We start from the raw sequence: 1,143,123 nt of genomic DNA, 5'->3' as shown, positions 1-1,143,123 counted from the left end.
ATATACAGGATAGGATGCAATGCAGTGTTTATACAGTTGAGTAGGTTTAAGATGCATTTACAGTTGTATTTGTAATGAGATGTGTTAAAACTTCAACAATAATCAGAGAAGTAAGAGAGTTCTTGCTTTACTTAGAGATAATTGAGAGCAGGGATCACCATGAGGTGTACTGAGAAGTACAGCACCAATCATCTGATGATCTGAGTAGTAGACTGGTGGCTCGAATGCTACAGCACTGGCATGATCAGTAAACAACAAGTCCAGTGTAGCTCCTAGACAGTGAGTTGAAGATCGAGTGAATGAGTTGAGTCATTTTCTGCACATGGAAGAAATCTTCAAGTTTGAGTTTTTCACTCAGATCACAGTTGAAATCCCCAGTAACTAGGACATGTTCACATTCATGCTGCTTGGAGAGATCCTGAAGTTTCTGCATGAAATGAGAAAATGAATGCGACACCTGTTCTTGAAACTTGAGCAATACCATGTGTAGTGTCTCCTGGATAGACTTTATATCCTGGCAGGTCTGTTTCTGTGAAACACAAAACATCAAGCACACCAACAAACTTGTCCTTCTTCACATCTTCGAAATGAGCACTGAGGGATCGAACATTCAAGTGAGCTACCTTGAGTCCATCACCATGAATGTTCTCTACAGGGTGTGTCCAGGTGAACAGTCTTTCATTCCGCAATCTAGTCATCTCATCCAATGTTTTTTTGTTTACTACAATTTTGTGTTCATCAAAACCTACAAGCTTTAGGCCTTTCCTTGATTTGACCCTACTGAACATCGTATACACTTGACCAGGCTGGGCTTTAAATTTACTTCCTTGTGCAATTGTCATGTTCCCAATCATCTGCTCATAGGTGCTACCTTGTGACTTGTGGATTGTGAGGGGCCATGCTAAAGTTCCTGGATACTGTTTTCTTTCAACCATGACAGATTAAGCATTGTCTGCATGTTTCAAATTGACAGGACTTCGCTTTCTTGCATCACAGCACTGAGAGGAATTAGGCTGGTTCGGGTGTCCCCGTTCATGTTACCGGTACCCACTGTGAGGAAGTAGGCTGGTTCAGGTGCCACTGTTCATGTTACCACCATGCACTATGATGAAGTAGGCACGTTCGGGTGCCACTTGTAAATTGTGTTTTCACAATAATTCGCCATATACCTTGTCAAGGCCCCTTTGTCAAGTGGTATACATCTCAATTAGGTTATTATGGTAACGGTTCTCAGGCAACCCTGTGTGGATGTTTTTGTGGAATATGTAAACGGTTTCTGAGTTATTCTCTTGCTAAGGAAACATTCGTAAAAACTCCCAAATTATCAAAAGGCATGGTTTTCAAGATCTGCTCCAGAAACGAGGACTACCGCCATTTTCAGCCTAAATCAAAGTCGTTGCCATGGAAACTCGAAAAATAATTTTTTTTTAAATTCCAAACTATCAAAAGGCATGGTTTTCAAGATTTGCTCCGGAAACGAGGACTACCGCCATTTTCAGCCTAAGTCAAAGTTGTTGCCATGGAAACTCGATTTTTTAATTTTTTTAAAATCCCAAACTATCAATAGGCACCAGTTCACCACTAGACCTATCTATTTGCCAAGTTTGGTAAAGAAATATTGTACGGTTTTCAAGTTCTGCTCCGGAAATGAGGACTACCGCCATTTCAGTCTAAGTCAAAGTCATTGTCTCGAAAAATAATTATTTCAAAAATGACAAACCATCAAAAGGCAACAGTTCACCACTAGACCTATATATATGCCAAGCTTGGTAAAGACATATTGTACGGTTTTCAAGTTCTGCTCCGGAAATGAAGATTACCACCATTTTCAGTCTAAGTCAAAGTCGTTGCCATGGAAACTCGAATTTTATTTTATTTTAAATCCAAACTATCAAAAGGCACCGGTTCACCACAAAACCTATCTATTTGCAAAGTTTGGTAAAGAAATATTGTACGGTTCTTAAGATCTGCTCCGGAAACGAGGATTACCGCCATTTTCAGTCAAAGTCGTTGACATGGAAACTCGAAAAATAATGTTTTCAAAACATCCCAAACCATCAAAAGGCACCAGTTCACCACAAGACCTATCTATGTACCAAGTTTGGTTAAGATATATCCAACGGTTTTTGTGTTCTGCCCCGGAAACGAAATGTGATGGACGGACGGACGGCACCCATTCCTATATCCCCCTTCCACTTCGTGGTGGGGGATAATAAGGTCTAATGGACAGACCAAATGGTAGTACTCACTATTTGTAAATTGCACATCAAAAACGAAGGGGATCTTGAAATATGTATGTTAATACCAAGTTCCAGAACATAGATAAATTTTGATGACATACACCCCATGCAAGAACGTTTGCCTGTAAAACACCAAAACACATACTATAGTTTGCACGTGCGTCACTCAGTAAACCACATACGTGCGCAGGGTTCATTCCTGATTTTGACTTTCAAGGAAGGTCTATTACTTTCTGTAGACCATTATTTCTGTCAATCTTATGGATTCTGCTTATCATACAGTTGTGATTTTCTTGATTTCATTCATTGTTTGGGTATGAACTAGCCATGCGACACGCAGAGCGTCCACCCTGCTATTGGCATGCTGGAAACTTGCATCAGCCAGCGTGGCCAATGCGTTCAATGTTTCACAGTCTATGATTAGCAGACTATGGAACAGGTACCAACAAACCCAACATGTTGACGATCGACCCCGTTCAGGGCGACCCAGGTCAATGACAAGAGTACAGGATCGATTGACACGAAACCAGGCGAATCAAGGTACTGGATTACGAGGTGCGGGTCAGGCGATCAGAAATCGTCTACATGCAGCTCATCTCCATGCTCAGCGGCCACATGTTGTGCCACCCCATACAAATCGTCATATTGCCAACAGACGTCAGTTGTGTACACAACGTCGAAGCTGGGGTCATCGCCTCAGGCGAAGTAAAAGTGAACGCCAAGTCCTCATTACAGATTTGGAGGTGGATTGGTTATGGTGTGGGGTGGCATCACTATGACTGACCAAACACCACTCCACATTGTACAAGGAAGGTTCACTGGACCAAACTAATTAAAATCAGATCTTAGTTCTCGCTGCCGCAATCAAGATCTGATGACATCCCATTACGGGTCAGAACGATCTCTCTTTCGACCAATGAGAGCGTCGCTTACCAGTTCAGGAAAGTGACAGTCGGAATGTTTTCTAATCACCAGAGACCATATATCGGTTCTCTGTAATCATGCCTTCGATTCCCCAAGTAGTATAGGTAATGGGGGTTCTGCCGCAACTCCACTGGAGCCAGATTTATATACCTATACTGCTACTACAGAGGGAATTTTTTATGCCAAAATGATGATGTAATTTAACGATAGTCATAAGTTGTATTAAACGAAACATCAATATCAATTAATAATGAATAAAATTCACTATAGCCCACGAGGATATTGGAAAGGTGTAGGAGCAATAAAAAAATTAGCCACCGCGGCTAAGGTATCTAAAGATGTGGCCAAGGATTGGTTAAAGAAACAAGCGATGTGGCAACGAATGAAGTTCATCAGGCTGACCTCTTGTTTCTTCCCCACGATAAGGTAAGACGCAAAACGTAGAAATACGCTTTAACAGAAGTGGATGTGGCTAGTCGATACAAAGAGGCTGAGCCATTAACCTCGAAAGATTCAACAGAAGTAGCTAATGCACTGAGTCGCATATATAAATGCGGGCCACTAAAATGGCCTAAGCTATTTCAAGTAGATCCTGGTCGTGAATTTTTGGGATCAGTAACTAAACTGTTAACAAAGCACGATGTCGAAATCAGGCTTTGTGAAAGAGAGGCCCATCGCAGTCAAGCTATCGTCGAAAGATTTAACAGGACATTAGCAGAACGTTTGTTTGGCTATCAGTATGGGATCGAAATGAAATCCGAGCGATTGAGATCAACCGAATTGGTGACACGATTATCAGCCGTTGTATCAGCGCTGAATAATGAAGTAACGAGATTAATAGGAAAGAAACCATCCGATGCTATTAAAATGGAATCCGTGACTTCCAAATCTTCAGCACCGAGGAGAGGCAAAGAACGAAAACTTCCGGATAGAGTAAGGGTAAGATATTTATTTATACCAGCCCGGTGAACTCGAAGGAGGCCTACGTCGCGCAACCGATTCCATATGGTCCCTTAAGACGTATAACATTAGTCGATTGGTTATGAAAGAAGGAGAGCCTATTCTTTATTATCTTCAAAATGGACCGCGCAGGGCATTTGTACGAGAAGAGTTGTTCATAGTTCCCGACGGTACGGTATTACCACCATAACCATAAGCAAAGGTAGTTACACCATCATTATCAATCCATCTCTTTGTATCTAAGGGGGGAATGATGTCTTTTCATTCTTAATCCATATATCCTATGATTGTAACTTCTTAAAGAGTTCATCTCGTGTTTGAACGTTCTACCGTTGAATAATGATTCTTTATACTGTTCGTGTTTGATATGCTTTTTTACAACATACTTCTTAACACCCTTAGCTTTTCTTATCTCCCCATTATCGGACTTTTTTATAGAATACATCTGGGGCGGTCGGGTAGCCTAGTGGTTAAAGCGTTCGCTCGTCACGCCGAAGACCCGGGTTCGAATCCCGACATTGGTACAATGTGTGAAGCCCATTTCTGGTGTCCCCCGCCGTGATATTGCTGGAATATTGCTAAAAGCGGCTTAAACCCATACTCACTCACTCACTATAGAATACATCTTAGGTCTTAATCCGACATACTCCGCTATAGGGGTCCCAGCACATTCGTCCTTCATCTTACCTAACACCTTTTTATTTACTATGCTGTGCAGTGGATTATCTTTTGGGTAATCGCTCGTGTCGTACATATCTATTTTTTCTGCCATGTCTTTATACACATCCTCGGTTTGTATTTCCATCAACAAAGAATCTGTGTCGGTATATAACACCTCGCATCTATCGCCGTATTGCTTCTTAAGTTTGTTGTAATAAAAGTCATACATTAAGTGTTTTGACAAGTCGAGAATACTCATACCGACGTACACCGGTCTGTTGAATTTTATATTACTCTACTGCATATGCAACGCGGCTAAGTCGTTATCGAATATCTTGCTTCTGTTAAAAGCCGGACTGGCTATAAGTTTCCTGAGTCTTTCTTCCTCATTAGATCTGACTAATTTAACATCAACACGCTTCCTTAGATTCTCCATAGTTTTACCAAATACTGAGTTATTCATTAGCTTATACAGATTCTTTTCGAAATCGCTGGTAGCTATCTTTCTTAAATCTGTGTTCAACCTTATTTAGGGCTCCATCCAAGGGCTTTGATCAAACTTTAGAACTCTGTGTATATTCTTTAGTTTCATACCTAACGATAGATACAACTGGAGATTTCTGTAGTGAACTATATATTTTGTCTTATCCATCAAATTTGGTACGAGTTTTTCTACGTTAACTAACCTACTATTACCCATCAAGGAGCGTTGATATTCCGACATCCAATCTTTATTAATCATCAATCTTTCGGGAACTAGCGGATAACTGTTATGATCTTTATGTAACGAACTTGGATATTCCAAGTCAACTTCTAGTATGTACCCTTTTATTTGCATCATTATTATGGATATTATGGATATCATTCACATTGATATTATGGATATCATCAACCCACTCAAAACCACCCGTGGGTAAAGGTTGACTCATAGCCCATCCGTACAAATTGTTAGCGTCGAGATATAATATGTGCTTGTCGGGTTTACTCGGATCGTATCCTTCCACTAATTTATTATTAGCCTTAGAATACCTTTTCGCCGCCATCGATATACCACCTCTTAATCCTTTCTCAATAAACAAGTGCATATCGTAATCAGTGAGTAGTTTTAGTTCTACGCTGGTCTTCTTCAACAATGCATCCCACGATAGTCCGGGACTGGAATAGTACCATGCCGGGTCCAAGCCGTATTGTTTTAAACATGTCTTTCTAAATATATCTAATATATCGGCGAGTAACAGTACATCGGTTTTTAAGTACCGATCGTGATAATCGCCTAAATTCTTACAACCTAATTTATCCCAGACCGTCAGAGCGTGTTCATAATTGGCATCTGTTATTTTAGTTTCTGTTAAGTTACTATAGAATGATTCGAGGGGTGGTAATTCAGTTTCTTCGAATCTAGACCAATCATCCATATATTCGTAAGGATATACACCTTTTCTCAGCAACAAATGACGAGTTATCTTATCGGTATATTTATTTGTTATCGCAAAGTCATCGGGATTGTTCGCATTAGCTAAATTGTCCAGGGAAAATAACAGAAACTGTACGGAGTCTATGAATCTAAGCCCATTACTTTGCTTCATTCTAGATTTCAAATCCTTGTCCCTATAATGTATAGGTTTAGTCAACGAGAACGATATGTATTTTTCCATATTATTAGGAATGCATGTTAAACCGCCGTCGGTCTTTGAGATAGCTTGCATAATGAGATGAGAATCGTATCCCCTAAGGTTGTGAAACACAACGGGGATGGGTATTGTTTGAGAATTCATTTTTAGTTTCAAGTTACACTTGTTACGCGCGGTTCCCCGATAATTACCTGTGACGTGGCAATGATCTCTTACGGAATCCCCATCCAGGGGTTTATTACAAACATGACAACTCGTTGACTTCTTATGAGCCCTCCAATCATCCCTCGTCATACACATGGGTTTCTTACACGATAATTTTTCCCTGATTATTCTCTCTTCATTTTGTAGATATTCTAGGAACTTTCCCGCTGCATCGGGACCTCTGTAAATCACGGGCGGGTTTGTTTTCCCATCATACCTTACAACTATATATCCAAACCCACAAGGAATATGTTCTTGAGTTTTGTACGTAAAACTACATTCAGTATTGCGTTCGGTATTTTCTATGGGTTTGATAAGCTCTTTAAAGTCGGCGCAAATTACGTACGGTACTGGCATTTGATTACAATAATGTTCAAATTTTAATATATTTTTTCCCTCTTTAGGCATATCGATCCTGATAGCGGTCTGTCCAACACCTCTACAGTCTTCTTTATGCGCTTCTAATAGATCTTGTCTGCTGTACCCATGCAGGCATCTTTCGCAGAAATATTTCTTTTCTTTATGTTTTGTTTGATCGTATAATAGCCTGTTTAAACTCTTTATCCACATATAATGATATTTACCATCTTTTTCGATCAGAAATGAATTGATTCTGGGGATATGTTCCGGAGCAGAGCTTATCCTGTGTACAACAATTCCTTTAGAATGTCCGAAAACATTTATAGCTAAATTATTTTGCTTTTCCACCTTATCAATTTGTGATATTGGTGTAGGTTCGTCTATGCCATCGAAGTTGAGTCCATCGTTTTGGGGATAGCTAGAAGGTCTATTTGCAATTTTAGAATCTACGGGGAACAATGCAGATCTTATCATCATTCTTAAACAGTCATCAGATTTATTTTTTACGTTAATTATGGCTTTTTTCTTTTAATAATACGGGGGTAAATCTATATAAGAACCACCTTTGAAGGGCATATAATTTGCTATATCTAAATATAAACTATTGATTTTATCAACACCCCAACCCGAACCTCTATTAGTCCAACGTTCTAAAGTTTCCTGTATTCTCTGAATTGATGTATCTAATGATGCGTTTATAGAATCGGATTCGGTTATAACTTCTTGATTGCTACGGAAATATGGTTCGGTATATTCGGTGCTATCGTCTGCGCTACTTTTACTCAATAACATTTTAATCGTCAGCTGGTATTTTATACTATGTAAATCATCAAACTCCTCGTTAATTTTAGTCGATATGATGGGCTTAATATCGGTAACATCCATGTTGGAATTAATATCCATCTTCCAACCTCTTAGATACTTACCAACGCCGGCGGATGTGGGTACAAATATTATTTCTTGTTGAATATTATCAACATTATCATTATTATCTAGTAAAGTGATCAATTCAGCTCTTCTCATTCGAGAATAACCTCTCAGCCCGCTGTTTCTCGCTTGAGCTTTGAGTTCTCTAACAGTCTGGGGTTTGTTGTATTCCAAACCGAGTAAGGTAATCAATTCAGCTTTTCTCATTCGAGAATATCCACATAGACCACTTTGCTTTGCCATAGCCTTCAATTCTCTGACAAAAACCATTGTGGTTGAATGGTATATGCAAAATGAGACAAATGTCTAATTGGTTGTTTTTCATATATCTAAATACGTATTCTCCCCAACCTATTCCTCTCAATGATGTAATCTCTCTTCCTAGCATAAATAATCTGGTTCCTGACCCTATCAGGACCGTGTTCCTTACATAAACAATAACGACCTTTGACCCCTATCCCGCATACAGAACACGTATAGTTTATGTTTCCGCGCCTGATGTAATAATTGTTTATGCCGCAGTAAATTTCAACACAGCATCGGTTACATAGAGTTTTTTTACCCATGAGTGTAAATCTGCAATGATTCATGGTTTATACATATATCATATCATTTGTCTAAATGCAAATCACATCTACACTGGTGAGATATTGATTAGGCAGTCAGCCAACGCTATTTATAGATTAGCTAACTAGGTCATGGTATAGCTGAAAATCAATACAGCAGATAACCCCATTATCACAAATGCGACCTTGCGGTCTTTCTGAGTCTCTGACGGTGTATAAAACTGACTCATTGTTGGTCTCGGTATTGGGTCAAGTTTTTTCCCATAAACGAGGAAGTATTCGTGCATGGCAGATTCGACATCCTTAAACATTTGAATTGAATGTCCTTCCTTACGCATTTCTTCTTGAATAAAATCTAATCTCTTCATTCTCTGCCGCGTATATTGTGACTGGGCTGCTTCGAGTTGTACTAAAGCATTGTTATGTCGTTTACGCTCCTCTTCAACTTCTTTAGCGTTTGATTCCCTCAAAGTAGAAAATAAATAATTACTCCCCGAAAAAGCTAGAGCATTAACAATAGCTCCATCGACCATCATCGCAATTGTTGCCATATTTATATGAATATAAAATATTCAAATGTTAAAAAATATAAAATATTCAAATGTTTAATTAATTACTTCATTATGTCTTCTGGGATAAGCCCTTGTTTGATGAGCATATCATTCGTTGCCATAGCCAATCCATTATCCAGAACCATCATACCTATATCAAATCCATTAAAATCTAGCTTGGGAGGTGTGGCTTTAGTAATCATTTTAGCTATACGGGCATAGCCAATGGCCAAGCCGGTGACCACCGCTGAATGATACGTTGCGTTTACCAACATTTTACCGTCTGTAACTGGAGTAGTCATGCTTCTTATAGCATTATATGGGGGCTAACCTCTAATTGAACTTGTTGTTGCATTGGGGGTGACGTTTTCTCTTCTCCGGTCTTATAAAAAAAACATACAGCCGCTATACCAGCAACTCCTACTAGTGCCCATGTTTTAATCGGATTAATATTTGAATTATTTATTAATTTCGCCTTTTGCCAGTCCTCCCTTCCTCCCAGCTGCTATTTTCAAAGGATTCTTTGTCACTCTGGCTTTTAGTATTTTCTCATTCACATGTGGTGCAATCGCTGGTGGTTCCTCATTCACTCGTTGTTCCGCAATCTGTTGTTCCTCGTTCACAATCTGTGGTGTCTGTTGAGTCTCCATTATTATTAAGTGGGCACGTATGTTTAAATTGACAATACCTAGCCATTATTAAAGCTGTGGTGAACGGAGCTAAGAACATTCCGTATCTATGATAAAACTCACAGCTCACTGTGCTTATAGCGTGTTCGATGAATGGGTCTTTCTCTAGAGATTCGCATAAATACATGCGATGTTCTGCCGGGATAGGGAGAAACGTACTAGCTACGACTGTGTATAGTTGTAATATAGCCGACCCTATCGTTTTAGTCATGGTAGCTCCCAGTCTAGACTCGTAACGCGCATACAGTTTTTTAATCTCTTCGTCGGTCATGTTATCAATTTTTTCGATGGTATAATTTTCCCCAAAATATTGGGAACATTTTCCACCGGCTACCAAAGCGGCGAGTCTTTCTCTATGTTTATCTAAAGATTTATCAACATGTTGATCTGGATCAGATTCTTTGAGCATTTGTTCGATGAGTTCGTCGCATTCCATAATGTAATACCTAAGGAGATATTTAAGTCTAACAAATATAATAATGAACTGTTGCGAAAGAATGATGATTTCGAACCACATTATGTCATATTAACCGCTAATGTTCAATTTGCTACATTTTGCTACATTTTACTATAATTTTGCTATAATTTTGCTATATTTGCTATAATTTTGCCATAATTTTGCTACATTTTGCTAAGCAATAGCATAAGCAGCTGGTTGATCGGTTTTTAATACAAGTTTACAGTGCTTCGTTGCCGATAACAGTTTTCTGACTTTATCTCATTCGAGCTTGGTATAAATGACATCATTTTCGCGTAAACATTTCTCGAATGAATCTCGATCTTTGCAATGAAAGAGTGCTACCCATTTGGTCTGCTCTCTGAGATCTTTCAGGACAGAGTTGTATTTTTGAGTAAGTACCCAAATGCTATGTTGAGTATGCCGTCCGGAGAATGCTAAATACGAAAGCATATCTTTCTTTTTTGTGAGTTCTTTACTCGCGCTGCAGTCATCTATTACGAAAAGAGTTGATTCTCCTTTGTAGTTCTCGTGACATACTCGTAAACAGTCTTGTAAACGATCGCCCGGATCAACTCTGTGTACCCCGTCGTTATTCATTACCCAATCTCTCAATAAGTATGTTTTATTAACGCTTATAGTCGGGCACAGAATAATAATATGATCGAAAACGTCCTGATAATGACTTTGTAAAATATCTAAAATAAAAGCTGTTTTTCCACAGCCCGTTTGCCCGCATATGATAGCGCAGTGCGGATCTTTAGGTAAAAGATTATTAATAGATTGCTTGCACGAATCGTCCATTCTGTATATTAAGTTGTGCATCCATAATCACGTACAAATATATGTTTAATTTACCAGCCGTTTCCTGGAGCTTCGTTATCTGTATTGTGACACCCTTGCTAGCATTTTCTATTCTCCTCCCACTGCCGTGTAGTTGGTCATCGTCCGTTGTTCACATGTCGAGCCATAGTGCGTACTTCGTGGTGAGGTATTCACCCATCGACACACTCCCAAGAGGCAGATCTTTCACAACCGCGATAATTTCCGGGCTTCGTTTTATAGAAGGAAGTTTTTTTATCTCATCCCACTGGTGATACGCTAGCATTCCTTGGCTATATAGTTGATTAGGAACGCCTTCGATAGTCAATTCTACTTTTGTAATCTTGGGATTGTAGAACTTCTCGGTATTTCTTTTAAACGCATCAGAGGGGTCCTCGAACAACATTAAAATACCCTTCAACGACCTCGTGGGCACGTTTAGATTGATATTCCACATCGTATCTTTTTTGTCCCTCACGATCTTTCGGTGTCGCAGCACGCGATCGTACAAAATGGCTAAACTTCCTGTATAATGGTTACGAATTTGTCTGGCTAATTCGGGATCCGTTATCATATCGTACTCCAGCGAGAGATTGTCAATGGAATAGCTAGCATCTTCACCACCGATTCTGATTACTCTACCGTAGTCATTAAAAGTGAGTTCGTATTCTAACCTATCGCCTAGGGATGCTTGATAAAAGGGCATGTGGGAATCTAGTAATTCAAAGTCTAGGGGAATATAGAATCGGTTACCTAATGCATCGGCAACGGCCTTATCTTTTACGACGGTACCATCACCATTTTCAGCACCTATGCGCAGTCTCAATGTGTTCCGATTACAAACACCTTGGTACTGTAAGTTTTCCCGCTCTTTATCCGTTCTCCAGAGATCCATGTAACAATAGTATACATCGCTATCGTCGATACTCAAAACCTCATTACCGCTAATTTTAATGGCGATTTTCTTAACGATAGCACGACCTATGTTCTGAACGGGCTCCCTGTTAACGTCGGTAGAAGTCAAAATAATCGTAAATGCTAGTCGGACAGTTCCCGGAACTAACACATCGTGTGCGCAGAGATTAGGAAAGGGAACCAGAAGCGTTTGATTCTGATCGATGGTACTAGGGTTATTAGTTATAGTTACAGACTGACAAATTGCTTTGACCCCTAATGGATCTCGAAGTCTACGTTGTGGGTTTAACTTGCGTCTGTATTGCGAAGACATTGTTATATTGAAATTATATAACCGTATGTTTAATATAAAAATGACTGATTTTGATGTAGATTATTTAGATAACCCGAATCCAATCAAAGAGGGTACTGATGAAACCAGCTTTAGTGGCACGAATCTTATGGATGAACTTTCACAAGCAACCGGTGGTGAAAAACTTTTTCAATCAACCGTTGATGATTATTATGATACCTTTAAAGATGATAGTCCTATTGGTCGTGAGTATTCAAAGTTGATGATAGATAGTAAAGGAATATTGCGACTGCGTGGCTCTCCGGATATTGACCTTATGCATTCTCGTACTCATAAGCCCCTAGCCTTGTCTACGATAGCCGGTAAACACGGTATCAGCACTGTTTGTGATAAATTAGGTTTTGTAGACTACTCACGACTTTCGGCGAAGACTTCTAAGGTTCTTAGGACTGTGCGTACTGAACTCGTTAACAACACAGATAATTTGGAAGCTTCCTCGAAGGTGGCCACGGACGGACTCGAAGAAATCTTGGGTACCTACATGTACTACGATAATTCCACGGTCAGTGTATCACCATATTCAGAGTTCAGTATTAGGGAATTACGAGGTCTTGACAAGGCAATGCAAACAATGCGGGGAGAACTCACCAATAATATGGCAAAGATATCCGAAATCGATAAGCATATAGTTTACGAGAAAACAAAAGTTGAACAGGCGGGCGATGAGTTCAGTAGACGCCGCGTAGCGGAAAGATTGCGTAACTTAGAAGACAAAAGATCGGCCCACCTCGAGGCTGCTTCCACTAATAGAGAGGCACTTCATTCGCAAATCAGTTGAATTCGAGAAACTATCGATCAAGTCCTCAACGATGACACTACACTGGCCGATAAAATTAAAACATTGTTCAGAGAACAGGGAATAACCATTGTCAGTATTTTAACCGCGTTGGGATTTATTATATCGACTTTGACTCTCGCGTTAACTGGTGGCACAGGTGGTACAGGTGGTAGCAGATCACCGCCTACGTCGGATGGTATAAAAGAGTGGATAAAAAAGCATTTAAAAGCATTAGGTTCAGCACTGGGAAAGCTCGCTGAGAAAGCCGCGGCCGCACTTCCCGTTATAATAGGGAGTGACTCTTGAATTTATCAGCTTAGACCACCACTTGGCTTGGTCAAAACTTGTGGGCACTGATCTTAGCAATTGCAGGGCTGTTGTACGTATCCGCTAAGAACTATTTAACCAAATCATGAGTAAACCAGCCGCGACTCCACCTAATACAAGCGCTGTTTTTTCATCAATATGTTGTTGATTTTTAGCCGCAATATGTGGTGGCACTTGTGCGTCAGTAGATGGTTGTGAAACATGTGGTGTTTGTGGCTTGACTATTCCCTTTTTGCCTGTGATTGTTTGCGTTATTAATTCAACATTCATATCTGAATTTAAACCTGGTTTTTGTTGATCGGTAGCAATAACAATTTTATTATTATAACCTATCACTTGACCGATCTTAAGTTCCATATTACTCGGAGACATGTATAGTCCCGGCGCATAAACGTAGTCCACTTTGGATTGAGCGTACTGTAATACATCTTGAGAACGCTTTATAGACGACGGTATGTCAACTGGTGAATTAATGGCATCCTCCACGTTAGCCACAAACTGTTTTTGCGCATCGAACGCCGTCCCAGTACCGATAATGGACGTTCGTGTTTGCGATTGCGCACCGAGAATTGCCCATACATAAGTTCTTATCGATTCATTAACTCTTTCAAATCCTGGGTTAGTAAAATTATTTTCCGTTTTATCATTAAGAAATTCATTCCAAGCGTCTCCAGGTGGTTGCTCAACCTTTTGGACGGTGAAAGCAACACCACCCTTAAAGTTCATACGATCATCTCTCCACTCGTTACTCAAGAGAGCAAAGCTCAGAAGAAGCCGATGTCTTTGCATGATTCATCGCTGACTTCTTTAGCAGTTTTTTGTCCAGCGTACGGAATACTTAGACCATGGGTAACTCCTTTAATATGCCAATCTTTACTCATAGAAATATTAAATTCCTGACAAATACGTGCGAAGGCCGTCTTATCATAATGATTATTTGTGGAATTCCACGCTGGATCCAGCAGTAATGGAGAATTAATTTCTTTAAGTATACGTCTAATCTGATAGTACACGTGAAATAATATAACAGACTTATATAGTTTAAATCCTTGGGCATAAAGAGATAAGCCACATCCCGTTGTGGCACACCACATGGCAAAGTTTAACTGATTCTGCCAAAATTGCATCGGACGGTTAAACCAATCGTGCACCATTTTATCGCTAGTTGCCGCGACCCTGTACTTTTCAAAGATATCGGGGAATTTAACGAAAAATTCAGCACCAGAGGCAGTTACTATAATCGATTGATTAGTAATGTAAGTTGATTTCATATTTAAGTTATGATATAGTATCATTGTATATTTAATATGTATGTTACACTCCCGGGAATAACAAATGGTCAGTCTATTGAACTGCTTCATACTATCGATAACTCGGATGGTCAGCTCAAAGTCGCTATCTGTGACGTAACGTATTACCCTCTGTGGACCAATATAAATACTGTGAAAAGAAATAATGAGATAGTGGTAATAGATGAAAGAGATAGTATTACTGTACCTGATGGGTATTACAGCGTATGTTCACTCAATGATGAAATTTTTAAGCCTAATGGAATTAGTCTCACACAAAATGAGTTGAATGGGACAGTGAATTTAAGCACTGGAAAAACAAGTGTAATTCTTAACGAGAACTTAGCAATTACACTTGGATTTAGACAGCCAGTAGTATTATCACCCAACATAACAATACATGGAGATACATTGCCCGATTTAGTTCCCTATAAAGAGTTGTGTATCCATCTTGATCAAATAAGCATGACGGATAATATTCAACTAGAAAGTCCTTCAACTCTCCTCAGATCTATTCCAGTGAAAAATGAAAAATATAATAGCGGTAGAACGGAATCTTTCTTGTCATTACAATATAAAAAATTAAAGCGGGATATTATTTCAGACCTCAAAATTTCTGTATTAGATGTAAAACACCAACCTGTACATATAGGATATTTAAGTGTAACACTCCATATTATAAATAATGGTTGATGCATCAGGCCCTGTAACGCTCAGACAATGTAATACAATTGCGCTTTCCGATCTCGGAGACACAGAAGGATTCGGTAAACCCGGTACCGATGATAAGTTATACGCTTTACACTTACATGATAATCTATACAAGTGGAAAGAAGTTACATTCACGGGTAATCTAGAAGATTTAAGCGATGTCGACGTTGTTAGTAGACTCCTTAAGAAAAACACTTCGTACAATCTTACTCGCAACGACGATAAAAAATGGACTATGGTCGAAGCAAACATTGAGTGGCTATTGAATATTGTCTTTACCCCACCGTATGCGATGATGGGTAAGGCACATAATTTAACTAAGATAATAAATAGTGGCATCGTACTCACGGCTTATATCCCAGCAAAACGAAAAAGTGTGTTAGTCTCTCCCCTGCCAGAAAACCCAGGTCATATGTTATATAGTCGTCCGGCAATCCAAAACATTAGTTTAAATTTGGTTACTGAATTCAATGAAATTAAAGTTAACTTGAGTGCAATACCTAATCTTTCTACGCTTATTATTGAAGTCTTGTTCGGAGATGTACCGGTAGATGCCTTCGAAATATTACCAGGTCTATCGATTAAATGGCTCAAGAAACACGAGCGTCAACGTTGCAGTATTATTCATATCGGAGCATAGCCCGTTGCAACCGTCGAGGGGGTCCAAATTATTAAAAGTGGTAGTATTTCTCTTACTAAGATATTCTTGCCGTATAATATACATTTGATAAGGTTGATGTAAACTCTCAAAACATTTAAGCAAGACCAATTAAAGACTATTATATGATCGTAATATACACTATGAGTTTATATCCAGTGCTCTATGAAGCAATTGAAAAGATGGATACTGTTTATGGATTTCGATAACATCAAATAAGCGACATAAAACATCGAATAGAGAATGATAGGGAGTTGAGACTTGGATTGTATAAAAAGTATCGCAGAGCCGTGAATGCTCTGGACGGAGTTGACACCACGCTTGTAGCAGCTGGCATGGGACTCGGTGTAGCAGGTGTCGGTTTATTATCAACTATAATCGCCGCGCCTATCGTACTTGGCATGGAAATAGCCGCTGGAGTCTCAGGACTGGCAGGAATAACGATAAAATTCATTTCTCGTAGGTTGCAAAAGAAAGCATTAAAACACGATAGTATTCGGATACTCGCCAAAGCAAAGTTGAACAGCATTGAGGATCATATTTCGACAGCAATAGCCGATTGTAAGATATCCGAGGATGAGTTTCGTTTAGTGCTGTCGGTCTCACCACATACAACGCAATGAAGCAGGAGATTCGATCAAAATCTCATAAGACCAGTGGTATTAGCGAAGACGAGAAAAAAAAGTTCATAGAACAGGGGAGGCAACAAGCGCGTCAATTATTCCGTGCCAAAACCAAAGAACTGGTTGGAGATTAAAAATAGATTGTTTACTATCGTTAGATCACATTTAGACAAATGCTTACATAAATATATATAATAATGGAGAATGACAACACAACAATCGAAAAAGCTATTAAATGGAGAGAATTACCGCAAGGTTTTTATTATATCAGTGATGTCAAACCAACCAAATACGGTTATCAATTGTTTCTTATCAATTTACAAGAAAAGTGTAGTTATATAGTCTGGTCTCCTAGTAAAATGAACGAAGAACTTAATAAAATTGTTGAATATCGCTTTATTGATAAAAATAATAAAGAATATTTTTATTACCATTTAGGCTCATCTAAAGCAATGATTGGCCGCAGGTGTTGGTGAGCTAGAGCCAATTTAACTTAATCTCATGACTATCATTGAATCGCATCATCATTTTGGCATAAAAAATGTAGTAGCAGTATAGGTATATAAATCTGGCTGCAGTGGAGTTGCGGCAGAACCCCCATTACCTATACTACTCCCCATATGGGTATAATGCGTGAAACCCATTTCTGGTGTCCCCGCAGTGATATTGCTGGACTATTGCTAAATCCGTCTTAAAATCGAAATCATTCACCCACTCTAATCATGCAAATTCGAAAACTTTAACAAAGAGTATTCCGAACTACAGTTACGGGCTTTACCACTGAATCCGTCAAACTAATCGGCTATCAGTGGGATAAATATTTGAACGGAAAAGCCTTTGTATTGCCCATGGAAAAACTGCCATAAAATCTGGGCCATCTGTTAACCGTTCCGGAATGTTCTTTTGTTCAGTTCTCAAATGTTTAATCGAGAATTTATCAAAATACGAAACTAGTGCCGTTAAGCTCGAGAAAGCTGCCTTCTGATTGGCTAATATCAACTGCTTGTCAGTCATTCCATTGGTCGGTCAAAGTTTGCGAAAAGTCGGCCAGACGCGACCGGCTATGGGATGTCCTCAGATATTTGCTTAGCGGTAGCAAGAACTAAGATCTGCTTTTAATGAGATTAAACACTTGTTGACCAAATGACAATCTGTCGGCGGACCTTGTGTGAGGAATATTACACACCTCGATGTAAACTTGTCACTCTGTGATTGTCCAGGCCTCCCACCCCGTAAGCCCTGACCGCGATCAGAAAACGGACGAGAACTGCTGAAAGTTCTTTGGCTTTCCTGTTGAGTGAGAGACGCTGCCATATGTTCGTCCTGCAAGTAGCGCATAATAGCAGATAAACCTACACAAGTCCCGTAGGGCTTGATTTTGACCAGGCGACTTGTGCAGTGACTGAGATAGTGCAGTAGCTACTGGCCAATATGACATCGTTTTTTTGTTGGTTACCCAGCCATGTTGGAATCACTGGTTACACAATGGCTGCTGCTGCTAAAGAAGCACTCAACAAAACTGTGACACCACTTCTCATTCCTTACAGTGATCACAAACCTGTCGTTAGATGTTACATCATAGATCTTATGCAAAAGAAATGGGACACTCAAGTAGGTACCAATAAATTGCATCAAATTAAACCAACTTTCGGGTACACCTACTCGGGCTGTCAGTCTAGATTTGAAGAGGTCATTGTAAGACGATGTCGTATTGGCAATTGCCGTTACACCCATGACTATTTAATGAAAGGTGAGAATCCTCCGTTCTGCATCCCTTGTGATGAGAGAATCACCGCCAAGCATGTCCTGCTTGGCTGTGTTGATTTTTCCATCACAATGGATACATATTTCAAAGTTTCATCTATAAAGGATATTTTTAATACGATTAGTTTTGATCATTTAATGATTTTTTATTTTATAAATAGCTTTTTAGAATTGGCACAGTAGAATGAATATATATCTGATATTGTAAGTGGCAGTATCCTCGAAGGGGGTTAAAGTACTGTAAAATTATTGTCCCCCTGAGAGGATATCGTAAGTCCCTGTCATTCAAAGAATATTTACATCTACTACGCTTTTAAACGTAGAATGTTTGTCATTTTAATTGTGACTAAACTTACGTACAAGGGCCAGCGACTGAAGGGATGGTGTGCATCCGGCTGGGTCCATTCAGGTAGCAAAGGTAATGTAAGTCCCCACGGACCCCAGTATGGTGATCTTTAGTGGCTGGCGATCTATAGCTCATTTATATCTTGTATTATTACGTATGGTGTTACATACTGAACCGCAAAAAAAACGTCACCCAAAGTTACATTGCATGAATAGTTGTCATTTAAATATCTGGGTATTTTTTGTCAAAGTTTCTAAAATTTAATATGACCTTATCCGGAAAAATGAAATTTGATGATAAAAAACCCCAAAGCAGATGACAATAAAACCGATCGCCCAAACGCATCACGGCAACGGCAATGGTAATCCTATGCACATGGGTTCCATGCAAATTGAAATGCACATGCGTTCCCCCATTTCTTGCCCTGTAAAAATCAACCCATATCGGATAACATTCATTCGTTATTGAATTGCTACCACATGCCAAAATTGACAAGAAATCAGCGACTCCAAGGCCTTGGACGATTGCAAGCTGGACAAACCGCCCAGCAAGTAGCCAATGCATTTCAAGTCCACGTAAGGACCATATACAGGCTCCAGCAAAGGTACCAGTCCACCAGCACTACAGAAGACCGACCACGTAGTGGAAGACAAAGGGTCACCACCCGACGTCAGGATCGTCAGATTGTGCGACAGCATCTTCAAGATGCTTTGTTACTGCTGCGGAAAGTGCTCGACAGACAATGGGGACACACCAGCGACACATTAATGCGGACACCGTGCGTCGACGATTGACGAGCAGACACCTCCAATGTCACAGGCCACACCGAGGACCTATTCTGACACCATCGCCGGGACCGTCTTCAGTGGGCAACACAGCACCAGCATTGGCGCCACCAGCAGTGGAGAAGAGTCCTCTTCTCAGACGAGAGCCGTTACTGTATCTCAACAGCGACGCCGTGGGGAATGTTATTCGGATACTTGTGTTGTTGAGAGGGGTGGACTCGTGGGATGGTCCGAGCATCATGGTGTGGGGTGGAATTGGTCTTGCACAGGGTGTCGGCCCTGTGGTCTTCCAGAACCTCGGTCCAGGGAGAGGCAATGGTGTCACAGCAGCTCGGTACAATGATCAAGTCTTGAGACCACACGCCATACCTCATTTGGCACGTCGCCGCAACCACGAGTTTCAGCATGATAACGCCCGTGCCCACACCGCGAGAGCAACAAGAGACTTCCTCCAGCAGAATGGCATCAGAACCATGCAGTGGCCTGTCCTCAGTCCCGATTTAAATCCAACTGAGCACCTGTGGGACGAGATTCAAAGACGGCTGAATAACGTCCGACCAAAGCCGACAACTGTAGCTGAACTGCATCAGGCGTTCCTCAGAGTGTGGGCTCAAGTGCCTTCATCAACCGCCTCATCCATTCCATGTATCGACGTTGCACGTCAGTCATCAATGCACATGGCGGTCACACGAGATACTGACTTGTGATGCCATTTTCTCAGAGACTAGTGTTGTGTTTCACTTTTAGAACATTTGACAATTTAATTTCAACCTTGATGATCAGTTTTGCCAAGTTTTATCGTTTTAATATGTCTCAAAGTATGTTTACAGTGTTTGGACAAATAAGGCTTATATCTATCCATGGTGACGTGTCTTTAGCGGTTCAGTATATTTGTATGGTTATCTACAAGTTTTAAATAAAATCTGTGATAAGCCTAGTTATTTCACTGTCCCTCACGACGACAGGTTTTATACAGTCTAAATATATCTATTTTCATTTTAGTTTGCAAAAGGTTACGATAAAAGTAAGTGAAATATCAAAATATGGAAAGACAGACTCCATGTCCCTTATGGGCCACCGTAAATAACAGTACGCAGATTGTCAGAATGTTTCTGATTACTTACGTGACACATTTATGTATATACGATCCCTAATTCAACGAAAATCCTCCTCTGGAAATCCCGCGTACTGTTGTCAGTCTAGTAGTAGTAGTGGTTTATTTCAGTAAATCAGGCCACAGGCATGTAGTAATATCAATACTAATCAGTACAAGTGTATCTGAGACCATATACATATGGTGGTAGAATTAATAGTTTATATAATGGACAACTGCTTACTCCTCATTTTAAGAGCAAAGAATGTAAACTTGGCAAGATTATTGATTGTGAAAGCATTACTGGTGGTAAATAAAACTTTACATTTATGCTCTGATGGAGATATATAATAATAACTTGCCAGAAAGTTTCTTCTAAGATCGTCATAAAACGGACAAACTAAACAAACATGGTATTCTGTTTCTACATTTGGAATGATACAAAATGGACAAAGTCTTTCACATTTTGGAATACCTAACTTTCTACCCTGTTATACCATAAGATCACTGCTCGACGTGCGAAACTGTGAGAGAGTAATCCTAAATGCAGCAATATTCACAACACTTAAATAATTTTCATATTCATTTGATAGCTTAATTGTTTTATACAAATATGATGAAGATAATTTGTCAAAAGATTCAAAGAGACACTGGTTATCAATATCAATACATCTTGTTCTAAAAGCGGATATAAATGAATGAATACAAGAAACTGATTGTCTATTCCAAATTTCACCATATCCAAAGGAGAATAACAGATTTTTAACTTTCAGTGCCCAGCAATCTAGACCCTTTTCTGCCCGGTCAAACTGGTACACATACGTGTGATATAAAATACTGTTTTCGTTCTGAGTTAATAAACGCAGCCAGTACTTAATGATTTTCAGATGTTGGTTTACTTTTAACGAGTATCTCCCAAGTCCAGCTCTTGCTACAATATTAGGAACAGTTCTTCTCAGTTTCAAAATAAGCTTGCAGAATTTATCATGAACATTTAAAATATCTTTAGAGGGATGAAATCCACTTATGTCTGAGACATATAATAATATGGGCAGTACTTTAACATAAAAAAATACGAAAAAACATTTTCAGGGGAAGTTTGTGAAAATTGTACATATGTGATTGTAACAATATTACCTTCCAAGCTTGTTGGGATAATATCTTTTGAGTTTTATACCAGGAACCCGAGCTAAAAAGATGTACTCCAAGATATTTATAACTGTGGACTATCTCAAGAGGGCTGCCATTAAGAAAAAACTTTTCATAGCTTTTAAGCCTACCTGCCTTACGAAAAATAATGATTTTACTCTTGGTAGAATTAACCCTTAATTGCCACTTATTGCAATAATCCTCCAACTTATCTAAGCGTTTTCGTAACCCGAGAACAGTGCTATCAAATAGGATAATGTCATCTGCAAATAAGAGTATAAAGAAGTCCAACAAGTCTAAATTAACACAGTATTGCTTATCCACACTCAAAAACTGTACTATATCATTTACAAAAAATGAAAATAGGAAAGGTGACAACTGGCAACCTTGCCGTACACCAAAAGGACAGTCAAAGAAGGGAGTACATGTATTGTTAACCAAAACACATGACTTCACATTTTGATACAACTGTACAACAATTATTCAAAAGTCTAAACATTTTCCCCTTTACATTACCAATCCACAATTTATAAAATAAAGATGGTCTATGAACAGAGTCGAAGGCTGCTTTCAAATCTATGAAAGCACAATAAAGTCTGCCTTTATATAATGATAAGTATTTCTGTATGATAGTATCAATTACAAAAACATTATCTACCGTTTGAAAACCTTTTCTAAACCCTGACTGTTCAGGAATAATACAATTTTGATTTTCAGCCCATTTTGAAAGTCTAGTGCACAGAATTTTAGAAAAGATTTTACCCGAGACTTCGAGTAAAGTGATTGGTCTGAAGTTTCCTGGATTATTACACGGTCCTTTTTTATGGATAGGAATAATGACACCAACTGTCCACTGAGTAGGATAAACACCGGTTGACAAAATCATATTATACAGTTCTTTCAGCATAGCTAGACACTGCATGGGAGCATTCTTAAAACATTCTATTGGGAAGCCACTGTACCCCGGGGCTTTTCCACAGTGCATACTGGAGATTGCATCCTGTCTATCAGACATAGTAATGTCATAGTCAAGTTCATTATCAATATCAGTAGTTGCACCAATGAGATTGTCAGTTATACCTGAAATGAAATCATTTACATGAACATAAAAATCAAGTGAGTTTGGATCATGGTTTGTTCCACTAAACAGTTCTTTATAATGTTCAATACTGTTGTCAGTGTACACGCCATTTTGCAAAAGTCGGTCACCGGTAGTGATGTCATACGGAAGTAAACATTATTGTACATATTTGGTAATTTCTTTGAGGTGTAAACTTATAACTCGGCATCCAGCGTGTTCTTTGTTTTTGTCTTGTTTGCATTATCATCATCGCCTTGATAATCCACAGACATGCCGGAAACCTTTTTGTGTAGGGTCACATTATTTATGAGTAGTAAGCAGTACATGGAACGACGTCACTTATCAAGCTCCTTCCCAGCGCGTGACACCTTCGTTACACTCTCGGTAACATCGCTGCCATCAGTATGGGCGCGGCCATTACAAGAATCTTGAAATTTGCCCTCTAACCCCAAATGTAGTAACGTTTATACTTTTGTTTATGTCTTTTGCAATACCATCATATTTCATTTTGAAAAGGTTTACGACTGACCATGTTTTCCAGAGGAATTTACTTGGTTGTTTTAATAATCAGATTGGTTCGAGATTGAAGACTAACGGAAAATCAACCAACTTCTCCCTTACATTCTTACTATATCAATAACACGATAGTTTTAATATAACAGGAATTCAAACTAACAAAGAAAGAAAGTAATTTAGCAGGGGTAAGTGTATTCGGCGTCACGACAGTCGTCACTTGTTGGTAATCATAACGGTCATTCGGTTGCGAGTTCAACTCCAAGCATGGTTGTGGCCACCTATCACAGTGGGGAGTTATGACTGGAGGCAGCGATATTAAAGAGAACTCCGCGAACGGGCTATCGCTGTGAGGAGCTTGGTCACTTATGACAATGGCATTATGTATTAATGCGCCACTGCGATCATGAGAATAAACAAAATGCATCGATCCGATGCTAAAAAGGTGGGATTTTAGGGTGTGTAAGAAACAGATTACTGTAGTCGTGCCTGTCAGATACCATTGATCTTACAACTCGCTGTTACAAAGCGTATCTAACTCGCTTTCGCTCGTTTTGAAACAACTCGTTGTAAGATCAATGGTTTCTGGCAGACACTCGTGTAGTAATCTCTATATCTCCAAGAGTGAGTATGGTATTTTATATATTTCCCACGTTAAATATGTGTAGATTTAGGAGATGGTTCGTTAAACAGACCAAACCCTAACCATTTGCAATTGTGGTTGCGCATGAATATGCCCCAAAAGGAGCATTCTTGACATTACATAGCATACCCATTAACAAAACGTTTTTCCTATTGTTTGTTCAAATATGGCAGCATCAACGCAGTCGTGTATGTTCATTCATAAACACTTTCGGAAACAGTGTCACAAAGTACGCTTCGAAGGGGACACTGATAGCACAGCCAGTTCTTCCAACGTAAGTCTAGATAAGTGTTATATTAGTTAAAAATGACTTCATTTCGCTACGCTTGACTTTTTATTGAAAGTCACGACAGTGGTCGGCTGCACCACGCTCATGGGGACCACGATCCTTCTGTATTCACAACTGGCGAATGGATATAGATCAGTTACTAGTATATTATTTCTGCAGTAGCTTTAAAATGCAAAGCGAATTTGAAGTGTGTGGCTATCGTGTTTGGTTTTTATAGTATAAAGCGCTCATTTCCACTCCATAATAAGACCAACTCAGTTTATTTGACATCGCACGTGCTCTAAGAATTGGTGAGCGGGTCAAAGGGACGGACGACTAAACTAAAATTGTAGTATTAGAAAAAGGTGGTGAATTGTCTCGTTTTGAGAAATGGTTTTTATAAAGGCAATGTAGTTGAAGTTGTTCCTTGTTACACCTATTTGAGTTAATGTATTAACAACAGGCGTACTTGGTCTAAAAGGGCTGACAATATTGCTCTGCAGGCCAAGAAGGCGTGGATAAATATGTTGTGAAGTCTACACTCGTTGCAACCGCTTTCACCAGATTTCTTCTTTAAAATCTTTGAGGCAAAGATAATGCCAGTACTCTTGTATGGTGCGGAAGTTAGGGAGTTCGAAAAAGTAGACAAGTTGGATAAGGGACAAGTGTACTGCATGAAAACGGTTTTTTAACCTAAAACTGTCTGCCTGGAACACCGCAGTGTTAGGTGAGTGTGGTATACACCCCTTTCATGTAAATGCTATGACAAGATGTGTAAAGTATTGGTTAAATATTTTGACAATGCCTCAGTGTCGTTTACCAAAAACCTGTTGCAAGCGGACATTGTGTAATAGATCACGGATTAGGCTCAAGATGTTACCAATCTAGAATGTTAGTGTAGAAGATAGACACCCATCAGGATTGAGACACACAGCAGCAGAGTGTGGACCAGCAGCTTGATGGTGAGTCACAGCTGGACGTGGAGTGTCTTGTGGTGTTTCTGGACTTACAATAGGACGAATTTGACAAAGGTGTTTATTGCGTTTGAGAACAATAGGTTCATCTGTTGAGTTACAAAGTCTGATAGTGTGACCGACAGAATCTATTTCTTGTACCTCTGGCCAAGCTTGTTCAGGTTTTTTTGTCTTGATTACTAGGACAGTCAAATCTTGGCTCTAAGGCCCAACTGGTATCGGGATCTGCACCCTCAGGTGTATGGAGATCGATGAACTGGCCTTGGAGAATGGCAGTTTGAACTGGAGGACCTCTGAGAAGGTATGCCTGAGTGCGCCGTATGGTAGCGTGATGATTTGGTTGTGGACCATAATGGATGACCTTGTGACCTCTGATGACGATTTGTCGTTTAGCAGGACGAGTTGCGATGTCATTTGTGACATGGAAAGGATTACCAGCAAGTACATCGACGTCCAACTGTTTAACAACGAGGACATCAAGTGTGAAGGTGTCATTTTCTCTTGTAAGGGTACAATGGACTTCCCCAATGACATCAAGGGGTGTTATTCCATCAGCCTGACGAGCCATCTGAGATGCAGGTGTTATGGGTAAGTTAATAGCCTTGGCAAATGATGCTTGTACCATGTTTGAAGTTGCTCCAGTATCAAGGGTTAACCTCACTGGATGTTGTTCATAATAAGCATTGAGGAAAGGAGACTGAATAACATCAACACGGCTGGCGGTTGGTGTATCAAGTAATGGGTTTAGAGTAAAGTCACTGTCAGATTTAGCTGCAATCTCATCATCCACTTGCAAGTCAGGTTCTTCCTCAGCATTGGCCAATCTGCCAAATGTATCTCACTGATGTTGAATTCTTGATGATTGTGTTGCGGCTGATCACATTGCAAAAGTTGCATATTTGACCCAACATTAGATCAAGATGTACATTTTTCTGGGCTGCTGTTTTGCGTCTGGCTTCGGGTATAGCTTCGCCATCGTCTTGTAGGCCCCTATTTGGATGGGTAGTTGTTTTCTTCTCCCATGAAAAACCATCAGTCAAAAATGGAGCAAAATTGACATCAAGTAAGAGAATATATACCAGATTTTGACGCCAGTTTTCAAAAGATGTGATTGTCTCATTTTTTGTTAATTGCCATTGTTTGGGAGCGCGAGGAGTAGCCATGATTACAGTCAATGCTAAAGAAACGTTTGGGTACCAAGTTGATCGATTTTCACTGAACAGGAACGGTGTTTTTCACAGGTAGCGGATTCAAGTTTACGACCGACTTGAAAGCGTTTCGTCGATCGTTTCACGGCGAGTGAAAATGCCTTGTCAGAAGGTAAAACTGGCTTATTGTGTGTATTCTTACTTGGAGGTAGTTAGGGGTTCAATCCTTCTGTGTGTCGAAGGCGTTTTGGGTGGATTAACCGCTGCCACCACGCCAATATATCAAAAACCCGACTCTCCAATTCACACGTGTTTACTCAGATGAGGGACAAAAATACCAAACTGGTATTACAGTAGAAACGAAATGCGAATTACGCGAAAAGAATACAAACAAAATGCGATTCAAATACGATTAAGAAAAAATAGAAAATAAACATAGTGGCGCAGACGTTTTGTCTTTTAGCAGTGCAAACACGGGCGAGCCTTTGGGCGGCCATTCGGTAAAAAAAAATACAAGGTGGAAATATAGGATAAATGTATGCAATAATAGTCAAATGTTACGAATAAATTATTAAATGTCACTAATAAAGGTAAAAATACAAAACAAACAGACGCCTGTTAAAAAAATACAAAGTTGAAATAAAGGTCAAAAGTATGCAATATAATAGTCAAATGTCACGAAAAGACGTCATATGAAAAAAAGAACAATGTGTACTAAAAAACGTCAGTGCGAACGAAAGGACACTTAACTGGGCATTAACAATAAAGAACGTCAGGTGGCACTGCAATTTGTGAAACATTCCGAGTTTAATCTGCTTGTTCCGTTGTGTATATGATAACTGCAGTTTCCCGTGCAGGGTTAGGGATTTCCTAAAAGTCGGGCCGGTGTAGTTGACTCCCCCTTAATTTGACTCTAGAGACATATGGGCCTAGGCTCACATGACTCCCCTAGCCAGACTCAAAACACTCCCCCAAGGCCCAGCTGACTCCCCTTGTTTTGAATTAGAATGATTACAGAAAAGATCAAACACATCTTGTATTATAACGGTTTTCAACCCCACTTCCTCATTTTCTATTCTGAAATGTCTTGTTAAGAACGATTCCCAATATTGTGTGTCAGATGTTTTAGTACCAGTTATTTTATTACAGTTTTATATTTAACTTCTTTTTGGAAAAACTCCAGGTGCCTCACTTAAATCACCATACTTTTCTTAACCAATAATTTATTTTCTGAAAACTCCCTGTGTCCTACATCCAATTCTTAAGTTTCATGCTCAAATTACTCCACCTATTCCATATACGATTCTTGAGTATCAGGCTCAAACTACTCCCCCTATTCTGTATCAAATTATTTAATTTCAGGCTCAAACAACTCCCCATATCTTATATCCGATTCTACTGACTGACCTTTTACTCCCCCTTTTCTATATCCGATTCCAGAGTATCAGGCTCACAGTACGCCCCCAATTCTATATCCGATTCATCAGTATCATCCTCAAACTACTCCCCCTATTCTGTATCCTTTTCTTTAGTATCAGGCTCAAACTACTCCCCCTATTCTATATCCGATTCTTGACAAATAAGCTCAAAGTACTCCCCCTATTCTACATCCTATTTTTGAGTATCAGGCTCAAACAACTCCCCCTGTCCTGTATGCGATTCTTGAGTATGATGCTCAAGCTACTCCCCCTATTCTATATCCGTTTATTTAGTATCAGGCTCTAAACTATTTCTCCTATTCTATGTCCGATTCTTGAGTACCAGGCTCACACTACTCTCCCTATTCTATGTCCAATTCTTTGATATCAGGCTCAAACTACTCCCCATATTAAATATCCGATTCTTTCGATATCCGATTCTAGAGATCAGGCTCAAACTACTCCCCTTGTTTTACATCAAAATCGTTGATACAAGTCTCAAACCTGTCCCTTTTTACTATAACCGATTCTTAAATATCAGGCTCAGACTACTCCACGTATTTTTGTCCAATTCTTAGATATCAGGCTCAAACTACTCCCCCCGTTCTATATCCGATTCTTTAATATCAGGCTCAATCTACTCCCCGTATTCTATATCCTATTCTTTAATATCAGGCTCAAACTACTCCCTCTATTCTATATCCGATTCATCAGTCTTATCCTCAAACTACTCCCCCTATTCTATATCCGATTCTTGACTAATAAGCTCATAGTACTCCCCCTATTCTAATCCTATTTTTGAGTATCAGGCTCAAAGTACTCCCCCTATTCTATATCTGATTCTTTAATATCAGGCTAAAACTACTCCCCCAATTCTATATCCGATTCTTTAATATCAGGCTCAAACTACTCCTCCTATTCTATATCCGATTCTTTAATATCAGTCTCAAATTACTCCCACTTTTCTATATTCGATTCCAGAGTATCAGGCTCACAGTACGCTCCAATTCTATATCCAAATCATCAGTATCATCCTCAAACTACTCCCCCTATTCTATATCCTTTTCTTTGGTATCAGGCTCAAACTAGTCGCCCTATTCTATATCCGATTCTTGACTAATAAGCTCAAAGTACTCCCCCTATTCTACATCCTACTTTTGAGTGTCAGGCTCAAACAACTCCCCCTATTCTATATCCGATTCTTGAGTAATAAACTAAAAGTACTCCCCCTATTCTACATCCTATTTTTGAGTATCAGGCTCTAAACTACTCCACCTATTCTATATCCGATTCTTGAGTATCAGGCTCAAAACTACTCCCCCTGTTCTATATCCGAGTCTTTAGTATCAGCCTCAAAGTACTCCCCCTATTCTATATCCTATTCTTTAATATCAGGCTCAAACTACTCCCCCTATTCTATATCTAATTCTTGAGTAATAAGCTAAAAGTACTCCCCCTATTCTACATCCTATTTTTGAGTATCAGGCTCAAACAACTCCCCCTATTCTATATCCGATTCTTGAGTATCAGGCTCAAAACTACTCCCCCTGTTCTATATCCGATTCTTGAGTATAAGGCTCAAACTACTCCCAATATTCTATATCCTATTCTTTAATATCAGGCTCAAACTACTCCCCCTTTTCATATCCGATTCTTGTCTAATAAGCTCAAAGTACTCCCCCTATTCTACATCCTATTTTTGAGTATCAGGCTCAAACAACTCCACCTATTCTATATCCGACTCTTGAGTATCAGGCTCAAAACTACTCCCCCTATTCTATATCCTATTCTTTAATATCAGGCTCAAACTACTCCCCCTATTCTATATCCTATTCTTTAATATCAGGCTCAAACTACTCCCCCTATTCTATATCCTATTCTTGAGTAATAAGCTCAAAGTACTCCCCCTATTCTACATGCTATTTTTGAATATCAGGCTCAAACATCTCAATATATTCTACATCCGATTCTTGAGTATCAGGCTCAAACTACTTCCCACGTTCTATATCCAATTCTTTAATATCAGGCTCAAACTACTCCCCCTGATCTATATCCAATTCTTGAGTATCAGGCTCAAACTACTCCCCCTATTCTATATCCGATTCTTGAGTATCAGGCTCAAAACTACTCCCCCTGTTCTATATCCGATTCTTGAGTATCAGCCTCAAACTACTCCCCCTATTCTATATCCTATTCTTTAATATCAGACTCAAACTACTCCCCCTATTCTATATCCGATTCTTGAGTAATAAGCTAAAAGTACTCCCCCTATTCTACATCCTATTTTTGAGTATCAGGCTCAAACAACTCCCCCTTTTCTATATCCGATTCTTGAGTATCAGGCTCAAAACTACTCCCCCTGTTCTATATCCGATTCTTGAGTATAAGGCTCAAACTACTCCCAATATTCTATATCCTATTCTTTAATATCAGGCTCAAACTACTCCCCCTATTCTATATCCGATTCTTGTCTAATAAGCTCAAAGTACTCCCCCTATTCTACATCCTATTTTTGAGTATCAGGCTCAAACAACTCCACCTATTCTATATCCGACTCTTGAGTATCAGGCTCAAAACTACTCCCCCTGTTCTATATCCGAGTCTTTAGCATCAGGCTAAAACTACTCCCCCTATTCTATATCCTATTCTTTAATATCAGGCTCAAACTACTGCCCCTATTCTATATCCTATTCTTTAATATCAGGCTCAAACTACTCCCCCTATTCTATATCCTATTCTTGAGTAATAAGCTCAAAGTACTCCCCCTATTCTACATGCTATTTTTGAATATCAGGCTCAAACATCTCCCCATATTCTACATCCGATTCTTGAGTATCAGGCTCAAACTACTTCCCACGTTCTATATCCAATTCTTTAATATCAGGCTCAAACAACTCCCCCTGATCTATATCCAATTCTTGAGTATCAGGCTCAAACTACTTCCCCCGTTCTATATCCAATTCTTTAATATCAGGCTCAAATTACTCCCCCTGATCTATATCCAATTCTTGAGTATCAGGCTCAAACTACTCCCCCTATTCTATATCCGATTCTTGAGTATCAGGCTCTAACTACTCTAACTTTATATTTGATTGATGAATTTCAGGCTCAAACTACTCCCCCTATTCTATATCCGTTTCTTTAGTATCAGGCTCTAAACTAAATTTATTTCTCCTATTCTATGTCCGATTCTTGAGTACCAGGCTCAAACTACTCTCCCTATTCTTTGATATCAGGTTGAAACTACTCCCCTTATTCAATATCCGATTCTTTAGATATCCGATTCTAGAGATCAGGCTCAAACTACTCCCCCTGTTTAACATCAAAATCGTTAATACAAGTCTCAAACCTGTCCCTTTTTTCTATAACCGATTCATTTATATCAGGCTCAAACTACTCCACGTATTTTGTATCCAATTCTTAGATATCAGGCTCAAACTACTTTCCCTATTCTACATCCGATATTTGACTATCAGGCTCAAACTACTCCCCTTATTCTATATCCGATTCTTGAGATCAGGCTGAAACTTCTCCCCCTGTTTTACATCTACTTCTTTGATATCAGTCTCTAACTAGTCCCTCTTTTTCTTCAACCGATTCTTTAATATCCGGCTCAAACTACTCCACGTATTTTATAACCAAATCTCAGATAACAGGATCAAACTATTCCCCCTATTCTATATCCTTTTCTTTAGTATCAGACTCAAACTACTTTCCCTATTCTACATCCGATATTTGACTATCAGGCTCAAACTACTCCCCTTATTCTATATCCGATTCTTGAGATCAGGCTCAAACTACTCTACAGTCTCTAACTAGTCCCTCTTTTTTTTAACAGATTCTTTAATATCAGGCTCAAACTATTCCACGTATTTTATATTAAATTCTTTGATATAAGGCTCAAACTACTCTCCCCGTTCTATATCCAATTCTTAAGTATCAGCTTCAAACAACTCCCTCTATTCTATATCCGATTCTTTAATATCAGTCTCAAACTACTCCCCCTATTCTATATCCGATTCAAGAGTGTCAGGCTCACAGCACGCCCCCAATTCTATATCCGATTCATCAGTATCATACTCAAACTACTCCCCCTATTCTATATCAGATTATTGACTAATAAGCTAAAAGTACTCCCCCTATTCTACATCCTATTTTTGAGTATCAGGCTCAAACAACTCCCCCTGTCCTGTATCCGATTCTTGTGTATGATGATTAAAGTACTCCCCCTATTCTATATCCAACTCTTTAATAACAGGTTCAAACTACTCCCCCTGGTCTGAATCCGAGTTTTGAGTATCAGGTTCAAAATACTTCCTGTATTCTATATCCAATTCTTGAGTATCAGGCTCTAACTACTCTAACTTTATATTTGATTCATGAATTTCAGGCTCAAGCTACTCCCCCTATTCTATATCCGTTTCTTTAGTATCAGGCTCTAAACTAAATTTATTTCTCCTTTTCTATGTCCGATTCTTGAGTACCAGGCTCAAACTACTCTCCCTATTCTATGTCCAATTCTTTTATATCAGGTTGAAACTACTCCCCTTATTCAATATCCGATTCTTTAGATATCCGATTCTAGAGATCAGGCTCAAACTACTCCCCCTGTTTTACATCAAAATCGTTGATACAAGTCTCAAACCTGTCCTTTTCTTCTATAACCGATTCATTAATATCAGGCTCAAACTACTCCACGTATTTTGTATTCAATTCTTAGATATCAGGCTCAAACTATTCCCCATATTCTCTATCCGATTCTTAAGTATCAGACTCAAACTACTTTCCCTATTCTACATCCGATATTTGACTATCAGGCTCAAACTACTCCCCTGATTCTATATCCGATTCTTGAGATCAGGCTCAAACTACTCTACAGTCTCTAACTAGTCCCTCTTTTTTTTAAACAGATTCTTTAATATCAGGCTCAAACTATTCCACGTTTTTTATATTAAATTCTTTGATATAAGGCTCAAACTACTCTCCCCGTTCTATATCCAATTCTTAAGTATCAGCTTCAAACAACTCCCTCTATTCTATATCCGATTCTTTAATATCAGTCTCAAACTACTCCCCCTATTCTATATCCGATTCAAGAGTGTCAGGCTCACAGCACGCCCCCAATTCTATATCCGATTCATCAGTATCATACTCAAACTACTCCCCCTATTCTATATCCGATTATTGACTAATAAGCTAAAAGTACTCCCCCTATTCTACATCCTATTTTTGAGTATCAGGCTCAAACAACTCCCCCTGTCCTGTATCCGATTCTTGTGTATGATGCTTAAAGTACTCCCCCTATTCTATATCCAATTCTTTAATAACAGGTTCAAACTACTACCCCTGGTCTGAATCCGAGTTTTGAGTATCAGGTTCAAAATACTTCCCGTATTCTATATCCAATTCTTGAGTATCAGGCTCTAACTACTCTAACTTTATATTTGATTCATGAATTTCAGGCTCAAGCTACTCCCCCTATTCTATATCCGTTTCTTTAGTATCAGGCTCTAAACTAAATTTATTTCTCCTTTTCTATGTCCGATTCTTGAGTACCAGGCTCAAACTACTCTCCCTATTCTATGTCCAATTCTTTTATATCAGGTTGAAACTACTCCCCTTATTCAATATCCGATTCTTTAGATATCCGATTCTAGAGATCAGGCTCAAACTACTCCCCCTGTTTTACATCAAAATCGTTGATACAAGTCTCAAACCTGTCCTTTTCTTCTATAACCGATTCATTAATATCAGGCTCAAACTACTCCACGTATTTTGTATTCAATTCTTAGATATCAGGCTCAAACTATTCCCCATATTCTCTATCCGATTCTTAAGTATCAGACTTAAACTACTTTCCCTATTCTACATCCGATATTTGACTATCAGGCTCAAACTACTCCCCTTATTCTATATCCGATTCTTGAGATCAGGCTCAAACTTCTCCCCCTGTTTTACATCCACTTCTTTGGTATCAGTCTCTAACTAGTCCCTCTTTTTCTTCAACCGATTCTTTAATATCCGGCTCAAACTACTCCACGTATTTTATAACCAAATCTCAGATAACAGGATCAAACTATTCCCCCTATTCTATATCCTTTTCTTTAGTATCAGACTCAAACTACTTTCCCTATTCTACATCCGATATTTGACTATCGGGCTCAAACAACTCCCCTTATTCTATATCCGATTCTTGAGATCAGGCTCAAACTACTCTCCCTGTTTTACATCCACTTCTCTGATATCAGTCTCTAACTAGTCCCTCTTTTTTTTAACAGATTCTTTAATATCAGGCTCAAACTATTCCACGTATTTTATATTAAATTCTTTGATATAAGGCTCAAACTACTCTCCCCGTTCTATATCCAATTCTTAAGTATCAGCTTCAAACAACTCCCCCTATTCTATATCCGATTCTTTAATATCAGTCTCAAACTAATCCCCCTATTCTATATCCGATTCAAGAGTGTCAGGCTCACAGTACGCCCCCAATTCTATATCCGATTCATCAGTATCATACTCAAACTACTCCCCCTATTCTATATCCGATTATTGACTAATAAGCTAAAAGTACTCCCCCTATTCTACATCCTATTTTTGAGTATCAGGCTCAAACAGCTCCCCCTGTCCTGTATCCGATTCTTGTGTATGATGATTAAAGCACTCCCCCTATTCTATATCCAACTCTTTAATAACAGGTTCAAACTACTCCCCCTGGTCTGAATCCGAGTTTTGAGTATCAGGTTCAAAATACTTCCTGTATTCTATATCCAATTCTTGAGTATCAGGCTCTAACTACTCTAACTTTATATTTGATTCATGAATTTCAGGCTCAAGCTACTCCCCCTATTCTATATCCGTTTCTTTAGTATCAGGCTCTAAACTAAATTTATTTCTCCTTTTCTATGTCCGATTCTTGAGTACCAGGCTCAAACTACTCTCCCTATTCTATGTCCAATTCTTTTATATCAGGTTGAAACTACTCCCCTTATTCAATATCCGATTCTTTAGATATCCGATTCTAGAGATCAGGCTCAAACTACTCCCCCTGTTTTACATCAAAATCGTTGATACAAGTCTCAAACCTGTCCTTTTCTTCTATAACCGATTCATTAATATCAGGCTCAAACTACTCCACGTATTTTGTATTCAATTCTTAGATATCAGGCTCAAACTATTCCCCATATTCTCTATCCGATTCTTAAGTATCAGACTCAAACTACTTTCCCTATTCTACATCCGATATTTGACTATCAGGCTCAAACTACTCCCCTTATTCTATATCCGATTCTTGAGATCAGGCTCAAACTACTCTACAGTCTCTAACTAGTCCCTCTTTTTTTTAACAGATTCTTTAATATCAGGCTCAAACTATTCCACGTTTTTTATATTAAATTCTTTGATATAAGGCTCAAACTACTCTCCCCGTTCTATATCCAATTCTTAAGTATCAGCTTCAAACAACTCCCTCTATTCTATATCCGATTCTTTAATATCAGTCTCAAACTACTCCCTCTATTCTATATCCGATTCAAGAGTGTCAGGCTCACAGCACGCCCCAAATTCTATATCCGATTCATCAGTATCATACTCAAACTACTCCCCCTATTCTATATCCGATTCTTGACTAATAAGCTAAAAGTACTCCCCCTATTCTACATCCTATTTTTGAGTATCAGGCTCAAACAACTCCCCCTGTCCTGTATCCGATTCTTGTGTATGATGCTTAAAGTACTCCCCCTATTCTATATCCAATTCTTTAATAATAGGTTCAAACTACTACCCCTGGTCTGAATCCGAGTTTTGAGTATCAGGTTCAAAATACTTCCTGTATTCTATATCCAATTCTTGAGTATCAGGCTCTAACTACTCTAACTTTATATTTGATTCATGAATTTCAGGCTCAAGCTACTCCCCCTATTCTATATCCGTTTCTTTAGTATCAGGCTCTAAACTAAATTTATTTCTCCTTTTCTATGTCCGATTCTTGAGTACCAGGCTCAAACTACTCTCCCTATTCTATGTCCAATTCTTTTATATCAGGTTGAAACTACTCCCCTTATTCAATATCCGATTCTTTAGATATCCGATTCTAGAGATCAGGCTCAAACTACTCCCCCTGTTTTACATCAAAATCGTTGATACAAGTCTCAAACCTGTCCTTTTCTTCTATAACCGATTCATTAATATCAGGCTCAAACTACTCCACGTATTTTGTATTCAATTCTTAGATATCAGGCTCAAACTATTCCCCATATTCTCTATCCGATTCTTAAGTATCAGACTTAAACTACTTTCCCTATTCTACATCCGATATTTGACTATCAGGCTCAAACTACTCCCCTTATTCTATATCCGATTCTTGAGATCAGGCTCAAACTTCTCCCCCTGTTTTACATCCACTTCTTTGGTATCAGTCTCTAACTAGTCCCTCTTTTTCTTCAACCGATTCTTTAATATCCGGCTCAAACTACTCCACGTATTTTATAACCAAATCTCAGATAACAGGATCAAACTATTCCCCCTATTCTATATCCTTTTCTTTAGTATCAGACTCAAACTACTTTCCCTATTCTACATCCGATATTTGACTATCAGTCTCAAACAACTCCCCTTATTCTATATCCGATTCTTGAGATCAGGCTCAAACTACTCTCCCTGTTTTACATCCACTTCTCTGATATCAGTCTCTAACTAGTCCCTCTTTTTTTTAACAGATTCTTTAATATCAGGCTCAAACTATTCCACGTATTTTATATTAAATTCTTTGATATAAGGCTCAAACTACTCTCCCCGTTCTATATCCAATTCTTAAGTATCAGCTTCAAACAACTCCCCCTATTCTATATCCGATTCTTTAATATCAGTCTCAAACTAATCCCCCTATTCTATATCCGATTCAAGAGTGTCAGGCTCACAGTACGCCCCCAATTCTATATCCGATTCATCAGTATCATACTCAAACTACTCCCCCTATTCTATATCCGATTATTGACTAATAAGCTAAAAGTACTCCCCCTATTCTACATCCTATTTTTGAGTATCAGGCTCAAACAGCTCCCCCTGTCCTGTATCCGATTCTTGTGTATGATGATTAAAGTACTCCCCCTATTCTATATCCAACTCTTTAATAACAGGTTCAAACTACTCCCCCTGGTCTGAATCCGAGTTTTGAGTATCAGGTTCAAAATACTTCCTGTATTCTATATCCAATTTTTGAGTATTAGGCTCTAACTACTCTAACTTTAAATTTGATTCATGAATTTCAGGCTCAAGCTACTCCCCCTATTCTATATCCGTTTCTTTAGTATCAGGCTCTAAACTAAATTTATTTCTCCTTTTCTATGTCCGATTCTTGAGTACCAGGCTCAAACTACTCTCCCTATTCTATGTCCAATTCTTTGATATCAGGCTGAAACTACTCCCCTTATTCTCTTAAGTATCAGACTCAAACTACTTTCCCTATTCTACATCCGATATTTGACTATCAGGCTCAAACTACTCCCCTTATTCTATATCCGATTCTTGAGATCAGGCTGAAACTTCTTTTCGATTTCCGATTCTTTAATATCAGGCTAAAGCTTCTCCCTCTATTCTATATCCGATTCTTGAATATCAGTCTCAAACTACTTCCCCTTTTCTATATCCGATTCCAGAGTATCGGTCTCACAGTACGCCCCCAATTCTATATCCGATTCATCAGTATCGTCCTCAAACTACTCCCCCTATTCTATATCCTTTTCTTTAGCATCAGGCTCAAACTACTCCCCCTATTCTATATCCGATTCTTGACTAATAAGCTCAAAGTACTCCCCCTATTCTGCATCCTATTTTTTAGCATAACGCTCAAACTACTCCCCCTATTCTATATCCGATTCTTTAATATCAGGCTCAAACTACTCCCTCTATTCTATATCGATTCTTTAATGTCAGTCTCAAACTACTCCGCCTATTCTATATCCGATTCTTGAGATCAGTCTCTAACTAGTCCCTCTTTTTTTAACAGATTCTTTAATATCAGGCTCAAACTATTCCACGTATTTTATATTCAATTCTTTGATTTAAGGCTCAAACTACTCTCCCCGTTCTATCTCCAATTCTTCAGTATCAGCTTCAAACAACTCCCCCTATTCTATATCCGATTCATGAGTATCAGGCTCAAACTACTTCCCCCTATTCTATATCCGATTCTTTAATATCAGTCTCAAACTACTCCCTCTATTCTATATCCGACTCCAGAGTATCAGGCTCACAGTACGCCCCCAATTCTATATCCGATTCATCAGTATCATCCTCAAACTTCTCCTCCTATTCTATATCCGATTCTTGACTAATAAGCTCAACGTACTCCCCCTATTCTATATACAATTCTTTAATAACAGATTCAAACTACTCCCCCTGTTCTGTATCCGAGTTTTGAGTATCAGGTTCAAACTACTCCCTGTATTCTATATCCGATTCATGAGTATCAGGCTCAAACTACTCCCCCTATTCTATATCCGATTCTTTAATATCAGGCTCAAACTACTCCCCCCGTTCTATATCCGATTCTTTAATATCAGTCTCAAACTACTCCCCCTATTCTATATCCAATTCTTGAGTATCAGCTTCAAACAACTCCCCCTATTCTATAACCGATCTATGAGTATCAGGCTCAAAATACTCCCCCTATTCTATATCCGATTGTTTAATATCAGTCACAAACTACTCCCTCTATTCTATATCCGATTCCAGAGTATCAGGCTCTCAGTACGCCCCCAATTCTATATCCGATTCATCAGTATCATCCTCAAATTACTCCCCGTATTCTATATCATTTTCTTTAGTATCAGGCTCAAACTACTCCCCCTTTTCTATATCCGATCCTTGTCTAATAAGCTCAAAGTACTCCCCCTATTCTTAATCCTATTTTTTGAGTATCAGGCTCAAACAACTCACCTATTCTATATCCGATTCTTGAGTATCAGGCTCAAAACTACTCCCCCTGTTCTATATCCGAGTCTTTAGTATCAGGCTAAAACTTCTCCCCCTATTCTATATCATTTTCTTTAGTATCAGGCTCAAACTACTCCCCCTATTCTATATCCGATCCTTGTCTAATAAGCTCAAAGTACTCCCCCTATTCTAAATACTATTTTTGAGTATCAGGCTCAAACAACTCCCCCTGTCCTGTATCCGATTCTTGTGTATGATGCTTAAAGTACTCCCCCTATTCTATATCCAATTCTTTAATAACAGGTTCAAACTACTCCCCCTGGTCTGAATCCGAGTTTTGAGTATCAGGTTCAAAATACTTCCTGTATTCTATATCCAATTCTTGAGTATCAGGCTCTAACTACTCTAACTTTATATTTGATTCATGAATTTCAGGCTCAAGCTACTCCCCCTATTCTATATCCGTTTCTTTAGTATCAGGCTCTAAACTAAATTTATTTCTCCTTTTCTATGTCCGAGTCTTTAGTATCAGGCTAAAACTACTCCCCCTATTCTATATCCTATTCTTTAATATCAGGCCCAAACTACTGCCCCTATTCTATATCCTATTCTTTAATATCAGGCTCAAACTACTCCCCCTATTCTATATCCGATTCTTGAGATCAGGCTCGAACTACTCCCCCTGTTTCACATCCCTCTTTTTCTTTAACAGATTCTTTAATATCAGGCTCAAACTACTCCATGTATTTTATATTCAATTCTTTGATATAAGGCGCAAACTATTCCCTCGTTCTATATCCAATTCTTAAGTATCAGGCTCAAACTACTCCCCCTGTTCTATATCCGATTCATGAGTATCAGGCTCAAACTATTCCCCTATTCTATATCCGATTCTTGACTAATAAGCTCAAACCATTCCCCCTATTCTACATCCGATTCTTTAGTATTAGGCTCAAACTTCTCCTTCTTTTCTACATCCAATTCTTTGATACCAGGCTCAATTTTCTCCCCCTATTCTATATCCGATTCTTGAGTATCAGGCTCTTACTACTCTAACTTTATATTTGATTCATGAATTTCAGGCTCAAGCTACTCCCCCTATTCTATATCCGTTTCTTTAGTTTCAGGCTCTAAACTATTTCTCCTATTCTATGTCCGATTCTTGAGTACCAGGCTCAAACTACTCTCCCTATTCTATGTCCAATTCTTTTATATCAGGCTCAAACTACTCCCCTCATTCAATATCCGATTCTTTAGATATCCGATTCTAGAGATCAGGCTCAAACTTCTCCCCCTGTTTTACATCAAAATCGTTGATACAAGTCTCAAACCTGTCCCTTTTTTCTATAACCGATTCTTTAATATCAGGCTCAAACTACTCCACGTATTTTGTATCCAATTCTCAGATATCAGGCTCAAACTATTCCCCCTATTCTATATCCGACTCTTAAGTATCAGACTCAAACTACTTTCCCTATTCTACATCCGATATTTGACTATCAGGCTCAAACTACACCCCCTATTCTATATCCGATTCTTGAGATCAGGCTCGAACTACTCCCCCTGTTTCACATCCCTCTTTTTCTTGAACAGATTCTTTAATATCAGGCTCAAACTACTCCATGTATTTTATATTCAATTCTTTGATATAAGGCTCAAACTATTCCCCCGTTCTATATCCAATTCTTAAGTATCAGGCTCAAACTACTCCCCCTGTTCTATATCCGATTCATGAGTATCAGGCTCAAACTATTCCCCTATTCTATATCCGATTCTTGACTAATAAGCTCAAACCATTCCCCCTATTCTACATCCGATTCTTTAGTATTAGGCTCAAACTTCTCCTTCTTTTCTACATCCAATTCTTTGATACCAGGCTCATTTTTCTCCCCCTATTCTATATCCGATTCTTGAGTATCAGGCTCTTACTACTCTAACTTTATATTTGATTTATAAATTTCAGGCTCAAGCTACTCCCCCTATTCTATATCCGTTTCTTTAGTTTCAGGCTCTAAACTATTTCTCCTATTCTATGTCCGATTCTTGAGTACCAGGCTCAAACTACTCTCCCTATTCTATGTCCAATTCTTTGATATCAGGCTCAAACTACTCCCCTCATTCAATATCCGATTCTTTAGATATCCGATTCTAGAGATCAGGCTCAAACTTCTCCCCCTGTTTTACATCAAAATCGTTAATACAAGTCTCAAACCTGTCCCTTTTTTCTATAACCGATTCTTTAATATCAGGCTCAAACTACTCCACGTATTTTGTATCCAATTCTCAGATATCAGGCTCAAACTATTCCCCCTATTCTATATCCGACTCTTAAGTATCAGACTCAAACTACTTTCCCTATTCTACATCCGATATTTGACTATCAGGCTCAAACTACACCCCGTATTCTATATCCGATTCTTGAGATCAGGCTCGAACTACTCCCCCTGTTTCACATCCCTCTTTTTTCTTTAACAGATTCTTTAATATCAGGCTCAAACTACTCCACGTATTTTATATTCAATTCTTTGATATAAGGCTCAAACTACTCCCCCCGTTCTATATCCAATTCTTAAGTATCAGGCTCAAACAACTCCCCCTGTTCTATATCCGATTCATGAGTATCAGGCTCAAACTACTCCCCCTGTTCTATATCCGATTCTTGAGTATCAAGCTCAAACTATTCCCCTATTCTATATCCGATTCTTTCATATCAGTCTCAAACTACTCCCCCTTTTCTATATCCAATTCCAAAGTATCAGGCTCACAGAACGCCCAATTCTATATCCGATTCATCAGTATCATCCTCGAACTACTCCCCCTATTCTATATCCTTTTCTTTAGTATTAGGTTCAAACTACTCCCCCCTTTTCTATATCCGATTCTTGACTAATATGCTCAAAGTACTCCCCCTATTCTACATCCTATTTTTGAGTATCAGGCTCAAACTCCTCCCCCTATTCTATATCCTATTCTTTAATATCAGGCTGAAACTACTCCCCCTGTTCTATATCCGATTCTTGAGTATCAGGTTCAAACTACTCCCCTTATTCTATATGCCATCTTAAATATCAGCCTCAAACTACTCCCACTATTCTACATCCTATTTTTGAGTATCAGGCTCAAACTCCTCCCCCTATTCTATATCCTATTCTTGAGTATCACGCTCAAACTACTCCCCCTGTTCTATAACCGATTCTTGACTATCAGGTTCAAACTACTCCCCTTATTCTATATGCCATCTTAAATATCAGCCTCAAACTACTCCCCCTATTCTATATCCGATTCTATAATATCAGGCTCAAACTACTTCCTCTATTTTACAGCCGATTCTTTAATATCAGGCTCAATCTACTCCCCCTATTCTGTATCCGATTCTTTAATATCAGTCTCAAACTACTTCCCCTTTTCTATATCCGATTCCAGAGGATCAGGCTCACAGTACGCCCCCAATTCTATATCCGATTCATCAGTATCATCCTCAAACTAGTCCCCCTATTCTATGTCCGATTCTTGACAAATAAGCTCAAAGTACTCCTCCTATTCTACATCTTATTTTTGAGTATCAGGCTCAAACAACTCCCCCTGTCCTGTATCCGATTCTTGAGTATGATGCTCAAAGTACTCTCCCTATTCTATGTCCAATTCTTTAATAAAAAGGTTCAAACTACTCCCCCTATTCTACATCCGATTCTTTAGTATAAGGCTCAAACTGCTGCTCCTTTTCTACATCCAATTCTTTGATACCAGGCTCAATCTACTCCCCGTATTCTATATCCGATTCTTGAGTATCAGGCTCTAACTACTCTAACTTTATAATTGATTCATGTATTTCAGGCTCAAGCTACTCCCCCTATTCTATATCCGTTTCTTTAGTATCAGGCTCTAAACTATTTCTCCTATTCTATGTCCGATTCTTGAGTACCAGGCTCAAACTACTCTCCCTATTCTATGTCCAATTCTTTGATATCAGGCTCAAACTACTCCCCTTATTCAATATCCGATTCTTTAGATATCCGATTCTAGAGATCAGGCTCAAACTTCTTCCCCTGTTTTACATCAAAATCGTTGATACAAGTCTTAAACCTGTCCCTTTTTCTATAACCGATTCTTTTATATCAGGCTCAAACTACTCCACGTATATTGTATCCAATTCTTAGATATCAGGCTCAAACTATTCCCCCTATCCTATATCCGATTCTTAAGTATCAGACTCAAACTACTTTCCCTCTATTCTATATCCGATTCTTGAATATCAGTCTGAAACTACTCCCATCGAACTATATCCAATTCTTGAGTATCAGGCTCAAACAACTCCCCCTATTATATTTCCGATTCATGAGTATCAGGCTCAAACTACTCCCCCTCTTCTATATCCAATTCTTGAGTATCAGGCTCAAACTGCTCCCTCTATTCTATATCCGATTCTTGAATATCAGTCTCAAACTACTCCCACTTTTCTATATACGATTCCGGATTATCAGGCTCACAGTACGCCCCCAATTCTATATTGGATTCATCAGTATCATCCTAAAACTACTCCCCCTATTCTATATCCGATTCTTGACTAATAAGCTCAAAGTACTCCCCCTATTCTACATTCAATTCTTGAGTATCAGGCTCAAACTACTCCCCCTGTTCTATATCCGATTCTTGAGTATAAGGCTCAAACTACTCCCCCTATTCTATATCCTTTTCTTTAGTATCAGTCTCAAGCTACTCCCCCTATTCTATATTCGATTCTTGACTAATAAGCTCAAAGTACTCCCCCTATTCTACATCCTATTTTTGAGTATCAGGCTCAAACTACTCCCCCTATTCTATATCCGATTCTTTAATATCAGTCTCTAACTACTCCCGCTTTTCTATATCCGATTCCAGAGTATCAGGCTCACAGTACGCCCCCTATTCTATATCCGATTCATCAGTATAATCCTGAAACTACTCCCCCTATTCTATATTCTTTTCTTTAGTATCAGGCTCAAACTACTCCCCTTATTCTATATCCGATTATTGACTAATAAGCTCAAACTACTCCCCCTGTTCTACATCCGATTTTTGAGTATAAGGCTCAAACTTCTCCTCCTTTTCTACATACAATTCTTTCATACCAGGCTCAATTTTGTCCCCGTATTCTATATCCGATTCTTGAGTATCAGGCTCTAACTACTCCCCCTCTTCTATATCCAATTCTTGAGTATCAGGCTCAAACTACTCCCCCAATTCTATATCCGATTCTTTAATATCAGGCTGAAACTGCTCCTTCTATTCTATATCTGATTCTTGAATATCAGTCTCAAACTACTCCCACTTTTCTATATACGATTCCAGATAATCAGGCTCACAGTACGCCCGAATTCTATATTCGATTCATCAGTATCATCCTCAAACTACTCCCCCTATTCTATATCCGATTCTTGACTAATAAGCTCAAAGTACTCCCCCTATTCTACATTCAATTCTTGAGTATCAGGCTCAAACTACTCCCCCTGTTCTATATACGATTGTTGAGTATCAGTCTCAAACTACTCCCCCTATTCTATATCCGATTCTTTGATATCAGTCTCTAACTACTCCCTCTTTTCTATATCCGATTCCAGAGTATCAGGCTCACAGTACGCCCCTTATTCTATATCCGATTCATCAGTATAACCCTCAAACTACTCCCCCTATTCTATATCCTTTTCTTTAGTTTCAGGCTCAAACTACTCCCTTTATTCTGTATCCGATTATTGACTAATAAGTTCAAACTACTCCCACTATTCTACATCCGATTCTTTAGTATAAGGCTCAAACTTCTCCTCCTTTTCTACATCCCATTCTTTCATACCAGGCTCAATTTGTCCCCGTATTCTATATCCGATTCTTGAGTATCAGGCTCTAACTACTCTAACTTTATATTTGATTGATGAATTTCAGGCTCAGGCTACTCCCCCTATTCTATATCCGTTTCTTTAGTATCAGGCTCTAAATTATTTCTCCTTTTCTATGTCCGATTCTTGAGTACCAGGCTCAAACTACTCTCCCTATTATATGTCCAATTCTTTGATATCAGGCTCAAACTACTCCCCTTATTCAATGCCCGATTCTTTAGATATCCGATTCTAGAGATCAGGCTCAAACTACTCCCCCTGTTTTACATCAAAATCGTTGATACAAGTCTCAAACCTGTCCCTTTTTTCTATAACCGATTCTTTAATATCAGGCTCAAACTATTCCACGTATTTTGTATCCAATTCTTAGATATCAGGCTCAAACTATTCCCCCTATTCTATAACCGATTCTTAAGTATCAGACTCAAACTGCTTTCCCTATTCTACATCCGATATTTGAGTATCAGGCTCAAACCACTCCCCCTCTTCTATATCCGATTCTTGAGATCAGGCTCAAACCGCTCCCCCTGTTTTACATCCACTTCTTTGATATCAGTGTCTAACTAGTCCCTCTTTTTCTTTAACAGATTCTTTAATATCAGGCTCAAACTACTCCCCCTGTTTTACATCAAAATCGTTGATACAAGTCTTCAACCTGTCCCTTTTTTCTAAAACCGATTCTTTAATATTAGGCTCAAACTACTCCACGTATTTTGTATCCAATTCTCAGATATCAGGCTCAAACTATTCCCCCTATTCTATATCCGATTCTTAAGTATCAGACTCAAACTACTTTCCCTATTCTATATCCGATATTTGACTATCAGGCTCAAACTACTCCCCCTATTCTATATCCGATTCTTGAGATCAGGCTCAAACTATTCCCCCTGTTTTACATCCCTCTGTTTCTTTAACCGATTCTTTAATATCAGGCTCAAACCACTCCACGTATTTTATATTCAATTCTTTGATATAAGGCTCAAACTACTCCCCCCGTTCTATATCCAATTCTTGAGTATCAGGCTCAAACAACTCCCCCTATTCTATATCCGATTCATGAGTATCAGGCTCAAACTACTCCCCCTGTTCTATATCCGATTCTTGAGGATCAGGCTCAAACTATTCCCCTATTCTATATCTGATTCTTGAATATCAGTCTGAAACTACTCCCCCTTTTCTATATGCAATTCCAGAGTATCAGGCTCACAGTACGCCCCAATTCTATATCCGATTCATCAGTATCATCCTCGAACTACTCCCCCTATTCTATATCCTATTCTTTAATATCAGGCTCAAACTACTCCCTCTATTCTATATCCGATTCTTGAATATCAGGCTCAATCTACTCCCCCTATTCTATATCCGATTCTTTAATATCAGTCACAAACTACTCCCCCTTTTCTATATCCGATTCCAGAGTATCAGGCTCACAGTACACCCCCAATTCTATATCCGATTCATTAGTATCATCCTCAAAGTTCTCCCCCTATTCTACATCCTCTTTTTAAGAGTTTAAACAGGCTCAAACTACTCCCTGTATTCTATATCCGATTCTTGAGTATCAGGCTCTAAACTATTGCTCCTATTCTATGTCCAATTCTTGAGTACCAGGCTCAAACTACTCCCCTATTCTACATCCGATTCTTGAGTATCAGGCTCAAACTACTCCCCTATTCTATATCCGATTCTTGAGTATCAGGCTCAAACTACTCCACCCATTCTATATGCAATTCTTTGACAACAGGCTCAAACTACTCCCCCTTTTCTATATCCGATTCTTGAGTATCAGGCTCAAACTACTCCCCCCTTTTCTATATCCGATTCCAGAGTATCAGGCTCACAGTACGCCCCCTATTCTATATCCGATTCCAGAGTATCAGGCTCACAGTACGCCCCCTATTCTATATCCGATTCTTGAGTATCAGGCTCGAACTACTCCCCACATCTGATTTTTGAGTATCTGGTTGAAACTACTCCCCCTGTTCTATATCCCATTCTTTAGTATAAGGCTCTAACTGCTCCCCTTTTTCTATATCAAAATTTTTGATATCAGGCTCACTCTACTCCCCCTATTCTATATCCGATTCTTGAGTATCAGGCTCAAACTACTCCCTCCAATTCTGTATTCGATTCATGAGTTTCAGGCTCAAGCTACTCCTCCTATTCAATATCTGATTCTTTCGTATCAGGCTCAAACTACTCCCCGTATTTTATATCCGATTCATGAGTATCAAGCTCAAGCTTCTCCCTCTATTCTAATCCAATTTCTATAATATCAGGGAGAAAATACTCCCCCTATTCTATATCAAATTCTTTGACATCAGACTCAAACTACTCCCTCTGTTCTATCACCCAATAAAACAATGACCGCGCCGACTTTGTACACCAAAAAATAAATTCTGAACACAAAGCACACTTAAACTTCACTTTAAGGTAATTTTTACGATAATAATAAAAAAAAGGAAACTTATTAACATATCACATTAGGTATTGTAATTATTTTCGTGTGTTTTAAACAATATAGACTTCCATTAATTTTGTTTCATAATGATCGTGCTTGCATATCAACATTTTACATGAAGAAATAAGATTGCCAAACAGGGCTTTTTATTTCACAATATGTAAAAAAATGGGGTGCAATCATCGAAAATACTGTGCTGTATCATCGAAAAAATATGATTTGTGTACGACATTCACAGACTGTTGCACAATTAGTTTCAAAACATTTGTATTCTTCAAAACAATGGGGGAGTCATTTGAGCTTGGGGAGTTAACTGAACCTACGACGGGGGAGTCGTTTGGGCTTAAGGGGAGTAATCTGAGCCTGGGGAATCATTTGAGCCTCCTACACCGGGCCGGGACAAGACGGGCTAAAGTTTTATGGGCTTACTCCATTATCGACGGCCATACATACATATTATTGATGCAACATACACACACGACATTAATGAACAAACACAAACCAAAATCGTGCACTATAATTAAGTGGTTGGGAGTAAATCGCTTGAAAATCAGAAAGTCGAGCTGTGTGTAAGCGTCGCTGAGATAGGTAACATGTAAAAGAGCAATCGTTAAACGAAATAGAATTTGAAACGTATCAAATACTTCTAGCTATCGTGATACAAATGTCCATCTGTCGGCAAAGCGTTTACATTTACAGGATAGTACTATATCTAAGTAAGTACCATTTTATAATGTCACTGTTCGTAGTATTCAAAGCAGACACGTTGCTTAAAGTAGACCTCTTCTCCCCATACCCTCAACAGTCTAACAAGTGTTCGGTCCGACTTGGCCCGGGCTGTCAAAATCAACTTAAACCTCACATATGTATCATCAAATGTGTTTCATCTATAGACTAGTATTATATCTACCTATATACCAGTTAATAGTATCTCAGGACGCGGTATTTAAAGAAAACACGGTGCTTAAAGTGAAGCCCGTTTTCATATACATTCTCAACATAATCTCTATCAGAAGGGTTTGGTCTGTGTTCGGTCCGACTTGGCCCGGGTTGTTAAAATCAACTTTAAACTCACAGTTGTATCATCAAATGTGTTTACATCTATAGAATGGTATTAAATCTACCTATATATTACTTAATAATGTTACAGTACATCGAATTTTAAAATAACCTAGTCCGTTAAAGTCAAGCAATTTTACTGTATTATCTCAAGAAAATCTCTGTCCCGACTTGGCCCGGGCAGTCAAAATCAACTTAAAGCTTACATATGTATCAACAAATGTATTCACATCCATAGACTAGTATTATATCTACCTATATACCACTCATAGTGTTTCAGATCGCGGTATTTAAAGAACACACGTTGCTCAAAGTGAAGCCCTTTTCCCTCTACATTCACAACATAGTCTCAATCAGAAGTGTTCGGTCCGACTTGGCCCGGGCTGTCAAAATCAACTTAAACCTCACATATGTATAATCAAATATATTCACATCTATAGACTAGTATTATATCTATCTAAATACCACTTTATAGTATCTCAGATCGCGACATTTAAGGAAAACTGGTCCGTTAAGGCCTAGCACTTTTACTGTACTTTCTCACGAAAATCTCTGTCACATGTGATATAAACATATTTATTTCCATAAAGTGGATTTTATCTGAATGCCTTTCCAAAATATGATACACATACAAATTACAATGTATTGAAAGTGACATGAGAAATAGCACACATTATGTAATTGACATGAAAGATAAGTATTGTTCTGAAAGTGTTTAATTACTGGATTATCTTTCTTAACTACAGCTACATTATTATTAACATTTAGCACAACAACATCTCAGACAAAATCTCTAAATTGGCAAGAAGATAGAATAAAACTGTGCACTGATTTCAAAAAAGCCTTTTACGAAATAATACATATTTTGCCTTAATGTACTGTTTAAGGGACAGGTAAGAACGAAATGAAGTGTATCTTCCGTGTGATAGCCACAAAAACGGGCTGTCGAGTATAGATCTGGCAAATTTGTCGGCGTTAAGATCACTGCAGCCAAGCCTGAGACGGGAGTGTATAACCTGACAGAATCTTGATCCATATAATTAACATCAAAGTATATACCCTTCTTATTATTGCTTTTTATATAAAAAAATCAAAATTTCCCAAGCTACTGGCATTTGTGTATTCAATAGGTAGTGAGTTCGAAATATTAGCTGTATCTTCAATAAATGATTTGGCATAATTTTTTGTTTTACACTTTATGTTTTGCATCTGTGAGCAGTTTCTCGAATTATAATCACTTGCATCCGACACTCTATTTGGAACTAAGGATGAGAGATAATCCGGTACTAGATTGTTTTATAAAAGATATTTAACTTTTGAAAATGTCTTCTGTCTTCTAATGACGTGTGATGTGTTTCTTTATAAAGTTTACCTTGACTAGTGCCACGAACAGGCCCACAAATAGTTCTGAGTGCATCTAGATTCAGTTTTTCAAGTAGTAATGTCTGTTCTTTTGTGCAGATGTCCCAAATGTGGCAACAATAATCAAATATCGGTAATATGAATGATTTATACATAATTTCCAGTGTTTTTTTCTATTTAAACGATACTTGAAACCCCTGAGACAGTGAAATATTGAACTGACTTTCCTAAAATAGGCTATCTATGTGATCGTTCCACATAAAATCTTCTTGGAGAGTAAGTCCGAGATGTTTATGAGAATGAACATCCTCAACTGTAATGTTTTCAATACCGGTTGTACATTAGGAAGACTCTTCCGTGAAAAATGAATAGATACTGTTTTATTAAGGTTGAATTCGACCTGCCAGTTTTCTGCCCAAGAGGATGTTCTACTTGGATCTTTATTCAGACAATGAGTCAAACCATATATTGCTTGTAAGTGATCTATTTTGTTCTTACTTTCTCTAAGAATATCTAGATCCCCAGCTATAATAGTTGGTATATTCAAATATGTTGCGTTACATATTGACTGATCAATCAACTCCCAGTAAGCCTCCCTTTTATCTGCCCTATAGAATGTCCCTACTACGTACTTACTGGCCTTGCATCTAACCTGTACCCATAATGCTTCGAGTCCATTTACGCACAGATAATCCATGTTCTTAACATTTAAATTGGTTTTTTTACATACACTCTCCAAAAAAAGAAACGCACAGGTAGATTTTTCAGTACATTTATTGTATCTAATAAAGTCGATACATTTAATTAAATATCATGGATACAGATATGAAATTTTGGAGCTCCGTAGTCACATGTTGTCGTTGTACAAAGGCATTGAAAACTGTTCATTGTCATGTAACATAAGGCCACAAGATTGCGCTGAACTCGGTATCTCGTATGACCGGCCCGGGCAGCAATCACGACTCTGCATCTCCTCGGCACTGAATGGATCAGAGTACGAATTCTGTCCTGCGGAATTCTGCGCCATTCTGCTTGAATTATGTTGGCCAGTTGTAGGAGGGTTTGCGGTGTGTTCTGACGTTGACGTACACGTCGATCGAGTTCATCCCAGAGGTGTTCGATTGGGTTGAGATCTGGAGATCTCGACGGCCAGGGCAATACGTTGATGTTGGCATTATAAAGGTAGTCTACCGTGACACGAGCTGTGTGCGGTGGAGTGTTGTCCTGTTGAAACAGCTCCCTCTGGCGGTCAATGATTGGAAGAGGGTGAGGTTGATTCATGTAGCGATTTGCTGTCAAATTACCCTGAACCACAACCAAGTCAGATCACGTGGTGTAGGATATGGCCCCCCCCCCCCCCCCACACCGTGAAACTACCGCTACCGAAATTGTCAAATTCACGTACACAATTTGGGGCAAAACGATCATTTCGACGACGATAAACACGTTGTCTTCCATCTCACCGGTGAAGAAGAAATCGTGATTCATCGCTAAACCACACTCGTCTCCAGTTTCTCAAATTCCAAGGCTGTGAGAAATGGCACCAACACAAGCGTCGCTGTCGATGGATCTGTTGCAAAACAGGGACGATAACTGGTCTTCTTGGTCGGATTCTAGCCTCGCGAAAATGGTTCCTGGCAGTCTGGACCTATATCCTCCACAAACCAGAGATGCGTCCTGCAGCCTCCGTAGCTGTGGCATTGCGATGACGTAGGTGGAACAGTCGATTGAAGCGATCCTGTGCATGGGTGGTAACTCTTGGTCGGCCGGTTGTCAAAGGGTCTGCAGTGGAATTGAACTGTGTGTATCAGTCCCAAAGGCGGGAAATGGTGCTGTGGTGGATGTTGAAATGGCGTGCAACAGAAGACTGCGATTCCCCTCTTTGGATACGTCCTATGGTGACGTTCCGATCGGCAGCGCTGAGTCTCGGCATTTTCGAACTTGAAAAATGTTGACAATTGAATGACAAATTATTGGTTTATGCTTGCCCCGAGTTACGGATGCCATAACTTGCACGTGCGTTTTGCTTTACTGTTTTCTTCCATAACATTTTTGAACAAGTGTGAAAACAATGCCGTTTAAGACATTGCAAATCGACAATGGCTGCGTTTTGACACACCCTTTGTCGAATGTCAGGCCACTAACATTTTCCAATAACATATATCGAATTTATAAACCGGATTTTTTGTGAAGTCGGGTTCAATGAACTACATACTACCTGTGCGTTTCTTTTTTGAAGAGTGTATATAGCTACACCCCCAACTCGACTTGGTCGATCTTTTCTAATTGGCAAATGAAAGCCTGGAATTGAAATATCAACAGTAGGTATGATGATGCGATTCAACGATCGTCATGAGACTAAGTTAAATTGGCTCTAGCTCATCACCACCTGGAACCAATCAATGATACCACAGAGGGAATTTTTAATACAAAAACGATGATGAGATTAAACTAAATTGTAATGAAAATATTCTCTATTATATTTACTCATACGCATACCATTATTTTGAACAAAGTGATATTCAACATTTTTACTAAGTTCATTTTACTAGGAGATCAGACTATATACTCTTCTTGGTTATTGGAAAGAAACAATTGATGACCGTATTTGGTTGGTTTGACATCATTGATATAATATATACCTTGTGGAAATTCTCTCCATTTGATAATTTTGTCCCTGAGCATAAATGCTTCGATAGCTTTTTCGAGTTCTTCCTTTGTTGGTTGGTAATTCTCCATTATTATATATTTATGTAAGCATTCGTTTAAATGAATGTATGGTTTTTTTATGCAGTGCGATCCAACGATAGTAAGCAATCTATTTTTAATCTCCAACCAGTTCTTTGGTTTTGGCATGGAATAATTGACACGCTTGTTGTCTCCCCTGTTCTATGAACTTTTTCTCTTGTCTTCGCTAATACCACTGGTCTTACGAGAATTGGATCAAATCTCCTACTTCATTGCATTGTATTTGGTTAGTTCTGACAACACTAAATGAAACTCCTCCTCGGATATCTTACAATCAGCTAGTGCTGTTGAAATATGATCCTCAATGCTGTTCAACTTTGCTTCGGGGAGTATCCGAATATTTTATCGCTTTTCCTGCCAGTCCTGAGACTCCGGCAGCTATTTCCATGCCAAGTACGATAGGCGCGGCGATTATAGTTGATGATAAACCAACACTGACTACACGAGTCCCATGCCAGCCGTTACAAGCGCAGTGTCAACTCCGTCGAGAGCATTCACAGCTCTGCAGTACTTTTTATACAATCCATGTCTCAACTCCCTCTCCTTCTCTATTCGATGTTTTATGTCGCTTATTTGATGTAATCGAAATCCATCAACAGTATCCATCTTTTCAGATGCTTCATCGAGCGCCGGATATAAACTCATAGTGTATTTAATTATATCATATAATAGTCTTTAATTGGTCTTGCTTCAATGTCTTGAGAGAATACATCAACCTTATTAAATGTATATTATACGGCATAAATATCTTAGTAAGAGAAATGCTATCACCTTTAATAATTTGGACCCCCTCAAGGGTTGCAACGGGTGATGCTCCTACATAAATAATACTGCAACTTCGACGCTTGTGTTGCTTGAGCCATTTAATTGATAAGACCTAGTAATATCTCGAAGGCATCTTCTGGTGCATCCCCAAACAAGACTTCAATAATAATTGTAGAATGATCGGGTATATCCTTCAAGTTCTGTTTTATATTATTGAATTCACTAACCAAATTTAAACTAACATTTTTTAATGCCGGACGACTCATTAACCTATGGCCTGGGTTTTCTGGCAGGGGAGAGACTAACACACTTTTTCGTTTTGATGGGATATAAGCCCCGAGTACGATCCCACTATTTATTATCTTAGTTAAATAATGTGCCTTACCTATCACATATGGTGGGGTAATGACGATATTCAATAGCCACTCAATTTTTTTTTTAATCATAGTCCATTTATTATCATCGTTGCGAGTAAGATTGTATGAAGTGTTTTTATTGAGTCCACTAACGTCGACATCGCTTAAATCTCCTAGATTACCTGTGAATGCAACTTCTTTCCGCTTGTATACATTATCTTGTAAGTGTAAAGCGTATAACTTACCATCGATACCAGGTTTACCGAATCCTTCTGTGTCTCCGAGATTGGAAAGCGCAATTGTATTACATTATCTGAGTGTTCCAGGGCCTGATGAATCAACCATTATTTATAATATGGAGTGTTACACTCAAGTATCCTATATGTACAGGTTGATGTTTTAAATCTAATACAGAAATTTTGTGGTCTGAAATAATAACTCCGTTTTAATTTTTTATATTGTAATGATGAGAAAGATTCCGTTCTACCGCTATTATATTTTTCATCTTTGACTGGAATTGCTCTCAGTAGAGTAGAAGGACTTTCGAGTTGAGTATTATCCGTTGTACTGATCTGATCAAGATGGATGCACAACTCTTTATAGGGAACTAAATCGGGTAATTTAACTCCATGCAATGTTTGGTTGGGTGGTAATATTATTACTTCTCCGATATTAAGTCCAAGTGTTTCTGCTACGATCTGGGCAAGAATTATAATCTTTTTCCAAAGTTTAAGTTCAGCATCCCATTCGACTCATTTTGTGTGAGACTCCCAAAAGCTTAAAAATGTCATCATTTACTGAGCATACGCTGTAATACCTATCAGGTATAATGTGTTCTTTTTTATTTATTATTATCTGATTATTATATCTCGCAGCACTTATATTGGTCCACCGCGGGTAATATGTTACATCGCAGATAGCGACTTCAAGTTGACCATCTGAGTTATCGATAGTATGAAGCAGTTGAATAGACTGGCTATTTGTTATTCCCGGGAGTGTAACATACATATTTAATATACAATGAAACTATATCATAACTTAAATATGAAATCAACTTACATTACTAATCAGTCGATTTAAGTAAGTGTCTCTGGTGCTAATTTTTTTGTTAAATTCCCTGATATCTTTGAAGAATACAGGGTCACGGCAACTAGCGATACAATGGTGCAGGATTGGTTCCACAATCCAATGCAATTTTTGCAGAACCAGTTAAACTTTGCCATATGGTGTGCAACAACAGGATGTGGTGTATTTCTTTATGCCCCAGGATTTGAACTAAATAAGTCTGTTTTATCATTTCACGTGTACTATCAGATTAGACGTATTCTTAAAGAAATTAGTGCTCCATTACCGCAGGATCGAGCATGGAATTCCACAAAAAAATTGTATGATAAGGGTGGCCTTCAAACGTATTTGTAATGAATTTAATATTTCTACGAGTAAAGATTGGCCTATTAAAGGACTTAACCATGGTCTAGGTGTTCAGTACAGTGGACAAAGAACTGTTAAGGAAGAAAGTGATGATTTAGTTAAAAAAAACTTCATCAACCATTCAATCCATTTACAATCCTTTTGTAAGAATGCATAATCTTTATCATGGCTAGGAACTTTCGAGTGGAGATCTTATGAGTTTTAAGGGTGGTTTAGCTTATATTGTTACAAAATTTGTGCAACTAAACGATACCGCAAACGCTTGGAAAGAATTTCTTAATGATAAAACAGAAAATAATTTTACTAACCCAGGAGTTTTAAGAGTTAATGAATCAATAAGACCTTATGTATGGGCAATTCTTGGTGCACAATCGCAAACACGGGTGTAGGGGAGGATTGAGGTCGTTAACGTGCATTGTTGTATAATTATATGTATATATAAACGCATTGGAATTTCATTTCTATGGTTGTCCAGAAGAGGATTAATTACTAGAATGAACTTAGTTTTCTTATTTATTTGGGAAATACTCTGTGAGTTTTGTATTATATTTTGACGAAGAATTCAAATACATCAAATGAGTGACAAATCTCCTGTGCAATGTCAAATGAAAAAAACCAGTCGTCAGCAAATGCAGCATAGATTTCCCATGCATGGGAAAGGAGAATACTTAATACATAACATTATATACAATGTTTTTATTAATATCAAAAGATGGGCGTGGATATTTTTTACCCACATTGCATATACTATTACATATGGTGTATTCTCGATCTCTGTGAACGTCTCACAGATAAAGAAATAATAATAAATAAATGCAAACCATGTTAACTTATGCAATATTTGTAGCAATGTATGATTAACATATGGATAATTAATATAACATAAAATATTTCCTTTCATAACAAGAAGTATATTTAATGAAATAAATGAATAAATGTAACTGTCTGGATTCCTTTCATATGTCATGAAGAACTAACAACAACTTACTGACAACTTTTGCTGGGATAATAACTCCTTGCCCCAAAAACAAAAACAGAATCCATCATGATAACGGCACGAAATCATAATTCAAAGCATACACAAATAATATCCGGTATCTTCGGGCATGTCTTGTTGAGTTTCAAAGAGCATCAGAATGTATAATAAATTTGTTGCAATCAATTATTGCTGAAATATATCTGTTTTGATCAAAATTGAAAGGATGGAAAATCTATAATGAAAAGGGTTTTGTCACTAACGTAAATATTCTCTTTGACCTTATACGAAGAGTATTCTAATATGTATGTGTATGTGTGTGTTTGTGTATGTGTTTATGTATGTATGTATGTATGTATGTATGTATGTATGTATGTATGTATGTATGTATGTATGTATGTATGTATGTATGCCAGTAAATACGACCTCTATATGTCATTGGTATCAGATCTATGACTGCACTTCTACATATAGTTCCAAGTGAAGAATGAGTGACACTGCTTTGTGAGAGGTCCCACAAAAATGCTGATATGAGCAATTAAAGGTTATGCAAAATGTAACAAATGAACAAAGTAAGATATTTTAAAAGATAAAATAGAAACACAAACCTGTAGATATACGAATTAGAATGTAGCAAATACATTAGATAAACGTATCTTCTACGTAGATAAAAGTATGTCCAACGAAGACATAAGTATATTCTTCGTAGATAATACGTTTTTCATTTTTTATCACTAATTTGAGACGGACAATAATCCCCTGAAAGCATAACCTCCTCTAGGGGTTTAAGAGGATTAAAGTAATTCCAACAAACAACAAGCACTGTAATGAAATTACAACATACTTTGTTAAAATTCTGATGAAAAGACTAGTAACTATCTAAGAAACCTCAGATTGGGCCTCATCAGCACACACACACACACACACACACACACACACACACACACTACATACCCATACAAAAACACCCCCACACAAACACTATATGTGTGTATACATGTACGTATGTACGTATGTATGTATGTATGTATGTATGTATGTATGTATGTACGTACGTATGTATGTACGTACGTACGTATGTATGTATGTATGTATATGTGTATGTGTGTGTGTGTGTGTGTGTGTGTGTGTGTGTGTGTGTGTGTGTGTGTGTGTGTGTGTGTGTGTGTGTGTGTGTGTGTGTGTGTGTGTGTGTGTGTATGTATGTATGTATGTATGTATATTTATGTATGTATGTATGTATGTATGTGTGTGCGCGCATGTAGGTGTGTATATGTATTGACAGTAAATGTGAGCTCTATGTCATTGGTATCACATATATGACTGCACTTCTACATACTCTAGATGACAGTATCATGTACGTAGATGAAAGTATGTAAGTGGACGATAGTATCTAGATGGCATACTATCATCTACGTAGAAGATACTATCATATACGTAGATGAAAGTATCTTCTACGTAGATGAGAGTATCTTCTACTTAGATGATAGTATCTTCTACGTATATGGTAGTATTTTCTACGCAGATGGTAGTATCTTCTACGTAGATGATAGCATGCCACAAACATCACATCACTTCCAATAAATGTCTTTCACTATGTTGATACCACCCTTTAATGACGATTGTACGATAAAGCCTATACCAACCATCCCTAACTTAACAGTTTTGTACGTTTGTCATCATACACAGTATTTCTCGAATTGTACATGTGAAACACAAGCTCAACTGACAAAGATCATTTCTAGTCAATTGGCGTCTTGGACACTACGGTAGTAAGGTTATTACAATTTACGTAAGAATGTATTATATTTTACCGCAAGTAGAGATTATTACAATTTACGTCAATTTTTATTACAATTTGCGTATTACAATTTACGTCAAATATTATTACAATTTACGTCAAAATTATTACAATTTACGTTGTTATTACAATTTACGTCAAAATTATTACAATTTGCTGCAAGTATTACAATTTACTTTTTTATTACAATTTATGTCGTAACACAATTTGCTGCAAGTATTACAATTTACCTTTTTATTACAATTTACGTCGTAACAGTGCGCTTTCCGACTGCAGCATATTTCACACACGGGCCTGGCCGGGCAATTTAGTGTATTCCGAAAAGGATGGAAGTGGTGAGTGCAACCCAAGAGGGGGCTTTTAGGGGTTGCTTATATTTGAATTTTTTGAATTTTTAACTTTGGAATAAATGCCGAAGGGGTGGAGGAGGGAACTAAGGGAACATCCACTGCGGTTAAAGAGTATTTATACGTTTTGCGTCTTACCTTATTATGGGGAAGAAACAAGAGGTCAGCCTGATGAACTTCATTCGTTGTAAAAATATCAAACTTCTTCCTCGGTATATAACGCGTTGCCGGTAAGTATATTTGCCACATCGCTTGTCTCTTTAACCAATCCTTGGCTACATCTTTAGATACCTTAGCCGCAGTGGCTAATTTTTTATTGCTCCTATACCTTTCCAAGATCCTCATGGGCTATGGTAATTTTTATCCATTATTAATTTATATTGATGATTCTTTTAATACGAATCATAACGATCGTTGAATCGCATCATCATTTTTGCATAAAAATTCCATCTGTAGTAGCAGTATAGGTATATAAATCTGGCTCGAGTGGGGTTGCGGCAGAACCCCCATTACCTAAACTACTTGGGGTATCCCATTTTAGTTTGATTCCGTTTATGCTTTTGGGCATGTCAATTGACTCTGTAAGGTTGTCCCCGACAACAACATACCCTCTTCCACACTTATTTATTCTAATAATAGTTTTGTGCTTCATCTCTTTGGCAATATCATGAGCTGTTAGGATATTATTAAGACCTTGGGAGAAGTCTGAGCCAAAGACTTCTTTTTCCCATTTGGTTTGTGGTCTCCTGTTCTGTTGTGTCTTTGACTCTGATGAGACCATTCTTTGTCTTTTCTGTACTATTTTAGCCTCAGGTTGGCTAGATTGAGGATGTTTGCGTTTAAGCATGCCTTGAGCCCATAGGGCACTATAATGGGTTTTTTCTTTGTTTCTTGTACCTGAGAAACGGTCAGGGACACTTAAGGCAGCTTGACTATAGGTTCTCTTGAGGGACTCTCAACAAATGCAATTTCTGGACAATGTCCTCAATCTCCATTTCCAAGTTCATATTTGCCAGTCCCAGGGGGCTGGGTGTTTGACGACCGTGCAATTTAAGCTGGTGAGCGTACCGAGCTTGGTGGGCGCGGAGGGTTGTGTAAAGTACGGGACCTGTGATGACACTATACACTGAGGCGAGTGGACGTGTTGGTCGGAGCTCCGCATGTTACTCCGAACTCGTGACTATATTGTCAAATTAGTAACATAAAGTGGCCGTACCAACCAAATTACTGTTCCTGATAAACACCTAATAGAATTAGCGCAGGAAAATATCTACATTTATTTTTATTTTAATGCTTTAACCTGTCTGAAGACCAAGTGACGACCAAGGTGAAAACGGACAAGCATGACTGGACGTGGACCCCCTATCTCCCCACCTCAAACAAGAAAGTGATACACAGTATGTATTGGTGATATCGCGAGTGTTTATTCACAGACGTTAACATTCCACCGTTAAAATATTGAAGGTTTTGAGTTTATATTTGATATCTTCACACCACGTGCTTTAAAGTTCACCTGATAATAGGTGAAGCACGTGCAAGGCGGGAACATTTGTTGACAGTGCGGATTTGCCTCCTACAGTCGTTGACGCGTCATCTAAATGACGCAAGCATAAGAAACACTCAAACAAGCGGAAATCATCAAATCAACAAGTAAACCGCGACAAGACAACGTACTGGCAAACACCCAGACAGCCCTACAGATACAAGCGAATACAATACAAGCGTTAGTGATATAGACATGGCTTCTACTAAACCGAATACCCCCGCTAAAACGCCAAACGGACCTTATGACATCAGGAACCTTGTTGGAGCACCCGCCAGCTGTGAACCCCCCAAGGACAGTGTGATACAACTTACAACATCCATGTGGAACGACCTGATCGCCAGAATTGAAAATGTGAGTAAACCCGATAAGCTTGATGAGATTTGCAAGGGCCTATCATCCAATAATGCATCGATTAACTCACTGGATACTAGAATTGCTACTAGCGAGGAAAAACTTCTTAACATGGAGAAAGCTGTTACCTTTGTATCCAACAAGTATGATGATATGCTACAAGAACACAAACAAATCAAGCAGGACATAGTTGAAGTTAAACTGGCAGTTAAGAATTACAAGACAGACAATGATCGCATATCTATACTGTATTCTGGTAGTGTGAAGCTCATACAAAAACAGAACGAAGAAATGCGAGAGCAAGTGACGGAATTGAAGTGCAGGAGCATGGCTGACAACCTGATCTTCTCTGGGATAAAAGAAGAAAAGGATGAACACACAGAACAGGTATTGACCTCCTTCATTGCAACACATTCACACGTGCGTAAGGACATTCAGTTTAAGACTGTGCATCGCATAGGTAAACCTGGCATACCGGGGAAAATACGACCGATTATTGCCTCATTCTTGTATCGCAACGACAAATACCTTGTTAAAGACTCTGCAAAGGCTCTAAAAGGCACAACATATGGTATCAATGACCAATACCCACCAGAAGTACTAGAGGTTCGTCGACAGCTTATGCCTCTCTACCGTAAGGCCAAAGAAGATAAAAACAATAGAGTGTATCTCGCACGTGATAGATTGTTTGTCAACAATGAACGCGTGCTCCCATCTACCCAACCTCGTGAAGCACGGACCAGTCAGAAACCGGTATAGGGATGTCAATTGCAACCGGGCCTTGAAAAGTCGGGAAACTTACGTAATAACAATGTCGACATAACCGACACCCTGAAATACTGTGCTATAAATGTTGGTGGCCTGTTACCCAAATTAAATTACCCAGAATTCGTTCAAATGATCAATAGATACCATATTATTGGTGTTTGTGAGACAAAACTTGACAATTATGACTTACTAGACTTACCTGGATATAGTGTGTATTACAATAATAGAAAACAGTCAACTAAAGCTAAATCTGGTGGACTTGCGTTTATTATTAGTGATCTAATAAGAAAACATATACATGTATTACCTGCCACCTGCGAATATGTATTTTGGTGTAGTGTATCAAAAGAACTTATGAAAACTGACAGTGACTTAATTCTTCGCTGTGTCTACCTACCACCCGAGAACTCCCCATTCGCACAAGAGGATATGTGGGCTGAATTGACAAGAGAAGTTGTCTATCAACGATCATGTTCTGAACTGATAACTTTAACGGGTGACTTTAATGCTCGAACAGCCGAACTTGTTGACTATGTTGAAGTTGATGACTTCCTCAGCGAATATTTTGGTCTTGATGGTGTATATGAGAGAGATCTTAGTGTACTAGATGTTTTCACAACTGGAAGCATAAGCCCTAAACGGGTTAATAAAGATAAACACACAAATAATTTTGGTTACAAATTAATTGAATTATGTAAAAGTTTTAATATGTTAATATGCAATGGACGATTTGGACAATATAAGCATACTGGAAACGTTACCTGTAAAAACGCAAGCACAGTGGATTATTTTATATGTTCAAAGGATGTGTTTAAAGTTGTTATTGACTTTGAAGTGATGGACTTTTGTAATTTATATTCAGATGTACACTGTGGTCTCTCTATATACTTTAACGTTGCCGTCACTGAAGTTATGCCTAGAAGGAAGCCCAGTAAAAGAAAATGGAATCCTGAGAAGAAAATAGATTTTATAAATAATATTGATGTAATCCCAAGTTGACACTATTTTATACGAGATGAACCATAGACGTGATTATGATAAAACGTTTATCAACAATATTGTGGTAAGACTAGCAGAAGTGTTCCCTTTATCATCATCACAAATATCAGATAATGTTAACAGACCTAATAATTATAAACCTAAAACTGGGGATAAACCATGGTTAGGAAGAATTTGCAAAACGGCTCGAAAGAAATATCATTTGGCAAGACGAATGCATGGTAGACATAAATCGGAGCAAAATAGGAAATCGTTACTGATGGCCAGCAAAGAATATAAGAAGGTTATGAATAAGTATATCAAACAGTACCGTTTTAATATGCAGAAAACGATGCAAAATATGCGTACAAAGTCCAGTAAAGATTATTGGAAGTTACTGAATAAATATAAGAAAAAAACGAAACCAGAGGAAATTGATCTTGACTCTTTCTTTACGTTTTTTAAAAACATTAATACATCTCCAGAAATGGACTCTGATATAGAACTGCAAGTTGACGGAAACGATGACCATATCCTTAACCAGGAAATAACAATAGCAGAAATTACGAAGGCAGTTTCGAATCTTAAGACAAATAAATCGCCGGGAAGAGATGAAATACTAAATGAATATTTGAAATATACTATTGATTTGTTTATCCAAGTGTAAATTATTTAATATTATATTTGATACAGGCATAGTACCAGAAGAATGGCTCCTCGGATTGATCAAACCTATTTATAAAAAAAGGTGATAGTAAAGATCCGAACTCTTACCGACCCATTACTCTTTTAAGCTGCATCGGTATTGTTTACCTCTATTTTAAGTGAAAGAATTAATAGTTATCTAGAAAATAATCATTTGTTTTTAGAATCACAAGGAGGATTTCGATACCGATATTCTACTGTTGATAACATGTTCGTATTGCACTCCCTCATTGAATACCTCAGAACACACAAAAAGAAACTATATTGTACATTTATAGATTTCTCTAAAGCCTTCGATGACGTTTGGCGCTTTGGACTCTGGCAAAAATTAATAAAAACAAATGTACAAGGTAAATGCTTCCAGATCATATTTAACATGTATCAAGGCATAAAGTCGTGTATTGTTGCTAATGGTGAAAATTCATCTTTTTTCTCTAGTGATATAGCAGTAAGACAGGGGGAAAATCTATCGTCAATTCTCTTTGCCCTGTACTTAAATGACCTTGAAGAATATCTACAACAGAAAATATGTAAAGGTATTGATGTTATATCGGAAGTTGAAGTAGATAGAATCTGTAAAAACATTATTGTTTTGCTATATGCAGATGATACTATTATACTTGCAGATAACGCCTATGACCTTCAAAATAACATGAATGTTTTTTTATGAATATTGTAAACAGTGGAAGTTGAATATTAATATTGATAAAACCAAGGTGGTTGTATTTGGTTCAAGAAAGAACAATAATGTGTTTAGGATAGGCGATAATGTTGTTGAAGTAGTAGATCACTATAAGTACTTGGGTCTGGTTTTTAAACGAACTGGAAACCTCCTAGCAGAAAAGATGTCGTTAGTGGCTCAAGCTAGAAAAGCTATGCATTTACTATATATTAGAATACGTAACCTTGACTTACCAATAGACTGCCAGCTATTATTATTTGATCAAACAATCGTGCCTATATTAACATATGGTTCCGAAATTTGGGGATTTGGTAAACTAGATATGATAGAAAAGGTTCACACAGACTTCTTAAAATATATACTAAGGGTAAAAAAAAGCACACCCCACTATTTTTTATATGGAGAGCTTGGAAGAACCCCTATTACGGATTTAATTAAACAAAGAATTTTGACATACTGGTCTAAGATAATTTATAATAAACCAACGAAATTGTGTACTGCTATGTATAATATAATATTTGCAGACTCTGGTAACCATAAATACAGCTGGCTCGATTATGTTAAAGGACTCTTTGATGGATTAGGCCTTAGTTTTATATGGACCCAACAATTCATGCCAAATATAAACGTAATAAAATATGTTATTAAACAACGTATCTTTGATCAGTTCAGCCAGACTTGGACAAGTTGGATAAACAACTCTCCCAAGGCAGTATTTTACCGAATATTTAAACATAAAATCCAGTTAGAAAATGATCTGCTGTCGCTACCCTTAAGACTCAGTATCCCGATTACTAAAATAAGATCCACAAACCATAGATTACCAATAGAAAAGGGGCGATGGGAAAATATACCAGACAGAATTTGTAGTCACTGTAATAAACATGATTTAGCTGACGAATATCACTATCTACTAATATGTCCTTTTCTGCATAACTTGCGTAAGCAATATATTCAAAAGAAGTACTTTACAAGACCTAGTACGATAACACTTGATATGCTACTAAATACTGAAAGTTTAATAGAACAAAGAAAACTAGCACAGTTTGTAAAAGAAATCCTCAAGATGTTGAATTAAATTTATGAGTCTGTTGCGGTTAAATGTATAGTTGACGCACGTCTGTCTCATGCCTCGTGTCACCATAAATCTCCATTTGTACCTTCAATATGTCATAGCTATGACCTTGAAGCGAAATAATCGTTTGTTGTTGTTGTTGTTGTATAAAGTGGCTTATGGGGTAGATATAATACTTGTCTATAGATGCAAGTTATCTTTAGTAGCTTTAAAAGTTTTAACTGTTATTAACACGTGTCGTGTTAGCCCTTTGACAATCGCGGATATCCACTCCCAGAAAATAATCATGTGTTGGTTTAACATGAATGAGTAAAAGTTAATGTGGGTGGCCCAACACGTTAATTAATGAAAGAAAAGTAGTAAAAACACTGTCATTTCCTGCCCAGGACATCACACCCCTACACGCTTAGGTCGGTGAGAAACCTCCGCATCGAAGAACACACAGAGTTTTTTTCTCCGAGGACTCTCGGTACGTAGTCGCTTTATTAAATTGTTGAATATATATTTTTATATTTTGATTCAAACTCAATTAATTGAGCACAACTATACCTTTGTTGACATTTGATATCTGCCTAGATATGCACGTTTCCTTTCATTATTCTGCAATCCATTTTAGTACTACCCGCTTGCCCGACCCGGCCCGGCCCGGCACGGTCCGACTTTAGGCAATCCCACATGGTCATTGGCCAGATAATGGTAATCAGTCGTCGTGTTATTAATTGCGGGACCCTTCAACAATAGTTCTCGAATGAAGGTAAATGTTATGAACTAAGGACATCAGCTCAGTCCGTTCTTGTTGCAACGATGTGATTTGAATAGTAAAATCATGAACAATGGGTGACGTCAACTGGCGACAATGCACTGACGATGCTAGGGGCACAAGGAAAACAATGGACCAATATCCGTGAATGAGCTAATCAAGGTAAATATAATACGGTTTAGAAAAACTAGCTGAGGTGTATTCATGGTTGCAATATTGAAATCGTCTATCAACTCAAGGATATCATATTGTATCGTTAATAGTACTGAAAATTAACATGTAATGGTAATAAAATTAAGAATCAATCATTGAAAAGTTGTATTTCCGGGTGAAGTTTTCAAACTAAGAGTATGATAGTATTAATATACCAAGAATGTATTGGAGTACTTGACGAACAGGATTCCGTGTGTATAGCCAATAACTGAGAACCTGTGCATCATATCGTTTAGGTTTCCCCCATTTCAGACCAAGTGTGCCGTACAGTCCTATTCTCATGTAGCTGACCCACAATCTTTACTCCCACACAGCCGCTCAAAACGTTACCAACGAAATAGTGAGCGGTTCTAGGACACATGTAACAAACATGCTGTCATGTATTTAAGTATGTTTCGGGAAAAAACGAATTGTAAAAGAATTATTTCTTGTGCTTTTTTGGATTCAGTCAGGAAACATCGATAAGTAAATGGGGTTTCTGTTTGTCGCCTCTTTTAGAAATCTTAGCTTGGAACACTAAGAATTGGTTTCCTAACTGGGCCATCGAATCCGGTTTTTCTATGACATTACGATTCAATGTGCTAATGTTTTGACTAACCACGGTGCCATGAACTTATATATCATGTTTGAATGCGTTCGATTCGATATGCGTGTACACGAACTCACAGCCTAGCTCATATTGATCAAGTTGCAGATTATATGGTATACATATTTCTAGTCTCTTAAATCTGCGCGGTGTTTCGACTAACACTACGGTACAGCCGCCACATGTTGTTACTTGTGCAGGTGTCCAGTTGTTTTGTTGGGCTTCTTGTCACCAATTACCTCAAGCGCCAATAAAGTATCTCTCGAGTAGATAGACGATGGGGCTAATATCACTTGACATCCATAAGTTTGTCATTACCGCCGACTGCAGAGCAACCATCTGTGCAATTGACACTACTCAACCAATCCTAGCAATGACTGTTGCTCATGTTACTGCCTGAAGTTGTTGGCCCCTCCGGCTGCCTGCTCACGCGCCGACACATGTGTGCTAGCGGGCAAAGGAACACTGACAACAGGCATTCTAATCAAACGTAGGGGAAACATGGCAAGCCAAGAAATGCTTTTATGGGAGAGATCACATCCATGAAACAATGTAATTAGTTTTCATGAAAACAGACGGACAATTAATTCTATACACATACGCAATATATTGTTGATTGATGAAACACGTGTGGAATGGTTTCATCTGTGTGTACTAAACAGAATCATTTGGGACGTACCCGGAAATCTTATTTACGCAGTCGGTTTCAAATGTTAAATGTGTCCCCCGCCGTGATATTGCTGGAATACTGCTAAAAGCGGCGTAAAACCATGCTTACTCACTCACTGCTTTTGTAGAGAATATACCCCTTATTCGTGGGTGCTAGACATCGACGACCAACATCTTCCCTGTTAAGCTGACACACAGAGATAATTTGATGAAATACTGTTTCAGGTGTCGTAACACAAATTCACCCTTTTATTCCAGACAAAATACATCAGCCACGGACAATCACACGCATATACTATTCGCACCACATTGCCGAATCTTCAATCAAAATAAATTAGGTAGAACAGGACTGGATTGTTTTTCTATTATAGTCTTTTGCTTTTTCTGTTACATACCACTTAAAACTTGCCCTTTCAACTTAAGCATAACTATTGAATATTGTCTTAAACGAATGCGTTTATACAAAAACGCTAAATAGCTGGGTTACGAAACCTGAATGAAAGCAGGAAAATGCAACGACAGATACTGTGATGAACAATGGGTATTCCAAAGCCATTATCTATAATTCCTAACTCAACAAAGCGCACAGCTTAAACCGCGCTCCAAAATCAATTTTGTAATCTTGGAAAGAGAACCCATAACGACCTATGATAGTTTAATTAGGTCCTCAAGCTTTGAGATCCTTGTTTGGACAAAACTTAGTCTGCTTGATTGGGGCAGCTAAGTCTTTGTGTATAATTCAAATAGTCAAACACTGGTGCGTTATCTCACCTTCTCATGAACATTAGGCAAGCACAGATCGCTCTTAAACAGTCTGATTTTGTTAAAAATGGTTTTATTGTGAAGGTTAAGAAGGGACATTGATAAGCAGCATAGACGGCACTGCTGTAAATTCTCCCCAAAAGGCCAGGCCTATTTTGTAATCAGATTGGGGAAAACCTCCAAGTCAAAGTACAAACGTCATTGCGTCGTTCCTGTAGCATACTGTCAGAATATGGCATACGTCTCCAGTTTATGTATGTGAGGAAATCAAAGCATAACATGAGTTGCTCTGAATGCATCGCAAAACTAACCGATGGTATTTGTGCTACCAGCAGTCCAATGTCAAAAAACATTCTACACATTTATTGTCATTTAAAAAAAATGTAATTCTTATGCCGTTATTGAATGTGTTGGCAAAATCTTAGTTTTGTAGATTGAAATATAAAGATTGTGTAGGACTCTAATACTTGTACATGCTATCACATAAAACGTTTCTAGAAGGACAATCGGGAAGGACAAGCAAACATGCAGCTTCCAAACGTAAAGCGACGTTCCGAAATTTGATAACATTGAAAATGTGTCTCTCCCAACAACTTACCAGTCACACACCAGTCCACTTTCATGTAAAGCCATTTTGTTCAGTGGCAAGATTACCTAAACGTTACATAATACTTCTTCAAGAATATTATATTCAAGTGTGACAAAATATGATTAGCCATAATTGTTAATGAGGCAAGATGAAGTAACGACCAAGTTATCCACAATGTACGGCCATAGAAGGCCTAAAGATCTCACCCACGGTGAACCCTCATAGTCTCACCTCAATATAAACTATTGCACCTACTCACAATTACAATATCAGAACTTTTAAGGGGATAAATAAAACAACCCGTCAATGCCGCAGGTATTCCAATCAGATGAAGGGACAAAAGACACAAACAACCACTCACACCAACCAAGTGCATTTTACACTGTAATCATAATTTGTTCATGATCCTTTGAGGTTAATTTGCGCAAAACAAGTTCTGGAACATAAAGAGAACAGAGGTGTATTAACGTAAAACAGATTTGGTCTATGTAAATGCATTTCAGCAGAATCATGTTTAGTCACACTCTGGGAATATGCAAACATTTACTCATACAGTCAAGCTGATAGGTACCCTTCGAAAGGAAGTACACAGGAACATTATAATACCTCGTTATGTATAAGTGTTCTCAATAAAAGTACCCTGGCTGCAAAACACCTCAGGGCAGTAAAGTAATCATACCTGGGACTGGTCATTTATCACAGGGGAGGGGGCAGGTGAGATTAGCCTTAGGACTGTATCATATTTTGCCGCCCCTCCCACCGCACAAAATATTAGAAAAAATAAAACTGTGTCATTTTTTTTCATGACCCCGCTGAATCTCACCGGCAGCCTTTCCAATGATAAATTACCAGTCCCTTTCAAATATATCAACAGTATTGACAGAAAGAACAACTAACTAAACTTGCGACCTTGCATTTTTTATTACCACATATCATCTAACGCAATGGCGGACAACGTATTAAGAGAATATGGCTGTCACCAGCCAGTGGGATTGAACATGGCTCTATCCTGTGACCTGTCTCTCTTCAACCACGACTGGCTCGCTATATTGACCACGGCGTTGCTCTCTAGCATGTCATATAAGCCTCGCAGAGCTCGTTGTACTTTCATCCTTCTTCCAACGTCACGCTTCCGTCGCCAACCGGTTGGATTGAAATCAGGCTTCAAACGTTTCTGCGGAAAACTAGTTTTCTCATCTGTGAGTTTGGAAAGACCGTTTTGAGACAATGCCATTCCCGCAAAACTAACACGGTCATTCTTCGACAAAAGTTTCAACACTGATGCTAAGAGGGCCTCTGCTTCAGTGCCAAATGGTCCAGACATTAACCTGACAAATTTCTCCACAAAGTCGGCTTTACACTGGTTGTCATCTTGATTGATGATGACGTCATTCAAGTCTTTAACGTCTTGTGTGGGAAGTGAGTGAGTGACGCAGACAGCAGACGACAGGGCGAGGACTAGCAGATACCAAGCAAGCATGGGAGACGAGGTCATTCCCTCAGCTGGGAGTCTCTGAATAATAGGGAGAAGAAAATAGTGAGTACAGACATACATGATATACATTTGTCTGGGAGTTATCTCGGTAGTTATGTTAGTTGTGAAAAGTGAGTGGGTGAGTTGGGTTAACGCCGCTTTGAACAGCATTCCAGTTTATCACGGCGTGTCAACTTAATGTCGGAGGAAGTTGTGAAAAGCGTTTGTGGAGGTTGGGGGTGGAAACAAAGAGAAAGTAGAAGTTGTGGAGGATGGAGAATGTTGATGTTGGAGAGGTTGGATGGTGGAGAATGTTGATGTTGGAGAGGTTGGATGGTGGAGAATGTTGATGTTGGAGAGGGTGGATGTTTTAAGAAGGTGAAGGATTGAAGTTTGAGATGAAAGGGAGGGAAGGGTGACAGATGGGGATCGGAGGTGGAGGGTGGAGGAAGTTGGAGAAGGCGATGAGGGTAGAGGGTTGAGAAATAATTGGATGCGAGGTTGGAGAAATTTATGTTGGAGGATGGAGAAAGAGAATTTACCCGATTACACAAACTGTTCGCCTAGCTAACTTTTGCAAATATGTCAAGGTGTATTATTGCAACATACTCAATTGATTATCAAGGCAATGGTAATGCATTACTGTCTATGCTACAATACCCAAGGCACCAGTCAATGATCCCAATAGATTGGATAATAACCTCACCTGACAAAGGACAAATGGCTAATAAGTAACATATATGTTTGTTAACAGAATCACAATCCATATCACTTCCTAAATAGTCTCATTTGTCTACAGACCTCCAAGTGGTGTGTTCAAGTAGATGACAGTAAACACCTCAATTGATTACAGCATATCCATGACGCATTATATAAGCCATAAGTTCAGAACACTTCCCACAGGAACATGACAAACTATACATGTACAACTATGATACGATAATGCTTATAGGAATTATAGGGATGATGTGAAGTTGTGAAGCCACAAGACATTACTTCATTTCACTTATTTATAACTATGAAATACTAAATGGGCACGTTTTAATCTTAGACAAGGAGGTTACTACACCAGTGTGGATGTTGTGATGCTTTGGAAGATAATTTCAGTATGGATGTTGATTACTATTAGAGTGTGGACAAGCGCTACTGCATCACTAAACACCAATTCATGTCTACGTGTTTCTGTACCACTATCAGCGTGTTCCTGTATTTTCCTGTATCACTACGTGTTCTTGTGGGCGGTCGGGTAGCCTAGTGGCTAAAGCGTTCGCTCGTCACGCCGAAGACCCGGGTTCGATTCCCGACATGGGTACAATGTGTGAAGCCCATTTCTGGTGGCCCCCGCCGTGATATTGCTGGAATATTGCTAAAAGCGGCGTAAAACCATGCTCACTCAGTCACCCTTTTTTTAGACGCGTTCTTGTAACACTCTTTATTCTTTTCTGTGTTAATATTTACCTACCCCTGTATCACTCGCAATGCTCACTTGTATTATTATGTACATATTACCGTGCCCCTATATATCTGTTCCCGTACCTCTTTCTACATGTTCCTGTATCACTTTGTCCGATCATGTATCTTTAACTACCAACTCATTTATCACCATCTACACGCTCCTGTATCACTTTCTTGTACATACGCTCTGTATCTACCTGCTCCTGTGCCGCTATCAATCTGCTGCTGTGGCACTATATCAACCTGTTCCTGTATCCCGATTTACCTTTTTTCTGCCTCACTATCTACCTGTTCCCGTATCAGTATCTACCTGTTCCTGTATCACTATCTACCTGTTCCTGTACCAGTATCTACCTGTTCCTGTCTGACAACCTACCTGTTCCTGTATCACAATCTACCTGTTCCTGTATCACTATCTACCTGTTCCTGCATCACTATCTACCTGTTCCTGCATCACCATCTACCTGTATCTGTATCACTATGTACCTGTTCCTGTATCACAATCTACCTGTTCCTGTATCACTATCTACCTGTATCTGTATCACTATCTACCTGTTCCTGTATCACTATCTACCTGTTCCTGTATCACTATCTACCTGTTCCTGCATCACTATCTACCTGTATCTGTATCACTATCTACCTGTTCCTGTATCACTATCTACCTGTTCCTGTATCACTATCTACCTGTATCTGTATCACTATCTACCTGTTCCTCCATCACTATCTACCTGTATCTGTATCACTATCTACCTGTTCCTGTATCACAATCTACCTGTTCCTGTTTCACTATCTACCTGTTCCTGTATCACTATCTACCTGTTCCTGCATCACTATCTACCTGTATCTGTATCACTATCTACCTGTTCCTGTTTCACTATCTCCCTGTTCCTGTATCACTATCTACCTATTCCTGTATCACAATCTACCTGTTCCTGCATCACTATCTACCTATTCCTGTATCACAATCTACCTGTTCCTGTATCACTATCTACCTGGTCCTGTATCACTATCTCCCTGTACCTGCTTCACTATCTCCCTGTTCCTGTTTCACTATCTACATGTTCCTGTTTCACTATCTCCCTGTTCCTGTATCACTATCTACCTGTTCCTGTATCACTATCTCCCTGTTCCTGCATCACTATCTACCTGTATCTGTATCACCATCTACCTGTTCCTGTATCACAATCTACCTGTTCCTGTATCACTATCTACCTGTATCTGTATCATTATCTACCTGTTCCTGTATCACTATCTAACTGTTCCTGTATCACTATCTACCTGTTCGTGCATCACTATCTACCTGTATCTGTATCACTATCTACCTGTTCCTGTATCACTATCTACCTGTTCCTGTATTACTATCTACTTGTATCTGTATCACTATCTACCTGTTCCTGTATCACAATCTACCTGTTCCTGTATCACTATCTACCTGTATCTGTATCACTATCTACCTGTTCCTGCATCACTATCTACCTGTATCTGTATCACTATCTACCTGTTCCTGTATCACAATCTACCTGTTCCTGTTTCACTATCTCCCTGTTCCTGTATCACTATCTACCTGTTCCTGCATCACTATCTACCTGTATCTGTATCACTATCTACCTGTTCCTGTTTCACTATCTCCCTGTTCCTGTATCACTATCTACCTATTCCTGTATCACAATCTACCTGTTCCTGCATCACTATCTACCTATTCCTGTATCACTATCTACCTGGTCCTGTATCACTATCTCCCTGTACCTGCTTCACTATCTCCCTGTTCCTGTTTCACTATCTACATGTTCATGTTTCACTATCTCCCTGTTCCTGTATCACTATCTACCTGTATCTGTATCACTATCTACCTGTTCCTGTATCACAATCTACCTGTTCCTGTATCACTATCTACCTGTATCTGTATCATTATCTACCTGTTCCTGTATCACTATCTACCTGTTCCTGTATCACTATCTACCTGTATCTGTATCACTATCTACCTGTATCTGTATCACTATCTACCTGTTCCTGTATCACTATCTACCTGTTCCTGTATCACTATCTACTTGTATCTGTATCACTATCTACCTGTTCCTGTATCACTATCTACCTGTATCTGCATCACTATCTACCTGTTCCTGTATCACAATCTACCTGTTCCTGTATCACTATCTACCTGTTCCTGCATCACTATCTACCTGTATCTGTATCACTATCTACCTGTTCCTGTATCACTATCTACCTGTTCCTGTATCACTATCTACCTGTTCCTGTATCACTATCTACCTGTTCCTGCATCACTACCTACCTGTATCTGTATCACTATCTACCTGTTCCTGTATCACTATCTACCTATTCCTGTATCACTATCTACCTGTATCTGTATCACTATCTACCTGTTCCTGTATCACTATCTACCTGTATCTGTATCACTTTCTACCTGTTCCTGTATCACAATCTACCTGTTCCTGTATCACTATCTACCTGTTCCTGTATCACTATCTACCTGTTCCTGCATCACTATCTACCTGTTCCTGCATCACTATCTACCTGTATCTGTATAACTATCTACCTGTTCCTGTATCACAATCTACCTGTTCCTGTTTCACTATCTCCCTGTGTCTGTATCACTATCTACCTGTTCCTGTATCACTATCTACCTGTATCTATATCACTATCTCCCTGTTCCTGCATCACTATCTACCTGTATCTGTATCACAATCTACCTGTTCCTGTATCACTATCTACCTGTATCTGCATCACTATCTACCTGTTCCTGTATCACAATCTACCTGTTCCTGTATCACTATCTACCTGTTCCTGCATCACTATCTACCTGTATCTGTATCACTATCTACCTGTTCCTGTATCACTATCTACCTGTTCCTGTATCACTATCTACCTGTTCCTGCATCACTACCTACCTGTATCTGTATCACTATCTACCTGTTCCTGTATCACTATCTACCTGTTCCTGTATCACTATCTACCTGTATCTGTTTCACTATCTACCTGTTCCTGTATCACTATCTACCTGTATCTGTATCACTATCTACCTGTTCCTGTATCACAATCTACCTGTTTCTGTATCACTATCTACCTGTTCCTGTATCACTATCTACCTGTTCCTGCATCACTATCTACCTGTTCCTGCATCACTATCTACCTGTTCCTGCATCACTATCTACCTGTTCCTGCATCACTATCTACCTGTATCTGTATCACTATGTACCTGTTCCTGTATCACAATCTACCTGTTCCTCTATCACTATCTACCTGTATCTGTATCACTATCTACCTGTTCCTGTATCACTATCTACCTGTTCCTGTATCACTATCTACCTGTTCCTGCATCACTATATACCTGTATCTGTATCACTATCTACCTGTTCCTGTATCACTATCTACCTGTTCCTGTATCACTATCTACCTGTATCTGTATCACTATCTACCTGTTCCTCCATCACTATCTACCTGTATCTGTATCACTATCTACCTGTTCCTGTATCACAATCTACCTGTTCCTGTTTCACTATCTCCCTGTTCCTGTATCACTATCTACCTGTTCCTGCATCACTATCTACCTGTATCTGTATCACTATCTACCTGTTCCTGTTTCACTATATCCCTGTTCCTGTATCACTATCTACCTATTCCTGTATCACAATCTACCTGTTCCTGCATCACTATCTACCTATTCCTGTATCACAATCTACCTGTTCCTGTATCACTATCTACCTGGTCCTGTATCACTATCTCCCTGTACCTGCTTCACTATCTACCTGTATCTGTATCACCATCTACCTGTTCCTGTATCACAATCTACCTGTTCCTGTATCACTATCTACCTGTATCTGTATCATTATCTACCTGTACCTGTATCACTATCTACCTGTTCCTGTATCACTATCTACCTGTTCGTGCATCACTATCTACCTGTATCTGCATCACTATCTACCTGTTCCTGTATCACAATCTACCTGTTCCTGTATCACTATCTACCTGTTCCTGCATCACTATCTACCTGTATCTGTATCACTATCTACCTGTTCCTGTATCACTATCTACCTGTTCCTGTATCACTATCTACCTGTTCCTGTATCACTATCTACCTGTTCCTGCATCACTACCTACCTGTATCTGTATCACTATCTACCTGTTCCTGTATCACTATCTACCTATTCCTGTATCACTATCTACCTGTATCTGTATCACTATCTACCTGTTCCTGTATCACTATCTACCTGTATCTGTATCACTTTCTACCTGTTCCTGTATCACAATCTACCTGTTCCTGTATCACTATCTACCTGTTCCTGTATCACTATCTACCTGTTCCTGCATCACTATCTACCTGTTCCTGCATCACTATCTACCTGTATCTGTATCACTATCTACCTGTTCCTGTATCACAATCTACCTGTTCCTGTTTCACTATCTCCCTGTGTCTGTATCACTATCTACCTGTTCCTGTATCACTATCTACCTGTATCTATATCACTATCTCCCTGTTCCTGCATCACTATCTACCTGTATCTGTATCACAATCTACCTGTTCCTGTATCACTATCTACTTGTATCTGCATCACTATCTACCTGTTCCTGTATCACAATCTACCTGTTCCTGTATCACTATCTACCTGTTCCTGCATCACTATCTACCTGTATCTGTATCACTATCTACCTGTTCCTGTATCACTATCTACCTGTTCCTGTATCACTATCTACCTGTTCCTGCATCACTACCTACCTGTATCTGTATCACTATCTACCTGTTCCTGTATCACTATCTACCTGTTCCTGTATCACTATCTACCTGTATCTGTTTCACTATCTACCTGTTCCTGTATCACTATCTACCTGTATCTGTATCACTATCTACCTGTTCCTGTATCACAATCTACCTGTTTCTGTATCACTATCTACCTGTTCCTGTATCACTATCTACCTGTTCCTGCATCACTATCTACCTGTTCCTGCATCACTATCTACCTGTTCCTGCATCACTATCTACCTGTTCCTGCATCACTATCTACCTGTATCTGTATCACTATGTACCTGTTCCTGTATCACAATCTACCTGTTCCTCTATCACTATCTACCTGCATCTGTATCACTATCTACCTGTTCCTGTATCACTATCTACCTGTTCCTGTATCACTATCTACCTGTTCGTGCATCACTATATACCTGTATCTGTATCACTATCTACCTGTTCCTGTATCACTATCTACCTGTTCCTGTATCACTATCTACCTGTATCTGTATCACTATCTACCTGTTCCTCCATCACTATCTACCTGTATCTGTATCACTATCTACCTGTTCCTGTATCACAATCTACCTGTTCCTGTTTCACTATCTCCCTGTTCCTGTATCACTATCTACCTGTTCCTGCATCACTATCTACCTGTATCTGTATCACTATCTACCTGTTCCTGTTTCACTATCTCCCTGTTCCTGTATCACTATCTACCTATTCCTGTATCACAATCTACCTGTTCCTGCATCACTATCTACCTATTCCTGTATCACAATCTACCTGTTCCTGTATCACTATCTACCTGGTCCTGTATCACTATCTCCCTGTACCTGCTTCACTATCTCCCTGTTCCTGTTTCACTATCTACATGTTCCTGTTTCACTATCTCCCTGTTCCTGTATCACTATCTACCTGTTCCTGTATCACTATCTCCCTGTTCCTGCATCACTATCTACCTGTATCTGTATCACCATCTACCTGTTCCTGTATCACAATCTACCTGTTCCTGTATCACTATCTACCTGTATCTGTATCATTATCTACCTGTTCCTGTATCACTATCTACCTGTTCCTGTATCACTATCTACCTGTTCGTGCATCACTATCTACCTGTATCTGTATCACTATCTACCTGTTCCTGTATCACTATCTACCTGTTCCTGTATCACTATCTACTTGTATCTGTATCACTATCTACCTGTTCCTGTATCACAATCTACCTGTTCCTGTATCACTATCTACCTGTATCTGTATCACTATCTACCTGTTCCTGCATCACTATCTACCTGTATCTGTATCACTATCTACCTGTTCCTGTATCACAATCTACCTGTTCCTGTTTCACTATCTCCCTGTTCCTGTATCACTATCTACCTGTTCCTGCATCACTATCTACCTGTATCTGTATCACTATCTACCTGTTCCTGTTTCACTATCTCCCTGTTCCTGTATCACTATCTACCTATTCCTGTATCACAATCTACCTGTTCCTGCATCACTATCTACCTGGTCCTGTATCACTATCTCCCTGTACCTGCTTCACTATCTCCCTGTTCCTGTTTCACTATCTACATGTTCCTGTTTCACTATCTCCCTGTTCCTGTATCACTATCTACCTGTTCCTGTATCACTATCTCCCTGTTCCTGCATCACTATCTACCTGTATCTGTATCACTATCTACCTGTTCCTGTATCACAATCTACCTGTTCCTGTATCACTATCTACCTGTATCTGTATCATTATCTACCTGTTCCTGTATCACTATCTACCTGTTCCTGTATCACTATCTACCTGTTCGTGCATCACTATTTACCTGTATCTGTATCACTATCTACCTGTTCCTGTATCACTATCTACCTGTTCCTGTATCACTATCTACCTGTATCTGTATCACTATCTACCTGTTCCTGCATCACTATCTACCTGTATCTGTATCACTATCTACCTGTTCCTGTATCACAATCTACCTGTTCCTGTTTCACTATCTCCCTGTTCCTGTATCACTATCTACCTGTTCCTGCATCACTATCTACCTGTATCTGTATCACTATCTACCTGTTCCTGTTTCACTATCTCCCTGTTCCTGTATCACTATCTACCTATTCCTGTATCACAATCTACCTGTTCCTGCATCACTATCTACCTATTCCTGTATCACAATCTACCTGTTCCTGTATCACTATCTACCTGTTCCTGTATCACAATCTACCTGTTCCTGTATCACTATCTACCTGTATCTGTATCATTATCTACCTGTTCCTGTATCACTATCTACCTGTTCCTGTATCACTATCTACCTGTTCGTGCATCACTATCTACCTGTATCTGTATCACTATCTACCTGTTCCTGTATCACTATCTACCTGTTCCTGTATCACTATCTACTTGTATCTGTATCACTATCTACCTGTTCCTGTATCACTATCTACCTGTATCTGCATCACTATCTACCTGTTCCTGTATCACAATCTACCTGTTCCTGTATCACTATCTACCTGTTCCTGCATCACTATCTACCTGTATCTGTATCACTATCTACCTGTTCCTGTATCACTATCTACCTGTTCCTGTATCACTATCTACCTGTTCCTGTATCACTATCTACCTGTTCCTGCATCACTACCTACCTGTATCTGTATCACTATCTACCTGTTCCTGTATCACTATCTACCTATTCCTGTATCACTATCTACCTGTATCTGTATCACTATCTCCCTGTTCCTGTATCACTATCTACCTGTATCTGTATCACTTTCTACCTGTTCCTGTATCACAATCTACCTGTTCCTGTATCACTATCTACCTGTTCCTGTATCACTATCTACCTGTTCCTGCATCACTATCTACCTGTTCCTGCATCACTATCTACCTGTATCTGTATAACTATCTACCTGTTCCTGTATCACAATCTACCTGTTCCTGTTTCACTATCTCCCTGTGTCTGTATCACTATCTACCTGTTCCTGTATCACTATCTACCTGTATCTATATCACTATCTCCCTGTTCCTGCATCACTATCTACCTGTATCTGTATCACAATCTACCTGTTCCTGTATCACTATCTACCTGTATCTGCATCACTATCTACCTGTTCCTGTATCACAATCTACCTGTTCCTGTATCACTATCTACCTGTTCCTGCATCACTATCTACCTGTATCTGTATCACTATCTACCTGTTCCTGTATCACTATCTACCTGTTCCTGTATCACTATCTACCTGTTCCTGCATCACTACCTACCTGTATCTGTATCACTATCTACCTGTTCCTGTATCACTATCTACCTGTTCCTGTATCACTATCTACCTGTATCTGTTTCACTATCTACCTGTATCTGTATCACTATCTACATGTTCCTGTTTCACTATCTCCCTGTTCCTGCATCACTATCTACCTGTTCCTGTATCACTATCTCCCTGTTCCTGCATCACTATCTCCCTGTTCCTGCATCACTATCTCCCTGTTCCTGTATCACTATCTATCTGTTACTGTATCACAATCGCCCTGTTCCTGCATCACTATCTACCTATTCCTGCATCACTATCGACCTGTTCCTGTATCACTATCTACCTGTTCCTGTTTCACTATCTCCCTGTTCCTGCATCACTATCAATCTGTTCCTGTTTCACTATCTACATGTACCTGTTTCACTATCTCCCTGTTCCTGCATCACTATCTATCTGTTCCTGTTTCACTATCTACATGTACCTGTTTCACTATCTCCCTGTTCCTGCATCACTATCTATCTGTTCCTGTTTCACTATCTACATGTACCTGTTTCACTATCTCCCTGTTCCTGCATCACTATCTATCTGTTCCTGTTTCACTATCTACATGTACCTGTTCCTGCCTCACTATCTACCTGTTCCTGTATCACTACCTATATGTTCCTGTATCATTATGTACCTGTTCCTGTATCACTACCTATATGTTCCTGTCTGACCATCCACCTGTTCCTGTATCACTATCTTCCTGTTCCTGACTCACTATCTACCTGTTCCTGTCTGACCATCTACCTGTTCCTGTATCACTACCTCTATGTTCCTGTCTGACAATCTACCTGTTCCTGTATCTATATCTACATGTTCCTGCCTCACTATGTACCTGTCCCTGTAACCCTGTCTACCTGTTCCTGTCTCACTATGTACCTGTTCCTGTAACCCTGTCTACCTGTTCCTGTCTCACTATGTACCTGTTCCTGTAACCCTGTCTACCTGTTCCTGTCTCACTATGTACCTGTTCCTGTAACCCTGTCTACCTGTTCCTGTCTCACTATGTACCTGTTCCTGTCTCGCTATGTACCTGTTCCTGTAACCCTGTCTACCTGTTCCTGTCTCACTATGTACCTGTTCCTGTAACCCTGTCTACCTGTTCCTGTCTCTCTATGTACCTGTTCCTGTCTCGCTATCTACTTATTTCTGTATCACTACTTATATGCTCCTGTCTGACCATCTACCTGTTCCTGTATCACTATGTACCTGTTCCTGTATCACTATGTACCTGTTCCTGTATCTCTATCTACCTGTTCCTTTAACCCTGTCTACCTGTGAATTACCGGTACGTCGTCCTGTATCGTTATCCTTAGTTGTTTGTCAGGACAAGATTCAAGCACGTATTGCGTGATTCTAGAATTGTACATTATATGGAAACAAATTTAACATTCAAAAATTGTTTAATACACTCATCGTGGTTCTCTTATCTGGCATACTCATGTGCAACGTCTATAAAGAATCACTTTGGAAAAATACTGCACACAACTGTCCATCAAACTTACAGGGCATTTCTTAAAATTCTGCAAAATTTTCATATGATGCTCTAAAAGCAAGAAAACATTGTCATTTGAGTGGAAGAATGCTTGCCTATTAACTGAGAGCACGCAAGGTGTGTCAAACTTGTATCCAAAGTGGAGACACTACGGAAAAAGGTAGACAGTATTTACGCAACACAGACACAGTAGTAGTCATTTGAACAAATATGCAATGCTCCGACACATTTTTCGTAACAATTTGCTAAGCAAATAAGCCACCACGAATGACAAAGTCTTATATAAAAATACTCATCTTATTCAAATACAGTTCATAATAAAATATTCCTGACACAAATGGTATTAATGGCTTACGTTTTACCTGACTGTTTACATACATGTATTGCTCTGAACCTTTAATCAAAGGATGCACGTATCATATAAACAACTGAAGAGTGTGTGGTGAGAGTATCATGTTGATATATGTAACACAGTTATTCTAAACAGGGGTGCAACCTAAGAACATAACACAGTTATTTGAGAAGAGGGTCGCAGGCTAGACATGCAACAACGTTATTTTAAAGAGAGGAGTTTAGCCTCTTACAGGAGTGCATGCTTGCAGCCTGCGATAACAAGGTGGTGCCAAGTGTAAGGAACACATTCCCAACAAAAGCGGGAAGTGAAGAGTTTAACAACACTAGATTCGCAACATCAACGGGATGTAAATATAAAACGTAAAGGCAAGAGAATTACCAGTCTTGATTATCCGACGAAACTGATTCCATTTGGCCCAAAGCGCAAAATAGCTTTGAAAACTATTTGAATGGACCACTGAAAATCAGTGACAACACCAGGTGTTTTCGTCCACGACTAAGCTGCCCCACACAATTTCATGAAAAATTAAGTATTTGTTGCCCGACTCCGCACAGCAGTACTCCTGCCATGCGAAAGCGGCCTGTAAACAAACCAGACAATCAAGTTATGGATTAACCAGAATATCCGGGGACACGAACTAATATAAACGACATATTTATGTTGAATCATGTCTGCTTTTTACAAGTGCTGAGATACAGCTGTAAAGACAACATATAAGAAATACATTCGTTTTGCAACAGAGTGGGGGCAGTTTGAATGTTTCGGGCGAAAAATTCCTGTTGTCCGGACTCTGCATAAATAAAGGCTACTGCGCTTATGATGAAACTCGGCGACTTCCGAGAAGGAGATATGCGCTATAAATACACGACATTCCAAACATCAGTGGGATGTAAAGAACATGTGGGATTTAAACACACTACATCCCAACATCAATGGGATGTGAAGACTATGGGGGATTTAAACACACATCATTCCCAACATCAGCGGAATGTGAAGAACATGAGGGATTAAACTACACTACATTACCAACACCAGTGGGATGTAAAGAACATGTGGGATCTAAATACACTACATTCCCTACATCAGTGGGATGTAAAGAACATGTGGGATTTATCTACACTACATTCCTATCAGTAGGATATAAAGAACATTTGGGATTTGAACACGCTACATTCCCATCAGTTGGATATAAAGAACATGTGGGATTTAAATACACTACATTCCCTACTTCAGTGAGATATAAAGAACATGTGGGATTTAAATACACTACATTCCCATCAGTTGGATATAAAGAACATGAGGGATTTAAACACACTACATTCCCAACATCAGTGGGATGTAAAGAACATGTGGGATTTAAAAACATTACATTACCAACACCAGTGGGATGTAAAGAACATGTAGGATTTAAAAACATTACATTACCAACACCAGTGGGATATAAAGAACATGAGGGATTTAACTACCCTACATTACCAACACCAGTGGGATGTAAAGAACATGTGGGATTTAAAAACATTACATTACCAACACCAGTGGGATGTAAAGAACATGAGGGATTTAACTACACTACATTACCAACACCAGTGGGATGTAAAGAACACCAGTGGGATGTAAAGAACATGTGGGATTTTAAAACATTACATTACCAACACCAGTGAGATGTAAAGAACATGTGGGATTTTAAAACATTACATTACCAACACCAGTGAGATGTAAAGAACATGAGGGATTTAAATACACTACATTCCCAACATCAGTGGGATGTAAAGTACATGTGGGATTTAAATACACTACATTCCCAACACCAGTGGCATATAAAGAACATGTGGGATTTTAATACACTACATTCCCAACACCAGTGGGATGTAAAGAACATGTGGGATTTAAATACACTACATTCCCAACACCAGTGGGATATAAAGAACATGATGGATTTAAACTCACTACATTCCCAACATCAGCGGGATATAAAGAACATGTGGGATTTAAACACACTACATCCCAACATCAGAGGGGTGTGAAGAACATCTGGGATTTAAATACACTACATTCCCTACATCAGTGGGATGTAAAGAACATGTTGGATTTAAACACACTACATTCCCATCAGTGGGATATAAAGAACATGTCGAATTTAAACTCACCACATTACCAACACCAGTGGTCTGTAAAGTCCATGTGGGATTTAAATACACTACATTCCCAACATCAGTGGGATGTAAAGTAAATGTGGGATTTAAACACACTACATTACCAACACCTGTGGGATGGAAAGAACATGTGGAATTTAAATTCACTACATTCCGAGCACCAGTGGAATATAAAGAGCATGTGGGATTTAACTACACTACATTCCCATCAGTGGGATATACAGAACATGTAGGATTTAACTACACTACATCCCAATCAGTGGGATATAAAGAACATGTGGGATTTAACTACATACACTACATTCCCATCAGTGGAATATAGAGAACATGTGGGATTTAAATACACTGCATTCCTTACGTCAGTGAGATGTAAAGAACATGTGGGATTTAACTACACTACATTCGAAACATCAGCGGGATATAAAGAACATTTGGGATTTAAAAATACACTACATTCCCTACATCAGAGGGGTGTGAAGAACATATAGGATTTAACTACACTACATTCCCAACATCAGCGGGTTATAAAGAACATGTGGGATTTAAACACACTACATTTCCATCAGTGGGATATAAAGAACATGTGGGATTTAACTACACTACATTCCCAACATCAGTGGGATATAAAGAACATGTGGGATTTAAACACACTACATTCCAAACATCAGCAGAATGTTAAGAACATGAGGGATTTAAATACACTACATTCCCAACACCAGTGGGATATAAAGAACATGTGGGATTGAAACACACTACATTCCCAACATCAGTGGGATATAAAGAACATGTGGAATTTAAACTCACTACATTACCAACACCAGTGGTATGTAAAGTACATGTGGGATTTAAATACACTACATTCCCAACATCAGTGGGATGTAAAGTACATGTGGGATCTAAATACTCTACATTCCCAACACCAGTGGGATATAAAGAACATGTGGGATTTAAATACACTACATTCCCAACACCAGTGGGATGTAAAGAACATGTGGGATTTAAATACACTACATTCCCAACACCAGTGGGATATAAAGGACATGAGGGATTTAAACTCACTACATTCCCAAAATCAGCGGGATGTAAAGAACATGTAGGATTTAAACACACTACATCCAAACATCAGAGGGGTGTTAAGAACATCTGGGATTTAAATACACTACATTCCCTACATCAGTGGGATGGAAAGAACATGTGGGATTTAAACACACTCCATCCAAACATCAGAGGGGTGTTAAGAACATTTGGGATTTAAATACACTACATTCCCTACATCAGTTGGATGTAAAGAACATGTGGGATTTAAATACACTACATTCCCATAAGTGGGATATAAAGAACATGTGGAGTTTAAACTCACTACATTACCAACACCAGTGGTGTGTAAAGTACATGTGGGATTTAAATACACTACATCCAAACATCAGAGGGGTGTTAAGAACATGTGGGAATTAACTACACTACATTCCCTACATCAGTGGGATGTAAAGAACATGTGGGATTTAAACACACTACATTCCCATCAGTGGGATATAAAGAACATGTGGAATTTAAACTCACTACATTACCAACACCAGTGGTATGTAAAGTACATGTAGGATTTAAATACACTACATTCCCAACATCAGTGGGATGAAAAGTACATGTGGGATTTAAACACACTACATTCCCAACACCAGTGGGATATAAAGAACATGTGGGATTTAACCACACTACGTTCCCAACACCAGTGGAATGGAAAGAACATGTGGAACTTAAACTCACTACATTCCGAGCACCAGTGGAATATAAAGAGCATGTGGGATTTAACTACACTACATTCCCATAAGTGGGATATAAAGAACATGTAGGATTTAACTACACTACATCCCAATCAGTGGGATATAAAGAACATGTGGGATTTAACTACATACACTTCATTCCTATCAGTGGAATATATAGAACATGTGGGATTTAAATACACTACATTCCGTACATCAGTGAGATGTAAAGAACATGTGGGATTTAACTACACTACTTTCCCATCAGTTGAATATATAGAATATGCGGTATTTAAATACACTACATTCCCTACATCAGTGAGATGTAAAGAACATGTGGGATTTAACTACACTACATTCCAAACATCAGCAGGATATAAAGAACATGTGGGATTTAAACACACACTACATTCCCTACATCAGAGGGGTGTGAAGAACATATAGGATTTAACTACACTACATTCCGCACATCAGCGGGATATAAAGAACATGTGGGATTTAAACACACTATATTTCCATCAGTGGGATATAAAGAACATGTGGGATTTAAACACACTACATTCCAAACATCAGCAGAATGTAAAGAACATGAGGGATTTAAATACACTACATTCCCAACACCAGTGGGATATAAAGAACATGTGGGATTTAAACACACTACATTCCCATCAGTGGGATGTAAAGAACATGTGTAATTTAAACTCACTACATTACCAACACCAGCGGAATGTAAAGTACATGTGGGATTTAAATACACTACATTCCAGACATCAGTGGGATGTAAAGTACATGTGGGATTTAAATACACTACATTCCCAACACCAGTGGAATATAAAGAGCATGTGGGATTTAACTACACTACATTCCCATCAGTGGGATATAAAGAACATGTGGGATTTAACTACACTACATCCCAATCAGTGGGATATAAAGAACATGTGGGATTTAACTACATACACTACATTCCCATCAGTGGAATATATAGAACATGTGGGATTTAAATACACTACATTCCGTACATCAGTGAGATGTAAAGAAAATGTGGGATTTAACTACACTACTTTCCCATCAGTTGAATATATAGATAATGTGGGATTTAAATACACTACATTCCCTACATCAGTGAGATGTAAAGAACATGTGGGATTTAACTACACTACATTCCAAATATCAGCGGAATATAAAGAACATGTGGAATTTAAACACACACTACATTCCCTACATCAGAGGGGTGTGAAGAACATATAGGATTTAACTACACTACATTCCGCACATCAGCGGGATATTAAGAACATGTGGGACTTAAACACACTATATTTCTATCAGTGGGATATAAAGAACATGTGGGATTTAAACACACTACATTCCAAACATAAGCAGAATGTAAAGAACATGAGGGATTTAAATACACTACATTCCCAACACCAGCGGGATGTAAAGTACATGTGGGATTTAAATACACTACATTCCCAACACCAGTGGGATATAAAGAACATGTGAGATTTAAATACACTACATTCCCAACACCAGTGGGATGTAAAGAACATGTGGGATTTAAATACACTACATTCCCGATGCCAGGGGATATAAAGAACATGAGGGATTTAAACTCACTACATTCCCAACATCAGCGGAATGTAAAGAACATGTGGGATTTAAACACACTACATCCCCAACATCAGCGGGATATAAAGAACATGTGGGATTTAAACACACTATATTTCCATCAGTGGGATATAAAGAACATGTGGGATTTAACTACCTTACATTCCCAACATCAGTGGGATATAAAGAACATGTGGAATTTAAACACACTACATTCCAAACATCAGCAGAATGTAAAGAACATGAGGGATTTAAATACACTACATTCCCAACACCAGTGGGATATAAAGAACATGTGGGATTTAAACACACTACATTCTCATCAGTGGGATATAAAGAACATGTGGAATTTAAACTCACTACATTACCAACACCAGCGGTATGTAAAGTACATGTGGGATTTAAATACACTACATTCCCAACATCAGTGGGATGTAAAGTACATGTGGGATTTAAATACACTACATTCCCAACACCAGTGGGATATATAGACCATGAGGGATTTAAACTCACTACATTCCAAGCATCAGCGGGATGTAAAGAACATGTGGGATTTAAACACACTACATCCCAACATCAGAGGGGTGTTAAGAACATTTGGGATTTAAATACACTACATTCCCTACATCAGTGGGATGTAAAGAACATGTGGGATTTAACTACACTACATCCCCATCAGTGGGATATAAAGAACATGTGGAATTTAAACTCACTACATTACCAACACCAGTGGTATGTAAAGTACATGTGGGATTTAAATACACTACATCCCAACATCAGAGGGGTGTTAAGAACATGTGGGAATTAACTACACTACATTCCCAACATCAGTTGGATGTAAAGTACATGAGGGATTTAAATACACTACATTCCCTACATCAGTGGGATGTAAAGTACATGTGGGATTTAACTACACTACATCCCCATCAGTGGGATATAAAGAACATGTGGAATTTAAACTCACTACATTACCAACACCAGTGGTATGTAAAGTACATGTGGGATTTAAATACACTACATTCCCAACACCAGTGGGATATAAAGAACATGTGGGATTTAAACACACTGCATCCCAACATCAGTGGGATATAAAGAACGTGCGGGATTTAAACACACTACATTCCCAACATCAGCGGAATGTAAAGAATATGTGGGATTTACCTACTTTTTATTATAACCAACATTTGCAGAATGTTCCGAATGTAGAAGTTAACTACTGTATATCCCCGGGATGTGATGATGCCTAAGCGTTGTTTTTCTTTATTAAATATTTATTCCAAATTTACATTTATTCCCACAATTAACAATTTTATAACCATAATAATCATCTCTATCATTATTTTGTTTTCGGGATGCTCTTAATTTAATAAGCCACCTTTTCCTAAATATTATTTTGTATTTATCCCCCATACTGTGATATTATCATTTGATTGAAATCCGTCTCTAGACAAACAAAAACAACAACAGTTGAACAAAGAATTTGCGTCATATAACACAATGTTATAAACTATTGACATGTCTACATGTATAATCTCACAATTCGTAATATAATATACCACTGTGGGCATGAATATATGTATGTCCTTAGGTACTTCGTACAGCGAGTGTACTCTCTGAAGCGATTCTATTAAAAAATCCCCAATTTAATTTTTGAAAAGAATATATATATATATATATTTGACCCTATTTATCTAAGCTGGAACATAGAGCAATCTCTGTAAATGTACATCATCTTTAAGCTTCTGTGGAAGAAATTTGGTATCCATATTTTTTGCTAATATTTGGAATAGTACATAAGAAAGCTTGGATGAATAAGTAGATATGCGGGTTATATCTATGTAACATACTTAACAAGCTATACAGTGTCAAACTTTGTGATAAATCTCTTATTTCATTATGGTACCCGAAAAAGCATAAGAACCGGTTTAATGTGAAGAACATGTGGTATTTAACTATTCTCTGGCCTTAAAATCAGCGGGATGAGAAGAACACGTCGTGTTTAATCAATCTTTGTCCTAAAATCAGCTGGATGTGAAGAACATATTGTATTTAACAATTCGCTGGTCTAAGAGTCAGCGGGATGTAAAGAACATGTGGTATTTAACCAATCTTTGTCGTAAAACTCAGCTGGACGTGAAGATTATATGGTATTTAACCAATCTGTGTAATAAAAATAAGCAGGGTGAGATGAACATGTGGTATTTAACCAATCTTTGTCCTAAGAGTCCGCGGGATGAGAAGAACATGTGGTATTTAACCAATCTTTGTCCTAAGAGTCCGCGGGATGCGAAGATCATATTGTAATTAAACCAATTTGTGTAGTAAAATCAGCATGACATTGAGATCTGTCAAGAACATGTGGTATTTAACCAATCTTGGTCCTAAAAAATAGCTGGATGGGAAGGATATATGGCATTTAACCAATCTGTGTACTAAAACTCAGTGGGATGTGAAGATCATGTGGTATTTTACAATTCTTTGTCCTACAAATCAGCGGGATGTGAAGAACATGTGGTATTTTACTGTTGTTGGTCCTAAAAATCAGCGGGATGTAAAGGACATGTGGTGTTTAACAATTCCCTGTCTTAAAAGTCAGCTTGATGGGAAGATCATGTGGTATCTTACTATTCTTTGTCCTTAAAATCAGCGGCATGTGAAGAACATATGGTATTTCACTGTTCGTTGGCCTAAGAGTCAGTGGGATGTGAAGAACATGTGGTATTTAACTGTTCTTTGTCGTAAACATTAGCTGGATCAGAAGAGTATGTGATATTTATTAACTATTCTTTGTCCTAAACATCAACATGTGTATTTAACCATTCTTTGTCCTAGGCGTCAGCTGGATGTGAAGAACATGTGGTATTTAACCGAACTTTGTCCTAAAAATCAGTGTGACCAGAACATGTGGTTTTTAATCATGCAATACCAGGGAGATGTGTGGGATGCAACTACTCTATATATGCAATACCAGGGAGATGTGTGGGATGCAACTACTCTATATATGCAATAACAGGGAGATGTGTGGGATGCAACTACTCTATATATGCAATACCAGGAAGATTTGTGGGAAGCAACTACTCTATATATGCAATACCAGGGAGATGTGTGGGATGCAACTTCTCTATATATGCAATACCAGGAAGATGTGTGGGATGCAACTACTCAAAATATGCAATATCAGGGAGATGTGTGGGATATAACTACTCTATATATGCAATACCAGGAAGATTTGTGGGATGCAACTACTCTATATATGCAATACCAGGGAGATGTGTGGGATGCAACTACTCAAAATATGCAATATCAGGGAGATGTGTGGGATATAACTACTCTATATATGCAATACCAGGAAGATGTGTGGGATGCAACTACTCTATATATGCAATACCAGGGAGATGTGTGGGATGTAAGTACTCTATATATGCAATACCAGGGAGATGTGTGGGATGCAACTACTCTATATATGCAATACCAGGGAGATGTGTGGGATGCAACTACTCTATATATGCAATACCAGGGAGATGTGTGGGATGCAACTACTCTATATATGCAATACCAGGGAGATGTGTGGGATGTAAGTACTCTATATATGCAATACCAGGGAGATGTGTGGGATGCAACTACTCTATATATGCAATACCAGGGAGATGTGTGGGATGTAACTACTCTATGTATATGCAATACCAGGGAGATTTGTGGGATGCAACTACTCTATATATGCAATACCAGGGAGATGTGTGGGATGTAACTACTCTATATATGCAATGCCAGGAAGATGTGTGGGATGCAACTACTCTATATATGCAATACCAGGGAGATGTGTGGGATATAACTACTCTATATATGCAATACCAGGGAGATGTGTGGGATGTAACTACTCTATATATGCAATACCAGGAAGATGTGTGGGATGCAACTACTCTATATATGCAATACCAGGGAGATGTGTGGGATGTAACTACTCTATATATGCAATACCAGGGAGATTTGTGGGATGCAACTACTCTATATATGCAATACCAGGGAGATGTGTGGGATGTAACAACTCTATATATGCAATACCAGGGAGATGTGTGGGATGCAACTACTCTATATATGCAATACCAGGGAGATGTGTGGGATGTAACTACTCTATATATGCAATACCAGGGAGATGTGTGGGATGTAACTACTCTATATATGCAATACCAGGGAGATGTGTGGGATGCAACTACTCAAAATATGCAATATCAGGGAGATGTAGGGGATGCAACTACTCTATATATGCAATACCAGGGAGATGTGTGGGATGTAAGTACTCTATATATGCAATACCAGGGAGATGTGTGGGATGTAACAACTCTATATATGCAATACCAGGGAGATGTGTGGGATGCAACTACTCTATATATGCAATACCAGGGAGATGTGTGGGATGCAACTACTCTATATATGCAATACCAGGGAGATGTGTGGGATGCAGCTACTCAAAATATGCAATACCAGGGAGATGTGTGGGATGCGACTACTCTATATATGCAATACCAGGGAGATGTGTGGGATGCAGCTACTCAAAATATGCAATACCAGGGAGATGTGTGGGATGCAACTACTCTATATATGCAATACCAGGGAGATGTGTGGGATGCAGCTACTCAAAATATGCAATACCAGGGAGATGTGTGGGATGCAACTACTCTATATATGCAATACCAGGGAGATGTGTGGGATGTAACTACTCTATATATGCAATGCCAGGGAGATGTGTGGGATGCAACTACTCAAAATATGCAATACCAGGGAGATGTGTGGGATGCAACTACTCTATATGTGCAATACCAGGGAGATGTGTGGGATGCAACTACTCAAAATATGCAATACCAGGGAGATGTGTGGGATGCAACTACTCTATATGTGCAATACCAGGGAGATGTGTGGGATGCAACTACTCAAAATATGCAATACCAGGGAGATTTGTGGGATGCAACTACTCTATATATGCAATACCAGGGAGATGTGTGGGATGCAACTACTCTATACCACACATACAAGGAGCGTATCATGTGGTATACAACAGCACAAGGAAAATTACAACTATTATTTTATGGGATGGGATAAGTTTTGCTATTATACATGATCAAGGTCAGGTTCAGAGGAGATACAAACGCTTTGGACCACAGATGTCAGAAGAACACTTTGTAAGTAGTAATTGCAGAAATGAATATGCATGTTTAAACATACACATAACACGCTCCGCCGGAGACACGAACAATAAACAGTAGAGCAGAGTGGAAACACAACAGTCGATAAAGATGGAACCGCAGGACTTGTGAGGTTTCAATTTAAACATGAGCATACTATTAATCTCCCAATACCCAAAATTGTAGGAATGTTAATTTTAACGGAATTTCGAGCGCCTTCGTTGTCAAATTGATAGACTGGACTATTTATATTGTTTGAAGACAAGAGTAGTTCAACCAGCGTTGTTAGGTGTTTGGGATCCAGTTACATCGCAAACGACAAAGCCGCTACAAGGTAAAAACGATTCAAAAGGATATTTATGTAATAATACTGTTGGACTATCATTCCGCTGGAACATATGCAAAGATAGTGATGATATTCAATGTGGATGTAATCGTGCGAATATATTCCACTCAAAATGAAAGACATAACTGCTAACATTATGACACATCTATCACTGCAGAAACTACACAATGACAAAATCTCTCATACTTATAAGAATCAAATATCACAATAATCTGGATATGGAATATGGAATGTCACTTACTTTGACACTTTACTTGAATAGTGGAGGATCACACAGCGCGGCACTGTAGTCAGGTTTGCCTTGGAACACAAATTGTTAACGCCTTTATATACCAAAGTATGCACCCAGATTCAGCCAGAGTGATGTAGAGGAAGGACGGGGGTGGTACGGGCAGGAGGTGTCATTGGGTGGAGATGAGTAGAGTTCACGTGCAACTGACGAATGACAAGTCAGCAACGAGTAGGCTGGCAGCGAAACCCCGGGCCGAGAGCAGTCACTCGTGTCAATATTGGCAAAGCCATTCCCACACTGTCAGCACAAGTTGAAGGAGAGATTCATTAGACTCAAAAAGAATTGTTTCATGTTAGAAAGTATTTAAGGCTCTATATTTTCTTAAAGTTAGTAAATGTAGTTTGTCGTTTTGTCCTTAAGCCCAAACACATGAAATGTATCACTTTTTAAACAATACAATCTTGTTATTGAACCAAAATAGTATCTTGCACATTCTGTTAATGTTCCTTTCCCCTATACATTTGGTAGTGCACAAGAATGCTGGTGCATTCTGTAAAAGATGGAACGTTACATTACAAAGTTGGTGTCTTCAGGACAGTCACCACTGAATTTTAGTGATCCATTCATATATGTTTTATTACCATTTTGCCACTTACGCCCAAAGGCATCTGTTTCGGCAGATAAAAGATACTGCTCATTCCTTGCCGTTGACGTTTCATATGATATTGAACAGCTGGTGTACTGAAGCCCCAGAGTTTCATCACAGGCTCAGTAGCATTTATCAATTATGCTGAGTCAACTATAACAGACATGTTTCGGATTATAGACATTAAAACTGCAGCAGACGTAATTTAAAATCAACATTTCGTTTTAAGTTTCAACAAAATCTGTAAACGCGCTATCGTATCACTTGATTGTCTGGTTCACTATCACTGGATTGTCGAGATTCAGTTGTTTACACAGGCCTCCGTGGTTAGGCAACAAAAAACTTTTAATGCAATCTATGTGAGTGGCGGGTGCTTCCGGAAGAGGTGGACATGATTACCCTTTTCGTGACCACCTGGTATCATCACTGTTATTCTGTGATCCATTCATATAATGTTCACCAATAGTTTGCCTTCACAACCACTGGAATCTGTTTCGGCAGGTAATCGAGACTGATGCTCTGGTGTTGAGTTTTATATTTTACATAGAATGTTTCATCTACCATGTGATCACAAATATGATCACGTCCTTTAACAAACCGAAACAGTCAATTCTGTTTGGAAATGGTATTGTTTTCAGCAAGTAGATAGTTATGCGTACGTTACAAACTACATTTAATATAAACCAACCGCGGATGGAGGTTTTTCTTAAGAATGAAAATAGTTTCAAAGGGCCTATATTGATAACCTATATTGTGATTACTAGTATATAATGTCCTACACTGTAAGTACAAATGTAATCTGGTCTGTTACTTCTATTTGAATCAACTGCCTCGGTTCCGTGAAGCTGTGTGCTTCCTGTATGCTGCAAGCTGGGCTGGAGGTGTCGGAGTCATACATCAACTCCGCATGCTGACACATGTCGTCGCCAGTTACTCAGCACAGTCTTTTCCCACCACCTTAAAATATCCACAGTCATTTAAACCTCGTCCAAGTTGGTAATCGCAGATCACCACCTGTGCTGTTCACACCTTCTCACTATTGTAGTGTCAGTGGGGTCATCAAAACTTCATTTAGTTTTAGCTTTATTCTCATGTTGTCGGTGAGGTCCTGCTCGTGTCACCATTATCCTCGTTGCCGTCAAATCTCATTCAGCGTTTGTCAGTTCATCAGGCTTTAAGTAGGAAGATGTACAATGGAGAGGACAGTACATATTCATTTTTCTGTCCTCAAACGAACAGTAGCATTTTGGGACACGTGTGCTTGTTCATTTTATCAGCTGGCACCGTTTATCTAAACCTTATATCTAATTTAGACAATGTCCTACCTTTGATAGAATAGCTGTGGCTGAGGCAAATGAACCTGACCGGATAACACTATTTGGAGCGGCGTAAAGCGGTGGAATGTGGCAGACAATTTCGTGACTCCATTCAATATTACTGGTGATTTATTACAACGCGCTACCACAAAGAATCCTAATCACGGTAATGGATCAATGAGAGCTGCGGTTATATATATCAAAACAGCCAGATCCACGGTTGTTTCAACCAGTAGCGGAATAGAACCACTAGTTATATAGCCAATTGTAGACGAATAGTTAGGTGACAATTATGTTAGTCATTACGTTTCCATATTCTTACTTTCCTGTCTCATCTGTAAACATATTACATAATGATTATTTTTTATACCATATGACGAGGGTATATAGTGGCTCAGTATGTGCACTAGCCACTGCACATGCATGTCCACTGTCTGAAGTAACTATTCCAAGGATAGAAATAGCTATATATTAACATCTATATATCTATGCATTTCTATCTATTCGACAGGCATTTTCGAGGAATGCAAATATTTATTGAATAACGATTCAATAACATTAACATGAAAATCTGAAAATATTGTCAAGTGAGCTAAATGTCAAGCAGTTTTTCGTAATATATTCATTAAAAGAAATACGCCAACAACCTGTGTCCTCCATAGGAATAGCTGGAGGACCGGAATGTCCATGTCTAGTTACCTGAAGTTGGTAATGTATAAACTGATGAATAAACTGTTAAATCAACTGCTGGATTTAAGTGTTGTGTAATATATAGCATAGTTTGCCTGAATAAATCTACCGGACAAAGTAAAGTAAACACCTGCATCACTCTACCCATAACTATTTACTATGAAACTGCGACCATTTGTTCATTGAGTGCTCGTTACCTGTTGTGAGATACTCATTGAAATAATGCATGTAATATCGCCTATGATACCCGTATCAAATAATGTCCGAACAGCCGAATGTCCATGTTTTGTTTGTTTCATTTTTAGCCACCACCAAACCGGCAGTTTGCGTCACACTTTATCATTCGCATATGAAGCAATAATTTGGATTTAATTGTATGTTCTTATATAAATTTGGCTCTGTTTATTCAGGTGATACTAAACATTGCATAAGTACATTTTGGGGCCGAGCTAACTGAGTTGTGGTGTTTTCTGAAACTTAATATTTCCACCACGCATGTTTGCAGGCTGCGGCAACTGCAAGCCATAAAAATGACGTGCCCGACAGAGCAGGTGGCACTACAGGATACTGTACGTATTGCAACTGTCGTGGGTCGGCGGCTCAGGGGGAGGAACATGGCAGTCACGTTGTGTGACTGCAGTATGTTTCTAAATGCCCTTGGCTAAGGGACTGAGCAACAGAAGCTGTGGTTATGTAACTTTACAAAAATTGGTCAATCCTACAGTGTATGTCCCGTAACAGACATAATTCCTGGAGCACCAACGCCCGCCTCGGAAAACTGTGTATGTTTGGCCTGGGAGGTGGTTAACATCATCTTCTAATAAAAGACGGTATTCTGAGCAGCGTGTGGGTGAGAACAAACAACTCGGATTCGAAACGGGACGTGGAAAGAAAGCATTATTTCATTGATTCCACTGAGGCTTAACATGGTGGTGGTGGTGGGGGGGGGGGGGGAATGTTTATAAGACTTAAGTAAAGAAACTGATTCACCGATAGATACTATTGATGTGGATGTGGCATCTTGTCTGACATGAATGATAGAACCAAGGGTATTTCGGGCATCGAACACTAAATCAAGACACCCTCAAGATTGGCTGTAGTGTCATTGTCCAGCATGTATTGAATCTCCTTCTTCAGACCTTCAAGGTTGATTGGATTCATCCGGAGATGTTGTTTCACAGGCACAGCGCCACCTACATCAACATCATAACACACTAAATCTGTATGGCCAGGTACATCCGTGAACAAGTGAGCAAACTCTTTAATTAACTATGACACTTGAGTCGTTTGCTTAGATGACAAATGCCTTAAAGAGGCATCTGCGGTAGAAACTACCGCACTCTAGTGGGCGGAGCTTATACGAGTGATCTGACAGGTCAATATGACGTCATGATAACACACGAATTTCATTGGTTAATGCGTAAACGGATGACGTCATGCAAACACCCACCCACGTGGGCCGTTTGACAACAAGGACGTAAGCTTTAATGGTAATAAATATCCATCAAACGATTCCAAGACTTTTCAACAAACGCATATGTCTTGGGTTTAATAACCACCTGCCATGTCGTCTTCAGATCTTCATTAAATAATACCGTGGAATGTCCGCGATTTATCCAACACAATAATTATGGTTCTTCCCTATTCTCTGGACGAGGATACGTTTGTCGTGATGAATAAGAGCAGTGTAATTGTACAAAACACCATAATATGTATAACGGCACCGATCGTAATCCTGTTGTGCACGGTATATATGCAGTTTATGAATAGCATTTCTCACAATATATACGGCAATCGGTGATGTCAACAGCTTTTTTTACTTTGTGTTCGTCTTACTTTCATCTGGAATCTGGATGACAACGGTCGTGTAAAAAACCCTGGTAATGGTCACAAATATGTTCAAGTGATGAAAATAGTTTTTTGTCGTTTCCGTCACATGTTTTCATTGCCCAGTAGCAATGTGTTTTGGCAAAGTCACACTTGTCCAAAAGCTCCTCATGCTGAAGTCACTCGATCCGTGAAATTGGCGGGTCCCATGCAGTGACCTAGATTCCCCGTTGAGTGGCATGCCAAGTGTCATTTGCATAAGACCATCCAAATTTTTGTATGTGTTTCTCCCCCCAAGCCTCACCTAACGGTCGGACGAAATAAAATAAATTACTTATTAAAGTAGTCTATCAACCATTGTGTAAGTTATTTTATGACATTTAAAAAAATAGTTTAAACACTTGGTACTAGAATCTAGACTATGAATTAATTTATGATGTAGATGGAGTCGCTTTGCTTCGGAAACGAATTTCTAATAAACAACTGAAGAAAGATATAGTTGACCCGGTTCTTTTATGATGGTGCAATGGCAAATCTTGAAGTACGTATTTCTTTTATTAGATCGGTGCGGCAGGACAAATTGTGACACGAAACTAAATTTTAGTTTATTTCACGCCGGAATGGATATAAAATATGAACAGCCTCGCATACTTTGAAACGATGTTCAGATAAATATTTGTTCACATAAATTTTGTCATGTGCGTGAACATGGATTTCAACATTATTTTCATTAAGCTTTTTCAGGTCGCTGGCTACACAGATCATCCTCTCTTGTAAACTACTTCGACATGAACACATGTTTGGTCTCGAACCTCAAAGCAACAATGTTTCTCTCGGATGCATTTTTTCTCCATCCATGACGAGCATCTGTCATACTGTCAATGTCTCGACAATCTTCCTTGTCAGTTGATTTCAACAATGTAATACACACAGCCTCATTCACGGCGTCATCACAAAATTCCTTCCAAATTACCCACCACGTGATCAGGGTTACGACCTGGGAATGAATTAATAAATTAATTTCCATTTTTAGAAAAGAATGTTTTCGTTAATATTATTTTTTTAAAACATCCTGTACATGGTACTTTTGGATTGCACTGCGGATTTCTTATATTACTTTCTAAAACTCTTTGTTTTCCCCCTTTCTGAACGCACGATATCCTAGCAACCACGTCCCATGAGCCATCAAAGTTGATTGCTGCTAACAACTGTCAAGAACTTTGCAAGTTCGCTTGTGCAACAAAACATTTTCATGTGACGCTTAATTTGCCGCAGAGTTGTCCGAGATGGTCATTTCGATTATGACATCGATGACTTTATCGTGGAGAAAGTTCCAATTAAAGATGACATAATTCCGATCGTCAACTCGAATCGACAAGATGGCGCCTCTCTTCCCGCCCTTGCAAGTGCAACAGAAACTTTGACAAATTATGTGCCGATTTTTGGGATTAGTGAATCAGTGTCACAGCGATATTTCATTGTGGAACCAGATGAAGCTGAATGTGTATGTTCAGACTTCTTTTGACAACCATGCGTGACACAGCACAGGCAATCGCAGTTAGGGAATGGTGCGGCCACCATATTGCAGAAATTCGTCAATTCGAAATTTATTGACTTATATCTAGATATGGAGCCATTTGACGGTCAATGGTGATCTTGTTTGCATACGGTTTTCAAAAAGCTTCTCCCGACTTTGTCACCTTGCGGGCTATTTATAGTCAGGGTTGGGCTAGCTAGCATTAGCAAAAGTGCAGAATAGTTTAGCTTCGGGCTAGCATGATCACCAATGCCATTAAACTTGACAAAGTCATTATTCAGTATCACAATCTGATACAATGTCCATAGATGAAACAGTCGCAATGGTGAGCAGATACACGTTCATTTTTCATGCTATTTTCTGATAATATTACGACGGTTTGGTGTTTGTACAACATAGTCAGTATCACTGACTTTTTGTCAATAACATATGGACCGTGGTACCTAGTACGTAATGGTTGACCAGGGATTAGCATAAAATACTAAGACTTTATCGTCAGGACTGAAATTTCTCTCTTTTCATTATGTACTTATATTTTGTCCTGGGATTTATTCAAGTTGTCCCTAGCAACTTCACAAACATTTGAAAGCCTAGTCCGAAATGATGCGACATGCTCCGATAAACTCATTTCAGACCAATGCTCCTTTAAGTGCCTTAAAGATCCACAAACAGTATGGCCAAAGACAAGTTCATAGGGACTAAAACCTGGGGAGACCAAAGAAATCTCTCAAAAGCTCCTTGGGACTAATCCACAAGACTTAATCTGAGTTATGCCTAACTGGTGCATAGCCTGTTGGAAAACCCCTGACATAAAATTAGAGCCAAAACTTTCCATTCATTATCAGCAGGTACATCTGGTGGCCTCCGTTTCCTCATCAAAACGCTATCCTTGAAATGATAGCTTGTCAGCTTCTTCTAAAGACAGTGCCATGTAGGCAAGAACTTTGATTTCGGGGTCCTCCCCCTGAAACTTGACTAACTGCTCCCTACCCAGAACTGGTTGCCCAACAGCCAAACTGTCAGAATTTCTAGTACTCTACCTAAAAAAATTGAGACAGGTCAAGAGAATGATCCATAAAGGTGCCAGTCAAATCATAACTGGAACCACTGTCAGAACAATTTTGCTTAGCCATACCACAAGTAACAACACACGAAGGAAAAATACCTGGAATTTCTTTTTCAAGATTTTCAGAACTTTTTGAAGTGCTAGGCTCAAGACAAACAATAGGATCAGGCAAACATCTTCCCCCTGCCAAATCATTGACAATGAGCAAGTGTACACTTTTAACGGGTAGAGTTTCTACAAGCCCGACCTTAAGCAACCAAGACACCAAATTTGTCTTCAAATTCACAAAATTGAGGGGTGCACTGGTAAACCCACATAAGCCCTCCAACAAAACCTTAGAGTTCGCTGATGACTTGCCAGAAGAGCACTAATATCCCTCAAAACATTGGAGCTGTCACCTTTAGCTGACACAAACAAATTTACTAAGGAAAGGTAGGAACTCCTCTCTCACTGATCTTGGTAACTGCAGTTGAACTTGACTTTTAGGTGAACAAACTCAGAACCAGACTCGTTAGAACTAGATCTAGAGGGGAATGAAATGTCCTTTCCTGATTTGTAGCCGTGCGAACCCCTACCTGTAAACCCTGACTGTTTCCAGTTACCCCTCAGAGTTAGCGAATAATCATCAGCCAAAGTAGTTGTAAGTAGCCAAATTGTAACTGATCCACTTTCTGCTCATCAAGGTATGTCCTAATGTCAGTTGACACACACTGTTTAAAATGCTTCAGTAAAACCAAATGCCTCAAACTATCAATATCACCATTGACCACCTCCTTTAAAGTACGCCATCTATCAAACAGTTTCCTTTGCAAGTCTCCGTTGCAAACTCAACAAAAGTAGACCCATCCCTTTTCTTAGCAAACCTAAACTTTTGCCTGTAAGCTTCAAGAACCAATTCATAGGCCTTCAAAACTTCAACCTTAACAACCTTCTAATTAGAACTCCTATCAATAGACAATGGAGAATAAACTTCCTGAGCTTTGTCCGTAAACACACTTTGTGGACAACATGATCCACTGATCTTGCGGCCATTTCAAACTGTTAGCCAACTTTTCAAAATGTAGTAAAAACTTCTCAACATCACGTTCAGAGAAGGGCGGAACAATTCTAATCTGCTTGGAAAGATCAAACGTTCCATCACCTGTTGACGCACTGAAAGAGCGATCATTCTGTAAATCAATTTGCCTCAGCTTTCAATCTCAGTTTTTCTTTTTGAGCCTCAGTTCTCAATTTTTCATTCTCAGCTTTAATTTCTTTAAGCCGGAATTCTGAATGATATGTATTATAAAATTAACAAGCTTTACGAATCAACACAAATTACTGCACAGCAATTTCAATGTTAGTACAATATTCAATGCCAATTTTTAATATGATGGCAGTGGTCAAGTGCCCAACTCTCAAGAGAACTAGCCCAGTTCTCGAAAGGGTCAGCCTAACCCAAATGAAGGGAATCCCTTTACTCTGGTCACCAGAAAAACTGCCAAAAAAACAGCCAACATGACTTATAGTCGAGCCGAGCTAAATGTCCCTGACCGTTTTCAGGACATATTCACGTTCTCAGGAACTAAAAACAAAGAAAATATCGATTATAGTGCCCTTTGGGCTCAAGGCATGCTTAAACGCAAACAGCCTCAATCTAGCCCACCTAAGGCTAAAATAGTACAGAAAAGACAAAGAATGGTCTGATCAGAATCAAAGACACAACAAATTAGAAGACCACAAACCAAATGAGTTGTATAACACGATATGGTGGAAAGGAGAAGTCCCAAAAGCATGGAAACATGCTGCAGTTATCCCGCTGCTAAAGCAAGGGAAAGACGAAGCCCTACCAAACTCTTATCAACCGATCTCACTCACCTCAAACATGTGCAAAGCCATGGAAGCCATGGTTATGAAAAGGCTCATGCATCATCTTGAAACTGGCAACCACATAAAACCTGACCAAAGTGGCTTCAGGAAGGGAGACTCGTGTCTAGATCATATTCTAAGACTGGAAAATGAAATTAAAAAAAGCTCAATTAAACAGACAATACCTAGCCGCAGTATTTCTGGACTTCAGCAAAGCCTTCAACATCGTATGGCATGACGGACTCCTCTCAAAACTAGCAAACTTCCAAAGCAGCTTCTTGCAAGACAGGTCGCTATCAGTTGAAATAGGGAACAATCAATCTAATCCTATGGTACTGGATAATGGCACGCCACAAGGCAGCATTATAAGCCCAACCCTGTGATCAATGATCTTTTTGACCATGTCAACTCTCCTACCCAAACTTCTAAATTCGCTGATGACGGAGAAATATGGGTAAAGCACAGAGATATTTCACAAATCATAAAAAACTCCAGTCAGCCCTGGACGGAGTAGATCAATGGTGCAATAAATGGGATTCACCCTTTCAAGTGAAAAAACTGTTGAGAGTTCGATTCAAATGCCAGGGGGAAAGATGCTATGATACCCAGTGTCTCCATAAAAGGCAAACCAATAAAATTCGAAAAATCGTCAATATTTCTTGGGGTGATCCTTGATCAACACCTCACTTGGCGCAAACATATAGAATATGTGGAAAACAGATGTCAAAAAGACCTGAACGTATTACGGGCAATTTCAGGCACATCGAGGGGCACATCGAGGGACACTCAGCTGGACCTCTTCAAATCTCTTATCAGATCAAAAATTTACTATGGTTGTGAGGCCTTTCATTCAGCATCAAATACTGTCTTGAGGCGCCTAGACAGAATAAAATACAAAGCCCTAATGCTGGCCACAAGCGCAACAACAGGCACCTCACTAGAAGCACTACAAGTAGAAACGGGAGAACTCCCATTGAAACTAAGAAGAGAGCAGGCAATATTATCGTTCTGGGGACGAACATCAAACCCTTTGGTTACAAAGACATGGCAAGACAAAAACACTCGAGATGAAGCCCTAGCTCGAAAAAAATCCCTCACAAAAGCCATCTGGGATATTAGTACGTGACCACATTTGAAGTCAGAATTGTGATGACATTCAGCCTCCAGAAAGTCACTTCAAAGGGTTACACCCTCCCTGGACTTTAAAAACTCCCAAAGTTGACACTGCTTAATTATCAGATGTCACTAAATAAGAAAACCCAACCCTACTACGATCAGTAGCTATCACTAAAATCCAAACTACCAGGGACAGCTGGGCCCATATATACACTGATGGATCAAGGAATCCTATCAACAACAATGCTGGTTACGGGATCCATATCCACAGCACCAAAGCCCAAGCACATTCAGTTCGCCTCCCTGATGGTCAGTCAGTATTCACGGCTGACTTGGAGGCAATTCATCATGCAATCAAACTCATACCGGAACTTCCGGAAGCAAAGGCAGTCGTCCTTTCAGACTCGCTAAGTGCACTTCAAGCCATCAGTGGCAGAAACTCAAACTCCAGGCCAAACACAGTCAACAATATTCTATACGAATATACAAAACTATCAAGGGCAACAGGTGGAGCTGTGTTGGATCTCCTCTCACATAGATATTCATGGAAATGAAAAAGCAGACTCACTGGCGAAGCTAGCTCTAGACAAAGCGGATATACAGCCTATTCCCTTTAGTAAACTAGAGATAAAAATCAAAATCAAAGCCTCCATAGCAGAAAGATGGCAAGCCCAATGGGACGCAAGTAAGATCGGCAGATGGCTATACAAAATTCAACCCAAGGTCCAACAAAAGCCGAACTCATATTCAAATGAAAGGGAAATTGAAATTGCTATCTCACGCCTCGGACTCGGTCACAAAAAGCACTATGACAAGGTTTGTTCATCTTGCAATCAGGCTGAAACCATTGCTCACGTGTTACTAGTATGTCAAGACCATGCACCAGCCCGGGCTAGGTTAAAGAATTGCAGTTAGATGGGCGATCTGTCATAAATCTCCTAAAGCCAAGAGATGCAATAGCGAAGGCCAAACTAACTCTATTTCTGAGAGATGGACAGCTACTCGTACGTATATAAACAGAGCAGCCAAGGATAAAAAAATTAAATCATATCAATATAAGAAAATAGAAATCATATCAATACAAAAACAGAAATTATGTGAATACCAAACTCACAATAGATATGTGTACCCTACTCACAAACAGGAGTCCCAAAGGGGGACAGGTCAGCGCAAATTGATTAGGCAGAAGGCGACCTCTTAAACACTTAATGCAACAACAACAGTGTCAAATACTCAAAAACAGAGGTGATAGCAAAAGTAAGTGATGATCATATATATTCACTCACTGGCTTCAGTGGTCAAGCTCCCGAGACTGGCCTAGGCAGTGATTCAGGGGTAATGAGTGATTCATACACGGCAGGCTGGTCTTAAGACGATGAACAGTGTGAGAGATGCGATAGGCATGCTCTTGTCTCCTTATATACAGCCTACCTAGCTACCTGAAAATTATACACAGTGTCCTCACCAGTCAAGCGGCACTGGAACATTCCACATGTTTCTATTATATACTATCACCGTCCGCGGTATACCGGACCGGAAGTTTACACAACACACTATCATCTAAACATAGTAACTTCCTGACGACGTCACTGTCCAAACACAATGCAATGAGCGTCTACCGAATCTCAACATTGTGACACAGTTGCAATCGTTGCTAAACAATAAAATACACTGCCATATAACACTGTTTCATACCCACGGCGTGTAGACGTTGAATTTGAGCAAGCCGTGGCAGTGCGTAACAGTTATTTACGATTAAACAAAAGTGTTTTTATAAGCACCTGATAGCTAAACAATCATAGTGTGCTGTTCACATTCAAAACCCAAGTGTGCATATACATGCGCAAACATCCAAATTGTGGACCGTGCATGAACATGCACATGTAAATTGTGGATCACCACCTGAAAGTCGAGGCGATGCCTTCATAAATATGTATTGAATTGAAGAATTATTTAGTTTCAGAATAAATGTATTTTTATTGAACTTTATATGACAGTTGCCCTTTTCCGTACATTTAAATAAAAGCTTTCAATAATGATAATAAATATTTAGGAAAAGCAGAGACAATCGTACGATTCCGACTATATCATAAGCAAGCGTTTAAGAGTCAGTTATTATAGTGACAACACCGTGTGTCAGCGAAAAATCCTGCCCCGCGAATAAGCTGATAAATTAACCTGTGAGTAAGCTGTTCAATTAGCGTGATCAGTGCTTTCTTAAAACATTAGTGTTTGGACAACAGTATACCACAATATCTCATGCGTGTATTTACGCGATATGACTTCGTAAATATATCGAGTGTATGCTTGGTGGGGATCTCACATATAGTAATATCAATACAACAAAATGATCCTAGCTAGACACATAACGAAATGTTGCATAGCAAATGTGCAGTAATAAATAAGAGTGCGACACAATAGAAACGCGACACGGCATGTCAGCTTGATGTGGGAAGAAAGCCCGAAATGAAGTACGTGCAAGACGTGACCACTTTTGTGAACCCCGAAATCATATGTATAGTGCTGGAATTCCAATCCACGATCACCGATTTCTGGCACGTATTGGGGACGCAATAGTTTGTCTCACAGTCCCTGAATCATATTATTTTCACGAAGGTGGTTTCTTTAAAAATTAATGTCTTTGCTCTTTGATATTAAAGCACAAAACAGTGTCGAATAACGATTTTCTGTACCAGAATTTTCATGTGAAATATGTTTGAAAATCCAAAATGGCTGTTACTGACGGTATTCGGTCTCATATTAGGTCAGTAACCACCATCTTGGATTTTTACTGACGGTTTACGGGCTCATATGGGGTCAGTGGGTTCTGCGCGATGATTGGTCAATCTCACTTTGAGGCATAATAAAAAGCATTGTTCATTTATCCCTCTGGACCGAATCCCATTGTCAGACTGCCACGTATCACGTGTGCGACACATATATGGTCAGCCTGCTGTATCACACACCTAATCCACCAAGTCAAGCACTAGTGGCCCATTGGCCATTGTCTGGGATATCCTTCATACCAAGTGTTGTCGATTATTTTTACAAATATGGTGTAATGTGCCAAGAACATCCATCAGCAGCTGTAGCATGAGACCTCTTGTCGACAGCCTAAGGCTGCGACCCGCCCCGTCAGGAAAAAATAGCGTTATGTATATTATATGTGAATCTGAATAAAACTTATTTATCTCGCCTGTCCAATGATCTTAATTATTCAGGTAATTTTGAAAACACGTGTTTAGAGACACGGTAGCTGGGTTTATTCATGCAAAGTTTCAGCTCTATATGCTGTGTAGACACATATACCGTTAGGGACAATTTAGGAACATGTTAAAAAAGAAGTCCAACTTTTGGAGATTTCGGGGAAAAACATGTGAAAGTTCTGCTAAAATTATGTTTACAGTGTGTGAAAACGTATACTAACTGAAAATATAACGGTGCTTCTGAGTGGTGTAAATGTCATATTCTTGACAATAAGAAACTAGTATTTGGTCAATCGTCTGTTCAATGTTGCATCATAACACATTCGTTGGTGACAGGAGAAAGAGCGACATGTTACATGTGATGTAGTGGCGGCGCACTGAAGACACCCGATGATTGCAAACAGCCTGACGAATGTAGTTCCAAATGTCAACTGGCTAGTTGTTTCTGATCCTGTGGTGGACGTCATTTCCATCTCACCCCCGACATGTTCTAAACAGTCTGCCATGGCAATACAGCAGTGTTTTGCTGTCTCAAGAGGGCTGTCACAGCAAGTGTAACGCGTGGGCAGGCATTATCATGCAGCAAAGTGACGTTACGTCCCTGCATTTGCATTAACAATGTCGTGTTGTCGAGTCTCCCATGAGTTGTGATGCAACCTCTTACCATTACACTTCCACCTCAAAACTGACGTTGAGTGATGCAAGCATCGCTAAAACGTGCGCCTGTAGACACTGGCACGCCCATTAGATCTATCCAGGTGAAACCTGGCCTCATCTGTGAACAGTATAATGTCACAGTCTGGTCTTCTGAACCTCAGATGCTGTCTTCACCAAGCTGGGCGTGCCTTACAGTGATGTTGAAGCAAAACTGAAGGTATCGACCCTCCCTCAACCGGTTGCATACAGTTCTGAAATGTCCGAGCTGTAATGGTATTCGTTTCCGTAGATGCACCAACCGAATATGGCTGAAATAACGGCACACGTGAACGACCGGCTTACGGCACGAATGTTGCCCTGCTGTAGATAATGAATGTCTCAAAAGAGATTATATTTTATTTCCATGAACTTATATCTGGTAACTTCGTTTTGCGCCATTCCTGTTTGCAGCACACAAATTGTGCTTTGACGTAAACGTCACTTACGCTGAAACAAAAGTGTTTAAGCATATGCCAGCTAAACAATCATTGTGTGATGTTCCCATTAAGAATACACATGTGTGAGAAACATGCTCCCAACAAACACACAACCATCAAAATTGTGTACCGTGAATGAACGTGGACTTGCAAATTGTAAATAATGAAGTCGAGGAGAAGTCTCCATGAATATGTATTGAAAGATGCTTAATATAATTTCAGAATAGATTTATTTTTATTGAACTATATTTTAAGCACAGTTGTTTTCCGCAAGTTTATTTTGAGAACGTGTAAATTTATGTCAAATAAAGGTCATTATTTCAAATATTGCAAAAACGGAACATATGTGTCCAGCCCAACTACTATCGACACATTTTCCAATTTTTTTTAACACAAATGGCTGAATAAAGTCCACAAGACACACGGCGGACGAAGGACAAACAGCTCAAACATAAGCTCACTTGATTTTAAGTCAGGTGAGCTAAAAACAGGGGTCAAAAGTTGTAGCTTGATTGAAAAAGAGACATAAGTTCCCTATTTTGACTGGTACCATATGTTCGCGTGTTGTTTCAGGTGAACAGTTGACTTGCGCTTGCATGTGTTTGTGACAGGTACCACCGGTGAGGCAGGATACGCTTACCTCGCGAAACCATGGTGGGTGAGTGAGTGAGTTAAAATTTAACTTCACATCGGCAATATTTCAGCCATATCGTGACGAGACAAAATTTGTAATTAATGATATATTTTTACACGATAAAAATTCGTTCGTCGAAGGACAGTTTAATAACTAGAATATCACAGATTTACGTAAAACTAATTAGAGAGCATGTAAAAATAAATCAACATTCTACAACATAATATAAAAACGGGCTATAGATCGCCAACAACTGAAGGGAGATCACCACACTGGGGACCATTGGGACTTACAGTACTTTTGCTACCTGCATGGACCCCAGCAGGATTTACATAATCCCTTCAGTTGTTGGCGATGGCTGACAAATTTAGCCAAACATTAAAACAACACATATTCTACGATTAAAAACGTGGTAGAAATAAATATATAGTTTAAAAGTCGTGGTCTTACATAACCTCTCAGGAGGACAATTATTATATACTACTTTAACCCCCTTTGCGGATATAGCCACTAACAATCTCAGTTACTGATTTATACTACCATATGTAAAAGTTTATTTATATACAAAATAAAGTAATCAAAATTTATCAATCAAGTCAATTTCCTTTAAAAAACAAGAATTGAATGAGAACTTACTTGATTTATACTACCATATGTAAAAGTTTATTTATATACAAAATAAAGTAATCAAAATTTATCAATCAAGTCAATTTCCTTTAAAAAAAACAAGAATTGAATGAGAACTTACTTGATTAAAAATATCCTTGATGGCTGAAACTTAATTATCCCTTGTGATTGAAAAATCAATACAGTCAAGCAGGACATGCTTGAACGTGAATCTTTCATCACAAGGGATGCAGAATGGAGGATCCTCACCTTTTAATAAATATTCATGAGCATAACGAGAATGACCAATACGACATCGTCTTAATAGGGCCTCTTTAAATCTGGACTGACAACCCAAGTAGGAGTAACCGATATTTGGTTTTATTGCGTGTAATTTATTTATACCTTTTTAGGTGTCCCACTTCTTCTGCATGAGATCCCTGATGTAACATCTAATAACAGGTTTATAGTCACTGCAGGGTATAAGAAGTGGTGTCACAGATTTTTTGAGTGCTGCATCAGCATCAGCCAAAGTGTTACAAACGATCCAAACATGGCTGGGCGACCAACTAAAGACGATGTCGTATTGGCCAGTAGCAAGATTATTGTGTAATTCAATTATGTCAAGTAAAACTGGATGTTGACACAAAGTATTTTTATTGCCTGAAGACAGGACAGCGAGTCTGAAAAAATATTGAATTCCTTATGTTTAGATTGTTTATTTATATATTCTAAAGCAGTTAAAATGGCCTTTGATGCAGCTGTGAAAATGGATGAGTTATCAGGTAATCTAGTTGATAAAATTCTGGATCCAATGACAGTGACGCTGGAAACAGCATCACTATCCTTGCATCCATCAGTAAACATAGATTTGTAAGTATCATAAACGCTTCTCAACTGATTATATTCTTGTTATTATTATAGTTGGTAAGTGTCAGATTTCTTTAGTTTAGATAAGGTAAGATCCACCTGTGGCTTTACCAATTGTCAAGGAGGAGAAGAAAGCAGACAGAAGGGAGATACATTTTCGAGTTTGATGTCAGCAGCAGAAATAAAAGGTTTAATTCTTATTCCAAGAGGCGGAAAAGTGGGGACATCTTACTATACAGAACCTCATAAAGAGGATTAAATACACAGTTGTATGCTGGGTTAGACTGATTAGACGTCATTTTTCCAAGAGGCGGAAAAGTGGGGACATCTTACTATACAGAACCTCATAAAGAGGATTAAATACACAGTTGTATGCTGGGTTAGACTGTTTAAGAAACGGCTCATCGGAACCAATGTACAGACTGTCAATGGGAGAAGTTCTGAAAGATCCAAGACAAGGCCCTGGACCTTGATGGTGTATTGGATTGAGTAATTTAAGGTTACTTTTACAAGCTCTACCACAGATGAGGGAGCCATAATCGAGTTTAGAATGGACAAGTGATCTATAAAAGTGAAGTATGGTCGTCTGATCTCCTCCCTACTTGGAATTAGAAACAAGCTTTACTAAATCTAGTGCTTTCAGACATTTAGCTTTCAAATATTTAATATGTGATAAGAAAGTAAGGTGATGATCAAAAACTATTCCTACAAATTTAGCTTCTTTTACGACTTTAATAGGAGTTCCAGCTAGATGTAATTCTGGGTCCCGATGTGGTTTATATTTTCGACAGAAATGAAAGCAATTAGTTCTAGATTTAGAAAACTTATAGCCATTCTTCTCAGCCCAAAAATTGATTTTATTCAGACAAAGTTGCAACTGTCTCTCAATCGTGTGCATATTTATACCTCGAAATCATATATTAAAATCGTCAACAAAGAACGACCCATCACCAGAGACATTCAAAACCTTAGATAAACTGTTAATCTTTATACTAAACAACGTTACTGATAAGATGCTTACCTTGGGACACACCCTAATTTTGATCAGACAAGGTGGATCCCACACGTACCTGGAAATGTCTATCTGTTAAAAACTGTGCTATGAAATTAGGCGAATGGCCTCTTAACCCCATCTCATGAAGATCCTTTAAAACTCCATGTTTTCAGATCGTAACGTACGCTTGTTCTAAATCGAAAAATATAGAAACTGTGTGTTGTTTATTGATGATATTTGAAGGGTCAGTGTAAAAGGATCACGGCCAGGTTTTGGTATTGGAATGATAAAAGCATTCCGCCATGTGGAAGGGAAATTACCAGTTGTCCAGATATTATCAAATATATCTAAAACTGTTTCAAAACAGGAATCAGAAAAAATATTTAAGTAGCTGGTAGTGGATATTATCTGCATTTATCTTATCATGAGCATGCCCTAAGGCAGTATTTAGCTCATGAATGAAAAAGACTTCATTATAATCTTCACCATTACCAGAGTTAAACTTAATTTTCTATTTAGCTAGCTTCAGTTAGCCTTTGAAAAATTCCATCTGGATGAAGATGGAATATCACATGGATTTATTGATTGAATAATAGTAGGGAAATGGTCACTTCCACAAAGGTCATTGTGGACTGACCATTCAACTTCGTTGTAGAGGTTAGAATCAGAATGCACATGTCGTTACTAGAGATGAAATCCTAAACTATTTTACCTTTGGTATTTGTACCACCCAATAGTGGGTTGTGGCAATTTAGATAACCTATGATTACACACGGTTTAGGTAGTTCAACATCGAGAGCTTGAAGATCTGACCGCCTGCGAGCTGATGAAGGCGGAATATACCCTTGAGCAGAGAGTAAAAGCAACGTGCACAAGTAATTTTTTAACTGTAATTGCCTGGAGACGAGTTGTAAGTGCAACAGGGCTATGGATAATATACTGAACCGCAAAAGAAACATCCCAAGTAATATTGCATGAAAAGTTGTCATTTAAATATCTGGGTAATTTTTGTCAAAGTTTCTAAAATTTAACACTACTTTGTCCCGAAAAATTGAAATTTGATGACAAGAAACCCCAAAGCAGATGACAATAAAACCGATCGCCCAAACGCATCATGGCAACGGCCATGGTAACACCAAGCCCTTGGGCGATTGCAAGCTGGACAAACCGCCCGGCAAGTAGCCAATCCATTTCAAGTCCACATAAGGACCCTATACAGGCTCCAGCAACGGTACCAGACCTTCAACTCTACGGATGACCGACCACGTAGTGGAAGACCAAGGGTCACCACCCGACGTCAGGATCGACCCGTGAAGATTCCGGGGTAGAATAGGTCTTCAGCAACCCATGCTTGCCGTAAAAGGTGACTATGCTTGTCATAAAAGGCGACTAACGGGATCGGGTGGTTGATACATGTCATCGATCCCAATTGCGTGGATCGATGCTCGTGACATCAATCACTGGATTGCCTGGTCCAGACTCCATTATTTACAGACCGCCGTCATATAGCTGGAATATTGCTGAGTAAGGCGTTAAACAACAAACCAACCAACCAACAAGGATCGTCTGACTGAGCGACAGCATCTTCAAGATCGCTTTGTAACTGCTGCGGAAACTGCTCGACAGACCATGGGGACACACCAGCGACACATTAGTGTGGACACAGTGCGTCGACGATTGACGAGCAGACACCTCCACTGTCACAGGCCACACCGAGGACCCTTCTGACATCCACGTCATCGCCGGGACCGTCTTCAGTGGGCAACACAGCACCACCAGCAGTGGAGAAGAGTCCTCTTCTCAGACGAGCGCCGTCACTGTATCTCAACAGCAGATGGCAGAGAGAGAGTCTGGCGACACCGTGGGGTGGTCCGAGCATCATGATGTGGGGTGGAATTGGTCTTGCACACTGGGTCGGGCCTGTGGTCTTTCAGAACATCGGTCCAGGGAGAGACAATGGTGTCACAGCAGCTCGGTACATTGATCAAGTCTTCAGACCACATGCCATACCTCATTTTTGGCATGTCGCCGCAACCACGAGTTTCAGCATAATAACGCCCGTGCCCACACTGTGAGAGCAACAAGACACTTCCTCCAGCAGAATGGCATCAGAACCATGCAGTGGCCTGCCCTCAGTCCCGATTTAAATCCCATTGAGCACCTGTGTGACGAGATTCAAAGACGGCTGAATGACGTCCGACCAAGGCGGACAACTGCAGCTGAACTGGGTCAGGCGTTCCTCAGAGTGTGGGCTCAAGTGCCTATGGCCTTCACCAACCGCCTCATCCATTCCATGTGTCGGCGTTGCACGGCAGTCATCAATGCACATGGCGGACACATGAGATACTGACTTGTGATGCCATTTTCTCAGAGACAAGTGTTGTGTTTCACTTTAAGAACATTTGACACTTTAACCTTGATGATCAGTTTTGCCAAGTTTCATCTTTTTAATATGTCTCAAAGTATGTTTACAGTGTTTGGACAAATAAGGTTACACAAATATCTATCCATGGTGACGTTTCTTTTGCAGTTCAGTATATAATGCCTCACAATGATTGACGAATCTCCTGTCGCCCTTTCAACCGGGGGAGAAAAATAATGATATTCATTGAACTGACGTAAGTTATAATTATCCGTCTATTTCCTACTACAGAATGCTGAAGGTTTCAAATCCGGGACTAATAGCTGCAATTCATTAAAATTAGTCCTCAGTCCTCTACAATTCCACTGTACAATATTATTGGAAAACACTCTTTGGGGGATTGAGTGGGGATCTACCCTGCATTTTTTAGGGCCACAAGCTATGTACCCTGGGATGGATGTGTTCTGACACATTTGTCCTCAAATGATCCAAATTTGTTAAATAGTTTGATTTCAATTTCTGCCCCCTTTGAGGCTCAGCCACTTTGATAATTTTTTTGAAGATTCTTACCGTGGTTTGCTTTTGCTTTCTACAATTTGTTCGACATTTGTTTCTGATTGATGTTTTGGAACCGACTGAGATTTTGATTGTACCTGTGTTACAGATGAGTCCTGATCACAAGATGATTGATTTTGAAACGTGTTGGGAAGTGTCTCTGGCGTTTGAGTTAATTGTTCAGGTGAAAGCATCTGTGGAGTATCATTTTTCACCAATGTGAGATCTGTTTGGCAGTTTATGGAGTGAGTGATGACGTTTTGTGGTGGTTTCAGATGGTGATCTGGTGACGGATGCATATGTTTCTTTAAGTTTAGGAGTTTTTAGCATCACCAAAACTGATGTTTCTGGTTAATTTAATTTTGTTTAGTTCCATCTGGTATTTCCATATGGGACAATCCTTCGAGAAAGAAGAGTGGCATCCTGAGCAGTTTGTGCACTTTTATTACTTGCTGTCACTGTCTTCCGTTACATGTGTCTTCTCACAACAATGAGCACATGTAATAGACAATGTGCAAGTATTGACATCATGACCATACATTTGGCATTTAAAGCCTCTGAGAGTATTTGGAACGTAGACGTCAACATTGCTCTTGCAATATCCCACCTTTATTGATTTTGTAGCTGTAGGAGATGGAAATGAGAACAGGTACATATTTGTTGGAGAGGTTTCATTGTTTTTACGGGCTGTGAAGCGTTTGACAAAAATAACACCTTGTCTTTCATTTCTGAGGCTATCAATTTCAGCCATGTCAGCAAACAATTGATCTCGGTCCCTCACAATTCCTTTACCGGTGTTAAGTGTTCGGTGTGCAGAGACCGAAACCCGGGACGCTGATAAAAGATTCAGTTGACATGAGATTTGTTGCTTGCTGCCTTTTACTAAACTCAATATACCCTTGGATACTGCGAAAGAGTTCAACTTTAAAGGTGTTTTACCTGAAGTCGCAATCACTGTGAAACGTGACTAGCAATCAATAGATTTGGACGGTCGCTGTTCATCATCAGAGTGGGTGTTTGTTATTTTTTTGGGAGGGGGTTTAGTTATCATTTTTCATTGTTATTGTTTTGTCATCCGAGATCCCCACCCACTATGGAGTGGCATAAGGATGATGCTAATAACAAGTGGATCTCCAACTTGCAGCACTAATGATACACGGGTGATATATTCAAGTAGAATTAATAAATAGTAACTATTCAACCAGATTGGCCAATGAGCCACCGCCTTATCGAACAATAGTTATCATTGTTAATAACTCTAAGAATACTATCTCTATTACATCCCTGTCATAAATCCTGTATTTTAGCTTCAGTCACACCAACTAAAAGTTTCAGATTTTCAACAGACGTCCTCTTCACTGTCAATCACACACAATTAGTTGTTCCCAAGTAGCATCATAACCACCCAATCTATGACGCATGCAATGGCGGTAACCTCACTTTTTCCTCACATCTAACTACTGGAGGTAGATGAATAGGGGATGTGGGTGGGACAACTTCGGATGTAATGGAGGTAGTATTCTTAGAATTATTAACAATGATAACTATTGCTTGATAATTCTGATGATATCTCTACCTTATTTACATCTCTGCCAGAATATGCCAGAGGGACCAAGTGGGACCTGCCTCTAGTAACTCCCTGTGTAATTGACAGCAATCCTCTTCTGGAAACCATTATTTACTGATTCTAATCCCAACTCGAGATAATTTCCTCTGAATTTCCTCCTGAGGACTTGAAAATCAGAACTGTATCAAGAATCAGTCAAATATGCGATACCTTTACTAGAATTACCGTCATATTTGCTGATCCATTTCCGCTTAATGACATCATTTCACGTTAAATTTGGATTTGTGACACTTCCGGTTTGTCACTTCCCTTTTACTAGGTAATGACGTCTCTCAAGACGTAATTTCCTGATTAGATGGATCTTGTACTACTATTTCCGGTGCTGACGTCACTTCCGGTTTTAGTCTCACTTCCGGTTGATCCATTCCTACACCTAATAGACAGAATAATCAAGGAAGTACTCACCCTCTGATGCAGCTGGTGTCGGATCCTCGCGTCCCCACCCCCTTTTTTCGATAGAAGGGGGAAAACTCTATTGGTTGATGATAGTTTGTGCCGTGACAATAGGACCAAGGGAATACATGTCCTCCAGGTCCGGTTGCACGTCACGCAAGTAAAAACTGGTGAAGGTTTTTTGTGAGGCCCACTGACAGCTAGATACTACTTGTTCTACTCAGACTGATGTGAAGCGAGACTCGTGGCTTGGGCTTTGATTTCATGAGCTGAGCAGGATCCGAGACGTGGCATGGAATTCTGATCTTGTGTATAACTTGCTGCAGCGGTAGTTTTTAGCCAGCCTGCTGTTGTAGCCTTGGTAATGTCCTTGTTGGAATAAGTATTACAAGATAAGAAGAATCTCCTTGATGGCGTCTATGTGAGTCTGTAGTACTTGAGAGTTCTGATTGGACATAAGACTCTGTCTGGGTGATCCACTGTTGGTCCCAAAGCAGGAATGGTATAGTGTATATGGCCCAAAAGTCCCATTGTGGTAGATTAATTCTTGGCTACAAAATCTGGGAGCGATCTTAGAGTTATTGAGGTCCAGTGTTGGTCATGGGTGAGGCTAGAACAGTCCAAGGCATGTAGTTCTGAAACTCTTGCTTCTGTCGCCGTGGCTAGAAGGAAGGACGCTTTCCTGGATTTTTGGAGTAAGGTAGTTTTAGCCATGGGCTTGCAAGGTTCTGTTAACAGTGCCGATAGTACAACTCTTAGATTCCACTTGGGAAGGTGTGCGAACATCTTCTAGTAGAAAGGAAGTCTGTTTAGAATGGGATGGTTTCCGATTGATGATCCGTCATGTTGAGGTACAGAATGAAGAGCCAATCTATAACCTTCTATCGTCCCATGTCAGAATTTATTGTCTTGACATAGATGTAGAGAATCTGCTACCATGAGGATGGATATAGCATTAGTTATAATCCCTTGTCGTTTTTTCAACTGGACGAACTTGTCCCATCTGTTGTCATATATAAGGGAGGATGAAGGTCTCCATGATCTTGCCACATCTTCTGAGGCAATCTCAGGGTATCTGGATGTCTGCATATTCTGCGTGATAACTTCCAAGCGGATAGATGTAGGCTGGACAGATTGTCATGGAAAATGCTGGACTTTGATTTTTATAACAGATCTCGACAGAGGTAACAAGATAGATTCTTCCATTAGTGGTCTTAGTAATCTGGGGAACCACGCTCTGCAATCCGTCTCCTCCACCTTGTGGATGACTTTGACCAGGAGAGACCATGGTGGCAATGTGTATGCAAATAGACCCGTCTAATCCATCGATAGTGAATCGATCTGGTGAGCTCTTGGGTCGGGAACTGGACTGACATAAACCGGAAGTTGATGGTTCTGGCAGGTGGCAAATAGATCCAGGTGTGGAGGGTCCCCTAACGTGGTTATCCGAGCAAAGATCTGGGGATGTAAGGTCCATTCTGTTGCCCCTGGCTGGCGGAACGCAAGGATGTTGAGTTTCTGGGGTATATGTCTCGCTTCCATCTGGTAATTGAAGGAGTCTGTCAAGGCAAACAATTGTGTAGTCTCCATCGCCAGGGAGCTGGATCTGGTTCCTCCCTGTTTCTGGATGTAAGCCACTACTGTGGTGTTGTCCGTGGCTATCAGGATGGACTACTGGGAGAGATGTATCTTCCATTCCAGGATGGTGTAATAGATGGCCTTCATTTCCTTGCATTTAATATGAAGGTTCTGCTCTGGCGTTCAAAGATCCCTGTACCGTGAGATCGTCCATATGGGCTCCCATCCCAAATCTGACGCGTCTGTGAATAGATGCTGTTTGGGCATCGGAGAAGTCAGAGGGATGCCGCTCATCACATGCTCTCTGTGAGACCACCAATGCAGGTCTCGTACGAAGTTGGAAGGTAACTGAGTCTCTAGGCTGTGGGATTGTATAGAGTTGATCCATGTCTGTAGAGGACGTATTATCAGTCTTCCCTCTGTAGGTCATATCCTGTAGAGTCGTTAAGTTGCCTAGAAGAGACATCCACCATCTCAGTGACTTGCTGGGTTGACTTGAAAGTAATTGAATCATCTTGATAGTCATGTCGAATCGATCCTCTGGTGGGCATAGATATCCCTTGTTTAATTGGAATCTTGCTCCGATTTTTATGATGTCTTGAACCGGAGTGATCTCGGATTTGGAAGGATTGACTAGGAAGCCTAGGTAGGTAATAAGTTGGACCAAGAATATCATGTTCTGATGTAACTGAGGTTTCTCTTGGTCTACAGCTAGGAAATCGTCCAGGTATCCATGGATTCAAACAAGCTGGAGGTGAGCAAACTTGATAACTGGTGCTGTAGATGGAGATCATACGGTAACCCGAACGTTTGGACAGTCGGAAGGTAGTCTGTGCTGTAGCCGTTTGTTGTTGGCTGGCTGGTTGGTTGGTCGGTCGACTGGGTTGCCTTGGACGGCTGGCCCATGGAGTCCGTGCGACGACCGTATGGTATCTTAACGGTCGACTGGCTGGATGGCTGGGTTGCCATGGTTGTCTGGGCAATGGAGACCGTGCAGTGCCTGTACGGTATTGTCTCATGGTAGAGAAAAGCCTGCAGATTTATACCTGGGTGGTCGGATGGCTGGTCGGTACGGTCAGCTGAAGACGGCATGGTTTGCAAGGTGTGCGTTGAATTTACAGATGGCAGTCACCCATGTGGACTCGTGACCAGGTGACTTATCTTCGCCAGAGCTATCTTCATATTCACCAGTTCTTCTTCCAGGGCTGAGAATCTAGCCTCAAACATAGTCTTCATCAACTCCTGCTGCTGTTGTTGGATTAGACTCAAGGAGAGTGAAGGAGATTGTTGATCAACTGGATTGCGAGGAGCTGGGGTGAGGCAAATGTCTCGGCTGTGATGACGTCCACACTCTTCTTGGCCGCCTCGCACCTTTTAGCCTTGGTCATAGCCTTGGCTATTTTGATCAAGGTCTTCTTAGATGTGTTGGCGCACTGCTTGCATCTCTTGTCGTCCGTGCAAGTCCTCCCTCTGCGCTCCGTGCAGTTACTATGAGAATCTCCCGTGATTATGAATCGACCACACTTCTTGCAACCGGGAGTAGAGGGAGACTCCATTACGACCTCACAAACACCTAGCTGCAGTTATACTCATGTGCGTGCAATCGTCACTCCGGATGCAGCTATTAATATCTACTAATGTGTCTGTTATTATAGAAAACAACTGGAATAATCTTAGAGTAATGTGACTTACTACCAAGTGCTAGATCGTTACTACTATTACAATAGGTGTTGACTCTAGCACACACAGGAATAAAGTGAGCTTTCTGCCATTGCATGCGTCATAGCTTTGGTGGTTACGATGCTACTTGGGAAAAACTAATTGTGTGTGATTGAAAGTAAAGAGGACGTCTGTTGAAAATCTGAAAATTTTAGTTAGTGTGACTGAAGCTAAAATACAGGATATATGGCAGAGATGTTATAGAGGTTGAGTTTTCGTAAGAATTACAACGTTTCTACTCCATGAGCCTTGTTTCAGAGGAGATGCCAAAAACATAAAAGTTAACCACAAACAGTCAGATTTTACTTTCAGACAGGTGAGCTAAAACGAAAGGTTTTTGAGCTATGAACCATGGCCACGGTGTGTTGAACCATGGTCATTGAGTTGTGAATCTCCGTGTATCACATGTAAGGTATACTGTACCTTGTTTTCATCCATATACTGCTTGTGTTCGAAATTATAGTTCAGAATCGTTTAAATTATTCCGATGCATACACATGTCTGAGACATTGAAAATATCTTTATCAGTCAATACATGAACACATAACATTTACTATCTGAGGAAGCAAGGGTTTTTTACTAAAGTGGTTGGACTCCCGAAACTAAGCATGTTATTAATTCATGTATGGTAGTATTCTTAAGTAGCATACTCTTATCTTCATTCGATTTGTCAAGCTGCTTATTTTTAGAATATATATCTATAACTCTTAGGGTGTGTGTGTGAATGAACAGTTCCATGCTGAATATAAAGGCGTGGAAGACTATTGTGTTTGTCCGTCTTACTGGTCCCAAAGGTAGGTGTTGTGGTTTTATTCATCATCAATGTTTATGCATAATTGAAAACTTAATACATTATTGGTTAGTTTAGGTCCATGAAATAGTGAGGTTACATCATTTAACAAATTAGTGTCCCTTCAACCTAATGGTTTACTTTACATTTGTATAACAGTCTACAGACGAATTGAAATTCCTAATTCCTTGCATGCTGCAATGTGCATATAACGGAGTACGACTCTTTGACCCAGTTGTGGTGCCCATACAATATTCCCATGCACCTACAACAATTTAGTCAGTTTCAATATTAGGTTCGAACAATAACCCTAATGAGTCATATTCACAAAAGCAACTTTGTTATGAGTGGAGGTTTAGCAGCCCGGTTGTTTGAATTCTTTTCATCTATTCATCCCCTTTTTGTCAGTTTGTTGAGTTTGCTGTCCTTTGCCCACAGTTTGGTTGTCTGTGGCTATTGCATGTTTATCCTTGTAGGCATGATGCTATTTCCAAGTGTGTGTCTCGTGAGTCTGCTGAGTTCGTCCTTGGCTGCACCCTTCAGTCGTAGCACAGGCGAAGAACTGCTGGCGGCCCTTGGGACTGGGGTCAGCACAGGACTTGGAGGGGCACTCCATGCTGGGGCCGAGACTGCCGCCAACCTTGCTGTCCACGGTAGGATTAATATTGGTATATGTTACAAAGCAACTATTACATAAGACGTAATCCCATGAAAAGCATAGGACCCGTGAAGATTCCGGGGTAGAATAGGTCTTCAGCAACCCATACTTGCCGTAAAAGGCGACTATGCTTGTGGTAAGAGCCGACTAACGTGATTGGGTGGTCAGGCTCGCTGACTTGGTTGATACATGTCATCGATCCCAATTGCGTGGATCGATGCTGATGATGTCGATCACTGGATTGACTGGTCCAGACTAGATTATTTTACAGACCATCGTCATATAGCTGGAATATTGCTGAGTGCGGCGTTAAACAACAAACAAACAAAACAAACATTAAAAGCATACAGTTATGTAACAAAATATAACGTGAATTCATATTTGATTCTGAAGAAATAGTGTTCAATGCACAATGCGTTACCTGGCTAAATATGTGTTATCGACGGAGTGGGTCGTGTTTAAATTACCACTTGTGTGCCACGACTATTTCCAGGCAGCCATGATAAAGCACTGACACATTCGTGTACCATTTTATGTATTCATTAGAGGTCACATCACTCTTGTCAAATGCTCTTACAAGTATCCTGGGCAAACGCGACATCATAAGTCTGCAACCATTGGAACAAGACCTGAAGACATCTATAGCAACTGCCATCACAACGGAAATTGAAGGTACATTTCGCTAGCCGCCATGGCCTCCAAAATAGACTATATTCTATTCTATTTGCATTGGTGCAATATTTTACACTGGTTACACTTATCCTACTGGAGTAAGCAATGACTTAAAGAAGCTTAAGAGCCCTATGCTATGAACCTGGAACAAAAACTGATGTGGGTAAAATGTGTGCCCATAACTAAAGAAATCAATCTATTTCTGTTGGTGGTAATTATTGTGGAGGAATTCGGGTATTACATATAGCGATGAAATACAGTGACAATATATTGTAATATTCCTCCAGATCCCCGTCATCCCTTGTTTACTGATGATTGTGAATAAGTATTAAATGTCAAAACTAGTCAAAAGTAACCTGAAATAATTACAGTTTCTTGAAGTAATAATAAAAGCTTCATGCGTTTGCCAACAGAAAAAAAACTACCCTATTTTTTGCCTTGAAAAATCTGGAACGGGAAACTTGAAAGTATTCTCAAAGCGTAAACACATCAGTTGTGCACTTGTGGTCTGTATAAAAACAAAGCATATGGGATATGGTCCAGAACACACAAAAATACGCACATCTGAACATACATAAGTTGACCTGTTGACTTAAAACGCAAAACAAATCCAGAAAAATCCGGTATAAAAAACAAAAGACAAATTAAAGTGTTTTCAACTTAACTGGTCCTGTGTTTTCTGGGGAGATGTTTAAAGAGCCTAACGCGCATTTTGAGAGAATTAATTATAAATGCAAAGGTCAGCTTTAGTTCAAAATCTAAAATATTGCAAAAGAGAGTCAGATGAACTCAAAAATCGCAAATAAGGACATTCCGAACAAACTCTGAATAACCAATGGCAGCAGATCAGTACGTTCCTGGTGTGTATACGGAGTTTCACGAAGAAATATATAATGGTATCAGATTTTCATCCTGGAGACGGATTTTGTATCCCTATGCTTATTAGATCCTTTAGAAGTTCAACTTGTTGTAAACGTTAAGAAAAGGTGAAAAAGTAAAAATATCCGAAACAGCCAAAGAGACTTACATGTACTACTGTTTACTCAACCACATGAGCCATCTCATTAAGTTCATTAAGATTTCCAAATTTGAACCACCACAGTTATGTAGATTCTCCTTGTGCCGAGCCTTAATATGGTAAGAATTGCACTGAGAGCAGCATAAAACCAAACCCCAGTCGCCAATGCAGTCCCCGGCACGGGCATACCAATGGATTTCTATACATACAAATGGATGATGTGTATAAAGCAATTCTTTCATATAAATTTGCACGTTTCTTTTGACATACACAGCGAAAGATACCTTATCTGTATGCTTCAGTCAGTACTGCCCCTTTTGATATTTCCAAAACAGGACTGAGCAACATTCTTGGAAAGAGTGATTTAGAGACCGATATTGTCAGCAGTCTTCAACAACTATTGGAAAGCACCATAACGAGTGAGTTGCTTGAGTGTATTGACGGTGTTTAAGGCAAATAGCTTAAACATTACCAGTGATAAGCTCAAATTGATTTGGTACATTTGTAAATGTTTTAGTTGTGTGATTGATAAGATTTGCGTTTACACTACAACTGTGAACATGTTGTTGGCTTACCTAACATGTCATGTATCTGGAGATATGTCTTGTTACAGAGGGAGTTGAAACATTTTTGTCAGACCTCAAGGTTAAGAGAAGTAAGATGGGAGATGAGCTCCTTGCTGCTCTGACTCCAGAAATATCGCAGGCTGCAGCAACCATCGCCGCCTCAGCACTCACTCCTCTCACAACAGGTTGCCTTTATTTTGACTTACTACTGTTTTCAATGCTCAATTGACGAGGCACCGTCATATAACTTGGAAAGATGGTGAAATCGCAAATGCCAAACAAAAACCCTGGTTACATTCACATTCTCAAAGAGACACTAAGAAAGAGGCACATATGCCACAAACAGGGTAATAGTTATGATTCCAGGCACTTTGTGCAGTTCTCAAGAATAAGTTCAATATTTTAAACATCTGTCTGTTTTTCATTTCAGCACTGAGCAGCGGACTTTCTTCACTGACCAGTGGAGCAGTGAGTGGTATCACACACGTCCTGTCATCTATTTTCGGCTGAAAAGAATATAGTTTCTTGTGTGTATTACAAATAGTAAACATGCGAGTCACAAGTCTCTGTAGTTCATTTTATTTTATTTTACGATCACACATTACGTCATATGAAAGGTGTAATATGAAACATGTAAATAATAGAAGTTCCGTGACAACAAACCTATATGCATATTACATTATGAAAGGACATACCATGGTTTAATATCCAAATATGCCACACAACAATAAATTATACGCATCACATAAAAATAAGCAGCACAAATTATTAACCTATTGATCAACGCAATTTGCAACTGTCAAATGCTACAGCAAATTGCTGTCCATGCACACGTCATAAAACAAACCCATGTTTGAGCAACAGTGTGTTCGTTGTTGTTGGCGTGAATGCATCCAAAATCGACGATCATGTTGCTGCTGGGGAATGTGGTGCAACTGTAAAATTGAACATGCTGAAGTACATCAAGTGTATTGGGCTGAGTATTGAAGACCATAAGCACAGTTAAGATGCCGCATGCCAGTCTACATACTTTCCATGGCAAACCATTATAGGTATCACTCTTGCAGCCTTTAAAGAAAGGCTCTTGTTATGATCTAGAAGCTCCGCACTTTGTCACACATAATCCATGTGTAGAACCTGAAATAGTATCTCACTTCTCAGAAGGTTTAGATAATGTTAATGTTATCACTTTTAAAAAGAATTCTACATCACACAGTATTATGCTTGATTCTGATAGGTCAAAATAAATTTAAAAGCAGGTATCTAATTCCATATGGTGCCTCAAAATGAACAAGCCTTTTCACAGAAATAAACTTTGCGTATGAATGCGTAATATAATATATATTTCCAATGAAGTTCCCAAAAGAGAGCTGAGATTGTTTTACCTGAATATGTTAACCAAGAAATCTGTAGGTAAAAGAATTTAGCGTGAAACAACCAACAAATGGCATTCAATTTGGCATTTAAAAATGAACAAGGTTAAAAATCAATACAAATTACCACACAGCAATTACAATGGCAGTACACAATAGAGTGGTAGTACAATATTCAAAGGCAGTATAAAATGTGAAAGCAGTGGAAATGATAATGACAAGAATAATAATCACCTTGCCGCAAAAGTTGTCAATCTTCCGAGGTAGGCCTAGGCTAAACACCAGGGTGAAAATTGATCTTCACACGAGGCTGGTCCTTATGTAATGTGAGCTGAAATGTAAGATGAACTAACCACTTCCACAGTGTTTGGCCAGTCCAGTGTCACGGGGAACATCACAGAATATTCCACGTTTCTGTAACGCTTGACATACATCCATGTTATTCTGAAAGTTTACAGATAATTCGAGTATCTAAATATAACTTCCTCACCACTGCTTACGTTAAATAGTACTACATTCCTGACAACTATTCATTGTCCAAATACAATTCAATGAACTTCTACTGAATCTCAACAGAAACAATGTAATACATTGTTAAATAATAAATTACACTGCCATATACCGTAATAAAAGAGCATCTTTTACAAAACCATTTGTTGCAAAAGCTCAGTGTGCAGTGATGTTTCAAATTGACAGAAAACTGGTCAACTTGACATGCTTGTACTCACAACTACTTGAGGAATGCACTTTTCAATTACTACGATTGTGGATGATGCACATAAATAGCATAAATTTGGATTTAAACTGACGAAGAAACATTACCAAACTGAAATTTGTTCATGTTGGATCCAAATCCCGAATAGTGTTAAAAAATTATTGAGAATCACCCAAATACAACTAAAACAAGAGTTTGCCACTAACGCGGCTATATCCCCCGCCCTAGTTGCAGAATTTATGAAATAATTAAATCCAAACAAACCCTAACCTTTTTTAACTGAGGTGGAACTTGTCATGGAAATTGTAAAAAAAAAGAGTTTGGAACCTAAGTCCATCTTGTTGCCATGGAAACGTAAAAAATAAAAATTTCTAAATTTTCTAAAGAGCAAAAGGCACCAGTTCAGCATGTACTTGACAGACCTGCAAAGTTTCATGAAAAAATATTGAACGGTTTCTGAGTTATGCTCCGGAAACAAAACGTGACGGACGGACGGACGGACGGAGCCCGTTTCTATATAGCCCGTTTCCAACTTTGTTGGGCGGGGGATAATAATTTGCGGAGAAATGCACGTGCAACAGTACTCTGATCAAACCAACTTTGGCATGTTGGCATGTTGTGCAGCCATAATTTTACTTCAATCTACAGAGATTCCAGCTTTTCCAAGAGGATAGAATAATTTTTTGTTCACAAATGACGAGGAGAACGTTATTGCATTCAAGAGATCGAACCATTTGGAGCTGGCAGCATATGTAGACCTTTCAATGCGGCATCATTACTCTTGCAATGTGGCATCTGCACCCAAGTCAGGAGAGATCTGTTGATTTTGAAAGGAAACATCACTGGACAGCGTTACATTGACCAATCCCTCTATCCTGATGTACTTCAGTACTGGCAACAGAATCCCCGAACCCTGTTTCAACAAGATGACACATACAACACCTTACCGTTGCCAGCACACTGACCATATTTATCACCTATAGAACACTTGTGGGATCACCTTGACTATCAAATTAGAGAACAAATAGGGCGCCCATATGACAAAGATCAGTTTAGCACAGGTCCTTTTGAGAACAATGGCGTTGAGTCTCATTTCTTGTGATCAGACATATCACATCTTCTTATTGTTTAGTTGGGTTGTGCAATGATTCCCCTAGTGAGCATACACAATACTGACATTGTGAAGGATTAAAGGGAGTTTCATGTGCTGATTTCAGTCTTGAGCCAACAAATGAACCAAGGACCCCATCCTCCAAGACTGTGGACATCATACCATCATTTTTGTTCTCATTCATGGCATAAATGTTAATGATATATAATTCATGTGTTTTGACAACATAAGTATCTTCCTTGACATTGCTCCTTGTTCCTAAAAACAATATTTCTTTCTTGTTCGTCTGTTATAGTTTTCCAAGTTGGTGTAAATGATGCTTAATGGGCATTTCACATCACAGTCAAAAACTGTTTCAGTCATATCACAGCAGGACAAGTGGAGTCAATAACATTGTCCAAGGATACGACACAGTAACTTGCATGATATGGCCTCTTGAAATGGAAGATGTGAAATGATTTTTAATAAATAAAGTGTCACAGGCAATACTGTCTGTCATACTTATGATTATGACTTTGTTCACGAACTCCCCTTTATCTTTGACGAGGATGGCCATATTGCGGTTGACATTTTTTTTATTGAGGCTGATATATTTTACACGAAGTTATGAGTTTCTTTTGAATCCCACCTCCAACATCGAAATCAAATGATCCACCCCTTAGTTGAGTCCCAACATTCCAAACAGTTCAACATATGCAAGAACATGCGATGAAAATTAAAACATATCAATGGAAGGTTACTAGGTGTCTATGATGTAATTTGTTACTATTATTTTGAACCACTTAAATAAATAATTAGTCTTGAACGTGAGTACTATTTGTTAGTTTTCTCTCTTTGGAACGTGCTAAGATAGCTGAAATTCAAAGACACAACAGTATCATTGTTAAAGCACTCCTGTCAGGAGATAGACCTATTTTGTTTTGAAACTTGTGGTAGTCTATGTGTATGTTATAAACCTCTTATTTATACACTTGAAAGCTTGTTAAGTGCTCGGCTCAGCTCCAAATAAAAGATGATTTATTACCTAATCATCAACCTGCTTAGAGAATAGTATTCATATTTCACAACATAATGAACCATTTGAACTAACTACTTACTACACATAAACCACGGACGAGGTAGGATAAGGTCCTTCGCCTATGAAAGCTGCATTATCCAATAATTGTCCAAAACCATGAGATTATCAATTTATGGTGTTATTTCGTCAGTTGGTCTGAAATATACTATGAGAAAAAAAGTAGCCAAACTTATCAGTTATGGAGTATGCAGGTATTGTCAAGAACAAGGTGAACCTGAAAGACCAAGTTATACTGCACAAACCAAGCGAACATTTATTCACGTTTTGCCAGACATGTTTCTGATCTGTTGATGTAGCACCTACGTACCGACAATGATTTGATCTTGAAGAAAGCATTGCAAACCACTGTGGTACGAAGACAGGTATATACCAAGTCACCGTGCTTGACCACCAACCACCGACCAGCTAAATTTGTGACTGTGATATATGAGTTCCGTCGCTAGGTAAATATTTTGGTCAAGTGACTCTCATCATGTGAGGCATGAGGGGCACTGAATTGGTGATTGTCGGGAGTGTTGGCGATGTCATAAGAAAAACGACACCAGTGATAACGTCGAGCAAGTGTCATGCCTGCATTAGTGAGTATGGTGTTACCACCGCTTTTAGAAATATTCAAGCAATGCCACAGCGGGGGACACCAGAAATGGGCTTCACACATTGTACCCATGTCGGGAATCGAACCGGGTCTTCGGAGTGACGAAGGAACGCTTTAACCACAAGGCTACCCGACCGCCCCGCAATAAGTAGTAAATGTCAGGAGATGCAGTCACATAAAAAATGGGTCATCCAAACTTAAGAAATTATAACCGGAAAAGTCATCGATGTTTAGATACCTTGAAAAAAAAGTTACTGCTACTGCTGTGATTGTGAAGAGACTATTTCAGACGAAGATGATGGATATGACAAATGACACTGGTGCTAACTGAATAACAGTCGTATGATTACACAAGGCTATGAAATAATACAGAAAACACAGTTGTATGACAGTAATACAATCACTCAATTATTACCATATAGTTAGTTATGATTACACTCAGTATATTTCATATCATACCCGGTTTTTCCTTTGCTCATAGTAACACTAGTTTTAATAAATCTCTGCTCTCAACACATTCTATGTGTCATACTTCACTTGAGGTCAGATCTAATTTTTAAATTGTCTGTAGCGCCAGTAAAATATTGCTCTAATGACCCTACGTTTTACTGTATAAAAGACTGGGATGATGCGCTGGTGAAATAGGATGTTCAACCAGGACATACTCAAGGCAAAAATGGGCAACAGGCTACAAATGAAATTTCACGCTCTGAAAATACATCATCTGATATCTCAGTGGTGGCGCTAAATACATAATTCCAAATACAGCAAGAATATCTTTACAACAACTTGAAAGCACTACTATGATTTTTACACCCATACAAAATAACGTAAAACTTTACAACAATGAACGCGTCGGCATTTCATAACTTAATTCCAATAAAATGAACATTCACCCGAAAATATACACTGACAAATACTTAACTACTGTTTAAAATTTGGAGAAAGAACATGCTCGATTTTACCTTAAAAGTTGTGAAATGTAGCCATCAAGGGCATGGGCTGCTGTTGTATTGCTCGGTATAAAGGGAAAGTTGACTTTTGAAAGTGAGGTCATCACCCTTGTCATACAGTCTTTTGAAGAGGTTTTTGTTTGCAGTGCGGAATAGTAAAAAAAATCAAATGTTTTGAGGGTATTCAAAAATTCAAGCAAATCCTTGAGAATTCCACTTGTCTCAAATACTTTATACAAATTTAAAGAAAGTCTTCCCATGATTGTATTATGGTTAATCTTGAGACAGGGATTTTCTGGGCCCAGCAACATATCACTCTTTACAAGTTTGGAATTCAGTTCAAAAGAAGAATGGACATGTATCCTGTGTTAGAGTAAAGTCAAACGTTTATAGCGCTGATCCATGGTTTTGGGACATTTCCACCTGGTCTCACATGTGGCATTCTTTGAATTTGCTCTTATACAAGGTTCCTTGTTCGAGCAGTTAATGTAGTTAGTGATACTTACATATAATGGTTGTGATATTCGACTCCTTGTCAGTGGGAACAATTAGAAATGTTTCATGTAGGTCAGCCAGACTTTGGCTGACAGCTGAATGGAATGTGTATAACACAAGGAACAGAACACCCTTGCTTGGCAGAAACTTGTTATCAAAGATTCAGAGACTGGTTTTCCACAGGAAGGAAGTCCTTTGAAAAACTAAAACAACTATTTATCGTTGTTTGATGATAGTCTTGGAACAGTGAAACTTCACCTGTCTCTGAAACAAGTACGATCTACATTCTACAAGCCAATGCCGGTGCCTTATGCGACAAGATGACAGAGGAACTAGTTAGATTAAGACGAAGGGGGTCATGGAAATATGTGACCATAAACACTCACAATGGTCTCTATCGATATACAAGATTGCCTTTTGGAATATCTTCAGCCCCAGCATTGCTCCAAAATGTCATGGATCAGGTGTTCCAAAGACTCCCATTAATTGGATTTTGTATTGATGACCTGTATGTCACCAGACAAAAGTCTTGATGACAACATACTCTCAACTAATCTAGACAAGGTGTTGAAATCAAGTGGAAACACTACCTGGTGTACCTTCCAGCAACTGTCTGTTTAGTAATTGGGTTGCCTTGTTGATAGTCAAGGCATTCGCCCAACAAAATCCAAGATGGAAGCGATTTAGGATGCACAACGATCCACCTATTTAACAGAAGTCATTTTCGGTTGTGTTAACTAATACTGGAAGTTCATTCCTAATATGTACTTTACCACATACAACATTGAAGGCCTAGTTTCTGGCAAGAGTAAAAACACCTAACAATGTGTGTATCAGAAAGCGAGATTGCCACAGAGCTACTGTATTACAGGAAGAAAGAAAACATGACCCCTGAGGACGGCTATAAGGAGTGGGTGTGATTGTACCATTCCAGTTCATATATACAATCTTGGAAAGTCTACATGGAAAAGTCAAGATGATGTAATCTCTTGCTATGTTGCATGCATGGTGGCCTAACTTGGATATGGACACAGAAGTCATTGTCAGGAATTCTAGAGCAGTGTACAACCTGCACCACAAACGACCAGACAAAACCCTTTGGTATGGCCTGTATGCCCCCATGAGCGAATTCATAGTGACTGCTAACTCCCATGTGAAATGGCAATCTTAGTTCTTTTATGTGTGCTTCCTTTTTGTAGTAAATAATTTTCGTTTTTCAGGTTTGCCAACTGAGAAATGTTTGTTTAAGGCAAAGCACACGGTGTACACCGAAGTTAAAGTACTGTCGGAAATGCTAGAAAACTGCTTTTCTGGCTTCATTTAATAAATACGAGTCATAGGACTATAAAAAGAGCATATATCAAAAAACCCGAAAATTGGCCTAATCTTGCCTGTTCTAAGTGACACTGTGATTACCCTTAAAATGAACTTTTACAGGTTAAATGATAATCAACTTAGAAAATATTCGTGTGTTGTCATGCATGTATGAAATGGCCTATAACCTGAGGTAATTACCTAACACCTGTCCCGAGGTGATGACCTCTCACCGTCCCGAGCATTCTCACAGGTGCAAATGTCACCGAGGTGGGGGTTGGTCTCAAAATATTGATGTTATTGTACTTAATTGGCATGTGCGTTGATGGGGTAGCAATTTAGGATATGTACTGCATTGTATTTGCTTGGAAACATGATGGAATAGTTAAGAGCTATGAAACGGGATGAATATTGGAAGATAGTGGTTTTGGAATCCAGAAGTATACTAGCCACATAAAAAAAACTGTGCACGGAGAAAATATAGATATAAGGGCACACCGTCCATAAATGAAATATAGGTTTGAACACAGCAATTATCGGAGACATTCAAACGCTCATGCACGTGCAATGCGATATGACGTCATTGATGGGGGGCCTATGGACGTGCAATGTGTTACTGCACGTGCATCCTGTGCAGCTGTAAACAGCATGTGCAACTCAAAAGTCGCTGTCACTTTGGAAAGCATGATCTGTGGTCATTCAAAAATTCAAAACTTCTCAGGCGCAGACACAAGCATATCACAAGCAAATCATGCCAAGATTGACAGCTGCACAGCGTTGTTATAGTGGTCGTATTATTCCAAATGGTTCACAAAATTTAAGTTGAAACATAATATTTCAATAACTAAAGTCGTTTACGTTAGGTTGTACTATTCTAAACATACAAATAATACAGTGTGTTTTGGCGAAAGGCTTATGAAAGTTGCAACGGGTAAAGGAGTCCACAGAGTACAATAAAAACTTGCCGCTGGACATTTAAACAATGCTCCTCTCACAGTGTCTACAGTTAATCCGTAGCGTGTCATATCAATACAATGCGCCAGTGACCAGGATGCGCAATACTCAGGACGATAGATCAAGTCAATCGTCAGCGCCGCCGGCTTATTCAGATAATCCGCTTTGTTTTAATAAACACGGTAGACATTAGTTGGGTAACTTTATGAGAAAATTGTCTAAACAAGGAACAACACACAAAAACACAATGTCACCTTTATTGTAAAAACAATAAAGCATTATTTCAAATCTTAACCACTCAGAGTGCGCACATAATATATTTGTTCAAAATAACGATTCATTCGCTGAAAGAATAAATGTGAAAGTAACTGAAATTGCATTTGTTAATTACAATATTCTAGTTTATCTATTATTCCTGAAATTGGGTTGTTGCAATTGCATATCATTTAAATAAGTTAATAATCTTTCAGGTAATTCAGGAAGAAAGGTTTTTTTGTGTAACAGTCTTTGTGTAACATTGTGAACAAAAGTAGCATTATATTTCATAACTCTCCTTGCTAATTAAGCATCGTAAGTCAGCATTATTCATTGTAAATTCCATGTACACTTAGTGTGTAATGTTTATATGCAAATATACTCATTTTAGAGTTCTGCATAAAAATAACATATTGTACCTTTATATTACGGTAATGACGGTAATACACCGACAGTGTTACCGTATTGTATATATAGTAAGGTCCACATTATGGTGACATATACAATTCAGCTGACAGAGTTAAAATTGAATATAAAGACGCTGTACCGTGTAAGCTTGTGTGTCCTTTATGAAATAAATCCTGGTATGGTTTTAAATATTAAGTACAAGTCATCTTTCATTAGGAATTTCCATATTCTATTTTAAGGTATTTGAGTCACGTGAACCTCCCTTGTTCAGCGTCATGAAGCCATTGGAATGATCCAAACGGGAATGAGGCAACAACAGGTGGCAACACATTTCCAATGCCATCGTAACACGATGTCGGCATTGGTGAGGCGTTATCAGAACACAAATGACGTTGCCGACCACCCACGTTCAGGACGTCCCCGAGTAACGACGCGAAGACAGGACAGATGGATTCGAGTTACACATCTCCGACACAGGTTCCAAACGGCAGTAACGACGTCACAGACAATTCCTGGACTGCGCCGTATCCATCCCAACACTGTCAGGAATCGTTTACGTCAGTACGGGATTCGACCACGACGCCCTGCCATACGTCCCATCCTGACACACCGTCATCGAGTCAACCGTCTAAGATGGTGTCGAAATCATGTTCGCCAACCTCGAATATGGTGGAGAAATGTTGTCTTTACAGATGAATCGAGGTTCAACATTTCCCACAGTGACGGGCGCCAACGTGTCTACCGGCGTTTGGGAGAACGTTATGCACGCAACTGTATTGTGGAGAGGAATCGTTTTGGAGGTGGATCTGTGATGATTTGGGGTGGGATAACAGCACGGCACCGAACCCCTTTGGTGGTTGTTCAGGGCAATCTCACCGGTGTTGGCTACAGAGATCAGATTCTGAGGCCTGTGGTCATTCCTTTCCTGCAACGTCATGGCCCGGGATTGACATTTCAACAGGACAACGCTCGTCCTCACACGGCTAGGGTCGCAATGGATTTCCTTCACCATAACAATGTCATGTTACTGCCATGGCCTGCAATTTCTCCAGATCTCTCCCCAATAGAGCATGTGTGGGATGAAATGGAGCGCCGTCTGCGTCGTCTTCCACATCCTCCAGATAACGTCCGTGACTTGGCACAGGATTTGAGGAGGATATGGCAGGCCATTCCAAAGGCCTTCCATGCCCATTTGGTGGACTCCATGCGTCGCCGATGCACTGCTGTGATTCACGCACAGGGTGGTCATACCCGTTATTGACTTTGTGACTTTGTCGTTTGACCCCCTACTCCATTTTGATCTTCTGACGTCATCGTAACAGATGTTGTTCAGGTCCCGTTGACATTTTCTTATGGTCCGATCATTCAGCTGCTACAGCGTCTGCATCATTTTGTTCTTGCTGTGTTTTATTTCAATCCAGAATATATTTTCTCCGTGCACAGTTTCTTTATGTGGCTAGTATATTTGTTGTTCTACAGGTGATTTCTTGAGGTAGCATTTATCTCCGCTGATGACGTATATGAATTTGTACTTTTGAATGTTGTGTTGTCTTGCCGCGAACCCTTTACACTCAGCTAAGATAGGCACAACAGGGTTGAGCTCACAATGTCTGACTGGCGTACGTAACACAACGTGACCGTGTTGAGCCGCCGGCACATATGTCCAGTACTTTACAGGGTTCTAATTCAGCCGAATTTTCTCCATGAGTTGAACTTTCGTTTCATATGGTCTGAAGTCGACAATGTCATATATTTCTGTATGGTCGTTTTCAGACGACTCATGCATGGTTAGGGCGACAGTATCTGATTCCCGGACGTTATATTAACTGGCGTTATCCATGACAATGACACTGACGTTGTTTAAAATAGGCAATAGCTAAAGTTCTAACCAGTCTCTGAACACAACACCTCATAAATTTTTCTCATGAAAATCACCAGTTTTCTTTTTCCCCATTTGCAAAACAATGACACGATTACCTTCACCTGATGGTCTATTGGTGCTTTTTGTCCATCTGCCGATAGCCACATGTAGTCACTGGAAGGATTCATCAAGGTAAATTATCTGGACGCCCTTACTGTGATAGTTATGAAAGATTCGGAGATAATGTCACCTCATAGACAGGATGGATTATTTTCCACTGAAAAGTGCTCGTTCATCGCCACGCGCAGTGTATCGAAATCCCATCTCTTGGAGAGCAATTGTTAGCGCAGTTAACATTAATTGTATCTTTAATTCCTCCCAAATTCTACTACAAGTCAGGGGTTACCTTCTGCTCATAAAGCTTGTACACCATACGCCTTGTATCAAAGCTGTCTAATATCCTTTTACGTCCCAGTTTTGTTTTTGAGACCACCCCTATACCTGTTTTGTTTTATTTACCATACCGTCGACTTGATGGTATGACTTGAAAATCCAATAGCTTGGGCAGTTCGGTAATTCACCCTATCTAAATTAATAAATGGTTTCACTCTATCTCTTTAAAGTGAAAAGAACTTGTATAGATTTCCCAGCACAGTCTCCATATCGTGTACCATGGTTATGGCTATGCAAGTGTAATGTAACATGCATCATGTGAGCAATGTTAACAAAACAAAGGCAGCGTCATTTTGTCATTTCAGATGATGCACATACAAAAAAAATTCAAAATGATTTTTGTGTGTGGATTAGACTGTTTGACGAAAACTACATTATTAACATTATCACGGAGTCACGTGCGCATATTTCTATAGTCCGTTTCAGACTGCCACCATTCGACTTAGAATAAATGTAAACTTCCTGTTTTCGTTCCAATTTGTCTCCTGCAAACTTGTAGATAGGACTCCTTGTGACTGAAATACTTCAAATACAGGCAAAAAGCAGTTTTCTAGCATTTCCGACAGTACCTTAGTTTCATTAGTATAGAGTATAAGGGTGTATAGGACCCAGAAGACTTGCAGTGAGTGAGTGAGTTGGGTTTAACGCCGCTTTTAACAATATTCCAGTTTTATCACAGCGTGTCAGCTTAATGTGGGAGGAAAGCCCGAAGTGATGCAGGTCTCCGACGTTAAGTCAGTTGGCCACCAGCGGAAAAGAGGCTTAGTTTAGATTTTCGTTCCCACATTTTCCTGTATACCTTAAACCTTTTCTATTGCAAAAAGGAGGTATCTGTACACAATTTTCATTGGGTAGTAAGCTTGCAAGTGTGTGCGTGAATTTTCAGGGGGTCAAAATTGCATAAATTGAAGGAAAAATGCATAATTTGACAAAATTGGCTGTAACATTTTTATTAAGTCATTAAACTATCTTAATTATGTCTTTGATTACAGGTAATATGTTCGGTTATCTGAATTTGGCAAACATTTTGTTTCATATAACTGTTATTCTAATTCTCAGTGGAAACATTGGTAAAAATAATGTTTTTTTACTTCATTTTCAAATCTTGTGAGTAGGTAGAATACTAATTCCATTGAATTGTGACAATAAAACCACTATAACTGAGTATTGAAATCTGCTTGAACCATTGTACTATCATATACAGAAAACAAAATGCAAACATATTACATAGGGCCTGATATATTGTATACAATGTTACCCCAACACCCAAAAAAACAATTTTGCGGAAAATTGGGTAGATTGTGTTGATGTAGTGGATGAATGGGATAATTGCAACAATGCTTCAATGCACCAAAATAGTAAACTCATTAAGAAAAACGATGTTTCAAGTTTTTCTGTGAGCATTTATGGTGGCCATCTTGAATTTCAAGTTGGCCGCCATTTTTACCTGTTTTTAAAATCAAGATCTAATATAGTTCTTCAACATGGTCATGTAATATATCATATGAAAGCTTTTTACATTGTCTTTTCAATGATGTACATTATTCATTGACTTCTGTGGTAATCTTATCCCTAACAATAGAACGAACTATATATCGAAAGCTAATTTCTCTAGCAACACCAACCAACGTCCAAAGTCGTATTTTAATAAAATGGACATCGTTACACTCAAAATTGTAGATATATTGCACTTTTGTCTGAGCATTTCACTAGTGTATCATTTGAGTGAAAATGAACATGAGTACTTGTAGTATTATGAAGTATTAAAAGTTACATCACAGAGTCAAGGGCTGTGAAATAATGTCACCTCTAGTCACCGTCAGAGTCCATCTCTTCTGAAAAAGTTGGTAAGTTGTTTCTGTTTAGGCATGACATAGCACAACTGGATCCAAGGAACATCCCATGATGTTCTTGGCATCTGTCTGTTGTGCATTTACAGGTGAGCAATTCTAGACACAGTGCTGGCTTTCGTTTCTGGGTCATTGGGATGGGTTCTATGACATCCTCAGTAGACGTCCACCTATACTCTTCTGGTGGTGGAATGTCAGCCTTTCCTTTGTGTGCAGAACACCACGTGATGCACTGGTGCTGACATCTGATTAGAGGTTGTGTGGTGGGAGTTCCTCTAGGTCTTCAACTCTGTGGAACATGTCAGCTGTAAGTGTATTAATGGTAGTTGCAGTCGATGCTGGATTGTACACTTTGATGACAAATGATTCTGTCTTTTTCATGTTGAAGGCACCAGTTTCTTCTGTTGGTTGCAACAAATATGGTTATGCGATAAAAATTAGTTTGCTACTTTGGTGAAACCCACGAGCACGGGTATGGTGCTGACAAACCTAGAAACATAATCGGGGGGAACCGGGATTCGAACCAACAATCATAGGTTTCTGGCATGCCCAAGGGACGCAACTCTGCACAGCGAATTGCGGCGCCTTAGACGACTGGGCCGCCCGTGCCCCAATTAAGATTGAAGAAGATTGTTGAGAATCTTCAGCTGTATGTTCAAAGCAGATGGAGAAAAAAAAAATTGTGTCTTGAAGCACTGGGGTCACTGTGCAGGAATTTAACATCTTGCTGAATGTATAGAAATCGTTACTGAAGAAGTGGATGACCCTGTATTTGGAATCAATGCGAGGAATTCAAAAGAGAAACCCCCACAAAAGACAAGTTTCAAGTCAGCTTTCTATTTTATTGCCAAAGCGGACAATAGCCATAAATAACAATCAGGAGAAAAGATGCAGTCATGAACAGTCAGAGACAGCTTGTAGATGTTGCAGTGACAGTTATTCTCTGATGTACATTCAGAAAAGGCTGGAATTTACAATGAAAGCACATGTCACCTCGGTGCATAAAGGACAAATGTAGCTGAATTCAAAATGCATATTGTTCTGGTCATCTCCATTTTTCAGATTTTCCATCATCCCATTTCCCGTAAGCACTAGAAAAACACGTGCATGTGCAGTCTGCGCTCTTCACTCCGAATCATTTTGAGACAAAACTGTTTTTCACATTGGAGAGAGTGCCATTGTGTGGCCCCACAATTATACTCCAACAAAGTTCGATATTCGTCTTTGAAATACTGTTTAACACATTAGAAAATATCAGAGATGACATAGAAGAGTCATCAACAATATTGGTCGGCAAAGTTTTCCTGCTGTTTGTCACAGATAAACTATACACTGTTTTAATCAAAAGGGCAACGTTCTATTGAAATGAACAGTTCAGAAATTAGGGGATGTATCCAAATGCCGCAGTTTCCAAAGGCAGTCAGCTGTGAGAGTCCATCAGTGTCTCAACAGAAGGTTCTAGTTCAGAGTCAAGAGTTGGAAAGAGAAAACAAAAGACAACTCGCTGAAGAGAAGCGTCTGACTAGATCCCACAGAAAACAATGTCTGAAAACAAGAAACTGGCAAGTGTGAGATCCAGGGTCCAAGGAGAGAAAATTTATGCAATAGAACCAAGACACAGAATTTGAACACATGAACCTGGAACAACTTCGGGATATAAAAGACTTGTACACAAAGGTCAAAATGCAGATGAAGCTAGAGGTGTCTGACAGCAATGCTTCAGAGACCAGGCACAGGAGTGTCTCTGTAGGTGGACAGTGAGACATTAATGCAATATTTGCTTTGTCAGTTATTGCGCCTTAGATTTTGCCTAACACTGTCCTACAGCTAGGATTAAAGACTAAGTCTTTAGATTGCTAGTTGTGGGAGTGAGTGAGTGAGTGAGTATGGTTTTACGCCGCTTTTAGCAATATTCCAGCAATATCACGGCGGGGGACACCAGAAATGTCTAGTTGTGGGAGAAATAGAAATTGTAAAAGCAATCTATATCCCTTCAGGGAAGCATGGATGCTTGGACCTGTTACGAAAAATAGCTTTTATCAGATAAGTATGAATGACCAACCATGATATATGCTGAACAACAACCTGTGACATTGAGTGAGTAAGTGAGTGAGTGAGTTTAGTTTAACGCCGCTTTTAACAGTATTTCAGTTATATCGCGGCGTGTCAGCTTAATGTGGGAGGAAAGCCCGAAGTGATGCAGGTCTCAAACCCACGAGCACGGGTTGGTGCTGACAAACCTAGAAACATAATCGGGGCGAACCGGGATTTCTAACCCACAATCATAGGTTTCTGACGTGCCCAAGGGACGCAACTCTGCACAGCGAATCGCGGCGCCTTAGATTTCGGTTTGCAACAGATAAAAGACCCCTGTAAGTGTTCAAATGGTTCAATAAAAAAAACCATGAACATGCCAAAATGTCCATTTACAAATCAATAGCGTGTGTCCACCTCTGGTTGCGTTGCAATCAACACATTTTCGTCTCATGGAATGGACCAGGCATCTCACAAAGTCCTGTGGGATATCTGTCCATATCTGCTGGAGCATGTTTCGAAGTTCCTGGAGTGTATGTGGAACACGTGGTTGACGTCCAAGGCGCCGATCCATCATCCCACATGTGCTCGATTGGTGAGAGATCAGGGGAGCGAGCCGGCCAGGGGATGACATTCACGTTGTTTTGTTGAAGAGATTCCTGAACAAGCTGAGCAATATGAGGCCGGGCGTTGTCATGTTAAAAAGTAATCCCTTGGCCATGACGACGCAAAAACGGTAGAACAACAGGGCCGATGATCTCGTTGCAGTAGCGCTGTCCATTGAGATTTCCCTCTACCACTATCAAACGGGTCCTCTGTCTTGCTGTAATCCCACCCCATACCATAACGCTGCCGCCCCCGAACTAATCTTCTTCCATGACACAATGATTGACGTAACGTTCACCTCGACGTCAGTACACTCAAATCCATCCATCGCTGTGGCTGAGGTGAAAACGAGACTCGTTAGTGAATAGAACTTGTCCCCACTGCATGTCCATCCAGTGTAGACGCTGTCTGCAAAACTGTAGACGTGCTTGACGGTAGTTTCCTGTCAAAAATGGGAGGTCTGGCGGGTCTTCTGGCGACAATCCCTGCACATCTGAGGCGACGACGTACAGTTTGTGAAGATATTCGTCGAAGGCCAGGGATGCTTCTTGCAGTCACTGTTGCTGGCTGGAATCGATTTCATAGGTGTGTTGTTCGAATCCAGTTGTCATGTCGATTATTGGTTACATGTGGCCTGCCACTCCAAGAATGGTGTCTGACTGTATTCGTCTGTTGCCAACGTTGTCATAAACACCAAATTGTGTTTCTGTGGACGTTAAATTGTCTTGCAACATCACGTTGACTTGATCCTGCTATAAGCATACCAATGGCTCACAGACGCTCATTTACGGACAGGCGTGGCATTTTGTAATGTTGAAAAATTACGTAATTTTGTTGTTTTTCTGAGTGGTTGTTGTCAGCACGATGCTAAACAATGCATGTGGAATCCTGTTAACGCACGTTTTTATAACCATTCATGGGTAGTGAAATGCATGGGGCCTGCATAAAAGTCCACTTTTGCATGGAATGCATGCTTTTCTGGAGCAGTTGCGTTTTTGTGACTTGATTCCATACATGTATAACAATATTGAAAACCAAACTTTACTTGTTTGAAAAATACACTGAAATATTGGTGTCACAGGAACTTTTGCTGTTGAGTATATTTTTACGTGCTACGGCTCCGCAAGATAGAATTGGGGCAAAAATAGTTGTCTATCCATTCAAGCATCTTAGAAAGCCCGCTGTTGACAGAAACTTTCTCAGCAGACTTGATCCACCAACTAACTCTAAGCATAGGTAGGTAATGCTTATTTTCTAAAAATGGCCTGAGCATGCTCAACACCCCCCCCCCCCCCCCCCCCCCCCCCCCCCCCCCCCCAGCCAACTAACATCAACCCTGATACCCTTAGGCAGTCTCTGTGATTTCTCCAACTCTTTATGGATTGGAGGGAGGACTCTTCTTTACAGGTGAGAAACATTTCAATATTCTTATCTCTTTCCATCCTGCTTTGGAAACAAATATATTCATAGAAAGGGTATCACAGCTTTTCATTAAAGTAAAATATATTATTTAATTGCATTATTATTTAATTTGTTATATCTAAATATTTGCCAGTTCACACATGTCTTCAACCATGTGCTTCAACCATGTGCTACCCCACTTATCCTTATACATTAATCTGTTTCCTTTTTGGCTTAAATTAAATCATAACAATTCTGCATGAACTCTTTATAGAGGGAGGACTCTTTTTTACAGCTTCCCTCCCACCATCTCCTACAAAGAAATAAATATCATCATAATCCAAGAACTGCCTCATGTTTTGACTAGCATCCTAGTGGCTGGACACATCACACCACACCCGGCTACATTAGCATATTTGTGATACTTGCTACCAGATGAATAGAGAACACAATATAAACCTGAAATGCTCCCTGATATGGACACATCAACCCAAACCACCTATGAAAAAGGATAAGACATTGTGACCAGATACTGAAGCAATGGGAAGGGGGAGGGTACTACCCTGCTTTGTTTCCACTTATGGTCAATAGCAATGATCATAGACCAGCAACATAGGGTAGTCAGTAGTGGCATCACAAATGCTGAAGAGCCAAAATTAAGAGTCTTTTTCAAATCTCAATATTGATTATCCCGCTCTGAGGTTAAAAGATTATCATGACCAAAATTTGGTGAAATATCTCAAATTTGGTTGTCCCACAGGCTTTACCAGCAACAACGCACACACACAAGTTCTCATCTCAGACACAAACAGGAAACTTGAGGACAGATGACCTGGGAGATATTAAATTATTTCAGGTGAGTACAGTGAACTATCTGAATCACTTCGAGGGAGCAAACATCCTTGAGAAGTCATTGGACAGCTTTGGCAGATTTTGAAGTGTTGTGGGCTCAAGGTAGCTGTCCTGTCCATCTGCAAAAATGTGAATTTTAGGCATTTTGTTTGATGCAAATCATTTGTCTCCAGAAAAAGATAAGGCCAGACTTATAGAATGCAGAAACACTTCAGAAGCTGGCTTGATAAAAGCAGAGCAGCCATGAAGGAAGTCCACATATGAAGTATTTCATTTGTATCATCATGTCTTAGAATTTTGCCTGGTTCCATTGGTTTCCAAGTGGACAAGGGAGGCTATTGCAGGTGTAAGAAGAGTTAAAACTTGATGTAAAATGATGACTGGTATTTCTTCTCTGGATTAAATGGAGGTTCCGTTGTGGCATTCGAAGAGTGATCTGAGAACTAAGAGAGCCACTTGGAATTGCCTGCGTGCCCAGTGATTGTTTTTAATGTCAGTATGTGTGTTTGCACCTATATCCAGTTTCAATATTCGATTCTACAGTACTTCTTTGGGCCGTGTTATCGCCCTTAAAATGATGCTTCAAGGAGGCTATTCCTATGATTTATGTTTGTTATCATGATCTTGTGCCCGATTTGCTTCTCTCCTCCCAAAGGAAAATGTCGTGGCTTGAAAGTATAAGAAAATGAAGTCTGAATAAATTATCAGTTTTACTGATAAATCAAACAATAGTTATTATTGTGAATAATTCTAAGAATACCACCTCTATCACATCAGTGCCATAAATTCCTGTTTATGCTGAGAACCACACTATAAATTTTTTATAAATTTTCAACAGACGTCCACCACACTGCCAACATATCCATAGTTGTGAGGGAAACCCTATCCCTTGCCAGGGGCGCCACCACGCATGTGCAAGTCAGGAATCTAGTCACTTCTTTCAACCCATTACTCTCATCAACTAGATGCAGATATTTGGGGAGGTGGGAGGGATTAATTCCTGATGTGATAGAGGTGGTATTCTTAGAATTATTCACAATGATAACTATTGTTTGATAATTCTTGTGAATACCTCACCTCTATCACATCAGTGCCAGTATACACCAGAGGGACCGGCGGGTTCTGGTATCTAGCATCCGTTAGATATTTGGCTAGTGGAGTGGTAAAACCAAGGATTATATGCCCAAAGGGGATCTAAATAGTCTAATAGTCTACTTCCAAGACTTAGACGTATAGAATTTTCAAAACGTCATATGATGGGTATATGTATATTCCCTTGTGATACTTAGACATAGTATGACCTCACTTCCTGTGATGACGTCATCTGTGACGTCACTTCCGGTGTCATACCATGCCTCTTGTGGTATATGTCTACTATATTCTCGTATCACTATGACGTGGTTTACCGTTATGCCCTTCTGGATAGTGATATTTAACGTATCTTGACGTTAGTCCGGTGTGATGACTCCTATGACGTCACTTCCGGTGGTAGTACATTGATGTTTCCTATCATGTAGATTACCGTATATCACTTAATCCTTCGATCTCTGATTTCAGTGTTGCCATTTGCCCTGCTTTACTAACTCAATAGCGCAGTCCAGTGACAAAGACAACTTACCCTGAGTTCATGAGGTACTTCTGAAATCTTCACCCCTCCACCCCCACCCCCCCCCCCCCCACCCCCCCCCACCCCCTCTTTTTCCCTTCCAGGAAGAGGAAGGGGAACAAGGTTACTTGGCGACTATCACCTGGGTCAGCCACCAACGGCCCCAGAGTGTATAGTCTTTAGATCGGTCTGTATGTCTCGTAAGTAAACGTTTGAAAAGTGTTGTGGGACTACCACTGGCAGCTGGCTACAACTTGTTCAATGGATACTGTATTCCATGTGGCTAGACTTGTTGTAAGGGCTCTGATCTCGTGAGGCCTGCAGTTTCCCAAACTCGGCGTGGAGATTTATGCCAGTTTATAGCTACCTATGATAACTGATTTGCCATCCCGCTACAGTGCTCTCTGTGATGTCCTTTTCTGACGAGGGCTTGCAAGAGATAAAGAGGCATTTCTCTGCTTTCTGTGGGGTTGAGTTGCTGTAATGAAGTATCTCAAGGCTCTTATGGGACAGATCAATCTATCCGGGAAGTCCACACTTTTACTTAAGGCTGGTATTGTATATTGCCTGTCCGAGTGTGCCGAAGGTTGATGACTGGTTTTTGGCAATAAATTCTGGGAGCGATCTAAACGACTGATTTCATTCTTGGGTATGAGTTACAGTGGAGGTGTCAATAGCGTGTGATTCTGACACGAGCCGCCGTAGCCATGGCTAGTAGAAAAAAATAAAAAACAGTTTCCCTGGGGATAATAGTAATGTCGCACTACTCATGGGTTCATATGGTGTTTTCATCAATGCTGACAATACTATAATTAGATATCATTTGGGAAGTACGTGGTACTTTAATGTCTTTTCCAGGGCAAAGGACTTTATGAGTCGATTCAGTACTGGGTGGGTACCTATATATAGACCAACGTGTTATAATACTGATGTCGTATATTCTTGTCGTTTTTTAGATAGAGCAAGAATTCAGCCACTATAGGTATCGTTATTTGCTTTTTTCATTCTCCACTCGACAAACCTGCCCCATCTGTTATTGCATAGGGCAGACGATGCTGGTCTCTATGAGCTTGCCACTCTTCGTGCAGCTGATTTAGAGTAACCGGTGGCTTGCATCTTATTCGAGATAACTTCTAAGCGTTAAGATGGAGGTTGTCGAAGCGGCAGTTAAAATATGTCCGCTTTGGTTGTCTCAATAGGTCGTGACGTACTGGGAGTTTCAGAGGTACTTCTACCAGAAGTTGTAGAAGTCTCGGAAACCAAGCCCTTTTCGGCCATGCCGGGGCTATGAGGATTATGACACAGTCTGTTTCCTATATTTTCTTCAGTACTCTGTCTACGAGAGCCCATGAGGGAAAAGTGTATGCAAACATTCCCTCCCATTCCATGGAGAGCGCATCGACTTGGAGTGCTAGTGGGTCTGGTACCGGGCTGACGTAGACTGGTAGTTTGTTGTTGAGACATGTGGCGAATAGATCTAGGTTTGGAGTATCCCATAGCTGGGTTATCCACTTGAACACCTCGGGATGTAGTGACCATTCTGTGGGTACTATCGTATTCTTCTGGGATAGGTAATCTGCTAGGATATATAGCTTGCCCGGTATGTGTCTTGCTTTGATCTTGCAACTAACTGAGTCTACCAAGGCATATAAACATGTAACCTCCTTCAGTAAAGGCTGAGACCTTGTGCCTCTGTAGGTTAAATCTTGGATAGATGTGAGCGGGCATAGGCGAGACATCCACCAGCGTCTCGACTTGACGGCCTGATCGAGTGCGCTTGTTATCATGTGCTCTACTCTTGCATATCTGTCCTCTGGGGGTGCTGCTATGCCCTTGTTGAGTAGAATCTTGCGCCTATGTAGGTGTTGCCTGTGTGGGTACTAGCTCTGTTTTAGAGGGTGAACCAGGAAACCTAAGAGCGTTAGTAGTGAGGCACACCGTGTTTAAACTAATTGCTATTGTCCTGATCGGCCAATAGGAAATCGTCTATATATCCGGGAAGCCTTATGAGCTTATATGGGCGCAAACCGATGATGGGATTGGTGATCCTGGTGAATAACCATGGGTCTAAGGATATGCCGAATGGTAGTACCCTGAACTGGTATCTCTGACCGTTGACTGCAAAGCGTAGGTACCTGGAATACTGGGGAGTAGAACCCGTGAGTGGTCTCTGAACTCCTTTAAGATGCTGATAGCCCCTTGCTGAACTTGGGTAATCTTGGGTCGATGTCTGTGAGACCGGCTAGTTCGACTGGATTCGATGTGGTCGTATCTTTGATCTTCTGTAGTTCTAAATCGTTGTCCATTGGGCAAGCGATGTCGGTAGGGTCTGAAGGCATTTCCGGTGGTACCCCCTTCGGGGACTGCTTCTGCTTCTGCTTCCTCCTCTGCGAAGTGGGATGATCATCTTTAGCAGGAACTGTGCTGATATCCAGTCTTGTGCTGATTGAAGATCTTCCTGTATCTTCAGTATGTGTTCCAGTGAGCTGTGGATGAATCCGGTCTGCTGTAGTGTCATCTCCGTGGGGTGTTTAAGTGTTGGCCTACGTTCTGATTGTTCGGGGTATGACGTGGAGAATTGCAGCTGCAATCCAGTTAATGTATGAACTGAAATTAATCATCTGTTTGTTCACATAATCTAAGTCCCTGATTATGGCCATGTCAACGTGCATTTTAGAGTTTCTTTCTTAACCAGATAGTAGAAAAGTTCATCTATGCTCGGCTGTTGTGCGCAGGGGCAACATGTCGTGTAATCACTCTTATTAATGGCAGGCATACCCAGTCTAACATTAAGTGCCGAATGTAGCATTTAATGAATATTCGATTCTTGATGACGTCATCAATATATGACGAACAGGGAAGGGTAAGGAATTCTAGAATCAACTGACCGGTACCTCCTACCCGTCACGTTCTAACAAGGTCATCTGGTATTTTGTCCTTGTATCTGTTTTAAAGGGCGGGCATTAGATTTATAGAGTTCTGCAATGATATCTTAATGGCATAATTATTTGGTCTATAATTAACCTCCGTAGTAGAATCCCCACTGTATAAAAACCAGTATTAGCAATAGATCCACACACCCTACTCGGGCTGCGCTGAGACTGGGTCATGTGGCTGAGGGTAGCGTAATCCCGGTCGTCTGATCTACGGCTGGCCGTGCGGGAATCACATGTTCTATAACTGTGTGATAGTGACGTAACATCTCCCTCGCTTTCTCCGCCCGTGTAACTGGACTGTGTGGCAGTATGAGATGGCGCATGCTTAGGAATTCTATCCTGATTAGCACGACCTTTGTCAGTTCGTCTATCTTATGGCTAGAGGGCGAATGGTGTGTATTTCTGAGCATACTGCGATGCAATGTCCGTGATTCACGATCTGCCCTATGGTGTGCGTGGTAGGGAGGTAATCGATATCTTTTATGTTCTCCTGTGTCCTCATAATAATCAGATACAGCGTAGGCTTGCATTGTCTGCTGTATGAGGAAGTACTGCCATATTCAGCCTTAGATCTCACTCAATCTCGTGCTTATCAATCCCCGTTTGGTCATGCCGGGTTTGTGCAATCAATTCTTTTAGATATGATTCCTGATCGAGCCATTGATTGCGTGCGCTTTTATCAATTATTACAACACTGAGTTGGTTAATTTCTCCGAATCACTTTAGTTAAAATCCTGTGAGGTACATCTGCTCCTCAACTTTATTGGGAGATCCTTAGGTCTCTTGAATCTCGTGAGAAATATGAGATTTTCTGAGACATTGATTGCATGCGCTTTTATCAATCTGATCGACCCCTGTATGGCCAAGCCGGGGTTGTGCGTCTCGAGACATAGATTGCATGCGTGTGTCAATCATAACAGACATTGAATTTGTTATTCTTTCCGTGAACTCATTTAAGTTAAAGGGGGAACGCGGCAGTGGGTGAAAATCGTTAGTTTCTGTCCAAACTCAATGATCGACCGTACCAGACGTTGCCGGATGCAAGTTAGAGGCTTTCTGTTTGACCGGTAAAATGCATCTGCTCCTCAACATAATTGGGAGAGTGGGATGAGCGATGGGGTCTCTTCTCCTCATAAGGTGAGACGGCGCCCTCTCGCGACACACGCGCTTTTACGCTTTATACATCATTACAGACATTGAATTCCAAACTCAACTAAGTTAAAAGTGGGGACGCGGCAGAGGGTGAAAATCGTTAGTTTCTGGCCAAACTCGATGATCGACCGTACCATACGTTACGGGATGCAAGTTAGAGGCACTTTCTTTTTGACCAGTAAAATGCATCTGCTCCTCAACTTTTGGGAGAGTGGGATGAGCGACGGGGTCTCTTCTCCTCATAAGGTGAGACGGCGCCCTCGCTCGACACTCGCTTGTAACCAACGTGATTAATATGGCCACCAAGGGCTTAATCACTTGTTTTTACTTGATGCTCTAGTAATCTTTGTAATCAGGATTGTTGATACATGCCTTGTAGAGCTTGTCAATTTTCTCCTTTGACACAGGCTCGCAATAGCTGCACCTTGACTTTTGTGTGCAGTTGCTTGCATGATAGACATCTAGGGTGAGGGTCACCAGGTATCTGGTATTGCCCACAGCCTGGACAGACGGGTGTCTGTCCTTGAGATGAAGATCTCATCCCACAAAACGTTTCTAACTAATTACTTACTGGAACTTCCGATCTTCTTATACCCCTGTTCTCTGCTTGTAGAACTGCTCACTGCTTGTAGCCTATGAAGCTTGAGAAGATCTAATGTGCTTTGTAAGTGTGGAACTCAATCACGTGTACGGATGTGCAACAAAATATTTTCCTTGTTGTCATCTGGACACACAGGAAAGAAGTGACTAGATTCCCGCCTTGCACATGCGTGGTGGCGCCCCTGGCAAGGGATAGGGTTTCCCTCACAACCATGGATATGTTGGCAGTGTGGTGGACGTCTGTTGAAAATTTATAAAAAAAATTATAGTGTGGTTCTCAGCATAAACAGGAATTTATGGCACTGATGTGATAGAGGTGAGGTATTCACAAGAATTATGTGTTGTGGGAACGTCAGACTTAGTAACAAAAAACATCATCATGGATGAGCTGATCAGTCAGTGGTAACAATTTGTAATGCTTGGAGCATGTTGAGAGAAAATTGTGTTTTGTATGGGATTCTGTATTGAGACCAGATATTTTTTCAGCTGCAAAACCAGATACATTTTAAGTTAAAACTGTGAGCCAAAATGTTGTTTGTTTGTTGTTTAAAAAAACCCAACACATTGCTAGAATGTCATTTTTGTGGCAGACAAATTCATTTTTTTCTAGCAACATGAAGCATAACTACTTTTGTCAAGAAATTTGGGGGACAGTTTATTTTTTTCAATAAACTACCAATTGCATATCTAGTTAAACATAACAGACAATCAGTGATCTCGTATCACTGCAAAGTGGAAGACTTGAAATCTTGATGTATACTGAACAAGAAAAGTTCCTGTGACATTGAATAAGATTTACTGCAAAGTTATATTTTTTACCAAATCTGAAACAATTTGGGTTTGCAACAAAGATTTCTGTAAGTGTTCAAATGGTTTAATTTCAGACTTCAGAAAATGCTTGATTTCATAAAAAACATGAACATGCCAAAATGTCAATATACAAATCAATAGCGTGTGTGTCCGTCCACCTCTGGTTGCGATGCAATCAACACATCTTCGTCTCATGGAATGGACTAGGCGTCCCACAAAGTCCTGTAGGATATCTGTCCATATCTGCTGGAGCATGTTTCGAAGTTCCTGGAGTGTCTGTGGAACACGTTGACGTCAAAGGCGCCGATCCATCTCATCCCACATGTGCTCGATTGGTGAGAGAGGGGAGTGAGCCGGCCAGGGGATGACATTCACGTTATTTTGTTGAAGAGATTCCTGAACAAGCTGAGCAATATGAGGCCGGGCGTTGTCATGTTAAAAGGTAATGCCTGGGCCATGACGACGCAAAAACGGTAGAACAACAGGGCCGATGATCTCATTGCAGTAGCGCTGTCCATTGAGATTTCCCTCTACCACTATCAAACGGGTCCTCTGTCTTGCTGTAATCCCACCCCATACCATAACGCTGCTGCCCCCGAACCAATCTTCTTCCATGACACAATGATTGACGTAACGTTCACCTCGACGTCGGTACACTCGAATCTGTCCATCGCTGTGGCTGAGGTGAAAACGAGACTCATTAGTGAATAGAACTTGTCCCCACTGCATGTCCATCCAGCGTAGACGCTGTCTGCAAAACTGTAGACATGCTTGACGGTGGTTTCCTGTCAAAATGGGACGTCTGGCGGGTCTTCTGGCGGGTCTTCTGGCGACAATCCCTGCACATCTGAGGCGACGACGTACAGTTTGTGAAGATATTCGTTGAAGGCCAGGGATGCTTCTTGCAGTCACTGTTGCTGGATGGAATTGATTTCATAGGTGTGTTGTTCGAATCCAGTTGTCATGTCGATTATTAGTTACGTGTGGCCTGCCACTCCGAGGATGGTCTCTCACTGCATTCTTCTGTTGCCAAATGGTGTTTCTGTGGACGTTAAATTGTCTTGCAACATCACGTTGACTTGATCCTGCTTCAAGCATACAATGGCTCGCAGACACTTATTTTCCGACAGGCGTGGCATTTCGTAATGTTGAATAATGTTGGTTAATGACATGACATGAAGGGAGGGGTATGATGGACATGTTCAGACGGAGATGGGGTAAGGTTGCAGGACCAGTATAAGATAGTTGTTCCAATAAATCTGAAAATTAGAGGCCAGGATCATAATCTAGAAGAGGCAAATAAGGCTATTACACTGGAGAAAGGTTCAATGGCGTGTGGTGCCTGTAACAGCTAAGGGTCCACATGGTCTCTGTGGCTTTCCTCATCTGATGGTGACAAGAATCCTGGGATGATAATAATGGTCAGTGATATTGTACCATGACTAACAGAACATGGATGGTTATCCAAGAACCTGTTACGGTTGTTGCCAGTGTGAGCTGTATTCTGACTGGTGACTGTGGTTGATAACATGCATTTCCATGGAGCCCTTGAAGAGTTATCATCTGATAGCTTGTAACTCATAGAATCTGTGGACGTGAGGACACTTTAACAGTAGACGATTTGCTGCACGTGGGTGGTCGGTATGGTTCTGTATTGGTAGGCAAGGAATCCGGGCTGTAACAGTCGTGACACTGTAACAGTCGGGAATCTCGACTTGGTAAAACCTGGGAGCTCCATGTGCCCCATATGAGGTGGTGAGGTGGTGAGGTGAGGTGAAATGGGGCTTAACGTCGCGTCCAAGATTATTGCACTTATATAGCAACGTGCATGCACGTGTGTGTGGCTGCTTGTACTAGTCCAGACTGTCGCAGATTTATAGTGCTAGCCTTCTTCTTGAGATTGTCAATGTAGTGCTATGTGGCCTCTCAGCCAGGGGATTCCTCTTTGCCTGTTCATCTTGTCTGTACTTCTGTTGCTGCACTTCTGCTGTAGTGCTGATAGATTGGAATTGAATAGAGATTCCATTGCCAACTTCTGCTGGGAAATGAGCTGCTCATGGAAAAGGCGGGGGTTTGAGGTTGGAGATGTAGGTATGATGGATAGAGCTGTAATGACACCCCCAGTTTTCTTGCTGCTTCCTTCCTGTTGGGACTGGATTGCTCACATCCAGTACCTTCAGAACATAAGATATCCTGACCCTTCCAGCAGGAAGGATGAGGGATTCCTGTGATCATAAAATGGCCACACGACTTGCATTGTAGAGGGAGTGGCTGAAGTCTCCATGACAATTCACAGATGTCTCCTTGAATAGTTGAATAACAACATAAATGACTAGATAAACTGAATTAGCTAGATGCAAAACCAAAGCGTACGAGAAAAACAAGACTGAGAACATTGATGTTGACTCCATCACACGCAGGAAAGAAGTGAGTTTTTCCTGCCTTTGCACACAGAGGAGCTGTGAGCTGCTTGGTGCTATTGTGGTGACAACTAGTTAGGAATAGTTGACAGTGAAGAGGATGTCTGTTGAAAATCTGAAGATTTAGTTATAGTGTGATTGCAACCAAAATAGAGGAATTTGGCAACAATGTAATAGAGGTAGAATTATAGGTTTCTTGCTGCGCCCTTGGGACGTGGCTTTGCACAGCTAATTGTGGCACCTTAGATGACAGGACCACCAGTGCCACCATGTTGAAAGAAACATTTCACTCTGTATAATAAAGTCTGTCTGATCTTATGTTATGGAAACAGAGGTAGTATTCTTTGCATAATAACTATGATGATTAGTGTTTAATAATTCTTACAAATACAAACACTCTGTTACATCAAATCCAGAATATACCTGACATCTAGAAAAACCCTGGATAGCTAACAGTCTACTGAACTAAAAGAGAAATATTTAACCACAAAATTCAATAATTGGGGTTACCTAATAGTTCCAAACAACACCATTCTAGTTGTTTTGACCAATATTACATGTACATGATTTCATTCACATTTTGGGAAAAATGCCAAGGATGTACAAAATGTGGTAAACTTCCATAGAATTAAAGTTATATCTTGTGTCCAAATAACCAATTTGTGATGTCCTCAATCAAAACCTTGTTTTGTTTTAAACATATTTTATTGACATATATGTTCAACGGGATTGGGCAAAAGTTATCCAACTTAGATGGCCCTTTCGCTTATCGGTCTGGATCCCACATAACCCTTCCTCCTGTGAAGTCCATGACATCACTTGGTCCACCCTTGTATCTGAATGTAAGTTACCCCCATGGTGTTGTCTGTGTGGCCACAAGTATCAAGGATATGGATAAGAGGTTCTTCCACAAGTTGAGTGCATAGTAGATTGCTCTCATCTTGAGGCTGTTGATGTGAAGACCCCCTTCACAAGGTTGCCATAGATCCTGTAGCGTTTGACTGTCCAAATAAGCGCTCCCCAAACAGAGTTGGAACCATCCATTAATAAGTGTTGTTCGGGTGTTGGAAACACGAGTGGAATACCCATTATGACGTTCTCCCAGCGTGTCAAACAAGTGAGGTCTTTCAGAAATGTTGACGGGAAAGGTGCTAAGATATCGATATTTTGCCGGCCATACTGAGTTCATCCAGAGCTGGATGGGACAAAGATGAAATCTTCCTCTGTATGTAATGACATCAACCATCGAATAGTGTGGTTTGGCCGATCTACCACATTAGTGAATATCCGCACCATCTTGAGGTAACAATACTTTCAGGGACTAAGCTGGAATCTGTGCAATGTTTCCGTACTGATTCCATCTCAAACTTTGGTGGATGTAAATGTTGAGAACTTTCCAATCTAAGATCATGTGCCTATCTGTGGCATTCTTCTTGGGTACCAGGAAAACTGGAGAATAGGAGCCTTTGCTATGATCAGTATTCTCCAGTTCCCATATGGCACACTTGTCCAATAGTGTCTTAATAGACCCAGAGGCTGCTGCTAGCATCGGGCCTTTAAGATGGAATCGACGACCCTCTGCCCGGGTAACAAGGTGTGGTTGTTCATTGAAGTCTATATTAATGGGAAAAGATCAAGAAAAGAAGAACGTCTGCAAACTGGCATACTACAATATAAGAAATACTGGTCTCATCAGGAAACACATCAATCCACGCGTGGCTGCATCTCTCATTCAGGCTTTTGTCATATCTCGACTGGATTATTGCAATGCTCTTCTGTATGGGTAGTCTAAATACCATATCACAAAGATTCAGCGTGTTCAAACGTAGCAGCCAGTGTGGTAACCTGTGCACCTCCTCCACTACCTTGTTGTGCTTGTTTTTCAAAAACGAGGATTAGATAAGGGCATCGAGAGTGTCATATGTGCAAACTTGTGTAGTCTGTAGAAGTCCTCATCCATACTGGAAGGGTCTGGTGGAGGGCAATCATGAGTGCAGTACATTTGGCTTTTTTCATTTGGGAAAGTGGTAGTCTTCCATCACTTCTCAAGTTCCCGATGTAATCGTTTGACTGGTTGATGAGAGGTGACCTATAACTCAGCCATGGTAGAATGTGGTGCTTCCATGCTAAGGTGGAGGGCCCTGGCACCCTGTATACGCCAATATCTGCAGAATAACTTCTTCCTCCCCTAACGGCTTGAGTGAGTGAGTGAGTATGGTTATAGCAATATTCCAGCAATATCACGGCGGGGGACACCAGAAATGGGCTTCACACATTGTACCCATGTCGGGAATTGAACCCTGGTCTTCGGCGTGACGAGCCAACGCTTTAACCACTAGGCTACCCGACCGCCCCTTATCGTCTTGAGACCCAGCATAAGATGCTAGATTTCGTCGTGGTGACCTCGGAGTCAGTGGACATAGTGGGAACCTGCTCCAAGCCTTGGCTTCGAATCTGGAACCGGCACGAATGGTGAGGATTGTGTAGGGCAATCTATCTCAGCAGTGTGAAGACTTTCCTCCATGAGACTGACGATTGCTTGGCATAACAAATAATATTTTTTATCACCTCATCCTCTCACTCATCCTAATACTGTCAGTTTTATTGTGGTGCCCTTAGTTCTCTCTGGCACTATGCTCTCATAATGCATGACAGGTCCCAGATGCCTCAAGACAAACAGGTTATGGAAAAAGCTCACTCAGTCTGGGACTATCATCATTCCCATAATCATTTCTAAACAGACTTGAAATAATTTTTTACATACTGTTCCCTTGCATGTAAGGCAGTGGCTATTTATCAGAAGATGGATAAAAACAATTTGTAGCTGTTAGTATGACTGTGTTCAACAGCTGGTCAAAGAATCAGACATCAAATTTATTTTGCTGATATTGAGACTTACATCCTTCATGATTAGGGAAGTTCTTATTTGATAAGAGCATTTTCTCTACAGGAATCTGATTTCAAAAGAGATCCAGATAAGCAGCACATTTTACACACAAAAATAAACTACCGTTCGGCAAATAATTTTAACTTGCTTCCATACAAATTACACATGGAAAATTAAAAACAAAACAAGAGGATAACAACACTGCGTAATTACCTAATGTATCATTTGAGTATCCATACTTCTTTACAGGCCATCATTCACTGATCAAATGAAGCATTACCTGTACATCATCTCTCCTGCAGTGAATAGTGCATAAAAAGGCTGTCTCACTTAATGTTATTTAGTTTATGTGAGATGTTATAAAGGAAGGGAAGCACACAAAGAGATACAAATTAGAAACATTACTTTAATTGGAATTATTTAAAAAATTATATATCTATGGTACACATTGGTTAAAAAAATCCCAATACTTGACTCAAGTGAGTTTAGATATATTGAATACCCAAAGAAAACTATCAATACCTAATATGATTGATAACAAAAATTACCTAGCAGCGATAGAAACTAACTGTTTTAGTCCACTAGTCCTTATTATGATAACATATAGCAAAATCGTTAATAATGGCAATTTTTCACAAGTCCTTATGATGCCTTACATATTGGGCATTTGGGGCAAGGACTATAGGACTGGTGCCAATTTCTAATGCTGCCTAGTCCCAGTTTCAAGTCACAAAAACAGATTCAATTGCAAACTGTTCATTTACTATTTCAGTGAACTACTAAGTTAATTGTCAGAGCAACAAATACTTGTATAGGCTCTAGAGGTGTTACCATTGGAAAGCCTCATTCTCAATGTTACATGATTTAAATTAAACACTTATGGTATATTTAAATTAGACATTTGAAGATTAATCAAGGACAACATATGACTGGGAGGCAAACATTTGGCAGAAGCAAATCTTTTACCGCTGATTTCCTTGCAGTGTATATAGCTCAAGGCATTTTAGACCCCTTAATTATTTAACCATGTTGATCTTGCTGAAAGATAGCTTTTCCCAAACTTAGTGACTGAAAAAAAGCTAGCTGACCTTCATTTGAATATGTCATAACTTTCATAATATATCCATTTGTGTAAAATGTATCACAGCGCAAGATTGTCCTTGGTGAGATAATATATGCTCTAGGGATAATAAGTATTCAAGATTCAAACATGTTTTAGAAAAACCTAGACATTGCAAAGGAGTGACATGCAACCCCCAAATATTGAAAAAACTAAAAACCAGCAATGAAAATGTCAAGTGATGCCAATAAACAGTATTTTTCTCTTGGTACTATCCATCAGATATTACTAACTGCATAATATTTGAGACAGAGATACAATACATTAATAATTGAGCTAAACTCTGATTGTAAAAAAATCTAAAAATCAACATGGGAATTGTGAGGTAAAAATTTATCTTGTTAAGTATTTTAAACAATGTAGTTAACAACATAGCTTGTTACACCAATGGTAGGAACTGGTACTGCTGCAATTAGATGGATTAGAGATGCTTATTATACATTACTGACCATAATCTTTAAGTTTGACTCCTTCATTTTTCACCTGGAATTGAATTTCAAATTGGCTCTTTAAAAACAAATGTTAGGAGCCAATAACTCCTTAGGAAAACATTAAACTTTGAGGCCTGGAAGAATAATTTCAAAGACAATGAAAATTGATGACTGTTGCCGGTCTCTGCCAGTAGCGTGGTATTTATCCTGTATACAAGCTTGGCCATAATGCACTACAGAGTTAAAGCAGCTTTGATATCATCTTCGTTTAGCCTGTATATAAGCCATCCTTCTTTCTTGCTCAGGTTCACAGCTCCCATCTTTTGATAGAATCTAATTGCATCTGTATTCCAATCTAAAACAACCCACTGCATGCGCCTGCACTCCTTGGCCACAGCAACCTGAAAGTCACAATTCATCAAATTCAAATGGAGATCATTTGATATATTGGATGGACCAATAATTTACATCTAGAGTATCTCTTATCGTGCCATAAAGTCAATGCTGAATGATTGGGATTTTTGTATCTCACACCCTAAAATGAAATCAAAACATTCAGCACAACACCCCCTGCATCTCCATGGTAACATCAAATTGCTAGGACAATGCACGGCAAGCCTGCTCAAACTGACCACATGCATACCTCTGCCACTTCATTCTCTTTCACAGAGCTATCAGGCTAAAGGAATTGAGATGCGAGGTTTGGCGCTGCTGTTATTAAAAACACTTCGTCAAGGTTATCAAACACATTGCATGAAGCGAACCCAGACAAGAAGAGGAACGATCGACAATATCCATGGCAAGGACCTTCGAACCAAAACCCAACATCACAAATACCTAAAGCGGAAGAAAGTGGAATATAGGTTCGGTACGCCGTTCTTAATTTTATGAACCGCCGCAGCTAATGGTGACTTCGCAGATGAAGACTAAAAAGACTCTACAGACAAGCTAATCCACCCTCCAAACGGGACTTGATCTGGGAAAACTTGAACAATATAAAATACATAACACAAAAGTAAACGTTCAATGATTTATTCAGTATATACAATTGTAACCCACAAGGATCCCGATGTATAACAGTTGTATCTGCATGAACTGGGGCGAGACAGTTATGCCAATATCAACGGACCAAACTTGTGGAGCCCTTGTACGTCCGTGATGTTGCGAAGGTAGTGAGATGCGAAACCTGTATCAGACTCCAAAAGCGCCCTTCCTTGATTGTGTAGTGTAGAGCCATGGTAGAAGCAAGCGCTTGAGTCTCATGAGGGTTGGATGTTGTAGGTGGAGGCAGCCCGGTGAAGGATGATGCAGAGCCAGAGCCAGAAGGATAGGAAATTTCTGATGTAGAAGCAGTCGACAGCGAATGAAAAGTCTCTTCCAGGAATGACTGTGGGGGCGGACGCATGTAGATACAGTCGAATCGCTCGAACTGGGCACAGGCAGAGGTTTTCACGGATGAGCAATTGTAGTTCTGCAACCGAGGAAACCTTTGCCCCTGAAGTGGTGGCAATGACTGTACTGTTATCATACTGCATTATGCCACTAGCGGCTGTGATGGTGTATAACATATTAGAGTAATCTCCCTTGGCAACCTAGCCGTCGGGACCCCCTGTTTTACCAGATGTACCACCCGTGTATTTATGGCAATAAATACAAGATGGAACACAGAATGTCGTTCTCCATTATTTATTCGTCGGAGGCAGCAACAGCCTAGGGCTAGTTCAAGTGCTACAAATCATTCCCAAATCGTGAGAATATTACATGGTGTCAGAGTCATGGATCTTTCCGGAATCCCCACCCTATCTATGGACTGGGAAGCATCAAACCTGCCTGATGCGTGGCGGCGTTTTAAACAGCAGGTGCAACTGATATTCGACGGACCGTTGGTGGAAAAGTCGGAAGAATCGAAGTGCTCATACCTCCTACTTTGGGTGGGAGAAAAAGGTAGAGATGTTTACAATACATGGACAGGCATTTCTGATGATGACAAAAAGTTACTTCAAACTTACTACACTCGCTACGCAGCATACGTCCAGCCAAAGTTGAATCCTGTTTTCGCAAGGTACAAATTCAATAACGAAGTTCAGGGGTCATCTCACTTTGATCAGTTTGTGACTAGATTAAAGCTGCTAGCTACAGATTGTGCATTTAATACATCTGATGAAATGGTGAGGGACCGCATAGTGTTCGGCACATCATCTACTAAACTTCGTGCAAAATTGATAAATGAAGGGGAGAAATTGACACTCGAGAAAGCAATTCAAATGGGACAAAGTTTGGAATACTCTCAGGAACAGTTGAAAACAATGGCCAACCCTGAGGTACATACAGTTTCAGCCAGTGATAATTCCCATCGACACAAAAAGTATCATTACTCCCGACAGAAATCACAACCTGTAAAACCCCACAACACACCAAATAGAAGATCATCAAACAGTGATGACAAAACACATAGTCAGTGTAGAAACTGTGGTAGATCACATTCTAAGCGTGAACCGTGTCCTGCCAAAGGTAGAAAATGTGACAATTGTGGAAAGTGGAATCATTTCAAGATTGTGTGTCGCTCAGTGAAAGTCAATGAGGTTGTGACAGATGAACGCTTTGATTCAGGGGACTCAGACTTTCTCATAGACTTAATTGATAGCGTGGATACATCTAGTGATGTTGACAGTGTCCACTCCAAAACTGAGGATACTAACCAGGCTTTTGTTACTGTGAAGGTAGGAATTAAGGGCATACCAGTGGAATTCAAATTAGATACAGGGTCTCAGGTAAATATCATACCAGCTGGATTATTCCCCAAAATTGGCACTACAACTGTACTCAGTAAACCGCCCAAACAGTTGATGGCGTATGGCGGTACACATCTTCAAACTCACAGTACATGTAGCTTACCTTGTCAGATTGATGATCGTGAATTCACAGCTGAGTATTACGTTGTAGAGACGGAATCAAACCCTGTACTCAGTCTCAAAACATGCCTTGAATTGGAGCTTATCCAACTTACCTGTGCGGTTGATACTTGTGGATCGAGTGAGAAATCTGGAAAACCTCTTGAGAAGAGCACCATTCTTGCAGAATATGCCGATGTGTTTGAGGGCATTGGGCTCTTTCCAGGTGAATGTACGATACACATCGATCCGAGTGCTATCCCTGTAGTTCACCCACCACGAAAAGTTCCAGTCGCACTTCGTGAAAGACTCAAAGACGAACTTGATCGGATGGAAAAGTCAAACATTATCACAAAGGTTGATGAACCAACTGAATGGGTCAACTCTTTAGTAATCGTTGAAAAGCCACACTCAAAGAAACTGCGCATATGCTTGGATCCATTGGACCTGAATCGTGCTATACAGCGTCCACACTACCCAATGAAAACACTTGAAGACATCCTTCCAAGCCTCTCTAAGGCTCGTTATTTCACTAAACTCGATGCTCGATCTGGATATTGGGCCATCAGACTGGATGAGGAATCTTCATTTCTTACAACGTTCAACACCCCGTATGGACGTTACAGATTTCTTAGACTACCCTTTGGGATACGTTCAGCACAAGATGAATTTCAGCGAAGGATTGACGAGTGCTATGAGGGACTAGATGGGGTTGCAGCCATAGTTGATGACGTTCTGGTGTATGGAAGTACTCCCGAGGAGCATGATCACAACCTGCGGAACATGCTTTCCCGCTCCCGTGACAAAGGTATTAAGCTTAACGAAGAGAAGCTTGAAGTTGGTGTCACAGAGATCCAATACTTTGGACACATCTTGAGTGCTGAAGGCCTCAGACCGGACCCAGCTAAGGTCTCTGCTATATGCTCAATGAATCCACCACCTGACCGCTCTGAATTGGAAACAATTCTTGGAATGGTTAATTATTTAGCCAAGTTTGCTCCTAATCTGTCCGAGATCACCAGCCCTCTGCGACAGCTCCTTCCCAAAGACGTTGAGTTTGTGTGGGATCATCCTCAGTCCACAGCATTTCAGAGAATCAAGGATATCATCACACAGACACCTGGGCAAGTTCTTGCCTACTACGACCCAGACAAGGATCTAACACTCCAAGTTGATGCATCCAAGTATGGTCTTGGTGCCACTCTCTTACAGGATGGGAAGCCTGTCACTTATGCATCTAAGTCTTTGACCACCACGGAGGTCAATTATGCACAGATCGAAAAGGAAATGTTTGCTATCCTGTTCGGCTGTAAGCGTTTCCACCAGTATGTTTATGGTCGGCATGTGAAAGTCGAGTCCGATCATAAACCTCTCATCTCTATCATGAAGAAGCCTCTTGCTGTCGCCCCTGCTCGGTTACAGCGTATGATGTTGCAGCTACAAAAGTATGACCTCACAGTTGAACACAGACCTGGGAAGGAAATAGTAGTAGCTGATACACTTTCACGCAAGTCAGTGCCTGATACCTACCCGCACCTTTCAGAAGGTATGGACGCGCATGTCCATATGATAGTATCAAATGTTCCTGTCAGTGAGAAGAGGATGGAGGATATTAGACGAGCCACAGAAGCTGACCCTCAGTTCTCCTTGCTCCAACAAACTATCATAGATGGTTGGCCTGAACATAGGAAGCTATGCCCAGGGACAATACTTGAATTCTGGAACTTCAGGGACCAACTTGCCTTCATGGATGGCATCATATTCAAGGGCCAGAAAATTGTCATACCCAAGTCCCTGAGGACAAGTATGCTTGACAAAATTCACACTGGACACATGGAAGTTGAAAAGTGTCTCCGACGTGCTCGTGACATTTTGTTTTGGCCCAAAATGTCGAATGATATCACAAGTCTTGTACTCAACTGTTCTGTGTGCCTAGAGAGAAGAAACTCTAACCACAAGGAACCCCTCATATCACATGACATTCCCAGTCGTCCTTGGCAGACCGTGGCCACAGATCTCTTCTTATGGGACACCCATGATTTTGTGGTCGTTGTCGACTATTATAGCAGGTACTTTGAAGTTTGCAAATTACCCAGCACCAAAAGCACCACTGTTATCAATGCTGTCAAAGATGTATTTGCGAGACATGGGATACCGGATAAGGTGATATCTGACAATGGCCCCCAGTACTCCTCACAAGACTTTGCTCAGTTTGCAGAAAAATGGGACTTTGTGCATGAGACATCAAGCCCTCGTTACCCACAGTCAAATGGTCTTGCCGAGAAAACTGTCCAAACAATCAAGCGCATTTTTTCCAAGGCGAAGACAGATGGCAGAGATCCACACATTGGTATTCTAGAGTACCGTACTACCCCAATGGAGGCAAACCTATCACCCTCTCAGCTACTCATGGGTCGACGATTACGATCCACATTACCTTGTACCCAACATCAACTTTTGCCTGGATCTGTTGATCATTCTCAGTACCAGAAAGTACTACAAGCAAGTCGGAGGAAACAAAAGCACTACTACGATACTGCTGCCAAGCCCCTGTTGCCCCTTAAAACAGGAGAAGCAATTCGTGTACGACAACACAATAACTTGTGGACACCTGCAGTAGTCACAAAGCAGCACAATTCCAGGTCTTACACTGTTCGCACTGGCGATGGAGCGGAATATCGTCGCAACCGACGTCACCTACTAAAGACACGTGAAAAGCATGACATACCTGAAATGAACATTGATGTCACAAGTAGTGAGTTACCACGTGTTCCACAGACTGACAGAGCCGTTACCTGTACTTGTGATACAGCTGAGGTCAAACCCTCTGATGACCCTGTAACATCACCGATCCCATCACGAACACACAGTCCCCAGAAAGTTATTGACAATGCCAATAATCAATATATCACTTGTTCGGGTCGGGTTGTCAAACCCAAGGTTATTGCCTCAGTGTAGTTTTTACCAGTTTTAGCTCAAGATGATTGTAAGACTATACAACAGTCAACCACAGTAAGTTTGGATCAGTGTCATTCTGATAGGCTATGTAGGCCACTTCACAATATTAGTTAGAATTTACAGTCAAGAATTGACAACCTTTGATTTATTAGTTGTAATTCAAGTTTGAAGTGTTAAGCATCATTGAAGTAATTGAATATAATCAATATCAAGTGTCTACTCTTTGTAGTCGTTTTCTGTGCTCTGTAGTTCACTTACTGCTAATGTGTCCAACTTTTTTTATAAGAAAAGGGATGTATTGTTATCATACTGCATTATGCCACTAGCGGCTGTGATGGTGTATAACATATTAGAGTAATCTCCCTTGGCGACCTAGCCATCGGGACCCCCTGTTTTACCAGATGTACCACCCGTGTATTTATGGCAATAAATACAAGATGGAACACAGAATGTCGTTCTCCATTATTTATTCGTCGGAGGCAGCAACAGCCTAGGGCTAGTTCAAGTGCTACAAATCATTCCCAAATCGTGAGAATATTACAATGACAGACTTAATAGACTTGAGGTAGGTGGCTAATGTGGGTTGAACGCAGGTGATGTAAATACTCAGTGATCTGCTGAGGTGAGGCTGAGGTAGGAGTTGAAACGCGACAAAAGTTTCAAAGGCTGTCGGTCGTAAAGTGATTGAGTGAGAGTGGGGTTTAAAGCCGCTTTTAATAGTATTCCAGTTTTATCAGTGTGTCAGCTTAATGTGGGAGGCAAGTCCGAAGTGATGCAGGTCTCAGACGTTTACCACTTCGGTGAAACCCACGAACACGGGTATGGTGCTGACAAAGCTAGAAACATAATTTGGGCGAACCAGGATTCGAACACACAATCATAGGTTTTCGGTGTGCCCAAGGGACGCAACTCTGCACAGCGAATCGCTGTGTCTTAGACGACTGGGCCTCCCATGACCCCTTCGGTCGTAAAGGCTGGTGGTAGATAAATGATGGACTGCAGTTATGTTTGTTTGTTTTTTGTTTAACACCGCACTCAGCAATATTCCAGCTAAATGAGGGCAGTCTGTAAATAATCAAGTCTGGACCAGACAATCCAGCGATTAAGATCATGATCATCGATCTATGCAATTGGGATACACATGCATCAACCAAGTCAGCGAGCCTGACCACCCGATTGCGTAAGCTGCCTCTTGTGACAAGCATAGTCCCTTTACATGGCAAGCCTTTGGTTGCTGAAGACCTATTCTACCCCAGATCTTCATGGGTCCCTGCTGTTATGGAGTGACTGAATGGGAGGTAACCGGAACTGGAGCCGTATCTGAGAGGTCGACAGAGTTCCCAAACATTGAAGTAATAGTGTAGAGATGGCTTTCATGAAGGAGTCAAACAAGGGTTTCGTACTCTGCTGTTGATCATGGTGATCCCAACTCGTAGATAAGATAGGTGGACAAGGTTCTGGAGTAGCCAACCAGGTGGGAATGTGATCCCGTGATCTGTGAACTTAACAAGATCGGCTTTGGGAATGGCGCTGATGTTCCTATTCCCCAACGAACTATGATCATTAGGTTTAGAGAAGGTCGAGGGTTGTCATCATATAAGGGACGTTCCAAAGGAGGATGGCGGAGTGGAGAACAAAAGTAGTCGGTAGTAAAGCGGTAGTCAGGAAAACTTGGTGAGTACGGATATCCAGGTCGCTGGTAGTAAGTATCTTGATAAACCAGGTAAGCATTCCATCCCTGTCTCTGATCCACGTAGGTATAGACTAACAGTTAGTTCCCTTAGTTCTTACCGTCTGCCATGTTGATGATCAACAGAGGAGGACCGACCCCTGCCATAGATAGAACTTCCTGAGGGCGAGTGAGCAGTTGTCAATATGGGCCCAGTTCATCCAGCACAGCCTCTGTGGTCTAGTGGATAGAGCATCTGCCTGGAGAGCTAAAGCTCATGGGTTCAAACCCTGGACACGCCATACCAAAAGATGTTAAAAGATGGTACTTGACGGTCAACATCAGTCCGAACTAGTACGAGCAGCCACACACATATGCATGCACGTTGCTATATTAGTTCAATAATCTTGCACTGAGCATTAAACCCCACTCACCTCGACCTCCTCAGCATAAGGGACAAGCTGCTGAATACCTTAACCCTTCATTCAATGTGAAAAAAGACAATGGCGGATTTCGTTTGGTTACAGCCTTCACTGATGAGGGCTGCTACTGTATGCCCCAACCTTCTATCGTGCCAGATGTGGATTCTACCCAGAGACTGATAGTGTCCTGGAAGGACATCATCACCACAGACCTGACACTTGCATTTTACCAAATCCACCTATTGAAGGCCTCTATGAAATATTGTGGCATGGTAACCCCTTTAAGGGAGTCATTGTTTATACCAGAAGTGCCATGGATATGCAAGGGTCTGAAACAGTACTTGAGCAGCTCATGTGTTGTGGTTTGGGTGATTTCCAGCAGGTGGGTATGATTGCTAAACTTGCAGATGACCCCTATTGTTGAGCCAATTCCCTTCTAGTGCTTTGACGAACTCGCGCCATATCCTCGATGCACTGTATATCAACAACCTTGACCTGGCCACCAAGAAAACATTCATCAGTCCATCCTCAGTTACTATACTTGAATGGATATGACAAGCCACAATCAGAGGCAGCCTGTATACGATATCTACAATATTCATAAGTGCTTACAAGGTACTGGCCCGTGTTTGCTTAATTGTGCTTCCAGTATTGGCTCACTTGACAGTATTCAGGCTGGCCAACAGTCACAGGACAAGATAAATCAAGATCATCTCGTAGGAGACTTCAAATTTTCCCAGTCCGCACTTACATCCACCCTCATAAGTGTTGTATCCTTACTAACAGCAAGTCTTGTGTCCAGTTCTTGTCGTGGTGAGCTCCCTGCAAGCCCAAGAGTTTCCGCATTTGTGTCCTCAGTCAGCCATGCTTCAGTACGGCATTTATCCAGCACAGCCAACATCCCATCTGAATGTGCCAGCAGAAATGCTCCCAGCTGTACAAACAAATCTTGTCAAATGTGCTCTTTTGTCCAATGGACTGAGGTATCTACTGTTTCTCTCTACTCGGGATATTATTTGTGGTGATGCGAGGTTACCTTACACAAACAGAGTTGCATGGAATGCAATCAAGTCCGAGAGCTCTGACCTAAGACTTACCCATCTAAGAAACAGACATTGTGCCTCAGAATGAACCACTAGCTCCTACAAGGGAACACATCATCATGGCTCGGGAGACCACCAAACCTGTCTAAAACTTGCTGTCCACTGTTACTTCTATGTCCTTGACATTGACAAAATCACATGCCTGTCCCAGAAGAAACATGTCATGGAAAAGCAATTGTTGATCCCCTAGAAGCTGTCGGCCTCCTCTTTGTTGCAGATGTTATGACAGAGAAAGACAGTTAGTTCTTGTGGTAAGAAAATGTGTTACATCCTTCACTGCAGCGTGCTTGATAACAGATGAATGCCATGAAACTCTGCATAATGTGCTCATCAAGTTGTGCATCTAGCTCAAGTCCCTGACTGGGCCCCAAACTGTCATACGGGGTGATCCAACCTCAGGCTTCACATCTCTTCTTGATGATTGATTGTTGAGGCAACATGGTTAATGCTTGAAGATTGGCAGAGCAAAGAACCACAACAAGAATCCAGTTGCTGAAGGTGCCGTGCAACAGGTTGGTGGTTCCACATTTTCACTGACACCTGCTGCCCACCTCAATTCTTAAATTTAGTCAAGGGTCCTCTCGTCCCTTGAAATGTTGACCCAGAGAGATCAATTCACCCAATCACAGATTCCTATCTCAGATGTGGATTTAATCCAACAACATGATCTTCATGAGAAACAAGCGTATAGTCGACGAAGTCATCTATATGGTCCCAAACCAGGTAACTGACCCAACATTTCTCTTAGCCCATGTCAAAACAGCTGCAATGGAAATTCTAAAATAAACATTTCTAAAACTCCTTACTGAACTGGTGCCATTTGATATTATGTGCTTTATGTATAGACATGCAATGTTTGGCAAGGAAATATTTAACAGTTTATTTGTTATACTCCATAAGTGAACCCACCCTATATTAAAACATAAATCCAACTTGTTGCCATGGAAACGTAAAAAATATAAATTTATAAAACTCCTAAATAGCAAAAGGCACCAGTTCAGCATGAGTCTGATAGACATGCAAAGTTTTCTAAGAAAGTATTGAATGGGTTTTGAGTTATGCTCCGGAAATGATTTTGGGACGCATGGACGCATGCACACGTGCACGGACGGACGGAACCCATTTCAATAATAAAAACACACTTAAAGAGATCCTATGCTCCATTGTGGAAGATACTTCCAACTGAGAGTGTTCTGTTGGAGATCTTGCATATCGCCACACAGATGGCCACACGGGCATTACATATACCTTGTTGTCTCAACAGGGGCTTGGTGTAACATTCTGAAATTTGTGGGTTCACAGCTGAGGAGCACATCATATTGTGTCGTACGGTCCGACTGTTACAAACCTACTAGTCAAATAGTAGAGACCGCTAGCACTGTTCAAGATCAGTGTTCTCCAGAGTCCTCTCATAAGGAAGATGCCAAGTGTATATCTTTGCAGTTAACTTTTGCCATCTTTGTGTGTTATGATTGCTGTAGTAAAACTACTGTCTCAATATCCAAAGTTTTTTGGTTGTTGTGCCTTTCTTAACTGGCGCACTATAGTTGGGGTTGGAGAGAAAATTTTGAAAATTCTTGTAATGGCATCTTGCACACTGGTGGCAGTGATAATACCAGGAGGGTAACGAAGGTGTCATGCGCTGGTACAGAGTTATGGTATGTGATATCAAGTGTAAGTAACTGATTTTCAGTGATCTATTCCTATAATTTACACCACTATTTTGCCTTTTAGGCTCAGTGGAATCTGTTTCGGCAGACAATCGAGATTGGTTGTTCTCTGGTGTTGACATTTCATATTTCTGAACTTCATTATGAAGAAATATCTCATGTACATCACCTAAATATTTAAAAACAATATATATCAGTTTCTGAGGAAAACAGGTTGGCTTTCTTCTCAAAGATAAGTTCCTGCGGTGGCACTTTTGAAATTTTCAAGCTCAGAGATATGTAGAAACTATATGCCATTATATGTGTCACATTTTTTTTGGAACATTATTATTTGAAGGAGCCTGAAGAAGGCTATTAGCTCCCAGACTATAATTCTAGCTAAGATGGATAGCATTTGTCCTAATCATGATTATAACCCTAAAACAGAAACAAAGAAACAATACACAGTAAGTAACAGAGAAATCATGAGAATTCCTAGATCAGAATCAACTGCAACAATGATTAAGTGGCGTCATCATAATGGTTTGAGCAGCTGTTATTAACACAAAGAACTCAACACAGGAGTGGAACGAGCATCAGTTTGTGATATTGTGCATTTGCTGTTAACTTTGTAATATTGTAATTAATACTGCAAAGATACCTGCAAGGAAGTTTGAACTTCCTGAACATTTGCAGGGCTCAATTTACCCTCCAAATGCAATCTGTAAAGTGTGTCCTCATATATGTGGCAATGATTTTCTTTCAAAAGAACTGTGTTATTGATATGTCCAGTAGATGTGAGGATGAAAAGCCTTAAGTTCAGTGCTAATGGAAGGATGGATGGATGGATGGATGGATGGACAGATGAACAACTAACGAAAATACATATATGACGTTAAAGTGAGTTCAGAGTCAAACCAAATAAATGAATATTATACTTTTACTGTTACTGTTTGTACCTTCATTGCAAATGCCCACAAAGCTGATGCAACACCTTTCCTCCTGTTGTTCTGAGAGACATAGAGATCCTCAACATAGAGCACACGACCAGTGAATGTAGCATATGACCAAAAGTAAAGCAAATAGCCTATCAGTTGTGAAGTATCTGAAACAAATTGTCAGTAAGATGTAATACTGTTTTTAAGTGATCTCTTAATCATATATATTCTATCAAATTCACAACAAAATAACGCTGAAACAAATGATACGAGTGACAAACAATTAAAAATGTCAAACCATGTGATCATGTGCTCAATAGGATGCTAGGTCGCTCTCGCCGTTTTCCTTGGGTCAGGACTGATTAGTCACATTACCATACTTCACCCGTCCAGACATGTGAAAGTCAGGACCTGTCATAGTTCATTTTACCGATTAGTGAAATTTGTAACTATCTGTATATGATTCTTTCCTTCACCCAATGGCATTGATGAACAAAAGTAGTGTTAGAAATAGAAATTTGTAAACTGTACATTAATAAATACTTATCTCACACTGCGCATTTCCCCTTCTTTCTAGATCCTTGTGTGGAATTCTACCATGACATTGATGAATGCTTGATTCTGATTGGTTAAAATGAGGTTTCCTTTTTGCTACTGAAACCCCTTTCAAATATATTAACCCTTTTCACAAAAAATGTGCGAATGAATACAAAGATAGCCTACATATCGATTCATAGAAAATGGCTGCCGAACTCCCCCATATGAACTGTAAAACATATCTATATTTCCTCTAATACACGCTGGGCTCTAATACCAGCTAGGTCTCTAATACAAGCTGAGTCAAGGGCTCTCATGAAATTAATAGACAGCGTAGCATCAAATAGAGGAAATACGGTAGTTTGATATCGGATGTTTGGAGCATTCTAGGCCGCAACCCAGACTGCTTCAATGATGACATTAAAAGATTTAATGAAGGCATACCTTTTGCATACAAATGAAATGTTTATGAAACTGTTAGAGAAATGTTCTATGGTGACCAGAATCGGAACAATTTAAGCTATTTAAAGTAAAATATAACTTTGTGCAAACACAACAAGCAATGAGATAGAATGCAAAAATATTTAATGTACATTATAACAAACACATACATATAATGGTTTTGGCACGAACTTGGGAGCTGACTGATTTTATCACAGAGGAGGGCTGAGCGAGAGCTAGGTGCTGTCCTGGAGCCGCTATGAGGCTTGGACGGTGGTCTGCGGACTGGGGCTGCAACCTGAGCTCTGGTGCTAGCTTATTACAAGGAGAGGGACGACCGAGAGCTAGGCGAGGGTCCTGGGGCCGCTGCGGCGGCTCGGACGGTGGTCTGCGGACCGGGGCTGCGACCTGAGCTCTGCTTTGGACTTGGGGGAGAAAAGGACACTCTAGATGAGTGGAAATAGCCTGGCCAATGATAGGCCAATCAGTCAGCCCCTGACAATAAAAGGCAAAATTGAAAAACTGTACATATTTACAAAGCAGCAGCAAAATGGTACAAAGGTGAGCACCTAAGCCGGTGAAGAGAGGGTGGGCTGGCGGGTATGGCAATTTTGTAGCGAGTGTTGTTGTCCTTCTAGCTTTGGGAGAGGAATGGAGAGACACGGGGCTTATGGGTCAAAAGGCTCCCGTGCGCATGCGCAGAGGGGGAATTTGAAACCTTACGAGGGATAGTTGTAGCGCAACATAAACACGTACATGAGAATAAATTTTATAATACACTGGACATGCATGTAGAAAACAAAATACGTTGAATTTGCACAAACCACAATATTAAATTATCATTTTGTGCAAACACAACAAGCAATGAGATAGAATGCAAAAATATTTAATGTACATCATAACAAACACATACATATAATGGTTTTGGCACGAACTTGGGAGCTGACTGATTTTATCACAGAGGAGGGCTGAGCGAGAGCTAGGTGCTGTCCTGGAGCCGCTATGAGGCTTGGACGGTGGTCTGCGGACCGGGGCTGCAACCTGAGCTCTGGTGCTAGCTTATTACAAGGAGAGGGACGACCGAGAGCTAGGCAAGGGTCCTGGGGCCGCTGCGGCGGCTCGGACGGTGGTCTGCGGACCGGGGCTGCGACCTGAGCTCTGGTTTGGACTTGGGGGAGAAAAGGACACTCTAGATGAGTGGAAATAGCCCAAAGCAAGTGATTGGAAGGGTACCCCCTTACAAGAGTGAGTGCCCCCAAGTTGATCGGAACAATTTAAGCTATTTAAAGTAAAATATAACATCATAAAAATTGTTTGAAAACACTTTATTCATGACAACATGTTGTTTACAAACCTTTTTCTGATCGATATTCGTTGCCATCTCTGTCAACCGCCACTGTTAGAATTTGGCAGGAGGGGATTTGAAAGTCCATCAGAAAACACTCCCCTTCAAAAGTCCACGAAAACAATGTCCCAACTGAAGTGACAGCTTATCAAACTTGATGCTTATTCATTTCAGAAAACGCACAATTAAGAAAATCATACACGATCCACTATTTCTGCGACACAAATGTCTAAGTTCTGTCACTATTTGGCTTTGGATCCGTGAAATCTTGAAATTAATAGGTCACACCATGCAGATGCCTCGTTTCAAAATATCCGGATCGTCTGCAGCCTAAAAAGCGGCTGTTCAATCATACTCAGTCACATTGGTAATCATATGGATGTACCAGCAGGCTCGATCAATCCCAGATAATCTACCCGTTAATGTTGATGTAGGTCAAGATCTGCCACATCCAAATTCGGGGTGGAGAGGCATTTATTTTGATTTTATTATTGTTTACTGGGGTTAATTGCTAACTAACTAATAACAGTTACACATGTTATATGTATAATAGAACATTAATTCATAAAGTTTGCTGTAGAAATATATTCGTTTAGCATTTTAAAACCTTTTTCTATTACCCGTCACCCCTACAATAGAAATGATGGCATGTTTTATTTACAAGAAATGACCTCTCTCACAAAATTCTGAGAAGTGACAGTCAGTCCACAGTGTACAACAGTGTACAACAGTTTGGTGTAAATTAAAACATCTCTTTGGACTAAGTAAGGAGTGTTATTTGTCAATTTCTTTTGAAAAACTGTGTTTTGAACACTTATTATGAACTACTCACGACTATGGTTTTTTTAATCTTGAACTTTAGTAATAATTGTTACATATATAACTACCTGTGACCACTTTTGGGAATGTTCTAAAATTGCGGACCTGTGCACCTGTGTTATTACGCGTTGCAAGAGAGCCCCATAGCGCTCAGTTAAAACTTATAAGAAAGAGGTATCTATTCTACAGTGGGACTACATCAAATTTCAAAACACAGTAGGTTTATCTCCTAAATGACCCACCATGTTTACAGCTTCATGAAACAACGAACCCCAACACATCCAAGCCATCTCCATGGCTAACATCACCAACAATAGGCTGTGCCCTGGTGGCAATGTTATCACATGACATCCCAAGCTAACTTATTCTCTTTTGAAATTGTACAGGCTTGTGTAAGTGTGATGCAGGGATGGTTGGATGGGCATTTAGTGTGACAGATCGAATAAGTATTTATAAATATACAATTTATTGTAAAATTTAGAAATTTCTAACCTTATCCTATCTTACACTGTGCATTTATCCAACAGTTGGTATGGTGGGGCCAGTCCTTCATCATCTGCGCTGGTGGGAAACTGTCAGTTGTTGAGCCAGTACAAGTGGTCCAAACCAGTGCAATCTCTGTACATATGAGACTGAGGTAGTGTAAAGCAAACGTTGTGACAGACTTCCAACAACAACTTCATTATCGTTGATAAAGTGCAGTTGCTGTGTAGAGCCATCGTTGATGCCACTGCCCTTGTACACATCTCATGCGGATTGGAGGCCAAAGGGGGCGGTTGACCCATGAAAGTATAAGCTTACAGAATAATCAGAGCAAGAAAGACACTGTGGTCCTGAAAATGTAAGCCGTCGCAGCTGTAGCCAAAGGGATCAATAACCTTTTACATAATCGTTGTAGAGGTTTGGAAGCTTGAAGGTAGATCCTTGAGGTCTTCATGATAATCTGAGCCTAGAATCGAGGAGAGTAGAGGAACAGTGAATAAGCTGTTGGGCTATCCTTAGAATCATACCCTATTAACATCTAGGGCATGGATTTTGCTGACATGAGCTGCAGTCGCTAAGCCAACAAAAACACTGTTTAAAGAAGACACATTTGAAGTCTTTATTTGCAAATGGTTCATAATCTTCGGACGATAAGAGGAGTAGAATGATGTTATGCTTCCAAGATGGAGGCCGGAATTGAGACGTCTCATCAGCTAGTTTGTACGACCTGATCAAGGTCTGAAGTTCCGCAAAAGTGGAAATCTTCGAAGATGTAGTCTTGGGAATTACTGAGTTAATACCAGCAAAATATACTTACCGACAAAAGAAACTCCAATACCATACATGTTGGTTAATATATGAAGAATTACTCATATTCAAGAGATATTAGATTGGTTCGATGCACAAACGAACATACTGTTACATTGTGTGGACCGACACTCATGAACGATGACAGAAGAAGCGCCACTTGTCTCGTGCAGGATTAGTGTGTTAAGTTTGGAAATCATGTGCAGCATATAGACAATAATTTATGAGTGACGAGGAATGACGGATTATCTGGCCGAAGTGAAATTAAAGTTGTACGTCCCGAGCTATGGCGAGGGACTTTCAACATTCATTTCAATTGGGAAACATAATCCTTCATTCCTCGTCACTTGTAAATTATTGTTTTTGTTACCCATCGTCGAGTTTTGAAATAAGAAGCTAAAAAGACAAGAAACAGTTTACTCTTATAACAGAGGCAAAGTCGCATTTCATAATATTCATACGCATGTGAAACGGCATCAAATTCGTGGAATTTTACCTGATCACACACAGTCTACACTCAACACTAAGATTCTGCGTCAACTTCTAAGCAATGCCAATCAAACAATGAATGTAATGTAATGAATTTTGGCGAAAAATATACAGTTTGATTAATGTTAAATAGTACAACAATGAATAAAAAATGACGTGGCATTATTGTTTAGACACAATTCAAACACACGTAGTTCAAACTGTTTGCCAGTTTCTCTCGGCGGACATGGCCGTCAGTCACTTCAAAGTCACTAGCTCTCTTGACTACAAAAAGATAACCAAAGCTTTTGTCCAAGTGCACATTCTCAACAACAGCAAACTGTCTCAACTGATTCTACAACAAGTAAGGTTTATTTGACAGACTCTTTTGAGCTGGGAATGTGATGTGGCCTTGACCTTAAACTGATAGATCTAGGCCAGAGTGTTTATGCAGCATTTTCATGAAAGTTAAATGTAAACGTCCATAAACCAAGAACATTTTAGCAAGAGTTCATTCTGAGTCTGAAGATATGTCACCAATCTACCAACGTTTGGGGGCAGTTGATCCAATGTCCAACTCAGCAGGCTTGCAAATATTTACTTTGAATACGTTGCCATAGATCGGGCCAGAAAACAGGCTGAGAGTGTGAAGAAATCACATCGTGTTTTTGTACCAAGGCGGATACAGGAACAGCATACAAATTTGAAGATCGTTCAATGGTTGGGATGCCACTGATTGACATAGGCCTAGTGGAATCCGAAAGTGGTTTGACGGGGTCACTGTGTGCACTGGTATTGGACAAAATGTTGGAGATACCACGGTGTTGATCTTTAGTGATTCGTGAATATGTGTTTATAGAATGTATATTTTTGTGCCCAGACACGTGCATTATTTGGTGGCATGGAATGCCCTTACTGGACAGTGATTCTATCATGTGATTCCTAGTGCTGTGATTACTTATGCTTTTGTCAGATGAAAGGTTGGCTGTGGAAGCCATGTTTTTCATGAATGCACCAAGTTTGTTTTTCCCAACTGGATGCCTTTTGAACCAGGATTCGCCAGATTTGGGACACCCTCAAGTGTTTGTTGCGAGATAGAATGAATCTTCACTCCCCGAAAATTTGCTGGGTCTCAAGTTGCCTAAACACCTTATACACATTGCCTGGACAACATGAGGGGTCGTGAGGTTGACTCCTGGGTGTCACAGCATGAACATCGGTAGGTCGTCTCCATTTTTGGTTTTGGATTGCCGTTCAATATACTCTATGAACTCGTGATTATCAGAATCTCGTTTCAACTGAACATCCCCCCCAAGTCATTCTTCTGTGTGGAGTTATTGACTGTAGACAGAAAAAATTTGTATTGTTCCACCATAGAGTGTTTAATATGGATTCCGGTGGGTTAGTGCCAAGCTGGCCTGCATCTGGGAGTTGTTGGAAAAAGATCGTTCACTTTTATCGGGGACAACAATGTCGCCATTGTGATTTATATGCAGGTATAGCAGATGATTTATTCAATCAAATTTAATCTACAAATCTAAATCAGTTTTTATGTTTTTCGTGTATTCAATTATCGTAAACAACATTTGTGAACGACATTTCATTTGTTTGAATAAATATTATAGTTTTTAGAATGCTTTATGTTGTAAATGACAAGTCTCGTATGGCAGAGATGTTTGTGGAAAAAGATGAATGAACATGATGAATGGGAAAATGTAGTTCCGGCAATGAAATTACAGGCTTTCTTAAACAGCCAGTTGGGATTAAGCGACTGTTGTGACCTCCCTAGGGAGGTTACAGAAAAAATACTACCCAGCATCTCTGTTCCCATATGGGTGATAAATCGTGATAAGAATAGAGACACTCTGTGGTAACACTTGACTGATTGTTAGTTTTGTCATTAAGCGGTGGTACACATTGGAAACATATCTTCTTAATGTACATCATATGTGTCTATGGTTCGCGTTTCTTTTGGCGGTTAGTATAGGAAGCAAGTGTAGATCCTTTCAACTTCCTTGAAGATCTCAGGAGTTGAAAGTATTCTGCTATCTGCTGTAGTTTGGGAGGGTTGTCACATGACATCCATTAAAAAAAAGACCTCCATTTGTGATCGTAAAGAGTCTTTGTGGTAGTTTGATGTGTATCAGTGATTGTCTGAGCCATTCTCCTGGAATATGCAATTGGGGATTTCTGGAGATGCACCAAACGCAAAGATGAAGAGTTTCTGGATACCGCCGCTTTCAGAAATATTCCAGCAATATCATGGCTGGGGACACCAGAAATGGGCTTCACACATTGTACCCATGTTGGGAATCAACCCTGGATCTTCAGTGTGACGAGCAAACACTTTAACCACACCTATCGCCCCTTGATCATAGAGGAAGATGAAGTGGACGTTTTTCTGCCATGTTTGCTGGCCAGAAGGGAGCTACCAAAAGCAGCTGAAGTCGTTTGTGTCCGAGATCTTTTGAAGTACCCGAGGTAGGAGGGTATGCATACGCATCTAGTCCTTCCCATGAGTTCTTGCAGGGCGAGGCAAATCTCTGTGGTTGATTGTTGTATCTGGTCACAAACAGATCGACTTCCGGTTTCTGGTAGTGTAGGCAAATTCATGAAATATCTATGGATTGAGTTGCCGTTCCATCGGGGATGGATGATCTGGCCGTGATAGGGCATCTACGATCATGTCCCGGAATGTGTGTTGCTCGTACTTGATGTGAAGAAATCTACCAATTGAAAGAACTGGATTGTTGTCTTCAAGAGCGATGGAGATTTCGTCAAACCCATTTTGTTGATGTACCATACAGCTGATATGTTGTCTGATTGAACTATCAGTCAGGATGTTTATAGAATTTCAATGTGTAACTGCAAACACAACTGCCTTGAATTCAAAGTTGTTGATGTGTAGATTTCGTTCTTCTGCTGACCAATGCCCTGCCACAAGTAGATCTAATAAGAGCAATCACAAATCGATCATCTAGGCACTGATGGTGGGAACTGCCTCATGTCTTGATCTTACGATCATATTTCTGGAGGAACAGTTGTTGAAAGCACTATGAAAGTTGAAGCTACATCTTGTAGATCAAGGCTACTCATAATTCCCCGGATGAATGATCGTATGATAAAGGGTGATGGTGACAATGTGAAAGAGTGGCAGTGTTACCTAAAACTGCTTTGAAGGTACATAGAGATCATTGGGAGCATATGAAGAATAGCTAATGACCCAGTCACTTTGATGTATAAATCAATATTGTCAGACGCCTGACTGTCGCAGCTACAGCAGTACGTACAAATAATCATGCAAACAACCTGTAAGGTGCACCTAACGGCTCGCAGCCAGTACATGCAGCCAGTTCCCTGCAGAAGACGTGACATGACCGGTACATTAGCAAGTTGCTCTTCCTGATACTTCATGCATTCATTGCATCTCTGCCAATCGTACTGGTGAAAGTTTGACAAACGATCCAGATGATCCTCATTCTCTCGATGATGTCTATCCTGAGTGGGGTAACATTCCCGATAGTGATCATCAATGATAAAATATACTGCAAACCCTGTTGATCCTCTCATTGAGTGGTCTTATGTTGTGACGATCTTTCCTTTTAGACGAGAGTCTCCATCTTGAGACCAGCAACAATCCTTGCTAGTTGTAAGAGGTGACTAACGAGATCGGTGGTCAGGCTCTGCTTATGATGTTGATCACTGGATTGTTAGGTCCAGACTCAATTATTTACAGACTACTGTCATACAGTTGGATGCAGTATTATACAACAAACAAACAAGCAAACTTCATGTTAAATCCATGTAGATTCAATGTAGGCTGAACGATTTCTCAGTGAGGGCAATTGTACTCTTGTAGAAACATCATGTTGATAAAGTGTCATGAACTAATGCAAGTCATATTCACTAAAGACAGTAGATATTATGTGTATCAATCTTGAATATCAGACTCAGAGAATGCCAATAATAGACTCTGGTGATCCTGAAACAGGTAAAGGAGGACGATCCTGCCTATCCATCGACCGATCCCTCAGCTCCATACAATCCCCATAAGCCTGCTGCTCCTCACTAGAACAAAGATACACTTGCTCCCAATCCCGTTCCTAACTATCATCACAACTGCCATCGAATGATGTAGAGGCATAGGAGGTCAAACGATGGCGATCTAGTCACAATGTCTCTGAAATGATAGGAGTTTTAGATCGGCATATGGCCCAGATGACACAACTTTTGTACACAAATGCTTGTGGCCTATATGTATTGGAAATAAAATGATTGATTGATGTCTTAAGTCAAGGTGGTTTATTCAGGTATATATTTGACAACAATTCATGTACGTGCGCACACAGCAGCACTCACAACGAGACTTACATCTAACCGTCATCCCCACAGCAACCTACCTCCCTTGCGTCACATATACTATCACATAGAACATTACTTACCAGTTATGTTGACCTGGCAACATCGAATGCGATCACTCCCTTGGATGGCGCCTCACTCTCGTGAGATCTCGTTTTATTTATGAACTAACTTTTAACATTTAACACTACTCCCTACTTTGAAACATTGCTCACATCCTCGTGAGATATCAAAATATTGTGTATGTACAACAGCTCTAGTGACAAAGATTAAAATGTCTTGAGTAACCTACATGAAGATATTCTCTTATGAGCTTATTTTGACTAAGTAAATAACTATGTCTGTAGTGTGTAGGCCTAAACATACACACATAAACACATAACTTAATATAATAATAAAAATAAAGAACAAGATTGATGGAACAGTTAAGAGTTCACATTCACTAACATCACTGTACATATAACACTCATCTTAAGGTGCAAAGAAATAATCACAAAAACTACAAGACATTGATGTCACACAGTACTCTATGAAAACTGTTCATTTGACCATGTTCACACTATGAACAATGGGTAATGCATGTACTTATACATGTTGTAGACATAGCATATTTACAGTTCACTGAACATTGTCTTTCAGCCACAGTGGGGGTGATCACAGTCTTCTCCCTTCCTCTAATGGAGGACTGCTGGGAAATACAGGACCACAGCTGCTAACTTCCGTTAATCTTCTTATGGTCGGATACATGTTGAATTCTATAGATCACATCAGAAAGCTCTGTAAGTACATGATATGGTCCATATCAATGTAGATACAATTCATGGCATTTTCTGATTTGTACTGCAGAACAGAAAAGTAAGACTTGGCCCCCTGCTTTGAAATGGTTCAGCATGAGCTTTGCGATCATAATACTCTGATACTGGGATGATCTTTGTACATTTTCCTTGACTATTTTATAAGCCTTGGTTATCCGGGACTCCATTTCTTCCACAAAATTCCTCTTTTCATCCACATTTGCCTGTTCCCCTGTTAGTCCATACATTATATATATTGGTAGATTGATTTCTCTATAAAAAACAAGGTAGTCTGATGTTTTCTTGGAAGAACTGTGTACACTTGAGATACAGGCCATTGTCACCAGAGGCAGATGTTCATCCCAGTCACATTGACTTTTGGCAACATACTTGCTCAAAATATCTCCCTTAGTCCTTATAAAGCGTTCCACCATTCCATCAGATGCCAGGTGATATGGACTTGTACATGTATTTGTGATACTAAGTCAACCACACATAGATTTGAATACAAGTGATTCAAAGTTTCTCCCTTGGTCAGAATGTAAACCTTTTCGGAACTCCATATCTACTGACAAACCCATACACAAGATGTTTTGTGACAGTTTGTGCTCTCTGATCTGGCATGCTTTGTAAAATAGTCCATAACCACCATAATAAAACAGTTACCTCTTTCTGTATCTGGCAGTGGGCTTGTAATGTCTAATGCAATCCTTTCTAGTGGTTGTACAACTGGGTTAGCTTCCTTTAACAGTGCTTTTTAAGATTGGCAAGCATTCCTTTACACACACTGCATACAACTACCACACCATTCCTTCACGCTGCGTTTCATGCTTATCCAAAAGAATCTGGTTCTTATTCTCTCAAGTGTGTGTTTATGTCCTAAATGTCCAGATGTTGGGTTGTCGTGGCAAAGTTTCATTATTTCTTTCCTACTACATTCTGGAACAATTCACAATACTTTGGTTCTAGCCTTTTCATCACCTGATTCCCATCTGCAACACAAAATGCTGTCCACCACTTCTATTAAGTCCCATTCAGACCAGAGTGCTTGCGTTTTTCTTGACACATTGTGAATGTCTTTCCAGTATGGCCGATGCCCTTTCTTCACCCAGCTCCATAACTCTCTCAATACTTTGTCTGCTTGTTGCTTCTCTATCCAGTTCTTTTCTGTTTGTCCATCTATTGTACCACTCAGTACGCAGTTGAGATCAGCAATTTCCTCAAGAAAAACGAATGGCACTGTGAACAAGGCTTTCTTGACAGCCCATCAGAATTTCCATGTTTCAGGCCTAGACTGTGTTGAAATCGAAAATCAAATTCTGCTAAAGATTCTCTCCATCTTGCTACATGATCGTCCTGATCCTTGAAATTATATAACCATTTCAAAAAGCCATGATCAGTTCTTATCAGAAACCTTCTGCAGTCCATACATATTTCTCTCCGTAGTTTGAAAGTTTGTGGAAGGGTGATGCAATGGAAGCCAAAGTCTTCACAAATTGACAATAATATTTGCACATGCCCAGAAATGACTTCAATTCGGTGATATTTGATGGGGTTTGCCAATTTCAGACAGCTTCAGTCTTAGCAGGATTGGTTGAAAGACCTTGAGCAGAAACAACATGTCCAAGATAATCCTAATTTAACAAGGTCATATAAACGAGGGCAATGATCACCATTCCAATCCTGACTGTCGTATCATCATTGATCATGATCCTGACTGTGCCAGCTATCTTCTGATGATTGCAAAGGAATAAAACAATCCTGTGAGGGGAATTACGATCCCATGAAGGGGGATGTTGATCTTGATTCAGGCAATGCCTTTGAGCCTTTGACACTTGAGAAGTGTCAACTCGATCCCATCTACACCTACGATCCTCTACACATCATAAAGGGGAATGTGTATCTCTTGGAAGTAGTATGATGATCCCTTGGAGAGGGGTAACAATATCATTCAGTTAAATGTCGATCCCTTAAAGTAGTATATCAATGCCTTGGAAAGGGGTATTAAGGTCATCAGTTGACCGTAGTAGTGAATATCAATACAATGGAGATTGGTAATGATGTTGCTCTGCTGACTGTAGAGGCAAATATCGATCCTGAGAGGGGTTGAATGTCTACTTGGGAAAAGGTAGACAATGTATGAAAAGAAAGTCGCTCCTGTCTATCCCTGGATCTATCTCTTTCCTTGTGCCAAATGTTCTAGATAGGAATGTTGATAAGAGTAGTCTAGATCACGATTCTGATTACGATCCAATATATAATCCTAAATTGAAGAGTTATAAGGTAGCTGTCTGTCCTGATCCGGGCTATATACATTCCTCTGATCCTGCCGCCAACCTAGAATGTAACTTGCATACAAATGATAATCTGACAAGAACGAAAGTTCAAAGAATGAACCCGTTCTATCCAGATTCTCTGAATCAAGATGGGGTGGAACAATCCAGAACTTGGCCGTTGTGATTTTTGAGATCCCAGTACGATCATGGAGGGGAATGTTGGTCCTGCTCCTTATCACATCTCCTTCGATCCTCCAAACTAGTGAACAATGATGAGGACCTCTGGGACAATCCCTACACTCATATCTAGAAGTGGTTAGAAGATACAGATGAGTGTCGGCTTCCCTATGGTCTGTGTGAAACCCTTCCCAATTCCTTAGTGTTTGTAGAATTGTCTTCCGTATGATTCTCCGAAGAGCGCAACATCCAAGGATGAGAGTTCTTTCTGTAGAACCTGTCACCACTCTAATATGGGTGCGTTCATATTGGCACGAGTAACAATATAAATCGAACGGGGTACATTTGATGGCATTCTAGGAAGGTCTTTAGTAAGGACGGGGCAATGATCTACTGACAGACTTAGACTTAGATCGTCTGTAGCTATCCCGTCTATTGCACTTACTCAGGTATGTCTTGAAATCAGCTTTGGACAACTCTTATTATGGTTCTGTGTCTGATGTTCAAAATCTTCCAAATGGCGTGCTGGTTTTCATGGGGAATTAGTCAGCAAAGAGCCGGAGTCACAACAGTCTGGACTGTGGGTGAGAGGTCTGCTTGGTTTGAGCGTCAAACCCCTACTGCCTAACATCTTGTTTCTTTCAGTATTTAACTAAAATTAGAACAATAAAAGATATATAATTGGTTGTTGATACACAATGGGGTGTGCCCTACGAATAATGAATGGCTAGACAGAGGGGAATACTTAATCCTTGTTGGACAGGCACTATTCTTGTTGACATATTTACTGTTCACTTGGAAGGAGATTGTGATATCACAATAGATGAGTTTTGTATTGGGGCTAAACCTAAAGCTAGTATTTATCTAAAATCTATAAATCTATTAAACTATGCAGACGTAACTTTTGACTTATTAAATAGTATGTCTGGGAGATGGGTTCTTGTTACCTTAAGCTAGTATTTATCTACAGCTATAAATCTATTAAACTATGCAGACGTAACTTTTGACTTATTAAATAGTATGTCTGGGAGATGGGTTCTTGTTACCTTAAGCTAGTATTTATCTACAGCTATAAATCTATTAAACTATGCAGACGTAACTTTTGACTTATTAAATAGTATGTCTGGGAGATGGGTTCCCGTTACCTTAGGCTTGCATATATCTGGAAGCTATAACTGAAACTATTAATATTTGTATCTGCATTTTCCCTGAATCCTTATATATATTACTTGCTGTTTTATAATTATATAGATATTTATTTAAAAGTTACACCATGATTACTTATAAAAGCACTTGCTGTGGATCTAATTATTATATGAAAACTTAGTATATATGTTACATCATGAAAACGTATAAAAGCACTTGCTGTAGATCTAATTATCATATGAAAAGTTTGAATAAATGTTACATAACGATAACTCATAAAAGCACTTGCTATAGATTTAATTATAAAATCAAAACTTAGTATAAATGTTACATTATGATAGTGACAGAACAACGTCCACTATAGCCACAACATTGGAGATGAGGATCATGTGTGGAAAAGATGGCTGAATTATCACAAAATTGGCATTTCTGGGTGTCCATGATAACACAAAAGCTGATTTAAAAAACTTGAAAAAACAAACAAACTTATTCTCTTCAAAACTAAAAAAAAGTCACCGCACAATGGTGACACAAAGAGAACAAGAGTTTGCCACTAACATGGCTTTATACCCCGCCCCTGTTGCAGAATTTATGACATAATTAAATCTAAACAAACCCTAACCTTTTTTAACCGAGGTGGAACTTCTTGTCATGGAAATTGTAAACAAGAGTCATCAGAAAGATGACATATCCCCCTGGCAGCTGTCTGTAAAGTACCCAGACCGCCTCCGTGGTCTAGTGGTAGAGTGTCCGCCCGGGGTTCAATCCCCGACCGCGTCATACCAAAAGACGTTAAAAGATGGTACTTGTTGTTACCCTGTCTGGCGCTCGGCATTAAGGGGCTAAAACAAGGACTGGTTGGCTCGGAGTCAGTATACTGTGTCTGAGTGGGGTATTCATGTTAAACTGCGGCATGGTATCTCAGTGAGCTAGCACTATAAATCGGCATCAGTCCGGACTAGTAGAAGCAGCCACACAAACGTACATGCACGTCGCTATATAAGTGCAATAATCTTGGACACGACGTTAAACCGCATTTCACCACACCAACTTCACCTGTAAAGTACCCACAAGTAAATGTGCAATTCTGAATGTAATGAGTCAAGAGTTGAATGTTCTTGAAGAAGCATACATTGTTTACCCACAAGAGATCCACCATGGTCACATCCATATGAAATGGAAAGTAAAACAAGTGTGTTTCTGTGGGGTTTTTTTTATGCAAACAAATGACAAATTACAAGAAACAATAACTAAACAAGAGAATAGTCAACAAAGTCATCTATATGCCCCGCCCATTTTAACACGTTATGGTCCCAAACCAGGTAACTGACCCAACATTTCTCTTAGCCCATGTCAAAATAGCTGCAATGGAAATTCTAAAATAAACATTTCTAAAACTCCTGAATATCAAATGGCACGAGTTCAGTATGTGCTTTATATATAGACATGCAATGTTTGGCAAGGAAATATTTAACAGTTTATTTGTTATATATACGCCATAAGTGAATCCGCCCTATATTAAAACTTAAATCCAACTTGTTGCCATGGAAACGTAAAAAATATAAATTTATACAATTCCTGAATAGCAAAAGGCACCAGTTCAGTATGTGCCTGGTAGACATGCAAAGTTTTGTAAGAAAGTATTAAACAGTTTTTGAGTCACGCTCCGGAAACGAACACCACCCTTATAGAACCTAAGTTCAACTTGTTGCCATGTAAACGTAAAAAATAAAAATTTCTAAAATTCCTAAATAGCAAAAGGCACCAGTTCAGCATGAGTCTGATAGACATGCAAAGTTTTGTTAGAAGGTTTTGAATGGGTTTTGAGTTATGCTCCGGAAACGAACTCTACCCTATAGAACCTTAGTCCAAGGTGTTGCCATGGAAACGTAAAAAAAAAGAAGTAACAAACTTCCTAAATAGCAAAAGGCACCAGTTCACCACTTATGTGATATAAATGCAAAGTTTGATGAAGAAATGTTAAACGGTTTTCGAGTTCTGCTCCGGGAACTATTCAGACAGACAGACCGACGGACATGCCCATAGCTATATATTATTCATAGCATTATATGCCGGGGGGATAAAAAAAGAAGAGTTTGCCACTAACATGGCCATGCAAGTCTCCTGCCCAGCAAATGAAGTGTATATTATGTCAACAATAGTGAAATTTGATCACACAAACACATACATTTGAAAATATTCAAAATTTTGTAAGGTGTAAAAGGCAGCAGGGGAGCATCTATTTGATGTAAATGCTAAATATCCTGAAGAAACAAAATAAAATGCTGCAAAACACAATTTCTATGAAGTTCAAGAAAAAACCTTCTCCACAAAAAACATGAAGGAAGTACAAACTGACAAAACCAGTTACTACACTTACTACTGAATTCATTAATGTGGGAGAAAGAAAAAACATTACAAGTCATGTTACCGGCACTCACTGCGAGGAAGTAGGCACTGTGAGGAACGAAAGTTACCCTCAACCATTATTAGGGCACATACTGACAACTTGGTAGAAGGCATGCACAGTTTCCCCTACTATGGGAGATACCTCAAACACAAAATGTAAGCACACAAAACAACTTTATTATGACTTTTAAGATTCCTTTAACAGGTTAAATGGGTATCAAGTTGATTTTCTTGGCATTTAAAAGAAGAAATCATTAATTTCTAAAAGTTTAACTTGTTGCCATGGATAAAAAAATTAAAAAAATTCTAAAATTTCTAAATAGTAAAAGGCACCAGTTGAGCATATGTACCTGACAGACCTGCACAGTTTCATGAAAAAATATTGAATGGTTTATGAGTTATGCTCCGGAAACGAACCCTAGCCTCACAGAACCTAAGTCCATCTTGTTGCCATGGAAACGTAAAAAATAAAATTTTCTAACATTTCTAAATAGCAAAAGGCACCAGTTCATCATGTACCTGACAGCCCTGCAAAGTTTCAGGAAAACATTTTGAACGGGTTATGAGTTATGCTTCAGAAACGAACCCTACCCTCACAGAACCTGAGTCCATCTTGTTGCCATGGAAAAGTAAAAAAACAAAATTTCTAAAATTTATTAATAGCAAAAGGCACCAGTTCAGCAATTGCCTGACAGACATGCAAAGTTTGATGAAAAAATATATAACGGTTTCTGAGTTATGCTCCGGAAACGAAACGTGACAAACGGACGTACGGACGGAGCCCATTTCTATAACCCCAGCCAACTTTGTTGGCGGGGGATAATGAGTAAGTTTGAGAGGCCATGTGATCACATTGAGTGGGAAGCAAAACCATTGTTGAAGATGGTAGCCATGGAGACGGCTGGGATGTGTTAGGGTGCGCTGTTTTTTTAAGCTGGAAACATGTGTAAGGATCGTTTCCACACAGTGTGAGATCAGATAAGTTTTAAAAACAAAAAGGTTTTTTTATCCAAAACAGGCTTCCCCAGGAGATATCACTTGAGTGAGATCAGGCGCTAACTCCAAGGAAATATTGCTAAACTGAAATTGCAGCACATAGGTTACCATGACATCACAATCATAGGACATCACCAATCCCTCTGCCACTGAAGCAGGTAGCTGTACTTTTTACACTCAAGGCACTGGTACTAAAAAAGCAAGTGGTCTATTTGACATGTCTATTCATGAAATAAAACATACATAATACAGCTTGGTAATATCGGGATCGCCCTTCCTTTTTTCCACATCATATAATAATCGACTAATGGAGGTCACTTTTCGCTCAGGTCTATCGCCAATCATTATCTTAACTATACACGATAATCCTACAATAGGCAGAATGATTTTGAATGATGAATAGAATCTCACTTTTGCGTCTTCCAAGCTAAAAATTATCAAGACTCGTTCATAAAAGTAAAAATATATATTTCATCTAAGAAGACACTTGAGTAGGATTCTTTGTTTTTTGGCTTCTAAAATGAGTACATGTACAAGATACAAGTATTACCATTGTACTATCTGAAGACATTTAAGAATTGACTTCCACTTTGTACGAATGTTCGAGCTTGCTATGGTTTCATGAAAAACAAGTCAAATTGTGTTGTTCATACACTTATGAACGTCAACTTTGTGGCTATGTGACCAACTTCGTGTCCAATGGAAAAGCTGTACATCGTCTAAACTTCACATTAAAAAATTATTCCCAAATGTGCATAAATTCACTGAGTGGAAACTCTTGTAAACCATTATAATAAACCATAAGACATATTTGGAAACTATGATAGTTTACTTATTACTATTATAGTTTACAAATTTGGAAATACTTTTGAAAATCATCATCACTGCTGACTTAGTACTACCTAATATATATATAATATCAGAAACCCAGCAAGTGTACATCTCTGTTGACTGCACATCATGTCCTCATGAATTTAACGCTCTCTGTCTGACCAGAACCACATTTCCCAACTGTTTATCGTTTTAAGTATGACCTAGTCCAATTGGTTTCTCTAACAAATTTGTGAACATATATCCGGTGACCGATCTAGTCAGTTCCACTCACCTGCACCTGCACCTGACGTTGCCTTTTCTTCTGCCACAATACAGTGAAACAACTTTTCTTCACCAAAGCCATCTCTCTTCAAAGCTGAGAATACATATAGGGGAAATATAGTAAGGCTCCATCTAAACGCAGAAATCTTTGTTACATTAAATCTTTCTCTAAAGTCATAATGATTGGTCATCTAAGGAACATACCTTGCACTTTGATATCAAGCAATGTCAAGCAAAGTGAGTGAGTGAGTGAGTGAGTTGGGGTTTAACATTAGTTCAGATACATCATGGTGCATCATCTAAATGTGTGACAAAAGCCAACAGTTATGCTGGTATTTGATGTTTCCCATCTTTGCTGACCAACCAAGAATCAACCTAGAGCGAATCCTAGGACTCAGCAAATATATAACTCCCTAGATGAGTGGGCCAGCCATGCCATCAAGTGCGCATGAACTCACAGTAGTATCAGTAATGAGTTACAAGCAAGTAGTCAATAGCTTACACTGTAAACAAAGACAACCACAAAACAATAATAAGTACAATATTTCTTAACCTGCAAGAAGGAAAATAATCTTGTTGTAAAATAATCATTGTTTACGCTATTTGTGAACAACGTATTGGATAAGAATCCAGATAACATGAAATTTTCTCAAATTGTGTCCTCAAACAGAATAATGGACCAACTAAGTTGGTCATTGAAATCGGGTGATATGGAAGTGGGTCAGGACTTCAAAAAATACAGAGAGTTTTGCATGAAGGCAATGCGCTGTGTATGAGATGGCACACTTTGAACTGCGACAAATGCCTTACATGAAACATGACAAGAGTGCTCTGAGAGCACAACATCCCCCGCATGAATTTTTTTAACAAGTTTATATTTTCTTTGTATTTTATGAAATAACAACAGTAGATGGCACTGCATTTGAAACAAATTGTGCAGAACATTTTGTTGGGAGTAATCCAGTCTGAATGCTAATGCCATAAGGATGTAGCTCACCCACAAAAGCCTTATGTGGCAGGCTCAAGTCCTTATGTACATAACTTTTAGTTAAGATTTATTAGTAGGTAGTAAGGTTATATGGCCTTGTTACCATTTTAACTGATTAGTTTATTACAATATTTACATTATAAGAATATATTATTAGTTATAATATTAGTTATGTTTGATACCTTAGTATTTTATACCTTAAACATTCATTCCATAGCTCTGTAACATTAAGTAAGCTTACTCTCAGTCTAACTTCCACTAATTGTCACACTGCATGCTTTTAACTTATAGCACTCTTTGCCCCAGCGCGCCTGGCCCAGTCTATTGTCTTGTTGATAGGCCAAGCTGGCCATAGCTACAGCAATGTTTTGTTGTTGAATTTTACAAAATCAGTTGCCATTGTCACCTCAAGGAAAGACTCAGCGAGATTTATTGCCGCATTCATTTCTTATGTGAGGTTTTGGATCTGTGAAGGGATTTATTCATACTTAAGGTTAGTTGATTATTTATTTTATGATGTTGTATATATGGATGTTTTCTAATTATTGCGATTAGAAATAATATATATTGTAGAATGCATTCTTAATTTGATTTATTAGAAACATAATGCATCTTGTATATATTTATAGTTCTTGATGAACTCACAGTACAGAGAGTTATTATTATCTGTATAAGACAGTATTAAACACGAAACCTAAATATATATATAAACTAAGTATTATAAACCCCTCCGTACAGTAATGGAAAGTAAATGTATGTCTGTATGCTTGATGTATGTTGGTAAGTGCAGGTGTATAGGTGTTGTGTGTCTGAAATGAGTGGCTGTTGTACTATATATTTTTATACACTAATTTACCATAGGATATCACTTGTATATTGTATTCTGCATTTGTATTTCTTTATTATGCAGATTTCCCAGTGGCAACGTTCACCATACAATCATTGTTACGGTTTTACCAGTTCAGGTTTCACCTATCTGGTATGTAAGGTTCACTATCACTTTATTATCATATTAATATATTTTGTTTCTGTGTATTGATGTATTGTACGGATACAGCTGATGTATTGTGTAATGTAAAGTAAATGCTATTCATTTAATGGAAGTGATATCTATATTTTAGAAATTTAAAGAGTAACTATAACAGATTGTATATATTTATTTCTATGTTACATTTGCTTATGTTGTACTTTCATTGTTTCAGGCTGAATTAAGTACGTACATTCGTACCTAACAATAAAACAAACGTCATCAGCCTCACCCCCCACAGCTGTTTGTGATTATTTGGCCAGTTGATCACCTACTGCACTATCGGCCAACACAACCACGGCTACAAGGAAACTAACTATAGTTATAGTTAAAGTTAGATATTGTGATATTCTCTGGAAACTGTAGGAGGAGTAGATTTCATGAAGCTCCGTAAAACAGGGGCAGTAACTCTGTCAAAATTTGTCGAAATGAAACGGGACTGCGATATGCGTATCATCAACATGTCGACATCTTGTGTGTAGAGTTTCAGGGATATTCTCTGGAAACTGTAGGAGGAGTTGATTTCACAAGCTAAGTACCCTCTCTCACAATAAGGCAAATGAAGCTCCGTAAAACAGGGGCAGTAACTCTGTCAAAATTTGTCAAAATGAAACGGGACTGCGATATGCGTATCATCAACATGTCAACATCTTGTGTGTAGAGTTTCAGGGATATTCTCTGGAAACTGTAGGAGGAGTTGATTTCACAAGCTAAGTACCCTCTCTCACAATAAGGCAAATGAAGCTCCGTAAAACAGGGGCAGTAACTCTGTCAAAATTTGTCGAAATGAAACGGGACTGCGATATGCGTATCGTCAACATCTTGTGTGTAGAGTTTCAGGGATATTCTCTGGAAACTGTAGGAGGAGTTGATTTCACAAGCTAAGTACCCTCTCTCACAATAAGGCAAATGAAGCTCCGTAAAACAGGGGCAGTAACTCTGTCAAAATTTGTCGAAATGAAACGGGACTGCGATATGCGTATCATCAACATGTCAACATCTTGTGTGTAGAGTTTCAGGGATATTCTCTGGAAACTGTAGGAGGAGTTGATTTCACAAGCTAAGTACCCTCTTTCACAATAAGGCAAATGAAGCTCCGTAAAACAGGGGCAGTAACTCTGTCAAAATTTGTCGAAATGAAACGGGACTGCGATATGCGTATCATCAACATGTCAACATCTTGTGTGTAGAGTTTCAGGGATATTCTCTGGAAACTGTAGGAGAAGTTGATTTCACAAGCTTAGTACCCTCTGTGGGACAGACAGACAGACTGCGCCACGACATAATCCCCCTTCGGCCATTCTGGCCCGGCAGGGGATAAAAACTGGCGGAATATCATGTTTTCAGTTTGAGGGGAAGCAAGTAACTCGTTGCAGCAGTGATTTAACTAATATTATGGGCATTTTCGGAAAGAGCAAGTGAAAAGCAACAACAGGACAGAAATATAAAACATTTCAAATGTCTACAATATTAAACAACAGCAGAGACCAAATACCGAGAGACAGGCCTCAGTAGTAGATTATCATTAACGCTCACTGCTGCACCCAGGAGTGTAATTGATGCATTGGGGCATCCTGCTGCTTTCCTACTGGCAGCAGTCAAAATGCACAACATATGCGCAGATGCTCTTATCAGAGGACTTCTGGAGTCAAGTAAACACTCATGCAATGCTTGAATGCTGAGAGTTAATTCCTTTTGCTTCCCCTCAAGCGCACATGCTGACATTACACTGATATTTCAGTATCAGGCTAAGCGCAGTCAAAAACTACATTGTATCCCTTTCGGGAACAAACAGAAGATTGATAACAAACTTGTTCAATTGCACAATAAAAATGTGAAAATTGCAATAAGACATCACAAGACATGATAACTTATTTTTAAAATTTATTTCCTGTTCTGTGCGGCATTGTTTTCTATGCAGAGATTAAGATTATATTATTATTATTGCCAGAAATAGCAATCAGCTGTACACACATTTTCTCCTGGATCTACCAGTTAATAATATAACTTGAAGGTATTTTGATGCAATGATCAGAAGAGTGTATCTGAAACAATTATTTTTCCACCATATTATATTCCAATATCTGGTTACTTTAGTTGTAACTTTTTAAATTTATAATGTAAATTATTAATAATATCCATAAGCGTAGCACTTCAATTTACAGCTGAAATTTGTGTAGGTATGGAACAGTTTGTTGGGTCACTGTTAGATACTTCCCACATTTCTTCAAATCTCCAACAGTTGCAGTTGAAAGTGCTACTTGGTGCCAACTAGCCCCGAGGCCCTGTCTTTGGTATATGGTCTCTGACAATAGTTATTGTTAATGATTCCAAGAATACTACCTCTATGACATCAGTAGCAGACATCCTGTCTTTTGGCTGTCAACACACTATAAAATCATTACATTTTAAAAAGATGACCCCTTCATTGTCAACTATTCACAAACAGTTGAGATACTAATACCATCTCCCTTCCTAAACCTCTGCCCATGTGCTGCCAGGAAGTCTGAACTTCTTTTCAACAGCATCATCCTAGATGCAGAATATTGGGGAGATGAGTGCGATTACTCTTGATTTTACAGAGATAGTATTTTTCAGTTGTTCACTATGATAACTATTGTTTGATAATTCTTACAAATACAAAACCTCTATTACATCCATGCCAGAATATACCTGCTGGATCCGTGGGTTCTGACATCAAGTGAGTGAGTGAGTTTGGTTTAACGCCGCTTTTAACAGTATTCCAGTTATATCACAGCGTGTCAGCTTAATGTGGGAGGAAAGCCCGATGTGATGCAGGTCTCAGATGTTTACCACGAGCATGGGTATGGTGCTGACAAACCTAGAAACATAATCGGGGCGAACCGGGATTCGAACCTTCAATCATAGGTTTCTGGCGTGCCCAAGGGACGCAACTCTGCACAGCGAATCGCAACGCCTTAGACAACTGGGCCACCCGTGCCCCCTTTGACATCAAGAAATACCCTTGATAGTTAACAGTCTACTCCATGATTCCTACCAAAATTGTGTCTTTTCCCTAAATTCAGCATTTTTGTGTTACCTAATTGTTCAAACAAGCATTCTAGTTGTTTTGACCAATATTTAGTGCATATAATACTGAAACTACAAGAGGCCCATTTTAGGAATAATGCCAAGGACATATGGAAATATGTGGTAAGCTACCATAGAATTACTGCCATATCTGCTTCCAATTACCTAATTGGTATATCATCAATCCCTAGCGTCATGGCCCATTTGACCTTTCAGATTGGGATTATTATGATGCCCCTTCTGGTTCTGATGTCACTTCTCATGGCCTTGACATCATTCCCGTGACTTATGAGTGTGATCAGTTGCCATCAACCCATGACCTGTCCCTTACATCTGGTAGACAATATGGTACAAAAGGCTAACCTGACTTGCATGCCTTTTGTTTCGGGAAGTACAAAAGTACTTCCCCACAGGGGTGGAAATCACTTGGTGCCAGGTCTGGCAAGTACAAAGGGTGAGGAAGCTCTTCAAACCAACATTGTAGCACAGCAACCTTTGCAAGTCAAGAGGTGTGAGTAGAGGCACTGTCATGAATGAGTAGAACTCCAGCAGTCAGCATTTCTTGCTGCTTTTCTTTGATAGAATCTCTCAGGCAATGAAGAAATCAGCATAGTAGGTACCGATAATCGTCTTTTGACTTTCTAAGTAATCAACAAGGATCACACACTTTGTATCCCAGAATACAATAGCCATAACTTTCTTCACTGATCTTGAAGACTTCAATTTCTTTGGTGGTGGAGAAGTGGAATGGCGCCATTCCATGGATTGATGTTTTGACTCAGGATCATAGTGATCGACTATAAATTTTCTTTGGCTATGTCAGTTCTTTTGTCCTAAAGATCAGAATTAAGAAACTTTGGTCCCCAGTGAGCAGATATCTTCTTCATCTGTAAATGTTCATGACTAATAGTTTCAAGTGATCCATGAATTAGACCTGTGTCTTCCTCAAATTCAGCAATGGTAACACGTCTATCTGACAGTATAAGTTTTTCTATCTCATTAAAATGAGAAGTTAAATGAAAGTGAATGAATGGTCATGAGTCATATAATATAAACTGTAATGAGTAGTTTAACTTAATGGATCATCTGCCATTTCCATGTAACAAACACGAAAGTAACAGTCCTACATATTTGTGAGTTGTGACTAGAAAGTAGGAGTAAATACTAAATACCAGTGTCCAGTAACTAATGATTTGCCATTTTCATGTATAAAGGCAAAAAAACAATTAAAAAAAATTATTGCAACCTACAGAACAGTCGTGTTATACACTATTTGAAAGGTCTAATCCTAGTGTTTATAAATATGAAAGTTATGTTTATCTCATTATTTAAATAATGTATTTACAACTTAATTAAGTTCGTTGTACATAAAATAATGTAAGCTAACACATTCATAACGTCTAGCTCAAGGTCCAAGGAAGCGAAAATTTGACGATTTTCGGCAAATACAAGATTTAATACGATCTACTTATCTATTTCTTTTTTTTATTTTCATTGTTTACGTAGATCTAATTGGAAAATTATTTTTAAAAGAATTATGAATAGTATCTGTTTTCACCCATTTCCGGATAACAGCGACTGTCCGCTCAGTAACATGAAGAAATACCTCCGTTTTCGAATGCTTCGTATGAATAACACGTTCGTCGAAGACTGACATATGACACATCGCAAGAAAGCTTTCATCTACACGCCCGTAACAACGGACAGAGTCTTTTCGAAGCTATAACATACGATTTCATTGAATAGAAATTGGTTTCTTATGTGGTTTTCTTGCCGAAATCTCCTACAAGGTTCGTGATTGGTCAAATTTGAGCACATGACCTGAGGCAGCATATCGAATTACAAATCCTTGTGTATGATGAATTCAGATTTTGACGAATATTTTTGGTTAAATCGTGTTATTCTGAACGTTTTAAGCAGGAAATCGCGATCTATATTAAAAATATGAAGCTTCATGGATGTATCATGCTAGGTTACAAGCTGTGATAAAGAATTTTCATGCATATATTTTGGCATTGAACATCGTGTCTGAGCCGAGAATTTGAGGCGACGAAAGCCGAGATGTCATTTGACTAACATTACACACGATCGCACGAAAAGATGGAAATAATAATTAAGCAGTAAGTTTGACAACTTTTAGATATATATTTGTTGATTTTATCACTTTGTAGAATATATTTAAAGAATTGCTTGAAACGTCTTTGTTTTGCTCTTTGACATGTTCGATGTGCACCCGTTGTCGAAGTGTGTGTCCGAGAACTATATTTTCAATAACATTGCGGGAATAACTTTGTAATCTACCGATAAAAAATGATAAATTGAAATGGAATACGTATTTCAGACATTGAGATGTGATAGATTTAATAAATGAATGGTATGACAGGTAGGTTCTTAAAATTATAAACTATTTTGACCTAAGGCTTGGCCGGTTAACCGGTCTACGGTGTCTGGGGATTTGATGCTTCTTGGCCGGTTTACCGGCCTACGGTGTCGAAAGAGTTAAAACACATTTTGATAAAGTGATAAAAGTTTATTAAAAACAAAACAAGGACGTATATATATACGTCTTTGAAAAAACGTATCGTGAAAAAACGAGATACAGCACCTCACAAATCGTGCACCGTATCGTATGGAGTGAATCGTGATGCATCGGTGTCCCGGGATATCGTTTCAGCTCTAGTATTAGTGTGCGTGATGCATTCTGAATTTTATTTGACTTAGAAGTAAGGGTTGATGAGGAGGGACATATATATGTGGCTGTGGTATCCAGGGTTTAAGGCTCTAAAACCATAACTTTCAACACAGACATTGGTGAACAATCAACTTATGAATGACTTACGATAAGGAAAGTAGGCTGTCATAATCAGACCTCAGGTCATCACCATGGAATAGCCAATCACAGTCCTGAAATTCGATCTCACACATATGTTTGATACCAGTTATCTCAAATGGGTTTCTCACCCACAGGTGTGTTAGAAATATATATATATTCCCATTTCTTGAATTTGTGGGTACTAGTAAATAGCAGTCCTGTTAAATGTATTTACAGTATCTTGAGAGAAAATAATTAGTTACACATTTAACTTTGTAATGGTGTGCTAGTTCATTGTGTGTAGAACTTGGTTGTATCACACACTCATTTATTTTTCCAGGTTTTACCACCTAAAGGCTCATCAATAAAGCATGCCTGGTTGGTTACACTATCTGTCGAGGTTGACTTGTTGCAACCAATCAGGAAATGGAATAGCTATTCTGTGATTAACTTTTATATATAATCAGTGGTTAGGATAGTTCCAATGTCGTTCATGTGTCCTCCATGTTGTAAGTCTTTAACAAACCCTAGCCATGACGTGCTCAACTGATTGGCCAAGCTATCCCTCTAAGTTAACCCTTTGTCTCCCTGCATGTACTCAGTCTGCAAACACTCTCAGCATCTACAAGTTAACATCAAACCATGTAAATCAGGTTAGTTTAATATTTTTTTAAATGTATGTTATTGCATTTAAGTGTTGCAGTATATTAAACCTGTACTATTAGTTAACTAAAAGTGTTCAATATTATCTAAATCTCATCTATAATCTATTAAGTACTTGTGGTAAACTACACTTATAAATTGGATTCAGAAGGATATGGAGACCAAAAACTTTTATGGGTATAAACCACATTATTACTTGTAATGTCATTTGAGTGTTACTTAAAATACTGAGTAAGTGTATGTTATCAGATTTGGCAACAGAGGTCTTGTGTTCTTTTATTCTGGTGGCTATGGAGTCTGAGTGAGTGAGTGAGTTTGGTTTAACGCCGCTTTTAGCAATATTCCAGCAATATCACGGCGGGGGACACCAGAAATGGGCTTCACACATTGTACCCATGTCGGGATTCGAACCCGGGTCTTCAGCGTGACGAGCGAACGCTTTAACCACTAGGCTACCCGCCGCCCCCTGTGGAGTCTGAATGTCAATAGCATCAGGGCCAAACTGGGTGAACATCAACCACCAACAAGCAAGATTTTTTACCGAGATTTTTGACAGATTGCAGGTGGTGTACATTAGAATAAATTAAAGAATTTGGGGTCTAATTTCTGCATCAACACCAACAATGTACCGAGAATAATAATAACAGTAATAATCTTGTTGCTTGTTTGACCTGAAATGGCCTTACATGGATAGACTTACAGTTGATCAGTCATAGCTGTCTTGATTGCATATATCTTTTAAAGAATGTCATTTAATTTCAGATAATGTGATGAAAGAAATTTCAGGTTAACAAGCATTCACTTCATAAATATTAATAATATCCATTCTTTTCTCATCATAAATGGACCATGGAGTAAAGTTAGACCGGCACCATAGGCTAAAAAAATATACATGGGGAAATTGGCCTAGGGATGTATAAATGTTTGTGCATGTATAAAGAACATACAAATAGTTTACTAATGTAGTAGGCTAGCCCAGCTTAGGGTGGCCCGCTGTCATCAGAGTTCACTGGCTCTGCAGCAGAGTTTCAAGATCAAACCCAACTGCTGACTCACAGTTCTTTGCGTTGTATTTCAAACTATGGTGTTCATGTGTGGGTTTCACTGGGAAGCAGCCAAACACAGCACCAGTGCATTAGTCGTATAGTTCATGCATTAGGCGGGTGTATAAAGACAAAAAGGCTTGTTGAAAACTTGATGAATTTTAATTAATCACAAAAGTAAAATTTTTAACAAAATATAAATTGAGAAATCCAACAGTCTCACGGAAGAAAGAACCTTTTTCTTAACTGCCTATCATTTACAATATATACTCCAAAAAAAAAGAAACGCAAAAGGGATAAAAATGGTTACTGAAATAGTATTATAGATGACGTTGGTGTTTTCAGGAAAGATTTGGGAGATGTAGTGTTATGGGTACTATTGGCCATGAAGAATGAGATGGAAATTTGATTCAGATGTTTTCAGGGAGAAAAACTTGCAAAATTGACCAAAACGCAGCCAAGTGCTTACCATGTCACCAAAACACACCCATTCACTGCACGTGTAACATGCTTCCATAGGCATTAAAAGCGCAGGGTTTTCACTCGAGTGGCAATTGTTGTTGACGCGCACTTTAATGCAGAACAATGCCAAGACTCAGCGAAGCAGAGAGAAACAACGCAATAGGCAGATTGGAAGCTGGTAATTCACGATCTGCAGTAGCCAGGGTGTTTTACGTGTCGCCAAGCACCATAACAAGACTGTGGGACAAATATCAAAATCAAGGAACAACACGTGACCGTCCCAGATCAGGTAGACCACGAGTGACCACCAGGGGGCAAGACCGATACATCCGGTTACGTCATCTCCGGGACAGAGCCACAACCGCATCCTCTATGGCATCCAACGATCCGGGTATGCGCAGGATATCAGCCGAAACAGTTAGGAACCGATCACGAAAAGCAGGACTTAGGGCAAGACGTCCCCTTCGTGGGGTCGTTTTAACGGCACAGCACCGTCAAAATCAACGTCAGTGGTGTCAAGAACACAGGGTATGGCAGGGTGTGGTTTAGCGACGAGTCCCGTTTCCGCATGTATTGTTTAGATGGAAGAACTTGTGTGTACCGACGTCAGGGACAGCGTTTTGCACCATGCTGTATTCAACAGGTTGACAGTGTTGGTGGTGGTAGCTTAATGATGTGGGCAGCCATCTCACACACTGGCAGAACTGACCTTGTCCATGTCCAGGGCAACTTAACAGCTCAGCTGTACATCAACGAGATCCTGAGGCCTCACGTCGTACCTATCACGCATACCGCCAACGTCATGTTTCTGCATGACAACGCCCGGCCCCATACAGCATGTCTCACCACAGCTTTCCTGCGGGCTAACAACATCCAGGTTCTGCCTTGGCCCTCAAGATCGCCGGATTTGAATCCGATAGGACACTTGTGGGACGAGTTGGACAGACGTGTGCGTCAACATCAGCCACAGCCACAGACTCTGCAACAGTTGGCACAAGCACTTCAGGCAGAATGGGCTACGATTCCCCAACGTGTGATTCAGACCCTTGTGGCTTCCATTGGAAGGAGATGCCAAGCTGTTCTGGTTGCCAATGGTGGCCATACAAGATATTGACACCTTCATGACCTTGACCTTCAACATGTGACATTCGCATCCTTGTGTTTTAAACTTAACCACTGTATGATCCATCTTGTAAACTTTCATCCTTGTTGCATTTTTCTTTATCAAATTAAATGTTTCTACATATTGTCACCGATTCGGGCTTTGCGTTTCTTTCTTGAGGGGGTATATTTTTACCTACCCCTAAGAGTAGTATAGGTAATGATGGTTCTACCGCAACTCCACTGGAGCCAGATTTATATACCTATACTGCTACTACAGAGGGAATTTTTTAATGCAAAAATGATGATGCGATTCAATGATCGTCATGAGACTAAACTAAATTGTAATGAAAATATTCTCTATTATTTTTACTCATATGCATACCATTATTTTGAACAAAGTGATATTCAACATTTTTACTAAGTTCTTCGTTTATTTTACTAGGAGACCAGACTATATACTCTTTTTTGAAATTGGAAAGAAACAATTGATGACCGTATTTGGTTGGTTTGACATCACTGATATAATATATACCCTGTGGTAATTCTCGCCATTTGATTGGCTTGTAATTCTCCATTATTATATACTTATGTAAGCATTCATCTAAATTATTGTATTTTTATGTGGAGTGATCAAACGATAAAAAACAATCTATTTTTAATCTACAACCAGTTCTTTGGTTTTTGCACGCTTGTTGTCTCCCCTGTTCTATAAAAAAAATTTCTTGTCTTCGCTAATACCATTGGTCTTACGAGAATTGGATCGAATCTCTTGCTTCATTGCGTTGTATTTGGTTAGTTCTGACAACACTAAATGAAACTCCTCCTCGGATATCTTAGGCGACACTTTTTTTATTTCTTGGTTTACGGATTTCAAACTCATTTCAAAAGTGAGGCAGGCCAATTTAAAAAAAAAAAAAAAAAAGCCTCTCACATTTTTTTTTACTTGAGTTTTGTCCTTAAAAGTTAGGTAGGTATGAAAAAAAATATCCTGGTGTAACAAAAGTCAAATAACTCAATTTTTCAAGAACATTTTATTATATCCCTGGCACTCAGCTTGTGCACAAATGGCAACATAACAATATTCATGTCATGGGTGGAAATGCATGAAAGACGCTGCTATTTTGGCAGCATGGGCAACGTTTAACTCTTTCAACACCAGCCAACCAGAAGATTACTGCTGTGACACCAAGTTCCCAGAGACTCTTGTGTGATAGATGAAACCAACATTTATCAAGGAAATTATCTGCTGAAATTAACATCTTTACACTATTTGAAAGGTCTAATTAATCCTATTGTTTATAAATATGAAAGTTATGTGTATTACATTATTTAAATAATTCATTAACAACTAAATAAAGTTCGTTTTAAATAAAAATAATGTAAGCTAAAACATTCATAACGTCCAGATTAAGGACCAATGAAGCACAAATTTTAAGATTTTTTCGCCAAATATAAGAATTCATAAAATCCACATAGCCATTTCTTTTTTATTTTCATTTGTTTACGCTGTTGGAACATTATTTTAAAAAGAATTATAAATGATATCTGTCATCACCCATTTCCTGATGATAGTGGCTGTCCGCTCACTAACATGATGAAATACCTCCGTTTTCAAAGCTTCGTATGAATAACACAAAGGTCTAAGGCTGCCATGTCAGTATACATTAAAAAAACTTATATTGTTTCACCGACAAAATCTGCTACAAGGTTCGTGATTGGTCAAATTTAAGCATGTGACCTAACGCAGCCAATCAAATTACAGCAACGGTAATTTTCAGACTTTGGCGAAAGGTTTGGGTTAAATCATGTTATTCTGAACGGTTAAGCATGGAATTGCGATCTATTTAAAAATATGGAACTTTATGGATGTATAGAGCTAGGTTACGAGCTATGACAAAGATTTCTTATGCATATATTTTGGCATTAAGACATTGTGTCTGAGCCGAGAAATCGAGGCGACGAAAGGCGAGATGTCATTTGACTGACGATTACATGCGATCGCACGAAAAGTTGGAAATAATAACTAAGATGTCAGTTTGGCAACTTTTATAGATATATTTTTGAAGATTTTATTTCTTTGTAAATAAAGACGTTTCAGCACGTGAAACGTCTTTATTTTGCTGTTTGACATGTTCGATGAGGACCCGTTCTCGAAGTGTGTCCGAGAATATTTTCAATAACATTGCGGGAAATCGTGTCTAGTGAATACATTTTTAATCTATAGATAAAAAAATGATAAAATCAAATGGAATACGTATTTCAGACATTGTGAAATGTGATAGATTTAATAAATGAATGATGTGACAAGTAGGTTAATATAATTATAAACTATTTTGACGTGACTTGGACGGTCTACTGTGCGGTGTGACTTGTGGCTTCGAACGGCCAACAGTGTTGAAATAGTTAAACTGGTCACCACTGCGCTTTGCGTTGACAAGCTATGATGGTATTATAAAAGGATCCCAGCAAGAAATATCAGAGTGACTTTCCTTTGCTTTACGCTCGACGAGAAAATGTAATCTTTTTTTTGTTTGAACTTTTGTCGAAAATATCGGCGGTAATAAAAAAAAGGGTAATTTGCATTTTTTTTTTTTTTTAACATTTGGACTTTGAAAGAGCGGCGCATCCGTAAACCAAGAAATAAAAAAAATGTCGCCTTACAATCAGCCAGTGCTGTTGAAATATGATCCTCAATGCTGTTCAACTTTGCTTCAGCGAGTATCTGAATATTATCATGTTTTAATGCTTTCTTTTGAAACTTACGAGAAATAAATTTTATTGCTATTCCTGTTAGTCCTGAGACTTCAGCTGCTACTTCCATACCAAGTACAATAGGCGTGGCGATTATAGTTGATAATAAACCAACACTGGCTACACCGAGTCCTATGTCAGCCGTTACAAGTGCAGTGTCAACTCCGTCGAGAGCATTCACAGCTCTGCAATACTTTTTTATACAATCCAAGTCTGAACTCCCTCTCCTTCTCTATTCGATGTTTTATGTTGCATATTTGATGTAATCAAAATCCATCAACAGTATCCATCTTTTCAGATGCTTCATCGAGCACTGGATATAAACTCATAATGTATATCATTATATCATATAATAGTCTTTAATTGATCTTGCTTAAATGTTTTGAGTGTATACATCAACCTTATTAAATGTATATTATGTGGCATAAATATCTTAGTAAGCGAAATGCTTTCACCTTTATTAACTTGGACCACCTCAAGGGTTGCAACGGGTGATACTCCCATTTAAATAATACTGCAACTTTGACGCTCGTGTTTCTTAAGCCATTTAATTGATAGACCTGGTAATATCTCGAAGGCATCTTCTGGTGCACCCCCAAACAAGACTTCAATAACAATTGTAGAAAGATTGGGTATAGCATTCAAGTTCTGTTTTATATCATTGAATTCCGTAACCAAATTTAAACTAACATTTTTTACTGCTGGACAACTCAAAAACATATGACCTGGGTTTTCTGGCAGGGGAGCGACTAACACACTTTTTCGTTTTGAGGGGATATAAGCCCCGGGTACGATCCCACTATTCAATATCTTAGTTAAATGATGTCCCTTACCCGAAATCACATGTTGGGGCAATGACGATATTCAGTAGCCACTCGATTTTTTTCTTCGACCATAGTCCATTTATTATCATCATTGCGAGTAAGATTGTATGAAGTGTTTTTATTGAGTCATCACTTAAATCTCCTAGATTAGCTGTGAATACAACTTCTTTCCCCTTGTATACATTATCTTGTAAATGTAAAGCGTATAGCTTGCCATCGATACCGGGTTTACCGAATCCTTCTGTGTCTCCTAGATCAGAAAGCGCAATTGTATTACATAGTTGAATATTATCCGTTGTACTGATCTGATCAAGATGGATACACAACTCTTTATAGGGAACTAAATCGGGCAATTTAACTCCACGCTCTGTTTTGTTGGGTCATATTATTACTTTTGTGTAAAAAATCCAAGTGTATCTGCTAAGTTCTCGTAAAGACTTACAACCTTTTCTCCAGCGCTTAAAATCAGCATCCCATTAGACTCATTTTGTGGCTTAAAAATTTCATCATTGAGTGTGCATACGCTGTAATACCCATCACACGTCTCCATTTATCCATATCTCATTATTACCTCTCACAGTACTTATATTGGTCCACCGCGGATAATACGTTACATCGCAGAGAGCAACTTCAAGTTGCCCAGCCAAGTTATCGATAGTATGAAGCAGTTGAATAGACTGGTCATTTGTTATTCCTGGGAGTGTAACTTACATATTAAATATACAAAGATACTATATCATAACTTAAATATGAAATCAACTTACATTACGAATCAGTTGATTTTAGTAAGTGCCTCTGGTGCTAAGTTTTTTGTTAAATTCCCTGATATCTTTGAAAAATACAGGGTCACGGCAACTAGCAATAAAATGGTGCATGATTGGTTCCACAATCCAATGCAATTTTGGCAGAACCAGTTAAACTTTGCCATATGGTGTGCTACAACAGGATGTGGTGTATCTCTTTATGCCCCAGGATTTGAACTAAATAAGTCTGTTTTATCATTTCATGTGTACTATCAGATTAGACATATACTTAAAGAAATTAGTGCCCCATTACCAGGACTTAACAAGAAAGAAGTGAGCAAAGCTCACATACCCCCGTTATCCCCGCTGGTCAACAACAAATAGTAAATAGTTTCTTAATGTTTCCATGGAAACGGCAAAAATTAAAAACTTCAGAATCTTCAAATTAGCAAAAGGCACAAGTACTCATTGTGGTTAATGTGTGTAGCAAGTTTGGTGAAGCTAGGGTGCATGGTTAAAAAGTTATGGGCATACAAAACACCCACCCTTAAAGTTTAAGTTTCTTAATGTTACCATGGAAAAAGCAAAAATTAAAAACTTCAGAATCTTCAAACTAGCAAAAGGCACAAGTACCGTATATGACCGCGTATAAGCCGAATTTTGAGGACCAGAAAAAAGATTCTGTAGAAAGGGGTCGGCTTATCCACGGGATACACTTTCATGATAGTATTTTTCAGATCGTGATCTGTAAAAAATATCGCCTGAATGACGGTCCGTTAGATCACAACTTCCCGAAAGTTTGGAAGTTGCCACGACTAGAGCCATTATTGTTATAAATTATCAATAAAGTTATTATTATACAGCAATGTTGTCATTATTAAAAAAATGTTTAGCATGTTACTACTTCCGATAATAAGTTTTCAATTGAATGTTCAAAGTTTATCGTTCTTCGTAAACTCCGCGATCTTTACATGTAACAATATATGTAATCCACAGCTATAATATATAATCCACAGATGAAATCGCCAATAGCTATTACGTACGTTTTGCAAAGTTCATAAATTGATAGTGAACAAGTGTCTACCTTTATTGAAAGAGGCAAATAAACAACTGTATCGGCGAGTTATTCCGTTCGCCATTTGCAAAAACATGTGATCAGCTGTTTCCTGTGACGTCACAAACGGTGACCACTGTGATTGCTTCCTGTTGTTTAAAGCAACACGGTACACAAGGAAATGAGCATTGATAATAACGGGCCGATTGGTATTGTCATGTTGTTTACACAAACAATTTCAAGTTGTGGGTGCTTAGCGATCGTGTTGGGAGTAGGGGCTTAATTCCTTTGTTTTCGAGAGATTAGTTTAATAAACTGGAGAAGCCTGTGAGTAAGTGATGGTCATTCAATGTGTTCATAGTATGATAGTTTATTTAATTCAATTGGATTAACATACAATAGTGGTGTAAAGGGGGTTATTAAAGTTGGTATATTTTTACTGACTGACACAGTTGCAGTTTGTACTCCAAGCGAGCAACACCTCCCAAGCCAGCACAGATCATTGCCTGATAGCCAGCCAAGGAGAAATCCATCATCGGTAATTATCACGTTATCCTTTCAGCCTTATTCACATACTCTTAAAATCACTCTCATCGTTTGTTTGTTTGTTGTTTAACGCCGAACCTAGCAATATTCCAGCTATAGGACAGCGGTCTGTAAATAATCGAGTCTTGGCCAAGCGAGCAACACTTCCCAAGCCAGCACAGAGCATTGCCTGATAGCCAGCCAAGGAAACTCCATCATCGGTAATTATCACGTTATCCTTTCATCCTTATTCACATACATCACTCTCACCGAATTAATCACAAAACCCCTAAATCCTTAAAACCAACAACAACACTCAACTCTTATAAATAACCAACACCTTATCCTCCCCCATCTCCCTAACACAGCTCGCACTCATTTCTACTCGCTACCCACGCCCACCACTCAAACACACCCTTTGACCCAACTCCTAAAAACAAAAAAACACCTAATCCCCCCTTCTCCTTAACACAACGCACGCTCTTTCCTACTCACCACCCACGCCCACCACTCACATACCTCCACTCCTTCGACTAAATATCTCCTAATCCCCGCTTTCCACTTGTCTCACCTAATCCCAGCCTTCCAGCAACAAAATAAATCTTTAATAATTAATCCATTTCACAAACCCTCCTACTAAAACCAACAACAAATAACCACCGCAACCTCCTCCGCCTCCTAAACACAACTCACCAAGTAAAAACAACAAACCAACTCACCTCCCCAAAACACCACTCCCACTCCACCACCACTCACCACAACACACGCTCTCCAACTCTCCAAACAACATGACTGACACCCGCAACGCCACACTCGCAGACATGCCAGCTCCTAACTCACCCACGCCTGCGGAAGCGCACAACACTTCCGGGAGGTCACTCGAAAACATCGTCCCGACCGAGTATGGCGAAAACACGACACACACCACCCCCACCAAACCAGCTAACTCGCCACCTCAAAACACCAAAAAACGCAAACTCGACACATCCACTCCACCTCCATCGCCCACACCCTCCCCGGCCGCCTTCCTCACGACCTTCGCCCTCTACTTCTTCTCAGCAGGCTCAGGCACCACTCTCTCACTAGAACTTTCGGCAGATAAAATAGGACTTTGGTTTAAAAGAGAAAAAATAAATTACAACAATATTAAAAAAGCCAACAAAGGATACCAGATAATCTTCCCTAACCGAGAATCTTACAACGCAGCAAATAAAATAACTCAAATATTCCACGTCACAGTAATCAAACAAACACCTAATTGGCAACAATATACACGAGGCGTAATTAGGGTTAACCCAAGGGAAACAACTGAGGACTTACAATTATACTCTCTAGAAGCTAACATAAACCAAGACCAAAACCCTCAACCCCTAATCACCAGCACGCGTAGAATAACCTCAACTAGAAACGGAAAAACGGTCCCAACCTCCATTGTCATAATCAACTTCAAAAAGACCGCTAAATTCCCCGAAGCCCCCAAACACATATCCTTCGGAGCCCACACCAACTTAGAAGTCAAACCCTATATAAAGCAGGTTAAGCAATGTACAAAGTGCCTCAAATACAACCACACTGCCTCCCAATGCACATACCGTAAAACTAAATGTAAAAAATGCGCACAAACAGACTGCCCAGGCACATGCACACCCTGGTGCATCCACTGCAAATCCACCCAACACACTTCACTCTCAAACCAATGCCCATACAGACACACACTCACCCAGCAGGCCAACAAACACATAAACATAGACACGGCTAAAATCCAAACACGAAAATTTGCTACACCTGCATCTAAACCACTCCTCCCTACACCACACCCAAACACCATCCCACAAACAAACACCACACCCATAACCGACAGCTCTGTCTGGGGCCCCTACCGAGAAACCGCATCCACCTCACACATACAAGCAGCCACTCAACCAACCACGAACCCTCCCACATCTCACATAGCCAAAACATCAACCCCCGCATGCAAAACAAACCTCAAAATGACCACCACAACACGACCCTCATCCAAGCACCCTACAGCCAATATGGTAACAACGCTCTCCCACAAGCAAGCACAACAACAAAACACAAACACTATGAAATCATCAGCTACACCCATCCCACAAACACCTTCACAATCCTCCACATCACATGCCTCCCCCATGGAAACTCAATCAGCTAAACCTAATCTAACCTATGACGAAGATTTCTCCACTACTGAGGAAACAATAGACACTACTCCAACTAAAACAAACCAAACTCCCCAACCAGCCAACACCCAAAACCTAAACAACCTCACCTTACTCCTAGCATACATGCATAGTCAAAACTCACCAAAAGCTAGCATGAAATCCTTCTACAAAGTAGCTTTCAATCTAAAATTAACCGATCTTCCCTTCTTCCTCTTTAACCTCCATCTAAAAGAACTCACCGAATAAAATAAAAAATAAAAAATAAATCACCAATCACCCGAACCCAATATTCGAAGGACTAAATATTTATCAGTGGAACGCCAACGGACTCACCTCCCACGGCCATGAACTAAAAACTAAATTTAAACTAAATAAAGGCCCTCACATTGCTTGTATACAGGAAACCAAATTCTCAAAAAAATCCAAATTCACACTACCTAACTACAACTCAGTTAGAACTGACAGAGCTAAACCGAAAACAAGAAGAGCCGCAGGAGGACTAATCATATTTATCAGGGAAGATATAAATTACGAAGAAATAAAAATAGACACGCCAAACCTAGAAGCCAACGGCATTAAAATCACATTAAATAACCGAAACATAAACATCATAAATATTTACCACTGGGCGGAACAAAAAGTCCAACCTGAGGATCTAAACAAACTACTCCAAATAAGCGATAAATCTACTATATTCCTAGGAGACTTTAACGCTCACCATCCTACATGGAGCATAGATGATAAAATAGATAATCATGGCAAATTAATCTCCGAATGGATAGAAACAAACGACCTAGTACTCCTTAATAGCAACCAACCCACGAGGTACGATAAGATAAACCAAAAAATGTTGGCTATCGACCTAACCATATGCACCGCAGATCTAGCCCAAAGTACTCAATGGGAAGTGCACGACGTCCCGCTAGGTAGTGACCACTTCCCCATAAACATAACCATAGGAAATACAAACGTACCAATCCAAACAGAAAACCAAGAACCAAAATTCCATTACAATAAAGCTAACTGGGACCAATTCCAAGATATCTGCAACGAAGCTAACCTAAACGAAATAGAAAATAATGATCCAGAAACCTATTGTAAAAACCTAACAGACTATATAATAAACGCAGCCAAAACCTCCATCCCCTTCAAAACATCTAAGACAGGCAAACCGACGGTACCATGGTGGAATGAGGAAATAGAACAGACTAGACGAAAACGTAAATCAGCCTTCAATAAAGCAAAACGCGACTACAAATATTTAAACATAGCCCACGAACTAAACCACCAGGTTCAAAAACTAGTCCAAATAGCCAAAAGTAGAGACTGGAAAAAATTCTGCGAAGGTATAAATAACCGTACAGATGCCAGAACGGTCTGGCGCAAAATCCACGCCATCAGAGGCTTAAAACGACATAAAAAAAACCCTAACATTGACAACTCAACCAACCCCGCCCAAAAAGCAAATAATCTCGCCAACCACTTTTCGGCCGTTAGCAGTAACACCAACTTCAGTAAAAAATTCCAAGATAAACTTAAAACAGAAAACAAACCCACAAAAGAACCAAACAATAACAATCTAGAAATAAATCAACCCTACACAATGGAGGAGCTCCTCTACGTAATCCAAAACAGGAAAAAGGGCACAGCCCCAGGATTAGACCTAACTTCTTACCAAATAATTAAAAAACTCCCCCTAAAACTACTCCAGGCACTACTCAAACTATACAATCTCATCTACCTAAACGGACAGGTTCCTACTCCCTGGAAACAGGCCCTAGTCATACCAATCCCTAAACCTAATAAACCAGCTAATCAAGCTAACTCATATAGACCAATATCCCTAACTTCAAACTTATGTAAAGTAATGGAATCAATGGCTAAAAATAGATTACAACATTACTTAACCCAAAATAACATCATAAACCCAGATCAAAGCGGTTTCACTCCTGGCCGCTCAACCCTAGATAACCTCACCCGACTAGAACAAGATATTAAGACAGGACAGCTAAATAAACAATATACCACAGGCATCTTCTTAGACTTCTCTAAAGCTTTCGACATGGTATGGCACGATGGGCTAATACAAAAACTTAAAAAAATAGGACTCAAAGGTCAGATAATAAACTACATCCAGGACTTCCTAAACAATCGTAAAATAACCGTGGGTATAGACCAAACTCTATCGGACCAATGTCCCCTAGAAAATGGTACTCCACAGGGCAGTATCCTCAGCCCCACCCTCTTCAATATAATGATAAACGATCTATTCGAGGGCCTATCCCCTAAAGTAAACACATCAAAATTCGCGGATGATGGAGCCATCTGGATCCGCACTAAAAGCATGAACATGGTCCAAAATTTACTCCAAAAATCTCTTAATAAAATACAACAGTGGGCTGACAAATGGGGCTTCTCCCTTAACTCAGAAAAAACAACAGGAATAGTATTCAAACATAAAAACATGAAACCCGCCTCCCCAATCCTCCAGCTAAACAATCAAACAATCAAATTTCAAAAACAAACCAAATTCTTAGGACTTATTTTCGATGAACATCTCACCTGGGATGCTCACATCCAAAACCTAACAACTAAATGCAGTAAAGACCTAAACACCCTAAGATGCCTAACTGGTTCTAACTGGGGAGCATCCAAAGATACCCTCCTCTCTCTCTACATATCACTAATTAGATCAAAACTAGACTACGGCTGCGCCATATACAACACCCTAAACAACTCTCTATCTAAAAAACTTGACTCAATACAATATCAGGCTCTCAAACTAATTACACGCACCCAACATGGCACCTCCTACACCTCACTTCAGGCCTTAACAGGAGAAATGCCACTAAGTCTACGCAGGGAACAGCTAAGCTTAAATTTCTGGGCCGCGTCCCAATCAAACCCTCTCATCCAAAACTTAATAAACCAAAACATCAGCCCCAAAAACCAAGCTCTAGCTCGTAACCACCCCTTACTTACCCCAATATCCCAAAGAATAACAAACTACCTAAATGAACACCAAATTAAAAATCTTAAACAAAACTGCAAACAATCAAATATCTTCACCCCTAAACTTAAAATACCCAAAATAGACACAACACTAGCTAGCCAAATAAATAAACAAACCGACCCAAACATAGCTAAAACTACCACACTAGCATACATACACGAAAATTGGCCAAATTGGTGTCACATTTACACGGACAGATCCTCAGATCCGACCTCCAAACACACAGGTTTCGGAGTCCATACCACACAACCAACTAAAACCACACAATCCTTCCGACTCCCAAACAACCAATCAATATTCACGGCAGAACTAATGGGCATGGCCTCAGCCCTCCATAATCAAGAATCCAAAAACCACAAAAAAATCCTAATACTTACCGACTCCCTAAGTGGACTGCAAGCCCTCCAAAACAAAAATACCAAAAACCGACCTAAATTAATAAATCAAATACTTAAAAGCTCCAACGACCTAACTAAGGCAGGCAAACAAATAACCTTCTTGTGGATACCCGCCCACGTAGGAATATACGGTAATGAAAACGCCGATAAAGCAGCTAAACTATCCCTCAAAATCCCAGAAATAAGCTTAAACTTACCCATCTCAAAATCAGAAATTAAAAGTGTAAACAAGCAAAAAATCACCAAAAAATGGCATAACCTATATCTAAACTCAAATAGCCAAATCAAAAAAGTGCTCAGCAAACCACTAACCAAACCAAAAATTCTCCATCCATCCAAAAAAATCGACAGAGTAATCACTAAACTCCAAACAGGACACACCAACCTAAATAACCACCTAAAAAAATTTAAAAAACACACTACAGGTAACTGCCCACACTGCAAACAACCAGAAACCCCAGAACACGCACTCATCCACTGCACACACTACCTAACACATCGAACCGCATTACAAACCACCCTCAATCTAAACAAGGCTCTAACTCTAGAAGCAATACTAAACCCACAAAATAAACTAGAAAACTTCAAGGCCTTAGGCGTATTCTTAATCAAAACGGAACTAATAAAACGCATCTAAAAACACAATAACTCACCAAATCAAAATCACATAAACAAACAAACATCCACCATACCCAGCTCCCTTAGTTCTCCTCCCCAATCCCATCGGCATCTATTCCAAATCTCAAAATTCCCAAATTCTATATAAGCAACCCCTAAAACCCCCCTCTTGGGTTGCACAGACCACCTTCGCCCCTTTCGGAAACACATTAAATGGCCTGGCCGGGCCCGTGTGCGAAATACGCATCAGTCGGAAAGCGCACGTTAAATCTCCAAAGTAAGTAAGTAAGTAAGTACTGACTGACATTCTCATCATGAGTTTGAAACGAAAACGCCATGCTTACGATGCTGAATTCAAACTGCGAGTCTTCGCTCTAGCCGAAATATTTTCTCACGGGTTCATAATTCTATATACACCGATTCACAAAATGGCGCTTCGTTGTTGATGGCAACATATAACGATCATTATGAGATTAAAAAAACCCACGAGAAACAGCTTCCCACATTATGAAAGTGGATGACTGGTTTGTTAAATCTTTATTAGAAATAATAATGACTTTTTCAATATAATTACAACGTTTTTCATCTTATATTTTTGAACATCTGCGAGTACCCGACACATGTTTTGCAGTCCGACTTCGCAGTGTTTTTTGCCTTTCAATTCCTGGTTCGGCTTATCTGCGGGTCATACCATTTTCTTCGAATTTCAATGGTCAAGTTAACACCTCGGCTTATCTACGGGGTCGGCTTATCCGCGGTCATATACAAAAGCTCGGACAGATGGACGGACGGAAGGACGGACAGAAGGACGGACGAACGGAACGCTATATACCCCCGATTTACTTCGTAAACGGGGGTATAATAACTGTTAAAGAAGAAAGCGATGATTTAAGTAAACAAATTCACCAAAAACCATTCAATCCATTTAGGTTGTTACAGACAAACAAACTTTATGTAAGAATACATGATCCTTATTATTTAAAAATGCATAATTGTAAATTTTCTAATAAATTGTATATCCTATCTCACACTATGCATTACTTCTTTTTCTTCGATCTTTGTGTGGAAACGTCCTAGAACAAAGTTTCCAGCTTAAAAAAACACCACTTACCCAAACACATCCCATACATCACCAAATCACGCACCACTAAAAACCTGTGCAACACGACCCCAGCGACCTGATCACCTGACATATCCAGCACCCTCATTCTCAATCTAGAGCGTACAGGCTGGTGTAACTGTGATGTGGGGATGGTTGGGTGGGCGTGTGAGAAAGGATAAGTATATAAATATACAATTTATTAGAAAATTTACATGGTGGGGCGCAGATACCCTAGCCTGTAAGGACCTCAACACGAGGAAGCTGGAACTAATCAGGAAAATGCAAAGGATTTTAGAAGGATTAGTGACAAACCTCTTTGTGCTACCAAGAGATATACATCATGACATCGGGGAATCATGTGTTCCATGGTTTCACACAGGACGCCGTTCCAAGAACGACCGCGTAACCATGAGCCAGGCGACACCTACTCGGTCACGACTTAAACCTCACCCCTGGTAGGAGGAGGTGTTTTTGTACAAGACAGACCTCACACATACAGTCCCAAGGACGTAAGTCGGACCAGCTTGGCATCTCTTTTCGCTTTGTCAACCTATCAAACTCACGTAGAGATTGAATAAGGTAAGAACGAGAAGAGGAACGATTGACGATACCCGTTTATCACACAGGTCTTAAATCAACTACTGAGATATCACATGCCCAAAGACAGAGGTGAGCAGGTACAAGATCGGGACACCATTTAAACAAATGGCTGCACTGGATCCTGACTTCTGTTGGTGTAGACCTGTTTATCACACCGGTCGTCAATCAACTACTGAGACATCACATGCTCAAAGACAGAGGTGAGCAGGTAGAAGATTGGGACAGCATTTAACACAAGGCCGCACCGGATGGTGACTTCTATTGACGTAGACCGAAGTCCCAACAGACAAGCATATATACCCTCCCAATGGAAGCTTGTCTGGAAAACCTGATTAACATAAGCAATAAATGAAATTATTGCAGTATATACAGCAAACCAGACTTGGGACTTGTTGTCCGCTGGGCTTTCTCATCTGCGCTGTGTGGCTGCTGTGACCTTGGACGTCGGTGACCGAGATTCCGAAAGGAGTAGGAGGCAAAGACCATATCTGAACACCAGAACATCCCTCCATGATGGCTGAAAGTGTGCAATACTATGCAACGCCAAGGTGGCAATCACTGCCCTCGTCTCATGAGGATTGGAAGCAGCTGGGGTGGTAGTCCCTCAAAGGTGTAGACCCTGAGGATGATAGAATGCAGCCAGTGGAGATGGTGGTTCAAGATACATCAGAAGTTGCAGCCGTCGACAAGTGGATGAAAACATGCTTGGTCTGAGATGCCTACAAGTAGATCTTGTAGGCTCAGGCTGGACAAAGTGAAACGTCTTCCATGACATCAACTCTCAATCAAAGAGAGTGGTGGAGGCTGAAAAGACGATCCGGTTGTCTTTGAATACTTATCTTATCGAAGACCGGACTCAACTGACGTCTAAGCACAAGTCCCTCTAACACGAGCTGCAGGAGTCAACGCAAGCAGGAAGATCGTCATGAACGTAAAGTTCGAGGTTTTATCAACAAGTGGTTTATCAGCCAGGAGAAGTGACGGAGGTATACAGGTAGATCCCATGCTGGAGGGCCAAGTCTGGAAGATTGGTCCATAAGGTGGTATGAGCGAATCAATGTCCGAAGGTCAGCGACAGCAGAAATCTTGGAACCTGAAGTCATGGTAACGCCTGAATTACTCGCAGTCTGAAAGACCCGTGTAGATCTTTCGGTTCGGGAACTGTAGCAAGTTTTATCCCATTAGTGAGTAGTTGGTACAGAACTGATCGCTGTCCAGTAAGTGCCCAGTGTCGAATCATAAGATGCCTTGTACTTCTTAAGTGACATAGGTAATCTGCTACTTGTGGTATAGAAGCTTGGCTGCAGAAACCCCTGGATCTTGCAAACTGGTGAAAACATTTCCATTTATCGTCACCTAGATTCTTGTTGATTGACGAAGTGCTAAGGAGGCTGCCTTAGCTGCTCTAATGGAAATCATCTGCTCTTGATATACTCCATAGGTCAAGTTCGTATAATTCTGGTCTTGGATGGACCTGATTGGAGGGAGGATGTAGCAGTAGATGTGACCAGTTTGGAAGTCTTAGTAGTGGAATCTCTGCCAGTTCGACGATCTCTGGAACCCAAGTTCTTGTCGGTCAGAAGGCGTGTGTAGAATCTTGTAGTATCCTTGGTATCAAGGCTAGTGGGGGAAATGCATATGCGTTTAGGTCCTCCCATGATATTGTCAGAGCATCGATTGACCAGGCTAGTGGGCCCGGTGCTGGTGACACAATGTTATCTGATGCAAATAGGGTTATTAGTAGACAACCTTTTCTTTTATTGCCAGTTGGAATGCTTCGGCCGTATCTTCCATTCTGTTGGCGATAGTCTGGCTGGTCTGGACAAGGTGTCTGCTATTCCACTTGCCGCTCCCAGTATATGTCTTGCCTTTATCTGTAAGTTGAGCTTGTCTAACAAAGGTGAAAAGTCACCTGCAGGAGGGTCTCTGATTTCATCATGCCTTGAAGGTGCATGCCACAGTTGAAATGAGTGTCCCGATCATAAGACATTTCCAAAGAAATATTGCCCGAATTACAGCCTCGTATTCCAGATAATTGATGTGGTAAAGCTGTCTGCTTCTTGGTCTGAGTAATTGTTGATATCCGGGCTTGAATCCCTTCATCCAGGTAAAATGTATTACGGGTTCCTGCGTGACAAACAGCAATTGGTTTAGTCAATCGTGTACATAGTCATGGGTCGAAGCAATTCCAAAGGGTATTGTACCGCCAGTGACAAGAAGGGTGGTTCTCCTTCCTGTTGTGTTGGTCCAAGCTGTCCCCTGTTGACTGGTGGCGGTTGGAATGGGGTAGCGGAGAGGTCATCCAAAGTGTAATAGCTATTACCATATGTAGAACGTTGAACTTCCGAGTTGTTGATGTGGAGATGAGTTCGCCTGCAGATCGACGTTCAAGCAAACATAACACAAAATTGGTGCTCTAAAGCGATGGTAAAATCTTGACGGTCGTGCGTGTGATCTAGTATCTAGCAGAAAAAACGAGGCTGAAGATGCAGATCACCTCTTCTCACCAGGTGTGCAGTTGCTCTTAGCCAATCAACACTCACCTCTTGGATGATTAGGAGGGCCTATGTATCTATGACTGTCATTCATTGGACTATTTGTGTTGTGCTTACAAAGGGTGTCCTCCCATTAGTTAGACAGCCAGTTGTTAGACACCTTAAAATAACAACTTTTCTGGTTGAGTGCACAACAAAGTACAATGCTGTTACCTTGATTGCTAATGGAATGACCCATAGCTAAACATCAAGATACAACAAAACAAAAAGACGTGTTAAGTCAGATGTACTTATTTTATAAACGTTCATCTCAGATTTGGCTGTTACATCATATGTATATACACTAAGGTCTTTAGGCAAGTTTCAGGAGGTGGCCCACAACATCTAAAAACTGAACTGGAGTCTTCTGACCAAGGCGTAGATGGTCTTTCAATCTGATGATCCTGTTGTCGATCTCACGATACACTCGCTTGCGGCTGGGTGGTGCTGCTCCAAAGTTGACCTGGACGAGTTTGCTTCTTTCCGCATGTTCAATACGTCTGATGACCTCAATGAACCGGAAGATATTGGGATGGCGATGAGGCAGGGACTGGTTCAACTGGCAGTGAAAACCTTCCAGACTGTTGTTGGTGCGTGGCCCTTCAGTTTCATGGTGATTCCACAGGGGCAGCGGAAACCTTGTTGATAACCATGTAAGGCTTGTAGTTGTTCCAGGGTAGAGAAGGCTAGGATCTTGTTGTGCACGCCATCACTAAGGAGGAGGAAGGGCCGTCCATGAATGGTCTCAGTCCAGGAACCTAAGAGATCAACATCTGAGAGATTCCCGGGGAGAGCAGGCTGTCTGTAAAGGGCACTGCTGACGCTGGAGAAGGAAGGCAGAAGGGGTATCTCGTTGTCATCTTCTTGTGCTAGCTGGTCATTGTAGAGGGAGTGCATCTTGGTTGTTTCTTCACGGGCGCGCTTTCGAAGTGTGCTGAGGAACTTGAGTTTGTTGACATGTTCTGGTGGATGGTTGTGCTCAGTCTGGTTCCGGAGGAAGTCATCACTTGGTTTGCATCTACCACAACACACCTCCAGTGGGTGCTGGTCTGTCTTTCTCGATTTCGGTTGTAGAGATATCCATCCAGAAGAATCTGAGGTGTGCCTCTCTGTGACATAATATATTCCACTTTCCTTAACCAAGCCATTCTGATAATGCCACAAGTTTTAAAGATCAAACACTACATATTGGATTAACATAATAACTTATAATCAGAGTACAACATGCAACTGAAGTAGCAATCTAGTAAATAACTATAACAATAAATAAATAGAAAATAAGTAGAGAAAGATCAAACAATGAACCTTGAGACATGCCTAATTAGTTCACCGATTAGGACTGTACCATTGTTGTGGGTACTGCCCTAATTAATCCCCTACTTCAGTGTCTGACAACAGGCTGTCTAACAACTGGCTGTCTAACTAATGGGAGATAACCTTACAAAGTGACTGTCATGGCTACTGAAGATGTAGTTTACCGGTCGGCTGATTGTACAAAGCAGGGTTATCAGGACCACGTTGAAGAGCGGTAATAGCAGAAACCTTGCCTTGAATGGATGTGGAGAACATTAGGATCATATACCGAAATAAAATGTTAATATTCACCAGCTCTCGTCTTGAATAAGTGAGGGATGACTTGTCCTGCCAGGTTGATCGGCGACGCGTAGAACTAGTGAAGAGACGATGGATTCCATCGCCTAAGCACCAGAAAAAGTGCTGTGCATTCCAATATCGATGGGACGACAAAAGGCATTGTGAAGATGTGACAGACCGAACGTATTGTCATTGACTACTACTGTAAATGCTTCGCACGGCTCGCATGAGATCAGTCTGTACCAAAGTCTGCATGGTAGTCTTGTTTACAAACAGCAATCTCGGCGTGATGTGGTATTCACCCTTGCGCAGAAACAGGAAATACAGCGGTCTTTCCAATCACGTGGTCAAAAGCTCCCAACACACGAGCGGTGTCCCAAGTAATGAAAAACACCGGTGTATAGGCAGTCAGTTGCTTGTAGAATATGGGAAGAACGGGTGTAGTACCTAGGTGAGCCTCGTATGACGCTTGAAACCTTCTTCAGAAATCGAACATATGCCGTTTGTATCGATGAAAGACCGACAAACTCCCCTGTCGAATTGTCTGTTAGAATGGTGTAGTTGACCATGGATAAGGCGTGCCAACTAATATGGAATATCAGGCTGAATTCGAGGTCGTCGATGAGAAAGGTCGGCTGCGATGATATCGAGCCTCAGGATGATGTCGTCTGTCTGATGATTCAAATCTGAATAGGTGGAACGCGCTGTCTCGAGTGTCATAACCTGTAATGGAATATCAGGCTTAAAGCGATGGCGTTGATAACAAAGGTCGGCTGTGATGATATCGAGCCTCAGGATGATGTTGATTGTGTGACGATTCAATTCTGTCATAACCTTGTAAGTGTGATTTCTCATAGGAGAGTATCGTAAGATGATTCATGACTAGCAGGCACATGGACCGGATCCATGAAGATCCCGATAGAGAAGAGACGTCAGTATCTCAAGCTCACCATACAAGGTGACTATGCCTGGAAGAGATCAACGAGACCGGTTGGTCAAGTTCGCCGATATGGTTGGTGCAGGTCATCGTATCCCAAGACGTAGACGGATGCTTGTGATGACAATCACTGGATTGTCTGATCTAGACAACAGAATGCAGTGAAGGCCTTGTCCAAATTCGCGTATAGAAGTCTGATGCACGATGAGAGAGAGGTCTATTGATTCCGTGGAAGAATGACGATCTTATGACTGAGGACGATCCGTCGTTCCTCTGTTGTATATAACAAAGTTATATCTGGGATAACATCTTCTCAGTAAAGTACATGCTCGTACTTTATGGGGTTGAGTCCCGTCCGGGATTCGCACCCACACTGCCAGAGTAAGGGACCTAATCACCAGCACACAAAGTCAGCGATCTAACCCACTCAGCCACCAAGGCTTCCTGCAGGTAAAGTCGTAACAGCGGACGAGTTCTTGATCAGACGATGTGTCGATTTATCCATGTGTCGATGTATCGATGTATTGATTTATCCATGTGTCGACATATCAATTTATCTATGTGTCGACATATCAATTTATCCATGTGTGGACATATCGATTTATTCATGTGTTAACGTTTCGATGTGTTGATGTATCAATTTATCCATGTATCGATTTATCCATGTGTCAACGTATCGATGTATCGATGTGTTGATGCATCGATGTGTATCGTAGAGTGGAGATCCCTCGGTATAGATCTGTAGGAGAGGCCAAACTGTAGATCCTCCGAGATACGATCTGATGGACTGTCCATCAAACATCAGCGTCTTGTCGATAATGGTGAAATCTGGTGATCTGTCGATCTGTCGATCCCTCAGTCGTTACGATCCAGCGAAGGATGACGATCCTGTGAGTGAAGATCCGTCGTCAGTTGGCTATCACTTCCTCGCCGACGATTGTAGTGTTTTCAGTCAGAAGGGTTGTCGCCATTAGAAAGCCGGAGAGGTGTAGCTTTATCCTCAGAGCGCTGCAGAAGCGATGACCTGAGTAACAAGCATGTTGGGGGAAGAGGCAACCCTCAGTTGAAGGCTTGACTTCCCAGGCTGAGTAAAGGGCCGTAGTCCAACACGATGAACTGGCCATTTAAATGCGGGATGACTGAAGAAGCCAGGGAGCGGGCACGTGCACAGGGGCGTGGTCCGCACAGAGGCGGGAATCTCAGCAGTCAAACGAGACGAAAAGCGATCCTCCTCTACGGATAGCGATGTAACCATCGCCAAATTGACTATAATAGTTTCTTAAGCAAGAAAACGAAGGTACAGCCACAGGGGATAACACAATCGTTTGGGTTTCAAAGCGGAGGAAAAACAACATGCACGAAAACCATAAACAACACCTTGAACTGACGAACAGTCGCCTTTATCGAACACTAAGCTAAGTAAGTTGAGATCCAATGGCAAGGTGGTACACAGTAAACATCGTATTTAATACCACTCTCTCTTCGTGGTAATGGTAAACTTTAGAAGTGATGTCGTGTATATAAATTTTATATATATATAAAAACAAAAACAAACAAACAAAATTTCTCTGTTCAAATATAACGTCCAAACACCATAGTGATAGAATTAAGAATGATGGTGCTGGATATGTCAGGTGATCAGGTTGCTGGGGTCGTGTCACACAGGATTTTAGTGGTGCGTGCACCATGATCCCAGTGGTGATTTGGTGATGTATGGGATGTGTTTGGGTGAGTGGTGTTTTTTGAAGCTGGAAACTTTGTTCTAGAATGTTTCCACACCAAGATTGAAGAATAAGAAGAAATGCATAGTGTGAGATAGGATAAGTGTAAAAATTTGGTATCACGACTGGGAACTTTCGAGTAACGATTGGAGAGGAGATATTATGAGTTTTAAGAGCAGTTTAATTTATATTGTTACAAAGTTTGTGCAACTAAACGATAACACAAACGTTTGGAATGAATTTCTTAATGATGAAACAGAAAATAATTTTACTAACCCAGGAGTTGTAAGAGTTAATGAATCAATAAGAACTTATGTATGGGCAATTCTTGGTGCACAATCGCAAACACGAACGGGAATAATCCGTTCTGGGACGGCGCTTGATGCACAAAAACAGTTTGTCGCAAACGTAGAGGATGCTATTAATTCACCAGTTGACATACCATCTTCTATAAAACGTTATCAAGATGTATTAAAGTCTCTCAATCCAAAGTAGACGACGTTTATGGGGCAGGACTATATATGTCTCCGAGTAATATGGAACTTAAGATCGGTCAAGTGATAGGCTATAATAATAAAATTGTTATTGCTTCCGATCAACAAAAACCAGGTATAAATTCAGATATTAACACTGAATTAATAACGCAAACAAACACAGGCGAAATGGGAATAGTAAAACCACAGTCACCAAAACAGTCATTTACTGACGCACAACCACAAGTGCCGCCACATATTGCAGCTAAAAATCACCAACATATCGATGAAAAGAAAGCGCGTATAGTAGGCAGTGTCCAACCCAGGCCACGCGATTGCGCGATTCACGCTAAAAAAATCAAATCGCCCCTCATAAAAAAATCAAAGCGTGATCTGTCGCGCACAGTAATTTCTTGTACAGTCACTTACTTTATCAGCTGTTTATCCCTACCTTTAGATTCAATACTCACTAAATCTTTAATCAATTAACGAAGAAAGACAGATCACAGCAAAAATTGTAAACAACTGTCGAAGACCGATCAATAACAACCGGAAGTTTGAACATGAGTGACGTCCTTTGGGTTGCTGAATAAATTATTGATAGGATTGGCATAGGAAACGAAATTTGATTTACTTTAGTAGAAAACGTATCAAAACTTTGATCAAAATTATGTTGTATTTTGTTGTTTAGTAATCAAAAAGCTTTGACAAGATGTTTAAAGACAATAAATATTCTATCTTGAATAGTTCTGAAAATATTTTTGAGCATTTTAATTCATTTTAGTTTCGTTTCTGAAATCACACAATATGAATCGCCGACTGTCATAGAAGACGATCTTTTGAATAGTGAATGACCATGTCGCGCAAAAACAAAAGAATTACAGACTTTTTTAATCAAAATAGAAAAAAGCGCAAAGCATTGTTATTCATTTCAGTTCTTTATTCTGATCTGTTACACTTTTATATGATGATGTTCCAGTACATAATACAAAATAAGACATTTTTGAAGAAAGCAATTATCCCCCCTACTTTTTCAAAATCCCTCCTATTTTCTACATGAGGGGGGACAAGTCCCCCCTTGATTTTCAATTCTGGGTTGGACCCTGAGCAGGTGGAGTAGCGACTGGTTTACTCATGATTTGGATAAATAGTCTTTAGCGGATACGTACAACAGCCCGGCAATTGCTACGATCAGCGCCCACAAGTTTTGACTAAGCCAAGTGGTGGTCTTAGCTAATATATTCAAGAGCCAGGAAACAATACTCCTTATTATACCAGGAAGTGCAGATGCGGCTTTCCCAGCGAGCTTTCCCAGTGCTTCTCCTAATGTTTTTAAATCCTTTTTTATCCACTCTTTTACACCATTTTTATTAGTAGGTGGTGTGGGTGGTCCACCTCCACCGGTTAACAGAGAGTCAAAGTCGATATAATAAATCCAAATGCGGTTAAAATACTGGCAATGGTTATCCCCTGTTAACTGAACAATGTTTTAATTTTATCGGCCAGTGTAGTGTCATCGTTGAGGACTTGATCGGTAGTTTCTTGAACTCAACTGATTTGTGAACGAAAAGCTTTTCTGTTACTCGAAGCCGCTTCGAGGCGGGCCAATCTTTCATCTCCAACGTTATGCAATCTTTCTGCATCGCGGCGTCTACTGAATTCATCACCCACCTGTTCAACTTTTGTTTCCTCATAAGCTATATGCTTGTCGAGGTCGGATAGCTTGGCTATATTATTGGTGAGTTCTCCCCACATTGTTTGCAATACGTTGTCAAGACCTCCTAATTCCCTAATACTGAGCCCCGAGGATGGTGGTACCTGTAACGTGGAATTATCGTAGTAGGTATCCAAGATTTCTCCGAGTCCGTTAGAGGCCAGCTTCGAGCTTTCTTCGAAATTATCTTTATCTATAGTATCGAGTTCAGCACGCACAGTCTGAACAACCTTAGTAGTCTTCGCAGAAAGTTTTTCTCGTGAGTAATCTACAAAACCTAATTCATTACAAACAATGTTGATGCCATGTTTACTGGCTATTGTAGACAAGGCTAGGGGCTTACGAGTACAAGAATTCATAAGATCAATATCCGGAGAGCCACGCAGTCGCAATATTCCTTTACTAACTATCGTAACCTTTGAATAGTCACGACCAATAGGAGTTTCTTTTAAGGCATCGTAATAATCAATAACGGCTGGTTTCAAAAGTTCATCGTTAAGATTCATAAAGCTGGTGTTCATCAGTACCCTCTTGGATTGTACTAGTATCAGTTATGTTATCTAGACTAAAATCATCCATTTTTATATTAAACATATGGTTACATAATTTCAATATAAACAATGTCTTCGCAATACGGACACAAGTTAAATCCACAATGTAGACTTCGGGATCCATTAGGGGTCAAAGCAATTCGCTAGTCTGTAACTCTAACTAATAACCTGAGTACCACTGATCAGAATCAAACACTTCTGGTTCGCTTTCCTAATCTAGGCGCTCACGATGTGATAGTTCCAGGAACTGCACAACTATCATTTACAATTAATTTGACTTTTGCTAATAGAAAGCTCGTTTAGAACATAAGTCGTGTGATTGTTAAGAAAATCGCGATTAAAATAAGCGGTAATGAGGTTTTGAGTATTGACGATAGCGATGTATACTTCTGTTACATGGATCTCTGGAGAACAGCTAAAGAACGGGAAAACTTACAGTACCATGGTATTTGTAAGCTGAACACATTGAGACTGTGTATGGGTGCTGATAGTGGCGATAATACCATCGTAGAAGATAAGTCTGTTGTAAGTAACTGATTCGATATTCCGCTCGACTTTGAATTACTTGATAGTCACATGCCCTTTTATCAAGCATCCCTAGGCGATAGGTTAGAATACGAACTCCCTTTTAATGACTACAGCAGAGTAATCAAAGCTACTGAAGATGCTACTAGCTATTCTATTGACAATATCTCACTGGAGTATGATATGATAACAGATCCTGAATTAGCCAGACAAATTCGTAACCAGTATACCGGAAGTTTAGCCATTTTGTACATCGCATGCTTCGACACCGAAAGATCACCAGGAACAAAAGAGATATGACATGGAATATCAATCTAAACGTTCCTGCGAGATCATTGAAGGGTATTTTAATGTTGTTGGTCGACTCTTCTGAAGCATTTCAAAGAGATACCAAGAAGTTCTACAATCCCAAGATTACAAAAGTAGAATTGACTATCGAGGGTGTGCCTAATCAACTATATAGTCAAGGCATGGGAGCATATACACAGTGGGATGAGATTAAAAAACTCCCTTCAATAAAACGAAGCCCAGAAGTTAACGTGGTCGTGACAGATGTCTCTCAGGGATGTATTGATTGCTGAATACCTTTCCACGAAGTATGCTTGACATGCAAACCACAGACGATGACCCACTACACAGCAGTGGGCGGAGAATAAAAAATGCAAGTGAGGGTGTTACTATACAGATAACAAAGCTCGCCGAAACGGCTGGTAAATTAAACATATATTTGTACATGGTAATGGACGCGCAACTTAATATACAGAATGGAAGATTCGTGCAAGCCATCTATTAATAATCTTTTACCTAAAGAACCGCACTGCGCTATCATCTGTGGGCAAACGGGTTGCGGAAAAACAGCTTTTATTCTTGATATTTTACAAAGTCATTATCGGAATGTTTTCAACCATATTATTATTCTGTGCCCGACTATAAACATTAATAAAACATACCTATCGAGAGATTGGGTAATGAATGATCCCGGGGTGTACAAAGTTGATCCCTGAGATCGTTTACAAGACTGTTTACGAGAATGTCACTAAAAATTCAAAGGAAAATCAACCCTTTTCATAATACACGACTGCAGTGCGAGAAAAGAACTTACTAATAAGAAAGATACGCTTTCATGTTTAGCATTCTCCGGACAGTATATGGAGCATAGCATTTGGGTACTTACTCAAAAATACAACTCTGTCCTGAAAGATCTCAGAGAGCAGACCAAATGGGTAGCCCTGTTTCATTGCAAAGACCGAGATTCATTTGAGGAATGTCTACATGAAAATGATATTATTTCTACCAAGCTCGAACGAGATAAAGTCAGAAAACTGTTAGGGGAAACGAAGCACTGTAAACTTGTATTAAAAACTTGTATTGAATCAACCAGCTGCTTATGCAATTGCTTAGCAAAAATATAGCAACTGCTGATCAAAATATAGCAATTGCTGAGCAAAAATATAGCAACTGCTGAGCAAAAATATAACTGCTGAGCAAAAATATAGCAAATTATAGAAAAATTATAGAAAAATTTAGCAAATATAGTAAAATATAGAAACATTTAGCAAAAATACGAAAAAATTGAACATTAGCGGTTATTATGTAATAATGTGGTTTGAAATCCTCATTCTTTCACAACAGTTTATTATTTCGGGCTGCATTGGATATGCAATATATTCATTATGTTAGACTTAAATATCTCCTTAGGTATTACATTATGGAATGCTATGAACTCATCGAACAACTGCTCAAAGATGAGCCAGAACCCATGGTAGATAAATCTTTGGATAAACATAGAGAAAGACTCGCGGCTTGGGTAGCCGGTGGAAAATGTTCCCAATATTTGGGGGAAAATTATACCACTGAAAAAAATGATAACATGACCTGTGTAGAAATTAAAAAACTGTACGCGCGTTAAGAGTCTAGACTGGGAGCTACCATGACTAAAATAATAGGTTCGACTATGTTACGATACATAGTTGTAGCCAGTTCGTTTCTTCCTTTACCGGCAGAAAATCGCATGTATTTATGCGAATCTCTAGAGAAAGACCCATTCACGAAACATGCTATAAGTGCAGTAAGCTGTTAGTTTTATCATAGATACGGAATGTTCTTAGCGCCACTTACCACCGCTTTAATAACAGCTAGGTATGGTCAATTTAAACATATGTGCCCACTTACTAATAATGGAGACAGAAATACAACAAGCCCCGATTGCATCACATGCCAGAGTGACTAAGAATCCTCGAAAAGTCGCAGCTGGTAGGAAGGGTGCACTAGCGAGGAAGGCAAAGGCCCACAAAGGCCCCCCCCCCCCCCCCCCCCCCCCCCCCGATTGCACAAGATGAGATTCAATTAGAGTTAAACCCTCAAGTAATGTTATAAAAGCATGACTACTCCAGTTACAGATGGTAAAATGTTGGTAAACGCAACTTATCATTCAGCGGTGGTCAGCGGCTTGGCCATTGGCTATGCCCATATAGCTAAAATGATTACTAAAACCACACCACCCAAGCTAGATTTTAATGGTTATGATATCGGTATGGTGGTTCTAGATGTAGGACTAGCAATGGCCACAAAAGATATGCTAATCAAACAAGGGTTTATCCCAGAGGACATAATGAAGTACTTAAACATTTGAATATTTTTAAATTATTGAACACAAAATGGCATCAATGGTTGGTAGAGCTATTGTTAATGCTCTAGCTTTTTCGGAGAGTAATTATTTATTTTCAACTATGAGGGAATCAAACGCTAAAGAAATTGAAGAGGGGCATAAACGACATAATAAAGCATTAGAACAACTCAAAACAGCTCAGTCACAATGGGCCAGGCGCAGAATGGAGAGATTAGATTTTATTAATGATGAACTTCGTAAACAAGGACATTCAATTCAAATGTTTAAGGATATTGAATCTGCCATGCATGAATACTTCCTTGTTTATGGAAAAACACTTGACCCAATGCCAAGGCCAACAATAAGTCAGTTTTATACACCGTTAGCGGCTCAGAAAGACCCCGAGATAGTATTTATAATGTTTGTGTTGTCTGTAGTTGCAATTTTCAGATACACAATTACGCATAAGCTATGATCTATGTTGGGCTGAGTCTTATCAGCTATTAATAACCCTGACTGCTAAGCTATGTCGCACTGACTGGCTAAGCTATAAATAGCAAATGATATGATAGGTGTATAACCATGAATCTGTGCAGATTTACACTCATGGGGAAGCCAATTCAATGTAAGAAACAATGCGTTGGTATATATTGCGGTACTCATGCTTTTTACATCAGACAAGGAAATGTAAATTATACATGTTCTGTATGTAGGATAGGAGTCAAAGGTCGTTATTGTTTATGTAAGAAACATGGTGCTCATAGGGTCAGGAAGCAGATTATTTATGCTAGGAAGATAGATTACATCAATGAGAGGAAAAGGTTGGGGAGAATACATGTTTAGATGTATGGAAATATAACCATTTAGACATTTGACTCATTTTGTATATACCATTAAACCACAATGGTTTTTGTTAGAGAGTTGAAGGCTTTGGCAAAACAACGTGGTCTACAAATGAGAAAAGCTGAATTGATTGATTTACTGAATGTTGATAAAAATAATCAAACCGTTGAGTTAAGATTTGTACCCACAGACGGCATTGGTAAATATCTAAGAGGTTGGAAGATGGATATTAATTCCAACATGGATGTTAATGATGTTAAGCCCATCATATCGAGCAAAATTAATGATGAGTTAGATGATTTAAATAGTATAAAATACTAGCTAATGGTTAAAATGTCATTGAGTAAAAATGACGCTGAATATACCGAACCTTATTTCCGGAGCAATCAAGAAGTTATAACTGAATCTGAGTCAATAAACACATCATTAGATGCATCAATTCAGCGGATACAAAAAAACTTTAGAACGCTGGACTAATAGAGGTTCGGGTTGGGGTGTGGATAAAGCTGATAGTTTATATTTAGATATAGCAAATTATATGCCCTTCAAAGGTGGATCTTATATAGATTTACCCCCGTATTATAAAAAGAATAAAGCCATGATTAATGTAAAAAATAAAGGCAATGACTGTTTCAGAATGATGATAAGATCTGACATGTTCCCCGTAGATTCTTAAATTGCAAATAGACCTTCGAGCTATCCACAAAACGATGGACTCAACCTTGATGGTATAGACGAACCTACACCAATATCACAAATTGATAAGGCGGAAAAGCAAAATAATTTAGCTATAAATGTTTTTGGACATTCTCCTAAAGGAATTGTTGTACACAGGATAAGCTCCGCCCCGGAACATATTGCCAGAATCAATTCATTTCTGATCGAAAAAGATGGTAAATATCATTATACATGGATAAAGAGTTTAGGTGGACTATTATACGATCAAACAAAACAGGCGAGAAAGAAATATTTCTGCGAATGATGCCTGCATGGGTACAGCAGACAAGATCTATAAGAATCGCATAATGAAGACTGCAGAGGTGTTGGACAGACTGCTATCAGGATCGATATACCTAAAGAGGGAAAAAGTATATTAAAATTTGAACATTATTGTAATCAAATGCCAGGACCGTACATAATTTACGCTGACTTCGAAGCACTTATCAAACTTATAGAAAATACCGAACACAATACTGAATGTCGTTTTACATTTAAAACTCAAGAACATATTCCTTGTGGGTTTGGATATATAGTTGTAAGGTATGATGGGAAAACAAACCCGCCCGTGATTTACAGAGGTCCCGATGCAGCGGGAAAAGTTCCTAGAATATCTACAAAACGAAGAGAGAATAATCAGGGAAAATTTATTGCGTAAGAAACCCATGTGTATGACGAGGGATGATTGGAGGGCCTATAAGAAGTCAACGAGTTGTCATGTTTGTAATAAACCTCTGAATGGGGATTCCGTAAGAGATCATTGTCACGTCACGGGTTATTATCGGGGAGCCGCTGAAAAACGAGTGTAACTTAAAGCTAAAAATGAATTCTCAAACAATACCCATCCCCGTTGTGTTTCATAACCTTAGAGGATACGATTCTCATCTCATCATGCAAGCTATCTCAAAGACTGACGGTGGCTTAACGTGCATTCCTAATAATATGGAAAAATATATATCATCCTCGTTGTCTAAAACTACACATCAGACAAGGATGGGAAAGCCAGAATAAAGCAAAGTAATGGGCTTAGATTCATAGACTCTGTACAGTTTCTGTTATCTTCCCTGGACCAATTAGCTAATGCGAACAATCCTGATGACTTTGAGATAACAAATCAATATACAGATAGGTGCCGTCATTTGTTGCTGAGAAAAGGTGTGTATCCTTACGAATAGATGGATGATTGGTCTAGATTCGACGAAACTAAATTACCACCTCTTGAATCATTCTATAGTAACTTAACAGAATCTAAAATAACCGATGCCGATTATGAACACGCTCTGACGGTCTGGGATAAATTAGGTTGTAAAAATTTAGGCGATTATCACGATCTGTACTTAAAAACCGATGTACTGTTACTCGCCGATATATTCGAGATATTTAGAAAGACATGTTTAAAACAATACGGCTTGGACCCAGCATGGTACTATTCCAGTCCCGGACTATCGTGGGATGCATTGTTGAAGAAGACCAGTGTAGAACTAAAACTACTCACCGATTACGATGTGCACTTGTTTGTTGAGAAAGGATTAAGAGGCGGTATATCAATCACAGCGAAAAGGTATTCTAAGGCTAAAAATAAATTAGTGGAAGGATATGATCCGAGTAAACCCGATACGCACATATTACATGTATATCTCGACACCAACAATTTGTACGGATTGGCTATGAGTCAACCTTTACCCACGGGTGGTTTTGAGTGGGTGGATGATATCAATGTTATATCGATCCCAACAGATTCTGATAAAGGGTACATACTAGAAGTTGACTTAGAATATCCAACAGAGTTACATAAAGATCATAACAGTTATCCGCTAGCTCACGGAAGATTAATGGTTAATAAAGATTGGATGTCGGAATATCAACACTCCTTGATGGGTAATACTAGGTTAGCTAACGTAGAAAAACTCGTACCAAATTTGATGGATAAGACAAAATATTTAGTTCACTACAGAAATCTCCAGTTATATCTATCACTGGGCATGAAAATAAAGAAAATACACAAGAGTTCTAAAGTTTGATCAAAGCCCTTGGATGGAGCCCTATATAAAACTGAGCACAGATTTAAGAAAGATGGCTACCAGCGATTTCGAAAAGAACCTATATCAGCTCATAAATAACTCAGTATTTGGTAAAACTATGGAGAATCTAAGGAAGCGTGTTGATGTTAAATTAGTCAGATCTAATGAGGAAGAAAGACTCAGGAAACTTATAGCCAGCCCGGCTTTTAACAGAAGCAAGATATTTGATAACGACTTAGCCGCACTACATATGCAGAAGAGTAATATAAAATTCAACAGACCGGTGTACGTTGGTATGAGTATTCTTGACTTGTCAAAACACTTTATGTATGACTTTTATTACAACGAACTTAAGAAGCAATACAGCGATAGATGCGAGGTGTTATATACCGACACAGATTCTTTGATAATGGAAATACAAACCGAGGATGTGTATAAGGATATGGTAGAAAAAATAGATATGTACGACACGAGCGATTACCCAAAAGATAATCCACTGCACAGCGTAGTAAACAAGTGCAAAAGTGAGCGTGGCTCACTAATACCCCCGACCCGCCTAGTGTGTCAGTAGTTACAAATTAAATAGCTAGGATAGGGTTAGGAATCGTTCCCCCTAGACTCCACTATCTGAGAGTCACCTTGACTCAGCCTATGAATTTTTGGTAGTCAAAAATATTTTTTGAGAGTCAAATGTTTTATTGTATGATTAATGAAATTTAAAGTGTTCACTGTTAATGTTACACTTAAAGTTAAGTATCTTTTAAATATTAAACGTCTTTAGTTTAAGTTAACAAGTGCTAATTAATGTTCTCAGCTGATTGTACTACAGAGAAATAAAAGATATATGAATGAAAAACAAAGTTTGTTGGTTTTATTTTTTCACAATCTTTAATTACTTCACAGCTCATGAAACAATTTACAGTGACACTAATACAGGATGAATAAATAACATCAGTCTCAACTGTGAGACATAATTTTTAGTCATGGATGGATATCAAAATACATTTCATGTCAGATTATAATTTAATACCACTAACTCATTTACATCTTTTATCTAGTTATCTTGTATTATCTATCAACAGTGAAGTTGAACTGAAGAATTGTGAACACTCGTAATATTTTCTGGTTGAATACAGTTTATTAGCAACAACAAACACGCCCAAAGCTTTACATTTTGTATATACCTAATTATTTGTGTATAATACACACTCGTGTATAATACGCACCCCTAATTATGGGCAATTAAAGCCTGAAAACAATATCTCTCGTGTATAATACACACAGACTTTTCTTCAGTCTCATTTCAGGCTGTCATGATCCGTCACGGAAATAGCATAACAAATCCGAATTGAATTATGCAAGTTAATCCTGTTGTTACACTATCTGGTAATAAAAATGTGTTCTCTGTATATCTGACCTTATGTTTGTCATCTATTTTATTAATTTTATTTAAAATTTCATTCAATAATGTTGACTTAAATTTCGGCAAAAACATGTGTCCCTCCGATACTTACAACTTCCATTTACCCCGTTCCATAGGTTCCGCTTAACCACATACCGTGACCATGCCAAATCACATTATTCACCGCAACAATGATAATATTTTCTTCTGTTTCATTTTTTACGAGTCTACACATCTAGATAAACATATGTCATGGTTAACTTTTAGTGAGAAAATTTGCTGAAACGTGAAAAACTTTCCTTTGTTTACATCACGTGCTGTCATCGAAGCCACACGGAGTGTGAGAGTTACGTTCACTTTGATGAATAAATATATTTTGTCGTGTACCTCACAGTCGCACAGTTCTAGTAGCATATCTATATAATTATGCAAAACAATATGTAAAGCCCCCTGCTGTTCTGATTTTAGTGTTTGTTTAAAAATGAGAGAAAAGTCTGGTCATGTGACAGGCTATGCAAATTAGTCCGTGGCAGTAGTGTTATGCGAAGTTACGTTACTTCTAAAAACGACGATTACTTAAAAACTAGACGTAAATTTTAAGACGTTTGCATATATTGTCTTCGGAAAGTGTTTATAAATTAAGTTCAGGTGAGTAGTTGTAATATACTAGCCACATTAAGAAACTGTGCATGGAGAAAATATAGATATAAGGGCACACCGTCCATATATGAAATATAGGTTTGAACACAGCAATTATTGGAGACATTCAAACGCTCATGCACGTGCCATGCGATATGACGTCATTAATGGGGGCCTATGGACGTGCAATGTGTTACTGCACGTGCATCCTGTGCAGCTGTACACAGAATGTGCAACTCAAAATTCGCTGTCACTTTGGAAAGCATGATCTGTGGTCATTCAAAAATTCAAAACTTCTCAGGCGCAGACACAAGCATATCACAAGCAAATCATGCCAAGATTGACAGCTGCACAGCGTCATGAAGCCATTGGAATGATCCGAGCGGGAATGAGGCAACAACAGGTGGCAACACATTTCCAATGCCATCGTAACACGATATCGGCATTGGTGAGGCGTTATCAGAACACAAATGACGTTGCCGACCACCCACGTTCAGGACGTCCCCGAGTAACGACGCGAAGACAGGACAGATGGATTCAAGTTACACATCTCCGACGCAGGTTCTAAACGGCAGTAACGACGTCCCAGACAATTCCTGGACTGCGCCGTATCCATCCCAACACTGTCAGGAATCGTTTACGTCAGTACGGGATTCAACCACGACGCCCTGCCATACGTCCCATCCTGACACACCGTCATCAAGTCAACCGTCTAAGATGGTGTCGAAATCATGTTCGCCAACCTCGAATATGGTGGAGAAATGTTGTCTTTACAGATGAATCGAGGTTCAACATTTCCAACAGTGACGGGCGCCAACGTGTCTACCGGTGTTTGGGAGAACGTTATGCACGCAACTGTATTGTGGAGAGGAATCGTTTTGGAGGTGGATCTGTGATGATTTGGGGTGGGATAACAGCACGGCACCGAACCCCTTTGGTGGTTGTTCAGGGCAATCTCACCGGTGTTGGCTACAGAGATCAGATTCTGAGGCCTGTGGTCATTCCTTTCCTGCAACGTCATGGCCCGGGATTGACATTTCAACAGGACAACGCTCGTCCTCACACGGCTAGGGTCGCAATGGATTTCCTTCACCATAACAAAGTCATGTTACTGCCATGGCCTGCAGTTTCTCCAGATCTCTCCCCAATAGAGCATGTGTGGGATAAAATGGAGCGCCGTCTGCGTCGTCTTCCACATCCTCCAGATAATCGGTGACTTGGCACAGGATTTGAGGAGGTATGGCAGGCCATTCCCCAGGCCTTCCATGCCCATTTGGTGGACTCCATGCGTCGCCGATGCACTGCTGTGATTCACGCACAGGGTGGTCATACCCGTTATTGACTTTGTGACTTTGTCGTTTGACCCCCTAATACATTTTGATCTTCTGACGTCATCGTAACAGATGTTGTTCAGGTCCAGTTGACATTTTCTTATGGTCCGATCATTCACCTGCTACAGCGTCTGCATCATTTTCTTCTTGCTGTGTTGTATTTCAATCCAGAATATATTTTCTCCGTGCACAGTTTCTTTATGTGGCTAGTATATTTTCATTCGAAAGCTGGTAAACAACAACATAGATATTTTGAAATTGCGTCAGTCATGACGCAGTTATTTATTTCTGGACGTATTTTTCCTTAATTGAGAGTCATATACGCAAGAATCCTGCATCAGGGGAAACCCTGGTTAGTGTTTGAAAAATTCATAAAAAAATGGAAAATTAAAAAAAATAATTTTTTTCTTTTGACTGCGCCCCTTCATATGACACAGATTATATGTACTAAGTTTGAGATGAATCCCCTGAATAGTTTAAGAGAAGTTGCATGGATAAAGTTTTCAGACGGACGTTGGGGTTTGAAAAAATGAATCCCCTGAATAGTTTAAGAGAAATCGTGCGGACAAAGTTTTCGGACAGACGGACGGACGGAACCTTGGTTTAACTATATACCCCTGACATTTTGTCGGGGGTATAATAAAAAGGTGTTAGGTAAGATGAAGGATAAATGTGCTGGGACCCCTATTGCGGAGGATGTCGGATTAAGACCTAAGATGTATTCTATAAAGAAGTCTGATAATGGAGAGATAAGAAAAGCTAAGGGTGTTAAGAAGTATGTGGTAAAAAAGCATATCAAACACGAACACAGTATACAGAAGCACTATTCAATGGTAGAACATTCAAACATGAGATGAACGCTTTAAGAAGTGTCAATCACAGGATATATGGATTAAGAATGAACAAGACATCATTATCCCCCTTAGATACAAAGAGATGGATTGATATGGATGGTGTAACTACCTATGCTTATGGTTATGGTGGTAATACTGTATCGTTTGGAACTATGAGCAACTCTTCTCGTACAAATGCCCTGCCCGGTCCATCTTTAAGATAATAAAGAATAGGCTCTCCTTCTTTCATAACCAACAGACTTAATCGGATCGGTTGCGCGACGTTGGCCTCCTTCAATTTTTACCGGGCTGGTATAAATATCTCACGCTTACTCTATCCGGAAGTTTTGTTCTTTGCCTCTCCTCGGTGCTGAAGATTCAGAAGTCACAGATTTCATTTTAATCGCATCGGATGATTTCTTCCCTCTTAATTTTGTTACTTTATTTAGCGCTGATACAACAGCTGATAATCGTGTTACCCATTCGGTTGATCTTAATCGTTCCGATTTAATTTAAATCCCATACTGATATCCAAACAAATGTTCCGCTAATGTCCGGAGTAGTATAGTATAGGTAATGGGGATTCTGGCTCACTTCAACTGGAGCCAGATTTATATACCTATACCACCACTACAGGGTGATTTTTTTATGCAAAAATGATGATGTGATTTAACGATCGTCATGAGATTAAACTAAATTGTAATGAAAATATTCTCTATTATTTTTATTAATACATATACCATTATTTTTAACAAAGTGATACTCAACATTTTTACTAAGTTCTTCGTTCATTTTACTAGGAGACCAGACTATATACTCTTCTTGGTAATTGGAAAGAAACAATTGATGACCGTATTTGGTTGGTTTGACATCACTGCTATAATATATACCCTGTGGTAATTCTCTCCATTTGATCATTTTGTCCCTAAGCATAAATGTTTCGATAGCTTTTTCGAGTTCTTCCTTTGTTGGTTTGTAATTCTCCATTATTATATGTTTACATAAGCATTCTTCTAAATGAATGTATGATTTTATGCGGTGTGATCTAATGATAGTAAGCAATCTATTTTTAATCTCCAACCAGTTCTTTGGTTTTGGCACGGAATAATTGACGCGCTTGTTGTCTCCCCTGTTCTATAAACTTTTTTTTCTCGTCTTCACTAATACCACTGGTCTTACGAGAATTTGATCGAATCTCCTGCTTCATTGCGTTGTATTTGGTGAGTTCTGACAACACTAAACAAAACTCCTCCTCGGAGCCAGTGCTGTTGAAATATGGTCCTCAATGCTGTTCAACTTTGCTTTGGCGAGTATGCGAATATTATCATGTTTTAATGCTTTCTTTTGCAACCTACGAGAAATGAATTTTATCGTTATTCCTGCCAGTCCTAAGACTCCGTTGGCTATTTCCACGCCAAGTACGATAGGCGCGGCGATTATAGTTGATAACCAACACCGGCTACACTGAGTCCCATGCCAGCTGTTACAAGCATGGTGTCAACTCCGTCGAGAGCATTCACGGCTCTGCAATACTTTTTATACAATCCAAGTCTAAACTCCCTCTCCTTATCTATTTGATGTTTTATGTCGCTTATTTGATGTAATTAAAATCCATCAACAGTATCCATCTTTTCAGATGCCTCATCGAGTGCTGGATATAAACCCATAGTGTATATTATTATATCATATAATTGTCTTTAATTGGTCTTGCTTAAATGTTTTGAGAGTATACATCAACCTTATCAAATGTATATTATACGGCATGAATATCTTAGTAAGAGAAATGCTGTCACTTTTAATAATTTGGACCCCCTCAAGGGTTGCAACTGGTGATGCTCCAATATGAATAATACTGCAACGTCGACGCTCATGTTTCTTGAGCCATTTAATCGATAGACCTGGTAATATTTCGAAGGCATCTCCCGGTGCATCTCCGAACAAGTCTTCAATAATAAGCATAGAAAGATTAGGTATTGCACTCAAGTTATCTTTGATATCATCGAATTCAGTAACCAAATTTAAACTAACTTTTTTTACTGCCGGACGACTATACAACATATGACCTGGGTTTTCTGGCAGGGGAGAGACTAACACACTTTTTCGTTTTGATGGGATATAAGCCCCGAGTACGATCCCACTATTTATTATCTTAGTTAAATTATATGCCTTACCCATCATCACATACGGTGGGGTAATGACGATATTTAGTAGCCACTCGATGTTTGCTTCGACCATAGTCCATTTATTATCATCGTTGAGAGTAAGATTATACTAAGTGTTTTTATGGAGTCTACTAACGTCGACATCGGTTAAATCTCCTAGATTACCTGTGAATGTAACTTCTTTCCGCTTGTATACATTATCTTGTAAGTGTAAAGCGTATAACTTACCATCGACACCGGGTTTACCGAATCCTTCTGTGTCTCCGAGATCGGAAAGTGCAATTGTATTACATTGTCTGAGCGTTCCAGGGCCTGATGAATCAACCATTAATTATAATATGGAGTGTTACACTCAAGTATCCTATATGTACTGGTTGGTGTTTTACATCTAATACAGAAGTTTTGAGGTCTGAAATTATACCACGCTTTAATTTTTTATATTGTAATAATGAGAAAGATTCCGTTCTACCGCTATTGTATTTTTCATCTTTGACTGGAATAGAGTAGAGTTGAAGGACTTTCGAGTTGAATATTATTCATTGTACTGATCTGATCAAGATGGATGCACAACTCTTTATAGGGAACTAAATCGGGTAATTTAACTCCATGCACTATATGGTTGGGTGTTATTAATCCTACAATATTAATAAGTCCAAGTGTATCTGCTAAGGCCGATCCCAATAGTATTTCCTTTTCTCCAGTGCTTAAACTCAGTATCCTATTCGACTCATTTTGTGTAAGACTAATTCCATTAGGCTTAAAAAATTCATCATTGAGTGAGCAAACGCTGTAATACCCATCACGTATAATAACGTGAATGTGATCAATACCTATTTCACCCATTAATAACCTATTATTTTCTCTTCTCTTAATATTTTTTCTCTTCTTATTTTCTGTTTTGTTGGGTCATATTATTACTTTTTGTGTAAAAAATCCAAGTGTATCTGCTAAGTTCTCGTAAAGACTTACAACCTTTTCTCCAGCGCTTAAAATCAGCATCCCATTAGACTCATTTTGTGGCTTAAAAATTTCATCATTGAGTGTGCATACGCTGTAATACCCATCACACGTCTCCATTTATCCATATCTCATTATTACCTCTCACAGTACTTATATTGGTCCACCGCGGATAATACGTTACATCGCAGAGAGCAACTTCAAGTTGCCCAGCCAAGTTATCGATAGTATGAAGCAGTTGAATAGACTGGTCATTTGTTATTCCTGGGAGTGTAACTTACATATTAAATATACAAAGATACTATATCATAACTTAAATATGAAATCAACTTACATTACGAATCAGTTGATTTTAGTAAGTGCTTCTGGTTCTAATTTTTTTGTTGAATTCCCTGATATCTTTAAAATATACAGGGTCACGGCAACTAGCGATAAAATGGTGCACGATTGGTTCCACAATCCAATGCAATTTTGGCAGAATCAGTTAAACTTTGCCATATGGTGTGCTACAACAGGATGTGGTGTATCCCTTTATCCCCCGTGATTTGAACTAAATAAGTCTGTTTTATCATTTCACGTGTACTATCAGATTAGACATATACTTAAAGAAATTAGTGCCCCATTACCGCAGGATCGAGCATGGAATTCATCAAATAATCCGTACAATAGGTTCGCGTATGAACATATTTGTCAGGAATTTAATATTGCTACGAGTAAAGATTGGCGTATTAAAGGAATTAACCATGGTCTAGGTGTTCCGTACAGCGGACAAAAAACTGTTAAAGAAGTCAGCGATGATTTAGTTAAAAAAACTAATCAACCATTCAATCCATTTAAGTTGTTACAGAAAAACAATCTTTTTGTAAGATTACATAATCTTAATCATGGCTGGGAACTTTCGAATAATGATTGGAGAGGAGATCTTATGAGTTTTAAGGGTGGTTTGCCTTATATTGTTACAAAATTTGTGCAACTGAATGATACCGCAAACGCTTGGAATGAATTTCTTAATGATAAAACAGAAAATAATTTTACTAACCCAGGAGTTGTAAGAGTTAATGAATCAATAAGAACTTATGTATGGGCAATTCTCGGTGCACAATCGCAAACACGAACGTCCAGGACCATTATTGGTTCTGGGACGGCGTTCGATGCACAAAAACAGTTTGTTGCAAATGTTGAGGATGCTATTAATTCACCAGTTGACATACCATCTTCTATAAAGCGTGATCAAGATGTATGACAGTACGCTCAATCCAAAGTGGACTACGTTTATGCGCCGGGACTATACATGTCTCCGATTAATATGGAACTTAAGATCGGTCAAGTGATAGGCTATAATAATAAAGTTGTTATTGCTACCGATCAACAAAAACCAGGTATAAATTCAGATATTAACACCGAATTAATAACGCAAACAAACACAGGCGAAACGGGAATAGTCAAGCCACAAATATCTACTGACGCTCCTACTAACACATCTACTAACGCACAACCACAAGTGCCACCACATATTGCAGCTAAAAATCAACAACATATCGATGAAAAAACAGCGCTTATAGTAGGTGGAGTCGCGGCTGATTTACTCGTGATTAAATGGTTCTTAGCGGATACGTACAACAGCCCTGCAATTGCTACGATCAGTGCCCACAAGAGCCAGGAAACTATACTCCCTATCATACCTGGAAGTGCAGACGCGGCTTTCCCAGCGAGGTTTCCCAGTGCTGAACCTAATGCTTTTAAATGCTTTTTATCCACTCTTTTATGCCACCCCTATCACTAGGCGGTGCACCACCACCTGTACCACCGATTAACGCGAGAGTCAAAGTCGATATAATAAATCCCAATGCGGTTAAAATACTGGCAATGGTTATCCCCTGTTCTCTGAACAATGTTTTAATTTTATCAGCCAGTGTAGTGTCATCGTTGAGGACTTGATCGATAGTTTCTCGAATTCGACTGATTTGTGAACGAAGTGCCTTTCTATTACTTCGAGGCGGGCCGATCTTTCGTCTTCTAAGTTACGCAATATTTCTGCAACACGACATCTACTGAACTCATCACCCGCCTGTTAAAGTTTTGTTTTCTCAAAAGCTATATGCTAGTCGAGTTTCGGATAGCTTGGCTATAGTATTGATGACGTCTCCCCGCATTGTTGGTATTGCCTTCTCAAGACCTCGTCATTCCCTAATACTGAACTCTGAGGATGGTACACTGACCGTGGAATTATCGTAGTAGGTATCCAAGATTTCTCTGAGCCCGTCCGAGGCCAGCTTCGAGCTTTCTTCCAAATTATCTATGTTACCGAGTTCAGTACGCACAGTCCGAACAACCTTAGTAGTCTTTGCGGAAAGTTTATCTCGTGAGTAGTCCACAAAACCTAATTCATTACGAACAATGTTGATGCCATGTTTAGCAGCTATCGTAGACAAGGCTAGGGGCTTACGAGTACGAGAATTCATAAGATCAATATCTGGAGAGACACTCAGTCGCAATATTCCTTTACTATCTATCGTAAACTTAGTCGATAGTCACGACCAATTGGGCTAACATCTTTAAAGGTATCGTAATAATCATTAACGGTTGATTGTAAAAGTTCATCGTTAAGATTCATGCCACCAAAGCTGGTTTCATCAGTACCCTCTTCGATTGTACTAGGGTTATCAAAGTCATCTAGATTAAAATCATCCATTTTTATATTAAACATAAGGTTACATAATTTCAATATAACAATGTCTTCACAATACGGACGCAAGTTAAACCCACAACGTAGACTTAGAGATCCATTAGGGGTCAAAGCAATTCGTCAGTCTGTAACTATAACTAATAACCCAAGTACCATCTACATGTATCAGAATCAAACGCTTCTGGTTCGCTTTCCTAATCTCGGTGCACACGATGTGTTAGTTCTGGGAACTGTCCGACTAGCATTTACGATTAGTTTGACATCTGCCGACGTTAACAGGGAGCCTGTTCAGAACATATGTTGTGTTATCGTTATGAAAATCGCGATTAAAATTAGTTGTAATGAGGTTTTGAGTATCGACGATAGCGATGTATACTATTGTTACATGGATCTCTGGAGAACGGATAAAGAGCGGGAAAACTTACAGTACCAAGGTATTTGTAATCGGAACACATTGAGACTGCGTGTTGGTGCTGAAAATGGTGATAATACCGTCATAAAAGATCTCGCTGCTGCCGGCGCATTAGGTAACCGATTCTATATTCCGCTCGACTTTGAATTACTAGATTCCCACATGCCCTTTTATCAAGCATCCCTCGGTGATAGGTTAGAATATGAGCTCACTTTTAATGACTATGGTAGAGTAATCAGAGCTGCTGAAGATGCCACCTATTCCATTGACAATATCTCACTGGAGTATGATATGATAACAGATCCCGAATTAGCCAGACAAATTCGTAACCAGTATACATGAAAGTTTAGCAATTTTGTACGATCGCGTGCTTCGACATCGAAAGATCACGAGGAACAAAAAAAGATATGACGTGGAATATCAATCTAAACGTCCCCACGAGATCGTTGAAGTGTATTTTAATGTTGTTCGAGGACCCCTCCGATGCATTTAAAAGAAATACTGAGAAGTTCTACAATCCCAAGATTACAAAAGTAGAATTGACTATCTAGGGCGTGCCTAATCAACTATATAGTCAAGGAATGCTAGCGTATCAACAATGGGATGAGATTAAAAAACTCACTTCTATAAAACGAAGCCAAGAAGTTAACGCGGTCGCGAAAGATCTGTCTCTCGGGGATGTATCGATGGGTGAATACCTCACCACGAAGTATGCGCTCTGGCTCGACATGCGAACAACGGACAATGACCAACTACACGGCAGTGGTAGGAGAATAGAAAATGCTAGCGAGGGTGTCACTATACAGATAACAAAGCTCCAGGAATCGGCTGATAAATTAAACATACATGGATGCGCAACTTAATATACAGAATGGACGATTCGTTTAAGCAATCTATTAATGATCTTTTACCTAAAGATCCACACTGCGCTATCATATGCGGGCAAACGGGTTGTGGAAAAACAGCTTTTATTCTAGATATTTTAGAAAGTCATTATAGGGACGTTTTCGATCATATTATTATTTTGTGCCCGACTATAAGCATTTATAAAACATACCTATCGAGAGATTGGGTAATGAATGACGATGGGGTTCACAGAGTTGATCCAGGCAATCGCTTACAAGACTGTTTACGAGTATGTCACGAAAAAATACAAAGGAGAATCAACCCTTTTCATAATAGAGGATTGCAGTGCGAGTAAAGAACTAACCAAAAAGAAAGATATGCTTTCATATTTAGCATTCTCCGGACAACATACTCTGCATAGCATTTGGGTACTTACTCAAAAATACAACTCTGTCCTGAAAGATCTTAGAGAGCAGACCAAATGGGTAGCCCCGTTTCATTGCAAAGACCGAGATTCATTTGAGGAATGTCTATGCGAAAATTATGTTATTTATACCAAGCCCGAACGAGATAAAGTCAGAAAACTGTTAGGGGAAACGAAGCACTATAAACTTGTATTAAAAACCGATCAACCAGCTGTTTATGCAATTGCTTAGAAATATTATAGCAAAAATAGCAAAATTATAGCAAATATAGCAACTGCTAAGCAAAAATGTGGCAAATGTAGCAACTGCTGAGCAAAATTATAGCAAAAATATGACAAAAATAGCAAAATTATAGCAAATATAGCAAATATATGATAAATTGAACATTAGCGGTTATTATGACATAATGTGGTTTGAAATCCTCATTCTTTCACAACAGTTTATTATTATGGGCTGTATTGGATATGCCATATTATATTATGTTAGACTTAAATATCTCCTTAGGTATTACATTATGGAATGTGACGAACTCATCGAACAAATGTTCAAAGAACCTGATCAACATACAGATCAACATGTAGATAAACATAGAGAACGACTCGCCGCTTTGGCAGCCGGTGGAAAATGTTCTGAATATTTGGGGGAAAATTATACCATGGAAAAAATTGATAACATGACCAATGAAGAAATTAAAAAACTGTACGCGTGTAACGAGTCTAGACTGGGAGCTACCATGACTAAAACAATAGGGTTGGCTATGTTACAACTATACACAGTCGTAGCTAGTACGTTTCTTCCTATCCCAGCAGAACATCGCATGTATTTATGCGAATCTCTCAAGAAAGACCCATTCATCGAACACGCTATAAGCTCAGTGAGCTGTGAGTTTTATCATAGATACGGAATGTTCTTAGCTCCACTCACCACCGCTTTAATAACGGCTAGGTATTGTCAATTTAAACATAAGTGCCCACTTAATAATAATGGAAACTCAAGTGACACAACAGATTGTGGAACAAGTGAACGAGGAAATACCAGCGATTGTACAATCACAACAGATTGTGAATGAGGAAATACCAGCCAGAGTGAGGAAGAACCCCAGAAAAAAAATAGCAGCCGGTAGGAAGGGCGGGCTGGCGAGGAAAGCAAAACTAATGCATAATTCAAATATTCAACATAGTCGTCCGATTAAAACTTGGGCTCCCTATGCAGTAGGAGTTGTTGCTATGGTAGCTGTATGGTTGTTTCATAAGACCGGAGAAGAGAAAACGTCACCCCCGATTACACAACAAGTTCAATTAGAGGTTAGCCCCCATATAATGCTATAAGAAGCATGACTACTCCAGTTACAGACGGTAAAATGTTGGTAAACGCAACGTATCATTCAGTGGTGGTCAGCGGTTTGGCCACTGGCTATGCCCGTATAGCTAAAATGATTACTAAAGCCACACCACCCAAGCTAGATTTTAATGGTTATGATATCGGTATGATGATTCTTGATATTGGATTGGCAATGGCAACAAAAGATATGCTCATCAAACAAGGGCTTATCCCAGAAGACATAATGAAGTAATTAAACATTTGAATATTTTATATTATCGAACATGGCATCAATTGCGATGATGGTCGGTGGAGCTGTTGTTAATGCTCTAGCTTTTTCGGGGAGTTATTTTTTATTTTCTAGTATAAGAGGTTCGGAGAGTAAACGACATAATAAAGCATTAGAACAACTCGAAGCAGCCCAGTCACAATGGACCAGGCGAAGAATGGAGAGATTACATTTTATTAATGAAGAACTGCGTAAGCAGGGACATTCAATTCAAACGTTTAAGGATGTTGAATCTGCCATGCACGAATACTTCCTCGTTTATGGAAAAAAACTTGACTAAATACAGAGACCAACAATAAGTCAGTTTTATACACCATCAGAGGAACAAAAAAACAGTGAGGTAGCATTTATAGCTTTGGGATTGACTGGTGTGGCTATTTTAGGTTATACAATAACTACGCATAAACTAGATCTATCAGCCATGTCACTCTGACTGCTAATCTATAAATTGTGCTGACTGGCTGTTAAGTTATGTCAGGCTGACTCACCAGTGGAGATGTGATTTGCATTTAGACAAATGATATGATAGATGTATAACCATGAATCTGTGCAGATTTACACTCATGGGGAAGCCGACTCAATGCAACCGACGTTCTGTTGGTATTTACTGTGGTATCCACTCTTATTACATCAGACAGGGAAACATTAACTATACATGTTCTGTGTGCGGGATAGGGGTCAAAGGTCGTTATTGTTTATGTAAGAAACACGGTGCTGATAGGGTCAGGAACCAGATTATTTACGCTAGGAAGAGAGATTACATCAACGAGAGGAATAGGTTAGGGAGAATACGTATTTAGATATATGAAAAACAACCAATTAGACATTTGACTCATTTTGCATATACCATTAAACCACAATGGTTTTTGTGAGAGAGTTGAAGGCTTTAGCAAAACAACGTGGTCTACATGGATATTCTCAAATGAGAAAAGCTGAATTGATCGATTTACTCAGTTTGGAATACAACAAACCCAGACTGTTAGAGAACTCAAAGCTCAAGCAAAAAACAGTGGGCTGAGAGGTTATTCGCGAATGAGAAAAGCTGAATTGATCGCTTTACTAGATAATAATCAATCCGATGATGTTGATGATAAATCAGTTGATGATGTTGATAAAAAACAACAAGAATTAAAATTTGTACCGACATCCGCCGGCATTGGTAAATATCTAAGAGGTTGGAAAATGGATATTAATTCCAACATGGATGTTAATGATGTTAAGCCCATCATATCAAGCAAAATTAACGAGGAATTAGATGATTTAAATAGTAGAAAATACCAGCTGACGATTAAAATGTAATTGAGTAAAAGTAGCGCAGACGTTAGCACTGAATATACCGAACCTTATTTCCGTAGCAATCAAGAAGTTATAACCGAATCCGATACTATAAACGCATCATTAGATACATCAATTCAGAGGATACAGGAAACTTTAGAACGCTGGACTAATAGAGGTTCGGGTTGGGGTGTGGATAAAATCGATAGTTTATATTTAGATTTAGCAAATTATATGCCCTTCAAAGGTGGATCTTATATAGATTTACCCCCGTATTATAAGAAGAAAAAAGCCATAATTAATGTAAAAAATAAATCCGATGACTGTTTCAGAATGATGATAAGATCTGCATTGTTCCCCGTAGACAAAAATCCGGATAGACCTTCTAGCTATCCCCAAAACAATGGACTAAACCTCGATGGTACCTACACCATTATCACAAATTGATAAGGTGGAAAAGCAAAATAATTTAGCTATAAATGTTTTCGGACATTCTTCTGAAGGAATTGCTGCCCCAGAACATATTCCCAGAATCAATTCATTTCTGATCGAAAAAGATGGTAAATATCATTATACATGGATAAAGAGTTTAAGCAGACTATTATACGATCAAACAACCCATAAGGAAAAGAAATATTTCTGCGAAAGATGCCTGCATGGGTACTGCAGACAAGATCTATTAGAAGCACATAAAGAAGACTGCTGAGGTGTTGGACAGAATGCTATCAGGGTAGATATGCCTTAAGAGGGGAAAAGTATATTAAAATTTGAACATTATTGTAATCAAATGCCAGTACTGTACGTTATTTACGCTGACTTCGAAGCACTTATCAAACCTATAGAAAATACTGAACGCAATAATCAAGATAGTTTTACATACAAAACTCAAGAACATATTCCTTGTGGGTTTGGATATATAGTTGTAAGGTATGATGGGAAAACAAACCCGCCCGTGATTTACAGAGGTCCCGATGCAGCGGGAAAGTTCCTAGAATATCTACAAAATGAAGAGAGAATAATCAGGGAAAATTTATCGCGTAAGAAACCCATGTGTATGACGAGGGATGATTGGAGGGCCTATAAGAAGTCAACGAGTTGTCATGTTTGTAATAAACCTCTGAATGGGGATTCCGTAAGAGATCATTGCCACGTCACAAGTAAATATTGGGGAGCCGCACATGACGAGTGTAACTGGAAACTAAAAATGAATTCTCAAACAATACCCATCCCCGTTGTGTTTCATAACCTAAGAGGATACGATTCTCATCTCATCATGCAAGCTATCTCAAGACCGACGGTGGCTTAACGTGCATTCCTAATAATATGGAAAAATATATATCATTCTCGTTGACTAAAACTATACACTATACGGACAAGGATGGGAAAGCCAGAATAAAGCAAAGTAATGGGCTTAGATTCATAGACTCTGTACAGTTTCTGTTATCTTCCCTGGACAATTTAGCTAATGCGAATAATCCTGATGACTTTGCAATAACACATCAGTATACAGATAGGTGCCGTCATTTGTTGCTGAGAAAAGGTGTGTATCCTTACGAATATATGGATGATTGGTCTAGATTCGACGAAACTAAATTACCACCTCTTGAATCATTCTATAGTAACTTAACAGAATCTAAATAACACGCTCTGACAGTCTGAGATAAATTAGGTTGTAAAAATTTAGGCGATTATCACAATCTGTACATAAAAACTGATGTACTGTTACTAGCCGATATATTCGAGATATTTAGAAAGACATGTTTAAAACAATACGGCTTGGACCCGGCATGGTACTATTCCAGTCCCAGGGGACACGGGTGGCCCAGTCGTCTAAGGCGCCGCTATTTGCTGTGCAGAGTTGCGTCCCTTGGCTACGCCAGAAACCTATGATTGTGGGTTCGAATCCCGGTTCGTCCCGATTATGTTTCTAGGTTTGTCAGCACCACACCCGTGCTCGTGGGTTTCACCGAAGTGGTAAACGTCTGAGACCTGCATCACTTCGGGCTTTCCTCCCACATTAAGCTGACACGCCGCGATATAACTGGAATAATGTTAAAAGCGGCGTTAAACCCAACTCACTCACTCACTCACTATTCCAGCCCCGGACTATCGTGGGATGCATTGTTGAAGAAGACCTGTGTAGAACTAAAACTACTCACCGATTACGATATGCACTTGTTTATTGAAAAAGGATTAAAAGGTGGTATATCGATGGTAGCCAAAAAGGTATTCTAAGGCTAATAATAAATAAGTGGAAGGATATGATCCGAGTAAACCCGACACGCATATATTATATCTCGACGCCAACAATTTGTACAGATGGGCTATGAGTCAACCTTTACCCACGGGTGGTTTTGAGTGGGTCGATGATATCGAATTGAATGATATCCATAATATCAATGTGAATAAAGGGTACATACTAGAAGTTGACTTGGAATATCCAAATTCATTACATAAAGATCATAACAGTTATCTGCTAGCTCCAGAAAGATTAATGGTTAATAAAGATTGGATATCGGAATATCAACACTCCTTGATGGGTAATACTAGGTTAGCTAACGTAGAAAAACTCGTACCAAATTTGATGGATAAGACAAAATATATAGTTCACTACAGAAATCTCCAGTTATATCTATCATTAGGTATGAAACTAAAGAAAATACACAGAGTTCTAAAGTTTGATCAAAGCCCTTGGATGGAGCCCTATATAAGGCTGAATACAGATTTAAGAAAGATAGCTACCAGCGATTTCGAAAAGAATCTATATAAGCTCATGAATAACTCAGTATTTGGTAAAACTATGGAGAATCTAAGGAAGCGTGTTGATGTTAAATTAGTCAGATCTAATGAGGAAGAAAGACTCAGGAAACTTATAGCCAGTCCAGCTTTTAACAGAAGCAAGATATTCGATAATGACTTAGCCGCGTTGCATATGCAGAAGAGTAATATAAAATTCAACAGACCGGTGTACGCTGGTAGGAGTATTCTTGACTTGTCAAAACACTTAATGTATGACTTTTATTACAACGAACTTAAGAAGCAATACGGTGATAGATGTGAGGTGTTATATACCAACACAGATTCTTTGTTGATGGAAATACAAACCAAGGATGTGTATAAAGATATGGCAGAAAAAATAGATATGTACGACACGAGCAATTACCCAAAAGATAATCCACTGCACAGCGTAGTAAATAAAAAGGTGTTAGGTAAGATGAAGGATGAATGTGCTGGGACTCCTATAGCGGAGTATGTCGGATTAAGACCTAAGATGTATTCTATAAAGAAGTCCGATAATGGAGAGATAAGAAAAGCAAAGGGTGTTAAGAAGTATGTGGTAAAAAAGCATATCAAACACGAACAGTATTAAGAAGCATTATTCAATGGTAGAACATTCAAACAGGAGATGAACTCTTTAAGATGTTACAATCATAGGATATATGGATTAAGAATGAACAAGACATCATTATCCCCCTTAGATACAAAGAGATGGATTGATAAGGATGGTGTAACTACCTATGCTTATGGTTATGGTGGTAATACAGTATCGTTTGGAACTATGAGCAACTCTTCTCGTACAAATGCCCTGCCCGGTCCATCTTTAAGATAATAAAGAATAGGCTCTCCTTCTTTCATAACCAATTGACTAATGTGATATGTCTTAAGAGACCAAATCGGATCGGTTGCGCGACGTAGGCCTCCTTCAAGTTCACCGGGCTGGTATAAATATCTTACGCTTACTCTATTACTCTATTTTGTTCTTTGCCTCTTTCTCGGTGCTGAAGATTCGGAAGTCACGGATTTCATTTTAATTGCATCGGATGGTTTCTTCCCAATTAATCTTGTTACTTCATTATTCAGTGCTGATACAACAGCTGATAAACGTGTCACCCTTTCGGTTGATCTTAATCGTTCCGATTTCATTTCGATCCCATACTGATAACCAAACAAACCTTCCGCTAATGTCCAGTTAAATCTTTCAACGATAGCTTGACTACGGTGGGCCTCTTTCTCACCACGCCTGATTTCGACATCGTGCTTTGTTAACAGTTTAGTTACCGATCCCATAAACTCACGTCCAGGATCTACTTGAAATAGCTTAGGCCATTTTCGTGGTCCGCGTTTATATATGCGGCTCAGTGCATTAGCTACTTCTGTTGAATCTTTCGAGGTTAATGGCTCAGCCTCTTTGAAGCGACTAGGCACGTCCACTACGGTTAAAGCGTATTTATACGTTTTGCGTCTTACCTTATCACTGGGAAGAAAGAAGAGGTCAGCCTGTTGAACTTCATTCGTTGTTAAAATATCAAACTTCTTCCTCGGTATATAACGCGGTGCTGGTAAGTATATTTGCCACATCGCTTGTTTCTTTAACCAATCCTTGGCCACATCTTTAGATACCTTAGGCGCGGTGGCTAATTTTTTTATTGCTCCTATACCTTTCCAATATCCTCGTGGGCTATAGTAAATTTTATCCATTATTAATTAATACTGATGTTTCTTTTAATACGAATCATGACTATCGTTGAATCGCATCAGCATTTACACATAAAAAATTCAATCTGTAGTAGCAGTATAGGTATATAAATCTGACTCCAGTTGAAGTGAGCCAGAACCCCAATTACCTATACTACTGTCTGGTACGGTGGGCCTCTTTTTCACCCACTCGTCATGATATGGCTGAAATATCGATGTGACGTAAAGCATTAACTCACTCACTCACTTTTTTACCACGCCTGATTTTGACATCGTGCTTTGTTAACAGTTTATTTACTGATCCCATAAACTCGCGACAAGGATCTACTTGAAATAACTTTGGCCATTTTAGTGGTCCTCGTTTATATATGCGGCGCAGTGTATTAGCTCCTTCTGTTGAATCTTTCGAGGTTAATTGTTCAGCCTCCTTGTAGCAAATAGCCACATCCACTACGGTTAAAGCGTATTTATATCTTTTGCGTCTTACCTTATCATTGGGAAGAAACAAAATGTCAGCCTGATGAACTTCATTCGTTGTAAAAATATCAAACTTCTTCCTCGGGACATAACACGGTGCCGGTAAGTATATTTGCCACATCACTTGTTTCTTTAACCAATCCTTGGCCACATCTTTAAATACCTTAGCCGCAGTGGCTAATTTTGTATTGCTCGTATACCTTTCAAATATCCCTGTGGGCTATAGTAAATTTTATCGATTATTAATTACTATTGATGATTCTTTTAATACAACTCATGACGATCATTGAATCGCATCATCGTTTTTGAATAAAAAATTCCCTCTGTAGTAGTAGTAGTATTAGGTATAAATCTGGCTCCAATGGAGTTGCGGCAGAACCCCCATCATCTATACTTCTCTATGCCTACTTCTCCCCAAAGGAAACGCTAAACAAACTATATTAATAATACATCTACCTACATACTTACTATTCTAATATCATCCCAATCTCTCTACCACCCAGCTTGACGAACCATAAATCGAGTGGAACATACAACATGATGAACACGCGACTTGAGCACTCAAGTAGGAAAATGCTCACACCCAAAACGACCAAAAGGAACTATTTATGGCCAAACGTGAGTAACAAAAGAGACAATTGATTACAAGATACAATTTCCACACATATTTATATCAAATTTATAGATATTTTCTAATACATTCTTAAAATAGCCACCCCATGTCCCTTAACCAATATAATTACCCTAAATTACGTGGTTTCCAACACATGATACAGAGTTGTTGAAACTAGAACAGTCAGTTGATTTTCGATACTGGTGAGATTTGCACACAAGCATTTTAATCAGTGCTTCTTAGAGCAGAGCACAATGTGGTACAAAATGACTTGAAACCTAAAGTTCTCAACACTGCTTATGAAATCCAACATGGCACTGTTCAGACAAAATGTTTCTTCATGGAGGACTCCTTTGGTCAGATATGATAAGTAAATATACTTCATGTGTATTGATTCAACCATTGCAGCCATTGCAGCCATATTAACTATTACAGTTGATTGAATCATCACCAAGAATTTGGCCATTGTTCCAAGTGATATTGTTGGCTTTGTTGGAACAGATTTCCTGTTGTCAATGATTGACTATTTTCCTTCTTATCCATTTGCGTTGATCAGAGACTTTACGTCTACTTCTGTAATAGAATAACCATAGAGGTTAATATCAGAGGACGCTTTTACTGACAGCACTGAAACCGACAATGGTGGACAGTTTGTCAGTGCAGTATCTCCTAATGGCTGGTGTCATACGTTTGATCTTCACACAAAGTAAAATACCAAAGAGCAATGGGTACAACAACCATCCAAGTAGTCATGAGTCCCGAGACACAGAAGGGCAGTAGACCAGCAAAGCTGCAGCCACGTCAAAATAATGTATAATTTTCTGAACCAACTTGTCACATCATTCATTTATTAAATCTATCACATTTCACAATGTCTGAAATAAGTAATTTTTAAACTTATCCTATCTCACACTTTGCTTTTTACCCTTCTTCTTCGATCCTATGTGGGAACGTGCTTGAATCATGTTTCCAGCTTCTGAAAATAAAAATAGCCACACAAGCCCCCCTGCATCTCCATGGTTACGTCCAAAAGCTAGGTCAATTACGTGACTCTTGTGCACACAGTGCCTGCTCGAACTGACCACGTGTGCACCTCTACCCATTCATTCTCTTTCAGAAGTAGCTAATGCACTGAGCCGCATATATAAACGAGGACCACTAAAATGGCCCAAGTTATTTCAAGTAGATCCTGGTCGTGAGTTTATGGGATCAGTAACTAAACTGTTAACAAAGCACGATGTCAAAATCAGGCATGGTGAAAAAGTGAGTGAGTGAGTTAATGCTTTACATCACATCGGCAATATTTCAGCCATATCGTGACGAGTGTGGTGAAAAAGAGGCCAACCGTAGTCAAGCTATCGTTGAAAGATTTAACCGGACATTAGCAGAACGTTTGTTTGGCCATCAGTATGGGATTTAAATTAAATCGGAATGATTAAGATCAATCGAATGGGTGACACGATTATCAGCTGTTGTATCAGCGCTTAATAATGAAGTAACAAAATAAAGAGGGAAGAAACCATCTGATGCGATTAAAATGAAATCTGTGACTTCTGAATCTTCAGCACCGAGGAGAGGCAAAGAACAAAACTTCCGGAAAGAGTAAGCGTGAGATATCTATACCAGCCCGGTGAACTTGAAGGAGGCCAACGTCGTGCAACCGATCCGATTTAGTCCCTTAAGATGGTTGGTTATGAAAGAAGGAGAGCCTATTCTTTATTATCTTAAAGATGGACCGGGCAGGGCATTTGTATGAGAAGAGTTGCTCATAGTTCCCAATGATACAGTATTACCACCATAACCATAAGCATAGGTAGTTACGCCATCCTTATCAATCCATCTCTTAGTATCTAAGGGGGATAATGATGTCTTGTTCATTCTTAATCCATATATCCTGTGATTGACACTTTTTAAAGCGTTCATCTCATGTTTGAATGTTCTACCATTGAATAATGCTTCTTTATACTGTTCGTGTTTGATATGCTTTTTTACCACATACTTCTTAACACCCTTAGCTTTTCTTATCTCTCCATTATCAGACTTCTTTATAGAATAATTTGAAACATCACAGAATTGTTGTCCTTCGCCAAGTTGTTCGAGTATCCTAAATAATATGGGAAAGAAGGACAATCAACGTCCTGCTTGTAATGAATGCAGACGTACCTATTCCACATCAGATCCCCACTCATTATTTTGCGACTGTCGGGGACAGTGCACCCTGGGTTCCCAATGTGTGGAATGTCATTCCCTAACTAACTTGGCTTTTAAAGTTTACATGCAAAGTTGTCGTTGTCGTATTGCTGATCGCCATTCCAAAGCGGGTGATTCCAAAGCTAGTACCAGCTCATCACGCCTTAAAGACAATCCTGTCGAACCTGTAATTTCTGTCACAGATGACACCCTCTCAGACAGCTTCCTTACAGACGACTTGTCCTCTCGCGACCTGTCTACCACTCCACAAGAAGATACACAGGTCAATGTGCACTCGGTCTGTCTGACCAATTCGGGTCCTGCTCTCGTTATACCAGCGACCGATTGCTCCAGTCCATTCAAAATCCCGCTCTTTGATTCAGCTCACTCTGCCCCCACCGGGGGCTTGAGATACGGCCATCTATATGACTTCATCTTGGGTCGTTTTAGATCGTCACACTTTGGGACGACATTCACCCTCCAAGACGACATATCGGCACTCCCGCTCCCAGGATCGACGCTCTCATTCCAAGGATCGGCGTTCCCGCCCCAAGGATCGGAGTTCCCGCTCCCAGGATCGGCCCTCTCGCTCACAGGATTGACATTCTTGCTCGCAGCATTGGAGATCTCGCTCCCAGGATCGATCGAGTTACCATGAGCGTCATCATTCCTGCTCCCGATCGTCTTCAATTAACCACAAGTCGGATAGTTCTCTCAACCGCAGAGACTGGTCAGCCGTCGTTGACTACCACCATTGCGGCTGTCCTCACGGAACCTTGTCGGCGGTTGATACCTACGGGGCCCGTCACAGAGGATGGGATGACTTCCTGATATACCATGACTCTTATTACCAGCGTCCCAGATACCCTTACTCACGGTTTCCTGACTACCGCTCTTCTGCTGGCTATGCCTACCCGCCTCACAGTTCACAGGATCCTTCTAGATCGGCTCCTCCTGACCCTTGTCCACCTATCCTACCCACGAGTTGGGATCACAGGGATCAACAACAGACTTTCGGAACCATCGTTCGACTCTCTTGTGAAAGCAATATCCAATGTCCTCCTTCACCGTTCGGATCCTTCATCGACTCCTCAACGTACTGATCCTATTCCAGTTTCGGTTGCCACCTGCTCGACCCCTCCCAGATCGGGTGGCTCGGCCTCTACTTCGGGCAATCCCGGTATCCAGGCTCAACCACCTGACTGTTCACATCAGTCAGGCGTCCTTGACCATCCCTCGTCAAAGCCTTCCTTGGTTGGGAGTTTTGAACCAGCGGACCCAGAATCAGTCATGTATTGGATAGCTGATAAATTGCAGTTAAAGCGGACGACTTCGGCTGCGGATAGGTTCTCCGGATTCGCAGTTCCATCAGCTAGTTCATCCAAGAACACGCTCCCTCCCAGACCCGTCTTACTGGACATTTACTCTAACCTAGATATGGCCTTTTCCCGTCCTTTCGTTGATTACAGGATCATCTCCATATCCCCCGCTTCATCCTTGCAGACACAGGCACTCATGGCATGTCTACTACAGTCGCCTCCCCCGATATTGACAGTGATGTTTCTACTCTGTCTCAGAAGCGCTCAACCTCGTCTTACGTGGTTGAAGATCGGGACCTAACACACTTGGATACCACAGTCCGCCGTACCCACCTACTCGTGTCTCCTATTTTGTCAGCCATGGACGCACTCTCCATCTCTCTCTCCACTCATTCCCAAGAAGAGGCCTTTACTCGGGGATTAATCAACCTTACACAAGAGAAGCTTACGCAGATTTTGAATCTCCTCGCTCTTCGTCGCCGTGGTGTGCTGCAACATTCTTCCTGGGATGACCAATTTAAGGCCAAACTGTATCAACAACCCTGGTCTTCCCGCTCCTTATTTGCTGACGCGATACAACAGGTTGCACAGGACGTGCAGAGAGATTCTAGCCTTCAGGTCACAGTGCACCTTCTACGTCTCCAGAAAAGACAATTGGAGGATCAATAGAAAAAGGATCCCAATATCACCAATTTGTTCCTGCCCAGCGCGGTTTACGTGAGCTTATTTCATCCCTTTCGAGGGCATGGCAGAGATCAACCTTCACAAGGGGGAGGTTTGGCAGGAACTTGACTCCTTTTCAAATCGGCACGACCTGGAACTTCCGCCCCCAGCCTTTCCCGTTACAGCCACAACCGTAGGCGGAAGACGCAAGATCTTTGCAAGCAATTGGACCATAATCACAGACCCCTTCGTGACGCAGCTGCTTCAACATGGGTATCGATTACCGATGATCGCACCGCCACCTACAACGTTCCATCCCCATCAGAGAACATATCCGGCCAGGCAGCTACCAACATTGATCAACACTGTAGGTACGTTACAAGCAAAAAACGCTATCAAATGTCTCGGCGCACTTCCCGTGACCCCCGGGTTTTATCCCCCATTTTTTCTTGTCCCAAAAACAGTTTAAAACTACGGCTCATTTTCAACATGAAGACTTTCAACGCTACTTACCTCGAAACCCCACCACATTTTCGCATGACATCGATCACTCTCCTTCGTATGCTCATTCATCCCGGCGGTTATATTGTCAGTCTCGATCTCCACGACACTTATCTACTTATCTGCACGTTCCCATCCATCGGAAGCACCGTCACTTCCTCCGGTTGGTTTTTCAAGACCACCGTTACCAATGGAAGGTGCTCCCGTTTGGAATTTCTTATGCCCCGTGGCTTATTACCCGATTCGTATCTCCCATCCCTGACCCTCGGGCTTGGGAGCACGACACGACAGGTCTCCTTCCCCGGGTCCTACAGAAGGTAGCAGCCGTCTCTGATTTTGGTCGCGCCCTATTGGCCAATGCGCAACTGGTCCCCACCTTGCTAAGGCTCGCTGACAAACGACTTCATCCTCTTACGCTCCGTGACGACCTCCTCATTCAACTGCACTCTCGGTGGCTCCATCAGTCTCTTACAATGATCCATCTTTGCGTTTGGCGCATCTGCAGAAGTCCCTCGTAGCAAAAGGTTACTCCCAGCGGGTAGCGAAGACCATCTCTGCTGCCCATCGTGCTTCCACCAGGCGCCTTTATGACCACAAGTGGACGGCTTTTGAGACTTATGGTCGCGCTTGAGATATTTCCACTCCTACCTCGGCTTCACCTCAACAGATTGCCGAATACTTACATCACCTGGGTTCAACTCGGAAACTTCAGGGGTCCACTTTGGGAACCTAACTCGCGGCTATTAACTCCATCATTGCCACCACTTCCGGTGCTAAGGTTTCCACGGTTATGAGCTACAATCGCTCATTCGTTCCTACAAATTTGCCGACCAAGCTGCTTGTTTTCGGCCTCCTTCATGGGACCTAAACATTATTCTTCAACACCTGGTTTCCGGCAATTATGAACCACTGACGGAGAAGGATTTCGAGACAGTTGCGCAGAAGACTGGTTTTTTTGTTGGCTTTTGCGACCGCTGCACAGGTTAGCGAAATTCATGCTATGGATGTCACTAGGGTCCAATTTGACTGATCCAGAAGTGGCAAAGTATTCCTGGAGCTTCGTTGGGATTTTGTGGCAAAGAACAAACTTCCCAGACGACTGGACCGGCTATTTACGATTCTCCTGCTCTCGGCTATTTTGGGATCGAACGACCATGAAGACCTCTCCTTGTGCCAGTTCGGGTGCTTCAAACATATCTCAATGTGTCTCACCTCCACAGATGTTCCCGGAAGAGAGTTTTCATCACATTATCAACCGCGTCTACATCCGAAATTTCTCGTACGACACTATCCTTCTGGCTCCGCTCCATCATTCTGCGAGCATATACTTTCGCCGGGCTGCCCCCACCTACAATGTCCAATCCTCACGAGACTCGTGCAGTTGCTTTTATCATGGCCCTCCACAGTAACTGCACCCTTTCAACCATCATGGAAGGGTACTTTTTGAAGTCCGATACTGATTTCTCGTCTCACTACCTTCTCAGTCACAGATGTACACACATTACAGTCATAGATGTACAAGGGCTCCACAAGTTCGGTCCATTAGTGTCCGTCTCGCCCCAGTTCACGCAGATAATAAACTGCTATACTTTGTAATCCTTGCGGGTTCCAATTGTATATACAGAATAAATCATTGAAAATTTACGTGGTATTAGGCGGGGTTATTTATGTTCATTTCTTCCCAGATCGAGTCCCTTTTGGAGGGTGGATTAGCTCATCTATTAGTCTTAATTTACGCAGCGACCAATCGGTGCGGCCGATCATATACATTCAGTCACAATCTTACAAGGGCTCAACAAGTTCAGGTCATTGGTGTTAGCACAACAACTGTCTCGCCCCAGTTCACGCAGAATATAAACTGTTAATACTACGTAATCCTTGCTGGTTACAATTGTATATACAGAATAAATCATTAAACATTTACTTGGTGTTATATGTTTTTTTATTGTTCGGGTTTCCCAGATTGAGTCCCTTTTGGAGGACGGATTAGCTCATCTTTAGAGACTTTTTAGTCTTAGGTTACGAAGTCACCATTCTGTGCGGCCGATCAAAAACAAAACAAAAAACAACAACAACGAAAGATCGGTGTCCCAAACCTTTATTCCACTCACCTCTGCCTGAGGTATCTGTGATGTCGGGTTTTGGTTTTGAAGGTCCATTGCTATGGAATATTGTCGATCGTTCCTCTTCTCGTTTTGGTTCGCTTCATACACTCATAAACATGTGTTTGATAACCATGACGAAGCGTTAAAAGAGTTACCAAACCTAGCGCACTCTATGGTCCGTGGGAGATAGTTGCTGTGTTTTGTTTGAAGAATCGATGCCCTTCCAGGATTGATTTTAAGTCATCTGCCGTTCGGCATGTATACCCAATCTCATGCTGTTTCGTTTGAGGAACATATCGGGATCGTTACACAAGGGAAAATTCCAATATATACAAAATATACATATTTGTATATTTGGTATTTCCAAAATATACAATTTTGTATAGTTGGTATATCCAAAAATATACAATTTTGTATATATGGATAGATTTTACCACTGCTTCATTGATTTTCTTTAGCCCATAAGTAGGTATTTTGGGGGGGTTGAAAATATTAGTAATGAAGCCGAACAGTATTATTGCACGTGACAATAATACGTTAATACTTTTTTCATTATTGCAACTATATTTGGAGTGTTATGAAATAATTTGTATTTCTTTATATTGACAGCATTTTACATAAGAAATAGAACATTTGTGCAGATTTTAGTAACAGATCAATTATATTAATAATACTGCTGTCTTAACTAGATCGCGGTTAGAAAAAGCACTGTTTGCATAACGAAAGGCTGCCGTTGTTTTAACTAAATCGGGGTTAGAAAAGCACTGTTTGTATAACGAAGGGCTGCCGCTGGTTTAACTAGATCGGGGTTAGAAAAGCACTGTTTGTATAGCGAAAGACTGAGGCTGTCTTAACTAAATCGGGGTTAGAAAAGCACTGTTTGTATAACGAGAGGCTGTCGCTGCCTAAACTAGAATAATCAATAAACGGAATAGCAAGAGAGTAGCCATTTCGCGATTGTCACGATCATTGCAAAATAATAGATAAAAAGTCCATTGATTTAAAATTGTACAAGGAAACATATATATGGGAAACACTTTGTTGGAATAAATTCCTATTATATTACATTCACGACATTAGTTCTGGAGTTTTCAAAGTAAAATTTAATATAATTGTTTCTGTGATTTCATGTAATGGTGATTCTAAAAATAAAATATTGGTTGATATAGTTTGACAAACAGTTGTATACGCCGTCCATTGTGATACTTCTACTTAAGGATGTTTGTTTTGTCAATCGACATGCGTTCATTGTAAACAAGGATCATTAGTGTGAAAGGATTACTAAGTTTGTTATCCAGTATAATGCACTTCCTCGATTAGCATAATTAGAACAGAGTTTGTAATTAGTTACATCCTGACTCCAGTTAATCAAGGCATCAGTTGAGAGTGTGAGCAACTGGAGAAGAGGCGCACATCTCAATGTGATTTATGAATTAGTGGAATTTTAATAAATAAACGGACGCCTGTCGCAAAAATGCATTCGAACATTGAACACTCACAATCGCAGATAATTCTATCATACATTTTAGGGTGAACTTGAACGAAGCCGTGCAGGATGCCTTACAGCGATTTGTCTTCAGAACCCACAAAGAGCTCAGGTGAGTTTATTAATGATGACATTTTCATTCATTCATAGATATGGCAATCATGAGCGCTGACACTATATGTGTTCGCAATAGAACATTTGGAAGACTAGACACATATTGATTCACTATATGACAACATCAAATCCAGTATTTGTTTAATGCAACAGGTTTAAAGCATTCAAAATTGTGCATTATTATAAAATACAATGTGTGTCGCTTCGTCTTCCATGTCAAATACATTAATGATTTTAAGAAAATATATTTAATATTACTATGACTTTTACATTATAACTAAAATTATGGAGTCTTGCATGTCGAGCCAACAAACTATTGTACATATTATTCACATTGGAATTTTTGTTTACTGTGTTTGCGGTGGGGTCCAGACAATTCCCCAAATGGACAATTCCAAATACTACTGCGTAAAATATTAATGCCGATTTGGAGAAAATTACCAAATGGATGAAAGCAAGTAAAATTGAATCCAGAGAAAACATAAACTTTTCTATTTCACGTTAAAGTCTTCACAAGTGCAAAACCTAATCTTGAAATGAAAGGAATTAATATTTATGACTTTGGGAATAATATTTCAGTCAGATTCTGATATTGACGATAGAGTTAAAAAGGAAAGCCCTATGATTAATTGCCTTAGAAGTCTTAGATACCTTTCTGGTGTCCACCGCCGTGAACCATACTCACTCACTCAGTAAAAATAACTCCTTTCACATAAATCGTTAGAAGTTATGTTCAAGCATATAATGCCCATATTTTGGATAATTGTACCAAGAACAAGAATTAATCCTAGAATGTTTACACTAAGATTCATTTTGGATGCTGAAATAATGCAGATGAGACGTTTAATTTTAACCTTTTTACGGACTATACTGACTATTTGTGGGGCGATAAGGAGTACAGGCCACGAGAAACTTTATAGAGAAAGCCATTACACCTTTTTACAAGATGGAAAACATCTTTGCTGTTAGTGATTACATCTATAGAAATCGAACCAACATACAGGCTATATGTTGTAGAACAGAATGCTATGCCAAGTCATTCCTACCTGATACCATTAATAATTGGAATAGTCATCTGATATAGAGGATTATTAAACTTGGACAGTGTTACTTATATACAGTTAAGCCATGATACCAGATTTTGTCACATAATCCTTTATCACCTTGGACTCGGTTGTAGTGATTTAAACTTCCATCGGCTTAAAAGACAATATATTAAGAAACAATTCGCCTTTCTCTTCTAAAGGTTAAGTGAGTTTATATTCAGTGGTTTATGGGAAACAATTTGTCAATTGCTATTTTGAAATCAGTCCATGTACATCCTACGTTCGGATGGATTTGCACTAATGTAATAACTTAAGAATTAATTCATATTTTAAGACACGTATTAAGTATTAAACAGTTAAATAGCTTTTCTTAGTAATTGAACACCTTTCCATCGACCGCACCAAACTGTTGACCAACCGTTTTTGTTCTGTTTTAATGTATATATGTATTTTGTATATAGGAAGCTTGGTGGGGACTTTTGGGATATAAGAAATGAATACAGACTGACATATTGTCTGAATGTCTTAACAATCTCCGGGTGTGACCATGTAGACAGGATATTATTTGGGTTTCTGATAATTACTCCATGAGCATACTGGGTATTGGTGCTTGGGGATATTAAATGTAACAGTTTGTTATCAGAGGTGATTGATAGTGAACTTTTAGTACCAGTTAGATATGATATCTATATGACTTCTTTCTGTTTGACAAAGGATTTAGGGTTTATGTGTGGGCAATCCTTTCACACTAATGGAAGAAAGTCACTCAACCAGTTCATGTATTCTACGTCAATTAAGATCAGAAAATGTGTATAATTACAACATCCTCAGGATACCAACTTAATGTACAAATTAACAAACATGACCAACATTATTATTTCATGTTAATTTAGGTGTCATGCATGTAATTATAGCTATATAAACATGTTTAATTTTTCAGTTTGTGAGAGTCGGCCATAAATACAAGAAACAGTTGATTCTGAAATTCTTTAATCATGTACTTTAAAGTATATTTTCCCAATATTATATTATCCCCAAAAGGGCAATTATATTCATGTTATATTTTTTCAGTCAATTTTTGAATACGAATCACGTAACATTTATGTTACTTTGATTGTATAAGACCAATGTTGTTGTTACAGACCCAGGGACTGACTAGGTTAATTACATGTCATAAAAGTGCCGGGACATAATGTGGTGGCAATACATTCTCTAATTAACATCTGTCACAAAGGGACGGGCCATTTGGGTTTGTCCTCAGGGAATGTGTTATGCAATTTGTGTATTCACGTAATAACATTCAACAAACTATGTACCTAGTCCGGTGATGTAGGATTGATGCATTCCTACTTCGTATAAATAAATGAATTACATTGTTTTCTTAAGTGTCTGCGAAATACGCATAATGTCGGAAAGCGCAAGTTAAATCCCTAAATACTGACTTCGTTCCTAAATAAATCACAACCCTCACTTATAATTGTATCACTCTGTAGATTATTTTATATTTTAATGATGTAAATCACGTACCTGTCACTTTTAATGTAGAATATGTCAGTCACTCAACCAGTTCCACTATTATTGTTCCAAAAGATCAAAGATTAAAAACAGTTATCAAGATGTATTTTCCATATCTTTAGAAATACTTAAACTTTACATTGAAACTGCCATCTTGATGTATTATTCTGTATTGAATGACATTAGATATATGCTCCTATACCCCCGCTGGTGTCTTAATTTGCGAGAATTAAACATTTGGTTTGCATCCAACCATGCGCGTGCCAAATAATACAGCGTCAAGCTTTCAGAGCGCCAACTAAGTTTTCCAAAGTAGAAATTAAGCAAAATGAATAGTTTTCAAGTTTTCACATATGCATGCCGTTGTGGTTTTTCAAAAAGATCTTCGTTCTCTCTGTTGTTAACAATATTAAAACTATAAAATAACTATAAAAGTACTATAAAATATAATACGGAAATATATTACATATCATTTACGCATCCGGCTGCTCACAATATAATGCTAGTAACCAATATTTGTGTCCCAGGGAGTGAATACCAGTTAGACCAAGCCAGCTCTACAGACACTGACTCTCTCAAAGACAGCAAGGTACATTATACAGTTAATTGAAAACTGTAGTCTCAAACATATCTAATGCTACTTCAACACTTTATCATATACTTAGCAGTTGAATATTCTGTATACCGTAATTGAAATTAATCCTCTATTAGTTTACAGTGACGATTCTGGCAGGCTATATAATGCAGGCACGGCCCGTTATGTATCATTCAATCTTTATCTTTCTCACTTTCTTATAAAGGCATAATGATCGATAATCTCTTGTGTTGCAGTGTGGAATGTTAATTTATTGTGACTAAGGCTAATCCCTTTCTCCAGACATTAATTGATCACTCACCAACAACTGACAAGGGATTACTCCTCGTTAAGGCAGTACTAAGTGATACAGTGGTGTCGGCCCGGGAAGTCGAAAATCTATTTACCAGTAGTACCGGAAATGCGAATGGAGGGGTAAGGGACTGGGGACCGGGAAGGCGAATGAAAAGATCAGTGATGTGTACCCTCGTTATGTATACAACGGACACTTATACATTGAGGACACTGGGGTGTTGTGAGACGGAAAAGTGAAGAAAGAGATAAAACAAATTGAACTCAGAGAATGTGATTACTAACTTCCATTGAACTCGTGAGACGGAAAAATAAAGAAAGAGATAATCTACTAAAATTGTTAAAATTGAACTCAGATTAAGTAATCTAGTAAAGAAACGATGAAGCTATAACAACACACGGGAATCAGTTAATCTCTACTACTATATCTTGTATTGAGAAGATGCAACTTTAACGCAAAAGTTGTTTGAATTGTGAGTAGGATGTCTCTTTGTTCTGAAACCCAAGTAAGAAGTATATAAGATTTTTATATGTACAATATCCCAAAGAATTACAAACTACCTAAATGAACACCAAATTAAAAATATTAAACGAAACTCCAAACAATCAAATATCTTCACCCCTAAACTTAAAATACCCAAAATAGACACAACACTAGCTAGCCAAATAAATAAACAAACCGACCCAAACATACATACATACATACACGAAAATTGGCCAAATTGGTGTCACATTTACACGGACAGATCCTCAGATCCGACCTCCAAATACACAGGTTTCGGAGTCCATACCACACAACCAACTAAAACCACACAATCCTTCCGACTCCCAAACAACCAATCAATATTCACGGCAGAACTAATGGGCATGGCCTCAGCCCTCCATAATCAAGAATCCAAAAACCACAAAAAAATCCTAATACTTACCGACTCCCTAGGTGGACTGCAAGCCCTCCAAAACAAAAATACCAAAAACCGACCTAAATTAATAAATCAAATACTTAAAAGCTCCAACGACCTAACTAAGGCAGGCAAACAAATAACCTTCTTGTGGATACCCGCCCACGTAGGAATATACGGTAATGAAAACGCCGATAAAGCAGCTAAACTATCCTTCAAAATCCCAGAAATAAGCTTAAACTTACCCATCTCAAAATCAGAAATTAAAAGTGTAAACAAGCAATAAATCACCAAAAAATGGCATAACCTATATCTAAACTCAAATAGCCAAATCAAAAAAGTGCTCCGCAAACCACTAACCAAACCAAAAATTCTCCACCCATAAAAAAAAATCGACAGAGTAATCACTAAACTCCAAACAGGACACACCAACCTAAATAACCACCTAAAAAAAATAAAAAAACACACTACAGGTAACTGCCCACACTGCAAACAACTAGAAACCCCAGAACACGCACTCATCCACTGCACACACTACCTAACACTTCGAACCGCATTACAAACCACCTTTAATCTAAACAAGGCTCTCACTCTAGAAGCAATACTAAACCCACAAAATAAACTAGAAAACTTCAAGGCCTTAGGCGTATTCTTAATCAAAACGGAACTAATAAAACGCATCTAAAAACACAATAACCTACCAAATCAAAATCACATAAACTAACAAACATCCACCATACCCAGCTCCCTTAGTTCTCCTCCCCAACCCCATCGGCAACTATTCCAAATCTCAAAATTCCCAAATTCTATATAAGCAACCCCTAAAGCCCCCTCTTGGGTTGCACACACCACTTTCGCCCCTTTCGGAAACACATTAAATGGCCTGGCCGGGCCCGTGTGCGAAATACGCATCAGTCGGAAAGCGCAAGTTAAATCTCCAAAGTAAGTAAGTAAGTACAAGATCATTAACGTTCAAAACGATGGCTAATGCACAGGTACGTTTGATTTTCATTGACTCTGTTCGTGGCGGCAAGCATCTTTACTACAGTGGTCATAAGTATCGTATTAACAAGAAGACTGATGAGAAGACTTATTGGAAGTGTGTCACCAGCCAGTGCAAGGCCAAACTCATCACCTCCGATGATGTCCTTCAGTCACAAGGACAGGCACATAACCATGTAGAACAGCCCTTCATCATGCACGTTGATGCCTTCAAATCGAAACTAGTTCATCGTACCAAGACCGAGGTGACTCCTATACCCAGGATGGTGTTTTCTTTGTAATTAACAAGTACCGGGAAGGCGATCATCTGCCATAATAAGAATTTTTGTGATGACCGGGAAGGCGAACGTAATTTCTAACTCTGAGGGACAGTATACTGCAGGTTAACTAGATTAATTAACTAATTGAGGTTAAATGAGATTATTTGCTTAGAGTGTGATGTAATCCGTTTGATGTCGAATTACAAAGAGTGAATCTTCAAAAAGGGTAAGCATACCCAACACTACCGGTAGCACCTGCCATTCAAAAATAGTGTTGTTCTAATAAATCAAGCTATAATACTGACACTTTGCTTAAGGGTTATCAGAATAAATTTGAATTTGATTTTCACATATTTTCCTCCTTTGCTCATGAGCATATACATGGATATACATGCATATGCATTATAAATATGAAATGCTATTGTAAATAAAGTTGTTGTTTTTCTTCGGAAGAGTCATAACCGAGTCCTCGGGATACGCCATCGCGACCTTCCCGTCCAGAAGAAACAGAGGTACGAGGACGCATTAAAGATAGCTCAGTTCATGTCCTCCGAGGAAAGTAACTATGACGAAGACGGCATAAAGATTTTTTACAGTACGACCCAAAGAACTGCGAGTCGACGGAACTGCAGATGGCGAAGAGGCTGGCAGATGAGACATACATGAAGAAGCTGGACAGTACAGCAGCTTTCCCTAAGGCAAGACGTGTCCGTTGACCACCATCCAAAAACCCATTCCCTGACATGAAGAAGGATCTGTCATGCATATGGGTCAATACCGAGTATGGAATCCCTGAGGTTAGGTGTGGTTGGGTCGCAGGGGTCCGGAAACCGTCATATGCGCCGGACATGTCCGATTGGGAATCTCAAATATCCGGTTTAAAATATTGCTTACCGGACATTTAAATTTTTCTGTCCGGACATTTTGAAAAGTATTGTCCGGACATTCTTAAATTTTGACCGGACATGATCAACAGTTAGGACTGAGCAGTTTCTGTCTGCAGTTGTAACACAATGAAGATTATCTACACTGACAAGCTTTGTTTGTTTGATTGCTGTAAATACATCGTACCTACATGATAGTCCAATCGGTCAATCACTGTAATAGGCAATAAACTGAGTTGACACTGATTAATCGAGGATTAATTACTGAGAACATCTTGTTAATTTGACTGAAAGGTGTTTACAACTGTACATAAATACTTTGCATCATCGATGTACCTCATTATCCTCACAATGCTACGATACGTAACCTCAGACAAGTAGCGAAAGCGTGACGACAGCCAGTCGACCGATGCAGATCAGTCGAGCGGAGCTGCCAAACCCTCAAAGTCTGGACGATCATTTGTAAGTCGAGGCTAACGACTTTCACTTGGTTGACATTCAATGAGGATTTGCAGATTTTATTGTTTTCAGTAGCTAGTCGTATACTGAATCTTGATTGACCGCCATTTTGCTTTCTGAGACGATCGATATCATTTTTTTATGGTCAATAATTAAGAACAGATGAAAAAAGTATTCAAATAACTATTGCTATTAACGATATTTTAGTATTAGTGATTATATTATCTCTCTTGTTTTTAAATAATCTTTAGTTTTAAAAAAAACTTTTTCCCGTGAGGTCACGTGATAACCAAATATGGGATAATAGTCTCGATCCAAATGTTACAACGCGTACACTTGAGCAGACCCATCAATATAACTCATGAATATTAATTAGACCAGACCAATTAACAGATCGTTATTATAACTGAAATAAACGTATGTTTTCCATGTATATCTAAAATGATATTATTTGTTATTAATTGTCCGGTGAATTAACGATTTAAATTGAAACAATTCATAATTCATCATATTATGAATATGTAACAACTTGTAATGTGTGTGAAAAGTCGTCCTAAAATACGCTATTTGAAGGGGGCGTGGCCTAAATGCAAATGTCCGATTGGGATTTTAAATTTTCCGGACCCAACTTGGGTGTGGTGTGGTGTGGTGTGGTGTGTAACATAATATATGTGGGTGGGTTAGTGACTGAATTAGCGGATGTGTGTGTTCGTGGTACTTCTATGGGGGTGTGATGTGTATTTTGTAAGCCAAAATGGTTGGTTGTTTAAATAGTGACACTTTCATAAACTATTCTTCTTCTTCTTTTTGTTCATTGTCAAGATGCCATGTATAACTTCCTAGACTGCTGACATGTGTTATCATTTTTTATCCTCAAATACCACGATGTGCCCACTGATACCGTCATTATGTTGATGGCCTGATTGTTAAGAACTATCAGTTGCGATATATTATATGATTGCTTTGTATAACATCGGCATGCTGTTCACTTTCATTGGGACTGGATTCTTTGCGCAATAGCCAGAGTATCTCACTGTTGAATATTTTTTTATCATTTGCATTTACATAAGTAAAGAAAATATCAATTTAATCTGAATACATCCATGTGTCAATTACTTGTTCTAAAAAGTACAGGTTTAAGTATTCATATTCGACTTCTAATCCTTTGTATTTGTAAGAATTTTTTTAATTTTCTGGCGCCTGTTGTGTTGTACGTTACATTTACGGTCGTAGTTTGTTGACTTTGCTAACGATATTAGGCTGAGCCCCCAGAAATGTTTTAAACATTTGATTGCATTTTAAGCAATTTCGTACCGTTTGGACAATTTGTAACAGTGGCAAAAGTCAAATAAACAAAGATGGCAGATGCATTAAAAGTTCGGAGTTAAATCAGTACTTTTAAAAAATCGGGAATAGCTTCCTCGCACACGGCCACCTGGGTTCCAGCCACTAATGCCTACGTCCACTTTGCCTACAGTTACTATTGCCTACAAAAACATAAAGTAGTGTGGAATAATGCCTACACAATGAAAACAACATACCCATGCTAGGAATGAACTCTTCCAATATTAGATTTCTTTGAAATCAACAAATATCTGCTGGTGTATACTATAAGAACTAATGCAATGATGCAGAAATCATAAATTATTACTGTTAGTGTTATGGCAATGTGAAATAAAAAGTGACTTCATACAATTTTCTGTCTTTTGTCGCCTATAGGCATTATTCCACTAAAGTGGACTTGTCCAGTTAGAGGTTGGGTAGCACTGGTAGCAGGTGTCGCTGAAAATCACTGGTGCATGACTTTTTTTATTGTAGACTGTAGGCATTAGTGGATGTAGGCATTAGTGGACGCCGACGCCACCTTGGAGCAATACTGCCACAAACGTGCATTGTCCCTTTTCCCATGCTGAAGCATATTGAGAAAAGCTTACCTTTGTACTTACTTACCTTTTGTAAAACATAAGACATTAATACAACATATATCCCCGTGTTATGGGTTATCGGACGCTGAATAAACATTCATAGTTTTTTCACATGAACAACTGTAAAACATCTCATTCACTTATAAAAGACTACTTTATCATAAAAAAAGTCATCATTGGAGTATTAACAATTTCTGTGTGACGCCACATCCTCCGTTATAGTGCAAGTATTCATGATAGAAAACGTATGATGTCCGGAAACTTAAGATCCCATGATTGTGTTATGAATAATAATAAAGGCATGTTTGATGCTGAAGGCTCTGATCGAAAACAGGACAATCCGCCACAGTTGTCCGGCAACACGATATTTTTGGAGTATTTTTTTTTTTAAATCTTTATTTTGAAGAGGATTTTTCCAAGGACTGCCGTTTTAAAAACGCGATTTTCCGCGTTCCGCCGAGATTTGACATTATAACAATGTATACCCTACAATTAAACCGACAGCTCAGTACAAACCAAATTCAACACTTTTAAGTAATGATAAAATAGTTTTCATCCTCTGTGCAATCCACTCTGTTGGCTAATCTGCTATGTGCACGAGAGCATGTTACAAATCACATCGCAGCCTCCCCGTACAAACGAATCCAAGCTCAGAACAAATCGATTTCATCACTTTCAATACAGAAGTCACCGCCAATGCAATGACCCCCGACAGCTAATCCTCTCTGTGCATTTGACCATAACGTCTACTCACATACCAAGCACCGCGCCAGGAAAAGTACCAGACGCCTCAATCGCTTACCCGTCAATATCATTGCAAGGAGAGTATGTACCCCGCTAACAGTGTGGAGTATTAATTAAACATTCCAGTAATGTTACACGCCACTATATCCCCATTTTGGAACTTGCTGATACTATTTTACACATATAAAACAATTATAGAACAATACATAGCAATTATCCCCCCTTTACCAACATACACAAAGAAACACAGTGCTCAACTTAAAACACTTCATTTTGCCCATATATAATAATTATACACGAATACATAACAATTATATATACAAAGAAAACAAATTTGGATACATTATATATACAAAATTGTATATTTTTGTGTATGTCATATATACAAACTTGTATATTTTTGTATATATCATCATTCCAATATTGTATATGCTTTGGAAATATCATCATTCCAAAGCATATACAAGCTTGTATAGATGGATTTTTTTGCAGTGTTAACACCGGTTGATGGTGTGTTTTTTTCCTGCTCACAAGTTCATGTCTTTTATATGCTAGACAGTTCTAAAACAAATTCAGAATTACAATGTCTAGATCCAGCTTCCTCGTGCATATCTCACGGTTGTAGTCTATACAGGCTAGAGTATCTGCGGCCCAGCATCCAACCATGGGATAAAATGCAAAGTGTGAGATAGGATAAGTTTAAAAATTTGGAAGTTTTAGTATAAATTGTATATTTATATACTTATCCTATCTCACACGCGATAGGCCCACCTGACCATCCCCGCATCTCATTACTCTAGCCTCATAAAGCTCTGCGAAAGAGAATGAATTGGTAGAGGCGTACACGTGGTCAGTTCAAGCAGGCACTGCAAGCATGAGAGGCACGTAATTGACCTATATATTGGACGTAACCATGGAGGTGCAGGGGGGCTTGGGGGGCTTGGGGGGCTATTTTTATTTTCAGAAGTTGGAAACATGATTCAAGCACGTTCCCACATAGGATCGAAGAAGAAGGGAGAAATGCAAAGTGTGAGATAGGATAAGTATATAAATATACAATTTTTACTAAAATTTCCAACTTCCTTTCAATTTTTCATATTTTATTGATATTAAAAATGTATTCACTATTTCCCGCAAAGATATTGAAAGAAAATAATCTGGGACATAGTCTTCAACAAAGGTTCATTATTGAAAATGTTAAAGAGCAAAATAAAGACGTTTCAAGCAAATCTTTAAATAAATTATTTAAAGAAAGAAATAAAAATACAAAGATATATATAACAGTGGTCAAACTTACATCTAAGCTATCATTTTCATCTGTTTGTGCGATCGCGTGTAATGTAAGTCAAATGACAACTCGGCTTTAGTCACCTCGAACACAATGTTTAATGCTAAAATATATGCATGAAATATATTTGTTACATCCACAAGGTTCCATTTTATTAATATAGGTTGCGATTTCCTGCTTCATCCATTGTCTAAATCTGAAATCTTTCATATTTATATGCTGTAATTTGATGGCTGCCTCAGGTCACAAGCTTAAAAATAATGAGCCTTGTAGCAGATTTCAGCAAGAAAACATCATTACAAAACAATTTCTATCTGATAAAATCACATGTTACAGCTACGAAGAGACTCCTGGATGGTTACTGTGACTGTCATATTTGCGATGCCATAAGCTATCTTATGATATCAGTCATCGAAGAAATCAATGCATGTGTTATTTATAAGAAGCTTTGAAAACGGAGGTATTTCCCTGTATTGCCTCATATTACTGAGCGGAGAGCCACCGTTATCGGGAAATGGGTGGTAACAGATAATATTTAAAATCCTTTTTAAAATAATTTTCCGAATACATAAACAATGAAAATAACAAAGAAATAGGTAAGTGGATAATATGTAATCTAGTAGTATAGGTAATGGGGGTTCTGGACCACTTCCACTGGAGCCGGATTCATATACCTATACTGCTACTACAGGTGGCATTGCCAAAATGATTATGCGATTCAATGATAGTCATGGGTTGTATTGAACGAAACATCAATATTAATTAATAATGGATAAAATTTACTATAGCCCACGAGGATATTGGAAAGGTGTAGGAGGTGGTTAAAGAAACAAGCGATGTGGCAAATATATTTACCAGCACCGCATTATATACCGAGGAAGAAGTTTGATATTTTTACAACGAATGAAGTTCAACAGGCTGACCTCTTCTTTCTTCCCCACGATAAGGTAAGACGCAAAACGTATAAATACACTCTAACAGTAGTGGATGTGGCTTGTCGATACAAAGAGGCTGAACCATTAACCTCGAAAGAATCAACAGAGGTAGCTAATGCACTGAGCCGCATATATAAACGCAGACCACTAAAATGGCCTAAGCTATTTCAAGTAGATCCCGGTCGCGAGTTTATGGGATCGGTAACTAAACTGTTAACAAAGCACGATGTCGAAATCGTCCATGGTGAAAGAGAGGCCCACCGCAGTCAAGCTATCGTTGAAAGATTTAACAGGACATTAGCGGAACATTTGTTTGGCTATCAGTATGGGATCGAAATGAAATCAGAGCGATTAAGATCAACCGAATGGGTGTCTCGATGGTCAGCCGTTGTATCAGCGCTGAATAATGAAGTAACGAGATTAATAGGGAAGAAACCATCTGATGCTATTAAAATGAAATCCGTGACTTCCGAATCTTCAGCACCGAGGAGAGGCAAAGAACGAAAACTTCCGGATAGAGTAAGGGTAAGATATTTATACCAGGCCGGTGAACTCGAAGGAGGCCTTCGTCGCGCAACCGATCCCATATGGTCCCTTAAGACGTATAACATTAGTCAATTGGTTACGAAAGAAGGAGAGCCTATTCTTTATTATCTTCAAGATGGACCGGGCAGGGCATTTGTACGAGAAGAGTTGTTCATAGTTCCCGACGGTACGGTATTACCACCATAACCATAAGCGTAGGTAGTTACACCATCATTATCAATCCATCTCTTTGTATCTAAGGGGGATAATGATGTCTTGTTCATTCTTAATCCATATATCCTATGATTGTAACTTCTTAAAGAGTTCATCTCGTGTTTGAACGTTCTACCGTTGAATAATGATTCTTTATACTGTTCGTGTTTGATATGCTTTTTTACAACGTACTTCTTAACACCCTTAGCTTTTCTTATCTCCCCATTATCGGACTTTTTTATAGAATACATCTTAGGTCTTAATCCGACATACTCCGCTATAGGAGTCCCAGCACATTCATCCTTCATCTTACCTAACACCTTTTTATTTACAACGCTGTGCAGTGGATTATTTTTTGGGTAATCGCTCGTGTCGTACATATCTATTTTTTCTGCCATATCTTTATACACATCCTCGGTTTGTATTTCCATCAACAAAGAATCTGTGTCGGTATATAACACCTCGCATCTATCACCGTATTGCTTCTTAAGTTCGTTGTAATAAAAGTCATACATTAAGTGTTTTGACAAGTCGAGAATACTCATACCGACGTACACCGGTCTGTTGAATTTTATATTACTCTTCTGCATATGCAACGCGGCTAAGTCGTTATCGAATATCTTGCTTCTGTTAAAAGCCGGACTGGCTATAAGTTTCCTGAGTCTTTCTTCCTCATTAGATCTGACTAATTTAACATCAACACGCTTCCTTAGATTCTCCATAGTTCTACCAAATACCGAGTTATTCATGAGCTTATATAGGTTCTTTTCGAAATCACTGGTAGCTATCTTTCTTAAATCTGTGTTCAACCTTATATAGGGCTCCATCCAAGGGCTTTGATCAAACTTTAGAACTCTGTGTATTTTCTTAAGTTTCATACCTAACGATAGATACAACTGGAGATTTCTGTAGTGAACTATATATTTTGTTTTATCCATCAAATTTGGTACGAGTTTTTCTACGTTAGCTAACCTACTATTACCCATCAAGGAGCGTTGATATTCCGACATCCAATCTTTATTAACCATTAATCTTTCGGGAGCTAGCGGATAACTGTTATGATCTTTATGTAACAAACTTGGATATTCCAAGTCAACTTCTAGTATGTACCCTTTATTCACATCATTATTATGGATATTAACTCGGATCGTATCCTTCCACTAATTTATTATTAGCCTTAGAATACCTTTTCGCTGCCATCGATATACCACCTCTTAATCCTTTCTCAATAAAACAAGTGCATATCGTAATCTGTGAGTATTTTTAGTTCTACGCCGGTCTTCTTCAACAATGCATCCCACGATAGTCCGGGACTGGAATAGTACCATGCCGGGTCCAAGCCGTATTGTTAATGAGATGTGAATCGTATCCCCTAAGGTTATGAAACACAACGGGGATGGGTATTGTTTGAGAATTCATTTTTAGTTTCAAGTTACACTCGTTATGCGCGGCTCCCCGATAATTACCCGTGACGTGACAATGATCTCTTACGGAATCCCCATCCAGGGGTTTATTACAAACGTGACAACTCGTTGACTTCTTATGGGCCCTCCAATCATCCCTCGTCATACTCATGGGTTTCTTACACGATAATTTGTCCCTGATTATTCTCTCTTCATTTTGTAGATATTCTAGGAACTTTCCCGCTGCATCGGGACCTCTGTAAATCACGGGCGGTTTTGTTTTCCAATCATACCTTACAACTATATATCCAAACCCACAAGGAATATGTTCTTGAGTTTTGTACGTAAAACTACTATCTTGATTATTTTCTATGGGTTTGATAAGCGCTTCGAAGTCGGCGTAAATTACGTACGGTACTGGCATTTGATTACAATAATGTTCAAATTTTAATATATTTTTTCCCTCTTTAGGCATATCGATCCTGATAGCATTCTGTCCAACACCTCTACAGTCTTCTTTATGCGCTTCTAATAGATCTTGTCTGCTGTACCCATGCAGGCATCTTTCGCAGAAATATTTCTTTTCCTAATGTTTTGTTTGATTGTATAATAGCCTGTTTAAACTCTTTATCCACGTATAATGATATTTACCATCTTTTTCGATCAGAAATGAATTGATTCTGGGGATATGTTCCGGAGCGGAGCTTATCCTGTGTACAACAATTCCTTTAGAATGTCCGAAAACATTTATAGCTAAATTATTTTGCTTTTCCACCTTATCAATTTGTGATATTGGTGTAGGTTCGTCTATACCATCGAAGTTGAGTCCATCGTTTTGGGGATAGCTAGAAGGTCTATCCGGATGCTTGTCTACGGGGAACAATGCAGATCTTATCATCATTCTTAAACAGTCATCAGATTTATTTTTTACGTTAATTATGGCTTTTTTCTTTTAATAATACGGGGGTAAATCTATATAAGATCCACCTTTGAAGGGCATATAATTTGCTATATCTAAATATAAACTATCGATTTTATCCACACCCCAACCCAAACCTCTATTAGTCCAGCGTTCTAAAGTTTCCTGTATCCTCTGAATTGATGTATCTAATGATGCGTTTATAGTATCGGATTCGGTTATAACTTCTTGATTGCTACGGAAATATGGTTCGGTATATTCGGTGCTATCGTCTGTGTTACTTTTACTCAATAACATTTTAATCGTCTGCTGGTATTTTATACTATGTAAATCATCTAACTCCTCGTTAATTTTACTCCATATGATGGGCTTAATATCGTTAACATCCATGTTGGAATTAATATCCATCTTCCAACCTCTTAGATATTTACCAATGCCGGCGGATATGGGTACAAATATTAATTCTTGTTGTTTATTCTCAACATCATTATCATTATCAACATCATTATGTTGAATATCATTATTATCTAGTAAAGCGATCAATTCAGCTCTTCTCATTCGAGAATAACCTCTCAGCCCACTGTTTCTCGCTTGAGCTTTCAGTTCTCTAACAGTCTGGGGTTTGTTGTATTCCAAACCGAGTAAGGTAAACAATTCAGCTTTTCTCATTCGAGAATATCCACGTAGGCCACTTTGCTTTGCCATAGCCTTCAACTCTCTGACAAAAACCATTGTGGTTGAATGGTATATGCAAAATGAGACAAATGTGTAATTGGTTGTTTTCATATATCTAAATACGTATTCTCCCCAACCTATTCCTCTCATTGATGTAATCTCTCTTCCTAGCATAAATAATCTGGTTCCTGACCCTATCAGCACCGTGTTCCTTACATAAACAATAACGAACTTTGACCCCTATCCCGCATACAGAACACGTATAGTTTATGTTTCCGCGCCTGATGTAATAATTGTGTATACCGCAGTAAATTTCAACACAGCGTCGGTTACATAGAGTCGTTTTACCCATGAGTGTAAATTTGCAATTATTCATGGTTATAAATCTATCATATCATTTGTCTAAATGCAAATCACATCTACACTGGTGAGATATTGATTAGGCAGAGCCACAGCTGTGGTTATTTATGAGTAGTTAAGGTATAGCTGAAAATCAATACAGAAGTCAATCCCATAATCACAAATGTGACCTCGCGGTTCTTTTGAGCCTCTGACGGTGTATAAAACTGACTCATTGTTAGTCTCGGTATTGGGTCGAGTTTTCTCCCATAAACGAGGTAGTATTCGTGCAGGGCAGATTCGACATCCTTAAACGTTTGAATTGAATGTCCTTCCTTAAGCAGTTTTTCATGAATAAAGTCTAATCTCTTCATTCTCTGCCGCGTGTATTGTGACTGGGCTGCTTGGAGTTGTTCCATTGCTTCGTTATGTCGTTTACGCTCTTCAACTTCTTTAGCGTTTGATTCCCTCATACTAGAAAATAAAAAATTACTCCCCGAAAAAGCTAAAGCATTAACAATAGCTCCACCGACCATCATCGCAATTGTTGCCATAGTATATGAATATAATATATTCAAATCTTTATATGAATATAATATATTCAAATGGTTAATTACTTCATTATGTCTTCCGGGATAAGCCCTTGTTTGATGAGCATATCCTTCGTTGCCATTGCTAATCCAATATCCAGAATGGCCATACCAATATCAAATCCATTAAAATCTAGCTTGGGAGGTATGGCTTTAGTAATCATTTTAGCCATACGGGCATAGCCAATGGCCAAGCCGGTGACCACCGCTGAATGATACGTCGCGTTTACCAACATTTTACCGTCTGTAACTGGAGTAGTCATGCTTATTATAGCATTATATGCGGGCTAACCTCTAATTGAACTTGTTGTTGCGGCAATGGGTGACGTTTTCTCTTCTCCGGTCTTATAAAAGAACCATACAGCCGCTATACCAGCAACTCCTACTAGTGCCCATGTTTTAAGCGGATTAATATTTGAATTATTTATTAATTTCGCTTTGCGCGCCAGCCCACCCTTTCTTCCTGCAGCTATTTTTTGGGGGTTCTTTGTCACTCTGGGTTGTTTTTTTGTTTGTGGTGCATTCACATTTTGTATTTTCTCATTCACTGGTGGTGGTTCCTCATTCACTCGTTGTTCCTCGTTCACTTGTTGTTGCGTTTCCACAATCTGTTGTTCCTCGTTCACAATCTGTTGTGGTGTCACCTGTTGAGTCTCCATTATTATTAAGTGGGCACTTATGTTTAAATTGACAACACCTTTACGCCGTTATTAAAGCTGTGGTGAACGGAGCTAAGAACATTCCGAATCTATGATAAAACTCACAGCTCACTGAGCTTATAGCGTGTTCGATGAATGGGTCTTTCTCGAGAGATTCGCATAAATACATGCAATGTTCTGCCGGGATGGGGAGAAATATACTAGCTACGACTGTGTATAGTTGTAATATAGACAACCCTATCGTTTCGGTCATGGTAGCTCCAAGTCTAGACTCGTAACGCGCGTACAGTTTTTTAATCTCTTCGTCGGTCATGTTATCAATTTTTTCAATGATATAATTTTCTCCCAAATATTGAGAACATTTTCCACCGGCTACCAAAGCGGTGAGTCTTTCTCCATGTTTATCTAAAGATTTATCTGTAACTACTTCAGCATGTTGATGTGTTTTTTTATCAGGCTCAGATTCTTTGAGCATTTGTTCGATGAGTTCGTCGCATTCCATAATGTAATACCTAAGGAGATATTTAAGTCTAACATAATATAATATGGCATATCCAATACATCCCGTAATAATGAACTGTTGCGAAAGAATGAGGATTTCGAACCACATTTTATGTAATATTAACCGCTAATGTTCAATTTGCTACATTTTGCTACATTTTTTCTATATATGCTATAATTTTGCTATAATTTTGCTACATTTTGCTAAGCAATTGCATAAGCAGCTGGTTGATCGGTTTTTAATACGAGTTTACAGTGCTTCGTTGCCGCTAACTGTTTTCTGACTTTATCTCGTTCAATCTTGGTATAAATAACGTCATTTTCACGTAAACATTCCTCGAATGAATCTCGGTCTTTGCAATGAAACAGTGCTACCCATTTGGTTTGCTCTCTGAGATCTTTCAGGACAGAGTTGTATTTTTGAGTAAGTACCCAAACGCTATGTTGAGTATGCCGTCCGGAGAATGCTTAATACGAAAGCATATCTTTCTTTTTTGTGAGTTCTTTACTCGCGCTGCAGTCGTCTATTACGAAAAGGGTTGATTCTCCTTTGTATTTTTCGTGACATACTCGAAGGCAGTCTTGTAAACGATCGCCCAGATCGACTCTGTGTACCCCGTCGTCATTCATTACCCAATCTCTCGATAGGTATGTTTTATTAACGCTTATAGTCGGGCACAGAATAATAATATGATCGAAAACGTCCCGATAATGACTTTCTAAAATATCTAGAATAAAAGCTGTTTTTCCGCAGCCCGTTTGCCCGCATATGATAGCGCAGTGCGGATCTTTAGGTAAAAGATTATTAATAGATTGCTTGCACGAATCTTCCATTCTGTATATTAAGTTGCACATCCATAATCACGTACAAATATATGTTTAATTTACCAGCCAATTCCTGGAGCTTCGTTATCTGTATGGTGGCACCCTCGCTAGCATTTTCTATTCTCCTCCAACTGCCGTGTAGTTGGTCATCGTCCGTGGTTCGCATGTCGAGCCATAGCGCGTACTTCGTGGTGAGGTATTCACCCATCGATACACTCCCGAGAGACAGATCTTTCACGACCGCGATAACTTCCGGGGATCGTTTTATAGAAGGAAGTTTTTTAATCTCATCCCACTGGTGATACGCTAGCATTCCTTGGCTATATAGTTGATTAGGAACGCCTTCGATAGTCAATTCTACTTTTGAAATCTTGGGATTGTAGAACTTCTCGGTATTTCTTTTAAACGCATCGGAGGGGTCCTTGAACAACATTAAAATACCCTTCAACGACCTCGTGGGGACTTTTAGATTGATATTCCACATTGTATCTTTTTTGTCCCTCGTGATCTTTCGATGTCGAAGCACGCGATCGTACAAAATGGCTAAACTTCCCGTATAATGGTTACGAATTTGTCTGGCTAATTCGGGATCCGTTATCATATCGTACTCCAGCGAGATATTGTCAATGGAATAGCTAGCATCTTCACCACCGGTTCTGATTACTCTACCGTAGTCATTAAAAGTGAGTTCGTATTCTAACCTATCGCCTAGGGATGCTTGATAAAAAGGCATGTGGGAATCTAGTAATTCAAAGTCTAGGGGAATATAGAATCTGTTACCTAATGCGTCGGCAAAGGCCTTATCTTCTTTGTTGGTATCAACACCATTTCTCAATGTGTTCTTATTACAAATACCTTGGTACTGTAAGTTTTCCCGCTCTTTATCCGTTCTCCAGAGATCCATGTAACAATAGTATACATCGCTATTGTCGATACTCAAAACCTCATTACCGCTAATTTTAATCGCGATTTTCTTAACGATAGCACGACCTATGTTCTGAACGGGCTCCCTGTTAACGTCGGCAGAAGTCAAACCAATCGTAAATGCTAGTCGGACAGTTCCCGGAACTAACACATCGTGTGCGCCGAGATTAGGAAAGCGAACCAGAAGCGTTTGATTCTGATCGATGGTACTAGGGTTATTAGTTATAGTTACAGACTGACGAATTGCTTTGACCCCTAATGGATCTCTAAGTCTACGTTGTGGGTTTAACTTGCGTCCGTATTGCGAAGACATTGTTATATTGAAAACATGTACCCTATGTTTAATATAAAAATGGCTAATTTTGAACATAATGACTTTGATCTAAGTACCTTTGATGACTTTGATAACCAGAATCCAATCGAAGATACTGATGAAACCAACTTTGGTGGCACAAATCTTAACGATGAACTTTTACAAACGTCTGTCAATGATTATTACGATGCATTAAAAGATGATAAAAATTATGTTACCCCAATAGGTCGTGACTATTCAAAGTTTGAGATAGATAGTAAAGGAATATTGCGACTGCGTGGCGCTCCGGATATTGATCTTATGCATTCTCGTACTCGTAAGCCCCTAGCCTTCTCTACGATAGCCACAAAACACGGTATCGGCACTGTTCGTGATAAATTAGGTTTTGTGGACTACCGACGAGCAAAACTTTCCGAGAAGACTACTAAGGTTCTTAGGACTGTGCGTACTGAACTCGGTAACACAGATAATTTGGAAGCTTCCTCGATGGTGGCCTCGAACGGACTTGGAGAAATCTTGACCACAATTGATGATCCTCAGTTACAGGTATCACCTTCCTTAGAGTTCAGTATTAGGGAATTACGAGGTCTTGACAAGGCAATGCGAACAATGCGGAGAGAACGCATCAATAATATAGCCAAGATATCCGAAATCGACAAGGATATAGCTAAAGAGAAAACAAAACTTGAACAGGCGGGCGATGAGTTCAATAGACGCCGCGTAGCTGAAAGATTGCGTAACTTAGAAGACGAAAGATCAGCCCGCCTCGAAGCAGCTTCCACTAATAGAGAGGCACTTCGTTCGCAAATCAGTCGTATTCGAGAAACTATCGATCAAGTCCTCAACGATGACACTATACTGGCCGATAAAATTAAAACATTGTTCAGAGAACAGGGAATAACAATTGCCAGTTTTTTAACCGCGTTGGGATTTATTATATCGACTTTGACTCTCGCGTTAACAGGTGGCACAGGTGGTGGCACACCGCCCACACCGCCTAGTGATAAAAACGGTATAAAAGAGTGGATAAAAAAGCATTTAAAAGCATTAGGTTCAGCACTGGGAAAGCTCGCTGAGAAAGCCGCGGCCTCACTTCCCGGTATAATAGGGAGTATAGTTTCCTGGCTATTGAATTTATTAGCTAAGACCACCAATTGGCTTAGTCAAAACTTGTGGGGGTTGATCGTAGCAATTGCAGGGCTGTTGTACGTGTTCGCTAAGAACTATTTAACCAAATCAGTTCACTAAGAACTATTTATCCAAATCAGTTCGCTAACCAAATCATGAGTAAACCAGCCGCGACTCCACCCACTACAAGCGCTGTTTTTTCATGGATATGTTGTTGATTTTTAGCCTCAATATGCGGTGGCACTTGTGGTTGTGCGTTAGTAGATGTTTGAGCATTAGTAGATGTGTTAGCAATAGTTGGTGTCTGTGGCTTGACTATTCCCTTTTCGCCCGTGATTGTTTGCGTTATTAATTCGACATTAATATCTGAATTTATACCTGGTTTTTGTTGATCGGTAGCGATAACAATTTTATTATTATAGCCTATCACTTGACCGATCTTAAGTTCCATATTACTCGGAGACATGTATAGTCCTGGCGCATAAACGTAGTCCACTTTGGATTGAGCGTACTGTAATACATCTTGAAAACGCTTTATAGACGATGGTATGTCAACTGGTGAATTAATGGCATCCACGTTTGCGACAAACTGTTTTTGCGCATCGAACGCCATCCCAGTACCGATGATTCCCGTTCGTGTTTGCGATTGTGCACCGAGAATTGCCCATACATAAGTTCTTATCGATTCATTAAATCTTACAAATCCTGGGTTAGTAAAATTATTTTCCGTTTTATCATTAAGAAATTCATTCCAAGCGTCATAATTCAGTTGTACAAATTTTGTAACAATATAAATTAACCCACTCTTAAAACTCATAATATCCCCTCTCCAATCGTTACTATAAAGTTCCCAGCCTATATACCAATGACCGGTTTTATACCGATTATCATATAATCTTGAGTAAAGTTTGCTGTCCTGCCGCAACTTATTAAAATGAACATGAGGTTTATTAAGTTCTCTATATACATAATCGCTTTCTTCTTTGACGGATATATTTTCCTCTGTGTAAGGAACTCCTAGACCATGGTTTGCTCCTTTAATACGCCAATCTTTACTCGTAGAAACATTAAATTCCTGACAAATACGCTCATACGCGGACCTATCATAATTATTATTTGAGGAATTCCACGCTCGATCCTGCGGTAATGGAGCACTAATTTCTTTAAGTATACGTCTAATCTGATAATACACGTGAAATAATGAAACAGACTTATTTAGCATATATCCTGGGGCATTAACAGATACGCCACAGCCCGTTGTGGCACACCATACGGCAAAGTTTAACTGATTCTGCCAAAATTGCATCGGATTGTGAAACCAATCGTGGATCATTTTATCGCTAGTTGCCGTGACCCTGTACTTTTCAAAGATATCGGGTAATTTAACGGAAAAAATCAGTACCATAGGAATTTACCACAATCGATAGATTAGTAATCTGTCTCGATTTCATATTTAAGTTATGATATAGTATCAGTGTATATTTAATATGTATGTCACACTCCCGGGAATAACAAATGGTCAGTCTATTGAACTGCTTCATACTATCGCTAACTCGGATGGCCAGCTCGAAGTAGCTATCTGTGATATAACGTATTACCCACTGTGGACCAATATAAGTGCTGCAAAAAGAAATAATAAGATGATTATACCAGGTGAAAACAATGGTATTGACAAATACATTATTATACCTGATGGGTATTACAGCGTATGCTCACTCAATGATGAAATTTTTAAACCTAATGGAATTAGTATCACACAAAATGAGGCGACTGGGACAGTGAAAATATACACTTGAGAAACAAGTATACTTATTTACGAGGACTTAGCAATTACACTTGGACTTGAACAGTCAGTAGTATTACCACCCAACAAACCAGTGACTGTATATGCATTACCCGATTTAGTTCCCTATAAAGAGTTGTGCATCCATCTTGATCAGATCAGTACGACGGATAATATTCAACAAGAAAGTCCTTCAACTCTACTCAGATGTGTTCCAGTTAAAGATGAAAAATACAATAGTGGTAGAACGGAATCTTTCTCAACATTACAATATAAAAAATTGAAGCGTGGTATTATTTCAGACCTCAAAATTTCTGTATTAGATGTAAAACACCAACCTGTACATATAGGATACTTAAGTGTAACACTCCATATTATAAATAATGGTTGATTCCATATTTAAGTTATGATATAGTATCATTGTATATTTGATATGTATGTTACACTCCTGGGAATAACAAATGGTCAGTCTATTCAACTGCTTCATACTATTGATAACTCGGATGATCAGCTCGAAGTCGCTCTATGCGATGTAACGTATTACCCACGGTGGACCAATATAAATGCTGCAAAAAATAATAATAGGATAATGCTAATGGCTACAAATGGTAATATTATCAAACGCATTACTATACCTGATGGGTAATACAGCGTAAGCTCACTCAATGATGAAATTTTTAAGCCTAATGGAGTTAGTCTAACACAAAATGAGTCGAATGGGACAGTGAAAATAGACCATGGAAATAATATAATTGTATTGGAACAACCAGGTACATTGGACCAACCAAGTACATGGGAATTTTATCGCTTAATTGGCACACATCCTGATGTTAAATTACCCGATTTAGTTCCCTATAAAGAGTTGTGTATCCATCTTGATCAAATCAGTACGACAAATAATATTCAACTAGAAAGTCCTTCAACTCTACTCAGATGTGTTCCAGTGAAAAATGAAAAATATAATAGCGGTAGAACAGAATCTTTCTCGTCATTACAATATAAAAAATTGAAGCGTGGTATTATTTCAGACCTCAAAATTTCTGTATTAGATGTAAAACACCAACCAGTACATATAGGATACTTAAGTGTAACACTCCATATTAAAAATAATGGTTGATGCATCAGGCCCTGGAACGCTCAGACAATGTAATACAATTGCGCTTTCCGATCTCGGAGACACAGAAGGATTTGATAAACCCGGTAACAATTGTAAGTTATACGCTTTACACTTACACGATAATGTATACAAGCGGAAAGAAGTCACATTCACAGGTAATCTAGAAGATTTAAGCGATGTCGAGGTTAGTAGACTCATTAAAAACACTTCGTACAATATTATTCTCAACGGCGAGAATAAATGGACTATGGTCGAAGCAAACATCGAGTGGCTACTGAATATCGTCATTACCCCACCTTATGTGATGATGGGTAAGGGACATAATTTAACTAAGATAATAAATAGTGGCATCGTACTCGCGGCTTATATCCCGTCAAAACAAAAAAGTGTGTTAGTCACACCCCTGCCAGAAAACCCAGGTCATATGTTATATAGTCGTCCGGCAATCCAAAACGTTAGTTTAAATTTGGTTACTGAATTCGATGATATTAAAGTTAACTTGAGTGTAATACCTAATATTTCTACGCTTATTATTGAAGTCTTGTTCGGAGATGCACCGGAAAATGCCTTTGAAATATTACCAGGTCTATCGATTAAATGGCTAAAGAAACACCAACGTCGACGTTGCAGTATTATTCATATCGGAGCATCAACCGTTGCAACCCTCGAGGGGGTTCAAATTATTAAAAGTGACAGCATTTCTCTTTCTAAGATATTCTTGCCGTATAATATACATTTGATAAGGTTGATGTATAGTCTCAAAACATTTAAGCAAGACCAATTAAAGACTATTATATGATCGTAATTTACACTATGAGTTTATATCCAGCGCTTGATGAAGCATTTGAAAAGATGGATACTGTTGCTGGATTTCGATTACATCAAATAAGCGACATAAAACATCGAATAGAGAAGGATAGGGAGTTGAGACTTGGATTGTATAAAAAGTATCGCAGAGCCGTGAATGCTCTGGACAGAGTTGACACCGCGCTTGTAGCAGCTGGCATGGGACTCGGTGTAGCGGGTGTCGGTTTATTATCAACTATAATCGCCGCGCCTATCGTGCTCGGTATGGAAATAACCGCTGGAGTCTCGGGACTGGCAGGAATATCGATAAAATTTATTTCTCGTAGGTTACAAAAGAAAGCATTAAAACACGATAGTATTCGGATACTCGCCGAAGCAAAGTTGAACAGCATTGAGGATCATATTTCGACAGCAATGGTCGATTGTAAGATATCCGAGGATGAGTTTCGTTTAGTTCTGTCGGAACTCACCAAATACAACGCAATGAAGCAGGAGATTCGATCAAAATCTCATAAGACCAGTGGTATTAGCGAAGACGAGAAAAAAAAGTTCATAGAACAGGGGAGGCAACAAGCGCGTCAATTATTCCGTGCCAAAACCAAAGAACTGGTTGGAGATTAAAAATAGATTGCTTACTATCGTTTGATCACATTTAGACAAATGCTTACATAAATATATATAACAAGTATTTGTCACAGAGTGACAAAATATCCCCCGCCTGTACACCATAGTACCAAATATGAAGACAATCCAGCGATAAGTTCTTGAGATATCGCGGCAACACCGTTTTCTAACTCCAAAAGCAGATTTGCCTGCTGTGACCTTTAAAATGGGATCAAGGTCACCAAAACCGACTGGTGTCTGCGGAGTCTGTATATACACCATAGTTCCAAATATGAAGACAATCCAGTGTTTAGTTCTTGAGATATCGCGGCAACACTGTTTTCCAACTCTAAAAGCAGATTTGTCTGCTGTGACCTTGAAAATGGGATCAAGGTCACCAAAACCGACTGGTGTCTGCGGAGTCTGTATATACACCATAGTTCCAAATATGAAGACAATCCAGTGTTTAGTTCTTGAGATATCGCGGCAACACCGTTTTCCAACTCTAAAAGCAGATTTGTCTGCTGTGACCTTGAAAATGGGATCAAGGTCACCAAAACCGACTGGTGTCTGCGGAGTCTGTATATACACCATAGTTCCAAATATGAAGACAATCCAGTGTTTAGTTCTTGAGATATCGTGGCAACACCGTTTTCCAACTCCAAAAGCAGATATGCCTGCTGTGACCTTGAAAATGGGGTCAAGGTCACCAAAACCGACTGGTGTCTGCGAAGTCTGTATATACACCATAGTTCCAAATATGAAGACAATCCAGTGTTTAGTTCTTGAGATATCGCGGCAACAAACAGGTGGGACGTACGGACGGACGGACGTACGGACGGACGGACGGACGGTCGTGAATACTATATCCCCCGCTTCGCGCTTTCGCGCGGCGGGGGATAATAATGGAAATCGAAAAAGCTATTAAATGGAGAGAATTACCACAAGGTTTTTATTATATCAGTGATGTCAGTCAAACCAACCAAATATGGTTATCAATTGTTTCTTATCAATTTACAAGAAGAGTGTAGTTATATAGTCTGGTCTCCTAGTAAAATGAACGAAGAACTTAATAAAAATGTTGAATATCGCTTTATCAATAAAAATAATGAAGAATATTTTTATTACCATTTAGGCTCATCTAAAGCAATGATTGGCCCCAGGTATTGGTGAGCTAGAGCCAATTTAACTTAATCTCATGACTATCGTTGAATCGCATAATCATTTTGGCATAAAAAATGCCACCTGTAGTAGCAGTATAGGTATATGAATCCGGCTCCAGTGGAAGTGGTCCAGAACCCCCATTACCTATACTGCTAATCTTATATCAAATTTTCACATCCTTGGTTCTTAATCTAGACGTTATGAATGTGTTTACATTTTCTTTCTATTTGAAACAAACTTAACTAAGTTGTAAATGCATTATTTAAATAATGTGATAAACATTACTTTCATATTCATAAACAGTAGGATTAGACCCTTCAAATGGTTTATAACACGTACATGTAGTAGCAAAGATGTTTACAAGCAGATAATTTCCTTGATAAATGTAGGCTTCATCTATCACTCCAGAGTCTCTGGGAACTCGGTGTCACAGCAGTTAAAGCTTCTGGTTGACTGGAGTTGAAAGAGTTAAATCTTACGTAAAGCTACTGGTGATAGAAAGTACTGAAAGAGACAACTTCCAAGGACAGATAGAAAGTACTGAAAGAGACAACTTCCAAGGACAGATAGAAAGTACTGAAAGAGACAACTTCCAAGGACAGATAGAAAGTACTGAAAGAGACAACTTCCAAGGACAGATAGAAAGTACTGAAAGAGACAACTGCCAAGGACAGATAGAAAGTACTGAAAGAGACAACTTCCAAGGACACTTCCTATGTATCATGTAGCTGACCCCAGCCATGTTGTTTCTGAACAGGGATATCAACAGGGGCAAAATTGCAGATGCTACTTTCAGTCAAGCCTGGTCCTTTGTTGGCCAACAAATTGACATATACAGAGTAAATAAAGCATGATGTAAAACAACATACTTGTTATGAAGGTGACATTGTGTATTTGGCCAACATTGTATGTGGTAAATTGCAACCAACCTACAATGATGTGAGACATGCGATTCTTCTTAAGAAACAGCGAGATACTTTCCAGATTGTTTATTGAAATACTGGAGTGATCTGCGTGTGAAATGCTAATTTCCAACTGATACCAAATAGAGCTTCACTACCAATGTGACAATGCTTGTGCCAGATAACTGATGAGAGACTTGATGGACATTCCAACAAAGTTGGATCTAAAAGTCCAGTGTGCAGTGTCCACTGTTGCAGCTATTGCAGATGACAATCCTAGAGATAACATTTGCAAAATTATGTGACACATGAACTCAAAATGTGGATGATCTTCAACATGTTCAAAATAAAAGCATATGCTGAAGTGACAATACTTTTGAAACAAATTGATACTATGTCATTATGACAGTGTTTGGTAGTGGGTGTGTATTGGTGGCATTGCTCTTCATGAAAGTATTTATCACTGATTATCACTGAATATATTGTGCCTATGAAAGTAATAGTAAACAATGTTACACTGCATGCTGAGTGCAGAGTGTTTACAGCAAAATTAAGATCTAAACATGAGAGAATTGTAGAGTATTGTGTTACGGTGAGTAGTTGTCCAGAGTACATTACTGATGTAAGCAAACGTCACACGATAACTTTACACAAAAAAGCGGGTATTCAACTATACTGGTCGTTGTCCTTCCAACCCATGAAACCTCAGCAATTAAGAAGCAAAATTACTTACTTTCAGATGTGATATTCACTTGATGAACAAGGTTCTCAAACACCGCAAGTTCCTGCAAATGAAACAGGGCATAATCAAGAAGTAACGTGACTCCTTAAACAAAGATCACTTCAAACCTAAATACTTCAACACTTCATCTAATGAATGACAGGTACAAGATATTACCAACCATCAAATGAAACCTTTTCTGTTATCATTTGAGTGTTTGAGTAATTTAAAAAACTGTTTAAAGTCTGGAATATTCTGTCTATATCATATATAAATAAATAATTAAGTCTGGACCAGGCAAACTAGTAATTCAAAGTATGAGTAAGACTCCATGTCTTCAGGGAATCAGTCAAGTAATACAGTCTGACCACTCAATCCATTTCTGTACCTGAATCTCTACAAAAAAAGTTATGGTTTAGAGAATATTATTCCCAAAGAATTACCTTGAAAGAGTTTTGATCTTTGCTATCTTGAGGGTGTTCTCAAAGTAACAATGACTGGAATAACACACTCATTTTATGGCAGTTTTCATATCATACTTAATATCAACCCTTGACCCCAATACCGATTGTAAATCCTTGGGTTGATATGGTGGTCTTGGGTTTATATGGAGAATAAAATGAAAATTGCCATATAATTACCTCTAAGTACTCTTTAATATGTCTAGTAGATGGCAACCCTTCGAAGGTGATTCTGAATGTCTAGCCACCGAATGTCTACCCTTGGTAGGTCAATGGTGGTTCAATGTCGACTTCTCTGTAGAATGTTGACCCTTATCTCGACGAATGTCCTTGGGTCGAGACCCTGCTCTATTCTTTCTCTGTCCAGTAGGCGATGTCGATGCCTGGTTTCTGCTAGAATCGATAGTAATTGCAGTAGATAATTCTGGAATGGCTTGATCGATCAGAGTAGAGGTATGGCTGGTCAATGTAGGATCGACTGGTCACGCTGTAATCTCTGAAGTCGATACATGACTTCCTGTAAATCAGGTCTGAGATGTAAACAGAAGTCGGTAGACTGGTCAAAATCTTCTGCCAGCACCACACGTTTGACTGACGTATTTGTTGACTGGGAGTTCATTGCAGTTGGTGCATTGCTGTTAGACTGTGAGAACTAGCAGGAACTTTGTCGTGCAAAAAACTGTTGGAAACAGTATCTCTTCCACTATCTTCCCAAAGCAAGAGAGTTAACTGACTATAAAAGTCCAGTTTCCACCCTTGCCGAACTAGGCTGGTATTATGGAGTCACATTTTGGCTGGACTAACAAGTCTATGCATAGTCCAATCAAAATCTCACAATGAAATTGAAATCCAGTTCGTAAACTGTCATGCAGATTTCAGTCGATTGCAGGATTTGCAAAGCATGTGCACCACCAACTCGTTGTCAACAGATATTTTCCCAATCTTTTCATGTTTTTAATCAAGGTGCTCACGTGATATGATGCACTTCTCGATGTAAGACCCATTGTATCACAATATAGATCTTGGTTATCGATCAGATCGTCTTGACTGGGCGCCGTCAATTTGTTTTAAACAAATGCAAGTCATACGAGAGGTGGAATCTGATTGGTCCATAGGAGAGACTAAGAAGGGACATAACTCGTAATAACCACTGGTGGCGCTATGGTCGAGCAAAGAAATTCCAGCCTAGTTCGGCAAGGGTGGAAACTGGACTTTTAAAGTCAGTTAACTCTCTTGCCTCAGGAAGATGCTCTTCCACTGACAGGGAAGTGACCCTGTCTGATGGTGGTTTCTTTACCACAGATTTAACAGTTGGATGACTGCTAGTCTTGGTCGCACGTTTAGGTTTCTTGGACGCAGAGTGTCCATGTTCAGTATCCAAGATCGGCTATCAATAATTCTCTTCTGGCATTTTCTTAGTTTGAAAATGCCTTTTGTGACAAGTGAGAGCATTCCAAACACTGCAAACCTGGTTGACAGACACCACGACAATCGCAGCATAATTTATGAGGATCCACCGGCGAAAATATGTGGCGGCACTTCATGCAGGCCGGACGTTTGGCTTGGTCCTCATGCATATTTATATGCAATAAGTTCCAACAAATTTTGAGAAAAAAAAGGCCTGTCTGAATATTCTCTAAAAAGAAGTATGTCTCCACAGGGAGGCGAAAAGAAAGAGAATGATGAGGCAGTCAGTGGACCAGATCGAGCATAATGTGCTGCATGAGGTCTGGGTGCATGACCTAGATACTGGGGTGGTCATCATGGTGATGCATGGATAACTGGGCAAAAGAAGCTCACAAGCTGGAAACTTTGATCAAGGACATTTCGACACAAGGGATCGAAAGAAGAATGAAGAATGCATAGAGTGAGATAGGATAAGTTTAAAAATGTAATAACTCCAGTTATTACCTGGAATAAGTGAAATTGTAACCAGAAACACAAACTACACTTAAGGTCATATGAATTAATAGTCAAGATAATAGTCTCTCAATTTGCTTTGTGGCTGGCGAGTTGAGTGGCAAGGCAATGAGGGAATTGGTGACCCTCTAGGATGTAACGACTGTTCAGATGAACACCATGACTGTGGTGGTGCATAGACAGATGGTCCCTGTTTGGTTGATCATACTTCCTGAAGCCCCTTCTGCTGACAAGTGTTGATTGCAGAATCAACTGAATCAGTGTGAAGTGCTGCTTGTGAGAGCGCCTGTGTAATGGTTGGTGGCTCAGATTCACCTAATGGGTCTGGATTTGAAGTTATCTGATGGTCCTAAGTCCGATCATAAGGTTCATCAGGGTAGGTGAAACGATGCATCTATTATGGAATTATTAAGGTTCTGTTCGGTTGAACAAAACCTTCCAAATGGCGTGCTGGTTTCTTGGGGGAATTAGTCAGCAAAGAGCCGAAGTTACAGGAGACTAATTACAATTTTATTTACAAGAACAATTAACAATGAACAATTAACAATATCTTAAAAAATATAGCTGAGGGTGCAAGAGTCGGTACAACCCTCTGGGCTGTGGGAGAGAGATCTGCTTGGTATGAGTGTCAAACCCCTTCTGCCTAACATTGATACCGTAGGCTAGCATTTATCTAAAAGCTTCAAATCTATTAAACTATGTAGACATAACTCTTGTCTTATTGAATAGTATGTCTAGGAGATGCGCTCCCGTTACCTTAGGCTAGCATCTATCTAAAAAGCTATAACTGAAACTACTGATATTTTATATATGCATTTTACCTGATGATAAGTATTACTTGCTAAACAATAATTATATGAAATGATGTATAAATATTACACCATGATAACTCATAAAAGCACTTGATGTGGATCTAATTATCATAGGAAAACTTAGTATAAATGTTATATCTAAAAAGCTATAACTGAAACTACTGATATTTTATATATGCATTTTACCTGATGATAAGTATTACTTGCTAAACAATAATTATATGAAATGATGTATAAATATTACACCATGATAACTCATAAAAGCACTTGATGTTGATCTAATTATTATAGGAAAACTTAGTATAAATGTTATATCATGATACATGCACGACTTGACCCACAATATGATACATGATACATGTGGACCTATTTATCGATATGACACGATATGGAACTCAAATCTTAAGTACAGTATTCACTCGCTATTGAGTCCTTTAATATAGGTCTAACTCGATTATAGTGCACGGTAACGCATGCCTCCCAAAATTTACTTACATTTTTAATAAGCTAAAGTTTTACTCTAACACAAAGTTTTTCCCCCATCTCAAAAATAGATTATCAGCTGATCACGTAACACCACAAATACCAGTCAACAAATCCAAACTGAAGTACGCAATTTAATATACTATCTGGTTATTAAAACATAATCATTCTATTTCTGGACTTATGTTTGTCATGTATTTTATGTATTTTATTAATTTTATTCAAAATTTGTTAACATTAACTTTGGCGAAATCGTGTGTGAAGTGATCGGTAGATTGCACAACTCACTGTTATCTACAGCAGCCACAGTCAGATTACCGCTGTTGACGCCTTGAAACAAACTTTAGTTGCCAGAGAATGGATACATACATCATAAATGCCGTACTCTGACTCATTAAAAGTCATATTTGTAGCAATTTGACTATCATATGTCAACATTAAATTTTGGCAATCGAAATACATGTTCCTATGGTGACTGGTCAAACTGTTCCATACGTAAAAGTATCCTACAATAGAAATCAGCTGTACCAAAGTGATAGGCTTATGGTTTTTATAATCTTTAATATATATATAGTTAAAGCTGCAACTAAAATAACATGATATTGGAATATATTATTCCTGATAAAACAATAATTTCAGATACAATTTCTTCCCACCATTTCAAAATTATTTGAAGTTGCATCACTGGGTACTTTTTAACTGAATCACCAGTAGGGTGGGAGAAAACGTGTGTACAGCTGATTGCTATTTCCAGCTTAGTTTACGAGAAAATACACACTGTAATCTTAATATCTGCATATAAAACAATGCCTTGGAGAGAAGGAAATACAATTTAAATGGTAAATCATCATGTCTAGTGATGTTTTATATCAAATTTAATATTTTTATTGACCAAGTTTGTTATACCTGTTCGTTGACATGAATTCACTGAAGGGATACAATGTGGTTTTTTTATTAAAGCGCACAACACTTGATAAAATCTTGTTTACACTTTGAATCATAAACAATTCATATTCTAATCTTTTTTCAAACTCTGAAACGTACATCGTAGATCGTGTTAGGTAGGCAGAGCATGTACTGTTGTGTTGATCATCTAGCCTCTAAGACTCCACCTCAGTTGAGACACAACAGCAGGAGACATTGTCAGTGCCTGGGGGGCATCACTGTCCCCTGACAATGTTGACATTTTAATTTTTCTGAAAAAGATCCAGAAGTTGTACTATTTAGACTGTGAAGTACATAGATTATTTTCTGCTGTAGTCTTCAGTAGTCTTGTTATAATAAAAGAATTTTGACTGTTCCAAAATCATGAAAGGTCCAATCTTGACATGCTTCAAGCCTTGAAACTTAATAAAAGCTGGGGAACTGTTATCTGTTTCTGGTTTTTTTATTCGTTGTGTGTCGAGATAAATATTCTATCGTGACCAGAACATCTAGATATGTATCGTATTGTGACCTTCCTGAATCATTACAGCCCTAAAAGGTGCATGGGACTGCAACTTGGTCTGGTACTTTGTAGCATTCAGCAAGACTCACTCGATAGGAAGTCCTGTGTAACTGGGTGCCAACAAACTTGTGAAAATGACCCCATGGGCGATCAATCGATACAACCAAGTATCAACACAAGATTTGAACCAATCATAATAGAGATACACAATAAAGTCCACTATCTACTTGATACTCCAACAGTTAAATTGTTGATGCAATGTCTTGTGACCTCCAAACTAGATTACTGCAATGCATTGTATGCCATGAAAGCCATATCAAAGCTACAACGCATTCAGAACTCTGCAGCTAGATGCATCTCTAAAGTTCCAAGATCCAATCACATCAGTCCTGTCCTCAAAGCACTACATTGGCTTCCAGTCTCCTTTCGTATAAACTATAAGATATGTATCATCACTCACGACTGCCTCAACAATAGCGACTATCCAGACTATCTCAGAGGATCTTATATCCCTGTACTCTCCAGAGTGTGCTCTCCGATCCTCTGGTGGAACTCTACTGTATCAGCCTCTGTCTACTTCTGCTATGTCTGACCGTGCCTTCTCCTTTTTGCAGTCCACAGTTATGGAACTCTTTGCCTTTAAAACTGAGAAACTCTGCTTCTAAGGAAACGTTTAAGTCTCTCCTCAAAACCCACTTCTTCACCTCAGCTTTTCAATAGATCTCCTGATTGTTGGCATATGTACATAGACATTACTTTTTAACTTTGTCACAGCGCCAGTGGGCAACTGTCGATGGATATTAGGCGCTTTACAAATCAATTATTATTATTATTAATATTCCCAACAGAGAATGATATATATGGAAGAACACGCCCACTTGGACATTTACAGCGTTCACTATAGGGATTGTTTGCACAACATCAGGCATGTTGATGCTCAAAAAGTTGGGTGTTTGATAGTGGAATTTGTGAGTTGGAGAACTGATCACGTTGAGTCCATATTTCTCAAGCCGATAGACCACATAATCGAATTTGTGAGTTGAGTCAGAAGACAGCACATGAGGAAAAGTGAAGACACTGCACGCCCTAAAGGATCCTGGTGAAGTATTTCAACCTCAAGTTTTTTAATAGCTTTTTTTCGCTACCAGATTTTTATAAACATTTTTACTTCTTCCCAGTTCCAATGCAACGTTACATTTAGCCAACAGTGCATCATTGGCCAAAGACTGGAATCCAGGAGTTAGGTCAACAAGTACGACAGTCCTTGATCCATCCAGGGGAATCAAGTGAAGACTGAGTTCAACCAATACATGTTTCATGTCTTTCATTCTCGACGAAACAAGTACTTACCAAAAGATGTTACCATCTCCCTTACAACGAAGGATAAACTGTCTCTCTCGCCTCATGACGTCTGCTGCCAGAGACCACCCAACTGAGCTGAGTTGACTATTAGTGGACTGAGGGATGACAACCTTTGGAATTTTGGAGATTGCTGCACAATGTTGGCACGTGTTTGTGACACGATCTAAAGCCTTGTCCATATCCAGGACATAGAAATGTCGTTTGGCAACAAGCTTGAGTTGATTCCGTGAGGGATGATCCAGTTGTATGTGTTGTGCTGTATGCAAAAAGTCTAGAAAGTTTCTTGGAACAATGATACATTCTCTAGACAGTGATAATGGATCACACCCAGAAACAACTAACAAGCCATCACTTGAGATATTAGCAATGTTAAGATATCTTTAATATCTTTGATATCTGTGTGCTTCTTTGAAGGTTTTATGCCTTGTGAAAGGTGAGCATGAGTGCGTCTTTAGTCTGAACACTCCGACTGTAGCATTACGCCAAGTATTGCGGTTTGTGTATCATAACTTCACAGAGCCCTGAATTACCTCCTAAATATTGATGTTGAGAAATCTGGCCTCTTCCCCTCTTTCAACTGATTTACAAATGAACAAACCTGGCAAGATGGTTCATTGCATGCTATAGCATTTCCACTTGCAAAGTCCAATGGAATATTGACTGAGCCCTTAACATGATGCACTGAAGCTTGATACGGTGGACAGGTATGTGTATACCCTTGGGGTGTTTGAGAATTCTCCTTGACACAGCTTATAGTAAGCCTCAACACATGGCTTGCTGCCAGTCAAAATAAACATCTTGTTTTGTGACTGAGTAATGTAAGGACTGAAGTGCCTGGTTGCCACAGCAATAGATAAGGCTTCTATTTCACACAGAATCCATGGCAATTGTCTTCTTTTGGCACTGAAGAAACCTGCCAAAACCTCTGCAGTGCTTCATAGACTTCACTTCAAGAGGGATCTGGTAATAGACCTTTGTTAGGTCTGTGATAATGATGAGGCAATTTGTCATAAAGTGAAGTCAACATGAGGCATGAAACGAATTAGAAACCCTCACTGTTTTTCTTCACAAGGAACGAAGGATTGAGATATTCTATTGTGATACCAGCATTCTCTTGACGATCAAATACTCCATTCTGCTCCAGTTCATCAACCTGTTGTTGCAGTTGAACAAACTTAGTTTTGGAATTCTGTGGAATTCTACCTTTTCTGTGAGGCGGTTGAACTAGGCCCATATTCACGGCAGCTTTGAATGGACCAGATGCACCATTGTAACCATCAACTTGTGGACCAAAGACTTTATCATACTCATACTGAAAGAGTGGGAAATGGGAGACTAGATACAATTTTGTGGACAATGTGGTGAGTGCTGGAGTCTGATAGTGGATCACGCACAACAGCAACCTCAAGGATTTGGCAAAAATGCTCCTGGCTTTTCAGGTATTGTGGTTGATTTGTGAGGTTTGGTATTCATACTTTTCCTGCAACACTCTGAATGATTGTAGGAATAGGCCACAGATCACTTGTGTGAGGTATGTTGTCTCTGTGGGGTTCAAGAGTGTATTCTTGACCTTCTTCTTTTAGCAAATGTTCTGGAAGGATCGAGACCTCCCTTATAATATAAATTCACCAGGCAATACAGTGGAGGGAGCTTTGGGGGTCCATAACACATGAGTGTACCGTGTGTTGTGAGGTCTGTAGAGGGGTTGCTGCGTATGAGTAGATTGTAGGATCACTCAGTATGATAGCCTGCTTGCCTGGCCGTATTGGGCAGTCAGTCATTTGTCTCCATAAATGGAATTCTTGCTTATATGTCTACATCCAGGTTTTGACCACCAGATCTTTAAAACGAAACTTGCAATTTTATCTAGTCAGGTAAAAGCAAGTTTCGCTAGCGACTGTCAACAGTGATCAACAGTCTGCTTGGCATGAGGATTGGTTACTTTTGGCTGTTTTTAATCCTATGGCTTCAGCAATGGAATGATGTAACATAATGACTACATTATGATCATGGAACACGGACATGTGTGAAGATTGTCTGACCTATACACGGACATGTGTGGAGATTGTCTGACCTATACACGGACATGTGTGGAGATTGTCTGACCTATACACGGACATGTGTGGAGATTGTCTGACCTGGACACGGACATGTATGGAGATTGTCTGACCTATACACGGACATGTGTGGAGATTGTCTGACCTGGACACGGAGAGTCAAAGTACACTGTGGATCCTCATCTGGGATAACGGGATTGACCATATAGTCAATTTCAGCTTCTGCATCATCTGGATGTTGATCATCGTTTTCATTTAATATGGCAGCAATTTGCCATGCTTTAGCCATATATTTACGATCCGACAACGGTAAAAAGGTGCAAACGTTCAGGAAATGAGAGTGATTGCAACCTGCTGCTTTGCACCAGGTTGCCTGGGAACTTGACTCTGAGGTCGATCAAATCTTGCTGTTGTTGTGCGCAGGACATGTACTTCCTCTGAGGCATGAATTTCATCTCGAAGCAATGACAGGGCTTGAGAAATATTGGGTCTTTGAAATTCAAGGCCATACCTCTGTTTAACAAGTTTTGAAACGTCTTTGTGAATGTGTTGCAACCACAACAGGACAAGGTTTTCCTTGGGTGAGATCCTCGTCCTCTCCAATTTCTACTCCATGATGAGATATCCCCCCATTTTGACAGGGCAGTTTTTCATCTATGACTGCCGATATTTGCTGATATAGATCTTCTGGACGCTCATTAGGCTGGAGGTGAATGTCACACAAGTCAAGAAAATGACCCCTGTGGATTGAAATCCAAAAAGAAGTCGGACTATCTGCCAAATTTTAACAATGGAAGTGCTGTTTTCAACCATGGTGTTTCTTGAAATTATAGTGCAATAATTTGTGATTTGACCCAATGAATTACAAGCATGTTCACTTTCTGCTTGGCAGAGCGCTGCTGTTCCCAAGGAATGTTCTCCCCATCAAAACATTCCCCACAAAAAGGTTTGTTTCCAGAACATTTCAACCATTTGACGCAGTCGACAAGTATAGTGCAAAGTTTGGGTCCAACGAGAGAGTCTATATCTAGTTCTATCTCCAATTATTGAACATGTTCACAGTTTCTGATTTTTATAAACACCATTGCTTAGGGGCATGATGTGTTCGAGCCACTTGTCAAATTCACCCAATATCTGAATGCCTCTCCAGTCACATATAAAACCTATATATAAAGTCAACACATGCCTCAGATATAGTCCGTAAGGAGAGGTGGGTATTATTGCTGCCACCACGCCAAGGTGAGACACTAACCAGTGACAAGGTCTTCAAGGGGATGGCAAACACTTTATTGCCCAAATACAAGCACTACAACATCCGTAGATAAATACAAGATGGTCCCCGGAAGAGATGCAGACAGCACTACCTTCACAACTGATAATAACAACAACATAACAGGTCTACCTGCATCAAATTAAATGTTTACTTTGTGAAAATAATATCAACAGATTTCGAGAGGTTTCCTCGCTAACGGATGGACTAGGAAAAAAACATGGGATAAACACCCATCACATAAGCTTACAGTTCTGTACCCTTTTCAAGTTTAGGTCAAGACAGTGTTAATAGTAACCAGCTGTAAAACTGAGACATTGTTTGTATGTATGTAAATAGTATAATCAGTAACTGCTAGATTCATAAACACCATATAATTCAAGTTAACAAATAACAATGGTGTGGACATCCCTTTTGAAAAGGAGGGGTGCATTTTCAGACAAGATAACGTAATCTGCAAAAGATGAAAACAAGAAATTTGCATTCATATTTATATTTTCTATTTCTTTTATGTAAATAAAACACCAAATGATTTAGTTAGGCTACATTATTGATGTTTGTTTACACTTACTATACCTAATCACCTATAACCTTTAAAGAACCGCCTCCGTGGTCTAGTGGTAGAGCATCCGCCCGGAGAGCGGAAGGTCCGGGGTTCGATCCTGGCCGGGTCATACAAAAAGACTTTAAAAGATGGTACTTGTTGTTACCCTGTCTGGCGCTCAGCATTAAGGGGCCAAAAGAAGAACTGGTCGGCTTGGAGTCAGTATACTGTGTCTGAGTGCGGTATTCATGTTAAACTGCAGCATGGTATCTCAGTTGGGTGTCTCTATAAATCAGTCCAGACTAATACAAGCAGCCACACATACAAACATGTGCATGCATGTCGCAATATAAGTGCAATAATCTTGGATGCGACGTTAAACCCCATTTCACTTCACTTCCCTTTAAAGAAATGTACTTATATGTTAAAGATGAGCTCCACTCATGAACACCCCCAGCCCCAACCACCCCTGGCTCTGATTTTCAAGGTCTGTACTAACAACTTTCTTTGCTCCTTTTGCCCATGTATTGAATATCCAAATGAATTGCCATTAAGAAACATTTAACAAGACAGCCATTTTCCCTGTAGAGCAGAGCAAATCACGATCAAGAAGATTCCCTATGCAGGCTATTTATAGACAGAAGTTTCCTGCAGCTGCACATGCACAGTAGCAGGAACCTAGCGATGTTATTGATGTAAAGTTCGGACATTTACATGTCCACAACACACCCATCAATTTCAAAGGCAAACTGGACAGATTTTTAAAAAATGTGACATATTTGCCATGGGATCAACTTCATTAATTTATATAGAGATGAGGATTGCTTGTTCTTCATGATTGGAATGACAATGGACGGGGTCAGATCATAGGTTTTCAGAGTCAAAAGACTTTTTTATATGGAATACCTCTACATTTTCTAACACTTCCAGTGTAAATTTGATGCTCTATGTTTATTGAGTCTTTTACACCTAAACTTGATATAAAACAAAGACAGAGAGTAATTCTGTCTGCACATGTTTTTCAGATCAAGCAAAATGGATTGATATAGTGATTGTTTGCAAATGTGATGATATCTTTGAATGATCTTTTATCAATGATATTCATTGCATTGCCAAACAAAATAAAATATGTAATGCCAGTATTGCATCATGTTTTTGCTTTTTGGGATAGGTCCTGAGTAGGGCCCAGGTACACGACTACCAGAGTAGTCCCGTATTATACTGTTTAATAACATTAACAATAAAACTCCATGTTTACACAAGAAGTCGCTAATGATTGCATTTCTTTCTGACTATGCAAGCATTCATTCCGACTTGTATATGTTCGAGTAAGGATGAAGCGTCTATCATCTTCAATGTATGCATGATCAGATTATTTTATACTTGTATCTAGATAGTTTTTGCCAGGGATGTGGTAAACAATTCCAATTCAGACATTTTGTACCCAACTCTTAAGACCTATAGTGGGTACCCTGGCAGAGCTGGGTAATAAGGGCATCGGGTACCCGGGTAGTAAACTTTGACTCATCCCAGCCCTACTTGTACTGTTCACATGATTTTTTGTCATTAAACAATATATCAGGTGACTATAACCATTGGACCGGGTAGTTCTGTGGGTACCTAGGTCGTACTCAGGACCCATCCAGACCCGAGTACATGAGTTTACCGTCTTAGTCCTGGTGCTAACAATTTCAAATTTTAATGTATTTTCAGATGTTGAGGGGAACTGACTTATTGCGGTCATGATGATTCATCACATGGATGTATTGGACTCCATGTACAGGACATAATAACAAGCTGTTGTATCTTATATTGAAAAGACCAAGGATCTCTTTTGGAGTCACTGGCACTAATGACCGTCATGCAGAATAAGATCTTTTCACAGTTGACAGTTGTTACAAAAGGATGTACCGTATTCGACAAAATAAGCGCCCCCCTCTAATAAGCGCTCACCGCAATATTTGCTAATATATTGGCTAGTGAACAATCCCAATTAGCACCCCTTCCGATTGATCATTGTACACAAGACTTATTTCTTCGTGTATAATACTCACTCGTGTGTCATATGCACCCTTACTTATGGGCAATTAAATTCTGGAAAATATATCTGTCGCACAGACTTTTCTTTTGTATCATTTCAGGCTGTCATCATAAACCACGAAATTTACACTCTTTCTTGTCAACACTTTTTTTTTTCACCAAAAATATATTATAATAAGAGCCCCCTATTTCTAATTTTGAGAGGGCCCTGGGCGCTTATTACGTCAAATACGGTAGTTTTCAGTAAAGCTGTCAGAAGTTTTGATATACATGCATACATGACACAAAAAAAACAACTTTTCTACTTGAACCTTAACAATCTCATTCAAATCAGATCTTAGTTCTCGCTGTCGCTAAACAAAGATATGAGGACATCCCATTAAGGGTCACGTCAGAACGACCTTTCATCCAACCAATCAGAGCGTTGCTTACCAGATCATGAAAGTGACAGTCGGAATGTGTTTTCTAATCATGCAACCACGAAATATTTAACACGGAGTATTCCGAAAGACAGTTACAGGTTTTATGATTATATCCATACATTCTAGGCCATCTATAAGCCATTCCAGAATATTCTTCTTATCAGTTTTGGGTTTTTTTTAATCGAGAATTCATCAAAATATGTTTCGAAGTGAAGTCACCAGTTTGAAACTAGTGTCGTAAAGCTCGAAAAAGCTGCCTTCTGTTTGGCTAATGTTGATTTCTTGTCGGTCATTTCATTGGTCGGTCAAAATTCGCGAAAGGTCGTTCTGACGTGACCCGTAATGGGATGTCCTCAGATCTTTGTTTAGCGTATATAGAGGGGTGTGATATTTTTCTATACTGTACAGGCTATCATCGAGTTCCTGTGACTTGAACGCCAATTGACATGGATTACATCTTTGTTATACTAGTTACGCATATATTTTTTGTATGGAAGGCTTCTGTGTGTATCTACCCTGTTCACCAGATATGCTAGTTTGATTCATTCAAGATTCTGAAGACATTTACTTCTTATTCACTCATGTTTATCTATCGGAGGTCGCCAGCCTTGGTCAGCTCAGCGCAAGCGCAGCCTTTCCAGGGAACCAGGCTGAGATATCACACAGGCGCACGAGTCTCTTAAATGGCAAATAAATAGAAGCACTGATATGAAGTTTAGCAAATGATAATGAGTTGGACCTTTATAAGACGCATTATCTCATCGCAATCATCTTTTTCGGCATGCCTGTAAGTGACGTCCGCCATTCTTGTGTATGACGTTGGTAACCTGTTCATGGACCTCTCAACTAAGCTGGGCCCCGTCTCTAATATCACAATATACGCAAGTTGACGACGCGCATAGGGAGCCGGGAACCAGCTTACCTCTCAACTAGCGCGGCCAAGCTCCTCACAGCGGGTGCAAGCTAAAACGGCACCTCAGCAAAACGTCACCGATTTCTCTGGCGAAAACGGCTACTATGTGTCGAGCGAAAACGGCACCTCTATTTTTATTAATGATAAAACGATTTTTGTAGTAATATATATGGTTTATTTACATGTTCACAGTTATCACAGCATGTTGTTGTTGTTGTTTGCAAGTTACCATATTAGTTTAATAGCACTTATTTGACCAAGGTAAAAAACAAAATAAGGTGCCGTTTTCGCCAGGCAATAGTAGCCGTTTTCGCTTGAGTCAAGGTGCCGTTTTCGCCAATCGGTGCCGTTTTCGCCCGGTGATGTTTTGCTGAGGTGCCGTTTTCGCTATAACCCAGGAACCCCTCACAGCGATAAGTGAAAGTCTGCCACAACCATGCATGGAGTTATCCTCGCAACCGACTGACCGTTAAAAATACAAATACTCTCCAAACCAAGAAGTGATTCATGAAATATATATGTAAATACGGAGGACCTTTAGAATACAGTACCACAACTTCTCGTGAGGACGATCTCTACCGTAGCTCACCTTAGTGGGGCGGTTAAGGCAGGATTTTGTCAAAATTGTGCGCGAGGGTTAAAATCACCTAACGTGGCTCACTTGTACATTGAACCATTCCGAACATTTCTGGATATGGATTGGATCCACCTCAGCAGTGCCACCGGATGGTAGAAAATCTAAATTTTTTGTTTGTTTGTTGTTTAACGCCGCACTCAGCAATATTCCAGCTAAATGACGGCGAGTCTGGTCCAGACAATCCAGTGATTAATATCATGAGCATCGATCCACGCAATTGGGATCAACCAAGTCAGCGAGCCTGACCACCCGATCCCGTTAGTCGCCTTTTATGACAAGCATGGTCACCTTTTACGGCAAGCATGGGTTGCTGAAGACCTATTCTACCCCGGATCTTCACGGGCTGTTTGGTATATAGAAAATACGTATATTTAATTATTTAATCAACAATTGGGTTATATATCCAAGTCTGATTTGGAGAATGCACATGTTATGTCATATGCACCTGGCAGCGCAGCAAGAAAGGACTTATCAGTAGAGTTGCAAAAAAAACCAATCTATTAAAGGATTAACCGATAATATACTCAACAAAAGCAACATCACCCAAAGTAACATACATGAAAAGTTGTCATTTAAATATCTAGGTAATTTTTGTCAAAGTTACTAAAATTTAACATTACCCTGTCCGGAAATATGAAATTGCGGTGATAAAATGAAAAAGCAGATGACAATTAAACCGATCGCCCAAACGCATCACAGTAGTTGTATGCATCAGTGTAGAACCGCTCAGGATTCTGGAACCGCTCAGGATTCTGGAACCGCTCCTGGCTTCTGATTGGTCGAGAGGATCACGTGACCTCTGTGGCGTCACTTCCGGTCACGTGTCCTGCGCAGTGCATGATGGGACTTGCGCGCGCATCCAAGATGGCGGCACTGCCGGTTCCGGTGGCGCGCGCCTCCAAGATGGCGTCGCCTCCGTTTCCGGGGAGGAGGGGAAAACCCGGAGAAGCGCACGTAAAAGGTGTACAGGATCGACATTGAAAGAAGCGCGTCAAAAATCTTTTGTTGTTACTGTTGTTGTTCTAAACATAGACGTGGTGGTGGTGGTGGTGGTGAAGGGAGGGAGGGAGGGAGGAGGCGGGGGTGGGTTCTTTGTTTGGGGGCTGGGAGGGTCGTCAAAGCAAAGGAGGAAAGCGTTCTTTGGGAGAGATGGGTGGCCCTGAAAAGGGCCGTTTTTGATGCTTACATGCAGGTGCACGCAACGGTACAAAGGCACGGGTGGACTTTCATTTGGCGTCTGACAGGACACCTACTGGTGTGCGTTAACCGACGCACGTAGGTGTCCTTCAGCACAGTGCCGCAGTACACACATTCGAAAGTGTCATCCCGTGCCCTTGTACCAAGGGCGTACACAGGCAGGCCCCCTTGGCATCTGCCGCATTGCCATGCTGGAGACCATGGTGGTGGTGATGATGTTTCTTTCCACAGGGGCAAAGGTTGTTTCACTGTGGCGATTTCTAAATCCCAGTTTTCAGACCTGTTGTTGTTGCTGGTGCTGCTGCTCATGATGATGATGATGATGATGATGATAATTTCTTTTAAATCAATTTTACAAGTGACACTGATCCACTCGAATCCACTCTTGTTTTATAGGAGAGGCACTGCCACCCTGCTTCCTGGTTGGTTCGCCAGGCAGCAGCACCGATTGGTTCATTCCGCTGCCTGGTCAGCACCTCGGTTTTCCAAAACGGACCGACCCCTGTGTTTCTTTTCCATAGGAAATGGATTTTACCATGGGAGAGAAAGCACAACCCCGGTTCGGCCATTCAGAGCCCAGCATGGCCCGAACGGCGCCTCTGATTGGTCGACAACCCAGGCTTCGGATTGGTCCGATTTCGATCCGGTTTTTTTCTTGGGTAGCCTTGCTATTTTTTAGGTAGACGGTCGTCTGAATGCTAAAGGAAGGTGGACCTTCATAGGTAGACATGAACGTGGGAATGCCTACGTGATGTACGTTGTGTCACCCCCCATGCCAATCGGAATGTCATGTGTGTGTGTGTGTGTGTGTGTGTGTGTGTGTGTGTGTGTGTGTGTGTGTGTGTGTGTGTGTGTGTGTGACTACAACCATTGATGTAGTATTGATATGAATAGAGAAAGATCGATACACCTGCGTGACGTTTGCACACGTGATGTACTTCATGTCGCGATGTGAACATCATGTACTTTGTGTGTTGCCATGCAAACGTAGTGTCATGTGTGTGTGTTTTCAAATTATTATTATTATTATTATTTAAGGATACCGAGGTGTTGACACTCGTGTAGGTCGACAGGCGTACTGTGACACGTGTTTTCATGCACACGTGATGTTTGACGTGGTGTACTACGTGTCTCTATTGATCTATTTATATATATCTATTTATATCTATTTATTTTATTTTTAGACGTGTGCCTCCAAGAGGTCTAGGGGAGGGTGTGGGTTCTTTGTTTTGGAGGGTAGGGGTTGGCAAAGCAAAGGATGAAAGTTGTCTTTTGGGTGAGATGGGTGGCCCTGAAAAGGGCCGTTTTGGGGAAGAAAAACTTTTCTGCTGCTGTCCAAGAAGAATCACCATGCCCAAGCTTAATGACAAGACAAGGATAGTCGAAGCGGTACTTGTAGCAATCTGGGTATGTCATCGGGGTGGCCATCGTGGCACCACTTATGGGTCCAACAAAGAAAAGAAAATAATTTTAACAGGAACTTGAACGGGAACTTGAACGGGAACTTGAACAGGAACCCAGGACACGGGAAACGTCCTCCTAGCCAGCCGGCTGTGCTACGTCATTCGTGTACCTCTGTTTCTCTTCGCAGAGATAGTGTAGTTGTAACTGCTTCTGGTGTTTCACCAGACAGGTTAGCTTGAGGTAATCGCAGTCTGGGGACCACTTGTGATGTGCCGCCCAAGGATTGTCGTGGGGTACCCATTGTCTCAGCCGCACCCCACATTGGAAACAGCACACACCATCGGCACCCTGAGTGTAGACAAAGCCCGCATGGGCAATCTCTTCAGCAGTCTGACACATTTGCGTTGGCCACGCCTCAAACGAAGCGAGCCTTCTTTCAAAGCGTAGATAATAGTGCGATGGCGTTTGACTGAGCAGTGACACCGCATCCTCAGCATTACTCTTACTCCAACATCCACAAGTATCTGTACTATCCATCACCACATCTTCGCCACGCGTCGTCGTACCACTCTTCTTTGTTTCAGCCATTCTTGATTTTATCACATCAATTTTACAAGTGACACTGACCCACTCGAATCCACTCTTGTTTTATAGGAGAAGAACCGGATCGAAAATGGCTGCTTCCTGGTTGGTCCAAAACGCAACGCACGGATTGGTTCGTTCCGGTGCCTGGTCTGCACCTCGGTTTTCTAAAGCGACCCGACCCTTGTGTTTCTTTTCCATAGGAAATGGATTTTACCATGGGAGAGAAAGCACAACTCGGTTCGGGTGCTGTCTTCTGATTGGTCGACAACCCAGGCTTCGGATTGGTCCGATTTCGATCCTGTTTTGGGGAAAGTTCGTCCATCAATCAGACGTTCAGTCCCTCTTAGAGTACAGACGTTCATCAGACACGCATCGCTATCATGACGAGCAACCAAAGTACGCCCTATCGTTTGGAGAGGAAAGATACCACCCGCTCCAGACGGTTAAGAACTGCTAATCATACCTATCGTTTGACTTTCAACCCAGACTGCTTGGACACCGTACCACCGGAACGCGTTCCCATGGAACTGCCAGCTTTATTTGACAGGGTAATCGATGACTTTTATGAACAGATGTCAGGTCAGAAGGGAGATCGTATTGGTCTAGGTATCGATCATCCCGCTTTGAACACCCCCATACGGATTCCCTTTCGTCGTTTTGAAGATCTCCATGGGCTAAATATTTTGCATGCCGTGGAAAAAGTCCAACAGTCCAACAAAGACCTGAACATCGATGCCACCATGGTTGTGACTTTAGTACACGTCGCAGATCCCGACAGGCTGGGATCGGGCAGTGGTGCTCCCCGGCTGAAAAACATGATTGGACTCGAAGCTTTTTTAACACGCAAAAAGTGCATTGTACGGATCAAGAACGAAGATCAATCCTGTTTGGCACGGGCCCTGGTGGTGGCACAGCATTATGCCCAGAAGCCCTACCCTTTGACCCCAGAATGGAAAGCCCAGCAAATGAGACTGACGAGAACGGATCGGGTCGACGTTCAAGGCATACGGGCACGGAACTTGTTTCGACGCCTTGGCCTGCCTGAAGGTCCCTGTCAGGGCCTGGACGACCTCGCACGCGTGGGACGTGCCTTGGCCCACCTGAATTATCAACTGAAAGTCTACAGTCAAGAGGTGGACCAGAGACTGTTGTACAAGTGTGATGAGGCTCCACCCCACGCCACCGTGCTGCATGTATACCATCATGATCAGCACTATGATGTCATCACTTCCATATCCGCTTTTTATGGCTCTAACCATTACTACGAACGCTGTGACCACCGTTACGATCATCCCGAAAACAATCCCTGCACCAAGGAATACCGCTGTCACCGCTGCCTCCACTCTAGCTATTGCGGACCCCAGGAAGAGCACGGGATCCCTTGCTTAACATGTCAACGTGGGTTCCCCAATCAACCGTGTTACACCCGACATCTCCAGTCACCGTCAGAGGGAAAACCTGAGCGCCTGTCAATCGATTCACAGGTGCCCGACCTATTTTCAGCTGGTCCGCGTCTTGGAAACCCCCATGGTTCACCACGAGTGCTTCGATGAAGAACATCCCTGCTTGGTGTGCCGAGAACCCATGACCCCAGACCATCGCTGTTACATGACGCCTCTCCGTGAAGAAAACGTGGAGGAGGAGGAGGGGGAGGGAGAGGAAGCGGAGAAGGAGGGGGAAGAGGAACAACATCATCTACGAGACAATGTCCAATACATCTTCTACGATTTTGAATGCATGCAAGACACGGGGGAACACATTCCAAATTTGTGAGTGGTGCAACTAGGATGTGGACGGTGCATCAGTGAAGTGAGCAAGGACTTGTGCGAAAACTGTCTATGGAGAGAAGAAGGGTATGGTCCCAGCCGTGAGATCGTGTTTCGAGGCCCCACCATGCGACATGATGTGTGTGTGTGTGGTTGACCACGTTGGCTGAAATACCCAAGAAGAAGCCCAACCAGGAGGACGAGGAGGGCAGCACACGCAAGGCGACAACAGTCCACCTGGGGAAAAAAAGAAAACGGGATGGCACCCCCTCAAGAAAGTACGCTTCCAAACGTCAACGACATGCATCACCCCAGCAGGAGGCGGAGGAGGTGGAAGCGTTGGTGAAGGGGGAAGAGGCCATGGAAGTGGAGAAAACAAAGAAGCCAAAGAACAAGAACACCACCACCCATACAGTCCTGAAGGAGGATCGCATTTATGTGATGGCCCATAATGCAAGATCCTATGATTTACAATTAATCCTGAAGGGTCTGTCCCCCCTCCTGGTGACACTCCCCACCAAGATTCGACATGGCCAACGCATTTTGCAGATGACCCTGGGACGGTTGTGTTTCGAAGACAGCTTAAATTTTATCCCTTACCCCCTGAAAGCCTTTCCCAAGAGCTTTGGGCTGAAAGAACTGAAGAAAGGGTACTTTCCACATTTTTTCAATACCGAAGCCAACCAGACCTACAGAGGTCCCTATCCACCAGCCGTCATGTACGATCCCGATGGCATGTCTCCCGCGGAACGCACAGTCTTCCTCCAGTGGCATACCCAAAAAGTGCAAGAAGGAACCTTGTTCGACTTACAAGGAGAACTTTTAGCCTACTGCCAGAGCGATGTGGACATTTTGAGACGGGAATGCGCCGACTTCCGATAGAACGCCATCCACTCGGTTGGCATGGATCCCTTTGTAGAAGTGATAACAGCTGCAGTGTTCACCATGAAATCCTTCCGAAAACACGACCTGAAACCCAATACCATCGCCATTCTTCCACCTCAAGGCTACCAACCCAAGAGAAACTATTCCCAGGCCTGTATGCACTGGCTCCAATATCTGATGGAAACGGACCCCCATCTGCACCTCCAGCATGCCAGGAATGGAGGTGAAAAAGAGTTCACGTGTGGACAGGGCCAACATCGGTACAGCGTGGATGGCTACGATCCAGCGACAGGCACCATCTACGAATTCCTGGGCTGTTTCTGGCATGGGTGCCAGGCCTGTCACAAGACCCAACGTGGAGAACCACATCCCGTCCTGGGCACGTCGTTGGGAGCCCGTTACACGGACACCCACTACCGCTTGAGTCACTTGAGTCAACACCCTGAGGTGAAACGGATCGTCACCCTGTGGGAGCACGAGTTTACGAAAATGCAACGGGAGGACTCCGCTCTGCGTGCTTTCTTGCAGGGACCCCACTGTATTCACGTCCCTGGGCCGCTCAACCCTCGCGACGCCTTCTATGGAGGACGCACCAATGCCACGCGATTATGCTACAAAGCCCAAGAAGGTGAAACCATCAAGTACATCGATGTTTGTTCCCTTTATCCATACATTTGTAAGACCGGAGCGTTTCCCACGGGACACTCGACCCTTCTCCATCAACCCCCTGTGGACACGTTGTTTGAACTGAAAGGCCTGATCGAATGCCGTGTCCTACCCACGAAACGACTCTACCATCCGCTACTGCCTCCTGCTTTGTCCTTCGTGCCGTTCGTGTGCCGATACCCGGTCAGACTCCCCTGCGAGCACACGGACGAAGAGAGGTCATGGGTGGGGACGTACGCCACCGTAGAACTCCAGGAAGCCGTGAAGAAGTATGACTACCAGGTGCTTCAGATCTACGACGTTTGGCATTTTGACACCTTTGCACAGCATGATCCCGACACCCAGCAAGTGGGACTCTTTGACACTTACATCGAACGACATTTCAAGGAGAAGCTCGAAGCCAGCGGATACCCCGAAGGATGTATGGATCACGACGCTTACATCCAGGAGATCTACGACAAAGAAGGTATTGGGTTGGACAAGGACCGCATCGAAAAAAATCCAGGACGTCGCACGATTGCCAAGATGCAACTGAATTCCCTCTAGGGCAAGTTTGGGCAAAGGGTAGACTACAGTCAGAACGTCTATATGAACGATCCTGTACAGTACTTTGCCTTGTGGAGGGATGAACGCAATACCATCGAGGATGTGACCGTTGTCAACGAACACATGGTGGAAGTGACCTATACCCAGCAGAAAGAATTCCAAACCCCTCATTCTCATTTCAATGTCGCCATCGCTGCTTGGGTCACCGCCCAAGCACGTTTCAAGCTGTACGAGACCCTTGCCCTGGTGGACCGCAGGGTCTTGTACTTTGACACAGACAGCATCATTTACATTCATCGACCCCACGACGCGAATCCAGAGCTGGGCCATTCGTTGGGTGAGTTTACAGATGAACTGGACGGAAACACCATCAAGACGTTTGTGTCAGGAGGCCCCAAAAACTATGGCTATGAGTTAATGAACCCCAGACCTGATGGAACGCGCACGACCTGCAAAGTGCGGGGGTTCACTTTGAATTACCGAAACCAACACCATCTCAACTTTGACACCATGAAAGGACTGATACTGGGACAACGGCCTGGAAAAGAGGGGGGGAAAATCAGTTTGGATTACCCTCATCAGATCATTCGAAAAGGACCTCGGCACGAAAACCCACTTGTGACCTGACCCACCCGAAAAAGACTATCGTACCGTGTACGACAAGCGATGTCTCGTCTACGACGAAACCACAGGGCTACCTGTAGACGCGCCGCCCTTTGGGTACAGAGACGACTTTCTATAAAAAAATTTCATGACAGCGGATCGAAACTGAATCGACATGGACCCCTACAGAAAAAAATCTGACCAATCCGTAGCCTGGGTTGTCGACCAATCAGAGGCCGCGCTCGGGCCATGGTGGGCTCTGATTGGTCGAACCGAGGTTGTGCTTTCTCTCTCACGTTACAAGCCTTACCCTATGGAAAAGAAACACAAAGGTCGGTCCAGTTTGGAAAATTTGAGACTCAGACCAGACACCGGAACGGGCCAATCAGAAAGCAGGACCTCCGTGGCTTTTAATACGACCGACGCTCTCCCGTCATCATTTTTCACTGAACGGACCAAGCAACAACATCGCCCCTCTGATTGATGTTCCTCACGTTGTGTTGGTTGTTGGCGTTTTATCTGGAAGAAACACGTGTTTGGAGAGAGTACCATCAAGTGTTGACACACATCCGTGAAGACTTGGAAAGAAACAACAACAATGAACAGAACATCCGGACAACATCATGTCGAAACGGTTGAATGACAAGACACGAAGCGACATGAGTGGCCAAGGAAGCAGTGGAGATGGGAGCGGTGACATGACTGCTGAACTGTGGGGTGAAGTGTACGATTTGATGTGTTTAAAGATGAAGACCGACGACGCGTACGCCAAGTTACGTGCGAAGGGCGACGACATGATGTGCGAACAGATACGTTCAAAGATGAGGAAGCTGACTGAACCCCAGAAAGGAGCATCGAAGAAGACGATAAAGAAGATCCAGAAGAAAAAGACAAGCAAACCCACAGCAGTTGTTGTCCCCACAGCAGCAGCAACACCCACCACCACCACAGCGCCAGTCACCACCACCACCACCACCACCACCACAGCAGCAACAGCAACAACAGCAGCAGTGACAACAGACATCGAAACGAAGGGGACATCCTTTTTGAAACCTGCAACACCTGCAACGCCTGCAAAAAGACGATTACGGAAGAAATTATCTCTGAAGATCCCTCCTCAAGAACAGCTGTAAGTACCCTGCTCTTCTTTGTCTCAGTCATTCTTGATGTGATGTTGATGTTGATGATGATGATGTTGATGTTGATGATGACTATACCTATTCATATGATGAATTGACTCTGTCCTATGATTGACAGGACCCCTGATGTCAGTTCAGCCCAGTCCGTGCTAGAACAGTGGTGGGAACAAACCCCTCGGGAGCCCACCTATTCACCGAATGCACCTGTGACGATGGCGACGGGTGACCGTAATGATCATGAAGCGCTCAAGCTGGTCACTCTCCCTTCCATGGATCTGGACACGCTCCCCCTGCTTGAGGCTTCTTGGTCACAAGCATCACCGGAAGATGTTCATGTCTACTCCTCAGGTATGCCCATGGTTTGCGACGATGATGATGATGATGATGATGATGACAACGTTGACCTGGATCCTTATGGAGAAGCTCAACTCACTCCCCTACAACGCGAATGTCGTGTTTGCCGACACAACAACATGTTAAGATACATCAGTTGCAACAGCGGGCAAGTGATGCGTCATGTCTGTTGTCTGGAGCTCATAGACTGTACTTGTATGTTGACCTATGACAAGTATGATGACATGCCTATCACATCTGAGGATCACATCTTATGGTGATCCTCCTCTTCACTCGAAGAACTTTACAACACGTAAGCTGCAACCGTAGTCAAGTGATGTGTCATGTCTGTTTCAGGGAGGCCATAGACTGTACTTGTTTAACGGATGGACCTCTCTCATGTTTGAGGGAGGACCACATCTTATGGGATTGAAGATAGAAGAGCTTGAAGATGAAAGAGGAAAACATTGTCGCGTTATTGTTGTTGTTGTTGTAGGGACATGCAAAGCACTCCCTCCTCCATTGTCTTTTCATATTTCCATTGTATCTGGTTGTGATTGTTTTTTTCATTATTAAACAGTGATTGATTGAACTGACTCTTTGTGTCTTGATTGATCTCAACTCCAATAGAGTGCCGAACCGAGGGTAGAGGTTGAGTTGAGATGTCGTCTACGTTGTCTGTCTGTCTGTCTGTATGTCTGTCATGTCAGTGCACACAAAAGTGTAAAATTAAAATAAAAATAGATAAAAGAGAAAGGCCATGCTTGAAAGATCAGCTGCCTGGTGTCAGTCATTCCAGTACGCATCACCACACCCACCGTGTGACATGTCATGTCATGTATCATGTCATGGATCATGCCGTGTGTCCGTCAACCCAAACACAGGATGACGTCACGTGATGAGGTGGATGAGGTGGAGGAGGTGGAAGCTAAGGTCATGACCTTCCGTTGAAGGGAGTAGGGTGGAGAGTTTCATAAAAGCAGGCGAACCCTCAGACCTTCTTTCAGTGAAGTCACAGTCATCATGGAGCAAAGACGTTCTATGAATGCCATGTCATCCTCCCCAGATGTCGTCACCGATTCCGAGTGGGTGTCTGAAAAGGCGGGAGAACAAGAAGCGAGAAAACGTCCACTCTTTATGGACGACACACTCTTGATGGACGACACACATGGCGACTCAGTGACATTCTGGAGAGACCTTTTCCTTCTTACACCTTGTGTCATCCTTCTCATCCCAACTATGATTCATTTCAAGAACGTCTGAGGTCTTTTCAAACGTGGCCTAAACAGATTACCCAGACCCCTTATGACATGGCCATGGCTGGCTATTTCTATCCAGGACGAGGTGACCGTGTTATCTGTTATTGCTGCGGTGTGGCACTCCGCCAATTGGAAGCCACAGACCAACCCTGGAAAGAACATCTGAAGCACGCCAAAGTCCCCTGCGAATACTTGTGTGTGTTTTGTCCCTATGGAGAAGTGAACGACGTTTGGTGTCCTAAGAATCACGGAAACGAAGAGTCGAGTGTCTTGTTCACCCCAAGTGACAAAGTTTCTTTTTTCAAAGTGTACAGACGTTCATACCCTTGTGGTCACCCCTCGTGGTCACCCCCGTGGTCACCCCTCTTGTTCACAAAAATCACAGGGATGTCCCCCCTCATCCTGTGACTTTTGTTTTGTGGTGTTGGTTCATGTGATCAGGGGGATTAAAAAAAGTTGAACTCATAGTAGTGTTATGTTGTCTGTAGGATGAAGAAAAAAACAAAACAGGATCGAAATGCACACCCTGATAAAAACCGGATCGAAATCGGACCAATCCGAAGCCTGGGTTGTCGACCAATCAGAGACCGTGCTCGGACTATGCAGGGCTCTGATTGGTCAAACCGGGGTTGTGCTTTCTCTCCCATGGTAAAATCCATTTCCTATGGAAAAGAAACACAGGGGTCGGTCCGTTTTGGAAAACCGAGGTGCAGGCCAGGCACCGGAACGAACCAATCGGGGGCGCTGCCTGGGGAACCAATCAGGAAGCAGGGTGTCAGTCCCTCTCCTATAAAAACAAAACAAGAGCGAAGCCACTCACACACACTGCATTCTATGAAACCCATCATGCCAGCTCGATACAGTTGTATGAAGAGCCAGACCGACAGTCACAGTTACCTGTACTGCCCTGAATAACATGCCTCGAGTGTCACGATCAAGGTCACCGTCTGTCCGAAGATGAACAGTCAAGAGAAGCAGAACCTGGGCCCCTGTTACAACTGTCAGTCATGGGTCATTTCGCTGCAGATTGCCCAGAACCCAGTCGAAAGAAGACACCCCAACGCACCTGTTACAACTGCCAAGTCGTGGGTCATTTCGCTGCAGATTGCCCAGAACCTAGTCGAAAGAAAACGTTAGCAACACCGTCCACGTCGACACCCGTGTCATCCGTGGCACCCATGGCACCCATGGCACCCATGGCACCCGTGACACCCGTGGCACAAGTGCTTCATCTCATCGAAGACATGCATGCTGATGTCCTCGACCTAAAAGAATGCCTCAAACAACTCCGTGTAGGCATCACACCTCGTCTAGAGAAAAGAAAACGGAACAGGAGCCCCTCAAGAAAACACGCTTCAAAGCGCCGACGACACCTTCAGTCCGAGGATGAGATGGAAGTAGAGGATGAAGAAGATAGATCATCTGAACAAAGTGACTAACGCATGGGCCATGCTGCCCCACTGTTTTTACCAGTTTCCCATCGTTTGCAGTTTTTCCAGTGTTCCAGTGTTCCTGCCGTTTCCTGTCGTTTCCAGTTTCCAGTTTGTTTTCCAACGGCCCTTTTCAGGGACACCAATCTCTCCCGAACGAACGCTTTCCTCCTTTGCTTTGACGACCCTCCAACCCCCCAAACAAAGAACCCACCCCCGCCTTCTCCCTCCCTCCCTCCCTCCCTTCACCACCACCACCACCACCACGTCTATGTTTAGAACAACAACAACAACAACAACAAAAGATTTTTGACGCGCTTCTTTCAATGTCGATCCTGTTCACCTTTTACGTGCGCTTCTCCGGGTTTTCCCCTCCTCCCCGGAAACGGAGGCGACGCCATCTTGGAGGCGTACGACACCGGAAACGGACGTGCCGCCATCTTGGAGGCGCGCGCCACCGGAAACGGAAGTGCCGCCATCTTGGATGCGCGCGCAAGTCCCATCATGCACTGCGCAGGTCACGTGACCGGAAGTGACGTCACAGAGGTCACGTGATCCTCTCGACCAATCAGAAGCCAGGAGCGGTTCCAGAATGCTGAGCGGTTCTACACTGATGCATACAACTACTCATCACGGCAACGGCCATGGTAACCCGATACACGTGAGTTCCGTGCAAACTTAAATGCACATGCGTTCCCCCATTTCTTGCCCTATAAAAACCCACCCGGATCAGATAACATTCATTCGTTATTGAATTGCTACCACGTGCCAAGATTGACAAGAAATCAGCGACACCAAAGCCCTTGGATGATTGCAAGCTGAGACTCGTGGGGTGGCCCGAACATCATGGTGTGGGGGTGGAATTGGTCTTGCCCAGAGGGTCGGCCCCGTGGTCTTCCTGAACATCGGTCAAGGGAGAGGCAATGATGTCACAACAGCTCGGTACATTGAACAAGTCTTCAGACCACACGCCGTACCTCATTTGGCACGTCGCCGCAACCACGAGTTTCAGCATGATAACGCCCGTGCCCATACTCCGAGAGCAACATGCGACTTCCTCCAGCAGAATGGCATCAAAACCATGCTGTGGCCTGCCCTTAGACCCGATTTAAATCCCACTGAGCATTTGTGGGATTCAGAGACGGCGGAATGACGTCCGACCAAGGCCGACAACTGCAGCTGAACTGCGTCAGGCGTTCCTCAGAGTGTGGGCTCAAGTGACTATGGCCTTCATCAACCGCCTCATCCATTCCATGTGTCGACGATGCACGTGCAGTCATCAATGCACATGGCGGACACACGAGATACTGACTTGTGATGCCATTTTCTCAGCGACTGGTGTTGTGTTTCACTTTAAGAACATTTGACACCTTAACTTCAACCCTTGATGATCAGTTTTGCAAAGTTTCATCTTTTTAATATGTCTCAAAGTATGTTTACAGTGTTTGGACAAAGAAGATTGTTCATATATCTATCCATGGTGACGTTTCTTTTGCGGTTCAGTATATGTTAATTAATATGTTAATAATCTGTTATCTTGGACAGTGGATTTGTCAAAAGTAAGTGTTTATATATGTAGGTTTACTAAAGCAGACGGAATATACCAATATCTGGGCGTGAAGTGCCATTGTAAAAACAACATATTGTGTTCAAAGGATGAGCCTATACATGGATTGATTGCTTATTGTTATCTAACTCTATGGACTTGTTTTAAAGAACCGTGGATATCATGAACATAGTTGTCACGTGTGCCATCTCAGCAGACAGATGAGACTTGACACCTATGTGAAACTTCTAGGAGAGGCATTAGAAGTTGGAGTACTAATTACGGATAAGATATATGGATGAACAACTTCTGTATTACAATTAGGGGGGACGTCTCGGGGTAGGTTCTAACAGCGTTATCAAGGATAACGGTTGTAATTACGATATTTGCATTTTGTTTTCATTCATTTGCTGTAGCAAGAAAGCGGGAGACCTCAACGATGACTGATCAAATTGTTCAATGCGTTAAACATATATCCGGCAATAGCAATCAGTTGTTCCTGTAATGGTCATGCACTTTAAGATGTTTTCATTTTTTGATGCTTCGGTTAGGTATCAAGGTAGACTATTTTCATTTTCTTAAGCCCAATAGCGTGCGCTGTGCACAAGTCTATTTATAGATGCATGTAATCAAGGCATGTAAGGCATGCACAGAGCCACATGGCAGTTGGCTCGGTAGCCACATGATTTGATAAAAGTGGTCAACAACTAGGTAAATACAACAGCATCTTTGCTAATATCTTTAGTTTTTTATGTATAATTGTGATATTATGTATTTGAATTAATTACATTGCTTCCGGTAAATAACATTTTGTAATTACCATAAAGTTTCTAATGTGTCCTAAAATCAATGTTCTTTTCAAAGAAATGTTTTTGAGTATAGTTTATTTGTATTTACAATCTAGAGTAATGGTATTTTTGCTTTATTTGCAGACAATCATGAAATGAAATGAGTTGAAATGACATGAAATGACAATTGGAACATGAAATACTCATGAAACAGAATAAAATAGACAGAAATCCAAAGATGGAATTGTTTTCATTTGAAAAGTATCAGTGTAATTTTTAAAGTGAACATGCATTGACTAGTTGACCATTATGAATAGAGAGATAGATATAGAAGATCATGTGACAGATGAACCTATAGATGACCTAGTAACTGTCAGTGAGACAGGTGAAGACTCACCGATTAGACGCGGGAGACCTAGGACTGAAAAGGGTAGATTTTTTAAAATTGAATTGAAAGAAATTAAAGACTTTGATTAAGAAGCTAAGGACTAAGTACACTCAAATAGAGCAGTTAGTTACTGATGTTTGTGATAGTCGTGAGCTCGTAGAAGACCACAAAGCATGGCTAACTGTATATGAAGATTATCTTTAAACCTATACCTCCTTTTGTGGCCCAGCTCATGATAGTCCATGTGAAAATATGTTTGAAGATACATATGGTTTAATGAAGATGTACAAGGAGAAGATGGAAGGATGGATCACCTCAACTGTCTCCTCTAGACAGGGTAACAGTCAGGTCTCACGACATCACAGTATGTCTAGTGCGGCTGTGTCACGGTCATCTTCATTGTCATCTGCAAGACTGAACGCGGAACAGAAGAAAGCAGAGTTAGATGCCAGAATGCATGTGTTTCAACAGAAGAAGAAACTTGAACTTGCCCAGGCCCAGCTTAAACTTGAGCAAGAGGAACTTGAATTAAAGACTTAAATGGATGTTGTGGATGCCAGATCAAGGGTGCTTGATGACTTTGAACATAGGAGCAATTCAAGTATGTCTCGCGGTGATGACAAGTATCAAGGGTAGAGAGATGCCAGATGGCATCTCACTAATTAACTAAATTGCTGCCCTTACTAATGCACTGGTCAGTGGAGAACCGTAGTCACCTTTGTCCCCTAGTCACAGCCACAGATGGGCCGACAGCGTTGTCGCGTGGCGGACAGTCGCCACGCCAAGACAATAATTAAAATAACCCGTTATGATGAGGGTTGACCGGTGGTTATGAGTCGGAGGGACATTACCAGGCTATTAAGAGCCACCTCCAAAAAGGGACTGACTGGGACTGAGAACGATATGAGACGGGGAATACGGGTTAAAATCAATATGAAGCAGGAAATACCAGAGTTGGAGATTAATAATAATTATCGTATTAATGACAAAGCCACTGACCAGATGCAGGGAGTTTTGAAACAAAGGATTTTAGCTGACGACCCTGGGTATATAAGTGACCAGACAAGAGGTCTGGGGGAAGAGTTTAGACCTGGCCTACGATTGTGACACTACAGGCGTCTAAATAAACAGTTGTGGACCCCCAGACGGACTTGTGTTGTTCATGCCGAAGTCATCACTTAGATCATCCAACCCTAAGTGTGATACTGGTGAGAGAATCCAAACTCCGGTACCTCAAGCTCAAGCTTTCAAGATTAAGCCAAAGGTTAGTGCTGAACTTTATGTCTTCGTCTGGGGTCCACAACGCAAGTGTTCTTTATCTACATTTGGGGGACATCAAGACGTCAATCATCACCAGGACCCTGATTCAATCCCCCCGCTGGACCCACCTCCGCCACACCCCATTAGGAAACTGATTCAATCAACGGCAGGACCCACCTCAGTGACACGACCCGAACAAGAGCAAGAACAAGAAAATTGACATTGATCTAGAACTGTGTTTTTGTGTGACTCAAACCCTATTTTATTCAAAGGCCGACTGTGCATTTTAGGTAAGCACCATTTCCTTTCTGTGTTAACATATGCATAACAGCATGGCTGACCATTCTGACAGATGGGGCATACCATACAGTCTGAAGCAGCCACAGCAGTATCGCAAACCGAATCCCAAAGTCATTATCAAGCATGGTTGCCATAAGATACAAGATCCTATTGCGCAAACGTTCCATATAGAATAGTGACAATATTCTATAAACTATCTAAACAGATACATGATAAGTCAGGATAACAACACAAAGTATTGGCCTTGTTCTTCTATCTAGTTAAATTTTTCACCTGAGATCACTCAACCTTAGCTTGGTGAAATGGATACGTTTATTTTTAATCTTCCAGTGTTCTTGATAGGGTTCAAGTTTGATTTCTGACTTAAATTTTCTATGTGTTCCAAGTTATTTTCTTGAATATATTTTTCGGTTCACCTAGAAACGATAAGTGGAACATGTCTGTAAACATTGATTGTAGGTCCTTCATAATGATGGAAGAAATTATATCACTTTCTTTATGTCAAATGTATCTAGGAGGCAAATGAATTTATATAAGTACCATCCAATTTTATATTTGACCATAGTTATTGATTCATTAAAAGCATGTTTTAAAACATTATTGGGATATTGTAAAATATGTCGGTAGAATTGTTTAATCGATTTAATTACCTTAAACAGAAGGGAGATATGCCAAGCTCTGCCCTGCATGCCCAGGTGTATTTGTTGAGAAATTCCCAGAACACGTTTGCAAAATTTATTCGTAATATTTCAGGAGTAAAAGTATCCATATACTTGAGTAGAACCGAGTCAATTCCCCATACCTCACAGTTATATAGGACAACAGGTTCAACACCTGCCTTAAAAATTCTGCAACAGACATTTTGATCTAAATCATCTCTAAACAGGCTAGAAGAGAGCACATAGTAGGCCCTAGTTTTGTCTTTTTTTTTCAAGAGATTCTACACACTATAAAAGCGAAAGCTTCACGCAAGTAAAGAGAGTCACGTGTATATAATGATACCCCACGTTGTACATATCAGGAAAACTTCAGATTATATATATATATAGACACCCATTAACTGACCACCTGTACAGACGTGCATATAGCAGCACAAATAAGTATACACACATACGACACGATACACGATATACAAATGGGAGCAACCCCAATATACAACATACGTAAATGAGGTTAACCATCAATTCGAAAAATCCAGCACAGAAAGGTACGCGTGCATGGTTTATTTGACTTACACACCATCCCCATCAAACCAGACCAAATCCACTAAGTCAATGGGATAATACATGAAACAGTAGGTGACACGGTATAGGTCCCAAAGTGTGAACGTTAGGACCGAGAGCGTGAAAACCAAATGGAATAGTATAGAGTTAAAAACTCATACCATGAAATCCGAGTGCGTGACGAGTTAAGAATGAATAAACTATAAGGGCTATGCTTGAGAATGGGTTATGAGTGAGGAGGTGTCAGCTGTCGGAACCAGGTACAGGCAACCCACAGACAAAAGAGCCATCACGCCATTGTCTGGGGGCCCTGGAGAGACACCAGTAGTTGTAGTGAGAAGGATTCAGTGATGGTGGTTTAGCGTGAGAGAGAGAGGGTGATGTCAGCTGTAAAGAAACAGGTACAGGACAACCGCAGACAAAAGAGCCATCACGCCATTGTCTGTGGCCCTGGAGAGACACTAGGTGTCATGTCGCTCTGCGGCAGGGTTAGCTGATGGATTCCACCGTCTACCTGTCTCTTGATCACGGACAGGTCCACAGGCGTGCTCGATACCCATTGGAGAGTGTTTAGAGCGATCATTCACTCTCCTATAAGTCCCGGTAGTATAGGGCCAGCTAACCTAAGGAAAATTTGTGTAGTTGAAGACGTCGGATACAGGTAATGTGCGTAGGAGAGTAGTTTACACAAGGGATGTGTTTAGTAGTGTAGTAACTTGAGGATGAATGAGTGCATTGGGAGCACTATAAAGAGCGCCTGTGACCAACGACCTATAATGGACCTATACCCAGTGTTACACATTTGATATAGTCAGTTGTTTATTTTTACTCGTCCATTACTTTGAAATATTTACATTTAGATATAAAATGCAATTCGTCAGCATATGTCCGGACTATTACATAAAATGCATTTCCTACCCATTATTAAGATTGTATTGTTCCACCTTGCACATTCGATGAGTAAATAATGACAACATGTTCTAAACAATGACCAAGATAATTACAGTTTTCCTATAGGTTAGCGACATGGTCCCAATGCATTGTTATCCTTTATGGCTCCATGGAATATAACTTTATAGAGATTTATAGAACCATGACTTTATAGAATCAGAGTTCTGTTACCCACTGCAAGCAGCCGATGGGGCCGACCAGGCAATCCATACAGACACCAAAGTAACCGAAAAGGGCGTGTCGATCCCGACCCCCCACCGCCCCATTAACCCCTAATTACCAAAATGGCCGGCCGATCCCGCAAACACAAATACACACCAATGATAGCCTGTCGCATATACATCATTGGACTCCACACACAGTTTACCCACCACCGATTCATGCACATTGGATCAACATTATCAAAAACACTAATGATGGTTTGTCGCATATACATCATTGGACCGACACATTTTAAATACTTGATGTACCACTTCTGTCTTAGGAAGAATGTATGATTTTTGTACAAATGTTATTAGATTATAATTGACAAATACGGGTCCACATCATGTTGCACATGATACCGTTTCATATAGGCTTATGTCTATCATATATAAAACTGTCAATCATCACCTATACCATGTATTCCTATACATAAAGAACGATCTGTATCATGTCCATTTCGTCTTTAAGACGCTGTACTATGTATTCATATACATAAAGAACGAACTGTATCATGTCCATTCCGACATCAAGACGCTGTACTACGTAGTCTTATACATAAAGAACGAACTATATCATGTCCATTCAACCATTTACATACGGTTCCATGTATTAGTATTTATGCAAACTCAGGGTCGTCACGCTCAATTGATTACGACCCCTCATAAGGACGTATGAAAACGTCCTTACGTCACAGCGGGGAGAAGTATCAAGGGTAAAGAGATGCCAGATGGCATCTCACTAATTAACTAAATTGCTGCCCTTACTAATGCACTGGTCAGTGGAGAACCGTAGTCCCCTTTGTCCCCAAGTCACAGCCACAGATGAGTCGCTATTAAGAGCCACCTCCAAAAAGGGACTGACTGCGCCCCCCCCCCCCCCCCCCCCCTTGGTTAAGATCGATATGAGACGGGGAATACGGGTTAAAATCAATATGAAGCGGGAAATACCAGAGTTGGAGATTAATAATAATTATCGTATTAATGATAAAGCCACTGACCAGATGCAGGGAGTTGTGAAACAAAGGATTTTAGCTGACGACCCTGGGTATATAAGTGACCAGACAAGAGGTCTGGGGGAAGAGTTTAGACCTGGCCTACGATTGTGACACTACAGGCGTTGTCTAGATAAACAGTTGTGGACCCTCAGACGGACTTGTATTGTTCATGCCGAAGTCATCACTTAGACCATCCAACCCTAAGTGTGATACAAGCATCATGGTGGTCATGGTAATGTAAATACAGGGACTAAGTGTGTACAGAGAGACTCAATTCCAGACAAACAACCCTCTAATGACACTGGTAAATCTGATGATGTACAGACTGAGGTAATATGTGTACAGACTGATAGTAACTTAGTCAGTTTGTATCCTAATGTCTCTCACATTGCTAGAGACAATGGCTTTAGACTTAGCGCATCATCAAATGAGTTTGTGCCTAAGTCTGTGCATAAAGGCATTGTTTATTGGCATGATGATTGTGTTGGTTATGACTATTGTTTGTTCAGGTCATATGGTGAACAACATGGTAACACAGGTGTTAATGTTGATAATCCATATGTATCTCTTCCTTCCAGAATACCTGTTAGCTCTCCATATGATTGTAGACCATCTGTGACAGCAGACATTTCTACCGGAAGAGATCTCGTAACTGATGTGGTGCGTCATTTGAGGAAGCCGTTGGTTGATATGAAGAAGTTTGATGGTAATCCGATAGAGTACTGTAAGTTCATTCGTCAATTCAGGTCTAAAATTTAACAGAGTACAGAAGATGATGATGAGAGACTTAATTATCTCCTTCAGATTCAGAAGATCATGCAATAATGCTTATTCATGAAACAAGTGCAATGTGCAAAATGGGAAGCATTAACCTGACCAAGTAGGTGAGTAACAGCTCTGCAGTCCTGGACTCTATTCCTATTGAGGATCAGTCCAAGGAAGTGAAGTTGATTGACCTGAAACAAGATATACTTCCACCAGAGAGAGCTTTAGGGGTTTACTGGGATACTGAATCAGACACTTTTGGATTCAAGATGGGTGAAAGAAGTGTATCATGCACTCGAAGAGGAATTCTCTCATTGTCAAGCTCAGTTTATGATCCGTTCGGTCTCATTGCTCCTTACGTTCTCATTCCGAAGTGTATCCTACAAGAACTCTGCAAAAATGGAGCAAGCTGGGATGAAGAAATCAGTAGAAAACTATTTGACAGATGGAATGAATGGATATCATTATTGTATCTTCTTGACAGCTTGCAGATGGACAGATGCTACAAGGTAAAGTATCGTCATGTGAGCTACACCACTTTGCAGACACCAGCGAAACTGGTTATTGCATGGTTACTTACATGCGACAGAGTGATGAAGATGGAAACATTCATTGTTCTTTCGTCATTTGCAAAGCAGGTGTAGCTCCCCTGAAAAGAATCACTATACCTCGAATGGAGGTCCGCAAACTAGACTATACTACTAGTAACAGCTACTATTGGACAGACAGTATGTCTGTAGTGAGTACATTGCAAACCAAACCAGCGGCTTCCATACCTTCGTAGCCAACAGACTGTCTGTGATCCATGAATCATCGAAGATTGAGCAGTGGAGATACATCAACACTCACCTGAATCCAGCAGACTATGCTGCCAGAGGAATGAGTATGAAGAAATTACTGGAGACACCTGAGTGGATTAATGGTCCAGATTTCCTATCGAAGACGGAAGATAAGCGGCCTTGTAATGCTGACTTCCTTAACGCTGACTTGAATGGAGACCCTGAGGTAAAACATATGAATGATGCTGTATGCGAAGCTGATACTTACACTGCCATGGATAGACTGATTTATCACTTTTCTGCCTGGATGAAACTGAGAAAAGCAGCGGCATGGTTGATGTTAGCTGTAACGAAATTCCAGGAGTATGTAAAGAATTTTTTTTTAAGAGACATTGTGAAAACATAAAACAAGAAGAAATTAAAACAGAAGTATGTACACGTGGAAGAAAAAGGAAACTAATGGACAGAACTTCTCAGACTGAACAGCAGGATCCAAGTCTCTCTGTGAATGGTGTTAATGATGCTGAGATGGCACTGATTAGATATGTTCAGAAAAAGCATTTTGCACATGAATTTGAAAGTTTGAAAAGGAAATCAAGTAAAGCTGCTATCCAAAGGTCATCAAAGCTTTTCAAACTGGACCCCTTCTTTAAAGATGGTGTACTTCGCAAACGATTGCATACGAGGCAAGGCATCAAATCATACTCCCCAAGGAGTCCGCAGTATCATTGTTGATTCTAAGAAAAGCTCATGAACAAGTGGGACACTTAGGAAAGAATGCAATTCTCTCCAATGTCAGAAAAACTTACTGGATCATCGGTGCAAATTCTCTGATTAAAAAGATGATCTCCGAATGTGGCGTCTGCAGGAAACATCAAGGGAAGCCTACAACACAGAAAATGGCAAGCTTACCTTCAGAGAGGGACTGGTAACGAAGCTCCTTTCTCCAAAGTTGGTGTTGACTATTTTGGTCCTTTCGAAATCAAAGAAGGACGACGACATGTGAAGCGATGGGGCGTGCTATTCACATGTATGACTGTACAAGCAGTTCATCTTGAGCTCGCAGCAAGTCTAGGCACAGATTCCTGTATTTCTGCTATTAGGAGGTTCATTGCCCGAAGAGGACCTGTGACTTACATTAGATCGGACAATGGAACCAACTTTGTTGGAGCAGAAAGTGAGCTGCGAGAAGAAATGTCGAAGCTCGACTCACAAATAATGAAGAATTTACTCCTAAATCGTGGAATCACCTGGGAGTTCAACCCACCTGCTGCGTCAAATTTTGGTGGTGTGTGGGAAAGGATTATCCGTCTGATCAGGAAAGTATTGTATTCATTGCTACACACACAGATTATTCACCTGGAAGACAAAGGTCTGCATACTCTATTATGCGAAATCGAAGCCATCTTGAATGGGCGACCTATATCTGAAATGAACAACAGTCCAAATGACCTTGATGCTCTCACACCGTTTCACTTGATTCTCTTTCGGGGAGGTGAGAACTGTCCGTCGGGTGTTTTCACCAAGGAAGACATCTTCGGCAAACGAAGATGGAGACAACTGCAATACTTAACAGATCTTTTTTGGAAAAGATGGGTTAAGGAATATCTACCTTTACTTCAACAAAAGCAGAAATGGAATATCCAGTAAAGAAACATTGCAGTTGACGACCTTGTACTTGTGATGTATAGTAGTCCACGAAATACATGGAGTCTGGCCAGGGTTCTTGAAGTTGTGCAAGACAAAAAGGGACTTGTGCGAATTTTGAAATTGAAAACAAAGTCTAATACTCTCAACCATCCGGTGAATAAATTGTGCCTTGTGCTGGAAAGCAGCCCTGAATGTTAATATGACAAAGTGAACAATGCTGAATTGAAGTCATGTTCATTTGTACATGAGTTCTCTTAGCAGTATATTTTGTTTGAGTTTGACCATATTTGTTAGATTTTGAGTCATTGGTTTTCTTTCGCCTTCCAATGAAGAGGCCGCTGTGTAATGGTCATACACTTAAAGATGTCTTAATTTTATGATGCTTCAGTTAGGTATCAAGGTAGAATATTTTCATTTTCTTAAGCCCAATAGGGTGCGCTGTGCACTGGTCTATTTATAGATGCATGTAATCAAGGCATGTAAGGCATGCACAGAGCCACATGGCAGCTGGCTAGGTAGTCACATGATGTGATTAAAGTGGTCAACAACTAGGTAAATACAACAGCATCTTTGCTAATATCTTTAGTTTTTGATTTATAATTGTGATATTATGTATTTGAATTAATTACATTGCTTCTGGTAAATAACATTTCCTAGTGTTACCTAAAATCATTGTTCTTTTGCAAAGAAATGTTTTTGAGTATAGTTTCTTTGTATTTACAATCTAGAGTAATGGTATTTTTGCTTTATTTGCAATCAATCATGAAAAGAAATGACATGACATGAAAAGACAATTGGAACATGAAATTCTCATGAAACAGAATACAATAGACAGAAATCCAAAGATGGAGTTGTTTTCATTTGAAAAGTATCAGTGTGATTTTTGAGTGAGTGAGTTGGGTTTCAAGCCGCTTTTCAAAGTATTCCAGTTATATCGCTGCGTGTCAGCTTAATGTGGGAGGAAAGCCCGAAGTGATGCAGGTCTCAGACGTTTACCACTTCGGTGAAACCCACAAGCACGGGTAAACCTAGAAACATAATCGGGGCGAACTGGGATTCGAACCCACAACCATAGGTTTCTGGCGTGCTAAAGGGATGCAATTCTGCACAGCGAATCGCGGTGCCTTAGACGACTGGGCCACCCATGCCCCCTGATTTTTGAAGTGAACAGTTCCAAAGTGTGACGCTTATTGTTATTATTATGTTCCATACATAAAAGTAAAAGCTGCAACTAAAATAACTCTATGTTGAAATATTTGATATCTGATAAAACAATAGTTTCAGGTACTATTCATCCGATCATTGCATCAAAATTCTTTGAAGTTATATCTACTGTGTATTTTATAACCTAATAACCGTTTGGTAGAAAATGTGCATACAGCTGATTGCTATTCCGGGTTAGTTTACGAGAAAATACACACGATAATCCTTATTTCTGCATATAAAACAATGCCTAGCAGAACAGAAAATATAATTTAAATGGTAAATCATCATATTTAGTGATAATTTATCTGATTTTCACTTTTATTTTATCAAGTTTGTTATCACCTGTTCATTTACCTGAATTTCTTGAAAGGATACTTTGTAGTTTATTATTGTACAATGTTGGCCATTAGCATTAATTTAACATAAAAACACATTTCCTTTTGGCTGCAGCTCTTCATTGATTACCTTTGTTATGATATGTGGATTCTCATTTGATAGGTGTCGATTCGAGCAGCGAGAATAGCGCCAAACACATGTCGAACCAGTCGAAATAATAGACCATTTTAAGTAAATTTGGAATTCGCGAAGAAAAGACCATTCCATATTTCAAGACTTTCAAACTTGGAGTGTTGTTTCCTTCCTTCCCTGGATGGACATTCTCTTTGAGAATATTTCCAGTGAATGGAAGTTGACGTCTGGTCTTGATCATGAACATGTATCTTCAAGTGCCGATCCCCAACAGAAGTGGGAATAATCTCTATATCAACCTGTGCATTTCCATTGCATAATACTATTTCCTGCCTGTAATATAGCCAAATCATACTAAATTATTATTATACTCTGCCAAAAAGACCCCACAAAAGAAGTGGGTGTGGGGACAAATGCCCTCATGAACAAAAACCCCTTAGACAAAAGACCTCTGGGACATAACCTCCAAACCCCTTGGACAAAGGCTCTTATAAGCTTCAAAAGTTAAGAAACAGAAGTTATAAGGTTTTTAAAATATTTTATTATTTTTATACACACAACAGTGTGTTATTCTGGGTGTCTTTTAACACATAGCACATACTGGGAGTGTCTTAGTGGTTTTGTCTTGATTTAACTAATGCTGTGTCCCACACCGTGCATACGCTCTACAACACTGACCTTTCGATCACGTCTCTCAACACACAGGTTCTGCAGTCAGAGCTGTATGACATCTCTCGACTTCTTTAGTCTTTTGGCTGGCCTTAATATGCCACTGGTGTGCTGTAGAAGCAGTGTTGCCACTGCCTGATCTCGCTGGAACGCTTTTATAGCAGTCCAAACAGAGGGATGTTTCTGACCTACTTGTAGCGTAAAGCCAGAATTCCAGGACTTATATGAGTTGCTCGTCTTGCTGTCACATCTCAGGGAGGCGTCATGGAAATTCCATATGGGTGGTGGAAAGAGAGGGGCTACTCGTCTCAGTCTCATTGGGTCGTGGAGGCTCACATGGCAGGTGGTTGAATCCTTCTGGAACTTCCTGACACATAAGTAGAACCAAAGTAGGAAAGTAGGTCTTCTAGGCCTTCTGGGGTGCAGTGAAGTGTTGTATGTTGACATCTTCTTTGGTACTCTGAGTTAATCCAAGTTTCTGTCTTTTACGCCATGTACTTTGTGGGTTAAGTGGTAGAAACAGCCCTGTGTGTTGATATACTCTCCAAGGACACTATTTACAGCTTTCATGGTTGAAATATCAAAGTCTGTAATGACAGTTGCTGGGTCTGCACTGAAACCAGTTTCTGTATCAACGAATGATTGTAGCAGTTCTTAGATGCCCACTTGGATTATGATGACAAGAGAGCATATACGCATGTCACGCTAGAGTCACCTAAAGTGGTACGGATGCAGTAGACCTGGTTGTAGCTGCAAAGAGACATGGATAGAAAACCAACCATCCATGAACCAAGTACTGGATGCTGCCAGGTTGACGAAGTGAAGCTTCAGTTGCAAACACTGTCACTGAAAGGGATTCATTGTGGTGGATAAGGATTGGAACAGGAAAATTGGTCTTCAAAACTTGGTCACTTCAACTGCTATCTGGTCTGGCTAGGGTGGAGAGCACTAAGGCGCCTAGAGAATGTGCAGAAGACAGTTCTTTTTCTGATCTCCTGGAAGACGAACAAGAGACTGCTGAAGATGATGAAACATCTTCGACAGCGTTAATAGCAGACTTGAACGTGGTTTTTAAAACTAACGATAAGCTCTGCCCGGAAGTCAATGAAGCCCTCGGGAGGTCGGTAAATGAGGCCCTCAGGTAGAACCTTAATCAGACTGCTCTGAAATCTACCGGTGAGAAATACCAACAAGCAGGTAACTGCAAAAATCTCACAGTTCCTCAAGTCAATCCCCTAAATTTGGAATGAGGTGAAACCTCCCGTGAGATCCAAAAATCCTCAAGCTTCAGAGAATTCAGGCTTTGATTTCCAATGTTCTATGTCCCATCCTAGAGTTAACCAATGACATCCTGACGTCAGCAAAGCAAAAAGACAAAACTTTGAGCCTCAAAACCAGTGGAAGGAAGGCTATGGATGCAATCAAACTCAGAAAAAAACCGAAATAACAACAAGCATGAAAGATTTGTTTAGGGGGCATCTTTCAGGGCCCTACCGTCACTTGTGTACTCCATCTAATCCTGTTATGGATATGCTTTTTGGGGATGATTTGTCTAAACAGATAAAAGACATCACAGAGGCTAAATCACTCAGTGCCGAAATGACCGGACATAACACATACCGCCAGCCCGCCTGGTCTCCCTACCACAAGCGGGATAGGGATAACCAGATAAGATTCCGAGGCTGATACTGGAGACAGGATAGACAGAGTTTTTTTATCCCAGAGTCTGCGTCAGAACTTAATGAAGAAAAGTCTGACGAAACTGTGGGACAACCAGTAGTTGTCACAGAAACACCTTCTGTAACAAGTGGTTAAAAAATTGAATTTGACGAAATTCCTCATCAAAACTTTCGACCGAAAACTTTAATGACGTTGAAAGAGTAACCATCAGCAATCAAGTTCAGGTCATGTTACGTAACGGGGTGAAGCTGCAGAGCCATGCCATGGACAATTCATTTCACACTTATTTCACCATCCCTGTTCACCCAAAAGACAGAAAATCCATGCGGTTTACTGGAACGAAGTTGTTTATCAATTCACCTGCTTGGCTAACGGTCTCAGTACAGCTCCTTGTCTCTTCACTAACGTGGTTAAAGTTGCGTTGTCAGAGTTAAGTAAATATGGACATGCAATTTCGGGCTATCTTGATGATTCACTGTTGCACAGGGACACAGAACATCAATGTGAAAATAATGTGACAGACACAACTAGGTTGTTTGATTCTTTGGGCTACGTTTTCAACTCAGAGGATATGAAAGTTAGATTAAAAGAGAAAAGGCACATAAAATCAAGCATGTTTGTGGAATTGTCCTGGGAAAGACAAGTGTGACTATTCGTGAATTTGCGTGGTTGATTGGTAAATTTGTTGCCACCGAGCCCAGCATACCATATGCAGTCTTGCATTATAAACCTCTTGAAATAATCAAAAACGCTGTTTTGGCAAAATATAAGGGTAACTTTGATTCAGGTAGGGACATAACGAATGAGTGCAAAGAAGAACTACTTTGTTGGCATGACAACGTGGGTAAACTTCTCAAACCAGTTCTCATTAATTATCCAGAGATCGTTCTGACCTCTGATGCTTCGGAAGGGAGGTTGGGGAGGGACTTGCGGCCCTCAGTCCAGAGGTGGTGCGTGGTCACGTGATGAAAGAACTCTACACATTAACTGTCTGGAGCGAAGAGCCGTGCGTTTGACCTTGCAATGTTTCTGTGGACATCTTCGCAATAAACACTTAAGACTGTTAATTGATAACACTACGGCTGTGGCTTACGTCCATAAACAAGGTGGCAATAAACTGGAGTGTTACAGGGAAGTTCGAGAGTTATCGGACTTGTGTATTGCCAATAGGTTGTGGGGGTCCACTGCTTATCTCCCTGTCGTCGAAAACATTGTGGAGGATCGTGAGTCACGTGACTCCATGTTCCAAGACAAAGAGTGGGCCCTAGATGACAACATATTTGAAGAAATTAGGGAGTTATATCCTAACATTCAAAGAGATCTCTGTACATCTAGACTAAATAACAAATGCTCAAATTATGTTTCCTGGCGACCAGACCCAGGTGCTTCAGCTGTAGACTGTTTCTCTATTAAATGGGATTCTCATGTGAACTATTGTTTTCCTCCTTTCAGCATTATAGGACAAGTGCTGAATAAGATAGAGAAGGACGAAGCATCGCTCATACCACTGTGGCCAACCCAGTACTTGTTTCCAAAGCTCTTGAAACTGCTAGTAGACTTTCCGAGAATCCTACCAAACAACAGACGCATCTTGTATCTGCCACAACATCCGGAGCGTCTATATCCATTGAAACACAAGCTCAAGCTGACTGTGTTCAAGTTATCAGGACATCTTTCCAAAACAAAGGAATTCCGCCGGACGTTACAGAAATACTCCTCGCTTCGTGGAGGGGCTCTACACATAGACAATATCAGGGTTATCACGAAAAATGGGTGCAGTTTTGTGACCGACGGAGTTGTGATCCCTTTTCTCCTGATGTGATAAAAGTGCTGGTATTTCTTGGAGAATTATGTAAAAGAGGATTAGGATACAGCGCATTGAACACAGCCAGATCAGCTCTTTCAGCCACTAGCACAATTAATGGCGCACCTACAGGTACTCACAACTTAGTGCGCAGAATCATGAATGGAATTTTCATTCACGGCTAGCTTTGCTTAAGTACTCAATTACTTGGGTTGTTACCAAAGTACTTGACTCGTTACGAAGTCATGGAAATACAACGTCTCTGCCATTAAAACTGTTGTCAGGTAAACTTGCCACTTTGTTGGCCTTGTCAGGACAACGGTTGCAATCCATACATTTGATTCATGTAGACAATATAGAATTTAGAGATAGTAGTTTAGTTATAAGAATAGGTGATTTACTTAAACTTTCACGTAGAGGATGTCAACAAGGAGAATTAGTGTTTTCTAGTTACAGTGATGGAAGCCTGTGTGTTGTCAGAATCATTAGGGTGTATTTAGAACACACTCGTGTCATCAAAGGCAGTGAGAAATCTTTGTTTATTGGATTACAAAGACCCCATAAAGCTGTCAGCAAGGACACAGTGACCAGATGGGTCAAATCGGCTGTAGTTCGTGCAGGGGTGAACGTTGATGTATTTTAGCCTCATAGTGTCAGATCAGCTTCTGTTAGTGCAGCGGCTACAAGCAAGGTACCGCCACATACCATGCTGAGAACAGCTGGGTGGACCCGAGAGTCTACATTTAGGAAGTTTTATGATTTACCTGTGGCTATTGATACAACACTATGTGAAACCATCCTTAAGAGGACTGGCATGTAAATATCACGAATAAACAACTTGTATTCTATTTTATTTTCCGTTTTTTTCTGGTATAGTAAAATAAATGCTGGAATCCACTCTAAATCTCTCACGTGGCCCCTAAGTATCTGTATACTTAGGGGTTACGTGCCCAACCTCACATTCCCTGGGTACAAAGGATACAAACATTTTCCGCATGCGCTTTCTCTCACGTAACCCCTAAGTATACAGATATATCGATGGAATCAAGCTCAAATTTCACCTTACAGGTAAGTCTCGTTTAAGCTTATAATTTTAACACAACCTTTAGTGCATATATTCTTCAAGCTCACACCAGCTTTTATCAAGTCCAAACATGTTGAAGTCATTTTTTGATTCAATGTTTGTGTTTGTTTTTGTATTCATTTATTCGTCTGATTAATTGTATTGTGTATAATTTTCTAATGTTCTAAAATTAAAAGCTTTTGAGGACAAAAGCTCCCCGACACCCGGGGGTACATGGCCGAGTACTGAACAAACTTCTCAGAAGAGGTCTGGAATGTCTCTTCCTTATTCCTTGACTGAATGCAGCGCTGTATTCAAACTTCTTTACTTCTGTGTAAGAACAACAGAATCCAGGATAATGGAGTTGATCAACAAGGGATCTTGAGGCAATTCAGTGATGAAGATCTATTCTACGTCCTAGCTGAATGGGCGCTCGGAGAAGACAAGGTCTTGTTGCCTGCACAATTGCCTGACTAATAGAAGCAGGCATCATGTCTGTATCTTTACCGACAACAAGCGTTTCAAGAACCAGTCTCACAGATGCAGGAAGATACTGTACTTTCTCTTTAATGTCTGACACTTTATCTGGTGATGGGAAGAAACTATTAGGCACTGTCAGTCTGCAGACTTTGAAATGAGGTCCTGAATGGTAATCTGCTTATCATCATATTCTTCCTGATACTTCACTACATAGTTGGAAGCATCTATTTCCGGGAATCGTTGTGTCTGCTTAGTTTTGACTTCTTACATTCATTCTCGTCACTGCATGCATTAGGCCAGGGATGCTTTCGTGAGTCCTGAAGTTCGCACTGCAAGACTGATGGTACACAGCATCACAAGCGTTCAAGTCCTGTGTAATCAAGTCTTGTTTTGACCTCTGTAGACCAACTGTCATTACGCATAGTACACATTTTTTCAATGTGTTCACACTGGGTAACATCATATCCTCTTTTTTGTCAGAATATTTGGCTGATGATTCACATGTATGTAAATATTTTTTGATCTCATTAATTGCAAACAAATTTGAATTGAAATCCGTTTTAAGGTCCTCGATAAAAAAGGTTGTTCTTATAAAGATAGTCGGGTTGGACCTACAAAATCTTCATGCTTTTTTCTAAATTATTCTTGTTGTACATATATTTACAAAGGATTCGTTATCTCTTTCAATGCAGAGACATTTCCATCTTCATAATCCAAGTTTCCTCACCTTTAATCCATGATATGTGTGATAAAATATCAAAATTAGGTCATGGTTATGCAATGGGCACTACTAGCTGTACTACTTGTAAGACAACAAATGTTAGTAATTGCAAAACTGACCAAGTTACTTAATTTTCATTTTGTGGCTTTTTTAAGTCAATATCTTATTAATGAAATGAAAATGTAAGGTTACATTAGTTATGCTCCTTTATTCTTTCAATTGAATTAAATACTGTGAATTATTTTTACATGAAAATTGCGTTGCTTTTGTTTTTCTCAAGTATATATTACTTAAAAGCTTATAAAAGAGCTTTCATTTGATATGCATCAAGACACAATTGCAACAAAAACCAAAGTAATCATAATCTCACACAAGTGAGTCCAGGTTTAATCAGAATAGCTCTGGTAATCGCGCAAGTGTCCACAGGGTTCCCGGAGAACGTCGTCAGTTCGGTGAGGGAAGTATGTTGTGGCATCACAACTCACGGGAGAACTCATCATTGGTAATGGCCATTTGAATTGGGTATACCGGACGACATCGTACGAGATCGTGTGCCAGCCTTTGTGCAAATGGAGGGACATAATATCACTTTGCAGCAGGACAATTCCCGCCCACATGTTGCACGTGTTGTGACAGTTTTTTTAGGCAGTATATTATTGCAGTACTGCCATGGCCGGTTGTTTCTCCAGACCTCTTCCCTAAAGACAGTGATGAGTTGGAACAACGCCTACGACAGTACTAGAACCAGCCAGTATCGCAATATCAGTTGGGCCAATCTTTGGTTGACATTTGGAATAACATCCCCCAGACTGTTTTAAATCGTCTGGTGTTTTTAATGCGCCGCTGCTGCCTCGCCTGTAACAAACATAGTGGCCATACCAGATATTGACATTGTTAATTGAGTTGTTTCAGAACCCCTCTTTTATGGCGTGTCGCTCTGTATCTAGTAAATGAATTTTGTCAAATGTAACCAAATATTATGTTGTTAACATGTACACAACTTTATTTGAAGCAAAGTTACGTTTTGCACTAGTATACTTTGTGCAAGATTACAAATACATTCGGAACGTATCAGTGTGATACTGAGTCACCTCGTATTTCATCGCAACGTTTGCAATGCCTATTCATTCTGATTGACACGTGCCAAGTGATTTCCGATTGAAATATCTCTAATCGGGACTGAGAATGGTTTGTTATACCGACGTGTGGTCTCTGCTGGTATACGCTATATCAAGTACTTTTACCCAAAATAAACAACTTTCCACGATTAAAATCATAATCATTCGTACAATGGAATCTCCTCTTGTTTCACCTCCGATGCGCACGTAAAATAGCTGTATCTCTGCCCGTGTACAACTGGACACACATCCGATGTTAGTCGGTGCGCGTGTGACAACGCAAAATAATCTAAATTGATTACTAGTATTTGTTCTTTCGTACTTTCCAAGAAATGTCTATACAGATGGTGAAATAATCATTACGAGTTTTGGTCTTTTAGAGGAAACAATACTCTAATTTTCTTGCAAAATACATATCGTTATGGTATTGGGGATGGGGTGGATTCAACACATTCTTTTGCGAGCTACTGAGCAAACTTATAATAAAAAGTGAAGTGACATTTTTTTTAAATATTTCAAATCCAAACCAAAAATATATCCATTGGGAAGTTAAGGAAGTCACACCACAAAATACTTTCTTTACAGCTTTTTTAACATAAGTGACATTCATGTACCCACCATTAACACTGTTTAATTTGTGTTTTCATAAGAAATTAATGGTCGACATAATTATCATAAATATTCCAAACATGAACATCAGTTATTCTTTTGCTATATATGTATGTCCACTGTAATATGTATTTCTCTCAAAGTGTTGGGGCAGGGACGGTCGCTCGTCATGCCGAAGGCACTGGTTCGATTTCCCACATGGGAGGCCCATTCTTGGTGTCCCCCGCCGTGATATTGCTAGATTATTGCTAAAAAACGGTGTAATACCATAATCACTCATACATATTCTCAAAGAATCAGTAGGACAGACAGTTAGGTGACTTTTTCGATGCTTGTCGAGGCTGAAATCTACTTCCGCTTGCCTTTCGTGACATGTTTGCAACTCGCAAAATAAACTGTTGTATTTCTGTATGTAACGGACAGTAATCGAATTTATATGACTTGCAAATGTGTAGAAATGTGTTATCTATCAATCTACGGCAAGAAGCGTGCTTGTCAATAGGGGTATCTTAAAAACATCGACCTGGATGTCGAATGTAAGCAAACCGGCAAGATGGCGAGTGACGCTCCTTTTCTCTACCTATGTATAGGGGGTATATATTTTTATTTGCTTACCAATAACGAGGATCTGTTCGTTGTTGTCATTCCATGAATTTCGGAAACAAAGATTTAACGTAATTGGTAACACATTAAAAGTGGCATTTTATGGAACACAAATGTAAATAGTGTCCACAAACTCTTCACAATACTGCTTATTCTACATCTTCAATCAGGACAAACATTCTGAGATTGTACCTTTTGTGTATACTGGTGGCGCGACTCCGGGTTTGGTACGAAGCCAGCAACCTATACTTGTGTAAGGCACTAAATGGATCAGGTGGTCAGGTTGCTCTTAGACAGGTTACTGGTTCGATGCAGTAAATCCGAGAGACGATAGAAAATGCACTGTTCTAATATTATAGAAACAAGAGTCGATACCAAAAGTACTATATTATTTACCGTCTGGCAAAGCAACCCAACCTAATGAAAACAGCCAGAAGTTTGTTTGGAATGGAGATATAAAATGGGATGCAGATATAACTTCTCGGAGAGAGCAAAATACAAAATCAATTACCTATAAGATATGATAGAAGCTAACATTTTGAATCTTTTATATGTCAATTAGCTTTTCCATATACACTCTTAAAAACAAAACGCACAGGTAGATTTTTAGTAAATTTATTGTAGAGTCGATATATCTAATGTAATATCATAGATACAAATATACAATTTTGGAGCTGGATAGTCACATATTGTCGTTGTACAAAGGCATTGAAAACTGTTCATTGTAGCGCTGAATCCAGTATCTCGTGTGACCGATCCGGGCAGCAATCACGGCTCTGCATCTCCCCGGCACTGACTGGATAAGTGTACGAATTCTGCCCTTCGGAATTCTGCGCCATTCTGCTTGTAACGCTTTGGCCAGTTGTTGGAGTGTCAGCGGCGTGTTCTGACGTTGACGTACACGTCGATCGAGTTCATCCTAGTGGTGCTGTAGTGAATGATGAAGTGGCGTGCAACAGAAGACAGCGATTCCCCTCTTTCTCCTTTGGCGATATTCCGATCGGCAGCCCTGAGTCTCGGCATTTTCGAATTTGAAAAATGTTGACAATTGAATGACAAATTATTGGCTTATGCTTGTTTTTATAGCCACTACCACGAGTTACGAATGCCATATCTTGCACGTACATTTTGCTCAACTGTTTTCCTCCATGACATTTTTGAAAACAATGCCATTTAAGACATTGCAAATCGAAAGTGGCTGCGTTATTACGCACCGTTTGTCGAATATCAGGCCACCAACATTTGCCAATAACATACATCCAATTTATATACCGGATTTTTTGTGTAGTCAGGTTCAATGAACTACATACTACCTGTGCGTTTCTCTTTTTGAAGAGTGTATGTTATGATTGCAGCATAATTTGAATAGGGGAATTACTACAGAGGACATAAAACAGCCTATTTACATTAAACTTTTCAGTTCCATATTACATCATGACATCGTCTCAGAATATTAACTCAGTAGAGTTTTTGGGCATTCCTTAAAGGAAACCCGAACCATCAAATCAAGAAAACTAGAACCCAAGTAAACTGTTTACCAGTATTCTGAATTTTAGAAAATAAAAACGTACTGTCCGAGGCACAGGGGCCGTGTATCACATGAAATTCATATAGTCACCTATTTACTTGAAAGATAGAATGCTCGCAAAAGCTCAACGTCGCTTCCTATTTCTAACTTATTTTCTATTTCATTTTTGAAAAATAGAACGATTTATAGTTCAACATCACTCTCGTACTCCATCTGTCGAACTGTTTTGAACCATGAAAAATCAGCTTTTACCAGAAGACAATACTACAATACTACAGGAGACTCTCGTCTTTCTTGCTATTTCTGCAATCATAACTGACATTTGTTCTTCTTTGGGGTACCACAAAGATACAAAATACTAATTTCGCTTTACAATATGTGTCGACAACCGAAAGATTGTTGATGCACGAAAGATGTGCGAAGGCTTTCTGGGCCATGGGTGAAGAATTGGTGATCTGAGATGGGATTTGGTACCTCTCAATGACCAAACAAAATCGAGTAATTTTTCCATTCATCGAAGAATCATGGTGTTAGCTAGATTCGTATTGATAGTAAATGAAAAAAGCACGTAATTACAAACTGAGCAGTCAGGGTATGAAGATTAGCCTGCGTTAGCATATTGTTCTGTTTTCGATCATTGTTCATGTTCTGTGAAGGCAGTATTCCATGTTAATGTGAGTATATCATTAGTGTTTATGCTAGTGATAACCAAATAGAAGTTGGGATTACGTTTTTTTTACGTAAATTACCGTATAAGTTGTCTCTATATATGATTTTGCAAATCATAATCAAATGTTAAGCTATTATTGTTGTCGTTTGCTCGGACTGGAATGTTGTTTGGCAGCAGGATACTATGTTCAGCCGTACTATTATACCATGCTATTTTATATTCAAACTATGAGACTAAATACTTTTTTTAAATAAAAGTGACGGGAGATATTTCCGTAGGTATTGATAAACCTGTGGCAGTTACATTAGTGGATCTGTTTCGTGAATAATTTGTGCACTCTGTGATAAAAGCATGAAACTTGCCAGAGTTGTAGGTAATGACATTCGAACTAATTTCAGATATGAGACCAATAAATATATCCACTATAACCGCCACGGTGGAATGCAATTCCAGCATATCTCGTGACCCACAACCTAAATATAGTATGACATTTTTTTTAATGTGTTTACCCAACACTACATTACATCTATTAAGGTGAAAAACGATATTTTAGTAGACAATTTAGGTAATCTTAAGAGTGAAAAAATTTCTTTCTTTTTCGGCATATCTTTAAGACACATAATTAAAGACAATTAACTATACCAATATGGGATACTCTTATAGTACATAACAGAAAATATAAAGAACAACATTTGTATTCCTTGAAATATGTTTGTACATGGCTAATGTTTAGGTTGGCTAGTGACAATTAAATGTGATCACATTTGCAAGGTGGTGCACCAATCAAATCTGGCACACCTTCCCCTCTCATACTTACAACTACATCTCAGAAGCTCTTTGCATGACTTAGAAGCTTGTGGTAAGTGTAGTCCACAAAGGCTTATGGCCATGTGCTACTGATATTACCCATCCTCTCTCAGTTGGTGTGGAAAGGTCTGTTTGTCCGCTTAAAGAGGAACAAGCAACTACACTCCGACCACAGCCATCATTGTGCAGTCCCTGCACCAACACAGAAATCGCTTCCCCTACGAGATGAACACTGTGTACATGATAGCACATCGGTACTTACTAATGTGTGTATATATGTACATGGACTCAAGACAGGATATACGATGGGTGACTGTTATTAAATGCAACAATGTATGTTCGATCAAAGCCAATATATTATTGCCAACATGTGTCTTTTCAAAATTTGTTTTTGGAGGTGTGTCATATATGTAGTACTTAAAATTCCATCTTACGTCAACTTATTTGTGTAGGGAATTCAGGCAACACCAGACAGTAGGGTTTTCGAGTCACACCTTAAAGCTAGACTCGTAATTGCAAATATTTGTCATCTGTTACAAGTGATTAAAATCCTCTTCAGGCAGGCCTGTTAGAGCGATAAATCCTCACCCTTCCGCAATAGGTGCTGAGCGACATGTCACTTCCATTTTGAAACGATAGAAGTAAATAATAGGTAAGAATAAATATAGACACTTTGGCTACACAGTTTGCAGGTCTTCAGAAAACTGTTTGTAAACTTGGAGAGCTGATTATTCTAAGGGTCGAACACGTGACCGATCATGTTGTAGTCATGGAACACAGTATGAACACTTCAGGTCGTCTTGCCTCGATAGGGCTAATGCAAATTGCTAATATTACAATCAGTCTGATAGCTGGGAATCTCATTTTAGGAATGGTGGAAATATATATCAGTCCGGACAATGCCAGTCAGCCGACTCGAGCAATATATAAAGAAACACATATCACTAATCCTAAGCACGCTGTCTTCAATTAGCTCTGAAGAGACATAATCGGCTTTTACCAGTGAAGACGACCCTCTGTCGGTCATGTCACTGCCAACGACGTACAGTTCCGGCCCATCTTAATTTCTAACGATGATGTTATGCTGTCAATAACAGTCCACTGTGAGGTCTGTAAGCTCTGATTCCATGAGCCCTGAGTCGCCTGGCCACTGTCTGTCGACTAACCATATGCCCAAAGACTTTGCTGATGAAGACACTGTCAGGAATCGATTCCGGAGATGCAAAGTACGCAAGTACCGGTCTTTATTGGGCATAGTTACCCTGGGTCAGCCTGTTCTGTCTGACGTCTCCCCGGTCTGTATGTAACGTTGCCTCAGGTTAATGACAGTAACACGGGAGCAACCAAAAGTTCTAGCAATGCCTATAGGGCATGGATGTGCGGACGTCTGTAGTGGCATTTCTGTGGAGTGTTTTTTTTCAGTGTGACACGACTTATATACCGTTAATGCACGTATGTTCGACTGCCAAAGCCGGTCGTTGTCATGTTTAAAGGTAATGCTTACTGGGCCATGACGACGCAAAAACAGGGCCGATGATCTCGTCGCGGTAGCGCTGTCCATTGAGATTTCCCTCTACCACTATCAAACGGGTCCTCTGTCTTGCTGTAATCCCAACCCAGACCATAACGCTGCCGCCCCCGAACCGATCTTCTTCCATGACACAATGATTGACGTAACATTCACCTCGACGTCGGTACACTCGAATCCGTCCATCGCTGTGGCTGAGGTGAAAACGAGACTCGTCAGTGAATAGAACTTGTCCCCACTGCATGGCTGTCCAGCGTAGAAGCTGTCTGCACCACTGTAGACGTGCTTGACGGTGTGTTGTTCGAATCCAGTTGTCTTGTCGATTATTGGTTACGCGTGGCTTGCCACTCCGAAAATGGTCTCTCACTGCATTTGTCAGTTGCCAACGTTGCCAAATACACCAAATGGTGTTTCTGTGGACGTTAAATTGCCTTGCAACATCACGTTGACTCGATCCTGCTTCAAGCATACCAATGGCTCGCAGACGCTCATTTTCGGACAGGCGTGGCTTTTCGTAATGTTGAAAAATTGCGTAATTTTGTTGTTTTTCTGAGTGGTTGTCAGCACGACGCTAAACAATGCATTTGGAATCCCGTTAACGCACATATTTTTATACTCATTCTTGGGTAGTGAAATGCATGGGGCTTGCATAAAAGTTAATGTTTGCATGGAATGCATGCTTTACTGTAGCAGTTGCGTTTTTGTGACTTGATTCCATACATGTACTGCAATATTGAAAACCAAACTTTACTTGTTTGAAAATAACACTAAAATATTGGTGTCACAGGAACTTTTGTTTTTGAGTATATTTAAAATTTATTATACAGATCAATTTATTTCACGATTAATTATGATGAGAGGATTGATGACGTTCACACATAGTTAATAGCCCAGCAGTCCTTTCAGTATTCTTGAATATTTTGCCGAGCGATCATCTTTCTCTTAATCGCATTATAACATCCCAGTTGAAACTAACGACTTTCCCAGACAAGCTGTAACCATCAAAATTCTGGACAAACATTTTAGCCAAACAAAACGGAATGGGCAGCGCATGTCAAACTTACATTATTCAGTTTAGGATTAGGATACGTGTGGATTGAGCAGGATCCAGAGCGAAAAGGGTTTCTTGCATGGGATGGAAAATATCTTTTACATATTTATTTCTCTCTGTTTCAAGCAGTAGTTCTTATGTGCGGATTATCTGTCATTGGTGAGGACAAAGAACTCCCGTTTGTCCCTTGCTCAGTTCCGATCAGGATACTATGAAATAATTATGTATAAATAAGAGATATCGGTGCTACACTGGGACTTCATCAAATTTTAAAAGAAGTAGGTTTATCTACACTCTACCATGACAAGAAACTATTGTTGTTGTAACTACACAGTGTACAAAGATCCGGTACCTGAGAACATTCCGAAATGTTATAAATGTAACAAATATTACTAAAACTCAACATTAAAGTACCCACAGTCTTGACTACTGCAAATAAGGGTTCAAAATACAGTTTGTCAAAACGAAGTTGACAAATAACCCTCCAAACTGAGTCCAAAGGTTTATGTTTTAGTTTCAACGCAACCTGTTGTGCACTGTTTAAACTCTCCAAGTCATTTCTTTGAAATGAGGGTGACAAGTCATCTCTTGAAAATCGAATATGTCATCTCCTATTGTAGGGGTGACAGGTTGTAGAATAATTTTTATTTTATTTTTTATTTCGCCAACAAACTTTATTCAATAACATTCACTATTTATTTTAAATGTGTAAGGCTTATTATTTAGTTAGCATATTACATCCAGTAAATAATACAAATTAAAACTTATGATGCATCTCCGCTTCGAACTGGGATGTTCATGATGATGTTTTAGATCTTGACCTACATCGAGGTTACTCGTCTCTAGTGTCAATGGCTGCCACTGTTGTTGTTGTCTCCATCCCAAGTTACACGAGGCAAGATTACAATTCCGATCTATTATGTGGTTCAACTTTAAACTGTAGATTTATTAGGAATTAACCAGCTAGCACGTCATTGCAAATGAAGTATGACTGAACAACCGTTTTTAGCTTGCAGACGAGGCGGGCATTTTTATAAAACGAGGGATTGGATTCATATTTTTGACCTGTCAGTTTCAAGATTTCACAGCATTCGACGCCGACAGTTGTGGCTCTGACTCAGTTGTTCGTGTATGTTTTGCTTAATTGTGCGTGCTCTGAAATGATTTCATCAAGTTTGATAGGCTGTTGTGATTAAGTGCACGTGCTGTGAGTTCAGTGAAGTCGGGATATTTGTTTGTGAGTTTTCGAAGCATATCGAATAGAGGAGAGATTTCTGATGGACTTTCAAATCCCCTCCTGCCAAATCTTAACGTTGGCGCTTGACGGAGATTGTAATGAATATTGATCACAAAAAGGTTTGAAGACATCATGTTATCATGAATAAAGTTTTTTTTAAATATATTTTTATTATGTTATATTTTACTTTCATTAGCGTTTGTTTCATTTACCTGTTCGCCACCGAACATGTCCCTATTAAACGATATCATTTGTATACAAACGAAATGCCTCCCTTAAGTCTTGTAATCTCATCATCGAATCAGTCAGGGTAACGGCCTAGAACGTCATAAAAAAAACCCAAAAAAAAACACACCCAATGTCAAACGTACCGTATTTCCTCTATTGGACGCTCGGAGGTATGTTTAATTTCGAGAGAGCCGTTGACCTAGCGTGCACAAGAGACCAGCCTCTTAGAGAGGAAATATCGATACGGAATATAGTTCGGTGTTGTCGGCGGCCATCATTCTATGCATCGATATGTAGGCTATCGATGTAATCATACGCGCGTTTTTTTGTGTGAAAAGGCTTAATATATTTAAAAGAAGGTTCTATAGCGAAAAGGAAACCGTTTTAACCAATCAGAATCAAGCCATCTTCGATGTAATGGTAGAATGTTTGTTTAATGTAAAATTAATCGGACGACTAACACCCGTGTATTGATGAAAACCAGCCAGCGATCAGATTGGCTACAAATAAAATATTCAGGAAGATTTTCTCCTCTACATCGTCTGCAAAATGAATGGCGCGACTTTTTTCAGTGCAGAGTATGTAAGGCCAAGGTCGTCTATGGCGGTCGGGGCACGGCAAAAGGGCTTACTGAGACGAATAATGTGCGGAAATTCATTATACCATCAGGTTTATATGTCGCGAAAAGAATGACAATTTCGCGGGCTGAGAGGTGCCATCGATTTAACGTGTTTGGGCGCGTGGTAATTGTGTACGCGATCAAAGACACACAAAAATCGGCAAGTTAGCAGCACAAATTCTGTGTATGGATTTCGGCTCGGAATAGAACAATGACGATGTTTTGAGCTTCTAAAAACGCTAGCTCCCAAAGCACGGCTTCGATTTTCTTCATCCATGTCTCATTATGTAGCTAAATGTATTGGCTGGAAATGAATGTAAGTTTTATGGGGTGTTTACAATGGACATTGTTGAATTCGTATTCGAACGAACTTGGTGAATTGGCCTCGTTACATCCTCTTCCTTTTATATAGTATACTGACACTGGGTGTGGCCATATGTCGTGTATGAGCTATTTATTGCGTTACAAGCCTAGTAACATCCTACTCCGCTTATCTAAAGGCATGTGTTTTGTCAAAGGTGATCCAAAGTTAAACTCTGTAGATAACCCATTACTGCTTTACCTAATTGCCTCCCAAATTAAAGTACATAAAATTAGGTTTTCATATGTTCTGCGCATCGAGTACACACCTGTCATAGAGTAAAAAGAACATGCAAACATGATGTTTGACTTCTATGGCAAGATAATTTAATTCCATGGAGATGGTTTATTTATGCACAAGTAACTCTAAGTTATCAAAGTACTAGTTTCTGAAATCATTTTGATTACTAGAACCTATATAAATGTGTACTTGTGGAGAAGCGTACATTGTGCGTACAAGTCAGTTCATATAAAAAGTAAAATAACCAGTCTCGACTATTTGCCGAAACGGATTCTAGTGGGCAATAAAAGGTAAGATAATTGTGAAAATGATATGAATGTTTCACTGAAAATCAGTGATGACACCGGGTGTTCGCGAAAAGGAGAAGCAGTCGAGCTCTTCCGCGCAAGCTTAACATCTCCGAAAATGCCACTGTCTTGTGCATAATAACACAATATGTTATTAGCTACGCACTTTCGTGGACGACCGTTGGTCCTATTTCTAGATTTTAATCTGACATGATTTTAATTGATGGGTTTCAACAGAAAGATAATTGTGATGGTAATTAATGGCATGGAATCAAGTGCCCCACGTGTAGGTAACACAGGGCTGGAATACACCTCAATGTAAACATAAAAGTGGATTATTTCCGCCGTGAATGTCTTGAGTTGAGATCGAGAAGTAGCTTACTGATACTTAATCATGCCGTATTTTTCAGAAAACGTATGATTAAGCTTAAATCAGATGTTCGAATGGATATTAGCGGTCAATGACAATAAAATACAGGAAGTACCCAGTAATGTGTGGCATAGATTATTGATCCCAATTGCTGATAATGCACAAGAGGATTTCTTTACCTTCTCAACATTTAGTCTAATCAACATCAGGTACAAGCGCATATATCAGCAATACAGAGATTTATCGAATAATCAATAGATTTCAATTATCCATTACCCGACGGCAACAGGTGATGTTCATCGATGATAAGAAAAATGCAACAATACTTGACATAAAGAGCCAAATGAAAGAAACCCCAATAGTTAACGTCTCCAGCCAAAGGGTATATGCACTTTTCATTTGAATTAAACCTTGTTTTGTGGAAACACCTTCTTAACGTAAGAGGTTCGGTAGCCTTGTGGTTTAAACCTGTTTTTGTCATGCCGAAGACCTGCGTATCAAGATTGATAAACAGTGTGAAACTCATTCTTGGCGTTCCTCGTCGTGATTCGAATGTATTAGTGCTCAGAGCGGCATTGAACAACATTAACATGCATGTTGAAAAAAGTTGACTTCGATTGCAACATAAGACTAATTCGAAGGGACATAGATGTTATCCACGATTTTGCTCTATTCCTATATGACGTCAAAACCACGCTTACAATGAAAAAGGGGCTTTGGCATTAATTGCATTAGATTTAATATGAATCACGCCAATTCATTTTGGAAGTAACACAATTATAAGAAACTCTATTAGTTTAGATCTTTTCTCAAATTAAGATGAAATAGTACCAAAAAATCAATAAAGTAAGTGAGTATGTGAAATGGGTCTCAACCGCTTCGGATAGTATTCGATTTACATTACAGCAATATAGCCTAATGTGGGAGGAAAACCGGAAGTTATGCGGATCTCAAACGTTCACAGCTTCTGTGGAACACATGGGCGCAGGTATGTCATTGACAAACGATGAATCCTTGTCAGGGCGAATTTGGGATTCGATACATCTGCATAGGCTAGTAATAATCTCTGCAAAGAAAGAAACGCTAAAGTGATTTTTAGATCTATATCTTATATCTAATATAAATAAACGATGGAAATTTGAAGGGTTGCGATAGTCCGTTATTCCATGAACAGGGCAGTTCAAGCAAAGGATGAATGAATGAGAGTATCTTCCCTTCAACGGCATTGTTTCACAATAACGCAATAAGCTTTAGCTAATTATACACATAGCCCACGCACAAATGCATGCGCGCGCACACACACGCACGCACGCACGCACGAACATACACATAGTTTCGCTCCCGTCTTTGAAAATTATATGTACACACTCCGATACATTTCAAACCAAAAACGTTTATAGTCTCAAATCATTCATCTCGGATCCATTTGGTCAAATAATTACGTTGGGGATTTAGAAAAACAGAGATATTCCTCATAGGACAAAATATTACAGATGCGTAGAAGCAATAGAGGCATTTAGTTCAAATAAATGGCTCTCATTTAAGCTCCTCCACTATGATGTTCGTTTGCGATAAAAAAAATAATAATTGACATTGAGCATTCATATCAGAAATACAAAGGCTCCCAGTGACATTTGCTTGTTTGTTATTAAACGCCGCTATATGGCGGCGGTCGGTATATAATCATGTTAGGACAAGACAATCCAGTAATTGAGCATAGATCTACGCAATTGGGATAGGATGACATGCATCAACCAGGTCAGCGAGCCTCACCACCTGATCCCGTCTGTCGCATCTTATGACAAGCATAGTCGCCTTTTACGGCAAGCATGGGTGGCTGAAGACCTATTCTACCCAGGATCTTCACGGGTCCACAACCATATGTAATATCGAACATATACTAGTACTAAAATATATTCCAGCTGTAGTTCCAATCTGATAAAGTAAATGCAGTCCTCCTCAGCTCAATCTCAATCGAATACACACACATGGTAATGCTGCTGCAGATAAATTATGAGAAGAACCTTAAAATAACAAGAGAACACTCGAACACAAAGAGTACACAACCAAAATGGTTTGACGTGAATGTATCAATGCTAAACAAAGAAAGTCTGGATGTACTACCAAAGTATCAAACTAAAGAATATAACATGCGTATCTGTATTTTCTGTAATGTCTGTAAGGACAAGAAAAACAGATGTAAATAAATGTTTGTTGATGAATGAATGCATTTATTGATTCCTCCCAGGGGAAACGGTGAAGAATTTTCGAATAAGGTAAAAAAAATCGTTCTCCAATATTTACATTTGTAATTCTTTTCAACGCGGTGACTATTTCAAGGATATAATCAATATCATTTATACAGTTAATACAGTTTAAAACACGGGCTATATGCCACCAGTACCCAAAACTGGGCCACTTCGCTTGGAACTTACAGTACCTCGACTTCCTGCATGATATCCCAGCGGGATTTACGTCATCACTTTAGCCTCTGGTGGATGTGCACACTACTCGCCAATATAAAAAAATACTCAGCAATAAGTTGGCTTCAAACATATAATTTCTTTTCACCTCCTGGGGCTGAAGCAACTGGAGGTTCTTCAATCTTGGTGAGGCAGGGTGTTATTCATAGCCCTGTTCGTATCACCATGCACATTGTTTTTACTCTATGCTCTCTTGACATTCCTCCATCTGCATCTCTTCAACAATCCGATCTTCAATCTCTCTATGACCAGCTTCCTAAGCCCTGAATTATAATGGGCGATATGAACGGTCATAATCCACTTTGGGGTAGTGATCATACAAGCAGTAAAGGCAAGATCCTAGAAGATTTTATCTCCAACAATACTTTATGCCTTTTTAATGATAATTCAAAAACATATTTACATCCTGGTACAGGCACATACTCTTCTCTGGATTTGTCTGTTACCGATTCCAACCTGTCGATTGAATTTGATTGGTCGGTCCACGATGACCTCTGTGGAAGTGACCACTTTCCAACCATATTAAATCCTATTACCCCATCAGATGTTCCTCCATCATCTCGATGGAACTTTACTAACGCCAACTGGCCTCTATATGACATTCTCTGTACAGGCAAACTGACACCTGATCATTTTACAGACGTTCCTGTTTTTCTGATGAACTTAAAATAGATGAAGAATGTGTTCCAAAGTGCTCTGGAGTTCCCCACATACGTAAACCATGGTTTACCGATGACTGCAAGCGAGCTAGGAAGGCGAGGAAAAGGGCTGAGAGTTATTTCCGTCGCCATCCTATGGTCAACAACTTAAACAAATTTAAAACAATTAAGGTCCAAGGTATGGAACATGATCCAAAAAATCAAAGGTTAGGGCAATAAATCTACTATTCACATCTTAAAAATGGAGATCAACTGCTAACTCATAAATCAGGGATTGCTAATAAACTTGGTGAAACTTTGGCTAAACACTCTGCCTCATCTAACTAACTCTTCCAAAAGTATCAAAAACAGCAAAAAAAGATTATAATGAACTATTCTCTATTCATGAACTCCAGACTGCCCTTGGACAAGCTTACGATACTGCTACAGGAACTGATAACATACATTATCAACTCCTGAAGCACTTACCAGAATCATCTTTAGAAACACCATTGAATACTTTTAATGTAAATTGGACCTCAGGGAAGTTTCCTCCTTCGTGGCGTGATGCTTTAGTTGTCCCGACACCCAGACCCGGTCGAGATCATGCTGACCCATCAAATTACCGACCAATATCATTGACAAGCTGCGTTTGCAAAACCATGGAACGCATGATAAACAATCGACAAGTTTGATACCTAGAATCCAAAAAGTCTTATTACTAATATACAATGTGGTCTCCGGAAAAAAAGTACCATCGACCATTTGGTTCGTTTAGAATCATTTGTTAAAAATACAATTATATATAAACAACATATAGTGTCTATCCTTTTCGATATAGAAAAAGCATATAACACCAGATGGAAACACGGTATTTTAAAAGGTATTTTAAAAGATTTTGGATTACGAAGCCGTTTGCCTCAATTTATATCCAAATTTTTAAGTGACAGGCAATTTTCAAGTCCGCGTGGGTTCTACCCTGTGTGATAATTATAATCAGGATCAGGGTGTCCCACAAGGAAGTATCTTGTCTGTCACATTGTTTAGTATTAAGATAAATAGTTTGTCTCAAGTTTTAAATGATTCGATTGATGGATCGCTCTTTGTAGATGATTTAAATATTTTTTTGTCGTGGCAAAACATGCATACTATTGAAAGGCAACTGCAGCTATGCTTAAATAAAATTCAGAAATGGTCTTTAAAAATGGTTTTAAATTTTCAAAATCTAAAACAAACTGTATACATTTTTGTAGAAAATATAAACCCCACAAAGATCCAGAATTAATTTTAGATAGCACTCCCATTAAAGTTGTAAAGGAAGCCAAATTCTTAGGTCTAATTTTCGATCATCATTTGACCTTTCTGCCCCACATTAAATACTTAAAGAATAAATGCTTGAGGGCCCTAGTTTTATTGAAAGTTGTCTCAAATTCAGAGTGGGGAGGGGATAAAAAAGACTCCTCCAACTGTACAGAGCACTTATCCGTTCTAAACTTAATCACGGCTCCATCATTTATGGTGGGGCTTGTAAAAGTAGTCTAAAATTATTAGATACTATACATCATCAAGGACTGAGGCTTTGCCTTGGCGCCTTCAGAACTTCGCTTATTGATAGTTTTCGTGTAGAAGCTGATTAGACGTCCGCCGCATTAAAGTATCTTCACGGTATATCTCTAAATTACGTTCTAATAACTTGAATCCAACATATGATTGTGTTTTAATCCCTTTTACGAAAATCTCTACAATGATAAATCATCTGTTCTCCCTCCACATGGAATAAGACTACGTTCTGATATTTCGGCTGCTAAAATAAATCTTGATACTTTTGCCCCCACTCAGCTTTTGTCTTCTCTACCATGGCAGTTAGTGAAGCCAGAGGTGGATCTAACCTTAACTAAACCAAAGAAATCTGAAACCAGTCAACTTATTTATCAACAGGAATATAATCAACTACGAAACAAATATGATACTTACAAATCTTTATTTACAGATGGATCCAAGGATGGTGACGCAGTTGCTAATGCCACCATCATTGAATCCATGACTATATCACCTAGAATACCTCATTACCGTTCCATTTTTACAGCCGAATCAAAAGCCATATTCACAGCACTATACTACATCAGTAAACGATCAACATATAAACAATTTATCATATTTTCTGACTCTCTTTCCTGTCTTCAGGCAATTACAAATCAATCTACCAAACATCCACTTTTAATCGAAATTCTTGAATTATGTAATGAACTTGCAACTGGCCAATACGACATCGTTTTCTGTTGGTTACCCAGCCATGTTGGAATTACTGGGAACACAATGGCTGATGACACCTCAACAAATCTATGACACCGCTTCTTATCCCATACACTGATTTATAAGCCAGTGATTAGATCATATATATCCGAATTCTGATTCAGAAGAAGTGGGACACCCAAGTAGGTGTTAATAAATTACATGCCGTAATTAAGCCAAATATCGGTTACACCTACCTGGGTTGTCAGTCCTGATTTGAAGAGGTAATAATACGACGATGTCGTATTGACCATATCAGGTATACACATGAATATTTATTAAAAGGTGAGAATCCTCAATTTTGTATCCCTTGTGATGAGAGAATCACAGTCAAGCATGTCCTGCCTGACTGTATTGTTTTTTCCATTACAAGGGAGAACTATTTCAAATCATCATCTCTTAAGGATCTTGTTAATAGTAAGTCCTCATTTACTTATTACCTTTTTAAAAGAAATTGAACTGATTAATAAATTTTGATGTACATTGTTGTTTCTTAAATTGGTAGTGTATAATTGTGAACTGAGATTGTTATTGGCTGTGCCCTTGACGGGGGTTAAAGTAACATCAAATTATTGTCCCCCTGAGAGGGTATCATATGTCCATATCATTCAAAGTATGTTATTCCTACTACAGTTTTAAACTAGAATATGTGTTCTTTTAATTTGGCTAAATTTGGCAATAATCGACAACACCTGAAGGAAGATGTAAATCCGGCTAGGGTCCATGCAGGAAGCTTAAGTAATGTAAGTCCCCATGGTCCCTAGTATGGTGATATACCTTCAGTTGCTGGCGATCTATAGCCCGTTTTTATAATGTAATGTTATGTATAGTGCTATTAATTTTATGATTACATACTAGTTTTAAATATATTTCTGTGATATGTCTAGTTATTTTACTGTCCTTCGTTGGCAGGTTTGTATGTAGGTCCCAATGTATTTATATGTTTAACCCTTGAAAGTCACGATATGGCTGACATATTAACGATGTGACTTAAAATTGTAACTCATTCACTCACAATCCATTAGAAACATGCATGAGCGTCACTGTTTCACAACTGAGCATACTGCAACAAACCTGGAAAGTCCTGTCAGACTAATGAAACAATATTGCATTGGTTGAGAACCCAGAAAAAAAACAGAAGGTAGGATATTTTTTATGTACTTTTCTCAAACAGAACAGAACTGCAAGAATTGGCAATGTGCCCTATTCCTTTTTCAAAAGATAACATTCTCTCATAAACATATGGCTAATTCAACAGCTTAAGTGCCACCCTCGTTCTTTTATTAAACATACTTTATTGTCCAAAAAGACAAAGGGATCTGGCACAAGTGCAACACTTATTACCACCTTCTCCCTATATACAGCTAGACATAATATTGCATAATGGAAATAAACAATTGACCATTGAAGCTTGACACTATGAAAACATAGTGCGCAATATATATACAGTGCTGATATAAAGGATATTACAATGTGCTGGAAAGTGTAGACAGTGTGCATCTCATACATATGCAAACATTATACATTTTAGTGGTTATATATAAATTTAACAATATTAATTATTAACAATTTGGAAACAATAACATGCTAGCTACTGAATCTGTTCTATATATAAGATTATCGATAGCTGTCAGTAATGTCTCCCTAAAATCATCATATAAGGTGCATTCGAAGAAGAAATGGAGTGAATTTTCACAAGGAGCTCCGCATTTACAGGAAATAGTGGTATCAGATAAGTTAACATGAAACATTTCGGAAGTTAGTGTGCTACAACTGTGTCTCAGTCTAGTTTGAAATATGTTTGTAGATCTCTTACCGCAATTATAGTGCATAGATGGTGATGTAGGCTGCTCAGATATGACAGCTTTATAAGAAGATATTGGCGAACTATCCCTTATTTCTGATGGTAGATTATTCCATTGGACTAATGTATCTATAACATAAGACCTTTAAACGTAGATGTCCGTGCAAATGGTAGTACAAAATCATGGCGGTTTCTGAGATTATAATTGACGTTCTGTGACACAGATGTGGTATAAGATCAGTGACACATGAAGGGCATTGCTTATTTATTGTTTTATTCATAGTTACAAGTTTGTTGAAGTTTCTTCTATACCGCTAATGGCTGTCATCCAGTTTCGTGATATAGGCTGCGACGGGAGGAAAATTGAGTTAATCCTGTTACTAGTCTAGCTGTCTCAAGTTGTAGTAATTCTAATATACTGAACAGCATCGAAAACGCACCAGCAATAAATCTTGAAATATTACAAAAACAACTTGAGCAATGACCGATTTTAATTAGAACAGACATAGACGGATTATTAAGAAAGACGACAAAGGAAACAGGAATACCACACAGTAATTACATTACGTCATCAGTGTGAGGAAGACACATAGGGTTAAAATGAAAAGTCAATATCTGGTATGTCCGCCATTTGCAGCAACACAGGCCTCATTGATCGAATAAGTCTGCGAATAGTGTTCTGGGGCATTCCACTCCTGACGTAGTGTATCTTCAAGTTTTCTCAGGTTCTGTACTTGCGGACGTGAGAGGCGTTGACCCAGGTAATCCCATAGATGTTCAATTGGCGATAGATCGGGTGACAGGGCTGGCCATTGAAGCAGAGGCACATTATTGTTCGCTAGGAACTGTGTTGAAACACGTGCTGTGTGCGCTCTTGCATTATCTTGCTGGAAGGTGTGGATATCCTGGTGCTGATGAAAGAATGGATGACGTGATTTGCCAATATGTTATTCCTGTAGTAAAGGGCATTAACTCTTCCACGACAAACATGGAGCTCTGTTCGATGGTTATGACTGATGCCGCCCCCGGTGCATCTCCGAACAAGACCTCAATAATAAGCGTAGAAATATTAGGTATTGCACTCAAGTTCTGTTTAATATCATCGAATTCAGTAACCAAATTTAAACTAACGTTTTGGATTGCCGGACGACTATATAACATATGACCTGGGTTTTCTGGCAGGGGAGTGACTAACACACTTTTTCGTTTTGACGGGATATAAGCTGCGAGTACGATGCCACTATTTATTATCTTAGTTAAATTATGTCCCTTACCCATCATCACATAAGGTGGGGTAATGACGATATTCAGTAGCCACTCGATGTTTGCTTCGACCATAATCCATTTATTCTCACCGTTGAGAATAATATTGTACGAAGTGTATTTAATGAGTCTACTAACGTTGACATCGCTTAAATCTTCTAGATTACCCGTGAATGTGACTTCTTTCCGCTTGTATACATTATCGTGTAAGTGTAAAGCATATAACTTACCATTGTTACCGGATTTATCAAATCCTTCCGTGTCTCCGAGATCGGAAAGCGGAATTGTATTACATTGTCTGAGCGTTCCAGGGCCTGATGCATCAACCATTATTTATAATATGGAGTGTTACACTTAAGTATCCTATATGTACAGGTTGGTGTTTTATATCTAATGCAGAAATTTTGAGGTCTGAAATAATACCACGCTTCAATTTTTTTATATTGTAATGACGAGAAAGATTCCGTTCTACCGCTATTATATTTTTCATTTTTCACTGGAACAGATCTGAGCAGAGTTGAAGGACTTTCTTGTTGAATATTGTTTGTCGTACTGATTTGATCAAGATGGATACACAACTCTTTATAGGGAACTAAATCGGGTAATGTATCTCCATCAGGATGTGTGCCAATTAAGCGATAAAATTCCCATGTACTTGGTTGGTCCAATGTACCTGGTTGTTCCAATACAATTTTATTTCCATGGTCTATTTTCACTGTCCCAGTCGCCTCATTTTGTGTGATACTAACTCAATTAGGCTTAAAAATTTCATCATTGAGTGAGCTTACGCTGTAATACCCATCAGGTATAGTAATGCGTTTGATAATATTACCATTTGTAGTTAATAGCATTATCCTATTATTATTTTTTGCAGCATTTATATTGGTCCACCGTGGGTAATACGTTACATCGCATAGAGCGACTTCGAGCTGTCCATCCGAGTTATCGATAGTATGAAGCAGTTCAATAGACTGGCCATTTGTTATTCCCGGGAGTGTAACATACATTTTAAATATACAATGATACTATATCATAACTTAAATATGAAATCGAGACAGATTACTAATCTATCGATTATGGTAAATTCCTATGGTGCTGATTTTTTCGTTAAATTCCCTGATATTTTTGAAAAGTACAGGGTCAGGGCAACTAGCGATAAAATGATCCACGATTGGTTTCACAAACCGATGCAATTTTGGCAGAATCAGTTAAACTTTGCCGTATGGTGTGCCACAACGGGATGTGGTGTATCTGTTAATGCCCCAGGATATATGCTAAATAAGTCTGTTTTATTATTTCACGTGTATTATCAGATTAGACGTATACTTAAAGAAATTAATGCTCCATTACCACAGGATCGAGCGTGGAATTTCACAAATAATAATTATGATAGGTCCGCGTATGAGCGTATTTGTCAGGAATTTAATGTTTCTACGAGTAAAGATTGGCGTATTAAAGGAGCAAACCATGGTCTAGGTGTTCCTTACTCAGAGGAAAATATATCCGTCAAAGAAGAAAGCGATTATGTATATAGAGAACTTAATAAACCTCATGTTCATTTTAATAAGTTGCGGCAGGACAGCAAACTTAACGCAAGAATATATGATCATTGGCAAAAAAACAGTCATTGGTATAAAGGCTGGGAACTTTATAGTAACGATTGGAGAGGGGATATTATGAGTTTTAAGAGTGGGTTAATTTATATTGTTAAAAAATTTGTACAACTGAACGATGACGCTTGGAATGAATTTCTTAATGATCAAACGGAAAATAATTTTACTAACCCAGGATTTGTAAGATTTAATGAATCGATAAGAACTTATGTATGGGCAATTCTCGGTGCACAATCGCAAACACGAACGTCCATTATCGGTACTGGGACGGCGTTTGATGCGCAAAAACAGTTTGTTGCAAACGTGGAGGACGCCATTAATTCACCAGTTGACATACCATCGTCTATAAAACGTTTTCAAGATGCATTACAGTACGCTCAATCCAAAGTGGACTACGTTTATGCGCCGGGACTATACATGTCTCCGAGTAATATGGAACTTAAGATCGGTCAAGTGATAGGTTATAATAATAAAAATTTTATCGCTACCGATCAACAAAAACCAGGTATAAATTCAGATATTAACGTCAAATTAATAACGCAAACAATCACGGGCGAAAAGGGAATAGTCAAGCCGCAAACACCACATGTTTCACAACCATCTACTAATGCTCAACCATCTACTAACGCACAAACACAAGTGCCACCGCATATTGAGGCTAAAAATCAACAACATATCGATGAAAAAACAGCGCTTGTAGTGGGTGGAGTCGCGGCTGGTTTACTCATGATTTGGTTAGCGAACTGATTTGGTTAAATAGTTCTTAGCGAACACGTACAACAGCCCTGCAATTGCTACGATCAACCCCCACAAGTTTTGACTAAGCCAATTGGTGGTCTTAGCTAATAAATTCAATAGCCAGGAAACTATACTCCCTATTATACCGGGAAGTGCGGCCCCGGCTTTCTCAGCGAGGCTTTCCCAGTGCTGAACCTAATGCTTTTAAATGCTTTTTTATCCACTCTTTAATACCATTTTTATCACTAGAAGGTGATCAGCCACCACCTGTACCACCTGTACCACCTGTTAACGCGAGAGTCAAAGTCGATATAATAAATCCCGAAGCGGTTAAAATACTGGCAATTGTTATTCCCTGTTCTCTGAACAATGTTTTAATTTTTTCGGCCAGTTTAGTGTCATCGTTGAGGACTCGATCGATAGTTTCTCGAATACGACTTATTTGCGAACGAAGTGCCTCTCTATTAGTGGAAGCAGCCTCGAGGTGGGCCGATCTTTCGTCTTCTAAGTTACGCAATCTTTCCGCTACACGCCGTCTACTGAACTCATCGCCCACCTGTTCAAGTTTTGTTTTCTCGTAAACTATATGCTTGTCGATTTCGGATATCTTGGCCATATTATTGGTGAGTTCTCCCCGCATTGTTCGCATTGCCTTGTCAAGACCTCGTAATTCCCTAATACTGAACTCTGAATATGGTGATACACTGACCGTGGAATTATCATAGTAGGTACCCAAGATTTCTTCGAGTCCGTCCGAGGCCACCTTCGAGGAAGCTTCCAAATTATCTGTGTTACTGAGTTCTTCCCGCACAGTCCTAAGAACCTTAGTAGTCTTCGCGGAAAGTCGTCGGTAGTCCACCATACCTAATTTATCACAAACAGTGCTGATACCGTGTTTAGTGGCTATCATAGACAAGGCTAGGGGCTTACGAGTATGAGAATGCATAAGATCAATATCCGGAGCGCCACGCAGTCGCAATATTCCTTCACTATCTATCTCAAACTTTGAATAGTCATGACCTATTGGGGTATCATCTTTAAAGGTATCGTAATAATCATCAACGGCTGGTTTCAAAAGTTCATCATTTACGGTTGGGTTCAAAAGTTCATCGTTAAGATTCGTAAAGCTGGTTTCATCAGTATCTTCGATTGGATTCTGGTTATCAAAGTTATCAAAGGTATCTAGATCTAAGTTATTACGATCGTAATAAGCCATTTTTATATTAAACATAGGGTACATGTTTTCAATATAACAATGTCTTCGCAATACGGACGCAAGTTAAACCCACAACGTAGACTTCGAGATCCATTAGGGGTCAAAGCAATTTGTCAGTCTGTAACTATAACTAATAACCCTAGTACCATCGATCAGAATCAAACGCTTCTGGTTCGCTTTCCTAATCTTGGCGCACACGATGTGTTAGTTCCGGGAACTGTCCGACTAGCATTTACGATTGGTTTGACTTCTACAGACGTTAACAGGGAGCCCGTTCAGAACAGAGGTCGTGCTATCGTTAAGTAAATCGCGATTAAAATTAGCGGTAATGAGGTTTTGAGTATCGACGATAGCGATGTATACTATTGTTACATGGATCTCTGGAGAATGGATAAAGAGCGGGAAAACTTACAGTACCAAGGTATTTGTAATAAGAACACATTGAGGCTGCGCGTGGGCGCTGAAAATGGTGATGATACCAACAAAGAAGATAAGGCCGTTGCCGACGCATTAGGTAACCGATTCTATGTTCCCCTAGACTTTGAATTACTAGATTCCCACATGCCCTTTTATCAAGCATCCCTAGGCGATAGGTTAGAATACGAACTCACTTTTAATGACTACGGTAGAGTAATCAGATCTGGTGAAGATGCTAGCTATTCCATTGACAATATCTCGCTGGAGTATGATATGATAACGGATCCCAAATTAGCCAGACAAATTCGTAACCATTAAACCATTTAGCCATTTTGTACGATCGCGTGCTGTGACATTGAAAGATCGGGAGGGACAAAAAAGATACGATGTGGAATATCAATCTAAATGTCCCCACGAGATCGTTGAAGGGTATTTTAATGTTGTTCGAGAACCCCTACGATGCGTTTAAAAGAAATACCGAGAAGTTCTACAATCCCAAGATTACAAAAATAGAATTGACTATCGAGGGCGTTCCTAATCAACTATATAGCCAAGGAATGCTAGCGTATCACCAGTGGGATGAGATTAAAAAACTCCCTTCTATAAAACGTTCCCCGGAAGCTAACTCGGTCGTGAAAGATCTGTCTCTCGGGAGTGTATCGATGGGTGAATACCTCACCACGAAGTACGCGCTATGGCTCGACATGCGAACAACAGACGATGACCAACTACACGGCAGTGGGAGGAGAATAGAAAATGCTAGCGAGGGTGCCACAATACAGATAACTAAGCTCCAGGAAACGGCTGGTAAATTAAACATATATTTGTACGTGATTATGGATGCGCAACTTAATATACAGAATAGGCGATTCGTGCAAGCAATCTATTGATAATCTTTTACCTAAAGACCCGCACTGCGCTATCATATGTGGGCAAACAGGCTGCGGAAAAACAGCTTTTATTCTAGATATTTTAGAAAGTCATTATCGGGATGTTTTCGATCATATTATTATTCTGTGCCCAACTATAAGCGTTAATAAAACATACTTATCGAGAGAATGGTTAATGAATGATGATGGGGTACACAGAGTCGATCCAGGCGATCGTTTACAAGACTGTCTCCGAGTATGTCACGAAAAATACAAAGGAGAATCAACCCTTTTCGTAATAGACTTGCAGCGCGAGTAAAGAACTAACCAAAAAGAAAGATATGCTTTCGTATTTAGCATTCTCCGGACGGCATACTCAGCATAGCGTTTGGGTACTTACTCAAAAATACAACTCTGTCCTGAAAGATCTCAGAGAGCAGACCAAATGGGTAGCACTCTTTCATTGCAAAGATCGAGATTCATTCGAGGAATGTTTATGCGAAAATGACGTCATTTATACCAAGCTCAAACGAGATAAAGTCAGAAAAGTGTTAGCGGCAACGAAGCACTGTAAACTCGTATTAAAAACCGATCAACCAGCTGCTTATGCAATTGCTTAGCAAAATGTAGCAAAATGTAGCAAAATGTAGCAAAATTATAGCAACTGCTAAGCAAAATTATAGCAAAATGTAGCAAATATAGCAAAATGTAGCAAATTGAACATTAGCGGTTAATATTACATAAAATGTGGTTCGAAATCATCATTCTTTCGCAACAGTTCATTATTACGGGTTGTATTTGATATGTCATATTATATTATGTTAGACTTAAATATCTCCTTAGGTATTACATTATGGAATGCGACGAACTCATCGAACAAATGCTCAAAGAATCTGAGCCTGATCAAAAAACACATCAACATGCTGAAGTAGTTACAGATAAATCTTTAGATAAACATAGAGAAAGACTCGCGGCTTTGGTAGCCGGTGGAAAATGTTCCCAATATTTTGGGGAAAATGATACCATCGAAAAAATTGATAACATGACCGACGAAGAAATTAAAAAACTGTACGCGCGTTACGAGTCTAGGCTGGGAGCTACCATGATTAAAACGATAGGGTTGTCTATATTACAACTATACACAGTCGTAGCTAGTACGTTTCTCCCTATCCCGGCAGAACATCGCATGTATTTATGCGAATCTCTAGAGAAAGACCCATTCATCGAACACGCTATAAGCTCAGTGAGCTGTGAGTTTTATCATAGATTCGGAATGTTCTTAGCTCCGTTCACCACAGCTTTAATAACGGCTAGGTATTGTCAATTTAAACATACGTGCCCACTTAATAATATAAAGAACGAAGTTTAAATAAATAATGGAGACTCAACAGGTGACACCACAACAGATTGTGAACACACAACAACAAGTGAACGAGGAACAACAGATTGAGGAACAACAAGTGAATGAGGAACCACCACATGTGAATGAGGATGCACCACCTGGAATGCACAACAAACACAAAAACAAGCCAGAGTTACTAAGAACCCAAAAAAAATTGCTGCAGGAAGAAAGGGTGGGCTGGCGAGGAAAGCGAAATTAATAAATAATTCAAATATTAATCCGATTAAAACATGGGCACTAGTAGGAGTTGCTGGTATAGTGGCTGTATGGTTCTTTTATAAAACCGGAGAAGAGAAAACGTCACCCCAGCCGCAACAACAAGTTCAATTAGAGGTTAGCCCGCATATAATGCTATAATAAGCATGACTACTCCAGTTACAGACGGTAAAATGTTGGTAAACACGACGTATCATTCAGCGGTGGTCACCGGCTTGGCCATTGGCTATGCCCGTATGGCTAAAATGATTACTAAAGCCACACCTCCCAAGCTAGATTTTAATAGTTATGATATTGGTATGGCCATTCTTGATATTGGATTAGCAATGGCAACGAAGGATATGCTCATCAAACAAGGGCTTATTCTGGAAGACATAATGAAGTAATTAAACATTTGAATATATTATATTCATATAAACATGGCAACAATTGCGATGATGGTCGGTGGAGCTATTGTTAATGCTCTAGCTTTTCCGCGGAGTAATTTTTTATTTTCTAGTATGAGAGAATCAAACGCTAAAGAAGTTGAAGAGGAGCGTAAACGACATAACAATGCTTTAGAACAACTCCAAGCAGCCCAGTCATAATATACGCGGCAGAGAATGAAGAGATTAGACTTTATTCATGAAAAACTGCTTAAGGAAGGACATTCAATTCAAACGTTTAAGGATGTCGAATCTGCCATGCACGAATACTACCTCGTTTATGGGAAAAAACTCGACCCAATACCGAGACCAACAATGAGTCAGTTTTATACACCATCAGAGGAACAAAAGAACTGCGAGGTCGCATTTGTGATTATGGGATTGACTTCCGTATTGATTTTCAGCTATACAATTATGCATAAGTCAGAGTGACAGCTGTGGCTCTGCCTAATCAATATCTCACCAGTGTAGATGTGATTTGCATTTAGACAAATGATATGATAGATTTATAACCATGAATAATTGCATATTTACACTCATGGGTAAGACGACTCTATGTAACCGACGCTGTGTTGAAATTTACTGCGGCATACACAATTATTACATCAGGCGCGGAAACATAAACTATACGTGTTCTGTATGCGGGATAGGGGTCAAAGGTCGTTATTGTTTATGTAAGGAACACTGTGCTGATAGGGTCAGGAACCAGATTATTTATGCTGGGAAGAGAGATTACATCAACGAGAGAAATAGGTTGGGGAGAATACGTATTTAGATATATGAAAACAACCAATTAGACATTTGTCTCATTTTGCATATACCATTCAACAACAATGGTTTTTGTCAGAGAGTTGAAGGCTATGGCAAAGCAAAGTGGCCTACGTGGATATTCTCGAATGAGAAAAGCTGAATTGTTTACCTTACTCGGTTTGGAATACAACAAACCCCAGACTGTTAGGGAACTCAAAGCTCAAGCGAGAAACAGTGGGCTGAGAGGTTATTCTCAAATGAGAAGAGCTGAATTGATCGCTTTACTAGATAATAATGATAATGATGATAATAATAATGTTGATATTGATAATGATGTTGAGAATAAACAACAAGAATTAATATTTGTACCCATATCCGCTGGCGTTGGTAAATATCTAAGAGGTTGGAAGATGGATATTAATTCCAACATGGATGTTAACGATATTAAGCCCATCATATGGAGTAAAATTAACGAGGAGTTAGATGATTTACATAGTATAAAATACCAGCTGACGATTAAAATGTTATTGAGTAAAAGTAACACAGACGATAGCACCGAATATACCGAACCATATTTCCGTAGCAATCAAGAAGTTATAACCAAATCCGATACTATAAACGCATCATTAGATACATCAATTCAGAGGATACAGGAAACTTTAGAACCCTGGACTAATAGAGGTTCGGGTTGGGGTGTGGATAAAATCGATAGTTTATATTTAGATATAGCAAATTATATGCCCTTCAAAGGTGGATCTTATATAGATTTACCCCCGTATTATAAGAAGAAAAAAAGACATAATTAACGTAAAAAATAAATCCGATGACTGTTTAAGAATGATGATAAGATCTGCATTGTTCCCCGTAGATTCTAAAATTGCAAATAGACCTTCTAGCTATCCCCAAAACGATGGACTCAACTTCGATGGTATAGACGAACCTACACCAATATCACAAATTGATATGGTGGAAAAGCAAAATAATTTAGCTATAAATGTTTTCGGACATTCTAAAGGAATTGTTGTACACAGGATAAGCTCCGCTCCGGAACATATCCCCAGAATCAATTCATTTCTGATCGAAAAAGATGGTAAATATCATTATACGTGGATAAAGAGTTTAAACAGGCTATTATACGATCAAACAAAACATAAGGAAAAGAAATATTTCTGCGAAAGATGCCTACATGGGTACAGCAGACAAGATCTATTAGAAGCGCATAAAGAAGCCTGTAGAGGTGTTGGACAGAATGCTATCAGGATCGATATGCCTAAAGAGGGAAAAAATATATTAAAATTTGAATATTATTGTAATCAAATGCCAGTACCGTACGTAATTTATGCCGACTTTGAAGTGCTTATCAAACCCATAGAAAATACCAACCATAATAATCAAGATAGTTTTACGTACAAAACTCAAGAACATATTCCTTGTGGGTTTGGATATATAGTTGTAAGGTATGATGGGAAAACAAACCCGCCCGTGATTTACAGAGGTCCCGATGCAGCGGGAAAGTTTCTAGAATATCTACAAAATGAAGAGAGAATAATCAGGGAAAAATTATCGTGTAAGAAACCCATGTGTATGAGGAGGGATGATTGGAGGGCCTATAAGAAGTCAACGAGTTGTCACGTTTGTAATAAACCCCTGGATGGGGATTCCGTGAGAGATCATTGTCATGTCACGGGTAATTATCGGGGAGCCGCGCATAACGAGTGTAACTTGAAACTAAAAATGAATTCTCAAACAATACCCATCCCCGTTGTGTTTCATAACCTAAGGGAATACGATTCACATCTCATTATGCAAGCTATCTCAAAGACCAACGGCGGTTTAACGTGCATTCCTAACAATATGGAAAAATACATATCGTTCTCGTTGACTAAACCTATACATTATAGGGACAAGGATGGGAAATCTAGAATAAAGCAAAGTAATGGGCTTAGATTCATAGACTCCGTACAGTTTCTGTTATCTTCCCTGGACAATTTAGCTAATGCGAACAATCCCGATGACTTTGCGATAACAAATCAATATACCGATAAGATAACACGTCATTTGTTGCTGAGAAAAGGTGTATATCCTTACGAATATATGGATGATTGGTCTAGATTCGAAGAAACTGAATTACCACCCCTCGAATCATTCTATAGTAACTTAACAGAATCTAAAATAACAGATGCCGATTATGAACACGCTCTGACGGTCTGGGATAAATTAGGTTGTAAGAATTTAGGTGATTATCACGATCTGTACTTAAAAACCGATGTACTGTTACTTGCCGATATATTCGAGATATTTAGAAAGACATGTTTAAAACAATACGGCTTGGACCCGGCATGGTACTATTCCAGTCCCGGACTATCGTGGGATGCATTGTTGAAGAAGACCGGTGTAGAACTAAAACTACTCACAGATTACGATATGCACTTGTTTATTGAGAAAGGATTAAGAGGTGGTTTATCGATGGCAGCTAAAAGGTATTCTAAGGCTAATAATAAATTAGTGGAAGGATACGATCCGAGTAAACCTGACACGCATATATTATATCTCGACGCTAACAATTTGTACGGATGGGCTATGAGTCAACCTTTACCCACAGGTGGTTTTGAGTGGGTCGATGATATCGTTGAGAATGATATCCATAATAATGATGCGAATAAAGGGTACATACCAGAAGTTGACTTGGAATATCCAAGTTCGTTACATAAAGATCATAACAGTTATCCGCTAGCTCCCGAAAGATTAACGGTTAATAAAGATTGGATGTCGGAATATCAACGCTCCTTGATTGGTAATAGTAGGTTAGCTAACGTAGAAAAACTCATACCAAATTTGATGGATAAAACAAAATATATAGTTCACTACAGAAATCTCCAGTTGTATCTATCGTTAGGTATGAAACTTAAGAAAATACACAGAGTTCTAAAGTTTGATCAAAGCCCTTGGATGGAGCCCTATATAAGGTTGAACACAGATTTAAGAAAGATAGCTACCAGCGATTTCGAAAAGAACCTGTGTAAGCTCATGAATAACTCAGTATTTGGTAAAACTATGGAGAATCTAAGGAAGCGTGTTGATGTTAAATTAGTCAGATCTAATGAGGAAGAAAGACTCGGGAAACTTATAGCCAGTCCGGCTTTTAACAGAAGCAAGATATTCGATAAGGACTTAGCCGCATTGCATATGCAGAAAAGTAATATAAAATTCAACAGACCGGTGTACGTCGGTATGAGTATTCTCGACTTGTCAAAACACTTAATGTATGACTTTTATTACAACGAACTTAAGAAGCAATACGGCGATAGATGTGAGGTGTTATATACTGACACAGATTCTTTGTTGATGGAAATACAAACCGAGGATGTGTATAAAGATATGGCAGAAAAAATAGATATGTACGACACGAGCGATTACCCTAAAGATAATCCACTGCACAACGTAGTAAATAAAAAGGTGTTAGGTTAGATGAAGGATGAATGTGCTAGGACCCCTATAGTGGAGTATGTAGGATTAAGACCTAAGATGTATTCTATAAAGAAGTCCCATAATGGAGAGATAAGAAAAGCCAAGGGTGTTAAGAAGTATGTTGTAAAAAAGCATATCAAACACGAACAGTATAAAGAATCATTATTCAAGATACAAAGAGATGGATTGATAATGATGGTGTAACTACCTATCCTATGGTTATGGTGGTTATGGTGGTAATACCGTACCGTCGGGAACTATGAACAACTCTTCTCGTACAAATGCCCTACCCGGTCCATCTTGAAGATAATAAAGAATAGGCTCTCCTTCTTTCGTAACCAATCGACTAATGTTATATGTCTTAAGAGACCAAATCGGATCGGTTGCGCGACGTAGGCCTCCTTCGAGTTCACCGGCCTGGTATAAATATCTTACCCTTACTCTATCCGGAAGTTTTCGTTCTTTGCCTCTCCTCGGTGCTGAAGATTCGGAAGTCACGGATTCCATTTTAATAGCATCGGATGGTTTCTTCCCTATTAATCTCGTCACTTCATTATTCAGCGCTGATACAACGGCTGATAATCGTGTCACCCATTCGGTTGATCTCAATCGTTCCGATTTCATTTCGATCCCATACTGATAGCCAAACAAACGTTCCGCTAATGTCCGGTTAAATCCTTCAACGATAGCTTGACTACGGAGGGCCTCTCTTTCACCACGGATGATTTCGACATTGTGCTTTGTAAACAGTTTAGTTACCGATCCCATAAACTCGCGACTGGGATCTACTTGAAATAGCTTAGGCCATTTTAGCGGTCCGCGTTTATATATGCGACTCAGTGCATTAGCTACTTCTGTTGATTCTTTCGAGGTTAATTGCTCAGCCTCTTTGTATCGACTAGCCACATCCACAACGGTTAAAGCGTATTTATACGTTTTGCGTCTTACCTTATCGTGGGGAAGAAACAAGAGGTCAGCCTGATGAACTTCATTCGTTGTAAAAATATCAAACTTCTTCCTCGGTATATAACGCGGTGCCGGTAAATATATTTGCAACATCGCTTGTTTCTTTAACCAATCCTTGGCCACATCTTTAGATACCTTAGCCGCGGTGGCTAATTTTTTTATTGCTCCTATACCTTTCCAATATCCTCGTGGGCTATAGTAAATTTTATCCATTATTAATTAATATTGATATTTCGTTCAATACAACTCATTACTATCGTTGAATCGCATCATCATTTACGCATAAAACATGCCACCTGTAGTAGCAGTATAGGTATATAAATCCGGCTCCAGTGGAGTTGTGGCAGAACCCCCATTACCTATACTACTCCACTCAAAAAACGCTCACACGAGTCTGATGATTCATTTTCTTGGTCATGTTTCCTCGTTATGTCTGCTCCAAATGGTGATCCACTAAAACTGAATCCATTTGCTATATCAAAGGATATTGAAGGTTTAGTTGGTGAAGTCAAGGAAATTTACGATCTGGCTCTATACTGATCCAATGCAGAAAACAAATCCAGTCCCAAATTCTTTGAACAAAATCACTAGCTACTGTTCCTGTTGAGGTTACCCCTCACAGGACACTGAATTTTAGTAAAGGCAACGTCAGTGATATTGGATGATGCCTTTCTGATATGACTGAAATCGAAATTGTGACAGAGTTACACTCCCAAGTGTTACTGCTGTCAAACGTTTCATGGCAAAAAGAAATAATGAAGTTATAAAAACCAACACCTATCTGTTTACATTTTGTCTCCCGCTGCGTCCAGAATCACTCAAAGCTGGTTACTGCAATTCAAGGGTGGATACTTTTATCCCAAATCCTTTGAGGTGTTACTGGTGTCAAAAGTATGGACATGGCTCAAAGTCATGCCATGATCCAGCTGCATTAATATATGTGCTGGAACATGCGAAGACAGTGTCCTCTGTAACAAACCTCCTCACTGTGTCAACTGCGCTGGCAAACATCCGTCTTCTTCCAAGGAATGTCCTACTTGGAAACTTCAATCTAAAACTTCAAGGGTAAAACATAAACAAAACATCTCCTTTTTCGTAGCAAAGAAGGGGTTGTTCTTGCTCAGGAACAACCAGGGCCATCTTTTGCTTCTGATGTTTCTGCTTCCCTGAACGTTACTAAGACCAAACATGTTACCTGTCATTCCACAGGTTGCCAGACCGATTACATGTGGACTAAAACCTCTGGTCCTACGTTATTATCTGCAGCAGCCCAGGTGAGACATCCACAAGAGACCTCCAGTACTCACTCAATCCATGGCATCTCGTGATGAAGATGCAGCGTCATCAATTAAAGCATCTGAACAATCTAAATCAGAAATACCTACCAAACAACTTCCAAAGAACTAATCTAGACCCAAAACAGAACCTTAAAAAAGTATCAGAGTCGCGGAACCTCAAAAGGGGAAAATCCAACTTTTTAATAAGTTTAGATCCCTGAGGACATGGATGTGTCCGACATGAGCCATCACAGGGCACATAGCTTGTCGCCCTCAAGGAAGGTGAGGGGTAGGTCCCCAGTCAATCCCCCGAAAAGATAGTTTCTTCAACAAATATTGTCCAGTGGAACTGTAGAGGAATAAAGACTAATTTTAATTAATTACATCTATTAGCCCAAGATCTAAATCCATCAGCATTCTGCTTACAAGAAACATATTTAAAGCAGACAGACACTTTTAATTTACGTAAGTTCAGTGCGATCATTCGTTTTCTCCTCCAGGGGATAGGGCCACTGGAGGATCTTCAACAATTGTACGACAGAATGTTATCCACAGTCCTGGTGTACTTAATACTAATCTGCAAACCGTTGCAGTGCGACCTACTGATATTCAAACACTATACGATCAGCTCCGTAAGCCCTGTGTAATCATGGGTGATTTGAATGGCCACAATCCACTCTGGGGTGGTACAAACACAAATACTAAAGGTAAAGTACTTTTTATATCTAATAGTGATCTGTGAATCTTTAATGACGACTCTCACACTTATCTGCATCCTGCAACTGGCACTTACTCTTCTTTGGATGTGTCTCTAGCTGATACTAATCTACTGAACGATTTCGAATGGTCAGTCCGCAATGATCTTTGTGGAAGCGACCATTTCCGAACTATCCTATCAACTATTAATCCGTCTGATGTTCCTCCTTCTACACTCCTAAGATAATACCCGAATGTTTCACTGATGCAACCGATCCTATTCAGGATTTTTCTGACGTTTTAAATAGAATTTCTGACGAATGTGTACCAACCAATGTATAAAGACCAACAAGAAAAAAAAGAAAATTAATTTTAATTCTGATAATGGTGAGGATGATAAAGAAATGTTTTACATCCATGAGCTGCAAACCACCCTAGGGCAAGCTCATGATATTATTCACTATCAGTTACTCAATCATTTACCCGAGTCATGCTTAGAAACATTGTTAAATATTTTCGATCATATCTGGACAACGGGGAATTTCCCTTCATCATGGCGAAATGCTGTTGTAATACCAATACAAAAACCTGGCCGTGATCATACTGATCCTTCTAATTATTGGCCGATATCACTTACTAGCTGTGTATGTAAGACCATGGAAAGAATGGTAAATAACCGACTTATATGGCATTTGGAAACAAATAATCTTTTAACTAATATTCAATGTGGTTTTAGAAAAAAAAGTACCAATTAAAGTTGTAAAAGAAGCTAAATTTTTAGGAGTAATTTTTTATCTTCACTTTACTTTCTTACCACATATTAAATATTTGAAAGCTAAATGTCTGAAGGCACTAGATTTATTAAATGTTGTTTCTAATTCCACTTGGGGAGGCGATCAAACGACCCTCCTTCACTTATATAGATCACTTGTCCGTTCTAAACTCGATTATGTCTCCTTCATCTATGGTGGGGCTTGTAAACGTAACCTTACATTACTCGATCCAATACACCATCAAGGACTAAGGCTTTGCCTTGGATCGTTCAGAACTTCTCCCATTGACAGTCTGTACGTTGAGGCCGATGAGCCATCACTCAAACAACGCCGTATTAAATTATCTTTACAGTACATCACAAAGTTATATTCTGATCAGTCTAACCCTGCATACAACTGTGTATTTAATCCTCTTTATGAGTATCTGCATAGTAAGAAGTCTTCTCTTATTCCGCCTCTTGGAATAAGAATTAAACCTTATACTTCTGCTGCAAATATTGATCTCGAAAATATATCTCCTTTCCGCGTGCCTTCTCCTCCTTGGCAATTGGTAAAGCCACAGGTGGATCTTACCTTATCTAAACTAAAGAAATCTGACACTAACCAACTACATTATCAACAAGAATAAAAACGAATATAATACTTACAAATCGATATTTACAGATGGATCCAAGGATGGAGGTGCTGTTGCCAGCGCCACCATCATTGGATCCAGAACTATATCAACTAGATTACCGGATGACTTCATTTTTTACAGCTGAATCAAAGGCCATATTAACTGCTTTAGAATATATAAATAAATACTTCGTGTCAACATCCAATTTTACTTAACATCATTGAATTACATAATAATCTTGCTACTGGCCAATACGACATCGTCTTTTGTTGGTTACCCAGCCATGTTGGGATCGTTGGAAACACAATGGCTGCTGCTGCTGCTAAGGCAGCACTCAAGAAATCTGTGACACCACTTCTTATACTCTATAGTGATTATAAACCCTTTTATTAGATGTTACATCAGAGATCTAATGCAGAAGAAGTGGGACACCCAAGTGGGTATAAATAAATTACATGCATTAAAAGCAAATATCGGTTATACCTACTTTGGTTGTCAGTCCAGATTTGAAGAGGTCGTATTAAGACGATGTCGTATTGGTCATTCGCGTTATACTCATGAATATTTTTTAAAAGGTGAGGATCCTCCATTCTGCATCCCTTGAAAGAATCACGGTCAAGCACGGCCTGCTTGACTGCATTGATTTTTCCATCCCAAGGGATCAATATTTCAAAGTTTCAGGCATCAAGGATCTTTTTAATCAGGTAAGTTCTCATTTAATTCTTGTTCTGTTTGGACATTGTATTAATCCATAAATTTTGATTACTATGTTTTGTAAATATATAAATTCATTTTTTTATAATTGGTTGAATGAATCAGTAAATGAGATTGTTTGTGGCTATATCCTCGAAGGGGGTAAAAGCAGTGTAAAATTATTGTCCCCCGGAGAGGGTATGTAAGATCACGTCTTTCGAAGTATATTTATTTCTTCCACGTTTTTAATCGTAGCATATGTGTTATTTTAATGTTTGGCTAAATTTGTCTCATCCATCGCAAACAACTGAAGGGACTGGGGTCCATGCAGGTAGCAAAAGTACTGTAAGTCCCAATGGGACCCAGCGCGGTGATCAACCTTCAGTTGGTGGCGATCTATAGCCCATTTTTATATTGTTTTGTTGAATGATTAGTTAGTTATCTATTATTACATGTCTCAAACAGCGTTTTTTACGAAAATCTGTGATATTCTAGTTATTGTGGTGCTCTTCGTCGGCCGAATTTTATACAGTTTAATTTATATTGTTGATATTAAATTTTGTTTCGTCACAATATGGCTGAAATATTGCCGATGTGACGTTAAACTTAACTCACTCACAATTGGATAGAGTGACCAAAAATTCCTTGTGGTCACTGATATCGACGCTAAAGTCTAAAACGCCGGCTTCTATAGTTTCGCCGTCCAGGCTTAAAACAAGAGGGTCAATCAGAGTAGCCGAGGTTTGTGTAATACGTGTGGGGTGAGTTTAGGTAGATATTTCCTCATTATATCGTGAAGGTGATGTACATTGTTATTCAACAAATCTACGTCAAGGTCTCCAGTTAGAACTACTTTTGATGAAATGTCCAGAGCTGTTTTTAATGAGTGGTCAAGATGATCCCAATATGATGATGTAGGGGTGTTGGGCGGGCGATAGGTAACACACAATAACAAACTTTTTGGAGGCATATATATTTGGAACCACATTATTTCATAATTGTGTAATTCTAATTCCATTCTATGTTAACGCTCAATGAATCACGAAAGTAGACCGCAAGGCAACCCCCAAAACAGTCGCTATCCCTTCTAACCGGGGAACAGTAACTATCTATCAGTAGATTCGATGATTTTACAGATGCATCTAAATGTGTATCAGTGAAACATAGGATATCAAATTCAGAAATATCTTCAGCGATTTTGTTTAATTTGTGTCTCAGACTTCTTATGTTTAAATGGAATATTGTAAGTTCATTATTACCTGTACTAGAATGAACTAGACCGCGATTTAGTTCGATGTATCCAGATCCGCGGGAGAGTGCGGGATGTCTTTGGGCAGTAATCATTAATTTTAGCTAAATATCATTAGACCGCCCGCATGGTATCAGAAATGAGCGGGCTACTGTAACTTGATAACGCCCTCATATTGCTTGACGACGGGCCAGTATCACGCCCGTTGTTAGGTGACGTCATAGGATAGGGATAGGTGACGTCACGTTCAATAGTGACGTCATCTGGTTTGTTCTATGACGTTTCGATATTTGTAAAAAAAGGGTCAGTGACACTCGTGTTGATTGCAGTAATTGTTTCAAAACCGATATTGTTGTTTCTTTTTATTTGATAACAAATTCCATCCATTTTAGCTATAATAACGGTAACGCTATTTTTCAGGGCATTATCATTTGGAGAAGCCCTCGCTCTTTTCAACTGCCATCCTCGTCGGGCAGTTAACCCTCCTGAATGCCAGGAGATATATGTCCCTCCTCTTCAACCCTCACTTTGAAGTCGTGTAAAATTCAAAATACATTATGCACACGGATACACCTCACAGTTTTGAATAATGTGGGAAATTCCATGTTCTGTGATATCATCCACTGGCATTTTAGGCCAAGCAAAAGTACCGAAAATGACCTCTGAAAATTAGGTATATCGTAAATGTCTCAATTTTTTAGGAATTACTATTCACCACTTTTGGACACACAATGTACGAACATCTGATTATCTCCTGTTTGTTTGAACATTGTCTACATAAGAAATTGATAAGGGAATAGTGTCGTATACGATATTTTTTCTCTCCTTTAGACGAGTGTTAGAAGATTAATTGTAAATGTAACTGCAACGTGTACGTATTCCTTTGGAGTGTAAAAGTCAATATTCTAATTTCATAAAAAAACAGGTTTATGAACAGCCATTTCATTTTATTTTAAAAGAATAACTGAAAATATTACTTTAACAAAATAGATAATGTTTGTTGTTAAAATATATGCACAATGTTAGAAGAACTGTCTTGGTCTTGGAATTGTTTTTATGTCGTTATTGATATACAGAAAGGTGATACCTAACGACACGTGCGCGTTATAGTCACAAACGATTTAGGGGCGGTCGGGTAGCCTAGTGGTTAAAGCGTTCGCTCGTCACTCAGAAGACCCGGGTTCGATTCCCGACATGGGTACAATGTGTGAAGCCCATTTCTGGTGTCCCCCGCCGTGATATTGCTGGAATATTGCTAAAAGCGGCGTAAAACCATACTCACTCACAAAAACGATTTACGAATTTTTCCTCTCGTTTCGTATTATATAATCAATGGGTTCACCCTTTTTTCAATATTGTGATCACAGGATGTTGACCTGTTTACTTTATTTCTCGAAAGAATTGTGAAAAGTATGAAAAATATAAACCGTGTCATGTACCCCGTTGTCGAGCCTTATACGATTATCCTGATAATTCTATACCATAGGAACTTTCCTCGCATCTTTTATTGTATGATTCTGAGACGAGATGAAGAGAAGAAATCACATGATAATGAACAAATATGCATGTCCATATTAAATATAATTTTGGTTGTTTTAAAATATTACTTTTGGTTTTTGATTACGTAAAATTGATACACAACAGGTGCGTGCCTTGTCCTATTAAGATACATGGTAAAATGTCTAATTGTTTATATATTCAAGAATTTATTTCAATGTAAACGCAGTCATTTTATGTTGTGTCGAAAAAGTGTCAAATTCCGATCTATACATCGAGATCAAAATGCCAGTGTCATCCTTCTCCGACATTGTCAATGCCATAAAACCAGCCATGACGTCAAATAGAATGGTGTCATTTTTAGTAATTCATTATATTTGTTGAAAAGGCTAAAGTACTCACGGAAATGAAAAAAACCTGTTTTTTCGATCTCAGATTTTAAATAAATGCAGTTAGTATACAAAATATATAAATATTTAAACAACTCAATTAGTACTAATTTGTTCTTGGTGCAAATACAGCGTATCAAAGGTTTTTATGTCTTTTTACACGCAAAAGTGTGTAAAAATATGAACAAAACAGACTGTTGTGAAACTGAGCATAACCACGTGTCAGTAGATCAAGGTGAATGTCCATGACCTATGACACCTTGACGACAGGTGAAAACAGGTGCTTGAAACCCACGTGCATGTGATTTGTCAGTGGTTAGTGATTTGTGACCGGCATTGTGGGATAGTGAATCATCGTCAAAATATCAGAACGTAAACGTAACATATTCCCTTCTCAAACAACAACTTACATGTCATTATTATTATGTACATAAACATAGCTGTTATTTTTATTGTTGTTTTGATAACTTTTTTCCAGACAAATTTGCATAATGCCTATAACCGGTTTCTGCCATGTCAATTTGGACTTAGTTATATTTTTGAATGTTGAAAGTGCCTACAAATTACCTCCTGTAAAGTACATTTTGTATTGAGCACTGAGATAAAACTAGCAAATCCAGACTAGTACTTTTCCAGTTGTTTTGTTATTTCGTATTTACATCTACGTAATGCTGTGTGTCGATTATTAAATCCAGCAAAACAGGGTTTTTTCATTTCCATGAGTACTTTAGTGCTCCGTTAATAATGGTGCAACATTAGTCAAATTACACTTGCACAATCATGAGAATGTTGGATTCTGAGGACTAGTTTATGGGTTAGATAGGGCCATCAATTTCGCTTTTACTTCCTCTTTTATGAAGTACGATTTCACCATTTCTTATGGGTTTGTTTATGCCTAAACGTATACATTTTCACTATCGATATTTGTGTTGGAATAGTTCGCTTCCTCGTGAACAAATCCCCACGAAAATATATTGTTCTAATTCTTACCAAGTGACCTGAGTGACAATAAACTCGTGCTTAGTATAGCGGAGTTATGCCCCATCATCTTTGTACGTGTGTAACCTCTCTGTCGTCTTTTGACGTCATAGAGGAAAATCAGTTTTCGTCATTTACGGCATGCTATTGTTTTGTGTATTGAATGTATAACGTTATACATAAGCATATAAATCCATTTGATATATATTTATGGCGTTCAGATATAAGGCAGTATTTTGTTCGCTCACAGTGTCTGTAAAACTGCTAAATTAAAAAAATCGTCGCGCAGTACTTTTATCAGTGTACGATTTGCTGTTTTTCAACGCGGAATAAATTCTCGGACAACACGTAGCAGTGTCCTTTTTTCAAACCGATTGAATATTTGCAGTTAGGAAATTAGGATAGGATAGGAAATTTAATATTCTACATTTCTGCGTAATTTTATAGCCGCGGGGGGGGGGGGGGTAATAGATCCAGTGCAGGTTGAGTGCAATTGTCGCACAACCTTCACATTTCAGATCTTAGAAAAATGTGCGACAGAAAAAAATGGGATCCAGAGGGTTAATGGAAGACCTCGGGCTTCTGCAAATGATAATGCTCTGAAAAATAGCGTTACCCTTATCGTAATGTATGTTTGCCTCCCGGTAGATATATTACATACCTTAAGATATGTCTTAGATTCGTTTAGTGTCGAGTTTTCGTTTTAGATTTCAAGACTGTGAGACTTTTTTCAGAGCTCCTGTCACGAGCGTCCTCACTCGTCCGCCTCGTTCTTGTGATTAGAGGGGCACGGGTGGCCCAGTCGTCTAAGGCGCCGCAATTCGCTGTGCAGAGTTGCGTCCCTTGGGCACGCAAGAAACCTATGATTGTGGGTTCTAACCCCTGTTCGCCCCGATTATGTTTCTAGGTTTGTCAGCACCTTGTCCCATGCACGTGGGTTTCACCGAAGTGGTAAACGTCTAAGGCCTGCATCACTTCGGGCTTTCCTCCCACATTAAGCTGACACGCCGCGATATAACTGGAATACAGTTAAAAGCGGCGTTAAATCCAACTCACTCACTCACTCTTGTAGTTAAACAAACAAAACATTCATGTACTGTTACCAGAAATTAATGTTTCATATTTATATTAAATTATATTTATATTTTTGTATGTACATGTATGAAAGGATCTTAATCTTAAATAATGACATCAAATAGTTACTTATTCACATTATTGATGTTCAGGTGAAAGATAATAATTGTTGAATAAAATATGTTAAAATGAAAGATAATAATTAAAGTTTGATCAGTTACACTGTGTGGTCAGTTGAAGAGAAGTTAGTTCCGGCACCTTGTTTATATCAGTCACTAGTGACTGATAACTTGATCTACCGTCACTGATAAATTCCAGTATTTCATTCATATGTATATAATAAATAGAGGATATTTAATGTGTTTTCTAAAATACCACTTTTATCTCATCGAGTGAAGTGGGGAGAGTCTAATATTTTCACGAGTCTTATTGTGACGTCACAAGGTTACACTATGACGTCATACTATGTGAGCGTGCACTGTGACATCAAAACAGCGTAACGGTATATCTGGGCCTAGATTTTCGAAACGATCGTAGCCCTAAAATGATCGTAAAGTTACCGTAAGGAAATCGTAGGCTATCGTAGCCTATTTTCGAAACTATCGTAGCCTAGACATATCTTAAAGCCCCACCCTGTCTATAAATAGCCCGCAAGGTGGCGGTGTTTCAGTTTCGAACAATGACTGACAATGTAAACACAACCGAGTGTCGGGAGACGTTTTTTGAAAACCATACGGGAACCAGATCACCAATGACCGTCAAACTTCGTATCAACTTGAATGACAAACCATGGATACAACAAATGGCTCCATATCTAGATATAAGTCAATAAATTTTCTGTAGTTTTATCATAAAAAATCGAATCGATCGTGTTTGGCGTCTGCATCAATCACAGTGGGCGGAGCTTATTTACGGTTGCGCTATAAATAGCAAAGCACATGGTCGTGTGTACATGAGACACATTCAATGTATTTGTGGTCAAAGTGCATTGTGTTGTATATTTTATTGTGTTGTATATTTTATGGCAGAACAGCAGAACAACAGTTTCGGCTAATGTAACAGTAACGATACTTTAAATACGAAATTGACGACACGATTCGTTCAGTTCAATCCGAAAATTACAGATATTTGTTTAGTTTTGGTCATTTGCCTTCAACGGTTAGATCTACGCCACACAATAATCAGATTATATTTATAAAACTTAAATTATTACACAGATTTTTCAGCTAGTGTTTAGGAAGGGGCCTAATTTGAAGCGCCAGAAGTTGCGCCAATATTTCTCAGCTTGACTACAATAGATGAATATGTCACGTGTATCAACATAACAATGCACAGAAGCAACTGGTAAATAAGTAACTGAATATACTTGATGTTTTGACCTACATAAGGCGTATCCAGATAATATTATACTTACGATAAACGAAAACTCCAATACATGTATTCCAAGACAACTTTAATTATGAATTTCCTTTTCCTTCACAGAATTTCACACACAAAATTGAATTTGATCATTAGATCCACACTTGTCCCATGTATTTTTTGTTCGGGGGATTTGGATACACTTAGTGCACAAGTTTTAAAATACAATCTGGGATCCCTTTCCCGTTTTGTCAACACCAATCCTTCATCTGCTGCAACGTTTAATTCCGTTTCTTCAAGTCCAAGTATCTACGATCTCTCCAAACACTTCGTTTATTTAGCTCAGTCCAGAAGCAATATGTTCGAATCGACGAATTTCTGCAACATGGTGGCCGCACCATTTCCTAACTGCGATTGCCTGTGCCGTGTCACGCATGGTTGACAAAAGAAGCGTGAACATACATATTCGGCTTCATCTTGTTCCACAATGAAATCTCGCTGTGACACTGATTCACTAATCCCAAGAATCGGCACTGAATTTGTCAAAGTTTCTGTTGCACTTGCAAGGGCGGGAAGAGAGGCGCCATCTTGTCGATTCGAGTTGTGAATCGGAATGATGTCATCTTGAATTGGAACTTTCTCCACGATAAAGTCACAAATGTCATAATCGAAATGACCAAAGGCTCCCTGATTATCTTGAACAACTCAAATCTCGAACAACTCAAATCAAATTAGGATTAACATGAAAATGTTTTCTTGCTTATATTGAAGACATGCGACATTGCAAAGTTCTTGACAGTTGTAAGCAGCAACTCGATGGGCTCATGGGGGGTGGTTGCTAGGAGATCGCGTGGTCAGAAAGGGGAAAACAAAAAGTACCATGTACAGGATATTTTCGATATTCACGAAAAAAAATTCTTTTCTAAAAGTGCAAATTAATTTATTAATTTATCCCAAGGTCGTAACCCTGATCACGTGGTGGGTATTTGGAAGGAATCTTGTGATAACGCCGTGAATGAGGCCGTGTGTATTACATTGTGGAATTCAACTGACCAGGAAGATTGTTGAGGCACATAATGACAGATGCTGGTCATGGTTGGAGAAAAAAATGTATCTGAGAGAAACATTGTTGCTTTGAGCTTCGAGACAAAACATGTGTTCAAGCCGAAGTAGTTTACAAGAGAGGATGATCTGTGCAGCCAGCGACCTCACAACAAGCTTGATGAAAATAATGTTGAAATCCATTTTCTCGCACATGACAGAATTAATGTGAACAAGTATTTATTTGAACATCGTTTCGAAGTCTGTGAGGCTGTCCGTATTTTAATATTTTTATTTCCATTCCGACGTGAAATAATATAATGTTTTCGTGTCTTAATTTTGCTGCCGCTGTGAAAAATTTCGCACCGATCTAATAAAAGATGCTACTAGATCTACCATTGCACCGTCATAAAAGAACCAGGTCAACTTTATCTTTGTTCCGTTGTTTATTAAAAATTCGCTTCCGAAGCAAAGCGAATCGATCTACATCATAAATTAATTCATATACTAGATTCTAGTACCAAGTGTTTAAACTTCTTTTTTAAATGTAATAAAATAACTTACTGGTTAGTTTAGGCTTGATGGGAGAAACACATAAAAAAAATATGGATGGCCTTATACAAATGACACTTGGCATGCCAATCAACAGGGATCTGGGACCCGTCAAGTTTCACGGATCGAGTTACTTCGGCATGAGGAGCTTCTTCGGACAAGTGTGACTTTGCCAAAATACATTGCTACTGGGCAATGAAAAAATGTCACGGAAACGACATAAAACTACCATGAAAATATGTTTGACCATTACCAGGGTTTTTTTATTCGATCGTTGTCATCCAGATTCCAGATGAGCCAAGACGAACACAACGAAGAAAATAAACACTGTTGAAATCACCGATTCAGATTGCCGTATATATTGTGAGAAATGCTATTTATAAACTGCAGATATACCGTACACCACAGGATAACGATTGGTGCCGTAACACATATTATGTTTTTTGTTCAATTACACTGCTCATATTCATCACGACATACGTATTTCGTTCACGTCCAGAGATCTAGAATATAGCTCAGAACGAGAACATCTATCATTTCTGTGTTTGACTGCGTTGGATAAATCGTTGACATTCCGCGGTATCATTTTATGAAGATGTGAAGGCGACATGGCAGGTAGGTTTTGAAACCAAAGACCTACACGTTTGTTGAAAAGTCTTGGAATCGTTTGATAGATATTTATTACCATTAAAACGTACGTCCTTGTTGTCAAACGGTCCACGTGGGTGGGTGTTTACATGACGTCATCCGTTTACGCAATAACCAGTGAAATGTGTGTGTTATCATGACGTCATATTGACCTGTCAGATCACTCGTATAAGCTCCGCCCACTAGAGTGCGGTAGTTCCTACCGCAGATGCCCCTTTAAAGGGGAAGTGTACACGCAAAAATCACTTTCTTTCTTATTTTAAACAAAACGGAATTTTAGAATTAGTTAGTATCAGTGTTTGAAAATATACACTCATTTTTCTCACAGTCAATGTAGCGAGCTCACAATAAGTGTGAAAATGTCATGCCGTTATGAGGCCTTCGTTTTCCGAGCTAAACAGGCCTGAGTTATCCCCCTTAGATTATGACGTAATTGGTGCCAATTTAACTGGGTCCCTGTCTTGTCACAACGCAAAAGAACCAGTTTATGGTGAGACAACATGGCATCCGATACCTCGCCTGGTCCGAAGAAGTTCCCTTGACCCTTCAAGGAATCGCAAAACCATACGATTTTGAACCAAAACGAGCAAGCTTCGCGGTATGGAAACGATGAAAATCAAGTGGAAACAAGAGAAGACCCACATCACCTAATTTGTCACCCGACCCCGACTCGACATCTACACAATTAGGCCTACCAGTGACAACGTGGTAAGAATAGCACTTTGATGTGTGTATACCTAAATTACCTATATGCTCATTATTACGTTTTTAGAAGCGGAAACGTAATATTCCAAGAGATTTTTGTCAGCAGGCCTATTCATCCTGTCCCACCCTGTTACGACCCTATCGCCGGTATCGGCATTGTCGTCAATCTGAGTTTGTCTGTATTAGTCGTAACTATTCCAAACCTATAGGCTACAGATCAATGCTACTTGCCAATATCAAGAAACAAATACGATCTGTCGCCAAACGTTGTCTCAACAAGATTACACATTAGGCCTACCAGCTGATGACGAGACCATATGCTTAGAGTAACACGAAAATGGGGTACGTCCCAGTACGTTTCTAAAGTCGGTTGCCGAGTGGTAACGTACTGGGGGGAGATTCTCCCTGATTTTTTCCCATCCGAGTTCAAAATACCTGCCATATTTATTGATAAGTAATTGGATTGTCGTACTTCACACTTCACACCGTCCCCATTTGAAAGTGAAAAGATAGATCACTCAATTTATTTGTTTAGTGTTTGAAACCAGTTACTGCAGTAGGCCTACAGTATCTTATTCTATTTAATAGATAATTGGTTATTGGTTTGTTCTGACAACCATTCATAGAAAATGCATTGCAACTTTGCAGGGAAACTATCATCTATTATGGGGCCAGATTTTAAAAAAAAATGTTTAGAAACTATAAAAAAGAAGAAATATCTAATATATAATTAATTATTAAAAACAGTGGGTTGTTTAACTGAGTGGACCAGATATATGTAAAATGTTTACAAAAAGCTCATTTACTGTCACAATCAATACATATAAATTATCTAAGAAACTATAAGTAAAACTTGTTGAATATTTGTGAAAAATATTTGAAATTGTAAATCTTTGTTTGGAAATTTGGACCTCCCAACCTGACCTTTTGAGCAAAACATCTGTAACAACCACCCCCTAAAATGCAAATGAAATATGCAATCATTTTTTTATATGAGTGAGTGAGTAGGGTTTTACCCCGCTTTTAGCAATATTTCAGCAATAACACAACTGGGGGACACCAGAAAAGGGCTTCACATGTTGTGCCCATGTGGGGAATCGAACTTGGGTCTTCAGTGTGACGATCGAACGCTTTCACCACAAGGCTACCCCACCACCCTTTTTTATATTAACACTTGAAATAAAGTTTAGAAAACATATAATATGATTTACTTTCATCAATTTATTTTATTATGCATTTTAAGATCTATCATGCACAACAAACAAATCGAGATACAAATAAGAGATTCGAGTACCATAAATGTTTATTTGCCAGCAAGTTGTGAAAGCATATGTAACTTGTAAGGTTATTAAATAACATCAGAGATATTGAAACATGCCCGCACTATTTCAAGAAGTATTCAAACCTACAGTAATAAACACATCATGTCAACATGATAGAACTATAAACTGTTTTGGTATTTATTGAATTATTAACATGTAATAAAAATTATGCATATATCATCAATACAAGTTACTTCTTATATAAGCATCCCTCCAGATTTAATGACAAAAATATATATGTAAATGGTATGATATTTTTTTGTAATGTTGTGCATAGCTTGACTAATAAAAGACACTTTTTCATTTCAGAATCTATCTACACCTCATAAACAAGAGGTTCACTTTGGGGATTTGCAGAAATAGTTGAAGAATCAGAGAAAAGTTATTCCATCTTGTGTTGTCGAGGTGATTCATGAAAGATTTCCATCTGATGTATGTAATGTTTTTCTCTATGCTCATTAAAATAAACTTGTTTCATTGAAATCATGATTATCAAGTGAAACTATGTACAAATATCACCCTACCCCTGCTAAAATACATTTCTTAAATACTACTGTGGTTAGAATAAACTAAAACAGCAATCTTACCTGATCGAGTTACTTCAACTTTACGGCGTTTGTTTACAAAAACATCCCAGTCAGGGTCTTGATGAGAGTGCTGTCCCTTGAGACCGTTTCCATATAAGGATCGTACACCATCCGCTTCCGATCAGTTTCAGCACAGGACCATATGTAACTAATAATAGTAACAAAAACGGCCTTCGGCCTCGTCTATAATTTTTTGGCGAGTTTTTTGTATTGTTATTATTAGTTACATATGGTCCTGTGGTTTCGGAACCAGCAGGTATCTAAACTCTCACGGAAGACGACAGCAACTCAGCAAGAGCCAATATGCGCAACACAAATGAACGAATAAGCGCAATTCATACAACGGACCCTTCCAACCATAATCGCGAATCTTACAGTATGTTATCAGTGCATTGTTGTCTTCTCAGTCGCGATTTTGGAAAACGAAATAATTTTAGAGTATTTGTGCTTAGCGTTGTATCTTGGACAGCTCGGTACCGAACAAACAATAGCTAGGCTGCGCATCTGAGAAGATAGAACCACACACCTACATACACCACGTGAAACGCGTCTAATAAAGTCTTATGACGTCATTCCTTTATCAATTGGCACCAATGACGTCATATTGCAAGGGGCATAAGCCATGGTGTGTTTATTGTGGAAATAGAACTCTCTGTAAATGTGAAAAATATGAACCGATTTTATGAATAAAATAAATTTGATACGTGTGATATTTTAATTGTTTTGCCTCCGAAACTACTAGGTAAATACTTTTCATGATGAAAAAGTACAAGAAAAATTGGTTTATTTTCGTGTGAACTTGCCCTTTAAGTCTGTCGTAAATCTAAGATAACCCCATACCTGTCGTAAGTTATTTTATCTTCTTCCAAGATTGCGGCATACTTTGCAATACATATTTTGCCAAACAATTAGTCTGCTTTACGTTCAAACACTGACATTTCATTTTGTTAAACTGTGTGATTCAAATTGACACTTCGAAAACACGAATAACGCATCAATGATTTCACGTCAGAAATTTTCAGCTTCTTTTTTCCTTGTTTGACTCCCGATGGAACAAAATGTATAAATAAGCAAACACCTCGGATTATCTCCAAAAATGTTAAGTACCAGTATAAACAATTTTTCTCTATATTTGTTAACAGCTACATATGAATGTTTCACTGAACATATATGTCAGGACAAGCACATGTTTTATACCATGCAATGAGTATTTGTTTACATAAAATGATATTATGCTCAAAATTGTTCTGTGTGTATACACATACGAGAGGTGTCCCATAAGTTTCCGGCCTCAACATGAACGGATAACCCAAACTCAACCAAACTGCACCTGTTGCTAGAACAGTATCTCTGCACGTGGATGACATGCAAAACATGAATCCCACGTGCTACAAGTTCCTATAAATTGCTATCAAACAGCATGATCCCCTAACATTTGGAAAAAATGGAGAAGACCGAATGTAGAGTCGTTATCAAGTATCTACATTTAAAAATCTTAACGCCAAAGCAAATTCATGATGACATGGTACAAACATTAGGTGACAATGCTCCTTCGTATAGTACGGTCAAACAGTGGTGTGCTGAATTTACAAGGGACAGGCACAGCACTGAAGACGAACCACGGTCTGGTCGCCATGTGAAGTGACTACCCAAGATGAAGTTGCAGCTGTTCTTGATACAATAATGCAGGACAGACGAGTAACTGTTAGACAGTTAGCTACTGCACATGACATGAGTAAAACATCAGTGGAACGAATAATCCATGAACATTTACACATGAACAAGGTGTCTGCCCGTTGGGTGCCCAGAATGTTGACTGAAGAACAAAAACGTCAGAGGGTCATGATTAGTCAACAGCTTCTGGAAGATTTTCGGAGAGATCCACGTGCTTTCATGGCTCATATTGTTACTCAGGATAAAAACCTGGGTTCTTCATTTTTGACCCAGAGACAAAAAGTCAGAGCATGAAATGGAAGCATGTGACGTCACCAACACCCAAAAAGTACAAAAGCACATCTTCCAGTGGCAAGGTCATGGCGTCCGTTTTCTGGGACTCCGATAATAGATTATCTACAGAAGGGTTCCACCATTAACGGTGCATATTATGCAGATGAATTGCGCAGATTGCGTAATGAAATCAAAGCAAAGCGCAGAGGTTAACTAAGCCGAGGTGTCTGGCTCCTCCGGGACAACGCACCAGTTCACACCGCCCAAGTAGCAGTGAGCGCTGCACATGAATGTGGCTTCAAGATCCTGCCTCACCCTGCCTATTCTCCAGATCTGGCCCCCTTTGACTTCTTCCTCTTCCCTCAACTCAAATCTGTACTCAGGGGCCGAAGATTTGTGACAAATGAAGAGGTCATCACTGCTGTATAGTTTTTAGGGTCACGTGACAAACAGTGGTTTTCTGACGGGTTAAATATGCTGGAGAAACGGTGGAACAAGTGCATTGAGGTCAAGGGAGATTATGTTGAAAAATAAGTAAAACAGTTTTTATGTAAATCGCAAATTACTTATGGAGGCCGGAAACTTATGGGACACCCCTCGTACTTGTTGTCCATCCACTTCTTTTTAACATCTTTGGTCAGTCTCTTGACACCACTGTTTGCACTAATGCTGAAACAAGATCAGTGAACTTTAATAAATTGTCAAGAAAGAAAAGTAATAGAGTGAAGGGTTAGAACTCCAAAATCCTAGCAACAGTCGAAGTCGAATAAAATTCAAAATACAGTAAACTACGGTTATAACGAACACGCATATAACGAACTAACGGATATAACGAAATAATTTTTTAGTCCCGACTATATGCTGTAGTTATGCTGTATATATGCTTATAACGAATTAAGGTTATAACGAACTAAAATTACTAGTCCCTTTGAGTTCGTTATAACCTTAGTTTACTGTACATCATGCACACTAATACACTTCACAGTTTTGAATAAGGTGGGGATTCCCTGTTCTGTGATATCATCCACTGGCATTTTAGGCCAAGCAAAGGTACTAAAAACGACCTCTGAAAATTAGGTACTTAAATGGGCCTACCTTTAGAATACAGGGCCACGATCCACAAAGCCTCCGTAGCGCTACGAACATCGTAACTTTATGACAAAATCTTAAGAGATCCACAAAGCTATCTTAGTGAAAATATCTCGTAAAGTTTAGAGAAAAATTATGAGTGGTCAGTACCTATCGTAAATCAAGCATTTCTGTCGTAACTTTAGCATCAAGATGGCGGCATATTTTTTGCTTGGCTTATTAGAAGAAAAGGCAACACGGTCACGACCAAGGGTGTTTCGAGACCGAAGTAGAGTACTTGACACGCTCGATGATGATAGCATAATCCGGCGCTACCGGCTACCACGTCATGCCATATTTGAACTTATAGACTCACTAAAACCATTTCTTGCTTCCCAAACAGAGCGTTCCCATGCATTGTCCCCGGAAACACAGGTTTTGATTGCCCTCAGATTTTATGGTAAGGGATCGTTCTTCACTGAACTAGCAGACTTGCATGAGGTATCCAAGTCCACTGTCACGGGTGTCTACCCGTACAAATGAAGACATTGTCAAACAACTAAAACTGATTTCGTTCCCAAAGGCAACATCCGACCAACGTGTCACGAAGGAAGCATTTTATAACATTAGTAGATTTCCAAAAGTGCTTGGTTGTATAGATGGCACCCTCATACCTATCATGCGACCCACCGGGGATGAAGAAGCGGTTTACGTTTGCAGGACGGGCTTCCATGCCGTAAACGTTCAAGCTGTCTGTGACGCAGAACTAAGGTACATCACACTTTACAGACGTTAACAACACCCAGCAACATCCTTATTTAACAAATGTTAGGGTCAGTATGAATCAATCAGTCGTATACAGACGTAATAACAACATTATTCAGGGAAACATCGAAGGATACACACCTTGTTTACTCTCTTTAATGACCTTGACAATGACTAGTGGTGCCACCTACTCATTTTGTTGACCAATCATTACGTAAAGCCCAACATGGGTTTTGTCATGAGGTCTAATACAGGTTTCTATTACCGTGTGGAATTACCATTGTGATAAAGGACGATTGTTTTAGTACTTAAAGCAATGCTCACTGCTGAATAAAGAAAGAATAAAGAAAACTGTAAACGACCAGTTGGACTATCACACACACACACACACACACACACACACACAGGGACTTGAGAAAATAACTTTAATATCGATTTATGAATGCATGGCTGATGGAAGAATTATATATATATATAATCAAAAGGTTTTCAAGTGTGGTTTCCAAGTGGCCTGGTTCAACTGATGATTCGTTCATGCTACAAAACAGCAAGATTGGGCAGTATATGGAGACTGCTGGGAATGACGGATGGCTGCTAGGCGATTCAGGGTAACAGCAAATCATTTGTGTAAATATAAGTTGTATTGTTGACTACAGACATATGAAAACATATAAACAAGAAATTGATATTTTGTAACTTGGCACACAGAAGACCATACTGTAATCATAATGTGATTTTCAGATTCCAATGTTTATTTCATATTAGTCACTTTAAAATATATTGATCATAAATTGAAAGCAGCGCCCATAAAATCTAGCTTTGAGTGAAAGTGTACTTAAACCCAAATTTCACAATGTAAACTGACACCAATAAAATTGTCACTAAATGAAATAACATTTGAAGTGAAGTATATAAGCTGGTATTTTAAGTTTTCTTTCAATATTTAATGGTATGGTCAGTATGTTTAACAGAAGTACACTTTTTCCATCAGATATGCATGTCGCCCATGGCTGCTTACGCCAATAGTTAACCCTACAACACCGTCTGAGGAATGTTACAACACTGCACACTGCAGAACACGCAACACTGTGGAGAGGGCTTTTGGACTCCTTAAATCCAGGTTCAGGCATGTATATGTTCATCCCTTATTCTACTCAAGTATATATATCATTTTTCAATATTTGAGACATTAGTAGGGCATATATTTGTGCTAATGACAGATTATGATGTTATGCTTTAAGATAATACTCATACTTTAAAGTAAATCAGAGATATGGTCTTTTTAGAATATTTCAAGTTTTACACATAATAATGCGACTAGTCTATCTTATCTGCATTCTGAACAAAGGGTAATGTTTGTGTTTATATACATTATTAGGTGCCTACATAAATCAGGTGGCTGCCTGCCGTTCACCCCCCCCCCCCCCCACTCCCACCCCCCCCAAAAAAATGCTTTCAAGTTGTGTATGCAACCTGTCAGCTGCATAACTTCTGCATCAGCCTCAGATTGCCAGCTCCTCCTACACAAGAAGACCTGATCCAAGAAGATGGGATAGCTTACCTGTGACCTTACCTCTCAATAAAGGCCACAAAGTCCGACAAGCTTCGCCAATAACTGTTTCTCTAAATGATTGTATGATTAAGACAAAAGACTTTTTGTAACCGATGATATATGACAACAGAAGCTACATTATCAGTATAAATTTTTATATTTGGGAAAATTAATCAAAGTTTAAAGGACCTGAATAGCTGGTGATACATTCAGTTGGCCAGGGTGGCCAGCTTCCAGAGAAATGATGTTGGCCAATTTCTGTTCTTCCACATGTAGTCTCTTTTTTTTTTTACCTCAAGAAGCTCTTTCAGCACAATCAGTTTCTCCCTCTCTATGTTCAGAATGTTATCTTTGTCTGAAAGAAATTTTCATTTTACATAACACAAGTCTCACAGCAACAGTTATGTCTCGTCCATCTGTATACAAACTTTATCAAAACAAAAATCAGGGTTTCTTGAGTAAATTACATTTTTTCTCTTTTTATCTTTTCAAATTTCAAATTTGATGTATTGCTGTACATACCACTGAGAGTCTTTGTGGCCTTAACATGTGAAACTGCATCAACTGTATTAAAGAAACAAATCATTTAACTGAGACATGTGAATGTTGTATTTAAAACATATCCACAGGAATACGGAATTCTGAGTTAAATAAGGAAGTAATGACGTTTTTACTATTAAGTAAACACCTCTCTCCCTATGATTCATAATACATAAACACATACAGAGATTGGAGTGTCAGGCATACAATTAAAATCCATGAACTGTATTTCTAAGACCTGTGATGTTGTATACATGATTTCATCTTATCTTGTGGTAGGCATACCTGCAATAAACTATCACAATTGCAAATCTCTCCCCACCCAGAACACTTAAAAGTTGTATTAAATTTATTGTGCAGTATTTCCATTATGTATATGGTAATACCTTGAGGAACATCATCTGCTGACATCACACTCTCTGAGTACATGTATGTAGGTGGTACAAAGGTCCCATCATAAGGCAAATCCTGCAGGGCTTGAAGAGTCTCTGGAAAAACTGGAGTTGCTGGGGTAGTGTCTGTAAGTAATAAGATACATGTAGTTCCAATTTACCAATTTCTCTGCAATGAAAAAAGGCAAAATCTACAAAAATTATGGTTATTAACGGAACTATTAATCAAATTTCAAAATCAACTTTAAGTTTATACTTCATCTTTTATCTTACATGATCACAATTACCTGTACTTTTCGTCTAAAATACGGATAGAGTGGTGTCCCTTTCTAAGTGTCAAAATGGCTGACCGTGACACTGCAGCGCTAGTTCCAGCTTATGTCTATCCTTTGCATCAAGTTATTACCAAAGACGGGTTGATGAGGTAACACGTACCCTGTTGACAGGTGGGTGAGATAGCCTACAGATATTTACCGTCAGAACGCTTTCCTCGCCCTGCAATATTCAACATAAAACATCGATGTTTTACGTGATCATTATTTACATATTTGTACTCCAGTTTATACCAGACATATGACCCTCCCCCACCCCCACCCCCACCCCCACCCTTCCACACACACACACTATTTCATTAAATCACTCACCTCTGAAATGTCATCCCATGCTTTCTTATCCATGTTGTTCGTCAAATTGTTGCTAAACGACGAAAACAACACGTTTTTCTTCGACTGAACACCCTCTATAAGAAGGGCTAACTCACTGTTAGTCCAGTTCTTACTCTTTGGGCGTTTCAATGTCAATGGCTGACTAGAATCCATGATCGGTTGATAATACGACTGGCGTCGTCTGCTAACAGAGTGAAGGGATTCCCCTGTAAATTAATGACGTCATTGGGGAAATCCCCCTATATTCTTACCTCCATCACAGGAGAGCGACAATCTTAATTTACGACAATGATCGTAAGACGAGGAATTTACGAACGGATTAAGAACGCTTTGTGGATCGGTCGTAAATATTAGTAAAATTATCTTAATTTCAATCGTAAACTCTTACGATATGTGTAAGTTACGAAGGCTTTGTGGATCGGGGCCCAGGGCCTAGATTTTCGAAACGATCTCAGCTAAGATAAATCTTAACAACTTACGTTCAAAGATAAGATATCTTAAGGTTAAGATAAGATAGATTTTCGAAACTATCGTAAACCTGTCGCAGATCGTTCAGAGCTACGATACCTATCGTAACTCTGACAGAGAACTCATTTGTGTTAGAGATAAAAAAAGCGGGTGTTTCCCAATGACGTCACGGGGATTCCCAGCTGCTGACAATAACAACATAGATAATTGACACGGAATTCATGATCACATTGTCATGTCAAATTGTTTAACACGCACACATTTGAGTGAAATTCTGTACAATCCTACATATGTCCTACATGTAGACGTGTTGTTCTTATGATAAAAGATGCCATGACGAACCGAACACAAAAAGCATTCGTGTGCCATGCAATAGCATTTTTCAAAGCCAAAAAATGTTATAATCAATAAGTCTAGTGTTACCACACTTTAGCTATTAGAATAGAAATAATGTGCCAAAAGATACTTCACTATTTTCCCTTCAAATGGTCCTCTCGTGACCGTATGGCAAGCCGTTTTCACATTTATTACGTAATTACAGATATCTTCAATTCTTTTAAAGATATCGGTATTTTATTTGAAGATATCAATAATGTTTTTAAGATATCAAAAAATAATTAAAGATATCTTAAATTCATTTCTTATATCCATAAAACAATTATTGATATCTTAAAATGTTACAGTGATATCAACAAATTAGTTTGTGATATCTCTAAATGTATTTAAGATATCATTAAACAATTACCACCCTACTATACATAAATATATTAGAAATAAATTCAAGATATCTTAAATTCAATTCAAGATATCTTGAAATAAGTTATACATATCCACAAATGCATTACAGATATCTTTAATTCAATTAGAGATATCTTTATTTCAATTAGAGATATCTTTAATTCAATTCAAGATATCATTAATTCTGACCGTTACTGATATCAAAAATCCAATTAAAGATATCATTAATAATTTTAATGATATTTTTATATCAATTATTGATATCAGTTATCTAATTTAGTAATATGAAGGAATTACACGAATTATTCCAGTCCCCAAAATGGCGGGAAATGACTTACAGATATCTTCAAATACTTCCTGTCTGGCTACATATCCGTAAATTCTTCCGGTACCAATATGGCGGCAAACCATGCCCAACTTGTGCAGGAGCTTGTCTCAACAGCACGCCAAGCAATTCGCGGAGGAGTTGAGTCCGATACTGACAATGACAGCAGTGACCAATTTCAAAACATGGTCTCAGTAGTGAGAAGTAGTTTTTCAAGATCAGGCACAAGTATTGACGGTAAGTCATAATATTAACGATGAGAAGAGACGATATATTTTTTAAACACAATACAAACTTATTTGCAAGTGCTTGTTTCAATATTCTTGTACTTTGTAAGTCTAGAGCAATGTCGAATATGGAAAAATAAGATTACGCCCTGGATGCCAGAGGGACATATTTGTCAACCCTCTAAATCCCTCACTTTGAAGTCGAATAAACTTGAAAATACATCACCTACACAGTTACACTTCACAGTTTTGAATAAGGTGGGAAATTTCCTGTTCTGTGATATCATCCACTGACACTTTAGGCCAAGCAAAAGTACTGAAAATAACCTCTCAAAATTAGGTACATCGTAAATGTCGCCATTTTTTACACATTATTAAATGAACAGTCACGGCGTTATTTACAGCATGTTTTGAAATGTAAATTTCGGATATTTACTCGGAGAAATGGATTTCCAAAATAGCATATCAGGGACCAAGGGTATTATTCTGACTTTTATGAAATCACCAATGATCATTCCAACCCTAGAATCGTTTCGAATGTTTTGAAAAATACCCAAACACGAACGCCGAAGTGAACTTTCCGCGATATTGGATAGTGTTTACAAAATCACGTTTCAGGTACACCCGTTATGGGACGCCTGTAACATCAGTATATTTCAAACTTAGCTGCGATACATACATCTTTTGAATTGCTAATACATTTTAGAATCAAATGTCTTATGATCTTTGTCACCAATATAAAGTGCCTAGAGGAAATTTAAGCAAAATAGGGTAGGTGTAGAGCGAAGCTGTGCTCGAAAAACTGCAACATAGCAAAATTCAGATTTTACTCAGTGTAGCATTTTCTCCTATTTTGAGCTATCCATTCGTCTATTCGTTCAAGATATTGGCTCAACATTTTCGGAATATGCATGGGAAGAGAATTGTGGGAAGAATTAGGGAATTTAAAACAGATACATTGCATTGCACAGAAATTGTCAAAGTTACCATCCTGTATGACGCCATGACTGACGCAAAATCACGCACAACGACAACGGTATTTATCGGAATTTCTGACTATTTCCGTTGGTCTCAAAGAATCATATAACAACAAATAACAGCACAAAGATTGTCAGAATGTTTCTGATTACTTACATGTCACATTTATGTATACACGACCCCTGAATCAACGAAAGTCCCCTCGTAAAATCCCGCGTACTGTTGACAGTGAACACGCCAGTTTGTAAAAGTCGGTCACCGGTAGTCATATGTGTAGCAGGGCGTGGAGTCATCCCACAGATGACATCCTTACCTTGTCAGCTTGCTGACGGGGTTAACCTCTTTGGTCATGTGGACAAGGCGTCCGACCTCGGATCAGAAGGTCCATGGTTCGAATCCCATCACGGGACTCGGAAATTTTATGGCCGCTACATTGGCGCCCAACGTGGGGCTGTGTGAGTGTCTTATTACACCTGCAGATAGCAACTCCTGTAAATGACTTCTAACTTCATCAAACATAGCTGGTGGAATACGACGATGTCTCTGCTTAAAGGGCGTGTGGTCATAGAGCTCAATCCGATGCCGAACTTGTGTTGAGTGACCCAAGTCATCATCTGCCTTGGAAAAGATGTCCTTGAATTTGAGTATGGTGTCTAATCCTTCCTCAATCTGATCACGTGTTAGGCCCTCCTTATCCATCTCTATCTGATCAATCAATGTGTCAGAGTCTACGGGACGACCAGGTGGTAGATCTTGAATTGTGACCGGTTGCAGCTCACATAAAATAGCCCGAGTCGGAATGACGACAGCCTTGGTAGTGACATTTGAGATGTGCACTTCAATGGTATCTTGTCTTTGAGGGTTGTATTGGATGATAGTTGGGGCAATGTCAAGATCATGTGGTACTGCAGAACTGATGGTTGGTTGTAGCAATGCACAAACCTGAGGATATGCTAACCCTCTGCTCATTTGGCCCTTGATGACTATGGTGCTATTACTAGGGATTACAACACTTTTATGTTCTGCATTCCTAACCAAAGCAAGCTTCCCATGGTTTCTCACCAATTCCTTTTCATGTAATACAATACTTCTGAATGCTAAGTACCAGGGGGTATGCAAATTGGCCTTCTGTAAAAACCTATCTCCATTTTGGTTTCGGCATGTTTCAAGAAAATGTGATAACACATTTGTGCCCAGTAAAACTGGCACCTTTGCATTGTATCTGGTGTCAGATACCACAAGAAACAGACAAGATACAGAGTCCTCCTTAACACCACCTCCAGGAGTCCTAACTGAAACCTCGATAATTCCCTGATATTGGAGTTGCTCACCACCAGCACATTCAATATCTAGCAACTTATCCAAAGACACTAATGGGATATGAGAAAGATGATTCTCATAAAAAGATTGAGAAAGTATTGATACAGTGGCTCCAGTATCAAGAAGGGCGCACACTGGAATGTCCTCAATGTAAACTTCAACTTCATTAGAAGTTCCTACTAATCCTTGAGGCAGTTTCCTGTGTGTGGGGCGTTGAGAATTGCCTAATGGTAGCCCCTCCCCATAGGCCCGGGCAAGTTTAAAGGGCGCCTCTGATGATCCAATAAGACACGACAACCATAGGCTAAATGGCCTGGATATCCACATCTGTAGCAAATAGGTGTGTTTCCTTGAGGTTGTGTGTTATTCCACTGTGACGTGATATGTCCATCTGTCGGTTGAGACTGCTGTAGGCTGGGGGGCTGATACTGTGGCGCAGCCGCACCCTGTTGGGCATCCCCTGACTGTGCACCCCTCCAAGTAACCTTTTGTCCACACTCTCTACCCTGTCGACGTCTGGGATCTCTGCCTCTTCCTCTCCATGAGCCACTCTGGTGTTGTCTGTCCTCATAGCTTTGTGGATCGGGGTGTATAAATGACTGACACTGATATACCTGAGCAGACATCTGTGTCTGTTGTTCTTTCATCTCTGAAATTTCTGCTTTCAATTCTTTCATCATGTCCTTTAGTTCCGAAAGGTCTCTTTCTTTGGCAGTCTCAGTTATCGAGGCCATCTTCACAGTTGCAGACTTGGGCCTGATCTTGGGTGTGTCTCGTTTCCCATGGTTCAGATCAAACTCAAGTTCACGGAGGCATAGTCTTAATTCATCAAAATTGGATATAGCATCATATTTGTATCCAGCAAGACTCTTAAGCGATGAGTGTAGACCATCCCAAAGTCTTGACCTTAACATATCATCCTGTTCTTCTTGTGAGATGTGCTTCAGTTCAGTAAGCTGGAACAATAACCTCTCCAACCTACAACTCCAGGTTGCCACGTCCTCGTCATCATGCTGACTTGTACTGTAGAATTCTGATAACAAAGAGGAACAACTCCGTAATGTTCCAAAAGCACTCTTAAATTTGGACAACAACTCTGCAATAGATGCCTTATGACCTAATTTCATGGAAACCAAAGCTGCTTCTCCTTTAAGTGATTTGCGAAGGGCTTGCAATATTACCTCGGGGCTGTATGTCTTACTCTCCATGAGGCAATCCACCTCATATCTCCAAAGATCATACTCTGTATCTTTCCCATGTTCTCCACTGAAGAATGGAGCCCCCAGTGAGGATCTGTTGACGACTGATGTTGGGTGGAGTGACAATTCCTGTGATCCAGTGACCATCCCAGTGATCCAGTAATGGACTGCATACCCATGTGAATACGTGGTAATTATGAACTATTTGCGTGCAGAATGTTATCAACTTGTACCAAGATTCACGCAATCATGGACTCGTTTCCAAAGCTAGCTATGAAGCAATTGCTTTAGTTCTGTCTCATCAAATGTGCATTTGTTCTATTGTCAGCAAACAGTCATAATTGTGTTATACTCTACAGAAGATGCATCTTATATTTCTTTGAAAATTCAAATGGTGTTCCCTGTCATACTTTGTTACTGATTGTACACTGCAGTGTTATTCCTGTGTTGCAACACATTTTTTTCTATTGTATATTCAACCATGGTGCCATTACTGACTCAGTTAGGTGTGTCAGTTTGTTGAGTCTTACCCTGACATTGGAACCAAAGGCGTCCGACCTCGGATCAGAAGGTCCATGGTTCGAATCCCATCACGGGACTCGGAAATTTTATGGCCGCTACATTGGCGCCCAACGTGGGGCTGTGTGAGTGTCTTATTACACCTGCAGATAGCAACTCCTGTAAATGACTTCTAACTTCATCAAACATAGCTGGTGGAATACGACGATGTCTCTGCTTAAAGGGCGTGTGGTCATAGAGCTCAATCCGATGCCGAACTTGTGTTGAGTGACCCAAGTCATCATCTGCCTTGGAAAAGATGTCCTTGAATTTGAGTATGGTGTCTAATCCTTCCTCAATCTGATCACGTGTTAGGCCCTCCTTATCCATCTCTATCTGATCAATCAATGTGTCAGAGTCTACGGGACGACCAGGTGGTAGATCTTGAATTGTGACCGGTTGCAGCTCACATAAAATAGCCCGAGTCGGAATGACGACAGCCTTGGTAGTGACATTTGAGATGTGCACTTCAATGGTATCTTGTCTTTGAGGGTTGTATTGGATGATAGTTGGGGCAATGTCAAGATCATGTGGTACTGCAGAACTGATGGTTGGTTGTAGCAATGCACAAACCTGAGGATATGCTAACCCTCTGCTCATTTGGCCCTTGATGACTATGGTGCTATTACTAGGGATTACAACACTTTTATGTTCTGCATTCCTAACCAAAGCAAGCTTCCCATGGTTTCTCACCAATTCCTTTTCATGTAATACAATACTTCTGAATGCTAAGTACCAGGGGGTATGCAAATTGGCCTTCTGTAAAAACCTATCTCCATTTTGGTTTCGGCATGTTTCAAGAAAATGTGATAACACATTTGTGCCCAGTAAAACTGGCACCTTTGCATTGTATCTGGTGTCAGATACCACAAGAAACAGACAAGATACAGAGTCCTCCTTAACACCACCTCCAGGAGTCCTAACTGAAACCTCGATAATTCCCTGATATTGGAGTTGCTCACCACCAGCACATTCAATATCTAGCAACTTATCCAAAGACACTAATGGGATATGAGAAAGATGATTCTCATAAAAAGATTGAGAAAGTATTGATACAGTGGCTCCAGTATCAAGAAGGGCGCACACTGGAATGTCCTCAATGTAAACTTCAACTTCATTAGAAGTTCCTACTAATCCTTGAGGCAGTTTCCTGTGTGTGGGGCGTTGAGAATTGCCTAATGGTAGCCCCTCCCCAGAACCTGATGGTAGCCGCTCTTCATGTCAAGGACAGAAAAGTAGGTCATACCACCTAAACAGTCAAGCATTTCTTCGATTCTGGGAAGTGCGTAGGAATCTTTGATGGTTCGGCGGTTCAGTTGCCTGAAGTCTATACACATCCTGAGTTTTCCATTTTTCTTCTTAGCAAGGAAAGGTTCTACTGGCCTGGTATGGCCAAAGACGTTGAGATTCACATACAATCTTGTGGCAGATGCATGAAGCGCAAGTCCTCCACCTCAATTCGTGCACCTCTGGTTAGTATCACAACATCTCAGCCACTTGAACTAGTGTGCATGGATTTTTTGACATTGGAACCCTCTACAGGTGGTCAGCAATATGTTCTTGTGATAACAGATCATTTTACTCGTTATGCACAGGCATATCCATCAAAGAACACTTCAGCAAGAACCACAGCAGAGCTGTTCTTCAACAACTTTGTAGTCCATTATGGTTTGCCCAAAAGGATTCATTCGGACAAGGGAGCTAACTTTGTGGGCAAGGTGATGACTGAGCTCTGTCAGATTCTAAAGATCGACAAGTCCTCCACAACACCTTATCATCCCATGGGTAATGGAATGTGCGAGAGGTTTAATAGGACATTGTGCAATATGCTTGGAACACTTGAACCTGAAGCCAAGAAGGATTGGAAGATCAATGTTGCACCACTAGTGCATGCGTACAACTGCACACGACATGAATCAACTGGACACTCTCCTTTCTATCTCATGTTCGGTCGTCATCCCAGACTTCCTATAGATCTGGCCTTTGGACTAGACATAGAACCTGTCACCACGAGATCAATTCTCAAGTATACCAAGACCTTTCAGGAAAAGCTGCGTAATGCCTATGAGATAGCTACTAGACAAGCCAAACAGTCTCAATCCCAGCAGAAGTCCTACTACGATCAGAGTGCAAGAGCAGCTGTATTAGATGTGGGTGACCGTGTCCTTGTTAAAGTAGTAGCTTTTGACGGTCGTCACAAACTAGCTGACAAGTGGGAAGATGACATTTACATTGTCACAAGCCAACCAAACCCTTCTATACCAGTGTATGTTGTTGAAAAGGAAAACGGAGGGGGCAGGAAGAAGACTCTTCATAGGAATCTGTTACTGCCCATTGGTTCTCTTCCTAGACCAGAAACATCTATTCCTGTACCCAAACCACGGAAAAGGAGGTCTAGCCCCACGTTGGGCGCCAATGTAGCGGCCATAAAATTTCCGAGTCCCGTGATGGGATTCGAACCATGGACCTTCTGATCCGAGGTCGGACGCCTTGTCCACATGACCAAAGAGGTTAACCCCGTCAGCAAGCTGACAAGGTAAGGATGTCATCTGTGGGATGACTCCACGCCCTGCTACATATGTTACACGTCAACACTGTTGTATTTTGTTATTTCTTTGAGGTGAAGGTCCTTGAATGAGAGTGCACTGTTTACAGTTTCAGTTATTATGTAGATTTGGCATATCTTTTATACATTTTTTCACACAAGTAATTTCACTTTGGATATTTGTCAATGTTCAAAATGAAATTATACGTAAATGTAGGCCACAGCATGTATGAACGATGAACTGCTTGTTTGAACATTGTTTACATAAGAATTGATAATTTTTTAGTGTCAAATACGATATTTCTCTCCTTTGGACAAGTGTTACATGATGAAGTGTAAATGTAACTGCAGCATGTACGTATTTCTTGGGGTGTGTAATAGTCAATATAACCAATGTCCATGAATAGCCGTTTCATTTTATTTTTAATTAAAACTGAATATATTACTTTAATATTTAAATGGATAATATTTTTCGTTAAATAGAATGGATGTATTTCTTTTGGTATTTCATTACATTATACGGTTAACGCTATTTTTCAGGGCATAATTATTTGTAGAAGCCCGAGGTCTTCCATTAACTGCCCGACGAAGGAGGGCAGTTGAAAAGACCGAGGGCTTCTGCAAATGATAATGCCCTGAAATATAGCGTTACCGTTATTATAGCTAAAATGGATGGAATTTGTTATCAAATAAAAAGAAACAACAATGTCGATTTTGAAACATTTACTGCAATCAACACGAATGTCACTGACCCCCTTTTACAAATATGGAAACGTCATAGAACAAACCAGATGACGTCTCTATTGAATGTTACGTCACCTATCCCTATCCTATGACGTCACCTAACAACGGGCGTGATAATGGCCCGTCGTCAATTAATATGAGGGCATTATCAAGTTACAGTGGCCCGCTCATTTCTGATAACTTGCGGGCGTTTTTATGATAATTCTATCCATTTTAGCATTAATTGATGATAAAGCTAGTACTCCATTAATAATGGTGAAACATTAGTCAGATTACACTTACACAATCAGGAGAATGTTGGAATCTAAGGACTAAGTTATAGGTTACATAGGGCCATCCATTTCTCTATTACCTTTGTTATGTAGATCTAGTACAATTTTCATCATTTATTATGGTTTGTTTTATAAAACCTCTCTGTCGCCTTTTGACGTCATAGAGAAAAATCAGTTTTCGTCATTTACGGCATGCTATTTTTGGCATTGAATGTATGTCGTTAGACATACGCATATAACTCTATTTGATATGTAGTTATGTCGTTCAGATATCAGGCAGTATTTCGTTCGCTCACAGTTTCCGTAAAGGTTATAAAAAAAATTTAAAATACGTCGCAGTTGGCGTTTGCATTTAAATTTACACCATCAGACAGGAAAGTTAATATTCTATATCTCTGCGCAATTTTCACGCCGGAGATAGATCCAGTGCCGCGTGAGTGCTATTCTCGCACAACCTTCACTTCAGACCAGCCGAATAGAAGGGAGAGGGTTGTCTGAAACTACGTGTTAACCATTTATGTTAATAATGTATAAGTCATGTTTCGCTAAAAACGTTGACAACGTTAGAGAAATCTCACACATTTATGTTTTTCGAAGGTTTTGACACAACGTATTCAAAACCAAAACAAAACGAAACGTATAGGTCTCCATATATTTAGCATATGATCGTACAATTGCAGCATTAATGAACTTTTACAGACCAAGGGAGGCACAGAGGAAGGAAAAGGCGAATTGAGTGGAAGACAAAAATCTTTCTGCTGAGAAGAAGTAACCCTGACTTCTTTCCTTCCCCAGCGGAATGTAGATTTCTCACCAGAAACGGATTTGGTAAGCTATTTTAATATCAGAAACCGGTTAAGAAGAGGTGTTAATAATTGAAAATATGATAAAATCATATATACAATAATGCACCCGATTATCCAGACTTCAAAATAGATATTGACGAAAGGCATGTATTAAGGTGTTAAGTTGAAGAATGTCCTAATTTAAGCAGAGATGTCTGGATAATGATGCACTGAAATTAATTCATTTGTGAACGTTTGTTTCAGGGGAAGCTGTTTTTCAGGACTCAGGAACAATACGCCTCTTGAGGACATGGACTCTGGGAACATTGGAAGCCCACATTTATGCGCTGTTTCCCAGAGTCCCGCTGTCCCTTGTGGGCTTTACGTATGCCCGTTGCGACAAGGGCAGAAGAGTCACACAAATTGATCCGCAATCCCTCCTTGATCTCGAGCGCAAAGTTGGAAAGGCCAAAATTATTATTGTCCCAAACAGGGACATCCCAATGGTAAGAAACCATGAGACCTATTTCAATGAAGTATTTTCTAGTATATCACATCGTGAATATTTTCTTATGGTACTATGTCAAGGTTGTTTCATTTCATTTTGACAGAACGAGATGGAACAACAAGAACCAGCTTTAATGCCAGAACCACAGGGCAGCCAGGATTTATTGCAAGAGCCATCGAATGAACACACTTTACTGCAAGAACCACCAAGCAACCAGCAAGAGCCACCGAGCGACCAGGCGTCACTGAGCGACCAGGCGCCACCGAGCGACCAGGCGCCACCGAGCGACCAGGCCTTGCAGCAAACGCAAGAAGCGGGATGGGTGATGGCGGGGACTCCCACAGTGCAGTTCCCATAAAAGTCCCAATTAGTGTACGCGGATACTCCCTATAGTAGCTCCATAGAGTGTTTGTGTACATACTCTGACATTTATCAAACATTTTGCGGAATAACTGCGTAGCTAAGAAGATATTTTACTAAATTTCCGCGGAGTTTCTGCGTAGCTCGGCAGAAATATTACTAAATTCCCGTCGAGTTTCTGCGTAGGCTTCGCGGAAATTTTGCGAAATAAAGTGAAAGACTTTTGCCATGGTGTATGTATTCATAAGAATTGACTTCAGCATAGTTTTCCTTTTATGTTATGCGGATTTACACAGTATGCACACTTGATTTTACGTTATGCGGATTTACACAGTATGCACACTTGATTTTACGTTTATACCTCCATAAACGCATAAAGTATATAGGATTTTATTCTTAAACAAAGTTTCAAATCATATCACACTGTGAAGTTTTAACATATTTCACTTTGATGATAGATAACCAGTGATATCATTTATTAGCTGAGTAGATCGTTAAGTTCTCTCGCACAAAGAATAAATTTATCTTTGTGTGAAAGTTGTCCGTACACAGCTTCCTTCAGTCGACAGTTTTGTTCATCTGTCAAGTAAAGAGATGATTGACTACCGTGCGCCATGCTGGTTGTGTGTGATTCCATATCAGTATCAAATCCATATGCTTGAACCGCATCGACAAGGCGGGTTGCAAACGAAGGTACATCGCCAAATATTTCTTCAACAGAAGTGTGTCCTGAATTCGCATTGTTCAGGATACCATCAATCCAGATTTGTTCAGGTGAACGGTTACTTTCTGTTCGCATTCTGTGACAGTTCCAACCACATCGAAAAGATGTCAGTCGACGGTTTATTTCCGGAACATAAACGAAGTGCAACGCATAAATGTGCTGAGTGTTCACTACATCAAGGATACCCTCATCCTCAAATGCATAAAACTCCTTGTAAAATGTTTCAGTCACCTCTTTATGAACGTCACGCCAGAGTCGCTCGATTCTCTGATTGTGAACCGATCTCCCAGTAATATGACTTGCTCCTTGGTATCCTCTGATCAAATTCATGGCATATGCGACTTTGATGTTTTCCATTCCATGATCGCTCCTAACCATCGATGGAAGACCATAGCTATCTGAGGCTTGAACAAATATTCTCAACACATCATCAGCCTTATTGTTATCAGTGCATTCCAGTGCTGTTATGAACCGAGAAAAACCATCTATGCATCCATGGGTTACCAGTGACCATCTGAAATGTATATTTCAAAACAAGTTTATGTCATAAGTGTAATGTATTAACTCAAAGACTACATATTGATTTAACTACTTACATGTGGTGAAGGATAATTAATAACCAGAAACAACCTGAAACGAAAAGGCACAATGTCAACGGAAAGTGGACGCACCTGTTCAGTTTCATATGAGCATCCATGTGCCATAAACTGTTGGGGGATGGTACAGAATAAGTACGCCTAGCTACTGTCCTCCCCCATCGTGTAGCCGTACCAGTTGGGTCGACTGTCGTCAGGGCGGCTCGGACTCTGCTGCGTTGGACAGAGACCCCATCAGAACGGAGATACCCATTCATCATCTAGGAAATATATGAAGTATGGTGTTCTTGTCATAAAAAAAATCCCATGATTAAACTTTCATATTACATCAAATAAAAGTTAAACTAACAATGGGCGCAAATGGAACGCCGTTTTGCGTTTATGCTACTTACCAAGCACAAAATTTAACTCATTTTAACTTAATTCAACTATTTTATAGCGATATTGAAATATTTCGCCCATGGGCGAGAAAAAGGTTTGGCCCATGGGCGAGAATATGTTCCTTTACTCAAAACTCATGTTTTTGTTTCGCAAATACATTAAATGTATTTATTTAAGTATCATGACACAAAATTTAACTCATTTCAACTTAATTCAACGATTTTATAGCGATATTGAAATATTTCGCCCATGGGCGAGAAAAGGGTTTGGCCCATGGGCGAGAATATTTTCCTTTACTTAAAACTTATATTTTTGTTTCGCAAATACATGCAGGTGTTCTTACTATTTTCATGGCACATAATGTAACTCAGTTTTACTCAATTCAGCTATTTTACAGATTTATTGAAATATTTCGCCCATGGGCGAGAAAAGGTTTTTGCCTTCGAAATCCTTGATTATTATTGCAACTTTTAATTGCATTGTCACTTTTGGTATGAAAATGGTAATAGTTAAGAAAAACGTAACAGCCTTCTTATGATAATTCTCATATTCTCATTAGTACCTTGTGTCTAATTACAGTGTCGGCCTTATTTACAGGTGATTCTACAATACTTGTTGTCGGTCAATTACAATCTGCCACACCACGCGTGAATAAACAGTTATGCAGGTGTTGCTGTGGGCAAATACCTAGCCTGTACATGTATATTTTTGTGGATACATGTATTACATATTTTCGTTGATATGTGGATATATTAAGCACCAAGACACAAAAAGTTTATGAAAGATGAATTTGTGCCTTGATATATATATTCAACGCGAACGAAGCTTGTATTTTCTCCGCGATCCTGATGTGTATCATCGTTTAATTGGTCATTCATCAAAAGTATGTTGTGAGGCGATATCAAAGGAGCCGCTCAATATACACAGTGTCGTCCGTTTCGCGTGAACTACCACCCTACCCTGTCAGTAAGAGTTATGTAATCGGTACACAAATATATTTGGTGCGATGTCAGTGTGGAAGGAGTTTGAATTACGTCCGCCAGTGGCCACAGAAAGTATAGTACCAATCAACAAGGCCAATGCCGTACTAATAACCTAGTGACTCGCGTAACAACGGCTGTCAATATGTCTGCTACATCTACCATACCATCATCCCTGCACAACTGGCGTATTAACGGTTTATTCAAAAAATTATTGTAGAAATGTCGTTACCAGACTAACGTACGTCGTATTCAGTCCTCAACTGGATGTCACATTCCTTATATCAGTTAACAGCCCTGTTTGTGAAAATATTTACTAGACATAAGATTTAAAGACTACTAAAATCCATTGTAAGACCGCATAGACCATAAAACCGAATAAAATATGTCTTGTATTAGATGATGGCAATGACCGGAAATGTTATAACGTTAGATTAAGAAGGGGAAACATTAAAGTGTTTTACAATACTTGGAAACATGAGCAATAAGATGTAGCAACATAAACATGCATGGAATAGGGAAAAAGGATGAAAACAAATTGAAAAGGATTTTAATACAAAATTATCGAACTAAATAACTTGCCTGAACAGAAGGGGTACCCAAACTTGTTTGACAGTTATTCGTGTGTTGTAGACTGTCGAATGGGACTCATGTGTGTACGTAGGGTACGCAAGTTTTAGTACTCATACACTTTCTCTTTTTGTGTTTTGTTTGTTTGTTAGTTGTATAACGCCACACTTAGCAATATTTCAGCTGTATGACGGCGGTCTGTAAATAATCGAGTCTGGACCAGACAATCCAGTGATTGACATCATGTGCATCGATCCACGCAATTGGGATACGATGACATGCATCAACCAAGTCAGCGAGCCTGACCACCCGATCCCGGTAGTCGCTTCTTACGACAAGCGCTGTCGCCCTTTTACGCCAAGAATGGTTTGTTGAAGATCTTCACGGGTCTATTGAATGCAGGGATTTGTGTAAAGTCATCAGACAGCATACAATGACAACTAAAAAATTATACTCAGTGTCTCCGCAAAGTAATATAGTACGGTACTTAGAGTACATGTGAGATTATACTCAGATTAGGGAGATGTTTAATCCATATAACGTGTTATTATTCTACCTAACAATGAATTTAATGAAATGAATGCAAAACAAACTCAACGGCTAAAAGGTTTCATTGAAAAAACTACCCCTAGTCTTGACTAATAAAACAACTGCAACCCGACACAGATTAAACGCAACTTACAAACACAATCATAATCTGGTTAGTCTATATCACTCAACGAGGCCGCTTACTCTGCCCACAGTATGACAGTATTGGGCAGTTCAGTAATTAGGAGACAAAACCAGGCAGGTACGCTGGTCACACTTGACTGGTCTGACTGATGATTAGGTCGTCTGACAATTGGGAGTGAACCAAAGCAAGAAGTATCTGCGAAACTATTTGCTCCTTTTATGGGACCGATTAGTTTTATGACCATGGGCCTCGGCACAAGCGTGGTGTTGGAAGACAAGTTATACATGTACATCCGATACATGGTGACTGTTTTTCGCTATTCATATTCTAAATACATTCATAATACCACAACATTTTAGTACTCCTTGAAACTTTACAATCACTTCAATATGTACAATAGATTGAACGAGAACACTTGATATATTGCAGATTATTAAATCATTGTCTCTATTATCAGCCGCTACGTTTGTATCGTTTGCATTGTACAAAGAAATATTTTATCTGTCCTTTTGCAGATTTAGCCTCAGAATGTGCTCATTCGAATTAGGAACGAAAATAATTGCTTATCATGAGTATATATGATACAGTTAAAAGTTACTTGTACACTGTAGACGTATACACTTTAAAATCGCATACGACCTTCGCGAGCGAGTTGAATGATACAGGTTAATTGGAACGAAGTCTAGAAAGGGTTATAAAGTTTTGTATTTGGTAATGTGGAGGTTTGTTAAATATAATTTTTTAAATTCCTTTTATTTCAATATGCAAAAACATAACTATGCGCTTAAAAACAGAGCTGACTTGATGGGAGATAGCCACCTCAGATTGTCGGTTGGACACGGTTTAACCTTACTGTGTCCTCACCCTGGTTGTTGTTACCGTTGTTATAAGGGATTAAGATCTACGGCTCATTGCATTTTTGGTTACAGTCTGTATCACTAAAGTGGACATGTGCAGGTGAACTCTGTTCAATTAGTATACGAAATGCCCCAAAATGTGAACTCCAGACAATAATAACCTGCGGGTAAATCCACGTGCGTCTGCCTTTCCCCTCGTTCACCTTCGAAATCCTTGATTATTATATCATGCCAGAGTTCTGAAATTCAGTGACAATGTTGCTGAACAGTAGAATCTGATGGACGTTTTGTGCAGAACCTGTTTGACACTATGGGTTCCAGGACCACTAACACTCTGAGCTGAAATAGTTTGGTCCTAACCGCACCAAACATCTACAAGTTTGTAAGCTTGTAGACATCATTAAGAAGTAATTAACAGTCCCATGCTGAGACCTTCTCAAAATTCAGACCGGTGGCAGGCTGCCAACAAAGAGAAGAAAATATCGCAACCCCGACACGAGTGTGCTCAGTCAAACAATGAACTTACGACCGGCAGAAAACTCCAGTTGAGTATGCCGATGCTGTATCTCAGCCGTGTTGGCCTGAAAATTTAAACATGCTAATTATAAATCCAAAATCGTATAATTATTTTTAATAGAAACCGTATCTTAATTTGTTCTTGCACTGCATCATATCGTGTATTTCATCTGTATATGTGTAATGTGTATATATATCAATGACTACACTTATACCGCATATTCTGCAACAGACTATAATTAATCACCTTATTATTGTCTCTCCATTTACCATGGCTGACTGCACTAATACCCTTTTAACAGTGGACACCGATATCAGTATACATGTAGGCTTTTTGTTCAAAAAGGAATATGCAGGAAATTATATGTAACAATTAACTGTGTACTAATTACATGTTTGAATGTTATCAGTTTTACGTTCTGAGATACAGCGATGTAAGCATCTTCTAAAATCTTCTAAAAATATAATAAAATACAAAACTCTCTGCCGTAATTTTTTGTGGAAATCATTCGATCAAGTAAAGATGACTGCGTGACAAGACGAATCAACTATTTATACCCGATAAAAGAAACTGCCGTATTTTAGGAACAGTGCTATAACAAGACATTTGAAATTTCTAACAAGCAGATACATTAGAGACAGTGACTAGACTACAGGTACGTAATCCGTATCAATCAAAGGTGTAAAAAAACTGAAAATCATATCTGTCGGAGACCTACCAAATTACCAAGTTTTATCATTACTATATTTATTACAATGCAAATACTTTAGTGATACATTTCTTAGAGGAGAGGGCATACACACAAGTATATTGCTTCCGTGTGTGAATGCAGGTTGTACTTGGTATCTCAGTTCTCAGTTTCATACCGGTTGTATAACTGAATTTGTATATGGAACCATGCGTACAGCATGACAATTACTTGCTATTCGTCAGTTTACAACACACATAACACGGTCAAACAATTTTAGGCACCGCTTTTGCGAGTTATTTAGTACAATAATGTTTTATTAAAATCTATTTCAATTTGTTTTCACCATTTTCCCTATTGACAGTCGTTGTTACGTGCGTCACTAGGTAATTAGTACGGATTGACCTTGTTTATTGTTTCTATACTTTGAGGATTTCTGTGGCAAGTGGCGGACGTAATTCAAACTCCTTCCGCACTGACACCGCATCAAATATATTTGTGTACCGATTACATAACTCTAATGGACAGGGTGGGGTGGTAGTTCACCGGACGACACTGTGTATATTGGGCGGCTCCTTTGATATCTCCTCCAAACATACGTTTATTGAATGACCCCATTAAACGATGATACACATCTCGATGAATATATCAAGGCACTAATTCATCTTTCATAAACATTTTTTTGTCTTTGTGCTTAATATATCCACATATCAACGAACATTTGTAACACATGTATCCTAAAAAAAACAACAACATTTTCAGGCTAGGTATTTGCCCACAGCAACATCTGCATAGCTGTTTATTCACGCGTGGTGTGGTAGATCGTAATTGACCGAGAGCAGGTATTGTAGAATCACCTGTAAATAAGGCCGACACTGTAATTAGATACAACCTACTAATGAGAATTATCATAAGAAGGCTGTTGTTTTTTTCTGAACTGTTACCATTTTCATACCAAAAGTGACAATGCAGTTAAAAGTTGCTTTAGTGTCACAATATTCACTCACGTTTTCCTCAATCGCATTGAAACATAATTCCCACTGGTCAGTTAGAAACCGCATGTAATTAAATAATTATTTCGAGATTTCGTTAGAATGTAAGATATTCAGCCAAACGTTTTGCAATAAAAGACGAATAGTTTTTTTCATTAAAATACGCGCACGCGTACCTGTATATTGCATACCTAGTGTCACGTAATTGCCCAGTGTGATGTATCAACGGGACATAAAATGGGAAATGAAATAGAAACTAACTAAAATTTAATGTTGTGGAAAATAACTCCAATGAATTGGAGTACACGCACATGAATTCGTATGATAAACTGTCAAAACGTTTTGAGAGGTAAGGCCGGGTTCATTAAAGATCGCTACAATATGTAAAACAGGTGAAATTTGTAGAACTAAAGGAAACATCCAACCAAATGCCCTTTTTAAATAGTAATGTAATGATATAATATAAAGTATATTTCACATGATACAATATACTTTGCAAACAGTTAGTTGATGCTTGAAAGGGTCTGACGAAAACATGGGCGAAATATTTCAATATCGCTATAAAATCGTTGAATTAAAGGGCAAGTTCACACGGAAATTAACCCATTTTTCTTGTACTTTTTCCACATTAAAAGCGTTAACCTAGAAGTGTCATAGACAAAAATATAAAAATATCACAATTAATTAACATATTTTTCGCATTAAAACGATTTATATTTTTCACATTTACCAAGTGTTCTATTTCCACAACAAAAACACCATGGCTTATGCCCCTTGCAATATGACGTCATTGGTGCCAATTGATAAACATTATGACGTCATCATGCTTTGTTAGAGCCGCTTCACGTGGTGTAGGTCTAGGTGTGTGATTCTAGCGTCTCAGATGCCAGCCAGCATAGTGTTATGCTGAGTCACTACTGCGCCGGAGTGTGTCGTAGGCCATGTTGTTTTACCGCAGACTGGTACTTGATATCTTTTGCGTTGAGAATAGACAGGGACCCAGTTGAATTGGCACCAATTACGTCATAATCTAAGGGGGATAACTCAGGCCTGTTTAGCTCGAAAAACGAAGGCCTCATAACGGCATATCATTTTCACACTATTGTGAGCTTCCTACTTTCACTATGAAAAAAATGAGTGTATATTTTCAAACACAGATACTAATTAATTCTAAAATTGCGTTTTGTTTAGAAAAAGAAAGAAAGTGATTTTTGCGTGTACACTTCCCCTTTAAGTTAAAATGAGTTAAATTTTGTGTCATGATACTTTAATGAATACATTTAATGTATTTGCGAAACAAAATCATGAGTTTTAAGTAAAGGAACATATACTCACCCATGGGCCAAACCTTTTTCTCGCCCATGGGCGAAATATTTCAATATCGCTATAAAATAGTTGAATTAAGTTAAAATGAGTTAAATTTTGTGTCATGATACTTCAATAAATACATTTAATGTATTTGCGAAACAAAATCATGAGTTTTAAGTAAAGGAACATGTTCTCGCCCATTGGCCTGCCCATGGGCCAAACCTTTTTCTCGCCCATGGGCGAAATATTTCAATATCGCTATAAAATAGTTGAATTAAGTTAAAATGAGTTAAATTTTGTGTCATGATACTTGAATGAATACATTAACTGTATTTGTGAAATAAAAACATGAGTTTTAAGTAAAGGAACATATTCTCGCCCATGGGCCTACCCATGGGCCAGACTTCGCCCATGGGCAGGCCCATGGGCCACACTAAATATTGAGTTTTTAAACAATTTTTTTTTCATTTTTTCTTCCTTGGTATGTTCCCATGAAAACGGCATGTTTAATTTTGTAAATACCTTTAACCGAGACTGGGCAAAGAGCGTAGAGTTTCTGGACTTTTTGGTTTCCAGAATTAAAATGGGACGTGTTAAAATGAAATGTCAATGTTTGAACGTAAAGCGGACTAATTGTTTGGCAAAATATCTATGGAAAAATATGCCGCCATCTTGGATGAAGATAAAATAAACTTACGACAGGTATAGGGCTATCTTAGATTTACGACAAACTTAAGATATCTTAGAGGCGATTGCGCTACGATAGTTTCGAAAATATGCTACGATAGCCTACGATTTCCTTACGACAAATTTACGATAATTTTAGGGCTACGATCGTTTCGAAAATCTAGGCCCTACCACAAACACGTGACAATACCCTATGACGTAAACAATGCCCTGTGACGTCAGGGGTCATCGAGTGTGCATAAGCTCCTCCCAGTGATCTATCATCTCTACACGAAATGTCATTGAATACGCCAAGCGCTGTGGAGAGTTTTGAATATTTTGTTACTGAATATAGCCTGCGGCGGCGCATTTTATAGCAAGCGCTAGTTTACGAAAGCACTTTTATTTTTTATTTATTTTTTATTTCGTTTTTCTCGTAATTCAAGGGGGTAAAAGGGTTATAAATGGGAACTAATATACATATATTATTTTTTCGGTGCATTAAATTTCATTATTACCCATATGGGCTCAAATATGCAGTGTAATAACTTTTTTGATATTTGCACAGTGTGCAACGCTCTCCTACCCAGAGCTCCATGCGGCCGGCAGCCAGCTAGCATAGTACCTCTGCCACAGGCCAGCGCTATGTGACGATTCGTCACATCTTTCACAGTCCATTCAAGGTATTGCATATGCTTTTCATCCGTTTCATGTTTGACAAGTCTACATATTTTCATAAACAAATGTCAAAGAATGGTTAACTTTCATTGAGAAAGTATGCAAATACGTAAAAATCTACTTGTTTTTGCGTAGTTATCCTATGTTTACATTGGTTGTACGGCTCCACGTGCTGTCATCGAAGCCCAACGGAGAGCTAGCGACACGGTCACTTTGATGCATAAATATATATTGTCATGCAACTCACTGTCGCAGTTGTAGTAGCATATCTATATAGTTATGCAAAACAATATGTAAAGCGCCCCCAAATACTTGCATTAGTCCGTTCTATACTGATTTCTGAAAAAGCGCGTTTGTTTACAAACAAGAGAACGTCCGGTCACGTGATATGCAAATTAGCCTGTGGCAGTGGTGTTATGCTGAGTCACCACTGCGACGGAGTGTGAGTGTGCAATTAGTGATTCTCGAAGCTGATTGGTCAGTGGAACAAAGATCAATTTACATTGGACAACGGAACTATTTTTTTCTCATCCCATTAATTCACAAATCCACGCCTTTCCCTTCAGATGTTTTACGTGCTACAATCTCACCGATTCGAGATTTTTAAGACAAGACGCATAGTTTCATATTAACAACATGATTTCACATTATCATTTTTTTCATTTATTTCACATGATTTTCATTTTACAGTAAAAACCAAAACTACGTCCCCGTTTGTTAACAAACATGGCTGGCCATTTGAGACCTGTCAAAGTAAATGACCTCGTTAAAGCGGACGGAGATCTGACTGACATGAAAAGTTATTTTTCAACCTCTGAACACATTTAATGTCTTTGTTGTCAAAACTGCATATGGCCAGATTGAAGTTCCAAGATTCAGATTGTGATGTTGCCAGAAACTGTTTCTAGGGCGCCAAGATCATCACCACCAAGTCATGGTTTGCGTCTGTGTTAGAGGGCTTGCTGTTTGATGAATTTTTCGACCACCCGAACCCAAAAACCGGACTTTGTATAGACAGGTTTGCCTTTGTGAACGATGATGACATCGATAACTGCCAATGAAAATGAAAACACAATGAAAAAGTCTAAACTTGACAAGTTGACATGAACTTAGTTCACAAATGTAAAAAGGTAAGAAAAGCACGAAAAATAAGACTACTCACACTTTCAACAATGGCTTGAGAATAAAAACAAATTCATTTTGCAACGACATTTAGACTTTACGAAAGACATCATAAAGATACACTATTTCGTACAATTTTGTAACGTTGTGTGAAGAAATAAGGACGTGACACTTTTTTATACAATGTATACGTTTTTCGTAACCGCGACGTCTGCAAAGTACGTACGGCGCTGAGCGGTATGCAGGGTGACTGACGTCCGCTGACCATATGGCTATGAGGGTTAATGACACAGGAAAGGTGCAACTAAACATTATTATTTGCAAATTTATCATTTCGGCATGCACATCAGACAGTTCAGAATTCGAACTGTCTACTTTGAAGGAGATCAAGGGTAGCGTAGAGTGTTACCTTAGCGACATGATTACCAGCATCTGGTTGCAAAATCGATGCACTTTGCTGAACTCGGAGGTTTTGAAATCAAAACAAAAATAATTAAAAATACAAGGAAAAGAAAACTTACCCCAGCGAGCTGATCCTGTGTCCGATATTGAACTAAATGAACTCCGTGAATGCGGACAGCTTAGCACCAAGTCTCCAGATACCGTGTTTGTCTATCAACAGGTATTCGACCATTATGAATCACATCAAAATATCAACAAACTCCCGTAATCTGACTGTGTCCACTCCGCGTTTGACAAATCCTCCTGAAATCCCACATGCACACACGATGTTAATTAAACTTGTCCGGATTAAACTGTAACCGGTTCTCTTGTCATTCCTGGTTTCGGCTGTCTCATATCTGGGTCAAGTCGGGTCATTCATTCCGACACTGTGACAGCAATCGTACTTTCAAAGTTTACCTTCTTTTCGTAACTTTTCTCTAACAAACAAGACTTCTGCACATTCCGTCTATGTTGTTGTTATAGGTTTTGGCATTTTTGTGAAATGACACATAAAAAAATTGACAGGTTTTCCGTGTTTCCTCTTCTCAATGTGAAATGCATGTATCTGCCGATGCACGACGGGGGCTGTCTGTCAGTGACGAGATCTTGTCAAAACAAGCTTTGATTAAAAATCCTGATGAACCTTTTTGGAAACCTGTCTTCTTTATCAATGCTAGATAGTGTACGCTGTGTAAATCGGACAGAAATATAACTGCAATAATGTGATCTTTACAATTTGTTAACAGAACTTTATTTTTCATGCGTAACAACACGTTAATTATGTAATGGGGTTGGAATGAGTGGACAGTGTTTTTTTACATGCGGATTGATACAAAACAGCTGATTCTTGATCGGCGACAGTTGATTGTTTTTTTTCTTGAAACATGTCTTTAATATGAATATGGGTAATAAATAGAATAACCCACTCGGTACGTGTGATTACGGAAAATATGTCACTCGTGACATATTTTCCGTAATCACTCGTACCTCGTGGGTTATTCTATAAATATGTCACGAGTGAAATTAATGTTTTGAGTTCCGAGCTTTATCGAGGAACTTAAAACATTAATTTCACGAGTGGGTTATTCTATAATTATTGTGCACAAGAATGTAGTTTATTAGGGATAATATATTGGCGCTGAACACATCCACATATCGCTAGTGTTAGGGTAGGTCACCCCGAACTCTATCCTTAGCCCTTGGACCCCCTTTACATAAATCAACCCTTTTCGATCATTAGGGTTAGGTACCCGTTTACTGGCTATTACGTAGATTACCCGAATTCTGTCCTTAGCCCTTGGATCCCCTTTACGATCAATCATCCCTTCACGATCATTATGTTGTGATCACGGGTATCTGTCCTTTATGAAATCACCAATGATCATTCCAAAACGTCTCCGATAACCCTAGAATCGTTTGGAATGTTTTGGAAAATACGCAAACACGAACGCCGAAGTGAACTTTCCGCCATATTGGATAGTGTTTACAAAATCACGTTTCATGTACACCGGTTATGAGGCGCCTGTAACATCACGTATATTTCAAACTTAGCTGCGATACACACATTCTTGAATTCCTCATACATTTTAGAATCGAATGAACAATGGTCTTTGTCACCAATACGAAGTGGCTGGATGAAATCAAGCAAAAAAGTAAGCGTGATAACGAACGCTGTGCTCGAAAAACTGCACTTGTTTGAAATGTAAACAAAGCAAAATACAGATTTTACACAGTTTAGCATTTTCTCCTATTTTGAGCTATCCGTTAATCTATTCGTTCAATTTATTGGCTCAACATTTTCAGAATATGCATGGGAAGAGAATCTTAGGAAGAATTTGGGAATTTGAAATAGATACATTGCAATGATTTGATATTTTCAACAGAAATTGTCAAAGTTACCGTACTGTGTGACGCCATGACTGACGCAAAATCACGCACAACGACAACGGTATTTATCGGAATTTCTGACTATTTCGGTTTGTTTCAAGGAAAATTATAACAACAAATAACAGTACATAGATTGTGACCGTGGCCATATGATAGATAACTCAGAGGCAGCTAATCTTAGTTCATACTCTAATTGAGAGTGGTTTCCCTTTGTATTCGCCCGGCGAGACTTTGCTCAATGTTACAGTTTGCATAAAGCGCAGAGTTCCGTGTTATATTTTCCAGATTTGTGTCAATGCTTTAGTATTTATTTTCGCATTTGAGAAAATTATATCAATCTACATATGTTTAAAAACCATAAAGGTTTCGCATCAGTTTTAACAATTGAATTTTAACTATACAGTGTAGTATTTATATTTATTGACTTAACAAGGGCATACACGTGATCAGATATTTGTCGGGTAAAATTTAATATTTTTCAAGCAAAAGTAATTGTATTTGGTTTCGTTTTAATGCAACACCTAGGTTATCTGTACTACTGATAGACAAATATTTGATAACAAGTGATTAAAAACTGTCTGTTGAACAATTGCATTCTTTAAAAACAGGTGATTAACTGGATGTGGATGTATTCCATTAAATATAACAATTTATTGAAATTCTGGCAGCAAAAGTTCAGCACGGATTTTCGTATCTAAAAATGAAATAAAAAATGGGTTACCTTGCTCGTTTGGGTTTACAATGTCGTCATAAATTTGCTTAGTTTGAACATGGTCCAAAATTCACTTTCCAATATATGTTCGCAGAAAACGGTTATTGAATGTAGTTTACTCATCAATAAAAAAATAGACATCGCGAGAGGACCATTTGAAGCGAAAATAGCGAAGTAGCTTTCTGCACATTTGTTCAATTCTAATAGTGTAGTGTGGTAACACTACACTTATTGATTATGACATTTATTGGGTTTACAAAATGCCTTTGCGTGACACACGAATAATATTTGTGTTCGGTTAGTCATGGCATCTTTTATCTTAAAAACAAAATATGTAGGACGTATGTAGGATTATACTGATTGTCACTCAAATATTTGCGTGTTAAACAATGTGCCATGACAATGTGCCATGACAATTCCGTGTCGTTTTTCACTTGTTATTGTCAGCAGCTGGGAAATCCCCGTGACGTCATTGGGAAACACCCCGCTTTTTCAATCTCTAACACAAATGAGTTCTCTGTCAGAGTTACGATAGGTATCGTAGCTCAGAACCATCTGCGACAGGTTTAGGATAGTTTCGAAAATCTAACTTACCGTATTTCCTCTATTAGACGCCCGGGCTTCTATTTATTTCGGACAAGCCTTTGACCCGGCGTCAATTGGATGCCCGGCGACTATTGGAGGCCCGGTTACTATTAATACCCCAATTTTACTATGACCACGAATGTTCCGAATCGTCACGAAATGGAAATATTTTGTTTTCGTAGATATCCGTAGATATATCTCAATCAATTCTCGAAGTCCGTAGTTGAATCGTGACACTCTATACGAGTTGCACTCGTGACATATCGGATCGAGGACCGTTTCCCGACACACGTGGAGTTACCGGAAGAGAAAGGGAGTCCTCATTATGTAATTTAGGTCCCCAAAAAGGGATCATTAATTGTATCAATTGATCGACCTGGCGTCTATTAGAGGCCCGGCTTCTATTTTTTGCACTGAACAATTGACCCGGCTGCTATAAGAGGCCGGCGTCTATTAGAGCCCCAGCGTCTAATAGAGGAAATACGGTATCTTAACCTTAAGATATCTTATCTTTGAACGTAAGTTGTTAAGATTTATCTTAGTTAAGATCGTTTCGAAAATCTAGGCCTTGTACTCTTGAAAATCACATTCTTCATGAAATCAGTTGAGTAATGTCTGAAACTGATTTAAAGAAGATGTTGGACCAACGTGGACTTTATTATTTTTGTATATATTACATGTACACCGAGTGAACATTTTCCTCATTTTTGTATATATACTACCTCCGCCGACACAGGGACGCAACCCACGGCAAACAGGTTGCCCAATTTGGTCGCAATTGGCTGCTGAGGACACATTCTTATCCTTTGCGTAGCTCACGGGAATACGCCGAAATTTTGTAAAACTATAGCGTAGCTACTCGGGGCTTACGCAGAATTTTTGTCAAACTTTTACGCAGCTACTCGCGGACAACGCAGAATGTTTGTAAATCTTATGCGTAGCTACTCGGGGTCTACGTGGGGACTACGCTGAATGTTTGTAAAATTTCTGGGTAGCTGCGCAAACACCCCGCGGAGCTTCTGTGGAGTATCCGCGAAACTAATTGCCCCTTTTATGGGACCAATTAGTTTTATGACCCCCGGGCGTCGGCGGCACATGCGTGGTGTTTTGTAAGACAAGTTATACATGTACAACCCATGGTGACTGTTTTTGACAATTCATATTCTAATGTCATTCATAGTACCACACCATTAAAGTACTCCTTGAGACTTTACAATAACTTCAAATGTTAACCCTCATGGTGCCTGGAAGTCAGTGAGCCTGCATACCGCTCAGTGCCGCACTGTGATGACGTCGCTGTTTCAAAAACGTATGCATTGTATCAAAAGTGTTACAACGTCTTAATTTCTTCACACTGTGTAACCAAATTGTATAACATGCAACTCGAGTTGATTGTCTTTCCATCAGTATCTAAAGTCACCAAATCCAAAAGATCTTTGCACTGCCTAGCCATCGATAAAAGTGCTGGTATTATAAGTTTCCTACTTTTCTACATTAATCGTAATATGGAAGCACACGAATATGGCAAGCAAAGTCAAGTAAGCGCCCTTGTTTGAAATCTAAATGTCCAATAATTCATATCATTGGCAAGTACATGTCCTAACAGTGATAGACATATGATATTTATGATGAAGTACACATTCACTGAGAATTTTCCGTGAGTTATATTTACCGATAAAAAATCCCGATGAAATTGTGCGTGTTTTTGACGTCAAAACAAAATTGACGGAAGTGGTCGTGATTAATTCACACTCAGACTGTTTCAAAGATTATGTCACAATACGAATGACAGTTTGGAATGTATATCTTGAAGAAATCCCGGTTAGGTCCATGTATGTTTCAGTGACCGTGCTCTTAAGTATGACCTAACAATACTTATTAGTGATAAAAACAACTTCGGGGTAATTGACATCGTACATTTTCAAAGGACAAAATGTGAAAGATCGCTGAACAGCACTAACAATACTCAAGTTGACATCGCTCAGTATCGGGCATCATTATTATTTCTTAATAATCAACAAGATTATACTAACGTAATACCACCCAAGAGTAAGTACATAGAGAATCTCCCCCGAGTGTCTTTTAATATCAAATATATCAACACAAGTTGATAAAAGTGGGAAAACTCCGAGGCTTGCCGAGGTTTTTTCCACTTTTATCAACGAGTGTTGATATATTTAATATCAAAAGACACGAGGGTGAGATTTTATTTATCATCCAACATCATTCTTCCAACTTTTTCAGTTTGTAGACTGTAATAAGCAATGTCTTAAGGTATTCCCTGTATAATGGGCAGTTTTGAAAATCATAAAACACTTTCTTTTATTATTATATACACCCTTCCCTGGATTTATTTTTAAAGTTTTATCAATATTCACCGTTCAGTTAATCTGTTTCATTAACTTTTATACGCCCACCCCCCTTTCTACAAAATTCGAAATCATGGAACAGGGGTATGTATGTTCAAATGATCATGAATTTGGCATTTATTTCTTAAATATTCCATAATAGATATATATCAGCAGGGAAATCATGTAAGTTTATAAATATAAGCAGTAAATTCAATGCAGAAGTAGTGTATTGAGGCATTCAACATGTGAACTTGTAATTAGGCTTCTAAAATGCTTGTTTTTTCCATGTCTTTTTTCAATTGAGGCATTGTATTTATTGCTCTGGAAGTACAAACAAGACACATAGATATGAAAACACTTCTGTAAAAACATCTGAAATGACTATAAAATAAAAACAAGACAAAAGAAAAACAATTTACCATTATTTATTAGTATTATAACCCCAATCCTAATAACACCCCCCACCCCCCACCGCTATTTTTCTGTTTGACCAAATATAATGCCACAAAGAACCAAGCCTCAACAACTAGAAAATACTAAATATAGTGACTTAGTATAATGGGTGATGGTAACATGTGTAAACAATGAATATTTCCCTGTGGTTTTTTTTCACCTTGACAATGACCTTGACCTCTGACATTGGCCTTGCCTGCAGCAGTTCACATAAAAACAACCAAGCAACGTGCGTCATTTCACCCTGGAAATGTTATAATATTGTAGCAGGGAATGAGCCTTAAGAACAAATGAGTAATACATGTGAGAATTACATATATTTACTTCAAATAAAGAAAATCTCTCATAAAGCACTTGGATTTTCCCCCTGTATTCTCAACTTGCGAAATTGTCCTTTACATGACAATACTACTCAAGAATGTGAAGTTATTGGGATTTTTTGGAAAATTACACAATTGAAATGTCAAACCCATGTACATGTCAATGAGTCATTTCTAACAAAGATATGAATGAATAAATACATTTCTGTATTTCTTACAGATTTGAAAGCGAAGATGATAGATAGGCAAATACACTATTTACAATACATTATTTATATTACGTGACCATATACAATGAAAGCATGCGATACAGTACTCATGAATACACAATTTACAATGTACAAATTGGGAGCAGAAGAGCGTATGTGTCTAATACATACATATACATCAGGTGTTTCTCTAAAATTCAAAGAGACAGTATCATGTAATACAAGTATCATAATCAACTTAGTCATGAACATCTGCACAAAAGCATGTCGTCAAGCATTTCTATTTTCACATATACATCAACATCAAGTTTATCAGTCAGACCTGAACAGAAACGATTTCTGACTAACATAACCATCAGAAGATGACAAATTTGAAAGAACAAACCATCTGTTGCTTGGTTTAGTCCTTGTTGAGAAAGAGGACTAATTTCGGAATGACATCGTCAAGGGTTTTCTTTACATCTGTCACACGTGGCTGTCCCTCAGAGTTTTTACATGTAAAAGTATTGCGAAGACCATCTTCTCCATCACGCTGAAAAATTTTGCGCAGGTGGCCCAGATTCAGTCCTGATCCGGCAATTTTCTCGGCAATTGACATTTTCATGACACCTTGGGCTAAGAGAGAATGGAGTGTTTTGATATGTTTGGCCTTTTCTTTGTTGAAGAGAAGTAGATTGTGGACTGCTGATGGTGGGAAACTGAACCTAGCAAGTTCCTGAATTTTCATCTTTGTGTGAGATACAAGCTTACCAAGGACCTTTACATCTTCTATGGCATTGTGTGCTTCATATGATGAGTGCAAAAAGGTCTTGGCTAATTCTTCTTGCTTGTATGACGATTGTCCAGGAAAGGCCTTCTTGAAGACAAGGTAGGCTATCAATAAGACCTGATACACAGTTGAAAAATTGTGCTTCACACTGGATGTTGATCAATGCAGATGAAAATACAGGAAAATCAAATCTTCTTCCATTGTGCGCTACAAGGAATACATTGGGAAACCCACTGAGCCATTAACAAAACTTGTCAACTGCAAACTGAACAGTTTCAGGCTGAACTTGTTTCCCATTGACCGTCATTGTACCACTATTATTAACTATGATACCAGTAACCTGTTGAGCTGTAGTTGAGATTGGTACTTTTGGAAGTACATAGGTTGAGAATCCCTTTCCTGTTTCCATATCTGAAGCTGCAATCTGTGTGATATGTGGCATTTTTCCTCCACGTACTGAAAAAAAGTTCAAGCTTTAAAATCCAAGTACATACAATATGATATATAAGTACCTTTATCACTTGATGCTTATTTAGGTGATGCTTTACTAATCACAGACCTATTGGCACAACAAATAAAAAATGTGTAATCATTCAAAAAGTTCATTCAAAGATGAATAATCAATTCAAACTTACTTAGGTCTGTTGTCTCCAAGTCAAATGTAATAACCGTAGCTTCTTTGCCAGCTGATACAGTCGCGAATTTCCAACGGGGTACTGCTTCAGGTAACTGCTCAACATCTACATTAGTGGTATGCCCAATACCTGTGAAATGAAATAAGTACTGTAATAAAACGTAAAACTTTCCCATATGGTACTTATTTTTTATTTATATTTATTTGCAGTCAGAGGAAGTCGGCAAAAATAAAGTTTAAACAAGCGTTTTGTTAGTTTTCTTTGTTTAATGAAAATTAAACTTACCTGACTCATAAGTGGTCCCTTCTAACACTTCATTGGCTCCCTGTGCGATTACACGTTCCTGCTTCAGGGTAACACGTCTTCTTTTTGTTGAGGGTAATTGGGATTTTAGTTGTACACGTTTTCTGCGCTTCATTTGCTTAGCAGCATATTTTACAGAAAATGTCCCGGGAAAAATTCCTGCTGCCATGTTGACCTGAAATAGAAGGATGAGTTGCTGACACAGCCTGAACAAAATAGTATGCTGTTGTTCTGTTTCTGACTATCTTTTACTTAGGAGCCTTTTATTAATTTCTTTTTACAATATAAATGAATACTTTATAAAAAAATATTTTTGTAACATGTATTTCATTGAAAAATACAAAACAAACTTACAACACTGGAACTGTAACCCTGCTTTGAAAGTCTACAAATACAAAAAACAGGAAAAACCAACATAAATTCAAAAACATTAAAAATAAACATGAAAAAGCATGCATCAAAAGAAAACAAAAGCAAAGTTGAATCACATTTTTGCAAAACAAACAACAATAAAAAGCAGTTTCTGTTGAATATATACCTCAGACACATAGCTTCGTCCTTCATTAATAAAGGCTGTTGTTGCTGCAACACGAAAGTCCAGGGACTCTGAATTTCCATAATGCAAAGATTTTGGTGCCCTCAATGTGACTTCGCGATTTGCATGTTCGCACTGTTGACTGGAGCCTAAATCAGCATATTGTTCAGCATTAGCAATAACTGGCTTGAACAGTTTTTTCAGCTTTGACTGTAGTTCATCATCTTTGAGTGCTGCTTTGTAGGGTAAACTTTTATGAGTATACCTCTCATTTGATGATGTACGTCTGAAGCCACAGAATCTGGGAAAACATAAACTGTGATCTCCAAATTGATGAGGAATCAACGCTTTGAGATTTTTCTCCAGTCCTTCCTTGTTCCCTTGGTTTTTGGCGAATGCATATTTGAGACATTTCAGAATGTGCATAATCACACTCCTACTGAGCTTTTTTCCTTGCAAGGCATATAAGCTTTTCCCTATGTTTTTCACGACGTGATTTCTATCAAACCGTTTTTTCATGGTAATGTTCAAGTCTGATTTGATATGAGCAATCATAGTATTATCACCGTCTCCTTCCAGGTAATCAACAGGAGTTCCACCCTCAGAAAGCTCCTTGATGCCTTGAACCCCACTTTTACATTCCATTAACCGAGCACTACCGAAGTGATTTAGGACACATCTGTGCTTTCGGATTGGTAGTCCAGGTCTATTCCTCATCCACCACTTGCATGTGCCGCATGTTCGGTGACCCACTCGTGCTTTAACTACCTTCTTTCCATATTTGGCCTTGCTCATAAAGAACGTGTGTGCTAAAAATAAAGTTAAAAAGTTTGGTTGCATGTTTAAAATATAATTGCTGAGGCACATGTATGTCAGTATATTTTTAGGCAAACAGAATCATCATAATAAAGGTGAGGGTGGGCCTCGTTGGCCCAGTGGACTAAGGTGCTACGATGGAACATATAGTCTTTCTCCTCATGTTTCTACCTTTATGGGAAGGTCCGCCACAGTACCTACTGAAAGTCACATGGGTTCTACCGTTTCTCCATCACTCATCACTGGCCACTGTCATATAGGTGAAATATTCCAAAGTGTTGTGTAAAGTAATAATAACAAAATAATGCCTCAAATTTCTTAATATACTTACATGTAAGACTGTCAAATCCCCTTTTATGCCAGGCTGTATCAACTGCACAAGACATTCCACTTCTGGTCTTGCATGGAAATCTTGATGAAAGTCTCACAAGCTTCTTAGATGTTAAGATCTTCTTGCCGGGTTGTTTGTGTGGGGCCTGAGGAATTTCTTTTATTTTGGCAACAAGGCTGGCTAGATTTGATGGAGTAAAATAAAAAGAACACATAAAAAGAAAACTTTGATACACATCAATAAATGTTCATGTCTGGCATACCAATACAAAAATATGAATCAAATACAGCATGTACATTTTAAAAGTTAAATCCTTTCATAGCTAAAGCTAATAAGGTCTGTGAGTGAGTGAGTATGGTTTTACGCTGCTTTTAGCAATATTCCAGCAATATCATGGCGGGGGACACCAGAAATGGGCTTCACACATTGTACCCATGACGGAAATCGAACCCGGGTCTTCGGCATGACGAGCGAACGCTTTAACCACAAGGCTACCCGACCGCCCCTAATAAGGTCTGTGATTATACCCGGTTTCCTTGGTGTTTTAGGATAAGGTCACCCCACCTGGATGTTACACCAGTGAACCATTGCAGGTTAACCTGCAGTCGAAGTCGATGGCTATATACAGCTGGCTGGGCTGAGACAATGCAGATAAAGTGACTTGTCTAAGGACACAACAAGCATCATCAAGTGGGTTTGCTAGGATTCGAACCGGCAACATTTTGATTGTGTGCCTAGTTGGTTAAACTCTCAATCATGCACTTGGCTACATGATCAAATAATTAAATTTTCGTTGTGTTCATTGAAATTCCTGTATTCTGATTAGCTGAATTGGTCACGTGTTATTGCATTCATTTCCCAATGAATGTAAAAAACTAGGCCACGCCCACCGAGGCGCACTACTTTTATTACTTCAGAATGTCGGGGAATCCCAATATTACAGCCGAGGGAATTCCCGTTCTGCTCACGTGTATCGTCATGCACAGGACGTTTAGCGACTTTCATGCATATGCATTGTCCAAACAACCCTTTGAAACCGATGGCCGAGAATGAATGAAACAGCAAACGTGCAGGCTCGCTCGCCTGTTTTTTTTCTGCTCGCCTCGGTTCAACTTTCATGTCTTCGGGTTTCCTTTCTAACTAGCATTTTTCCAGGGAATCAGGGAATCAGGGAAGTAATGTTTGAATCTGGGGGTAACTGACCATGTTATTTGAAACAGCCGCCTTCTCCCGGACATATTTCTTCCAGTTCGTTACAGTCTGACTGTTGCAGTTCTTTTCGCCTCTTGTCTTAACTGACAGGTCCAATGAACATTGTTTGATCCTGATCTCCGTTGATTGGCTACTGACAGTGTAGGCGTGTCAATTTATGTGCATAAATTAAACAATCACCTGATTCATGTCACGCCACAGTATGTATTCCTACACCTCGAACGTTTATCAATCTCGTCATTTTTGTCTGTTTTGATATATACAACTGTTTTTGGTTAAACTTTTGTAGTTAAAACATGTTTTATGCTATCGAATTTAATTATAAGCATTGACTGTGTATTCTTTTCGGTTCATTGAGGTATGAATCGAAAAACCAATGTGCAAACTTTTGTAAGAATCCGCTACGCGGATTCATACAGTTTGCGATATCTCCTGTGAGAGCCAGTTTTGGATGATAAATGTAGATTCAATCAAAATTGTTGAAACGTTTTCATGGGCAGCAAATCTATTCAACAAGCCTATTTTCGATCACTCGCAACTCGGGCGCCATATATGTCATTGTTTCACTATGACCACCAGAAAACATACATCCTCGTCTCAGCTAGTATTTCGCACTTGGCTGCCTTACTTAGACCTTTGCTCAAAATATAATTGTATGACCAGTCCATGAAATACCACTTTTTCTTTCATATTGATTTATAAATACGACTTTAGAAGTGTATTTACACCTAGCTAAGTATGTCCATGTACATTTAAGGACATACGTGATAGTTTATTTTAAAGTAGTTTCCCATTCCATCCCATTCTACTAAAGGAAAAGTTTGAAATAGATAATGATCGTAGGTCAATGAAAGTAATGGAATTATTTGTCATAAAAGGAAAAATAAATTCTTGGTATTGAACTTCGAAAATTTAACCAGCAAAATCTTTAATATAGATGGTTTTCAATTATTATGTCTTTCCTTTTTTCTTAATTTTGGCCTAGCTAAACTACAACTTGGAGGGAAGACATACAAATTAAAATGGTGAAAAAAGAACCACAAGAATACTTTGATTGTACTCCTAGACAAATATTTATATTTGGTAATTTAGATAATGCAGAGTGAAAAAAACATAAATAAAACTATATCAAACATCAAAACGAAATCACCTTTAAACTGAGAACATTTTGTTTTTCAGAAATCGATTATCTATATATTGTGAGTAGATCTAATTACTTTTACCGTTGATGTTATAAATTGAACCATTCGATGTTCTAACAGATGAAGCTAAAGTATTATAAATCTAGGTTGTTTGATATCGGATCTATTTTGACAGCTTTCTCACTGTAAAAAAATACATTCCCTTACTCAACTCAATGCACATTATGTTTTTTGGAATATCAAGCCTTCAAACAGATATGAAAACATACCAAAATTAGAAAACTGCGCTAAATATTCTGACACTGTTAAGTCAAATGATAAACGGCCCCATTCACTCGTCGGTCGCCGTAGACATTTTCCAATCGTGATGTACTAGATATGCTTTCTAGTTCAGTCAAAGAGAATATTGTTATTTGGAAAATGAAACCACGTACGTGTATCCATTATACTACCAGAACATTAGATTGAACGCTGAATGTTCTGACGCATGTTTGCCACTACACGCTGATTGATCGGACGCATTATTCTCACTTCACGCCGAATGACGTGACGCATGTTTGCCACTACAAGCTGATTAACATGACGCATGTTTGCCACTACAAGCTGATTAACGTGACGTATGTTTGCCACTAGACACTGATTGCGATGACGCATGTTTGCCACTAGACGCTGATTGATCGGACCCATTATTCTCACTACACACCGAATGACGTGACGCATGTTTGCCACTAGACGCTGAATGACATGATGCATGTTTGCCACCACACGCTGATTGACATGACGCATGTTTGCCACAACATGCTGATAAACATGATGCATGTTTGCAACTTCACGCCGATTGACATGATGCATGTTTGCCAGTAGACGCTGATTGACATGACGCATGTTTGCCACTACAAGCTGATTGACATGATGCATGTTTGCCACTAGACGCTCAGTGACATGACACATGTTTGCCACTAGACGCTGAGTGACTTGACGCATGTTTGCCACTAGACGCTCAGTGACATGACACATGTTTGCCACTAGACGCTCAGTGACATGACACATGTTTGCCACTAGACGCTCAGTGAAATGGCGTATGTTTACCACTAGACGCTGAGTGACATGACACATCTTTGCGACTATACACTGAGTGACATGACGCATGTTTGCCACCACACGCTGATTGACATGACGCATGTTAGCCACAACATGTTGATAAACATGATGCATGTTTGCCACTAGACGCTGAGTGACATGACGCATGTTTGCCACTACACATTGATGGATTTGACGTATGTTTGCCACTACATACTGATTGACATGATGCTTGATACCACAACATGCTGTTTAACATGATGTATGTTTGCCACTACACCCTAATCGACGACAGATGATTCCCACAACACGCTGACTGATCTGATGCATGATTCCCATTACACACTAATTGCCATGATGCATGTTTGCCACAACATGCATGTTTGCCACCACACCCTGATCGACATGACGCATGATTCCCACAGCACGCTGACTGATCTGAAGCATGATTCCCACTACATGCTAATTACCATGATCCATGTTTGCCACCACACCCTGATCGACATGACGCATGATTCCCACAGCACGCTGACTGATCTGATGCATGATTCCTACTACACGCTAATTACCATGATCCATGTTTGCCACTATATGCTGATTGACATGACGCATGATTCCCATTACACACTAATTGCCATGATGCATGTTTGCCACAACATGCATGTTTACCACCACACCATGATCGACATGACGCATGATTCCCACAGCACGCTGACTGATCTGAAGCATGATTCCCACTACACGCTAATTACCATGATGCATGTTTGCCACCACACCCTGATCGACATGATGCATGATTCCCACAGCACGCTGACTGATCTGATGCATGATTCCTACTACACGCTAATTACCATGATCCATGTTTGCCACTACACCATGATCGACATGACGCATGATTCCCACAGCACGCTGACTGATCTGATGCATGATTCCCACTACACGCTAATTACCATGATGCATGTTTGCCACTACACCATGATCGACATGACGCATGATTCCCACAGCACGCTGACTGATCTGATGCATGATTCCCACTACACGCTAATTACCATGATGCATGTTTGCCACCACACCCTGATCGACATGACGCATGATTCCCACAGCATGCTGACTGATCTGATGCATGATTCCTACTACACGCTAATTACCATGATCCATGTTTGCCACTATATGCTGATTGACATGACGCATGATTCCCACAGCACGCTGACTGATCTGATGCATGATTCCTACTACACGCTAATTACCATGATCCATGTTTGCCACTATATGCTGATTGACATGACGCATGATTCCCACAGCACCCTGACTGATCTGATGCATGATTCCTACTACACGCTAATTACCATGATCCATGTTTGCCACTACACGCTGATCAACATGACACATGATTCCTATAACACTCTGACTGATCTGATGCATGATTCGCACTACATGCTGATCGACATGAAACATGTTTATCCACACATGCAAATCGACATGACGCATGATTCTTCCTACACGCCGATTGATATGATGCATGTTTGCCACAACACGCTGATCGACATAACAGATGTGTGCCCCTACACGCTGATTGACATAATGCATGTTTGCCACCACAAGCTGAATGACATGACGCATGTGTGCCACTACACGCTGATTGACATGATGCATGTTTGCCACCACAAGCTGAATGACATGACGCATGTTTGCCACAACAAGCTGATTGACATAATGCATGTTTGCCACCACAAGCTGATTGACATGACGCATGTTTGCCACTACACGCTGATTGACATAATGCATGTTTGCCACCGCACAATGGTTGACATGACGCATTTTTGCCATTACACGCTGATTCACTGGACACGTTTGCCACCATACACTGATTGACATGACGCATGTTCGCCACTACACGCTGATTGATCTGACGCATGATTCACATTAAATGCTGATTGACATGATACATGTTTGCTACTACCCGCTGATTGACATGACGCATGTTTGCCCACACACGCTGATTGACATGACGCATGTTTCTAACTACACGCTGATTCACATGACATCATGCATTTTTGCAACTACATGCTGATTGACATGACGCATGTTTGCCACTACACCCTGATTGATCTGACCCATGATTCACATTAAACGCTGATTGACATGACGCATGTTTGCTACAACATGCTGATAAACTTGATGCATGTTTGGCACTACACACTGATTGACATGACGCATGATTCACATTAAACGCTGTTGACATGAAGCATGTTTGCCACTACACGCTGATGGACATGACACACGTTTGCAACTACACACGGATTGACATGATGCATGTTTGCCACGACACGCTAATTGATCTCATGCATGATTCTCACTACACTCTCATCCACATGATGCGTGTTTGACCCTACACGCTAACTGATCTGACGCATGATTGTTCCTACACGCCGATTGACATGGCGCATGACTGATCTGATGCATGATTTCCACTACACGCTAATTGCCATGATGCATGTTTGCCACTACACCCTGATCGACATGACACATGATTCCTATAACACGCTGACTGATCTGATTGCATGATTCGCACTACATGCTGATCAACATGACACATGTTTTTCACTACATGCTAGTCGACATGACGCATGATTCTCCCTACATGCTGATTGATATGATGCATGTTTGCCACAACACGCTGGTCGATGTAACACATGTTTGCCACTACACCCTGACCGACATGATACATGATCCCTATAACACACTGACTGATCTGATGCAAGATTCGTACTACATGCTGATCGACATGACACATGTTTATCACTACATTGACATGACGTACGATTCTCCCTACAAGCTAATTGATATGACGCGTGCTTGCCACAACACACTGATCGACATAACACATGTTTGCCACTACACGTTGATTGACACAATGCATGTTTGCCACAACACGCCCATTGACATGACGCATGTTGCAAATTCACGCTGATTCATATGATGCATGATTCTCTGTACATGCTGATTGCTATGATGCATTTTTGCCACAACACGCTGAACAATGTCACACATGTTTGCCACTACACACTGATTGACATGATGCATGTTTACCACCACACGCTGATCGCCATGATGAAGGTTTGTAACCACATGCTGATTCACATGATGCATGTTTGCCACTACACGTTGGTCGCCATGACGAAGGTTTGTAACTACACGCTGATTCACATGATGCATGTTTGCCACCACACGCTGATCGCCATGACACATGTTTGTAACTACATGCTGATTCATATGATGCATGTTTGTAACTACACGCTGATTGACATGACGCATGATTCTCACTACATGCTGATTGACATGATGCAATTTTGACACTTCATGCTGATTGACCTGACGCATATTTGCCACCACACGCTGATTGATCTGACGCATGTTCGCCACTACACGCTGATTGATCTGACGCATGATTCACATTAAATGCTGATTGACATGACGCATGTTTCCCACTACACGCTGAGTGACATGACGCATGTTTGCCACTACACGTGGATTGATCTGATGCATGATTCTCACTACACTCTCATCCACATGATGCGTGTTTGACCCTACACACTGATTGATCTGACGCACGATTTTCACTACATCTTTGTCACTACACGCTAATTGGTCTGACGAATGTCTGCCACAATACGCTGATTGATCAGACACACGATTATCCCTCACGCTGATTGATATGACGCATGTTTGCCACAACACGCTGATCGACATAACACATGTTTGCCACTACACGCTGATTGGTCTGACGATTGTTTTCCACAATACGCTGATTTATCTGATGTATGATTCTCACTACATGCTGATTGACATGACGCATGTTTGCCACTACACACTGATTGATCTGACGCATGATTCACACTAAGCACTTATTGACATGACGCATGTTTGCCACTACATGCTGATTGGTCTGACAAATGTTTGCCACAATATGCTGATTGATCAGACTCACTATTCTTACTACACGCTGATTGACATGACGCATGTTTGCTACAACACACTGATTGACTTGACGCAAGATTGAAAACTACACCCTGATCGACATGATGCATGATTCCCACAGCACGCTGACTGATTTGATGCAAGATTCCCACTACACGTTAATTACCATGATCCATGTTTGCCACTACACCATGATCGACATGACACATGATTCCTATAACACGCTGACTGATCTGATTGCATGATTCGCACTACATGCTGATCAACATGACACATGTTCATCACTACATGCTAATCGACATGACGCATGATTCTCCCTACACGCTGATTGACATGACGCATGTTTGCCAAAACATGCTGATAAACATGATGCATGTTTGCAACTTCACGCCGATTGACATGATGCACGATTCTCACTTCACGCTGATTGACATGATGCTTTTTTGCCACTACACACTGATTGACATGACGCATGTTTGTCACTCCATGCTGATTGATCTGACGCATGATTCACATTAATCGGTGATTGACATGACGCATGTTTGCCATCACACGCTGATTCACATGACACATGTTTGTAACTACATGCTTATTCACATGACGCATAATTCTCACCACATGCTGATTGACATAATAAATGTTTGCCACTACATGCTGATCGCCATGACGGATGTTTGTAAGTACACGCTGATTGACATGACGCATGTTTGCAACTACACGCTGATTCACATGATGCATGATTCTCTCTACATGCTGATATGACGCATTTTTGCGACAACACGCTGATCGACGTCACACATGTTTGCCACCACACACTGATCGCCATGACACATGTTTGTAACTACATGCTGATTGATATGACGCATTTTTGCAGCTACACGCAGATTCACATGATGCATGTTTGCCACCACACACTGATCGCCATGACAAAGGTTCGTAACTACACGCTGATTCACATGATGCGTGTTTGCCAGCACACACTGATCGCCATGACACATGTTTGTAACTACACAGTGATTCATATGACATGATGCATGTTTGCCACCACGCGCTGATTGACATGGCGCATGTTTGCCACTACACGCTGATTGATCTGACGCATGATTCACATTAAATGCTTATTGACATGACGTATGTTTGCCACAACATGCTGATAAACATGATGCGTGTTTGCCACTACACGCTGATTGACATAATGCATTTTTGCCGCGACACGCTGATTGACATGACGCATGTTTGCCATTCCTTGCTGATTGATCTGATGCATGATTCACATTAAACGCTGATTGACAATGACGCATGTTTGCGACAACACGCTGATTGACATGATGCATGTATGCCACAACACGCTGATCGACATGACGCATGATTCTCACTACTCGCCGAATGACGTGACTAACATGTTTGCCACTACATGTTGATTGATCTGACGCATGATTCACATTAAACGCTGATTGACATGACGCATGGTTGCCACTACACGCTGATTGGTCTGACGAATGTTTGCCACAATACGCTGATTGATCAGACGCACGGTTCTCCCTACACGCTGATTGACATGACGCATATTTGCCACTACATGCTGATCGACATGACGCATGTTTGCCACTACATGCTGATCGACATGACGCATGTAAAAAACATACCACTACACGCTGATTGACGAATGACGCACGTTTGCCACAACACGCTCATCGACATGACGCATGATTTTCACTACACGCTGATTTATCTGATGTATGATTCTCACTTTAGCTGATTGACATGACGCATGTTGCCATTACACGCTGATTGACGAATGACGCTTGTTTTTGCCACAAAACGCTGATCGACATGACGCATGATTTTCACTACACGCTGATTGACATGATGCATGACTCTCACTACACGCTGATTGATCTGACGTATGTTGCCCACTACACGCTGATTGACGAATGACGCATGTTTGCCACAACACGCTAATCGACGTGACGCATGATTTTCACTACACGCTGATTGATCTGATGTATGATTCTCACTACACGCTGATTGACATGACGCATGTTGCCATTACACGCTGATTGACGAATGACGCTTGTTTGCCACAAAAACGCTGTTCGACATGACGCATGATTTTCACTACACGCTGATTGACATGATGCATGACTCTCACTACACGCTGATTGACATGACGCATGTTGCCATTACACGCTGATTGACGAATGACGCTTGTTTGCCACAAAAACGCTGTTCGACATGACGCATGATTTTCACTACACGCTGATTGACATGATGCATGACTCTCACTACACGCTAAATTGATCAGACGCATGATTCTCACTACACGCTGATTGATCAGACGCATGATTCTCACTACACGCTGATTGATCAGACGCATGATTCTCACTACACGCTGATTGATCAGACGCATGATTCTCACTACACGCTGATTGATCAGACGCATGATTCTCACTACACGCTGATTGATCAGACGCATGATTCTCACTACATGCTGATTGATCAGACGCATGATTCTCACTACACGCCGATTGTTCAGACGCATGATTCTCACTACACGCTGATTGATAAGACGCATGATTCTCAATACACGCTGATTGATCAGACGCATGATTCTCACTACACGCTGATTGATCAGACGCATGATTCTCACTACACGCTGATTGACATGACGCATGATTCTCACTACACGCTGATTGATCAGAAGCATGATTCTCACTACACGCTGATTATTCAGACGCATGATTCTCACTACACGCTGATTGATCAGACGCATGATTCTCACTACACGCTGATTGATCAGACGCATGATTCTCACTACACGCTGATTGATCAGACGCATGATTCTCACTACATGCTGATTGATCAGACACATGATTCTCACTACACGCTGACTGATCAGACACCTGATTCTCACTACACGCTTATTGATCAGACGCATGATTCTCACTACACGCCTTATTAACATGGCAAGTGTGCCGCAATATATTTTACCAAAGGCGCTTGTCCTCTTGAGTACGAAAATGCATACATGGTATGTGAATCCATTTTACCACAGTGTGTGAAATATAGCACCTGCACACATTGTTTAAACATCAAGGTTAATGAACGCGTATGGCATTATGTATGTTTTAAGTTCAAACTAATCAATGCAAAAGTGGACAAATAAATATCATTCAAGATAAGATTCAAATATTTGTCAAGCACAAAAATCCCTGTAGAAGCAATTAGCTCCTTTGAACAGAAAGTAGTCAATAGTCAGTGAAGAGATGGCTATGGAGTCCGACATATGACAATTGTCCCAGGGTCGGCTGATGTATGATGTGACATTCTTCCACAGAATCGTTGCATCTCTTTGCCTACCACAAGAATGAACGGAGAGGCGCATGTTGCTTGATAACTGTGAAAGCAGATCGATTTTCACAGATGCGATGTGCCATTTTTTTATATTTCATCCTATTGATTGAGTGTAGACAAGGGTTAGCACGTGGTATCTAATTCAGATAGTGCGTTTTAACCAACTGCTATTGGTTAGCGAAAAATCGATGGAGAGCTCGTGAGGCATCCGTGGCAGTGAATACAGCACGAAGAAGAGATAAACATGAATCAGCCAGAGAAGTAGCATGGGAATATGTCATGTGGTGAACGCACGTTCAATTTTTACCTACAGAACCGAGGTCACTTCAAACTATATGTATCACAGTTTCAACATCAACGCAACAACAGCAATCAGCACCGCTTTAGTTCAAGAGTTTAACAATTGAATCCATGATTGGCTCAACACAGCCAGGGTTCGGATGCTAGGTTTTTGTCCCAATCCCTGTTTCCAATGTCTCGTCCAACACAGACTAGAAACGCAGCTCTACGGGAATCCATGGATCAACTGTGCCAAAATGGAATACTGAGTGTATTATTGTGCATGATTATATATGGTTCTGTGGCGAGAGTTTCGGTGGACTCATCCGCCTTCAATATCGGGATAATTTGGACAAATGGTTGCGATGCTAATTTCACCGAAAAAGTCAATTCATCCGTTGCGGATGTTTTTGTCGGTGTCCAAAAGGATATCCTTGGGAATGGAATAGATTTGACCTTCACGCCCTATTTGTTTTGTACGGAGCAAAATGCTTTGACTCATATAGGTGATGCATTTAACGCAACTATCCCACATGCTCTAATAGGCATATCCTCGTATAGTCTCCACAAGTCTTTCTTTACTTTTTCTGAAGTGTATAAAAAAACCTACATAGCATCAGATTTTTTTATTCCAACACGGTTCAGTAGCTACGCGTTTTCGATGGTGAATGATTTCCGCCAGACATCCCTTGTGATGGTGGATATTCTGGATTATTTCCAGTGGGAAACTGTGGCCATAGTGGTGTCCGAGATGGAGTATTGGCAGGATCTGGCAACGGAAATGTTTATACAACTAAATATCAATAACTTTGATGCAAAAAAGAAGTTTTCCTTATCATCTGACTCAAATATGGAATCTGTTGTGGACATGATCACCGACAGTGACAAGGGTAAGCTTATTTAAGATGTTTTACATACCTCTTTGTTGGATGCTCATATTTACATCTATGACAGTCCATCAATGTGCAAGACTGTCCATGATCAAGAAGCTTATCCATATTTATGCACTTGTGCCTATGTTTGTTCAATCAGCATTTTCTCATAAACTTTTACTCTTATCTAAAAACTGATTTATGATGTCCAGTGTGTCTGTGGTAACACGGATACACATCACACAGAACAACATGACACTTTTTAAGTTTGTAGATGGCAGCATAATCAATATGTTGCCTATAACTTCGAGTAAGAAGGCCACTGATTTTCTAGAACATTGCTAAATGTTGCATAATTCCCAACTCACTCACTTACTCTTGTGTATGGGAATGTTATTAACCCTTATTGATACTGTTCTTACAACTGCAAACTATCTACAACATCACACTTATTTAAACATATATTTTACCCATTTATTTTAACTTGTCCAAATAAATAGTTTAGCACAAAACAGAAATAGGATTCTGTAAATTAGCGTTGATTTCAAGGCTTTAAATTCTGGACATTCATCATATGCAACTGCTTCAAACAAAGCACGACTGTTGAATTCAATGTGAAATGGATGTTTTTATGGTAATCTATTAAAAAATATTCAAACTAATATAAATGCGTTGTCATTTATATTTGGAAACAAATGTATTTGCAGAAGTCCGTATTTCCTTCTCTCGCTACTTGTCATTACTGAAGTTAACAATTGATGTTTGGTTTTTGAGCAAGCATATGGAGGGATATGATCACACTAGTACGTGTTTAAGATGGGTTAATACGCATATCTTGGTTGTTATTGTAGTCACGTGATTATATGCTTTGCGGTTCAACAAAGACGGATGCTAATAGCAGTACGTAAGTAGTAAGATATATTATTGAAAATATCTCACATTTGTACTTCTGCATATTGGCCTGAGTTGAGCGATAATAACAGTTAATAAAGCAGACATTTGCTTTGATCTACAAGCACAGTTGTCAATCAATGCGTAATACTAACGACTTTTATTCAGGTCATTACTCGAGTGATGTCTTCTATAACTGGCTAAATTTGCTGTTACACGCATCTAGAAAACCAGAGGAAATTGAAAATCAATCAAGTCTGTCAGCTGGGAATGTTGATGATTACAGGATACACGAGAAAAGAATACCAATATAATTGAGTATACTTGGAAGTATGGCAGGCACAAATCCACACTGAATATCGCACACTGATGAGAGGCCTTTGGTGAAGTTGTTTTCACGTAAGCAGGCTAAAGATTGTAGCTCCTGAGTTGCTGTCGGACATGCGATATTGCTGCTATACTATGAGCTTAACAAATAATTCATCATGTATATAATACGTACACACGCACCCAGGTACGCACGCGCACTCACACACACACACACACACAAATATGCACGCACTTTCTAAACTTCAAATAATTTTAACAACCGATATTGTCGTGAATAATTAGGTAATATATAATAGCTACATTACTTGTCAATGTTTTTAATAATACCAGCTTATGGAAATGAGAATTAACATAACTCTAATAATGTATCATTATGATGTGTCACTGTATTTCACATTTCTGAAATTGTACTTGAATTTTATATGCTTGTTAATTACCTTCATGCGATCAATTACAGTAGTCTTGCGTCAGTCACTATTGGCCGTCATAACAATTATTTTGACATAGCATTGTGGACTACATAATATTTTTTCTTCAATCTCACAACAGTTCTAACAACCTTCTTCTGGGTATTCACCAGAAATGCCAAAGAAAGGCAATTGTAGAAGCTGCAGCCAGTCACATAATAGAAGCGCTGCTCTTGCACCGTTTTCCTGTTATTTAATGTAAATATGGTCCTTTGTTCTCGAAGTGGGGCTGTAAAGGAACAATTCTTACGGGAAGATACTTTGATCTATAGATGTAATCTAGTCAATGACATGGACGTTAAGGTTTCGAAAAAAGGGGGAGCAGTTTTAAAAAATCGTTACAGGTTGGTATGTTATCTGTTTCGGTTCAAATCGGTATGATCTATATGAAACCGTGTTTGTAATTCTGGGCCAACCAAACTTATTATAAAAATTAAGTTAGTTTCATGACGGTAGCTACGTCGCTTACAGCGGCGAATTCATAGCAGAGAGATTGCTAATCTAGTAAATCACTGCCGCCATCCATAATAGGGTACAGCTCTTTTCTGCACGTCATGCCAGTAATTGACTACGTTTTCCAGCCCACCTGCCGGGCCCACTTTTATATCCAATTTACTTTGACCACCCTATGGCTACACGACATCTAATGCACTTCCATCTCCAGTAATAGTAAAATACGAATCGATTATGGGACGGAACATCTAACGAGAATGGTATCCAAGCATTGTCTTAAATTAGACTCTAGAATAACCTTTGACAGAGTGGTTCCAGCAAATTATAAAATATATCAAATTTGAATACAATATCAAGTATACAACAATATCCTTTTAATATTAATTTTGTTGTAATGCTTTTCTGATATTACAAGGCAATATATGTAATTTGTTATTTAGTTCCTGTTGCTTGGTATAGTTAAATATATGTATGATGACCTACCAATCGCCTACTTTTACATTTGACTTACACACTATGTACCTTTAACAACATGCACCTTTTTTCTAGTTAGCAATCTGTCCGTTTCTTTATATAAGTCTCTTTAGCGTTTGGGTGACAATCAATGCTGTCGACTACCACCTGTCAGTCACTGTTAACTGCACGTTTTGCATTTATCGTTTAACCCATGTCACTTTCCACTAAACGGACAAGAACACGTACAAACCATTTCTTGAAACGTCCACGTTTTGAATGTATCAGAATGAACATTGAACTACGGTTAATGATATATTCATATTCATAACACAACGCCTGTTATAGCTTTGCTTTGGTATGTTAGGGGCGGTGGGATAGTCTAGTGGTTAATGCGTTCGCTCGTCTCGCTGAACACCCGGGTTCGACTCCCCACGAGGGCACAATGTGTGAAGCCCATTTCTGGTGTCCCCCGCCGCAATATTGCTGGATCATTTCTAAGAGCGGCGTAAAACCATACTCAGTCACTTACTTTGATTTGTTAACGTGAACTCAGATTAAGTACTAGTCCATTCGTCTCACTTACTAAGATTTTATAGCTGGGATTAGTAAAGTTACATTTAAGTCAGTGTTGGTAGTCAAAAGAAAGGCCACGAATTGGACAAGCGTTATGACATCATAAATTATATTACCCTCCCAAGATAATCATTCAATATATACCAATAACAAAAATATGACTCATCAGTCTTCTCATCACGAGGCTAAAACCTGTCACGAATTTGTACCGGATCTTTTTACCATACCCTTTATCGTCTGCAACCATGCACGCGATGTTCATTGCCTTGTCTTTATCTTTCAGTTTATGCATAAACATTAGTGGAATTTGTCTGTTTTTACTTCACAACCATTCGCAAGGGAATAAATGTGTTTGTTTACCTAACACGTCAAGGAACATTTCTCTCCGTTTACCTCATACGTCAGGGAACGTTTCTCTTTGTTTACCTCATACGTCAGGGAACGTTTCTCTTTGTTTACCTCATACGTCAGGGAACATTTCTCTTTGTTTACCTCATACGTCAGGGACCATTTATGTTTGTTTATTTCATACGACAGGGAACATTTCTGTTTGTTAACCTCAAACATCAGGGAGATATCTCTTTCTATACCTCATATGTCAGGGAACATTTCTGTTTGTTAACCTCAAACATCAGGGAGATATCTGTTTCTATACCTCATATGTCAGGGAACATTTCTGTTTGTTTACCTCACACGTCAAGGACTATATATCTAGTTCTTTACCTCCTATTTCTGGTGTCCCCCGCCGTGATATTGCTGGAATATTGCTAAAAGCGGCGTAAAACCATACTCACTCACTCACTCTTTACCTCCTACGTCAGGTACAGTTTCTGTTTGTTTATCTCATACGTCAAGTAATATACATAGTTGTTTCCCTCATACCTTTGTTTACCCCATGCGTTAGGCAAAAGTTGTGTTAGTTTACCTCACACATCAAGGAATACATCAAGTTCTTCACCTCATATGTCAAGGAACATTTCGGTTTGTTCACCTCATTAGTCAGGGAACATTTCGGTTTGTTCACCTTATACGTCAAGGAACATTTCGGTTTGTTCACCTCATTCGTCAGGGAACATTTTGGTTCGTTCACCTCATTAGTCAGGGAACATTTCGGTTTGTTCACCTCATTCGTCAGGGAACATTTCGGTTCGTTCACCTCATTCGTCTGGGAACATTTCGGTTTGTTCACCTCATACATCAGAAAACATTTCGGTTTGTTCACCTCATACGCCAGGGAACATTTCTCTTTGTTTACCTCATAAATGATGGAATCATTTGTTTAACTGATACAGCAGGACACATATCAATTTGTTTACCTCATACGTCAGGGGACATATCTATATATTTATTCTCCCTTACATTAGCGAACAGATGTGTATGTTCACCCGAAATAACAGACCGCCTCCGTGGAGCGTCCGCCCGGAGAGCCGGGGTTCGATTCCCAACCGCGCCAAAGTCGTTAAAAGATTATCAGAATGGCTGTATTCCTGGTAGCAAACCCGGGTACTCTCCCAATGTCAGTCAACAGATAAGGAGGTACCAAACCTACGGCACCGAGAACAAAGGGGAGTCGGACAACTTAGTACAGGGAATGCAAGCGGGATATTTTGAAAAAAGGCATATTTGACATGTTTCTTTCTGAATCTTGTCAATCACATTAGTGTCAAAAAGGACAGACAATTCAATAATATAAATTATTTCATTGGATTTATCAAAAAGGACAAAATCAGGTTTTTCGGCCTGGATAGGTCTGAGACTGTATACGGGCCTATTCCAAAGAATTTTGTATTTTTCATTTTCCATGATGCCCTCTACATCATCTGGGTCGTCCATCGATGGATCTCATGGACCACAAGCTTGACGAAGACAGTAATAAAAGGATCGAGCCACTCCATCATTAAGATACTGTGTTTGTGCCAAAGCTGGGCATCCACTGACAATGACAGTCTCATTAAATTCATTGCATAATCTACATTGCATATTTACATTTTGAAGCAAAATCAAACATTGACGGGTTAGACTGGGAATTGGCTGGTCCTGAGCAGCAAACAGAAAGCCTTCTGTTTCACTTTTCAGGCCAACCAACTTCACCCAAGCGAAGGACTCTGCAGGGATCTTCTCAACACACTGCACATAAACGCGATGCAGTGGTCGTTCAGATTTGATATGACACTTCGCTTTGTTGACACTCATTTATGTACCGCCCAACAATACAGAACCATCAACAAAATCAACGTTGACATTGAGATTATGTCCCATATCCTTGGCTCGTTTACGAAAACTGTGGAATGCCTTGTTTCCATCATGAGTCTTGACATGCTTTACAAGAGAATGATCAGATAAATAGATGTGTGGAAAAGTGCACAGAACAATTCTATAATAAAGAGCCCCAACGTTAATCAAATCACAAGAGAATGATCAGATAAATAGATGTGTGGAAAAGTGCACAGAACAATTCTATAATAAAGAGCCCCAACGTTAATCAAATCACGCCCTCCCATTATGATTGGTATATTTTTATTATCATTATGATAATTATTACTACTTCTGCTACTACTATTATCAAATTTGATTTTGCGACTTTAACATCTCACATCATCTGTAATATTGAAAGATCTAAGACAAATGCGAGCTGGATGTATCCTTGAAGTCTTGTTACTTTGTTAATGTTACGATGCAGTTAAGCGGGATCAGGGATCTTCTCAACACACTGCACATAAACGCGATGCAGTGGTCGTTCAGATAGGCTCAGAGTCTGAGCCGATTTGATATGGCACTTCGCTTGGTTGACACTCATTTCTGTACCGTCCAGCAGCACAGAACCACCAACATTGACATTGAAATAATGTCAATCATCCTTGGCTCGTTTAAGGAAACTGTGGAATGCCTTGTTTTCATCTTGTCTTGACATGCAAGAGGATCATCAGACAAATACATGTGTGCAAAAGTGGACAATACAATTCCATGATGAAGAGCCCCACGTTAATCAAACCACGCCCTCCCATCATAATATGGTAAATATAAGCGATTGAGGGTAGAGCGAGGGTGTTTGGATCTATTGTCTGACATAATTCTTCGTGTGAGGGTGTCAATACCCTGAATTTCTTGTTTCGTCCAATCAACAACACCAAAAGAATACAAACGAATACAAAAGCATAAGTATTTGTGTCTTTGACGTTATTGCGAGCGTTCAGCTCTAATTTCTAAACTCGAGATTTTCTTAAGTCTCCAGTTGTACTCCGCACGAAGTTTCCTTGATATGGGCATTATGGAGTTTGTCCGTATCCTGCATCCCGACAAGGAGAATCTTTTTTTAGTGTGGATCCTCCATTGGCAAAAACTTCAAGGTCATCCATGGAAAGGAGATGAGTGAGTAGTTTTGGGAATCAGTGCTGAGGAAATCCAGAATGATAACCTTCTTCTTCGCTAAGCAAAACGCTGAAGGATTTAGTGACAAACAGAAAAGCAAAGGTCTAAAAGAATCACCCTGAAATATTCCTCTTCTTGTAGAAATGGATTCCGAAGTTACCACCTGCCCCTGCGAATATATCTCAAGCCGAGTTGACAAGCAATTCATTAAAAACTTCAGTAAAATAAGTAGTCGCTCGGGGAGGTCAATACATTTCAGTGACTTCAAAATTCATTCGTGAGGTACAGAATCATGAGCTTTTCTGTAGTCAAACCAACACATTGAGAGGTTACGGTGGTTAGTTTTAGCCTCTTCAATTATCATTTTCTGAACTAGCAATTGATTCTTAAAACCTCAACATCCCTTTCTGCTCCATGTAAATAATGTCTTTGGAGTGAGCTAGTTGGGTTTAACGCCGCTTTCAACATTATTCCCATTTAAACAGTGAAGTAATGGTATTTGGACACAGGGGGACAGCTTCCAAAACCGGTTTCGAATAACATCAGACCCTGGTGCCGTATTAGATTTGGACTTTTTAATTACCAACAACAGTGGTGACTTTATTTTGTCATGTACATTACTATTGTATACCTCTACCCATGGCTCTTCGAGGTTGCAGTTGCCGGGTATAGACCACAAGTGTTTCCAAACCTTTCATCGGAATACATGGTGGTTCTTTATCATTGCCATTGGTTGCATTTAACTGCCTGTAAAACTGTTTTTCATTTGTTTTGACCAGTTTATTTTGTTTAATGAAAAGTTATTTTTCTTATCCTACTTTCTCTTTCTTTCTGTCCAAACCTTTATCTTTGCCTTCAGAGAATAAAGAATTGATTTATAATGTTCTCTTTTGTTGTCTTGTATTGTGTTTTATAATTTATCCAAATTGTCTTTTGGCGTTTTGACATTCATTGCCCTAAGGAACGTAATGTCAAGCAAAGTTTGATCCAGGATATAGCTTTACTTCTTTCAGTTAGTTTTATTTGGAACCGGTTGTTCTTTAGATAATTTTGTTTATTACCCTTTTGTGATTTGAAAGCCGTATAGAGTTCCTCCAATGTTCCAGCAGCAGCATACACGCAACAGTTAATGTCATGCACAAAACAGTCCGCATGAAGAGTGACAGAAATAATGTCATTTAATTTATCAAGTTGATTCTGTGGAAATGATTCGTAAGATTGTTTAATTGGCATCCGTTTATCAATCGATAAATCCCAGATTTGATTATAGAATGACATACACAAAATATACAGGGGATCATTGACAGAATAGGGGTCGGAATCGGGAGAAAACTCAAAATTAGGCGCCCATTTGAGGGGCATCAGTGACGACTGTGTCAGGTAATTTAGGGAGAATAATGTGAACGTTCATTTTCGGGTCTGCTACTGTTATAACTGGTTGGTTGGTTTGTTGTTTAACGCCGCACTCAGCAAACTTCCAGCTTTATGACGGCGGTCTGTAAATAATCGAGTCTGGACCAGACAATCCAGTGATTCATATCATGAGCATCGATCCACGCAATTGGGATCGATGACATGCATCAATCAAGTCAGCGACCCTGACCAACCAATCCCGTTAGTCGCCTTTAACGACAAGCATGGGTTGCTGAAGATCTATTTTCTACCCCGGATCTTCACGGGTCTACTGTTCTAACTGAGGGTTCGTGCAAAAGCGCCTGACGAGTGTTTGGCAGTTAGCTTACCAGGTTCACAGATCATATATAATCATAGTCGCCGGAGCTGGTCACGGCTGTTTTGTTCTGTCAGGTATGCATACATTGGCATGGCTTTGTCCCAATGCTGCTGACCCGTGAAGATTCCGGGGTAGAATAGGTCTTCAGCAACCCATGCTTGCCGTAAAAGGTGACTATGCTTGCCGTAAAAGGCGACTAACGGGATCGGGTAGTCAGGCTCGCTGACTTGGTTGATGCATGTCATCGATCCCAATTGCGTCGATCGATGCTATGATGTCAATCACTGGATTGTCTGGTCCAGACTCGATTATTTACAGACCGCCGTCATATAGCTGGAATATTGCTGAGTGCGGCGTTCAACAACAAACCAACCAACTCAATGCTGCTTCAACAATTTATCATTTACTCGTGGTATTTCTGGCCACCCTGTTGCTTTCGCACACACAAGAAGTGTGGACTTCAGTTGCTGCGTCCATGATAGTCTTGGACGGGTCCTGTACCCGCCCCTTGGGCAAATTCCATCTGAGACTGAGTGGGCTGTGGAGATACAAGATGAGTTTCTTCTTGGCTTTCTGTAACCAAGTTTTGAAACAGTTTCAGGGAGTTAGCCCTAACTGGGTGATGTACCTTCCGTTCAGGGGAATAAATCCCCCCTATCTAGGCCCACCACGGAGAGGCGTACATCATCAGGCCATTATTATTAATATTCCATAATTACTATGTGTTATATTTCATTAATCAATTTCGAAACAATTGTCTTGTAGGACTGTCAACAATCAATATTACAAACAGACGCGTCTTGCATATCTACGGTTGCTAATCATGCTTTTGAATTAACAGGGAGTCCTACAGGAATGGGGGAACTATTCGACAGAGTTCAGTTTCGTAAAAGCATGTAAACTCTGAAGACCGCGAGACTGGTTGATATTTCAATGACAAAAAGAGTAGTCACATTTAGTCCCGTTGATCGTTTGTATGATCTGATGAAAACTTGAGGTGTTTTGCGGTAATGTGTAGCTGCATATTTCTTTCTTGACAATGCAATTACTTCTAAACTTAAATGTGGCAAATTTGCTACGTTTTAACATTGATGAAATACTTGTGTCTTATGCGAACAATCTTAACTATTTGTAATCAAGTTTTGGCTTATGAAACCTTGGGAGTGTAATAATGTTTCCTATCGTAAAAAAGAGACAATACAGCCATATTAAACCTATTGATTACTTTCAAACACAGAAACACATTTTACACAGTAAAATATAAGAATGTGTTTGGTTATGAAGGTTGAATGTTCTTATTTAGCAGTTGTGATCAGATCACTTTCAAGCGTCGCCGGGAAGCAATGGCGTCTTTACTGAAAGCGCTATTTCCACTGCCGAGTCGCTATCACCACATGATAGTCGATGACCTCGGACTATTGATTCTTTGCCAGAAATATCAAGCATTTATGCCAAGCTTGGTCACCGTGAAAACTATCAAGGTCCTTCATTAAAGAACCGTGTTTTTATGGTTTCTCTTAAAAGCTGGCTGTCTGAGTCGAATGACAAAGATGACTAGTCTCGAAGCAGCATTTCCGAAAAATAATGTATTGTCTATTACTGTTTATGAGTTCAAGCATCTGTGGCCCACCGTCTCTACGACATGCACATTTCACACAACCAGGCATTTCTTCAGGGAAAGGAATGTCTTATACTCACTTACAATTTAAAATAGATGTTATTTGCTTGTTTGTTAGCATGTTGTTTAAAGTCGCAGTCACAAACACATCATGTCGATCGTGTAATAATCATAATAAACATGACGTTTTCTGGAGACGGAGTCGGAACCCCAAAAGGGGCGATAAACGTACGAAAATATATGCATTATAATCAACTCAAGAATATGTTTCAATACTTTACTGTAACCGAAGAATCTAAATGCACATACGAAATCTTGAAGAAAAGCTTCAACATAGCACTCGCTTTGCATGATCCCACTCTTTGAGCGGGAAACAGATCATCGTAATGGCATCATGTCTTGTAAACGTCTAACTAATTCTGAGAAAATTATACCTATAGGATGTTCTTCTTTTGTTTGAAAATGCTTTGTGAAAACGCAGGAAACAAATATGTTTCTTTTATTCCATTAATAAACATGTATGTACCTTATGGAATATGTCAAAAGCACATACACAATTAAACAAGCAAACTCCCTCTCATGTTACGATGAACGTGAACGCCAGTTCTTAATTTTGCATTATCCGAAATGCGGGTGAGTGGCTAAGTATCTGGCATGATACAATGTCTGTAACTTATGTAACTCATATCTGCTCGGGGCGCTGGGGTTGCCTAGTGGTTTTAAACGTTCGCTCGTCACGCCGAAGACCCGGCTTCGTTTCCCCACATGTGTACAATGTGTGAAGCCTATTTCTGGTGTCCCCCGCCGTAATATTGTTGGATTATTGCTCCAAGCGGCGTAAAATCATACTTACTCACTAATATCTTCTGACGACACATATAAGGTTACATATATAATGTTACGTATGTCGTGCTTCCGTGAAAAGAGAACAAAAGTAACTGACCATTCATCTTCCTGCTCCTATCAAAGCCTAGTTTCTACGATTGCCACATCAAGGCCACTTTGCTTGGCTCGACCCTGGCACCACCTCGCGTACATGTCGGGTTGTGCCCCTTGTAATGAAAACGCAATATCTAATCAAAACGCATGGTTTGTTTGTTTGTTGTTTAACGCTACACTCAGCAATATCCCAGCTACATGGCGGCGGTATGTAAATAATCGAGTCTGGACCAGACAAACCAGTGATTGACGTCATGCACATCGATCTACGCAATTGGGATCGATGACATACATCAACCAAGTCACCAAGCCTGACCACCCGATTCCGTTAGTAGCCACTTACGATAAGCAGAGTTGCCTTTTACAGCAAGCATGGGCTACTGAAGACCTATTCTACCCCGGATCCTCACGGGTCTCAAAACGCATAGCTTCGTAAGATGGCGACTACTATAGGCGGCGACCTAGTCGATCAGATAATGAAAACATTTGCGATTTCATCCCTGACAAAAAAAACAAAGGCAATCGTTGGGGTGTTAAAAAGATGAAACAAAGACAGGCAGCGGTAAATCTCTTTCATACGAAGGCGTACCAGTCGTGGATGTTGATTTTGTGAAACGTTCTCTTATTGGACTATCGATATGTGCGATAGTCCAATCATATTTACGCACAGGAAAGTGGGCTTGATGTGGCAAGGGTGGAAACAAGACTTTAATAAAAAGGCTAGTGGACGCTCTTAACTCGAGAAGATGCAGACCAGTTGGTATTGACTTTCTTTAGCCTTCATCCAAGTTTAGGGAACGTTGATGATATTATATAAATAAAGGCGACAGTACCATAAGAAATCCCTGCCAAAAGCAGAGAACGATTCCCTAGCATATTATGGGCATGTGTGTATGAATTCTGATCAATGAACAATTAACAAATTATATTTAAAAACACAGGATAAGATATACAGTCGTAAAAAGGCAAGACAATATGTCAAAATATGGTAATATACACCAACAGTCCACAATACATAAGTCACTGGATTCACATGGTCCAGTATTTGGTCACAGTTGAATGTCTTGAATGAGTTCGTGCTCTGTTCTTGAATCCAGTAAACAGTGTTGGAGCCAGCGGGAAACATCAGTGCTTTCCGACAGGAATCACGTTCGTACTGGACAAGCATATAAGTCACAATTCTTGTCGTAGCAGGAAGGCCTCGAATCGCCCTTGTCTCACACTTATGTACAGACAACCTTCCAGTGATATCGCGAAGCGGCTCGAACCATGTAGTCCGTCAACAACTGTAGAAAAGGCAGAAGACAAGCTCCTTCCAGTGGAGATCTCTTTAATAGGGAGGGTAACGAAGTTGTCAAGGGCTGGGACGGAGTTTGGACTATAAACAACCAAGCGTATTCACTACATATCGCGGTGACGACCAAATCACACATTATACGCGCGCCTCAATCAATTTACCAATTACTATAATCAGAAATAAATTTACAATATGCACTTCCACACACGAAGTTACGAATGTATTAAGTCGAGGTCAGCATAATAATAATTATTTTCAACCGTGGACATAATCACTTTAGATACTTCCCACGGTTGGGATAAGGAAGGTTTCATTATCGAAACATACACATCATTCAGATTCAGATTTCTATTGGTGTGTTTTAAAAGAATCTCTTGAATGTCCATATTGATGATATAATAAATGAAATCATATCCATATTTTTGGCATATCTGATATAATTATAGGTGTATATGTCACCACCAAGGCACCTTATTATAATTTCAAATCTGTCAGGGCTGGTTAAGTCTTATGTTTAGTAATATGTTACCTTGATATGTCTCCTTTATCTTGACTGGTTTAAAGGCTTAAGATTAAATTTAACCTAAATAATCACCCTTCACATGGACATCAAATGTAAAATGAAAAATGTATAGCAACGAAGTTGGACTTACTAATTTAATGTCCATATTAAAGACATATTCCAGCGATATGACGGAGATCTGTAAATGATCGAGTCTTGTCCAGACAATCCAGTGATTGACATCATGGGCAACGATCTACGCAATTGGGACACGATGACATGCATCAACCAAGTCAGCGACCGTAATCACCTGATCCCGTTAGTCCCCTCTAACGACAAGGTCATGGGGATCGTTCAGTATTAGCCATCCAGAGTAGATACACGTACCGAGGCAGTTTTGTCGATCGATTATCAAATATGGTCAGATGATATCACTGGGGAACATTGCCGAATATTATATTTTAACGACAATAGTAAAGACATATACGCGGAGAAAGTGAAATATCCAGCGATCATTGGAATCGTCTTATATTTGATATATGACATGACCATTTTACCGCCTAAAAAGTTTCACATGTTGTTGTTTTTATTTTGTATCTGAATTGCAATAAAGAACCTGCACATCTGTCGTTCGGTTTAAATATAGCTATATCAAAGTATATGCATTAAGTATCAGAATCGTTGGATCTGTAAGTTTGTGATATAAATGGAGAATCATGTCCAATTAGGTTATTATCCGACTCATGACTGAAGCCAGGCGAGATTCAATTACAACCTCAAATCAATCAAAATCGATCGTATTTCATTCCTTGTCAATTAGACATATTTACACGATAGACTTACGAACGTTCGCTTGCTGGCAAATAATCTGCATCGCCTCAATTAGACAGAAATATAAACCGGATTGGAGAAGGCTTTAGGAGGTGATAATCGGATTTCAACCTTGTGTGTGGTAATTGGGAGTGAGATGGAGAAGGGGTAGCCCCTGTAACGAGCAAAGTCGGAGAAGCTGAGTGAAAGTTGATTACACTCTCTCAGAATTAAATCTATCATCCTTTCGCCTCTGTCAAAGCTGCCCGCGGATTGGCAGTTTATCGAGTGCTTGCATACAGACAGTCTCTCCAAACCCCGACGCCAGCAGGCAGTTGGCAATTTTGCTTTCGCCTCCAGGCAATTGCTGAGATGTACGGGCTAAAAACTGTGTGCCTTATCGTACGTCTGCATGTATCACATAGATGGCACGCATAATTGAAATCCAGACCTTGATACGGAGTCACTTTTCTGCGTGGGAAAGAATCAGGTTGAAAGAGTTTTTCTTTGACAGGGATGGGAGTGACAGAATGGGAGAAAATCCGGAAATAATGCAATGGGAAAAAGCAGACAGTGATTTTTGCACGATAATCTGAGAGTCATAAGTGGCCTGATAAGTATTTAGAGGTAGTGAAAGATGATGTTCTCAGATGAAAGGTCTCAGAAAGAGAATAGATATGAACATGACCCCAAGATGAGAAGGCGTTGAAAAGACACATATCCTGATAAGACCAGTAGATATAGGTTCTGGAATCCTATTTTTTTACACCGAGGAGTATGTACAAAATAGAGGCGAATAGCTTGTAACAGAAATGTGAGGACATAGGAGGATGAGAAAAATGTAAAGAAGGTATTTGAACGACTATAGAGGCAGTGAACAATGTGAAGGTACCTCAAAACACATGACACCAAAACACGCGAGGGCAGGAAAAGATAACCCAAAGCTTTATAAGATGGATGCACCTTTTCGGGACAGCGATAGAAAGCATGACCGAGGTGGCTGAGAAAAAGCTCAATGAATAACATACAAACTCGCCCAGCTATATTCGTGAAACTAACGATTTTCTCAACAAATTTAGAGACGTACGCAAATAAATGAAGCATATTGTTTTGCTCTGATGTAGAGAAACCCTACCCATCTATTCGAAAAGAGGGGGGTACTGAATGCATGTCATGAAGCCCTAGAGGATCGACATGACAAAAGCCAACAGAAAGTGGCCCGTCTATTATTGAGACAGTAATGGACAACAATAATTTTGGTTTTGACGGAAACCAGTACAGACAGAGAGACGGTGTAGCGATAGGTTCGAGACTTAAAGGGCAAGTTCACACGGAAATGAACCTATATTTCTTGTACTTTTTCCACATTAAAAGTGTTAACCTAGAAGTGTCATAGACAAAAATATAAAAATATCACAATTAATCAACATAGTTTTCGCATTAAAGCTATTTATATTTTTCACATTTACCAAGTGTTCTATTTCCATAACAAAAACACCATGGCTTATGCCCCTTGCAATATGACGTCATTGGTGCCAATTGATAAACATTATGACGTCATCATGCTTTGTTAGAGCCGCTTCACGTGGTGTAGGTCTAGGTGTGTGATTCTAGCGTCTCAGATGCCAGCTAGCATAGTGTTATGCTGAGTCACCACTGCGCCGGAGTGTGTCGTAGGCCATGTTGTTTTACCGCAAACTGGTACTTGATATCTTTTGCGTTGAGAATAGACAGGGACCCAGTTGAATTGGCACCAATTACGTCATAATCTAAGGGGGATAACTCAGGCCTGTTTAGCTCGAAAAACGAAGGCCTCATAACGGCATATCATTTTCACACTATTGTGAGCTTCCTACTTTCACTGTGAAAAAATGAGTGTATATTTTCAAACACAGATACTAACTAATTCTAAAATTGCGTTTTGTTTAGAAAAAGAAAGAAAGTAACTTTTGCGTGTACACTTCCCCTTTAAGAAAAATATGCATGTACCATCATGCGTGGTTGGGATAGAGAATTAATAATTACAAAGATAAATCTTCTTTCTACAAACGGTTTACTGACTGGCATCCGGGATCATGGAGATGAATCACTTAAAAAATTCCATGCATATGGTGGAACTAAGATGAGATAACAAGCCGAATGACAAGACACTCTGGTTGTGGACACATATGGCTTCATGAAAACAGTTCTTTGTGTCAAACAAACAGATACGCATATTTATGTGCATGGCAGATCACACCATCCCAAAAATGCGCTGCAGCAAACGACTGTCTTTGTTAACCCTCCATGGTAGGTGGGGAAAAGGGGTGCAGAATTATTTTCCTTTCGACATGGCTTTCCAACACCCTGGTTCGAAACAAAGACACATAGATTCTGACAATATCTCGTCTGACGAGAATACATCCATTCGATCTGACTATTGGCCACGTTTTTTAGTAATTGAAGCTGGTGACAAAGAACCAACCAAACTAAATCCTTTAGACAAGCACCACCATGAATCCACAACACATTATACAATGGAATGGCAGAGGTCTTCAGAAGAATTTTAATGAAATACTACTTGTAATTTAAGATTTTAAACCGTCAGCTTTTTCTCTCCAAGAAACATACCTAAAAACACAGATCCATTTGATATCCGTCAGTACAGTTCTTACCAGTCGTTTTCCCCTCCTGGTGATAAAGCTATAGGAGGTTCTTCTATCCTGGTGAAACAGGGAATTATCCATAGCTCTGTGCAACTAAACACTACTTTTCAAACTGTTGCTGTCTGTTTTACTTTGAACATGGTGTTTACAGTATGTTCACTGTATCTTCCACCTTCCTCAACTATCAGTCAATCAGATCTTAAGACTTTGTACGATCAGCTACCGAAGCCCTGTATCATCATTGGCGATTTCAACGGTCATAATCCCCTATGGGTGAGAACTGATGCAAATAATAAGGGAAAAATCCTTGAAGATTTTATCTCAAACAATGATCTATGCATCTTCAATGAGGCATCAAATACTATCTGCATCTTGCCACTGGCACAAACTCTGCCCTTGATCTTTCACTGATAGTTTCAATTATTTTAAACAAATTTGGTGACCTTTGTGGAAGTGACCATTTTCCTACTACTAACAACTATCAATCCCGCTGATGAACCACCGTCAACAAGGTGGAACTTTATATAGGCCAAATGGTCTTTATTCCAAACACTGTGTACTGAAAAACTAAAACGGTTTAGTCTCAGGAATGTTCCTGATCCTACACAACTTTTTTCAGATATATTATATTCTATTGGAGACGAAAGCATTCCTAAGTCCTCTACAAACCCTCATATACGTAAACCATACTTTTAAATAAAATAAACCTCAATCCTGGAAGAACTATGTATCTAAAATCAATTCTCGCACACCCATGTCCAAGGTGTGGAACATGATTCTAAAGATTAAGGGCAAAGGATCAAAATCTGGAGTGCACCATCTCAAAGACGGTAATACACTTTTTACAACAAAATCTGAAATTGCCAACATATTATAATCCTCAATTTCAGAGGTTTAAAAAAACAGCAGGAAAAGAAAAAAATAAATTTTAACTCTGATAATGGTGAGGACTAAATATGGACAACCGGAAATTTCCCTCCTTCGGGGCACAATGCTATTATCATACCTATCCCAAAGCCTGGACGGGATCACAAAGATCCATCCAATTACCGTCCAATATCACTAACTAGCTGTGCTTGTAAAATGATGGAGCAACATGGTCAACAAAGGATTATTAGTCTGGTACTTAGAAACCAATAACCTCCTGAGTGACATCCAGTGCGGTTTCCGAAAAAAACAGAAGTACCATTGACCATTCAGTGCGTTAGGAGTCATTTATTAAAAAATCCATTGTCAACAAGCAACATACTGTATCAATCTTTTTCGAACCCGTGAAGATTCCGGGGTAGAATAGGTCTTCAGTAACCAATGCTTGCCGTAAAAGGCGACTATGCTTGTCGTAAAAGGCGACTAACGGGATCGGGTAGTCAGGTTGACTTGGTTGATACATGTCATCGGTCCCAATTGCGTGGATCGATGCTCATGAAATTAATCACTGGATTGTCTGGTCCAGACTAGATTATTTACAGACCGCCGTCATATAGCTGGAATATTGCTGAGTGCGGCGTTAAACAACAAACCAACCAACCAACCAGATGGGGAAGCTAGTAGTAGACCTCAAGCAAACCAAGCTAAAAATGTCAGAAACTAATCTTTTGCTATATCAACAACCGTATAACAAATTATGATCAAAATAGAATTCTCACAGATCCATTCTCACAGAAGGGTCTAATGATGGTGGCAAAGTTGCAAGTGCCACCAGAACTGTCTCTCTCCTCAAGAATCCCAGGTGACAGTTCAATCTTTACTGCTGAGGCCAAAGCTATCCTAACAGATTAAACATAAAAAACGATCTAAAAAATACATCATCTTCTCCGATTCGTTGTCGTGCCTTCAGGCACTTAAAAGTGTCTCATCATATCACCCTATTATCCTAGACATTTTAGAACTATATAATGATCTTTCTACTGGCCAATGTGACATCGTCTTTTGCTGGTTACTATGTCATGTGGGCATAACAGATAACTCAAAAGCGTGTGCTGCAGCTAAAGTAGCTCTTGTCAAACCAATATCTCCACTACTTATCCCGTACAGTGATTTCAAACCAACCAACAAGAGTTACACTCGGAATCTCATGCAATAGGGGTGGGACACCCAGGTAGGAATGAATAAACGAATTTAAACCAAGAATCAGTCAAACCTACTTGGGTTGTCAGTCAAGATATGACGCGGTCGCTTTACGATGATGTATTACGTATCCTCTTAGGGGGACAATAATTTGACAGTACTTTAACCACCTTCAAGAATACAGCCACTAACAATCATGGTTGCAAATTTAATCTACCAATTTAAATATGACAGTTAGATTTTATACAAAACATACTAATCAAAATGTTTCAAAGAATTCAACTTCCTTGAAAAAAGTAATTTAATAAGAACTAATATTATTTTTAAAATCCTTTATAGATTTTCATTTGAAATATTTATCTTTTGTGATGGAAAAACAATACAGTCAAGCGGACATGCTTGACTGTTATTCTCTCATCACAAGGGATACAAAATGGAGGATCCTCACCTTTCAATAAACATTCATGTGTATATCTGCTATGGCCAATACGACATCGTCGTACTATGACCTCTTCAAATCTGGACTGACAATCCAAGTAGGTGTAGCCAATAGTTGGTTTTGATTTATTTAATTTATTTATACCTACTTATGTGTCCCACTTCTTTTGCCTCTGATCTCGGATATAGGATCTGATCACTGATTTGTAATCAGTGTATGGGAGCAAAAGTGGTGTCACGGATTTGTTGAGTGCTGCTTCAGCCGTAGCATCAGCCATTGTGTTACCAACAATTCCAACATGGCTGGGTAACCAACAAAAGACAATGTCGTACTGGCGAGTAGAAAGAACGTTATGTAATTCTAGTATTTCGCGTAAAAGTGGATGTTCATATGAAATATTCTTAATGACCTCAAGACAGGAAAAGGAATCAGAAAATATTATTAACTGTTTATGATTAGATTGAGTATGTATATATTTTAGAGCTGTTAATATTGCATTTGGTAATCTTGTCATCCAGATTACCAAATGCAATATTAACAGCTCTAAAATCGGTAAAAATAGATGTGTAAGTATTGTAAGAGCTTCTTAATTGATTATATTCTTATTGATTCATTAGTTGATTATTGTCTGATTTCTTTGGTGATGTCAATGAAAGATCTGCCTGTGGCTATACTAGTTTCCACGGAGGAGACGACATAATTTGAGTCGTAAATATGTTTGGAAGGTCACATTGTGCAGCAGACATGTCAGGTTTTAATCTTATCCCATCGGGTGGAAAAAGCAACGGTTTTTTATGGTTGATGTCTTCAAGGCGAGTATTAACGCAGTTATGCACAGGATTTGATTGATTTCAATATAGTTTTGTGATATAAATAGGCAGCGGTCTTTTAGGGATGGCTCATTTGCCTCCGCATACAGACAAGTTATCGGAGATGTTCGGAAGGTACCCATGCAAAGCCTGATGCCTTTAGTGAGTGAGTGAGTGAGTGAGTGAGTATGGTTTTACGCCGCTGTTAGCAATATTCCAGCAATATCACGGCGGGGGACACAGAAATGGGCTTCACACAATGTACTTATGTCGGGAATCGAACCCAGGCGTGACGAGCCAACGCTTTAACCACTAGGTTACAAGTTACTTTCGCAAGCTTCACCATAAACCATAATCCAGTTTGGACCGTATGAGAGCTCTGTATAGTTGGAGAAGGGTTTTCTGATCCCCTCCTCACTTTGCATTTGAAACACCTTTCAACAAGTCAAGGTCCTTCAGGCATTTATTCTTTAAATATTTGATATGTTGTAAAAAGGTTAAATGATAGTAAAACATAATGGGCCAAGAACTTGGCCTTTACAACTTTAATGAGGCTTGTACTTTCTACAAAAATGTTCACAATTAGTTTTAGATTTTGAATGACCACTTATGGTTTATTTAGGCATAACTGTAGCTGCCTTTCGATAGTATTCATATTCTTTCCTCGAAATGAAATGTCACAATCATCTACGAATAGGGATCCATCAATTGAATCGTTTAAAACCTTAGAGAAGCCATATATTTTTATACTGAACAATGTGACAAAATACTGCCTTGTGGGATACCCTGTCCATTAAAACAATTTTTAGACAGGTTAGATCCCACACGAACTTGAAATTGTCTATCTGATAAAAAGTTGGATTTATATTGAGGCAATTGCATGCATGCAAATGCGTTCGTTCTTATTGTCTCTTTTGAAACATGAACTGTTCCTTAATTTATCATTTAATTCCTAATATTTTCTATGCTCATGCTTCTGTTTTTAGACGCCAATATACCAAGTCGCCTTCTGTAACCAACAGTTTCTTTGGCCTACCTGCTCCCTTTTTGTGCTTAAATTCATCTCCACTCTCAATATCTTCAAAACACGGTACACAGATGAATGTCTGTTCTCTCTGTAATGACCTTTGCTGATCTGATTCCTTGATTGTATTATTCAGATGTATTCTTTCTTTTATCCAAAGCTGCCATTTCCAAAGTGGTCTTCTTTGCCGACTACTAGCTTTTTACCAAGAGAGACAATACTGGCCATATTTTACAAATATAACTCGCTGAGTTGTCTCCATTGAATCAAAGTCAGAATACGTTCTCCATACACTTTTGATATGGTAAATATTGATGGCCAAATTGGTATGAAAAATTGCAGTTTAATTTCTGGTAAAACTATATGTATGCTTTATAATGGACCAGGGTTTGTAGTACCTGTGTTACATCAGAGTTTGATGCCCTTGTTAATCCCTTAGAGAAATGGCTTTGTTTCAGCCTGGGTGGCTGATATTATCAAACAGACTAAGCAGATCTGCTGTACGACATCTAGACGCAAGAACATCACTATTCTCTTCAGCCTGAAATGATTGTAATTCGTCAGTAGTGCAATAGTCTCTTTATCCCCAAGGTTGCGAGATCAATCTGGTCTACTCCCGTCTGATAGGATCCTTGGGTTGTGGATTCCTCCAGTCCCTTGTGTTCACATTCCAATCATTCTATGTGCTCTTCATATGGCTTTTGAAATATGATGAGGTCCAAGTAAATCAAACATATCTTGTAGACCTTCTAAACGTTGTTCCATTCACATTTTATATGTGGCTGGTGTGTCAGACAAACTAAAGGGCATCTGATTGTACTCGAAAATCCGAGAGGTCCAAAGGTGAATGGCGTCCTCGAGTTCAATTTGATGAGATCCGCCCTTCATATCCAGAACAGCTATCCCATCCAAACATTCTTAACCATTCTTCAATGAGTGTCAGAGCGAAAGAATCTGTAATCGTCCGATATAGCCGAGCTAGTGGTAATATATACACATCCTCAAGCAGCCATTATTCCTCCTTGCTATAACAACAATAGACGCCCAAGGCGATGTGAAAGTCTGATGACTCCCACCGAAAGAACTTGTACATGTATTTCCTCATACGTGGCTGGAAAGATGCACCGATCCTTGAAAGGGCTGGATATCCCATCACCTATGCAACTAAATGAGAGTGTCCAAGATCTTCATCATGCTATGAGATGTCCTTTAACTCCATAATGACATCCATTCCCCTCTGAAGTTCACCACGTGGAGTAAGGCTAGAAGTTATATTCACATCAACTGGAAGGTATTAGTTTAGATAAAGTTGCAGAAGGACACAGGCTGGTGGTGACCTACGTGTTCTTGTAATGGAGCCCTTATTAAGGCCATTATCTTACTTGTCTCTGCATTCTTAACCAGTCCTAACTTGCCACTAGCCATCACTTCGTGAGACATCCTTGTCGTGTAAGACCACACTCCAATATGCGAATTACCATGGGGTATGTAAATCAGCTTTCTGTATGAACCCGTTTCCTTGAGACTACTTACAATCATCAAGTAAACAACTCAAAATGTTTTGTTTCCTCTTAATGCCGGGACTCTAGCATTGTAGAGTCCAAAGATCATTACTGTGGAAGTATTTGACCGAAGAAAGCAAAGAATGTCCCATCAGTTGGAAAGATTATTGCATCCTTGTTCTGGGTTGCCGAGGGCGTCATCATTGGAGTTTGTCTTAAAAAGGCCAAACAATATATACTGAGTCAAATTAAAAACACTTTACATTTTTAAAAGTAATCCCATATATGATAAACAACGGACAAATGTATCAGAGAAGGTAATTTTTAATCATTAATGTCCAAAGAAGGATTTTAATTGACGGTGGTAACCATAATTTGTTCCAAGCACCTACGGTATTCGGTAATAACATCAACAGTTTAAATCATAAGTCCCAAACACGAGAATCTGATGGCACACAAGTTCAGTAACGTGTATTGCCACCATGTGCGTTGACAACTTCCACACAACGCCTCCGCATGGACCTTGGGATGCTTGTGAACACATGATTGGGAAGACGACGCCATTGTTGTTGCAAAATGGTGCCAAGATCTTGCAAATTCTTCGGTTGGTTCTGGAGAGTGCGCAGACTTCTGCCAAGAGCATCCCAGACGTGTTCGATGAAATTGAGGTCGGGAGACCTTGACGGCCAGTTCATGACGTTGACTCCCACATTCTGATGGAAATTCCTTGTCAAAATTGCTGTGTGGGGTCTGGCATTGTCGTGTTGGAAGATCAAACCGGGTCCATGTGCTGCCATAAAAGGCAGAAGTTCTGGTGCCAGTACCTGGTCGAGGTCAGCAGCAGCGCTGAGGTTGCCACGGATGACAAGAAGCCTGGAACGTGCATTGCCACAGAAAGCACCACACACCATGACACTTCCGCCTCGAAATCTGTCAACTTCCTGTACACAACACTGGGCGTAACGTTCATGACGGCGCCTCCACACCCTCGCCCTACCATCAGCAAATCGACGATTAAATCGGGATTCATCACTGAAGACGACTTGATTCCAATTCCTCTGTGTCCATCGTAAGTATCGATGTGCCCACAATTGACGTTGACGTCTGTGTAATTGATTCAGAATCGGCCCGCAGTATGGCCGTCGTGCTTGAAGGTGAGCAGTTCTCAGACGGTTTCGAACAGTTTGCGCACTCAGTCTACCCCTAAACAGTTCATTTCTGGTTGATGTAGCCGTCAAAAATCGGATAAGGAGGTGACGTAAGACAATCTGACGATCCTCTGCATGTGACGTCACACGTGGTCGACCTGGCCGAGGGCGATCAGCGGTGGTACCCGTTTGCTGTAGACGCGTCTGTAAATCATAAACAGTCCGTCGACTACAACCCATCGTCCTTGCGACTTCAGCTACGGACGTTCCCGTCTGCAACATGCTGATGGCACGTTCACGTTGCACATTTGAAAGGCGTGGCATGATAAATGGCCGTAAAGACTTTTGTTTTCTTGTGTTTTTCTTTTTTTGTTAATGACTGCTAACAAGTTTGGCTGAAAACACGTGCGGTATTATGGCCACGTGACCAGTTGCACGTGAAAAAACACTTTTGCCACTATAGTGCTGTGCACATGGCTTTGATCGATTCACCTGCACAAAAACGGGTGTTATCTGAAGACAATACGTGGCCATTACTGTTTAAATACACAATAAGGGCCCACAATGATAACTGGTCAAAATGTTAAAATTTTAGGATTGTGAAGTTTTTAATTTGGTTCAGTTTATATATTATGCTGCATTTTTTAGGCAATAAAGGAATGAAATTAAGACTAAGAGACGTGGAGAGCTGAGAAAAGGTGTAATCTTCAATCAGGACAATGTGCCGGTGCACTAAAAAGTCGCACTACAATCCATGAGTATGGCTTTGAACTCATCACCCTCCCTATTACGATGATCTGGCCACGTCAGACTTCCATCTGTTCCCAAACGTGACGAAAACTTTAGCCGGAACCTATGTCGAATCGAACGATGACGTCACAGCAGTTGTGGAAAATCTTTGGACTGCCACTTCTAAGCAACTGGGATAACATCCCTCAAATATTGCTGGCAAATGTGTATCAATGTGGAACTGGGTTATGTTGAAAAAAAGATCTTTTTAATGTCGTTAAGGTCAAGTCTTTCTATGTGAGAACTTATCTGTCAACCCTGTACCAAATATCTCGGTTTTCGGCATGGTTAACAACTTGCTAAATCCTGTGCAGGCTACGTTTAACTGTGATACGAGGATATATCAAATATTTGGGGAAACTCGACCACATTCAGATCAATCGGCCCTTCTTTATATCACGGATTACAAATGTACTCAGTGTACACATGTACCACCATTTCTATAATATTATAGATAGACATAAGTTGTGGTTGACATATCTTGTTAAACTCCTCTCACCATGAAATATTGTTTTCATACAAAAAAACGTGTGTACGATCAGATAGAGCTTCTAATGTTATCGTAGGTAGGGCAAGTAGAGAAGAACTTAAGTGGAGACACAGTAAAAACCGTACTGACATGCTGCAGTATTTGAAATATTAAATTCGTTAGGGTAGGCTAGGTTCCCCAAAGTTTATACAAACCAGTTCGCTATGTGAATTAGATATGTTTAGTTGTTTACACAAACTGATAACTTGCTTCATCCAATAATCAAGCTTTGGTCGTTTACGCAATAGTTGAGCCGACTGTTGAGTGACAGGATAAACCCCGAGCTACGCATGCGCTCGTTCATTATAATTATGAAGGTCAACTTCTAATGTGTTTACTTCACGATATCATAAAGATGACACGGCCCAGGTCTCAATTGTAAATATCCAAAAAGAAAAGTGATTCATCTTTGAACTTAACAGACTGTTAAATTCCACTGATAAAGGAAGTTTTAAATTTCTTTCTGTCTACGGTGCTGCCCAGCTGAGTATTAGTGATGATTTGTGGACAGATATTCATTTTTATTACCGACGTGGTGCGGATACAGGTGGTAAGATACTAAATCCGTACGTCACACGTGTGTCGTACAAGGTTGACCTTGTTTTATTCGTTTTAATTGGATAACCGTGACCTCTGTCATACCGGGACTACTTTTTTCATTCATATAAAATCGCGAAACGTCATTCATTTTGCAACTACAAGGCAGAACTGAAGAAATTAATTAGAACGAGAGATATTTACAAACACTTTTTTAAATTCGGTTTGCATTATATACAAGTTATGCATAGGGCTTCTACAGACATTATATAATCGAACTATATCCATTTACAATGTACGACTACCGATCAATAGAGCGAGGGTCCCCATGAGCGTGACGCACCCGACCACTGTCGCAACTTTCAATTTGATTTAACGTAAAAGGATAAGCGTGGTGAAATGAAGTCTGGACAGATATCTAGACTTACTTGGGATGATTCGGTCGTGCCATCAGTGTCCCATTCGAAGCGTATTTTGTGGCGCTGTTTCGGGAGGTGTTGTTCATGAATGAACACGACTGCACAACCAGATCACTAAAAGTGTGAACAGTTCTGATACAAATCATTCGAAAACTCCGTGGAAGTGTGCCTGACTTCTGATTTTGTGGCCCCAAACATCCCAAATGTGAACAATAACAGTCCCTATATCTAGCGTAAAACGCTGTGACTAGCTCACGGTTGTCTTTCCTTTTATGGTGGTGACCTTGCCCTTCGATCGTTCGAAGCTGTCACTGACATGCAAGCAGACTTGAGTTTGTTGATTTTTACCGTCTCCATTGTAGGGTGTTAAAGTTAACATGAATATCTTCGGCGAACACTCTGATTTTCCTCTTCCAAAATGGTACGAACATGATATAAGTTCAGCTGATAGATCAAGGAAACCGAACCATTTTGATTAGACGGGACACCGGCAGTGCGAGTGACCGACTGTTAGTCCGATATTCATAGCGCGGCGCTAATGTGACTTTTCAAATTTTCTTATAGGTGTCCTTCGTACTAACAACATGGCGCTTGAACTACCATAAGTTGAAGAATTTCTTCCAAAAGGATCTTGAGCGTTGGTGCTGTTTTGTTTGCAAACACAACTGCAGGCGTATGTTGTTAATGCGGATGCATAGAAATGTCAACAATGCCCATATTTGGGCATATATCAATATTCATGCGCATCCAGATTTTTCAACCGGTTTCAGTTTGGTCAACGAACGAAAGTTGTTATGTATTTACACTTATATATATATTTAACGTGGGTAATAAATAAAATACCACATTCATTCTCGTTAGATACCATTTTTACGAAATTCGCTTGGTCAGATACCATAGAAAGTCAACTCATGTCGTAAAAATGGTATCTAACGAGAATGAGTGTAGTATTCTCTATGAACGTTGTTTGGGGTTTTGTTCATCCTGACTAGTCTACCTGAATCGATGACATGCTATCAGTAATCCTAGGAATAACGTTCAAAGGGCGACAGCCTTAACATTGAGATAACCCTGCTTCCAAAAGACCTGATGCTTTTGGTGGCCTCTCAGTTCTAACGGGTTTTCTAAATGACAATTTTTAAGAGCAAAATATCGTGTAACAACCACGTAACATGGAAGTTGTTATCTTAATAAACTATCTCACTTTCCCACACACAAATGTCTGAAGGAAATCGCATAAATAACAAATTCTCTTGTTTCCATAGGTATGAAGTGACCTTACTAAACCGGAATTAACTTAGTCGGACAGGAACTATAGTTTTTTAGACGCTGGTAACCTTCAATTTTAAAGTACGAAGTTATGAAATCATGTAAACACAACAAACGTCATACAATTTACAGGCAGGTTTGGAGAATATGACAATATTTGCTAAACATCTTGTAAACGAATTATTGTCATTGAGTATGCAAATACTTCATTTCATTGTGTAGCACATATAATCAATTTCGTATGGGACTTTGATCCCTGTTTTAAGATGTACATGATGCTATCAAGATAGAACAACTGATTTTAAAAAGTTGGAGTACAAGATTGTATGTATTTATGTATAACTATTTTTTCTGTTATGTTTACACAAAAAAAACTTCAAGTGAACGTTTACATATTCGAATGTACAGCTCCTCTGAAACATCAAGTCCCATAAAGCTTTAACATTTATAATTGCAACAATGTCTACAGAATGTTACACAGCATTCCGATCCGATGTTGCATATGACATCCAATTTGTGAATATCCTTTTTTTCTATAATTAGGAAATGTGATATCAGGCCTGTTTGATAATCCCGAAATAGAATTATACCGGGACTTTTTTCATAACAGAATGTTTGCCAGGATTATCTTTGAAAAGAGATACAACTGTAATCAAATTGTGGCGAAGTGTTCAAATAGGGGTCTGAAAATAGAGACCGTTAATCAAATTCTTTCAGAGTCATGTTAGATGGTTTGGCGGAAAATAGTACATGCATTAGCAAAACACACATGTCTTTTCTAAAGGTCATAACCTGAATTTTTTTTGTTTTAAGGATAACTCAAGAAGCATTCAATATGTGTTCATTACATTTGATGTACATCGACCTTGGGCCTGGGGCTGAGCCACAATCGTAAATGCTCTGAGTGACCTACATATAATATATATATCAACCAAGTCAGCGAGCCTGACCACCCGATTCCGTAAGTCGCCTCTTACGACAAGCATAGTTGCCCCTATTCTACCCCGGATCTTCACGGGTCGTGTGTGCGTGCGTGCGTGCGTGCGTGCGTGAGCGTCTATATATATATATATATATATATATATCGAGAGAGAGAGAGAGAGAGAGAGAGAGGAGAGACAGAGGGAGAGAGAGATACTCGATTATTTACAGACCGCCGTCATATATTTTTTATGTTTTATTTTGTTATTATTTCACTTTTTTGTCGTACAGCATTTCATACATATTAATGTTCATACAGCGAATCTTAAAGCAATCACAGAATCATACATCATGGGGGCATATGAACTCAGATAATTCAGTATTTGAGTTGATATGGTTACAAAAAAGTTTGTGGCAGCTGGACCAAAACTTCACAAACTTGTTGTAGTTACAGTTAGAGTAAGCTATCGCTTTAGTTATAAAGTAGTAATTTGCCAACTCTCTCTGGATCAACTCGAAAGACATTTTTTCTTTTTAAGATAAAATTTGAATAAAGTATCCTTAATGACAAGGCATATAGCATTTAATGGATCATTTCCTTTAAATGGAAAGCCCAGTAAATCGTTTTCTTTGGTGAAATTGATATGAATTTCCGCCTTATTATTTATCCATCTTTCAAGTTCGGCCCAGAGAGAGTTAGCGTTTTCACAATTCCATAGTACATGAGACATGTCAGCAATAACTATATCACAACTTGTACACAAGGGAGAATCTTTATATCCCACTTTAAATGGGTATTTACCAACTAGAAGTATTTGATTAATGATGCTGTACTGAAGCCAACGCAATTGCACACTATCAGTACATCGGAAGGGTATTTCATTTATATTTTTCCATTCATAATCTGTATAATATTTTATATCATTTTCCAATTGCTGATGGGCTGATGTCCTCTGAAATTTTGAACTCAATAGCACATCATAGTAGTATTTTGAACCCTTTGGACTCTTCATAAGTACATGAATGTTAAATGGTAAAATTGGGGCTACCAATGGTGTAACATCATAAGTTTCTAAAGATTTTAAATAAACATTTATAGCATTTCTTACCCCGTAAAAGGTTAAACGATTACACGAAACATTGTATCTATTCTCAAATTCTAAGTATGAAAGAAGTCGGCCCTAGTGATCTACCAAATCATTGATATATTTTACTCCCGCACCATCCCACTTATTAATAAATATATATTTCCCATCAATCTGCACATTGTCATTGTACCATATATACTGTGAATAAGCATCCTTTCGTGTTTTCTTATGATTTTCTATATATCGGCCCCAAGACGACACTACATCTCGCCAAAAAGGATTTCTGATAGTTTGACGATGTGGTCTCTTATGTATTTTGCATCCATTTGAAAAATATCAGATGGGATAATATTAGCCTCAAATATAAACGATTTAAGGGTAGTATTTGATAGATGTATGTGACGAAGCCAAGAAATATTTTGAGATGCAATAATATCTTTTACTAGGGGTACTTTAAAACCACCGTTAGGAATATTGTTCATTACCCTTTCCCTTTTAATTTTATCCGGTTTTTCATTCCAAATAAATCTGAAGCAATTTGCTTGAAATTTATTTATAATATCTTCGGATGGAGCAGGAACACTAGAAAACAAATGATTAAGTTTTGGTAACAATAATGATTTCAATATTGTACTTCGTCCAAAGGATGTAAGTATTCTACTTTCCCATAGTTGCACTGAATTTTTTATTTCTTTGAATTTATCGTTATAATTAATGTCTACCATATTTTCAAGATCAGTATCAAATAGCCCAATAATTTAAAGTTATCGGTCCAATCTATTTTCATTTTGGGGAGTAGTTTTATCCGACTACGTTTTTTTGAACCAATCCATATCAACGTAGTTTTGTCTATATTTACCCGTAAGCCCGAAAAACGTTCAAAGAGAGTCAATGTATTGAAAACAGCTTGTAAACATCTTTCTGTACCATCTAATATTAAAGTTGTATCGTCTGCAAACTGAGCTAATAAATGATCAATAGAACCAATCTTGAATCCTTTGATAAATTTGTTATTCTTAATCAATCTGATTAACATCTCAGTACATATGATAAAAATATACGGGGAAATTGGGTCGCCTTGGCGACAGCCTCGACTTAACTTGAAGAATGAACTGGCGAAACCATTAACCAATACACATGACTCTGAGTTTTCATACAATAATCTTATCCATTTACGTATTGAAGGACCAAACTTAAAAAATGCTAACACGTCTTGAATAAATCCCCAATCCAAAGAATCAAAAGCTTTTTCGAAGTTAATAAGCATTAACATGCCAGGAATTTGATAAGTATCGACATATTCCATAACGTCATACACCTGCCTGTTTATCTCTCCCATATATCTTCCTTTAATAAAGCCTTTCTGTTCTTCACTGATAAAAGTAGATAAAATTGGTTTGATCCGATCTGCTATAGCCGAGGAAGCAAGTTTGTATGTTGTGTTAAGTAACGAGATGGGTCTCTAGTTTTTCAAAAACGTTTTTGACTTACCTTCTTTTGGAATACACGTAATAATGCCCTGAACTTGCGTGACTGATATCGCTTCGTTTCTATAAGCATAATTAAGAGAATTTAAAAGATATTTATTTAAATCACGCCAAAAAAACTTTAAAAATTCTGCAGTGAAACCATCAGGTCACGGACTTTTATCGTTTTTCATACGCTTTAAGGCACTAAGTACTTCATCGTAAGTTAATTCACCTTTAATCTTTCATTAACTTTATCTTGATCATTTGGAAATAATGTTTCTAAATCTATCTTTTTTTTAATATAGGGTTTTATAAAATGATTTTGTGTCATTTAAAATATCTGAAGCGTTTGTGATAATTTCTCCAGATGTTCTTTCAAGTTTAGTGATCGATTTGTTAAGAAAATTTCTCGATTCCAAGTTTAGAAAGAATTTGGTTGGGTTTTCTCCCTTTTCTATCCATTTGGCTTTAGCTCTTACAAAACAACCCCTCGCTTTAATTTCACTAATTTCCTCTAATTCAGAATTTATTTCATTTATTTCTTTGAGTCTTTTTTCTTTATCATCAACATTTTCTAGTATATCTAGTTCAGTTATCTTACAGGAGAGCTTTTCGTTTAATTGTTTCTCTTTCTTTTCTCTATTTCTTTTTGCACTACTAGAATATAATATGGTTTTGCCCCTTACCAAACATAAAATTGTTTCCCATAAAAGCTGATCCGAAATATTGGAACCTTCATCTTTTTTGTATTCCGCGCAAGTTTCATTTATAGTGTCCTTAACTACCTTCATAATCTGGATCATTTAGTAAAGAAATGTTAAATTTCCAGAAGCCTTTACCGCGTTTGATTTCGTTATAACACAGACTTATCTCTGTAGCCGAGTGATCTGTTTTAAAACCCGGATCAATGCTTGTATGTTGCACTAAGGAAAGAAGATTGTGTGAAATAAGAAAATAATCAAGCCGTGATTGTTTCAGGGGAGTGGGCTGACGCCAGGTATATCTTCTTTCATTTGGGTTATTTAATCTCCATGGATCTTTCAGATCATACAGCTCTATAAGATCGTGTATTTTGGATCTAGCTTTTGGGTTATTTACATTCTTGTAATTAAATTGATCAATTAGAGGATCTAAAGTACAATTCCAATCTCCACAAATGATTAAAAATTCAGCCTCGGATTCGTTTAAAATATCTGCAATCTGTTCATAAAATTCGGGGTTATCTTCATTTGGGCCATACAGATTTATGAGTAGGTATGTCTTATTTTCAATTTCAATATCTAGGGCCTTGTAATTCCCAAAGTCCTCATCTGAATATTCTTTACAAACTTTAAATTCAAAGTTATTATTTAAAAGAATTGCAGTTCCACGAGCGTTTGATTTATATGAGCTAAAATAACATTCTGAATAACCCCATTGTTGTTTGATGAATTGTTCTTGTTGTTCGTAAAATGCACATCTTGTAAACAATAAATGGATGCTTTTTTTCTTTTTAAGAAAGGAAAATACTTGTTTTCGTTTTAGGTTGTCGCCAATACCCTTACAGTTCATAGAAATAATTCTTACTCTTTCAGACCCCATTACGATGACAAATGGGATAGATATACATAATCAATTTTGAAATGCTGACTTTTGTATGCCTTCCATGCCATACATAATTTAAATTAGACATCTTTTACATGCCTTTATGAATTCCCTTGTCACCGCATTTAGAAAATAAATGTCTATATAGAGAGTTTCGTCCAACTGCAAGGATTATTTTTTCTGTCCATGCATAATTTATGGAACGTTATACACTAAACTGAGGTAAATGTAATGATAAAGAAAACCAAAACATATCTTTCTTAAGGGGAAAGGGAAAAGGAAGCAATCAATGTTCCATTGTCATTGAACAACAAGAATGACAGCCGGGGATGCCAGTATACAAAAATAACGAGGGCAATTGTTTTTTTACCTTGTACAGGTCTTATCGCTCCTACATAACTTAAAGTGTTGACCGCCATCATATAGCTGGAATATTGCTGTGTGTGTGCGTCTATATATATATTTAGTTTTCCCGCTATATAAGCTCAATTTTGATCATGAACCTACATTGTTTCAAAAAGAGCAACATTTCATTCATAAATATGCGCCTAAGTTAAATGTAAAGGCGTAAGTTATTTGTCCATTGTCACCTTGGTATTGTGACGTCATAGTTTCCAAAATGTTATGACGTCACGGAACTCTATGTTATTATAGCTAAAATGGATAGAATTATCATTAAACCGCCCGCACGTTATTAGAAATAAGCGGGCCACTGTAACTTGATAATGCCCTCATATTGCTTGACGACGGGCCATTATCAAGCCCGTTGTTTGGTGACGTCATAGGGTAGAGAAATGACGTCACGTATTATAGTGACGTCATCTGGTTTGTTCTATGACGTTTCCATATTTGTAAAATGTGGTCAGTGACATTCGTGTCGATTGCAGTAAATGTTTCAAAACTGATATTGTTGTTCTTTTAATTTGATAACAAATTCCATTCATTTTAGCTATAATAACGGTAACGCTCTCTTTCAGGGCATTATCATTGGCAGAAGCCCTCGGTCTTTTCAACTGCCCTCCTTCGTCGGGCAGTTAATGGAAGACCTCAGGCTTCTGCAAATGATAATGCCCTGAAAAATAGCGTTACCCTTATACTACTACATGTCCGTTATTCAGTTATGGCCTGATGAGACTCGTACGTGGTACGAGTTGAAAGCGCTAGCCTATTAAAACTGTGTTCAATCTTACTCCACTTATTTAATTATTACTATATATATATATATATATAATAGAGACAGACAGACAGAGACTCGATTATTTACAGACCGCCGTCATATATTGCTGAGTGCGGCGTTAAACATAAAACAAACACACACACACACACACACACACACACACACACACACACACTTTATTGTCTCTAAGGTCTGCTGATTGACACCCCTAGCGGCATGCCACCTGTCACGCATGTTAAGTCTCAACTTCATTGTAGATAGATAAGCATGAACGTCAATCAGATAAGGTCAGTCTATTCACGTCCATTCAAATCAAATTGTATCATATTCATTGCAAATATTGTCCCGGCAAAATGTAGTACTTGCTTCTGTAAATGCATTCATAATCATATATAAAACTGTATATTTGTACTGATTTAAGAAGAGACACGACCAGTGTTCGTGTAATAAAGGCTCTCCATACAACATATGATTAGTCTGTGTCCGTGTTACGCCATTACTTCCTTAACTATACTGAGGATGAGTACGTGGTTTAAGTAACAGTATTCTCCCTCAAGAGATCACACTTGTTTTATGTTCTTGATAGACGTTTGCAACGTTCTTGAATTACTTGTCACTGATATCGTCGGTTCAATGCACACTCAAGTCGGACAATTATACACTTGTGTTCATGATACCCCAAGCGGAACTTACGAACACTTTTCTTGTGTTATTATCATCGGGGTATTTCTTTCAGAAGATAAAATACCAAATAATTATGTTTGAAAAAAGACTATATTTTTTCTGTAATTATGTTTGTACCCCTTGACGAAACGGTTGACCATGGCCTGTTTTAAAGAACCGTGTACATTGTATGGCGCTGCATGTGTTGTGTGACATAGTCTTTCAGACTGTGGTTAACCGTTTTCGGGAATAGCCACATAGACAATCGGTGCAGAACTATTCTTGACAACAAGTAACAAGTTGGTGCATGTGAATTATGTTGTAGACATTGGCTTTGTACCATCGATAAACATGAAGGATGTGACAGTAAAAACTGATGTAAGCTTATTTGTAGTGAGTGTCTTTGACAGCAAATGATTGTAACGCTAGTAGAATGTCGAGTACTGTCGGCGGCAGCGAATGAGTGGAATTTGAAGTTACCTCCCCCGGTTCTTTTACACACATGTCAGGCTTAATTGTTCGAGAGTTAGAAGTTTCTAGAAAGCGGACTGCACCTATACAAGAGTGATACCAAGATAATTCAAGGCCTTTTTAGACCTGAGCTGCATCTTCAGATACTTGCCACGTGCGAATAGCGTATAAGAACACCCAATTACTGCCAGCTTCCAACATTATACCGGATTCAAGAAGGGAGACAGGCCTATTTCAAGACATTCCTAAGTGACAAGACTCAGGACATTCGTGGTGCACTATCATTAATTATAGGGCATATTACGTATTGCTGTGGTCAATATTGTTTGAGATTTTGTTCCATTGTAAACGTAAACTGTGTGTTTATATAAAAATGATTGCATATTAATTGATGTGGTCATTTACTGATTTCACAATTTAGTTCTGTACGTACCTATTTCTGGGTTAACCTTTGTGTTTCATCATTTATAAAAACAAAACATCATGAGTTGTAAAAGATGTAATACAACCATTGTTTACATTATTCTTTGCTGCAGCTGTATGTAAATTTCACAATGCCGGCTTTACATGTACGATGGCGCCAACATTTATATAGGCTTTAGTTCATTTGATTGCAATTTAGATTAAAATTGATTTATTACTACATACCAATGTTATGCAATAAAAACCTAATTATTTCTATAAGTGAGTTCTTTACATGACACAGTGCGTTATACATTTTACACAAAGGTTACCTGTATTTATTATGGTTACAAAATTTCCTTCTGTGGTTGGGTGTAAGTAAGTGATTTAGTATGGTCTCCCCTTACACCTTAAACTACTACCGTATTCTTACTTGTGGTACCCAATGACTTGCCTAAGTAAATATTTATAAAAAACGTATAAACAATTTATTAGACCAAAGTAAATGTTGTAGTCATTTATATACTAGTAGCCATTACTTTCTTTGACCAATTGACTATACTTGCCTATTCATTTGTACATACATACTTACCCTAGTCGTATAGTCTTTCCCATTGTGCTGTGTGTATTGGGTGTTGATTCATTAAGGCTGTACTGGTCTTTACAAAACACATTTACAGATGGACCCAAGGATCATGACGCTGTTGCATTACATCAATCAGCAGTCTGAACATATACACTTCATTATTTTGTCGCTCTTCAAGCTACAATGTGTCAGCATCTAGTCTCACCTGACATAACTGAACTATACTGAACAACAAAAGTTTCTGTGACATTGAATAAGATTTGATGCAAAGTGACGTTTTTTACCAAATCTGAAACAATTTCGGTTTGCAACATATAAAAGACTCCTGTAAGTGTTCTAATGGTTTAATTTGCCATACTGACTTAAGAAAAAGCGTGATTTCATAAAAAAAACATGAACATGCCAAAATGTCAATCTACAAATCAATAGCGTGTGTTTCCACCTCTGGTTGCGATGCAAGCAACACATTTTCGTCTCATGGAATGGACCAGGCGTCGCACAAAGTCCTGTGGGATATCTGTCCATATCTGCTGGATCTGTTTCGAAGTTCCTGGAGTGTCTGTGGAACACGTGGTTGACGTCGATCCATCTCATCCCACACGTGCTCGATTGGTGAGAGATCAGGGGAGCGAGTCGGCCAGGGGATGACATTCACGTTGTTTTGCTGAAGAGAATCCTGAACAAGTCGAGCAATATTAGGCCTGGTGTATTATTGGGCCATGACGACGCAAAAACGGTAGAACAACAGGGCCGATGATCTCGTCGCGGTAGCGCTGTCCATTGAGATTTCCCTCTACCACTATGAAACGGGTCCTCTGTCTTGCTGTAATCCCACCCCCTACCATAAAGCTGCCGCCCCCAAACCGATCTTCTTCCATGACACAATGATTGACGTAACGTTCACCTCGACGTCGGTACACTCGAATCCGTCCATCGCTGTGGCTGAGGTGAAAACGAGAATCATCAGTGAATAGAACTTGTCCCCACTGCATGGCCGTCCAGCGTAGACGCTGTCTGCACCACTGTAAACGTGCTTGATGGTGGTTTCCTGTCTGGCAGGTCTTCTGGCGACAATCCCTGCACATCTGAGGCGACGACTTACGGTTTGTGAAGATATTCGTCTAAGACCAGGGATGCTTCTTGCAGTCACTGTTGCTGGCTGGAATCAATTTCGTAGGTGTGTTGTTCGAATCCAGATGTCTTGTCGATTATTGGTTACGCGTGGCCTGCCACTCCGAGGATAGTCTCTCGCTGCATTCGTCTGTATCCAACGTTGCCATAAACACCAAATGGTGTTTCTGTGGACGTTAAATTGTCTTGCAACATCACGTTGACTCGATCTTGCTTCAAGCATACCAATGGCTCGCAGACGCTCATTTTCGGACAGGCGTGGCATTTCGTAATGTTGAATAATTGCGTAATTTTGTTGTTTTTCTGAGTGGTTGTCAGCACGATGCTAAACAATGCATATGGAATCCCGTTAACGCCCATGTTTTTATACCCGTTCTTTAGTAGTGAAATGCATGGGGCTTGCATAAAAGTAAACTTTTGCATGGAATGCATGCTTTTCTGTAGCAGTTGCGTTTTTGTGACTTGATTCCATACATGTACTGCAATATTGAAAACCAAACTTTACTTGAATAAAAAATACACTAAAATATTGGTGACAGGAACTTTTGTTGTTGAGTGTACATAATTGGTATTGTTTAATTTGTAATTAAAAGGATTGTGTATGTATATTCAAGGTGAGGTGAGGTGAAATGGGGTTTAACGTCGCGTCCAAGATTATTGCACTTATAAAGCGACGTGTGTGTGTGTGTGTGTGTGTGTGTGTGGCTGCTTGTACTAGTCCGGACTGATGCCGATTTATAGAGCTAGCCCACTGATATACCATGCCAGGGTAACAGGGACAGGGTCCTTCAGCTCTCCGGACGAACGCTCTACCACTAGACCACGGAGGCGGTCGTATATATATTCAAAGGGGCTTGAAGTAGAGTAAAATTAAGACCACAATATCCAATGACGGTGTAAATCTTTCTGGGGATGATGCCTTGAGTGCGAGTCACTGTCACTGGGTAGGTGTATGAGGTAGGAGTTGACAAAAAAATGCAGTATTCTGCTTATTCCTGATCGTACCAGACACGAGAATGCAATGCGGTTTTCAAAAAGCAGTATCTCTTCTTATGATTCATGCCTGACACAACACATTTCAAGTTCCTTCTTCATTTCATATAACACATAACCCAAATCGTCCTCATTCTACTTTTAAGCAACCTTTGTCAGACGCCAGACGCATGGACAGTCAGGCCTGAGACTCAGGATAAGCATTCTTTTATGATGGATATTTAAATTTATGTAAATTATTCTTATCCTGACTATACATTTGAATGCTCATCCCACAGTCGGAGGTGGTGTCCGCTGCTTGTGGTATTGGCAACCAGACTGGATTAGGCTGTTCTCAGCGAGCGCCCACTTCACTTATGTCATATCCATACTCTAATATGCAAGGTTTTTAAGGATAACTGAGGTCTTTTAAGTTTCTCATAACTCCAAAGAGGCGGCAATTATACGTTTTGTGACATTTGTATGTATTGTATATACACATGTACACCTGGTGAGACTATAATAAATAGCTGTCTGTCTGTCTGTCCGTCCATCTGTCTGCAAAGCAATGCTTCATAAACGAGTGTCAGTGGGGGGTCAGCGAAGATCCCAACAATGCCTCAGAATATTTACTGTGACACTAGCTGACCCTAGGGAAATATCTAGTAAAACCACAACAGTAGCTTGAATTTATACTATGAATACTTGAATGCTAACGCTTTGGCGAGTGTTGTGGTGGCAGTCTCAAGTCGTATCATACATCAACCAGAACTCAGCCTGTCAAGAGGTTTGTTGAGACATCCTTACTCACCCAATGACATGTTGTCTGTGAATAAATACATTTGCGATATGTGATGTGGAACAGTTAACTGCTGTGCCAATCCGAGGGGTCCACCTTCCACCAAGATATCCTTTAGATCATAGACACGTCTCCAAAAACATCTCTTGGTGACATATTCCACTGAACAGTTGACAGGGGACCCTTAATTGTAGATGCCAGGGCCAAGATTTCGTGTGGCTTATGTCCATGAGGATCCATTCTTGCATGTTGGTATGCTTCCAAGATTGTCGCCCTGAGTCCAATTCGCCAGTAGAATGAACATCCACTTCAACTGCTTCTTTGAAGACCTTGCTGCTGGACTGGTGTGTTTTCATTATCCTGGTAACAGTGTCTCGATCTGGGAAATTCATGCCTTAGATATAATAAGGACAAAGTTGCCAAAATGACAAGGTTCACATAGACCTCATCTGAGATTTGGACATCAAACACCAACAACTAAGAGAGGTAGAACAAAGTTTCACGGCTGTCATACCAATGACTTGTCATTACTTCCAGCATGTGCATTGAGTCAATACTTGGTTTTGGGTCAAAACTGTGTATGCTCTATCAGTTCGTACAGTACAGTACAGTACAGTACAGTACTCCATGGTCCCAGGTCGGAGGTCTGCTCTCTTCTTCTTTTGCATGGCTGTTAGATCCGACACTGTGCTGGACCTAGGAGCTGCTTGGACTGGGTTGATGGCTGCAGCTTAACTCCTTATGGTGCCATCCAGAAACTCATGGCTGTTCGTAGTGATAGCAAATAATATGTGGTGAACTGATGCATATCCTACGTAAGTCCTTACCTTAAACCTTCTTTGGTTTCTCAACACATTCCAGTGGAATCCCTGTGTGCCCACAGGGCCTGAGATCCAGCTAGCTAATGCCTTTGTAGACAAGTGGAGATCCGGGTAGAGAGTAGAACTTAAGCTAGTCGTAAGAGGCAACTATGCTTGTCGCACAATGCTTGTCATACAATGCTTGTCGTAAGAGGCAACTACAAACGGGATCGGGTAGTCAGGCTCGCTAATTTGGTTTAAGCATGTCATCGTATACTATGGGATACAATGACCTGCATCAACCTAATCAGCGATCCTGACCACCTGATTCCATTAGTTGCCTCTTGCGACTAGCATAGTCACCTTTTACGGCAAGCATGGGTTGCTGAAGACCTATTCTACCCCGGATCATCTTGTTGGTGTTGTTCACAATCTAACACCAACAAAAAAATTCAAATTGAAATTGTCTTTTTCTATACCACCTATGCATACACGTCGTTCTTCTTGCATGTGGAAGGCATTAAGCCAACATTATATATCATATTATCATATATTATATATTAAAGAGAATCCATCTTAAAACTGATGTTGTTATAAAACATGGATGACCTATGGAAACTTACTTGCACATGCTAATGCACAGTTGCTTTTAAACTCAGTACATAACTTTAGGGAGCAACCATTTGATTTTCAGTTGGGGCCGGATTTTGGTTTGAGATTAGCTTATGTTCTCTTAATGTTTAGAAGCTCAATTACATTCTTCAACATTAACAGATGCTCAAATGGTTTTTATATCAATATCAAAATAGAACCGGTATCTTTGGAATGTCATGCGCTTTTTTCTTTGACAAGTTCCTCCCACCTCTCAATGTCCAGGAACCTCAAATATTTAAAGGTGCCCTTTTAATGGATGTGAGCTCTCCATATAGGAGGTCCTTCACTGTAGTCCCATCCTCCATGCGGCAGTGAGGTGATACTGATGGAGCAGGGAGAAGAGACTTAGCTAGGATCGTGGCAATGGAAAGAACTTCAGAGTTTGTCACTTGGTCACTCCAGCTAATGCTCAGGATGTGCCTCAGACTGCACATGTGGAAAGTGTTGAGTTACCTTTCTTGTCTAGAGGAGAGTGTCCAAGACTTGCTGCTGTACATTAATGTGATTTGGGCACATGCTCTGTAGATTACAACCTTGGTGTTGGTTGTCAGCTTGCTGTTTTTCCACACTCTCTTCATCAGTCTGGTGGGGTTGGCGCTCTATGCCAATGTTGATTTTAGCATCAAAAGACAGTTTGTCTGTGAAGATGGAGCCAAGGAGTGTGTTGCCAGAGCCGAAACATCTGTGAAAAGGAGGGGGATTCACATACTTAGTTTTTGCCTTCAGGCGAGCCAGATTGAACACCTTCCCATCCAATCTTGTGTGGGGGTAGACTCATATAGTCGGGGGTTCAAAGTGTGCTTCAGCATGACTGCAAGTAAGATTACAAACAAGGTAGGTACAAGCACAAAGCCCTGTTTTACACCACTTCAGGTGCCGAAAGTCTGGAGGACAAACTGTCAAACTGGAGTGACTGGATCATATTGAGGAGCCACACTTGGACCACACAAGCAAAGAGCGTTCCTGCGAGGCTCAGGAAAGAGATCCAGATTTAGTTGTTACAAATGCTTCTATCATCCCTGTTCTTGCACAAGGTAACAATGTTACAGTCGCTCGTGTCCTGATGTGCCACACTCTCTTCCCAACACTGACACAGAACTCCATAAGGTGGCTTAGCAAGAGCCCAATTCCGCACTTACTTAGCTCTTCTCATCTTCATCCTCCATTACTGATAGGCACTAAATGGCTCCCAGTGCAGAATCAGAGATGTTGTTTTCTCTTGAGTAGAGATGAGTAAAGTACTGTTCGAAATGCTAGAAAACTGCTTTTTGCCTGTTAAAAAAGAATATAATTTTTCACAGACTGTTGTTATTGAAATATCGAGTAACTACGGATCGACCTACCTCTAGTTTAAAGTATTTCAGTCACAAGGAGTCCTATCGACAAGGAGACAAATTCAAACAAAAACAGGAAGTTTACATTTATTCTACGTCTGATGGTGGCAGTCTGAAACGGACTAGAAATATGAAAACGTGCCTCCGTTATAATGACAATAATGTAGTCTTCATAAACATGATTTTGAGAAAATTTGAGATGTGCATCTTCTAAAATGACAAAATGACGCTGTGTTTGTTTTGTTAACATTGCTCCCATGATGCATGTTACATTACACTTGCATAGCCATATGGTACACAATATGGAGTCTGTATTTGGAAATGTGATCAAGTTCTTTACACTTTAGAGAGATAAAGGGGAAACAATTATTAATTAGAATGGGTGAATTACTGAACTGCCCAAGCTATATGGTTTTCAATTCATACCATCAAGTCAATAAAACAAAACAGGTATAGGGGTGGTCTCAAAAACAAAACTGGGACGTAAAAGGATATTAGACAGCTTTGATACAGGGTCGTTAGGCATATAGTGTACAAGCTTTATGAGCAGAAGGTAACCCTGACTTGTCGTAGAATTTGGGAGGAATTAAAGGTAAAATTAATGTAAACTGCACTAACTATTGCCCTCCAAGAGATGGGATTTCGATACACTGCGCGTGGCGATGACCGGGCACTTTTCAGGGGAAAATATTCCATCCCGTCTATGAGGTGACATTATCTCCGAACCATTCATAACTATCACAGTCAGGGCGTCTAGATAATTTACCTTGATGAATCCTTCCAGTGACTACATGTAGCTATCGGCAGATGGACAAAAAGCACCCATGAACCATCATAAATGAAACCACATGAAACGAAAGTTCACTCATGAAGAAAATTCGGTTGAATTAGAACCCTGTAAAGTACTGGACATATGTGCCGGCGGCACAACACGGTCACGTTGTGTTACGTACGCCAGTCAGAAATTGTGAGCTCAACCCTGCTGTGCCCATCTTAGCTGAGTGTAAAGTGTTCGTGGCAAGACAACACAACATTCAAAAGTACATATTCATATACGTCATCAGCAGAGATAAATGCTACCTCAAGAAATCATCTGTAGAACAACAAATAGGTCATCACCTCGGGACAGGTGTTAGGTAATTACCACAAGTTATAGGCCATCTCATACATGCATGACGACGCACGAATACTTTCTAAGTTGATCATCACCTACCTGTAAAAGTACATTTTAAGGGTAATCACAGTGTCAGTTAGGACAGGCAATATTAGGGCAATTTGGGTTATTTTGATATATGCTCTTTTTATAGTCCTATGACTCGTATTTATTAAATGAAGCCAAAAAAGCAGTTTTCGAGCATTTCCGACAGTATTTTAGTGCTCAAACCATCTCTCCATCTGCTTGCCTCTGTCACTTATCGTTTTGCCAGTTGCAGATATCAAGGGCGCCATCCTGTTTTGAGTTGGACGGATGTCTCTCTTGATGCTGTCGTATAAGGTATATAGATGGCTCAATATCTTTCCACAATGCAAGAATTAATGAGTATCTTCACCTCATCTGTCCTGGAAAAAGAAACAAACTGAGAAACTATATTCAGTGTACTATCTGTTCCTGTACATAGAAATTCAAAAGGATGGCACCCTGTGTACCAAACTGTATGACAAAAGGGATGATTTCGATTTTCCATGATTAATATTTCCCCTTCACATTGAGCACTATACCTGAACAATCAGTGTCAGTTTATGATGTCTACATTTCCTAGTTGCTTAGATACTTATGCGTATGTGAATATTATACCCTGGATACCACTAATGGCTCCATATCTAGATATAAGTCAATAAATTTTCTGTAGTTTTATCATAAAAATACGAATCGATCGTGTTTGGCGTCTGCCTCAATCACAATGGGCGGAGCTTATTTACGGTTGCGCTATAAATAGCAAAACACATGGCCATGTGTACATGTGACAGATTCAATGCATTTGAGGTCAAAGTTCATTGTGTTGAATATTTTTACGACTGAACAGCAGCAGATCAACAGTTTCGGCTAATGTAACAGTAACAAAACATAAATACGAAATTGACGACAAGATTCTTACAGTTCAATCCGAAAATTACTGAGATTTGTTTAGTTTTGGTCACCTGCATTCAACAGTTAGATTCTAGATCCATACCACATAATAATCAGATTATATTAATAAAAATTAAAATATTACACAGATTTTTCAACTTGTGTCAAGAAAGGGGCCTAATTTGCAGCACCAGAAGTTGCGCCAACATTTCTTAGCTTGACTACAAAATATGAATGTGTCAGGTGCATCAACATAACAATGCACACATGCAACTGATATATAGGTAACGAAACATAAAGATGTTTTGACCTACATTAGGCCTATCTAGATAATATTGTACTTACGAAAAAAAGAAACCTCCAACTTTAATTATGGATTTCCTTTTCTTTCACAGAATTTTCACACACAAAACTGATCATTAGATCCACACTTGTCCCATGTATTTTTGTTCGGGGGATTTGGATATACATCGCGCAGGCGGTTTAAAATACAATCTTGGATCTCTTTCCCGTTTGGTCCGCACTAATCCTTCATCTGCGCATGCTGCAACGTTAAAGATCCGTTTCTTCAAGTCCGAGTATCTACGATCTCTCCAACCACTTCGTTTATTTAGCTCAGTCAAGAAGTTTTGGCAACGCTGTTTTCGAATCGACGAATTTCGGCAACATGGTGGCCTCACCATTACCAAAGTGCGACTGTCTGTGCCGTGTCACGCATGGTTGACAAAAGAAGTGTGAACATACATATTCGGCTTCATCTGGTTCCACAATGATATATCGCTTCGACACTGATTCACTAACCCCAAGAATCGGCACTGAATTTGTCAAAGTTTCTGTTACATTTGCAAGGGCGGGAAGACAGGCGCCATCTTGTCGATTCGAGTTGACGATCGGAATTATGTCATCTTGAACTGGAACTTTCTCCACGACAAAGTCACCAATGTCATAATCGAAATGATCAATGGCTCCCTGATGATCTCGAACAACTTTCCGTCAAATTAAGCGTCACGTGAAAATGTGTTGTTGCTCATATTGAAGACAAGCGAACCTGCAAAGTTCTTGACAGAAAACTGTTGTTAGCGGATGCGCTCATGAGGCGTGGTTGAAAGGAGATCGCGTGGTCAGAAAGGGTTAAAACAAAAAGTTTTAGAAAGTAATAAAAAAAATCCGCAATGCAATCAAAAAGTATCATGTACAGGATTTTTTTTCAATAATAGTATTCACGATAACATTTCTTTTCTAATAATGCAAATTAATTTATTAATTGATCCCAAGGTCGTCACCCTGATCACGTGGAGGGTATTTGGAAGGAATCTTGTGATGACGCCGTGAATGAGGCTGTCTGTATTACATTGTGGAATTTAACTGACCTGGAAGATTATCGAGGCATTGACATTTTGACAGATGCCCGTCATGGATGGAGAAAAAAATGCATCTGAGATAAACATTTTTGCATTGAGATTCGAGAAAAAACATGTGTTCATGCCGTAGTAGTTTACAAAGAGAGGATGATCTGTGTAGCCAGCAACCTGAATAAGCTTGATGAAAATTATGTTGAAATCCATTTTCACACACATGACAGAATTAATGTGAACAAATATATTTATCTGAACATCGTTTCGAAGTATGTGAGGCTGTCCGTATTTTCATATTTTCTATCTCCATTCCGACGTGAAAAAATATCAAGTTTTCGTGTCACTACTAGATCTACCATTGCACCGCCATAAAAGAAAAGGGTCAACTTTATCTTTCTTAAGTTGTTTATTAAAAACCAAGCAAAGGGAAACGATCTACATTATAAATTAATTCATGGACTAGATTTTAGTACCAAGATTTTAAACTTTCTTTTTAAATGTCATAAAATAACTTCCACAATTATTGAAAGACAATTTTTGATTAGTAGATCTAATATATAATATTTCGTCCGCCCGCTCTCTAGTTAGTTGAGGCTTGAGGGGAGGAACACATACAAAAAATAATTGATGGCCTTATGCAAATGATACTTGGCATGCCAATCAACAGGGAATCTGGGTCACTGGGACCCGCCAAGTTTCACGGATCGAGTTACTTTGGCATGAGAAGCTTTCTGACAAGTGTGACTTTGCCAAAACACATTGCTACCGGGCAATGAAAAGATGTCACGGAAACGACAAAAAAACTGCTTTCAACACTTGAAAATATTTTTGACCATTAGAAGGGTTTTTTACAACATCGTTGTCATCCAGATTCCAGATGAAGTCAAGACGAACACAACGAAGAAAAACACTGTTGAAATCACCGATTGCCGTATATATTGTGAGAAATGCTAATCATAAACTGCAGATATACCGTACTCCAGAGGATAACGATTGGTGTCTGGACACATATTATGTTTTTTTTGTTCAATTACACTGCTCATATTCATCACGACAAAAGTATTTCGTTCTCCAGAGAATAGCTCAGAACTATAATTTGTGTGGACTGTGTTGGATTAATCGTGGACATTCCATGGTATTATTTTATGAAGATCTGAAGCCGACATGGCAGGTAGGTTTTGAAACCAAAGACCCACGTGTTTTTTTAAAAGTCTTGGAATCGTTTGATGGATATTTATTATCATTAAAACTTACGTCCTTGTTGTCAAACGGCCCACATGGGTGGGTGTTTGCATGACGTCACCCGTTTACGCATTAACCAATGAAATTCGTGTGTTATCATGACGTCATATTGACCTGTCAGATCACTCCTATAAGCTCCGCCCACTAGAGTGCGGTAGTTCCTACCGCAGATGCCCCTTTAAAGGGCAAGTTCATACGGAAATGAACCAATTTGTCTTGTACTTTTTCCACATTAAAAGTGTTAACAAAGAAGTTTCATAGACAAACATATAAAAACATCATATTTAATTAACATATTTTTTGCATTAAAACGATTTATATTTTTCACATTTACCAAGTGTTCTATTTCCATAACAAAAACACCATGGCTTATGCCCCTTGCAATATGACGTCATTGGTGCCAATTGATAAACATTATGACGTCATCATGCTTTGTTAGAGCCGCTTCACGTGGTGTAGGTACAGTTTTGTGATCCTAGCGTCTCAGATGCCAGCCAGAATTGTGTTATGCTGAGTCACCACTGCGCCGGAGTGTGTCGTAGACCATGTTGTTTTACCGCAAACTGGTCGTTGATATCTTTTGCGTTGAGAATATACAGGGACCCAGTTGAATTGGCACCAATTACGTCATAATCTAAGGGGGATAACTCAGGCCTATTTCGCTCGTAAAACGAAGGCCTCATAACGACATATCATTTTAACACTATTGTGAGCTTCCTACTTTCACTGTGAAAAAAAATGAGTGTATATTTTCAAACACAGATACTAACTAATTCTAAAATTGCGTTTTGTTTAGAAAAAGAAAGAAAGTGATTTTTGCGTGTACACTTCCCCTTTAAGACAAGCATAGTCACCTTTTACGGCAAGCATGGGATGCTGATACCTATTCTACCCCGGATCTTCACGGGTCTGGTGACAATCATCATGTTGACAAGCAATGTATCATATTTGGGTATCTCAGAAAGGTTTACCAAATATGATATATTGCTTGTCAACATGATGCCCGAAGCTGTCTTATACTGTGACCTTATCATGGTCTTTTCACACCTGCTTCCTCATTGGCACTTTGCACTTTCCACTTATTTTGCTTGATTTCATCTAGCCACGTTGTATTGGTGACAAAGACCATTAGACATTTGATTCTAAAATGTATGAGGAATTCAAGGATGTATGTATCGCAGCCAAGTTTGAAATATACGTGATGTTACAGGCGTCTCATAACCGGTGTACCCGAGACGTGATTTTGTAAGCACTATCCAATATGGCGGAAAGTTCACTTCGGCGTTCGTGTTTGAGTATTTTCCAAAACATTCTAAACAATTCTAGGCTTATGGGAGACGTTTGTGAATGATCATTGGTGATTTCATAAAAGACAGATACCCGTGATCACTAATATGCCCTTTTTGAAATTCATTTTTCCGAGTAAATTTCCGAAATTTAGATTTTAAAACAATGCTGTAAATAACGCCGTGAGTGGTGATTTAGTAATGTGTAAAAAATGGCGACATTTACGATGTACTTTTGCTTGGCCTAAAATGCCAGTGGATAATGTCACAGAACATGGAATTTCCCACCTTATTCAAAACTGTGAAGTGTATTTGTGTGGGTGATGTATTCTGAATTTTATTCGACTTCAAAGTAAGGGTTGTAAAGGAGGGACATATCCCTCTGGATGCCGAGGTTTTTTTCTGACGCACATTTTTCTAAGATCGGAAAAGTGAAGGTTGTGCAAGAATTGCGCTCACGCGAGACTGGATCTACCTCTGGCTATAAAATTACGCAGAGATGGAGAATATTAAATTTCCTATTTGATGGTGTAAAGTTAACTGCAAATATTAAACCCGTTTAAAAAAAGACACTTCTAAGTGTTGTCCGAGAATATATTCTGCGTTGAAAAACAGTAATTTCTCCGCTTTTATCGTACACCGATAAAAGTACTGTGCGACGATTTTTTTTATTTCGAAGCTTTACGGAAACTGTCAGCGAACAAAATACTGCCTAATATCTGAACGACATAACTATATATCAAATGGAGTTATATGCGTATGTATAACGACATACATTCAATGCCAAAAATAGCATGCCGTAAATGACGAAAACTGATTTTTCTCTATGACGTCAAATGGCGACAGAGAGGTTACACGCGTACAAAGACAATGGGGCAAAATTCCGCTATGCTAAGCACTAGTTTATTGTGAATCAGGTCAATTGGTGAGAATTAGCTGTTGGTAAGGACAATATATTTTCGTGGTGTTTCGTTCACGGGGAACTAAACTATTCCAACACAAATATCCATATTGAAACTCTTTACGTTTAGTTATTAAAAAAACCCCATAAGAAATGATGAAATCGTACTTCATAAAAAAGAGGTAATAGAGAAATGGATGACCTTATCTAACCTATTACTTAGTCCTTAGATTCCAACATTCTCCTAAAAAATGTAAGTGTACTTTGACTAATGTTGCACCATTATTAATGGAGCACTAGCCTTATCATCAAATGTAATGAAATACCCCCAAAATAACACCATTCCTTTTGACGTCATGGCGGGTTTTATGTCTTTGATAACGTCGGAGAAAGACGACACTGGTATTTTGATTAATATATATCTCCCATAATTTCGTTCAGGGTATGGAAAATCTCGATGTGTAAAACGGAATTTGACGCTTTTGCGACACAACATAAAATTACTGCTTTCACCAATATATATGTGAACAATTAGATAGTTTATCGTGTATCTAAATTGGACGAGACACGCACCTGTTTGGCATCAATTTACGTAATGAAATACCCAAAAGAATATTTCAAAACAACCAAAATTATATTCAATATTGGACATATATTTGTTCATTATTATGTTATTATTTCTCTTCATCTCGTCTCAGAATTACACAATAAAAGATGCGAAGAAAGCTCTATTGGTATAGAATTATCAGGATAATCGTATAAGGTTGAACAAACGGGGTACCTGATATAGATTTAATTTTATACATTTTACAATTCCTGGAGAAATTAAGTAAACAGTTTAATATCCTGTGATCACAATATTGAAAAAAGAATGAACCCATTGAATATAAAATGCAAAACGAGAGGAATAATTCGTAAATTGTTTGTGACTAACGCGCACCTGGCGAATCGTTAGATATATCACTGTTCTGTGTATCAAACGACATAAAAAAACAATTCCAAGACCAAGACAATTCTTTCAGAAATGTGTGCATATATTTTATGTATTAATGTGCATGATGAGTTTGAAGTTTATTCGACTTCAAAGTGAGGGTTGTAGAGGAGGTACATATATGTCCCTGTTATGGGGGTTATGGATCGGGTCGTCAGGCTCAGTGAATGGGGGGATCGTACACCAAGGACACGGTTCATTGCTCATGACACTAATCACTGGACTGCCTGGTTACAGGCCGCCTTCATGGCAGTAACATTGTTAACAATGTCCAGATATTCGTGCTTGTCAAAATTCCTTTATCCACACAAGATCTTTGGCCGTTCAACTGCTCTTCAGTTGTAATGAAAACTTTAACTTACATTCGAGTCCTAGGCGACGCATAACAGTAGTATTTGTGGCGTCATAATGCCTATTATAAGGGTAGCGCTATTTTTCAGGGCATTTTCATTTGCAGAAGCCCGAGGTCTTCCATTAACCGAGGTCTTCCATTAACAGTTGAAAAGACCGAGGGCTTCTGCAAATGATAATGCCCTGAAAAATAGCGTTACGGTTATTATAGCTAAAATGGATGGAATTTGTTATCAAACAACAATATCGGTTTTGAAACATTTACTGCTATCAACACGAATGTCACTGATCCACTTTTACAAATATGGAAACGTCATAGAACAAACCAGATGAGGTTACTATTGAACGTGACGTCACGTATCCCTATCCTATGACGTCACCTAACAACGGGCGTGATAATGGCCCATCGTCAAATAATATGGGGGCATTATCAAGTTACAGTGGCCCGCGCATTCCTGATAACATGCGGGCGTTTTAATGATAATTCTATCCATATTAGCTATAAGATGTTATAGTGACAATAGAGGGAGAAGTAAAACGTAGTCCTCGGCGACAGCCAACGTTATGCTTTTGACGTCATAAAGCATATGACGTCATAGCTAGTGATAATAGTGGGAGGCATGAATACATTATGGTGTGAGTGCACAAATACACACTTAGCTACATGGGGAAGTTTTGAAAATTATACTTTTGAATTAAGTTTAGGTTTCAAAAGCCTAATGAACATCTGTTCTTTTTCCATTCGTAAATGTTTGTCATTATTAAACAATTTATAAAACGGAAAGACAGTAAAATGACCACTCCCGCATTCATCAATGTGTTTGCTTACATTTATACAACGTACATTTGGATATCGAATTTGTTGTCTGTGTACAGTGATTCGGTCTTTCAGTTGCATACCAGTTTCTCCAATATAATGCTCATCACATCCCGCACATGTTAAAACATATATAACATCTTACTGCCACAGTTCATGTTGTTTTTAACAGTAAATAGTTTATCTTGGCAAAATTGAAATTTGCAGTCTTCAATTATTATTGGGCAAGTTCAACATCGAGGTGTGTTACACTTTGTTACACTGACGGTCTTTGTATTTTGTGAGTATTTGGATGGACAAAGAATTTGTTTAAGATTTAAGATTTGTAGTTGTTTATTTATAACTATATTTCCGAGTGGCAGCAATTTGATTGAGGTGCCCGTACAACATCGAGCTTGGAAGTGACCTACAGACAGCTACAGTTTCGAGTTACCTCCCTTACTTGTAGTTAAGGCAACAAACACGTACTGTTGTGTGAGTGGCGGTTACTACCGGTACATCAGGACATGCTTACCTTTTAGGCGAACACTTGGTGTCATCACTGATATTCAGTTATCCAGTAAAATAATATTCACCACTATTTTTCCTTTTACTCCCTTAGAAATATTTCTTCGGCAGATAGTCAAGACTGGTTATTTTCTGGCGTTGACGCTTTGAAACCACCCAGAACCCATACAGTTGATTTAGCGGCTTGCATTGGTGTAAATAGCAGTGGGAGAATTATTAATTTTTAAGATATTCAGAGGAAATGTAAGAGAACATGAAAGCAGAGATAGAGATGGTAAAAGACAGGTAAGTAGTATGACGAGAAAGAGAATAGTAGACAAATATACAGAGAATACTGGAAATGATAGTGATAGATAGAGAAGGCGAACAATGGTTACAACACATATTCGTTCTCATTTTCTTTGTTAATTCTAGATCGCGATATCTATGAATTTGCTACACAGACCATTCTCTCGAGTGAAACAGCGACGTAAAGCAACACTAGCTGACTTTCTTAATCACTTTCCCTTCAGGGCGACACTCAGTGAGTGAGTGAGAGTTAAAATTTACATGCAACGGCAATATTGCAGCAATATCGCGATGAGAACAAGTTAGCTATGGTTAAATACCTGTCGACAAAGGACACTAGAACAGTAAGGTAAATATCACAGATTAGGTATAAAATTCGTCAATAGGTTGATTAGATATGTTAAAACTAGGCTATAGACCACAAGCATTCAAAGCTAGACCACCTCACTGAGGATGATGGGGACTTACGGTGCTTCTGTTTCCTGCGTGATTCTCCAGCAGGATGTATGCCATCACCTTGGACGCCAGTGGTTATTTGGAATGCTAACCAATATCAACAAACTATTATCAAGGAATTAAAACACTTATCTATGTTATATACTTCAAATAAGATGGACTCTGCCACTGTCAGGGGGACACGGGGACAATATTTTTACACTACTTTAACCGCCTTCAATAATCTCAGTTGGTGATAACATCACACTTATTTAAGAAAGAATGCAAGCATTCGAAATTTATCAAACAATTTTATTTCTTTAAAAAAATCGAGAATTAAACAAGCATTGATAGTATTTGATAGATCCTTTAAAGACATTGAATGATAATAATTATCCCTTGTGAGAGAACATTCAACACGGTCAAGCAAAACATACTTGAATGTGATTCTCTCATCACAAGGGACACAAAACGGAGCATCCTCACCTTTCAACAAATATACTCTTTAAAAACCGCAATACGGATATTTTTGGCCATAAAGGCAAAATTATCAGACCAAGAGGTGAAGGGGTTTAATGTGTTGTAGTGTCAGTGAAAGATTTCTCGGATCAAAACGATCACAACAAGGACATGCAAACCATTCGTCGGGAAACACGTACAATTCGGAAAAAAACGCACCAGGTGCATTAACAAAAGGGCCACGGAGCTGCACGTACAGCAGCACTATGAACGGTATAAGTGCAGGGTTTTTTTATTGCCTGGCATCTGCGTCAATCGAACAGTGACAGTTCGACAACCTTCACTACAGACCTTTAATGTCAAAACACACAAACTTTTCAATGACAATAACATTTTCCAGGATTATGTGTTCTCTTAACACCATCGCAAAAGATGATGTAGAAGCCAGTGGTCGTATAAATAAGATGGATCTGACTGATCTAAAAGGAGACATCAACAAGTACATATCATAAAATGTGTGTCAACATTTTTCGTCAGGATATCAAAAATTGCTGTCCTTGTTACTACCTCCCATTTCAGCTTAAGGTCCTCCTTTGGTCAAAAGTTTGTTCCCTCTTTAAATGAGTGTGTCACACGTTGCACACGAGTGGCGAACGGGATGCACACGGGTTGCCTCATGCGTTCAGAATGCGTGTAAGGGAAATGAACTTCCAAGCAGTAGTGTACCAACACGCGACGTGTCAACTCGGCGGTTCTGTAGCAATGAACGCGTATCTAAATCCACCACTGTACTACTATTGGCAAGTCACAGTGGCTATACTGGACCCTAGTGAAATGGTTCATGCCTTTAAGTCCAGCAACTGAACACTAATTAAGATGGGCCGAAATTGTGTTTATGGTCTGGTGAACACAGGTCAGTGGCCGTTCATTAACTCAAGATTCACATCTCATTGTTCTGTTTAATTTCACTGTTCCATTTGATCCATTTGTCAAATCCAACTGAAACGGGTTATACGCTTGGCACAAACGTGGGTCACTCGTTGCACACGTGTGCTCAAAGGGTTGCACACGAGCTGCACACCCGTGTACAACGATTGCTCAACCTGTGTGCAATATTCCGTTGAGCAACCCGTGTCACATGCGTGTTACACGCGTTGTCAACGCAATATTCCTGAACATTTTGAAGACAGCGATTTTCCTTGTACAAAAATGTCAAAGTTAAAAAGGGAAAGTAACTTTATGATATCACAACGTGAGCTCACTTGACTATTAACACTATACATGTGTCCTAAACATCTGCTGTATATCACTTTGCATTGAAAGCTGAATCTTTTATAAATGTCAAGGTTTGTGAATAGAATCAAGTGTGTTGAAGGCACCAGGTAGGCAGGCATTCGACATGGGCTGTTGAAGGTGTTACATAGATAAATTATTCGATGGGTATGGGACGTATTTTGATTTTGGAGCCTACCATTGTATTTGACGTTCACATGCACGAATACACCTCGATTAACTGCATTTACTTTGATACACGTGTGTCCAGATTACAAGATTACCTTGTGTGATCTTACAGATCCTGGGACCTATCCATATCATTAATTCCCCAGAAATATCAGCATTCGTAGAAAGTATTTAAAAGCGCAAGTGCATTTGTGATAAAATATAAAGTGTTAAAATCTGAAAAAAAGAGTTTACGTGCCCTTTTAAAAGACTCTCATTGTTCAGAGTTTGTATTGTTTCATGTAGGTAATAGGTATCACAATAGTTATGATGTAATACATATTATTATGATTCACGATACACGAGATAATAAAGAAATACGTATAAAGCACACATAATATGATTTAATGCTTAGTCCATAAAACAGTTTGCTGAATCTGTCCGAACTGTAATTTCTTCAGAAAATTGCTTCGATTCTTATGACGTTGCTCTAATCTATTCATTCATAAACTGTTAACTGTGAGCAGTCATTCACCTGATGAAGGAGTAAGCATATACTCCGAAACGTTGTGTTCCCCGCAACTAATTTGTGTTTCACCTTTTAAAATTAGAATACAATAGTGCCTCGTCGGGCTTGATTCAGACTCTAATGTAATAGCAATAAATAGGTTGTCGTTGTGGAACTTTACTGTTCTCTTCAGAATGCGTTCACAGACAAATGATTTGGACGATATAACGCTCCAAATTGACACAGATGATATTTGATTCCCGGCAATTGTAAACGAAATAGCGCACTGCTTCCGATAAAAAGAACGTGAGAATGTGGACCATATTCATCAAGGTTCCCAATGAAGGTTTGTCCCAATGCGGCGAAAAAGTCGTCTTGAGTTTTTCTTGAATAATTCTTGGAAGAGTATATATAACTAGCAGACACATTCATCATGGATGCCATGACTGTATTGACTGCTACAGCAATAAAAAAAAATATCAAAGGCACATAACTACTGCACATGACATGTCATAATGATACATAGGGAAATGGCTGCAATTGGACAAACGTTCAATATATGTTCAATATTTCCGACATCCAATCCCATGACACAACAGTCAAACCAGCAAATCACTGTCGACCTACACTACAATTAACTGATATTATCGTACAATGGACTCTGTTTGTAATGTATTTTAAGTTTTGTCAATGCCGATTTAGCAGTGGATTGCTGGGTATTGTGGGCACAATGAATAATACGAATGGATCATAAGCAGAACACGAGATTGGCGAGACACAGAGTTTAGGAAACTCGGGTGTTTTTTTGCTCTACAATTTCTGTCATATAATATTTTTGTGAGAAGAAATATGTCTACACATCCATGATGGAGCAATAGTCATAACAGCTAACAGAAACGTAGCAATTCGTGTTGTGAATACGACGTTTAACTAATGATATTTATTTATTTATTTCAGTTGTGGTTTTGTGCTTAGACTTACAAGATCAAGAGCACTTCCTGACGACAGCAGCCCGGATGAAACGTAGCACCAAACATGCCTTTTTCACATTTACCTCCTCTTCTTTCAATATCCAGTTGGGTAGTTTTCTTGCCTACACAGTGAATGAGATAAGAAATGCAAGTTTTTATTATGAAGACATAAACATTTTAGAAAATGTTCTTGTAGTGTCAGCAGAACTACCTTCAAATTCTTCCACAACGCTAAAACATAATAAAACGGATTTTGCAGACCCAGCAGAAAATAGTTTCCAATCTGTAACTAGCGCCCTGCTTCTCCTTGGTCATATGATCAAACAATATCTTGATTCCAAAGACAAGATTTACACAGATCTTTTCCAAATTGCGTCTCGTGTGAAAAATGTGACCTTTGAGGCAAATGGACGTCAAGTGATTGTTGACCAGGATGGTCGAACACTTTACAACTATCTAATGTACGATCTAAATATTGATGATGGCAAATTTTCACCCAAACTCTCCATGATTGCCACTAGTGCATTGACGTGGTCTCTTAGGTACAATGATACCTTAAACTGGCCAGGTGGTATTATTTTGCCTGACCAGTGCTTTAAGAAGGATATATCTTGCCGACTTCAACAAACTGGTAAGTTGTTTCTTTATGATTATATCATAACTCTTATAACCCAAAACGGAGGGAGGGGGTTAAGTTTTTCTCCATTTGAAATTACCTCTTTCTAGCATGTGATTCACTACGTAATTTGTATGGCTCACCTTTGTATTCATTAAAAGAATCAAACAATCAGCCACTCGATCAGTTTGCCGTTGACCATGACAACAATTGTTCAGGAGGGAAATAAAACATATATGTATTCTTGAGCGAACAGTGACTTTGTACACATTTCTTATGCTCACACACAATTTGAATATAGCCTAGCCGATGTCGACAGTATGAAAACAAATAATCCAAGATGGCCTCTGTCCAGAGTTAAATACATCGTTGAAGTAGACGATGGTTTGTTTCATTGTACGATAGAAGTTCTTAACACAGAAGTTCCTGCTTCAATTAAATTGGCACGACTGAAGATAGCGGGCAAAAGGCCGTGAAAAACGGTATATTGCCATGTCAATTTTTTTCGTCACTGTCGCCAGAAAACAGGGAGACATTTTTTAACAGCCTTTGTGTTATTTCTCACAAGTCCTTAACTATTGCAACATTCAAATATTTAACAAATACTCTTAATACTGCCATGAACTTCAATGAAATAAAATAGGAGATACGCCTACATATGCAGCACGTGGAAATCTTTGACAGGCCATTACCACGGATCTATAATTATAAAACATCCGCGCAGAAGAATAACCTTCAGAATAAAACAACTGATTATAAATGTTACTTTTATATCAACATTTCCTCTTCCCTTTTCCTCTAAGTTCCTTTTCCTTTTATACTGACAGTATGTTTCGGAAATCTACCAAATGAAAATCTACCATGCATCAATCAATCAGTTATTCTGTTGAAATATAAATACCAGTCATCATAGGTTGAAATAAAAGATTTACCCATATTAATCTGATCCCTATGAAATGTGTCTGATCAATCAGTGCTTTGAGTCATTACCGATGTTAATTAATTAATCCATTTCTTACAAAGTTCTGATTCTCATGCTCCTAATATTGACAGTAGCGGGTGACCTCGTTCATTTCCCGATGAACGTCGGTATGTCACGTGATAACGTTGCCAATCGAGCGGAGAGATACAGAACTACTTTTGGGGGATTCCTCAATGTCTAAAAATAACATTAAAAATCATTTGGGAAAACTGAGAGCGACTTTGAAGCCACACAGATCATGTATAAGTCGGGTCAACGAAATGAAGCGTCCATTCGAAGCTATGATGAAGAATGCTGGAAAAAGAAAATCGGGAAATCAAAACGCGCCGCCTCAAGCAGTAATCCTAGAAGTTATCAGCAGCCGTAGTATGATTCAAACACACACCCAAAGTTCACAGAACGTTAATGTGATTCCATTTTCAGCTTCAGCCGGGTGTGGATTTCTTTCCAATGCTAACTTTATTTGGTGCAACTTTTATTTCAAGTGAATGACATTGCCGGATTGATTTTTTAAGATTTATATATCTGTCAATATAAGGATTGAAGTTATATTTGTTGACGTTCATCAGCTGATGAAGACAGTGCCTCACATGAGCAAATTTACCATCAGCTGATGAAAGTCAACAAATACAACTTTAATCCTTAAAAAAAGTAATACAAAGACCAACTCACACTGGCTATGTCTATGTTGTGTATAGTACATAAATGCATTTAAATGATAGTTGAAACTTCTTGTTTTGGTAACATGTCGACAAGTTCTTTACCTTACTAACCATGTACCATCCTGCTACAGCTACAGTACCTTAAGACATCTGTAGCATTGAGGCTATTTATCAGATAGTATTATGACATAGCAAATATGATTTTAAATGCAAACTTAACCCAATAATAATTGTAGATATGTCTAAATGCATTTAGGTATGTTATTTGTTCTAACATATAACAGATTTTGCTTGTGTATAACGAATGCTCCTAAGTCATGTGAACTCTAATACTAGTACATAGCACAAATATACAAAGATATCAAATACAAATATTACATTGTACAATGCAGATATCTATTAATGTAAAGAGAAAAAGAATGAAAGTATTAATTTGTTTGTGTGGGAATGTGAAACATCCGTTTAGAATATGGAAACATAAAACGCAAGGTTTAATTAAATACTCGTTGTGATTGAACGAATCATTCACACCAGCATATCTGATTTTTGTATCTCGAGAACACGATCATATTTTAAGCACCCTGTCTTCTACACCACAACAGTATCATCGAAGGAATATTTGTGTTGTGTGAGTTTTTCTTTGTTACAATCTATATTTCCGAATCGAGGTGGTAAATAATGAAGCCAAATCCCTCGTTTGATAGAGTGCTCTAATTTCACTCATGGTTCAACTGATGCCACGTTCTATGGAGGGGATGCCAGATCGAGAGATATCGCATTGGAGTAAAATATATAATTTCAATGAGATTCCAGTCACCGCGCGCTGAATCCAAATACCAAAGACATTCCACTACAACATCGGATATAATAAACTGAACAACAAAAGTTCCTGTGACATTGAATATGATTTAATGCAAAGTAATGTTTTCTACCAAATCTGAAACAATTTCGGTTTGCAACATATAAAAGACTCCTGTAAGTGTTCAAACGGTTTAATTTGCCATACTGACTTCAGAAAATGCGTGATTTCATAAAAAAAAAAATGAACATGCCAAAGTGTCAATTTACAAATCAATAGCGTGTGTATCCACCTCTGGTTGTGATGCAAGCAACACATCTTCGTTTCATGGAATGGACCAGGCGTCGCGCAAAGTCCTGTGAGATATCTGCCCATATCTGCTGGAGCATGTTTTTGAAGTTCCTGGACTGTCTCTGGTACACGTGGTTGACGTCGAAGGCGCCGATCCATCTCATCTCACATGTGCTCGATTGGTGAGAGATCAGGGGAGCGAGCCGGCCAGGGGATGACATTCACGTTGTTTTGTTAAAGGGAATCCTGAACAAGTCGATAATTGGAGGCCGGGCGTTGTCATGATGAAAGGTAATGCCCCGGCCATGACGACGCAAAAACGGTAGACCAACAGGGCCGATGATCTCGTCGCGGTAGCGCTGTCCATTTCCCTCTACCACTATCAAACTGCACATCTGAGGCGACGACGTACGGTTTGTGAAGATATTCGTCGAAGGCCAGGGATGCTTCTTGCAGTCACTTTTGCTGGCCGGAATCGATTTCGTAGGTGTGTTTTTTAAATCCAGTTGTCTTGTCGATTATTGGTTACGCGTGGCCTGCCACTCCAAGGATGGTCTCTCACTGCATTCGTCTGTATCCAACGTTGCCATAAACACCAAATGGTGTTTCTGTGGACGTTAAATTGTCTTGCAACATCAAGTTGACTCGATCCTGCTTCAAGCATACCAATGGCTCGCAGACGCTCATTTTCGGACAGGCGTGGCATTTCGTAATGTTGAAAAATTACGTAATTATGTTGTTTTTCTGAGTGGTTGTTGTCAGCACGATGCTAAACAATGCATTTGGAATCCCGTTAACGCACATATTTTTATACCCATTCTTGGGTAGTGAAATGCGTGGGGCTTGCATAAAAGTCAACTTTTGCATGAAATGCATGCTTTTCTGTAGCAGTTGCGTTTTAGTGACTTGATTCCATACAGGTACTTTAATATTGAAAACCACTCTATACTTGTTTGAAAAATACACTAAAATATTGATGTCACAGGAACATTTGTTGTTGAATATAGTATAACTTATGTAGTGTTTCTGGGACTCTTTCAGTGTGTTATTAACAAGACAATTTCAAATGATAGAATAGGTAATACATTATTACATGTTTTACAAAACAACAAAACTCACTGGATAATATTCCTGTCCTGTCACTGATTAGCTGTAAATCTGTTCGAATAAGAGACGTCCGGTCACTTTCACGCTATGTATGAAATAATGTTCAGAACGTTTCTTTAGGCGAAAGCTAATCTTAAACATAAACACTCACAATATATTTAGTGTTGTCACATAATCTAGTAAATTTCAGTTGCAGATGAGATTGTTGATTTGTTACAGATCAAGTGTTTGGTAATTGTAACATCAAACAGAAGGATACACACATCTGTATAGTATATCGTTTAATAATGACCAAGTAATTATATATAAGTAACTATTTGCCATTCGGTCTCATCAAAACTTATGAGGGGCGTTCAGTAAGTTTTGCAACTTCAATATAAGACCAAGTCGCAGAATATATTTTGCACTTTTATTTTTCAATATAATCTCCATTCGCCTCAATACACTCATTCCATTTGTCCTTCAAGCTTTTAATACCACTTTTATAGAAATCCGCAGATTGGCCCCCTAACCACGCCTCTGTGGCAGCCTTTATGTCCTTGTCATCATGGAAGCGTCTTCCACCTAGGGCAGATTTCATTTGCCGGAACAGGAAATAGTCACTGGGGGCTAAGTCTGGGCTGTAGGGGTGGGTGATTTAACTGTGAGTCGGAGGATATATCTGTGTAATCGTGCAAACTCGAATATGGTGACGAAATATACTCAGACACATATCTAGTTAATGACAAAAAACAAGTTTCAATAACAAAACTAAGGAAGTATTTTCACAATCTGAGAATGTGAAGAACATAACAAATGCCATTAGCTGTACATAAGGTGACAAAGACCACAAACGTGTATGACCACCTCGTAAAATATTTTAGTATGACGCGTCAGAAGATCGAACCACGGACATGCGTGCGTAAGTAAGTGCCTACATGCTAAGGTACCTGCATGCGATAGGGCGTGCTAATTAAAGGGCCTGCGTGCGTAAATGAATGTGTGCACAAGTGCCTGATATTGTGTTATTTCGCGTCCGGGGATCAAACCACCGAACTTCCCCTCTCTGATTAGAGGCTTTGTCCACTAGACTATGCAGGTAGACTATTTGTTGGTTGGTTGGTTTGTTCTTTAACGCCGCACTCAGCAATATTCCAGCTATATGACGGCGGTCTGTAAATAATCGAGTCTGGACGAGCAATCCAGTGATTAATATCATGAGCATCGATCCACACAATTGGGATCGATCACATGCATCAACCGAGCCTGACCTCTTACGACAAGCATAGTCACCTTTTACGACACAGACTATTTGTTATGTCAAATGATAGACTTGTGTGGATCGACACTCATGATGTCAATCACTGTATGTCAAACTAAATAATCCAATACCTAGAAGAATTACTTGGAGCCCTTACTGCCCTAATCTACGGTGGCCCATAAGGGACATGGAGTCTGTTTTTTCAATATTTTGATATTTCACTTACTGTTATCGTAACCTTTTGCAAGTTAACACGATTTGTCATACAGATATGTAATAAAACATGTATAAAGAAGATATTGAATCGCTGAAAGGTGAAGCGAAAATGTCAAAAACTAAAATGAAAATGTCAAACACACAAACGCAAAGGTCAAAACTAAAATGAAAATACAGAAAACTATTTCCACCGCCGTGATCATATTCCTACCGCGTTTTCTGTAATTTCATTTTATTGTTTGACATTTTCGCTTTTGTTTTTGACATTATCGTTTTTGTTTTTGACATTTTCATTTTAGTTTTTGACATTTTCATTTTAGTTTTTGACATTTTCGCTTCACCTTTCAGCGATTCAATATCTTCTTTATTAGTAGTAGCAGTAGTTTGTCTGTTGCACTAGCCAGATTGTCAGAGGGCTGTATTCATGGCAGCAAATCCGGTACTCTCTCAATGTCAGTCAACAGATTGGGAGGTACCAAACCTAAGGCACCGAGAACAATAGAGAGTCGGACAACTTGGTACTTGTGATGCAAGCGTGACATTTCAAAAGCGAGGTCTGCATATTTGTCATGTTTTTCCTGAATCTTGTCAATCACATCAGTGTCAAACAGTACAGACAATTCAATGGTATAAATGATTTCATTCGATTTCTCAAAAAGGGGATAAGATCAGGTTTGTTGGCCTGGATAGGTCTGAGGGTGTATACCGGCCTATTCCAAAGAATTTTCTGGTTCGTTCCATCAATGGACGTCTGTGTCAAAACCACAAGCATGGCGAAGACGGTAATAAAAGGATCAAGCCACTTCTACATGTCTTACGATACAGTGTTTGTACCAAAGCTAGGCATCCACTGACACAGGTCGGACAGCCTCATCAAATTCATTGCATAATTGCATACACAGTTTGATGCAACATCACTCTTTGACGGTTTCGAGTGGGAAGTGACTGGTCCTGATCAGCAAACAGAAAGCCTTCTGTTTCACTTTTCAGGCCAGCCGACTTCATCCAAGCGAAGGACGTTGCAGGGTTGCTGAACGCCTCAACTCACTGCACATAACGCAATGCAGTGGTCGTTCAGATTTGATATGACACTTCGCTTGGTTGACACTCATTTCTGTACCGCCCAGCAATACAGAACCATAAACAAAATCAACGTTGACATTGAGATTATGTCCCATATCCTTGGTTCGTTTACGAAAACTGTGGAATGCCTTGTTTCCATCATGAGTCTTGACATGCTTTACAAGAGGATGATAAGATAAATAGATGTGTGCAAAAGTGGACAGAACAATTCTATAATGAAGAGCCCCAACGTTAATCAAATCACGCGCTCTCCCATTATGATTGGTATATTATTATCATTATGATAATTATCACTACTTCTGCTACTACTTTTATCAAATTTGATTTTGCGACTTTAACATTTCACATGATCTGTAATATTGACAGATCTAAGACAAATGCGAGCTGGATGTATCCTTGAAGTCTTGTTACTTTGTTAATGTTACGATGCAGTTAAGCGGCTATAGACTTTCTGTGACTACTTCACACATTTTCTGCAGGTAGGACCTATTTTGCAAAAAACTATCTTTCTCTTGCCACATAAAAGACATCCCACTTTCGATGGTTGACGTATCTCTTGATTATGAAGATGTCGCATAGCTCCATTATTTCAGTCATAATTACAAGAGTTTTTAACATTCAGAACAACATATCTACAACTTCATCCAAATATTAGTGTACCAGTGTATATAGTAACATTTCAGGATCAATTATGTATGATCAACTGTGCCTTACCCGTCGAACATTATTTTTCAGGTCCAGAGACCCTGTATGTTATCGTCATTTTTTCCGCTGGTCTAGGAGTAATCATCCTTGTCATTATCATTGTTATGGTATTCAGGTAAGTGACATTTAGAACACTTTGTGTAAAATGAGTAAAATATATCACAGAGAATAAGTACGAAAAATGTAAAAATACATGCACTTTGATGATACCACTGCATTCTGTTCTAGGCGCTACTGGGCCAGGAAGGAGTTAACGAAAGGTCCTCACAAGCTCCTTCTGAACTCAACTGATCTGACATTCCTTTTGAAGAAAGACAAAGGCAAAGGATCCCGAGTAAATATACCTTACTAGCTATACCCCGTGCTGTATACTCATATGTATAACGTCACTCAAATATAATTCTTTGTTAGCATGTTCCGGGTTCAAGGAGGTCCCCGGCCACCTATGCCTGTTGTTTGAAGTGACGGATCAGGTGGCCAGGTTCGAAGACGTTGGAGGCTTGGAGATGTTGGTCATCACAGCACTGATATGTCTGGTCCAGACTCGATTCTTCACAGGCCGACGTCATATACAAGGCATATTGCTCAGTGTGGCGTTAAACATCAAACAAATATATGTTGAAATAACATGATGACAATGTGTAAACTAAGAGTGTAAAAAGACTGCATTAGAAAATGCTCAAATTATTCAGTAGTTTAAGCTAAAACTCGCACAATTATGTACTTATAGATCGTAAGTAACCTTTTATGCAAATTCTGTTAGGCGAGAAATAACGATACTGGTAGACATGAGCCTGGCAAATCACAAACATCAGTTGCAAGGCAATTCAAGCATGTCCGGAGCAAACTTTCCCAACTTAGGGCACGATATCGGTACAACCAGTCATCTTCCTTGATCTTGGAGACACAGAATCACTACACCCGGGCTCTAAACACGACACTCTCTGCAACGTACACTCCAGCACAACTTGCTGGTTACCTATCTGTCCGTAACGGTTTACGAGCTGCCAGAATTCGAGCAAGCAGGCTCTGCGTCCGGTATATTTTATCTTAAAGTAATCGATTTCAGCCTTGCTTGAGATAGTGACGTAAGCGACCCATTCACTCACTTTTCCTTTAACATTTGATGAACTATGTTTCACTTTGTAATTGTACATGTCCCAAGTATCGCTTTAAAAGCCTTGTATAGTGAGTTACTGAGTGAGTTAAAATTTAACGTCGCATCAGCATTATTTCAGCCATATAGTGACGAGACCAAGTTGATTTATCCAAAATTTATTCAAGAATACAAAGTTTTATTTAAAAAACATTTATCACAAATATTTGGGCAAAACAATATCGTTTATACATTTTTAAAACACGGGCTATATGCCACCTCGCTGGGGATCATAGGGACTTAAAGGCCTTGTCTCTTGAAAACCACGTTACCTTAAGGGGGAGTATTTACAGAGACTTTACAGATATACAATGATAACAGAGTTCATGAGAAATATATCATCTTTTTACTTATCTACCGCTTGGTTGAACGTTGCCACCGTGTCAGTACCCATGTCATCTAAAATATGAGATATGTCAAAATATATTTATGGTGTTTATCTTTTCAATCAACATACTAACTGTTAAAAGGCTTCGTAGCAACTAACGGGATAGGGTGGTTAGGCTCGCTGACTTGGTTAATGCATGTCATCGTATCCAAATTGCGTAGATCGATGTTCATGATGTCAATCACTGGATAAATTGGTCCAGGCTAAATTATTTACAGACCGCCGTCATATAGCTTGAATATTGCTGAGTGCGTACTTGAACAACAAACAAACAAACGTAGCACCATCAACACACACAAGGTGTGAATACAAATTGTATTTCAAAGGGAAACACATAAAACACTCTTTCCTTAATTAACAAGCATTATGTTTGTCTGGATTACTTGGCAGCACATGCCCGTTCTTAGGGCTTCGCCGAAGTGGTAAACATCAAAGACCTGCATCCCCACTCTGGCTTATCCCCCACACCAAGCTGACACACCGTGATGTCACAGACATACTTTTCAAAACGGCGTTTAAAACGGTTGTTTAAACCAAACTGACTCAGTCAGACGAAAATAGTTTTCTTACAATTTTCTTCCACGCTTCATTTAGTAGAAAAGAAATCCATTTCTTTGGCAAATACCATGTGGCACCAAGCTCATAATCGTTTGTTTGTAATCGAACCTGTCCCTACATTCCATGCCATGTGTTGTTGATCTTATTGGCAAACATTAGCTGATGTATGTTTAGTGTCTGATCTCATACGAAACAAAAGCTATCGCCTATGAATCATGACCTTAATTGCCTAGAGTCTTAATGGAAATATGTCAGGATGAGGTGATGTGAAAATAAATCTGGAGTGTTTCTACGTTTCTATTTGATACAAAATACATGAAGCAAGTGTTGTAGAACATACTCGTAGAAAGTATAATAATCATTAAATACACCCATAACATTCATTTTATGACATCGGTTATAGCGGTGATACATGTCCACAACTTCAGTAATTCAAACCAAACCGCTCTGTGACTTGCGTAATGTCACGCGGGAAGACAGGTCACAGCAGCATATTTTTGTCGGTGTAACTGTATAACTCTCGATGAAAAAATGATAAAATCTCCGGTGTCGTTTGACAGAGCTCACACCACCGGAAGCATTGATAATTAATATCTATTGGACTGCAAACTATTTATCTTTGAGCCAACTTAAAATTCGATGCTATTAATCTGTATCCTTAAATAGCAGTTTCATAACACTTAAGTGAAGCATTCTCCTTTTTATCCGTTTAAGCATTATCTCCAACATGAAAGTAATACATGTAAATATCCGTGCACCGGAATGACATCGTGCTGTTTCCGGTCTGCATACATGTTGTTGATGTAATACTCTGATGTTATTTATAAACGCTTTATTTAAATGATTTATGCTATCTTTAACACTCGTAGTTTGAATATGTTTATGGAAATATTTTGGAGCTGCTGTCCACAACTTCTTCTGCTGACCCGTACAACGATGTCCTGGGAAAATTGTGCTCGTATGGCCATGCATCTGACATATGTCCTTCACCGTAGGGCCGACAAAATATATGCCAGCTTCTCCCTTTGAATCCAAGTTCGAAAATGTCTAGAAGTAACCAAAAGTATCATTTGCAGTCGTACGCAAGAAAGTGCGTTGGATTCGTTGTGAACACATGTTTGTTATCAGTTAAAAGTTGCAATCTCAGCGCCATGTCCTGCTCTAATATCCTTGGCACATAAATAGTTATCATTTCAGCTTAACAGAATATGTGAACTTAACTGAGGTCAAAGTTATACCAGATTGTTGGCAAGGTTGTTAGGTTTTCTTTGTATAGAGTTATAATGGTATAATTGCAGCATTTTGGGAATGAATCATGCATGAAGTATGATTTCGATTTGAGTCAATGAGTGATTTCTTCAAATATGTCCTATTCTGAGAGGCTTGTCAGAATAGCGAAACTTTAACAAGTTACACTATATATCTCGTCCATTGATCAAATGACATGTTACATCCATAAACAAATGCTATACTGCATTCAAACTGATGTTTAAGAACATAAATCAAACTTGAATCATCAAGTAAAGTTTTCTATGAGAATATTGATCAATATCCCTCTGTTATACATGCTTTATGACTTCATAATTCAAAATTTGTTGTCAAGACAGCGATTAATGACGGGTTTCTTTCAATATTGTTGGTACTTGTGACGTGCATTAATGAACAAGAATCAACACCAGGCATTATATCATTACACATTGACAGATATGTCAAGAATTTGTAATAATGAACCTTCACTGCCAATTGTCTACCAAGGAAATTCATGTATAAGTCAATTGATGATCTTCCAAATAATGCTGGAAATCCTTTATTTTACAGATGATGAAGAGCACCATGTTTGACAAACCTGATTTAGTAAAAGCATCTGAGCCCAATAGGTCAACAGTCAGTATTAACGAACTGAGTGATTACACAGAGACTGCTAGATACAACGTAAGTGCGTTATATGTAGCCAGTATAGTCCATATAGCATGTCTGTTATGTTTTCACAGCACATTGATGATTATTCGCATAACAATGCAATTTTTATCATAAATTAGCTTTTCATGTTTCAACAACAGGTAAAATAATTTCATATAAGATATGCTGTTATCCACAGGGGGATCTGGTGCATGTAAAGGACTTGCGTATAAAAGGTTTTGAAGTCAAGAACAAGATTATGACCCACGTCAGAAGTGTAAGTAGATGATTTTGAAGAAAATATCATGGTATCATTACAAACAACACCTAGGCTGCGTTCCTTGGGCACGCCAGAAACCTATGTTTGTTGGTTCGAATTCCGGTTCGCCCCGATAATGTTTCTAGGTTTGTCAGTACCATGCCAAAGTAGTAAACGTCTATTAAAAGTGGCACTAGACCAAATTTACTCTCACAAGAAAGACATTAACACAAAATATGTGAGGCATGTTGTAAAATTAAGTAGTCTCTTTGTCACAAAGATCAAAACGCTGCAAAGACGAAATCCATGAGCCAAACGTAGGAAAAACATCACATGAGAACCACGGGATGGTTGTCTGTTAGCAACTGTTCAACTGTGAAATCATCCCACGGCTAACACAATGAAACAGGCGTCAGCGCACGATTGGAAGCAGGACAATCGCTGTCGCCTGTAGTCAGGGTATTTAGTGTGTCACACCAAAGTACCGACATTAGACCTTGGTATCGGTACCAAAAGCATGGCCTGTCACGTAACCGACCCAGTCCAGGCTGACCTCGTGTTGCATGGCTGCTCACGGCCGCTTCATGCGGATATATTATTCGCGGAATAGGTGACAAGAACATTATCATCTCCAACAGCACAAAGTCCATGATTGCGAAGGATATACCAGACAGTGTGTACGATTTTGTGAGGACTCAGAGACAAACGACCTGTCAGAGGTATTGTTGTGATGCATCGTCAACTACGACGTCAACGATGTCAAGCACTCAGAGCGTGGTCTAATCAGCGATGAAAGGCCCGTAAATTCAACGACGAGTCAAGACAGATGCTACATCGAACTGATGGAAGAGCAAATATCTACTAATGTCAGCTGCTTACGGTAGATCTAGATATATGACGGTGACAGCATAATGATGTGAGAAAAAACTCCCACAAAGGTAGAATAACCCAGGTTGTGAGTGCAAGGTAATGAAATCCTACAGCCACGCGTTGTTCTGTAACCATGTTGACGTCATTTTTCATCACGCCAATGGTGGACGTATACAGCACGTGTCACAGAAGCATTAACACGAAACCACAATGAACAGGTCCCCATGTGGCCCTCTAATTCGCCAGTTTTAAACCCCTATGGGATTCCCGAGGACAGCGTCATTTTGAACCATAGACACTAAAATCACATGGCGAGCAGCCTTACATTCCACAACGCGTAATTCGTACTCTTATTTGGCCAATGAGAAGGAGGAATCAGACAGTTTTCGTAGTTTGCAATATGTCATCACTCATTAAATCTTCAGATGTCTTTAGTGTTACTCCAAACACACAAAAAAGAAATCTGATCTAAACAAATATTCACTCCACGCAGGCCTTCTCTCCGTAATTAAGAGCAAACTGCCTTTTTCTAAACCCTTATGTTTCCATTAAAGTCTGCTAATGTATCTCTCCAAGGTTGATGCACGTGATCCTACTTATGTAAAAACTTCATGGGTAATTATGCTCTGTTTACTTAGTTTGTTTAAATGTATTTTATTTTCTGAATCCCCACTGATTGAAACAGCTGGTTTGACGGCCGCATCACCATCACAATGTTAAGCTAACATTCATAGGATAGTATTTTCTTTAGTCATTGTCGGAAGGCATATTTAAATAATTATATCTACAATTACAGGTTACAAAATGCAAAATTGTAGTTACTACAATTTTCAAAGGATGTGTGGCAATACATTTCGTGCAGAAAACATGAAAGAAATCTTCAAAGAGAATGTATTTGGGGACAACAGAGACCTTGGAATTTTGCTCTTTTCTATATACGACTGTTACGTCGGTACATAGCGGCCTGTCTACAAGTATCATGACACAATATACTCATTTTAACTTAGTTCAAGTAATTTATCGCGTTATTTAAATATCTAGCCGAAAACAATCCGGCTCTTGTGCGACCAAAATTTCAAAACTCATGTGTTTTTTGTTTCGCAAATACCTAAAGGTATTTCTACAAGTATCGTAACACATATTTCAACTCATTTTAACTAACTTCAACTTATTTCTAGCGTCGTTAAAATATTTCGCCAATTGGAGAAAACAGTTTGGCCTATGCCATCAAAGCGTCCATTAGAGCAGGATACGCGTATATATATCCTTTTGTGACATCTCTGATTTTCAGTGATCCATTCATATAATATTTAACCCTATTTTGTCTTTCACACCCAATAGAATCTGTTTCTTCTGATAGTCGAGGCTGTTTACACTCTTGCGTTAACGTTTTATATTTGCTCAAAACTACTTATTAGTTTGGCAAAATCACAAATGTGTAACTAAACGTATGGCACATCATTTAACTAATTTGTAGCATAATTCAGCCTATATTTTAGCAGTATTACAAGACAAGGGCGCACATACAAGTTTTGTTTGTTTCTTTGTTGTTTAACGCCGCACTCGGCAATATTCCAGCTATATGACGGCGGCCTGTGTAAATAATCGAATCTGGACAAGACAATCCAGTGATTGATATCATGAGCATCAATCCACGCAATTGGGATCGATGACATGCATAAACCAAGTCAGCGAGCCTGACCACCTCATCCCGTTAGTCGCCTCTTACGACAAGCATAGTCGCCTTTTACAGCAAGCATGGGTTGCTGAAAACCTATTCTATCCCGGATCTTCACAGGTTATGTGCAAAGATGTAACTGTAATTTTGATCAGACGTCATTCAATGTTTCAAAGTAGAATATAATTACAAGACCATCTTTCCTGTGATCCCATTGGTAATTAAGCAGGCGTACATGACAACACATTTCGTTGTATATATACTTTACTAATCGGGTGGGGTGGAGGAGTGTTAGCCTATTAGGGCTAGTTTCGTCAGGGTTTAACCTATAAATGATGATGCCAATTTACAGCTTATCATCCCTTCCTGTCTGGCTTTATCCATATATGTTTACAATTTCATCAGGATTAAGGGGGAATGTAGGTATAATTTTGTGAAATGATCACGGTGTGGTTCTTAAACTTCTTCACATATTTTAGTATAACTCTTTTCAATCTGAAGTATTTCAGTGTAACTAACACCGGGCGTGCTCAGGGTGATTTTGTAGCAAGACGTCGCACACTTACAAAATCAACCGTTTGTATTATTCCTATAGATTTTGTGAGGACATCTAGTTCCTTATTTTCAATATCTTCCGTTGATTCACCAGTCTTTAGTCACATAATAGAATATCAGTTTGGTCATTCTAGAATATCGCTGTAGTTTCTCCACTTTTTGTGAATGATCGTCAACAGTCTTTCGCAAGTACACATTTTCGTCGGTTAGCTCAGCAATATATTTTTTCCATTGCGCAAATCTCACTGAAAGTGTATGAAATCAATCGTTCATTTCCTGCCGCACATCTCAAAGTTCCTTGAGTACTGACAGTCAAGAGGAGAGATGTAAATAAACAAACATTGATACTAGTCCGTACGCACCCCGGCACGTGCATCACATGAAGGAGTACGGCTGCTTTTCGAAGAGTTCTTCTTGGCATGAGAGCCACAAAGACATGGATAGCAATATCAAATCAACTCGTTGTGTACACCATTAAAAACTTTCACAATTTGAAGTTTTCTCCAGAGATGCTTCTCAGTGAGACTGGTCTCGCTGTCCCTAGGTGGCATCCCGCTTGTTACAAATGTTACAAATATAGATGTCAACGAAGCAGTAGAATTGTTTGTCAGCTGTGAACTTAATACCGCAGAATGTATGAAAAAAGAAAACTGACCTTGATCCCAGAAAGTTTGATTATTATTGACCCGACTGTCAAAAAGGAATGAAGAAGGCCAAGAGTACTTTTATACACTTACACACACATTTATAAGAGATTATTCCAGTTATATCGCGGCGTGCCAGCTTAATGTGGGAGGAAATCCCTAAGTGATGCTGGTCTCGGAAGTTTACCACTTTGGTGAAACCCACGAACACGAGTATTGTGATGACAAACCTTGAATCAGTCGGGGCGAACCAGGATTCGGACCCACGATCACAGGTTTCTGGAGCGCGAAAGGGTCGCAACAGCGTATTGCAGTGCCTTAGTCGACTGGGAAAAGTTGAAAAAGAAATGCAAAAGTAGCTGCAGATATTGGAAACGTGAGCGCCAACGGAACATAGGGCAGAGGTTATGCATCAAGAACAAATTGAACGGCTTTTTTAAAAGAGTTGAGATGTATTTCACATACCCGGAAACTTTCTAATAGTTTTCAAAGCGACGGCTGGTTTCATCATTTCAGCAACAGCTAAAGATATACTACTTTGAAAATACAAAGTAGCATTATGAAGGTAGTCTACCGTGACACGAACTGTGTGCGGTGGAGCGTTGTCCTGTTGAAACAGCTCCCTCTAGGAGCCAATGATTGGAAGAAGGTGAGGTTGAAGAATTTGACTCATGTAGCGATTTGCGGTCAAATGTTCCTGAACCACAACCAAGTCAGATCTCCTGGTGTAGGATATAGCCCCCAACACCATGACACTACCGCCACCGAAAGTGTCTAATTCACGTACACGATGAAGGGCAAAACTCCCATTTCGACGACGATAGACGCGTTGTCTTCCATCTCGCCGGTGAAGAAGAAATTGTGATTCATCGCTAAACCACACACGTCTCCAGTTTCTCAAATTCCAAGGCTGTAAGGTATGGAACCAACGCAAGCGTCGCTGTCGATGGATCTGCTGCAAAACAGGGACGATAACTGGTCTTCTGGGTCGGACTCCAGCCTCGCGAAGATGGTTTCTGACAGTCTGGTCCGATATCCTCTTTAAAGCAGGGATGCGTCCTTCCGTCTCCGTAGCTGTGGCATTGCGATGACGTAGGTGGAACAGTCGAATAGAGCGATCCTGTGCAGGGGTGGTAACTCTTGGTCAGCAGGTCTGCAGTGGAATTGAACTGTGTGTATCGGTCCCAAAGACGGCAAATGGTCTGTTGTGGACGTTGAAGTGGCATACAACAGAAGACTGCGATTCCTCTCTTTGGATACGTCATATGGCGATGTTCCGATCGGCAGCGCCGTCTCGGCATTTTCGAACTTGACAAATGAATGACAAATTATTGGCTTATGTTTGCCTTTTTATAGCCACTACCACGAGTTACGAATGCCATAACTTGCACGTGCATTTTGCTTTACTGTTTTCCTCCATGACATTTTTGAACAAGTATGAAAACAATGCCGTTTAAGACATTGCAAATCGACAGTGGCTGCGCTTTGACGCACCGTTTGTCGAATATCAGGCAACAAACATTTGTCCAATTTATATACCGGATCTTTTGTGTAGTCAGGTTCAATGAACTACATACTACCTGTGCGGGGTTTTTTTAAAGAGTGTAATATGCTGATGGAAATGATTAAGTCTTTTGAACCAATTATTTGTTCCATCCTACTTTTTTTGTTGGAATGATTTTTCAGTGGATATTTCCCGGATTTTTATGGACTAGAGCAATATATATATATATACTGAACCGCAAAAGAAACGTCACCCCAAATAACATTACATGAATGGTTGTCATTTAAATATCTGGGTATTTTTTGTCAAAGAGTCTAAAATTTAGCATCACCTTGTCCGGAAAAATGAAATTTGATAAAAACAAAGCAGATGACAATAAAACCGATCGCTCAAACGCATCACGGCAACGGCCATGGTAAACCGCTGCACGTGAGTTCCGTGTAAATTGAAATGCACATGCGTTCCCCATTTCTTGCACTATAAAAATCCACCCAAATCGGATAACATTCATTGGTTATTGAACTGCTACCACATGCCAAGATTGACAAGAAATCAGCGTCACCAAGCCCTTGGACGATTGCAAGGTGGACAAACCGCCCGGCAAGTAGCCAATGCATTTCAGGTCCACGTAAGGACCATAAACAGGCTCCAGAAACGGTACCAGACCACCAACACTACAGATGACCGACCACGTAGTGGAATACCAAGGGTCACCACCCGACGTCAGGATCGTCAGATTGTGCGACAGTATCTTCAAGATCGCTTTGTTACTGCTGTGGAAACTGCTCGACAGACAATGGGGACACAACAGCGAAACATTTGTGCCGACATCGTGTGTCGACGATTGACGAGCAGATACCTCCACTGTCACAGGCCATACCGAGGACCCATTCTGACACAACGTGATCATATGACGTCACTATTGAATGTGACGTCACCTATCCCTACCATATGACGTCACCGGCCTACCTTTAGAACAGGGACTAGATTTTCGAAACGATCTTAGCTAAGATAAATCTTAACAACTTACATTCAAAGATAAGATATCTTAAGGTTAAGATAAGATAGATTTTCGAAACTATCGTAAACCTGTCGTAGATCGTTCAGAGCTACGATACCTATCGTGACTCTGACAGAGAACTCATTTGTGTTAGAGATAAAAAAAAGCGGGTGTTTCCCAATGACGTCACGGGGATTTCCCAGCTGCTGACAATAACAACAACATAGATAAATGACACGGAATTCATGATCACATTGTCATGTCACATTGTTTAACACGCACATATTTGAGTGAAATTCTGTACAATCCTACATATGTCCTACATGTAGACGTGTTGTTCTTATGATAAAAGATGCCATGACTAACCGAACACAAAAAGCATTCGTGTGCCATGCAATAGCATTTTTCAAAGCCAAAAGATGTTATAATAATAAGTTACCACACTTTAGCTATTAGAATGGAAATAATGTGCCAAAAGATACTTCACTATTTTCCCTTCAAATGGTCCTCTCGTGACCGCGCAGAACTTTATGATATAAAAACATCGCGTACAAAGTCAAGGACGAAAGTAAGGGACGTTATTCTAAATGACAATGACGAGACCTTTGATCGAACAGCATATGCGTTCAGCATTTAACATGCGTGTTCAAGTCTGATGTTAAGTGATGATTACTGTATATGTTTGTGTTTATGTCAAAAGTCAAGTTTATATTAGTGTTAACACCAACATTATACGTGGAAACACTCAAAACAAAAATTATTCAGGAAGCAGCGCACCCACAAGCAAGATTTTATGACAATCTAAGCTTGTTAAGTTTGTTTTGTTATTTATGCATCCAATATATTTCACGAATTAACCAAGGACTTAAATACAATATCAAGCTATAAGTATTCAGATGATGAAATTATTTTTTATCTATCTAGATCCATAATTCTTTCAAAATTTAAAAGTGACACTAATTTTCGTTCGCAAAGAGAGAAATTTCGGAATTGCCAAGTTATGTTGTCTCATGGAACACACCACAAGTTAATGTAAACATACATATAATGTAGTCATTTTCTATCCTTTTAAATTAAGTAGAGTTAATAAACTGATTTGTCTGATTTCATTTAAATCTGACTAAGGAGCGAAATACTTTGTAATGTGTCAAATCTATTCCAGAACGTAGTTCAATGATGTTTGGCTTGTCTGACAGCATTGCTGAGGATCGTTTACTAGTATTTGTCCGTTGACCCTAAACGTGACAACGATTTTATTGTTTGAATGGTCTCAAGTATATCTATATATTTTTTAAACATAAAACGGGAAGATGTAGACTTAAATATTAAAAACATCAAAATATTTTAAAACCGGTTTATTGAATGCAAAGATTATTGTGTTGAAAATGTGTATTTTATGTTGATCAGTAAATTTCATTCAATAAACTTTGTTTCTGCGAACATATATTTGAAAGTGAATTTTGGACAATGTGCAATCTATGCTACATTTTGACGAGAACCAGAACGAGCATGGGAACTCATTTTTTATTTGATTTGTCGATACAAAAATCTGTGCTTAACTTTTGCTGTCAAAATTTCAGTAAATTGTTATATTTATAAGGGAAAACATCTATATGCCGTTAATCACCTGTTTTTAAAGAATGCAATTGTTCAACAGACAGTTTTTAATCACTTTTTATCAAATATTTGTCTTTCAAGAGGATATAGATAACGTAGGTATTGAATTTAAAACGAAACAAATTACAATTACTTTTGCAAGAAAAATATTAGATATTGTATACAAATATTCGATCACATGTATTTTACTTGTTAAGTCAATAAATACTACACTGTATAGTTAAAATTCAATTATTAAAACCACCCGTCCCACACGATTTTAGATGTAAAAACTTATGCGAAACCTTTATGGTTGTTTTTACACATATAGATTGATATAATTTTATAAAATGCGAAAATAAAGACTAAAGCATTGACACAAATGCGACTCAGAAAATATAACAGCGGAACTCTGCGCTTTATGAAAACTGTACCATTGAGCAAGGTGTCCCGGGCGAATACACAGGGAAACCACTCTCAACTAGAGTTTGAACTAAGATTAGCTCCCCCTAAACTATCAATAAGGTCACGGTCATTACTGTAGCCTGTCGACACCTTCCGTTTTTATCCTTCCCAAATTATCGAAAAGGTATGTTGTTTCACACTTCTTCAGCATGGACTCGGATAGAAAAATAATGTAAGCTATCGACTCCACAGTTATGTGTATCGCTGTCGCGATTAAGAACATTTTTGACGTGAAATCCTTGATGCGTTCTTCGTGTTTTCGAAGTGTCAATTTGAATCACTCAGTTTTACAAAATGAAATGTCAATGTTTGAACGTAAAGCGGACTAATTGTTTGGCAAAATATCTATGGAAAAGTATGCCTCCATCTTGGATGAAGATAAAATAAACTTACGACAGGTATAGGGCTATCTTAGATTTACGACAAACTTAAGATATCTTAGGGCTACGATAGTTTCGAAAATATGCTACGATAGCATACGATTTCCTTACGACAAATTTACGATAATTTTAGGGCTACGATCGTTTCGAAAATCTAGGCCCAGTACAGTACCACAAACCTTTCAAACACGTGACAATACCCTATGACGTAATTTGTGAAATTTTGTTGCCAGTCGCACCGACGAAACAATGCCCTGTGACGTCAGGGGTCAGCGAGTGTGCATAAGCTCCTCCCAGTGATCTATCATCTCAACACGCAATGTTATTGAAGGCGCCCCGCGGTGTTGAGAGTTTTGAATATTTGTTAACTAAATATAGCCTGCGGCGGCGCATTTTATAGCAAGCGCTAGTTTACGAAAGCACTTTAATTTTTACACACTCCGTCGCAGTGGTGACTCAGCATAACACCACTGCCACAGGCTAATTTACATATCACGTGACCGGACTTTTCTCTTGTTTGTAAACAAACGCGCTTTTTCAGAAATCAGTATAGAACGGACTAATGCAAGTATTTGGGGTCGCTTTACATATTGTTTTGCATAATTATATAAATATGCTACTACAGCTGCGACAGTGAGTTGCATGATAAAATATATGTATACCTCAAAGTGACCGTATCGCTAGCTCTCTGTTTGGCTTCGATGACAGCACGTGGAGCCGTACAACCAATGTAAACAAAGGATAACTACGCAGAAACAAGTAGATGTTCACGTTTTAGGATACTTTCTTAATGAACCGTAACCGTTCTTTGACATTTGTTTATGAAAATGTGTAAACTTGTCAAACATGAAACGGATGAAAAGCATATGCAATATCTTGAATGGACTTTGAAAGATGTGACGAATCGTCACATGGCGCTGGCCTGTGGCAGAGGTACTATGCTAGCTGGCTGCCGGCCGCATGGAACTCTGGGTAGGAGAGTGTAATTTTTAGTTACTTTTTATTTCGTTTTTCTCCAGTGGCTAAACTGGTTATAAATGTGAACAAATATACATATATTATTTTTTCGGTGCATTAAGTTTCATTATTATGCACAAGAATGCAGTTTATTTGGAATAGTATATTGGCGGTGATCACATCGAAATGTCGCCAGTGTTAGGGTAGGCTACCCCAAACTCTATCCTTAGCCCTTGGACCCCCTTTACGATCAAGCACCCCTTTACGATCATTACGTGTAGTTTAGTGGCTATTGAATTACCCAAACTCTATCCTTAGCCCTTGGGTCCCCTTTACGATCAATCATCCCTTTACGATCATTATGGTTAGATACCCGTTTCGTGGCTATTATAGATTCACACAAAAACGTCGAGTAAAAAGAATTAAATGGTTTTTGTGTCAAATATTTTGGCTACTGGAAACTGTCCTGGGAAATTCACACACAGGCCACTTTCACCGGCTACTTTTTTTCAGTCTGATTCAAAAGCGAACTCATCGTTGTGTCGTCACTAGCCATGCTCATGCCTCCCTCGTTCCTTACTATTATCCACATCATCGTTACAGTGTTCCCTACCACACTTTTCTGTCACAAAATCCACCCGACGAATTATTAAATACCATTTCATTCATGCGTACTCGCGAGTTCGACGTCTGACGTCTGACGCCTGGAGCCGTTTTCAGTTAGCGCCATATCGGCTCATTCCTTACCACTCGGTATCTTGTAGATTACGGAATGGGACGAGTGTGCCAAATGGCATCGGGATTATTCGTAAGTGTCCGTAGACTAAAGTCACGAGACTCCATGCCTACCCGTAACCTTCGTAAGTGTCCTTCACCTATTCGACCCTTTTCGTTCAGTTCCGTAACGTCGTAGGCATGACCAGGTAAATTTGCACATTGTATCACAGTGTGGACGTAGCTCAGTCGGTTAGCTGTCGGGCTTACAATCCGAAGGTCGCGAGTTCGCGTCGGACGGATTCTCACAAAACTGGTTGCTTGTCTTTGAGACATGTGACCTACGGCAGATATCGTCCTCGCGAGAAGTTTTGGTACTGTATTCTAAAGGTGCTCCGACGTCACCTAACAACGGGCGTGATAATGGCCCATCGTCAAGCAATATGAGGGCATTATCAAGTTACAGTGGCCCGCTCATTTCTGATAACATGCGGGCGGTTTAATAATAATTCTACCATGAATTTGGAATTTACTGATTCTGATTGATCAATCAGAGGCTATGAAATCACAATAACCCCCCTCTGATTGAAACAGCTGGTTTGACGGCTGCTTTACCGCGGAAGCTAATATTCATAGAATAGGACTATTTTCAGTCATTGTCGGTAGGCATATTTAAATAATTATATCTACAATTACAGGTTACAAAATGCACAGATGCGGTTACTACAATATTCAAAGGATGTGTGGCAAGACATTTTGTGCAGAAAAACACGACAGAAATCAACAAAGGGAATGTATTTACGTTTTGGAGACAACAGAGAGCTTGGAATTTTTGCGCTTTTCTGTGTACGACTGTGACGTCATATCTTTTGCATCACAATGAGCGATATGACGTCATAATGGTGACGTGCGATGTAGAGCGAAAGCCTTTCAAAGCTTGCTTTGTTTTCTTTAGGGATGTCCACCTCATGTTTGCTTACCAAGTTGCCGTGCTTATATGCTTTCAATGCCTGTCATATGTTCGAGTGAAGTATTAAGGTGTAAACAAACTGCTTGAGGATATACAGCACCATATTTTGTTCGGTGATTCCGTAATTCAGATCGATAACCCACTCAAAACACGGAACTCAACCCATGCCGCTTCAATCAGTATGTTTGCTAATACCAATTACACAAATACAAATACACCAAATACTGCGCGTTCGGTTCCAAATTCAATTTAGCGGGGTTAAATCTACAGGTAACCTAGCTCTACATTGAAAACACAGTATGTTTATCTCCTAATTCTATCCATTTTAGCTATAATGTATCTTATAGCTAAAATGGATAGAATTATCATTAAACCGCCCGCATGTTATCAGAAATGAGCGGGCCACTGTAACTTGATAATGCCCTCATATTGCTTGACGACGGGCCATTATCACGCCCGTTGTTAGGTGACGTCAAAAGATAGGGAACGGTGATGTCACGTTCAATAGTGACGTCATCTGGTTTTGTCTCTGGCGTTTCCATATTTGTAAAATTGGGTCAGTGACATTCGTGTTGATTGCAGTAAATGTTTCCAAACCGATATTGTTGTTTCTTTTTATCTTATAGCAAATTCCATCCATTTTAGCTATAATAACGGTAACGCTATTTTTCAGGGCATTATCATTTGCAGAAGCCCTCGGTCTTTTCAACCGCCCTCCTTCGTCGGGCAGTTAATGGAAGACCTCGGGCTACTGTATATGATAATGCCCTGAAAAATAGCGTTACCCTTATATCAATAGCAGATGGCAGAGAGAGAGAGAGAGAGAGAGAGAGAGAGAGAGAGAGAGAGAGAGAGAGAGAGAGAGAGAGAGTCTGGCGACGCCGTTGGGAACGTTATTCGGATGCTTGTGTTGTTGAGAGAGACTCGTGGGGTGGTCCGAGCATCGTGGTGTGGGGTTGAATTGGTCTTGCACAGAGCATCGTGGTGTGGGGTTGAATTGGTCTTGCACAGAGGGTCGGCCCTGGGGTCTTCCAGAACATCGGTCCATATATAGTAATAACTAAATACGTGGAACAAGATTGAACACAGTTTTATGGCTAGCGCTTTCAACTCGTGCCACGTATGAGTCATGAGTCTCATCAGGCCATTTAAGGATTGAAGTTTTATTTGTTGACGTTCATCAGCTGATGAAGACAGTGTCTCACGTGAGCAAATTCGATGATTTCATTTATGTAAACATGTAAAACGTTTTCTCAGAGATGACATTGATTTTTTATGTTAATTACCTATTGAGGTGCTGGAAGGATCTACGTTAGTTAGTTTTGATAGTGTTAGTTTGTACAGTAATATTGAAACTGAGCTCGGACTGGAAGCTATCAGATACTGGCTGAAAGAATACCGCCATGAAATACCAGATAGATTTTCGGATGAGTTTATCATTGATGCATTGAAGTTAGTTATTACCAATAACGTGTTTTATGTTGATGGATCGTATTATTCACAAAAAAAAGGAGTAGCTATGGTTACTAAGGTAGACCCTACTTATGCAACCCTTGTTTGGGGAATTTTAGAGAATATGTTTTATGATAAGGTGAGAGATACTCTAGGTGAATCTATGAAAGAACAAATTGAATATTTATGGAAAAAAGTTTTTGGACGACTGTTTTATCATATTAAAAATCAGTGAAAGTCAACTTACAGCTATTCATGAAATTCTAAATGCGTCACTCAATTTCACTATGGAAATAAGCGATTCAAGTTTAACCTTTCTCGATTCAAGAATCAATTTAATATCTGGGAGATTTGTACAAACTGATATCTTTTTCTAAAAATACTGATACGCACCAATATTTGGATTTGGGATCATGGCATCCGTATCATACAAAACGTATTATCCCTTACTGTCTCGCAAGACGTATTTGTACCATTGTTTTCGGGAATGATGTTAAAACTACCCGCCTGTTGAACTTAAAGGGGAAGTGTACACGCAAAAATCACTTTCTTTCTTTTTCTAAACAAAACGCAATTTTAGAATTAGTTAGTATCTGTGTTTGAAAATATAAACTAATTTGTTTCACAGTTAAAGTAGGAAGCTCCCAATAGTGTGAAAATGATATGCCGTTATGAGGCCTTCGTTTTTCGAGCTAAACAGGCCTGAGTTATCCCCCTTAGATTATGACGTAATTAGTACCAATGTAACTGGGTCCCTGTCTATTCTCAACGCAAAAGATATCAAGTACCAGTTTGCGGTAAAACAACATGGCCTACGACACACTCCGGCGCAGTGGTGACTCAGCATAACACTATGCTGGCTGGCATCTGAGACGCTAGAATCACACCTGTACCTACACCACGTGAAGCGGCTCTAACAAAGCATGATGACGTCATAATGTTTATCAATTGTCATCTCCGTGTGAACTTGCCCTTTAACCCTCTGGATGCCGAGGTTTTTTTCTGACGCACATTTTCATAAGATCGGAAAAGTGAAGTTTGTGCGAGAATTGCGCTCACGCGACACTGGATCTACCTCTGGCTATAAAATTACCCAGTGGTGGAGAATATGAAATTTCTTATTTAATAGTGTAAATTTAACTGTAAATATCAAACCGGTTTTTAAAAAAGACGCTCCTAAGTGTTGTCCGAGAATTTATTCTGCGTTGAAAAACAGTAAATTTCTCCGCTTTTTATCGTACACCGATAAAAGTACTGTGCGACATTTTTTTTTATTAAGAAGCTTTACGGAAACTGTGAGCGAACAAAATAATGCCTAATATCTGAACGACATAATAACATTTCAAATGGAGTTATATGCGTATGTATAACGACATACATTCAATTCCAAAAATAGCATGCCGTAAATGACGAAAACTGATTTTTCTCTATGACGTCAAAAGGTGACAGAGAGGTTACACACGTACAAAGAAAAGGGGGCATAACTCCGCTATGCTTAGCTCTAGTTTGTTGTAACTCAGGTCACTTGGTGAGAATTAACTGTGGGTAAGGACAATATATTTTCGTGGTGTTTTGTTCAGGGGGAACCAAACTATTCCAACACAAATATCAATATTGAAACTGTACACGTTTAGTTATAAAATATACCCATCAGAAATGATGAAATCGTACTTCATAAAAAGGAGGTAATAGAGAAATGGATGGCCTTATCTAACCTATAACTTTGTCCTTAGATTCCAACATTCTCCTGATTGTGTAAGTGTAATTTGACGAATGTTGCATCATTATTAACGGAGCACAAGCCTTATCACCAAATGTTATGAAATACCCTAAAAATAACACGATACCTTTTGACGTCATGGCTGGTTTTATGTCTTCGATAACGTCGGAAAAAGACGACACTGGTATTTTGATTAATATATATCTCCCCTAATTTTCGTTCATGGTATGGAAAATCTCGATGTGTGAAACGGAATTTGACGCTTTTTCGACACAACATAAAATGACTGCTCTCACCAAGTAAATAATGTCTTGAATATGTAAACAATTAGAACGTTTATCGTGTATCTTAACTGGACAAGACACGCACCTGTTTGGCATCAATTTACGTAAAGAAATTCCCAAAAGAATATTTCAAAACAACCAGAATTATATTCAATATTGAACATATATTTGTTCATGATTATGTTATATTTTCTTACACAATAAAAGATGCAAAGAAAGCTCTATTGGTATAGAATTATCATGGTAATCGTATACGTTTGAACCAACGGGGTACCTGGCATGGGTTTTATTTTTATACATTTTACAATTCCTGGAGAAATAAAGTAAACTGTTTACTATCCTGTGATCACAATATTGAAACAATAATGTAACCATTGATTATATAATGCAAAACAAGAGGAATAATTCGTAAATTGTTTGTGACTAACGCGCACCTGGTGAATCGTTAGATATCACTGTTCTTTGTATCCAACGACATAAAAGACAAATCCAAGACCAAGACATTTCAGAAATGTGTGCATATATTTTACCGAAACATATTATCCATTTTGTTAAAGTAATATATTCAGTTTTAGTTATAAAATAAAATGAAACGGCTGTTCATGGACATTGGTTATATGAACTTATAATATTGACTTATTACACATCCCAAGAAATATGTACATGCTGCAGTTACATTTACACTTCATCTTGTAACACTTGTCCAAAGGAAAGAAATATCGTAGTCGACACTATAAACCTATCACATTGTTATGTAAACAATGTTCAAACAAACAGGAGATTATCAAATGTTCCTTCTTACATGTTGTGGCCTATATGTACGTATGATTTCATTTTGAACATTGACAAATATCCAAAGTGAAATTAATTGTGTGAAAAAATGTATAAAAGACATGCAAAATATACACCATAACTGAAACTGTAAACAGCATGATACAGTGATCGTGTGCACTCTCATTCAAGGACCTTCACCTCAAAGAAATGACCAAATATGTACAACAATGTTGACGTATGACATCACTACCTGTGACCCACTTTTACAAAATGGCGTGTACACTTTCAACAGTACGCGGGATTGTACGAGGGGACTTTCGTTGATTCAGGGATCGTATAAACATAAATGTGACATGTAAGTAATCAGAAACATTCTGACAATCTATGTACTGTTATTTGTTGTCATAATTTTCATAGAAACAAACGGAAATAGTCAGAAATTCCGATAAATACCGTTGTCGTTGTGCGTGATTTTGCGTCAGTCATGGCGTCAACCAGAACGGTAACTTTGACAACTTCTGTTGAAAATATCTAATCATTGCAATGTATCTATTTGAAATTCCGTACTTCTTCCTACGATTCTCTTCCCATGCATGTTCTGAAAATGTTGAGCCAATATATTGAACGAATGGATAGCTCAAAATAGGAGAATATGCTACACTGTGTAAAATCTGAATTTTGCTTTGTTTACATTTCAACCATGTGCAGTTTTTCGAGCACAGCGTTCGTTTTCACACCTAAGTTATTTTGCTTGATTTCATCTAGCCACTTTGTATTGGTGACAAAGACCACTGGTCATTTGATTCTAAAATGTATGAGGAATTCAAGGATGTAGGTATTGCAGATAAGTTTGAAAAATACGTGATGTTACAGGCGTCTCATAACCGGTGTACCTGAAACGTGATTTTGTAAACACTATCCAATATGGCGGAAAGTTCACTTCGGCGTTCGTGTTTTCGTTTTTCCCAAAACATTCTAAACGATTCTAGGGTTATCGGAGACGTTTTGGAATGATCATTGGTGATTTCATAAAAGACAGATACCCGTGATCACTAATATGCTATTTTTGAAATTCATTTCTCCGAGTAAATATCCGAAATTTAGATTTCAAAACATGCTGTAAATAACGCCGTGAGTGGTGATTTAGTAATGTGTAAAAAATGGCGACATTTACGATGTGCCTAATTTTCAGAGGTCATGTTCAGTACTTTTGCTTGGCCTAAAATGCCAGTGGATGATATCACAGGACGGAATTTCCCACCTTATTCAAAACTGTAAAGTGTTGTTGTGTGGGTGATGTATTTTGAATTTTATTCGACTTCAAAGTGAGGGTTGTAGAGGAGGGACATATATGTCCCTCTGGCATCCAGGGGGTTAAGAGTTTCCTACTGCATCAAAGTTATCCGGCTAAGCTAATGGAAGATAGCATACAGAAGGCTCTTAATTAGTATTGAGCAACTAAAACTGAGAGAAAAGTCTAAAGATATATATATAGTACTATGTCAACCTCGTTTTTGTATGTATATATATATAGAGAGAGAGAGGTTATCACGCGAGTGTGTTTGGGGATGGTAAATATCCTGCATTAGGAATAAACATTGTATTTAGCGAGCCTTGGCGAGCTAAATACATAGTGTTTATTCCTAATAAAGGATATTTACCATCCCCAAACACACAAGCGTGATAACCTCTTTATCATATAATGTCATTCTTTAATTCTGTGCTTCAAAATCGCTTTCCCTCTCTCACAAACATTACCGAAACATTGCGAGTTTTCCTGGAATGCGCGCATCAATATTTATTACGTCACAGGGTAAGTGATGTGTCAGTCGGACAGTGACAGTAGCCAATATAGTTCCAACTGAAATCTGTTTCTTATACAGTGTCGAAGCAACATATACGCAAAACAACAATTGTTTTTAATTGCCTTTCGCTGCAATCCATCGGTCTGTCCGCTAGAGTAACTGCCCTTTTTCAAAGGGAAGCAACTCTAACCCGGTCAGACGTTGTTGACAGTCGGTCTGTTCCTGTCATAATGTTAAGAAGTGTAGTCAGATGTACACAGCGAAAAACGAAATAAGGTAACAATTCAAACATATTTCGGCCAAATCCAGCTATTTTAATTTGTGGAGAAGGTTTCAAGCCGCAGAGGTCTACAAGCACAGATATGGCTACTGATCCCGCTTGGCTAGACCTCGGGCCCTCGTAAAATTGTTTCGAAATTTATATCGCCAAAGTTGCCCAAACTTATAAAATGCCTTAGCTACGTCACATTTAGAATATGATTTTCAGTATATTAGATTGTTCTTTTGCTGATGATAGCATTAATCCCTGTAGTTTATCCCGATTCCCGATGGTTAATTCAGACTCGATCACCGAATGACGAGGCACTCTCCTACCCAGAGTTCCATGCGGCCGGCAGCCAGCTAGCATAGTACCTCTGCCACAGGCCAGCGCCATGTGACGATTCGTCACATCTTTCACAGTCCATTCAAGATATTGCATATGCTTTTCATCCGTTTCATGTTTGACAAGTCTACACATTTTCATAAACAAATGTCAAAGAATGGTTAACTTTCATTGAGAAAGTATGCAAATACGTAAAAATCTACTTGTTTTTGCGTAGTTATCCTATGTTTACATTGGTTGTACGGCTCCACGTGCTGTCATCGAAGCCCAACGGAGAGCTAGCGACACGGTCACTTTGATGCATAAATATATATTGTCATGCAACTCACTGTCGCAGTTGTAGTAGCATATCTATATAGTTATGCAAAACAATATGTAAAGCGCCCCCAAATACTTGCATTAGTCCGTTCTATACTGATTTCTGAAAAAGCGCGTTTGTTTACAAACAAGAGAACGTCCGGTCACGTGATATGCAAATTAGCCTGTGGCAGTGGTGTTATGCTGAGTCACCACTGCGACGGAGTGTGATGACGAGGGTGACGCCATGTTTGTTTATAAACAGTGAAAGTAGTCCCTACTTGACCTTTGATATTTGCATCTCTATCCGCATATGACCCCAACGGATATCGTTTTTATCCGTTGGCTTTATCCTGCCGAGAAACCTACCCATTATATGATAAATATATATATATATATATATATAATAAAATAATAAAGTCCACGTTAGTCCATCATCTTTATATCAGTTTCAGACAGTACTTTCGCTGTCTCATGACAGCTCTTCAGTGTAACTGACAATGACATATAATATGACGTCATACTTATGATGACGTCATAAATTACAACTGTGACGTCATAATGTATTTACACACTCCAGCGACGACACCAATTAATTAACAATTGTAGGGAGACATTTGAATTAGAATATACAGTATTTGTAAAGTAACGGTGTAACATTTACGATTGAAATGAGAAATCTATTATTACATTCTAGAGTTCATATTTGGTTTCATCAATTGGATAAACATTTGTTCTTTTTCCAGTCTCAGCTGCTTGTTACTTGTATACAATTTATAAAACGGAAAAATGGTAAATTTCCCGTTTCCGCAATCATTAATGTGTTTGCTGACACCTATGCATCGAACATCAGGGTCTCTAATCTGCTGTCTTATATCCGAACAACTTCGGGGTAGAATAGGTCGGGATCTTTTGGACAGGCTCACTGACTTGGTTGATGCATGTCATCGATCCCAACTGCGTGGATCGATGCTCATGATATCAATCATTGGATTGTCTGGTCCAGACTCGATTATTTACAGACCGCCGTCATAAAGCTGACGGCGTAAAACAACAAACCAAACCGAACAATATCATGACAGATATAATACAATTGTAGAATTATGTAAACCGTGGCACATTCGATACAAAAACGTTCTTGTTTTATGTGGCGAAAATAAAGTTTCCGCTATGACGTCAAAACACGAGGGATGGATCTACAGGTACAAAGACAAAAAGGGGCATAACTCCGCAATGCTTAACTGTAAGCCGCAGTAACTCAGTATCCGTCATGTCCGTGGTGAGCATTTGCTATGGCTGAGGACAATACATTCTAGTATATTTTTCTCCATGAGTACCTACAAAGTTCCTATACAGCTATCGATTTCGATAACTAGTTACCACATCGGTTCCTTTTGGGGGACATTGAATGATTGTCATCCAAAATGTCCTGAATACATATTTCATATTTTGTGATTATATAGAAGAATGACCTATAAAAATCCTGAAAGTGCCCTAACCAGATACTTTAAGGTTTTATCCCAATTATTATCCACGTTGAAATCAGTACCACAAAAAAGTAGCAGTATATTACCACTAATATTTGTTCATAGTATAGAAAATTTCGATTAAGGGAACAGAATGTTGGGCTTTATCAAAACAACAGCTCCACAACCCCACACCCCAACCCCACGCACCAACGCACATCCAAACCCCAACAGACCATAACCCGCCTCCACCAATGAATCTCAAATCGTCGGCCCCTAAATATACTTTCTCAAAATAGAAACGCATAACGAAAATGGTTATTTGATGCAGCAATGTATTGGTACAGGGTGGGTTTTTCAAAAATATTTGTTTTGTTTATGATTTCTCTGGTGTTTTTGTCTTAAAACGTCATATCCAAACGCATCCCGCATGAAAAGTTTGTATGTTAAAGCATGATTTTCGATAGACGCATTTAATGTCACAGAACACGTATTGCACGTGCAATGCGCGGGAAACTCGGAGATCACATCGTGTCGTGGATGGGTATAAAAGATCGATCTCCGTCTTTTTTCATTCACTTTATTTGGAAGTTTGTGAAGACTGCAAAATGCCAAGACTGAGCCGCGCCAATCGTCACATCGCCATAGGTCTCCTGGAAGCAGGACAATCTCAACTTACAGTTGCCCGTCGAATAAATGTTCATCAAAGCACGATTTCTCGTCTCTGGGAGAGATATCGGCAGCAGAACTCTGTGGAAGATGGACCTAGAAGTGGACGTCTTCGAGTCACCACTACGGCGCAAGATAGGTACATCCGGGTACATCACCTGCGTCAGCGAACAGCTACAGCGACCACTACCGCTAGGCAAATACCCGGATTGAGAAGGATATCTGCACAAACTGTCAGGAACAGACTACGAGAGGCAGGTTTAAGAGCAAGAAGACCCTACTTTGGCCCCGTTATGCGTCAGCAGCATCGACGTCATCGCGTTCAATGGTGTACAAATGTTCAGGCCTGGAATTTGGTGAATTGGCGTCGAATCTGGTTCAGCGATGAATCGAGATTTCTGTTGGAACGACGCGATGGAAGAATGCGGGTGTACAGACGACGTCATGAACGTTTTGCCGACGCCTGTGTCCCCCAGGTGGACAGATTCGGCAGGGGCACCGTGATGATGTGGGGAGCCATATCCTACACTGGAAGAAGTGAGTTGGTGTTGATCCAAGGCAACCTGACAGCGCAACGCTACTGCGATCAAGTCCTTCGTCCACACCTCCTTCCCATTATCAACCGCCAGAGGGAGCTATTCTAGCAGGATAACGCCAGACCTCATACGGCACGTGTCACGAGGGCCTTCCTCCAGAATAAGAACATCAATGTGCTGCCCTGGCCCTCCAGATCACCAGACTTAAACCCGATAGAACATCTTTGGGATGCCCTGGACAGACGGGTGCGACAGTGTAACCCACAGCCCCAGACACTCCAGCAACTAGCACACGCACTACAGGCAGAGTGGGCTACATTGCAGCAAAATCAGATTCAGAGACTAATTCGTTCTATGCCGAGACGATGTCGCGCAGAACTTCAGCGCCATCAAACGTCGATGTGTGATTCATAAACTGACTTTTTCCGATGTCTTATTAAACAGTGATACCTTGACATTTCCTGTGTAAAATTTCTTCGAAATCCATTTGCTATTAACTTGTCCACATTGTATCAAAATAAAAAGAAATCTGTAGTTAAAATTCTTATATGCGTTTCTTTTTTTGAGAGAGTATATTTTGAAACGCGCAACTGATGCAATCTTCAGCTGTCGATGTTCCGCAAATTAAAGGATAAATCCAAATGTAAAACAAATAATTGTCCACACATGAGTATACATTAATAAAAATATAAAGTGACGATTTCCTTCAGGTATACATTTACTTTTAATTTAAGAAATTAAGTGCCTTTGTTATTTAACCTATCTATATAAATCTGCCATCATGAATATTTCACAATTCTCCAAAGAAAATATGTATAGGCTGCAGTGAGTTATATTCACAAAGCATCTTATAGGAAGAATAACACGATGAATGTCAATTTCTTATGTTCAAACAAACAGCTGATTATTAATAGTTTCATAAATACTATTGCATTTTAGATGATATGAGTAACAGTACTACATACATGTACCCATTTTGCAGCAGTGCATTATTTTACTGGGTGAAAAGATATTGAAGAGATATTCTCTCGGAATAGTAGAAAATGTTTACATGTAAAACTAGGCGTTTGCTTACATTTTCAATCGAGAAGGACAACTGGTAGATGTCAGAGAACAGAGTTTGGTTTCATACTTGAATATTTCGGTTGATTTCATTTGGACCGTTTGTATTAGTGACTAAAACCATGTGTCAATTGATTGTTGATTGTATGATGAATTCAGGGATGTGCGCATCGTAGCTGGGTATGAAATACATGTGATGTGACAGGCATCTCGACTGACGCGAAAAGAACCGTGACTATCCAACATGGAGGTTCGGTCCAGTTTTTGTTTTGGAAACGAATATAGGGTTATTGGAATCTTTCCGGAACGATCATTGGTGTTTGGACAAAGAGCAGACACCCAATGGTTTTGTAATTGAACTTATCATGTAGTTATACGTTATTTGAATAAATAATCACATTTAGAACGAGGAATTGGTAAAATGCGAAAATGGCAATATTTTCGTTGGACACTATTTTCAGATATCCTTTTTTTTTTAAACATATGCTTTGCCTAAAATAGTTGTCACACTGTAAGGATAATGTGGATAATAGTAAGGAACGAGGGGGGTATGAGCATGGCTAGTGACGACACAACGATGAGTTCGCTTTTGAATCAGTACTGAAAAAATGTAGCCGGTGAAAGTGGCTTGAGTGAATGTTCCAGGACAGTTTCCAGTAGCCAAAATATTTGACACAAAACCATTTCATCCTTTTTACTCGACGTTTTTGTGTGAAGAATATTAGGATTCAATATAGAATCTGTAATAGCCACTAAACTACCTAACCCTAATGATCCTAAAGGGGTGATTGATCGTGAAGGTGATCCAAGGGCTAAGGATAGAGTTCGATTAATCTAATTGCTACTAAACGAGTACATCCTTACATTGTTCCCTACCACACTTTTCTGTCACAAAAATCACCCAACGACTTATTAAATACCATGTGATTCATGCGTACTCGCATTCGACGTCTGACGCCTGGAGCCGTTTTCAGTTCGCGCCATATCGGCTCATTCCTCGCCATTCGGTATCTTGTAGATTACAGAATGGGACGAGTGTGCCAAATGGCATCGGGATCATTCGTAAGTGTCCGTAGACACCATGCCTACCCGTAACCTTCGTAAGTCACTTATTCGACCCTTTTCGTTCAGTTCCGTAACGTCGTAGGCATGACTAGGTAAATTTGCACTTAATTTCACAGAGTGGACGTAGCTCAGTCGGTTAGCTGTCGGGCTAAAATCCGAAGGTCGCGAGTTCGCGTCCGACGAATTCTCACAAAAACTGGTCGCTTGTCTTTTGAGACATGTGACCTACGTAGACTAACGACAGAGATCGTCTTCAAGATAAGTTGTGGTACTGTATTCTAAAGGTGCTCCGACATACAAAACTACTTTAAGGGGATTCCTCAATGTCTAAAAACGGTGCAGGCTTTTGATGTATAATGGATTCAGAAAATGTAGAGCAAGGGTTTTAATTCACACAGAGCACATGGCATTCATGCAGGCAGACATATTGGAACTCCATTCTTCTTACTCCCTAACTGAAGAGTACATTTTATAATATATGCTGTTCGGAGTTATCTCCCCTAGACCATACCAACACATGAAGCCATCAGGAGTTATCTCCCATAGACCATTACATTGGGTGTACATAAAGACATAACATATTTTCCCCTTTGGAATAAAAGGCTTACTTAACTTGAACTAAAACAGCACAAACTTTTAAACAGTCTACAATACTTGCATGGAGACATGCAAGTATAACTATCAATGAAAATATTCTGAACTACATAACTGTACTAGCAGTGTATTTCTAGGAAGTTTCTTCAACTGGTGTTTAGAGTCCATGATAGATTCTACTCTCGTAATACTGTGCTCTAAAATATCTCTCCCTGAATGACACCTTCAGCTGAACTGTAACACATGTTGAAAGATATCTCAAAACTGCAACTAACTTGAAACTGATCACTTAAAGTTCAATTCAGCATAAACAAGTTAACACACAATAACGTTCATGGGAACAGTTCCTATCAGTTCATGACAAAGTCTATGGCCCATCCCGGAGGATTCCTTTCTCTTGTCGACCGTCTTGGTTTCTGATTTGCACTTAATTTTATTATCACTATTAATGCCTGGAGCTTCACCCTGATGATTCTCTGTACCAGATGGTAACTCTGGTGCCTGAGCTCGTGACTTTACACTTGCCAGACGTGATGCATTCCACACCTGACTTCCCTGTTCACTCTGAGTGATGAATGTGGCAGGTCCTTTCTGCCCAGTTATTACTGTAGGACCTGAATATCTGTTTTCCCCTTTTGGAACATGACCAGGTTTCTTTATCCTCATCACCAATTGAGAAATCTGGATTTTTTGCGCCTCTCAAGTTATCTGCTCGCTCCTTGTACTTCAGCTGCTTTTCTATGACTCGCGCCCTGACGTCAGCATGACTTTTGTTAGGAGCCTTTGTGACACCTGCAATGTCAAGACCTGTTCTCATCTTCCGACCATGTAGCAGGAATGATGGTGATTCTTCAGTAGTTGTATGAGGAGTTGTGCCGTAAATGCAGAGAAATTCTTTCACTACAAGCTTGAGTGCTTTACTCTGGAATTTAGCAAGTCGTATGCAGCTTTTCAGATTCCTGTTGAAACGCTCAACAAGCCCATTTTCTTATGGGTAGTACAGAGCAGATTTAATGTGCTTGATATTTCTGTCCTTTAGAAATTGTTCAAACTGAGTGGAGACAAATTGTGAGCCATTGTCTGACACAATTTTAAGAGGGTATCCTTCCCGACTGAAGATTGTCATCAAGTTTGTCTTTTCTGGGCCACTCAGACCTCAGACATGAATGAATTGTTGCTTGCTTTAATTCACTTGCTGTGATTGAAGGAACTCCATCGGACATAATCATGTTTATTATATCCTCCTCAACCGGATGTTCAGTAATTTCTTCATGCACTGGAAGACGTGACAGGGCGTCTGCAACATAGTTTTCTTTGCCTGGCTGATAGGCGATTGTGTAGTCATAGTTCAGAAGTCGTGCATTTCATCTTGCAATGCACATATGCTGATGTCTTGTCCCTGTAGTCAGGAGTGTAGTTAGTGCTTGATGATCTGTGATCAACTGGAACTTCCGTCCCCACAGGTAAGTGTGCCACTTTTCACATGCCCATACACAGGCTAAAGCTTCTTTCTCTCCCACTGAGTATTTCCTCTCTGATAGGGTACGAGATGCAAATGCAACTGTTCTTTCACCAGTGCTATCTTTCTGAGAAAGAACTGCTCCCCAGACCATATCCTGAGGCATCTGTTGTAGCAAATGTATCCAGGTCTAGATCAAAGAGAGCTAAAGCAGTACTAGACTGGATAAATGCCTTCACTTTCTCAAAACTATCTTGAGCTTCTTGAGACCACACAAACTTAGCATCCCCTCTGATCAATCTCCTCATCGGTTCAACTCGAGTGGAAAAGGATGGAACGAACGTGGAGTAATACGATGACAGGCCAAGGAATGATCTTAGGGTTGTAGCATCGGTGGGTGGTGGGGCATCTGTGACAGCCTTCACATGCGATGGGTCTTGTTCTACACCTGAAGCACTGATCACATGACAAAGAACTTGGATTTTGGACTTTCGGAATTCACACTTGCCATTAAGTTTCTTAAACGTCTCCTGGAGACGTTTAAGAACTTTGACAAGATGTTCATCATGCTCTTTCTCAGACTTGCCTTGAATAATCATATCATCCGTCTGAACTTTGACAAGATGTTCATCATGCTCTTTCTCAGACTTGCCTTGAATAATCATATCATCCGTCTGACTAACACCTTTCAGTTCCTTGAGAATAATCGACATCATTTTCTGGAATGCTGATGGTGCAGATGCAAGGCCAAAGCATACTCGTTTGAAGCGATAAAGTCCATCATGGGTAATGAACGTGTCAAACCTCTACTTTCTTCTGCCAGTTCCACTTGATGGTAAACAGATTTGATATCCAACTTTGAGAATACTGTTGAACCATGCATCTTTTGAAACACCTCTTCTGTGTGAGCGAGTGGGAATTTGTCCTCAACAATAGCCTCATTTGGCTTTCTCAAGTCAACACATACTGCAGGCAGACATATTGGAACTCCATTCTTCTTACTCCCTAACTGAATAGTACATTTTATAACATATGCTTTCCGGAGTTGTCTCCCCTAGACCATATCATGAACAAGCTCCTTCCCAGCGCGTGACACCTTCGTTACCCTCTCGGTACAGAGAGCTCCGCGAACGGGCTATCGCTGCGAGGAGCCTGATACCATAAACTCATTAAGCCATCAGGAGTTATCTCCCATAGACCACTACATTGAGTGTACATAAAGACATAACAGCTTTGAAGCCAAACAAATCATGTATATGTCGGGTCACCGAAATGAAGCCTTCATTCGAAGATATAACAGAGAATGCTCGGCTTACCAAAAGAAATAACTGAAGGTCTGCTTCGGGAAATCAACCCGCGCCGCCTCAAGCGGTTATCCCCTTCTTCAGCAGCCATAGTATGACTCAAACACACACCAAAAGTTCACGGAACGTTGATATCAATCCATTTTCAACTTCAGTCGGGTCTGGATTTCTTTCCAACGCTAACTTTACTTGGTGCAACTTTTATTTCAAGTGAATGACGTTACCGTAGCCGCCATTTTCTGCCGTTTATACAAGCTCCTCACAGCGATAGTCCGTTCGCGGAGCTCTCTATACTATGTTACCGAGGGTGTAACGAGGATGTCACCCGCTGGGAAGGAGCTTGCCGTTTGTAAAACCAATAAGGATTGAAGTTGTATGATGAACGTCTACAAATACAACTTCAATCCTTCAATGTGAAGGACACTAGCTCATAAACAATATGTACGTTGGTAAAATGTATACCTTTAACCTAGTTTCTAGTACAAACTGTACATACCGTATTCAACGTAATAAGCGCCCCGGGCGCTCTCACAATTAGAAATAGGGGGCGCTTATTAGAATATTATTTTGAGTTGAAAACTGGTAAATTTCGTGGTTTATGCTAACAGCCTGAAGTGTTTACATACGACAGATATATTTTTCAAGAATTTAATTGCCCATTATTAAGGGTGATATAACACACGAGTGCGTATTATACACGAATAAAAAAAGTCTTGTGTACATTGATCAATCGGAAGGGGTGCTGATTTGGATTGTTTACTAGCCAATATATTAAGAAATATCGCCGTGGGCGCTTATTGGAGCGGGGCGCTTATTACGTCGAATACGGTATGTGACGTGGACTTTATAATTAATTCAGTGGATTTTTGCCATGGATATATACAATGTTACTCAGTTTTTTATTTCGATGGAGGTTCAAATATTTATTGTGTAATTGCTGGAGAAAGTCATATTCTTCGGAAGTTCCGTTGATAAATATTAGATGTTTTCGTCCTAAAATAGACCATCCTTACTTCAACCAATCAGAAGTACTTCCGGTCCTAATAAGACCTTTGTTCTTTCCCTGTGGTGCACTAACATGGATGTTTGCTGGAATGTTTCCGGTGAATTTCTCCAAGGGTAGTACTGACCATTTATCTGATGGATATTTAATCTGCTGTATTACATTCCGGTGTTGTCTTGATAAATGATAAAAAGATGTTCGAAGTGACTTGAACAGTCATGTCAGTATTATATACATATTTCTGTGTAAACCCCTTCTGAAGGTTAAATGACAAACGAAAATCTTCAAATAGATCTACTTAGCTTCGTTGACAGGATGAAGAGATCTGAACAGTCAACAGGAACTCGTTATTGGAAAGTAAATAAAAATATATACCCCCTACATATAGTGGGTACCGTATTCGACGTAATAAGCGCACAGGGCGCTCTAAAAATTAGAAATAGGGGGCTAAAGGATAAATTTCGTGGTTTAGATGAAAAGTTTATATACGACAGATATATTTTTCAAGAATTTAATTGCCCATAATTAAGGGTGCATTTAACACACGAGTGTGTATTATACACGAATAAATAAGTCTTGTGTACATTGATCAATCTGAAGGGGTGCTAAATGGGATTGTTCACTAGCCAATATATTAGCAAATATCGCCTTTGGCGCTTATTACGTCGAATACAGTATATATTTATATTTACTGACCAATAACGAGTTCCTGTGGAACAGTGGTGCATTGACTATAAATGAACATTCTACTTATGATACTGTGGGAATTTCTTCTGAAGATTATTTCAGTTTCAAACATTGATGTTAAAACCAAATATTAGTTGTTTTTAAAGAGTGACATTATGCTGTTTGTAGAAATAGTACAAAGGAGAGTTGATATATTTCTTGACTATAATGATTTGACATGGTAGAAAATCACAAAAACGGGTATTATTTGAGTTCATTCAGTAGTGTTTTAAGGCTGGCATACGAGGGGCGTTCAATAAGTTTTGCAACATCAATATGAACAAAGTCGCAGAATATCTTTTGCACTTTTATTTTTCAATATAATCTCCATTCACCTCAATACACAATTACATTTGTCCACTAAATATGCTTCTGTGGCAGCCTTTATGTCCTTGTCATCATGGAAGCGTCTTCCATGTAGGGCAGATTTCATTTGCCGGAACAGGAAATAGTCACTTGGGGCTATAGGGTGGGTGATTTAACTGTTCAAAGCCACATTCACATATGGCGGCCTGTGCAATTCTCGACTTGTGAACCGGAGCATTGTCATGCTAAAGTAGAATACCACGTGTTAACATCCCACACGTTTCTGGGCGAATAGATTTTCGCAATTCTTTAAATACATCAGCATAATACTGTCCATTGATTGTAGTTTTTGGTGGCATATAATCAATCTGTAATATGCCTCTTGCATCCCAAAATATGGTGGCCATTACCTTGCCAGCCGATCGTTAAGTGTGAAACTTCCTCGGAGGTTGAGATATGGGGTGCTTCCATTGTATGGATTCCAGTTTAGTTTCTGGGTCCCAGTGGTGGATCCATGTTTCATCACCTGTCACTAGACGAGAAAGAAATCCGGCTTCATCAGCAGTATAAAGATCCAGGAGGTCTCGAACACTTTCAGTTCTCTGTTGGTGATCTTGAGCTCTGAGGTTTCTAGGTACCCATCTTGCAGATACCTTGGACATACCAAGATGCTCATGAATAATGGTTACAACAGTTCCAACTGATATTTGGAATTCCCTAGAAAGTTCAGATACTTTCACTCATCGGTCAGACAAAATTCTTCTTTCTATAGCAGCAATCATTTCCAGTTGGTGGCATCTGAAGGCATGCCTGACCTTGGGTCATCATCTATGGACTCCCTACCCCTTTTAAACTGTAGAGACCAACGGCAAACTGTGGAATAGTCAGGAGCATCGTTTATCCATCACTTTACACATGCAATCATGGATTTCTTTTGCTTTGCATCCTTCCTTGGTAAGGAACTTTATTACAGCATGTTAGTCATAATTGAGAGAATCCATGATTGTGACCACCCTTAGTTGAATGAAGCCATCACAATTGACATATTGTTGTGTCTGGAACTTGTTATGACATGTGTCAACCGGATGTTAATGACTAGTGTCACACCTGCCACAAGTTGACATTGTTTGTGTGAACACAAATGCCCAAGTTGCAAAACTTATTGAACGCCCCTCGTATATACTAGCTTTTTAAAACAATATTGGAGCTTTGGTATGTAACAGTTTATTTATACTTTCACTGTGATGATTGACATGGTGGACAATTACCATAACTGGTATCATTTGAGTCTGGTATGATTGAGTGTAGAAAAAAGTGATCTGTTTTTTTCACTGGAGTAAATAGCATTTCTCTATGGAGATTACAGCACATCAGATAAGTAGAAGTAAAATCCTAATCATAATCACCAGCACACTTTTTTCATAACATTTAACAACTTTGAGTATATGTTATATTAATATTTATAATATTGACAAGCCTATCTAACCACTAGGTGTTGGCTTAATAGTATGTTATACACTAAAGATGGTACAGTGAGGGATGAAACCAACGATGGAAGTCCAAATTATCATCCTATTTTAAATGCCAAGTGTTGTTTATTTTTGTTCATTTTATAATAAAACCCTTCTCTTTAAATACAGTGTGTATATTAACAAGAATATTTGGGTCAATACACTGGTGGACAATGGGCGATCTTTTTCAATTTATCTTACCTTCACTAACCCGCTAGGTGCGCTGACCCGGACGGTCCAACCTTAAACTGACGGCGCATGTGGTATGCGCGATACAAGCACTACATGTTACTATGACGCCTATATAGACAGTTAACTAGTACAACCTTCACCTCTTTTCGCCTAAACAATTATTTATCTATTGCCATGTCCGGAAATAAATGTTCCTTGATATAATTATACATCAGGGATGACCACGACTGATTATATTGTATAGTTAACCACTAGATAGGCGTTCGAAGCGATGCGGTGAGATCAGCTGATTGTTCATCCCAGGTCGCTTTGTTGACGTTTTGCAATCGGTACTGAACGTTGTTGATGTATAAATATCACACTTTTAAAAATAAAGTAGATTTTGTATACGTTCCTATATCTATGTTGTAGTATCGCCGAGCAGGCTACATCATATGCATGCATTTCAGTATGTACAGCCTTAAAGCGATGCGGTACGCGAAATGTGAAGGTGTTATGCAACGTAAAGTTGCCCGTAGCCTCAATGTTGTGAATATTGACAACAACACATGTAAGTATTTGTCAGATATATAACAGGGAGCAATGAGAAATGTTCTCAAGAAATTGTAAGAGTAACAGGCACTGTAAAAATTACGTCATCAACTAGATATCATGATACAATGTTCAAAACAAAAGTAATGGAAATCATTGAAATCTGTTTTGATATTAAGGGTTAATTGGTGCATGTTGTATAAAAGGATTTTATGTATATGAATGGTAGCTGTTTGTTGCCAAATACTACCATGATTATATTCCAGTATGATCAATGAAAGATATATATTATTTTGGCCTTTTTTGAATTTTACAAAGTAGAAAAAAATAATTTTCAGACACAGAGGACCTATATATTAGTTAAAATACATATTCAAGAGTATTTGTACCAACTACAATTTTTATAAAATAAAACTATATTCATACTACCGGTAATTGTCAATCTCTATAATGTTGATTGTCTTAACATTGCAGTGTCTACATCCAGTTTGCACTGACAATAATCATATGATTGTAACACAAATAAAACTGATTCTTAACTTCATTAGGCCTTGCTTCTTATGTTTCCTTGTTCTAAACTGATGTTACAAATTCCAACATAAACAAATTATCAATGCTATTTTTTTTCTATTCACACCAACAGATATCTGCATTGCACAATGACTCTTATTCTTTTATTTAATATCTTGGCATACTTGTGAATGTGTACTAGTATTTGATTACACATGCATGACTTTTCAGCAGTCATCTGTTTCTGAACTGGATATTATGCTAATAAAGATAAGTAACATAAAAAAAGGACTCTGGTATTCTTTCATGTTTGGAAAATCATTCAATTCATTGTGAAAACATTTTTCATTTCTTGCATAAGTTACTTTGATCTTGATAGATCAAAATAGATCAAAATTAAATTGAGGAGATTAAATTATGCAGTCTAATTCATTTCAGCCAGTCTGTCGAAAATCCGGTCCTATTTTTCAGGCAATAATAAATTAATGACAATTTAAGAAAAAATATACCTTGCCTGAGTGAATCAGTCAATATGCACATTGACTAAAATTTCCAGTCAATATACATATTGGGCCTGTTTATAGACAAATGTCATTAGACTAAGAAGGGGAGATAACTGCCAAAGAAGCCCTAGATGCACTAAAGAAAATGAAAAATGAGAAAAGCCCAGGACCAGATGGATTTACTACAGAATTTTTTTAATTCTTTTGGAATGACCTTGGAAAATATTAAATAAATTCACTAAATTATGGGTACAGAAATTATTCATTAAATATAACCCAGAAACAGGGGCTTATTACTTGCTTACCAAAAGAAGATAAGCCAAAAAGGTTCTTACAAAATTGGTGCCCAATCTCAATGTTAAATACAGCCTATAAACTTGCATCAGCAGTGATAGCAAATAGAATTAAAACTGTCCTTCCTGTTATAATAAATGAGGACCAAAAGGGATTTGTTCCTGGGAGATATATTGGAGAGGTGACTAGACTTTTATGCGATTTAATGGATTACACGGAAAGTTATCAAATCCCAGGTCTACTGGTGTTAATAGATTTCGAGAAAGCTTTTGACATGGTAAATAGAACTTTTATCATTAATGCCCTAAAATTATTTCAATTTGGACTAAGTATTCAAAAGTGATTGTCAACATTTTTAAATGTCATGGAATCCAGTGAAGTAGTTAATAGATTTGCAAGTCCTTTCTTTAAGATATTAATAGGCTGTTGTCAAAATGACCCAGTGTCGCCATATATTTTTATAATTTGTGCTTAAAATTTGGCAATTATGATAAGTAATCCTAAAATAAAAGGAATTAAGATTGGAAAAATTGAACACTTGCTGTCACAATTTGCAGATGACACAACATTAGGTTTGGATGGAACAGAAAAAGGCCTTTATGCTGTATTGCACACATTGCAGATTTTGGCTGGATTGTCTGGTCTTAAGGTTGATGCGAGGAAAACTAAACTAATTTGGATTGGGTAAAAAAAGAGATCAAGATATAAACTATGAAAAGATTGGCATCTGGACTGGACTAATTCAAAGTTTAAACTATTAGGAATAAACTTTGATGTTGATTTAGATAATATTGTGGAGGATAATTATAAAATAAAGCTTGAAAATATTTAGAGATAATGAACCTATGGATGGTAACAAATTTGACTCCAGAAGGAAGAAATATATTTCTCTAAAAAAGCCTCTTATTGTCAAAACTGAATCATATTTTTTCATCCATACCCAATACTCCAAAAGATGTGATAGATAGAGGATTCATCACGAGTGTTTTTTAATATGGGAAATATCAACCGAGTCTTAGTTAATCGGTATTTGCCGAGCCTTTTGGCGAGGCAAATGCCGATTAACGGGACGAGGTTGATATTTCCCATATTAAAAAACACTCGTGATAAATTCTATTTATCATTTTCACATTTTTGCTTCCCAATAAAGGGATAATTGCATTAAACATTAACATCAGCAACTTGTCGAAATCTTACGTATAGATCGTGCGTAGTGATACATGTTTTCCATAGCCGTGTAAACCAAAATAAACAACCTCTTAACTCCTTTATGGCATATTCCTTCGCTGAGAAAAAAAGTTCCTCGGATTATTTTAAACAAAATACTTGAACAGATTTTTGCAGAATAATTGAAATAATGTCTCCAACATCAAAGGTATCCATGTTGTTTGTAAACACCTACTCACGTGCACCGGCGAAAAAAGTCCCGCTTTTGGTTATCTAATTTGCATATCTAATTTGCATACTTATATCTTTGGGGAATGACATACATGTTTTTATGTCATAAGCTTATGTCATGGATAAATGCTTCAGTTAAATGATAAATACTTTTCAGAAAAGATGTTTTAAATTGGTATGGAAGGGAAAACAGGATAAGGTGAAAAGAAAAATAATGTCTCAAACCCAATAAAATGGAATGAGTTAGTTTCTTGCTGTATTCCAAATAGAGAGAGATTATGGTTGGCAGATGCCTCCTATGTTGATGTAGTTATTACTCCAAATATCATGAATTAATCTTGGAAGGATGTTTTGGAAGTTTGGGCAACGTTCTTATCCAAAAAGGAAATGGAAACTGGTCAAGATAATATGAGAAAATCTATATGGTTTAATAGTAGAATACAAAGAGGAAATAAACGTCCAAAAGAAACTTTACCAACTGAAAATATAAATTTCAGACAAAGTATTATTTTTTCCCCGATGAAGACTATCTAAAACACATAACCTAAATACAACCATAGTGTATGCAGAAAATGTTAATCGTCTGTTACATGTTTGCGAGATAACACGCCAAAGAGTGAAAAACACGTGCACCACGGACAACTGCAAATGCACGTGCGGGTAAGGGTATAAAACGATTGCAACGGCAAGTCAGACATCCCCAGTGATAAAAAAAACACAAAAGAAATGCCACGACTCACAGACGAGCAACGTGAACGAGCCTTGGGTATGGTACAGATGGGAGCCATCCACGCCCATATTGCACGAAGCTTCGGTTGCTACCGTGTTGCTGTTACCAACTTGATGCAACGTTACAGGCAGACATGGCGGACCGCAGACAGGCCAAGAACAGGCAGACCCAGGGTGACCACGCCCCATGATGACCGGTACTTGCGTACCTTGCACCTCCGAAATCGCTTCCGAACAGTGACGTCATTGGCGACAAAGGCCTTAGGTCACAGGGTTAGTCGACAGACAATTGCCAGGAGACTCAGGGCTCATGGAATCAGGGCTTTTAGACCATACAGAGGACAGCTATTGACAGCGCAACCTCGTCGTCTGCGATTGAGATTGGCCCGGACTGTACGACGTTGGCAACGACGTGACTGGCAGAGGGTTGTCTTCACAGACGAAAGTCGATTCTGTATGTTTAGGGCTGATTGAAGACAACGTGTTTACCGCCGAAGGGGTGAAGGAACGGCGGCGTGTTGCGTGCAGGAGGTCGTACCATATGGTGGAGGGAGTGTCATGGTGTGGGGAGGGATCTGTGGGCAGGAGAGGACACCGCTGGTCATCGTTGACGGAAACTTGACAGCTCAGCGTTACATGGATAATATTCTTCGTCCAGTTGTCCTACCATTTCTCCAACAGCAGCCACGTGGTGTCATTTATCAGCATGACAACGCTAGAGCCCATACAGCCAGAATTGTAACTAACTTCCTTGCAGCCAACAACATCAACGTCCTGCTGTGGCCTGCACGCTCACCCGACATGTTCCCCATAGAACACCTCTGGGACTTGATGGATCGTCGTGTTCGACCACGACCACACTCTCCAGCCAACCGGCAAGAACTGATCTTGGCCCTCCAAGAAGAATGGCGTCCAATCCTACGTGACCTCATCAGACGACTGACTTTTTCTGTGCGTCTAAGAGGTTTTGCGTGTATTGAGGCATTTGGTGGTCACACACGCTACTAATGACTTGTTATTTAATGTGCGCGATTGTTTATGTACTCTGCCTATTGTCCATGATTTTGAAAGCTCGAGTTTTGCACCACACCCAACTTTGGGTGGCTCTGACGTCATTCTCGGCCGCGGTATGATTGTCAGTTTCAGTGTTGATTATGTTGATATATTGATCTTCTCAATACACTTTACTTCATGCATGTATGTTTTGTTGTTTTTGAGCAAGAGTGATTTCAAACTCTGGTAAAGTTTCTTTTGGGCGTCAGTTTAGTTCAATCTTTTTTAATTTTTTAATTTGAAGTTTACACAATATACAGCTTTTCAATTGGACGAGAGGTCGGTTACTTGACCGCGAAATTGACACAATTTGACGTTCATACGTTTTTCACGAGACCATGTTCTTGAAATGACGTAAACACTGATTGACTACTCCCACATTCCAGGGGAAACACCTGGGAATTCCCTAGGCGAAAATCAAAACAGAAGCGTTCTTTCTGATCATTTAGACCCTTTAATCTTGAACTCAGCGTTTTAGTATACATTGAGAAACGTCCGAGTTCGACTGCACGGTTGTTCGCGAATATTCTCGCTACAACCCATCCTAGTGAAGAAAACGAAGAAATGCACATCCAAACTGTAGTATCAACTCGATCAGTGTCTAGGCTGGCAGTGTCTGTCTACAGCAATCTATGATTTTACCTTAGTGTCTATTTTACACATCTTTAATCACCTTTCAATGATGACTAAAACATCGCAAGCTCCGACATTGATATAGTTCGGCCCTCACTCTATGAAGGTTCATACTCCAATGAACTCAAACAAAGTGAAAGTTATTTCTTAAATAAACATTGGTCAAGCAGAGGTATACCGGTAACCTTCGATTTATTGGATGAGAAAGGTAAAATGTATATATTTGATGCTTTTGTGCATAGGTATTGAATTGAAACAAATTATGTAGAATATAATGGAGTTGTAAATGCAGTCAAACAATTTTGGAAGGTAAATGAACATACCGGGGTAATGGTTTTGATTTTCAATCTCTTTGACCAACGATACCATTCAATATATCACATCTGCTGAACCAAAATATAGGTAGTAAAGATATTTACAAGACTTTATTAGCTGTGAAGTTTGTTAAATTTCTTGGCTTTGAAAAATAGCAAAGCTTACTAAATAAGACGTTTAGTGAAACAGATTTGCAAAAACATATATTGATGGCAAAAAGATGTACTCAAAGTGAAGATATTAGATGGTTTCAGTTTAAGATTATTTATTACATTCTTACAACTAACAAATATTTATATAAAATTGGATATGGTGATTCTCCTTTGTGTACTTTCTGTACAAATCAACACCTGAAACTATAATCCATACGTTACACGGTATGATTGTGAACGTGTAAGAAAGAGATGGGAGAAACTGTTAACGAATAAGGAACCATTCGTTTGAACCGAGAAAATGTTGTTTTTTATTTCAAGGCAAACATAACCATAAAATAACTGACAACAACCCATTGAATATTGTACTTTTAATAACAAAGCAAGTAATATACAGCCAAAGTAGAAAAATATCAATGCCACATTTTGAACAAATACATCATGAGATAATTAGTTATTATAATGCTACAAAGGTAACTTTGCAAACTTTTTTAGTTTCTTGTCTTCCTTCCCGACTTGTTTAAAAACCAATCTGCAATACATAGTGATACATACGCTTTGACTTTATGGGCAAGAATTTAAATTTATATGTATGAATAGCTGTACACTTTTGGAATACCATGTACCACAATTTTATTGACATGACATGTATATAAACTGACGTCCAAAAGAAACTTGGCAACTTAAAAAATGAAATTATTGAAACACAGATACTTTCACCCAAACGCAACCAAGCCAAAACCAGTCGTCTAAACCCATCGAATAAAAACTCGTGCAATTACTGAAGTGCAGTGCACGTGTTGTTGTTGGAAAGTGATTTTGAAAGTAAAATCATTATTCGCGTTTTTTTTAAATTGCACGTGAACAATTGCTAGCAAAACTGCGAAGTTTATCTCTTAGAGATGCAGTATGAAGAAAAAACACTAAAGGAATGCCCAGGTTAACACAAGAACAGCGTGAGAGGGCTATAGGAATGCTGCAAATGGGGGCAACACAGTCGCATGTTGCAAGAACATTCAACTGCTCCCGTAATACCGTTGTCAACTTGGTCCAGCGATTGAGAGTAACAGGTCGCACATCAGACAGGCCAAGAACAGGCAGACCAAGGGTGACCACGACCCATGAAGATCTCTACCTACGCACATTGCACCTGCGTAATCGAATCCTACCTGTGACGTCATCGGCAGTGAATGCGTTGGGTCGTGTGGTCAACAGGCAGACAATAGCCAGAAGACTAAGGGCAGCAGGGATCAGAGCCTATAGACCTTACAGAGGGCAACTGTTGACGAATGAACATCGTCGTCGAAGACTGAGATGGGCGCGAACAGTTAGGCGTTGGCAACGACATGATTGGCAGCGTGTCCTCTTCACTGACGAGAGTAGGTTCTGTATATTCCATTCTGATGGCAGACACCGTGTGTATCGTCGAAGAGGCGAACGTACTGCTCGTTGTGTCGAAGAGGTCGTATCCATCGGTGGTATGAGTGTCATGGTGTGGGGTGGCATTTGTGCTGATGAGAGGACGCCATTGGTCATCATTAACGGTAACTTGAATGCCGTACGCTACAGGGATGAGGTTTTACGCGTTGTGCTTCCATTTCTTCGTCAACAACCACAGGGTATTGTGTTCCAGCATGACAATGCTAGGCCACATACTGCTAACATTGTGCAAAACTTTTTTAATGTTAACAATTTCCATGTGTTGTCCTGGCCAGATCGTTCACCAGACCTTAATCCCATAGAGCACCTTTGGGATTTCATGGACAGGCAAATTCGACGACGACAACAACCTCCAACCACCAGGAATGAACTCATCCAGGCCCTCCACGAAGAATTGCGACGCATCCCACGTGATGTCATCAGGCGACTGACAAATTCATTTCGTAGGAGAGTGTTTGCCTGCATTCAAGCCAATGGAGGTCACACACGCTACTAGGGTGACACAAACACTTTCTATAGTCATTTTTTGCCGAGATAGTCATTTGCACTTGTAATGAAAAACTGTCTTGCATACCCCACCTGAACATTACCAGCCATATTTAATTCGCTTGTCATGTTATTGTTATGACTTTCTGCCTAAGGTTGTGGTAAATATTCATGTTTACAATACAGTTTATTCTGATCGTTTATGTTTTGGTGTTGTTTCGCTATCGAACTTCAAATTGGCTGCCAAGTTTCTTTTGGACGGTAGTTTATATATGCTGTACCTGCTGAGATGAATAAAGAAGGGAAAAACTGTTTAAAAAATGACTATATCTGCTATTCACCTACAGGTTGATTTTGTTTGAGATGAAGATTCTGAAAATCGGAGAGCAATAAAACAATGTTATATCGAGATAAAAATGTGAAGTAATTGAGTGTGGACTCTAATGCTCAATCACCAATGTCCATTTGAGTCGCCCCTTTTGACACATACGTTGCCCTGTTATCTTTCCGGGGATGGCCACTCGACGATTACAGACAGCTTTAGTCCAGTTACTACAAGAGAGAGCATATCATATTAATAACTAGACCATGAATACTGAATGATGGGAGGATCAATTGATAGTGTGTGCTCTCAAAATTTAATCGAACTTCAGTTTGCTCCGCTAAAAATTTGAAAATAATCACATCATTAGTTTACGTTCTATGTTCTTAGCTGCGGGATATGCGACATGAGAACTTGAATCCTTGTGTAGGATTGTTGGTGGATCCAGTCAAGTCTTCCCTCGTGATGGAATACTGCAGCAGAGGCAGCTTAGAGGTATGTGCCAATATACACATTTTCTTTAAACACATTAGATCACTCAAAGTAACCCACTGGAACAATCCATAATGATTAAATACAGATTGAACTTGAAATACAATATATTTTATCTTTATTTAAAATGGTGTGGCATTAACCCCCTGGATGCCAGAGGGACATATATGTCCCTCCTCTTCAACCCTCACTTTGAAGTTGTGTAAATCACGCACACAGATACACTTCACAGTTTTGAATAATGTGGGAAATTCCCTGTTCTGTGATATCATCCACTGGCATTTTCAGCCAAGCAAAAGTACTGAAAATGACCTCTGAAAATTAGGTTCCTCGTAAATGTTGCCATTTTTTACACATTACTAAATCACCATTGACAGCATTATTTACATCATGTTTTGAAATCTAATTTTCGGGCATTTACTCGGAGAAATGAATTTTAAAAATAACATATTAGTGATCACTGGTATCTGTCTTTTATCAAATCACCAATGATCATTCGAAAACATCACCGATAACCCTAGAATCGTTTAGAATGTTTTGAAAAATATGCACACAGTTTCCACCATATTGGATAGTGTTTACAAAATCACGTTTCCACATACCGGTTATGAGACGCCTGTAACATCACGTACATGTCAAACTCAGCTGCAATATATACATTCGTGAATTCCTCTTACATTTTGGAATCAAATGACAAATGGTCTTTGTCACAAATACAAGGTATCTAGATGTAATCAAGCAAAATAAATTAGGTGTGAAAACAAACGCTGTGTTGGAAAACTGCACTTGTTTGAAATGTAAACAAAGCAAAATTCAGATTTTACATAGTGTAGCATTTTCCCCTATTGAGATATCCATTTGTCTATTCGTTGCATACATTGGCTCAACATTTTCACAATATGCATGGGATGAGAATCATAAGAAGAATTAGGGAATTAAAAATAGAAACATTTCAACGAATTCATAAATTCAACAGAAATAGTCAAAGTTTCAGTCCTGCGTGATGTCATGACTGACGCAAAATCAGGCACAATGACAACAGTATTTTTCGGAATTTCTGACTATATATCTCTTGGTTTCAATGAAAAATATAACAACAAATAACAGTTCATAGATGTACAGGGGCGGTCAGGTAGCCTAGTGGTTAAAGCGTTTGCTCGTCACGCTATAGACCCGGGTTCGATTCCCGACATGGGTACATTGTGTGAAGCCCACTTCTGGTGTCCCTGGCCGTGATATTGCTGGAATATTGCTAAAAGCGGCCTAAAACCGTACTCACTCACTCACTCATAGATGTAGATGCTCAATACTTAGCGCCTTCTGTATGCTATCTTCAATTACCGTATTCGACTCAATAAGCACCCAGGGCCCTCTCAAAATAAGAAATAGAAGCCTCGTATTAAAATATTATTTTGAGTTGAAAGATCGTAAATTTCGTGGTTTATGCTGACAGCCGGAAATGTTTATATACGACAGATATATTTTCCCAGAATTTAAATGTCCATAATTAAGGGTGCATATAACACACGAGTGCGTATTATACGCGAATAAATAAGTCTGTGTACATTGATCAGTCGGAAGGGGTGCTAAGTGGGATTGTTCACTAGACAATATATTAGCAAATATCGCCTTGGGCGCTTATTAGAGCGGGGCGCTTATTATGTCGAATACGGTAGCTTTGTGGGATAATTTTGATGCAGTAGGAAACTCTTAAGTTCAGCAAGGCGGGTAGTTTTAACATCATTCTCAGAACAATGGTACAAATACGTCTTGCGAGACAGTATTACAGATATTACGTTTTGTATGATACGGGTGACATGATCCAAAATCCAAATCTGTACAAATTGTTTGTACAAATCTCTCAGATATTAAATTGATTCTTACATCGAGAAAGGTTATACTGGATTCGCTTTTTTCCATGGTGAAATCAAACAATAGTTATCATTGTGTATAATTCTAAGAATACTACCTCTATTACATCATAGCCACAAATTCCCATTTTGGCAATAATCACACTTTAAAATCTTTAGATTTTTCAACAGACGTCCTCTTCACTGCCAATTATACCATGGTCTTGAGGTAAACCCTATCCCTTGTCAAACTGCATCTGCGCATGTGCAAGGCGGGAAACCATCACTTCTTTCCAATAACCTTCGTCGACTAGATGTAAGATATATTGGGGAGGTGGGAGGGACTATTTCCTTTTGTAATATAGAGGTAGTATTCTTAGAATAATACACAATGATAACTATTGTTTGATAATTCCTGCGAATATCCTACCTCTATGACATCATAGCCAGTATTTACCAGAGGGACAGGTGGGATCTTGTCATCTAGTACTCCCGGATAATTGGCAGCATTAAAGTAAGGGAAAATACATAGGCATAACTGGGTATGACTCAATGCCAGACTTCCTGATTTCACCCTTGGCAAACCTGCAGAAGACTTGGCACTTGTGGCGTCCTTCCCGTTTTATGATCTCATGATTGTTACCTGTTTTTGGTGGATATTTGACCTTATTTATATGATTCCCTCTCCGGTTAATGACCTTTCTGACGTCACTTCCAGTTCTGAGAGCATTTATGATGACACTATTGGTTCATTCTCCTGTGACATCACTTGGGTCGTTATGACGTCACTTCCGGTTCTGAGGTCATCTATGACATCACTTCCGGTTCATTTGTCATTGTGACGTATCTATATACTTGTTGCTCTATAGCCAACAAGCATATATACTTATCTCACCTCAGGTATGATAATGACGTACTTTAATGCTGATGACGTGTTTCCCTTTATATATTGGTGATAAAACGTACTCTTTTACGTAATTCTGGTTCTGAAGTCTTCCCCGACAACACCTCCGGTAGTTATACATGTTACGCCGAGCAACTAACAATGTAATAACCCTATCACCTTATGATCTATGATCCCAGATGTTAGCCAATGATCTGTCCAACCCAGTTGACATAATGTAAAGGCTAACTTACCTTATTTTGAGGTACTTCTGGGGATCTTCATCCCCGCCCCCCCCCTAACTTCCACAGAACAGGGGATGGATAGGCTACTGAATGACTATAGCCTGGGCCGCCGCCAAGGCCCCCAGGGAGTATAGCCCCTCTAGATCATGTTGTACGTCTCGTAGGTAGAAATGAGTAAACGTATTGTGGGATCTCCATTGACAGCTTGATACCACTTGTTCCATGGAAACTGAATTCCATGAGGCCAGACTTGTTGCTAGAGCACGGATTTCATGAGCCTTGCAACTTCCCCATATTGGTGTAGAGAGCTGGGCTTGACGATAACTATCAGATATAGTGTTCTTAAGCCACCCGGCCACAGTAGCCTTGGTAATGTACTTTTCTGACGAAGGCTTGCAAGAGATAAAGAGCCGTTTTCTTTTCTTCCTGTGGTTCTGAGTAGCTGAAATGTAGTATCACAAAGCTCTGATGGGGCATAATAGTCTATCTGGATGATCAACTGTTTTACTCAATGATGGGATAGAGTATTGTCTATGTCCTAGAGGCCCAAACGCTGATGCCTGGTTTTTGGCGACAAATTCTGGTAGTGATCTGAAAGATATTTTGCTCCAATCTTGTGAATGCGTAATAGATGCGATGGCAATAGCGTGAAGCTCAGACACTCTAGCAGCTGAAGCTAACGCTAAGAGGAAGACAGTCTTTTTGGAAACTGTTAAAAGTGTAGCCTCTGCCATTGGTTCATATGGAGCTTCTATCAGTGCAGACAGTACGATGGATAAATTCCATTTAGGGAAAGTGCGTGGGATTTTAATGTCTTCCAGTGAAAACAATTTCATGAGTCGATTTAATACTGGGTGAGATCCTATGGATAAACCATCATGTTGTAGAACTGAGGCTAATGCTGATCTAGAGCCTTCAATTGTACCATGTCTGAACCCTTTCTCATTTCTCAGGTGAAGAAGAAAATCAGCCACTATAGGTATTGTTATATTTTCGTCACGCAACCCTCTTTCTATTCGCCACTGGCAGAACTTTCTCCATCTGACGTTATAGATAGCTGAGGAAGCTGGTCTCCATGAGCTAGCCACCGCGTCTGAAGCTGATTTAGAAAAACCGGAAACTTGCATCTTTTTCGCGATAGTTTCCAGGCGTGAAGGTGGAGATTTGTCAGGTTGCCGTAAAATATGTCCGATTTTGGTTGGCGGAGGAGATTATGACGTTCTGGCAGTTTGAGCGGCTCTTCTATGAGAATTAGAATTATGACGCAATCTGTGTCCTCGATCATCCTTATTACTCTTCCCAGGAGGAAAAGCGTAGGCAAACATCCCTTGCCAACTCATGGATAGGGCGTCGACCTGAAGGGCTAATGGATCTGGGACTGGGCTGACGTAAACAGGAAGTCGATGGTTTAGGCATGTGGCAAACAAATCCAGGTGAGGCGTATCCCACGTCGAGGTTATCCACTTGAATACCTCGGGGTGGAGAGTCCATTCCGTGGGTACAATCTTGTTTTTTCGGGATAGGCAGTCTGCCAGTATGTTCACTTTTCCCGGTATGTGCCGTGCTTCTATCCTGCAACTCACTGAGTCTGCCAAGGCAAATAAAAGCGTAACCTCCTTCAACAAAAGTGCTGACCTCGTGCCCTCTTGATGTTGTATGAACGCTACCACCGTGGTGTTGTCTGTAGCTATCAGTACCGACGAGTGGTGTAGTAGGTGGGCCCAAGCCTTCATTGCTTGGACAATAGCTCTCATTTCCAGACAATTTATGTGTATTTTTTTGTCTTGATCTGAACACATTCCTTGGATTGTGACGTCGTCCATATGTGCGCCCCAACCTTCGCCTGATGCGTCTGTATATAGATGGTGTAACGGTGGGGGGAACATGAGAGGGATGCCTGGCATGACGTTTTGACGCCGAAACCACCATCGTAGTTCCGATAGTTGACTGTGAGGAGGTTGAATTGTCTCTTCCAGGTCCATATTTCTGGTGGTGTTCATCCATGCTTGTAGTGGACGTAACTGGAGTCTCCCTCTGTAAGTAAGATCTTGGATTGATGTCAGTGTGCCTAGGCAAGACATCCACCAAGGACGTGACCTGCTGGGTTGGTCGAGAGCACTCTGAATCTTTTCTATAGCTCTCAGATATCTGTCCTCTGGAGGTTGTAAAATGCCTTTTGAAAGTTGAAACCTCGCCCCTATGTACACGATGTCTTGGGCTGGTATTAATTCTGACTTGACAGGATGTACCAGGAAACCCAGGTGAGATAGAAGTTGGATCAGAAATATTGCGTTCTGCTTTATCTGCAATAGATCTTGATAGGCTGAGAGGAAATCGTCTATATAGCCATGGAGTCTTACAAGATTTTGATGAGCAAAGCTGATGATGGGGGTGATAATCCGAGTAAAAAGCCATGGTGCTATTGATATTCCGAATGGAAGCACGTTGAATTCGAACCTTTGACCGTTTACTGCAAAGCGTAGGTAGGGTCGACAACTCGGGTGAATAGATACATGCATTCCAGTAGGTCCAGACTGACTTGCCAATCTCCTAGTTTGAGGGAATTCCGTAACTTCTTTACTGATTCCATTTGAAACTTTGGTGGACGTACTACACTACATTTCATAAGTAACTTCCCCTATTTTCGCGAACATTTCGCGAAATTTTCTCGCCACTATTGCGGCAGTAACGCGGAATTATATCGCCACCTTTGGGCCATTAACGCGAAACTATTGCGCCACTTTCGAGACACTTTTGCGCCATTTTCGCGATAACATTGTACAAGATCGCGGCACTTTCGCGACACTTTCACGGCACTATCGCGACACTTTCACGCCACTATCGCGCCACTTTCGAGACACGCTATCTTGTGACATTTGTGCTAAATGTACAGTACAATATGTTGTATTACTTTTTTCCTTGACTGATTTTGAGTTACATTTTCCATGGCATGCTAGTCTGCATTATTTAAGATCATAGTGTGAAGCTTCTTTTCCTTTTACAAATACCGATATCTATACTTTATTTAGACTGCAAATGTAAGGTGATCTTGTGGTCATGACTCCAATTACAAATACTCGTATACACATTAGCTGAGGTGATTTTCATGGCAACATATAAGTTAGAACAGAATCAAACACAATCATGTGTCGGCCAAAATGACAGTCAGGAAACCTCATAACCAACTAATGTTTTGTGCATGTCTAGTATCCCATAATGTTTCGTGATAAGTTTCATTCTGAATATAATGTGAAATAGTCTGGACAAAATTGTTTGGTTATTAAAGATTTCCTATGATAAACGAAGTCCTTCACAAATATTACGTCGTTAGGTATTTGTATTACATAGTGACTTGTTCTTGATGCGTGGACGATTATTAACATTGTAAAAGAATACGCTTTTTATTGGAAACAAAATAAACAAAACCATTTCAATAATTTACTTCTTTTCCATTCCATTCCGACTATATCATAAGCATGTGCTTATGAATCATACTCATGAATCAGGTTAGAGCGTATCCACCACAAACACATGCAAGTCAGGTATTTGCAAGTCAATGACATACATGGACAGTTACCACATTGAAATAACACAACTTTATACGAAGCTTCTGAAAGAAACTTAGGGAAGAGCTGGTTTCGTGTTTTAGAGGAAGACACTAGAATATACATGTATGTATTTACATAGACTTGTCAGGCTGATTATAACTAGATTTGATTGAGAAATTTTAATCAATTAGACACACTTTTCTTAGAATTGATGAGTAGATGTAAATCTTCCATGAACTGCTATTTGAGCAACTTCGGGATTTATAACATGTGCCCCGATTTTGATTTCAGTGGGGGGCACGGGTGGCCAATCGTCTTAGACGCTGCGATTCGCTGTGCATAGTTGCGTGGGGTTCACCGAAATGGTAAACGTCTGAGACCTGCATCACTTCGGGCTTTCCTCCCACATTAAGCTGACACGCCGTGATATAACTGGAATACTGTTAAATGGGCAATTACCTGAAGCAATTCCCCGAGAGTTGTTGCCTTTGTTGTTGTTTTTCCCCGTGAGTACCCGTATGATATAGCAGAGATCTAGACTAGTTCGTGACCTGTGCTGCGCCATTCGTAAGCGCAGTTGTCACTTTTATTGACAGTATAAGGGCGTATGGTCACATTTATCAACAAAATGAAATACAGTTTTGGAAATATTAAGGAAATGTAGGTATCTTTGTGGGTAGCATCATTAATGGTGACGGTGTTTTGATAAGTCACTTGCTTGGTAATTGTGTGATTTTCGTTTACACTATTTTGACTTGCAACACTAAGAAAATATTTCACCTGCCCATTGCTTATTTTATGGTGTTTATATTTTTACAGTCAAAATGTGCAAAAGTTTCACTTAGGAAATTTATTAAACGCCAAAATATTCAGTTATTTCACAAATTGACTGAAAAATATGCCCATCTGTATTATTATGATGACGAATTCCAAACATTTTTATGTTTAATATCATCACCAAGTGACTGAAAATGTAAGGATATTAAAAGTACATTTCTATATTGTTTGAATTCTATTCCCAGCATAATTAATCTATTGTGATGTTTTTAAGCCCTTTTGACTGTCTTAGTCATTTTTAGTCAATCTGTTTAATAAATGAACAGATTTTTTAGTCAATCGCCTGAAATATTTAGACATTCTATAGATTGCCTGAGTGAATCATATTTTACACATTGACTGTAACATATACACGCATACAAAGGAAAAGACTTGTGAAAACAACGTCTATCGCGCATCGAAGAACTTCCCAACCAAGACGCAGAGGAACAAGAATGATTCTGTTCAATGCTACAGCAAATGAATGAAAACAAAATGCAAATATCATAATTACAACCTGCCAAAGTTATATGTATATTTTTAGTGAGCTGCCTTGTTCGAGGAATGCAACCGTAAATATTCACATAAAGGAACAATATTCCACACATCTGCAGCTGTACAAAGAAACTTATTGGATGTCACGTGTCTCTGTAACAATCAAATATTTCAAAATATATTTATTTTTTCTGGATATTATAACCCGTGGTTGGTTTCTCAACTGATCACTTAGTTTGTTTCAGTTGTTTCACACAGGTTCCAAGTCTTAAAGGTCAGCTGAGAAAGCCCACGTGACAACTGTTTTCATAATGTCCATGGTTCTTTAAAAAAATCCATTGAGTTAGATAACAATGAGCAATCAATCAACGTTATATCAGCTTTGAACAAAGTATGTTGTTTTCACATGGGCACTTCACGCCCAGATATTGGGGTATTCCGTCTGCTTTAGTAAACATACTCATGTAAACGCTTACTTTTGACAAATCCACTGTGCAAAATAACAGTGATTATTCAATCAACGTAATTTCTGCTGATCCTTTGATGGTGAGGAATGATGGTGATCACTCCTTGCTGGGCTGAAACATACATTTCACCTCACTTCAAACCTGGATTTCGGTTTAAACCTGGATTTGAATTGAATAAATACCCCAGACACACGAAATGCCTAATGGGAACCTTTATCTGGTAATCTGAGTGGTGCCTCCAGTAATTATACCTGTAATAAATTAACTGAGCATCAATTGAATGACGACAAATACACAAGTGTAGGGTTATACCAGAAAACATGGATGACAACAAGGGAGTAGTTTACCCACGCAATCCGAAAACACTTTCACTGCATGGATGCTTTTCTTATTATAAACTATAACCACCAGGGGTATTTCCAAATAACAACATCCGATGAGCTTCTGTCGTTTTTTTTGTCTGTTTGTTTAGGCTGAAGAAATTTATTAACATGCGCCCTTTGTGCAAGTCTTCATAGATCACGGGTAACCAGTAAGTGTTGAAAAATGCGTAAAACAAATATTGCCTCCAAGTTTATTTAGCTGTCCTTGCAGACGGTAGCCCAGTCTCTTGCCACGCTCAGTTGCGTTAGCGAGCAAAATCGACTCACGGCAGCTAGTGTGCCCAAGCGGCCAATGTCAGACTGCCGAGAAGAAGCTAGAGATTAGCGGCTTTAAACCCAACTCACTCACTGATTAAAGTGATTCGTTCTGATAAGTAGTGCCCCTTCTTACTATTCACTTATTATACCTGTTGTCAGTGTTAGAAACATTTCAATGTTCTAAAACAGATAATTAAATAGTTGGTTCACATACGACCCGTTGGACGCGGACATTTCGCAATTTCATAAATCAATTTCTGAAGTGGTCTAACAGGTTCATTTTGTGACATGTGTACGTAGCAAAAGTGTCAGTTTAATGTAGGTATATAACGTAAGGGCTTTGCCTTAAATATATGCAATATTATTATTAAAGCAATACACAGACTTCTTTCTTTAGATACGCATGTATGTGTTTAAAAGAACATCCTTGAAAGGGACCGGTGGAAATATTATCTGCGATGGTAGGTGGCAAGATGATTGTGTTGTATTATTTTCCACTCACATGGAATATACATTTCACGAATGCCCGATACCATCACTATTTGATAGTGATTTATATTATAAACACATGCTCACGATACAGTCGGAATGCTTTTAGCAGAGATTTTCTTTTGAATATGGAAAGGATTGTGTCGCTTTTATTATGAAACTGTAGCATATTAAATATTTCACTAACATTGTTGGCGGGTGTTAGTGCAGTCAGTATAGACGCTTGAATTTCGTATTATACCATATGAAGTTTGAATCCATCTGTCGGCGACACATTTATTGCTTATAGCTTATAACAAGCCAACTGGACATATCCGATAACACACTCGCGAGTAAACAGAACCTCTTTTACTTTCCTCAACATATGTTCGAGCTCAAATTAATGAATTGAATTGTTTACAAATATCAAACGATGCATGGAACCCATGTCGCCAATATCTTCTCTATCCAGGGAATAGTGTCAAAAGAAAACCAAATCACTCTATTGCGAAAAGCTTTTTTATGAAACGATAGCCAATGAAGCGTGTGGATTGGTAAAACAATAGAAGATTATAGGGGCCGTCTCACAGGCAAGTGAGCACAGCTCACGATGGTGAGCAGAAGTTTCAGCTCCACAGGATCCCAAACAACCAACCTGGTCGAAGGCTGGCATTCTAATAAAAGTAAGCGGGGTCCGACCAGACACGCATTTATAGACGGAACAAAAAGCTACAGAAACCCTGATCATGCAGCTGAATGCCGGGGGTCGCCTGACACCTAAGAAGAACAAAATAGGGCGCCCTGCAGACCACCCAACACCTGCTATGAGTGGCCAAGCAACCATTCAGCAATATCATGACACTGTGTCAAATTATGTTTGCTTGTAAATGTAAATGTGCTTATTTAGAAAGAGCAACATATGTACAAAATCGTATTTGATTTATCGCTCATGTATCCTTGACATGATCACCATGCTTGTGACAACCGTTACGTTCGGGCATAGCGGTAGTAAACCCTCTATTATATCTAAAATGTTAACTGTTCTTTAAACACGACCAGGTGCTATAAGCGTACGCATAGACAACAAAGGCACACATTTGAACCGACCGTCGCCGCTCATTCATTGTCATGTATATCATGAAGTAATTAGGGTATTGTCACTAAAGCTTCGCGCCCGTCTGTTAGTTCTGTTAGTGAGACTACATCGTTACCGATCGAGACGAATCAAAATACGTGAGGGGTGTAAGAATGTTTTAATGCCTCACCGTCACACAAAATGAAAACTGGAGTCACTCGAATGGTTTAAGTAAGACAGTGACAATAAATAAGGGCGTCATGAGGGTCACACTTTACAGACAGGCGATAGTCAATTTACGTCAGACCTCTATACAACGTTAACATATGCTCTGATTAAATCCGAGGTGCATTCAAATATTATTGTCTTATCAGCAGCATATTGGGTGAATTATAACTATAACTGTCGATGCTAAACGTAAGTTAGGGACATAATCTAGAATATTTAAGACTTTTAAAATGATAATTTAGTTGATTTTATTTCGATAATAATTTTTATTATTATGAATATCTCCTTAACGAATATCTAATATCTGAAAGATGATTGCAGCTTGCTTTAAAGTGCATTCTATCCTCGGCAGTTTGATTTTTGCAATTTTTGCATATACGAATGCTGGTCACCACTCCGTAACAATTGATGCGATGGTATTTGTGGATTAGCCTTCAAATGTTATTACTGTAGAATATCACTTTTTGTAAGAATTATGAAGTGGACATTTGGAGGCGTCTCAGGATATCTTTCAGGATGTGTTTTCTAGCATTCACCACTAATTATAACAGGATATTGGAAACATGTATAGACTGCCTGGCTGTAGATAGGATTTGTGATCTTAACAATTACCGGGTGTGACAAAGTATACATGATCTCATTAGGGGATAGCAAGGGCATCAGTGTAATATTAGAGGACGTTGGTAGTGAATACGTAATAGCATGTCGATGTTCTAATCCTATCTTTCTCTGTGGGTAATCCTTTTAACCTGATGAAAGGAGGTCACTCAACCAGTTCGTGCATTTTTTTTGTCAAATGTGTCTTTAAATGAAGGACAGCTGAACAAAGAGTAAAATCTATTTCCCATGTCACTTCCAGCTGGTGACATGTAGTGAACTTGACATGTGATGATGACTTTTCATGTTTATATTATAATAGTTTGTCAAACTGTAAATGCAACTGTAATATAAATTATTAATATATTCAATGTAAGGAAATGTCAGTACGTGAGGCACTGTCAGTGTGGGGAAAATGTCCTACACTCCTTAAATATATGGTGTGGTACATAACAAATGAGCCCACAATCCCGCGATGTAAATGTGCCTATTTTAGAACGTAATATCTGGCAATGAGTATGATAACCTTTTTATTCAGATCTTCAGAGAGGCAGCAGCAGAAGCAAGCACTGGCTTGTTTTGTCCTATCCGTTTTACAAAACGTTATAAAACAGTGTCAAACCATACCTACATTGTTTTGTGTGATGGATGATACAGAGGTACATGTTATCTCGTCTTCTTAACATTCACTTACTTCATTAGTGCAGGCGCACACGCATAACTAAACACAACGACATGAGAAACCTATTTTCATGACCTGTAGCCAAGAGGTCCTTGTCAATTGTAGCCCTCCCTCCTTTAGTGAACATTGATAAACAACCGGTATTGATACATAACATGTTCTCTGGTCTCGAATCCAACGTACCAAGTTCATCAAATACTGCGTAGCAAACCTATTTCAGTGAAGGAATGTTAAGAACAAGACGACAAAATGACTGCATAGTGTAATGTGTTTGAAGTCATTGTTCTACATTCTAAGCAAACACGATACCACAGGATATGTGAGATGTTGCTGACGAAGAAATATGATCTTGTGTCAATTCAATTCAATTCTTTATTTTTCAGTATAAGGGCCATAGGCCCACGTACAAATACTCACTGAAAAATACAGTATAGATCTTGTGTCGCAAATAGATGGTAATCCTTGATCCTCGCACAAACCTATCGATATCGTTCATATCTGTTGCGCTTCCGTCCTAATGACCATGAGTATTACATATGTTCTTAAATGTAAAAACGTCTTAAATGCCACTGGTTAACGCTACTATTCAATTGTCTGCACAGCTAAATCTACCCTTCCCCTAATGAATACAATTTGCTGGAAGGTGGATTTCATCCTCCACGTTTATGATGTTATATAACGCATGACTCTTCCTGTTATTTCGTGCACCTGCTTAGCATTGTGAGAAGACAATGTAATTAACTATCTGAGTTGTCTATAAGTTGTCTTATAAGTTACATAATAAACTGTGGGGTGCTTTTTTTTATTGGAGTAGATATTCTGAGTATATTCATAGTGAATAATGCTGCAGTCGGTATCCTCCCAAAACGTAGACCTGCCAAAACGCAGACCCGTTAAAACAACACTTGTTATGGCTGGTTGCATCAGTATTTAGTACCCTGTACCCTTAAGTAAAATGGTATCACCCATGTAACAAGAAAGAAAGCTGGGTAGAGTTCACAATTTTTTATTCAAATGTTATTTCATTGTCATTTATGATTATCAGTCATTTTCACTTGTTTATTATCAGTGGACCAACTGCATCCAGGTACTGAAGGGGTGTCTTTTCATGGCGATGAAGCTGTTCCTTCTCTCTGTAGACAACCTTCCTGGGTGGCGGTGCTGCTCCAAATTGAATCTGCGCTAGTTTCGCTCTCTCCGAAATTTCTACCTTCTGGATCAGTTCGATAAATCTGAAGATGTTTGGATGCTTGTGCTGGAGGGACTTGCCGATTCTGGAGTGGAAACCTTCTAGGTTGTTGTTTGTACGGGGCCCTTGTGTCGCATGGTAAATCCACAGTTGAGGTGGGAACCGGGCATCGTCATCCACCCATGTCGTAACCTCCAGTACACATTTTCATTCTTCGTCCTGTACTTAGCATACGTGTAGCCGTCTAGGAGAACTTGTGGGGCACCTTTCTGGGACAAGACATACTCAACTTTCGTAAGTCCAGCCATAGCTTAATTGGACGAGGTTGAAGCTCATGTTCAAATATATTTATATGTTATACCATACACAAGAGAAGGAAATATTAGTGATTGAGAACATTTGGTATATTCTTACACAAATCCCACAACTTGTTTAAAGGTAATGTTTGAATAAGATTTGTGATGTACCGGGAGCAGTTTAAAGAAAGGAGGAGTTTTTTTAAGACAATGTTGTTGTTGTCCACTACTGCTCATTGTCTCAACATATTGATAATCCCTCATAGCAGGGGAGTGGACCAGACCATTCATTAATTAGGTGTGACCAGCATGGTATTTCCGTGTGCGAAATACGCATCAGTCGGAAAGCGCACGTTAAATCTCCAAAGTAAGTAAGTAAGTAAGCATGGCCCAATTAATTAGTGAGCTAATTTTAACTGCTTTTTGGGAGGTCTGCATTTTGGAGGTCTACGTTATGGGAGGGAACCCAGCAGTCTTGTTCGCTCTCGAATGTCTAGAGAATAAAGAATTCATAAAATCACAACTATATCTGCAGACCCTGCCACTAAAAACCCTAATCCTTTCAGATTCATTAAGTGGGTTCCAGGCTATAAAAAAAAACTAAAACACAAAAAAGCGCCCAAAACTAATACAACAGATAATTAAAAGCACCAACAATCTACGTAAACTAGGAAAAGACATAGAAATAGTACGGATCCCTGCCCACGTTGGAGTGTTTGGCAACGAACAAGCAGACAAAGCAGCCAAATCAGCACTAAAATTAGAAGAAGTAAGCATCAACCTACCAATGTAATAAAAATAAATAAAAAGTAATACAAAAGTGGCAAAATAACTATCAGAAATAACTAAACTACAAACAGGCCACACTAAGTTAAACTCCCACCTTCACCAAATTAAAAAACCCAACAATCTAGGAAATGCCCCCACTGCAACTTAAAAGAAACTCCTGAACACGTAATACTATATTGCACACAGTACCAGCAACATAGAACAACACTCCAATCCACACTTAACTGCAACAATCAAATGACACTAGCAACGGTACTAAACCCCCTAAATGACTTACAAACCTTTAAAGCACTAGACATATATCTAATCAAAACAGGCCTACTCGGCCGCATCTAACAAAGTACAACAAACAAGCTGCCAATAAACCTTAAAATTCTAAACCTACAAAAACACACTTAGAACTACAACTACTAAAACTACATTTAGTCCCCCCTCCACCTTTTGCATGGCATATTTCACAATTCCAAATTTGTTATCCAAATTAAGTAAACAACCCTAAAAGCCCCCCTAGGTTGCCCCACCTTCTCGGACATACCCTTTTCGACCAAACACTAAATGGCCTGGCGGGCCCGTGCGCGAAATACGCATGTGTCGGAAAGTGCACGTTAAAGTCCCAATTTCAGTAAGTATATGTAAGTACGCAGACCCCGCGTATCTGAGACACTCGACATGTGTATACGTGCATCAACTTTTGCACAAACCAAGTGTACCAGTAGTTTGTCTGATTAACGAGCAGAAACTCACAATAACTTACCACTATGTGGAACAGATAAACAACACAGTATTTACACACACCAGGGAATTTAAACATTTGTCAATGAATTTCTTATTGATTAATATAGAATAGGTCATGCATCCTTGCAGAAAAAATACAGTTTTAAGAACATATCCATGTAAAGCTTTATACTGTTAATGGACCTACCACCTACACCTCTCCAAATATAACAAGAGCAACAGGCTTATATAGTTCCAGGTTAGATTGAACATACATCCGACATACATGGGGAAGTAACGCACGACAGCATTTCTGAAGTGTACATGCAGTGTACCGATATGGCGCCACTTTCTCGGCACTATTACCGACTTTTGCGGCACTATCGCGCCACTTTCACAGTACTATTGTGGCACTATCACGGCACTTTTGCGCCACTTACGCGAAACTCCGCGGTATTTTCTAGCCACTTTCGCGGTATTATCGCGCCAATTTCGAGTCACTTTCGCGATACTTTCACGGCACTATCGCAAACGTATAGCGAAATAGTTTCGCGATACAGGGGAAGTGACTTTTGAAATGTAGTGTAGGTAATCTCTGTTGAGTACCTTTAGGTCTATTATCATGCGCATCTTTGTAGAGTTCTTTTTGGGACCAGAAAAACTGGAGAGTAAAACCCCTTTGTAGTATCTGACTTTTGTAAGATGCTGATGGCCCCTTTGTCTAGTAGTTCTTGTATTGCCAGATAAAAACGTTGTCCTTTTGGGTGGACTTCAAGCTCCGGACGCTGTTGGAAATGGAGTTTGTACCCTCTTTTTACCACTTCGATCAGCCAAGGGTCGTCCGTAATTGACTTCCAATTTTTGGCGTATAGTGACAGACGGACGCCGACTGGTCCCGGGGTAGACATTAAGGTGAACTTGGGTAACCGGTAATTGAGGTCCATTAACATCGCAAGGTCGACAGGGTTTGGCTGAGAGATTTTTGGGTGTAGAGATTCATGAACGGCGGTTACCTCTACCTCTGGTATAGGATAGACCACGACCTCTGCTACTTTGGGACTCATGTCTCCCTCGGCTTGGTCTGGAACGGGATGAGCTTTTCCAAGTGGAGGCACGAAAAGACTCACGTCCTGACATAACACGTCTGCGTTTAGGCGGATCCGTGTGCCTCTGGGTGTTGGCTGACCGCTTTTCATTAAGCTTAGATGCCAATGATATAGTGGAGTTTTGGAATCTCTGATTAGTGGTGCGTGAAATTTCATCGATCACAGAGGTTAATCTGCCGTTTAAGAACTGGGGCGCCAATATCGACTGAGACATCAAACTTCGTCTTAGTGGATCTGAAATATTGTGTCTAACCTGTTGAATAAGATGATTCCGTTGAGTAAGCAGGAATTGTGTGGACATCCATACCTGTGCAGATTGCAGATCTTCGTGCATCTTCAGTATGTTATCCAGCGCACTATGAATGAAACCAACTTGTTCCAAATTCATCTCAACTTTAGTGTCACAAGGTTGGCCAGTAAATTCCTCACAGTTAACAGGGGGAAGTACATGTCTGATGCCTGCTGCAAACCAGTTCATATATGTGCTAATATTTAACATCTGCTTGTTAACACAGTCAAAATCTCTGAATTTGCTCATCTCAACATTCATCCTGGTATTAGGGTGTCTGACCAGATCAAAATATTCATCATCAATGGTAGGAGATGTGGGGAATGGACAATTGTGGGTCTTATAACAATGTCTCCCTTTGTGAGGAACAGGCATGCTAAAGGCTCTACTGGTAGAGGCATTTAAATCCGCATTCATTTTTGTGACCACATTTTCAGTGAAAGATGGATATGGAAATGTATGAAAACCTTCCCTCTTTTCAACAGGATTTTCATAACCAGCCCTTTCAATAAGCACTGGATCCTCTGCCTCATTGCTTGGGGGCTTTACAGATGGGATCAATTGATGGATTTCATAGATGATATCTCTAAACGAGTAGTCGTTTGGTTTGAACGTGAGCGTACTATTAATATCCCCCTGAGAAGCGTACGTACAATCTTGAGAAGCACCAGTAATATCCTATCGGTCTTACCCCCCGGGCTCTTGCCACTGGGGTGAAACGGCATCACGTGGTGTATGGCTATCTCTCTGCTGCGATTTCTGGCTCGAGCTGGACGAGGATTTTGCTGTATAAATAGCATAGCCAGGTGATGCATAACTGTCCGACCCATAGACGCGATTCTCGCGTGTGACTGTAGCTGAAGGAGCACGCTTTGTATAATAGGAAATAGTGCTATCATGACTACTTTCCCTAGATACAACATATCTTTTGTCCTGTGAACTTTCTGACCTGTGCCGATGTAAATAGGACTTTTGTTTGCTATCTGAATCATGTGACCTAGATCTTGTCATATTCTTCAGATCTGCATTTTGTTTAGGTAATTTATATCCTGTGATATCGCTTGGAAACGTTTGTCAAACATTTCGGACATGGATGTTGTCAGCGATTTAGACCATTCAGTCATACTCAAGGGTGAGAACGGAATAGATTTGGGCTCCAATGTTTCTTTAAACCCATGAGTGACCAAACTACCCGTAGCAACAGGGCATAAGGCTGCGGTCCCAAGACCAGAGCTGGATGCCTGCTCCTTAGTTTTGGGCGGGTGGGTTGAGCAACGTGATTTTCCCTCAAAAGGAAAAACCGGGTTCTCTTTATTCATCACCTCTTTTGAGCCCGTGTGTTTCTCTAAGGAAGTCAATTTACCTGAGACACAACACTTTTCCACATTTGATTTTGATTTAGTTTTGGTTTTGGGAGAGAACGATGCATACTTTTCGTCTTCCTCCTGGATTTTGATTTGGGACAATTTTAGGCTTTATAAAGCTTGTAAAATTTTTCTTTTGACAAGTCCTTGCAGTACGTGCATCTTGATCTTGGAGTGCACATGCTCTTTCTACAAGTACTACATCTAGGGTGAGGGTCCCCTATCGCTTGATCAATTCCACACCCCGAGCAGACTCCCGATGACGGTAGTGGGGAGTCATCCATACCCCACAATATGTAAACTAAATCTACCTACTTACGTCAACGATCTTGCTTCTTATACCACCGTTTCAGCAATCTTGACAGACGAAGGTCGTCTGCTGCAAAACTTGACGATCGTAGATTGTCTGCTATATCCAATGTTGATCGTTGGTTGACTATTGTAATCTTTTAGATTTATACTAGCTGTGAATTATTAACCGAAAAACGTGTTTGGATTCATGAGCAAAAACTTTGCTTGTTGATCCAACACACACGGGAAATAAGTGATGTTTTTCCGCCTTGCGCATGCGCAGATGCAGTTTGACAAGGGATAGTGTTTACCTCAAAACTATGGGATAATTGGCAGTGAAGAGGACGTCTGTCGAAAATCTAAAGATTTTATGGTGTGATTATTGCCAAAATGGGAATTTGTGGCTATGATGTAATAGAGGTAGGATATTCGCAGGAATTATTGAGTGACACATTAAGTGAATTTAAAATTTCATGAACAGCTGTAAGTTGACTTTCACTGGTTTTTAATATGATAAAACAGTCGTCTAAAAACCTTTTCCATGAATATTCAATTTGTTCTTTCATAGATTCACCAAGAGTATCTCTCACCTTATGATAAAACATATTCTCTAAAAAAATCCCAACACAAGGGTTGCATAAGTAGGGGCTACCTTAGTACCCATGGCTACTCCTTTCTTTTGTGAATAATAAGATCCATCAAAATAAAACATGTTATTGGTAATAACCAACTTCAATATTGCATTGAATGTGTTAAAGAGTCACCAAGCCGAAAGCCTGAGGAGTCCCAGTGCTATCGTTCGATTTAATATTATTATTATTCCGCCGATTTTTGTACCAGAGCTAGCAGAATAACCAGTGCCTCGATTCCGTTCAAATTTTGTATCCAGATACTTACATACCAGATACCACACAAATTCCAAGGCCGTAGGCCCAAAGACCAAAGGCAGATAACTGAAAAACAAGCAATTTTTAAAGCTAGATTTTGCCCTTTTGCTTCGCAACCGCTTGTCCGATTACTTTCAAACTTTAGATGTGTCTGCTGCTTTGGGTGCTTGATTTTTTTTGTTCTTCGACTTTGGTCATTGGTCACGTGGTCTGGGGGGCGGTCAGGTAGCCTAGTGGTTAAAGCGTTCGCTCATCACACTGAAGACCCAGGGTTCGATTCCCGACATGGGTACAATGTGTGAAGCCCATTTCTGGTGTCCCCCGCTTTCTGGATATTGCTGCAATATTGCTAAAAGCGGCGTAAAACCATACTCACTCACTCACTCACTCATGTGGTTTGGCAGCCATACTGGATTCAAGGTTTTCACAGTGTCTTTTGGGTACCTGTCTTCAAATGCATACTCATCTGAATCCATTGCATGAAATGCTTTCAAACTTTCAGAGAATTGTCTCCATACATAACACACCAAACTCTGTTAGCCGTTTTGGATATCTATCTTAGTGACGGCCCTATTGGATTTTGATTTTGATGATTTCTTTCACCGAATTTTTCCTTTATATAAAAGATCTTGTAAGGTTCTCCCCAGAAACTATTGAAAGTTTACATGAAGTTAGTGTGCCATATGTACCTCATCTTTTGTTCTTGGTTGCATGCTAAAAGTAACACCGCCTGGTGGTAATATTGACAAAATACCGAATACATTGCTCAGAAAACCCATGATTATCTCCCTTTCTCTGTCAAGTGTCTTTTGCAGTATGTATACTACCCTTGAAGATGAGGGTGAGAATTGGTCTTCAGCAACCCATGCTTGTCTTAAGAGGCGATTATCGTGATTCGCACATTGTCTTGGTGGTAAATGGGTTTAGAACACTCTGGTTAACTCTGGCACACGCCAATTTTGTAGTGGTGATGTGCTGCAAACAGTGACTATCTTTTGACGGAGTTGGTACAAGCAAACCATATGCGGATTCGAACATGGTCGAAGTCAAACATGGGTTAAGAACACACTGGGACACATGTGGTGATGTCTTGCAAGTGGTTCCTTACCTTTGCCGGCGTTGGTACAAACAAACCATATGTGGATTCAAACATTGACAGTCTCTGAAATGGGTTCAGAACATCCCGGGACGTTCTGGGACACGTCAGTTTTGTAGCAGCGATGTCTCGCAAACGTTTCCTTACTTTTGACGGCATCAGTACAATCAAACCATTTGGGGATTCGAACATGGTCGAAGTCAAACATGGGTTAAGAATACACTGGGACACATGTGGTGATGTCTCACAAGCGGTTCATTACATTTGACGTCGTGGTACAGGCAAACCATATGCAGATTCGAACATGGTGGAGGTCAAACATGGGTTAAGATCACACTGGGACACATGTGGTGATGTCTCACAAGCGGTTCCTTATGTTTGTGCAGTAACAACACAAGAAGGAGTAAATGAAATATATTTATTCATTAATATGATATTTGACAAGACTTTGGAGGCAGACTCGGTTGCACTTAAAGGTAGGGTAGTATAGGACCATAGCCAGAGATGTGTTGTCGTGGGGTCGAAGACCCGGACTATCTCGTCGGATTTGATGCCCTGGGGTCGTGGACCCGGACTATCCCTGGAATGTGTGCCCTGGGGTCGTGGACCTGGACTATCCCAGCTATGTGCCCTGTACTAATTGGGGGATAATTAGTTCACTCCATGTGAGTGTTGCCATTGGGTGAAGTATAAATGCCCAAATGAGGTTGTGAGCAACCGAGAGCCCCCAAGTTAAAAATAGTGTAATGAAGGAGAAGACATTTGTTAGGTAACTGGAATGAATTTGAAATATACAGGAAAAAGAAGTAAAGCTGTACTATAAGGCACTGATGCGTCCTGATGAGACGTAAAAAATGTTAAATGTCACAGATAATCACATGTCTATACCACATTTAGAGACAGCGTATGTGTGTATAATTACTCAAATGTCTGTACACACTGTACCATAGAATGGTTCGGCCAAGTGTTTGAGGTCCCATGAATATGTTGAAGGCAAAACACTCAGGACTATGACACTATACTATGGATATAGAATTGTCAACTTAACACATGTAGAACATAGTTAATAAAAATAGGTACAGTCCAATTATTGTCTGAACACACTGTACTATAGAATGGTTCAGCCACATGCAACAAGTCCGTAATAGTACATACTGGGTCACGGTAAATAGGTATTATGCATTGTCCTGGGCTGAAGATTGCATCTCATACACACCGCTAACTGCACATTGCTTGCTGGGCATGACGGACCACGAGATCTGGCGTATGTATATACCTAGTGAAACAGTCCGACTGCCATCTACCGAGGGTCTTGATCAGGTGGTCTTCAATGCAGGATTGGGACGCTGTAGTTGCAGCTCCAATGCGGAAGGAATGACCCGAATACTTATCGGGACACAGGCCTGCTCGGCGAAGGGTGATGTTGAGCCAAGACAGGAAAACAGTTTGTGTAATTGGAACGAATGCACCGTCAACGAAAAGGGGGTCATGTATACTCGCCATACATTGACGTCTGATAGTGACGAGACGTTTCAGACATATAAATGGACACATCCACTTGGAGGTAGCATATAGGGAAATAGTCACTCCTTGACGGAACGGATCTGTCTTGGAAGCTTTTAGCCTGAGATTGCAGCACTGTTTAAAGTTGTCAAATATAATGTCCTTAATACACAGATTAATGTTCGAGTCAAACGCACCATTGCAAGTAAATACGCCACATCTAAGGAAACCAAAGAAGGCTGTAATACACATTGTTACCATTACCATGACATTGTAGAGTCCGAGGATGCCGGACCGTAAACACTCGACGATTGTACAGAGCACATCATACGTAATTGGTAGTCTAGTTCTCCTGTTAGGTGATTTTAGTCGTTTGTATCCTCTCAATAAGGTTTGTAGTCTATTGAGAGATCCAAGGTTGATGTGATCGAATAAAGTTTGGATACCAGCTTCCGGGAACGTAAACCTTATTCCGGCGAGATAGGTTTTGATGGTACTATGGGTGAGCTGTACATTTCCGAAACAATATCCCAGCAAATATTGTAGGAGGCCTTCATCAACAGGTGGAAAGTTGGCAGTATTCACTGGTCCCACGAAGAGACCAAATTTTATGAGGAAACTCACATAACACTGAAATCCTGTTGCGTAAGTGGTACGTGTGCGTTTCCCGACTGCTGCACACCACAAGCTGCGAAGATGACTTGTTAAGGCCACATCACTTGAGAGCTGGGAGGGCTCTTGGTTGCTTGTAGATCCGCTGTTGGTGCCAAGGAACGGAATTTCTTCATCTGAAAGCGGGAAAGAGCGTCAGCAATGTCATTAGTTTTCCCAGGTACATGTTTAGCTCTAACAATATAGTTACCTTTTGCGGAGTGCCAAGTAAGTGTGCGCATTAATGACATCATCTGCGGGCATTTTGAACGTCCCTCATTAATCACATGCACAGTAGTCTGATTGTCACACAGGAAGAGAATGCGTTTAGTTTTCCATTGATGACCCCATAAGACTGTTGCTGCGACAATGGGGCATAACTCCAGAAAAGCTATAGAACGAGTCTGCTTGGGTCCTTGCAAAAAATCCACAGTCCATGGCTCAGCAAAGCAGGATCCATTGAAGAAGGCACCAAAACCCACTGATGCAGTAGCAGCAGTGTATAATTTAAGATCTGGGGCTGCCGTGACGCGATCCTCGTGGAAAAAAGAAATGCCATTCCACTGCCGTAGAAACGTTTCCCACATGGTGAGGTCTATACGACACTGTTGAGACAAAGTGATGCGATAGTGTAGTTTCTTGACCGACGTTGACAGTAGGATCAAGTAGGAAACAAACGAATGTCCGGGAACGATAATGCTGCACGCATATTGTAAGTGACCCAGGAGGGATAACAGTTCTTGTTTGGTACACTTTTTTCTCGTAGAGAACGACAATAGCATATCACTAATTCTGTGGAGTTCATCTGGGGGTGAGCCCACATGGAAACCGAATCTAGCACAATACCCAGGTATTCAATGCGTGTCAAGGGACCTACTGTCTTGTGGGCTGCTAGCGGAATGTCGGGCCTCTTGAAAACCTGCAGAAGTGTGTCCATGGTGGTTTGAGCAGGGTAAGTTGGTGAATCCACGGTCAAGAAGTCATCAAGTAAGTGTAGCATGAAAGACACATTATAGTTTGTGGTGAAAACCCAAACAAGTGCTTGAGATAGTGTATCGAAGATGGCAGGACTAGACCGGCATCCAAATGCCAACCCAGAGTTCCCGTTTTACCGGTAATTACCAGTTTTTTACCGGTAAAATTAGGCTTGGACCGGTAATTCATGTGACTACCAGTCCCTGTGGACCGGCAAATTAAGTACCTTATAAATATTAGATATTTTCCCTCTTGTCTATTTTTAGTGCAAGGAAATAACATTTTGCTTTGCTTTGAGGTTAAATATATACTTGTAGTGACTTAGTCTCGAAATACTCAAAAACAAAAGAGAAAATTGTGTCTGAACTTTGAATGAATGACATATAGATCTAACTAAGTTACTTCAGAGATGACGTCATTGCATTGAACATGATGTTGAAAGAATAAAAAACAGGCAATTTTTTCATTCATTTATTTATTTGTTGAAAGTTGGGACTGACAAAGATTAGGTGAGACTGGTAAATTTTAAAGTTGACAGTTGTAGAAATAATAGGATTCGTTCCATTTGAAACCAAAATATCGCCAGAAGTTAGGATGCACTGGGATCTGTTTAAACGCATCAGTAATATCAGCCATACACATGCTAGCACCTTGACCAACAGTCTTAATTCTTGTAATAGCCTGATCGATAGTGACGTATGTAAGGGAGCAGGACTCTTTGTCAATGAGCTGATTGATGCTTGGTGTCTTGTCCTTGTCGTGAGGGGCTGACAGATCCAGTATTAAATGTTTCTTTTTGCTTTATTGCTTACTGTGGCGTTTATCCTGACAAGTTAGGCAGGCATGGACATAATAGCAATTTGACCTTTGACACCCCTGGTCATTAAAGTTATTCTCAAACTATATGAAAACATGCGTGGATGTTTGGAAAATCAACAGTGGGACAAGTACCATCAAACGGGTGGGGTTGCAATGAGACAACAATGACATGGCAGGCCTATTTTAGGCCTAGACACCAAGACAAGATTGTCTTATTACGCAATACGCAAGTGATTCAAATCTGCTCCATTTATCATTAAGGAACTCCGTACAATAACAGGAAGGTGAATTTCAACATCAAAACACACCGTTAAAAACCGGGCTCTACTTAGCCCACCCAAAAGCAAGGCGTCCTGTGTAGGGTGTGACTCTAACAGCTTATCATAGGTAACACCAGGGATGGGCTGTGCACCAATGGTGTCACACCATGTTTACAGACAAATCAAGGTTTTGCCTCCATTTACAGGTGGCAGAAAATGTTATTGGCAACGAGTAGTATAGGTTATGTTGATTCTGGCTCACTTCCACTGGAGTCAGATTTATATACCTATACCACCACTACAGGGGGAATTTTTTATGTCAAAATGATGATGCGATTCAGCGATCGTCATGAGTCGTATTAAAAGAAACATCAATATCAATTAATAATGAATAAAATTTACTATAGCCCACGAGGATATTCGAAAGGTATAGGAGCAATACAAAAATTAGCCACCGCGGCTAAGGTATCTAAAGATGTGGCCAAGGATTGGTTAAAGAAGCAAGCAATGTGGCAAATATACTCACTGGCACCACGTTATATACCAGGGAAGAAGTTTTTTACGACGAATGAAATTCATCAGGCTGACCTCTTGTTTCTTCCCCACGATAAGGTAAGATGCAAAACGTATAAATATGCTATAACCGTAGTGGATGTGGCTGGTCGCTACAAGGAGGCTGAACCATTAACCATAGTTCATCTGGTGTTTGAATGTTCTACTGTTGAATAATGCTTCTTTATACTGTTCGTGTTTGATATGCTTTTTTACCACATTCTTCTTAACACCCTTAGCTTTTCTTATCTCTCCATTATCGGACTTCTTTATAGAACTCATCTTAGGTCTTAATCCGACATACTCCACAATAGGGGTCCCAGCACATACATCCTTCATCTTACCTAACCCCTTTTTATTTACTACGCTGTGCAGTGGATTATCTTTTGGGTAATCGCTCGTGTCGTACATATCTATTTTTTCTGCCATATCTTTATACACATCCTCGGTTTGTATTTCAATCAACAAAGAATCTGTGTCGGTATTTAACACCTCGCATCTTTCACCGCATTGTTTCTTAAGTTCGTTGTAATAAAAGTCATACATTAAGTGTTTTGACAAGTCAAGAATACTCATACCAACGCACACGGGTCTGTAATTTTATATTACTCTTCTGCATATGTAGTGCGGCTAAGTCGTTATCAAATATCTTGCTTCTGTTAAAAGCCGGACTGGCTATAAGTTTCCTGAGTCTTTCTTCCTCATTAGATCTGACTAATTTAACTTCAACACACTTCCTTAGATTCTCCATAGTTTTACCAAATACTGAGTTATTCATGAGCTTATATAGATTCTTTTCAAAATCGCTGGTAGCTATTTTTCTTAAATCTGTGTTCAGCCTTATATAGGGCTCCATCCAAGGGCTTTGATCAAACTTTAGAACTCTTGTGTATTTTCTTTAGGTTCATACCTAACGATAGATATAACTGGAGATTTCTGTAGTGAACTATATATTTTGTCTTATCCATCAAATCTGGTACGAGTTTTTCTACGTTAGCTAACCTAGTATTACCCATCAAGGAGTGTTGATATTCCGACATCCAATCTTTATTAACCATTAATCTTTCAGGAGCTAGCGGTTAACTGTTATGGTCTTTATGTAACGAATTTGGATATTCCAAGTCAACTTCTAGTATGTACCCTTTATCAGAATCTGAGGGGATATCATTCACATCGACCCACTCAAACCTACCTGTGGGTAAAGGTTGTCTCATAGCCCATCCGTACAAATTTTTGGCATCGAGATATAATATGTGTGTGTAGGGTTTACTCAGATCATATCCTTCCACTAATTTATTATTAGCTTTAGAATACCTTTTCGCTACCATCGATATACCACCCCTTCTCAACAAACAAGTGCATATCGTAATCGGTGAGTAATTTTAGTTCTACACCGGTCATCTTCAACAATGCATCCCACGATAGTCCGGGACTGGAATAGTACCATGCCGGGTCCAAGCCGTATTGTTTTAAACATGTCTTTCTAAATATCTCGAATATATCGGCGAGTAACAGTACATCGGTTTTTAAGTACAGATCGTGATAATCACCTAAATTCTTACAACCTAATTTATCCCACACCGTCAGAGCGTGTTCATAATCGACATCAGTTATTTTAGATTCTGTTAAGTTACTACAGAATGATTCAAGGGGTGGTAATTTAGTTTCGTTGAATCTAGACCAATCATCCTTATATTCGTAAGGATATACACCTTCTCTCAGCAACAAATGTTGTGTTAACCGATCAGTATATTGATTTGTTATTGCAAAGTCATCAGGATTGTTCACATTAGCTGAATTTTCCAGGGAAGATAACAGAAACTGTACGGAGTCTATGAATCTAAGCCCATTACTTTGCTTTATTCTGGCTTTCCCATCCTTGTCCGTATAATGTATAGTTTTAGTCAACTGGAATGATATGTATTTTTCCATATTATTAGGAATGCACGTTAAGCCGCCGTCGGTCTTTGAGATAGCTTGCATAATGAGATGAGAATCATATCCTCTAAGGTTATGAAACACAACGAGGATGGGTATTGTTTGAGAATTCATTTTTAGTTTCAAGTTACACTTGTTATGCGCGGCTCCCCGATAATTACCCTTGACGTGGCAATGATCTCATACGGAATCCCGATTCAGAGGTTTATTACAAACATGACAACTAGTTGACTTCTTATAGGCCCTCCAATCATCCCTCGTCATACACATGGGTTTCTTACGCTATAAATATTCCCTGATTATTCTCTCTTCGTTTTGAAGGTATTCTAGGAACTTTCCCGCTGCATCGGGACCTCTGTAAATCACGGGCGGGTTTGTTTTCCCATCATACCTTACAACTATATATCCAAACCCACAAGGAATATGTTTTTGAGTTTTGTACGTAAAACTATCTTGGGTGCTTCGGCCTGTATTTTTTATCGGTTTGATAAGTGCTTCGAAGTCAGCGTAAATTACGTACGGTGCTAGCATTTCATTACAATAATGTTCAAATTTTAATATATTTTTCCCCTCTTTAGGCATATCAATCCTGATAGCAGTCTGTCCAACACCTCTGCAGTCTTCTTTATGCGCTTCTAAAAGATCTTGTCTGCTGTACCCATGCAGGCATCTTTCGCAGAAATATTTCTACCTGTTTTGTTTGATCGCATAACAGCCTGCTTAAATACGTATAATGATATTTACCAACTTTTTCGATCAGAAATGAATTGATTCTGGGAATATGTTCCGGAGCGGAGCTTATCCTGTGTACAACAATTCCTTTAGAAGAATGTCCGAAAACATTTATAGCTAAATTATTTTGCTTTTCGGCCTTATCGATTTGTGAGATTGGTGTAGGTTCATCTATAGTATATTTATTCTATACCATCAAGGTTTAGTCCATCATTTTGGGGATAGCTAGAAGACCTATCCGGATTCTTGTCTATGGGGAACAATGCAGATCTTATCATCATTCTGAAACAGTCATTGCCTTTATTTTTTACATTAATTATGGCTTTTTTCTTTTTATAATACGAGGGTAAATCTATATAAGATCCACCTTTGAAAGGCATATAATTTGCTATCTAAATATAAACTATCGATTTTATCCACACCCCAACCTGAACCTCTATTAGTCCAGCGTTCTAAAGTTTCTTGTATCCTCTGAATTGATTTATCTAATGATGTGCTCATAGTATCGGATTGGGTTATAACTTCTTGATTGCTCTGGAAATAAGGTTCGGTATAATTAGTGCTATTGTCTGCGTTACTTTTACTCAATGACATTTTAATCGTCAGCTGGTATTTTATACTATTTAAATCATCTAACTCCTCATTAATTTTGCTCGATACGATGGGCTTAACATCATTAACATCCATGTTGGAATTAATATCCATCTTCCAACCTCTTAGATATTTACCAACGCCGGCTGTGGGTACAAATTTTAACTCATTATTATCAACAACAGTGGGTTCATTTTTATCATCGGGTTGATTATTATCAAGTAAAGCGATCAATTCAGCTTTTCTCATTCGAGAATAACCTCTCAGGCAACTTTTTTTCGCTTGAGCTTTGAGTTCTCTAACATTCTTGGGTTTGTTGTATTCCAAACCGAGTAAATCAATCAATTCAGCTTTTCTCATTTGAGAATATCTGTTACGTGCTGTGTATGCTGTACACGTCTGGATAGTCATAGCCAACTCAGATTAAAGCATCAGCGTTTATTAGAACTTGCATGGTCGACATATGACAAGGGAAGCAACTCTTGTCACAAGACTGCATATCAAGTAACATCTCCCTTTCTTTGAGGAAAACAAATAAAGTAATTAAACCTTTAACCATAGGTACAATAATCCAAGAAATGAGTTTCATTACCGAGTCGGTCCATCTACTGGAATACAGTATACAGTTCACTGTAACATTCCGTTAAAGCACTTTCCTATAATTCCTGAATTAAAGTTCGCTGTCAACTTGCAATGACAAAATTATTAGTTTTAACAAAACAACATCAGAAACACATATTATTCCAGTCTTTGGAAAACTGTTAAAGAACACATCCAAGAGTTACAAATCAAGACGTTTAACTGGCTTAACTACTCTCCCAGACTTTGTCTTGAACATGTCAGATTTGGAGATTGGAGATGAGGTATTCTTTGGAACATCTCTAGTTGGAATGACAGAATCAGTCTGAGTATTAGAGAGGTTAGCACTAGACTGAACACATTGCTTGTCCTGAATAAGTTCATCATCTCTAGATCTTCTTGGCGACTGGCATGTTGGGAATGTTGGAATCTCAAGATTAACATCATCCTCAACTCGAGACTTTCTGGCGAGACTAAGTTGTTGTCTATTCCGTTTGAAACAGTGACCATTATCAGATCTCACAGAGTAGGTTCTCGGCTTGATCTTAGCTGTCACAGTAGCTTCATTCCATTCCTTCCTGCCGGATTGAATGGGTTGCATTCTGACAGTATCACCAACCTGTAAGGGTTTGAGAGGTCTTCCTGAGTACTTCCGGTTATGTCTCTCAACTACAAGCATCCTTTTGTCTTCAAGTTGTTGCTTGTCATTCGGACCAGAATCATGTTGAATAGTCTTTAACGTACAAGGAACCTGAGTACGTGTTCGTCGACCAAATAGTCTTTGGGCTGGACTTGTTTGTACGCCTTCAGTCGGTGTATTTCTCACATTCAACAATCCCAGGTAAGGATCCTCTTTAGCAGCTAGACATTTCTTCATCATCCTTTTAGCTACTTTAACGGCAGCTTCGGCAGCACCATTAGCTTTACTGTTACCAGGGCTGGAAGTTTCATGAGAGAAACCCCAAGACTGACTGAACTTCTTGAACTTCTCACTGGTATACTGAGGTATATGACGACTTTAGGTATACCATGACGAGCAAAGTGGTGCTTCAACTTGGTAACCAGAACATCAGAAGTGGTTTCAGGCAGAAAGTCAATTTCAAAGAAATTGCTGTAGTAGTCAGTAGTCACAAGGTAATTCCTACCTTCAATGGTGAAAATATTAGTTCCCACCTTTTCCCAGGGATGATCAGGAATCTCATGCATAATCAGAGGTTCTGGTGATTGCTTATCACTGAATCGAGCACAAATATCACAGGACTCGATATACTGTCTTATGTCACTTGACATCAAGGGCCAGAACACAAGTGTCTTTGCACAGCGTAGACAAGAGTTTATCCCCATGTGACCAACATATCTCATCTCTCAATGGAAGTGGGATGACAACTCTAGGTCCATGAAGAATTATCCCATCTTGAATGGTGAGTTCGTCTCTGTAACTGAAGTAAGGAGTAAGCTCAGAGGACAGATTCTCCTTATGTGTTGGCCATCCTTTCATTATAGTTGATTTCAACTTGGTGAGGCTTTCATCAGATGCAGTTGCAACTCTAATGTCATTCATTAGCTTGTCCTTGATTGACAGATGATAGACATTATTCACATACACAGTTTCAGAGGAAGGTTTGTCAGGCAATGTCGCTCTGGAGAGTGTATCAGCAATAGGAATAGCTGTTCCAGGTCGATACTGAAGATCAAACACATATCGCTGGGTCCTCAGTAGTAATGACTGCAGTCTATTGGGAGTTCTAGACAAGGGCTTCTTGACGATAGACATTAGTGGCTTGTGATCAGTTATCACAGTTTCACTTCTATCATATGTGTAATGGTGGAATTTCTCAAGACCAAAGGTCACGGCGAGTATTTCCTTTTCTATCTGAGCAAATCTTTAGTCAGTGTCAGTTAGCGAGCGACTGGCAAAAGCGACAGGCTTTCCCTCCTGCATCAGTACTGAGCCAATGCCATGTTCACATGCATCATTCTCAACTGTCAGCTCTTTCTCTGGATCATAATATGACAATACAGGTGCCTTGGTAACCATGTCCTTCACCTTTTGGAAGGATTCCTGTTGAGAACTGGACCATATCCAGGCAACGTCCTTTCTTACAAGGTTACGCAGAGGAGCTAGTACATCAGTTAAGTTTGGCAAGAACTTGTACAAGTAGTTCACAAGACCAAGGTAACGTCAAAGTTCTTCAAGATTTGTTGGTGGAACCATGTTTTGAATTGCTCGGACCTTCTCGGGATCAGACTTCAAACCATCTTTGGTTATCAAATGTCCCATGAAGATGATTTTACTCAATCGCAGTTCAAGTTTTGATGGGTTCAGCTTGATATGGCTCTCGCGACATCTTGCTAGAAATGCTCCAAGATGAGCATCATGTTCTTCTAGGTTCCGACCATGAATCAGCACATCGTCAGCAATACAGACGACACCTGGCAGACCATCAAGGGCTTGAATCAACTTCTTTTGGAAGGTTTCTGACGACACAGAAAGTCCAAATGGCAACCTGAGCAATCGATAACGACCAAAAGGTCGTAAGAAGACTTGACTCCTCATCGAGTTGGACATGCCAGTATCCAGATTACAAGTCAGCTTTGGAGGAAACTCTAGACTTCCCTAGCTCATGTAAGGTATCTTCAAGCACAGGCAGGGTGTAATGCTCTCTACAAAGGGCTTTGTTTAGTTCTTGAGGATCCAAACAAATTCTAAGTTCACCTGATTTCTTTTGCGTAATTGCGATTTGGTTTACCCAGGGGGTTGGCTCACTGACGGGCGCAATCACACCTAACTTCTCCAGTCTGTCTAACTCAGTGTTCAACTTTGAGCGCAGTTCAACAGGAACACGGGGGTTTGGCATCACAACTGATCTCACCGCACTATCAACTGACAGATGAACAACACCACTAAAGGTACCAAGTTTACGATCCAGCACATCACTGAACCTTTTCAACAACTTCAATATTGGCAACACGCTCAATATTCTTCTCATGAATTGTGACTAGGTTCATGAGTGTAACAGTTTTGACACCTAGGAGAGGTGAAAAGTTCTCTTTCACAACCCCACATTCAACAGAATACTTTTCTTGTTAGCAGGATTCTGAACAAGAATGTCTAGGTAACCAAGAGGAGTGACATCAGTCTCATTCCACATCTTCAACTTTTTAGTTGTAGGTTTCAGACTTTTCAACTTGTCCTGGACAATAGAAGACGGAATGATATTAACAGCAGCACCAGGATCAATAGTGAAGACGACATCTCTTCCCTCCACGGTCATTCTACATTTAGCAGGCTTGTCTGTGTTTGAATCTCCATGCACAGAATTTATCCAATCTTCATCTGGAAGCTCAACATTGTTGACTTTGCTGTATTGCTTCTTACTGGGACACTTTGGTGCAAAATGATTCAGCTGGTGACACTTCGTGCACTTTTTTCCCCATGCAGGACAACTTTTCTAGCCATGATATGAGAATAACCACAGAATTTACAGTCTCTTTCATGCTGAGATTGGGGTCTCTGACTTCTCGATGGAGATTTCATCTTTTGACTTGATCGAAGAGGATTCTTTTGCCTTGATCTCAAAGAGTCTATTGCAACTCTATTGATTGGTTCAGGTCTGATCAACTTTGACTGAACTGATGCATTTTCAGTGGCTTTACAGATGTCGATACATCTTTCTAGGGTGAGGTCCCTCTCTTTGAGCAGTGCTTGCTGAGTGTCGGGATCTCTTACTCCAAGGATGAGTCTATCTCTTTTTATTGAAGAGATACAATTCTGACAAAAGTTGCAGGTTTTCACAAGAGAACGGATTGATCCTAAGAAATTTTCAAATGTCTCTCCTTCCTTCTGTTTTCTGAGATTGAAGACGTATCTCGAATATGTCTCATTAAGTTCACCAATAGTAAATGCTTCGAATTTGTCTAGAATTTCTTTGACAGTTCTCTCAGCTTCTGGTGTTTGAAAATGGAATCCATTAAAAACTTTTAAGGCTTCATCACCAAGTGTGTTTAGGAGCAAAGCTACTTGATATTCCCTTAATTTGTCCATTTCTGCTTGAATGTTTTCCAATTTTCAGCAATGTTGGATTCACTAACAAGAGGTGATGGATGTTTGATACCACTAACAGGCCGTTGAACTTGAGGAGGATTGTCGGCCATATTTGAAGACTTCACAGACAATACACACTTGTAGCTAATTGACATCGACAAATGCAGACAGGAATCTCTCGAGTGTGCAGAATGTCACTTATCAGGTCAAATTAAGCTAATAGATTCAAGTGTTCATTCATTTCAGCGAGTGACATCACTGCTGAGACATTTGAATGATAGCAGACGAACTCACGTGGTCTGAAATACCTCGGCTTGCACATAGCATTTCAGACATAAAACTGACATAAATAGGTCGTGGTATCATTGAGGAGTGAGAAAGTCACCTGCTGCCACCATGTTACGTGCTGTGTATGCTGTACACATGTCTGGATAGTCATAGCCAACTCAGATTAAAGCATCAGCGTTTATTAGAACTTGCATGGTTGACATATGACAAGGGAAGCAACTCTTTGTAAGTTGATTTCATATTTAAGTTATGATATAGTATCTTTGTATATTTAATATGTATGTTACACTCCTGGAATAACAAATGGTCAGTCTATTTAACTGCTTCATACTATAACTCAGCTGGTCAACTTGAAGTCGCTCTATGCGATGTAACATATTACCCGCGGTGGACCAATATAAGTGCTGCAAGAAGAAATAATTGGTTTTTAATAGGTGAATTAGGTATTGATCACACTCTCATTGTTATACCTGATGGGTATTACAGCGTATGCTCACTCAATGATGAATTTTTTAAGCCTTTGGGAGTTAGTCTCACACAAAATGAGACGAATGGGATGCTGATTTTAAACTCTTGGAGAAAAGAGTTTAATGCTTAACCCGGACGTAGCAGATACACTTGGACTTGTAAACTCCGGAGGAGGAATATTGACAATAATAAATCCTGCAAGGAACTATATTACCCGATTTAGTTCCCTATAAGGAGTTGTGCATCCATCTTGATTAAATCACTACAACGGATAATATTCAACTAGAAAGTCCTTCAACTCTACTGAGAGCTGTTCCAGTCAAAGATGAAAAATATAATAGCGGTAGAACGGAATCGTTCTCATCATTACAATATAAAAAATTAAAGCAGGGTATTATTTCAGACCTCAAAATATCTGTATTAGATGTAAAACATCAACCTGTACCTATAGGATACTTGAGTGTAACACTCCATATTATAAATAATGGTTGATTCATCAGGCCCTGGAACACTCAGACAATGTAATACAATTGCGCTTTCCGACCTCGGAGACACAGAAGGATTCGGTAAACCTGGTATTGATGGTAAGTTATACACTTTACACTTACAAGATAATGTATACAAGCGGAAAGAAGTTACATTCACAGGTAATCTAGGAGATTTAAGCGATGTCGACGTTAGTGGACTGAATAAAAACACTTTATACAATCTTACTCGCAACGATGATAATAAATAATAAATGACCATGATTGAAAAAAATATCGAGTGGCTATTGAATATCGTCATTACCCCACCATATGTGATGATGGGTAAGGGTCATCATTTAACTAAGATAATAAATAGTGGGAGTGTACTCGGGGCTTATATCCCCTCAAAACGAAAAAGTGTGTTAGTCTCTCCCCTGCCAGAAAACCCAGGTCATATGTTATTGAGTCGTCCGGCAGTAAAAAATGTTAGTTTAAATTTGGTTACTGAATTCAATGATATTAAAGATAACTTGAGTGCAATACCTAATCTTTCTACGCTTATTATTGAAGTCTTGTTTGGAGATGCACCAGAGGATGCCTTCAAAATATTACCAGGTCTATCAATTAAATGGCTAAAGAAACACCAACGTCAACGTTGCAGTATTATATAATGGAGCACCACCCGTTGCAACCCTTGAGGGGGTCCAAATTATAAAAAGTGATAGCATTTCTCTTACTAAGATATTTATGTAGTATAATATACATTTAATAAGGTTGATGTATACTCGCAAAAACATTGAAGCAAGACCAATTAAAAACTATTATATGATATGATAATATTCATTATGGGTTTATATCCGGTGCTCGATGAAGCATCTGAAAAGATGGATACTGTTGATGGATTTCGATTACATCAAATAAGCGACATAAAACATCGAATAGAGAAGGAGAGGGAGTTAAAACTTGGATGATATAAAAAGTATTGCAGAACTGTGAATGCTCTTGACGGAGTTGACACTGCGCTTGTAACGGCTGGCATGGGACTCGGTGTAGCCGGTGTTGGTTTATTATCGTAGCGGCGCCTATCGTACTTGGCGTGGAAATAGCTGCCGGAGTCTCAGGACTGGCAGGAATAGCAATAAATTTCATTTCTCGTAAGTTGCAAAAGAAAGCATTAAAACATGATAATATTCGGATACTCGCCGAAGCAAAGTTGAACAGCACTGAGGACCATATTTCAACAGCAATGGCTGATTGTAAGATATCTGAGGAGGAGTTTTGTTTAGTTTTGTCAGAACTCACCAAATACAACGTAATGAAACAGGAGATTCGATCAAATTCTCGTAAGACCAGTGGTATTAGCGAAGACGAGAAAAAAAAGTTCATAGAAAAGGGGAGACAACAAGCGCGTCAATTATTCCATGACAAAACCAAAGAACTTGTTGGAGATTAAAAATAGATTGCTTCCTATCGTTGGATCACACTTAAACGAATGCTTACATAAGTATATAATAATGGAGAATTACAAACCAACAAAGGAAGAACTCGAAAAAGCTATCGAAGCATTTATGCTCAGGGACAAAATTATCAAATGGAGAGAATTACCACAGGGTATATATTATATCAATGATGTCAAACCAACCAAATACGGTCATCAATTGTTTCTTTCCAATTACCAAGAAGAGTATATAGTCTGGTCTCCTAGTAAAATGAACGAAGAACTTAGTAAAAATGTTGAAAATCACTTTGTTAAAAATAATGGTATACGTATGAGTAAAAATAATAGAGAATATTTTCATTACAATTTAGTTTAGGCTCATCATCGTTTTTGTACTAAAAATTCCCTCTATGGTATCATTGATTGGCTCCAGGTAGTGGTGAGCTAGAGCCAATTTAACTTTATCTCATGACGATTGTTGAATTGCATCATCGTTTTGACATGAAAAATTCCATCTGAAGTAGTGGTATAGGTATTTAAATCTGGCTCCAGAGGAAGTGAGCCAGAATCACCATTACCTATTGACCATGATCAACAACATGGTGGCAGGAGTGTCATGGCGTGGGGTGGTATCACAAATGACAGTGATGTGGTTATTATCCCCCACCACGAAGTGGAGGGGTGTGTATAGGAATGGAGTCTGTCCATCCGTCCCTCCTGCTCGTCCGCTTCTTAATGTGGACAAATTTTCACAAAAACTATTCAGTTGAGAAATTTTTTTTACGCACTGATGTTACTGGTCATGGTCTCAAATGAGTTTGAAAATTGCTGCTGTACATTCATTTGTAACAGAGTTTTGGCCCTTGCTCCATATTTTCAACTTAGTGCACACTGTGAGAAATTGTGGACAAACTTTCTCAGCAACTACTGAAATAACATGAATGAAAGTTTACATGCTTATATGTTTGATGCGAGTTCAAAAATTGGTGCTGTAAATTATTTTTTTGCAGAGTTATGGCCCTTGCTCCTCACTTCTCATCTAAGTGCATACTGTCTGCAATGGGTACAAGTTTTCACAGGAACTACTGAAGTTACTTGAATGAAAGTTTGTATGCTTATCTAAGAAATACTTGTCAAGACGAGTTCGAAAATTGGAGTTATGGCCCTTTAATCCATGTTTTTTTACTTGGTGCATAGTGTGTGCAATGAGAACATGTTTTCTCAGTAGTAACTACTCAAGTTAGCTTATCTGAGAGATACTTAGAGTTAGACATTTGTGTGTATTAATTTCAGATTTAATCAATTTTTCTGATGACTTGAAGCTGCCCAAGTGGCTATCTTTATAAGGCTTTCTATAGTTATATTTACTACTATGTGAACAAACAAAATTTTAATGTGCACAATTGCGGGGGATAGTGATAACGCTCTTATCACTTGTTGTGAATGGAAATTTGACTGGGCAGCGGTATTTTCATGAAAGTTTGCGTTATGTGGTTTCTCCGTTTGCAAGAATTATTGGTAGGAATATTGAGCTGCATGCTCACGATGCTAGACCACATCCTACCCATCACTCATTATCTCCGGTGACAAAGTGTATAGACATAGGACTGGCCCGCTAAATCCTCTGACATTTCCCCAAGTTAAGGATAAGTACGCAAATGGAAACAATTTTCCACTTTATTGAAAGTAAGAGATAGATATCAACCATATTTGGTTGTAAGCATTTTCTGGTGGTGAGGATTCAAAATTGTGCAAATGGAGGATGCCCCCCTAAGGGGCTGAGGGGCGGAGCCAAATAGGGGTAATTTGGCTATATTTGCCATCCACCCATCTTTAGTGCTGACAGAGTAAAAATTACAATTTTTTTGCAGTATTATATACATGTACAATGCAAATGTATATTTTGTCATGATTGCGTAAATATCCAGGTGAGCGATACAGGCCCTATGAGCCTCTTGTTATGTATATGCTATAGCACTCTTATTAACTGCCACTCGCTTAATGTGATTGTATAACTTAATATTTTTCAGGATGTTATCCACAACGAAGATATAAAGCTGGACTGGGATTTCAAGTTGTCGCTGCTTTCTGATTTAGTCCGAGTGAGTTAATTTTTGTTATTTGTACCAGTCGCGCCTCCTCCATGTTCTCTTCAAACACCACAGGACCACTGAAAATGAACTTGTCAGGAATGCGTTGTCTTATTGTAACATAATAGTTTGTTCAAATTTTGGTGATTTCAGTGTTAGTTTTTGGTCCTCAGTACTTGTCACACCGTGATATAACTGGAATACTGACAGCAAAGTTTGTTAAGTGGCTGTCTTTGTTGACATTTTTTAACCAGGTGGAGTACAGTGCCAGGGCACTATTTTTTTTAAAGAAACAGGGTTCAAGTTTTGTTTGGCGTTAGAAATGTTTTGTTCAGCAAGTTTGTGCAAAGATCACCACACTGGTCAGGTGTGTTATCTCATTGATAAGTGCCCTTGGTGGCATGAGTTGTTCCTCAGAAGCTTCAACGTGCATAAACATGAGGAGCTGCCAGTGTAGGACAATCTAACATATATTGTTAAAATTATACAAAGGCATTCAGATCATTAATCCTGTGGAGGTTTCAGTATTTGTTGAATTGTTTTCACTTAATCCGGTACATAACACGTTTTCAACATACCTAAATGTCAAATTTATCTTCATTTATAATTCCACATAAATCACTGTCAATGGAACATGAGTACAAATGAAAGAACTTATCTGGTAATGTACAGCAAGATGACAATGTATAATTTGAATTGGTGTTCTTTATATACTTTATTATGTCAGAACAAATGTTAATGTGTATATGTTGGTGCAGCAGCTACATTCTTATCAGCACTCCCATTCAAGTCAGTATCAATATATATAAGATCTGTATTACATTGGCAGTTTAGCTATTTTTATTTTATTCACTTGTCAATACTTACTACCAGTTATTCAATTCTGCAGGTTCCCAATGTTTTTGTGCTATTGATAACTTTCAAGGATTCATCTCTGGAGCAGGCGATTGGTTTGCCAATGCTATTTTTAATCTGTCGGAAGTAGGCATGCACAGTCCGTGTTTTTCCATGTATATTAAAGCCAAATCACATGACCAGTTCCTTCCTCTGTTTATCTTATGCATGGATTTTAACTCTATCGATGTGATTTTCAATCTTGCACCATTGTCTTTATCGATCATGAACAAGGTTTCGCAAGTTAGCTTCAGAAGCAATATGCTGAAAAAACGGGTTCCTACATCTTCTAGCTCTAACACCCCACCAGTTGTACAAGGACGTAAAGAGCTTCCGCAAACAAGGCATGTGAATGCCTTTCCTTATTTCACGGCCAGAGACATCAGGAGTAAATTGCAGGTCTTAGGCGTAAAGTTCCGACTTCCTGGAGCAGAAAGATGCTGTGTCAGTTATGCGCTTTTGCCCCACAGACAACGAAATCCAAGATCCCGTCCCACTTCGACTGTGACGTCATCAGAATCTTATCCGTTAGACTCCACTGCCGGGATGCCACGACCTCGAGAAAGACTTTCTGTACTGAATCTGAATGACTTAAACAATAGATCGCGTGAGGACAATGTCCTTGTGCCTGCAAATGAAGTGAACTTTGTTGACGACATTGCTACCACCTCAGACACGGAGGACATGCACAGGGAGGTCCTTCCGCTTTCGCCCACTTCAGTGGATGTTGCAAACATTTTGAAAGAATTGCAAGAACTGAAAGCTTTAATTCTCAACTTCGCAAGTCGACAAACAGAGAACGCAACACCTGGCCTAGACCAGAGCTCAACGACTATTCCATCGTCTCTACCACTGCTGTGTCATCAAATACCTTGCCACATATCGACACTGTAGCCCCAGACTAGTGACCAAAATCCAACAAGGTAAATATGTCAATTTGGCCCTTCTTCTCAGGCCCAATCAGGAGAACTACAAACGCCTGATTTCATTGGGGAATCTCTCCAATTGAAAGAAGATCACTGTCTGAACAACACTTACTCTGCCAGAGTTCCTGGAGGCCTTCAGTATATATAAAAGAATTTTTTATGCTTCTAACCCTGACAGAACAGCTTACCTTGACAGCCATTAGGTATATCAGTGAAATGGGGTGATAGAGATCTCGATATCGGGGGCCTGGTGATGTAATGTTTAAGGCAGAGCTTGTGCAATTTGCCACAGTGTGACCCACTCAACCGAACATGTGTCCTCGCTTAGCCAGCCGCCCCTAACTGTTTACCCACAAAGTATCCAGAGCTTCTACGAGCAAGTGATAAAAGCGACACCCACCACAGACGTTAGAGGTAGAAACAGAGGTTGGATGGGAAGGAGGTTTGCAACAATTTCAATCAAGAGGGCCGTGTTCGGACTACTTGTTTCTATTCTTATATATGTCTCCATTGCAAAGATAAACATCATGGTCAACAAGATTGCCCAAAGCTACGCCAAAATGAGAACACTCGGAAGTTTCAGTGAGATCATCTTTGAATGTGACAGAAATGAGCACAGAACTTATTACCCATCCTGATGACACTTTTGTAGACTACCTTCTCAATGGACCCGTCCCAGTGACTTCCGTGGAATGGTCTAATAATTTAAGTGCCAGGAAATATCCCGAGGCCGTCACAAGTTTGATTCAAACAGAACTTGACGTGCTATTTTATAGGACCTTACGAGCACCCGCCCTTCAGTCCCTATGGAGTAAGCCCTCTTGGGGTGGCCTTCGGTAAATACAGCCCCAAAAAAAGACTAATACTGGACTTGTCAATGTATTTTGACAACATTCCCAGTATCAATGAACTTGTTGACAAGAAGATTTGTTCTCTGAGTTATGTGACTATTGATGAGGCCATCACAAGGATAAAGCTAGTTGGCCAAGGGGGCATGGATATGTAAAGTCGACATCACCGATGCGTTTAAACAAGTTCGACTCCACCCTGAATTTTGGAAGTATTTGGGTTTTTTGCTGGCAGAGAAAATACTACTTTTATAAAAGGTTGGCATTCGGGTGTCATTCAGTCGCGGTAGAACTGTGGGCCAGTAGTTGGTCGACAAAACGTATCCTGTTTCTTTGCAATAATCAACCTACAGTGCATGTGATCAAAAAGGGTCGCTCCAAAAGTCCACAACTCATGTTGCTCTTGCATACTATTACCTGGTATTCATCTATCAGTAACTTCATAGAGCTAAGCATGTGCCAGGAAAAGTTAATGATATTGCCAATGCCGTGTCTCGTTTTCAGATGCAGACATTCCACTCGCTGGCACCAGGAACAGTCACAACTGATGAAGTGTTCTCTCAGCTCTCAAGTAATGTTGTCCTGAGCGAGAGTCTTCACCGACTTTGGAAAGCAGCTATTGGACAACGTACACGCAATTCTTATGCCACAGGCTTCCTTTGTTACGTATGTTTTCTCTCTACATTTGGACTGTTACTGGGACAAGTACTGAATTTTCCCCCCATCAACGAAGGACTGTTGCAATATTTCCTGGCATATTGATCTGGCTCCATGAAAATGACTTGCATCACTGTGAAGAGTTATATTGACGGGATCAGATTTACATTTTTAGAGGTAGGAATGCACACATTATTTGACTTGGTACACCTTGAAGCCAGGTGAAGCCAAACAATTGCCTTTCACGTACCCGATCCTGTGCAAAATCATCAACGTCTGTAGATCTGGAGTTCTAGGTCCAAACAACGACCTGGTTATGGAAATGATGTGTGTCGTAGCATTCTTTTGGTTATCAGGTGCGGCGAGTTCACTTGTGACCACACCTTCAATCCTGCAGTTAATTTGTGTGTGCAAGATCTTATCATAGACAATGTGTGACAGTGTTATAGTTTGAACTTGAAAGTTTCTAAATCTGATCCCATTTGACAGGGAGTGAACATTTCTCTATATGCTACTTCTAACGAAGCTTGCCCCTTCTAGCTCTCAAGCGGCTGCTCACCTTCAGAGTTCCATGTGGAGCTTCTAGTAATGACCAGCAAGTCATTGACATCGGCTACCATCCCATCACAAGAGTAACTTTCTTAACCTGGCTAAACACAATTCTGTGTCGAGCCGGACTATGTCCAGACAAATTTTCAGGTCACTCCTTTAGAATTGGTGCAGCTATGTCTGCAGCCCAAGCCCGCATGGAAGATGACCTTATCAAGACCTTTGGTCGCTGGAAGTCCTGTTTCACGGGATACATTCGAACCCCAGAGGTTACTATTCAACAGGCTCAACAGTCATTGTGCACTTCTATGTATTTACAAATAGTACTGTGTTTCCACGTGTTAGTCGCTACTTGATATACTTATGTATCAACTTGTGTTAGTTGTGTCCATACTACCACTCATCTTCATCTTAGTGTATGAATTCAACCATGCAGTAGTTCTGCTTTGAATGGTGGTTTCAGTGGCAATGTGGTACCTATACTTGTGTGGTACCTGGAGGATCCATGTTCTTCCGTCCATTCACTCCCTCGGGACTCTAGGCAATATCACGCTAACGTTCCATGGATTGGACGGGAGGAACTTGACTTGTGGCTGCCTTCTGGTAAGCCTCTGGCAGTGCGCTAACAGCGTACACACACAATCAGTACAGTGTGGAAGCGTCATATCAACTTAAGGACTGTATCGTGCTACACGTGATGCCAGACTGTTGGTATTGTGTGATAAGACTGTATCATGCTTCATGTGATGCATGAAACTGGTGGTGGTTTCACAAGAAGGAGACTGTGACATGCCACACATAATGCATAAGTGTTAATTTGTGTTAGACTGGCTATGCTTGACATTATGGTATTGTGTTATGGACTGTATACCATTGTGATGGAGGAGTAGTTTCTCTGAGAGTGTACTGTGTTACAAGAGAAACACAGGTGTGGTGAAACTCTTATGCATAAATGACAGAGAGAGTATCATGTGATAAGACTGCTTGGTGCTCTATGCGATGCACAACACCTTGACGTGTTGTAACGATTATTGTGCGGCAAGCAATGCCGGACACTAGGATATTGTAACAAGACTGTAAGGTTAGACTTGTGCTTCATGTAAGGCACATCTTGCAGTACTTGATGGGCCAATACTGCATAATTCCTACTATATCCTACCTCTATTACATCATAGCCACAAATTCCCATTAGGGCAATAATCACAGACGTCCTTTTCGCTGCCAATTATCCCAATTGTTTTGAGGTAGGCCCTATCCTTTGTCACACTGCATCTGTGCATGCGCAAGGCGGGAAAACATCACTTCTTTCTTCTGTGTGTTGAATCAACAACCTACGATCGTCAAAGTTTGCAGGAGACGAGCTACGACCATTAAGCTTGCTGGGAACGGTGGTATAGAAGAAAGATCGTTGACGTAAGTAGGAAAATTTAGTTTACATATTGTTTGGTATGGATGCCTCCCCTCTACCATCATCGGGATTGTACTCCGGGTGGGAAATTGATCAAGCGATTGGAGACCCTCACCAAAGTTGTAGTACAAGAAGAGAGATCGAGATGCATGTAGTGCAAGGACTTATCAAAAGATAAATTTGACAAGCTCTATAAAGCCCTAAATTGTCCCAAGTTGAAACCTAAGAGGAAGACCAGATCATCAGGCAAAAATTATGCTACATCGTTTTCTCCCCAAACCAAAACTAAATCAAAATCAAATGTGAAAAGGTATTATCTCTCAGGTAAACTGACTTCCTCAGAGAAACACACGAGCACCAAAGGAGTGATGTATAAAGAGAACCCGTTTTTTTGCTGTTGAGAAAAAATCACGTTACTCAATCCACCAATCTCATTAAAATCAGATCTTAGTTTTCGCTACCGCTAAACAAAGATCCGAGGACAACCCATTACGGGTCACGTCAGAACGACCTCTCGCGAACTTTGACCAATCAATGAAATGACTGACAAGAAATCGACATTAGCCAATCAGAAGGCAGCTTTCTCGAGCTTTACGACACTAGTTTCAAACTAGCGACTACGCTTCGAAACATATTTTGACATATTCTCGGTTAAATTTTTTTAAACTGATAAAAAGAACACTCTGGAATGGCTTATAGATGGCCTAGATTGTATGGATATAATCATAAAACCCATAACTGTCGTTCTGAATACCCGCTGTTAAATATTTCGAGGTTGCATGATCAGAAAACACATTCAGTCTGTCACTTTTATGATCTGGTAAGCGACGCTCTGATTGGTTGAATGAAAGGTCGTTCTGACATGACCCGCAATGGGATGTCCTCAGATCTTTGTTTAGCGATAGCCAGAACTAAGATCTGACTTTAATGAGATTGCTCAACCCACCCGCCCAAAACTAAGAAGCAGGCATCCAGCTCTGGTCTTGGGACTGCAGCCTTATCCCCGGGTGCTATGGGTAGTTTGGTCACTCATGGTTTTAAAGAAACATCTGCGCCCAAACCTATTATGTTCTCCCCCTTGAGTATGAGTGAATGGTGTCCGAAATGTTTGACAAACGTTTCCAGGCTATATCACATGATTCAGATGGTAAACAAAAGTCCCATTCACATACTCATCACATGTCAGAAAGTTCTCAGGACAAAAGACGCGTTGTATCTAGGGTGAGTAGTCACTATAGCCCTACCTCACCCCGTGCTTGTCGGGAAAAGAAACATGTATCACAGGAGTCTCACAAAAATAAACACCATTTTTCCAGCCGGGCTTATCAACCTTACATGCCCAAGATTTGGGAAAATCGTGATAAAGGGTCCCAGTACAAAAAGCGTGCTCCCTCAGCCACGGTCACAGGTGATAACCGTGTCTATAGCTTGGACAGTTATATAGCACAATCCTCGTGCAGCTCGAGCCAGGAGTCGCAGCAGAGAGATAAGCATACACCAAGTGATACCATCTGCCCCTAGTGGCAAGAGCCCGGGGTGGTACTGCCAGTGGATTTAACAGGGGCTTCTCATGAGGAATCTAATAGTACACTCTCGTTCAAACCAAACGATTCCTCATTTAAAGATATCATTTATGAAATCTGTAAGTTGATCCCATCTGTCAAGCCACCAAGCAATGAGGTAGAGGATCCGGTGCTTACTGAACGGGCGGGTTATGAAAATCCTGTAGGAAAGAGGGAAGGTTTTCATACATTCACATACATTCACTGAAAATGTGGTCACTAAAATGAATGCGGAATTAAACGCTTCTACCAAGCATGCCTTACCCCCCCTCAAAGGGAGCCAATGCTTTAAAACTAACAATTGTCCGTTCCCCACATCTCCTTCCATTGATGAGGAATATTTTTATCTGGTCAGACACCCTAATACGAGGATGAATGTGGAGATGAACAATTTCAAAGAATTTGACAATGTTAATAAGCAGATGATAAACATTAGCACGTATATGAACTGGTATGCAGCAGGCATCAGACATGTACTCCCCCGTTATCTGTGAGGAATTTACAGGCCAACCTTGTGACACTAAAGTTGAAATGAACTTAGAACAGTGGAATAGTGCGCTGTATAGCATTCTGAAGATGCGTTTAGATCTTCAAGCTGCACAGGTATGGATGTCAACAATTCCTCCTTACTCAGCCTAATCATCTTATTCAACAGGTTAGACACAATATCTCAGATCCACTAAGACGAAGTTTGATGTCTCCGTCGATATTGGCCCCCCAGTTCTTCGACAGCAGACTAACGTCTGTGATTGATGAAATTTCACACTGTACTAATCAGAGATTCCAACTCACTATATGTCGAAGATTGGAAGTCAATTAAGGACGTCCCTTGGCTAATCGAAGTGGTAAAAAGAGGGTACAAACTCCATTTTCAACAGCGTCAGGAGCTTGTCCTATCCAAAGGACGATGTTTTCATCTAGAAGGAGCCAAGTTAGGGGCTGCAACTTTGGCTATACAAGAACTACTAGACAAAGGGGCCGTCAGCATCTTATAGAAGTCTGATACTAAAAGAGGTTTTACTCTCCAGTTTTTTTTTGGTCCCCAAAGATGCACATGATAACAGACCTAAAGGTACTCAACAGAGACTACCTAGTACGTCCCCCAAAGTTTCAAATGGAATCAGTAAAAATATTACGCAACTCTCTCAAACTAGGAGATTGCTTACTCAGTCTGGACCTACTGGAATGCCTACCTGCATGTGCCTATTCACCCGAGTTGTCGACCCTACCTACGCTTTGCAGTAAATGGTCTAAGGTTCGAATTCAACGTGCTACCATTCCGAATATCAAGAGTGCCATGGCTCTTTACACAGAGTATCACCCCCATCATTGGCTTCGCTAATCTAAATCTTGTAAGACTCTATGGCTATATAGACTATTTCCTCTCAGACGATCAGGGGGCACAGGTGGCCCAGTCGTCTAAGGCGCCGTGATTCTCTGTGCAGAGTTGCATCCCTTCGGCATGCCAGACACCTATGATTGTGGGTTTGAATCCCGGTTCATCCCGATTATGTTTCTTGGTTTGTTAGCACCATACCTGCGCTCGTTGGTTTCACCGAAGTGGTAAACGTCTGAGACTGGCATCACTTCAGGCTTTCCTCCCACATTAAGCTGACACATCGCGATATAACTGAACAATGTTAAAAGCGATGTTAAAACCCAACTCACTCACTCACTTGGCCGATCAAGATTTATTGCAGATGAAGCAGAACGCAATATTTCTTATTCAACTCCTATCTCATTTGGGTTTCCTGCTACATCCTATCAAGTTGGAATTAATACCAACTTGAGACATTGTGTACATAGAGGCGAGGTTTCAACTTTCAAAAGACTTAATACAACTTCCTCACAGCCAGCTATTGGAACTCTGATGGTTGCTTCTACGTCAGAATGTCATGCCATGTCATGTTCCCCCCCCCACCGTTACACCATCTATATACAGATGCATAAGGCGAAGGTTGGGACAATGTCACAATCCAAGGAATGTGGTCAAATCAAGACAAAAAGTTACACATAAATTGTCTAGAAATGAGAGCTATTATCCAAGCAATCAAAGCATGGTCTCATCTACTACACCACTCGCGGGTACTGATAGCTACAGACAACACCACGCCGGTAGTGTACATACAACATCAAGGGGGCACGAGATCAGCACTTTTGTTGAGAGAGGTTATGCTTTTATTTACCCCTCATCTTGATCTGTATGCCACATGCCACAATTCCTACAGTGGCTGATTTTCTACTTCACCTGAGGAATGAGAAAAGGTTAAGACATGGTACAATTGAAGGCGAAAGATCAGCACTTGCTTCAGTTCTACAACACACATTGACTCATGAAATCACTTTGACTGGAAGATATAAAAATCCCTCGTACCTTCCCAAAATGGAATTTATCCATCGTACTGTCTGCTCTTATGGAAGCACCATATGAACCAATGGCAGAGGCTACACTTTTAACAGCTTCAAAAAAGACTGCCTTCCTCTTAGCGTTAGCTACAGCTGCTAGAGTGTCTGAGCTTCACGCAATGGATATCTCATTTATTGCCAAAAAACAGGCATCCGCATTTTGACCTCTAGGACATAGACAATATTCTATCCCATCCTTGAGTAAAACAGTGGATCATCCAGATAGACTATCATGCCCCATCAGAGCTCTGAGATACTATATTTCAGCTACACAGAAAGGAAAAAGTCTCTTCATCTCTTGCAAACCTTTGGCAGAAAAGGACATTACTAAGACCACTATTTCTAACAATTATCGTCAAGCCCAGCTCTCAACACAAAAATGGGGAAGTTGCAAGGCTCATGATTTCGTGCACTAGCAACAAGTCTGGCAACAAGTTTCCATCGAACAAGTGGTATCAAGATCCCACAATACGTATACAAAACAAATAGAGTAACTTCTACCTACGAGACATACAATACGATCTAGAGGGACAATACTCCCTGGGGCCCTTGGTGGCGGCCCAGGCTAGAGTCACTCAGTAGCCCTCCCCCCCCCCCCCCCCCCTCCCCCCTTTTCTCTGTGTGTGTGTGTGTGTGTGTGTGTGTGTGTGTGTGTGTGTGTGTGTGTGTGTGTGTGTGTGTGAAGATCCCAGGAAATACCACAAAATGAGGCAAGTTAGCCTTTACACTATGTCAACTAGGTTGGACGGATCATTGGCTAACATCTGTGATCATAGGTCATAAGGTGATAGGGTTATTACATTGTTAGTCGTTCAGCATAACATGGGTAACTACTGGAGGTGTCGTCATGGAAGACTTCAGAACCGGAATTAACGTAAGGAGTACGTATTATCACCAATATACAATGGGAAACATGTCATCAGTGGAAATGTACGTAATTATCAAACCTAAGGTGAGATAAGTATATATGCTGTTGCAGGGGTAGAAACTAACATATTTAGTCCACTGGTCCTTATAAGGATAACATATAGTAAAACCCTTAAAAATGGCAAATTTCTACTAGTCCTTATGATACCTTAACTATTGGGCAGTTTGGCAAGGACTACAGGACTATTGCCAATTTCTAATGCTGCTGTTGGCTACAGAGCAACAAGTATTTGTCTACGTCATAATGAAGGATAAACCGGAAGTGACGTCATAGATGACCTCAGGACCGGAAGTGACGTCATAGATGTTCACAAAACCGGAAGTGACATCATGAAAGAACTCAGAACAGGAGAGAAATGTCATAAGTAAGATCATATATCACCCAAAACAGGTAACAATTATGAGGTCATAGAACGGGAAGGACGCCACAAGTGCCAAGTCTTCTTCAGGTTTGCCAAGGGGAAATCAGGAAGTTAGGCATTGATTCAAGCTTTTTCTTCTATGTATTCCCTTACTTTACTGCTGCCAATTATCCGTGAGTACTAGATGACAGATCCCGCCTGTCCCTCTGGTAAATACTGGCTATGATGTAATAGAGGTAGGATAAATTGTAGGAATTATCAAACAATAGTTATCATTGTGTATAATTCTAAGAATACTACCTCTATTACATCAGGAAAAGGTCCCTTCCACCTCCCCAATATATCTTACATCTAGTCAATGAAGGTTATTGGAAAGAAGTGATGTTTTCCCGCCTTGCGCATGCACAGATGCAGTGTGACAAAGGATAGGGTTTACCTCAAAACTATTGGGATAAACGGCAGCAAAGAGGACGTACATGTATGTTGAAAAATCTGAAGATTTTATAGTGTGATTATTGCCAAAATGGGAATTTGTGTCTATGATGTAAAAGAGGTAGTATTCTTAGAATTATACACAATGATGACTATTGTTTGATATTTTTCCCGCTGCATTGGTTCAACATCTTGCATCATCAGTGTATCATGGATCTGTAGGCTGTATTTACAGCAGATTCATGTAGTTTTATTATCAAGCCTCCCCGGCTCGATTTGTTGACATTGTTTTCACAGGTCTAGCCCGGTGTGATTTCCATTTTATGAACTTTAACCATGTTTCTAGTATAGTTCATGTCGACATAGTATCATATTTCTACTTACATGCCTTGATCTTACATTTATGTCAGTATCATTGTTATGTTATCGTAGTAGTGTTATAGGTACATAAAATTATTGCTTTTCTGTCAGTATATTTTCTTGCCATTGGTTGGAAGGCTAATTCTCCAAGGAGCCTTTCACTTCAAATCACAACTTAATCTATCCCAATTCTACTAAACTACTGCGTGGCTCCCGGTTTTCAGTAAAACGTGGAATGGACTTTAGGTACCACCAAGTAGTCCAAGAGGACTAATTTTGCAACAAGACAACGCAAGGCCTCACACCGCCCGGATTGTTCAAGACGACCTGAACAACGTTAATGTAAACGTATTGCCCTGGCCTCCTTGTTCTCCAGACATGAACCCCATTGAACATCTCTGGGATCATCTTGATCGTCAGCTGAGACAACATGTACCGCCTCCAACGAACCGACAGGAACTTGAACAGACTCTATTGAACTTATGGAACCGGATTCCTGTTGACTTTATCCGCCGACTGACGACGTCAATGAGGAGGCATGTGTTGGCGTGCATGGATGCCCAGGGTGGTCACACTCGCTATTGATGACGTGTTACCTGACTACTGTGTCATTAATGGACTCTTCATGCACTTTTTCAATGAACTCTGATTTGTGTAATTTTTAATTTGGACCCCTTGACTCTTTCTTTGTGTATTGCGGAGAATGCAATATCAGCATTACAATTCATTTTCATTCTAATTCAAGGAAAATTATTTCTGTTTATAAATTAATCATCATAAATCTCACATATATATGACTTTGTTTTTGGTGTTAGGTCAAGTGAAGTCGGTGAAAACTTTCTTTTGCCTGGTAGTTTAGATGTTATCAAGGAGGTAGTCTAGCATTTACGTATTGTTTTCTCAGTAAACACCTGCTAAATAGAGGATTCATCACAAGTGTTTTTTAATATGGGAAATATCAACCGAGTCTTAGTTAATAGGTATTTGCCGAGCCAAAGGCTATCATTTTCACATTTTTGCTTCTCCTTTAAGGAATAAATGCATTAACATTAACATCAACAACTTGTCGAAATCTTATGTATAGATCATGCGTAAGGATACATGTTTTCCATAGCCGTGTGAAGATACTGTAATCCAAAATAAACAACCTCTAAAATCCTTTATGACATATTCCTTCGCTGAGAAAAAAAGGTCCCCGGATTATTTTAAACAAAATACTTGAACAGACTTTTGCAGAATAATTGAAACTTTAATAATGGTAACAACAACGATTCTGTGTAATCTGATATCTCTGGTGTAACTTCACTTATATATAGTTTCAAATCAAACCGCTCTCTAACTTGATGAATGTCTCGCGGAGGAGAGGTCAGAATAGATGCCTTAGTCGGTGTCACTATCACTTTCAATGACAATCCGGCGTCTTTTGACTGGGACCGGGCTTGGAGGTTTAACAACATTGATCGTTATGTTTCCACCAGTAATGTTGCCAGCAAACATAGTGTTGACACCACCAGCCAATGGTAGCGAAAGGGTATGGACTGTTCATGACATGATTGGAATGTACTGATACTTGCTCATCGACTATGTATTTGAGCAGCTTCTTAGAGTAAGTGAGTTGGGTTTCACACCTCTTTTATCAGTTTAATGTGGGAGGAAAGTCTGAAGTGATGGAGGTCTCAGACGTTTACCACTTTACAGCCTGGTTCCCTGGGTAGGCTGCGCTGGCGCTACACTGAGCCAGGCAATGACTGCACAATGGCCGCCTCCACTAGACGAACAAACATGGAGGACACGCCATGTATTTACTATAGAAAAACTCTAGAACGGGTGGTTAAAATTATTTCTTAGCATTTTCAGGAATTCTCTTGTAATGTATTTGTCACGAGAATAACGTCCATTGTTACTTTTAATGAAGGACAACATTATTTAGGCTGATTGAGACTCGAAAGTGGTTGTCACTTCGGTGAAAAATAAAAAATGACACACACCCCATTTTCAGGCGTGTTATGTGAGTTAATACTTCATGTCAGCTCACTGTTATCATGAAATCGTAAACATAATACATGGAATTAAACAACCACGTCAATGAAATACCGTTTCTTTATCATCTTTATTTTAGAAAATCTGATTATGCAAATGTCACCAATTATGCCCCGTTTTCTCCCTTTGTAAAGTGGTGGGTTTAGCGGAGTTAGCGCCCAGTATAATAACTAGAAAAACAAACACTTTTGATCCGTAATAATGGTGTTTAATGATAAGGTCTGTTAATGGTTCGGAAATTTGGCCTCTGGATTTTATTCACATGAAAAGCCATTTACTGGCATTTGTTTTCTTATTACACAATGAAATTAATCATAGATAGATCTAATAATTTTGGAAAAATAATTGATTAATTTCAATCTAGTGTTTTTTAACTATGTGTGTGCTTGTAAAAATGTCGTGTGTGAATGGCATAATAATAAAGAATATGTTCATTATTTTGAATTAATTTGGTACAGTAGCATACACAGCCATGTGTATTCTCTTTTTCACTGGATGAAAAAAATAAAAATGTAACAGTAGTCATAGTGTGGCAAGTAATCAACTGAAGACACTTAAGCATGAGGTTACAGAAAACTTTATTATAAATTACACCATTGGCAGATTTTCTAGTTGATATGGAAAATCACTATGCCATGAAATTCTACTAGATAACAATGCCATGTTTGAGATCCAGACACCCAAACAGTTTGTAATGAAAGTGTCCACTGATTTTGTTAAGAAAACCATAGGAAACTATGTGTGAAACACACACTTTCAAGGGCTGTAGTTTATCAAAGACATATTTGGTAAAAAGCTAAGCAGTTGTTACAATTTAATAATGTTCCCATCTGTCTATTGTCATAAACATGATATTGGGGGTGGGGAGTGGGGGGTGTCACCGAGTTATGATGATACATATTATTTATTATCAAAATTCAAATAATGCATTCTAAGGAACACACATGCAAGTCACAAATAACCATAACATTCAAGCAAATTAAAACATAATTGTAATTTAACATGTATCTACTGATCAATCTGCATAACTCCGAAGGGTTTTCATCAATCAGACATCTGAGAAAATTCTATCTTGTTTTTCTTTTACTACAAACTGAACAATCTAAAAACATGCAAAGCTGATGAACATGATGTCCTGAATAAAAGCAAAAACAAAAATTAACATAATCTGTTTGGAAACTTGTTAGTATGTAATTTACAATGCAAAAGTGGTCAACAAGTTCAGTATAAATTCTCCTTAATTCAAAGCAAAATCGCTGATTGTGTGTTGATCCAGGTATGGAAGCAGTACTGTTAAAGCATAGAGTGTGAAGAAATGCATCATTTTATCCACTGGCTGAATAAATGATGACATATTACATGTATGTGATTTGTTACTTCTGTCAGATCTACAGATCAGTATATGCTTTGATACTGGCTTTAAGCCCCCAAAACTATGGTACTCATAGTCAAGACAGGTTCCATTGGTACCAGTAATCATTACCCCTAGTTAAATGGTTCACAAATAAATAGTGGAAAGTACATGTCTCCAGCTTTCATCCACAAATATTACAATTTCTGTGCACTTTTAATGTTATGTATTACCGTCATGATCATACTGGGTTTTTTCCTTTGCTTGAACAATAATGTATCTTAACTTGTTTTATTGAGTGGTTTATTTGTAGTTCTCCCATAACAGGGCTTGATCTCCAATCGCCAGCAGTGGTTTATTCGTAGTGGTTTATTTTTATTTACGCAATCTGATTGGCTGGCTGAGAGTGGAGAGCTGTGTCATCACGTTTTGATTGGCTGTCTAAAAATAATTGACGGCACTTTTTTCGAATCGGGGATACCCGAGGTCCTCTTAGTACAGGAAATCCCCATCTGTCAAAACATTACCATAGTGACGATGTTTCCATCTCCAAAAGATGGTGACCAAGAGAAGATTAGTGGGGGAGGAAGGGATGTGATATGTGGAGATGTATTAGAGAATTTCGGCTTCCAAGTGTACAAGATTCAGTTTCAGAATGAGAAGACTTGGCTGATGTTGAATAAAGGGCACCACAACAGGTCTCAACACTTCATCCCTGTATCGCTGAGCGTTCTGGTTTCCTCGGATGATAACCAGCCGTGGGGTAATCTGGCCACAAATGCCACCCCATACCATGACGCCTCCACCTCCAAACGGGTGAGCTTCTCTAATGCAGTTTGGCGCCAGTCGCTTTCCCCTTCGTCAAAAAACTCAAACTCTGCCATCGTACCTGAACAGACAGAACCGACTTTCATCTGTAAAGAGAACCCTCGCCCAGTCAGGTCGCTGCCACCGACGTACAGTTCGTGCCCATTGCAGTCTGCGTTGATGGTGTAGACGGGTCAAGGCCATTCCACGGAAGGGTCGGTAGGCTTGTATACCAGCCATACGTCGTCGAAGGACTGTTCGTCTGCTGATGGCATGCCTTAGTGCTGTTGCCGCCGTTGACGTCGCCGTCACACATCTGTTTCGGAGGTGAATCTGCCGGATGTAGCGGTCTTCAGCCGGTGTTGTCACTCTCGGTCTTCCCGATCTAGGCCGGTCTTGAGTCTGTCCTGTCTGTTGGTAGCGGATTATCAACTTACTGATGGTGGCCTGGGAGAAGTTGAAGGTTCTGGCTATCTGACGTTGAGTAGCCCCCATATTGGCCATACCGATCGCTCTGTCTCATTGCGCTTGTGTAAGTATAGGCATATTCTTGGTGGTTTTTTGCTTACTGAATGCCTGCTCTGTCCAACGTCGGTATTTATGCCACAATCATGCACGTGCATTTGGACCTATGTCTCAAAATCACGTTTTGCACGTTTTCAACAATGCATGATTTGGAAAGCTGCATTTCGAAAATCTGCGTTATGGTTGTAGTCATGTTGCATTTGGGCGAATGTTTTCTGCGGGGGTTCAAACCTGTACCAGCTTTTTGCTTTTTATACAACTATTTTTAAAGTGAAAACTTTCTTTTGCCCGGCAGTTTAAATAAGTCTGTTTTATCATTTCATGTATACTATCAGATTAGACATATTTAAAGAAATTATTGCCCCATTACCGCAGGATCGAGCATGGAATTCCTCAAATAATCCATACAATCGGTTCGCGTATGAGCGTATTTGTCAGGAATTTGGTATTTCTACGAGTAAAGATTGGCATATTAAAGGAATTAACCATGGTCTAGGTGTTCTGTACAATGGACAAATAACTGTTAAAGAAGAAAGTGATGATTTATTTAAACAACTTCGAAAAAAAACATTCAATCTATTTAGATTGTTACAGGCAAACAAACTTTATATAAGAATGCATGATCTTTATTTAAAAATGCATAATTGGTATGACGGCTGGGAACTTTTGAATAACGATTGGAGAGGAGATCTAGGAGGAGATGAGTTTTAAGAGTTGTTTGCCTTATATTGTTACAAAGTTTGTGCAACTAAACGATACTGCAAATGCTTGGAATGAATTTCTTAATGATAAAACAGAAAATAATTTTACTAATCCAGGATTTATAAGAGTTAATGAATCAATAAGAACTTATGTATGGGCCATTCTTGGTACAAAATCGCAAACACGAACGGGAATAATCTGTTCTGGGACGGCGCTCGATGCACAAAAACAGTTTGTTTGCAAATGTAGAGGATGCTATTAATTTACCAGTTGACATACCATCTTTTATAAAACGTTATCAAGATGTATTACAGTAAGCTCAATCCAAAGTAGACTACGTTAATGGGGCAGGACTATACGTGTCTCCGAGTAATATGGAACTTAAGATCGTCAAGTGATCGGCTATAATAATAAAGTTGTTATTGCTACCGATCAACAAAAACAATGTATGAATTCAAAATTTAACACCAAATTTATAACGCAAACAAACACAGGTGAAACGGGAATAGTCAAGCCACAGTCACCACAGCCATCTACTGACGCACAACCACAAGTGCCACCACATATTACAGCTAAAAATCAACAAAATATTGATGAAAAAACAGCGCTTATAGTAGGTGGAGTCGCAGCTGGTTTACTCATGATTTGGATAAATAGTCTTTAAGGGATAAGTACAACAGCCCGGCAATTGCTACGATCAGTGCCCACAAGTTTTGACTAAACCAAGTGGCGGTCTTAGCTAATAAATTCAAGAGCCAGGAAACAATACTCCCTATTATACAGAGAAGTGCAGATGCGGCTTTCCCAGCGAGCTTTCCCAGTGCTTCTCCTAATGCTTTTAAATGCTTTTTTATCCACTCTTTTACACCATTTTTATCAGTGGGTGGTGTGGGCGGTGTGGGTGGTGTGGATGGTCCAACTCCACCAGTTAACGCGAGAGTCAAAGTCGATATAATAAATCCCAATGCAGTTAACATACTGGCAGTGGTTATCCCCTGTTCTCTGAACAATGTTTTAATTTTATCGGCCAGTGTAGTATCATCGTTGAGGACTTGATCGATAGTTTCTCGAACTCGACTGATTTGTGAATGAAGTGCCTTTCTATTAGTGGAAGCCGTTTCTTGGCGGGCTGATCTTTCATCTTCTAAGTTACGCACTCTTTCCGCAACGCGGCGTCTACTCAATTCATCGCCTGCCTGTTCAAGTTTTGTTTTCTCATAAGCTATATGCTTGTCGAGTTCAGATATCTTGATTGTATTAGTGATGAGTTCTCCCCGCATTGTTTGCATTGCCTTGTCAAGGCCTCGTAATTCCCTAATACTGAGCCCCCAGATCACCAAAGGTATCCAAGATTTCTCTGAGTCTGTCCGAGGCCAGCTTCCCGTGTTCTCCCAAATTATCTTTATCTATGTCACCCAGTTCAGTACGCTGAATCTGAAGAACCTAAGTAGTCTTCAGAGAAAGTTTTTTTCGTGAGTATTCTACAAAACCTAATTCATTACGAACAATGTTCATGCCATGTTTACTGGCTATCGTAGACAAGGCTAGGGGCTTACGAGTGCGAGAATTCATAAGATCAATATCCGGAGAGCCACGCAGTCGCAATATTCCTTTACTATCTATAGTAAACTATGAATAGTCACGACCAATAGGTGTAACATATTTTTTGTCTTCTTTTAAAGCATCTTAATAATCATTAACGGCTGGTTTTAAAAGTTTATCGTTAATATTCATAAAGCTGGTTTCATCAGTACCCTCTTCCGATTGTACTTTTATCAGTTATGTTATCGAGATTAAAATCATCCATTTTTATATTAAACGTAAGGTTACATAATTTCAATATAAACAATGTCTTCGCAATACGGATGCAAGTTAAACCCACAACGTCAAAGCAGTTTGCCAGTCTGTAACTATAACTAATAACCTGAGTACCATTGATCAGAATCAAACACTTCTGGTTCGCTTTCCTAATCTAGACGCTCACAATGTGATAGTTCCAGGAACTGCACGACTATCATTTACAATTAATTTGACTTCTGCCGACGATATCAGAGAGCTTGTTCAGAACATAGGTCATGCGATTGTTAAGAATTTACGAAGAAAAGTTGTAAGGAAAATTAAGAAAATTTATCGCGTAAGAAACCCATGTGTATGACGAGGTAAGAGATCATTGTCATGTCACGGGTAATTATCAGGGAGCCGCGCATAACGAGTGTAACTTGTAACTAAAATTAAATTCTCAAACAATACCCATCCCCGTTGTGTTTCACAACCTTAGAGGATATCATTCTCATCTCCTTATGCAAGCTATTTCAAAGACCGACGGCGGCTTAACGTGCATTCCTAATAATATGGAAAAATATATCTCATTCTCGTTGACTAAAACTATACATTATATGGACAAGGATGGGAAAGCTAGAACAAAGCAAACTAATGGGCTTAGATTCATAGACTCCGTACAGTTTCTGTTATCTTCCCTAGACAATTTAGCTAATGCGAACAATCCCGATGACTGAACAGATAACTCGTCATTTGTTGTTGAGAAAAGGTGTATATCCTTACGATTATATGGATGATTGGTCTAGATTCGACGAAACTAAATTACCACCCCTTGAATCATTCTATAGTAACTTAACAGAATCTAAAATAACTGATGCTGATTATGAACACTCTTTGACGGTGTGGGATAAATTAGGTTGTAAGAATTTAGGTGATTATCACGATCTGTACTTAAAAACCGATGTACTGTTACTCGCCGATATATTCGAGATATATAGAAAGACATGTTTAAAACAATACGGCTTGGACCCGGCATGGTACTACTTCAGTCCCGGACTATCATGGGATGCCATTGTTGAAGAAGACCGGCGTAGAACTAAAACTACTCACCGATTATGATATGCACTTGTTTATTAAGGATTAAGAGGTGGTATATTGATGACGGCGAAAAGGTATTCTAAGGCTAATAATAAATTAGTGGAAGTAAACCCTACACACACATATTATATCTCGACGCCAACAATTTGTACATATGGGCTATGAGTCAACCTGGGGGTTGGTTTTGAGTGGGTTGATGTGAATGATATTGATGTGAATGATATTCTCAAGGTCGATAGGAATAAAGGGTACATACAGTATGTAACATACTAGAAGTTGACTTTGAATATCCAACAGAGTTACATAAAGACCTTAACAGTTATCCACTAGCTCCCGAAAGATTAATTGTTAATAAAGATTGGATGTCAGAATATTAACACTTCTTGATGGGCAATACAAGGTTAGCTAACGTAGTAAAACTTGTACCAAATTTAATGGATAAGACAAAATATATAGTTCACTACAGAAATCTCCAGTTATATCTATCATTAGGCATGAAACTAAAGAAAATACACAGAGTTCTAAAGTTTGATCAAAGCCCTTGGATGGAGCCCTATATAAGGCTGAACACAGATTTAAGAAAGATGGCTACCAGCGATTTCAAAAAGAACCTATATAAGCTCATGAATAACTCAGTATTTGGTAAAACTATGGAGAATCTAAGGAAGCGTGTTGATGTTAAATTAGTCAGATCTAATGAGGAAGAAAGATTCAGGAAACTTATAGCCAGCCCGGCTTTTAACAGAAGCAAGATATTCGATAATGACTTAGCAGCGCTGTATATGCAGAAGAGTAATATAAAATTCAGCAGACCGGTGTACGTTGGTATGAGTATTCTTGACTCGTCAAAACACTTAATGTATGACTTTTATTACAACAAACTTAAGAAGCAATATGGCGATAGATGCGAGGTGTTATATACTGATACAGATTCTTTGTTGATGGAAATACAAACCGAGGATGTATATAAAGATATGGCAGAAAAAATAGATATGTATGACATGAGCGATTACCCAAAAGATAATCCACTGCACAGCGTAGTAAATAAAAAGGAATTAGGTAAGATGAAGGATGAATGTGCTGGGACCCCTATAGCGGAGTATGTCGGATTAAGACCTAAGATATTGGGGAGATAAGAAAAGCTAAGGGTGTTAAGAAGTATGTGGTAAAAAAGCATATCAAACACGAACAGTATAAAGAAGCATTATTCAATGGTAGAACATTCAAACACGAGGTGAACTCTTTAAGAAGTGTCAATCACAGGATATATGGATTAAGAATGAACAAGACATCATTATCCCCCTCAGATACAAAGAGATGGATTGATAAGGATGGTGTCACTACCTGTGCTTGTGGTTATGGTGGTAATAACTCTTCTCGTACAAATGCCCTGCCCGGTCCATCTTGAAAATAATAAAGAATAGGCTCTCCTTCTTTCATAACCAACCGACTAATGGTATATATCTTAAGGGACCAAATCGGATCGGTTGTGTGGTGTAGGCCTCCTTCGAGTTCACCGGGCTGATATAAATATCTTCACTTACTCTATCCGGAATTTTTTGTTCTTTGCCTCTCTTCGGTGCTGAAGATTCGGAAGTCACAGATTTCATTTTAATCGCATCGAATGGTTTCTTCCCAATTAATCTCGTTACTTCATTATTTAGCGCTGATACAACAGCTGATAATTGTGTCACCCATTCGGTTGATCTTAATCATTCCGATTTCATTTTGATCCCATACTGATAGCCAAACAAACGTTCCGCTAATGTCCGGTTAAATCTTTCAACGATAGTTTGACTACGGTGGGCCTCTTTTTCACCATGCCTGATTGTGACATCGTGCTTTGTTGACAGTTTAGTTACTGATCCCATAAACTCGCGACCAGGATCTACTTGAAATAACTTGGGCTATTTTAGTGGTCCGCGTTTATATATGCGGCTCAGTGCACTAGCTACATCTGGCTCCAGTGGAGTTGCGTCAGAATCCCCATCATCTGTACTACTGTAATTGTTCACAGAATGGATGTTTTTGTGGCCAGTTATGTGCATTATTTGATTTGGCGGAACATTATTGTCATTCAACATTAGCACAAGGTGTTTGCGCGCAGAGTGATTTGTGAGTCGTTTCGATGTTTGGAGACTGGCAGCATCGCACATGTTTTTCATGAGAGAGGAAAGTTTGTTTTTCCCAATATGATAGCGGAAAAACCACTGATCGCCAGGTTTAGGCATACCTAAAGTGTGTGTGCGACAGAAGTCGAATGGACGTGTGGAGGCATACTACTTATACACCTGCACAGGGCACTGAGAGGGATCAGCAACTTTAGACCACATTTTGAGCCTTACGTCGCGACAATCACAAGGATTCTCTCTAGACCGATTCTTTTCTTGTCTCATGGACTGTTCAAGATATTCGTGATCGTCTCCATCAACATGCAATGTGATGTCCCCCAACACATGTTGTAGTGATCATTGACACATCTTAACCCGAAATAGATTGTGTTGTAGAGCCATAGACAGTTTATCATGCTCATTGGATTACTGATTCAAATGGATCTGGACTGAAACAGGGACTCGATCTCTTCATCACAAATCGGGTCGTCTCTCCTTGGCTAGTTGCCACGCCCTTTTTTCTTTACTTCAATTTTTCTCCCCTTTAATACTTCCCGTGATCGTGAAAATTCTAAAGATGACGTGAGTGAATAGCCATACCCCCTTCATTTTAGTGATCTCTTGATGCTGCTCTGAAAACCCATGAGAATGTTTGGTTCATAATTTTCCCCATTTGTTTTTCGAACACTAATGAAAATCGTACAAAGTTTTCTTGGCTGTGTGTTTATTTTGATTGTTAAGGATTACACCATCGATCATGCCGTCCTCAACAGCCACAAATCTACCTTGGGCATCCTTGCTTCGCCGTGCTTCACGATGCTGTTTCGATGATGAAACGTTGGCCACAGGGAAGTTTTGATAATCTGCCTTCATCACAGTCAAATTCAAATTCGGTACCATCAACCTGTAACCTGTAATATCCATTTGTCAACACGGATATCACTGTAGCACTTCCCCTTTGATCTATTAAAACATTGTCTCCAACGTACATCAAAGGTATCCATGTTGTTTGTAACACCAACTCACTGCACTATCTAATTTGCATCCTTATGTCATTGGGGTATGACAAACATGTTTTATGTCATAAGCTTTTGTCATGAATAAATGCTTTAGTTCAATGATAAAATTTGCTTTCACATTTCACTAACTGACCTGAACCTCTGAAGATTACATGTAGGCCTATACATAAATAAAAGAGACAAAACACTTTCCATAATCATGAGAGTCAATTCATTCAAGTGAGCTACATGTATAAATATGAATTGTAACGACCAGAGATCAAAAGAAGAAAGTTTAAAAACCTTCCTATTTCACTGAATGAGGGTTATTATTGCACAGTGGTGTAACAATATCATTAATCACTATGATATGGCATGAATATTCCAATTCACATTTGGGAAGAAATTAAATACTAGGCTGATATTTAATGATATATTTCCAAATATAGTGATTGTCATACTGAACTGCGTGGTTAGCAGATTGGTAAGCGCATTAATTTCTTATACGCTTAAAGGAGTTTTGCTGGATCGTACTTGTCAAACTTTCATTGGGCTTCACATACGAGATAGAATAGAAGCGACATAAAACATAATTTTTTTTATAAAAATGCAGTGAAACTGAAAACGAACTTATCCCTGACTTGCTGGAATGCTTATCAATTCAAAACAAAATCTACTAAAGTACTCTATATAACAATTGTGGGGTCGTAACAAAGGAAATGTCATACCATGAATTTAAGAAGAGGGTTGTAGGTCTTACTACAATCACTTCTATTATTTCCTTCTCTGCTGTAGTCTCTCATCCTGCTGGCACCACTATCTCTATTGACTGCCGGACTGATCTGACATGGGTCAAGTCTGTTCAGCCACTTCCAACTGCTTTAGTTCAAAACCAGCTGTGACATCTTCGTCTGTGAAAACCAAAATAGTAAACAATTTCATCATATATTACTCCAAAACCAGTAACTGATCCAGTACCAGAAATTGTTCATCTTACAAAGAAAAAAAAGAAAGAAAATTATTAAAACATAAGGAGTAATAAGGCCAGGAGAAATAGTTTGACCTTAAACAAATTGCAACAGAAATAAATCCAGCTGTTTTGTACTCAGTCAACATCAGTGAACACTATACTAAAAGTTTTAGTGAATCCATCGAGGGGAAAATATGTTAATTTGACTCTAATTAAATAAGTAATTAATATACACTTTGAAAAATATGAAAATATTTTTTTTGAAATATATTCAGCTTGTGACATATCATTTTGAAGCTTATGACAAGACAGTATCATTTATTACATAAGTAAGTTCATAAAATTAATCAATTCTTTATTAATTAACTTTTTAATTGATTTTGGTTAATTGGTATAATTATAAGGGAAATGTACCGAGAACATGTTTGCAACTACTCCCTGGAAAGCTCACTCTGTGATTATTGATATACCTATTACATAATGAGCATGCCTTTTACAATATTTAAGAGACAAGGAACTCATCTAGGTATTTTCCAGATGTAGTTGATTGGATTAAATAATTGCAAATCTGCCATTGTTGTGCAGGTCTAATAATTTTAGGTTATCTCTCACCGTCCTTGGTTACATGTGAAAACCAGATCATATGTGCAAATTACCTCAAGCACTACATTCATTATTAAAGGTTCATTTTACTGTTCAGTTCATGAGATGAATAATTCCGCAATTGTTACAAGGGTACTGTAACACGATTTTACTGAAGCCACTCACCAACTTGATCATGCATTTTTGAACCAATGAGCAGATGTTAAACTTCATCAGCTGCACTGGAATTGGCACAGCTGACACCCATACACTCGTCACATGCAGTAGAACAGTCAAGGCCATGCCTCCTACAAGAACATATCATGGACGTACACTGGTGAGTGAGTGAGTTGGGTTTAACGCCGTTTTTAACAGTATTCCAGTTATATCACGGCGTATCAGCTTAATGTGGAAGGAAAGCCTGAAGTGATGCAGGTATCAGACGTTTACCACTTAGGTGAAACTCACGAGCACAGGTATGGTGCTGACAAACCTAGAAACATAATCGGGGCGAACCAGGATTCGAACCCACAATCGTAGGTTTCTTGCGTGCCCAAGGGACGCAACTCTACACAGTGAATTGCGGTGCCTTAGACGACTGCACCACCCGTGTGCCCCCTGGACGTACACTGAGTTTTACAGTTACATCTGATAACTTTGAGGAGTAACTGTGGAGCCGCTGTCATATCTGTCTGGATAGGTATTAACTTGCAATGGCAGATCTTCCACCCCCACTCTGCAGGGTTCATATCACCTGAATTGTCTGCCCAGTCCTGAATCTGGTAGAACACTCTGTAGCTGTGAAAGCGAGCAGCATTTTGTATTGGGGGTAATGACTGGGGCTGGACACACGTAAAGCTGGTTGACCTTTTCACAAAATTTCCTGTAACTGAGTTGGTCTTGTGTCACACAAGGTTTTCCTCCATATAGGTACACTAGGGCTGCTTCTCCTGCCTTGGCAGCATCGTCATGTGAAGACTCGAGATTAAGAAATATCATTGCCTGAGAACAAAAATGTGAACACTTACTGATGTTCTTTAAAGCAAGGCCCTTGTCCAGTCCATACGGCCTCAATGTTGTGTCACATCCAAGTATAGCATGAACAAACAGTATACTCTCACAAATCCAGGGGCCAAGGATAGCTTTTGTTGTGAGTTGTGCATCCCTTTGCTGTCAATGATTCACTTAATATGAACCTCTGCTTGTTTTGGGGATTTGCTAAGAAATGCTCTTTTTTGGTTGTCAGTTTTATGTCCTTAAGTAAGTTGATTACTGGTGGCATGTTGCCATTAGTACGTCTTTGGTGTGCAACATCTTTTGTTGTCATGCCTTCTCCATAGCCATTGAACACAATTACCGCCATGTTGTACTTCTTCTTGACATGGTCAACATACAAAGCCAGAATCTCCTCATACATCATACCATAAGACTCATGGAAGTCGGTGTAGAAGAGAACCACCATCCAGCACATAGTGGACATCGCCAGGAGGAGAGGTTTGAGATGAAGGCAACACTGACCACATAGCATCTGCAAGAACTGATTTGTTAGCTTGTCGCAGCAGAGAATGAGAATCAAACAGTGCTGGTGGGTGGCTACACATTTCATATCTGAGCACATTCCTCATGTTAATTCCTCATGTGAACAGTTTGCTGCAGTAATTAAGAGTTGAAACAACAGCTGTGGATCCACTTGAACTGTTTCACCATCAATCTTCACTGATGACTGCGAAGCAAGTGTTACGGCTTGACCTTTCTTTTTGAAGCTGAAATCTCCAACCCTGTTTCCTGTCATTTTCTTCAAGATGCCAATACCAACTTCCTTTGCCTTGTCAACTTTCACTGCAGTCTCTGATGTCATACCAGTAGCAATGCTCCTCAGAGTTGAATCTTCAGAGAAAGGGTTTCTCCACATCCCTCTACATCAGGCCCTGGGAGTGGCGAGTCGGCCACACCCAAGAAATCAGTTGATAAAGACCTGCCTCAGCCAACTTCTGTTTTCGACAAGACACGTGACCGTTTGCCTGCTGATGATACTACCCGCACGACTGATCTTCGTCAATCGGTTGATCGAGAGCGTCACTCAGCCTCCCCAGTTACGACGGGACCGGGTGGTGACGAGGACCGTGAGGGGACTACGGTCCCCAGTCAGTCCGTATTTCGGTCTACCAACGACGATAGGGACGTCGTGTGGGACGACAGTGGACACAGAAGTCGTTCCCATTCATGTCGGGACGACAGGTCGAGTGCCTCGTCGAGAGACAGTACACGACACGAGGGCGTTCATTGCCTTCGTGGTCATCGGGAGTACGATTCGGACGATAACTACGATGGAGATCATAGTACTTCTACAGTTAGAGATTGTAGCCCTCGTCCCCACGGGGGACGTGCGATGTTCTTGCAGGGAGTTTCTGGGAGTTCAGCGTTGTAGTGAAGATAATGACAGAACAACGCCCTCGTCTCACTTTCATATCGACCCGGCTGTGATAGCCCAGGTCACAGCGGCGGTCCATGCCTTGACGGCGTCGGGGGTCCATGGACCGTCAACCAGTACACCAGCTCCTTCATCTACGCCTCCACAATCGACGTCGACGATGGATTGTGAAGACGTCGTCAGCCCTCCTACGCCTCCCAAAGACATTGAGTTGTTTGCTTGGCTATCTAACTTTCTGCCTGAGTTATCACAAGACGATGACAAACCGACGCGTGCGGGCTTTAAGGTCGGAGATACACCGCAGTCTCCGTTTTCGTCACCCATGACTAGGGACTTGGATTGGGGGCTAATCTTCAAGAAACCAGCGCCCTCCAAGATTCTAGAAGACAGGCATTTGGAAACCATGGACACTGCTGTTCGTCACCAGCTACAACCGCTTGCTATGCTGTTGACAGTGATCGAGGCCCTCTCAGTGTACTTTGAGGAGAAAGAACCAAGCCAGGATGAGGACGACAGGACGGTGGCATCGGTCCTCACCTGTATGCAACGGTGGATCTCGGACGTCCTCGCCCAGTCCCGATATGTATCGGGCCAGATTACTACGGCACGTCACCATGGTTACATCGACTGCACTGACCTACCTGATCGTCATCGTGATCGTGGTCATCGCAACAGTTGTTTGACGGTCGTACCAACGAAGTTCTGGATAGTACTCCAGGGAAGCCAAACGTGACATCATCATCTCGGCTTCACACAACCTGTCCAGCGGCCTACGGTTTCGAACGGCCCACGACGACGTTACCGAAACTAGAATGTGCAACGGGCCTTTTGTAGGGACGTACCTCGACAGCCGTCCCGCAAGAGAGATTCGGACAGAAAATGTCGCCAGGTCTCCTTTTCCGAGTATCCCAGAGGGGGAAAGAGCCAGCGGGGGAGGAAGTGAGGTCCCTTCCCCGGCTGTCACCGTTGTTGTGACACTACCTTTAGACGAGCTTTCCTCAGTGACCCTTACGTTCAGAACATTTTGACAACAGGCTACGCCACACGCCTGAGATCCACGTCACCACTGACGTCATCCCCGACATTCCACACTCCACCAACAGATCGGCTGACGGAGGCCATTGATTCGTTGGTGGAAAAGGTGGCCGTACTTCGCCTAGGGACATCGGCACCATCGCCGGGGTACTACTCGCCCATCTTTCTAGTACCCAAGAAAAACTCCACAAAGATGCGGCTTATTTTCAATCTCAAAAAGTTAAACGCAACATACCTCCAACAACCCGACACATTTCACCATGATATCCCTCAGCTCTCTGCCGTAAGCTGTACGATGACAAGTGAACCACTTTCTCCATTTTCGCCAGGTCTCATGGCTTCAACCCGGCGGTAGCAACCCCTCCACAGGTGGCGGAGTTCCCAGTCTATCTCCGGTCATCTTGGCGTCTGAAAGGGTCGACGATCTCGTCTTATCTGGCAGCTTTGGCTTCAGTGGTGCCGTCTCCTATGGGCGACAAGCTCACTAAAGTACCGGAGTTACAGAAGATTCTACGTGCCTTCATGGTTGAAGATCAGTCCCGTAAATTCCGACCGCCGGCCTGGGACCTAGATGTCGTTCTGCGCAACCTGTCTGGTCAGACTTACGAGTCTCTAGATCAGGTCGCGTTCGACTTATTGTCTCAGAAAACGTCTTTCCTTCTCTCGCTGGCTATGGCAGTGAGAGTATCGGAAATACATGTCATTGACGTCGGTCGGATTACGTTCGATCAGCGTAACCATGGCAACGTCTATCGTGGTCCTAGATGGGAATTTTTCACGAAAAATCAACTTCCTGGCCAAGAGCCTCCGTTCATACTACACCTATTTGTACACATTGGAAGGCTGGGGAGCGCACTTCGGGGACGACCAAGCGGCCAGGCTGTGGTCGCCAGCAAAAAAAGGTCCTCCACAACAAACCTCAAAATGGAAGCAGTGATTCGGGCGGTCGAGTTCTGGAAACTTCGACTCCGTCGGAAACGGCTGATGATACAGTCGGATAACTCCACAGTCGTCCACTGCGTCAACAAACAGGGAACGACTCGGTCGGCGGCACTTCTGGCACAGACATTCAGGTTCTTCGCCCTCGTCGACGACTTGGATGTGGGCGTACGCGCCCGTCACATCCCGGGGGCCAAGAATGTGATTGCCGACGCCCTGTCGAGACCATCGAGGCCGTCTCCCACGGAGTGGATGATCCATCCGACAGTCTTTCATCTGCTGACAGATCGACTCTGGTTGCCCCAAGTAGATCTCTTCGCAACCCGGTACAACAACTGCCTCCCTTGGTTCGTGTCGCCGGTTCCAGACCCACGGGCATGGGACCACGACGCTCTAGCGATATCGTTGGAGGGTCTAGACACTTACGCGTTTCCGCCAACGGTGCTGTTACCATCGATACTGGAGAAACGGCCAACCTACGTCTGCTTTTGGTCGCGCCTAGATGGGATTTTTTAGTGAAAAATCAACTTCCTGGCCAAGAATCGAGAATGTTCCACATTCCTTCCTTATCGGCCATTATGGGCCCTCATGATCACGCTGATCTCACCATGTGCTCAGTTTGTGCGCTTCGTATTTACCTGCAGCGATCTGAACAGCGACGACAACATTTTCGACGGCTGTTCATACCGCTCTCACCCAATTTCACGTAATACTCTCTCCTTTTGGTTGAGAGCGGTAATTCTCAGAGCTTACGAGGCGCAAGGACTCGCACCTCCCACCTCCTCTCATCGGCACGAAGTTCGAGCCATCACTTCAACATTAGCACTCCACAGTAATTGGTCGCTGCAAGCTATTATGGAGGGCTGCTTTTGGAGATCTACTTCAGTGTTTGCTTCGCATTATCTCAGAGATATCTCAACAGAAGATGTTGAAGGACTCAAACGGTTTGGTCCACTCGTGGTGGCACAACAGATCTCTCAGAAAAGACAGTGAATTTGTGTTTTATTCACTTTGGACTTTTTGCTCGAGTCTTCGTGCCATATAACATGTTACAATAAAAGCTGTTAGTGAATGTACGCATTCTTATGGTTTTTTGTTGCGTGCAGTACTTCGGCTTTTTTATTATGGTTATTCGGTGTATGCATCGTCTTCCCATACTTTATAGTACTGCTCGTATTTTTAATTTACCTTGTATACTGCGAGTTGCTCTGTAACTAAATTATGCGCCGACCACACTTCGATCGCAATTCAACTGACGTGTGCAGTTGTCCTGTCGCATCGATAATTAGTTGTGTGTCGAAGAGCATTAACCATGCTATTTATAGTTACCTTGACTACGGCGAGTTGTTCTGTAACTAAATTTAAGCCGACCACACTTCGTTCGCAATTCAACTGACGTGTGCAGTTGTCCTGTCGCATCGATAGTTACTTGTGGGTCGAAGAGCATTAACCATGCTGTTTTAGTTACCTTGTATACTGCGAGTTGCTCTGTAACTAAACTATACGTCGACCACACTTCAATCTCAGTTCAACTGACGCGTGCAGTTGTCCTGTCGCATAATTAGTTGTGTGTCGAAGAGCATTAACCATGCTGTGCGTTCGTGTTAAACAACTTGTCACGTCTGTGCATCTGGTTGAATGTTCTATTGTCACTACAGGGGTGAGGAACTTGGTACATTCGACGTGAAAGAGGTCACTTCCTGATTACTTTCCCGACCCTCCTTCCAGTGTTCCGTCGAATTCTACCCATTTGTACAACTGAAAACAGACTAAAACATGGGTTTTTCAGATTAAAAACGATGTTTTATTGGTCTGTTTTCAGTCGTACGTTCCCACCCAGCCATCCCCACAGGGAAGTAATCTAGTCCAGTCCTGTTTGATGGCTTATTCTTCGAGATTTGTGACATGTCATAGCGAGGTGCGTGCGCAACCGGACGGAAACAAGTTTAATGTTTACATTCCAGCTTCTGGCTTCCTTTTAAACGCGCGACTAGACGAACATCATTTTTAATCTGAAAAACCCATATTTATGTATTTGTTTAGCGTTTAAACATTTCTGTAATTTTAAAATATTTAATTTACAAAATGTCAATAATTATGGTATTTGTCATATAAGTATTATTGATAAAAAAATATATATTTACACTTTCAAAGCACAGACATATATTAAAATTAAGATTTTTCTAAAGAAAAAAAAACATCTTTTGCTTTGGAAAGGGTATTAAAAAAACTTTCATGTAAATATTATTTTGGTGGATTGTATGCATGATATATGGAAAAATTTGAATTTCACTCATTTCCACCTTAAAATGATTGTGTTGCAACCTTAGATCTCTCATGGTGCAACAGACTATTAACCCACATGTTTCCAGTTCATTGACATGAGTAAATCATAATGCATGGATTTTTACCAGTTAAAGAAAAAACTTAATGATGATCAATGTTTGCAGCAAGCATGCTTGACATGAAACAAGAAATATTTTACTCTTGTATCTATAAAGAAATACCTATAATTCTACCTCATTCATGAATAGTAATACCAAGTACAATGGCTTTAGAATGAAATAATTATTAGTTCAATATTTTCATTTTTGGACACATGTTACACGTGACATTTCAGGTTCATACAAAATACAGTTGTATAGAAAATAGTTTCCAGTAACAACTTCCTTTCCTAGGTCATAGTGACCTTGGGTCCATAATTCCAATTAATTAAGTATTTCATCAAACAAAGCATCATGTGGTAACAGAGATAGCCAACATATTTCATTTAGGAAGATGCAAGGCCTGTTCATCAATTTTTAAAAGGTTAAAAGTCTCCCATTAATAATGCTACATATATGTCTTGTGATACTGCAGTTCTTGAAATCAGTGCTTGCATTTACTTACCTCTCTTATCAGTGAAAAATATCTGGAAGACTGTTGAAATGTTCCAAGGCAATGTCAATGTCGTCAAAGTTGGATAACTCTCATCATTTCTTTTCCTGAAGACTATTTGTTATGCAGTATGATCTTCTCAAAGTATGAGACGGTACATAAAATAAAATTTGGCTAAAGTAAGAAAATAATTAGTACACTCTATCAAGAACAAAAAAGTATTATTTTCTCTTATTATTTACCAAGAAAATTTGCTAAAATAATTATTTTTGGAAAAGTTATAAATCCATCGATGTCAAAATGGGTAAAAATTGCATATAAATCTAAAATATTTTTTTACTGTTTGAAATAAACATTTTCAGATTTATATCAATATAAAGATAAAATTATAACATTTCACTAGATATATTGCTTAAAAATATAAAGTTTCCAGATATTTCTTTAAAAAGTATTAAAAAAACGGTTCATGATTTTTTTTAGTATTGGTATTTTCATAAATAACCTTAATTTTGATAATGTTCCCCACCTAAGATGTCTTAAGACTTTTAGTATGTGAATACTCAGGTATTTCTGACCTAGAAACAAAACAATTTGTTTCTGTTGCAATTTGTTTTTGGATCCCCCACTATTGGTTCTAAATCTCCTGGCCTAAATACAAATTCTTCCTCGCGTTCGTGTGATACATCTCCTGTGGAAGCACCATCATAAATCCACAAAACGTAATACAATGGAATTACAGAGGTCTTAAGAAGAATTTTCATGAAATAGAGCTTTTAATTCAAGATTTTAGACTGTCAGCTTTTTGTCTCCAACAAACCCACTTAAAGAACACAGATCTATTTGATATCCGTCATCAGTACTGTTCTTACCACTTGTTTTCCTCCCCTGGTGATAGAGCTAAAGGAGGTTCTTCTATCCTGGTGAACATAGACCTGTAACCATAGGCCTGTTCCACTTAACACAAATCTTCAGACTGTAGCTGTCCATGTTACTTTGAACGTAGTGTTTACATTACTTAGTGTTACAGTTCACGAAGCCCTGCGTCATCATGGGCGATTTTACAGTCATAATCCCCTTTAGGGGAATACTGATACAAATAATAAGGGAAAAGTTCTTGAAGATTTTTCTCAAACAATAGTTCATGCATCTTCAATGACGGTTCTAATACTTATCTGCATCCTGTCTCTGGCACATACACTGCCCTAGATCTTTCACTGACAGATTCAACTATTTTAAATGAATTTGAATGGTCGGTTCATGATGACCTTTGTGGAAGTGACTATTTTCCAAAAATACTTACAACTATCAATCCCTCTGATAACCACCTTCAACAAACTGGAACATCATGAAAGATATTATTATGGGAAGAATTATGTTTTCTCGAGATGATGTAATCAGTCATGCGTGACGAAAGCTCACGTGTCATGCATGGTATCGAGTATCTCTAAAAGCAGTATATTCAAACGTTAAAATTGCTTTCTTAAGCTCGGTTTTAAACGGTTATTCCATGACATTGTGTGACCATGGCACGAAGGCGATTATCAAACCCCACAAGATGGCAAATAATCAGCATTCATAACGCAGGAATGTCTTGTAATGCCATTGGTTTGAATTTGGAGTATCATCACACTGTTGTAAGCCATTAAGTCAAGAAACATGCTCAGACCGGTGATGTACAGGGCCGTCCCAGGTCCGGAAGACCTCCTGTGACAACACATTGCGAAGACAGGGACCTTCTTCGTCTCATACACTGAGAACCCTTTTTAACAAGCACTCATCTGAAACAGCTGTGGTTGCCTAATCGGCGTTTCAGCACCAGAACTGTCAGGAACCGGCTGAAAGCAGCAGGACTGAGGGCTAGACAAGTCATAAAGCATCCCTTGTTGAGAGATCACCACAAAGCTGCTCATTTAGCATGGTGTATTGCGAGACAGAACTGGGATCTGAGAACTTGGAGACGGATCCATTAGTCAGACGAAAGTCGCTTTCTGCTCCACGTCACTCTCTTACTACTCGACCTCAGTACATGGATGACATCGTTCGCATGCATTCATGGATTACATGAGGGCCAATGCAATAACGACTCTACTCTGGACAGCAATGAGCCCAGATTTGAACCCCCTTGATCATGTTTGGGATATTCTGGGGTGGCGCATACAGGCACGAGATCCTCCTATACAAGATTTACGCCAATTGGAAGCAACATTAAATCAGGAGTGGTTGTTGTTGACCCATCAACAGATCCAACGTCTGACTGGAGGCATGAGATGTAGGGTGGAATGAGTCATCCAGGCACGTGGCGGTTATACATGCTACTGATCTGTTTCACTTGTCATGTCAAGTAGAGACTTTAAGGAACATTTTCACATGAAACATCAAATGTAACTCGTTTACTTAATCCTGCAGCGCCATCCTTTTTTAGGTATTGTCTAAGGTCAAAAACAGTACCTGTGTTACCATGATGTTTTTGTCAGTAAATTTCAATCACAACTCACCAACATCTTCTTTATTTGATGTCAAATGTTTGTTCTATCCTTATGCTTAACTTCTTTCTTTGTATATAGTTCAATCTTCACTGCCTAGGCCAAAGCTATCTTGACAACTTTGACCTATATTGAACAACAAGATCAATCTAAACATTTCATCATGTTGTCAGATTCATTGTCTTGCCTTTAGGCACTTAAAAGTGTCTCTTCAAATCACTCTTTAATCCTAGACATTTTAGAACTTTTCAATGATTTCTCTACTGGCCAATGTGACATCCTCTTTTGCTGGTTACCAAGTCATGAAGGCATAACAGGTAACTTAAAAGCTGATGCTGCAGCTAAAGCACCTAAAACAAACCGATATGTCCAGTACTTTTCAGTACAGAGATTTCAAACCAACTATCAAACCAATACTCAGGATCTCATGCAAAAAAGGTGGGACATCCAGGTAGGAATCAATAATCTTCACGAAATTAAACCAACAATCGGTTATACCTGCTTGGGTTGTCAGTGAAGACTTGATGAGGTTGTTTGTGACGGTGTCATATTGGCCACAGTCGGTTTAGCAACGAAAACCTGCTTAAAACAGATGAGGACGAACCCTGTATCCCTGTGATAAAAGGTTCACTGTTTAGCATAAATTTCTTGACTGTGTAGACTTGGCAATCGCAAGGGATTCACATTATCAAAGCATAAATTGGAAAGATCTCTTTTCCCGTATAAGCCATGTGTGACCCGTTTTTTCTTATCATAATCGATGTAACTGTGATCAACAAGTGTTTTAAGCCCACTCATTGCTGAGCATTTTTTAATATTGGCTAGTATTGTGCACAACCACCTGTAGCTGAAGTGATGACATAAATCCTGCTGGGGGTATTGTGCTGGAAGCATCCTGTTTGGGTACCATAAACGGTGACTTCCTGCTTGTCCATCAGCTGGCCAAGGGATAATTCCCATTGTGTTTGTACATCACATCCGTACATCCAGCATTCGTTTACTTTAAAATATAAAATAAACAATTGATAAAAAGCATGAGCACTGTATAAAATGTTGTCTAATTTGTCCAATTTCACATGTAACATTTCCATTGCAGTAGACAGGGCTAGAAAAAAGACTGTCTTGAGTGTAATCTGTTCAAAGTCTTTTTCCGCCAAGGGTTCATATTCTGCTGACATACGGTGTCGTAATATTACGTTCAAATCCCGTTTTGGTGGACGAAATCAGGACGACTGGTCGATGAGTTTATAAGAGCGGAGAACCGGTTGGAGTTCGGGGACTACAGTGATCTTTACACCCGTTGTGTTAGCGATGACCAAATTAAGAGCTGCTAGATATGTGGATAATGTAGAGTCCTTCAACTTCCGAGTGGAGCGAAGGTGCTGAAGGTATTTTGCAACTTGTTGAGGGGAGGCGGTTGTCGGTTTATCAATCGATCTACAGTGGCTATATCCCTCGAAGGCTTTACATTTATTGCAATGCTTTCGTGGAAGTATGATGAGCCTCTGTAATGGTCTTCACTACTCTTCTTGAATACCCTTTTGCGACTAATGACTTCTGTAAATGAGCCAGGCGCATAGATGTAGGGTGTCCAGCGATGGATGTAGTAGGCTGGAGTGAGGTTGAAGGAGAAGTGGGGATAATAGTTTGAACACGGTGAACCAGCTGCGAGCTTGCCAGTTAGGCGCAATCAAAATCAGTTGTAACTGTATTGTTGATGTGATCTTCTAGATTACCTGTGGTAGAAGCTCTGTAGGCACTGACATTCTCTCATGATATAGCCAGAGGGTCAAACTCCCACACCTCTAGATCCAGAAATGTAGAGAAGAGGATGGTCGATCTGGACAGGACAGGGAGCCTGCTTTGACATTACTCAAATGTGTCGAGCTGGGGCTTTGATGGCCATGCGTCAATCAATCGATAAACATCCATCATCAGAGCCAACAGGGAAGCTGACTGGGTCGACCCCATCTTGTTGATATACCAAGGACCGAGGCGTTGTCGGACTGTATCATCAGATGAGATGATCAAGGTACTTCTACCCAATGATTGCTAGAGTGATCGCCTTGAATTTGAGATTGTTGATATGAAGGGTCGATTCTATTGCTGACCAACGTCCTGAAGTTTGTTGATACTGCAGGTGTGCTCCCAACCCAACTGTCGAGGCATCCATGAACAAGTGGTGTGTTGGTAGAAAGGGTTCCAGGGTAACTCCTGAGCAAACGTTTATTTTGGATAACCACCATTGTAGATGGCCGTACAGATGCTATGGGAGCTGAATCGGGTCCCGACAATCGTCGATCTGAGATACGGTGTTAGGAAGCGCTGATTTGGTTGTAGTTGGAGTCGACCTCTCTGGGTGAGGGCTTGTGCTGACGTCAATAGACCGAGCAACTGCTGCCATTGTCGTAGATATAGCAACTGTCTGAGTGCTATTGGTACAAGTCGTTGTATCTTTGTCCATCAGTCCGGAAGGACAAACATCTTCCCAAGATCGGTGTTGAAAAGTGCTCCGATGAACTGCAGTTGTCGAGTGGGTGTGGTTTCTGATTTTTTTCTATGTTAACATGCCAGCCGATCTGACAGAGTAGCTTCTGCACAAAGGCGAGTTGTCTGACTAGGACATTCCGGTCAGCATGAGCCTGACTGCAATCGTCGATGAAGGACTCGAAGACGATCCCTCCGACATGTAGGAACTTCGTAATGTGCTTGGTGAGGCAGGTAAAAGCCACGGGGCCGAAGAAGTTCCATATGGGACCAACTTCCATTGGTAGTGTCGACCTTGGAAAATAAACCGGAGGTAATGCCTGTGCTTGTGGTGGATGGGCACATGGAGGTAGGCATCATGATGGTGTGAAGAAGCACAACAGACGTCACATGAACTGAGCCAGTTTCTCTAGGTACCGCTTGTTGAACAGCTTCATGTTGAAGATCATGCAAAAATTCATGCTGTCTTTTTTCGCGACCAGAAATATTAGCGAGTAGAACCCCTGGGTTCTTGAACTTGGGCCTAAACACTCTAGAGCATGCTTGGATATCAACATACCCTTAAGCGAGTCTCAAGAGTCCTTCATCAACTGATGAGATCAACTGACACCTGAAGATGCCTTTCTTTAGTTACTTCTTGGGCAACCTCCTGGATCCTGTTGTCAAAATGTTAGGCAGATGACCAAGGCATCTGATAGAGTGTAACTTTGTGGCGTTCTTCCCACAGACAGTAGTAAAGTAGTCCCCGACTTAATTAGCTCCATCACATCCTGGAACTTGCTCTGGATCAAGTTGACAGTCCCTCTGATATAAGCTTTGTCCATAGTCTTAGTGTGATGAACTGACATGCCTGTCGCTCCTATGCCCGACAGAATAGTGGATAGTAATGGTAAGGTCCGGCTAATAGTAAGATCCAGATGAGCTAACTCCTTAAGATCTACAACAGATGTAACTGATGTGCGCTTCAGGAAGATAGATGTGAAGTTGGCATCTATAGTGGGGTGGTTAAGGCTAAAATTGTGCACTTTGGGTTAAAAGCACCAAACTTGGCCCACTTATACATTAACCATTCTGAACATTTTTGGATATGGATCCACCTCAGCAGAGCCCCTTGGTGGTAGAAAATCCAAGATGGCCGCCACCATAGCTGAAATCTCTAATGATATCAATATATACTCAATATATCATACTTATCTTTTCCCTTTATACATATATCCATAGTAATGCATGCAGAATGTATATAATTCAAATATAGTTTGCAGCGCCCCCCGGTGGTAGAAAATCAAAGATGGCCACCAGCATGGCTGAAATCTCTAATGATATCAATCTATACTCAATATATCATAGCTATCTGGCCAATTTATACAAATAATCATTGCAATGTATTTAGGAATAATCACAACAACCCCGTATATAATTCAAACCTAGTATGCACCACCCCCTGGTGGTGATGAAAGTCCCAGATGGTCGCCGACATGGTAGAAATCTCTAATGACTTTATTCTATACTCATTATATCCTAATTACCTGGTCACTTCATACAATTTATCACAGTATCTTTTTCAGGATCAATTGCAACAATGCTCTATATATTTCAAATCTGGTATGCAGCGCTCCCTTGAGTAGTATAGATGATGGGGGTTCTGGCTCACTGCCACTAGAGCCAGATTCATATACCTATACCACCAATACAGAGGGAATTTGTTAGGTCAAAATGATGATGCGATTTAACAATCGTCATGATATCGTATTAAAAGAATCATCAATATTAATTAATAATGAATTTATTATAGCCCACGACCGCGGCTAAGGTACGAGGGGTGCTCATTAAAGATTTCCCCTGACCCACTTCCGATGGACCTAGTGGAATGAAACTTGGCATAGGTATTAGTCTTTCTCCACATAGGAACCACCAAGAGTTACACACTTCTCCCATCGTTTTATGCAACTATGGAGACCTCCCTTGTAAAAGCCCTCATTTTGCGTCTCAAACCAGGACTTGACTTCAGAAATCAGTGTTTCATCATCTGTGAAAAGTTTTCCCTTCAAAAATGACTTCATGGTTTGAAACTGGTGGAAGGTCAGGAGAGTAAGGAGGATGTGGAAGGATTTCATAGCCACAGGACCGCGCTTCTGTCTGGGCAACATGAGAGTTGTGTACTGGAGCATTGTCTTGCAGGAGACGGACACCCTAGGTCAGCATGCCACGCCTCTTAAGCTTGATAGCGTCCCGCAATTACCGCAGCAGTGAAGCATAATAAGCTCCTGTAATTGTGGTACCCTTTGCCAAGAAATCCATCATCACTACTCCGTGCTGGTCCCAAAACACCGTGAGCATGACCTTGCCTGCAGAGGGTTGGACACGTGCCTTCTTTGGGGGTGGTGACTCCACATGCTTCCATTGCACCGACTGAACTTAAGTCTCAGGATCATGTTTCATCCTGTGTGATAAGTCTGTCAAAAAGTTTGCCTGTTTTTTACGGCACATTTCCAAAAGATCCTTTGAGCAATTGACTCGTTCCTGCTTTTGGAAAGGTGTGAGCAACCTGGGAATCCATCGTGCAGACACCTTATGCATGTTCAAATTGTCATGGATGATTTTTTCCACAGACCCTACACTGATCTTGACATCTTGTGCTAACTGGCGAACAGTTATACGTCGGTCTGCCAAAATGGCGGTCTCCACTTGATGGATAGTGTCCTCATCAATGGCTGGGCGACCAGGAATGGCAGCTGTTTCCACAAATGTCCGACCACACTTGAACTGGCGATGCCAGTGTTTAATAACGTCATATGATGGGGCATCTTCCCCATAAGTTGCTTTCATTTCATCGAAAGTTTCTTTTGGTGTGTGACCTTTCAAATATAAAAACCTTATCACTGCTCGGTATTCAACTGGCTCCATTGTCACACCCACTCGATCATAAATCCTGTAAAAGTGGTAAGATTAATAGTTCGGTGCTATAACCCATAGATACATGTATCATTACACATGTGAAATTTCAACCAAATATGATAACCATAGGTGGTTTCGGGGAAATCTTTAATAAACACCACTCATATCTAAAGATGTGGCCAAGGATTGGTTAAAGAAACAAGCGATGTGGCAAATATACTTACCGGCACCGCGTTATATACCGAGGAAGAAGTTTGATATTATGACAACGAATGAAGTTCATCAGGCTGACCTCTTGTTTCTTCCCCAAGGTAAGACTCAAAACATATAAATACGCTTTAGCCGTAGTGGATGTGGCTAGTCGATACAAGGAGGCTGAGCCATTATCCTCGAAAGATTCAACAGGAGTAGCTTAAGCACTGAGTCGCATATATAAACGCGGACCACTAAAATGGCCTAAGCTACTTCAAGTAGATCCTGGTCGTGAGTTTAAGGGGATCGGTAACTAAACTGTTAACAAAGCACGATGTTGAAATCAGGCGTGGTGAAAAAGAGGCCCACCGTAGTCAAGCTATCGTTGAAAGATTTAACCGGACATTAGCGGAACGTTTGTTTGGCTATCAGTATGGGATCGAAATGAAATCGGAACGATTGAGATCAACCGAATGGGTGACACGATAATCCGATGCGAATAAAATGAAATCTGTTACTTCCAAATCTTCGGCACCGTGGAGAGGCAAAGATAAAAAAATTCCGGATAGAGTAAGTGTAAGATATTTATACCAGCCCGGTGAACTCGAAGGAGGCCTACGGCGCGCAACCGATCAGATTTGGTCCCTTAAGACATATAACATTAGTCGATTGGTAACGAAAGAAGGAGAGCCTATTCTTTATTATCTTAAAGATGGACCGGGCAGGGCATTTGTAGGAGAAGAGTTGCTCATAGTTCCCAACGATACAGTATTACCACCATAACCATAAGCATAGGTAGTTACACCATCCTTATCATTTGATATGCTTTTTTACCACATACTTCTTAACACCCTTAGCTTTTCTTATCTCTCCATTATCGGACTTCTTTATAGAATACATCTTAGGTCTTAATCCGACATACTCCGCTATAGGGGTCCCAGCACATTCATCCTTCATCTTACCTAACCCCTTTTTATTTACTACGCTGTGCAGTGGATTATCTTTTGGGTAATCGCTCGTGTCGTACATATCTATTTTTTCTGCCATATCTTTATATACATCCTCGGTTTGTATTTCCATCAACAAAGAATCTGTATCAGTATATAACACCTCGCATCTATCGCCGTATTGCTTCTTAAGTTCGTTGTAATAAATGTCATACATTAAGTGTTTTGACAAGTCAAGAATACTCATACCAACGTACACCGGTCTGTTGAATTTTATATTACTCTTCTGCATATGCAACGCAGCAAAGTCATTATCGAATATCTTGCTTCTGTTAAATGCCGTACTAGCTATAAGTTTCCTGAGTCTTTCTTCCTCATAAGATCTGACTAATTTAACATCAACATGCTTCCTTAGATTCTCCATAGTTTTACCAAATACTGAGTTATTCATGAGCTTATATAGATGCTTTTCAAAATCGCTGGTAGCTATCTTTCTTAAATCTGTGTTCAACCTTATATAGGGCTCCATCCAAGGGCTTTGATCAAACTTTAGAACTCTTGTGTATTTTCTTTAGTTTCATACCTAACGATAGATATAACTGGAGATTTCTGAAGTGAACTATATATTTTGTCTTATCCATCAAATTTGGTACGAGTTTTTCTACATTAGCTAACCTAGTATTACCATTCAAGGAGTATTGATATTCGGACATCCAATCTTTATTCACCATTAATCTTTCGGGAGCTAGTGGATAACTGTTATGATCTTTATGTAACGAATTTGGATATTTCAAGTCAACTTCTAGTATGTACCCTTTATTCACATTGATATCATTCACTTCGATATCATCGACCCACTCAAAACCACCAGTGGGTAAAGGTTGACTCATAGCCCGTCCGTACAAATTGTTAGCGTCAAGATATAATATATGTGTGTCGGGTTTACTCTGATCATATCCTTCCACTAATTTATTATTAGCCTAAGAATACCTTTTCACTACCATCGATAGACCACCTCTTAATCCTTTCTCAATAAACAAGTGCATATCGTAATCTGTGAGTAGTTTTAGTTCTACACCGATCTTCTTCAACAATGCATCCCATGACAGTCCGGGACTGGAATAGTACCATGCCGGGTCCAAGCCGTATTGTTTTAAACATGTCTTTCTAAATGTCTCGAATATATCGGCGAGTAACAGTACATCGGTTTTTAAGTACAGATCGTGATAATCACCTAAATTCTTACAACCAAATTTTTCCCACACCGTCAGAGCGTGTTCATAATCGACATCTGTTATTTTAGATTCTGTTAAGTTACTATAGAATGATTCAAGGGGTGGTAAGTTAGTTTCGTTGAATCTAGACCAATGATCCATATTTTCGTAAGGATATACACCTTTTCTCAACAACAAATGTTGTGTTAACCGATCGGTATATTGATTTGTTATTGCAAAGTCATCAGGATTGTTCACATTAGCTGAATTTTCCAGCTAAGATAACAGAAACTGTACGGAGTCTATGAATCTAAGCCCATTACTTTGCTTTATTCTGGCTTTCCCATCCTTGTCTGTATAATGTATAGTTTTAGTCAACGAGAATGATATGTATTTTTCCATATTGTTAGGAATGCATGTTAAACCGCCTTCGATCTTTGAGATAGCTTGCATGATGAGATGAGAATCGTATCCTCTAAGGTTGTGAAACACACGCGATGGGTATTGTTTGAGAATTCATTTTTAGTTTCAAGTTACACTCGTTATGCGCGGCTCCCCGATAATTACCCGTGACGTGGCAATGATCTCTTACGGAATACCCATTCAGGGGGTTATTACAAACATGACAACTCGTTGACTTTTTATAGGCCCTCCAATCATCCCTCGTCATACACATTGGTTTCTTACGCGATAAATTTTCCCTGATTATTCTCTCTTCATTTTGTAGATATTCTAGGAACTTTCCCGCTGCATCGGGACCTCTGTAAATCACGGGCGGGTTTGTTTTCCCATCATACCTTACAACTATATATCCAAACCCACAAGGAATATGTTCTTGAGTTTTGTACGTAAAACAATCTTGAGTATTGCGTTCAGTATTTTCTATGGGTTTGCTAAGCGCTTTGAAGTCGGCGTAAATTATGTACGGTACTGGCATTTGATTACAATAATGTTCATATTTTAATATATTTTTCCCCTCTTTAGGCATATCGATCCTGATAGCAGTCTGTCCAACACCTCTACAGTCTTCTTTATACGCTTCTAATAGATCGTGTCTGCTGTAGAGACGTATTTCTTTTCCTTATGGGTTGTTTGATCGTATAATAGTCTGCTTAAACTCTTTATCCATGTATAATGATATTTACCATCTTTTTCGATCAGAAATATATTGATTCTGGGAATTTGTTCCGGAGCGGAGCTTATCCTGTGTACAACAATTCCTTCAGAAGAATGTCCGAAAACATTTATGTCTAAATTATTTTGCTTTTCCACCTTATCAATTTGTGAGATTGGTGTAGGTTCGTCTATACCATCGAGGTTTAGTCCATCGTTTTGGGGAGAGCTAGAAGGTCTAACCGGATTTTTGTCTACGGGGAACAATGCAGATCTTATCATCATTCTGAAACAGTCATCGCCTTTATTTTTTACATTAATTATGGCTTTTTGTCTTCTTATAATACGAGGGTAAATCTATATAAGATCCACCTTTGAAAGGCATATAATTTGCTATATCTAAATATAAACTATCGATTTTATCCACGCCCCAACCCGAACCTCTATTAGTCATGCGTTCTAAAGTTTCTTGTATCCTCTGAATTGATGTATCTAATGATGCGTTTATAGTATCGGATTCGGTTATAACTTCTTGATTGCTCCGGAAATATGGTTCGTTATATTCAGTGCTATCGTCTCTGTTACTTTTACTCAATACGGGCATAGCCAATGCCCAAGCCGCTGACCACCGCTGAATGATATGTTGCGTTTACCAACATTTTACCGTCTGTAACTGGAGTAGTCATGCTTTTTATAACATTACATGAGGGCTTAACTCTAACTGAACCTCATCTAATTTTTGAACTTGTGACGTTTTCTCTTCTCCGGTCTTATAAAATAACCATACCGCAGTTATAGCAACAACCCCTTGTACGTAAGGGGCCCAAGTTTTAACGGACGACTATGTTCAGTATTATGCATTAGTTTCGCCTTCCTCGCCAACCCACCCTTCCCACCAGCTGCAACTTTTCGAGGATTCTTAGTCACTCTGACTTGTTGTGGTGATGGTGCAATCGCTGGTATTTCCTCATTCACTTATTGTGGTATTTCCTCGTTCACTTGTTGTGATACAATCAGGGTTTGTACTTGTTGTGATTGACTCTCCATTATTATTAAGTGGGCACGTATGTTTAAATTGACAATACCTAGCCGTTATTAAAGCTGTGGTGAGTGGAGCTAAGAACATTCCGTATCTATGATAAAAATCACAGCTTACTGAGCTTATAGCGTGTTCGATGAATGGGCCTCAAGAGATTCGCATAAATACGGGCGATCTTCTGCTGGGATAGGGAGAAACGTACTAGCTATGACTGTGTATAGTTGTAACCTAGCCGACCCTATTGTTTTAGTCATGGTAGCTCCCAGTCTAGACTCGTAACGCGCGTACAGTTTTATAATTTCTTTATCGGTCATGTTATCAATTTTTTCAGTTGTATAATTTTCCCCCAAATATTGGGAACATTTTCCACCAGCTACCAAAGCAGCGAGTCTTTCTCTATGTTTATCTGTATGTTGATCTACATGTTGATCTGGCTCATCTTTGAGCATTTGTTCGATGAGTTTGTCGCATTCCATAATGTAATACCTAAGGAGATATTTAAGCCTAACATAATGGAATATAACATATCCAATACAGCCAGAAATCATAAACTGTTGAGAAAGAATGAGGATTTCAAACCACATTATTACATAACAGCCGCTAATGTTCAATTTACTATATTTTTTCTATATTTACTATATTTTTGCTATATTTTGCTAAGCAGTTGCTATATTTGCTAAGCAGTTGCTATATTTGCTAAGCAGTTGCTACATTTTGCTAAGCAATTGCATAAGCAGCTGGTTGATCGGTTTTTAATACGAGTTTACAATGCTTCGTTGAAGCTAACAGTTTTCTGACTTTATCTCGTTCGGGCTTGGTATAAATAACATCATTTTCGCGTAGACATTCCTCAAATGAATCTCGGTCTTTGCAATGTAACAGGGCTACCCATTTGGTCTGCTCTCTGAGATCTTTCAGGACAGAGTTGTATTTTGGAGTAAGTACCCAAACGCTATGCAGAGTATGCCGACCGGAGAATGCTAAATATATCTTTCTTTTTGGTAAATTCTTTACTCTCGCTGCAGTCGTCTATTATGAAAAGGGTTGATTCTCCTTTGTATTTTCGTGACATACTCGTAAGCAGTCTTGTAAACGATCGCCCTGCTCAACTCTGTGCACCCCGTCGTCATTCATAACCCAATCTCTCGATAGGTATGTTTTATTAACGCTTATAGTCGGGCACAGAATAATAATATGATCGAAAACGTCCCGATAATGACTTTCTAAAATATCTGGGCTTCGTTTTATAGAAGGGAGTTTTTTAATCTCATCATAACTTCTGGGCTTCGTTATATAAAAGGGATTTTTTAATTTCATCCCTCGTTGATAGGCTAGCATTCCTTGACTATATAGTTGATTAGGCACGCCCTCGATAGTCAAATCTACTATTGTAGAACTTCTCGGTATTTCTTTTAAATGCTTCAGAAGGGTCCTCGAACAACATGAAAATACCTTTCAACGATCTTGTGGGGATGTTTAGATTGATGTTCCACGTCGTGTCTTTTTTGCTCCTTATGATCTTTCGGTGTCGCAGCATGCGATTGTACAAAATAGCTAAACTTCCGGCATACTGGTTACGAATTTGTCTGGCTAATTCGGGATCTGTTACCATATCATACTCAAGTGAGATATTGTCAATGGAATAGCTAGCATCTTCAGCAGCTCTGATTACTCTACCATAGTCATTAAAAGTGAGTTCGTATTCTAACCTATCACCTAGGGATGCTTGATAGAAGGGCATGTGGGAATCTAGTAATTCAAAGTCAAGCGGAATATAGAATCGGTTACCTAATGCATCAGCAACAGTGAGATCTTTTACGACGGTAGTATCACCATTATCAGCACCCACACACAGTCTCAATGTGTTCCAATTACTAATACCTTGGTACTGTAAGTTTTCCTGCTCTTTATCGTTCTCCAGAGATCTATGTAACAGAAATATACATCGCTATCATCAGTACTCAAAACCTCATTACCACTAATTTTAATCGCGATTTTCTTAACGATAGCACGACCTATGTTCTGAAATGGCTCCCTGTTAGCATCTGTAGAATTCAAACTAATTGTAAATGCTAGTCGGACAGTTCCTGGAACTAACATATCATGTGCGCCGAGGTTAGGAAAGCGAACCAGAAGCGTTTGATTCTGATCAATGGTATTTGGGTTATTAGTTATAATTACAGACTGGCGAATTGCTTTGACCCCTAATGGATCCTGAAGTCTACGTTGTGGGTTGAACTTTCGTCCGTATTGCGAAGACATTGTTATATTGAAATTATGTAACCTTATGTTTAATGTAAAAATGGACGATTTTAATCTAGATAACATAACTGATACTAGTACAATTGAAGAGGGTACTGATGAAACCAGCTTTGGTGGTATGAATCTTAGTGATGAACTTTTACAATCAACCGTTAATGATTATTACGATACCTTTAAAGATGTTAGCCCAATTGGTCGTGACTATTCATAGTTTGAATTAGATGGTAAAGGAACATTGCGACTGCGTGGCGCTCCAGATATTGATCTTATGAATTCTCGTACTCGTAAGCCCCTAGCCTTGTCTACGATAGCCGCTAAACATGGTATCAGCACTGTTCGTGATGAATTAGGTTTTGTAGACTACTCACGAGAAAAACTTTCCGCGAAAACTACTAAGGTTCTTCGAACTGTGGGTGATGAACTTGGTACTATAGATAATTTGGAAGAAAGCTCAAAGCTGGCCTCGGACGGACTCGGAGAAATCTTGGACACCTATTACGATAATTCCACATTACAGGTACCATCCCCGGAGTTCAGTATTAGGGAATTACGAGGCCTTGACAAGGCAATGCAAACAATGCGGGGTGAACTCATCAATAATATAGCCAAGGTATCTGAACTCGACAAGCATATAGCTTATGAGAAAACAAAACTTGAACAGGTGGGTGATGAATTCAGTAGATGACGCGTTGTGGAAAGATTGCGTAACTTAGAAGACGAAAGATCGGCCCACCTCGAAGTTGCTTCCAGTAATAGAAAGGCACTTCGTTCACAAATCAGTCGAATTCGAGAAACTCAACGATGACACTACACTGGCCCATAAAATTAAAACATTGTTCAGAGAACAGGGGATAACCATTGCCAGTATTTTAACCGCATTGGGATTTATTATATCGACTTTGACTCTTACGTTAACCAGTGGTACAGGAGGTGGCTTACTGCCTAGTGATGGGGGTGGTGTAATAGAGTGGATAAAAAAGCATTTAAAGGGATTAGGAGAGGCACTGGGAAAGCTGGCTGGGAAAGCCGCGTCTGCACTTCCAGTATAATAGGGAGTATTGTTTCCTGACTCTTGAATTTATTAGCTAAGACCACCACTTGGCTTAGTCAAAACTTGTGGGCACTTATTGTAGCAATTGCCGGTCTGTTGTACGTGTCTGCTAAAGAATATTTATCAAAATCAGTTCGTTAAGAACTATTTAACCAAATCATGAGTAAATCAGCCACGACTCCACCTACTATAAGCGCTGTTTTTTCATCGATATGTTGTTGATTTTGAACTGCAATATGGGGTGGCACTTGTGGTTGTGCGTTAGTAGATGGTTGTGGTGTCTGTGGTTTGACTATTCCCGTTTCACCTGTGTTTGTTTGCGTTATTAATTCGGTGTTAATATCTGAATTTTTACCTGGTTTTTGTTGATCGGTAGCAATAACAATTTTATTATTATAACCGATCACTTGACTGATCTTAAGTTCCATATTACTCGGAGACATGTATATTCCCGGCGCATTGGATTAAGCGTACTGTAAGACATCTTGACAACGCTTTATAGAAGATGGTATGATGATGGGTTTTTAGAAAATAATCATACATTCTTATGTAAAGTTTGCTGGTATGCAACAACTTAAACACATTAAATGGACCTTTGTTAACTTCTTTAAATAAATCATCGCTTTCTTCTTTGACGGTTATTTTCCCTGTGTAAGGAACGCCTAAACCATGGTTAATTCCTTTAATACGCCAATCTTTACTCGTAGAAACATTAAATTCATTACAAATACGTTCAAAGGCCCTCTTATCGTACGGATTATTTGTGGAATTCCATGCTCCATCCTGCGGTAATGGAGCACTAATTTCTTTAAGTATACGTCTTATCTGACAGTACACGTGAAATGATAAAACAGACTTATTTAGTTCAAATCCTTGGGCATAAAGAGATACACAACATCCCGTTGTTGCACACCATATGGCAAAGTTTAACTGATTCTGCCAAAATTGCATTGGATTGTGAAACCAATCGTGCACCATTTTATCACTAGTTGTTGTGACCCTGTATTTTTCAAAGATATCAGGGAATTTAACAAAAGAATTAGCACCAGAGGCACTTACTAAAATCAACTGATTGGTAATGTAAGTTGATTTCATATTTAAGTTATGATATAGTTTCTTTGTATATTTAATATGTATGTGACACTCCTAGGAATAACAAATGGTCAGTCTATTCAACTGCTTCATACTATCGATAACTCGGATGGTCAACTTGAAGTTGCCCTCTGAGATGTAACGTATTACCTGCAGTGGACCAATATAAGTGCTGTGAGAAGAAATACTCTGACAGTAATAAATAGAAAAGACCACATTATACCTGATGGGTATTACAGTGTATGCTCACTCAATGATGAATTTTTTAAGCCTAATGGAATTAGTCTCACACAAAATGAGTCGAATGGGATGCTGATTATAAGCACTGGAGAAAGGCAAATATTACTTTTACTAGGCATAGCAACCACACTTGGATTTATTAATGGGGAAAATAGAATGTTAATACAACCCAACCAAACAGTGCATGGAGTTAAATAACCCGATTTAGTTCCCTATAAATAGTTGTGCATCCATCTTGATCAGATAAGCACGATGGATTATATTCAACTTGAAAGTCCTTCTACTCTGTTGAGAGCTATTCCAGTCAAAGATGAAAAATATAATAGCGGTAGAACAGAATCTTTCTCAACATTACAATATAAAAAGTTAAAGCGGGGTATTATTTCAGATCTCAAAATTTCTGTATTAGATGTAAAACATCAACCTGTGCATATAGGATACTTGAGTGTAACACTCCATATTATAAATAATGGTTGATTCATCAGGCCCTGGAACGCATAACCTTAGACAATGTAATACAATTGCGCTTTCCGATCTAGGAGACACAGAAGGATTCGATAAACCCGGTACCAATGGTAAGTTATAGGCTTTACACTTACAAGATAATGTATACAAGCGGAAAGAAGTTCACAGGTAATCTAGGAGATTTAAGCGATGTCGACGTTAGACTCCATAAAAACACTTTGTACAATCTTACTCGCAATGATGATAATAAATGGACTATGGTTGAAGCAAAAATCGATTTGCTATTGAATATCGTCATTACCCCACCATATGTGATGACAGGTAAGGCACATAATTTAACTAAGATAATAAATAGTGGGGTCATACTCGGGGCTTATATCCCATCAAAACGAAAAAGTGTGTTAGTCTCTCCGCTGCCAGAAAACCCAGGTTATATGCCGTAAAAAATGTTAGTTTAAATTTGGTTACTGAATTCAATGATATTAAACAGAATTTGAGTGCAATAACTAATCTTTCTGCGCTTATTATTGAAGTCTTGTTCGGAGATGTACCGGAAGATGCCTTTGAAATATTACCAGGTCTATCGATTAAATGGCTAAAGAAACACCAACGTCAACGTTGCAGTATTATTCATATTGGAGCATCACCCGTTGCAACTCTTGAGGGGGTGCAAATTATTAAAAGTGACAGCATTTCTCTTACTAAGATATTCATGCCGTATAATTTACATTTGATAAGGTTGATGTATACTCTCAAAACATTTAAGCAAGACCAATTAAAGACTATTATATAATATAATAATATACACTATGGGTTTATAACCGGCGCTCGATGAGGCATCTGAAAGGTGGATACTGTTGATGGATTTTGATTACATCAAATAAGCGACATAAAACATCGAATAGATAAGGAGAGGGAGTTTAAAAAGTATCGTAGAGCTGTTAATGCTCTCGATGGAGTTGACATCACGCTTGTAACGGCTAGCATGGGACTCGGTGTAGCCGGTGTTGGTTTATTATCAACAATAATCACTGCGCCTATCGTACTTGGTATGGAAATAGCCGCCGGAGTCTCAGGACTGGCAGGAATAGCGATAAAATTCATTTCTCGTAAGTTGCAAAAGAAAGCATTAAAACATGATAATATTCGGATACTCACCGAAGCAAAGTTGAACAGCATTGAGGACCATATTTCAACAGCATTAGCTGATTGTAAGGTATCCGAGGAAGAGTTTCGTTTAGTGCTGTCAGAACTCACCAAATACAAGGCAATGAAGCAGGAGATTCAATCCAATTCTCATAAGACCAGTGGTATTAGCGAAGATGAGAAAAAAAAGTTCATAGTACAAGGGAGACAACAAGCGCGTCAATTTTTCCATGCCAAAACCAAAGAACTAGTTGAAGATTAAAAAGAGATTGCTTCCTATCATTGGATCATATTTAAACGAATGCTTACATTAGGAAAAATATTGATGATTCTTTTAATACGATATCATGACGATTGTTAAATCGTATCATCATTTTGAGATAAAAAATTCCCTCTGTATTGGTGGTATAGGTATATGAATCTGGCTCTAGTGGAAGTGAGCCAGAACCCCCATCATCTATACTACTCCTTGTGATGACGAAAATCCAAGATGGCCTCCAAAATGTTTTAGTTTTCAGAAAATGTCTACTTCTACAGCAGATATAGATATCATTTGATATCTTTGGGATAAGGAGAAGTTGATAAGTTTTGATATGATGAAACATTTTTAAATGACATTGTATCAATTAATATGTATTGTGCATGATCTAATCTTGGCATATTATTTTATAAATGTCTACTGAGAAATGTTCTACCTAGTTTATATTAGATCACCCCAGAACCCACCTCATCTGGGAATGGATTCATATCTTAAAAACAGTAATGTATGTGTAAGTATTATTGACATTATTGCCATGAACCTATGACATCAACTTACTTACTACTCAAGTATGACCAGGAATATCGGTTCAATGTATGTGTTTACAGTTCTATAATTCAGTTACAGTGAACACTTTCCTTCAAAACACTACATAGCACTGTACTCAAGACCGGCAGTGTAAAGTTTACAAAGGTTTGCAAGACTTCTTACAGTCTTGTGCCTGACCAAGTGTTGCCCACTTGGGTATTTATATATTCATATATTACTGCATGTCATCTCCCAACCCCTGACTCAAGCACCTGTCCCCATACATGCATTGGTGCTGTCTTAGAGCTGACTCTTTGGGTTGGAATGTCAGTTGTCTGAGATCTTCATGAACAGATATTTTGCCTTTCATTGACCTTCCAAATAAACCAGTGAGAACGAGAAACCGCTCAAGAATCTGCGTTGTGTTGTCAGAGATATCTGCTGATGATGGGAAAGCATTGGTGACTTCAGGAAATACTTGACACGTATCCCAAGCATATGAACTGGTGAAGGCATGAAATAGTGACAATGTTTTTGAATTCCGTGGGTCTCCAGAATGAGTGAATGAGTTGGGTTTAACACCGCTTTTAACAGTATTCCAGTTATATCACTGCGTGTCAGCTTAATGAGGGAGGAAAGCTCGAAGTGATGCAGGTCTCAGGCGTTTACCACTTCGGTGAAACCCACGAGCACAGGTATGGTGCTGACAAACCTAGAAACATACTCGGGTCGAACCGGGATAAGAACCCACAATCATAGGTTTCTGGCATGCCCAAGGGACGCAACTCTGCACAGCAAATCGCAGCGCCTTAGACGGCTGGGCCACCCATGCCCCCGTGCCTCTAGAAGAAAACTCTCTGCTGTTTCGGTCAATCCAACTGGACCTCCATCTCCTTTCATACGGCTTTTGAATTGTTCATGTGTCTGACCTTGTGCCACACCAGAGAATGTCCGTTTAGTCTTGTGTGTCACTAATCAATCGGAACAGTATTCGTGGTACAGCGGTGCTCTTGCTCTACTGTAAGAGGGACATATCTGTGAAATGCAAGCCATTAATATGACAAGTGATGCTGCAAACTTTGGGAAATCTGCTTTTTGAATTCCACCCACCAGGCACAATATGCAAAGTTCTTGTTCAAGAACAAGGGGCCAGTTGTGAAACGGGCTGGGAAGCTTATTTAAGTGCGCGCTGCATATTAGATTTGAATTATATACAACATGGATGCAATTTATTTTACATAAATGACTAAAAGTGTCAAAATAATTATGATATATTGAATATAAATTGATATCAAAAGAGATTTTAACCATTTGGGCGGCCATCTTGGATTTTCTACCACCAGGTGGCACCACTGAGGTGGATCCATATCCAGAAATGTTTAGAATGGTTCAATGTATAAGCGTGCCAAGTTTAGTGCTTTTAACCCAGAGTGCACAATTGTGACTAAAATCCAGCCTTAACCGCCCCACTACTAGTTCTGGAGCTGCGGCTAGATTAGTCATCCCATAAGTTCTTGTATCAGCTGTGTTGAACTTGCTCCAAATGCCTAATCTAACTTCTTAGTTAAGTCCAACATAATAGCCGCTGGTGGTAAAGTGACAAGAGAAGCCGGGTTCAATGTCATCACAAAACCTTGTGATGTCTTACTACGAGGTAGGTGCAGGGGTCCGGAAACCGTCATAATGGCCGGACATGTCCGATTGGGAATCTCAAATGTCCGGTTTAAAATATTGCTTACCGGACATTTAAATTTTTCTGTCCGGACATTTTAAAAAGTTTTGTCTGGATATTCTTAAATTTTGACCGGACGTGATCAACAGTTAGGATTGAGCAGTTTCTGTCTGCAGTTGTAACACAATGAAGATTATCTACACTCACAAGCTTTGTTTGTTTTGATTGCTGTAAATACATTGTACCTACATGATAGTCCAATCGGTCAATCACTGTAATAGGCAATAAACTGAGTTGACACTGATTAATCGAGGATTAATTACTGATAACCGGGTTTGACACTGGAGGTAAAGAAGGAAGTGTCACAACTGGAAGGTGTGACTTGTCTGGAGATCGCTGGTCTGTGTGCGTCTCTATCGGTGACTCAGAATGTAAGTGTGAGGAGAGTCTAACTTGTTCAATCTGTCAATCCCCAATGCGATGTCAATCTTGTTGTCAATGGGGAGGAGCAGTGTATCGATAATAGTCCGGCGTCAAAGGATATTCAAGGAAAGGCTGATATCGAGGGTCTCCGTAACGATCAGTTGTCGGATTTGGATAGTATCTCATTGTTTGCTTGGTATTGGTGTGATGGAGATCGTTGTCGATCCCAGTCGACATCTCTTTCGTAACCAAAGTGTCGAAATGACTGTGGATAGAGAATGTCAACCTAAGGAACGTCGACCCTTGGAGGGTCGATCGTGGTTTGATGTCGACTTCTCCGTAGAAGTCGCGCTGTAATCTCCGAAGTCGATAAATGACTTCCTGTAGATGGGGTCTGAGAAGATAAGCATATCTCGGTAGACTGGTCAAAATTTACTGCCAGCACCATACGCTTTTTCTTATGTATTTGTTGACTTGGAGTTCATTGAAGTCGGTGGTTTGCTGTTAGAAAACTCGTGCAGAAAACTGTTAGAAACGGTAGCTCTTCCACTGACAGGGAAGTAATTGTGGCTGATGGTGGTTGCTTTACCACATATTTGACATTTGGGTGACCGCTAATCTTGGTCACACGCTTAGGTTTCTTGGATGCAGAATATACATGTTCGGTATCCTTGGATTTAGATCGGTGATCAATCCCCCTCTTCTGGCATTTTTAAAGATAGTCTGTCAATGGCTCTTGTGACAAATGAGAGCATTCCAAACACTGTAAACCCGGTTGACAGATTCTAGAACAATCGCATCATAATTTTGAAGGATCCTTCAGCAAAAATGTGTGGCGGCACCTCATGCAGGCTGGACGTTTTGCTTGGTCCTTATTCTTATTTATATGCAATTAGTGCCCCCAAGCTCATGTAATTTTGAGAAAAATAAAGCAATAAATATTCTGTCAAAAAGAAGAAAATATGTCTCCACAGGGAGGCAAAAAGAAAGAGAATGATGAGGCAGTCAATGGACAGTGTGATCCGGGTGCATGACCTAGATATTTGGTCATGGTGATGGATGGGTGGCTGGCAAATGAAGCAAAGAAGCTAGAAACTTTGATCAAGGATGTTTCCAGGCAAGGGATTAAAAGAAGGAGGAATGCATAGAGTGAGATAGAACAAGTTTAAAAATATTTGTTATTGATTAAAACTACACTGGAAAAAAATGTAATCATGGTTTTATTATCCTATGCAGGATTACAATAAATATGAACGATTAGTTTGAAAGTTAGAACTTAATAACAATTAAATCAACATTTCAATACCACTCAGACCTACACAACATACACACACTATACAATAGAAACACCTCTTTTGAGTTACACTATTTTCCAAATAAATAAATGTGTTTTTTTGCATTATTCCAGGGGGAGTGATTTGATTCTAAGTAGGATTGAGTATATAATGAGTGTTTTCATCCTTTGAGGGGAATAATTTGAACCTTAGGAGGATTGAGTATATCCTGAGTGTTTTCATCCTTTGTGGGAAGTGATTTGAACCTTAGGAGGATTGAGTATATCCTAAGTGTTTTCATCCTTTGTGGGGTGTGATTTGATCCTAAGGAGGATTGAGTATATCCTAAGTGTTTTCATCCTTTGTGGGGTGTGATTTGATCCTAAGGAGGATTGAGTATATCCTAAGTGTTTTCATCCTTTGTGGGGTGTGATTTGATCCTAAGGAGTATTGAGTATATCCTGAGTGTTTTCATCCTTTTAGGGGTGTGATTTGAACCTTAGGAGGATTGAGTATATCCTGAGTGTTTTCATCCTTTGAGGTGAGTGATTTGATCTTAAAGAGGATTGAGTATATCCTGAGTGTTTTCATCTTTTGAGGTGAGTGATTTGATCTTAAAGAGGATTGAGTATATCCTAAGTGTTTTCATCCTTTGAGAGGAGTGATTTGATCCTAAGTAGGATTGAGTATATCCTGAGTGGTTTCATCTTTTGAGGTGAGTGATTTGAACCTTAGGAGGACTGAGTAAATCCTGAGTGTTTTCATCCTTTTGGAAGTGATTTGAACCTTAGGAGGATTGAGTATATCCTGAGTGTTTTCATTCTTTTAGGGAAGTGATTTGATCCTAAGGAGGATTGAGTATATCCTGAGTGTTTTCATTCTTTGAGGGGAGTGATTTGAACCTAAGGAGGATTGAGTATATCCTGAGTGTTTTCATTCTTTGTCGGAAGTGATTTGATCCTAAGGAGGATTGAGTATATCCTGAGTGTTTTCATCCTTTGTCGGAAGTGATTTGATCCTAGGGAGGATTGAGTATATCCTGAGTGTTTTCATTCTTTGAGGGGAGTGATTTGAACCTTAGGAGGATTGAGTATATCCTGAGTGTTTTCATTCTTTTAGGGAAGTGATTTGATCCTAAGGAGGATTGAGTATATCCTGAGTGTTTTCATCCTTTGTGGGAAGTGATTTGATCCTAAGGAGGATTGAGTATATCCTGAGTGTTTTCATTCTTTTAGGGAAGTGATTTCAACCTTAGGAGGATTGAGTATATCCTGAGTGTTTTCATTCTTTGAGGGAAGTGATTTGATCCTAAGGAGGATTGAGTATATCCTGAGTGTTTTCATTCTTTGTCGGAAGTGATTTGATCCTAAGTAGGATTGAGTATATCCTGAGTGTTTTCATCCTTTGTTGGAAGTGATTTGATCCTAAGGAGGATTGAGTATATCCTGAGTGTTTTCATCCTTTGTCGGAAGTGATTTGATCCTAAGGAGGATTGAGTATATCCTGAGTGTTTTCATTCTTTGTCGGAAGTGATTTGATCCTAAGGAGGATTGAGTATATCCTGAGTGTTTTCATCCTTTGTTGGAAGTGATTTGATCCTAAGTAGGATTGAGTATATCCTGAGTGTTTTCATCCTTTGTGGGAAGTGATTTGATCCTAAGGAGGATTGAGTATATCCTGAGTGTTTTCATCTTTTGTTGGAAGTGATTTGATCCTAAGGATGATTGAGTATATCCTGAGTGTTTTCAACCTTTGTCGGAAGTGATTTGATCCTAAAGAGGATTGAGTATATCCTGAGTGTTTTCATCCTTTGTCGGAAGTGATTTGATCCTAAGGAGGATTGAGTATATCCTGAGTGTTTTCATTCTTTGTCGGAAGTGATTTGATCCTAAGGAGGATTGAGTATATCCTGAGTGTTTTCATCCTTTGTCGGAAGTGATTTGATCCTAAGGAGGATTGAGTATATCCTGAGTGTTTTCATTCTTTGAGGGAAGTGATTTGATCCTAAGGAGGATTGAGTATATCCTGAGTGTTTTCATTCTTTGTCGGAAGTGATTTGATCCTAAGTAGGATTGAGTATATCCTGAGTGTTTTCATCCTTTGTTGGAAGTGATTTGATCCTAAGGAGGATTGAGTATATCCTGAGTGTTTTCATCCTTTGTCGGAAGTGATTTGATCCTAAGGAGGATTGAGTATATCCTGAGTGTTTTCATTCTTTGTCGGAAGTGATTTGATCCTAAGGAGCATTGAGTATATCCTGAGTGTTTTCATCCTTTGTTGGAAGTGATTTGATCCTAAGGAGGATTGAGTATATCCTGAGTGTTTTCATCCTTTGTGGGAAGTGATTTGATCCTAAGGAGGATTGAGTATATCCTGAGTGTTTTCATCTTTTGTTGGAAGTGATTTGATCCTAAGGATGATTGAGTATATCCTGAGTGTTTTCATCCTTTGTCGGAAGTGATTTGATCCTAAGGAGGATTGAGTATATCCTGAGTGTTTTCATCCTTTGTCGGAAGTGATTTGATCCTAAGGAGGATTGAGTATATCCTGAGTGTTTTCATTCTTTGTCGGAAGTGATTTGATCCTAAGGAGGATTGAGTATATCCTGAGTGTTTTCATCCTTTGTTGGAAGTGATTTGATCCTAAGGAGGATTGAGTATATCCTGAGTGTTTTCATCCTTTGTCGGAAGTGATTTGATCCTAAGGAGGATTGAGTATATCCTGAGTGTTTTCATTCTTTGTCGGAAGTGATTTGATCCTAAGGAGGATTGAGTATATCCTGAGTGTTTTCATCCTTTGTTGGAAGTGATTTGATTCTAAGGAGGATTGAGTATATCCTGGGTGTTTTCATCCTTTGTCGGAAGTGATTTGATCCTAAGGAGGATTGAGTATATCCTGAGTGTTTTCATTCTTTTAGGGAAGTGATTTGATCCTAAGGAGGATTGAGTATATCCTGAGTGTTTTCATCCTTTTAGGGAAGTGATTTGATCCTAAGGAGGATTGAGTATATCCTGAGTGTTTTCATCCTTTGTGGGAAGTGATTTGATCCTAAGGAGGATTGAGTATATCCTGAGTGTTTTCATTCTTTTAGGGAAGTGATTTGATCCTAAGTAGGATTGAGTATATCCTGAGTGTTTTCATTCTTTGTCGGAAGTGATTTGATCCTAAGGAGGATTAAGTATATCCTGGGTGTTTTCATCCTTTGTCGGAAGTGATTTGATCCTAAGGAGGATTGAGTATATCCTGAGTGTTTTCATTGTTTAAGGGAAGTGATTTGATCCTAAAGAGGATTGAGTATATCCTGAGTGTTTTCATCCTTTAAGGGAAGTGATTTGATCCTAAGGAGTATTGAGTATATCCTGAGTGTTTTCATCCTTTGTGGGAAGTGATTTGATCCTAAGGAGGATTGAGTATATCCTGAGTGTTTTCATCCTTTGAGGTGAGTGATTTGATCTTAAAGAGGATTGAGTATATCCTGAGTGTTTTCATCCTTTGTCCGAAGTGATTTGATCTTAAAGAGGATTGAGTATATCCTGAGTGTTTTCATCTTTTGAGGTGAGTGATTTGAACCTTAGGAGGACTGAATATATCCTAAGTGTTTCACATTCTTTTAGGGGTGTGATTTGATCCTAAGGAGGATTGAGTATATCCTAAGTGTTTTCATCCTTTGAGAGGAGTGATTTGATCCTAAGTAGGATTGAGTATATCCTGAGTGGTTTCATCTTTTGAGGTGAGTGATTTGAACCTTAGGAGGACTGAGTAAATCCTGAGTGTTTTCATCCTTTTGGAAGTGATTTGAACCTTAGGAGGATTGAGTATATCCTGAGTGTTTTCATTCTTTGAGGGGAGTGATTTGAACCTTAGGAGGATTGAGTATATCCTGAGTGTTTTCATTCTTTTAGGGAAGTGATTTGATCCTAAGGAGGATTGAGTATATCCTGAGTGTTTTCATCCTTTGTGGGAAGTGATTTGATCCTAAGGAGGATTGAGTATATCCTGAGTGTTTTCATTCTTTTAGGGAAGTGATTTGATCCTAAGGAGGATTGAGTATATCCTGAGTGATTTCATCCTTTGTGGGAAGTGATTTGACCCTAAGGAGGATTGAGTACATCCTGAGTGTTTTCATCCTTTGTGGGAAGTGATTTGATCCTAAGGAGGATTGAGTATATCCTGAGTGTTTTCATTCTTTGTCGGAAGTGATTTGATCCTAAGGAGGATTGAGTATATCCTGAGTGTTTTCATTCTTTGTCGGAAGTGATTTGATCCTAAGGAGGATTGAGTATATCCTGAGTGTTTTCATCCTTTGTCGGTCGTGATTTGATCCTAAGGAGGATTGAGTATATCCTGAGTGTTTTCATTCTTTTAGGGAAGTGATTTGAACCTTAGGAGGACTGAGTATATCCTGAGTGTTTTCATTCTTTTAGGGAAGTGATTTGATCCTAAGGAGGATTGAGTATATCCTGAGTGATTTCATCCTTTGTGGGAAGTGATTTGACCCTAAGGAGGATTGAGTACATCCTGAGTGTTTTCATCCTTTGTGGGAAGTGATTTGATCCTAAGGAGGATTGAGTATATCCTGAGTGTTTTCATTCTTTTAGGGAAGTGATTTGAACCTTAGGAGGATTGAGTATATCCTGAGTGTTTTCATTCTTTTAGGGAAGTGATTTGATCCTAAGGAGGATTGAGTATATCCTGAGTGATTTCATCCTTTGTGGGAAGTGATTTGACCCTAAGGAGGATTGAGTACATCCTGAGTGTTTTCATCCTTTGTGGGAAGTGATTTGATCCTAAGGAGGATTGAGTATACCCTGAGTGTTTTCATTCTTTTAGGGAAGTGATTTGATTCTAAGGAGGATTGAGTATATCCTGAGTGTTTTCATCCTTTGTCGGTCGTGATTTGATCCTAAGGAGGATTGAGTATATCCTGAGTGTTTTCATCCTTTGTCGGAAGTGATTTGATCCTAAGGAGGATTGAGTATATCCTGAGTGTTTTCATCCTTTGTCGGAAGTGATTTGATTCTAAGGAGGATTGAGTATATCCTGGGTGTTTTCATCCTTTGTCGGAAGTGATTTGATCCTAAGGAGGATTGAGTATATCCTGAGTGTTTTCATTGTTTTAGGGAAGTGATTTGATCCTAAAGAGGATTGAGTATATCCTGAGTGTTTTCATCCTTTAAGGGAAGTGATTTGATCCTAAGGAGTATTGAGTATATCCTGAGTGTTTTCATCCTTTGTGGGAAGTGATTTGATCCTAAGTAGGATTGAGTATATCCTGAGTGTTTTCATTCTTTTAGGGAAGTGATTTGATCCTAAGGAGGATTGAGTATATCCTGAGTGTTTTCATACTTTGTCGGTCGTGATTTGATCCTAAGTAGGATTGAGTATATCCTGAGTGTTTTCATCCTTTGTCGGTCGTGATTTGATCCTAAGGAGGATTGAGTATATCCTGAGTGTTTTCATCCTTTGTCGGAAGTGATTTGATCCTAAGGAGGATTGAGTATATCCTGAGTGTTTTCATTCTTTGTCGGAAGTGATTTGATCCTAAGGAGGATTGAGTATATCCTGAGTGTTTTCATCCTTTGTTGGAAGTGATTTGATTCTAAGGAGGATTGAGTATATCCTGGGTGTTTTCATCCTTTGTCGGAAGTGATTTGATCCTAAGGAGGATTGAGTATATCCTGAGTGTTTTCATTCTTTTAGGGAAGTGATTTGATCCTAAAGAGGATTGAGTATATCCTGAGTGTTTTCATTCTTTGTCGGAAGTGATTTGATCCTAAGGAGGATTAAGTATATCCTGGGTGTTTTCATCCTTTGTCGGAAGTGATTTGATCCTAAGGAGGATTGAGTATATCCTGAGTGTTTTCATTGTTTAAGGGAAGTGATTTGATCCTAAAGAGGATTGAGTATATCCTGAGTGTTTTCATCCTTTAAGGGAAGTGATTTGATCCTAAGGAGTATTGAGTATATCCTGAGTGTTTTCATCCTTTGTGGGAAGTGATTTGATCCTAAGGAGGATTGAGTATATCCTGAGTGTTTTCATCCTTTGAGGTGAGTGATTTGATCTTAAAGAGGATTGAGTATATCCTGAGTGTTTTCATCCTTTGTCTGAAGTGATTTGATCTTAAAGAGGATTGAGTATATCCTGAGTGTTTTCATCTTTTGAGGTGAGTGATTTGAACCTTAGGAGGACTGAATATATCCTAAGTGTTTCACATTCTTTTAGGGGTGTGATTTGATCCTAAGGAGGATTGAGTATATCCTGAGTGTTTTCATCCTTTGTTGGAAGTGATTTGATTCTAAGGAGGATTGAGTATATCCTGGGTGTTTTCATCCTTTGTCGGAAGTGATTTGATCCTAAGGAGGATTGAGTATATCCTGAGTGTTTTCATTCTTTTAGGGAAGTGATTTGATCCTAAAGAGGATTGAGTATATCCTGAGTGTTTTCATCCTTTTAGGGAAGTGATTTGATCCTAAGGAGGATTGAGTATATCCTGAGTGTTTTCATTCTTTTAGGGAAGTGATTTGATCCTAAGGAGGATTGAGTATATCCTGAGTGTTTTCATCCTTTGAGGGGAATGATTTGAACCTTAGGAGGATTGAGTATATCCTGAGTGTTTTCATCCTTTGTGGGAAGTGATTTGATCCTAAGTAGGATTGAGTATATCCTGAGTGTTTTCATTCTTTTAGGGAAGTGATTTGATCCTAAGGAGGATTGAGTATATTCTGAGTGTTTTCATCCTTTGAGGTGAGTGATTTGATCTTAAAGAGGATTGAGTATATCCTGAGTGTTTTCATCCTTTGTCGGAAGTGATTTGATCTTAAAGAGGATTGAGTATATCCTGAGTGTTTTCATCTTTTGAGGTGAGTGATTTGAACCTTAGGAGGACTGAATATATCCTAAGTGTTTCACATTCTTTTAGGGGTGTGATTTGATCCTAAGGAGGATTGAGTATATCCTAAGTGTTTTCATCCTTTGAGAGGAGTGATTTGATCCTAAGTAGGATTGAGTATATCCTGAGTGGTTTCATCTTTTGAGGGGAGTGATTTGAACCTTAGGAGGATTGAGTATATCCTGAGTGTTTTCATTCTTTTAGGGAAGTGATTTGATCCTAAGGAGGATTGAGTATATCCTGAGTGTTTTCATCCTTTGTGGGAAGTGATTTGATCCTAAGGAGGATTGAGTATATCCTGAGTGTTTTCATTCTTTTAGGGAAGTGATTTGAACCTTAGGAGGATTGAGTATATCCTGAGTGTTTTCATTCTTTGTCGGAAGTGATTTGATCCTAAGGAGGATTGAGTATATCCTGAGTGTTTTCATCCTTTGTTGGAAGTGATTTGATCCTAAGGAGGATTGAGTATATCCTGAGTGTTTTCATTCTTTGTCGGAAGTGATTTGATCCTAAGGAGGATTGAGTATATCCTGAGTGTTTTCATTCTTTGTCGGAAGTGATTTGATCCTAAGGAGGATTAAGTATATCCTGAGTGTTTTCATCCTTTGTCGGAAGTGATTTGATTCTAAGGAGGATTGAGTATATCCTGGGTGTTTTCATCCTTTGTCGGAAGTGATTTGATCCTAAGGAGGATTGAGTATATCCTGAGTGTTTTCATTGTTTTAGGGAAGTGATTTGATCCTAAAGAGGATTGGGTATATCCTGAGTGTTTTCATCCTTTAAGGGAAGTGATTTGATCCTAATGAGTATTGAGTATATCCTGAGTGTTTTCATCCTTTGTGGGAAGTGATTGGATCCTAAGGAGGATTGAGTATATCCTGAGTGTTTTCATTCTTTTAGGGAAGTGATTTGATCCTAAGTAGGATTGAGTATATCCTGAGTGTTTTCATTCTTTGTCGGAAGTGATTTGATTCTAAGGAGGATTGAGTATATCCTTAATGTGTTTTCATTCTTTTAGGGAAGCGATTTGATCCTAAGGAGGATTGAGTATATCCTGAGTGTTTTCATTCTTTGTCGGAAGTGATTTGATCCTAAGGAGGATTGAGTTTATCCTGAGTGTTTTCATCCTTTGTTGGAAGTGATTTGATCCTAAGGAGGATTGAGTATATCCTGAGTGTTTTCATCCTTTGTCGGAAGTGATTTGATCCTAAGGAGGATTGAGTATATCCTGAGTGTTTTCATCCTTTGTGGGAAGTGATTTGATCCTAGGGAGGATTGAGTATATCCTGGGTGTTTTCATTCTTTTAGGGAAGTGATTTGAACCTTAGGAGGATTGAGTATATCCTGAGTGTTTTCATTCTTTTAGGGAAGTGATTTGATCCTAAGGAGGATTGAGTATATCCTGAGTGATTTCATCCTTTGTGGGAAGTGATTTGACCCTAAGGAGGATTGAGTACATCCTGAGTGTTTTCATCCTTTGTGGGAAGTGATTTGATCCTAAGGAGGATTGAGTATATCCTGAGTGTTTTCATTCTTTTAGGGAAGTGATTTGAACCTTAGGAGGATTGAGTATATCCTGAGTGTTTTCATTCTTTTAGGGAAGTGATTTGATCCTAAGGAGGATTGAGTATATCCTGAGTGATTTCATCCTTTGTGGGAAGTGATTTGACCCTAAGGAGGATTGAGTACATCCTGAGTGTTTTCATCCTTTGTGGGAAGTGATTTGATCCTAAGGAGGATTGAGTATATCCTGAGTGTTTTCATTCTTTGTCGGAAGTGATTTGATCCTAAGGAGGATTGAGTATATCCTGAGTGTTTTCATTCTTTGTCGGAAGTGATTTGATCCTAAGGAGGATTGAGTATATCCTGAGTGTTTTCATCCTTTGAGAGGAGTGATTTGATCCTAAGTAGGATTGAGTATATCCTGAGTGTTTTCATCCTTTGTCGGTCGTGATTTGATCCTAAGGAGGATTGAGTATATCCTGAGTGTTTTCATTCTTTTAGGGAAGTGATTTGATCCTAAGGAGGATTGAGTATATCCTGAGTGTTTTCATCCTTTGTCGGAAGTGATTTGATCCTAAGGAGGATTGAGTATATCCTGAGTGTTTTCATCCTTTGTTGGAAGTGATTTGATCCTAAGGAGGATTGAGTATATCCTGAGTGTTTTCATCCTTTGTCGGAAGTGATTTGATCCTAAGGAGGATTGAGTATATCCTGAGTGTTTTCATCCTTTGTCGGAAGTGATTTGATCCTAAGGAGGATTGAGTATATCCTGAGTGTTTTCATCCTTTGTCGGAAGTGATTTGATCCTAAGGAGGATTGAGTATATCCTGAGTGTTTTCATCCTTTGTCGGAAGTGATTTGATCCTAAGGAGGATTGAGTATATCCTGAGTGTTTTCATTCTTTGTCGGAAGTGATTTGATCCTAAGGAGGATTGAGTATACCCTGAGTGTTTTCATTCTTTTAGGGAAGTGATTTGATTCTAAGGAGGATTGAGTATATCCTGAGAGTTTTCATCCTTTGTCGGTCGTGATTTGATCCTAAGGAGGATTGAGTATATCCTGAGTGTTTTCATTCTTTTAGGGAAGTGATTTGATCCTAAGGAGGATTGAGTATATCCTGAGTGTTTTCATCCTTTGTCGGAAGTGATTTGATTCTAAGGAGGATTGAGTATATCCTGGGTGTTTTCATCCTTTGTCGGAAGTGATTTGATCCTAAGGAGGATTGAGTATATCCTGAGTGTTTTCATTGTTTTAGGGAAGTGATTTGATCCTAAAGAGGATTGAGTATATCCTGAGTGTTTTCATCCTTTAAGGGAAGTGATTTGATCCTAAGGAGTATTGAGTATATCCTGAGTGTTTTCATCCTTTGTGGGAAGTGATTTGATCCTAAGTAGGATTGAGTATATCCTGAGTGTTTTCATTCTTTTAGGGAAGTGATTTGATCCTAAGGAGGATTGAGTATATCCTGAGTGTTTTCATACTTTGTCGGTCGTGATTTGATCCTAAGTAGGATTGAGTATATCCTGAGTGTTTTCATCCTTTGTCGGTCGTGATTTGATCCTAAGGAGGATTGAGTATATCCTGAGTGTTTTCATCCTTTGTCGGAAGTGATTTGATCCTAAGGAGGATTGAGTATATCCTGAGTGTTTTCATTCTTTGTCGGAAGTGATTTGATCCTAAGGAGGATTGAGTATATCCTGAGTGTTTTCATCCTTTGTTGGAAGTGATTTGATTCTAAGGAGGATTGAGTATATCCTGGGTGTTTTCATCCTTTGTCGGAAGTGATTTGATCCTAAGGAGGATTGAGTATATCCTGAGTGTTTTCATCCTTTGTGGGAAGTGATTTGATCCTAAGGAGGATTGAGTATATCCTGAGTGTTTTCATTCTTTGTCGGAAGTGATTTGATCCTAAGGAGGATTGAGTATACCCTGAGTGTTTTCATTCTTTTAGGGAAGTGATTTGATTCTAAGGAGGATTGAGTATATCCTGAGAGTTTTCATCCTTTGTCGGTCGTGATTTGATCCTAAGGAGGATTGAGTATATCCTGAGTGTTTTCATTCTTTTAGGGAAGTGATTTGATCCTAAGGAGGATTGAGTATATCCTGAGTGTTTTCATCCTTTGTCGGAAGTGATTTGATTCTAAGGAGGATTGAGTATATCCTGGGTGTTTTCATCCTTTGTCGGAAGTGATTTGATCCTAAGGAGGATTGAGTATATCCTGAGTGTTTTCATTGTTTTAGGGAAGTGATTTGATCCTAAAGAGGATTGAGTATATCCTGAGTGTTTTCATCCTTTAAGGGAAGTGATTTGATCCTAAGGAGTATTGAGTATATCCTGAGTGTTTTCATCCTTTGTCGGAAGTGATTTGATCCTAAGTAGGATTGAGTATATCCTGAGTGTTTTCATTCTTTTAGGGAAGTGATTTGATCCTAAGGAGGATTGAGTATATCCTGAGTGTTTTCATACTTTGTCGGTCGTGATTTGATCCTAAGTAGGATTGAGTATATCCTGAGTGTTTTCATCCTTTGTCGGTCGTGATTTGATCCTAAGGAGGATTGAGTATATCCTGAGTGTTTTCATCCTTTGTCGGAAGTGATTTGATCCTAAGGAGGATTGAGTATATCCTGAGTGTTTTCATTCTTTGTCGGAAGTGATTTGATCCTAAGGAGGATTGAGTATATCCTGAGTGTTTTCATCCTTTGTTGGAAGTGATTTGATTCTAAGTAGGATTGAGTATATCCTGGGTGTTTTCATCCTTTGTCGGAAGTGATTTGATCCTAAGGAGGATTGAGTATATCCTGAGTGTTTTCATTCTTTTAGGGAAGTGATTTGATCCTAAAGAGGATTGAGTATATCCTGAGTGTTTTCATCCTTTTAGGGAAGTGATTTGATCCTAAAGAGGATTGAGTATATCCTGAGTGTTTTCATTCTTTTAGGGAAGTGATTTGATCCTAAGGAGGATTGAGTATATCCTGAGTGTTTTCATCCTTTGAGGGGAATGATTTGAACCTTAGGAGGATTGAGTATATCCTGAGTGTTTTCATCCTTTGTGGGAAGTGATTTGATCCTAAGTAGGATTGAGTATATCCTGAGTGTTTTCATTCTTTTAGGGAAGTGATTTGATCCTAAGTAGGATTGAGTATATTCTGAGTGTTTTCATCCTTTGAGGTGAGTGATTTGATCTTAAAGAGGATTGAGTATATCCTGAGTGTTTTCATCCTTTGTCGGAAGTGATTTGATCTTAAAGAGGATTGAGTATATCCTGAGTGTTTTCATCTTTTGAGGTGAGTGATTTGAACCTTAGGAGGACTGAATATATCCTAAGTGTTTCACATTCTTTTAGGGGTGTGATTTGATCCTAAGGAGGATTTAGTATATCCTAAGTGTTTTCATCCTTTGAGAGGAGTGATTTGATCCTAAGTAGGATTGAGTATATCCTGAGTGGTTTCATCTTTTGAGGTGAGTGATTTGAACCTTAGGAGGACTGAGTAAATCCTGAGTGTTTTCATCCTTTTGGAAGTGATTTGAACCTTAGGAGGATTGAGTATATCCTGAGTGTTTTCATTCTTTGAGGGGAGTGATTTGAACCTTAGGAGGATTGAGTATATCCTGAGTGTTTTCATTCTTTTAGGGAAGTGATTTGATCCTAAGGAGGATTGAGTATATCCTGAGTGTTTTCATCCTTTGTGGGAAGTGATTTGATCCTAAGGAGGATTGAGTATATCCTGAGTGTTTTCATTCTTTTAGGGAAGTGATTTGAACCTTAGGAGGATTGAGTATATCCTGAGTGTTTTCATTCTTTGTCGGAAGTGATTTGATCCTAAGGAGGATTGAGTATATCCTGAGTGTTTTCATTCTTTGTCGGAAGTGATTTGATCCTAAGGAGGATTGAGTATATCCTGAGTGTTTTCATTCTTTGTCGGAAGTGATTTGATCCTAAGGAGGATTAAGTATATCCTGAGTGTTTTCATCCTTTGTCGGAAGTGATTTGATTCTAAGGAGGATTGAGTATATCCTGGGTGTTTTCATCCTTTGTCGGAAGTGATTTGATCCTAAGGAGGATTGAGTATATCCTGAGTGTTTTCATTGTTTTAGGGAAGTGATTTGATCCTAAAGAGGATTGAGTATATCCTGAGTGTTTTCATCCTTTAAGGGAAGTGATTTGATCCTAATGAGTATTGAGTATATCCTGAGTGTTTTCATCCTTTGTCGGAAGTGATTTGATCCTAAGGAGGATTGAGTATATCCTGAGTGTTTTCATTCTTTTAGGGAAGTGATTTGATCCTAAGTAGGATTGAGTATATCCTGAGTGTTTTCATTCTTTGTCGGAAGTGATTTGATTCTAAGGAGGATTGAGTATATCCTTAATGTGTTTTCATTCTTTTAGGGAAGTGATTTGATCCTAAGGAGGATGAGTATATCCTGAGTGTTTTCATCCTTTGTCGGAAGTGATTTGATCCTAAGGAGGATTGAGTATATCCTGAGTGTTTTCATTCTTTGTCGGAAGTGATTTGATCCTAAGGAGGATTGAGTTTATCCTGAGTGTTTTCATCCTTTGTTGGAAGTGATTTGATCCTAAGGAGGATTGAGTATATCCTGAGTGTTTTCATCCTTTGTCGGAAGTGATTTGATCCTAAGGAGGATTGAGTATATCCTGAGTGTTTTCATCCTTTGTGGGAAGTGATTTGATCCTAGGGAGGATTGAGTATATCCTGAGTGTTTTCATTCTTTGAGGTGAGTGATTTGAACCTTAGGAGGATTGAGTATATCCTGAGTGTTTTCATTCTTTTAGGGAAGTGATTTGATCCTAAGGAGGGTTGAGTATATCCTGAGTGTTTTCATCCTTTGAGGGGAATGATTTGATCTTAAAGAGGATTGAGTATATCCTGAGTGTTTTCATCCTTTGAGAGGAGTGATTTGATCCTAAGTAGGATTGAGTATATCCTGAGTGTTTTCATCTTTTGAGGTGAGTGATTTGAACCTTAGGAGGACTGAGTATATCCTAAGTGTTTCACATCCTTTTAGGGGTGTGATTTGATCCTAAGGAGGATTGAGTAAATCCTAAGTGTTTCACATCCTTTTAGGGGTGTGATTTGATCCTAAGGAGGATTGAGTATATCCTAAGTGTTTTCATCCTTTGAGGGGAGTGAATTGATCAGTCCAAATCGGCAACAAAGAGAAGATGATGTCACTGATGACTTGAAACAGTTTTTGCATTAATTGATCACCAGTGAGGTGGCTTGATGTTTGAGCGGATTAAGTCAATGTATTACCTGAGCACTTCCGGATGCAGTGAAAATTTACCTCACTGTTACAGCTTTTGTATGAATATATACTGAACCGCAAAAGAAACATCACCCCAAGTAACATTGCATGAAAAGTTGTCATTTAAATATCTGGGTAATTTTAGTCAAAGTTTCTAAAAAATGTAACATTACATTGTCTGGAAAAATGAAATTTGATGATAAAAAAACAAAGCAGATGACAATAAAACCGATCGCCCAAACGCATCACGGCAATGGCCATGGTAACCTGATGCATGTGAGTTCCGTGTAAATTGAAATGCACATGTGTTTCCCCATTTCTTGCCCTATAAAAATCCACCCAGATCGGATAACATTCATTCGTTATTGAATTGCTACCACATGCCAAGATTGACAAGAAATCAGCGACACCAAGCCCTTGGACGATTGCAAACTGGACAAACCGCCTAGCAAGTAGCCAATGCATTTCAAGTCCATGTAAGGACCATATACAGGCTCCAGCAACAGTACCAGACCACCAACACTACAGATGACTGACCACATAGTGGGAGACCAAGGGTCACCACCCGACGTCAGGATCGTCAGATTGTGCGACAGCATCTTCAAGATTGCTTTATTACTGCCGCGGAGACTGCTCGACAGACCATGAAGACACACCAGCGACACATTAGTGAGGACACCGTGCGTAAACGATTGACGAGCAGACACCTCCACTGTCACAGGCCACACCGAGGACCCATTCTGACACCACGTCATCGCCGAGACCGTCTTCAGTGGGCAACACAGCACCAGCATTGGCACCACCAGCAGTGGAGAAGACTCCTCTTCTCAGACAAGAGCCGTTACTGTATCTCAACAGCAGATGGCAGAGAGAAGAGTCTGGCGACGCCGTGGGGGCATTATTCGGGTGCTTGTGTTGTTGAGAGAGACTCGTGGGGTGGTCTGAGCATCATGGTGTGGGGTGGAATTGGTCTTCCACAGAGGTTCGGCCCTGTGGCCTTCTAGAACATTGGTCCAGGGAGAGACATTGGTGTCACATTGATCAAGTCTTCAGACCACACGCCATACCTCATTTGACACGTCGCCGCAACCACGAGTTTCAGTATGATGACGCCCGTGCCCACACTGCGAGAGCAACAAGAGACTTCCTCCAGCAGAATGGCATCAGAACCATGCAGTGGCCTGCCCTCAGTCCTGATTTATATCCCATTGAGCATCTGTTGGACGAGATTCAAAGACGACTGAATGACGTCTGACCAAGGCCGACAACTGCAACTGATCTGCGTCAGGCGTTCCTCAGAGTGTGGGCTCAAGTGACTATGGCCTTCATCAACTGCCTCATCCATTCCATGTATTGACGTTGCACGGCAGTCATCAATGCACATGGCGGACTCAAGAGATACTGACTCGTGATGCCATTTTCTCAGAGACTAGTGTTGTGTTTCACTTTAAGAACATTTGAAACTTAAATTGCAACCTTGATGATCAGTTTTGCCAAGTTTCATCTTTTTAATATGTCTCAAAGTATGTTTACAGTGTTTGGACAAATAATGTTTCTCATATATCTATCCATGGTGATGTTTCTTTTGCGGTTCAGTATATAATGTTACCATCGCCATAACATCTATGTTAATGTAGGTATAGAAATATGGATAGCATAGGCACATATGTGTGTTTGAAAAAGTAACCACATGTATTTGAAACTGAACAAGCCCTGTAGAATTTGAATGGTTGCTTTGAAATTATGATTTCACTTGGAACTCTCCTCACAGCAACTGTAACAGACAGAGCATGATACTAAGTTACCTGTGCACTGCCTCTGTGTGAAACCTATTAATTATCAAACATTTAATGCAATTAAAAAAAGAAGTTTCAATGATGTTCTGTTTCAGGGATTGCGATACATTCATGGATCACCTATTCGATGTCACGGGAATCTAAAATCACGTAACTGTGTGATTGACAGTCGTTGGCAGTTGCGCATAACAGACTATGGTCTTCCAGGTTTCTTCACTGCATTAAAACAAATTCGAACAGACTTGGAGCCATATGGTATGGAATAATATTCTTTTGTTTTTGCCTTTTTGTTTTTGTCCATACAATGGGGTACACCCAATACATGTAATCAGTGTGAAATGGCTGGAATATTTCTGGCTCTTACTCAATCCTTTCCAACGCCCTGATAATAACTCTGTAAGTTTTGTATCGCATCAGTGAGTTAATCTAACATAAAAAACACATAGAGTATATCTGTAAAATGCCTGTGTGTCAATGTATGTCATTCGTTTGAAAGGATGTGATATTTGCAATTGGTTTGTCAATTATACTATTTTATTATAACCGTGGAAAATATGTGTTTATTAAAGTTCTCAATTTCAAAACGTCTTTCTTACATGAGGAGATGATAAAGCATGGCCAAATATAAATCACCTTATATTAAAGTTCTAGCACTTCAAACAACATATTTTGTGACAACCATGATTTTGTAAATTTCAGATCTATTGTGGACGTGTCCAGAACATCTTCGTGATCCGATTCTAATGACCAAAGGAAACGAAAAGGCAGATATATTCAGTCTCGGAATCATTATGCAGGAGGTAGCTCTTAGGAGTGAGCCCTACAGCTCAACTGGACTAACACCAGAGGGTAATAATTCATATGAAACATACCATGTGCGCTTCTTTATTTTGGACTAGGTTTCAGTTCGAAACAATGTTATTTGATGTATAATACCCAGAGGTTTTCAAGCAATGCAGCCTCGTGGTCATATGAAGTACCGTATTCGACCCATTAAGCCCCCAGGGACAGAAGGGGTGGGCGCTTATTGGGACCAATTCAGAGTCAAATTGGCGTAAATTCATCAGTAAGCCTTACCGTATTTTCTTGAGAATAGTGCGCACTTTTTTCCAAAAAACACAGCTGTGTAGAAGGGGGTGTGCATTATACACGAATTAATGAGTTTTGATGTTTTTTTCCCCCATGGAAAGACATTACTTCGAGCAAGTAACACCGGAAATACCATGTCAACAAATCCATACTGAAGTTCGCAAATTATTCATGTAATTACACTGTCTGGCTATAAAAAGTGTTCTTTGTATATCTGGACTTTTGTTCGTAACTTATTTCATTAATTTTATTCAAAATTCCTTTTAATATTGTTTTCGGCGAAATCGTGTGTGAAGCCATTGGAAGATCGCACAACTCACCGTTATTAACAGCAACCACGGTCAGATTACCGCTATTGACGCCTTGAAACGAACTTAAGTTGACAGAGAATAGATACATATATCGTAAATGCCATACTTTGATTCGTTAAAAGTCATATTTGTTTTTGTTGGATGATTCTATATCAACATGTTATTCTCGCGATCACGCTATCATGTGCAAGGGAGCCTTAACGGTGACTGGTCAGACTGGTTCCATGTAAAAAAAATACCCGGCAATCGCGATCAGCTGCTTCGCTTAGGGTTATTATTATTTTAAATATGTTTAGTAAAAGCTGCATCTAAATTAACAAGATATTGGAATATATTATTCCTGATATTTGGGGGGAGGGGCGCTTAATGGGTCGAATACGGTATTTGGAGTGCATGCCTATAAGTAGTTTAAGTATCATTTGTAATTTCCTTGGTAAACTTTGTACTGTGATACATTGAGAGCATTAGTGATGAAAGATATCTGTGAATTAACAAAACACCAGAATTTGTTTTGAAACACCCCCAGTATCATAAACAAATTTATGTCGAATAATCATTTCTAACGTTATATTATAGCACATTACTGGCGTCCCCCGCCGTGATATTTCTGCCATATTTCTAAAATCGGCATAAAACTATAATCACTTACTCACACTCCAATGTGATATGGTTATTTGTTGATAATGTGATAATTGGATGGGTCTAGGAGAAGATGAGTTTTCAAGATTATGTACACATTTACACCCAATCCAACAGCCATGTCTGCCATGTTGTATCGTGTTTAAGAACTCAACTTTGGTGTCTGTCTCTCACAAGGCAAGATGAGACGATGTGTCATACCTATTCCACAATCTGCTGCGACACATACATCAATCAATTCCCCTATACGCTTTATAACTAGAGGTTACTGTTTTGATATGATTAACATAGTGTCTCAATTAAGTCAGTAGGCACAACTGTCACAGATGGAAAACGTGATGTAATGTAGAGGTTAAACGTCATCACTTTGGTGAAACCCACAATGATGAGCCTCAATAATAAGCAAATCGTGACATGACTAAGGTGTTCAGCTGTCATGTTAGAGAGCTTTTGGGCTGAGAGAATGTCCTACCCAACCTGAATTTGTGAGTGAGAGTGTGGCCAATTGACTTTATATAAACGACCACCCTACTTGGGCGACATTTTTGTTATTACTTGGTATACAGATGCGCCGCTCCATATGTTGAAAAAAAATAAAATAAAAGTTTATGGGATCAGTAACTAAACTGTTAACAAAGCACGATGTCACAATCAGGCTAGGTGAAAAAGAGGCCCACCGTACTCAAGCTATCGTTGAAGGATTTAACCGGACATTAGCGGAACGTTTGTTTGGATATCAGTATGGGATCGAAATGAAATCGGAACGATTAAGATCAACCGAATGGGTGACACGATTTTGTATCAGCGCTGAATAATAAAGTAATAAGATTAATAGGGAAGAAACCATCCGATGGAATTAAAATGAAATCTGAGACTTCCGAATCTTCAGCACCGAGGAGAGGTAAATAACAAAAACTTCCGGATAGAGTAAGAGTAAGATATTTATACCAGCCCAATGAACTCGAAGGCCTATGTCGCGCAACCGACCTGATTTGGTCTCTTAAGATATATAATATTAGTCGGTTGGTTATGAAAGAAGGAGAGCCTATTCTTTTTTATCTTAAAGATGGACCGGGCAGGGCATTTGTACGAGAAGAGTTGCTCATAGTTCCCAACGATACAGTATTACCACCATAACCATAAGCATAGGTAGTTACACCATCCTTATCAATCCATCTCTTTGTATCTAAGGGGGATAATGATGTCTTGTTCATTCTTAATCCATATATCTTGTGATTGACACTTCTTAAAGAGTTCATCTCATGTTTGAATGTTCTACCATTGAATAACGCTTCTTTATACTGTTCGTGTTTGATATGCTTTTTTACCACATTCTTCTTAACACCCTTAGCTTTTGTTATCTCCCCATTATCAGACTTCTTTATAGAATACATCTTAGGTCTTAATCTGACATACTCCGCTATAGGGGTCCCAGCACATTCATCCTTCATCTTACCTAACCCCTTTTTTAATTTACTACGCTGTGCAGTGGATTATCTTTTGGGTAATCGCTCGTGTCGTACATATCTATTTTTTCTGCCATATCTTTATGTACAACCTCGGTTCGTATTTCCATCAACAAAGAATCTGTGTCTATATATAACACCTTGCATCTATCGCCGTATTACTTCTTAAGTTGTAATAAAAGTCATACATTACCGTATTCAACGTAATAAGCGCCCAGGGCGCTCTCAAAATTAGAAATAGGGGGCGCTTATTAGAATATTATTTTGAGTTGAAAGATTGTAAATTTCGTTGTTTATGCCAACAGCCTGAAGTGTTTACATACGAAAGATATATTTTTCAAGAATTTAATTGCCCATAATTAACACACGAGTGCGTATTACACACGAATAAATACGTCCTGTGTACATTGATCAATCGGAAGGGGTGCTGATTGGGATTGTTTACTAGCCAATATATTAGCAAATATCGCCGTGGGCGCTTATTAGAGCGGGGCGCTTATTACGTCGAATACGGTAAGTGTTTTGACAAGTCAAGAATACTCCTACCAACGTACACCGGTCTGTTGAATTTTATATTACTCTTCTGCATATGTAGTGCGGCTAAGTCGTTATCAAATATCTTGCTTCTGTTAAAAGTCGGACTGGCTATAAGTTTCCTGAGTCTTTCTTCCCCATAAGATCTGACCAATTTAACATCAACACGCTATATTTTTGCTAAGCAACTGCATATGCAGCTGGTTGATCGGTTTTTAATACGAGTTTCCAATAACAGTTTTCTGACTTTATCTCGTTCGAGCTTGGTATAAATAACATCATTTTCGCGTAGACATTCCTCAAATGAATCTCGGTCTTTGCAATGAAACAGGGCTACCCATTTGGTCTGCTCTCTGAGATCGTTCAGGACAGAGTTGTATTTTGGAGTAAGTACCCAAACGCTATGCTGAGTATGTCATCCCGAGAATGCTAAATATGAAAGCATATTTTTCTTTTTGGTAAGTTCTTTACTCGCACTGCAGTCGTCTATTATGAAAAGTGTTGATTCTTTGTAATTTTTGTGACATACTCGTAAACGGTCTTGTAAACGATCGCCCAGATCAACTTTGTACACCCTGGGATCATTCATTACCCAATCTCTCAATAGGTATGTTTTATTAAAGCTTATAGTCGGGCACTAAATAATAATATGGTCGAAAACATCCCGATAATGACTTTGTAAAATATCTAGAATAAAAGCTGTTTTTCCACAACCAGTTTGCCCGCAGATGATAGCGCAGTGCGGTTCTTTAGGTAAAAGATTATTAATAGATCGCTTGCACAAATCTTCCATTCTGTATATTAAGTTGCGCATCCATAATCACGTACAAATATATGTTTAATTTACCAGCCGCTTCGAAGAGCTTCGTTATCTGTATAGTAACACCCTCACTGGCATTTTCTATTCTCCGCCCACTACCGTGTAGTTGGCCATCATCTGTGGTTTGCATGTCGAGCCATAGTGAATACTTCGTGGCAAGAAATTCAGCCAGCAATACATCCCCGAGAGACAGATCTTTCACGACCAAGTTAACTTCTGGGCTTCGTTTCATAGAAGGGAGTTTTTTAATCTCATCCCACTGTTGATATGATCGCATGCCTTGACTATATAGTTGATTAGGCACGCCCTCGATAGTCAATTCTACTTTTGTAATCTTGGGGTTGTAGAACTTCTCAGTATCTCTTTGAAATGCTTCAAAGGGGTCCTCGAACAACATTAAAATACCCTTCAATGATCTAGCGGGGACGTTTAGATTGATATTCCACGTCGTATCTCTTTTGTTCCTGGTGATCTTTCGGTATTGAAGCACGCAATCGTACAAAATAGCTAAACTTCCGGTATACTGGTTACGAATTTGTCTGGCTAATTCAGGATCTGTTATCATATCGTACTCCAGTGAGATATTGTCAATAGAATAGCTAGCATCTTCAGTAGCTTTGATTACTCTTCCGTAGTCATTAAAAGTGAGTTCGTATTCTAACCTATCACCTAGGGATGCTTGATAAAAGGGTATGTGACTATGTAGTTATTCAAAGTCGGGCGGAATAAAGAATCGGTTACCTGATGCATCAGCAACAGCCTTATCTCCTACGACGGTATTATCGTCACTATCAGCACCCACACGCAGTCTCAATGTGTTCTGATTACAAATACCTTGGTACTGTAAGTTTTCCCGTTCTTTAGCCGTTCTCCAGAGATCCATGTGACAGAATTATACATCGCTGTCGTCAAGACTCAAAACTTCATTACCGCTAATTCTACATTGTGGGTTTAACTTGTGTCCGTATTGCAAAGACATTGTTATATTCAAATTATGAACAGATTGTCTGAACTCGACAAGCATATAGCTTATGAGAAAACAAAACTTGAACAGGCGGGCGATGAATTCAGTAGACGCCGCGTTGCTGAAAGATTGTGTAACTTAGAAGACGAAAGATCGTTTTGAGTAATAGAAAGGCACTTCGTTCACAAATCAGTCGATTCGAGAAACTATCGATCAAGTCCTCAACGATGATACTACACTGGCCGATAAAATTAAAACATTGTTCAGAGAACAGGGGATAACCATTGCCAGTATATTAACCACACTGGGATTTATTATATCGACTTTGACTCTCGCGTTAACCGGTGGCACACCGCCTAGTGATAAAAATGGTGTAAAAGAGCGGATAAAAAAGCATTTAAAAGCATTAGAAGAAGCACTGGGGAAGCTTGCTAGGAAAGCCGCGTCTGCACTTCCAGGTATAATAGGGAGTATTGTTTCCTGGCTCTTGAATTTATTAGCAAAGACCGCCACTTGGCTTAGTCAAAACTTGTAGGCACTGACCGTAGCAATTGCCGGATTGTTGTTCTATTTATCCAAATCAGTTCATAAAGAACTATTTATCCAAAATCATGAGTAAACCAGCCGATATGTTGTTGATTTTTAGATGCAATGTGTCGTGGCACTTGTGGTTGTGCGTCAGTAGATGTGTTGATAGGAGCGTCAGTAGATGACTGTGGTTTATTCCCGTTTCGCCTGTGTATGTTTGCGTTATTAATTCGGTGTTAATATCTGAATTTATACCTGTTTTTCTTGATCGGTAGCAATAACAATTTGATTATTATAGCCTATCACTTGGCCGATCTTAAGTTCCATATATGTATAGTCCCGGCGCATAAACGTAGTCTACTTTGGATTGACCGTACTGTAATACATCTTGATGACACTTTATAGAAGATGGTATGTCAACTGGTGAATTAATAGCATCCTCTACGTTTGCAACAAACTGTTTTTGCGCATCAAGCGCTGTCCCAGAACCAATTATTCCCGTTCGTGTTTGCGATTGTGCACCAAGAATTGCCCATACATAAGTTCTTATTGATTTATTAACTCTTACAAATCCTGGGTTAGTAAAATTATTTTCTGTTTTATCATTAAGAAATTCATTCCAAGCATTGGCGGTATTGTTTAGTTGCACAAATTTTGTAACAATATAAGCTAAACCACTCTTAAAACTCATAAGATCTCCTCTCCAATCGTTACTTGAAAGTTCCCAGCCATGATTAAGATTATGCGATCTTACAAAAAGATTGTTTTTCTGTAACAGCTTAAATGGATCGAATGGTTGATGAGTTTTTTTAACTAAATCATCACTTTCTTCTTTAACATTTTTTTGTCCACTGTACGGAACACCTAGACCGTGGTTAAGTCCTTTAATACGCCAATCTTTACTCGTAGAAATACCAAATTCCTGAAAAATACGCTCATACACGAACCTATTGTACGGATTATTTAAGGAATTCCATGCTCAATCCTGTGGTAATGGGGCACTAATTTCCTTAATTATACGTCTAATCTGATAGTACACGTGAAATGATAAAACAGACTTATTTAGTTCAAATCCTGGGGCATAAAGAGATACACCACATCCTGTTGTGGCACACCATATGGCAAAGTTTAACTGGTTTTGCCAAAATTGCATCGGATTGTGGAACCAATCATGCACCATTTTATCGCTAGTTGCCGTGACCCTGTATTTTTCAAAGATATCAGGGAATTTATCAAAAAAATTAGCACCAGAGGCTCGTACTAAAATTGACTGATTAGTAATGTAAGTTGATTTCATATTTAAGTCATGATATAGTATCATTGTATATTTAATATGTATGTTACACTCCCGGGAATAACAAATGGTCAGTCTATTCAACTGCTTCATACTATCGATAACTCGGCTGGTCAACTTGAAGTCGCTATCTGCGATGTAACGTATTACCCGCGGTGGACTAATTTAAGTACTGCGAGAGATAATAATAAGATAATACCAGGTGAATTAGGTAGTGATGACATTCACATTATTATATCTGATGGGTATTACAGCGTATGCTCACTCAATGATGAAATTTTTAAGCCTTTTATCCGCGGTGGACCAATATAAGTACTGCGAGAGATAATAATAAGATGATACTAGGTGAAATTAGGTAGTGATGACATTCACATTATTATATCTGATGGGTATTACAGCGTATGCTCACTCAATGATGAAATTTGTATGCCTTTGGGAGCTAGTCTTACACAAAATGAGTCAAATGGGATGTTGATTTTTAACGCTGGAGAAAGTCAAATATTTTTTAAAAATAACTTGGCAGATACACTTGGAGTTTTTTTATCAAAAATCAATTAAACCACCCAATGAAACATTGCATAGAGTTAAATTAAACGATTTAGTTCCCTATAAAGAGTTGTGCATCCATCTTGATCAGATCAGTACAACGGATAATATTCAACTTGAAAGTCCTTCACCTCTGCTGAGAGCTATTCCAGTCAAAGAAGAAAAATACAATAGCGGTAGAACGGAATCTTTCTAATCATTACAATATAAAAAGTTAAAGCGGGGTTTTATTTCAGACCTCAAAATTTCTGTATTAGATGTAAAACACCAGCCTGTACATATAGGATACTTGAGTGTAACACTCCATATTATAAATAATGGTTGATTCATCAGGCCCTGGAACGCATAACCTTAGACAATGTAATACAATTGCACTTTCCGATCTTGAGGACACAGAAGGATTCGATAAACCCGGTACCGATGGCAAGTTATACGCTTTACACTTACAAGATAATGTATACAAGCGGAAAGAAGTTACATTCACAGGTAACCTAGGAGATTTAAGTGATGTCGATGTTAGCAGACTCAATAAAAACACTTTGTACAATCTTACTCACAACGATGATAATAAATGGACTATGGTCAAAGCAAAAATCGAGTGGCTATTGAATATCGTCATTACCCCACCATATGTGATGATAGTTAAGGTACATCAATTAACTAAGATAATAAATAGTGGGATCATACTCGGGGATTATATCCCCTCAAAACAAAAAAGTGTGTTATTCGCTTCCCTTTCAGAAAACCCAGGTCATATGTTATTGAGTCGTCCGGCAGTAAAAAATGTTAGTTTAAATTTGGTTACTTACATTCAGTGATATAAAACAGAACTTGAATGCTATACCTGCTCTTTCTACAATTATTATTGAAGTCTTGTTTGGGGATGCACCAGAAGATGCCTTCGAAATATTACCAGGTCTATCAATTAAATGGCTTAAGAAATACAAGCGTCAACATTGCAGTATTATTTATATGGGAGTATTACCCGTTGCAACTCTTGAGGGGGTCCAAGTTAATAAGGGTGAAAGCATTTCTCTTACTAAGATATTTATGCCACATAATATACATTTAATAAGGTTGATGTATGCTCTCAAAACATTGAAGCAAGACCAATTAAAGACTATTATATGACATAAAAATATACACTATAGGTTTATATCCGGTGCTCGATGAAGCATCTGAAAAGATGGATACTGTTGATGGATTACAATTACATCAAATAAGCGACATAAAACATCGAATAGAGAAGGAGAGGGAGATGAGACTTGGATTGTATAAAAAGTATTGCAGAACTGTGAATGCTCTCGACGGAGTTGACACTGCGCTTGTAACAGCTGGCATAGGACTCGGTGTAGCTGGTGTTGGTTTATTATCAACTAAAATCGCCGTGCCTATCGTACTTGGTATGGAAGTAGCCGCCGGAGTCTCAGGACCGGCCAGAATAGCGATAAAATTTATTTCTCGTAAGTTGCAAAAGAAAGCGTTAAAACATGATAATATTCGGATACTCGCCGAAGCAAAGTTGAACAGCATTGACGATCATATTTCAACAGCAATGGCTGATTGTAAGATATCCGAGGAAGAGTTTCGTTTAGTGCTGTCAGAACTCACCAAATACAAAGCAATGAAGCAGGAGATTCGATCAAATTCTCGTAAGACCAGTGGTATTAGCGAAGATGAGAAAAAAAAGTTCATAGAACAGGGGAGACAACAAGCACGTCAATTATTCCGTGCCAAAACCAAAGAACTGGTTTGAGATTAAAATAGATTGTTTCCTGTCATTGGATCACACCACAATAATTTAGACAAATGCTTACATAAGTATATAATAATGAAGATTTACAAGCCAATCAAATGGCCAAATTACCACGAGGTATATATTATATCAGTGATGTCAAACTGATACAGTCATCAATTGTTTCTTTCCAATTTCGAAAAAGAGTATATAGTCTGGTCTCCTATAGTAAAATGAACGACAAACTTAGTAAAAATGTTGACTATCACTTTGTTCAAAACAATGGTAGGCATATGAGTAAAAATAATAGAGAATATTTTCATTACAATTTAGTTTAATATCATGACGATCGTTAAATCGCATCATCATTTTGGCATAAAAAATTCCATCTGTAGTAGCAGTTCAGAGTAGTATAGATGATGGGGTTTCTGGCTCACTTCCACTGGAGCCAGATTTATATACCTATACTGCTACTACAGGGGGTATTTTTTATGCAAAAATGATGATGCGATTCAACGATCGTCATGATACGTATTAAAAGAAACATCAATATTAATTAATAATGAATAAAATTTACTATAGCCCACAAGGATATTGGAAAGGTATAGGAGCAATACAAAAATTAGCCACCACGGCTAAGGTATCTAAAGATGTGGCCAAGGATTGGTTAAAGAAACAAGCGATGTGGCAAATATACTTACCGGCACCGCGTTATATCCCGAGGAAGAAGTTTGATATTTTTACAACGAATGAAGTTCATCAGGCTGACCTTTTGTTTCTTCCCCACGATAAGGTAAGACGCAAAACATATAAATATGCTTTAACCGTAGTGGATGTGGCTAGTTGATACAAGGAGGCTGAACCATTAACCTCAAAAGATTCAACAGAAGTAGCTAATGCACTTAGTCGCATATATAAACGCGGACCACTAAAATGGCTTAAGCTATTTCAAGTAGATCCCGGTCGCGAGTTTATGGGATCGGTAACTAAACTGTTAACAAAGCACGATGTCGAAATCAGGCGTGGTAAAAAAGAGGCCCACCGTAGTCAAGCTATCGTTGAAAGATTTAACCGGACATTAGCGGAACGTTTGTTTGGATATCAGTATTGGATTGAAATGAAATCGGATCAATTGAGATCAACTGAATGAAGTATAATGAAGTAACGAGATTAATTGGGAAGAAACCATCCGATGCGAATAACATGAAATCTGTGATTTCCGAATCTTCAGCACCGAGGAGAGGCAAAGAACAAAAACTTCCGGATAGAGTAAGGGTAAGATATTTATACAAGCCCGGTGAACTCGAAGGAGGCCTACGTCGCGCAACCGATCCGATTTGGTCCCTTAAGACATATAACATTAGTCGATTGGTTACGAACGAAGGAGAGTCTATTCTTTATTATCTTAAAGATGGACCGGGCAGGGCATTTGTACGAGAAGAGTTGCTCATAGTTCCAAACGATACAGTATTACCACCATAACCATAAGCATAGGTAGTTACACCCTCCTTATCAATCCATCTCTTTGTATCTAAGGGGGATAATGATGTCTTGTTCATTCTTAATCCATATATCTTGTGATTGACACTTCTTAAAGAGTTCATCTCGTGTTTGAAAGTTCTGCCATTGAATAATGATTCTTTATACTGTTCGTGTTTGATATGCTTTTTTACCACAAACTTCTTAACACCCTTAGCTTTTCTTATCTCTCCATTATCGGACTTCTTTATAGAATATATTTTAGGTCTTAATCCGACATACTCCGCTATAGGAGTCCCAGCACATTTATCCTTCATCTTGCCTAACACCTTTTTATTTATACGCTGTGCAGTGGATTATCTTTTGGGTAATCGCTCGTGTCGTACATATCTATTTTTTCTACCATATCTTTATATACATCCTCGGTTTGTATTTCGATCAACAATGAATCTGTGTCTATATATAACACCTCACATCTATTGCTGTATTGCTTCTTAAGTTCGTTGTAATAAAAGTCATACATTAGTGTTTTGACAAGTCAAGAATACTCATACCAATGTACACCGGTCTGTTGAATTATATATTACTCTTCTGCATATGCAACGTGGCTAAGTCGTTATCAAATATCTTGCTTCTGTTAAAAGCCGGACTGGCTATAAGTTTCTTGAGTCTTTCTTCCTCATAAGATCTGACTAATTTAACATCAACATGCTTCCTCAGATTCTCCATAGTTTTACCAAATACTGGGTTATTCATGAGCTTATATAGGTTCTTTTCGAAATTGCTGGTAGCCATCTTTCTTAAATCTGTGTTCAGTCTTATATAGGGCTCCATCCAAGGGCTTTGATCAAACTTTAGAACTCTGTGTATTTTCTTTAGTTTCATACTGATAACGATAGAAATAACTGGAGATTTCTGTAGTGAACTATATATTTTGTCTTATGCATCAAATTTGGTACGGGTTTTTCTACGTTAGCTAACTTACTATTACCCATCTTTATTCACCATTAACCTTTCAGGAGCTAGAGGATAACTGTTATGGTCTTTATGTAACTCTGTTTGATATTCCAAGTCAACTTCTAGTATGTATCCTTTATTCATATTGATATTATGGATATTATGGATATCATTCACCCACTCAAAACCACCCGTTGGTAAAGGTTGGGTCATAGCCCATCCGTACAAATTGTTGGCGTCGAGATATAATATATGCGTGTCGGGTTTACTCGGATCATATCCTTCCACTAATTTATTATTAGCTTTAGAATACCTTTTAGCCGTCATCGATATACCACCTCTTAATCCTTTCTCAATAAACAAGCGCATATCGTAATCGGTGAGTAATTTTAGTTCTACACCGGTCTTCTTCAATAATGCATCCCACGATAGTCCGGGACTAGATAGTACCATGCTGGGTCCAAGCCGTATTGTTTTAAACATGTCTTTCTAAATAATTCGAATATATCAGCGAGTAACAGTACATCGTTTTTTAAGTAAAGATCGTGATAATCGCCTAAATTCTTACAACCTAATTTGTCCCAGACCGTCAGAGCGCGTTCATAATCGGCATCGGTTATTTTAGATTCTGTTGTTGAATCTAGACCAATCATCCATATATTCGTAAGGATATACACCTTTTCTCAGCAACAAATGACGAGTTAACCGATCGGTATATTGATTTGTTATTGCAAAGTCATCGGGATTGTTCACATTAGCTAAATTGTCCAGGGAAGATAATAGAAACTGTACGGAGTCTATGAATCTAAGTCCATTATTTGCTTTATTTTGGCTTTCCCATCCTTGTCCCTATAATACATAGTTTTAGTCAACGAGAAATAGAGATTACTACACGAGTGTCAATGGTATCTGACAGGCACGAGTGCAGTAATCTGTTTCTTACACACCTAAAAATCGCACCTTTTTAGCATCGAACCGATGAATTTTGTCTATTCTCATGATTGCAGTAGCGCATTAATACATAACACCACTGTCATAAGTGACGTCATCCTATGTGCTGCTTACTACTCATAAATAATGTGACCCTACACAAAAAGGTTTCCGTTATATCTTTGGATTATCAAGGCGATGATGAAAATGCAAACTAGACAAAAACAAAGAACACGCTGGTGCTAAGTTAAAAGTTTACACCTCAAAGAAATGACCAAATATGTACAACGATGTTTACTTCCGTATGACATCACTACCGGTGACCGACTTTTACAAAATGGCATGTTCGCTGACAACAGAACGCGGGATTTCCAGTGGAGGATTTTCGTTGATTGAGGGATCGTATACACATAAATGTGTCACGTAAGTAATCAGAAACATTCTGACAATCTCCGTACTGTTATTTGTTTACCATGTTTTCCAATGTAACAAAGAGAATTAGTCAGAAATGCAGATAACTACCGTCATCGTTATGCGTGATTTAGCGTTAGTCATGGCGTCACACAGGACGGAAACTTTTACGGTTTCTGTTGAATTTACCACATCATTGTAATGTATATATGTGTTATTCCATAATTAGTGCAAAGATACTCTTCCCATGAATATTCTCAAACACGTGATCGAGCCAATGTATGCAACAATTAGACGAAAGTACCTCTAAAAATGCTTCACAGTGTAAAATCTGAATTTTGCTTTGTTTACATTTCAGCAAGTACAGTTTTCCGAGCACAGTTTTCGTTTCCATACCTAATTTATTTCGCATGATTTCATCTAGATAATTTGCATTGGTGACAAAGACCATTTATCCATTGTTTCGAAAATGTATGAGGACTTCAGGGATGCATGTATAGCAGCTGAGTTTGAAATATACCTGATCGAATAGGCGTCTCATAACCGGCATTTTATAAACACAATCCAATATGGCGGAACGTACATTTTGGCGTTCGTGTATGCGTATTTTCCAAAACATTCTAAACGATTCTAGGCTTATCAGCGAAGTTTCAGAATTATCAGTAGTGATTTGATACCTGTGATCGCTAATATGCTATTTTTCTATTTGAATTATTCGAGTAAATATCCACTATTTAGATTTCTAAACACACAGTAAATATTTATATAACGCCGTGAATTGTGATTTGGCCAGATTTACAATGGACCTAATTTTCAGAAGTCACTTTCAGTAATTGCCTGAATTGCCTAAAATTACAGTAAATGATAAACAGAATTCAAAACTGTGAAGTGTATTAGTCTATTTCAAATTTTATTCGATTTGGAGGTGAGGGTTGAAGTGGAGGGACATATGTGTCGCTGTGGCATCAAGGGGGTGCATTACACTCTGAAAAAACGATAATGTTGCCATAACAACAGAAAATGTAACTGATAATAATAACAAACAAACTCGCAGACGAGGACGAGTTTGTTTATTTTTATTATTAATTACATGGTCCTGTAGTTCAATACAGACGTAGGTGAACATTCGAGTGAAGCACGAGCAAGTTATGAATGACTTACACTCAGGTAAGTAGTCCGTCATCATCTGACCCCAGGTCATCACCATGGAGTAGCCAATCACGGGCCTGGAATTTCGATCTCACACATATGTTTGATACCAGTTATCTCAAATGGGTTGCTCAACAACAGGTGTGTAAGAATGATATGTATTTTTCCATATTATTAGGAATACACGTTAAACCGCCGTCGGTCTTTGATAATAGCTTGCATGATGAGATGTGAATCATATCCTCTTAGGTTATGAAACACAACGGGGATGGGTATTGTTTGAGAATTCATTTTTAGTTTCAAGTTACACTCGTTATGCGCAGCTCCCCGATAATTACCCGTGACGTGGCAATGATCTCTTACGGAATCCCCATTCAGGGGTTTATTACAAACATGACAACTAGTTGACTTCTTATAGTCCCTCCAATCATCCCTCGTCATACACGTGATTATTCTCTCTTCATTTTGTAGATATTCTAGGAACTTTCCCGCTGCATCGGAACCTCTGTAAATCACGGGCGGGTTTGTTTTCCCATCATAACTTAAGACTATCTTTCCAAACCCACAAGGAATATGTTCTTGAGTTTTGTACGTAAAACAATCTTGATTATCTTGATTGCTTCGGTCAGTATTTTCTATAGTTTTAATAAGCGCTTCGAAGTCGGCATAAATTACGTATGGTACTGGCATTTGATTACAATAATGTTCAAATTTTAATATATTTTTTCCCTCTTTAGGCATATCGATCCTGATAGCATTCTGTCTAACACCTCTGCAGTCTTCTTTATGCGCTTCTAATAGATCTTGTCTGCTGTACCCAAGCAGGCATCTTTCGCAGAAATATTTCTTTTCCTTTTGTTTTGTTTGATTGTATAATAGCCTGTTTAAACTCTTTATTCACGCATAATGATATTTTCCATCTTTTTCGATCAGAAATGAATTGATTCTGGGAATATGTTCCGGAGCGGAGCTTATCCTGTGTTAAGCAATTCCTTAAGAAGAATGTCCGAAAACATTTATAGGTAAATTATTTTGTTTTTCCACCTAATCAATTTGGGAGATTGGTGTAGGTTCATCTATACCATCAAGGTTTAGTCCGTCGTTTTGGGGATAGCTTGAAGGTCTATCTGGATTTACGGGGAACAATGCAGATCTTATCATCACTCTGAAACAGTCATCGGATTTATTTTTTACATTAATTATGGCTTTTTGTCTTCTTATAATACGAGGGTAAATCTATATAAGATCCACCTTTGAAAGGCATATAATTTGCTATATCTAAATATAAACTATTGATTTTATTCACACCCCAACCCGAACCTCTATTAGTCAAGCGTTCTAAAGTTTCCTGTATCCTCTGAATTGATGTATCTAATGATGCGTTTATAGTATCAGATTCGGTTATAACTTCTTGATTGCTTCGGAAATATGGTTCGGTATATTCAGCGCTATCGTCTGTGTTACTTTTACTCAATGACATTTTAACCGTTAGCTGGTATTTTATACTATTTAAATCATCTTATTCCTCGTTAATTTTCTTCCAACCTCTTAGATATTTACCAACGCCGGCTGTGGTTACAAATTTTAACTCATCAACTGGTTGATTATTTTTATCAACATCATCGGGTTGATTATTATCTAGTAAATCGATCAATTCAGCTTTTCTCATTCGAGAATAACCTCTCAGCCCACTTTTTTTGCTTGAGCTTTGAGTTCTCTAACAGTCTTGGGTTTGTTGTATTCCAAACCGAGTAAATCAATCAATTCAGCTTTTCTCATTCGAGAATATCCACGTAGACCACGTTGTTTTACCAAAGTTTTCAGCGAGCTGACAACATAAGTCATTGTGATATATAACTACATGTGGACTAATCTCTAATTGGTTTGAATTCTACCCAATCTTTTTATCTCATTTCGTAAGCCTTTTTCCTCTCATAAATAATTTGAAACAGTTTCTTGTCAGCACCGTGACTCTTACATAAACAGTAACTACCTTTGACCCCAATCCGGGGCGGTCGGGTAGCCTAGTGGTTAAAGCGTTAGCTTGTCACGCCGAAGACCCGGGTTCGATTCCCGACATGGGTACAATGTGTGAAGCCCATTTCTGGTGTCCCCCGCCGTGATATTGCTGGAATATTGCTAAAAGCGGCGTAAAACCATACTCACTCACTTTGACCCCAATCCCACATACAGAACACGAATAGTTAATATGCCCTTTTCTAATTGCAATGGAATGGATTCCACAAAAATCCGCCAGACAGCTTTTTCCACAAATTTGTGATTGGCCCATGCGTGTAGTTATTGTGTAGCTAAAAATAGCAATGACTGATAACCCAAACACTATAAATGCTATCTCGCGGTCTTTCTGAGCGTCTGATGGTGTATAAAACTGACTTATTGTTGGTTTTGGCATTGGGTCAAGTTTCTTTCCATAAACGAGGTAGTATTCTTGCATGGCAGATTCAACATCCTTAAACGTTTGAATTTAATGTCCTTGCTTACGCAGTTCTTCATTGATAAAATCTAATCTCTCCATTCTGCGCCTGGCCCATTGTGACTGGGCTGCTTCGAGTTGTTCTAATGCTTTATTATGTCGTTTACGCTCCTCTTCAACTTGTTTAGCGTTTGATTCCCTCAAAAAGCTAGAGCATTAACAATAGCTCCACCCACCATCATCACAATTGATGCCATGATGTTTTGAACTGTGTACAATAATACTTTGTTTATAAAATATTCAAATGTTTAATTACTTCATTATGTCTTCTGGGATAAGTCCTTGTTTGATGAGCATCTTTTGTAGCCATTGCCAATCCAATATCCAGAATCATCATACCGATATCATAACCATTAAAATCTAGCTTGGGTGGTGTGGCTTTAGTAATCATTTTAGCCATACGGGAATAGCCAATGGCCAAGCAGCTGACCACCGCTGAATGATACGTTGCGTTTACCAACATTTTACCGTCTGTAACTTGAGTAGTCATGCTTTTATAACAATATATGGGGGCTTACCTCTAATTGAACCTCATCTAATTTTTTAACTTGTGACGTTTTCTCTTTTCTTTCTCTACTGCCATTATACAGTGATCGCTCGCTATTGCGCTACCAATGGGGTCCAAATAATTGGTGGGCGTTATAGACGATGAGCCGTTTAACCGAAGCCGAGGCGGGGGAGCGCGCTCGGCAAATCTCAAATCATCAATAGGCCTATGTGTTTATCTCACGTCACGTCAAAATAGTATATATTTTTATGGACCTAGATCTACCTGTAATATCATTCATTTATTAAATCTGTCATATTTCACAATGTCTGAAATACGTATTCCATTCTAATTTATCATTTTTTATCAATAAATTAAAAAATTATTCACTATTTCCCGCGATGTTATTGAAAATAAAATTCTCGGACACACATTTCGACAACGGGTCCGCATCGAACATGTCAAAGAGCAAAATAAAGACTATTTTAAGCAAATCTTTAAATATATTATACAAAGTGATAAATAAAATCAACAAAAATATATCTAAAAGTAATCAAACTTACATCTAAGTTATTATTTCCATCGTTTTGTGCGATCGCGTGTAATGTAAGTCAAATGACATCTCGGCTTTCGTCGCCTTGAATTCTCGGCTCGGACACAACGTTTAATGCAAAAATATATGCATGAAAAATCTTTGTCACAGCTCGTAACCATATTTTTAATATATATCGTGATTTCCTGCTTAAAACGTTCAGAATAACACGATTTAACAAAAAATCTTTCGCTAACTTCTGAAATTTATCAAACACGAGCTTTGTATCAAAGCTTGATTGGCTGCCTGAGGTCACGTGCTCAAAATTGACCAATCACGAAACTTGTAGCAGATTTCGGCAAGAAAGCGTCATTAGAAACAAATTTTAATCCAATGAAATCGCTTGTTATAACTACGGGGAAAAAACAGGCGATGTTACGAAAGCGCGATTACGAAATGAATGACCGCCGTGTTGTGACAGCAACTACATTTGTGTGACAGTTTAGCCTTAAATTGGATTGCCCACTAATTAAGAATATAAACTTCACTTGTGGTTCTCTTTTATTGCATGCATGCGCTTCTAAGATCAAAGGATGTATAGTGTGAAAAGTTAACTAGTTGAACAATCGTATTTCCGGGACTTGCCGCGGATATTTTCAAACAGATTATTAGAACTCCATTCAGCGATAAACCGTTGATTATGCAATGAGAAGCGTTATGTGCAAATAAACAACGAACAACAATACAATCATGTCTGTGTAAAACTCTCAGTATTAAAAGTGTACATAAATTTTGGGAGCCATGCGTTACCGCGCGTAATAACCGAAGTAGCGCTTTATCGAAGAGCGCAATAGCGAGCGATCACTGTAGCAACAACCCCTTGTACGTAAGGGGCCCAAGTTTTAACGGACGACTATGTTCAGTATTATGCATAAGTTTCGCCTTCCTCGCCAACCCACCCTTCCTACCAGCTGCGACTTTTCGAGGATTCTTAGTCACTCTGACTTGTTGTGGTGATTGTGCAATCGCTTGTATTTCCTCATTCACTTGTTGTGGTATTTCCTCGTTCACTTGTTGTGATACAATCAGGGTTTGTACTTGTTGTTGCATTTCCGCAATCTGTTGTGATTGACTCTCCATTATTATTAAGTGGGCATGTATGTTTAAATTGACAATACCTAGCTGTTATTAAAGCTGTGGTGAGTGGAGCTAAGAACATTCCATATCTACGATAAAACTCACAGCTTACTGAGCTTATGGCGTGTTCGATGAATGGATCTTTCTCGAGAGATTTGCATAAATACGGGCGATGTTCTGCTGTGATAGGAAGAAACGTACTAGCTACGTCTGTGTATAGTTGTAACATAGCCGACCCTATTGTTTTAGTCATGGTAGCTCCCAGGGCAGACTCGTAACGCGCGTTCAGTTTTTTAATTTCTTCATCGGTCATGTTATTAATTTTTTCAGTTGTATAATTTTCCCCCAAATATTGGGAACATTTTCTACCAAAGCAGCGAGTCTTTCTCTATGTTTATCTAAAGATTTATCTACATCAGGTTCTTTGAGCATTTGTTCGATGAGTTCGTCGCATTCCATAATGTAATACCTAAGTAGATATTTAAGCCTAACATAATGGAATATAACATATCCAATACAGCCAGAAATCATAAACTGTTGAGAAAGAATGAGGTTTTCAAACCACATTATTACATAACAACCGCTAATGTTCAATTTACTATATTTTTGCTAGCAGTTGCTATATTTGCTAAGCAGTTGCTATATTTTTGCTAAGCAATTGCATAAGCAGCTGGTTGATTGGTTTTTAATACGAGTCTACAATGCTTCGTTGAAGCTAACAGTTTTCTGACTTTATCTCGTTCGGACTTGGTATAAATAACATCATTTTTGCGTAGACATTCCTCAAATGAATCTCGGTCTTTGCAATGAAACAGGGCTACCCATTTGGTCTGCACTCTGAGATCTTTCAGGACAGAGTTATATTTTTAAGTAAGTACCCAAACGCTATGCTGAGTATGTCGACCGGAGAATGCTAAATACAAAAGCATATCTTTCTTTTTGGTAAGTTCTTTACTCGCACTGCAATCGTCTATTATGAAAAGTGTTGATTCTCCTTTGTATTTTTTTACATACTCGTAAACAGTCTTGTAAACGATCGCCCGGATCAACTTTGTACACCCCGGGATCATTCATTACCCAATCTCTCGATAGGTATGTTTTATTAACGTTTATAGTCGGGCACAAAATAATAATATGGTTGAAAATACCCTGATAATGACTTTCTAAAATATCTAGAATAAAAGCTGTTTTTCCACAACCCGTTTGCCTGCAGATGATAGCGCAGTGCGGTTCTTTAGGTAAAAGATTATCAATAGATCGCTTGCACAAATCTTCCATTCTGTATATTAGGTTGCGCATTCATAATCACGTTCAAATATATGTTTAATTTACCAGCCGCTTCCTGGGGCTTCGTTATCTGTATAGTGACACCCTCACTGGCATTTTCTATTCTCCGCCCACTGCCGTGTAGTTGGTCATCGTCTGTAGTTCGCATGTCGAGCCACAGCGCATACTTCGTGGTAAGGAATTCAGCCAGCAATACATCCCCGACAGACAGATCTTTCACGACTGCGTTAACTTTTGGGCTTCGTTTTATAGAAGGGAGTTTTTTAATCTCATCCCATTGTTGATACGCTAGCATTCCTTGACTATATAGTTGATTAGGCACGCCCTCGATAGTCAATTCTACTTTTGTAATCTTGGGATTGTAGAACTTCTCGGTATTTCTTTTAAATGCATCAGAGGGGTCCTCGAACAACATTAAAATACCCTTCAACGATCTTGCGGGGACGTTTAGATTGATATTCCACGTCGTATCTTTTTTGCTCCTTATGATCTTTCGGTGTCGAAGCACGCGATCGTACAAAATGGCTAAACTTCCGGTATACTGGTTACGAATTTGTCTGGCTAATTCAGGATCTGTTATCATATCATACTCCAGTGAGATATTGTCAATAGAATAGCTAGCATCTTCAGCAGCTCTGATTACCCTACCATAGTCATTACAAGTGAGTTCGTATTCTAACCTATCACCTAGGGATGCTTGATAAAAGGGCATGTGACAATCTAGTTATTCAAAGTCTAGCGGAATATAGAATCGGTTACCTAATGCGCCGGCAACAGTGAGATCTTTTACGACGGTATTATAACCATTATCAGCACCCACACACAGTCTCAATGTGTTCCAATTACTAATACCTTGGTACTGTAAGTTTTCCTGCTCTTTATCGTTCTCCAGAGATCTATGTAACAGAAATATACATCGCTATCATCAGTACTCAAAACCTCATTACCACTAATTTTAATCGCGATTTTCTTAACGATAGCACGACCTATGTTCTGGAACGGCTCCCTGTTAGCATCTGTAGAATTAACTAATTGTAAATGCTAGTCGGGATTCGGAAAGCGAACCAGAAGTGTTTGATTCTGATCAATGGTACTCGGGTTATTAGTTATAGTTACAGACTGGCGAATTGCTTTGACCCCTAATGGATCCCTAAGTCTACGTTGTGGGTTTAACTTGCATCCGTATTGCAAAGACATTGTTATATTGAAATTATGTAACCTTATGTTTAATATAAAAATGGATGATTTTAATCTAGATAACTTTGATAACCCTAGTACAATCAAAGAGGTTACTGATGAAACCAGCTTTGGTGTCATGAATCTTAGCGATGAACTTTTACAATCAACCGTTAGTGGTTATTACAATACCTTTAAAGATGTTAGCCCAATTGGTCGTGACTATCCAAAGTTTGAATTAGATGGTAAAGGAACATTGCGACTGCGTGGCGCTCCAGATATTGATCTTATGAATTCTCGTACTCGTAAGCCCCTAGCCTTGTCTATGATAGCCGCTAAACATGGAATCAGCACTGTTCGTGATGAATTAGGTTTTGTAGACTACTCACGAGAAAAACTTTCCGCGAAGACTACTAAGGTTCTTCGGACTGTGTGTGCTGAACTCGGTAACATAGATAATTTGGAAGAAAGCTTGAAGCTGGCCTCGGACCGGCTCGGAGAAATCTTGGATACCTAACACGATAATTCCACGGTCAGTGTATCAGTATTAGGGAATTACGAGGTCTTGACAAGGCAATGCGAACAATGCGGGGAGAACTCATCAATAATATAGCCAAGCTATCCGAACTCGACAGGCATATAGCTTATGAGAAAACAAAACTTGAACAGGCGGGCGATGAATTCAGTAGACGCCGCATTGCAGAAAGATTGCGTAACTTAGAAGACGAAAGATCGGCCCACCTCGAAGCTGCTTCCAGTAATAGAAAAGCACTTCGTTCACAAATCAGTCGAATTCGAGAAACTATCGATCAAGTCCTCAACGATGACACTACACTGGCCGATAAAATTAAAACATTGTTCAGAGAACAGGGGATAACCATTGCCAGTATTTTAACCGCATTGGGATTTATTATATCAACTTTGACTCTCGCATTAACCTGTGGCAGCGGACCACCCACACCAACACCACCTACGTCAAATGACGTAAAAGAGTGGATAAAAAAGCATTTAAAAGCATTAGGTTCAGCACTGGAAAAGCTCGCTGGGAAAGCCGCGTCTGCACTTCCAGGTATAATAGGGAGTATTGTTTCCTGGCTCTTGAATTTATTAGCTAAGACCACCACTTGGCTTAGTCAAAACTTGTGGGCACTGATCGTAGCAATTGCCGGGCTGTTGTACGTATCCGGTAAGAACTATTTATCCAAATCAGTTCATTATCCAAATCATGAGTAAACCAACCGCTACTCCACCTACTACAAGCGCTGTTTTTTCATCGATATGTTGTTGATTTTTAGCTGCAATATGTGGTGACACTTGTGACTGTGCGTCAGTAGATGGTTGAGCGTTAGTAGATATCTGTGGTTTTACTATTCCCGTTTCACCTCTGTTTGTTTGCGTTATTAATTCGGTATTAATATCTGAATTTATACCTGGTTTTTGATGATCAGAAGCAATAACAATTTTATTATTATAAACGATCACTTGACCGATCTTAAGTTCCATATTACTCGGAGACATGTATAGTCCCAGCGCATAAACGTAGTCTACTTTGGATTGAGCGTACTGTAATACATCTTCATTGTGCTTTATAAAAGAACGTATGTCAACTGGTGAATTAAAAGCATCCACTACGTTTGCAGCAAACTGTTTTTGTGCATCGAGCGCCGTCCCAGAACCGATAATGGACGTTTGTGTTTGCGATTGTGCACCGAGAATTACCCATACATAAGTTCTTATGATTCATTAACTCTTTCAAATCCTGGGTAAGTAAAATTATTTTCTGTTTTATCATTAAGAAATTCATTCCAAGTGTTTGCGGTATCGTTTAGTTGCGCAAATTTTGTAACAATATAAGGGAAACCACTCTTAAAACTCATTATATCTCCTCTCCAATTGTTACTCGAAAGTTACCAGCCGTGATACCAACTATGCATTTTTAAATAAAAATCATGCATTCTTATATAAAGTTTGTTTGCCTGTAACAACTTAAATGGATCGAATGGTTGATGAGTTTTTTTAATAAATCCTCACTTTCTTCTTTAACAGTTATTTGTCCATTGTACGGAACACCTAGACCATGCTTAAGTCCTTTAATACGCCAATCTTTACTCGTAGAAATACCAAATTCCTGACAAATACGCTCATATGCGAATCTATTGTACGGATTATTTGAGGAATTCCATGCTCGATCCTGCGGTAATGGAGCACTAATTTCTTTAAGTATACGTCTAATCTGATAGTACACGTGAAATGATAAAACAGACTTATTTAGTTCAAATCCTTGGGCATAAAGAGATACACCACATCCTGTTGTTGCACACCATATGGCAAAGTTTAACTGGTTCTGCCAAAATTGCATTGGATTGTGAAACCAGTCATGTACCATTTTATCGCTAGTTGCCGTGACCCTGTATTTTTCAAAGATATCAGGGAACTTAACAAAAAACTTAGCACCAGAGGCACTTACTAAAATTGACTGATTAGTACTGTAAGTCCATTTCATATTTAAGTTATGATATAGTATCATTGTATATTTAATATGTATGTTACACTCCCAGGAATAACAAATGGTCAGTCTATTCAACTGCTTCATGCTATCGATAACTCAGCTGGACAACTTGAACTACAGGGTGGTGGGGCCCCCACTCGCATTGTTATACCTGATGGGTATTACAGTGTATGCTCACTGAATGATGAAATTTTTAAGCGTAATGGAATTAGTCTCACACAAAATGAGTCGAATGGGATGCTGATTATAAGTGCTGGAGAAAGGCGAATATTTCTTTTCAGGGGCATTGCGGCCACACTTGGATTTATTAACGGAGAAAATAGAATGATAATACTTCCCAACGAAACAGTGCATGGAGTTAAATTACCTGATTTAGTTCCCTATAAAGAGTTGTGCATCCATCTTGATCAGATAAGCACGACGGATAATATTCAACTAGAAAGTCCTTCAACACTGCTGAGAGCTATTCCAGTCAAAGAGGAAAAATAAAATAGCGGTAGAATAGAATCTTTCTCATCATTACAATATAAAAAATTAAAGCGGGGTATTATTTCAGATCTCAAAATATCTGTATTAGATGTAAAACATCAACCTGTGCATATAGGATACTTGAGTGTAACACCCCATATTATAAATAATGGTTGATTCATCAGGCCATGGAACACTCAGACAATGTAATACAATTGCGCTTTCCGATCTAGGAGACACAGAAGGATTCGGTAAACCCGGCACCGATGGCAAGTTATACCCTTGACACTTACAAGATAATGTATACAAGCGGAAAGAAGTTACATTCACAGGTAATCTAGGAGATTTAAGCAATGTTTACGTTAGTAGACTCCATAAAAACACTTCGTACAATGATGATAATAAATGGACTATGATCGAAAGCAAAAATCGAGCGGCTACTGAATATCATCATTACCCCACCATATGTGATGACGGGTAAGGCACATGATTTAACTAAGATAATAAATAGTGGGATCGTACTCGGGGCTTAGTAGTACATGTATATCCCATCAAAACGAAAAAGTGTTTTAGTCTCTCCCCTGCCAGAAAACACAGGTCATATGTTATTTAGTCGTCCGGCAGTAAAAAATGTTAGTTTAAATTTGGTTACTGAATTCAGTGATATAAAAGATAACTTGAAGTATATACCTAATCTTTCTATGCTTATTATTGAAGTCTTGTTTGGGGATGCACCAGAAGATGCCTTCGAAATATTTCCAGGTCTATCAATTAAATGGCTCAAGAAACACGAGCGTCAGCGTTGCAGTATTATTTATATGGGAGCATTACCTGTTGCAACCCTTGAGGGGGTCCAAATTATTAAAAGTGAAAGCATTTCTGTTACTAAGATATTCATGCCGTATAATATACATATAATAAGGTTGATGTATACTCTCAAAACATTGAAGCAAGACCAATTAAAGACTATTATATGATACAGGGGTCTGGAAAATTTAAAATCCCAATCGGACATTTGAATTTAGGCCACGCCCCCTTCAAATAGCGTATTGTAAGATGACTTTTCACACACACATTACAAGTTGTTACGTATTCATAATATGATGAATTATAAATTGTTTCAATTTAAATTGTTTAATTCACCGGACAATTAATAACAAATAATATCATTTTAGATATACTTCGAAAACATACGTTTGTTTCTGTTATAATAACGATCTGTTAACGTAGTGAATGGTCTAATTAATATTCATGAGTTATATTCATGAGTCTGCTCAAGTGTACGCGTTGTAACATTTGGATCGAGACTATTATCCCATATTTGGTTATCATGTGACCTCACGGGAAAAAAAAAAATTAAACTAAAGATTATTTAAAAACAAGATGATGCAATGATCAATGATGCAAGGTATTTATGTACAGTTGTAAACACCTTTCACTCAAATTAACAAGATGTTCTCAGTAATTAATCCTCGATTAATCAGTGTCAACTCAGTTTATTGCCTATTACAGTGATTGACTGGTTGGACTATCATGTAGGTACGATGTATTTACAGCAATCAAAACAAACAAAGCTTGTCAGTGTAGATAATCTTCATTGTGTTACAACTGCAGACAGACACTGCTCAGTCTTAACTGTTGATCATGTCCGGTCAAAATTTAAGAATGTCCGGACAATACTTTTGAAAATGTCCGGACAGAAAAATTTAAATGTCCGGTAAGCAATATTTTAAACCGGACATTTGAGATTCCCAATCAGACATGTCCGGCGCATATGACGGTTTCCGGACCCCTGATATGATATAATAATATACACTATGGGTTTATTTCCGGCGCTCGATGAAGCATCTGAAGAGATGGAAACTGTTGATGGATTTCGATTACATCAAATAAGCGACATAAAACATCAAATAGAGAGAGAGAGTTGAGGCTTGGATTGTATAAAAAGTATCGCAGAGCCTTGAATGCTCTCGATGGAGTTGACACTGCGCTTGTAACAGCTGGCATGGGACTCGGTGTAGCCGGTGTCGGTTTATTGTCCCCCGCCGCACAAAAGCACGAAGCGGGGGATATAGTATTCACGACCGTCCGTCCGTACGTCCCACCTGTTTGTTGCCGCAATATCTCTAGAACTAAACACAGGATTGTCTTCATATTTGGAACTATGGTGTATCTACACACTCCGCAGACACCAGTCGGTTTTTGGTGACCTTGACCCTATTTTCAAGGTCACAGCAGGCAAATCTGCTTTTGGAGTTGGAAAACGGTGTTGCCGCGATATCTCAAGAACTAATAGTTGGATTGTCTTCATATTTGGAACTATGGTGTATATACAGACACCGCAGACACCAGTCGGTTTTGGTGACCTTGACCCAATTTTCAAGGTCACAGCAGGCAAATCTGCTTTTGGAGTTGGAAAACGGTGTTGCCACAATATCTCAAGAACTAATCGCTGGATTGTCTTCATATTTGGTACATTGGTGTATATACAGGTGGGGGACATTTCGTCACTTTGTGACAAATACTTGTTATCAACTATAATCGCCGCGCCTATTGTACTTGGCATGGAAATAGCCGCCGGAATCTCAGGACTGGCAGGAATAGCGATAAAATTCATTTCTCGTAAGTTGCAAAAGAAAGCATTAAAACATGATCATATCCGGATACTTGCCGAAGCAAAGTTGAACAGCATTGAGGATAATATTTCAACAGCAATGGCCGATTGTAAGATATCCGAGGAGGAGTTTCGTTTAGTTTTGTCAGAACTCACCAAATACAACGTAATGAAGCAGGAGATTCGATCAAATTCTCGTAAAACCAGTGGTATTAGCGAAGATGAGAAAAAAAAGTTCATAGAACAGGGGAGACAACAAGCACGTCAATTATTCCGTGCCAAAACCAAAGAACTGGTTGGAGATTAAAAATAGATTGCTTACTATCATTAGATCGCACCGCATAAAATCATACATTCATTGAGACGAATGCTTACATAAGTATATAATAATGGAGAATTACATACCAACAAAGGAAGAACTCGAAAAAGCTATCGAAGCATTTATGCTCAGGGACAAAATGATCAAATGGAGAGAATTACCACAAGGTATATATATTATATCAATGATGTCAAACCAACCAAATACGGTCATCAATTGTTACTTTCCAATTACCAAGAAGAGTATATAGTCTGGTCTCCTAGTAAAATGAGTGAAGCTTAGTAAAAATGATGAATATCACTTCGTTAAAAATAATGGTGTGCGTATGAGTAAAAATAATAGAGAATATTTTCATTACAATTTAGTCTAGTCTCATCATCGTTTTTGTACTAATGGTATCATTGATTGGTTCAAGGTAGTGGTGAGCTAGAGCCAATTTAACTTGATCATCATGCGATCGTTGGATCGCATCATCATTTTTGCATAAAAAATTCCCTCTGTAGTAGCAGTCCAGTGGAAGTGAGCCAGAACCCCCATCATCTATACTACTGTATAGGTATATAAATCTGGCTCCAGTGGGGTTGCGGCAGAACCACCGTTACCTATACTACTGGGGCACTAATTTCTGGCTTCTTCTCGGCTGTCTAACACTACCCCCTAGGGCTCACTAGCTGCCGTGAGTCGATTTGATCGCTAACGCAACTGAGCGTGACAAAAGACTGGGCTACAGTCTGTAAGGCCGCATAAATAAACTTCGAGGCAATATCTGTTTTACACATTTTTGAACACTGATTGGTTACACATGATGTATGAAGATTAAGAAAAAGGGTGCATGTTAATTAATTTCTTCAGCCTAAACAAACAAACAGACAAAAAGAACAGTGGAAGCTCATCAGATTATCTTATTTGGAAATACCCCTGATGGTTATAGTTTAATAATAATAATAAAACGTATCTCTGAAGTGAAAGCATTTTCGGATTTCGGATTTCGGATTTCGGATTTCATGGATAATACGATTGCTACTCCCTTGTCATCCATGTTTCCTGGTATAACCAAATGCCTGTGTATTTGTTGTCATTCACTTGAACCTCAGTTAATGAATTTATTAACGGTATAATTAGTCGTAGCACCACTCAGATTACCTGACAAAGGTTCCCATTTTGCATTTCTTGTGTCTGGGGTAATTATTTAATCTGAATCCCGGTTTGAAGTTGGGTGAAAAGTATGTTATGTAATATGCACGTGGCAGCCCAGCAAGAGGAGTGATCAGTTTATTTACTTTTTTTGTAAATCAACTGATCATTCCTCGCCATCAAAAGATCAGCAGAAAGTATATGTTGATTGCATAATCACTGTTATTTTGCACAGTGGATTTGTCAAAAGTAGGCTTTTACATGTGCATGTTTATTAAAGCAGACGGAATATCCCAATATCTGGGCGTGAAGTGCCGAGGTACTAACAACATACTTTGTTCAAAAGATTAGCCAATAAAACATTGTTTGATTGTTCATTGTTATCTAATGCTATGTTTTTTTTAAAGAACTGTGGACATTATGAAAATAGTTGTCACGTGGGCTTTCTCAGCTGACCTTTGTGACTTAACACCTATGTGAAACACCTCAAACAAACTCAGTGATCAGTTGAGAAATGAACACGGGTTATAATATCCCGAAAAGCTAGACATATTTTAAAATATTTGATTGTTACAGAGACACGTGACATTGAATAAGTTTCTTAGTACAGCTGCACACATATGGAATATTGTTCTTTTATGTGGATATTCACTGATACATTCTTCGAACAAGGTACCCCGGTAGCTGCCTAAATTTATACATATAACTTTGGTAGGTTGTAATTATGATATTTGCATTTTGTTTTCATTCATTTGCTGTTGATTGAAAAGAATCATTCTTGTTCCTCGACGTTGTTGTTGGAAAGTTCTTTGCTGCAAGACACGTTGTTTTCACAAGCCTTTTCATTTGTAGGCGTGTATATGTTACAGTCTATGTGAAAATGTGATTCCCTCAGGCAATCTATAAAATGTTTAAATATTTCAGTAATTTACAAATTGACTGAAACATCTGTCCATTTATTCAACAGATTGACTAACAATTATTAAGGGATTCAAAGGGGCTTAAAACATCACAATAGACTAATTAAGCTAGGATTAGAAGCCAAAACTATAGAAATGTACTTTGAATTTCATTTTCTTTTAATCCCTTCATTTTCAGTCACTGGGTGATGAAAGTAAAGCATAAAAATGTTTGGAATTCCTTATCATAATAACAGAAATGGACAGATTTTTCAGTGAATTTGTAAAATAACTGAATATTTAGGCGTTTGATAAATTTCCTCAATGAAAATGTTACACATTTTGACTATAAAATATACCCAAGATAAAATAAGCAATGCTCAGGTGAAATATGTTTTTGTTGCAAGTCAAAATAGTGTAAACAAATATCGCACAATACCAAGCAAGTGACTTATCAAAACTTCGTCACCATCACCTATGCAAAGATACCTACATTTTGTTATTATTTTCAAGACTAAACTGTATTTCAGTTTGTTGACCAATGTGACTATACACCCTTACACTATCAATAAGAGCGACAAATGCGCTTACGAATGGTGCAGCACAGGTCGCAAACTAGTCTAGATTTCTGCTATATAATCCGGGTACACACAGGGAAAAAACAATAACAAGGCAAACAACCAGTCCCAGGAAATTGCTTTAGATCAGTGCCCTTTTAATGCCAAAATATATGCATAAGAAATCCTTGTCACAGCTTGTAAACCCATGACAAATTTGATGACTTGCAAGTGAAAACTGCTTTTCAGCTCCAAGAAAATGAATCATACATATGCAAAAGGTCATTGATATTAATTCTATCCAAAATTGTATTGTGAGACTTTATGAGTAAAAATGATATGTAAAGACTATATTTTCATGTTACAGTGTGAAAAGAACTTATGAAAATATTGTTACCACCTCTGCTTTTCGTATTTTGGAGAGTTATATCTTCTGTCTCTGGTTCCGTCTGTTAAATAAAAGTCAAATCAATTTGATGAAAGAAAAACATTTTCTTCTTTTCTTGAAAGGTTTCACACAAAGTGCTCCGATAATTCAGCAAGAAATGGAAACACATGAAAACAAGATCATGAACTTCTGAGAACTTGTCATTGTTGATAACTTATTGATCGATTGAGGATGTCAGTGTTCCAAATTTAGAATCAAATCCCAACACTATTGTTAAGATCCTCTTTACAGGGAAAGATTGAGTGGTCACAATGGGTATCAGTTATTGATCAAAGGCCAGTGTCAAATCGATCCCAAATTTAGAGGTCGATTCACAACACTAATGTAAAGAGCCCCTTTACAGGGAAAGATTGAGTGGTCACAATGGGTATCAGTTATTGATCAATGGCCAGTGTCAAATCAATCCCAAATTTAGAGGTCGATTCACAACACTGATGTAAAGAGCCCCTTTGACAGAGGAGTAAAGGTCCAAAGTACCTCGTGCTGTAATGGTCACATTGGCTGCTGGTAATAATTTCCTTACTGAAAGCGACCACTATTATTCCACTCATACCTTTCATGGTGGCCTTCCTGGGGTCATCATTGTCCTGATGTTGATTCATTTTGCAGAGTGTGGCCGACCTGTGGGGAGAATTGGTCTACAGCAACACATGTTTGTTGTAGGAGGCGACTAACCGGATCAGGTGGTCAGACTCGCTGACTTGGTTGATGCATGTCATCTTATCTCAATTACGTAGATCGATGCTCATGATCACTGGAATGTCTGGTCCAGACTCGATTATTTACAGAACGCCGATTGAATATTGCTGAGTGTGGCGTTAAACAACAAACAAACCCTGCCAGGACGAGGATTACTTTCACTTTCATATGATGACTTCCACTTCCATATGATGGCTACCATATAATGATATCTTCTGTTGATGAAGACCGCCTCAGATGATGATGTCCACCTCTGGCTACTTGTTATCGCTCCAAATAAAGAGAATACTATACATCTTTGCTATTTCATTTTTGACAGTACAGGTTTATCAAGGATGTTTCAGAGACACATTAATACTTCTGAGATGCTGTTGAAAGACTAGATTATGATGTAAGCACATATTTTGTATTACTGAAAATGATCGAAAGGTATTTAATCAAAGTGTCTCTGAAACATCTTTGTTATGGGGACTTCCTAAGAACTTTAGGAACAAAGCATATTTAATTACCCATGGTAGGTTTGTGAAGACGCTTTGGAGACTTCCTTGCAAGTGTTGCAGGGATGCTTCAGAAACATTTTTGATTACCTAATAAAAGTTTGTGGAGACTATTCGGGGACTTCCTAAGTACTTTGCCGGGATTGTTCAAAGCATATTTAATTACCCACGATAGGTTTGCCAAGACACTTCGGCGACTTCCTTGCAAGTGTCATGGGGAATCAGAAACATCTTTGATTGTGAAACACAAGTTTGTGCTTATAATGTCAATCGCTGGATTGTCTGGTCCAGACTCAATTATTTTACAGTCCGCCGTCATATAGCTGGAATGTTGCTGAGTACGGCGTTAAACAACAAACAAACACAACAACTTTGTGGAGACTAATCGGGGACTTCCTAAGAATTTTGCCGGGATGGTTCAAAGCATATTTAATTACCCATGATAGGTTTCCAAAGACGCTTCGGAGACTTCCTTGCAAGTGTTGCGGGGATGCATTAGAAACATCTTTGATTTAATCGGGGACTTCCTAAGTAGGTTTGCAGATGGTTTAAAGCATATTTAATTAGCCATAAAAGGTTAGTTCTGAGGAAGTATCGGAGACTACTTCAGTAGGTACTGTAAGGAAGTCTCAGATACTTCTCAGCAAGCTGCAAGTTGGAGTAGTTTGCCGAGATGGTGTGGTGACATTTCCCGGGAATATCTAGAGACGTCCTTAAGACCCTGCGAAGAAGGTAAAAATGTGCCTTATTGGGGAATGATTAAGGCGGTCTCGGATGCATCTTTTCAGGCCTTTTTATCTTTATAAGGGCTAGCACTAAACATCCATGAAGTTCCGTATTTTTAATATAGATCGCGATTTCCTGCTTAAAACGTTCACAATAACATGATTTCACAAAAACCTTTTGTCAAAATCTTAAAATTTTCATACACGAGGACGGTACCGTTGCTGTAATTTGATTGGCTGCCCTAGGTCACATGCTTAAATTTGACCAATAACGAACCTTGTATCAGTTTTCGCCAAGAAAGCGTCACTAGAAACCAATTTTTACATGTTTACAGCTATGAAAAGACTTCAGTGGATGTTACTTCCTTATAATCATAATGTCAGTGAATTGATGTAAGTTTTTTTATGGATACTGACATGGCAGCCTTAGACGTACGTATTATTCATACGAAGCTTTGAAAACGGAGGTATTTCCCCATGTTAGACAGACACTACAATTGGGAAATGGGTGATGGCAGATATTATTTGTAACTCTTTTTAAAATAAGTTGCTGATTACGTAAACAATGAAACTTAAAAAAAATATAGGTAAGTGGATTTTATAAAATCTTATATTTGCCGAAAATCGTTAAATGTTTGCTTCCTTGGTCCTTAATCTGGACGTTATGAATTTGTTAGCTTACATTATTTTATTTCAAAACGAACTTATATAAGTTGTGAATGAATTATTTAAATAATGTGATACACATAACTTTCATATTTATAAACAATAGGATTAATTAATTCAAATGGTGTATAGCCAAACATGTAGCAGCAAAGATGTTTTACAAGCAGATAATTTCCTTGATAAATCACACAAGAGTCTCTGGGAACTCAGTGTCACAGCAGTAATCTTCTGGTTGGCTGGTTTTGAAAGGGTTGATCGTCGCCCATGCTGCCATAATAGTCTTTCTTGCATTTCCACCCATGACATGAATATTGTTATATTGCCATTTGTGCACAAGCTGAGTGAGAGGGATATAATGTTATGTTCTTGAAAAATTGAGTTGTTTCACTACTTTTGTTACTCCAGAATATTTTTTTTATACCTACCTAACTTTTTAGGACAAAATCAAAGTAAAAAAAATCTGTGAGGCTTTTTTTCTTTTTTGAATTGGCCTACCACACTTTTGAAATGATTTTGAAATCCGTAAACCAAAAAACGAAAAAAGTGTCGCATTGTGTTCACTTTGTGCCTGTGCCAATGCTAGTGCACATGTTGACAAAGTCTTCATGGGGTTCTCAGAATATATATTCCATTGATGAACAAAATTGCATACTGTGCATGTGCGGATTACAGAATGCAACAGTTGATAAACGTAAAATGAAATTTAACTTTGGAAGAATTGTCACAGCCATGTTCTCAAATCATTATTTCCGCCTCATATTTAATATCAAAACCAGATGCCACCATAATATTGCCCACAGTCGAGGAGGATGCTCTGTCAGACAGCTAGTAGTATAGGTAATAGGGGTTCTGGCTCACTTCCACTGGAGCTGGATTTATATACCTATACTGCTACTACAGATGGAATTTTTTATGCCAAAATGATTATGCGATTCAACGATAGTCATGAGATTAAGTTAAATTGGCTCCAGCTCACCAATACCTGGGGCCAATCATTGCTTTAGATGAGTCTAAATGGTAATAAAAATATTCTTTATTATTTTTATCGATAAAGCGATATTCAACATTTTTATTAAGTTCTTCGTTCATTTTACTAGGAGACCAGACTATATAACTACACTCTTTTTGTAAATTGATAAGAAACAATTGATAACCGTATTTGGTTGGTTTGGCATCACTGATATAATAAAAACCTTGTGGTAATTCTTTCCATTGAATAGCTTTCTCCATTATTATATATTTATGTTAGCATTTGTCTAAATGTAATTACACGATAGTAAACAATCTATTTTTAATCTCCAACCAGTTCTTTGGTTTTGGCACGGAATAATTGACGCGCTTGTTGCCTCCCCTGTTCTATGAACTTTTTTTTCTCATCTTCGCTAATACCACTGGTCTTACGAGATTTTGATCGAACCTCCTGCTTCATTGCGTTGTATTTGGTGAGTTCCGACAACACTAAACGAAACTCATCCTCGGATATCTTACAATCAGCCATTGCTGTCGAAATATGATCCTCAATGCTGTTCAACTTTGCTTCGGCCAGTATCCGAATACTATCGTGTTTTAATGCTTTCTTTTGTAACCTACGAGAAATGAATTTTATCGCTATTCCTGCCAGTCCCGAGACTCCAGCAGTTATTTCCATGCCGAGCACGATAGGCGCGGCGATTATAGTTGATAATAAACCGATACCCGCTACACCGAGTCCCATGCCAGATACTAAAAGCACGGTGTCAACTCCGTCCAGAGCATTCACGGCTCTGCGATACTTTTTATACAATCCAAGTCTCAACTCCCTCTCCTTCCCTATTCGATGTTTTATGTCGCTTATTTGATGTAATCGAAATCCATCAACAGTATCCATCTTTTCAAATGCCTCACCGAGCGTCGGATATAAACTCATAGTGTATATTACGTTCATATAATAGTCTTTAATTGGTCTTGCTTAAATGTTTTGAGACTATACATCAATCTTATCAAATGTATATTATACGGCAAGAATATCTTAGAAAGAGAAATACTGTCACTTTTAATAATTTGGACCCCCTCGAGGGTTGCAACGGGCGATGCTCCGATATGAATAATACTGCAACGTTGACGCTCGTGTTTCTTGAGCCATTTAATCGATAGACCTGGTAATATTTCGAAGGCATCTACCGGTGCATCTCCGAACAAGACTTCAATAATAAGCGTGGAAAGATTAGGTATTGCACTCAAGTTAACTTTAATATCTTCGAATTCAGTAACCAAATTTAAAGTAACATTTTTTAAGGCCGGACGACTATATAACATATGACCTGGGTTTTCTGGCAGGGGGGTAACTAACACACTTTTTCGTTTTGATGGGATGTAAGCCGCGAGTACGATGCCACTATTTATTATCTTAGTTAAATTATGTCCCTTACCCATCATCACATAAGGTGGGGTAATGACAATATTCAGTAGCCACTCGATGTTTGCTTCGATCATAGTCCATTTATTATCGTTGTTGTGAGTAATATTGTACGAAGTGTTTTTAAGGAGTCTACTAACGTCGACATCGCTTAAATCTCCTAGATTACCCGTGAATGTGACTTCTTTCCGATTGTATACATTATCGTGTAAGTGTAAAGCGTATAACTTACCATCGGTACCGGGTTTACCAAATCCTTCTGTGTCTCCTAGATCGGAAAGCGCAATTGTATTACATTGTCTTACTGTTCCAGGGCCTGATGCATCAACCATTATTTTTAATATGGAGTGTTACACTTAAGTATCCTATATGTACAGGTTGGTGTTTTACATCTAATATAGAAATTTTGAGGTCTGAAATAAAACCCCGCTTTAATTTTTTATATTGTAATGACGAGAAAGATTCCGTTCTACCGCTATTGTATTTTTCATTTTTCACTGGAATAGATCTGAGTAGAGTTGAAGGACTTTCTAGTTGAATATTATCCGTCGTGCTTATTTGATCAAGATGGATGAACAACTCTTTATAGGGAACTAAATCGGGTACTTTAATATAAGGATGTGCGTCATCTAAGCGACTAAATTCCTCTCTACCTGGTTGGCCAAATACAATTATATTTGGACCATGGTTGTATTTCACTGTCCCAGTCGCCTCATTTTGTGAGAGACTAACTCCATTAGGCTTTAAAATTTCATCATTGAGTGAGCTTATGCTGTAATACCCATCAGGTATAGTAATGGATTTGTTAGTACCAAGTACGGATAATATATTTATCCTATTATTATTTTTTATAGCATTTATATTGGTCCACCTTGGGTAATACGTTACATCACATAGAGCGACTTCGAGTTGTCCATGCGAGTTATCGATAGTACGAAGCAGTTGAATAGACTGACCATTTGTTATTCCCAGGAGTGTAACATACATATCAAATATACAATGATACTATATCATAACTTAAATATGGAATCAACCATTATATAATATGGAGTGTTACACTTAAGTATCCTATATGTACAGGTTGATGTTTTACATCTAATACAGAAATTTTGAGGTCTGAAATAATACCACGCTTTAATTTTTTATATTGTAATGTTGAGAAAGATTCCGTTCTACCGCTATTGTATTTTTCATCTTTAACTGGAACACATCTGAGTAGAGTTGAAGGACTTTCTTGTTGAATATTATCCGTCGTACTGATCTGATCAAGATGGATGCACAACTCTTTATAGGGAACTAAATCGGGTAATGCATCTCCATCAGATGTTGTCCTGAATATTGATAATATAAAGTCTCTTGATCTTTCTACCTGTGTAAATCCAAGTGTAATTGCTAAGTTCTCATGAATCCACATACCTTTTTCTCCAGTGCCGATTTTCACTATCCCATTCGACTCATTTTGTGTGATACTAATTCCATTAGGCTTAAAAATGTTATCATTGAGTGAGCATATATTGTAATACCCACCAGGTATATTAATGTTTTTTTCAATAATATTTTGTTTATCTGTTATAGACAACTCATTATTATCTCTCGCAGCACTTATATTGGTCCACAGCGGGTAATACGTTACATCGCATAGAGCTACTTCGAGTTGTCCATCCCAGTTATCGATAGTATGAAGCAGTTCAATAGACTGACCATTTGTTATTCCCGGGAGTGTAACATACATATTAAATATACAATGATACTATATCATAACTTAAATATGAAATTGAGATACATTACTAATCAATCGATTATAGTAACTGCCTCTGGTGCTGAATTTTTTGTTAAATTCCCAGATATCTTTGAAAATTACAGGGTCACGGCAACTAGCGATAAAATGGTGCACGATTGGTTTCACAATCCTATGCAATTTTGGCAGAATCAGTTAAACTTTGCCATATGGTGTGCCACAACGGGGTGTGGCGTATCTGTTAATGCCCCAGGATTTATGCTAAATAAGTCTGTTTTATTATTTCACGTGTATTATCAGATTAGACGTATACTTAAAGAAATTAGTGCTCCATTACCGCAGGATCGAGCGTGGAATTCCACAAATAATAATTATGATAGGTCCGCGTATGAGCGTATTTGTAATGAATTTAATGTTTCTACGAGTAAAGATTGGCGCATTAAAGGAGCAAACCATGGTCTAGGTGTTCCGTACAGCGGACAAAGAACTGTTAAAGAAGTCAGCGATGATTTAGTTAAAAAAACTCATCAACCATTCGATCCATTTAAATTCTTACAGATAGACAATCTTTTTGTAAGATTGCATAATCTTAATCATGGCTGGGAACTTTCGAGTAACGATTGGAGAGGTTCTCTTATGAGTTTTAAGGGTGGTTTGGCTTATATTGTTACAAAATTTATACAAATGAACGATACCGCAAACGCTTGGAATGAATTTCTTAATGATAAAACGGAAAATAATTTTACTAACCCAGGATTTGTAAGATTTAATGAATCGATGAGAACTTATGTATGGGCAATTCTCGGTGCACAATCGCAAACACGAACGTCCATTATCGGTTCTGGGACGGCGCTCGATGCACAAAAACAGTTTGTCGCAAACGTGGAGGACGCCATTAATTCACCAGTTGACATACCATCGTCTATAAAGCGTTTTCAAGATGCATTACTGTACGCTCAATCCAAAGTGGACTTCGTTTATGCGCCGGGACTATACATGTCTCCGAGTAATATGGGACTTAAGATCGGTCAAGTGATAGGTTATAATAATAAAATTGTTATCGCTACCGATCAACAAAAACCAGGTATAAATTTAGATATTAACGTCGAATTAATAACGCAAACGATCACGGGCGAAAAGGGAATAGTCAAGCCGCAAACACCACATGTTTCACAACCATCTACTAACACACAAGTGTCACCACATATTGAGGCTAAAAATCAACAACATATCGATGAAAAAACAGCGCTTGTAGTGGGTGGAGTCTCGGTTGGTTTACTCATGATTTGGTGGTTAAATAGTTCTTAGCGAATACGTACAACAGCCCTGCAATTGCTACGATCAACCCCCACAAGTTTTGACTAAGCCAATTGGTGGTCTTAGCTAATAAATTCAATAGCCAGGAAACAACACTCCCTATTATACCGGGAAGTGCGGCCGCGGCTTTCTCAGCGAGCTTTCCCAGTGCTGAACCTAATGCTTTTAAATGCTTTTTTATCCACTCTTTTATACCATTTTTATCGCTAGGAGGTGATCCGCCTCCACCTGTACTACCACCTGTTAACGAGAGAGTCAAAGTCGATATAATAAATCCCAACGCGGTTAAAATACTGGCAATGGTTATTCCCTGTTCTCTGAACAATGTTTTAATTTTATCGGCCAGTGTAGTGTCATCGTTGAGGACTTGATCGATAGTTTCTCGAATACGACTGATTTGCGAACAAAGTGCCTTTCTATTACTGGAAGCTGCTTCGAGGTGGGCCGATCTTTCGTCTTCTAAGTTACGCAATCTTTCCGCTACGCGGCGTCTACTGAACTCATTGCCCGCCTGTTCGAGTTTTGTTTTCTCGTAAGCTATATGATTGTCGATTTCGGATATCTTGGCCGTATTATTGATGAGTTCTCCCCGCATTGTTCGCATTGCCTTGTCAAGACCTCGTAATTCCCTAATACTGAACTCCGAATATGGTACCTGTAACGTGGAATTATCGTAATAGGTATCTAAGATTTCTCCGAGTCCGTCCGAGGCCACCATCGAGGCTGCTTCCAAATTATCTGTATTAACGAGTTCATCACGCACGGTTCGAAGAACCTTAGTAGTCTTCGCGGAAAGTCGTCGGTAGTCCACAAAACCTAATTCATCACGAACAGTGCTGATGCCGTGTTTAGTGGCTATCGTAGACAAGGCTAGGGGCTTACGAGTACGAGAATGCATAAGATCAATATCTGGAGAGTCACGCAGTCGCAATATTCCTTTACTATCTATCGTAAACTTTGAATAGTCACGGCCTATTGGGGTATCTTCTTTTAAGGCATCGTAATAATCATTGACGGACGATTGTAAAAGTTCATCGTTAAGATTCGTGCCACCAAAGTTGGTTTCATCAGTACCCTCTTCAGTTCGATTCGGATCATCAAAGGTACTTAGATCAAAGTCATTAATATCAAAATCAGTCATTTTTATATTGAACATAGGGTACATAATTTCAATATAAACAATGTCTTCGCAATACGGACGCAAGTTAAACCCACAACGTAGACTTCGAGATCCATTAGGGGTCAAAGCAATTCGTCAGTCTGTAACTATAACTAATAACCCTAGTACCATAGATCAGAATCAAACGCTTCTGGTTCGCTTTCCTAATCTCGGCGCACACGATGTGTTAGTTCCGGGAACTGTCCGACTAGCATTTACGATTAGTTTGACTTCTACAGACGTTTACAGGGAGCCCGTTCAGAACATAGGTCGTGCTATCGTTAAGAAAATCGCTATTAAAATTAGCGGTAATGAGGTTTTGAGTATCGATGATAGCGATGTATACTATTGTTACATGGATCTCTGGAGAACGGATAAAGAGCGGGAAAACTTACAGTACCAAGGTATTTGTAATAAGAACACATTGAGGCTGCGCGTGGGTGCTGAAAATGGTGTTGATACCAACGAAAAAGATAAGGCCGTTGCCGACGCATTAGGTAACAGATTCTATGTTCCCCTAGACTTTGAATTACTAGATTCCCACATGCCCTTTTATCAAGCATCCCTAGGCGATAGGTTAGAATACGAACTCACTTTTAATGACTACGGTAGAGTAATCAGATCTGCTAATGAAGATGCTAGCTATTCAATTGACAATATCTCGCTGGAGTACGATATGATAACGGATCCCGAATTAGCCAGTAAAATTCGTAACCAGTATACGGGAAGTTTAGCCATTTTGTACGATCGCGTGCTGCGACACCGAAGGATCACGAGGGACAAAAAAGATATGATGTGGAATATCAATCTAAACGTTCCCACGAGGTCGCTGAAGGGTATTTTAATGTTGTTCGAGGACCCCTACGATGCGTTTAAAAGAAATACCGAGAAGTTTTACAATCCCAAGATTACAAAAGTAGAATTGACTATCGAGGGCGTTCCTAATCAACTATATAGCCAAGGAATGCTAGCGTATCACCAGTGGGATGAGATTAAAAAACTTCCTTCTATAAAACGTTCTCCGGAAGTTAATGCAGTCTTGAAAGATCTGTCTCTCGGGAGTGTATCGATGGGTGAATACCTCACCACGAAGTACGCGCTATGGCTCGACATGCGAACAACGGACGATGACCAACTACATGGCAGTGGGAGGAGAATAGAAAATGCTAGTGAGGGTGCCACCATACAGATAACGAAGCTTCAGGAAGCGGCTGGTAAATTAAACATATATTTGTACGTGATTATGGATGCGCAACTTAATATACAGAATGGGAGATTCGTGCAAGCAATCTATTGATAATCTTTTACCTAAAGATCCGCACTGCGCTATCATATGCGGGCAAACGGGCTGCGGAAAAACAGCTTTTATTCTAGATATTTTAGAAAGTCATTATCGGGACGTTTTCGATCATATCATTATTCTGTGCCCGACTATAAGCGTTAATAAAACATACCTATCGAGAGATTGGGTAATGAATGACGACGGGGTACACAGAGTCGATCCGGGCAATCGTTTACAAGACTGCCTCCGAGTATGTCACGAAAAATACAAAGGAGAAATGACCCTTTTTGTAATAGACGACTGCAGCGCGAGTAAAGAACTCACAAAAAAGAAAGATATGCTTTCGTATTTAGCATTCTCCGGTCGGCATACTCAACATAGCGTTTGGGTACTTACTCAAAAATACAACTCTTTCCTGAAAGATCTCAGAGAGCAGACCAAATGGGTAGCGCTGTTTCATTGCAAAGATCGAGATTCATTCGAGGAATGTTTACGCGAAAATGATGTCATTTATACCAAGGGCGAACGAGACAAAGTCAGAAAAGTGTTAGCGGCAACGAAGCACTGTAAACTCGTATTAAAAACCGATCAACCAGCTGCTTATGCAATTGCTTAGCAAAATGTAGCAAATTGTAGCAAAATTATAGCAAAAATGTAGCAAATTATAGCAAAATGTAACAAATTATAGCAAATTGAACATTAGCGGTTAATATTACATAAAATGTGGTTCCCAATCCTCATTCTTTCACAACAGTTCATTATTACGGGATGTATTGGATATGTCATATTATATTATGTTAGACTTAAATATCTCCTTAGGTATTACATTATGGAATGCGACGAACTCATCGAACAAATGCTCAAAGAATCTGATGCAGATCAAAAAACACATCAACATGCTGATAAATCTTTAGATAAATCTTTAGATAAACATAGAGAAAGACTCGCCGCTTTGGTAGCCGGTGGAAAATGTTCCCAATATTTGGGAGAAAATTATACCATCAAAAAAATTGATAACATGACCGACGAAGAGATTAAAAAACTGTACGCTCGTTACGAGTCTAGACTGGGAGCTACCATGACTAAAACGATAGGGTCTTCTATATTACAACTATACACAGCCGTAGCTAGTACGTTTCTCCCCATCCCGGCAGAACATCGCATATATTTATGCGAATCTCTCGAGAAAGACCCATTCATCGAACACGCTATAAGTGCAGTGAGCTGTGAGTTTTATCATAGATTCGGAATGTTCTTAGCTCCACTCACCACAGCTTTAATAACGGCTAGGTATTGTCAATTTAAACATACGTGCCCACTTAATAATATAAATGGAGACACAACAGATTGCGGAAACACAATCACAACAGGTGACACCACAGATTGTGAACGAGGAACCACAGATTGTGAACACACAACAACAAGTGAATGAGGAACCACCACCAGTGAATGTGAATGCACCACATGTGAATGAGAAAACAAAAAAACAACCCAGAGTGACAAAGAATCCTTTAAAAATAGCCGCAGGAAGAAAGGGTGGGCTGGCGCGCAAAGCGAAATTAATAAATAATTCAAATATTAATCCGATTAAAACATGGGCACTAGTAGGAGTTGCTGGTATAGCGGTTGTATGGTTGTTTTATAAGACCGGAGAAGAGAAAACGTCACCCCCGCCGCAACAACAAGTTCAATTAGAGGTTAGTCCTCATATAATGCTATAAGAAGCATGACTACTCCAGCTACAGACGGTAAAATGTTGGTAAACGCGACGTATCATTCAGCGGTGGTCACCGGCTTGGCCATTGGCTATGCCCGTATGGCTAAAATGATTACTAAAGCCACACCTCCCAAGCTAGATTTTAATGGATATGACATACCAATGATGGTTCTGGATATTGGATTAGCTATGGCAACGAAGGATATGCTCATCAAACAAGGACTTATCCCGGAAGACATAATGAAGTAATTAAACATTTGAATATTTTATATTATTATACATATGGCATCAATTGCGATGATGGTCGGTGGAGCTATTGTTAATGCTCTAGCTTTTTCGGGGAGTAATTTTTTATTTTCTAGTATGAGAGGTTCGGAGCAGAAAAGACATAATAAAGCTTTAGAACAACTCCAAGCAGCCCAGTCACAATGGGCCAGAAATAGGACATTAAGATTAGACTTTATTCATGAAAAACTGCTTAAGGAAGGACATTCAATTCAAACGTTTAAGGATGTTGAATCTGCCATGCACGAATACTTCCTCGTTTATGGGAAAAAACTAGACCCAACACCAAGACCAACAATGAGTCAGTTTTATACACCGTCAGAGGAACAAAAGAACCGAGAGGTCGCATTTATTATTATTGGATTGACTTCTCTATTGATTTTCAGCTATACCATGCATAAGTCAGAGTGACAGCTGTGGCTATGATCTATAAATAGCATAATCAATATCTTGCAGTGTAGCTGTGATTTGCATTTAGACAAATGATATGATAGATGTATATACCATGAATAACTGCAAGTTTACACTCATGGGAAAGACTACCCTTTGTAACCGACGCTGTGTTGATTTTTTTTACTGCGGCATACACAATTATTACATCAGGCGCGGAAACATTAACTATACGTGTTCTGTATGCGGGATAGGGGTCAAAGGTCGTTATTGTTTATGTAAGGAACACGGTGCTGATAGGGTCAGGAACCAGATTATTTATGCTAGGAAGAGAGATTACATCAATGAGAGGAATAGGTTGGGGAGAATATGTATTTAGATATATGAAAACAACCAATTAGACATTTGTCTCATTTTGCATATACCATTCAACCACAATGGTTTTTGTCAGAGAATTAAAAGCTATGGCAAAGCAAAGTGGACTGCGTGGATATTCTCGTATGAGAAAAGCTGAATTGATGGATTTACTCGGTTTGGAATACAACAGACCCCAGACTGTTAGAGAACTCAAAGTTCGAGCGAGAAACAGTGGGCTGAGAGGTTATTCTCGAATGAGAAGAGCTGAATTGATCGCTTTACTAGATAATAATCAACCTATTGATAATGATATTCAACCTAATAATGATGATAATCAACATAATAATGATAATGATAATCAACATCAAGAATTAATATTTGTACCCACATCCGCCGGTGTTGGTAAATATCTAAGAGGTTGGAAGATGGATATTAATTCCAACATGGATGTTAACGATATTAAGCCCATCATATCGAGTAAAATTAACGAGGAATTAGATGATTTAAATAGTATAAAATACCAGCTGACAATTAAAATGACATTGAGTAAAAGTAACACAGACGATAGCACCGAATATACCGAACCATATTTCCGTAGCAATCAAGAAGTTATAACCGAATCCGATACTATAAACTCATCATTAGATACATCAATTCAGAGGAAACAGGAAACTTTAGAACGCTGGACTAATAGAGGTTCTGGTTGGGGTGTGGATAAAATCGATAGTTTATATTTAGATATAGCAAATTATATGCCTTTCAAAGGTGGATCTTATATAGATTTACCCCCGTATTATAAGAAGAAAAAAGCCATAATTAACGTAAAAAATAAATCCGATGACTGTTTAAGAATGATGATAAGATCTGCATTGTTCCCCGTAGACAAAAATCCGGATAGACCTTCTAGCTATCCCCAAAACGATGGACTCAACTTCGATGGTATAGACGAACCTACACCAATATCACAAATTGATAAGGTGGAAAAGCAAAATAATTTAGCTATAAATGTTTTCGGACATTCTAAAGGAATTGTTGTACACAGGATAAGCTCCGCTCCGGAAAATATCCCCAGAATCAATTCATTTCTGATCGAAAAAGATGGTAAATATCATTATACGTGGATAAAGAGTTTAAACAAGCTATTATACGATCAAACTAAATATAAGGGAAAGAAATATTTCTGCGAAAGATGCCTGCATGGGTACAGCAGACAAGATCTATTAGAAGCGCATAAAGAAGACTGTAGAGATGTTGGACAGAATGCTATCAGGATCGATATGCCTAAAGAGGGAAAAAATATATTAAAATTTGAACATTATTGTAATCAAATGCCAGTACCGTACGTAATTTACGCCGACTTCGAAGCGCTTATCAAACCCATAGAAAATACCAACCATAGCAATACTGATAATAGTTTTACGTACAAAACTCAAGAACATATTCCTTGTGGGTTTGGATATATAGTTGTAAGGTATGATGGGAAAACAAACCCGCCCGTGATTTACAGAGGTCCCGATGCAGCGGGAAAGTTCCTAGAATATCTACAAAATGAAGAGAGAATAATCAGGGAAAAATTATCGTGTAAGAAACCCATGCGTATGACGAGGGATGATTGGAGGGCCCATAAGAAGTCAACGAGTTGTCACGTTTGTAATAAACCCCTGGATGGGGATTCCGTAAGAGATCATTGCCACGTCACGGGTAATTATCGGGGAGCCGCTCATAACGAGTGTAATTTGAAACTAAAAATGAACTCTCAAACAATACCCATCCCCGTTGTGTTTCATAACCTTAGGGGATACGATTCACATCTCATTATGCAAGCTATCTCGAAGACCGACGGCGGTTTAACGTGCATTCCTAATAATATGGAAAAATACATATCGTTCTCGTTGACTAAACCTATACATTATAGGGACAAGGATGGGAAATCTAGAACAAAGCAAAGTAATGGGCTTAGATTCATAGACTCCGTACAGTTTCTGTTATCTTCCCTGGACAATTTAGCTAATGCGAACAATCCCGATGACTTTGCAATAACAAATAAATATACCGATAAGATAACTCGTCATTTGTTGCTGAGAAAAGGTGTATATCCTTACGAATATATGGATGATTGGTCTAGATTCGAAGAAACTGAATTACCACCCCTCGAATCATTCTATAGTAACTTAACAGAATCTAGAATAACAGATGCCGATTATGAACACGCTCTGACGGTCTGGGATAAATTAGGTTGTAAGAATTTAGGCGATTATCACGATCTGTACTTAAAAACCGATGTACTGTTACTCGCCGATATATTCGAGATATTTAGAAAGACGTGTTTCAAACAATATGGCTTGGACCTGGCATGGTACTATTCCAGTCCCGGACTATCGTGGGATGCATTGTTGAAGAAGACCGGCGTAGAACTAAAACTACTCACCGATTACGATATGCACTTGTTTATTGAGAAAGTATTAAGAGGTGGTATATCGATGGCAGCTAAAAGGTATTCTAAGGCTAATAATAAATTAGTGGAAGGATACGATCCTAGTAAACCCGACACCCACATATTATATCTCGACGCCAACAATTTGTACGGATGGGCTATGAGTCAACCTTTACCCACGGGTGGTTTTGAATGGGTCGATGATATTAATGTGAATAATATCAATAATAATGATATCGAAGTGAATAAAGGGTACATACTAGAAGTTGACTTGGAATATCCAAGTTCGTTACATTAAGATCATAACAGTTATCCGCTAGCTCCTGAAAGATTAATGGTTAATAAAGATTGGATGTCGGAATATCAACGCTCCTTGATGGGTAATAGTAGGTTAGCTAACGTAGAAAAACTCGTACTAAATTTGATGGATAAGACAAAATATATAGTTCACTACAGAAATCTCCAGTTGTATCTATCGTTAGGTATGAAACTTAAGAAAATACACAAGAGTTCTAAAGTTTGATCAAAGCCCTTGGATGGAGCCCTATATAAGGTTGAACACAGATTTAAGAAAGATAGCTACCAGCGATTTTGAAAAGAATCTATATAAGCTCATGAATAACTCAGTATTTGGTAAAACTATGGAGAATCTAAGGAAGCCTGTTGATGTTAAATTAGTTAGATCTAATGAGGAAGAAAGACTCAGGAAACTTATAGCCAGTCCGGCTTTTAACAGAAGCAAGATATTCGATAACGACTTAGCCTCGTTACATATGCAGAAGAGTAATATAAAATTCAACAGACCGGTGTACGTCGGTATGAGTATTCTCGACTTGTCAAAACACTTAATGTATGACTTTTATTACAACGAACTTAAGAAGCAATACGGTGATAGATGCGAGGTGTTATATACCGACACAGATTCTTTGTTGATGGAAATACAAACCGAGGATGTGTATAAAGATATGGCAGAAAAAATAGATATGTACGACACGAGCGATTACCCAAAAGATAATCCACTGCACAGCGTTGTAAATAAAAAGGTGTTAGGTAAGATGAAGGATGAATGTGCTGGGACCCCTATAGCGGAGTATGTGGGATTAAGACCTAAGATGTATTCTATAAAGAAGTCCGATAATGGAGAGATAAGAAAAGCTAAGGGCGTTAAGAAGTACGTTGTAAAAAAGCATATCAAACACGAACAGTATAAAGAATCATTATTCAACGGTAGAACGTTCAAACATGAGATGAACTCTTTAAGAAGTTACGATCATAGGATATATGGATTAAGAATGAACAAGACATCATTATCCCCCTTAGATACAAAGAGATGGATTGATAATGATGGTGTAAATACCTATGCTTATGGTTATGGTGGTAATACCGTACCGTCGGGAACTATGAACAACTCTTCTCGTACAAATGCCCTACCCGGTCCATCTTGAAGATAATAAAGAATAGGCTCTCCTTCTTTCGTAACCAATCGACTAATGTTATATATCTTAAGAGACCAAATCAGGTCGGTTGCGCGACATAGGCCTTCGAGTTCACTGGGCTGGTATAAATATCTTACTCTTACTCTATCCGGAAGTTTTCGTTCTTTGCCTCTCCTCGGTGCTGAAGATTCGGAAGTCACGGATATCATTTTAATAGCATCGGATGGTTTCTTCCCTATTAATCTCGTTACTTCATTATTCAGCGCTGATACAACGGCTGATAATCGTGTCACCCATTCGGTTGATCTCAATCGCTCGGATTTCATTTCGATCCCATACTGATAGCCAAACAAACGTTCCGCTAATGTCCTGTTAAATCTTTCGACGATAGCTTGACTGCGGTGGGCCTCTCTTTGACCACGGACGATTTTGACATCGTTCTTTGTTAACAGTTTAGTTACCGATCCCATAAACTCGCGACCGGGATCTACTTGAAATAGCTTAGGCCATTTTAGCGGTCCGCGTTTATATATGCGACTCAGTGCATTAGCTACCTCTGTTGATTCTTTCGATGTTAATGGCTCAGCCTCTTTGTATCGACTAGCCACATCCACTACCGTTAAAGCGTATTTATACGTTTTGCGTTTTACCTTATCGTGGGGAAGAAACAAGAGGTCAGCCTGATGAACTTCATTCGTTGTAAAAATATCAAACTTCTTCCTCGGTATATAACGCGGTGCCGGTAAATATATCTGCCACATCGCTTGTTTTCTTTAACCAATCCTTGGCCACATCTTTAGATACCTTAGCCGCGGTGGCTAATTTTTTTATTGCTCCTACACCTTTCCAATATCCTCGTGGGCTATAGTAAATTTTATCCATTATTAATTAATATTGATGTTTCGTTTAATACAACTGATGACTATCGTTGAATCGCATAATCATTTTGGCATAAAAAATTCCATCTGTAGTAGCAGTATAGGTATATAAATCCAGCTCCAGTGGAAGTGAGCCAGAACCCCTATTACCTATACTACTCAGCTTTTAAAACGAGGAGATTCCCGCCAGTTCCTCCCTATCAACAAGGACCAGCAATCCTTCCACCACTACAAAATCCCAGGCCAAACACACATCAGACACATGTATGGTACTGGCAAGACAAGAAGATCTCACTTGACCTTCCTCTCATACCCGTTCCGAGTCACAGGCTGATACGCATCCAAACCAGCAAGCACCTGATAAGTCGCACTCTCCGGTCATGTCGCATCCCTCTCAGACTCATGTGAGGGACCCTACTACTAGCGCTGTGACTAATCCCTTACCGATTTCATGGGATCATAAAGATCAGACTCCACTTCCAGCCTCACAGATTAGATCTCTACTACAGTCTATATCGGCGGCTTTACAGCTATGCCACGAACAGGCGGGAACAACTTAGGTGGGTACAACTTGCACTTCTACTAGATTACTTCGGCTACTTCAGTCGTGGACAGGTCGGATAACACACCGACTCCTCTGGATGCTACCCCTGAAAGCCAGACTTCACCTCTGTCATCTACAGGCAGTAATTCCATGGTTGAACCCTCTATGATTCTTCCCTGGATCATGGACTCACTCAACCTTCCTTGCAGTACATTGGATTAGGATTTACTCAGGGGATTCGCGATGAAAGCAAATACGGCTTCTCCCATCACGCTACCTCCAACGGCCATTATGACGGACCTCGCTGAGAAGTTGGACTTGGTCTTTGCATAAGGACAAGCTTTAACATCAGCAAGACAGGGACACATGGTATGTCTACCATGGCCTCCTCCCCTGAGTTGGACGGTAACATCGCCTCCACTGCCCCATGGAAACTGTACTACTGCCCTTGGGAAGAATATCACAAGATAAGCCTCTTCCAGATGCCCTGGTCATCTCCGTATCTATTCGACAACAGGATACAGGATGTGGCTCAAGAAGTTTATAAAGAAACGCATCTCCAGGTGTCAGTAGAATTTCCGAAACTTCAGAGGCAACAATTGGAGGATCAACAGAGACATGATCGTAGACGTCCCCAATTTAATCCATCCAAGCAAGATCTCTGCAACATAGCTAGCGGAAGAGCAAGTTCTTTTCGTGGCAGAGGATGTGGTAGAGGACGAGGTAACAGAGGCTCTGCAGCCAGGATGGTTACCTTCACCTCCACAAGGACTCTGGGGAATCGCCCAAGAAGGGAGATGTCTCCTCCAAGTAACTCCTCCCACCTTCAGGACGACTAGGAACTTCAGCCCTCAGTCATTCCTGTGACTCAAACTGTGACTCAGTTTGCAGCCAACTTGACCATCCTGGACGACCTGTTCGTATCCCAGATCCTGTGAGGCGGGTATGAGCGGCCGCTCATAGTGGTCCCTCAAACAACGTCCATGCCACTCCAGAGGGTGTATCCTGCCAGGCAACTAACAACACCACAGGATATCCAAATATGCCCTAGAGTGTTTAGGACCCAGTCCCAGAATCAAGGGGTTCTACCCGCTGATATATACTGAGTCAAATTAAAAACTTCACATTTTTAAAAGTAATCGCATATATGATATACAACGGACAAATGTATCAGAGAAGGTAATTTTTAATCATTAATGTCCAAAGAAGGATTTTAATAACGGTGGTAACCATAATTTGTTCCAAGCACCTACGGTATTCGGTAAGAACATCAACAGTTTAAATCATAAGTCCCAAGCACGAGAATCTGATGGCACACAAGTTCAGTAGCGTGTATGGCCACCATCTGTGTTGACAACTGCCACACAACGCCTCCGCATGGACCTTGTGATGCTTGTGAACACATGATTGGGAAGACAACGCCATTGTTGCTGCAAAATGGTGCCAAGATCTTGCAAATTCTGTGGTTGGTTCTGGAGAGTGCGCAGACTTCTGCCAAGAGCATCCCAGACGTGTTCGATGGGATTGAGGTCGGGAGACCTTGACGGCCAGTCCATGACATTGACTCCCGCATTCTGAAGGAAATTCCTTGTCTAAATTGCTGTGTGGGGTCTGGCATTGTCGTGTTGGAAGATCAAACCGGGTCCATGTGCTGCCATAAAAGGCAGAAGTTCTGGTGCCAGTATCTGGTCACGGTAAGAATCAGCGTTGAGGTTGCCACGGATGACTATAAGCCTGGAACGTGTATTGCCACAGAAAGCACCCCACACCATGACACTTCCGCCTCGAAATCTGTCAACTTACCGTACACAACACTGGGCGTAACGTTCATGACGGCGCCTCCACACCCTCGCCCTACCATCAGCAAATCGAAGATTAAATGGGGATTCATCACTGAAGATGACTTGATTCCAATTCCTCTTAGTCCATCGTAAGTGTCGCTGTGCCCACAATTGACGTTGACGTCTGTGAAATTGAGTCAGAATCGGCCCGCAGTATGGCCATCGTGCTTGAAGGTGAGCAGTTCTCAGACGGTTTCGAACAGTTTGCGCACTCAGTCTACCCCTAAAAAGTTCATTTCTGGTTGATGTAGCCGTCAAAAATCGGTTACGGAGGTGACGTAAGACAATCTGGCAATCCTCTGCATGTGACGTCACACGTGGTCGACCTGGCCGAGGGCGATCAGCGGTGGTACCCGTTTGCTGTAGACGCATCTGTAAATCATAAACAGTCCGTCGACTACAACCCATCGTCCTTGCGACTTCAGCTACGGACGTTCCCGTCTGCAACATGCTGATGGCACGTTCACGTTGCACATTTGAAAGGCGTGGCATGACAAATGGCCGTAAAGACTTTTGTTTTCTTGTGTTTTTCTGTTTTTGTTAATGACTGCTAACAAGTATGGCTGAAAACATGTGCGGTATTATGGCCACGTGACCAGTTGCACGTGAAAAAACACTTTTGCCACTATAGTGTTGTGCACATGATTTTGATCCATTCACCTGCACAAAAACGGGTGTTATCTGAAGACAATACGTGGCCATTACTGTTTAAATACACAATAAGGGCCCACAATGATAACTGGTCAAAATGTTAAAATTTTAGGATTGTGAAGATTTAATTTGGTTCAGTATATTTGGTCGCGAAGAAAGACAGCAAGAAATTTCACATGATTTTCAACATGAAGCTGTTCAATGTGCGGTTCCTGGAGAAACCGGCTCATTTTTGCATGATGTCAGTCGCGCTCCTTCATTCGACAAGGGGACTACCTGGTCAGCCAGCACCACCATTACCCTGGTTTATTTTCCAAGGTTGTCAACTACCAGTGGAAGGTGCTCCCGTTTTAATTTTTTTCAGCCCCGTGGCTTTTTACCCATCTGACATAGCCCATCACAAAGTTTCTACATGTCAGAGGTAACGTCTTCGAGTCCATCATCGACGACTGCATCCAGGTCCATGCCGACCGGAATGTTCTTGTCAAGCATCTTGCCTTCGCGCAGAGATTACTTCATCAGCCTGGCTGGCTAGTTAACACAGAAAAATTGGAAACAACACCCACCCGGCAACTGCAGTTCCTCAGAGCCGATCTCAGGAAGATGTCCTTTCTGCCGGACAGGTGGAAGAAAATATGATGACTCGTGCCATCAGCACTCAAACCAAAACTATGTATCAATACTATCAACTATCGACAACACTAAAGCCTAAAGACATATCCATTCCTCTTTTTTACTGTATTCCAAAGATCAATAACAATCCCTACCAAGGGAGATATATTGCTGAGTCCAGCAAATGTACCACCAAATCCCTGTCTCAAATATTAACCAGAGTCCTCAATACAACCAAGGAAGGACTTTCTTTATATTCACAGAAAGTATTTGATACAAATGGAATTAATACCATTTTGATTCTCAAGTCACAAAGGATTTGCTTAAACAATTTCAGTTTCAGAAAAGAATTCGAACCAAGTTCAATTCTGTAAAACATATGAATTTTCGGCCTTGTATACCACTATCCCACACAACAAATTTTTGGAAAAACTTCATTCCTTGATCTTAGAACATTTGTCACTAAACGGGGTGACCATAGATGTAGTTGAATTAGTAAATTTTAACTCGCTCACCCTAATGTCATGTTATTACATCTGGTCCGCTCTGATTATGATCATTGTTGATTTAGTACAGGTTACTATTCTTTCTCTGTCTCTTTCATCACGATTTTAGTTTGTTTTGACAAATGTTGACAGCTTGTTGTTTCAGTTACTTATCTAAGACTAGAGTGAAGTCATGTTGGGTTTTAGAAAGTCTAACTCTTTTTTAACAAATGCTTTTGTTTTTCGGCAAAAGCGAAAGATGGCCATTCTCGTCACCTCTGTCATCTGAGATTCTGAGCGCAAGTACATGTAGATCTCTTGGCCTTTGTTCGCCCTAGCTCCAAACACGAGTCCTGCTTATCCGCAATGTATATTATATCCTTCCTTTGTCCTCTCCTTGCCATTGACCAAGATCATCTTTAGCTGTTTTTGACTTGTCATGTTTGTCCTTCAGCTGTTTTTATTGGGAAAAAACAAATTGTCCTAGAGCATTATTGAGAAAAGGAATTATGCTTCAGACTGTTAAGAAAATAGAAATTGCAAGCAACAAAATTACATTGTAGCAAGGTGTTTTCATGCCACACACACCCCCTCCCCATGAAAATCAAATGATCGATCACTTGTGTCTATTTTGTCGGTGGTCTCAAGTAAAATATACATTTCTTAAAAATACTTGAACATTTGTTTGTGGGTTTGTGGGTTTGTGGGTTTATGTAACCTTAATCACCTTGACTTACTTTTCAGGTTAAACTGACTTTCTTCCTATCTTGTATATATCAGGGATGTGAGCAGGTTTTCCCGAAAAAAAAAGAGGAAAAGTGGAAGGGGGTCTGGGGGCAGGCCCCACCAGAAACTTTTTAAACATTTGATTGCATTTTAAGCAATTTTGTGCAGTTTGGACAACATTCACACCAAGAAATGTAATAAGTCAATGGCAAAAGTCAATAAGTCAAATAATCATAAACCCCTATCCCCCAGACACAAGGACAACTGTCAAAGCGTGCAATGTCTGACCCTTTCCCCATGTTGAAGCATATTGAAAAAAACTTACCTTGTACTTACTTACCTTTTGTTGAAAAAAACAAAACTCCATTGCAAACATAAGACATTACTACAACATATATCCCCATGTTATGGGTTTTTGGATGCTGAAGAAACATTCACAGTTTTCTCGCTAATCACATGAACAACTGTAAATCATCTCATTAACTTACAGGGTAAAAGACAACTTTATCTTAAAAACAAGCCATCATCTGACTCTGAGTATTTACAATTTCTGTGTGACGCCACACCCCACGTTATAGTGCAAGTATTCGTGATAGAAAACGTCTGATGTCCGAAAACCTATGCTACTGAAAGCTCTGATCGAAAACAGAACAATCCGCGATGGTTGTCCGGTTTTCGATCATATTTTTCGGAGTGTTTTTTTAAAAATCTTTTATTATATTTTTACACGGAAGATGATTTTTTTCCGAGGACTACTGTTTTAAAAAACGTGATTTTCCACGTTTCCGCAGAGATTTCACATCCCTGATATATATATATCAGATGATTCAGATAAAACCATTCATAATGGTATATGTTCATAAATATACACAAAGAAAAAAGTTAAGCACACCCTAATATATTTCATTATTGTTTGGTCCCAATATTTGTAACAGTCATGAAAGATATAATTATGGGAAGAATTATGTTTTCTTGAGATGGTGTAATCAGTCATGCGTTGACAAAAGCTCACCTGCCATGCATGCTGCCCTCGAGTCTCTCTAAAAGCAGTATATCCAAACGTTAAAATTGCTTTCTTAAGCTTGGTTTTAAACAGCGGAAGGATTGGCCCGGTCCAACAATTGGCTGGTCATGTTGAGCCCTCTGCATTTAATTTCATTTGCACATTTTTGGAAGGTATGTCATGAGCTATATTTCATGCTTTTGACTTGATCAATTTAATTCTCATGTTATTTAACAAACAGAACAGTGCCATATATTGCACTCATACATGTGTAGACTTATGAAATGCATTTTGAACTATTACTGAAACATTTCTATATTTGCCTCGGGTCCCAATGCCAAGAAGGCGGTGGCTCATGGGCCAATCTGGTGGAACATTTTTATGATGTTTCTGCTTGAGTATACTCACTTGGTATCCTTGGTGTCGCCTGTCACACCATGTCCTGTGGGATATCTGCCCATATCTGCTGGAGCATGTTTCGAAGTTCCTTGAGTGTCTGTGGAACACGTGGTTGACGTCGAAGGCGCCGATCCATTCATCCCACAAATGCTCGATTGGTGAGAGATCAGGGGAGCGAGCCGGCCAGGGGATGACATTCACATTGTTTTGTTGAAGAGAATCCTGAACAAGTCGAGCAATATGAGGCAGGGCGTTGTCATGTTGAAAGGTAATGCCTGGGCCATGACGACGCAAAAACGGTAGAACAACAGGGCCAATGATCTTGCGCTGTCCATTGAGATTTCCCTCTACCACTATCAAACAGGTCCTCTGTCTTGCTGTAATCCCACCCCATCCCATAACGCTGCCGCCCCCGAACCTATCTTCTTCCATGAAACAATGATTGACATAACGTTCACCTCGACGTCGGTACATTCGAATCCGTCCATCGGTGTGGCTGAGGTGAAAACGAGACTTGTCAGTGAATAGAACTTGTCCCCACTGCATGGCCGTCAAGCGTAGACGATGTCTGCACCACTGTAGACGTGTTTGACGGTGGTTTCCTGTCAAAATGGGATCTCTGGCGACAATCCCTGCACATCTGAGGCGACGACGTACGGTTTGTGAAGATATTCGTCGAAGGCCAGGGATGCTTCTTGCAGTCACTGTTGGTGGCTGGAATCGATTTCATAGGTGTGTTGTTCGAATCCAGTTGTCTTGTCGATTATCGGTTACGCGTGGCCTGCCACTCCGAGGATGGTCTCTGACTGCATTCGTCTGTTGCCAATGTTGCCATAAACACTAAATGGTGTTTCTGTGGACGTTAAATTGTCTTGCAACATCACGTTGACTCGATCCTGCTTCAAGCATACCAATGGCTCGCAGACGCTCATTTTCGGACAGGTGTGGCTTTTCGTAATGTTGAATAATTGCGTAATTTTGTTCTTTTTCTGAGTGGTGGTTGTCAGCACGATGCTAAACAATGCATATGGAATCCCGTTAACGCACATGTTATTATACTCATTTTTGGGTAGTGAAATGCATGGGGCTTGAAAACCAAACTTTACTTGTTTGAAAAATACACTAAAATATTGATGTCAAAGGAACTTTTGTTATTGAGTATATTTCTGCTGCTCAAATTAATCTTGAAAATATAGCCCCAACCAAACTCCATTCTTCTCCACCTTGGCAGTTGGTAAGATCAGAGGTGGATCTAACATTAACCAAATTAAAGAAATCTGATACAAACCAACTAATTTATCAACAAGAATATAATCAATTGAGAAACATATATGATACTTACAAATCTATGTTTACAGATGGATCCAAGGATGGTGATGCTGTTTCCAGCGCCACTTTCATTGGATCCAGGACTTTATCATTGTGAATACCAGATAATTGTTCCATTTTTACAGTCGAATCAAAGGCCCTATTAATAGCACTAGAATACATTAGTAAACAATCAAAGCATAAACAGTTTATTATATTTTCAGAATCTCTTCCATGTCTTCAGGCAATTACAATTCAGTCTACCAAATATCCACTTTTTATCGAAATTCTTGAATTATATAATGAACTTGCTACTGGCCAATACAACATCGTTTATTTTCCTGGTTACCATGTTGGCATCATAGTTAACACAATGGCTAATGCTGCAGCTAAAGCAGCACTCAACAAATCCGTGACACACTGATTACAATTAAGCCTGTCATAGGATCCTACATCAGGGATCTGATGCAAAAGAAGTGTGACACCCAAGTAGGTGTAAATAAATTACATGAAATTAAACCAAATATTGGTTACACCTACTTGGGTTGTCATTTTACGATGAGGTCATTTTACAATGATGTCGTATTGGCCATTGTTGTTACACCCATGAATATTTGTTGAAAGTTGAGGATCTTCCGTTCTGCATCCCTTGTGATGAAAGAACCACTGTCAAGCATGTCCTGCTTGACTGTGTTGATTTCTCCATCACAAGGGATAAATATTTCAAGGTTTCATCTAAAAGGTTTTTTTAAATACTATAAGTTATACTATAATACATTTAAGTTTTGTTTTTTAAAAGATAAAATTGTATCATACATTTGGTTAAAATGTTGTGTGTAAAATGGCGTTTTAAAATTAGTAGAATGAATTCATATCTTAAAATGGAAGTAGCTGTATCAGAGAGGGGGGTTAAAGTAGTGTAAAATTATTGTTCCCCTGAGAGGGTATCGTAAGTCCATGTCATTAAAAATTTTTTTACATCAACTACGCTTTTAAACGTAAAAAAATGCCATTTTAATTGTGGCACCATTCAGAAAGGTACTGTAAGACCCCAGTATGGTGGTCTACTTTCAGTAGCTAGCGATCTATAGCTCCTTTTTATCATGTATTGTTATGTATGGTGATATATTTGTATTGTTCTATACACGTTTTAAATATAATCTGTGAAATGTCTAGTTATCTCACTGTCCCTCGACGACAGGTTTTTATACAGTCTAAATATATCTATTTTGAATGTAGTCCTTTTTCTCGTCACGATATGGCTGAAATATTGCTGATGTGACGTTATATTTTAACTCACTCACTAGGATGTTTGATTGTTTTGACTTTTGGCGTTTACATCTGAAAGAAATTACCATGTACCATTACTCGTGTCAGAACGCCTAACTGCTTGTTTACTAATAACTTGTGAACAAGTGTATGAATTACATGCTTTTAATTGTAGTTCGCATGCATTGGTTGTCTATATAAGCTTTAAATTTTTAATCTAGTTGAATCTGGTTTAATTCTCTTTGTGTCCTGCTGTCTGATAAAGCACAGCATACATTTCTTTATTAAATCTGTGTGGTGGATAACATCATCAGATAACATTCTTTCAGTTCTCTGATTGGATGATCATGTTTGATAACCCCAGAAGTTATTTGCTTATTCATAAAATATGGTGATGTCAACATCCATGTGCCCACTCTAGACTTTGTGTTCCCAATACAAATGACACAAAGACCTATCTTCTATGCCCTTGGTGTAATGAAAACAGGAGGTTGCATTGTTACATATGCTTGGATCAAACTCGTTCTCAATGAACTATCCAATAAACCTCAGCTGAAGGTGGAGCCATGAACAATCTTTGATTGGCTATTCAGCGATATAGCATCCCATAGATACTTGATACAGGAAACATTATTTCACTGAAAATATCGGGAATTTTTTTACATTCAGAGCATTGATTAGGCATATAATACTGCTTACTGTTCCTAACATATTACGCAACTTGCAACGTGTTTGCAGCAGTACTTACGACTATGACCATTATGTTTTAAATGAAAGCCTTATTAGACCACTACTGTCACTTTGAATTTGGAAATGTCATTTTCAATTTGCCAGGAATCACCAGCAATTTCGTGGTTCAATGTGTACTTTTACTTCCAAGATAACACCTGAAAAAATAGCTATTGATATAAGGAGAAAAACAGGCTTTGGTTTGAAAGAGAAATGTGACTAGAATAATTTCTGGTAAGAAAAGGAAATGCATGTGAGAAAGAATACCTAGGATTTGGTCAGTAATGAATAGTCAACTCCATCAGTCAACTACATTTACCTGAGGTATAAAATAAATTGCAACAACAACCAACCCCTTTTGATGTATAATTTTGATCCAAACATATCCAAACACACTCATTATAAAAACGGTATCTAAAAATGGTGTAATATCTACCAACAAAAGGAGCGACTAAGTGTAGCACTAAACAAGAAACAAGCAATGTTCATCTGTCCCATGACCTCAGTTATGTAGGCCAGCTTTTATTATCTGGTGGCTTATCACCAGTGTTGTAATTGTTGTTATTACTGATATACATTATTGTCATCATGGCATTGTTTTGTATTCCTATATCTTCATATCATTGCGATATTGCTGTAAGATTGCTGATGTGAAGTACTTTCAAACTCACTCAGTAATGTTGTTGACTGGTAAATTTTGATTTGATCTAGTTTAAACCTATTTTATTATCCCCCGCCACGAAGTGGAAGGGGGATATAGGAATGGGTGCTGTCCGTCAGTCCTTCCGTCTTTTCGTCCGTCTGTCACATTTTGTTTCCAGAGCAGAAACACAAAAACCGTGAGAGATATCTTAACCAAACTTGGCACATAGATAGGTCTTGTGGTGAACTGGTGCCTTTTGATAGTTTAGGATTTTTGAAAACATTATTTTCGAGTTTCCATGGCAACAACTTTGACTTAGACTAAAAATGGTGGTAATCCTCTTTTCCGGAGCAGATTTTGAAAACCGTAAAATATTTCTTCACCAAACTTGGCAAATAGATAGGTCTACTGTTGAACTGGGGCTTTGTGATGGTTTGGGATTTAAAAAAAATTAAAATTTCCAGTTTCTGAGACAACGACTTTGACTTAGACTGAAAATGGTGGTAATCCTCGTTTCCGGAGCAGATCTTGAATACGTTAAAATATTTCTTCACCAAACTTGGCACATAGATAGGCCTAGTGGTGAACTGGAGCCTTTCGATAGTTGGGATTTAAAAAAAATACAAAAATTCGAGTTTCTGAGACAACGAATTTGACTTACTGATGTCGGTAGTCCTCATTTCCGGAGCAGAACTTGAAAAACCGAAAACCGTACAATATTTCTTTACCAAACTTGGCAAATAGATAGGTCTGGTGGTGAACTGGTGCCTTTCGATAGTTTGGGATTTATAAAAAAATATTTTTTGAGTTTCCATGGCAACGACTTTGACTTGGACAACCAATTTGATCTGCTTACGAAAACAATATTTGTTTTAGACATGCCTTTTTTTAGATGTTTTTTTCTTTGTAGCCATAATAGCGAAAGTAAAGAAGCCACCACCCCTCATCCGCCCATCCGTTTCTCCGCAAGCTGTTCCACCACAGTATATCCAAATAATGAAACAGGCTTGGTCTGAAATGCCAGAAATGAGACCAACAATAGAGGAAGTGTATGACCAGTTCAAGAAAATAACAGGAGGAAAGTAAGTAATTGACACTGATAGTCATTGGCCCAAAGAGTTGGAAGATGGCGTATCAGCAGACTCTCTTTTCTTAAAGCCAAAATAGTATAATGCACAGTTATTTTAACAATATGGCCTCTCATACATAGAGGATTAACCATTGTGTTCGGTTATGTTACCGAAAAATCTACACACGAGTGATTAATCTGTCACGATTAGAACGAGTCTTTGCCAAGTTCTAATCGTGGCAGATTAATCACGAGTGTGTAGATTTTTTGGTAACAACCGAACACAGTGGTTAATCCTTTTTCTCCCATAACAATACGCCATAAAAAGTCGAGCTGGTAGTTGAATATTTCCCTTGTTTAGTAACTATTTGGGATTCCCCCCAGCCTCGTTTTAGAATATGCTCAGTAAGACAACTGCACCATAAACAGGTAAAAAGGATCTAGCGAAGACAATCCACTTGAGTTTTCCCGTGACAGGCAAGCCACTTGTTAGCATTCATGTTATGTTTTTTGTTAACTATTAAAAGTTGATGGGAGTAACGTTTTGAGAATTATTAATGTGATTTGATATCTGTTAATGGCTTTGGATTACTCGACCCATAACTTTATTTGCATTCGTCTTGCCGTGACTATCATTCTCAATGCGCAACACTAAATACGTCCACCTTTTGAGTGTAGATGTCTATGTACATACATTATTCGTTTATTTGTCCGCAAGAAACTAATGTAATAAACCCAAATATGAGGAAATTAAATATTGTCTTTTTTGTAACATATTGTTAACGAAAAACAAGGGTCCAAGGAACTGTCAGCAGGATTGATCAGGCAAGATTCTATAATACCAACTCAGGCAACTGATCAGCTGGTTACTTCTAGGTAAATCTTCTCAACTCCATCAATGAATTGTAATATTTTTAAACGAAGTTTCGTCTTTAAAACTAATTTTACAGTGAATAATTTAATATATAAAATGATGATTATTTCATGTCATCTTTTTTTATTTTTGTTTTGTTTTGTTCCTGAACATGGTGAGCACATGTTGTTATTATAAAAAAAAGAGAGAAAATATTTACTAATTCAGTGGACAATTTTTCTTTTGACCATGATATTTAACATCATGACACCAAACATGTTACTAAATGAGTTATTTAATTTTCCCATATCTGTTGAATGACACAATGTGAATTTGACAAGCACAATACTTTATTGTGTGTGAAACATAAATACATAGGATATATGTAGACAATAAATTATCATTTCAATAGTTGCACAAATATTTACAACATTTTAATACCCTTGTAATATTAAGTTGTTATTTTACTGCTACAGTTACATCCAAACTTTTTTCTTTCTTATTTTATCAGATGTGAAATTAAGAAATACCGTATTTTCTTGAGTATAGTGCGCACCTATGTATAATGTGCACCCCCCTCTAGCAGATTCAATATTTTGGAGAAAAAAAATTTGAATACCAAGCGCAGAAAAAAAATTACACCGTACCCCTTTAGCGAAGTCCGGCAAACGAACAGGTGATGAGAAACTTGGTCAGTACAAATTTGAGATAAAAAATCACCAGACATGTTGATTTACCGTTTGAATTGTATTTTTCGTTCTGCTAGGCATTGTTTTATATCCAGGGATGAAGATTACCTTGTGTATTTTCTCGTAAACTAAGCCGGACACAGCAATCAGCTGTACACACGTTTTCTTGGAATCGTCCAGTGATTCGGTCAAGACACACCCAATGATATAACTTTACAGGATTTTAATGCAAAGATCTGCAAAAATTATATCTGAAACTATTTTTTATCAGGAATAATATATTCCAGTATCTTGTTAATTTAGATGCAGCTTTTACTAAACATATTTAAAATAATAATAACCCTAAGCGAAGCAGCAGTATTTTACATGGAACCAGTCTGACCAGTCACCGTTAAGGCTCCCTTGCACGTGATCGCGTGATCGCGAGAATTACGTGTTTACATAGAATCGTCCAACAAAAACAAATATGACTTTTAACGAGTCACAGTCTGGCATTTATGATATATGTATCCATTCTCTGTCAACTAAAGTTCGTTTCAAGGCGTCAATAGCGGTAATCTGACCGTGGTTGCTGTTAATAATGGTGAGTTGTGCGATCTTCCGATCGCTTCACACACAATTTCGCCGCAATTAATTAAAACAATATTAAAAGGAATTTCAGATATACAAAGAACACTTTTTATAGCCACACAGTGTAGTTACATGACTAATTTGCGAACTTCAGTATTGATTTGTTGACATGGTATTTCCGGTGTTACGTGCTCACGGTAATGTCTTTCCATGGGGGAAAAAACATCAAAACTCATTAATTTTGTATAATGCACACCCCCTTTTACACAGCTGTGTTTTTTGGAAAAAAAGTGCGCACTATACTCAAGAAAATACGGTACTGATTATAGGTAATTAAAGATTAACATTTTCTTCTTTTTATCATCTTGAAAACAAGACTCATAAGAAATATATATTTTAGTGACCTGTTCAAATATGAATTTTTTTTATATTGCTTGTGTTAAGAAATAAGGTTTATGGTAAATGTTATAAGATGACCTCTTGTTGGTCGTTTCTTCATCATCCATAAATTTGAGTTTTTCTTTACTTACCATGTTCTGAAAATTTACACATTACACCTTAGAATGATTTGAGGTGTCTGATTAAAATAGCGACATAGCTTTCCACTCTCAGGCAGCCAATAAGATTGTGTGAAAAAAACCACAACCACTGTAAACCTTGTAAAGGGAGCATAATACATAAAAATTACATTTCTTATTTTTTCATATGTCCAGTTTATCATTTAAAAAAATGCTGAATAATTATCATTAAAATTAAGCTAGCTATGCATATTGGGGTTCTTTATCTGCTATGATAATATAACAGTTGCATTATTAAAGGGTTTTTTCAGTAAACATGGTAAATAATAAAAAATCTTTGGTTTACAGAATATACATGAGAGAAACATAATTCTACATGTCTTTAATACTCTGTATTGTCTGTTAATTCTGAAAATAATTAACTGTGATATTGAGTTTCTACCTAAAAATGATAATATGAAATTAATTTTGAGATGATTTCATCCTATCCAAAATACCAAATATATTTTAAGATGCATAAATGTAAATCATTATGAAACAAATACCAAAAAGGTGCCCACCATCTTTATCTTCATCATTTTGTCCGCTCCCTAAAAGAAATCAAAGTAGCTTAGAAAAAAAAATAATACATTATTACTTTCTTGAGTTTACATAGATCTAGGTACCTAAACTTAATACATTCAAGTTTAAACATGGTAATGTTGTTTTTTTTAAATGAGTTTCTTAATTGTTTTGAAATAGTATGTTAAAATATTGAAGTCTTCAAGTTGAAAAAAAACCAAAACAAATAATTTTAGGCCAAAATAAATGAATTATATTGATCTGGATAAACTGCATCTGTTGAAAGGGGGAACAGCTGTTGTGGTTGAAAAACATCTTGGTCGTGAGATGTTTGGTCCGTCCGGCAAAGGTTGATCGTTTCCTGCATTAAAATTGAGTATTGCTTTTGATACAAGTTATTTGAGTGTTTATATTCTTTAAATATGAAATTTAAGTCTCGATTATTTTAATATAACTATGAAATATGCTTTTGACGCTGGGTTACAGAAACGATCGATCGGCTCAAGATCAACACTTCGATATAACGTGATATCTTTTATGTGGTTGATGGTTATTTTTTTAAAATGCCCAAAACAATATGGTATGTTTAACTATTTCATCAGTATGTTTACATAAATTAATTAACTTTTTCATTAGCTGTTTTATTAGTCTTGAAAACGCCCAGTAAAGAATCTACCGGAGTGGCTCACCTGGTCCTGTAATATCGATGCGGTATCTCGCTTCGGTTATCGTCTTCCAGTTCTGCAACTGAATCTCGTACACTGGGAAGCCGAAATTCTCTGATACATCTCCACATATCACATCCCTTCCTCCCCCACTAATTTATCTTTGGACACCAACTTTCGGAGATGGAAACATCGTTACTCAGGTTATGTTTTGACAGCTGTGTATTTCCTGCACTAGACGACCTCGGGAATCCCCGATCTAAAAATAGTGCCGTCAATTATTGTTAGCCAACCAATCAAAATGCAATGACACAGCTCTCCACTCTCAGCCAACCAATCAGACTGCGTAAAAAAAATGAACCACTACGATGACCACTGCTGGCGTTTGGAGATCAAGCCCTGTTATGCGAGAAAGTACAATGTCCTACTTATTTTATCAAAACAGGTTGAAACTCTTACAAGTTGTTTAAAGGTTTCATTAAGGCCATGAAAAGCGCACCTGCATTCTGTTTTATATCCCTACAAGTTCCCAAACTGATTCTAAATTTTTGAAAACACTTGGCAAACATTTTGAACTTTTGAAGTTTGTAAACTACTCTTTGGAAACTGGAAACTTTAAGAGCATTTGAGAAATGTTCTCTAATGTAAAGAGTATTGATATTCAATAAGTATTGTTTTATTTTTTAAATGACTTTTGTTTGAATGTCCCACTCAGGAGGTTTAAAACATAACCACAACTGGTTGATATTTCTTTTCCTGCAATGCTCAGAGCATTACCCATGGGAGAACAGTGTAGTTGTTAAATGTTTACATCAATAATCTTGTAAATGACTATAGTCCAACAGTTCACAAAATGTTGACACATGTTTAAACTATACTGAAATGCAAAAGAAACATCACCATGGATAGATATATGAGAAACCTTATTTGTCCAAACACTGCAATTGTACTTTGAGACATTAAAAAGATGAAACTTGGCAAAACTGATCACCAAGGTTGAAATTAAAGTGTCTTAATGTTCTTAAAGTGAAGCACAACACTAGTTTCTGAGAAAATGGCATCGCAAGTCAGTATCTTGTGTGTCCGCCAAGTGCATTGTTGACTGCCATGCAACATCGATACATGGAATGGATGAGGCGGCTGATGAAGGCCATAGGCACTTGAGACCGCACTCTGAAGAACACCTGATGCAGTTCAGCTGCAGTTGTCGGCCTTGGTCGGATGTCATTCAGCCGTCTTTGAATCTCGTCCCACAGGTGCTCAATGGGATTTAAATCGGGACTGAGGGCAGGCCACTGCATGGTTCTGATGCCATTCTGCTGGAGGAAGTCTCTTGTTGCTCTCGCAGTGTGGGCACGGGCGTTATCATACTGAAACTCGTGGTTGCGGCGACGTGTCAAATGAGGTATGGCGTGTGGTCTGAAGACTTGATCATTGTACCGAGCTGCTGTGACACCATTGCCTCTCCCTGGACCGATGTTCTGGAAGACCACAGGGCCGACCCTCTGTGAAAGACCAATTCCACCCCACACCAGTAATGGCTCTCGTCTGAGAAGAGGACTCTTCTCCACTGCTACTGGCACTAATGCTGGTGCTGTGTTGCCCACTGAAGATGGTCCCGGTCCAGTGTCAGAATCGGTCCTCGGTGTGGCCTGTGACAGTGGAGGTGTCTGCTCGTCAATCGGCAACGCACAGTTTCCACAAAGTTTTGAAGGCGATTAGAAATTGTTTGTGAGTGAGTGAATATGGTTTTACGCCGCTTTTAGCAATATTTCAAAAATATCATGGCAGGGGAAACCAGAAAATGGACTTAACACATTGTACCCATGTGGGGCATCGAAACCCAGGTCTTCGGCGTGATGAGCCAATACTTTGGCTAGGCTAGGCTACCCCACTGCCCCAATTGTTTGTGAACTCATGTAATTTCACCTTTTGATTAATCAACAAGTACAAAGCTTCTGGGTTTGTTACCAACCTCAGCACACAGTCGTACCTTGAATGATCAGCTTGTAAGTTAAAATTGTAATTAAGCAGGTGTTGTACTCAATCGGTTTAAACCCACTGTCCCCTCACCCTTGGTAAAATATTGTATAGTCGTGTTAACCTGTGATTTCTATCAATCTTTTGTTATGAGACACCTGGGACCAAGCACCATTGGGGCTGAGATTTTATGGAAAAAAATAAATTGTCCCAAATAATTCTTGAAAAAAACAATAATTATCCTTCAGTCTGTTGAAAAAAAAAGAAACAATCAATCCTCTGTGATTGCGTTACTTAGAGACCAACCATTGAGGCTGGGATTTCATGAAAAACAACAATATTTGTCCCACAAAATTCTTGAAAAAAATTATTATTATTCAGTCTGTAGCAAGGTGTTCTTCTTGAAAAATATTCAGGCGCATAGTTTTAATTTAAAAAATTTCTGGTTCCTTATGATCACGGATTTCTATTATTTCTTCAGTGATATGACTTGGTGTCCACACAGTAGTCTTGAGTATAGTGTGCAACCCCATCTAGCGGATTCAATATTTTAAAAAAAAATTCGTATATTATGCGCAGAAAAAAATTACACCGTACCCTTCAGCGAATTCCGGTAAACGAATGAGTGATGAGAAACTTGGTCAGTGCAAATTTGAAATTAGAGATAAAAAAATCACTAGACATGTTTATTTACCCTTTGATTTGTCTTTTTTGTTCTGCTAGGCATTGTTTTACATCCATGGATTAAGATTTCCTTGTGTATTTTCTCGTAAACACTTATGATATATGTATCAATTCTCTGTCAACTAAAGTTCGTTTCAAGGCGTCAATAGCGGTAATCTGACTGGTTGCTGTTAATAACGGTGAGTTGTACAATCTTCCGATCGCTTCACACGATTTCGCCGCAATTAATTAAAACAATATTAAAAGGAATTTTTAATAAAATTTATGAAATAAGTTACAAACATAAGTCCAGATATACAAAGAACTCTTTTTGTAGCCAGACTGTGTAATTACATGATTAATTTGCGTACTTCAGTATTGATTTGTTGACATGGTATTCCAAGGTTTTCAAGGTTCCATTATCATCTATTTGCTCAAGACAAAATGAAGACGCAATAATACTCCAGATATTCTTCCGCTGCTAAGTGTCTCTATTTTGTTTCTTGGAAACTCTTTCCAATAGGCTTTAGCAGTTACATTTTGTCAATCTCTGCTTGACGTCACATTATATACCACAACATTTTTCTCTAAAGCAAAATTCATATTGAAAACTCAGTATTTGAATAATGGATAAGATTTACTACATACAGTCACCCTGTGAAGATCCGGGTTAGAATAGGTCTTCAGCCATCCATGCTAGCTGTAAGAGGCGACTATGCTTGTCATAAAAAGCAACTAATGGGATCGGATGATGAGGCTCGCTGACTTGGTAGATGCATGTCATTGTGTCCCAATTCCATAGATCAATGGTCATGATGTCAATCACTAGATTGTCTGGTCCAGACTCGATTATTTACAGACTGTCCTCATATAGTTGGAATATTGCAGAGTGCGGCTTTAAGCAACAAACAAACACACAACATACAGTCCCCGAGGATAATGAAAGTGAGTTGTCTCTATTCAAAATGTTGCCAAGGTATCTATAGAAGTGGCCATTTGACAAACATATTTACCAGTACCTTGCTAAATACTGAGTCAAAAGTTTGATATACCTGTACCCATTGAAGTTCTTCAAGCTGACTCCTTTTCCTTCCACACGATAAGGTAAGATGCAAAACTTTCATATGTGCTTTAAGCCTTTAACTATGGTCAATGTGGCTAGTCGTCTTTACCTCAAAAGATTCTTCAGAAGTGACTAATGCCATGTCTCAAACATGGACCTTTGAATTGATCTGAGTTGTTTCAAACTGATCCTGAACTTGAATTCATGGGGTCGGTAACTAAAGAATAATGTTGGGATCTGACATGGCGACAGAGAAGCCCATAGCATCCAGGCTATAGTAGAACGATTTAACCATTCACTTGCAGAGGGCTTATTTGGACACAAATATGCAATTGAAAAAACATTGTCCGGACGATCAACTGAATGGGTGTCCCAACTTGATGCATCGAGTATGTTTATTCCAACATATATACTGGTCTGTTTTTCATGTGTCAGTCATAATCAAATACCATACTTCTATCATAGCTAGACTGGCTATTAGTTTTCTCTCAGGAGCATGTGGGTCACAATTATGAACTTTGTGTAGTCATTGTGAATATGATGTGTGTCAGAGTCTTTTGGGAGGATGAAAACATAAACATCAAAGACTTAAACTCCCCCTCTAGATAACGACTGACTCATGGTCCATGCAGTAAATTGTTTGCATCTCAATATAAAATGTGTGTGGATGGTTTATCTGGCTCATTATCTTCCACTAACTTGTTTTGTCCTTAAGAGGCGACTAACAGGATAGGAATGCCAGACTCGCTGACATGGTTGATGTATGTCACCATATCCCAATTGCGTGGTTTGATGCTCATGCACAACACCCAAACAACATGACTGACACCCGCAACGTCACACTCGCAGACATCCCAGCTCCTTACTCACCCACGCCTGCGGAAGCGCACAACACTTCTGGGAGGTCACTCAAAAACATCGTCACGACCGAGTATGGCAAAAACACGAAACACACCACCCCCACCAAACCAGCCAACTCGCCTCAAAACACCAAAAAACGCAAACTCGACACATCCACACCCTCCCCGGCTGCCTTCCTCACCACCTTCGCCCTCTACTTCTTCTCCGCAGGTTCAGGCACCACACTCACACACCAACTTTCAATAGACAAAATAGGACTCTGGTTCAAATGAGAAAAGATAAACTACAGCAACATTAAAAAAGCCAACAAAGGATACTAAATTATTTTCCCTAACCAAGAATCCTTAATGGCAGCCAATAAAATAACTCAAATATTCCACTTTACCGTAATCAAACAAAAACCAAACTGGCAGCAATACACACGAGGCGTAATTAGATTCAATCCAAGAGAAACAACTGAAGATTTAGAACTTTACTCCCTAGAAGCAAACATAAACCAAGACCTAAACCCTCAACCTCAAATCACAAGTACCCTCAGAATCACCTCAACTAGAAACGAAAAAACGGTCCCAACCTCAATTGTTATCATCAACTTCAAAAAGACCGCTAGATTTCCCGAAGCCCCTAAACACATATCTTTCGGAGCCCACACTAACTTCGAAGTCAAACCCTATATAAAACAGGTCAAACAATGTTCCAACTGCCTCAAATATAATCACACAGCCTCCGAATGCACATTTCAAAAAACTAAATGTAAAAAATGCGCACAAACAGACTGCACAGGCACATGCCCACCCTGGTGCATCTACTGCAAATCCATCAAACACACCTCACTTTCAAACCAATGCCCACACAGACACACCCTCACCCAGCAGGCCAACAAACACATTAACATAGAAACGGCCAAAATCCAAACACGAAAATTTGCATCACCCGCATCAAAACCACTTCTCCCTACACCGCACCCAAACACCATCACTCAAACAAACACCACACCCATAACCGCAAGCTCTGTCTGGGGCGACGACATAGAAACCGCACCCACCTCACACACACATGCAGCCACACAACCACCCACCAACTCTCCCATACCTCACATAACCACAACATCAACACCCGCATGCAAAACAAACCACAAAACGACCACCACAACACGACCACCACAACACAACCCTCATCCAAACACTCCCCAACAAGCAAGCACAATAAAAACACACAAACACTAAATCCACAGCTACGCCCACCCCGCAAGCCCAAACAGAACCCTCCACACTGCGAGCCACCCCTATGGAAACCCAAACAACTAAATCTAACTTAACTGATGAAGAAGAGTACTCCACAACAGAAGAAACAATCGAAGCTACTCCAACTAAAGCAAATGAAACTACCTTCTCAGCCCCTAAAAGAAACAAAAAACTGAACCGCAAAACCCCCCAAGTAACCAACATCAAAAACCTAAATAGTCTCACTTTACTCCTAGCTTACATGCATAGTCAAAACTCACCAAATTCTAGCATGAAATCCTTCCACAAAGTAGCATTCAATCTCAACTTAACCAATCTCCCCTTCTTCCTCTTTAACCTCCACCTAAAAGAAGTCACCAAGTAAAATAAAACTAAAACCAAAATTACCAAACACCCGACCGCAATAATGGAAGGACTAAATATTTTTCAGTGGAACGCCAACGGACTCACCTCCCACGGCCATGAACTAAAAGCTAAATTTAAATGAGATAAATGCCCACATATTGCTTGTATTCAGGAAACTAAATTCTTCAAAAAATCCAAATTCACACTACCGAACTATAACTCAGTTAGAACAGATAGAGCTAAACCAAAAACAGGTAGAGACGCAGGAGGACTGATAATATATATCAGGGAAGATATAAACTACGAAGAAATAAAGATAGACACGCCAAACCTAGAAACTAACGGCAGTCAAATCACATTAAATAACAAAAAGATAAACATCATTAATATATACCACTGGGTAGAACAAAAAGTCCAACCTGAGGATCTACATAAGCTACTCCAAATAAGCAACAAATCCACTATAATCCTAGGAGACTTTAACACTCACCATCCTACCCGGAGCATAAATGATAAAATAGATAATCATGGCAAACTAATATCCGAATGGATAGAAACAAACGACCTAGTACTCCTAAATAACAACCAACCCACGAGGTACAATAAGATTAACCAAAAAATGTCGGCTATCGACCTAACTATATGCACCGCAGATCTAGCCAAAAGTACTCAATGGGAAGTACACGATGTCCCACTAGGTAGTGATCACTTCCCCATAAACATAACCATAGGAGATACAATCGTACCAATACAAACAGAAAATCAAGAACCAAAATTCCGTTATAACCAAGCTAACTGGGACCAATTTCAAGTGATCTGCAATCAGGCTAATTTAAACGAATTAGAAAATAATGATCCAGAAATCTACTGTAAAAACCTAACAGATTACATAATAAAAGCAGCCAAAACCTCCATCCCTTTTAAAACAAATAAAACAGGCAAACCTACAGTACCATGGTGGAATGAGGAAATAGAACAAACTAGACGTAAACGTAAGTCAAAATATCTAAAACCAGAAACTGGAAAAAATTCTGTGAAGAAATAAATAACCGTACAGACGCCAGAACGGTCTGGCGCAAAATCCACGCCATTAGAGGCTTAAAACGTCATAAAAAAACACCTAACATTAATAATTCAACAAACCCCGCCGAAAAGGCAAATAACCTCGCCAACCACTTTTCGGCCGTAATCAGTAACAACAACTTTAGCCAAAAATTTCAAGATAAACTTAAAACAGAAAACAAATCCACCAAAGAACCAAATAATGACAACCTAGAAATAAACCACCCTTACACAATGGAGGAGCTACTCTACGTCATCCAAAACAGGAAAAAGGGCACAGCCCCAGGATTGGACCTAACTTCCTACCAAATAATTAAAAAACTCCCACCTAAACTCCCCTACTCCAGGCACTACTTAAACTATACAATCTCATCTATCAAAACGGACAAGTACCTACTGCCTGGAAACAGGCCTTAGTCATACCAATCCCTAAAGCTAATAAACCATCTAATCAGGCTAACTCCTATAGACCAATTTCCTTAACTTCAAACTTATGTAAAGTAATGGAATCTATGGCTAAAAACAGACTACAGCATTACCTAACTCAAAATAACATCATAAACCCAGATCAAAGTGGTTTCACTCCTGGCCGCTCAACCTTAGATAACCTCGCCCGTTTAGAGCAGGACATTAAAACAGGACAACTCAGCAAACAATATACTACAGGCATCTTCTTAGACTTCTCCAAAGCTTTCGACATGGTATGGCACGACGGGCTTATACAAAAACTACAAAAAATACGACTCAAAGGTCAAATAATAAACTACATCCAGGACTTCCTAAACAATCGTAAAATAACCGTGGGTATAGACCAAACGCTATCAGACCAATGTCCCCTAGAAAATGGCACTCCCCAGGGCAGTATCCTCAGCCCCACACTCTTCAATATAATGATAAATGACCTATTCGAGGGCCTATCCCCTAAAATAAACACATCTAAATTCGCGGATGATGGAGCCCTCTGGATCCGCACAAAAAGCATTAAAATGGCCCAAAACCTACTTCAAAAATCTCTAAACAAAATACAGCAATGGGCCAACAAATGGGGCTTCTCCCTTAACTCGGAAAAAACTACAGGAATAGTATTTAAACACAAAAACATGAAACCCGCCTCCCCAAAACTCTAGCTAAACAACAAACCAATCCAATACCTAAAACAAACAAAATTCTTAGGACTAATTTTCGATGAATATCTCTCCTGGGACGCTCACATAAATAATCTAATAACTAAATGTACCAAAGATCTAAATACGCTAAGATGCCTAACTGGCTCAAACTGGGGGGCCTCCAAAGACACCCTCCTCTCACTCTATATATCACTAATTAGATCTAAAATAGACTACGGATGTGCCATATACGACACCCTAAACCAATCCCTAAGCAAAAAACTAGACTCAATCCAATATCAGGCTCTAAAATTTACTAATAACACGCACTCAACATGGCACCTCCTACACTTCACTCCAGGCCTTAACAGGAGAAATGCCACTAAATCTACGTAGGGAACAATTAACCCTAAATTTCTGGGCTGCGTCTCAATCTAAACCCCTAATCCAAAACCTAATAAACAAAAATATCAGCCCCAAAAACCAAGCCCTAGCTCGAAAACACCCTCTACTTACTCCAATATCCCAAAGAATAACCAATTACTTAAATGAACACCAAATAAACAATCTTAAACAAAACTGTAAAAAATCAAATATCTTCACCCCAAAACTTAAAACACCCAGAATAGACATAACACTAGTTAGCACAATAAATAAACAAACCGACCCAAACATAGCAAAAACCACCACACTAGCATACATTCATGAAAATTGGCCAAATTGGTGTAACATTTACACAGACGGATCCTCAGATCCGATCTCTAAACACACTGGTTTAGGAGTCCACATCACACAACCAACTAAAGCCACACAATCCTACCGACTCCCAAAAAATCAATCAATATTCACATCCGAACTAATGGGCATGGCCTCAGCCCTTCATAATCAACAATCTAAAAAACAACAAAAAATCCTAATGCTTACCGACTACAAGCCCTCCAAAATAAAAACACCAAAAAACCGCCCTGAACGAATAAATCAAATACTAAAAAGCTCAAACGATTTAACTATGGCAGGCAAACAAATAGTATTCATTTGGATCCCCGCCCAGGTAGGAATATACGGCAATGAAAATGCCGATAAAGCAGCTAAACTATCCCTTAAAATCCCAGAAATAAGCTTAAACCTACCCATCTCCAAATCAGAAATTAAAAGTGTCAACAAACACCAAAAAATGGCATAACTTATATCTAAACTCAAATAGCCAAATCAAAAAGGTTCTCAAAACACCCCTAACCAAACCAAAAATTCTACATCCGTCCCAAAAAATCGACAGAGTAATCACTAAACTCCAAACAGGACATACCAACCTAAATAACCACCTCAAAATAATAAAAAATACACGCAACAGGAACCTGCCCACATTGCAAACAACAATAAACCCCAGAACACGCACTCATACACTGCACCCACTACCTAACACACCGAACTACACTACAAACCACCCTAAATCTAAATAAGGCTCTTACTCTAGAAGCAATCCTAAACCCACAAAATAAAATAGAAAAATTCAAAGCCTTAGGCGTATACTTAATCAAAACAGGACTAATAAATTGCATTTAAAACCCCAATAAACTACCAAAACCAAACCACATAATCAAACTAACAAACTTCCATACTCAGCTCCCTTAGTTCGCCCCCCAAACCCTCTTGGCATTTTTTCCAAGTCTCAAAATTTCCAAAATTCTATATAAGCAACCACTAAAACACCCCTACTGGATTGCCAAACAACTTTTTCCCCTTTTCGGAAACACATTAAACGCCTGGCCAGGCCCGTGTGCGAAATACGCTGCAGTCGGAAAGCGCACGTAAAATCTCTAATATAAGTAAGTAAGTAACCACACTCTGTAAATCACTTGCTTGATAACGGTGTTAGAACCTACACCGAAACGTCGCTCTTAATTGTAATAAAGAAGTTGTTCATCCATAAATTCTTATCCTTACTTAGTACTCCAACTTCTAAATGCCTATCAAAGAAGTTAGATGCATGTCATTATCCGTTTGCAATTGTATAAAAAGAAGATCAACGTTGTTGTGTAGACAGGCTCTTGTGATCCGGAGGAGAAATCTTGATTCGTCGCTGAACCAGACATATCTCCAGCGCAGTTGAGGCGATACCCTGTGTTCACGACACGAATCCGGCAAATTTGTCACTGACACTATAACACATTAAACCTTTTCATTTTACACCTCTTGGTCCGCTAATTTTGCTTTTATATCCGTATTGCGTTTCTTTTTTTTAGGAGTATACTTCAACAGATTGTCAATATTATTATGTGTCTAAAAAACCCAGTTTATTTGAATTACGACAATTAATAATGTTTTCATTATGACTGTACATTGTCAAGTTTTCAGGGTTATTAGTACCTTGTATATGGAGCAGTGTACATTGTTAAGTTACTTATACCTTACAAATACTATGTTGTTTATCAAAGGTTATTTATTTATATTTTGAGGAGGGAAAGATGTAATATCTGTAATTGAAATTGGTAGTTGTAAACAAGCTAGTGTATAATAACACTAGCTAGTTTAATAACCCAACAGTATACATAGGTGTGGTGATTATTGCTTTATGAGTTCATAGTAGGTGGATCGGGTGAAAGAGCCTTGATCTCTGTTGATTGATGGCTTGTGGCAGCAAATGTGGACTGCTTCTGTTAGTTTCCTTTTAGTTAAGAGGTCCAAGGATGGTGTCAAAGTTGCAAGTGCCAACATCATCAGATCCAAACCAAACCTCTATAATCCCAGATAATACCATATTTTCTTGAGTATAGTGTGCACTTTTCTGTAGTTTTTCCAGAAACACAAAGGGTGTGTGTATTATACATGCCATAATGAGTTTTAATGTTTTTTTCCCCCAACGCAGAGACATTACCATATGCACGTAACAACGGGAATACCATGTCAACAAATCCATACTGAAGTACGCAAATTAATCATGTAATTACACTGTCTTGTTATAAAAAGTGTACATTGTATATCTAGACTAATGTTTGTAACCTATTTCATTAATTTTATTCAAAATTCCTTTTAATACTGCTTTAATTCATTTCGGCGAAATCATGTGTGAAGTGATCAGAAGATCGCACAACTCACCGGTGTTGACAGAAACCATGGTCAGATAAAAGCTATTGATGCCCTGAAACAAACTTTAGTTGACAGAGAATGGATACATATATCATAAATGCAATACTTTGACTCATTAAAAGTCATATTTGTTGTATTTTGATGATTCTTTGTCAACATGTAGTTCTCGCGATCATGGGCATGGGAGCCTCAACGGTGACTGGTCAAATTGTTCCATGTGAAATAAAATAACCGGCAATAGCGATCAGCTGCACCAAAGTTCTTATTATTTTAAATACATTTAGTAAAAGCTGCAACTAAAATAACAAGATATTGGAATGAAGTATTCCCGATAAAAAAGTAGTTTCAGGTACCCTTTTTCCTGATCATAGGGTATGTTTTAACCCAATCACTGGTAGATTCCAAGAAAACATGTGTACAACTGATTGCTGTTTCCGTCCGGCTTAGAAACCGAGAAAATACACAAGGTAATCTTAATCCCTGGATGTAAAACAATGCCTAACAGAACAGAAAATACAATTTTAATGGTAAATCAACATGTCTGGTGATTTTCTATCGTACTGGGGCGGTATTCATAAAGACACTAAGATTTTTCTTAAGTCTAAACTTAAGTTTTAGAAATCTGACTTAGCTAAGTCTGAGACTTAACTTGATATTCATAAAGATGCTAAGTCCGAAACTTAGCTAAGTATCAAAAGAAAAACTAAGTCAGTTTCGTAGTACGTACCCGCGTGATCACTAAGGGGAATCCCGTCTATTTTTAAACTTCTGGTGGAACTCTTTAAAAAAAAAGGTGTGAACGTCTTTTTCGATTGGATTTCCCGGTTGCTATTTACGGCAGACGACACACACAGCGAAACTTTGTCCACATTGCCAACGTCATGTCAGAGGCAGATATGAAGAAGAGGAAGCCAAACTGGACGAAAGAGGAGGTTTTACTGTTGACGGAACTAGTGAAAGCAAATGTACATGTGTTGGAAGGAAAGTTTGGTCCGGGCGTGACATCGGCGAGGCGTCAAGAGGCGTGGCAGGTACAGTGACACTTATCGTTGTCTGTCACTCAGGCAGTCGTTGTACACAAATGTAGTATTTACACCAGACATGAGTTTTATAAAGTTATATTTTAGCAGTGAACATCTACTAGTTTAACTTATCCGAGATATATTAGTACGCCAATCAAGCGATTATAAATGCATGATTTACCACTGCATGTAGATTTAATGCAACATTCTACCACTGAGCATGAAATCATCACTATTGGTGATTGGTCCTGTTATCAGTGGAATTTAAGTCACCTCTGCTATAGCCATAACATATTCTATTACTATCATAAACTGGGACATTTGTTATTTCCAATTTGTTTTTTTTAACTGACAGTGCCCTTGCAGCAGACTTGGGGCTAAATATGAAATCTTGAAGTGATATCCAAAATATTAACATCTTAATTGTTGGCTGAATAAATTAACTTTTAAATTAAATATTTTTTATATATATTTGGGATCAGACTACTTTTTTAATATAATCTCAGCACCCTCACAAAATGTTTGGCCCCTTATTATCTTCATATTTCCACAATTGTAAGACACTTACTACTTTCCCTTAACTCTACAGGTTATTACAGCTACCCTCAATTCCTCTGGTTCACACCCGAGAACAAAGGAAGAGGTGGAAAAAAAATGGAAGAACGTGAAAAGCCAGGCAAAACACAAGTACTCCGAATTTGGGAAACTGACAAAAGGAACTGGCAAGTACTTTTCTTCCCTTCATACATACTGTATTCAAGTCAGGGTTATTGCATGACAACTCTTCTATCAATGGTCATTATAAATACGGTATTACCAATAGATCAATTATCAATCATAATGTTCTGTGTATTTTTGTATGAAGAATATTATTTCCAAAATACATTTAGATAATGATGATGATTAGAAATTTCATTGTCTTATCCCTTCCATTAACGAACATATATAATAAAATTTTAAACGATATAAAAAATTACAGTTTGTAATTAAATGTTTATACAGGAGGTGGACCAGCACCAGCACCAATCAGCCCAGTGACCAATGCAGTCATTGATATCTTAGGCCAGGACAACGTGACCCTAACTGGTGTGCCAGGTTCAACTGACACGACAATGCTGCAGGTGCTGGATTTGATGCCACCTACTGACAGGTACATCAATGATATGAGATACCTTTCGGGTTAGAAAATTATCATGGTTCTGTTCTGACATAAATACTGGGTGCTTGGAAAGAGATTATGGTATCATTATAGATGAGCTTGTATATGGCTTATCCTTAATGAGTCCAAATTGAAGTATTTTCTGAATGTTATTCTAGTATAGGTGATGACAGATTTGCTTAAATAAAATAGTTCAAGGCAATCTATAACACTATCTTTTGTCTTATTAGATATTATGTCTGGGAGATGGGATCTTGTTACCTTTGGCTAGTTTTTATCTAAAAGCTTTGAATCTATAAAACCATGTATACATAACTTTTATCTTGTTGAATAGTATGTCTGGGAGATAGGTTCATGTTACCTTAGCTAGGCTAGCATCTATCGAAAAAGCTTTAACTGAAACTACTAATACTTGGTATTTACATTTTCCCTGGATCCTAATATGTATAACTTGCTGTTCTGTAATCACATGAAAGTTTGTATAAATGTTACACCATGAATAACTTATAAAACCACTTGCTGTGGACCTAATTATTATTTGAAAACTTAGTATAAATGTATATTTTTTTTATAATATCAACACCTCAACACAAATTAAGTCAATTGTTATTTAAACAATTGTGATATGATTATAAATGTAAATGTTCTCATTATAATAACACAAAACAACAGGCTTGTTGAAATTGAAAAGAACATTTATGTGAAAATTACAATTAAAACTTTAATATTTTCTGTTTCAGGGAGATTTATGACACTGCCATGTCAGATCCACATCCTCAACCAGAAGGAGCCAACATGTATTCCAAGGAGCCAGATGTCACAGGGTCCCTCACTTCACCAACCGTGGAAACTCTGTTGAAGCAAAAATTAAAGCTTGAAATTGAATGTCTCACTTTGAAAAAGGAATACCTTAAATTGACAATCACGAAACTGAATTAGCTAAAAGTATCATACATGTTGTTTGGGCATTAAAGAATTATTTATATATTTGAATATTTAATGTCACAATACATACTATCGGTAAGCCCAATGTTATGATACAACAGATTCTGGTAGAAAGACCATTGTGGAACATTTTTGAGAAATAGTACATTCACTACATTGCATTTAGAATATTGTATATTTAAGAGGGTGAGGGATAATTAAGATGATTAAAAACTAAAGATACTTTGCAAAGAATGTACTGCTGATACAAATTGGATTTATTATGAGGAAATGTTGAAAATTAAAATAAAATAATCTTACATGGAAAGTTGGTATTGGCAAAGTGCTCCCGGTATCTGAGTGCAGCTACTGGTGGAGCAGTCACTGCTTGAGCTCCATTCTGCCCATCGAGCCTGCCAAGTCCATCATGCCCATCAGTGGGTGGAACTGGGATATTTCTGTCCTTGCAAATATTGTGTAGGACAGCACATGCTATTATCACCTAAAATATGAAATCATTAATGATAAATTAACATCATTACACTTAACATTTAGGCTTTTACCTGGCCTCAGTTGAACATACAAATATTACTGTAAATAACGAATAAGTTCATACAACCCCATCATTTCCCTTATCTGCTCCTAGTCATTACCAATCTACAACTGCCCTGTTATTGCCTTAAATACAAAACTGTATATATATATTCACTATATATTCACTTGATTTAGATACAAGTCAATCTGAACATGTTCATGTCCATGTACAAACTTTAATAGATGATGAGCCACTGCATTGTTCTTTTCATATTCTCAATGGCATTTGTTAACATAAATTCAAACAACCATGTTTGACATAATTATGTAACTCAATAAAATCTTGTTGCTTTTTTCAATCATTGCTTTCCTCTCTAGGAATTGTTATTTTATATATTTATTGTCATTTAGCCTTGTTACATTTTTGTTCTGTTGAACTTATTTGTGTGGCAAATAAATAGTGCACACAAATTAACATTTGTTGATCATAATTTTTACCTTACAAGCCTTCTCAGGTGCTCCTGGTTCTTTTGTGTGACCTGAAAATAACATAACATATCAGAGTGTAACCTGTAACATTAATCTTCAACGGGGTTTAAGAAATATATATTTATCTTTTTATTGATAAATGTCACTTGTTGAAGAAATAATTTTGATCATGTGAAAACAATAATTTACACTTTAGATTATGTAGGAAATTCATACCGGTAATGTTTAAAAGAAATATTCCTAATTACCACAAATATTCAGCAATGTTTACCAAAACAGCACATGATTACTTGTACATTTAGAACAACTAACAAAGACATAATAATAGATGTTATAATAAAAACATATGGTTATGGTGTGAATAATATTCCGTATTTTAATAAGAATGTTTTTGTAATTTTTGTAATTGCTTCGATTATCCAGACCAAATATTGTGTTTGTGCTCTATGAAAGAAAGAGGGGCAAATATGTAATCGAGGCAAATACAAGGGACATCACTCTAAGTTGTTGATTACGCTCGGCAACGTAACATGAAACTTTACATACCTGTTGTAGTTTGTTTGTGGTCCCGGCAATGGTCTTAGGAAAGGGGTAAGTAGCCAGTTCTTGCAGGGATAACCACTGTCACCGAGAAGGTGACATCCGATGGGGACAACATTGCGCTCGAAAAGCTGGTAGAGCCCGCTGTTTGTCAACATGCGTGAATCGTGTGTCGATCCCGGCTACCGAGCAACAACATCAATGACTCTGTCGTCGCTGTCAAAAGCGATCTGCGTATTTATGCTATGATAATGATGTCGGTTTACGTATTCATTTTTGTTTACTGTTGGTGCCTGGATTTGTACGTGGGTTCCATCGATCACCCCGACAACTCCAGGAAAGTTCGCAATGTGATAAAAGTTTGTTTGGTGACGCCTAATGTCCCCGAGTTGCAGGGGGAAGCGGACAAACTGTTTCACAATCCTTTCAGATGACAAACAGGTGATACACTGATTTACAACTCTGGAAATGGTGGGCTGGGTGACACCTTGATCATCTGCATTACACAACTGAAACTTTCCCGTTGCAAAGTACCTTAATGTGATCAGCGTCTTTTGTATCTCGTCAAGTTCATGGTTACGGTTGGTTGCAGGCTCCACGTCAGCTGCTATTAAATTAGCTACGTACCTAATGCCATTTCCATCTAAACGGTATCGCCGTATCAACTCCTCATCGTTGTATTCAACAAGACTTTGTCTTCTTTGATGAAACGAACGACGACCTAGCGGTACGGCAGCCATTTTGTTTACTGACTTAAGTCAAACACCTTGTAGTTAAGCCTACCCCTACCCAGTCTTAAGATTTAAGTCAGAAATTGGTAAAACTTAAGCCTAAGTCGCTTCATGAATATGACTTAAGTAAAATCTTAAAACTTAAGTCAGAAAAGGTAAAAAACTTAGTTTTTTTCAAGACTTAAGTTTTTTTTCCGACTTAAGTTCTTTTATGAGTACCGCCCCTGACCAAGTTTCTTATCACCCGTATGTATACCAGAATTCACTGAAGGGGCATGGTGTAATTTTCTCTGTGCTTAATATTCAAAAAAAATTACCGAAATACTGAATCCGCTAGAGGGGGTGAGCATTATACTTTGGTGTGCACTTTACTCAAGAAAATACAGTAGGTACTTTAATCTTCACTGCTGAGGCCAAAGCTATTTCTGGTTCAGCTTATGACCTACCTAGGCTTCCTAGTCAATCCCTTCAAGTCCGAGACCACTCTGGTTCAAGACATACATCGGAGTGCATTTCCAACTACACATGGGATATCTATGTCCACCAGGGGATCAATTCATCAACACTATTACAATGATTCAATCCCTATCAATTCAACCCAGCAGGTCTAAAAGGTGGTGGATGTCTCTTCTAGGCAACCTAGCGTCTATACAGGATATGACCTTCAGAGGAAGGTTGATATTACATCCTCTACAGACATGGATCAACTCACTACGATCCCGCACCCTAGAGTTCAAGACTCAGTTACCTCTCAACTTATTACAGGACCTGCATGGGTGGACTCACAGAGAGCATGTGATGAGCGGCATTCCTCTGACTTCTCTGACGCCCGAACATCATCTATTTACAGACACGTCAGATTCGGGATTGGGAGCCCATATGGATGATCTTACGGTATGGAGAGAGGATCCTACATATCAACTGCAGGGAACTGAAGGCCATTTATTAACCATCGTGGCATGGAAAATAGGTCTCTCCCAATCGTCCATCCTCATTGCCACGGACAACACCACAGTAGTGGCATACATCCAGTTACAAGGAGGAACCAGATCCAGTTCTCTGATGATCCAGTTGCCGGATGGATGCGGGAAATATTCCAGGGAAGCTGAATATCCTTGCCCACAGCCTTTCCCGCCAGGGGAGTATAATGGCAACAAAATGACCTAACATCCCGAGATCTTTGCATGGATAACCAGGTTATGGGACATACCGCATCGAGATATCTTTGCCACCTGCCTGAACCATCAACTTCCGGTTTATGTCAGTCCAGTTCCCGATCCAATGGCTCACCAGGTCGATGCGCAATCGATGGATTGGACGGATCTATTCGCATACACATTCCCACCATGGTTTCTCCTAGGGAAGGTCATCCACAAGGTGGAGGAGACGGATTGCATGATAATCCTGATAGTACCAATCTGGCCCAGTAGAGCGTGGTTCCCAAAATTGTTAAGTCTATTAATGGAAGAGCCTCTCCAGTTACCTCTCCATTGAGATCTGTTACGACAGCCAAAGTCAAACATTTTCTTCAACAATCTGCCCAGTCTACATCTAACTGCCTGGAAGTTATCGAGCAAAAGATGCAGACATCCGGGTACTCTGGACTTGCCTCTGAAGCTGTGAGATCATGGAGACCTTCATCCTCCCTTATATATGACAACAGATGGGATAAGTTCATCCAGTGGAGAAGACGACAAGGGATTATAACTAATACAATATCCATCCCTATGGTAACAGACTTTCTACTACATCTACGTCAGGCCAATAAGTTCCGACATGGGACGATAGAAAGTTACTGATCGGCACTTCACTCTGTACTTCAACATGACAGACTCTCAATTGGAAACCATCTCATTCTAAACAGACAAATGAGATCCTTCCTACTTGAAGATGTTTGCACACCTGAATCTTCCCCAAGTGGAATCTATTTGTTATGTTATCGGCACTTTTGACAGAACCTTACAAGCCCCTGGCTAGCAAAAATCCACCTAACTAAAAAACATCAAGGAAAGCATCCTCCCTCCTAGCCTTGGCGACAGCAGCAAGAGTTTCAGAACTCCATGCTCTGGACTATTCTAGTCTCACACATGGTCAACATTGGACCTCAATCACTTTAAGATCGCTACCAGATTTTGTAGCCATAAATCAGTCTACAAATATGGGGAGGTTGGGCCATAAACACTATACCATTACCATTCCTGCCTTGGGGCAACAGTGGATCACCCAGACAGACTTCCCATCAGAGCTCTCAAATTCTACCTCTTGGCTACAGATCCACATAGATGCCATCGAAGGAGACTTTTCATATCCTGCAAGCCTCATTTCAACGATGACATCACCAAGGTTACAGTAACGGGCTGGCTTAAGTCTACTGTTGCAGCGAGTTATACGCAGGCACAGAATTCCAGTCCCCATCTTTGATCCTGCTCAGCTCATAAAATCAGAGCCCTAGCCATGAGTCTCGCTTCATGGACATCCATTTTGGTGGAACAAATGGTGTCTAGCTGACAGTGGGCCTCACAAAACACCTTCATCAGCTTTTACTTACGTAAGGTGCAGCCAGACCTAGAGGGCATATATTTGACACCGGCAGAATCAGATGGTGAGTACACCATTGATTATCCTGACATTTAGGTGTAGGATGGATTAGGAGCACCTTGAGTATCAACTGCTTCAAGAACTAGGTGCATGTGACGTCAGAGTCGGAAGAGATAGAAACCGAAAGTGACGTCATCACCGGAAATAGCAGTACAAGGTCCATCTAATCAGGAAATGATGTCTTTTGGTAGAAATTACCATAAGAGATGTCATTCTCCAATAAAAGGGAAGTGACATCAGAACCGGAAGTGAAGTCAAAACCTGAAGTGATGTCAGCACCGGAAATAGTGTCACATATCCATTTTAAACAGGAAATGACATCATTTGGTAGAATTAGACCAAAAATGACATCATTATTACTTACAAGATCAGCAAATATAACGGTATTTCTAGTAAAGCGCGTCATGTATTTGACTGATTCTTGATGCATTCTGCTTTTCAAGTACAGTGATTTTAATTTAATCGAGAATATGTCAAAATATGTTTCAAAGCGTAGTCGCTAGTTTGAAACTAGTATTGTGAAGCTTGAGAAAGCTGCCTTCTGGATGGCTCATGTCGATTTCTTGTCAGTCATTTCATTGGTTGGTCATAATTTGTGAAAGGTCTTTCTGACGTGACCTGTAATGGGATGTCCTCAGATCTTTGTTTAGCGGTAGCGAAAACTAAGATCTGATTTTAATGAGATTGGGAGTTTTAGAAATGTTTATTTTAGAATTTCCATTGAAGCTATTTTGACATGGGCTAAGAGAAATGTTGGGTCAGTTACCTGGTTTGGGACTATAACTTGTTAAAATGGGCGGGGGATATAGATTACTTCGTCGACTATACGCTTTTTATCCCCTGCCCAACGAAGTTGGCGGGGGATATAGAAACGGGCTTCGTCCGTCCGTCCGTCCGTCACGTTTCGTTTCGTATCCGGAGCATAACTTATAAACCGTTCAATATTTTTTCATCAAACTTTGCAGGTCTGTCAGGTACATAATGAACTGGTGCCTTTTGCTATTAAGAAATTTTAGAAATTTTTATTTTTTACGTTTCCATGGCAACAAGATGGACTTAGGTTCTGTGAGGGTAGGGTTCGTTTCCGGAGCATAACTCATAAACCATTCAATATTTTTTCATCACACTTTGCAGGTCTGTCAGGTACATGCTGAACTGGTGCCCTTTGCTATTGAGAAGTTTTAGAAATGTTTATTTTTTACGTTTCCATGGCAACAAGATGGACTTAGGTTCTGTGAGGGTAGGGTTCATTCCGGAGCATAACTCATAAACCATTCAATATTTTTTCATCAAACTTTGCAGGTCTGTCAGGTACATAATGAACTGGTGCCTTTTGCTATTGAGAAATTTTAGAAATATTTATTTTTTATGTTTCCATGGCAACAAGATGGACTTAGGTTCCAAACTCATCTTTTTTTTACAATTTCCATGACAAGTTCCACCTCGGTTAAAAAAGGTTAGGGTTTGTTTAGATTTAATTATGTCATAAATTCTGCAACAGGGGCGGGGGATATAGCCACGTTAGTGGCAAACTCTTGTTGTAGTTCATAGAGACATGACGAATTCAAACAAAATTTACATAGCAGTCACCCAATCTGATTGGCTGTCTGAGAGTGGAGAGCTGTGTCATCGCGTTTTGATTGGCTGGCTAAAAATAATTGATGGCACTATTTTCGGATCGGGGATTCCTGAGGTCGTCTAGTACAGGAAATCCCCATCTGTCAAAACATTACCGTAGTGACGATGTTTCCATCTCCGAAAGTTGGTGACTGAGAGTAAATTTGTGGGGAAGGAAGGTGTGTGATATGTGGAGATATATCAGAGAATTTCGACTTCCCAATGTACGAGATTCAGTTGCAGGAAGACGGTAACGGAAGCGAGATACCTCATCGATATTACAGGACCAGGTGAGCCACTCCGGTACATTCTTTACTGGGCGTTTTCAAGCTTAATAAAACAGCTAATGAAACAGTTAATTAAATCATGTAAAAAAACTGATGAAATAGTGAAACAAACCATATTGTTTTTGTTATTTTAAAAAAAAAATAACCATCAACCACATAAGAAATTTCACATCATAACAAAGTGTTGATCTTGAGCCGATCGATCAAAAACATATTTCATAGTTATATTAAAATAATCGAGACTTAAATTTCATATTTTAAGAAAATAAACACTCAAATCATTTGGATCTAAAACAATACTCAATTTTAATGCAGGAAACGATCAATCTTTGCCGGACGGACCGTGCATCTCACGACCAAGATGTTTTGCAACCACAGCAGTTGTTTCCCCTTTCAACAGGTGGAGTTTATCCAGATCAATATAATTTATTTTTTTTGGCCTTTAATTATATGGTGTGTTTTTTAACATGAAGATTTCAATTATTTAAACATACTATCTCAGGTCAATTAAGAAAATCATTTTTTTTAAAACAAAACATTACCACGTTTAACCTTGAATGTATTAAGTCTTACCTAGATATATGTAAACTCAAGAATGTAATATGTGTATTTATATTTTTGATATAGACAGGGGGATATGGCCATCAGTATATCTGTCTGTCCGTCCGTCTGTCCGTCTGTAATCATTGTTTGTCCAGAGCATATTTCCTAAACCGTACAACCTAGCTTCCCAAAACTTGGTACACTTACCAATCAGGCTCAGTAGTAGTGCCTTTTGCTATTTAGAGATTTTTAGAATTTTATATTTTTGTCGTTTTCATGGAAACATGATAAACTTAGGAAATTTGAGGGTAGTGCTCTTGTCCGGAGCATATTTCCTAAACCGTACAACCTAGCTTCCCAAAACTTTGTACACTTACCAATCAGGCTCAGTAGAAGTGCCTTTTGCTATTTAGAGATTTTTAGAATTTTATATTTTTGTCATTTCCATGGAAATATGATGAACTTAGGAAATTGGAGGGTAGTGCTCTTGTCCGGAGCATATTTCCTAAACCGTATAACCTAGCTTCCCAAAACTTGGTACACTTACCAATCAGGCTCAGTAGTAGTGCCTTTTGCTATTTAGAGATTTTTAGAATTTTTTATTTTTGTTGTTTCGATGGAAATATGATGAACTTAGGAAATTTGAGGGTAGTGCTCTTGTCCGGAGCATATTTCCTAAACCGTACAACCTAGCTTCCCAATACTTGGTACACTTACCAATCAGGCTCAGTAGAAGTGCCTTTTGCTATTTAGAGATTTTTAGAATTTTATATTTTTGTCATTTCCATGGAAATATGATGAACTTAGGAAATTGGAGGGTAGTGCTCTTGTCCGGAGCATATTTCCTAAACCGTATAACCTAGCTTCCCAAAACTTGGTACACTTACCAATCAGGCTCAGTAGTAGTGCCTTTTGCTATTTAGAGATTTTTAGAATTTTTTATTTTTGTTGTTTCGATGGAAATATGATGAACTTAGGAAATTTGAGGGTAGTGCTCTTGTCCGGAGCATATTTCCTAAACCGTACAACCTAGCTTCCCAAAACTTTGTACACTTACCAATCAGGCTCAGTAGAAGTGCCTTTTGCTATTTAGAGATTTTTAGAATTTTATATTTTTGTCATTTCCATGGAAATATGATGAACTTAGGAAATTGGAGGGTAGTGCTCTTGTCCGGAGCATATTTCCTAAACCGTATAACCTAGCTTCCCAAAACTTGGTACACTTACCAATCAGGCTCAGTAGTAGTGCCTTTTGCTATTTAGAGATTTTTAGAATTTTTTATTTTTGTTGTTTCGATGGAAATATGATGAACTTAGGAAATTTGAGGGTAGTGCTCTTGTCCGGAGCATATTTCCTAAACCGTACAACCTAGCTTCCCAATACTTGGTACACTTACCAATCAGGCTCAGTAGAAGTGCCTTTTGCTATTTAGAGATTTTTAGAATTTTATATTTTTGTCATTTCCATGGAAATATGATGAACTTAGGAAATTGGAGGGTAGTGCTCTTGTCCGGAGCATATTTCCTAAACCGTATAACCTAGCTTTCCAAAACTTGGTACACTTACCAATCAGGCTCAGTAGTAGTGCCTTTTGCTATTTAGAGATTTTTAGAATTTTTTATTTTTGTTGTTTCAATGGAAATATGATGAACTTAGGAAATTGGAGGGTAGTGCTCTTGTCCGGAGCATATTTCCTAAACCGTACAACCTAGCTTCCCAAAACTTGTTACACTTACCAATCAGGCTCAGTAGTGGTGCCTTTTGCTATTTAGAGATTTTTAGAATTTTTAATTTTTGTTGTTTCCATTGAAATATTATTAACTTAGGAAATTTGACGGTAGTGCTCTTGTCCGGAGCATATTTCCTAAACCGTATCACCTAGCTTCCCAAAACTTGGTACACTTAACAATCAGGCTCTGTAGAAGTGCCTTTTGCTATTTAGAGATTTTTAGAATTTTTTTATTTTTGTTGTTTCCATGGAAATATGATGAAATAACCAACAAGAGGTCGTCTTATAACATTTTACCATAAACCTCATTTCTTAACATTAGCAATGTCTAAGTTTAATTTTCATACTTTTTACAAAAAAATCATATGTGAACAGGTCACTAAAATATATATTTATTATGAGTCTTGTTTTCATGAAGATGAAAAGAAAATGTTAATTTTAAATTACCTATTATCAGTAAGTCTTAATTTCTAATCTGATGAAATAAGAAAAGAATAAAGTTTGGACGTAACTGTTGCAGTAAAATAACAATGTAACATTACAAGGGTATTAAAATGCAAATATTTGAATAACTATTGAAATGATACTTTATTGTTTACATATATCCTATGTATTTATGTTTCACACACAATAAAGTATTGTGCTTCTCAAATTCACATTGTTTCTTGTCATTCACAAATGTGGGGAAATTAGATAACTCATTTAGTGACATTTTTGGTGTTATGATGTTAAATATACTGAACAGCATTGAAAACACACCACCATGAAAATGGATGTATTTTTATCCGGGCTTATGTCATATGAAAATATATAAGTGAATCAGTAATATACGGCATTCTGGACGAAGCATGAAGAAGAACAGCTCGTCAAAACACATTCCTAAATTTTTTGTGAGCGACAACACCAAAACGCAACAAATTGCGTGCGCATCATGGAAAACGTGTTTTGTTTCACGGGAAGCATGCAGAATAGGGCTATAAAAGACGGACTTTTAAAAGCCTCATCACTTGTTGCTGCAGACGTAAAGGGTACTTACACAAGAAATGCCAAGATTAACAGCAGAGGAACATGAACGTGCCTTGGGCATGCTTCAAGTTGGTACGTCAAGTAGAGTCGTTGCACAACGGTTTCAATGCCATCATTCAACAGTCCTCAGGCTACAGCAGATACCAGCAGACAAGAACCACCAGAGATCGACCATGTCCGGGTCAACGTCGTGTTACTACACCACGTCAGGATTGCCATATTGTTCGTCGGCATCTTCGTGATCGTACACTTCTGGCTACCAGGACTGAAGCAACCATACAAGGCCGACGGGGTTGATCAGTGCTGACACCGTACATCGGCGTCTCCGCTCAGCTATGTGCCCGACGTCCATATGTTGGACCCATACTAACTGATCGACATCGAAATGAACATCTGCGTTGGGCCAAAAGGCATCGTCATTGGAGATTGCGGCAGTGGCATGGAAAGCTGACGGTCGACTGCGAGTGTGGCGTCGACGTGGAGAACGTTACCACAATGACTGCGTTGTACAGACAGATCGAAGAGGAGGGGGTAGGGAGTGTCATGGTGTGGGGCGGCATCAGTCATAACCATCGAACAGAGTTCCATGTTTGATGTGGAAGAGTTAATGCCCTTTACTACAGGAATAACATATTGGCAAATCTCGTCATCCCATTCTTTCATCAGCACCAGGTTATGCACACCTTCCAGCAAGATAATGCAAGAGCGCACACAGCACGTGTTTCAACACAGTATCTAAAGAACAATAATGTCCCTCTGCTTCCATGGCCAGCCCAGTCACCCACCTAACGCCAATTGAACATCTATGGGATTACCTGGGTCAACGCCTCTCACGTCGTCCGCAAGTACGGAACCTGAGAGAACTTGAAGATACACTATGTCAAGAGTGGAATGCTATCCCACAGAACACTATTCGCAGACTTATTCGATCAATGAGTGAGTGAGTGAGTGAGTTGGGTTTAACGCAGCTTTTAGCATTATTCCAGTTATATCACGGTGTGTCAGCTTAATGTGGGAGGAAAGCCCGAAGTGATGCAGATCTTAGACGTTTACCACTTCGGTGAAACCCACGAGCACGGGTATGGTGCTGACAAACCTAGAAACATAATCGGGGCGAACCGGGATTCGAACCCACAATCACAGGTTTCTGGCGTGCGCAAGGGATGCAACTCTGCACAGCGAATCGTGGCGCCTTAGACGACTGGGCCCTCCGTGCCCCCATTCGATCAATGAAAAGACGTTGCATGGCCTGTGTTGCTGCCAATGGCGGACATACCAGATATTGACTTTTCATTTTAACCCTATGTGTCTTCCTCACACTGATGACGTAATGTAATTACTGTGTGGTATTCCTGTTTCCTTTGTCGTCTTTCTTAATAATCTGTCTATGTCTGTTTTACTTAAAATTGATCATTGCTCAAGTTGTTTATGTAATATTTCAAGATTTATTGCTGGTGCGTTTTCAATGCTGTTCAGTATATTATATTCAAAAGAAAAATTGTCCACTGAATAAGTTAATTTTTTTATATACTAAAAACACATGTGCTCACCATGTTCAGGGCCAAAAAAAAAAAAAAAGATGACATGAAATAATCATCATTTTACAAATTAAATTATTCACTGTAAAATTAGTTTTAAAGAGGAAAATTCGTTCAAAAATATTACAATCCATTGATGGACTTGAGAAGATTTACCTAGCAGTAATCAGCTGATCAGTTGCCTGAGTTGTTATTTATCATCTTCCCGAGGCAAGTGAGTTAACTGACTATAAAAGTCCAGTTTCCACCCTTGCCGAACAAGGCTGGTATTATGGAGTTAGAATTTGGCTGGACTAACGAGTCTATGCGTAGTCCAATCAAAATCGTGCAATGAAATCGAATCCGGTTTGTAAACTGTCACGCAGATTTCGGTCAATTGCAAGATTTGCAAAGCATGTGAACCGCCAACTCGTTGTCAACAGATATTTTCCAAACATTTTCATGTTTTTAATAAAGGTACTCGCGTGATTTGATGCACTTCGCGATGTTAGACCTGTTTTATCACAACATAGATCTTGATTATCGATCAGATCGTCTTGACTTGGGCGCCACCGTTTTGTTTGAAACAAATGCCAGTGAAGGAATCTGATTGGTCCATAGGAAAGGCTTAGAAGGGACATAATTCGTAATAACCACTGGTGGCGCTACGATTAAGCACAGGAATTCCAGCCAAGTTCGGCAAGGGTGGAAACAGGACTTTTATAGTCAGTTAACTCTCTTGCCTCGGGAAGATGTTATTTATAGAATCTTGCCTGATCAATCCTGCTGACAGTTCCTTGGGCCCTTGTTTTTCGTTAACAATATTTCACTAAGACAATATTTAATTTCCTCTCAATTGGGTTTATTACATTTGTTTCTAGCGGACAAATAAACGAATAGCGTATTTACATACACTAAAAAGGTGGGCCTATTTAGTGTTGCGCATTGAGAATGATAGTCACGGCGAGACAAATGCAAATAAAGTTATGGGCCGAGTAATCCAAAACAATTAACAGATATCAAATCACATCACATTATTCTCAAAACGTTACTCCCATCAGCTTTTAATAGTTAACAAAAAACATAACATGAATGCTAACAAGTGGCTTGCCTGTCACGGGAAAACTCAAGTGGATTGTCTTCGCTAGATCCTTTTTACCTGTTTATGGTGCAGTTGTCTTACTGAGCATATTCTAAAACCAGGCTGGGGGGAATCCCGAGTTGTTACTAAACACTGGAAATCTTCAACTACGAGCTCGACTTTTTATTGGGTATTGTTATGGGAGAAAAAGGATTAACCACTGTGTTCGGTTGTTACCAAAAAATCTACACACTCGTGATTAATCTGCCACAATTAGAACTCGGCAAAGCCTCATTCTAATCGTGACAGATTAATCACTCGTGTGTAGATTTTTCGGTAACAACCGAACACAGTGGTTAATCCTCTATATAAACAAGCTTTCCTATCTCCAGTTGATTGTCATGGGCCGATCAGGTAATTTAGTAGAAAATAGAGCCTAATCTTTAAATACCCTCTACTATTCTCTCTCTTACCAATGCCTCTCCCTTACCAATGCCTCTTTAATTTCAGAAAGGCCAACATTGTTGACACCATGTTTCACATGCTGGAAAAATATTCCAATGACTTGGAAGAAATTGTAGCAGAGAGAACAACCCAGCTGGAAGAGGAGAAGAAAAAAACTGATCAACTTTTGTTCAGGATGTTACCTCCGTGAGTATCAAGCATAAAAAATCGAAAACATTAACTATTAGTTTTATCTTTGAACTTATTGGTTAGAATTAGAAGGTTAATTGATAACTCTTGTCTGGTCACATTTTACCATTTCAAACCATGGATAATTGTCATGAAACTTAAGGACCAAACAAGTTTTCAAAATTTTGATTTAATATCTGTGTCTCTAGTATAAGAGTTGCACCAGGATGATGTACCCTGAACCTTCCCCATATCCTCTTGTACATTCAATATTGTGCTCTTCTCGTTTGTTGTTTTGACAAACTTTTTAATATACTGACCTGATTTCAGGCTTTAGAATTGATAGTTGTTCCTACAAGCATTTGTTATACTATAAAATCATGAACGCATGGGGTTTCTTTACATGTGCCTTGATCTCTTACAGTGTCATTGACGTGAAATATGAGTGTTGTAAGGCTAAAAAATGCACTGCCGCATCATCAGCCACACATTTCGTTTTTATTCCCATTTTAAAAAAAAAAATCCTGAAATATTCTCAAACACACGACCCCTTCAGTGAAATACTACAATATTTAAAAACAATGCAATCCAATATAATGTGCAGTTATTTCCCTTTTCATGTGCACTGCTTTACTGCGCATCTCGTGTGTTATGGTCATGGCGGCAATAGGAGTTTATGTGCTTGTTTTGCTGTTTGCTAATTTGGTCAATAAAAACATGAAATTTGCGATAAAAAATCACAAGACATGATGATTTACAAATTCAATGGTATTTGTGTACTGTATGCGGGACAATGTTTAATACACAGTAGTTAAGATTTACAATTACATGTGTATTTGTGTCGTAAATAAGCGGGAAATCGATGCTAATTTATATACCCTGTCCATAAAGCGACTCCGAATGAAGCACATCACCGGTGCGTACAAAATCACTTCATTTGCAATAAAAAACGTGCTTGTCTTCCACAGAAAAAAAGACATTGTATCCCTTCAGTGAAATGAACACATTATAACAATTAAACTTGGTCAATACAAGTTTGAGATAAGACATCCAAGACATGATGATTTACCCATTAAATTGTATTTCCTGTTCTATTAGGTTATTGTTTTTTTATGCAGAGATTAAGATACCCTGTGTCTTTTCTTGTAAACTAAGCCGGAAGTAGCAATCAGCTGTTTCTTGTAATCTACCGGTGATTTGGTCAAAGCTGATCGCTATTGCTGGATATTTTTTCGTATGGTAGAATTTGACCAATCACCATCGATGCTCCCGCACCCGCGATTGCGAAAACTTTATGTTGACATACAATTGTCAAACTACAACAAATATGACTTTCAGCAATTCATTGTACGGCATTTATGATATATATATATATCTATTCTCTATCACTAAAGTAAGTTTCAAGGCGTCAATAGCGGTAATATGACCATGGTTGCTGTAAATAACATCTTCCGATCACTTCACATACGATTTCGCCGAAATGAATTGAAACAATATTGAATGAAATGTTAAATAAAATTGATAAAACAGATTACAAACATAAGTCCAGATATATTATGAACTCTTTTTACAACCAGACAGTGTAATTACATGATTAAATTGCATACTTCAGTACGGATTCAAGTGCTCAGAGCTATTGCCGGTGAACCAATTTATTTTTTTTCAGCCTAATGCTGAGAAAAGTTACCTGGTATACTAGTAAATATTCAGTGAAACACATTTATGGGAGTAGATTTGCAAGGATGATTAAACCCTGTATCATTAAAGCAGACCTCTTCAACCCTGTGTATAAGAACACACACACACACACACTCCCCCATCCCCTTGAAAGTCTCCTAATTCTTGTTATGACATATAGATTTGGATTGTAACTAGTTTGTACACAACAACAACACACACAAAAAAAGCTGCCTGCCCGCACAATATTTTCAAAAGCTGTTGCCGGAGAACCAATATTTTTTTCAGCCTAATGCTGAAATGAGAAATGTTACCTGGTATACTAATAAATATTCAGTGAAACATTTATGGGAGTAGATTTGCAAGGATGAGTAAACCCTGTATCATTAAAGCAGACTTCTCTGGGCACACTATATTTTAAATATTCCTAGATAGTCATCATGTCATGCCCCGTGGGGACTTGGGGTAAAATGGAATGTCTCCTCAGCAACCCATTGCTGGTCATCAGAGGGGGGAAACCTGTTTGCCGTGGGTTGCGCCCCTGTGTCGGTGGAGGATGGGAGTCTGGTGGTTGAGGGCACTGGAGTCATGCCCTGAGTGTGGAAAGCATGAATACTGACACATATATGATAACACATGTGTTCTCATACTGAGCATTAATGTAAAAAGTGCTATCGTCAATTTTGCCTTGAGCCCTGTGCCAGAAGGTGGTGGCTTATGGGCCAATTTGGTTTTATCAATGCCCTTGTTCAGTTTGCAGTCGAGGGCCGAACCAGCCTGACTTTTTATCAGAAACAGTTTCCTGTGTTGATATTGCTTGAGTAACACATCTCTTGTTTGTTAACTGCTGGTTAGATTATTTAGAGTAAAGAAAAACACGCTTCTTGACTGGACGCTGTTTACTCAACAATCATACAAGGGAGGCTACTCTGTGCACTCTAGATATACCGCTACATCTCCCCTCTATAAGATAAAACTGTTACCTTTGAATTCGATCATCAATGTTGGGAGATATAGGGCCAACACACATCATTTGAACATGAAATAAACATCATCAATAAATCATTCAAATTATCAAAATATAGAGTCTTTTTATCTTTGAAATATTGATACCTGAAATAAAAGAATGTTCGTATCCCAACTTGAAAATGTCAACACAATATCACTGATGCCTTTTCCAATGAAGCATTATGCTGAGTCACTGAACACTAACTCAAATAACAATGTTCAACTATGAACTTATAATAAGTGAATTGAACACATGGATCACTGTCCTCCTAGTCTTTGTCTGGACTTGGCACTCTGTTGAGGTAGGCTGTTGAGGTCTTGACAGTTCAGATCTTGATTGTTGAGGTCTTGACTGTTCAGATCTTGATTGTTGAGGTCTTGACTGTTCAGATCTTGATTGTTAAGGTCTTGACTGTTCAGATCTTGATTGTTGAGGTCTTGACTGTTCAGATCTTGATTGTTGAAGTCTTGACTGTTCAGATCTTGATTGTTGAGGTCTTGACTGTTCAGATCTTGATTGTTAAGGTCTTGACTGTTGAGGTCTTGACTGTTCAGATCTTGATTGTTGAGGTCTTGACTGTTCAGATCTTGATTGTTAAGGTCTTGACTGTTCAGATCTTGATTGTTGAGGTCTTGACTGTTCAGATCTTGATTGTTGAGGTCTTGACTGTTCAGATCTTGATTGTTAAGGTCTTGACTGTTCAGATCTTGATTGTTGAGGTCTTGACTGTTCAGATCTTGATTGTTGAGGTCTTGACTGTTCAGATCTTGATTGTTAAGGTCTTGACTGTTCAGATCTTGATTGTTGAGGTCTTGACTGTTCAGATCTTGATTGTTGAGGTCTTGACTGTTCAGATCTTGATTGTTGAGGTCTTGACTGTTCAGATCTTGATTGTTGAGGTCTTGACTGTTCAGATCTTGATTGTTAAGGTGGTGACTGCTGAGGTCTTGACTGTTCAGATCTTGATTGTTGAGGTCTTGACTGTTCAGATCTTGATTGTTGAGGTCTTGACTGTTCAGATCTTGATTGTTGAGGTCTTGACTGTTGTACAGGAACTGATGAATGTTTTGGTTCTGTTGGACGATGTGCAATTTGATCATGATGAACATATGGTTGAAAGTCAAGTGATTTTGGACCTGTACTGTCGCCTGTACTGTGCACCTTCTTCTGTTTCAACTTGGTATGATCTGATACCAACTTTGTTTCTGACCGTAGCAGTGGTCCATTCCTTTCTTCCTCCAAAAGGCTTGAGAACAACTGTATCAACAGTTTGTAGACCTGGTAGTGGCTTCACATGTTGTCTTTCTCTGACTAAGTTTCTTGGATCCTGACTTAGCAGTTTTAGGCACAAGCTGCTTGGACGACATACTGATCAAAGTATGTGTTCTACTGAACAAACTTCCTATTTGTTCAGAAGGAGTGTTCCTCCAAGTGTGAGTTTGATTTTACGCCGCAATATCACAGCGGGGGGACACCCGAAATGGGCTTCACACATTGTATCCATGTCGAGAATCGAACCCAGGTCTTCGGCGTGACAAGCGAACGCTTTAACCACTAGGCTACCCGACCGCCCCCCTCCAATCAAGAAGAGCAAGATTTGGATCTGTACCTGCTTTCTTGAGTTTTCCGCTTTTCCATTCGACTGAGGATAATGGGGAGAACTAGTCGTGTGCTTGAAGTCATAGTTCTTTGAGAACTGAGCAAAGGCTTTGGAACCAAATGGAGGTCCATTGTCTGAAACAACTTCAGTTGGAATGCCATGTGGTGAGAAGTGTTATTTGAGCAACTTGATGACTGTTGAAGCAATTTTGTTGAACAGTCGACCCACTTCAAAGAAATCAGAATAATAATCTGTTGTGATGAGGTAATCTTTTCTCTCGATCTCAAACAAGTCCGTGCCAACCTTTTTCCCATGGACGCCTAGGTTGATCATGGTTGATCAAAGGTTCTTTCTGTTGATGATGCGACGGCAATCTCATGAAATGTATTTGATGACACTTGAATGTACTGAACCATATTTATTGATTCAATATCAATTTCCATTTCAGAACGTTCATAGATGGACATGACTCTCTAATCATCCTGACTTTGATGCTAAGATTTCTGTGGCAGATAAGCTCGACTCAGTGTACCTGCCAAGACCATCAGTGTACCCTTCTTGTTGAGTACCTCAAAGTCGTATCTCTCTAAGCGTAGCATCATCCTTTGGAGTCGTTTAGGAGCACCGAGTAGACTTTTTTTCATGATAGTCTCTAGCGGTTTGTGGTCTGATTCCACAAGAACATGTCTCCCATACACATAGTTGTCAAACTTCTCCATGCCAAACATGATAGCCAGAAGCTCTTTTTTCAATTTGAGCGTAATTGATCTCAGTCTCTGTAAGAGCTCTTGATGCATACAAGACTGGTTGGTTGTTCTGAAGAGGGCACGCTCTAAGACATCACTCAGAAGCGTCACATTGAACAACTGTATCCAATTCTGGATTGAAGTATTTCAGGACAGGTGGTGAGGACAAGATCTGCTTCACTTCATTTAAAGCTTTAGTGTGAATGCCATCAGTCCACTTGAAAGCAACATCAGCTTTGAGCAGCTCTCTGAATGGTGCAGTTGCTTCCGACAGTTGTGGTGCAAATCTCTGGACAAAGTTAGTAAGTCATTATTATTTCTAATAAAGATTTAACAAACCAGTCATCCACTCTCATAATGTGGGAAGCTGTTTCTCTTGTCTTTTTTTAATCTCATAATGATCGTTATATGTTGCCCATCAACAACGAAGCACCATTTTGTGAATCGGTGTATAATGAACCCATGAGAAAATATATCAGCTAGAGCGAAGACTCGCAGTTTGAATGCAGCACTGTAAGCATGGCGTTTTCGTTTCAAACTCATGATGAGAATGTCAGTCAGTAAAAATATACCAACTTTTATACCCCCCTTTATACCACTATTGTATGTTAATCCAATTGAATTAAATTAACTATGAACACATTGAATGACCATCACTTACTCACAGGCTTCTCCTGTTTATTAAACTAATCTCTCGAAAACAAAGGAATTAAGCCCCTACTCCCAACACGATCGCTAAGCACCAACAACTTGAAAGTGTTTGTGTAAACAACATATGAATACCAATCAGCCCGTTATTACCAGTGCTCATTTCCTTGTGGACCGTGTTGCTTTTTAAAAAACAGGAAGCAATCACAGTGGTCACCGTTTGTGACGTCACAGGAAACAGCTGATCACATGTTTTTGCAAATGGCGAACGGAATAACTCGCCATTACAGTTGTTTATTTGCCTCTTTCAAAAAAGGTAGATACTTGTTCACTATCAATTTATGAACTTTGCAAAACGTACGTAATAGCTATTGGCGATTTCATCTGTGGATTATATATTATAGCTGTGGATTACATATATTGTTACATGTAAAGATTGTGGAGTTTATGAAGAAGAACGATAAACTTTGAACATTCAATTGAAAACTTATTATCGGAAGTAGTAACATGCATAACATTTTTTTAATAATGACAACATTGGTGTATAATAATAACTTTATTGATAATTTATAACAATAAACAATAATAAACTTTCGGGAACTTGTAATATATCGGACCGTCATTCAGGCGATGTTTCTGAAAAATACTATCATGAAAGTGTATCCCGTGGATAAGCAGACCCCTTTCTACAGAATCTTTTTTCTGGTCCTCAAAATTCGGCTTATCTGTGGACATATACGGTAAGTAGAATACCTCAGTTTTCTTCAGCTTCATTTTCTGAAAGTTCAAATTGATGCTTTTTGACCTGCATCTTTCAAACACAGCTTTCAGATAAGAGTCATCCATAGTGTCTCCTGATCCATACACTATGATATCATCATGTATAGCTTTGGCACCATGAAGACCTTCAAGCGATTTGTTGAGTCTTCTCTGGAACTCCTCAGGCGCCGGTGATATTCCAAATGGCATCCTGATCCATCTATAGTGACCACATGGAGTATCAAAAGTCGTGAGGTAGCTACTATCCTCATCCAAACAGATATGCCAAAAGCCATTTTTGACATCAACCACTGTGAACACTTTGGCATTTGAGGTTACACAAACCAAATGTTTTCCCATAGACTTCTATAGTAATGTATTTTTTTTTAAATAACTAAGCATTCAACAACTATTACCTGTACGTGTACAGTTTGGCCTTAGAGCAGCAATAAAACCCAAAAAAATAACTAGCTTTGCCAGCTCCTTTTCCGAGTACATGAAGCTAATCACACCTCCCCCAGTTTCGCACCAAATGTCACCTACTTGAAAATAGCTGTGGTCACATTCAGCATAAATCATCATGTTGAAAAAGACAGTACTAAATATAAAAAAACATGATCAGTTTTAATAACTGGATGGATGTACATTTAAAAGCCATAAAAATCTTACGCAATATCCTTCAATCACAGCCTGCAGATATCTCTCGATCTGCACTGAAGGCTCCCTACGAAAACCGCACTGTCCAAACTGGTTCTTATTTGGTGTAGTAGAACCTTGAATGTTCAGGAAGGACATCCTCGATTGTTGGCATGGGATAGTGGTTCCTTTTCAAGGCTTTGTTAAGAGGCTGTGGATCTAGGCACACACTAAGACGACCACTAGGTTTCATGACGACCACCATAGCAGATATCCAATCAGTTGGTACATCAACCTTTTTGATGACCCCGATCTTCTCCAACCTGCTAATTTCAGTTTTGTGCTTTGGCTTGATAGACAAAGGTACCTTTTGATGTGGTGTCTTGACTGGCGAGACTTTTGGATCTATTTCGAGCATTAGTGATCCATCAAGCTTGCCTTCCCCATTGAAGATATCAGAGAAGTCTTCAAGTAGACCATCGCCTGACACAGATAGGATGTTCTCAACATTGACAGTGATAAGATTCATTTCTTGTATGGCTTGAGATCCTAGAACTGGTCTCACTTCATCTTTCACAATGATAAACTTGAGCTGATATTTATCATTAGTCTTGGGATTCTTGACCCACAGTTTCTTCCTGCCAACTGTTTTCATTTCTGAATTGTTGTACATCACCAGTGGAGTGTCATATTTATTCAGTTCATCAGTTCTGTTGACATAGAGGGAGTTATACAGTGACTGTGACATAGCATTGATGGTTGCTCCACAATCAAGCTGAAACTTGATCATCTTCTTGTGAACAGTCATATGAGCAAATAGTCTCTTCTGGGGACTGCCATTCACCATGGAGACAGATTCTAAAACATTCAAAGCATACTCATTTGACTCACTGTCATAGTCATCAGCATCCACCAGAACTGACATTCTGTCTCTGTTTACTTTGACGTTTTGACCTTGATTTTTTACTGTTCAGCTTGCACTTCAGTTCAAAATGATTCACTCCCTTGCAATAAGAGCATGTCTTACCAACGGCTGGACACATGTCTCTATCTCTTCATTGTGATCTACCATAATATCTGCAGTCAGAAATTTCATCCCGTTGTAGACTTGCTTTTGATTTTGACTGTTCATTTCTCACAGGTTTCCTAGGAGGCCCTTTCTTGTGAGTTTCACCACTGACATGTGAAACTTGTTCACTCTTCATTGACTTGAGCTGTTGATCTGTTGTTTCACAAGCTCTGCATATTGATATACACCTCTCCAGATTCAAATCAGAAGTCTGTAATAACTTCTTCCTGGTACTGTTATTGAAATTCCGATGACAATTCTGTCTTTGATTAGAGAATTTATCAAAGTTCTATAATTGCAGGACTTGGCCAATGAACGAAGAGCAGCGACAAATGCATCGATGGTTTCACCATTCTCTTGGTCTCTCTTGTTGAACAGATAGCGTTCATATGTCTTATTTGTAGCACCAACACAAAATGATTCAAATTTCTGCACAACAATATCAATGTCAGTTTTGGCTTCTTCATATTCAAATTGGAAACCATCAAAAACTTCAAGTGCATCCGAACCAATTGCAGTTAACAATGTTGCTGTTCTAAGTCCTATGTTTTCATTCACAAGTCTCTGTGCAATCTCGTAGTTATCCCAACCACGCTTGAATCTCTTCCAATTCGACGCTAAATTCCCCTTTAATTCAAGTTTAGGGGGCAATGGAATTGCAGAAGGCATATAAATTCTCTGCGGTGCATCTTCTTCACCTTCAGCCATAGTTTATTTCAGTTCTGTACTTGCTTGTATTAAAATATTGCTAAAGAGCCTCAGCAAGTCTAGATTTGAAAATCAAACAGATTACTAATTGAAATTCACATTTGACAATCGTGAAAGCATCAAAACCGGTCAGTAATGGCAAATATTGATCATAATTTGCACACAAAGTCACATAATTCACAGATTTATCTTCAAAATGAGATAAAACTTCATGAAAATTACTGCAAAAAAGTGAATCACGTGTAGCGGCCCACGCTGTTTTGAATTTAACAGTATTTCGATTGAATACTTGCTTTAGTGATTACTTGTTGACTGCATGCTTAATTTCTACAATTGAGAAATTCTTTGGGTTGATTTTGATTCCGCTCTGACACCATGTTATGTTTGTTAACTGCTGGTTAGAGATTATTTAGAGTAAAGAGAAACACGCTTCTCGACTGGAAACTGTTTACTCAACAATCATACAAGGGAGGCAACTCTGTGCGCTCTAGATATACCGCAACACTCTGTAGCTTTGGTGTTGCAGGATGGCTTGCTCTGCACGGTCCTTGTGGAAACTCCATGGTGGATGGGGAGCAGAGATGCCAACTAATATACTTACACCGTGTTTCAAATCATCTGGTTCTATTAAAACAAATAAACGTTGTCATGTCAATTCTAAATTGTCTGATGAAGAAGAAACATCAAAATTCCTGATTCTTGGCCACGATTTATTGTCGTCGCATCTGCTGATGGCAATCCAGACAAACTAAATCCTTTTGCCATCTCGAAAGGTATTCAAAGTGTGTGTGGTGAGGTATCCCAGGCCTCAAAGTTGAAACTAAAATGGTCGCCAATGCGAACTAAATTTCCATTTGTCTACTGTCTCAAATTCAGAGGTAGCCAAATGACTACCTTCAAAATATCTTGTGGCGACTTAATTCTATGGCTACACATATGTAGACACAAAAATAAACATGTCTGCTACTAATTGTACTCGCAAATAATTCCTCCTAACGTCAACAATGAACCGAAATGCTTAAATATTAATGTAATTAGTATTTTATTCTAGTTGATAGTTTTTTTTGATAAGCAAGGATATACCTATATAATCTAGAAACATAAATTGCATCATTGTTCGAGTCACAAATAACAAAACTCAACAGTTTCCACTAATATACAATTCCAAGACTAATGCTGTGACTTGTACATATAATAGTTATTTGAGAAAAGATAATTTCAAATGCCTTTGGCTACCTGCAATATTGGCTTGACGTCTTGATTTTACCACTGGCTACATGGAAAAAAATATTTGTAGCCATATGGCTACTTGGTAAAAATTTATACTTAGCGGCCTGTATCCAATGTTACACATCTTTGTTTTGGTTCCATCCTTGTCATGTTCCCGAGGCAAGAGAGTTAACTGACTATAAAAGTCCAGTTTCCACCCTTTCAGAACTAGGCTAGTATAATTGAGTTATATTTTGGCTGGGCTAATGAGTCTATACATAGTCCAATCAAAACTGCGCAATGAACTCAAAATCCAGTTCGTAAACTGTCGTGCAGATTTCGATCGATTGCAGGATTTGCAAAGCATGAGCACTGCCAACTCATTGTCAACAGATATTTTCCAAATCTTTTCATGTTTTTAATCAAGGTGCTAGCGTGATTTGATGCACTTTGCGATGTAGATCTTGATAATCAATCAGATCGTCTTGACCGGGCGCCGCCATTTTGTTTGAAACAAATGCAAGTGTTACGAGAGGTGAAATATGATTGGTCCATAGGAGATGCTTGGAAGGGACATAACATAACCACTAGTGGCACTTGGATCGAGCCCAGGAATTCCAGCCTAGTTCGGCACAGGTGCAAACTGGACTTTTAAAGTCAGTTAACTCTCTTGCCTCGGGAAGATGATCCTTGTGGAATGTGCACAACAGTCTGTTAATCTGCTGGATCTACCACAGTTTGTTAACAGACAGGTTGTTGTTTCTGTGCAGAGGACATTGAATTCTACCAGAGGCATTGTCACAGACCGTGCAGTGCTCGCTGTCATATGACAGAAGAAGAGATTGTTGCTGAAATGAAACATCAAGGGGTCACTGCTGTTGTAATGAACTTTTCAGCACTCAAGTGCGTATGTGTATGTGACATGGTTGAAGACAGACCTTGGAGAACTTGCACACAGCAGTCGGTGATATGGCTGTGGTGTCAGATTGTGTCAAAGCTGTTGGTTTCGTCCATGGACAGTTGTATGTTGTTGGGGTTGGGTGAATTGAGATGACGGTTCGCCAAGTCAGCTGATCAACACTGGGTGTCACCATTTTTAGGAAGTAACGTTTGTTCCGGACATGACCATTGTTCCGAACATGACATCTGAACGGAAGAACCCCATCAATCTTGCTGTATAAATGCCGCTGCACTGGTAACGATCCACGTGTGACAGTGAGAATGGAAGCAATTGTGGGGGTCACACATTACGTCCGGACAATTTTAAATTATAGTGTCAGCCAAAGCTAGTTAGCCAACTAGTGAAGAAGTCAGTCAGATTGTTTAGCCTGTCATTAATCTACTTTGTTGAACATTCAAGCAATGTAGTAACATTCTCGGAGAACGTGTATTTTCAGGCGTGGAATGTATTTCTCACTGTTTTCCAATTAGGCATGGTAGTTAAGCTGTTGGCCGACTTACATATCTCATGACATTAACTTTTACAGTGTCTTGAGATATTTGCTATTCCATGTGTATGCAAATGTGTACGAATCTGCATTAACGGTTCTGTGCCTGTCGCATTCTGGTCGTGAGTTTGTGTGCAGGAATACATTGATGTGTGCATTTATAGCTCTTGGGTCTTATGTAGGAGGGATGCATGTGTAAACTTAATTAACATCATTTTACTTAAATTCCTGGACTCCCTCTTGTATAATGTTGAAGGCAGCTAAGCACATGTGATTGGGAGAGTGAGCTTATCATAGAAGCTTACACTGTAAGGCTTTTCACTTTTTGTCTTACCAAAATTTCAAAGTCTATCAAAGCTTTGATTACTTTAACATTGGAATGGAGGTTTGTTCCAAATCCACTCCAGGTGCTTCAGTTGCAGTGGAACTCAATTCAATTCAATTCAATTCAATTCTTTATTGTATGAAAGGCCACAGACCCATATACAACTGAGTTACATAACATATTTTATAAAATACAATGTCAAGGTAACAATTCACTTCGTAACAAAAAAGCATTATGTATGTACAAAGCCAGTTGTGTTATAAGATCCTTGCAAGACAGTAATGAAGACAATCTTATAGCATTTAAATGAGATAAAGACCACTGCGGTAAGTACTTGCTTCTTAGATTTTCGTATATAGGGCAAATAAACATAAAATGGTATTCATCTTCGACAACAATGTCACAAAATGGGCATAATCGTATCGATTTCTCAATAGATGAAAATCTCCCTGTGTTAATTTTTAGATCATTCAGGCCAAGTCTAAAACGAATAAGGGTGTTACGAGAATTCCTGTACCGTAAAGTTGATAAATAAGATTCTGGTTCAAGCAATGACTTGAATTGGTGATAAGTATCATATCTTGAACTTTCATAAATATCTGAATGCCATTTCTGATAAAACATATCAATGGCACACATGCGAAAGTACTTAATGAAAATATTTGCATTACCAATTGTCTGGGACAGCCAAATGAAACCAAAGCCATATGTAAAAAGCAGTGTACGAATACAAGAAGCCCACATGTTCTTTCCAAGACTGTCGAGGTGTACGAGCATGTTGTAGGCTTTCTTAGGTAAACGGTGTTCAGGCATTATTATTATTTTACACCAATACTTCAAACAACGAGTGTAAGATCCAATGTACAATGGGAATCTCCCGCATTCTCCATAAACCGTATTACTTGGTGTTGACATACCAACATTCAAAAACTTTTTACAAGCGAGGAGATGAACCTTTTCAATTGTATAGAACTCTTTACAACCCCATATCTCAGACCTGTATAGTAAAATAGGTATTTGAGAATCAAATAATTTAAAATACATTTTGGTGACATAACAGAGTGGACTAGTAACAGAGCTTTCTTTGCTCTGTTTGTGAGATTAATTACTGACTTATTCAGATTCAGTGTATGGGTAAACAATATGCCAAGGTATTTGTATTCATTCACAACATTAATACATGTACCTTTAAAAAAACATTTCTCTCTTGTGGCCACTCGACCACCTCTACGAAATATAACAATATTTGTTTTATCAAGATTAACACTAAGTTTCCATTTATCTGAATATTCCGAAAGTATGTTAAGCTGCTTCTGTAGACCAATAATGTACTAGACATCAAAATCACATCATCTGCAAAAAGTAGCATGAAAAGTTCTATTATATCAGGGCAGAGCTGGACGCCATGTCTACCAGACTGTATGATATCAACATATAACTCATTTATAAAAAATGAGAAAAGTATAGGACTTAAAACACATCCTTGACGTAAACCTATCGGACAATCAAAAAAGTCACTCTTAGTATCACCACAGTGAACACATGATTTTACATTTGCATACATTGATTTAATAATGACAAGCATTTTACCTCCTAAACCCTTATTTTTCAAACAGCTCCACAAATTAGCTCTATTTACAGAATCAAATGCCTTTTTAAAATCAACAAAGGCCACATACAACTTATGTTTCCTGTACGATAAATATTTCTCAATGACTGCATACAAAGTAAATATGTGGTCAAAAGTCGAATAGTCCTTTCTAAATCCCGCTTGTATTTCAGGGATCAAATCTCTCATATTTGACCACTGTGTCAATCTATTATTGATGATAGATGTAAATGCTTTACTAAGGATACTCGTGAGAGATATACCCCGATAATTGTCAGGATTGTTTACGTTTCCATTCTTGAATAACGGAATAATAATAGATTTTGACCAGATAGAAGGAAAAATACCTGTATCAAAAATCCGATTGAAACATTTAACCAGAAAAGGCATAGTATCAGGTAGTGAGTACTTGAGCATTTCAGCTATAACACAATCAATCCCCGCAGATTTACCTGTTTTAAAGTGAGATATAGCATTAAATATTTCCGTTTCTGTGATAGGCGATTCCAATAGAAGCATGTCAACATCACTAAGAATTTCACTGACGCCATCATCCTCACGTTCAAAGCACTCATTGTCTACCAAATATATCAAATCATCTTTTGAGAATAACTTCTTGAAATGATGTAGCCATTCTGTTGGGGATATAGATCCTTTGGGGGTAGGATGTCTCTGAAGAGAACGTATAGTATTCCAAAATAATTTCGGACTGTGTAAAGTGCTGTTTAGTCGGACTAGCCGTGACAATTTAAGATCATATTTGAACTTTCTACAAAAGGTTTTATACACATTTCTCAGTTTACAGTAGCGTTGTCGGTTGTATTCACTGCGACAACACCTATACCTTCTGAGAGCCTTCCTGGATTCAGATCTTGCTGCCCTACATGCTATATTCAACTTTGGTTTATCGTGTTTATTTTCACTATATTTGATCTGTTTCCTCATACAGGACGCCGAGTCTAGGACATACTGTACCAAATATGTAATCCCCTCCTCTACATTAGCTTCAATTTTATCCATCAAGGAATTTTCATGAATATGCAAGGACCATCTAAGTGCTGTGATAAAAATGCTTTTCTTCGATTCGTTCCATGAAAATGTACTGTTCATAGAGACATAATCCTCACAGTCTAAACTATGTATGGCACGATTGCTACAAGGAAACCTGCAGGATAACTCAAGAGGGAAATGGTCTGAATCTGATCGATCACCAATATTTAACATATCTACATACTGGAAAAAATCAACAGATGCAATAAAATAATCAACAACACTAGAACCAGTATCTCCTACAAAAGTAAACTCGCCTGCACTTTCACCATAAACTCTCCCATTTAGTTTAAACATACGAAGTACAAAGCATAGATTCAATAAAATGCGTCTGAATCTATTGATAGTACCATCGTGCGATACACGTTGTTCAACAGAGGCATTGTCGACATCAATGTATACATCATCATGTCCAAAGTCATCACTTTCCTCTGAAATGGGATTATTTTCGTTGCCTGTGCGGGCATTAAAATCACCACAGAGTAGCACATGTGAAGAAGTGAAATCAGACCAATGCTCCAATATAAAAGCTTCCACTTTATCAATAAGGCAACCTGAATCAGTTCTCCCTTTGTAAAATGTTGAACCTGCCAGGGGGACATATGTACACAACTACATTCAATCACATTTCAAATTAAACACAGATTTTGGAAATTTTAAACATATGAGGTTTTCTATGTCGGTGCTAAGGTGAATGCACTGGTTCACAACATCTTGCCTAACACAGAGACACACACCACCAGAACATCTACCTGACAATGATGTTTTAACTGCTGGGGCAAAGTACATTTGGTAACCAGGTAACCAGTTTAAGTCTGGGAAATCTGATATAAATGTCTCCCAGAGACACAGAATATCAAATGATTGGAGGTAGGCAATAAAGTCACAATCATGAAACATTTTACGTAGGCCACAAATGTTCCAGGACAACAATGACAAATGTTTATCGTTACCGGTGTTATTTCCATTCAGTGTCAAATACTGGCCCTGGCCGGATTGTTATCTCTTATGGTAGCCACCACGCTTTGAGGTACTCCTCAATTGTCGTTTGGAGCTCTCAGATTTGTGTGTGTCTTGGTTATGTTCATCATTTCGTGGTTTAGTTAACAGCTTACCATTTTTAAAATATCCAATCAGTCCTCTATCTATCACAGCTTTAAGTTGTTCACGTTGGCGGATAGTTAAGTCACTTGAGACTCCATAACCGATATTCTTGAGTGTTGTTCGAGCTTTCAATACTTCAATCTTGGCATCAGACAGCCGTAATTTGGCAATTAGCGGTCTTGGTTTAGAGGTATCCTCACGTTGGGCGCCGAGTCGATAAGCACGGATGACGTCATCACTAACCCATGTCTTGGTCTGAACATTGCTGTTCAAGATGTCTAGTACCTTGACCTTGCAATCAGTGTGCGTCTCCCCTGTTTCCTCTGTCACGTTATAGAGGATAACGTTGTCACCCCTGCTAAATGCCTCTAGCTTGTCGATCTCACCGTCAAACTGTGCTAGTTTCTCTTCCACGTTTTCCATCTTACCGGAGATCAAACCGACGTCTTGTACATTATGCTCTGGTTGTGTTGTACAGTTTCCATGTCACTCTGGAGTTTGGTCATCTTTGATTCAATGTTATTAAATCTGGTGCTCAAATCTCGAACCTCATTTGATAGTATGGTTATCTGACTTCCAAGATCACATTTCACGCACTGGATTTCCTTCAAAATGGTATCTTTGACTTCTGCTAAGGTAAGTGGTCCGGGATTCATTTCGATGTCATTTGCACACAAGATTCTATGTGTTATTACCTCAGCGGGCAGTGGATTTCCACCTAAAAGGCAAGCGACTGGAGCACGTGAAGATTGAGATGGCCAAGCTGACCATTCAGTTTTGAATGATATGACGTCACTGGTGAAAACAAGGTCACAAACATGCTCTTTTGGTATATATGAATACACATCAACATTTTCACATGCGTTCAAAACAGCATAGCTTAAACCAATATGCAAGATAAACACATAGCTGCACATATAACGATTCTGAAGTGTATATCAGACCCAACGACAGTCGGTGAATACTCGCCATGTTTGTCAAGTGTTACTTGCCGGGTGCCTTTTGGTTGAGTGAAAAGTCCAATTCTTGCTCTATAGACGTCGATCGACACCATTTCTTGTCTTACTTCGGTCCCTGGTATTATGTCAATTGCTTATTTCAACTTCAATTCTGTCAATTTCGGCCATAATAAGACATTAAGGTGAATTTTTGACAGAGCGCATCAACACACATCTTGACATGACAAGGGGCGTAACTGCAGCGTGAACAAATGAGATCAAATGTGCCAACTGTGACGGGGAGCATGTGGCCTTGTCCCAATCCTGTCCTATGTTTCTTTCTGAATCACAAACCTTGAAAATAATGCATACTCAAACTATTTCTTACTCAGATTCCAAAAGATTAGTCTAACTAATTCCCATCATATAAAAATCATTCAGCTGCAGTGTCTTCCCCAACTCCATGCAGTTGTCAAAATTGCTACAGCCTCTACTTCCTGCCAAACTTTAATCTCTTGGTTTAAAGATGACCAGTATATTGTCGATGAAGAACAGATCTCTCACAATTTAAATACAAAATCAACATCTGCTTCCCAGTTTCTGCAGTCTTTACTTTATTCAGTACTTGTATGCCACGGGCCTTTCTGTACAGAAGGAATACAATTTAGGTGCAAACAGTATAAGGCGACAAATTTTTTATTCCTTGGTTTACGGATGCGCCACTCTTTCAAAGTCCAAATGTTAAAAAAAAATAAAAATGAAAATTACCCTTTTTTTTATTACTGCCGATCTTTTCGACAAAAAGTTCAAACAAAAAAAAGATTTCATTTCCTCGTCGAGCGTAAAGCAAAGGGAAGTCACTCTGACATTTCTTGCTGGGATCCTTCTCTAATACCATCAAAGCTTGTCAACGCAAAGCGCAGTGGTGACCAGTTTAACTATTTCAACACTGTTGGCCGTTCAAAGCCACAAGTCACACCGCACGGTAGACCGTCCAAGCCACGTCAAAATAGTTTATAATCATATTAACCTACTTGTCATATCATTCATTTATTAAATCTATCACATTTCACAATGTCTGAAATACGTATTCCATTTGATTTTATCATTTTTTTATCTATAGATTAAAAATATATTCACTTAACACTATTTCCCGCAATGTTATTGAAAATAAAATTCTCGGACACACTTCGACAACGGGTCTTCATCGAACATGTCAAATAGCAAAATAAAGACGTTTCACGCGCTGAAACGTCTTTATTTACAAAGTAATAAAATTATCAAAAATATATCTATAAAAGTTGCCAAACTGACATCTTAGTTATTATTTCCAACTTTTCATGGGATCGCATATCGTAAGTCAAATGACATCTCGGCTTTCGTCGCCTCGATTTCTCGGCTCGGACACGATGTCTTAATGCCAAAATATATGCATAAGAAATCTTTGTCACAGCTCGAAACCTAGCTCTATGCATCCATAAAGTTCCATATTTTTAATATAGATCGTGATTTCATGCTAAAACGTTCAGAATAACATGATTTAACCCAAACCTTTCGCCAAAGTCTGAAAATTATCGTTGCTGTAATTTGATTAGCTGCCTTAGGTCACGTGCTTAAATTTGACCAATCACGAACCTTGTAGCAGATTAGGTCGGTGAAACAATATAAGTTTTTTTAATGTATACTGACATGGCAGGACGTATGTGTTATTCATACGAAGCTTTGAAAACCGAGGTATTTCATCATGTTAGTGAGCGGACAGCCACTATCATCGGGAAATGGGTGATGACAGATATTATTTGTAATTCTTTTTAAAATAATGTTCCAACAACGTAAACAAATGAAAATTAAAAAGAAATAGGTAAGTGGATTTTATGAATTCTTATATTTGCCGAAAAAATCGTTAGATTTACGCTTAATTTGGACGTTATGAATGTTTTAGCTTACATTATTATTTATTTAAAACGAACTTTATTTAGTTGTTCATGAATTATTTAAATAATGAAATACACATTACTTTCATATTTATAAACAATAGAATTAATTAGACCTTTCAAATAGTGTATGGCCAAACATGTAGTAGCAAAGATGTTAATTTCAGCAGATAATTCCTTGATAAATGTTGGTTTCATCTATCACACAACAGTCTCTGGGAACTTGGTGTCACAGCAGTAATCTTCTGGTTGGCTGGTGTTGAAAGAGTTGAACGTTGCCCATGCTGCCAAAATAGCAGCGTCTTTCATGCATTTCCACCCATGACATGAATATTGTTATGTTGCCATCCTTGCACAAGCTGAGTGCCAGGGATATAATAAAATGTTCTTGTTTTTTTACTTTTATTACGCCAGGATATTTTTTTCCATACCTACCTAACTTTTTAGGACAAAATTCAGGTAAAAAAAATGTGAGAGGCTTTTTTTTTTTTTTTTTTAATTGGCCTGCCTCACTTTTGAAATGAGTTTGAAATCCGTAAACCAAGAAATAAAAAAAGTGTCGCCTAAGAAATAATACATTTCTTTGCTTTTTTAAATAAAGCGGTTCTAACATAATTGCATATTCTAAATGTTGGAGTATTTGTGTTCTTACAGTATTGGCATAAGACAAGTATTTTGCTGTATTCATATTGATAATAGGGTCTTGCGATGACAGTAGTGTATTAAACTTCAGAATATTTGGAAAGATGTAAAATTTAGATTCAATGTAACTTTGCCTAAGATGGCTATAAGCTGGACAAATTAACAATAAGTGATATTCATTTTCAATATGGTTTAAGTTACAAATTTTACATTTTCTTAATTCACGAGGAATATTATAATGTTGTCCATGTTCAATTTCTAAATTGTGAGAACTAAGCCAAAAATGAGTCAATGTGGTTCTGAATTTATTTACAGTAATACTCCTGAAATAGTTCTCACATAAAATGGATGTTTTAAAATGTACATGATAAACCATTTGGGGGCTTTCAGATAAATCACTATGCCGAACCTGAAAAAAAAGTTGTCTTTTAACCCTTGACGTAATTACATATTTGAAAGTATGGTTTTATTACCACATGTTTGAAAGAACCAGACATCACCAAATCCTGATCTAAAAATAACAGTTTTAAGTTTTTAATTTCTGTGGTCTTGTTCATCCTACAAGCGCAAGATATTGTAACATTTTTTTGGTAAACGGGATTCCTCCATATTGAAAAGAAACAGCCAATAATTGACACATTTCAAAACAGCAAGAGACTGAATAGAGTATCTACCACACTTGCCTAACACCCCATTATTTGAAGTTGATAACTTTACATTTAAAAGATGCTTACAAGCATACAATTGAACTTTTTCTCGTGGTTCTATGTCACTCAACCCCCAAATTTCGGCCCCATATAAAAGTATTGGTGTTATCTTTGCTTCAAATAATTTGAAGTTAAAGTGATGCGAGTTTCAAGGAATGTAAACTACTTAAAAGGACCATGAACACCTGAATTGCAATATTACTTAAGGCTTTCGATCACAGTAATCTATTGCTAAAATACAAACCAAGATAACTGTATCCAGTAACTACTTCAACTGCATTTCCACCATGACAGAATGACAGAATTTAAAACAAAACAGTTATCAATAGTTGAATAATCTTTTCGAAACCCCGACTGACATTCAGATATTTCGTCAAGTGTTGCAGCCCAATACACTAGTCTTCTGTTTAAAATAGATGTAAATACTTTACTGAGGATACTCATGAGGCTTATAGCTCTATAGTTATCAGGAACAGAGGCGTCCCCTTTCTTATGTATTGGCATAATTATCCCACTAGCCCAACATTCAGGAAACACACCGTTTTCATAAATGCTGTTAAATATGATTTCTAAATAAGGTATTATAACAGCGGACAAATATTTTAGATATTCACCAAGAAGGTCGTCAAGACCAGCTGTTTTATTATTTTTCAGGGCACTGATGCTTTCAAAAAGTTTGGATCTGGTGATTGGGATTTGTAATATGTCAATTGTCAGTTCTTGCACATAACCTGGACATGTCACTATGTTCTCCACCTCACCAAGATCATCCTGAATACCCATCTGTTCGGAATACAGCGTCCCCCCAGTCTTGTATATCAACACGCTTTATCATGTCCCAGAAACATTTTGAATCTCCTGCTGCAGCATTTTCATGGTTACTCCCTTTACATTGTGCATATTGGTCCTTCTTGATTCTACATAGTGATCTGTATTCATTGCAAACTTTGTTATACTTAATAAGGAATGAGTTATTTGAATTTTTTCTAAACACATTTAAATAATGGCGCTGTTCATGTTTTTACATAGACATTCATCATCATACCCCGGGTAACTTCTATAGTTATCGCTCACTCGTGTCTTCATCACAGAATAATATAATAAAATAGCATCAGTTAATAACAGGACTGCACGAGACACGTCGATAAGAGAACACAGTGCTACATTCTCTAATAAGTCTGTTGTCGAAGAGGATCCCAAACTGTGGACAAAACGCTGTGAAAAACCATGTATATCTGTATTCTTTACGGTTACCTAAGGAGTCTGACTTTGTGCAACAGCTTTTTTAATGCCTAAATGTACAGGTAGAACATGCGATTCCGATCGAGATAATATATCAAAAATATTATATCATTCTCCACAATGACCTCATTCATCAGAACGAGACAGTGTAAAAGGCACCCAATACATTTAGGGCGATGCCCATCTGTCTCTGAAAGAAAAAAAGAAATTGGAAAACATTAGGGCACTCCAGCACTTGAAATTGTCTCTTTCTGATACCACCACAGTGGAGGTTCAGAATCCATTTGAGCCTCTAGCGATGGAGGTCATTCCCTCACTCCCAGTTTGTGGGAGTGGACCTCTCTCTCTCTCAAGATCACCATTTGAGGCTCCATGAACGGCTCTAATAACATTATTCGGTGGAATTGCAGAGGACTAAAGAATAATTTTAATGATTTACAGTTACTGATACAGGAATTTAAGCCAACAGCATTTTGTTTTGGGAAACATACTTCAAAAATACTGATAAGCTTGACTTAAGGCAGCGTAAACCAATAGTTTCTCCACCAGATGTCAATGCGCATGTTGATGGGGAATTGGCTCTTGGGGGAATCAAGGACAAAATCGACATCACTGTCCCAGAATGTTTTATGCACAACATGTAAACATTAAACAACAAATACACAATGAGCAGAATGCCTGCTCTGACAACACAAACACAGCAATGAGCAGACCTTCCAGCTCAGGCATACATGAGGTGAGCGGAGCTCCAGCTCAACCTCAGGACGTTTCCTACGAGTGGCACATCCTGCTTGAGGTCGTCCCCACACCAGCACTCGGAATACCAAAGTTTGACTAACACCATGTAATGGTGACACATATAAAGTAATGAACAACAATGGACAGACAGTGATGTTGCTCTGGACATGGGACTTCTGAGGGTTATGAACCGACATTGCTCAGGGGATGAACAATTAAGGCAATAAATGTCATACTATAAATAACAGTAATTAACGCGGGATATAGTGGCCCAGGGGCGGTATTCATACAAAAACTAAGATTTTTCTTAAGTCTAAACTTAAGTTTTAGAAATCTGACTTAGCTAAGTCTGAGACTTAAGTTGATATTCATAAAGATGCTAAGTCTCAAAAGAAAAACTAAGTCAGTTTCATAGTATGTACCCGCGTGATCACTAGGGGGAATCCCAGCTATTTTTAAACTTCCGGTGGAACTCTTTAAAAAAAGAGAGAGGTGTGAACGTCTTTTTCGGTGGGATTTCCCGGTTGCTATTTACGGCAGACGACACACACAACGAAACTTTGTCCACATTGCCAACATCATGTCAGAGACAGATATGAAGAAGAGGAAGCCTAACTGGACGAAAGAGGGGGTTTAACTGTTGATTGAACTAGTGAAAGCAAATGTACATGTGTGGTCTGGGGGTGACATCGGCGAAGCATCAAGAGGTGTGGCAGGTACAGTGACACTTGTCGTTGTCTGTCACTCAGGCAGTCGTTCAGGCAGGCAAAGTAGTATTTACACCAGACATGAGTTTTATAAAGTTATATTTTAGCAGTGTACATCTGCTAATTTAACTTATCCGAGATATATTAGTACGCCAATCAAGCGACTATAAGTGCATGATTGAGGGACTTGCAATTTATTGTGGGGTGGGGGAAGAGAGGGAACCTGGTGGTGGAAATAATATTTTTTTTAAATCGATTTTTAAATCGAACATTATTTAAATATTAGTATAACAAATTCCACACACCCCTATAATAAATCACCTGTCCCTGTAGCCAACTTGCTGATTTTCAGTAACAATATTTTCACTAGTATTTACCACTGCATATAGATTTAATGCAACATTTCTACCACCGAGCATGAAATCATCACTATTGGTGATTGGTCCTGTTATCAGTGGAATTTAAGTCACCTCTACTGTAGCCATAACATATTCTATTACTATCATAAACTGGGACATTTGTTATTTCCAATTTGAGTTTTTTAACTGACAGTGCCCTTGCAGCAGACTTGGGGCTAAATATGAAATCTTGAAGTGATATCCAAAGTATTAACATCTTAATTGTCTGCTGAATACATTGCTTGGAAAGAGATTATGGTATCACTATAGACGAGCTTGTATAGGGCTAATCCTTAATGAGTCCAAATTGAAGTATTTTCTGAATGTTATTCTAGTTTTGGTGATGACAGATTTGCTTAAATAAAATAGTTCAAGGCAATCTATTTATACTATGTAGATATATCTTTAGTCTTATTGGATATTATGTCTGGGAGATGGGATCTTGTTACCTTAGGCTAGTTTTTATCTAAAAGCTTTGAATCTATAAAACTATGTATACAAAACTTTTGTCTTGTTGAATAGTATGTCTGGGAGATAGGTTCATGTTACCTTAGCTAGGCTAGCATCTATCTAAAAAGCTATAACTGAAACTACTAATATTTTGTACTTGCATTTTCCCTGGATCCTAATATGTATAACTTTTTGTATAAATGTTACACCATGAATAACTTATTAAACCACTTGCTGTGGATCTAATTATTATTTGAAAACTTAGTATAAATGTATATTTTTCTGATAATATCAACACCTCAATTGTGCACAAATTAAGTTAATTGCTATTTAAACAATGTGATATGATTATAAATGTAAATGTTCTCATAATAATGTTATATATTTATTGTCATTTAGCTTTGTTAATCTAAGATAGCCCTATACCTGTCGTAAGTTTATTTTATCTTCATCCAAGATGGCAGCATATTTTTCCATAGATATTTTGACAAACAATTAGTCCGCTTTACGTTCAAACATTGACATTTCATTTTGTAAAACTGAGTGATTCAAATTGACACTTCGAAAACACGAAGAATGCATCAAGGATTTCACGTCAAAAATATTCTTAATCGCGACAGCGATACACATAACTGTGGAGTCGATAGCTTACAATATATTTCTATCCGAGTCCATGCTGAAGAAGTGTGAAACAACTAGGGCTGGGACGGGTAACTCGGGTACCCGGGTCGGGTGGGTACTGAGTAGGACCCGGGTACCCACAGGACTACTCGGACCCGTGGTTAATCACGTGATATATTGTTTATTGACAAAGATTATCTAGAACTCTATGGTTACACTACAAGTCACTAATGTTTGCATTTCTTTCTGACTATGCACCCATTCCTTCTGATTTTTCATATGGTTGAATAAAGATATAACTTAATTCAACTTCAGTGTATGAATGACCAGGTTGTTTAATACATGTATCTAAATACGTTTTGCCAGGGCTATTCTTAAAATGTTTCCAATCGGACATTTTTAGACATCTCCTGATACCAACAGTGGGTACCCAGGTAGGGTCGGGTAATAGGGGGGTGGGTACCCGGGTAGTAAATGTGGACTCGTCCCAGCCCTAGAAACAACATACCTTTTCAAAATTTGGGAGGGATCAAAACGGAAGGTGTCGGCAGGCTACAGTAATGACTGTGATCTCATTGATAACTCAGGGGGAGCTAATCTTAGTTCAAACTCTAGTTGAGAGTGGTTTCCCTTTGTATTCGCCCGGGACACCTTGCTCAATGTTACAGTTTTCATAAAGCGCAGAGTTCCGCTGTTATATTTTCTGGATCGCATTTGTGTCAATGTTTTAGTTTTTATTTTCGCATATTATTGACTTAACACCATTATCTGAAGAACATTTGATTCCAAAGGCTAATTACCCTGTAGCCATGACATGTGACACGTTTCCATAAGTTAATTGTCATTATGTATTAGGCGCTCATCCCCGTTGTTAATCCTCACCAACATTTCATTGTATATTGACTGTCAGTCAACCTGGGCCTAGATTTTCAAAATGATCATAGCCCTAAAGTTATCGTAAATTTGTCGTAAGGAAATTGTAGGCTATCGTAGCATATTTTTGAAACTATCGTTGCCCTAAGATATCTTAAGATTGTCGTAAATCTAAGATAGCCCCATACCTGTCGTAAGTTTATTTTATCTTCATTCAAGACGGCGGCATACTTTTCCATAGATAATTTGACAAACCATTAGTCTGCTTTACATTCAAACATTGACATTTCATTTTGTAAATCTGTGTGATTCAAATTGACACTTCGAAAACACGAAGAACGCATCAAGGATTTCACGTCAAAAATGTTCTTAATCGCGACAGCGATCCACATAACTGTGGAGTCGATAGCTTACAATATATTTCTATCCAAGTCTATGCTGAAGAAGTGTGAAACAACATACCTTTTCGATATTTTGGGAAGGATAAAAAAACGGAAGGTGTCGGCAGGCTACAGTAATGACCGTGACCTCATTGATAACTCAGGGGGAGCTAATCTTAGTTCAAACTCTAGTTGAGAGTGGTTTCCCTCTGTATTCGCCCGGGACACCGTCCTCAATATAACAGTTTTCATAAAGCGCAGAGTTCCGCTGTTATATTTTCTGGATCACATTTGTGTCAATGCTTTAGTCTTTATTTTCGAATTTTATAAAATTATATCAATCTACATATGTATAAAAAACCTTAAAGGTTTCGCATAAGTTTTTACATCTTAAATCGTGTAGGACGGGTGGTTTTAATAAATGAATTTTAACTATACAGTGTAGTATTTATTGACTTAACAAGGAAATACATGTGATCAAATACAATATCTAATATTTTTCTTGCAAAAGTAATTGTAATTTGTTTCGTTTTAAATTCAATACCTATGTTATCTATATCCTCTTGAAAGACAAATATTTGATAAAAAGTGATTAAAAACTGTCTGTTGAACAAATGCATTCTTTAAAAACAGGTGATTAACGGCATATAGGTGTTTTCCATTATAAATATAACAATTTACTGAAATTTTGACAGCAAAAGTTAAGCACAGAATTTCGTCTCGACAAATCAAATATAAGATGGGTTTCCATGCTCGTTCTGGTTCTCGTCAAAATGTAGCATAGTTTGCACATTGTCCAAAATTCACTTTCCAATATGTGTTCGCAGAAAAAAAGTTTATTGAATGAAATTTACTGATCAATATGAAATACACATTTTCAACACAATAATCTTTGCATTCAATAAACCGGTTTTAAATTATTTTGGTCTTTTTAATATTTAAGTCTACATCTTCCCGTTTTGTGAAAATATAGATATACTTGAGACCATTCAGACAATAAAATCGTTGTAACGTATAGGGTCAACGGACAAATACTAGTAAATGATCCTCAGCAATTCTGTCAGACAAACCAAACATCATTTAACTACGTTCTGGAATAGATTTGACACATTACAAAGTATTTCGCTCCTCAGCCAGATTTAAATGAAATCAGACAAATCAGTTTATTAGCTCTACTTAATTTAAAGGGATAGAAAATGATTACATTATATGTATGTTTACATTAACTTGCGGCGTGTTCCATGAGACAACATAACTTGACAATTCCTAAATTATCTATCTGTATATCTACAATTCTCTCTTTGCGAACGAAAATTAGTGTCACTTATAAATTTTGAAAATAATTATGGATCTAGACACTACACTTATTGATTATAACATTTACTGGTTTTGAAAAATGCTATTGCATGGCACACGAATGCTATTTGTGTTCGGGTAGTCATGGCATCATTTATCATAAGAAAAAAACGTCTACATGTAGGATTGTACAGAATTTCACTCAAATATGTGCATGTTAAACAATGTGACATGACAATGTGATCATGAATTCCGTGTCACTTATCTATGTTGTTGTTATTGTCAGCAGCTGGGAAATCCCCGTGACGTCACTGGGAAAGACCCCGCTTTTTCAATCTCTAACACAAATGAGTTCTCTGTCAGGGTTACGACAGGTATCGTAACTCTGAACGATCTGCGACAGGTTTACGATAGTTTCGAAAATCTATCTTATCTTAGCCTTAAGATATCTCATCTTTGAACGTAAGTTGTTAAGATTTATCTTAGCTAAGATCGTTTCGAAAATCTAGGCCCTGGTTCTTTTGTGTGACCTGAAAATAACATAACATATCAGAGTGTAACCTGTAACATTAATCTTCAACAGGGTTTAAGAAATATATATTTATCTTTTTATTGATAAATGTCACTTGTTGAAGAAATAATTTTGATCATGTGAAAACAATAATTTACACTTTAGATTATTTAGGAAATTCATACTGGTAATGTTTAAAAGAAATATTCCTAATTACCACAAATATTAAGCATGTTTACCAAAACAGCACATGATTACTTGTACATTTAGAACAACTAACATAGACATAATAATAGATGTTATAATAAAAACATATGGTTATGGTGTGAATAATATTCCGTATTTTATTAATAATGTTTTTGTAATTTTTGTAATTGCTTCGATTATCCAGACCAAATATTGTGTTTGTGCTCTATGAAAGAAAGATGGGCAAATATGTAATCGAGGTAAATACAAGGGACATCACTCTAAGTTGTTGATTACGATTGGCAACGTAACACGAAACTTTACATACCTGTTGTAGTTTGTTTGTGATCGCGGCAATGGTCTTAGGAAAGGGGTAAGAAGCCAGTTCTTGCAGGGATAACCACTGTCACCGAGAAGGTGACATCCGATGGGGACAACATTGCCCTCGAATAGCTGGTAGAGCCCGCTGTTTGTCAACATGCGTGAATCGTGTGTCATCCCGGCCACCGAGCAACAACGTCAATGGCTCTGTCGTCGCTGTCAAAAGCAATCTGCGTATTTATACTGTACGTGATAATAATGTCAGTTTACGTATTCATTTTCGTTAACTGGTGGTGCCTGGATTTGTACGTGGCTTCCATCAATCAACCCGACAACTCCAGGAAAGTTCACAATGTGATAAAAGTTGGTTTGGTGACGCCTAATGTCCCTGAGTTGCAGGGGGAAGCGGACAAACTGTTTCACAATCCTGTCAGATGACAAACTGGTGATGCACTGATTTACAACTCTGGAAATGGTGGGCTGGGTGACACCTTGATCATCTGCATTACACAACTGAAATTTTCCCGTTGCAAAGTACCTTAATGTGATCAGCATCTTTTGTATCTCGTCAAGTTCATGGTTACGGTTGGTTGCAGGCTCCACGTCAGCTGCTATTAAATTAGCTACGTACCTAATGCCATTTCCATCTAAACGGTATCAACTCCTCATCGTTGTATTCAACAAGATTTTGTCTTCTCTGATGAAACGAACGACAACCTAGCGGTACGGCAGCCATTTTGTTTACTGACTTAAGTCAAACACCTTGTAGTTAAGCCTACCCCTACCCAGTCTTAAGATTTAAGTCAGAAATTGGTAAAACTTAAGCCTAAGTCGCTTCAGGAATATGACTAAAGTCAAATCTTAAAACTTAAGTCAGAAAAGGTAAAAAACTTAGTTTTTTTCAAGACTTAAGTTTTTTTTCAAACTTAAGTTCTTTCATGAACACTGCCCCAGGGCCTAGATTTTCGAAACGATCTTAGCTAAGATAAATCTTAACAACTTACGTTCAAAGATAAGATATCTTAAGGTTAAGATAAGATAGATTTTCGAAACTATCGTAAACCTGTCGCAGATCATTCAGAGCTACGATACCTATCGTAACTCTGACGGAGAACTTATTTGTGTTAGAGATCGAAAAAGCGGGTGTTTCCCAATGACGTCACGGGGATTTCCCAGCTGCTGACAATAACAACAACATAGATAAATGACACGGAATTCATGATCACATTGTCAGGTCACATTGTTTAACACGCACATATTTGAGTGAAATTCTGTACAATCCTACATATGTCCTACATGTATACGTGTTGTTCTTATGATAAAAGATGCCATGACTAACTGAACACAAAAAGCCATGCCATGCAATAGCATTTTTCAAAGCCAAAAAATGTTATAATCAATAAGTATAGTGTTACCACACTTTAGCTATTAGAATGGAAATAATGTGCCAAGAGATACTTCACTATTTTCCTTTCAAATGGTCCTTTCGTGACCGCACAGAACTTTATGATATAAACACATCGCGTACAAAGTCAAGGACGGAAGTAAGGGACGTTATTCTAAATGACAATGACGAGACCTTTGATCAAACAGCATATGTGTTCAGCATTTAACATGCGTGTTCAAGTCTGATGTTAAGTGATGATTACTGTATATGTTTGTGTTTATGTCAAAAGTCAAGTTTATATTAGTGTTAACACCAACATTATACGTGGAAACACTCAAAACAAAAATTTTCAGGAAGCAGCGCACCCACAAGCAAGATTTTATGACAATCTAAGCTTGTTAAGTTTGTTTTGTTATTTATGTATCCAATATATTTCACGAATTAACCAAGGACTTAAATACAATATCAAGCTATAAGTATTTAGATGATGAAATTATTTTTTATCTATCTAGATCCATAATTCTTTTCAAAATTTAAAAATTACGCTAATTTTCGTTCGCAAAGAGAGATAATTTTGGAATTGTCAAGTTATGTTGTCTCATGGAACACGCTACAAGTTAAAGTAAACATACATATAATGTAGTCATTTTCTATCCTTTTAAATTAAGTAGAGCAAATAAACCGATTTGTCTGATTTCATTTAAATCTGACAAAGGAGCGAAATACTTTGTAATGTGTCAAATCTATTCCAGAATGTAGTTCAATGATCTTTGGCTTGTCTGACTATTTTATTGTTTGAATGGTCTCAAGTATATCTATATATTTTTTAAACATAAAATGGGAAGATGTGGACTTAAATATTAAAACACCAAAATATTTTAAAACCGGTTTTTTGATTGCAAAGATTATTGTGTTGAAAATGTGTATTTTATATTGATCAGTAAATTTCATTCAATAAACTTTTTTTTCTGCGAACATATATTTGAATTTACAAACCATGCTACATTTTGACGAGAACCAGAACGAGCATGGGAACCCATTTTTTATTTGATTTGTCGATACGAAAATCTGTGCTTAACTTTTGCTGTCAAAATTTCAGTAAATTGTTATATTTAATTGAATACATCTATATGCCGTTAATCAATGTTTTTAAAGAATGCAATTGTTCAACAGACAGTTTTCATTCATTTTTTTTTATCAAATTTTTGTCTTTCAAGATGATATAGATAACATAGGTATTGAATTTAAAACGAAACAAATTACAATTACTTTTGCAAGAAAAATATTAGATATTGTATTTGATCACATGTATTTCCTTGTTAAGTCAATAAATACTACACTGTATAGTTAAAATTCATTTATTAAAACCACCCATCCCACTCGATTTTAGATGTAAAAACTTATGCGAAACCTTTAAGGTTTTTTATACATATGTAGATTGATATAACTTTGTAAAATGCGAAAATAAAGACTAAAGCATTAACACAAATGTGATCCAGAAAATATAACAGTGGAACTCTGCACTTTATGAAAACTGTAATATTGAGGACGGTGTCCCGGGCGAATACAAAGGGAAACCACTCTCAACTAGAGTTTGAACTAAGATTAGCTCCCCCTGAGTTATCAATGAGGTCACAGTCATTACTGTAGCCTGCCGACACCTTCCGTTTTTTTATCCTTCCCAAAATATCGAAAAGGTATGTTGTTTCACACTTCTTCAGCATAGACTTGGATAGAAATATATTGTAAGCTATCGACTCCACAATTATGTGGATCGCTGTCGCGATTAAGAACATTTTTGACGTGAAATCCTTGATGCGTTCTTCGTGTTTTCGAAGTGTCAATTTGAATCACACAGATTTACAAAATGAAATGTCAATGTTTGAACGTAAAGCAGACTAATGGTTTGTCAAATTATCTATGGAAAAGTATGCCGCCGTCTTGAATGAAGATAAAATAAACTTACGACAGGTATGGGGCTATCTTAGATTTACGACAATCTTAAGATATCTTAGGGCAACGATAGTTTCAAAAATATGCTACGATAGCCTACGATTTCCTTACGACAAATTTACGATAACTTTAGGGCTATGATCATTTTGAAAATCTAGGCCCAGGTTGACTGACAGTCAATATACAATGAAATGTTGGTGAGGATTAACAACGGGGATGAGCGCCTAATACATAATGACAATTAACTTATGGAAACGTGTCACATGTCATGGCTACAGGGTAATTAGCCTTTGGAATCAAATGTTCTTCAGATAATGGTTGTCGTTTATCAGTCGCTATGACAGTTCTTCAATCTTAGTGAGACAGGGCGTCAATCATAGCCCTGTTCCCCTCCATACCACTCTTCAGGCTGTTGCTGTCCTTGTGACCATGCACATTGTTACTTGGTGCTCTCTTTATGTTCCTCCATCATCTACTCTTCAGCATGCTGATTTCCAGGTGCTGTACGACCAGCTTCCCAAGCCCTGCATAATCATTGGTGATTTGAATGGATACAACCCCTTCGGGGCAGTGGGCATACAAGCAGTAAAGGGAAAGTCCTGGAAGATTTTATTTCTAACATCAATATGTGTCTTTTTAATGATAATTCCGACACTTGTTTAAATCCTGGTACAGGTATCTACTCTTCCCTTGATTTGTCCATTACGGACTCTAATCAGCTGAATAAGTTTGAATGGTCAGTCAATGATGACTTGTCTGTGAGTGACCATTTTCTAATAGCAATACTTCCATTTCACGTTCCTCCATGAAACTGGCCATCTGGCCTCTATTTGAAATACTATCATCCAACAAGTTAAAACCTGAGCTGTGTATTGATGTTCCTGCCCCTGTACAACTGTTGTCTGATGAACTTATCAAAATAGCTGATGCATGTATTCCAAAGTCCTCTGCAACTCCACACATATGGTTTCATGCATGTATTTGTTTGTTTGTTTGTTGTTTACCGCCACACTCAGCCATATTTCAGGTATATGACAGCGGTCTGTAAATAATCAAGTCTTGACCAGACAATCCAGTGATTGACATTATGAGCATCGATCAACAGAATTGGGATATGATGATATGCATCAACCAAGTCAGCAAGCCTGACTATCCAGTCCCATTAGTTGCCTCTTACAACAAGCATAGTCACCTTTTACGGCAAGCATGGGTTTCTGAAGACCTATTCTACCTAGGATCTTCACAGGTCCATTGTTTCATAATAATGAATTATGTTCAGCCTTTTTCCGTGCCTTCTAAGCTTGTTTGCTTTCATCATGGTTTAAGAATGAATGCACACAAGCTCGGAAGGCATGGAAAAAGACTGAACATTATTTTCATCGCCATCCTATGGTCCATAATTTGAACGCTTTCAAAATTTCAAATGCTAAAGCACAACATACTTTCAAGCAAAATAAATGCCAGTCTTGGCAAGCTTACATCTAAAAAAAAAAAACCATGCACTCCCATGTCTAAAGTATGGAACATGATTCAGAAAATAAAAGGTAAGGGATCAAATTCCAGCCTCCAACATCTTTACAATAGAGATGAAATTGCAAATTAATTTGGTGAAACTCTGGTGAAACATTTTTTCTCTTCTAATTATATGCCTAAATTCCACAAATATCCAAAGCAGCAAGAAAAGAAATCTATTAATTTTAAATCGAATAATAGGGAAGATTATAATGAAGTTTTTTCAATACATGAACTCCATACTGCTCTTGGGCAAGCTCATGACACTGCTTCAGGATATAACATTCACTATCAGCTCCTGAAGCACCTACAACCTGAACCATGTTCAGAAATCCTTCTTCTGATTTTTGATTACATATGGACATCCGATTAATTTCTTTCTTCGTGGCGTGATGCCATAGTTATTTCCATACGGAAACATGGTAGGGATCATACTGATCTCTCAAATAATCGACCTATTTCCTTAACCAGCTGCGTTTGCAAAACTATAGAATGCATGATCAATAATCGATTAATATGGTTCTTAGAAACCAATAATTGAATTACAATGTGGTTTCATAGAATCATTTGTGAAAAATGCAATTATAAATAAAAAACATGCTGTGTCTATCTTTTTTTTATCTCGAAAAAGCATATGACACAACATGGAAGTACGTTATTTTAAAAGATTTACATGACTTTGGATTAAGGGGTGCTTGCCTCAATTTATATCCAAATGTTTAACTGTCATTATGATCAGGATCAGGGTGTCCCACAAGGTAGTACTTGTCTGTTACACTATTTAGTAATCAAAATACCCTCTTCCAACTTTATGGGGCTCTCATCCGTTCAAAACTTCTTACAGTTTATCATTAAGGGGTGAGCATGCAGAAGTAATCTCAAAATACTTGATTCTATTCATCATCAAGGACTAAGACTCCTAGGATCCTTCAGAACATCTCCAATAAATAGTCTATATATAGAGGCTTACGAGCCATCACTACAACTCTGACATTAACATTATCTTTACAGTATATCACTAAATTATCTTCAAATAAATCTAATCCTGCATACGACTGCATTTTTCATCCCCTCTATGAGGAACTTTACCGAAAGAAATCATCTCTTATTCCCCGTCTTGGAATAAGGATAAAAAATGCCAATATACTGATGGATCCAAGGATGGTGACGCAGTTGCTAGCGCTACTATCATTGGATCCAGAACCATCCCGTCCAGGTTACCACATGCCAGCTGAATTTTCACATCAGAATCAATTGGTATTTTAACAGTTCTTAGACATATTCATAATAAATAGAAGCATTAGCAGTTCATAATATTTTCAGACTGTGTTTTGTGTCTTCAGGCTACCAAAAATATGTCATGTATAAATCCACTCTTAATCGACATTGTTGAATTATATAATAATCTTGCTACTGGCCATTACAACATCATTTTCTGTTGGTCACCCAGCCTTGTTGGTATCAGTGGTAACACAATGGCTGCTGCTGCTGCAAAAGCAGCAATCAACAAATCCCATGATATGTGGGTAGTATATAATTATTGACTGAGATTGTTAGTGGCCCTGCCCTCAATAGTGATTGAAGTAGCGTAAAATTATTGTCCCCCAGATAGGATATTGTAAGTCCATGTCATTCAAAGCATATCTATATCTACAATCCTCTTAAACATAGAATGTGTCATATTAATTTTTGGTTAAATTTGCATACAATCGCCTGCGGTTGAATGGTGTAAATCCTGCTGGGGAACCGCACAGGTAGCAGAAGTATCGTAAGCTCCCATGGTCGCCAGTATGATGTCCTAACTTTGGCTACTGGTGATCTATAGCCCGTTTTTATCATGTATTGTTTTGCGTAGTGATTTATTTTTATGGTTCCCAGCTAGTTTTAAATTTCAATCTGTGATAAATCTAGTTATTTTACTGTCCATTGTTGACAGGGTTTTTCAGTTTACATGTATTTATGATGTACAACCTTTGAAAACCACAATATGGCTGAAATACTGCTGATGTGACTTTAAGTTTTAACTCACTCACTTACTCATCATGTCATGGTGTTAGCAAACACATAACATATGCATGCGAGACTTGGAAGGACGGCTGTAATCTGCATACAACAAACTATTAAAGGAAGCATCTCTGCAGATATGAATATAAAGTGCGGAGAAATAGGTTTTAACTTTGTTCCAGATTATTTCACGATCACAGTTTAACATGGCTTCCCCACTCACACTGAGATAATATTGGTTTTACACTTTGTTTCAGGACTGTAGCAGAAAGCTTAAAATTAGGACGTCCAGTTGAAGCAGAGACATTTGAAGAAACAACTATCTACTTCAGTGACATTGTAGGTTTCACCACTATTTCAGCCATGAGCACCCCTATGCAAGTTGTGGACCTACTAAATGATCTCTACACAATGTTTGATGCCACAATAGATAACTATGATGTCTATAAGGTAAGACCAATATTTTCCCTCATGGATATGGATCTCAACCAATAACAAATCTGTTTGTAATTACACAGCTATTTATCTGCTGCACTAATGACTGTAGAACTGTTAAAAATCTAGCTTGTTTTTGTATCTTCTCTACAAATGGTTTACAACTGCCATAGCGTAAACTAGATTGTCCCTTAATGTATAGAGATCAATCTGGAATTTGTATGTGCATGTAACATTAGTCCGACCAGCCAGGTAGAAGCTCTCAAGCTTTACCCTACCGTTCGCTTGTGTCCTGTCAGTGTACTGCAAGGCCATACTCCCCAGGTAAGACACTGTACGGTCACCGCACGGTAACCCAGCAGACTGTCCAGCCGACTGGCCTACCATATGGTCGCCATCAACAGACGGTACCCAAACCGTCCTCAGTGACAAAACGGGACCGTCCAACCTACTGTCCAGCTGATCGGCCAACCGACCGTGACAAAGATTACCGTACAGGCTCTGTTATACACAGGCAGTCATCACATACAGGAATCCTGGACACCAGCAGATGATGAACTGCACGGCGAACACATTGAGTGTATGGACTATTATGAACATCCACCCCTCCAAGGAGCTACTCACAGTCATTCAGAGGCGGAATCGGAGCTATATGAGGAGGTTAATCAGTCTGACGTTTCACCCCAGTGGGATTATACAGAGGGATACAGCTTTGTGAAACTCATTGAGGAGTTATATCATCTTATGCCTGTACTCCAACCTCCTATGAAAGAAAATTTACCACCTAAGATGCCGGATTATGGAGGATGTCATGCTCTTACATAATCTCAACACACCCACCACACATTGCTCTGGTCGAGTTATGCAGTCAAAGTGGTAGACCAGGTGTCTGAAAATCTACTGAAGCTCAGACATAATGACCAGCTACCCTTACCTACATTTAAGCGGAAGTTGTATAGAACTCATGACTCACCACTTCCGGATCATCAAGTTTTGGACGGAGATTTTACGAAACTAGTATGCAACCCTAATTTTATTTCCTCGGATTCGGACAAGGCAAATGTTTAATAAAATATTTATTGTTTTGGCTTCATTGGGGATTCTTGTTGAGCCTGCAGCACACTGTTTATTGACGAAATAAAATGCTACTAAATTACCCCGATGGGTGAGCTAACTACGGGCGTGCTATGTGATGACAATTGAGTTACACCTTCAGACAGCTGTAGTCTGATGCCAGACAAGCTACAGATAACAGTGTAGCAATACAAAAAAACTTATTCAATGTCACATGTCTCTGTAACAATCAAATATTTGAAAATATTGTTTTAGGATATTATAACCCGTGTTCGTTTCTCAACTGATCACTTAGTTTGTTTCAGTTGTCTCACATAGATGTCAAGTCTCAAAGGTCAGCTGAGAAAGCCCACGTGACAACTATTTTCATAATGTCCTCGGTTCTTAAAAAAAATACATAGAGTAAGATAACAATGAGCAATCAACCTACACATGTAAACACTTACTTTTGACATATCCACTATGCAAAATAACAGTCAATCAATCAACGTATTTCTTGTTGATCCTTTGATGGCTAGGAATGATCAGTTGATTTACAAAAAAGTAAATCAACTGATTATTCATCTCTTGCTGGGCTGCCACATGCATAATACATAACACACATTTCACCTCACTTCAAACCTGGATTTAGATTGAATAATTACCCCAGACACAAGAAATGCCAAATGGGAACCTTTATCCGGTAATCTGAGTGGTGCTGCCACTAATTATACCTGTAATAAATTAATTAACTGAGCATCAAGTGACTGACAACAAATACACAAGTGTAGGGTTATACCAGAAAACATGGATGACAACAAGGGAGTAGTAATGGTATTATCCATGCAATCCGAAATCTGAAAATGCTTTCACTCCAGGGATACTTTTTTATATTATTAAACTATAACAATCAGGGGTATTTCCAAATAACAACATCCGATGAGCTTCCGCCGTTCTTTTTGTCTGTTTGTTTAGGCTGAAGAAATGAATTAACATGCGCCCTTGTCGAAATCTTCATAGATCACGGGTAACCATTCAGTGTTCAAAAGATGTGTGAAACAAATATTGCCTCCAAGTTCATTTGGCTGTCATTGCAGACGGTAGCCCAGTCTCTTGGCACGCTCAGTTGCATCAGCAAGCAAATTGACTCAAGGCAGCTAGTTAACCCTAGCGGCTAGTGTCAGACTGCCGAGAAGAAGCCAGAGATTAGTGCCCCTTTAATACTAAATAAAGCGACAGACAAAATCTTGCCTTGCAGGACACCCTGATCCTGATTATAATGGTCAGACAGGATTGTACCCACTCGGACTAGAAATTGCCTGTCTGCTACAAACTGTGATATAAAATAAGGTAAACGACCTCTCAAGCCAAAATCATGTAAATGCTTTAAAATGCCAAGTAGCATTTTTTCAGAAAGGATTCTAAGCGTACTAAATAATCTGTAGTACTATTATGTTTCCGGAAACCACATTGAATATTGTGAGAATGTACTAAACTAATCACTATTCGTTCCATGGTTTTGCAAACGCAACTGGTTAAAGTTAATTTATGGGATCTGTATGATCCCAGACAGATTTTGGTCTGGACTATAATGGCATTATGCCATGAAGGAGGAAGTCCATATTTGGGCAATAATATCTAAAAGTGTCTCAAGACGTGGTTAAGGCAAGTGCTTCAATAAGCAGTAATAGATATTATCATCCCCTGCTACAGTATCATGAGCTTGCTAAAGAGCGGCATGTAGCTCATGCAATGAAAGTACCTCATTGTAATCAATGTAACTATCATCAACCAGTGTTTTTAAGCCAACTCACTGCGGAACATTTTTTAATATTGGCTAGTATTGTGCACAACCACTGGTAGATAAAGTGATGACATAAATCCTGCTAGGCTATCTGCAGGAAGCACCGTAAGTTCCCAGGATGCCCAGTAAGGTGGCCTAGATTTGGTTGCTGGACACTAATAGCCCGTGTTTTAAACTGTTGCAAGTAATATTGTAAAGATAAAATATGTTTGACAAATTTGTTTTTAAATACAACTTTGTATTCATGATTCAATGGGTGATCTTTTTCAATTTATCTTCCCTTCACTAACCCGCTAGGTGCGCTGACCCGGATAGTCCAACCTTAAACTGATGGCGCATGTGGTATGCGCGATACGAGCACTACATGTTACTATGACGCCTATAGACAGTTAACTAGTATAACCTTCACCTCTGTCGGCCACGGTCACGCTTGTGTGTGGACAGTATATCTTTTCGCCTAAACGATGATTTATCTATTGCCATGTCCGGAAATAAATGTTCACTGATTTAATGATACATCAGGGATGACCATGACTGATTATATTGTATAGTTAACCACTAGATGGGCGTTAGAAGCGATGCGGTAAGATCAGCTGATCGTTCATTCCAGGTCGCTTTGTTGACGTTTTGCAATCAGTACTGAAAGTGTTGCCCTTGATGTATGAATATCACACTTTTAAAAATTAAGTAGATTTTGTATACGTTCCTATATCTATGTTGTAGTATCGCCGAGCATGCTACATCATATGCATGCATTTCAGTATGTACAACGGTACGCGAAATGTGAAGGTCTGATACAACGTAAAGTTGCCCGTAGCCTCAATGTTATGAATATTGACAGCAACACATGTAACTTTTTGTTAGATATATAATTGAGAGCAATGAGAAATGTTTTCAAGAAATTGTTAGAGAACAGGCACTGTAAAATTATGTTATCAACCAGATATCATAATACAATGTTCAAAATAAAAGAAATGGAAATCACTGAAATCTGTTTTGATATTTAAGGGTTAATTGGTGCATGTTGTATGAAAGGATTTTATGTATGAATGGTAGCTGTTTGTTTCCAAATACTACCATGATTATATTTCAATATGATCAATGAAAGATATATTTGTTATATTTGGCCTTTTTTAAATTTTAAAAGGTAGAAAAAAAATAATTTTCAGTCAGAGGACCCTATATATTTGTTAAAATACATATTCAAGAGTATTTGTACCAACTACAATTTATAAAAAAAATAAAACAATACATATTCATACTAATTTTCAATCTCTATAATGTTGATTGTATTAACATTGCAGTGTCTACATCCAGTTTGCATTGACAATAATCATATGATTGTAACACAAATAAAACTGATTCTTAACTTCGTTAGGCCATGCTTTTTATGTTTCCTTGTTCTAAACTGATGTTTCAAATTCAAACATGAACAAATTATTAATGTTATTCTTTTTTCTCTGCACACCAACAGATATCTGCATTGCACAATGACTCTTATTTTATTTAATATCTTGGCATACTTGTGCATGTGTACTAGTATTTGATTACACATGGATGACTTTTTAGCAGTCATCTGTTTCTGAACTGAATATTATGCTAATAAAGATAAGTAACATAAAAAAAGGACTCTGGTATTCTTTCATGTTTGGAAAATCAATCAATTCATTGTGAAAACATTTTTGATTTCTTACATAAGTTACTTAATTTGATCTTCATAAGATCAAAATAGATCCAAATTAAATTGAGGAGATTAAATTATGCAGTCTAATTCATTTTCAGACAGTCTGTCTAAAATCCAGTCCTATTTTTCAGGCATTAATAAATGAATGAAAATTATATATACCTTGCCTGAGTGAATCAGTCAATATGCATATTGACTGAAATTTTCAGTCAATATACATATTGGGTCTGATTATAGACACTGACTGTAAGATATGTAAGTATAATCTGTTATATGCCAAAACAAATAACATAAATAAATCCAATTTTTTACATGGAATGATTGTGGGGTTCAATTTGCATTTATTTAACCATCAGAAGATTTGATGATAAACTTCCTAAATTCATATTTGCTATATGATAATAATATCTACAAAATATACTTTATACTACAGGTGTCTTGAATTACTGTTGAATGAAAATCAGGATACCTAGATACAGCAGGATAGTGTGTGGATTTGTATGGGAAATAATTTGTCAGCATTAAAATAAATATAATGTTACTAAAACAAGAAGATAAAACTATGATTTACATCTATTTATGCATCATACACATTTTGTGAGGTAGTCTGTATGATTTGTTGTTTGTTGGGACAAATCTCTGTAATTTACTTCTATTTTAAGAGCATGAGTATCAGAATTCTGTAAGAAATGATGGATAAATGAATTAATATCTGTGATGACTCAGAGCACTTAATGGTGGGACACATGTTATAAGGGACAGAATAATATGGGTAAATCTCTTATTTCAAAGTATGATGACTGGTATGTATATTGCAACTGAGTAACTGAATGCTTAATAGATGCATGGCAGATTTTCATTTGGCATATTTCTAAAAAATAATATAAATTTAAATATTCAGATGCAACTTTAATTTTGATATAAAAAGTATCGTTTAAAATCAGTTGTTTTATTATTTTGAACATTATTTCTTCTTAAAATATTTGTTAAGGCACGGATGTATACTTACTATATAGATCATTGGTAAAGGCCTGTCAAAGATGTCTGTGTGCTGCAAATGTAGGCGTATCACTAATTTTATTAAATTGAAGCCCATGGTAGTATTTGTTGAGATTTGAATTCTTTCATTGTTGTGGGAAATAACACAAAGGCTGATAAATAAAATGAGTTTGCATTATTTCATCGATGCAATATGTTAGTCCAGACTGACAGAATGCTTCGCTGTTTTCTGACGTAGAAAATACCGTGGCAATATACCGTTTTTCATGACGTTTTTCCCACTATCTTCCAAAGTGACAATTCGTCCTGTAGTTGAAGACTCAACAAATGTTGATATTATAAACTAATAATCACTACAAATATGTGCCAGTTAAAAATATTCAGTTGTAAACGACCGTTCTTGAACGAAGGTGCAACAGGGTAACTCTTCAGCTTGGCTCCGTCTCTACATGTTACTAGTTGTTGCAGCGCGCATAGATCCGGGAACCAGACCGGAAGCGACAGGTTGGACCGTCGCTTATATCATTTCAAAAGGAGAGTTATTGCCCTTTGGAACAAAAAGATCGCCCATTGGATATATATCAACTTGCTCTTGTCGCTATATGTCTGATATAATGCCAAAGCAACGTTAAATTTTAACTCACATGAAAATTTAATTGCCCGACGTCATGAGCACGATTAGTTAATGGAGCGGAATGTGTTGACAAACACTTGATAATGTCATAGCTCATGTAAAAGACGATGGGCAGAAAAAGTGAGCTCAAAAACATGAATACATGTCAACACTGACAAGCTAAATTGTTTATGGTCTTCAGGTGGAAACAATAGGAGATGCTTACATGGTATCAAGTGGACTGCCAGTGAGGAACGGTAACAGGCATGCTGGAGAAATCAGTACGATGGCGCTTGATCTCCTGAGTCAGTGTGGAAAGTTCACCATACGTCATATGCCTGATGTTCCTATGAGATTAAGAATTGGATTACACTCAGGTGAGAGATTATTTAGAAAAACAACAGTACAAAAAGCGTGATTCAGTCCGCCTGATTCCTGGCATTAAAAGCAGATATTTACTCGACACAAATCAGGGTATCCACTGACATATCCTATCATATAACCTAGCAGTGGTATATGTCATCATGGGACCCCACATGTGTCACCACACTGTAAAATGTGTTAAGAATGTAAACACATAAAAAACAAGGAAGAGAACAGTTAAGTGTTGGATTTCATTTGTCCATTTCTAATCACATATCAGCACAATTATCATTTGGCTTCCCTTGTTAAGTTTCCACCTTTGTTATGTTATTAGGGCTCCAAGCCGAAAGGCTGTAGAGCCCTATTGTAATCGTTCGATTTATTAGGGCTCCAAGCCGAAAGGCTGGAAGCCCTATTGTAATCGGCCCATTTATTAGGGCTCTATGCCTGAAAGGCAAGAGACCTATTGTAATTGTTCGATTTATTATTATTATTATTCTTTATTATTATTATTATTATTATTATTATTCCGGCCTTTTCTGTTCCAATCATAACTCAAGAACTACAGCTCAGAATTTCTTCAAAATTGGCACAAAGATTCCCAATGTCCTGAAGCAGATACCACAAAATTCCAACACCGTAGGCCCAAAGACCAAGGGCAGATAACCAAAAAACAAGTATTTTTTGAACATTTATGTTGGCCTATTGCTCCCCAACCACTTGTCCGATTACTTTCAAAATTGGCATGTGTCTGTTGCTTTAGGTGCCTGACATTTTTTGTTCTTTGACTTTGGCCATTGGACACGTGGTTTGGCAACCATATTGAAGTCAATGTTTTCACAGTGTTTTGGGGGTACATGTCATTAAAAGCATAGAACTCTGAATCCACTGCACGAAATGCTTCAAAACTTTCTGAGAATTGTCTCCTTACACAACAAATCAATACTTTGATAACTGTTATTGGCTATCTTTGATAGTTGCAGCCAAATTTGATTTTGATTTTGATCATTTTGTTTCACCGAAATTTTACTTTACAGATCATATCTTGTAAGGTTCTTTAAAGCTCTCAATGCTACTGTCGAACCAGTTCGACAGAGTTTGTCACTACCCGTGTTGCTACTGTCGAACCAGTTCGACAAGCGAATAGCATAACGACACCCCAAAATAAAACTCGCAATAACTGCATACCAAGTTGGCTTTGCATATCAATTAAATGAAGGATGATATGCATAAATGCTAAGCTTGCTAAATATCACAACCTTAATTAGCTTATTTACCTCAAAAAGAAAATCCTGCGAGTTAAAAAAGTATCTACCCACTTTCTCGGCACATAGCCATCCGTAACGGCCATTGTTGACTCCAGGTGCTTCACGTTGAGTGGCATGCCATCCGATATTTTCTTTTAGATGTAGTATTTCTTTTAAATTTGATCCCAATTGTGTGTTCTTTCATGAACTAAAAACACTGGAGTACCTTAATTTCTAAAAATTAGCAACTTTAGATTTAATTAAATGTAAACAAAAACAACTTTGGTCGTCACATCATCGACTTGATAAAGCGGACACGATCATGGCAACGGTGGTAAACAAACAACTCTACCTACACCGCGATGCCGTAATACCATAACTTCACATTTTTAATATGTAACTTAAGTTTCTAAATTCAAATGCATAAATTTATCAGTCTTTTTAAAAATCTAATATTTAATGAATTCGTAAATGGTTTCGTGAGAAAAACTTTCGCGAACATCGGCATTGACCAGCTGTTGATGAGAGAAGATGACACGTGTGGGCGTGACATAACTCGCGATTTGTTTTGTTGAAAACATGACCACTAATAAGCTTATCGCCAAGCTGATACATGAAAATAACTGATAAAACACAAAACCTGAACGCAATAGCTTTATGACTGAAGCATGCAATAACAAAATATGATGTAGATTCAAAATATATCGACATACTTGCAATTTTATCGTACCTGCTGAAAGCGGACAGCCACGCCCCGAGCTAAAATGGATGGCTTCGAGAAAGTTCCGGAATTTTTTTCCCGCCAAAATAAAAGGAAATGACGTAATTATCTATTGTAAACATAATCACTTGTTTATTACTAATTGACCTGGGTAGTCACGGTTGATAGAATTTTCAAAAGTTTTCGAATTACTTTGCGTTCCGCCCAAAGGCAAAAAACATTTGAAGTTACATTATGGCTTCCGCGATCAAAGATTTTAGGGAAATTTTCGGAAATTCGGACAGCGAGGGGATGACGATTTTTTCGGGTTCGATGACGTGAATTTGGAAGAAGTGGACAATTTGGACATTGAAGACGCCGAAGAAGAAATTTTAGAGGACCCCCTCAGTCGGAGCCAGCGAAAAACCATGGCTAAGAGATTTTGTTGATCGATCGGGGCCAAGAAATATTTGTGAAAATGTCAGTGAGTTTGATGCCTTCTCACTTTTTTTCAGTGATGAAGTGTTTGCTTTACTTGTCACTGAAACCAACAGGTATGCGGCGCAATTTAAGGTTGATAACATGGACACGTTGAAAGTACATTCACGTGCGAATAACTGGAAAAATGTTGACACCTCCGAAATGAGGGCTTTCATTTCTATCTTGTTGGTGATGGGCCTGTCAAAAAAGCCATCTTATGAATCCTACTGGTCAAGTGACCCAATCGAATGTAAAGGGTTCAAAGCCATCATGTCCAGGGATAGGTTTATACAGATCATGATGTTTTTTCATTTAAATGACAATGCCAAAGACTTCCCCAAAGAGGATCCAAGGCATGACAAATTATTCAAAATAAGACCTCTAATGACAATTCTTGTTTAAGGATGGCAGGGGCACTTTCAACCAGACAGGGAGGTATCTGTTGATGAAAGTATGATAGCATACAAGGGTCGAACAGGTTTGCTGCAATATATGCCAAATAAGCCACATAAGTGGGGGATCAAGTCATGGGGTCTGGCAGACAGCAGGACCGGGTACATGTGGAACTTGCAGGTTTATACAGGGAGAGAGGAGGGAGGGAGACCGCATGGTTTGATGTATGAGGTTGTTACATCATTGTGTCAACCACTGTATGGTAAGGGTCACCATGTGTACATGGACAATTTTTTCACTTCTCCCACTCTTTTCCAGGAATTATCTGACAACCAGACAGGTGCTTGTGGAACACTGAGGGCCTACCGACTGGATGTACCACAGCCTGTCAAGGATGCCCGACCCAAGGCTGGTGATGATCCGCATTTATTTCGTGATAATGAATTCCTGTATATCACATGGACAGATAAAAGAAAAGTAAATCTTTTGACCAGTGTTCACAATGGTTCTTGTTTTTTGAAAAGAGTAATATCAAGGTCTGCACCAAACTACTTCAGGGAGGTAAGAAAACCAAAAGCAGTTCAGTTGTACAGTCAGCACATGGGAGGCGTGGACCTGGCAGACAAGCAACTGCAGTATTACGTTGTGCTCCACAGGTGTTGTAAGTGGTAGAAAAAGGTATTTTTGTACCTCATGGAACTCTCTTTCAACAATGCACTTGTCATCTACAAAGCTGCACACCCAGGTAAGAGGGTCAATTCTGAGAATTTTAGATTGGTTATTTCCACCAAGTTCCTGGAGGGACACGAGCGACTTGGAAGTGGAAGACCTTGGCGTCCTGCAGCCAACCTGGAGCGTCCTGCCAGACTTACAGCTCGCCATTTCCCAGGTAAGACACAGGAAAAGACCCCAAAAGGTAAGATGTCGTGCAACGATTGTGTAGTATGCTCAAACAGATCTGCAAGAAGGCATCAGACGGTTTTCATTTGCAAGAGCTGCAATGTTTACATGTGTCCCGTTCCATGTTTCGAAAGGTACCATTCATTGGTAAATTATAAAATAGCGTGCTACTCAGGTCTCCATGATTAAAAGATTACACATATGTTTGTCCTGTTAAAATCTTAATCATTTCATATTACTCTTTACTGTTATGGTTGTTGACGAATATTTTGTTTGCAAAAAAAAAAAATTTAAAAAAATTTTGCCTATGAAATGTATATATATTTGTTGAAAAACGTTGTTATTTATTTATTTATGGATATTGTTTCATGGAAACATTGATTGATGATGTAAAATATGGTACATACTTGTTCTAATGCTCCCAAAACTAGCATCACTGTCAAGACACCTGCGTATGCTATGAAAGTAGCCCAACTAAATACATTATTATCATTATTATTATTATTATTTATAGACCACCTTCATATAGCTGAAATATTGATGAGTGCTTTGTTAAACACCAAACAAAAAATACATAATTTTTAATTGCTAAGAACTCAGGAAAAAACACATAAGGCAGGATGTTTTCCCATGTACTTTCCTCCAACCAGGGAGGTATTACAATTTATGGTGCAATTTTATTTATAATTGTTGTCTGAAATTGTTCTAAATTCAGTCATAGTATTATAAGAGCAACACTCATAAAACACACTAAAATATCCCTTATATAATGTGGAACTGAAACTGAAATATATTTAATGAGTATTTTATTAACATATGATCATGCAAATGCGAATATCTTATCACATTCAGGAAAGCATGAATGTTATTTTGAAATATTGTTTTTGTTACGCCCATTTTCGCGCACCTGCTGAGGAGGGTGGTCATTGCCGATCGACGAAATCTGTAAACTTATTGCGTTTGACACAATGATCATGGTAACAAAATCACCAGCATACCTCACAGTTACATGAATCATATCTATATTCAACTTAAAATAAAAGGCTGATTATTAAACCACCAAAACTTCAAATGAAAGATACTGAGAAACTTGCCTGCTTCACGTTGACATCTACTACCGTTTCCAGGTCACGGGAGCATACAAGGTCAAATGGGTATTGCTATTATGTGAATTATATGGTCAAAGTCACTTGTTATTTCTTATGAGTGGCTATTACTAAGCCTATGTAATGGTATGTGTTTATTCTGGCTGTGACAGACGAAATGTGTCAACATTTACTGTTATTTTATCTCAACAAAGGATATCAGCAGACTACCCCTGTCTGTGACATTCACATCCGGTAACCTTTGCACTTCTGCTGTCAGATTTTGTGATTTCTATTTTCGTGTCACTCTCGTCAAATTAAACTAAACATTACAAATGAAACACTCGTCGATTGCGAAGATCTTCAACTTTCCCTAAGGTGTACATATGAAGGCAATGTATACTTTGTTGTTATAAAAATAGCAATATTTTATGATGAGGTCGGACGAAGCGCGCCATGTTTGATTTTCGTTCGTCTGCTTGCAATTACGACAGGGGATTTGTGTTTTAATATCGAAAATAATCAACCCAAACATTTGAAATTAGGGTTGGTGAATATTTATGAGTCAGTTATTGTATCCTCCAGATTTTATAACATGACACGTTGTAAAAAGCCTAATATTTCCTTTTTAGCAATTGACTTGATGACCTCGAAAATAACGTTTTTATTTTGTCTAACCTTTGCGTAATATATTTACTGAAATGGTTTATAATTTACCATCGTGCTGTTGTTTCGCGATAAAAAAAAATCGAATTTCGCCTCAGTTAAATTTAAGATAAAGGAGATATGATTACTGGAATCAGTTTGCACAGATTCATTGATTTAAATACATTCCTAATATGTAACGCATTCAACATTCAATCACGTAATTAAGGTAAGTTCAAGAAATGTTACAAATTTTGTGTTCGCTTTGGTCTTAACCTTGGTATGATCGAAAACATCAGGATATTTTTATTTAGTAATGTGTATTTTTCTAAAAGGAATAAATGTGCGAAATATTTCTTTAGTTGGCCCATGTTTAATGAAGCACTGACCGTTTGAAATCACCCACCCTCTTTACAGTGCCATATGCTAAAATTAATCCAGCAGGCAGGGCTAAGAAGTGTGAAAACAATTCAGCAGGCTAAAGGTTAAAGAAACTATTGAAAGTTTGCATGAAGTTAGTTCCACATATGTACTTCATTTTGTGTTCTAGGTTGCATGCTAAAAGTAACACTGCTTGGTGGCAATATTTGATTTTTGATTTCAAAATACAGAGAATGAAGCCTCGTAAAATCTAGGTAGGATTATCTCCCTTTGACTGTAGACTACCGTTGAAGATGAGGGTTAGAATTGGTCTTCAGCAGCCCATGCTTGTCTTGCCAAATGCTAGCGTACCTTACTTTTTACGGCTGGGCCACGCGTGCCACTGACACCCCCAGAACAGACCAATTTCTTGCGGCGATGTCCAACCTGCCTGCAGTTAATTTGTTTTACAACGTTGGTACAAACAAACCATTTGAGAATTTGAACATGGTCTAGATTCGAAATGGGTTTAGAACACTTTGGTTCACTCTTGCACACTCAATTTCGGAGTTGTGATGTCCTGCAAACGGTGCCTACATTTGACAGCGTTGCACAAGTAAACCATGTAAGGATTCAAACATGGTCGAGGTCGAAATGAGTTAAGTAGCCCTCTGACACCCCGGCACACGCCAATTTCGTAGCGACAATGTTCTGCAAGCGGTAATTTCGTTGTGGTGATGTCTCACAAGCAGTTCCTTACATTTGACGGCGTTGGTACAAGCAAACCATTTGAGGATTCCAACATGGTCGAAGTCAAACGTGGGTTAAAAACTCACTGGGACACTTGTTGTAATGTCTAGCAAGCAGTTCCTTGCATTTGACGGCGTTGGTACAAGCAAACCATATGCGGATTCGAACATGGACGGCGTGTGAAATGGGTGTAGAACATCCCGGGACGTTCTGGTACACGTCAATGTCGCAGGGGCAATGTCTCGCAAGCATTTCCTTACTTTTGACGGCATCGGTACAACAAAACCAATTGGGGATTCGAACATGGACGAAGTCGGAAACAGGTTCAGCACTTTATCTAAGTAAAGCGACAGAAACCCGGGGTCCTGGCAAAGTCAGAACACTAATCTGTTTGACTGTAGCTCAATGGACAAGGGAGCTATGCTCCCGGACTATTTGACCCCCTGCCACCCTGCCACCCTGCCACCCGGCCTGTCACCCTGCTACAAGCTGCCGTACAGCAGACCTCTAAATAGCAGACCTTTGAACACTTGTAACTCGGAAACTACTGGTCCGATTTCGACCAAATTTTGTATGTGTATGTAGAGTGGGATTAGATTATATTCTTGTAATCAAATTGTCCTATTGTAATCGTTCGATTTATTATTAGGGCTCTATGCCCTGGGACACCCTTGTACACGTCAATTACGTAGCGGCATCTTTATTTGACGGCATTGGTACAAAGAATCCATTTGAGGATTCAAATATGAACAAGGACTGGAATTGGTTCAGAACACCCAAGAATGCTCTGGCTCCCGCCAATTTTGTCAAAACGGACTAATGACATATCAAGTGATAAATTACACTTTAGCATACTAATGTGCACTGCATTTATAAAGTGGATTCAAATTGACTGGAACTAAATGATTTATTGGTATGAGGGGCGGTCGGGTAGCCTAGTGGTTAAAGCCTTTGCTCGTCACGCCGAAAACCCGGGTTCAATTCCTGACATGAGTACAATGTGTGAAGCCCATTTCTGGTGTCCCCCACCGTGATATTGCTGGAATATTGTTAAAAGCGGCGTAAAACCATACTCACTTACTCACTCACTATTGGCATGAGATGTATTTTGCCCCCTTCCTCTGAAACCGCTACTCCGATTACTTTCACACTCTAAATGTGCTTAGCCTGCTGCTTAAGGTGCTTGACATCTTTGGTTCTTTAACTTTGGCCATTGGCCACCTGGTTTGGCAGCCATTTTGGATTCAGGGTTTTCACAGTGTGTTTTGGGTACACAGGTCTTTAAAAGCATACGACTCTGAATCCACTTGAATACTTGTCAACAACACTCCGTATATCACTTGCTTGATAATGGTGATAGAACCTACACCGAAACGTCACTCTTAATTGTAATAAAGAAGTTGTTCATCCATAAATTCTTATCCTTACTTAGTACTCCAACTTCTAAATGCCTATCAAAGAAGAAATCAGTGAAATATCAAATTATTAATTACATTATACAATACTCTTATGCACTGTATTATAAAGTGGATTCAAGTAGGCTGAAACTGAATGACTCAGTGCTTCTAGAAATCATAGAGCCCGACATCGCTGCCCGCAGCTATATTTATTTATTATCATTATTCCGCCGATTTTTGTACCAGGGCTAGCAAAGTAACCAGTCGCTCGATTGCGTTCAAATTTTGTATGTGTATGAAGACAGTGGAGTTCTAGTTTCCACAAAATTCCGAGGGCCGTAGGCCCAACGACAAAGGGTAGATAATTGAAAAACAAGTAATTTTTGAAGCCACATTTTGCCCCATTGCTTTACAACCGCTTGGCCTATTACTTTCAAACTTTGCATGTGTCTGCTGCTTTAGGTGCTTGCCATTTCATATTCTTTGACTGTGGTCATTGGTCACCGGGTTTGGCAGCAAAATTGAAATTAAGGTTTTCACAGTGTCTTTTGGGTACCTGTCTTCATATACTATCTCTTCTGAATCCACTCCATGAAATGATTTCAAACTTTCTGAGAATTGTCTCCATACATAACACATCAAACTATGTTAGCCGTTTTTGGATAACTTTCTTAGTGACGGCCCTATTGGATTTTAATTTTGATGATTTTTTTTAACCGAAATTTTACTTTAAAGATCAGAAATTTTACTTTAAAGATCATATATGTAAGTTGACATGAAGTTAGTCGGACATATGTACCTCATCTTTTGTTCTTGGTTGCATGCTTAAAGGAACACCACTTGGTGGTAATATTTAAATAATAATTTGGACACCCCTGGAACACGCCAATTTCGTAGCGGCGATTTCTGGTGACTATCTTTTGACAGAGTTGGCACAAGCAAACCCTTTATGGATTCGAACATGTTCAAGGTCGGAAATGGTTTTAGAACAGACCTGGACACCCTGGCACACGCCAGTTTCCTAGCGACGATACCTTGCAAGTGGTGCATACATTTGAAGGATTTGGTTCAAGGAAACCCTTTGAGGATTCGAACATGGACGTTTGGGCACAGTGTTACTTGGAGCCCGCCATTGTTGCTTGCAGCTTTAATTATTATTATTATTATTATTAGGGTTCCAAGCCAAAAGGCTGTAGAGCCCTATTGTAATCGTTCGATTTATTATTATTAGGGCTCCAAGCCGAAAGGCTGTAGAGCCCTATTGTAATCGTTCGATTTATTATTAGGGCTCCAAGCCGAAAGGCTGTAGAGCCCTATTGTAATCGTTTGATTTATAAGGGCTCCTAGCCGAAAGGCTGAAGAGCCCTATTGTAATCGTTCGATTTATTATTATTATTATTATTATTATTATTATTATTATTTATTATTGATTGATTATAAGATGTATTTTGCCCTACTGCTCGGCAACTGCTTGTCCAACTACTTTCAAACCTTGCATGTATCTGCTGCTACTGTTCCTTGACATTTTTTGTTCTTTGACTTTGGTCATTTGTCACGTGGTTTGGCAGCCATATTGGATTCAAGGTTTTCAGAGGGTTTTTTGGGTATATGTCTTCAAATCCTATCTCCTCTGAACGCACTGCATGAAATGATTTCAAACTTTCTGAGAATTGTCTCCATACATAACACATCAAACTCTGTTAGCCATTTTTAGATATCTTTCATAGTGACTGCCCTATTGGATTTTGATTTTGATGATTTTTCCACTGAAATTTTACTTTAAAGATAATATCTTGTAAGGTTCTTTACAGAAACTATTGAAAGTTTACATGAAGTTAGTCGAAAATATGTACCTTATCTTTTGGTCTTAGTTGCATGCAAAAAGTGACACCGCTTGGTGGTAATTTTTCATTAATATTTGGGGCACATCTGGGACACCCCTGGAACACGCCAATGTTCATGGTCGGAAATGGGTTTAGAACAGACTTGGACACCCCTGCACACGACAATTTCATAGCAGCGATACCCTGCAAGTGTGCCTACATTTGACGGATTTAGTACAAGGAAACCCTTTGAGGATTCGAACATGGACATTTGTGCGCAGTGTTACTTGGAACCCGCCATTGCTGCTTGCAGCTTTAATTACTTTTGTTGTTCTTACAGGTACATTTATATGTTCTCTGCCCATTAGCAAATACTCACCTAATGAAGGAGTAAGTATATACTCCGAAACGTTGTGTACCTTACAATAAAGAAGTTGACATTCATGAATTCTCTTCCTTATGTGTATCACTTCTAAATGCCTTTCAAAGACTTCATACAAAACAAGTTTAGGACTAAACATGTTTAGGAATGTGCTTTAATCCAAAACGGAATACACACTTGGTGTGTCCTATCTATACACGTTTAGGGTCTAAACACATGCAATGAGTCTCACAGCCTATACACCACCTAAACACGAAATCACCATAATCTAAACATGTATAAAATTTTAACATTATTAGAATTAAAAAACATTTAAACATGTTTAGAATTTAAACATTTAAAGTGCCTATCATTTGGCAATAAGTCTTAAAAGGGGCTTAAAAATAAGCTTAAAGGGGCACTGATCCAAAGCACTACTCCTGGACTGGTTGTTGCCTTTGTTATTGTTTTTTCCCCATGAGTACCCGAATGATATAGCAGAAATCTAGACTAGTTCGCGAATTGTGCTGCACCATCCGTAAGCGCATTTGTCACTTTTATTGATAGTATAAAGGTGTATGGTCACATTGATCAACAAAATGAAATACAGTTTTGGAAATAATAAGGAAATGTAGTTACCATATTTTCTTGAGTATAGTGCACACCCGAGTATGATGCACAACCCCTCTAGCGGATTCAGTATTTTGGAGAAAAAATAAATTGAATACTATGCGCAGAAAAAAATTGCACCGTACCCCTTCAGCAAATTCCGGTAAACAAAGGGGTGATGAGAAACTTGGTCAGTACAAATTTGAAATTAGAGATAAAAAAAATCACCTGACATGTTGATTTACCGTTTAAATTGTATTTTTAGCTCACCGGGTCTGAAGGACCAAGGTGAGTGGTTTGGACAAAGAAGAATGGGAAAACGGGAGGGCTTCCAAACACCTATTTATTCACTCTGATGATGGAGTTCTGAAAACAATTGACAAAAATAATAAATCTCTTTGTTTTAAAACCAAATATTCATACAATCACTAAATATATAAAATACATCTCTTAGTGAAAGTCTCTTGGCATTAAATTAATTACTCTCAATTGTACAATGACTCGGTGTTACTAATTATCTCTGGAATGCCTTATATTATTTATGAAATAATTATCAAATAAATATATAAAATAGTGTAACAAAATATCAGGAAATCCATAATATATAATCTCTTTTGCACTCTTACTCAAAAATAAAGTACATGCAAAAATCTCTGGAAGCTTTCATACACTTGTTGCTTACAAAAGAAACCTCAATTGAAAGTTCACCTTATCTAACGAAAATAATTGCAAAGTACTCGGAAATATCATTAGATATTCCATAAAATACCAAAATAGCAAAAGAATTAACGTTTTTGAATATATAACATTTACTTGACTCCAAAATGTAAACAAACACTGAAACTAGAGTAACACTGCCAGCCGGCCTAATGCCGAGATTTGGACTAGTCAATTTTACTCGAGGGGAAATAGGTTGTGCTCTCAAATAAATGTACTCAAAAAGGAAAGCCTAAAAAACGCCTAAATAAAGTGAAAACGCTAAACATTACAAATATTGGAAAGAAATTGAAAATAAAGTTACTTTGGCGCTAATAAATGTACATTTGAGAAAACATCCCTACGCTAGAATATAATGGACTGTTCCAAGAGTCAACAGTTGTCAAAATCCTACACCTTTCCTCCAATATGCATAAATATAAAATTTCATGAAATAATACAAGAAAAGCTACTATAAGCATTAATAAACAATTTAAAGTACAACTAATTACCTGAAGAGTAAACCTCTTATACTTTTGACAATTTCTCTCTCTCTCGCTTGCTCGACTCTTTCTGTTGGAACGCATGTGATTAAGTGCTCGTGCCGCACGGGCGGAAATACAAGTTAAAAAATACTATCTACCCGAAACAATCGATATAGTATAAAAAAATATAATGACTTACGACCGAGAAGTACAAAAAGACAACTTAAGCTTTAAAAATAGAAATTGTATTACAAAATTATAAATTGAATATTTTCTTCACAAAATTAATTCAATCCACACTCGGGGGCCACAACAAAGTGAAAATATGCAAAGAAAACATCTTTAAATGCAAATCATCACAAAATGCTCACATTCACTCTCTTGATATATATACACTTAATCCCTCACTATGTCAGTTCATGTATCTCAGCACAAAGTTAGTTTTCAATCAACACACAGCACTTCTGAACTGATTTTGTGTACAGTCTGTTCTGAGTTTTCACTTTCACATTTCGGATTACACCATCTTTACCCGGAAACACTTCAACTACACGCGCCATGGGCCATTTTCCGCTTGCAGATTGATTGTCTATTAACAGCACTATATCATCAATGGCTAGTTGTCTCCCTTTACTTCTCCACTTTACTCTCTGCATCAGTGTAGGCAAGTACTCTTATGAATCTCTTCCAAAACTGGTTTACTAGGGTTTGTGTGAAATCAAATCTCTTTCTGAGACTCACGGATTGGTCGAAATGTCTATGTGGTCATCCGTTGTAGCATGACCAAGGATGAAGTGGTTTGGTGTCACTGGTTGTTGGTCATTTGGGTCATTCGAGCGGTATCCAAGCGGTCTTGAATTTAACAGACTTTTCACTTCACTGAATATTGTTGACATCTCATTCCATGACAAAGTATGGTCTCCAACCGCGACACGGATTGCTCGTTTGGCTTGCTTTATTAGGCTTTCATAGATACCTCCTTGATGTGGACTTAGAGGTGTTGTGAAAATCCATTTCACATCGTTGAAAGCACTCACTTCTTTGATGTCCCGGTGTCCGTCCTTGAAGATTTTCTTCAATTCTCTCCCTGCTCCAACGAATGACGTACCATTATCCGAGATGATTGTCGATGGCCAGCCATGATGTGATGCAAATCTTCTCAGAGCGTGAAGAAGTGAATCTGTTGACAAGCTTTCTACTATTTCCAAATGCACTGCTCTGGTTGTAGCACATGTAAACAGAGCACCCCATGCTTTAATTTTCTTATTTCTTCCATACTTGAGGTGAAATGGTCCAAACAAGTCTACACCGGTTGTGAACGGCGGTGAATATATCTTCAGTCTTTCTGACGGCAGGTCACTCATCAGTGTCGAATGCGCAGGTTGTCGCATTTCCCTGCAGATTACACATTTTCTCACTATACCTTTCACTGCATTTCTACCTTTCACTATCCAGTATTTTCTTCTGCTTTCAAACAGTGTTCTCTCTACTCCAGCATGGTATGTTTTGTTGTGTACTTCTCTTAGAATGAGCTTGGCGATGTGACTGGAACCACTTAACAGCACGGGATGAACTTGGCCATAGCTTAGAGATGAATGTTTTACTCTACCTCCTACTCTGATGATTCCATCTTCTACAAAGGGAGATAACTCACTGCATGTTCTTCTCCAGTCTGGGATTTCCTTCTGTGCCTGCTTTATCCACCATGTTTCTGCTGATTTTCTCTCTTCTGGAAGCAGACACTTGTTAAGATTTCTCTCTTTTACTGCTGACCTGAGATTTCTGAGAAATCTGAGGCAATATGATGTTACATGGATCAGTCTTGTGAAACTTGAATATTTCTGAGAGTCTATGATTGAGGATAGATTAATCACTTCAGTCATTACACTTACACATGTTGATTTAACCTGCTTGTCTTCATTGTCGGGTGTTCTGTCTGCTGGTTTTGCACAGGTGGTCTGGTCAGGCCACTTTCCTTTCGGTTTCTTGAGGAATGAAGGTCCATGGAACCAGGTGTTCTTGATGTCACTCACTTTTATCCCTCTACTCAGACCGTCAGCCGGGTTGAGTTCGGTAGGAACAAACTGCCATTTATTTATGTTCCACTCACTCTGTATTTCAGCCACCCGGACACCCACGAAGGCCTTCTTTGTTGTTGATTCAGTATTTATCCATCTCAAGACTATTTGGGAGTCTGTCCACAGGAGTACGTCGGGCTTTTCTTGCAGTTCTGTGTAAATGGTTCTTGCCAGTCTAGACGCTAGTAGAGCTCCCATCAGTTCTAGTCGAGGAATTGTTGACTGTTTTAGTGGTGCCACCCTTGCCTTTGCTGCTATTAATTGAACTTCAGGTTCCTCACTTGTTCTCCACAGCAGATATGCACAGGCTCCATATGGTTTCTGGCTTACATCACAGAAAACATGCAGTTCCGGGGTTGAGCTTACTTCTTCTGGTCTCAGGCATCTCTCTACATGTATCTCATTCAGGGTTTCCAGATCCAGGAACAATTCTGTCCATTTCTTACAGTCTTCATTGGACAGTACATCATTCCAGTCAGTATCTTTCAATCTCCATAGGTCTTGCATGGCTATTCTTGTTCTGATGGTTGTGATGGTTGCAATGCCAAGTGGATCATATATCATGGATAGTCTGGATAGAACTATTCTCTTCGTTAGCTGCTCTTCCATTTTCATTTCTACTTTGAAGTGTATTGTGTCACTTTCACAGTTCCAGAACACTCCCAAGGTCTTCACAGTCTCTTCACTTTTATCTGGTGTGGATATGTCTCTCAGGTCTGTCATTCTTGTGTTTGTTGGACTTGAATCAGCTGATTTATACCATTTCTTTATCTTGAAAGAACCTGATGCAAGTATGTGGTCAAGTTCTCCCATCAGTTTAGCTGCCTCTTCTGGTACGTTGCAGGAATGAATTATGTCATCCATGTATCTGTCATTTGTCAATATTTCTGTAGCCTCTGGATACTCTTCGACGAAGTTGGCCATATCAGGAGATGGTTTGTCGCCGAATGTCACTCTCATCAGACGATATACTGTAGGCTCTCTTGTTGTATCTAGATCTCTCCACGGGAATCGGTGTACTTGTGTATCAGCTTCTGGTAGGCGGATCTGTAAGAACATCTTTGATATATCACCTTGAAATGCTACAGCTCTTTCTCTGAAGCGTATGAGGATACCGAGCAGATTACCCAGCAGTGATGGACCCTTGTACAGGAAAGAATTTAAGGAGACTCCCTGGAACGTGCTTGCTGGATCAAAGACTATTCTCAAGGGTGTACTTTCTTTATCTTCCCTGTAGACCCCATGATGTGGTAGATAATGGATTACAGTTCCCTTCTCTGCGGTCTGTGCTTTTTCAGCCCATCCCTTGTCTATGAATTCCTTCATCGCTTTCTTGTATAGTTCTGTTTTTTGGGGTTTAGATTTCAATCCCCTCTCCAGTGACGTCAGTGGTTTTGCAGCCAAGGCATAGTTGTTTGGTAATTCAGATTTGTCTCTTTTCCAGGGCAATCCTATGACATATCTATCCCCTTGTTTCTGACATGAAGATTCCATTAGCGCCAGTGCATTTCTGTCATCTTCTGATAGGATATCTCTGGGAAAGGTGCAATGTGATTCTTGAACTCCTATGGTCTCCATGTCATACATTCTCGCGATGTCTGGATTAGTTAGTCTTTGACAGAAGTTGACACTTGAGCTACCAGTCTTCTGCTTATGGTCTGAGCCGATTACACACCATCCAAGTCTGGTCAGTTTTGCTACTGGTTCAAACGGGCGCCCCTCTCGTACTTCTTGTTCTGCATGGAGATGACTCTATTGTACTCCTAGTATCATGTCAATGTCACCTCCCTCATGTGGGAAGGAGATACCTTTCAAATGCTTAAACGTCGACAGCCATTCTCTATTCAGATCAGGAACACTCAGTACAGTCTGGTCAAGTTCATGAGCTTCGATTTCGTAATCTTCATCTCTATCAAGGGGACATATCCAGAATTTATGACGACGACTATCTCTGTTTACATGCCTCTCGCCTCCTACTACCCCCATCTCTAGTACCTCTTTCACTCCTTGTAGACCTAGAGTTTTAGCAAAGCCTTTTCTGATTATTGTAGTCCCCGCTCCCCCATCTATCAGTACATTTCCCTCTTTTACTCTTCCATTTATTGATATGAATTTTACCCTGACCACTGGCAAGATGCTGTCATGATCTAGCACTGATGATGCACACCCCAATCTTATTGGATCTGCATGTATCAGCATGTGATGTGTCCTCGTACAGTTGTCTTTTCCACTGGCCTTCTTCAGTCTACAGTCTGTGACATGTCCCTTGTTGAGGCAGGAGAAACATAGTCTATTCTTCTTTATCAGGTCTACTCTGTTGGGAACACTTGAATTTCTGAATGTAGGACAGTCTGGAACTCTGTGACCTTCACTGCAGACATGACATTTGATCTCTCTTACTGAATGGATCCCTCTTCGTTGATCTCTCTCTTTGTCTCTGTAACTCTTGTCAATGTCTCCGAAATCTGGGTCAAATTCTGTCTTCACCTGCTTACAAAGGAAGTTGTTAATGGTCTGTAGGTCTGGGATTTCACCTCTCTCTCTAAGATCAGTGGCATGACTTTTCCATTTCCTGATGAGGTAGTCTGGCAGACGTCCTATTATCTTTCTTAGGGTTTCCGTGGCGTTAACATCTGAGATAAACTGCAATCTGTCTAGATTAGCTAGACAGTTCGTGATGTCCAGTGAAAGTGATCTGAGTCCATATCTGTCATTGGGTCGAAGTCTCTCCCCGCTTGTCAACTTCTTGATGTGTGCTCTGGCAATTACTGATCTTTGTCCAAACTGTTCTTTGACCATCTTCAAAGCGGTGGTGTACATGACTCCTGCACACCCCAGGCCAGTTATAGCTCTGGCAGCATCTCCTGTTAATGCTGTCTTCAGGTGTTGCATTCTCTGATCATCATTCAGGTGAATTTTGTCATGAATCTGAATCTTAAATGTCTCTATGAACTCTACATACTGTAACGGATCACCATTGAAAGTCATTGATCTGCTAGCAGGCATTTCTCTTGTTGATTCAAGGCGATACAATGCTTCAGCAATGGACATTTTTACTTTTGGTTTTGGGTGTATGGTTTCTGTAAATTCTGCCAAGTTGTCTATCCAGGTGTCCATGGAGCTCTTTGAAACACTGTTTATTTCACTCTGAGTACCTTCAACTGTAAAATAGTCCTCGACTTTCACTTCAATGGATTGGTCATCTCTTGTGAGGTCATTTCCCATCTTTCTAGTTTATCTTCCTCCTCATACCCATACAGTTCAATGTGAAAGTTCAATGCACTGTCAAAGTCTCTTCTTAGATCTTCTAACTCTTTATCTGCTATCTTCTCTGACAGGGTTTCTTTTTAGATCTGTTCATTTATTCTGCGAATTGATCTTGTAATTTTACCTCTTAGCACCCTTCGTCTGGTTTTCACATACTCCTAGTTTGACTCTTGTGTCTTCTCTGTTTTCCCTTTTCCATCTTGTACTCCTGACTCTTGTTCTTCATGAATCTCTGCCTCTATCACTCCTCTCTCGGCAATTCTGTATCTCTCTACTCTCTTGAAGAACCTCTTCACTCTTCAGAAAATATTGGTTCGGACAAAGAAGAATGGGAAAACAGGAGGGCTTCCGAACACCTGTTTATTCACTCTGATGACGGAGTTCTGAAAACAATTGACAAAAATAATAAATCTCTTTGTTTTAACACCAAATATTTATACAATCACTAAATATATAAAATACATCTCTTAGTGAAAGTCTCTTGGCATTAAATTAATTACTCTAAATTGTACAATGACTCGGTGTTACTAATTATCTCTGGAATGCCTTATATTATTTATGAAATAATTATCAAATAAATATATAAAATAGTGTAACAAAATATCAGGAAATCCATAATATATAATCTCTTTTGCACTCTTACTCAAAAATAAAGTACACGCAAAAATCTCTGGAAGCTTTCATACACTTGTTGCTTACAAAAGAAACCTCAATTGAAAGTTCACTTCTCTAACGAAAATAATTGCAAAGTACTCGGAAATATCATTAGATATTCCATAAAATACCAAAATAGCAAAAGAATTAACGTTTTTGAATATATAACATTTACTTGACTCCAAAATGTAAACAAACACTGAAACTAGAGTAACACTGCCAGCCAGCCTAATGCCGAGATTTGGACTAGTCTATTTTACTCGAGGGGAAATAGGTTGTGCTCTCAAGTAAATGTACTCAAAAAGGAAAGCCTAAAAAACGCCTAAATAAAGCGAAAATGCTAAACATTACAAATATTGGAAAGAAATTGAAAATAAAGTGACTTTGGCGCTAATAAATGTACATTTAAGAAAACATCCCTACACTAGAATATAATGGACTGTTCCAAGAGTCAACAGTTGTCAAAATCCTACAATTTTCCTTCAAATATGCATAAATATAAAATTTCATGAAATAATACAAGAAAAGCTACTCTAAGCATTAATAAACAATATAAAGTACAACTAATTACCTGAAGAGTAAACCTCTTATACTTTTGACAATTTCTCTCTCTCTCGCTTGCTCGACTCTTTCTGTTGGAACGCATGTGATTGAGAGCTCGTGCCGCAAGGGCGGAAATACAATGAGTTCGAAAATACTATCTACCCGAAACAATCGATATAGTTAGAATTTATTGATGATTCTCTGTCGACAAAAGAAAAAATATAATGACTTACGACCGAGAAGTACAAAAAGACAACTTAAGCTTTTATAATAGAAAATGTATTACAAAAATTTAAATTGAATATTTTCCTCACAAAATTAATTCAATCCACACTCGGGGGCCACAACAAAGTGAAAATATGCAAAGAAAACATCTTTAAATGCAAATCATCACAAAATGTTCACATTCACTCTCTTGATATATATACACTTAATCCCTTTTCTTCACAAAATAAATTTAATCCAGTGAGCTTATGCCATACTGTGGCGTCTGCCGTCCGTCCGTCCATCCGTCCGTCGTCGGTAAGTCAACAATTTATTAAAACGACTTCTTCTTCTGAAAATTGGAATTTAACGAAATTTGACTGGAAGCATCCCCAGGTGGTGGGTATTCAAAATTGTACAAATGGTGGGGCTGAGGGATGGGGCCAAATAGAGGTAATTTGGATATATTACTTCAAATGACTTCTTCTCTGGAACTAAGATATAGATATCAACCACATTTGGTTGGAAGCATCGCTAGGTGGTGAGGGTTGTACAAATTGCAGAGCTGACCCCCCAAGAGGCTGAGGGTGGGGCCAAATAAGGGTAATTTGGCTATGTTGCTTTAAATGACTTCCTCTCTGGAACTAAGATATAGATATAGATATCAACCATATTTGGATGGAAGCATCCCTAGGTAGTGAGGATTGTACAAATGGTGGGGCTGACCCCCCCAAGGGGCTGAGGGGCGGGGCAAGATAGGGGTAATTTGGCTATGTTGCTTTAAACGACTTCCTCTCTGGAACTAAGAGATAGTTATCAACCATATTTGGTTGGAAGCATCCCTAGGTAGTGAGGATTGTACAAATGGCGGGGCTGACCCCCCAAGGGGCTGAGGGTGGGGCCAAATAGAGGTAATTTGGTTATATTGCTTTAAGTGACTTCTTCTCTGGAACTAAGATATAGATATCAACCATATTTGGTTTGAAGCATTCTCCAATGGTGGGGATTCAAATTGGAGAAATGAAGGGGCTGAACCCTACCCCTACCCCCTACCCCCATCCCCGGGGACAAAGGGGCAGGGCTAAAAAGAAGTTATAACGTGGACACAGTTAAGATCCCCACCGTAGAACCATATGTACAATTGAGAGTATAATGATTTGCCATCCACCCATTTTAAATGCTGACAGAGTCAAAATTCCGAAATATTTGCAGTATTATATACATGTACGATGCAAATGTATATTTTGTCATGATTGCATAAATGTCCAGGTGAGCAATACAGGCAATAGGGGCCTCTTGTTTGTTCTGCTAGGCATTGTTTTACATCCAGGGATTAAGATTACCTTGTGTATTTTCTCGTAAACTAAGCCAGAAACAGCAATCAGCTGTATACACGTTTTCTTGGAATCTACCGGTGATTCGGTCAAGACACACCGAATGATATAACTTTACAGGATTTTAATGCAAGGATCATCAAAAATTGTATCTGAAACTATTTTTTTTATCAGGAATAATATATTCCAATATCTTGTTATTTTAGTTGCAGCTTTTACTAAAGATATTCAAAATAATTATAACCCTAAGCGAAGTAGCTGATTGCTGTTGTCGGTTATTATTTTTCACATGGAACCAGTTTGACCAGTCACCATTGAGGCTCCCGCGAACGTGATCGCGAAAATTATGTGTTGATATGGAATCATCAGACTATAACAAATATGCCTTTAACGAGTCAAAGTATGGCATTTATGATATATGTATCCATTCTCTGTCAACTCTGTTTGTTTCAAGGCGTCAATAGCGGTAATCTGACTGTGGTTGCTGTTAATAACGGTGAGTTGTGCGATCTTTCGATCACTTCACACACGATTTCGCCGAAATTAATTAAAACAATATTAAAAGGAATTTTTAATAAAATTTATGAAATAAGTTACAAACATAAGTCCAGATATACAAAGAACTCTTTTTGTAGCCAGACTGTGTAATTACATGATTAATTTGCGTACTTCAGTATGGATTTGTTGACATGGTATTTCCGGTGTTACGTGCTCACGGTAATGTCTTTCCGTTGGGGGGAAAACACATCAAAACTCATTATGGCATGTATAATGCGCACTCCTTCTACACAGCTGTGTTGTTTTTGGAAAAAAGGGTGCACTATACGGTAGGTATCTTTGTGGGTAGCATCGGTAATGGTGACAAAGTTTTGATAAGTCACATGCTTGGTAATTGTACGATTTTCGTTTACACTATTTTTACTTGCAACACAAAGTAAATATTTCACCTGAGTATAGCTTATTTTATCGTGCGTATATTTTGACAGTCAAAATTTTCACTTAGGCAATTTATTTAATGTCTAAATATTCAGTTATTTTACAAATTGACTGAAAAACATGTCCATCTGTATTATTATGATAACGAATTCAAATCATTTTTATGTTTTAATATCATCACCAAGTGAAAATGTTAGGATTAAAAGTACATTTGTATATTGTTTGGCTTCTAATCCTAGCATACTTAATCTATAGTGATGTTTTAAGCCCTTATGAATGTCTTAATCATTTTTAGTCAGTCTATGAAATAAATGGACAGATTTTTCAGTCAATTTGTAAAATGACTGAAATATTTAGACATATAAATTGCCTGAGTGAATCACATTTTACACATTGACTGTAACATGTACACACTTATATAGGAAAAGACTTGTGAAAACAACGTCTATCGCGCATTGAAGAACTTCCCAACTGAGACGCAGAGGAACAAGAACGTTGTTATGTTCAATGCTACAGCAAATGAATGAAAACGAAATTCAAATATCATAATTACAACCTACCAAAGTTAATGTATAAATTTAGGCAGCTACCTTGTTTGAGGAATGTATCCGTGAATATCCACATAAAAGAACAACATCCCATACATCTGCAACTGTACAAAGAAACTTATTCGATGTCACGTGTCTCTGTAACAATCAAATATTTTAAAATATGTATAGTGTTTCGAATATTATGAACGGAGTTCATTTCTCAACTGATCACTTAGTTTGTTTCAGTTCTTTTTAGTGTCAAGTCTCAAAGGTCAGCTGAGATAACACACGTGACAATTATTTTCATAATGGCTTTAGTAACTCTACACACTTACTTTTGACATATCCACTGTGCAAGATAACAATGATTATTCAATCAACGTATATTAATCTCTTGCTGGGCTGCCACATGCATATTACATAACATACCTCACTTCAAACCTGGATTTAGATTGAATAATTACCCCAGACACAAGAAATGTCAAATGGGAACCTTTGTGAAGTAATCTGAGTGGTGCTACCACTATTTATACCTGTAATAAATTAATTAATTGAGCATCAAGTGAATGACAACAAATACACAAGTGTATAGGGCCGGTTATACCAGAAAACTTGGATGACAACAAGGGAGCTGTAATTGTATTATCCACGCAATCCAAAATCCGAAAAATCAGGGATACTTTTTTTATTTATTAAACCATAACCATCAGGGGTATTTCAGTATCAGAGATACTTTTTTTTATTATTATTATTATACTATAACCATCAGGGGTATTTCCAAATAACGACATCCAATGAGCTTCCTCCGTTCTTTTTGTCTGTTAAAAAATGCTTAGTCTGAAGACGTGCGCCCTTTGTCGAAATCTTCATAGATCAGGGGTAACCAATCAGTGTTAAAAAATGTGTGAAACAAATATTGCCTCCAAGTTTATTTAGCTGTCATTGCAGACGGAAGCCCAGTCTCCCCAGTCACACTAAGTTGTGTTAGCAAGCAAATCGACTCCCGGAAGCAAGTGAGCCCTAGCAGGCAGTGTCAGACAGTTGAGAAGAAGCCAGAGATTAGTGCCCCTTTAAGATGTATAATATATATTGAAATTAGATGTGCAAAAAAGACTCATGGGCATTTGCATTAAAAAAATTACACCAGGAAGTAAGACCAACTTTGTACACTATTAACATATAAATGTACAAATAAGCAAAGGTAGCTAGGTTAATGGTGTGTGACTAGGGAAATTGACATTTATAACGACAACAGTCTCCATAGCACAGGTTGTAGCATGATAGACACCAAATCAAGAATTTGCAGGTTCGTAGCCAGCCAAGGTTTAATAAGTGTTGTATTCATAAATCAAGAGATAGTTATCATTGTTAATAATTCTAAGAATACTACATCTATTACATCATAGCCATAAATCCTGTATTTTGGCTGCAGACACACTATAACTAAATCTTCAGATTTTCAACAGAAGACCTCTTCACTGTCAGCTACACACAGCTAGTTGTTCCCCTAATAGCACATGAAGCTCTTCAGCTCTTCCGTGCAAAATGGCAGGAAAAATGTCACTTCTTTCCAAAACATCTCACAACTGGAGGCAGATGAATTGGGAGGTGGTTGGGAGTACTTACTGATGTAATAGAGGTAGTATTCTTAGAATTATTAACAATGATAACTATTGTTTGATAATTCTTGCGAATACTTTACCTCTATTACATCATAGCCAGCATATACCAGAGGGATAAGGCGGGATCTGCCTCTAGTAACTCCCTGTGTAGTTGACAGAAATCTAATACTGTCATATTAGTTCTTGTATATTACTGGATTCAAACCCTTCCAAGAGGTATTTACTCTAGAATCTCTCTTAGAGGACTTGAAATCGGGTATAATGAATATATTAGTCAATATGCGATACCTTCACTTGAAGTACCTTATTATTTGCTGATAATCATGAAATGATGTCTTAAATTCTATTCTAACTCATCATTCGTCTCAGATTATGAGAGTGACGTCACTTCTGGTTTATCAACTTCCTTACATACATGCAGAGAAAGTACACTGCATGAACACTTCAGAAATGCTGTCGTGCATTACTTCCCCATGTATATCGGATGTATGTCAATCTAACCTGGAGCTATATTAAGCCTGTTCCTCTTGTTATATTTAGAGAGGTGTAGGTGCTAGGTCCATAACAGTACAAAGCTTCACATGGATATGTTCTTAAAAACTGTATTTTTTCCGCAAGGTTGCATCACCTATTCTATATTAATCAATAAGAAATTCATTGACAAATGTTTATATTTCCTGATGTGTGTAACTCATTTGTATAAGTTATCAATAGTCTTCGGAATGGGGAGTAGTGTATCAGAACGCAATTCCCAGTGGTGCCTGAATACAATTTTTTTTCTAGATTCACCCCGATTTTGGTCCTCATTCCATCTGATTCATACACACTAAGGACTTGAGTTCGTCCGTAAATGCCTGAAATGCTGAGTGTTAACAGCAGCCATCAAGTCTCTGTTTAGTATTTAGCATTCATGATTAAATATATGAAAATACATTTCGGCTTGATGTGCTGAGGAAGCTTATGATTCTGTTATTGGGGTCTTAGACTGAAAACGGAATAACTTTCCTCAACACGAAGTAGAAACCAGATGATACACGGATCATACATACATGAAAGGAAGAGAATTTATGGATGGTAACTTTATTATGAGGAACACAATGTTTCGAAGTAATATTTACTCCTTCATCAGGTGTAGGAGTAAGTATACACTCCGAAACATTGTGTTCCCCAAAATAATGATGTCTTCCTCATGTGTTGCACTTGTAAATGATTTTCAAAGACATATGATACACAGACGGTTTTAAAATGATAGGTCAAATACAGTGTTGTTCATCTGTTCCACATAAAGGTAAGTTGTAAGATGAGTTTCTGCTCGTTAATCAGACAAACTACTGCTACACTTGGTTTGTGCAAAAGTTGATGCACATATATACACATGTCGAGTGTCTCAGATAGCGGGGTCTGCTTACTTGCTTACTTACTTAAATTGGGACTTAAACGTGCGCTTTCCGACACATGCATATTTCGCGCACGAGCCAATCGACCCATTTAGTGTTTGGTCGAAAAGCGTATGTCCGAGAAGGTGGGGCAACCTAGGGGGGGCTTTTGGGTTGCCTGCTTAATTTGGAAAACAAATTTTGAATTTTGAAATATGCCTTGCAAAAGGTGGAGGGGGTACTAAATGGAGTTTGTGTGTTTTTGTAGGTTTAGTATTCTAAGGTTTATTGGCAGCTTGTTTGTTGTACTTTGTTAGATGCGGCCGAGTCGGCCTGTTTTGATTAGATATATGCCTTGTGCTTTAAAGGTTAGTAAGTCATTGAGGGGGTTTAGTACCATTGTTAGTGTCATTTGATTGTTGCAGTTTAGTGTGGATTGGAGTGTTGTTCTATGTTGCTGGTACTGTGTGTAATATAGTCTTACGTGTTCAGGAGTTTCTTTTAAGTTGCAGTGGGGGCATTTCCTGGATTGGTGTTTTTTTAAATTTGGTGTAGGTGGGGGTTTATCTTAGTGTGGCCTGTTTGTAGTTTAGTTATTACTCTGTCAATGTTTTTGGGTTTATGATGGATTTTTGTTTTTTTGAGTGGCTTTTGTAGCAGGTGTTTTAGTTTGCAGTCAGATTTCTGACAGTTATTTTTCTGCTTTTGGAAGATTTTCTCATTTGTTATACTTTTAATTACGTTTTTTTTATATTGGTAAGTTGATGCTTACTTCTTCTAATTTTAGTGCTGATTTGTCTGCTTTGTCTGTGTCTTCGTTGCCAAACACTCCAACTTGGGCAGGGATCCAAACTATTTCTATGTCTTTACCTAGTTTACATGGATTGTTGGCGCTTTTAATTATCAGTTGTATTAGTTTTGGGCGCTTTTTGTGTTTTTATTTTTTATGGCCTGGAGCCCACTTAATGAATCTGAAAGGATTAGGGGTTTTTGGTGGCGGGGTCTGCAGGTTTTAGAGCTAGATATAGTTTTGATTTGATGAATTCTTTATTCTCTAGACATTTGAGAGCGAACCAGACTGCAGCATTATTCACAATGAATATACTCAGAATATTTACTCCAATAAAAAGCACCCCACAGTTTATTATGTAACTTATAGCGAGACAACTGGGATAGTTAATTACATTGTCTACTCACAATGCTATGCAGGTGCACGAAATAACAGGAAGAGTCATGCGTTATAATACATAATAAACATGGAGGATGAAATCCACCTTCCAGCAAATTGTATTCATAATGCCTATCAAAGAGATGCTTGTATATTGGAGTAGAGTAGATTCAGCTGTGCAGACAATTGAATAGTAGCGTTAACCAATGGCATTTAAGACGTTTTTACATTTAGGAACATATGTAATACTCATGGTCATTAGGACGGAAGCGCAACAGATATGAACGATATCCATAGGTTTGTTTGAGGATCAAGGATTACTATCTATTTGCAACACAAGATCATATTTCTTAGTCAGCAACATCTCACATATCCTGTGGTATCGTGTTTGCTTAGAATATAGAACAATGACTTCAAACACATTACACTATGCAGTCATTTTGTCGTCTTGTTCTTAACATTCATTCACTGAAATAGGATTGATAGGCAGTATTTAATTAACTTGTTACATTGGATTCAAACCAGAGAACATGTTATGTATCTATATCGGTTGTTTATAAATATTCACTAAAGGAGGGAGGGCTATAATTGAAACATTCTCATGTCGTTGTGTTTAGTTATGCGTGTGCGCCTGCACTAATGAAGTAAGTGAATGTTAAGAAGACGAGATAACATGTACCTCTGTATCATCCATCACACAAAACAATGTAGGTATGGTTTGACACTGTTTTATAACGTTTTGTAAAACGGATAGGACAAAACAAGCCAGTGCTTGCTTCTGCTGCTGCCTCTCTGAAGATCTGAATAAAAAGGTTATCATACTCATTGCCACATATTACGTTCTAAAATAGGCACATTTACATCGCGGGATTGTGGGCTCATTTTTTATGTACCACACCATATATTTAAGGAGTGTAGGATATTTCCCCCACATTGACAATTCCCTACTCGGACAATAGCCCGTACTGACATTTCCTCACATTAAATATATTAATAATTAATATTACAGTTGCATTTACAGTTTGACAAACTATTATAATATAAACATGAAAAGTCATCATCACATGTCAAGTTCTCTACATGTCACCAGCTGGAAGTGACATGGGAAATAGATTTTACTCGTTGTTTAGCTGTCCTTCCTTTAAAGATACATTTGACAAAGAATGCACGAACTGGTTGAGTGACCTCCTGCCATCATGTTTAAAGGATTACCCACAGAGAAAAAAAGGATTAGAAATCTACATGCTATTACGTATTCACTACTAACATCTTCTAATATTAAACTTGGTATCCCCTAATGAGGTGATTATGTATACTTTGTCACACCCGATAATTGTTAAGATCACAAATCCTATCTACAGCCAGGCAGTCTATACATGTTTCCAATATCCTGTTATAATTAGTGGTGAATGCTAAAAAACACATTCTGAAAGATATCCTGAGATGCCTCCAAATGTCCACTTCATAATTCTTACAAAAAGTGATATTCTAAAGTAATAACATTTGAAGGCTTATCCACAAATACCATCGCATCAAGTGTTACGGAGTGGTGGCCAGCAATCGTATATGCAAAAATAGAAAAAATCAAACTGCTGAGGATAAAATGCACTTTAAAGCGAGCTGCAATCTTCTTTCAGATATTAGATATTTGTTAAGAAGATCTGTAACTGAAGTTTATTGTACTCTCACCTACTGACCAGTTGAACGTCTTAATGCGTTCTGATGCCATTGTAAAATCCCTGCCTGTCTGTCTTTGATGTTTAGACGGAGAAAATCTATTGTTTAAAAACAATCTCTGATAAAAATATGTACATACTATGACATTTTTACCATATTTTAAACGTGTAATTGAATGCACGCAATAAGAACGGATACATGGTTTAAACATATTTTTATTTAATCTGAAATTTGGGATCGGTAAACAAGACAGCGCTTATTTGAATACCTCACCCTACATAGAAATCAGGGCCTAGATTTTCGAAACGATCTTAGCTAAGATAAATCTTAACAACTTACGTTCAAAGATAAGATATCTTAAGGTTAAGATAAGATAGATTTTCGAAACTATCGTTAACCTGTCGCAGATCGTTCAGAGCTACGATACCTATCGTAACTCTGACAGAGAACTTATTTGTGTTAGAGATCGAAAAAGTGGGTGTTTCCCAATGACATCACGGGGATTTCCCAGCTGCTGACAATAACAACAACATAGATAACTGACACGGAATTCATGATCACATTGTCAGGTCACATTGTTTAACACGCACATATTTGAGTGAAATTCTGTACAATCCTACATATGTCCTACATGTAGACGTGTTGTTCTTATGATAAAAGATGCCATGACTAACCGAACACAAAAAGCATTCGTGTGCCATGCAATAGCATTTTTCAAAGCCCAAAAATGTTATAATCAATAAGTATAGTGTTACCACACTTTAGCTATTAGAAAAGAAATAATGTGCCAAAAGATACTTCACTATTTTCCCTTCAAATGGTCCTTTCGTGACCGCGCAGAACTTTATGATATAAACACATCGCGTACAAAGTCAGGGACGAAAGTAAGGGACGTTATTCTAAATGACAACGACGAGACCTTTGATCGAACAGCATATGCGTTCAGCATTTATCATGCGTGTTCAAGTCTGATGTTTAGTGATGTATACTGTATATGTTTGTGTTTATGTCGAAAGTCAAGTTTATATTAGTGTAAACACCAACATTATACGTGGAAACACTCAAAACAAAAATTGTTCAGGAAGCAGCGCACCCACAAGCAAGATTTTATGACAATCTAAGCTTGTTAAGTTTGTTTTGTTATTTATGTATCCAATATATTTCACGAATTAACCAAGGACTTAAATACAATATCAAGCTATAAGTATTCAGATGATGAAATTATTTTTTATCTATCTAGATCCATAATTCTTTCAAAATTTAAAAGTGACACTAATTTTCGTTCGCAAAGAGAGATAATTTCGGAATTGCCAAGTTATGTTGTCTCATGGAACATGCCACAAGTTAATGTAAACATACATATAATGTAGTCATTTTCTATCCTTTTAAATTAAGTAGAGTTAATAAACTGATTTGTCTGATTTCATTTAAATCTGACTAAGGAGCGAAATACTTTGTAATGTGTCAAATCTATTCCAGAACGTAGTTCAATGATGTTTGGCTTGTCTGACAGCATTGCTGAGGATCATTTACTAGTATTTGTCCGTTGACCCTAAACGTTACAATGATTTTATTGTTTGAATGGTCTCAAGTATATATTTATATTTTTTAAACATAAAACGGGAAGATGTAGACTTAAATATTAAAAACATCAAAATATTTTAAAACCGGTTTATTGAATGCAAAGATTATTGTGTTGAAAATGTGTATTTTATGTTGATCAGTAAATTTCATTCAATAAACTTTGTTTCTACGAACATATATTTGAAAGTGAATTTTGGACAATGTGCAGTCTATGCTACATTTTGACGAGAACCAGAACGAGCATGGGAACTCATTTTTTATTTGATTTGTCGATACAAAAATCTGTGCTTAACTTTTGCTGTCAAAATTTCAGTAAATTGTTATATTTATTAGGGAATACATCTATATGCCGTTAATCACCTGTTTTTAAAGAATGCAATTGTTCAACAGACAGTTTTTTATCACTTTTTATCAAATATTTGTCTTTCAAGAGGATATAGATAACGTAGGTATTGAATTTAAACGAAACAAATTACAATTACTTTTGCAAGAAAAATATTAGATATTGTATACAAATATTTGATCACATGTATTTCCTTGTTAAGTCGATAAATACTACACTGTATAGTTAAAATTCAGTTATTAAAACCACCCGTCCCACACGATTTTAGATGTAAAAACTTATGCGAAACCTTTATGGTTGTTTTTACACATATAGATTGATATAATTTTATAAAATGCGAAAATAAAGACTAAAGCATTGACACAAATGCGACTCAGAAAATATAACAGCGGAACTCTGCGCTTTATGAAAACTGTACCATTGAGCAAGGTGTCCCGGGCGAATACAAAGGGAAACCATTCTCAACTAGAGTTTGAATTAAGATTAGCTCCCCCTAAACTATCAATAAGGTCACGGTCATTACTGTAGCCTGTCGACACCTTCCATTTTTATCCTTCCCAAATTATCGAAAAGGTATGTTGTTTCACACTTCTTCAGCATGGACTCGGATAGAAAAATAATGTAAGCTATCGACTCCACAGTTATGTGTATCGCTGTCGCGATTAAGAACATTTTTGACGTGAAATCCTTGATGCGTTCTTCGTGTTTTCGAAGTGTCAATTTGAATCACTCAGTTTTACAAAATGAAATGTCAATGTTTGAACGTAAAGCGGACTAATTGTTTGGCAAAATATCTATGGAAAAGTATGCCGCCATCTTGAATGAAGATAAAATAAACTTACGACAGGTATAGGGCTATCTTAGATTTACGACAAACTTAAGATATCTTAGAGGCGATTGCGCTACGATAGTTTCGAAAATATGCTACGATAGCCTACGATTTCCTTACGACAAATTTGCGATAATTTTAGGGCTACGATCGTTTCGAAAATCTAGGCCCAGGTATAGTTGACATGTATACATGCATACTATTTACAGAAAAATACCTTGCAATTGGTGGTCAGTTATCAAGCATGACCAGCAGTGTCCGGTTTGGGTAGTCAGAATGATGGGGTTATACGTAACATTAACATAATGTATACAAAATACATACATGTTATATCAGTGTTCGAAATACCTGCCTGCCCGACCGTCCGAGACGGGTTGATTTCAACTCGGGCTGCCAGATTTTCAAATCCCCCTGCCCGACGGTCAGGTTATATTTCATATGTGAAAATATTCTAAATATTTCCCAATGATAAGCATTAATTCACATGTAAAGATGAATGATAAAATGTAACCAAAAAGAAACCCTGTTAGCTTATCCTGAGAAACATATGATTATAGTGGGCAGGCAGGTTTTGGTCAGGGCTGGCAAGTATTTCAGCTAGCCAGTCCTGTGGTCTGGCTGAAATTTTTGGGAGTTTCATACCCTGGTCATTTGCGAGGGTTTGGTGTATGATTTAAGTTTAAATCTACCAGAATTTATGATGAAAGTATGGACAGACAGGAGAATTTCTTGATTTGCTTCAGATAATAGGGCTTCACATCCGTAAAGAACTGTATTAATATCACATTCTTTTATGTAATATGATAAATTGCAACAAACAAAGAAGTACTGTAGTGGGTCTTCAGGATACATGAAGGCGGATATAGTCATAGTGGGATGTATGGTGAGAGGGGTGTGTATGTATGTAAGCATGAGTATGAGGGATACATGAGGGCGGATATAGTTATAGTGGGATGTATGGTGAGAGGGGTGTGTATGTATGTAAGCATGAGTTCGAGGGATACATGAGGGCAGATATAGTCATAGTGGGATGTATGGTGAGAGGGGTGTGCTTGTATGTAAGCATGAGTACGAGGGATACATGAGGACAGATATAGTTACAGTGTGATGTATGGTGAGAGGGGTGTGTATGTATGTAAGCATGAGTATGAGGGATACATGAGGGCGGATATAGTCATAGTGGGATGTATGGTGAGAGGGATGTGTATGTATGTAAGCATGAGTATGAGGGATACATGAGGGCGGATATAGTCATAGTGGGATGTATGGTGAGATGGGTGTGTATGTATGTAAGCATGAGTATGAGGGATACATGAGGGCGGATATAGTTAGAGTGGGATGTATGTTGAGAGGGATGTGTATGTATGTAAGCATGAGTATGAGGGATACATGAGGGCGGATATAGTTATAGTGGGATGTATGGTGAGAGGGATGTGTATGTATGTAAGCATGAGTACGAGGGATACATGAGGGCGGATATAGTCATAGTGGGATGTATGGTGAGATGGGTGTGTATGTATGTAAGCATGAGTATGAGGGATACATGAGGGCGGATATAGTCATAGTGGGATGTATGGTGAGAGGGATGTGTATGTATGTAAGCATGAGTATGAGGGATACATGAGGGCGGATATAGTCATAGTGGGATGTATGGTGAGAGGGATGTGTATGTATGTAAGCATGAGTATGAGGGATACATGAGGGCGGATATAGTTAGAGTGGGATGTATGGTGAGAGGGATGTGTATGTATGTAAGTATGAGTATGAGGGATACATGAGGGCGGATATAGTTACAGTGGGATGTATGGTGAGAGGGGTGTGTATGTATGTAAGCATGAGTACGAGGAATACATGAGGGCGGATATAGTCATAGTGGGATGTATGGTGAGAGGGATGTGTATGTATGTAAGCATGAGTATGAGGGATACATGAGGGCGGATATAGTCATAGTGGGATGTATGGTGAGATGGGTGTGTATGTATGTAAGCATGAGTATGAGGGATACATGAGGGCGGATATAGTTAGAGTGGGATGTATGTTGAGAGGGATGTGTATGTATGTAAGCATGAGTATGAGGGATACATGAGGGCGGATATAGTCATAGTGGGATGTATGGTGAGATGGGTGTGTATGTATGTAAGCATGAGTACGAGGAATACATGAGGGCGGATATAGTCATAGTGGGATGTATGGTGAGATGGGTGTGTATGTATGTAAGCATGAGTATGAGGGCGGATATAGTCATAGTGGGATGTATGGTGAGAGGGATGTGTATGTATGTAAGCATGAGTATGAGGGATACATGAGGGCGGATATAGTCATAGTGGGATGTATGGTGAGAGGGATGTGTATGTATGTAAGCATGAGTATGAGGGATACATGAGGGCGGATATAGTTAGAGTGGGATGTATGGTGAGAGGGATGTGTATGTATGTAAGCATGAGTATGAGGGATACATGAGGGCGGATATAGTTAGAGTGGGATGTATGGTGAGAGGGGTGTGTGTATGTAAGCATGAGTTCGAGGGATACATGAGGGTGGATATAGTTATAGTGGGATGGTTGTAAGGGTATGGTGAGAGGGGTGTGTGTATGTAAGCATGAGTTCGAGGGATACATGAGGGCGGATATAGTTATAGTGGGATGGTTGTAAGGGTATGATGAGAGGGGGGTGTATGTATGAAAGCATACACATGAATACATAAGGGCTGACGTAGATATAGTGTGATGAATGTAGGGGAAATGCGGGAGGAGTTGGGGTTGCGTGATTGGATGTGCTTGTATTGATGTTGTTGGGTTTTTTCATGGTGAATAATGATGTTTTGATGCTTTAGTGTATCACACGTCATAAGCGCCGGGCATTGTACATTCCCACCCGAAATACCCGCAATATACTGGCAGACTCATGGGATTAGCAATATTTACAAAATGAAATCATATTTGAATGGCCCCTGGCATGTTTATCTAATATCATAATAACTCAAACTTTAACATTCAAAACTGTCTTCGCTATGATTGCCACTGGATCGTTAAATCTGTTACCAAATGATTGAAATAATCTATGGGAAGGGAAAATATTATTATTATATTGTTTATAATTCATTGTGGCAAAGAGGATTCTGGAGTATGTTGTATAATCTAAAAGTTTAAACGAGACTTACCTGTAAGTTGAAGGTTGACTGTGGTTCTATCAGCTAATCTTAAGTAATGGAGTATACAGTCATTGAGAATATTGTGATTGTGATTGTCACTGTCTTACTCAAACCATTCGATTGACTCCGGTTTTCATTTCGTGTGACGGTGAGGCATTAAACATTCTTACACCCCTCACGTACTTTGATTCGTCTCCATGAACATATCAATACAAAGCTTACGTAATCGCTAACGATGTAGTCTCACTAACAGAACTAACAGACGGGCGCGAAGCTTTAGTGACAATACCCTAATTACTTCATGATATACATGACAATGAATGAGCGGCGACGGTCGGTTCAAATGTGTGCCTTTGTTGTCTATGCGTACGCTTATAGCACCTGGTTGTGTTGAAAAAGAACAGTTAACATTTGAGATATAATGGAGGGTTTACTACCACTATGCCCTAACGAAAAAAACCCGCTTTTCACAAATAGAGTGATTTGGTTTGTGGTAAATATTCCCTGGATAGAGAAGGTATTGGCGACATTGGTTCCATGCATCGTTTGATATTTGTAAACAATTCAATTCACTAATTTGAGCTTGAACATATGTTTAGGAAAGTAAGAGAGGTTCTGATTACTCGCGAGTGTGTTATCGGATAAGTCCAATTGTCTTGTTATATCATAACAACACCATAAGCTATAAATGTTTCGCCGACAGATGGATTCAAACTTCAATTGGTATATTTCGAAATTCAAGCTTCTATACTGACTGCACTAACACCCGCAAACAATGTTGGTGAAATATTTAATATGCTACAGTTTCATAAAAAAGGCACAAAATCCTTTCCATATTCAAAAGAAAATCTCTGCTAAAAGCATTCTGACTGTTTCACGAGCATGTGTTTATAAACCACTATCAAATATTGATGGTATCATTTATAATGACAACCAAACCTGAAGTAGTTTCAAACATTTGTTATGATAAAATGCAAATTATAAGTTTGGCGTATGGGGAATTCTCAGATATGACTAAGGGTGCCCATGATTGAGCATCAATCATGCCAAGCATCGGAAACGATTTGGCCACTTACAAATACTAACATGACAAAGCGAAGCTGGACGGCCAAATCGTTGGCACAAGACTAAGTGTGTACATGATCGAGCATCAATCATGCCCATGCATTGGGAACAAATGCTGGCTATATTTCTGAGTATCAGAGCACAGCGAGTGACTACACACAACGGTACAAAATGATGCGATAAATGAGGACACAAGTAGCATACAAGTTGGATGTGGATTATTGAACTTTAGGGGGACCAATCCAAGCAAGCTGAGGAGGATAGTAAGGCCTCAATTTGAGAGCCAGATGTGGAACAAATGAAATACAATGATACAGCTGGCTGAGAATACCCCATAAGGAAAATAATACCAAGTAATTACGTACAGGATGGTAAGGTATATACCTGAACAACAAGTGGAAGTGGACGTTAACACCAAGGCTTACACTAAAACATGACACCATTGTGACACTGCATAGGAAGATTGTTGACAAGGTCAGACAAAGCAAGAATCAACCATAAGATTGACTGGAGATAAGTGCACTACTACTGAAGCAGAATGCTGGTGGCATAGAAACTGCTACAAAAAGTATAGTGAGAGGCATTAGAAATGCATACTCAATTTTAAGATATAATTTTTTAAGAACATATGAGGTCCGTTTACATTTTACCTTGTTGACACTGTCCATTGTTGGTTATTACTGTAAACATGTCACATGGGTTGCAAACAAAAACTGTTTCTGGAAACGAAGCCAATCACCAAAACGCAACACACCATTGGGAATGCTGCTATCGATGCACATTTTGTGAAAGGCATGATGCACGTGCAAACCTCAAAGGTAGGCCCTATAAATGCACACCATGACATTTTGCCATCACTTGCCTACACAATGCCACGGTTAACGCAAGATCAGCACAATGAAGCAATGGGGATGTTAAGTGCTGGTCGTACCCAAGAACAAGTTGCTGCTCATTTCCATTGCCATCAAACGACAATATCGAGATTACATGAGCGGTTGAGAACCACAGGCAGCGTAAGGGACCGTCCTCGACCAGGTGCACCGCCTGTGACGTCACAGAGACAAGATCGTCAAATCGTTAACAGCCACCTCAGAAATCGCTTCACGTCTGCCAGGTCAACGGCAAATGCAACCATTGGTCTCTGTGGAAGACACATCAGTGACCGTACAGTGCGTCGTCGTCTTGCTGCCAGGAATTTGAGGTGTCGACGACCCAACCGTGGACAAATCTTGACTCAGGCACACAGGCTAGCGATGGGCAGCTGGTGGAGGTAATCTCGGTGGTAGAGATTGGAGACAAGTTTTTTTTTCTGATGAAACACGTTTCACAGTCAGCTACCCTGATGGACGTTTACGTGTATACCGACGCCAACATGAACGATTTACACAACCATGTGTTACTGAACGTGATCGGTTTGGAGGTGGAGGTGTTATGGTTTGGGGAGCAATCAATGCAAATTTACGCTCGGATCTTGTTGTTATTCAGGGGAACCTTAATGCCAGACGTTACATCGACAACGTTCTACAGACTGTTCTGCTGCCATTACTGACTCTTTCAACATGACAATGTAAGGCCTCACACTGCCAGGATAACAAATGCCTTCTTGCAACAGAACAAATTAATGTGTTGGACTGGCCTTCAAGGTCCCCAGATTTGAACCCGATAGAACATTTGTGGGATGAACTTGGCCGCCGTTTCTGACGTCAACAAAATCCTCCACAGGCGGTTCCACAACTGACTCAAGCTCTTCTGCATCATTGGAGACGTATTCCTCAGGCTGCAATTCGTCGACTGTGTGCACAAGGAGGACACACTGGTTATTGACACCACTCGACTTTGACTTCATTTTCATAGACATTAATTCTTTGTCACACAGTAACTGTTCATGAAATTCATCAGTGTAATCTTTAATTAGTCATTTGTATTGATTGTCATTTGTATATTTCATTTCAGTAAAAAATTATTGACACTTAACTTTGAGTATGCGTTATTTGTGCCTCTCAGTATATATACACTATGTACTAGCCAGGGATAATCAGGCTACTGAGCATGCTAGGTATGAGCAATATTGCGCATGTCCATTGAATTTCTTATAGTCGTATCCTGCTGCCGCCAGAGTCTGATGTAGTTTATGAATGAAATAGTCACCGTTGAGAGGTATACCCAAGTCGGTGAGAAACAGTGGGTCCGAGGCAAGTGCCTGAGACTGATTGCGCAAGTTAACAATAGTCTTTCATTGCCTGGACGTGGCAAGTTGGTCCAGCCACTGTATGTACAGTAATTGTCACACCTTTCGGTAGCTGATCAGTCTTCGACTGCTTGACAGATCAAAGCAGGTGTAATTCTTGTCGAAGGTATTTCGACTGTATCGTGAGCATGTGTTTATAAACCACTATCAAATAGTGATGGTATCGGGTGTTCGTGAAATGTTAATTCCATGTAAGTGGAAAATAATACAACACAATCGTCTTGCCACCTACCATCCAGGATAATATTTGCCCCGGGCCCCTTTCAAGGATGTTCTTTTAAACACTTACATGTGTTTCTAAAGAAAGAAGTCTGTCTCGCTTTAATAATATATTGCATATATTTAAGGCAAAGCCTGTATGTTATATACCTACATTAAACTGACACTTTTGCTACGTACATGTGTCACAAAATGAACCCCGTTAGACCACTTCAGAAATTGAATTATGAAATTGTGAAATGTCCGCGTCCAACGGGTAGATGCGTATGTGAACCAACTATTTAATGATCTGTTTTAGAACATTGAAATGTTTCTAACACTGACTACAGGTATAATAAGTGAATAGTTAGAAGGGGCACTACTTATCAGAACGAATCACTGAAATCAGTGAGTGAGTGAGTTGGGTTTAACGCGCTAATCTCTGGCTTCTTCTCGGCAGTCTGACACTAGCCGCTTGGGCTCACTAGCTGCCGTGAATCGATTTGCTCGCTAACGCAACTGAGCGTGACAAGAGACTGGGCTACCATCTGCAAGGACAGCTAAATAAACTTTGAGGCAATATTTGTTTTACGCATTTTTCAACACTGATTGGTTACCCATGATCTTTGAAGATTTGGACAAAGGGCGCATGTTAATAAATTTCTTCAGCCTAAACAAACAGACAAAAAGAATGACAGAAGCTCATCGGATGTCGTTATTTGGAAATACCCCTGATGGTTATAGTTTATAATAAGAACATTATCCCTGCAGTGAAAGCATTTTCGGATTTCGGATTGCGTGGGTAAACTACTCCCTTGTTGTCATCCATGTTTTCTGGTATAACCCTACACTTGTGTATTTGTCATCATTCACTTGATGCTCAGTTAATTTATTACAGGTATAATTACTGGAGGCACCACTCAGATTAACTGATAAAGGTTCCCATTTGGCATTTTGTGTGTCTGGGGTATTTATTCAATTCAAATCAAGATTTAATCCGAATCCCGGTTTGAAGTGAGGTGAAATGTATGTTATGTAATATGCACGTGGCAGCCCAGCAAGAGGAGTGATCAGTTGATTTACATTTTTGTAAATCAACTGATTATCCCTCTCCATCAAAGGATAAACAGAAATTACGTTGATTGAATAATCACTGTTATTTTGCACAGTGGTTTTGTCAAAAGTAAGCATTTACATGTGTATGTTTACTAAAGCAGACGGAATACCCCAATATCTGGGCGTGAAGTGCCGAGGTACTAACAACATACTTTGTTCAAATCCGAAATAACATTGATTGATTGCTCATTGTTATCTAACTCAATGGATTTTTTAAAGAACCATGGACATTATGAAAACAGTTGTCACTTGGGCTTTCTCAGCTGACTTTTGAGACTTGACACCTGTGTGAAACACCTGAAACAATCAAAGTGATCAGTTGAGAAACGAACATGGGTTATAACATCCCGAAACGATATACATATTTTAAAATATTTGATTGTTACAGAGACACGTGACATCAAATGTCTTTCTTTGTACAGCTGCAGACATGTGGGATATTGTTCCTTTATGCGAATATTCACAGTTAAATTCCTCGAAACAAGGCAGCTGCCAAAAATTATACATATAACTTTGGTAGGTTGTAATTATGATATTTGCATTTTGTTTTCATTCATTTGCTGTAGCATTGAACAGAATCACTCTTGTTCCTCCTCGTCTTGGTGAAATATTTTCTTTGAGTTACAAGTCAAAATAGTGTAAACGAAAATCACACAATTACCAAGCAAGTGACTTATCAAAACACCGTCACCATTAATGATGCTACCCACAAAGTTACCTACATTTCCTAATTATTTCCAAAACTGTATTTCATTTTGTTGATTAACATGACCATACGCCCTTATACTGTCAATAAAACTGACAAATCCACTTACGAATGGCGCAGCACAGGTCGCGAACCAGTCTAGATCTCTGCTATGTCATCCGGGTACTCACAGGGAAAAACAAAGGCAACAAACAGTCCCGGGATTTGCTTTAGGTCATTGCCCCTTAAACGGTACAATGTGGGAGGAAAGCCCAAAGTGATGCAGGTCTCAGACGTTTACCATTTCAGTGAAACCCACGAGCATGGGTATGGTGCTGACAAACCTAGAAACTTAATTTGGGCGAACCAGGATTCGAACCCACAATCATAGGTTTCTGGCGTGCCCAAGGGACTCAACTATGCACAGCGAATGGCAGCGCCTTAGACGACTGGACCACCCGTGCACCCCACTGAAATCAAAATCGGGGCACCATGTTATAAATCCCGAAGACGCTCAAATAGCAGTTCATGGAAGATTTACATAAATTTCTCAATCAAATCTAGTTATAATCAGCCTGATAAATCTATGTTAAGTTTATTTCAGAAGCTGTAAAGTTGTGTTATTTCAATGTGGTAACTGTCCATGTATGTCTTTGACTTGCAAGTACCTGACTTGCATTTGCATGTGTTTGTGGTGGATACGCGCTAACCTGATTCATGAGTATGATTCATTAACACATGCTTATGATATAGTCGGAATGGAATGGAAAATAGGTAAATTATGGAAATGGTTTTGTTTGTTTTATTTCCAATAAAAAGTGTATTCTTTTACAATGTTAATAATCATTCACACATCAAGAACCAGTCACTGTGTAATACACATACCTAACGACGTAATATTTGTGAAGGACTTCGTTTATCATAGGAAATCTTTCATAACCAAACGATTTTGTCCAGATTATTTCACATTATATTCAGAATGAAACTTAACACGAAACATTATGGGATACTAGACATGCACAAAACATTAGTTTGTTATAAGGTTTCCTGACGGTCATTTTGGCCGACACATGATTGTGTTTGATTCTGTTCTAACTTATTTGTTGCCATGAAAATCACCTCAGCTAATGTGTATACGAGTATTTGTGATTGGAGTCATGACCACAAGATCACCTTACATTTGCAGTCTAAATAAAGTATAGATATCAGTATTTGTAAAAGGAAAAGAAGCTTTACACTATGATCTTAAATAATGCAGACTAGCATGCCATGGAAAATGTAACTCAAGAATCCTAAATCAGTCAAGGAAAAAAGTAATACAATATATTGTACCGCACATTTAGCACAACTGTCACTAGATTGCGTGACTATTGTCTCGCAAGTGGTGCGATAGTGGCTGTGCGATAGTTGCTTGAAAGTGTCGCAATAGTGGCGTGAAAGTGGCGCGATAGTGCCATGAAAGTGCCGCGATCTTGAAAAATGTTATCACGAAAATGGCGCTAAGTGTCCTGAAAGTGGCGCAATAGTTTCGCATTAATGTCTCAAAGGTGGCGTGATAATTCCGCGTTAGTGCCACAATAGTGGCGAGATCATTTTGCAAAATTTTCGCGAAGATAGGGGAAGTTATTTATGAAATGTAGTGTAGTATATCAAGGAACTCATAGTTTGAGGAATATCTTGTGCTTGCCGATAACTTATTGCTATGGTCATCTTAAGCCATCCAGCAACTGTAGCTTTAGTGATATCTTTATCCGAGTGGGTCTTGCATGAGATGAAGAGACGTCTTTGACGTCAGCGATATGGATCAGTGGCTGTCAGATAGAACTTGAGAGCTTGTATAGGACAAAGGAGGGGATCAGGATGATCCACTGTTGGTGCCAAGAGATGAATAGTATAATGTCTGTGACACAATCGACCTGTAGCCGTAGACTGATCCAGTAAGGACCACAAGGTGATGGAGGTCCAGTTGGGAGCATGAGTGAGACTGGAATAGTTGAGAGCGTGGAGTTCAGAAACTCTAGCTGCAGTAGCCATGGCTAGTAAAAATGCTGCTTTACAGGATTTTTGGAGAAGGTGTAGCATGGAGCGTACGTAGGAAGCGGCTAGTAGAGCAGACAGGACGACCGATAAATTCCATTTGGGGAAGATCCGGGGAATGGAAATATCCTCTAGGCTGAATGCTCACATGTGTTCCAATCATTAATCCATCGAGATGGAGGGCGGATCTATATCCTTCAATGGTCCCATGTCGGAAGTTATTATCCTGTCGTAGGTATAAGAGGAAATTCAGAACCATGGGAATGTCCACTTTGACATTAGTTAGACCACATCTGTGTCTCCACTGGGCGAAGTTGTTCCATCTGTTGTCATAAAGCTGGGTTGATGACAATCTCCATGATCTAGTGACAGCAGTGGAGGCAGCTTAAGAGAACCTGGAGGCCTGCATTCTCTACAAGATACTTTCCGGGCGGTGAGATGGAGGCTGCGAAGATAGGTGTGAAATAGGCTCGACCTGGGTTGACGCAGGAGATCTTTGCAAAATTGAAGAGGAAGCGGTACGTCCATCAGGAGCGATAGTAGTCTGGGAAACCATGTCCTGCTTGGCCAAGTTGAAGCAATGAGGATGACTGTGCAATTGGACACTTCCAACGTCTGTATGACCTTGTTTAGGGGAGACTATGGAGGGAATGCAGAGGCGAATATTCCTGTCCAATCCATGGATAGTGCATCTATCTGAAGAGCTCTCGGATATAGGACCGGTCTGACATAAACCGGAAGTTGATGGTTGAGACAGGTCGCGAAGAGGTCCAGATTGGGGTGTCCCAAATGGAGGGTATACAGGTAAAATCGTCTGGGTGAAGAGTCCACTCCGTGGATAAGCTGTTCGCTACTATCTTCAGTTTGCCTGGAATATGTCTCGCTTCCATCCGACAGCTGAATGAGTCGGCCAAGGCAAATAGCTGAGTAGTTTCTATCATCAGCGATGGGATTTGGTTCCGCCTTGCTTCTGAATCTAGGCCACCACTGTCATGTTGTCTGTGGCAATCTGGACGTATGATTTGATGAGGCGATCTTTCCAAGTCTGGAGAGCATAATAGATTGCTTTCATCTCTTTGCAGTTTATGTGTAGAGCTGTTTCCGTCTTGGTCCATGAACCCTTAACTTTGAGGTCGTCCATGTGAGCTCCCCAACCTGAATCCGACATGTCTGTGAACAGGTGGTGTTCTGGAGCTGGTAGGGTGAGAGGAATCCCCGTCATTACATTATCTAGCTGAGTCCATCTGATTAGATCTTGGCACAGGTAGAGAGGTATGAGTACCCGTCTATCCAGGGTCTGAGATAATAGGGAGTTGATCCAATTCTGTAGCGGGCGTAATTGTAATCGGCCTCTGTAAGTCATATCTTGTAGAGAGGACAGTGTTCCCATGAGAGACATCCACCATCTGATCAATCTAGTAGGTTGGTTTCTGGCTGAGTTGATCATGGCAATGGACTTGTTGAACCGGTCCATCAGGGGGAGCAAAGATATCACATATGTAGAAGAAATCTGGCCCCTATGTAGACTATGTCTTGTTCCTGACAAATCTCTGACTTGGTCGGATGGATTAGGAAACCAACACAAGACATAAGTTGGGTGAGGAATGTCACATCCTGACGCAGCTGGGTGTGTTCCTGATTGGCATCAAGGAAATCATCTAGATATGAAGTCCTACCATCTGTAAATGGGTGAAGTTGATGACTGGCACCAAGTACTTCTTGTTGAGAATTTTGAGGTCTATGATCATTCTCATCTCTGTGAGTTCTTTTTCGGTCCTAAAAACACTGGGGAGTAGAGTTTCGTTGTTATACTGCAATCTCCAAATGGCTCATTTGGTGAGAAGGGTCTTGATGGCAAGGTCAGCTGCATCCAGTTTGGCACCTTTCAGGTGAAAGCTGCATCCCCCTTGACGTGATGCAAGTCAAGGGCACTTGAGAAAATGTGGCTTGTACCCATGACGGATAATGTCTAAAATCCATTGGTTGGTTGTAATGTGCGTCCAATTTTCGGCGTATGACAAAAGATGCCCTCCCACTGGAATGGCAGATGTCGTGTATCGTAAATCGTAATCCGTAGATAAAACCAGTTTGATAGGATCTGCGACTTTTGGAGGCGGGGAGAAACAAGTCATCTTCTATCCCTGCAACCTGGGGACTTAAAACTTCAATGGCCAGATCCATGGGTTTGGAGTCTGAGTTCCGAAAAGAGTCTGACAATGGCTTGTCATAACACCGGGATGCCTGGTAGGATTCTCTTCCAGATGGGATGTACTTCTTTCGTGGTAGTTTGTGGAAACCTGGCAGGTTTTTGTGCTTGCTTAGGTGAGTACTGCGATCCATGTGCCTTGACTGCCAGGTTGATCGTAAACACTTGAAATCTCTCTGTCGTGTCCTGTCTGACTTCATCTCGGATCGTACCCAGCTTGTTTTTAAAGATCGTAGATGAAGTGACTGGCTGTGACATGACTGTCTACTTGGCATGCGTGGAGACAGCCCTTGATCTGACTTGAGACAGGAATTGTTGATGCTGAAGCCATAGGAGCTGGGAGGCAGTCCAGACCTGCATAGATAACATATCCTCCTGCATGCAGACAATCACATCTAGCAGACTGTAGATGAGTCCCACTTGGTCCCACTTGTTCCGTTCTGGTGGATATCTGAGTTTCTGTCGGGACAGCATCAAAAGACTTTGGTAGAGGTGGCATCGCGTGTCAATGTCCAGGGAGTACTTGTTAACCGTAGTTAAGTCCTTAAGTCGGCTGGCCTGGATCATGAGTTTGGTGTTAGGGTTTTTAACCAGCTTCCTGTACTTGTCATCCAGTGGCTGTGACTCCGGGAACGGCGATGCATGCATCTGATATAACTTCTTCCTCATAGTCGTCTGATGGGGTCCAGGACTCCGGTATAATCTGCTGACGCTCTGGCTGAGGGTCTGGTCTAACTGGTTCCGGACGGCTGACCTGATGACGTGAAGATTGAGCTGTCTCCTCATGCCGTCCATGGTCCTTGCGGGAACCATTGACTTGTCTAGCCAATCCCGGGGAGCCTGTGTGTTAACTTGTGGTGACCGGCTTGCTCTGGTAACGGTAGCAGACGTTTCGGATCGGCCCGTGCTGACCGTGCGGGAAAAGTACAGTTTCTTCGGCGGCTCAGCTAGTTGGCTCTGTGGGGGTAAGGTGTTCTTGCCACTTCCCTGGTGATCATCTGGAAGCCGTGATCTTGGCGTGCTGGACTTCGTTGATGACTTAGGCTTTGACAACTGCTTAACTCCATCTGGCCTTTTGGCCGGGGAAGAATTCTGAGCCTGCAACTTCTTCAGTTGATCTACTTCTGAAGTGATGTCCGCCAGACAGGTGTTTATCATCTCTTGCATGGAGGCCTGTTGTTGGGCAAAGTCTCTCTAGAGCACTGATCTCAAATCCTGAGGCTGGAACTGATTGGGGAGTCGAAGGGATCGAAGGCATTGAGATCGTCTCCTTAGGGTCCGATAAGATAGTCAACTTTCTTCTACGCGGCCTCCTTGCACTTTGCCTTGAGTATGGAGGCATCTAACTTCATGAAGAAGGACTTGGATATGGGAGAACACATGTCACATTTCGATTCGACCGTACATGAATTTCTTACAAGTAGCTGAGAATGAGATGCCCGCTTATACGGGAAAAGGGATCTTTCAGATTTACTGTTTGCAATTGCAAGGGATTCACATTATCAAACACCACACACTCTCAAGCAATATATGCTTGACGGTGAACCTTTCATCACAAGGTATACACTGGCTGATGATAGTTTATGATAAGAATTATATGTCACATGGGGGCAATCATTTAACGGAACTTTAACCTCCTGAACAAAGCCTTCAATACTCCCTTTTGATAAAGCATCATACCCAGTTAAAAAGAAGCAATTAGTTATTCACATACAAATTTCAAATTTATTATACAGACCAATTTCTTTCAATTTGCTAAGAATCAGATGCCCGTTTATACAGGGAAAAATATCTTTCAGATTTACTCTTTGATAATGTGAAACCCTTACAATTGCAAAATCCACGGTGAATCTTTCATCAAGAGGGATACACTGAGGAGATTCGTCCTCATCTGTTTTAAGCAGATATTTGTGGGTAAACCAACTGTGGCCTATATGACATGGTCGTAAAACGACCTCATCATGTCTTGATTCCTACCTGTGTCTCTCACCTCTTTTGCATTAGATCCGGAGTATAACTTTTAATAGTTAGTTTAAAATTGCTCTATGGAATTAGTGTGGAGATAACACATTGGCCAGTAGAAAGATCATTGAAAAGTTCTAAAATGAGATGATTTGAGGAGACACTTTTAAGTGCCTTGAGGCAAGACAATGAATCGGAGAAGATTCAAACTGTTCACAGTTGAGCTCCTAAAAGCTCCAAGGAGCCTTAGGCCTTGGTGGTGCATAGTGTTTAATTTTTCTAAATTGATTTTGCAGGCTCTACCATAGACAATGGAACCATCGTCAAGTTTTGTGTGTATTAACGATCTCTACACATGGAGAAGGGTTGTCTGATACCCTACCCACTGAAAAGACTTTTAACAAGTCAATAGCCTTCAGGCATTTTGCCTTTAGATATTTGATGTGCAGTAAGAATGTGAAATGATGGCCAAATATGAGGCCCAGGAATTTGGCCTCCTCTACTACCTTGATACCATCTAAAATAAATCTGGATCCTTACATTGTTTGTATTTATAACAAAAATGCAAGCAGTTGGCTTTGGATTTAGAAAGTTTGAAGCCATTTTCGTTAAGACCCAGAGCTGTCTTTCTACTGTATACATATACTTAACACAACAAGAAGTGCTAAAATCATACACAAAAAGTGAGCAATCAGTTCTTATTGGTCAATAGTTTTGTGAGACTATTAATTCTGATGCTACCCTGGCTCGAATGCATAAATAAAACAAAATAAAAACAACCAGATGATTGACATTTAGTTCAGTCAGTGCCAATTCACAAGAGTGAGTCTCTCATTTCTTCCCGAAAATATGGGTAAATATTACCCACCGGTAATCATACGCTTTAGACGTTTACAATAACTAGTAGCCTACAGAAATATTTCCTTTGTTTTGACTGCTCCTCTTCGCAGTACAACAGAAATCAACTCAACCTTTCGAGTGACTTACCCCAGAGTCTGTTAGAGTTATTTCCAATTGTACTGTCTGTCAAAGTCAAGTCCTTGGTCAGTGAGCGTGTCAATCCATTGTCGTGGCCAATGACCACTCGCCCAGTGACCCTGGAAATAAGCCCCAAAACCTGCACTGCCTGCTGCGTCAGTGAAAAGCTGCAATGTACTATTGTCATCCCACTGAGCTTGCTGAAAGATTGAGACGCCATTATAATAGGTAAGAAACTATAGCCAGATAGACAGATCTTCTTTCAACCCTTTTGTGAGACGTATGCGATGGAATGTAGATTGGACATTTGATCTATCAACCTGCGACAGAAAGCCCAACCCATGGGGATTGCCCTGCAAATAAAGTTAAGTTTTCCCACCAGTGACTGTAGATCCCGTTTAGTTACCTTTTTAGAACCTCCAGTTAACATACCTTTGATCTGGTGGCTCACCTCTCTATCTTGTTGAATGGTATCCTAACCTGCATTGCCACTGTCAATTTGCAACCCCAAAAACGTGATGTCAGTAGTAGGATGAACTGTCTTCTCTGGAGCTACGGGCACTCCAAAGAATTCAAGCATTTGCAAGCTTATATGTACGTTATTGCTGCAATCCTGCGTACCTGCTTGGCCGCCAGTTAAGAAATCATCTAAGTAGTGCATAATCTGCTGGTTTGGAAGGTGCTGCTGTATACACCACTGCAGAAAGGTACTGAAAGTTTCAAATATCGAACAAGAAATTGAACAACCAAACGGCAAACATTTTTCGACATAAAAGCTACCTTGGAAGGCAATTCCCAGGAGTTCAAAATCTGCTGGGTGAACTGGAATAATGCAAAATGCTGATTTAACATCAAATTTGGAGAGCAAAGCTCCTGGGCCCAACTCCTGTGCCATCCTAACTGCTTCATCAAAATGGGCATAGTGACTTAGCAATCCTGTGGAGAAATGTTGTCATTAATAGACTGCCCCTGTGGGTACGAAAGGTGATGTATTAGCCTGAAGCTATCAGGCGACTTACCCTCAGCAGATGGAGTTACCAACTCCTGCTTTTAAGGGACGAGGCCTATTGGTGACACCTGTATGTTCTGGAACGGAGGGCGAATGAAAGGCCCGGCCATTCTACCCAAGTCTAACTCCTTATCCAGTTTTGCCTGAACAATGTACCTTGCTTTGGGCCCTTGTGCTGACCTCAGGTTGTCTGCCAATCTGTATTTGCGAAAGCCTTGGTACCTAAGTCGAAAAACAATACTTAAAACCAGAAAAACAATGAAATTGCCTGTTGCTTGTGAACACTGGCATAATGCAGCAAATAAGGCTTCAAGTTCACAATTCTTACTGGTGTTGGTGCTGTTGACTTTATGCTTGCCTGAGTGGAATTGTCTGCTCTGCAGGGTGCTGCTAGCTTGGGGCCTTCTGGCCCCTGTAGCTCGAAAGCAAGTTAAAACTCCATGAGAGATACCCCCGCATTTTCCACATTTACGTGGAATTATACATGCAAACCTGATGCACGAACCCTTGTTGAAATCCCAACAAAAGTTTTGTGGGAATTCCTTAACTGATGTAGTATTACTACCTACCCTGCCGGGTGGATTCCTTGACCTGTTTTGATGCGGAATCATGTAGCGCAGCCACAGTTCACCTATCGTGCGAAACTAAGTTTGGTAACTCACATGGTGATGTGGTTGTTGTTGCAAATGACGTCCCGCTTGCAGTAGTAATCCTCCGGTTCTTACCGCCGGTCCTCACCAGCTTGTGATTCATAGATGCCTTACGCTTAGGTGGCATTATGAGCGGGGTGTATGGCGCAAGAGAAAGTCGAAGCGGAAGAGTAATAATAATTGGTGAAGAGGAGACAAAATTAGCAGTCACAAGTCGAAAAGTTGAGTGGAAGAGCCAAAAGTTGAGAATTGCTGTACAAAACTGGGTACAGAAAATTTAGACTGAACTAACGGACAATGGTGATGACGCAAGAGAAACTTTGATGATGTCATAGGAAGTAGAATTTTGATGTAAGTGGCGGGAGATTGTAAGAGGAAATGATGTAACGGAGGTAAACAAAGAGGTGCATTATGGTTTCAATAAAACCCATTTAGTGAGAAGCACTAAATGAAATTATGTCACAACATTTTAAAAATGTTTTCGAAACGTTTGTGTGACATCAGTTTTTACAAACATTTAAAAACATGTCAAAAACATTTTTATTTGTGATAATTTTTCAAAAACGTTTTAGACATTTTAATAACTAGTCATGTACTTGAAAAATACTTAAATGTGATCAGCAAAATATGCGCAACTAAATGTAATTGCTTGTAACACTACCTGTGATCAGCAATAACAAATCATGTGAAGTTTGTTCTTACTCATGTCTGCTATATTTTCATTAGACATTTAGTCTACAGATTAAACTGTAACAGTTGTGAAAGTGTTATATCACAGCATTACCAATCCACAACATTATGAAAAAGTAGTGTCTAGCTGGGGAACTTGTGTTCAACTATAGGTTGTTGGGGTCGTAATCGGCACTCACTTTAATACATGGTGATAACATTTCATGAACTATGTTCTAGCATAACATTTCTGCAATGTGTTGAAAACATTTTTATAACATATTATGAAATAGTTTCGTCAGTGTTACAGCATGATGTTCTTGCAAAACATTCCAAAAACATTTCAATAACATTTCATGAAATAGTTTCTGGCATAACATTTCTGCAACGTGTTGAAAACATTGTAATAACATGTTATGAAATAGTTTCGCCTATGTTATATCATGATGTTCTTGTATTACATTTTTAAAACATTTCAATATCATTTTGAATAGTTGTAAAACATTTCGAAAACATTAATCAAATGTTTTCATGAAAATGTTTTTGAAAAACTTTAATGAAACCTTTTGAAAATGTTTTGAAAATGCTTTGTGTTAGCTGGGGCACATAGGTCATATCTGTATATACACTGAATGTATTGCCATACAGATAATCCTTGAACTTTTCAGTCACCGCCCATTTCAAAGCTAGAAATTCTAGATGGTGAGCTTAATAGTTGCTCACTGCCTTGCTCAGTCCACGGCTTGCATAACTGATGACCTTCTTCAATCCATTCTGTTCCTGGTACAAAACAGCTCCCAGTCCTTGGCTACTGGCACCAGTGTGTAATCCGCATACCCAAGAACTGAGGGTGTTGATAAGCATGTCTTGATTGTCTTGAACGCAGTTTCCTGGTGTGGTCCCCATTGCCATGGCTTGTCTGGTTTGTTGGCTGGATGGTTTCTTCCACGTGTCTTGGTCTTTGTGACTGGCATCAAATCTGATAGAGGCTTGGAAATCTTGGCAAGTCCTTGATGGATTTCCTGAAATAACCTGCAAATCCAAGAAACATACGTATAGGCCAGTCCAAAATCCTCTGTATCTTGTCCAGTTACAATGTGGCCAAGAAACTTGATCTTGTTCTTGAAGAAGGAACACTTGTCGGCATTGAGCTTCATTCCTGTCTCTCTGGATCGTTGCAGTACTTGGTTAAGACATTTTATGTGTTCTTCATATGAGCTGAAGAGACGATGATATCATCCATGTAAATAAGACAAATTTTGAGGTGGAGTCCTTCGAAGCATTCGTTCATCACGCATTGATATGTTGCAGGGCTGTTGCAGAAACCGAATGGCATACGGTTGTATTCCAAGAACCCCAAAGCACCTTAGATGAAAGCTGTCCTTTCCTTTTGCAATTCCTGAATTTCTACTTGATGATATCCTGACTTCATGTCCAGTGTACTAAAGAATATTGATCCTGCAAGTGTGTCGAACATCTCGTCAATCCGTGGCAGAGAGTAGGAGTCTTTGATAGTCCGACGATTCAGCTGTCTAAAGTCCACACACATCCGTAGTTTCCCTTTTTTTTCTTCTGACGAAGACTACATTAAATGACTGTTTGGAATATGAGTGACGGATGACTCCACATGCAAGCAGTTGTTGAAGGTGTTCCTTGACTTCTTCGTACATTTATGGTGCAATCCTTCTATGTCTCTGCTTGAAAGGTCGTTCATCCTCAAGGTCAATCCGATGATTAACATTGGGGACATTTCCTTAGTCTGTCATGCCATTGGAAAATACATCCAAGTACTGTGAGATAGCCTGCTTGCCAATCTTCAACTGTTCAGGTGTGACTGCTGCTTCCTTGAAGTACATGAGGTTGATAACATTCTGGCCTTCACCTTGACTTTCACCCTCAGGAACATCCTCAACATTAACAACCTGGAGCTCACACAGTACTGAACAGGTTGGAATAGTCACAGTCCTAGTTGTTACATTAGCGACATGTACCTGTACCATAAACTTGTCATCATGATGGTAGTTGATGATAGTTGGTGCTATATCGAGGTCAGATAGTATGGCAGATCCTGTAGTTGGTTGCACCATAGCACATGTATCCCTAAAAACAAGCAGCTTAAAATATAACCTTCAATAACACTTTCAGTGTTGGGTGGTATTATAACTCAGCACTTCTAATCCTTCCAAGTGAAAAGTTCCTTCTCCTGCAGCATCATATTCCTGAAAGCCATGTACCACGCTGTATGAGAAAACAAATTCCATACTGTTGTTTGCAGGTCTCCATACAAGTTGACAAGATGTTTGTACCTAATAACACAGGAACTGCTGAGTGGTGTGTGTATCTGGAACGACTAGTAAGATACATGGCAGTGAAGATATTGATCCTGTATCTTGCAACTCAACCTCGATGTGGCCATAATACGGAAGATGCTGTCCATCAATTTGTATAAATACATCCAAAGGCTTAATGGGAAGTTCTTAGAGAAAGTTTGTATAAAAGCTGTGGGAAACAGTTGACACAGTGGAACCTGTATCAAAAAGAGCTCTGGCTTTCACTCCATTAATGTAAACTGTGCCTTCATTTGGTTGACCTACTAGCTTGGCAACTTGCTGGTTACTGATGGGGTGCCTCTTCCTATAGCCTATGGCTTGCCCAGTCCCATAGGCTTCTTCCTGTTTAAAGTTTGGCGGTGATCCAGAATTACACAGCAGCCGTACTGTAGATGTCCTGGCTGGTTGCACCTGTAACAAATAGGCTCTCCAGTAATGGAATCCTTAAAGGGTCGCTGATTCCTAGAATCCCCTCTCTCGTCCTGGTACCATGATGGTGTTCCTGGCAGAGGTGGCCAATACTGTTGAGGTGGAGGCTGCAAATTCAGCGATGGTCCTGGGTTTCTGTTCATCCAAGGAACAGAGGAAACAGGGAGTGGTGTAATCTGGTTCTTCTTCAGTTTGCAGCTTCGCTTGACAGCTGTCTCAACATCCCCTTGATCTCCTTTATCTCAGTGTCCTGTGTGTTTACAGCGGCCATACTAGGAGTTAGAATCTTCTTTTTGGCTCCAGCTCCTCTCTGCTGCAAATGCACTTCAGTTCTCCGCAGGGCTCTGAGAAGGTCATTAAAGGTGCAACCTTGGTCATAGATATGAGCTGTCTGATCCCGAAGTTCTGGCTTTGACCCTGACCATAACTGTGTATGGAGCACCTCATTCCTGGTTGCCTGGGGAACTGGTCCTTGTGTTTCTGCTTGGATGAGTAAATGCTCTAACCTGCATGCCCATAACGCAACTTCTTCTGTGGTCTCTTGATGTGAGCTATAAAAGTTAGCTAGTGGTGATTGACCCCTATCTAGACTACCAAAAAAGTAACCTCTAGTTTGAAATGAGCTGCTTGATATCAGCCTCATTGCACATGGCAACTGTCGCTGCCTTACCACGTAGGGATTGTTGGACTAGGTTAACAACAGCCTGTGGTGAAGAGACTTTTTTTAAATCAAACACTCAAGGTGATATTTACAAACATCAAAAGATGTTTCGCCTTTTTTGTCACCAGAAAAAGATGGAACTTTTGGTACCTGTGCTAACGTAACAGGTGCTTGAGTACCTTTGTTAGACCTTGGTCTGAGTGTATGCTCGCATCCACTGTAACAGGTCCTCTGGGTTATCAACAGTAAGCCAGGTACCAAATGCCTGAACAGAAGAAATAAGTTTCTCAAACTCTTCAGGCAGTGGTTTACTCATGATACTGTAACATGAACAAGTGATAAGGAAATTAAAGGGGACAACATAAATGTTTAGTGAACAACCACACACAGGATGCCCTGGTGTAAGGAAGTGATACTACAAATACTAGTATATGTTGATGATAACCTGAACAACAAAAACATTATGCAAATGAGTGTGTACTCATGGCATAATGACCAACAACCTGATATATATGAGTGATACCTGAATAAAATGGGCTAAAAAGCAAAAACATGAAGATAAAGAACTTCATATTATTTCATTCATGTAGAAGATACCAAGGAAAAAGTTGAAAGTTGTGCAAACATCTGTGCTTATGTGCACATGTAGTGTATGTCTACGTGAGCAGGGACAATATAATGGGACCGGGAGAATGCTTATATACCAAAGTTAACTATAAACCCAGCCAACAAAAAACAAACAAATGCAACCCATATTGACACACATGAAGACAAAATTACTGCAGCTTAATGAACAAGTTATAAGTCTACCACAAGTCAAGTAGCAAGAGTAATACAACTACCACTGAACTTGGAACACACAACAGCCCTACACGATGAAACTTGAAATGGTGTATTAAGGCCTAGTTTATTTGCTACATTGGCAACGTTGGTAACAGACGAATGCAGTCAGAGACCATCCTCGGAGTGGAAGGCCATGCGTAACCAATAATCGACAAGACAACTGGATTCAAACAACACATCTACGAAATCGATTCCAGCCAGCAACAGTGACTGCAAGAAGCATCCCTGGCCTTCAACGAATATCTTCACAAACCGTACGTCGTCGCCTCAGATGTACGGGGATTGTCGCCAGAAGACCCTACAGACGTCCCATTTTGACATGAAACCACCGTCAAGCACGTCTACAGTGGTGCAGACAGCGTCTACGCTGGATGGCCATGCAGTGGGGACAAGTTCTATTCACTGACGAGTCTCGTTTTCACCTCAGCCACAGCGATGGACGGATTTAAGTGTACCGACGTCGAAGGGAACGTTACGTCAATCATTGTGTCATGGAAGAAGATCGGTTTGGGGGCGGCAGTGTTATGGTATGGGGTGGAATTACAGCAAGACAGAGGACCCGTTTGATAGTGGTAGAGGGAAATCTCAATGGACAGCGCTACCAAGACGAGATCATCAGCCCTGTTGTTCTACCGTTTTTGCGTCGTCATGGCCCAGACATTACCCATCAACATGACAATGCCCAGCCTCGTATTGCTCGACTTGTTCAGTATTCTCACTAACAAAACAACGTGAATGTCATCCCCTGGCCGGCTCGCTCCCCTGATGTCTCACCAATCGAGCACATAAGGGATGAGATGGATCGGCGTCTTCGACGTCAACCACATGTTCCACAGACACTCCATGAACTTCGACACATGCTCCAGCAGATATGGACAGATATCCCACAGGACTTTGTGCGACACCTGGTCCATTTCATGAGACGAAGATGTGTTGCTTGCATCGCAACCAGAGGTGGACACACCCTATTGATTTGTAAATAATATCACTTGTAATGTATACAGAAACACAACTAGTTACTATGATCTATCTAATATTTACAACATGACAAAAAAAGCCAAATTATCAACAGCATAAACACAATGTACCTACAAATCCTAGGAATACGTACAAACGATAAAATATCATCAATAGACTAACCTTTAGAAATGAATCACAAAGTCCATGAATGAAACACAACAATTAGTCCAATTGTGAATATCACAAGGTCCAGTGTTATATGTGTGTTCGACAGTAACATCAAATGTCATATATAAACTGTAGTAAAACTAAACCCTTTAAAGAGACAGTAAGCTAGAAAGTTAAACACAAAGGGGCAGTAAGGGGCGCTCTTGGGCAGGCTTTTGTGTGATAGTGCATTAGGTGATTGAGGCTGTGGCAAATTACTCATGCAGTAAGCTGATACAGAGAATTAGGAAAGCTGCAGTGTGAAGTACATAAAATATTCAGCATTAACAGATTCTTATGGCGGTCATTGAAAACGCCTAAAAGATTTCCTATTAATTAACACTATTTAAATTGATTTACAACTTGTCCTTGTTACTAGTCTAGTTGTTTAAATAACAGAAAAAAAATATGCCTTTGTTAGTATTGTGTGCGTTTCCACACAGTCTTGTGTGGGTTTTACCTCATACTTAATTAAACAGTCTGGTCTGTTGTCTCGTGACCTGGTTGAATTGCTGGTTAACTGATTACTGAATAAGAACTTATTACCTGACACTGACACAGAAGCAGCTTCCCTGTCTATGACAGTTTAGCTGTCAGACTGCCCCGTGGGGAGCTGGGGTAGAATGTGTCCCCAGCACCCCATTGCTTGTCATATGAGGCAATCGAATTCGACAGCCTGATGCTGACCTCCGAATTCTGGACATCTCCAATTGATTGTCGTGGGCCAAATGAGCCTTTTATTTGGTAGTTAGGTTTAGCTTTTCATGTCGAATTTTCTGAAGTATACCACTCCTTTATCCTTGGTCTTTGCAGCTTGGAGATCCGCTGCAGCATAAGACTGTCCATGGTGGGTGGGGAAAAGGGGTGCTAAATGATTTTCCTTTCGACATGGCTTTCCAACACCCTGGTTCGAAACAAATGTACATAGATACTGACAATAGCTCATCTGACTAGAATACATCCATTTGATCTGACTTTTGGCCAATTGAAGCATGTGTCAAAGAACCAATCAAACTGAATCTGTTTGCAATCTCCAATTTCATGTATGAGTGGGCTCTACTCTGTCTGATCATTTCGATCATGATCAGGGCGTCCTTCAAGGCAGCATCCTATCTGTCACACATTTTAGCATCAAAATTAATAGTCTTACCAAAGTATTAAACAATAGTGTTGATGGTTCACTTTTGTGGTTGATTTAAACATAACCTGTCATGGTAATAATATGAATACAATAGAAAGACAGCTACAGTGCTGTCTTAACAAAATTAAAAAAATCAATGAAAATGACTTCAAATTTTCTCAATCCAAAACAATACTGTAATCACTTTTGTCGTAAATATAAAACTGGCAAGGGTCCAGATTTCTCTTTGCATGGTACACCTATCATGTTAGTAGAGGAGTCCAAATTCCTGGGACTCATTTTTTACCGTCATCTCACATTCTTACCACACCTCAAATAACTGAAGGCAAAGTGCATGAAGGCTCTCGACTTGCTAAAAGTCGTTTCAAATTCTGAGTGGGGAGGGGATCAGGCAGCCCTCCTTCACTAGTAGAGATTGTTTATACGCCCCAAAATAGATGATGGTTCCGTTGTCTGTGGTGGAGCCTGCAAAATCAATTTAGAAAAATTAGACACTATACTCCACCAATACCCAGGCTCTGTCTTAGAGCTTTTAGGACCTCAATCCGATACATTGTCTTGCCTTCAGGGACTTAAAAGTGTTTCCTCAAATCATCCAATAATCCTTGACATTTAAGAACTTTTCAATGATCTTTCTACTGGCCAATGTGACATCGTCTTTAGCTGGTTACCAAGTCATGTAGGCAAAACAGGTTACTCAAAAGCTGATGCTGCAGCAAAGCAGCTCTTGGCAAACTGTTATCTCCACTCCATATTCCATACAGCGATTTCACACCAACCATCAAAGGTTATACTCCACCTGGGTGTCCCACATCTTTTCATGCAAGTAGGTCATACCTACTTGGGTTGTGAGTCAAGACATGATAAGAATGTTTTACGAGTATGTCGTATTGGCCACTGTCGGTTTACCCATGAATATACACTTAAAAGAGATGAGGACGAACCTCCTAAGTGTACACCTTGTGATGAAAGTGTAGCGGCCAATTTCCGAGTCCCTTGATGGGATTCGAACCACGGACCTTCTGATCCGAGGTCGGACACCTTGTCCACATGACCAAAGAGGTTAACCCCGTCAGCAAGCTGACATGGTAAGGATGTCATCTGTGGGATGACTCCACGCCCTGCTACAAAAGGTTCAGTTAAACATATATTCTAGTATATAAATTTTAAACATGTATGTGAATGATTAATTGCTTGTTTATAAATTTGGTTTGATGATTTTACCAACTGACATTACTGAAGGCTCTGTCTAGGAGGTTAAAGTACACTAAAATGATTGTCCCCCTGTGTGACACCTACTTCCCATGAGAATCGATGTAACTATCATTAACCAGTGTTTTTAAGCAAACTCATTACTGAGTATTTTTGTAATTGGCTAGTATTGCGCACAACCACCAATAGCTAAAGTGATGACGTAAATCCTTTATATATATATATATATATATATATATATATATATATATATATATATATATATATATATATATATATATATGTACTCATAATTCCTGTGAATCTTCTACCTCGATTACATCATAGCCAAAAGTCCTGTATTTTGGCTGCAGACATACTATAACTAAATCTTCAGATTTTCAACAGTCCTCTTCACTGTGAACTAGTTGTTCCCCTAATAGCACATCTAGCTCTTCAGCTCTTCTGTGCGTAAAGGCGGGGAAAAACGTCACTTCTTTCCTATGTGTGCTAGAGTCAACACATGATTTTTGTTTTTGCTGTAGCGCTTGGTATATGTAGTCATACTGTTTAGTTAATTTCTTCAGAATTGCTTAGTTATTTGGTAACGAACTGGCTGTATACGTAGTTCTACTGTTTTGGGTTTTTTTTGTTGGTTTTTTTTTGGTGGGGGGGGGGGGGGTTCACATATTATGGTATCCTCCACTTCTCCCCTGACATGTCGGAAGTGTGATTGGTCAGTTTAGAGTCACTGGCGATCCTCACAACAAGAAGCCTCATGCACGGTAGAGTCACGATGCGACCTGTGCTGTCCCCTCTCCAAGTCCTTCTTTATGAAGCTAGATGCCTCCATAGTCAAGGCTAAGCACAAGGAGGCGGCTAAAAAGAAAGTCGACTCTATCTTATCTGCCACCAAGGAGACCATATCTACGCTATCGTGCCTTCGACACCCCAACCAAAACCAGCCTCAGGGTTCCAGATCAGCACTCTGTTTGCCCTACAGCAGGCCTCCATGGAAGAGTTGATCAACATCCATCTAGCCGCTATCACTTCGGAAGGCGACAAACTCAGAAGTCTTCCCCGTCCAAGAGGCCACATGGTGTTAAGCAGTCGACAGAAACGAAGACCAGCATGTCCAGATCACGCCTTCCTGATGATCAGCAGGGTAGTGGCAATTACGCCTTATCCCCTCAGAGCCAACCAGCCGAAAAATACCATACGGCTTCGCACGGACTGCATGGGCCAATCTGAAACCACAGCTACCGTTACCAGATCAAGCCGGTCACCAAATGACTCCTGCACAGGTTACCCGGGAGTGGCTAGACAAACCAACGGATCCCGCACGGACCATGGACGGCATGAGGAGCGAGCACAGTCTTCACATCACCAGCCAGCCATCCGGATACCATTAGACCTTACCCTCAACCAGTGCGTCAGCAAATGCTACCAGAGTCATGGACCCCATTAGACGATGAGACTCTTGTATATGAGCCCATGGAACCATCGGCATCAGAGTCTGACAACAGAGAGGTTCCGATCAACTGGCCACATCACCTCCGTGTGAATATGGGCCAGCCCTATCATTGGTGGATATGATAGACGCCATCTACCATTTCATGCCAACTAAACAGCCACGGACAGAACAGTCATCTCCTCTGGAAATGCCTGAACATGCTGGATGCCATGCTCCTTCATCGACATCACATATTCACCGTACTCTACCGTGGCAAAGCTGTACCACCAGAATCTTTGATCAGATGAACAAAATGATGCCAAAGCTCCGTCATGATGAATGGCTTCCCCTCCTGACTATGAGGAAGAAACTATACCAGACTGCATCACCGTTCCCGGAAACACAGCCATTGGATGATGAGTTTAGCAAATTGGTGAAGACCCCTTAACGCAAAACTCTGTCCCCCGGCTAGCCGAGTCAAGGATCTATCTACGGTCAATAAGTACTCTGTGGACATTGACACTAACATGAATTCACCAGAATTCGACATGCAATGCCACCTCTACCAACGTCCTTTGATGATGTCCTGGCAGAAACACTGATGTCCACCAGAACGGACCAAGTGGGACTCATCTACAGCCTGCTAGATGCGATCGTCCGCATGCAAGAGGACATGTTATCCACCCAAGTCTGGACTGCTTCCTAGCTTCTATGGCTTCAGCGACAACTCCTGTCTCAAGTCAGATCAAGGGCAGTGGTATAGGTAATGATGGTTCTGGACCACTTCCACTGAAACCAGATTTATATACCTATACCACCACTACAGAGGGAATTTTTTATGCCAAAATGACTATGCGATTCAACGATAGTCATGAGATTAAGTTAAATTGACTCCAGCTCAACACCACCTGGAGTCTATGATATAAATTTTTATAGGTAATGATGGTTCTGGACCACTTCCACTGGAGCCAGATTTATATACCTATACCACCACTACAGAGGGAATTTTTTATGCAAAAATTACTATGCGATTCAACGATAGTCATGAGATTAAGTTAAATTGACTCTAGCTCACCATCACCCCTGAAGCCAATCAATGCTTCTATTAGTATAAAAATGATGATGCGATTCAACGAAAGTCGTTTTAAAAGAAATATCAATATTAATTAATAATGAATAAAATTTACTATAGCCCACGAGGATATTTGAAAGGTATAGGAGCAATAAAAAAATTAGCAACCGCGGCTAAGGTATCTAAAGATGTGGCCAAGGATTGGTTAAAGAAACAAGCGATGTGGCAAATATATTTACCGGCACCGCGTTATATACCGAGGAAGAAGTTTGATATTTTTACAACGAATGAAGTTCATCAGGCTGACCTCTTGTTTCTTCGCCACGTTAAGGTAAAACGCAAAACGTATAAATACGCTTTAACAGTAGTGGATGTGGCTAGTCGATACAAAGAGGCTGAGCCATTAACCTCGAAAGATTCAACAGAAGTAGCTAATGCACTGAGTCGCATGTATAAACGCGGGCCACTAAAATGGCCTAAGCTATTTCAAGTAGATCCCGGTCGCGAGTTTATGGAATCGATAACTAAACTGTTAACAAAGCACGATGTCGAAATCAGGCGTGGTGAAAGAGAGGCCCACCGCAGTCAAGCTTTCGTTGAAAGATTTAACAGGACATCAGCGGAACGTTTGTTTGGCTATCAGTATGGGATCGAAATGAAATCCGAGCGATTGAGATCAACCGAATGGATGACACGATTATCAGCTGTTGTATCAGCGCTGAATAATGAAGTAACGAGATTAATCGGGAAGAAACCATACGGTATTACCACCATAACCATAAGCATAGGTAGTTACACCATCCTTATCAATCCATCTCTTTGTATCTAAGGGGGATAATGATGTCTTGTTCATTCTTAATCCATATATCCTATGATTGTAACTTCTTAAAGAGTTCATCTCGTGTTTGAATGTTCTACCGTTGAATAATGCTTCTTTATACTGTTCGTGTTTGATATGCTTTTTTACAACATACTTCTTAACACCCTTAGCTTTTCTTATCTCCCCATTATCGGACTTCTTTATAGAATACATCTTAGGTCTTAATCCGACATACTCCGCTATAGGGGTCCCAGCACATTCATCCTTCATCTTACCTAACACCTTTTTATTTAGTACGCTGTGCAGTGGATTATCTTTTGGGTAATCGCTCGTGTCGTACATATCTTTTTTTTCTGCCATATCTTTATATACATCCTCGGTTTGTATTTCCATCAACAAAGAATCTGTGTCGGTATATAAAACCTCGCATCTATTGCCGTATTGCTTCTTAAGTTCGTTGTAATAAAAGTCATACATTAAGTGTTTTGACAAGTCAAGAATACTCATACAGACGTACACCGGTCTGTTGAATTTTATATTACTTTTCTGCATATGCAACGCGGCTAAGTCATTATCGAATGTCTTGCTTCTGTTAAAAGCCGGTCTGGCTATAAGTTTCCTGAGTCTTTCTTCCTCATTAGATCTGACTAATTTAACATCAACACGCTTCCTTAGATTCTCCATAGTTTTACCAAATACTGAGTTATTCATGAGCTTATATAGGTTCTTTTCGAAATCGCTGGTAGCTATCTTTCTTAATCTGTGTTCAACCTTATATAGGGCTCCATCCAAGGACTTTGATCAAACTTTAGAACTCTCTGTATTTTCTTTAATTTCATACCTAACGATAGATATAACTAGAGATTTCTGTAGTGAACTATATATTTTGTCTTATCCATCAAATAACCTAGTATTACCCATCAAGGAGTGTTGATATTCCGACATCCAATCTTTATTGACCATTAATCTTTCGGGAGCTAGCGGATAACTGTTATGGTCTTTATGTAAGAAATTTGGATATTCCAAGTCAACTTCTAGTATGTACCCTTTATTCGCATCATTCCCATTGATATTATCGACCCACTCAAAACCACCCGTGGGTAAAGGTTGACTCATAGCCCATCCGTACAAATTGTTGGCGTCGAGATATAATATGTGCGTGTCGGGTTTACTCGGATCATATCCTTCCACTAATTTATTATTAGCCTTAGAATACCTTTTCGCTACCATCGATATACCCCCTCTTAATCCTTTCTCAATAAACAAGTGCATATCATAATCGGTGAGTAGTTTTAGTTCTACGCCAGTCTTCTTCAACAATGCATCCCACGATAGTCCGTGACTGGAATAGTACCATGCCGGGTCCAAGCCGTATTGTTTTAAACATGTCTTTCTAAATATCTCGAATATATCGGCGAGCCGAGTATCAGTACATTGGTTTTTAAGTACAGATCTTGATAATCACCTAAATTCTTACAACCTAATTTATCCCAGACCGTCAGAGCGTGTTCATAATCGGCATCGGTTATTTTAGATTCTGTTAAGTTACTATAGAATGATTCAAGGGGTGGTAATTCAGTTTCGTCGAATCTAGACCAATCATCCATATATTCGTAAGGATATACACCTTTTCACAGCAACAAATGACGAGTTATCTTATCGGTATATTTATTTGTTATCGCAAAGTCATCGGGATTGTTCGCATTAGCTAAATTGTCCAGGGAAGATAACAGAAACTGTACAGAGTCTATGAATCTAAGCCCACTACTTTGCATTATTCTAGATTTCCCATCCTTGTCCCTATAATGTATAGTCAACGAGAACGATATGTATTTTTCCATATTATTAGGAATGCACGTTTAACCGCCGTCGGTCTTTGAGATACAGTGATCGCTCGCTATTGCGCTCTTCGATAAAGCGCTACTTCGGTTATTATGCGCGGTAACGCATGGCTCCCAAAATTTATGTACACTTTTAATACTGAGAGTTTTACACAGACATGATTGTATTGTTGTTCGTTGTTTATTTGCACATAACGCTTCTCATTGCATAATCAACGGTTTATCGCTGAATGGAGTTCTAATAATCTGTTTGAAAACATCCGCGGCAGGTCCCGGAAATACGATTGTTCTACTAGTTAACTTTTCACACTATACATCCTTTGATCTTAGAAGCGCATGCATGCAATAAAAGAGAACCACAAGTGAAGTTTATATTCTTAATTAGTGGGCAATCCAATTTAAGGCTAAACTGTCACACACATGTAGCTTGCATGATGAGATGTGAATCGTATCCCCTAAGGTTATGAAACACAACGGGGATTGGTATTGTTTGAGAATTAATTTTTAGTTTCAAGTTACACTCATTATGCGCAGCTCCCCGATAATTACCCGTGACGTGGCAATGATCTCTTACGGAATCCCCATTCAGGGGTTTGTTACAAACATGACAACTCGTTGACTTCTTATAGGCCCTCCAATTATCCCTCGTCATACACATGGGTTTTTTACACGATAATTTTTCCCTGATTATTCTCTCTTCGTTTTGTAGATGTTCTAGGAACTTTCCGCTGCATCGGGACCTCTGTAAATCACGGGCGTGTTTGTTTTCCCATCATACCTTACAACTATATATCCAAACCCACAAGGAATATGTTCTTCAGTTTTGTATGTAAAACTACTATCTTGATTATTATCTTGATTATTTTCTATGGGTTTGATAAGCGCTTCGAAGTCGGCGTAAATTACGTACGGTACTGGCATTTGATTACAATAATGTTCAAATTTTAATATATTTTTCCCCTCTTTAGGCATATCGATCCTGATAGCGGTCTGTCCAACACCTCTACATTCTTCTTTATGCGCTTCTAATAGATCTTGTCTGCTGTAACCATGAAGGCATCTTTCGCAGAAATATTTCTTTCTAGCATGTTTTGTTTGATCGTATAATAGCCTGTTTAAACTCTTTATCCACGTATAATGATATTTTCCATCTTTTTCGATCAGAAATGAATTGATTCTGGGAATATGTTCCGGAGCGGAGCTTATCCTGTGTACAACAATTCCTTTAGAATGTCCGAAAACATTTATAGCTAAATTATTTTGCTTTTCCACCTGATATTGGTGTAGGTTCGTCTATACCATCAAAGTTGAGTCCATCGTTTTGGGGATAGCTAGAAGGTCTATCCGGATGCTTGTCTACGGGGAACAATGCAGATCTTATCATCATTCTTAAACAATCATTGGATTTATTTTTTACATTAATTATGGCTTTTTTCTTCTTATAATACGAGGGTAAATCTATATAAGATCCACCTTTGAAGGGCATATAATTTGCTATATCTAAATATAAACTATCGATTTTATCCACACCCCAACCCAAACCTCTATTAGTCCAGCGTTATAAAGTTTCCTGTATCCTCTGAATTGATGTATCTAATGATGCGTTTATAGTATCGGATTCGGTTATAACTTCTTGATTGCTTCGGAAATATGGTTCGGTATATTCGGTGCTATCGTCTGCGCTACTTTTACTCAATAACATTTTAATCGTTAGCTGGTATTTTATACTATGTAAATCATCTAACTCCTCGTTAATTTTGCTGGATATGATGGGCTTAATATCGTTAACATCCATGTTGGAATTAATATCCATCTTCCAACCTCTAAGATATTTACCAACGCCGGCGGATGTGGGTAGAAATATTAATTCTTGTTGTTTATTCTCAACATTATTATCATTATGTTGAATATCAACATTATTATCAATATCTAGTAAAGCGATCAATTCAGCTCTTCTCATTCGAGAATAACCTCTCAGCCCACTGTTTCTCGCTTGAGCTTTGAGTCTGGGGTTTGTTGTATTCCAAACCGTAAATCGATCAATTCAGCTTTTCTCATTCGAGAATATCCACGTAGACCACGTTGCTTTGCCATAGCCTTCAACTCTCTGACAAAAACCATTGTGGTTGAATGGTATATGCAAAATGAGTCAAATGTCTAATTGGTTGTTTTTCATATATCTAAATACTTATTCTCCCCAACCTATTCCTCTCATTGATGTAATCTCTCTTCCTAGCATAAATAACCTGGTTCCTGACCCTATCAGCACCGTGTTTCTTACATAAACAATAACAACCTTTGACCCCTATCCCACATACAGAACATAGTTAATGTTTCCGCGCCTGATGTAATAATTGTGTATGCCGCAGTAAATATCAACACAGCGTCGGTTACATAGAGTCGGCTTACCCATGAGTGTAAATCTGCACTGATTCATGGTTTATACATCTATCATATCATTTGTCTAAATGCAGATCACATCTACACTAGTGAGAGGCAGTCAGCCAACGCTATTTATAGATTAGCTGTCGCTCTAACTAGGTCATGGTATAGCTGAAAATCGCAACAGCTGATATCCCAATTATCACAAATGCGACCTCGCTGTTTTTCTGAGCCTCTGACGGTGTATAAAAATGACTCATTGTTGGTCTCGGTATTGGGTCAAGTTTTATCCCATAAACGAGGAAGTATTCGTGCATGGCAGATTCGACATCCTTAAACGTTTGAATTGAATGTCCTTCCTTACGCAGTTCTTCATGAATAAAATCTAATCTCTTCATTCTCTGCCACGCCCATTGTGACTGGGCTGCTTCGAGTTGTTCTAATGCTTTGTTGTGTCGTTTACGCTCCTCTTCAACTTCTTTAGCGTTTGATTCCCTCACACTAGAAAATAAAAAATTACTCCCCGAAAAAGCTAGAGCATTAACAATAGCTCCACCGACCATTATCGCAATTGTTGCCATGTTCAATAATATAAAATATTCAAATGTTTAATTAATGACTTCATTATGTCTTCCGGGATAAGCCCTTGTTTGATGAGCATATCCTTTGTTGCCATTGATAATCCAATATCCAGAATCATCATACCGATATCATATCCATTAAAATCTAGCTTGGGAGGTGTGGCTTTAGTAATCATTTTAGCTATACGGGCATAGCCAATGGCCAAGCCGGTGACCACTGCTGAATGATACGTTGCGTTTACCAACATTTTACCATCTGTAACTGGAGTAGTCATGCTTCTTATAGCATTATATGGGGGCTAACCTCTAATTGAACTTCTTGTTGTGGCATCGGGGGTGACGTTTTCTCTTCTCCAGGCTTATAAAACAACCATACAGCCGCTATACCAGCAACTCCTACTAGTGCCCATGTTTTAATCGGATCAATATTTGAATTATTTATTAATTTCGCTTTCCTCGCGAGTTTTGGGGGTTCTTAGTAACTCTGGGTTGTTTTTGTGTTTGTGGTGGTTCCTCATTCACTCGTTCCGCAATCTGTTGTGGTTGTGCAGTTATTTCCTCATTCACAATCTGTTGTGGTGTCACCTGTTGAGTCTCCATTATTATTAAGTGGGCACTTATGTTTAAATTGACAATACCTAGCCGTTATTAAAGCTGTGGTAAACGGAGCTAAGAACATTCCGTATCTATGATAAAACTCACAGCTCACTGCTCTTATAGCGTGTTCGATGAATGGGTCTTTCTCGAGAGATTCGCATAAATACATGCGATGTTCTGCCGGGATAGGGAGAAACGTACTAGCTACGACTGTTTATAGTTGTTATATAGCCGACCCTATCGTTTTAGTCATGGTAGCTCCCAGTCTAGACTTGTAACGCGCGTACAGTTTTTTAATTTCTTCATCGGTCATGTTATCAATTTTTTCGATGGTATAATTTTCCCCCAAATATTGGGAACATTTTCCACCGGCTACCAAAGCCGCGAGTCTTTCTCTATGTTTATCTAAAGATTTATCATCATGTTGATCTGCATGTTGATGTGTATGTTGATCACATCAGATTCTTTGAGCATTTGTTCGATGAGTTCGTCGCATTCCATAATGTAATACCTAAGGAGATATTTAAGTCTAACATAATATAATATGGCATATCCAATACATCCCGTTATAATGAACTGTTGCGAAAGAATGATGATTTCAAACCACATTTTATGTCATATTAACCGCTAATGTTCAATTTGCTACATTTTGCTACAATTTGCCACATTTTGCTACATTTTTGCTACATTTTGCTTAGCAATTGCATAAGCAGCTGGTTGATTGGTTTTTAATACGAGTTTACAGTGCTTCATTGCTGATAACAGCTTGTTCAAGCTTGGTGTAAATAACATCATTTTCGCGTAAACATTCCTCGAATGAATCTCGATCTTTGCAATGAAACCCAATGTACCCAAACGCCATGTTGAGTATACCGTCCGGAGAATGCTAAATACGAAAGCATATCTTTCTTTTTTGTGAGTTCTTTACTCGCGCTGCAGTCGTCTATTATGAAAAGGGTTGATTCTCCTTTGTATTTTTCGTGACATACTCGTAAACAGTCTTGTAAACGATCGCCTGGATCGACTCTGTGTACCCCGTCGTCATTCATTACCCAATCTCTCGATAGGTATGTTTTATTGACGCTTATAGTCGGGCACAGAATAATAATATGATCGAAAACGTCCCGATAATGACTTTCTAAAATATCTAGAATAAAAGCTGTTTTTCCACAGCCCGTTTGCCTGCATATGATAGCGCAGTGCGGATCTTTAGGTAAAAGATTATTAATAGATTGCTTGCACAAATCTTCCATTCTGTATATTAAGTTGCGCATCCATAATCACGTACAAATATATGTTTAATTTACCAGCCGTTTCCTGGAGCTTCGTTATCTGTATAGTGACACCCTCGCTAGCATTTTCTATTCTCCTCCAACTGCCGTGTAGTTGGTCATCGTCCGTTGTTCGCATGTCGAGCCATAGCGCGTACTTCGTGGCGAGGTATTCACCCTTTGATATACCCCCGAGAGACAGATCTTTCACGACCGCGTTGACCTCCGGGCTTCGTTTTATAGAAGGAAGTTTTTTAATCTCATCCCACTGGTGATACGCTAGCATTCCTTGGCTATATAGTTGATTAGGAACGCCCTCGATAGTCAATTCTACTTTTGTAATCTTGGGATTGTAGAACTTCTCGGTATTTCTTTTAAATGCATCGGAGGGGTCCTCGAACAACATTAAAATACCCTTCAACGACCTCGTGGGGACGTTTAGATTGATATTCCACATCGTATCTTTTTTGTCCCTCGTGATCTTTCGGTGTCGCCACACGCGATCGTACAAAATGGCTAAACTTCCTGTTATCCTATCGTACTCCAGTGAGATATTGTCAATGGAATAGCTAGCATCTTCACCACCGGTTTTGATTACTCTGCCGTAGTCATTAAAAGTGAGTTCGTATTCTAACCTATCGCCTAGGGATGCTTGATAAAAGGGCATGTGGGAATCTAGTAATTCAAAGTCTAGGGGAATATAGAATCGGTTACCTAATGCGTCGACAATGGCCTGATCTTTTACGACGGTACTATCACCACTAGAAGCATCTACGCGCAGTCTCAATGTGTTCCGATTACAAATACCTTGGTACTGTAAGTTTTCCCGCTCTTTATCCGTTCTCCAGAGATCCATGTAACAATAGTATACATCGCTATCGTCGATACTCAAAATCTCATTACCGCTAATTTTAATGGCGATTTTCTTAACGATAGCACGACCTATGTTCTGAACGGGCTCCCTGTTAACGTCTGTAGAAGTCAAAATAATCGTAAATGCTAGTCGGACAGTTCCCGGAACTAACACATCGTGTGCGCCGAGATTAGGAAAGCGAACCAGAAGCGTTTGATTCTGATCTATGGTACTAGGGTTATTAGTTATAGTTACAGACTGGCGAATTGCTTTGACCCCTAATGGATCTCGAAGTCTACGTTGTGGGTTTAACTTGCGCCCGTATTGCGAAGACATTGTTATATTGAAATTATATAACCATATGTTTAATATAAAAATGACTGATTTTGATCTAGATTATTAAGATAACCCGAATACAATCGAAGAGGGTACTGATGAAACCAGCTTTGTTGGTACGAATCTTATGGATGAACTTGTACAATCAACCGTCGATGCTTATTACGATGACTTTAAAGATATTAGTCCTATTGGTCGTGAGTATTCAAAGTTTACGGTAGATAGTGATGGGGTATTGCGACTGCGTGACGCTCCGCATATTGATCTTATTAATTCTCGTACTAGTAAGCCCCTAGCCTTGTCTACGATAGCCACTAAACAGGGCATCGGCATTGTTTGTGATTATTTAGGTTTTGTGGACTACTCACGACGAGCAAAACTTCCCGCGAAGACTACTAAGGCTCTTCGGACTACACGTGATAAACTCGTTAACATAGATAATTTGGAAGCTTCCTCGAAGGTGGCCTCGGACAGACTCGAAGAAATCATGGGTACCTACTACGATAAATACACGGTCAGTGTATCACCATATTTGGAGTTCACTATTAGGGAATTACGAGGTCTTGACGAGGCAATGCGAACAATGCGGGGAGAACTCATCAATAATATAGCCAAGCTATCCGAAATCGACAAGCATATAGCTTACGAGAAAACAAAACTTGAACAGGCGGACGATGAGTTCAGTAGACGCCGCGTTGCGGAAAGATTGTGTAACTTAGAAGACGAAAGATCGGCCCGCCTCGAAGCTGCTTCCAGTAATAGAAAAGCACTTCGTTCACAAATCAGTCGAATTCGAGAAACTATCGATCAAGTTCTCAACGATGACACTACACTGGCCGATAAAATTAAAACATTGTTCAGAGAACAGGGAATAACAATTGCCAGTATTTTAACCGCGTTGGGATTTTTTATATCGACTTTGACTCTCGCGTTAACCGGTGGTACAGGTGGTACAGGTGGTAGTACACCGCCTACGTCGGATGGTATAAAAGAGTGGATAAAAAAGCATTTAAAAGCATTAGGAGAAGCACTGGGAAAGCTTGCTGAGAAAGCCGCGGCAGCACTACCCGGTATAATAGGGAGTGTTGTTTCCTGGCTATTGAATTTATTAGCTAAGACCACCACTTGGCTTAGTCAAAACTTGTGGGCACTGATTGTAGCAATTGCAGGGCTGTTGTACATATCCGCTAAGAACTATTTAACCAAATCATGAGTAAACCGTCCGCGACTCCACCTAATACAAGCACTGTTTTTTCATCGATGATTCGATATGTTGTTGATTTTTAGCCGCAATATACAGTGACACTTGTGGTTGTGCGTCAGTAGATGTTTTAGCGATAGTAGATAACTGTGGCTTGACTATTCCCATTTCGCCTGTGATTGTTTGCGTTATTAATTCGACGTTAATATCTGAATTTATACCTGGTTTTTGTTGATCGGTAGCGATAACAATTTTATTATTATAACCTATCACTTGACCGATCTTAAGTTCCATATTACTCGGAGACATGTTTAGTCCCGGCGCATAAACGTAGTCCACCTTGGATTGAGCGTACTGTAATACATCTTGATAACGCTTTATAGAAGATGGTATGTCAACTGGTGAATTAATAGCATCCTCCACGTTTGCGACAAACTGTTTTTGCGCATCGAGCGCCGTCCCAGAACCGATAATGGACATTCGTGTTTGCGATTGCGCACCGAGAATTGCCCATACAAAAGTTCTTATCAATTCATTAACTCTTACAAATCCTGGGTTTGTAAAATTATTTTCCGTTTTATCATTTTACCGTTTGCGGTATCGTTCAGTTGTATAAATTTTGTAACAATATAAATTAAACCACTCTTAAAACTCATAATATCCCCTCTCCAATCGTTACTCGAAAGTTCCCAGTCTTTATACCAATGATGGGTTTTTAGAAAATAATCATACATTCTTATGTAAAGTTTGCTGGTATGCAACAACTTAAACGCATTAAATGGACCTTTGTTAACTTCTTTAAATAAATCATCGCTTTCTTCTTTGACGGTTATTTCCCCTGTGTAAGGAACACCTAGACCATGGTTTGCTCCTTTAATACGCCAATCTTTAATCATAGAAACATTAAATTCCTGACAAATACGTTCGAATGCCCACCTATTATACGGATTATTTGTGGAATTCCACGCTCCATCCTGCGGTAATGGAGTATTAATTTCTTTAAGTATACGTCTAATCTGATAGTATACGTGAAATTATATAACAGACTTATTTAGTTCAAATCCTGGGGAATAAAGAGATACACCACATCCCGTTGTGGCACACCATATGGCAAAGTTTAACTGATTCTGCCAAAATTGCATCGGATTGTGAAACCAATCGTGCACCATTTTATCGCTAGTTGCCGTGACTCTGTATTTTTCAAAGATATCAGGGAATTTAACGAAAAATTCAGCACCAGAGGCAGTTACTATAATCGACTGATTAGTAATGTATCTCGATTTCATATTTAAGTTTTGATATAGTATCATTGTATATTTAATATGTATGTTACACTCCCGGGAATAACAAATGGTCAGTCTATTCAACTGCTTCATACTATCAATAACTCGGATGGTCAACTGGAAGTCGCCCTATGCGATGTAACGTATTACCCGCGGTGGACCAATATAAATGCTGCAAGATATAATAATGAGACAGTAATAAATAGTAAACAATACATTATACCTAATGGGTATTACAGCGTATGCTCACTCAATGATGAATTTTTTAAGCCTAATGGAATTAGTCTCACACAAAATGAGTCGAATGGGATGCTGATTTTAAACGCTGAAGAAAAGGATGTAATGCTTTACAGGAACTTAGCAATTACACTTGGATATGCAGATGGAGATATAACAGTACTCAAGACATCAGCACAGGGGGTTAAATTACCCGATTTAGTTCCCTATAAAGAGTTGTGCATCCATCTTGATCAGATCAGTACGACGCATAATATTCAACTCGAAAGTCATTCAACTCTGCTCAGATCTATTACAGTCAAAGATGAAAAATATAATAGCGGTAGAACGGAATCTTTCTCAACATTACAATATAAAAAATTATTATTTATTTCAGACCTCAAAATTTCTGTATTAGATGTAAAACACCAACCTGTACATATAGGATACTTAAGTGTAACACTCCATATTATAAATAATGGTTGATTCCATATTTAAGTTATGATATAGTATCATTGTATATTTAATATGTATGTTACACTCCCGGGAATAACAAATGGTCAGTCTATTGAACTGCTTCATACTATCGATAACTCGGCTGGTCAACTCGAAGTCGCCCTATGCGATGTAACGTATTACCCGAGGTGGACCAATATAAGTGCTGCGAGAGGTAATAATGAGATGTCTAGATTAATTGTTGGCGGATCCATTATTATACCTGATGGGTATTACAGCGTATGCTCACTCAATGATAAATTTTTTAAGCCTAATGGAATGAGTCTCACACAGTGAATTTAACCCCTGGAGAAAAAGGTGTAGCTCTTGACGAGAACTTAGCAATTACACTTGGATTTGCACGGTCAGGAGCATTACAACCCAACAAAACAGCGAATGTAGTTACAGTGCCCGATTTAGTTCTGCCCGATTTAGTTCCCTATAAAGAGTTGTGCATCCATCTTGATCAAATAAGCACGACGGATAATATTCAACTAGAAAGTCCTTCAACTCTGCTCAGATCTGTTCCAGTGAAAGATGAAAAATATAATAGCGGTAGAACAGAATCTTTCTCATCATTACAATATAGAAAATTAAAGCGGGGTATTATTTCAGACCTCAAAATTTCTGTAATAGATGTAAAACACCAACCTGTACATATAGGATACTTAAGTGTAACACTCCATATTATAAATAATGGTTGATGCATCAGGCCCTAGAACGCTCAGACAATGTAATACAATTGCGCTTTCCGATCTCGGAGACATAGAAGGATTCGGTAGACCCGGTACCGATGGTAAGTTATACGCTTTACACTTACAAGATAATGTATACAAGTGGAAAGAAGTTACATTCACGGGTAATCTAGAAGATTTAAGCGATGTTGACGTTGTTAGTAGACTCCTTAAAAAAACCACTTCGTACAATCTTACTCACAACGATGATAATAAATGGACTATGGTCGAAGCAAACATCGCGTGGCTATTGAATATCGTCATTACCCCACCGTATGTGATGATGGGTAAGGCACATAATTTAACTAAGATAATAAATAGTGGCATCGTACTCGTGGCTTATATCCCATCAAAACGAAAAAGTGTGTTAGTCTCTCCCCTGCCAGAAAACCCAGGTCATATGTTATATAGTCGTCCGGCAATCCAAAACGTAAGTTTAAATTTGGTTACTGAATTCAATGAAATTAAAGTTAACTTGAGTGCAATACCTAATCTTTCTACGCTTATTATTGAAGTCTTGTTCGGAGATGCACCGGTAGATGCCTTCGAAATATTACCAGGTCTATCGATTAAATGGCTAAAAAAACACGAGCGTCAATGTTGCAGTATTATTCATATCAGAGCATCACCCGTTGCAACCCTCGAGGGGGTCCAAATTATTAAAAGTGACAGCATTTCTCTTTCTAAGATATTCTTGCCGTATAATATACATTTGATAAGGTTGATGTATACTCTCAAAACATTTAAGCAAGACCAATTAAAGACTATTATATGACCGTAATATACACTATGGGTTTATATCCAGCGCTCGATGAAGCATTTGAAAAGATGGATACTGTTGATGGATTTCGATTACATCAAATAAGCGACATAAAACATCGAATAGAGAAGGATAGGGAGTTGAGACTTGGATTGTATAAAAAGTATGGCAGAGCCATGAATGCTCTGGATGGAGTTGACACCGCGCTTGTAGCAGCTGGCATGGGACTCGGTGTAGCAGGTGTTAGTTTATTATCAACTATAATCGCCGGGCCTATCGTTCTCGGCATGGAAATAGCCGCTGGAGTCTCAGGACTGGCAGGAATAACGATAAAATTCATTTCTCGTAGGTTGCAAAAGAAAGCATTAAAACTCCATAAGATTCGGATACTTGCCGAAGCAAAGTTGAACAGCATATTTCGACAGCAATGGCCGATTGTAAGATATCCGAGGATGAGTTTCGTTTAGTGTTGTCGGAACTCACCATATACAATGTAATGAAGCATGAGATTCGATCAAAATATCGTAAGACCAGTGGTATTAGCGAAGACGAGAAAAAAAAGTTCATAGAACAGGGGAGGCAACAAGCGCGTCAATTATTCCGTGCCAAAACCAAAGAACTGGTTGGAGATTAAAAATAGATTGCTTAATATCGTTAGATCACATTTAGACAAATGCTTACATAAATATATAATAATGGAGAATTACAACCCAACAATCGAAAAAGCTATTAAATGGAGAGAATTACCACAAGGTATGTCAAACCAACCTAATACGGTTATCAATTGTTTCTTATCAATTTCCAAGAAGAGTGTAGTTATATAGTCTGGTCTCCTAGTAAAATGAACGAAGAACTTAATAAAAATGTTGAATATCGCTTTATTGATAAAAATAATAAAGAATATTTTCATTACCATTTAGGCTCATCTGAACTAATGATTGGCCCCAGGTGGTGGTGAGCTAGAGTCAATTTTACTTAATCTCATGACTATCGTTGAATCGCATAGTCATTTTGGCATAAAAAATTCCCTCTGTAGTGGTGGTATAGGTATATAAATCTGGCTCCAGTGGAAGTGGTCCAGAACCATCATTACCTATACTACTAGGGCTGTCTCCAGTCATGCTAAACAAACAGTTATGTCACAGCCAGTCACATCATCAATGCTGTTTAACAACAAACCGGGCACTATCTTAGATGAAGTCAGACAGGACACGACAGAGAGATAGTATCTAAGTATCTCCAACCAACTTGGCAGTCAAGGCACATGGATCGCAGTTCCTTCCTAAACGAGCATGGGAAGCATGGCAAGGGATTCCTCCTTCCATGAATCGCTTTGTAAGAAGTAGATCCCGTCATGGAAGGAATCCTACCAGGTATCCCAGCGTTACGACAAGCCATCGATAGACTCTTTTCGTAATCCCCCTCTAAGCATCACAGATCCTATCATACTGGCTTCATCTACGGATTACGATCCAGACTTCCGCCATTCTACATAACGCCATCTCAGGGTCCAGTGGGAGGGCGTCTTTTGTCATACACCAAAAGTTGGATGCACATTACGACTGACCACTGGATTTTAGACGTTCTCCATCACAGGTACAAGCTAGATTTTCACAAGCGCACTCGACATGTATCCCATTGGGACACGGGTTTCACATGATGGGTGCCAAAATGGAGGCAGCCGACCTTGCTATCAAGACCCTTCTCATCAAACGGGCCATTCGGAGAATGTGGGATACCAACAAAACTTATGTCACAATTGACATTCCCATGGTTGCAAATTTCCTTTTACACCTACAACAGGATCATAACTTCCGACATGGAACTATTGAAGGATATAGATCTGCCCTCCATTCCGTTCTCCTGCTTGGTGGATTGTTGATTGGAACACATTCGGTGCTTAACAGACTCATGCAAGCATTTCAGCCTAGAGGATATTCGCATTCCCGGATCTTCCCTAAATGGTATTTAGCAGTTGTCCTGTCTGCTCTACTAACCGCTTTAGGATGCTTATCTCCATGTGCCAAATCCACCTCACCTCACAAAGGTACCTCCGTTTCACAGTAAACGACTGTCATTATGAATTCCGGGTATTACCATTCGGCATGTCAATAGCCCCTTGGTTATTCACCAGAATAACAGCTCTAGTCATCTACTTCGCCCATTTACAGATGGTAAGACACATGCCCAGCTTCATCAGGATGTGACATTACTCACCCAACTCATGTCTTATCTCGTGTTCCTCATCCATACGACCAAGTCAGAGATTTGTCCGGTACAAGACATAGTTTACATTGAGGCCAGATTTCTTCTGTGCACAGGTTATCTTTGGAGGACCGGAGGACCGATTCAATAAGTCCATCACCATGATCAACTCAGCCAGAGACCAACCTACCAGATTGATCAGATGGTGGATGTCTCTCATGGGAACGCTGTTCTCTCTACAAGATATGACTCAAAGCGGCCGATTACAATTATGCCCACTGCAGAATTAGATCAATTCCCTATGATCTTGGACCCTGGATACACAGGTACTCATACCTCTCCACCTGCGACAAGATCTAATCTGGTGGAATCAACGAGATCATGCCATGTCGGGGATTCCTCTCACCTTACCAGCTCCCAAACACCACCTATTCACAGACGCTTCAGATTCAGGTTTGGGAGCTCACATGAACGACCTCCAAGTTCAGGGTCTATGAAACAAGACGGAAACAGCTCACAGATAAACTGCAGAGATGAAAGCAATCCATTATGCTCTCCAGACTTGGAAAGATCATCTTATCAAATTATCCGTCCTGATTGCCACGACAGTGGTGGTCTAGATTCAGAAGCAAGGCGGAACCAAGTCCCCTTCACTGATGACGGAAACTACTCAGCTATTTGCCTTGGCCGACTCATTCAACTGCCTGATGGAAGCGAGACATATTCCAGGCAAACTGACAGCTTACCCCGGAGAGGGATGATCGTACCCACGGAGTGGACACTTCACCAGACGTCTTTACCTGGAAAACCTCCGTTTGGTACACACCGCATCTGGACCTCTTTGCGACCTGTCTCAACCATCAACTTCTGGTTTACGTCAGCCCGGTCCCATATCCGTGAGCTCTCAAGATAGATGCACTATCCATGGATTGGACAGGCCTGTTCGCCTACGCGTTCCCACCATATTCTCTTCTAGACAAGGTCATACAGACGTTGGAAGTGACCAATTGCACAGTCATTCTCATTGCTCCAACTTAGCCAAGCAGGACATGGTTTCCCAGACTACTATCGTTCCAGATGGATGAGCCGCTTCCTCTTCCACTTCGCAAAGATCTCCTGCGTCAGCCTCTTTTACTTCAATCTTCCAGGCTCCATCTCACTGCCTGGAAAGTATCTCGCAGAGAATGCAGGCCTCTGGGTTCTCTCAAGCTGCCTCTACTGCTGATGCAAGATGATGGAGATCATCATCCATCCACCCACCTTTATTACAACAGATGGAACAAATTTGTCCAGTGGAGACACAGATGTGGCCTACAACAGGATCATAACTTCCGACATGGAACTATTGAAGGATATAGATCTGCCCTCCATTCCGTTCTCCTGCTCGGTGGATTGTTGATTGGATCACATTCGGTGCTTAACAGACTCATGCAAGCATTTCAGCCTAGAGGATATTCGCATTCCCGGATCTTCCCAAAATGGTATTTAGCAGTTGTCCTGTCTGCTCTTTTAACCGCTCCATACTAATCTCTTGGAAACGCTACTCTCCTCCAAAAATCGCATAAAGCAGCATTTTTACTAGCCATGGCTACCGCAGTTAGAGTATCTGAACTCCACGCTCTCGACTATTCCAGTGTCACTCACGTTCCCAACTGGACCTCCATCACCTTGCAGTCCTTACTGGACTTTATAGCCAAGAATCAGTCCACGGCTACAGGTCGATTGGGTCACAGACATTATATTATTCCCGCCTTGGCACCTACAGTGGATCATACTCCTTTGTCCTATACAAGCTCTCAAGTTCTACCTGACGGCCACTGATCCACATCACCGATGTCAAAGACGTCTCGTCATCTTGTGCAAGACCCCCTCAGATAAAGACATCGCTAAAGCAACGGTTGCTGGACGGTAAAGACTATCATCGCAACAAGTTATTGGCTGGCACAAGATACTCCTCCTACTATGGGTTCTAGCTCTGCCCACGAAATCCGAGCTTTGGCAATGAGTCTGGCGTCCTGTTCATCCATGTCCATTGAACAAGTCGTAGCTACATGCCGATGGGGTTCACACAATACCTTCACTAGTTTTTATTTATGAGATATCCAGCCAGACTTAACAGAGATTTATTACTTGGGACCTATTGTTGCGGCCCAAGCAATCATACATCCTTAGTTTTTCCTCTTCTCTATGAGAAAAAAGGAAGGAGCAAGCATCTGACATCAGCAGATAGAGAAGGTGAGTACATCTTCTACGAGTAAGGTGAGTAAGGTAAGTGAGGAATTCAAGGGCTACCTGTATTAGAACAGCTGATAAACAGATCAACCGGAAGTGACGTCACAATCGGAAGGAATATAGACCGGAAGTGACGTCATAACCGGAAGTTGATAAACTGAAAGTGACGTCAATCTCATAATCTGAGATAAATGATGAGTCAGAATAGAACTAAAGACATCATTTCATGATTATCAGCAAAAACTATGGTACTTCAGGTGAAGTCTCATATTTTCTTATTTAATCATAATACCCGATTTCAAGTCCTCTAAGGAAGATTATAGAGTAATTACGTCTTGAAAGGGTTTGGATCCGGTAATATACAAGAATTCATATGACAGTATTGGATTGCTGTCAACTACACAGGGAGTTACTAGAGGCAGATCCCACCTTATCCCGCTGGTATATCCTGGCTATGATGTAATAGAGGTAGAAGATTTGCAGGAATTATCAAACAATAGTAATTAAAGGTGACTATGCTTGTCGTTAGAGGCGACTAATGAGATCAGATGGTCAGGCTCGCTGACTTGGTTGATGCATGTCATTGTGTCCAAATTGCGTGGATCAATGCTCATGATGTCAATCACTGGATTGTCTTGTCCAGACTATTACATCAGGAAGTACTCCCACCCACCTCCCCAATTCATCTGCCTCCATTGATTAGATGTTTTGGAAAAGAGTGAAGTTTTTCCCGCCTTTTCGCACTAAAGAGCTGAAAAGCTAGATGTGCTATTAGGGGAACAACTAGTTGTATGTAGTTGACAGTGAGGAGAACTTCTGTTGGAAATCTGAAGATTTCGTTACAGTGTGTCTGCAGCCAAAATACAGGATTTATGGCTATGAGTGAGTGAGTTTGATTTTACGCCGCTTTTAACAATATTCCAGCAATATCATGGCGGTTTATGGCTATGATGTAATAGAGGTAGTATTCTTAGAATTATTAACAAAGATAACTTTTGTTTCATTTTTCTCACAGTGAAAGTAGGAAGCTCACAATATGTGTGTAAATGTATTTCCGTTATGGGGCTTTCATTTTTCGAGCTGAACTGGCCTGAGTTATCCCCCTTAGATTATGATGTAACAAGCTCCTCATAGCGATAGCCCATTCCTGGAGCTCTCTATACTATCGCTGCCACCAGACAAAACTTTCCACTGGTGGCAGCGATGTTAATGAGAGTGTAATGATAGTGTCACGAGCTGGGAAGGAGGTTGATGACATAATTGATGCCAATTCAACTTCGGTCCCTGTCTAGTCTCATTGAAAAAGATATTAAGTACCAGTTTATGGTGAGACATAGTTAATTGGATACATTGCCTGATTCCGAAGAAGTTCCCTTTACCCATCAAGAAATTATAAAACCATATGCTTATGAACCAACACTAGCCAGTTTCGCGGTATGGACATGATGAACATGATGAACATGAAGAGGAAACAAGAGAAGACCCGTATGACCTGTTGTGTCACCCAACCCAGACTCGACATCTCCTCAATCACCATGTGGTGACACTGTGGTAAGAATAACACTTTGATATATGTGTATACCTACATGTTCATTATTACATTTTTAGAAGCGAAAACATAATATTAATTCTAAGAGATATTTATTACTCCTGGTAGCCTGCATACTCACTCAGCTGGCCTTAATCACCCTGTCCCACCCTGTTACGACCCTGTCGCTGGTATCGGCAATGTCGTCAAGCTATGCTTGTCTATAGGCCTATGAGGTATAAATATTCCCACCACCTTTTGTCTCCATTGCATTAAGGCTACTTGGCAATATCAAGAAACAAATGCGTTGTCACACCAAGATTACACATGCATTGTGCACTGATTACAAGAGCATATCCCAGCTAACACACTACGTTTTCACAATGTTGTGGTAAGGTTGGGGATTAGTAACGATGTGATACAAATGTTTCCACAATGTTATTATTACGTCATTGTGTATTTCACAACGTAATAACAATGTTACACATTTACATTGTGAAAACGTGCAGCAGACATCACACAATGTTTTGTAACTATGTTTCTGAAAAGTTGTTGCTATATCATAGTTTGCTTCACAAAAGTCTTAGGAATGGAAGTGTTTCATCAAAATCAACTTGATTTCGTCAGAAAACCAAGGCAGTAATGCATTACTTTCGTAATTCAGCATTTGGATTTTCATCCTTTAAAACTACTTGAAACATCAGAAAGTAATTACTCTGTCTATGATAACGTAAGAGATAAAGTTATTTCACAACGTAATTACAACGTTGCAAAATTATGTTGTGATAATGTCAAATAAATAAATAAATAAATAAATAATGTCTAATAAAGCTGACATGAGTAAGATAAACAACACATCATTCGTTAATTGCTGTTTACTGATAGTGTCACACACAGTTAGTCAAACATTTGGGTGCACTTTTTTTTGGCACGGGCGTGAGAGAAACCATTGCTGGTCGAAAGGGAACATCTCAGGAGAGGATGATTTTGTGGTTAGTAAAACTACTATACAATTTCATCATGCCATTGAAATTATATTGCATAAAAGTCTGTATGAAAGCTGCTTTGCATATCTTGATTTTGCTTACTTTATGTAATTGTTTTTGATTGATAAACTGTTTTCATTCTCATGCAATATATCAAGAAACAAAATGTCATGTTAAATGGCGGAGTTTTGTATCAGTGCTGTCTTGTTGTTCTAAGTAACATAATTACATTATTGGATAATATATTTAGATATAATAATTAAAAAAGTGTGGTTTAAGAATCTGTTTGAATTTATTAAAGTCATAAAATAACTTCTCACACTTGCAAGTGTAGATTTATATCTTAACTACCAGTAAGCGCCATACAGCTACAGTGCATGGCTAACCACCGGAAGCCGCGCTCTTGTATGAAAACACATGGACCCAAGTAAAGAAGGTTTATTAGAAGTTCACTCTTCTTGTTGATTCCCTTTAAAGTTGACACAGCAACTAACATGGTGTCAGAAGCGGGATTGCTGATGCATTTAACAAACCTGCACCATTATCCTTCGAAGGAGACATCGCAGACAACTGGCGGCAATTTGAACTCGAGTTTTCCATATTCGTGAAAGTGGCGCACGCTGACAAAAATGACAAGGCTCGTTCATATGTGTTTCTGAACATTGCCGGCAGACAAGCAACTGAGAAAGAAAAAACATTTGTTTATGGTGAAGGTGAATCTAGAGAATCATATAAATGCCTGAAAAGAAAATTTGGGGAAGTTTGTTTGCCACAGACAAACACGACAATCGAAAGATTCAAGTTCAACACACGCTCACAAGTGAAAGGTGAAAGTTTTCAGACATTTTACACAGACTTACGCACCAAAGCAAATACGTGTAATTATAGAGTTCTAAAAGATAAAATGTTGAGAGACAGAATCGTATGTGGAATAGCATACTGGACTGGACATACAGTCACAGTGCCAGTTGAAATTTGAAATGGAAATCAAGTCCAAGAGGCAGGGGTAGATTTCATGCAAGAACTAGGCCACCAAAGTATCAAGGATCGCGAACCATTCATGATCTACAGCCAGTAAGCAATTGTGAAACTCAAGACGACTGGTATGAACAAGATGAAAATAAGTGCTTGTTTATTGACACTATAGAGATTGATGGTATAGACAACATGCCATCAGAAGCACATACAACAATTACAATCAATGACAAAGCAGCATGCTTTAAAGTTGACACCAGTGCTAAATGCAATGTGATGCCTCTCTCTTTGTTCAAACAATTGAGAGACAAAGAACTGATTTCCAGATGAGGATCAGTAAAACTTGTAGCTTACAGTGGTGACACCATTATGACTTTGGGCACTTGCAAAATGAATATTGGCTTCAAGAGCAAACTACACAAACTAGTATTCCACATTATTGACAGCCCAGTGAAACCCATCCTTGGCATACAAGACAGCATTGCCTTGGGAATGGTGAAACTTGACATCCATGATGTGAAAGCTGAAACAAGAATGACCAAACAGGACATTATTGACAAATACTCCAAATTGTTTGATGGTCAACTTGGAAACTTGCCTGTGTCGTATGATGCGTAACTTGATCCTGATGTATCTCCGGTAGTCAGACCTCCACAGAGTTCCTGCACCCAAGAGAGAAAAGATAAGAGCAGAATTAAACAAAATGATTGAAGAAGGAGTGATAGCTCCAATAAACGAACCAACTGATTGGGTGTCAGCAATGGTAGTGGCAAAGAAAAAGGGTCGGACAGTGTGCGGATATGTATTGACCCCTAAGATCTCAACCGTGCATTGAAGAGACAATATTATCCAATGAAAACGAATTAGGAAATAATGTCCAGAATGCCATCAGCAAAGATATTCACCAAAATGGACACTTCGAAAGGGTTCTGGCAGATACCTTTGACAAATGAGACGTCACTGCTTACCACCTTTAACACGCCATTCGGTAGATATCGTTACTTGGTATCATCTCAGCAAGTGAGGTATTCCAGAAGAACATGGACATGCTTTTTAGTGGTCTGCCATGTGAGAGTATCATGGACGATATCATAATATGGGGTGAAAACGAAGACGAGCATGACAAGAATGCAGTGAAAGTGCTGGACAGGGCTGAGGAAATAGGATTGAAACTCAACAAGGACAAATTTCACTTCAAAGTGAAAGAGGTCAGTTATGTTGGACATTTGTTAAATGATCAAGGAGTCAAACCAGACCCTGCGAAGGTCACTGCAATCTTTGAAATGCCGACTCCAGATAACGTTCAATCGCTTCGACAATTTCTCGGTGTGGTCACGTACCTTGCCAAGTTTATTCCTCATCTCAGTGAGAAAGCAACACCCTTGAGAGACCTGCTACAGAGTGACATTCAGTGGCACTGGAATCAAACTCACCAACAAGCTCTGGATGGTATCAAGAGAGACATTTGTGAGCCCAACACACTACAGTACTCTGATGTTAACAAACCCCTCACACTAACATGTGATGCCTTGAACAATGGACTGGGTGCGGCTGTACTCCAAAGCGGTCGTCCCATTGCTTATGCCTCATGGGCTATGATGAAAACACAAGTAAACTACGCCCAGATCGAAAAAGAACTCCTAGCAATTGTGTTTGCTTGTGAGAAGTTCCATGATTATATCCTTGGAAAAGAAGTCACAGTAGAGACATCACTGTGGCATGACTACATGAAACATTTTCATCAAGGACACCTCAATGCAGAGCGGTGTAAAGGAAGACCAAGAGATGTCCTGTATTGGTGTAACATGAACTCTGGCATTGAACATAGGGTAGCTGAATGTGCAGTGTGCAACAGCTGCAAATCTCAACAGCAGAAGGAGCCTCTCAAATGTCATGAGATTCCTACCAGGCCTTGGCAAATACTTGCATCAGATCTATTCACTTGGAACTCAACCGAATAACTTGTGCTAGTCAATTCATACTCTGGTTGGATAGAAATGAACACTCTGACCATAACTTCCTCTGCAGCTGTAATAAGAAAGCTGAAAGGGCACTTTGCTAGGTTTGGTGTGCCGGACACTCTTCTAACTGACAATGGACCCCAGTTCTAGTCACGGGAGTTTGCATTATTTGCTAAAAACTTGGGGATTCACACACAAAACGAGCAGTCCAGGTTATCCACAGAGCAATGAACTTGCTGAAAAGGCAGTACAGTCTGCCAAAAGAATTTTGGAAAAATCAAGTAGGGATGGCAGCGACCCACACCTTGCCATACTCAACCAGAGGAATACACCCTGAGATCAAGTCCTGGGATCGCCTGCCCAACGAATCATGTCATGCAGAACCAAAACTGAAACTCCTATATCGTCCAAGCTACTTTCACCAGTTATTCGAAAACCATCAAGTGTCTACAAACACCTTGTAGAACTGAGAGGGCAACAAAACAGTAATTCGACAAGACAGCTACAGGTAAACTACTGCCTGCACTTGAACTTGTGACAAAGTGAGAATTCTAACAAATAATGGATTTGATAGACTAGGACCAGTAAGACAAGTGGATCAGTCATCCAGATCCTACATCATATCTTCGGAAGGTAAAGACCTAAGAAGGAATAGAAGACAACTCTCATTCACACATGAGAAAACACCAGTGAAGCTGATGTCCCCACCTGAGGAATATACACTCAACACTAAAGACACTGAAACACAAATTACAATGACTAACATGAGACAAGAAATGACAACAAAGAGAAGTGAAGACACAAGACCTATGGTGGTGCCAGAAAACAACACACAACCTAACATGACAGTTACCAGGAGTGCAGAATCGTGAAACCAAATCACAAATACCTTGATTGACACTGAGCTGTATTGAGTGATAAATGCCTTTATGCAAGATCTAAAGACATTTAATAATGACCAGTGGACTTCAACAGTATTATTTAATTCAGTCAACAAAGTGTTATAATTTCAGAGACACTAACTTTATTATTTTCAGGAGGAAGTCATACCTCCATTAGACTTTTCATGCACACTTACCTCTTGTATTAATCTTTGGCAGTGTCACATTTTCATTTCAAAAAACAAATTTGTCAAGTTTGTATTTCTCTTAAAGGAGAAAGGATGTAGATTTATATCTTAACTAGCGGTAAGCGCCATACAGCTACAGCTGGGGTTACCTCCCTTGCACAGCGCATGGCCAACCACCGGAAGCTGTGCTCTTGTATGAAAACACATGGACCCAAGTTAAGAAGGTTTATCAGAAGTTCACTCTTCTTGTTGATTCACTTTTACGTTGACACAGCAACTTACAGCAAGGAAACGATAGTTTTATACATTACACATGAAAATATCTCATATCATTCGCTCCTGGCTTGGATCTTCCATGTGGGTGCAGGCATGACCAGTTCCCTCACTGTGCTGTAAACACTAGAATTTCTGTAAGGTGCCTACAATTGTTGACACTTATTTGTCAGTATATATGCTATCATCTCCATCCTCCACGGACGACCCTAAAAATTAACCACAAGTAACAAGATTACGTACAGTTAAAATAATTTGATATCCATACCACAATCTTGCTTTGAAATGTCAAATATTTAAATTCGTCCTGCTTTTGGAACTGTTTCCACCTTTAAAGAATCCCCAAACCACCGCCTCTTACATAGTAGGAATATTGCGTCATGTCTTTGGTCAGATATCTTGTTACAATGTTAGAACGAATGGGGTCTTTTTTTTGTCACATGGGCAGTGCTCGGGCAAATTGACCTTGTCAGCATTCCTAGAATGTATCACTGTAAACGGTCTGAATGATTGTCCCTGGCATGCTTAAATAGATATATCCTTACCACGAGTAGAATGCTTCATTAGATATATCTGCTCGGACAGATATTGTTAGTGCATCAGAAATAACAGTGAAAAAGCAAACATTCAGAATTGTTGACACTATTAGTTCTGGTGAAGCTGAAACTTGTAAGCTTTTTAAGAAGGAACATTATTTTGTTAATTTGTTTGCTGTTTAACACTGCAATACCATGTTAAAAATAAAGAGATGGAAATCAATATACATCTAATAATAATGTTTTATAAACAGGACAATGAATACATATATTTTGTTTCAAAGTCCTGTCTGAAGAACAGTGGAAGCAAGGAAAAGGAGGTTGTGTTGGAGCTCTGACATGGAGTATCGGAAACTTGCTTCATCTAAACAAGGCGGAATACGATTTCAAAAGGTACTTATGGAAATGCACTGTAAGAGATGGTATTAGTAATTAAGATTATTTTCTATCACCTCCTCCTTATTTTAATGTATGTCATGTGAGAGTATGGTTTAACCCCGCTTTTAGCAATATTCCAGCAATATCACGGAGGAGGACACCAGAAATGGTCTTCACTCAAACCCGGGTCTTCACCCCACCACTCCATTTGAAGTATGTGAACAGAATGCATTATGATAAAGAAAGAGCAAGTGGTTCTGTGGAAATTTCGATTGGTTAACCAAGCAAACAATTTTGTGTTTGTTTCCATAAACTGAAAAATAATCAGGCCACGCCCATTCATGGACTACTGTTTCCTTATAATAGATCGTAAGAGGCGACTACGGGATCGGGTGGTCAGGCTCGCTGACTTGGTTGATACATGTCATCGATCCCAATTGCGTGGATCGATGCTCATGATGTCAATCACTGGATTGTCTGGTCCAGATTCCATTATTTCACAGACAGCCGTCATATAGCTGGAATATTGCTGAGTGCAGCGTTAAACAACAAACAAACAAACACTTATAATAGAATGAGCAGGGCTTGTGTTGCTATAATGCTGGACTGTAATGTCACTGATTTCGAATTGCTATTTCTAGATTTCTGTGAATATGAATATAAAAATGATAGGTAAGCAGTATGTGAAGTTATTATTGTTGACATATTTTTTCCTAAGAATTGACATCAATTTGTATTTGTTTTATGGAGGTATAAACGTAAAGATGGGTGTGCACGTTTTGAGTGAATCTAAACAGTGTGTCTACCGGTATACCCCCTGGTATACGTTTCTTCCTCCATTTATGCTAAAAGCATATTGAAGTAAATTTTTATATATTCATATAAACTAATTTCAATGTTAATATTGGAATGCAAGTTTTGGAACTCTCTGTGGTAATGAATACAGTATTTTTATGTGTGAGGTAAAATGTTTCTTCCTTCACATTGCTATTGCAACTTATTGTTCAATAGGATTAAATACCAGGCTTCTATAAAGTTTGACTTTGTTCAATAAAAAACACAAGTAAAACAACAGGTTTGATATGAGAAATTTGTAATTAGTTGTCTTCATGATCACATGTATGGTGCTTGCTGTGCATAGTTGAGCACAGTATTGTTTCAAGTAGTTCACTGTATGTAATTCATACCGTTTCATCCGGCGGTTTACAGTTCTGCATGGTTTATTGCTTTGACATTTTTTTTAACTTCCGGCAGAGATTATACACCTGTATATGTTCTTTGCTTCTGGATATATGGAAAATCAACAGGTTGGTCTGTAGTTTGAAATTATTTTCCTATAAAATAATATGGTTGCATGATATATTTACGATGTTTGGTAGTAACATTCTTCCAAACATACTTCAAATCTAAACTGGAAGTAATCAGAACACAAACCCTGTTAACCAAACGGAGCCTGTTAACCAAACAGAGAGTAATGAGTGCGTGAGTTAGTTTGGTTTAACACCGCTTTGAATACCCGGTACCACTTATATCACAGTTTGTCAGATTGATGTGGGAGGAAAGCCCGAAGTAAAGCAGATCTTAAACGTTCACCACTTTGGTGAAACCACGAAATGGGTATAGTAATGACAACATAATCGTTGCAAACCGGGATTTGAACACACTCATAGGTTTCTTGTGTGCTCAATGGACACAACTGTAACAAACTATCATACAACAAAGATGTGTTTGATGATATTTGTATTGCGTAACATTCAATCAAGAAACAGTGTTATACTATCACAAACTACAAAATATATGGAAAATAAGTGCAAACACACAGGAACATTCAACATACAAAGGAGGTATATTTTAACAATTTTATTTTAAAACATGTATTATAATGATATGGAAATAATATGAGAATTGAGCAAAACTATGGTATTGATGTACATGCAAAGAATTTGTTTATAATGGTATATGATAACAGATCTTTGAAATTGTTTCTTTATAACTGTTGGTAAGGATTATTAAGAATTGTTTCTTTTAACAGAGTGTACCAAATTCTTTATCATGATTGAGAATTATTTGGGATTCTCTTTCTTTGTTGTATTTTATACAAGACAGTGCGTAAGGTTGCTTATCTTCTAAGACATCACATGTTTCACAGAGACATTGTTCCAATGGGGTTGGGGTTTTGAGAAATGTGACCTATGAGCTTTGTTTTTATAATATGTAAGATAATTTTCAATATCTATAGATGACTTGACCAACCGTTCTTAACTTGCTGATGGATAAATGGGAATCCCTTAATGAATGGGTGAACATATTGGACTGAAGTTTATTTACAGTGGATTCATAACATTTATTTATGTTTACTATTTCAAAAGTCTGTTTCATTTAACCCAGCCAACATTTTGACCAGAAATATTGATATTTGCTGCCAAACATGTTTAAGAATGACAATTTCCACTTGTCAGAGGGGTACACAAAGTATGTGATCTGGACTACCATTTGTCGGACTTTCATTCTTGTGGAAGCCTCGGTGGCTGAGTGGGTTAAGTCGCTGACTTTGTGTGCTGGCAAATAGGTGCCTCACTCTGGCAGATTGGGTTTGAATCCTGGATGGGACTCAACCCAAAAAGTATGAGAATCTGTACTTTACTCAGAATGTGTTATCCCAAATATAACATTTGTTAAAAATAATTTAATCACTTGCAGATCTACCCCATAAAATTCTTTGGTGTTCTTCCCTTCAGCAATCATCTGGAACGGTTTCAGACTAAATTGGTTTTGCAGTTGAAACTAACATTTTCAGATTTATGAAATATGCAATGAATCTTTTATATGAATAAGTGAAATAAATTTTAGAAAACGTAACATGATTTACTTTCATCAATGATGCTATGATATTTTTGTAATGTTTTGTTTTGTGATAAATGACACTTTTTCATTTCAGAATCTATCAACACCTTGTTAACAAGAGGTTCGTTCACTCTTGGGATTTGCAAAAACAGTTGAAGAATCAGAGGAAAATTATTCCATCTTATGTTGTCCGGGTGATTTGTGAATGATTTCCATCTGATGTATGTACTGTTTTTCTCGATGCTCACTAAAATAAACCTTTTTCATTGAAATCTTGTCTTGTGGTCTCTGACAACAATCGGCTTTTAATACAGGATGGCTAATGATGGATGAGGGAGGTATTGGCAACAGCAAAGGCCGCGGAAAAACTACTGAAGAAAATAGCACAAGCACTGGCTAAATTTCTCAGTGTTATGTTGTTAGTGCTTTTGTTGACTATTTCAAAAGTACAATTCTTTTGGTGTCTGAAGCACTGTACCTCACAAGATACACACATATGTTATACATTGTAGCTCTGCATGAAAATAAGACATAATTTGCACACAATGAACATGGATCTTAACACCAGGAATTTCTTCTGCGCCACCAGTGGGGCAGGATACCCTCACCTTTTCGCGAACACCTGGTATCATCACTATTTGATAGCGTTTCATTAACACATGCTCATGATATAGTCAGAATTATACAATCGATTGTTTTTGACTGATTTCTTATGCATATGGGAAGGGTTTTCTTGCTTTTTTCTTTTCCATATGATCATTGAGGGACCTGAAAAATAAAACAATTTGTTGTTTTTTTAATTTATGAAAATAACATGTTCTCTAAGTAATTGTAAAAGTAGGTGGTGATAGTCATCAGCTGTGTAGGGATAGTCATGCTTTATTTCGGCCTCACTGGGTGCCTGAATACAAATATCATCAGTTTAAAATGTACTAATTGTATCAGATCTGTACATATATGTCATCCACTCTACCCACATCAAAAGACAGTCATGTTACAATATAGACTGTAACAGATATACAAAATAGTTCAATACAGAAATCTTTTGTTTATAGTATTTATATTGTGTTATTATTTATTATCAAAATATTATCATGTTACCTCATGCTGTGAAGCACGGTGTCCCATGTTTCTGTACACTGGACATGATGGACTGAGGCTCTTCTGGGGACCTGTACCTTCTGGGCATCAGTGTTTGGTATGACTTGATTCAACACTTCATATTTGAAAGACACAACATAAAAACATTGACACTTCTGTCATCTATATCTTTCACTATCACTAAATAAAATATGGTAACATTTTAATTTATTTATTTCATATATCAATGTACTATAAATTGTATACACTTTCCAAAAAAAGAAACGTACAGGTAGATTTTTAGTAAATTTAATGTAGTAGTATAGGTAATGGGGGTTCTGGACCACTTCCACTGGAGCCAGATTTATATACCTATACTGCTACTACAGGGGGGATTTTTTATGCCAAAATGATTATGCGATTTAACGATAGTCATGAGAATGACTCCAGCTCACCAATACCTGGGGCCAATCAATGCTTTAGATGAGCCTAAATGGTAATAAAAATATTCTTCATTATTTTTATCGATAAAGCGATATTCAACATTTTTATTAAGTTCTTCGTTCATTTTACTAGGAGACCAGACTATATAACTACACTCTTCTTGGAAATTGATAAGAAACTATTGATAACCGTATTTGGTTGGTTTGACATCACTGATATAATAAAAACTTTGTGGTAATTCTCTCCATTTAATAGCTTTCTCCATTATTATATATATTTATGTAAGCATTTGTCTAAATGTGATCAAACGATAGTAAACAATCTATTTTTAATCTCCAACCAGTTCTTTGGTTTTGGCACGGAATAATTGACGCGCTTGTTGCCTCCCCTGTTCTATGAACTTTTTTTTCTCGTCTTCGCTAATACCACTGGTCTTACGAGATTTTGATCGAATCTCCTGCTTTATTTCGTTGTATTTGGTGAGTTCCGACAGCACTAAACGAAACTCATCCTCGGATATCTTACAATCAGCCATTGCTGTCGAAATATGATCCTCGATGCTGTTCAACTTTGCTTCGGCGAGTATCCGAATACTATCGTGTTTTAATGCTTTCTTTTGTAACCTACGAGAAATGAATTTTATCGCTATTCCTGCCAGTCCCGAGACTCCAGCAGTTATTTCCATGCCGAGCACGATAGGCGCGGCGATTATAGTTGATAGTAAACCGATACCCGCTACACCGAGTCCCATGCCAGATACTCCATCCAGAGCATTCACGGCTCTGCGATACTTTTTATACAGTCCAAGTCTCAACTCCCTATCCTTCTCTATTCAATGTTTTATGTCGCTTATTTGATGTAATCGAAATCCATCAACAGTTTCCATCTTTTCAAATGCTTCATCGAGCGCTGGATATAAACTCATAGTGTATATTACGTTCATATAATAGTCTTTAATTGGTCTTGCTTAAATGTTTTGAGACTATACATCAATCTTATCAAATGTATATTATACGGCAATAATATCTTAGAAAGAGAAATACTGTCACTTTTAATAATTTGAACCCCCTCGAGGGTTGCAACGGGCGATGCTCCGATATGAATAATACTGCAACGTTGACGCTCGTGTTTCTTGAGCCATTTAATCGATAGACCTGGTAATATATCGAAGGCATCTTCCGGTGCATCTCCGAACAAGACTTCAATAATAAGCGTAGAAAGATTAGGTATTGCACTCAAGTTAACTTTAATATCATCGAATTCAGTAACCAAATTTAAAGTAACATTCTTTAAGGCCGGACGACTATATAACATATGACCTGGGTTTTCTGGCAGAGGGGTAACTAACACACTTTTTCGTTTTGATGGGATATAAGCCGCGAGTACGATGCCACTATTTATTATCTTAGTTAAATTATGTCCCTTACCCATCATCACATAAGGTGGGGTAATGACGATATTCAGTAGCCACTTGATGTTTGCTTCGACCATAGCCCATTTATTATCGTCGTTGCGAGTAATATTGTACGAAGTGTTTTTAAGGAGTCTACTAACGTCAACATCGCTTAAATCTCCTAGATTACCCGTGAATGTGACTTCTTTCCGCTTGTATACATTATCTTGTAAGTGTAAAGCGTATAACTTACCATTGTAACCGGGTTTATCAAATCCTTCTGTGTCTCTGAGATCGGAAAGCGCAATTGTATTACATTGTCTTAGTGTTCCAGGGCCTGATGCATCAACCATTATTTTTAATATGGAATGTTACACTTAAGTATCCTATATGTACAGGTTGGTGTTTTACATCTAATATAGAAATTTTGAGGTCTGAAATAATACCCCGCTTTAATTTTTTATATTGTAATGACGAGAAAGATTCCGTTCTACCGCTATTGTATTTTTCATTTTTCACTGGAATAGATCTGAGTAGAGTTGAAGGACTTTCTAGTTGGATATTATCCGTCGTGCTTATTTGATCAAGATGGATGAACAACTCTTTATAGGGAACTAAATCGGGTAATTTAATATAAGGATGTGCACCATCTAAGCGACTAAATTCCTCTCTACCTGGTTGGCCCAATACAATTATAATATGTGCATGGTTGTATTTCACTGTCCCAGTCGCCTCATTTTGTGTGAGACTAATTCCATTAGGCTTAAAAATTTCATCATTGAGTGAGCTTACGCTGTAATACCCATCAGGTATAGTAATGGATTTGACAGTGCCAAGTGTGGATAATATCATTATCCCATTATTATCTTTTGCAGCATTTATATTGGTCCACAGTGGGTAATACGTTACATCGCATAGAGCGACTTCGAGTTGACCATCCGAGTTATCGATAGTACGAAGCAGTTCAATAGACTGACCATTTGTTATTTCCAGGAGTGTAACATACATATCAAATATACAATGATACTATATCATAACTTAAATATGGAATCAACCATTATTTATAATATGGAGTGTTACACTTAAGTATCCTATATGTACAGGTTGGTGTTTTACATCTAATACAGAAATTTTAAGGTCTGAAATAATACCCCGCTTTAATTTTTTATATTGTAATGTTGAGAAAGATTCCGTTCTACCGCTATTATATTTTTCATTTTTCACTGGAACACTTCTGAGCAGAGTTGATGGACTTTCTTGTTGAATATTATCTGTTGTACTGATTTGATCAAGATGGATGCACAACTCTTTATAGGGAACTAACTCAGGTAAATAGAGTCCCTGATCTGATGTCTTGAGTACTGTTATTTCTCCTCTCCATCCAAGTGTGTATGCTAAGTTCACGTAAAGCTTTACATCCTTTGTTCCAGCGTTTAAAATCAGTAACCCATTTGACTCATTTTGTGTTAGACTAATTCCATTAGGCTTAAAAAATTCATCATTGAGTGAGCATACGCTGTAATACCCATCAGGTATAATGTATTTTTTACCATTTATTTCTGTCTCATTATTATAACACCTCGTAGCACTTATATTGGTCCACAGTGGGTAATACGTTACATCGCATAGAGCTACTTCGAGTTGTCCATCCGAGTTATCGATTGTATGAAGCAGTTCAATAGACTGACCATTTGTTATTCCAGGTAGTGTAACATACATATTAAATATACAATGATACTATATCATGACTTAAATATGGAATTAACCATTATTTTTATTATGGAGTGTTACACTTAAGTATCCTATATGTACTGGTTGGTGTTTTACATCTAATACAGAAATTTTGAGGTCTGAAATAATACCACGCTTCAATTTTTTATATTGTAATGTTGAGAAAGATTCCGTTCTACCGCTATTATATTTTTCATTTTTCACTGGAACACTTCTGAGAAGAGTTGAAGGACTTTCTTGTTGAATATTATCCGTCGTGCTTATTTGATCAAGATGGATGCACAACTCTATATAGGGAACTAAATCGGGTAATGCACCATATGCAACCACTGTTGAGCCGCGTGATAATGTTATTTCTCCTCCCAATCCAAGTGTGTATGCTAAGTTCTCACCAATAAGTATTTTTGTGTTTCCATTGATGATTTTCACTGTCCCAGTCACCTCATTTTGTGTGATACTAATTTTAATAGTATTAAAAAATTCCTCATTAGACTTAAAATATTCATCATTGAGTGAGCTTATGCTGTAATACCCATCAGGTATAGTAATTCTATTAATTCTATTTTGGTCATCTATTACAAATATCTCATTATTTCTTCTCGCAGCACTTATATTGGTCCACCGTTGGTAATACGTTACATCGCATAGAGCTACTTCGAGTTGTCCATCCGAGTTATCGATTGTATGAAGCAGTTCAATAGACTGACCATTAGTTATTCCAGGTAGTGTAACATACATATTAAATATACAATGATACTATATCATAACTTAAATATGAAATCGAGATACATTACTAATCAATCGATTATAGTAACTGCCTCTGGTGCTGAATTTTTCGTTAAATTCCCCGATATCTTTGAAAAGTACAGGGTCACGGCAACTAGCGATAAAATGGTGCATGATTGGTTTCACAATCCGATGCAATTTTGGCAGAATCAGTTAAACTTTGCCATATGGTGTGCCACAACGGGATGTGGCGTATCTGTTAATGCCCCAGGATTTATGCTAAATAAGTCTGTTTTATTATTTCACGTGTACTATCAGATTAGACGTATACTTAAAGAAATTAGTGCTCCATTACCGCAGGATGGAGCGTGGAATTCCACAAATAATCCGTACAATAGGTCCGCATATGAGCGTATTTGTCAGGAATTTAATATTTCTACTAGTAAAGATTGGCGTATTAAAGGAGCAAACCATGGTCTAGGTGTTCCTTACACAGGGGAAATAACCGTCAAAGAAGAAAGCGATGATTTATTTAAAGAAGTTAACAAAGGTCCATTTAATGCGTTTAAGTTGTTGCATACCAGCAAACTTTACATAAGAATGTATGATTATTTTCTAAAAACTCATCATTGGTATAAAGACTGGGAACTTTCGAGTAACGATTGGAGAGGGGATATTATGAGTTTTAAGAGTAGTTTAATTTATATTGTTACAAAATTTATACAACTGAACGATACCGCAAACGCTTGGAATGAATTTCTTAATGATAAAACGGAAAATAATTTTACTAACCCAGGATTTGTAAGATTTAATGAATCGATAAGAACTTATGTATGGGCAATTCTCGGTGCACAATCGCAAACACGAACATCCATTATCGGTACTGGGACGGCGCTCGATGCGCAAAAACAGTTTGTCGCAAACGTGGAGGACGCCATTAATTCACCAGTTGACATACCATCGTCTATAAAGCGTTTTCAAGATGCATTACAGTACGCTCAATCCAAAGTGGACTTCGTTTATGCGCCGGGACTATACATGTCTCCGAGTAATATGGAACTTAAGATCGGTCAAGTGATAGGCTATAACAATAAAATTGTTATCGCTACCGATCAACAAAAACCAGGTATAAATTCAGATATTAACGTCGAATTAATAACGCAAACGATCACGGGCGAAAAGGGAATAGTCAAGCCGCAAACACCACATGTTTCACAACCATCTACCAATGCTCAAACATCTACTAATGCACAAGTACCACCACATATTGAGGCTAAAAATCAACAACATATCAATGAAAAAACAGCGCTTGTAGTGGGTGGATTCTCGGTTGGTTTACTCATGATTTGGTTAGCGAACTGATTTGGTGGATAAATAGTTCTTAGCGAACACGTACAACAGCCCTGCAATTGCTACGATCAACCCCCACAAGTTTTGACTAAGCCAAGACGTGGTCTTAGCTAATAAATTCAATAGCCAGGAAACAACACTCCCTATTATACCGGGAAGTGCGGCCGCGGCTTTCTCAGCGAGCTTTCCCAGTGCTGAACCTAATGCTTTTAAATGCTTTTTTATCCACTCTTTTATACCATTTTTATCGCTAGGAGGTGATCCGCCTCCACCTGTACTGCCACCTGTTAACGAGAGAGTCAAAGTCGATATAATAAATCCCAACGCGGTTAAAATACTGGCAATGGTTATTCCCTGTTCTCTGAACAATGTTTTAATTTTATCGGCCAGTGTAGTGTCATCGTTGAGGACTTGATCGATAGTTTCTCGAATACGACTGATTTGCGAACGAAGTGCCTTTCTGAGTTCTCCCCGCATTGTTCGCATTGCCTTGTCAAGACCTCGTAATTCCCTAATACTAAACTCCGAATATGGTACCTGTAACGTGGAATTATCGTAATAGGTATCTAAGATTTCTCCGAGTCCGTCCGAGGCCACCTTCAAGGAAGCCTCCAAATAATCTGTATTAACGAGTTCAGTACGCACGGTTCGAAGAACCTTAGTAGTCTTCGCGGAAAGTCGTCGGTAGTCCACAAAACCTAATTTATCACGAACAGTGCTGATGCCGTGTTTAGCAGCTATCGTAGACAAGGCTAGGGGCTTATGAGTACGAGAATGCATAAGATCAATATCCGGAGCGCCACGCAGTCGCAATATTCCTTTACTATATATCGTAAACTTTGAATAGTCACGACCTATTGGGGTATCATCTTTTAATGCATCGTAATAATCATTGACGGACGATTGTAAAATTTCATCGTTAAGATTCATGCCACCAAAGTTGGTTTCATCAGTACCCTCTTCGTTTGGGTTATCAAAGTCATCAAAGGTACTTAGATCTAAGTCATTATGTTCAAAATTAGCCATTTTTATATTAAACATAGGGTACATAATTTCAATATAAACAATGTCTTCGCAATACGGACGCAAGTTAAACCCACAACGTAGACTTCGAGATCCATTAGGGGTCAAAGCAATTTGTCAGTCTGTAACTATAACTAATAACCCTAGTACCATCGATCAGAATCAAACGCTTCTGGTTCGCTTTCCTAATCTCGGCGCACACGATGTGTTAGTTCCCGGAACTGTCCGACTAGCATTTACGATTATTTTGACTTCTACAGACGTTAACAGGGAGCCCGTTCAGAACATAGGTCGTGCTATCGTTAAGAAAATCGCCATTAAAATTAGCGGTAATGAGGTTTTGAGTATCGACGATAGCGATGTATACTATTGTTACATGGATCTCTGGAGAACGGATAAAGAGCGGGAAAACTTACAGTACCAAGGTATTTGTAATAAGAACACATTGAGACTGCGCGTGGGCGCTGCTAATGGTGATAGTACCGTCGTAAAAGATAAGGCCATTGCCGACGCATTAGGTAACAGATTCTATGTTCCCCTAGACTTTGAATTACTAGATTCCCACATGCCCTTTTATCAAGCATCCCTAGGCGATAGGTTAGAATACGAACTCACTTTTAATGACTACGGTAGAGTAATCAGATCTGCTAATGAAGATGCTAGATATTCTATTGACAATATCTCGCTGGAGTACGATATGATAACGGATCCCGAATTAGCCAGACAAATTCGTAACCAGTATACGGGAAGTTTAGCCATTTTGTACGATCGCTTGCTGCGACATCGAAAGATCACGAGGGACAAAAAAGATACGATGTGGAATATCAATCTAAACGTTCCCACGAGGTCGCTGAAGTGTATTTTAATGTTGTTCGAGGACCCCTCCGATGCGTTTAAAAGAAATACCGAGAAGTTTTACAATCCCAAGATTACAAAGGTAGAATTGACTATCGAAGGCGTTCCTAATCAACTATATAGCCAAGGAATGCTAGCGTATCACCAGTGGGATGAGATTAAAAAACTTCCTTCTATAAAACGTTCTCCGGAAGTTAACGCGGTCGTGAAAGATCTGTCTCTCGGGAGTGTATCGATGGGTGAATACCTCACCACGAAGTACGCGCTATGGCTCGACATGCGAACAACGGACGATGACCAATTACACGGCAGTGGGAGGAGAATAGAAAATGCTAGCGAGGGTCCCACCATACAGATAACGAAGCTCCAGGAATCGGCTGGTAAATTAAACATATATTTGTACGTGATTATGGATGCGCAACTTTATATACAGAATGGGAGATTCGTGCAAGCAATCTATTGATAATCTTTTACCTAAAGATCCGCACTGCGCTATCATATGCGGTCAAACGGGCTGTGGAAAAACAGCTTTTATTCTAGATATTTTAGAAAGTCATTATCGGGACGTTTTCAATCATATTATTATTCTGTGTCCAACTATAAGTGTTAATAAAACCTACCTATCGAGAGATTGGGTAATGAATGACAAACACAGAGTCGATCCAGGCGATCGTTTACAAGACTGTTTACGAGTATGTCACGAAAAATACAAAGGAGAATCAACCCTTTTCATAATAGACGACTGCAGCGCGAGTAAAGAACTCACAAAAAAGAAAGATATGCTTTCGTATTTAGCATTCTCCGGTCGGCATACTCAACATAGCGTTTGGGTACTTACTCAAAAATACAACTCTGTCCTGAAAGATCTCAGAGAGCAGACCAAATGGGTAGCACTGTTTCATTGCAAAGACCGAGATTCATTCGAGGAATGTTTACGCGAAAATGATGTCATTTATACCAAGGGGGAACGAGATAAAGTCAGAAAACAGTTAGCGGCAACGAAGCACTGTAAACTCGTATTAAAAACTGATCAACCAGCTGCTTATGCAATTGCTTAGCAAAATGTAGCAAAATTATAGCAAAAATATAGTAAAATTATAGCAAATGTAGCAAAAATGTAACAAAAATGTAGCAAAATGTAGCAAAAATGTAGCAAATTGAACATTAGCGGTTAATATGACATAAAATGTGGTTCGAAATCATCATTCTTTCGCAACAGTTCATTATTACGGGTTGTATTGGATATGTCATATTACATTACGTTAGACTTAAATATCTCCTTAGGTATTACATTATGGAATGCGACGAACTCATCGAACAAATACTCAAAGAATCTGATGTTGATCAAAATGTTACAGATAAATCTTTAGATAAACATAGAGAAAGACTCGCGGCTTTGGTAGCCGGTGGAAAATGTTCCGAATATTTGGGGGAAAATTATACCATCGAAAAAATTGATAACATGACCGACGAAGAAATTAAAAAACTGTACGCGCGTTACGAGTCTAGACTGGGAGCTACCATGACTAAAACGACAGGGTCTTCTATATTACAACTATACACAGCCGTAGCTAGTACGTTTCTCCCAATCCCGGCAGAACATCGCCTGTATTTATGCGAATCTCTCGAGAAAGACCCATTCATCGAACACGCTATAAGCTCAGTGAGCTGTGAGTTTTATCATAGATACGGAATGTTCTTAGCTCCATTCACCACAGCTTTAATAACGGCTAGGTATTGTCAATTTAAACATATGTGCCCACTTAATAATAATGGAGACACAATCACAACAAGTGACACCACAACAGATTGTGAACGAGGAACAACAAGTGAACACACAACAACAAGTGAATGAGGAACCACCACATGTGAATGAGGATGTGAATGCACCACATGTGAATGAGAAAGCTAGAGTTACTAAGAACCCCCCAAAAATAGCTGCAGGAAGAAAGGGAGGGCTGGCGCGCAAAGCGAAATTAATAAATAATTCAAATCCGATTAAAACAATGGCACTAGTAGGAGTTGCTGGTATAGCGGCTGTATGGTTCTTTTATAAGACCAGAGAAGAGAAAACATCACCCCCGCCGCAACAACAAGTTCAATTAGAGGTTAGTCCTCATATAATGCTATAAGAAGCATGACTACTCCAGTTACAGACGGTAAAATGTTGGTAAAAGCGACGTATCATTCAGCGGTGGTCACCAGCTTGGCCATTGGCTATGCCCGTATGGCTAAAATGATTACTAAAGCCACACCTCCCAAGCTAGATTTTAATGGATATGACATTGGTATGGCCATTCTGGATATTGGATTGGCTATGGCAACGAAGGATATGCTCATCAAACAAGGACTTATCCCGGAAGACATAATGAAGTAATTAAACATTTGAATATTTATATTCATATAAACATTTGAATATTTTATATTATTAAACATGGCAACAATTGCGATGATGGTCGCTGGAGCTTTTTCGGGGAGTAATTATTTATTTTCCAGTATGAGGGAATCAAACGCTAAAGAAGTTGAAGAGGAGCGTAAACGACATAATGAAGCTTTAGAACAATACCAAGCAGCCCAGTTACAATATACACAGCAGAGAATGAAGAGATTAGACTTTATTCATGAACAACTGATTAAGGAAGGACATTCAATTCAAACGTTTAAGGATGTTGAATATGCCATGCACGAATACTACCTCGTTTTTGGGAAAAAACTAGACCCAATACCGAGACCAACAATGAGTCAGTTTTATACACCGACAGAGGAACAAAAGAACGGAGAGGTCACATTTATCATGTTGGGATTGACTGCTGTATTGATTTTCAGCTATACCATGAATACGCAGTGACAGCTGTGGCTATGACCTATAAATAGCCTAATCAATATATCTCACCAGTGTAGCTGTGATTTGCATTTAGACAAATGATATGATAGATGTATATACCATGAATAACTGCAAGTTAACACTCATGGGTAAGACTACTCTTTGTAAACAACGCTGTGTTCAAATTTACTGCGGCATACACAATTATTACATCAGGCGCGGAAACATTAACTATACGTGTTCTGAATGCGGGATAGGGGTCAAAGGTCGTTATTGTTTATGCAAGAAACACGGTGCTGATAGGGTCAGGAACCAGATTATTTATGCTAGGAAGAGAGATTACATCAATGAGAGGAATAGGTTGGGGAGAATAAGTATTTAGATATATGAAAACAACCAATTAGACATTTGTCTCATTTTGCATATACCATTCAACCACAATGGTTTTTGTCAGAGAATTAAAAGCTATGGCAAAGCAAAGTGGACTGCGTGGATATTCTCGGATGAGAAAAGCTGAATTGATGGATTTACTCGGTTTGGAATACAACAGACCACCCCAGACTGTTAGAGAACTCAAAGTTCGAGCGAGAAACAGTGGGCTGAGAGGTTATTCTCGAATGAGAAGAGCTGAATTGATCGCTTTACTAGATAATAATCAACCTAATGATAATGATGATATTGATAATGATGTTGATAATCAACATAATGATGTTGAGAATCAACAACAAGAATTAATATTTGTACCCACATCCGCCGGCGTTGGTAAATATCTAAGAGGTTGGAAGATGGATATTAATTCCAACATGGATGTTAACGATATTAAGCCCATCATATCGAGTAAAATTAACGAGGAATTAGATGATTTACATAGTATAAAATACCAGCTGACGATTAAAATGACATTGAGTAAAAGTAACACAGATGATAGCACCGAATATACCGAACCATATTTCCGTAGCAATCAAGAAGTTATAACCGAATCCGATACTATAAACTCATCATTAGATACATCAATTCAGAGAATACAGGAAACTTTAGAACGCTGGACTAATAGAGGTTCTGGTTGGGGTGTGGATAAAATCGATAGTTTATATTTAGATATAGCAAATTATATGCCTTTCAAAGGTGGATCTTATATAGATTTACCCCCGTATTATAAGAAGAAAAAAGCCATAATTAACGTAAAAAATAAATCCGATGACTGTTTAAGAATGATGATAAGATCTGCATTGTTCCCCGTAGACAAGCATCCGGATAGACCTTCTAGCTATCCCCAAAACGATGGACTCAACTTCGATGGTATAGACGAACCTACACCAATATCACAAATTGATAAGGTGGAAAAGCAAAATAATTTAGCTATAAATGTTTTCGGACATTCTAAAGGAATTGTTGTACACAGGATAAGCTCCGCTCCGGAAAATATCCCCAGAATAAATTCATTTCTGATCGAAAAAGATGGTAAATATCATTATACGTGGATAAAGAGTTTAAACAGGCTATTATACAATCAAACTAAACATAAAGAAAAGAAATATTTCTGTGAAAGATGCCTACATGGGTACAGCAGACAAGATCTGTTAGAAGCGCATAAAGAAGACTGCAGAGGTGTTGGACAGAATGCTATCAGGATCGATATGCCTAAAGAGGGAAAAAACATATTAAAATTTGAACATTATTGTAATCAAATGCCAGTACCGTACGTAATTTACGCCGACTTCGAAGCGCTTATCAAACCCATAGAAAATACCAACCATAATAATCAAGATAGTAGTTTTACGTACAAAACTCAAGAACATATTCCTTGTGGGTTTGGATATATAGTTGTAAGGTATGATGGGAAAACAAACACTCCCGTGATTTACAGAGGTCCCGATGCAGCGGGAAAGTTCCTAGAATATCTACAAAATGAAGAGAGAATAATAAGGGAAAAATTATCGTGTAAGAAACCCATGCTTATGACGAGGGATGATTGGAGGGCCCATAAGAAGTCAACGAGTTGTCATGTTTGTAATAAACCCCTGGATGGGGATTCCGTAAGAGATCATTGTCACGTCATGGGTAATTATCGGGGAGCCGCTCATAACGAGTGTAACTTGAAACTAAAAATGAATTCTCAAACAATACCCATCCCCGTTGTGTTTCATTATAGGGACAAGGATGGGAAATCTAGAACAAAGCAAAGTAATGGACTTAGATTCATAGACTCCGTACAGTTTCTGTTATCTTCCCTGGACAATTTAGCTAATGCGAACAATCCCGATGACTTCGCGATAACAAATAAATATACCGATAAGATAACTTGTCATTTGTTGCTGAGAAAAGGTGTATATCCTTACAAATATATGGATGATTGGTCTAGATTCGAAGAAACTGAATTACCACCCCTCGAATCATTCTATGGTAACTTAACAGAATCTAGAATAACAGATGCCGATAATGAACACGCTCTGACGGTCTGGGATAAATTAGGTTGTAAGAATTTAGGCGATTATCACGATCTGTACTTAAAAACCGATGTACTGTTACTCGCCGATATATTCGAGATATTTAGAAAGACGTGTTTCAAACAATATGGCTTGGATCCGGCATGGTACTATTCCAGTCCCGGACTATCGTGGGATGCATTGTTGAAGAAGACCGGCGTAGAACTAAAATAACTCACAGATTACGATATGCACTTGTTTATTGAGAAAGGATTAAGAGGTGGTATATCGATGGCAGCTAAAAGGTATTCTAAGGCTAATAATAAATTAGTGGAAGGATACGATCCGAGTAAACCCGACACGCATATATTATATCTCGACGCTAACAATTTGTACGGATGGGCTATGAGTCAACCTTTACCCACGGGTGGTTTTGAATGGGTCGATGATATCGATAATATCAATGTTATTAATATTCATAATAATGATGTGAATAAAGGGTACATACTAGAAGTTGACTTGGAATATCCAAGTTCGTTACATAAAGATCATAACAGTTTTCCGCTAGCTCCCGAAAGATTAATGGTTAATAAAGATTGGATGTCGGAATATCAACGCTCCTTGATGGGTAATAGTAGGTTAGCCAACGTAGAAAAACTCGTACCAAATTTGATGGATAAAACAAAATATATAGTTCACTACAGAAATCTCCAGTTATATCTATCGTTAGGTATGAAACTTAAGAAAATACACAGAGTTCTAAAGTTCGATCAAAGCCCTTGGATGGAGCCCTATATAAGGCTGAACACAGATTTAAGAAAGATAGCTACCAGCGATTTTGAAAAGAATCTATATGAGCTCATGAATAACTCAGTATTTGGTAAAACTATGGAGAATCTAAGGAAGCGTGTTGATGTTAAATTAGTCAGATCTAATGAGGAAGAAAGACTCAGGAAACTTATAGCCAGTCCGGCTTTTAACAGAAGCAAGATATTCGATAACGACTTAGCCGCGTTGCATATGCAGAAGAGTAATATAAAATTCAACAGACCGGTGTACGTCGGTATGAGTATTCTCGACTTGTCAAAACACTTAATGTATGACTTTTATTACAACGAACTTAAGAAGCAATACGGCGATAGATGCGAGGTTTTATATACCGACACAGATTCTTTGTTGATGGAAATACAAACCGAGGATGTGTATAAAGATATGGCAGAAAAAATAGATATGTACAACACGAGCGATTATCCTAAAGATAATCCACTGCACAGCGTTGTAAATAAAAAGGTATTAGGTAAGATGAAGGATGAATGTGCTGGGACCCCTATAGCAGAGTATGTGGGATTAAGACCTAAGATGTATTCTATAAAGAAGTCCGATAATGGTGAGATAAGAAAAGCTAAGGGTGTTAAGAAGTATGTTGTAAAAAAGCATATCAAACACGAACAGTATAAAGAATCATTATTTAACGGTAGAACGTTCAAACACGAGATGAACTCTTTAAGAAGTTACAATCATAGGATATATGGATTAAGAATGAACAAGACATCATTATCCCCCTTAGATACAAAGAGATGGATTGATAATGATGGTGTAAATACCTATGCTTATGGTTATGGTGGTAATACCGTACCGTCGGGAACTATGAACAACTCTTCTCGTACAAATGCCCTACCCGGTCCATCTTGAAGATAATAAAGAATAGGCTCTCCTTCTTTCGTAACCAATCGACTAATGTTATACGTCTTAAGGGACCATATGGGATCGGTTGCGCGACATAGGCCTCCTTCAAGTTCACCGGCCTGGTATAAATATCTTACCCTTACTCTATCCGGAAGTTTTCGTTCTTTGCCTCTACTCGGTGCTGAAGATTCGGAAGTCACGGATTTCATTTTAATAGCATCAGATGGTTTCTTCCCTATTAATCTCATCACTTCATTATTCAGCGCTGATACAACGGCTGGTAATTGTGTCACCCATTCGGTTGATCTCAATCGTTCTGATTTTATTTCGATCCCATACTGATAACCAAACAAACGTTCCGCTAATGTCCTGTTAAATCTTTCGACGATAGCTTGACTACGGTGGGCCTCTCTTTCACCACGGACGATTTCGACATCGTTCTTTGTTAACAGTTTAGTTACCGATCCCATAAACTCGCGACCGGGATCTACTTGAAATAGCTTAGGCCATTTTAGCGGTCCGCGTTTATATATGCGACTCAGTGCATTAGCTACCTCTGTTGATTCTTTCGAGGTTAATGGCTCAGCCTCTTTGTATCGACTAGCCACATCCACTACCGTTAAAGCGTATTTATACGTTTTGCGTTTTACCTTATCGTGGGGAAGAAACAAGAGGTCAGCCTGATGAACTTCATTCGTCGTAAAAATATCAAACTTCTTCCTCGGTATATAACGCGGTGCCGGTAAATATATCTGCCACATCGCTTGTTTCTTTAACCAATCCTTAGCCACATCTTTAGATACCTTAGCCGCGGTGGCTAATTTTTTTATTGCTCCTACACCTTTCCAATATCCTCGTGGGCTATAGTAAATTTTATCCATTATTAATTAATATTGATGTTTCGTTTAATACAACTCATTACTATCGTTAAATCGCATAATCATTTTGGCATAAAAAATCCCCCCTGTAGTAGCAGTATAGGTATATAAATCTGGCTCCAGTGGAAGTGGTCCAGAACCCCCATTACCTATACTACTAATGTACCTAATAAAGTCGATTTATTTTATTTAATATCATAGATACAAATATGAAAATTTCACATAAGGCCACAAGGTGGCACGGAACTCAGTATCTCATGTGACCACCCCGGGCAGCAATCACGGCTCTGCATCTCCTCAGCACTGACTGGATCAGTGTACGAATTCTGTCCTGCGGAATTCTGCGCCATTCTGCTTGCAACGCTTTGGCCAGTTGTGGGAGTGTCAGCGGCGTGTTGTGACGCTGACGTACACGTCAATCCAGTTAATTCCAGAGGTGTTCGATCGGGGTTAAGATCTGGAGATCTCGACGGCCAGGGCAAGTCGTTGATGTTGTCAATTTAAAGATAGTCTGACGTGACACGAACTGTGTGCGGAGGAGCATTGTCCTGTTGAACTATCTCCTTCTGGCGTTTGATTGAAAGAAGGTCAGGTCAGATCTCGTGGTCTAGGATATGGCGTTTAAGACATTGCAAATCGACAATGGCTGCGTTTTGACACACCGTTTGTCGAATATCAAGCCACTAACATTTTCCAATAACATATATCCAATTTGTGTACAGGATTTTTTGTGTAGTCAGGTTCAGTGAACTACATACTACCTGTAAGTTTCTTTCTTTGAAGAGTGTATGTGTGTAAATTGCATCAAACATGAAATATGAGGACTGACCATTTGATATTCTAGAGTGGTGGGTGGGCTGGGATTTTGTACAGAGACTGGATATTTTTGTCAGCTACAAACCAGTAAAACCTGATATATGTTTAAATAAAAAGTATAAGCCTAAATATAAAAAAATGAACATTTTGCATCAATGTATTTTTGTGGCTTTTTGCTTCGACAATCTGAAGCTTAATAATCATACATGATTATACATAATTTGTTTTACTGTATCACTTTGAACTTTAATAATAACCAAAATGGGATGATTTGTGTCAACTCCAGCTTTCGCTGCCCCACTAGATGTATGTGAGTAAAGAGTGAGGTTTATGGTCCTGTTCTTCGCATATTGGCCCTCCACATACTGACTGCCCTCGGACGTTGAGGGGGAGTGATACTCAAAGTCATTGTCCCCACTTGTGAACGAGAATGGTTGTAAAACTAAAAACAACATGGAAATTACTCAACACACAACTTTCTCCATCAAAATCACTTGAATATTGGTAGCATACTGTATTGATCAGCTGATCACGGAGTATATCACCATGAAGTGAACATGTAAACGAGACACAATCACAGATATTTATGATTATTTAGAGGAACTATGAAAAAATATTACTTTAATCCTGCTAAAACATATTTCTTAAATATTACTGTGGTTAGAATTTATCTGTTTGATAACTATACAGCAAACTTACCTGAGTTACTTCAACTTTACAGCATTTGTTTACAAAAAGAGCCCACTCAGGGTCTTGATGAGTGTTCTGTCCCTTTAGCCCGTCTCCATATATGGATATCATACACCATCCACTTCCAATCAGTTTTAGAACCAGCAGGTATATTTCTCGCGGAACACGACAGCAACTCAGCAAAAGTCAATATGCACAACACAAATGAACAAACAAGCGCAATTCATACAACAGACCTTTCCAACCATCATCGCAAATCTAACAGTTTCATTATCCATGCATTGTTGCCTTCTCAGTCGCAATTTTGAAAAATGAAATAATTTTAGGTTAATTGTGTATAGGTTTTGAACAGCGTGGCACTGAACCAAACAGTAGGCTGCACTGTCCCAAATATTAATCAAGTATCACCACCAAGTGATCTTACTTTAGCAGCCAACCAAGAACAAAAAATGAGATGCATATGGCACACTTCCTTCATGTAAACTTGCAATAGTTTCTGTCAAAAACCTTACAAGATATGATCTTTAGAATAAAAATACGGTGAAAAAAATAGTCAAAATCAAAATCCAATACAGCCGCAACTTAAAAAGATATCCAAAATCAGCTATTAAGGTTTGATGTGTTATGTATGGAGACAATTATCAGAAAGTTTGGAAACATTTCATGCAGTGGACTCGAAGTTGTTTGCGTTTGAAGACAGGTACCCCAAAGACACTGTGAAAACCTTGAATCCAATATGCCTGCCAAACCACATGACTAATGACCAAAGTCAAAGAACAATAAATGACAAGTACCCAAAGCAGCAGATACATGCAATATCTAAAAGTAATCGGACATGCGGTTGCAGAGCAATAGGGCCAAATATATCTTAAAAAAATACTTGTTTTTCAGTTATCTGCCCTTAGGCATTGGGCCTATGGCCTTGGGATTTTGGCAGATTCTAGTACTCAACAGTCTCCATACACATACAAAGTTTGAACAAAATCGCACAAGTTGTTATTTTGCTAGCTCTGGTACAATAATCGGCGGAATAATAATAATATTAAATCGAATGGTTACATGGGGCTCAACAGCCTTTTGGTTGGTAACTCTTCAACAGGGTGTAACTTCTTTGTCAGTTGAGCTACAGTTAAACGGATTAGCATTCTGAGTCCGTCAGGACCCTGGGTTTCTGTCGCATTGCTTAGATAAAGTGCCGAACCTGTTTCCGACCTCGTCCATATTCGAATCCCCAAATGGTTTGGTTGTACTGACGCCATCAAAAGTAAGGGAATGCTTGCGAGACATTGGCGCTACAACATTGACACGTCCCAGAACGTCCCGGGATGTTCTAGACCCATTTCAGACGCCGTCCATGTTCGAATCTTGCATATGGTTTGCTTGTACCAACGCCGTAAAACGTAAGGAATCGCTTGCGAGACATGGGCCCTAGTGAGTTCTTTACCCATTTCCGACCTCGAATCCACAAATGGTTTGCTTGTACCAATTCCGTCATAAGATAGTCAGCGTTTGCAGGACATCACCGCTACGAAATTGGCGTGTGCCAGAGTTAACCAGAGTGTTCTAAACCCTTACCACCCAGACAATGTTCGAATTCCGAAAATTGCCTCTTAAGACAAGCATGGGGTGCTGAAGACCAATTCTAACCCTCATCTTCAAGGGTAGTATACATACTGCAAAAGACACTTGACAGTGAAAGGGAGATAATCCTAGATTTTCTGAGCGATTTATCCGGTATTTTGTCAATATTACCATCAAGCGGTGTTACTTTTAGCATGCAACCAAGAACAAAGGATGAGGTACATATGTAAGGCTAACTTCATGTAAACTTTCAATAGTTTCTGTGGAGAACCTTACAATATTTAATCTTTATATGAAGTAAAATTTCGGTGAAAAATTCATCAAAATCAAAAACCAATAGGGCCGTCACTAAGAGTGATATCCAAAAACGGCTAACAGAGTTTGATGTGTTATGTAAGGAGTCAATTCTCAGAAGGTTTGAAATCATTTCATGCAGTGGATTCAGAGGAGATAGGTTTTAAAGACAGGTACCCAAAAGACACTGTGAAAACTTTGAATCAAATATGGCCGCAACTAAAAAACATATCCAAAATCAGCTAACAGAATTTGATGTGCTATGTATGGAGACAATTTTCAGAAAGTTTGAATGCATTTCATTCAGTGGATTCAGAGGAGTATGCGTTAGAAGACATACACCCCAAAAAAACAGTGAAAACCTTGAATCCAATATGGCTGCCAAACCATGCAACCAATGACCAAAGTCAAAGAACAAAAAATGTCAAGCACCCAAAGCAGCAGACACATCCAAAGTTTGAGAGTAATCAGACAAGCTTTACTTGTTTTTTTAGTTATCTGCCCTTGGTCATTGGGCCTACGGCCTTGGAATTTGTGTGGTATCTGGCACTTAAGTACCTGCATACACACACAGAATTTGAACAATATCAAGCAAGTGGTTATTATGCTAGCAATGGTACAAAAAATAATAATATTAAATCTAACAATAACACTAGGGCTCTTTAGCCTTTCAGCTTGGTGACTCTTTAACAGGCTGTAACTTCTTTGTCAGATGAGCACCAGTCAAACGGACCAGTTCGTCAGGGCCCCAGGTTTCTGTCACATTGCTGAGGTAAAGTGCTAAACCTGTTTCAGACCTCTACCATATTCGAATCCTCAAAGGGTTTACCTGTACCAATGCCATCAAATGTAAGGAACCGCTTGTGAGACATCACCACTATGAAATTGACATGTGCCTGGGTGTCCCATGGTGTTTTAACCAATTTCTGACTTCAACCATGTGCGAATCCTCAAATGGTTTGCTTGTACCAACGCCATCAAACATATGGAACTGCTTGTAATGCATCACCACATGTGTCCCAGTGTATTCTTAACCCATGTTTGACTTCAACCATGTTCGAATCCCCAAATGGTTTGGTTGTACAGACGCCGTCAAAAGTAAGGAAACGCTTGCGGGATATCGCCGCTACAAAACTGACGTGTCCCACAACATCCCAAGATGTTCTAAACCCATTTCAGATGCCATCCATGTTCAAATCCGCATATGTTTTGTTTGTACCAACGCCGGCAAAGGTAATGAACCGCTTGCGAGACATCACCACATGTGTCTTAACCCATGTTTGACTTCGAACATGTTCGAATCCTCAAAGAGTTTGCTTTTAACAATGCCATCATAAGTAGGGTACAGAAGCATTTGGCAATTGGAAAATGAAGTACCAGGTCAGGGAGCCTGACCACCCGATCCCGATAATCGCCTCTTCAGACAAGCATGGGTTGCTGAAGACCAATTCTAACCCTCATCTTCAAGGGTAGAATTCATAATGCAGAAGGCACTTGACAGTGAAAGGGAGAAAATCCTACGTTATCTGAGCGCTTTCGGTGAAAAAAAATCATCAAAATCAAAATCCAATAGGGCTATCACTAAACAAGATATCCAAAAACAGCTATTAAGGTTTGGTGTGTTATGTATTGAGACAATTCTCAGAAAGTTTGAAATAATTTCATGCAGTGGAGTAGTATAGACAATGGGGATTCTGTCGCAACTCCACTGGAGCCAGATTTATATACCTATACCTACTACAGAGGGAATTTTTTATGCAGAAATGATGATGCGATTCAACGATCATCATGATTCGTATTAAAAGAATCATCAATATTAATTAATAATGGATAAAATTTACTATAGTCCACGAGGATATTGGAAAGGTATAGGAGCAATATGAAAATTAGCCACTGCGGCTAAGGTATCTAAATTAAGATGTGGCTAAGGATTGGCTAAAGAAACAAGCGATGTGACAAATATACTTACCCGCACCGCGTTATATCCCGAGGAAGAAGTTTGATATTTTTACATCAATGAAGTTCATCAGGCTGACCTCTTGTTTCTTCCCCATGATAAGGTAAGACGCAAAACATATAAATACGCTTTAGCCGTAGTGGATGTGGCTAGTTGCTACAAGGAGGCTGAACCATTAACCTCGAAAGATTCAACAGAAGTAGCTAATGCACTGAGCCGCATATATAAACGCGGACCACTAAAATGGCCCAAGTTATTTCAAGTAGATCCTGGTCGTGACTTTATGGGATCAGAACTATACTGTAAACAAAGCACGATGTCGAAATCAGGCGTGGTGAAAAAGAGGCCCACCGTAGTCAAGCTATCGTCGAAAGATTTAACCGGACATTAGTAGCGGAATGTTTGTTTGGATATCAGTATGGGATTGAAATGAAATCAGAACGATTAAGATCAACCGAATGGGTGACACGATTATCAGCTGTATCAGCGCTGAATAATGAAGTAACAAGATTAATTGGGAAGGAACTATCCGATGCGATTAAAATGAAATCTGTGACTTCCGAATCTTCAGCACCGAGGAGAGGCAAAGAACAAAAACTTCCGGATACAGTAAGCGTAAGATATTTATACCAGCCCGGTGAACTCGAAGGAGGCCTACGTAGCGCAACCGATCCGATTTGGTCCCTTAAGATACATAACATTAGTCAGTTGGTTATGAAAGAAGGAGAGCCTATTCTTTATTATCTTAAAGATGGACCAGGCAGGGCATTTGTACGAGAACAGTTGCTCATAGTTCCCAACGGTACAGTATTACCACCATAACCATAAGCATAGGTAGTTACACCATACTTATCAATACATCTCTTTGTATCAAAGGGGGATAATGCTGTCTTGTTCATTCTTAATCCATATATCCTGTGATTGACACTTCTTTAAGCGTTCATCTCGTGTTTGAATGTTCTATTGTTGAATAATGCTTCTTTATACTGTTCGTTTTGATATGCTTTTTTACCACATACTTCTTAACAACCTTAGCTTTTCTTATCTCTCCATCATCAGACTTCTTTATAGAATACATCTTAGGTCTTAATCCGACATACTCTGCTATAGGGGTCCCAGCACATTCATCCTTCATTTTACCTAACACCTTTTTATTTACTACACTGTGCAGTGGATTATCTTTAGGGTAATCGCTCGTGTCGTACATATCTATTTTTTCTTCCATATCTTTATATACATCCTCGGTTTGTATTTCGATCAACAAAGATTCTGTGTCGGTATATAACACCTCGCATCTATCGCCGTAATGCTTCTTAAGTTTGTTGTAATAAAAATCATACATTAAGTGTTTTGACAAGTCGAGAATACTCCTACCAACGTACACTGGTCTGTTGAATTTTATATTGCTCTTCTGCATAAGTAATGCCGCTAAGTCATTATTAAATATCTTGCTTCTGTTAAAAGTCAGACTGGCTATAAGTTTCCTGCGTCTTACTTCCTCATTAGATCTGACTAATTTAACATCAACACGCTTCCTTAGATTCTCCATAGTTTTACCAAATACTGAGTTATTCATGAGCTTATATAGGTTCTTTTCGAAATCGCTGGTAGCCATCTTTCTTAAATCTGTGTTCAGCCTTATATAGGGCTCCATCCAAGAGCTTTGATCAAACTTTAGAACTCTGTGTATTTCCTTTAGTTTCATACCTAACGATAGATATAACTGGAGATTTCTGTAGTGAACTACATGTATATATTTTGTCTTATCCATCAAATTTGGTACGAGTTTTTCTACGTTAGCTAACCTAGTATTGCCCATCAAGAAGTGTTGATATTCTGACATCCAATCTTTATTAACCATTAATCTTTCGGGATCTAGCGGATAACTGTTATGGTCTTTATGTAACTCTGTTGGATATTCCAAGTCAACTTCTAGTATGTACCCTTTATTCGCATCGACCTTGTGAATATCATTCACATCAATATCATTCACATCAACCCACTCAAAACCACCCGTGGGTAAAGGTTGACTCATAGCCCATCCGTACAAATTGTTGGCGTCGAGATATAATATGTGAGTATCGGGTTTACTCGGATCATATCCTTCCACTAATTTATTATTAGCCTTAGAATACCTTTTCGCCGCCATCGATATACCACCTCTTAGTCCTTTCTCAACAAACAAGTGCATATCATTATCGGTGAGTAGTTTTAGTTCTACACCGGTCTTCTTCGACAATGCATCCCACGATAGTCCGGGACTGGAATAGTACCATGCCGGGTCCAAGTCATATTTCTTTAAACATGTCTTTCTAAATATCTCGAATATATCGGCGAGTAACAGTACATCGGTTTTTAAGTACAGATCGTGATAATCGCCTAAATTCTTGCAATCTAATTTATCCCACACCATCAGAGCGTGTTCATTATCGGCATCGGTTATTTTAGATTTTGTTAAGTTACTTTAGAATGATTCAAGGGGTCGTAATTTAGTTTCGTCAAATCTAGACCAATAATTCTTATATTCGTAAGGATATACACCTTTTCTCAACAATAAATGACGAGTTATCTGATCAGTATATTGATTTGTTATTGCAAAGTCATCAGGATTGTTCACATTGGCTAAATTGTCCAGGGAAGATAACAGAAACTGTAATGAGTCTATGAATCTAAGTCCATCACTTTGTTTTGTTCTGGCTTTCCCATCCTTGCCCGTATAATGTATAGTTTTAGTCACTGAGAATTATATATATTTTTCCATATTATTAGGAATGCACGTTAAGCCACCATCGGTTTTTGAGATAGCTTGCATAATGAGATGAGAATCATATCCTCTAAGGTCATGAAACACAACAGGGATGGGTATTGTTTGAGAATTCATTTTTAGTTTTAAGTTACACTCGTTATGCGCAGCTTCCCGATAATTACCCGTGACGTTACAATGATCTCTTACGGAATCCCCATTCAGGGGTTTATTACAAACATGAAAAATCGTTGACTTCTTATATGCCCTCAAATTATCCTTCTTCATACACATGGGTTCCTTACGCGATAAAATTTTCCCTGATTATTCTCTCTTCCTTTTGTAAGTAGGAACTTTTCTGCTGCATTGGGACCTCTGTAAATCACGGGCGGGTTTGTTTTCCCATCATACCTTACAACTATATATCCAAACCCACAAGGAATATGTTCTTGAGTTTTGTATGTAAAACTACATTCAGTATTGTGTTCGGTATTTTCTATAGTTTTGATAAGTGCTTCGAAGTCAGCGTAAATCATGTATGGTACTGGCATTTGATTACAATAATGTTCAAATTTTAGTATATTTTTTCCCACTTTAGGCTTATCAATCCTGATAGCAGTCTGTCCAACACCTCTGCAGTCTTCTTTATGCGCTTCTTATAGATCTTGTCTGCTGTACCCATGCAGGCATCTTTTGCAGAAATATTTCTTTTGCTTATGTTTTGTTTGATCACATAACAGCCTGCTAAAACTCTTTAGCCACGTATAATGATATTTTTCGATCAGAAATGAATTGATTCTGAGAATATGTTCTGGAGTGGAGCTTATCCTGTGTACAACAATTCCTTTAGAAGAATGTCCGAAAACATTTATAGCTAAATTATTTTGCTTTTCAGCCTAATCAATTTGCAAGATTGGTGTAGGTTCGTCTATACCATCAAGGTTGAGTCCATCGTTTTGGGGATAGCTAGGTCTATTTGCAATTTTAGAATCTGCAGGGAACAATGCAGATCTTATCATCATTCTGAAACAGTCATCGCCTTTATTTTTTACATTAATTATGGCTTTTTTCTTCTTATAATACGAGGGTAAATCTATATAAGATCCACCTTTGAAAGATATATAATTTGCTATTTCTAAATATAAACTATCGATTCTATCCACACCCCAACCTGAACCTCTATTAGTCCAGCGTTTTAAAGTTTCTTGTATCCCCTGAGTTGAAGCATCTAATGATGGGCTTATAGAATCAGATTCAGTTATAACTTCTTGGTTGCTGGGGAAATAAGTTTCGGTATATTCGGCGTCATTTTTACTCAATGACATTTTAACCGTTAGCTGGTATTTTATACTATTTAAATCATCTAACTACTCATTAATTTTGCTCGATACTATGGGGCTTAACTTCATTAACATCCATGTTGGAATTAATATCCATCTTCCAACCTCTTAGATATTTACCAACGCCGGCTGTGGGTACAAATCTTAACTCAACCAGTGACATAGCCGAGCAGTCAGGGTTAATAGCTGATATGGCTCAGCCCGACGTAGTGTGTTGTCAGGTCATATGTAGATCATAGCTTATGTGTAATTGTATAGCTGAAAATCGCAACTACTGACAACCCAAAAACTATAATTGCTATCTCGCGGTCTTTCTTAGCCTCTGACGGTGTATAAAACTGAGAGAGTGTTGGCCTTGGTATTGGGTCAAGTGTCTTTCCGTATGTAAGACCTGTGAAATCACCACGGTTGCGTAACGATTTCGTCTCATGGAAAAGGGGTGGGCAAGTGTGCTAACTGCGCGAAATACTCCCGTCAAAGTTGACACAACACAAAAAGACAGTAATAATAGTGTAAAATAGTGTAAGAAAGTTACAGGGTGCAAATCCTGACCGCACAGTCTGGAAAACACCTAAAACAAAATGAACAGGACTAGCTGGTGATGTTGGTGTCCAGGCAGTGCAGGCAGAAAGAGCTTATAAAATATATTTAAAAGAATCAACAATAATCCAACTGATATTCGGGATGTGATGATAATACTTATAGGAGAAAACGATAATGTTAAGGACTATGCAAACACATTATTGATACAAAAAAGCATATGTGCATAAATAAATACACAACCCCAATGATTGTTTACAGAAATGACATTAACTAATAATCCCCAAATATAATCATCACATCCTTTCTACCATATAGGATACATATAAGATCCCCGCTCACGTGAGTCGAAGTCACTTTAACAGCGGCCAATGGAGATTTTGGAAACATACAAACCCAAAATGAGGGAATATTTATCCCAGCGCATTTGGAATATGATATGCATGTATAAAAAAACGGTCTAAACACGCAATACTAATAACCACGACAGGACACCTGGCCTGTACTAGAAAGGTGGCTAAGAGGAGTGGGGTATGACTGCCTGTTGGATGATCGTACCAGTCCATATGGGGCTAGCTCCAACAGTATGTCAATACACCCAGTAGGTAAGCCACTTGAGGCTACCCAGAATGAATGCCCAATTTAAGCAAATGTATTAAAAAGGAATGTAATAAATGGATATTACATAATATATATTTCTCAAATTGCAGGCAACTTGTTGGCCATATAATATATTACATTATATTATTATTGAATACAAGGTGACTTCACTATCACATCAAGTGGGAAAAACACAGTGAAATTACTCTATAACACCAATCCGACAATGTAGAAATACTACATATTTAAAAGGACAGGATTGGTATTTATTAACTGGGTATTTTCATATTTAGATGTTTAGCCTGTTGTCATCATGTAGGATTGCGTAACGCAAGACGCCAAGAGAACAAGAAAGTTACCATCTGCCGGAAATAGCCAAAGCTTGGAATGAACACTGATATCAAATTGCCTGAAAAATTATGCCATATATATTAACTGGTATGTGTTACTATTACTTCATAGACATTAGGATAGGATGACATTAATGTATGGTAGGCCAAACTGTGTTAAGGTAAACATGAAGCAGACGACGGAGCCATGCCTTGTTTTTACATCCGGTGCGGCCATTTTGTGATGCAACCAGAAGAGAGCCAGAGAGTGCAGAGGATAGCCGAAGATAATGTGTGCTGCCCAGCGCAGAGGTCAAGAGTTGTCAGTGAGGGGTCAGCCACTAATTACTTCCAGATGGCACCAGGGTGTTTTAACTGAGCGCATAGCTTGGGAAACAATGACCAGTGATAGCCACTTGTTAATTTAAAATAAACTTGCAGCAGAGTTCTGTTGTTGTCAGCAACAAGTGCATTTATCAGACGAAAGAATTGGAATAACTGGAACTTTGAATTTAGCAATGAGCTAGTTGTAAATTTTGACTGGCTGATCTAATTAGCAAAAATACTTCCAAACACAAAAGGTATCTGACTAAAGCTATTTTCAAACGAGAAAATAATGCAACAAATAAATGTCATTCATTATTGGCATTGAGTGCACCTTTGGACAGTCACAGATGAGCGACGTTTGCCAGTTTGGCACAGCAAGAATGACTTGGACAATGGCCAAACACTTGTTTTGAATTTTGCTTGACTAAATGAAATTAAATGCAGCACATGATTCTTAATCCTGTAAATGTTATAACTACGCACTGGACCATACCATAATTGCATACAATAGACCTATAGTTGCCATACAGAGAAACTGGTGCTCTTACCTAAAACAAAATGAACAGGGCTAGCTGGCGATGTTGGTGTCCAGGCAGTGCAGGCAGAAAGAGGCTGTTAAAAAGTTAAGGGGTCCCACAGTGGCACTGGCCCCTGACATGTTAACCCATAGCCCCAGGCTATTGGCTAAGAGACCCATGAGACCAGTTCCGTGAACCCCCAAACCCTATTCTAAAATTAGTAAATTGGCAGGATATTTTGGTAACTGGTGTAAGGAACTTGGGCAAAATATCCCGCCTTTACACGTAAACAAGGAAGTATTCAACATCCTTAAATGTTTGAATTGAATGTCCTTGTTTACGCAGTTCATCATTAATAAAATCTAATCTCTCCATTCTGCGCCTGGCCCATTGTGACTGGGCTGTTTCGAGTTGTTCTAATGCTTTATTATGCCGTTTACGCTCCTCTTCAATTTCTTTAGCGTTTGATTCCCTCAGAGTAGAAAATAAATAATTACTCCCCGAAAAAGCTAGAGCATTAACAATAGCTCCACCGACCATCATCGCAATTGATGCCATACTATGTTTATAAAATATTCAAATGTTTAATTACTTCATTGTCTTCTGGGAAAAGCCCTTGTTTGATTAGCATATCTTTTGTAGCCATTGCTAGCCCTACATCTAGAACCATCATACCGATATCATAACCATTAAAATCTAGCTTGGGTGGTGTGGCTTTAGTAATCATTTTAGCTATACGGGCATAGCCAATGGCCACTTGTTGTATTTCCATCTCCATTATTAGTAAGTGGGCACGTATGTTTAAATTGACAATACCTAGCCGTTATCAAAGCGGTGGTAAGTGGCGCTAAGTACATTCCGTATCTTTGATAAAACTCACAGCTTACTGCGTTCGATGAATGGGTCTTTCTCGAGAGATTCGCATAAATACAAGCGATTTTCTGCCGGTATAGGAAGAAACGTACTAGCTACAACTATGTATAGTTTTAACACAGCAGAACCTATTGTTTTAGTCATGGTAGCTCCCAGTCTAGACTCGTAATGCGCGTACAGTTTTTAAATTTCTTCGTCGGTCATGTTATCAATTTTTTCAGTGGTATAATTTTCCCACAAAATATTGGGAACATTTTTCACCGGCTACCAAAGCAGCAAGTCTTTCTCTATGTTTATCTAAAGGTTCTGGCTCATCTTGGAACAGTTGTTCAATAAGTTCATCGCATTCTATAATGTAATCCCTAAGAAGATATTTAAGTCTAACATAATGAAATATTGCATATCCTGTACAGCACGAAATAATAAACTGTTGTGAAAGAATGAGTATTTCAAACCACATTATTACATAATCACCACTAATGTTCAATTTATCGCATTTTTGCTATTTTTGCTATATTTTTGCTATAATTTTGCTATATTTTTGCTATTTTTTTGCTAAGCAATTGCATAAGCAGTTTTTAATACGAGTTTACAGTGCTTAGTTTCTGCTAACAGTTTTCGTACTTTATCTCGCTCGAGCTTGGTAGAAATAACATCATTTTCACATAGACATTCCTCAAATGAATCTCAGTCTTTGCAATGAAACAGGGCTACCCATTTGGTCTGCTCTCTGAGATCTTTCAGAACAGAGTTGTATTTTTGAGTAAGTACCCAAACGCTATGCTCCATATGCTGTCCGGAGAATGCTAAATACGAAATCATATCTTTCTTTTTGGTAAGTTCTTTACTCACACTGCAGTCGTCTATTATGAAAAGGGTTGATCCTCTTTTGTATTTTTCATGACAATCTTGTAAACAGTCTTGTAAACGATTGCCCGGATCAACTTTGCACATCCCGGGATCATTCATTACCCAATATAATCAGACACAGAATAATAATATGGTTGAAAACATCCCGATAATGACTTTGTAAAATATCTAGACTAAAAGCTGTTTTTCCGCAACCCCTTTGCCCGCAGATGATAGCATGGTGCGGTTCTTTAGGTAAAAGATTATAAATAGATCGCTTGCACGAATCTTCCATTCTGTATATTAAGTTGCGCGTCCATAATCACGTACAAATATATGTTTAATTTACCAGCCGCTTCGAAGAGCTTTGTTATCTGTATAGTAACACCCTCACTAGCATTTTCTATTCTCCGCCCACTACCGTGTAGTTGGCCATCATCTGTGGTTTGCATGTCGAGCCATAGTGAATACTTCGTGGCAAGGAATTCAGCCAGCAATACATCCCCAAGAGACAGATCTCTCACGACCGTGTTAACTTCTGGGCTTCGTTTCATAGAAGGGAGTTTTTTAATCTCATCTCAGTGTTGATATGCTCGCATGCCTTGATTATATAATTGACTAGGCACGCCCTCGATAGTCAATTCTACTTTTGTAATCTTGGGATTGTAGAACTTCTCAGTATCTCTTTGAAATGCTTCAGAAGGGTCCCCAAAAAACATTAAAAAATCCTTCAATGATCTAGCGGGGACGTTAAGATTGATATTCCACGTCGTATCTCTTTTGTTCTGGTGATCTTTCGGTGTTGAAGCACGTGATCATACAAAATGGCTAAACTTCCAGTATACTGGTTACGAATTTGTCTGGCTAATTCAGCAGGGTTAGAAACTAACAGCTTTTGTCCACTAGTCCTTATAATGATAACATATAGCAAAACCCTTAAAATGGGCCAATTTCTTCTAGCCCTTAGGATGCCTTTACTATTGGGCAGTTTGGTAAGGACTATAGGACTAGTGCCAATTTCTTACGCTGTTCAGGATCTGTTATCATATCATACTCCAGTGAGATATTATCAATAGAATAGCTAGCATCTTCAGTAGCTTTGATTACTCTGCTGTAGTCATTAAAAGTGAGTTCGTATTCTAACCTATCGCCTAGGGATGCTTGATAAAAGGGCATGTGACTATGTAGTTATTCAAAGTCAAGCGGAATAAAGAATCGGTTACCTGATGCATCAGCAACAGCCTTATCTTCTACGATGGTATTATCGCCACTATCAGCACCCACACACAGTGTCATTGTGTTCTGATTACAAATACCTTGGTACTGTAAGTTTTCCCGTTCTTCAGCTCTCTGTTAGCGTCAGCAGAAGTCAAATTAATTGTAAATGATAGTTGTGCAGTTCCTGGAACTATCACATCGTGAGCGCCTAGATTAGGAAAGTTAACCAGAAGTGTTTGATTCTGATCAATGGTACTCGGGTTATTAGTTATAGTTACAGACTGGTGAATTGCTTTGACTCCTAACGGATCCCGAAGTCTACGTTGTGGGTTTAACTTGCGTCCGTATTGCGAAGACATTGTTTATATTGAAATTATGTAACCCTATGTTTAATATAAAAATGGATGATTTTAGTCTAGATAACATAACTGATTCTAGAACAATCTAAGAGGGTACTGATGAACACCAGCTTTATGAATCTTAACGATGAACTTTTGAAGCCAGCCGTAAATGATTATTACGATGCCTTAAAAGAAACTCCTATTGGTCGTGACTATTCAAAGTTTACAATAGATAGTAAAGGAATATTGCGACTGCGTGGCTATCCGGGTATTGATCTTATGAATTCTTGTACTTGTAAGCCGCCAGCCTTGTCTACGATGGCCAGTAAACATGGCATCAACATTGTTCATAATGAATTAGGTTTTGTAGACTACTCACATGAAAAACTTTCTGCGAAGACTACTAAGGTTCTTCAGACTGTGCGTTCTGAACTCGGTGCCACAGATAAAGATAATTTGGAAGAAAGCTCGAAGCTGGCCTTGGATGGACTCAGAGAAATCTTGGATACCTACTACGATAATTCCACGTTACAGGTACCACCATCCTCGGGGCCCAGTATTAGGGAATTACGAGGCCTTGACAAGGCAATGCAAACAATGCTGGGAGAACTCATCAATAATACAGCCAAGCTATCTGAAATCGACGAGCATCTGGCTTATGAGAAAACCAAACTTGAACAGACGGGTGATGAATTCAGTAGACGCCGCGTTGCGGAAAGATTGCGTAACTTAGAAGATGAAAGATCGGCCCACCTCGAAGTGGCTTCCGGTAATAGAACGGCACTTCATTCACAAATCAGTCGAATTAGAGAAACTATCGATCAAGTCCTCAATGATGATACTACACTGGCTGATAAAATTAAAACATTGTTCAGAGAACAGGCGATAACCACTGCCAGTATTTTAACTGCATTTGGATTTATTATATCAACTTTGACTCTCGCATTAGCCAGTGGAGGTGGACCACCCATCCCACCCACACCACCCACACCACCCACACCACCCAGGCCAAATGTTGTAAAAAAGTAATACATCTTGATGACATTTTATAGAAGATGGTATGTCAGCTGGTGAATTACTAGCATCCTCTACGTTTGCGACAAACTGTTTTTGTGCATTGAGCGCCGTCCTAGAACCGATTATTCCCGCTCGTGTTTGCGATTGTGCACCAAGAATTGCCCAAACATAAATTCTTATTGATTCATTAACTCTTACAACTCCTGGGTTAGTAAATATATTTTCTGTTTTATCAAAAAGAAATTCATTCCAAGCATTTCCAGGTGGTTGCTCAACCTTTTGGACGGTGAAAGCAACACGACCCTTAAAGTTCATACGATCATCTCTCCACTCGTTATTCGAGAGAGCAAAGCTTGGAAGAAGCTGACCTCTTTTCAGTAAATCATCGCTGACTTCTTTAACAGAGTGTGCACCAGCGTACGGAATACCTAGACCATGGTTAACTCCACTCAGACGCGTATCTTTACTCGTAGAAATACCAAATTCCTTACAAATATGCTCATATGCCCACCTATTGTACGGATTATTTGATTCATTTCATGCTCAATCCTGCGGTAATGGAGCACTAATTTCTTTAAGCGTACGTCTTATCTGATAGTACACGTGAAATGATAAAACAGACTTATTTAGTTCAAATCCTGGGGCATAAAGAGATACACCACATCCCGTTGTGGCACACCATATGGCAAAGTTTAACTGGTTCTGCCAAAACTGCATTGGATTGTGGAACCAATCATGTACCATTTTATCGCTAGTTGCCGTGAAGCTGTATTTTTCAAAGATATCAGGGAATTTAACAAAAAACTTAGCACCAGAGGCACTTACTAAAATCGACTGATTCGTAATGTACGTTGATTTCATATTTAAGTTATGATGTAGTATCTTTGTATATTTAATATGTATGTTACACTCCCAGGAATAACAAATGGCCAGTCTATTCAACTGCTTCATGCTATCGATAACTCGGCTGGACAACTTGAAGTTGCTCTATATGTGATGTAACGTATTACCCGCGGTGGACCAATATAAGTGCTGCAAGAAGAAATAATGAGTTAATACTAATTGATGCAGGTAGTCCCAAATACATCAATATATCTGATGGGTATTTCAGCGTATGCTCACTGGATGAATTTTTTAAGCCTTTGGGAGCTAGTCTCACATAAAATTAGTCAAATGGGATGCTGATTTAAAAAAGTGGAGAAAAGAATTTACTTCTTGAATATGGCTGAGCAGCTACACTTGGATTTGTAAGAGTAGGAATAATATCATTACCATCCAACAAAACATTGCATGGAGTTAAATTACCCGATTTAGTTCCCTATAAAGAGTTGTGCATCCATCTTGATCAGATCAGTACAACGGAAAATATACAACTCAAAAGTCCTTCAACTCTGTTAAGAGCTATTCCAGTCAAACCAGTCAAAACCAAAAAGACTGGTTGGAGATTGAAAATAGATTGTTTGATCACATTTAAACGAATGCTTACATAAGTCTATAATAATGTCAACAAAAACATTTATGCTCCGGGACAAAATTATCAAGTGGCGAGAATTACCACAAGGTATACATTATATCAGTGATGTCAAACTGACCAAATACGGTCATCAATTGTTCCTTTACAATTTCGAAAGAGAGTATATAGTCTGGTCTCCTAGTAAAATGAACAAAGAACTTTGAAAAATATTGAATATCAATTTGTTCAAAATAATGGCATGCGTATGAGTAAAAATAATGGAGAATATTTTCATTACAATTTAGTTTAGTCTCATGACGATTGTTGAATCGCATCGCTGTTTTTGCATAAACAATTCCCTCTGTAGTAGCAGTATTGGGTATAAATCTGGCTCCAGTGGGGTTGCGGCAGAATCCCCATTGTCTATACTACTAGTGGACTCAGAGTGAGTGAGTGAGTGTGAGTGAGTTAATATTTAAAGTCACATCGGCAGTATTTCAGCCATATCGTGACTATCAATAGTTAAACAGAATACATATATTGAAACTTGTATAAAAACCTGTCAACGAAGGACAGTAAAACTACTAGATTCATCACAGAAAAAGATATAAAACAAGTAAGGAATTAAAAAAGAGAATAGCACTATACATAACGATACAAGATAAAAACAGGCTATAGATTGCCAGCAGCTGAAGGTAGACCACCATGCTAGGGTCCATGGGGACTTACAGTCCTTTTGCTACCTGCATGGACCCCAGCCGGATTTACATCATCCCTTCAGCTGTTGGCGATTATGACAAATTTAGCCAAAGGTAAACGAACATATATACTACTATTAAAAATGTGGCCAAAATAAATATACTTTGAAAGACGTGGTCTTACATACCCTCAGGGGGACAATAATTTAACACTACTTCAACCCCCTTCGAGGATACAGCCACTAACAATCTCAGTTAACAAATTTATTTTACCAATTATAAAAACTATACTATATACAAAACATATCAATCAAAATTTAAGCAACAATTCAATTTCTTTTAAAAAGACAATAATTAAATGAACACTGATATTAAAAAGATCCTTTAAGGATGAAACTTTGAAATATTTATCCCTTGTGATGGAAAAATCAACACAATCAAGCAGGACATGCTTGACGGTGATTCTTTCATCACAAGGGATACAAAAATGGAGGATCCTCACCTTTTAAAAGATATTCGTGTGTATACCTGCTATGGCCAATACGACATCGTCGCATAATGACCTCTTCAAATCTGGACTGACAGCCCAAGTAGGTGTAACCAATATTTGGTTTAATTTCATGTAATTTATTGATACCGACTTGGGAGTCCCACTTCTTTTGCATCAAATCACAAATATAAGACCTGATTACAGGTTTATGATCAGTGTATGGGATAAGAAGTGGTGTCACAGATTTGTTGAGTGCTGCTTTTGCAGCAGCATCAGCCATTGAGTTGCCTTTGATGCCCACATGACTGGGCAACCAACAAAAGACGATGTCGTATTGGCCAGTAGCAAGTTCATCAAATAATTCAATAATATTGATTAAAAGTGGATGTTGACATGATATGTTATGGATAGCCTGCAGGCAAGAATGAGAATCGGAAAATAGGATAAACTTCTGATATTTTGACTGTTTACTGATATATTGTAAAGCTGTTAAAATGGCATTGGCCTCAGCTGTGAAAATAGAACTATTACCGGGTAATCTGGAGGAGATAGTCCTGGATCCAATGACAGTGGCGCTGTTGCCAGCGCCACTATCCTTGGATCCATCAGTAAATATAGATTTGTAAGTATTATATGTGTTTCTTAATTCATTATATTTTTGTTGATAAATAAGTTGATTTGTTTCCGATTTCTTTAATTTAGTTAATGTCAGATCTACCTCTGGCTTTACCAACTGCCAAGGTGGAGAAGACAAAAGCTGCGTGGGGGCTATAGCTTCAAGATTAATTTTAGCGGCAGAAATATCAGATTGAAGTCTTATTCCAAGTGGGGGGAGAACCGATGATTTTTTATTATAGAGATTTTCATAAAGGGGGTGAAAAACACAGTCATATGCTGGATTTGAGTTATTAGAGCGTAATTTAGTGACATATTGTAAGGATAATTTAATTCGGCGTTGTTTGAGGGATGGTTCATCAGCCTCAACGTACAAACTGTCAATAGGAGAAGTTCTGAAAGATCCAAGACAGAGTCTCAGACCTTGATGGTGGATAGAGTCCAAAAGTTTAAGATTACTTTTGCAGGCTCCACCATAGATGATGGAGCCATAATCAAGTTTAGAGCGAATAAGTGCTCTGTACAGTTGAAGGAGGGTTTTCTGATCCCCTCCCCACTTGGAATTTGAAACAACTTTTAGGAGATCAAGGGCCTTCAGGCATTTATTTTTCAAATATTTTATGTGAGGTAAAAACGTTAAATGGTGGTCAAAAATAAGATCCAAGAACTTAGCCTCTTTTACAACTTTAATCGGAGTGCTATCTAAAATTAAATCAGGGTCTTTATGGGGTTTGTATTTCCTACAAAAGTGTATACAATTTGTTTTGGATTTTGAAAATTTAAAACCATTTTCTAAACACCATTTATTTATCTTATTTAGACATAATTGTAATTGTCTTTCGATAGTATGCATGTTTTTACCACGACATGATATGTTAAAATCATCAACGAATAAAGATCCATCAATGGAGTCATTTAAAACCTTAGAGAGGCTATATATTTTAATACTGAACAGTGTGACAGACAAAATACTGCCTTGTGGGACACCCTGATCCTGATTATAATGATCAGACAGGGTAGTACCCACGCGGACTTGAAATTGTCTGTCAGATAAAAACTTGGATATAAACTGAGGCAAACGGCCTCGCAATCCAAAGTCATGTAAGTCTTTTAGAATACCGTGCTTCCATGTAGTGTCATATGCTTTTTCTAGATTGAAAAAGATAGACACTGCATGTTGCTTATTTACAATGGCATTCTTAACGAATGATTCCAGTTGAACTAAATGGTCAATGGTACTGCGATTTTTACGGAAACCACATTGGATATTTGTGATTAAGTCATTTGATTCCAAGTACCATGTTAATCTGTTATTGACCATGCGTTCCATGGTTTTGCAAACGCAGCTTGTTAATGGAATTGGTCGATAATTTGAAGGATCAGTATGATCACGTCCAGGTTTGGGTATGGGATGATTATAGCATCACGCCATGAAGAAGGAAATTCTCCTGACGTCCAGATTTTATCAAATATCATCAAGAGGGTTTCTAAACATGATTGCGGTAAATGTTTTAAGAGTTGATAATGTATATTATCAGACCCTGTAGCAGTGTTATGAGCCTGCCCAAGGGCAGTATTGAGCTCATGAATGGAAAAGGTTTCATTGTAATCTTCTCCATTATCGGAACTAAAATTTACAGGTTTCTTTTCTTGCTGCTTTTGAAATTTTTGGAATTTAGGGACATAGTTCGAGGATGAAGAGTGTAGAGCCAGAGTTTCACCAATTTTATTAGCAATATCAGAAGTATCGGTTAGTAATTCATTCCCATTTTTAAGGTGATGGATACTAGATTTAGAACCCTTTCCTTTAATCTTCTGGATCATGTTCCATACCTTAGATATGGGCGTACATGAATTTATCTTGGAGACATAATGGTGCCAAGATTGACGCTTGTTTTGTTTAAATGTACGCCGTGCTTTGGCGTTTAATATTTTAAATTTATTTAAATTGTAGACCATAGGATGGCGACGGAAATAGTGTTCAGCTTTTTTCCTTGCCTTCCTAGCTAGCTTGCAATCATTGCTGAACCATGGTTTACGTATGTGAGGATTTGAGGAGGACTTCGGAATACATTCATCAGCTATTTTATTAAGTTAATCGGGAAAAAGTTTAATGGTAAGAATCATACTGTCGTAAATCAAAATTATCTGTTGGTTTAAGGAAAGTTTCTTGAAGGCAAAATGCAGATGGTTTGAAATCCTGAATTAATAGCTGAAGATCATTGAAATTGTTCCGAAGTCCTCTACAATTCCATTGGATTAAATTGGGGGAGCAACTCATGGAGGCTCAATTGGAGAACGGGAGAGTGGGGAAGGTCCTCTATGCTGCAATGGCAGCGATGGAGTGACCTCCATATCTAGAGGTTCAAAAGAGTTATGAACCTCCAGTGGGGTTGTCAATGTAGAAGGAACCTCAATGTGTTTAAGGGCCTTAGACTCCTTTTTCTTTTGTTCTTTATTTGCTTTTCTGGTAACAGTTACATTTTGTTTCAATACAGCAACAGGTTCGGGGGGAGTTTCAGGGTCAGGTACAGTGTCAGTGTCTGGTAGAGGTTCTGCTGAAAGCTCAGTTTGTGAACCTGATGTAGAGGAAGTATGGGTGACCGCAGCATCAATTTTGTATAAAATGGTCTGCACATCGGAGACCCAGTTAATTGCCGTTTGGCACCCATGGTCTACTTTGAGAGTTGAAGAGGAAACTGCTGCAGAGTAAGATAGAGTAGAAGGGGAAGGGGATGACTCCCTCTCTAGTAATTACTTTGCATCAGCAAATGAAATGTCATTGCTGTACTTGATTTTAAGAATCTTAGTTTGTCTGACAAAAGAGGGACATGATTTTGAAAAGGACATGTGTTCACCACTGCAGTTTGCACATTTGATGGTTTCTGTGCACTCAGTGCCATCATGGTTTCTACTGCAGCGGGAGCAAACTTGTTTGTTGCGACAGGATTTTGCTCCATGTCCGAATTGTTGACATTTAAAACATCGGAGTGGATTGGGGATGTATACATCCACCCCAATGTTGAAATACCCTGCTTTGATGGAAGAAGGGAGCTTTGTCAGTGCAAACATAAAAAGGTAGGTATTCGTTTTAATGAATGTATCACCATCCTTCCTAGAGAATCTTTTGACGGTTGTAACGCCTTGATTTTTAAGCTCTGCAGCAATTTCATCTTCGGACATATCTGAAAGGCATTTCGCATAGTCGCGAACAATACCTCTACAGGAATTCAGAGTCTTGTGAACTGAGACAACAATCTCAGTATCAGCGAAATGATGTGCCTGGAGCAGATTTTGAGATTGTTGTCTCCGTGCACATTCCACAAGTAATGAACCGGATCGGAGACGAGTAACATTTTTTACAGTTCCACATATTCCTTCAATAGATTTTGATACTACAAAGGGGTTGATTTTGAGGGGTTCACCATCAACACCTTCAATAACCAGAAAACGTGGCCAAGAATCAATATGTGGTACAGAATCCTCATCTGAAGATACTGCAGGATCTGAATCAATATGCCTGCGTTTACTTTTTGTGCGAGAACCAGATAAGTGTGGGGTAGCCATAATGAAAGAAAGTTATTCGACACCCCTGTTCCCAACCCACCATGGAGTGTCAACAAGGACGGTGATGTAGTGGAAGCCAACTACAAACACCAGGGCTACAAGGGTGTTATACTCAAGCAATAAGGACACAGGTAGCTATTATTGACAAACAGGGTTAAAAGTCAGGCTGGTTCTGCCCTAGACAGTTATCTGATGACAAATAGAACCCGGAGGTCCGTAATGCCAGATTGGCCCATGAGCCACCGCCTTCTGGCATAGGACTCTAGGCAGATTTCTATTGTAATCAAAATGTGATGTTTTCCATAATTATTATGTGGAATATAAGGTTATATTCAAAATGGAGATATACCATGCACAGGGCATGGCATGACCAGCCGATTGATAGAATTGGGCCCATTCTACCACCCGTCTAGGCGAAGTAAGGGTCAAAGTAGTGTGTTGGGCATAGGAACACTGTTCCTGGAACCAGTGCTCTCAACTACCAGAATCCTGTCCTCCGCCGACACAGGGGCGCAACCCACGGCAAACAGGTTGCCCAATTTGGTCGCCTTTTACGACTAGCAATGGGGTGCTGAGGAATCATTCTGCCCCGGTTCCACACGGGGGAAGAGCTATTAGCGTTACCCAGCACTCACCACGGGGAGGTTGCTCTTCATGAGTGCCAGTGGACTCAGAGGAGTTTGCGTTTGAAGACATGTACCCAAAACACACAGTGAAAACATTTAATCCAATATTGTTGCCAAAACACCAAACCAATGACCAAAGTTTAAGAATATGAAATGTCAACCATTTAAAGCAGCAGACACATGCAAAGTTTGAAAGTAATCTGACTTGCGGTTGCAGAGCAATAGGGCAAAACATATATTCAAAACTTTATTTGTTTCGATCTAGAACTCAACTGTTTCTATGCACATACAAAATGGGAACGGAATCGAGCCTGTGGTTACTTTGCTAGCTCTGTTACAAAAATCGGCGGAATAATAATAATAATAAAATATAGTTGCGCGCAGCGATGTCGGGCTCTATGATTTCTAGAAGCACTGAGTCATTCAGTTTCAGCCTACTTGAATCCACTTTATAATACAGTGCATAAGAGTATTATATAATGTAATTAATAATTTGATATTTCACTGACTTCTTCTTTGATAGGCATTTAGAAGTTGGAGTACTAAGTAAGGATAAGAATTTATGGATGAACAACTTCTTTATTACAATTAAGAGTGACGTTTCGGTGTAGGTTCTAACACCGTTATCAAGCAAGTGATATACAGTGTGTGGTTGACAAGTATATATATATACAAGTAGGAGGCAATGTTTATACAGTAGAGTAGATAATGTTATACTGGAGTAGAGAAGCCTGTTATGTACACACAAGGGTAGTGATGACAATCGTCGGTGAAGTCAGTGACATAAACAAAGGATGAAGCCAGTAATATAAACAATAGGATTATGGCTGATTGGGACCTTTGATGAGTTGATGGTACGCCGGGGGGTATCAAAATCAAAATCAAATATGGCCGCAACTAATAACTATCCCATCAAATATATCAATGTTTGATGTGTTATGTACGGAGACAAATCTCAGAAAGTTTGGTAGCATTTCATATGGTGGATTCAGAGTCGTATGCTTTTGAAGACCTGTGTACCCAAAACACACTCTGAAAACCCTGAATCCAAAATGGCTGCCAAACCATGTGACCAAAGGCCAAAGTTAAAGAACAAAAGATGTCAAGAACCTAAAGCAGCAGGCACATGTAGAGTGTGAAAGTAATCGGACTAGCGATGTCCGAGCAACGGGGCAAAATACATCTCATGCCAATAAGTCATTTAGTTCGAGCCAACTTGAATCCATTTTATAAATGCAGTGCACATTAGTATGCTAAAGTGTAATTTATTACTTGATATGTCATTAGTCCGTTTTGACAAAATTGGCGGGAGCCAGAGCATTCTTGGGTGTTCTGAACCCGTTCCATTCCTTGTTCGTATTTGAATCCTCAAATGGTTTCCTTGTACCAATGCCGTCAAAAGTAAGACGTGTGTGCAGGGGTGTCCCAGGGCATAGAGCCTTAAAAATAAATCGAACAATTACAAATGGACAATATGATTATTGTAGTAGTTTCCAAGATACAAGTTTTCAGAGGTCTGCTGTATGGCAGTTTGTGGCAGGGGTCAAATAGTCCGGGAGAAAAATTGCGAGACATTGCATCTATGACATTGACGTTACCAAGAACATCCCGGGATGTTCTACACCCATTTCAGACGCCGTCCATGTTCGAATCTGCATATGGTTTGCTTGTACAAACGCCGTCAAATGCAAGGAACCGCTTGTGAGACATCACCACATGTGTCCCAGTGAGTTCTTAACCCTTGTTTGACTTCAAGCTTGTTCGAATCCTCAAATGGTTTGCTTGTACCAATGCCGTTAAATGTAGGCACCGGCTGGAGACATCGACGCTGTGACATTGCCGGGTGTACAGAGCTGTTCTGAACCCGTCTCCGACCTCAAATCCTAATAGGGTTTGCTTGTACCAACTCCGTCAAAAGATAGTTAACCGTTTGCAGGACATCACCGCTACGAAATTGGAATGTGCCAGAGTGAACCAGAGTGTTCTAAACCCATTTCCGACCAAGAAATCCGCAAATGTCATCAAGAGTAAGGTACGCTAGCATTTGGCAATTGGGTAAGTAAAGTAGTAAGTCAGGGAGCCTGGCAACCCGATCCCGATAATCGCCTAAAGACAAGCATGGGTTGAAGACATGTACCGAAAAACACCGTGAAAACCTTGAATTCAATTTGGCTGCCAAACCACATGACCAATGGCCAAAGTCAAAGAACAAAAAATGTCAAGCACCTAAAGCAGCAGACACATGCCTACGGCCTTGGGATTTTTGTGGTATCTGCTTCAGGACATTGGAAATCTTGGTGCCAATTTTGAAGAGATTCTGAGCTGTAGTTCTTGGGTTATGATTGGAATAAAAAATGCCGGAATAATATTAAATAATAATAATAATAAATCGAACGATTACAATAGGTCTCTTGCCTTTCAGGCATAGAGCCCTAATAAATCGGACGATTACAATAGGGTTCTACACCTTTCGGCTTGGAGCCATAATAATAATAATAAATCGAATGATTACAACTGGGCTCTACACCCCTTAGGCTTGGAGCCCTAATAATTAATTGAACGATTACAATAGGGCTCTACAGCCTTTTGGCTTGGAGCCCTGATAAGATAATAAAAGGAGACTAGTTGTCCATAACTGTTAGCTCCAATTGCTGTAAAGTGTTGGCTGTCATTGTCTGTTGCTAATCGCCTATCAGCGCCAATTATCTGTTGGCTTCCCGTGTTAAGTTTCCACCTTTTGCTATCTTATTACTTTTGTTGTCCTTACATGTACATATATATGCTCTCTGCCTCATATCACTCATCCACCTGAGGAAGGAGTAAGCATATACTCCAAAACGTTGTGTTCCTCATAATAAAGAAGTTGACATCCATAAATTCTCTTCCTTATGTGTATCACTTCTAAATGCCTTTCAAAGAATAAATTAGTTGCTTGTGATAACTTGGTAAATACTTTTCATATTGAAAAGTACAAGAAAAATAGGGTCATTTTCCTGTGAACTTGCCCTTTAAATGATGATACGAAACTATCCACCTATTTATTTGTTTAAAATGATCTATATGCCACACAGGCTGGATGGAACTGATATATGTGTCACACTAACAAGATCAGAATATGTACTTCCTATTCTATATCATCACCAGGTTCCTGTGTCGCTGGGGTTGTAGGATTGACAATGCCGAGATACTGCTTGTTCGGTGATACAGTCAACACTGCTTCCAGAATGGAATCCACTGGTTCAGGTAAAAAATGGACAAAACTGCATTATCAGTGGTTCACAGTGTGACAGGGATGTTACTCTAATAACAATCTGGAGTTATGAGTGTTTCGTATTTGCAAAAAATGTCATCATTCTGCACGTTATCACTGGTCAAACATTAATTCACTATCACCAGATCCTAATGAGATAATTGAATATGAGATAATTGAATATGAAGCTAAGCTACTAGTCCGGACTAATGCCAATTTATAGTGCTAGCCCACGTGAGATACCATGCCAGAGTTTAACTTGAGTATCCCACTAGGACACAGTATACTTACTCCGAGCCGACCAGTCATTGTTTTAGCCTCTTAAGCTCTAAAGCCATTCGACAGAGTGTGTCACTAGCCGTGCATCTGATGTCGATCCCATTCGACAGGCGAATAGCATAAGGACACCCAAAAACAAAGCTCGCAATATCTATTTGCAAAAAAGGATTTCCGGAACATTTAAAGTACGTATGATATACATAAATTATCAGCTTGCTCTATATCAAAACTTTCTGCCAAACTTTCAGTAGTTTATTTACCTAAAAAAACATATCGCGAGTTAAAGAAGTTTCAACCAGATTTCCCGGCATACAACTACCAGAAACGGCCATTGTTATCTTTTGGCACTTCATGTTGAGTTGCATGCAGTCCGATATTTTTTTTATAATGTTATCATTTTTTACATTTGACCATATATTTTTGTTAGCTGACAAAAAGAAAACACTCAAGTTCCTTTATGTCTAAAAATTAGCAAATTTCGGTGTAAGTAATTGGAAACAAACACAAAATGAATCGTAACACCATCAATTAGATGGAACTTGTACAATCATGGCAACGGTGGTGAACAAACAACTCCACATGCATTGTAATCCCGTAATAGTACAATCATTTGGTTGCATCTAATTTCATTTAAATCTTTGTAAAAAATATCTCATTTTTATCGAGTTTGCAAATGATTTTGTTCATAAACTTTCTGACATTTGCCTGCTGTTAACTAGCCGACGAACGTAACCAACAAGTTTGGGCGATGTGAAATCTTAATTTATATACATTCTAGGTAAACCATTCATTAGCAAAATAATGCAGATTACAAAAAACAATTAACATACTTGCAATTTTATGTATCATTGCTAAAAACGAAAGCACATACAGCATCTCACACATCAAGGAAAAAACTATCGTCGATAATTTCCCAAAAAGATTCAACAGAAGTTACATAATTTAATATCTATCGTCAACTGTTTACTATGTATTGACCTGGGTAGCAGTCTTCACTCCGATGTTTTATATTTGTTTCGTGATTGCTGCCGGTGCATAACATCAAATGGAGAAGGCTACAGGTAAAGGGACCACATAGTCGACCACCATTTAGGAGGAATCGGCTAAAATTAAGAGTATGTAAAAAAATGTGCTGAATGAGTAACAAAAGACTTAATTGTTACGTATGGACTGTAATAATTATGATATATGTCCTTAAAATTGAAATTATTTAGAGGTATAATAAAAGTACCACATATTTGGACGCACTTTTATGCAGTTTAATGTGAGCACACAGACGCTGCAAAACACATGGGGAAAGCAATATTTTATGTTGGCTTCATCGGGCACTTTTCGTCATTCCTCACATGTCTGCTCTGACCAGGCTTCTGGTGGAGGTTCATGGGCCTCAACATTTGAACATGAATAATACAATATGTTGACAGTAACATAGTATTTTTGTATTTTTGTGTTTGTATGTTAAGAAAGGGAATATATGACAACTCAATTATTGTCCAAAATAATGACAAAGTTCTTTTATAATAATCATTCAGCTAAATATATCACAAGGGTAAATATGACCAACTAGTCCCCTTAAATTAAAAGATGTATTTTGTCTCTGGCATCCATGTCTATATAAAAAATATACAATTTTGTCGTATAGAAAGCTCTCTTCAATGAACATTCAAAATAACACACTTTTAATACCAGATACCTGCTTTTTCTGTCAGTGATACGAAAAAGGTTCTTTTCATAATTATTTCAAAGTTATCTCTGTATCTCTCAAACGATAAAGTCACGTATCATCAAAAAGAAACATTGAATAAGTATCTGCTTGTATGAACATTTTTTAAGTTTTGCGATTGCAATAATAATGATGAGAGTTTGGGTGATGATGAGTTTGACGATGGATAATGGGAGTCCAGGTTCTTGACGTTAGATTGATAATAAAATGTAAAACATGATAAAAATTTTGTTCTTTTAATTGCATACTTCTATTAATTGCATCCATTTTATTGAAAACTGAATTATGTAATAAATAAAATTCAAGTTGTTCAGTCCATGGTACAAATGCGAGTGTAAGGGTTTATTATTTGTTGATTACGTTTAATACAAAACTGATGGTCTTGTGTATAAAGGGACCACTTCCACTATTACGCATGCGTGCGTTGTTTGAGCAATGTTATACTTTTTTCGATTTAGCAAGGTTATACCTCTGCTAATATCAAGATATATGCAGATGAGCACACTGTAACTTCGTTATAATTATTGTATTATGGTAAAGCGAAAACACACAACAATGTCAGCATTCGTTTTCTCCAAAGATCCAGGGTATAGAACAGGTCTTCATCAACCCATGCTTACCAAAAAGGCGATGACTATACTTGTCGTAAGAGGCGACTAACGGGATCAGGTGGTCAGACTTGCTGACTTGGTTGATGCATGTCATTCATCCCAATTGCGTGGATCGATGCTCATGATATCAATCACTGGATTGTCTGGTTCAGACTCGATTATTTACACACTGCCATCATATAGCTGGAATATTGCTGAGTGCGGCATTAAACAACAAACAAACAAAACATGTTTTCTCACTTAAACAGATTCCACAAATTCTAATCATACCATTCTTTGACAAGGCACTACACCGTCAGTTTTAAAGCTATTTAGTTCATTTATTATTCATTTTGTTGGGATGACATTGTAGATTATAAATCCACTCTTAACCCAATACCAACCACATGGTTCCTTTACCGGTAGCCTTCCTCAAGTGTTTTAAGCCTTAATCTGAAAATGTAATGCATGGATTCCACTGTCGATGTTTTATTGAATGTTTTCTGACAACGTAGTGACGGGGAGCGATATATCATATTGATATGACATAATAATAACAACATAATATTGTTATTGGTCTATCATTTCAAAAAGAACAATTATACATGTTGTTGAAAACTTTTTCTGAGAACTGCCCGTCCTCAGAACAGATGAAACTTTAGGGACACGGCAACAGGATGGAGGGTGCATATGTAGGCCCTATATGATTTTGTACCCAAAGCAAATTGAATTGTACCCAAAATACTTTGTGAATTTGTACCTAAAATAAGACAATAGATCTATAATTATGTTTATGTTTTCATGTATATTAATAATTGAGCAGAACATATAATAAAACATTTCATCAAGTTCATAATATGAAATTGATGGTTTGGTTTTGATAGAAAAGGGATGTCTTGTCACTGAAGAAGAGGCCAGTTAAGTTGGTTAAAGCTAAGATAACTGTATTGTTTGGATAGGAATGTGATAGTAGATTAACTTTATATCAAAATTAATGTATATCTTTGAAACTAAAGCAAAACTATTCTAGGTAGATCTACAAAATCACATACCTGATTGGGTACCAAATCACTAGAACTATTGGGTACAAAAATCACTACATTTCACCTGGATTTTTTTATAAAACGATGGGATTAAAATAAAATCTTGTCTGAATGATTCCTTTTCACATTTGAAGACAAGAATTGGCTTTACGTATCATAACAGGTAGATCTAGACGGCTCATGTTTTGTCCCAAAAATAGAAGAAAAAAAATGTGAAAAATATGGACGCCTCAGAAATGAGGGACTTTAAAGTTTTAATTCTACCTAACTTGTCACATGGTTTGACTTAGGTCTATTAAAGAAAACTCCTTCTGAAAATCTTTTTTTGAAAAGCTGAAGAAGTTGTGATACTGTGATAGCAGATAATGGAAAAACAGGTTTGCAGCAGTACTTAATTTACCTTAATATTCTCATATCTGCAACTGACATGATGACCTTGAAAAATAAGTTTTTATTCTGTTAAAAAAATTTATAATATATTTACTGAAATGGTTCATAATTTACCATCATGCAATGTTTGCCGATAAAAACATGCAAGTTTATCTCATTGAAATTCAAGATATCGGAGATGTGATTATTGAAATCAGTGTGCACAAATAGAATGAATTATACAGGTTCCTAATATGAAACACATTCCGCATTCAATCACATAATTCAGGTAAGTTCAAGAAAATTTACAAATTTGTTCTCTGTATGCTTGAAAATGACAGGATATTTTTATATAATCATGTGTATTTTTCTATCATGATATAACATTTATACTAAGTTTTCCTATAATAATTAGATCCACATCAAGTGCTTTTATGAGTTATCATGGTGTAATAATTATACATCATTTCATATAATAATTGTTTAGCAAGTAATACATATCATCAGGTAAGATGCATATATGAAATATCAGTAGTTTCAGTTATAGCTTTTTAGTTAGATGCTAGTCTAAGGTAATGAGAATAGATCTAAGGCTTTTAGAAAAATACTAGCCTGAGGTATCAAGATCCCATCTCCCAGACATAATATCAGTAGTTGTAGACAGTACCCTGGTACCGGAAGTGACTCTGCGCATGCGCAAGATGGCGGCACTTCCGGTTCCGGGGAGAGCGTGCGCATCCAAGATGGCGGCACTTCCGGGTTCGATGACGTCAGTCAGAAGTGGGTTCTACGTCACGTCCGGTTCCGAGGGGGCATCCTCATCCAAGATGGCGGCGGCGGGAGGATGAGGGAGGAGGAGGAGGAGGGAGGGAGGGAGGAGGGAGGGAGGAGCAGGGTGTGTGCCAATTGCGTGTGGAGATGATAGATCACTGACACGAGCTTATACACAGTCGATGACCCAGCAACTTTGTTGCTAGGTTGACGTCACATCGCCCAAGGATCTTGCAACAAAATTCCACAAATGACATCATCGGGTATTATGACGTGATTGTAAACTTTGAGGTGCAAGGTATCGTTCCACAAGGGGATCGTATTGTAGCACAATGACAGTCGTTCGTCTAAGTTAAAGTATCTGAGTTGCGATCACCTTAGCACTACGATCATATTGTGGAACGGACATGGACAGACATGGACAGACATGGACGTGGTGTATGAATGCAGGGAGCTGATTGAACATCGCTGCACGCTGATTGGTCCAAAATGCGGCGTGCTGATTGGTCCGTTCTGGCGCCCAGCCTGAGCCTCGGTTTTCCAAACCGGCCCGACCCTTGTGTTTCTTTTCGATAGGAAATGGGTTTTACCATGGGAGAGAAAACACAACCCAGTTCGACCAATCAGAGACCAGAACAGGCGAGCGCGCCCTCTGATTGGTCGACAACCCAAGCTTCTGATTGGTCAGATTTCGATCCTGTTTTTTCCTTGGGTGTGCATGTCAATTCCCATTCTAAATACAACACAACACTTATTTTTTTCTTTCAACTTTTTTAATCCCCACTCACATGAACCAACAAAACCAAAGTCACAGGATGAGGGGGCGTCCTGTGATTTTTGTGAACAGAGGTAGACACTTTGGTATGAAACCATTCTAATAACGTGGCATCATTCTTGACTGTGTCCTTCCAGTCCAACGTATCTAACACTTGATTAAAAGTCCATCCACGCACGCAATAGGTCAGCATGTAGAGACAGTAAGCCCCACACAACGTGCTGTATTCATGTTGTAAGGAGTGTGTATTCCATCGTTGTTCCATCTGACCCATGCGATTCAAAGTCTCTTTAAACAGGGGTAATGAATACAGTCCATAGCTATCCATCATTTCCACGGATCCAGGAGCTGGACAGTTGATGCTCACCCAGTGTGTGCCAGGCTGATCGCTTGAATCTGTGTTGACCATGTAGGCTTTGGGGTAAAAGGGGTCATCCTGTTCCCATCCCAGTCTGGCAAAGTCATCTCTGGCCAGGGTGCCCCGGTACATTGTATGAAGTGGACCGTCCTCAGCCATGATGGCTTCTAAATCCAACAAGGTGCTCAACCCGAGTGGTTCATCCATGATAGGAGGGGGGAAAAAAGTGTGCCATGACCATCTTTCGCTGTTCTTTTTTATGCCATCATCGCATTCCGGAAACGATCTATTTCCAGAACATTTTCATATTCTTCATAGCAGATAAGGGTGACCATGTTCTTGAGAGCTTGTCCAAACTTGATTTCCAAACCCAACTTGCCAGTGTGTCAAGAATAGTTAATGCCTTCATCAGCGCCAAGGTCTGGGGTGATATCCACCACCCACAAGGTGTAACCTTGAGCAAAGGCCTTGGGAGTCAGCTCACAGGTCTCAGGCCGCCACAGCTGCCCCGTGTTTCAGAACAGATTCATGTAGACTTGTTTCAAATGGGCGCTGTTGTTGCTGAAGTCACTTTTCATTTCCATGCCATGGACTTCCTGACCATTGAGTTCCAGCTTCATCATGGTGACATGGTTGTGTTTGAAGTTGTACTGATTCTTCTCTTTGCTTCCTACATAGGCACTATTGTCCACCAGTCCCAGGACCACGCGTTTTGGTAATTGGCCACCGATGAGCTGCTCCTTGTGAAAATCTCTACCGCCTCTTGGGATGTCATGGGCGGTCACTTGCACACGGGAAAGGGGATACTTGGCAGTCACCCCAAGTATGGACACATATGTTTCTCGGACAGCAGGATCGATGTTGAGTTGACGGACATAAAATTCGTCTTTGGTCAGGGCTAGTTTGTAGACACCATCAGCAGCACACATGAAGAAGAACTCATTGGGACTTTGTAGCAATTCCAGTTTCATAGCGACGCCGTCCAGCAGATAACGGTCTTGAAGAAACAGGTCACGGTGTAGACGTCAAGTCAGTTCCACTTCTTTGGTGGGCACGATAAGATCACGTCGCGTTCTGACACCCGTGTTTCTTGCATCCGCATTTGCATCAGGATTGAAGGCGTCCATTTTACCAGCATCGTCGGCAAACCATCCAGGACATCGTAGGTGAGACGTTTTGGCTCCTGTACCATAACTCAGAAGGGTTTCCAAGTAGGCTCTGTAAGGGTAAGTGCCCATGGATGGTGTGATCTCCAACTGATTGTGTCCCACTTGCACCCGCACTTCGCGAAACAGGGATTGCGTCAAGTTGTTGATTGTCCAGTAAAGCCATGAAGTTGATGTCAAGGATTCAAAACAATCCAGAGGGAACCCTGACCGTGGAAGGGAAACCCGTCCCTGGCACACACATGGTGGACTTGATAAATGATTTAGTGCGTCACCGGAAAACCAAAGAGGGGCCGGCAGGGTGGACCCTTTTGAGTCACCATTTTTTGGCCAAGAGTCACGTTTCCCATGAAATGATTGGAAATCCTCAAAGATGGCAATGGATGCAGAAGCAGCAGAACCAAAAGAGAGGGGGATCTTGTCTTGGGGGACAACAGTCTTTGGGGTGTTGTTTTCTGTTTGCGCTGCTGCCGTTGTTGTTGTTCCTCCATGTAGTCTAACACCCGAATTTCTGATAAGGGATCTCCTGGGAGGACATCCTCAGGTCGCTGACCAATGGTCCGATGCACACGCCGGTTGTATGACTTGACCAACTGGGGTAACACTTTCAAATAGTGTCTGGTCCCATGCTGAGTAAAGTATCGCGTCATTTTATTTTTCAGCGTCCTTTGAAACCGTTCCACCACGGCTGCTTTTGTTTCAGGATTTTGACAGGTGTAGAAATGAATGCCGTGCTTCATCATGAGAGCCTCGAAAGGGCGGTTGACAAATTCTCTGCCTTTGTCTGTTTGCAATTTAGCAGGTAGTCGTCCTTTGGCTTGTTGCATCAGCAAGGTTTGAAAACCTTCGGTCAAAGCAGAACTGTTCTTGGCTTTCAGGGGTTGCACCCATGCCATCTTTGAAAGCACATCGATCATGCACAGCAGATATTTGAATCTTTGGTTGTCGTCTTGAAAGGCAATCATGTCACTCAAGTCTGCTTGCCACAATTCATCGATGGCTCCTATGCGATAGCGGACTCTTGGAAAGAAGCGTCTGGCTGGTTTGTGCAAGGTGTTGGTACTTTGGGTTTGCAACCAACGCTTGATTTGACTTTGTGATAGGATGGTTTTCTTCTAGCTTTTCCTGGTTCTTGCATCTTGAGCGTGGAGCCGTGCTGCTTTCCACAAAGGTCGCCAGCCGCCAAAACTTGCAGGATGTTCAGGATGAAAGTAGGTTTTTTCCAACCAGGCCGTCCAAAGGGGAGTAGGAAGTCCTTTGTGTTGTTTCTTCCCAGCGGCAAGAAGACATTGTCGCATCTTGGCATGTCGCGTCATTTTCTCTCATCAGACTGATGTCTCTCGATACATGGTTGGTCTTTTTATAGAGAGGGGGAGAGATGTTTTCTTATGTGGTGCTAAAGGGTATCCATGAACCTCGCCTGTTTATGAATCTGTCCTGTTTGGTATCATAGGGAGGTGGGGTCATCACCCATGGGGTTGGCATCATATCTTCTTCTTCCGCTTGAGGATCCATCTGCCGCCCCTGCCTTCTTCTCTTGGGGTGACTTTGCAGGGAGAGCTTGGGGAGGGGGAACTGGGTGTGGGGTGTCTTTGGCATGGCGTGAGGATGGTGCTGCTGCTGCTGCTTCTGCATCCATTGCCATCGTTGAGGATTTCCAATCATTTCATGGGAAACGTGACTCTTGGCCAAAAAATGGTGACTCAAAAGGGTCCACCCTGCCGGCCCCTCTTTGGTTTTCCGGTGACGCACTAAATCATTTATCAAGTCCACCATGTGTGTGCCAGGGACGGGTTTCCCTTCCACGATCAGGGTTCCCTCTGGATTGTTTTGAATCCTTGACATCAACTTCATGGCTTTACTGGACATGGCTTTAGGAACACTCATGACCACTTCGTCGAACACCTGTTGAGGAGGGGTAGGTCTACCTGGGGTGTCCATCGTTGCTGGTGGTGGTGGTAGTGTGGTAGTGTGGTGCTGTTGGCGCTGCAACTCTAGCATGCGTTGCAACAGTTGGTTGTATTCTTGTTCCCGCAGGTGAAAAGGCTGCTGTGACCTCTGCATCAACGCATCCATTTCTTCCAAATTTTGGAGACGTTTCTTTTCTAAGAGAGGGGTGTGAAGGGTCTGACGATGCCGTTGTTTGGTGGCCTGTAGACTTTGCCATGTGTCTTCAGGCACCAACACCATCTTGCGTGCGTACTTCATAGTGACACACCACACACTGATCCCGACCTTCCTGGTGTACCCCTTTATGACAAATTATACAGAATGTGTTTCTGTTTCCTGAGGCACCGAGACATCTTTCCTGCATGACGGTGTTAGCCTGAATGAGGCACCTGATCTGCAGCCTCTCTCTTTTATCAGGCAGTGGCAGGAGGGAGTTGCAGCTGTTGATCTGCCTTCTTGGACTTTCTTTTGGTGCGCATTTGCACCATCCGCATGAGTGCATCAGCTTGATACACTTTCATGAGAGGGTCATGAGCCTTTACTCCTTTTGGCTTCCTTTTGGCTTTCGTCGATGTCATCATAGGCCGGTGATCCTGTTTTTTTTAGGAGGGGTGCTTGAAGATAATGTTGCCATTACAACAGGATGCGTGTCAAGACTCCTGCAAGTGTTCCACTACTGCTGGGCTGCATCAGGTAGCCAAGACGTTCATCCATAGCTATACGTGGATTGACAATTTTAGTCAGGGTATGTTTATGTCTCTGCAACCACGCCTTATGTTGAGCTTCCAATGGGACGGGTCCTGCTCTCAGGTTCCGCACGACAATCGTAAACCACTGCAAAAGTTGATTTCTTCTGCTGCTGCTGCAGAGGTTGAAAGGGTTGAAGATCGTGGGGTGAGGAGGGTGGCGAGGGTGCTGATTATGTTGAAGGACGTGGTTGTTGCTGCTGACGATGCATGTTCACGGGTAACATCGAAGAGTGAGACGGTCCTGGTGGTGAAGAGGTCTTCTTTTGAAGTGCAGAGGACACAAGTCCCCGTAGCGATGTGGGGGTGTAGACCATGTCATAGAGATCCATCATATCCATCTCTTGGTCTTTGTTCTTTCCCTTTGTAGTATGAGTCTGTTTCCGTCTTCGCCCCATGATGACTGTGACTCAACTGAAGGAAGGTCAGTGGGTTTGCCTGCTTTTATGAAAGTCTCCTCTCCTCATCTCATAGTTTCGGTACATATACGATGGGCATCTCGGATCTCGAAAACCGGCGGTCTTGCAACGTGGTGGGTTTCAAGTCCAAGAACATGTAAGTGTAAGGTTCTTGGGTGGCGTCTTCATAGGCTTCACGCAGAAAAGGAACTTTGCCTGGAAACACCTGGCGAGCCAGACTGTCGATCTGCGATGCATCTCTCAAATTTTTAAAGAGGACCATGTAGTGAGCATTCAGACTAATGGTGCGATGTTGTGGTGATTGAGCAAACAAGTTCTGAGTGAGATACAGCACGGATGTGTTTTGGTGATGACTTTTCTTGGTGAACCATCGCAGCACTTCCAGCAAATCATCTATGATGAGCCAATGCGGGGACACCCCTTTTTCAGGCAAGGCAGGATCCGCTTCTTTCATGCTGTGCACAAACTCAAGAGTGACCCCTAAGCGGTCTGCCATCTCTTCCAGCTCATGATGGAGCGGTTGCCATTTGCTATACGCCCACACGAGCCGATGGGGTGGCATATCCAACACCTCGGTATGATGCATCTGCTCCATACATGATTTCACAAAGGAACTTTTTCCAGATCCTGTGGGTCCCGCAATGAACATCGTAAAAGGGTGATGTAGAGTCAAAGGGGAGGTCATGACCTCTTCCTCCTCACCATGCGACGTCATCCTGTGTTCGGGGTGACTGATGACACCAGGCAACTGAGACTTACAAGCATGGGCTGACTCTTTTATCTATTTTTTTTTCAACGAGATGACAGACAGACAGACAGCGTTGACGACATCTCAACTCAGCCTCTACCCTCGGTCTGGCACACTATCGGAGTTGAGATCAATCAAGACACAAAGAGTCAGTTCAATCAAGCTCTGTTTAATGATGAACAGTAACAACTTCAACTTAGATACAATGGGGACGATGCAAACAATGCAAAACAATGCGAAAAAAGCGGACTACAACCATCGTTACAGTCACACAGGTCTGCCCAATGATACTGGTGGCGTTGTTACTGCTGGTGTTGCTGCTGCATCTGAGGCTGATCATCGTGCAGACGATAAACGGTGCAATCAATGGTGAATGGTGCTGAGGTTACTGCTGCGACGAGTGCTGCTGCTGCTTCTGCTGCTGCTGTGGGTGTTGTTGCTTCTGCTGGTGCCTCTGCTGCCGCTGCGGTTAGTGCTGCAACGAGTTCTGCTGCTGCTGCTTCTGTTGGTGAGGGTGTTGTTGCTGTTGCTGCTGCTGCGGATGTTATTGCTGCTGCTTCTGCTGCTGATGAGGGTGTTGTTGTTGCTGCGGCTAGTACTGCGACGAGTGCTAGACCCGAATGATGTAGCATGGCCGCCTTCCTAGGATGACGTTTCCGTTCCCATTGTCCCGTTCCTGTTTCCCGTTTCTGGTTCCCGTACCCAGTTTTATATCTTCTTCTTCTTCTCCAAACGAGTTTGTTTCCAGTTTGTTTCCAATTGCTCTTTTCAGGGCCTCCCATCTCTCCCGAAAGAACGCTTTCATCATTGCTTTAACTACCCTCTCCACCACCAACAAAGAACCCTCCTCCTCTTCCCTCCTCCCTCCTCCTCCCTCTGCCGCCATCTTGGATGAGGATGCCCCCTCGGAACCGGATGTGATGTCCTTCTGAGTGAGATCATCGAACTGGAAGTGCAGCCATCTTGGATGTGCAACACACCCCTCCCAGAACTGGAAGTGCCGCCATCTTGGATGTGCACGCCCTACCCGGACCCGGAAGTGCCGCTATCTTGCACATGCGCAGAGTCACTTCCGGTACCAGGGTACTGTCTACAACTACTAATATCCAATAAGACAAAAGATATGTCTACAAAGTCTTATAGATTGCCTTGAACTATTTTATTTAAGTAAATCTATATTAGAATAACCAGGGGTCCGGAAACCATCATATGCGCCGGACATGTCCGATTGGGAATCTCAAATGTCCGGTTTAAAATATTGCTTACCGGACATTTTAAAAACTATTGTCCGGACATTCTTAAATTTTGACCGGACATGATCAACAGTTAGGACTGAGCAGTTTCTGTCTGCAGTTGTAACACAATGAAGATTATCTACACTGACAAGCTTTGTTTGTTTTGATTGCTGTAAATACATCGTACCTACATGATAGTCCAATCGGTCAATCACTGTAATAGGCAATAAACTGAGTTGACACTGATTAATCGAGGATTAATTACTGAGAACATCTTGTTAATTTGCGTGAAAGGTGTTTACAACTGTACATAAATACCTTGCATCATCGATGTACATCATTATCCTCACAATGTTACGATACGTAACCTCAGACAAGAAGCGAAAGCGTGACGACAGCCAGTCGACCGATGCAGATCAGTCGAGCGGATCTGCCAAACACTCAAAGTCTAGACGATCATTTTGTAAATCGTGGCTAACGACTTTCACTTGGTTGACATACAATGAAGATTTGCAGATTTTATTGTTTTCAGTAGCTAGTCGTATATTGAATCTTAATTGACCGCCATTTTGCTTTCTCGGACGATCGATATCAATTTTTTTTATGGTCAATAATTAAGTACAGATGAAAAAAGTATTCAAATAACTATTGCTCTCAACGATATTTTAGTATTTGTGATTAAATTATCTGTCTTGTTTTTAAAAAATCTTTAGTTTAAAAAAAACACTTTTCCCGTGAGGTCACGTGATAACCAAATATGGGATAATAGTCTCGATCCAAATGTTAAAACGCGTACACTTGAGCAGACTCATGAATATAACTCATGAATATTAATTAGACCGTTTACTACGTTAACAGATCGTTATTATAACAGAAACAAACGTATGTTTTCCATCTTTATCTAAAATGATATTATTTGTTATTAATTGTCCGGTGAATTAAACAATTTAAATTGAAACAATTCATAATTCATCATATTATGAATACGTAAACTTGTAATGTGTGTGAAAAGTCGTACTAAAATACGCTATTTGAAGGGGGCGTGGCCTAAATGCAAATGTCCGATTGGGATTTTAAATTTCAGCAATTACTTCAATTTAGACTCATTAAGGATTAGCCCCCATACAAGCTTGTCTATAGTGACACCACAATCTCTTTCAAAGCACCGAGTAAATTTGTCAACAAGATTAGTGCCAGTCCAACAGGATTAACAGGATTAAGTATTCCCCTCTGTCTAGCCATTCATTAACCATAAGGCACCCCCCATCGTGTATCAACCAATTATATTCCTTTTTATTGTTCTAAGTTTTGTTAAATACTTACAGAAGCAAAATGTTAAGCAGAAGGGGTTTGTCGCTCTAACCAAGCAGATCTCTCTCCCACAGCCCAGGGTTGTACCAACTCTCTGTGGCACCCTCAGCTATAGTTAAGATATTGTTCATTGTTAATTGTTCTTGTAAATAAAATTGTGATTAGTCTCCTGTGACTGAGGCTCTTTGCTGACTAATTCCCCCAAGAAAACCAGCACGCCATTTGGAAGGTTTTGTTCATCCGAACAGAACCATAATATTTCTATCAGGAATAAATGTGCGAAATATTAGTTCATTTGACCCATGTTTGATGAAGCCTCAACTGTTTGAAAGCACCCACCCTCTTTTGACGCCTTATGCTGAAATTAATCCAGCAGGCGGAGGTAAGAAGTGCGAAAACAAATCAGCGCCAGACTGTGTAACAAGTACGGTCTTTTAACATCATTTGATATGACATGTCCGGGGACTCTTTACCACTTGACCATTGAGGCAGTCATAGGTAATTTAATTAAGGATTGAATTGAAAAACTGATGTGCAAACTGTATGAATCTGCATACGAAACGACAATGAAAACATGTTTTATCTACAATAGTTTAACCAAAAACAGTTGTATGTATCAAAGCAGACAAAAGTGACGAGATTGATAAACATTCCGTGTGTAGGAATACATACTGTGGCGTGACATAAATCCAGTGATTGTTTGATTTATGCACATACCTTGGCACGCCTACAAAGTCAGTAGCCAATCAACAGAGAGTATGATAAAAACAAAGTACATAGGACCTGTCAATCAAGACAAGAGGCAAGAAGAACTGCAATAGTCAGACTGTACTGAAACGGAACAAATATGTTCGGGAGAAGGCGGCTGTTTCAAATGACATGGTCAGTTACCGCCAGATTCAAACATTAGTTCCCTGAGAACGGGAAGACACAGTTGGAAAAATGCTAGTCGGAAATGAAACCTGAAGACATGAAAGTTGTGGAACTGAGGCAAGCGGGGAAAAAACAGGCGAGCGAGCCTGCATGTTGCTGTTTTATTCCTTCTCAGCCTTCGTTCTCAAAAAGTTGTTTGGACTCTGAATATGCATGAATTTTGCTTAATGTCCTGTGCATGACGATACACGTGAGCAGAAAGAGAATTCCCTCAACTGTAATATTGGGATTCCCAGACATTCCGTAGTAATAAAAGTAGTCCTTTTCAGTGGGCATGGCTTATTTTTTTACATTCATTGGGAAATGAATGCAATAAAACGTAACCAATTCAGCTAATCAGAGTGCAGGAATTTCAATTAACACAACAAAATTTAATTATTATAGTTTATTTCATCTTTCAATTCGTAACTTGCAGACATGGCTGCAGGTGGGCCAAAACTTTCTTTGGAAAGTCCATAGTTTAAGTATGTTATGTCACCAAGCTTCCTTAAGGTAACTTTATGATAATAATCCATTTCTTTGGGCCCACATTTTGTGATTGCAACAAATCATGAAGCTTCTTAAAACTTTCTGATAACCATTATTTTTAACTTATCCTGCATTACTCCACAATGGATTCACTGCTTAACTTATGACAACAAGGACAGTGCAACAGCGATGGTCCTGGGTGAAGAAATAAAGTTGTTACTCTGAAGTCCCACTTTTACTGACCACCGCTTCTGTCCTGTGACCTTGATGACACCTAAGGTCACCTTCTTCACATCAATTCTATCCAGGGGTTGTGGGGTAGCCTAGTGGTTAAAGCGTTAATGTTTGTACGCCACCGGGAATTCACCATGCAGACGGCTACTTTATCAACTGGGATGGATAATCAACGAGGCGAAGTTGGAGTTAACTCCATCCTATCAGCTTCAGTTCATAGGAGGCCTGTTAAGCAGTCGGGTAGCCTAGTGGTTAAAGCGTTAGTTCGTCACGCCGAAGACCCGGGTTCGATTCCCGACATGGGTACAATGTGTGAAGCCCATTTCTGGTGTCCCCCGCCGTGATATTGCTGGAATATTGCTAAAAGCGGCGTAAAACCATACTCACGCACTCACTCACTCACTCACTCACTCTTGTCACCTGCACTACACCAACCTGCCAGCCTGCCAGTGATAAGTGTAGCTAGGGTTACTCACCTCGTTTACAACTGAACAATTCCTGAACCCCTTACATCAGGCGTCAGGATCCACTCAAGGCCATCACTCTACAGGCTCAATTGGTGGTTGGTAGAGTTGAATGTTTTAGGATGAGTCTCTTTATCGGGGATATCCCCGAGTCTACAACTGTTTGTGGACGCCTCCCTTCAGTGATGGGCTGCTCACCTGCAAGGCTAGACAGCCTAAGGGCTATGGTCCGGCGCTCATCAAAAGTGACACATTAACAACTTGGAGTTGGCAGCGTTAATTCTGGCCATATCCCATTGGCAGAATCAGCTACAGTCTTCCCAACTCGCAATATCCACAGACAACAGCACTGTGGTGTGGTGCCTCTGCAATCAGGGAACAACGCACTCCCACTCCCTGCTTCAACAGACATTCAGGTGTTTCCATCTAGTGGATCGTCTGGAACTACAGTTGTGCAGAGGGACTGTCAGCTTGATCCGGAGCAAGTTCCCGGATGTGATGGACCTAATGAAGTCAGGGACTACTTTACTACACTCCTAGGGAAGAAGGCCCAAGTCCCAGAACCCTGGGGTTTTACTCACCAATATATCTGGTCGCCAAAAAAGACAGCTAGACATTTCGCATGATCTTCAACGTGAAGTTGTTCAACGCGCAGTACCTAGGGAAACCAGCTCATTTCGTATGACGTCTGTCACGCTTCTTCGCACAAGGATATCATTCAACAATGGGACTACATGGTCAGCTTGGACCTTGGAGCCAATCCACCACGAACACCGGCATTACTTCAGGTTTATTTTCCAAGGTCGACACTACCAATGGAAGGTGCTCCCATTTCGGAATTTCTTTGGCCCCATGGCTTTTTACCTGCCTTACCAAGCGCATTTCGAGGTTCCTACATGTCAGAGGGGTTGTCTTTGAGCTGTTCACCGACAATTGCATTCAGGCTCACACCGACCGGAATGTCCTAGTCGGAGTAGCTTCTGCACAAAGGCGAGTTGTCTATCAGCTTGGCTGGCTAGTCAACATGGAAAAGTTGGAAACCACTCCCACTCGGCAACTACAGTTCATCGGAGCACTTTTCGACACTGATCTCAGGAAGATGTTCGTCCCTCCGGACAGTGGACAAAGATACAACGACTTGTACCTTTAGCACTCAGACAGTCACTACTTCTACGACAATGGCAGCTGTGTTCGGTCTATTGACATAGGCATGAGCCCTCACCCAATGAGGTTGACTCAAACTATGGCCAATTTAGCGCTTCCAAACATAGTATCTTCAGATCGACGATTGTCGGGACCCGATTCAACTCCCATAGCATCTGTACGGCCAGCTACAATGGTGGTTATCCAAAACAAATATCTGTTCAGGAGTTCTTCTGGAACCCTTTCTACCAACACACCACTTGTTCATGGATGCCTCGACAGTTGGGTGGGGAGCACACCTGCAGTATCAACAAACTTCAGGACGTTTTTTAGCAATAGAATCGACCCTTGATGTCAACAATCTTGAATTCAAGGCGGTCAATCGAGCGATCTCTCATTGGGCAGAAGTACTTAGATCTCTCATCTGATGATACAGTTCGACAACGCCTCAGTCGTTGGTATATCAACAAGTTGTGTTCGACCCAGTCAGCTTCCCTGTTGGCTCTGACAATGGATGTTTATCAACTGATCAATGAATTGGGCATCAACGCCCGAGCTCAATACATGCCTGGAATTAGCAATGTCATAGCAGACTCCCTGTCCTGTCTGGATCAACAATCCTCAACAGAATGGTGTCTACACCCAAAGACCTACCAGACACTACCAGATTCCTACAATTGATGAAGTGCTTCCTCGTCTTGGAACAGCCAAAGTCTTCTCGACATTGGATGCCAAAGATGGATTTTGGCAAGTAGAACTGGATGAAACAAGTAGCTACCTAACTACCTTCTGGACTCCTCTAGGACGATACAGGTGGCTACGAATGCCCTTTGGCATCGCAATAGCTCCAGAAGAATATCAGAGACGTCAGCATGTAGTTCTGGAAGATTTACCTGGTGTAGATGTAATTCATGATGACATTCTTGTGTTTGGCTGTGGAGACACAATTGAAGAGGCCACACAAGATCATGACCAAAATCTCATCGGTCTACTGCAAAGAGCCAGATCAATCAACCTGAAGTGGAACAAAACAAAACTATGACTTCGGAGGTCAGCAATACCTACCTTGGTCATCTTCTTACAGCAGAATGTCTCAAACCTGACCCTGACAAAGTGTGTGCTATCACAGAGATGCCCAAGCCAACTGACAAGAAAGCTTTTCAACGCTTCATTGGTTTCATCAATTATCTGGTGAAATTCTTACCTTGTTTGTCAGATGCCTGTGAACCACTGCGACGTCTCCTGGACAATGACGCAGTGTGGTGTTGGCAAACACAGCATAAGGCTGCATTTGAGCACATCAAGACTTTAGTGACTAACACTCCTGTGCTCAGATACTATGATGTGCATGAAGAAGTGACCATACAAGCAGATGCAAGTGAAGTAGGACTAGGTGCAACCTTGCTTCAAAATGGTCAACCTGTGTGCTTCGCATCCAGATCACCTACAGAGCAGCGATACGCACAAATTGAAAAAGAATGCTTAGCTATGGTGTTCGGCTGTGAACGCTTTGATCAATATGTGTGGGGTCGTGAGCTGATCAATGTACAAACCGATCATAAGCCACTTGAGACTATCTTCAAGAAATCTCTTCTCTCTTCTCCCAGAAGGCTACAGAGAATGATACTATGTCTGCAAAAGTACCACCTTGATGTCCGCTACAAGAAGGGCACAGAGATGTACATTGCAGATTTCCTGTCGTGAGCCTGACTTCCACTCAGGAAGATAGAGCCGACTTTGAAAGACTATGAAATCTTTGCTGTTTCGGAGGACACTTCCTTCATCAGCGAACTGGAGAATATCAACGCTGCAGAATGTATCACTGTCACAGATCAGCGTCTCGATCAAATTCAGCGTCTCACTCAACAAGACGTAAATCTCCAGACTCTCAAGTCCACCATCTTAGCCGGCTGGCCAGAACAACGTGAGGACACTCCAGTGTGTGTCAGACACTAACGGACATTCTGAGAGGAACTGAGTGTTCAGAATGGTATTCTCTTCAAAGGATCACGAATTGTTATTCCGCCAGCGGTGCAAAGTGAAATACTTCAGCGCCTTCATGGAAGCCATCTTGGAGCCAAAGCATGCATCCCAAGGGCACGTGATGTTGTATATTGGCCAAACATGACTGTAGACATTAAAGACCATGTTGGTCAATGCTCAGTGTGTTCAGAAATGAGGCTCAAACAGCAGAAGGAAACCTTAGTGTCACATGAAGTGCCTGAACGTCCGTGGAGTAAGATTGGTGTGGATCTTTTCACTCTACATAATGAGGAATATCTTGTTCAAGTAGACTATCATTCAGACTACTGGGAAGTTGACAAGCTGACAGACACAACTTCCACATCTGTTGTTGAGTGTATGAAGGCACAGTTTAGCAGACATGGCATACCAGATACCATAGTGTCGGATGATGGTCCACAACTCACATCACGAGAGTTTGCTCAGTTTGCCAAAGACTGGGAATTCAGCCATGTCACGACATCACCTTATCACAGTCAGTCAAACGGCAAGGCCGAATCAGCTGTAAAGATTGCAAAGAAGCTGATCAAAAAGTCACAAAGAGAAGACAAAAACCCATGGAAGGCAATCCTGGAATGGCGTAATACCCCTACTGAAGGTATGGACAGTAGCCCTGTACAAAGAATTATGTCGCGTCGAACACGCACAACTCTCCCAGTTGCTACACAACTTCTGAAACCTGAGGTTGTTGACAGTGTCAGTGCCAAGAAAGCCCTCAAACACAGAAAGGCTAAATCTATTACGACAGTCATGCTAAGGAGCTACCTGAACTCACAGTTAGTCAACCAGTACGTGTTCAACCAGTGCCTTCCGACACAACGGGTAAATGGCGTCACGGGACTTGCGTCAGACAAGTGTCGACAAGGTCATACATTGTTGACATTGATGGTAAAGAGTACAGGCGCAATCGCAAGTTTCTTAGATCAACGTCTGAAACTACACCACCAAAACAGTTGCCGGAAGTTACCAGTGAGATTGAACCAGATTCTCACATAACAGCGAAAAAGACAACTGCTACCAAGACATCGCCTGTTGTGAAACCACCTCCTTCATCGCCACCAGTACCAGCCTCTCTAGAGCTTCCTAAGGAAAACATCAAGACCACCAGGACAAGAGCAGTCAAACCACCAACCAGACTAAAAGACTTTGTTACCAACTAATTGTGCCAAGAAATGAGCACGATTTGTGAAGTGTTTCAGTTTGACGTCAAACGCAAAAAGAGCATTATGTTTTAATTTCTTTGTTGTGTTCTCAGTATGGTATTTTGTCTTTCAGAGACATTCCACAGAGACTTTACTTAGTTAACATGTTAAGTTTTATAAAGCAATTTGAATATTTTAAAGAAACTAATCTGTACATTATTCTCAACCAATCTGCCACAATATACCAGTATTTTAATATTACTTAACTTTTTGAAGAAAAGGGGGATGTTACGAGAGTAATCCTTTTCCGTTATAACTGCACACATTCTTACTTTTGTATGTAACCCTGATGTGTTCTACGTCATTAAAATAGTATACCAACAATATTCTGCCAAGTACCCGCTTACATGGCATTATCGGCTTGGTGTAATGTCTGCACTGTCGTTGACTATATCTTTTGTTTGTTTGTGTTTAACGCCACACTCAGCAATATTCAAGCTATATGACGGCGGTCTATAAATAATCCAGACTGGACCAGACAATCCATTTACTGACATCATGAGCATCGATTTACGCACTTGGGATACAATGTCATGCATCAACCAAGTCACCACCCAATCCTGTAAATTGCCTCTTACGGCAAGCATGGATTGATGAAGACCTATTTTAACCCTGGATCTTTACGTGTCGTAGACTATACCTAAACCTGCCCAGTGTGTTATTGGTTTCTACAGTTATAGGCTAAGTAGTATAGGTAATGGGGGTTCTGCCGCAACTCCACTGGAGCAGGATTCATATACCTATACTGCTACTACAGGGGGAATTTTTTATGCCAAAATGATGATGCGATTTAATGATAGTCATAAGATTAAGTTAAATTGGCTCTAGCTCACCAATACCTGGGGCCAATCATTGCTTCTATTAGTATAAAAATGATGATGTGATTCAACGAAAGTCGTTTTAAAAGAAATATCAATATTAATTAATAATGGATAAAATTTACTATAGCCCACGAGGATATTGGAAAGGTGTAGGAGCAATAAAAAAATTAGCCACCACGGCTAAGGTATCTAAAGATGTGGCCAAGGATTGGTTAAAGAAACAAGCAATGTGGCAAATATATTTACCGGCACCGCGTCAAGAAGGCGTCTTTTTCTTGTTCGGCACCCCTGATTTCGGCACCCCTACAATATTTTTTTCCACTAGAGCAATAGGATGTGTCCAAAGCATACATCTGTGCCCAACGAATTTCCAATTGAACATTTGTGCCCAACTACAGTATAGAACAAAAATGGAAGAAGCGAAATATACAACTATGGAGAGCATGGGAATCCGCGCAGAAATGTCTATATTCCAACATATACTAGTGGAGAATGCATACGAAGACAACTTGCTACCAGATATATCCAAGGTAGACTATTTGGAAGGAAATCTGGGTAGAACACATCTAGAATCTTTGGATGGCCTGCCAACATTTGTAGACGATATGTATGCATTTGGCTATCTAGAAGAAAACGATATAGTATCTCTACGGGGATCTGTGTCTTGTACAACTGGAGAAAGTGGATCTGCAAAACGTATACTACAAGAAATACAAAAAGCAACGCAGAAAGTATACGGATGTCGCGTGCATGCTACTATTGCAAATACAATTTCCTATATAGGAGGCTCTGGGAGCAAAATACGAGACACAATACGACGAATACAAAAACAAACAGAATACAAAGCAAAGAAAAAATGGATGGAAAGATTTTCCAACGAAGAACCCAAAGGTATATTTGTGTGCAAAATAGATGTCTCCGAGTTGTCCCTAGAGGAAACACAAAAAGGGTTGGATGCACTACACACGCAACTATATTCTTTTGGATACGAGATATATTCCATAGACTATACTAGAGACTTTTCTGGTGTACTAGATAGGAAAAAACTAGTGGAATACCTACAAAGGGAGGGATACTTTCTACAAGGTATACAATACGATTGTGGAGAAAGAGAAGGAACAATTCTAGACAATACAGCGTCTGTAGGAGAACATGTATGTACTTGGGTATACAGTAGGAACAATAGAACATTTTCCGCGAAGATATACAACAAAGTTGTTTCCAATTTCGAAGCGGGGGACGTTCGGAATCCAATAGGAGCACATCTTTGCGAATATGTAGATTGTCCAAATAGACACCTACGAAAAACATTTTTGCATCCAGACGTACAGAAAAGAGGTTGTTCTCGAATAAAAGTATCTGCGTATGCACCAGACGAAGACATAGGACCTTGGGTTGTAGACGAAATTCCAGAGTTGGTATCCCCCAAAGAAGAACCACTATTTCTCGAACAACCACCAGAAAACCAATGGAGAAACTTGGCAAAGAAATTGGATAGATGTTGTATAGCCGCCTCTAGACCTCTTGGGAAGATATTTGTAGCATGGTATGCACACACAAAAACTAGGAGAATAGCAGGGATACATATACATCCGAAAAAAGAGACAGTAGAAGATACGAAGAAATGGGAAAGAGCAGTAGAATTTGCAATTGGAGACTTTGGGTTTCGCGCTTGTCCAATATTTCGTATAGACATCCTATCTTCCACAAACGAAGGTGTAGAGTTTGGACCACTTCGATGCTATACAAAAGCAAAAGATTCCAAAACTATTCTTGCGCCATCCAAACAACCAACAAAAATATCCAAGGCAGATACAAACCCTTCCATGCTTCTCCCAAGCACAGAACACATAGAATGGATATTCCGGAAAAACAAATCCCAGAGAATAGGAAAAGAAGTTTCCCAATTCCAAGCAATAGAAATGGAAACCAAAAGACAAATATCCACTCTTTCCAGATCCACTAGAGAACAAAGATTGCAAGACATAGAAGACTGGAAATCTTATATTTTGCTATATTTTGCTATATTTTGCTATATTTTTGCTATATTTTGCTACAAGCATTTGCTTGCTTTTCCTAGGTACAGGATTCTTGGTGCGTGGAATTTCTATGTATAGGATTCCTATTGGAGACAAGATATCGTAGAATATGTATACGATGCCGCGAAAGAAAATTCTATCCGAAGAAGAGTTGGAAGAAATTCATGCCCTTCGTGGGAGCATCTCCGTGGAGGATGCGAAAAGAAAATATGGTATTGGAGCTGGGAGGTTGTATAGAATATGGAAAAACTCGGAGAACCCTGTAGAAAGCACGACACAGGTGGAACCATACAACCCTATAGAGCGTGTGTCTCCCGAAGATATATTGGGAGATATATATAGAGTATTGTTGGATATACGAAACAATATTGCGAAGGAGAAAGAAAATTGGAGACCTTGGGGAAGGATGTGGAGGATATAGAAGAAGAAGTAGAGTCCTTGGAAAAGAATGTACAGAAAGCGCAATGGTTTGCCAAATACACAAATATAGCGGGATATATTCTCTTTCCAATTGTTGTACTATGGAAGCTACGGAGAAAAAAGGAAGCTCCCATTGTTCCACCGCAGGACCCTCCCACAAAACAGGATGCTTTTCGAATGCTATAGATTTTCCATTTGGATATATGCTATATATAGTATAGTATAGAAACAACGATGCAATATGTCCAAGAAAATGGTATGCCCAGAAGATTTTGTGTAGAAGATTGGAAGAAATACGATTTTGGAAATGCCAAACATGTATATACTGCAAAAGAATACATAGAGAAAAACAGAAAGTATCTTTGTGGAGAAGGGGGATGGGAAATAGATGGATACCTTGCAGAAGGAGAGGAAGAGAAAGTTTGGCGAAGGAAAAAATATGGAGGAAAGTTGTATATTGCTACAAATAGAATAGGGCACTCTAGACTTGTTTTGCCTTGTGGTATGTTTGCGTACTAGTGTTTTGCAGATATAGATACCAATCTATCTTTCTTCCTATGTATTGTTCTCTTTTCTCTTCCTATTTTGCATAGTATTGGTGCTGTATATGTATCCAAGGGATCCAATTTTGCGACTTCTTCTTGCAAAAATGTTCCATATACTGGAATTTCCGATCCATCTGTTGTTTGTAGAAACAGAATAGTCCTTTCCAATCCTCGAAATATACCTTTGGCAAATTTTCTACATGTATATTCTCCTTCCAAATCCAATGCTTTTGTACATTCTTTCCATGCTGGCGCTTTTTCTATATATTGTATGGAAGAATATTCCACTTCTTCTTCGAATTTGTCTATCTTTGTATTTGCTGCTAGTAGTTCTTGGTTTGGTGTTTTTTCTACAACTAGTGGATTGTATTCTATTTTTTTGTTCTCGTTGTTGTAGAACATTTTTGTTTCTTCCACGTGCAAAGACAATTCGTCTCCTTCTACCATTGGGATCCAATACATAGACTTTCCATATCTATCCGGTTTTGTGTGTTGTGCAGCTGTTTCTAGCAATTCTAGTATCTTTCACAGTCTTTTTGTTTGCCAAATAGCGGGAAAACAATATACATCTACATTTTCGATATTTTCGATACATCTAGCTACAACACGTTCTCCTTTCCATCCAAGTATAGAAATGGTTTTTCCCGAAAATTCGGACACCTTTCTACACCAGCTTCCCAAATTTTGTTCTACAATATTTTTGGTATCTGTAGATGCAGTTCTATATTCTTCTATATTCTTGTATGTTTTTTGTATTTCTTCTATTTCTTGTTCTCTCTTTTTCCTTTCCTCCTTTTCTTTTTGTATTCTTTGTTCGTGTATTTTTGCAATATTTTCTTTCCATAGATTGCTATCCAACCAGTCTTCTATGTCTTGCAATCTTTGTTCTCTAGTGGATCTGGAAAGAGTGGATATTTGTCTTTTGGTTTCCATTTCTATTGCTTGGAATTGGGAAACTTCTTTTCCTATTCTCTGGGATTTGTTTTTCCGGAATATCCATTCTATGTGTTCTGTGCTTGGGAGAAGCATGGAAGGGTTTGTATCTGCCTTGGATATTTTTGTTGGTTGTTTGGATGGCGCAAGAATAGTTTTGGAATCTTTTGCTTTTGTATAGCATCGAAGTGGTCCAAACTCTACACCTTCGTTTGTGGAAGATAGGATGTCTATACGAAATATTGGACAAGCGCGAAACCCAAAGTCTCCAATTGCAAATTCTACTGCTCTTTCCCATTTCTTCGTATCTTCTACTGTCTCTTTTTTCGGATGTATATGTATCCCTGCTATTCTCCTAGTTTTTGTGTGTGCATACCATGCTACAAATATCTTCCCAAGAGGTCTAGAGGCGGCTATACAACATCTATCCAATTTCTTTGCCAAGTTTCTCCATTGGTTTTCTGGTGGTTGTTCGAGAAATAGTGGTTCTTCTTTGGGGGATACCAACTCTAGAATTTTGCTACAACCCAAGGTCCTATGTCTTCGTCTGGTGCATACACAGATACTTCTATTCGAGAACAACCTCTTTTCTGTACGTCTGGATGCAAAAATGTTTTTCGTAGGTGTCTATTTGGACAATCTACATATTCGCAAAGATGTGCTCCTATTGGATTCCGAACGTCCCCCGCTTCGAAATTGGAAACAACTTTGTTGTATATCTTCGCGGAAAATGTTCTATTGTTCCTACTGTATACCCAAGTACATACATGTTCTCCTACAGACGCTGTATTGTCTAGAATTGTTCCTTCTCTTTCTCCACAATCGTATTGTATACCTTGTAGAAAGTATCCCTCCCTTTGTAGGTATTCCACTAGTTTTTTCCTATCTAGTACACCAGAAAAGTCTCTAGTATAGTCTATGGAATATATCTCGTATCCAAAAGAATATAGTTGCGTGTGTAGTGCATCCAACCCTTTTTGTGTTTCCTCTAGGGACAACTCGGAGACATCTATTTTGCACACAAATATACCTTTGGGTTCTTCGTTGGAAAATCTTTCCATCCATTTTTTCTTTGCTTTGTATTCTGTTTGTTTTTGTATTCGTCGTATTGTGTCTCGTATTTTGCTCCCAGAGCCTCCTATATAGGAAATTGTATTTGCAATAGTAGCATGCACGCGACATCCGTATACTTTCTGCGTTGCTATTTGTATTTCTTGTAGTATACGTTTTGCAGATCCACTTTCTCCAGTTGTACAAGACACAGATCCCCGTAGAGATACTATATCGTTTTCTTCTAGATAGCCAAATGCATACATATCGTCTACAAATGTTGGCAGGCCATCCAAAGATTCTAGATGTGTTCTACCCAGATTTCCTTCCAAATAGTCTACCTTGGATATATCTGGTAGCAAGTTGTCTTCGTATGCATTCTCCACTAGTATATGTTGGAATATAGACATTTCTGCGCGGATTCCCATGCTCTCCATAGTTGTATATTTCGCTTCTTCCATTTTTGTTCTATACTGTAGTTGGGCACAAATGTTCAATTGGAAATTCGTTGGGCACAGATGTATGCTTTGGACACATCCTATTGCTCTAGTGGAAAAAAATATTGTAGGGGTGCCGAAATCAGGGGTGCCGAACAAGAAAAAGACGCCTTCTTGACCAATCCTTGGCCACATCTTTAGATACCTTAGCCGTGGTGGCTAATTTTTTTATTGCTCCTACACCTTTCCAATATCCTCGTGGGCTATAGTAAATTTTATCCATTATTAATTAATATTGATATTTCTTTTAAAACGACTTTCGTTGAATCACATCATCATTTTTATACTAATAGAAGCAATGATTGGCCCCAGGTATTGGTGAGCTAGAGCCAATTTAACTTAATCTTATGACTATCGTTAAATCGCATAATCATTTTGGCATAAAAAATTCCCCCTATAGTAGCAGTATAGGTATATGAATCCGGCTCCAGTGGAGTTGCGGCAGAACCCCCATTACCTATACTACTGGCTAATATCACTTTTTAACAGTGATGGTAAATCCATGAAATTTTCAACAACAGAGAAGTTTGGTACTTTGAGTCACTTAATCTAAGTAAAATAATAGACAAAATTTAATTATATTTTTCAATGCAATATGTATATACTCCTAATTGCATATATGTTATTTTCATTTCTATTCATTTTCAGCATTTAGGATTCATGTGAGCCAACAGTGTAGAGATGTCCTTGATATTCTTGGGGGCTACCTGCTTCAATTCAGAGGAGAGACAGAACTTAAGGTTTGAGACACTTCCTCTCCATAATTTGGTTTGAATGAATAATGTTGCAAACGAAAGATGTAAAACTTATTTTGGACAGTTTAGAAACATTACTTTACCTAAGCAATTCAGCTTATCCTTGCTCATGGGAGTATTTGTATAGATTTTTAAATGTACAAACCGACCTAGTTAACTTACACTGTTAAGACTGTTCACTCACTACTTCTCCAAACGTACTATATATGTCAGGGAAAAAAATATCAAAGATCCCAGGGCCATCTTCAACCTTTACGAAATGCATTATATCTTAAATCTATCTTGATAAATACCAAGGATCCATTTGCCAACATCGCTTCGTTGCTAGTCTGATGTGAAGCATGCGATGCTACAATAGCTGCCAATCAAACTCCTCAGCAAGAGAAAGTTTGTAGGAACTAACTGATAGGAAAGATGGAAATGTTGAAGTCGCCTCCTGAAGCTAATGGTAGCGAAAGGGTATGGACTGTTCATGACATGATTGGAATGTACCGATACTTGCTCATCGACTATGTATTTGAGCAGCTTCTTAGAGTAAGTGAGTTGGGTTTCACACCTCTTTTATCAGTTTAATGTGGGAGGAAAGTCTGAAGTGATGGAGGTCTCAGACGTTTACCACTTTACAGCCTGGTTCCCTGGGTAGGCTGCGCTGGCGCTACACTGAGCCAGGCAATGACTGCACAATGGCCGCCTCCACTAGACGAACAAACAATGAGGACACGCCATGTATTTACTATAGAAAAACTCTAGAACGGGTGGTTAAAAAGATTTCTTAGCATTTTCAGGAATGCTCTTGCAATGTATTTGTCACAAGAATAAAGTCCATTGTTACCTTCAGTGAAGGACAACATTATTTAGGCTGTTTTGAGACTCGAAAGCGGTTGTCACATCGGTGAAATGTAAACAATGACACATACCCCATTTTCAGCAGAGTTATGTGAGTTAATACTTCATGTCAGCTCACTGTTATCATGAAATCGTAAACATAATACATGGAATTAAACAACCACGTCAATGAAATACCGTTTCTTTATCATCTTTATTTTAGAAAATCTGATTATGCAAATGTCACCAATTATGCCCCGTTTTCTCCCTTTGTTAAGTGGTGGGTTTAGCGGAGTTAGCGCCCAGTATAATAACTAGAAAAACAAACACTTTTGATCCGTAATAATGGTGTTTAATGATAAGGTCTGTTAATGGTTCGGAAATTTGGCCTCTGGATTTTATTCACATGAAAAGCCATTTACTGGCATTTGTTTTCTTATTACACAATGAAATTAATCATAGATAGATCTAATAATTTTGGAAAAATAATTGATTGATTTCAATCTAGTGTTTTTTAACTATATGTGTGCTTGTAAAAATGTCGATGTGAATGGCATAATAATAAAGAATATGTTCATTAATTTGAATTAATTTGGTACAGTAGCATACACAGCCATGTGTATTCTCTTTTTCACTGGATGAAAAAAATAAAAATGTAACAGTAGTCATAGTGTGGCAAGTAATCAACTGAAGACACTTAAGCATGAGGTTACAGAAAACTTTATTATAAATTACACCATTGGCAGATTTTCTAGTTGATATGGAAAATCACTATGCCATGAAATTCTACTAGATAACAATGCCATGTTTGAGATCCAGACACCCAAACAGTTTGTAATGAAAGTGTCCACTGATTTTGTTAAGAAAACCATAGGAAACTATGTGTGAAACACACACTTTCAAGGGCTGTAGTTTATCAAAGACATATTTGGTAAAAAGCTAAGCAGTTGTTACAATTTAATAATGTTCCCATCTGTCTATTGTCATAAACATGATATTGGGGGTGGGGAGTGGGGGGTGTCACCGAGTTATGATGATACATATTATTTATTATCAAAATTCAAATAATGCATTCTAAGGAACACACATGCAAGTCACAAATAACCATAACATTCAAGCAAATTAAAACATAATTGTAATTTAACATGTATCTACTGATCAATCTGCATAACTCCGAAGGGTTTTCATCAATCAGACATCTGAGAAAATTCTATCTTGGTTTTTTTTACTACAAATTGAACAATCTAAAAACATACAAAGCTGATGAACATGATGTCCTGAATAAAAGCAAAAACAAAAATTATCTGTTTGGAAACTTGTTAGTATGTAATTTACAATGCAAAAGTGGTCAACAAGTTCAGTATAAATTCTCCTTAATTCAAAGCAAAATTGCTGATTGTGTGTTGATCCAGGTATGGAAGCAGTACTGTTAAAGCATAGAGTGTGAAGAAATGCATCATTTTATCCACTGGCTGAATAAATGATGACATCATATTACATGTATGTGATTTGTTACTTCTGTCAGATCTACAGATCAGTATATGCTTTGATACTGGCTTTAAGCCCCCAAAACTATGGTACTCATAGTCAAGACAGGTTCCATTGGTACCAGTAATCATTACCCCTAGTTAAATGGTTCACAAATAAATATAGGAAAGTACATGTCTCCAGCTTTCATCCACAAATATTACAATTTCTGTGCACTTTTAATGTTATGTATTACCGTCATGATCATACTGGGTTTTTTCCTTTGCTTGAACAATAATGTATCTTAACTTATTTTATTGAGTGGTTTATTTGTAGTTCTCCCATAACAGGGCTTGATCTCCAATCGCCAGCAGTGGTTTATTCGTAGGGGTTTATTTTTATTTACGCAATCTGATTGGCTGGCTGAGAGTGGAGAGCTGTGTCATCACGTTTTGATTGGCTGTCTAAAAATAATTGATGGCACTTTTTTCGGATCGGGGATACCCGAGGTCGTCTTAGTACAGGAAATCCCCATCTGTCAAAACATTACCATAGTGACGATGTTTCCATCTCCAAAAGATGGTGACCAAGAGAAGATTAGTTGGGGAGGAAGGGATGTGATATGTGGAGATGTATTAGAGAATTTCGGCTTCCAAGTGTACGAGATTCAGTTGCAGAATGAGAAGACAGTAACGGAAGCGAGATACCGCTTCGATATTACAGGACCAGGTGAGCCACTCCGGTAGATTCTTCACTGGGCTTTTTCAAGATTAATGAAACAACTTAATTAATTCTTGTAAAAAAACTGATAAAAATAGCAAAACATACCATATTGTTTTTGGTACCAGTATTTTTTAAAAATAACCATCAACCACATAAGAAATGTCACATTGTTTCGAAGTGTTGATCTAGAGCCGATTGATCATTTGTGTAACCCACCGTCAAAAATATATTTTATAGTTATATTAAAATATTCAAGGTTTATATTTCATATTTTAAGAAAATAAACACCTTAAATAATTTGAATCAAAAGACATACTCAATTTTAATGCATTAAACGATCAACCTTTGCCGGACCGAACATCTCACGACCAAGATGTTTTTCAACCACCGCAGTTGTTTCCCCTTTCAACAGTTGGAGTTTATCCAGATCAATATAATTCATTCATTTTGGCCTGTAATTATTTGTTTGTTTGTTTGTTTTTTTTAACTTGAAGACTTCAATTATTTAAACATACTATTTCAGGCCAATTAAGAAACTCATTTTTTAAAAACAAAACAAAAAACATTACTACATTTAAACTTGAATGTATTTAGTTTAAGTACCTAGATCTATGTATTTATATTTTTTCTTAGCTATTTTGATTTCTTATAGGGAGCAGACAAAATGATGGAGATAAAGATGGTGGGCACCAATCAACCTTATTAGGTGTTTTTTTTTCAAAAACAATATTTATTTTTTTCAATAATGATTTACATTTATTCATCTTAAAATATATTTGGTATTTTGGATAGGATGAAATCATCTCAAAATTAATTTCATATTATCATTTTTAGGTAGAAACTCACTATCACAGTTAATTATTTTCAGAATTAACAGACAATACAGAGTATTAAAGAAATATAGAATTATGTTTGTGTCATGTGTATTCTTTAAACCAAAGGTTTTTTTATTATTTACCATGTTTACTGAAAAAAAACCCATTTCTTTAATAATGAAACTGTTATAAACTACCGGGCAAAAGAAAGTTTTCACCGACTTCACTTGACCAAACACCAAAAACAAAGGCATATGTGAGATTTATGATGATTCATTCATAAACAGAAATCATTTTCCATGAATTAGAATGAAAATGCATTGTAATGCTGATATTGCATTCTCCGCAATACACAAAGAAAGAGTCAAGGGGTCCAAATTAAAAATTACACAAATCAGAGTTCATTGAAAAAGTGCATGAAGAGTCCATTAATGACACAGTAGTCAGGTAACACGTTATCAATAGCGAGTGTGACCACCCTGGGCATCCATGCACGCCAACACATGCCTCCTCATTGACGTCGTCAGTCGGCGGATAAAGTCAACAGGAATCCGGTTCCATAAGTTCAATAGAGTCTGTTCAAGTTCCTGTCGGTTCGTTGGAGGCGGTACATGTTGTCTCAGCTGACGATCAAGATGATCCCAGAGATGTTCAATGGGGTTCATGTCTGGAGAACAAGGAGGCCAGGGCAATACGTTTACATTAACGTTGTTCAGGTCGTCTTGAACAATCCGGGCGGTGTGAGGCCTTGCGTTGTCTTGTTGCAAAATTAATCCTCTTGGCTGATGTTGAATAAAGGGCACCACAACAGGTCTCAACACTTCATCCCTGTATTGCTGAGCATTCAGGTTTCCTTGGATGATAACCAGCCGTGTTGTAATCTGGCCACAAATGCCACCCCATACCATGACGCCTCCACCTCCAAACAGGTGAGACCCGCGAAGATTTCGGGATAGAATAGGTCTTCAGCAACCCATACTTGCCGTAAAAGGTGACTATGCTTGTCATAAAAGGCGACTAACGGGATCGGGTGGTCAGGCTCGCTGACTTGGTTTGATGCATGTCATCAATCCCAATTGCGTGGATCAATGCTCATGATATTAATCACTGGAGTGTCTGGTCCAGACTCGATTATTTACAGACCGCCGTCATATAGCTGGAATATTGCTGAGTGCGGTGTTAAACAACAAACCAACCAACCAACCAACTAACCAAACGGGTGAGCTTCTCTAATACAGTTTGGCACCAATCGCTCTCCCCTTCGTCGAAAAACTCAAACTCTGCCATCGTTCCTGAACAGACAGAACCGAATTTCATCTGTAAAGAGCACTCTTGCCCAGTCATGTCACTGCCACCGACATACAGTTCATGCCCATTGCAGTCTGCGTTGATGGTGTAGACAGGTCAAGGCCATTCCACGGAAGGGTCGGTAGGCTCGTATACCAGCCGTACGAAGTCGTCTAAGGACTGTTCGTCTGCTGATGGCATACCCTACTGCTGTTGCCGCCATTGACGACGCCGTCGAACATCTGTTTCGGAGGGGAATCTGCCGGATGTAGCGGTCTTCGGCCGGTGTTGTCACTCTCGGTCTTCCCGATCTTGGCCGGTCTTGAGTCTGTCCTGTCTGTTGGTAGCGGATTATCAACTTGCTGATGGTGGCCTGGGAGAAGTTGAAGGTTCTGGCTATCTGACGTTGAGAAGCACCCATATTGGCCATACCGATCGCTCTGTCTCGTTGCGCTTGTGTAAGTCTGGGCATATTCTTGGTGGTTTTTTGCTTACTGAATGCCTGCTCTGTCCAACGTCGGTATTTATGCCACAATCACGCACGTGCATTTGAACCAATGTCTCAAAATCACGTTTTGCACGTTTTCAACAATGCATTATTTGGAAAGCTGCGTTCGAAAATCTGCGTTGTAGTTGTGGTCACGTTGCATTTGGGCGAATGTTTTCTGCGGGGTTTCCAACCTGTACCAGATTTTTTGCTTTTTATACAACTATTTTTAAAGTGAAAACTTTCTTCTGCCAGGTAGGTTATGATCATAGCAGTTAAAGAACCCCAATATGCATAGATAGCTTAATTTTAAAGATAATTATTCAGCATTTCTTTGGATGATAAACTGGACATATGAAAAAATAAGAAATGTAATTTTTCTGTATTATTTTCCCATTACAAGGTTTACAGTGGTTTATTTTTTTCACACAATCTTATTTGCTGCCAGAGAGTGGAAAGCTATGTTGCTATTTTAACCAGAGACCTTAAATTATTCTATTGTGTTAAGTGTAAATTTTCAGAATTTGGTAAGTAAAGAAAAACTCAAATTTATGGATGATGAAGAAATGACCAACAAGCGGTCATCTTATAACATTTACCATTAACCTCATTTCTCAACATAAGCAATGTCAAATTTTAATTTTAATACTTTTTACAAACAATTCACATATGATCAGATCACTGAAATATATATTTATTATGAGTCTTGTTTATAAAAAGAAGCACATGTTTAATTTTAATTACCTATGATCAGTAATTCTTAATTTCTAATCTGATAGAATAAGAAAAAAATAAATTTTGGATGTAACTGTAGCAGTAGAATAACAACTTTATATTACAAGGGTATCAAAATAATGTAAATATTTGTATAACTACTGAAATGATAATTTATTGTTTACATATATTCTATGTATTTATGTTTCACACACAATAAAGTATTATGCTTGTCAAATTCACATTATGACATTCAGAGATATGGGAAAATTAGATTACTCATTTAGTAACATTTTTGGTGTTATGATGTTAATTATCATGGTCAAAGAAAAAATGTCCACTGAATTAGTAAATATTTTCTTCTTTTTTTATAATAGAAACACATGTGCTCACCATGTTCAGGAACAAAACAAAAAATAAATAAAAAAGATGACATGAAATAATCATCATTTTATATATTAAATTATTCACTGTAAAGTTCATTTTGAAGACTAAAATTCGTTTAAAAATATTACAATTCAATGATGGTGTTGAGAAGATTTACCTAGCAGTAATCAGCTGATCAGTTGCCTGAGTTGGTATTATAGAATCTAGCCTGATCAATCCTGCTGACAGTTCCTTGGGCCCTTGTTTTTCGTTAACAATATGTTAAAAAAAAGAGACAATATTTAATTTCCTCATATTTGGGTTTATTACATTAGTTTCTAACGGACAAATAAACTAATAACGTATTTAGTCTATTTAGTGTTGCGCATAGAGATTGATAGTCACGGCGAGACGAATGCAAATAAAGTTATGGGCCGAGTAGTCCAAAGTCATCAACAAATATCAAATCACATTAATTATTTTCAAAACGTTACTCCCATCAGCTTTTAATAGTTAACAAAATATATAACATGAATGCTAACAAGTGGCTTGCCTGTCATGGGAAAACTCCTGTGAGTTGTCTTCGCTAGATCCTTTTTACCTGTTTTTGGTGCAGTTGTCTTACTGAGCATATTCGAAAATGAGGCGGGGGGGAATCCCAAGTGGTTACAAAACACAGGAAATCTTCAACTACGAGCTCAACTTTTTATGGCGTATTGTTATAGGAGAAAAGGATTAACCACTGTGTTCAGTTGTTGCCGAAAAATCTACACAATCGTGATTAATCTGCCACAAATAGAACTCGGCAAAGCCTCGTTCTAATCGTGGCAGATTAGAGCATTCCTGAAAATGCTAAGAAAAAAATTTAACCACCTGTTCTAGAGTTTTTCTATAGTAAATACATGGTGTGTCCTCATGGTGTGGCAATTGTGCAGTCATTGCCAGGCTCAGTGTAGCGCCAGCGCAGCTTACCCAGGGAACTAAGCTGACCACTTTGGTGAAACCCACAAGCACGGGAATGGTACTCACAAATCTAGAGATTTAATTGGGGCGAACCTGGGATTCCTGTGCGGCTTATGATGGTCCATAGACAACGTGCCAGTCAACATCGTGGTGGTCACAGATTCCTAAGAAGAAAAATAGTCTTGTGAACATGATAAAGAGAAACATGACCTTAATAGTCATGCCAATGGAACGAAATTATCAGATTCATTTTCTTTGTCATGATATGGTTGGGAGCACAATAGCCCATAATATCAGTGAATACAATGTATGGTTTTGCTATTTTGCAAGGAAACTTGCATTATTTAAATAGTATTATATTGCAGTTTCACATGGCTCCGTGTCACTGTTTGCAGTGAGGAAATTCCTGTGTGGTGACTGTTTGTCCATCGGGGATTGTAAACATCGTCTCAGATGGCACTGGAATAATAAGCTGAAACTTCCCATGGACCTCCCATGCTATCAATCATTACATCCCCAATTCGTGAAAATCCTAGTTATTATGAAATTTGGTGTATGTTTAGGTAGTAGTGTGACTCAACTTCCAGAAGCTTATTAACCACCCCCACCCCAGTGAATAAGAATATATTACCTAAACCCTTAATGAATTCACAACACAAGTATGTCTGTGGGTTGAAACGGGAAGCAGCTATATTAGCATTTTATATTGAGCATCCCCCAGACAAGTGTAAAGAAAGAGTGACAAACTAGGATCACAATAGATAAGTTCTCCCTCCCCACCCCTTAATCATTAAAAGAATGTGTAGTCACACCTTTGTGAGTACATCAAGTGGCAAGTGGCAAGACCACAAGCTTCTAAATATGACATGAGAATGAAGAGGCTGCGAGGGCCATCCACATCAACACCAATTTTATCTCAGGAAAGCCCTTCCAACATACAGCAGGACCCACTATGAGGGCTACCACATCGATGGGGTACTGCATTTATTTCAAACCCGTATACATTTGTAGTACTAGCTGACATAATCTGCATGGTTATCTCAGAGAGAGATTATTATTGTTTTTGCCTACATCCCTATAATCCATAAGGTACAAGCCTAAAAAACACCAATTGGTACCATTTGAGGTGACAAAGGTTTGTTGATTTTTATGAAGGAAAAAACTATCTAGTTTCATTCTATGTATGGTAGCCAGCTGAGGTGTAGCAGCTTTCCTTCTTATTTGGTACATGAAGATGGGTACCAAACCAACCGTTAGTCAAAAGTGAGGTGACTATGTACAATGTTATCTCTCAATGTTCACAGAAGTTGAAACTTTGATGTTTTTAATTGTATAAGCATTAATTGTAAACTATGTTATGATTTATATATTGAGATGACCAAAACATAAGGAAATAGAGAATTTAGTCATCATTTGAGGACAAAACAGTAAGAGTGACATTACTTTTTTAATTTATCCTGCATTACTCCTTAATCCATCTACTGCTTGTTCTTGACAGAAAGAAGATCTATGTGAAGTAAGTGATGACGTAACAGATCTACTCATTACTGCTGTCACCCACAGTAGAAAGACCCGTGTTGATCCCTCAGCAAATTTTTTTGTTTCACTCTATTGTGTTGATTCCTAGTGAATTTCTCTTGTGATTCTATTGTGCCTCTGGTTTGCTCTTCAGATGTTTTATATGATTTACGCCGTAGCCTAATTATTGGAACCTGGTGGTGTATTTTCATCACAGTAATCTCAGGTGTCTTGTTGTTTCAGGTAGCCATCTTGAATTATTTACATGGCCACGTGGATCTCGTGTTTTGCATTCTGTGCCTAATTTGTACATCCCCGTGCTCCCAGTCAACTAAATGTAAAGACTGTCTCCTGCTTTCCACACAGCTTTCGAAAATTAAGTCCAGGTATCTCTTAAGCGAAAGACCCAGCAGGCCCTTAAACGCAAACAGAGAATGAACCTGCTACCCCTAGGCCACATCGTCTATTATGACATCAGTACTGGCAGACACCCCGGTATCATCAACAGCCATGTCGTCCACCACCTTTGTTGTAGTCTCCACTTGGGCTCCCATGCCACCACGATGCAGCGTCTATGGACCTACACACGCCACTTCAGCAGACGTACCAGTACTCAGGGCCTATGCAGTCTAACCTTCAAGCGCAGCCGGGCTTTGGGCAACCTGTCTATCAACAGAATCCGCAGCAGCAGACACCTTACTTGGCAGCCTTGTGCCTCCACTACCTCCAGCATTTCAAGCAGTCTTGATTCAGAGGGCTCCTTTGTCCCTTCTTATGAAGGATCTACGTCAGAAGTCGATACCCACCTTGGTCTCAACCAAATGGAAGACTGGCTAGAGGCCATGGCTCCTTCTTTCCCTGGCCAGGGCATGGACAAGAAGGACACTGTTTGGTCTGACCACACAGCCATCCCTCAAGATCCCTTAATAAATGATATGATTTCGGCTTTAGACAAGGACGTCATGAAACTCTGGCTCACTCCTACCTTCAAGGCACCAAAGTACCGGAGAGAGGACAACCCCATCCACTCCTTCACACTTGCGGACTATGCCCACATTCTGGATAAGCACCTGCATCGAATGACGGGCTCTAACTGCTCTACCATCATCTGTGTACTGGACAATTAAATGGCATACATTGAGACAGAACTTAGACATTCCCTCAAGCCACTCACTCTCATGCTATCCTCCTCCAGGGCCATAACAGACTGGATCACCTCAACACTGTCCTCTCTTACCTCCAGCGACAAGTGGAGCATATGAGGACTCCACTCTAATCGAGATCACAACTATATATTGTCTCTGCTACCTTGCTCTCTCTGACTGGGATCGAGAATTCATGTGGGACCTTCTCAGCCTTCGCCATGGACGAGACCGCCCTCAAGGCTCTAGCTCATGTCTCAGACTGCCTTCTTCAAGCCAACTAGGTCCAGCCGAGGCGCAACTCACTGCAACCTCACACCCGGGACTCATACTCATCATTTCGGGGTAAATCCATAGGAAAACGGCAAGTCCTCTGGCTCCTACCAGCCATGTTAAGACCGCCCAAGGGGAGGGAGTTGTGATTGAAGGGACAAAAATGTGAAGCGACTAACATTAACGACTGGAACCTCCCACCCCCAGTCGTCCATGTTGTCGATACCACTGTAGGTGAGAGACTACGCAGGTTCTGGCAAAATTGGGAGATCCTGGGGGACCCTTACGTTGCCAACATCCTCCGTCATGGGTACAGGCTCACACTGACAGATGACACGCCTCCCACATCGTGGCCCACACTGGACACATAACCCACTACACAACAGCAGCTCCTGCCCTCAAACATCAAGATGCTGCTGGCCAAAACATTCCTTGTCCTCAAGAAGGGCTTGGAGCAATTCAAAATAATTCACAATCTCGCCACCTTCAACAAGCGCTACCTGGTGCTTCCACCCTACTTCAGGATGAATATGCTCAGGCTCCTCTGGTCCAGAATACAAGCTCACAACGCCCTCATCAGACTGGATACCCAGGTCGTGTACCTCCATGTCCCTATCCATCATGGCGACAGGAAATTCCTCCACTTCATTGGAGTCCACCATCAATGGCTTTTTACAGGCATCATCAAGCCGATAGCATCTTACCTCCACCTGAGGGGTGTGCAGTTTAAGGCGTATATAGACGACTGCCTCCTGAACCACCAGGACATGGCCACACTCCTTCATCACAGGGACTCCTCCAACACCTCCTACTCCAACTGGTATGGCTAATCAACCTACGGAAGTCAGAACTTAATCCTTTATTTCGTCTACAATTCATCAGGGGTCTCTTCCGAACCAAATGACCCCTCCTCTCTGTACCAAGGGACAGGTGGGATTGAATGCTCCTGCTTCCTGTCCTTCACCAATCACACACGCTACGTCAGTGGCAAGCCATCTTAGGCCTCCTGACATCAGCGCAGGATCTGACCTCTAGGGTTCGACTCCAACTGCACCCAATTCAGATGTTTTTAGGCCATATATCAGATGCCAAGACCTGTCAATATCCATTGCCCTCCCAGACCGCCTCATGCCTCACCTTGAATTGCAAGTCTTAGACGGCGTCTCCTAGACAGAGCTTACAACATCGTAACACCTCTTTTCTAGGATGGGGAACGCACCTGGAAGAACATGTCACCGCGGGGCTGTGGTTCGCCATACAAAAACAGTGGAACATCAACAACCTCGACTAGAAGCACTCATACTAGCTCTCTCCCACTTGAAGCAGACCCTACAGAACGAGCGCATCACCATCTCGATGGACAACATCACCGTCTTTTGGTATCTCCGGAACAAGGGCGTGAGTGAGTATGGTGGGGCTCCGATTCTGGGTCCAACAACATACGGCCGCAACATACTAACAGATGCCCTCCCCCCCCTAGACAAGGTCGCTCCCACAAGAGTGGAAGCTCCACCTGGACGCCCCCACGGCACCGCGGTCACCCCAACATTGACCTATTTACCATAGCCAAAACTACCAGATCCGTAGGCTTGTGCAGTCGATGCCTTCAGCTTCCCAAAGGACTTAAAGCGTACACTTTCCCGCCGCCTCTACTCCTTCCCAGGTTCATCCAAAAGATCAGGTTGACACAGAGCCTAGATTTGACTTTGGCCAGCTGGGGGTGGTTTGTCGATCTCAAAGAGATAGCCTCTACCGACCCTCTCCCAATTCCAGACTGGCAGATTCTTCTGATTCATCCACACAGCAAGTGAACACATCTCGTACCAGACAAATTACATCTACACATCTGGTCCATTTACAAAGGGCTCAAAGTGCCAAAGAATACTCTGCCAGAGGGGCGACAGCCATTACACTAGCCCATCGACCACCAACCAGGAGCCTTTACAACGACAACTGGCTTTCCTTTAAAGTTTTTGCCAAGAAAAAGTGTTTCCTCCTGTTCCTGCATCACAAATGGCGGTTAAAGGGCAGCACTCAGTCTATTCCGGAACTTGAACTTGAAGCCCTATTTCACTCCTTCCAATTGGAAGACCAGAAGGCTAAGTTCAGACCCCACACTGGGACCTGAATGTAGTCCTCACCTGCTTGAGAGACACACCCTTTGAACCACTTCTTTCGGTGTCGTTCTACACCCTGAAGAAAAAGACCATCTTCCTATTGGCTTCCGCCAGCTCCCAGGACAGCCTGACAATCCTTCCTTATCCCACCACTATCATCGATAGTGGGACTGGAAGACAAACAAGAGCTCCTACTGTGTCCAGTTAGAGCGCTGTGCGTCGCAACACCATGGCCCTTTGGCTGAGAGCTGCCATTACAGAAGACTCTTTCTGGCGATCCGACACCGTGTTCGCCAGTCACTACCTGCGAGATGTTAGAAAACGTGTAAGGAACGCACAGCTATGGCCTTTAGTGGTGGCCCGTGATAGGGTTGTCCTCTCACCTAGTTGAAACAACTTCTTCTTCAGCAAGACTTCACACAGCTCTTCTTTCTGTCAGTAGATGCATTAAGGAGTAATGCAAGATAAGTATACAAATATAAAAGTTATCTAGGATTTTACCAGTTTTAAAATAATGTCAATGTGATTACTATTATTGCATTTCATAAAGAGTAACCTTTAAACTTTTGATTACCATGTACCTTTGTAGATTTTGATCATAATCAGCACAAAAGTACACATATTAACAATATCTGAATCTGTTTGGCACTGAGGCGAAAATAAGTGACAAAATTCAGTTTTTAACAAGATTGTTTCTTCTGAAATCAATTTCTGACAGGATTTGATTCAAGATCATCATATTTCAGAAGTCGGTAGAATGATATTGTTATTATTCATATTCTTCCGGTTCATCTTCAAGATCACTTTCATTTTCTGAAATTTCCTCTGACTTTCCATCAGGTTGGCTGGCAGTTTGACATTTTGCATTTGAGTTTGTTGACAAAAGAAATACACTCAGGAAGAGTGCATTTCTTGCAATTTGGACAAGAAATTAGGCTCAGGACACTCTACCATTCATCCGACCTTCCCACCATTGTCATGTGGTGATTGCATTTCAGCGATGGCTACAAGACTAATCCTCCATATGGCAGCCTGGTAGTTGGCTCTGACTGTGTTCTGAAGTCAGTCTGCATTACCTCTGTGAGGGGTGACTGGTGAGCTTCATCTCTTCTTATTTGTAAATAGCTCATATCTCAGTTTGTTCAGATCCTTGATAGCAGTCTTGGGGAATACAGCTGACTCGAAGTGAGGTTGATAACTTCCATTCTGTTCTAAGTTCACTGAATGTGTCTTGCTATAGTGGAGAACTCTTGAGCAACTTCAATGCAGATAGTTTTCCTGGCCTGCAAAAGCACTCACTGAAACATAGCCTGTGAAGGCATGTAGCCCTTGTAGTGAAAAACAGACAGAATTACCTTAAGCTGATGCAAAAGCCTGGATGTTGAGGTACTGTACTCTGATTCTTGTTCCAGATATCATGAAGACCTTGACTCCAAAACGCTTGTTGAACAACAGACACAGCACAAGTACATCTGTGTCATCTGATACCATTAGAATAGTCTGGAATCCTTTGTTTTGCAGCATGAGCAGTGTGCAGAAACGTTCTGGTATCAGCTTTCTCTTGACAGGATGTCAGGTCAACTTCCAGTCTCTTCTCTAATGAGCTGTTCTCTTTTTGTGACTGTGAATTGGAATCTACCACTCCCTTCAAGGAAACGAGTTCTGTCGTGTTCTTGGTGTTCAAAGAGGAAGTGTGTCCACTGACTGATAGGCTGCTTTGATGGGATTCCTCTATACGGAACAGAAAAAGCACTGGCGGTTCCTCACTTTTCTCTGCATTCTTGATGGACAGTTCAATGTACACATTAAAGACAATTATTCTTCTGGCTGTTCCGGCTTCATTCAAATCTACTGACAACAGTGATGATGCTAGGTCTTCAAAAGTCTTGTCAGCTTCCATCTTCTGAACAATAGCCATGCCATCTAGCACAAACGCTAATCAACTCATACTAATCTCCTCAACAAAAGGAACACCTTTCTGTAATTCTTTGGCAAATGATAATTTTGTAGTCTTCATTAGCTGTCCATCAGATGTTGCTAAGGAACAAGGGAGTGGTCCAAGTGGAAATTTGTGCACTGATCTCATAAAAAATTTTTACTACCGCCATTGCACCATGGCAACTTTATCTTCCTTCAGCTGTTTTAAATATTATAAATTTATTTCAGAAGTACAGTGACTCGATCTACCTCATAAATTACCCCCATGAGGACCAGGGGTAGAATGTGTCCCCCAGCACCCTGTTGCTGGTTGTAAGAGGCGACTGAAATGGGCAGCCTGTTCGCCGTGGGCTGCGTCCGTGAGTCGGCAGAGGAAGGGAGTCTGTTGGTTGAGGGCGCTGGAGCCAGCAGTTGTATTCTTTCATCCAACACACCTCTTCGACTTGAACTTTGCCTTGACAGGCAGTAGAATAGCCCTCCGAATTCTGTACATCTCCAATTGATTGTCCTGGGCCGAACCAGCCTGACCTTTAATTTGGTAGATAGCTAGAGCTTTTTGTGTCAAATTTGCTGAAGTATACCACCCCTTCATCCTCGGTCTTTGCAGCTTGGAGATCTGCTGCAGCATAAGACTGTCCTGGCTGACAACTCCATAGTAGGTGGGGGAAAAGGGGTGCTGAATCATTTTCCTTTCGACATGGCTTTCCAACACCTTGGTTCAAAAAGAAGACACATAGATACTGACAATACCTCAATTCTATCTGACTAATGGCCACACTTTTTGATAATTGAAGCATGTGACAAAGAACCTATTAAACTGAATCAGTTTGCAATCTCCAAAGGTATCACTGGTATCAGTGGAGAGGTCCTTGTAGTGGAGGGTATATCCCCAATCCACTCCAGCGGTACACCTGCCAAGCGTTTGGACATGGATCCAAATCCTGCCATGCCTCTGCTGTTTGTGCCCTTTGGTCCTCTTGACATGGAGGTAACATCTCCACACGACACAGATAGGAGTACTACAAAGTCTTCCTCACGTTCACGTGACATTTCTCCTATGGAAGCACCATCATGAATCCACAAATCATAATACAATGGAATTACAGAGGTCTTATTTTACTGAAATATAACATTTTATTCAAGATTTTTAACACACAGACTTTTTGTTTCCAATAAACATACAGGTCAGTTTGACATCCATCAGTGCAGTTCTTACCACTCATTTTCCCCACCTCGTGATAAAGCTAGAGGAGGTTCTTCTATCCTGGTGAAGCAGGGCATAATCCATAGCCCTGTTTGACTTGACACTACTCTTCAAACTGTTGCAGTCAGTGTTGCTTTGAACATTGTGTTTACATTGTGTTCACTGTATATTCCACTTTCAACAACTATCCGTTAATCAGATCTTCAGACTTTGTATGATCCACCCCCAAAGCCCTGCACAATCATGGGCAATTTAAACTGTCATAATCCTCCATGGGGGAATACTGATACAAATAATAAGGGAAAAGTACTTGAAAATGCTATCTCCAACAATGATTTATGCATCTTCAACGATTGTACACCTACCTACATCCTGCAAAACTGGCACATTCTCTGCCCTTGACGTTTCACTGACAGATTGAAATATTTTCAACGAACTTGAATGGTCGGTCCATGATGACCTTCGTGGAAGTGACCATTTTCCAACAATATAACAAACTATCAATCTCTCTGACAAACCACTTTCAACAAGGTGGATTTTTACAAAGGCCAATTAGTCTTTATTTCATACATTATGTACAGAAAAAGTAAAACCTGACAATTTCAGTAATGTTCCTGATCCTTTTCAACTATTTTCAGATCAATTTAAGACTATTTGGAGACAAAAGCATTCCTAAGTCCTCTGCAAACCCCCATATACATAAACCATGGTTTGATAATGATTGTAGACAAGCTAGAAAAGAAAGTATGAAAACTGAGAAATATTTCCCCCGACATCCCACCGACATTCCCCAAAAGCTTGGTGAAACATCAGCAAATCATTCCTCATCATCAAATTATGACCCTCAATTTCAGACCTTTCAAAAACAACAGGAAAAGAAAAAAGTAATTTTAGCTAAGATAATGGTGAGGACAACAAAACATTTCCACTCCCTGAATTGCATACTGCCCTTGGACAAGCTCTTGACACTGCAGCAGGAGCTGACAACATACATTATTAGCTCCTGAAACACTTGCCCTATTCATGTTTGAACTCTAATATATTTGATGAAATATGGACAACACCTTCATTGCACAATGCTATTATTATTACTATACCAAAGCCTGGACGGGATCATACAGATCCATCCAATTACTTTCAATATCATTAACTGGCTGTGTTTGTTAAACCATGGAGGGTATGGTCAACAATCGTCTGGTATATGGAGACCAAGAACCTCATGAGTAACATCCAGTGTGGTATTTTATAAGATTTGCATAAATTTCGATTCAGGGGCAGATTACCTCAGTTCATATCTCAATTTTTACATAGACAATTTCAAGTATGAGTGGGATCTATGCTGTCTAATCATTTCGATCAAGATCAGGGCGTCCCTCAAGGCAGCATCCTATCTGTCGCACATTTTAGCATCAAATTTAATAGTCTTACCAAAGTATTAAACAATAGTGTTGATGGCTCACTTTTGTGGATGATTACAACATTTCTTGTCGTAGTAAGAATATGAATACAATAGAAAGACAGCTACAGCTCTGTCTTAACAAAATTCAAATTCGGCTAATGAAAATGGCTTCAAATTTTCTACATCCAAAACAAACTGTATTCACTTTTGTCGTAAATATGAACCTGGCAGGGATCCAGATTCCTTTTTCGATGGTAAACCTATCAAGTTAGTAGAGGAGGACTCTTTTTTTACTGTCATCTGACATTCTTACCACACATCAAATATCTAAAGGCAAAGTGCCTGAAGGCTCTCGACTTGCTAAAAGTCATTTCAAGTTCCAAGTGGGAAGGGGATCAGATAATCCTCTGTCACTTGTACAGATCGTTCATACACTCCAAACTAGACTATTGTTCCATTGTCTATGGTGTAGCCTGCCAAATCAATTTAGAAAAGTTAGACACAATACACCACCAAGGCCTAAGGCTCTGTATTGGACAGTTTGTATGTGGAAGCTGATGAGCGTTCCCTTGAACAATGCTGCATTAAATTATCACTGCAATACCTCACTAAATTGCATTCCAATTAGTCAAACCTAATATACAATTGTGTTTTCAACCAACTGTATGAAAACCATTTTAAAAATTTGTTAAACCTGATTCCGCCACTTGGAATCAGAATTCAACCTCACATCACTGCAGCTAATATAGATCTAAATATTATATCCCCCTACTGTCTTCTGTCTTTCCGCCCTGCCAGACAGTGAAGCTGGTGCTGGACCTCACTCTTACCCAGCTCAAAATGTCCGAAACACATCCTTATATCAACAATAATATAACTAATATGAACAAAATATAGTTCTCATAGACAGGTCCCAGATAATAGTTAAATTTTCACTGCTGAGGCCAAAGCTATCATAACAACTTTTGACCTTATTAAACGGCAAAACCAATCTAAAAATTTGATCATCTTTTCAGATTCATTGTCTTGCCTTCAGGCACATGAGAGTGTGTTGTCATTTCATCCTTTTATCAAAGACACTTTAGAAATATATAATGCAGGTCAATGTGATATTGTCTTTTGCTGGTTACCAAGTCATGTAGGCATAGCAGATAGCACAAAAGCTGATGCTGCAGCTAAAGACAAACGGTTATCTCCACTACTTATCCCGTACAAACCAACCATCAAAAGCTATACTCTGGATCTCATGCAAAAGAGGTGGGACATCCAGGTTGGAATTAAATAACTTCACAAATTTAAATCAACAGTTGGTCATACCTACTTGGGTTGTCAGTCAAGACATGATGAGGTTGTTTTGTGACGATGTTGTAGTGCCCACATTCGGTTTACCCACGAATAGCTGCTTAAAAAACCCCTTGTCACGGGCCAAAGCAGCCTGGCATTTAAATCTTACAATAAATTGTATATTTATAATACTTACCCTCACTAACTCTATGCATTCCTCCTTCTTCTTTCGATCCCTTGCGTGAAAATGTCCTTGATCAAAGTTTCCAGCTTCTAAGCTTCATTTGCCCAGCGACCCATCCATGTATCACCATGACGACCACCCTAGGTCATGCACTCGGATCTCGCGCAGCACACTGTCCTCAATCTGATCCATTGACTGCCTCATCGTTCTCTTTCTTGGAGCTGACAGGCTAGTGTAACTGTCATGCGGGGTCGGATGGGCGGGCATATATCATGTGAGATAGGATAAGTATTATAAATATACAATTTATTGCAAAATTTAGATTTTTTTAATCTTATCCTTTCTTACTCTATGCATTTATCCCATGGTTGGGCGGTGGGTCGCAGATTACCCTAGTCTGTATTCGTCTGTAACCGTGAGATGTAAACGACAAAGATGGAGCTGACATGCTTTAATCCTGAGTCTGTCACACATCCGCGTCTGGAGATTTTACTTGTGTTTTCTGTGGGTGAACCACTTTACGTTACTAGGACACAACGATATGTCTTCGGGTGTAACATACGCTTGTGTGTTTTTGCATAGGACATCAAACTATGACGACCACATCTACCCAAGATTAGAGTCAAAAAGTGATACAATGAACTGCAGTTGAAGTTCATGCCAAATTTCTTGCTGTCTTTTTCCGCGACCAGAAATATTGGTGAGTAAAACCCCCGGGTTCTGGGACTTGGGCCTAAACACTTTATAGCATGCTTGGATATTGATGTACCTATTGTCTTTGGTAGTGTTGACAGCTAGATGGTCGGGTATGCCCTCTGGATTGGACTGCCTGTAGATGACAGATGTGAAGTCTGACTTTCAGGAGTAGCATCTGACGAAGTAGATGTATTTTTATCTCTATCCTTTATCTCCGTTTCAGTGTCGTTGTATTAATGAGTCTTGTAGTAGTGAGCCTCCGTAAAGATTGTTTGTTGGATGAGGATAGTATATCATAGGTTGGTATCGATGAGATGGAAATTGATGTCGATCCCGGTCGACATCTCTCACGTTACCAAAGTGTCGAGATGAATGTCGATAGGGATAACGCTGTGAGTCTGAATCCGATGAACTTGTTTGGTCGGGGTGAAGATGTTGATCTGTAGAATGAGAACCCCTCAGTTCGTGTCCATAAAATCAATCTGTAAAGAGGTGACGCTCTGAATCAGAGTAATCTCCCTGTTTCTCTGTTGAAGTGTGTTCCTGAGATGATCGACCTTGAAGGAGAGTGATCTGAATGTCGACCCTTAGAGAGTCGACCTGTAGAAAGTCGATTCTTATCCGATTGATTTCGAGATCTATGACTGGAGGGAGTGCATTTCTTGGAATGTCGACCCTTAGAATGTCGGTGGATTGCTGTTAGACTGTGAAGTACCAGCAGGAACTTCATCATATAGAAAACTGTTGGAAACAGTATCTTCTTCCACTGACGGAAGTAATCGTTGCTAATGGTGGTTGCTCTACCACAGATTCACAGTTGGATGACCACTTGTCTTGGTAGCACGCTTAGGTTTCTTGGAAGCAGAGCATCCATGTTCGATATCCCTGAATTTAAATAGGCTATCAATCCCTTTTCTGGCATTGTTAAGATAGTTTGTAAAATGCCTCTTGTAACTCCACGACAATCGCAGTATAATTCATGAGGGTCTACCGGCAGCATTTCATGCTGGGTGGACATTTAGCTTGGTCCTTACTCATATTTAAGCACAATTAGTGCCCCACAAACTCCCGTAATTTTGAGAAAATTAAAGGCCTAAATATTCTCTCAAGAAAACAAGTATGTCGCCACAGTGAGGCGAAGAGAAAAAAAGTGATGAGGCAGTCAATGGATCGGATTGAGGACCGTGTGCTGCACGAGATCCATTGGTTGGTTGGTTGGTTTGTTGTTTAAAGCTGCACTCAGCAATATTCCAGCTATATATACGACGGCGGTCTGTAAATAATCGAGTCTGGACCAGACAATCCAGTGATTAATATCATGATCATCGATCCACGCAATTGGGATCGATGACATGCATCAACCAAGTCAGCGAGGCTGACCACCCGATCCCGTTAGTCGCCTTTTACAATAAGCATAGTCACCTTTTACGGTTGCTGAAGACCTATTCTACCCCGGAATCTTCACTGGTCGCACGAGATCCGAATGCATGACCTAGATACTGGGGTTGTTGTCATGGTGATGCATGGGTGGCTGGGCACATGAAGCGTAGAAGCTGGAAACTTTGATTGAGGATGTTTTCATGCAAGGGATCGAAAGAAGGAGGAATGCATAGAGTGAGATAGGATAAGTTTAAAAAATTTTCGATTTTGTGTCATAGTTGCTTGAGTTTAACACCCCTGTATCCTTGGTGTTTGCATCTTGGATGTCAAGTGCAATGTAACACTGTCCTTATTAACACTCTATAGTGGGTGGGGAACTGAGATGTCGAATTAATATCTTTCACCATGTCACTACAACACTCTGATTGAAACGGAAAAAAGAAACGTCTTGAACGTGACAGTTCAAATGAAACTGTACCTACAAAATCACAAAATAGAGATTCCTGGTCTGGGTTCCTATTGATTGAGTCATCCTATCATGAACTTATCAAACAAAATCCATTTGCTGTTTCCAAAGCTGTATCTCGAATTTGTGGGGTAATCAAAATCGTTACTCGTCTTCGGACTGGCTCCCTTCTTGTGGAGTGAGACCAGGGCAACCGTCATCTGAGACTAACTTTGCCAATGATGTAGTTGTTATGTCTGCTCACAGGACATTAAACTCATGTCAGGGCATTGTTCGAGACAGAGTTCAGTGCCTGTCCTGCATGTCTGAACAAGAGATTTAAGCTGAGCTAGAGGACCAAGTCAAAACTTTTGCCTGTACGTCAGTTCCTCAGTCCATTAAGGCTGGTTATTTCAATATCGGAGTGGAGGTGTATATCCCCTCTAAACTCCGATTTTAAACATGTCAAAAGTTTGGACACAGTTCCAAAGCCTGCCATTATTATCATCGTTGTCATCACTATCAGGACTGGGATTGCAGTAAAGAGCCTTAATGTGCAAGTTGTAGTGGTGACCATTTGTCATGGTCAAAATCTTGCTATGAATGGCAGATACACACAAAAATCCTCAAACTAAAATATGAATCAAATATTTCCTTCCATGAAGCTAAAAAACAAATTTCACAGCCAGACTGCCGCCAAGCTGTCTCCTACTATCACCTACTCAGCTGCTGTCTCCAACAAACCAAACAGTTTCTATTTCATGCCAAACAGATTTGACTTGGACTAAATCTACAAAAACAGTACAAATAGTTACTATGCAACCTGATTCTGACACTCACTCACTTACTCACTTTGGCAACATCTTCATCTCAGGCTGTGAATCAGTCACAACCTGAGGTTGTTCAACCAGATGTTGATATACATGTTGAAATGTGCAAAAAACAAAGTAAACACCTAAATCATAAACAATCATCAAAGAGGCCCTCTACTTTGAGGTACCTGAAACTGGAAATTTACTCCTTTGACCCACTGGAGATGGAGGTGATTCCATCTTCAGAACACAGACATAGGAGTCTATTCACCTAACGTACACGTGACAGGTCCCCTATAGAACTTCCATGAGTCAATATCCTAATTCAATTCAGTGGAATTGCAGAGGAATTTGGAATAATTTAAATGAAGTACAATTATTGGCACAAGATTATAAACCATCCACATTTAGTTTACCTATCTTAAACAATATGATAAATTTGAAATGCGTCAGTGCAATTCTTATCAATCTTTTTCACCGCCAGGTGATAGAGCCACTGGCGGTACTTCCATTTTGGTGAAGCAGGGCATCATCCACAGCCCTGTTCCTCTTAACTGCAATCTTCAGGCTGTTGCTGTCCATCTTACTTCAAAAATAACCTTCACACTTTGTTCCTTGTATATTTCTCCATCCTCAAATCTTCATCAGTCCGATTTTCAGGATTTGTTTGACCAGCTTTCTCAGCTCTGTATCATTATGTGTGATCTAAATAGACATAACCCTACGTATTCTGCGTTAGATCTGTCATTATAAACCTCCAGTGATGCATTACCATTGTTACAACAGGTTGTTCTTTTCTCCGAAAATCCCTCTGCCCACGGGATTTTCTACAGAAGATCCCTCTGCCCACGGGATTTTCTACAGAAGATCCCTCTGCCCACGGGATTTTCTACAGAAGATCCCTCTGGCCTTTTGAAAAAAAATAAAGCTATTTCATCAACGTTTTTTTCATGAAATGTTTACAGAAGTCTACACGATGTGGACATTGAAAACAACAGGACGTCCACTTGTGGTTGGCTCATCTGGAGTTACTGGCGACTGTGTAGACTTTACTGGCGACTGTGTAGGCGTCGGTTATTCCGACTTGTCAGAAATGGTCTCGCATCTCCGTTTCCGATCGGCACCACAGATGATTGCAGACACTGCCGACTTCTGTTGATCAGATGTACGCTTGTACGACCACACGGCTTCACTTCGGTGCCCTGAAACAATATTTTTTTATTTAAAAAAAAACCCTGATGGTTTCTCTGAGGTAAATAAGAAAGGCAATCTAACCCAAGCTCAAGTACTGCGACTACAGCCTATAGTGGTCACGTTTTTGCAAGAACTGCAAAAGTTAGAATTTTATACCTGATGCGTTATATAAAAATATCAAAACGTACCAGTTGTTTCGCAAATCATCTGCTCGGCTCCCCTCCATTGTGCAAGTTGCGTCAAAACTGACTGCAGCTGAACACACGTGATTTCAAGTCATAGCATCTAGCACGCACTGCATGCGCTCCACATGCGCGATCACGCGAAACAGTTGCGTTCGAGCTGTGCGCTTTTGACTGAATACTTTCGAGTGCTACAATTTAAATTTCAGAATTAAAGTTATGTCATGTAAACAATAAAGCATCTTCATATCTGTCGGTTTATAAGTCAGATATAAACCTTCTCCTATGGCTATCCGTGAAAATAATGCACTCCAGCGCAGGAAAAGCCCTTGGGCCTATGGCCCGTGGGCTTTTCCTTTGCCGGACTGCATTATTTTCACGGATAGCCCCTGGAGGCGTTTTATATCCTATACTTATAAACCTATTCATTGGGATCGCTATTAAGTAAGAGAGTTCTTTCTATAGGCATTAAAACCTATTGTGAGGTTTTACTTTCAAAGTAAAACCTATTATGAGGTTTTATTTTCATTCGGGAGGTTTTACTTTGAATGTAAAACCTCAAATCCCTGGTTTAACCAAGTAATTGAAAAAATGACAACAAGAAGAAAATTCAAAATTTCGATACACATATTTCCAAACATTTATCAAGTTCTTCTTCGGTTAATGGCTTTCCAAATCGATAAGAAAAGTCATCGCTTTCTTCAGTGAATGAAGACTGGGTAACAAAATGAAAGTCATCGTCACTCATCTTTCCACTTCAGAGTCTCTGGTGAAAGGACAGCGAGGTTTCAAAACACGTGCTTTTAAACAAGTGCTTATCAATGCTGCACAATTTGCACGTGCAGTAACTGCTAGCCGTTACGTCACAACTCCTTCTATGTAACAGTTGGATTGTTTAAAGTCGAAAATCTTGTAAAGCAAAAAACACCTTTAAAATTTTCGAATTTTCGTTTTGAAAAGTTTAAAAGAAGTGGAATATTGCAACACAAACATTTAGAAACCGAAGATTTCACTTTCATTTAAAAGTAAGTATTTTAGTTGTGTTTTGTTGTTGACACATCCAAGTGCTCTTGAACGCCTGGCAAGTCAGCGAATTTCATGTGCAAGTTATGATATCACGTCTTCAAGGAAGCGCTATAATGAAGCGCCTCATTTATAGATCTATGCTCGTTATAACATTTAATCAATTTAGACGGTTTATAAGTATGGAAAAACACTTTCCCTCAGTTTTAGTAAACAGAGCATGCCCTGGGGGTCGGGAAAGACCGCGGGGGCTTCGCCCCCTTGGTTTTTCCCTCTCCCCAGGGCATGCTCTGTCTACCAAAACCTCGTAATCGTGTTTTCTCCAATACATCACAGATGCAACCATATATACGGTTATTGAAGTTAAATGGTCAGTCCATGATGACCTTTGGGGAACTGACCATTTTCCAAAAGTAATCACAACTATAATCCCCACCGATGTTCCACCTTTAACAAGATGGAATTTTTCCAAGGCCAATTGGTCAATATTTCAGATTAACTGTACTGACAAATTAAAACAAGACCTTTTTCATGAATGTTCCTGACCCTGTGCAGTTGTTCTCTGATAAACTGAAACATATAGCTGATGAAACTACCCAGTAGTCTTATTATCAAAAACAACAAGAGAGGACAAAAAGTGAATTTTACATGTAGTCCAACAAGCTGGTCATAATTTTGTCGCAATATAGCTGAAAATTTGCTGGTGTGATGTCAACATCTAAACTCACTAACAGACGATATATATTTTCCCAAGAGAGTAGGACAATTCCACACTGGAAAATACCCCACACTGACATTTCCCCATACAGAATATATAAATAATAAATATTACAGTTATATTTACAATTTGATTATAACCATAATTATATGAATATTTAAATTCATTATCACTTGTCAATTTCACCAAAATGTCACCAGCTGTAAGTTGTCACAGATAAACACTTACTCTAACAAAGTTGGATTGTCTTTGACACAGACAAACAGAAAGTTTTATTCACAGATGTTTATCTTCACTTTGCCTCCACACTCGGGCTTAACAGTTAACGCGTTAAAACAAGCACAGGAGTCATACCCAAAACACTCAGAGTAGTTAGTGAGTGAACTCAACTGAGGATTTTACGAGTATCCATCAAAACCTATGAAAGCTAACTCAGTTTACTTAAATTTTGATAATTAAGGCACTTGCATTGACCAGTTAACAAGTAATCAATGAGATGTTTTATAAATACATGTACTGGGAACTTCATTGTGATTGTGTAATTCATTCCCAGTGGCCGTAGTCCTGTATATCAAGGTTTTATGTATCAAGTGAAAAGAAGACGTTGTGCCCGCATGTGCAGTCACCACCAACACTTCTAATGATGTTATCACAACCAAGAACCTTTGGCATAACTATTGTTGTTGTTGTTGTTTTAAGTGTTTAAGAGGTCGCCTTCTGCCTTAGCAATTTCGCCTGACCTCTTTGGAACTCATGTGTGATATAAACATATTTATTTCCCTAAAGTGGAAGGATTGGCAAACAAGTGTTACAGCGGTATAACGTCTAGGTAATGACGACGAATACTTGTTTGGGGGTTCATGGGATTTATTCGGTCTGTTCATATCAGGGATATGGAGATCCCACCACAATATGGCTATGGATGATAATTCCCTAAAACATAATATAATAAGGTTGAATTAGTAATATACAATTACAAGAATCTATAACATGTATAATTAAACAAACATATTACATTTACTTGTTACCATGAGCATGAATTTAAGCATATATAATCAGAACAACCATCAGCTCTATATATATTACAGCTACAAATCCCATTTATATGATATAATACACCTCGAAATACAACAATATATACATACAACTATTAGCACATAAATACCAACCTCGTCTCAGGGACGCAGGCTCATCACGTCAGTGCCAACAGTATGGCTTTATATGTGCCTCTATGCCTAATAATGAAATGACACAATTAAGTAAAATGTATATAATACGCACACAGACATGCTTTCTCTCTCTCACACATTCACACACACACACAGTAATATAAACCTAATATTTATATGCACTACATCAGTTCATATTTACTAACACTTTCAAAGAACTATGTACATAATCATCAACTAACTCATACAAGACTTAGTGTACTAAAATACTGTACAATATATTATTACATTTATAGCTGTAAGCTATAAATTATTGCTAATGATAAATCTATTCTAATAGGTACAGCTTCAAGCTATAAACTATATAAATTACTGAAAGCACCTTATAACAATATGGTTGCTTAACATTAAGTCATGGCTAGTGTAATTAGTATCACACTACTCACTAACGTATCATGACTTTGAAGAATAAGTAATATATTTACAACATTGCGTATCATGTGGATCATACTGCAAGTTATACTATATAAGAAATATGCAATTAAAATGATAAAAGTGTACTCAACAAGACTAAAATATCAGATCCTAACCTCCTTATGATGAATATAAATACTAAAGAAGTCTAAATTAACTTACCCCAATCAGTGCAGTGCAGTGAATCATGCAGAGTTGTAACGCAGCAGTGACCAGAGAAGAGAAATATTGAAGTGTTTAAAGCTAAAAACCTGGTCACATGCTACAGAAACAATAGAAAAGGCAATCACTGGCCAAGCTGTGGCTGGACCAGATCACTAAAGACCTTACATAACTATAGCCCGTACTTTACCTAAGGATTAGTAGAGAGTGCTCAGGTTAGCTTAAGGACCTATTACCATACTTAACTCAATTATTTACCTAAGTTTAAAATATGTAAGTTAAAATACAACTATTTTACATTCTGCTACACAAGCAAATTTTGTTTATCTGAATGCCTCTCCCAAATATGATACACATACAAATTACAATGTTTTGAAAGTGACATGAGAAATAGCATACATTAATTCAGAACTGACTTTCACTTTGCTTGAGTTCATTGGAGTATGAACCTTCATAGAGTGTTTGGTCCTTACTCTATGAAGGTACTCAAATAATATCCTCATTAGATGAGAAAGGTCTGTTAAGAACTACTTCAGTAAGTCAGTCACAATGACAGCGTGTCGTAATACATTTACATCAAGTACAAGACGTCAAAATGGCCGACACAATAAACGTGATGGGAGAGATTTCCGATGTTGTTAATGAAGCTGTGGCGTCTACATGTGTTCGTCATCTTTGATCAACTGGCCGATCATTGAAAGGTGATTAAAGATGTGTCAAACAGACACTAAGGTAAATTCATAGATTGCTGTAGACTGTCACTGTCAGCTGTCGCAGTCATGTGACCGACCTCTTGTCCAATGAAGGGGCACAGGTGGCCCAGTCATCTAAGGTGCCGCGATTCGCTGTGCCAGAAACCTATGATTGATGGTTCAAATCCTGGTTCACCCTGATTATGTTTCTAGGTTTGTCAGCACCATACCCGTGCGCGTGGGTTTCACCGAAGTGGTAAACATCTGACACCTGCATCACTTCGGGCTTTCCTCCCACGTTAAGCTGACACGCCGCAATATAACTGGAATGCTGATAAAAGCCGCGTTCAACCCAACTGATCATGACTCCCTCACTCTCGTCCAATGGAAAAGCCGTATATAGTGTAAAAGTCAAATTAAAAAATTATTTGACATTAAAGATAATTATTGTTCTGTTAATGTTTTATTGCTGGATTATTTTTCTTAACTACATCTACGTTATTATTTACATCCAGCACAACAACTTCGCAGTATCATATAGCAAAGCCATCATCTGAGACAAAATCAGCAAGAAGATAGAATAAAACTGTGCACTGATTTCAAAGTTTCAATATTTGTTACAGTCATTAAATGTGAATTACCATTTAAAATTGAATTTATACGAAGCCTTTTACGAAATAATACATATTTTGCCTTAAGGTACTGTTTAAGGGACACATAAGAAAGAAATGAAGTGCATCTTCTGTATGATAGTCACAACAACATCTTGGGCTGTGGGATATAAATCTGGCAAATTTGTGGGCATTATGGTCGCTGCAGCCAAGCCTGAGATGAGAGTGTATAACCTGACAGAATCTTGATCTATAGTTAACATCAAAGTATGTACCATTCCTATCATTGTGTGTGAGTAGGGTACACATATCTATTGCGAGCTTTGGTATTCATAGAATTTCTGTTTTTGTATTGATATGATCTCTATTTTCATAGTATTCACGACCGTCCGTACGTCCCACCTGTTTGTTGCCGCGATATCTCAAGAACTAAACACTGGATTGTCTTCATATTTGGAACTATGGTGTATATACAGACTCCGCAGACACCAGTCGGTTTTGGTGACCTTGACCCCATTTTCAAGGTCACAGCAGGCAAATATGCTTTTGGAGTTGGAAAACGGTGTTGCCGCGATATCTCAAGAACTAAACACTGGATTGTCTTCATATTTGGAACTATGGTGTATATACAGACTCCGCAAACACCAGTCAGTTATGGTGACCTTGACCCCATTTTCAAGGTCACAACAGGCAAATCTGCTTTTGGAGTTGGAAAACGGTGTTGCCACGATATCTCAAGAACTAAACACTGGATTGTTCATATTTGGAACTATGGTGTATATACAGACTCCGCAGACAACAGTCGGTTTTGGTGACCTTGACCCCATTTTCAAGGTCACAACAGGCAAATCTGCTTTTGGAGTTGGAAAACAGTGTTGCCGCGATATCTCAAGAACTAAACACTGGATTGTTTATATTTGGAACTATGGTGTATATACAGACTCCACAGATACCAGTCGGTTTTGGTGACCTTGACCCAATTTTCAAGGTCACAGAAGGCAAATCTGCTTTTGGAGTCGGAAAACAATGTTGCCGCGATATATCAAGAACTAATCGCTGGATTGTCTTCATATTTGGTACTATGGTGTATATACAGACTTCGCAGACACCAGTCGATTTTGGTGACCTTAACTTAATAACAGCAGGGAAATCTGTTATTCGAGATGGAAAACAGTGTTGCTGCGATATCTCAAGAACTAATTTCTGGATTCCTTCATGTTTGATGATATTGGCTTTTGGAGTACGACAAATAGTTCCATGGAGGTATCCAACACAGAAAATAGTATTATTCAAAAGGAATAAAATATTTGGAAAAAAACCACATATCGCATAAGGCAGCGGGGGACATTTCGTCACTTTGTGACAAATACTTGTTGTATACTGATATAATTTCATTTGTATCTTTGGCTGCTTTGTTTATATACGCTCGGAGTTAGTTTGGTCTTCGACATTGCATCTCTTGGCTTGGAGATCTATGACAGATAGCAGATCTAACTGCAATTCTTGTTTTAACCGATCCCGGGCTGGGGCATGGTCTTGACATTCCAGGAACAAGTGAGCAATGGATTCAGGTTGATTGCAAGATGGACAAACCTTGTCAATGTGCTTTTTGTGACCGAGTCTGAGGTTTGAGATGGCTTTTCAACTTTCCTTTCATTTGAGTATGAGTATGGCTTTTGGTGGATCTTGGGTTGAATTTTGTGTAGCCATCTGCCAATAACCATTGTCATGACATTGTCTATTATATGATGGTTCTGTGGACATGTAAAGCCTTTAAAAAAATGAGACGACCACTGCTGTCTGTCTCCTAATCAGCAGGAGGAGAGGCAACCTCGACATAGCATCTGTAATAGGCGCCCTCTAAAGTCTGTAAAAAGGCACCCAGTGACAGTAGACTTATAGATATTTTTGACAAAAGGTCAGATGTTATACTGCGGTATTTTGCGTTGTGTTCTCTTCTCCCTGGGCAGTATTCTTATGTCTCTACGTTCTAGGAGGCTCCTGACCGGGTTATCAATTCTAATCAGAAAGAAAACACAAAGAATGGAGTTAGGTTTAAAGTTTATTTAACAAAACAAACAACAGGGGCAAAATCCTAACCTTTTCTATTCCCTACGTAATTTTCCCCCTTCCCTACCTACTTAAACCTATTCAACCGTATAACTAAACTTGTACTATTAACCACCCGTCTAACTTAACTCCCAAAAGTAAAACGTCTATAAACAAACCTATTCAATCACTACTCTACTTTTCCCCCACCCATACATCTTAATCTAACACCTCAATGAAAGCCCTAAAATAATAATGAATGATCCTGATTCAGGACGCGGGAGTCGACCGTGCCTACCAGGTACTGGTGAGTGACGACTGACGATTCCCTACCCAGGTTAGGCTTATAAAGCCAACACGCGGACCATGTGACCAGGAAAACGGACACAACCAATGAACAAGCTCCTTACATCTCGGCTCTCTCAATCATGGCTTCCGCCTAGCCGAGCATGCAAGAAGCGTGCCATCGTCACGTCTTCCCAGCCACTACGCCCGCGTGGGCATAAGCTACTACGCAAGGACTACAAAGATAGGTACTACGTCAGCCGTTCAACTCACCCTTAAACTAACCCACCCACTACGTTCTTAAATATATATATTTACCCACAATAACCCCCGGTCGACTACACATGCATGAACTGGTTGAGTGACTTTCTTTCATCAGTGTGAAAAGATAACCCAGAGAGAAAGGATTAAAATCCTAAAGATATCCTATCTATATGGTATAAGTATCCACAACTAATTTCCTCTAATATGATAAACTGTTTCCTTTGGTATCCCTAAGCAGTAAGACGAGTTCTATGGATGAACAACTTCTTTATTACGATTAGTGTGACGTTTCGGTGTAGATCCTAACACCTTTATCAAGCAAGTGACGACACCTTTGTCATTCTCAAACCTGACCATGACCCCAAGACCCTCCTCAACCACCTGAATGCCCAACACCCCAGGATGCAGTTCACTATGGAAGAAGAAGCTGACAGACAACTACCATTCCTAGATGTAAGAGTGCAGAAAGACTCCGATAACAAACTCCACACCAGTGTCTACCGTAAACCAACCCATACGGATCAGTATCTGCACAATTCCTCTAACCCATCCACCACAAATCAAGAGAGGAATTATCGCCACCTTTGCCCGACGTGCCGTCAACATCTGTTCCAAGCCACAACAGCTACAAACTGAACCCAACCACCTCCGCCATGTATTCACTAACTTCAACAATTATCCTACCAGCCTAGTTGAACAAACAATCAACAGCATCCTCAGCCCCAGAGAGCGGCCTCCACGACAACAGACAGCCCCGCCCGTTTGTCATCAGTCTTCCCTACATAGGAACAGCCAGCCACCAGATCCGCAGACTGCTCAAACACCACGCCAACATTGATACAGTATTCCAGAGAGGCAGGACAATCCAGAACATCCTCAGTGCCAATGGCAAGCCCACTACATCAAAGAAAGAAGACCCAGCTGGTGCCGTATATCACATACGATGTGACTGTGGCGACTCCTATGTAGGAGAAACATCCAGGCCCCTACCCATTAGAATAAAAGAACACAAGACCTCAGTACAAAAAAATGACTCAAAATCAGCCATCTCTGACCACACCCAAACCCACCCCGACCACAACATCCAGTGGAACAACATCAAGATTCTGGCCAACAATCAATCAGACTACAAAATCAGGAAACTCCTAGAAGCCATCTACATCAAAAGGATCCAGCCAGCAATGAACAGAGACCAAGGCTATTACATCCCACCCACTGGCTTCCAATTATCTTAATCAGCTCTCTGTGTCCATCAATCATTTACTGTATAAACTTTGATGTTAATAAGTATATATACCTATGTTGTTTAGCACTATCCACTAGCACTAATAAATCGCATTTAAAACCCCAATAAACTACCAAAACCAGACCACATAATCAAACTAACAAACTTCCATACTCAGGTCCCTTAGTTCGTCCCCCAAACCCTCTTGGCATTTTTTCAAAATTTCAAAATTTCCAAAATTCTATATAAGCAACCACTAAAACACCCCTACTGGATTGCCAAACAACTTTTTCCCCTTTTCGGAAACACATTAAATGGCTTGGCCGGGCCCGTGTGCGAAATACGCTGCAGTCGGAAAGCGCACGTAAAATCTCCAATATAAGTAAGTAAGTAAGTAAGCACTATCCATCACTTGCTTGATAAAGGTGTTAGGATCTACACCGAAACATCGCACTAATTGTAATAAAGAAGTTGTTCATCCATAGAACTCGTCTTACTTCATCACACCAACTTCTAAATGCCACTGAAAGAAGTTATCCCTAAGCAGTAGTACTCAATATGCGTATTGGGCAATTGTAAAAATCACAAACCCTAATGAGATTCACGCCGGTCACTCCAGGTGATTGTTAAGATTACAAATTCTATCTACATCCTGACAACATAGTAGTATATGTTCCTTTCCAATATCATCTTATGATTAAAGGTAAATGGTAGAGTCCCCCACAAAACTTCCCACAAAACAAAAAGTGGGGTGTGGGGAAATGGAGCATATTCCTACGTGAGATCATTACATAGGACATTAGTGGTAGTGACTGCCCTATCATAATTGTACCATCGGAAGCATAGATTTGGCGAACAAATTTAATTATATTTGCATTCACCTGGAATGACTCATATAGGCAATAATTACTACGAAAATTTCTGCAATCCACAAACAAAATCACTTGATTAATGGGCGACCTTTTTGTTCCAAAGGGCAATAACTCTCCTTTTGAAATGATATAAGCGACGGTCCAAACTGTCGCTTCCGGTCTGGTTCCCGGATCAATGTGCGCTGCGACAACTACTGACATGTAGAGACGGAGCCAAGCTAAAGAGTTACCCTGTTGCACCTTCGTTCAAAAACGGTCGTTTACAACTGAATATTTTTAACTAGCACATATTTTGTAGTGATTATTAGTTTATAATATCAACATTTGTTGAGTCTTCAACTACAAGACGAATTGTCACTGTGGAATATACCTAGGGAAAAACGTCATGAAAAGTGGTATATTGCCACGGTATTTTCTATGTCAGAAAACAGCGAGGTATTCTGTCAGTCTGGACTAACATATTGCATCGATGAAATAATGCAAACTCATTTTATTTATCAGCCTTTGTTATCTCCCACAACAATACAAGCATTCAAATCTCAACAAATACTACCATGGACTTCAATTTAATAAAATTAGTGATACGCCTACATTTGCAGCACACAGACATCTTTGACAGGCCTTTACCAATGATCTATATAGATCTAGTAAGTATACATCCGTGCCTTTACAAATATTTTAAGAAGAAATAACGTTCAAAATAATAAAACAACTGATTTTAAATGTTACTTTTTATATCAAAATTAAAGTTGCATCTGAATATTTAAATTTATATTATTTTTTTAGAAATAGGCCAAATGAACATCTACCATGCATCTTTTAAGCACTCAATTACTCAGTTGCAATATACATACCAGTCATCATACTTTGAAATAAGAGATTTACCCATATTATTCTGCCCGTTATAACATGTGTCCCACCATTAAGTGCTCCGAGTCATCACAGGTGTTAATTCATTGATCCATCATTTCTTACAGAATTCTGACACTCATGCTCTTAAAATAGTAGTAAATTACAGAGATTTGTCCCAACAAACAACAAATCATACTGACTACCCCACAAAATGAGTTGATGCATAAATAGATCTAAATAATAGTTTTATCTCTTGTTTTAGTAACATTGATTATATTTATTTTGATGTTGACAAATTATTTCCCATACAAATCCACACACTATCCAGCTGTATCTAGGTATCCTGATGTTCATTCAACAGTATTTCAAGACACCTGTAGTATAAAGTATATTTTGTCGATATTATTATCATATAGCAAATATGAATTTAGAAAGTTTATCATCAAATCTTCTGATGGTTAAATAAATGCAAATTGAATCCCACAGTCATTCCATGTAGATAAATAGATTTATTTATGTTATTTGTTTTTGCATATAACAGATTATACTTACATATCTTACAGTCAGTGTCTATAATCAGGCCAAATTTGTATTTTGACTGAAAATTTCAGTCAATATGCAATATTGACTGATTCACTCAGGCAAGGTATATTTTTTCTTAAATTTTCATTCATTTGTTATTGCCTGAAAAATAGGACCGGATTTTAGACAGACTGGCTGAAATGAATAAGACTGCATAATTTAATCTCCTCAATTTAATTTGGATCTATTTTGATCTTATCAAGATCAAAGTAACTTATGTAAGAAATTAGAAATGTTTTCACAATGAATTGATTGATTCTCCAAACCTGAAAGAATACCAGAGTCCCTTTTTTATGTTACTTATCTTTATTAGCATAATATTCAGTTCAGAAACAGATGACTGCTAAAAAGTCATCCATGTGTAATCAAATACTAGTACACATGCACAAGTGTCAAGATATTAAATAAAATAATAAGATTCATTGTGCAATGCAGATATCTTTTGGTGTGAAGAGAAAAAAGAATAACATTAATAATTTGTTTATGTTGGAATTTGAAACATCAGTTTAGAACAAGGAAACATAAAAAGCAAGGCCTAATGAAGTTAAGAAGCAGCTTAAAATGTGTCACAATCATATCATGGGTGGATACAGAGGCGGGGTGCGCACCCCCTTTGTATTTCGAAAAAAATCTTTATTTCTGTATAAATTACCACCAAAGACAATAAATAGATCTTAATTGTGCACCCCCCCTTTTCCAAAAAGCTGTATCCGCCCATGCATATGATTATTGTCAATGCAAACTGGATGTAGACACTGCATTGATAATACAATCAACATTATAGAGATTGACAATTAGTATGAATATATTGTTTTATTTTATAAAAACTGTAGTTGGTACAAATACTCTTGAATATGTATTTTAACTAATATATAGGGTCCTATGTGTCTGAATTTATATTTTTTCTACTTTGTAAAATTTTAAAAAAGGCCAAAATAATATATATCTTTCATTGATCATATTGAAATATAATCATGGTAGTATTTGGCAACAAACAGCTACCATTCATATACATAAAATCCTTTTATACAACATGCACCAATTAACCCTTAAATATCAAAACAGATTTCAGTGATTTCCATTTCTTTAATTTTGAATATTGTATCATGATATCTAGTTGATGACATAATTTTACAGTGCCTGTTACTCTTACAATTTCTTGAGAACATTTCTCATTGCTCTCTGTCATATATCTGACAAATACTTACATTGCTGTCAATATTCACATATTGCTACGGGCAACGTTGCACGAGACCTTCACATTTCGCGTACCATATCGCCTCACCGCTGTACATACTGAAATGCATGCATATGATGTAGCCTGCTTGGCGATGCTACAACATAGATATAGGAACGTATACAAAAATCTACTTAATTTTTAAAAGTGGGATATTCATACATCAAGGGCAACACTTTCAGTACCGATTGCAAAACGTCAACAAAGCGACCTGGGATGAACGATCAGCTGATCTCACAGCATTGCTTTGAACGCCTATCTAGTGGTTAACTATACAATATAATCAGTCGTGGTCATCCCTGATGTATAATTAAATCAAGGAACATTTATTTCCGGACATGGCAATAGATAAATCATTGTTTAGGCGTGACCGTTGCCGACAGAGGTGAAGGTTATACTAGTTAACTGTCTATAGGCGTCATAGTAACATGTAGTGTTCGTATCGTGCATACCACATGAGCCGTCAGTTTAAGGTTGGACCGTCCGGGTCAGCGCACCTAGCGGGTTAGTGAAGGGAAGACAAATTGAAAAAGATTGCCAATTGCAACTATTTACCAACCTGCAACAATTGTGTCAACTTGGGGCTTCCCGAAGCAATGAATGCGTATCTAAATTCACTACTGTTCTACTGTAAGCTAGTCACAATGGCCGCTCATTAACTCAAGATTAACATCTCATTGTTCTGTTTTATCTCACTATTCATTTAATCTATTTGTCAAATTCAACTGAAAACCAGTGTGCAAACCTTGTGCAACCCGTTGAGGACCAGTGCCACATGCGTGTTACATGTGTTCTCAAACTTCTAGGCAGTAATGAATTATAGTGTTGGTTCTAACAGCATTATCAAGCAAGCGATCAAACGGTGTTAGAACCTACAGAAGAAGTTACTGTACCTTTAAGCAGTAGGCCTTATTCTATGAAATCTCTGTTGTAAATTTTTTCCTCAATACTGTGCAACGAGTGTCCTGAGTGTGTCATCATTGGTCATTGCTTGCATTTGTTCAGGAAAGCACGTGGTTTCACTTTGTGATGTAGGCACACATGCATTTTGAGCCTGTTCATAACAGTGATATGACGTATTGCACTGACTATTGAGATGATCATCGATATTAACAATTGGAAAGTTAATAGTAGGGCTGGAAGGTGAAGTAGAATATAATTGCTCACCGCATGAGATGGCGACTTAGGGCACTTAAGCGGTTGTTGTCGGCATGGGTACTACAGATATGTACCCCAGGAATGTTTCTGTGTACAGAAATGTATCCAAGACAAAATCAGAAGGCCCAGGTTCGATTCCCCACAAATGTGTGAAGCCCATTTCTGGTGTCAACTGCCACCACCCCTCCACCCCCTGTGTGCTGTGTTATTGCTGGAATATTGCTATATAAAAAATCGTAAAAGCATACTCACTCACTTTCAAGTCTTGACTATGTGTATCTGTTTTGTGTAATCGTATTTTATTTTTTGTCACACTATACATGACCCTGATTGTTGGTACTCTTCTTCAGGGTAAAGGCAAAGCCCCAACATACTGGTTAGTAGGAAAAGAAGGATTTGACAAAGAATTACCAGAGCCTCCAGAGCAAGGGTAAGTTATCTGCCAACTCATTCCTTTCTCCTCTGAGAGAAGGGCTGCTTTATGTTCAGCTCTCCCGCTGAAATTGGTTTACTGAATTACACCTTTCTGAAAAATGTCGGAGACATGATAGATTCTGTATTTCCTGTATGCCCTATAGAATTATTGTGACACTGGCGATGAAGTTCACTCATCAAACTGGAACTGAGCATACAAAAGGATTGTGTATATGCTAACTTGTGTATATAATTGAAATTTAATGATACTTAATGTACATGATGTCTAAACTGGGATATCAACCACCATAAATCAAGACATTTTGGCTTAATTTACTTCAAATCAATACCATGAATTTGCAGAAATCCTTTTACACGTGACTGACAAACATAAAATCTCAAGGTCAAAAGTTTGTGTATGAAAACATATCTCAAGTATTTAAAGTTGGAAGTGATTAAATTCAACATACAAGATCTATGGTGGCTCTTTTAAAAGAACATTCTCATCGTCTCGCGAAACTTTGTCAAAACATGATATACAGTAATCTATGGTTATAACGAACTTAAAGGGACTACTTAAAGCAATCTCATTAAAATCAGACCTCAGTTCTCGCTACCCCTAAACAAAGATCTGAGGACATCCCATTACGGGTCACGTCAGAACGACCTTTCATCCGACCAATCAGAGTCGCTTACCAGATTATGAAAGTGACAGTCGGAATGTGATTTCTGATCATGATCATGCCTCGAAAACTTTAACACAGGGTGTTCAGAACGATAGTTACGGGTTTAACAACTGTATCCATACAATCTAGAACATTTATTAGCCATTCCAGAATGTTCTTTTGTTCAGGTTTCAAATTTGTAATCGAGAATTTGTCAAAATAGGTTTCGAAGCGTAGTCGCCATTTTGAAATTAGTGCCGTAAAGCACGAGAAAGCTGCCTTCTGATTGGTCATTCCATTGGTCGGTCAAAGTTCGTGCAAGGTCGGTCTGACATGACCCGTAATGGGATGTCCTCAGATCTTTGTTTAGCGGTAGCGAGAACTAAGATCTGATTTTAATGAGATTGTACTTAAAGGGACCTCTCTGCGCCATAAATTCTGTATTTTGGCTTCAGTCACACGAACCAATATTTTCAAATTTTCAACAGACGTCCTCTTCACTGTCAATTACACACACAACTAGTTGTTGCCAAGTAGCATCGTAACCACTGAAGCTATGACATAAGCAATGGCGTCAACCTCACTTTTTTCCTGTGTGTGCTAGAGTCAACACCTAATGTAATAGTGGTAACAATCTAGCACTTGGTAGTAAGTCACATTAATCTAAGATTATTCAAATAGTTTTCTACAATAACAGACAATAAGTACATATTAATAGTTGCTATTATAGTATAGCTGGTGCTTGGTGTTTGTGAGGTCAGAATGGAGTCTCCCTCTAGTCCCGGGTGCATGAAGTGTGGTTGTTCATGATCTTGAGGGGGGCACAGGTGGCCCAGTCGTCTAAGGCGCCGCGATTCGCTGTGCAGAGTTGCATCCCTTGGGCACGCCAGAAACCTATGATTGTGGGTTCGAATCCTGATTCGCCCCGATTATGTTTCTAGGTTTGTCAGCACCATACCCATGCTCGTGGGTTTCACCAAAGTGGTAAACGTCTGAGACCTGCATCACTTGGGGCTTTCCACCCACATTAAGCTGACAAGCTGTGATATAGCTGGAATACTGTTAAAAGCGGCGTTAAACCCAACTCACTCACTCACTCACTCATGATCTTTGGGGATCCTCATGATAACTGCACGAAGTGTAGAGGCGCTTCCTGCAATGAAGATAAGAGATGTGAGAAGTGCGCCAACACATCCAAAAGACCTTCACTAAGATAGCCAAGGCACTGACCAAGTAGATGCAAGAGGCTCCCAAGAAGAAAGTGGAAAACATCACAGCCGAGACATTCCACCCCAGTGTCTCCCACTCCAGCTTATTAACCATCTCCTGCACTCTCTATGAGTCTTTTTCATCAACTAGTCAAAGAACAGCAGGAGATGATGAAGAACATGTTTGAGGCTAATCTCTCTGGATGAAGAAATGGAGAGAATCAAGGAGATAGCTCTGGCAAAGAAGAATTCCCCAGTCACAAGACCATATAGGGGTATGCTATCTGTCCAATCATCACACACGACTGTAGGGCCTTCTCCAGGCGACCAGCCAGCTAAGCCATACAGCCAGCCATCTGACCAGCCAGGTATAAGGGATAGCTCTGGCAAAGAAGAATTCCCCAGACACGAGACCATATGGAGGACCATCTGTCCAATCATCACACACGACTGTTAAGACACTCTAGGTAGTCACACGGACTCCATAGGCCAGCCATCCTCAGCACGACCAACTGGATCGTCGGGGCGGGATCAGCAACCAACCGTTCCGCCGACCTAGATGATATTTACCAGCCATCCACTTAGCTGTCGAGTAAAAGCTTACAGGCTTTTCCCTACCATGATAAACGATCAGCTAAATCTTTGCTTAGGTCCCAGCAGGATACCGCAAGGCCATACTCCCCAGCTAAGTTAACACACAGACTCCACGGTAAACCTATGAACCATCCAGCCGACCGGCCTACCGTATGATCACCATCAACCGACGGTACCCAAGACAGCTTACTGTATGGGCCACGTTATACACGGGCAGCCATAACAAACTGCATGGACTTTAATCATACCGGAATCCTGGACACCAGGATGGTGAACTGCACAGAGAACACATGGATCTGGCTGTCAGGAAGCTACTAAAGAAGCAAGCCATTTGGAGACTAGCGGATACCAAAAAGACCAAGGTTTTATTCTCTGGTTTTCATAGTTCCAAAGAAGAGTACTACCGACATGAGAATGAGAATCGACCCAAAGACCCTTATCTGGGTCATAGTTCACAACATTGGACCAGTCCTAATTCTTTTCATGGGCATCAACTTGCTCCTACACTGGCAACATCACAGTTCCTACTCAGAACTCAGACACACCACTGGTTTAACGTGTGTAGAGCTTGAAACTAGTCGACTCAACATACGGGATTACAGTTTACTGCTCAGGAAGAATTACACGTCACGTGTCTAGACTGACAGTAAACAATTTTACCGTAATCAGGTCTACTGACTTAGTGGGATCTGTGCAGTATATTTGTACAGACCGACTTACATGATCACTTATGCGTAACACTACAACCACTCGACCAGATGCCTGTCGCTGTACATCATGTAGCTGATTCACAACTACAGCAATTCCTGCATGCACATTGAACGAGACACCACGATATAATAAAGAGAATGCTTATGTGAAGCCCAAGAGTTGGAAATGATTCGTACAGTACAATCTTTTAGACCAAGTAATTTTTTAGATTCAACCTGTCCTACGCATTACATTGTTGAATTCTTCCCATGACCACTCCTCCATACAGAACGGGTGCGGCTAAATGTCTACCAGGGATTTGGCATTGGTTCGCTGACAACACAGTTTTCATGTTTCGTCATGTCCCGACACAAGCAGAGAATTGACTGAAGTGGACAAGCTGACTCCATTTGTTGTCGGATGGAAGCGAGACATATTCCCGGGAAACTGAACATCCTTGCAGACAGCTTTCCCTCCAAGGGATAATAGTGGCAACAGAATCTTACATCCTCAGATGTGGATAACCACATTATGGGACACACCACACCAAGATCTATTTGTCACCTATAACAACCATCAACTCCTGTTTATGTCAGTCCAGTTCCCGTCCCAAGGGCTCACCAGATCGATGCGCTATTGATGGATTGGACGGATCTATTTGCATAAGCATTCCCACCATGGTTTCTCCTAGACAAGGTCATCCACAAGGTGGAGGAGGATTGCATGATATTCCTGATAGCACCAATCTGGCCCAGCAGAAAGGTGTTCCCCAGATTATTATGTCTACTAATGGAAAAACTTTGCCAGTTACCTCACCATTGAGATCTGTTACGACAGCCCAAGTCCAACTTTTTACATGACATCCTGTCCAGCCTACATCTAAACGCCTGGAAGTTCTCACGCAAAATGCAGATATCAGGGTACACTGTTCTTGCTTCGGAAGCTTAGGTAAGATCATGGAGACCTTCATCCTCCCTTATATATGACAACAGATGGGATAAAATCATCCAGTGGAGAAGACAACTAGGGACTATAACAAATACAATATCCATCCGTATGATAGCGATTATTTTCTACTAAATCTATGGCAGGAAAATAAGTTCCGACATGGGGGCATAGAGGGTTACAGATCTGCTCTTCACTCTGTACTGAAGGAAATCGGACACCATCCCATTCTAAACTAGACTAGACTTCTAGACTAATGAGATCCTTTCTACTAGAAGATGTTCACACACCCCGTATCTTCCCCAAGTGAAATCTTTGTACTATTGGCACTTTTAACGAAACTTACGATCCCATGGCTAAGGCTAAATTACTCCCAAATCCAGGAAAGCATCCTTCCTCCTAGCCATGGCGACAGCAGTAAGTTTCAGAACTCCCTCATGATCAACATTCGACGTCTGTCACTCTACGATTGCTCCCAGATTTTGTAGCCAAGAATCAATCTACCACAACGGGGCTGTTGGGTCATAGACACTATACCATCCCAGCATTGGGACCATTAGTAATGGGGTAATTAGCAGTGATAGTATGGAAGCCAGTACTAAGTAATAGGCAATGGACAATAGGGCAAACGAGAGGCTGGTGGTAATACTAATTACAATCAGTGCTAATTACTGTAGTGTTGGCTTCCATTGTGTATTGCTAATCACCTATCAGCGCCAACCATCTATTGTTAGTCCCACCCCTTGTGAGTCTCCACCTTTTGTTTTCTCATAATTTTGTTGTCCTTACATGTACATATATACTGAACTGCAAAAGAAACATCACCATGCATAGATATATGAGAAAACGTATTTGCCCAAACACTGTAAACATACGTTGAGACATATTAAAAAGATGAAACTTGGCAAAACTGATCATCAAGGTTAAAATTAAAGTGTCAAATGTTCTTAAAGTGAAACACAACACTAGTCTCTGAGAAAATGGCATCACAAGTCAGTACCTTGTGTGTCCGCCATGAGCATTGATGACTGCTGTGCAACGTCGATACATGGAATGGATGGCGCAGTTGATGAAGGCCATAGTCACTTGAGCGCACACTCTGAGGAACGCCTGACGCAGTTCACCTGTAGTTGTCGGCCTTGGTCGGACGTCATTCAGACATCTTTGAATCTCGTCCCACAGGTGCTCAATGGAATTTAGATTGAGACTGAGGGAAGGCCACTGCATGGCTCTGGTGCCATTCTGCTGGAAGAAGTCTCTTATTTCTCTCGCAGTGTGGGCATGCACGTAATCATGCTCAAACTCATGGTTGCGGCGACGTGCCAAATGAGGTATGGCGTGTGGTCTCAAGACTTGATCAATGTACCGAGCTGCTGTGACACCATTGCCTCTCCCTTGACCGATGTTCTGGAAGACCACAGGGCCGACCCTTTGTGCAAGACCAATTCCACCCCACACCATGATGCTCGGACCACCCCATGAGTCTCTCTCAACAACACAAGCATCCGAATAACGTAACCCCAATGTCGCCAGACTCTCTGTCTGCCATCTGCTGTTGGGATACAGTGACAGCTCTCATCTGAGAAGACAACTCTTCTCCACTGCTGGTGGTGCCAATGCTGGTGCTGTGTTGCCCACTGAAGACGGTCCCGGCAATGACGTGGTGTCAGAATGGGTCCTCGGTGTGGCTTTTTACAGTGGAGGTGTCTGCTCGCCAATCATGAACACACGGTGTCCGAACTAATGTGTCGCTGGTGTGTCCCCATGGTCTGTTGAGCAGTTTCCGCAGCAGTAAGAAAGCAATCTTGAAGATGCTGTCACACAATCTGATAATCCTGACGTCGGGTAGTGACCCTTGGTCTTCCACGTGGTCAGTCATCTGTAGTGTTGGTGGTCTAGTACCGTTGCTGGAGCCTATATATGGTCCTTACATGGACTTGAACTGCATTGGCTACTTGCCGGGTGGTTTGTCCAGCTTGCAATTGTCCAAGGGCTTGGTGTCGCTGATTTCTTGTCAATCTTGGCATGTGGTAGCAATTCAATAACAAATGAATGTTATCCAATCTGGGTGGATTTTTAAAGGGCAAGAAAATGGAGGAACACATGTGTATTTCAATTTGCACGGAACTCACGTGCATTGGGTTACCATGGCCATTGCCATGATGCGTTTGGGCGATCGGTTTTATCGTCATTTGCTTTGTTTTTTATCATCAAATTTCATTTTTCCGGACAAGGTAATGTTAAATGTTAGAAACTTTGACAAAACTTACCCAGATATTTAAATTTCAACTTTTCATGCAATGTTACTTGGGGTGATGTTTTTTTTGTGGTTCAGTATATATGCTCCCTGCATCATGGCATTCATTCACCTGATTTAGGCGTAAGCATATACTCCGAAATGTTGTGTTCCTCATAATAAAGAAGTTAACATCCATAAATTCTCTTCCTTATGTGTATCTCTTCTAATTGCCTGATTTAAAAAAAAGATACCTGAAGGCCCTAGATTTGCTGAAAATCGTTTCAAATTCAAAGTGGTGTTGGGTTTACAAAGCTTTACTCCAACTGTACCGTTTGCTTAATCGCTCTAAACTAAATTAAATAAGCCTCAAAAAGAAATTTAAAATTATGGATACTATTCATCATCAAGGCCTGATGCCTTCAGAATTTCTCCCATCAATAGCCTATATTCGGAAGCTGATTAACCATCCCTGATGCAACGTCGCATAAAATTAGCCTTGCAATATGTCACAAAACTCTAAGCAATCTAATCCTGTTTATGCTTTTCCTCCTTCCTACGAATAATACAATAAATAAACATCACTTATGCCACCTCTAGAAATAAGGAAAAACCCTGCTATTTCTGATGCTAATATTGACCTTACAATTATATCTCCGACTCAGAATTTGTCTTCTCCTCCATGGCAGTCAGTAAAGCCAGAGGTAGACCTAACATTAACTAAAATAAATAAATCTGAAACAAATCAACTCCTTTATCATCAACAATATGGTGAATTAAGAAACACATGATACTTACAAATCTATATTTACAGGTGGATCAAAGGTGACGCTGATGCTAGCGCCGCTGTCATTGCATCCAGAACGGTATCATCAAGATTACCAGATGACAGTTCATTTTTTACAGCAAAATCACTGGCAATATTAACATCTCTCAAATATATAAATACTAAACAAATATACGAAACAAATGGTTCTCATTTTCTGATTCACTTTCCTGTCTTATATTATAGAACTACATAATGATCTTGCTACCGGCCAGTACAACATCGTCTTTTGTTGTTTACCCAGCCATTTTGGAATCATTGAACACACAGTGGCCGATGCTGCTGCAAAAACAGCACTCAACAAATCTGTGATACATGTACAACTTCTTATCCCATAAAGTGATTACCGGTATAAACCTGTAATGAGATGTTACATCAAAGATCTTATGCAAAAGAAGTGGGACACCCAAGTAGACATTAACAACTTACATGCAATAAGACCAATTATTGGTTACACCTACTTCGGTTGTCAGTCCAGATTTGATGAGGTCATAATGCAACAATGTCGTATTGGCCCCAGCCAATATACAAATGAATATATACTCACACGCAAAAGAAACGCAAGTGGTTTTAAGCAAATAGGTAACAAACACAGAACCATAAATTGATCCGAGTTTTAGCATGTAGTGAAGCCTGATGGTGTTATCAATATTTTTTGTTGCATTTTGGAAGCCCCGAGTAAAAACGCAACATAAAAAACGAATCGCCAAAACGCCCCATTTCAATGAATATGTGGGTATCATGCACCCATTTCTCGTGAAATCGAAAATGCACGAACTGTCAGGAACTGTAGTGGGTATAAAACTGTGGCCGATTCTTGGACCTACCACTCCTTGGTCAACAATGCCACGCCAAACTCAAATTCAGAGAAACCAGGCTATCGGACGTTTGGAAGCTGGAGAGTCTGTCCAAGATGTTGCCCGTCATTTCAACGTTAACATAACCACAATTTATCTTCTCCTGCATCGATACAATGCTACACAGACCACAGATGACCTTCCTTAGAGGGTCATCCTAGGGTCACCACACCTCGACAAGATCGGCAGATTACCTGTCAACACCAGCGACATCCGTTCCAAACTGCAAGTGAAAAGTGCTCGACAAACCATAGGAACACATAATCGACACATATGCCGGGACACTGATCCGACTTCTCCGTTCAAACAACCTCAGATGTCGCCGACCAGCACGTCGTCCTGTTCTCCAACCACGACATCAACAAGCATGACTTCAGTGGGCATTGGGTCATCACAATTGGCGTCATCATGAGTGGAGGCGTGTCATCTTCCCTGATGAAAGTCGCTTTTGTGTCTCCCATGCAGATGGAAGAGTCAGAATTTGGCGGCGTCGAGGTGATCATTTTGCTGACAGAAACGTTGTGGAAAGGGATACATGGGGTGGACCTAGCGTCATAATGTGGGCAGGGATTGGAATTAATGCGAGACTTGGACCCATGTGCTTTCTGAATGTTGGTCAAGGTAGGGGACATGGCGTCACTGCTCAAGGGTATATCGACCAAGTGATCAGACCCCACGTTGTTCCATTTTTTGCACAACATCAACAACACATTTTCCAGCAGGACAACGCTCGTCCCCATGTTGCCAGAGCTACAATGGCCTTTCTGCAACAACACAACATCCCTGTTCTACCGTTGCCAGCCCTCAGCCCTGATCTGAACCCCATCAAACACTTGTGGGATGAAGTTCAAAGGCGTCTGCACAATGTGCGCCCAGTCCCTACAACTGCCGATGAACTACTCACAGCTGCTCTGGATGTGTGCAGGAGGATCCCTGGGGCCTTCACAAATCGTCTGATCCATTCAATGTAGAGGAGATGTGTGGCAGTGAACAATGATAATGGTGGTCACACCAGGTATTGACTGACATTTTGGCTATTGACCCGAAACTGTGTAAGCCCTTAACATTTGAAAAAAACAATTATGTCATCTGCCTTTTGATCCATTAAACCGTCTTCAGTTAAATTTTTGTCAATCTTGCCCTATTAGTATTTCTTGTCTTTACTGTTGAAAATAAATAACATGTATACTGCATACTCGACTTGCGTTTCTTTTGCATGTGAGTATATATTGAAAGGTGAGGATCCCTTGTGATGAAAGAAGGGATCCTGATTTTGTGATGTGACAGATACGTTACATTTAGTATGCCAAAACCAAATATACTATTCAAACACTAATGTTGATGTCAACTAAGAGAACAAATAATATTTTTCATTATCACAAACAAAAATATTATGAGTCTCTCTTTGCTGAGGAATCATGTGCGGTAACATATCTTTTTAAAAAATGGTTAAGGAATTAATCTCTTTCCAATGTATCATAAAGCGGGATGAACAATATCAGTTGCAAGGGGCAAGCTTAACAATAAACAATTTGGGGTTAACAATGAAATCTAACATCGAATTAACTATGAAACAATTGGACAAGCATGACGTGTTTGTTACTTTGCATGTGAAAAGAACATTGCCAAACTGTCCTGAACTTTCATGTTATCCTCACTGGATAACCTGTAGGAGCTTCTGGAGCGATCGACTGGAATTGGTTCCACTAAACAGAGGATATCCTCAAATGCAACCAAAATCTCATCAGATTCATCAGGCCATTTGAACTATTTCTGGACTGACCAAGAAGAAAACAAAAGCTTCTCCATCTATTTTATTGACTTCAAGAACTTGCCTAACGTACCACGTGTCATCATACATTGCAGCAATGAAAGACTCAACATCTGGTACCTGTCTTGGACTATCAGCGTCCGGAACAGTGAGGTCCTGTGATGTCCCAGGAACTGGACAATCCTCAACTACAGATGCTTCTTTCTCCTGTGAAGAACCAGTCATAAGATTTTTGGTTTTGAGTGTTACCAACACAGATGACATGTCTTGTCCAACCATCACAAAGCTGAGTTTCCTCTAGACAACCGCTACTGTAGCAAGAGGTATCCATCCCGGACAGTTACCTCCCCAGCTGCTTGACTCAGTACAGCACGAACTTTCATTGTACCACGGACTGGTTTGGCTTGACTGGTAGTTGGCTGCTGCGTCATAATCTTCCCTTGAATACAAGAAATATCTGATTGACTTCTGGTTCTTTTCAGCCCATGAAAAGAGATCTTTTGCATCCTGAATGATACATTTTCCCTGCTTTACAGCTTCCGATGCCATGCGCTTGACAGTTCTACCAATTCCATCACATGTCCACTCTCAAAATAATTACATTGAGCAGAAATGCCAAAGAGCTTTTGTTGGTTGGCAATCACATTAAAAATGTATTGATTTCTGTATTGAGAAGAAGGACTGTCAGTCCAGTAATGTATTTTCTTCAGATCGGGGACAGCTTGTTTCAGAATGGGGACCAGCTTCTCTATGATGGCAAAACAGCATTTGCATTGTGACTGTTGACATCATGCCTTTAAGTCGCAAAGAGCTTTGTCCTGAGTACGGACTTTGCTGACATGTTCTAGAAACCTTGAATACTCTTCTGACATCATAACAGTAAAATCAGGTTTGGACAAAGATTTTTTCACCACACGCATGACCTTTTTTCCTTCAACCTCAACACGGTTCCATTAATTTTATTCAATCTCTCCATCACGAACCTGAGATAGCTTATCCTTCATTTGTTCAAATGATACATTTCTACTGACTACTTCTGGATGCCAACAGATGTCAGAGCCTTCAGTTTAAGAGCCATGTCCTTGTGTTTTGTGCAAAGACATGTGTTTCTAGACAAAGCACATGTTAGTGTCATATTTTGCGGACGCAGCTTACAAAAAGCAGAAAATGAAAGTTTAATTGTAGATTTTCAGCTGTATACCGATCATGGAGATTTGACAGGTAGTCATTGAGTATCCGAGTCTGGCATTTCACTCCATCTAATTTCAAGGCATCTTGTTTCCCAGGCATACTTCGGCTGACATCATCTCTCTCGAAAAAACTGACAACTTTATTCCTAATTAATGCTTTGATATGAGTCTGTCGTGATCATTAAATAATGGCAATAGCCTTGGATGCAACCTTGGTCAGCCCACGCCGTCACAAGCCAGTAGCTCTTATTGATGAAGCGCCCTTAATTGTACCGCTTCACAATTTTGCCACCGACAACAGAATTTAGAACACCTTTAATGGTGTCACTGTTGTTTGCATGACGGGTGTCCTTTATTTCATCCAGTTACTTATTACCAGTTTCCTCACAACACCTCTTGGAAGATCTCTCTGACTTACATCATCGACCATTTCAGAGCAAGCAGTGTTGTTGATATCAGGATCATTCCTGACTTCTGTTTCATTTCTCTTCTTTTTTTTGAGACGCTCATCTTGATTTGGACATCGTTTAGCACTCCGGTTTTAAGAAACAGAAGCTTGTTCCAATCTTCCAACTTCATCCCATGCTTTCTTCAAGGCTTTGGATTTTCTTTTGGGAGGTCCTGATTTTGGTCACCAGAACTGGATACTGCCCCCCTGTAATGGCGGAGGTAGAATTTCTTCTGAGTGAGAAAAACAGGTATGTGGCCGTCAAAATGATCATAAATGCAGTTTCATTAAAACTACAAACATCCATGCTTAACAACAAGTCAAAAAGCATCTAATAAGCCAGAAAGGAACTATGGTTTCTTAAATAGGTTATTACTTACCTACATTCATTGGAGTGCCTCCACAAAAGTCTGGATGAGGTTTCAAAATCCCTTTTGACTATGCTTCTCAGCCGGAAACATGTCAAATAACAAAACTCAAGTCAACTGTGCAAATAACGTGTGGTTTAATTGTAATTTCAGCGGGAAATTTGAAATTTGTATCAGTACAGATAACCAGTAACGTATCTGTTGGTAACAAATCTGTTTGACAAAAAGGTTTGAAAGGCCTGAAAATATGTCTACACTTGAATTGAACTCATGACATGATACAAGCCTATCACCACAAACTTTTCCGAGAACTTGTTCCTTAAAAGGAATAACTCATGAATATTAATGACCCCACGACCTAGTTTTGCGATGTTCGTAGAAGTGAGTTCTGCTGGAGTGTCTTCGCATTTGTATATTCTTATCAATTATATGTCATAATACTTATTTTAAATAGACAAAATAGCAGTTCATAATGCGGGTTTGTTTACGTAGTACATATTCTCAACAACAAGTGTGTTTAGTTTCGAATGTGGGCCCACCTTGAACTTTCAATTAGGCAAACGGGGTTAGCTCCCTTTTCGAACCACCGATAATGCGCTTTCGCTTTTATTTTTTTTACAGAGTTATGTCCCTTGCTCGATGCTTTTCAACTTATAGCATACTGTGTGCAATGGGGATAAGTTTTCTAAGAAATATCTATCAAGTCTGTAGGGCTGGGACGAGTCCAAATTTACTACCCGAGTACCCGACCCCCTTTTACGCGACCCTACCCGGGTACCCACTGCAAGTCTCAAGAGTTGGGAACAAAATGTCTGATTGGTAATTGTTTTATCGCAGCCCTAGCTAAAACTGTTTAGATACATGTATCAAACAATCACATCATGCGTTCACTGAAGTTGACTGAAGCTTTATCTTTACTCAAACATATACAAGTCAAAAGGAATGTGTGCATCATCAGAAAGAAATGTGAACATTAGCGACTTGTAGTTTAATCACTGAGCTATAGTGAGTTTTTGTCATTAAACAATATATCACGTGACTAACCACGGGTCTGGGTAGTCCTGTGGGTACCCGTGTCCTACTCAGACCCACCCGACCCAAGTACCCAAGTTACCCGTCCCAGCCCTTCAAGACTGAGTTATTTATTTCAGAGAAGGGGCCTTTTGTGTGAATTCATTTCACATTTTGTCCTGTTTACTAATGACATAAAGCGACTCAAGTGCCTATCTCTTCTTAAGGCTTTATAGGACTCTATTTTATTGTTTATATTCACTACTATATGAATAAACAAAATTCTAATGTGCCCATGGCGGGGAATAGTGATAATGCTGATTTCTTGTTTAGTATTAAAATATATGTTAAAAATTGAGATACAAAATTAGGCAAACGCCCTTTTAATCCAATTTCATGAAGATCTTTTTTAATTCCATGTTTCCAGGTCATATCATGCGATTTTTCTAAATCGATATTGATATCGCATGTTGTTTATTAATGATAGCATTTTTCACAAATATCTCCAGTCTAACCTCATGGTCAAAGATACTTCTATTTTTTGTAAAACAGCATTGAATATTTGTTAAAAGATTATTTGTTTCTAAATACCATATAAGTCTGTTATTTACCATTCTTTCCATGGCCTTGCAAACACAGCTAATAAGTGATATTGGTCTCTTATTAGAAGGATCAGGGAGCATGGGTGGCCCAGTCATCTAAGGTGCCGCAATTCGCTGTGCAGAGTTGCATCCCTTGGGCACGCCAGAAACCTATGATTGTGGGTTCGAATCCTGGTTCACCCCGATTATGTTTCTGGGTTTGTCAGCACCTTACCCATGCTCGTGGGTTTCACCGAAGTGGTAAACATCTAAGACCTGCATCACTTGGGGCTTTCCCCCCACATTAAGCTGACACGCCGTGATATGACTGGAATACTGTTAAAAGCGGCGTTAAACACAACTCACTCACTATTAGAAGGATCAGTATGATAACGACCAGGTTTGGTATTGGAATTCTGACAGCATTTCGCCATGATGAAGGGAAATTACCCGTTGTCCAGATATTATCAAACATAGTAAACAATGTCTCTAAACAGGAATCAGGTAAATCAGGTAATTGATAATGGATATTATTAGAACCTGTAACACTATCATGAGCTTGCCCTAAGGTGGTATGCAGCACATGAATGGAAATTATCAGAATTAAAATGAATTTTCTTTCTTTCTTCTTGCTGTTTATCTTTCTGAAATTTTGGGGTATAATATGATGAGGATGAATGTTTTGCTTAAGTTTCTCCTAATTTATTTGCTATATCAAATTTAGCAGTTTATAATTTGACACCATCCTTAAGATGGTGAACACTAGATTTAGAACCTTTACCTTCAATCCTTTGCACAATGTTCCAAACCTTAGACATAGGTGCTCTGGAATTTATTTTAAAAACATAGTTTCACCAAGACTGGCGTTTATTCTGTTTAAACGTAAGACAAGCTTTTGCGTTTAATATTTTAGATTTATTCAAGTTATGGACAGTTGGGTGGTTTTGGAAATATTTTTCTGCCTTTTTCCAAGTTTTCCAAGCTTGTTTACTATCAGTGTTGATACATGGTTTATGAATGTGGATTCATAGAGGACTTTGGAATACATTCATTGGCAATTTCATTTAGAATGTCAGAAAAAAAGCTTAATAGGATCAGCAATATATATATTATTTTTCTGATTGAATTGATTGAATAATCATTAACACTGATTTTGATTATACTGTATTTGTATAATTCAAAATGTGCCTAGATGCCAGTGCCAGAAGGCGACGGTTCCTGGGCCAATCTGGTTAGGCCGTGGGCTAGGTATGACCCACGAGCACCCCCCCCACATCCAAACCCCACTTAATTTTTTTTAAGCCCATAAACATACTAAACATGATTTTGAATGTTAACAAGAAAAAAGTTGGGACGAACTTGTTGTTACAGCCTTTCAAAGTATGGTACCCTATATCGCGTTTTCGCCCGGTTTTGCCGTATATCACTTGGGGGTATGATTACGTTTTGGGTTGTCATCTCACTAGTGATCCACTGATCTTCAAGTGTGATATACCACTGGAATCCATACATAAATACCTCTCCAATGAGGTATCACTAATTGGTATTGAGTGAATATGGACCAACCCATGGCAAATCGAACGTCATATATCCCGACAAAACTATTTTTTTCTCGCAGAAACCTATAATCCGGTATATGTTCTAGGTACGTGTGCCTGATTCCACTATAATCGTCTAACACGTGTTCCAGTACATCTCTTGAAGTACTTACTTAACATGTGATGTTACCAGGTGAAAATCTTTTGCACAATTTGGAACAAATTTACTCTTATAATGTCAGAGTAGGATACCTAATATTGCATTCTCGGCTTAGCTACATCGGAACAACGCTTGGATGTATGCTCAGGATTTGGCTTGTCATCTTGTGTGTTATTCACCGACCTTGATGTGTTATATGCCATAGGAAACCATATATAAACACCATAATTTGATGTAGGCTGATTATTGATCTACTTTTGGACAATCATATAGAATACCTCTTGACAACTCTGATATCTCTCACTTTGTATGCATATAAGAGGTTCACAGTATAATGCTCGAGTTGATTTCAGAACTTTGAATGAAATGGACCTATGTGTAACATATTCAAGATGGCAACCATAAAGCTGTGCAAAAAAAATGATCATAATGTAAATGTTATTTATTTCAGCAAATATACAAATCAATTTCTTGGACGCAGGCTTGATATTTTGACAAATTTTGCCATTTCAAGTTGAGTTTCAGATGTTTTAGTACAGCTAGTAGTTAAGGTGAATTTGCAGGGGGCACCACCGAAGGTAAAAGACGAATTCACTTACTAACATTTAATTCATACATCACTTAGCTACCTAAGTTTCCAATTTACAGAAAATATCCAAATGCGAATCGTCCGAATCGTATATGAATGGCTTGAAATGAACAGGGACCATGCATTCACAGAAATAAATTATATTCCAATTACATACTTAAGATTCTCTTACAGAATACCCAAGTTAATATATATGGAAATGTCCCACCTTGTAACAATGTCATCACCATGATTATGTGTCTTTTGAGGTTGAACTGTTGTGACTGAGACCAACATCTTATACAACCGGGAACAACTCGAAGACAGCTTTGACATCTCAACCAAAACGGAAACGTATCCCCAGTGATCCAGAGCCAGTGTGCATCATACATGTACCTGGCTTGAAGTATGGCCCACTACAACGTCTGAGCAAAGCCAAAGATCCTGATGAGAAGATGGAAAAGCTGAAGGAGTGATCAAGTGTAGAAGGATGGCAGAACCTCCAGAAATGCCAAATCAAATGGAAGTGTCATGTACAAGCCTGCCGGCAGTTCTGGAAGAACCCCATGGCTATCACAGAGAATATTGTCAGCGTTTTACAATGAACCTTGACCGTTTGTAACAACCTGAAATTGAATCTTTGGAACTAGCTTGCCGCCCAATTCGGCGCCCATCCTATGAGCCCATCATCTTCCAACCTGACTGCATCTTTTGTACTTCGTATTCATGAAAGAAATTCAAGTCAAAAGGAAGCTGGACAACAGAAGGGCTTACAAACTTCAGTCGGGATGGATGGCAGCATGTCATTGAAGTAGCTCAACGTCAAAACGATGAGCCTCTCCTGCTGCGGATCAGAGGGAAGGATCTATTTACCTGTGAAGCAAAATATCACAAGTCGTGCCGAACTGGTTACATACATATTCCTGAGAAATGGCATCTTGAATATGTTACACATAGGTCCATTTCATTCAAAGTTCTGAAATCAACTCGAGCATTATACTGTGAACCTCTTATATGCATACAAAGTGAGAGATTTCAGAGTTGTCAAGAGGTATTCTATATGATTGTCAAAAGTAGATCAATAATCAGCCTACATCAAATTATGGTGTTTATATATGGTTTCCTATGGCATATAACACATCAAGGTCGGTGAATAACACACAAGATGACAAGCCAAATCCTGAGCATACATCCAAGCGTTGTTCCGATGTAGCTAAGCCGAGAATGCAATATTAGGTATCCTACTCTGACATTATAAGAGTAAATTTGTTCCAAATTGTGCAAAAGATTTTCACCTGGTAACATCACATGTTTAGTAAGTACTTCAAGAGATGTACTGGAACACGTGTTAGACGATTATAGTGGAATCAGGCACACGTACCTAGAACATATACCGGATTATAGGTTTCTGCGAGAAAAAAATAGTTTTGTCGGGATATATGACGTTCGATTTGCCATGGGTTGGTCCATATTCACTCAATACCAATTAGTGGAGAGGTATTTATGTATGGATTCCAGTGGTATATCACACTTGAAGATCAGTGGATCACTAGTGAGATGACAACCCAAAACGTAATCATACCCCCAAGTGATATACGGCAAAACCGGGCGAAAACGCGATATAGGGTACCATACTTTGAAAGGCTGTAACAACAAGTTCGTCCCAACTTTATTCTTGTTAACATTCAAAATCATGTTTAGTATGTTTATGGGCTTTAAAAAAATTATGTGGGGTTTGGATGTGGGGGGGGTGCTCGTGGGTCATACCTAGCCCACGGCCTAGGTATTTTGTATCTTTTTCAAGATATATTTCTGCTTGAGTATACCCTCCTGGTATCCTTGGTGCCGTCTGTTGGAGGTCCACAGGCGTGAGGCATCGTCCATGTTGACACTCCATGGCAGGTGGGGAGCCAGGAGGGCGAAACATCTTCAATACTACCATGGCACTCCCACTCAAAAAACGTTCACATGAATCTGATGATTCAATCTCATCAGAGGATGAAGACCCTTCAACACCTCTCATCAATCCTGATAATTGGGCACGATTTCTTGTCATGTATTCTCTGGATGGCAGTCGTTGAATCCTTTTGCCATAGCAAAGGGCATTGAAGGTTTAGCTGGAGATGTAAAGGAGGTTAAAAAACTATGATCTGGACATCTATTGATTGAATGCAGGGAACAAATTCAATTCCAAATTCTACTTTCTACAAAATCACTGGCAAATGTTCCTGTTAAAGTTTCAACCCATAGGACTTTGAACAACACTAAAGGCATAGTCCGCGATGTTGGATGCTGCCTCTCTGACATGACTGAGAGTGACATTGTTTCAGAGCTACACTCACAAGGAGTCACTGATGTTAAACTTTTTACTGCAAGGCAAGACAATGAAATCACAAAGGCAATACATATCTATTCACATTTGGTCTTCCATCATGTGTGGAATCACTCAAAGCGGGCTACTGCAATCGTAAGGCAGATATATTTATCCCTAATCCCAAGAGATGCTACCATAGTCAAAGGTATGGCCATGGCTCAAAATTATGCCATGAGGAAGCTGCTAGATGTGGTGATAAGTGTGAAGACATTAGATAATGAGACAACCCTCCTGCCTGTGTAATTTGCTCTGGAAGCCATCCTTCATCTTCAAAAGATTGCCCACCATGGAAAATGCAATTAAACAATTCCTGAATCAAGCATTTAGTTAATCTATCTGCAGGATACCTACTTGGCTGTCCTATTTGGGTGTCCCACTTCTTTTGCACCAGATCTCTGATGTAACATCAAATTACAGGTTTATAATCACTGTATGTGATAAAAAGTGGTGTCACAGATTTTTTGAATGCTGCTATTGCAGCAGCATTGGCCGTTAACAAGATCATTAAATACTTATGGGTTCGAATCCCGGTTTCGCCCCGATTATGTTTCTAGGTTTGTCAGCACCATACCCGTGCTCGTGGGTTTCACCGTAGTGGTAAACGTCTGAGACCTGCATCACTTCAGGCTTTCCTCCCACATTAAGCTGACACGCCGCGATATAACTGGAATACTGTTAAAAGCGGCGTTAAACTCACTCACTCACTCATTGAATACTTCAAGAATTTGGACTAAAAGTGGATGTTTACATGACATATTTCAGTTGCCTGAAGGCATGAAAGAGAATCTCAAAAATAATTAATTCTTTATGTTTGAATTGGTTATTGACATATTATGTGCTGTTATTAAAATGGCATTTGCTTCTGCTGTAAAAATGGAACTGTCATCTCATAGTCATAAAGATACTGTTCCGGATCCCATGACAGTGGCACTTGCAACTGTGCCACCATCCTTGGATCCGTCTGTAAATATAGCTTTATAATGTCATATGTGTTTCTTAATTGAGTGTATTCTTGTTTATAAATTAGTGGGTTTGTGTCTGATTTCTAAAGTTTAGTTAATGTCAGGTCGACATTTGGCCTTACATTTGCCAAGGAGATGATGACAAAAGTTGAATGGGAGCTATATCTTGAAGGTTGATTTGAGCAGTGAAAATGACAGATTCTTATTAATCTAATATTTTACTTGTCCTGCATTACTCCTTCATGCATTTACTGCTTGTTCTTGACAGAGAGAAAGAGCTGTGTGAAGAAGTTGTTTCAACTAGCTGAGAGGCCATCCGTATCACACAGCTCCCACATGACCAAAGGAAGTGACGTCACGGATCCTCACATTACTTTTGTCAGTTGCAGAGTGAAGAGCTGTTTTTTATCTGCTCATAAAACATGTTGAAACCTTCACATATTTTGCTTCTTTGAGTTTATATTCTTGTGCTTGTGTTGTGCTTACTGTTTGTATCTTCATACATCCTATATGTTGTAAGCATTACATAAATGTCCTGACACCAAGGTAATCGAGGCCTACATAGATGACTGCCTCCTGAATTATTGGGACACGGTCACTCTACTTCATCACAGGGACTTCACCCTGCATCTCCTCCACCAACTGGGATGGAAGATGAACCTCAGGAAGTCAGAGTTGACGCCCTCATACCGCCTTCAGTTCATCGGCAGTCTTTTTTCAGACGGACCTCAATCTATTCTCTGTACCCAAGGACCGATGGGCACGTATTCAACTCCACCTGGTCCCGGCTGTCCACAAGCTATGCCCGCTGTGTCAGTGCCAAATCCTCCTGGGCCTTCTAACCTCAGCAGAGGACTTGACCTACAGTTTTTCCTGGCTCCCTACATCATGCTTCAGTATCCATCGGTCTCCATCGTCCTCCCGGATCACCTCAAACCTCATCTCCGGTGGTGGACCGTGGAATCAAACGTCTTAAACAGCATCTCCTTGACAGGGCTTACAACCTTGTTACACCTCTTCACAGACACATCCCTTCAGGCACAAATCTAGAAGCACAGGTCGCCATAGGGGCTCTGGTCCGCCGTGCAGCTCCAGTGGCACACAAACAACCTTGAACAGGAGGCGTTAATTCTGGCTCTCGCCCATTGGAAGCAGACCCTTCGACACGCCCGACTCTCCATTTTGACCAGGGAACGACTCACTCACTCTTGCTTCTTTAACAGATGTTCTGCTTCTTCAACCTGGTGGATCATCTGGGGATCCAATTCCATGTCCAACACATACTGGGCTGTTGCAACATCCTAGCGGATGCTCTATCCTAACCAGACAAAGTCGCCTCCACAGAGTGAAAGCTCCTCCCAGATGCCTTTGCTCTTGTTTGTCCGAACCACAGTCACCCCAACATCAACCTGTTCACCACCAGCCAAAACCATCAGATACCGACATTCACATCGCCAGTACAAAATCCCCTGGGCTGGGCAGTCAATGCCTTCAGCATCCCCTGGGAAGGACTAAAAGCATACACTTTTCCGTCGCATGTACTCCTTACCAGGGTAATCCAGAAGATGAAGTGAACGCTGTGCCTCGATCTGACTTTGATCGTGTCCTGGTGGCCGGCGAGGGCCTGGTTCTTTGACCTCAGACAGAAAGCCGAAGTGGACCCGTTGCCACTCCCAAAATGGCCAAACCTGCTAATTCATTCCCACAGTAAGCAGCCACCTCTGGTCTGCTCACATCTGGTCTATCTACAGAGAGCGTAAAACACGAAAGGAAACTCAGACGAAGACCATCACGATGGCACATCCTCCGTCCACTAGGGGCTTATAGATGACAAGTGGCTATCTTTTGAGAGTTTTTGCACAGAAAAACATCAAGACCCCACCACTGCATCACCTCAATTCTTGGCTGACTTCATACTCTATCTCCACCACAAGTGTCGGCTCATGGGTAGTACCATCATGACCTACCTTGTGGCTCTCAACCAGGTGTATGACAAAAATCCGGAACTACAGGACCGCCTCCGTGGTCTTGTGGTAGAGCGTCCGCCCGGAGAGCGGAAGGTCCAGGGTTCGATCCCGGGCCGCGTCATACAAAAAGACGTTAAAAGATTGTACTTGTTGTTACCCTGTCTGGCGCTCGGCATTAAGGGGCTAAAACAAGGACTGGTCGGCTCGGAGTCAGTATACTGTGTCTGAGTGGGGTATTCATGTTAAACTGCGGCATGGTATCTCAGTGAGCTAGCACTATAAATCGGCATCAGTCCGGACTAGTACAAGCAGCCACACACACACATACACGTGCATGCACGTCGCTATATAAGTGCAATAATCTTGGACGCGACGTTAAACCCAATTTCACCTCACCTCACCGGAACTACAGTGCTTCATCCACTCATTCCGACAAGTTTCGTCCACCAGCTTGGGATTTAAATATCGTTCTCTCCCTGCTGAGAAACATGCCTTTTTGTAAAAAAAAAGGGTCTTCCTCCTGGAACTTGCCAGTGTCAGTGAATTAGATGCCCTGGATGTCACGCGCGTCTGCTTTGAGCAAGGAGCACATGGAGCCTTGCATCTCTGACTGTGCTGGAACTTCATTGCAAAGAATCAACTCCCAGGACACCGCCCGATAGATACTTTCTCATCCCCCCCTTATCATCAATAGTGGGTGCAGAAAATGAACAAGAGCCCCTCCTGTGCCCGGTGTGAGCGTTGCGTTGTTACATCCGTCGGTCAAAGGAACGCCACAGACAATGCCACCTCCTCTTCGTGCAGGTGTCAGCGACCTCGCAAGTGGAAGTCGGCCGCAACACCATCACACAGTAACTGTTCCATACACGCCATCATGGAGGGGTGCTTCTTGCAATCTGACACAGTCTTCGCCAGTCACTACCAGTGAGACATCACCTTGGAGGACATGCATGGCAGAGCCTGTCCAGAGCCTGCCTCTCAACCTCCCCGACAATTGCCCGGGAATAGAAAGTTGGGCTGTTGATGGAAGACCTTGAGCTTCTGCAAATGATAATGCCCTGAAAAATAGTGTTACCCTTATATTAGGATAAGGATGATAATACCTTCAAATACTATAGAATAAGGTTGAATTGTGGTATACAATTACAAGAATCTATAATTAAACAAACATTATTACATTTACTGTGTACCATGAGCATCAGTTTAAGCATATATTACTCAATACAATCAGAACAACCATCAGTATATTATTACAGCTACAAATCCTGTTTTTATGATAGAATACACATAAAAATATAAATGTAAATTATATATTTTTGTTTGGGCAGCTAATAACAGTTATCTTATCCATCCATGCACTCTTATTTCTTATCATTTATAATTATCACAATCCTGTTTCCAGTACCCCTTTTTCCACTTTTAGTTTTATTTTTTATTTACCTACCTACACAGTTTTACGCATGCTCATTGGTCTGTTTGGTATTTAAAGAATTGATCACATGACCTCTGCCTTGTTCAACTTTGTCTTTTCGCCATTGTTTTTAACTCTCATTATGTCACTTTGAATCCCGGCTCCATCGATCTAATTTCAAGCCATCTATGACACTTACGTATAAATCTCAAAAGCGAAGATGTCGAAGAAACGTTCTTCCATGCCTACAAGCCGGAGTACACGTTCTAATCCTCATACATCGATTCCTTCTAACAATGACATCGAAAGTGGAAGGGTCAATGTTGCCTTGGTCTCCAGAATGCTGACTTCCAGCCCGTATTTGACAGCCACACAACTACGGTCGTCTTTATCAGACATGGGATTGTGTATTCCAGCATCTTGGAATAGGAGGACATTGATGCAGCTCTATACAGAAAATCAGAGTGCGACACGAGAGAGGTCACGACCCAGATCCAGGCAGCCATTGAGTACTGTGACGTCATCCGACAGTTTACCTCTGGCTTCAACATCAGCTCAGTCCCCAGCCCAGGTTTCTTTACGCCCAAGGAACGTCAGTCCTGATGACTTAGCAACATTATCAGCTGGAAATTCCGATGCTATCAGAATTGTTGATCTTCACGACACCACACTGACTGACGGCAATTCATTTATGCGCACTGAGCAGCTTCCGCCATCTTCTCCTTCCGTTGATCTGCTTGGCATCCGGCGAGAGTTACAGGAATTAAAAGACCTTGTTTACACTGTCGACAAGGATAAGCAATGTGATGCCACACGTCAAGACAACACCATGCAGCCTGCAACAGTTCGACAGCCAGTGTCATCTAACACTTTGCCACATATTGATACTGTCGCACCAGCCATCGTGAAGTGCATTCAAGCAGGTAAATATGTGAACTTATCACTTCTTCTACTTCCTAACCAAACATCAGGGGAATACCGAACTGCCGAATTCAACGGACAGACATTCAAACTGAAGGATGATCACAGGCTTAACAAGTCACTCACTCTGCCCGAATTCCTAGGTGCGTTTGGCATATATAAACAGATCTTTTGTGCAGGTAATCAAGAGAGGTCAGACGACTTAGACAATCGTCAAAGAAATGTGATATACTTATCAAAACACTACGGTGGTACTGCATTTTATGATTACCATAAAATGCTTGCTTCAAGAATTGCTGCATACACCGAAATTGGAACACCAGTTCGTTGGGGTGAGAAAGATTCTGATTTATGTGTCTGTGTACGTCTGGTCTTAGAGCCAGAGCTTGTGCTGTATGCCACAGTGTGACGCATGCCACAGACATGTGCCCAAGTGTAGCAAGTTGTCCCACCAACACAAATCAGCGCCATCACCAATACAGCCAGCAGGACTTCCAACAGACATTCTCCTCTTCATCAACGGACCCCAGGGGTCGACAAAGAATCAGAATCCAAGGGAAAGAACTGTGCAATAACTTTAATGACCAGGGGTGTCAGAGGTCAAATTGCTATTATGTCCATGCCTCCCTAACTTGTCAGGATAAACGCCACGGCAAGCACGAGTGCCCAAACCAGACAAGAAACAATGACTCTCCTCAGATTGTGCCATCAACACACCAATAAATGTGCCTGCATTGGAGAATGAACTTTCCCTACATCCCGACAGAAACTTCGTGCAATATTTGATCAATGGATTGTATACAGGTTTTGATCCTTTGGTTACTCCAGTGCCTGTTACTTCCCTAGAATGTCCTAACAACCTAAGTGCTACAATCGATGCTTTGGCAGTGTCTGCACTCATTCAACAAGAACTCACTCGTGGTTATGTTTTTGGGCTGTACAAGGAGCCTCCTTTCAGCACTTACCGAGTGAACCCTCTTGGCTTAGCTATCAGGAAATAAAGCAAAAAGAAACATTTAATACTGGATCTGTCAGCCCCTCACGACAAGGACGAGACACCAAGCATCAATCAGCTCATTGACAAAGAGTCCTGCTCCCTTACATACGTCACTATCGATCAGGCTATTACAAGAATTAAGACTGTTGGTCAAGGTGCTAGCATGTGCAAGGCTGATATTACTGATGCGTTTAAACAGATCCCAGTGCTGTGATGTTCTGAGGATGACAGACTTTGGAATTGATTAAAAGGCTTTACTGAATACTTGTGTTCAGATTGTACATGCCACCATGCAGTGCCTATTTCCCAAGATGCCTTGCGGCAAGGGAGAAGTTATAGAGTTCCTGCTAGGGAGCATTAATTTATAAAGCTTGCACACAGATGGTACGACTACATTACACAATGGTACACTACTCCCCCTTAAAAAGTGAGCGATTAGAAATACTTATCATGCATTAATGCAAAACTTAAATGTCCAGATGACTAGAGTCACTTCAAAATGCACCATACTGCTTGGCAATAGTCACGACTTAAATTAATCTAATTAAATGAAGTTCATGAAACATGTGAACTGGTAATTTAACACTGAACTTGAAAATATCATAGAATTGAACTGTCAACTTTTTGGCACTGTGGAATGGAATTAGGTGGACACAAAGTAATGTCTATAGATCAAGTCTGTTAGGAGCTTTGGATACTCTTCGTTGATCTTCGCAGCTGTGGTTCCCGTACTTGTGAAGTTTCCGTGGCACTCTGTTGTTCTGTGTTCTCATCGGGCGTGATGTTGATTGATGGCGAAGGATCTTTCGCGACTGAGAGGTCCTCTGGTGTTTCAGGTACAACCATGTCATGTGTGGTGTGTCAAGGTTTCAGGTGATCCAGGTGAAGGCGAACGGTACGTACGTCTGGAAGTTGTATGCGGCACTGAGAGCTTGACTGATTCACTATTTTGCCTGGAATCCAACAATCACCTCTGCCAAAGTTAGCAATATACACATTATTGCCAAACAGCAAATGACTTGGCTTGAGTATGCGAATCATGGTGATCCTTCTGTTTCACTTGCCCTTTGAGAACTTTCTTTGATTCGTCTGGATGCAGAAGGTCGAGATGTGTTGTCAACTTTCTACCCATCAGGAGCTCTGCAGGTGATTTCCTGGTGGTGGAGTGTGGCATCACTCTGTATCTGAACAGGAAATAAGCCACTTTAGATTCAATGGTTTTCCCTTCGATCTTCTTCATGCTTTCTTTGGAGGTTTGGACGGAGCGTTCAGCAAGTCCATTTGAACCAGGGTGGTAAGGTGGAGTAAGTACATGTTCAACTCCATTGGTTGTTAGGAAGTGCTTGAACTCATGACTCGTAAAAGAACTTCCATTGTTGGAGACAACTGTCACTGGTAAACCATGTGTGGAAAAGGTCTTCTCTAGCTCTTCTATAGTGACTTGTGACGATGTCGAAGAGACGATGTGGACATCCATCCATTTGGAGAAAGCATCTACGACAATCAAAAACATTTTGTTCATGAAAGGTCCTGCATGATCGATGTGTACACGCTGCCAGGGACCCCTTGGGTATTCCCATGGATGCATTGGTACAGCAGGTGTTGATTTGGCAGTGATCTGGCACGAGTTACACTGTTGAACTGTCGCTTCAATATTCGAGTCTATGTTTGGCCACCAAACGTAGCTTCGGGCAAGCATTTTCATCTTGACGATACCTGGGTGTAAGTCGTGAAGCATTGCAAGTACACAAGATCTTCCCTTCTGAGGAATTATCACTCTAGAAACCAACAATATGATGGCACCGTGAGTGCTCAGCTCGTCCTTCTTTCTGATGAATGGCTGTAATGCTGACTCAGTTGACAATGTCCAACCATTTGTGATGAAACGACAGACTTTGGAGAATGTGTGGTCAGCGTTTGTCCACTTTTCTACTTCGTCAGCTGTAACTGGAGAAGTTTCAAGAAAATCCAGCAGAAATACTGTTTCCGTTGGAATGGGAATGTTTGGTGGCGATACTGGAAGAGGTAGTCTGCTCATGGCGTCTGCATGACAGATCTCTTTCCCTGGTCTGTACTTGAATGAGTAGTTTTAGGCCGACAGTGTGAGTGACCATCCGGAGGCAAATGCCACTGGCTCTTCAGTTCCGTCTGGCATTTTGTGTGATAAGACTGCTCCAACGCCGTACTGAGAGGCATCGCATGCTAAAATCAGGTCCTTGTTGGCGTCAAAGTGAACAAGGACTTGTGAAGACTTGATCAGGTTTTTGGATTTCATGAAAGCAGTCTCATGCTCGGGTCACCATTTCCATTTGGTGTCTTTTCTGAGTAGAATGTGTAGGGGTGCCAGGACACTGGAAATGTTTGGTAGAAACTTCCCGTAATAGTTCAGCAAGCCCAGATAGGACTTAAGTTCTGAGACATCTTTAGGAGCTTGAGCGTCGGCAATGGCTTCAACTTTGTCTTGAACTGGGTGGAGACCTTCAGAATCAATGACATGGCCACGATAAACAACCTGTTTAGCCTGGAATATGCACTTCTCTTTTTGGACGCGGACACCACATTCATCCAATTTCTTTATCACTGATCTTGCATTTTCCACATGTTCAGGATCATCTTTTCCAGAAATCAGGATGTCGTCTTGATATCCACAGGTCATAGGAATTCCCTGTATGAGGCTGTCCATGCACCTTTGGAATATTGCTGGAGCAGAGGATATTCCGAACAGCAGACGATTGTAGCGAAACAGACCTCGATGAGTGTTTATAGTTGTATTGTCTTTAGACTTCTCGTCGAGAGGTAGTTGCAGGTAAGCACTCTTAAGGTCAATTTTTGTGAAGGTTTTTCCACCTGAGAGTGTAGCATATAGATCTTCGATCTTTGGGATCGGGTATGGATCCAGTTGGCTACTTGGTTAATGGTTACTTTATAGTCCCCACAGATTCGAACCTTACCATTAGCCTTAAGTACTGGCACTATGGGCGTTGCCCACTCGGAGAACTGCGCAGGTTCTATTATACCGTCTGCAAGTAGGCAATCAAGTTCCTCGTCTACGTTGTGTTTCATGGCATATGGTACTGGCCTAGGCTTGAAGAATTTTGGTTGTGCTTCAGGGTCTACATAGATGCTTCCCTTGACTCCAGTAATTTTGCCGAGACCTTCCTTAAATACTTGTGAGTGCGTTTCTAGCACATGGGCGAGGCTTTCGGGAACATCAACTTTATTTATGTTGTCAAAGTTAACGGGAATCAGAGATAGCCAATCCCATCCTCGTCGCCAATTCTGTGATGTTCTGAGGATGACAGACTTGGGAATTGATTAAAAGGCTTTACTGAATACTTGTGTTCAGATTGTACATGCCGCCATGCGGTGCCTATTTCCCAAGATGCCTTGTGGCAAGGGAGCAGTTATAAAGTTCCTGCTAGGGAGCATTGATTTACAAAGCTTGCACACAGATGGTACAACTACATTACACAATGGTACAAGTGCATCCTAACTTCTGGCGATATTTTGGTTTCAAATGGAACAAATCCTACTATTTCTACAAAAGGTTGGCATTTGGATGCCGGTCTAGTCCTGCCATCTTCGATACACTATCTCAAGCACTTGTTTGGGTTTTCACCACAAACTATAATATGTCTTTCATGCTACACTTACTTGATGACTTCTTGACCGTGGATTCACCAACTTACCCTGCTCAAACCACCATGGACACACTTCTGCATGTTTTCAAGAGGCCCGACATTCCGCTAGCAGCCCACAAGACAGTAGGTCCCTTGACACGCATTGAATACCTGGGTATTGTGCTAGATTCGGTTTCCATGTGGGCTCACCTTCCCCCAGATAAACTCCACAGAATTAGTGATATGCTATTGTCTTTCTCTATGAGTGTACCAAACCAGAACTGTTATCCCTCCTGGGTCACTTAAACTATGCGTGCCGCATTATCATTCTCGGACATTCGTTTGTTTCCTACTTGATCCTACTGTCAATGTCGGTCAAGAAACTACACTATCAGATCACATGTCTCAACAGTGTCACACAAACCTCATCATGTGGGAAATATTTCTACGACAGTGGAATGGCATTTCTTTTTTCCACGAGGATCGCGTCACGGCAGCCCCAGATCTTAAATTATACACTGCTGCTACTGCATCAGTGGGTTTTGGTGCCTTCTTTCATGGATCCTGGTTTGCTGAGCCATGGACTGTGGATATTTTGCAAGGACTCAAGCAGACTCGCTCTATAGCTTTTCTGGAGTTAAACCCCATTGTCGCAGCAACAGTCTTATGGGGTCATCAATGGAAAACTAAACGCATTCTTTTCCTGTGTGATAATCAGACTTCTGTGCATGTGATTTATAAGGGACGTTCTAAATGCCCGCAGATAATGTCATTAATGCGCACACTTACTTGGCACTCCGCAAAAGGTAACTTTATTGTTAGAGCTAAACATGTACCTGGGAAAACAAATGACATTGCTGATGCTCTTTCCCGCTTTCAGATGAAGAAATTCCGTTCCTTGGCACCAACAGCGGATCTACAAGCAACCAAGTGCCCTCACAGCTCTCAAGTGATGTGGAATTAACCAGTCATCTTCGCAGCTTGTGCTGTGCAGCAGTCGGGCAACGCACACGTACCACTTACGCAACAGGATTTCAGTGTTATGTGAGTTTCCTCATAAAATTTTGTCTGTTTGTGGGACTAGTGAATACTGCCAACTTTCCACCAGTTAACAAAGGACTCCTACAATATTTCCTGGCATATTGTTTTGGAAATCTAAAGCTCACCCACAGTACCATCAAAACCTATCTCATCGGAATAAGGTTCACGTTCCTGGAAGCTGGTATCCAAACTTTATTCGATCACATCAACCTTGGATCTCTCAATAGACTACAAACCTTATTAAGAGGATACAAACGACTGAAATCACCTAACAGGAGAACTAGACTACCAATTACGTATGTTGTGCTCTGTACAATCGTCGAGTGTTTACGGTCTGGCATCCTCGGACTCTACAATGACATGGTAATGAAAACTATGTGCATTACAACCTTCTTTGGTTTCCTTAGATGTGGCGTATTTACTTGCAATGGTGTGTTTGACTCGAACATGAATCTGTGTATTAAGGACATTATATTTGACAACTTTAAACAGTGCTGCTATCTCACACTAAAAGCTTCCAAGATCTGTTCCATCAAGGAGTGACTATTTCCCTATATGCTACCTCCAAGTGGTTGTGTCCATTTATATGTCTGAAACGTCTCGTCACTATCAGACGTCAATGTATGGCGAGTATACATGACCCCCTTTTCGTTGACGGTGTATTCGTTCCAATTACACAAACTGTTTTCCTGTCTTGGCTCAACATCACCCTTCGCCGAGCAGGCCTGTGTCCCGATAAGTATTCGGGTCATTCCTTCCGCATTGGAGCTGCAACTACAGCGTCCCAATCCTGCATTGAAGACCACCTGATCAAGACCCTCTGCAGATGGCAGTTCGACTGTTTCACTAGGTATATACATACGCCAGATCTCGTGGTCCGTCATGCCCAGCAAGCAATGTGCAGTTAGCGGTGTGTATGAGATGCAACTTCAGCCCAGGACAATGCGTAATACCTATTTACCGTGACCCAGTATGTACTATTACGGACTAGTTGCATGTGGCTGTACCATTCTACAGTACAGTGTGTTCAGACAATAATTGGACTGTACCTATTTTTATTAACTCTGTTGTTCTACATGTGTTAAGTTTACATTTCCATATCCATAGTATGGTGTCCTTTCCCTGAGTGTTTTGCTTTCAACATATTCATGGGACCTATGAACACTTGGCCGTACCATTCTATAGTACAGTGTGTACAGACATTTGACTAATTATACACACATATGATGTCTCTCAATGTGTTATAGACATGTGACATGTGACAATTTTTCACGTCTTCTCAGGAGATACAGTGCCTTATGGTACAGCTTTATTTCTTTTTCCTGTATATTTCAAATTCATTCCAGTTACCTAACAAATGTCTTCTCCTTTATTACACTATTTTAACTTGGGGGCTCTCGGTTGCTCACAACCTCATTTTGGCATTTATACTTCACCCCATGGCAACACTCACATGGAGTGAACTAATTATCCCCCAAGTACAGTGATCGCTCGCTATTAGGGCCTACCTTTAGAATACAGTACCACAAACCTTTCAAACACGTAACAATACCCTATGACGTAATTTGTAGTATTTTGTTTTTGCCAGTCACACCGGCGAAACAATGCCCTGTGACGTCAGGGGTCATCGAGTGTACATAAGCTCCTCCCAGTGATCTATCATCTCTACATGAAATGTCATTGAATACGCCAAGCGCTGTGGAGAGTTTTGAATATTTGTTTACTGAATATAGCTCGCGGCGGCCCATTTTATAGCAAGCGATAGTTTACGAAAGCACTTTTATTTTTTATTTATTTTTTATTTCGTTTTTCTCGTAATTCAAGTGGCCAAAAGGGTTAGAAATGGGAACTAATATACATATATTATTTTTTCGGTGCATTAATTTTAATTATTATGCACAAAAATGTAGTTTATTAGGGATATTATATTGGCGCTGAACACATCCAAATATCGCAAGTGTTAGGGTAGGTTACCCCGAACTCTATCCTTAGCCCTTGGATCCCCTTACGATCAATCCACCCCTTTTCGATCATTAGGGTTAGGTTCCCGTTTATTGGCTATTAGATTACCTGAATTCTGTCCTTAGCCCTTGGATCCCCTTTACGATCAATCATCCCTTCATGATCATTAGGGTTCGGTAAATCTCCCCGCTTAGTTTCTATGATAGATTCTATAGCGGCTCCTAATATTCTTCGCACAAAAACATCAAGTAAAAAGAATGAAATGGTTTTGTGTCGAATACTTTGGCTACTGGAAACTGTCCTGGAACATTCACACAAGCCACTTTCAACGGCTACATTTTTTCAGTACTGATTCAAAAGCGAACTCACCGTTGTGTCGTCATTAGCCATGCACATGCCTCCCTCGTTCCTTACTATTATCCACATCATCCTTACAGTGTTCCCTACCACAGTTTTCTGTCACAAAATCCACCTGACGAATTATTAAATAACACGACATTCATGCGTACTCGCGAGTTCAATGTCTGACGTCTGACGCCGTTTCAGTTCGCACCATATCGGATCATTGCTCACCACTCGGTATCTTGTAGATTACGTAATGGGACGAGTGTGCCAAATGGCATCGGGATCATTCGTAAGTGTCCGTAGACTAAAGTCACGAGACACCATGCCTACCCGTAACCTTTGTAAGGGTCCGTCACCTATTCGACCCTTTTCGTTCAGTTCCGTAACGTCGTAGGCATGACCAGGTAAATTTGCACTTTGTTTCACAGCGTGGACGTAGCTCAGTCGGTTAGCTGTCGGGCTAACAATCCGAAGGTCGCGAGGTCGCATCCGACGGATTCTCACAAAAACTGGTTGCTTGTCTTTGAGACATGTGACCTACGGCAGAGACCATGCTAACAAGAAGTTGTGGTACTGTATTCTAAAGGTGCTCCGCGCTCTTTGATAAAGCGCTACTTCGGTTACTACGCGCGGTAAAGCATGGCTCCCAAAATTCATGTACACTTTTAATACAGAGAGTTTTACACAGACATGATTGTATTGTTGTTTGTTGTTCATTTGAACATAACGCTTCTCATTGCATAATCAACCGTTTATCGCAGAATGGAGTTCTAATAATCTGTTTGAAAACATCCGTGGCAAGTCCCGGAAATACGATTTTACTTTTCACACTACCGGTATACATCCTCTGATCTTAGAAGCGCATGCATGCAATAAAAGAGAACCACAAGCGAAGTCCATATTCTTAATTAGTGGGCAATCAGAAGTCAGAAAGCCTACGTTAAATCTCCAATATAAGTAAGTAAGTAAGTAAGATCAAGGGCATTCCAATTTCAACATGAGGAATGTTGTTGTTCATTGTATGAATGTGTATCTAATTCTTCATAAATGTATATCTTTCTGTGTGAATGTGTATCTATATTTGTATGAATGTGTATGTAATAAATTCTAGTGCTGGTCAAAACTCTCGTTTTCCATATTTTCAGCAACATGACCAATCACTGCCACTGAACATGCTGAAACACTCTGTACTTGTGTAATGAATTGTGATTGGCTCTTCACTCATAGCGTCTGTTACTACCATTATCAATCAATATTTTCATGTAAGTAGACTACTTTCACATTGAATGTGACAGTAAGGGCTTGTAAATAATAACAAACGGTGAATGGCACTTTGAACCGTAAACAACTCGTATCATTGCAATGTGCGAGACAAGGCGAAGATCGTGAGATTGGCTGAGCGCGCTCCCCTACGACTCCACCTCGGTTAAATGGCTCATCGTCTATAACGCCAACCAATTATTTGGACCCCATTGGTATCGTTGTAGCGAGGGACCACTGTAGTACAGGGCACATAGCTGGGATAGTCCGGGTCCACGACCCCAGGGCACACATTCCAGGGATAGTCCGGGTCCACGACCCCAGGGCACATAGCTGTGATAGTCCGGGTCCACGACCCCAGGGCACACATTCCAGGGATAGTCCGGGTCCACGACCCCAGGGCATCAAATCCCACGAGATAGTCCGGGTCTTTGACCCCACGACAACGGATCTTGGGCTATGGTTCTATACTACCCTACCTTTAAATGCAACCGAGTCTGCCTCCAAATTTTTGCCAATATCATATTAATGAATAAATATATTTCATTTACTCCTTCTTGTGTTGTTACTGCTCAAACAATATATACATACAAATATTAGCAGACAAATACCAACTTTGTCTCAACACCACAAGTGCACCACAGCAAAGCCAACAGTAATAATGTTCTATATGTGCCTCTTATGCCTAATAATAACATGACAATTAAGTAAAAAGTATATTGTATATTGTATATTGTATGAACACAAACATATGCCTTCTCTCTGTCTCTCTTACTCACACACACAGTGTAATAGAAACCTGTATAGTGCATATATATATATACAAAAACTATTCAAAGAACTATGAACACCTGACTTATACAAGACCTAGAGTACTAAAGTACTACTGTACGATATATCACTGACATCTATATCTGAAAGCTTTAAATTATTGCTGGAGATAACTTTATTCTAACAGCTACTGCTATAAGCTATGAACTACATAAATAAATATAAATGTATATAAATTACTGAAAGCACCGTATAACAATATGGTAGGTTAACACACAAGTTACATTGTAGTCTATTTAGTTACTTGGTTGTTGCTAATCACGATGCATACTGTTGTATCATGACAAATTTACAACATTGCATATCATGTGAATAATACTGCAAATTATACCATATAACAGATAAGCAATTAAATGTTAAAAGTAGTATACATGATGGGGGTTCTGGCTCACCACCAACTGACCAGATCCAGACCCTATCAATGCTTCTACAGAGGTCTTTTTTTATGCAAATTATGCAATCAGATCCAATGATCGTCATGTATCAAATTGCATATCGAGGAAACAATTTATTCTTAATCTCTAACCAGTTCTTTGGTTTTGGCATGGAATGCTTGGCACACTTGTTGTCTCCCCTGTATTCACTAATGCCATTGGTCTTATGAGAATTTGATCGAGTTCTGACAACACTAAACGAAACTGCTCCTCGGATATCTTACAATCAGCCAGTGCTGTTGAAATATGATCCTCAATGCTATTTAACTTTGCTTCAGCCAGTACACAAATACTATCATGTTTTAATGCTTTCTTTTGCAACTTTACTTTTTATATAATCCAATTCTAGAATCACACTCCTACTCTATTTGATGTTTTATTTCACTTATTTGATGTAATCGAAATTCATCAACAATATCCATCTTTTCAGATGTTTCATCAAACGCCGGATATAAACAAATAATATATATTATTATATTATACAAGAGTGTTTTATTGGTCGGTCGACAATGTCTTTAGAGTATACATATATATTGTATATTGGGGATAAATATTTTAGTAAACAAAATACGCGTCCTACTAACTAGGACCCCCTCAAGGGTTGCATTAATGAGATTGTTTCCCGCACTTTAAGGGTGGTGTTGCTTTCACCGTCCAAAAGGTTGAGCAACCACAAGATGCCGAAAATGCTTGGAAAAAATTAATTTTAAACAAGCATGAAATACTCACATCCCCCGCCAATATGACATGTCGGGTGTGTGCAATGCATTAGCTCCTGGGAACTATGTTCACTGGGCCTTTTTGTAAAGAAATATAGTACGTTTTTCAAGATCTGCTCCGGAAACGAGGACTACTGCCATTTTCAGTCTAAATCAAAGTCATTGCCATGGAAACACAAAAAATAAAAAAAATTTAAATCCCAAACTATCAAAAGGCACCAGTTCACCACTAGATCTATCTATGTGCCAAGTATGACGAAGAAATATGGTACGGTTTTCAAGATCTGCTCCGGAAACGAGGACTACTGCCATTTTCAGTCTAAATCAAAGTTGTTGCCATGGAAACTTGAAAAATAACTTTTTTTAAAATCCCAAACTATCAAAAGGCACCAGTTCACCACTAGATCTATCTATGTGCCAAGTTTGGTGAAGAAATATGGTACGGTTTTCAAGATCTGCTCCGGAAACGAAATGTGACGGACGGACAGACGGACGGACGGCACCCATTCCTATATCCCCCTTCCACTTCATGGTGGGGGATAATAAATCAGAAGGTTTTACTCAGCCCGGCGTTGAAAGATAATAAAAATAAAAAAAATTTAAATCCCAAACTATCAAAAGGCACCAGTTCACCACTAGATCTATCTATGTGCCAAGTATGACGAAGAAATATGGTACGGTTTTCAAGATCTGCTCCGGAAACGAGGACTACTGCCATTTTCAGTCTAAATCAAAGTTGTTGCCATGGAAACTCGAAAAAATAACTTTTTTTAAAATCCCAAACTATCAAAAGGCACCACTAGATCTATCTATGTGTCAAGTTTGGTGAAGAAATATGGTACGGTTTTCAAGATCTGCTCCGGAAACGAGGACTACCGCCATTTTCAGTCTAAATTAAAGTTGTTGCCATTGAAACTCGAAAAATAACTTTTTTTAAAATCCCAAACTATCAAAAGGCACCAGTTCACCACTAGATCTATCTATGTGCCATGTTTGGTGAAGAAATATGGTACGGTTTTCAAGATCTGCTCCGGAAACGAAATGTGACGGACGGACAGACGGACGGACGGCACCCATTCCTATATCCCCCTTCCACTTCATGGTGGGGGATAATAAATCAGAAGGTTTTACTCAGCCCGGCGTTGAAAGAACTAATGACTCAATCAGAACTTATGTATGGGTTCTCCTTGGAGCTCAGTCACAAACACGGGAACAGCTTTCAATGGGCAAAAGCAGTTTACTGCGCACTTAGAGGTTGCTATTTCATCACCCGTTGACCTACCCTTGGCTACCAGGTGATACCAAGATGTACTACAGTATGCATTATCTAAAGTAGACTATGTTTTTGGAATAGGTCTGTACATGTCACCGATTAACATGCATCTTAAGATGGGCCAAGTGGTTGGTTATATACTGAACCACAAAAGAAACATACTTTGAGGCATATTAAAAAAATTGAAACTTGGCAAAACTGATCATCAAGGCTGAAATTAAAGTGTCAAATGTTTTTAAAGTGAAACACAACACTAGTCTCTGAGAAAATAGCATCACTACTTAGTATCTCGTGTGTCCGCCATGTGCATTGATGACTGCCGTGCAACGTCGATACCTGGAATGGATGAGGCGGTTGATGAAGGCCATAGTCACTGGAGCCCACACTCTGAGGAACGCCTGACACAGTTCACCTGCAGTTGTCGGCCTTGTTTGGATGTCATTCAGCCGTCTTTGAATCTCGTCCCACAGGTGCTCAATGGGATTTAAATCAGGACTGAGGGCAGGCCACTGCATGGTTCTGTTGCCATTCTGCTGGAGGAAGTCTCTTGTTGCTCTCTCTAATGTGTCGCTGGTGTTTATGGTCCTTACGTGGACTTGAAATGCATTGGCTACTTGCCGGATGGTTTGTCAAGCTTGCAATCGTCCAAGGGCTTGGTATCGCTGATTTCTTGTCAATCTTGGCATGTGGTAGCAATTCAATAACGAATGAATGTTATCCGATCAGGGTGGATTTTTATAGGGCAAGAGACGGGGGAATGCATGTACATTTCAATTTGCATGGCACTCACATGTATTGGGTTACCATGGCCGTTGCCGTGATGCATTTGGGCGATCGGTTTTATTGTCATCTGCTTTGGGTTTTTTGTCATCAAAATTCATTTTTCCGGACAAGGTAATGTTAAATTTTGAAACTTTGACAAAATTTACCCAGATATTTAAATGTCAACTTTTCATGCAATGTTACTTGGGGTGACGGTTCTTTTGCAGTTCAGTATAATAATGAAATTGTGGTTGCTACCAATAAACAAAATGATAATTTAATATTGTGGTTTGTGCAATTTCAATGTATTTTGTTTCTACTCATTACATGCATGTCCAGTGTATCATAAAATTTATTCACATGTACATGTTTATGTTACAACTATCCCTCGTAAGGTTTCAAATTCCCCCTCTGCACATGCGTACGAGCCTATTTACCCATAAGCCCTGTGTCTCTCCATTCCTCTCCCAAAGCTAGAAGGACAACAAGACTCACTACATTAATTGCTGTACCTTTATTGTGACCTACTTCCGCTTGCACACACCACCTCCTGCATGTCAGCAAGGTACCTAAACACTGACTATGGCACCGAAACCAATCTCAATCAAATCAGATCTTAGTTTTCGCTACCGCTAAACAAAGATCTGAGGACATCCCATTACGGGTCAAGTCAGAACGACCTTTCGCGAATTTTGACTGACCAATGAAATGACTGACAAGAATCGACATTAACCAATCAGAAGGCAGCTTTCTCAAGCTTTACGACACTAGTTTCAAACTGGCAACTACGCTTCAAAACATATTTTGACGTATTCTCGATTACAAAAATTAAAACTGTTAAATACATTCTGGAATGGCTTATAGATGGCCTAGATTGTATGGATATAATAATAATACCGGTTACTGCCGTTCGGAATACCCCCGTGTTAAATATTTCGTTGTTGCATGATTAGAAAACACATTCTGATTGTCACTTTCATGATCTGGTAAGCGAAGCTCTGATTTGTTGGATGAAAGATTGTTCCGACGTGACCCTTAATGGGATGTCCTCAGATCTTTGTTTACCATAGCGAGAACTAAGATCTGATTTTAATGAGATTGCACCGAAACGGACGTCAAGGAGAACCAGGACAGCTGTTCCTGTCGAAAATGTTTCATCCGCAACCAATGAAACTTCCGACAACAGTCGCCATGTTGGGTCACAGGTCAGAGCGAGTGTGACAGGCAGAGCCGTTCCTTACGAGACAACAGTTGACCTGGTACAGAGGCTGTGCTCCGTAGGTTTCACAGTGCCTGCATCATGGGGCAGAAAGACGACCTTACAACTGTAAAAGGAAAATTTTAACAGGAACCACACGGCCAGTGGAGGGGCCATCGCTGTTCAACATGCCTCACCCGATTCCTCATTGTCGTCTGTACATGCTGTTCCTTACTGTGACGCTACTCCCCAGTAGTCATGTGAACAGCGGGAATTCTGACAGTTCTACCAACATTCCGGCAACAGCGAACGTGGAATTGATGGGAGTCATGAGAGATATGATTACATCCCTCACCCAGTGTCTATCCTCTGGAGCTCCAAGTGGAGAAAACATAGCCTTGCCTTTATCACAGACCAGTCCAGCACAATGTGTCTTGTCAGATTCTGTGCCCCATGTCAGCTTTGTTGATGAAAGTCGAGGCGTAAAATACACAAAGGTAAATATATCAATTTGGCTTCACTCCTGTTACAATGTCAAGAATCAGGTGATTATAGACTTGCTGAAGAGACAGGTTCATGCAAAAACGTACCACCAGGAATTTGAACTTCAGCAGAGCTTTCAAGATATTCAAGGATATTTTCTGTGAGGCTTGGCCAAATAGGAGAGAGCAATTAGGGCAACATGAACGCACAGTGGCAGAACTCCACACTTTATATGGAGGACATGTACATTATGAATGCCATAAGAGATTCGCGGCTCGTGTGGCAGCTCTGGCTGAGAGAGGTACGCACATCACCTTGGGCGTTCTGGACACCAGAATTTATACCACTTGTACTTCTGGCCTTCACTGTAGGTCATGTGACCTGTGCAGTAGCATCAGCCATGACTCAGCGACATGTCCATCCGTGTTGACGAACGAACACCTGCGAACAAGTCAGCCCATGACATACCTTGGGAAAAAAGAATGTTTACTCCAAAAGCACTGCAAAGAGCTCCAATGATTCACATGGTCGACAGAAAATATGGTACCAGTGACAGGTTTGCAACAATTTGGCGTGTCAAACCAAATTGCTGATTCTCTTTCTCGGTTACAGATTGCCAGATTTCAGAAACTTGCTCCACAGGCGGCACTACAAGCAACACCATGTCCACAACGCTCACTGTTGATATGGGTTTGGCAAGACACCTAGACACCCTATGGGATGCTGCAGTGGGGGCCAGAACCAAGACCACCTATGCTTCTGGCTTTCAGTCATACGTTGCCTTTCTCCTGAGATATAGCCTGTACTCTACATGCTCAAGCCTTACACGGGCAGCACAAGGTCTGCCACCAGTAAATTCTGCACTTCTGCAATAATATTTTGCCTTTTGTTTCGGTGAGGCAAAACTACAGTATGTCACTGTCAAATCCTATCTTGCGGGTATTTGGTTTACCTATCTGAAGGCAGGTGTGCATACACTGTTTGATTTAGCATCCACTGGTGGTCTAATCAGCTAAGAATTCTACTTCATTGATACAAGAAGCTACCGCAACAGGGTGTGTCTAAACGCTTACCCATAACATACAATGTTTTGAAGAAGATTGTGTGTACACTACGAAAAGGGTTGCTCGGACCTCTCAATGATCTGGTAATGGAGGTCATGTGCACCCCTGCCTTCTTTAGTTTTCTAAGATATGCGAGTTCACATGTTCTCGTGACTTTGATGCTAGTACAAATTTAAGCCTATCTGATGTCACCATAGCCCATAATACAGGAAAGTATACTCTCGTGCTCAAAACTTCAAAGACAGACACATTTAGACAGGGTATGGTCATTCCCTTGTTTGCCAACCACACTACCATTTGCCCTTTTGCAAATTTGAACCGCTTGAAACAAGTAAGACTATCACATGGTGCCGGGGACAGTGATCCTCTGTTTGTTGACCAGTACCATGTTCCTGCAATGGCTTAATATGACCATGAAACATGCACACCTTGACCCAGCTAAATACTCTTGACACTCTTTTCGCATAGGGGCAGCAACTTCCGGAAGATCACCTTATAAAGACACTGGGCAAGATGGCAGTCAGACTGTTTTACATGCTATATTCGGACCCCAGAGGATGTTATTAAGAATGCTCAGTTGTCTTTAATTACTTGTCCATAAATACCAAGTTATGGGGACATAGCCGACCAGATACGTTGTATCGGTTGTTTTAGTCTATTCCTTTGTACGATGTTGATGTATCTTGTGATCCCTCTGTATATTGTTGCACACCATGTACCTTTCTCAGCACACCTAGCACAACTTGGGGGCACTCACTCTTGTAAGGGGGTACCCATCAAATCACTTGCTTTGGGCTATTTCCACTCATCTTAGAGTGTCCTTTTCTCCCCCAAGTCTACACCAGAGCTCAGGTCGCAGCCCCAGTCCACAGACCACCGTCCGAGCCGCCGCAGCAGCCCCAGGACCCTCACTTAGCTCTCGGTCATTCCCTCTCCTTGTAATAAGCATCCCCGGTCTGCAGACCACTGTCCGAGCCTCGTAGCGGCTCCAGGACAGCACCTAGCTCTCGGTCAGCCCTCGTCTGTGATAAGAATCAGTCAGCTCCCAAGTTCGTGCCAAAACCATAATGATGTACCGTATTCAACCCATTAAGCGCCCAGGGCACTTAAAAAAAGACAGAAGGGGTGGGCGCTTATTGGAACCAATTCAGAGTCAAATTGGCGTAAATTCATCAGTAAGCCTTACCGTATTTTCTTGTGAATAGTGCACACTTTTTTCCAAAAAACACAGTTGTGTAGAAGGGGGTGCGCATTATACACAAATTAATGAGTTTTGATGTTTTTTCCCCCCATGGAAAGACATTACTGTGAGCACGTAACACCGGAAATACCATGTCAACAAATCCATACTGAAGTTCGCAAATTATTCATGTCAGAGCTCCAGATAAGCTTTTGGTGTTGTGGGTATTTTACCCATGCATTTTAAAATCATTGGGTATCATTAATTCTATCTGCGTATTCAAATTTCTGTTACCCACTAGTTTTTACACATGTGGGTATTAAATATTTAAAAACACTATTCATCTAGTCCCTGCAAACTGGTGTCGTGTGGGTTCGAGAGCTTTTTAGGATTCAAAAATACCACGATACTTCCACAAGAAAGTGTGATGGCAAATGATCATGATCTGACTGTCATCGTGGAGTTTGGCAAGGTTGACGGAATGCCAACTTATAATTTCAAAATAAGTTGCTCATTTGCTAATCGAATACGCAGGGTTACTTCACAATATTTTGATGATACGCACAAGTTTTATTTTTGTAGCGTATCTGTAATGTTCGTTGCGTATTTGATACGCTTGGATTATATTTTACTGCATATTTCTGCATTGCTGATGCGTATTTCACGCAGATACGCAGCTTATCTGGAGCTCTGCATGTAATTACACTGTCTGGCTATAAAAAAGTGTTCTTTGTATATCTGGACTTTTGTTTGTAATTTATTTCATTAATTTTATTCAAAATTCCTTTTAATATTGCTTTAATTAATTTCGGCGAAATCTTGTGTGAAGCCATTGGAAGATCGCACAACTCACCGTTATTAACAGCAACCACGGTCAGATTACCGCTATTGACGCCTTGAAACAAACTTAAGTCGACAGAGAATGGATACATACTTTGATTCGTTAAAAGTCATATTTGTTTTTGTTGGACGATTCTATGTCAAAACGTAATTCTCGCGATCACGCGATCACGTGCACGGGAGCCTTGACGATGACTGGTCATCAGACTGGTTCCATTTTAAAAAAAATACCCGGCAATAGCGATCAGCTGCTTTGCTTAGGGTTATTATTATTTTAAATATGTTTAGTAAAAGCTGCATCTAAATTAACAAGATATTGGAATATATTATTCCTGATAAAAAAATAGTTTCAGATACAACTTTTGCCGATCCTTGCATTGAAAATACTGTAAAGTTATATCATTGGGTGTGTCTAAAAGTTTGGTTTTCAGTATTGTAGTACATGTATGGAATCAAGTCACAAAAACGCAACTGCTACAGAAAAGCATACATTCCATGCAAGCCCCATGCATTTCACTACCCAAGAATGGGTATAAAAACATGTGCGTTAACGGGATTCCATTTGCATTGTTTAGCATTGTGTTGACAACAACCACTCAGAAAAACAACAAAATTACACAATTATTCAACATTATGAAATGCCCACCTGTCCGAAAAGGAGCATCTGCGAGTCATTGGTATGCTTGAAGCAATATAGAGTCAACGTGATGTTGCAAGACAATTTAACGTCCACAGAAACCCCATTTAGTGTTTATGGCAACGTTGGTAACAGACGAATGCAGTCAGAGACCATCCTCGGAGTGGCAGGCCACGCGTAACCAATAATCGACAAGACAACTGGATTCGAACAACACACCTATGAAATCGATTCCAGCCACCACCAACACACCTATGAAATCGATTCCAGCCACCAACAGTGACTGCAAGAAGCATCCATGGCCTTAGTCGAATATCTTAACAAACCGTACGTCATCGCCTCAGATGTGCAGGGTTGTCGCCAGAAGACCCACCAGACGTCCCATTTTGACAGGAAACCACCGTCAAGCACGTCTACACTGGTGCAGACAGCGTCTACGCTGGACGGCCATGCAGTGGGGACAAGTTCTATTCACTGACGAGTCTCGTTTTCACCTCAGCCACACCGATGGACAGATTCAAGTGTACCAACATTAAGGTGAACGTTACGTCAATCATTGTGTCATGGAAGAAGATCAGTTCGGGGGCAGCAGCGTTATGGTATGGGATGGGATTACAGCAAGACAGAGGACCCGTTTGATAGTGGGAAAGGGAAATCTCAATGGACAGCGCTACTGCGACGAGATCATCGGCACTGTTGTTCTACTGTTTTTGTGTCGTCATGGCCCAGGAATTACCTTTCAACATGACAATGCCCGGCCTCATATTGCTCGACTTGTTCAAGATTCCCTTCAACAAAACAACGTGAATGTCATCCCCTGCTCACTTCCCAGATCTCTCACCAATTGAGCACATGTGGGATGAGATGGATCGGCGCCTTCGACGTCAACCACCTGTTCCACAGACACTCCAGGAACTTCAAAACATGCTCCAGCAGATATGGACAGATATCCAACAGGACTTTGTATGACGCCTGGTCCATTCCATGAGACGAAGATGTGTTGCTTGCATCACAACCAGAGGTTGACATACACGCTATTAATTTGTAAATTGACATTTTGGCATGTTCATGTTTTTTTTATTAAATCACGCATTTTCTGAAGTCAGTATGGCAAATTAAACCATTTGAACACTTACAGGAGTCTTTTATCTGTTGCAAACCAAAATTGTTTCAGATTTGGTGAAAAACATAACTTTGCATTAAATCTTATTCAATGTCACAGGAACTTTTGTTGTTCAGTATATTTGAGATATTTTGAAAGACATGTTTAAAACAATATGGCTTGGATCCGGCATGGTACTATTCCAGTCCTGGACACTCGTGGGATGCATTGTTGAAGAAGACCCAATCTCATTAAAATCAGATCTTAGTTCTCACTACTGCTAAACAAAGATCTGAGGACCTCCCATTATGGGTCACATCGGACCGACCTTGCACGAACTTTGACCGACCAATGGAATGACCAATCAGAAGGCAGCTTTCTCGTGCTTTACAGCACTAATTTCAAATTGGCGACTACGCTTCGAAACCTATTTTGACAAATTCTCGATTACAAATTTGAAACCTGAACAAAAGAACATTCTGGAATGGCTAATAGATGGTCTAGATTGTATGGATACAGTGGTTAAACCCATAACTATCATTCGGAGTTAAAGTTTTCGAGGCTGCATGATCAGAAATCACATTCCGACTGTCACTTTCATAATCTGGTAAGCGATGCTCTGATTGGTCGGATGAAAGGTCGTTCTGACGTGACCCCTATTGGGATGTCCTCAGATCTTTGTTTAGCGGTAGCAAGAACTGAGGTCTGATTTTAATGAGATTGAAGAAGACCGGTGAAGAATTAAAATTACTCACTGATTATGATTTGCACATGTTTGTTGAGAAAGGATTGAGGGGTGGTATATCAATGACGGCGAAAAGGTATTCTAAGGCCAATAATAAATTGGTAGAAGGATATGATTCGAGTAAACCTACTACTCACATATTATATCTCGACGCCAACAATTTGTACAGGTGGGCTTTAAGTCAACCTTTACCTACAAGCGGTTTTGAGTGGGTAAACAGTATCGATGTGAATAATATTCCTAAAGATTCTGATAAAGGGTACATACTAGAAGTTGACTTAGAATATCCAACAGAGTTACGCAAAGACCATAACAGTTATCCGCTAGCTCACTAAAGATTAATGGTTCATAGATATTGGATGTCAGAATATCAACATAACTTGATGGGAAAGACTAAGACAATAGAAATCTCCAGTTATACCTATCATTTGGCATGAAACTAAAGAAAATACACAGAGTTCATAAGTTTGATCAAAGACCTTGGATGGAGCCCTATATAAAACAGAACACAGATTTAATAAAGATGGCTTTTAGCGATTTCGAAAAGAACCTATATAAGCTAATAAATAACTCATTATTTGGTAAAACTATGGAGAATCTAAGGAATCGTGTTGATGTTAAATTGGTCAGATATAATGAGGAAGAAAGACTTAGGAAACTTATATAGCTAGTCCAGCTCTTAACAGAAGTAAGATATTTGATAATGGCTTGGCGGCATTACATATGCAGAAGAGCAATATAAAATTCAACAGACCGGTGTACGTTGGTATAAGTATTCTTGACTTGTCAAAACACTTAATGTATGACTTTAATTACAATGAACTTAAGAAGCAATATGGTGATAGGTGCAAAGTGTTATATACCAATCCATATTCTTTGTTAATGGAAATACAAACCGATGAAGTGTACAAAGATATGGCAGAAAAAAAAGAGATGTACGATACGAGCGATTACCCAAAAGATAATCCATTGCACAGTGCAGTAAATAAAAAGGTATTAGGCAAGATGAAGGATGAATGTGCTGGAACTCAGAGTATGTTGGATTAAGACATAAGATGTATTCTATAAAGAAGTCTGAAAATGAGGAGATCAGAAAAGCGAAAGGCATTAAAAAGTATGTGGTAAAAAAGTATATATCAAACATGAACAGTATAAAGAAGCTAGCATTATTCAATCGTAAACATTCAAACATAAGATGAATTTTTGAGAAGTGACAATCACAGGATATATGGATTAAGAATGAACAAGACATCATTATCCCCCTCAGATACAAAGAGATGGATTGATAAGGATGTTGTAACAACCTATGATTATGGTCACTTAGGGAGGTAATACTGTATCGCTGGGAACTATGAGCAACTCTTCTCGTACAAATCCCCTGCCCGGTCAATCTTTAAGGTAATATAGAAAAGGCTTGCCTTTTTTCATAACCAATCGACTAATGTTATATATCTTCAGAGACCAAACTGGATCAGTTACACAATGTTGACCTCCTTCAAGTTCACCAAGCTGGTGTAAATATCTTAACAGATTTTGTTCTTTGCCTCTCCATGGTGCTGAAAATTCGGAAGTCACAGATATCATGTTAATAGCATCGGATGGTTTCTTCCTAATTAATCTTGTTACTTCATTATTTAGGGCTGATAATCGTACACTCATTCCATTGATCTTAATCAATCGGATTTCATTTCAATCCCATACTGATATCCAAACAAATGTTCTGCAGATGTCCAGTTAAATCTTTCAACAACAACTTGACTACGGTGGGCCTTTTTTTCGCCATGCCCGATTGCAACATTGTGCTTTGTTTAGTTACTGATCCCATAAACTCGCGACCAGGATCTAATTGAAACAACTTAGGCCATTTTAATGGTCAACGTTTATATATGTGGCCAAGTGCATTAGCTTCTTAAGTTGAATCTTTCGATGTTAGTGGTTCAGCCTCCTTGTAGCGACAAGCTACATCTACATTAAAGCGTATTTATATGTTCTGTGTCTTACCTCATCATGCGGAAGAAACAAGAGATCAGCCAGATGAACTTCATTAGTTTTGAAAATATCAAACTTTCTCCTCAGTATATAACGCAGGGCTAGTAAGTATATTTTCCATATTGCTTGTATTTTTAACAAATCCTAGGCAACATCTTGAGATACCTTAGCTGCTGCAGATAGTTTTTGTATTGCCCCTATACCTTTCCAGTTCCTCGTGGGCTATAGTAAATTTTATCCATTATTAATTAATATTGATGTTTCTTTAATACAATTATTTAGACAAATGTTCACATAAGTGTATAACAATGGAAAACTTCATGCCAACAAAAGAAGAACTTAAAAAAGCTATCAAAGCATTTATGCTCTGGGACAAAATTATGAAATGGAGAGAGTTACCACAAGTTTATATCTTAACAAGGATGTCAAGCTATCAAAATATGGTTATCAATTGTTTCTTTCCGATTGTAGTGAAGAATATACAGTCTTGTCTCCTTGTAAAACGAATGAAGAACTTCGTAAAAATGTTGAATATCATTATGTTCAAAATAATGGTATGCATATGAGTAAAAATAATATGTATATTTTCATTACAATTTAGCTTAGTCGCATGACGAACGTTTGATCGCATTGCATAATTTGCATTAAAAAAAAGACCACCATAGAAGCATTGATAGGGTTCGGGAATGGCTCAGGTGGTGGTGAGCCAGAAACCCCATCATCTATACTACTAAAGTATATTTAACAAGGCTAAGATATCAGGTCCTTACCTCCTTATGATAAATATGAATACTTAATAAGTCTTAATCAACCGACCCAATCAGTGCAGTGCTGTGAATCATGCAGAGCTGAAATGCAGAAATGAACAGAGAAGAGAAATATTGAAGTGTTTAAATCTAAAGATCTGGTCACATGCTACAGAAACAAAAGAATAGGCAATCACTGGCCAAACTCTGGCTGGACCATATCACTAAGGACCTTACATGACTACTTTCCCTGGAGGAGAGTAGAGAGTATTCAGGGTAGTTTAAGGAGCTACTACGGTACTTAACAAAATTATTTACATACATTTAAAATATGTAATATTTACATTATGCTACATGTATTACCATCTTTGAGATGGTGAACTCCAGATTTTGAACCCTTGCCAGTGGACATGGGTGTGCGGGATTGATTTTGGACACATAGCTGGTCCAGGATTGACCTTTATTTTGTTTGAAAGTACATCTCACCTTGGAGCTTGTGATTTCAATGTATTCAGGTTGTGCATGGTAGTATATCAGCGGAAGTATTATTCAGCTTTATTCCCATTTTCTTCTAGCTTGTTTACAACCACTATCAAACCATGGTTTACTCATTTGAGGGTTTGCAGAGGACTTAGGAATGCCGTCGACTCAATAGCATTTAACTCATATGAAAAATAGTCGGTGCATAGGAATAATCAGTTGCCTCAGTTGGAAAATGGACATCGTGGACTGCCCTTTCAACCCCAAGCAAAATATTTGCATTGTTATGTATCGATTCCCAAATTGAAACAATAAAATCTGTACGTAAAAGAACAACAAACAACCAACAAGTGGTAATCAATCAACAAATATTTGGGTCGGTCCGATGTGACCCATAATGGGAGGTCCTCAGATCTTTCTTTAGCAGTAGTGAGAACTAAGATCTGATTTTAATGAGATTGGGTCTTCTTCAACAATGCATCCCACGAGTGTCCAGGACTGGAATAGTACCATGCCGGATCCAAGCCATATTGTTTTAAACATGTCTTTCAAAATATCTCAAATATACTGAACAACAAAAGTTCCTGTGACATTGAATAAGATTTAATGCAAAGTTATGTTTTTTACCAAATCTGAATCAATTTCGGTTGGCAACAGATAAAAGACTCCTGTAAGTGTTCAATTGGTTTAATTTGCCATACTGACTTCAGAAAATGCAAGATCTAATAAAAAAACCATGAACATGCCAAAATGTAAATTTACACCTCTGGTTGTGATGCAAGCAACACATCTTCGTCTCATGGAATGGACTAGGCGTCGCACAAAGTCCTGTGGGATATCTGTCCATATCTGCTGGAGCATTTTTGGAAGTTCCTGGAGTGTCTGTGGAACAGGTGGTTGACATCGAAGGCGCCGATCCATTTTATCCCACATGTGCTCGATTGGTGAGAGATCAGGGAATCCTGAACAAGTCGAGCAATATGATGCTGGGCGTGTCATGTTGAAAGGTAATGCCTTGGCCATGACAACGCAAAAACAGTAGAACAACACTATCAAACAGGTCCTCTGTCTTGCTGTAATCACACCCCATATCATAACGCTGCCGGCCCCGTAGCGATCTTCTTCCATGACACAATGATTGACGTAATGTTCACCTCAACGTCAGTACACTTGAATCTGTCCATCGGTGTGGCTGAGGTGAAAACGAGACTTGTCAGTGAATAGAACTATTCCCCACTGCATGGCCATCCAGCGTAGACGCTGTCTGCACCAGTGTAGACGTGCTTGACGGTGGTTCCTGTCAAAATGGGACGTCTGGCGGGTCTTCTGGCGACAATCCCTGCACATCTGAGGCGACGACGTACGGTTTGTGAAGATATTCGTCGAAGGCCAGGGATGCTTCTTGCAGTCACTGTTGGTGGCTGGAATCGATTTCATAGGTGTGTTGTTCGAATCCAGTTGTCTTGTCGATTATCGGTTACGTGTGGCCTGCCAATCCGAGGATGGTGTCTGACTGCTTTCGTCTGTTGCCAACATTGCCATGAACACCAAATTGTGTTTCTGTGGACGTTAATTGTCTTGCAACGTCACGTTGACTCGATCCTGCTTCAAGCATACCAATGGCTTGCAGACGCTCATTTTCGGACAGGGGTGGCATTTTGTAATGTTGAATAATTGCGTAATTTTGTTGTTTTTCTGAGTGGTTGTTGTCAGCACAATGCTAAACAATGCATATGGAAGCCCGTTAACGCACATGTTTTTATACCCATTCTTGGGTAGTGAAATGCATGGGGCTTGCATAAAAGTCAACTTTTGCATGGAATGCATGCTTTTCTGTAGCAGTTGCGTTTTTGTGACTAGATTCCATACATGTACTACAATATTGAAAACCAAACTTTACTTGTTTGAAAAATACACAAAAATATTGGTGTCACAGGAACTTTTGTTGTTGAGTATATAAAAGTTAACAAATCAATACATTTTACTGCACAGTGATTACAATGGCAGTACACAATAGAGTGGTGGTACAATATTAAATGGCAGTACACAATAGAGTGGTGGTACAATATTAATGGCAGTACACAATAGAGTGGTGGTACAATATTAAATGGCAGTACACAATAGAGTGGTGGTACAATATTAAATGGCAGTACACAATAGAGTGGTGGTACAATATTAAATGGCAGTACACAATAGAGTGGTGGTACAATATTAAATGGCAATATGTTATATGATGGCAGTGGTCAGTATCAAATACAAAAATGGACAGTGGTGATAGCAAAAGTCAGTGATAGTAATATATACAGTATATATTCATGGTGCAGCGACAGCAGTCAAGCTTCAGAGATGGGCCTTGGTTGGGATTCAGAGATGAGAAAAAAAAAGTCCTAGAATGGTATCTTGAGAAGCATCAAACAAGATGTCTTCCGTCTTTGAGAACGGATTGTTTTCTCCTTGACATATATGAGGTCGACAGAACTGGGCAAGTTATGTTGGAGTTAGTACTAGATATGAATATTTTTCACTTTTTAAGTTAAGCCTAGAAGCAGACAAATATTTATTACATTCAAACTTGTGTATATTTGCTAATGAATTTTGCTCATGCTCGAGCTTTATATTGATACTGGGAGACACCATAAAATTCCATTATCTAAGGGGGCATTGGTGGCCTAGTTGTCGAAGGCGCCACGATTAGCTGTGCAGAGTTGCGTCCCTTTGGAACATAAGATTGTGGGTACGAATCCCGGTTTGCCCTGATTATATTTCTAGGTTTGTCAGCACCATACCCGTGCTAGTGGGTTCCACCGAAGTGGTAAACATCTGCGACCTGCATCATTTCTGGCTTTCCACCCACATTAAGCTGACACACCTTGATATAACTGGAATACTGTTAAATGCGTCGCTAAACCCAACTCACTCACTCACTGCAATATCTGAAAGATAATGTACATACTGTAATCTAAACATTATCAAAGATCCGTATCATTTCACCCTTATATGTTCATCCTTAAGAGATATTCAAAAGCAGTACATACCAAATAAATATGTAATTAGCCCATCAGTCCAACAATTTAATCGCCTTATGGCAACCTAAAAAAATTAAAATCTGTTATCTCAAATATGCCTTCAAGATCAGAAATGTACAGAAATGTTACGTATGATTCTACTTATAAAAGCATCCTGTACTGTATTGTATCCACTTCACGTATTGGACCCATGGCCTATCATACAATAAACATGTGATTTGATTTTGATTGTAACCATGTGAGTGCTTGCCCAGTGATTCCCAGCTGGGTTTCCGAGATGTCAAATTGGAAAATTTGTTCAACATGTCGAATTGCAGCTAATAGATCTAATAAGACACAAATGGCTGTTCCATCACTGTTGATTGTTGTTTTGGTACCTGATCTCTGATTCTTGATGCTTGATTCTTGAATTGTTAATATGGAAGAGAGTTACGATAGTGGTCAGTTTTTGAGGTCTTTGGGGTCAAACAGACTATTCATAATGGGAAGAGTAATTATGGCTTCTTTTATCGAAGGAGGAACACAACTTTATGAAAGAGGTAGCTTGATCGTGTGTGAAGAAGGGAATGACCGAATGTTTACACTCTTTGAACATCAATGTTGTCATTGCATCTGATCCACAAGATTTACACGTTTAGCACTATGTTCAATGAACCGCTTTATTTCTGAATCATTGATCGATCCGAGAATCTTTAGGGTAGCAGATTCGCGATACCCAAGATACATATTTTTCTGTATTGATGTCTTTTGAGAGTTTCGAGTGTTTCCCCATGGGGATCCGGGTTAGAATGTGTCACCAGAAGCCCATTACTGGTTGTAAGAGGCAACCAAATTGGGCAACCTGTTTGCTGTGGGTTGCGCCCCTGTGTCAGTGATTCTTGTGGTTGAGGGCACTGGAGACAGAAACTTTTGGAACTTTTTCCCAACACGCCACTTTGACCCTAACTTCACTTAGACAGATGGTAGAATTGGCCAGGTTCTATCAATTGGCTGGTCTTGCCATACCCTGAGTATCGTCAACTTTGATTTTGAATATATATCTTCTTATATTCCACACAGTTATTCTTGAAAACATCAATTTTTTTGTATGTTATTAATCTGCCTAGAGTCCCATGGCAGAAGGCAGTGGTTCATGGGCCAATCTGGCATTATTGACCTCCGTTGACTTTTATTCTGTTTGACTCTCTTAGCTACCCATGTCTGTATTGCTCGAGTATAGCATGCCTGTAACCATGATGTTTATAGTCAGCTTCCAATGCAGCACCGTCTTTGTAGACACTCCATGTCAGTGGGGAGCAGGGTTGTGGTATAACCTTTTTTCATTATGGCTGCCCCACAGATCACTGGTTCTCGACAAAAAAATATAAGAAGGCATATTAAGACAGATACTGCAATATCTTCTGATGAGGATTCTATACAAAATATTGATTCTTGGCCACGATTTCTGGTGGTTGATGGTGAGCCTTTCAAACTCAACCCCCTTGTAGTTTCAAAATCAGTTGAAGGTACTGTTAATTGTAAAAAAGAATACGGCAGCTGGCCCCTAGCTAAAAATGCAATTCAATATGAATACGACACCCCCCTCCTCCCAAGCATCAGTGGATTTATATCTAAAGAAAATGTCCTCTGTCGGGTTTACAGGAGAATCCTCACCTTAATCCAACCTTACATTAATCCAATCACACACCAAATAGCACCGCTTATTAACGCTGAGTATTGTACTTCCGCTAAAACAATACATGCATGCCAATCTCATTAAAATCAGATCTTAGTTTTCGCTACCTCTAAACAAAGATTTGAGGACATCCCATTATGGGTCATGTCAGAACGACCTTTCATCTGACCAATCAGAGCATCGCTTAGCAGATCATGAAAGTGACAGTTGGAATGTGATTTTTTATCGTGCAACCTCGAAAAAAAACACACAGGGTATTCTGAACGACAGTTATGGGCTTTATGTCCGTAGTCACGCAATATTAGCAATTCCAGAACGTTCTTTTGTTCAGTTTTTAAAATTTTAATCGAGTATATGTCAATATATGTTTTAAAACGTAGTCGCCAGTTTAAAACTCATGCCGTAATTCTTATTGACTATTGCTGACTTCTTGTTAAGTATCAGGATCAGGGTGTCTCACAAGGCAGTATTTTGTCTGTCACTTTGTTTAGCCTAAAAATTAACAGTTTACCAAAGGTTTTAAACGATTCAATTGATGGATCGTTGTTTGTGGATGATTTTAATGTTTCTTGTCTTGGTAAAAACCTGCATACAATTAAGAGGCAACTGCAATTGTGTATAAATATAATCCATAAATGGTCTCTTGAAAATGGCTTTAAATTTTCCAAATCTAAAGCAAACTGTATTCATTTTTGTAGAAAATACAAACCTCATACAGACCCGGAATTGCTATTAGATGTCACTCCTATTAAAGTTGTAAAGGAAGCCAAATTTTTAGGTTTAATATTCGATCACAATTTGACCTTTTCACCCCATATTAAATATTTAAAGAATAAATGTCTGAAGGCCCTAGATTTAGTAAAAGTTGTCTCTAATTCCACGTGGGGAGGGGATCAGAAAACCCTCCTCCAACTATACAGAGCTCTTCTCCATTCTAAACTTGATTACAGCTTGTAGAAGCAATTTAAAATGATTAGATACCATTCATCACCAAGGCCTGAGGTTTTGCCTTGGCGCCTTCTGAAATTCGCCTATTCACAGTTTGTATGTGGAGGCTGATGAGCCATCCCATAAACATTACTTTAACATTAAATTATCTATGCAGTATATCTCTAAATTATGTTCGACTAAATCCAGTCCACCATATGACTGTGTTTTTAATCCTCTTTACAAAAATCTCTACAATAAAATATCATCTCTTGTCCCAACACTTGGAGTCAGATTACAATCTCATATTTCTGCTGCTCAAATCAATCTTGAAAACATAGCCCCCACTTGGCTTTTCTCTTCTCCACAATGGCTGTTTGTAAAGCCAGAGATGTACCTAACATTAACTTAACTAAAGAAATCTTTAACAAATCAACTAATTTATCAACAAGAATATAATTAATTTAGAAGCTTTCACAATACCTACAAATCTACATTTACAGATGGATCCAAGGACGGTGACACAGTTGCTAGCGCCACCATCATTGGATCCAGGACTTTAAAACATCGTGAATACCAGATAACTTCCATTATTACCGCGTAATCAAATGCCATAATAACAGCACTAGAATACATTAATACTCAATCAAAGCTTAACAATTTATTATATATTCAGACTCTTTCCTGTCTTCAGGCAATCAAAAAACAATCTTGCAAACATCCACTTTTAATCAAAAGTATTGAGTTATATAATGATCTTGCTACTGGCTAATACAACATCAATTTTTGTTGGTTACCCAGCCATGTTGGCATCATTTGTATCACTGTGGCTGATGCTGCAGGTAAAGCAGCACTCAACAAATCTGTGACACTACTTCTGATTCCATGCACTGATTACCAGCCCGTGATTGGATCCTACATCCAAGATCTACTTGGGCTGTCAGTCAAGATTGGAAGAGGTAATCATGCGATGATGTCGTATTGGCCGTTCAAGATATACACATGAATATTTATGAAAAGGTGAAGATCCTCTGTTCTGCATCCCTAGTGATGAAAGAATCACAGTCAAGCATGTCCTGCTTGATTGTACTGATTTTTCCATCACAACGGATCATTATTTCAAAGTTTCATCAATGAAGGATCTTTTTAACATTAAATTCTTGGATTTTTAAAAGAAATTAAATTGATTCATAAATTTTGATGTACATAGTTGTTTCTTATCAATTGGTAGTATATAATTATACCCCTGTTTACAAAGTAAATCAGGGGTATATAGCGTTCCATCTGTCCATCCTTCCGTCCGAGCTTTTGTACGGCCTATAACTTTTTAACCATGCACCCTAACTTCACCAAACTTGCTACACACATTTACCACAATGAGCACTTGTGCCTTTTGCTAGTTTGAAGATTCTGAACTTTTAATTTTTGCTGTTTCCATGGAAACATTAAGAAACTTAAACTTTTAGGGTGGGTGTTTTGTACGGTCCATATCTTTTTAACTATGCATCCTAGGCTTCATCAAGCTTGCTACACAAATTTACCACAATGAGTACTTGTGCCTTTTGCTAGTTTGAAGATGCTGAATTTTTTTATTTTTGCCGTTTCCATGGAATCATGGTGAAACATAAATTTTGGGTAGAGTTTTTGTACGATCCATGTTTACAATATTATGTATCCTAGCTTCAGCAAACTTGCTACATTAACCACTATGATTGTTTTTTTATCTTTTATAAGATTCTGAAAGTTTTCTCTTTTGCTCTTTTTCATTCAATGTATAATAAGTATGCATCATGCTTTGTAGTTAATTTCCAGTATAAAAGGATTCCAAGAATGTATGTTGTGCTAAGCATTAATTATCACACACTAGATTGAAATATATTTGCAAAAACATGTGTTCATTTCAAACATAATGCATCCTCATGGGGTTTACAAAGGAAAGGGCAGTTCCTCTGACTTTAAGCAACAGGTATATTTCATTAATTAACAAACTATTTACTATTTGTTGTTGACCAGCGGGGATAACAGGGGTATGTGAGCTTTGCTCACTTCTTTCTTGTTATTGACTGTGATGTATGTACAACTTTTGAAAGTCACGATATGGCTGAAATACTGGGGATGTGACTTTAAATTTAAACTCACTCGAATGTTGTTTGAGCATTCAATATGTCTAAACGGAGATATTTGATTGCTGTACATAATGGTTATGCTCACCTCCCCTTTTTGGCTCATGTTGCCTGAATAAACTTGTACTAAGGTGGAGTCATTTTGTTGATAGCAATGTGCTTTTTCCTAACCTTGTCTCAGTTATGGAAAGAGCATCTAAATTGTTATCCCTTACTTAATCACATAGGTGATACTCAAAATACCATTCATACTTCAAATTGTTTGAAATTATTCATTCTGTGTTCTAAAGGCACCACTACTATATCCATATAGAAAGGTTTTGCCAACAAGGTTCCAAATGGGTAAAATTACCCAGACGATGTAGATGTTTACGAAGTCTCTTGGTGAATATTTAAATATCATGTTTTGGGAACATCCATTGCATTTAGTAAGCCTTTGTGCATACATTAACCATCCCAAAACACACAAGCATTATTTGAATGTGCAAGACCAACGGAATGCTTTCACAGCGATCCAATTAGTCAAGACACTGGCCCTGACCATCAGATACTACGGATGTATTATGACCTAGAATAACCGAAACCCACAGCAGACTACAATGAGAGTTGATTGCCAACCATATATGACATGCTTCATTGTGTATCATTTTTTCGCCTATCTTAGAACAAAACTCTTTAGTATGCACTTAACTCTGGATGGCTGGTCCACACTGAGTGTATAATCGTATGCTGTAAATAGGTATTGTTGATACTCACTCAAAGACTGGCAATGTGTACAACAGCTTCCCATCTTTGTTTCAGATTGGAATCAGTAGTGCAGAAGGTACGTGTAGTCAGCAAGGATCAGGATGTCAAAGCTGAATCAAGCTGCAACTACAGTGCAACTGCAGATAGAACGGTAAATTGTGATAGGGAGTGCATACCGAGTATACCCAAAGGTGGATCTGTTGACGAAAATCTAAACAAGAAAATTGTTGGTTTCAGACATGACCCTGAAGGAATTATTCACGAAGCGGATGCCTTTCGATTCCATGAATGTCATATACATGGGAATTGCAATCTCCACAGTGATACCACAAGGGAAAAAGCCAAAGTTTCAATGGATTCAATAATGTCAGAAGGCCATGGCATCATGGAAACCTGCGAGAGTGGATCAAGTGTTCGGACTAATGTCAGTGTGGTATCAGCATCAGATATCAGCATACAAGATGATCGACCTCTAAAGGATGGAGGGAAGGAAATTCACTGCTTAACACCCGTCTCTGAAGTTTAGCATTTACATGAGCAGAATGAGCTCTGTTGCAGCCCAAACAGCTGACACATATTGAATGTTTGTATAACGACGGCAAAATAGATTTTTAATACAAACCTCATTTAATTAATTGATATATTATCTTTTAGCATATCATTTTATATCATTTTATATCATTCACCTTTACACTACACCTAAGAAACAAAGGGGCACGGTGGCCCAGTCGTATAAGGCGCCGCGATTCACTGTGCAGAGTTGCGTCCCTTGGGCACGCCAGAAACCTATTATTGTGGGTTTGAATCACAGTTCGCCCCAATTATGTTTCTAGGTTTGTCAGCACCATACCCGTGCTCATGGGTTTCACTGAAGTGGGAAACGTCTGAGACCTGCATCACTTCAGGCTTTCCTCTCACATTAAAGGGGCAATTTATTAAACGCCTAAATATCCAGTTATTTTACAAAGTGACTGAAAAAACATTTCCATCTGTATTATTATGATAACAAATTCCAAACATTTTGATGTTTAAAGGGGCACTGATCTAACGCAATTCCCCGGGACTGGTTGTTGCCTTTGTTATTGTTTTTTCCCAGTGAGTACCCGGATGTATAGCAGAAATCTAGACTAGTTCGCGACCTCTGCTGCGCCATTCGTATGCGCATTAGTCACTTTTATGGGTAGTAATGGCGTATGGTCACATTGATCAACAAAATGAAATACAGTTTTCGAGATAATAAGGAAATGTAGGTATCTTTGTGAGTAGCATCGGTAATGGTGACGAAGTTTTGACTTGCTTGGTAATTTTGCGATTATCGTTTACACTATTTTTACTTGCAACACAAAGTAAATATTTCACCTGAGCATATGCTTTGTTATAGTGTGTATATTTTTTTACTGTCAAATGTGTAACAAATTTATTAAACGTCTAAATATTCAGCTATTTTACAAAATGACTGAAAAACATTTCCATCTGTATTATTATGACAACGAATTCCAAACATTTTGATGTTTAATGTCATCACCAAGAGACTGAAAATGTTACGTTGAAAAGTACATTTCTAAGTTGTTTGGCTTTTAATCCTACATAATAATCTGTTGTAATGTTTGTAGGCCCTTTTGATCGTCTTGATCAATCTGGACAGATTTTTTAGTCAAAATGACTGAAATATTTACACATTTTATAAATTGCCTGAGAGAATCACATTTTTACAAATTGACGGTAATATATACACGCTTACAAAGGAAAAGACCTGTGACAACAACGTCTATCGCGCATTGAAGAATTTCCCAACCAAGACGTAGAGAAACAAGAACGAATCGGTTCAAATGAAGGAAAACAAAATGCAAATATCATAATTACAACCTACCAAATTTATGTGTATAAGTTTTAGGCAGCTTCCTTGTTCGAGGAATGTATCCGTGAATATCCACACAAAGGAACAATATTCCACTCGTCTGCAGCTATACAAAGAAACGTATTCGATGTCACGTGTCTCAGTAACAATCAAATATTTTAAAAGATATATATCGTTTCGGGATATTATAAACCGTGTTCGTTTCTCAACTGGTTGCTTGGATTGTTTCAGGTATTTTACATAGGTGTCACGTCTCAATGGTCGGCTGAGAAAGCCCACGTGACAACTATTTTCATAACGTCCACGGTTCCTAAAAATTCCATTGAGTGATAGATAACAATGATCAATCAATCAACGTGTTACCAGTTAAAGGGGCACTGATCTAACGGACTGGTTGTTGCCTTTGTTATTGTTTTCCCCCCGTGAGTACCCGGATGATACGCAACGCAACTGAGCGTGACCAGAGACTGGGGTACCGTCTGCAAGGACAGCTAAATAAACTTTGAGGCTGGAGGCAATATTTGTTTTACGCATTTTTGAACACTGATTGGTTAACTGTGATCTATAAAGATTTCGACAAAGGGCGCATGTTAATTCATTTCTTCAGCCTAAACAAACAGACAAAAAAAACAAGGGAGCTCATCGGATGTCGTCATTTGGAAATACCCCAGATGGTTATAGTTTAATACTAAATCAGTATCCATGCAGTGAAAGCATTTTCGGATTTCGGCTTGCGTCGATAATACGATTACTACTCCCTTGTTGTCATCCACGTTTTCTCGTATAACCCTACACTTGTGTATTTGTTGTCATTCACTTGATGCTCAGTTAATGAATTTATTACAGGTACAATTAGTGGTAGCACCACTTAAATTACCTGACAAAGGTTCCCATTTGGCATTTATTGTGTCTGGGGTAATTATTCAATCTAAATCCAGGTTTGAAGTGAGGTGAAATGTGTGTTATGTAATATGCACGTGGCAGCCCAGCAAGAGATGAATGATCAGTTGATTTACTTTTTTTTGTAAATCAACGGATCGTTCCTAGTCATCAAAGGATTAACAGAAATTACGTGGATTGATTAATCACTGTTATCTTGCACAGTGGATATGTCAAGAGTAGGTGTTTACATGTCTAGGTTTACTAAAACAAAGGGAATACACTCATATCATGGCGCGAAGTGCCGATGTAAAAACAACATACTTTGTTCAAAGGGTTAACTGATAATACGTTGATTGATTGATCATTGTTATCTATCACTCAATGGAATTTTTAGGAACCGTGGACGCTATGAAAATAGTTGTCACGTGGGCTTTCTCCGCCGACCATTGAGACGTGACACCTATGTAAAACACCTGAAACAATCCAAGCGATCAGTTGAGAAACGAACACGGGTTATAATATCCCGAAACAATATATATCTTTTAAAATATTTGATTGTTACTGAGACACGTGACATCGAATAAGTTTCTTTGTACAGCTGCAGACGAGTGGGATATTGTTCCTTTGTGTGGATATTCACGGATACATTCCTCGAACAAGGAAGCTGCCTAAAACTTATACACATAAATTTGGTAGGTTGTAATTATGATATCTGCATTTTGTTTTCCTTCATTTGAACCGATTCGTTCTTGTTTCTCTACGTCTTGGTTGGGAAATTCTTCAATGCGCGATAGACGTTGTTGTCACAGGTCTTTTCCTTTGTAAGCGTGTATATATTACCGTCAATTTGTAAAATGTGATTCTCTCAGGCAATTTATAAAATGTGTAAATATTTCAGTCATTTTGACTAAAAAATCTGTCCAGATTGATCAAGACGATCAAAAGGGCCTACAAACATCACAACAGATTATTATGTAGGATTAAAAGCCAAACAACTTAGAAATGTACTTTTCAACGTTACATTTTCAGTCTCTTGGTGATGACATTAAACATCAAAATGTTTGGAATTCGTTGTCATAATAATACAGATGGAAATGTCTTTCCGTCACTTTGTAAAATAACTGAATATTTAGACGTTTAATAAATTTGTTACACATTTGACAGTAAAAAAATATACACACTATAAAAAAAGCATATGCTGAGGTGAAATATATACTTTGTGTTGCAAGTCAAAATAGTGTAAACGAAAATCGCAAAATTACCAAGCAAGTGACTTATCAAAACTTCGTCACCATTACCGATGATACTCACAAAGATACCTACATTTCCTTATTATCTCGAAAACTGTATTTCATTTTGTTGATCAATGTGACCATACGCCCTTATTACTACCCATAAAGTGACTAATGCGCTTACGAATGGCGCAGCAGAGGTCGCGAACTAGTCAAGATTTCTGCTATACATCCGGGTATTCACTGGGAAAAAACAATAACAAAGGCAACAACCAGTCCCGGGGAATTGCGTTAGATCAGTGCCCCTTTAAACATCAAAATGTTTGGAATTTGTTATCATAATAATACAGATGGAAATGTTTTTTCAGTCACTTTGTAAAATAACTGGATATTTAGGCGTTTAATAAATTTGAAAATGTTACACATTTTGACAGTAAAAAAAATATACACACTATAAAAAAAGCAATGCTCAGGTGAAATATTTACTTTGTGTTGCAAGTCAAAATAGTGTAAAAGAAAATCGCAAAATTACCAAGCAAGTGACTTATCAAATATTCGTCACCATTACTGATGCTACCCATAAAGATACCTACATTTCCTTATCTCGAAAACTGTATTTCATTTTGTTGATCAATGTGACCATACGCCCTTATTACTACCCATAAAAGTGACTAATGCGCTTACGAATGGCGCAGCAGAGGTCGCGAACTAGTCTAGATTTCTGCTATACATCCGGGTACTCACTGGGAAAAAACAATAACAAAGGCAACAACCAGTCCCGGGGAATTGCATTAGATCAGTGCCCCTTTAACCCTTTGAACAAAGTATGTTGTTTTTACATCGGCACTTCGCGCCATGGTATGAGTGTATTCCCTTTGTTATAGTAAACCTAGACATGTAAACAATCACTCTTGACATATCCACTGTGCAAGATAACAGTGATTAATCAATCAACGTATTTTCTGTTAATCCTTTGATGACTAGGAACGATCCGTTGATTTACAAAAAAAAATATATCAACTGATCATTCATCTCTTGCTGGGCTGACACGTGCACATTACATAACACACATTTCACCTCACTTCAAACCTGGATTTAGATTGAATAATTACCCCAGACACAATAAATGCCAAATGGGAACCTTTGTCAGGTAATCTAAGTGGTGCTACCACTAATTGTACCTGTAATAAATTCATTAACTGAGCATCAAGTGAATGACGACAAATACACAAGTGTAGGGTTATACGAGAAAACGTGGATGACAACAAGGGAGAAGCAAGCCGAAATCCGAAAATGCTTTCACTGCATGGATACTTTTTTGGTATTAAACTATAACCATCTGGGGTATTTCCAAATGACGACATCCGATGAGCTCCCTTGTTTTTTTTGTCTGTTTGTTTAGGCTGAAGAAATTAATTAACATGCGCCCTTTGTCGAAATCTTTATAGATCACAGTTAACCAATCAGTGTTCAAAAATGCGTAAAACAAATATTGCCTCCAGCCTCAAAGTTTATTTAGCTGTCCTTGCAGACGGTACCCCAGTCTCTGGTCACGCTCAGTTGCGTTGCGTATCATCCGGGTACTCACGGGGGAAAAACAATAACAAAGGCAACAACCAGTCCGTTAGATCAGTGCCCCTTTAAGCTGACACACCGCAATATATATAACTGGAATAATGTTAAAAGCAGCGTTAAACCCAACTCACTCACTCACTCACTCACTCACTCACCTAACAAACAAATATATGAATGTAAAATTTATATGTTGCCATTAACTCTATTTGTGTTGACAAATACATGTCTGATGCTCTGCAGCTTTTAAACATATAGTCTTATGCCTCTAAATACCTTAATAAAACTTTATGGCATTCACACCCTATGTAATGAAATTACTTCTGTAAAACATACAAGTCTTATGTATTGAAAATAATTTGTAGCAAAGCAGAAAATCACATCCCAATAACTACCTTAATAACATAGTGTTTATAGTGCATTATCAATCACTGAAAAAATAGACCATTTTAAAACAAGATTACTGTGACCTTGATCTTGGTTTCATGTTAGCCAAATATTGGGGTTGTGTTATTGGTCATAGTGAATGGTAACTTTTTGAATAATGCCTTGATTTCTCATAAGGTTCCTGGAACTTGAGCTGTGTTTTCTAATTAAATCTCTGATGACCTTGACTTTATGCCATCTCCAAAATAACCCTTGATATTATATTGAATCTCATATTCTGATCATGATCAAAGGAATTAATAATCATCGTTCATAGAAATAGTTTGAGTTGTTTACAATGAGTTGGCCTTAACATGTTTTCATGTTTTTCACTTAACTGTCCAAAACTGTAACTGGCATCCTCAGACTTTCTTATATAGAGTTCATGATTGGCTTTTGTTTTAACAATCCACAAGATTTTATGGCAAGAGGTATGACTTTAACTTTCCCCTTGTCTCGAGTAACGGCCCATCATCTCCAGCCTGTTGTGTCTTAATTTCACAACTTTTGAGGGACAATTGGGTATGCTCTTTCTACGAAAATTCCGATGGGCATCTTACAACCCTTGCTCAAAAGTTGTTTCATCAAGGTGACAGCATTCATTGTCTTAGTAAAACATTCCTAATTTTTATTGTGGACACTTGGAGGACATATCCAAAATTTACACATTAATGACCTTGTGCAAAATGGTTCAGTGAACATTTGACATGCCTTTGCATGTGTTTGTGACAGGTACCACCAAGGGGGCAAGATACACTCACCTTTTCACAAAGACCTAATAGCATCACTTTTTCATACACATGCTTATGTTATAGTCGGAATCATTCAATGGACTCTGCTTTTAGCAGATATTTCTTACTATTACAGCAAAAGAAACTAACAGTTTTAGTCTACTAGTCCTTATAATGATGACATGTAGGAAAACCCTTAAACATTGCAAATTTCTAATAGTCCTTATGATACCTTAACTATTGGGCAGTTTAGCAAGGGCTATTGGACAAGTGCCAATTTTTCGCCCTGGATTATGAAAAGACTTTGTTAGGTTATTTTAACGTTTCTTTGAACAGTATTCAAGTTAATATATTTTCCCCAAAAATAGAGAATATTTGAGGGAAAAACCCATATCAATTGATAGATATTGGTGGATAAGACACAGGATGACATTCAAAGGCACTTAAGTGTATCGTAAGGATGCAAACAACGTTTGAGGTGACTTGATCAATAATTGGTCATGACCGTACGACTGGCCAAACTTTCGTTAAAATGGCGTGGCATCGAAACTTTCAGGGAGTCTGGTCCACAAGTCTTGAAGGGCATGGACAGGTACATAGTTGGTAGCCATTGATGTTGGCGTAGACATCTTCCTTCATATCTCAGACATGCTGTATGGGTGAAATGTATGTTGTCTCAATCAATAAATAGCAATGTACCAACTTTTTCAAAGTTCTATTCCCTGAAGGCGGTGGTTCATGGATCAGTCTGGTGACGCTGATCTCCGAATTCTGTACCTCTCCAATTGATTGTCATGGGCCGAACCAGCCTTACTTTTGATTTGGTAGATAGCTAAAACTATTCATGTCAAATTTACTGCAGTGTAACACCCCATTATCCTCGCTCTCTGCAGATTCATGATCTGTTGCAGTAAAAAACTGTCTCAATGATCAGTGATTGGTGAGGAATGGGGGTGCTGAATGCTTTTCCTTCCGGCTTTCCAAGATCCTAGTTCAAAGAGAAGGAACATAGAAACTGACAATCCCTTGTCTAACATCCAGTAGATTAACATCCAGTCGATCTGACCTGGCCATGGTTTTCTTATTATTGAAGTTTGCGACAAAGTACATGTTACATGGAATCCAGGATTCAAACCACAATGCCAGAGTGAGGCTCCTAATCGCCAGCACACAAAGTCAGTGATCTAAATGCACTAAGCCACCAAGGTTTCCACAAAAATGAAAGTCTGATAACCAGTGGTCAAGATCACATACTTTTAGTACCCCTCTGACAAGTGTAAATTAGTACATACTTAAAATTTATGATACAGACCAATTTCTTTCAAGTAGCTTAGAATGAGAAGCCCGCTTACACGGTGTAAATTGCAATTGCAAAGTCCACACAGTAAAGCAAATGTTTGACAATGAACCTTTCTTCACAAGGAATACACTTCCTCATCTGTCTTAAGCAGATATTGGTGGCTAAACTGACTGTTTGCAATTGACATTGTCGCAAAATGACCTCATCATGTCTTGACTAACTATCCATGTAGGTATCACTGATTGTTGGTTTATGTTCATAAAGTTTAGCTTTAGCTGCAGCATTGGCTTTTGAGTTAGCTACTACATGACTTTCATAACCAACGATGTCACATTGGCCAGTAGAAAGATCATTATATAGTTCTAAAATGTCTAAGATTATAGCATGATTTGAGGAGACAGTTTTAAGTGCCTGAAGGCAAGACAATGAATCTGAAAATGTGATGAATCTTTTACATTTATTTTGTTGTTTAATGTAGGTCAAAGCTGTTAAGACAACTTTGGTCACAGCAGTAAAGAGTGAACTATTATCTTGGATTCTTAAAAAACAGTTTTGGATCCACTGATGATGGCACTTGCAAATTTGCCACGCTGTAAAAATGGATCTATGAGAATCCTATGTTGTTTTATATTGGTTATGTTCTTGTTGATATATCAATGGATTTGTTTTGGATTTGTTTACCTGGGTTAGAGTGAGGTCGACCTCTGGCTTCATCTGCCAGGGAGGAAAAGACAGAAGTCAGTAAGGTGATATAATATTTAGGTCTATTTTAGCTGCAGTGATGTGTGGTTCAATTCTGATTCCAAGTTGTGGAACCAGGTGGGATAACAGGTTTTCATACAGAGGGTTGAAAACAATTGTATGCTGGGTTGACAGTAATCCCGCAATAGATTAAAGCTAGTTATTACAGCTATGGGGTGGAGGTGCACCTGTGATAGATTGCCAAACATTTGGACAAGGATCAAAGTCCTGCCATGCCAACTCCTGCAGTATCTTGTCTTGTGTGGCAGTGATAATCCAAAATCCTGAAAATCAAAGATCCACAAAATATCTTCTTTCAAGAAGCTGAAACAGTTGCAAGACTGACTGCAACCACTTCATCAAATATTTCCTATTCTGCTGTGATCTTCCGTCCTTCTATTACTATTGCATTTATTGTCTGCCAGATTGAGCTGCCATGGGTTTAATCTGCTAAAAGCATCTGAACGGCTTCACTAGAAACAAAACACGTGTGACACCTTCAACTATGACACCTGCAAAAACTTGAAAACTGTCGAATACCAGAATCCGACATTGATACATGACACTTCTTTTATTCTTTGTACAACATTTCAGAGCTACTTCTTGCTTCATGTATACTGAACCGCAAAAGATATGTCACCCCAAGTAACATTGCATAAAAAAGTTGTCATTTAAATATCTGGGTAATTTTTGTCAAAGTTTCAAAAATTTAACATTACCTTGTCCGGAAAAATGAAATTTGATGATAAAAAAACAAAGCAGATGACAAAAAACCGATCACCCAAATGCATCACGGAAATGGACATGGTAACCCGATACACGTGAGTTCCGTGCAAATTGAAATGCACATGCGTTCCCCCATTTCTTGCCCTGTAAAAATCCACCCAGATCGGATAACATTCATTCATTATTGAATTGCTACCACATGCCAAGATTGACAAGACATCAGCGACACCAAGCCCTTAGTCAATTGCTAGCTGGACAAACTGCCCAGCGAGTAGCCAATGCATTTCAAGTCCACGTAAGGACCATATACAGGCTCCAGCAACGGTACCAGACCACCAACACTACAGATGACCGACCACTTAGTGGAAGACCAAGGATTACCGACCTACGTTAAGGATCGTCAGATTGTGCGACAGCATCTTCATGATCGCTTTGTTACTGCTGCGGAAAACTGCTTGATAGACCATGGGGACACACCAGCGACACATTAGAGAGAGCAACAAGAGACTTCCTCCAGCAGAATGGCATCAGAACCATGCAGTGGCCTGCCCTCAGTCCTGATTTTAATCCCATTGAGCACCTGTGGGATGAGATTCAAAGACGGCTGAATGACGTCCAAACAAGGCCGACAACTGCAGGTGAACTGCGTCAGGCGTTCCTCAGAGTGTGGGCTCAAGTGACTATGGCCTTCATCATCCGCCTCATCCTTTCCAGGTATCAACGTTGCGCGTCAATCATCAATGCACATGGCAGACACAAGAGATACTGACTAGTGATGCCATATTCTCAGAGACTAGTGTTGTGTTTCAGTTTAAAAACATTTGACACTTTAATTTCAGCCTTGATGATCAGTTTTGCCAAGTTTCATCTTTTTAATATGTCTGAAAGTATGTTTACAGTGTTTGGACAAATAAGGTTTCTCATATATCTATCAATGGGGACGTTTCTTTTTAGGTTCAGTGTATATATCCGACATTGTACAGTTAACAACGAGGTAAAGAAAACTATGAAGACAAAAGCAGCAACTGAGCCCTCTAGACATGAAGGTCCTCTGTAAACCCTTATATACCATAGTTTGATAAAGAGAGGTTATCACGCGAGAGTGTTTGGGGATGGTAAATATCCTGCATTAGGAATAAACATTGTGTTTAGCGAGCCTTGGCGAGCTAAATACATAGTGTTTATTCCTAATAAAGGATATTTACCATCCCCAAACACACAAGCGTGATAACCTCTTTATCATATAATGTCATTCTTTAATTCTGTGCTTCAAAATCGCTTTGCCTCTCTCACAAACATTACCGAAACATTGCGAGTTTTCCTGGAATGCACGCATCAATATTTATTACGTCACAGGGTAAGTGATGTGTCAGTCGGACAGTGACAGTAGCCAATATAGTTCCAACTGAAATCTGTTTCTTATACAGTGTCGAAGCAACATATACGCAAAACAACAATTGTTTTTAATTGCATTTCGCGGCAATCCATCGGTCTGTCCGCTAGAGTAACTGCCCTTTTTCAAAGGGAAGCAACTCTAACCCGGTCAGACGTTGTTGACAGTCGGTCTGTCCTGTCATAATGTTAAGAAGTGTAGTCAGATGTACACACAGCGAAAAACGAAACAAGATAACAGTTCAAACATATTTCGGCCAAATCCAACTATTTTAATTTGCGGAGAAGGTTTCAAGCCGCAGAGGTCTACAAGCACAGATATGGCTACTGATCCCGCTTGGCTAGACCTCGGGCCCTCGTAAAACTGTTTCGAAATTTATATCGCCAAAGTTGCCCAAACTTATAAAATGCCTTAGCTACGTCACATTTAGAATATGATTTTCATTATATTAGATTGTTCTTTTGCTGATGATAGCATTAATCCCTGTAGTTTATCCCGATTCCCGATGGTTAATTCAGACTCGATCGCCGAATGACGAGGGTGACGCCATGTTTGTTTATAAACAGTGAAAGTAGTCCCTACTTGACCTTTGATATTTACATCTCTATCCGCATATGACCCCAACGGATATCGTTTTTATCCGTTGGCTTTATCCTGCCGAGAAACCTACCCATTATATGATAAAGGATTATATGCAAGCAGGGAAAAGTAGGGAGAAGAAAATACTTCCAGAATAGGTCTTCAGAAACCCATGCTTGCCGTAAAATTCGACAATGCTTGTCGGAAGAGGCGACGAATAGGATCGGGTGGTCAGGCTCGCAGACTTGGCTATGTCAGACCGCCGTCATATAGCTGGAATATTGCTAAGTGCGGCGTTAAACAACAAACAAAAGAAAGAGTAACTATAAACTGTTTCAGCAATACCCAAAATAACAGTAAAAGAAATAGGTTAATTTTAACTCTGATAATGGTGAGGATTAAAATGGAACAGGTTCACTCAATGAACTGCATACTGCCTTCAGGCAAGCACATGGCACTGTAACTGGAGCCAACAATATTCATTATCAACTCCTGAACCACTTGCCCTATTCATGGACACGCTACTTAAATTATTAGATGAGATATGGACAACTAGAAATTTCCCTCCTTCATTTCATTATCATTCCTACACCAAAACTGTTTTTGAAAACCCAGGGAATGCGTGGTCAAGACAACTAGAAATTTCCCTCCTTCGTTTCATTATCATTCCTACACCAAAACTGTTTTTGAAAACCCAGGGAATGCGTGGTCAAGACACGTCTAACATTCTTACCACACATGAAAAACCTAAAAGCAAAGTGCCTGAAGGTTCTTGAATTGTTGACAGTCGTTTCAAATACGTAAGCTGATGAATTGTGTTTTCAATCATCTTGATGAGAACCTGTTTCGAAATCAATCAAACGTGTCCACTACTTGGAATCAGAATTCAACTGCATATCACTTCAGCTACCTAAAATAGATCTATGTATCATTTTACCTTGCAGACGTAAGTCATCTCTTCCAATTTGTGGAGAGTATATCATGGCGTGTCAACGGATGTGGGGGAAAAAAATCCTGGTGCAGGCTTTAGAGATTACTACGAACATGCGTTTTATAGGAGCATACCTCTTGATGGATTGACATTACACATAATCAAACTGTCAAATAATTCGCTGGTAATTGCTTGCGAGATGTATTCCAAGGCGGTGAAGCTGCGTCTGGTTTGGGGCAAGATACAAACACCCATCCAGTTCAATACATATAGTTTCAAATTTGGAAATGCTGTCTCCACAACAATATAAATATAATGGCGTCAGACGACATTTCCTCTATCGTATACCACATTATCGTATAAAAATAGCCCAAATGTTCTTAACTTGACTGACTTAATAAAATAATTTCAACCTTATTTTCGTGCAACGTCTATTTTGAATTGAAGAAAAAAATGGCGCAGAAGAGTCTAGAAAAAGGAATTAATTTATTTTTGCTAAATCGTATGCAAGGATATTGAGTGACACCTTGAACAAATTTGGACCTACTTATTGTGATTAAAGTTTTTATATTTTAAGCCCTTTGTCCTGTGAGATTTGTACAATATTTAAACAAAATACAATAAGATTATATTGATCTGAACAAGATAATATATCGTAATCAGTTTTGCAGAAGAATTGTTAAGATCACGGTAAAAGGGTACAGCACATTCAACTGCAGAGGTCAGTGTCGGATTTACCAGGGGTGATGGGTTCATGTACCTTTAGCAGTCCATATGGTATTAGTGCTAGACATGTTGTGTTTTGGCGGTCATCACATTGCACATGTTGCAGCGTCTTCAGATTTCAACAGAAGACCTCTTCACTGTCAAAAGGCTATAAAAGCTCTCTTCGTAAACCACTACACATGCGTGGGCAGGAACTTTTCATTTGTGTGTCACTGTCAACATCAAAAACATAGTTGTCACAGCAGGAAATTTGTTTCACACTCTAATGAAGATTAGGATTTCAGTTTACATATATACCTGGGAGTTCATTAAGCACTCCCATTTTCGACCATGCATGTTAAACAACATGGAATCACTTGAGTCCAGTCTGAAAAAAGGTGGGATTGGATGATCTCGGAGCTTTAAAACTTGTATTTCCAGCTTCTGATCACCATCGCTACACCACAGACACTACCGATCCGTTAACGATACAAGCACTGTCTCAGTACCTTGCCTCGATACTTGTGGCCACAGACAAGACCACAAGACAGGGAGGCACTAGTACTCTGATCGACTAGATCCATTTGAGGATGAACCAGAACCCCGAGATGTCCCCCTACATCCATATCAGACATTTTATACAGCAGCTTACATTCATTTCATCTTCGCTCTTGGAAGTTATCACGTAGAAGATGCAGAATTCAGCCTACTCCAATTTGCAACAGGAGCAGTTGTTGTACCCATGGTGGTGGTTTCACTCAGAACACTACAGTTCATGACAAAAAAAACTTGCCACTGCTCTGGAACTGCAATGACACAGACAGTACTCGATTCCTGCTCATGGCAAGGACAAGGCACTGCTGTATCACCGTCTCTGTTTTCTTCTTGATCCCTGATGCTACTTACTATAACTTAGCAGCTACAACTGCTTCTGAGATCAAGGCAACGTCTGTTCATATCATTATAAACCAGCTTCGGATAAGACTTTATGAAAGAGACATTCGCGGAATGGTTCAAAACTACAGGTCTGAGTGGGCATGCATGTACAGCACACATTGTGTCTGTGAAGGTGTTTAAGTGTTTTTCCCTGCATGCATATACTATGCAACCCTTTTGTGGCACCACTACCTCAATATATATCTTTATCATTTATAGGTACATATTACGTGTTTCATATGTATACATATATCATTGTCCTTACTTGAAAAATTCTTAGACAGTGTTCGAAAATTATTATTGAACCCATGCTATAATTACTGTGCATGTAAACCTTTTTGCATCCTGGGGAATGGTACTCCACTCGGCCTGCAACGCAAAAACCAACTGCTGCAATGTTTGGGGTAGTGGACGTCGGCATAGCCGTCTATCCTATTCATCCCACTGGTGCTCTATCATGTTCAAATCAGGAGATCTGGAGGGCCAGGGAAGAACATCAATGTTGTTGTGTAGACAGGCTCTTGTGATCTGTGCTGTATGTGGTCGAGCGTTATCCTGCTGGAATACACCGTTGCCGTTGGCTGCAATTGAGAGGACGATCGGTACATAATTTTGTTTATAATATAATAATGTATTGTTGAGCCGTAAGATTGCCCTGTATAATGACCGAACCTGTCCTGCCATGATAGGAAAAGTCGCCCACATCATAACGCCACCCCCACCCAACCTGTCCACTTCCTGTTCGCAGTTTCTGGGGTAACTGTGCCCCCCCCCCCCCCCCCCCCCGATGTCTGTTCTTCTATACCCATGACATGACGGAGGAGAAATCTTCATTCGTCGCTGAACCAGACATCTCTCCATCGCAGTTGAGGCCATACCCTGTGTTGATGGCACCGATGCAGTCGTTGTTGACGATGTTGTCGACTCAATTTGACGCGTCGAACAGGACGTCTTGCTCGTAGACCTGCTGCTCTTCAACGGTTTCGTACGGTCTGGTAGGTGATTCTGAGCAGTCTGTTTATTTGGGATGCCGTTGAGGTGGCTGTGGTCGGCCTTTCACGAAGGTGGCGCAGTCGGATGTAGGGATCTCGGGCGGGGATGGTTACTCTTGGTCGTCCCGACCTTAGCCGATCACGTGTTAATTTAACCCATGCTGTTGAAACCGATCAAATAGCCTTGTGCTTGGCGCTACATTGAAAACCCTGGCTTCAGCTGATCAGGATTCCCCTGCCTGCAAGCGGCCTATGACGTTGTTTCTTTGCACTTCTGTTAATCTTGGCATGTTGTTAAACTGTCCCTGTTTGAATCACGCAGATGCCAGACAATCAAAAACCCTGCACTTCAATACTGTTCAAAGTGCTGCTGCAGGTACAGTGCGTGCAGCTCCATGGCCCTTTTGTTAATGCACTGGGCGCGTTTCCCCACGAATGGTTTTCATGTCCTAGTGATCATTTTGATCCGGGAAATTTGTCATTGACACTGTAACACATTAAACCTCTTCATTTTGCACCCCCCCCCCCCCCCCCCCCCCCCCCCCAATTTCACAAATTATTCATGTATGCATTTGTAAGCATACTTTTTAAGTATTAATTGATATAGAAATCGATACTCCAATGTTATCATAACCAATGTCTTACAGACATCTACACCACTGAAGAAACTTTGGCCTACCTTTAGTACAGTACCACAAACTTTTCAAACACGTGATCATACCCTATGACGTAATTTGTAGTATTTTGTTGCCAGTCACACCGGCGAAACAATGCCCAGTGACGTCAGGGGTCATAGAGTGTTCATAAGCTCCTCCCAGTGTCTTTCATCTCTACACGCAATGTCATTGAATACGCCCTGCGGTGTTGAGAGTTTTGAGTATTTGTTTACTAATTATAGTCTGCGGCGGCGCATTTTAGAGCAAGCGCTAGTTTACGAAAGCACTTTTATTTTTTATATATTTTTTATTTCGTTTTTCTCGTAATTGAAGTGGATAAAATGGTTATAAATGGGAACTAATATACATATATTATTTTTTCGGTGCACTAATTTTCATTATTATGCACAAGAATGCAGTTTATTAGGGATATTATATTGGCGCTGAACACATCCAAATGTCGCCAGTTTTAGGGTAGGTTACCCCGAACTCTCTATCCTTAGCCCTTGGATCCCCGTTACGATCAATCACCCCCTTTACGATCATTAGGGTTAGGTACCCGTTTAGTGGCTATTAGATTACCCGAAGTCTATCCTTAACCCTTGGATTCCCTTTACGATCAATCATCCCTTACGATCATTAGGGTTAGGTACTCGTTTAGTGGCTATTATAGATTATATAGCGGCTCGTAATATTCTTCACACAAAAACGTCGAGTAAAAAGGATGAAATGGTTTTGTGTCGAATATTTTGGCTACTGGAAACTGTCCTGGAACATTCACACAAGCCACTTTCACGGCTACATTTTTTCAGTACTGATTCAAAAGCGAACTCTAGGTTGTGTCGTCACTAGTCATGCTTATTCCTCCATTGTTCCTTACTATTATCCACATCCTCCTTACAGTGTTCCCTACCACACTTTTCTGTCACAATATCACCCAACGAATTATTAAATACCATATAAATCATGCGTACTCGCGAGTTCGACGTCTGACGTCTGAAGCTGTTGTCAGTTCACGGCATATCGGCTCATTCCCCACCACTCGGTATCTTGTAGATTACGGAATGGGACAAGTGTGTCAAATGGCATCGGGATCATTCGTAAGTGTCCGTAGACTAAAGTCGCGAGACATCATGCCTACCCGTAACCTTTGTAAGTGTTCGTCACCTATTCGACCCTTTTCGTTCAGTTCCGTAACTTCATAGGCTTGACTAGGTAAATTTGCACTAAGTTTAACAGTGTGGACGTAGCTCAGTCGGGTAGCTGTCAGGCTAACAATCCGAAGGTCACGGTTTCGAGCCCGACGGATTCTCACAAAAAAATGGTTACTTGTCTTGAGACATGAGACTTACGGCAGAGATCGTCCTCACGAGAAGTTGTGGTACTGTATTCTAAAGGTGATCCGAAACTTTTTTCTTCTAGTCCTTATTATGATAAACCCTTAAAAATTGCAAATTTCTTCTTGTCCATATTATACCTTAAATATTGGTCAGTTTGCCAAGGACTATTGGACAAGTGCCAATTTCAACCGCTGCAACACATGCACGTCTTTGCCGTAACGTATTCTGATAAAGTTCGCTCAACTGACATAATGTAATCCATAAATTTTAGTGGTAAATGCCACGAGCAAGCGCGGACGTGAGAGAAGACAGCAAGCCGTGAACGTATTTGTTCAGCTTGCGCTAATCTGAAATGATGTCCGTTTTTTTCGGGCGGGTAACCTGTGTCTTTTTTTTTTTTTAATTCTTCATAGGTTACCTTTTTTTTCAAATTCGTCAAAATTTACCAGTTATTCATAGTTTGATTTGTATTAAATGTCCGTTGAAATATACTTCGGATAATGGTATTCATAACAGCTAGTCTACCACATCGGCATGGAAATCATTCGTCAAAAAGTTCCCGACAGAAAGATTAATTCTCGAGATCAATATTGATTATACTTTGAACATTTCATGACAAAAATCACATATACATCCAACTGACTGGAAAAAATGTTAGCTAATACAGTTCCCTTGGGTTTGTGATCAGTGGATCCATGTCTTTAATACTGCTTGATGGTTACTCAGTGGCTGCTGATGGATGCAGGGACGGAAATCGAAATCGGGAAAATATGACCAGATCGCAACGTTAGAATCTTTGATGAATCAATGCGTTTATCATCTCCAAATTACGACAGATTTCAGACCATCACTAGAACACTAAGCTATGCTTACAGAATGATGTTCAAATGTACTTACTATCTCGGTTGCTGTCAAAGATGTTATAGTAAATCCAAAATCCCAAACACCGCCTGAACACGGTCGACGACATTTTGAAATATTAAAAACTAAAGCTGTCGACAACACAAAAGGCATTTTCGTATTGTTTCTGCTCCATGTGAATTTTTTTTATTGTTCTGTGTTTGTATAATCGTTATTAGTTAAAAAAATGAAAATAAAAGAACGTTATTCAGGATTCATAAAGATAGGAGACTAACTCGTTCATTCGTCTGTATGCAAATTTCGTCGACGTGCAAATTGACATGTCCGCCCGGTAGCAGTATTTTCAGTGAACTGATTTACATGAGCCGTGAGGAATACCTTTCGGTGCAAGATAAGTAAAAATATGCCATGTATAAGGGCATGTTCTTTGCAGATTACATAGTATGATTTTCTTACTAAAAAAATTAATAATGGCCGAAAAGAATAATGATTTATTGCAATGAAGAAAACATAACACCGCGTATAACTTTTATTTTGAAATGCGGTTTCGTTCTCTTCTTTCTAAAAGTACGTAATTTTCAATTTCATAGTTAAAGTTACACATTACAATTTATATCAGCATGTAGATAATAAACCACAGATTTTAGGGATAAGATTTTATTCCTTACTTATAAATAGTTTTTTCATTAATATGCATTTTCCGACATGATATGCAAACGATAACGTTATAATTTCAGTAATTTACGGACAAAATGGCGTCACACATTTTTGGCGTCCACGGAGATGTTTCATTTTCAACACGGTAATCGGGAAACAAACAGGCTTTCGCATAATGTTTTTGGTTTTTACGTTAGTGGAGATTAACAACCTGACAAGACGCACAAAGTATCCAGTGCGCAATGTCAATAAAACAGCCGCCATGGACATTTTGTAAAAAAATCGCATATTCAATACGTTTGCAGAGCTATAAACTACTGGTAATCACGTTAATGCTTTACAATATTTACATAGACAGTTAGGGAAATGGTTGTACTGATATAGTGTGAAATTTGAAAATTGTGGGTTTTACCGTTGTTAAGTTACGTCGTTTTAGACGAAGGTGTGCAGTTTCCAGAACGTCACTCGCAAATAAACTCGGCACAGCGATAGTACACAGGCTATTTTTAGGTGGCAGCCAGAGGGTAAACAACAAACAAACAAATCAAAGAATACTTTTTCTGTTACATAAAGCAAACTCGCACCCATCTCTCCAATATGTGGGAAAAAAGTGAAGACTTCCTGCCTGCACATGTGTAGGTGTTTAGGAAGGGAGAAACCCTTTTTATCATTTCGGATTATGAAGAGAATTTCTGTTGAAAATGTGGAGAACTTACAGTGTGATGACAGCCGAAATACAGACTTTCTTGAGGCTAATAGAGGTAGCGTTCTTTGAATTCTAAGCAATGATACTTCGTTTCATTTTGTATTTGACCGGCCAATGGACACACCAATTAAATTGAAGGGAGGATCAAAATAATGTGCCTCCACGGCGATTCTAACCTATTGATTATTATTCTAACTGAGCTTACTCAAACGGTGGGCTGTACGCAATCGTTACTGTCGAAAAACTATTGTCCATGAAACTGACAATCGCTGCCACACAACCACAGAGTACATTGTGCGATTCCGACTATATCATGAGCATGAGTTTATGATTCACTGTCAACTAGTGATGATACCGGGTGTTCGCGAAAAGATGAGTGTATCCAGCCGCACCGGGGGCACCCGTCACAAACACGTGCAAAAGCAAGTCAGTTGTTCACCTTCAAAAACACGGGAACATATGGTACAAGTCAAAATAGGGAATTGCATCCGACAAAATTCTTGTCACTGATGCGTCAAATTTGGAAATGTCACCTATCTACCTTCATTTTTTTTGGAAAGCTTTACTTAGGCCTTGAATGTTGAAACAACCTCTTAGCAAGATTCTTATGACGCTTTGTAATCTTTGCAGACAGAGACTGCTCGATTGTACCTCAAAAGTTGTGAAATGTAAACGCCAAGTGCTGGAGCTGCAGGAATATTTCTCCATATGGAGGCAAAACGAAATGTCAGTATGTCAGCATTCCCAAGTCACTTGAGAAACTTTGAATGCATACATTTGTCTCGTCAAGCGTATCTATTTTCATACATAGATTAACATTAAGGTAATTCATCAGATATGTGAAGAGACTTTCGGTCGGGTTATAGAAGATTCACGGTGAGAAATAATTTGTCATAGCAATGTGGATTACAATGGGTGCATTCTTTAGACAAGAGTGTTGCATGAACATACCTTACGGCTAATATTGAACATAACATTGGTGGAAATATGAGCAAAGAATAGATATTATTTTAGTTCCAGTTATTGCAGAATCTTACTAATCATTGAAATGTATACACGTATTTGTTCTGTCATTGCGTCATTTCTGGATTTTGGATCATGCCCTCGCATTTTGATGACGTCGTAAATTGGTCGACGGTATTTTTAATAGGACAGTGTTAGGTGAGATTTTCTTCATAGATATAACAGGGCAACATATGTACACGCAATGGTCGAACGGTCGCATCCAAAAGGGGGAGCGATCTCACAAGTCGGTAATGGGAGAAAAGGTACAAATAATTGACGTGAAATTTGGAGAATATCCGGGAAATACCAGACCTAACCCCCCCTGTAATTAAAATTGACTTGTCCGACATTTCACTCGAGATATTAAATATCTTCTATGTATTCACTTTTGGAATGCATTGTCTGGTCCGGACTCGATTATTTACAGACCGCCGTCTTATATTGGAAAATTGCTGAGTGCGGCGTTAAACAAACAAACAAACAAACAATATAGCATAGTTGACTATTGTCAGCTTAGTAAATAGTTTAAAATATTGATGCTGACATATACTCCCCCAAGAAAGAAACGCAAAGCCCGAATCGGTGACAATATGTAGAGACAATATCTTGTATGGCCACCATTGGCAACCAGAACAGCTTTGCATCTCCTTCCCATGGAAGCCACAAGGGTCTGAATCACACGTTGGGGAATCGTAGCCCATTCTGCCTGAAGTGCTTGTGCCAACTGTTGCAGAGTCTGTGGCAGTGGCTGACGTTGACGCACACGTCTGTCCAACTCGTCCCACAAGTGTTCTATCGGATTCAAATCCGGGGATCTTGAGGGCCAAGGCAGAACCTGGATGTTGTTAGCCCGCAGGAAAGCTGTGGTGAGACGTGCTGTATGGGGCCGGGCGTTGTCATGCAGAAACATGACGTTGGCGGTATGCGTGATGGGTACAACGTGAGGCCTCAGGATCTCGTTGATGTACAGCTGAGCTGTTAAGTTGCCCTGGACATGGACAAGGTCAGTTCTGCCAGTGTGCGAGATGGCTGCCCACATCATTACGCTACCACCACCGAATCTGTCGACCTGTTGAATACAGCATGGTGCAACACGCTGTCCCTGACGTCGGTACACACGAGTTCTACCACCTGAACGATACAGTCGGAAACGGGACTCGTCGCTGAACCACATCCTCCTCCAACGAAGTTGCTGCCATACCCTGTGTGCTTGACACCACTGACGTCGATTTTGACGGTGCTGTGCCGTTAAAACGACCCCACGAAGGGGACGTCTTGCCCTAAGTCCTGCTTCTCGTAATCGGTTCCTAACTGTTTGGGCTGATATCCTGCGCATACCCGGAATGTTGGATGCCGTAGAGGATGCGGTTGTGGCTCTGTCCCGGAGATGACGAAACCGGATGTATCGGTCCTACCCCCTGGTGGTCACTCGTGGTCTACCTGATCTGGGACGGTCACGTGTTCCTTGATTTTGATATCGGTCCCACAGTCTTGTTATGATGCTTGGCGACACGTTAAACACACTGGCTACTGCAGATCGTGAATTACCAGCTTCCAATCTGCCTATTGCGTTGTTTCTCTCTCTTTCGCTGAGTCTTGGCATTGTTCTGCATTAAAGTGCGCGTCAACAACAATTGCCACTCGAGTGAAAACCCTGCGCTTTTAATGCCTATGGAAGCATGTTACACGTGCAGTGAATGGGTGTTTTGGTGACATGGTTAGCACTTGGCTGCGTTTTGGTCAATTGTGCATGTTTTTCTCCCTGAAAACATCTGAATCAAATTTCCAACTCATTCTTCATGGTATTTTGTACCCATAACACTACATCTCCCAAATCTTTCCTGAAAACACCAACATCATCTATAATACTATTTCAGTAACCATTTTTATCCCTTTTGCGTTTCTTTTTTTGGGGAATATATTATTAGGAAACCATGTTATCCACTTGTTATCCCATACAGTGAAAATACACCAAACATATTGTTTCATGTCGATTCCCAAATGGAAACCAATATGTTAACCCAGAAATCTGTACGTAAAAGAATTTGGTGTGAAACCAACAAACAACAAACAAATGGTAAATTATTAATAATTGTATTATAAAATTGAGTAGGTTTACAAATCAATACAAAATACTGCACAGCAATGACAATGGGAAGGCTAAACACCAGGGTGAAAAGTGATCTTAACACGAAGCTTGTCTTGATGTAATGCCAGCTGAAATGTGTGAGACCAGACAGGCACGCACCCACTTACATAATGTAACTAGCTTGCAGAACTTTCCACACAGTGCGTTACCAGACTAGTGGCACATTACAGAAGATTCCAGATGTTTCTATAACGCTTGACATCCGTCAATGCCGAAAGTTTACACATCACACGAGCATCACACAATAGTAAATGTTCTCACCACATCTTACATTAAATAGTACTGCATTCCGGACAACTAATCATTCTCCACATGCAATGCAATTAGCTGCTACCGAATCTCAACAATAAATACACCGCCATATATAACAATATATCACACCCACTTTGACAAGACGATGATTTTGTTAACTCTTTTTACACAGCAGCAATTCTGAAAGGACCTTGTACCCTCGTAAGCGCTTGATCACAAAATAACGCATGTAAAACACGTGTTTGTATTAGTATTTGTTTCAAGTGTGGTGTTGATACTATCAATTGAGATTACAGAAGGGGATAAAATAGTATAAACCGACAGGTCAACGGTAATTACCTCAATCACACATTTAGCAATATTCTGATAATATATACACTGGTATTGTCCACCTGAAGCTGGGCGGATAGGCGCAGATCCTGTTTGGGAATCGTGCATGAATCAGAGGGATTTACACGCAGTTAAATAGAGACGATTTGGCTACTGGATGCTTATGGGTTATTTGTAAATTATTTTTATATATTTTCTAAAACTGTTTATCCATATGAAAATGCAGTAAATAATGACTGCGGCGTTAAGCAGACTCTGTTTGAGCGTTACGAGGTGGTTATACAGCAACCTCCGAGCTTTAGGTCATTATTTTCCATACACCATGTGGTCAAGTGTTTTTACATTTACACCTGGAAAACGTTACGAATTAAATAAATAACATGCCACCATTACTGTTTTCCGAAAATGGCATGGGTGATTGTGACAAGAAAGGTGTTCTATCATAAGGTGTGACCGGTCACCGTGGCATGTACGTGTAAGTAAGCTTATTATGTTCGGTCATCATTTGGGTATTTTAATCCGTCGTCTTGTAATGTTTAATCATTCCCTGTGAACATGGCACTAAGGAGGATATCATAATATAAATAATCGGAATGCATTCTACAGCGTGGTCCTTCAAAACTATCACGCGGTTTCTGGGCTCCCATTACACAGCAATCAACTGAATCGTGACCAAACTTTGTTAAACCAATGATGTGAAGGACCTCTCATGTTCAGGGCGACCTCCTGTGACACCAAAGAGAGAACAAAGTGCACTTCTTTTATTAGTACAACGGCGGGTAATAATGCAATGGCAACCAAATCGCCATCTTTCAATCAGAACCTTGACGACGCAAGGTTTGGAATCTGAGAACCTGACGGAAGATCCATTGGTCGGACATTGTCACGGATGGACAACCGTGGCGTTGGGGGCACGGGGATATGGTCTAATTGCTCAGACACATCAGACTAACTGTCCGTATAGTTGATACTCGGTAAGGATTTCAGGGTCTTACCCGATTGCAAGGTGGACTTGGTCACTTTACAAGGGAGTTTCCCCCATTTCGACAACTACCCTATTTTTTCTACAAGTAAGGTCTCACACTTAATGGATGATAATGCTCGAGTTCATCGTTTCCAGGCATGGACATCCAACCTCCTTAACAACGCTGTGACGACTCTACCTTTGGGCCGCCTTAAGTCCAGATCTGAGGCAGGGTGGGGGCCGTCATCTGGGAACATAGAGGGTTTTTCTAGCTACTGAACCATTAAACCATGGGTGTCATCTATGGATTCAAAGTGACATTTGTATCCAGACATATCCAGCTGAAATCATTATAGGAACTCCACAAGTCCATATTTAATAGTGATATTGATAGACGAGACAGCATTATCCGTGACTGTGCTACCATGTCGTTATTATTGCATTAAAATGTGTTGTTCATAACACCCTCCGAGTGAGATGCGTGACAGCTTATATCAACCAGGGGGCACGGGTGGCCCAGTCGTCTAAGGCGCCGCGATTCGCTGTGCAGAGTTGCGTCCTTTGGGCACGCCAGAAACCTATGAGTTTGGGTTCGAATCCCGGTTCGCCCCGATTATGTCTTGGTTTGTCAGCACCATACCAGTGCTCGTGGGTTTCACCGAAGTGGTAAACGTCTGAGACCTGTATCACTTCGGGCTTGCCTCCCCAATTAAGCTGACACGCCGTGATATAACTGGAATACCGTTCAACCCAACTCACTCACTTATTCATATCAACCAGCTTGCGTTTATGTTCTATTTTTGTCAAATATGCATCGGCAATGTCGGGCATTTCCAGTTTTTTTTACAGGGCCATTATTCTCATATTTTGCAGGTCGATTACCTGTACTTTTCATCACTACACCGATTGTCATATCTCTCCCACTTTTGGTTGCTATCGTTCGGCCATCGCGCCCATTGCCCAGCTACATCTACGGGACAACTCACCAGACACTTCCCTCTCAAATATTACGTCGTCCAATTAACGACGTCATCAAGTTGCGAGCACATGTCCGAATCTCCAGAAATGACGTGATGATAGAACAATGTTTTATCGTGAAATCAACCACTCTTCGTTCTTCGTTGTTCTTTGTAATTTATGGCGTAACTATCTTATGTATACACTTAGACTTTTGCTCACAGTTGTTTGATAATGGTTACATTTTTCAAAGAAGACATTTCCAAATTTGACCTACTTGGATGTCCCTACCTGTACCATATGTTCCCGTGCTTTTGCAGGTGAACAATTGACTTGCCTGTGTATGTGGTTGTGACGGGTCCGACCGGCGGGGCTGGATACGCTCACCTTTTCGCGAACACCTCGTATCATCACTATTTGACAGTGATTCATGTTCATTAACACGAACTCATGTTCTTGTCGAAATGGAACAGTTTTAGCAGAGATTTCTTATGACTGGGAATTTTGTCTCCTTTAGGGAAAAACACCACGGTATTCTCCTTTGATGTGTTTTACTAGAACTTCTTTTCCGTTTTACGTGGAATTTTGCCAATTATAGTAACGATTTGTATTGCAATAACTATATTATACTGAACAACAAAAGTTCCTGTGACATTGAATAAGATTTAATGCCAAGTTATGTTTTTACCAAATCTGAAACAATTTCGGTTTGCAACAGATAAAAGACTCCTATAAGTGTTCAAATGGTTTAATTTGCCATGCTGACTTCAGAAAATGCGTGATTTCATAAAAAAACAAACAAACATGAACATGCCAAAATATCAATTTACATATCAATAGCGTGTGTATCCACCTCTGGTTGCGATGCAAGTAACACATCTTTGTTTCATGGAATGGACAAAGTCCTGTGGGATATCTGTCCATATCTGCTGGAGCATGTTTCGAAGTTCCTGGAACACGCGGTTGACGTCGAAGGCGCCGATCAATCTCATCCCACATGTGCTCAATTGGTGAGAGATCTGGGAAGCGAGCAGGGGATGACATTCACGTTGTTTTGTTGAAGGGAATCTTGAACAAGTCGAGCAATATGAGGCCGGGCATTGTCATGTTGAAAGGTAATTCCTGGGCCATGACGACACAAAAACGGTAGAACAACAGGGCCGATGATCTCGTCGCGGTAGCGCTGTCCATTGAGATTTCCCTTTCCCACTATCAAACGGGTCCTCTGTCTTGTTGTAATCCCATCCCATACCATAACGCTGCCGCCTCCGAACTGATCTTCCATGACACAATGATTGACGTAACGTTCACCTCAATGTTGGTACACTTGAATCCGTCCATCGGTGTGGCTGAGGTGAAAACGAGACTCGTCAGTGAATAGAACTTGTCCCCACTGCATGGCCGTCCAGCGTAGACGCTGTCTGCACCAGTGTAGACGTGCTTGACGGTGGTTTCCTGTCAAAATGGGACGTCTGGTGGGTCTTCTGGCGACAACCCTGCACATCTGAGGCGATGACGTTCGGTTTGTTAAGATATTCGACTAAGGCCATGGATGCTTCTTGCAGTCACTGTTGGTGGCTGGAATCGATTTCATAGGTGTGTTGGTGGTGGCTGGAATCGATTTCATAGGTGTGTTGTTCGAATCCAGTTGTCTTGTCGATTATTGGTTACGCGTGGCCTGCCACTCCGAGGATGGTCTCTGACTGCATTCGTCTGTTACCAACGTTGCCATAAACACTAAATGGTGTTTCTGTGGACGTTAAATTGTCTTGCAACATCACGTTGCTTCAAGCATACCAATGACTCGCAGATGCTCCTTTTCGGACAGGCGGGCATTTCGTAATGTTCAATAATTGTGTATTTTGTTGTTTTTCTGAGTGGTTGTTTTTATATGTTACATGTTTTTATACCCATTCTTGGGTAGTGAAAGGCATAGGGCTTGCATAAAAGTCAGCTTTTGCATGGAATGTATGCTTTTCTGTAGCAGTTGCGTTTTTGTGACTTGATACATGTACTACAATATTGAAAACCAAACTTTACTTGTTTGAAAAATACACTAAAATATTGGTGTCACAGGAACTTTTGTTGTTGGGTTTATTTACTGAAATACAGCAATTTGAGCAAATACAAGAGCCACATACCATTAAATAAACAGCTTTAAAAATCTAGTTAGATTTTTTTCAAGTACTTACGTATATGACCTGTTATGAATGTTCAATGTGAGTGTCTTTGCACTATTTGTTTTTATGTTTGGCAGATATCTTTTACATGTTGTCATCGATATTTAAATATTAAGTTTAGTTCATCGGTTTATAGTCAACATATGTTCTTGTGTTTTAATCAGCCAGCATATATATTCCAATATAAACAAGCGTATTACCTTCTTTTGTCATATCAGCAAAACACCTCAAAGATATGTCATATCGGCCAACATCGGCCCTATTTTCAATATTTTCAATTACCTTCACATTACTCAATAGAGATGTGAACAATAATTAGCTGAAATGTTTCACAACCACGTGAGAGCCTGGCGCCGAAACACACCAACATGACATGCATCTGCAACATCATTTGATGGGCTTATAACCGTTGGGTTTTCATTTGCATGCCAACACTATCTTACAGCAAGTGAACAGTGACAACATGCCACGACTGACGGAAGCCCTCCGCTGTAGCCAGGTTTTCCCACTTTGCACCAAGCACAACACGGTACCTTACCAGATTCGGTCGACCGCGTATCACTACAAGAGCAGAGGACAGATTCATACGGCTACATCACTTACGTGAAAGAACCACCTCGGCAACCTATACACCTACGGCAATGCCAGGATTGCGTAGGATATCAGCCCAGACAGTGGGGAACTGTTTACGCGTTGAGGGTATTCGTGCTAGACGACCTGTTCGAGGTGTCATTCTGACGGAACTGCATCGTCGGATGCGACGTCAGTGGTGTCAAAGTCACTGCGATGGAGACTAATTTGGTTTATTGACGAGTCACGTTTAATGCCGTGCGGATGGTAGACGTCGTGTTTACAGGCATCGCGGGGAACGTTATGTACGAAACTGCATACAAGAAGTGGACGTATTTGGTGGTAGTGTGGGTATGTGGGCAGCCACAATTCGGGATCTGATTGCTTCCATGAACGACGATGACAGTCAGTTTTGGACTGACAAAGATGCGTCAATTTTGAACAATCGATTCCAATCTGTTGATTTTTTTCTATGATCTATAAAATATACTTCTTAAATCACTTTTGCGTTTCTTTTGTTGCAGAATATATGCCTACGGTCATATTCGGGAGAACGCATAACCTTGTTTTGCAATATCAGTCCTTGGCAGCCTCTGCCAAGTGACATTTTTCGATAAATCATATGACGTAACATTCTCCCATAACATTTGAGAATGCTTCATTCAGACTGGTTAAAAAGAGGTATCCCTTTCCAACTGAAACCTCTTTGAAATATTTTAAGTATTTGCTTACACCTCAACTGTATAAATACATCGATAGCCATCATATCGATCCATATCAAAATGGATGCCGAACACCCGTAATAACTGTAGCTGGGTGGCTGGGTGGATCACACAAGCCAGGACTCTTATACACGCCGGGTCAACGGCTCTCGAGAAATGAATAGACCGATCGTTCTAAAGAGGATATTTTCTTATATCGGATGTTTTACGCGACGAATTTGACGTACTGGGCCATAAGTCTGACTGCTTGGATGATGCGATTATAACATTTTAACGAAGGCATATCTTTTGCATACAAATTATAACTTTCATGAAACTCTTTGAACATTTTTATTAAAAAAACTTATTCATGACAAAAATGTTGCTTTCAAACCTTTTGTGATGAAATCTTTTTGCCATCCACCAACATAAGGACCCGACATCACTGCAGTCATAGCATACATTTATACATTTGAAACCTCGTACTATAGTGCTCGGTTCCAAATTAGAATAAAAGGTTCTACTCTCCTGAGGGGCTACATCAATTTTCAAAATACAGCAGTTTTATATCCTAATTAGACTTTCAATTAGATAGGGAAGCGTGTAGGATTACATCGTCATATTTCCGTCCAAGTTAATATCATTTTATGTATTGTTACCGACTGTGTACCCCTCTTGTTGAAGAACCCTGCATTAAGTGTTAAATGGATAGTTTGGCAGGCACCAACTTGGTAATATGCACAGATTTGATTTTTTGGTGTTGTTGACTGGTCGTGACTTTGGCAGGTTGTTGTTGGATTTCAACGATCCATGAAAAAACTACTTTTAATTCGCAAATTTTACTGCATCTTTTTTCTAATTTCCATTATTTTATTGAAATAAGCGATGCCACTGTTTTAATGTACAAAAGATATTCGTTTTGGGGTTCTGTAAACTCCGACGCTAATGCATTTGTTTTAATTTATTGGAACATTGTTGTTCAATATCTTGGTACATAATTTAGGTACCATATGCTATGTCATGACTAGTTACATTGTCAATGTGTTTGTTAATCTTCTTATTTCGCTATTTACATGTCCCCATTTGCCATTATGGCATGTTCTATACTCATATTTGTAAATGTAGGCTTCCTGTCTTACTCCATGTAATAATATACTATTTTGCACAATAAAGGATTACCAAAAAAGTTATTATGTTGACCTATCTCAAATTATTTACGAATAATGTAATCATTTCGTTCCCGGAGAAAGCCAAAAACAAAATCTTCATGACGATTTGCACTTGAACATCGCCCACAAGCCTGCCAGTAATCTATGATTAAGGGATCGAATCCCGGGTCGCTCACTTTGTGTTTCTAGGTTTTCAGCACCATATCTGCATCACTTCGAGTTTGCCTCGAACACCAAGCTGACATGGTTTGAAATGACTGAACCATTGTTCAAATTTGCATAAAAACAAACTCACTCACTTTGGATAGGATTACGCATGTGTTTCTATGAATGGGGCACTTTCGATTCATGAGTTGTGTGGTCTGACAGTTGTACATGTTATTGAGGACATTTAATAGAATCAATAGATTGCAAGAGGGGCGTCTAAAATAACCTTATTTAAGCAGCTGCACCTCACCGCGTTTGCCCAAGGAGACATTTCAGAAGTACCTGTAACGGCATATATTGTCACCTGGCATATATTGCCGCTGTATTATAGTAGTGTCTCGTCTTAAGAAATGGGTTGTTGGATATACTTCTCCTACACTAGTAAACTATTGATATACACGTGATTCAATAGTTAGACATCTATAGACTGCTGAATAATTATTTATCTGTAAAACTTTGGAATGTCTGTATCAACATCTTTGAATACCACTTCTATTTTGCTGATCTACTAAATCTCCATCCACTGTTTAATCATATATGCCGCAACAGTTATGCGAGTCTGAGTGAGAAGGAGACAGAGAGACACATAGACACACACATTTGCAATAATTGTTCATGATACGATAACAATATCTTCAGTATTATTTCGAGAACAAAACAAAACAAAAACCAAGATGGATCGTTTGCTTACTTCAGCCATATTGTACCTCAGTGAGACTCAGCAGAATGTCTTCAAGATTGTTTGATGCTTTGCCTTTGCTGCAAGAACACCGATACAAACGCCTTCGCCTCACTCTGTACCACCTTGACGATTCGGTGTTCTTCCTGTGACCAAAGCCAACCATCAAACCATCTTGGGGTCGCTAATATTCGTCTCGGTTCAAGCTCAGGTGCAAGCGCAATCCTTCTCACAGTGACTGGATTTGGAACCCGGGAAAAATAAACGGATTAATATGTTTGGTTGTTTGTTGTTTAACCAATTACATATTAATCGACCCATGAAGATCTGGGGTAGAATAAGTCTTCAGCAACCGAAAAAGGCGACTTTGCGTCGTTAAACAAGAAACAAACAAACTAAATTTAGAAGTAAAACCATTTTGAACAACGTCAAGGATTTTGGCAATGCCGGACACGCATTTAATAAAACATATGAAAATTGTGTTTTTTCTTCTTAAAATTCACTTTTCTAACCCCAGGTTAGACTATACGACATATATACAGAGACTCTTTCTCCTAAATTGAGAAGAGCCAAAATTTGAACGTCGATGATTTTGGACAATACCAAACCTGCATTTCAGGAAACGTTTGAAAACATTGTTTTTGTTTCCTTAGAATAAACAGAAGCTCATTTTCTTCATAAAATTCATTTTTTTACCCAAGGTTACACTAAGTGACATCTTCAGAGATTGTATTTCATCGATCAAAATCGATCAAAATCAAATTAAACGGAAGGTCAAGGTCGCCATGAAGCCGAGACGTGTTTGACTCGAGCTCTCGATCACGATGCGGAAAATCCAAGCTCATCGCCCAAAACTGAGTCAAATATGAGGTAAAGAATGAAAAGTTATATGTAAAAGACACTAGGGTATCACCCAAAATACAAATCTGTGCATATACCTTACCCTGTGAGGGCATTTTTGACTACATCTACACATCTACGAAAACTGGGTACACAAGGAGTAGTATAGATGATGGGGGTTCTGGCTCACTTCCACTAGAGCCAGATTCATATACCTATACACCCAATACAGAGGGAATTTTTTATGTGAAAATGATAATGTGATTTAACAATCGTCATGATATTGTATTAAAAGAATCATTAATATTTTTACTAATGTAAGCATTCATTTAAATATGATCCAACGATAGGAAGCAATCTATTTTTAATCTCCAACTAGTTCTTTGGTTTTGGCACGGAATAATTGACGCGCTTGTTGTCTCCCTTGTTCTATGAACTTTTTTTTCTCATCTTTTCGCTAATACCACTGGTCTTACGAGAATTGGATCGAATCTCCTGCTTCATTGCGTTGTATTTGGTGAGTTCTGACAGCACCAAACGAAACTCATCCTCGGATATCTTACAATCAGCTAATGCTGTTAAAATATGGTCCTCAATGCTGTTCAACTTTGCTTCGGTGAGTATCCGAATATTATCATGTTTAATGCTTTCTTTTGTAACTTACGAGAAATGAATTTTATCGCTATTCCTGCCAGTCCTGAGACTCCGGCGGCTATTTCCATGCCAAGTACGATAGGCGCGGCGATTATAGTTGATAATAAACCGACACCGGCTACACCGAGTCCCATGCTAGCAGTTACAAGCGCAATGTCAACTCCATCAAGAGCATTAACGGCTCTACAATACTTTTTATACAATCCAAGTCTAAACTCCCTCTCCTTATCTATTTGATGTTTTATGTCGCTTATTTGATGTAATCGAAATCCATCAACAGCATCCAACTTTTCAGATGCCTCATCGAGCGCCAGATATAAACCCATAGTGTATATTATTTTATTATATAATAGTCTTTAATTGGTCTTGCTTAAATATTTTGAGAGTATACATCAACCTTATCAAATGTATATTATACTGCATGAATATCTTAGTAAGAGAAATGCTGTCACTTTTAATAATTTGGACCCCTCAAGGTTGCAACGGCTGATGCTCCAATATGAATAATACTGCAACGTCGACGCTCATGTTTCTTGAGCCATTTAATCGATAGACCTGGTAATATATCGAAGGCATCTTCCGATGCATCTCCGAACAAGACTTCAATAATAAGCGTAGAAATATTAGGTATTGCACTCAAGTTCTGTTTAATATCATTGAATTCAGTAACCAAATTTAAACTAACTTTTTTTACTGCTGGACGACTATATAATATATGACCTCGGTTTTCTGGCAGGGGAGAGACTAACACACTTTTTCGTTTTGATGGGATATAAGCCCCGAGTACGATCACACTATTTATTATCTTTGTTAAATTATGTGCCTTACCCATCATCACATACTGTGGGGTAATGACGATATTCAGTAGCCACTCGATGTTTGCTTCGACCATAGTCCATTTATTATCATCGTTGAGAGTAAGATTATACAAAGTGTTTTTATGGAGTCTACTAACGTCTACATCGCTTAAATCTCCTAGATTACCTGTGAATGTAACTTCTTTCCGCTTGTATACATTATCTTGTAAGTGTAAAGCGTATAACTTACCATCGGTACCGGGTTTATCGAATCCTTCTGTGTCTCCGAGATCGGAAAGCGCAATTGTATTACATTGTCTAAGGTTATGCGTTCCAGGGCCTGATGAATCAACCATTATTTATAATATGGCGTGTTACACTCAAGTATCCTATATGCACAGGTTGATGTTTTACATCTAATACAGAAATTTTGAGATCTGAAATAATACCCCGCTTTAATTTTTTATATTGTAATGTTGAGAAAGATTCCGTTCTACCGCTATTATATTATTTATCTTTGACTGGAATAGCTCTCAACAGAGTAGAAGGACTTTCGAGTTGAATATTATCCGTCGTGCTTATCTGATCAAGATGGATGCACAACTCTTTATAGGGAACTAAATCAGGTAATTTATCTCCATGCCGTGTTTCCCATTATTGCCGTTCTAAGATTAAATCCAAGTGTAACTTCTAAGTATAGGAGAAGAATTACTTGCTTTTCTCCATAGTTCAAAATCAACATCCCATTCGACTCATTTTGTGTGAGACTAACTCCCAAAGGTTTAAAAATTTCATCATTGAGGGAGCATACGCTGTAATACCCATCAGGTATAACACTGTTAGTTAAGGAACCATTATCATATAGTTGTATATCATTATTTCTTCTCACAACACTTATATTAGTCCACTGTGGGTAATACGTTACATCACATAGAGCGACTTCAAGTTGACCAGCTGAGTTATCGATGGTATGAAGCAGTTGAATAGACTGACCATTTGTTATTCCTGGGAGTGTGACATACATATTAAATATACAATGATACTATATCATAACTTAAATATGAAATCAACTTGCATTACTAATCAATCGATTTTAGTAAGTGCCTCTGGTGCTAATTTTTTTGTTAAATTCCCTGATATCTTTGAAAAATACAGGGTCACGATAAACTAGCGATAAAATGGTGTATGATTGGTTTCACAATCCGATGCAATTTTGGCAGGTTTAATTTATATTGTTACAAAATTTGTACAACTGAACGATACCGCAATGAATTTCTTAATGATTAAACAGAAAATAATTTTACTAACCCAGGAATTGTAAGAGTTGATGAATCAATAAGAATCACACGAACGGGAATAATCGGTTCTGGGGCGGCGCTCGATGCACAAAAACAGTTTGTCACAAACGTGGAGGATGCTATTAATTCACCAGTTGACATACCATCTTCTATAAAGCGTTATCAAGATGTATTACAGTACGCTCATTCCAAAGTGGACTGCTTTTATGCACCGGGACTATACATGTCTCCGAGTAATATGGAACTTAAGATCGGTCAATATATAATAATAAAATTGTTATTGCTACCGATCAACAAAAACCAGGTATAAATTCAGATATTAATACCGAATAGTCAAGCCACAGACACCACATGTTTCACAACCATCTACTAACGCACAACCACAAGTGCCACCACATATAGCAGCTATAAATCAACAACATATCCATGAAAAAACAGCGCTTATAGTAGGTGGAGTCGCGACTGGTTTACTCATGATTTGGTTAAATAGTTCTTAGCGAACTGATTTGGATAAATAGTATTTAGCGGACAATTGCTACGATCAGTGCCCACAAATTTTGACTAAGCCAAGTGGTGGTCTTAGCTAATAAATTCAAGAGCCAGGAAACAATACTCCCTATTATACCTGGAAGTGCAGACGCGGCTTTCCCAGTGAGCTTTCCCAGTGCTTCTCCTAATGCTTTTAAATGCTTTTTTATCCACTCTTTTACACCACCCCTATCACTAGGCGGTGTGCCACCTCCTGTACCACCGGTTAATGTGAGAGTCAAAGTCGATATAATAAATCCCAATACGGTTAAAATACTGGCAATGGTTATCCCCTGTTCTCTGAACAATGTTTTAATTTTATGGGCCAGTGTAGTGTCATCGTTGAGGACTTGATCGATAGTTTCTCGAATTCGACTGATTTGCGAACGAAGTGCCTTTCTATTACTGGAAGCCGCTTCAAGGCGGGTCGATCTTTCGTCTTCTAAGTTATGTAATCTTTCTGCAACGCAGCGTCTACTGAATTTATCAACTGGCTGTTCAAGTTTTGTTTTCTCATAAGCTTTATGCTTGTCGAGTTCAGATATCTTGGCTATATTATTGATGAGTTCTCCCCACATTGTTTGCATTGCCTTGTCAAGACCTCGTAATTCCCTAATACTAAACTCTGAGGATGGTACACTGATCGTGGAATTATCGTAGTAGGTATCCAAGATTTCTCCGAGTCCGTCCGAGGCCACCTTCGAGCTTTCTCCCAAATGCTAGGGGCTTACGAGTACGAGAATTCATATGATCAATATCTGGAGCGCCACGCAGTCGCAATGTTCCTTTACCATCTAATTCAAACTTTGAATAGTCACGACCAATTGGGCTAACATCTTTAAAGGTGTCGTAATAATCATTAACGGTTGATTGTAAAAGTTCATCGTTAAGATTTATGCCACCAAAGCTGGTTTCATCAGTACCCTATTCGATTGTACTAGTATCAGTTATGTTATCTAGATTAAAATCATCCATTTTTATATTAAACATAAGTAAACATAATTTTAATATAACAATGTCTTCACGATACGGACGCAAGTTAAACCCACAACGTAGATTTCGGGATCCATTAGGGTTCAAAGCAATTCGCAAGTCTGTAACTATTACTAATAACCCGAGTACCATTGATCAGAATCAATCGCTTCTGTTTCGCTTTCCCAATCTAGGTCCTCATGATGTGTTAGTACCGGGAACTGTCCAACTAGCATTTACGATTAGTTTGACTTCTGCCGACGCTAGCAGGGAGCCCGTTCAGAACATAGGTCATGCGATCGTTAAGAAAATCGCGATTAAAATTAGTGGTTATGAGGTTTTGAGTATCGACGATAGCGATGTATATTTCTGTTACATGGATCTCTGGAGAACGGATAAAGAGCGGGAATACTTACTGTACCAGGGTATTAGTAATCGGAACAGATTGAGACTGTGTGTGGGTGCTGATAATGGTGATAATACCATCGTAAAAGACCTCGCTGTTGCTGATGCATTAGGTAGCCGATTCTATATTCCGCTCGACTTTGAATTATTAGATTCCCACATGCCCTTCTATCAAGCATCCCTAGGTGATAGGTTAGAATACGAACTCACTTTTAATGACTATGGTAAAGTAATCAGAGCTGCTGAAGATGCTAGCTATTCCATTGACAATATCTCACTGGAGTATGATATGGTAACAGATCCTGAATTAGCCAGACAAATTCATAACCAGTATACCGGAAGTTTAGCTATTTTGTACGATCGAGTGCTGCGACACCGAAAGATCACGAGGAGCAAAAAAGATATGATGTGGAATATCAATCTAAACATCCCCTCGAGATCGTTGAAGGGTATTTTAATGTTGTTCGAGGACCCTTCTGAAGCATTTAAAAGAAATAACGAGAAGTTCTACAATCCAAAGATTACAAAAGTAGAATTGACTATCGAGTACGTGCCTAATCAACTATATAGTCAAGGAATGCTAGCGTATCAACAATGGGATGAGATTAAAAAACTCCCTTCTCTAAAACGAAGCCCAGAAGTTAACACGGTCGCGAAAGATCTACCGTATATGACCGCGGATAAGCCGACCCCGTAGATAAGCCGAGGTGTTAACTTGACCATTGAAATACGAAAGAAAATGATATAACCCGCAGATAAGCCGAACCAGGAAGTGAAAGGCAAAAAACACTGCGAAGTCGGACTGCAAGACATGTGCCGGTACTCGAAGATATTCTAATATATAAGATGAAAAACGTTGTAATTATATTGAAAAAGTCATTATTATTTCTAATAAAGATTTAACAAACCAGTCATCCACTTTCATAATGTGGGAAGCTGTTTCTCGTTGGTTTTTTTAATCTCATAATGATCGTTATATGTTGCCATCAACAATGAAGCGCCATTTTGTGAATCGGTGCATATAGAATTATGAACCCGTGAGAAAATATATCAGCTGGAGTGAAGACTCGCAGTTTGAATTCAGCATCGTAAGCGTGGCGTTTTCGTTTCAAACTCATGATGAGAATGTCAGTCAGTAAAAATATACCAACTTTTATAACCCCCTTTACACCACTATTGTATGTTAATCCAATTGAATTAAATAAACTATCATACTATGAACACATTGAATGACCATCACTTACTCACAGGCTTCTCCAGTTTTTTAAACTATTCTCTCGAAAACAAAGGAATTAAGCCCCTACTCCCAACACGATCGCTAAGCACCCACAACTTGAAAATGTTTGTGTAAACAACATGACAATACCAATCGGCCCGTTATTATCAATGCTCATTTCCTTAACTGACTGACTGATATAGAAGATTTAACGTGCGCTTTCCGACTGCAGCGTATTTCGCACACGGGCCTGGCCGGACCATTTAGTGTATTCCGAGAAGGGTGAAAGTGGTGTGTGCAACACAAGAGGGGGCTTTTAGGGGTTGCTTATATCGATTTTTTGAAATTTTAAAATTTGGAATTTATGCCGAGGTGGGTGGAGGAGGGAACTAAGGGAGCCGGGTGAGGTGGGTGTATGTATGTTTATTGGATTTTGGATTGGTAGATTAATTAGTTTTTAGATGCGCTTGAATAGGCCTGTTTTGATTAGGAATATGCCTAGGGCCTTGAAGTTTTCTAGTTTATTTTGAGGGTTTAGTATTTCATCTAGAGTAGGAGCCTTATTTAGATTGAGGTTGGTTTGTAGTGTGGTTCTGTGTGTTTGGTAGTGGGTGCAGTGGATGAGTGCGTGTTCTGTGGTTTCGGGTTGTTTGCAGTGGGGGCAGTTGCCTGTGGTGTGTCTTTTAAGTTGTTTTAGGTGGTTATTTAGGTTCGTGTGTCCTGTTTGGAGTTTTGTAATTAATCTGTCAATTTTTTTAGAGGGTGTAGGATTTTAGGTTTGGCTAGTGGTTTTCTGAGCACTTTTTGGATTTGGCTATTTGAGTTTTGATATTGATTATGCCATTTTTTGGTTATTTTTTGTTTGTTTACACTTTTAATTTCTGATTTTGAGATGGGTAGGTTTAGGCTTATTTCTGGTATTTTGAGAGATAATTTAGCTGCTTTATCGGCGCTTTCGTTGCCGTAAATTCCTACGTGGGCGGGGATCCACAAGAAGGTTATTTGTTTGCCTGCTTTTGTTAGGTCGTTGGAGCTTTTAAGTATTTGGTTTATTAATTTAGGTCGTTTTTTGGTATTTTTGTTTTGGAGGGCTTGTAGCCCACTAAGCGAGTCAGTGAGAATTAGGATTTTTTTTTTTTTTTTTGATTGTTGGTTATGCAGGGCTGAGGCCATGCCCATAAGTTCGGCCGTAAATATAGATTGGTTGTTAGGGAGTCGGTAAGATTGTGTGGATATAACTGGTTGTGTGGTATGGACTCCGAAACCTGTGTGGTTGGAGATCGGGTCTGAAGATCCGTCAGTGTATATGTGACACCAATTTGGCCAATTTTCGTGTATGTATGAAAGTGTGGTGGTTTTAGCTATGTTTGGGTCGGTTTGTTTATTTATTTGGTTAGTTAGCGTTGTGTCTTTTTGGGGTATTTTGAGTTTAGGGGTGAAGATATTTGATTTTTTGCAGTTTTGTTTAAGATTTTGAGTTTGGTGTTCATTGAGGTAGTTAGTTATTCTTTGGGATATTGGGGTGAGTAAGGGGTGTTTGCGAGCTAGAGCTTGGTTTCTTGGGCTAATGTTTTGGTTAATTAGGTTTTGGATGAGAGGGTTTGTTTGGGACGCGGCCCAGAAATTAAGGCTTAGATGTTCCCTGCGTAGATTTAGTGGCATTTCTCCTGTAAGGGCCTGAAGTGAGGTGTAGGAGGTGCCATGTTGGGTGCGTGTAATTAGTTTAAGGGCTTGGTATTGTATTGAGTCAAGTTTTTTAGTTAGAGAGTTGTTTAGGGTATTGTATATGGTGCAGCCGTAGTCTAGTTTTGATCTAATTAGTGTTGTATATAGTGAGAGGAGGGTATCTTTGGAGGCTCCCCAGTTGGAGCCGGTGAGACATCTTAATGTGTTAAGGTCTTTGCTGCATCTAGTTTTTAGGTTTTGGACGTGAGCCTCCCAGGTGAGGTGTTGATCGAAAATAAGTCCTAAGAATTTGGTTTGTTTTTGGAATTTGATTGTTTGGTTGTTTAGCTGGAGGATTGGGTAGGCAGGTTTCATGTTTTTATGTTTGAATACTACTCCTGTTGTTTTATCTGAGTTAAGGGAGAAGCCCCATTTGTCTGCCCATTGTTGTATTTTATTTAGAGATTTTTGGATTAAGTTTTCTGCCATTTTAATGCTTTTAGTGCGGATCCATAGGGCTCCATCATCCGCGAATTTTGAAGTGTTTAGTTTAGGGGATAAGCCCTCGAATAGATCATTTATCATTATATTGAAGAGGGTTGGGCTGAGAATGCTGCCCAGGGGAGTGCCATTTTCTAGGGGACACTGGTCCGATAGCGTATGGTCTATACCCACGGTAATTTTGCGATTGTTTAGGAAATCTTGGATGAAGTTTATTATTTGGCCTTTTAGTCCTATTTTTTTAAAGTTTTTGTATTAGCCCGTGGTGCCATACCATATCGAAAGCTTTAGAGAAGTCGAGGAATATGCCTATGGTGTATTGCTTGTTTAGCTGTCCTGTTTTTATATCCTGTTCTAGTCGGGCAAGGTTATCGAGAGTTGATCGGCCAGGAGTGAAGCCGCTTTGGTCGGGGTTTATGATGTTGTTTTGGTCTAGGTAGTGCTGTAGCCTATTTTTAGTCATAAGTTCCATTATTTTGCAGAGATTTGAGGTTAGGGATATGGGCCTATAGGAGTCATTTCCTTGTGTACCGTGTTGCTTTAAACAACAGGAAGCAATCACAGTGGTCACCGTTTGTGACGTCACAGGAAACAGCTGATCACATGTTTTTGCAAATGGCGAACGGAATAACTCGCCGATACAGTTGTTTATTTGCTTCTTTCAATAAAGGTAGACACTTGTTCACTATCAATTGATGAACTTTGCAAAACGTACGTAATAGCTATTGGCGATTTCATCTGGGGATTATATATTATAGCTGTGAATTACATATATTGTTACATGTAAAGATCGCGGAGTTTACGAAGAATGATAAACTTTGAGCATTCAATTGAAAACTTATTATCGGAAGTAGTAACATGCATAACATTTTTTTAATAATGACAACATTGGTGTATAATAATAACTTTATTGATAATTTATAACAATAATGGCTCTAGTCGTGGCAACTTCCAAACTTTCGGGAAGTTGTTATCTAACGGACCGTCATTCAGGCGATGTTTTTGACCGATCATGATCTGAAAAATACTATCATGAAAGTGTATCCCGTGGATAAGCCGACCCCTTTCTACAGAATCTTTTTTCTGGTCCTCAAAATTCGGCTTATACGCGGTCATATACGGTATCTCTCAGGGATGTATCGATGGGTGAATACCTCACCACGAAGTACGTGCTATGGCTCGACATGCGAACCACGGACGATGACCAACTACACGGTAGTGGGCGGAGAATAGAAAATGCTAGTGAGGGTGTTACTATACAGATAACGAAGCTCCAGGAATCCAATTGTAAATTAAATATATATTTGTATGTTATTATGGACGCGCAACTTAATATACAGAATGGAAGATTCGTGCAAGCAATCTATTAATAATCTTTTACCTAAAGAACCGCACTGTACTATCATCTGTGGGCAAACGGGTTGTGGAAAAACAGCTTTTATTCTAGATATTTTACAAAGTCATTATCGGGATGTTTTCGATCATATTATTATTCTCTGTCCAACTATAAATGTCAATAAAACATACCTATCGAGAGATTGGGTAATGAATGACGATGGGGTACACAGAGTTGATCCGGGAGATCGTTTACAAGACTGTTTACGAGTATGTCACGAAAAATACAAAGGAGAATCAACCCTTTTCGTGATAGACGATTACAGTGCGAGTAAAGAACTCACCAAAAAGAAAGATATGCTTTCATATTTAGCATTCTCCGGACGGCATACTCAGCATAGCGTTTGGGTACTTACTCAAAAATACAACTCTGTCCTGAAAGATCTCAGAGAGCAGACCAAATGGATAGCCCTGTTTCATTGCAAAGAACGAGATTCATTGGAGGAATGTCTACACGAAAATGATGTTATTTATACCAAGTCCGAACGAGATAAAGTCAGAAAACTGTTAGCTTCAACGAAGCATTGTAAATTCGTATTAAAAACCGATCAACCAGCTGCTTGTGCAATTGCTTAGCAAAATGTAGCAACTGCTTAGCAAACATAGCAACTTGCTTAGTAAAATATAACAAAAATATAGTAAATATAGCAAAAATATAGTAAAAATATAGTAAATTGAACATTAGCGGCTGTTATGTAATAATGTGGCTTGAAATCCTCATTCTTTCTCAACAGTTTATTATTTCTAGCTGTATTGGATATGTTATATTCCATTATGTTAGACTTAAATATCTCCTTAGGTATTACATTATGGAATGCGACAAACTCATCGAACAAATGCTCAAAGATGAGCCAGATCAAGATGTAGATAAATCTTCAGATAAACATAGAGAAAGACTCGCCGCTTTGGTGGCCGGTGGAAAATGTTCTGAATATTTAGGGGAAAATTATACCATTGAAAAAATTGATAACATGACCGACATAGAGATTAAAAAACTGTACGCGCGTTACAAGTCTAGACTTGGAGCTACCATGACTAAAACAATAGGGTCGGCTATGTTACAACTTAACACAGTCGTAGCTAGTACGTTTCTCCCTATCCCGGCATAACATCGCCCGTATTTATGCGAATCTCTCGAGAAAGACCCATTCATCGAACACGCTATAAGCTCAGTGAGCTGTGAGTTTTATCATAGATACGGAATGTTCTTAGCTCCACTCACCACAGCTTTAATAACGGCTAGGTCTTTGTCAATTTAAACATATGTGCCCACTTAATAATAATGGAGATGGAAAAACAACAAGTACAAACCCCGATTGTATCACAACAAGTGAACGAGGAAATACAACATCAAGTGAATGAGGAAATACCACAACATGTGAATGAGGAAATACCAGCGATTGCACAATCACCACAACAAGTCAGAGTGACTAAGAAAACGTCACAAGTTCAAAAATTAGATGAGCTTCAATTAGAGTTAAGCCCTCGTGTAATGTTATAAAAAGCATGACTACTCCAGTTACAGAGGGTAAAATGTTGGTAAACGCAACATATCATTCAACGGTGGTCAGCGGCTTGGCCATTGGCTATGCCCGTATAGCTAAAATGATTACTAAAGCCACACCACCAAAGCTAGATTTTAATGGTTACGATATCGGTATGATGATTCTTGATATAGGATTAGCAATGGCAACAAAGGATATGCTCATCAAACAAGGGCTTATCCCAGAAGACATAATGAAGTAATTAAACATTTGAATATTTTATAAACATAGTATTATTGAACACAGTTCGAAACATCATGGCATCAATTGTGATGATGGTCGGTGGAGCTATTGTTAATGCTCTAGCTTTTTCGGGGAGTAATTATTTATTTTCTACTCTGAGGGAATCAAATGCTAAACAAGTTGGAGAGGAGCGTAAACGACATAATAAAGCATTAGAACAACTCGAAGCAGCCCAATCACAATGGGCCAGGCGTAGAATGGAGAGATTAGATTTTATTAATGATGAACTGCGTAAACAAGGACACTCAATTCAAACTTTTAAGGATGCTGAATCTGCCATGCACGAATACTTCCTCGTTTATGGAAAGACACTTGACCCAGTGCCGAGGCCAACACTCTCTCAGTTTTATACACCGTCAGAGGCTCAGAAGGACCATGAGATAGCATTTATAGTGTTGGGGTTGTCTGCAGTTGCTATTTATAGCTACACAATTATGCACAAGCTATAAATAGATCTGGCTGGTTGAGCGACTCGATATGTGCTTTTCATTTAGACAGATGATATGATAGGTGTATAATCATGAATCTGTGCAGATATACACTCATGGGGAAGCCAATTCAATGTCAGAAACCATGCGTTGGTGTATATTGCGGTACTCACGCTTTTGACATCAGACAAAGAAATGTAAATTATACGTGTTCCGTATGCGGGATAGGTGTCAGATGTCGTTATTGTTTATGTAAGAAACACGGCGCTGATAGGGTTAGGAAGCAGATTATTTACGCTAGGAAGAAAGATTACACCAACGAGAGGAATAGGTTGGGGAGAATAAGATATATGGAAATATAACCATTTAGACAAAAGTCTTATTTTGTTTATATACCACAATGGTTTTCATCAGAGAGTTGAAAGCTTTGGCAAAACAACGTGGTCTACATGGTTATTCTCGAATGAGAAAAGCTGAATTGATCGATTTACTCGGTTTGGAATACAACAAACCCCAGACTGTTAGAGAACTCAAAGCTCGAGTGAAAAAAAGTGGGCTGAGGGGTTATTCTTGAATGAGAAAAGCTGAATTGATCGCTTTACTAGATAAAAATCAACCAGATGATGTCGATAAAAATCAACCAGTTGATGAGTAAAAATTTGTACCTACAGACGGTGTGGGTAAATATCTAAGAGGTTGGAAGATGGATATTAATTCCAACATGGATGTTAATGATGTTAAGCCCATCGTATCAAGCAAAATTAACGAGGAGTTAGATGATTTAAATCGTATAAAATACCAGATGACGATTAAAATGTCATTGAGTAAAAGTAGCGCAGACGATAGCACTGAATATACCAAACCATATTTCCGTAGCAATCAAGAAGTTATAACCGAATCCGATACTATAAACGCATCATTAGATACATCAATTCAGAGGATACAGGAAACTTTAGAACGTTGGACTAATAGAGGTTCGGGTTGGGGTGTGGATAAAATCAATAGTTTATATTTAGATATAGCAAATTATATGCCCTTCAAAGGTGGATCTTATATAGATTTACCCCCGTATTATAAGAAGAAAAAAGCCATAATAAATGTAAAAAATAAATCCGATGACTGTTTCAGAATGATGATAAGGTCTGCATTGTTCCCTGTAGACAAAAATCCAGATAGACCTTCTAGCTATCCCCAAAACGATGGACTAAACCTCGATGGTTTAGACAACCTACACCAATCTCACAAATTGATAAGGTGGAAAAGCAAAATAATTTAGCTATAAATGTTTTCGGACATTCTTCTGAAGGAATTGTTTTACACAGGATAAGCTCCGTTCCGGAACATATTCCCAGAATCAATTCATTTCTGATCGAAAAAGATGGTAAATATCATTATACGTGGATAAAGAGTTTAAGCAGACTGAGGAGAAGAAACCCCTCAAATGAAAACTAACTGAAAACGGAAATTCAACCCTTTTAATAAACCCACAAGATATTTACAATAAACACATTATGTACAAATTGAACTTCCCTGGTATGGAAGTATGCACATGGAAGTGTAGCCCTAACTTCCCTGGTATGGAAGTATGCACATGGAAGAATAGCCCAAGTAGGGCGCTGAAAACACGCAATGATGCGATGCGTCCTGCTCCTATCAGCCCTAAATCTCATCTGCCACGTTCAAGGAATCACGTGTTACATTCAACCTGCCAAGGAGACATTTGAATTCTGCGAAGTAGGTTACGTTCGGTCGATTCCGCGTAGCTGGCGCGTTCGAAAGATGTCCCGGTAACCTGTCCGAGAACACCTTCTGAACATACCCCCCTCCTTGGCAGTTTACTGGCAACTATATATCTGTTTACTGGCAAAGAATACAACTGTAACTGAATAACTGAAATACATGGCAATGTAAGTATGAGCATGAACAATATACATACTTACCAACACACACTGAATTACATGGCAATGTAAGTATGAGCATGAACAATATACATACTTACCAACACACACTGAAATACATGGCAATGTAAGTATGATAATGGACAATATACATACTTACCAACTCACACTGAAGCATAATCCGACAATATGAATCCATGACATCTGTCACAAATTAACTGTCAATTATTTCACATGTTAACCTCACTAGTGTTACATGTCAAAATTCAATCAACTCATTTCTGTCCAAAATGCAGATTGAGTGCAACTGTCACATCAGTTTATTGTACTGTCACTTTGTCTTTGTACACAAATAGTCCATTGTCCACAAAGTATCCAGATGTCCACCTACTGTCCACTGACTGTCCACAGATTGTCCACAGACTGTCCACAGACTGTAAGTCAGTCTTTCCTCTGTATGTCCACAAATGTCCACACAATTTCATGAAATGTCCTTGGGAAGGATAGAGGTTCATCCACATCATGCTGTCACTATGCCGTCCATTCCAGTGGGCATATCTTCGTCACTGGACGGGTTAAAGTTGAATTGGCGACTCTGACATCTACCACTCTCACATGTCCATCCGGTCCTGGGTACACACGCTCCACGATTCAGAGCGGCCATTGTCCTCTTGGTGTTTCTGGCGACACCAACACAACGACGTCGTCAACACTCACATCCTTCGAGGGTCTGTTCCACTTCCTCCTTGTGTTTAGAGCTGGCAACCATTCCCTCATCCATCAATGCCAGAAATGTCTCATCAGCTCTTGTAGCCTTCTCCAGCGCTTTCGAGGATGATAGTCTGTTGTGTCCACTGACTCTGGGGCGAATACTCCTCCAACTTGCCCATGGAGAAAATGGTTTGGCGTGAGTGGATTATCGTCCTGTGGATGACAAGTCTGGTAAGTAAGTGGTCTGGAATTTATCAATGCCTCGGCTCCAGTAAATGCTGTTTGAAGTTCTTCATCCGTGACGTCACTCTTGCTCAGAATAGCGAATATTGCTTTCTTTGCAGCCTTTATCAGAATCTCAAATACTCCGCCAAAGTGAGGTGCAGATGGGGGATTAAAATGCCACTTGATTTACTCGGTTTGCTGTAGATCTTTGAATGGCATCTTTATCCAACTTGCCAAGTAGATCCTTGAGCTCCCTCACTGCGCCGACAAAGTTGGTACCATTGTCAGAAAGAACCTCAGTTGGAAGTCCTCTTCTGTTGGTCATCCTGAAGAATGCATTGAGAAATGCATCAGTGTCCAGACTGTAAGCCATTTCCAAATGTACTGCTCTGGTGCCCAAACAAGTGAAAAGGCACAGATAACGCTTGAGTCTGACCTTACCTCGGCCTTGAATTGTGGAGAACGGACCAGCGTAGTCCACTGCAGTCATACTGAATGCTCGAAACGAAGCTTGGAGTCGGATCTTCGGTAACGTGCCATCACTTGTTGAACTGGTTTTGCTTTACTTCTGTGACAAGTAGAACATTCTTTCTCCTATTCTCTAATAGCTTCTCTTGCAGAGACAATCCAGTACTTTGACGAAAGGACAGCTAAGGTTCGATTCGTTCCAGATACATGATGGCCTTCTTCGTGAGCATGTTTGATGACCAACTTTGTTATCCAGTTCCTACCAGGTAGAATGATTGGAAATCGGGCAGCAAAAGGTAAGCATTCTGCATCTCTCAAGCGTCCACTTAGTCTCATGACTCCAGTTTCATCAATTTGTGGATGTAAAGCTTGAAGCTTTGAGCTGTTTGGCATTGGCTTGCCAGATGACAAGGCTGAATATTCCCCAGGGAATGCTTCTTGTTGAGCCTGAGCAACTAGTTTAATCTCTGCATCATTTAGCTCCTCTCGGCTAAGTTCCCCAATCATTCTGAGATCTGCTGGATTCGAGCAGTTGTAGAGGAATCTATTAACCCAGGCACATGTGCGAGTAAGCTTTTTCCAACATGAAAACCTTGTTGGCTCAAGTCTCCACTCGGGATCAGCGTTTGCCATGACAGTATAGGCAACAATTGTCTTTCTGCTTTTCTTTTCCTGATCATCTGTCTCATAAAATGATAGACTCTTATCAAAAGGCCATTCTTCTTCATCCTACAGGAGAAAAGTTTGACCCAACCACCACAGCTGGTTACCCACGAGTTGCGATGCTGGTAAACCCCTTGTTAACAGATCTGCAGGGTTCTGGGATGATGGAACATACCTCCACTGACTCGGATTTGTAGAAGAATGGATTTCACCAACCCTGTTAGCAACAAATGGTTTGAAAGTACGGCTGTTATTTCTGATCCAACATAGAACATTCATGCTGTCAGACCAGAAGATAACACTATCCATTTCTATTTGCAAGACTTTCACAATGCCCGAGATAAGTCTCAGACCAAGGACAGCAGCCATTAGCTCAAGCCTAGGAATGCTGCATGCTTTGAGGGGAGATACGCGGTTCTTTGCAGCAACCAACCAACTGGACCTGTCACCATTTTGATAAGTATACACTGCAAATACAGATGTGCCATATGCATCTTCTGATGCATCTACAAAGGTATGTATGCAAGTAGTTTGTGCACCTGAACTGGTGTGCAAACATCTTGGAATTTCTAGTGTTTCTATGTCTTTCCATTGACCTAACCATTCAGTGATTTTGTCTTGCAGGTGCTCTGGTAGATTGTCATCCCAGTCATGTCCAGTCAACCACAGGTTCTGCAGCAATATCTTTGCTGTGACGATGAAAGGACCTAGGAAACCATGAGGATCAAACAATCTAGCAACCTGTCTAAGGAAACCTCTTTTTGTTGTTTCAGCTGTGGGTAATGGCTCTGCTTTAAATCTGAAGATATCGTCTTCTGGTACCCACATTAGCCCAAGAGCTTTGACAGATGGAAGGCTGCCTTCCCTGATATCAATTTTGGATGCATGATCACTTTGCGGAATGTGTGCAAGTACTTTTAATGAATTGGAAAGCCATTTCCTGGGATGCATCGAAGCCTTGGACCAAAGTTGCTTTAACTGGCAGTATAGATCTAAGCCATCGTCATCAGTTTCAACTGAGTCCATACTGTCGTCCATGTAAGTGGACTTCATGACAGTTTCAGCAGCTTTAGGCAATTCTGCTTCATGCTTCTTTGCGTTCTCTTGGCTAACAAATTGGGCCAGAAATGGAGAGGCTGTATTTCCAAAGACCAATCGATTGAACTCGTATACGTCTGGTGGGACATCTGGAGACATTGATCGCCAAAGAAATCTATGAAAGGGCCTATCTCTGGGATCCATTTCTACTTGGAGGAACATCTCTGCGATGTCACAGATGATTGCTACAGGACTTTTTCGAAATCGCAACAAAACATCAAAGAGTTCAGTTTGGAGCTTTGGACCTGGGTCTATTGCATCATTTAATGATGCATTTCCATACTTTGCCAAAGCATCGAAAACAATGCGCACTTTCGTTGTGGATTTATCTGGACGCATAACAGGAAAATGTGGAAGATACCAAACATCAGTTGATTTATGTTCAACTGTTACCTTGTTAATGTAACCCTTTTCCAAGTACTGAGAAAGTGTACTGTCATAATCTTGTGCAACAGTTGGGTCTTTTGACAGTTTCTTTTCAGTACTAACCAGCCTGCGATAAGCCATATCATAGTTGTTCGATAAGCTTGGAGCCTCCTCCTTCCATGGAATACCAACCTGGTATCTACCGTGATGATATACCAAGGATTCCTCTGCTTTGCAAAGGGCTCTCTTGTCACATGGTTTGATAATCTGAGAAGTATTCTTAACCTCCTCAACATCCCAAAAGGATTTCACCAAGTCTGACAATTCTGAATTAGGGCTGTGTGTGTAGTATGTTAAAGCACAATATGATGGCTGTCCATCATCGTGACCTACATTGCCAATACACGTCCACCCAAGAGGAGTCCTGCGAGCTATAGGCTCTCCCGGTCTGCCACAAACATCTTGGTATGATTGGTGCAACTGTAAATAATCTATGCCAATCAGAAGATCGACCACTGGATGTCTGGCAATAGTTGGAAACCTGATGCCTCGCAGATGATTCCACTTATTTCTGTGTTTCTGCCAGTCTATCACTTTCAAATCACCTGTAACCCTGTTTATGGTGAGAGCAGACATCTGGATATTTACTTTGCCATCCAAACTCTCAACACCGAATTCTACAGGCTTAGTTACAAAGGTGTCTGTTTTCCCATTTAGTACACTGACAGATACATGTTGTTGTGTTCCTTGCAAGCCTAACTCAGCAGCTACATCATCATTGATGTATGACCTGCTGCTTGCATCATCAAGTAATGCATTTACACACATACTTCTCTTGCCATATCTAAGAACAACTGGGACTGTTCTGAGTGCTGTTAATGAAGTCTCAGGGACTGGTACTGTAGTGTGTGCCCTCTCTTTTGTTACTGATTGAGAATAGGACTCTGATGAAGCATTTCCTGAAGCCTCAGGGATCAAATCTTCATCAGTGCTAGGCTTAGATGTTTTGTTTCTAAGTTGTGACCTATTTACCGTGGTGTCATGCAGCAATCTGTTGTGAGTCCTTTTACAACCGTCAATCCCACATTGCTTTATGAACTTGCACTGTGAGCCCAAGTGAAATTGACCTAAACATCGGAAACACAGTTTGTGTTGCTTTGCAAAGTTCCATCTTTCATCACCACTCAGGCCCTTAAACACTTTGCATGCCCACAGCGCATGTTGGTTTCCAAAACAAACACATCCACTGGCTGTATTACTAACAAGAGTTACTGATTTACTTTGCCCAGACTTTTTTCCCAAAAGACCATGGACGGTCTCCGAGGCAATCGTTTGATACTCTGCCTCTTGAAGAACCCATTCCCTAAGAGTCACGACAGACTCCTGCATATCCCTTTCCTTAATCCACCTGTTAAACTGTGCAATCATGGGTTCTGTCATTTTTTTTAGCAATGTTGCATACAACAAACCATTGCCAAGCTCTTCGATCCTGTCAGCTTCCTTTAAGTTAGCTACAGCAATGTCAAGAACGTCAGCAAAGTTCTCAACGTCTTTGGCACAGCCTTGACGAATAGGCTTCAGGTTAGTCACTTGTTCCAGCTGCAAAGCTACCTGGCACCTTTTTGCCACCATACTTTCGTTCCAGGCGTTCTAACGCAATGCCATATGAAACAGCACTATGACCTAACCCCTGAATGACCTTTAATGATGCACCTGATAAATATTGCCTTAACTGTAGTAATTTATACTCTGCAGTTGACGGAGCCTGGTCTACACAAGTGAGAAAGGCAGCTTTCCAGCTTTCATACTGTACCATATCACCCGAAAATACTGGTATCGAAACACGCTTAAGTTGTTTTGACATATCTGTGCCAATAGCATGAAAATGGGAATTGGAAGGGTTCGACAAGTCTGACATTTGAACAGGATCTATATTTACAGGTCTACCCTTAGCTGCATGGGCTTTCACGTCTATCCACATTTCTGGTCTGAAACGGACCCTCAGTTTCAACAAGTTTAACTTCAGTTTAACTTTTTACTAGTTTGTTCAGGACTCTGCTTAAACACCCTAGAGAGTCTATGACTAGATAATGTAGAAACATCTGTCCTGCTGTCAAGATAATCCTGTGCATAGGCAACGACTTCACTAGATTCTTCCTCAATCAGGCACATCTCCTGCTCAGTCTTAACTACATTGGCAGCTTGTTTTGACTTTGAATAGGCTAGCGTCAGGTCTGTCATGATATCTGTGGCTTTTGCCTGAACTGAGACAACCTGTGAAATACCATCCCTAACCTGCCTACGTAAGGGTTCATCTTCACCATCTATCAAGCCATACAACTTGTTCTTTGCTTTTGTAAATGTGGACTTAACATTTTTTTTTTGCCGTTTAAGATGCAAAATCTTTTCAGTCCAATCCACGTCTGTTGGATTGACATCAGGTTCATCGGACTTCACAACACTGATTTCAGTGGGTTTCTTGACTGGCTCAGCCATTCTTGTTGAGCACGCTTAATCAAGTACTTAGAAACGGTGTAACATTTACATTTCTATACAAATGCTCACAAAATACACTCACGGGAAACTGAAAACTAGCAAAACACATCCTAATAGTCATTTCTGTGTTATGAATCTATCTTGCATTCATAATGACATGATGCAACTATGTCTGAGAAACCACGCTCTGCTACCATAAAATGAGGAGAAGAAACCCCTTAAATGAAAACTAACTGAAAACGGAAATTCAACCCTTTTAATAAACCCACAAGATATTTACAATAAACACATTATGTACAAATTGAACTTCCCTGGTATGGAAGTATGCACATGGAAGTGTAGCCCTAACTTCCCTGGTATGGAAGTATGCACATGGAAGAATAGCCCAAGTAGGGCGCTGAAAACACGCAAGCTATGAGTAGGAGCATCTCGCGATGCGTCCTGCTCCTATCAGCCCTAAATCTCATCTGCCACGTTCAAGGAATCACATGTTACATTCAACCTGCCAAGGAGACATTCGAATTCTGCGAAGTAGGTTACGTTCGGTCGATTCTGTGAAAGATGCCTACATGGGTACAGCAGACAAGATCTATCAGAAGCGCATAAAGAAGACTGTAGAGGTGTTGGACAGACTGCTATCAGGATTGATATGCCTAAAGAGGGGAAAAATATATTAAAATTTGAACATTATTGTAATCAAATGCCAGTACCGTACGTAATTTACGCCGACTTCCAAGCACTTATCAAACCTATAGAAAATTACGAACGCAATAATCAAGATAATCAAGATAGTTTTACATACAAAACTCAAGAACATATTCCTTGTGGGTTTGGATATATAGTTGTAAGGTATGATTGGAAAACAAACCCGCCCGTGATTTACAGAGATCCCGATGCAGCAGGAAAGTTCCTAGAATATCTACAAAATGAAGAGAGAATAATCAGGGAAAATTTATCGTGTAAGAAACCAATGTGTATGATGAGGGATGATTGGAGGGCCTATAAGAAGTCAACGAGTTGTCATGTTTGTGATATACCCCTGAATGGGGATGGGGAGCCGCGCATAACGAGTGTAACTTGAAACTAAAAATGAATTCTCAAACAATACCCATCCCCGTTGTGTTTCATAACCTTAGAGGATATGATTCACATCTCATTATGCAAGCTATCTCAAAGACTGATGACGGTTTAACATGCATTCCTAATAATATGGAAAAATACATATCGTTCTCGTTGACTAAAACTATACATTATACGGACAAGGATGGGAAAGCCAGAATAAAGCAAAGTAATGGGCTTAGATTCATAGACTCCGTACAGTTTCTGTTATCTTCCCTGGACAATTTAGCTAATGCGAACAATCCCGATGACTTTGCGATAACAAATCAATATACCAATCGTTTAACTCGTCATTTGTTGCTGAAAAAAGGTGTATATCCTTACGAATATATGGATGATTGGTATAGATTCGAGGAAACTTAATTACCATCCCTTGAATCATTCTATAGTAACTTAACAGAATCTAAAATAACAGATGCCGATTATGAACACGCTCTGATGGTTTGGGATAAATTAGGTTGTAAGAATTTAGGTGATTATCACGATCTGTACTTATAAACCGATGTACTGTTACTCGCCGATATATTCGAGATATTTAGAAAGACATATTCAAAACATTACGGCTTTGGACCCTGCATGGTACTATTCCAGTCCCGGACTATCGTGGGATACATTGTTGAAGAAGACCGGTGTAGAACTAAAAATACTCACCGATTACGATATGCACTTGTTTATTGAGAAAGGATTAAGAGGTGGTTTATCAATGGTAGCGAAAAGGTATTCTAAGGCTAATAATAAATTAGTGGAAGGATATGATCCGAGTAAACCCGACACGCATATATTATATCTCGAGGCCAACAATTTGTACGGATGGGCTATGAGTCAACCTTTACCTGAGGGAGGTTTTGAGTGGGTCGATGATATCAATGTGAATGATATCCATAATATCAATGTGAATGATGTGAATAAAGGATACATACTAGAAGTTGACTTGGAATATCCAAATTTATTACATAAAGATCATAACAGTTATCCGCTAGCTCCCGAAAGATTAATGGTTATTAAAGATTGGATATCGGAATATCAACACTCCTTGATGGGTAATACTAGGTTAGCTAACGTAGAAAAACTCGTACCAAATTTGATGGCTAAGACAAAATATATAGTTCACTACAGAAATCTCCAGTTATATCTATCATTAGGTATGAAACTAAAGAAAATACACAGAGTTCTAAAGTTTGATCAAAGCCCTTGGATGGAACCCTATATAAGGCTGAACACAGATTTAAGAAAGATAGCTACCAGCGATTTCGAAAAGAATCTATATAAGCTCATGAATAACTCAGTATTTGGTAAAACTATGGAGAATCTAAGTAAGCGTGTTGATGTTAAATTAGTCAGATCTAATGAGGAAGAAAGACTCAGGAAACTTATAGCCAGTCCGGCTTTAATTTTAACAGAAGCAAGATAACACCTTAGCCACGTTGCATATGCAGAAGAGTAATATAAAATTCAACAGACCGGTGTACGTCGGTATTAGTATTCTCGACTTGTCAAAACACTTAATGTATGACTTTTATTACAACGAACTTAAGAAGCAATACGGCGATAGATGTGAGGTGTTATATACCGACACAGAATCTTTGTTGATGGAAATACAAAGCGAGGATGTGTATAAAGATATGGCAGAAAAAATAGATATGTACGACACGAGCGATTACCCAAAAGATAATCCACTGCACAGCATAGTAAATAAAAAGGTGTTAGGTAAGATGAAGGATGAATGTGCTGGGACCCCTATAGCGGAGTATGTGGGATTAAGACCTAAGATGTATTCTATAAAGAAGTCCATTAATGGAGAGATAAGAAAAGCTAATATAAGGGTGTTAAGAAGTATGTGGTAAAAAAGCATATCAAACACGAACAATATAAAGAATCATTATTCAACAGTAGAACGTTCAAACACGAGATGAACTCTTTAAGAAGTTACAATCATAGGATATATGGATTAAGAATGAACAAGACATCATTATCCCCCTTAGATACAAAGAGATGGATTGATAAGGATGGTGTAACTACCTATGATTATGGTTACTTAGGGCGGTAATACTGTATAGTTGGGAACTATGAACAACTCTTCTCGTACAAATGCCCTGCCCGGCCCATCTTTAAGATAATAAAGAATAGGCTCTCATTCTTTCATAACCAATCGACTAATGTTATATGTCTTAAGAGACCAAATCGGATCGGTTGCGCGACGTAGGCCTCCTTCAAGTTCACCGGGCTGATAAAAATATCTTACGCTAACTCTAACCGGAAGTTTTTGTTCTTTGCCTCTCCTCGGTGCTGAAGATTCGGAAGTCACAGATTTCATTTTAATCGCATCGGATGGTTTCTTCCCGATTAATCTCGTTACTTCATTATTCAGCGCTGATACAACAGCTGATAATCGTGTCACCCATTCGGTTGATCTCAATCGTTCCGATTTCATTTCAATCCCATATTGATAGCCAAACAAACGTTCCGCTAATGTCCTGTTAAATCTTTCAACGATAGCTTGACTGCGGTGGGCCTCTCTTTCACCACGCCTGATTTCGACATCGTGGTTTGTTAACAGTTTAGTTACCGATCCCATAAACTCGCGACCAGAATCTACTTGAAATAGCTTAAGCCATTTTAGTGGTCCGCGTTTATATATGCGGCTCAATGCATTAGCTACTTCTGTTGAATCTTTCAAAGTTAATGGCTCAGCCTCTTTGTATCGACTAGCCACATCCACATCCAAAATATATCGCTCAAAATAGACAACATCAACACAACACTGCAGAGCGCTATCGATAAGATTGAAATAGAAGTATCCAACCTGAAAACAAGAGTAGATGTTGTCGAAAGAAGTACAGAACATTACAGCAGGACGTGGAGCATGTGAGCGAAGAGCTCAATACTTTGAGAGCAGACTTTACGCTCAAGATAGGTATGCTCCGTCGTGAGGCCATAAAAAAAGAGCTGCATGATAGAAAAATAAACTTACTGTTTAACAGAATACAAAAAAATCATCAACGAGAAGACAGTGAAACAGTTCTGAGGCAGTTGGTGAAGACCCAAATACCTCCTGGACACTAGTGAATGTGCCTATCCCTGACCCCCTTGCCCAGTACTAATATGGCAACTAAAATTGGGTAATATGGTTACGAAAATATATTCGCCTCATCATGTTTATTTGCATATCAGACCCTGACCATGAAACATATTTGTATGATACCAATAGACCTACCATGTTTTGTTCCCACTATAGAGCATGACCATGAAACATATGTGCGTAATAGGCCTACCATTTCATGTTTACAATATAGAACATGATCATGAAACATGTTTGCATGACAGGCCTACCAAGTTTTATGTTTACATTATAGAACATGATCATGAAACATGTTTGCATAAAAGGCCAACCAAGTTTCTGTTTACATTATATGTCATGACCATAAAACCTATATGCATAATAGGCCTACCAAGTTTCTGTTTACATTATAGAACATGATCATGAAACATGTTTGCATGACAGGCCTACCAAGTTTTATGTTTACATATAGAACATGATCATGAAACATGTTTGCATGACAGGCCTACCAAGTTTTATGTTTACATATAGAACATGATCATGAAACATGTTTGCATGACAGGCCTACCAAGTTTTATGTTTACATTATAGAACATGATCATGAAACATGTTTGCATGACAGGCCTACCAAGTTTTATGTTTACATATAGAACATGATCATGAAACATGTTTGCATGACAGGCCTACCAAGTTTTATGTTTACATATAGAACATGATCATGAAACATGTTTGCATGACAGGCCTACCAAGTTTTATGTTTACATTATAGAACATGATCATGAAACATGTTTGCATAAAAGGCCGACCAAGTTTCTGTTTACATTATAGAACATGATCATGAAACATGTTTGCATGACAGGCCAACCAAGTTTCTGTTTACATTATAGAATATGATCATGAAACATGTTTGCATAAAAGGCCAACCAAGTTTCTGTTTACATTATAGAACATGATCATGAAACATGTTTGCATGATAGGCCAACCAAGTTTCTGTTTACATTATAGAACATGATCATGAAACATGTTTGCATAATAGGCCTGCCAAGTTTCTGTTTACATTATATGTCATGACCATAAAACCTATATGCATAATAGGCCTACCAAGTTTCTTTTTATATTACATGCCATGACCATAAAACTTATATGCATAATAGGCCTACCAGTTTTTGTTTATATTACATGCCATGACCATAAAACTTGTATGCATAATAGGCCTACCAAGTTTTTGTTTACACTGTAGACTACAATCAAGAAACATATATGCATAATAGTCCTACGAGTTTTTTGTTTTCATTATATGGCATGACCCAAAACCTATATCCATAAGAAGCCTACCAAGTTTCTTTTTATACTATATGGAATGACCATAAAACCTATATGCAAAATAGGCCTACCAGGTTTTTGCTTACACAATAGACAACAATAAAAAAACATAAATGCATAATAATCCTACGAGGTTTTTGTTTACATTATATGGCATGACCATAAAACCTATATGCATAAGAGGCCTACCAAGTTTTCTGTTTACACTAAATGCTACAATCAAGAAACATATATGCATGATATGCCTACAACGTTGTTTTGTTTATATTATATATATATTATGTTTATATTATAGACCATATATGCATAATAGGCCTACAAAGTTTTGCTTACATGATAGACCATGACCATAAACATATTAGCATCATAGGCCTAACTATGCTCTGTTGACATTACATATAATGACCATAAAACGCATACACAAAACAGGACAACCAAGTAGTTTACACTACAAACCATGGCATAGAAACAAATATGCCTATTTGCCCTACCATGTTATGCATAATAAACCTATTAAATCTTGTTTACATTATATGCCTGAACCATGAAACATATATGCACAATTGGCCTACCACGTTTTCTTGTTAATACTATAGACTATGGCCAAGAAACATATATGCTTATTTGCCCTTCCTGGTTTTCTTTAACACTATAGACTGAACCATAAAATGTATATCTGCAATGGGCTTACCATGTACTGTCTAAAATTATAGACAATCACCATGAAAAATATCTGCATGTTTGCCCTGCCATGTTTTATTTTCATTATTGATCAGCCGTGATATAGCTGAAATATTGCTTAACTCAGTGTAAAAACATACTCATGAATATTATGATGTACGCGTTCTTGCAATATGTAGTGTGTTGTATGTTGTACAAAGAGGTATGGAAACATGAAATATTATGTGTACATCACACTGCAAACACATTGTCAAAGTCATTTATTGATATGTAAAGGCAAACTATATGTTACCACACTAGTATATGTGTCAATGCACTAAGCACACATTGAAGTAAATTAAAAGGAAATAATATAAATGTGTAACCTCCAATAAGTAATAGCCACCTCAAAACGAATCTCATCAAACCACACATCAAAATATTATAAACACAACATGCCTCCATAAAACATAGATACTCTTCCCCAGCATAGTTATCGAGAAGAAGAAGAGAAGAAAGAGAAGTTTATTGGGTATCAAAGGCCGCATGGCCAAGAGTTCAAGACATGAGATAAATCTTTGCACATGGACAGGTGGGACAACTGTTCTACTATCTCAAAACAAATATTTGGGATACATTATACAGGCAGATTTCTTTTCAAATATATAGCAATATTTTTGATTAGCTCAACATTTTTTGTTGCTACTAGTTGATTAAATATTGCTCGTGATGGATACTGGTCAAAGTAGCTTGGGATGTAGAGCTTTCTTTTTTCCAGATAAAATTGACAAACTAAAAGGAAATGGTATTCATCTTCAATTATATTATGATTACATTTCTTGCACTTAAGTAAATCAGTGTTGACTTTGTCATTGTAACGAAAGTGTATCTATTCACAACATATGCATAAATCACAATTGAATAGATGCTCTTTAGCTTACAACAGTAAATTTATTTCCATACATCATTAAAAACTGTACATATAACCCATGAACAACATACACATGGCATGGAAACCCCCACACAAAACAACCTAAACATACAATATAGAACCAAAATATATGCATGCAAAAATAAATGAGACATATTCATTAACAATATACACAAATAATATGAATAATTACATGTAATTTAATACCAAAGCATGGTACTTGTGGATAATATTGTATTAAATGTTGTTTACATTTCTACTGTAAAAATCCTTTTATTGTAACATGTATGCAAAATACCATGACTTACACAGATATTTATATGGATAGCAGCAACATAAGCTAAACATAATGCTTTAACAACATAAAAAATGTAAGATATCAAATTCACTATATATATATATATATATATATATATATATATACAAAAATGAGGTAAATGTTCACTCGGTGTACATGTAATAAATAATAAAATAATAAAGTCCACGTTAGTCCATCATCTTCTTTATATCAGTTTCATACATAGTACTTTCGCTGTCTCATGACAGCTCTTCAGTGTAACTCTACACTGAAGAGCTGTCATGAGACAGCGAAAGTACTATGTATGAAACTGATATAAAGAAGATGATGGACTAACGTGGACTTTATTATTTTATTATATATATATATATATATATATATATATATATATATATATATATATATATATATATATACAAAAATGAGTTTAATGTTCACTCGGTGTACATGTATTATATAATAAAATAATAAAGTCCACGTTAGTCCATCATCTTTATATCAGTTTCATGAGACAGCGAAAGTACTATGTCTGAAACTGATATAAAGAGGATGATGGACTAACGTGGACTTGATTATTTTATATTTTATATATATATATATATATATATATATATATATATATATATATATATATATATACTCACATGCAAAAGAAACGCAAATGGTTTTAAGCAAATAGGTAACAAACACGGAACCATAAATTGATTTTAGCATGTAGTGAAGCCTGATGGTGTTATCAATATTTTTTGTCGCATTTTCGAAGACCCGAGTAACAACGCAACATAAAATACGAATCGCCAAAACGCCCCATTTCAGTGAATATGTGGGTATCATGTACCCATTTCTCGCGAAATTGAAAATGCACGATCTGTCAGGAACTGTAGTAGGTATAAAACTGTGGCCGATTCTTGGACCTACCACTCCTTGGTCAACAATGCCACGCCTAACTCAAATTCAGAGAAACCAGGCTATCGGACGTTTGGAAGCTGGAGAGTCTGTCCAAGATGTTGCCAATCATTTCAACGTTAACATAACCACAATTTATCGTCTCCTGCATCGATACAATGCTACACAGACCACAGATGACCTTCCTCGGAGCGGTCGTCCTAGGGTCACCACACCTAGACAAGATCGGCAGATTACCTGTCAACACCAGTGACATCTGTTCCTAACTGCAAGTGAAAGTGCTCGACAGACCATAGGAACACATAATCGACACATTAGCCGGGACACTGTGATCCGATGTCTCCGTTCCAACAACCACAGACGCCGACCAGCACGTCGTCCTGTTCTCCAACCACGGCATCGACAAGCATGACTTCAGTGGGCATTGGGTCATCACAATTGGCGTCATCGTGAGTGGAGGCGTGTCATCTTCTCTGATGAAAGTCGCTTTTGTGTCTCCCATGGAGACGGAAGAGTCAGAATTTGGCGGCGTTGAGGTGATCGTTTCGCAGAAACAGAAACAACAGAAACGTTGTGAAAAGGGATCCATGGGGTGGACCTACAATCATGATATGGGCAGGCATTGGAATTAATGCGAGACTTGGACCCATGTGCTTTCTGAATGTTGGTCAAGGTAGGGGACATGGCGTCACTGCTCAAGGGTATATCGACCAAGTGATCAGACCCCACGTTGTTCCATTTTTTGCACAACATCAACACATTTTCCAGCAGGACAACGCTCATCCCCATGTTGCCAGAGCTACCATGGCCTTTCTGCAACAACACAACATCCCTGTTCTACCGTTGCCAGCCCTCAGCCCTGATCTGAACCCCATCAAACACTTGTGGGATGAAGTTCAAAGGCGTCTGCACAATGTGCGCCCAGTCCCTACAACTGCCGATGAACTACTCACAGCTGCTCTGGGTGTTGCAGGAGGATCCTAAGGGCCTTCTTCTGATCCATTCAATGTACAGGAGATGTGTGGCAGTGATCAATGCTAATGGTGGTCACACCAGGTATTGACTGACATTTTGGGTATTGACCCGAAAACTGTGTAAGCACTTAACATTTGAAAAAAACAATTATGTCATCTGCCTTTTAATCCATTAAACTGTCTTCAGTCATATTTTTGTCAATCTTGCCCTATTAGTATTTCTTGTCTTTACTGTTGAAAATAAATAACATGTTTACTGCATACTCGACTTGCGTTTCTTTTGCGTGTGAGTATATATACTAAACCACAAAAGGAACGTCACCCCAAGTATCAAAGTTTCTAACATTTAACATTACCTTGACCGGAAAATGGAGTTTGATGATTAAAAAAACAAAGCAGATGACAATCAAACCGATGGCCAAACGCATCACGGCAACGGCCATTGTAACACGATGCACGTGAGTTTCATGCAAATTGAAATGCACATGCATTCCCCCATTTCTTGTCCTATAAAAATCCACCCAGATCGGATAACATTCATTCGTTTTGGAATTGCTATCAAATGCCAAGATTGACAACAAATCAGGGACACCAAGCCCTTGGACAATTGCAAGCTGGACAAACCGCCCGGCAAGTAGCAATGCATTTCAAGTCCACATAAGGACCATATACAGGCTCCAGCAATGGTACAAGACCACCAACAATACAGATGACTGACCACGTAGTAGAAGACCAAGGTTCACCTCCCGACGTCAGGATCGTCAAGATCTTCAAGATCGCTTTGTTACTGCTGCGGAAACTGCTCGACAGACCATGGGGACACACCAGCGACGCATTAGTGCGGACATCGTGCGTTGACGATTGACGAGCAGACATCTCGACTGCCACAGACCACACCAAGGACCCATTCTGACACCACGTCATCGCCGGGATCGTCTTCAGTGGGCAACACAGCACCAGCATTGGGGCCACCAGCAGTGGAGAAGAGTCCTCTTCTCAGACGAGAGCCGTTACTGTATCTCAACAGCAGATGGCAGAGAGAGAGAGTCTGGCGACGCTGTGGGTAACGTTATTCGGATGCTTGTGTTGTTGAGAGAGACTCATGGGGTGGTCCGAGCATCATGGTGTGGGGTGGAATTGGTCTTGCACAGAGGGTCGGCCCTGTGGTCTTCCAGAACATCGGTCCAGGGGGAGACAATGGTGTCACAGCACCTCGGTACATTATTCACACGCCATACCTCATTTTGCACGTCGCCGCAATCACGAGTTTCAGCATGATAACGCCCATGCCCACACTGCGAGAGCAACAAGAGACTTCCTCGAAATGAATGGCATCAGAACCATGCAGTGGCACATGTCCACCGCCACCACGATCATGTTGTGGAACAGTTGTCTGAATTTGTCAGAGGTGGACCAACATTAACAGAAATGGACATGATGTAGGAATGCCTACGTGATGTACTTTGTGTCTCCATGCAAACTTGATGTCATGTACAAACAGACGTTGTTTTTAGACGTGGCGTTTTTTATCACTTGTGTCTTGATGCAAATGTGTTTCCACTCGTGACTACAAACAGACATTTATAGAGGTATGGATCGATAGACATACATGACGTTGTCACTCGCTCATCCACGCCTAGGTGTTGGCACTCGTGTATGCATACATACGTGCTGCCATTCGTGTCTCCATGCAAACGTGGTGTCACTCGTGTCTCCATGCAAACGTGGTGTCATGCATGTCTTCAAACAGACGTTTATATACATATATATATATATTTATATATATATATGGATAGAGAGAGATTGATAGACATACTTAGCGTTTTTCTCGTAGGCGTGTGTTTTACTCGTAGGAGTGTACCTCCAAGAGGACGGGGAGGATGTGGGTTCTTTGGGATTGTTGTTTGTGTTTCTTTGTGTTCTTTGCGTGTACACGAAGCCCACATGGGCCATGTCTTCAGCGTTCGGGGCCATCTGCATTGGCCACGCCTCAAACAAAGTGACCCTGCTTTCAAAATATTGATGACATGGCAACATCGGCTTACTGGACGGTGGTGACGGCGGTGGTGTAGGCAGCGACCTATCATCACAGCCATTCATACTCCCCAGATGAATCTTGGATCCATAAGCATCTGTGGTTCCATCACTCGTATTCGTACTGCTCTTCCTCTCCGCCATTCTCACGATGCGATGATTTCTTTTCATAAGTGACTCCACTAGAGTGGCTTCACTCTTTATAAGAGAGGGACCGGATCGAACATCGCTGCACGCTGATTGGTCCGTTCCGCCGCCCGGTCTTGGCCTCGACTTTTCCAAAACAGACCGACCCTTGTGTTTCTTTTCCGTAGGAAATGGATTTTACCATGGGAGAGAAAGCACAACCCCGATTCGACCAATCAGAGACCAGAACAGGCGAGAACGCCCTCTGACAACCCAAGCTTCTGATTGTTCAGATAATCCCCACTCACATGAACCAACAAAACAAAAACAGGATGAAGGGGCGTCCCTGTGATTTTTGTGAACAGGAAACTTTGTCAGTAGGAGTGAACAAGACACTCTGCTCTTCTCTTCCATGCTTCTTCGGACAACAGATGTCTGTATTTTTCGTTCACTTCTCTATCAGGACAAAACAAACACAAGTATTCACAGGGGACTTTGGCGTGCTTCAGATGTTCTTGCCAGGGTTTGTCTGTGGCTTCCCATTGGCAGAGTGTCACACAGCAGCAATAACAGAAAACACGATCACCTCGTCCTTGATAGAAAAAGCCAGCCATGGCCATGTCATAAGGGGTCTGCCCCATCTGTTTAGGCCACGTTTGAAAAGACCTCAGACGTTGTTGAAATGAATCATAGCCAGGATGAGAAGGATGACTCAAGGTGTAAGAAGGAGAAGGTCGTGCCTCCAGAATGTCATCGAGTTGCCATGTGTTGTCCATAAAGAGTGTGTGTTTTCTCCCTTGTTCTCTCACCTTTTCAGACACCCACTCGGTATCGGGGACATCTTGGGATGGTGGCATTGTATTCATAGACCGTCTTTGCCCCATGATGGCTGTGACTCAACTGAAGGAAGGTCAGCGGGTTCACCTGCTTTTATGAAAGTCTCCTCTCCTCATCTCATACACGATGGGCATCTCGGATCACGAAAAAACAGGCAGGCACCTACGCTATGGTCTTGCAATGTGGTGGGTTTCAAGTCCATGAACAGGTAAGTGTAAGGTACTTGGGTTGCGTCTTCAAGGCTTGACGCAGAAAAAGAACTTTGCCTCAAAACACCTGCCGAGCCAGACTGTCGATCTGAATGCATCTCTCGGATTTTTAAAGAGGACCATGCAGTGAGCATTCAGACCGATGGTGCGATGTTGCGGTGATTGGGCAAACAAGTTCTGAGTGAGATACAGCATGGATGTGTTTCGGTGATGACTTTTCTTGGTGAACCATCACAGCACTTCCTTTTCTCCTTCTTTCGTATTGTCGCCCAGCAAATCATCGATGACCAGCCAATGCGGGACCACCCCTTTTTCATTCAGGCAAGGTATGATCCGCCTGGTGTCATCAGTCACCCCGAACACAGGATAGAGTCTTATCACATCGTCAGTGACATGTGAGACGTCATGGAGTCCACATCGTGTTCAGACTGTGGTAAGACATTTTCTAGAAGAGATGCCTAACTTCGTCATAAAAAACACGTCCATGACTTATCACCAAAACCATCAGCTATGAGACCAGTGACATAACCGCCGCCACCACCACCGCCACTGCCGTGTGTCAGTCAGCCCAAACACAGGATGGCGTCACGTGGTGATGATGATGATGATGATGATGATGATGATGAAGTCATGACCTCCCCTTTGACCCTACGTCACCCTTTTACGATGTTCATTGCGGGGCCCACGGGATCTGGAAAAAGTTCCTTTGTGAAATCATGTATGGAACAGATGCATCGTCCCGAGGTGTTGGATACGCCACCCCATCGAATCGTGTGGGCGTACAGCAAATGGCAACCGCTCCATCATGAGCTGGAAGAGATGGCAGACTGCTTAGGGGTCATTCTTGAGTTTGTGCACAGCATGAAAGAAGCGGATCATACCTTGCCTGAATGAAAAAGGGGTGGTCCCGCATTGGCTGGTCATCGATGATTTGCTGGGCGACAATACGAAAGAAGAAGAAAAGGAAGTGCTGTGGTGGTTCACCAAGAAAAGTCATCACCGAAACACATCCATGCTGTATCTCACTCAGAACTTGTTTGCCCAATCACCGCAACATCGCACCATTGGTCTGAATGCTCACTGCATGGTCCTCTTTAAAAATCCGAGAGATGCATCGCAGATCGACAGTCTGGCTCGGCAGGTGTTTCCAGGCAAAGTTCTTTTTATGTGTGAAGCCTATGAAGACGCCACACAAGAACCTTACACTTACCTGTTCTTGGACTTGAAACCCACCACGTTGCAAGACCATCGCGTAGGTGCCCGCCTGTTTTCATGATCCGAGATGCCCATCGTGTATGTGCAGAACCTATGAGATGAGGAGAGGAGACTTTCAGAAAAGCAGGTGAAAAGCAGGTGACATGGCTATGGCTGGCTATTTCTATCAAGGACGAGGTGATCGTGTTACCTGTTATTGCTGCTGTGTGACACTCTGCCAATGGGAAGCCACAGACAAACCCTGGCAAGAACATCTGAAGCACGCCAAAGTCCCCTGTGAATACTTGTGTTTGTTTTGTCCTGATAGAGAAGTGAACGAAAAATACAGACATCTGTTGTCGGAAGAAGCATGGAAGAGAAGAGCACTCCTACTGGGAGTATCACTCCTACTGACAAAGTTTCCTGTTCACAAAAATCACAGGGACGCCCTCTCATCCTGTAGTTTTTGTTTTGTTGGTTCATGTGAGTGGGGATTAAAAAAATTGAACAATAAAAAATAGGTGTTGTCTTTAGGATGTGAATCAGCATGCACACACGACGGAAAAAACAGGATTGAAATCTGAACAATCAGAAGCTTGGGTTGTCGCCCCATCAGAGGGCGTTCTCGCCTGTTCTGGTCTCTGATTGATTGAACCGGGGTTGTGCTTTCTCTCCCATGGTAAAATCCATTTCCTATGGAAAAGAATCACAAGGGTCGGTCCGTTTTGGAAAAGTCGAGGCCCAGACCGGTCAGATCAGCATGCAGCGTGTCGGTCCAATCAGCATGCAGCGATGTTCGATCCTGTCCCTCTCCTATAAGGTGTGGAAAAAAATCATCGCATCGTGAGAATGGCAGAGAGGAAGAGCAGTATGAGCTGAGCTGAGACTCAGCTGACGGATGCTTATGGATCCAAGATTCATCTGGGGAGTACGAATGGCTGTGATGATAAATCGCCACCGACAACACCAATGTCACCGCTGTCACCACCGTCCAGTAAGCCGACGTCGCCATGTTATCAATCTTTTGAAAGCAGGGTGACTTCGTTTGAGGCGTGGCCGATGCAGATGGCCCAGACCGCTGAAGACATGGCCCAGACCGCTGGAGAAATGGCCCATACAGGCTTCGTGTACACGCAAAGCACCAATAGCGTGTTCTACTTTCATTGCGGCGTGCGGGTGAGAAGATGGGCGTCCCACGACGATTCTTGGCTGGAACACCTCAAGCGGTCCCCCTCACTGCCCCTGCCTCAAGCTACTTTCTTGCACTATCTGTGTGAGAATCAGATCTACCAGGAGCCTGCGAATCAGAGCAACACGAATGGTGTAGCATGGCCACCTTCCTAGGATGACGTTTCTGTTTCCCGTTCCTGTTCCGTTTCCTGTTTCCCGTTTTCCGGTTCCCGTTCCTGTTTTTTCATCTTCTCCAAACGGCCCATTATAATAATATGTTGATAAATATATAATGATGTTATGAAACTCAAAAGTTTATGATTTCAGTTATTATCTTATGCATTTCATTAACTTACTCATCCAGTTCAATAAATATACTGAACAACAAAAGTTCCTGTGACGTTGAATAAGATTTAATGCAAAGTTATGTTTTTTACCAAATCTGAAACAATTGCGTGATTTCATAAAAAAAACCTGAACATGCCAAAATGTCAATTTACAAATCAATAGCGTGTGTGTCCACCTCTGGTTGGATGCAAGCAACAAATCTTCGTCTCATGGAATGGACCAGGCGTCTCACAAAGTCCTGTGGGATATCTGTCCATATCTGCTGGAATATGTTTCGAAGTTCCTGGAGTGTCTGTGGAACATGTGGTTGACGTCGAAGGCGCCGATCCATCTCACCCACATATGCTCTATTGGTGAGAGATCTTGGAAGCGAGCTGGCCAGGGGATGACATTCGCGTTGTTTTGTTGAAGAGATTCTTGAACAGGTCGAGCAATATGAGGCTGGGTGTTGTCATGTTGAAAGGTAATGCCTCGGCTTTGACGAAGCAAAAAACGGTGGAACAACAGGGCCGATGATCTTGTCGCGGTAGCGCTGTCCATTGAGATTTCCCTCTACCACTATCAAACGGGTCCTCTGTCTTGCTGTAATCCCACCCCATACAAAAAGACTTCCGCCCCCGAACCGATCTTCTTCCATGACACAATGATTGACGTAACGTTCACCACGACGTCAGTACACTTGAATCCGTCCATCGTTGTGGCTGAGGTGAAAATGAGACTCGTCAGTGACTAGAACTTGTCCCCACTGCATGGCCGTCCAGTGTAGACGCTGTCTGCACCACTGTAGACGTGCTTGACAGTGGTTTCCTGTCAAAATGGGACGTCTGGCGGGTCTTCTGGCGACAATCCCTGCACATCTGAGGCAACGACGTACGGTTTGTGAAGATATTCGTCAAAGGCCATGGATGCTTCTAGCAGTCACTGTTGCTGGGTGGAATCGATTTCATAGGTGTGTTGTTCGAATCAAGTTGTCTTGTCGATTATTGGTTACCCGTGGCCTGCCACTCCGAGGATGGTGTCTGACTGCATTCGTCTGTTGCCAATGTTGCCATAAACACCAAATGGTGTTTCTGTGGACATTAAATTGTCTTGCAACATCACGTTGACTCGATCCTGCTTCAAGCATACCAATGGCTCGCAGACGCTCATTTTCGGACGGGCGTGGCATTTCGTAATGTTGAATAATTGCGTAATTTTGTTGTTTTTCTGAGTGGTTGTTGTCAGCACGATGCTAAACAATGCATATGGAAGCCCGTTAATGCACATGTTTTTATACCCAATTTGGGTAGTGAAATGCATGGGGCTTGCATAAAAGTCAACTTTTGCATGGAATGTATGCTTTTCTGTAGCAGTTGCGATTTTGTGACTAGATTCCATACATGTACTTCAATATTGAAAACCAACATTTACTTGTGTGAAAAATACCCTAAATAATTGGTGTCACAGGAACTTTTGTTGTTGAGTATATAGTATTTTATACTTAACATTATCATCAGTTTCTTGTAATCTTTGAAAGAGTTTTTATTTTATACTTTATTTGGAGGAAATAGAGGGAGAGACAAAAGCTGTTTAACTTTCTTGACATCTGTTTGACTCCAGCATGACCTGTTGTCTGAATAACAGGTTAAGAATAATGTTGTCATGCCTGAATTATGCTACTGGCAGTCTCATGTAACTCAAAAATAATTTTTGGACTTGCATGGGTTGAAAATAGTCGCAAAAGGCATTACTGTATATCGCTGTGTATAAGGCGAGTTTTTCGTACCTAGAATGAGGGGGTTACACAAGACCAAATAGCGTCCATTCCAATTTGGAATGAACGTTGGAATGCTTTGGAAAGATCGCTCATTCCAAACTTTCCAAAGCTTGGAAAGATAGATCTTTCAAAAAAATCCAAAATTGGAATGGCAACATTTCCAAACATATTTCCAACATTGGAAATGTTTGGAATGACTTGGAATGGTTTGGAATGGTTTGGAAATATGGTTAGAAGTAACAAGTTAAAATATGTTTTATCAGTAATTTGAACAATAAAAAGACTATGAATTAGGGGCTTTAGGGGTTGCTATATAGTAATTTTAAAATTTTGAGATTTGGAAAGAATGCAAAGAGTGGGTGGGGGACGAACTAAGGGAGCTGTGTGTGTTGGGTGGTTGTTAGATAAGGTAGTTTTGGTTTTATTATTTTATTTGGGGTTTAAATGCGACGAATTAGTCCTGTTTTAATTAGGTATAAACCTAAGGCTTTGAATTTTTCTAATTTATTTCATGGATTTAGGATTGATTCTAGTGTAAGTCCGGTTTTAAGATTTAGGGTGGTCTGTGGTGTTGTTCGGTGTGTTTGGTAGTGTGTGCAGTGAATGAGTACGTGTTCTGGTGTTTCTTGTTGTTTGCAATGTGGGCAGTTTCCTGTTGTGTGTAGATTAGCTATTTTACGGTGATTATTTAGTTTGGTGCGGCCTGTTTGTAGTTTAGTAATTATTCTGTCGATTTTTTTGGATGGGTGTAGTATTTTTGGTTTATTTAGGTTTTTTTTTAGTACTTTCCTGATTTGGCTATTTAAGTTTTGGTATATATTTTGCCATTTTTTGTTGATTTTTTGTTTAGTGAGACTTTTGATTTCTGATTTTGAGCTGGGTAAGTTTAAGCTTATTTCTGCGAGTTAAAGGGATAATTTTGCTGCTTTATCTGCCTTTTCATTTCCAAAGATTCCTACGTGGGCGGGGGTCCAAATGAACTCTATTTGTTTACCTGCCCTAGTTAAGTTGTTTGAGCTATTGAGTATTTGATTTATTAGTTTGGGGTGGTTTTTAGTGTTTTTATTTTTGAGGGCTTGTAGTCCACTGAGGCAGTCGGTTAGGATGAGGATTTTTGTTTTGTTTTTTAGATTGCTGATTGTGTAGTGCTGAGACAACTACTGACTGATATAGAAGATTTATCGTGCGCTTTCCGACTGCAGCGTATTTCGCACACGGGCCTGGCCGGACCATTTAGTGTATTCCGAGAAGGGTGAAAGTGGTGTGTGCAACCCAAGAGGGGGCTTTTAGGGGTTGCTTATATTGAATTTTTCAAAATTTTAAATTTGGAATAAATGCCTAATGGGTGGAGGAGGGAACTAAGGGGGTGAGGTGGGTGTTTGTATGTTTGTATGATTATTGGATTTTGGATTGGTAGATTAATTAGTTTTTAGATGCGCTTAATTAGGTCTGTTTTGATTAGGAATATGCCTAGGGCCTTGAAGTTTTCTAGTTTATTTTGAGGGTTTAGTATTTCATCTAGAGTAGGAACCTTATTTAGATTGAGGGTGGTTTGTAGAGTGGTTCTGTGTGTTTGGTAGTGGGTGCAGTGGATGAGTGCGTGTTCTGTGGTTTCGGGTTGTTTGCAGCGGGGGCAGTTGCCTGTGGTGTGTCTTTTAAGTTTTTTTAGGTGGTTATTTAGGTTCGTGTGTCCTGTTTGGAGTTTTGTAATTAATCTGTCAATTTTTTTAGAGGGGTGTAGGATTTTAGGTTTGGCTAGTGGTTTTCTGAGCACTTTTTTGATTTGGCTATTTGAGTTTTGATATTGATTATGCCATTTTTTGGTTATTTTTTGTTTGTTTACACTTTTACTTTCTGATTTTGAAATGGGTAGGTTTAGGCTTATTTCTGGTATTTTAAGAGATAATTTAGCTGCTTTATCGGCGCTTTCGTTGCCGTAAATTCCTACGTGGGCGGGGATCTACAAGAAGGTTATTTGTTTGCCTGCTTTTGTTAGGTCGTTGGAGCTTTTAAGTATTTGGTTTATTAATTTAGGTTGTTTTTTGGTATTTTTGTTTTGGAGGGCTTGTAGTCCACTAACGGAGTCGGTGAGAATTAGGATTTTATTGTTGTTTTTAGATTGTTGGTTATGCAGGGCTGAGCCCATGCCCATAAGTTCGGCCGTGAATATAGATTGGTTGTTAGGGAGTCGGTAAGATTGTGTGGATATAACTGGTTGTGTGGTATGGACTCCGAAGCCTGTGTGGTTGGAGATCGGGTCTGAAGATCCGTCAGTGTATATGTGACACCCATTTGGCCAATTTTCGTGTATGTATGCAAGTGTGGTGGTTTTAGCTATGTTTGGGTCGGTTTGTTTATTTATTTGGTTAGCTAGCGTTGTGTCTATTTTGGGTATTTTGAGTTTAGGGGTGAAGATATTTGATTTTTTGCAGTTTTGTTTAAGATTTTGAGTTTGGTGTTCATTGAGGTAGTTAGTTATTCTTTGGGATATTGGGGTGAGTAAGGGGTGTTTGCGAGCTAGAGTTTGGTTTCTTCGGCTAATGTTTTGGTTAATTATGAGACAACTAATAGGTCTCAAGATTAAGTATTCGGCTGGATGGCAGCTGCCATTTAATTACAAAACAGACAGTCGTCTAGACGGCTCACATGTAAGTGCGCCGACATGTGCCTAAGATCATAACATGGACAATCTTTGGTAACATCTAATTTATTGTTGTCTCACGCCAGAGCTGTGAATAATTCTGTTCATTGAACAATTGGAATTCAGGAAGTTATCAATAATTGTTTTACTTAACATAAGATAAGATAAGTTGTTTACAACATAATATTATGATGTCAGGATGTACTACAGTCAAATCCATATATTTTTAAATCAATTTTATGACAGACTATGATTTCCAAGTCCCCATTAGCAAATCAATGAGGTATCAGTTTCACCACATGTGCACAGACCGCCTATACTTATATATATATTTTTCATAACTATTCTCCAGTTAAAGTCCTATCCTCTTATCAAAAAATCTGTGAGAGTGATCATCATTAACGAAACTCATTCTCGTCAAAGAATACAGAACAAATGAAGAATCAGATGCATACATTTATTGCCATGCTTCATTCATCACGAAGTAGATTTACATACATTTGTGAATAGCACTTAAACTGTGATAATGAATTTTACCATTGTCCATATTATATTATAAATATTAACCATAATATGGATTTCCGAATATATAAACGACTCCAAACGTTGATATTTCAGACAAAAACAAAGTCAGCTGTCTTTTAACGTTAAGGGGAAAAGGGTTTGCTTTCACAATTGAACATTTGTTTTCACCAAAGGACAATCAAATCAAGCCAAAAACAGTAAAAATACACATATATGGAGTAGTATAGGTAATGATGGTTCTGGACCACTTCCACTGGAGCTGAATTTATATACCTATACCATCACTACAGATGGAATTTTTTATGCCAAAATGATTATGTGATTTAATGATAGTCATGAGATTAAGTTAAATTGGCTCCAGCTCACCACCACCTGGAGCCAATGATATAAATTTTTATAGGTAATGATGGTTCTGGACCACTTCCACTGGAGACGGATTCATATACCTATACTGCTACTACAGGTGGCATTTTTTATGCCAAAATGATTATGTGATTTAACGATAGTCATGAGATTGGCTCTAGCTCACCAATACCTGGGGCCAATCATTGCTTTAGATGAGTCTAAATGGTAATAAAAATATTCTTTATTATTTTTATCGATAAAGCGATATTCAACATTTTTATTAAGTTCTTCGTTCATTTTACTAGGAGACCAGACTATATAACTACACTCTTTTTGTAAATTGATAAGAAACAATTGATAACCGTATTTGGTTGGTTTGACATCACTGATATAATAAAAACCTTGTGGTAATTCTTTCCATTGAATAGCTTTCTTCATTATTATATATTTATGTTAGCATTTGTCTAAATGTAATCACACGATAGTAAACAATCTATTTTTAATCTCCAACCAGTTCTTTGGTTTTGGCACGGAATAATTGACGCGCTTGTTGCCTCCCCTGTTCTATGAACTTTTTTTTCTCGTCTTCGCTAATACCACTGGTCTTACGAGATTTTGATCGAATCTCCTGCTTCATTTCGTTGTATTTGGTGAGTTCCGACAGCACTAAACGAAACTCATCCTCGGATATCTTACAATCGGCCATTGCTGTCGAAATATGATCCTCAATGCTGTTCAACTTTGCTTCGGCCAGTATCCGAATACTATCGTGTTTTAATGCTTTCTTTTGTAACCTACGAGAAATGAATTTTATCGCTATTCCTGCCAGTCCCGAGACTCCAGCGGTTATTTCCATGCCGAGCACGATAGGCGCGGCGATTATAGTTGATAGTAAACCGATACCCGCTACACCGAGTCCCATGCCAGATACCAAAAGCACGGTGTCAACTCCGTCCAGAGCATTCACGGCTCTGCGATACTTTTTATACAATCCAAGTCTCAACTCCCTATCCTTCCCTATTCGATGTTTTATGTCGCTTATTTGATGTAATCGAAATCCATCAACAGTATCCATCTTTTCAAATGCTTCACCGAGCGTCGGATATAAACTCATAGTGTATATTACGATCATATAATAGTCTTTAATTGGTCTTGCTTAAATGTTTTGAGACTATACATCAACCTAATCAAATGTATATTATACGGCAAGAATATCTTAGAAAGAGAAATACTGTCACTTTTAATAATTTGGACCCCCTCGAGGGTTGCAACGGGCGATGCTCCAATATGAATAATACTGCAACGTTGACGCTCGTGTTTCTTGAGCCATTTAATCGATAGACCTGGTAATATATCGAAGGCATCTTCCGGTGCATCTCCGAGCAAGACTTCAATAATAAGCGTAGAAAGATTAGGTATTGCACTCAGGTTAACTTTAATATCTTCAAATTCAGTAACCAAATTTAAAGTAACATTTTTTACGGCCGGACGACTATATAACATATGACCTGGGTTTTCTGGCAGGGGAGTGACCAACACACTTTTTCGTTTTGACGGGATATAAGCCGCGAGTACGATGCCACTATTTATTATCTTAGTTAAATTATGTCTCTTACCCATCATCACATAAGGTGGGGTAATGACGATATTCAGTAGCCACTCGATGTTTGCTTCGACCATAGTCCATTTATTATCATCGTTGCGAGTAATATTGTACGAAGTGTTTTTAAGGAGTCTACTAACATCAACATCGCTTAAATCTCCTAGATTACCCGTGAATGTGACTTCTTTCCGATTGTATACATTATCGTGTAAGTGTAAAGCGTATAACTTACCATCGGTACCGGGTTTACCAAATCCTTCTGTGTCTCCGAGATCGGAAAGTGCAATTGTATTACATTGTCTTACTGTTCCAGGGCCTGATGCATCAACCATTATTTTTAATATGGAGTGTTACACTTAAGTATCCTATATGTACAGGTTGGTGTTTTACATCTAATACAGAAATTTTGAGGTCTGAAATAATACCACACTTCAATTTTTTATATTGTAATGACGAGAAAGATTCCGTTCTACAGCTATTATATTTTTCATTTTTCACTGGAATAGATCTGAGTAGAGTTGAAGGACTTTCTAGTTGAATATTATCCGTCGTGCTTATTTGATCAAGATGGATGAACAACTCTTTATAGGGAACTAAATCGGGTAATTTAATATAAGGATGTGCACCATCTAAGCGACTAAATTCCTCTCTACCTGGTTGGCCCAATACAATTATATTATCTGCATGGTTGTATTTCACTGTCCCAGTCGCCTCATTTTGTGAGAGACTAATTCCATTAGGCTTTAAAATTTCATCATTGAGTGAGCTTACGCTGTAATACCCATCAGGTATAGTAATGGATTTGCTAGTACCATATGAAGTTAATATATTTATCCTATTATTATTTTTTATAGCATTTATATTGGTCCACAGTGGGTAATACGTTACATCGCATAGAGCTACTTCGAGTTGTCCATCCGAGTTATCGATAGTATGAAGCAGTTCAATAGACTGACCATTTGTTATTCCCGGGAGTGTAACATACATATCAAATAAACAATGATACTATATCATAACTTAAATATGGATTCAATCATTATTTTTAATATCGAGTGTTACACTTAAGTATCCTATATGTACAGGTTGGTGTTTTACATCTAATACAGAAATTTTGAGGTCTGAAATAATACCCCGCTTTAATTTTTTATATTGTAATGTTGAGAAAGATTCCGTTCTACCGCTATTGTATTTTTCATCTTTAACTGGAACACATCTGAGTAGAGTTGAAGGACTTTCTTGTTGAATATTATCCGTCGTACTGATCTGATCAAGATGGATGCACAACTCTTTATAGGGAACTAAATCGGGTAATGCATATACAGTTACTGTTTTTTTGGGTGGTAATAATGCTGACCGTCCAAGTCCAAGTGTAATTGCTAAGTACTCGTAAATAATTACACCTTTTTCTCCAGTGTATATTTTCACTGTCCCATTCGACTCATTTTGTGTGATACTCATTCCATTAGACTTAAGAAATTCATCATTGAGTGAGCATACGCTGTAATTGCCATCAGGTATAATGAGTTCTCTGTCAATACCATTGTTTTCACCAGGTATACTCATCTTATTATTATTTTTTATAGCATTTATATTGGTCCACAGTGGGTAATACGTTACATCGCATAGAGCTACTTCGAGTTGTCCATCCGAGTTATCGATAGTATGAAGCAGTTCAATAGACTGACCATTTGTTATTCCCGGGAGTGTAACATACATATTAAATATACAATGATACTATATCATAACTTAAATATGAAATCAACTTACATTACTAATCAGTCGATTATAGTAACTGCCTCTGGTGCTGAGTTTACCGTTAAATTCCACGATATCTTTGAAAAATACAGTTTCACGGCAACTAACGATAAAATGATTGACGATTGGTTTAACCGTCCGATGCAATTTTGGCAGAATCAGTTAAACTTTGCCGTATGGTGTGCCACAACGGGATGTGGCGTATCTGTTAATGCCCCAGGATTTAAACTATATAAGTCTGTTATATTATTTCACGTGTACTATCAGATTAGACGTATACTTAAAGAAATTAGTGCTCCATTACCGATGGATCCAGCATGGAATCACGCAAATAATCATTATAATAAGAGGGCCTTCGAACGTATTTGTAATGAATTTAATGTTTCTACGAGTAAAGATTGGCGCATTAAAGGACCTAGCCATGGTCTAGGTATTCCGTACAATGGACAAAGAACTATTAAAGATAAAAGCGATTATTTAATTAAAGAGGGTGTGATCCCTTCAGGCTTTGCTCTCTCGAGTAAACAGTTTAGAGCAGATCGTATGAACTTTGAGAGTGGCATTCCTTATATTATAATAAAGTTTGTGCATCCAAACGATACAACAGATGCTTGGAATGAATTTCTTAATGATAAAACGGAAAATAATTTTACTAACCCAGGATTTGAAAGAGTTAATGAATCGATAAGAACTTATGTATGGGCAATTCTCGGAGCACAATCGCAAACACGAACATCCATTATCGGTACTGGGACGGCGTTCGATGCGCAAAAACAGTTTGTCTCAAACGTGGAGGACGCCATTAATTCACCAGTTGACATACCATCGTCTATAAAGCGTTTTCAAGATGCATTACAGTACGCTCAATCCAAAGTGGACTACGTTTATGCGCCGGGACTATACATGTCTCCGAGTAATATGGAACTTAAGATCGGTCAAGTGATAGGCTATAATAATAAAATTGTTATTGCTACCGATCAACAAAAACCAGGTATAAATTCAGATATTAACATCGAATTAATAACGCAAACGATCACGGGCGAAAAGGGAATAGTCAAGCCGCAAACACCACATGTTTCACAACCATCTACTAATGCTCAAACATCTACTAACGCACAAGTACCACCGCATATTGAGGCTAAAAATCAACAACATATCGATGAAAAAACAGCGCTTGTAGTGGGTGGAGTCTCAGTTGGTTTACTTATGATTTGGTTAGCGAACTGATTTGGTGGATAAATAGTTCTTAGCGAATACGTACAACAGCCCTGCAATTGCTACGATCAGCCCCCACAAGTTTTGACTAAGCCAAGTGGTGGTCTTAGCTTATAAATTCAATAGCCAGGAAACTACACTCCCTATTATACCAGGAAGTGCAGACGCGGCTTTCTCAGCGAGCTTTCCCAGTGCTGAACCTAATGCTTTTAAATGCTTTTTTATCCACTCTTTTATACCATTTTTATCGTTAGGAGGTGATCCGCCTCCACCTGTACTGCCACCTGTTAACGAGAGAGTCAAAGTCGATATAATAAATCCCAACGCGGTTAAAATACTGGCAATGGTTATTCCCTGTTCTCTGAACAATGTTTTAATTTTATCGGCCAGTGTAGTGTCATCGTTGAGGACTTGATCGATAGTTTCTCGAATTCGACTGATTTGTGAACGAAGTGCCTTTCTATTACTGGAAGAAGACTCGAGGCGGGCAGATCTTTCGTCTTCTAAGTCACGTATTCTTTCCGCTACGCGGCGTCTACTGAACTCATCGCCCGCCTGTTCGAGTTTTGTTTTCTCGTAAGCTACATGCTTGTCGATTTCGGATATCTTGGCCGTATTATTGATGAGTTCTCCCCGCATTGTTCGCATTGCCTTGTCAAGACCTCGTAATTCCCTAATACTAAACTCTGAATGTGGTACCTGTAACGTGGAATTATCGTAATAGGTATCCAAGATTTCTCCGAGTCCGTTCGAGGCCACGTTAGAGGCTGCTTCCAAATTATCTGTGTTACCGAGTTCTTCCCGCACAGTCCTAAGAACCTTAGTAGTCTTCGCGGGAAGTTTTGCTCGTCCGTATTCTACAAAACCTAATTTATCACGAACAAACTCGCGGCTATGTTTACCAGCTATAGTAGACAAGGCTAGGGGCTTACGAGTACTATAATGCATAAGATCAATATGCGGAGAATCACGCAGTCGCAATATTCCTTTACTATCTAGCATAAACTTTGAATACTCACGACCTATTGGGATAACATAATTTTTATCTTCTTTTAAGGCATCGTAATAATCATTGACGGTTGATTGTAAAATTTCATCGTTAAGATTCGTGCCACCAAAGTTGGTTTCATCAGTACCCTCTTCGTTTGGGTTATCAAAGTCATCAAAGGTACTTAGATCAAAGTCATTATGTTCAAAATTAGCCATTTTTATATTAAACATAGGGTACATAATTTCAATATAAACAATGTCTTCGCAATACGGACGCAAGTTAAACCCACAACGTAGACTTCGAGATCCATTAGGAGTCAAAGCAATTCGTCAGTCTGTAACTATAACTAATAACCCTAGTACCATAGATCAGAATCAAACGCTTCTGGTTCGCTTTCCTAATCTCGGCGCACACGATGAGTTAGTTCCCGGAACTGTCCGACTAGCATTTACGATCAGTTTGACTTCTACAGACGTTAACAGAGAGCCCGTTCAGAACATAGGTCGTGCTATCGTTAAGAAAATCGCGATTAAAATTAGCGGTAATGAGGTTTTGAGTATCGACGATAGCGATGTGTACTATTGTTACATGGATCTCTGGAGAACGGATAAAGAGCGGGAAAACTTACAGTACCAAGGTATTTGTAATAAGAACACATTGAGACTGCGCGTGGGTGCTGAAAATGGTGTGGATACCAACGAAAAAGATAAGGCTGTTGCCGACGCATTAGGTAACAGATTCTATATTCCCCTAGACTTCGAATTACTAGATTCCCACATGCCCTTTTATCAAGCATCCCTAGGCGATAGGTTAGAATACGAACTCACTTTTAATGACTACGGTAGAGTAATCAGATCTGCTAATGAAGATGCTAGCTATTCCATTGACAATATATCGCTGGAGTACGATATGATAACGGATCCCGAATTAGCCAGACAAATTCGTAACCAGTATACCGTAAGTTTAGCCATTTTGTACGATCGAGTGCTGCAACACCGAAAGATCACGAGGGACAAAAAAGATACGATGTGGAATATTAATCTAAACGTTCCCACGAGGTCGTTAAAGGGTATTTTAATGTTGTTCGAGGACCCCTCCGATGCGTTTAAAAGAAATACCGAGAAGTTCTACAATCCCAAGATTACAAAAGTAGAATTGACTATCGAAGGCGTTCCTAATCAACTATATAGCCAAGGAATGCTAGCGTATCACCAGTGGGATGAGATTAAAAAACTTCCTTCTATAAAACGTTCTCCGGAAGTTAACGCAGTCGTGAAAGATCTGTCTCTCGGGAGTGTATCGATGGGTGAATACCTCACCACGAAGTACGCGCTATGGCTCGACATGCGAACAACGGACGATGACCAACTACACGGCAGTGGGAGGAGAATAGAAAATGCTAGCGAGGGTGCCACCATACAGATAACGAAGCTTCAGGAAGCGGCTGGTAAATTAAACATATATTTGTACGTGATTATGGATGCGCAACTTAATATACAGAATGGGAGATTTGTGCAAGCAATCTATTGATAATCTTTTACCTAAAGATCCGCACTGCGCTATCATATGCGGGCAAACGGGCTGCGGAAAAACAGCTTTTATTCTAGATATTTTACAAAGTCATTATCGGGATGTTTTCGATCATATCATTATTCTGTGCCCGACTATAAGCGTTAATAAAACCTACCTATCGAGAGATTGGGTAATGAATGACGACGGGGTACACAGAGTCGATCCGGGCGATCGTTTACAAGACTGCCTCCGAGTATGTCACGAGAAATACAAAGGAGAATCAACCCTTTTCGTAATAGACGACTGCAGCGCGAGTAAAGAACTCACAAAAAAGAAAGATATGCTTTCGTATTTAGCATTCTCCGGTCGGCATACTCAACATAGCGTTTGGGTACTTACTCAAAAATACAACTCTGTCCTGAAAGATCTCAGAGAGCAGACCAAATGGGTAGCGCTGTTTCATTGCAAAGATCGAGATTCATTGGAGGAATGTTTACGCGAAAATGATGTCATTTATACCAAGGGTGAACGAGATAAAGTCAGAAAACAGTTAGCGGCAACGAAGCACTGTAAACTCGTTTTAAAAACCGATCAACCAGCTGCTTATGCAATTGCTTAGCAAAATGTAGCAAATTGTAGCAAAATTATAGCAAAAATGTAGCAAATTATAGCAAAATGTAGCAAATATAGCAAAAAATATGATAAATTGAACATTAGCGGTTAATATTACATAAAATGTGGTTCGAAATCATCATTCTTTCGCAACAGTTCATTATTACTGGTTGTATTGGATATGTCATATTATATTATGTTAGACTTAAATATCTCCTTAGGTATTACATTATGGAATGCGACGAACTCATCGAACAAATGCTCAAAGAATCTGATGTTGATCAGCATGTTGATAAATCTTTAGATAAACATAGAGAAAGACTCGCCGCTTTGGTAGCCGGTGGAAAATGTTCCCAATATTTGGGAGAAAATTATACCATCGAAAAAATAGATTACATGACCGACGAAGAAATTAAAAAACTGTATGCGCGTTACGAGTCTAGACTGGGAGCTACCATGACTAAAACGATAGGGTCTTCTATATTACAACTATACACAGCCGTAGCTAGTACGTTTCTCCCCATCCCGGCAGAACATCGCCTGTATTTATGCGAATCTCTAGAGAAAGACCCATTCATCGAACACGCTATAAGCTCAGTGAGCTGTGAGTTTTATCATAGATTCAGAATGTTCTTAGCTCCGTTCACCACAGCTTTAATAACGGCTAGGTATTGTCAATTTAAACATACGTGCCCACTTAATAATAATGGAGACACAATCACAACAGGTGACACCACAGATTGTGAACGAGGAACAACAGATTGTGAACACACAACAAGAAGTGAACACACAACGAGTGAATGAGGATGCACCACATGTGAATGAGAAAACAAAAAAACAACCCAGAGTGACAAAGAATCCTTTGAAAATAGCTGCAGGAAGAAAGGGAGGGCTGGCGTGCAAAGCGAAATTAATAAATAATTCAAATCCGATTAAAACATGGGCACTAGTAGGAGTTGCTGGTATAGCGGCTGTATGGTTCTTTTATAAGACCGGAGAAGAGAAAACGTCACCCCCGCCGCAACAACAAGTTCAATTAGAGGTTAGTCCTCATATAATGCTATAAGAAGCATGACTACTCCAGTTACAGACGGTAAAATGTTGGTAAACGCGACGTATCATTCAGCGGTGGTCACCGGCTTGACCATTGGCTATGCCCGTATGGCTAAAATGATTACTAAAGCTACACCTCCCAAGCTAGATTTTAATGGATATGACATCGGAATGGCCATTCTTGATATTGGATTGGCTATGGCAACGAAGGATATGCTCAGCAAACAAGGACTTATCCCGGAAGACATAATGAAGTATTTAAACATTTGAATATTTATATTCATATAAACATTTGAATATGGCAACAATTGCGATGATGGTCGGTGGAGCTGTTGTTAATGCTCTAGCTTTTTCGGGGAGTAATTATTTATTTTCCAGTATGAGGGAATCAAACGCTAAAGAAGTTGAAGAGGAGCGTAAACGACATAACGAAGCTTTAGAACAATACCAAGCAGCCCAGTTACAATATACACAGCAGAGAATGAAGAGATTAGACTTTATTCATGAACAACTGATTAAGGAAGGACATTCAATTCAAACGTTTAAGGATGTTGAATCTGCCATGCACGAATACTTCCTCGTTTATGGGAAAAAACTAGACCCAATACCAAGACCAACAATGAGTCAGTTTTATACACCGTCAGAGGAACAAAAGAACCGAGAGGTCACATTTATCATGTTGGGATTGACTGCTGTATTGATTTTCAGCCAAACCATGAATACGCAGTGACAGCTGTGGCTATGACCTATTTTGGAGCGATCTATAAATAGTCTAATCAATATCTCACAGTGTAGATGTGATTTGCATTTAGACAAATGATATGATAGATGTATATACCATGAATAACTGCAAGTTTACACTCATGGGGAAGACTACTCTTTGTAATAGACGCTGTGTTGATTTCTTTTACTGCGGCATACACAATTATTACATCAGGCGCGGAAACATAAACTATACGTGTTCTGTATGCGGGATAGGGGTCAAAGGTCGTTATTGTTTATGCAAGGAACACGGGGCTGATAGGGTCAGGAACCAGATTATTTATGCTAGGAAGAGAGATTACATCAATGAGAGGAATAGGTTGGGGAGAATATGTATTTAGATATATGAAAAACAACCAATTAGACATTTGTCTCATTTTGCATATACCATTCAACCACAATGGTTTTTTTCAGAGAATTAAAAGCTATGGCAAAGCAAAGTGGACTGCGTGGATATTCTCGTATGAGAAAAGCTGAATTGATGGATTTACTCGGTTTGGAATACAACAGACCCCAGACTGTTAGAGAACTCAAAGCTCGAGCGAGAAACAGTGGGCTGAGAGGTTATTCTCGAATGAGAAGAGCTGAATTGATCGCTTTACTAGATAATAATCAACCTAATGATAATGTTGATATTGATAATGTTGATAATGATAATCAACAACAAGAATTAATATTTGTACCCACATCTGCCGGCGTTGGTAAATATCTAAGAGGTTGGAAGATGGATATTAATTCCAACATGGATGTTAACGATATTAAGCCCATCATATCAAGTAAAATTAACGAGGAATTAGATGATTTACATAGTATAAAATACCAGCTGACGATTAAAATGACATTGAGTAAAAGTAACACAGACGATAGCACCGAATATACCGAACCATATTTCCGTAGCAATCAAGAAGTTATAACCGAATCCGATACTATAAACTCATCATTAGATACATCAATTCAGAGGATACAGGAAACTTTGGAACGCTGGACTAATAGAGGTTTGGGTTGGGGTGTGGATAAAATCGATAGTTTATATTTAGATATAGCAAATTATATGCCTTTCAAAGGTGGATCTTATATAGATTTACCCCCGTATTATAAGAAGAAAAAAGCCATAATTAACGTAAAAAATAAATCCGATGACTGTTTAAGAATGATGATAAGATCTGCATTGTTCCCCGTAGACAAGCATCCGGATAGACCTTCTAGCTATCCCCAAAAACGATGGACTCAACTTCGATGGTATAGACGAACCTACACCAATATCACAAATTGATAAGGTGGAAAAGCAAAATAATTTAGCTATAAATGTTTTCAGACATTCTAAAGGAATTGTTGTACACAGGATAAGCTCCGATCCGGAAAATATCCCCAGAATCAATTCATTTCTGATCGAAAAAGATGGTAAATATCATTATACGTGGATAAAGAGTTTAAACAGGCTATTATACGATCAAACAAAACATGCTAGAAAGAAATATTTCTGCGAAAGATGCCTACATGGGTACAGCAGACAAGATCTGTTAGAAGCGCATAAAGAAGACTGTAGAGGTGTTGGACAGAATGCTATCAGGATCGATATGCCTAAAGAAGGAAAAAATATATTAAAATTTGAACATTATTGTAATCAAATGCCAGTTCCGTACGTAATTTACGCCGACTTCGAAGCGCTTATCAAACCCATAGAAAATACCAACCGTAGCAATACTGATAGTAGTTTTACGTACAAAACTCAAGAACATATTCCTTGTGGGTTTGGATATATAGTTGTAAGGTATGATGGGAAAACAAACACTCCCGTGATTTACAGAGGTCCCGATGCAGCGGGAAAGTTCCTAGAATATCTACAAAATGAAGAGAGAATAATCAGGGAAAAATTATCGTGTAAGAAACCCATGCGTATGACGAGGGATGATTGGAGGGCCCATAAGAAGTCAACGAGTTGTCACGTTTGTAATAAACCCCTGGATGGGGATTCCGTAAGAGATCATTGTCACGTCACGGGTAATTATCGGGGAGCCGCTCATAACGAGTGTAACTTGAAACTAAAAATGAACTCTCAAACAATACCCATCCCCGTTGTGTTTCACAACCTTAGGGGATACGATTCACATCTCATTATGCAAGCTATCTCGAAGACCGACGGCGGTTTAACGTGCATTCCTAATAATATGGAAAAATACATATCGTTCTCGTTGACTAAACCTATACATTATAGGGACAAGGATGGGAAATCTAGAACAAAGCAAAGTAATGGACTTAGATTCATAGACTCCGTACAGTTTCTGTTATCTTCCCTGGACAATTTAGCTAATGCGAACAATCCCGATGACTTCGCGATAACAAATAAATATACCGATAAGATAACTCGTCATTTGTTGCTGAGAAAAGGTGTATATCCTTACGAATATATGGATGATTGGTCTAGATTCAAAGAAACTGAATTACCACCCCTCGAATCATTCTATAGTAACTTAACAGAATCTAGAATAACAGATGCCGATTATGAACACGCTCTGACGGTCTGGGATAAATTAGGTTGTAAGAATTTAGGCGATTATCACGATCTGTACTTAAAAACCGATGTACTGTTACTCGCCGATATATTCGAGATATTTAGAAAGACATGTTTCAAACAATACGGCTTGGACCCGGCATGGTACTATTCCAGTCCCGGACTATCGTGGGATGCATTGTTGAAGAAGACCGGTGTAGAACTAAAACAACTCACAGATTACGATATGCACTTGTTTATTGAGAAAGGATTAAGAGGTGGTATATCGATGGCAGCTAAAAGGTATTCTAAGGCTAATAATAAATTAGTGGAAGGATACGATCCGAGTAAACCCGACACCCACATATTATATCTCTACGCTAACAATTTGTATGGATGGGCTATGAGTCAACCTTTACCCACGGGTGGTTTTGAATGGGTCGATGATATCGATAATATCAATGTGAATGATGTGAATAAAGGGTACATACTAGAAGTTGACTTGGAATATCCAAGTTCGTTACATAAAGATCATAACAGTTATCCGCTAGCTCCCGAAAGATTAATGGTTAATAAAGATTGGATGTCGGAATATCAACGCTCCTTGATGGGTAATAGTAGGTTAGCTAACGTAGAGAAACTCGTACCAAATTTGATGGATAAAACAAAATATATAGTTCACTACAGAAATCTCCAGTTGTATCTATCGTTTGGTATGAAACTTAAGAAAATACACAGTGTTCTAAAGTTCGATCAAAGCCCTTGGATGGAGCCCTATATAAGGTTGAACACAGATTTAAGAAAGATAGCTACCAGCGATTTCGAAAAGAATCTGTATAAGCTCATGAATAACTCGGTATTTGGTAAAACTATGGAGAATCTAAGGAAGCGTGTTGATGTTAAATTAGTCAGATCTAATGAGGAAGAAAGACTCAGGAAACTTATAGCCAGTCCGGCTTTTAACAGAAGCAAGATATTCGATAACGACTTAGCCGCGTTGCATATGCAGAAGAGTAATATAAAATTCAACAGACCGGTGTACGTCGGTATGAGTATTCTCGACTTGTCAAAACACTTAATGTATGACTTTTATTACAACGAACTTAAGAAGCAATACGGCGATAGATGCGAGGTGTTATATACCGACACAGATTCTTTGTTGATGGAAATACAAACCGAGGATGTGTATAAAGATATTGCAGAAAAAATAGATATGTACGACACGAGCGATTATCCTAAAGATAATCCACTGCACAGCATAGTAAATAAAAAGGTGTTAGGTAAGATGAAGGAGGAATGTGCTGGGACCCCTATAGCGGAGTATGTGGGATTAAGACCTAAGATGTATTCTATAAAGAAGTCCGATAATGGAGAGATAAGAAAAGCTAAGGGCGTTAAGAAGTAGGTTGTAAAAAAGCATATCAAACACGAACAGTATAAAGAATCATTATTCAACAGTAGAACGTTCAAACACGAGATGAACTCTTTAAGAAGTTACAATCATAGGATATATGGATTAAGAATGAACAAGACATCATTATCCCCCTTAGATACAAAGAGATGGATTGATAATGATGGTGTAAATACCTATGCTTATGGTTATGGTGGTAATACCGTACCGTCGGGAACTATGAACAACTCTTCTCGTACAAATGCCCTACCCGGTCCATCTTTAAGATAATAAAGAATAGGCTCTCCTTCTTTCGAAACCAATTTACTAATGTTATACGTCTTAAGGGACCATATGGGATCGGTTGCGCGACGCAGGCCTCCTTCGAGTTCACCGGCCTGGTATAAATATCTTACCCTTACTCTATCCGGAAGTTTTCGTTCTTTGTCTCTCCTCGGTGCTGAAGATTCGGAAGTCACGGATTTCATTTTAATCGCATCGGATGGTTTCTTCCCTATTAATCTTGTTACTTCATTATTCAGCGCTGATACAACGGCTGATAATCGTGTCACCCATTCGGTTGATCTCAATCGCTCGGATTTCATTTCGATCCCATACTGATAGCCAAACAAACGTTCCGCTAATGTCGGGTTAAATCTTTCGACGATAGCTTGACTGCGGTGGGCCTCTCTTTCACCACGGACGATTTTGACATCGTGCTTTGTTAACAGTTTAGTTACCGATCCCATAAACTCGCGACCGGGATCTACTTGAAATAGCTTAGGCCATTTTAGCGGTCCGCGTTTAAACATTCGGCTCAGTGCATTAGCTACCTCTGTTGATTCTTTCGATGTTAATGGCTCAGCCTCTTTGTATCGACTAGCCACATCCACTACCGTTAAAGCGTATTTATACGTTTTGCGTTTTACCTTATCGTGGGGAAGAAACAAGAGGTCAGCCTGATGAACTTCATTCGTCGTAAAAATATCAAACTTCTTCCTCGGTATATAACGCGGTGCCGGTAAATATATTTGCCACATCGCTTGTTTCTTTAACCAATCCTTGGCCACATCTTTAGATACCTTAGCCGCGGTGGCTAATTTTTTTATTGCTCCTACACCTTTCCAATATCCTCGTGGGCTATAGTAAATTTTATCCATTATTAATTAATATTGATATTTCTTTTAAAACGACTTTCGTTGAATCGCATCATCATTTTTATACTAATAGAAGCAATGATTGGCCCCAAGTATTGGTGAGCTAGAGCCAATCTCATGACTATCATTAAATCACATAATCATTTTGGCATAAAAAATTCCATCTGTAGTGATGGTATAGGTATATAAATTCAGCTCCAGTGGAAGTGGTCCAGAACCATCATTACCTATACTACTTATGGTTAGCGACCGCCTTTATACAACGAGGGGGAAAATTCGTCTGCTCTAACTGCCTTCACAAAAACATTCCAGCCCTTAATTACCGAGGCAGCTGTGACGTAGTAGCATTACATTCGCTGCGTTTACAGCATATAAGATGTGTAATCTGTGGAGTGACTAAAGTAATATTACGGCTGAAATCTTACTTGCATGGTTGTTTTAATAGAAAACTTACGGTTTAAAAACACAGTTGTTCTTATATAATGTTTTTAGGTTTGGTTTATAAATACAAGAGAAGATTTTCTATACATATAAAACTGGTCGAAAATACAGCTGAACAATAGAAAAATAAAAATAGGAGTTGTGAATAGTGACAAATTTTAATTATATCACCGTGTCAATAATTATTGATTGATTCCGTCAAACAACTGTCAAACCATTTATTGCCATGTACGTACATGTACACAGGAAGTCGGCGCTGTCGGAGGCTCCAGGTAAATAAACATCATGGTTTTATGACGGGAGATCAGACGAACCGTGAACCAGGGGCATGCGACGTAATTACACCTAAAGGTGGTAGAACCAGGGTATTGTCTCTTGGACTGGCTAATTGACCGTACGTATAATTGGTAAATATATTCGTTTTGACACCCGTGTTTCATGCGCATCCCGGCTCATAAGCAGAATACAGACAAATGAGGCCCCGTGATCAGCGGAGCGTGAACAACATGGATGCCGCCTTTCGGCCGTACCGAACAGTCAAGCTGCGATCTCGGAACTGAATCCAATTGCAAGCGAGACAAGATTACTTCCCTTACCCAAACATGATCGTTGCTCAGAAATGTTCAAATCTATCTTCAGTAAATCATGAAATTAATGCGAGCATGACATTTATGCGAAAAATGCGATCGTAAGTCCCCCTACAGACCATATATTATATGGTCTCTGGTCCCTCTGATTATTTTAATATGTTTCATTTCATCATGATAAAAAAGTTAGTCACTTATAAGGTTACCACGTTGAAAATAGAAACGATCGTTAACAAAAACAACAAAATGTATTCTCTCATCACTCAGCCTAACAGTGATATAACTGCAAATTAAACAATCAAGTACGCTAAAGTATTACACATGGTGGGTGGAGGTCCAGGGGCACTTTGAGTTTGACAGGTGTCATCAACTGGTCAAGTAACATCACGGTTTGTATATTCACGTTGATTGGACAGTCTAGACTGGCGCCAACTAATCATGACGGCGTCTTCAGAACAGAACAGAACTTTATTTCTCCCAGGTTTAGGCTTACGTGGATAACAGAAAATTTTGTTTAAGTGATAGCACATTTGTAATTCAATCTAATATACTTTCCTTGATTGATTATATGGCTGCGGTCGTAGATCCGGATGTATCTAAATATGCTCAGTATATACACAGGGTTTATTGTTATACTTTTAGGATTAATAGATACAATTGAGTATTTATACCCTTGATCATAAAGTTAGTCACTACTTTCACACTTTGATTTGTATGATTTGGATTATGATTAAATTGACAAAATAAGAAATCATTCCGTGTATATGTGTATTATATATTGTACCCCAATACGTAATTAAATTGTGTATAAATAAGGACAGTAGGTTAATTACTGTAATTGATTATTTGATAAACATATTCACATTTAGTTGTGTGGTATGTCACATAGGTAAAGCTAATTCATAACAACTAATTGTCCCATTTATTTGGTTTCTATCTTTTATATGAAACAAATGCTATAACATGGGGTGATAAACTTCATTGGCAATAGACGTAGCATATAATTGTCCACATGAACAGTCTACTCTGTTCCAGATATGTTTATTCATTTTGTCAGCATTTAAATCGTTGCATTCCTGGCTAGATGATTCATTTGACGAAATCTTGTTCCCTGTTTTGAATTACCGTCAGATGGTTCCAGAACAATTATAAAATGTTCAGCCCTATGTGTTGGGCATAATTTCGAGATAATTCCAAGTTCATATTCTTGTACGAACACTTATCAAAATTCATTTATACCTAGTACTATTATGTACATATGTATATTAGTTCAAATTATAATAATGAGGCCCTCTATATTCTCGAAACGTTCTTTGTTCTACGACAACCGTAAGGCGGTATGGGAAAACAAAATATTTGTTTAATTGTTAAAAGTTCAAAGTCAATGTCATATGATTATAGACAAGGAAGATAAGAAATTAAATATAAAGAGTAGCCACTTTAAATGACAGAATTTCTTTTAGTTAAATTTGCTCATGATTTGGTTTTTTCGTGGTACATAGTGCCAAAATACTCTTAATTATTTACTTTCACGTCATTACTAATCTCACATAAGGTCAAAAGTTGTACAACTTTTAACAGATATGATTATGACGTGTTGTATCCAAACATTTCCAAACATTTCCAAACAAATCCAAACAAATCCAAGCTTGGAAATATGACCTTTCCAAATATTGGAATGGTCATATTTCCAATTGGAATGGTGGTATTTCCAAGTTTTGGATTTTTTTGAATGGATGATATTTTGTCCAGTGTTAAGAAGGGGGGTCGTCTTATACACGGAGTCTAAGATCTCACGTTTTTTTCCAGGTGTATTACTTTCAGCTTCCACTGGCGATGTCATCCGGCGTTCGATAGCCAACCCAGCATTTGACAATTAAACTTCGCATTTCGTCCTAAATCAATCTCATTAAAATCAGATCTTAGTTCTCGCTACTAGGGTCTGATTTTAATGAGATTGGTCCTAAATAACTGTTCAAATAACTATTTCCATACATAAACATGATTTGTATCTGTTTTCCTTGAATAAAGTTGAATATTTTCTGCAAATAAAGTTGAAATGACCCTCGCCTTGATCCAGATTGTCAAGCCAGCTGACACGGTAAAACAATCAACATTCGTGAGTAGAGAGCTGGAAGTACCGGTAAGCATTTGCATATTTCACACGTGACCTAACATGTGATAACCGGTGAAGCTGAAATCAATTCCCCTTGTTTTTACAGTTGTATTAACAACTGTTGGAGACGCTGTGTATAAGTGAATGTTGAATAAACACGCTGAAAGTGAAGCAAACATAAGCCAAGTTAGATACAACATAGTTAATTGGCGATTAAATTACTCCCATTGTCTCACCAAAGATCAAACCCATTGTTTCTTTTCATAGTCGGAGAGAAGCCGAGTAGTATAGGTAATGGTGATTCTGGCTCACTTCCACTGGAGTCAGATTTATATGCCTATACTGCTACTAGAGATGGAATTTTTTATGCAAAAATGAAGATGCGATTCAACAATCATCATGAGATTAAACTAAATTGTAATGAAAATGGCTCCAGCTCACCACCATTTGGAGCCATTTTCAAACCTTTCAATGCTTCTATGATATAAATTTTTATAGGTAATGGTGATTCTGGCTCACTTCAACTGGAGCCAGATTTATATACCTATACCACCACTACAGGGGGAATTTTTTATACAAAAATGATGATGCGATTCAACGATCGTCATGAGATTAAACTAAATTGTAATGAAAATATTCTCTATTATTTTTACTAATACGTATACCATTATTTTTAACAAAGTGATATTCAACATTTTTGCTAAGTTCTTCGTTCATTTTACTAGGAGACCAGACTATATACTCTTCTTGGTAATTGGAATGAAACAATTGATGACCGTATTTGGTTGGTTTGATATCACTGATATAATATATACCTTGTGGTAATTCTCTCCATTTGATAATTTTGTCACTGAGCATAAATTCCATTATTATATATTTATGTAAGCATTCTTCTAAAAGTTGGTTTTGGCACGGAATAATTGACGCGCTTGTTGTCTCCCCTGTTCTATGAGCTTTTTTCCCTCGTCTTTGCTACTAAACCACTGGTCTTTGATCGAATCTCCTGCTTCATTTCGTTGTATTTGGTGAGTTCTGACAACACTAAACGAAACTCCTCCTCGGATATCTTACAATCGGCCATTGCTGTTGAAATATGATCCTAAATGCTGTTCAACTTTGCTTTGTCGAGTATCCGAATATTATCATGTTTTAATGCTTTCTTTTGCAACTTACGAGAAATGAATTTTATCGCTATTCCTGCCAGTCCTGAGACTCCTGCGGCTATTTGCATACCAAGTACGATAGGCGCGGCGATTATAGTTGATAATAAACCAACACCGGCTACACCGAGTCCCATGCCAGCTGTTACAAGCGCGGTGTCAACTCGGTCGAGAGCATTCACGGCTCTGCGATACTTTTTATACAATCCAAGTCTCAACTCCCTCTCCTTCTCTATTCGATGTTTTATGTCGCTTATTTGATGTAATCGAAATCCATCAACTTCATCGAGCGCCGGATATAAATCCATAGTGTATATTATTATTATTATTATTATATCATATATTTATAACGACAACCAAACACAAAGTAGTTTCAAACATTTATTATGATAAAATACAAAATTATAAATTTGGCGTATGGGGAATTCTCAGGTTTGATTACGGGTGCCCATGATTGAGCATCAATCATGCCAAGCATTGGAAACGATTTGGCCATTTGCAAATAATAACATGACATGGCCAAATCGTTGGCACTAAGTGTGTACATGATCGAGCATCGGTCATGCCCAAGCATTGTGATCAAACGCTGGCTATAGTTCTGAGCCTCAGAGCACAGCGAGTGACTACACAGAACGGTACAAAATGGTGCAATAAATGAGCATACAAGTAGCCTACAAGTTGGATGTGGATTATTGAACTTTAGGGGGAACTATCCCAGCAATTTGAGGAGGATAGTAAGGCCACAATTCGAGCCAGATGTGGATAAAATAAAATACCATGATACAGCTGGCTGAGAATACCCCATAAAGAAAATAATACCTAGTAATGGCATATAGGATTATTACGCCTGAACGACATTGGACTTGGACTATAACGCCAAGGCTTACTCTGAAGGAGTTACACCATTGAGAGGCTGCACAGGAAGATTGACAAGGTCAGACAAAGTAAGAGTCAACCATAAGATTAGTGCACTATCACTACAGGTTCTACTACACCAAATCAGAACCAGTTTGGACAGTGCGGTTTTCGTAGGGAGCCTTCAGTGTAGATCGAGAGATATCTGCAGGCTGTGATTGGAGCATATTCTGTAAGATTTTTATGTCTTTCAAATGTACATCCATCCAGTTATTAAAACTGACCATGTTTTTCTATATTTAGTACTGTCTTTTTCAACATGATGACTTATGCTGAATGTGACCACAGCTATTTTCAAGTAGGTGACATTTGGTGCGAAACTGGGGGTGGTGTGTTTAGCTTCCGGTACTCGGAAAAGGAGCTGACTAAGCTAGTCATTTTTATTTTTTTTATTGCTGCTCTAAGGCCAAACTGTGCACACACATACAGGTAATAGCTGTTGAATGCTTAGTTATTTTAAAAAAAATCATAACGTTACTATAGAAGTCTATGGGAAAACATTTGGTTGTGTGTAACCTGAAGCAAAGAATTTGCATAGAAACTGCTACAAAGAGTATATACACAATGTAATAGCCAAGGATAAACGGGCTGCTGAGCATGCTAAGTATGAGCAGTATTTCGCTGAGCTGCCGCTATGGAGCCCTTATCGACTCTGATATACCGAGCGTAGCAGTCTGATTTCCAGCGTCCTAAGGCTTGTATCATATGGTCTGGTACATGAGCTGCAGCTGCAGCAGTGGCCGCTCCGATTCTAAAAGAATGTCCGTTGAATTTCTTGTAGCCGTATCCTGCTGCCACCAGAGTTTGATGTAGTTTATGAATAAAATGGTGAGGAACAATGGGTCCGAGGCACGTGCCTGAGACTGATTGCGCAGGTTAACATAGTTTTTCATTGCCTGAACGGGGCAAGTTGGTCCGGGCACTGCATGTACAGTAATTGTCACACCTTTCCCTAGCTGATCAGTCTTTGATTGCTTGAGAAACAGATCAAAGCAGGTGTATTCCTCGTTGAAGGTAATCGAATTCATGGATAAATTTTTTTGATACACATATTTGGCACAAGTGAATTCATCACATCTCAAAAAGGCATAGAAGGCTAGACTAAATACAGCCTGCAATAACATGTTAGTATAATGATTGAACAAACGCTTGTCCAATTGGTAACACAAATTGCACAACACATGAATAGTTATAGGTAAACGCTCTGCTGCCGGCACGCTCTGTATCCGTTGAATTGCTTTCATGATGGTCTCTAGCCTAAGAGTGTTACATACTGACCATGGATTCTCAATTCCATGTCTTAGATAAGCAAACCTCACAGCAGCGAGATAGCTCCTGATTGTTGTACACTTATAATGTAGTTTGTAGAAGCAGTGTGCTACAAAGCACAAGAGGGTTTGTTCTGTGATAGGAGGCAAAGCAGCAGGCCACCAGCGTACACTACACATGGCCATGTAGTTCAGGAAATTATGAAGTCCTGATTTATAAACCGCCTGCGTTTTCGTTGAGAGTGCTTGTGACCAGAGTTTGTTGAGATCTGAGCAGGTGGAATGGTGATTGCTGTGATTGGAAGAAATGGGGTAGGCACACTGTCTGCCTTGGGAGCTAGCTCCTTGAATCTGTCCATCTGTAATCGAGATAAAGAATCAGCTATGCAGTTATCTTTACCTGGTACGTGAGCAGCAACAAAATGGAAGTTACCACAAACAGCGGTCAGTACGAGCTTTCTGACCAGTCTCATGATGAAAGGTGATTTTGATCTACACTTATTGATGATCTCTACGGTGCTACTGTTATCACAATGGAATTTAATGTTTTTCCTTGACCAGTAATTTCCCCAAATTGCAGCAGCCATGACAATTGGATACAGTTCAAGTAGTGCTATTGACAGGTCACCATTCAGGATATCGAGCAAGTCTGTTGGCCACTGCTGTGCGAACCATTTACCCTGATAATAAGCACCATAACCGATGGATGCTGCTGCATCTGTGTAGAGTTCTATCTCTGGTGCTGCGATCTCGTCCTCGTAGAAGAATGATATGCCATTCCAGTCTGTTAAAAATGAACGCCACATCGAGAAGTCTAGTTTGCACTCCTGGGTAATATTGACATGGTGATGTAGCTGGGGGACAGAATGTGCCAGCTTGAGCAGGTAGCTAACAAAGGCTCTACCTGGTTTAATTACCTGCATTGCAAAATTTAAATGTCCTAACACACTCAACAGTTGTCGTTTGGTGACCTTCCTTCTCTCTTGGACTGAATCGACGACAGCAAAGATTCTAGCTACTTTATCAGCTGGGAGTCACGCTTCCATCTTGTCAGTGTCCAGGATGATACCAAGGTACTCTAAACATGTCGTAGGGCCAATTGTTTTCCTTGGTGACAAAGGAATCTTGAGATCGTTGAAGAGATGTCGCAATTTGCTCATGGTTGCATTGCCCTCGTTCTTATTTGCGTCAATTGTGAGAAAATCATCAAGTAGATGAAGAATATGAGGAATGTGGTACACGTAGGTTGCGATCCAACAGATGGCTTGAGATAACAGGTCAAAAATTTTAGGGCTGGATCTGGATCCAAAAACCAGTCTGGTAAAGTAGTACAAGCAATTGTCCCAATGGATACCATGTAGATGCCAGAGAGAGTGATGTATGGGTATCAGTTTGAAAGCATCCACAATATCAGCTTTGCACAGATAGGCGTGTCGTCCAAGATGTTTGATGATTTGTATGGCGTCATCCAGCTTGACATACACCAGGGGGTACTGTTCTTTGTCGATGAGGGAGTTTAGACTGGGATTGTCATGGTCGTTATGCGGTGCTGATAAATCAACAATCATGCGTTGTTTCCGAGAATACTTGCCTTCCACGGTCCCTATGGGATTGATGCGATGATAGGGAAACGGGGACTCTGTGAACGGACCAATAAGGTAACCCTTATTTAGCTCCGTTTGTAATAAGTTATTAGTGGCATTTGGATCCTTATTGGCAGAGATGAGATTCTTGCAGAATTTTGATTGAGCAGGAGGGTTTTGAATACCCGTAAAGAATCCGTTTGTCATCCCTGCTATTAGTCTTGTCACAAAGTCATTGTCTGGATGGTTGAGCAGGTTGGCAGATAGGCGATGGACGGAAACCGGGGAGGGAGTTGCACCTAGTCAGTTCTTCTTTGAAGATGTTTTATCTTTTCTTTTGCTGGTGCTTTCTTCTGTGTCTAGACTTCGGCACTTCAGGACAGAGTGGGGTTTACTACAGAAGGAACACAGATGTCTGTATTTGCAGTTGACATGGATGCACTTGTCGGCATTGTAATTATTGCAAATTGGAATGCCTTGGTGGATGATGATTGCTCGTCCATGGCGATCAGTTCTTTTGTCCGACTGCCACCGTTGATCAGGAGCGTCATAGTGTGATGGCTGTGCTTTGGTAGCTTGAGAGGTAGAAACCAGGGAGCAGAACTGTGTAGAATGTCCAACATCGTGACAAAGTTGACATGCATTGAGTCGTCGTCCCGTGAATATTGTTCTGTATAACTCGTTATCCACTGTTCCCCAGTTGACTTTCCAGTTTTGCTGCTCCAGTAATGCTGCTGCCTTTGCCGAGAAACGCTTGTGGTACTGGTAGTACGTTAAATCTTGGTATTGTGCATGCATTTCAATGATGGTGCGCTGATATTTGTCCATCTCTTTCCTGCGTTGTGGCCAGCGACTAATCATGATGTCCTTATAGCGACCAAATGCAATGATGAAGTTACCAATTGTTAATGGCTGCCGCAATCTTGAATCCCCATTGTTAGACCCCTTAAGAAGCAAGTCCATGTCATCTACATGTATAGTTTTGGACGGAGTAGAAAGATCATCTGGCATAAGCAGAAGAGCTAAGTTGATATCTCTACCTTCACATATTTGGCGCCGGAGTGTAGTTGAGACCACTTCCACCTCAGGTGTAGTACCATCCAAGATTTGTTGTGGCAAAGCTGGGAAGTTACCTTCGGGCTCCACTGCGAAGGGGTCGTCTTTGGCAAATCTGGCCGTGTATAAGCCATAACCATGGTGAGGGCAGGATGGTGGGTCCATGATGAAATGTTCAGGCACTGAGAAATTTGGTTGTGGCTGCTGTAGGGGTTGTTGTGGTGGTGGAGGTTGTGACAGTTGTGTGATCTGCTGACGTTGCACATGCGTTTGTAGGTTTTCCACTGTCTGTTTCAGTGACTGAAATGCGATCATAATGTCTGAAAGGTTAACACTGGACTGGGGGGGGATGTCCGGAGGAAGCTCTTGAGAGTTTCTGTCATTATCTGGGATGTTGTCACTCCCGGATGGCTGGTTGTGCAGAAGGTGAAAATTGTCAGTATAAAACTGCTGGTATTGTTGTCGGGTCAGGCCTGATGGAGCTGTGATGTTGAGTATGTTTTTGATATAGCTGCAGATATGGGGCAGTGACCAGTTCCTAGGGAATGTCTGGTATGGACGTTGATCTCTTCTGTCATTGCTTCTTACTGTAGCCGGCCTCTCTGTCGCACGACTCGGGACTGAAGACTGGAATGTTGTGGAAGCCCCTGGTATTCTTACATTCTCCGCGTGAAGAATTTCCCCTGTATCAGCAATCCGGAGATCGACATGAGATTCTGCGTTACCCGATCGCCCCGGGGTGGCTGACTTCCTAGATGACCTGGGTGTCTTTTCACGTCTCACAGGTGGCATTCTCACTGTGAAGCACAGCTATGCTAATTTCAACTCGAGTAACACGCCCGGAGAGTCAGGATGGTTACGATTAAAAACTGCTTGTCATTGTTTACAACTGATAACAATTGCTGCTGACCTGTACCCACTGCGCATGCGTGGGAGGAAGGCTTGTAAGCTTCCTGAGAGGAAACTCATGTCTGCGCATGCTCCTGTCAAACTTCCTTCCTGTCAAAACAAATAGTTACGACTACGATGACTGTGGCTGTTGTAGGCACAAGCCGTTGTCTAAGCAATAAACTGGAAAGGTTAAGAGTGCATTTGGGAAGGGATTTATGTAGCTGGTACAAGCTAGGTCAGCATGACCTGCATAAATATGTACGTAGCACCACCTTGTCGTACTCAGTGTCACCAATGTGTGATGAGCAAATTGTAGCTAACCGCAGCATAGCACACATATACCAACAAATTAAACATAAGTAAAGTAATACATGCAAGTAGCAAGAATAATACATGGTTGTTTTAATGTCGTTATAAATGTGCTCATAGTACCGAAGAGCTATAAATAGTCTTTAATTGGTCTTGCTTAATGTTTTGAGAGTATTGATGTGAAAGCCTAGTGATAGGGAAAGGCGCTTACCTTACAGTGTAAGCTTGGTGAAGGGGAGATCGAGATCGTATTAGCTTCTGTGGTTTTCGTCCGTTCGGTCGGCTGTCTAGTCTCAATCTGTCGATTGTCACCTGTCAGATTTGGCGGGTAAGTTGATCATGTGCCTCGATCACACCCGGAAACATACGAGTAACATCGGGTGGCCAATCCGATGTAACCCAATGTACGAGTGTGGAAGCACCAATCACTACATTCCTCCCTCTTTTCTGGACTTGCCCCCCCTTGTGGTCTCAGGAGGACATGGAGGATCTAACAGGTGACCTTGCCAAAACATGAGAAAATCCCTGCAGGGTTGGGCAGCAGTTTTGTGCTATCAACCGAGACAGTTCGCGTAACTCATGGTTAAGATTAGTTATACGCCTTAAATAAGAAAATCCCCAACCAGATTGTTTGGTGGCAACCGAGTTGGTTCACGTAACTTAAATAGACGACAAAGCTGCTATGAGAATCCTAGAATCTAGACCGGATCGTCGGACTCAGTTCCAGTCCTGACCAAGTCAGATTAGGACAATGTTTCTATGAGAATCCTAGAATCTAGACCGGATCGGTGGACTCAGTTCCAGTCCTGACCAAGTCAGATTAGGACAATGTTTCTATGAGAATCCTAGAATCTAGACCGGATCGGTGGACTCAGTTCCAGTCCTGACCAAGTCAGATTCAGAAATCCCATTCATCTGGCGTGAATAATTATACTCTGTAGAGCTGCCTTGCGTTGACATAAGCACGCTCCAGGATGTTGGCGGTGGTACTCTGTCGGGCAGCAGCCACCATAGCTGCAACTTCACCCAGTAGTCTTGGGCTGTTAACTCCTCGGCGACCTGGGCGAGGCCACAGATATGGGGCATCAGTCTCCAGAAGGAAGCGCTTGGCATTAAGGAACCGCAATGCTGATAGTTGATGGTCATCAAAGCTGGCCATCATCCCGGAGTATCAAAACCACGTCTCAGGGAAGTGCTTGGTCCACAGTGCCACTTCTTTAAATGACCCAGAGAAACAATGGAGATGGAATCTCTGGGTGGACGGTACTCCAGCAGCCTTGGCAATTTGTAGGCATTCCTGTAGTGGAGCCTGTTGATAAGTGTCTGCGGTAGTGCCCCTGAGGTGGAGGATGATTGGCTTGGTTGATGGTGCCAACTTGAAGAGCTGCCCTAGGACTTGCCCTTGCCGTTCCCAGTTTCCCACAGTGAAGTCCAGGCCAATTTCCCCGAAGGCGATTACATCCTGGGATGATAGCAGGTGCCTTAACTTGTCTAGTTGGTCGGGGTCCATGGCCTGCACAATCTTTGGGTGGAAACCGACAGCTGTCTTCCAACACTGATGGAAAGTTGGTTGTTGGGGCCAGGTTGGTGGGTCGCAAAAGATCTGTAGCTCCTGATGAAGGTTGATGGTTACCTCTTTTGGCTGGCCGGCCTTGTCCAGAACCTCTTCCAGGGGTGTGGCAGCGTCCAGATGGAGCCTGCTGCGCATCCTATCGGAGTGGAAATGGGTGTCAAAACCCCTGGGAAGTCTCTCTGGATTCGGCGGCGCTGAGGATGGAGTCGGTCGAGTGGACGTTCCGGGAAGCTCTGCTGTTTGCGTGGCTTGCACAGATGGCGATGGTCCTGGCAGTGGCAGAAGGTTCCCGAAGTTCCTGAAATGGTTTCGGACTCCATCCGAGGTGACATCCAGAAGGGCTACCAAGATCCTCCAATGTATTAGGCAGGCAGGGCTATCTGGCGACAGGTTGACAGAATCCAATGGTAACGGCCATCCTTTGATGTTACACAACTCTTTTATATGCCCGTAGCAGCTTCCTCTTAGGGGTATGTCTTTGGGAACAAGGCTATTCCTTAGGACGAACTGGTGTAATTCCGTCCAGGTAGCTCCTGCTCCCAAGATCTGCTGGGCAAGGTCTTCTATGGCCGATATCATGTCAACTGCCGTTTCTTGTGATGCTGCTACGGAGTCACAGAAACAGGGGGTGAGGTGAGCTCCGTAGGCATGGTGGCGCAGCGTCCTGGTTCTTTTACCGCACGTCCGTATTGGACAGCTCGATCCCATTCCGTGGGGATGACTACTCTGGAATCGAGCTGCTATTTTCGGGGCGGCCTTGTTAATGACAGAGACGCTCAGCCCTTGGTTGATTGACCTGACCTGTCGTGAGGGAGAAGCCTGGTGCCTTGGCTCTGGGGCTTGCCTCCTTGACATAGGGCGTCGATCCCGTCTGGGGGAGACATGTCGCTCCTGCCTGGGAACTTCCCGTCTTGGGATATGTCTATGGGGCAAAGGTTGTCGTTCCCGTCTTGGAGAGACATGTCGCCGGGGTGAAGAGCGCCGTTCCTTTCTGGAAGCGGCTCGTCTTACAGGGGAGGAGTGCTGCCTGTGTCTTGCAGTGTTGTAGTACACAGACACCTGACGCCGGGGTGATCGCCTGGGTGATTGCCGGCGCGATTGTCGGTAAGACGGGCGTGGTTGGACTTTTCGCTCCCGGCTGGCAACAGGAAGATAGACGACAGAGGCCACCTGCCGTCTATCCGGGCTCTGGCAGGCTCGCTTCCTGGAAGATATGATGTGATCCTCAGGGCTTCTTTTCCTTGAGTGTGCGGCCTGGAGCTGGTATCCACTATCCTTGGATGTCTTGGATAGGTCTGGTACATGTCCCAGGGATACTCGGTTGATCTGACATTGATCGTTCATGATAAGGGGGGAGGGGACCTTCTTCCGGGAGATGTTGGAGCTCCTAGGCTGGTCTGGGAGCCCGAAGACGTAGATAGCAAGTCTCCAGCCCAGTAGGAAGTCGAGGCCTCCCTGCTCCTGGCTCCATGGCGTTCGCTGGAGCGTCCTCGTCTTTGGAATACCATTTTTCTGAAACATTCGAGTTTTCCCTCTAGGATACTCTGTCCTTTCCTGTGGTGCAGTGAGGACAGATGTATTCAACCAGAGCGTTTGCTGTTCTCTTGGTGATTCCAACGCAGGCTCCATGAAACCATTGGTCACATCGGTCACAGCCTATCATTAATCGTCCATCATCGGGTTTATTACAGATACAATAATTTGTTTGCTTCTTGAAGAGCCACTCCAAGTTGAGATCCTCTTGAGTATCAGAAGTACTCTTTGTCTTAATTAACCTCTGGATCCAACTTGGAATTACGCGATCTCGACAAGGCTTGAGGCGATCATGGTGATGTACTGATGTTGTCTTCCTTGTCCGGACTTCATATAGTGTATTGGAAATCCTGGTAGTGATTGTCCCGGGTCCTTTCCAGGATGGAGACAACTTCTTGCACTTTCCTTGTATGGAGGCAGTGTCCAGTATATACACCATCTCTCCCTCTTCAAACTTTCGGGACAAAATCCTCAAATCGTAATCCCTCTTCATTTGGAGCTGGGTAGTTTGCAATCTATTACGGGCAAGGCGATGTACCTCACCAAGAGCTGAGGCTAGCTGATGCACATATGTGTCAGGGTTCAAGGATGGAGATTCCTCCTGCGTGGCGCTGAAGACTTAGCTCTGCAGGTTGATTGATTTCCCTACCAAGCATCAGCATGTTGGCGGTATATCCCGTTTGCCGATTAACTGCAGACCTCAATGCTCCTGCCAGTTGTGGTAAAAATTCATCCCACCTGGATTGATTTGCATCTATGTGGCAACGAATGGCTTGCAGGAGGGTGCGATTAAATCGCTCCACTTGTCCATTAGCAGAGGGACGATATGGGGTTGTCCTGGTTTTATGTATCTGTAGTAGGATGCAAAGTTCAGTGAACAATTTGCTCTCGAAGTTTCTTCCTTGATCTGTAAATACTTGGAAAGGGCAACCAAATCTAGAGAAAAAAACATCTACGGCAGCTTTGGCTGTCACCTCAGCCGTTTGGGTAGGCAAAGCTATGCACTCCACCCATTTGGTGAATTGGTCAACCATCATCAAGATGTATTGATTACCCAACTTGCTTTTGGGCAAGGGGCCAATGAAATCAAGATGAACTCTTTCCATGGGTGCCCCTGCATGAAAGTTGATCATTGGTGACCGGGCATGTCGTACAGGTCCTTTGTTTCGGCTACATGTTGAACATGTGCTTACATACAACTTGATATCTTGTACCATGCCATGCCAGTAGAAACGGGTTTTAACTCTATAGATTGTTTTTTCCATTCCCAGATGTGCCGCAGCCATGACATCATGATTCAACCTTAGCACTTCTTGCTGTAATGATTTCGGGACCACCAGGGATGCCATGCCTCGTGTTGTCTTTTCTTTTATGAGAGGATCAACACGTAACAATCCCTGCTTGTCAATCCGAAATAGAGTTCGGTTCAACCAATAGTGTTTAGCTGCGGGACTGGCCAAGAAGAGACTTGATTCACTCGGCTCCTCAGCAGTTTGAATCCAATCCATTATAATGGTTAAGTCTGGATCAGATCTCTGCTGATTGCATATTTCCTCGGATGAATACCCAAATTGTTCTTTCTGCCCGTCATCAGTCACAACAAGTCTTACGGCCACTGGGGTGGTGTTCATTTGGAAACCCGAATCCCCAATGGATTGTATTTCAAGACAGGAGACCGGCAGGCCACAATCATCAGGTGAATCATCATCGGAGAGGCAATCCCGCCCAACATGGGCCAGAGGAATGGTGTCATTCACATCCCTGAAGAACCTACTCCAATTTTCATGAGCCCGAGTGCAATATTTGCATCCTCCACATGGCAAACTTTTCAACATTACTTCTGGTTTGTAGTTGTGGCAGTGGCCTCCTTGTGGAATACGTGATAGACCGTCCGCATTGGCATGCAGTTTTCCTGGGCGATGTTTCACCATCAAGTCATATTGGCTCAATTCTTCCAGCCACCTGGCCAATTGGCCATTTGGATTCCGGAAGTTTAACAGCAATTGGAGACTGCTGTGATCAGTCCTAACAGTAAAACGCCGTCCCAGCAGATAGTGTCGAAACTGCCTTGTAAATCTGATTACTGCCAATAGTTCTTTTCTGGTTGTGCAGTATCGTTTCTGCTCGGCGGTCAGGCCAAAACTGCCAAAACAAACTACTCTCTCCTCTCCATTTTGAACTTGGATCAGTTCTGCTCCTATGGCTTCATCCGAAGCATCTGTATCCAGGATGAAGGGGTCCTCCTTGGTAGGTAATGCCAACACAGGTGTATGGGTTAGAGCATGCCGCAAGGACGAGAAAGATTGCTCCTGCTCATCATTCCATTGGAATGCCTTCTTACCCATTATTCGATACAACAGGACTGCCATAGAAGCATAGTCCCTGATAAACATCCTGTGGTAGTTGGCAAAGCCAAGGAACCTTTCAACATCCTTGGTACAGGTGGGGTGGGGCCAGGTAAGTACCACTTTGAGGCCATCATTGTTGGCCTCAAGGCCATCTTGGCTAACTACGCGACCGAGAAACTCAACCCTCTGCTGAAACAGTTCACATTTGCGAGGTTTCAATTTGAGTTGATAACTTCGGAATCTCTCGAAGATGGATCGGAGATTAGTCAGATGGTCTTCAACATTGGTACCCATCACCAAAATATCGTCCAAGAATGCCAGTGCAATATCCCAGGTCAATCCTCTCAACACGAGGTTCATTACCCGTGAATATGTTGCTGGAGCATTACAGAGTCCAAATCCCATTCGAATATGTTCGAATAGACCATACTTGGTGATGAAAGCAGTTTTTTTGCGATCCTTTGGAGAGATTTTCAATTGCCAATAAGCTGAGTTTGCATCTAGCTTAGAGTACCAGAGATTACCGGCGAGCGTATCAAGACAATCTTCCACCAGGGGCAACGGAAATACGTCTTTTTTCGTGACGTCATTCAGACCGCGATAATCGATGCACCAACGTACTGTGTTATCGTGTTTGCTTATTAACACAGGCATCCGGCATCCGGCATCTAACATTTTCTTGAGATGTGTCTCTTCCTCCTTCTCGAATCCAAGTGGTGCCCTTCGCATACGCTGTTTAATTGGTTTAGCGTTTCCAGTATCAATGGAATGTTCAAGTTCAGTAAAGTTCCCCGAATCCAAGTCATCTTTGGCAAATACATCTTGATAGTCTGTGAGTAGTTGTGCCAGTTGATGCACTTCCTGACCTTGCAGTAGCTTTGATGACCTTTCAAACAGACTTGTCAGATGAGCAGGGATGTTGGGTTGATTACCACTTCTAACAGCCGCAGATTGTTCCGAGGGGGATTCGACATGATGTATTTCCATGGCAACCCCTAAGACTTGACGAGCCTGTAGCACCACTTGATGATCCGAAGGATTGACAAGGCACACAATGGGTACGCTTCCTCCAGTTTGATAAGTCCTGGGCATCAGAAGATCATTACTTGTTAGGCGTGGCTCTATAATGAATTCTGAGAGTTGCTTTGATATAGGACATTCAAGTTGCTGTACCGAATTCGGCGGAATGATGGTCTTCTTCCATACCGAGATTCTGGATACTTGCGGTACCTTTTGAGAACGGCATAGAGTCATTTCAATGGTATCCGATCCAATCTGTAGTAACTGTTGAGTAAAGTCAAGATGTGCCCCTTGGGGAACTAAAAAGTCCAGTCCCAGAAGAACATCATCTTGGATTGGGCCCACTACTACAGGAATCGAATAGGTTTTGGACCCTAATTGTAACTGGAGTGGTTGTGTTACAAATGAGGACATATGTAAGTCCCTGCCGGCAGTTCTCAACTTGATGTCCTGCTTCTTCTCAGGCTTCTGTGAGAGTGTTTTGTAAAAAGTGTCCGAAATAATGGTAACCTCAGCCGCCGTATCCACCACTGCAGTTGTGTGCTGGTCTTGGATTTGGACTGGTACCAGAAACATGGATCCACTTTTAAATTGCCTAACTGTGATTTCTGGAATTGACAGATTGTCGTCATCTGAAGTACTGGTTGACCCGAGAGCTGTAGGCTGAGTGTGGGAGGCCAGAGAGGGATAATGTCCAGGGGGTGGCGACAATGGAGGGGGTGGTGACAAAGGAAGTTTAGGGGGGTGGCCTTCTTCAGTTTGGATCGAGGTTAGGCCTCTGTGCTTGATCCGGAAGTGTTTAAAGCCTCCTTTGGGTCTTGTCTGGCTTTGCTTTCCCTCCCCTGCTTTTCATGAGCACTGAACGTGACTTTCTTCTCTCCATATCCACCTTCATTGTAATTGTTTGGACAATCCCTTCGGAAATGACCTGTTTTCCCACATTTGAAGCACTCCCCCGATCTAGTTGGTGATGATGAGGGGCTTCTAAATCGTCGACTCACGATAGCCATCAGCTTTTTTATATCTTCTGACATCTCCTCAACCCGAGCTTCCAGGCGGGTCAAACGTTCCACCACACTTGACCTTACAGGTTGTGATGGAGTTTGCCGCTTATCCTGTGAAGGGGTATAATTTGAACGAGGTGTCATTTGGGCAACCATGTATTCTTCCTCAGACTCATTGGCCAAGTGCGATTGCCTAACATCCCGTCGATTGACTGGTCTCCCATAGACTGCCTGGGTATTCTGGAAGTACTTTTGGACTGAGTCCATAGCTGCTTCCAGTGTTCTAAGTCCCAGGTTGGAAACATAGTGGGCAGCTTCTTTGTTTGCGCATCCTTGGCAGAATCTCCGCACCACTTGTTGTTCCACAAAGTCCTCTGGTAGATCTGTAAAGGCAGCCATCACTACTTGGAGTACACGCTCCGCCCATTCTTCCAATGACTCGTCTGAGCCCTGACGAAGATTCGGAAACTGCAGTTGGGCAGTCTCAGCTGGAGACCGTTTCCCAAACCGCCTTTCGAGTTTCTTTACCATTCCTTGGAAGGAGATGAATTCATCTCTCTCTAGCAATAAGGCGAAGAAGTCGGCTGCTTTCCCTGCAAGGCAGTAACACAGCTTGTCAAGTTTCTCCTCCTCATTCCAGGCCTGAGATCGGGCGAAGCGTTGAAATTTCATGTAGAAGGAGGACCATCTTGCACTACCATCATAGGATAACATCCGTGGTAGTGGAGCTGTTGGTTTTTCAACAACTGCTTTACGTCTCCTCTGAATGAGCTGTGGACGTACCTCATCTGAGTCGCTATCCGAAGAGTTACCTAATGGCTCTCTCCAGGCGGCTGGTTGATGATGAGGAGCCCTCCTGATTCTTTCTGTCCTATCCTTACACATCCTTTGCCTATCTCTGTGGGCATGTGCCAGATCTTCTTTATAAAATCCAGATTGATCCCATAGTGGCTGGAGTTCCCCGCGATTGGCTGGTATGTGGGCCCCAGGATGTGTAGCATCCACCACGGGATCATTGGTTATGATCCCGTACAGAATAATAATCCGTAGGGTCTTGTTCTTCATGCATCTGGGACCAACGAGGACGGGAACATTGACGGCTACCAACTGAATGGCCATACGTATCCACATATTCTTGGTAATCCCTTTGGGTATGATTAACCCTAGGGTACCCCTCCGCATATGTGGACAAACCATGTTCTGTCCCATCTTTCTGCCTTATGTCCTCTCTAGGCCCAACAGGGGTGCTTGAGGTTGGAGGCCAAATGGGGACACCCCCAGTCTGCTTGAGCAGAAGTGGATCCTCCTCCTCTGAGTCTAGGTATCCGCTGTACTGCAATGCCTTCTCTCCCTGACTGTCATCTTGAGCAGGCTTGGGATAACGAGACCTGGATGGAGTGGTCCGTTGGGTGGATGGGGTTTCACGCGTATCATTCCCCTGGGCTGAGTTAATTAGGATTGGTTGAGGGGCCATAGATTGAGTTTGGCCTGTCCTCCTCCGTTCCCTATGCCCAGGGGTTAGAGCTTGTCTCTGGTGGACATTCCCCTCAGCACCTTGGAGGACCCGAGGGTCAATCTCCTCAGTATTGGGCTTTGTCCTAGAACTCCGCCGTAACACTTCCGTACCCTGTACCTCAGAATGAGGGTTAGGCATGGGTGCCTTAGCGAGATGGCTGGATCCAGGATCCTTAGGGCTACTGGCTTCCAGGTTGGCAAGAACCTCAGAGAAAACCTCCATCTCCCTGCTGAGATCGTGAGTGGCCGCCTGCCACCGGCCATAGAGAGCACTATGACTTGGTGGAGTAAGTCCTCTACGCCTGGCCTGCAAGTTGATCTCCGCTTGTTCCAGTTGTTTTAGGTTGAAGTTGATAGCATCCATATCAGGGCTAGGAACTGCTTGATGGAACAATTCAGCTTGCGACAACCTACTCGAGGTACTTTCCGTAGCTGGAGTAAATTGTCCAAATGCTGATTTAGGTGTTTTGATTTTGGATGGTGCAGCTTGCCTAGAAGCGGGTTGCCCCACCATCCCGGGAGACCAAGAGCCTGCAGTTTGAGTACCAGTGGCAAAGGAGATGGTGCTTAAAGCCTGTTCAGGGTTTCTGATAGAGGGGAGATTACGAATGTCCTCCTCCGTCAGTACGCCTAAGGTTTCTCTGAGCTGAACAATCTTCCGGGCCAGTTTCATCCCTATTCCCGGAATAAGCCTGAGTTCTTCCTCAGAGCACAGATTAATGTAAACTGGTGGCATGATTGGATTATCTGAAATAATCCAAAAACCTGTCTTAAATATTTAATTAGAAAGTACAAGTTATAAAAAACCCATGTTTGGAACGAATACAATTGCGAAAGGAACAAAAGTGTCCGGGCCTTCCCTAAAGTATTCTTGCTCTTGTACTACAACCTAAGGTAAGACGAAGCTGACCTTTCGGTACCTACATGGTAGCTGTATAACATTAAACTAACCTAAGTAAAGAGATGTCAAAAATATGGATATGACAAATCATGTACATGTCAAAGGATAGATGAATGGAAGCTGCAACCTGCATGGCGGATTACACCTGGGCTAGAGAGACCATGGCGGCAGAGAAAACCCAAGATACACCATCAACCCTACCCCCCACCAGTAGAGAACTGAGACCAACCCAAACAACATTGTGCTACATGTTGCTAATAGGGTGAGGCAGTGGCAGCCAACTGCGAAGCCCATCTCTGAAGAAGGATAGAGCGCCAGTTGATCGTGAAGAATGCTCCACGTCGCCGAATATACTGACTGCGACCAGTAGAATGATGCCGTTCGTATGAAGGACAGAGCATAAAAGTGGACGCATATTGTCAGCAACCGGACTTACAGGCTTCACAAACCAGAACCAAGTGAACGATATCGTCCCCCAGAGGACCGACTACTCAGCTGCTAAGCATTAGCTACCCTTACCTAACACTACCAGACTTACAGATGAAAACACAACACTGAAGGCAAGATAACCAAACTGTACCAGCAGTGAACAAAGCAGATGGCATACCCCAAAATAATCTGTACGGTCAGCGGGTGTCGCAAACTGAAATGAAACCTAGCCATACTAGGGTGAAATACTTGCACCATCTAACGTTTGACCTATGCTAATATAACACAATCACATTTCATGCATGGCATAAACATGACCATAAAAATGACAAATAAATAAATATTCTAAACAATTGCAAAAGCTACCCCACTTACCAAATGGATATAAATAATAAACAAATGCAATAAACACTACAGGTCTAGGTGACAGTTGACCGCTGTCAGTCAGTCTTATCAAGAGTGAGTGAGCACAGAAGTGTCAACCTAACACCTTGTATAAATAATTGAAAAACCTAATATACATAAATATAACCCCAGGCTTAGGTGACAGTTGACCGCTGTCAGTCATGCGAATGACTGAGTGCAGAAGTGTCATCCTAAAACCTTGTATAAACAATAATGCACAGTGAATACATACCTGCAAACCCCTGCATTAATGAAAAGACCTGCAGAATACTTACCCACTATTTAATGTGCATTAATGTGAATACATAATTTATATACATATAATAAAAGTATAAATGGATAAATGATGATAACACTACACATATATAAATATGCTGACAGAATTTATATTAAAAACAAAACACGCAAAGCCATGGGAGTTGTTACAGCATTACCATGCACCCAGTGACAGAGATTGACAGCTAGGTACAAGCAACACTGCAATCAGCACCATGAAATTTACACGTAATACGCCGGGTGAAAAGCATGCAGCTTCCAGCGGTTGACATGATCAAATCACATGGATAGTGGATACATAAACACCCTTTGATATTACTGTGCATTTAACATTACGAGTATGTTTTTACGGCCGAAAAGTGATAAATTTAAAAACTAAAGAGCAGTGGGGTATTACTCTAATAGCCAATGAAAAAGCTCAAAACGCTCCATACTGCGATTTTTGCTCTATATAAGGACATCACGTGACCCATTCATCAGTCCTTTCCCATTGTCGTGTGACATATTTACTTTTGTCACAAATATCACAATTAGGCTTAATCCTGTTCACAGCGCCATTGTTGTGAAAGCCTAGTGATAGGGAAAGGCGCTTACCTTACAGCGTAAGCTTGGTGAAGGGGAGATCGAGATCGTATTAGCTTCTGTGGTTTTCGTCCGTTCGGTCGGCTGTCTAGTCTCAATCTGTCGATTATCACCTGTCAGATTTGGCGGGTAAGTTGATCACGTGCCTCGATCACACCCGGAAACATACGAGTAACATCGGGTGGCCAATCCGATGTAACCCAATGTACGAGTGTGGAAGCACCAATCACTACAGTATACATCAACCTTATCAAATGTATATTATACGGCATGAATATCTTAGTAAGAGAAATGCTGTCACTTTTAATAATTTGGACCCCCTCAAGGGTTGCAACGGGTGATGCTCCCATATGAATAATACTGCAACGTTGACGTTGGTGTTTCTTTAGCCATTTAATCGATAGACCTGGTAATATTCCGAAGGCATCTTCCGGTGCATCTCCGAACAAGACTTCAATAATAAGCGTAGAAAGATTAGGTATTGCACTCAAGTTCTGTTTAATATCATTGAATTCAGTAACCAAATTTAAACTAACATTTTTTACGGCCGGACGACTATATAACATATAACCTGGGTTTTCTGGCAGGGGAGAGACTAACACACTTTTTCGTTTTGATGGGATATAAGCCCCTAGTACGACCCCACTATTTATTATCTTAGTTAAATTATGTGCCTTACCCGTTATCACATACAGTGGGGAAATGACGATATTCAATAGCCACTCGATTTTTGCTTCGATCATAGTCCATTTATTATCATCGTTGAGAGTAAGATTATACAAAGTGTTTTTATTGACGACATCGGTTAAATCTCCTAGATTACCTGTGAATGTAACTTCTTTCCGCTTGTATACATTATCTTGTAAGTGTAAAGCGTATAACTTACCATCGGTACCGGGTTTACCGAATGCTTCTGTGTCTCCGAGATCGGAAAGCGCAATTGTATTACATTGTCTGAGTGTCCCAGGGCCTGATGAATCAACCATTATTTATAATATGGAGTGTTACACTCAAGTATCCTATATGTACAGGTTGATGTTTTACATCTAATACAGAAATTTTGAGGTCTGAAAGAATACCACGCCTTAATTTTTTATATTGTAATGATTAGAAAGATTCCGTTCTACTGCTATTGTATTTTTCATCTTTGACTGGAACAGCTCTGAGTAGAGTTGAAGGACTTTCTAGTTGAATATTATCCGTCGTGCTTATTTGATCAAGATGGATGCACAACTCTTTATTGGGAACTAAATCGGGTAATTTAACTCCCTGTGCTGATGTCATGATTACTGTTATATCTCCTCTCCATCCAAGTGTAATTCCTAAGTTCATGAAAAGCTTTACACCCTTTTCTCCAGCGTTTAAATTCAGTATCCCATTCGACTCATTTTGTGTGAGACTACTTCCATTAGGCTTAAAAAATTCATCATTGTGTGAGCATACACTGTAATACCCATTAGGTATAATGTATTTGTCAATAACATCGTTTTCACCTAATATATATATATTATTATTACCTCTTGCAGCACTTATATTGGTCCACCGCGGGTAATACGTTACATCGCATAGGGAGACTTCAAGTTGTCCATCTGAGTTATCGATAGTATGAAGCAGTTCAATAGACTTACCATTTGTTATTCCCGGGAGTGTAACATACATATTAAATATACAATGATACTATCTCATAACTTAAATATGAAATCAACTTATATTACTAATCAGTCGATTTTAGTAAGTGCCTCTGGTGCTAATTTTTTTGTTAAATTCCCTGATATCTTTGAAAAATACAGGGTCACGGCAACTAGCGATAAAATGGTGCATGATTGGTTCCACAATCCAATGCAATTTTGGCAGAACCAGTTAAACTTTGCCATATGGTGTGCAACAACAGGATGTGGTGTATCTCTTTATGCCCAAGGATTTGAACTAAATAAGTCTGTTTTATCATTTCACGTGTACTATCAGATAAGACTATACTTAAAGAAATTAGTGCTCCATTACTGCAGGATCGAGCATGGAATTCCACAAATAATCCGTACGATTAGAGGGCCTTCGAACGTATTTGTCAGGAGTTTGGTATTTCTACAAGTAAAGATTGGCGTATTAAAGACATTAACCATGGTTTAGGCGTTCCTTACACAGGGAAAATAACCGTCAAAGAAGAAAGCGATGATTTATTTTAAGAAGTTAACAAAGGTCCATTTAATGCATTTAAGTTGTTGCATACCAGCAAACTTAACATAAGAATGTATGATTATTTTCTAAAAACCCATCATTGGTATAAAGACTGGGAACTTTCGAGTAACGATTGGAGAGGAGATATTATGAGTTTGAAGAGTGGTTTAATTTATATTGTTACAAAATTTATACAACTGAACGATACCGCAAACGCTTGGAATGAATTTCTTAATGATAAAACAGAAAATAAATTTACTAACCCAGGAGTTGTAAGAGTGACTTCAAGTTGACCAGCTGAGTTATCTATAGTATGAAGCAGTTCAATAGACTGACCATTTGTTATTCCTGGGAGTGTGACATACATATTAAATATACAATGATACTATATGAACTTAAATATGAAATCAACTTACATTACTAATCAATCGATTCTAGTAAGTGCCTCTGGTGCTATTTTTTTGTTAAATTCCCTGATATCTTTGAAAAATACGGGGTCACAGCAACTAGCAATAAAATGGTGTATGATTGGTTTCACAATCAGATGCAATTTTGGCAGGTTTAATTTATATTGTTACAAAATTTGTACAACTGAACGATACCGCAATGAATTTCTTAATGATAAAACAGAAAATAATTTTACTAACCCAGGAGTTGTAAGAGTTAATGAATCAATAAGAACTTATGTATGGGCAATACTGGTGCACAATCGCAAACACGAACGGGAATAATCGGTTCTGGGACAGCACTCGATGCACAAAAACAGTTTGTCACAAACGTGGAGGATGCTATTAATTTACCAGTTGACATACCATCTTCTATAAAACGTTATCAAGATGTATTACAGTATGCTCAATCCAAAGTAGACTATGTTCATGCGCCGGGACTATACATGTCTCCGAGTAATATGGAACTTAAGATCGGTGTAGTGATCGGTTATAATAATACAATTGTTATTGCTACCGATCAACAAAAAACAGGTATAAATTCAGATATATAACACCGAATTAATAACGAAAACAAACACAGGCGAAACGGGAATAGTCAAGCCACAGATATCTACTAACGCTCAACCATCTACTGACGCACAACCATCTACTGATGCACAACCACAAGTGCCACCGCAAATTGTGGCTAAAAATCAACAACATATCGATGAAAAAACAGCGCTTATAGTAGGTGGTTTACTCATGATTTGGTTAAATAGTTCTTAATGAACTAATTTGGTTAAATAGTCTTTAGCGGATACGTACAACAGCCCTGCAATTGCTACGATCAGTGCCCACAAGTTTTGACTAAGCCAAGTGGTGGTCTTTCCTAATAAATTCAAGAGCCATGAAACAATACTCCCTATTATACCGGGAAGTGCAGGCGTGGCTTTCCCAGCAAGCTTTCCCAGTGCTTCTCCTAATGCTTTTAAATGCTTTTTTATCCACTCTTTTATGCCACCCCTATCACTAGGTGGTGTTCCACCTCCTGTACCACCTGTACCACCGGTTAATGCGAGAGTCAAAGTCGATATAATAAATCCCAATGCGGTTGAAATACTGGCAATGGTTATCCCCTGTTCTCTGAACAATGTTTTAATTTTATTGGCCAGTGTAGTGTCATCGTTGAGGACTTGATCGATAGTTTCTAGAATTCGACTGATTTGTGAACGAAGTGCCTTTCTATTACTCGAAGCAGCTTCGAGGCGGGCCGATCTTTCATCTTCTAAGTTACGTAATCTTTCTGCAACGCGGCGTCTACTGAATTCATCAACCGCCTGTTCAAGTTTTGTTTTCTCATAAGCTATATGCTTGTCGAGTTCGGATAGCTTGGCTATATTATTGATGAGTTCTCCCCGCATTGTTTGCATTGCCTTGTCAAGACCTCATAATTCCCTAATACTGAACTCCGAATATGGTGATACTTTGAGGTTATCTTGTGTAAAAGTCAAGTTGCTGATGTATTTTCAGTGATGAGTGTCAGTCATCTAATTCTTCCACATACACAATATGATATTCTTCCGTATCCTTTAGAAGATGTAAAAAAAGTTCAAGTCTCTTTTATGTATTTTCTGTGCATTGTTATTTTTAATGGAATTCATGTGTGTCGGACATCTAAAACTGCATCCATGCACCAAATTTGATTGTATACTAAGACTGATACTTTGAGGTTAGCTTGTGGAAAAGTTGAAGATGCTGATGTATTTTCAATGATGAGTGTCAGACATCTAAGAAATTCATCCAAATACAAAATATGAGGATGGATTCTTTCCGAAGAGGTAAAAGTCATGCACATGACAAAAAGTTCACCCGTGAAATTTCTTGGGTAGAATAGGTCTTCAGCGACCCATGCTTGCCGTAAAAGGTGACTATGCTTGTCGTAAAAGGTGACTAACGGGATCGGGTGGACAGGCTCGCTGACTTGGTTGATGCATGTCATCGATCCCAATTGCGCTGATCGATGCTCATGATATTAATCACTTTATTGTCTGGTCAAAAATTGATTATTGTACAGACCGACATCATATAGATGGAATACCACAGACAAAAAGTTCAAGTCGCTTATGTATTTTCAATGACTTTTGATTTTTAATGGAATTCATTGTGTGTCGGACATCTAGGACTGCATCCATGCACCAAATTTGTTTTGTATACTGAGACTGATACTTTTTGGTTAGTTTGTGGAAAAGTTGAAGTTGCTGATGTATTTTCAGTGATGAGTGTCAGACATCTAAATACAAAATACGATAGTCCTGAGGATGGATTCTTTCCGAAGGTGTTAAAGTCATGCACATGACAAAAATGTCAAGTCGCTTTTATGTATTTTCAGTGCCTTTTGATTTTTAATGGAATTCATTGTGTGTCGGACATCTAAGACTGCATCCATTCACCAAATGTGTTTTGTATACTGAGACTGATACTTTGTGGTTAGCTTGTGGAAAAGTCAAGTTGCTGAGACATCTAAGAATTCTTCCACATACACAATCTGATATTCTTCCCGAGGATGTAAAAGTCATGCAAATGACAAAAAGTACAAGTCGCTTTATGTATTTTTCAGTGCCTTTTGATTTTTAATTGAATGCGTGTGTCGGACATCTAAGACTGCATCCATGCACTAAATTTGTTTTGTATACTGAGACTGATAATTTAAGGTTAGTTTGTGGAAAAGTTGAAGTTGCTGATGTATTTTCAGTGATGAGTGTCAGACATCTAAATACAAAATACGATAGTTCTGAGGATGGATTCTTCCCGAAGGTGTTAAAGTCATGCACATAACAAAAAGTTCAAGTCGCTTTATGTATTTTCAGTGCCTTTTGATTTTTAATGGAATGCGTGTGTCGGACATCTAAGACTGCAACCATTCACCAAATTTGATTGTATACTGAGACTGATACTTTGTGGTTAGATTGTGGAAAAGTTGAAGTTGCTGATGTATTTTCAGTGATGAGTGTCAGACATCTAAATACAAAATACAATAGTCCTGAGGATGGATTCTTTCCGAAGGTGTTAATGTCATGTACATGACAAAGATGTCAAGTCGCTTTTATGTATTTTCAGTGCCTTTTGATTTTTAATGGAATTCATTGTGTGTCGGACATCTAAGACTTGCATCCATTCACCAAATGTGTTTTGTATACTGAGACATACTTTGTGGTTAGTTTGTGGAAAGGTCAAGTTGCTGATGTATTTTCAGTGCCTTTTGATTTTTAATTGAATGCGTGTGCCGGGCATCTAAGACTGCATCCATGTACCAAATTTGATTGAATACTAAGACTGATACTTTGAGGTTAGCTTGTGGAAAGGTCAAGTTGCTGATGTATTTTCAGTGCCTTTTGATTTTTAATTGAATGCGTGTGCCGGGCATCTAAGACTGCATCCATGCACCAAATTTGTTTTGTATACTGAGACTGATACTTTGTGGTTAGATTGTGGAAAAGTTGAAGATGCTGATGGATTTTCAATGATGAGTGTCAGACATCTAAAAAATTCATCCAAATACAAAATATGAGGGTGGATATGAGGATGGATTCTTTCCGAAGAGGTAAAAGTCATGCACATGACAAAAAGTTCACCCGTGAAATTTCCAGGGTTGAATAGGTCTTCAGCAACCCATGCTTGCCGTAAAATGTGACTATGCTTGTCGATAAAGGCGACTAACGGGATCGGGTGGACAGGCTCGCTGACTTGGTTGATGCATGTCATCGATCCCAATTGCGCTGATCGATGCTCATGATATTAATCACTTTATTGTCTGGTCAAGAATTGATTATTGTACAGACCTACATCATATAGATGGAATACCACAGACAAAAAGCTCAAGTCGCTTTATGTATTTTCAGTGACTTTTGATTTTTAATGGAATTCATTGTGTGTCGGACATCTAGGACTGCATCCATGCACCAAATTTGTTTTGTATACTGAGACTGATACTTTGTGGTTAGTTTGTGGAAAAGTTGAAGTTGCTGATGTATTTTCAGTGATGAGTGTCAGACATCTAAATACAAAATACGATAGTCCTGAGGATGGATTCCTTCCGAAGGTGTTAAAGTCATGCACATGACAAAGATGTCAAGTCGCTTTTATGTATTTTCAGTGCCTTTTGATTTTTAATGGAATTCATTGTGTGTCGGACATCTAAGACTTGCATCCATTCACCAAATGTGTTTTGTATACTGAGACTGATACTTTGTGGTTAGTTTGTGGAAAGGTCAAGTTGCTGATGTATTTTCAGTGCCTTTTGATTTTTAATGGAATGCGTGTGCCGGGCATCTAAGACTGCATCCAAGTACCAAATTTGATTGAATACTAAGACTGATACTTTGAGGTTAGCTTGTGGAAAGGTCAAGTTGCTGATGTATTTTCAGTGCCTTTTGATTTTTAATTGAATGCGTGTGCCGGGCATCTAAGACTGCATCCTTCAATTCTCGGCTCGGACACGATGTTTAATGCAAAAATATATGCATGAAAAATCTTTGTCACAGCTCGTAACCTAGCACGATACATTCACGAAGTTCCATATTTTTAATATATATCGTTATTTCCTGCACATAACGTTCAGAATAACATGATTTAACAATCACGTGATAACCAAATATGGGATAATAGTCTCGATCCAAATGTTACAACGCGTAACAATGAATATTAATTAGACCGTTCACTACGTTAACAGATCGTTATTATAACAGAAATAAACATATTTTTTCCATGTAAATCTAAAATGATATTATTTCTTATTAATTGTCCGGTGAATTAAACAATTCATAATTCATCATATTATGAATACGTAAACTTGTAATGTGTGTGAAAAGTCGTACTAAAATACGCTATTTGAAGGGGGCGTGGCCTAAATGCAAATGTCCGATTGGGATTTTAAATTTTCCGGACCCCTGATGGAATACCACAGACAAAAAGTTCAAGTCGCTTATGTATTTTCAGTGCCTTTTGATTTTTAATGGAATTCATTGTTGTGTCGGACATCTAAGACTGCATCCATTCACCAAATGTGTTTTGTATACTGAGACTGATACTTTGTGGTTAGCTTGTGGAAAAGTCAAGTTGCTGAGACATCTAAGAATTCTTCCACATACACAATCTGATATTCTTCCCGAGGATGTAAAAGTCATGCAAATGACAAAAAGCTCAAGTCGCTTTATGTATTTTTCAGTGCCTTTTGATTTTTAATTGAATGCGTGTGTCGGACATCTAAGACTGCATCCATGCACTAAATTTGTTTTGTATACTAAGACTGATAATTTAAGGTTAGTTTGTGGAAAAGTTGAAGTTGCTGATGTATTTTCAGTGATGAGTGTCAGACATCTAAATACAAAATACGATAGTCCTGAGGATAGGTTCTTTCCGAAGGTGTTAAAGTCATGTACATGACAAAGATGTCAAGTCGCTTTTATGTATTTTCAGTGCCTTTTGATTTTTAATGGAATTCATTGTGTGTCGGACATCTAAGACTTGCATCCATTCACCAAATGTGTTTTGTATACTGAGACTGATACTTTGTGGTTAGTTTGTGGAAAGGTCAAGTTGCTGATGTATTTTCAGTGCCTTTTGATTTTTAATTGAATGCGTGTGCCGGGCATCTAAGACTGCATCCATGTACCAAATTTGATTGAATACTAAGACTGATACTTTGAGGTTAGCTTGTGGAAAGGTCAAGTTGCTGATGTATTTTCAGTGCCTTTGATTTTTAATTGAATGCGTGTGCCGGGCATCTAAGACTGCATCCATGCACCAAATTTGTTTTGTATACTGAGACTGATACTTTGTGGTTAGATTGTGGAAAAGTTGAAGATGCTGATGTATTTTCAATGATGAGTGTCAGACATCTAAGAAATTCATCCAAATACAAAATATGAGGATGGATATGAGGATGGATTCTTTCCGAAGAGGTAAAAGTCATGCACATGACAAAAAGTTCACCCGTGAAATTTCCGGGGTAGAATAGGTCTTCAGCGACCCATGCTTGCCGTAAAAGGTGACTATGCTTGTCGTAAAAGGCGACTAACGGGATCGGGTGGACAGGCTCGCTTACTTGGTTGATGCATGTCATCGATCCCAATTGCGATCGATGCTCATGATATTAATCACTTTATTGTCTGGTCAAGAATTGATTATTGTACAGACCGACATCATATAGATGGAATAACCACAGACAAAAAGTTCAAGTCGCTTTTATGTATTTTCAGTGACTTTTGATTTTTAATGGAATTCATTGTGTGTCGGACATCTAAGACTTGCATCCATTCACCAAATGTGTTTTGTATACTGAGACTAATACTTTATGGTTAGTTTGTGGAAAAGTTGAAGTTGCTGATGTATTTTCAGTGATGAGTGTCAGACATCTAAAATACAAAATACGATAGTCCTGAGGATGGATTCTTTCCGAAGGTGTTAACTCTTTCATCACTGGCTGCCCCAGAGTTATGTCCCTTGAGACCCTGCAGTCCCTGACACTGACAAGGCCTGTACACTGGCCTCCCTGGCAGTATTATTGGAAAATCACCCTATCAATTTTGATGCACTTTTTCTACCAGAAACTTGCTTTTAATATACATTTATCATACACCATTGTAAAGAGGATTAAGTATACTTTAATATTCTTTGTTGTTATTGTCTCTAACCTTTGTTATTTTCTAATTACAGGTGTTTACAAGTGAAATAAAACTTGAAAACACTGAAAAAATGAAAACAGACAATGAATTTTGGCTCAAATTGTATTACAAATCACAAAAATAAATCACAGATACAAGGTAAACATAACACAGTGGTCTCGTCATCTTGGACGGCACAGGTAATCCCAGGTGTTACAGGTAAATTCTCTTCATGCAAATCTGTAAACAAATAAACAAGTTTACAACTCTTGGTACTGACTTTGTTTTCTATACTGATGTCACATATTACTTATGATACACTTACAGCCTCTTAGGTAAACTCGTTAACACAGGTAAACTTGTTAACGCAGGTAAACTCGTTAACACAGGTAAAAACACAAATATTTGATTTATTTTGTTCTTTTTCAGGATTTGAAACAAAAATTAAGTATTTAAGTTTTTAAAAAGTTATTTATCACATTATCTGAACATTGAACCACAGCTACTATAAGAATGACATCACAGGGAAGATAACACAGATTGATCTGAAGAGGGAAAGATTGTAAAAGGACGGAAAGATCGTAAATTCAAGTTCTGCAAATATACAAGTTGTGATAACATATTTACAATACACTGCTATTTACAATTGCATAATAAATTAAATCAGTACTTTATTAAATCAATTAATAAATAAATAATCATTACAGTTACTCAAATTTAAATTAAGATGTAAAAAACAAGAAAACAAACATGAATATGGAAATTAATTTTATTCAAATTGAGCTAAATATAAGGACATACGACAAACCGGCAAACTACAATTCGGATTGCGATCAGAAAAATAAATTTAAAAAAAAAAGAAACAGATACGTCATGCCACTCACCTTTGTTGTTGTTGTGATCGCTCAATCACGTGTCGGTAGCTGGATTCTCATTCGTCGCACTGATAATCTGTTCAAACACATAATCATTGTAAAACAGTTGGAAAAAATCAATAGCACGACTCTTCACTCACCGTGTCAATATATATTCTTGAGTCCGGTCGCCTCTTCAAAATCCCTCATGTCTCCACTATTGTGGTCCCTCTGCCACTCCCATTCTCGAAAGTTGGCGGGGGGGACACCTCGTCGAAACCGTCAAAATCTTCACGAAAATATTCGCGAAATTCCCTCTCCCCTTCGCGTAAATTATTCAATTCAAACACATTATTATTCCCGATATAGTCGTTGTTAATCATCTGATCGCTATCCGAATCGTAGTTGGCCGCCATTACGCTTGATTTACGATTCAAGCGAGAAAAATACCTGTCGCGAAAACAGGTGACATACCCGCGATTTTCGCGCCAAAAAGACGGGGAAATTCCATAGAATGACGTGTCAATCACGTGTAAATCTCGTTTCCATATTTAGAACGAGATTACACACGAGAAAGGAAGTAGAAAGAGCGATTTTGTAAACACGCTCGCGCCGCCCGATTTATCGGGCAGCCGGGTTCTGGGACACGGCTTATGCTGCCCGATTTTTCGGGCAGCCGGGTCCTGGGACACGGTTTATCCTGCCCGATAAATCGGGCAGTCGGGGCGAAAGGGTTAAAGTCATGCACATGACAAAAATGTCAAGTCGCTTTTATGTATTTTCAGTGCCTTTTGATTTTTAATGGAATTCATTGTTGTGTCGGACATCTAAGCCTGCATCCATTCACCAAATGTGTTTTGTATACTGAGACTGATACTTTGTGGTTAGCTTGTGGAAAAGTCAAGTTGCTGAGACATCTAAGAATTCTTCCACATACACAATCTGATATTCTTCCCGAGGATGTAAAAGTCATGCAAATGACAAAAAGTACAAGTCGCTTTATGTATTTTTCAGTGCCTTTTGATTTTTAATTGAATGCGTGTGCCGGGCATCTAAGACTGCATCCATGCACTAAATTTGTTTTGTATACTGAGACTGATAATTTAAGGTTAGTTTGTGGAAAAGTTGAAGTTGCTGATGTATTTTCAGTGCCTTTGATTTTTAATTGAATGCGTGTGCCGGGCATCTAAGACTGCATCCATGCACCAAATTTGTTTTGTATACTGAGACTGATACTTTGTGGTTAGATTGTGGAAAAGTTGAAGATGCTGATGTATTTTCAATGATGAGTGTCAGACATCTAAGAAATTCATCCAAATACAAAATATGAGGATGGATATGAGGATGGATTCTTTCCGAAGAGGTAAAAGTCATGCACATGACAAAAAGTTCACCCGTGAAATTTCCGGGGTAGAATAGGTCTTCAGCGACCCATGCTTGCCGTAAAAGGTGACTATGCTTGTCGTAAAAGGCGACTAACGGGATCGGGTGGACAGGCTCGCTTACTTGGTTGATGCATGTCATCGATCCCAATTGCGATCGATGCTCATGATATTAATCACTTTATTGTCTGGTCAAGAATTGATTATTGTACAGACCGACATCATATAGATGGAATAACCACAGACAAAAAGTTCAAGTCGCTTTTATGTATTTTCAGTGACTTTTGATTTTTAATGGAATTCATTGTGTGTCGGACATCTAAGACTTGCATCCATTCACCAAATGTGTTTTGTATACTGAGACTAATACTTTATGGTTAGTTTGTGGAAAAGTTGAAGTTGCTGATGTATTTTCAGTGATGAGTGTCAGACATCTAAAATACAAAATACGATAGTCCTGAGGATGGGTTCTTTCCGAAGGTGTTTAAGTCATGCACATGACAAAGATGTCAAGTCGCTTTTATGTATTTTCAGTGACTTTTGATTTTTAATGGAATTCATTGTGTGTCGGACATCTAAGACTTGCATCCATTCACCAAATGTGTTTTGTATACTGAGACTGATACTTTGTGGTTAGCTTGTGGAAAAGTCAAGTTGCTGAGACATCTAAGAATTCTTCCACATACACAATCTGATATTCTTCCCGAGGATGTAAAAGTCATGCAAATGACAAAAAGTTCAAGTCGCTTTATGTATTTTCAGTGCCTTTTGATTTTTAATGGAATGCGTGTGTCGGACATCTAAGACTGCATCCATGCACCAAATTTGATTGTATACTAAGACTGATACTTTGAGGTTAGCTTGTTGAAAGGTCAAGTTGCTGATGTATTTTCAGTGCCTTTTGATTTTTAATTGAATGCGTGTGCCGGACATCTAAGACTGCATCCATGCACCAAATTTGTTTTGTATACTGAGACTGATACTTTATGGTTAGTTTGTGGAAAAGTTGAAGTTGCTGATGTATTTTCAGTGATGAGTGTCAGACATCTAAATACAAAATACGATAGTCCTGAGGATAGGTTCTTTCCGAAGGTGTTAAAGTCATGTACATGACAAAGATGTCAAGTCGCTTTTATGTATTTTCAGTGCCTTTTGATTTTTAATGGAATTCATTGTGTGTCGGACATCTAAGACTTGCATCCATTCACCAAATGTGTTTTGTATACTGAGACTGATACTTTGTGGTTAGTTTGTGGAAAGGTCAAGTTGCTGATGTATTTTCAGTGCCTTTTGATTTTTAATTGAATGCGTGTGCCGGGCATCTAAGACTGCATCCATGTACCAAATTTGATTGAATACTAAGACTGATACTTTGAGGTTAGCTTGTGGAAAGGTCAAGTTGCTGATGTATTTTCAGTGCCTTTGATTTTTAATTGAATGCGTGTGCCGGGCATCTAAGACTGCATCCATGCACCAAATTTGTTTTGTATACTGAGACTGATACTTTGTGGTTAGATTGTGGAAAAGTTGAAGATGCTGATGTATTTTCAATGATGAGTGTCAGACATCTAAGAAATTCATCCAAATACAAAATATGAGGATGGATATGAGGATGGATTCTTTCCGAAGAGGTAAAAGTCATGCACATGACAAAAAGTTCACCCGTGAAATTTCCGGGGTAGAATAGGTCTTCAGCGACCCATGCTTGCCGTAAAAGGTGACTATGCTTGTCGTAAAAGGCGACTAACGGGATCGGGTGGACAGGCTCGCTTACTTGGTTGATGCATGTCATCGATCCCAATTGCGATCGATGCTCATGATATTAATCACTTTATTGTCTGGTCAAGAATTGATTATTGTACAGACCGACATCATATAGATGGAATAACCACAGACAAAAAGTTCAAGTCGCTTTTATGTATTTTCAGTGACTTTTGATTTTTAATGGAATTCATTGTGTGTCGGACATCTAAGACTTGCATCCATTCACCAAATGTGTTTTGTATACTGAGACTAATACTTTATGGTTAGTTTGTGGAAAAGTTGAAGTTGCTGATGTATTTTCAGTGATGAGTGTCAGACATCTAAAATACAAAATACGATAGTCCTGAGGATGGATTCTTTCCGAAGGTGTTAACTCTTTCATCACTGGCTGCCCCAGAGTTATGTCCCTTGAGACCCTGCAGTCCCTGACACTGACAAGGCCTGTACACTGGCCTCCCTGGCAGTATTATTGGAAAATCACCCTATCAATTTTGATGCACTTTTTCTACCAGAAACTTGCTTTTAATATACATTTATCATACACCATTGTAAAGAGGATTAAGTATACTTTAATATTCTTTGTTGTTATTGTCTCTAACCTTTGTTATTTTCTAATTACAGGTGTTTACAAGTGAAATAAAACTTGAAAACACTGAAAAAATGAAAACAGACAATGAATTTTGGCTCAAATTGTATTACAAATCACAAAAATAAATCACAGATACAAGGTAAACATAACACAGTGGTCTCGTCATCTTGGACGGCACAGGTAATCCCAGGTGTTACAGGTAAATTCTCTTCATGCAAATCTGTAAACAAATAAACAAGTTTACAACTCTTGGTACTGACTTTGTTTTCTATACTGATGTCACATATTACTTATGATACACTTACAGCCTCTTAGGTAAACTCGTTAACACAGGTAAACTTGTTAACGCAGGTAAACTCGTTAACACAGGTAAAAACACAAATATTTGATTTATTTTGTTCTTTTTCAGGATTTGAAACAAAAATTAAGTATTTAAGTTTTTAAAAAGTTATTTATCACATTATCTGAACATTGAACCACAGCTACTATAAGAATGACATCACAGGGAAGATAACACAGATTGATCTGAAGAGGGAAAGATTGTAAAAGGACGGAAAGATCGTAAATTCAAGTTCTGCAAATATACAAGTTGTGATAACATATTTACAATACACTGCTATTTACAATTGCATAATAAATTAAATCAGTACTTTATTAAATCAATTAATAAATAAATAATCATTACAGTTACTCAAATTTAAATTAAGATGTAAAAAACAAGAAAACAAACATGAATATGGAAATTAATTTTATTCAAATTGAGCTAAATATAAGGACATACGACAAACCGGCAAACTACAATTCGGATTGCGATCAGAAAAATAAATTTAAAAAAAAAAGAAACAGATACGTCATGCCACTCACCTTTGTTGTTGTTGTGATCGCTCAATCACGTGTCGGTAGCTGGATTCTCATTCGTCGCACTGATAATCTGTTCAAACACATAATCATTGTAAAACAGTTGGAAAAAATCAATAGCACGACTCTTCACTCACCGTGTCAATATATATTCTTGAGTCCGGTCGCCTCTTCAAAATCCCTCATGTCTCCACTATTGTGGTCCCTCTGCCACTCCCATTCTCGAAAGTTGGCGGGGGGGACACCTCGTCGAAACCGTCAAAATCTTCACGAAAATATTCGCGAAATTCCCTCTCCCCTTCGCGTAAATTATTCAATTCAAACACATTATTATTCCCGATATAGTCGTTGTTAATCATCTGATCGCTATCCGAATCGTAGTTGGCCGCCATTACGCTTGATTTACGATTCAAGCGAGAAAAATACCTGTCGCGAAAACAGGTGACATACCCGCGATTTTCGCGCCAAAAAGACGGGGAAATTCCATAGAATGACGTGTCAATCACGTGTAAATCTCGTTTCCATATTTAGAACGAGATTACACACGAGAAAGGAAGTAGAAAGAGCGATTTTGTAAACACGCTCGCGCCGCCCGATTTATCGGGCAGCCGGGTTCTGGGACACGGCTTATGCTGCCCGATTTTTCGGGCAGCCGGGTCCTGGGACACGGTTTATCCTGCCCGATAAATCGGGCAGTCGGGGCGAAAGGGTTAAAGTCATGCACATGACAAAAATGTCAAGTCGCTTTTATGTATTTTCAGTGCCTTTTGATTTTTAATGGAATTCATTGTTGTGTCGGACATCTAAGCCTGCATCCATTCACCAAATGTGTTTTGTATACTGAGACTGATACTTTGTGGTTAGCTTGTGGAAAAGTCAAGTTGCTGAGACATCTAAGAATTCTTCCACATACACAATCTGATATTCTTCCCGAGGATGTAAAAGTCATGCAAATGACAAAAAGTACAAGTCGCTTTATGTATTTTTCAGTGCCTTTTGATTTTTAATTGAATGCGTGTGTCGGACATCTAAGACTGCATCCATGCACTAAATTTGTTTTGTATACTGAGACTGATAATTTAAGGTTAGTTTGTGGAAAAGTTGAAGTTGCTGATGTATTTTCAGTGATGAGTGTCAGACATCTAAATACAAAATACGATAGTTCTGAGGATGGATTCTTCCCGAAGGTGTTAAAGTCATGCACATAACAAAAAGTTCAAGTCGCTTTATGTATTTTCAGT

The 1,143,123-nt window shown here is 39.5% G+C and overlaps 14 protein-coding genes and 4 long non-coding RNA genes across 20 annotated transcripts; 7 read left to right on the top strand and 11 right to left on the bottom strand.

The window, feature by feature from the left end:
- Nucleotides 1-68,527: 68,527 nt before the first annotated feature.
- Nucleotides 68,528-92,013, bottom strand: LOC124151443. Its single transcript, XR_006863367.2, has 2 exons — nt 91,703-92,013; nt 68,528-69,134 (listed from the first exon to the last, which is right to left on the bottom strand). It is a non-coding gene; the product is annotated as an uncharacterized LOC124151443 (long non-coding RNA).
- Nucleotides 92,014-118,105: 26,092 nt separating this feature from the next.
- Nucleotides 118,106-121,682, top strand: LOC124151454. Its single transcript, XM_046523935.2, has 6 exons — nt 118,106-118,210; nt 118,683-118,859; nt 119,411-119,536; nt 120,890-120,973; nt 121,168-121,305; nt 121,551-121,682. The coding sequence occupies exons 1-6, from the start codon at nt 118,141-118,143 to the stop codon at nt 121,628-121,630; spliced, it is 675 nt and encodes a 224-aa protein (XP_046379891.1). The 5' UTR covers nt 118,106-118,140; the 3' UTR covers nt 121,631-121,682.
- A 30,095-nt stretch (nt 121,683-151,777) lies between these two features.
- On the bottom strand, nt 151,778-294,579 carry LOC124151455 (thialysine N-epsilon-acetyltransferase-like). The gene is made up of 5 exons (XM_046523936.2): nt 294,403-294,579; nt 280,858-280,909; nt 183,183-183,266; nt 165,042-165,187; nt 151,778-153,791 (listed from the first exon to the last, which is right to left on the bottom strand). Exons 1-5 carry the CDS (start codon nt 294,496-294,498, stop codon nt 153,624-153,626), a joined length of 546 nt encoding a protein of 181 aa, XP_046379892.1. The 5' UTR covers nt 294,499-294,579; the 3' UTR covers nt 151,778-153,623.
- A 3,370-nt stretch (nt 294,580-297,949) lies between these two features.
- LOC124151438 (baculoviral IAP repeat-containing protein 5.1-A-like) lies at nt 297,950-298,402 on the bottom strand. The gene has a single exon (XM_046523905.1). The coding sequence runs from the start codon at nt 298,400-298,402 to the stop codon at nt 297,950-297,952; it is 453 nt and encodes a 150-aa protein (XP_046379861.1).
- A 2,666-nt stretch (nt 298,403-301,068) lies between these two features.
- Nucleotides 301,069-302,262, top strand: LOC125377476. Its single transcript, XM_048391055.1, has one exon. It carries the CDS (start codon nt 301,069-301,071, stop codon nt 302,260-302,262), a length of 1,194 nt encoding a protein of 397 aa, XP_048247012.1.
- A 1,224-nt stretch (nt 302,263-303,486) lies between these two features.
- On the top strand, nt 303,487-304,913 carry LOC124151444 (integumentary mucin C.1-like). 2 transcript variants are annotated; one of them, XM_046523911.2, is made up of 3 exons: nt 303,487-303,994; nt 304,123-304,352; nt 304,695-304,913. In XM_046523911.2, exons 1-3 carry the CDS (start codon nt 303,489-303,491, stop codon nt 304,703-304,705), a joined length of 747 nt encoding a protein of 248 aa, XP_046379867.1. In that variant the 5' UTR covers nt 303,487-303,488; the 3' UTR covers nt 304,706-304,913. The 2 variants fall into 2 exon arrangements, with proteins under 2 accessions (XP_046379867.1, XP_046379866.1); XM_046523910.2 differs by having other exon boundaries at nt 304,123-304,913.
- Nucleotides 304,914-378,810: 73,897 nt separating this feature from the next.
- Nucleotides 378,811-391,417, top strand: LOC124151456. The gene is made up of 5 exons (XM_046523938.2): nt 378,811-378,815; nt 379,865-379,947; nt 390,240-390,368; nt 390,590-390,831; nt 390,937-391,417. The coding sequence occupies exons 1-5, from the start codon at nt 378,811-378,813 to the stop codon at nt 391,189-391,191; spliced, it is 714 nt and encodes a 237-aa protein (XP_046379894.2). The 3' UTR covers nt 391,192-391,417.
- Nucleotides 391,418-391,626: 209 nt separating this feature from the next.
- Nucleotides 391,627-392,942, bottom strand: LOC124151457. The gene is made up of 2 exons (XM_046523940.2): nt 392,589-392,942; nt 391,627-392,431 (listed from the first exon to the last, which is right to left on the bottom strand). Exons 1-2 carry the CDS (start codon nt 392,771-392,773, stop codon nt 391,672-391,674), a joined length of 945 nt encoding a protein of 314 aa, XP_046379896.1. The 5' UTR covers nt 392,774-392,942; the 3' UTR covers nt 391,627-391,671.
- An 8,528-nt stretch (nt 392,943-401,470) lies between these two features.
- On the bottom strand, nt 401,471-402,872 carry LOC125377494. The gene is made up of 2 exons (XR_007219662.1): nt 402,467-402,872; nt 401,471-401,874 (listed from the first exon to the last, which is right to left on the bottom strand). It is a non-coding gene; the product is annotated as an uncharacterized LOC125377494 (long non-coding RNA).
- A 6,910-nt stretch (nt 402,873-409,782) lies between these two features.
- Nucleotides 409,783-411,373, bottom strand: LOC124151458. Of its 2 annotated transcripts, XM_046523942.2 has the most exons (5): nt 411,152-411,373; nt 410,968-410,998; nt 410,596-410,788; nt 410,311-410,439; nt 409,783-410,131 (listed from the first exon to the last, which is right to left on the bottom strand). In XM_046523942.2, the coding sequence occupies exons 1-5, from the start codon at nt 411,229-411,231 to the stop codon at nt 409,917-409,919; spliced, it is 648 nt and encodes a 215-aa protein (XP_046379898.1). In that variant the 5' UTR covers nt 411,232-411,373; the 3' UTR covers nt 409,783-409,916. The 2 variants fall into 2 exon arrangements, with proteins under 2 accessions (XP_046379898.1, XP_046379897.1); XM_046523941.2 differs by having other exon boundaries at nt 410,968-411,373.
- Nucleotides 411,374-418,903: 7,530 nt separating this feature from the next.
- Nucleotides 418,904-422,669, top strand: LOC124151439 (sex-determining region Y protein-like). The gene is made up of 2 exons (XM_046523907.2): nt 418,904-418,912; nt 422,046-422,669. The coding sequence occupies exons 1-2, from the start codon at nt 418,904-418,906 to the stop codon at nt 422,667-422,669; spliced, it is 633 nt and encodes a 210-aa protein (XP_046379863.2).
- Nucleotides 422,670-423,277: 608 nt separating this feature from the next.
- On the top strand, nt 423,278-1,019,844 carry LOC124151459 (retinal guanylyl cyclase 2-like). The gene is made up of 19 exons (XM_046523944.2): nt 423,278-424,230; nt 478,483-479,127; nt 486,228-486,312; nt 486,426-486,531; nt 490,118-490,231; nt 490,398-490,475; nt 529,376-529,480; nt 566,830-566,901; nt 636,798-636,957; nt 637,402-637,551; nt 696,711-696,882; nt 728,445-728,585; nt 763,222-763,414; nt 769,755-769,929; nt 899,652-899,750; nt 926,660-926,751; nt 963,905-963,984; nt 1,019,520-1,019,616; nt 1,019,703-1,019,844. The coding sequence occupies exons 1-19, from the start codon at nt 423,534-423,536 to the stop codon at nt 1,019,706-1,019,708; spliced, it is 3,267 nt and encodes a 1,088-aa protein (XP_046379900.2). The 5' UTR covers nt 423,278-423,533; the 3' UTR covers nt 1,019,709-1,019,844.
- LOC124151461 (myb-related transcription factor, partner of profilin-like) lies at nt 712,934-715,271 on the top strand. Its single transcript, XM_046523947.2, has 4 exons — nt 712,934-713,167; nt 713,748-713,880; nt 714,161-714,308; nt 715,058-715,271. Exons 1-4 carry the CDS (start codon nt 713,018-713,020, stop codon nt 715,254-715,256), a joined length of 630 nt encoding a protein of 209 aa, XP_046379903.1. The 5' UTR covers nt 712,934-713,017; the 3' UTR covers nt 715,257-715,271.
- Nucleotides 952,746-953,213, bottom strand: LOC125377420. Its single transcript, XR_007219570.1, has 2 exons — nt 953,092-953,213; nt 952,746-952,855 (listed from the first exon to the last, which is right to left on the bottom strand). It is a non-coding gene; the product is annotated as an uncharacterized LOC125377420 (long non-coding RNA).
- Nucleotides 1,019,845-1,065,766: 45,922 nt separating the features above from the next.
- LOC124151440 lies at nt 1,065,767-1,069,399 on the bottom strand. Its single transcript, XM_048391054.1, has 2 exons — nt 1,066,520-1,069,399; nt 1,065,767-1,066,369 (listed from the first exon to the last, which is right to left on the bottom strand). Exons 1-2 carry the CDS (start codon nt 1,069,397-1,069,399, stop codon nt 1,065,767-1,065,769), a joined length of 3,483 nt encoding a protein of 1,160 aa, XP_048247011.1.
- A 40,531-nt stretch (nt 1,069,400-1,109,930) lies between these two features.
- Nucleotides 1,109,931-1,111,505, bottom strand: LOC124151446. The gene is made up of 2 exons (XR_006863368.2): nt 1,110,994-1,111,505; nt 1,109,931-1,110,539 (listed from the first exon to the last, which is right to left on the bottom strand). It is a non-coding gene; the product is annotated as an uncharacterized LOC124151446 (long non-coding RNA).
- Nucleotides 1,111,506-1,111,936: 431 nt separating this feature from the next.
- LOC125377475 lies at nt 1,111,937-1,112,668 on the bottom strand. The gene has a single exon (XM_048391052.1). It carries the CDS (start codon nt 1,112,666-1,112,668, stop codon nt 1,111,937-1,111,939), a length of 732 nt encoding a protein of 243 aa, XP_048247009.1.
- Nucleotides 1,112,669-1,112,779: 111 nt separating this feature from the next.
- On the bottom strand, nt 1,112,780-1,113,535 carry LOC124151441. The gene has a single exon (XM_046523909.2). The coding sequence runs from the start codon at nt 1,113,533-1,113,535 to the stop codon at nt 1,112,780-1,112,782; it is 756 nt and encodes a 251-aa protein (XP_046379865.2).
- Between the last annotated feature and the right edge of the window lie 29,588 nt (nt 1,113,536-1,143,123).

This window comes from Haliotis rufescens, unplaced genomic scaffold, assembly GCF_023055435.1.
Source record: "Haliotis rufescens isolate VD_foot unplaced genomic scaffold, xgHalRufe1.0.p SCAF_9, whole genome shotgun sequence".
Taxonomy (NCBI): domain Eukaryota; kingdom Metazoa; phylum Mollusca; class Gastropoda; order Lepetellida; family Haliotidae; genus Haliotis; species Haliotis rufescens.
This window is presented reverse-complemented; position numbering and strand designations above follow the sequence as displayed.

Coding starts and splice junctions, on each gene's coding strand:
- LOC124151459 (XM_046523944.2), top strand. CDS start 423,534: ATGTCTCGTCCAACACAGACTAGAAACGCAGCTCTACGGGAATCCATG. Junction 479,128..486,227: donor TTGCCGACTTCAACAAACTG/GTAAGTTGTTTC, acceptor ATTATTTTTCAG/GTCCAGAGACCCTGTATGTT. Junction 769,930..899,651: donor AAGAATTGGATTACACTCAG/GTGAGAGATTAT, acceptor TATCATCACCAG/GTTCCTGTGTCGCTGGGGTT.
- LOC124151440 (XM_048391054.1), bottom strand. CDS start 1,069,399: ATGGTGGCAAAAAGGTGCCAGGTAGCTTTGCAGCTGGAACAAGTGACT. Junction 1,066,370..1,066,519: donor AACCATTTGTTGCTAACAGG/GTTGGTGAAATC, acceptor TTTCTCCTGTAG/GATGAAGAAGAATGGCCTTT.
- LOC124151441 (XM_046523909.2), bottom strand. CDS start 1,113,535: ATGACAAACGGATTCTTTACGGGTATTCAAAACCCTCCTGCTCAATCA.
- LOC124151455 (XM_046523936.2), bottom strand. CDS start 294,498: ATGAACAGGTTACCAACGTCATACACAAGAATGGCGGACGTCACTTAC. Junction 165,188..183,182: donor AACGTCAGGTGCAGGTGCAG/GTGAGTGGAACT, acceptor AATTTGTTTCAG/ATACTTCACAACTGATAGGC. Junction 153,792..165,041: donor TGTGGGCATTTGCAATGAAG/GTACAAACAGTA, acceptor TGTGACTTTCAG/GTTGCTGTGGCCAAGGAGTG.
- LOC124151444 (XM_046523910.2), top strand. CDS start 303,489: ATGTCGAAACGGTTGAATGACAAGACACGAAGCGACATGAGTGGCCAA. Junction 303,995..304,122: donor ATCCCTCCTCAAGAACAGCT/GTAAGTACCCTG, acceptor TATGATTGACAG/GACCCCTGATGTCAGTTCAG.
- LOC125377475 (XM_048391052.1), bottom strand. CDS start 1,112,668: ATGCAGGTAATTAAACCAGGTAGAGCCTTTGTTAGCTACCTGCTCAAG.
- LOC124151454 (XM_046523935.2), top strand. CDS start 118,141: ATGAACAGTTCCATGCTGAATATAAAGGCGTGGAAGACTATTGTGTTT. Junction 118,211..118,682: donor CCGTCTTACTGGTCCCAAAG/GTAGGTGTTGTG, acceptor TTATCCTTGTAG/GCATGATGCTATTTCCAAGT. Junction 118,860..119,410: donor CGCCAACCTTGCTGTCCACG/GTAGGATTAATA, acceptor TGTATTCATTAG/AGGTCACATCACTCTTGTCA.
- LOC124151461 (XM_046523947.2), top strand. CDS start 713,018: ATGTCAGAGGCAGATATGAAGAAGAGGAAGCCAAACTGGACGAAAGAG. Junction 713,168..713,747: donor GGCGTCAAGAGGCGTGGCAG/GTACAGTGACAC, acceptor TTAACTCTACAG/GTTATTACAGCTACCCTCAA. Junction 714,309..715,057: donor TTGATGCCACCTACTGACAG/GTACATCAATGA, acceptor TTTCTGTTTCAG/GGAGATTTATGACACTGCCA.
- LOC124151457 (XM_046523940.2), bottom strand. CDS start 392,773: ATGATGAATGGGTATCTCCGTTCTGATGGGGTCTCTGTCCAACGCAGC. Junction 392,432..392,588: donor GCTCATATGAAACTGAACAG/GTGCGTCCACTT, acceptor TATACATTTCAG/ATGGTCACTGGTAACCCATG.
- LOC125377476 (XM_048391055.1), top strand. CDS start 301,069: ATGGATCCCTTTGTAGAAGTGATAACAGCTGCAGTGTTCACCATGAAA.
- LOC124151438 (XM_046523905.1), bottom strand. CDS start 298,402: ATGGCTGAAACAAAGAAGAGTGGTACGACGACGCGTGGCGAAGATGTG.
- LOC124151458 (XM_046523941.2), bottom strand. CDS start 411,231: ATGGAAATTCAGAGTCCCTGGACTTTCGTGTTGCAGCAACAACAGCCT. Junction 410,789..410,967: donor AGGGTTACAGTTCCAGTGTT/GTAAGTTTGTTT, acceptor CTTCTATTTCAG/GTCAACATGGCAGCAGGAAT. Junction 410,440..410,595: donor AGGGACCACTTATGAGTCAG/GTAAGTTTAATT, acceptor TTCATTTCACAG/GTATTGGGCATACCACTAAT.
- LOC124151456 (XM_046523938.2), top strand. Junction 379,948..390,239: donor AACACGTACCCTGTTGACAG/GTGGGTGAGATA, acceptor GAACTTTTACAG/ACCAAGGGAGGCACAGAGGA. Junction 390,832..390,936: donor CAAACAGGGACATCCCAATG/GTAAGAAACCAT, acceptor TCATTTTGACAG/AACGAGATGGAACAACAAGA.